The following is a 1131015-nucleotide window of genomic DNA, read 5'->3' on the forward strand; positions in this document are numbered from 1 at the left end:
CAGGCTGCCTACCTCGCAACGTTACGATCGACCACAACACGTGCGGGATCGGATAGATACCGAGAGTTTAAGAGGGAAGTAAGACGCATTTACAGACAGAAGAAGAAAGAGGCCGAAATGCGTGAGTACGAACAGCTTGATAAGCTGGCCGACAGGGGTAATGCTCGAAAATTCTATGAAAAGATGCGGCGGCTTACACAAGGTTTCAAGACCGGAGAATACTCCTGTAGAACCCCCCAAAGGTGATCTAGCCACCGATGCCCAGAGCGTACTTAAATTATGGAGGGAACACTTTTCCAGCCTGCTGAATGGCAGTGAATGCACAACACCAGGAGAAGGCGAACCCGATACCCCAATCGATGACGATGGAGCAGACGTTCCATTGCCCGATCATGAAGAAGTTCGAATAACAATTGCCTGCCTGAAAAACAACAAAGCGGCAGGAGCCGATGGATTGTCGGCCGAGCTATTCAAACACGGCGGCGAAGAACTGATAAGGAGCATGCATCAGCTTCTTTGTAAAATATGGTCGGATGAAAGCATGCCCAGCGATGGGAATTTAAGTGTGCTATGCCCAATCCATAAAAAAGGAGACCCCACAATCTGCGCCAACTACCGTGGGATAAGCCTCCTCAACATCGCATATAAGATTCTGTCGAGCGTATTGTGTGAAAGATTAAAGCCCACCGTCAACAAACTGATTGGACCTTATCAGTGTGGCTTCAGACCTGGTAAATCAACAAATGCGCCAAATCTTGGAAAAGACCCGTGAAAGGAGAATCGACACTCACCACCTATTCGTCGATTTCAAAGCTGCTTTCGTCAGCACGAAAAGGAGCTGCCTTTATGCCGCGATGTCTGAATTTGGTATCCCCGCAAAACTACTACGGTTGTGTAAAGTGACGTTGAGCAGCACCAAAAGCTCCGTCAGGATCGGGAAGGACCTCTCCGAGCCGTTCGATACCAAACGAGGTTTCAGACAAGGCGATTCCCTATCGTGCGACTTTTTCAACCTGCTTCTGGAGAAAATAGTTCGAGCTGCAGAACTCAACAGAGAAGGTACCATCTTCTATAAGAGTGTACAACTGCTGGCGTACGCCGATGATATTGATATCATCGGCCTCAACACCCGCGCCGTTAGTTCTGCTTTCTCCAGACTGGACAACTGTCATCAAACAAACAGTCGTCGCACTCGCGACTTGGCACTCACGTCACTGTTGACAGTCATAACTTTGAAGTTGTAGATAATTTCGTCTATCTTGGAACCAGCGTAAACACCACCAACAATGTCAGCCTAGAAATCCAACGCAGGATAACTCTTGCCAACAGGTGCTACTTCGGACTAAGTAGGCAATTGAGAAGCAAAGTCCTCTCTCGACAAACAAAAACCAAACTCTATAAGTCACTCATAATTCCCGTCCTGCTATATGGTGCAGAGGCTTGGACGATGTCAACAACAGATGAGTCGACGTTGTGAGTTTTCGAGAGAAAAGTTCTGCGAAAGATTTATGGTCCTTTGCGCGTTGGCCACGGCGAATATCGCATTCGATGGAACGATGAGCTGTACGAGATATACGACGACATTGACATAGTTCAGCGAATTAAAAGACAGCGGCTACGCTGGCTAGGGCATGTTGTCCGGATGGATGAAAACACTCCAGCTCTGAAAGTATTCGACGCAGTACCCGCCGCGGGAAGCAGAGGAAGACCTCCACTCCGTTGGAAGGACCAAGTGGAGAAGGACCTGGCTTCGCTTGGAATATCCAACTGGCGCCACGTAGCGAAGAGAAGAAATGAATGGCGCGCTGTTGTTGACTCGGCTATAATCGCATAAGCGGTGTCTACGCCAATTAAGAAGAAGAATTTAATTATTATATATATGAAATTATTGTATATATATATATGTGTATTTAAAATTTGCAAACTTACTTACATATGCTGATTATCCATTTGTGTGTCCATTTTTGTATGCTTATTTTTATTAAAAAAGCTGTTTGACAGCAAAAAGCTTTTTACCTCATGTGGTGACTTTTTTAAGCTTTTTTCTTATGAGGTTTGAGCAAGAATAGCCTCACAAATTATGCCTCACAAGAAACCTCTCAAATATTTCCTCTCAACTCAGTTGAGAGGTTTTTCAGAATAGGGCTGCAAACTATAGGGGTACTCTCTTATTCTGCTTAAATTATTATAGTGGTATTCAGACTGAAGCCTGTTAATTTGGTAATTCGTTAGTTGATACTTCGTTAAAAGGCTTAACTGTGAACATACTTTTTGCTCTACCTTGGTAGTATGGTAAATTTTATTCCGAAACAGCTGATTCAATTTTATTAAAGAGTAAAAATGCCTCAACAAAGTGGAAAATCAAAAATTTCCAGTCATTTAATTGAAAATTATGTGGAGCAGATCAAATTTATTACTGGTAACTACTTTAAATTGATGTACAGAGGAGCAGGAGAACAGTTGATGTGATATTACCGAGTAACGAAACAATTATCAAGCTGCCAGGTGGATAGTTAATTTGTTACTTCTAATAAATTCAATTCTTTTAAATAAAATTCAGTATTTTTTATATTACATTAATATCAAATTTACTTAAGTTAATTGCTAAAATCAAACACGACGGCGAAGAACTGATAAGGAACATGCATCAGTTTCCTTGTAAAATATGGTCGGACGAAAACACGCCTAACGATTGAATTGTAAGTGTGCTCTCCCCAATCCACAAAAAGAGAGACCAACTACCGTGGGATAAGCTCCTCACCTTCGCGTATAAGGTTCTATCGAGCGTATTGTGTGAAAGATTAAAGCCCACCGTCAACAAACTGGTTGTTGTTTTAGCGTTTATCAGACCCCGTTGCAGTGGTGAGGGTTATCAGTGTTGTCGTCGACGTTATCTAACGGAAGGCCCAGGAAACGGGCTGTTTCGACGGAGTCGGAATTTTGACGCCATCAACTGCAATATTTAGTTCAAACCTATACTCCATCGTCCAGTTTGTAAATATGGTCGCTGTGGATTTAGTGGGGGAAAGTGAGAGATTTTGTGCAGTGAGAAAACGAGAAAGGCCGGAGAGGTAGCTGTTCACTTTCGAACACATGCCATCGATTCCATTGCCCGACGTCAATATCGTGCAATCATCTGCGTACGAGGTTATGGAAACCCCCTCTGGTGGCTGCGAGAGTTTCGATATGTGGAAGTTAAATACAGTAACGGGGAGAGGACACAACCCTGCAGGAACCCCCTGTTTAATTCTTCTCAGTTTAGAAGTTTCACCTCGAAATAGTACGGATGATTGACGACCGCTCAGGTAATTCATGGTCCACTTCTTCAGTCCTGTAGGAAGCGTTGTTGTCTCAATGTCCTGGAGTACCGTTGTGTGGTTGACTGTGTCAAAAGCTTTTGACAAGTCCAACGCTACGAGGATCGTTCTCTCACAGGGTGGTTTCTAGTTGAGTACGTGCTGTGGTGATGCTGTGCACTTTTCGGAATCCATGCTGGTCGCTGGCTAGGCTCAGGTGGTGAGTGAAAGTCCGGAGTAGTAAGGCCTCAAGTGTCTTCACTACTGGAGAGAGGAGAGTTATCGGTCGATAAGATTCCCCTTTGTTGGTGGGTTTCCAAGGTTTCAGTAGTGGGACCACTCTTCCGACTTGTCACACATCGGGTATTTGAAGAGTGGTCAGCGACAGGTTGAGGACTTTGGTGAGATATCTTACTCCCGTCGAGACTAGATGCTTTAGCATTAGCATGTTGATGCCATCAGTGCCAATTTGGAAGATTTTGCTTTATTGATGACAACCTGAACCTCCTCATCGGTGAAAGTGAGTGGCGCGCCCTCGTTCGGCATTTTGCGCAGCCGTCGGTAAATTGAACTTCAACTCGGTCGTCATGTCTCTTCGGGTTAGGCAAAGCTTTGACAGGAGGCCAAAGCTTACTGACACCGGTGAAGAGGTTGCAGGACTTCAGGTGCTCAATCCATTTCGTCCACTTATGATGGTTTACCATACGCCGAACCTCCAAATTGAGATCCCTTATTCGGGAATCCCCAGGTGTCGCGCTCATTAGCTAAAACGGCTGTTTCGGCTGGGAAATTGGGGCGGATTTCCGCTATTCTTCCAGCCGGAGTGCTCTCAGTAAATTCTGCGACTCAGTTAGCTTTCTTAAAGTTAACGAAGGTACGGTTAACTACAGAAACGAAATCGGCAAGTTTCTGGATCGAGATAATTATCGACACACACCATTTCTTCGTGGATTTCAAATCTGTTTTCGATAGCATGAAAAGGGGCTGCCTTTATGCCGCGATGTCTGAATATGGTATCCTCGTAAAACTAATGCGGCTATGTAAACTGACTTTGAGCAACACCAAAAGCACCGTCAGGATCGGGAAGGACCTCTCCGAGCCGTTCGATACTAAACGTGGTTTCAGACAAGGCGACTCCCTATCATGCGACTTCTTCAATCTGCTGATGCAGAACTTAATCGAGCAGGTACAATCTTTTATAAGAGTGTACAGCTACTGGCGTTTACCGAAATCCAACGCAGGATAACTCTTGCCAACATGTGCTCCTTCGGACTGAGTAGGCAATTGAAAAGTAAAGTCCTCTCTCCACGAACAAAAGCCAACCTCTATAAGTCGCTCATAATTCCCGTCCTGCTATATGGTGCAGAGGCTTGGACGATGACAACAACGAGTTTTTGAGAGAAAGGTTCTGCGAAAGATTTATGGTCCTTTGCGCATTGGCCACGGCGAATACGCATTCGATGGAACGATGAGCTGTACGAGATAACGACGACATTGACATAGTTTAGCGAATTAAAAGACAGCGGCCGGATGGTCCAGCTCTGAAAGTATTCGACGCAGTACCCGCCGGAGGAAGCAGAGGAAGAGGAAGACCTCCACTCCGTTGGAAGGACCAAGTGGAGAAAGACCTGGTTTCGCTTGGATTATCCAATTGGCGCCACGTAGCGAAAAGAAGAAACGACAGGTGCGCTGTTGTTAAGTCGGTTTTAAGTACGTAAGCGGTGTCTACGTCAATTAAGAAGAAGAATTTAATTATTATATATATGAAATTATTGTATATATATATATGTGTATTTAAAATTTGCAAACTTACTTACATATGCTGATTATCCATTTGTGTGTCCATTTTTGTATGCTTATTTTTATTAAAAAAGCTGTTTGACAGCAAAAAGCTTTTTACCTCATGTGGTGACTTTTTTAAGCTTTTTTCTTATGAGGTTTGAGCAAGAATAGCCTCACAAATTATGCCTCACAAGAAACCTCTCAAATATTTCCTCTCAACTCAGTTGAGAGGTTTTTCAGAATAGGGCTGCAAACTATAGGGGTACTCTCTTATTCTGCTTAAATTATTATAGTGGTATTCAGACTGAAGCCTGTTAATTTGGTAATTCGTTAGTTGATACTTCGTTAAAAGGCTTAACTGTGAACATACTTTTTGCTCTACCTTGGTAGTATGGTAAATTTTATTCCGAAACAGCTGATTCAATTTTATTAAAGAGTAAAAATGCCTCAACAAAGTGGAAAATCAAAAATTTCCAGTCATTTAATTGAAAATTATGTGGAGCAGATCAAATTTATTACTGGTAACTACTTTAAATTGATGTACAGAGGAGCAGGAGAACAGTTGATGTGATATTACCGAGTAACGAAACAATTATCAAGCTGCCAGGTGGATAGTTAATTTGTTACTTCTAATAAATTCAATTCTTTTAAATAAAATTCAGTATTTTTTATATTACATTAATATCAAATTTACTTAAGTTAATTGCTAAAATCAAACACGACGGCGAAGAACTGATATGGAACATGCATCAGTTTCTTTGTAAAATATGGTCGGACGAAAACATGCCTAACGATTGAATTGTAAGTGTGCTCTCCCCAATCCACAAAAAGAGAGACCAACTACCGTGGGATAAGCTCCTCACCTTCGCGTATAAGGTTCTATCGAGCGTATTGTGTGAAAGATTAAAGCCCACCGTCAACAAACTGGTTGTTGTTTTAGCGTTTATCAGTCCCCGTTGCAGTGGTGAGGGTTATCAGTGTTGTCGTCGACGTTATCTAACGGAAGGCCCAGGAAACGGGCTGTTTCGACGGAATCGGAATTTTGACGCCATCAACTGCAATATTTAGTTCAAACCTATACTCCATCGTCCAGTTTGTAAATATGGTCGCTGTGGATTTGGTGGGGGAAAGTGGGAGGTTTTGTGCAGTGAGGAAACGAGAAAGGCCGGAGAGGTAGCTGTTCACTTTCGAACACATGCCTTCGATTCCATTGCCCGACGTCAATATCGTGCAATCATCTGCGTACGAGGTTATGGAAACCCCCTCTGGTGGCTGCGAGAGTTTCGATATGTGGAAGTTAAATACAGTAACGGGGAGAGGACACAACCCTGCAGGAACCCCCTGTTTAATTCTTCTCAGTTTAGAAGTTTCACCTCGAAATAGTACGGATGATTGACGACCGCTCAGGTAATTCATGGTCCACTTCTTCAGTCCTGTAGGAAGCGTTGTTGTCTCAATGTCCTGGAGTACCGTTGTGTGGTTGACTGTGTCAAAAGCTTTTGACAAGTCCAACGCTACGAGGATCGTTCTCTCACAGGGTGGTTTCTAGTTGAGTACGTGCTGTGGTGATGCTGTGCACTTTTCGGAATCCATGCTGGTCGCTGGCTAGGCTCAGGTGGTGAGTGAAAGTCCGGAGTAGTAAGGCCTCAAGTGTCTTCACTACTGGAGAGAGGAGAGTTATCGGTCGATAAGATTCCCCTTTGTTGGTGGGTTTCCAAGGTTTCAGTAGTGGGACCACTCTTCCGACTTGTCACACATCGGGTATTTGAAGAGTGGTCAGCGACAGGTTGAGGACTTTGGTGAGATATCTTACTCCCGTCGAGACTAGATGCTTTAGCATTAGCATGTTGATTCCATCAGTGCCAATTTGGAAGATTTTGCTTTATTGATGACAACCTGAACCTCCTCATCGGTGAAAGTGAGTGGCGCGCCCTCGTTCGGCATTTTGCGCAGCCGTCGGTAAATTGAACTTCAACTCGGTCGTCATGTCTCTTCGGGTTAGGCAAAGCTTTGACAGGAGCCCAAAGCTTACTGACACCGGTGGAGAGGTTTCAGGACTTCAGGTGCTCAATCCATTTCGTCCGCTTATGATGGTTTACCATACGCCGAATCTCCAAATTGAGATCCCTTATTCGGGGATCCCCAGGTGTCGCGCTCATTAGCTAAAACGGCGGATCGCCGCTATTCTTCTAGCCGGAGTGCTCTCAGTAAATTCTGCGACTCAGTTAGCTTTCTTAAAGTTAGCGAAGGTACGGTTAACTACAGAAACAAAATCGGCAAGTTTCTGGATCGAGATAATTATCGACACACACCATTTCTTCGTCGATTTCAAATCTGTTTTCGATAGCATGAAAAGGGGCTGCCTTTATGCCGCGATGTCTGAATTTTGTATCCCCGCAAAACTAATACGGCTATGTGAACTGACTTTGAGCAACACCAAAAGCACCGTCAGGATCGGGAAGGACCTCTCCGAGCCGTTCGATACCAAACGTGGTTTCAGACAAGGCGACTCCCTATCATGCGACTTCTTCAATCTGCTGCTGCAGAACTTAATCGAGCAGGTACAATCTTTTATAAGAGTGTACAGCTACTGGCGTTTACCGAAATCCAACGCAGGATAACTCTTGCCAACATGTGCTCCTTCGGACTGAGTAGGCAATTGAAAAGTAAAGTCCTCTCTCCACGAACAAAAGCCAACCTCTATAAGTCGCTCATAATTCCCGTCCTGCTATATGGTGCAGAGGCTTGGACGATGACAACAACGAGTTTTTGAGAGAAAGGTTCTGCGAAAGATTTATGGGCCTTTGCGCATTGGGCACGGCGAATACGCATTCGATGGAACGATGAGCTGTACGAGATAACGACGACTTTGACATAGTTTAGCGAATTAAAAGACAGCGGCCGGATGGTCCAGCTCTGAAAGTATTCGACGCAGTACCCGCCGGAGGAAGCAGAGGAAGAGGAAGACCTCCACTCCGTTGGAAGGACCAAGTGGAGAAAGACCTGGTTTCGCTTGGAATATTTAATTGGCGCCACGTAGCGAAAAGAAGAAACGACTGCTGCGCTGTTGTTAAGTTGGTTTTAAGTACGTAAGCGGTGTCTACGTCAGTAAAGAAGAAGAATTGCTAAAATTAATTAATACAATATATAGTATGTATACATGATATCTGTCTTGTTATTTTAACATAAATATACATACTATTTCAAGCAGAACACAAAACTGAGGTATATGTAGGTGCAACTTTAAAACAATAGCAATATAAAATTTTTTCATAACTTTTCATAACCCCTTCGATGGGTTGTCCTTCAACATTGATTATGGTTGGAATAGCGCCTCAAAACCTTTATTACAAAGACATCGGTAAAACATATTTTCAATGACATAGGCGATATAGCAAAGTTTCTCGTTCATCATGCATGGTTTCAAAAGCAGAGGTTTAATTAAACATATAACCACGAAGCAGCTGTTGCTGTTAAAACATAGTTCCATAATTTTATTATGCTTCTTTTGTCTAACTTTATTATAATACTAATGTACATATGTACTAAGCGCCACTAACATTAAACAGATATCGGGTGTAAAGGTTTTGTCGTGTGACATCAACGAAAGTAAAATTCGTCTTGATTTCTATCTATAGGTATATTTTAAAGAATTATTCGTAATTAAAATATTTATCAAATAAGAGCTTACCTGTTGAAACGACAAAAATAATCACATAATTGCGTTGTTCTCTGCTTCAGTTATTAATTCCTTTTGTTGAAATATAGTATTGTGTATCCTTTTCTCTTTTAACATAACAATATTTCGAGTGGCATATGGATGATACTGTTTGGACTGTTTGAAGTCGTCCCGGACTGATTGATTAAGTGTTCCATCCCGTGATGTCTTAGTACAGCTTCGTACTGCATCTAGTTTTGTTGTCTTAATTTGTTAGATTGAATTTTAACGTAGAGTGAATGCAATTTGAAAATAGTGTAAATGATTAATATTATTATTATGCAAGTTACAATAATACTTAATATGCTTCGTACAGGATGTTCTTCGAATGGAATAACTAGCTTATGTAATTTTTGTATGTTATTAAATTCGTATTCATTGTCTAATTGGAGTAGTTCTAATATTTTTCATTTCCCTGAGCTTTAATGTATTTCTTTATTTGTTCCTCTTTATTCTTATATATTTTTCCATCGATTGTTGATGTGATGTGATTGAGTCTATGATTTGTATAAGATTAGTTCCTGAAATTATTTGATTGTTTATTACACTCCACTGAGTATTATGTTACCGTGATTTAATTCAATTATCGGTATGTTGTTTTCTTCTATTACATTACAGTGAGCTTCATTATTGCGTATTAAAAATATTATACATTGGTCGGGTTTATTCTTTTTACAAATATATTTACTTAGTTTATTTAACAGTTTTTTACTCTTTGTGGTTTATCATTGCAATATGATATAATATTGTCTAGTTTAAGTTTACCGTGAGAGTATGACATGGATGTTACATCTTATGTTTCACATTTTTCTTGTATTATTGGGTATTTATAAATTACTACAAATGTTTCAGCTACTTTACAAATGACCATTTGGGTGCCCACCTAAGGGAGAATCACACCACTGCATTTAAGTTTTAGGAGTCACTAGCACTCACGACTAATATTTCTAATTAAAAACATTATTTTAGCGGATCGGAAATAAGTGTTAATTTATTTGTAATATAAATTCCGGTTACACCAAATGGAAACTTATTTTAATAGGGAAACAAATGCGGGATCGATATGGAACGAAGCGATGTCGAAACAGTCGATGTGCGCAGTGTGCCGAACGAATTGTGGTAGCGAATCGTCGATGTCGACCCGGCGCAGTGTTTTAGCGAATGTATCCAAAACGAATGTGTATCGGCGATGCGTGTATGGAGAATGCTGACGTGCGATGAGTGTATGTGTTGATGATCGAATTATGAGAGTCGAATTGTGTCCGCTTTCCCTTTTTTTCTATCCCTTTTGATGAGTGGGTTGATGTACAGCTGTAGTGAGATGTGTTGGTGTTCTGTTGTGGTGTCATCAGCTGTGGTAAATTGCGAGGTCGTATTAGGGTGCGCAAGTTTTTTCGGGTAAAATAGGCGGATGCTTAACAGAATAAAACATCCTGGGCCCCCTAGGCGAATATTTTGCCTAGTGTGGTGTACGTACATATATGCGATGGAATGTATATCGGTGTACTGCTAGTAGAGTACCCGAGGGCTCAGAATAAATGCTGAAAATGGCTTTGGTTGTAAACATATGTATGTATTTGTTTTTACGTTCATACGATATGAAACTATATGAAACGCATTTACGAGTTTGCAACTGCTTTTCGCAGTTATTATATAAAGCGGTTATTTCTTTGATAGTTATTATGCTAATCATTTATTACTTGATTTTTCTGTATTATTTGCAATTGTTGCAATATTTTTATGATATTTAATTTACGATCGGCTTATGAAGTATAGTAACTCCACGTCTGGCTCAGATATGGCCAGAATGGGTACTCCTTAGCCTTGGGGTTAGGACTGTGACAATAGAGGAATCTTGCGAGGGAGTGGCCGTGAATAGAGAACGGCTTCGATTCGTGGAGTAGATAATTTTTTATATTTAATTTGAAGCTTTATATAGCTGATCCCACATAGATTCGATAAGAGCGGCCTTTGCTTTTTGTAAATGTAGGTGCATCACTTTATCGCATTGAGAGTATGGTACTCGTTGAACCTTAATTTTGTTGAAGATTTTATTTATTTGAAAATTTACGAAAAAATGTCGATTTTTCGACTGTGTTTATTATTTATTTTTATTTTATGTTTTTATGTACATATGTACTAATTTGGCGATTAGTACGCCGCCACCGCTCTAGGATCTGTACAAATTTTTTTTTTTTCATTATTGGCGAAAGCCATCCTGCCGGGCCGAAAAGTTGTATGTGCTTTTAATATAGGAGGAAGTTTCCCCATATTTCGAAATTTCCTTAATTGTGAATTAAGGTATTGATTTTGTTTTTTCTCAACTTGAGTTGGTGTGGTGGTAACTGGTTCTGCAACTAGTCCACTTTGTGTTTCGCTGTGCATCGTTTGAACTTTTTGTGCCTTTGAGCAACATAGTGTCTCTTGGCAATTTTTATTTTGGCTGTCGGTATTTGCTTTTGTAATTGAACCCGTGGTTCTTTTTGTATATGCGCTCCTTCGAGGTGAAATGGGATCTGTGCTGTAATGAAGCATTGTATGATGTCTTTTATGACAATATGAGCAGTTAAATTTGCTTTTGCAACTTTTAAGATTATGCGTGTGGGACAAGCAGTTTGTAAGGAGTCTTTTTGATCTGACAAAGTTGTCCCTTTCGTTAATGTTTAATTTTTTAAACTTCTCGCAAGTTCTAAGCTTATGCCCTCTTGTGCATAGTTCGCATGACGTATGTTTTCTTTGTTTTGATGTGAACGTTTGTGTTTTGTAAAAGCTTTTGCTTAAATTTTTGTTGCTTCTAGGTTGGGGTCTATTTAAGCCTCTATTTTGGTCGTGTTTAATGTTCTTATTTTTTCATCTAACCTTTCCGCAATTTCATATTGGGTGGTGAGAAAATCTTCCATTTGTTGCCACGTTGGGCACTTTTTTCGTGATGAGAGCGATTGCTCCCATAGAAGTAACGACTTTTCTGGTAATGCGGCGGTGCAAATGTTTACCAGAATTGGGTCCCAGCTGTCTGTGGGAATAGTTTGTGTCGACAGAATCGACAAACAATTAGAAACAGTGGATTGTAGTCTTACAAATTCTTCACTTGTTTCTTTCTTGATTTTAGGCAAGTTTAATAGTGTCGTTACTTGCTTGTCGACCAATATTCGTATTCGTAACGTGCTTTTAGAGCTTCCCAAGCCAAATTGAAATTATCGTCATTAAGAGCGAACTGTTTTACTATTATTCCTGCTTGACCTTTAGTTTTGTATCGGAGGTGATACAGTTTTTGTGCCTTTGATAGTTGTGGATGGTTGATGTAAACGGCTGTGAACATGTCCCGGAAGGACGGCCATTCTTCATAACCTCCGTAAAAGGTTTCTGTATCACATGCAGGCACCTCGAGTTGGATGCCTGAACTTGCCTCTTGATTGTCTATCTGTGGCAGCTCTACTCTACTGTGGGGAGTAGGTGTAATTGCTTTTATTAGCTTTAATTGATCGGAGATCATAGCTTTGGGTTCTTCATACTGGTCTAAGCAGTTTTCGTAAATATCGTAAGCCGATGATTTGAAATTGTGTGTATCTGAATCGTTAGAATCTAGAATGGCGTCATGAGCCGCTTGGAGGCAAGTCCAAAAGTTTTCAAGATTTTGAATTTTGATTTCTAATAACGATTCAGAGTTTTCATGAATCGGCGAAGAGGCAAATCTAGTGCAGTATCTGTAAACTGTCACTTTGTGAAATGAATTTAACAACCTGTTTTGAGCGTGTAGCTCCTGCAGGTGTATTTTGATTATTGTTGTTGTTAACCATTTTTCAAAATAATATTATTTATTTATATTTTAGTAGAAAACGTACTTTTTATGAATTAAAATATTTTATGTCCGCATATTTTGTATTTAGGTACACCCTAATACTTGGACTTATGCGTGCTTATGTTTTATGTTTTGTGCAATTGAGAGCTCGTTGAAGAGATCAATGCGCTATTTACATAGATGCACGAATTGTTTGTGTGCTTATTATGCTTTTCCTTATATTCTTAAGTAATTGAGAGCTCGTTAGAGAGATCAATTCGCTTTTTTGACTAGTATGCAATCCTGCTTGTTTTTGGTTGCCAAAGAACAAGGGGTATTGCCGGATAATGTATTGTTGCATATTCTAGGATATCTATTATTGGTATATTGATTTGTTCCTTTTTCATAATTTCTTCAATTTCATCTGTATTTATTGCGGCTGAGTAAAAGTTTCCATTTTTTGCAAAGTTAATTGTTGTGGTTAAGTCTAATAATTCTTTATGAGTTTCTTCGAGAAGACGTTTTGATTTTATAGTTTACGGATTAAATTTACCTATTAGTTTCTCAAACTTTGAATTTATCGTTCTTTGCTGGTTATTGTTTTCTATAATATTGTTGCGAATTCACTGCTTACTAGTTTACTTTACTAGGTTCGTACCTCCGGATTGACAAATAAAACCAAAAACCGTTTAATTCAATTCAACAACTCTTTATTTCGCAATTTGTCTACACTGTAACAGTTTACTCTTAGCACTGGATCATTACCATGGCGCTGCCACGGTTTATATAGCCACGCGACCCTCGCTGATGCCGACATGTCCTTCTAGAATATTGCGTCTGGCAATTATAAGAAATTAATGCTATAGACAACCAGACTACCCAATGCATTTAATGGTTATACTATAAGTAGACAACCAGACAACCGCGGCGCCAAATGCAGCTATTGTTTAAGTAGACAAACAGACAACCGCGGCGCCAAATGTCTACAATGAGGAATAGCAAGACAAACACACGTAATGCTATTCCATATACATACAGCTATTGTTCATAATAAGGGATGCATATAGCAATACAAATACAACTTAATACTACTTTTGTAACACTGCCCTCCACTAAAGCCTAATCCGATTAGGCACAAATCCTCTTGAACCAAATGGGGCGAGCCTCTCCAAATGTACTACTTTCATTTTACATCGTGCTTTTCTATTTCTTTGTATGCGGTATACCACGTCATTAAGTCGTTTCATCACCATATAGGACCCTTCCCAGGCTGTCTGCAATTTCGGGGACAAGCTTTTCTTTCGAAGTGGATTATACAACCGGGCCAGATCACCTTTTTCAAAACCTTTTGAATTTGCCGCTTGATCAAACCGGTCCTTCATCTTATTGCTCATAAGATGCGTGTGCTGCCTTACCATTAGAGAATTCATTCATTTTTTCCTTTAAGGCAGAGCAATAATCTCCATCATTTCTTACAGCTGCAGGATTCGTTCCAAACTTAAGATCAGCAGGGAGTCACAGATCAGATCCGAAAATAATCTTTGCTGGCGTGTAACCAGTTGTCTCGTGCTTTGCTGAACGATACGCCAGCAGGAACATCTGGATGAACTTGTCCCAATTCCGTTAATCTTTATTAACGGTTTACCGCAGATGTTCTTCGAGCGTTCGGTTGAATCTCTCTACCATCCCATCTGATTGTGGATGTAACGCTGTTGTCCGTGTCGTGTGGATGCCCAATAATGTACAGACTTCTTGGAAAATGGAAGATTCGAAATTCCTGCCTTGATCTGAGTGTAATTCGACGGGCACTCCGAACCTCGTTACCCAGTTTTCTACAAACGTTTCGGCTACTGTCTTCGCTTCTTGGTTTGGTAAAGCATACACTTCTGGCCATTTACTCAAATAGTCCATGACAACCAGTAGATATTTGTTTCCGGCCGTACTGGTTGGGAACGGACCTGCAACATCCATTGCGACTCGTTCAAATGGTGATCCCACGTTGTACTGTTGCAGCCTACCGCGACTTTTGACTTTAGGACCAACCAATCCAGTAGAACCGTTCTTTAATCTTCTCTATAGTTTTTGTAATTCAAGGTGTCCATCCACTAGGTCCATTGTGATACTCTTTCAATACTTTCGGGATCATGGACTTCGGTACTATGATCGGCAGACGAGACTGTTTGCCATCTTCGCTTTCCCAGGTACGATGAAGGTATCCATTAACGAGGTTTATGCTGTTCCATTGGGCTCAATATGCTTTTGCAGTTGGACTCTCGCTACGTATTTGTTCCTTTGTTGGTCGTACCCCATTTTCTTTGGCTAATATCAGCTTTGCAAGATCAGGGTCCTCCAGCTGATTGATTCTGATGCGGTGAGGAGTCCAATCATCTTCAGGTTCTATATTCAGTAATCGCACGTCTATTATACCTTCGTTACCTTCTGATTTGGAGCATTTGCGTTCAGAAGTCTAAGTGTACGGTCAACAATCGAGTGTGCTCCTCAATTTGTGTTAACTTACGTGAATTCCAGGCTGTGAAAGTTTACAGGCAGATTCGCTGGAGATCCTGTTCATCGTTGGCACCTCGCGCACAACAATTTGCTTGGTGCATTGGTGTTTGGAATCCATAAATGTTTGATTGTAAAATCTTAGAATTATAAAACAAAAAAAAAAAAAAAACACTCAATTAATTTTTGCGGAAAAATTCTCCTTCGCATATCAGAAGTGCTTATCAGCTGTTTCTGTCACACGGCAAATCATCTGTCTACGCAGAGTTGTAAGTGGTCAGGATCATTTCTACACCCACAGTCGGTAAAGCAGTTGATAAGGCAGTTCTAACTTAACGTAACCTGAGAACGTTAAACATAAAGAAACACTTACGTGTCTCTTAAAATAAAAAAAAAAATAAAAAAAAAAATAAATAAATAAAAATATTAAAAATATATATAAAAAAAATAATAATAATAATAAATAAATAAATAATAATAATAATAATAATAAAAAAAATTAAATGATTCAATGATCATGAGCCAAAGCGATATCCGTGCCCAGAGACAACGCGAACAAGATGCACGCTGGCTCTCCGTCCAGCGCAACAATGCATACTTTTCGATCAGGTCTCAGAGTGACAGTGAAAGCGCAAAGTCAAACTCATCGTCCATGCTTCAACCCCCTCCAAATTTGAAAGTCCGATCTTGTTCAATGTCAACGATTCCAACGCCAGAGCTCGTTATGGCTGATGTTCTACAAGTTGAGGTCGGTGCATGCTCTGACTCCGGCAACAAAGCGCAAGATAAGAAAACCCAAACTCCTAAAAAAGTGGCTATACAGACCGGTTTGGATCGGTACATTACCATTAAGCGTAAGCTTAGTCCGCAAAACTCAACAAACGCTAAGCAAAAAATAAGCCGAGGAAATGCATCTGAGCCACTAAGCACAAATCGATTTGCGCTTTTAAGTGACACCGTTGACGGTGAGAGTAACAAAACTCCTGAAAGTCTTACAAAAGTCACCAAACCTCCGCCAATATACGTAAGAGAGGAAAACTCTGACGCTCTCGTTAAAATATTTACTGAACTTATCGGCAATAATAACTTTCATATAGTTCCGCTGTCGAAGGGAAACATTCGAGAAATGAAAGTGCAAATATACTCCGAACATAACTTTCGTACATTGTCAAAATACCTAAATGAGAAAAAGATTAAATTCTACACTTATCAACTTAAAAGTGCGAGAGGCCTGCAAGTTGTTATTAAAGGTATTGAGCCAAGTGTAGAACCCATGGAAATTCACGAAGCACTTAAGGATCACGGTTTTAACCCCAAAAACGTTGTAAATATTTTTAATAAAAAGAAAATCCCACAGCCTATGTTCAAAGTTGAGTTAGAACCAGAAAACAAACAACTTGAAAAAAATTGTGTGCACCCCATTTACAAACTACAATATTTGCTACATCGTAGGATCACGGTGGAGGAACCGCATAAAAGAAACGGCCCTGTACAATGCACCAATTGCCAAGAGTATGGTCACACCAGGTCTTACTGCACACTTCGCGCAGTATGTGTAGCTTGTGGAGAGTTGCATGATTCTGCCACCTGCACGTCAAACAAAAAAGACCCAAATGCAAAAAAGTGTGGAAACTGTGGTGGAAACCACACAGCAAACTACAGAGGATGTCCAGTCTACAAGGAGCTAAAAAATCGGATCAACCAAAGTGTAGTCTCCGAACGCAATCATAATGTACCGAACGTTGTATCCTCCAATATGAATCCGCTGACAGCTCCATCAAAAACCTTCACGGGCGTATCGTTTGCAAACGTCCTAAAATCAGGCCTAGGAAGACCCATAACTACAGCAACAGCGAGTCTTATTGAGCCGCAAGAACAGCAGCCCCACGTTCAATCTGGTAGTCAATCGAATATCGAAGCAATGATAGCGTCACTGCAAAATAGCATGATGAACTTCATAACATTCATGCAGAACACAATGCAAGAACTCATGCGAAATCAAAACACATTGCTGCAACTGCTTGCTAACCAAAGTTCAAAATAATGAGCTCGCTTAAAATTGTTTTATGAAATGCAAATGGTATACCTCGCCATAAACTGGAGCTGACAAAATTTCTCAACGACAAGGAAATAGATATAATGCTTCTTGCAGAAACTCACCTAACCAATAAATACAACTTTAATGTATCGGGATATACCTTCTATTGTACGAATCATCCAGATGGAAAGGCGCATGGTGGAACTGGTATCTTAATCAGAAGTCGCATTAAACACCATTCTTTAACTGGAACTGCTGAAAATTATCTGCAAGCAACATCAATATGCGTGCAGACAAAGCAAGGTGACATTACTTTGTCCGCCGTTTATTGTCCCCCACGTTTCCCGATTACAGAAAAGCAATTTATAGATTTCTTCAGCTCGCTGGGAGAGTGCTTTCTTGCTGCAGGTGATTATAACGCGAAACACCCTCATTGGGGTTCCCGGTTATGTAATCCTAAAGGCAAGCAATTATATAACGCCCTTATATGTAAAAGAAACAAACTGGACTACGTATCTCCTGGAAAGCCTACATACTGGGCGACAGACCCGAATAAGCTGCCAGATTTAATTGACTTCGCAGTAACTAGGAAAATTCCTCACAGCCTTATTACTGCAGAAACAAGAGCAGACCTCTCATCAGACCACTCACCAGTTCTCTTCACTTTGCGGCATCAGTCACACTATAAAGAGCTACCTAATATGCTCACGTCAAAAGCTACAAACTGGTTAAAGTACAAAAAATACATCAGCACACACATACAACTCGAACCAAATTTAGATACACCGGTCGATATTGAAAATACCATCGCAGCATTCGAATCAACCATTATAACAGCCGCCAAAATTTCAACTCCTCAAAAAGGTTACATGCAAAACAAAAAGCATAGCTTAACTAATAGGGAAATTGAAATACTCGTATTACAAAAACGACGCCTACGAAGGGAGTGGCAGGTTCATAGATCACCAGCCTGAAAACAACTGTTGAAAGCGGCCACACATGCACTGACGAGAGCGCTCAGTAATGAGGAACAGCGTGCGCAGTACCAGTATATTCAAAAGCTGTCACCGACTAGTACAAAGCACCCATTGTGGAAAGCACATCAAACTCTAAGTGCGCCAATAGAGTGTGAAATGCCAATACGTGACAATAATGGCAAATGGGCTCGGACTGATGCAGAAAAGTCAGCAACTTTCGCTGCTCATCTAAAAAATGTCTTCCAGCCAAACCCAGAAACTAATGACTTTACATTTCCAACCGTACCCTATTTGATGGAATCTGAGCCAGTGAAATTCGTACCTGAAGAGATATCAAAAATAATTATGGAGAAATTAAATCCAAGAAAAGCTCCTGGGCACGACTTAATTACTCCAAAAATGATTATTGAGCTACCAAATTGTGCTATAATCTGTATCTGTATGTTTTTCAATGCAATCACAAAACAAGCTCACTTTCCTCAACAATGGAAAAAGTCAACTATAGTGATGATACCTAAGCCTGGAAAGGACAAAACGCAGCCATCGTCCTATAGGCCCATCAGCTTGTTATCGTGCATGTCGAAATTATTTGAAAGACTTCTTATGCTCCGCATTAAGCCACATCTTGAAACCCACAACATAATACCATCTCACCAATTTGGCTTCAGGGAAAAGCATGGAACAATCGAGCAAGTACATAGGATCACATCTGAAATTCGAACAGCTTTTGAAAAAGGGGAATATTGTTCTGCAATATTTCTTGATGTCGCGCAGGCTTTTGATCGAGTATGGTTAGATGGTCTTATGTACAAAATAAAAACGCTACTCCCGCAAAACACCCACGAACTGTTTAAGTCCTACCTTTATAATCGAAATTTTGTAGTTCGATGTAACACCACTACATCTGAAGCCCAAACGATTGAAGCTGGTGTACCACAAGGTAGTGTTCTTGGCCCAATGCTATATGTTTTATTCACTTCAGATATCCCAGTAAGCGACCGCTTGACTATGTCTACTTTTGCCGATGACACTGCAATAATCAGCCGCTCCAAGTGCCCAATTCATGCAAATTCGCTGCTAGGAAATCATATCGTAGCTGTGGCCAACTGGCTCGCAAACTGGAGGATAAAGGTTAACGAGCAAAAATGTAAGCACGTTACATTTACCCTAAACGAGAGCAGCTGTTCGCCTTTGACACTGAACAGCGTACAAATACCACAAAGCAATCATGTTACTTACCTAGGGGTCCATCTGGATAGGCGGACGTTCTTTGCACTGGCTTATTAACTCTCGCTCAGCTGGAGTATAAAATCATTATATACAACACTGTTTTAAAACCAATCTGGACCTATGGGTGTGAGCTGTGGGGCAACGCGAGTAGCAGCAACATCGAAATTCTTCGTCGTGCGCAATCAAAAATTCTTCGTACAATCACCGGAGCACCGTGGTATATCCGAAATGAGAACATCCAACGCGACTTAAGAATTCCAGACGTACGAACTGAAATAGAGCAACGAAGCGCGAAGTATGCATTGAAACTTTCGGTTCACCCAAACCAACTAGCAAGATCGCTATTGCGTGTGAACAGGAGCTCAAGACTACGTAGAAACGACTTACCAGCCCAGATGTAATATAATTTAGGCCCAGTTTAAAAAAATAATCACCCATGTAGGGTGTAAATTAAGTGCGTAGTTTAAGATTCGAGAACTTATTGTTAGGCTCTTAAGTAGGGTAGATTCAATAAATAATATTCCAAGGGATGCATATAGCAATACAAATACAACTTAATACTACTTTTGTAACAATATCTTTTAGTGCTGTTTTTATTTCTACTATTGGCATGATCTGGTACTCCTGTGATAAATTTTAATGCTAAACCTAGGAAGTCTATACTTCTGGTTCTTCGTTTTTGTAGCAACTGGCTTTTTAATATTTCTATCATATTGATTAGGATATACTCCGTAGGATCTCTTTGTGTTGCTTCGAGCATTTCTTTAATTTTGTAATAGGGTTGCAGGATTTTTGTAAGGTTTGTTACATGGAACAAATAGTCTTCGTTTTCAAACAGATATGAAGGATCTGTTTCTGTCAGTATATATTTTTTGTCTTTAATGTCCGTTATTACTAGTGCTTGGTTTGTCCCTATCAATATGAATGTTATCATTGTTTTGAACATTTTGTCTAATGTTATCTTTGTGTATAACCTACCCCTTGGTTGTTAAGATTGTGTCCTCACGATTTTCCTTGATTATATATTTAACGTAGCGTTTTGTATATTTTTCGCGACGGCTAGATTTCTCGTAAATTATTTGTCCAGGAACATATGTTTTATTTAATCGTTTTGGAACGAAGTTCCTTACGGCATGATTGGAGAAGATAGGGATTTTGCTGCGGGACCTAACTGAAAAAAAGTGATAGTAAAACCGTAAGAAAAAGACCGTAAGCTCTTCGAGCTCAAAAAGCTATTTATAAGTATCTTTGTTTGAGACCCAGGATCTTAGGCCCCTGTCACAAAGACCCAGAAAGCGTTTTGTTTCCGGTATAGAAAAAATTAATGAAATGATGACGGTTCCCTCTTTATCTCATCTTTATCGACTTCCAATAGTTCAATACACTTCATAATCTGGAATGCATTCGATAAAGAGTGCATTCGATAAAGTCTGATGTGGGTTATCAGCACACATTACTCGTATCAGCTGGTACTGTTTATACTCTTGCAACCAGTTACTACAGAGTACGATTATTATAGTTTTGTTCACCTAACGGTTTTACGTATCACCTAAAACTAAGCGAGATAAATATAGGGTTGTATATATGTATATAAACGATCTGGACGAAGAGGAAAGTTGAATTTCGGTTGACTGTCTGTCTGTCCGAACACAAATCGCCACTAACCGAAAATATATAAAGTTCCATAACAGCGCTCAATTAAGATATGAAGCTGTAAGCACAAGGAATGGCAGTAGCTAAGGGCACCTGTTGGCACAACCTTTTGAAAAAGTGGGCGTGGCCCCGCCGTCTAATAATACATAGCTCATAAACCACTTAAGCTACAACAACCAAATTTGCTGAGCATAAATATTATAAGAACTTCTACCGACCAAAAGTGAATGAAATCAGCGGATAATCCCGCTCATTTCTACTAAAAGCACGGTAAATTAATAACTAAATACGCCAAAGACCACCAGGATGGTATGAGAAAGCTTTATGGGAGCCGGTTTGGAAATTAGACGATGAGTGTGGCACCGCCAACTATTTGTTGTAATCTCATATCTCGGGACCCGACTGACCGATTTCGACAAAATTTAGTACGTGGCATTCTTCTTATATTCTTATGTAACATTGTGAAAATGGACGAAATCGGACAACAACCATGCCTACTTCCCATATAGCACAATTTTAAATTCCACTTGATTCGTTCAGTTTCCAGTACACAAATCAAGTAGCTATGAATATACCTGGATACAACTGTGTACAATTAATATCTTTAGTGTATGCCACCTTATGACCAAGAATTGTTTAAATCCAATCAAAACTGTTCAAGCCCCCAGGAAACCGTATACTTAGACCCCGGTATTTTTAGATTTTGTTATGTATTCTTGTAATGTTAAAATAATAAAAACAATATATTAAAAATATTAATTTACATTTTTTACTTGAAATTTCCGAATCTAGACTTAAATATTCCCTTAACATCGTATTGGACGGAACGGGAGAAATAAGCTGGGGTCAAAGAAGAACTTTCGAAAACCTAGACTATATAGAGACATTATATGTTTAATAACACACACCTTTGCAAAAAGAAACCCATCAATGGGGCAAGAAACTGCAGCGAAAGTAAGCCTCGGCTAAATCAAAGAAATGCGTATAAACACCACCTATACCCAAAACTTCCAAGTCGATTGTAGAGAACTCGGAAATGTGAAATTCTTTTAGTCACTTGGGCAAGTTATAGGCATGCACATTTGGTTTTACCAAACTTGACTATTATTTTGTTCTTTTAGTTATTAATTTGAATTACAATTTTTTTTTATTTTACGTAATTCATTACTAGTATTTATTAAAATACTAAATTTTCTTAATACTTATCTGTACTTAAATAAAAACTAATCAGCAAAATTTTTTTGCAAATTGTATCGATTTTACAATAGCCGAAGGAACTTCGTTCCTACTTGGTGTCCCACGACACCACATTTCTTTTATTTTATTATGATATTTTAACACTGCTTCTTGTTTTATTTCAATTTTATCCTTTATTTCAGGATATTTACTTCGTTCAAAGAAAACTTCTACCGGTTCCTTGTCCGTTACTGAATGTATCGTCCTGTTATATTCTTTTATAGCGTTAAATAATTGCTCTTCCGCAGTTGCGCCTGTGTCAGCTGCTAAAGCTCTAGACATTTCAAGTATTGTACTGTGCAAACGTTCAACTTGAGCGTTCGTTGTTGAATGGTTGTTTGCTATAAGCGTATGCTGTATTTCTAGTCTGTTTAATATGGCTTTCGTGCCTACACCCGAAAAGATTAATTCCTTGTCGGTCATAAGTTTGGTACAGTACGGAAATACTTGTGTTAGCACTTCGTTTATTATGTCATAAAATTGGTATTTAGAGTCTAATTTGCGAAAGTACGCATATTTCGAGTATCTATCTATACTAGAGAGAAATCGTGTGTTGTTTATTTGGAATATGTCCATTTGTAGTGTTGGTGTTTTTCCTATTAAAAGTTTTACTGGTCGTCGTTCATATTTATTTTCGTTACAAACTATGCAGTTTCGTACTGTGTTTTCAGTATCTTTTTCTGTTCAGGCCAAAAACATGTCTGAAGTATTTCTTTTAAATTAATTTTTGCATTTCAGTGTGCTCGTGAGTGCGTAAATTCTACTATATTTATTCTGTCTTGTTCCGCTGTAATGTACTTTAATATGAGTTGCGCGAATACTTTGGGATAATTGACAAATATGTGTTTAATTTGTGGTTGAATTTTGTGCCAAAGTTCTAAATCAGAGTGAAATGCTGTCATAACCTTTGGTTTTAATACAGCTCTGATATTTTTCATTAAAAAGTCATTATCTTTAAAGGTGATAGTATATCTTTCATAGTTAGGAAATATAGTTTTTGTTTCTAGATTATTTTCTGTTCCCGCTATGATGTGTATTTAATTTTAAATGAGTTAAAAGGTGAATTTACTTGCCTAATATTCCTATGTGCAGAGGTTTCTACTGAATGTTGGGATTCATTTGAACTGATGTTTATTTGTCGAGATAAGGCGTCGGCTACTACATTTTCGTGTCCTGGGTTATATTTCAGTGTTGCACCATATTCTTCTATTAAGTTTTTCCATCGTTTTAATTTGGTATTCGAGTTTCTTTCCGATATAGAAAAAATTAAGGACTGATGGTCTGTATAGATGGTTAAATTTGCTATGCCGTAAAGGTAGTTTCTTAATTTCTGTAGAGACCATACTATTGCTAGAATTTTTTTTTCGTTTGTTGTTGTTGAATTTTGTTCTGTTTGACTTAATGTTCGTGATATAAATGCAAAAGGATTTTTTCCTTGACTTAGTACTGCACCTATGGCATAATTACTGGCATCGGTGGTTAAGTCGAATCCTTTATTGAAATCTGGTGCATACAATTCTACCTGTTCTTTAAGACAGTTTTTTAATACTTCTATAGCCTTTAGGGGTTTTTCATCTAATGTTATTTTTACATTGGAGCTTTTATTTTTTGATATATTTCCATTTTCTCCACGTAGGTAAATGGTTAGAGGTTTGCATATTTGTTCAAAATTTTTCACGAATTTTCTATAGTACGAGGCTAACCCTAAAAAGGATCTAAGTTCTTTTAAATTTGTTGGTGTCCTATATCTGTCTATGACTTCTATTTTTTTAGGATCTACCGCAATTCTTCCATTTTTTATTATATGACCTAAGAATTCTGTTTGTTGTTGAAAAAATTGGATTTTTCTTCCGAAATTTTCATATTTGCTTTATGGAGTGTGTGTATAATATTGGTGTTATCTCTCATATGTTCCTCTGGTGAGCTGGAATATATCAGGACATCGACAATATACACATATGCACATTTCCCGATGAAAATCCTAAGTATATCGTCAACACATCTTTGAAAGGTGGAGGGTGCGTTTTCCAACCCGAATGGTAGTCTAAGGAATTCGTACTTAGCTCCATTTACTGAGAAGGCTGTTTTTTCGCGGTCCTCTTTTTTAATCATGATTTGATGGAATCCTGATTCTAAGTCAAGTGTTGCAAAATAACTTGCTTTCCCTAAATTCTGTAGTGTCATTGTGATATCTGGGATGGGGTACCTATCTGCGTTTGTTTGTTTGTTTAACTTTTGGAAGTATAGGACCATTCTTCGCTTAGGTTTACCTTCCTCATTGTTTCCCTTTTTTGTTTTTCAATTTCTTTCTTTACGAAGTCGTGGTCTGAATACGGGTATAGGTATTGTCTAACCCACACAGGATCTTTTGATTCTGTTCTAATTTGCGCTTCAATAGTTGTGGTGAAAGCTAAGTTCTTTCCAAAGTAATTGTTTTTCATTAATTCCTTAATTTCATTTTCGTACGTTTTATTCCCTATCCCCTAATATAATGTCAAAATCTTTTAATTTATCTATGTCTAGTAATTCAATTTCATGCCCTAATAAATTTATCTTTCTCTTGTGAGTAATCATGGAATATCCATGTAGTGTATTTGTTTTCATTGTTTTGTTTAATAATATCTTCTTTGCATAAGGATAATCACTTCTAATATAACTACTTGTGGCACCAGTATCTATTAATATATGCACGGACTTACCATTTGGTGCGATTCTTCGTAATGTTGGAAGACCGTGCTGCTTTATAAAAAATGAGTCTGCTCTTGTTCTTCTTCATTGCTAGCTGACTCGTTGTATAGTGAATGTACTTCTTCGATGTCTTCGTTGCCGTTCATTTGATTTACTCTCTCTTTCTTTCCATGATGTTCAGAGTATGAATCACGTGCTCGCTTCATGAATGTAAACACATGCGTTGCCTGTTGAATATGCCAGGTCGCTGTTGCTGTGTTATTCTTTGTTGATTTGCTTGTTGCTGGGCGTTGGCTGGTTGAACCGGTTGTTGATGATGACGTGTGTGTCTGCGGAATTGAGCTGATGATGGGTCGATTTCTATTTGTTCGACTCGTTGTTGTGCTGGTTGATGCGTGTTGAATGGGTTGTACTTTGGTACAGTTGTGTTCATTCGTGGCTTCGGTGATATTTCGACATCCTTGATAATAAAGAGCGTTTTTCGTAGTTAAGCTCCTGAGTCCTGTAATGAATGTGCGGACTGCTTTTGATTGTACCTCCTTGCTTAGAGCTTGGGCAACGTATTCGTTTTTATGTGTCATTTCGATTTTTGATAAGACTATATTAAGTGATTGATTTAGTCTATCATAGTACACATGTAACGATTGATTTTCTTGTCTGATCTTCATCATTTCTTCTTCTAAGACATAGAGTGGCCTTTGATCGGCGTAAGAGTCGTCCAATCTTTCTATGATGGCATCAAAGTTTTGCTTTGTATTGTTGTTGATTAAAATTTGTGCTGCTCTTCTGGTGATTTTGCTTCTAACCATTATTAAAGCTCCAGCGAAAATATCTTTCGCTCTCTTATCCAAAATTTTAAATGGGTAAGTAATAAGCGAGTCAGAGAAAATCATTCGCTCCTCATTAAATTATACATTCTGCCAAGAAGTATCCGGAATTTATAACTAAAACGAAAATTTTTTAATCATCATCCAAATTTATTTTATCGCCTTCAAAGTAACATCAATTTGAAGTGATGCACATGTGCCATCAAATCTCCCAATCTTTAAAACATTTTGTTATAGGCACTTTCCGGAATGGCCTTCAACTCTCGCATCGAATTTGTTTTGATGTCTTCAATTGAGTCGAAGCGTGTTCCCCGAAGTGGATATTTCAGTGTGATGAAAGGTAAAAGTCACATAGAGGTAAATCAGGAAGATTCGGTTCTTGTTCAATAGGGTTGGTCGATTCCGGACTTTTTTCGATTCGGGATTTCTAATAGTGCGGAAAAGTTGCCTTAGTACTTCCTGATTCCAATAAAACTTTTTGTTTTGAGATCGGATTGCATCTTCAACCCCAACTCCGACCTTGAAATTTCGGAAATTCGCCTAAAATCGTGAAATTGTCTACCTAGAGCCTGAAATACGCATCTCATGGCAAAATGTGTAAAACAAAAGTTATTTGTCACGTCATTTGCTACCGAAATGGTATACGTGAACATGGCCGTAGGAGGAACCGTTCCCGAGATACGAGCGAAAAAGGGGCGCGCCACACGCAAGGTGAAAATTGTTGCAGCTCTCAGCTAACCTGTATTGGTCACCCAGAACCCACCGCGTGGAGGTGGCTGCTCTTCGGGTTCCTCCCAAGCCCAACCCAACCAACCAACCATATGTCAGGCTTGTTTTAGTCTGAATCTATGTCAAATTTATTGATAAAATCAGATTTTGTACTAAACTTTGGCACTTGTTGCCTAGATTTCAGTGTAGAGCGCATAAAACGATCACGAGATTGGGGGCCAATAACTTTAGAAGATGCCTCTGTCACCAGTTTGACGGTTCTCTCGACTGCCACGGTGTGAGAGGGGAATTCATTAAATTTCCATACCTCTGCAGTGTCTCCCGACAGCCCTTTTATGAGTTCTTCGGTAGAAACTGAACAAAGAACTGGTGGAACAGTCAAGGTAATAGTCTTCTAGTTAATCATATCGTAATAATTATTAGCTTTGAAATTCAGCTTTGGCACTTTATTACATCTAACCCTTCCATTTACAGTGTCGACTCTGCATCTCTGGCTGCCAGAAGACGGTCAAGGGCCAACTTTCTGACTTGTATCCGTTCGTCAGTCATCATACTAAGGAGAATGTTTTCTGGAAGAGCAAAGAAAGCATTCTGTTGAATGGATGAATCGACAACCTTGCGCAGTTTAGCAGGTAAGTATCTCGACCTTTGAATTGCAGCATAGAGCCGTCTTTGATTGAACTGTTGAATCTTATTGAGAACCACAAAGGTGAGTAAACTTTAAGTATGTACTTGACCAAAATCTTTATTTCCTTTGTTGGTTTGTCAGTAGAAATGTATAATCTCAGAATTCTATTTGCACAGGTGAGCCAGCGAGATTTGCACATGTTACCTGGATGCATAGACGCTAAATCTGAGGAACATTGACCGGAAATAACAGCTTCTGATATTTTATAGAGATAAGCTTGGTCTGTGCTAAGTTGGGTCGGATTAATAACCTCAGAAGGTAATTGGCAGGATGGAAAACTTTCAAATTTGACAACAGGCAACTTCTCACAATCAGGGAGCAGTTTACCTATGTCGTCAGAGAATGTATTTGGACTTTTTGAGACACCATCTATGTGTTCGAAAAGAGCACGAAATGGAAGTTCGTTGAAATATAGAAGACAAATAACCCACTGTAATGGCCTACCTATTCTTTCTTCTAGTTTCCGAATGATTCCACCTTTCCAACCTGTGTTCGTGTTGGTGCCATCAGCACCGACAACTTCTAGATGTTCCACATCAACTGAATTGTCTTGTAAATGCTGCCATATAGCTTGCGTCTCATCCTCAGCTCACCCGAAGGAGAGGTGACGTGGCCAAAGTAATGACAACCAGGTTCCGCTATAAGAGAAATATGTTCATCTTTGACAGTGTCGCGGTAGTACTTTTCACCTTCGCTGACTTGTGTAAGTAAGTAAGTATTGTCTTTGCGGCCGTCAAAATACAGCTCATATACAGAGTCAATACTTTCGGTGTTTTGGAGCTTAACTCCAACACTTTTTTTTGCCCGACTAATCTTGCTTTTGTCAGTGACAAAGCTAGCTTGATCCTCTGTTATCAAACCTTCTTTTTTGGCATCCAGAAAAGCGGATGAAACAATCAAGGCCGCTGCTCTATCACTTAATCCAAATCTTTGGGCAGCTAAAGCAGTGTGTTCTAATACTAGTGTGTTTTGTTTGGTTTTAGAGGATGGAAGAGAAAATTCATCATCAGAATCGTTTTTGGAAGAATCCATGTGCGACGCACCTACATTGTTGTCGTCTGTATGACAGTCTGGCTGATCTGAATGGTCACGTTATCTAGCTGATACTTTTCTGGTAAGTGTTGATGTTGAATGACGTTTTGAAAGCTTTTCTTTACGTTCATTTTTCTTTGTAATCATTTTTATTTCAGGTAGATCAACACTTCCAATGCGACCAATTCTTCTAGTTCTCTGGTCCAAAAGAAATGGTTGTTCATTGATAGGAACTTTCCTTTCCTTTGGACAAGTGCAAGAAGAAAAATAAATGCATTTACAAGCAGCGATGTCAAATAATTTTCCGGCAGAAGAGACAAAGTCGTCTTTTTTAGAGCTCAAACCTATTGGGTTCCTTAAAAACATTTGTTTAAGAGTCAGAAATTTCGTATGGTATGTGGTGAGCATTTGTACAACTCTGGTGTGTGAAACTATCGGAATAGATGACTTTTTGAAAGTATTTTCAACCTTTTTTGCAACTATTTCTGTAACCTCTTAACTCCTAGGTTCATAAATGTCGCCTCGGAGTCGCCATATACGAAATCTCTTAAACTGATAACACAAAAGCACATCCTGGTAAGTAGGTAACTGGGACTCAGAGAGATTGTACGGATATATGCCAAACACAGGACATTGCTGTCTAAATTTAAATTTAGATACAGACATTTTGAGTTCTGTGTTCTGTTGAGAGAATATAAGTGATAGCACTCGGCGAAATCAACGACAAGAGTGAAGGAACTCGATGAAAAAATATTTATGTGGAGACCAGTCCGAACGTCTCGTATGGCGCAGGCAAATGAATGTAAGTGATAGAACTCGGCGAAATCACCGACAAGAGTGAAGGAACTCGATGAACAAATATTTGTGTGATAGCGCAATGAATGTGAGTGATAGCACTCGGCGAAATAAACGTCAAGAAGTGTGGCCGCAAGCCGATTTTCACCTTGCGCTGTGGCGCACCGCATTTTCGCTCGTATCTCGGGAACGATTCGTCCTACGGTCATGATCACATATACCATTTCGGTAGCAAATAATGGACAAATAACTTTTTACTTGTATACATTTTGCCATGAGATGCGTATTTCAGGCGCTAGGTAGACAATTTCACGATTTTAGGCGAATTTCCGGAATTTCAAGGCCGGGGTTGGGGTTGAAGATGCAATCCGATCTCAAAACAAAAAGTTGCATTGGAATCAGGAAGTACTAAGGCAACTTTTCCGCACTATTAGAATTCCCGAATCGAAAAAAGTCCGGAATCGACATACCCTATTGTTCAATGATTTTTTTTGAGTGTTTGGTCAAAATTTAAGACAAATACGTTAAAAAATTTTGTAAAATTCGACAAAGACTACTGAGGTCAACTGACAGAAACAGCTGCTGTAAACATACTGGTTGACAGATCGCGCTAATTTTTGTGATCATAATTAAGGACAGTTATATCAACCCAAAAAAAAAATTTCACTGTCTTCCATATAAGCGGCAGATAAAAGGAGGAAATGAAGAATTCCCGATACTTTCTTGACAGAATATATCAATGCTTCAATGCTGACAATTTTTTTTCGCATATTTAAGCTCACATTTACTATTATGACTGATCCAAATGACAATTGAAATTAAAAATGTATTTTTCTTGTTCACTTTAAATCAATTATAATGGTTTATATAAAATTATATCAATGGTTACGACACCGGGTTTTAAGTGATAGAAGGATTTCTCCACTAAGAAAGAATCATAACACTGTTGCGCATACATCAAAGGACATGTTAGCGTAGGAGTGCACCACATATGTTAGAATAAGGCTTGGTGAATCGAAAACAGCTCTGGTTACGAATTCGATTTCCAAATTTTGGCGCAGTGCTCACATCACTTTAATTTTTAGGTCTTTTTCATGTAATAAGCAGGTAAATTTCGCCTATTCTATTCACTTGTTTTGTCATTATACTGGATCTTTGATTTTCTAAAATCTTTATATTAGGTATATGAGAGTTCAGGGAATTATTGACCCGATTCAACTCATTTTGAAACACAGAGTAACTATTGTCAGGAACGGATTCTCTGTGCATTTCCATTACAGGTCTCACACATTGACCAATATTTTCGGTCAGAAGTCAACTATAGATATGGGGTCCACATATTTCGTATCTAGGGGCTTGAACAATTTCTGTACGATTTGGAAACTTTTGGTGATAAGGTGGTGGCTAAGGAATTATTCCTCTTCTTAATTTTAAATACCGCTTACGCGTTATTGTCGAGCTTACAAAAGCGCGCCAGTCGTTTCTTCTTTTCGCAATTTGGCGCCAATTCGAAATACCAAGTGCTGTCATGCCCTTCTCCACCTGATCTCGCCAACGGAATGGAGGTCTGCATTGAACACTTTCAGAGCGGGAGTGTTTTCGTCCATTCGGACGACATGACCTAGCTAGCGTAGCCGCTATCTTTAATTCGCTGAACTTTGTCAATGTCGTCGTATATCTCATACAGCTCATCGTTCCTTCGAATGCGATATTCACCATTGCCAATGCGCAAAGGGCCATAAAAATTTCTCAGAAACGCGCGTAACGTCGACTCATCAGATGTTGTCTTCGTCCATGCCTCTGCACTATATAGCAGGACGGGAATAATGGGAAACTTATAGTTTTGTTTTTGTTCGTCCAGAGACGAAATTATCTACGACTTTAAAGTTATGACTGTCAACATTGACGCGAATTACAGGAGATATTTCGTCTTGTCCTCGTTCACAGCCAGACCCATATGATTCGCTTATTTTTTCATTCTGGCAAAAGCAGAACTAACGCACGGTTGTCAAGGCCAATGGCATCAATGTCATCAGCGTACCCCAGAAGCTGTACACTCTTATACAAGATTGTACCTACTCTATTTCGCTCTGCAGCACGCATTATTTTCTCCAGTAATAGATTGATGAACTTACATGAAAATAGTCTCCTTGTCTGAAACTTCGTTTGGTATCGAACGGGTCAGAGCAATCTTTCCCATTCCTGACGGAGTTTTTGATGTTAGGCAAGTTCAGACATATCGGCATAGGGACAGTTCCTTGTTGTACTTTCGAAAGCGGCATCTAAATCGACGAAGAAATGTGTGTGGACAGGGCACACTTAATAGGCGGGAATGTTTTCGTCCGATTATATTCTGAAGTTGATGCATGATTCTAATCAGTTCTTCGCCGCTTTGTTGTTCTTCAGACGTGTAATTGATATTCGAACTTCTCCATGGAGGGGCAATGGAATGTCCGCTCCATCGTATCGATTGGGAAAACGGCTTCGTCACCTTCTAGTGTTATGCTTTCACTGTCATCCGCAGGCTGGAGAAATGTTCCCTGCATAATTTTAGTATGCTCTGAACATCCGTCCCTAGATCACTATTTTGGGTCCTACAATGTATGCTTTGGTCTTGAAACCTTCTATTAGTCGACACATCATTTCATAGAATTTTCGAGTACTACCCCTGTCGACCAGCTTATCAAACTCTTCTTACTAGCGCATTTCGGTCTCTCTCTATTTTTTGTCTACAAATGCGTCTCTCTTACTTTTTCAGCTGCGAGGTAATCAATCTGTTGTCTCTCCTCTGCGACACGCCTAAAGATATTTACACAAACCAATGCGACGTCGAACCTTCCTGTGTTTGTTGATGTGCGTTTTTTGCTACACAAACTCGGATGTGTATCATGGCTGCAACAAGATAGTGGTCAAAGTCAATGTTAGGCCCTCGGAGCGTACGCACATCTTAAACACTGGAGACGTTTCTTTCGCCAATCACGACATGATCGATTTGGTTGGGGATGTTTCGATCCCGAGAAGGTCAGGTAGCTTGATGAATTTTCCTATGCGGGAATCTAGTAATTCTGATAAATATATATCAGTCCCCGGCCAAGTCGATCAGCCTCAACCCATTTGCGTATGGTTCATCATGGATGCTGAATTACCCGACCGTTGTGCTTAAGATACTTTCTTAGCCTACCATGGCGTAAAAGTCGCCAAGCACAATTTTTACATAGTGAGGGGGCGTTCCGAGCATTTATAGAAGACATCGTCCTATTCTTCCGTCTCTCTCCCTCCACGAATCCCACACCGAATTTGCACTCTATTATATAGCCAGTCCTTATATAGCTCAGTCCTTGTCCCGTCCAACGCACAATTTGGATGGCGGTGATGTCAGCTTTTACGAGGTTTGACAATTAAGTAATGAGACTGATTTTATTGTCGCGCTTATGGTAAACCTGTGACCTTGATTCCCTTTCTCTTTTTCCGGCATCCCTCCCCTCTCCATTGATATATGTACCATCGCTCTAGCTTATTTAGCTCGCCTGCTGCGTCAAGTTGACTAGACGTGTGTTTGTAGTGCTCGTCACGAAAATGGAAAAACGAAATCTAGAGCAACGCGTCGCGATAAAATTTTGCGCCAGCTTCGGAAACGTACGCTAAAATTGTAAGAGTGTATGGTGATAGTGCTCTTAGTCACGCTCAGGCTCACAATGGTTGTCTCCGCGCGCCCCTCGCCCGAAAAAAGCTCGCATGAGCAAGTCGAAGTTGAAAACGATGATTATTGCCTTTTTTGATAGCCGTAGAATCGTCCGCAAAGAATTCGTTCCACCGGGGAAAACTGCGAATCAAGTCTACTATTGCCAAGTACTCGAAAGATTGCGAAAACGAGTCAACAGGGTGCGCCCAGACATCGCTCGTAACTGGATCCTTCATCACGACAACGCGCCGTGCCACACCGCTCTCAGCGTGTCCCAGTATTTGGCCTCTAAAGGGATCGCCGTGTTGCAACAATCGCCTTATTCGTCCAACATGTCACCCTGTGAACTTTTTTATTTCCTAAAACAGAATCGGTGGTCAAAGAAACCCACGTTGAGTCGATTATGGACATCCAGGCGGCCGTGACGAGGGTACTCGCGGACATCCCAGCCGAAGCGTTCCAGAAATGTTACGAAGCATGAAAAACGCGCTGGAATCGCTGTATAGCTGCCCAAGGGGACTACTTTGAAGGGGATGACAGAGTTGTAGAATAATTTTCAAATATACGGTTTTTATGGAATCAGTCTCATTACTTAATTGTCATACTTCGTATTTTTACAAAAACATCAACCAGCTGGGACTGGACATTCCAGGTGCATGCCCAAAAATGCCTCAGACACTCTATGTGGTGATACCGACGAAATGATCGTTCGTTGATTTTTTTAGAATAACGGACTTCTCGTTACCATATATCGTGTAAAACGAAGCCGAACATTCAATCAGAACCAAAAACCCTTATTCCGGGAAGTGATGGTTTAAGAGAATTAGGAGAAGGAAACGAAATCAATTTTTAAAATGATATCGAAATTCAAACATTCCAATATTTGCAACATTTCAGCAAGTTACAAAACTACATTTAACACATTTTACACACATTTTTATACTCTTGCAACAGTTGCTACATAGTATCATAGTTTTGTTCTTCTAACGGTTGTACGTATTATACAATACTAAACGAGATAAGGTTATATATAATATATAAATGATCAGGGTGATGACAAAAGTGAAAATCCGGTTGACTGTCTGTTTGTCCGTCCGTCCGTGCAAGCTTAAACTTCAGTAAAATTGAGATATATTGATGAAACTTGGTATGCAAGTCTCTTAGTACCAAAAAAAATTAAGAGTTTGCAAATGGGCATAATCGGACCAGTGCCACGCTCATAATGCCATAACTTTGCGCTTAATTAAGATATACAACTGTAATTGGCACAGGGGATGGCAGTAGCCAGGAGCACCTGAGGGAAGTGGACGTGGCTTGCATTCTAATAAGTTTAATGTACATACTATCTCCTAAACCACTTAAGCTACATCAGTAAAATTCGCGGACCCGGCTGAATTCGACAAAATTTGGTGTGTGGCATTCTTCTTACATTCTAATGTCACATTGTGAAAATGGACGAAATCGGACAATGTCCCCTCTACTTACCATATAGCACAATTTTAAACCTGGTCGATACTACCCCAACTTTCATATACTACGTATAATGGTTTTCGTCTTTCTAATAAACCTTATGTATATGTCAGTATGGGAGTTTATAGGATAAAGAATAACATGGAAAATGAAACTGAAGTATGAACATTTATTTTGAAAATAAAACTCGGGAATTACTTAAAACCCAAGGAACAAAAAGTTTTATTAAATATGACGAAAATGCAAAAGAATAACAAAGTTAAGCAACAAGAAGCTTTCAAAAAACTAGCCGAGAAAAGTAACGGTAATATTAAAAATGAAAGAAATATTAAAATTGTGGAACAAATAAGTTCTATACCGCCAACCGAAGATTTTGCCGGCAATATTATATTAAACAAATTTATTTTGGGACAAAAAGGTCCTAAAACGCCAGCTGAAGATTTATACCAGCAGAATGAAAATAATAATTATAAAGAATATATTGTGGACCGAAAATGTTCTGCAACGCCAGCTGATGAGTTTGCCGGCAACATGAATAATAACTATTCGATATTAGGTGAAAGAGGCTCAGTAATGAATGAATATAATGATTATTATTCAGAAAAAATTCCGAAAAGTTAAATACTGAAAATCGGGATGAAAAATTAACTCAACTTGAAACACAAATAAAAGAAAAATTGCTCAAATGCATTCGAATATCAATACAAGCTTTCCCTTCATGACAAATGTAAATCGGAAATAAGAATGAAATGATGATCCGATATGGAGCAGACAATACCATATCCCTCATCTGTAAACTCGTTTGTTAATAAAGAAATAAATAAAATGATTAACGATAATATAATAAGACCTAGTAAAAGTCCATATAACTCACCAATGGTACCAAAAAAGTGTCCAAATCACAATGGAACACCAAAACTTAGAATGGTACACATGGACTACAAAAAAATAAATTAGCATATAATTTCTGATCGTTATCCGGATACCAGATCGTTATCTGGATACAAACGTAATACTGTCTAATCTCGGCAAAGAAAAATATTTTTCAACCATTGATCTAGAATCAAGATTTCATCAAATTTGAATGACAGAAAATGATATTGAGAAAACAGCTTTTTTCGTTAATAATGGGAAATATGAATTTTTCATTTAAAAGATTTGGAAACAATTACAAAAATATTGAAAAATGCTAATATGAAAATTTCATTCGAAAAATCAAAATTTTTCGCGGAAGAAATAGAATTTTTGGGTTATTTAGTCATCAAAACAGAACCAAATAAAATTAATTCTAAACTATCCAATACCAAAAAGTTTGCGAGGTTTAAGAGGATTCTTGGATATTATCGTAAGTTTGTTAAAGACTATGCTGCGATAGCCAAACCTTTGACAAAATACCTATCAGGAAAAAACGGTAGGGAAATAACCCCAGATGAGGAAGGAATATCTGTGCATTAAATAAAAAACTATTGGCTTCATAAATGGAATTGATATAGCCTGACTACTCAAAAACATTTGTATTAACATTTAACATCTAACGTTGCAATGGGTACGGTACTATCGCAAGGGGTAAACCAATTACCTTCATTTCAAAAACTCTTAATGAAACAGAAATAAATTATGCAACTAATGAAAAGAGCTTTATGCCATTGTTTCGGCATTAAAAACCCAATTTGGAAATACATACTGATCACCAACTATTAACATTTGCTCTATCACCCCGCATTCCTACTCCAAAAATGAAAAAAATGGCACGCAATTGTAGAACAATTTTCTTCAAAATTTTTATACCAACCCGGTAAATCCAATATCGCGTCTTGAATTATATAACACGATGATTCCCAGAGCCAGGAATCCCAACATTCAGCACAGAGTAGTGAAAGCGTTCAAATACAAGAAACACAAAAACCCATTTCAATCTAAACAAGAAATAATATTGTGTAAGAACAGACTTACGGTCCATGAGTTAATTGAAACCTTTGGAAATAAAAGGCATTTAATAGGATTTGATACAGTAAAAAAATTATTAAATTTGTATTTACAAAACTTTTTCCAATGGATATTAGTAATAGATAAGATCAGTCTGGATTAAACGAACAAACCCATAATAGAGCTCATCGAAGCTATAATGAAAATATTAAACAAATAGAAAAATTGTATTACAGGCCAGAAATGAGGAAAAGAATGAAAGAATACGTTCAAAATAGTATGATATGCAATAAAAATAAATATGATCGCCATCCCAAGGAAATACCAATAGGCCCAATCACAGGAAAAGAAGGGGAGCAACTTAATTTAGACATTTTCTACGCACAAAAACTTATTCAAAATTTTTAATATTAAAACATAAAGAAGATAAATCAAATATCAAAGAAAAGGTTTTAGAATTGCTTCAAAGTTTCACAGATGTAAAACAAATTACTTTAGACAATGAACTCAGCTTTACCACACTAACATTTTAGTCCTTAATGCATAGGTTAAATATTGAAATTTATTTTTGTAATCCAAGTCACAGCATAACTAACGGACAAGTTGAAACAGTCCATTCAACAATATTTGAAATAGCCGGATGTATAAAAGAAGAATACAATATTGGCAGTAATTGTCAGAAAATAATAGGAGAGAAAAATAATAATTAATAATAGAAATATAATTATTCATAAAGATAACATACTATAAAATCATAGCACTAGTTTACAGTACATTTGTTGCCGAAGAAATTTTAGCTATTGCTGACTACATACGTATAATATGCTATTTCCAAAAATATAATTTAAATATTTTTATCAGCTCTAGTTTCAGAGTTTAAGCTATGTATTACACAGAAAAAAACATGTATTTATTAAGAAATATAATTAATCATTAAGTTCTAAAAAACTACGTTTTAAAGCTCTTCTCCGATGTGTAGACTTTGGAAAATTACGTATTAGAGACCAACAATAGTCAGACATCATATTTGTATCCCAGAAACTACGATAGCGCTCTTCCATAACGCGTAAGTCTTGATGCATACGCTCTCCCTGCTCTTCGCTCATATCTCCTAAATTTACCAGAAACCTCTCTAGGTGACTATGGAGGAAGTGGAGTTTTATATTCATATTGCATCCCATATTTTTTAATTGTAGCAGAAGGTCTTCTACAAGTTTAATATAATTTTCAGATTTTTTATTTCCGTGAAAATTCTGCATCACAGATACGAATGCTGTCCAAGCCTTTAGTTCTGATTCAGCCATAGAATTTCTAAATTGAGTATCTTTCGAAAGTTGTCTAATTTGGGGGCCATCAAAAATTACAGCCTTAATCTTTTCCATAGTGAGCTGAGGAAATTTTTGGCAAATGTAAGAAAAGCAGTTCCCATCTTTATCTAGTGATTGTACAAACTGTTTCATGATGCCCAGGTTTAATGTAATGTAATAATACTAATAAATTATTTTCAGGCTCCATTTTTTATTTTAGTATCCGAGGATAGCAAGTTTTAGTCTTGATGCTAACAATTCTGAAGCTTGTTTAGAAAGATTTAAATCTCTTACAAGACCATTCAACTCATTTTGGGAAAAGCGTTTTGGCTCATTAGACATACCTTCAAAATCAGCATTATTTTGTGAGGAGCTTGGTCCTTAAATGTCTTGTCTCTAATGGTTCAGATATATTTTTTGGCTCTGAAGAGTGATTTGAACGCTGCACTGGACGTTGAACACAACTAGTATTTGGGTACTGCCATTTAGCTCGAATTTTAGTGTTTATACGGTTTATGTTCACACTACAAAATTAACAGTCTATGAGATGATTTCGTGATTCTCGCCAAATAGTCGGTGTTCCAAATTTAAAAGCACTTCTTTTACCACTTTTTCATAATCTTAAACATTCCACACAAGATTTACAAACACAATTGGAAGCCCAAGAATTCTTATTTTTATTCAAGAGCACTCCAAAATACCCAAAATAGGTATTTTTCTTCAACTCTGATATAACTTTTCTACAATTTTTAAACACATATTCTCCGCATATGTAGCAAAAATGATCTGGTTTATTTAAACAACGTCTTCTTGAACTACTCATGACGCAAAAACTTGAGAAACTAATCTTAACATAGTAAGGTATGCCTGTTTTCGATTAATATACATATATGCTTAAATGATAAAAATCAAAAACAAAGTAACTCGAGCTGCTCAAAAATTTTTGAGGGTAGATTTGACAAAAACAAGTAATAACTGAACAATATCATTCGCAGAATTCGCGGCAACAGACAAAAAGTTCAATACTGTAAACTAGTGTAGTTATTATAGGCTTCCAATATGATCATTTTAATTTTGACTACACTAATAAGCTCAGCAGCCGCTGATGTTAAAGACTTTACCTGACAGGACTACGTACTTATCGAAAATGGAGATGTTTCCATTTATGAGGAATACGGGGACCTATTTCGTATTACTAATTTATCTTATTTTGAAAATATAATAGAAGACGAAAATAGAAATTTTTACTGTAATAACGAACACAATCATGACAGCCTAGGAATTATTACATACAGTGGCGTAGCTACAACTTCGGGCGCCCAGGGCCAAGGATGTTCTGCCGCCCCCTTTTTCTACCTACCTACAAGTTTCATGAGGTGGTTCGAACAAAAGTGAATTTTTACAAAATATCTTCGATATTAAGTATATAAAATTTAGGAACTAGAAGCCACGCAAATTCTGAAGTTCCAAAATTCTCACAATACGGTTTTTATTCCGATGGTTCAGTTTGTATGGCAGCTATATGCTATAGTAAGCCGATCTTAACAAATTCTTCTGAGATTACATTGTTGCCCTAGAAAATAATCTGTGCCAACTTTTGCGAAGATACATTGTCAAATGTGAAAGTTTTCCATACAAGAACTTGATTCCGATCGTTCAATTTGTATAGCAGCTATATGTTATAGTGGTCCGATATCGGCAGTTCCGACAAATGAGCAGCTTCTGAAAGAGAAAATAACGTTTGCAGAATTTCAAAACTATCTTAAAAACTGAGGGACTAGTTCGTATATATACAGACAGACGAACAGACGGACATGGCTAAATCGACTCAGCTCAACACATTGATCATTTATGCATATACTTTATAGGGTCTCCGAAGCTTCCTTCTGGCTGTTACAAACTTCGTGACAAACTTAATATACCCTGTTAAAAATAAAGAAACAAACAAAGTGCAGAACAGTGTAGTGTTTATATGTAAATAAACAAATAAAGATTCACGGTGGATAAAAGAGAAGGTGAAGTGACAAAAACAAAAACAAATTACATAGAAAAACAAAATATATAACACAATTTCAACAAGTAAATAAAAAAAAACGAAAAAAAAAACGGGCGTGAAACCTCCAAACTAAAAATATACATATATAAACAATAAACATACAAATGAGCGCTAAATGTAATTACAAAACATAAATTGCGCGAGTTATGGTTTAGGAAAAATAAAAAAAAAGCTTCGGCCTTTTTTTCACACGACCGTCTTTATTAAAGTGAATCTTAAGACTAACTAACTTTACATTTCTTCTTAGTTTTCTTACTACTTATCCTAATGCTAACTGCACTAACATTCCTTATTACTTCTCTTCTAATATTAGGATTAACTGTTTTATCGTTCCATATTAGCTTGTTTATATATATTTATGTATATATGTATATATTATATACATATATATATATTTATGGTTTTAGTTGAATTGGCGTTAGCATACCCGAAATACGCTCACTCTCTTATTCCACAACTAAGCCTAATGTGGAACCCAATTCTATGTTAGTACGACATTAAGCATTTGCTATATACATATACATTATTACAGCAGGTTTAGAGTATAGGAATGTAACTCCTCCACCCTTTGATTTGAGATTCTCCTGGATCTTATTACAAAAATATACATATAATAATTTTATTAAATTTTAATTAATTCAGTAGTTTTTATATAAATGTGTAAGTTGTAAACATTTTTAATTTGGAGTTGTTTTAGATATGATTTTAATAGCTTAATATTAATATTAGTACAAATTATGATAGGTAATTATTGTTTTATATTTTTACAATTTTATTTTCAACAATGGTAAGTATATATTTATTAAAATTGAGACGATCGATGGGAATATAGGTTATATACATATATTCGGAATTCAAAAAAAGGTATATTTTGTTTTTTTTTCTTTTAAAAGATATTCAAGTATATTGTGCATTACACTGAAGGGGATAGATTTGTGTTTAAAAATGGGTTAATTGTTATTAGAGTTTCTATTGTCATTGTTGTCATTTGCAAATTTAAAAGGACGTTTAATATTTGAGGTATGTACGTTTTCTAGATTTCTTTTAATAAATTTTGGTTCTTCTTTGTGTCTAACGCTTTTGTAATTTCGAATAAAACTTTCTCTCCTTTTTTCTAAGTAATTTTCCTTTCTTGTGTTATGTTTAGAAATGATCTTCAATTTTGCTTTTTCTAACCGATTTTTAATGAAGTTATGGTTAACTTTGTTGTTTTGAACATCTAAGGAGTAGTTTTTATTGTGGTATGAAATGAATTGTTATAAAGTTTTACGGCTATACACATTTGAATGGTAATTGGAACTTTTTCTTCTAAAGTTAGGGTTCTGATACGTTCGGTAAGAGTATTATTTATTCTTTCTACATCTGAATTTCCCGTATGGTTATGTGGTTTAGTGGCATGAAATTCTATATTTTCTCTATTTAAAAACTCCCTAATTGGTTTTGAATTAAATTCATTATCGAAAACAAACTTTTTTATATGGCCTTTAATTGGCAAAAATTCATTAATTTATTTTATGATCGTTTGACTATTTGTATCGGGTAAATGCAAAGAAATGACATGTTTTGAAAATTTATCGATAAATATTATAAATGACTGTTTACTGTTAACATAAGAATCTATATGAACAATTTCATTAACTGTATTTGGTGTTTCGGTAATTTAGCTTTGATCGGATTTCTATCATATTTTCCACCATTAGTCGCAATTATTTATTATTTCATGGATTTTAATTTTTAGTTCTGGATGATATACTTTATGCTTCATTTTACTTTACTTATCTCTTATCACTCACTTTATTATGTTTTTTTGTTATTAAGTTCAAAATATATAGCGATCTTACCTTTATTAAAAATGTTTATTTACAATATTAATGACGTTGTGAGAGTTAATATCCCTTACATATATCGATAAAAATGCGTTTGTTTTTGAAAACATTTTTTACTTCTTTTTCTTTTGTTTCTACTAAAATTAATTGCTGTTTAAAACGATTTATGACTATATTGAGAATGTTAAAGTGATTATAAAGATTTTCTTCATGAGAATGGCTAGTTTTGGACTTCTATTGAAAGCATTGTTTGATCTTGTTGTTCACCAGCTTTTAAATCTTTTATTTGCAACATTTTGTTAAGGCTCATTTCCAAAATTTCGGAATTCACCATGTTTATTTCATCACTGTTAATTCGACTTAGAAAATCTGCTATTTTATTTTCTTTACCGGTTATATTATCGATTTTTGCATCGTATTCTCCTAATTGTACTAGCCAACGTTGAAGTCTTGGATTTATATCCTTGCCAGAATTTTTCTTCTGTAGCCATTTAAGTGGTTGATGATCTGTTTTTGGATCGAATTCTCTTTCATATAAATAGGGTCTGTAGTATTTTACTGACCACACTATTGCTAATAGTTTCTTTTCGATGGTTGAGTAGTTTTTCTCGTGAGTATTTAACAGAGAACGTTTATCATGATATAATGTGCGTGAAGCATATGAAATTGGGTGATCATCTTGTGTGAGAACTGCACCAATAGCAAAGTTGCAAGCGTCTGTAGTTAATTTAAAACTTTTTGTAAAAATTGAATACCTTAAAATGGGGGGAATAATATTTTTTTAATTTTCGAAAGCGGTTATATAACTTGTGTTATTAACGTTAACTTTTGCATCTTTTTTCAGATATGCGACCATAGGATAAGCTATTTTAGAATAGTCTTTTATAAATTGTCTATAGAAACCGGTAACGCCTAATAAAGATTTTATTTGCTTTTGAGAAATTGGTAACTTTAGTTTTTGGATAACTTCAACTTTATTTGGATTTGGTTTTATTCTTTCAGGAGTTAGTATATGGCCTAGAAAGTCTGTTTCTTTCTTTAAAAAAACTGTATTTTTCTAAACGTATTTTCAATTTTCTTGTTTTAGTTTTGTAAAAATTTTCCGCATATTATTTATATGTTCTGACAAAGAAGTACTAAAAATCAAAATGTCGTCTAAGTATACAACGCATATCTTGTTTATAAAATCTCGAAGTACTGAGTTCATAAGACGTTGAAATGTCGATGGAGCATTTTTAAGACCGAATGGCATTCTTAAGAATTCATAATGTCCTAACGGAGTAGAAAACGCTGTTTTCGACCCATCGTTTTCATCTACCAGTATTTGATGAAATCCTTTCGCGAGATCGATAGAGGAAAAATATTGTGCTCTTCCTAGTTTATTCATGATACCATAGATATTAGATATCGAGAATTTATCGCTAATAGTAATTTCGTTTAATCTCCTGTAATCGACAACGGTACGCCATTTTTTACTGATCGCATCCGCTTTTTTGGGGACTATCCACAAATGGCTGTTGTAAGCGGAGTTGCTTTCTCTAATTATATTATGTTCTAACTTTTCTTTTATCTGTTTTTTATTTCTAATTCGTGAACTTGTGGATACCTATAAATTTTCGAATAAATGGGTCTATCGTTAGTTGTAATAATTTGATGTTTGATTTCATGCGTAAAAGAAAGTTTATCTCCTTCTTTGAAAAATAATTCGTTAAATTCTTGTAATAGATCTTTTATCGATTGGCTTTCTTCGATATTTAAATGATTCAAGTTTAAGTTTTTCATATCACTGAATTCGAGTGGGCCAATTTCCGTTTTTTTCATAAGGAATTCTTTGATCAAAATGAATTATGTTTCCTAATATATTAATAAATGTGTTTTCTGCATCAATTTTAGCTTTAAAAGGATTAAGAAAATTTTATCCTATAATAGCTTCGTATTTGTTGCTGTTAAAATCTATTACTTTCCATGATAAAGTGCCTAAGACGTTAAATTCTTTCGGAAAAGGTGTTATAATTTTATATTTTATTTCATTAATTCCGTTGATAGTTCCATAGCATAACGGTTTGGAAAGTTTTTCCTTCTGAAAATTTTCTAATAGAACGGTTGGTTTCATAATGCTAGTTGTTGAACCTGTGTCTATTAGGCATTTAATTCTGTGATTTCCTATTGTTACTGTTATTATGGGGAGTTGAGGGTTTGAGGCGATGTTAAAAAATTTACTTCTTTTTCTTCACCATTGCCAATTTCCATCAAATTTGAATTATTGGACAAACGACTTGTACTTGGATTGTAATCGACGCTCATACGAGTATGAGAGCTTTTAGTTTGTCTCGGTAAATTTGGTTGTATTCTATTTGTAGAATTGTTATACCCGTAATCGTAATTATTCCGATTGTTGTAATTGTTGTTGTTGATTAAAATTTGTATTACGTATGTAATTGTTATTGTTCCCGCTTTGTTGTCTATTGTCGTTCGTTGGTTTGGTTTGTCTATTGTCTGAAATTTTATTATGTTCATAAGATCTATAATATTTGTTGAAACCTTCGTAATTTACTTTGTTTTTATCGACATATTTTCGATGTCTATAATCTATAGCTCTTTTGTTCTGAAGCAATTTTAACTTTGAATATTTTACGATAATATCATTTAATGGTTCCGTTTCGGTTATATGTGCCCTTAGAGGCCCATCGATTTTCTCTAACATTATATCAAAAAGGTCCCTATCTACATTTTCAGGTTTGTAAATGCCCGGTTTTAAAGGGTCAAATATGTATATTTCATTTATGTCTGCCTTACATTTTTCGAAAATTATAAATAATTCATTAAGATTACTTACTTTGACCGTCCTACAAAAATTGAATACCTCTGCGTATGTTTTCCTTGGACGAGATCCTTGAAGAATTTTGGCTTCAATCGCTTCCCACGATGAGTTGTCCTCCAACTCTCTCGTTCTTTTTCCAGCGGTGCCCAGTATTTTTTCGTATGCTATAATGTTGATACAAGGTTGGATGAGTTCCTGGTCTGTGCCGCAGAAAGAAATGTTGCTTTCGACCGCTTTAATAAACGCATGTGGATTGTGATGGTCGTATAGTGGCTTCATTCTCCGGAATTGGTCCATGATGTCCCTTGGTGACATGTGAAATCTGTAGAATTGTGGTTGTTGGTTCATTTGTAGTTGTAGTCGATGTTAAGAATGTTGTTGTTGCATTTCTTGTTGTTGGGCTTGTAGCAATTCTTCTTTACTCACGAGAAAAACTACTACCCTCTCCAGCTCGGCGATGGTTTAGTTAGATTCTCCATTGTTGTAGTAGTTGTAAATAAATCGTTTTAGTTGTGGTTTGAAGATGTGGTCAGCGAAGTATTTCTTTTTGCACCAGTTGTGAGAAAGTAAAGACGTATTCTCCTTTTATTTATAAAACCTTTAAACGTTCTAGAAACTTTTTTATTTGTATTTTGTTTCTATTTCTGTGTGCACATTAACTTAGTTAATTGTATTCCGCTGTCCTTATTATTTTCCTCGTAACTGTATGTAGTCTTGCTTTAAGAAATTGTTTTTTACTTTTGTTCTTTTTTATTAATATATTAATATTATTTTTATTAATCTATATATTTAATATTTTTAAGCTATTGCATAGCTTCTATCGCGGGCTTCTGAGCGCGGGGACCAAATCCAGAAATTCCGTAACGAAAAATCTCACGCTCAAAATGTCGCACACAGGTGACAGGTGAAAAAAAAATTGCGGTGACGGAAAATGTTGCATACCACAAAGGCGCTACCGTAAAGGAAGTGTGTGCATACAGGATGACTCATTAGGAAAAATACTTTCCGTGATATGTTGCCCACAGGTAGCGCTGTGTGGCGTAATAAATTGTTGCCCCGCAAAATGTAGCATACCACAAAGGCGGTAGCGTCTGGATGCAGGATGACTCATGAGCAAAATATTTTCTGTAAAATGTCGCGAAGAAATAAATACTGCGTAAAAATTGTGGCAAAATCATCATCGCCCATAACCACGCAGTAGGAGTGTTGCCCAACTAAAAACTCGAATATCTCCGTCATTTATGAACCGATTTAGAAGAATGAGGTGTCGTTAGAAAGCTTATCGCTTGAAGATTTTTATTTTTTTATTTATTTAATAATAGAAAAATTTGTTTTCTTATCGGTAAGAGCTTCTATGTAACAAAACATATACAAAAACGGGCGCGAACAATTAAAACAACTCTACACACAAACAACACGCACGAGAAGCCAGAACAAATTCAATTATCTACTTATTTTTCGCCAATACCCCTTACATATGCTCAATAATGCAATAAGCAGAAGTAAGTCAAAACAAAAAAGCGAAGGCAAATCCAAAATATAGCAGGAAAAGAGAACAAAATAAAGTAATCATACATACATTTACATATCTACATACATACATATCTATATGCAAACATACATAAGGTATAGGTACATAGGTTTGTATGTACCTACATAAGTGCATAATCATAACTGCATAAAATAATTAAGCAAAGAAATATTTTGAGAATATAAAACAAGATATAAAAACAGATATAAAATAAAAATAACCCACAAATATATAGTATACATATGTATGTGCATATATGTATATCTATAATGTATATTAGACGGCGGGTCTAATAGAAGCTACACAAAAGTGCATTTTGAAAGCACAAAGAAAATTACTTTTTTCAACTCCAGTTTCAATCTCGTTCTCCTTTTGAAAATAATATAGTATCATCTACATACAAACATACGGCAGAATCTGCTTGCGACGCAAAACACAAAATCTCAAAAAAAAAAAACAAAAGTTCAAAGCCCACATTTGCAATTATCTAGCAATACCTCTTGTTCTTTGGAAACAAAAACAAGCAGGATTGTGGACAAAAAGCTAATTGATTTCTTGAGCTCTCAATTGCTTAAGAACAGAAACATAATTATAAATACATAAAAACAAATTGTGCATACTATGTAAATAGCGCATTGATCTCTTCAACGAGCTCTCAATTGCACAAAACATAAGCAATTTCATACGCACATACAAACATACATACAAGTCCAAGTATTAGGGTGTACCTAAATAAAAAAAATCATTCGGACATCAAATTTTTTAATAAATAAAAAACGAGGTTTTAATAGTAATTAATTCTAATATATTTTCTAACTAAAATATAAATAAAAAATATTATTTTGCAAAAATTGTTCATAATGACACAAATCAAAATACACCTGCAAGAGGTACAAGCTCAAAACAGGTTGTTAAATTCATTTCAGAAAGTGACAGTTCAACAAGATACTGCACTAGATTTGCCGCTTCACCGATTCACGAAAACTCGGAATCGTTATTAGAAATAAAAAGCCAAAATCTTAAAATTTTTTGGATCCGCCTCCAAGTGACTCATGACGCTTATACCAGTTCGAAGAAACAAAAGCTATGATCTCCGATCAACTAAAGCTCATTAAAGCAATTGCACCTACTCCCCACAGTAGAGTAGAGCTGCCACAAATAGATAGTCAAAAGGCAGGTTCAGGCCCGCATATGGCACAGAAACATTCTCTGGAGGTTATGAAGAATGGCCGTCCTTCCGGGACATGTTTACAGCCGTGTACATAAAACATCCAAAATTATCACAAGCAGGCGTAATAGTCAATCAGTTCGCTCTCAATGACGAAAATTTCAATTTAGCTTGGGAAGCTCTAAGATCAAGATATGAAAACGATAGAATACTGGTTAATAAACAAGTAACGACACTAATGAGCTCGCCAAAAATTAAGAAAGAAACAAGTGTAGAATTCATCAAACTAGAATCCACCGTTTCTAATTGTCTGTCAGTCCTATCGACGATAAATATCCCCATAGACAGCTTGGACTCGATTCTGGTAAATATGTATATGCACCGCCGCATTACCAGAAAAATAGTTACTTTTGTGGGAGCAATCGTTCTCATCACGAAAGAAGTGCCCAACGTGGCAACAAATGAAAGACTTTCTCACCACTCAATATGAAATTGCGCAAAGGTTAGAAGAAAAAATGGTCACAAATAAGAACATTAAACACGGCCAAAATAGAAGCTTCAATAGACCCCAAGCTAGAAGCAAAAGCAAATCAAATCGAATTTTTAACAAAATGCAATCGTTCACATCCGAACACAGAATACATACGTCATACGAACTATGCACAAGAGGGCATAAGCTTAAAACTTGCAAGAAGTTTAAAAAATTAAATATTAACGAAAGGAACAACTTTGTCAGATCAAAAAGACTCTGTACAAACTGCTTGTCTCATGAACACAATCTTAAATATTGCAAAAACAAATTTAATTGCTTATATTGTCACAAAAAAACACAATTCAATGCTTCGTTACAGCAGATATCCAATCTCACTACAAAGAAGTGCTTTTACAAAAAGAACCACGGGGTTAATTGCAACAGCAAATACCGAAGTCTACAATTCTAAAAATTGCCAAGAGACGCCATGTTGCTGAAAGGCACAAAAAAACAAAGTCAGAGTTACCTCTGACAATCCAAATTATTAAAAGCACATACAACTTTTCGGCCCCACAGGTTGGATAAACCCGCAAAATATAGGTCCTAGCCATACGCACCTAAAAGTAAATAAATAACGAATATTAAGTTTAAAACCAAAGCCATTTTCAGGATTTACAGCATGTATTCTGCGCCCTCTACTAGCCGTACGCCGAAATACATGCAATAGCACATACATACGCATTACTGCTGAGGTATTAGCCAGTATGGCACCGATTGACATCCAGGGAGATGAATTCGCGCGAATTTCGGACATACACTCGTGGATAGGTAGGAAACATGGAGACCTGGATTTCCACCTTACCCAAATACTCAGTGGGTATGGTTGCTTCAGAAGCTATCTATTCAAATATCGTCATGACTTTAGTCATAGTGTATAGAAAACTCTGAACACGTGTTGTTTTATTGCCCACGGTTTTCAAGTATAAGGGAAATGTTGAAAACCACCCTGGGAGGTAGCATCACGGTGGAAAATTTGACTGCACATATGTGCGAGTCCTCTGTAAAGTGGAAAGCTGTCAGCAGAGCGGCAAATCTAATTATCACAAAATTGAGACAGTTAGAACAGATTAGGCGTCAGTCAGTCCGTGCAATAGAGGAGACTTAAACGTCTTCTTCTCTCCCATGAAGTAATACTTTGTACAGTGGTCCCGTGGGAGAGACATGAGGTGGGAGTAGGTTAGGTTTAGCGGATTAAAGTCCCGCACTCCGGCTTTCAATGCTTCCTCCTACTATAAAAAAAAGAACGCATTACTACGCAAAATATTTGCCTAGGGGGCCCAGTATGTTTGAATGAGTTAAGCCTCCCCCTATCCGGGAAAAACTGGCTCACACTAGCACAACTCAACTACCCTGAGAAGAACACCGCACTTAATATCGGAAAACAACATGCACTAATACAAATTGCATTTCACCACAGCAGATGACAACTATCTAACTAACAAAGGGATTGGATCATCGCTGCTTTACATTCATTCGTTTACACACTGCGCACATAAATATTACTCTACAAGAGATTCGAATATACATTAGGGTGTGCCATTCTGAGGCAACCTTTTTTTCAACTGAAAAACAGGCTCAAAACTTTCGAAAATGTGTAAAAAAAAGTGAGTGTGCTCATGAAATTTATTTTATGTTTTCATTGGTAAATTAATATTTTTGCATAAATCTTTTATTTTTTTCATTGTTTTATTCGTTATTTTCATTATTGGGTACATCAGTAATTACTGTGGTTGATTGTAAAACCGAGACAATAGGCTTATGATACGAGAAATGCGATACATACATATATTTTAGAATTAAAATTAGACAGAAATCTAGAAAAAACTGCATCGATTGTTGTTCAATGTCATGTAGTTGGCTCATTACGGTCATTATTCATTTGTAATTCTAATTTATCTCGTAGAAAGTTTATCAAGAGTTGTCCATCTTCGGATGCGAAATTGATATTGAAATCTCCTGCTAAGATTGGTGGCAACGTGTGATAGTTTTCTCCTAGTTCTTCAGAACCTACTCGACCTTAAATCATAAGTCTTCTGTATATAAACTTTATGATATTATTAACTGTGTTATTGGGCGAAATGTAAACAACTACCATTATGATGTTTGTTCCATCGTCCAAAACACAGTGAGCAGCACATATGTATATCAACAATTGATGACTGACCAATATCAACTTCACGAATATGTCGTAATAGAATGTCTATGTTCGAAGTTACTATATTCGATTTCTGATAAATTGCCACTCTTGCTGATCTAACATTTTTACGCTTGAATTTCGCAATACAATCAAAATTCGGGATGTCAATGTTTTCATCGTCATTTGACCAGGTTTCTGATAAAACAGGATATTGCTTGAATCAATTGCGGGATCGCTCAAGTCCGATACGTGTTTTCTGAGACTTTGGCAATTAAAAGTAACCATGGACAACTTTTTTCTGTCATTCATAAAATCGAGAATCGTTCTACCTATTGTTGACAATGTGTTCAACGATAATCGGCGAAATTCATCTTGTAAAGATATGATCGATATATAATTTTTTCGCCCATGATAAAATCTATTATCATTGTCTTTTGGTACTATGTAGAGTCCGTCAATACTGGTAACTCGTGATAGAGCAACATAAAGTAATGATAAAGAATGAGTCCTTTGATATTCATAAACTACTTCATCGAATGTTCCACCTTGAGATTTATGAATTGTCATGGCACATCCTAATACTAAAGGAAAATGATTACGTTTTGAATTTATTGTTTTGTTATTATTCATGGCAATGGTAGATGTTCTGCGTTCTATGCGTTCTATTGGGACGGCATGTTTATCAATATTATGTGCCGCAACGTAAGCGGAAGCTTTTTGTCGAAGTTTTTTACCAACTTTTTGTGAATTTTCAAAAGTTAACCATACTCGTGTAACTTCATTTTGTAAATTCCCTCTTCTAGTTAGCTCTGCGGATATGCTGTTTATTGTTGATGGACCAGCTCTTTGATTCACTTGTGATGATGATGTACTGACTATAGCATCTAAATCTTGATTACTTTGCTGCTCCAACAGTACTTTCTTTGCTCTAAGTAAAGAAATGCAAATAAGAATTATACGGGCCTTCAATGACATAAGTTTTATATATAAATAAATATTTACAATTTCTTTCTCTCTCGGTATTCTCGCATGCGTTGAGCTGCAGTTTTCGCCTGTTTTTTTGATGACTCACTAACGCCTTTTTTTCTCTCCATCGCCGTGTTGCCTCTGCAGACTTTGCTCTCCTTTCTATTGTCGTTATTTCAGAGGGTTCAGGGACTTGATTGTTTTCTGATGGACCAGCACTTTGAATATCATCTCGTCACCTAACATGCAAAAGGCCGTAACTAGCATTTTTAGTATTTTACAGGAGAAGCAAAAAACGTTATAGATTAAAGACTACTTAAAGCTAAATATCCAAATTGTAGATTTAAGCTTAGAAAACAAAGACGGATTTGTTTCTGAAAACCAAATTAATGGGAAAAAAGCAGTTTTTTAGAAATGTTAGTTACGGCCTTTTGCACTCTATTTTTCTGAAACCAAAAAGCCGTAACTACTTGAAAAAAATTGTGTATAAAATGAAAGCAATTGTTAAAATAAGAAAATGTGCTTTAAGGCTGTAACGAAAAAAGTTTTTAACATGTTATGTCTTTTTGTATCTATTTATTGTAAGTATTTTAACACAAAAGAAATTATTTAATTAATACATTTAATTCGAGAAAATAAAATTAAATTAAACTGGTTAAGAAAAACAAAATAATTCATTTGAAAACAACAAAACCTGCAATACAAATAGCAAATTAGAATAGGTTTAAGATGTAAAGGGTATATTATCATAAAAGCTGTGGCAGTCAGCCGGAAGTGAAAATTTAAGTTCCCGCAGGTGTTCCCATTTCTTTTTGGATATTTGTTTTATAATAAATTATTCCAGATGGATCATATGCCAAGGCACGGATCATATTAACAGTTGGCTCTCCTGATTTTTTGCCTGTATTGAAGATGCTCAGTTTTTTATACATAATTTATACATGTATGTTAATCTTTCTTCTTCTTTACTGGCGTAGACACCGCTTACGCGATTATAGCCGAGTTAACAACAGCGCGCCAGTCGTTTCTTCTCTTCGCTACGTGGCGCCAATTGGATATTCCAAGCGAGGCCAGGTCCTTCTCCACTTGGTGCTTCCCGCGGCGGGTACTGCGTCGAATACTTTCAGAGCTGGAATGTTTTCATCCATCCGAACAACATGACCTAGCCAGCGTAGCCGCTGTCTTTTAATTCGCTGAACTATGTCAATGTCGTCGTATATCTCGTACAGCTCATCGTTCCATCGAATGCGATATTTGCATTGTCCAACGCGCAAAGGACCATAAATCTCTCGCAGAACTTTTCTCTCGAAAACTCGCAACGTCGACTCATCGGTTGTTGTCATCGTCCAAGCCTCTGCACCATATAGCAGGACGGGAATTATGAGCGACTTATAGAGTTTGGTTTTTGTTCGTCGAGAGAGGACTTTACTTTTCAATTGCCTACTCAGTCCGAAGTAGCACCTGTTGGCAAGAGTAATCCTGCGTTGGATTTCCAGGCTGACATTGTTGGTGGTGTTTACGCTGGTTCCAAGATAGACGAAATTATATACAACTTCAAAGTTATGACTGTCAACAGTGACGTGAGTGCCAAGTCGCGAGTGCGACGACTGTTTGTTTGATGACAGGAGATATTTCGTCTTGCTCTCGTTCACTGCCAGACTCATTTGCGTTGCTTCCTTGTTCAGTCTGGAGAAAAAAGAACTTACGGCGCGGGTGTTGAGACCGATGATATCAATATCATCGGCATACGCCAGCAGCTGTAGACTCTTATAAAAGATTGTACCTGCTCGATTCAGTTCTGCAGCTATAATAATTTTCTCCAGCAGCAGATTGAAAAAGTCGCACGATAGGGAGTCGCCTTGTCTGAAACCTCGTTTGGTATCGAACGGCTCGGAGAGGTCCTTCCCGATCCTGACGGAGCTTTTCGTGTTGCTCAACGTCAGTATACACAGCCGTATTAGTTTTGCGGGGATTCCAAATTCAGACATCGCGGCATAAAGGCAGCTCCTTTTCGTGCTGTCGAAAGCAGCACCCTTTCACGGGTCTTTTCCAAGATTTGGCGCATGGTGAATATCTGGTCGGTTGTTGATTTACCAGGTCTGAAGCCACACTGATAAGGTCCAATCAGTTTGTTGACGGTGGGCTTTAATCTTTCACACAATACGCTCGATAGAACCTTGTACGCGATGTTGAGGAGGCTTATCCCACGGTAGTTGGCGCAGATTGTGGGGTCTCCTTTTTTATGGATTGGGCATAGCACACTTAAATTCCAATCGTTGGGCATGCTTTCATCCGATCATATTTTGCAAAGAAGCTGATGCATGCTCCTTATCAGTTCTTCGCCGCCGTGTTTGAATAGATCGGCCGGCAATCCGTCGGCCCCTGCCGCTTTGTTGTTCTTCAGGCGGTCAATTGCTGTTCGAACTTCTTCATGGCCGGGTAATGGAACGTCTGCTACATCGTCATCGATTGGGGAATCGGGTTCGCCTTCTCCTGGTGTTATGTGTTCACTGACATTCAGCAGGCTGGAGAAGTGTTCCCTCCACAATCTATGTATGCTCTGGGCATCGGTGGCTAGATCACCTTTGGGGGTTCTACAGGAGTATGCTCCGGTCTTGAAACCTTCTATAAGCCGCCGCATTTTTTCGTAGAATTTTCGAGCATCACCCCTGTCGGCCAGTTTATCAAGCTGTTCGTACTCACGCATTTCCGCCTCTTTCTACTTTTGTCTGCAAATGCGTCTCGCTTCCCTCTTCAACTCTCGGTATCTATCCCATCCCGCACGTGTTGTGGTCGATCGTAACGTTGCGAGGTAGGCAGCCTGTTTTCTCTCCGCTGCGACACGGCACTCCTCGTCGTACCAGCTGTTCTTTTGCACTTTCCGAAAACCAATGGTTTCAGTTGCAGCAGTACGTAAGGAGTTTGAAATGCCGTCCCACAGTTCCCTTATACCGAGTTGTTGACGAGAGCTCTCAGAGAGCAGGAGTGCAAGCCGAGTAGAGAATCGTTCGGCTGTCTGTTGTGATTGCAGCTTCTCCACGTCGAACCTTCCTTGTGTTTGTTGACGTGCGTTTTTTTGCTGCACAGAGGCGGGTGCGAATCTTAGCTGCAACAAGATAGTGGTCCGAGTCGATGTTAGGACCTCGGAGCGCACGCACATCTAAAACACTGGAGACGTGTCTTCCGTCTATCACAACATGATCGATCTGGTTGGTGGTTTTTCGATCCGGAGACAGCCAGGTAGCTTGATGTATCTTCTTATGCTGGAATCTAGTACTACAGATAACCATATTTCGGGCCCCGGCGAAGTCGATCAGCCTCAACCCATTTGGGAATGTTTCCTCGTGGAGGCTGAATTTACCAAAGATACCTTCTTTGCCCACCCTGGCGTTGAAGTCGCCAAGCACGATTTTGACATCGTTTACCTGGTCGAATAGATACGTAGCGCTTAGGAATACTTTCGTAGTCAAGGAAATACTTGTAATCAACATGGTGCACTTTTAGAGGAAATGGGTTTTTTCGAGACTCTCTAATCAAGCCAGACAGCTCAGATGGTAAATTTATTTGTCTCTTGCTGATTTTTCTTTGAATGAGGGAGTGGGTCGAATCACACTCCATTCGTGTATGTCCCACTATTAAATATTTATGTTCTACCGTTATGTTTTCTTGAACACATAAAGATAATATTGCATTAGAGAGAATAACATTTCGGTTCTGGTAGAAACAACCATCGGAATATATAATTATGTGATGAATATTTGGTGACTTTTTAATGGAATTTTTTATGTATTTTATTATACATGTAGCAAAGGTAGAAGCAACAAGGGTACAATCTGTTTTTAACTTTTCGTTTCTCATGTCTTGTATATCCTTTCTATGAATGTCGTACTGGTCTTGAGTTAAGTTCTTCGATTCGTATGATGTGCAGGTGTCGCACATATCATTATCATTTGGCTTAAATATACAACAGTTTTGTTTTTTTTAATACTGCCATAAATGTTGGAAAAGATATATGAACTACTTCATTAGTCTCGCAATCTTTAGAATAAACTTCATAGACATGTTTGTAGCTTTTAAAATAGGACCGCAAGTACAGTTTCTTCGTATACTGTCTTCGGTAGTGTGATTCAAGCTAAGGAATGTCATGCAACCATTTTTCCAGAAAATTTAAACGTTTTTGAAATAAGACTACTTCATTAATAAATGCTTTACGTTCTGATGTTATTTTGTTTTGTTCTTCTGGCGAAATATTGGTGCCATGGGAGTCATTGAAATTTACCCAATTCCTCACCATTTTCTCATTTAATCCAAGCGTAGATAAAAACGTATGAAAGCACACTTCAACACGTTTAGAATGATGTTTTAAATAGTAACGTTTGTAATTGATCTTCTAGAGTTCTCAACACCAATTCGCTTTATGTTCGTGCGTTCAACAAGATTAACGACATACATTTTTTTTTTGATCCCATGACATTTTCCAGAACCCATTAAATATTTCCTTACGATTTTCTTCGGAAAATGTAGAACAATTCCGTACAGCACTTTTCTCACAGAATTTTGAACTACATCCAGCTTTAAGTTCTCTTGGAGCTTTTTCACTAATAATGCCTTTCGATAGTCCCATGTATTTTTTTCCTTTCAATCATTTTATTATAATCCAGACCTTTAATTATTTTTTTTTAAGTTTTTCATTACAACCATTTTCACAATTAGTACTCATTTTATTAATTTTGTTTTATTCCGGGAATAAAGACAGTAACACAATAACACAATTTGATAAAGAATGAAAGATAATGAAAACAACTGTAACTACGGATAACACAATGTGTCACATTGAAATTGAATCAAAGAGAATGAAAAAAGGGTAGTTACGGCTTTTTGGTTTATGAAATTGTTGAAGTTGTAGTTGCGGCCTTCTGATTCTCGCCTCTAAAGTCGTTATTTTTGGACGTGTGCATGTAAAATTTGCTGTGTACACGTGTTTCGGTTAGGTACTTCATATTCAATCAAAAAGTCAATTTTGAATTTTTTGTTAGTTACGGCCTTTTGCATTTTAGGTGACGATCTGTAGCAATTTCAACTATTGCATCTGGTTCCTGTTGTTGCTTACATTGTTGTTTAAGCAGTGCTTTTTGTGCTCTGAATTCTCGACCACGTTCTGCTGAAGTTTTTGGCGCTTTATTTAACCTATAATTCCATAATTTCAGTTGTGTAAATGTAGTAAATTATTATTAGAGTCATGAATGATCATAAAAGTAAAATCGAAATTAATGTACCTAACTTCAATCATTTGTCTCGGTTTTTGTACATGATCTATAGTGAGATTTCCATCATTAATTTCCATTTGATTATTGTCATGTTCAATCACGATGTCACCAATTATTTGTAATGGTAAATTACAATTAATAAGTATTTTATAATTTACGGATTAGTTAAATTTTAGGTTCTTCTATTTTAAAACTTTGCTGAAGTAAATTGTAGAAACGTGAGGCTAAAATACGGAAGAGTAACAAGGAAAAAGCGAGAGAAAAAAAGAAAGAGAGGCAAGAAAAGGACAGAGAATCAAACGCGTCCCAATGTCGAGAGTAGAATGCCGCATATTAGTAGAGGGAGAAAATAGTCAAGGACAAAGCAACACTCATATGACGCTACGACGCTAGTAACTGGTTTGAGATGCGTACTCACCTTCGTGATTCATTATCAATTGATTGGGTCTCACTAGGTTTAAAATCTTGTCTTGAATCTGTTGTCACACACTTTTTATGCACAATTTCCGTACGTAATTTCTTCTTAGTTGGTGGTCCTAAAGCACCGCTTTGATACTCGGAGTCTGTGTCACTTTTCTCCATAATTTGTTATTATTTACCCGAAAATTCACATAACATAAACTTTAAAATAAATTTACAATTTTATTCACTTTAAACGTAAAATATTGAATGTATTGAACAATATTAATTCATAAAATTGTTCAAACCGCAATATAATTACAGTAAATTACAATAAAATAACCAAACTATCACCGTTCGCGTAACGTTAGTAAACTCGCAAAAGAATTTCCCAGCTCTAAGAGAAAGAAAGAAAAATGTGCGCGCGCACTGCTGACGCTTGCCTATATCCCCCACCAATTACCGTTCGCCTCGTCTGATCACACTTTTCGTAACGCGTTCGTCAGCTTACTCCCCAAGCCAAGCGCGCGTAAAGAAGTTTCACTTCAAAAAGTCACTCAAAAGATGAGCTCCTAATATTAATATTAAGAGGTGCCTATTTCAAATTTTCTGTTTTCCATATAAATAACATGGAAAAAAATCATTTTTTTTTTGTGGTGGTTATTGTGCGGAGTTTTATGGAGGATGGTTAACTCGATTCCCATTCTGCTCGAGAATCGAGTTTTCTCGTAAAATAATCGATTTTTCGAATGTCAAGAATCGATTCTTAATCGACTTCGACTACTGAAGATCGATTACAAAAAATCGATTGTTTAACGAGAAAACTCGATTCTCGACTAGAATCGGAATCGAGTTTACCATCCCTACTGGCAGCCATCGCGTGCACATATAAAACTCCGCAGAATAATCACCACAAAAAAAAATGATTTTTTTTCCATGTTATTTATGTGGAAAACAGAAAATTTGAAATGGGCACCTCTTAATATTAATATTAAGAGCTCATCTTTTGAGTAACTTTTTTTTACATATTTTCGAAAGTTTTGAGCCTGTTTTTCAGTTGAAAAAAAAGGTTGCCTCAGAATGACACACCCTAATATACATATGTACATGTACACGTCATCATCTCGCTACTCTACCGCGATTATCCAGTTCGATCTCGATTGCCAGCTCCGGCAAATCATTATCTTTACAAAATCTTTATAAAACATAAAATAATTGTATAAATAATATTGTTAAAAAACCAAAGTGTATAAGTTGTTTTTTATTTGAATTAAAGCAGTAGTGTGTGCTCCACAATATATTGGATACAATTAAACATTTAAACATGCTAGTGGAAGTGATTTATCACTAAATTTAAATGCTAAATTTGGCATCTAAGTAAACACTTGGGAATATTTTTCATAACTTACATAATACTAATATTAAAAAAATCTCGCGAAATTCCCAAACCAATCGAAAATATGCAATTTCAAGAAATCACGTATTTTATGATATTTTAGATCTTATATATAAAAATGAAACCGTTTTCGTTGTCACGGCATCACGCGTGAATGGCTGAACCGATTTGGCTGATTTTTTTTTGTTGTATTTGTTATTATTAGCGGAAGGTTCTTATGTAAGAAGAAATTACGAAAGTTGCCGGAAAACCCCTAAAAACAGCCCTTTTCTTTTTCCCATACAAACGTTTTATTTTGTACATATATACATACATACATACATATGTACATATGTAAGTAAAAATGATTGTTTGTTTGTTAGTAACGCTAACGTTCGAGAACGGCGGAACCAATCTTCATGAAATCAGAAGTTGTTCGCTGTGGATCTGGAAAGGGTTAGATATAAAAAAACCATATACTTTTCATAAGGAAAAGTCGAAAAATTGGAAATTTCCAAAAAGTGACTTTTCATACAATTCTTTTTTGTTTTGTTTTTCAATATTTTGATTTGTAAATTATTTGAGTCGTTCAATTTCGGTCGCTTGCTTTTTTATTCCGGCTATATAAAAGAAAAATTATTGAAAATTATTCAGTGAACACTATATGTGTTTCAAACGAAGTGATCAATTACAGATTGAAATTTGTTACGAAGCAATGAAGACATCGCGCTAATATCGGTCGGCGTTCTTTTTGCCATCAACGTATGGCAGCCCTAGACACATGAACTACATGAGACTCCCAGGATGCGATGACATATGTGTGGTATTATGGATCGCTGTCAATCAGCAAGCGATCATCACGATAATACAGCAAGACTTTTCAAACAACAGCTACGATGTTTGATGGACTTTATCTTGAAGCAACGTATGTATATACAAGTATGGTGCAGTAAGATGCTGGATGTACTCTGTTGTCAAGAAGGAAGTGCTGGCTAGTTTCTACTTCATCTTCTTCCAAGCAGCTTCTGCATGCGGCGTCCGGTAAGATTCCCAGTCTTACAGCGTGAATGCCAATAGGGCAGTGGCCCGTCAGGAGCCCCATTATTAGTGAGAGTCTAGCCTTACTAAGGGCAAAGAGATCACCAGATCTTCTGCGATCTATCTTGGGCCAAAAGGCCTTTGCGACCGCACAAGTACCAATGCTGGACCATCGCTGACCGAACAGCCGCGAGGCCCAGCCATCCAGTAGTAGAGAACAGGAGGATGCAGGAGCACCTACCCGTTCCCATTCTACCGATAGTGATTCTAGGGTGCTTTTCCTAGCCAGCTCATCAGCCTTGCAGTTACCCACGATACCGCTGTGGCCCGGCACCCACACAAGTCTAATGATAAAAGCTCTCGCCGCCAGAGACAGTGACGCCAGACACTCTTCGACCAACCACTGTGAATGCATTCAAGGCTAGTATTGCCGCTCTGCTATCAGAGTGAATGGTCACTTCCCTGAAGGTAGACACTGTTTTGAGCAGCATATCTTCTGCTACCTTGATGGCTGCAACCTCAGCCTGGAAAATGCTACAATAGTCGGGAAGTCTGAAGCTGGATTTTATGGAGAGCTCCCGACAGTAGACCCCTCCACCAACCTTCCCCCCAAGCTTCGACCCATCCGTAAAGAAGCTTACTGCCCCTCTCCTCCAGCGACTTCTTCCCTGCCAAACCTCCCTCGTCGGTATATGTGCAGAGAAGGAGCCATCGGAGTTCGATATGGCGACTCCTTGATCCAAATGATCCGGTATGCAGTCAAAGCTTGTGAGGATGTCCGAGTGCTCAGATGCACACCCCTTTAGGAACTCGGACCCCCGGAGCCTGATAGCCACTTTTGCGGCCATACACCTTCCGGCAATATCTACCGGCGTTATGTTCAGAATAGCATTAAGTGCGATGGTTGGGATGGACCTTAATGCACCGCACATGCTGATGAGCGCAGCTCGTTGAACACTCTCAAGTTTCTTAGCAAGTGTGGTCTTCTGCAAAGCCCTCCACCACATGAAGACTCCATAGAATAATATGGGCTTAACTATGGTGTCATAGAACCAGAGTACCACCTTCGGTGAGAGACCCCACCTCTTGCCAATAGCTCCTCTACAGCAATATAAGGCAATCGATGCCTTTCTGGCTCTCTCCTCGATATTCGGCTTCCATGAAAGCTTCTTATCTAGGATGAGCCCTAAGTACTTCACTGTATCCGCCGGTTGCAAGCGGATACCTCCCAATAGCGGTAACGGCGCCTCTGGGATCTTGTACCTTCTACTAAATAAAACCATTTCTGTTTTATTAGGATTGATGGCAAGTCCACTTTCGACCGCCCATTTTGTTACAACGCTGAGATATCCCTGCGTCAATTCATACACGGTGCTTAGAAACTTTCCTTTCACCATAAGTGCTACATCGTCTGCATAGGCAATCACCTTACAGCCAAGATCCTCCAGCTTTTTGAGAAGGTCGTTAACGACTAGGATCCATAGAAGAGGAGAAAGAACCCCTCCTTGAGGGGTTCCCCTGCTAACAGTCCGCCGCGCGCTTGCGCTGCCCCATTCTGATTCGACCACTCTGTCGCACAGGAGACTGAAAATGAGGTGCTTGAGGTTCGATTCAACCCCAAGACCGTCTAGTGCAGCAACGACTGCCTCTGGCAGGACATTGTTGAAAGCTCCCTCAATATCAAGGAAAGTCCCAACCGCGAAGTCCTTACCCTTAATTGCTTCCTCAAGCCACGACACGATAGTGTGTAAGGCAGTGTCTACTGACCTTCCTTTACGATACGCATGTTGCGCTCCTGATAGATAGTCCCTCGGAATACGTCTCCTTAGATACCAGTCCATCAGCCTCGCCAAAGTTTTTAGTAAAAACGAGGAGAGACTGATGGGCCTGAAATCCTTTGCCGTGACGTGGGAGCCCCTGCCAGCCTTCGGGATGAACGTAACCCTGACTCGTCTCCAGGCCCCCGGGATGTAACCTAATCTGATGCAGTTCGCATAGATCGGTGCCAACCAGCCGCATGATACCTTAGCAGCCTGCTGCAGCTGCGCTGGTATGATGCCGTCCGGTCCCGGGGACTTGAATGGTTTGAACAAATTTATCGCCCAAGTCAAGTGACGCTCATCCAGAAGGTCGACAAAGGCCGTGCGATCAGCATTCAACGCTCCGAGAGGCACCTCCGTAGAGGACGTGTTACTAGGGAAGTGAGCATTAAGGAGCATCTGTAGTGTCTCTTCACTGCTCAGCGCCCATTTCCCATCTACATCCTTAAGGTACCCCAGGGACACAGGGTTTTTCGCGAGAATTCGCCTGAATCTAGAGGACTCGTGAAAGCCCTCCTTTTTTTCGCAGAAGCTCTTCCACGAGATCCTCTTAGCCCTTCTTAGCTCGGACTTGTATATCGAAAGTCCTGTTTTATACATCGGGTAATCATCGGGTAGGCCACTCCTACGGGCCTTGTTGAATAAGCGTCTACAGGACGCCCTAATTTCCGAGAGCTCCAAAGTCCACCATTGAGGTTTACCTCTTCCCTTCGGTGTTTTCAATGGACAGGAGCTCTCCAGTGCAGTGATGCACGCCGAGCTGAAAGCCTCGACCCACCCATCCACCACATCGGCGGTGGCCAGCGTGTCCACCCCCGGTGCGCGTGGAAGAGTTTGCCGAAGCCTTCTGCGGTAACCTTCCCAGTCCGTGTTTCGGGGGTTTCTGAACGATTTCCTAGGAGGACCTTCTCCGTCAATACTAAACCCGATATATCTATGATCCGAAAAGGAGTGGTCATCGAGAACCCTCCAGTTCGAGATCAGCGGGGCAATCCTGTGTGAGGCTAGGGTGAGATCGAGAACCTCCTCCCTGCCTGCGGTCACAAAAGTAGGAGAATTTCCCCTATTGCAGATGCAAAGATTTTCGCTAATAATAAAATCAAAAAGCGACTCACCTCTAGTGTTGGTATCCGAGCTCCCCCAGATCGAATGTCGCGAGTTGGCGTCCGAGCCGATGATGACATCAGCACCATTCCTGGACGCTTCCTCCAAGGTCCTCCTTAGTAATGCGGGAGGTGGCCCCACCTCATCGTCGTGAGGCATATACGCAGCGACAAGCCAGATATTCCCGGTGTCGCACTCTAGCTTTGCTGTAACTACGTCAGCGTTGCTGAAATTAGGTAAAAGAAATACCGTTAGTTCGTTTCTGACCAGCATTCTATTTCTACCTGCATCCTTGGCCGCCAGCAGCTTGTGACTCTTCGTCCTTAGTCCAGATATTCCGTTGCTAGTTAGCCACGGTTCCTGGATCAGGACCACATCGGCTTCGTCTTGCTCCAGACGAAGCAGTAGATTGGCGGAAGCCGCCTTTGCATGATGGAGGTTAATCTGGAGGAATCTCATCCTTCAGACTATCCTCTAGAAGCGCCAGTTCAGCGCTTAGGTCATGATCGACCCTCACCTCCTCAAACAATTGTTCGAGGCTGAAAACGGAGTCGCCGATCGACGATCCGCCTCCAGTACTCTCCACGTCCGAGAGGCTTGGGTCGCTTTCCGTGGTCGTTTGACCATCGCTAACGCCTTCTCCCTTCTCCCCCGCATCTGCAGCTTGAGCGCCATCAGCCCTGGCATCCGTTGGGAGTACCTTCAGTACCACCATTTCGAACCCATAGCTGATGGCTCCCTTGGTTCTGCTGAGAGGACCGATGGACTCCGCGTTAAGCATTATCAGCGCTTGCCGATATGGTTCATTGGTTCTCTCCAGCCTTAAAACCCTCCAGTCGTGCGCGGGGAGTGTGGGGTTGCAGTACCTGAGGATTTCCTCTATCTCCTTCGCAGTGGACGGTTCGGCCGGTAACCAGACGCGAGCCCTAGGGCGAAGAGGAAGATCCTCTTTGTCCACGGCCTCCAGTCTGGCCCCCTTCCAAACCTCCCCCACCAGAGAGACTGCCTTCTTGTATAAGATGGCCGATCTTTCATCGGCGCACCTAGTCAGCTTGTGCAGCCCATGATGCCAGCCGGCACTAACGCATTTTGGGGGTGGCCCAGGGTTTTCTTGACCACCCTAAGGAAGACCGAAGAGATAGCCGCCGCTACTCTCTTCCACTCTTCATGGGAGATAGCCCCGTCCTCCCTGCTGCGGTTGAGAACGCCAAGTATCCTAGCATCAGCACCTTTAGCAATCTCGCTGAAGGTTGGCGCCGCCCCCGTTCTCGGTTTTTTGCCAAGAGAGGTTTCTCCCTCGTGCGACCTTTGCCGCTTAACCGCTGTTTCGTGTCTATTCGCTTCGAGTCGTGACCCATCGGTCTCGCTCTCGCTTAACACCTTCTTGGCCCACTCCAGCGTGTTAGCATGCTGCTCAGATACCTGACCAGCATGCTCACCACCGTAGCGTTCCACTATTTTTGCCGCTAATCGACGGTCCGACTTCAGCTTCCTAGCTAAAGCCCCTTTGCTAAAGCCCCCTGTGGACCCCTTCATAACTCTAGCAGAGGAACTTCTGCAGAAGGCAATACGTTCAGAGCCGACCAGCGTAAAGAAGGAGTCGTCTCAACTTTCACCTACCACGCCAACTTAATGACGACGGGGGGGGGAACGTACTCTGAGGCCTGCCAAGGTTTTAACGGGACGGAGACAGTTCCGACATTAGCCCGACAGCCATTTCTGATGGGTGTCACCCCATCATACTCAGGTGCCAGAATGCCGTCACCACCAGCCCAGGGTTCTAACAGATCCAGATAAGTTTCCTATTCTAAAAACCAGTTCGATGCCAGAAAAGTCGTCAAGGGAGTTGTAAGGCCGTGAAGGCCGCAGGCCATTTGGCGTTACCCAGGATGCACCAGCGTGGAGGCGACCTGCACTACATCCCCATGGTGGTTACACCAGATCAAATTGATGAAATCATTTCTGCGGAAATTTCTCATGCAGAGAAAGATCCATTATTCTACGAAGTGAAGAAAACCAATATGGTGCATGGACCTTGCGAACACCACAATCCCACTTGCAATAAATGCACGAAACACTATCCACGTGCTTTTCTTTCGGAAACGCAAACTGGAAATGATGGATATCCATTCTATCGTCGTAGCTCATCAAACGACAATGGCAGGACATTTACCATTCAACTTAGAGTAGTGAATATCGAAGTTGACAACATATGGATCGTACCATATTCGCCACTATTGTGTAATTCACATTCAAAACTCATGCCAATGTTTGATATTGCAGTTTGGTGAAATCGACTTTTCCGACTGTTGTGCGTTTCGCAGTTCATTTGGAGAATGGCTAAAGAGTGTTTTTCAACCCAGAGAATACAGTACAGCCAGCGGAAACACTTCCAACAACAAAATTTACATTGACGAGTTTTTCTTCAACTTGCGTCAGCGATTCGTTTGTGAGAACATTGCTCTATTTGGAAATGCCTTGATATTATGCTCGGAATGCATCGCCGAAGAAATAGGTACGGAGAAAGCAAGGCCAACCAATAGATTGACATCCAGGTGTGTTCTCAACTAATTCCTTAGGACGAATTTACATAATCCACCCGAAAAACTACGATTGCTAATACCTTCGGTTGCTATTAATAAATGTACGTCGTTCAGTTTTATTTGAGTCATTGCGCACACTTTTCGCGATGGTCATTTCGACATATCAGCCTTCAAATCCGCGTCAATTATGGAACACGAACAAAAGTATATTGCCGAAGACTTTTTACATCGTATTCGTTAAGAATTGGAAATAGGCAAATTTCGGTTCCAGTGGTTTGATATCAATTCCACCTCCCTTTTGTCAATTCACTTCAACGAAATATGAGCTCATCACGAATGTTTATGCCAAATTGGCCAAATTATCGTAACATCTTCTCTGTATATTTACGCACCGGAATAGAAACCAAAAAATGTTGCTTACCAAACTGCGTAACATTGAAAAAAATTTAGAAAAATCGAAAATAAATGATTTTTAGCACAACGTAAATTCAACTTTTTTTTCATTTCAAAACACATAATTACACGAAGTACAACGCATGAGTTGTCACGGCATCACTCGTGAATGGCTGAACCGATTTGACTGATTTTTTTTTTGGAGTTTTCTAATACTCTGTACAAGGTTCCTATGGAAAAAAATATTAAGAAAATCTCTCAGAAAGATTGAAAAATATATGTATGTACATTTCATCTTATATATAAAAATGAATCGCAAAATGTGTTGGTAAACGCATAACTCAAAAACGCCTGGACAAATCTTGCCAATTCTTTTTTTAAAATGTTCGTTGAGGCTCAAGGATGGCAAGAAAACCCCGAATAATTGCCGAAAAAACTCCTAAAAACAGCCCTTTTCTTTTTCCCATACAAACGAATGATTGTTTGTTATTAGTAACGCTAAGGGAACGACTGAACCAATCTTGATGAAATTTTCAGAGAATGTTCTGTGTGGATCGGGGAAGGTTTAGAAATAAAAAAACCTGTATGCTTTTCCTGAGGAAAAGTCGGAAAATTGGATTATTCCAAAAAGTTAATTTTTTCCATACAAATTTTTTTTGTTTTGTTTTTCAATTATTTGAATCGTTCAAATTTGTCGTTTGCTTCAAAAATTTTTTGAAATTATTCAGTGAAAATGTTATGTGTGTTGCACACAAAGTGATCAATTACAGATTTAAATTTGTAATATCGGTCGGTGTTCTTTTTGGCATCCACATAAGTACATTAGCAGCGCAAGGCATTTGACCGAGTACTCCCAAGATGCGATGACATACGTGAGGTATTATGGATCGCGGTCAATCAGCAAGCGATCGTCACGATGTCGCATCAATACTTTTCAAGCAACAACTTCGATGGACTTTATCTAGAAGCAACGTATATATGTTGCGATTAGATACTAGATGTACTCTGTTGAGTGGCAGAAGAGAGGTTTGCCCCACGCACACATTCTGACTATAAATCCACCAAACACTATCCACGTGCTTTTCTTTCGGAAAAACAAACAAGAAATGATGGCTGTACTGTACTGTTCTTTATCGGCGTTGCTCACTACACGACAATGGCAGAACACTCAACTTTCAATTTAGAAGTGTGAATATCGAAGTTGACAACACACAGATCGTAATATATTCACTATTATTGTCTAATTCATATTCAAAGCGCATATCAATGTTGAGTATTGCAGTTTGGTGTAATCAATAAAATACGTTTGTAAGTACATCACCAAAGGAAGCAACATGGCGGTTATTGGTCTTGAACGATACGGTTGATACGTGAACTGCACTAAAGCACTTTGTAGCGCTTTCCGACTGTTGTGCGTCTCGCAGTTAATTTGGAGAATGGTCAAAGAGTATATTTCAACCCAGGGAATACAGTACAGCCAATGGAAACACCGCCAGCAACAAAATCAATATTTACGCTCAACTTTCGTCAGTAATCCGTTTGCGAGGACTTTCGGAAATACCTCGATATTATGCATGGAATGCATCGTTGAAGAAATAATTACGCAGAAAGCAAGGCCAACCAGTAAATGGACATCCAGGTGTGTTATCAATTAATGCATTAAGATGAATTTACACAATCCACCCGAAAAACGACGATTGTTTCTACCTTCGGTTGCTATTGATAAATGTACGCGGTTCAACTTCATATGAGTCATTGCGTACTGTGAATGATACGGTGTGTGCAACTTTTTGAGAAGCAAGGCAGCAATTAAAATTGCTGGAAAATGATAATCACTGGAATGAAAATGACGTTCGCACACTTTTCACGATAATCATTTCGACATATCAGCCTCCAAATCCGCGTCTATTATGGGATACGAACAAAAATGACATTGCCGAAGACATTTTACATCTGAAAATTGAATATGGATAAATTCCGGTTGATACTTCCGTTGGTTTGATATCAATTTCATCTGCCGTTTATCGAAAGATGAACTCATCACGAATTGTTTAGACTTAAACTGGAAGATTCAAAGTCAAATTCCGGGAGAATTGCGCTCATACAAATCGATCGATCGTCTTGACAATGAAGACGACGCCGTGAATTATCCAGTGGAGTATCTAAATTCTTTGGAGGGGCTATGTATGCCACCGCATCATTTGCGTCTCCAAGTTGAATCTGTCGTTATTATGCTTCGCAATCTACAACCGCCGAAACTGTGTAATGGAACCCAACTGTTTGTGACGCAGCTATCGAATACAAGGGGGCAGAATACTTGATTCTACGAATTTGTTTGAGTTCTCACGATTTGCCATTTCAGTTCAAACGGATTCCGTTTCCAGTAAAAATAGCATTTGAGATGACAATCATCAGGACACAAGGATAGTCGCTAGAAGTGTATGGCATATATTTTAAGCTGCTATGTTTTTCACACGGCCGAATATACGTAGCGTGCTTACGAGTTGGAAAACTATCTTCTCTGTACATTTACGCACCGCAACAGAAATCAAAAAATGTTGTTTATCAAGCTGCGTTACATTGAAAATAAAAGAAATGATAAATTTAATTTTCATTTCATTTCAAAACACATATGTAATTTCACGCAGGAAAACGGCTGCGGGGTCAGCTAGTAAGTATATAAATTAACTCAAAATAATAGTGAATCGGGGACAATCATTTTAGGAAGGGGGGAGTCCTCCGCAAATCAACCTTACCATAACTTTAAATAAAATTGAATCTTTGCATTTTGCAAATACACAGTCTCATAATTAACGTTTTTGATTGTTTTAGAATCCAATATGCTTTTTCCGTTCTGAATCTAATAATCCATTCTTATCAAAACAATATCGCTTGCCCTCACAAAAAGGCATAACAATAATAATTATAATTGTAAAGAAAACAGAACGCTTAGCGTTTTGCCGAAATATGCTGAAACAGCTAACATTGTAATCGCGCCGCAGAATACCTCATAAACATTATAACGAGTTGTTTTAAAAATGGAAGGCTGATTTATGATACGAGTACCCTTGAGTACCGCAAGGGTCAGTATTAGGCCCGGTATTATTGAACCTCATGCATGGCGCGGTGCTAAGAAGGCAGCAACCAAAAGATGTGAAACTAATAGAATATGTGGACGATCTCATGGTGGTAGCAGTGGCAAAACAACTAGTCGACCTAAGAAACAAAGTACTGAGTGCATAAATGATTACGGTACTGGTTCTCTTCTGGGAGTCTGGAACTGGTAGAACAAAAAACTAAAGTTTTACTCATAAACACCAGGAAGGTAGAAGAACAAATAGAGCTCACTATAGAGAAGTGCGAGATTACTTCACAGCCGCAGCTGAAAGCAACTAAAATTTATAATGCTCTATCAAGAATGATGACCAATGCAGGCTGTGTGCATTCCAGCCGCTGATTCTTAATAGCGAAAGCAATGAGTTCCGTAATACTGTACGCAGCAATAGTATGGATACAGGCAATGAACATAAAAGCTTATGGTAAACAAATAATTGCAGTTCACAGTGCTTTCTGCGATTTGAGTAATAAGTGCTTTCCGGATTATATCAACCGTCGCTGCTGAAGAATTATCCAGTATACCACACATTGACATCCAGGGAGATGAACTCGAGCGATTATATCAGCTATCAGCGTCTATAAGAGTATCGGTAAGGACAGAGGAGAGAAATAAGAGCGCTAAAATGTGGCAGGAGCGGTGGAATTCCTTATCCAAAGGGCGCTAGACACATCGACCGAAATACATGCGTGATTTAGAAGTTAACTTTTCAGATTCCATAATGACATTAGCTGTCCGACGTGTACAAGGTATATAGAAGACTCTGAACATGTACTATTTTATTATCCTCAAATACAATGGAAGACCTAAAAGCCACACTCGGTGGTAGTTTTACCGTCGATAATTTAACGACACTCATGGACACTTTTAAATGGAAAGCTGTCGGCGAAGCGACAGCAGCCATAATGACAAAACTAAGATTTTTTCAAGAGATTAGGCGACCGTCAGTCCGCACAATAGAGGACACTTTAATGTCCTGTCCCTCCCACGAAGTAATACTTAATTGATGGTTACGTGAGAGAGTCTTGAGTTGGGAGTAGGTTAGGTTTAGCGGATTAAAATTCCGCACTTGGGCTTTCGATGCTGCCTCCTGCTATAAAAAAACAAAATATAAAATTTGAGACAAATTCTTTTGTTTATCCATTGTTACAATCGCAACGCACTACCGAGGTGTACCAACTTAAGCAGCTGCTGTAAACAAAATGGTGCCATATTTGGCATAGTAATTAAGGACAGTCCTACCAACTTAGCAAAATATATTTTTTTTATATCATTTACGCGGGAGTTTAATTACAACTTCCCGGTGCTTTTTTGTCACAATGTGCAAAGCTAATGATTGTGTTACGGCAATAAGAATTTGAAGGACAAGGTAAGTAGTTGCAAATGAAAAAATGTAACAGAGAAAAAAATAAAAAATACTATAAATTGAAGAAATTTAAAATTCATCTTGAAGATCCACTACAACGAAAAAATATGGCCTTTATAAGCGGCGTTATTCTGGCTGAGATGACAAAGGATCGCGATGGTTTTTGGATGTGTGTGTGTAACTAGAAAATTAAGAGAAGTATTACAGATACTTACAAAGAGCTAACAGTAGTAGGAAAGTCCAAAAATTAATATTGTGACTGTTTAAAAGTTATACCTGCGTTTATATAACTTGTAAAGTTATGTACATTTATGTTAAAAATGCTAAGCTATCTTTAATAACTTTGAAACAGTCTACATATATTAACAACCCGTATTTATAAAATTAAATTAATAGCACTTTACACTTTTATTTTACCAAAGTAAATTCACTTTATACTTTTAAATCTAAAGCACAGTAAATTCTGCTTCTGTCGATGTCACTTTTCGAACTGATTCTGCGAGGACACAGAGCTTCTTTACTCTAAAAGTACCTAACAGTTCCTGCCTGTCTTCTCTTTGTTCGCAGAATACGATCAAGCTTCACTTAGTGACAGTTTCTCTATTCTTGCTACCATGCTTAGTTGCGCATTTTCAATCCAAAGTACCGAAATATATGCCACCTATACATCGCCTATTTCAAATGACGCTCTGGCATACATACATATACAGTTGACTACAAAATACATATATTAGCGCTCCGACATATCCTTAAATATGTATACATATAAGGTATTAATTAATTTTAACAATTAGTTTAAGTAAATATGTTTTTACAATTAAATAAAGCAAAATTATATAAAAAATACTGAATTTTGTTTCAAATAATTGATATTGGTTATGGTAAAACGGTAACCAATACGCTAATCTATGAATTTCAAAGAAGTGACAAAAGTGTAATAAATTGGGGTATTCAGACCAACTTTGTTAATTCGTTAGTTATTGCTCGGTCGTTTTTTACGTGCGTTTTGTTTTTGTAAAATTAACAGATTACCGTTTTTCGTCTTGATATCATCGCTGTTTGGTTTGCGTTGTTGCCTCAAAAGTTAGCTTGATTCATTTTGGAATTAAATTTACACCCACTTCTGAGGTGGAGCAAAAAATATGTTCACAGTTAAGTGTTTTAACGAAGTACCAACCAACAAATTACCAGAATAAAATAACATATCGAGGTTATATATATGCCTGTTAATACTAACAAATAGGTAACAAACTGCTAACCAAAATAATAAGACTAACAGAAATTTGGGTTACAACTATTTTTGTTACGTCTAACACATAGGTTAAGTGTAAGCTATTCACTAACAAAAGTATTTGTTACCTTTAAAGTAGCCATACACGACATACATCTTGTTCGGTCTGTATGAAATCGTTTCGTCATACACGACATACAAATCCATTTTGCTTTTGATCTTTCAACAAGGAATATGTGCGACCAGTAAACGGAAAACTGTTTGTCTGCGATCTTTCCTCTTCGAGATTTTGTCCGCGATCTTTTCTCTTCGAGATTTTGTGTGCATCTTCGTTCGTAAGAAATCAAACATTTTCGCCAACATAAGTAGATCGGTATGCGCACAAGCCCATACACGAGTAATAGCAGAAACAGCGAGAAAACTCCACCCTTCCTCAGTTGCCGTTCGTAGAATGCAAAATGTGTCAAAAGTTTGTTTGTTTTCATTTGAACAATGTTGCCATTGCTCAATATGCATGGTAGGGATGGGTAATTTTTTAGCCTGCAAAGATATCAAAGTGCGAACGAGGGCTAGGTAAAGGGAATATCGTTTTACGGAAGGAAGGGCATGAAAAGTTGCGAAAAAATAAATTATATTCCTGCAAAACTTGATTTTAATCGCAGAGTGGCTGCGGTGATACTGACTTTGTACACAAATTAAATAACGAAAATTTACTTCATTTCGGTATTTTACGGTTGTGTGAACAAAAATAGATAGAAATATACAGGGGTGTTGTGAAATCTGATAGTTGTCGGAATCAAAATTGAAACCGATCAAAAAAAGCAGTAGGTGTAATGAAAACAGACATTATTGGTTTGATATTCGAAACAGAATTTGTATCGGTTTTGGATGTCACGGAAACCAATTTTATCAGTTTTGCTGTCAGAAACAAAACAAGAAGATAGTCGCACACAGATTTGAAATGTAAGTTAAGAAATCAAGTTATTTTATTGTTACGAATTGATTTATCTTTATTTCTATAGGAGAAAACATAAGAATAGAATGAAACTATATGTCTTAATTATTGAGTTTTGGAAAAAATACGGATATTTAAGGAGGGAGCCTGCTTTAGAGGCTTAAAAAATCGATTTTTTTGATGTTTTTTTTGGAGGGAAAGAAATAATTGATTAAAGGGAAATTTCTAGTAATCCAGTCATTATAGTAAGTTCACCTCGGAATTCGATATACCCATTTATATGTCTGTAAATACTTGTATATTGACACCCTAAAGTTGTCTGAAAACCTACATATGGTAGGGTATACCTACCAATATACAAGTATTTACAGATATATAAATGGGTATATCGAATTCCGAGATTCTTACCTAATTTAAGCTTAAATGACTGGATTATAGGGTTTATAGTTATCAACAAAAGAAATGTTACTTTATGTTGTTTAAACATATGTTCAAACTTAACTTTATATTTAAGTTTAAATAGAAGATAATTTAATGCCAAAGATAATAAACTTTGCCACAATTCCATACGTTTAGTTTTTTTTCAATCCTGCTCGCCAATTAAAAAAAATTATAAAATTGAAAAACCCAGTCAAAGTTTTCGCTTTCTGCCCAAGCGCTCATATTTGTATCTGCCAGACGCTCGGTCACTGTTTCCCTTCTAGCTTCGAGAATATTTTGAATTCCCTTAACTTTAGGGACATATTCTTAGACAATTTTTAAAGAGATCCATTGTTTTTTGCTTAACAATTCAATTTTTTGAAGCTTCTAAAACAGGCGTAGTAACTTAACACCCAAATGCGTCTTTATTCATTCGATAAATATCATCTCTTAAAATCTTTCTTTAATTCGGAACTCATTAAAAACTTTAATAGAATTGCTTCCAAATGTATTCATTTGCAAGTTTTGTCACATTAGTAAACAGCTGGTTCGAATATTGGTTTTGCGTATGTTCGAAAAGACGAAAATCCATCAGATTCTGTGACACCATTGATAATCAGAATTGGTTTGCAATTCTGACAGCTAAGCGATTCTGTCTTGGATTCCACAACACCCCTGATATTGCAAGTTTTACAGCCATGGCCGTCTGTCTGTCCGTCCGTCCGTCTGCCTGTATATATACGAACTAGTCCCTCAGTTTTTAAAATATCGTTTTGAAAATTTTCAAACGTTATTTTCTCTGCTCATTTGTCGGAACTTTCGATATCGCACTATAACATTTAGCTGCCATACAAACTGAACGATCGAAATCAAGTTCTTGTATGGAAAACTTTCACATTTGACAATGTATCTTCACCAAAGTTGACACAGGTTATTTTCTAGGGCAACAATGTAATCTCCGAAGAAATTGTTTAGATCGGTTAACTATGGCATATAGCTGCCATACAAACTGAACGATCGAAAAAAAGTTCTTGTATGGAAAACGAAATGTAATACGAAGTGTGTTCAAAAAGTATCGCTAATTTTGTGTTTTTTTCAAAAATTATTTATTTATTCATGAATATCTATTTTGTCCCCTTCAAAGTAATCCCCATGAGATATTATACATATGTGCCAACGGTTTTTCCACTCTTCGAAGCACTTCAAAAAATCATTTTTTTTATCTTCTTCAGCTCCTCCTTCGATGCCGTCTTTATCTCGTCAAGAGAAGCGTAACCTTCGTCTTCATCCTCTTCAGTTTAGGGAACAAGAAAAAGTCACAGGGGGCCAGATCTGGGGAATACGGTGGCTGCGGCATCATTAGTGTGTTGTTTTTGGCCAAAAAGTCGCGCACAAGCAACATAGTGTGAGCAGGGGCGTTATCGTGGTGCAAAAGCCAATTTTTGTTCTTCCACAAATCCGGGCGTTTCTGGCGGATTGCTTCGCGCAAATTGCGCATAACTTGCAGGTAATATTCCTTATTGACCGTTCTTCCCTGTGGCAAGAACTCATGATGCACCACGCCCCTGCAATCGAAGAAAACTGTCAGTTACGATTCGCGATACTTTTTGAACACACTTCATATACGAAGAAATTGTTCAGATCGGCTTACTATATACAAACCTAACGATCGGAATCTAGTGCTGGTATGGAAAACTTTTTCCATTTGACGTAGTACCTTTATGAAATTTGGTATGAGTTGTTGTTCAAAGAAATAATGTTATATCGGAAGAAATTGTTCAGATCGGCTCACTATAGCATATAGCTAGCATACAAACCGAACGATCGGAATCAAAGGCTTGTATGGAAAGCCTTCGCATTTGATGTGGTATCTTCACGAAATTTGACATGGATTACTGCTTAAGGTAATAATATAATCTCCCAAAAAATTGTTCAGATCGGATTACTATAGCATACAGCTTTCATACAAACTGACCGATCGAAATCAAGTTCTTACATGGAAAACTTTTGCATTTGACAATGTATATTCACAAAAGTTGGCACAGATTATTTTCTAAGCTAAGAATGTAATCTCCGAAGAAATTGTTCAGATCGGCTTACTATAGCGTATAGCTGCCATACAAACTGAACGATTGGAAAACAGTTCTTGTATGGAAAACTTTTGCATTTGATAAGATATATTCACGAAATTTAGTATAGATTATTTTCTAAAGCAATAATGTAATCTCCGAAGAAATTGTTCAGATCGGTTAACTATAGCATATAGCTGCCATACAAGCTGAACGATCGGAAAAAAGTTCTTGTAAAGAAAAATTTTGCATTTGATAAGATATTTTCACAAAATTCAGTATAGAATATTTTCTAAGGCAACGAGGTAATCTCCGAAAAAATTTTTCAGATCGGATTACTATAGCATATAGCTTCCATATAAACTGAACACATAGTTACTAAAAGATATGTACCTGTGAAAGGTATATTAGCTCCGGTGCAGCCGAAGTTAATGTTTTTTCTTGTTTTTATTTACCTTTCTATGGAGGAAAATTCTAATCACTGTAAGGAAAAAATTATATAAATTACACTCGTATCTGAAAACAATTTTATATTAATAAGATGCACAATACCATATGGTTGTTCTTATTTTGTTCACACCACTGTATATGTGATGGAACAGTTAATAGTGGTGATACCAGTTATAAAAATTCACTTTTCACAATTGGGAATTCTTTTCTTAAGTTGTAAGCTTTTATACCAGTGGTTCCCAAACTTATTTTGTCTACCGCCCACTTTGAGAATAAATATTTTTTTTAGCGCCCCCATTTTTTCACCACTAAAACTTCAAATTAATTATTGTGACCTATATATGTATATTAACGGAGAATTCTAAACGAAACTTTTACTATAACCAGCAACTTGAAACCTGAGTGCGGTAGGTAACATACAACGGCGTTTAGGTCTCAAGTTAACTCTTACGGGCTCCACCTGCCAATAAGAATGATTATTGAAACACAACTTTATAGTATTAAAACAGAGAATCTTTTATTAAAAATAAAACTAAAATAATCGGTCCATATATAAAAATTAATGTGAAGGATGAATCTGATGCTGTTTAATAAGTTTGTTAATATTTTCCAATTTACTTAAGAACAGTCGCAAGTCGCCACATTCGGTAACAAGCAAACTATTTCTATTTTTAGTAAGCAGTGTTGTCACAGCACTAAATCCACGTTCACACAAATATGACGATGGGAATGCTATCAAGAATCGTTGAACGATTGACCATAATCCAGGGTACAATTGCGAGATCGGTTTTTGTAGCCAAAATTCTTGGTAACCATTTTTGAACTTGATTTTTATTTCCTCGTTTGTTGTCAATTCTATAAGCTCTTCTTCCAGCTGAAGTGGCATTGCTGTGTTGATATTTGAAAATGGATCCAACACCCAGTCTGGTATTTCCAAGTTCAAAATGTCCTGGTATCGTTCGGTGAAGTCAATGTGGAGGTTTTCCAAATGTTGGCAGTAGGCAAACAATTCGTCGTTACTGCATGATACTGATAAATCCGGAAAATTGTGAAACTCACGTCTGCCCAGATTTTTTTTTGTGTAGAAGCAGTTTGGCTGCGAAAGCAGCAACGACGATTTTTGTTTTCATTAAATTTAGTTTATCGCCTTGCAGTTGGAGATTCATGTCGTTGAACAATTTATACAGGTCTGTCATGTAAGCTATATCATTCTTTGATGTTATGAGCTTGTCTTGAAATTCTGTATCTTTAGTTTCCAAGAACTCTATAACAGAGTCAAACAGGTTGTAGAATCGAGTCAGACAATTGCCTCTTGAAAGCCAACGAACTTCAGAATGAAAGAACAAACGATTGAAATCCTCGTCATTAGTAACACAGAGCTGATGAAATAATCTATCATTCAAAGAGCTGTTGCGGATTTTATTGACTGCTTTGATGACATATTGAAGTGATTGAAATAGTTTTTCACTTAAGTTTCTGGCAACTAAATGTTGTCTATGAATAACGCAATGTACACCAAGGACATCTGGAATTTTGTTTTTTAAGTGCGCTATTAAGCCTTTATGGCACCCTATCATAGCCGGAGCGCCATCCGTAGCAATTGAAATAATATTTTTCAAAGGAATCTCTTTCTCATCGTAAAACTTTTCCAATATATTGAATATGGTTTCGCCTTTTGTATCGGTCTCTAAATTTGTAGCAAATAATAGTTCTTCACATATTTTCTCATCTTTAATAAATCTCACGTAAGACAACAACAATGCTTCATTAGTTGGTAAAGTGGACTCATCGAGCTGAATTGAGAATTGGCTTGTCCTCAGGTGATCGCACAATGATTCTTCAATGTTTTCAGCCATTTCATCAAATCGTCTTTTTCGGATAATATCTGCGGCCGGTTTATGAAGCACGGTAGTTATTACTTCATTTATTGCTGGCAATGTTAACTCTTCTCCGATGTTATGTGGTTTGCCTTTTTAAGCAATTAACAAAGAGATATGGTACGAAGCGCGAAGTCCGTCGTCATCTTGCTTAGCAGCCACCGAAAATAGTTTTGCTACACTTGGCTTATGCTTCTTCTCTAGGTCTTGAAAATATGCTACATTCTTGTCTCTCTTATCTGGATGCATTTATTCAAATGATCTTGCAGTGTTGAAGGCTTCATTGCTTCATTCGAAAATGTTTTTAGACATAGAAGACACAAAGGCGAGGCTGGGTTTGTGGGATTTTCAATGAATCCGAATTTAATGTATTCGGCACAGTATTGCCGTCTCTTCTTTTTTACTTCCGACATTGTTTTGCTTTGAGAAATACGTTTAACATCGAGAGTAGTGTAAAGGAGGCGTAAGTAATGCTCATCTATTGCGCGCAAAACCACAAATGAATGTAAAATAAATATTACATTGTTTATATAGGAATGCTTAAGCACAATTATTATATTGTAGTCCAAAAATATGAATTCTTATTTTTCGTAAAAAATGATCTTTCTACTTTTCGTATTTTCCTCAGAAATACATTTGTAAGAAAGATTGATAAAGATCCTTTTTTTATTTTCCACATAAAAGATTTAAGGAGTTCAAAACGTGCGCTACATCAGCTACCTACCCGACGTCATTTCGCAAGTGATAAAATAAATTTTTCAAGAGCTCAAAGCATGCGCTACATCAGCTCGAACCTACCTACCCTACACCTTTGCGCAAATGATTATATTGTAGTATAATAGCAAATGCCCACATACAGATTTGGCAACGGCAATAGCAATACGTTTGACAGTTAGTATTCTATAAATTCTATCCTGTCGAGATGCCCCGTTATGAAACGGGTCGCTCCGTTTTTCATTTTTTCTATATTCAATAAAATAGGACAGAATATATGAACTACGCGGAGAGAACTATAGAACCGAGTTTGAGAAATCTTTTAATTCATATAAGTTGATGTTCTCAAGTTATTATTGAGAGTCGAGAGCTCATGTAGTCGTTGTCTAAGAGGCCTCCTAGCTAAATAAAATTACAAATAACCCCCCAGGCCTATACACAACGCCCCATTTTCTTTCTGGGTCTCTTACCGCCCCCCTTGACACCTGTAGCGCCCACAAGGGGGCGTTATCGCCCACTTTGGGAAACACGGTTTTATACGTTCGTAGTTCAGTTTTATATATGTACATATGTATAAAAAAAATAAAAGATGGTTGTAAACATAATATATGTATATTTTAAAATTATGTTAGAAAATATATGAGTTGCGAGATTTTTCCGTTTGATTGTTTTACAAAAATATTCAAAGAAGTGTGAGTTTATTATCTCTTAGTGTTTTGTTAAATTTTAGAGATATAAGTTGTGATGTAAAATACTAATTCACATTTTAGAATGGGAACACATATTTTCAAAAAAATAAAATTTTGTATTCATAAAGTAAAACTATACATAAGTACACGGTATGGCATTATTAATTGAAAGTGTCTAAGCACAAAAATAGAAAACAAATGCAAATAAGTGCATGCTGAGCGCTCATTTGTGCATATGTGTTCGAAGAAACAGTGTTCATAAACTGAAGTTATTGTAATTTAAATCTGCAGAAAATGTTATCAGCTAGTGAAAACAGTGTCCAATCCAATTTAAAAAGAGAATTTAATACATGAATTTAATGCGGAATGTGGGGCAAAGTATTTATATCAGGAAAACTCTGGCAGCATACAATGTATATTATATAAACTTTTTATTAGTTGTCTTCTTCTTCTTCTTAATTGGCGTAGACACCGCTTACGCGATTATAGCCGAGTTAACAACCGCACGCCAGTCGTTTCTTCTTTTCGCAACGTGGCGCCAATTGGATATTCCAAGCGAAGCCAGGTCCTTCTCCACTTGGTCCTTCCAACGGAGTGGAGGTCTTCCTCTTCCTCTGCTTCCCGCGGCAGGTATTGCGTCGAATACTTTCAGAGCTGGAGTGTTTTCGTCCATTCGGACAACATGACCTAGCCAGCGTAGCCGCTGTCTTTTAATTCGCTGAAATGTGTTAATGTCGTCGTATATCTCGTACAGCTCATCGTTCCATCGAATGCGATATTTGCCGTGGCCAACGCGCAAAGGACCATAAATCTTTCGCAGAACCTTTCTCTCGAAAACTCGCAACGTTGACTCATCCGTTGTTGTCATCGTCCAAGCCTCTGCACCATATAGCAGAACGGGAATTATGAGTGACTTATAGAGTTTGGTTTTTGTTTGTCGAGAGAGGACTTTGCTTCTCAATTGCCTACTTGGTCCGAAGTAGCACCTGTTGGCAAGAGTTATCCTGCGTTGGATTTTTAGGCTGACATTGTTGGTGGTGTTTACGCTGGTTCCAAGATAGACGAAATTATCTACAACTTAAAAGTTATGACTGCAACAGTGACGTGAGTGCCAAGTCGCGAGTGCGACGCCTGTTTGTTTGATGACAGGAGATATTTCGTCTTGCCCTCGTTCACTGCCAGACCCATTTCTTTTGCTTCCTTGTCCAGTCTGGAGAAAGCAGAACTAACGGCGCGGGTGTTGAGGACGATGATATCAATATCATTCGGCATACGCCAGCAGTTGTACACTCTTATAGAAGATGGTACCTTCTCTGTTGAGTTCTGCAGCTCGAACTGTTTTCTCCAGGAGCAGGCTGAAAAAGTCGCACGATAGGGAATCGCCTTGTCTGAATCCTCGTTTGGTATCGAACGGCTCGGAGAGGTCCTTCCCGATTCTGACGGAGCTTTTCGTGTTGCTCAACGTCAGCTTACACAGCAATATTAGTTTTGCGGGGATACGAAATTCAGACATCGCGGCATAAAGGCAGCTCCTTTTCGTACTGTCGAAAGCAGCTTTGAAATCGACGAAAATGTGGTGTGTGTCGATTCTCCTTTCACGGGTCTTTTCCAAGATTTGGCGCATGGTGAATATCTGGTCGGTTGTTGATTTACCAGGTCTAAAGCCACACTGATAAGGTCCAATCAGTGTGTAATCTTTCACACAATACGCTCGACAGAACCTTATATGCGATGTTAAGGAGGCTAATCCCACGGTAGTTGGCGCAGATTGTTGGGTCTCCTTTTTTATGGATTGGGCATAGCACACTTAAATTCCAATCGTTGGGCATGCTTTCGTCCGACCACATTTTGCAAAGAAGCTGATGCATGCTCCTTATCAGTTCTTCGCCGCCGTTTTTGAATAGCTCGGCCGGCAATCCGTCGGCCCCTGCCGCTTTGTTGTTCTTCAGGCGGTCAATTGCTATTCGAACTTCTTCATGGCCGGGTAATGGAACGTCTGCTCCATCGTCATCGATTGGGGAATCGGGTTCGCCTTCTCCTGGTGTTATGTGTTCACTGACATTCAGCAGGCTGGAGAAGTGTTCCCTCCATAATCTATGTATGCTCTGGGCATCGGTGGCTAGATCACCTTTGGGGGTTCTACAGGAGTATGCTCCGGTATTGAAACCTTCTGTAAGCCGCCGCATTTTTTCGTAGAATTTTCGAGCATCACCCCTGTCGGCCAGTTTATCAAGCTGTTCGTACTCACGCATTTCGGCCTCTTTCTTTTTCTGTCTACAAATGCGTCTCGCTTCCCTCTTCAACTCTCGGTATCTATCCCATCCCGCACGTGTTGTGGTCGATCGTAACGTTGCGAGGTAGGCAGCCTGTTTTCTCTCCGCTGCGACACGGCACTCCTCGTCGTACCAGCTGTTCTTTTGCACTTTCCGAAAACCAATGGTTTCGGTTGCAGCAGTACGTAAGGAGTTTGAAATGCCGTCCCACAGTTCCCTTATACCGAGTTGTTGACGAGAGCTCTCAGAGAGCAGGAGTGCAAGCCAAGTAGAGAATCGTTCGGCTGTCTGTTGTGATTGCAGCTTCTCCACGTCGAACCTTCCTTGTGTTTGTTGACGTGCGTTTTTTTGCTGCACAGAGGCGGGTGCGAATCTTAGCTGCAACAAGATAGTGGTCCGAGTCGATGTTAGGACCTCGGAGCGCACGCACATCTAAAACACTGGAGACTGTCTTCCGTCTATCACAACATGATCGATCTGGTTGGTAGTTTTTCGATCCGGAGACTGCCAGGTAGCTTGATGGATCTTCTTATGCTGGAATCTAGTACTACAGATAACCATATTTCGGGCCCCGGCGAAGTCGATCAGCCTCAACCCATTTGGGGATGTCTTCTCGTGGAGGCTGGATTTACCGACCGTAGTGCCAAAGATACCATCTTTGCCCACCCTGGCGTTGAAGTAGCCAAGCACGATTTTTACATCGTGGCGGGGGCATCTCACATAAGTGCGCTTCAAGCACTCATAAAAGGCGTCTTTGGTCACATCGTCCTTCTCTTCCGTCGGGGCGTGGGCGCAAATCAGCGATGTGTTGAAGAACCTCGCTTTGATGCGGATTGTGGCTAGACGTTCATTCTCTGGAGTGAATGATAGTACGCGGCGGCGGTGTCTCTCTCCCACCACGAATCCCACACCAAACCTGCGCTTCTTTATATGGCCACTGTAGTAAATGTCACATGGACCTACTCGTCTCTGTCCTTGTCCCGTCCATCGCATTTCTTGGACGGTGGTGATGTCAGCCTTTGTTTTCACGAGGACATAAACCAGCTGGGCAGTGGCACCTTCCCAGTTAAGGGACCGGACATTCCAGGTGCATGCCCTCAATTCGTAGTCCTTATTTCGTTTGCCATGGTCGTCATCAAAAGGTGGGTCTCTCATCCGATGCTGGTTATAACTATTCACTGGGGGTGTTTTTTTACGTGGCGGGTCCCAAACCCAGCGCTCAACCCTATGCAGGGGATGTTTCGCCTTCTCACTTTAGCTCGCCTTCAAAGGGATGTTCTTACGCTACCCAGGGGATACTTGGTCAGAGACCGGAAGTCGTGAGCTGCTTGAGTCATATGTAAAAGAATCGTTTCTAGCCACTCCCAAGTGAATGGCAATCAGAGAACTTTCCTCACTTGCGTGAACTTCTACACATGACTCCATCCTTAGTTGTCTTACATTTTATTAATTTAAGGCATGTAGTTCTATGTAGTCGACTTCATCAATCTGCTGCTGGAGAAAATAGTTTGAGCCGCCGAACTTAAACGAGCAGGTACAATCTTTAATGAAAGTGTACAGCTGCTGGCGTACGCCGATGATATTAATATCATCGGCCTCAATACCCGCGCCGTTTCTTCTGCTTTCTCCAGACTGGACAAGGGAGCAAAGCAAATGGGTCTGGCAGTGAGCGAGGGCATGACGAAATATCTCCTGTCATCAAACAAACAAACGTCGCACTCGCGACTTGGCTCTCACGTCACTGTTGACAGTCATAAATCGTAAATGATTTCGTCTATCTAGGAACCAACGTAAACACCACCAACAATGTCAGTCTGGAAATCCAACGCAGGGTAGCTCTTGCCAACAGCTTCTTCGGACTGAGTAAGCAATTGAGATGTAAAGTCCTCTCTCGACGAACAAAAACCAAACTCGTATAAGTCACTCATAATTCCCGTTCTGCTTTATGAAGCAGAGGCCTGGACGATGTGGTGAAGGACCTGGCTTCGCTTGGAATATCCAATTGGCGCCACGTAGCGAAAAGAAGAAACAACTGGCGCGCTGTTGTTAACTCGGCTATAATCGCCAATTAAGAAGAGGAAGAAGTTATAAAGAAATTTAAAATTGTTAGGCAGTTTTACAATAGTTAGCTCTCAAAATGTGCACGCGAGTTACATATCGTCACCTGAAATGCAAAATAACGTAACAACATTTTCAGAAATTTACAGTGGCATGAATGAAACACGGAATAAAATGGAACATGAGTGAAACAAAATTTTAATATTGGTTAAAACTGGTTTATATATGACCGCAGAACCAGAAAATGTTGAACATATTTAATATTATGTATATAATTTGAAGTAGTGAAGCGTAATCAATAAGACACTCAATTTCGAATTTTTTGATGATACTGTTACGAATTTACTCTTTGCTAGTTCACTTTGTTAGGTTCGTATCTCTGGATTGACAAATAAAATCAACACTGTTTAATTTAATTCGACAACTCTTTATTTCACAACTCGTCTACACTATAGCAGTTTACTCTTAGCACTGATTGATTACGTTGGCGCTGCCACGGCTTATATAGCCACGCACTTCTCGCTGATGCCGACGTGTCCTTCTAGAATATCGCGTCTGGAAATTACCAGAACATACGGCTATACGGCGCCAGACGCAAGCAGACAGTCGCGGCGCCAGACTCAGCAATTGTTTAACTAGACAAGCGGACAGTGCGGCGCCAGATGTCTACAACAAGACAAATGCTATTCCATATACCTACAGCTATTGTTCATAATCAGGGATGCATATAGCAATACAAATAAAACTTAATACTACTTTTTGTAACACTGCCCTCCACTAAAGCCTAATCGTCCCGATTAGGCACAAATCCTCTTGAACCAAATGGGGCGAGCCTCTCCAAATGTACTACTTTCATTTTACATCGTGCTTTTCCATGTCTTTGTATGCGGTATACCACGTCATTAAGTCGTTTCATCACCATATAGGGTCCTTCCCAGGCTGTCTGTAGTTTCGGGGACAAGCCTTTCTTTCGAAGTGGATTGTACAACAGGACCAGATCACCTTCTTCAAAACCTTTTGAATTTGCCGCTTGATCGAACCGGTCCTTCATCTTATTGCTCATCAGATGCGTATGCTGTCTTACCATTAGATGCAATTCATTCATTTCTTCCTTTAAGGCAGAACAATAATCTCCATCATTTCTTACAGCTGTAGGATTCGTTCCAAACTTAAGATCAGCAGGGAGTCGCAGATCAGATCCGAAAATAATCTTTGCTGGCGTGTAACCAGTTGTCTCGTGCTTCGCTGAACGATACGCCAGCAGGAACATCTGGATGCACTTGTCCCAATTCCGTTGATCTTTATCAACGATTTTCCGCAGATGTTCTTCGAGCGTTCGGTTGAATCTCTCTACCATCCCATCTGATTGTGGGTGTAACGCTGTTGTCCGTGTCTTGTGGATGCCCAATAATGTACAGACTTCTTGGAAAATGGAAGATTCGAAATTCCTGCCTTGATCTGAGTGTAATTCGACGGGCACTCCGAACCTTGTTATCCAATTTTCTACAAACGCTTCGGCTACGGTCTTCGCTTCCTGGTTTGGTAAGGCATATACTTCTGGCCATTTACTGAAATAGTCCATGACAACCAGTAGATATTTGTTACCGGCCGTACTGGTTGGGAACGGACCTGCAACATCCATTGCGACTCGTTCAAATGGTGATCCCACGTTGTACTGTTGTAGCCTACCGCGACTTTTGGCTTTAGGACCTTTAGCTGCCATGCACTCTACGCAATTACTTATCCATTCTGCTATGGAATCTCGACAACCGATCCAGTAGAACCGTTGTTTAATCTTCTCTATAGTTTTTGTAATTCCAAGGTGCCCTCCACTAGGTCCATTGTGATATTCTTTCAACACTTTCGGGATCATGGACTTCGGTACTATGATCAACAGACGAGACTGTTTGCCATCTTCACTTTCCCAGGTACGATGAAGGTATCCATTAACGAGGTTTATGCTGTTCCATTGGGCCCAATATGCTTTTGCAGTTGGACTCTCGCTACTTATTTGTTCCTTTGGTGGTCGTACCCCATTTTCTTTGGCTATTATCAGCTTTGCAAGATCAGGGTCCTCTAGCTGATTGATTCTGATGCGGTGAGGAGTCCAATCATCTTCAGGTTCTATATTCAGTAATCGCACGTCGATTATACCTTCTTTTCCTTCTGATTTGGAGCAATGTTTACATTCCAGTGGACAAGGGCGACGTGATAATGCATCCGCATTTTTGTGGTGAATCCCCTTTCGATGTTCCGTTTCGAAGTCGTAATTCTGTAATCTTTCGATCCATCGTGCAATTTGGCCTTCCGGATTCTTAAACTGTAATAACCATTTTAATGCTGCATGATCAGTCCTCAGCAAGAATCGTTGTCCATACAAATACTTGTGGAAATGTTTTACACATTCCACCACAGCTAGTAGTTCTTTTCGCGTCACACAGTAGTTTTTCTCTGGTTTCCCGAGCACTCTGCTGTAATACCCAATTACTCTTTCTTGTCCGTCGATGAGCTGAGACAGGACACCTCCAATTCCATAAGCGCTCGCATCTGTATCCAGGATGAATTTCTTCCCAGGTATTGGATAAGCCAACATCGGCGCCGTACAAAGTAGTTCCTTAAGCTGCTCAAACGCTTTTTCTTGTTCCAACTGCCATACGAACGGGCGATTCTTCTTTGTTAAATCATGTAAACTTCTAGCCACGTTCGCAAATCCAGGTACAAAACGGCGGTAATACGTGCATAAGCCAAGGAAGCTGCGGAGTTCATGTATGTTGGTGGGTCGAGGCCAATCTTTGACTGCTTTTATTTTTCCTTCCTCGGTGTGAATCCCCTCAGTTGACACTTTATGTCCGAGATATGTGACCTGCTTCTTCCATAATGAACACTTCTTGGGATTCAAGCGTAATCCGGCTGATGCTATTCGCTGAAAGACTTCCTCTAGATTTTTCAGATGATCATCAAAACTTTTTCCCATGATGATAATGTCATCAAGATACACCAAACATGTCTTCCAGTTGAGTCCTTTTAACACATGTTCCATCAGTCGCTCGAACGTTGCAGGCGCATTACATAACCCAAATGGCATCACAGAGAATTCCCACAACCCGTCGCCCATACTGAAAGCGGTCTTTTCACGGTCACATTCATCGATCTCGACTTGCCAATATCCACTTTGTAGATCTAATGTAGAAAACCATTTCGCTCCAGACAAGGTGTCTAATAACTGTCTTTCTTTGTGACATCATTCAACTTCCTATAATCTACGCAGAAACGGGTGCTACCATCTTTCTTTTTAACTAAGACGATAGGTGAGCTCCATGGACTTATTGAAGGTTCGATTACACCGTTTTTGTGCATGTCTTCAATAATTTTGTTAGCATCCTCACGTTTTGCTAGTGGAACCCTACGCGGAGCTTGTCGGATTGGTTTAGCGTCTCCAGTATTTATGCGATGTTTGACAATGCCGGTTCTTCCTGTGTTTCCTTCGTTTGCAAATATGGATGCGTATTTTTCTAATAGTTTTTCTGCTTTTAATTTTTCCCTTCCATGCAGTTCGTTCAGCAAATTATTTAGGAGTGTAGGACTTATCTGCTGTGGCTCAATAGTAGGTTTCTGTTCTGACCGTTCGCATCGTGCTATTGCACTTATATTCTGGCACTGTCCAATTACTGCTCCTTTCTTCAGCCTTATAGACGTGTTGAATTCATTCACTACTCTGACCGGAATGGCGGCGTCTTCTCTAATTTTCACAAGCGTTCTTCCTACCAATATGGGTGTATCTATTTTTGTTGGTTCCACAATCCACAACTCTTCAGTCCCACCACCTCCATTCACTTTGGCCCATACAATCGCCTCAGATTTTGGTGGAATACTCTGATTATCATCAACAATCACCCTCTTACTTTCAACGTTGGTCACATATCCGGTGTTTATAGGCATCTCCATGTTCTGGCAAAACAGCATTTGCTTGTTTAAATCCAAAGTAACCCCATGATCAATCATGAAATCTACTCCCATTATAATTTCATCCGTGATTTCTGCTACGATGAAGGTGTGATTAACTTCCAGGGTACCAATCATCACTTTGCAAAACACTTTTCCCGCGACAGCTGCTTCCTCCCCGGTGGCCGTTCGAAGCTTGCAACCGACTAATGGTTTAACCGTTCCTCTTACCACATCCGGTCGGATAATTGAATGTGTGGCACCAGTATCCAAAGTAAGCGTTGACAGTCGTCCATTTACGACGCCGTTGATAGTAAGATTGTTGTCATGGCGACCTATTTGTGATATCGAGATGGCGGGGCAAATAGTTGTGGGAACCAGCTCACGCCCCTTTGAACTGTTCCGTTTTAGTTTAACGACTTGTGAGATGTGGATGCTCCGTCCTCGTTATCTGTTGGTTGTTTCCGTTTTGATGGGTTTACTTTTATATTGCAATTTCGGGCAAAGTGACCCGCTTTTCCACAGTTGAAACATCTTCCTGTTGTATTTACTCGCGGTGCAGCAATTGTCTTCAGAGTCTTCAATATTTCTTCCATCAGCGCCGGTTGTTCCATTTCAACTCTTTGTACTTTGTGTGCTGGTTTACTTAGTAGGGAAGCTGTTTCCTGTGTGAGGGCGTGCGAAACCGTTTCAGCAAACGTTCTTTTTGGCAATGCATATGTGGCGCGTTTGGTGTCCACATCACGAATTCCATTTATGAAACATTGAATTTTTACCCTCTCAATGTAATCCACAGGTGCATCTGCATTTGCCAAATGAGCCAGTCGTTCTATTTCAGTTGCGAACTCTTGCAATGACTCGTTCATTTTCTGACCCCTATTTTGCAGTTCGATCTGGTATATTTGTTTCCGGTGCTCACTACCATATCGTCTTTCTATCGCACTCATCAATGCCTCATAGTTGTCCCGTTCACAGTCTGGAATAGTCTGAAGGATTTCTGCCGCAGGCCCTTTCAATGATACAAACAAGGACGCCACTTTGTCCGCTGCATTCCAGTTATTGGCCATTGCTGTCTTTTCAAACTGAAGTTTGAAAATTTGAAATGGAATACTTCCATCGAATGTGGGTGCCTTCAATCTTTGATTATTTATTGATGGTGCAGGGCCATGTAGTTGCAGTTCTCGCACACGATTACTTAACTGAAGAACTTCTGATTTTAAATTTTCTTCGTCGTTTTTTAAAGTGCTTAATTCGTCTTCAAATTTTGAAAATTTCTCTTGCACTTGTGTATTATTTTCTGTAATCTGTTGTGCCAAACGCTTTTCTAACTGCGTATTATTTTCAGTCATTTGTTGTGTAAGGCGAGACTCTAACTGTGATGTATTTTCAGCTATTTGCGTTATTTGCTGTGCCAGACGATTTTCTGTTTGCACTACATTCTCGGCTATTTGCTGTGCCAGACGATTTTCTGTTTGCACTGCATTTTCTGTTATTTGTGATATATTTTCAGCTATTATTTGCTTAAAAGCCACTAACAGCATGTTCATGTCTGCACTTGATGATGTTCGTTGTTCTTCTACTTTTTCTTCTACCTTTGTAGAAGTTTCTGGCCCATTAAATTCGAACTCGTCCACATTAATTCCATCCGCTTCCATTGCTTCACGTAATCGTGCCTGCAGATCCGCCTTTTGCCCGCTTATCGGCAAATTACGCTCCTCCAGTTCTTTTTTTAATTGCTGAATTCTCAATTCTCCGAATTTAACCATCTTGAATTTGGATTATTTGACAATCCCACTTCTGACACCAATTGTTACGAATTTACTCTTTGCTAGTTCACTTTGTTAGGTTCGTATCTCTGGATTGACAAATAAAATCAACACTGTTTAATTTAATTCGACAACTCTTTATTTCACAACTCGTCTACACTATAGCAGTTTACTCTTAGCACTGATTGATTACGTTGGCGCTGCCACGGCTTATATAGCCACGCACTTCTCGCTGATGCCGACGTGTCCTTCTAGAATATCGCGTCTGGAAATTACCAGAACATACGGCTATACGGCGCCAGACGCAAGCAGACAGTCGCGGCGCCAGACTCAGCAATTGTTTAACTAGACAAGCAGACAGTGCGGCGCCAGATGTCTACAACAAGACAAATGCTATTCCATATACCTACAGCTATTGTTCATAATCAGGGATGCATATAGCAATACAAATAAAACTTAATACTACTTTTTGTAACAATACGTTATTTTGCATTTCAGGTATGCATGGTAACAACCAACAATTGATAAACCTGGCGATGACCATAATGCAGATGCAGATATATAAAAGTAAGTAGTAAGTAAGTAGATTATGTTCAAAAGGCTAAATTTGAGATAAATCAAATATATTTGTTTGATGAGGATAAGCCTTATATTTATAAGCCAGATAGGATAGACAGAGATTTAGTTCGCTTATTAATTGGAAAAATTTATGTACCTATGATATCACATTTAAATGAAAATTGTTCGCTTAACGATATTATAAATAAATACTCTAAAATTAAAGCTTTAGATGACACTAGAACTATACGTATTACACACAGAAAAAACTTAAGCAAACAAAATTTGACTATGAATAAAACGCAATATTTTCACACTAATCAAAACGCAAATGGGAATAGCTCAGTTGCACGCATTAAACCAAATACCAACATGTATAACCAAAATTATCAAAACACAATAATACCAGATTTTCGCGTAGAAGTACTAACAACAATATTACCACACTAACACCTGAACCAATGGAAATAGGTGTACATGAAGAAAACGAATTAAATTTTTAATAACGCCTCAAGAACAAACCTCCCCATAATAAATATAACGATAGAAAAAACTAAAATTAGTTATTATTATATATTATTAGTTATTATAGATATAGGATCAACTACAGGCATATTAAAAGAAGGGATATTATCGGAAAATTATCCCAAAATAACAATGAAATATGCTATAAAATACAAAACTTTAAACGGGATAAATCAAATAAAAAGTGTAGTAACCACACCATTTCCAAAAGAATTTGGATGCTTTGGCTCCCTTCAGTGGAAACTATTGAACTTTTCAACACACAAAATTTTCAGGTATAATAGGCCAAAATTTCTTAAAACCTTTACAAGCAAAAATTAATTGTACGGAAAACTACGTTGAAATTTTAAATAATAAAATTTATTTCGAAGAATTTAATTATTCCCAATACATAGAAAATGTTTGCATTTTGGAACATACTAAACAAAATTATCTAAAAGATAAATTCAATTTTTCCCACTTGAATAAAGAAGAACATCATGCAACCTTAAGGCTGCTCAATGACTTCGAAGACTTTTTCTTTAAAGAAGGAGATAAACTGTCATGCACCAATGAGGTACAGCATGAAATTATAACAACAAATTGTAAGTCTTTATACTCCAAAATTTATAGATATCTCAAATTCATGAAGAAGATATAAAACGCCAAATTGAAGAAATGCTACAACAGAAAATAATTAAAGAAGCAATTCACCCAATAGTAGACAATAGTCCCTTATGGATTGTAGAGAAAAAAGTAGACAATTCCGGGGAAAAAAATAGAATTGTCATCGACTACAGAATATTAAACCAATTTACCGTAGATGACAAATTTCCAATTCCAAACTTAAAATCAATCCTAGACAAACTAAGTAGATCATAGTACTTCACCACCCTGGATTTAGCCAAAGGTTTTCACCAAATCTCAGTTAGAGAGGAAGGCAGAAGAAAAACCGCCTTCTCAACACCATTTGGGCATTACGAATTTATTCGAATGCCATTTGGATTAAAAAATGCTCCATCAACTTTTCAAAGATTGATGAATAGAGTCCTTAAAGAACATATTAATAAAATATGCGTCGTATATATGGACGATATTTTAGTATTTAGCACTTCTTTAGAAGAGCATTTGACAAATTTAAAGCAAATATTCGAAGCCCTAAGGCTGGCAAAGTTAAAAATACAAGTGAACAAATGTGAATTTCTCAAGAAAGAAACTAAATTTTAGGGCCACATTTTAACATTAGAAGGAATTAAGCCAAATCCAGCCAAAGTTAAAATCATACAAAACCTAAAGATATCTAATACTACAAAAAGAATAAAATCATTTTAGGAATGACAGGATTTTATAGGGAATTTATTAAGGACTATGCAAAATTGCACATCATATGACGCAATATCTAAAAAAAGGACAAACAATAAATATACACAACCCACAATTTATTGCAGCATTTGAAAAATTAAAGGATATAGTTACAAATTCACCTATATTGCGATATCCTAATTTTAATAAACAATTTAGGATTACAACTGATGCTAGTAATTTCGTTTTGTCCCAAGATGGTCACCCCATTGCATATACATCAAGAACACTAAATAATCATAAAACAAATTATGCTACTATCGAGAAAGAACTCTGAGGATTGTATTGGCCGTGAAATATTTTACGCCTTATGGCTTTGGTAGGCAATTTGATTTGGAATGTAGCCACCAACCATTGAAATAGCTCATGACAAAATACTCCGGGAAGGACATAAGACTAATGCCCGGTTTCACAGTCCATACTTAAGTTGTGCCTAAATAAAAGTGTCTTAGCTAAGCATTGTTGCAAACTGAGCAGTCGTTTGCGTTTCACAGTCAATGCTTAATTTCTATAAAATTTTATTATGATATATGGCAACGTTGTGGGCAACATACATATGTTTTACAAATGTCATTCATAAAAATATGTTTGAAATATTTAAATTATAACAGACAATACATAAATTTGCGAGGAAAATTATATCAAAAATGGATGAAAACAACAAAAGAACCCCAAATTTCATCACTAGCGAGTCGGAGCACTCATTGGAACTGAAGGAAAAGTATAAGCTGTTATTGAGTGCAAGCGAACGGACACTTGCCCTACGCTACGAAAGATGTCGCTGAAAATTCAAAGCAAATTCAAAACATAAATCAGCTGTTATTTAAGCATTGCTTAAGACTCCAATTTTCAGTGCTTAAGAATAACCTAATAGCGGGATTCTGTAACCAGTCTCTAGTCTCTATTTGAGACATTTTGAGGCATAGTCTCAATTTGAGGCTAGTTACTATTCACTAAACAGTCTCTAGCGTTAGTCTCAAAATATTGAGACCTGGTAGTTAGTCGGTAACAAAACTAAAAAGAGCTCTTATCTGCCATTTTGAACATACTGAATAGAGATCATCATCATGAGACTGTCTCATGTTACAGAATCGCACGGTAAGTATGAACTGTAAAACACTATTTTCCTGTTTTATCTTAAGCACAACATAAGTATGGACTGTGAAACCGGGCATAAGACTTCAAAGATGGTTAGTGAGTTTGGGCGAATATAATTTTTCCATAGAATACATTAAAGGGAAAAATAATTATATAGCAGACTTTTTGAGCAGAATAAGGAATGACGAAATTATTTCCCACATAGAATTTTTCCAAGGAGATGAAGGTAGCAGAATTCAGGATATGAAATTCCAATATTAGATACAATTGTTAACAGGTTTAAAATGCAAATAATAATAATAAAGGAGAAACAAACCACCGTCGAATCTATACTACTACTAACTACAAACGAACAATTTATATTGATCAAAGAGATATTGAAGAAAATGGAATAAGAGACATTATTAGAAAGGAAATATGTAGAGGAAAAGTAGGTATATATTCGAATCTTAGCGAATATTATAAAGTACATAAAATTATTGAAGAAGAATTTGCATCTAATCTAATCGTGAAATTTGTCAAATGTTCTTATTTAGAAAAAGACGTTGACAACGAAGAAGAATTAAGAAAACAAATAGCATTATTCCATAAAAATGAAAGTGGTCATTGTGTAATTATTAGCCACATACGAAAAATTAAAGGATAAATTATATAATTCTTATATTAAAGAGCAAATACATCGGGTAATAAATAATTGCGATACATTAATTTAAATTTGCAGGCGATATTGTGGATATTAATCTCATCATCTTTAGTAGAAGTAAGAGGTAATTTAATTACTAAATAAATATAGTTTAAAAAAACTAAAAAACACGCTTTTAAAGCATATCAAACTAAAAAGTGAAAAATAATTCTTTGTATAAACTAACAATAACAATGAAGGAAAAATTCCTGCATTATTGTGAGAAAAGTGTGGCATGCTCGATATATGAAAAATATATCACAAAGCACCCCACGCTTTTATCACAATAATGCAGGAATTTTTCCTTCATTATTATTGTTAGTTTATACAAAGAATTATTTTTCACTTTTTAGTTTGATATGGTTTAAAAGCGTGTTTTTTAGTTTTTTTAAACTATATTTATTTTTAGTTTTTAAGTTTGATGTGAGAAACCCCAAAATTTGTTAAAATATGAACTATGACATGTAGTATTGGTTAAGTAAATCGATATTTAGGCAGCATTTAATATCTACTCGTAACCTTTCATTGACTATATGTTACATTATTTGCGACCAAGTTCTATTGACGACTTTACGAATTATTACTTTTTAATCGAATCATTTCTTCTAAAGCTTCACTGTTACATGGGGTTTTACCTGGCAACTTTGAACAGTCCAGTTCTTCAATTCGAATACAGTCCAAAGATCTACAACGACTAAGTGCTACATAAGCTCGTCCAGCAGCAAACAGTCGAGAGCCCAGATAAATTAATGCATGTTCTACTGTACAACCTTGCATCTTATGAACGGTCGACGCCCAAATCAGTATGCTATTTAAATGTCACTAAAAGTAGTTTCATATAGACGTTGCATACTTTTAAGCGCATCTTTTTGGTGAGCTGCTTAAACTCACTATCGCCTTCCTACAGTGTCGCTCAAATATTCTACGTTTCAGTACCACTTAAAAAAGTTACAAACATACATACATACATACAAGTGAAGCTAATAAAAGCGTATTAAAAAATAACACAAACTAACGGATACGTAGAAATTTATAATAATAATCAAAGCATACCGATAGAATCTGATTTAATTTTTCATAAAATAGATATTCAAGGAACAAAAAATCTACTCGCATCAATGAAAGATAACATAGATATTTTTAGTGAAAGTCAAAGAAATTACATAATAAATCAAGTAGATACACATATAAGTAAACTAAAAACAATAACACCTACAAGTAGACAAAAAAGGGGACTAATAAACATAGTAGGCAATGCATGTAAATATCTTTTTGGTACAATGGATAATTCTGACCAAGAAGATATCACCAACCAACTTAACACAGTCGATTCTAACTTACAAAATTCTATAACAGAATTAAATCAGCAAATAAAAATTAACAGTCACTTTAACTCAACAATACAGCTTATTAAAGAAACAATAAACTAGAATCAGAAGAATATTCTTTATCAGATAGGAGGATTGCGTAAAGCTATAAGAGATGTTTTGTTATAAAAAACCTATTTAGAAAAATTACGTAAGTTAAATTCAATTAAAAATCATATTGAACATATTCAAACATACAATATATAGCTACAGCACAAAATGGCATAAATGATGCCAATATCCTTACAAAAAATGAAATAGATTATTATAATATAAACAATTGAAAATTAAAACCTTAAGACCGGTAATATTTGAAAAAGAAAGAGAATTAACATTTGTAATCAAAGTACCAAAAATATTTTTTAATATTCAAGTAATAACTATAATACATATCCCTTATTTAAATAAAGAAATAAATGCTGAAATTTCAAATCTATTCAAATATAATGGTAAGATTTATGAGTACAAGAAGAATAAATACATAAATGAATGTACCATATCAAAACACTGTACAATAGATAAGACAGATGACTTAATTACAAATGTCAACAATAATGTCAGAAATAATTAATATTAATGACGAAATTATAATTGTAAAAAATGAAAAAAATTATTTAATTCAAAATAATTGTGGCTCGGAAACATTACAATTAAATGGAAATTATGTAATAACATACAACAACTGTTCAATAGAATTAGCAAACCAGAAGTTTCCAAATAATTACAAAATGTTTAGAAGAATTAAAATTAATGTCGATACATAATTTAATAGAAATAGAAGAAATAAAATACAACAATAAAGTTGTAACATACAGTATACCAAAAGTAGTAATATTAGTAGTAATATTCTTTGCAATAGTATTAATGTGCAATCATTGTAAAAGAAATAAAGAAAGTAAAATAGGGGTGGAGGAGTTACATATGTATATAGTTCCACAAAAAAACAATATGTAATGAAAACCCCAACGTAGACGAAATCATAAGAAAATACTTAAATCAACCCAACAACATTACTGTGTAAAACATTTATTTATTTGTTGGTTTGATTTAAATTGACACTCACATAAATATGTACATATAACGAAAGTGCAAGTGCCGTTGCTTCATAAAAATTGAACAACGATACTTGCAATGTAAACAAATTGTATTTCAACATTGTGGCTTAAATTTCATGCCACCGAACTTAAATTTATTAATACTACATGAAACGTTATTATTTTTATTTTCATAAGCAAAAGTCAAAGTAATATCCAATTACATATGTAGGAATATTTGTACGTCCACTTAAAAAAGTACTTAAGCCATATAAATGTCAATGCACCGAATTTAATACTTGGAAAATTATTAAAATATTACATGTATTATATGATTTTGTTTACATTTGCTTATTTTGATCAATATTGAAGGTTTAATTTTAAGAACGAAATTATTGTAAAATCAGTCTTGAGATTCACTTGAATAAAGGAAGAAGTAACAGCTTAAGCTTTTTTTAATTCAACCTTATTTCATTTCTCGCGTGAGTTAATACTTTAACCTTTAACCACAACCTTATGTTTCAGTAAACATTAAAGAAAAATCCTCAAAACAACTTTATCTTAGAACAATAGAAGCGCACTATCAGTACAACGGACAATAGCAACCCAAATATTTATTTATTAGTAAACAACCAGCAGCGATAAGCATAGCCTATATAAGCAACTGGAACAATAGCCTCGAGGTCACTTTATCATTATCGACTGCCGAGTAACAAGTTACCACTTAAAACACTTGTACAGTTTAAGTGTAATATTCAATATTGAAGTACATGTGAATACGGTGAAATATTATACAAATAAAGAATCAGTCAGAACCAATCTCATTGCCTAACTTAAAATTTATATTTATTTTATTCCTAACGAGTAAATAAATTAACTGGCACCCAACGTGGGGCAGCAACAAAAAAGGATCATCAATAATATTCTTAGTCATTCTGCCTGAAAGGGAAGAACCTAGTCCCTGGAAACAAAAAAGGATTCATTTAAACCATCCAAGAAGTTTACCAGTGCATCATCCCACACAACGTCAATCAAAAGGGATTCACATAAAAATCATAATACGACAACAAATTGAAAGTAAAGGATCAATATACCATGCTTGGGAAACAACACGCTTTCATAAAAAGAATACCATATCAAGCAGCGCTCCAAGAATACAACGGGAGACCGATCTTTAGTAAAATAAATCAGCAAATAAATCAGCAAGATGACAGAAGAAGCAAATTTAAGTGCATTAACCAACGCAATCGCCGATCTGCAACGACAGTTATCCGAACTACAAATAGGAAGAAGTGCAACCATTCCACAACGAACAGAACAAATATGTTCTTACACCAGACCAGAAGAAGTGGATCTGAATATGTTTAAATCAATAACATAATTTAATGGTAATTGCCAGTGTTTAAATTGCTGCAGTCGAAGTAGCAAAAGTCGTAGAATTTTTGCTTTTTACTGCTTCGACTTCTTTTAACTGTTTCAAATTTGCTTTTGCTTTTGCTTTTGCTTATGCTTTAGAAAAAGCAGCAGTCGCAAGCAAAGCAAAAGCAGAAAACAATTATTAGGAAAATGCGCAGCACTTTTGAGGTCATTGGTTTGCAGTTTTTTACATTGCTTTGCTTGTGTTTGATCAGCTGCACAAACCAAAGCAAAAGCGTTATACGAGTACATATTTGCTTCGCAAGTTGTCAGCAGTCGCAGTCGCGAAACAGTTTTTTCGATCATTTTAAAACTGTTAATCACTTCGACAGTTTTAAATTATTTTGCTATTTAAGGGCACATTGAAAAAATTGATGGTCATTAGGTTTTCTTAACTGCAATGGGGCGGAGCAAGCAATCGGAAATTTGGCAGTTTTTTGATAACAATCCAGACGACGGTTTTGCTACATGCAAAAGTTGTAAAAATAAACTAAAAAATAATAGACTGACGAACTTAAAAACACATTTAATTAAAATACACAGTATAAATGTTTCATTGAATAATACAGAAATATCGGAAACTTCTTCGATAACTTCTTTATCAAAAGTAATAGTGAAAAAAAAAGTAACAATTAAGATTAATAAAAAGCAGCTACTGAGATCATATATTGGTCTAGTCACCGAAGATTCTATTCCGTTTAATGTGCTAAATTCGGTAAATATGAAACATATTTTGAATCCTATTTGTGAAGGACTTTTTGCTGCAGACGGAAAACAAAGATGTTTGAATGCTTCAAACTCCAAGAAGACTTTACAGATCGTTGCTAACAATATTCGAAACGACATAACAGCAGAAGTGAAAAAAATACTGTTATCGTTAAAAATAGACAGTTCTACGCGGTTATACCGAAACATTTTTGGCATTAGTGGGCAATTTATAACAAATGTGCTGATAAAATCACGCGTTCTAGGAATGGAAATTATAAAAACCTTAAAAAAATACGACATTACTTTAAGACAAATAGTGTCAGTTACATCGGATAATGGCGCAAATATGCTTAAAGCAACTAAAATATAAATGAAGCAGATTGCGCGAATGATCAGTATCTTAAAAAAATCGAACTTGTTGAGGAAATGCTAGATATGCTATTGGGCGATATTCAAGTTTGCCGTTGCGCTGCTCATACTTCACAGCTTTGTGCGCTCGACGTAACAAAATCCTCAGCTGTAACAAAGTACCTATTAACATGCCGTAATTTGACAAAATATGTGAGAAAAACAACAAATGGATATCGAGCTATATTTGAATTAAAGCAATTAAAGATGCCTCAACTAGATTGCCCTACAAGATGGAGATCGACCTTCGTAATGGTGGAAAATTTGAAGGCAGCAAAAGACGTTCTAAAAGAAATCGAATCCGTTAATTATAAGACCAAAGATGAAAATTTCGAGTTAGATGACTCCCTTTGGGAATTCGTTGAAAGCTATTGTCTTGTATTTAATCCATTACAAAAAAGCATAAAAATATTTCAAGAAGAACAATTATACTACGGCAACTTCTATGCACAATGGCTCAAGTGCAAAATATGCACGGAAAATATTATTAAAGATACGAACCACCCGCTAGTTAAAACAATCGGCGATATGATTTTGCAGTCCTTCGAAAAAAGAACAAACACGTTAATGCACACACATAGTTTAATTGCTTGTTTGTATTTAGATCCTCGGTTCCATCACACCTTAACGGTAAAACAAAAAATCGAAGCAAGGCAATATTTAAAAAAAGTATGGGATAGAATTAATGAAATTAACCCTGGTAACATCACGTGTTTAAGTGTGTTCAAGTGTACATCAATCCGGCAACCAATTTTGTGAGAAATTATTAACCGAATATTTATCGCAAGGAATTGAAGCGAACTTAAATAATGCATCCGATGTCTATACAAAAATTGACAATCTGCAGCTTCCATTTTTAAGAAGTGACACAAATATTCTATCATTTTGGAAGGAAAAGCAGTTCACTGATCCCGACTTGTACTCGTTAAGCAATGTGTGCTTTCAAATACCACCCACTCAGGTTTGTACATACATATAAACGTAACATAATTTTTATTTTTATTGTAACGTAAAACTGAACAAATGAATTTTTTTATGCTCTAGTACATATTTAATTAATCATGAATTTAATTTATTTATTCAATGAACCAAATAAGTATAAGTAAATGAAATAAGTTTTACTAAATTGAATAAAATTTTGCTTTTCTCCCCAAAACAGGTGACGATTGAACAGGCATTTTCCACCCTTAAACTAGTACTAACAGACTATAGGAATCGATAAAGTTAGGAAACACTGGAAAACATATTGCTAGTAAAGCTAAATCCAAACTTTCTGGAAGCTGCTATAGACAGTTTGCCACTTTTCCAAGACGTAGATGACGAACAAATTTAATTTTTTTTATTTTTAAATGTTTATACCTACATACATATATCCTACATATGTATATTGCGTTGTATATAAAATGTAAATACACTGAATTCAAATACATAAAATACATATATGTAAAACAAATACATATAGTTTTTCAATCACCATGAACAACACATCACTTATAGCTGCCAAAAAAGTACGCGAAACTAAAAATTGTCGAAGTGCTTAACAGTTTTAAAATGATCGAAAAAACTGTTTCGCGACTGCGACTGCTGACGACTTGCGAAGCAAATATAACGCTTTTGCTTTGGTTTGTGCAGCTGATCAAACACAAGCAAAGCAATGTGAAAAACTGCAAACCAATGACTGCCAAAAGTGCTGCGCATTTTCCTAATAATTGTTTTCTGCTTTAGCTTTGCTTGCGACTGCTGCTTTTTCTAAAGCATAAGCAAAAGTAAAAGCGAAAAAAAACTTATCGTAGTTTTTTAATCACTGGTAATTACAACGAATGCAAGAATTGGAGGCAAGTAGCAACCACATTAATGGAAGACATACGACAATTCGAAGGACATAATATATATGCCCAAGAATTAATAATGATCAGAGGAATAGTCCAAGTATTGACAAAAGAAATGCAAGCTAAAGCAATGAGAACAATCGTCACTGGACTGAGAAGTTTAGCTATCAAGAATGCTATCTATGCACGAGCCTGCACAACATTAGCAGATGCCTACAGTATCGCCCGCATAATGCAACATGATTTACGCCGTCAGAACCTGAGTACATTACCGTGATACAACCATCATGAGAATCATAATTTCAGCAATCAACATCAGAATAATTATTCTTGTCAACAATAACCCCCAGTTGAACCATCCACCATATTCCGTAGACCAACGAGACACGGTTACAACAAGAATCAGCAACAACCACCACGAAATCCGCAGCCTCGACAGAATTATCAGAATCCATTTAAGAAAGTAGCAGGAGCATTGGGATACAAACGAGAACTAGATAATACAAGTCATGCTAATATGCAACCAAAGAATCAACGGATCAACCAAATTACACACGATCAACAATCAAATACAGAATATTTTTTTATTCTAAGGCATGGGTTACCAACGCTTGTAAGGACCACAGAAGAAGGTAACTCAGTGTATATTTTAATTGATAGTGGTACTGAAGAAAATTATGTAAATCCAAAATTCCCTCACGCAAAAAGGATAGAAGTAGAAAGTAAAAAACAAGCCGCTACTTTACACGGTAAATCATTAATTAAATATAAAATTAAAGTGAATATAATAGGATACAGTATGGAATTTTTAGAACTCGATACTTTACAAGATTTCGATTTCTTGATAGGAATTAAAGGTTTAAAGCAAATGAAAGCAATGTTAGATACTGAAAGAAATGTATTAATTGTGAAAAGAATAAATTTACAAGAATAAATTATATGATAGGAGAAGAAATGTATAACAAAGAAATAAATGAATTAATGAAAAAAAATGAACAGAGTAAAACATTACCCTACGTAACTACAGTAGAGGCTGAAATCAGAACAGAAACAAATAATCCTATTTGATTCAGACAGTATCCATACCCCCAAGGGGATAGAGCATTTGTAGAAACTGAAATAAAAAAAATATTAGATAATGAAATAATACAGCCAAGTAAAAGCCTGTACAATTCACCCATATGGACGGTTTCTAAAACAGCTTAAGCTTTTTTTAATTCAACCTTATTTCATTTCTCGCGTGAGTTAATACTTTAACCTTTAACCACAACCTTATGTTTCAGTAAACATTAAAGAAAAATCCTCAAAACAACTTTATCTTAGAACAATAGAAGCGCACTATCAGTACAACAGACAATAGTAACCCAAATATTTATTTATTAGTAAACAACCAGCAGCGATAAGCATAGCCTATATAAGCAACTGGAACAATAGCCTCGAGGTCACTTTATCATTATCGACTGCCGAGTAACAAGTTACCACTTAAAACACTTGTACAGTTTAAGTGTAATATTCAATATTGAAGTACATGTGAATACGGTGAAATATTATACAAATAAAGAATCAGTCAGAACCAATCTCATTGCCTAACTTAAAATTTATATTTATTTTATTCCTAACGAGTAAATAAATTAACTGGCACCCAACGTGGGGCAGCAACAAAAAAGGATCATCAATAATATTCTTAGTCATTCTGCCTGAAAGGGAAGAACCTAGTCCCTGGAAACAAAAAAGGATTCATTTAAACCATCCAAGAAGTTTACCAGTGCATCATCCCACACAACGTCAATCAAAAGGGACAAATTGAAAGTAAAGTATCAATATACCATCCTTGGGAAACAACACGCTTTCATAAAAAGAATACCATATCAAGCAGCGCTCCAAGAATACAACGGGAGACCGATCTTTAGTAAAATAAATCAACAAATAAATCAGCAAGATGACAGAAGAAGCAAATTTAAGTGCATTAACCAACGCAATCGCCGATCTGCAACGACAGTTATCCGAACTACAATTAGGAAGAAGTGCAACCATTCCACAACGAACAGAACAAATATGTTCTTACACCAGACCAGAAGAAGTGGATCTGAATATGTTTAAATCAATAACATAATTTAATGGTAATTGCCAGTGTTTAAATTGCTGCAGTCGAAGTAGCAAAAGTCGTAGAATTTTTGCTTTTTACTGCTTCGACTTCTTTTAACTGTTTCAAATTTGCTTTTGCTTATGCTTTAGAAAAAGCAGCAGTCGCAAGCAAAGCAAAGCAGAAAACAATTATAGGCTGGTTAGTGAACAAAGCAGAATCGTGGGTCGTGTCAGCTGGGACGACCTATCTTATGGGCGCGCAATGTAACTGAACAGTGAAAAACGCTACTCCCGTTGACGTTGACGTGACGTTGACGTGAGAATCTGCGACATTTGGATTTTTGCCGTCGCAAACGTCTCAGCTGATTGCTCTCTCACAACGCAAGGTTGCCAATATCGATATACTGCAGTAATTATCAACTTTTATAATTCAATCTGTTCAATATGTTTGAAATTTTCTTAAAATAACTCAAAATCAGAGTCAAATGCTATTATTTATAAATATATAAACTATTTTTAATAGTTTGATTTTAGTTTTGATATTTTATATTGTAAAAAATTGTAATTGAAAACAAAGATGCGCTCAAAACTATATATGCGTATTGGGCAATGGCAACATTGTTCAAATGTAAACAAGCGCCATTAAAACAAACGTCAAATGAAACATTTATTGGATTGATTGGATAAGTGAAATACGTGTGCAAATCAATAAAAATGGAAGACGAAAGATTAATAGCTCTAGTTGAGGCTAGAAGCGAATTGTTTAACAAGCGCAGTCCATTTTATAAGCTACAGTCAAGGAAGGATGCTTTGTGGGCTGAAATAGGAAGAGAATTAAACGCAAGTGGTAAGTTGCTATGTTATTTACAACTGTTTATGTTTTTAATAATAATTAATTATTTTTATAAAGGAGAAATGTGTCGCCGAAGATGGCTGACACTTCGCGACCGGTATGGGCGGGAAGTGCGGAAGGCTAACGCCCCCAGCGGCAGCGGGATGGAGGTCCAGAGACAGTGGCATTTGCTGGACGCGATGAAGTTTATTCAGCCACACATTGTACCACGGCCGTAAGTTTTAGTATATTAATTGAATATACATACTTATATTTGAAAAAGTATTAATAAAAACTTAAATTTACAGGATTAGATTCTCACAAAATATTTGTGAAATTGAACAGAGACAGTTGCCGATTGCAACTGAAGACAGTGGACTGCAGCCACATGTCCATGTGCAGGAGGTGGAAGTGCCATCACCGCTATGGCCCAAACCACTAATAGTATCCCTGCCGTCGCCATCTCCACCTGTCGCCGTGGTGCCATCTCCACCTGTCGCCGTGCCGCCATCTCCACCTGTCGCCGTGGTGCCATCGCCTCCTGTCGCCGTGCCGCCATCTCCACCTGTCGCCGTGGTGCCATCTCCACCTGTCGCCGTGCCGCCATCTCCACCTGTCGCCGTGGTGCCATCGCCTCCTGTCGCCGTGCCGCCATCACCGACTGCTTCCTCATCCACCTCGCTTCCCTCACCATCCTGCTCTACGCAGGTGGCTACCCAAAAGGGCAGAAAGCGAGGTCAATCTGGGCCAACTAACAGCGAGGTTGACAAGAAGATGATGGAAGCCATTGACATTTTTAAAAAGAGATGGTCAACGCAAGCCATCATGCCGGTCCAACAACAACAACAATCAACAAGTCCGGCTGTGCAATCGTTCAGCACTTTAGCCGTGTCCATTTTAAACAAAATGGATGAGGCAAAGCAAGTTAGGGCTATTGAAAAAATGTTGGAGGCTGCGTTTGCAGTGCAGAGGGGAGAATAATTTAATTAAGTTAATTTAATAGTATACATATGTATATAAATGAATTTTTTATTTTTAAATTATTATTTTACTTTTTCTACATAAATATATTTTGTTCATTAATTCTTATGGAAATAATAATTCTTATGTAAATAAAAAATGAAATGATCTCATGAACGAAAACAAAAATGGTATTTATTTTTAATAAGGTCCTCCAGGAGCATATGGTCCTCCTATAATAGAGTCTAAATTGTTCTGGAATGGTACAGATCCTTCATTTATAAAATAAAATAGTCTCTCCCGTAGGTTAAACGCAGTTGAAGGACCTCTACGCACCGAAGTTCGCATTGGTCGTAAAGAGTTGTTTTCAGTTTCCCGGCGCCACTCACCGGCATAAACAATGTTATGTCCTTCCACTCGATCTACATAGTTCTCCGGACAATACCAGCGATTGTGATCATTCAACATTATAAAATTGTGTAAGGCTATGCAAGCCAATACAATTTTTTCACAATTTTCTGGATTACATTCAATCGTTGTTTTCAAAATTCTCCACCGAGCAGTCAATATACCAAAGGAATTTTCTATGACTCTACGAGCGAATTAATAACACTTGGGTTATTTTAGTCAAAAAAATTATTTTAGTTCTGCCTTGACAGCAGAACGTTCTTTATTTCGTAATCTTCAAAATACAAAAGACGAAGCGTGTATGGTTATGCTTCTATTTATACTAACTAGAATGTTTACTTATTACTAGTTGATAGTTTCTGTAGATACAGATTCTATTATTTGTTTAGGTTTGTACACATATACATTGTCTGTTGTATTGATAGTGCATTTACAATATTTGCTTACTTGCTAATGAGATAGTTTGGTGCAGTTTACATTTTCGCACATTCATTTTGTTTGTTACATTTATGATGCTAGGCGAGACTATTGTTATTGTTTGTTTAGGTTACCAGTTGATAATTTATGTTTTCGATACAAAAATGTGATTAAGTAACACATGTTCCTTAACTCTCCCCTCCTTTAAAAAAGAGTAAAGGCTCCTGCCCTGCGCTCGCTTATGAGAGCTGCCCCCGCCACGATGTCAAAATCGTGCTTGGCGACTTCAACGCCAGGGTGGGCAAAGAAGGTATCTTTGGCACTACGGTCGGTAAATTCAGCCTCCACGAGGAAACATCCCCAAATGGGTTGAGGCTGATCGACTTCGCTGGGGCCCGAAATATGGTTATCTGTAGTACTAGATTCCAGCATAAGAAGATTCATCAAGCTACCTGGCTGTCTCCGGATCGAAAAACTACCAACCAGATCGATCATGTTGTGATAGACGGAAGACACGTCTCCAGTGTTTTAGATGTGCGTGCGCTCCGAGGTCCTAACATCGACTCGGACCACTATCTTGTTGCAGCTAAGATTCGCACCCGCCTCTGTGCAGCAAAAAACGCACGCCAACAAACACAAGGAAGGTTCGACGTCGAGAAGCTGCAATCACAAGAGACAGCCGAGCGATTTTCTACTCGGCTTGCACTCCTGCTCTCTGAGAGCACTCGTCAACAACTCGGTATAAGGGAACTGTGGGACGGCATTTCAAACTCCTTACGTACAGCTGCAACCGAAACCATTGGTTTTCGGAAGGTGCAAAAGAACAGCTGGTACGACGAGGAGTGCCGTGTCGCAGCGGAGAGAAAACAGGCTGCCTACCTCGCAACGTTACGATCGACCACAACACGTGCGGGATGGGATAGATACCGAGAGTTGAAGAGGGAAGCGAGACGCATTTGTAGACAGAAAAAGAAAGAGGCCGAAATGCGTGAGTACGAACAGCTTGATAAGCTGGCCGACAGGGGTAATGCTCGAAAATTCTACCAAAAGATGCGGCGGCTTACAGAAGGTTTCAAGACCGGAGCATACTCATGTAGAACCCCCCAAGGTGATCTAGTCACCGATGCCCAGAGCATACTTAAATTATGGAGGGAACACTTCTCCAGCCTGCTGAATGGCAGTGAACACACAACGCCAGGAGAAGATGAACCCGATTCCCCAATCGATGACGATGGAAAAGACGTTCCATTGCCCGACCAAGAAGAAGTTCGAATAGCAATTACCCGCCTGAAGAACAACAAAGCGGCGGGGGCGGATGGATTGCCAGCCGAGCTATTCAAACACGGCGGCGAAGAACTGATAAGGAGCATGCATCAGCTTCTTTGTAAAATATGGTCGGACGAAAGCATGCCCAACGATTGGAATTTAAGTGTGCTATGCCCAATCCATAAAAAAGGAGACCCCACAATCTGCGCCAACTACCGTGGGATTAGCCTCCTTAATATCGCGTATAAGGTTCTATCGAGCGTATTGTGTGAAAGATTAAAGCCCACCGTCAACAAACTGATTGGACCTTATCAGTGTGGCTTCAGACCTGGTAAATCAACAACCGACCAGATATTCACCATGCGCCAAATCTTGGAAAAGACCCGTGAAAGGGTGCTGCTTTCGACAGCACGAAAAGGAGCTGCCTTTATGCCGCGATGTCTGAATTTGGAATCCCCGCAAAACTAATACGGCTGTGTATACTGACGTTGAGCAACACGAAAAGCTCCGTCAGGATCGGGAAGGACCTCTCCGAGCCGTTCGATACCAAACGAGGTTTCAGACAAGGCGACTCCCTATTGTGCGATTTCTTCAATCTGCTGCTGGAGAAAATAGTTCGAGCTGCAGAACTTAATCGAGCAGGTACAATCTTTTATAAGAGTGTACAGCTGCTGGCGTATGCCGATGATATTGATATCATCGGTCTCAACACCCGCGCCGTTAGTTCTGCTTTCTCCAGACTGAACAAGGAAGCAACGCAAATGGGTCTGGCAGTGAACGAGGGCAAGACGAAATATCTCCTGTCATCAAACAAACAGTCGTCGCACTCGCGACTTGGCACTCACGTCACTGTTGACAGTCATAACTTTGAAGTTGTAGATAATTTCGTCTATCTTGGAACCAGCGTAAACATCACCAACAATGTCAGCTTTGAAATCCAACGCAGGATAACTCTTGCCAACAGGTGCTACTTCGGACTGAGTAGGCAATTGAGAAGCAAAGTCCTCTCTCGACAGACAAAAACCAAACTCTATAAGTCACTCATAATTCCCGTCCTGCTATATGGTGCAGAGGCCTGGACGATGTCAACAACAGATGAGTCGACGTTGCGAGTTTTCGAGAGAAAAGTTCTGCGAAAGATTTATGGTCCTTTGCGCGTTGGCCATGGCGAATATCGCATTCGATGGAACGATGAGCTGTACGAGATATACGACGACATTGACATAGTTCAGCGAATTAAAAGACAGCGGCTACGCTGGCTAGGTCATGTTGTCCGAATGGACGAAAACACTCCAGCTCTGAAAGTATTCGACGCTGTACCCGCCGGGGGAAGCAGAGGAAGAGGAAGACCTCCACTCCGTTGGAAGGACCAAGTGGAGAAGGACCTGGCTTCGCTTGGAATATCCAATTGGCGCCACGTAGCGAAGAGAAGAAACGACTGGCGCGCTGTTGTTGACTCGGCTATAATCGCGTAAGCGGTGTCTACGCCAGTAAAGAAGAAGAAAGAAAGGCTCCTGCCTTTTTATACGGTTGTAGTGGTGTTCTTCTTGGTTAGGTATTCCATTCCTTGTTTTCGTAGTATTTCCTCGTAACGTTTTTGTGTCATTCGTTGTGTTTTCAATGTTTTATATCTAAGTACTGCGTAATATAACTTTAATGATAAATATGTTAAAATTATTAAAATAGCGATAATACTTATTGTTATAAGAGTTGTTTTAATAGGGTGTTCCTCAAAAGGGATTATGAATGTATGTAATTTTTGGATGTTGCTAAATTTATAGTTAGATTCTCCATTCAAGATTTCTAATAGTTTAATTTTATCATTAGAGTGTGTTTTTATATATTCGTTAATTTCTTCTTTTTGGTTATGATATTCTTTACCATCAATTTTTATGGTATCAATAAATTGTATTAAATTAATTCCATTAATTGTTTCATTATTAATTTTGTGTTCTCCTTCGAGGAGAATGTTTCCCTGGTTTATCTGTAATAGGGGAATATTATTTTCTTCTATTGTATTACAAAAGGCTTCTTGGTATTCTAATATTGGTATAGTACAATTGTCTCGTTTGTTTTGCTTACAAATATATTTACTCATATTATTTTTACATTTAGTGATTGTTATGAGTTTATTATTACATTGTGCTATCAATGGGTCTAATATAAGTTTCCCATGATGATATTTTAGAGCAGTTATGTCGTAGGTATTACATTGCTTTGATATGATTGGGTATTTATATATATTAATGAAGGCGTTATCTACCCTGACTATATGTATTTCTGCGTATTCTAATATATCTATAGCTGGAAGGGTTATTTTTTGTCTTCGACGTTAGTTATTTCGTATGTTTGTAGTTGTTTATGTAGTAGTAGTATTGTTACCAGCAATATCCATATTTGTTGTGTTGACATTTCGCATGTTATCTTTGTGAATGATCCTCCCCTTGGTTGTTAAGACTGTGTCCTCACGGTTTTCTTTTACTATATGTTTTGTATAACGATGACCTGATTTATCTCTTCTGTCTGTTTTTTCGTAGATTTTTTGTCCTTCTTGGAATTCTCTGTGTTTTCTTTTCTTGTTGTGGTATTCAAGCATGTAATTTTGTGCGTTTGATGTTGAATGATACACTGCTGTGAGTATATGTTTAATCTGTAGTTTTTTCATTAGTGCTGTTGTGCCGACGCCGCTGAATATATTTTCGTTATCTGTCATTAGTTCGGTACAGTTGGGGAATATTTGTGTGATGACTTCTTCTATTATCTCGTGGAATTGTCGCTTCGTGTCGAGTTTACGTAAGTATGTGTATTTAGAGTAGCGACAAATGCTAGATAAGTATCTCGTGCCGCGTATTTGGAATATGTCCATTTGTATAGATGTGCCAGCTAAATTGGGTGTTGGCGTTGTTCCGATTATGTGTTTAATTGGTTTTCTTTCATATTTGTTCTTAGTACAATTTGTACAGTGTCTGACTATTTTTTCTGTGTCTTTTCTTAGTGTTGGCCAATAACAAGTTTCTGTAATTTCTTGATAATTATTTTTAGCGTTTCTGTGCGCTCTGGTATGTGTGTATTGTAATATATTTTCTCTATCTGTTGGGTCTGTTATGTCTTTTAGTTTGTGTTGAGTAAACACTTTTGCGTATGTATCGAATGTGAGCTTTATGTCTTTCCTCACGTCGTACCATGTTTTTAGGTCTGCGTGGAAAGCTGTGGTTCGTTTAGGTTTCATTAATTTTTTTAATGTTTCTATTAAGTATTCTTTTGTTTGAAATTTAATCGTAAACCGTTCGTATTCGGGAAATGGCGTATTCGCTTCTAAGTTATTTTCTTTATCGTGAATTATTTCAATTTGTGTTTTAAAGGAATTAAATGGTGTTTTCACTTGTGTTATGTGTCTTAATTCAGACGATTCTGCAGAGTGCATAGACGTATCTGATGTGGTATTAATTTGACGCGATAGTGCATCGGCTACGACATTTTCTTGTCCCGGTTTATATTTTAATTTCGCACCATATTCTTCTATTAGATTTTTCCATCTTTTCAATTTGGTGTTTGGGTTTTTTTCCGATATTGAAAAAATTAATGATTGATGGTCGGTGTAAATCGTTAAATCTGCTATACCGTACAAGTAGTTTCTTAGTTTCTGTAATGACCAAACTATTGCTAACATCTCCTTTTCATTCGTGGAGTAATTTTGTTCTGTTTTTGTTAGAGTTCGTGATATGAATGCTACCGGGTTTTTTCCTTGGCTTAAAACTGCTCCTATAGCGTAATTGCTAGCGTCTGTGGTTAGGTCGAATCCTTTTTTGAAGTTTGGTTGGTATAATTCGATTTTTTCTTTTAATAGTTTTCTCCTCTCAAATATATTGTCAGTGGTTTGCATATGTGTGCGAAGTTTTGCACGAATTTCCTATAATAGGAAGCTAGGCCTAAGAATGAGCGTAGTTCCTTTAAACTTTCAGGGGTTTTATACCTATCTATTACCTCTATTTTTTCAGGGTCTACTGTTATTCTACCGTTTTTTATTACGTGTCCTAAGAATTCGGTTTGTGTTTGGAAAAACTTTGACTTTTCTTCAGAGATTTTCATATTAGCGTTGTGTAATGTTTGTACAATTTCGGTGATGTGCTTCATATGTTCTTCGGGAGATGTTGAATATATTAGGATATCATCGATGTATACGTACGCGCATTTACCAATGTATGGTCTGAGAATGTCAACCACGCATCTTTGAAATGTAGATGGTGCATTTTTTAAGCCGAATGGGAGTCGTAAAAATTCATATTTAGCTCCGTTGATGGAGAAGGCTGTTTTTTCCCTATCCTCTTCCCTAATTAGAATTTGGTGGAACCCTGACTCTAAGTCTAGCGTCGTGAAGTATCTTGCTTCTCCTAAGTTTTGTAGAGTCATATTGATATCTGGTATCGGGTACCTATCTGCAACAGTAATTTTGTTTAACTTTTGGAAATCTATAACCATTCTCTTTTTTGGTTTTCCTTCCTCATCTAATCCTTTTTTAGAGACTGTCCATATCGGGGCATTGTATGGGCTTTTGCTCTCTTTTATTATTCCGTTTGCTAATAATTTATTTATTTCCTTTTTTACGAAATCTTGATCCGCGTATGGATATGGATATTGCCTAACCCATACAGGATCATTAGTTTCTGTTCTAATTTCAGCTTTTATTGTAGTTGTATACGGTAAGTTTTCGTTTCTATAATTATTTTTCATTAAATCTTTTATGCAATTTTCGAACTGTTTCTCGCCTACTGTATAGTTTACCTTTGCACTTTTTGAGTGATTTGACACTTTAGTAAACGTTATTGAATACTTGAAAAGATCTATCTTTGCCTTCATTTTCCTTAATGAATCTTCTCCTAACAGTATATCAAAGTCTTTTAATTCATTTATTTCTAGAAATTCTAAGTCGAATCCTACTAGATTAATTTTTCTTTTATGTGTTATTTTTGAACTACCATGAAGTGTAGTTGTATTAATTATTTTTCCTAATGGTATACTTTTTGCGTATTTATAATTTTTGCTTACGTAACTACTGGTTGCACCTGAATCGATCAGTATGTGCACGGACTTACCATCTGGTGCGGTTCTCTTGAGTGTTGGTAGACCGTGGTATCTTATAAAAAATGTCCTTCTTCAGTGTGGTTGCTGTTTGGTTCGTTGTAGAGTGACTGGATTTCGCTTCTTTCATTGTTGAGTTGGTTCACTCGCTGTGCTTTGTTGTGGGCGTTAGTGACTGTTTCGTCTCTATACCTTTTGAATTGGTTGCCAACTGTTTGGATTGCTTGTCTTGGTTGGACTGGTGGGTTGTTTGGTAGTTGTAAGTTTCTTTGATGTGTAGATCGTCGGAATCGTGTTGAGGAATCTGTTTCCATAGGTTCTACTCTGGGTTGTTGGATCCTTTGAGGAAATGTGTTCCTGTTGATTATTGTATAATTGTGTTGCGGATGTGGTCGCATCCTGGGTATGTATTCTAGGTGTTGATAGCCGACATCATGTTGCATAGTTCTGGCTATATCGTGAGCTTCTGTGAGTGATGCACAGTATCTGGAGTATAATGCGTTTTTGATCGAGGAACTTCTAATGCCGGAGATGTATGTTCTCGTGGCTTTTAATTGTGCTTCTTTATTATGTGATACTAGGACTGCTTCGTTTTTATACGTCATTTCTAACTTTGACAGGATCAGGTTTAACGCTTGATTCACTTCATCGTAGTATTCATGTAGTGATAAATTTCCTTGTTGTAACCTTCTCATTTCATCTTCCAGGACATAGAGTGGTCGTTGGTCGGCATAGGTTATGTCAAACCGATCGATGATTGCATTAAAATTAGTTCTGGTGTTATTGTTAACCAGGACCTGTGATGCACTGCCGGTTATTTTCCCTAAAATTATGAGCACTGCTTGAGCAAATAAGTTTGTTCCTCTGAATTGCATAATGTTATTCATGTGAGTGGTCACTATTTTTCTCCATGGTCGATATTCTTTAGGATCGCCGCTGAATGTTCCTATTAGTTTGAACATGTTTAAGTCTATCTCATGTGCATTATTGTATACACATACGTCGTCCTCTTCCTCCGCTTGAGGAGTTAATGTTGGATTAGCTAGTTCCATTGAAGCTATTTTTCGCTGTAGTTCGGTGACTATAGTATGGAGTGCTTGAATTTCGCCGTTCATTTTTTAGGTTTTAAACTGTTATTAAATTTTCACTTTTTATTTATTTTATATGCGTTGATTTGAAGGATAAAGGTTATCCTTTTACTTTTTATCAGGAGCCACACGCGTAAGGATTTTATTCACTGAATCCTTTTTTGATGTGTGCCCCACGTTGGGCGCCAATTAATAACACTTAGTTATTTTAGTCAAAAAAATTATTTTAGTTCTGCCTTGACAGCAGAACGTTCTTTATTTCGTAATCTTCAAAATACAAAAGACGAAGCGTGTATGGTTATGCTTCTATTTATACTAACTAGAATGTTTACTAATTACTAGTTGATAGTTTCTGTAGATACAGATTCTATTATTTGTTTAGGTTTGTACACATATACATTGTCTGTTGTATTGATAGTGCATTTACAATATTTGCTTACTTGCTAATGAGATAGTTTGGTGCAGTTTACATTTTCGCACATTCATTTTGTTTGTTACATTTATGATGCTAGGCGAGACTATTGTTATTGTTTGTTTAGGTTACCAATTGATAATTTATGTTTTCGATACAAAAATGTGATTAAGTAACACATGTTCCTTAACTAGCGCGTGACAATCGATAATTGAAAATACGTTTCGTGTGTGTTAGATTAGCTCCAGGAAATGGGCGCATTAAATTATTTCGTAATGGGAATGCGGCATCTCCAACGAAAAAGTAAGGAAAAGGTTCCGGTGACACGTCAGACAGTGGCACAGGTGGTGGCAAAGGCAGAGTGTTTTGTATTAATGCATGGCCAAATGGAGTAAGTCGAAAGATTCCTGCATAAATAATAACAAAAATGCATTATATTATAATGTTAATCAATTTAATATACGGTACCTCCGTCACTTTGACTTCCATAGCTGCCAATACTAACTGCTGTGAACGTATATTTCGCATCACATACAGCCATCAAAACGATGCTAAAGAATTTTTTATAATTGTAAAACATCGAATTGGAATTGGCCGGGCACTTAATTGCAACGTGCTTACCATCAATTGCACCGACACAATTCGGAATGTTCCACATATTATAAAAATCTTTTGCAATGTCCTTGTATTGAGACTCTGTTGGCTCGCTTACATAAATTGGGGAAAGTAGCTGCCAGATTACTTCACACGTCTCTAATATGATTTCGCGTACTGTTGACTTTCCCAACTTATAGCTCCATGCAATGCTCTGCACCGACACGCCTTGTGACAAATAGCTAACAATTGTAAGAGAAGTACATATGTATATACATGCATACGTATATTAATTCGCAAAACACAACAAATCAACTTACAGTAATACCAACGAGAGCCTTTCTTCGGGTCCAATCCGCTGCCTTGGCTTCTTCAAGGATTTCGATATCAAATTCAGAAGCAAAATATAAACGTCCGGCGGCATCCTTGTATGCAAAAAAAGTTGTTCTGGTTCCCTGTTTTTCATTACCAGAAAAGTTTTTATCTGGTAACCGCTAACGCCCCAGTTTTGATTGATTGGGCGATTTTTGTACCTTCTCGTTCGTTTTTTGTTTTTATACTGTTTATATAAACTATATAAAGAGTATAATTCGCACAATTCTAAAAACATTTGATCACTATTGTCCACTTCCATGTTGCTACTGACACAATTTTTAGAATTGTATGAAATGTCAAACAAATGAAATGTAAACAAAAGAGAACAGCTGATTTCTGCGTTTTTACCACGTTTTTGACTGTGCACACATTTTGCCGATAAGGAAGGAAAAGGAAGGAAGGAAGGAAGCGTTTTTGAGTGTTTCTACTATTATTAGGAAAATGCGCAGCACTTTTGAGGTCATTGGTTTGCAGTTTTTCACATTGCTTTGCTTGTGTTTGATCAGCTGCACAAACCAAAGCAAAAGCGTTATACGAGTACATATTTGCTTCGCAAGTTGTCAGCAGTCGCAGTCGCGAAACAGTTTTTTCGATCATTTTAAAACTGTTAATCACTTCGACAGTTTTAAATTATTTTGCTATTTAAGGGCACATTGAAAAAATTGATAGTCATTAGTTTTTCTTAACTGCAATGGGGCGGAGCAAGCAATCGGAAATTTGGCAGTTTTTTGATAACAATCCAGACGACGGTTTTGCTACATGCAAAACTTGTAAAAATAAACTAAAAAATAATAGACTGTCGAACTTAAAAACACATTTAATTAAAATACACAGTATAAATGTTTCATTGAATAATACAGAACTATCGGAAACTTCTTCGATAACTTCTTTATCAAAAGTAATAGTGAAAAAAAAAGTAACAATTAAGATTAATAAAAAGCAGCTACTGAGATCATATATTGGTCTAGTCACCGAAGATTCTATTCCGTTTAATGTGCTAAATTCGGTAAATATGAAACATATTTTGAATCTTATTTGTGAAGGACTTTTTGCTGCAGACGGAAAACAAAGATGTTTGAATGCTTCAAACTCCAAGAAGACTTTACAGATCGTTGCTAACAATATTCGAAACGACATAACAGCAGAAGTGAAAAAAAGACTGTTATCGTTAAAAATAGACAGTTCTACGCGGCTATACCGAAACATTTTTGGCATTAGTGCGCAATTTATAACAAATGTGCTGATAAAATCACGCGTTCTAGGAATGGTAGAATTGAAGGGTGCTAGATCGAGTACTAGCAAAAATCTAGCCATGGAAATTATAAAAACCTTAAAAAAATACGACATTACTTTAAGACAAATAGTGTCAGTTACATCGGATAATGGCGCAAATATGCTTAAAGCAACTAAAATATTGTCTCTTGTTTGGCAAGAAGAATTGGAAGAAAATGAAGCAGATTGCGCGAATGATGAGTATCTTAAAAAAATCGAACTTGTTGAGGAAATGCTAGATATGCTATTGGGCGATATTCAAGTTTGCCGTTGCGCTGCTCATACTTCACAGCTTTGGGCGCTCGACGTAACAAAATCCTCAGCTGTAACAAAGTACCTATTAACATGCCGTAATTTGACAAAATATGTGAGAAAAACAACAAATGGATATCGAGCTATATTTGAATTAAAGCAATTAAAGATGCCTCAACTAGATTGCCCTACAAGATGGAGATCGACCTTCGTAATGGTGGAAAATTTGAAGGCAGCAAAAGACGTTCTAAAAGAAATCGAATCCGTTAATTATAAGACCGAAGATGAAAATTTCGAGTTAGATGACTCCCTTTGGGAATTCGTTGAAAGCTATTGTCTTGTATTTAATCCATTACAAAAAAGCATAAAAATATTTCAAGAAGAACAATTATACTACGGCAACTTCTATGCACAATGGCTCAAGTGCAAAATATGCACGGAAAATATTATTAAAGATACGAACCACCCACTACTTAAAACAATCGGCGATATGATTTTGCAGTCCTTCGAAAAAAGAACAAACACGTTAATGCACACACACAGTTTAATTGCTTGTTTGTATTTAGATCCTCGGTTCCATCACACCTTAACGGTAAAACAAAAAATCGAAGCAAGGCAATATTTAAAAAAAGTATGGGATAGAATTAATGAAATTAACCCTGGTAACATCACGTGTTTAAGTGTGTTCAAGTGTACATCAATCCGGCAACCAATTTTGTGAGAAATTATTAACCGAATATTTATCGCAAGGAATTGAAGCGAACTTAAATAATGCATCCGATGTCTATACAAAAATTGACAATCTGCAGCTTCCATTTTTAAGAAGTGACACAAATATTCTATCATTTTGGAAGGAAAAGCAGTTCACTGATCCCGACTTGTACTCGTTAAGCAATGTGTGCTTTGCAATACCACCCACTCAGGTTTGTACATACATATAAACGTAACATAATTTTTATTTTTATTGTAACGTAAAACTGAACAAATGAATTTTTTTTATGCTCTAGTACATATTTAATTAATCATGAATTTAATTTATTTATTCAATGAACCAAATAAGTATAAGTAAATGAAATAAGTTTTACTAAATTGAATAAAATTTTGCTTTTCTCCCCAAAACAGGTGACGATTGAACAGGCATTTTCCACCCTTAAACTAGTACTAACAGACTATAGGAATCGATAAAGTTAGGAAACACTGGAAAACATATTGCTAGTAAAGCTAAATCCAAACTTTCTGGAAGCTGCTATAGACAGTTTGCCACTTTTCCAAGACGTAGATGACGAACAAATTTAATTTTTTTTTATTTTTAAATGTTTATACCTACATACATATATCCTACATATGTATATTGCGTTGTATATAAAATGTAAATACACTGAATTCAAATACATAAAATACATATATGTAAAACAAATACATATAGTTTTTCAATCACCATGAACAACACATCACTTATAGCTGCCAAAAAAGTACGCGAAACTAAAAATTGTCGAAGTGCTTAACAGTTTTAAAATGATCGAAAAAACTGTTTCGCGACTGCGACTGCTGACGACTTGCGAAGCAAATATAACGCTTTTGCTTTGGTTTGTGCAGCTGATCAAACACAAGCAAAGCAATGTGAAAAACTGCAAACCAATGACTGCCAAAAGTGCTGCGCATTTTCCTAATAATTGTTTTCTGCTTTTGCTTTGCTTGCGACTGCTGCTTTTTCTAAAGCATAAGCAAAAGTAAAAGCGAAAAAAAACTTATCGTAGTTTTTTAATCACTGGTAATTACAACGAATGCAAGAATTGGAGGCAAGTAGCAACCACATTAATGGAAGACATACGACAATTCGAAGGACATAATATATATGCCCAAGAATTAATAATGATCAGAGGAATAGTCCAAGTATTGACAAAAGAAATGCAAGCTAAAGCAATGAGAACATTCGTCACTGGACTGAGAAGTGTAGCTATCAAGAATGCTATCTATGCACGAGCCTGCACAACATTAGCAGATGCCTACAGTATCGCCCGTATAATGCAACATGATTTACGCCGTCAGAACCTGAGTACATTACCGTGATACAACCATCATGAGAATCATAATTTCAGCAATCAACATCAGAATAATTATTCTTGTCAACAATAACCCCCAGTTGAACCATCCACCATATTCCGTAGACCAACGAGACACGGTTACAACAAGAATCAGCAACAACCACCACGAAATCCGCAGCCTCGACAGAATTATCAGAATCCATTTAAGAAAGTAGCAGGAGCATTGGGATACAAACGAGAACTAGATAATACAAGTCATGCTAATATGCAACCAAAGAATCAACGGATCAACCAAATTACACACGATCAACAATCAAATACAGAATATTTTTTTATTCTAAGGCATGGGTTACCAACGCTTGTAAGGACCACAGAAGAAGGTAACTCAGTGTATATTTTAATTGATAGTGGTACTGAAGAAAATTATGTAAATCCAAAATTCCCTCACGCAAAAAGGATAGAAGTAGAAAGTAAAAAACAAGCCGCTACTTTACGCGGTAAATCATTAATTAAATATAAAATTAAAGTGAATATAATAGGATACAGTATGGAATTTTTAGAACTCGATACTTTACAAGATTTCCACTTCCATGTTGCTACTGACACAATTTTTAGAATTGTATGAAATGTCAAACAAATGAAATGTAAACAAAAGAGAACAGCTGATTTCTGCGTTTTTACCACGTTTTTGACTGTGCACACATTTTGCCGATAAGGAAGGAAAAGGAAGGAAGGAAGGAAGCGTTTTTGAGTGTTTCTACTATTATTAGGAAAATGCGCAGCACTTTTAAGGTCATTGGTTTGCAGTTTTTCACATTGCTTTGCTTGTGTTTGATCAGCTGCACAAACCAAAGCAAAAGCGTTATACGAGTACATATTTGCTTCGCAAGTTGTCAGCAGTCGCAGTCGCGAAACAGTTTTTTCGATCATTTTAAAACTGTTAATCACTTCGACAGTTTTAAATTATTTTGCTATTTAAGGGCACATTGAAAAAATTGATAGTCATTAGTTTTTCTTAACTGCAATGGGGCGGAGCAAGCAATCGGAAATTTGGCAGTTTTTTGATAACAATCCAGACGACGGTTTTGCTACATGCAAAACTTGTAAAAATAAACTAAAAAATAATAGACTGTCGAACTTAAAAACACATTTAATTAAAATACACAGTATAAATGTTTCATTGAATAATACAGAACTATCGGAAACTTCTTCGATAACTTCTTTATCAAAAGTAATAGTGAAAAAAAAAGTAACAATTAAGATTAATAAAAAGCAGCTACTGAGATCATATATTGGTCTAGTCACCGAAGATTCTATTCCGTTTAATGTGCTAAATTCGGTAAATATGAAACATATTTTGAATCCTATTTGTGAAGGACTTTTTGCTGCAGACGGAAAACAAAGATGTTTGAATGCTTCAAACTCCAAGAAGACTTTACAGATCGTTGCTAACAATATTCGAAACGACATAACAGCAGAAGTGAAAAAAAGACTGTTATCGTTAAAAATAGACAGTTCTACGCGGCTATACCGAAACATTTTTGGCATTAGTGCGCAATTTATAACAAATGTGCTGATAAAATCACGCGTTCTAGGAATGGTAGAATTGAAGGGTGCTAGATCGAGTACTAGCAAAAATCTAGCCATGGAAATTATAAAAACCTTAAAAAAATACGACATTACTTTAAGACAAATAGTGTCAGTTACATCGGATAATGGCGCAAATATGCTTAAAGCAACTAAAATATTGTCTTTTGTTTGGCAAGAAGAATTGGAAGAAAATGAAGCAGATTGCGCGAATGATGAGTATCTTAAAAAAATCGAACTTGTTGAGGAAATGCTAGATATGCTATTGGGCGATATTCAAGTTTGCCGTTGCGCTGCTCATACTTCACAGCTTTGGGCGCTCGACGTAACAAAATCCTCAGCTGTAACAAAGTACCTATTAACATGCCGTAATTTGACAAAATATGTGAGAAAAACAACAAATGGATATCGAGCTATATTTGAATTAAAGCAATTAAAGATGCCTCAACTAGATTGCCCTACAAGATGGAGATCGACCTTCGTAATGGTGGAAAATTTGAAGGCAGCAAAAGACGTTCTAAAAGAAATCGAATCCGTTAATTATAAGACCGAAGATGAAAATTTCGAGTTAGATGACTCCCTTTGGGAATTCGTTGAAAGCTATTGTCTTGTATTTAATCCATTACAAAAAAGCATAAAAATATTTCAAGAAGAACAATTATACTACGGCAACTTCTATGCACAATGGCTCAAGTGCAAAATATGCACGGAAAATATTATTAAAGATACGAACCACCCACTACTTAAAACAATCGGCGATATGATTTTGCAGTCCTTCGAAAAAAGAACAAACACGTTAATGCACACACACAGTTTAATTGCTTGTTTGTATTTAGATCCTCGGTTCCATCACACCTTAACGGTAAAACAAAAAATCGAAGCAAGGCAATATTTAAAAAAAGTATGGGATAGAATTAATGAAATTAACCCTGGTAACATCACGTGTTTAAGTGTGTTCAAGTGTACATCAATCCGGCAACCAATTTTGTGAGAAATTATTAACCGAATATTTATCGCAAGGAATTGAAGCGAACTTAAATAATGCATCCGATGTCTATACAAAAATTGACAATCTGCAGCTTCCATTTTTAAGAAGTGACACAAATATTCTATCATTTTGGAAGGAAAAGCAGTTCACTGATCCCGACTTGTACTCGTTAAGCAATGTGTGCTTTGCAATACCACCCACTCAGGTTTGTACATACATATAAACGTAACATAATTTTTATTTTTATTGTAACGTAAAACTGAACAAATGAATTTTTTTTATGCTCTAGTACATATTTAATTAATCATGAACTTAATTTATTTATTCAATGAACCAAATAAGTATAAGTAAATGAAATAAGTTTTACTAAATTGAATAAAATTTTGCTTTTCTCCCCAAAACAGGTGACGATTGAACAGGCATTTTCCACCCTTAAACTAGTACTAACAGACTATAGGAATCGATAAAGTTAGGAAACACTGGAAAACATATTGCTAGTAAAGCTAAATCCAAACTTTCTGGAAGCTGCTATAGACAGTTTGCCACTTTTCCAAGACGTAGATGACGAACAAATTTAATTTTTTTTTATTTTTAAATGTTTATACCTACATACATATATCCTACATATGTATATTGCGTTGTATATAAAATGTAAATACACTGAATTCAAATACATAAAATACATATATGTAAAACAAATACATATAGTTTTTCAATCACCATGAACAACACATCACTTATAGCTGCCAAAAAAGTACGCGAAACTAAAAATTGTCGAAGTGCTTAACAGTTTTAAAATGATCGAAAAAACTGTTTCGCGACTGCGACTGCTGACGACTTGCGAAGCAAATATAACGCTTTTGCTTTGGTTTGTGCAGCTGATCAAACACAAGCAAAGCAATGTGAAAAACTGCAAACCAATGACTGCCAAAAGTGCTGCGCATTTTCCTAATAATTGTTTTCTGCTTTTGCTTTGCTTGCGACTGCTGCTTTTTCTAAAGCATAAGCAAAAGTAAAAGCGAAAAAAAACTTATCGTAGTTTTTTAATCACTGGTAATTACAACGAATGCAAGAATTGGAGGCAAGTAGCAACCACATTAATGGAAGACATACGACAATTCGAAGGACATAATATATATGCCCAAGAATTAATAATGATCAGAGGAATAGTCCAAGTATTGACAAAAGAAATGCAAGCTAAAGCAATGAGAACATTCGTCACTGGACTGAGAAGTGTAGCTATCAAGAATGCTATCTATGCACGAGCCTGCACAACATTAGCAGATGCCTACAGTATCGCCCGTATAATGCAACATGATTTACGCCGTCAGAACCTGAGTACATTACCGTGATACAACCATCATGAGAATCATAATTTCAGCAATCAACATCAGAATAATTATTCTTGTCAACAATAACCCCCAGTTGAACCATCCACCATATTCCGTAGACCAACGAGACACGGTTACAACAAGAATCAGCAACAACCACCACGAAATCCGCAGCCTCGACAGAATTATCAGAATCCATTTAAGAAAGTAGCAGGAGCATTGGGATACAAACGAGAACTAGATAATACAAGTCATGCTAATATGCAACCAAAGAATCAACGGATCAACCAAATTACACACGATCAACAATCAAATACAGAATATTTTTTTATTCTAAGGCATGGGTTACCAACGCTTGTAAGGACCACAGAAGAAGGTAACTCAGTGTATATTTTAATTGATAGTGGTACTGAAGAAAATTATGTAAATCCAAAATTCCCTCACGCAAAAAGGATAGAAGTAGAAAGTAAAAAACAAGCCGCTACTTTACGCGGTAAATCATTAATTAAATATAAAATTAAAGTGAATATAATAGGATACAGTATGGAATTTTTAGAACTCGATACTTTACAAGATTTCCACTTCCATGTTGCTACTGACACAATTTTTAGAATTGTATGAAATGTCAAACAAATGAAATGTAAACAAAAGAGAACAGCTGATTTCTGCGTTTTTACCACGTTTTTGACTGTGCACACATTTTGCCGATAAGGAAGGAAAAGGAAGGAAGGAAGGAAGCGTTTTTGAGTGTTTCTACTATTATTAGGAAAATGCGCAGCACTTTTGAGGTCATTGGTTTGCAGTTTTTCACATTGCTTTGCTTGTGTTTGATCAGCTGCACAAACCAAAGCAAAAGCGTTATACGAGTACATATTTGCTTCGCAAGTTGTCAGCAGTCGCAGTCGCGAAACAGTTTTTTCGATCATTTTAAAACTGTTAATCACTTCGACAGTTTTAAATTATTTTGCTATTTAAGGGCACATTGAAAAAATTGATAGTCATTAGTTTTTCTTAACTGCAATGGGGCGGAGCAAGCAATCGGAAATTTGGCAGTTTTTTGATAACAATCCAGACGACGGTTTTGCTACATGCAAAACTTGTAAAAATAAACTAAAAAATAATAGACTGTCGAACTTAAAAACACATTTAATTAAAATACACAGTATAAATGTTTCATTGAATAATACAGAACTATCGGAAACTTCTTCGATAACTTCTTTATCAAAAGTAATAGTGAAAAAAAAAGTAACAATTAAGATTAATAAAAAGCAGCTACTGAGATCATATATTGGTCTAGTCACCGAAGATTCTATTCCGTTTAATGTGCTAAATTCGGTAAATATGAAACATATTTTGAATCCTATTTGTGAAGGACTTTTTGCTGCAGACGGAAAACAAAGATGTTTGAATGCTTCAAACTCCAAGAAGACTTTACAGATCGTTGCTAACAATATTCGAAACGACATAACAGCAGAAGTGAAAAAAAGACTGTTATCGTTAAAAATAGACAGTTCTACGCGGCTATACCGAAACATTTTTGGCATTAGTGCGCAATTTATAACAAATGTGCTGATAAAATCACGCGTTCTAGGAATGGTAGAATTGAAGGGTGCTAGATCGAGTACTAGCAAAAATCTAGCCATGGAAATTATAAAAACCTTAAAAAAATACGACATTACTTTAAGACAAATAGTGTCAGTTACATCGGATAATGGCGCAAATATGCTTAAAGCAACTAAAATATTGTCTTTTGTTTGGCAAGAAGAATTGGAAGAAAATGAAGCAGATTGCGCGAATGATGAGTATCTTAAAAAAATCGAACTTGTTGAGGAAATGCTAGATATGCTATTGGGCGATATTCAAGTTTGCCGTTGCGCTGCTCATACTTCACAGCTTTGGGCGCTCGACGTAACAAAATCCTCAGCTGTAACAAAGTACCTATTAACATGCCGTAATTTGACAAAATATGTGAGAAAAACAACAAATGGATATCGAGCTATATTTGAATTAAAGCAATTAAAGATGCCTCAACTAGATTGCCCTACAAGATGGAGATCGACCTTCGTAATGGTGGAAAATTTGAAGGCAGCAAAAGACGTTCTAAAAGAAATCGAATCCGTTAATTATAAGACCGAAGATGAAAATTTCGAGTTAGATGACTCCCTTTGGGAATTCGTTGAAAGCTATTGTCTTGTATTTAATCCATTACAAAAAAGCATAAAAATATTTCAAGAAGAACAATTATACTACGGCAACTTCTATGCACAATGGCTCAAGTGCAAAATATGCACGGAAAATATTATTAAAGATACGAACCACCCACTACTTAAAACAATCGGCGATATGATTTTGCAGTCCTTCGAAAAAAGAACAAACACGTTAATGCACACACACAGTTTAATTGCTTGTTTGTATTTAGATCCTCGGTTCCATCACACCTTAACGGTAAAACAAAAAATCGAAGCAAGGCAATATTTAAAAAAAGTATGGGATAGAATTAATGAAATTAACCCTGGTAACATCACGTGTTTAAGTGTGTTCAAGTGTACATCAATCCGGCAACCAATTTTGTGAGAAATTATTAACCGAATATTTATCGCAAGGAATTGAAGCGAACTTAAATAATGCATCCGATGTCTATACAAAAATTGACAATCTGCAGCTTCCATTTTTAAGAAGTGACACAAATATTCTATCATTTTGGAAGGAAAAGCAGTTCACTGATCCCGACTTGTACTCGTTAAGCAATGTGTGCTTTGCAATACCACCCACTCAGGTTTGTACATACATATAAACGTAACATAATTTTTATTTTTATTGTAACGTAAAACTGAACAAATGAATTTTTTTTATGCTCTAGTACATATTTAATTAATCATGAATTTAATTTATTTATTCAATGAACCAAATAAGTATAAGTAAATGAAATAAGTTTTACTAAATTGAATAAAATTTTGCTTTTCTCCCCAAAACAGGTGACGATTGAACAGGCATTTTCCACCCTTAAACTAGTACTAACAGACTATAGGAATCGATAAAGTTAGGAAACACTGGAAAACATATTGCTAGTAAAGCTAAATCCAAACTTTCTGGAAGCTGCTATAGACAGTTTGCCACTTTTCCAAGACGTAGATGACGAACAAATTTAATTTTTTTTTATTTTTAAATGTTTATACCTACATACATATATCCTACATATGTATATTGCGTTGTATATAAAATGTAAATACACTGAATTCAAATACATAAAATACATATATGTAAAACAAATACATATAGTTTTTCAATCACCATGAACAACACATCACTTATAGCTGCCAAAAAAGTACGCGAAACTAAAAATTGTCGAAGTGCTTAACAGTTTTAAAATGATCGAAAAAACTGTTTCGCGACTGCGACTGCTGACGACTTGCGAAGCAAATATAACGCTTTTGCTTTGGTTTGTGCAGCTGATCAAACACAAGCAAAGCAATGTGAAAAACTGCAAACCAATGACTGCCAAAAGTGCTGCGCATTTTCCTAATAATTGTTTTCTGCTTTTGCTTTGCTTGCGACTGCTGCTTTTTCTAAAGCATAAGCAAAAGTAAAAGCGAAAAAAAACTTATCGTAGTTTTTTAATCACTGGTAATTACAACGAATGCAAGAATTGGAGGCAAGTAGCAACCACATTAATGGAAGACATACGACAATTCGAAGGACATAATATATATGCCCAAGAATTAATAATGATCAGAGGAATAGTCCAAGTATTGACAAAAGAAATGCAAGCTAAAGCAATGAGAACATTCGTCACTGGACTGAGAAGTGTAGCTATCAAGAATGCTATCTATGCACGAGCCTGCACAACATTAGCAGATGCCTACAGTATCGCCCGTATAATGCAACATGATTTACGCCGTCAGAACCTGAGTACATTACCGTGATACAACCATCATGAGAATCATAATTTCAGCAATCAACATCAGAATAATTATTCTTGTCAACAATAACCCCCAGTTGAACCATCCACCATATTCCGTAGACCAACGAGACACGGTTACAACAAGAATCAGCAACAACCACCACGAAATCCGCAGCCTCGACAGAATTATCAGAATCCATTTAAGAAAGTAGCAGGAGCATTGGGATACAAACGAGAACTAGATAATACAAGTCATGCTAATATGCAACCAAAGAATCAACGGATCAACCAAATTACACACGATCAACAATCAAATACAGAATATTTTTTTATTCTAAGGCATGGGTTACCAACGCTTGTAAGGACCACAGAAGAAGGTAACTCAGTGTATATTTTAATTGATAGTGGTACTGAAGAAAATTATGTAAATCCAAAATTCCCTCACGCAAAAAGGATAGAAGTAGAAAGTAAAAAACAAGCCGCTACTTTACGCGGTAAATCATTAATTAAATATAAAATTAAAGTGAATATAATAGGATACAGTATGGAATTTTTAGAACTCGATACTTTACAAGATTTCGATTTCTTGATAGGAATTAAAGGTTTAAAGCAAATGAAAGCAATGTTAGATACTGAAAGAAATGTATTAATTGTGAAAAGAATAAATTTACAAGAATAAATTATATGATAGGAGAAGAAATGTATAACAAAGAAATAAATGAATTAATGAAAAAAAATGAACAGAGTAAAACATTACCCTACGTAACTACAGTAGAGGCTGAAATCAGAACAGAAACAAATAATCCTATTTGATTCAGACAGTATCCATACCCCCAAGGGGATAGAGCATTTGTAGAAACTGAAATAAAAAAAATATTAGATAATGAAATAATACAGCCAAGTAAAAGCCCGTACAATTCACCCATATGGACGGTTTCTAAAAAAGGGAATGACGAGCAAGGCAACCCAAAAAGACGCATGGTTATTGACTTCCAGATGTTAAATGCGCAAACAATCGCTGATAGATATTCCATTCCGGACATCACCATGATGCTCCAAAACTTAGGAGAAGCACAGTACTTCACGACGTTAGATTTGGAATCAGGATTTAATCAAATTAAATTAAAAAAGAAGACAGGGAAAAAACAGCATTTTCAATAAATAATGCCAAATATGAATTTCTACGACTACCATTTGGACTGAAAAACGCACCGTCGATCTTTTAAAGATGCGTTGACGACATCCTCAGACCATTCATAGGAGTATGAGCATACGTGTATATACATAGATGGTGTCCTAATATATTCAGCTAACCCTGAACAACATATTAAAGATATCACCAATAAATACACAGTTTACACGCAGCCAACATGAAAATCTCGGATGAAAAGTCAAAACTTTTTCCAAGACAGACAGAATTTTTAGGAAATATAATTAAAAACGGTAGAATCACAGTAGATCCAGGAAAAATTGAAGCTATAGATAGGTACAAACCCCCCACAAATTTACAAGACTTAAGATCTTTCTTGGGAATGACCTCATATTATAGAAAATTTATAAAAGAATTTGCATCCATAACGAAATCATTAACACTCTACCTACGAGGAGAGAATGGTAATATTTCAAAGAATAAAAGTAGCTCAGTACATGTAAAATTAGATGACGAAGCACTTAAAACAGTTGAAACACTAAAAAATAAACTAAAAGAACAAATAAAATTATTTCAACCAGATTTTGGAAAAGGATTTGATTTGACTACAGACGCAAGCAATCATGTGATTGGAGCTGTATTGTCACAAGGCAAGAAACCTATAGCATACATTTCAGGTACATTAACACGAACTGAACAAAATTACTCAAGAAAGGAAAAAGAAATGCTAGCAATCGTTTGGGCACTCAAGAAACTTAGGAATTATCTGTATGGTCTCACTAATAATAATACTATTTACACCGATCATCAATCCCTAATTTTTTCAATATCAGAGGAAAACCCAAATTCAAAATTAAAACGATGGAAAAATTTTATATAAGAATACGAAGCAAAAATTAAATATATTAAAGGAGATTTAAATGTAGTAGCAGACGAACTCAGCCGTCAAGTAAACGTAACTACGAGCGACTCAATGCACTCGCAAGAATCATCCTCGTCAATCAGAATTAAAGATGTCAACGCTCCAGTGAACCAATTTAAAACACAAATTGTGATAAAAAATGTGAACAAATGCATTAGAAAGAGGAACAATTGTTGCAAACCACGAGAAATTTTATGTTAATTACGTCACACCACAAGACTTGACAGATACACTAACGAAAATTATCAAACCTAATATCAGAACCGCATTTCACACTACACTTTGAAATTCATGATATTATAAATTCTTCATTTAATGTAGAGAAAAAGGTTTTTTGTCAAAATCTATTGAAGGACATTACGAGTGAAGAGGATAGAGAAAATATAATTAAACATACGCATGAAAGAGCATATAGAAACGCAAAAAATAATACTTTAGAGATACTAGAAACTTGCTATTGGCCAAATGTAAAAACGATGTAATCCGACTAACTAGAAATCGTAGCATTTGTAAAGAGAACAAATACGAACGCCACCCGACAAAACAAGTTTTTGCAAAAACACCCATACCCGAAGGTATAGGCACTCAAATACGAATGGACATATTCGAAATCGATGGAACAATGTATCTCTCATGCATAGATAGATACTCAAAATACGCATATATGAGAAAATTAAACGACAAAAGATAATTCTACAAAATTTTAGAGGAAGTACTCATACAAATATTCCCATTTTGCAACAAACTAATGACAGATAACGTCACTATATTTAATAGCATAGCAGCAAAAGCTCTATTCCAACGGCTATATATTGAACAGTCAATGACCGCAGCAAGCCTTTCAACATCGAACGCTCAAGTCGAACGGCTGGAAATTACTAGAATTCGCATTAAACAAAATAAATCCACCGCGACTGAAGAACTATTCAAAGCAATGAAGGAATACAATAGGACAATACATTCCGTCACAAAAAGGAAACCTATCGAATTATTTTTTGAAAGAAGCAAGACTAAAGGAATAAAAGAACTGATCCAAAGCAGAAGTATATGCTATCATACCACAATAAAAAACGAACATAAAATGAATATAAAACAGGACAAACAGTTTATGTGAAACAAAACCGACGAAATAAAACAAATCCACGGCATTTGAAGAAAACAATACAAGAGAATCGTGAGGACACAATTTTAACAACGGAGGGGAAGATCGTACACAAGGCCAACCTCAGAAACAATGATGAAGACAACGCTGACATTAATCCTAGCAACATCCTTAGCTCAGGAAATAACCGACTTACAAGATCGCAAGTACGTGTTAACCGAGACTGACCCATCATTTTGTATCAAGGACATGAGTACCTATTCCATATGATGAACTTAAGCAAAATACTTAAACCATACTACGAGATCGCCGAACAAAAAGGAGAGATGCCTAGTGAAGACGCAACAGAAACAGCAGTGTTTAACAGAATAGAAATCCTCAGAAAACAACTACTGAATAATGGACGAGCCAGACGCTCAAGACGATCTCTTGATTTCTTAGGATCGATTTTGAAATTTATCACAGGAGTCCCAGACCACGACGACCTGATCGAAATTAAAGCAATACTCAACGACATAATTGAAAATAATAAGAAACAAAGACAAATTAATTCCAACTTTAAAATAATGATGAAAACATTTAATATTGAGACGATTAAATAAAAAATTATATTGCAAGAATTATACAAGGAATTATTTGACTTAACTACGACAATTAATTTCGCGAAGTATGGAAATTTTTATTCAGCAGCAATAAATACGGACGAGATTGAAAGGATATTAGAAAAGGAACAAACTAGTATACCAGCTATTGCCATACTCGAATGTGCAGACACGCATGTAGGTAGATTAGACGACACTTTCATTGTAATTTATAAACATCCAGTCATTAAAAAGAAATGCAGAGCATACAAAGTTACTCCATTATCCTATCGTCAAGGCATTTTAAATATGAATAAAATCATAAGTAAATATAATTATAAATTATATTAACATCCAAATGTAAAAATAATTTAAGAATTAAATTAAATTAAAGTTTATAATTTTACTTGTTAAGAGTAGCTAAAATATTTTTTTTAATTGTAAAAAGTGAGTCTGTTAAATCAAATGTGCTGGAATGAAAATTGAAATCATGACATATACGGCGGAATGGTTCGTTTAACTCAAAATTTGTTCTAGAAAATTTTAAAAGTAAGGGTCTAAACTGCCTGGTAGAGCGAGCGGGGACGTTAAAATTAATATCAGATAAGAGAGATGGGCTACAGACCGACCCACTCACGAGTTTTATAAGAAATATTATACCAAGCATCTCCCTACGACTAGCGAGTGTCGGGAGATTTATAAGTTTTAAACGGTTAGTGTAAGGGGGAAGATTTAAACTGGAATCCCAATTCAAATGATTTAAGGCAAAAAGTAAGAATTGTTTTTGAACGGACTCTAACTTATCCGAATGGACTTGGTAACTAGGGTTCCATACCACAGAAGCATACTCTAATATAGGCCTCACCAGAGATGTAAAAAGAATTTTTGTGGTAAGCGGATCTCTAAATTCTTTAGACCAACGTTTAACAAAACTAAGAGCGCCTTTAGCTTTAAAAACCGTGGAAGATACGTGAAGATTAAAATTGAGTTTGGGGTCCATAGTTACTCCCAAATCAACAAAACTGTATACTTGCTCCAACCTAAAGTTTTGTATTGTGTATGAAGTTGGGTCTACAGATCTACGTGAAAAGCACATTGTTTTACATTTTTTAAGGTTCAATGGCATGTCATTTCTATCACACCAAGAAACTAGGTTGTTTAAGTCTATTTGCATCTGGCATCTTTCGTTGTTTGAAGTATACGTTTTAAAAAGTTTTACATCGTCAGCATATAATAAGACTTTTGAAAACTTAACAACAGATGATATGTCATTAATAAATAACAAGAACAAAATTGGACCAAGATTGGACCTTGTGGAACGCCTGAAGGAACATTGATTATGTCAGAAAAAGTATCGTTAAATAAGACTTGTTGAATTCTATTGCTAAGATAAGAAGCAACCCATTTTAGAAATATTGGTTGAAAACCGAGAAGATCAAGTTTATTCAAAAGAATTAAATGGTTTACTTTATCAAAAGCTTTACTGAAATCTGTGTATATAACATCAGTATTCTTATTCTCCCTAAAGCCAGCAGATACATGTGATACAAATTCAAGCAAGTTAGTTATAGTAGATTTCCCTTTACGAAAACCGTGCTGAGAACAAGAAATTAGTGGAGAGATCCGGAAGGTTATGTCGTCTGTTATAATTGCTTCAAAAAGTTTAGGTATTGCAGACAACTTTGCTATTCCCCTATAGTTTTCAATAGATGACCTAAATCCACTCTTATGTAAAGGAATTATAAATGACTTTTTCCATATGGATGGAAATAAGCCTTGCATAAGAGACGAGTTAAATAGTTTTGTTAGGGCTTGGTATATATATTTGGCACATTTCTTAAGAAAGCATGAGGGAATCATATCTGGGCCATAATTGTATGATTGTTCTAACATGTTCAACTGATATAAGACGTCTTCTTCGGAAATGGTAGGCGCATTAATGACAGAAATCGGACATAACTTGTGCTGATACGGAACATTTTTTGGAGATTTTGGAGAGTAATTGGACTTAAAGAATCCAGCGAACATATTAGAAATGGTGTGATTGTCACTAGACATACTAGACTTATATTTCATAGCGGACGGAAAGTTAGAAATCCTGCGTTTGGAGTTGACGAAACCATAGAACAATTTTGGATTACGTATAATATTATTTTTTGCTTTATTTATATAATTATTATAACATATTTTGTTAAGTTCAGCAAATTGTCGACGCAATTTAGAATATTTTGAATAGTCAGCAACTAAACCAGTTTTTCTAAAAAGTTTAAAAGCACGAGATTTTCTATTTTTTAATTTACATAATTCTTTCGAAAACCATAAATTAGAACTCCTTTTTTGAGTAACAACACACTTCGGAACATATTTTACAAATAAGTTTAAAATAGTTTCATTAAAGTGGGAAGCACTAAATTCAACATTGCCACTGTAATCTGGCCAAGTTACTTTAGAAAGTTCGTAATTAATCTTCTTAAAATTAGCTTTCGCAAAGTTGAACCGAAAACAAAGGTCTTGTGTATTGTTAAGTTGGTTATGATTTCGATGTTAATTTCCAAAGCAGGATGATGCGGGTCCTCTGGCCGAACCAAAGGATCACATCGGACAACGGAGAACATTGAAGCGTTATCAACATAAACTAGATCTAAGAACTTACCAAACTCGTTTGAAATTAAATTAATTTGGTTAAGACCCAACTCCGACATTTCATCTAAGAACTCGTTAAAACATAAGCGAGTACTAATAGGAATGGTGTAATCATCAATAGATTTCCATGATACGCACGATAAATTGAAATCTCCCAAAACAATCATGGAATCAGTATTATTAGCCATTGAGGAAACCTTATTTATTAATGAAGCATGCTGCAAATATACAGATATGTCCGAGTGAGGCGGTATATAAGATAAAGTTAAGTAGATATGGCCACTATTAGCGCAAATACGAATGCACTTAAATTCTAGGAAGTCTGCATGCGAAACATCGACTTCTTCAGATGGAATTGAAGAATGAACAGCAAACAAGACACCACCTCCTTTTCTGTCCAGCCGGTCATATCTAAAGATTTGGAATTCGCTGATGAATATTTCATTATCAAAAATGTGAGGCTTTAGCCAAGTTTCCGTGAAAGCAATGATTTTAAGGTTACAATGAATGCTGTTTAAATACAAATCAGCATGTTTTGTGTTAAGACCTCTAACATTTTGATAATAAACAATCAGCGAATTATTGTTAATTAGTTTTTTGTAATACTGGGATTTCTTGGCAATTTGGTGATAACTACAGGGGGCTTATCACGTTTGTGCTCGAATTCGCGCACAAAGACCCCCGATGGCCAGAATGAGTTATCTAGTATCGATTGAAAACTGTCTGCGGATACGTTGATTTTAAACGACGAAATATCTCTGTTGTATTTGAAATTAAATTTACGGATGTCTGTATCTTCCGTTTTTAATTTCGACGAGATGTAATTTTTTATATCGTCGACTGTGGTATCCGCAGCAAGTCTAGAGACAAATATTGCCTTTTTCCACGGTATTACCACTAAGTTTTTAGTAGCTGATTTGGACGTATTTGCAGGCGGATCTTGGGAAGTTTTCTGCTTACTGTGTTCAGTAATAGTTTTCACTGTGTCCTGAGAAGACGGAACTTTCTCACCTTGAGGACTAGGGGATGACAGATTAATAAGGTCAATAGTGGGTGGGGGCATTCGTTTTAACGAAGATACAGTGGTATCTTCATCAGACGGACGTTTACGTTTTGATGAAGGTTTTTGATTCTCTTCCCGAACATTTAGGCATTTAAATGATTGAAAAAGCATTTCATAATGCCTAAATTTTTCAGTAAGGGTTTCAAGCTCTTGACCAATCTCCTTGAAACCATTGCGCGCTTGCTTAAAGACTTTAAACAATTCAATTTCAGTTGGTCTGCATTTTAAGCAAGACCAGCGCAATCCCTTACTGTCAAGAATTGAATCCAATATCCTACCTGTCAGTCCAGCACATTTAAGATGGGCAAGCCCATCACAAAGCCAGCAAGAAACAAAGCGTCCCGACTCGCCTTTTACAGAGCAGTTCGGAAAGTTACAAGTCATAATGATTAAAAAAAGAAACAAAAAAAGAGAAAAAAAAATTAAATAGAAATATAAAAATGGCAAATAATAAATGAAACAACGAGCAATGACAAAAATATTAAGTAAATATATTTGTAAACAAGAACCTAATGACAATTGTACAATACCAATGATAGGACATGGTAATGTTGTATTACAAGGAAAACATATTTTAAACGAAAAATCAATTAAAGGATTGAATTTAATCCAATTTAATGAAACAATTAATATTGACTCAGAAGTATTCCACAACCAGGAACAAGACATTAAAGATTATATTATAGCTAATGGAAACGAAAGAATTCACATTCTTGAAATATTGGATTCAGAAGACAAATATCAATTTGACAACATTAAAAAATTATAAAAATTTTTAATACCATTTGAAGAACACCCAATCAAGAATACATATGTTCATAACTATAGGAGTACTTGTAGTCCTAGGATTAAGTCATATATTTGTAATATTCAGACTATATATAATTTATCAAAAAACTGTATATCTGAGAAACTACAACGCTACCATAGAACGTGTAGGAATGACTCATCTACTCAAGAATTTTTCACAAGAGAGGGGAGAGTTAATACTTTAACCTTTAACCACAAACTTATGTTTCAGTAAATATTAAAGGGCACACCTAGTGTAATGGCCTAAAAAAGGTGATTTTTGGGAATTTTTATTAAAAAAAATACTTTATCAATTATTTTAAAATTTTAAGAATATATTTATATATGTTTCAAGAATGTACAGTGAAACTTAAAAAAAAAAATTAAATATTTTTTAAGTTATAGTCGATCTCCAACGGCTCAAAAAACGGTCCTTCACTGCTGCAGTAATTCCGGCTTTCTCCGTGGATGAAATCTAAAAAAAAAAATCTCGTTAAACTAGATAATATTGTCTGTTGTCTGTTATTACAGATTCGCATATTTTCAATGCGTAAACGACTATTTACTTATGTATATATATAGATATTCTCAATACATTGTATATCAAGTATATACTTATATATTATATGTATGTGCAATTTGACTTATATTTTGATGAATTCTATAAAACCTATTGAAATATATAATAATGTCATGTATTATTGCCTAAATATTTAATTTATATACATAGTTATAGTTATATCTTTATATGTATAAATATTTGCTTTGGGCATTAGGAGTTTTGATAACATTTCAAAAGATAAAGCCGTCGCATAGATTCACATAAGTATGCATGCAATTATGTGTACATGTAAAAAGATTAAAAAAAAACCCTTCGCATAATGTTCATATATTCACATATGGAATTACATTCATATGCACGTAAACAAATTTTAAAGAATCATTCGCATAATGCTTGTAAATTTGTCTACACACAACTTTGTGTGTAAATACATATATACACCCATTGTTTCATACAAAAACTCCGTTGTCACGGACAACCAATAGCCGAACTTCACGTTTTGTCAAAACGTCAATGTGTCGAAGGAATGACGCGCCGACAAAGCGTCACAGTATTGTGTTGTTCGTAGAAATTTCGAGCTGTGCCGAAAAAAATCAGACGATTGTCACCGCTTCCCTTGCCGCTGTGACAGCTTCGCCCGTAAATCAGCGTAAATATGTATATTCAAGTGTGAGCTTGCATACATATCGACGTAAATTTTTTCCAGCCGCGTAAAAATATTTTTTACATTCCTTGACAAATGCAGTCAATCCCGGTTATGTGCCACAATCAAAGATACAGATTTTTGTGGTTTGTTAAAAATAAAAATATCATATGGCACATAAGCGAGTGCGGATACTTAAGCGAGTGGTACTTAAAACAATAATTGCTATGTATGTAATTTACTATAAATTTTGACGTCGGCCATATTGATTTCTGATGCTACTTGAGACGAATGTTGTTTTTGTAGAACAACATTTGTAATTTTTGAGGGCGACATATTTACATGTGAACGCATATATTATTTCTGTGAGAATGTCACACGCACATATGTACATATGCGCGAGAAATGAAATGGTCTGAATTAAAAGCTTAAACTTTGACGTCCCTCTTCATTCAGGTGAATCTTAAGACTGACTTGCTTTACATTTCTTATTACTTAGCTTACTTATCCTAATGCTTACTGTACTAACATTCTTTTTTAGTTCGCTTCTAATATAAGGATTAACTGTTTTATCATCCCATTTTAGCTTGTTTACTCATATGTATATATTTATGTATATATATATTTTACATATATATGTATATAAATATATATATTTATGTTTTAGTTAAGTTGGCGTTAGCATACCCGAAAAACGCTTACTCTCTTGTTCTACAACAAAGCTAATGTGGAACCCAATTCTAAGTTAGTACAATATTAAGCATTTACTATCTACATACATACTATTACTACATGTTTAGAGTGTAGGAATGTAACTCCTCCACCTTTTGATTTGCTTATTCGTAAGTTTACATAAATCATTCAGTATATGAATTCTTTTGTACATAATTTCATTAACAATTTTAATTTGTTTTTTTTTTTTTTTGTATAGAAAAATTCAATATTATTTTTAACTACAATAGTTATGGTTTTTTGTGAAAGAAAATTTATTCTAGTTCTTTTATATTGAAAATATAAATATAAACTTTTCTAAACATATTTCTTTCAATTTTAACTCTTTTTGTTCCAATTTGTATTCCATCTGATTTGGAATCTTCCATTGAATTGTTTTTATTATTTTACATATTATATTTGGCATCTAAAACTTTTTATTTTACAAAGTGTATCAAGTTATTACTATAAATGGTAATGTTCATTTATAACTACTTTAATCAGTAGATAGTTAGTTTATATTGCTACTATTTTAGTTTTTTGTTTATTTTATATGAGCATAAGTTAGAATATACCAAATTATTACTAAATTATAATTCCTTAAGTTAAACATTTTTCTTAAAAATATAGTGTTTAGTATTTACATGTATTTACATATATTAACTATGAGTTAACTCGGCTTACAACTTGTATTAAATTTTTTTTTTTGGTACTCCAGTTAATAAGTTTAATTCTGTAATAATTATGTTTTTAATTCAAATGACTAAGTTATCGTTGTTATAGATAAATTAATTTCTTCGAAGTAATGGCTTCCAAATTTTTCATTAATAATTATGTGGTAAATGATTTTTTTTGTTTTTGTTTTACTAACTTTTACTTTTCTACTACGCTGAGATGTATTGTTTAAAAGTTAAAGCTTCTCTGACGTAACGTTAACTGTCATTATGGCTTCTATTGTCATTAACGTCACTGTAAGCTCAGTATATACAGTAGACAACCTTTGGTTTGTTTACATACTTATACTCACCTCCATCAAATCTTAGAGTTTTGTGTAACCCTTTTTTTGCTACTTTCATGGTAATCAGGGTGTTGTGTTAGCATTTGAGCTACATATAAATTTTAAATTTTGATGATCACCACTTTAAAATATATTAAATAATGCAAGTGTTTACGTTATTTAAGTGATTATATTGAATTACTTTGAATATCTGTTCAATTTTATTGGGATATTACTTGTTGTTTAATGTTAAATCAGTTGTTATTTTGTGTGCAATTTTAAAACACGCTTCAAGTATTTCTAAATTTTTGCATGCAGTAGGATACAATCCTGGGTGGTAATTTGTCGTTTGACATATGTATACAAAGTGACAATTCATTAGGAAAATATCAATTGCAAAGTGATTTTAAACCAGTGTTTATTTTATTATATATATTTTGTATAAGTGTTTTTGCTTTTATGTTTTCTGTCGGTCAAATGTAAACAAATACCACAGTATATATATATATACTGAGCAAATACATTCAGAAGAAAACACACCACCGAGAAATCTGAAAACAGGACTGCATTTTATTATTAAGAACTCACTACAAAAAGAATATCTGAATATCAGTAAATGCTATTTTTATGGCCGAAATATTGCGCACTATGGCATTTAAATCACCTATTGGTAAATATATAACATTAATAAATAATTTTCTTTTATATTAAGCAACAATATTTATAGTTTTTTTATTTAATAAAATAAATTTTCTAAGTATTTAGTACCTCAATTTATACATCACTGCGTTGCTACAGGTTGCTACCACTGATAATCCAAGATGGCCGCTATTCACCCTCATGAAAGCTACCACGCAAAAGGTTATCTACTGTATATACTGTGACTGTAAGTATGAGTGTTCATATTAGAGTTTTCGAATTTTAAAGGACGTTTAATATTTGATGTATGAATGTTTTTCAAGTTTCTTTTGATAAATTTAGGCTCCTCTTTATGTCTTACGCTCTTATAGTTCCTAATAAAACCTTCGTTTGTTATTCTGTACATCTAAAGGTGTAGCTTTTATTGCGGTGTGATACGAATTATTATAGAACTTTACGGCTTTACACATTTGGGTTATGATTGGAGCTTTTTCTTCCAACTTTAGTGTTCTTATCCGCTCTGTAAGTGTGTTATTTACTCTTTCGACGTCGGAATTACCAGTATGGCTGTTTGGCTTTGTAGCATGAAAGTGTATGCCTTCTTTGGTCAGAAAGTCACGAACGTTTTTTGAATTAAATTCATTATCGAAAATAAAATTTTTTACATGCCCTTTAAGTGATAAAAATTCATTAATTTTGCATATGATTGTTTGGCTATTTCTATCAATTAAATGAAAACAAATGACATGTTTCGAAAACTTATCTACAAAAACTATAAATGAGTGTTTACTATTAACGTAAGTATCTATATGCACAATTTCATTTACCGTGTTAGGTGTTTCCGTAGTATAAAATTTCGCTTTGATCGAGTTTCGGTCATATTTTCCTCCGTTACAGATTTCGCAATTATTTATTATTTCATGTATTTTAGTTTTTAGCTGTGGGTGATACACCTTATGTTTTATTCCTTTGTAAGTTGGGATAATTCCTTAATGCCCTACTTCGAATTTATGGAAAAGCGATATCTGTTTTTTTAGTTCATATTCTTCTACAATATCTTTGGGAAAATGGCTACAGTTTATTAAAGAAATATTTTGATTTTTTTTCCAAGATACTTAAAAGAATTTTTTGAATCTCTTTATATTCATTTTCTTCAAGTTCAGAGTATATAGCGACCTTTCCTTTATTAAAATGTCTTTTTACAATATTGACTATGTTAAAGTTATTGATATCTCTTTTGTCAATATAAACGCGTTTATTTTTGAAAACATTTACCACTTCGTATTCCTTTGATTCAACCAAAATTAGCTGCTGTTTGAAACGATTTACAACCGTATCGAGGTTTTTAAAATGATTATAAGAACTTTCTTCCTGAGAATGGTTGGTTTGAACTTCCAAAGAAATTGTTTGATTTTGCTGCTCTCCAGCGTTTAAATCTTTAATTTTTAACATTTTTTTAACGGTCATTCCCATGTTTTTGGTATTAGTCATATTTATCTCGTTACTATCAATTCGGCTTAGAAAAACGGCTATTTTATTTTCTTTCACACTTATGCATCATACTCCCCCAATTGTACTAACCAACGCAGTAGCTTAGGATTTATATCCTTACCACAATTTTTTCTCTGCAACCACTTCAGCGGTTGATGATCTGTTTTAAGATCAAACTCCCTTCCGTATAAATAAGGTCTATAATATTTTACTGCCCACACTATCGCTAACAACTCTTTTTCTATAGTTGAGTAGTTTTCTTCGTAAGTGTTTAATGTTCTCGAAGCGTATGAAATTGGATGCTCATCTTGAGTGAGAACTGCGCCAATAGCAAAGTTACTAGCATCTGTTATTAGTTTAAATTTTTTGTTATAAACTGGATATCTTAAAATGGGAGTCTTTTAATTTTTCAAAGGCAGTTATATAACTTGGGTTATATACGTTAATTTTTGCATCTTTTTTTAGATATGCGACCATAGGGTAAGCTATTTTAGAATAGTCTTTGATGAATTTCCTATAGAAGCCTGTGATACCTAGGAAGGATTTTATTTGTTTCTGCGAAGTGGGTAACTTTAATTTTTGTATGGCTTCCACCTTATTTGGGTTTGGCTTTATCCCTTCAGGGGTTAATAAATGACCTAGAAAGTCTGTTTCTTTTTTTTAGAAAATTGCTTTTTTCTAGTCTTACTTTCAATTTCGCTTGTTGAAATTTTTGAAATATTTTCTTCATATTTTCTATGTGTTCTGACAAAGAGGTACTAAAGATGAGAATGTCGTCTAAATAGACAACGCATATTTTATTTATGAAATCTCGGAGAACTGAATTAATGAGACGTTGGAATGTCGATGGAGCATTTTTAAGGCCAAATGGCATCCTCAAATATTCGTAATGCCCTAACGGAGTAGAAAATGCAGTTTTTTTCTGTCATTTTCATCCACCACTATTTGGTAAAAACCTTTAGCAAGGTCAATTGAAGAAAAATATTGGTCTCTTCCCAATTTATCCATGATACCATCGATGTTGGGTATCGGGAATTCGTCACTAACTGTAATTTCGTTCAACTTTCGGTAATCGATCACAATGCGCCATTTCTTATTTCCAGATTTATCTGCCTTTTTTGGGAACTACCCACAAAGGACTGTTGTAAGCTGAATTGCTTTCTCTAATGATGTTATGCTCTAACATTTCCTTTATTTGCTTCTGAATTTCCAACTCATGGACTTGTGGATATCTATATATTTTCGAATAGATAGGTCTATCATCTGTCGTAATAATTGTATGTTTAATTTCGTGTGTAAAAGAAAGTTTGTCTCCTTCTTTAAAAAATATGTGATCATACTCTTGCAATAAATTTTTTATTAATTGCCTTTCTTCGGAATTCAAATGTGATAAATCTAAATTTTCCATGTCACTGAATTCGATTGCGCAAATTTCCTGCTTTTTATACGGACTAAATCTCTCAAAATGTATTATATTTCCTAATATATGTATTAATAAATCTATTCTCCACATCAATCTTAGCTCTAAGAGGAATGAGAAAATTTTGATCTATTATAGCTTCATACGTTTTGCTATCAAAATCAATTACCTTCCACGATAAGGTACCTGAATCATTAAACTCCTCAGGTATGGGAGTAATTATTCTGTGCGTCACTTGAATGATACCATTTATTGTCCTGTACCAAACTACACCTCTTTGGTACAGGGCAATAAATGGTATCAATCAAGTGACGCACAGCTTTTGTTTAGGAAAATATTTTTCGAAAATGTTTGGTTTAATTAAACTTGTATCTGAACCTGTATCAATGAGGCATGTAATTTCATGACCGCCAATTGTCACAGTTATTAAGGGCAATTTGCAGGTGGAGGCATTTTGGTAAAATTTACATCCTCCTCTACATTACCTACCTCCATCGGCTGATAACTCAACTCGGTCCGACTAGGTCTAGCACTTTGAGTATCAACACTCATGTGTGAATTAGATTTGGTTTGATAATTATTATATCTGTTATTATAGTTGGAAACTTGATTAGATTGTTCTCTAATAGTTTGGTTCGGATAGCGTCTGTTATTATAGTTGGAAACTTGATTAGATTGTTCTCTAATAGTTTGGTTCGGATAGCGTCTACTCTGCACTGAGTTCTGGTGGTTATAGTTAATATAGCTATTATTGGCTTGTGTAATTTGATTATTTCTCCCTTTAATATTATTTAATCTACCAGTTTCGAACGTCCTTTGATTATATTGTTTCCTAATATTGTAGGAAATATCTCTCTTCTCGTCTAATAACCTATATTTTGAAAAGCTGTTATACATTTCGAGTAAGGTAGCACTTTCGCTCAAATGAGTACGATAACTTCCGTCAATTTTTTCAATTAAAATATCCCTAAGATCCCTATCTACATTTATGGGCATATATGTATATTGAGGGTTTTGCCTCATCAAATTCGTATAGTTCATTAAGCCTATAACTGAAGTCCAAAAAGAAATCAAAAAGTTCTCTTAAATTACTAACCTTAATATTTCTGCATCGATTGAAGATTTGCGAGTAGGTTTCCTCCGGTTGGTACCTCTGTTTCAAACGCTGCTTTACCTCCGTCCAGTTGCTGTTGTATGCCAGTTGTTGAATGCATCTTCCTGCTTCACCGATTAATTTTTCGTTTACAACGATTTTTGTAACGAACTCCTCCAAATGGGACTTGTTGTTGCATAAGTAAAAACCTCTTTCAACGGCGTTGATGATGGCGAGTAAATTGTCACCCTTTGACCCGCTGAATGGCTTTAGGTGACGAAAGTGACTTATAACTTTGTCGTCACTAAGAACGAGCTGCTGCGACTGCTGGTTGTGTAGCTGTTGACTGTGTATCTGCTCTTATTGTTGTTGCGCTTGGTGCTACCTCCTCTTGTCTTCTAATTATTTGGGCAAGCTCCTCTGAGTCCATGATGTCCCGGTTTTTGTCGAATTGCTTTTGTCGACTGTTCATGAATTATTTTCTCGTTTATTTAATTAGTTAATTTAATTATTCTTTTCAACTTTAAATGTTATTTTCTAAAACGAACTATACGCAAATAGTTTAACCGAAATTTTTTTTAAATATTTTTATACACCACAATTTTTTTTAACCAAATTTTTATTAACTTTTACCACAACAATCGAAAGTTTTTTTTTACTGTTTACGAAATTTTCACTATTTTTATACTCTATAATTCGAGTATATAATCCGGTTTGAAAGTTACCAAAAACTTCGTAACACTCAGAAGGCAACGTCGAATTGCCGAAAAATATATACATATGTCTTTTATAGAAAATTTTTTTTTTTTGATGAAAAGTATTCCAACTTCAGTATGGAAAATGAACTAAATAACTTTTAAGTTACGCTTAAAGCTCGCTTTGTCTTAAGACAAAGTTCCGTCGACTGCGCCAGAAATGAAATGGTCTGAATTAAAAGCTTAAACTTTGACGTCCTTCTTTATTCAGGTGAATCTTAAGACTGACTTGCTTTACATTTCTTATTACTTAGCTTACTTACTACATACTTATCCTAATGCTTACTGTACTAACATTCTTTTTTAGTTCGCTTCTAATATAAGGATTAACTGTTTTATCATCCCATTTTAGCTTGTTTACTCATATGTATATATTTATGTATATATATATTTTATATATATATGTACATAAAATATATTTATGTTTTAGTTAAGTTGGCGTTAGCATACCCGAAAAACGCTTACTCTTTTGTTCTACAACAAAGCTAATGTGGAACCCAATTCTATGTTAGTACAATATTAAGCATTTACTATCTACATTAGGGTGTGTCATTCTGAGGCAACCTTTTTTTTCAACTGAAAAACAGGCTCAAAACTTTCGAAAATGTGTAAAAAAAAGTCACTCAAAAGATGAGCTCTTAATATTAATATTAAGAGGTGCCTCTTTCAAATTTTCTGTTTTCCATATAAATTACATGGAAAAAAATCATTTTTTTTGTGGTGGTTATTGTGCGGAGGTTTTAATGTGCACGCGACGGCGGCCAGTAGGGAAGGCACACTCTAATCTACATACATACTATTACTTCATGTTTAGAGTGTAGGAATGTAACTCGCGCGCATATTATATTATTAATAAATGATAATATCTTGATTCGAATGTGAATTGTACTTAGGTACATATATGCAGGATAGATGTATATGAAACTTTTAAATGATAAAATGTGTGATTTACATATATTATTATTGTAAAATATGTATTAACTTTTTATAGTATTAGGATACTACGATAATATATCATATATCTTCTTCTTTACTGGCGAAGACACCGCTTCGCGATTATAGCCGAGTTAACAACACCGCGCCAGTCGTTTCTTTTTTTCGCTACGTAGCGGCAATTGGATATTCCAAGCGAAGCCAGGTCCTTCTCCACTTCGTCCTTCCAACGAAGTAGAGGTCTTCCTCTGCTTCCCCCGGCGGGTACTGCGTCGAATACTTTCAGAGCTGGAGTGTTTTCGTCCATTCGGACAACATGACCTAGCTAGAACTCGCTGAACTATGTCAATGTCGTCATATATCTTATACAGCTCATCGTTCCATCGAATGTGATATTCGCCGTGACTAACGCGCAAAGGACCATAAATCTTTCGCAGAACTTTCCTCTCGAAAACTCGCAACGTCGACTCATCGGTTGTTGTCATCGTCCAAGCCTCTGCACCATATAGAAGGACGAGAATTATGAGTGACTTATAGAGTTTAGCTTTTGTTCGTGGAGAGAGGACTTTGCATCTCAATTGCCTACTCAGTCCGAAGTAGCTGTTAGCAAGAGTTACCCTGCGTTGGATTTCCAGACTGACAGTGTTGGCGGTGTTTACGCTGGTTCCAAGATAGACGAAATAATCTACGATTTCAAAGTTATGACTGTCAACAGTAACGTGAGAGCCAAGTCGCGAGTGCGACGACTGTTTGTTTGATGCCAGAAGATATTTCGTCTTGCCCTCATTCACTGCCAGACCCATCTGCTTTGCTAACCTTTCAGCGCAGGTGCTGAGGCCGTTGATATCAATATCATCGGCATACGCATATAAAAGATTGTACCGGCTCGATTAAGCTCTGCAGCTCGTATTATTTTCTTCAGCAGCAGATTGAAGAAGTCGCACGATAGTCCCCTTGTCTGAAACCTTGTTTGTTATCGAACGGCTCGGAGAGGTCCTTCCCGATCCTGATGGAGCTTTTGGTGCTGCTCAACGTCAGTTTACACAGCCGTATTAGTTTTGCGGGGATACCAAATTCAGACTTCGCGGCATAAGGGCAGCTCCTTTTCGTGCTGTTGAAATCAGCTTTGAAATCGACGAAGAGGTGGTGTGTGTCCTGGGAAAAGCTGGCGCACCCTAGGACAACACCACCACACTCAGCCAGCTATCACCGCACGACGACACCATACACCATCAACCTAACAAAAAGGAATTGGATAATCACTTACGGACAATTCGCACATCAACATTCGTCTACAAGAGATTCCATGCTATGCTGCGCCGCGTCGAAACCATCATTCGTTTTACATTTATATTTTCGTTTTCGACAACAATCCCGCGTGCGGTTGTTAGTATTGCGACCCCCCGATCAACCAATAGGAACATTCAATTTTGAAAGCGTTTGACGTATCATTTAGCTTTAAATAAACATTATACAATTTAAAGACTTGATAATAAATTATATTGTTATTAAAACCTGTAGGGATACCTGTACTGGTTACCGGCTTATTCATGGTCCTTCGAGCCTTAACGAAAGGCACCTTCGGCTTGTCACAGTCAAATTAAAAACAATAATAATTAACATAAATTGGCTTAATAACAATAATAAGTGGATTTGATGACAAAAAACAAACGAAGTGCGATAACGATGGTGAAATAAAACAATATCCAGTGCAGTGGCGAACACATAAAAAAATATATGTATAAAACAAACAAAGAAACACCAAAATAAAGTGCGGGAACATAATATAATGCAGTGACCCAAATAAAACAAAGTGCAGTGACAAAAAAAAAAAAAAAACAGAACCATATGTGCTTACATATAAAACGAACAAACAAAACAAAAAAAAACCAAGTTCGGTAAAAAGTGCACTGACACAAAGTGTAGAAACTAACAAAAACATAAAAGAAAACTAAGAACCTAATCAAACAAGCGGAAAACACAAATATACATAAAAATACAAACATATTTACAAAAATATAAATATATTGTTACGAATTTACTCTTGCTAGTTTACTTTGTTAGGTTCGTATCTCTGGATTGACAAATAAAATCAACACTGTTTAATTTAATTCAACAACTCTTTATTTCACAACTCGTCTACACTATAACAGTTTACTCTTAGCACTGATTGATTACGTTGGCGCTGCCACGGCTTATATAGCCACGCACTTCTCGCTGATGCCGACGTGTCCTTCTAGAATATCGCGTCTGGAAATTACCAGAACTTACGGCTATACGGCGCCAGACGCAAGCAGACAATCGCGGCGCCAGACTCAGCAATTGTTTAACTAGACGAGCAGACAGTGTGGCGCCAGATGTCTACAACAAGACAAATGCTATTCCATATACCTACAGCTATTGTTCATAATCAGGGATGCATATAGTAATACAAATACAACTTAATACTACTTTTTGTAACACTGCCCTCCACTAAAGCCTAATCGTCCCGATTAGGCACAAATCCTCTTGAACCAAATGGGGCGAGCCTCTCCAAATGTACTACTTTCATTTTACATCGTGCTTTCCCATTTCTTTGTATGCGGTATACCACGTCATTAAGTCGTTTCATCACCATATAGGGTCCTTCCCAGGCTGTCTGCAGTTTCGGGGACAAGCCTTTCTTTCGAAGTGGATTGTACAACAGGACCAGATCACCTTCTTCAAAACCTTTTGAATTTGCCGCTTGATCGAACCGGTCCTTCATCTTATTGCTCTTCAGATGCGTATGCTGCCTTACCATTAGATGCAATTCATTCATTTCTTCCTTTAAGGCAGAACAATAATCTCCATCATTTCTTACAGCTGTAGGATTCGTTCCAAACTTAAGATCAGCAGGGAGTCGCAGATCAGATCCGAAAATAATCTTTGCTGGCGTGTAACCAGTTGTCTCGTGCTTCGCTGAACGATACGCCAGCAGGAACATCTGGATGCACTTGTCCCAATTCCGTTGATCTTTATCAACGATTTTCCGCATATGTTCTTCGAGCGTTCGGTTGAATCTCTCCACCATTCCATCTGATTGTGGGTGTAACGCTGTTGTCCGTGTCTTGTGGATGCCCAATAATGTACAGACTTCTTGGAAAATGGAAGATTCGAAATTCCTGCCTTGATCTGAGTGTAATTCGACGGGCACTCCGAACCTTGTTACCCAATTTTCTACAAACGCTTCGGCTACTGTCTTCGCTTCTTGGTTTGGTAAGGCATATACTTCTGGCCATTTACTGAAATAGTCCATGACAACCAGTAGATATTTGTTTCCGGCCGTACTGGTTGGGAACGGACCTGCAACATCCATTGCGACTCGTTCAAATGGTGATCCCACGTTGTACTGTTGTAGCCTACCGCGACTTTTGGCTTTAGGACCTTTAGCTGCCATGCACTCTACGCAATTACTTATCCATTCTGCTATGGAATCTCGACAACCGATCCAGTAGAACCGTTGTTTAATCTTCTCTATAGTTTTTGTAATCCCAAGGTGCCCTCCACTAGGTCCATTGTGATATTCTTTCAATACTTTCGGGATCATGGACTTCGGTACTATGATCAGCAGACGAGACTGTTTGCCATCTTCGCTTTCCCAGGTACGATGAAGGTATCCATTAACGAGGTTTATGCTGTTCCATTGGGCCCAATATGCTTTTGCCGTTGGACTCTCGCTACTTATTTGTTCCTTTGGTGGTCGTACCCCATTTTCTTTGGCTATTATCAGCTTTGCAAGATCAGGGTCCTCCAGCTGATTGATTCTGATGCGGTGAGGAGTCCAATCATCTTCAGGTTCTATATTCAGTAATCGCACGTCGATTATACCTTCTTTTCCTTCTGATTTGGAGCAATGTTTAAATTCCAGTGGACAAGGGCGATGTGATAATGCATCCGGATTTTTGTGGTGAATCCTCTTTCGGTGTTCTGTTGGTTGTTTCCATTTTGATGGGTTTACTTTTATCTTGCAATTTCGGGCAAAGTGACCCGCTTTTCTACAGTTGAAACATCTGCCTGTTGTATTTACTCGCGGTGCAGCAATTGTCTTCAGAGTCTTCAATATTTCCTCCATCAGCGCCGGTTGTTCCATTTCAACCCTTTGTACTTTGGGTGCTGGTTTACTTAGTAGGGAAGCTGTTTCCTGTGTGAGGGCGTGCGAAACCGTTTCAGCAAACGTTCTTTTTGGCATTGCATATGTGGCGCGTTTGGTGTCCACATCACGAATTCCATTTATGAAACATTGAATTTTTACCCTCTCAATGTAATCCACAGGTGCATCTGCATTTGCCAAATGAGCCAGTCGTTCTATTTCAGTTGCGAACTCTTGCAATGACTCGTTCATCTTCTGACCCCTATTTTGCAGTTCGATCTGGTATATTTGTTTCCGGTGCTCACTACCATATCGTCTTTCTATCGCACTCATCAATGCCTCATAGTTGTCCCGTTCACAGTCTGGAATAGTCTGAAGGATTTCTGCTGCCGGTCCTTTCAATGATACAAACAAGGACGCCACTTTGTCCGCTGCATTCCAGTTATTGGCCGTTGCTGTCTTTTCAAACTGAAGTTTGAAAATTTGAAATGGAATACTTCCATCGAATGTGGGTGCCTTCAATCTTTGATTATTTGTTGATGGTGCAGGGCCATGCAGTTGCAGTTCTCGCACACGATTACTTAATTGAAGAACTTCTGCTTTTAAATTTTCTTCGTCATTTTTTAAAGTGCTTAATTTGTCTTCAAATTTTGAAAATTTCTCTTGCACTTGTTTTTGTAGTTGTGTAGTATTTTCCGTAATCTGTTGTACCAAACGATGTTGTTGTGTAAGGCGAGACTCTAACTGTGATGTATTTTCAGCTATTTGCGTTATTTGCTGTGCCAGACGATTTTCGGTTTGCACTGCATTGTCTGCTATTTGTGATGTATTTTGTGCTATTTGCTGTGCCAGACGATTTTCTGTTTGCACTGCATTCTCTGCCATTTGCTTAATAGCCACTAACAGCATGTTCATGTCCACACTTGATGATGTTCGTTGTTCTTCTACTTTTTCTTCTACCTTTGTAGAAGTTTCTGGCCCATCAAATTCGAATTCGTCGACATTAATTCCATCCGCTTCCATTGCTTCACGTAATCGTGCCTGCAGATCCGCCTTTTGCCCGCTTATCGGCAAATTACGCTCCTCCAGTTCCTTTTTTAATTGCTGAATTCTCAATTCTCCGAATTTAACCATCTTGAATTTGGATTATTTGACAATCCCACTTCTGACACCAATTGTTACGAATTTACTCTTGCTAGTTTACTTTGTTAGGTTCGTATCTCTGGATTGACAAATAAAATCAACACTGTTTAATTTAATTCAACAACTCTTTATTTCACAACTCGTCTACACTATAACAGTTTACTCTTAGCACTGATTGATTACGTTGGCGCTGCCACGGCTTATATAGCCACGCACTTCTCGCTGATGCCGACGTGTCCTTCTAGAATATCGCGTCTGGAAATTACCAGAACTTACGGCTATACGGCGCCAGACGCAAGCAGACAGTCGCGGCGCCAGACTCAGCAATTGTTTAACTAGACGAGCAGACAGTGTGGTGCCAGATGTCTACAACAAGACAAATGCTATTCCATATACCTACAGCTATTGTTCATAATCAGGGATGCATATAGTAATACAAATACAACTTAATACTACTTTTTGTAACAATATATTACAAGAAAACAAAAACACTGTGCGCGAATTTTAAACAAAGTAGAATAAACAATTTCAACAAACAAAAAACAATAAAAACCACAAAAGGCAAAGACAATCGGGCGCGAAAACTTATAGCAAAACATAAATACAAACAAGGTAAAACAAAAACGGGCGCGAACAATCAAAACAACTATTCATACAAACAACAACACGCACGAGAAGCCAGGCAGTTAGAAGAGTAGAAGAGGAATAAAGGAATTGAATACCCGCAAACACACTCGCACATATGTACATATATTATCCCCTCCAAAAAACCCTTGAGGGAAGATAAAGTAAGTCGTATCGTTTGCTTTGTATTTATTTCGTGATGCATTTATCTTATCTTATATAAGTACATATAAAAATGAATCGCAAAATGTGTTGGTAAGCGCATAACTCAAAAACGCCTGGACCAATTTTGCCAATTCTTTTTTTTTAATGTTCGTTGAGGCTCAAGGATGGTTTTTACGGCAAGAAAAATTCGAATAATTGCCGGAAAATCCCTAAACACAGCCCTTTCCTTTTTCCCATACAAACGAATGAATGTTTGTTTATTAGTAGCGCTAAGGGAACGCCTGAACCAATCTTGATGAAATTTTTAGAGAATGTTCTGTGTGGATCGGGGAAGGTTTAGAAATAAAAAAACCTGTACGCTTTTCGTGAGAAAGAGTCGGAAAATAGGGCAATTCCAAAAAGTTAATTTTTCCAAACATTTTTATTTGTTTTGTTTTTCAATTATTTGAATCGTTCAAATTTGTCATTTGCTTCAAAATGTTATGTTGCACACAAAGTGATCAATTACAGATTTAAATTTGTAATATCGGTCGGTGTTCTTTTTGGCATCAACATACATTCGCAGCCCAAGGCACTTGACCGAGTACTTCCATACTCCCGATGACATATGTACGTGCGGTATTATGGATCGCGGTCAATCAGCAAGCGATCGTCACGATGTCACAGCAAGACTTTTCAAGCAACAGCTTCGATGGACTTTATCTTGAAGCAACGTATATATAGGGCTGTTAGATGCTAGATGTACCCTGTTGAGTGGCAAGAGAGAGGTTCGATTTGGAGAATGGTCAAAGAGTGTATTTCAACCCAGGGAATACACTACAGCCAGTGGAAACACCGCCAGCGTTTGCATGTTATCGCATCTATTCGGAAATACTTTGATATTATACATGGGATGCATCGCTGAGGAAATAGCTACGCAGAAAGAAAGGCCAACCAGTAGATGGACATCCGGTGTGTTATCAACTAATGCATTAGGACGAATTTACACAATCCACCCGAAAAACGACGATTGTTTCTACCTTCGGTTGCTATTGATAAATGTACGCGGTTCAACTTCATTTGAGTCATTGCGTACTGTGAATGGTTCGATGTGTGCAAGTTTTGGAGAAGTAAGCCAGCAATTACAAATGCTGGAACATGATAATCGCTGGAATCAAACGATGGGCGACGCGATAGCTACTTCCCATGCCACTAAAGTTCCCACACTTTCGCGATGATCGGTTCAACATATAAGCTTTCAAAACTGCGTCAGTTATGGGATACGAACAAAAATTACGTTGCCGAAAACATTTTACATCGTATTCGCTAAGAATTGGAAATGGATCAATTCCGGTTGATACTTCCGTTGGTTTGATATCAATTCCATCTGCCGTTTATCGATTCATAAAAGATGAACTCATCACGAATTTTTATCCGAACATTGGCCAAATTATCTTAACTATGATTCCTTGAGTGCACGTGCAATGATAGCTGCCAAAAATACCGATGTTGATGATTTTAACTGGAAGATTCAAAGTCAAATTCCGGGAGACTTGCGCTTATACAAATCGATCGATCCTGTAGAATTTCTAAATACTTTGTAGAGGTTTGGTATGCCACCGCATCATTTGCGTCTCAAAGTTAGATCTGTTGTTATTATGTTTCGCAATCTACAAGTGCTGAAACTGTGTAATGGAACCCTACTGATTGTGATGCACCTACCGAATACAAGGGGACAGAATGCTTGCCTCTACGAATTCGTTTGAGTTCTATCTATTTGCAATTTCAGTTCAAACGGATTCCGTTTCCAGTAAAAATTGCATTTGAGACGACAATCATCAGGAAATGTATGGTATAAATTTGGAGCCGCTATGTTTTTTACACGGCCAAAAATACGTGGCGGTGTTAAGTACGAGTTGGAAAACTATCTTCTCTGTACATTTACGCACCGGAACAGAAACCAAAAGTGTTGTTTATCAAGCTGCGTTACATTGAAAAAAAAAAAGAAATGTTAAATTTAACTTTCTTTTCATTTCAAAACACATATGTAACTTTACGCATGAAAACGGCTGCGGGGTCAGCTAGTGTATAATAAAAATTGCAGTTTTTTAGAACAAAATTGTAATAATAAGTAAAAAAGAAGAAACAAAACGGTTTAAAAATTTAATATACCGAACTAAGTTACGACTTTATTTTGCGATTTTGTCAGAAATATGATTAGTAAATAAAGATTCACTACCTTCTATACTTAGCTTTGTGTATTCGAACACATATGTATGTACATATATTTACCAAACACAAAAATCAAAACAAATTTAATTATTTATTTATTTTCCGCCAATACCCCTTATGCTCAATAATGCAATAAGCAGGAGTAAGTCAAAACAAAAAAGCGAAGGCAAATCAAAAATATAGCAGGAAAAGAGAACAAAATAAAGTAATCATACATACATTAACATATCTACATACATACATATCTATATGCAAACATACATAAGGTATAGGTACATAGGTTTGTATGTACCTACATAAGTGCATAATCATAACTGCATAAAATATTTAAGCAAAGAAATATTTTGAGAATATAAAACAAGATATAAAAACAGATATAAAATAAAAATAACCCACAAATATATAGTATACATATGTATCTGCATATATGTATATCTATAATGTATATTAGACGGCGGGTCTAATAGAAGCTACACAAAAGTGCATTTTGAAAGCACAAAGAAAATTACTTTTTTCAACTCCGGTTTCAATCTCGTTCTCCTTTTGAAAATAATATAGTATCATCTACATACAAACATACGGCAGAATCTGCTTGCGACGCAAAACACAAAATCTAAAAAAAAAACCAAAAGTTCAAAGTCCACATTTGCAATTATTCAGCAATACCTCTTGTTCTTTTGCAAGCGGGATTGGGGACAAAAAGCTAATTGATCTCTCTTACGAGCTCTCAATTGCAAGCATAACAAACAATTCGTGCATACTTAGGCACAAAGCGAATTGATCTCTCTAACGAGCTCTCAATTGCTTAAGAACAGAAACATAATTATAAATACATAAAAACAAATTGTGCATACTTATGTAAATAGCGCATTGATCTCTTCAACGAGCTCTCAATTGCACAAAACATAAGCAACGTCATACGGACATACATACATACATAAAAGTTCAAGTATTAGGGTGTACCTAAATACAAATCATTCGGACTTCAAATAGTTTAATTAATAAAAAATAACAAACTCTTATTTACATAAAAGAGTATCTATTTCATTTTTTATACTTTATCGCTTCATATAGATACTATAAATCAGTTTACTCTGACAAAAATTTTAATACACAATATAATAAAAATGGTTAATAACGGAAAAAATCATAATACACCTGCAGCGGCTATACGCTCAAAACAGGCTATTAAATTAATTTCAGAAAGTGTCAGTTTAACAAGATACTACACTAGATTTGCCTCTGCACCGATTCACGAACACCCGGAATCGTTATTAGAAGTAAAAGGCCAAAAACATAAAAATTTTTGGACTCGCCTCCAAAGGGCTCATGACGCCATTGTAGATTCTGACGATTCAGATCTGCCACAACTGCTTACACCAGTTCGAAGAAACAAAAGCTATGATCTCCGATCAAATAAAGCTCATTAAAGCAATTGCTCCTACTGCCCTCAGTAGAGCAGAGCTGCCACTAATAAATAGTCAAAAGGCAAGTTCCGGCATCCACCTCGAGGTGCCGCCATGTGATACAGAAACATTCTATGGAGGTTATGAAGAATGGCCGTCCTTCCTTGACATGTTTACAGCCGTTTACATCAATCATCCAGAAATATCAAAAGCACAAAAATTGTATCACCTACGATACAAGACAAAAGGTCAACCAAGCGTCATAGTAAAACAGTTCGCTCTTAATGACGATACTTTCAATTTGGCTTGGGAAGCTCTAAAAGCTAGATATGAAAACGAAAGAATATTGGTCGATAAGCAAGTAACGACACTAATAAGCTTGCCTAAAATCAAAAAAGAAACAAGTGAAGAATTTGTAACACTACAATCCAATGTTTCTAATTGTTTGTCGATTCTGTCGAAACAAAATATTCCCACAGACAGTTGGGACCCTATACTGGTAAACATATGCACAGCCGCATTACCAGAAAAGTCGTTATTTCTATGGGAGCAATCGCTCTCATCACGAAAAAAGTGCCCAACGTGGTAACAAATGAAAGATTTTCTCGCCGCCCAATATGAAATTGCGGAAAGGTTAGAAGAAAAAATTATCAAAACTAAAAACATTAAACAAGACCAAAATAGAAGCTTCAATAGACCCCAAGCTAGAAGCAACAACAATATAAACAGAAGCATTTACAAAACGCAATCGTTCACATCCGAACAAAGAAAACATACTACGTCATGCGAACTGTGCACAAGAGGGCACAAGCTTAAAACTTGAGAGAAGTTTAAAAAATTGAATGTCTATGAAAGGAACAACTTTGTCAGGTCAAAAAGACTCTGTACAAACTGCTTGTCTCATGAACACAATCTTAAATATTGCAAAAGCAAATTTAATTGCTTATATTGTCACAAAAAACACAATTCAATGCTTCGTTACAGCAGATATCCAATCTCACTCCAAAAAAGTGCTTTTACAAAAAGAACCACGGGGTTAATTACAACAGCAAATCCCGAGGTCCACAATTCTAAAAATTGCCAAGAGACGCCATGTTGCTCAAAGGCAAGCAAAGCTCAAACGCTGCACAGCGAAACACAAAGTGAACTAGATACTGAACTAGTTGAGTATGGTACAAACAAATACCTTAATTCACAATTAAGGAAATTTCAAAAGTGAAGGAAGCTTCCTCCTAAAACAAACAAAACTCTAGAAGATCGGTATTGTAAAGACTTCTCTAAAGCAACAAACAACTACTCGATCAAACAGTAGCCGGTACGTCGTACGACTACCACTAGAGCCCCATTTTTCCAATTCTCCACAAATTGGTATAAAAAACAAAGTCAGAGTTACCTCTGACGGTCCCTATATTAAAAGCTTATACAACTTTCGGCCCCGCAGAATGGCTTTCGCCAATAATGAAAAAAAAAAACAACAATTCTGAACAAATCTTAGAGCGGTGGCGGGCTACTACTTGCAGAATTAGTGCATACGCACATAACTATTACTCATATTCGCATCTACACAGGCGCACCTCACATTGGGGATTAATGGGAATCAGCTATACAAAGCATTCATTAATTATGAAGAATTCTCTACTACGACTCGAAGCCGTTCTCCATTCACGGCCACTCTCTCGCAAGATCCCTCTATTATCACAGTCCTAACTCCAAGGCTAAGGAGGACCCATTCTGGCCATACCTGAGCCAGGCGTGGAGTCACTATCCTTCATAAGCCGAGGATAAATAAAATGCATACAATTGCCGATAACACAGAAAAGGCAAATAATAAACAGCTAGTTTACCAAGCCGATGGTAAAGAAATTTTAAAGAAAACCACAAATAATAAGCCGTCATTAAAGAAATTTTCAATAACCGCCAATAAAAATATATAGAAGTATAAACGAGTTTAAAAATAATACAAGTCGTCAAGTCATAAAAGATGAAAGGTATTTCAATATGACCCGTTCATACATATTGAAGTTACTTATTTCAAACACCGAATTTCGCCGAAATATATTGAACATCGTAAACGTACTACTAGGCAAAAAATTTGCCTAGGGGACCAGTGTGTTTAAATGACTTAAGCATCTCCCCGCATGTATCTACCACTCTGCCTGGGAAAAGCTGGCGCACCCTAGGACAACACCACCACACTCAGTCAGCTATCACCGCACGACGACACCATCAACCTAACAAAAAGGAATTGGATAATCACTTACGGACAATTCGCACATCAACATTCGTCTACAAGAGATTCCATGCTATGCTGCGCCGCGTCGACACCATCATTCGTTTTATATTTATATTTTCGTTTTCGACAACAATCCCGCGCGCGGCAGTTAGTATTGCGACCCCCCCATCAACCAATAGGAACATTCAATTTTGAAAGCGTTTGACGTATCATTTAACTTTAAATAAACATTATACAATTTAAAGACTTGCACAATAAATTACATTTGTAACGATTGTAACCGGATGCTATAACTATTAATACTTTACAATGTTATTCGTTAGTTATGTTAATTATTAAAAGCTCGACAATGTTAGAAGCTACATTATGTTAAGTTTACATTTTTGATCATTTTAAATCCACCACAGTTTTACTCAATGTTTAAATACATATAACTGTGATCCTTTTGTATTAACGTTGCTCAATTTGACTATTTAAGTACCATGTTAATTTGAATTCAGGTCATTCGAACTGCGACCAATAAAGATTACGCACCTAAATTTCTAACCTGCGTTTTATACTTTTCTTTGAAAGCTACGATTGATATAACTTGGACACAAGTAGACAGCATTGGCTCTTGTGGCTGGTTTTATTGATCAAAGCCAACTACGATTGATATAACTTGGACACAAGTAAGCAGCATTGACTCTTGTGGCTGGTTTTATTGATCAAGGTCAAGTAGAATCACCTTAGGGATTAACTACTTCCCCACAATTGGCGCCCAACGTAAAACCAAATAAAATTTGCTTAAAATCAAAATAAAATTCAGACGCTTGAAGAAAAATTTTGGCTCTTGCGGCTAATTATAAAAGCAGATACGAAAATAAATTAACATTAAACCAAAAATTCTTCAACAACAAATGTTCAGCTGTGCATTACTGTGGGCTTCGTTTTGCTGAGAAGATCACCTGATTCGTGTGTTAAATTGTTGCTGCAAAAGGCACACTGTTGTTGCATAGAAAACATTGTTGTTCTACTACGTTGTTAGTGTTGTTACTTTGCCAAACTACCGTTGCATACTTTTGGGCTTAAGTGCATTGCTGCTATATTTTCCTTTCTTTTGCGTTCTGTTACTACTGTAATACTGTTGTTAATAAATCGGACAATATCTACCTCAACAAGTGCATAAGAAAAGTTGATTTCGATTAGCACAAAGGTTTTGATTATTTTAATGAGCAGGAAAAGGCAAAGGCTTAACACGGAAATGGAGACTAGCGCAGATGTTGCTAACCCTGATGTTAATGTGGATGTTACAGCGGATGTTAACCAATCAAATAACCCTTCTAATGTTACGTTAACAGACAATCAATTTAGGCAGCTGCTAGGAAATCTACACGTACACGTAGATACTAGGGCTACTTTTAGTAAATGTAGCGTGCGTTTTAATGGTGGGAGGAATACCAGCAAAATTGAAGATTTTATAGCTACCGTCCTAGTATACAAAGATGCAGAAAATATCACGGATGAACGCGCTTTGCTGAGTTTGCCTCTATTGCTAGAAGGTTATGCGTCTTCGTGGTGGCAGGGCGTAAAACAAGAAGCGGAAACGTTCAACGCCGCCATTGCTTTGCTTCGAAAGGCATTTTCTCCCCCGAAACCAGACTGGCGTATTTTTTCTGATCTAAATCAAGAAAAGCAGATATTTGCTGAATCAACTGATTCGTTTATATGCAAGAAGCGACAGTTATTTGCTCAACTTTCCGAAAAACTTAGCGAAAAAATTATGATCGATATCATTTTTTCGCAATTGCTATTAAAAATACGAGAAAAGGTGCCTCGTGAAAGCGTAAGAACTTTTAACGAGTTGCTAGACAAAGCACGGGAGGCAGAATTATTATTGGTTGAAAACAAAGAAATAGACACCAGCAAAATTAGCGAAGCAACAGAAAAAATTCCTACTCGTTATTCTTACTGCAGGAAGAAGAATCATTCCGCAGAAAATTGTTTTAAAAAAATTGAAGCAAAGAAAAGAACCACCCAGAAAATGAAAGAAACTGTCTTTAGCTGTTATGGTTGCGGTACACCAGGTTACCACAGATCAAACTGCCCAAATTGCAACAAGAAAAACCCACTACGTAGTCCCGAACAGCTCGACTTCAACACAGTTGTAACCACCGTAATAGGTAGGAATGTGCCAACCGTCGACATCAATATAAACGGTTTAAAAGGTGAAGCGTATTTAGATACGGCTGCAAGAACCAGTGTTGCAAGTACACAACTGTATAAAAAACTGAAAGAAAAAGATGTTGAATTTCAAAAAGTTTTTGCGGAAATTAAATTAGCGGACGGAATAGCTCGTCAGGAGATGGTTTACTCGACGATCGTCGACATTTTAATTGGCAAACGTTTCAAACGTATACGATTTATTTGCTTAGCGAACGCTAAAAACAATCGAACGTTGTTAGGTATTGACTTTCTCGAACAAGCAGGCATAGTTATGGATCTTGCACAACGCACATAGCATTTTAAGGATGACCCTAATACTGTTTTCGAGTTTAAGATGCAAGAAACTCCAATACAAAATTGCGTACTTGTATAGCATCAGATTTCGAAACACCAGAACAATTCGACTTATTTCCACTTATGAAAAAACTGAAAAAGAGTAGTAAAGCTGAAGCGAGAGTAGGATCTTTATCGAAATCAACTCCGTTGAAATAAAATTGCGTCCTGATGAAGGTGTGCTTTTAAAGGAAGATGAAAAGAGAGTCTGGAGACTATGTTGTATGAGCATAAGAAGATTTTGAAGATGCCGTACTACCAATACCGCATATTGAACATCACATAAAAACATAGGCGCATGCACCTATTTCGTCGTAACCTTACCGAATCTCGCCGGCAATGAAAAATAAATTAAAGACTGAATTAGAGGATATGCTGAAAAAGGGCATAATAGAGGAAAGCGAATCACCGTGGTCATTTCCGGTGGTACTAATACCGAAAAAAGATGGCGGAGTGAGACTTTGCGTGGATTATCGGCGATTAAATGCAATTACCACGACAGATACATATCCACTACCGCGAATGGATGACTTGCTTCATGCAGCAAAAGCAATACCGTTCATGTCTACGATTGATTTGAAAGCCGGATTTTGGCAAATCAAAATGGCAATTGATGACAATCCGAAAAATGCATTTACAACCCCTTTCGGAATTTTCGTTTTTAATAGAATGCCTTTCGAACTAAAGAATGCTCCAGCCACGTTCCAGCGACTGATCGACAAATTTCGATCCGGATTACCACATATTTTGATACTTGCATATTTAGATGACATAATTATATGCTCAAATGATTTTCACTCACAAATGCAGGACTTACGACAAACACTCTCAAAACTGGAAGACTATGGCATTCAGTTGAATAGAGCAAAATGCGTTTTCTGCCGAGCGGAGATAAAGTATCTTGGGCACATTTTGACCACAAAAGGACTAAAAGTTGACAACGAGAAAACAGACGCTATTATCAAACGACCATACCCGAGAAATCTGAAACAACTTATTTCCTTTCTGCAAACATGCTCTTGGTATCGACGGTTTATTCCTAATTTTGCGGATGTGTCAAAACCTTTGTCTAAGTTGACGAAGAAAAATGTGCAATGGAAATGGACGTCAGACGAAAAGAAGGCGTTCGATAACCTTAAAAAATTTCTCTCGTCGCCACCGGTGCTGCAACAAGTTGATGAAACCAAACCCTTTGTTTTGAAAACTGATGCAAGCGATTATGCGCTCGGAGCTGTTTTACTGCAGGGGGAGAACGAAGAAGAACACCCAATTGAGTACGCCAGCCGTCTTTTGCTTCCGGCAGAGAGAAATTACTCTACAACAGAACGGGAAGCACTGGCCGTAGTTTGGGCCGTAAAGAAATTTCGTGGCTATATTGAGGGAGCAGAAATTACAGTATTGACTGATCACCAGCCGCTTAAATGGCTTTTTAGTTTGAAAACTCCTACTGGACGCCTTGCCAGATTTGAAGCTGGGGTACACAGCAGGCAAACAAAACATTGTTGCAGATATGTTATCACGTCCACCGTGTTTGACCGAAAACCATTCTAATATAAATTCTTTTGAGATAGATTTTCCTCGCAAAAGCGCTGAAGAATTCAGAAAGGAGCAGTTAGAGGATGACGAACTGAAGGACATCGTAGAATCGTTTGAAAAAAACGATGAAAACGTAACCAGACATACTAGTCGTGGATACATTATGGTAAATGGCGTGCTGCACCGATTCTGTTCAGACGAAGATTCAGAAAACGGTCAATTTGTAGTACCCAAATCTTTAAGAGAAACGGTTTAAAGAAATTTCATGCTGATCCAACTGCAGGACATTAAGGGATTGATCGTACTATCAGTCTAATCACACCACTTTATTTTTGGCCTGGAATGCGTACGGAAATTTCTCAATATGTAAAATCATGCATTGAATGCAAAAAGTACAAACCAACAAATCTGAAACCAGCAGGTCTACTTCAAACAGTTTCAAGTAACCAAAGGTTTGAGATCATCGCTCTTGACTTATTTGGTCCTTTACCTCGTACTGCGAACGGAAATCGTTGGATACTAGTCGTAGAAGACTTATGTAGTCGCTGGGTTGAGCTATTCGCACTGAAAGAAGCTTCAGCAGAAATTTGCGCAACCAAAGTCTTAAACGAAGTTGTTTTGAGATTTGGTGTACCTCGTCGTATACACGCAGACAGGGGCAGCCAATTCATTTCCGCTGTAATGCAAAAACTTGCTTTCTGTCTGGGAATCAAGCAAACGTTTACACCACTTTATCACCCGGAGGCTAACCCCGTTGAAAGAAAAAACCGTGACCTTAAAAGTCAACTTTCAATATACGTCGACAAAGATCATACTTCATGGGATGAATGCTTACCAACCATAAGATTCGCTATGAATACGGCAAAATGTGATAGCACTGGTTTTTCACCAGCCTATCTTACATTCGGCAGAGAATTAAGAAACCCTCTCGAAGCACACTACGATTTAAAAGGAGTAATCGAAGCAGAAAACTTTATACCACAAATAACTCCGCATTTAACCAAACTTGCCAATACACTTAAATTAGCAGGAGAGGTACAAGAAAAACAGCAAGACCGAAATAAAACTTACACCGATAAGAAGCGGCGACCGCATCCTTCATTCAACATTGGTGATACAGTTCTTGTTACAACGCATTTTTTAAGCAAGGGTAGTGAGAAAGTGACGTCGAAATTTGCAACACGAAGAGATGGCCCGTACCGCATCATAGCAAAAAGAGGTGCATCATGTTACGTGATTGCAACAATTGATAATCCAGATGAGCATACTGGAACACACCATGCAACAGCACTGACGCTATATGAAGGACCAAATGCTAAGCCGAAATATTTACACAGAAGACGAGGACGACTAAAAACTGCATGTTCATTTGCAAACACAACGACTAACAATAGCATGCAACAATCTATGTCACACAACAACAATACAGTTAATGCCCACAGTAATCATACCAACCCATCAATTAGAGTTCTACGTCCGCGAAAATAATATTTGCTGACTTCATTATCGGGACGATTTCTGAGTCAGAGGGGGAGGATGTAACGACTGTAACCGGATGCTATAACTATTAGTACTTTACAATGTTATTCGTTAGTTATGTTAATTATTAAAAGCTCGACAATGTTAGAAGCTACATTATGTTAAGTTTACATTTTTGATCATTTTAAATCCACCACAGTTTTACTCAATGTTTAAATACTTATAACTGTGATCCTTTTGCATTAACGTTGCTCAATTTGACTATTTAAGTACCATGTTAATTTGAATTCAGGTCATTCGAACTGCGACCAATAAAGATTACGCACCTAAATTTCTAACCTGCATTTTATACTTTTCTTTGAAAGCTACGATTGATATAACTTGGACACAAGTAGACAGCATTGGCTCTTGTGGCTGGTTTTATTGATCAAGGTCAAGTAGAATCACCTTAGGGATTAACTACTTCCCTACACATTGTTATTAAAACCTGTAGTGATACGGATATTTTTATTATATCATCTACCTGTACTGGTTACCGGCTTATTCACTTAAAAATACACGGAATTTCAATTTCATTATCCAAAATTAATATTTTAATTGCACAATCGAAACACTTATTTCATCGAAATTTTTCACTAAGTCACAAACACTTTTTGGACTATAACGTTTTTTACCACCGTTCGAGATTCGTTCCATTGTTTGGAAAGCTGAATATACTGCCTCCCTCGCTTCAGCCAGCAACACATTTGTTCCAACTGCTGGTTGTTTTCGGCATTTTGTCTATAAAATAAAAAAGTATTTAATAAATGCAAATTTATTTAATAAAAATTAAAATATGCTTACATATTTCAATCTGCGGGCTGTTTCGCATTCGGTATTCTTCGAAATAATGGCCGTTACAAATGGAGACAAAAAAATGAAAAATGTCTCCATTCGAATAATAATTTGGCGGGATTTTAATCTGGTCGTCCCTCTTTTCCAATCAAACATCAAAACCTACTGAACTGTCAAAGTTCAGTAGGTTTTGACGTTTAGCAATTGCTCTCTCACTTCCAGTAAAAATAACACAAAAAAGGCAATGTTGCTTTGCTCAATTTGCGCATATCTAGCTTTTTAGTTATAAATTTTCATAATGTAAAACATCAAAACTAAAAAGCAATTATTAAAAATACACTATCATAAATCATTGTATTCGACTCTTGAATAAGTTTCAGAATATTTCAATTATATTCAAGTTTATTTTTTAATCACTATAAAATATCCAGACTGTCAATCCTCCGTTTAAGAGGGCATTCGCGTTGTCCACGTTATGGATAATAGAAGCAGTAATGAGCTTTTATTTACTTTATAACAGCAACATTCTTCAAATGAGAATAACAACATCTACGTTGTCACTACGTCACGTTGGTCACTAATTGCAGCATCACAAATTAAGTCGATAATGTGATGTAAGTAAGTAAATCTGTGATCCAAGCATAGAATCATATTTGCAAATGCAAGCTACATTTTATTTACGATCCCCATTGGGACATCACCCTGATCTCTCAAAATATTTCTTTTAATCTTTTTGTTGCTTTCTTCCTTCCAATTTAAAGATTTTTTTGGAACACGAGGCCATATATTTCTAGCAGATGGTGATTACACTGCAAAACATACGTATTGCGACTGACGACTAATTAATCCGAAAGGATGACAACTGTATCACACTATTATAAATAGGCACAACTACCTTGACATAATATCTTCTGGTAAGCCGACATATTGGCCTTCTTCTTTACTGGCTTTGTGTGGTGTGCATAACAGAGCTGCGATAAGAGCGTAAATTGCATTTGCAATTTAAGTTTTGTATAGTGAACAGCTAAAAAAATGAGTGATTCTGAAGAAGAAAATATTTTGTTGTTGACATCTACTGCTGCATATTATCATATGCATAATACTGAGGGGACAAAAAGCTCGTTTTCGGCGCATCCTATAAATCAAGAAAGGCCAAATTTCGGAGAATTTCATCATCTTTATTGTAGCTTGAGATAGGATCCAAAAAAGTTTTTCGAATACATGAGAATGATAAGCAATACATTCGATTACATTCTGTTTCAAATTTCGGATCGACTGCAGCAAGGCTGGCGAAATTGCCACAACATACTTCCATACTTCAAGAAGAGCGATTGATGCTAACCATAAGGTACGTACAAAAGAATTTATTGGTAAATAATATACATACATATGTATGTAAATGAAATCTGTTAAGCATTTTGATTAATGTGAATCGGAAGCGATGTCGATGTTATTGTTTTCTGCATTGTTATGACCTGTAGTACTAGCCATGGTGTTTTCATTAGCACATTCGATATACACAGTTTTTGGGTTAATCCATTTATGTGTCAGCTGCAATACCTTTATTCGGTATTGTATTTTATCCGATGAAGACATATTTTTCACTGATTTTCAAAAAAACAAATATCTTCATCGTCCTCATCTTTTTTTGCTCTCTTTTCTTGCAAAAACCGAAGTTTTTCCTTTTCCATTTGAAGCAATGCATTTCCAATACCTTCTTCTGAATGCTTTGTCTTTACTGGTTTTTTAGAATAATTTACAGGTTGCTGTGAAAATGTTGGAACTTCATTTTCGCTTGTTTCTTTTAAAATACAATCTTGACTTTCATCAGGTAAAATTTCATCCATCAAAGAATTCATAGATGCATCTTCAACTGTGTCTGGTAAGTTGCTGGTGGATTTTCTGGCAGCAAACTGATCTTTAAAAAATTACAGGTTATCAAAATACTTCCACGAGCCTCTGTAATCCGCCAATCGATCGCCCGACCATATTTTGCAAAGAGCTGATGCATGCACCTTATCAGCTCTTCGCCGTCGTGTTTGAATAGCTCGGCCGGCAATCCATCGGCCCCTGCCGCTTTGTTGTTTTTCAGGCGGGCAATTGCTATTCGAACTTCTTCATGCTCGGGCAATGGAACGTATGCTCCATCGTCATCGATTGGGGAATCGGGTTCGTCTTTTCTTGGCGTTGTGCGTTCACTGCCATTCAGCAGGCTGGAGAAGTGTTCCCTTCATAATTTAAGTATGCTCTGGGCATCGGTGACTAGATCACCTTTGGGGGTTCTACAATATAATGCTCCGGTCTTGAAACCTTCTGTAAGCCGGCGCATTTTTTCGTAAAATTTTCAAGCATCACCTCTGTCGGCCAGTTTATCAAGCTCTTCATACTCACGCATTTCGGCCTCTTTCTTTTTCTGTCTGCAAATGCGTCTCGCTTCCCTCTTCAACTCTCGGTATCTATCCCATCCCGCACGTGTTGTGGTCGATCGTAACGTTGCGAGGTAGGCAGCCTGTTTTCTCTCCGCTGCGACACGGCACTCCTCGTCGTACCAAGTGTTCTTTTGCACTTTCCGAAAACCAATGGTTTAGGTTGCAGCTGTCCGTAAGGAGCTTGAAATGCCGTCCCACAGTTCCCTTATACCGAGTTGTTGACGAGTGTTCTCAGAGAGCAGGAGTGCAAGTCGAGTAGAAAAACGGTCGGCTCTTTGTTGTAATTTCAGTTTCTCGAAGTCGAGCCTTCCCTGTGTTTGTTGGCATGCGTTTTTTACTGCACAGAGACGGGTACTGATCTTGGCTGCAACAAGATAGTGGTCCGGGGCGATGTTAGGACCTCGGAGCGCACGCACATCTAATACACTGGAGACGTGTCTTCTGTCCATCACAACATGTTCCATCTGGTTGGTGACTTTTCGATCCGGAGACAACCAGGTAGCTTGATGTATTTACTTCTGCTGGAATCTAGTACCACAGATAAACATATTTCGGGCCCCGGCGAAATCGATCAGCCTCAACCCATTTAGGGATGTTTCGTCGTAGAGGCTGAATTTACCGACCGTCGTGTCATGGGTACCTTCTTTGCCCACCCTGACATTAAAGTCGCCAAGCACGATTTTTATATCGTGGCGGGGGCAGCTCTCATAGGCGCGCTCCAAGCGCTCATAGAAGGCATCTTTGGTCACATCGTCCTTCTCTTCCGTCGAGGGGTGGGCGCAAATCAGCGATATGTTGAAGAACCTCACTTTGATGCGGATGTGGCTAGACGTTCATTCAACGGATTGAATGATCTTACTCGGCGACGGAGTCTCCCTCCCATCACGAATCCCACACCGAACTTGCGCTCTTTTATATGGCCACTGTAGAAAATGTCACAAGGACCTATTCGTCTCTGACCCTGTCCCGTTCAGCGACACCTTCCCAATTAAGGAACCGGAAATTTCAAGTGCATGCCCCCAATTCGTAATCCTTATTTCGTTTGCCATGGTTGTCATCAAAAGGTGGGTTTCTCTTCAGAGGCTGTTGATAATTTTTCATTGGTAGTGTTTTTTACGTGGCGGGTCCCAAACCCAGCGCACAACCCTCTGGAGGGGATATTTCGCCTTCTCACTTTAGCTCGCCTTCAATCGGATGTTCTTAGTCTACCCAGAGGATACTTGGTCAAAGACCGCAAGTCGTGAGCTGCTTGAGCCATATGAAAAATAATCGTTTCTGGCCACTCACTCCTATCAAAAGGTGGGTTTCTCTTCAGAGGCTGTTGATAATTTTTCATTGGTAGTGTTTTTTACGTGGCGGGTCCCAAACCCAGCGCACAACCCTCTGGAGGGGATATTTCGCCTTCTCACTTTAGCTCGCCTTCAATCGGATGTTCTTAGTCTACCCAGAGGATACTTGGTCAAAGACCGCAAGTCGTGAGCTGCTTGAGCCATATGAAAAATAATCGTTTCTGGCCACTCACTCCTATCAAAAGGTGGGTTTCTCTTCAGAGGCTGTTGATAATTTTTCATTGGTAGTGTTTTTTACGTGGCGGGTCCGAAACCCAGCGCACAACCCTCTGGAGGGGATATTTCGCCTTCTCACTTTAGCTCGCCTTTAATCGGATGTTCTTAGTCTACCCAGAGGATACTTGGTCAAAGACCGCAAGTCGTGAGATGCTTGAGCCATATGAAAAATAATCGTTTCTGGCCACTCACTCCTATCAAAAGGTGGGTTTCTCTTCAGAGGCTGTTGATAATTTTTCATTGGTAGTGTTTTTTACGTGGCGGGTCCGAAACCCAGCGCACAACCCTCTGGAGGGGATATTTCACCTTCTCACTTTAGCTCGCCTTCAATCGGATGTTCTTAGTCTACCCAGAGGATACTTGGTCAAAGACCGCAAGTCGTGAGCTGCTTGAGCCATATGAAAAATAATCGTTTCTGGCCACTCACTCCTAAGTAAATGACGATCAGAGATTTTTCCTCACTTGCGTGAACTTCTACACATGACTCCATCCTCCAACATATTGGCCTAGTGATCGTAAAAAATACCAGATTTAATTGATTTGTAATCAAAAATTGAGATAAATGGCACATAATAGCTGATACAGGTACTGATAAAATGATATGAACAACCCATATTCGTTGATCCGAAAGTGGGTCTAACATATATTGACATGATTGATTGTCTAAGAGATATTGACGAAAGCAAAAGAGAACTCAATGATATAATAACTAGCGCAGCTGCCTTAGAAACACCAAACAAAAACTGCAAGCCCAGAAAAAATACCTATAAGAGAAATAGAAATCTTGTAAATGAAAACAGGCGTACAAGGCGTGAATGACAGATAAATTGCTCCCCTTCCATTCAGCTTCAATTGAAATCTGATGCTCGTAAATTTAAAAACAGCGCTTAAACGTGAGGAAGAATTCAATACCGAAATAAATATAAATAAGCTTTGTCCAAATTCTAGCAAGCCAAATTCCATTTGGAAAGCGCAAAAGTCCATGAAGCCACCAACTGACTCCAACATGCATATACGAGACATGAGTGGAAATTGGGCTCGAGGTGACGAGGAAAAGGCTAATTGCTTTGCAAATCACCTAGAAAAGGTATTTCAACGAAATTGCCAAAGAACAACTTTGAGTTGTCAAGCTTACCCAACATAGTTAACGAGTCTCTCGAGTCTTTTAAAACTTCACCCTCTGAAATTATTAGGAAAATAAAAGAACCTAACCCAAAAAAGTCACCAGGATGTGATAACATTACCCCAAAAATGCTAATTGAGTTACCAAATATAACCGTAGAAGTGCTATCTTTGCTATTCAATGCAATTCTTAATCTCGGATACCTAATTCATGGAAAAAGTCGCAGATTATCTTTATAGATAAACCTGGGAAAGACTTAACACAGCCGTTTTCATATACACCAATCAGTCTTCTACCCTGTCTTTCTAAAATATTTTAAAAAGTGTTACTATCAAAAATTTCTCTTTTCCTCCACGAAAATAATATAATACAAACGCACCAATTCGGGTTTCGTGCGAAACATGGCACAATAGAGCAAGTAAATAGAATTACTAACGAGATAAGGAAAGCATTTGAGCACAGAGAGTACTGTTCAGCAATATTTATATATGTAGCTCAGGCGTTTGATAAGGTGTGGCACGAAGGTCTTTTATATAAGATTAAAAAAATTCTACCTTTAGAATTGTATAAAATATTGAAGTCTTATTTAAAAAATTGAAAATTTATGGTAAAAGTGGGAGATTTCATATCTGATGAACGAGAGATAAGAGCTGGTGTACCCCAGGGCAGTGTTTTAGGACCATCACTATACATCATATATACAACAGATCTTCCAACAGCTAACAGTATATTAACTTCAATTTTTGCGGATGACACAGCTTTAGTGAGCCGTAATAAATGCCGCATAAGAGCATCAATAATATTAGCCGAGCACTTAAGGTCTGTCGAAGAATGGCTAGCCAACTGGCGTAAAAATGTGAATGAACAAAAGTGTAAGCATGTTACGTTTTCGCTAAGACCAAAAATGCGACCGGCAGTAAAAATAAACAATATTTTAGTACCCCAAGCGAATGAAGTAACTTATCTTGGTATTCACCTAGATGGAAGGCTTACGTGGAGAAAACATATATTTAGCAAAACAACTTGCATGAAGATAAGAGCTGCAAATTTAAATTGGCTTTTAAACAAAAACTCTGAACTTAGCCCAGACAACAAAGTGCTTTTATATAATGCGGCCATAAAGCCAATTCGGATGTATGGTATTAAACTGTGAAGTACGACCTGTGCAACTAATATTGCTATAATAAAAAAGGTTCCAATCAAAAATTTTTAGAACAATCACGTCTTCACCATGGTACATGCCTAATGAAAATATCCATAAAGACCTTGGTATTTCTATGGCAAAGAAAGAAGTAGAAGACAGCAGAATTAAATATATATTTAATCTCCGAGATCACCTAAACCCTTTGGCTAATGCTTTGGTACATTCCTGCAATCAAACACTCCTTAAAAGAAGAGATATACCTACGTAACAAAGAGCAACGTATCCCCAAAACAGCAAAATCACTTTCTTGAGTTTGTCTAGTTGTTAAATAGATATAAGATTGTGTAACTTATTGTTGGGCTTTTAAAACAAAAAGCAGATTTAATAAATAAAAAGTACTTGTTTAAAATTTGCGAATGGACGATTCTTTATTTTGCTAATTTTGTTGTAATTATAAATTTTAAAATTCCGTATTTTAGTATACCTGACATACTTATTATATAATGCAGACATTCTCTTATTCTAGCAAAACTCTTTGACCGTGCATGGTTTGCACCGATTTCAGAATTTTTCAATTTGTGCGATGACACAACAACAAAACACACGTATGTATGTATATAATATTTGCAATGGCTGCAGAAAATGTCAGACCAAAACTAATGCTAATTTTCGTAAAAGAAATTATCGCACCTCTATGTCTGCTTTCACACTAAATTGTTGAGCACATACATTCTAAAAACAATAGTTTAATACTTCCTTTGCTCTGGATTCAATCACTAGCTGATGCTTACAGTTCAGCTTTAGCTTTAACTTTAATTAAATAAGACCAAAATATATAAATACTAGTATTTTGGAAACATTTGATTTGTACCTGGCAATCCACTAGAACCATACGTGTTCTCATTTTATCCGCGCGTTCACGGATATAAAATATATATTTTTTTTTTAATTCCCTCGTCGCGGGAATTAATTTGTACACATTTACATACAAAGTTGTGGGTGGACAAATTTACAAACATTATGCGTATGGTCTTGCAAATTTGTTTACTATACATGAACACATAATTACATATTACATGTACTAGAATATGCGCTACCGCTTGGTCTTTTAATATGTTATAAAACATATAATGCTCAGCAAATAAATATATAAATATTATTACGATTTCACTGCTTGCTAGTTTACTTTGCTAGGTTCGTATCTCTGGATTGACGAATAAAACCAAAAATTGTTTAATTCAATTCAACAACTCTTTATTTTACAACTCGTCTACACTATAGCAGTTTACTCTTAGCACTGATTGATTACGTTGGCGCTGCCAAGGCTTATATAGCCACGCACTCCTCGCTGATGCCGAAGTGTCCTTCTAGAATATTGCGTCTGGCAATTATAAGAACATAATGATATACGGCGCCAAATGCAGCTATTGTTTAGACAAGCAGACAGCCGCGGCGCCAAATGCTTATAATAAGGGATTCATACAGCAATACAAATACCAAACTTAATACTACTTTTGTAACACTGCCCTCCACTTAAGCCTAATCGTCCCGATTAGGCACAAATCCTCTTGAACCAAATGGGGCGAGCCTCTGCAAATGCACTACTTTCATTTTACATCGTGATTTTCCATTTCTTTGTATGCGGTATACCACGTCATTAAGTCGTTTCATCACCATATAGGGCCCTTCCCAGGCTGTCTGCAATTTCGGGGACATACCTTTCTTTCGAAGTGGATTGTACAACAGGACCAGATCACCTTCTTCAAACCCTTTTGAATTTGCCGCTTGATCAAACCAGTCCTTCATCTTATTGCTCATCAGATGCGTGTGCTGCCTTACCATTAGATGTAATTCATTCATTTTTTCCTTTAAGGCAGGACAATAATCTCCATCATTTCTTACAGCTGCAGGAAAATAATAATCGAAAATAATATTTGCTGGCGTGTAACCAGTTGTCTCGTGCTTCGCTGAACGATACGCCAGCAGGAACATCTGGATGCACTTGTCCCAATTCCGTTGATCTTTATCAACGTTTTTCCGCAGATGTTCCTCAAGCGTTCCGTTGAATCTCTCTACCATCCCATCTGATTGTGGATGTAACGCTGTTGTCCGTGTCTTGTGGATGCCCAATAATGTACAGACTTCTTGGAAAATGGAAGATTCGAAATTCCTGCCTTGATCTGAGTGTAATTCGACGGGCACTCTGAACCTCGTTGTCCAATTTTCTACAAACGCCTCGGCTACTGTCTTCGCTTCTTGGTTTGGTAAGGCATATACTTCTGGCCATTTACTGAAATAGTCCATGACAACCAGTATATATTTGTTTCCGGCCGTACTGGTTGGGAACGGACCTGCAACATCCATTGCGACTCGTTCAAATGGTGATCCCACGTTGTACTGTTGCAGCCTACCGCGACTTTTGACTTTGGGACCTTTAGCTGCCATGCACTTTGCACAATTACTTATTTATTCTGCTGAAGAATCTCGACAACCAATCCAGTAGAACCGTTGTTTAATCTTCTCTATAGTTTTTGTAATTTCAAGGTGCCCTCCACTAGGTCCATTGTGATATTCTTTCAATACTTTCGGGGTCATGGACTTCGGTACTATGATCAGCAGACGAGACTGTTTGCCATCTTCGCTTTCCCAGATACGATGAAGGTATCCATTAACGAGGTTTATGCTGTTCCATTGGGCCCAATATGCTTTTGCAGTTGGACTCTCGCTGCTTATTTGTTCCTTTGTTGGTCGTACCCCATTTTCTTTGGCTATTATCAGCTTTGCAAGATCAGGGTCCTCCAGCTGATTGATTCTGATGCGGTGAGGAGTCCAATCATCTTCAGGTTCTATATTCAGAAATCGTACGTCGATTATACCTTCTTTTCTTTCTGATTTGGAGCAATGTTTACATTCCAGTGGACAAGGGCGACGTGATAATGCATCCGCATTTTTGTGGTGAATCCCCTTTCGGTGTTCACGTTCGAAGTCGTAATTCTATAATCTATCGTGCAATTTGGTCTTCCGGATTCTTAAACTGTAATAACCATTTTAATGCTGCATGATCAGTCCTCAGCAAGAATCGTTTCCCATACAAATACTTGTGGAAATGTTTTACACATTCCACCACGGCTAGTAGTTCTTTTCGCGTCACACAGTAGTTTTTCTCTGGTTTCCCGAGCACTCTGCTGTAATACCCAATTACTCTTTCTTGCCCGTCGATGAGCTGAGACAGGACACCTCCAATTCCATAAGCGCTCGCATCTGTATCCAGGATGAATTTCTTTCCAGGTACTGGATAAGCTAACATCGGCGCCGTACAAAGTAGTTCTTTAAGCTGCTCAAACGCTTTTTTTGTTCCAACTGCCATACAAACGGGCGATTCTTCTTTGTTAAATCATGTAAACTTCCAGCCACGTTCGCAAATCCAGGTACAAAACGGCGGTAATACGTACATAAGCCGAGAAAGCTACGGAGTTCATGTATGTTGGTGGGTCGAGGCCAATCTTGAACTGCTTTTATTTTTCCCTCCTCGGTGTGAATTCCCTCAGTTGACACTTTATGTCCGAGATATGTGACCTGCTTCTTCCATAATGAACACTTTTTGGAATTCAAGCGTAATCCGGCTGATGCTATTCGCTGAAAGACTTCCTCTAGATTTTTCAGATGATCATCGAAACTTTTTCCAATGATGATAATGTCATCAAGATACACCAAACATGTCTTCCAGTTGAGTCCTTTTAACACATGTTCCATCAGTCGCTCGAACGTTGCAGGCGCATTACATAACCCAAATGGCATCACAGAGAATTCCCATAACCCGTCGCCCATACTGAAAGCGGTCTTTTCACGGTCACATTTATCAATCTCGACTGGCCAATATCCACTTTGTAGATCTAATGTAGAAAACCATTTCGCTAAAGACTCCAGGTGTATAATGTATCGTCGATTCTCGGTAGAGAATCTTCTTTGTGGCATCATTCAACTTCCTATAATCTACGCAGAAACGGGTGCTACCATCTTTCTTTTTAACTAAGACGATGAGTGAGCTCCATGGACTTATTGAAGGTTCGATTACACCGTTTTTGTGCTTGTCTTCAATAATTTTGTTAGCATCCTTACGTTTTGCTAGTGGAACCCTATGCGGAGCTTGTCGGATTAGTTAAGCGTCTCCGGTATTTATGCGATGTTTGACAATGCCGGTTCTTCCTGTGTTGTTTCCTTCATTTGCAAATATGGATGCGTATTTTTCTAATAGTTTTTCTGCTTTTAATTTTTAATTTTTTTTTTTTTTCTGATAATGTTTAAATATTTATTTTCATAAATTGTTAATAAATTTCAAATATGGAAATGAAAAATGCAGTTCGTTCAGCAAATTATTTAGGAGTGTAGGACTTATCTGCTCACATTTATCAATCTCGACTGGCCAATATCCACTTTGTAGATCTAATGTAGAAAACCATTTCGCTAAAGACTCCAGGTGTATAATGTATCGTCGATTCTCGGTAGAGAATCTTCTTTGTGGCATCATTCAACTTCCTATAATCTACGCAGAAACGGGTGCTACCATCTTTCTTTTTAACTAAGACGATGGGTGAGCTCCATGGACTTATTGAAGGTTCGATTACACCGTTTTTGTGCTTGTCTTCAATAATTTTGTTAGCATCCTTACGTTTTGCTAGTGGAACCCTATGCGGAGCTTGTCGGATTAGTTAAGCGTCTCCGGTATTTATGCGATGTTTGACAATGCTCGTTCTTCCTGTGTTGTTTCCTTCGTTTGCAAATATGGATGCGTATTTTTCTAATAGTTTTTCTGCTTTTAATTTTTCATTTCCATGCAGTTCGTTCAGCAAATTATTTAGGAGTGTAGGACTTATCTGCTGTTGCTCAATAGTAGGTTTCTGTTCTGACCGTTCGCATCGTGCTATTGCACTTATATTCTGGCACTGTCCAATTACTGCTCCTTTCTTCAGACTTATAGGCGTGTTGAATTCATTCACTACTCTGACCGGAATGGTGGCGTCTTCTCTAGTTTTCACAAGCGTTCTTCCTACCAATATGGGTGTATCTATTTTTGTTGGTTCCACAATCCACAACTCTTCAGTCCCACCTCCTCCATTCACTTTGGCCCATACAATCGCCTCAGATTTTGGTGGAATACTCTGATTATCATCAACAATCACCCTCTTACTTTCAACGTTGGGCACATATCCGGTGTTTATAGGCATCTCCATGTTCTGGCAAAACAGCATTTGCTTGTTTAAATCTAAAGTAATCCCGTGATCAATCATGAAATCTACTCCTATTATAATTTCATCCGTGATTTCTGCTACGATGAAGGTGTGATTAACTTCCAGGGTACCAATCATCACTTCGCAAAACACTTTTCCCGCAACAGCTGCTTCCTCTCCGGTGGCCGTTCGAAGCTTGCAACCGACTAATGGTTCAACTGTTCCTCTTACCACGTCCGGTCGGATAATTGAATGTGTGGCACCAGTATCCAAAGTAAGCGTTGACAGTCTTCCATTTACGATACCGTTGATAGTAAGATTGTTGCCGTGGCGACCTATTTGTTATATCGAGATGGCGGGGCAAATAGTTGTGGGAACCAGTCCACGCCCCGTTGAACTGTTCCGTTTTAGTTTAACGACTTGCGAGATGTGGATACTCTGTCCTCGTTATCTGTTGGTTGTTTCCGTTTTGAATTTACTTTTATATTACAATTTCGGGCAAAGTGACCCGCTTTTCCACAGTTGAAACATCTGCCTGTTGTATTTACTCGCGGTGCAGCAATTGTCTTCCGAGTCTTTAATATTTCTTCCATCAGCGCCGGTTGTTCCATTTCGACTCTTTGTACTTTGTGTACTGGTTTACTTAGTAGAGAAGCTGTTTCCTGTGTGAGGGCGTGCGAAACCGTTTCAGGAAACGTTCTTTTTGGCAATACATATGTGGCCCGTTTGGTGTCCACATCACGAATTCGATTTATGAAACTTTGAATTTTTACCCTCTCAATGTAATCCACAGGTGCATCTGCATTTGCCAAATGAGCCAGTCGTTCTATTTCAGTTGCGAACTCTTGCAATGACTCGTTCATCTTCTGACCCCTATTTTGCAGTTCGATCTGGTATATTTGTTTCCGGTGCTCACTACCATATCGTCTTTCTATCGCACTCATCAATGCCTCATAGTTGTCCCGTTCACAATCTGGAATAGTCTGAAGGATTTCTGCCGCAGGTCCTTTCAATGATACAAACAAGGACGCTAATTTGTCCGCTGCATTGCAGTTATTGGCCATTGCTGTCTTTTCACACTGAAGTTTGAAAATTTGAAATGGAATACTTTCATCGAATGTGGGTGCCTTCAATCTTGGGTTATTTGTTGATGGTGCAGGGCCATGCAGTTGCAGTTCTCGCATACGATTACTCAATTGAAGAACTTCTGATTTCAAATTTTCTTCGTCATTTTTTAACGTGCTTAATTCGTCTTCAAATTTTGAAAACTTCTCTTGCACTTGTGTATTATTTTCTGTAATCTGTTGTACCAAACGCTTTTCTAACTGCGTATTATTTTCAGTCATTTGTTGTGCAAGGCAAGACTTTAACTGTGATGTATTTTCAGCTATTTGCTGTGCCAGACGATTTTCTGTTTGGACTGCATTTTCTGTATTTTCAGCTATTTGCTGTGCCAGACGATTTTCTATTTGCTTAATAGCCACTAACAGCAAGTTCATGTCTACACTTGATGATGTTCGTTGTTCTTCTACCTTTGTAGAAGTTTCTGGCCCATCAAATTCGAACTCGTCCACATTAATTCCATCCGCTTCCATTGCTTCACGTAATCGTGCAGATCCGCCTTTTGCCCGCTTATCGGCAAATTACGCTCCTCCAGTTCCTTTTTTAATTGCTGAATTCTCAATTCTCCGAATTTAACCATCTTGAATTTGACAATGTTATACGGCGCCAAATGCAGCTATTGTTTAGACAAGCAGACAGCCGCGGCGCCAAATGCTTATAATAAGGGATTCATACAGCAATACAAATACCAAACTTAATACTACTTTTGTAACAATATGTATGTATATAACTTACTAAACCTACATGAATTAAATATTTAAATAATAGTACATGTATGACTTTGTTATATATTCCAAAAGATTTTAAGGAATTCATCATGAAATAGTTCAATTTGTACGTACATGCTTGTGTGCTTTGATATACTTATGTATATTTTTTTTTTTTTTTTTTTTTTTTTTTTTTTATTTCAGTGCCATTGTAACTAGTTAACATAAAATAAACTAACGAACAATTTGTTTTGCTTATTGTATAATACAAAATAATTAATGGTGCTCTGCGTATAAATTGCAGAGAATCTGGTTACTGTATAAGGTGATACGGTTTTTTGCGCTTAAGCCTTTCTTTCCATTCACAACAACAAGACAAGAGCCCTGGCTTCAGTGTTCACATGGTCAGAAAGTCTTTCCATATGAGACTTTGCACATTTTTTAATTGATGCAGCAATTGAGTCAATTCCGAGATCGCGTTCAAGATCGTGACTGCGAACATACCAAGGCGCATTGACGGCGCATCTTAAAACTTTGTTTTGAAATCGCTGGATTTGTGCAACAATGCTAGGGCTTGAGCACCCCCAAAGTTGTATCCCATAAGTCCAAACTGGTCTGAACGCCTGCTTGTAGACTAGAATTTTGTTATATGTGGATAATGCAGAGTTTCTACCCAATAGCCAATACAAGTTTCTGAATTTTATTTCTAATTCTTCTTTTTTCTTTTTGACATGTGCACTCCATCTAAGTTTTGTGTCCAGGGTCATGCCTAGGTATTTCACGGTATTATGATATGGTATTTGCACACCGTTTAAGTACAGAGGCACATATCTAGTATTGTTGTATGCGAAATCAATGTGTACTGATTTAGTCTCGTTTAGTTTTATTCGCCATTTAGCTGTCCATTCAAATATTTTGCTTAAATGTTCCTGCAATCTTGCAATTGATGCAGTTTGTGTTTTGCCAACAGACAGAACCGCAGTGTCATCTGCAAATGTTGCTGTAATACAATTGTCGTCATGTGGTAGATCGCACGTAAAGAGTAGGTAAAGGATGGGTCCTAACACACTACCCTGAGGAACACCAGCCTTTATTTCCTTTAAGTCAGAGAATATATCTCCAAGTTTAATTCGAAAAAAACGGTCCGAAAGGTATGATTTTAAAATATTGTAATATTTTTTTGGTAAAAGCATTTTAATTTTGTTTAGGAGCCCGCCATGACAAACTTTATCAAAGGCTTTAGACACATCGAGAAAAGCAGCTGAGCAAACCTTTTTGTCTACGAAGGCATTTTCAATGACTCGAGTTATTCTATGTACTTGGTCAATAGTGGAGTGATTTTTTCGAAAGCTAAACTGATGCGCTGGTATCAGCTTCCTCTCTTCAATTATGTTGTTAATACGCACAGCAAGCAGTTTTTCCAATAGTTTTGAGAGTATTGGCAGGAGAGATATGGGCCGATACGAAGTAATTTCATGCGCTGGCTTACCAGGTTTATTGAACATAATCACCTCTGCAGTTTTCCAATAAATGGATACGTGTTGAAGATTTATAGTTGCATTCATTATGGCAGTAATTTTACATATAACGTTGTGAGGAAGCTGTTTTAGTATTTCACTAGTAATAAGATCAAACCCAGGCGATTTTTTAGACTTCAGTTTTTTTATTTCTGCGCATACTTCATCATTAGTTATTGGAGAAATTTCGGTATAATTCTCGTAAGTATGAGTTTCCATTTCTGCTGCATTGGATGTATCATATGGTTTGAAGACACCTTCAAGGTATGCCGAAAAAACATTTGCTTTCTCGATATCGCTCTTGGCCCATGACTGGTCTGCTTTTCTGATTGGACAATGCTGAGTTACGGGTCGTGAAAAATTTTTTGTACACTTCCAAAGTGAATAATCATTCCTATGGTCGTTGGATAAATTTTTCAGGTAATAGCTTAGAGTTATATTTTTATATGCCTTTATCTTATTGGTAAGTTTTTTACACAATTTGTTAAGACAACTTTTATCAGATGGAGATCTTGTTTGTTGCCACTTTCGGCGTAATCGACGTTTTTCTGCTACCATTTCTTTAATTTCTTTGGTATACTTATGACCTGCTGTGACGTTTCTTTTAGTTGGTGTACTACTCCAGGCTGCATATTGAATTGCATTTGTCAAATTCATGATTTCATTATCTAGCTCGGAATTACAACTTATTTTTACGTGACTATCAACATTGGATAGCATTTGCTTAAAGTATTCCCAGTCGCTATTTTTATTTGTTAGCGAAAGTGGAGGTTCCTTAATAACAACACTTTCGTGTAGTGTTAAATACACTGGTGAATGATCAGATGTCATATCTAAACCGGTTTCTATGTACATATAATTTGGGGACATATGCTTTGTAATGAAAAAATCAATAAGATCTGGTGTTTTAAGTGGATCTGTTGGCCAATAAGTTGGTGTTCCAGTAGACACGATACTGCAACTAGACAATTGAAGAGCTTTCAATAACTCTCTGCCCTTTGTGGTTATAAGCCTCGAGCCCCAATGAGTATGTTTCGCATTATAATCACCACCCATTATAAATCGGTTTTTATGGCTCTTGATGAGTTCTAGATAGCTATGGCATTTTATTTGATGTCTTGGGGGACTGTAAACTGCTGTAAGGGACAAGTTGTTGTCACTATCTATCGTGACCGTTATTGCTTGAAATTCATCTGTAGATATGCTGTTTTCTTCGTGGTGTTTTATGTTGCTTCTTATTATAATAGCAGCTCCTCCGCGTGCACAATTGTTCGGATGTATTGCATGATACATTTCGAAGTTTTTGAATTTAATGTAAGTTTGCTTGCTAAAATGGGTCTCAGAAATTAAGCATACGTCAATTTTTTCAGTATTGAGTATTGTTTCTAGCTCATTTTGGTGTTTAGTAAGGCCGTTTGCGTTCCATAGCATAATTTTTAAGAATTTTGTCATATTTATTTATTTTTTTGTACAGTTTTTTCGAGCTTCTGAAGCCTCTTCTCAAGTGCAATGGTAAACTCATTTTGTTTTGTAATCTTTTCTAAGATTTGTTGAAGAATGCTAGCATCATTTGAACAAGTATTCTCTTTTACAACTTGCGAATAAGTCAGCTCATTTGTTGTTGAAACTCTATTTTCAGCCATTGATTGCCGTATTGCGTTTTTTGGGAGGCTTTTGGTTTCTTTTACATCCGAGCTTTTAGGACGTGGGTCGTTTTTCTTTGAACCAGTTCTTTGGTCACGAATCTTTTGGAGTTCTTTCGCAACTACGCATCCTCTGTAGTTAGCAGGATGAGCCTCACCACAGTTACAACATTTTGGTTGATTGTGATTAGGTTTTTGGCACTCTATGGTCTTATGCTTTCCCGCACACTTCACACATCTTGCTTGCTTACCACAATAGTTTTGGGTATGTCCATATGATTGACACAATTTGCATTGTGGTATGAGCTTTGACTGCTTTACGGCCTCAATGACAACAACTGAATGCAATATGGTTTTTATTGCATATATGTTATTTATATTTTCTGTTGCATCGAAAGTAAGAAGAAACATATCTAACGGCTCTTTCGTTTTCCACTTCAGTTTGTTGACTGCGTTTACGGCTTTGAATCCCTTCTTATGAAGGTCTGATATGATTGCCTGTGGTTCGTTTGAATGATGTAAATTTTTAACCATTACCTTAATTGGACGAGATTGCTTATTTTCATAAGAAAACCACGGTAAATTCTGTGTAGACAGGGTTTTCGTTAACTTCCTATAATCATCAGAGTCTGATGTATTGATTTTGTATGTATTATTATTTAGAAGCTTAATAGTAAAAGCTTTTTTTGCCTCATCATTCGTAATTTTATATATTTTTTGGTATTCACAGTCACCCGATATCATTATTGGAGGAGGTCGTGAGATTTTCGTTTCTTTTTGGTTTCTTCCGACTTCTCTTATGGTATTTGATGTCGCTGGAACCACGAGCCGAGGAGATAGTTTAGCTTTCCTTTTTTACTGGGCCTTTTTTTCAAAATCCAATCTGTTTCGCGGGCAAGCTCTTCCTCATCTGTTGCATACAATTCAGCATTTATTTCGTTATGTGTTGGACTTAAATTCTTTGTTTTTAGGTTTTGATTTTCGGCTTTGAGAAACGCTATCTCTTTCTTTAATTCGGCGCATAATTGCTCTATTGTTTCCAACTGCCTGGATTGTTGGTTTATAATTGTTTCATAATGATTTCATTTATTTGCCGTAGTTTCTGGGTTTTCAGATGTTTTGCCACCTCCAGGTGGAGGCGTTCGGACGTTTTTCATGAGCCAATATTTAGTAAAAATAACTATGTGGCAACTATTAGATAAAACATTTACCAATTTCGATGTATACTTCTAGGCTGATCTAATACAGGTAAAAGCTTAACTATAAATAATGCAAATATAATTGGTTGTTGTATTAGATAAATAAAGCTTATACTAGGTAGTGATTTTTCAGATTCCCTTTTACTGGTCAAAGTCCAATAAGAAAGGGAAAAAAACGATAATAGGCTGCTTTACATCCACTGAAACACTTTTAGCAGGTACAACAGCCCATCCACTCGATCATCTCACCGCACTTCAACTTTCGGGCAATCTACGTAAAATGCACTTCCGTGTAGAAATAAGTTTTTTAATTTAATTGTTGTAAATCTTTAAAATTTTGAATTTATTTAATATTATTTTATCACACTTCAATTCACTTGACTTCCTTCCAGGGTTGCCAAAACGATAATCTTATGTATATTAAAAACATTTTATTTCGACAATGGCACGTGAACAGAGCTGAGCCAGAGAACGTAAAAGTATAGAGAAGGTGCAAATCGAAATCTGTATGATGGTTCGATTGCGCGGCTAACAGAGTTGATAGAATCACAAAGGGGAATTCGCCGTTCCCGCTGCTATTGCTGCTATTTATTTTATGAATGAAGCGCCCGCGCTTGTGGAATTTGCGCCTGCGTTCATGAATGAAATCGTTTTCGTTGTAGAATTTACTACATTTGGGTTTCGCCAATTCGGCTGCCATATTGACTTGTGATGCTCCTTCTATTTGAGCAATTGGTGTTTTTGTAGAATAATGCTTCAATTTTTTGTTGGTGACATATTCACATGTGTATGTATATGTATGTTTGTATGCTTGTGCATTATATGTTCGGGAGTGTATACAAATATATGTACATATAAGTATGTATATATGAATGTATGAACATGCAGATCAATGCGCGCACATGAAATACATTGATTAAGCGGCCCACTCACGACAAATTTGTTTGACAAATCTGTTTGAGTTTGAGGTGGTTTTCGTCGTGAGTGGGCATGTTGTCAAACGGATTGAAGGTTTGCGACAAATTTCAAAAACTAACAACCGATTTGTGGATTCGTTTGTCGTGAGTGGTGTGGTTTGCAAACATTTGGTCAGTTGCTTGAAATTTTTGCAGAGTAAACATCAGCGGATAAAAAAATGGCAAGCGTGAGCAAACATTTTTTGGAAGAGTTTATTGAATTATTTAAAAATTAACCGGCCTTATGGCAATGCAAAAAAAATTCAGCTCCATTGAATTTAATAGTTTTACATGTGAGTGGTTATATCTCTCACATAACCACTCTTTCATCCATTCTTTCTTCATTATTTTTTTTTTTTGCATTTGGCTTTTTTCGCTTCATGCACTGGTGTATTACTAGTAGCGCAATTACATCATCCGCGTTATAATCAGACATGTTAACTCCGCGAAGCACACAATGGAAATAAAGTTTGTCAAATCGGTTTGTCGTGAGTGCTTAACCGTCTTCAAACAGATTTGTCAAACAAATTTGTCGTGAGTGGGCCGCTTAAGTGATAAAATCATTATTTGAATTTCGGAATGCGCACATGCGTATACATAAGTATGTATGTACATTTATATGAGCAGATAATAAGATTATGATATGAGCATGTGCAGACATAAGATTAATATGATAGAAGATATGCATACATAAATGCATATGTATGTACATATATATTGTTGTGATAAATTTAATTTCTATTAGTAGGAAATATAATACAAGAATATTTATTAGTATATTATGTTATGTAAAACTCAGATAAAGTTATTAAATATGCAAGTCCAAATTGACTATAAATATTACTATGCATACATTCATACAAAATTATACTCTTATCATATTATGCTTACAAGTCAATATTCAATTGCCGACGGCAAAACGCAAAAGCATACATATTTGCATGTGTACAAGTTAATGACAGCCTCCACACAGCCACTTAACCATAACTGTAAACAATATTGAATATTTACAATTTACAGTTGTGCGGCCACATAATTAAAGAATTTGATATACTTTTTCCGTTCACATAAACAATATTTGTAGCCCTCACAAGAAGGCATAATAAATCAAAGCAGAACACTTAACGTTCTGCCTAAAAATGTTGATATTAATGTAAATTGACACTCTCTTATAACTTTAAGTAAATAATAAGGAAATGTATAAATATAAGTAACTTATAAATAAAGTTATGATTTTGTATCTGGTGATTCAGTCAACACAACGCTTTTTATTTTCTCTGCGCGTTAGCAGAAAGGAAAATAATTTTTTTTATAAATTCCCGCGATACGGGAATTAATTGGCGCCCAACGTGGGGCACGAAAAAAACATATCCTCGGAAAAGGATAAGTGTTCGTGAATCCTAATAAAAATATAAACCTCGTGCGAGAGTGAAAAACAACAACAACAACACGCTTAAGTAATATTACTCAATAATTAATGAACAATCAATTAACGATAATTTAATAAAACCATAAGTGGCGGTTAATTGCAAAAAATACCAGAAGAAGAAGAAGCAGAAGAGCAAGCAGAAACACAAACAAACATACTCACATATAAATTGCGAAGTAAAAGTAGAGAAATTTACAACAATTTGTGATACGAAGGTGTGAGCGCAGCAGCTTTATCAGCAGAATTAATTAAAGAGATTCGAAATAGTCAAAAGGCAACAATGGCAGCGGCAGCAAAGGCAACGGCAGCGGCAGCAAGGGCAACAACAGCAGCAACAGCAGCAACAACATAGAATTATTAGTAAGTAAGACAATAATTATTAATTAAATGAAAACCAATCACATTAAGTAATATATATATATATATTCATGGGGAATACCCAAATTAAACATAAGTATACTAGATTATATTACTGTAAAAATTGCGGTGGGGATCACAAAGAAAAAAAGTGCCCCAGAGAAAAAAAATAAAAAAAACATAGTTTCTAGTATGTGCAACCAATACTAAAATAAAATTAAGCTGCGATTCACCACCTTCGGGGGGACCCTCCAGCTTAGATAAAATAAAAATATAAATTAAGGCTCGACCAGCCACATAACAAAATAAAAAGACCCCCATAACTTAGCTCAATTCTGCGAATCCTACACCAAAGGACCCTCCAGAATAGAAGAGCATCTCTTCCTAGAAGAGATTATACAAGTATAAGATAAAATAAAAAAATCAGCGATAAACTGCGATAAAATAAAAATATAAATTAAGGCTCGACCAGCCACATAACAAAATAAAAAGACCCCCATAACTTAGCTCAATTCTGCGAATCCTACACAAAAGGATCCTCCAGAATAGAAGAGCATCTCTTCCTAGAAGAGATTATACAAGTATAAAATAATAATAAAGTTTTTTTTCTCTAAACAAAAAATAATAATAATAATTAATCATGATTAGTAGCAATATTACAATAAGGCAAGAAATTGACAGATTAAAAACTCAAGTTGAAACTGAAACACACAGAGTAACAGATTTTCAGACTGAAACAATAAATGACAACATTCAGTGTCATGAGTCACTAGATGTTATAAAATCCTTACCAGAATTTTCAGGAAGGATAAACGCTTATGTTAGCTGGCGCGAAGCAGCACATAACGTTATGAGTTTATATGTAAGAGGTAGCCGAAAGTACTTCGCAGCCCTTACGATTTTGCGTAACAAAATTACACTAGAAGCAAATGACACATTAACCAACCATGGTACTGTGTTAAATTTTGACGCGATAATTGCGCGTCTCGATTTTGCATATTCGGACAAACGTCCGATTCATATCATAGAACAGGAAATGAGTGTTTTACGACAAGGCTCAATGAGTATTATAATTTAGTTAATAAAAAACTAACGTTGATAATTAATAAAACCATTATGACTTATGGAGGGGCCGCACCAATAACAAAAGAACTGAACAAAAAGAATAGAGACCAGGCTCTTAGAATATTTATAACTGGACTTAACGCTCCATTAAGAGATATTATATTTTCCCTCTGTCCGGAAGATTTGCCCGACGCATTGGCCAAAGCTCAGGAAATAGAGTCCAATAATCAGAGAGCTCGATTTGCACAAAATTTTGCAAATGAAAGGACAAGAGTAAAACAGTTTTATCCAGGTAATAATTTACGATTTCCTCAGAGGAGTAACATGCCAAAACCAGAACCAATGGACATAGATCCATCTATGTCTAGATCATATCGAAGGGAAAATTAGCCAAAACCCCAATTAAACAATAGCCATAACTACCAAAATTTTGGGAAACCATTGGCCAGTACAAGCCATCAAGCCAATATGGACCAACCAAATAGGCAAATTACAAATAAAAATACCCAAGGAATAAAACGACCAAGAGAAAGCAATAATAGCTTTCGCCCACAGGAGAAAACCCAGAGGATAAATAACATAAATGAGAGTCATTTTTTAGACAAGGAGGGGATGAACTCCCCTATCTAAAGCTCTACGACTCAAAAATAAAAAAAAGTTTAAAAGCTCTAGTCGATACAGGAGCAACCTCTTGCTATATTAAGCCTGGGGTTTATAATAACAAAAAAGATCTAGCCATTTATAAACGGATAAAAACCGTGAACGGCTATTCTATAATAAAGCATTACCATATAATAACCATATTTGGAGTCGAAGAAATTTTCTACGAAATAGAAGGTTTAGAATCAGATCTCCTTTTGGGGCATAATTTCCTTGAAAAAATTGAGGCACTTATCGACGTGCCCAATGGGAAAATAAATTATATGGAAAAAAAATAATAATAAAAACGAAACAAACAGTATAAACATTTATTTTGAAAATAAAAATGGAGAAAATTTAAAAATCAAGGAACAAAAAGTTTCTGTACATTTAACTGAGGGAAATATCATTAAAAATGAAAAAGAAAACAATAAGGAACATAAAGATTCCGTAAAGCCAGCCGAAGATTTTACCGGCAATATTTTATTAAAAAAATTTATTTTGGGACAAAAGGGTCCTAAAACGCCAGCCGAAGGTAATACCGGCAAATTAAATAAAGAAAATATTGTGGAACAAAAAAGTTCTACAAAGCCAGCCGAAGATAATACCGGCAAAATAAATAAAGAAAATATTGTGGAACAAAAAAGTTCTACAACACCAGCCGAAGATAATACCGGCAAATTAAGTAAAGAAAATATTGTGGAAAGAAAAATTTCTACAACGCCAGCCGATGAATTTACCGGCAACATGAACGATAACTATTCAATATTGGGCGAAAGTGGCTCAGAAATGAATGGTGATAATGATAATTATTATTCGGTAAAGAATTCTGAAAGTTCAAACAATGAAAATCAGGGTGAAGAATTGCAGGATCTTAAAACACATATAAAAGAAAAAATTGCTAAAATGCATTCAAGTATTAATACAAACTTTCCGTTCATGACGAAAGTAAAAGCAGAAATAAGAATGAAAAATGAGGATCCGATATGGAGCAGACAATATCCATATCCTTTATCTGTAAATTCGTTTATTAATGAAGAAATAAAAAAATTGATTAATGAAAATATCATAAGACCGAGTAAAAGTCCGTATAATTCACCTATTTGGGTGGTACCAAAAAAAGGTACCAATGAGAATGGAACACCGAAACTTAGAATGGTAATCGATTACAAAAAGCTAAATGAGCATACAATTCCCGATCGTTACCCTATTCCAGATACTAACGTAATATTGTCTAATTTAGGCAAGGCAAAATATTTTTCAAGCATCGATCTAGAATCAGGATTCCATCAAATTATAATGTCAAAGAATGATATTGAGAAAACAGCTTTTTCCGTTAATAATGGGAAATATGAATTTTTAAGGATGCCTTTTGGTTTAAAAAATGCTCCTAGAATTTTTCAGAGGGCAATGGATGACATATTGCGAGAGCATATTGGAAAAATTTGTCACGTTTATATGGATGATATAATTATTTTTTCGAAAAATATAACTCAACACTTAAAGGATCTGGAAACAATTACGCAAATTTTAAAAGAAGCTAATATGAAAATTTCATTAGAAAAATCAAAATTTTTCGAGAAAGAAATAGAGTTTTTAGGTTATGTAGTAGCTCATAATGTTATCAAAACAGACCCAAATAAAATAAAATTAATATTAAATTATCCAATACCAAGAAGTTTACGCGAATTAAGAGGCTTCTTAGGGCTTGCTGGATATTATCGTAAATTTGTTAAAGACTATGCGGCGATAGCTAAACCTTTGACAAAATACCTATCAGGAGAAAATGGTAGGATTTCTAAAAATAAATCAAAAAAATTTGAAATAACTCTAAATGAGGAAGGAATATCTGCATTAAATAAATTAAAGAATCATTTGGCTTCAGAAATGGAATTAACGCAACCCGATTACTCAAAAATATTTGTATTAACTACCGATGCATCTAACTTTGCAATGGGTGCGGTACTATCACAAGGAGGTAAACCAATTACCTTCATTTCAAAAACTCTTAATAAAACTGAAAGAAATTACGCAACTAATGAGAAGGAGCTTTATGCCATTGTTTGGGCACTAAAAAATCTACGAAATTATCTCTACGGTGTAACCAATTTGGAAATACATACTGATCATCAACCATTAACATTTGCTTTATCACCCCGTAACCCGAATCCAAAAATGAAAAGATGGCACGCAATTATAGAAGAATTCTCTCCTAAATTTGTGTACCAACCCGGTAAAACCAATGTAGTAACAGACGCACTTTCCCGTCTTCAGTTAAACCATTTATCAAACGAATCGGAAGATTCAGAGCACTCGGCACAGAGTAGCGAAAACAATCAAATACAGGAAACAAAAAAACCATTAAATCAGTTTAAACAGCAAATTATACTATGTAAAAATAGGTTCACGATTCATGAGTTAATCGAAACTTTTGGGAATAAAAGGCATTTAATAGAGTATGACACAGTAGAAAATTTAATGACTAGTTTGAAGGAATATATTCCACCAAAGTTAGTAACAGCGATTCACTGCACTGTTGAAGACTTGCACGAAATTCAAGAAGCTCTGAAACAAACTTTTCAAAACAAATTTGTATTTACCAAACTCTTCCCAATGGATATTATTAATAGAGAAGATCAGTCCGGATTAATAGAACAAACCCATAATAGAGCTCATCGAAGCTATAATGAAAATCTTAAACAAATAGAGAAATTGTATTATTGGCCCGAAATGAGGAAAAGAATGAAAGAATACATTCGAAATTGTATGATATGCAATAAAAATAAATATGATCGCCATCCTAAGAAAATACCAATAGGTAAAGCCCCAATTCCAGAGAAAAAAGGAGAACAGCTCCATTTAGACATTTTTTACGCACAGAAACTAAAATTTATCACATGTGTGGACGCTTATTCAAAATTTTTAATATTAAAACATATAGAAGACAAGTCAAATATCGAAGAAAAGGTTTTAGAATTACTTCAAACCTTTACAGATGTAAAACAAATTACTTTTGATAATGAACCAAGCTTTACTACACCAACATTTAAATCCTTAATGCAAAGGTTAAATATTGAAATTTACTTTTGTGATCCACGTCATAGCACAACTAATGGGCAAGTTGAAAGAGTTCATTCAACGATAATCGAAATAGCCAGATGTATACAGGAAGAATACAATATTGTCAGTAATTTAGAAACAGTACTTAGAGCAGCGCAACAATACAATACAACAATTCATTCAGTAACGAATTTTAAACCAAATGAAGTACTTTATAATAGGGTAAACCATGAAAACTTACCAACCACTTTAAAGCAAGCGCAGGAAAAAATGCTAATGTTTCATAATAAACATAGAATAGATAAGCAATATCATCCCGGACAAATTATTTATGAAAAAATAATTGGAGAAAGAAATAAATTACAACCTCGGTATAAGAAACAACAGGTTAAAGAAAACTTGGGGAATAATATAATAATAAATAACAGAAATAGAATTATACATAAAGATAACAAAAAATCATAATTAATTATAGGTTTTCAAAATGATCCTTTCAATTTTCACATTACTAATTGGCTTAACGACAGCTGATATCATAGATTATACCCGACAGGACTACGTACTTATCGAAAATGGAGACGTTTCCATTTATGAAGAATATGGAGATATATTTCACATCACTAATTTAACAATCTTTGAAAATATAATAACAAAAGAAAAAAGAAGTTTTTATAACAATATGAAATATGGAATTAATAATAATGATAATTTAGAAATTATCACTCAAGAAACAGAATCAGAAATATTATTAATTGAAACTTTATTAGGACAGTTAAAACAAAACCATGTTAGACAAAAAAGAGGAATAAATGAATTAGGTACACTTTGGAAATGGATAGCAGGAACTCCAGATCATGATGATTTTATAAAAATAAATGATAGATTAAATGATCTAACAATAAATAACAATAAACAATTTACTACAAATTCAGAAATTTTTAAAGTAATAACAGAATCAACTGATACAATAAATAATATAAAAAGTGATAACACAGCCAGAAAAATCAAAAGAAGAAGAAATCAATACATTATACATGAATTACAAAATATAATAAATACAATAACGTTTGGGAAAATAGGAATTTTAAATCCCACAATATTACATTTCAATGAATTAAAAAACATAACTTATTACCAACATGGTACAATGACCATTACAGACTTAATGGACATTTCAAAATTTAAAATAGCACAAAAAGGAGATATAATTATACTTTATATCAAATACCCTAAAATAGAATTAACATATAAATATTATGATGTGAGAGCCATAGCTCAATTAGATGAGCTCAATTAGAGTAAGCTGATAATTGATCAGAACGTCACATATTGTAAAAATAAATTTTTTAATATACAAAATTGTAAATCTGAAATTACAAAAACATATTGCAAATTAAATAAAAAAGTACATGTTTATCAGAAATATTAAATAAAAAACAAGGAAAATGTAAAAAATTAAAAGAGAAAAATTTGAAAATAGAGGAAATAAAACCAGGAGCAATATTAATTTCAGGAGAAAATATTGTAGACAATCAAACAATAACTGGAACTTATTTGATAACTTTTGAAAATAATACAGTAATTAATAATCAAACTTATGAAAATATAGAAACAAAAATCTGGAATTATCTTAAAAATACCCATATCAATAATTTTGAAATTTTAGAATATATAGAAACAACTAATAAACTGTTAACATAAGATAACATAAACATGTTAGCAGAACGGAATAAGCATATCACAGTCCATTCATATTGTTACGAATTTACTGCTTGCTAGTTTACTTTGTTAGGTTCGTATCTCTGGATTGACAAATAAAATCAACACTGTTTAATTTAATTCAACAACTCTTTATTTCACAACTCGTCTACACTATGGCAGTTTACTCTTAGCACTGATTCATTACGTTGGCGCTGCCACGGCTTATATAGCCACGCACTTCTCGCTGATGTCGACGTGTCCTTCTAGAATATCGCGTCTGGAAACTACCAGAACATACGGCTATACGGCGCCAGACGCAAGCAGACAGTCGCGGCGCCAGACTCAACAATTGTTTAACTAGACAAGCAGACAGCCGTGGCGCCAGATGTCTACAACAAGACAAATGCTATTCCATATACCTACAGCTATTGTTCATAATCAGGGATGCATATAGTAATACAAATACAACTTAATACTACTTTTGTAACAATATTTTTATTATATAATAGTAATCTTGGGAATATTTTTCATAACTTACATAATATTAAAATTCAAAAAATCACGCGAAATTCCCAAACCAATAGAAAATGCGCAATTGCAAGAAGTCACATATAATGTTCTTTTAGATCAAATACATAAATTAACTCAAAATAATAGTGAATCGGGGACGATTCATCTTAGGGAGGGGGGAGTTAATGACAGCCTCCACACAGCCACTTAACCATAACTGTAAACAATATTGAATATTTACAATTTACAGTTGTGCGGCCACATAATTAAAGAATTTGATATACTTTTTCCGTTCACATAAACAATATTTGTAGCCCTCACAAGAAGGCATAATAAATCAAAGCAGAACACTTAACGTTCTGCCTAAAAATGTTGATATTAATGTAAATTGACACTCTCTTATAACTTTAAGTAAATAATAAGGAAATGTATAAATATAAGTAACTTATAAATAAAGTTATGATTTTGTATCTGGTGATTCAGTCAACACAACGCTTTTTATTTTCTCTGCGCGTTAGCAGAAAGGAAAATAATTTTTTTTATAAATTCCCGCGATACGGGAATTAATTTACATTGCGATTCCCAAGTTGAAAGCAAAAATTGAAGCCTGAAAATATTACAATGCCCAACAGCAGCATATCATAAGAAGCATGCATGCATATATGTATTTATGGCTCTTCATATTCTTGCGTATGTGAGACAGAGAACATAATATGTTTTGTTCACATTTTTCGGTGTCAAAAATGAAACAAAATACATATAAACAAGCAAAACGAAATTCTTCGTTGGGAGTCTCTCGGCATATATGCTTTGTCATCATATGCCGTAAAAACATATATTTCTGTCTCTTAATATTCTCGGTTAGAATATGTAAGAGAATTGTAAACAATGTTAAAATTGTGAAGCGAATTCCGACCAACAATGTTAACAAATGCGGCGAGTTCCTTTTCACGAATCTATCAAATGATCGCTGTCGAACCTGGACCTTCTCTATGTTTTACGTTCTCTAGCTGAGCATTCAATGAAAATTATACCTTGGTTGTAAATGTGTACACTTATTGCTTCATGCGAAATCTCCGTTGTCATGGACAACCAATGCGAGGGGTGCTTAAAACAATAATATATTATTGTATTTATGTATTATTGCATGTATTTCAAAAAACAAACCGTGAGATGCAACAAGATATAGGTAGTTAAAAGAGATGATTTTAAATTTAAGCGGAGTACTACTTAACCAGTGAATACATATAAATCAGAGGAATATTGAATATATTCTTTGAAACATTTCTTGACTTGAAAATCGACAAATAAACTATGTTGTCAATTTTTGCTTCACCAATCCCGCGCGCAGCATCATCGTCCGATTTTATACTGCGCCGAATCAAGACTACCTTTGGATCTGATCGCCGTCGTTCCCCCCGCGCCGACATATAGCATTGCAAAACATTAGACTGTCGTTATCAACACAATTTTATAATATACATATATATATAAATACAATCGTTTTTCGTTTCAAACAATAGCGCGAATGTGAGTGTAAGTGGAATAATTTAAATTAAGTGTTGGTGTTTCCCAATAAATTAATATATTTTACATAATTAAACATGGGTGGAGATTATATTGCGAAACATACTCACTGGTGCTCGAGGCTTATAACCACAAAGGGCAGAGAGTTATTGAAAGCTCTTCAATTGACTGGGTGCAGTATCATGTCTACTGGAACACCAACTTATTGGCCAACAGATCCACTTAAAACACCAGTTCTTATTGATTTTTTCATTACAAAACATATCTCCTCAAATTATATGTGCATAGAAAGCGGTTTGGATATGGCCTCTGACCATTCACCAGTATATTTAACACTTCACGAAAGTGTTGTTATTAAGGAACCTCCACTTTCGCTAACAAATAAAAATACTGACTGGGAATACTTTAAGCAAATGCTATCCAATGTTGATAGTCACGTAAAAATAAGTTGTAATTCCGAGCTAGATAACGAAATAATGAATTTGACAAATACAATTCAATATGCAGCCTGGAGTAGCACACCAATTAAAAGAAACGTCACAGCAGGTCATAAGTATACCAAAGAAATTAAAGAAATGGTAGCAGAAATTACTTCGTATCGGCCCATATCTCTCCTGACAATACTCTCAAAACTTTTGGAAAAACTGCTTGCTGTGCGTATTAACAACATAATTTATGAGAGGAAGCTGATATCGGCGCATCAGTTTGGCATTACAAAAAATCACTCCACTATTGATCAAGTCCATAGAATAACTCGAGTCATTGAAAATGCCTTTGAAGAAAAAAAAGTTTACTCGGCCGTTTTCCTCGACGTGTCTAAAGAATTTGATAAAGTTTGCCATGGCGGGCTCCTAAACAAAATTACAATATTTTAAAATCATACATTTCGAACCGTTTTTTTCGAATTAAACATGGAAATATGTACTCTGATTTAAAGGAAATAAAGGCTGGTGTTCCTCAGGGTAAAAGATATTACAATATTTTAAAATCATACATTTCGAACCGTTTTTTTTCGAATTAAACATGGAAATATGTACTCTGATTTAAAGGAAATAAAGGCTGGTGTTCCTCAGGGTAAAAGATATTACAATATTTTAAAATCATACATTTCGAACCGTTTTTTTCGAATTAAACATGGAAATATGTACTCTGATTTAAAGGAAATAAAGGCTGGTGTTCCTCAGGGTAGTGTATTAGGACCCATCCTTTACCTACTCTTTACGTGCGATCTACCACGTGACGAAAGTTGTTTAACAGCAACATCGGCAAAACAAAAACTGCATCAATTACAAGATTGCAGGAACATTTAAACAAAATATTTGAATGGACAGCTAAATGGCGAATAAAATTAAACGAGACTAAATCAGTACACATTGATTTCACATACAACAATACTAGATATATGCCTCTGTACTTAAATGGTGTGCAAATACCATATCATAATACTGCGAAATACCTAGCCCTGGACACAAAACTTAGATGGAGTGCACATGTCAAAAAGAAATAAAAATCAGAAACATGTATTGGCTATTGGGTAGAAACTCTTCTTTATCCACATATAACAAAATTCTAGTCTACATGCAGGAGTTCAGACCATTTTGGACTTATGGGATACAACCCCTAGCGTTGTTGCACAAATCCAGCGATTTCAAAACAAAGTTGCATTGATGCAGTGCTGCATCAATCAACAAATGTGCAAAGTCTTACATGGAAAGACTTTCTGACCATGTGAACACTGAAGCCAGGACTCTTGTCACTCGAAGTAAATAGTAACCATATTCTCTGCAATTTATATGCAGAGCACCATTAATTATTTTGTATTATACAATAAGCAAACCAAATTGTTCGTTAGTTTGTTTTATGTTAACTAGTTACAATGGCATTGAAATAAAAAAAAAAAATATTGTAATATATTTGAATGCTTACATATGTATATTTGCGGGGTTGTCACTTATCCTTCTCAAACAAATATCAGAAATTGTTTAATTTATGATTTTTATCTTTTGCCATCGTCGCGAAAAGACGCTTGTTGGCAAAGGCATGCTCGGGGAGATGTAATGGTGTTTGTTTTTATGAATGAAGCAAGTTTGCCTGTTGAAAGTGCGCTTGCGTTAATGAATAAAAATATTGTTGTTGTATGTTTTTCTACAAATTTGGGCATCGACTATTTGGCTGCCATATTGCCCTGTGGCGCTGCTGATGCTATTTGAGACGATTGTTGTTTTTGTAGAACAATATTTGTAGTTTATGCGGGCGACATATTTACATGTATACGCAGATACATATGTACATATATATTTGGGCTTCCCAGCCAACCACGGCTACCCGCTTGTGACAAATATATCAATACAACTACACATTTTTTCTCTATGCACTACCACCAACGCACATTTTCGGGTTATTTTTTGTTCTATGATCACATGTATACGTACGTGAGAGGGTTAAATATTTGCTCGGCCTAAGACACACTCTATATGTTTATCCCCACGTTTACCACCATGTTACCCACTAATTACAGTGAAACTTCTCTAACTCGAACTTCCGTAGCTCGAAATATTCTCTATATCGAATTTTCTTAAGAACAAAATACGTTTTTATAACATCACTATGTAATTTTTTCCCTATAAGTCGAATTTCTGTTACCCGAATATTTCTAAAACACGAACTAAAATGTCACAGAAACTGCAGCGGTAACCAAGCGTAACTCGAATTTTTCGGGGAAACACCTACCGCAATTTCGGGGAATTACCGAGCTGCGAGTCGGCGACAGATAACGACTTGTATTTTAAATTTCTTAGCACTTACATAAGATTGTATCAGTTGTTGTTAGAACGGTGGTGAAAATTGTCAATTTTTGTAGTGATATTGGACTAAAATGACATCAAAACGAAGTGTAAAGTGTTTAACGCTTAAGGAAAAGTTAAAGCTAATTGCCGAGGTAGAAAAGGGCGAAAACAAAAAGAAAACATTGCACAAATATTTGGGATTCCTCCTAATACGTTATCAACATTTTGAAAAACAAAGACAAACTCTTAGAACAAAAAGGTGACTATAATTTTAACTCCAAACGAAAAAGGATTACAACTTGCGTCAATAATGATGTTGATGAAGCTATGCTTAAGTGGGTTACTACCGCACGTGAGAAAAATCTTCCTCTCTCGGGAACCTTAATCAGAGGAAAAGCTAAAGAATTTGCGATTGCTTTGGGTTGCGAAAATTTTTCTGCTAGTGTAGGGTAGTTAGATAAATTTAAAAAAAGGCATAATATCGCACAAATGTCGATTTGTGGAGAAAGTGCTTCAGCCGATTTACAGTCTAGTGAAGATTGGAAAAAAAAACGTTTATCCAGATTTAATCACACAATGCCACGAAAACGATATTTTTAATGCAGATGAAACGGACATTTTTTTTAAATGTGTACCCAATAAAACATTAGCCTTTAAAGGTCAAAAATGCTTTGGTGGCAAAAACAGCAAGGAGAGAATTACCGTTATGGTTGCAAGCAATATGAGTGGTTCAGAAAAGTTGAAATTGCTAGTTATCGGAAGTCAAAAATCCCACGTTGTTTTAAGGGTATAAAATCACTTGATGTGGACTATGAGTACAACAAAAAAGCGTGGATGACAAGTGAAATTTATGATAAGTGGCTCAAAAGTCTAGATAAAGTCTTTGTTGCCCAAAATAGGAAAATACTACTGTTCGTTGACAATTGTCCGGCACATCCTAAAAATGTACAAGCAAACTTAAAAAACATTAAACTGCAATATTTTCCTCCTAATTTGACGTCTGTTCTACAACCAATGGACCAAGGGATTATTCAAAATCTCAAGCAACATTATAGAAAACGAATTGTGATGAAAGTTTTGGCCCATATGGAAGAACCAACTCCTACGACTGTGTCCTTACTTGATGCAATCAGGGATCTAAACAAAACCTGGAATTTGGGTGTAAAACCACAAACAATCAGCAATTGTTTTAGAAAGGCTGGTTTTGCTAAAGGTGAGTTAATGCAGAATGCTACTACGGATGACTGGGATGAAGAAGACAATCTTCCATTGTCTGAATTGAAACAAATTTGGACCACATATCGAACGGCAATGGGAACCGATAATGTGTCTTTTGATGATTACGTCGATACTGACCATGGTGTGCAAACAATGGGATTCCCAACAGATGAAGACATTTTAGATAGCGTCATGGAAAATCTAGTTCCTTCTGGAAAAGGTAAGTCTAAAGTAAAATTTGTAAATTGTAGCATTGTTCAACACAAATAATCTATTGTTTCAGACTAAGAGGAGGAAGTCTCTAGTGAAAGCGAGGTTGTAACAACAACTGAAACTATACCCACATTTAATCAATCGTATTCTGCTATCCAGACCCTAAGAAATTTTACTTCGTCAAAGAAAATGTTCCCATGCGTCAATAAATGTAGTGGAACATTTTATAGAGAAAGAGAAATGGTCCGTATTTAAACAAAAAAAAAATTACCAATTTTTTCCAATAAGAATTTATATACATTTATATATATACTACATATGTATTACAAACTGTCTTTTTAAATAAACATGTACATACATACATATGTAAATAAATTTGAACTCAACTTAGTGTATTTTCCTTAATTCGAATTTTCCGTAACTCGAACTCTACTTTCTGTCCCTTGGACATTCGAGTTAGGGAAGTTCCACTGTATCTGGTTTTTTACCCGCTGATGGTTTGCAGGGTTGTGCATGCATTATTTGTGTGGGAATGTCATACGCACATATGCATGTATGTATGTACCAGAGTGCTGCAACAAGTATGATAAAATCAGAACAAGCAGGCGTGCCAAAACACAATCAAATCAATTCAGTTCAGCATAGACAACATTGTTAATCAATTCAAGTAGCCGCCAACGTCAACTGATCTGATGCAACACGAACAATCTGTTCTTCGGCAATCACAATCGAGTAAACGGTATGGCTGGCTTTGGTTCCAATCGTATCATGGCAGTTCATAGCGTTGCGAGGATCAGTCCAGCAGAAAATTGTTGTTGTTTGCTGTACTTATAGATTTACCCAAAAGCGGCCTTTACACGGTCAGATATGTGTGACAACATGGCTTGATGTACAAGTTTGACGTTTTCGTTTACACGGTCATGCATGTGTGTGAAGTTCATTTTCGTTCAGCTGTTAACGAGTAAACATGGCACGCGCATTAGTGGCAGCTCTTCTGATTGAAGAAATTTTAGAAATGGAGGAAGAGGAAGAAATTGCAAAAAGTGGCAAGAAAAAACGAATTTTGGTGCAAGATTGGCGTAAGAAAAGACCAACACGCTCGCATACAAATTTGTTAAAAGAACTGGAAATATCTTGCCCAAAGCATTACAAATGAATGAAATGAAATGAATTAATTTTACATTTTAAATTGTCCAAGCTAGCGTTACCATGCGTTCATGCGCGACACCATTACTCTTCACTGTCTTTTTTCGACTGAAAAAATGCACTGCGTGCATCATGCAGCCCTTCACACGATCACACTTGTGTGACACACCAGCAGAAATATTAAACAAGTCTAAAAACTTTGAACATGCGTGACAAGCATGTTTTTTTCCTCTTTACACGGTCAAACTTGGTGTGATGTCACACATGTTGTCACGCATATCTGATCGTGTAAAGGCCGCTAAAGACTTACTCGTAGACTTAATGGAATTTCCATTATACCTATAACATATGTACATACATGTACATACAAACATATGTATTTGAAATAGAACAGAAGTGCCCGACTAAATCAGTGTTTAGGGGATGATGTACAAACTAAAGGGTTGCAAGAATTAATTCACGCTATGAATGCAACAGAGAATTTATGAATTCATCTCATAACTCGAGTTGAGCGCCGACGCTGAGTTGGAATTATGTGAATGCAGATACAGAGAAGACATTGTGAGTTGTTGTTTATCGCTAGCAGGTAGACTCAGCTCATTCATCTCATAAACAAACCCAACTCACACTCATATCATCAACCAGCAATGAATGCAAAGCGTTAGCGTTCGCTTAGTAGTGGAATAGTGTGTGATCGTCACTTATTGTTATGTGAATTCATTGTTTCTCTAATTCTTTTAACAGAACAGTGTGCACCAGAGAGCTGCAACGAGTATGATAAAATCAGAACAAACAGCCGTGCCAAAAACACAATCAAATCCATTCAGTTCAGCATAGACAACATTGTTAATCAATTCGTGTATCTGCCAGCGTCAACTGATCTGATGCAACACGAACAATCTGTTCTTCGGCAATCACGATCGTGTCAACGTATGGCTGGCTTCGGTTGCATTCGTATCATGTCAGTTCATAGCGTTGCGACAATTGTTTGAATTGAAATGAAACTTTGGGTAAACTATAAGTAAATCTTCGAGTAAATCTATGGGTAAATCTAAAAGTACAGCAAACAACAACAATTTACTGCTGGACTGATTTGAATCATGTGTGGCAAAAAATGTATCAGCTTTGAAATTGTGCGCATGTTACAAATTTTCGAAGCGTAAACAATGGAAATTGCATGGAGTACGTACATACATATGTACATATATATAAACAAGTACATACATTTGTTGTTTGTATGTACTCGATGGAATTTCCCTTATACAAATAGTGTAATTTCCGTAATATAGTGGAAATTCCTTCGAGTACATACATAAGTATAAGTACATGTGTTGTATGTACATACATATGTACTCGATGGAATTTCCATTATATACATATATACCATAGTATATACATTCATCGTATGTATATGTATATAAAAGTAGGTATGTATATTTGAAATAGAACAGAACAAACGTAACACATACAATATTTTTGAAAAGTTTAATTATTTTATTAACCAACAATACAATTTAAAATACATTTCATTTGTAAAAATTATGAACACATTTCATAAAAAAAAACAATAACAATATTTAATTCTTTAATAACATAAAACAAAAAATTCAGAAAAAGAGATCAATTCTTATTAGAAAGCTAATAAACGTATTTCATACATATCTATAGGTACATATCTATCTATTACACCACATTTCATAAAAAAAAACTATAACAATATTTAATTCTTTAATAACATAAAACAAAAAATTCAGAAAAAGAGATCAATTCTTATTAGAAAGCTAATAAACGTATTTCATACATATCTATAGGTACATATCTATCTATTACACCACATTTCATAAAAAAAAAACAATAACAATATTTAATTCTTTAATAACATAAAACAAAAAATTCAGAAAAAGAGATCAATTCTTATTAAAAAACTAATAAACGTATTTCATACATATCTATAGGTATGTACATATTTATCTATTACACCTAATTTTTATTTATTTTTGTAAATTGAATTTAAAAATATTAAGCTATCAACTGAGCCAGGTGCAAGTCTGTTTCGTTTTTCCGTAATAATATTACCAGCCAACGAGAATGACCTCTCAGCCGCGGCACTGCTAGCTGGTATGGAATGTATATGCATGGCAACTTGATATAAATATGGATATTTTTTTTATTGTCATTCCACCATTCAAGCAAATTAAAACTATTGGACATATGAACCAGTTCTCTAGAATATCTATTGACCTCCTCCCTAGGTGTTTCGACAGTTCTTATTGCTGAATTTTGCATTAATTGAGAAAAGAAAAAGGCATCATTGGAAGATGAAACTAAATGATTAGAGCCGATGCTAACTGAGATTGAACTTAATGTTGGAGCTGAGGGTGACGCAGGCTCATTTTTAAATGAGTTCGATACAATTAGTGACACACAAAATTCTGTTATAATATCCAACTCAGTTGCTTGCATATTAATAGCTGGAGGGTATAAAAAAAATGCAACTTTATGCCATATACTAAGGTTCGCCAGCCATATCGTATCTATATATTCTAAAATTGTTAGTTTTAAGTTAACTATTGAGAGTACATCTTGCGGATTTTGGCTTAAATTTTGTTTCAGGGTTAATATCGATGGTATAACATAACACAATGATGGTACCTTTGTTAATTGAAGTTTTTTAAATACAACTTCAACATTCTCGCAAACATCTACCAAAGATTTCACAATATTTAAATTTATGTTTAAAAGTCGTCGACTTTCGTCCTTTGTTGCTAAAATTCTATTCATGTCCGCCGAGTTATCATGAATTGACTTAAGCATTCTATAATGGGAATTCCATCGAGTTGGGCACTGATTTTTTAAGGACGTTTGAAGAAGGTGTTGCAAATTTGCTTTTTTAAAATATTTTGTAATTTTTTTGCAAGCTTCCAAAGTCTCTGATAGCTCTATGGTTGCCGAAAAAGATTTTTCCATTATATTGGATAGTAAGTGGCTACTACAATTAAGCCTTGTCTTATTTTCTAACGCTTTAATAATATTGGTGCCCCTATCTGTTACAAACTTAATTGAGTCTATGTTGTCCACTCCAAATTCTTTGAATACACTTTGGAGCTTCTTAATAATGTTATTACTTGTTGTCCTCTCGAAATCCAATGATTTCATTCCAAGAACAATATCATTAAATTTGTTGTCAATCATGTAGTGCAATGTGACGCCTAAAAAATTTCTCCGTACGTAATTGTCTGTCCACATATCAATAGTGGCTGATGCTCCTCCACTGCGTACAGCTTCAGCAATCTCCTCTCGAATCTCTATTTTCTTTTTCTCTGCAGCCTTTTGCACGTTCCGCGACACCGTTGTAGGATCCGGTAAAAGGTCGTCCACATCAACGTTTTCGCCGTATACTGCTCCGAGCTTTGTAAAAAATTTGATCATTTTTATGAAGCCAGTACCTTGTACAGCAGAAAACGGTCGGCAATCTTCAATGATCCAATTCGCACAAATTTTAGTTGCCTCATTTTTGTCCTCAGCAGAAATTTGTTTTAAGACATATTTGTTGCTTGTAGCCTTACAACAGTTATGCCTGTGCAAATTTGAAGTCTGATTGTTTTTATATTTTAACACAGCCGAGCACTTGCGGCAATAAATAAAGCCAGTTATAACTTCGCCAAGTTCATTATTAATTTCGGACAAAATATTCCATAGGGAACTGCGCCCTTTCCGTTGACCACTTAAAGTATATGTACCGCATAGAACTTTTTCACTAATTATTTTGTTTTCCTCCATTTTTCTATAATCACAAACAATTGTACCTTATCACAAACTTTTACATACATATACACTTCTTAGCGCGCATCACTTGCCATCAGAACACAAAGAACTTGTAAATAGAAGTGCTTGAGTAAATCAGTGTTTAGGGGATGATATAAAGGGTGATTTTTTAAGAGCTTGATAACTTTTTTTAAAAAAAAAAACGCATAAAATTTGCAAAATCTCATCGGTTCTTTATTTGAAACGTTAGATTAGTTCATGACATTTACTTTTTAAAGATAATTTCATTTAAATGTTGACCGCGGCTGCGTCTTAGGTGGTCCATTCGGAAAGTCCAATTTTGGGCAACTTTTTCGAGCATTTCGGCCGGAATAGCCCGAATTTCTTCGGAAATGTTGTCTTCCAAAGCTGGAATAGTTGCTGGCTTATTTCTGTAGACTTTAGACTTGACGTAGCCCCACAAAAAATAGTCTAAAGGCGTTAAATCGCATGATCTTGGTGGCCAACTTACGGGTCCATTTCTTGAGATGAATTGTTGTCCGAAGTTTTCCCTCAAAATGGCCATAGAATCGCGAGCTGTGTGTCATGTAGCGCCATCTTGTTGAAACCACATGTCAACCAAGTTCAGTTCTTCCATTTTTGGCAACAAAAAGTTTGTTAGCATCAAACGATAGCGATCGCCATTCACCGTAACGTTGCGTCCAACAGCATCTTTGAAAAAATACGGTCCAATGATTCCACCAGCGTACAAACCACACCAAACAGTGCATTTTTCGGGATGCATGGGCAGTTCTTGAACGGCTTCTGGTTGCTCTTCACCCCAAATGCGGCAATTTTGCTTATTTACGTAGCCATTCAACCAGAAATGAGCCTCATCGCTGAACAAAATTTGTCGGACGTAAAGCGCGAAACACATTTCGAACCGAACACTGATTTTGGTAATAAAATTCAATGATTTGCAAGCGTTGCTCGTTAGTAAGTCTATTCATGATGAAATGTCAAAGCATACTGAGCATCTTTCTCTTTGACACCATGTCTGAAATCCCACGTGATCTGTCAAATACTAATGCATGAAAATCCTAACCTCAAAAAAATCACCCGTTACAAACTGAACGCTGTCGATCATTTCAATCATTGAAGCATAAGTATGCATCACTTCGGGTATTTTCTGCTAATACGAACGTTCATAAACAAATCAGGTATAAGCCGATCGCTAGTGATACAAACTTGTTCTCTATCGCTGATTTGAAGAAAACAATTCGCTTCGTGTACATGAAGAATCAGACAGAGTACCGGATCAGTACTTAAGTATACACAAAAATTTATTACTCGTTGCAGTTCTCTGGTGTGCACCCATAGTGTTCAGCTAAGCAAGCAAATAGAGAAGATAAACGGAAGGGTTTTCCCCACAACATGTTTGCCTGCATTGTACTGGCCGTAGACGCTTAACCGAGACAGTTTATTAAATATGTATTTAAATTCGTCATTTGTTTTGTGCATACAGAGATAAAAGGGGGTAAAATAGTTTTGGCAGATTTTTATTTTAATATTTCATATTTTTCATCAAAAATAATGGATGTAAGTAATTGACCGCGAAATTCAGTGCAATTGTTTGCTAATATTTGCCATGTTGTAATACAATTTACACCTGTGTCTCTGTTTTACAAAAATAGGTAACATTAGATGAATCTGCATCATCAACCCAGTCGACGCCTGTACTAAGGCAGCAGCTTAATGAAATTAAGGATAATATAGTGAAAGGGAAATATACAGTGGTTACTGAAGCTGGGAAAAGCAAGGTTTGGGAAATTTTTGGCAAGGTTGAATAGATTTAAAAAGAGTTTTTTTCAATTGTTCCAAAGGACAGGTTTTAGTTCTAAAATATTTTTATTTTTTATAATATTTTGTTGAATCTATTAATCCCTAAATAAACTTCATGAAAAATTGCAATAAAATTGAATATTGGAAACATGTTTTTATCCACATTCATATGCAATTATCTATGCGTATTTACATACATACTTCTTTCTAGTCGTGCAACTAGAATAACTCGAATTAACAGTTGTTAATTCACACGAACATCATTCACTCATCCAACATCCTTCTTGCACAGAATTAATTCACACCAACAGAATGAAATGCTTTGGTAGACCAATTCTACAAAGAGTGGGTCGTTACTTGTGAGAGTGCTATGAGTTGAGCGAACTCGTTGTTCTTCTCACTAATGAGACTCGGTCCTTATTTCACCCAAACATGAGAATTCATTTTTACGTTGTGTGAGTGAGTGCAAGTTGAAATTTTTGAACAGTGACTCAAAGTTTGCTTTTTGCGTATTCATGCAGCCCTTTAGTACAAACCGAACGCTGTCGGTCATTTCAATCATTGAAGCATTAGTTTGCATCACTTTGGGTATTTTCTGCTGATGCGAACGTTCATAAACAAATCAGGTATAAGCTGATCGCTAGTGATTCAAAGTTGTTCTCTATCGCTGATTTGAAGACAAACGGTGCGCTTCGTGTACATGAACCAAACTGACAGAACAGACAGAGTACCGGATCAGTACTTAAGTATAAACAAAAATTTATTACTCGTTGCAGTCCTCTGGTATGTACATATAGAGTAGTGCGCGCACATTATATTACTGATAAACGATATCATGATTTGTATTTGAATTGTACTTACTGTACATACAGTGAACCAAAAAAGTTTACAAACACCTAGTTCTATTAGATTACGACTCGTTTATTTGTTATAAAATTAATAATTTTTTTTTCTATCCATTTCAAATGATCCATATTTAACATTAAATATAGCATATCAAAATATTTTTTTGTTTACACAACTAAAAAAAATTAATGCTAAAGCTTAAACTGCGTCTAATTCTTATCAAAAAAAGTTTACGTACACCAATGATTATTTATATAATTCAAAAGTAATTACTAAAGGGTAAATGTTCACCAGAGCGGCTTTTCCGAAAACGTGCACCAATTTTCACGGGAAATGTCTTAAAAAATTCGTTTTTAATTCCGATTCACGAATATGTATGGCGCGTTATCTAATTTTATGTTTTTTGCAATAAAAACAATAAAAAATATTACGATTTTGCTCAATATTTACGCTATAAATGGCATCACTGTTCGCAATTCAATTGAGAACTAGTGATACAAACAGTGATCGGGTTCGAAATATCGATACTCTCGATATTCGAGACTAAACAAGAATTGATAAAAATGAGAGAAAATGGGTTGTCAAAAAAGTCTTGCGGTATTTTCGCTAGTTGGCGCTGAAAGCGCGTAGTTCTAGTTTTATTCGTCGCAACGGGTCATGTTATGCCTTTTTGGAAAGCTCATTTCACGTGTTTGATTGACTGTCGTTTCTTTTAAGTCGTTCGTGAGTTATGGCGTCGCAAACATGGAGCAACCCGATACTGTTTCCAATTCCACCGCACAACGATGGATTCAACGTTTTCGTTCTGGTGTAAAGGTGGTCGAAGATGCGCCACGCTCCGGAAGGCCTGTCGTCGAAAATTGCCATAAAATCGCTGAAGTGGTCGAAAGAGACCGACATAGTAGTCATCAAACCGTTAGAAACGATTTTAAGAAGCTTGGAGTCACTAAGAAGCTCGATATATGGGTGCCACACGAATTGATTCAATAAAAATACCACAAGACTCTTTTGACAACCCAATATAATAGAAAAATATTATTAATTGTAGAAAAAAGGAAATTAAAATATCGATATTCTCAATATTTGAGTCTGAAAGAAAATTGGTAAAAATGAGAAATACATAATTGGAAAATAAAAATAAATTAAAATATCGATATTCTCAATATACGAGTCTGAAAAAGAATTCATAAAAATAGGAAATACATAATAGGAAAATTTATAATTCATTATTATTGCAGAAAGAAGAAGAATTTGGACACAGAAGAATTATGAACACCGGGGTTTTGGACCGACCAGGGATATTTTTTTTCGAGCGCTCATAATTCTTCTGTGTCCAAATTCTTCTTCTTTCTGCAATAATAATGAACTTTAAATTTTCCTATTATGTATTTCTCATTTTTACCAATTCTCGATCAGTCTCGAATATTGATATAATTCCAAAACGATCATGAATCAATAGTGGCCATTCGAATTTACAAGTGATGCCGTAATTTCAAACGTAACCTTGCCATTTTGTAAAGTTTTTCATATTTTTATAAAAATAACAAAAAAACCAATTTCTCTTATTGATTAACTAAAAAACATCAATAATTACTTAATTACCCACTCGATTTCTAATGTTATTTCCGGATATTTTGACCAACTAAGTCGATGATTCAGTTTTTTGACTTTAATTTGAAAATGAAAGTGGCTGCTATTAACAGCCGTTTTAAGCACACTTAAAAATTAATTTTTTTTTTAAATGTTCAGATACATTTACTCATTTTATAACAAATAAACGTGTTGTAATTTAATAGAAGCAGGTGTACGTAAACTTTATTACTTCACTGTATGTAAATTTGTATGTCCTGATATGTAGATGCGTATGAAAACCAAAATGAAATGTGTGTGCAAACACTACTACACACGATTATATACCACATATGCGGACATCACACCACAACTCTACACTACTCAACAATCAAAACCGACCGCTCGAGAGGACGACCTCCCCTTTTTTACATCGATCTCGCACCGGGCGAACGTGTCACGCATTCCGCACTTATTACGTACATACATACTTATTTAGAAGTGGCAGTGAATAGAACAAAAAACCAAACTGTGTTTTCCTTTTTTAATTAAACAAACAAACCAATTCAAACGTGTCTTTTTTTTATTACATATTTTTGCCTATGGAAAAATAGAAAACAAGTGCAAAAAAAAAAAAAACAAAAAAAAAAAACGTATTAACGAAAACAAAAAATTGTGCAGTGACACATACATACATAAGTGCATAGTGAAGTGCGAGTGAACATGCTTGGAAAAACAAAAACAAAAATCTAAGCAAAATTAAAAACAAAACAAATTGTGCTGTGAGAAGAAAGTGCAGTTAAAACAGGAATAAAAAAGTGAGGAATCAACAGTGCAGTGACCACATAAAAGTGCAGTGCAAACTTTCATATATGTACATATATAAGTTAACATAAGCTGCCCTTTATCAACAATAAAGTCCGCGCGTGGCCTGAGTCAGCGAATCCACATTTTCACGCTGGCAGCTAGCAGTCAACATAAGCAGCATTTTGTCAACAACAAAGTCCGCGCGTGGCCTGAGTCAGCGAATTCACATTCCCACGCTGACAGGTAAGGCGCAGCGGTAGCGGCAAACTACCAACGCAAGCGTCGGCGTCGTATCCGCTGCAATAACTCCACAACAACTGAGACAAGGTGCAGGTTTAAGACATTTAGAATGTAAGTTTAGTTTTAAACAGAGAACTCAACAGACAGGACGGTCTGATCAATAAAGCAATATAACAAAAAACAAGACGGTTATTTGTAATTTATACAAGAAGATAAGTGCAAATACTAGACAAAAAAATTTCCCTGCAAAAAAAAAAAAAAACCAAAAGCACCCTAATACATATGTATAATAAAAAGAGCGGGCGCGAAATAAAGAAATTTTTTTACAAGTGTAAAAATGTATAATTTTACGATTTTACTATGCTTTACGACAGGTTGTGAATTGAACAATTATATACTATATGTATACATATGTATGGTTTTTTAATAAAAAAAAGGCCAAAAATTTAAAACAGATAAATTTGCGTTTCTAACCATCCCACAGTGGTCGGTATTGTATGAAATCAGCGGCCAAAAATACTTCCACTGCCTATATTAAAGTGAAATTTTTTCCTAAGCTTTTTAAAATCTTGACAAGTAATTAACAATTATATTTACATAAATAAATCGCTCCAAAGCCTTTCAAATTGCGCCACCCGCCGAAGATAATAATAAAAAAGTTGATTAACAAAAAAAGAATTATTTGAATATTATTCTACTAAATCAAAAACTGTTTTTTAATAAAATTGATTTACTTTTGCATCGTAGTTTTCTTTGACCAGAGATGAAGGGATCTGAGCTCAAGAGTAATCGGTTTATTAAATCCTGATTTGTAGCAACACGTGAGCTCTTTCGTGTATGATGGAGTCGATACATCCTAACGTCCTTATTCCTTGACTCAGCAGCTTCTTCTGAGAGCTCTCCAATTGAAACTAATGCATATTGAATAACATCGGGAGCGTGAATTAAAATTTTATGGACTGACGCAGGAAGATAATACCAGGAATATTTTAATGTTAATTCTCTTGCAGTATCTAGCGCAAATTTTCTAAATTTTTCCATATTAATTTTGTACCCTGATGATAAAGCTTGTAGTAATACTGCACAATTTTCAATTAATTCTTTTTCTATGTCTGTTAAGTCAGCAGATGTATGGACATCGTTGAAAATTTTTCTAGCAGTATTTCCATCGTTTGAAGATCCACTACCACCTGTTTTTGGTCTTTCGACTATAAGACCCACGAAACTCGCACTGGATGTTTTTTTTTTTCCTTCTTAGAAATCGTTCTTTATCTTCTAAACCCCTTGTCTGATTTCAAGTCTATAAGAAACGTGAAGGAAATATTCAAAAAATCATATATATACATGTAATGGAGACAATCCAAATTCGTAGCGATCTGTTCGTACTTCTTTTTTCAAGCATTTGTCAATATCGTTCATTTCAGGAGGTTTGGCCGAGCATATATGTATAGCATTTTGCAGATGAGGTTTCAGTTAAGGCATTGCACACTTTGCCATCCACCATTGTAAGTTAAAGAATGTGATCGATATAAAATTTACGATTGGAAGCTGTTTTGAACTCAGTGGAACTTAATTTTTGAATTTTGTTTTTAAAATATAATTCTTCATTTAGGGTTAATTGAACTGATTCCTTTTGAAACTGCATTCGAACAGGACGGCAATAGCGAGTGGATGAAGGTCGGGGGTTTTTCCAAATTACTTTGTGCTCCTCATCATTTTGCGATTTTATTATCACTTCTAGAGGGACATATGACGTAACAAATAAATTACTGTCTTCCAAATTATTATTTTCGATTTTTGCTTATATTCGCTCTGCCCAGAACTGCCATCAAAGCCCCATTTTCCTCTTAATGTTAGGTAATTAGAGGAGTTGTTGAGTTCATTAATTACATCGCTTTGCAACTCTAAAATTCGCGACGCAGTGTGATCTAATAATTTTTGTAGCTTAACTTCAGCGTAAGCTTCTGAAACTTTTATTTGCTCAGGATAACTTTTCTGGTTTTCCTTTAAAATATTATCATAGCAAGGTAAAAAGTTAACATCAAGTTTATTGTTAACGAAGCTTCTAATAAGTTGATACTGGTGCTTGGTTAAATTTGCTTCGGTGATAAGTGATATTACTTCACATGTCTTTGCGCGAAAGATCGACTTATTCGGTTCTTTACAAGCCAAACGTAAATCATCAGCAGCGGACACATCGAGTTCTGCTAAATCTGCTATCCTTCGCCGCTTCGTTCTCTCTGAGCACTCTACCAGACTTAACCTTGGACGTCCTCGATCTTGACTCAATACGGATGATTGTAGTCTTAAAAATATATATTCATATTGTGCAAACCAATTCGAATGTTTTTGTATAACTTTTGATTTTAATCTGTGGTTTTTATTGCACATATCTGCAAATCTTTTAAATACGTAATCAAGTCTTTTCACAACAATATTTCCAATACATTCATAGCCATCCCATTCAAATCTACGGGTTAAGTCGTCACTTACTTTTTTAGCTTTATCAGCAAATGAACCTTTTTCCAAACACCACAATTCAAGGATATATAGGCGTGAAAGTTCACATTTATATGACGTTCCTGAATAAAATAGCGTATAAAACAAACATTTGATAAAAGTGAGAAAATGAAAACCAAAGCTCAAATACATAAATATGACGAAAAAACATAAAAAACAATATAATATACTCGTTCATACTTATACTTAAATACAAAAAAAAATAACACACAAAAAATCGAATACCTGGTAGAAAAACATGAATAACAAAGAAAGTTGCAAAAGTTGCAGCTGAAATCATAAGCATAGACTTAGAAAACATTAAATAATATAAACAAACTTGTCTCATTTGTGGGTAAGACTGAGATCACAACTTTTTTTATTACTTAATTCGATGTATAAAGAAAAATATATCACTCAAAAGGTCACTTGTAAAATGATAGTTTTAAAACAATAAAACAATAATTTGGTACGAAAAAATCGCGTGGTTCTATAGCACATACCTTTCTTCTTAATATTCATTTCGATTTATTGGGATTAAGCACGATTTTATATTGTAATTTAATTTATTACAAGAGTGTACAATTTGTTGCCCTTAATTTGGACACAAAAGTTTCAACCACTTTAACATAAATCATTTAATGCAATTTAATGGGTTTATAATCATTTATTGTACTAAAATTTATAAAAAATGACAAATTATCTTTAAATTTAATTATTTTATTTTATCATATTTGAACGACGAAAGTATGTAGGTAGGTGTACGGAGACCACTGGGGGATCGCAGGAGGGATTTTCGTGGTTCCGCGTATAATCGGAGGTAGTATGTATAAAACGAAAGTTAGCAGAAATTGCGACGCGCGGGATGGGTGTCGGAAAACGAATGTGTGTGCTGTAAATTTGTCCATCCTTTTTGTTGATGAAGTTGATGTATAGGTGTGGTGAGTTGTGTTATGCGCTGATGTTTGAGTATGATGTCATCGGATGTGGTGTACTGCGCAGTGTTCCCTTAGAGTGCGCCAGTTTTTCCCAGGTAGAGTGAGGTGTACATGCGGGGAGATGCTTAAGTCATTTAAACAGAGAGATAATTTTAAAGCTATTTTCACTGCACAGCCCGCGTGTTTTTATTGTCTCACTTCTCTCGCTTTTCGTGGCGCGTACGAAAGGGATAGAGCAAAAATTTATTTAACGTTAATTTCATTGCTATTTTATAAAATAGTTTTAATACATACAGTGGGGAATTTCAAACTTTTTTTTTTTTATTTTTGGCCTATGAAATCGACCAGTGTGCAACCGTTAGATAAAAAAAAACTGTTGCCAAACTGTTTTAGTATTCGGTTATTTAACGGTAAAAACCGAAATACCGCTAAGAAACAAAACAATTTGGTAATACGTATAATAAATAATTGGTCGCCGCTAAATGCTTACAGTTGTGTGAAAACACAAAATTATTTCTACAACAAAAAATGTTCAAGTATTTACTTGCACCAATTTCCAGCGGTGGATGGAGTCATGTGGAGGATGGAGTCATGTGTAGAAGTTCACGCAAGTGAGGAAAGTTCTCTGATCGCCATTCACTTGGGAGTGGCCAGAAACGATTCTTTTACATATGACTCAAGCAGCTCACGACTTCCGGTCTTTGACCAAGTATCCTCTGGGTAGCCTAAGAACATCCGTTTGAAGGCGAGCTAACGTGAGAAGGCGAAACATCCCCTGCATAGGGTTGTGCGCTGGGTTTGGGACCCGCCACGTAAAAAAACACCCCCAATGAAAAAGCAAACACAGCCTCGGATGAGAGACCCCCCTTTTGATGACGACCATGGCAAACGAAATAAGGACTATGATTTGAGGGCATGCACCTGGAATGTCCGGTCCCTTAATTGGGAAGGTGCCGCTGCCCAGCTGGTAGATGTCCTCGTAAAGATAAAGGCTGACATCACCGCCGTCCAAGAAATGCGATGGACGGGACAAGGACAGAGACGAGTAGGTCCTTGTGACATTTACTACAGTGGCCATATAAAGGAGCGCAAGTTTGGTGTTGGATTCGTGGTGGGAGAGAGACTCCGTCGCCGAGTACTATCATTCACTCCGGAGAATGAACGTCTAGACACAATCCGCATCAAAGCGAGGTTCTTCAACATATCGCTGATTTGCGCCCACGCCCCGACGGAAGAGAAGGACGATGTGACCAAAGATGCTTTTTATGAGTGCTTGGAGCGCACTTATGAGAGATGCCCCCGCCACGATGTCAAAATCGTGCTTGGCGACTTCAACGCCAGGATGGGCAAAGAAGGTATCTTTGGCACTACGGTCGGTAAATTCAGCCTCCACGAGGAAACATCCCCAAATGGGTTGAGGCTGATCGACTTCGCCGGGGCCCGAAATATGGTTATCTGTAGTACTAGATTCCAGCATAAGAAGATATATCAAGCTACCTGGCTGTCTCCGGATCGAAAAACCACCAACCAGATCGATCATGTTGTGATAGACGGAAGACACGTCTCCAGTGTTTTAGATGTGCGTGCGCTCCGAGGTCCTAACATCGACTCGGACCACTATCTTGTTGCAGCCAAGATTCGCACCCGCCTCTGTGCAGCAAAAAACGCACGCCAACAAACACAAGGAAGGTTCGACGTCGAGAAGCTGCAATCACAACAGACAGCCGAACGATTTTCTACTCGGCTTGCACTCCTGCTCTCTGAGAGCACTTGTCAACAACTCGGTATAAGGGAACTGTGGGACGGCATTTCAAACTCCTTACGTACAGCTGCAACCGAAACCATTGGTTTTCGGAAAGTGCAAAAGAACAGCTGGTACGATGAGGAGTGCCGTGTCGCAGCGGAGAGAAAACAGGCTGCCTACCTCGCAACGTTACGATCGACCACAACACGTGCGGGATGGGATAGATACCGAGAGTTGAAGAGGGAAGCGAGACGCATTTGCAGACAGAAGAAGAAAGAGGCCGAAATGCGTGAGTACGAACAGCTTGATAAGCTGGCCGACAGGGGTAATGCTCGAAAATTCTACGAAAAAATGCGGCGACTTACAGAAGGTTTCAAGACCGGAGCATACTCCTGTAGAACCCCCAAAGGTGATCTAGCCACCGATGCCCAGAGCACACTTAGATTATGGAGGGAACACTTCTCCAGCCTGCTGAATGGCAGTGAACACATAGCACCAGGAGAAGGCGAACCCGATACCCCAATCGATGACGATGGAGCAGACGTTCCATTGCCCGACCATGAAGAAGTTCGAATAGCAATTACCCGCCTGAAGAACAGCAAAGCAGCGGGGGCCGATGGATTGCCGGCCGAGCTATTCAAACACGGCGGCGAAGAACTGATAAGGAGCATGCATCAGCTTCTTTGCAAAATATGGTCGGACGAAAGCATGCCCCACGATTGTAATTTAAGTGTGCTATGCCCAATCCATAAAAAAGGAGACCCCACAATCTGCGCCAACTACCGTGGGATTAGCCTCCTCAACATCGCGTACAAGGTTCTATCGAGCGTATTGTGTGAAAGATTAAAGCCCACCGTCAACAAACTGATTGGACCTTATCAGTGTGGCTTCAGACCTGGAAAATCAACAACCGACCAGATATTCACCATGCGCCAAATCTTGGAAAAGACCCGTGAAAGGAGAATCGACACTCACCACCTATTCGTCGATTTCAAAGCTGCTTTCGATAGCACGAAAAGGAGCTGCCTTTATGCCGCAATGTCTGAATTTGGTATCCCCGCAAAACTAATACGGCTGTGTAAACTGACGTTGAGCGGGACCAAAAGCTCCGTCAGGATCGGGAAGGACCTCTCCGAGCCGTTCGATACCAAACGAGGTTTCAGACAAGGCGACTCCCTATCGTGCGACTTTTTCAATCTGCTGCTGGAGAAAATTATTAGAGCTGCAGAACTGAACCGAGCAGGTACAATCTTTTATAAGAGTGTACAGCTGCTGGCGTATGCCGATGATATTGATATCATCGGTCTCAACACCCGCGCCGTTAGTTCTGCTTTCTCCAGACTGAACAAGGAAGCAACGCAAATGGGTCTGGCAGTGAACGAGGGCAAGACGAAATATCTCCTGTCATCAAACAAACAGTCGTCGCACTCGCGACTTGGCACTCACGTCACTGTTGACAGTCATAACTTTGAAATTGTAGATAATTTCGTCTATTTAGGAACCAGCATTAACACCACCAACAATGTCAGCCTAGAAATCCAACGCAGGATTACTCTTGCCAACAGGTGCTACTTCGGACTGAGTAGGCAATTGAAAAGTAAAGTCCTCTCTCGACGAACAAAAACCAAACTCTATAAGTCGCTAATAATTCCCGTCCTGCTATATGGTGCAGAGGCTTGGACGATGACAACAACCGATGAGTCGACGTTGCGAGTTTTCGAGAGAAAAGTTCTGCGGAAGATTTATGGTCCTTTGCGCGTTGGCCACGGCGAATACCGCATCCGATGGAACGATGAGCTGTACGAGATATACGACGACATCGACATAGTTCAGCGAATTAAAAGACAGCGGCTACGCTGGCTAGGTCATGTTGTCCGGATGGATGAAAACACTCCAGCTCTGAAAGTATTCGACGCAGTACCCGCCGCGGGAAGCAGAGGAAGAGGAAGACCTCCACTCCGGTGGAAGGACCAAGTGGAGAAGGACCTGGCCTCGCTTGGAATATCCAATTGGCGCCACGTAGCGAAGAGAAGAAACGATTGGCGCGCTGTTGTTGACTCGGCTATAATCGCGTAAGCGGTGTCTACGCCAGTAAAGAAGAAGAAGAATTTCCAGCGGTGCCCCTTATACTTAATCAAGTATAAGCAGGACTGCTTAAAATAAGCCAAGGCAAATCATAAGCAGACAAAAGAGAGGAAATATTTAAAATGAAAACCATACATATTTGTAAATAAAACTTTCCATGCATCATATACATACATAAAAGTGCATATATCCGATATATATTTATATAAATTACACAGAATAAATTTACTCTTTTATACATCTTTTAAACATATACGAAGAAGCTATACATACATATTTTTTTTTTTTTATGGCGAGATGTAAAAAAATCATCAAAAGACCCTTACAACAGTGGTGTGGGACTTTAACCCACTAAAAAAAACATCTCAATAACGACACATAGCTTTGATGAATTGCCCTGCGGAAGTACCGATTAAGTATTACATCGCAGAGCAAGCTAAGCCTATTGACTATAACGCCTCAGGGACTTTCGAACTGGTTTTGGCTGTTTGCCTCGCTATATCGCAGTCGCTCTAGTCTTCGCTGATCTTGAATAACCTTAGCGGCCCAGTGCTTAACTTGGTTCCACATATGCTTTGACCGCAGCATGTGTGGCACTATGTTATCTGGCATTATTCTTTCAGAGATTTCCGTTTCTAAAAATGTCCTATCCTCCTCATATTTTGGGCAATGGAAAAAGATATGTTCGGCATTCTCTTTTCCATAAACACAAGATGAGCATATTTCCACCACATCATGACCATATTTGTGAAGGTATTCCCTAAAACAGCCATGACCACTTAATAGCTGCGTCAAGTAAAAATCAACGTCGCCATGTTTTCTGCTAACCCAGGTTTCCACATTTTCAATCAACCTGTACGTCCATCGTCCTTTGGGCGTTGAGTCCCACATACATTGCCATTCTTTCAGACTCTGCTATCTTTCTTCCTCGCGCTCTCCAGCTGTTAGAGGCTTGCCGTTACTTTTGCTTTTATTGTACACCCTCTTTAGCTCTCTAGCCATTATTTCAGGTGGCATTATGCCTGCAATCACTCCTGCGGCTTCGTGAGACACCGTACGGAAGGCGCTGGCAACTCGAAGTGCACTTTGTTTTAGGGCATTAGCCCACACTGGTGCTGCATACATGACTATTGACTGAGTCACCTTTGCCAATAATAGCCTTCTGCTCTGACTTGGCCCGCCTGTATTAGCCATTATTCGACTCAAAGCCGTGTTAATTCGCGCCGTTTTTTCGTAAGCCTTCTCTATGTTTGTTTTGTAATTCATCCTCGTGTCAATTATTACGCTTAAGTATTTTAGGACTGACTGTGACGTTATTTTATGCCCGTCAATGTCCAAGGTGACGACTTCCACTTTCTTCCTGCTAGATATGAGCACTGTTTCAGTTTTCTGTCCTGCCAGTTGAAGATTCGCTGTTGTTAGCCATCTCTTTATTTTTTGTGCAATATTGCTGCATAAGTCCTCGATTTGGTGCAGTTCCTTCGCCACGATTGTCACCGCTATATCATCTGCATATCCTATTATTTCCACTTCCTTCGGTGTTGGAGGTCGAAGGATTCCATAATAGAGGATGTTCCATAGGAGTGGTCATAGCACCGATCCTTGTGGTACCCCACCAGTAACTGCAAACCGCTTTACCCCTGCATCCGTATCATACAGCAGTACTCGGTTCGAAAGGTAGCTACTTATGATACACAGAAGGAACGTTGGCGTTTTAAGGGCCTCTAGTGCTTTCATTATGTGAACCCAACTAGCGGAGTTGAATGCATTTTTAATGTCCAGCGTAACAACTGCACAGTATTTTTTGAGCCGTACATCCACCTGGTTCCCTCGATGGCTTTGTCTGCAATTTCGCTAACCTTTTTGATTGCGTCATTTGTCAAGCGTCTTCTGCGAAAGCCGTACTGTTTGTCAGATAAGCGCTTTACTTCTTCCAGGTGTTTTTCTAGCCGAACTTATTATTCGTTCGAGAATTTTACCCATAGTATCGATCATACAGAGGGGCCTGTATGAACTTGGGTCTCCCGGCGGCTTATTTGGTTTGGGTAGCAGAACCAAACGCTGTACTTTCCATTTATTAGGGAAAACTCCATCCCTCAGGCACTTATTAAATAACTCCGTAAAATATTTGGGTTTGACTTTGACGGCAGTTTTTAAAGCCCTATTTGGAATACCATCCACACCAGGTGCTTTTGCGTTACCAAAACGTTCCGAAGCTTTCATGACTTCATTGTCATCCACTGGCAGAAAAACTAGAAGCTCTACGCTATCTAGGTCTACTGTTTGCGTTTGTTGTTTTGGAAACTGAGTCTCTACTATCTCCTTAAGTAGCATAGGACAGGTCGGCATTTGTCCTTTGTTACCCCTAATTTTAGTCATTACCGCTTTATACGCTCCATCCCATGGATTTTGTTCCTCTTTATCGCCGAGTTCTTTAAAGCACGCAGCTTTGCTTTTCTTGATTGCTGCTCTAAGTTCTTTCCGTCTTATTTTAAACGTTTCGCGCAGTCGCTCAAATTCCAGAGTTCCTCTACTTCTTTGATATCTCCGCCGGATTTTGTTGCAGTCACTTCTTAAAACAGCAATTTCATCATTCCACCAATATACTGGCTTTCGGCGGTGGTTGTATTTTTTTCTTACCATAGCAGCATCGCAAGCTCTGCTAACATGCTCGGTCAATAGTTTTGCTTGTTTATTCGCGTCATTTGAATTGCTTAATTTTTTGTCCATCATTATCTTAAATAAGTCTTCATCTATTGATTTGTCTTTCCATCCTGTACTTTGAGCTTTTTTTGGCCACCCAGTTCTCTTTTGGCATTTATTACTATTGCAAATGTCTATCATTATCGCTTGGTGGTCACTATGTGTGTACATATGTATCACATATTTGCCACTTCGTCTTTCCTGCAGGGATCCACTCACAAACGCAATATCGATTATGGAACCATATCCATTTTTTTCAAATGTATTCTTGGTTCCCGTGTTTAGCAGCACCACATCAAGTACCGAGAATGCTTTGAGCAAGGCATTCCCACGTTTATTAGTTTTTCTGCTTCCCTATTCCAAGGCCCAGGCCCTGCAATTAGGTTCGGTGTTGTTGTTTGGGATCTCTAACAAGTTCGTCAAGAATTTTTTCGTACGCTTCTAGCGATAAACTTGGTGGCAAGTAGCAACTATAGATGTGGGTACCACAAACTTTTGCTCTGGCATAGAACGATCGGCTAGTCAGTGTTCTTTCTTGCACCGCCTTATCGCCGCAGACCCATATTGCCACTTTACCTGTGCTATCTGAGACCCATGTTCCTTCCCTTAGACTTTTGTATTGCTCGCATATTATGGCAACATTAAATTTACTTGGAAAATTTTCATTTCCTATTGCTGCTTGCTGCTAGATAAACAGGGCATCTTTTGCTGCCGATTTGATGGTTTGTATTCGGCCTTCCATTGATTTTGCAGGATACACAAAATGGTTCCTTCACACATGCCTTAGCAAAGTGTTCCTTTTCTCCACATTTCATGCAGCATTTACTTCTTCTTCTGGGTTTGTGCATTTGCTTGCTATGTGGCCATATTCGAGGCATCTATAGCATTTTTTAAGGATCGCAGTTTCCCGTATTCTACACACAACCCAGCCAATCTTTATTTTTCCTACGTCTAGTAGACGCCTTGCTTCTTTCTCTGGAAGGCTTAAAACTGCTATTTGTGTTCCTGCATACGCTTTTCTAATGTTTCTAATTGAACTATTTTCTAAATTGAGTTCTTTTAGTTGCGATCGAATTGCTTGAACTACATCGTCCTTTGTAGTCACATCGTCTAGGTCTCGAATTTCTATTATTTTCTCATGCATTAAAACTCTTATTACCACCTTGTTGCCTAGAACTTTACAAATATCTTCCTTGTATCCATTGCTGCTTCCTCTTTGATCTCTCGCTAGCTCCAACAGAATCTCTGCTTTTGCTGTTTTTTTGATACGCGACACGTTTTCGCCCAAATTTTGGAGAGTTTCCTCTTTTTTAACACCTTTTAGTATCTCACTATAGGAAATGTACCCAGTTTTCGTAATCACCAGCGCATCCGGTTTCGGAGGGGGCCTGCGAATAACTTTCCTTTGCTTTTTGATGACTTTCCTCTCTTTGTTTTTGACTGTCATCCAGCCTCCATCCTTTGGTGTTTCTTTTATTTTTTCATTTATTTTGCCTTCCATTTCGTTTTTCACCATCTCCACCTGATCGGACGTATTGCTCTTTTTTTGGTGGCGTTTTCCGATTGCCATTCTTTTCTTCGCACATTCTTTTGGGTGTTGCTTCTGTCACGTTTTTAGCAAGGTTAGTTGCTCGATCTGCTTTTCTAGAGCTTGCATTTTGGTCTTGTGCACGTGTATGCAGCTTCAAAATGGCACTTAAAAGCTCTCGCATTTATGGAACGTTGTGGTGGCTCTGCCATGTAATCCCTGCCCGTTTGCACAGTTTTGACTGGAGGCGTGCTACCTATTTGTAGCGAGGACGGCGACGATCTTGCCCGTACAGGCCTTTCCATGGAAATAACCTTTTCAGGTGTTCGAGCTAACTTTGACCCTCGCTTAAAGGGGTCTACTATTGCGCTATCAACCAAGCTTGTGGCATTATCTGATACGCTGGCCAAGTGGGCCACCACCGTATCATTGCAGTCATTGGATATCGACGGCCGGGATAATATTATATATTAAGTTTTTTAGGATATTATGACAGTATGTCATATACATATACAGCATATCTACATACTTATATATATGTAAATTTATAATATATTATCAAACATATGAAAAAACAACCAGGGCCCGAATAGCGGCACACGTAAACGATTGAAATTCAAATATTGGTTGTCAAAAAAGTCTTGCGGTATTTTTATTGAATCAATTCCTGTGGCACCCATATATCGAGCTTCTTAGTGACTCTAAGCTTCTTCAAATGGTTTATAACGGTTTTATGACTACTATGCCGGTCTCTTTCGACCAATTCAGCGATTTTATCGCAATTTTCAACGACAGGCCTTTCGGAGTGTGACGCATTTTCGACCACCTCTATACCAGAACGAAAACATTGAAACCATCGTTGTGCGGTGGAAATGGAAACTGTATCGGGTCCATAAACTGCACAAATTTTATTGGCGGCTTGAGATGCATTTTTGCCCTTATCGTAGTAGTACTGTAAAATATGCCGTATTTCCTCTTTATTTTGCTCCATGTTTGTGACGCTATAACTCACGAACGACTTAAAAGAAACGACAATCAATCAAACACGTGTTAGCGCGTGAAATGACCTTTCTAAAATGGTATAGCCGATGCGACGAATAAAACTAGAACTACGCGCTTTCAGCGCCAACTAGCGAAAATACCGCAAGACTTTTTTGACAACCCAATATTTTTTTTGTTTTCGGATCGTTGTACTCGCTATAGAAAACGCTCTTTCGAAATTTGAAATTTCCTCATTCGATAACGTGTTTTCGTTTGTCCAAAAGAATCGAAATCTCACTCGTTAGCTATTTGAGAAACGTTATAGTAGAAATTAAAAAAAAAAGGTTTGAATATATCAGATAAAAATAATCGGAGGTAAAAGGTAAGTTATTTTTCTTCATTGAGTTTATTTAACATGTATTATAATTATAACTAATGATTTAAGGACAAATGTAAAAAAATGTGATGACTAATTTTATGCTACAGCCTCAGATCTTAGCAAATAATATTTTGCCTAATTGTGGACAAGGCAAATGTTGCATTAAATAAGCTATGGGATGCATTGACGCTAAAACTTAACTCTGCCGGGCCACCGATGAAAGATGCTAAATTTTGACGAAAAGTAAGATCAATACAAGTAAATAATATTAATCAAATAAATAAAATAATAGATGATTAAAATAATAATAAAATAAAAAAATAGGTATTTGCTGATCAAAAGCACAATATAAAAAAGAAAATTTCATTCAACAAAGCCTCGAAACAAAGGACTGGTGTTGGTCAGTACGAGGAAAAGCTTTTAACTGTATAGCAGAAGAGCAACTCCTCCAAGCTAGGGGGATAGATGTTGTGGTAGAAGAAAAAATCTTTAGTAACTAATTGCTTTAAAGAAGAGATCGCATAAGGCAGATATTCAAAACAAAGCTGTAGAGTTGCAGATTAAAACTTATGAGCTTGATATTTTAAAGAGAAAAGTTCAGAAATAAACACCAAAATATATGATATGTTAATTCCAAGTTCCTGTTTTTATTGAAAATATATTTACTAAAAGAAAATATGAATTGAAATGTTGTTGGAACGTTTAATTCAATTATTATCTAAATACAGCATAATATGATCTCTAATTTTATGACCAATTTAGTTAATTGAGTCTCATTTCCTGTATTATTATTTTCATTTTATTTTATTTATTATTATTTTCATTTACAAAATATTTGCAAATTTTTAAACTGTATGCAGATGTTATGCAACGCTGCACATACATTGCCAAATTTTCAGAACTATACCGACTGCTTTTATCATTACTGAGAACTTTCCACCGGCCCACCGGCTGATTAAAGCATTGGTGGTACTGCGGTTGATAAATGTCCGTTAAATTTTGTTTCCGATCCGATGAAAGTAAATGCGTTTTTGGTCAGTCTAAACCGCTTCCTGAATCTGTAAATAATTTAAAATAATAAGATCTATACTAAGTTAAACGGTATAATTAAAAATTTCCTTACGCTGCTTCAGGTAAAGCCATAGGATTACTTTTATCTCGAATCCTGAACCTTATGGGCATTTGGTGATGTTTTTCATCTGAATCAGATGAACTTGTATAAAAAAACACATTAGGGTTCATTTTATTGAATGCAAAAACTAAATTTAGTAAATTTATATACACTTTATTACACATATTGTATAAACGTATATTTTTTATTTTGTTTTGTTTCGTATTTCAATGTATTCGAAAATCTCATTTAGAGCTACACCAGGGAAGTTATTTCATAAAATTTCTGTTCGTTTCGTATCGAGTGTGACAATCCGCACACTCGACACGTTACGAAATTTCACTCGATACGATTACTTGCTTGCTCACGACTGCCGCGATTCGGGCCCAGTTTTTATAAAAGGTTTTTTTTTCTAAATTACACCAATTTGTGATATGTTTCAAAAATTTTAGGTTATTGTATAGGAAATATCTTCAAGTTATTTAAACTTTTTGATTTTCTTTATTTTAGTTAGGGCACTTTTGTTTGGCACCTCCGAAGGCAACACATAACTTCGTTATTTTTCAATATTTTTGTGACAAAAAAATATTAAAATATAACCTAATAAGGTATATTTATTACGTCCAAAGAAGTTCGGAACATTCAATCGAGTACTTTCTTTTAAAAAAATTTACGAAAATCGCATAATTTTTCACGCATTACACTATTATAGTCTCTTATTGTTAAATCAACTGCTTATTAGCACGTGACAATTTTTGATACTCTAGTTCAGTGCTTCTCAAACTTAGTTTTGCCATGACCCGGTAATTTTCACACTGTCCTTTCGTGACCCACTTAATAATATTAAACTCAAGACGGTTACATTAGATTAAATAATACACGTTTAATAATAGTAAGAGAAATGTTTTATTAATATTAATTTATAATATTTTGGTATCGTTGGTACTCATTTTTTAGTGCTGTTGCTTATTTTTAATTATAGAGTTCAAGTTTGCTGAAATTGCTGAAAGTTTTATTCTGAGATCTGGTTCCATTTCTAGTCTGTTTCGATATTTATTTTTAAGGTAAACTAGTGTTGAAAGCCCAGCTTCACATTTGTAAGTGGTCACAAAAGGCATTAAAAAAATCATTGCTTGATGAGATAGTATTGTGTATTCTTAACGACAAGATAACCAAAAAACAATCAATGGTCTTGTGTCAAATGTATCCTTGAATGCTGTATCAGTTGACAGTTCAATCAACGAATCGACATCTGAATCTGGCAAATTTGTTTCAAAATCTAACTTGAATTCTTATTGAAGCTTTGTTGCCATCGATTGGAGGAAAATATTCTTAAAGATTCCTCTCCAGCTCTAATAAATGTTCTTTAAATTGAGTTAAGATGGCTTGTGGCAATGCAGTAACGTTGTACTCGTTTTGTATTTCACATAAATTACTAAATGCTTTAAAGTTCCCTGTCTCCGCGCGATGTAACCACACTATAAGCTTTCTTCTTGCAGCTTCTACTTTGTCTTGCACTTTAAATATTGTTACATTGTTACCTTGCAATATCATGTTTAGATTATTTAAAAATTAAAAAATATAATTAAATTATTTGTTACCTAATTTTTCACGATTTTGTAAAAAAATTCAAATTTTTACAATTTTTCTGAAAAAATGGTTCAAATGATACAAGATCTGTGACTCAGAGAATGATTTTTTATATTCTCTGTGCGACTTTGTATATTTTTCTTCAAAGCATTTCTCTTTATTCATTCTCGCATGAATTCAGTCGTTTTACATACATATATTTCTGCCATTGCACGTGCTCAATTCTGCCAAATAGCAGCGAGAATGGTGAATTCCTTACTACAAATCTATCAGCTCTGTTAGCCGGCAAATCGAACATCATACAGAATTCAATTTGCACCTTCGCTATATCTTTAAGTTCTCTGGCTGAGCTTTCGCCTCGCTTTTTTGTTTCAACTTCAGGTCAGCCATCAGCGGTGAGTAGCACGTGCGGGCACGCGAGCGCCTATCTCCGCTTACGAATATTACGATGCACCGATCGAGCCATAGTAGGTATTATTTTGAAAACAAGGCGGCAATGTTGCGGCCCGGTATTTTATTTTGATGGCCCGGTACCGGGTCGCGACCCGGCATTTGGGAAACGCTGCTCTAGTCAATCCCACTGGCACAGAGTTGAAAACCGTAGTACCAAAAAAAAAATGATTGAAGTTGGACAACAATTTTTTGTCGGGTTGACTTTTAAACTGTATTACCGAATTTCAAACCTTCACCTAAAATGCATTTGGGTTGAAAATTTTTATTTGCGTATAATATATGCTATAAAGGCAAGCTTGGAATTCAGATACATATAGTTCTTAAAAGCTGTGCACGTTTTTATTTGGATGCTTATCGTAGCCAAGTTCAGAAGTGTGTAAAAAAAATTAAAAAAGTAGTTGTGTTAAAAATTAAAATTTAAATAAATATTAATTAATAAAAAAGTGAATTTTATTATAAACAAAAGGTAATAAAAGTGAAGAAAAAATTGTTAAACATAAAAATAATCGTTAGTTTTGTGTCAGAAATGTTGTAAGCACAATGTTGCTTATAAGCAGCAAGTGTCCATAGTAGTAATTTTTTAGATTTCTGTAGCAATGGATCCAAAAGTTCTCAGAGAAGCAGAAATAAAGCGTATTGAATTCGATTGGAATTATTTTGAAGTTGAGGCTGATTAAGAATAGGAAGTTTATTTTTTTGAGGCAGTCATTGGGGAATCAATAGATTTCTTAAAGAAGAGGAAGAAAACCTGGAAATAAATTTAATTGGACGTGATAGAGATGAAAATGAGGAAGTTGAAAATGAAACGAAAAATATTTTGACGGAGAATTTTGAAAAAAAATCTATTTAGAGAGCTTGAGCTGGAGGAACACGAGTCTACCCGATGGCGACACTGCTTGGAAAGAACTAGTTTGTCAAAGAGTTAATAATTTTGCAGTGAAGCAATTCTTTATTCCATGCAAACAAAAGGTATGGTGCTACATTGTTTACCATCTGAGATTAGATGATTCTTTGGCGTCCTTTTGTATTTGGGCGTAATACAAGTTCCAAATATGCGGATGGCTTGGTGGTGCTGTTGGAGATTCTTTATCTTTATGAGAAAATTAAATTTTTACAAGAGCTGGAGTGACAGGAATCATATACAACTTTGCTTTTTATATAGGATAAGGAACTTGTCCCTCTCTCGGACTGGGAATTTTATCCAATGTTCCAAAGCACAAAAATTATAAATAGACATAATTTAGTTGCCTGGCGCTGGTTTGACAACAAGAGCGTTCAACTCATTTCGAATTACATAAGCAAAAATCCGGTTTCTGAGTACAAACGCTGATGCCGAAAAGAAAAGAAGTACTCAAACATATCTAGACCGGCTATTGTTGGATGCCATAACAAGCAGAAGGGAGGCGTAAACCTGGCTGATATGTTGTCAAAGCTATAAAAACCAAACACCGCTAAAAAATGGTATATGACATATATGACACAGTAGTGGTAAATAGTTGGCTGCTGTATAGGTGACACCTCAAGAGCTAAGACCGAATACAAAGCAAATGTCATTGTTGGTTTTCCAATTGAGTAATGCAAACGAACTCCCATACTCGTCTAATACATATTACACATATGAATCCACAGAAAAGAGGTTTTCCATCAGCAAAGCTTACCACCTCTGTTTTTGCAGTGTTCTTGCAAATACCGCGATTTAACTTATCAAATGTTTCTAAAACTTAAAATATATGCATACGAATAAATAAATATTTAATTAAATGGTTTAACATGCAGTTGAACACCATTGCCGGATTTAACTGCTTGGACCTCCAAAGGGTTGTGCGCTGGGTAAAAAAACGCCCGCGAAGAAAAATTACCAACAGCTCGGAAGAGAAATTCCTTTTTGATGACGATCATGGCAAACACATTAAGGATAACTATTTAAGTGCACGCACCTGGAATGTCCGGTCCCTTAATTGGGAAGGTGCCGCTGACCAGCTCACAGTGGTTGGGCTTGTATGGAGCCGCGGCCATAAATATTTCCCGTTGAGATATCGTTATAAACTTTTCTCCAAAAATCTAAAAAAAATATTTTGAACATATAGTAAAAAAAATTGGCTGCATCGGACGACTATATCTTATAGCTCCCATAGCACCGTAGCAAGGCGTAAAAGGCGATGGTGCGCAAAAACACTTTCAGTAGAGTTGCAGTGCTAAAATTTCATTACTGGCATGTATTTAAATTTAAATGATTTTTTTTTTTTAAATGTGAAAAAGGATAACAAATATCTTATAATAAATCAAATGTAGATAACAAAAATTTAGATTTGTCCCTCTTTGGTAGTTTGCTCTGTCCTGTTATAAAAGGGTCTGAACGCAAAAGAAGTGTATTGATTAAATCCGTATTTGTCAATATGCGAGACATCTTCCGAGTATGTTGCAACCGGCACTTCTTTATTTCTTTGTTGTTGGACTCCGCAGCTTCCTCTGAGAGCCATCCAATCGACAACAAAGCGTGCTCTATCACCTTCACTCCTTGAATTAAAATTTTATGCACTGTTGCTGGAAGATAGTACCATGTATATATGTAGTTTTATCAACTGCTTAGCAGTATCCGATGCATAGCTTTCAAATTTTTTAGCATTAATAGAATATCCTGAGGCTAAAGCTTACAATATCGTTGCGCATCATTACAGTTAGAAAACTTTTGTTTGTATTCGCTGTGCCCAGTACTGCCATCAAACCCCCAGAAGCGGTGTTGTCTAGTAAACTTTGCAGCTCGACTTCTGCATATGTTTCAGCTACTGTTATGTCATTTGGATATCTTGATGTTTTAAAGTTGAGAATTTTTTCGTCGCTTGGCAATATATTGCAAGACACTTCACTATTCACAAATTCACGAATGAGCAAGTATTGGTGTTTCGTTATTCCAGTGTCCATTAAAAGCGATAAAACCTTTTCAATATTTGCTTCGGTTGACTTCAGGATCGGTGGAAAATCGGATGAGCGCAAAACAGAAGCTGCAGACTCATCTTGTTTTTCTATCAGCGCTATCCGACGACGTTTCGTTCTTTTTGAGGACTCAGCAAAATCAATTTTGGGACGTCCGCGTGCAGCACTTGAAAAACTTTGTTCAGGAACACAAGCAGGCTCAATTATAATTGTTTCGACAGTGTTCAACCAAGGGGATTGATATCGAACAATTGAAATCTTACAACGATTGTCCAATAAGCAATAATTTTTTTACAAATGTAACCAATACAAATGTTAAGTTTTCTCATCTCTACTGCGTAGCCTTTGTTTTTAATGCTTTGTTCTACCAAACCAATGACACTTCGAGTTCTTTTCGCATTCGCGCCCTCTTCTGTGCACCAAAGATCAAGAATGTGCATGCGCGAAAATACGCAGTTACAAGAAGCGCCTATAAAAAAAGATAGCATAAAAATTAGAAAAAAAAAATATGAAACATTGCACACAAACACAAAGGACGAATACAAAAGAAACATCGCAAAAACAAAGGAAGAGCAGCAGATAGCGTCGCAAATTTGAGCAACAGTAAGACGACAGCTTAAGTTTATTCACGAATATTCACATATGGGCAAATATCGGCAGCTACACCTAACATTTGTATTACCTTAAAATATTGACAAATACACTGATAACACTCATAAAGGGGGGATCGTGGGGTAACATAACTAAATGTCTATTTAAACATGAAAATTACGTTAAAAAAATACACAAAAAAAAGCATAATCAATCAAAAATACACAACAAATAATAAATCAATAAAATTAATTTCATAAGATGAATTTATTAAAGCAAATACCTGCAACAATAAAATTCATTTTAAATAATCAAATTCGGACCTCTCTAGCAAACGTTTGACCACTTTGAAATTCAATTTTGTTTTCACGAAAAACTAACTTAGCACAGTTTCGCTGCAAAATTTAACAGTTGATCACGCTTTGCATTCTATTTTTAGAATGTCCCGTTAGATTTGCAGTAAAAACCGGTTTACCATGAAGAAGCTTGGACATTTTAGAGACGATTTGGTAACTTTTTGCAAATCTTTGTTGTTATGAATTTTTTGAATTTTGTCCTATGGGCGCAACCTCTGTGCAGCTGGTTGATGTCCTCGTTAGAGTGAAGGCTGAAAAAAATGCGATGGACGAGACAAGGACTGAAGCGAGTAGGTTCTTGTGACATTTGCTATAATGGCCAAATACGAGGTATGACATTTAAGTAATGAGACTGATTCCATAAAAGTAGTTCCCTTGGGCAGCTATACAGCGATTCCAGCGCGTTTTCCATGCTTCGTAACATTTCTGGAACACTTCGGCCGCCTGGATGTCCGTAATCGACTCAAAATCGGTTCCTTTTGACCACCGATTTTGTTTTAAGAAATAAAAAAATTCACAGGGTGACATGTCGGGCGAATAAGGCGACTGTTGCAACACGGCGATCCCTTTAGAGGCCAAATACTAGGACACGCTGAGGGCGGTGTGGCACGGCGTTTTGTCGAGATGAAGGATCCAGTTACGAGCGATGTCTGGGCGCACCCTGTTGACTCGTTTTCGCAATCTTTCGAGTACTTGGCTTGAGTGACTTGATTCACAGTTTTCTCCGGTGGAATGAATTCTTTGTGAACGATTCCACGGCTATCAAAAAAGGCAATAATCATCGTTTTCGACGTGCTCCTGCGAGCGCGGAGACAACCATTGTGAGCTTTGGCGTTTGGTTTCCGGGTGTAAGAGCACTATCACCATACACTCTTACAATTTTAGCGCACGCTTCCGACGCTGTTTCGTCCAATCTGGCGCAAAATTTTATCGCGACGCGTTGCTCTTGATTTCGTTTTTCCATTTACGTGACGGGCACCACAAGCATACGTCTACTCAACTTGACGCAGCAGGCGAACTTAACAAGCTAGAGCGATGGTACATATATCAATGGAGAGGGGAGGGATGCTGGAAAAAGAGAAGGGGAATTTTAAGGTCACAGGTTTACCATAAGCGCGGCAATAAAATTAGTCTCATTACTTAATTGTCAAACCTCGTAAAGGATCGCATATTTGGTGTGGGATTCGTGGTGGGAGAGACATCGTCACCTAGTATCGTCATCCCCATCAAAGCGAAGTTCTTCAATATATTGCTGATTTGCGCCCACGCCCCGACGGAAGAAAAGGACGATGTGACCAAAAATGCCTTCTGTTTGCGCTTGAGAATGTACCTTTGGCACAACAGTCGGTAAATTCAGTCTCTACGAGGAAACCATCCCTATTTAATTGAGGTTGATCGACTTCACCGGGTCTCGTAATATGCTAATCTGTAGTTCTAGATTCCAGGATAATCACTAAGCTACCTGGCTGTCTACGGACTTACAAGCACCAACCACATCGATCATGTTGTGATAGGCGGAAGACACGTCTCTAGTGTTTCAGATGTGCGTACGCTCCGAGGTCCTAAATTTGACTCGGACCACTATCCTGTGCAACCAAGATAAGTACCCGCCTCTGCCAAATAGCCGAAAGATTTTATACTCCATTTACACTATTGCTCTCTGAAAGCATTCGCCATGTTGTGGGACGGCATTTCAAGCTCCTTACGTACATCTTCAACCGAAACTATTGGTTTTCGGAAAATGCAAATGAGAGCTGGTACGATGAAGACTGCGTGTCGCAGTGGAGAGAAAGCAGACTGCCTATCTCGCAACGCTACAATCGACCAGAACACGTGCGGCATGTGATAGATACCGAGAGTTAAAGAAGGAAGCGCGCTGTATTTGTAGATAGAAAACGAAAGAGGCGGAAAGGCAAAAAAAAGAAGGCATGAGCACGAAGTGCTTGACAAGCTCGAAAATTCTACGAAATGATGCGGCGACTAACAGAATGTTTCAAGATTGGAGCTTACGCTTGTAGAACTCCCGGAGGTGATCTAGAGACTGATGCCCATAGCATACTAAAATTATGGAGTCTGCTGAATGGCAAGGAAAGCATAACGCAGGAAAAGCCGAACTTGATCCCTCAATCGATGACGATGAAGCAGACGATCCATTTCACGACCATGAAGAAGTTTGAGTAGCAATTACCTGTCTGAAGAACAACAAGGCGGCGGGGGCCGACGAATTGCCGGCCGAACTATTCAAACATGGCGGCGAAGGACTGATAAGGAGAATGCATCAGCTTCTTTGTAAAATATGATCGCACGAAAGTATGCCCGACGATTGAAATTTAAGTATGCTCTGCCTAACCCATAAAAACGGAGGACGCATAATCTGCGCCAACTACCGTGGGAACCGTATTGTGTGAAGGAGTAAACCGTCAACAAACTGATTAGACCTTATCAGTATGGTTTTAGACCAGGCAAATCAACAACTGACAAGATATTCACCAAGGGGATCTTGGAAAAGACCTGTGAAAAGAAAATCCACACCACGAAAAGGAGCTGCCTTTATGAGGTGATGTCTGAATTTCATATACCCGCAAAACTAATACGGCTGTCTAAACTGACGTTGAGCAACACCAAAAGCACCGTCAAGATCGGGAAGGGCCTCTCCGACCCGTTCGATAGCAAAAGAGGTTTCAGATACGGCAACTTTCTTTCTTGCGACTTCTTCAATCTGCTCTTGAAGAACATAATACGAACTGCAGAAGTAAGTAGAGAATATTCTATCTACAGTCAAAACTTGGAAGTTGAAACGAGTATTACATTAGAGAATGCAGCAACAACAATGCCAGCATCGAAATCCAACGCAAAATAACTCTTGTTAACAGTTGCTACTTCCGACAAAGAAAGCAATTGAGAAGTAAAGTCCTCTCTCTGACGAGTCGACGTAGCGAGTTTTCGAGAAAAACGTTCTGCGGAATATTTATGGTCCTTTGCGCATTGACACGGGTGAATATCGCATTCGATGGAGAGCTATATTAGTTATACGGCGACATTGACGTAGTTCAGCGAATTAAAAGACAGCCACTACTCTGGCTAGGTCATGTCGTCCGGATGTATGAAAACAATCCAGTTTTGAAAGTACTATATTCCATGGAGGATTGAGTCATGTGTAGAAGTTCACGCAAGTGAGGAAAGTTCTCTGATCGCCATTCACTTGGGAGTGGCCAGAAACGATTCTTTTACATATGACTCAAGCAGCTCCCTTAATTGGGAAGGTGCCGCTGCCCAGCTGGTTGGTGTCCTCGTGAAAATAAAGGCTGACATCACCACCGTCCAAGAAATGCGATGGACGGGACAAGGATAGAGACAAGTAGGTCCTTATGGCATTTACTACAGTGGCCTTCGACTTCGCAGGGGCCCGAAGTATGGTTATCTATGGTACTAGATTCCAGCATAAGAAGATTCATCAAGCTACCTGGCTGTCTCCGGTTCGAAAAACCACCAACTAGATCGATTATGTTGTGATAGACGGAAGACGCGTCGCCAGTGTTTTAGATGTGCGTGCGCTCAGAGGTCCTAACAGTGACCCGGACCACTATATTGTTGCAGCCAAGATTCGCACCCGCCTCTGTGCAGCAAAAAACGCATGCCAACAAACACAAGGAAGGTTCGACGTCGAGAAGCTGCAATCACAAGAGACAGCCGAACGATTTTCTACTCGGCTTGCACTCCTGCTCTCTGAGAGCACTCGTCAACAACTCGGTATAAGGGAACTGTGGGACGGCATCTCCTTACGTACAGCTGCAACCGAAACCATTGGTTTTCGGAAAGTACAAAAGAACAGCTGGTACGACGAGGAGTGCCGTGCCGCAGCGGAGAGAAAACAGACTACCTACCTCGCAACGTTACGATCGACCACAACACGTGCGAGATGGGATAGATACCAAGAGTTGAAGAGGAAAGCGACACGCATTTGCAGACAGAAAAAAAGAAAGAGGCTGAAATGCCTTAGAATGAAGGGCTTGAAAAGCTGGCCAACAGGGGTAATGCTCGAAAATTCTACGAAAAAATGCGGCGGCTTATAGAAGGTTTCAAGACCGGAGCATACTTAAATTATGGAGGGAACACTTCTCCAGCCTGCTGAATGGCAGTGAGAAGGCGAACCCGATTCCCCAATCGATGACGATGGAGCAGACGTTCCATTGCCCGACCATGAAGAAGTTCGAATAGCAATTACCCGCCTGAAGAACAGCAAAGCAGCGGGGGCCGATGGATTGCCGGCCGAGCTATTCAAACACGGCGGCGAAGAACTGATAAGGAGCATGCATCAGCTTCTTTGCAAAATATGGTCGGACGAAAGCATGCCCCACGATTGGAATTTAAGTGTGCTATGCGTAATCCATAAAAAAGGAGACCCCACAATCTGCGCCAACTACCGTGGGATAAGCCTCCTCAACATCGCGTACAAGGTTCTATCGAGCGAATTGTGTGAAATATTAAAGCCCACCGTCAACAAACTGATTGGACCTTATCAGTGAGGCTTCAGACCTGGTAAATCAACAACCGACCAGATATTCACCATGCGCCAAATCTTGGAAAAGACCCGTGAAAGGAGGATCGACACTCACCACCTATTCGTCGATTTCAAAGCTGCTTTCGACAGCACGAAAAGGAGCTGCCTTTATGCCGCGATGTCTAAATTTGGTATCCCCGCAAAACTGATGTTGAGCAGCACCAAAACTTCGTCAGCATCGGCAGCATCGAAGGACCTCTCCGAGCCGTTCGATACCAAACGAGGTTTCAGACAAGGCGACTCCCTATCGTGCGACTTCTTCAATCTGCTGCTGGAGAAAATTATTCGAGCTGCAGAACTTAATCGAGCAGGAACAATTTTTTATAAGAGTGTACAGCTGCTGGCGTATGCCGATGATATTGATATCATCGGCCTCAACACCCGCGCCGTTAGTTCTGCTTTCTCCAGACTAAACAAGGAAGCAACGCAAATGGGTCTGGCGGTGAACGAGGGCAAGACGAAATATCTCCTCATCAAACAAACAGTCGTACTGGCGTAGACACCGCTTACGCGGTTATAGCCAAGTCAACAACAGCGCGCCAGTCGTTTCTTCTCTTCGCTACGTGGCGCCAATTGGATATTCCAAGCGAGGCCAGGTCCTTCTCCACTTGGTCCTTCCAACGGAGTGGAGGTCTTCCTCTTCCTCTGCTTCCCGCGGCGGGTACGGCATCGAATACTTTCAGAGCTGGAGTGTTTTCATCTATCCAGACAACATGACCTAGCCAGCGTAGCCGCTGTCTTTTAATTCGCTGAACTATGTCAATCTTGTCGTATATCTCGTACAGCTCATCGTTCCATCGAAAGCGATATTTCCCGTGGCCAATGCGCAAAGGACCATAAATCTTTCGCATAACCTTTCTCTCGAAAACTCGTAACGTCGACTCATCGGTTGTTGTCATCGTCCAAGCCTCTGCACCATATAGCAGGACGGGAATTATGAGTGACTTATTGAGTTTGGTTTTTGTTCGTCGAGAGAGGACTTTACTTTTCAATTGCCTACTCAGTCCGAAGTAGCACCTGTTGGCAAGAGTAATCCTGCGTTGGATTTCCAGGCTGACATTGTTGGTTGTGTTTACGCTGGTTCCAAGATAGACGAAATTATCTACAACTTCAAAGTTATGACTGTCAACAGTGACGTGAGTGCCAAGTCGAGAAAGCGACGACTGTTTGTTTGATGACAGGAGATATTTCGTCTTGCCCTCGTTCACTGCCAGACCCATTTGCGTTGCTTCCTTGTTTAGTCTGTAGAAAGCAGAACTAACGGCGCGGGTGTTGAGGCCGATGATATCAATATCATCGGCATACGCTTATAAAAGACTGTACCTGCTCGATTCAGTTCTGCAGCTCGAATAATTTTCTCCAGCAGCAGATTGAATAAGTCGCACGATAGGGAGTCGCCTTGTCTGAAACCTCGTTTGGTATCAAACGGCTCGGAGAGGTCCTTCCCGATCCTGACGGAGCTTTTCGTATTGCTCAACGTCAATTTACACAGCCGTATTAGTTTTGCGGGGATACCAAATTCAGATATCGCGGCATAAAGGCAGCTCCTTTTCGTGCTGTCGAAAGCAGCATTGAAATCGACGAATAGATGGTGAGTGTGGATTCTCCTTTCACGGGTCTTTTCCAAGATTTGGCGCATGGTGAATATCTGGTCGGTTGTTGATTTACCACGTCTGAAGCCACACTGATAAGGTCCAATCAGTTTGTTGACGGTGGGCTTTAATTTTTCACACAATACGCTCGACAGAACCTTATATGCGATGTAGAGGAGGCTTATGCCACGGTAGTTGGCGCAGATTGTGGGGTCTCCTTTTTTATGGATTACGCATAGCACACTTAAATTCCCATCGCTGGGCATGCTTTCATCCGACCATATTTTACAAAGAAGCTGATGCATGCTCCTTATCAGTTCTTCGCCGCCGTGTTTGAATAGCTCGGCCGGCAATCCATCGGCCCCCGCTGCTTTGTTGTTCTTCAGGCGGGTAATTGCTATTCTAACTTCTTCATGGTCGGGCAATGGAACGTCTGCTCCATCGTCATCGATTGGGGAATCGGGTTCGCCTTCTCACTGCCATTCAGCAGGCTGGAGAAGTGTTCCCTCCATAATTTAAGTATGCTCTGGGCATCGGTGGCTAGATCACCTTGGGGGGTTCTACAGGAGTATGCTCTAGTCTTGAAACCTTCTGTAAGACGCCGCATCTTTTCGTAGAATTTTCGAGCATTACCCCTGTCGGCCAGCTTACCAAGCTGTTCGTACTCACGCATTTCGGCCTCTTTCTTCTTCTGTCTGCAAACGCGTCTCGCTTCCCTCTTCAACTCTTGGTATCTATCCCATCCCGCACGTATTGTGGTCGATCGTAACGTTGCGAGGTAGGTAGTCTGTTTTCTCTCGGCTGCGGCACGGCACTCCTCGTCGTACCAGCTGTTCTTTTGTACTTTCCGAAAACCAATGGTTTCGGTTGCAGCTGTACGTAAGGAGATGCCGTCCCACAGTTCCCTTATACCGAGTTGTTGACGAGTGCTCTCGAGAGCAGGAGTGCTAGCCGAGTAGAGAATCATTCGGCTGTCTGTTGTGATTGCAGCTTCTCGACGTCGAACCTTCCTTGTGTTTGTTGGCGTGCGTTTTTTGATGCACAGAGGCGGGTGTGAATCTTAGCTGCAACAAGATAGTGGTCCGAGTCGATGCACGCACATCTAAAACACTGAAGACGTGTCTTCCGTCTATCACAACATGATCGATCTGGTTGGCAGTTTTTCGATCTGGAGACAGCCAGGTAGCTTGGTGGATCTTCTTATGCTGGAGTCTAGTACTACAGATAACCATATTTCGGGCCTCGGCGACGTCGATCAGCCTCAACCCGTTTGGGGATGTTTCCTCGTGGAGCCTGAATTTACCGACCGTAGTACCAAATATACCTTCTTTGCCCACCCTGGCGTTGAAGTCGCCAAGCACGATTTTTACATCGCGACGAGGGCATCTCACATAAGTGCGCTCCAAGCACTCATAAAAGGCATCTTTGGCCACATCGTCCTTTTCTTCCGTCGGGGCGTAGGCGCAAATAAGCGATATGTTGAAGAACCTCGCTTTGATGCGGATTGTGGCTAGACGCAGCAGTGAATGATAGTAATCGGCAACGGAGTCTCTCTCCCACACCAAACTTGCGCTCCTTTATATGGCCACTGTAGTAAATGTCACAAGGACCTACTCGTCTCTGTCCTTGTCCCGTCCATCGCATTTCTTGGACGGCGGTGATGTCAGCGTTTGTTTTCACGATGACATCAACCAGCTGGGCAGTGGCACCTTTCCAGTTAAGGGACCGGACATTCCAGGTGCATGCCCTCAATTCGTAGTCCTTATTTCGTTTGCCATGGTCGTCATCAAAAGGTGGGTCTCTCATCCGACGCTGGTTATAACTATTCACTGGGGGTGTTTTTTTACGTGGCGGGTCCCAAACCCAGCGCACAACCCTATGCAGGGGATGTTTCGCCTTCTCACTTTAGCTCGGCTTCAAACGGATGTTCTTAGGCTACCTAGAGGGTACTTGGTCAAAGACCGGAAGTCGTGAGCTGCTTGAGTCACGTGTAAAAGAATCGTTTCTGGCCACTCCCAAGTGAATGGCAATCAGAGAACTTTCTTCACTTGCGTGAACTTCTACACATGACTCCATCCGCGCCAGATTGCGGAAAGAAAAACGACTGTTGCGCTGTTGTTAACTCTGCTATAACCGCATAAGCGTCGTCGACTTCAGTAAAGAAGATGTCAATTTTTATACTCTTGCAACCAGTTGTTACAGAGTATTATAGTTTTGTTCACCTAACGGTTGTACGCATCAACTAATCGAGATAGATATAGGGTTATATATATATAAATGATCAGGGCGATGAAGGATATTGAAATCCGATTGACTGTCCGTCCGTGCAAGCTGTAAGTTGATTAAAAATTGAGATATCTTGAAGAAGCTTGGTATGCAGGTTTCTCAGTAGAAAACAAGTTCGAATTCATAGATGAGCGTAATCGAAAACCTATAAGGTGCCATAACTAAAAACTAAATTAAGATATAAAGTTGTAATTTGGTACAGAGGTTCACAGTAAAATGGGGTCTAAGTGGATTTTGAAAAAGTGGGCGTTCTTATAAGTTTAATGTATTGTTGCGAATTTACTCCTTGCTAGTTTACTTTACTAGGTTCGTATCTCTGGATTGACAAATAAAACCAAAAGCCGTTTAATTCACTTCAACAAAATCTCTTTATTTTACAACTCGTCTACACTATAGCAGTCTACTCTTAGCACTGGTTGATTACGTTGGCGCTGCCACGGCTTATATAGCCACGCACTCCTCGCTGATGCCGACGTGTCCTTCTAGAATATTGCGTCTGGCAATTATAAGAACATAATGCTTACGGCGTCAAATGCAGCTATTGTTTAGACAAGCAGAATGCGGCGACAGACGCAGCATTTGTTTAAGTAGACAAGCAGATAGCCGCGGCGCCAGATGTCTACAACAAGACAAACACACGTAATGCTATTTCATATACATACTGCTATTGTTCATAATAAGGGATGCATATAGCAATACAAATACAACTTAATACTACTTTTGTAACAGTATATATCTCCCAAACCACTAAAGTTATAACAACTAAATTTTTTCCGCATGTATATTACAAAATATTCCTACCAATAGTGTGAAAATGAACGAAATCGGATGAAATCGCCTGAAACACCCGTTCACTTCCCATATAACGGTACTTTTCAAAACTACTAAAAGCGCAATAAATAAATAACCAATGCATCAGAAACCCAAAAATTTGCCGCCGGGTGGTACAATAAGGCTTTATAGGGACCGGAGTATAATTGGACGATCAGCATGGCACCGCCTACTTTTTAGTGGAATCCCATATCTCGGGAGCCGACTGACCGATTTCGACAAAATTTTGTATGTGGTATTTTTTTCATATTTCAGTAGCTTCTTCAAGTCCTTAGGTACCGAGCATTTGGATCCCAGTTCCTATAGTTGACTTTTGAACGAAAATGTATGATATATATGTATACTTCAAATTCAGGTATAGTACTTCTCTGACAGTGGTATGTCTGTATGTTAAAAACGGCTTGAATCGGGCCAATGGCTCCCACTGTCAGTATAGGAGTAATGTATATATAAAATTGCTTGGATTTCGACCCTCAGGTTTACGTTTTACACCATAAAGTATTTCCCTGGCTTTGATTCTTTTAAGTTGCAAGAGTATAATATGCTCGGTGTCACCCGAAGTTAGGAAGAGCTAAAACTAAACTTTTCTCTAAACTTTTCAGAATAAAAGCCCGGCAAATACCTTCAGGTATAGACAAAACTTGATTTGAAAAATATTGTGAAAGAATTCAACATTGATTGTTCGATAAAATGGATTATAGACAAATTTTTATTTTATTGGAACGAAGTTCCTTACGATAGACTTGGAGAAGATAGGGATTTTGCTGCGGGACCTAACTGAAAAAAAGTGATAGTAACCGTAACCGTAAGAAATAGACCGTAAGATCGCTAGTTTTAGCCTACCTTTAGGCTTTGCAAAATAATTAGACATGAAAATCTGTAACATAATTGTGTATGCAAATTAGTTTTGGGTAAGAATTGTACGTTTATGGTAGAGATGAGCGATATTGCGATTTTTAAATCACTTTGATTTCAGTGATTGCTATATTTAAATCACTGTGATTTTATATTGCTATTGCGATCGCAACTAAGTCGACGTTCAAACGGAGACCTTTTGTTGTTGTTGTTGTAGCGGCAGATCGTCCGGGTTCGTTCCACTTACGTAGACCCGACTGTCGTGGGAACGACGGAAACATTTTGTCGTTATTGGCGGCAAATTCTCTTTTGGCTCCTGTAACTCGAGTCAAGTTTTTCCGCTTTTCCTTGCACAACATTTTCGCAAATGTTGGAGCGGTTCGGCTACCTGACCCGTAGAGTGTATTGTATAGTTCATTTGTATGTTGGTATGATGGTTTCATACATTTTTTAGAAGGGATTACCATTAGTGTGGTTGATCATTTGTTTGTTTAGAATACCCGCTTTTAATATTTTCAAAGAAAAACTAATGATGGGAATTCCATAATCCATCAGAATGTTTTGAATACCCGCTAATAATATTTTCAAGACCAAATTAATAACGGGAATTTCCTAATTTTTGGGAAAATATTAAAAACCCGTAATTTTTTTATTCCATAATTTTTTCCGAAATTAATTAATTACAATTCTTGTTTTAAATTAAATTATATTCGGTTAAACGAAATAATTATAAAAGCTTCTTAATAAAAGAATAAATAAATATACAACAGTAAAAGTAACTCCATTTTTATTAAAATTCATATAATTTATTGATAAGTGTTATTAAAAACTTAAATTAAATATTTATGAATATTGCAACCATGAAAAGAGTTTTAATTTGTACTCTAAACTAAATTTTAAAATTCATCACAAAAGCTTTCAAATTGGTTTTAACAATAAGTAAAATTAAAAATTTTATTAAAACAAATTAAAATATTCCATTTTGATTATATTTCATCTACCACTTTAAACATCACACTTCACTTCTTTTCATTGATACATTTCCTGCCATTATTAAAAATTATAAGATCGTTACACTCAAAATTTCAAACCGCTATGACGAAAAATAACATATACGATATATACAATACCCTGAAGAAAGTTGTTACTTTTCTGCTATTTGCTATTGTGATCGTAATTCACAGGTTCGAACTGCTATCGTAAATCACAGGTTCGAACTGCGATCGCAATCACTGGTTCGAACTGCGATCACAGTTTCGAACTGCGATCGCAATCGCAGTTCATAGAAGCGAACTGCTATTTATAAAAAGTGATCGCAGTTGCGATTTGCGATTTTTCAATCACAGTGAAAAAATCACCGGTAGTGAAATATCGCTCATCACTAGTTTATGGGGAGTGGAATTGTTGCATGTTTTTTGACGTAAAAGGCTAAACGGTTGGTTAGTGGTTTGAGTTTTTGTTATAATGCTCAAAATGTAGTATTTAGCTTTTATTTTAGCGAAGAATTATTAATTTTATTACAAAATATTTGTAGAGATCTGTTTGAATCCCAAACTTATTCTCAACTGAAAATGTCACTTTTTGAGCCGAATTCTCGAAATTTGCGGGAAATTTTGCTTTTCTTTTTTAATTCCAAGAAATGTGCGGCTGAGGCTCATCGAATGCTTTCGGATACGTACGGTGAGGTTATCCTAAGTGAAAGAGCATGGCGCGAATGGTGATTATGAAGCCGGCATGGTGGTGAAAGGGAGAAGATTTTCGAAGATGCTGAATTGGAAGCATTACTCGACCAAGATGCGTTTCAAACCCAAGAGGAATTGGCCGAATCGTTGCAAGTGACACAGCAAGTCGTATCAAAACGCCTCAAAGCCATGGGGATGATTCAAAAACAAGGAAACTGGGTTCCTTACGACTTGAAACTAAGAGATGTGGAACGGTGCTTCTTTGCATGTGAACAGCTGCTTCAAAGGCACAACCGAAAGGGATTTTTACATCAAATGGGTCCACTAAGATAACCTTAAGCAAAGAAAGTCAAGGGGAAAGCCTGGACATGCCTCCGCGTCGACGGCAAAACCGAACATTCACGGCGCCAAGGTCATGCTCTGCATTTGGTGGGACCAGCTGGGGGTGATATATTATGAGCTGCTAAAGACAAGCGAAACTATCACAGGAGATCGATACCGAACGCAATTGATGCGCTTGAGCCGAGCACTAAAAGAAAAACAGCCACAGTACGAGGAAAGACACGATAAAGTCATTCTCCAGCATGACAATGCCCGGCCTCACGTCGCAAAGGTGGTCAAAAAATATTTGGAGACGCTGAAATGGGAGATCTTACCCCACCCGCCGTATTCTCCAGACGTTGCTCCATCTGACTACCACTTGTTCCGATCGATGGCACACGGTCTAGCTAACGAGCACTTCAGCTCTTATGAAGAAATCAAAAAATGGATCGACTCGAAAGATGAGGAGTTCTTTCGTCACGGAATACGCATGCTGCCAGAAAGATGGTCAAAAGTAGTAGCTAGCGACTGCCAATATTTTGAATAACATTTTTGTAACCGTTTTGTACAAAAAAGCCTTAAATTTCCAAAAAAAAGTCATAGACCTATAATTTATATTTGTGTGATCCCAAGTAAAAAATTTTGAGCTGAAAATTAATTGTTCTCAATTAATAAGTACAAATTGAGACTATTCATGCTGAATAAAAAAGCTTTATTTGAAAGCACAAAAGCTCAGACACAGATTTATTCATGCATTTGACATTTTTCTACTTAATATGTGATTCTGTCAGATCTCCTACTCCTAGAAAGTACAGTATTTATCTTCTCTCCAAAAAATTATTGTTGGAAATTATATCGCGATTTTTTTTTTAACACTAACTTGGAAACAGTAGCGGCAGCGATATTACTTGAGGAGGAGAGCAATGCATCCGATAATGCCATGGCCAGAATTGAAAGGAGAAGATTGCGAGATATGTGCAAGCCTTTTGAGATGAGTGCCGAATTGTATTTTTTTTTTTAATAATAAAATAAAAATATAAATAAAATTTTTTTGATTTTGTATCTGTTGCTTAAGTAATGAAGAAGTGCTCTCCTTGTCTGCTCTCGCCTCTCTATTTTGGCTGCTAGCTCTACTGGTTGAAGGGATATCATCCGAACGAGCGGAAATGTCCATTTTAGTGGTTTCGGCAGCATCTTTTACCTCCACCCTATCGCCATAATCGCGGGCCCCACTTATTCCACTTGTGCATGTTTCCAAACCCGTCAAAGCTATCACCTTTTCTTTAAGTGGGCTTATGCGTTGTAAACGGCAAGGACCTCCACCGGTGCTCGTCCTTTCTTTTTTGTTATGGGATAATTTTCGCTTCATGTAGCATTTCCAGTCAATCCAGACCTGCACGAAAACGTTAGATTTAACTTAATTTTTTAAAATTAATTGTAGGTAATACCTTACCTTTCTCCATGTATTGGAATCTTTTGTTGGTGGGCCAAGTGCATTTAAATTCCTTGCAGCCTCCTCCCAAAACTCCTGTACTTCTTCCTTCGGTCGCTTTTGGAAGCCCTGCGCAATATCTCTTTTCGTGGCCATCATATCACACAATTTTTCGTATTGCTCTGCCGTTGTTACTTTTGACCTGCAAACATATTAAAAAATATCATTTAAGCACAAATAACCAAGGACACCACCATTATGTCTTTTACAACTATAATCATAAAGTTTTACTTACATATTTGAGGAAATTATTTTATCCAAGTGTACGAAAATGAATATATAACGGCTTTCCGCCAACAAAACTTCAACGTACAAAAACGTAATTACGATCGCAATGCAGAATACATAGAATTGGAATTTTCGAAGTTGAATCGAAACGCAGAATACCACAGTTGACAATCGGAGAAATTTTCGATTCGAGTAGAAATGCAGAATAGGTGTGATTATATATTTTTGTTAAAGCTGAAGAAATAAGCGCAAATTTTTTCTGGAAGCTAAACGATTTTAATAATTTAAGATTAGTTTTGACTGAATATAAAAGTTTTCATTAAAAGCACAAAAGCTCTCTCACTCAATCAGCCACAGCAACAAATTTTTTCTCCAACATATAATTCTGACAGATCACTATTTATAGAAAGTACAGTATAGACATTTACGCCGCCGAGCCACGCCGTTCGGCGTACCATAACGTTTGGTACAATCTTAAATTATTTCCATGATAAAAAGCGAATTATGAATATCGTTTGAAATGAAATCGCTAAATAGTCGATTAAAAATTACCATTGTCCCATCTACAGATTTGTCAGCTGATTTTGGATTTGGTGCACATGTATTTTTCATATTTTCAGTTGATCATTCGGTTGTAGTAAAATAAAACCTAAGAAAGCTTAGTTGCTTAGCAAGCGATACATATGTAAGTATGTATGTACTTATATTGCATTAATTAATGTCGCTCGTCACTGTTGCATAGTAGCATTCAAGGTAAGTTTGTTAATGAAGTGTATTAGCAAAAAATTAATAATTTCTTACAATTAACAGATGGATAAGTCAGTGAAAGATTATTCAATAAAACTTCAGCGGTTGAGTGGAAATTGTAAGAGTAAAGTATGGAACTATTGAAGTTTTGATGGTAGATAATAAAAACATTGTTGACGAGGTAAAGGTTTTTTACCATACGAAAGAAAATTACGTGATACGTCAATCGTATGCGGTAATTGGCATTATGACATACGATAGCAAACGGATCGTAATGTATTTTCAATTCACAATAGTTGTTAAATTCCACATTGTTTTGGATCGTATTTTTAGGTCACAATAGATGTTGGATTGTCAAACCGGTTGCGAAATTGTCAATAAACTAACAAAAGCTAATTAAATATGAAAATGAATTCATGTTTGTTTTTTTATTTGAGCTCTAGTGAAAGTAATGGGCATAAAAAAATAGTGCGGAGGTTGCTAGGAGATCGTGGCAATAGCGTAGGTATAAAAACAAAATTATGAATCCTCATTAATAAAATTTACAATTAGTTACGACCGTCAAAAATTGCGATTCTTATCACACACAAGAAATAGACAAGGGGGTAGCGAACCGCTTCACCGCGATCGACCAAATAAATAATTTTAATTCAAAAATGTATACATATATCCTTATCCTTGTAAATAATTTGATCACATAAATAATTTTTTTTTTTTTAATTTTTAATGAGATATTCCATTCATTGGTTTCTTGTTTATGTTCTTTCCTAAAAATTATAAAAAACTTAAAATTTAAAAAAATGTTGCTCACATTTCCAAAAATTTGTATATTACGATTGGTAGTTTGCGTTCGAACGACTATTCGAACGAACGGATACGATTATATACTCGTTCACGTGTGTCATCATGCCAGATTACGATAGAAGCGTTACTATCACGTATGTCATAATACGAAATACAGACTTTTACGTGACGAGTGATACGTTCACGGATATAACGATTCGACCCCAGTTTTTTCCATAAAAGTGGGCAGGAAAAGTCTATAGTAGATAAAAAATGGGTGTTGGGAAGAGACTTAGCGTTGTGGATGGCAAGAGATTTGCTTCCTTTCCATGTAATTTCTCATAATGGAATGAAAGACTTCCTTAAAAAATACAAAGTTGTAGTTGCTGATGATGATATTCCACACTACAAAACACTATCAACAACAGCATTGGATGATGTATATGAGACCCTTCTTAAGGTTGTTGCTAGTAAAATATCCCGACAAAAACATTTCGCATTAACATTCGATTATGTTTAAGCTACAATTGGGATTTAATTTCATAGTTACTGATCAAGGAAGTAACATTAAAAAAGCCATTGGTTTAAGGTGTGTTTAGGCCAGCGCCTAATTTCTTTTTACCACCCTTAGTGAATATATAACAAACCATTGCCAGTTAGCTGTTAATAGTTTTCACTCAACTGTTAATAGCTTTCACTCAACTGGCAATGGTTTCGTTGAAAACTCCCACTTAGCAAGCGATTCTGCTAGTGAGCCTGAAGTACTTTTTCTAGAGAGCGAATCGAGGCAAGACGTCGTCCACCGGCCACCACAACCAGCATCACCACAAGCACAAACCAGGTAATTTTTGGTAATCACGATCTAATAAAGAACCAACATTTTAATTTATTATATTAGACACACACTTTGTGGTTTCATTTATTAATACACTTCCTTTTCCTGTTTCATATTCTCAACGATCGACGCATCGTCCGCGAGTGACTCGTCGAACGTTCGAGACATATTCAGGGTGTATTAACAACCATTTCTGCCTTGGACATGGCCTACATAACTTACTGAATGTTGCTACTAGATGGAACTCTGGCCTTATAATGATGGAACATATATGCTTGATAAAAGAACCGCTCTCTGCTGTACTAACTTCCTTACCAAGTGCACCGAACTTTCTGAATGCATCAGAATGGGAAAGGTTACTTGATTCCATCACTGTATTGAAGCCGATAGAGCATATGACAACAGAACTTTCAGCACAAAACTACCCAACGATGTCACTAGTGGTGCCTATAGTCAGGGGACTGCAATATGCAATAAGATCACAGCAAATGAAAACTACGGAGGGAGAATGCTTGAAAAGTAGTTTGTTGGAAGTAATTTCGAGACGACTTGGCCAACTAGAGTCTGACAAGATGTGTGCCAAATCGACCTTCTTAGACCCACGGCTTAAAAAGATTGCCTTTGGAAATGAAAGTAACTCTAGTAATGCTCAAAAATGGTTGGGAGAAGAGGTATCAGCATTCATACAGCGGAACCAAAGGACTGCTACAGCGCCAGTAATAGAATTACCCGCTGATAAAAGTAAATTGGCGGGGTGCAATAGCGCATTGAAAGTGAAATAAGGCCTTTATTTCAAAAAAGGCTTTATTACACTTCGAAAGCGAAATAAAGCCTTTACAAAAATTTACCCAATTGTGCAATAAAGCCTTATTTTTTTTTATTAAACATAAATGACAACCAACTACCGATATGATTGGGGTTATCACGAAGATTTGATTTCCAGCTGTGCGTCCGTCCCCGCTCCCATCCGCGTCCTCCGGTTCGTGCGTCCGCGCACATCCGCGCCGCCGCCCGAGTTACATTCCGTACCCAAATAAACACATTGTAAACACACTATAATAATAGAATAATAAACATACATATTAAACATATCTCAATTTCCATATCCACACTTTCCTATCCATTCCTATACTTATTAAACGTATCCCAATTTCCATATCCACACTTTCCTATCCATTTCTATACATATTAAACGTATCCCAATTTCCATATCCACACTTACCTATCCATTCCTATACATATTAAACGTATCCCATTTTCCATATCCACACTTTCCTATCCATTCCTATACATATTAAACGTATCCCAATTTTCATATCCACACTTTCCTATCCATTCCTATACATATTAAACGTATCCCAATTTCCATATCCACACTTTCCTATCCGTTCCTACCTAACCCAAGTTGAGTACGAAAGTATTAGTCCCGCGCCCACGGCCATCCACCGGACCATTTTCAAGATTTTAAACCAAGGCATACATGAACCAATTTCTGTAGCAAACGATTTCGCCATTTTATTTCGGCTGCCGAATATTCAAAGTGAAGTTGGCCTCAAAATTGTATTAAAAGTTGTGTCGTGTGTAGCGACAAGGGCAATTTCAATCTTAGCCAGTTAAGTTATAACTTATATAATAAGGTGTCTTTGAACGCGATTCTGGAACAAGATAGTATACATAAGTATAGATAGTGTTGAGAATGATGAGGTTGATCCAATAATTGATACCTTACCATCTGTCCTGCCTTGCACCATTAAAAATACTTTGACATGTATTATTTGTTATGAAAAACAAAGAAATATATTGTTATTGCCATGTAGTCATTTTAAGATTTGCAGTGATTGTTATGAAAAATTGGACGCGGAAAAAAAGGAATTCTGTGTCAACTTTATGTCCAGTCTGTCGGACCATTGTTCAAGAAGCCAAAAACATTTTTGTCTAATTTTCTTTCGTTTATTGGGGTTCTCTTTTTGAATTATTAATATTCCATTAATTTTTCTTAATATGAAAATTTTTTGTTGAATTATTAATGTTCTATTACTTTTTGTTAATATGAAATTCTTTTTCTGAATTATTAATGTTCTATTTATTAACTTTGGTTAACGTGAAATTTGTGTGTAACTATTCAATAAAATACAAAAAGAGTTAGAATATTATTGTTTCATTAAAAAAAAAATGAAAGTGCAATAAGGCCTTTAAGGCTTTATTTCTCTTTCGAAGTGTAATAAAGCCTTTTTTGAAATAAAGGCCTTATTTCACTATTGAGGCCTTAAAGGCCTTAAAGGCCTTATTTCACAAGGCGCTATTGCACCCTGCCAAGTAAATTATCTCTTTGGACTGTACTTGACCAAAAAGTAGCGGAAGCAAAAACTATTTGTTACAACGCCCCTAGTGTTAATGCACATATGTATTTCTTTGGAACAATATCTTAGACAAGATTTCGTTGAGAGACATCAAAACCCTTTAAACTATTGGGACAGCAAAAAGGCAACGTTTCCAGAACTCTACGAGCTTTCCAAAAAATATTTATGTATACCTGCTACTTCAGTTCCTTCCGAAAGGGTTTTTTCTAAAGCTGGGCAAATAATAAATGATAGAAGAAATAAACTTAAAGGTGAAAAGCTAGATCAAATAATATTTTTAAATAGCAATTTTAATATATAATTAACATTTTTTTGCGTTCTTCTGATATTTATATTTATATTTATTTTATATGATATTGAATATCTTTTCTGTGTTTTACTATTTTTATGTTTTATTAAAATATTGAATTAAATTAAACCTTTGTATTGGTTTAATTAAAAATGAATAAAATTCCAGTACTTTTTTGTTGTTTGAAGAGTACGCCTTTGCTTAGTTATTGAATTTGATTAAATAAATGAATGAATGAATGAACGAAAAAATTCATTCCATAGTCAAAATCATTCAGTCATTAACAATCGATAGTTGAAATCACTCGATAGTTCCCAACACTACCAATAATTTAAAATGTCATTCATGACATAAGGTGATGCCATGCCGTCAGTTTTTAATTCGCCTTAAAAATTTCATTCATGACATAAGGTGATGCCAAGCCGCCAGTTTTTTAATTCGCCTTAAAAATTTTACAAGAGTGAATCTAAAACTTTTTTTTTCCAAACTATGAGGCATAACTCATGCTTATGAATTTTAAATTCAATTTTAATTGCAAACACCATATTTGAAAAATATGTTTAGCTAGCAAATAACGCAATTGCAAACCGAAAGTCTCCTTTTACAGCAGTACATGTATGCATTGCCCTTGAACTTACTGAGCAAGAGGTACTTTATTGACAAGTAAGAATTGAAAATAATTATTAAACCAAATTGTATTTAACATTTTCTTTGGTGGCAGGTCACTTTGTCGAAAACATACGACAAATAAAACAATAACGATAACATAAATTTGATGCTAAAGGCAAAATGTTTTTTATTTAATTATTATTTGCAACACTATTGTAAGGTAAGGCAGTTCACACCACATAAGGCCGCCTACACACTATGGTAATGTAAGGCAGTTCACACCACATAAGGCCGCCTCCACACTATGCAATATATATAATATAATTTATGCACTTTTTCTCGACACCCAATCAGTTTTAGATGATATTCAAAACCAAACAACACAAAATCGTCAACAGATTAATTTCAGGAAGATGACTCGCTACAGTACCTTGAAGAAAACCGCGGCGCCACACTCAAACCGGTACCCGCTTTCTTGCACGCCGTGCAAGGGAAAGCATCCATTGCGGCTCTGCTCGTCCTTCCGGGCCAAGACACCGGAGGAGCGCCTACGGGAAGCATTCATAGGCAAATATTGTGTAAATTTTCTTGCGGTCAACCACAGGTCAGCGAATTGCCCCAGCGACGCACGGTGCCGGCGCTGCAACGAAAAGCACCACACAATGCTCCACATCGGGGAAAATACCCGTCGCCGCCCCACAGTGCCTCAAAACCCTTCATGGAGCGAACAAATGAGTTCCGATGATGCTCTCTCCATCTATGCGTCAGACCCTGGAACGGAGACTAGGCCTCTCCAACCAGAACCGGAGGAGGGAGAACTATTGGAAACCGGAGCGGAAACACGGCCTTTCCGCCCATCACAGCCGGGGGAAACGGAAACCCGGACTTTCCGCCCCCTTCTGCAACACGAACGTCGCTCGCACAAACGCCGTCTGCACCGTCGCCAAGCACACAACCCGGCCAGATTGGAGACCAGGTCTCTCCAGCTTCACCGGGCTAGCTCCTTTAGAGCCGGGCTGACGGGTCGAGCCAGTATTTTGACTCCTGCTTTGCTGCCAACGACAGCCATTTTACCGACGGCGGTGGTAAAGAGCGAGGCAAGGGGACGCCTACATTTAGTCAAGGCCACCCACATCAAGCTGGCGGATCCAAATTTCTACAAGTCGTCGCCGATACGCTTGGTGCTCGGCGCGGATGTATACTCCCGCATCATGACCCAACAGGTCATGCCACAAACGTTTGGGCAGCTCCTCGCTCAGGGCTCCATATTCGGCTGGGTGCTTTCGGATACGGCCCGGTACTAAATTAAGCTATCTAAGTATTGTTTTTTTTTTTTGCATTCTTATTTAGAATAAGTATTGTTTTTGGATTGTTATTTTAAAAAATATAATTATAATAACAAATGAATGAACTTAAACTATATTTTCTATTTAGCTGTACTCATATTGTGCCATAAATTTGTACATCGTTATGGTGGTCGATGGACATGTAATTTTTTTTTTTTGTTGCTCACCGCAAGGGGGCCGGTATGTTTAGGCCAGCGCCTAATTTCTTTTTACCACCCCTAGTGAGTATATAACAAACCATTGCCAGTTAGCTGTTAACAGTTTTCACTCAACTGTTAATAGCTTTCACTCAACTGGCAATGGTTTCGTTGAAAACTCCCACTTAGCAAGCGATTCTGCTAGTGAACCTGAAGTACTTTTTCTAGAGAGCGAATCGAGGCAAAACGTCGTCCACCGGCCACCACAACCAGCATCACCACAAGCACAAACCAGGTAATTTTTGGTAATCACGATCTAATAAAGAACCAACATTTTAATTTATTATATTAGACACACACTTTGTGGTTTCATTTATTAATACACTTCCTTTTCCTGTTTCATATTCTCAACGATCGACGCATCGTCCGCGAGTGACTCGTCGAACGTTTGAGACATATTCAGGGTGTATTAACAACCATTTCTGCCTTGGACATGGCCTACATAACTTACTGAATGTAGATTGCTACAATTCCGTCCCGGAATTAAAAAATTTAATTGTAAAATGCAAAAGCATTGTAAGTGCCTTACGTTTCAAGAATCATGTTTTAAGATGTCATGCTGATGACCTACAAATGAAGTTTTATCAAAGATAGATAATTTGGAAGAACTCCTTGCATCCGAAGATGGCGCATGGGTAAATTACGATGACGAATTTGGTCCGCTAGATGATGTTCCTTTAGAATCTTACATAAATATAAATTATCTGGAGGACTTACGAGGTAGTTTGGTAGACAAACGAAACGCCACGCTTAAAAACTCGGTTCAAACTAGGTAAATTTGAAATATAAAAAAGTTTTTCATTGACCATGTTCACTACATATTTTGTTTTAAGTACATTTTTCAAAAACTTTTTGTTTTAATTTTATTATTTAATTCATAATTATTAGGTGGCATAGAGTTTTAGCCATGCTAGACAGTGTTGTTGTCAAAGGACGACAATAAATAAATTACTCTCAGCAAACAAGAAAAATGATTTAATATTACTCGAAAAGGAGGCACAGCTTTTATATTACTTAAAAGATTTTTTACAAAAATTCAAAGAAGCTGTGAGCATCCTTTCGGGCGATTTATATCCGTCAATATCTCTGGCATTGATAATTAGAACTGAGATTATGTCAATTTTAAAGCATGATGATAGTGATCTGACAGAAAAAACATGAACTTAATTCTAATTGAGCAATTGAAATTTAATATAAAAAGCAAATTCGACTATAGATTTCCTGTTACTGACATATTAGTTTGTGCCGCTTTACTGGATCCGCGATTCAGCGCATTGGATTGTGTTTTGAAATATTGTTCGCAAAAATGTTTTACAAAAGTGGAGTTTTTAATAAAAATGTGCAAAGACCTAGTTGGTGATACTGAACAAATAATCGACGACCAGAATAATAATCAATCTCCATCTGCCAGTAAAATATTAAAACTTGCCCAAAAGCACTCTACAAGTTCGAAAAATATGAGTTTAGAAGCGGAATGTCATTTGTTATTAAGTATATCATCATGTGAAGATGTTTTAACTTTTTGGAAGGAAAAGGCAACGGCAATGCCCTTATTATCTACATTAGCAGTGAAAGTTTTATGCATTCTTGCAACCAGCACACCAAGTAAGCGTGTGTTCTCTATTGCTGGTCTCACCATAACAAATAAAAGATCTCAGCTGAGTCCTCACAATGCACAGTGGTTGCGTCCATAGGACAAAATTCAAAAAATTCGTAACAACAAAAATTTGCGAAAAGTTACCAAATCGTCTCTAAAATGTCCAAGCTTCTTCATGGCAAACCGGTTTTTACTGCTAATCTAACGGGACATTCTAAAAATAGAATGCAAAGCGTGATCGACTGTTCAATTTTGCAGCGAAACTGCGCTAAGTTAGTTTTTCGTGAAAACAAAATTGAATTTCAAAGTGGTCAAACGTTTGCTAGAGAGGTCCGAATTTGATTATTTAAAATGAATTTTATTGTTGCAGGTATTTACTTTAATAAATTCATCTTATGAAATTAATTTTATTGATTTATTATTTGTTGTGTATTTTTGATTGATTATCCTTTTTTGTGTATTTTTTTAACGTAATTTTCATGTTTAAATAGACATTTAGTTATGTTACCCCACGATCCCCCCCTTTATGAGTGTTATCAGTGATTTGTCAATGTTTTAAGGTAATACGAATGTTAGGTGTAACTGCCGATATTTGCCCATATGTGAATATTCGTGAATAAACTTAAGCTGTCGTCTTACTGTTGCTCAAATTTGCGACGCTATCTGCTGCTCTTCCTTTGTTTTTGCGATGTTTCTTTTGTATTCGTCCTTTGTGTTTGTGTGCAATGTTGCATATTTTTTTTTTTTTCTAATTTTTATGCTATCTTTTTTTATAGGCGCTTCTTGTAACTGCGTATTTTCGCGCATGCACATTCTTGATCTTTGGTGCACAGAAGAGGGCGCGAATGCGAAAAGAACTCGAAGTGTCATTGGTTTGGTAGAACAAAGCATTAAAAACAAAGGCTACGCAGTAGAGATGAGGAAACTTAACATTTGTATTGGTTACATTTGCAAAAAAATTATTTCTTATTGGACAATCGTTGTAAGATTTCAATTGTTCGATATCAATCCCCTTGGTTGAACACTGTCGAAACAATTATAATTGAGCCTGTTTGTGTTCCTGAACAAAGTTTTTCAAGTGCTGCACGCGGACGTCCCAAAATTGATTTTGCTGAGTCCTCAAAAAGAACGAAACGTCGTCGGATAGCGCTGATAGAAAAACAAGATGAGTCTGCAGCTTCTGTTTTGCGCTCATCCGATTTTCCACCGATCCTGAAGTCAACCGAAGCAAATATTGAAAAGGTTTTATCGCTTTTAATGGACACTGGAATAACGAAACACCAATACTTGCTCATTCGTGAATTTGTGAATAGTGAAGTGTCTTGCAATATATTGCCAAGCGACGAAAAAATTCTCAACTTTAAAACATCAAGATATCCAAATGACATAACAGTAGCTGAAACATATGCAGAAGTCGAGCTGCAAAGTTTACCAGACAACACCGCTTCTAGTATTTTACAGCTCCAAAGAACTGTAATTGAAAATTGTCTTGAAGGAACGGAGAACACATTAACATTAATTGGAAAATGGGGGTTTGATGGCAGTGCTGGGCACAGCGAATACAAACAAAAGTTTTCTAACTGTAATGATTCGCAACGATATTGTAAGCTTTAGCCTCAGGATATTCTCTCCCACGGGACCACTAGACAAAGTATTACTTCATGGGAGAGAAGAAGACGTTTAAGTCTCCTCTAATGCACGGACTGACTGACGCCTAATCTGTTCTAAATGTCTCAACTTTGTCATAATTAGATTTGCCGCTCTACTGACAGCTTTCCACTTTACAGAGGACTCACACATATGTGCAGTCAAATTTTCCACCGTGATACTACCTCCCAGGGTGGTTTTCAACATTTCCTTTATACTTGAAAACCGTGGGCAATAAAAGAACACGTGTTCAGAGTCTTCTATACACTCTGTACACGTCGGATAGTATTGACTAAAGTCATGACGATATTTGAAGAGATAGCTTCTGAAGCAACCATGCCCACTGAGTATTTGGGTAAGGTGGAAATCCAGGTCTCCATGTTTCCTACCTATCCACGAGTGTATGTCCGAAATTAGTCGGTAGGTCCACCGTCCTTTGCATGAAGTTTGCCACCGCTGCTGCCACATTGCAATGCTTTTTATTCTCTCTTCTCTTTTTGCTGTGGTAGACGTCTCTCCTAAGTTATATATTCGCGCGAATTCGTCACCCTGGATGTCAATCGGTGCCATAGTGGCTAATACCTCAGCAGCGTCATTTGAAATGGTTCGGAAAGCACTTATCACTCGTATTGCTGAAAGCCTATGCACAGTGTTAATTGGTCTAGCATATGATTTTGTTTCTAGTGCCTGTATCCATATTGGAGCCGCATACAGGATCACTGAACTTATTGCCTTAGCTATTAAACATCGTCGACTGGAACGCACACAGCCTTTATTTGCCATCATTCTAGACAACGCATTATATATTCTATTTGCTTTACTTGTCGCATTTTTCAAGTGTTCTTTGAACTTGAGTCTTGAGTCCACTATTACCCCAAGATACTTCAACTGCGGCTGTGAAGTAATCTCACATTCTCCGATGGTCAGCGATATTTTCTCCTCAATTTTCCTTGAGCTTATGAGCAGGACTTCTGTTTTCTGCTCAGCCAGCTCTAGACTCATAGTAGTACACCATCGGCGCAGACCATTTATGCTGTCATTGCATTTGATCCGGAGGTCATCCAGATGTTTAGCTACAGCTACCACTATGAGGTCATCCGCATAAGCGACTGTTTTCACATTTTTTGATTGCGGTATTCTTAACACCCCGTCGTACATCAGGTTCCATAGCAGCGGGCCTAAAGCCGAGCCTTGCGGTACTCCACTGGAGATAGGGTAGCTCTGAGTTCCCTCGTCCGTCTCGTATAGCAATCTCCTATTTTGAAAATAACTCATTATAATATTTATTAGATACTGAGGAGCATGTATATCGTGTAGAGCTTTTCTTATATTTGCCCACTTTGCGGAGTTGAACGCATTCTTCACATCCAGGGTTATTAGCGCGAAGTATTTTTTCCTACCACCTTTCTATCTTTTTCCGCTTATTGCACATTTTGCAGTATCAACTATTTCTCTTAGTGCGTCAATAGTGGACCTCTTTTTAATAAAGCCGTATTGTCTCTCTGATAATCCGCCGGCTTTTTGGATTGCTAACTCCAAGCGGTTTCTTACAATGCTTTCGTACACTTTTCCAATTGTGTCGAGCATGCAAAGAGGTCGATAAGATGAAGGTTCTTCTGGTGGCTTTTTTGGCTTTGGGAGTAGAACCAGACGCTGTATCTTCCACGGATCAGGGAACAGCTCTTCTAATATACACGCATTGTACATGTTAACAAATAAGTTGGGTCTTAGAGTTATGGCTTCCTTGAGGGCTCTATTTGGTATACCATCTATTCCGGGCGCTTTAAATGATTCTGTGAGGCTGAGTTCGTTATCACCTCCCTGGTTAAGCTGGTGGCGGCGTCTAGCTGAGTGACAGAGCTTCCTCAGCTTGGCGATTTCGTCGTTCCACCAGTATACCGGCTTCCTATTTATATTGCACCTCGTCCTGCGCATAGTTGCATCGCATGCTGCAACTAGCTCCTTCTGCACAGCGGATACTAAGTGGGCCGCATCTTCGCCTGATGCCTTTGCCTCACTCCAAACACTCTCAAAAACGCCAATATCCAATTCTTTTTGCCGCCAGCTTCGTTTTCGACAAGTATTTCTACGACAGAGTTCCGTTTCCTGGGAGAGCGAAACTTCGGCAATTATAGCCATGTGGTCGCTATTTGTATACATGTCTGACACCTTCCACTTTATATGCCTGCTAAGCGCAACGTTAGCAAACATTAGGTCTATTATTGATCCTTTACTTCCCTTTTGAAAGGTATTTTGTGTCCCACTGTTTATAATCATAAGGTTTGTTTGACTCAAGAACTCTAAAATGAGGCGACTACGATGGTTTGTAATTCTACTACCCCAAGCAGTGGACCATGCGTTGAAATCTCCCGGTATTATTATTGGCGATTTGCTTCTGATTTCTAGAGACAACTTCAGGAGAAAATCTTCAAATTCGCTAATTGTTGCGCTAGGTCGAGCATAGCAGCTTACAAAAAATATTCCTTGTATATTCGCCCATGTAAAGCCATTATGGGTTTCTTTGGAGCGAGATGTGAAGGCTTGTCCTTTGCAGGCCCATATTGCTGTTTTGCCACTTATATCTTTACACCAAGTGCTTTCCGAACGGTGAGAATATTGTTCGCTTCATATGGCGACATCTATGTTTTCTTCTAGCACCATCTGTTTTAGAAGGTCTTGTGCTGCAGCGCAATGATTGAGATTGAGTTGCAGTATCTTCATTTTTCCGTTGACTTCAACATATCTGCGTATTTAGGACAGGCCTTACTCAGAACAGAGTGTTCCCCTTTGCAGAGCATACAACTCGGGGAATTCGTACATGTCTTTGCCATGTGACCTGCGGTTCCACAACGAGTACAAAGGGATGACCTATCAATGGGGCTCCTACATTTGTGTGCGATATGTCCTAGTTGGAAGCACCTAAAACAACGAGTAATAGGTGAAAATTCACGGAGACGACAAATAGACCAACCGATCTTTACTTTACCGCACTTAAGCAAAGTTTTGGCATCCTCAGCCCGTAGGCATATAAGCGAAATTTGAGTGCCACTTCGAGTTTTCCGCAAATTTTTTATATTTTGCTTCCCCAGGTTTTGGATCCCACACTCCTTTTGTAATGCCTCGCAGATTTCTTCAGGGGTGGTTATCTCATCCAAGCCTTTGCACATAATGGTAATATTATGAGTTTTTGGCTGTATTACGGCCATATCACCAATAACTCCGTCTAGGGCGCTTTCGAACGTATCGGCTCTCTTTTCTGTTTGACTTGTTAATTCGATTAGTAGGTCTCCTTTGAGAGTTTTTCTAATATACCTCACGTTTGAACCCAGTTCTTCGAGGCCGCTGTCACATTTTATTTTTTTCAGTATATCTGCATACGATGCTCCATCTTTTTTTGTTAAGATAATAGCGTCTGGTTTCGATCTGATTCTCTTTTCAATCGGTTTCTTCTTTCTGACAACGTCTACCCATTTTTCGCCTGCGGGCTTGACTCCCAAACTGTCTTTCTGCATGCATTCAGTGGCCTCGCTATATGCTGCTTGCACTTTATAACTCATGTTTTTCGGCTTCTTTGTTGGTGGCAAATATCCCAATATCTCGCGAGGTCTCTTTGGGGCATTTTTATCACTTTGGACAGGGGATACCTGCGACGCCTTTACGACCATAACTCTTTTCGACGGATTCTTTTGCTTTTCTGCCTTGTCATACAAACTTGTGATACAGCTTACCAGATCACGCATAGCTTGGTTAATATGTCTCTGACCAGACATCATGCTTTCGAGCTCTTTAATTTTCTTACCCAGTTCGCAGAAAATATTGGGATCTTCACTATTTTGAAGCTGCTCAGATTTGCCACCTTTGCCTGCTTGGTCGGCATTTTCACATATTTTTGCTGATCCAGCAGCGGTGGGTTCTTCAGTTTTGCCTTTTGGAGGCGTTCTCAAGATTTTTGAGTGTAATTATGTGTGCATGTAAACAAATTTGCAAGAACCAGAGAACTTAAAAGTATAGACAGAGAACATAAAATTTGTTAACATTGTATGTAAGGTCGGAATTCGCCTCGCAATTTTAACATTGTTTACAATTCTCTCACATATTCTAACCGAGAATATGAAGAGACAGAGGCATATATATGTCGAAGAAGAGAATATGAAGAGACTCCCAACGAAGAATTTCGTTTTGCTAGTTTATATTTTGTTTCATTTTGACACCGAAAACGTGTACTAAATACATTATGTTCTCTGTCTCACATACGCAAGAATATGAAGAGACATAAATATATGTATGCATGAATATGAATATGAAGACATAAACACATGCATGCATGCTCCTTATGCAAGTTCATACATATGAATACATATTTACGCACGTTGGACGGCGAAGCTGTTACAGCGGCAAGGGAAGCGGTAACAATCGGCGATCGTTTGTTAGTTTCTTTCGCGTCTCGTCGCGTCAATGCTTCGACAGATTGATGTGCTGAACACATAGAACGCGACAGACTGCAAGCGCCATCTGAATCTGATATTGAAATACACACATTCTTAAGGACACAGTTATTTAGAAGATAATTTCGTCTATCTTGGAACTAGCGTAAACACCCCCAACACTGTCAGCCTATAAATCCAACGCAGAGTAACTTTTGCCAACAGGTGCTACTTCGGACTGAGTAGGCAATTGAAAAGCAAAGTCCTCTCTCGACAAACAAAAACCAAACTCAATAAGTCGCTCATAATTCCCATACTGCTATATGGTGCAGAGGCTTGGACGATGACAACAACCGATGAGTCGACGTTGCGAGTTTTCGAGAGAAAAGTTCTGCGAAAGATTTATGGTCCTTTGCGCGTTGGCCACGGCGAATATCGCATTCGATGGAACGATGAGCTGTACGAGATATACGACGACATTGACATAGTTCAGCGAATTAAGAGACAGCGGCTACGCTGGCTAGGTCATGTTGTCCGGATGGATGAAAACACTCCAGCTCTGAAAGTATTCGACGCAGTACCCGCCGCGGGAAGCAGAGGAAGAGGAAGACCTCCACTCCGGTGGAAGGACCAAGTGGAGAAGGACCTGGCCTCGCTTGGAATATCCAATTGGCGCCACGTAGCGAAGAGAAGAAACGATTGGCGCGCTGTTGTTGACTCGGCTATAATCGCGTAAGCGGTGCCTACGCCAGTAAAGAAGAAAGAAGATATGTGCATACATGTATATATTGCACACACACATTCATATATATACATATAGATAGAGAAAAAGAAGTTTTACTTCAGTCGTGCGGTCATAAGCACACTCTCTTTTTTCAATAAAAAATTTTTCTCCAATTTGTTGTAGTATTTATTTTGTTTGTATTATATCTATTGTATTTATTTCATAAATTTGTTGCAAAGAAAGCCGGCTCGCCGCCGCCTCGCCGCTGGTTCTGTTAGTGCTTTACGCCGCCGCCGAAGCGAAAGCACTCGACGTAAACCTCTAGTACAGTATTTATCATCCCTCCATAAAAAAATTTTTAAAATAGCTTATAGCCTACCTTTAGCTTTGCTAAATAATTAGGCATGAAAATCTGTAACATAATTGTGTATGCAAATTAGTTTTGGGTGAGAATTGTGCTTGCACTAGGTACGTTTAAGGGGAGTCGATTTGACGCAATGGGCTAAAAGGTTGGTTAATGGTTTGAGTTTTTGTTATAATACTTAAAATGTAGTATTTAGCTTTTATTTTAGCGGATTGCATACTTTTAGGCGGGCTCTAACTAAATGTTCGCCCCCCTGCACATTTGTTCACAATTGAAAAAATTTACGGTACGCTTTTGTGAATAAGCTTTAAGGCTTTGAATGTGTCATTGTGTTGCCATATTAGTTAATTGATTAATTAAGACGGTCTACTCTGATGTGGGTTAACGTACTTTGTAAGAAAAAGAGCTCATTAATTGAATAAAACCACCTATGCGATGGTAGAGAGTCTTCTTTATAGACTTGTCTAGGTCCAGAACTAATTTAAGTTTTTATTATTAAAAAAAAAAACACCCAACAGTTATAAATGTGGTAGTTTCAGATTGTTGGGAGGATTAAAATTATTTGTATGGACACGTCACAATCTTTTGAGACCCCACATTATCAGCTGGTACTTTTTATACTCTTGTAACCAGTTACTACATAGTATTATAGTTTTGCTCACCTAACGGTTGTACGTATCACCTAAAACTAAGCGAGATAGATGGGTTATATATATGTATATAAGCGATCTGGACGAAGAGAAAAGTTGAATTTCGGTTGACTGTCGGTTTGTCTGTCCGAGCACAAATCGCCACTAACCGAAAATACATAAAGTTCCATAACTAAGCGCTCAATCAAGATATGAAGCTGTAAGCACAAGGAATGGCAGTAGCTAAGGGCACCTGTGGGCACAACCTTTTTGAAAAAGTGGGCGTGGCCCCGCCGTCTAATAATGTACATAGCTCTTAAACCACTTAAGCTGCAACAACCAAATTTGCTGAATATAAATCTTATAAGAACTTCTATCGACCAAAAGTGAATGAAATCGGCGGATAATCCCGCTCATTTCTACTAAAAGCACGATAAATTAATAACTAAATACGCCAGAGATCACCAGGATGGTATGAGAAAGCTTTATGGAAGCCGGTTTGAAAATTAGACGATGAGTGTGGCACTGCCAACATTTTGTTGTAGTCCCATATCTCGGGAACCGACTAACTGATTTCGACAAATATAGTACCATTGTAAAAATTTACGTTGCGCTTTTGTAAATAAGCTTTAAGACTTTGAATGTGTCATTGTGTTGCCATATTAATTAATTCGCATCTTCGACCACCTGACATTTCATCGATTGGAGGAGAAGCTATTGCGTTTTAAGTGTCAGTATGTTTGTGTTATCGGTGCGAAAATGTGCTTCAAACAAAGAACACACATTAAATATTGTTTTAAAATTGGTAAAACTTTTACCGAAACGTTTCAATTGATGAAACTAGTTTATGACGATGATTGCCTATCCCGTAGCAGAGTGCACGAGTGGTTTCAACGTTTTCAAATTGGTCGTGAGGACATAAATGACGATCAAAATGCGGGCCAGTCAAAATCTGTGATCACCGGAAATTCCTTCGAAGCTGTGCGTGAAATCATCATTGAAATTCATGGAAATGGAATTGAACATCTTTAAAATATCGATTTATCACATTTTGACCGAACATTTGGGTTTACGAAAAGTGTGTGCACACTTTGTTCCATAGATTGACCAAAAATTGCTCAGAAACCATTTCATCGATTGACGCTTGTGACCGATTATTTGACAAAAAAATCACATTTTACCCATTACCTCTCCCCGTATTCACCTGATATGGCACTGTACGACTTCTTCCTTTTCGGAAAAATGCATTTGCCCATGAAAGGAAAGTGTTATGCAGACGTAGATGCCATTCAAAAGGCTTGCACCGGCATACTGGCGGCCATACTGGCCAACGAGCTAAAACACTCATTCGACATGCTTTTGGACCGTGCAAAAAGCTGTATTGAAGCAGGCGACTATTTTGAATAAAATAATTTGATTTTGCCGAAAAAAAACATTTGTTCTGTTGTTTTTAAGTCCGGTTTACTTTGGAACGCACCTTGTATATCTACATATTAAGCGCTAAACCAGAAATTTTTTGGGAAAACTTGTACACTTTTTCCACAATTTCATTGATTTTTTCATTAGAATAAAGTGCCCTCGCTCTCGCAGCTACTGTGTTATATATCGGCAAATATGATAACTCATGTGTTTTATATTGTGTTATACCCTTGCATGAAAATGATAAGAACTGCGCATTTGAAAATTCTGCATTTTACTCTCGCAAACGTGTTATAGTATATAAAAAAAAGAAATTTATTAATTGGGAATAGCTTTAAAGTCAACCAGATTGTTCAAAAATTTTACGCAATCTCTTTTTACTAGACCCTAAAAAAAACTTTACACATTAAAAAAAAATAACGGTAAAAATTACTTTGTAGAGTTACAGTTCGTCTCATTTTGTCATTGCACCAAACGGACAACTATCGACTGTTACCATAATTGTGTTCATGTTTTTATTCCACTTTTTATTTGCTATGTCAAGTCATTAAAATTTATTAGATGTCTTGATTACAAATTAATTTATTTACCATATACAATACATATTTAAATTAAAAATTATAATTCCTAAAATTCTTGTTTATCATTTTTTATCTGACATAAAAGTGAGGCAAAATTAATCAACTTTTACAACGCTATAAATCTTGCGAATAAAAAAAAAACACGCCATAAAACCTATCGTTCCAGTAAGTAAGAAGAAAAGGAACACCATAATACAAGTATAACCAAAGTACAAGAACATTGACGCACCATCTTTAATAGACAGTTTAGTTAAAAAGTAATGACAACAGTAAAAGAAAAGATAGGCGGCAGTAAATCCAGACGTTAAAAAAGATCGCCACCACCAGTGATAATCCTCTGCACAAAGATGAAAATAACATAGTAAAACTGTAGTTTCTGAACATGTTATAACCAATATTAGGAAAACAAGAAATAAGAAACCGAACATATAATACATTTGACTGGACCAAATTGAGCTAAGGATGAAAAATAACTGTATAAATATACATCCAAAGGGTAAAACTCCTCCCATGATAATTCCCGGAATTGGTTGTGTGTAAATCGATTGATCTGGAATCTGACGTGGAATCTGATTTGTTCGAACCGGATGCTCCAAAGCCTAAAAGAATAAAAAAATATTAACTTCAATTTAAATTTAAAAAGATTTTGTATTAGTTCAGTGTTATTAATTCCATATAAAAACTATTACGCTTTACAACACTGGGTATTGGACCTAGGTTTTTTGATACACACAGACTGAGCCAAAAAAAATTTAATTTTTCCGTTTTTCAAAGTTAGCTTCTAAAGAAATATATGTCTTCAAATTTTGAAATTGAGCTCATTAAAAATATCAATAATAACGAGGTTAGTTAAAAAAATAATAGTAACTAAATAGCAAATTTTTCAAAATAAAGCCCGTATTTTTTGATATTTATATAAAAATTTTGTAGTGTAACGGATTTCTTTATAAATCGCCTAGCTTATTAATACCTCTTAAGGGGTTAGGGGTTTCAAAAAACTATTTTTTTTTTGGCATTTTCGTTAAGTGTAATATCTTAAAAATATTATCTAAAAATTTCTCGTTGATCCGAAAATTAGTTTTTGAGTTATTCGACAAAAAAGAGAGCTCGGGCACTTCAAAACGCTATTGTGAAACTTTAAACGCATTTTTCTCAAAACTATGTTTTGACAACTGTAACTCAAAAACCGCTCACCAACTGACTACCCTTAAGTTTGATCATTGGATTGTGAAATACTATATATTTATCTTTATTTCTTTTTCCAACATTTTAACACTTTATTACCTATTATCCGAGCTTAGAACATCTATTTATATCCCAATTACTCTTTACACGTCAACACCAAAACTGTGACCACTGAATATTCGCCCTTATTTAATAGATCATTAACAAAACTTTCGTCACTCGAACATTCTGCTATCTACGAATTTTGCTGTCTGGTTAATTGCAGTTTATTGTCCTTTCGATTTGTAACGGAAAATTCGCATCAAGAATTTCGTGTGAAATGTTCGAATTTCGATATGCTGTCAAATATGGTTTTGTTTTCATTTAGAGGCATTGAATCGTAAACTTTTAATTATTTTTTGTTTTATTAATATATTTTATATATACTTTTTGATTAAAATTGAATGGCCTCATATTGGGTAGAAACTTGGAAATTGATAGTTACCTTTTTTCATTTTGAAATTGATTCCGATTGCCCTTGCTTTAGGAAGAATGAATTAATCATTCCAAATACATGCACTATATCCTTGTTTTCTTTTTTAAAACCATATTTGTCTTAACCAAAAACGTCAACTGTATTTAGTTATGTAATAGGATTTTTCGAATACGGGAGATTTTTTCCTCGGGAAGTTCACGAGAAGAAAACCACAAATTTGTAAATATTGCCATGGGGAATGACGAAAATCAATTTTTTTCGCTTAAAATTTATACGACCTCCTTAAAGTCAGTGATGTTTTTTTGTTTGTCATGGTTGTCATGTGAGGCCAGTTCATCAATGAGACTTTCGAAAAAATTTAAGGCGTCAAATCAAAATTTTGCATACACGTATTATCACTCCACGAAAATGGATCATTAGTATATCCTAAATTTCTTAGGTAATGCGTGCGACACCTATTTTTGTAATTTTCACTTCGCCAAAAATAAACAAAAAAATCTTCCATTCCAACCAATTGTTCTAAAAACTACTGTCAAGAGAATTTGACATATTGACAATTGATCAAGAAAAGAGATTTTTAGTTACGTCGAAGAATCCTGTTATAATTTTGATAAATTGACAATCTTGACAAATTATCAAGGTGTTGAATTTGTAAATTGCGCTGAAAAGTGGTGTAAGTTTGCTACAAAGTGTGTAACAGCAAGAAAGAAATGCCGCACACCTTTTTAAGTATATAAGTACGTACTATATACAGCGTAACAGAGGATTTAGCAATGTCCATTTATATATATGCGAACTAGTCCCTCAGTTTTCCGCTAATATCGGACTACTATATCATAAACAAATTCCTCGATCAAAATAAAGTTCTTTTTATTTTCAAAAATTTGAACATATTTTTCAAGTGAAACTACTTTTACTAGCTATTATCCAAACTCTTATCTTCACAAAATTTTATACATATTATCGTCAAATGAAAGGCTACTATCTCCAAACATATTGTTCCTAATGTACTATAGAATAGAACCACTCTAGACTGTAGCTGCCTTGAAAACTGTCATTCACAACTGAAAAGACATTTTTATTTGGCGTATCACAGTGGGCGATTGGGCCTCGTTAGCGGCATTTAATTAATAACTTCTAAACGAAAAAAGATATCTTCAGACGGTTTTTTTTTCACAGTTTAGAAAAAAGTCATAGAATTTTTTAAGAAAAAAAAAATTTTGTTTAAATTTATTTTTTTAATTTTTAAATTTGTTTTAAATTTTTTTTATTTTTTTTTAATTTCAAAATTTTTTTTTACCTTCAATAAACAAATTTTATAAATAGAAATTATCTTCGGAATCTTCGGAATCAGAATCAGGCATACATATCTAGATGCTTCATTAAAGCAAGCTCTTTACATCATCGTCCATAATAATATTTTTTGCAGTCGAAATTGAAGACCCATTTGACAATGAAGATATCAAGGGGTCAGACGAAACTAATAAAGCATTTATGACATCTTTATGCCGATTCTTTCTCGCAAAGCAATCTAATGGGTCGACAATATCGGGTAGAAGAAGACCGATTGTTTTTTCCATAAAACTGTCGATCCTTTCTGCACTATCAATGGTACCATACAAATTGAAAATAAATATTGATCTATCATCTCTCCATCGAAGTCATTAAATATTTGCCTGTAAGTAGAATGGCCGCTGTTGCCATCACAACCCCAATTGTAGGTAGCAGTTAATTGGGAGTTATTGCTATTTTCAATATGGTTTTGAAAACTTTCTGGGTGTGCTTCAATAATCCTAGCAATCGTATGGTCTACTAAGCTTTGTAATGGTACTTCAGCGAAATGATCAGTGACCGTGATGACACTAGGATAGCATTTTTTTTCGCACAACGCAGTTTGTCGTAGCATGGATATTTATCGGTGTTTTGCCCTTTAGCGGCTCTCTTTGACATATTCCATGTGTACTTGGTATGTCCAACATCTACAAATAGCGCCAGTGCTTTTTCATCAGAAAGTTTTGCCGGTAGACGCTGAGGGGTACTCATAGTTTTCAAAATCTTACCGCTAAACTCTTCGTCGGCGTTTAGCATTGACACCACCTGTGAAGTACGTTTTCCACCTTTATACAAGCTACAGCTTGCAGCTACCAACAATGCTTCTAATGGCACATCTTCAGTAAGGCCTGACAATTTCTTAACTTGCGTTTTTTTGCAACACTCCGAAATATCTTTTTGTGGACGTCCAATAATTTCGGAAGATGATCTTTCAATCCATACTAACGGCGTATCTAGCCATTCCTGGTTTTACAGTTTTTCCACTTTTCCACAAGCTTACTAGTAAAATTTCGCAGCTTTTTACCAATCTCGTACTGCTCCTCCCGAGTATATTTAAGGTTTTTGAGAACAGTACCAAATACAAAGTTTTCCATGGTGAGAAACTTCTTGGTTGGGATCGCTTCTTCATGCCATACTAAAAAAAGTACCCGTTTTGCTACCGACATTGTTCCTAAAAAGTGCCATGATTTAAAGGTTAGCAGGTAATAGCAGTTCATATTACACATTTTGGACGCACAATGACTCATACTTCCAGCTAAAAAAAGAGTTAGACCTAATCCGTGCGAATGTTGTAACTTCTACTCCACGAACGACAGGTGCACGCTAGTGCGGGCTAGTTGTTAATACACTTAATTACCACTACGTTTAATGAACAACACATTTACAGACAGATCACAAACACTGATTTTTTGTGTAATATATACCTTGAAGTTAATAAAAAGCCACACTTTTAATAAAACAAGTAAAAATTGTAAATTTCCAAGGAGCTCGAAATCAATGCGCACAACAAAGAAAAAATATTGTAAACCACTTGCTAAAACATATTTTGTGTTTGACAGCTCACAGCTGATGATCAGCTGATCGTAGAGCTTATAAAAAACCGCCAAAAATCTAATCAAAGCATCTGTTATCGATTTGTGAAAAAAATTAACGCTTTTTCAAATTTCAAAATTTGAATTAAATTCCGCTAGCGAGGCCCAATCGCCCACTGTGCGTATGCCCGAATCTAAAAATCTCTTGACAAAATTTTCAGATCGGAACACTATAGCAACTAGCTGCTATTGAAAAGATTGATCAAAATCAAGATTTTCGTAAATCATCTTTTTTCTTATTAAGGAGGGGTACGGTTTTCATGGTAAAAAAAATTACTCTTTCTGCGAATTTATTTCTTAAATATGGGTAAAGTAATTTTATTCGGACCTTTTAACAATATAGGGAATTTTTTTTTCGTCACATTTTTTTAAAAGTTCAAAGACCGTGTTCACAGTCCTTTCAAAACTACTTAACCGACTCATTTCAAACTTTATACACATTTTTGGCGTATAAAATACGTTCCTCCATAGTTTTTCAAATGTGTTTTTTACATTAACGGTGTTTTCCACCCACAAAATGGCGAATTTTTTAGTGTTAAAATGAAAAATATTATATATATCAGAGAACGAGGGGGAAGATTTGGTTATAATTTGAATAGTTCTTCTTGGTTTTCTATTTTCGAATAATTTTCAGCCTAGTTATGGTGAACACCGCAGTGTTTTTTTTTTTCAAGACGTTCCGGGAAAAGCTCTGTTACCGGCTTATGTTTCACTATTTCTGCATGAAAATATTACCCTAAATTGTCAAAAGTATGTCCTATAATGTAAAAAAAAAGTCCGAATAAAATTACTGAATTCATATTTAAGAAATAAAGTCGCAAACAAATTTCTTTTTTATCTTAAAAACCTTACACAGTCGAGCAATGAGCAAAGGAAATGGCAGTTGGGTAACCGAAAAAGACATTCCTAAAGCATCAGTGAAGCGGCAAGTTTCACTTAAAGGAGATGGTACATGGTTTGTCCGGAAAGTAATAGGACTGAGTCGATTTAAAAAAAAAAATTATTGAACTAATCGTTACAATTCTTTAAAAAATTTCAAAATAGGTTCCTTCTGCGTCGATGCAGAGTTGCCAGCGCGATTTCCAAGCAAGTTGGCATGCCGGCCTCGGTTAGGTAGCTGTTCACAAGAAAGGTGGTGTGAACCGAGGCGTTGTCGTGGCGCAATTTCCAATCGGCTGCGATGTCTTGTCGGACCCGATTGATCCTTTGTTTGAGTCTCTTGAGGACTTCCACGTAAATTTGGCGCTGACAGTTTGTTCAGGAGGAACAAATTCATGGTGGACGATGCCTTTGATGTCAAAAAAGACAATGAGCATCGTTTTCACTTTGTATTTGCTTATTTTTCCGGTCTTGATCAGCGACCTCTTCACGGCCCTCCAAAAAGGGCCTGATGTCACCGAAACACACTATTTCTTGCTAAAGCAACATCATTGATCATATCAAACGTGTCTGTTACAGATTTACCGAGTTTCACACAGAATTTTATCGCGTACCTCTGCTCTAATGAACGCTGCAATTTTCGGTTTGCATCACTTACAGAAATACGTCGGCCGAAAATGTTTGTCTTGACTGTCCAGGTGCTCGGAGATAACTGACCAGCCACTTGTTCCTTAGTTAGGAACGCTCTCTCTACCGAATTCAGTCGGTGCGAGCACGCTCCGAAGTACAGTCGTGGCGGAAGAAAATCAGTCCTATTACTTTCCGGACAAACCCTATACAAGGCCATGTAGGAAAAGCTAGTCAACGTTTAGCGAAATTGTCGAACGTGGTGTATGTGACCGCAGTAGGGGTGATGGTTCATCTCCCACGAATAGTGCAAAAAAGTAGCTGGGGCTGCGGAACGGCACGATAAGTAGCAGGGTGTTAAACTACCGCCTGGAGAATGAAGTTTCTTCGAACGGAATCGATGCCGTCTTGTTCTAAGAGAATCAAAGAGGTGAGTCGCTTTTCGAAGTCGTTATTGAATATATTGGAGGTCCTCGACCTCACCCTAGCTTCGAACGCGATGGGACCTCAGATCTTAGACTGGAGGGTTTTAGAGGACCACTAAATCACTGACCACAGGTACATTGCATTCAGTTTAGACGTAGCACGTCCGTATTGGACAACCTATAGGGACATCAGAAAAACGAACTCGAACTTATTCTACAGAAAGCTCCGACTGGCCTTTTCAGGCGCCGGGAAAGTAATCCTTGCTCTCTACCGACTCTGTGGATTAAAACGTCGAAGTCTTCAGCATAGCATGTAAAACTTCACTAGAGAGCTCTTGTTTAATTACATTACCAAGAGGCAGAGGGAAACGTTTCTGTTGGATACTGAAATTCTCTTGCAGACGTCTTTTCAACAAAGATCTCTAAAATGGGACAACTATTGAATGGGCTTTGTACAAGGCTGGCCTGGCAATCATAATAAGTCATAACACTATTAACTTGCTCCTAGACACTCGCTTTATGAGTAATCTTTCTACTAACTCTTGGAGTGCCTGAGACTGACTGCGCTTCCTGACTCGAAAGGATCATAAGTAACAAAGAGTTTGCAGTGGAAACCTTCCTCGATATCAAGGGGCACTCAACCACGTTTAGCCGGAAACTGTCATTGAAGCATTGAATAGTAAGTTTGGGGTTAAATCGACCCTTAAGCATCTCATCCTCAAACTTCTCCGCGATCGAACGATCGCAGCAGAGTTGGGAAAGTCGGCTGGCGTGTCTATGCAGACCATATAGCTCTTATGGTTTAGGGAAATTTTCTGAATATCTTGTACGAATTAACTTAGAAGTACCTTATTATCGTAACCGACCTGGCTGCTGAAAACGAGTTCTCCGAAAATCCTAACAAAACCGAACTGGTTTTATTTACTAGTCACAGACACAGTTAAGTCTCTATGATTCATCGAGGAATGGTCAAGGAAGACATCGTTTGACGGTACGGCTGCAGGGAAGACATTGACAAAGGGAGCGGACTCTCACCAAAACCATAGTTAAGCCTCTAATGTTCTACGGTATTTTTGCTTGCTGAAAAATTCTGGAACTACACTCGCGAAAAAATTGGCGAGTGTTCAACGGGCTGTTCTCATCAGTGCACCACGAACCACACTAACAATGACACTGAATAGCCTGTTGCTTCTATTACCAGTGGACATAACTACGACGTGTATAGCTGCGAAAATTGCCCTTAGACTCAGAGAGCCTGGGTAATTAGATGATTGTGAGCCTGGACTCCTTTAACACGTTGATTTCATTCCAAAAAACGTGGAATAAACAGGTCGCCGCGCCTAGCCCTGAACTATTGGGCTTTAAACCCAATCAGCAAGCGCTGGTAGGAGATGTAGCAGCTGTGCAGTCGCAAGGTTCTTTCGGCCCCAGGTAAATCGTAAGAGGTCTAGGGAACTCTTCGCTCCCAGCAAGGTTTATCCAGGTTTTCGTGACAAAAAAATTACTTTTTTGGCGAATTTATTTCTTAAATATGGATTGAGTAATTTTATTCGAACCTTTTGTACATTATTGAGCATACTTTTGACAATGTAGGGTAATTTTATTTTTCGTCACTTTTCTAGTTTATACATTTTATTCGCGTTTTTCTCAAAACTAGTTTTTCAAAGTCCGCCTCCACTGTCATTTCAGAAATGCTTGACCTATTCCTTTCAAACTTTGTATACATTTTTGACATATAAAATACCTCCCCCCGTTTAATAATTGTTTTTTTTTTTTGCATTAAAAGTGTGTTCCATCCACAAAATGGCGGAATTTTTCAAATGGCCGCCAAAAATTTTTGAATGAAAAAAAAATATATCAGAGAAGGATGAGGGGAAGATCTGATTATAATTTGACTATTTTTTCTTGGATTTTTATTTTCGGATAATTTCAAGCCGAGTTATGGTGATCACTGCAAAGTGTTTTTTGTCAAGATGTTCTGGGAGAAGCTCTGTTAACGACTTATGCTCCATATTTCTGCATGAAAAAATTACCCTACATGGTTAAAAGTATAGTAATTAATGTACATAAGGTCCGTAACTACTCAATCCATATTTAAGAAATAAATATTATACACTGTAACATGTATGTATGTGTGTGTACATTGAAACCAAAATTCAAATTATTACGGTCGCTACAGCATTTCTTATAGAAAAAGAACAGAGTGGGGGTTTTCAAAACGGTTTCCACCCTGAAAGGAAGAGTTTTGAAGATGTCGTGTTTCAATTTAGAGATAACATTTTTAACATCATTTCTATCGCGCTATGGAAGTTTCTTTTCTATTTGAAATTTTCCTAATTTTTTCTATGAAACACGGCCAAATTCGATACTTTATGTTTAAACCGCCGCCATTTTGTCAACTAAAAAAAATAATAAGCTTTTTGAAATATTTTTTTTAGGTCAAAATTGCGGCCACAATCGTGCACATCGTACAGGACCTTTTAGTGCCAATTTATATTTCATTACTTAAATTTCTTTCTTTTATTCATTCGTTTTCCATCTTTGTTCACAGCGTTTTGCGTGTTCTTATTTTTCGTGTATCACAGTGCATCTCAAACTGCTCGCTACATTGGTTGTGACCTCTGGTAGTCAGTTATTACGTTACTGCTTTTATTTCTTATAAATATGTTTATCAAAAATAAAAAATTTAAATAATAAAAATAAAGAGAATTATTATTTAAATGTTTTTATTTTTGTTTTGGTTTTGACCTATGTATTTGAAGCCTTTAGGCAGGAGCACAATAATTTCAAAGTAATAGGCCGTGAACTAGAAACCCTATCAAATATTTTGGCATTATGAAATATTGTTTCAATCATTTAAATACCTTAGTGACCAAGAAGATAACCTAAAACCTTCCTCCAAACGTAAACGTCCGTCTGATAAAAAGTCCACCGCATCTTCTTTTAAAAGAACGCCCCCTATAAGCATTGACCACATTAATCTTTCTTTCCGGGTCTATAAGGAGACAAGCTTTCGTCATCGCATGATAAGAATACAGATAAAGCTGTAACTGAAAATGTTAAATGAAAATCTTCTAAGGATACGCCTCTGAATAACCCTAAGTCTGTTACTAAAAATTTACTTGTAATACCACGAAAAAGTATAAGGAATTTTATATCGTCACAAAAACGAACAATACTAATATCCTAAAATTTAACTTCATATACGACAGGAATATAGCGTATTTTAAGATCGAAGTATTTATTATCAAAATGTTAGTGGTCGTAAAACAAAAAAAACTGAATAGTATTTAAATGGCATGAATTGTAATTTTAAAATCATCGCTCTCACAGAAAATTGGCTAAAGCTGCAGATTTTTGATAATGAGATATTTAATAGGGAATTTGAAATCTTTAGATATGACCGGCTGAGAAGAATTTCTATTCAGCAGTGCCCCGTTTGCTGTACATTCTTGAATTGCATCAGAAGAAGTCGATATTCATCATGCAGACTTCATTGAGCTTAAGTGCATTCGATTTTGCGTTAATAGTAGTTATATTTACTTAATATATCTTATTGTATATACCTCCTCAATGACTAGTTCCTTGATTGTTTTGGGAGATTTCAATTTACCGTGTGTATCAATGAAAACTATTGATGATAACATCATTCCTATTAGTACTCACTTATGTTTTAACGAGTTTTTAGATGGGTCTTAACCAAATTAATTTAATTTCAAACAAGTTCGGTAAGTTCTTAGCGCTATAATATTATCTGTTGTCCGATGTTATACTTTGGCTCTGCCAAGGGACTGTTATCATAATAAAGCTAATTTTAATAAGATTAATTGCGAACTTTCTACAGTAACTTAGCCAGATTACAGTGGCAATATTGAATTTTCTGTCTTACATTTCAATGAAACTATTTCAAATTTAGTTGAAAGGTATGTTCCGAAATGTGGTGTTACTCAAAGAATAAGTTCTAATTTGTGGTTTTGGTGAGGATTATGTAAATTAAAAAAAAAAAAACTTGTGCTTTTAAACTAAAATAAAAACTGGTATAGTTGTTGACTATTCAAAATATTCTAAACTGTGTCCCAATTAGCTGAACTTTACAAAATATGTTATATTAAAATTATATTATATTATTATTAAATAAACAAAGCATAAATAATATTATACGTAATCCAAAATTGTTCTATGATTTCGTCAACTCCAAACGCAAGATTTCTAATTTTTCGTCCGCAATAAAATATAAGACGACTATGACCAGAGAGAATCACACAATTTCTAATACAATATGTTTGCTGAATTCTTTAACTCTAATTACTCTTTAAACTCTCCTTGAAATGTTCGTATCAGCATTAGTTATGTCCAATTTCTGTAATTATTGCACCTACCATTTCCGAGACAGACGTCATATCAGTTAAATTTTTTAAAAGAAATAAGTTATTTGCGAATACTTCTGTTTCCCCTTCAGAAAGCTCTATACTGATATACTTATAAGAACCATTATAGTAGGTAATCATCAATATTTTTTCCTATTGCTTTGAAATAAAATAGCATGATATGGAACGAGCCAAAACGTATAAATAGTATTGAAAAATGAAATTTCCTTTCGAGGTTTTCAGTGAGTTGCAGTTTTAATGCAATTTTTGCAATTGTTCAATCAGTCTTTAGTTCTATATTGTGTTTATTTAACCCTTTAAGAATGTCAACCCTCTGTTCCATCGTCGCTAAAACCACTGGAATGACGATGAATTAATTGAGATAAAATAATAAATATATTGTTGTGGACTTCATTAAGGGGGTATTCAACTCTAGAATTTTGAAAAATTATATTTTTTTCATATATTTAAAGTTTAGACCCTTAAGAACATATCCTCCAAAGGATTTTTAAAAATTAAAATTATTTTAAGAGCTACAGTTACTTTAGTGACGCAGTACCTAGCCCGGTAGGTAAGTAGACTCACTTTTTTAAACGCGTTTTTCTCGAAACTACTTTTTTCCACACGGTACCGGCATTATCTCAAGTTCTGTACAACCGATTTAGTAGAAATTTTGTGTGAACCTTCTTTATATAATCCTTTATCTTTATATAATCCTTAATCCTTTGTTTTTAATACTTAAAAAATTCAGGAATTTCAAAAAAAAAGCGTAAAAAATGATTTTTATTTTCAGGCAGTCACCATTTTTCAAAAAAAAAAATTTCGTGTTCCCTGAGGTAGGGACTATAACAGCATCCTTGCTGATTAAGAATTTCTTTTGATTTTTTTTCAGACCACCAGGAGAGTCAGGATCAATGTCACCAGGATGCGCCATTTTTTTTTACACCTGTCTCTCCACCCCCTCTAATTATTTAAATTTTTAATATTTTTTTGTAAAATTGTTTTTCTGTATTCTTAAGATATCAATAAAAAGACCATAAAAAAATGGATACTAAAAATATTTTTGGTTTTTTTTTAATCAAATTCAAAAAACCGCCCAAAATTTGATTTCTAGAGTAGAATACCCCCTTAACAAACTCTTACGGCTTTGCGATTTGAAAGTAATAACATGAGAGTATTGCTTGTCAAGCCAAATTAAAAAGCTTATATTTTCGGTTAATGGCGATTTGTGGGCGTGGCAGTGGTCCGATTACGCCTTTTTACGAACTCGTAATGTTTTTGAAGTAAGAAGCCTGATTACCAAGTTTCATCAAGATATCAAAATTGTGCGGACGGACAGTCAACCGGATTTCAACTTTTCTCGTCATCCTGATCATTTTTATATACATAAACCTAGATCTATCTAAACTATAATACTCTGTAGCAACAGGTTGCAAGAGTACAAAAATCACATTTGTTAAAGTACCTTTCAGTTTCTTTTTTTACAAAACGTCTGCCACAGTGTAAGAACTAACAAAACTGTCCGCTATTAATTTCGGACGTTGCATTCATTCTACTCTTTAATATGTCCAAGCTGTTTTGTTTACTTTCGAAACTCTTCTAATTTACGTACCTGTATTGCCTTAGTGACGTCATGGCTTCCTTTTCTGGGCTGTCAATCTGCTGCCCTTTGAGTCTTATACTATTACTATCAGTTTATATTAACAATTATTTTTCAGTGTATGGTTCGAAAAGCGTTTTCAACTATATTTATACTTTCCTTTGCAGTTTAATATGCTTTAGAATAATGATTTTTAGTTTTTTAAACCATATTTATTAAATAAACATACGTGATGCCACTGAAAAAAGTTAAAACATACATGTGAATTTTCAGGTAGTTTAGTTACTCCCTGTTAACATAGCTAACTTCCTAGTTAATTATTAAAAACTAAATTGATAATTTTATACTCCAAAATCAAAACACTTGAAATTTCGGAATTAACACTTAATTGTGTAGGACTAATGGATAATAGTTGAAGGTAAACTTGTGCGGGATACTATAACTGGATTTTGCTTTCGGGATGACTACGATTTAAAGTATTTGAAACTGTTGCTTAAATTTGTGACAAGAGATTAGAAGTGAAGCAAAATGAAATGGGAAGTTCATTGAAATCTGTAATCGTTGTATATAACAATTGGTACGTTCGTTATGAAATTATCACTTTTTAAATTGGTTAGTACTTCTCCAACCTGCTGAATGCCACCGGGGCCGATGGATTTCCGGCCGAAGTATTCAAATATGGCGGCGAAAAACTGATAAGAATCAGCTTCTCTGTAGAATATGGTGGCTGACGATTGGAATATACATAAGTATGCTCAGCCCAATCCACAAAAAGGGAGAACAAATAATCTGCTCCAACTACCATACATGACATATAAGGTTGTATCGAGAGTACTGTGTGAAAGATTAAAGCCCACCGTCAACAAACTGACCAGATATTCACCATGTGAGAGCAAGAAATATCTCCGGTCGTTAAAGAAATAGTCATCGTGGCTCCCACGTCACTGTTGACTGTCATAACTTCGAAGTCGTAGATGATTTCTTCTAATAACACTTGTCAACAGGTGCTACTTTGGACTGAGTAGGCAATTGAGAAGTAAAGTTAGAACAAAGACCAAAGTCTACAAGTCACTCATCATCCCCGTCCTCCTTTATGGTACAGGAACATGCACGTTGACAACATCTGATGAGTCGGGACCACAAGCTTTTGAGAGAAATGTTCTGCGAAGGATTTATGGTCCTTTGCCCATTCCCAAGGGCGATTACCGCAGTCAATGGAAAAATTAGCTGTACGAGATATATGACTACATGGACATAGTTCGGCGAATTAAGAGAAAAGAAAGAACGACCTGCACGCTGTTGTAAACTTAGCTATAACCGTGTAAGCGGTGTCTAAGCCAATAAAGTAGAATAGTAAAAAAGAAGAAAAATTTCGGTTTCAACGAAGCTAAAACACCCTTCACAAATACAAAATATTCCTTACAAGAACTTTGATCAATCAATTTGTTTGACAGCTATCTGCTATAGTGACTCGATAAAACGATTTTTCGTATAATTATCTTTTTAAATAAATACATTTCCTTACGAGTTCTGGGTTCTGATCGTTCAGTTTGCATGACTAGTTACATACTATAGTGATCTAGTCTGAACAATTTCTTCACAGCTCAGTTTTCAGAGCACGCATTGGTTCCGATCGTTCAGTTCGTGTGGTACCTGCATACTTTATTGGTCCGATATCGGCGGTTCCGAGAAAGGTTTCCTGAGAAGAAAAGGACGTGTGCATAAACTCTGATTGATATCTCCATACTTTGGGACAAGAGAGACGGACATGGCTAAATCGACTAAGTTCATCATACTGATGATTTATTTATAAATTTTTAGGGCCTTAGACGTTTCTGTTGATTATTGATTTTTAAAAGTATTTTAAGTATCAGTACATAATCGTAATCATTATTGATTGATAAGCATGTTACAGTTATTGTTGTGATAATCAATAATTAAACTATTAAAAAAACAATAACATAATTGTAAAAAAAATATTAACAATTTACCAAGAGAAAATATTTAAACTTTACCCTTTTACGAAATCCCATGTAAGCTCCGACAAAAGTCAAGGGCACTGATACTCCGAACCAGAGGCCGAGCAAAGCAACAAGTGTACTGAATGGAACTGCGCCTGAACTACCTTCGTGCCAAAGGACTAAATTCATTACGAAAAAAAGCCCAAATACAATCCTAATAAATACATAATATTAAACAATGATTAAGTTTAAAACAATCGACTTACCCAGGACATACAACAGAAGTAAGAATTACATTGCTTTTCCATTTAACTCCTCCAAAACTTTTGTAAATTCGCGATGATACATATCCTGCCGGCGTGCCAAGGGAAACAAATAAAACCATCGAGCAAGTCATTAATGCTCCCCGATTTGCTGGAGAAAGAAATCCTAAGCAAGCAAATGCCAACGTAATTAAAGTCATGCAAGTTACTTGCACACCGGATCCGAGAAAAATTGACAAAAGCATGCCCTTCCTTGGTGGCCTAAATACATCACCATGTACTAATTTCCAACCAAATTCTTCTTGGGCATCTTCTCCACTATCCATTTGATTATAGCGTGCAATATCTTTATGTAATGTTCGTAGCATAATCATTGCCACCATTCCTGACAAAAATAGTACTATAATAAGAGAGTTGAGGATTGAGAACCATTGAATATTTGTGTGAGGCATTGATTCTAAAATGTAATCCCAGCGTGATGACCATTTAACTGAATTATCCATATTAAATTGGACGCTATATGTATAAGAAATTAACAGGTGCTCTCCTCGGATTGGCGAATTGCTTTTTAAAGCAAGTGGATCAGTATTATCACAGTCTATTTTTGAAGAGCTTATGTGATTAATCGAACGAGGTATAACTTTAACAGAAATAATACGGCCCCCATTTCCATGAAATCCAACGCCTTCTTCAGGTTGTCCGCTGTGGTACGTAATTCGCAAATCTACATGATTAAAAATATAATAAAATCCTCGCCTATTATAATTTGGATTAACAAGACAGGCTTCATCGCTATCTGGCCGGACAAAACAACCCATTGGGAATCCTGTACTACAGTATTGTTTGTCGTTATCTAACGGATAACACCAAGTCACTGGCATATTATCAACAATCCAATGATGTTGATAATTTAGACTTATCCCTTTTTTAAGCAGCATGATGCGATGATCACTTTCTGGATTGTCACCAGTATAGTTTTTAGTACACACCTGAAAAAAATATATTAGATAATGAGATTATTTATACATACCTTTTTAAGAAATATAGCACATTATTAGTTATTGGTGCGCTTAAATGATACTATACTTAAAATGTAAGAACAGGGTAGGTTCGGGTGCAGCTACATAAATTTAGTCCAGCTGTTTTTAAGAATCCAAGGTGGAGAAATAATTTCAGATGCTGATAGAACTTAATATCTTTTTATATCAAAATATCAATTCAGGAACATGAATTTTGATACTCTCAAAAAAGCTTAATATTTCGAAAATGTTTGTTTACGCGCTCCTGATCGTTTTTCTTCAAGTGCCCGCGTGGTTCGGAACAATATACCTATAAAAACTATTCAAAAATGCATTTGTAAAAATGCCCTTAGAAAACAGAAATGGATACATCGACCAGACCAATGTCAGGATATTTTCGTGATGATTTCCACATCAAAGTCTAACCTCGGTAAATTTGCCACCTTTGGATAACGTGCTTGAAGCTGCTGTAATGGTTTGGTGAAAAGACTTCCGTAAAAGCGAATATCTCTGATATTTAAAAAAATGTATTTTGCTTAGTTTGTAGGACTGTCCTAAATTACTACATCAAATATTAGTGCGGACTATCAACCAGTTTGTTTATAGCACCTGCTTAAGTCGGTACACCTCAATAGTGCGTTGATATTTATACTTCTTCTTCTTCTTTACTGGCGTTATAGCCGCGTTAACAACAACGCGACATTCGTTTCACCTCTTCGCAAGTTGGCGTTAGGTTTCAGGTCCTACTCTACCTGGCCCTTCCAACGGAGTGGAGCTCTTCCTCTGCTTCCCCCGGCGTGTACTGCGTCTAATACTTTCAGAGCTGGAGTGTTTTCGTCCATTCGGTCGACATGACCTAGCCAGCATAGCCGGCGTCTTTTAATTCGCTGAACTATGTCAATGTCGTCCTATATTTCATACATCTTATCGTTCCATCGAATACGATATTCGCCGTGGCCAACGCGCAAAGGCCCATAAATCTTTCGCAAAACTTTTCTCTTGAAAAGTAGCAACGTCGACTAATCAGATGATGTCATTGTCGAGAAAGGACTTTACTTTTACTTAGTCCGAAGCAGCACCTGTTGTAAAGAGATATTATGCGTTCACCACCAGACCCATTTGCTTCGCGGGGCGACATCGCAGCATAAAGGCAGCTTTGAAATCGACGAAGAGGTGGTGAGTGTCGATTCTCTTTTCGAGGGGCTTGTCCAAGAATTGGCGCATGTTGAATATTTGGTCAGTTGTTGATTTGCCAGGTCTAAAGCCACACTGATAAGGTTTAATCAGTTTGTTGACGGTGGGATTTAATCTTTCACACAATACGCTCGATAGAACCTTATACGCGATGGCGCAGATTGTGCGGTCTCCCTTTTTGTGGATTGGGCAGAGTACACTTCAATTCCAATCGTTGGCCATGCTTTCGTCCGACCATATTCTACATCAGTCACTAGATCATTTTGGGAGTATGCTCCGGTCTTGAAACCTGCTGTCAGTCGCCGCATCTTTTCGTAGAATTTTCGAGCATTACCACTGTCGGCTAATTTGTCAACCTCTTCATACTCACGGTCTCTCTTTTTTTCTGTCTGCAAAAGCATCTCGTTTCCCGATTCAACTCTCGGTATCTATCTCATCCCGCATGTGTTGAGGTCGATTGTAACGTTGCGAGGTAGGAACAGTCTGTTTTCTTTCCATTGCGACACAGCAGTCCTCATCGTACCAGCTGTTCTTTTGCATTTTCCGAAAACCAATGGTTTCGGTTGCAGCTGTACGTAAGGAGCTTGACTGTTGGTAATTTTTCATTGGGGGCCGTTCCCTGTGGAGGGGATATTTCGCTCTCTCTCGAGAGTCCGTTTGAATGATTTTTGTGGATATTTTGGGTATGAAACGCGCTTTTGCTCGACTCGTCCCGATAAATATGTTTATTTTTTAAAAAGAGCACCGTAAATAGGTATGTACATTCATGAATAGCATTATAACTGCCGATGAGACATCGGTTTATGAGTTTGACAAGCAAACAAGCAAATTACCGGAATGGAACCCGTTTTCAGTTGAACGAAGAGATAAAACAAAATTCGCTGAAAAGATGAATGTCAACCCAAAAAGTTCTTATGAAAAGTGTTTCGAAGACTGGAAAAATCGTTTGCATAAGTGTATCACATCTGGTTGAGATTATTTTGAAAGCGACAAGAAAAATATTGACGAATAATTAAATGTTTTTCGTTTTACCCGTTTAAGTTAACGGGTACTTCTTTGTCACAATGTATAGCTGCAAATGCGTGGCCGTCTTTAACTCCGGATTCCAATTCATTAGAAAAATATGGAGCCTCAAAAGATGTTTTATTCGATCAGCGTCGTCAATACCAATAGAAATACATACCGACCGATATATTAGGCAACAAGTCTGCTAGAAAAAAGGAAATCATTATATGAAATATATGGAAGCTGAGGAAATTCATGTACCGATTTCACAGATATTCGAAAACGCACCATCACTTTTGTATACTGATCAATTAAGGAGTCAGTAGGTAATCTTTTTCACATTTTTTTTTGCATTTTCTGTTCCCTTATACCCTTAGAATTAATGTAGAAACACACTTTACCATTGGAAGGTTTCGAAAAAGGCCAAATAATAATACTGCCGCTCGACGTTCGAAGCGCTCGGAGTGCACACCTCAAACTTTACACACACCTCAAACACACACTTTTTTAAACTGGCGGATTTTGTGATCTCATGAGCATCAATCTATGGATTTATTGAGAGAATAGTTCGGTGAACAGATAATTTCACGTTTTGGGCCGGTTGATTGACCACCAAGACTTTTTCCTGTGGGGATATATAAAGTCTAAAGTCGTTATGAGAAGAGCATATTGCGATGTCTATATTTCTACCGTTCGCGTTGAAAATGATTTATTCGCTTTAAATTAACTTCACTATGTTTTTTTTTTTTCAATGAATCACGAATATCGTGACGATTTTCGAGAAAAACATACAGCCCCCATATTTGTAGATTATTGACATTGACAGCCCAAAGCAATGCTGGATGTGTTGAGTGGCAAAAAGGAGGTTTGCTGCGCGCACACATTCTTCCTTGGATGGTGTATGGTGGTTACACCAGATCAAATTGATGAAATCATTTCTGCGAAGATTCCTGATCCAGAATTATACGAAGTGGTGAAAACCAATATGGTTCATGGACCTTACGGACACCACAATTCCACTTCGGTGTCTGACAATAAATGTACAAAAAACAATCCACGTGCTTTTCTTTCGGAAACGCGAACTGGAAATAATGGATATCCATTGCATCAACGTCGCTTAACAGACGACAATGGCAGTACATTTAGCATTCAATTTAGAGGAGTAAATATTAAAGTTGACAATAAATGGATCGTACCATATTCGCCTTCATTGTTTAATTTACATTCAAAACTCATATCAATGGTAAGTATTGCAGTTTGGTGAAATTGATCAAACACGTTTGCAAGCACGTCACCAAAGAAAGCAACATGGCGGTTATTGGCCTTGAACGAGATGCTCTCAACTAATGCAATAAGAATCAAGTTCGCACACTTTTCGCGAAGATCACTTCGACATATCAGTTAATTATAAACATAAACAAATTGTGCACGAAACCAAAAGTAAAAAAACAAAAAAATACAACAAACAAACAATAATAAGTGCTGTGCAGCGTCACCGGCAAAGCCATAGACATTCCCTAAATGCCTACTTCAGCTTTGTCGAGCCAACAATAAAAACTCCTGGTAATAAAAAATGTAACGGCGATGATGAGTCATTGCGGCGATAAGCTGAAAAGAAAACGAAGCAAAGGACGCAGTCAGGCGAAAACCGCAATCAGGCAACAACAGGTGGGCTGACAGCAACAAGCCTGCAGGCACCAGCAAGCACCCGAACAGCGAAGGAAAGCAAACTGCAGTGTGAGAATGTACCAAACAAAAAAGAGCCACCTGTTCAGACTGGCATTGATCGCTATATAAACTTAAAGAGGAAATTAAGTCCAATTAAATCAGCGATCAATACCAAAAACATTCAACCAGGCAGACCAAATAGTAAAAAGCCAGAAATTTTAAATGCCAACAGATTTGCCTTACTGAGCAAAGAACCTAACGATGATACAAAGGGTACCCCCACAGTCTTGAATTCCAAACCCGCTCCAATCTATTTGCGTGAACTTTGCTCAAATGCACTTGTCTCCAAACTAATCAATTTAATAGGCACAAACAATTTGCGTATTGTGCCCATGAAAAAAGGCAACATAGATGAAACAAAAATTCAAACATACACTGAAAAAAGTTTCATGGATGTTGTAAAATACTTGTCTAATAATAACATGAATTACTACTCTTACCAACTGAAAACCTCAAAAGGCCTAGTTGTTGTCATAAAAGGTATAAAGTCTTCGGTAGACTCTAACGATGTTAAAGAAACACTGGAGGAAGGTGGTTTTAGTATTAAATCAGTTGTAAATATTTTTAAAAAGAACAAAGTCCCACAACCAATGTCCAGAATAGAAATGATGAGAAATTCTAACCAACTAAAGAAAAATTAAACACATCCTAAAATATCTGCTCCATCGCAGAATTATGGTTAGGTAAAACACAAAAGAAATGGTTCAGTACAATGCACAAACTGTCAAGAGTATGAACACATGAAAACATATTGCACCCTATGGAATGTCTGTGTGGTGATTTACATCCTACATCAAAATATACTCCTAATCAAAGACGATTTAAATAAAAAAGGTAGTATTTGTGGGGAAAATCAGACTACAAACTATAGAGGTTGTCCTGTATATAAAGATTTAAAAAAGAAATTGTCTCGAAATTCAAGCACGTCGCAATCAAAAGACTAATATGTCTCCCTACGAAAATATTGAAATCACAAAGCCAAGTGTTTGGCAAACTTTTTTAAGTAAAAAATGAGTGTATCAAACATTTGTATATGGAATGCTAAGGGTGTTGTGTTAACCAACATAAAGTGGATTTTAGTAGATTTCTTGATGAAAATAAAATAATGCTATTGTCAGAAACTCATCTTACGAATAAAAACAATTTATTTATACCGGAATTTCGACTATATGTTACAAACCACGCATATGGAAAGAAACATTGTGGAACAGCAGTGTTGGTTAGAAAACGATTAAAACACCAAGCATTAGAATCCCATGCTACAGCGCAGTTACAAGCTATAACAATATCTATAAAAAAATTGCTGCGAGGACGAAGTGACGAGAAAAAGGCTAAAGGCTAATTCCTAGAAAAGGATTTTCAACCTAATTGCCCAAAGAACAACTTTAAGCTGTCAATCTTACCCAACACAACTAATGAGTCGCTCAAGTTTTTTAAGACGTCACCTTTCCCCAAAAATGCTAAATGAGTAACCAAATACTGCTGTCTCTGCTCTTCACTGAAATTCTTAGTTTAGGATATTTTCCAATTTCATGGAAAAAGTCGCAGATTATCTTGATAGATAAACCGGGGAAAGACTTAAACCCGCCGTCTCCATACAGACTAATCAGTCTTTTACCCTGTCTTTCTAAAATATTTGAAAAAGGGTTACCATAAAAGATGTCCCCTTTTCGCCACGAAAATAATATTATATAATACCAACGCACCAATTCGGTTTTCGTGCTAAACATGGCAAAATAGAGCAAGTAAATATAATAGAATTACTAACAAAATTAGAAAAGTATTTGAGCACAGAGAGTACTATGCAGCTATATTTCTAGACGTGGCTCAAGCGTTTGATAAGGTGTGGCAAGAAGAACTTTTATAAAAGATTAAAAAACATTCTACCTATAGAATTTTATAAAAAATTGGGAGTCTTTTTTTAAATAAAAGAGTGTTTATGGCAGTGTTTTAGTCCCGATTCTGTGCATCACATATACAGCAGATTTTCCAACAGCTAATAATGCATTGACATCAACTTTTGCGGATGACGGATGACGGCAATAACAACATAATAGCATCAAGAGTATTAGCGTAGCACTTAAATTCTGTAGAAGAATGGCTAGCCAACTGGCATATAAATGTGAATGAACAAAAGTGTAAGCATTTTCGCTCAGACCAAAAGTGTGTCCGGCAGAAAATATTTATAATATTTTAATACCCCTAGCGAATGAAGTAACCTACCTTGGTATTCACTTAGATTGAAGACTTACGTGGAGAAAACATACATATGTATGTATATCTAATAAAATAACTCTACTAGCATGAATACATATACATATGGCTCAAGCAGCTCACGACTTCCGGTCTTTGACCAAGTATCCTCTGGGTAGCCTAAGAACATCCGTTTGAAGGCAAGCTAAAGTGAGAAGGCGAAACAGCCCCTGCATAGGGTTGTGCGCTGGGTTTGGGACCCGCCACGTAAAAAAACACCCCCAGTGAATAGTCAGAACCAGCCTCGGATGACGACCATGGCAAACGAAACCCCCAATGAAAAAGCGTAAACAGCCTTGGACTACGAATTGAGGGCATGCACCTGGAATGTCCGGTCCCTTAATTGGGAAGGTGCCGCTGCCCAGCTGGTTGATGTCCTCGTAAAAACAAAGGCTGACATCACCACCGTCCAAGAAATGCGATGGACGGGACAAGGTCAGAGATGAGTAGGTCCTTGTGACATTTACTACAGTGGCCATATAAAGGAGCGCAAGTTTGGTGTAGGATTCGTGGTGGGAGAGAGACTCCGTCGCCGAGTACTATCATTCACTCCGGAGAATGAACGTCTAGCCACAATCCGCATCAAAGCGAGGTTCTTTAACATATCGCTGATTTGCGCCCACGCCCCGACGGAAGAGAAGGACGATGTGACCAAAGATGCCTTTTATGAGTGCTTGGAGCGCACTTATGAGAGATGCCCCCGCCACGATGTCAAAATCGTGCTTGGCGACTTCAACGCCAGGGTGGGCAAAGAAGGTATCTTTGGCACTACGGTCGCTTAATTCAGCCTCCACGAGAAACTGTTCAATATAGGAAATTGTATTTATGAATAAAAATGAAAAAGTTATTTTCGGTGTAAAAATAACCCCGTGGATTACTTCCTAATTCGATTTGGTATTAGGCAGAAACAAACTAAAAATTTTATATTAATTTAGTAATTTTTCAAATTACATTTGCGATAATTAATGAGGGTAGATGATCATTATTGCGGGTCGATTTTTTTCGCATAAAGCGGCTAGCAAAAACGAAAACTACAAAAAATTCTAAGAAAGTTTTGCCAAGAAACCATGGGTCTAAAATTAATTCCCAGTTCGCACAGAGCGACTTTAGATTTTGAGGTCATACTTATAAAATTGTACTCAAAAGCCTATAGTTTTAAAAATAATAGCATGCAATAATAGCAGGTTTTTGTAACTTATTTGTTTTTTTACGTGGCTGAGCAAAAAACAACAAAAGCAAGCAATGGTACGGTACTCTTACCACACAAGTGGTCTGCGTTGAATAAAAATAGTGTGTTCTAAATAATTTTTTTTATGTTTTAAATAGTTTTCGATTAATAAATTATAATGGAAACGTCTGCAATGTCAGTTGATTTCACCAATTCAGAAATTGATACAATTTCAATGAACTCCGGGTCTTGTGTTCTTCCCAGTCTGAATATTGGCTTGCCGAGAGATTTAAGTGATCTAAATCTACCAAGTAATCGTGACGTTAATTTTAATAATTACTATTTATTTTTACGCGGCTGAGCAAAAAATAAAAAAAGCAGTCGTACGGTAATCTTAACACACAAGTGGCAAAAAAATTTGGAAAATTTGGAATTAACTAAACCTTTCGTTAATCAATGAAAAAACTGCCTAGAAAAAACTGAAAACATTGCTAAATAAATATCATAATGAAATAAAACTTAAAAGTAGACCAAGTAAGTCTTCAATGTTTCTGGAAACAATTGATCAAGTGTTTTGTATTAGAAAATGTCAGTGCGCAAAAACATTGCCTTGCCGCTGTGGTTTAATACCCATTAAACTCTAATAGTTTATGATTGATCAGCACAGTAAGAGTAAGCTAACCTTTCCCGAATTCGAGGCGATTGCTGTTGATCAATTTAAATTTTTACAATTGTTAAATTTATACAGTCCACGCGATATTTACCACCAACGCTGCGAGAAATTGTTAACACTGTAAACCAAAATAATTTATACTTCGCTCATACCGAAAATATCTTACTGGCAATGCTTTATGATAAGATAAAGATGTTCGCGAAAGAGCCATAAAAAAGATACTACATTATCGTGATAAAGTTTGTGACCCGACTAATCTAAGGGTTTATGATAAAAAGCACGCAATAAATTTTGAATACTCAGACTACTTTGATCTGGTTGACCTAGATGATGACAGTGTTTTGTCTGAGCCTCCATTCTCAGCAAATATTCCATACGAACACTTGTTGCAGTTTATTGAGTCTGATGATCCGCCGCTTCCTGACCCAGGAATTCCGTGTCATACCCAAGCAACTGAGCGTTGCGTACAGCTTCTGACAACAGTTTCACGACGCGCTATTGCAATGAATAGAGACGATAATATGGCCGTAACTATAAAAAGTCGTACTACAACATCACGCATGGAATCCAAAAAATACTTTAAAACATAAAAAAAACTAAAACTAGACAAGATTCTCAGTCCTCAGCAAAAAAAAACAATGTCTGCAACTTGCACCACAAAAACATTTAATTTTTTGAAAACTTAATTATGTACAATAATAAAATTTTATTTTCGATCCACCGTATTTTCCACAATTTTAGAATTTATTGAAAAAATATGGGAATATCTGTATGCAGCATACATAGAAGCACAATCTTTCGTTGTAATCGAAGAAACCAAGCACAATTTTCCAGATCGCTTCTTTTGAAAGTGTAAAGTTTTTGTGTACAATTTAATAAGTATGACCTCAAAATCTAAAGTCGCTCTGCCCGAACTGGGAATTAATTTTAGACCCATGGTTTCTTGGCAAAACTTTCTTAGAATTAGAAAGAACTACAGGTTTTCGTTTTTGCTAGCCGCTTTGTTGGTTTTTTTCCACTCATACAAATCGACCCGGCCTAATAATGATCATAATAAATTTTTAACAATTATATTTACAGTTTTTAATTTTAATCATTTTCATATTCAATATATGTAATTTCAACAAGATGGTTGCTACGATTATACTTCCTGTAATGTTTTTTATACCCCGAACAGGGTATATTAAGTTTGCCACGAAGTTTGTAACACCCAGAAGGAAGCGTCGGAGACCCTTTTTTATATACAAATGATCAGTATGTTGAGCTGAGTCTATTTAGACATGTCCGTCTGTCTGTATACATACCCTCAATTTTTAAGATATCGTTTTGAAATTTTGCAAATGTTATTTCCTCGTCAAGAAGCTGCACATTTGTGGGAACTGCCGATATCGGACCACTATAACATTTAGCTGCCTTACAAACTGAATGATCGGAATCAAGTTCTTGTATAGAAAACTTTCACATTTACCAATGAACATATCTTCATAAAAGTTGACACAGATTATTTTCCAAGATAATAATATAATATACGAAAACATTGTTCAGATCGGCTTACTATAGCATATAGCTGCTATATAAACTGAACGTTCGGAATCAAGGGCTTATATATAAAACTTTTGCATTTGATAATATATATTCACGAAATTTGGTATAGATTATTTTCTAAGGCAACAATGTAATCTCCGAAGAAATTTTCTGATCAGTTAACTATTGCATATAGCTGCCATACAAACTGAGTGATCGGAATCAAACGCTTGCATGGGAAACTTTTTCATTTGACGATATATCTTCACGAAATTTGGTATGAGTTATTATTCATAGAAATAATGTAATATCGGAAGAAAATGTTCAGATCAGCTCACTATAGCATATACCTGCCATATAAACGAACGATCGGAATCAAGGGCTTCAATGGAAAACTTTCGCATTTGACGTGATTGAAAATTGACATGGATTACTGCTTAAGATCGGATTACTATAGAATATAACTTCCACACAAACAGAACAAATAGTTACTAAAATAAATGCAGACGGTGCAGACGAAGTTAACGTTTTTTCTTGTTTTGATTACCCAACGTGTATGAAAGTTGAAAAATTTTAACTTTTATAAAAGATTAAAAAACATTCTACCTATAGAATTTTATAAAAAATTGGGAGTCTTTTTTTAAATAAAAGAGTGTTTATGGCAGTGTTTTAGTCCCGATTCTGTGCATCACATATACAGCAGATTTTCCAACACAATGCATTGACATCAACTTTTGCGGATGACGGATGACGGCAATAACAACATAATAGCATCAAGAGTATTAGCGTAGCACTTAAATTCTGTAGAAGAATGGCTAGCCAACTGGCATATAAATGTGAATGAACAAAAGTGTAAGCATTTTCGCTCAGACCAAAAGTGTGTCCGGCAGAAAATATTTATAATATTTTAATACCCCTAGCGAATGAAGTAACCTACCTTGGTATTCACTTAGATTGAAGACTTACGTGGAGAAAACATACATATGTATGTATATCTAATAAAATAACTCTACTAGCATGAATACATATACATATGGCTCAAGCAGCTCACGACTTCCGGTCTTTGACCAAGTATCCTCTGGGTAGCCTAAGAACATCCGTTTGAAGGCAAGCTAAAGTGAGAAGGCGAAACAGCCCCTGCATAGGGTTGTGCGCTGGGTTTGGGACCCGCCACGTAAAAAAACACCCCCAGTGAATAGTCAGAACCAGCCTCGGATGACGACCATGGCAAACGAAACCCCCAATGAAAAAGCGTAAACAGCCTTGGACTACGAATTGAGGGCATGCACCTGGAATGTCCGGTCCCTTAATTGGGAAGGTGCCGCTGCCCAGCTGGTTGATGTCCTCGTAAAAACAAAGGCTGACATCACCACCGTCCAAGAAATGCGATGGACGGGACAAGGTCAGAGATGAGTAGGTCCTTGTGACATTTACTACAGTGGCCATATAAAGGAGCGCAAGTTTGGTGTAGGATTCGTGGTGGGAGAGAGACTCCGTCGCCGAGTACTATCATTCACTCCGGAGAATGAACGTCTAGCCACAATCCGCATCAAAGCGAGGTTCTTTAACATATCGCTGATTTGCGCCCACGCCCCGACGGAAGAGAAGGACGATGTGACCAAAGATGCCTTTTATGAGTGCTTGGAGCGCACTTATGAGAGATGCCCCCGCCACGATGTCAAAATCGTGCTTGGCGACTTCAACGCCAGGGTGGGCAAAGAAGGTATCTTTGGCACTACGGTCGCTTAATTCAGCCTCCACGAGAAACTGTTCAATATAGGAAATTGTATTTATGAATAAAAATGAAAACGTTATTGTCGGTGTAAAAATAACCCCGTGGATTACTTCCTAATTCGATTTGGTATTAGGCAGAAACAAACTAAAAATTTTATATTAATTTAGTAATTTTTCAAATTACATTTGCGATAATTAATGAGGGTAGATGATCATTATTGCGGGTCGATTTTTTTCGCATAAAGCGGCTAGCAAAAACGAAAACTACAAAAAATTCTAAGAAAGTTTTGCCAAGAAACCATGGGTCTAAAATTAATTCCCAGTTCGCACAGAGCGACTTTAGATTTTGAGGTCATACTTATAAAATTGTACTCAAAAGCCTATAGTTTTAAAAATAATAGCATGCAATAATAGCAGGTTTTTGTAACTTATTTGTTTTTTTACGTGGCTGAGCAAAAAACAACAAAAGCAAGCAATGGTACGGTACTCTTACCACACAAGTGGTCTGCGTTGAATAAAAATAGTGTGTTCTAAATAATTTTTTTTATGTTTTAAATAGTTTTCGATTAATAAATTATAATGGAAACGTCTGCAATGTCAGTTGATTTCACCAATTCAGAAATTGATACAATTTCAATGAACTCCGGGTCTTGTGTTCTTCCCAGTCTGAATATTGGCTTGCCGAGAGATTTAAGTGATCTAAATCTACCAAGTAATCGTGACGTTAATTTTAATAATTACTATTTATTTTTACGCGGCTGAGCAAAAAATAAAAAAAGCAGTCGTACGGTAATCTTAACACACAAGTGGCAAAAAAATTTGGAAAATTTGGAATTAACTAAACCTTTCGTTAATCAATGAAAAAACTGCCTAGAAAAAACTGAAAACATTGCTAAATAAATATCATAATGAAATAAAACTTAAAAGTAGACCAAGTAAGTCTTCAATGTTTCTGGAAACAATTGATCAAGTGTTTTGTATTAGAAAATGTCAGTGCGCAAAAACATTGCCTTGCCGCTGTGGTTTAATACCCATTAAACTCTAATAGTTTATGATTGATCAGCACAGTAAGAGTAAGCTAACCTTTCCCGAATTCGAGGCGATTGCTGTTGATCAATTTAAATTTTTACAATTGTTAAATTTATACAGTCCACGCGATATTTACCACCAACGCTGCGAGAAATTGTTAACACTGTAAACCAAAATAATTTATACTTCGCTCATACCGAAAATATCTTACTGGCAATGCTTTATGATAAGATAAAGATGTTCGCGAAAGAGCCATAAAAAAGATACTACATTATCGTGATAAAGTTTGTGACCCGACTAATCTAAGGGTTTATGATAAAAAGCACGCAATAAATTTTGAATACTCAGACTACTTTGATCTGGTTGACCTAGATGATGACAGTGTTTTGTCTGAGCCTCCATTCTCAGCAAATATTCCATACGAACACTTGTTGCAGTTTATTGAGTCTGATGATCCGCCGCTTCCTGACCCAGGAATTCCGTGTCATACCCAAGCAACTGAGCGTTGCGTACAGCTTCTGACAACAGTTTCACGACGCGCTATTGCAATGAATAGAGACGATAATATGGCCGTAACTATAAAAAGTCGTACTACAACATCACGCATGGAATCCAAAAAATACTTTAAAACATAAAAAAAACTAAAACTAGACAAGATTCCCAGTCCTCAGCAAAAAAAAACAATGTCTGTAACTTGCACCACAAAAATATTTAATTTTTTGAAAACTTAATTATAATAATAAAATTTTATTTTCGATCCACCGTATTTTCCACAATTTTAGAATTTATTGAAAAAATATGGGAATATCTGTATGCAGCATACATAGAAGCACAATCTTTCGTTGTAATCGAAGAAACCAAGCACAATTTTCCAGATCGCTTCTTTTGAAAGTGTAAAGTTTTTGTGTACAATTTAATAAGTATGACCTCAAAATCTAAAGTCGCTCTGCCCGAACTGGGAATTAATTTTAGACCCATGGTTTCTTGGCAAAACTTTCTTAGAATTAGAAAGAACTACAGGTTTTCGTTTTTGCTAGCCGCTTTGTTGGTTTTTTTCCACTCATACAAATCGACCCGGCCTAATAATGATCATAATAAATTTTTAACAATTATATTTACAGTTTTTAATTTTAATCATTTTCATATTCAATATATGTAATTTCAACAAGATGGTTGCTACGATTATACTTCCTGTAATGTTTTTTATACCCCGAACAGGGTATATTAAGTTTGCCACGAAGTTTGTAACACCCAGAAGGAAGCGTCGGAGACCCTTTTTTATATACAAATGATCAGTATGTTGAGCTGAGTCTATTTAGACATGTCCGTCTGTCTGTATACATACCCTCAATTTTTAAGATATCGTTTTGAAATTTTGCAAATGTTATTTCCTCGTCAAGAAGCTGCACATTTGTGGGAACTGCCGATATCGGACCACTATAACATTTAGCTGCCTTACAAACTGAATGATCGGAATCAAGTTCTTGTATAGAAAACTTTCACATTTACCAATGAACATATCTTCATAAAAGTTGACACAGATTATTTTCCAAGATAATAATATAATATACGAAAACATTGTTCAGATCGGCTTACTATAGCATATAGCTGCTATATAAACTGAACGTTCGGAATCAAGGGCTTATATATAAAACTTTTGCATTTGATAATATATATTCACGAAATTTGGTATAGATTATTTTCTAAGGCAACAATGTAATCTCCGAAGAAATTTTCTGATCAGTTAACTATTGCATATAGCTGCCATACAAACTGAGTGATCGGAATCAAACGCTTGCATGGGAAACTTTTTCATTTGACGATATATCTTCACGAAATTTGGTATGAGTTATTATTCATAGAAATAATGTAATATCGGAAGAAAATGTTCAGATCAGCTCACTATAGCATATACCTGCCATATAAACGAACGATCGGAATCAAGGGCTTCAATGGAAAACTTTCGCATTTGACGTGATTGAAAATTGACATGGATTACTGCTTAAGATCGGATTACTATAGAATATAACTTCCACACAAACAGAACAAATAGTTACTAAAATAAATGCAGACGGTGCAGACGAAGTTAACGTTTTTTCTTGTTTTGATTACCCAACGTGTATGAAAGTTGAAAAATTTTAACCGAAAATTATGTGATATCATTCCGGTTATATCTAGACAACAACAGTAGCAAATCATTTAAAATACATCTAATAACTTGAGAACGATTGTTGTAACAGCCTTGCATAGCACTCGAAGTGTAACCAACTTCACACCAGCTGTTCAGCTGTTTATAAATTTGCTAAATGACAGTTCACAAGTGTACAAAAGCGTTTTGCCAAAAGTGAACGCAAAAAAAAGTGATCAGCGATGAAATTCAAACGTAATAGTATGATTGCTTTATATTTAGCTGGAAAATCACAGCCAGCAATTGTTCGTGAGCTCAAACACCTTAATGTGAATAAAGTTTTTGTTTGTCGCACCATCACTCGTTACAATGATACTGGTAGCATCGCAAAATTCCATGGAGGTGGTCATCAAAAGACTGCAACGTCACGTGAAATAGTTCGGAAAGTGAAGAAGCGACTTGAGCGAAATCCACGACGAAGTGCCAATCAAATGGTTAAAGAACTGAAAATATCCGACCGCAGCATCCGACGCATATTCAAAAATGAGCTTAAGGTCAAACTTTACAAGTTTTAAAAGGCCCATGATCTCACACCGAAGAAGCAACAAGTAAGACTTGAGAGAGCGAAGCAGTTGCTTCGCTTGGCCGAAAGCGGTCAAATTCCGAACATTGTGTTTTCTGACGAAAAAATTTTTCCAATTGAGCAATTTGTAAACTCTCAGAACGGTAGGGTTGACTTGACCGACCGTTCATACGAGAATCTAAGTCATCGGTTGGACACCAGGAGGCAGCACTCGCCTCAAATAATGGTTTGGGCCGCTGTCACCACAGAAGCGCGCTCTCCAATTGTTTTTATCAAGACTGGCGTCAAAGTAAATGCGACATATTATCGGGAAAGTGTTCTGGAGGCTGCTTTGAAGCCGTGGGCAAACAAACATTTCGGTCGCAAACCATGGATGTTTCAACAAGACTTAACACCGTCTCACAAAGCACGAGACTAAATGACTGAAAAACAACTTTCCGAACTTCATTACGACCACACAATGGCTCTCGAATTCACCAGACGCGAATCCAATGCATTACACGGGTCAAGACAAAATTTGACTATAACTTTAAAGCGGTAAATTTCCATGTTTTAGGTCGTAATTAGCCGAAAAAAATATATGCCATGAAAAAGTTTGATTTTTTATTTAGGAAACCGCTTTAATGATATTTTTTAAAATATGTGAGTTTAATTTTTAATTGAAAATGAAATCACTTAAAGAAACATTTTTATTAAGTTTTACTATCAAAATAACTTACAAAAAAGTAAAAATTAATTTAAAAGTGCACTTTTACTTTTTCTTTTATGTTCATAGGTACTATCTCTTAATAAACCCCAAATAAAGCATTATTACTATAACTTTTACAAAAGCAAACTTTATGAGAAAAAAAGGTATTTTCTTATCGTTTTAGTTTATAATTAATCAGAAAATCATAAAATAAACTTTAGGACAAAGAACGAAAATTTTTTTGTAGTCGTGTTATTCTTTCTAGGCTATTTTGGAGAGCAAGGTCCGAAGTAAAATATACACCAGTCTCGAGATACTGTCCGTGAGTGGGCCAAAGTCACATTCGGGCAGCTTGCGATTCGTTTTTTGACCGTCTCAAGGCCATAGTTAAGGCAAAAGGTCATATCGAGCAACAGTGAATTGGTCCTGAATTTATGATTATTTTCACACATTTTGTACTTTAAAATAAATAAAAATAATTTTCCAAACCGAATTTATGGTTTTTTAATACGCTTTTATTAGCTTCACTTGTATGTATGTATGTATGTATGTTTGTAACTTTTTTAAGTGGTACTGAAACGTAGAATATTTGAGCGACACTGTAGGAAGGCGATAGTAAGTTTAAGCAGCTCACCAAAAAGATGCGCTTAAAAGTATGCAACATCTATTTACAACTAGTTTTAGTGACATTTAAATAGCATACTGATTTGGGCGTCGACCGTTCATAAGATGCAAGGTTATACAGTAGAACATGCAGTAATTTATCTGGGCTCTCGACTGTTTGCTGCTGGACAAGCTTATGTAGCACTTAGTCGTTGTAGATCTTTGGACTGTATTCGAATTGAAGAACTGGTCTGTTCAAAGTTGCCAGGTAAAACCCCATGTAACAGTGAAGCTTTAGAAGAAATGATTCGATTAAAAAGTAATAATTCGTAAAGTCGTCAATAGAACTTGGTCGCAAATAATGTAACATATAGTCAATGAAAGGTTACGAGTAGATATTAAATGCTGCCTAAGTATCGATTTACTTAATCAATACTACATGTCTTAGTTCATATTTTAAAAATTTTGGGGTTTCTCACATCAAACTAAAAAAGTAAAAATAAATATAGTTTAAAAAAACTAAAAAACACGCTTTTAAACCATATCAAACTAAAAAGTGAAAAATAATTCTTTGTATAAACTAACAATAATAATGAAGGAAAAATTCCTGCATTATTGTGAGAAAAGCGTGGGGTGCTTTGTGACATATTTTTCATATATCGAGCATTTAGTTTGATATGCTTTAAAAGCGTGTTTTTTAGTTTTTTTAAACTATATTTATTTAATTGGCACTTCGAGTTGCGGACCCTGTAGCAACAATCAGAATAATCTAAATATGTATACAAAAATGGCTGTGCTTTTGCTGTAGTTATAGTATGTAGTTATTTTTATATTTTGTATGAATAAAACATTCAATTTGAAATATAATTTTTGTATTTATGAATTGTATTGATCTTTAACGTAAAGATAGAAAAAGTATACTATGTCCGTCCCTTGGTTGTAAGCTAAATCCGCAACAATTTTCAGCCAAATCGGTTAAGCCATGTTTACGATATAAATAGTGTAACACGTCTCTCTTTTATATAAATAGACATTTTTGGCGTTAAAGAAAATAATATTAAAATCATCCGTAATTAAGGAATGTGTGATATGTATAAACTCAACTAAAGAAGCAAATGTGTTGATATGCACTCTTCAAACAGATGATCGCGATTCATTATACTACTAGTAGCGTACGGTTTTGACCAATATCTAGACCATTTTCATTCTTATTTATAGGTAAACCATATCATTTTTAAGAAATCTTGTTCATATATGATATACGAGTATAGCAATGAAAAAGTGGGCTGATTGATTTAATTTTGACATTGCTGAAGTTTCTTGAGAACATATTTTCAAGTAATTTTATAAATACTGTGATGAATGCGCATGTTAGAAAAGATTCGGATCTACGATAAATTGCTAGAGCAACCCGACAGCGAAATTCGTAATTGCTAGAATGTTCAAGTGGCGACGTTTTAGTACTATACAAGGACTGCGGTGTTAAGAGCAAATAAAATATAAATAATAAGTGTTAATTCGTAATTCGGATGAGTTGAAAAGCGTTCAGTTGTTGAAATTAGAAATAAAGATGAATGTATATGCATTAAATTGGGACTTATACTGAGCGCCAAGCCATTTATATGATTTTATAACTTTTAAGAAAACGTGTCCATTTAATTTCATTCAGATATCACACCTAAACGGTTTGAAATCTGATGAAAAATGGGAACTCATTATATCATCATATTATCAATTATATGGGGGTTTCATTAAAATAACTCTCGCATTGGACGATATACATAAGTGAAGTAAAGCAAACTAGACGTTTGAAAATTTTTATATTAGGTATATGGGTGCTTAAGTATTGTCTTCGGCATTTTTACACGGTCATACTATTATCGCAGAAACATTTTCCGCAAAATCGGATAATTTAACATATCTTGATATAATTTCATTATATTTTCGACAAAAAGTGGCGTAGGATGCTTAATTTATGCGCACTCTTCGTGCAAAATTTTATCACGATACATTAATTGCTAATTGATTTGCATACTGGAAATTAAAAAATCAGATAGAATCTAAATTTCTGTTTTATGGGAACTAAACATGGTTGTAGTTCGATTCTGCTTACTCCACCGTAATATTGGAATGTCAGGATAACTTTATGTACAACGAGTTTGATGGAAATTGGTTAATTGGGTCCTGACAGTGATTTTCTACAAATGTGAGCCCCTCCTATTAGCCCCAGTTCGAAATATGGTTATCTGGTGTACTAGATTCCAGCATAAGAAAGTTCATAAAGCTACCTGGCTGTCTCCAGATCAGAGCGATCATGTTGTGATAGCCGGAAGACACGTCTCCAGTGTTTCAGATGTGCGAACGCTTCGAGGTCCTAAAATTGACTCGGACCACTATCTTGTTGCAGCCAAGATACGCACCCGCTTCTGTGCACCAAAAATCGCACATCAAAAAACCCTAGGAAGGTTCGACTTCGAAAAGTGGCAGTCACAACAGACAGCCTAACGATTTTGTACTCTACTTCCACTCCTGTTCTCTGAGAGCACTCATAAACTACTTTTACGGTATTTTTTTTTTTTGGAAAATATTCATCTTTATCAGGGCGAGTTGAGCAAGAACGCGTTTCGTACCCAAAATATCCAGCAAACTCTTTCGAATGGACTCGCGAGAGATGTCGAGTCCTCTTGCCATCTCTCTAACACTATTCTCTATTTTCGTCTGTTAAAAAGGTCGTCCAGAACGAGGCATGTCAATACCCTGTTTTATCGACCGATCACAACTTCAAGCAGCACAGGAACGTGACAAAGAGTTGGAGGAGCTTCTGAAATAACAGCAGTCTGTAAGGCTTCACTTGGTGCAATCCGAAGACAAAACTACAGTGTACTGTGATGTCTCACCCGGACATCTTCGCCTTTATATATCCAAGGAATTACGTTATCAAGCTTTTGCCTTAGTTCACAGTTCGTCCCACCCCAGTGGGCGCGCTACATTACAACAAATTCGTTCTAAATATGTTTGGCCAGCGATGAAAAACGATGTTAGTTCATGGGTCAGGAGTTGTTTACCGTGCCAACGGGCTAAAATTCTTAAACATAATCACTTGCCACCGATAAAAATTGACATACCAGATTGCCGTTTTGAACATGTACATCTTGATCTGGTTGTAATGGCTTTAGTGAAAGGATACCGCTATTGCCTCACAATGATAGATAGATTTTCTCGTTGGCCCGAAGCGATTCCTTTGAAGGACATAATCGCAAACACAGTGGCAACTAAATTTTGGACGCATTGGATTGCTCGTTTCGGCTGCCCAAGAACAATGACCACCGATCAAGGTACGCAATTCGAGTCTGCCTTGTTCCAATCATTGGCAAGATTGGTAGGAAGCAAACACATTCATACCACTCCGTACCATCCACAATCCAACGGCATGATAGAGCGTTGGCACAAATCCTTCAAGGCCGCACTCAAGTGCCACAGTGATAAATCGTGGGTGGACTTGCTTCCTACAGTCTTGTTGGCATTAAGGACTTGCTTTAAGGAGGACGTTAAAGCATCGGCTGCAGAGTTTTAGTACGGCACAACTCTTTGTCTTCCGCATGAATTTCTCACAGAAGAAGAGATGCACATTCCACATCAAACTTTCATCGATAAATTCAGAGTGCACATGCAAAAAGTCAAACCTTCAGCTGTCGCACATCATCAAAGGCCGAAACTGTTCGTGTTGAAAAATATGTTCGAGTGTTCACATGTCTTCGTACGGACGGATGCAGTAAGGGCATCTTTGGAACCACCGTAGAACCCATACCCAATAGTCAGTCGGCAGTCAGATCGAGTGTTCACAGTGAGAATCAACGGCAGCGAAATTAACATTTCAACGGATCGACTTAAGCCGGCATTCGAAACCGAAGATGACAGCACTCATCCTAAACCTGCTGTACCACAAAGGACTTATTGAAGCATCTTGCCTTTTCCTAAGGGGTTCATTGGAAGGGGAGTGGTTGTGGCAGCACTACGCCGTGTTATGCGCCATCTACCGCTAAATGTCATGAAACCTTTTATAACTAAATTGTCATTTTGTAACACTTACCTCCTTTTTTGAGATTGAATAAAGCACCATGTGTAATGTGCTAAACATCTCTAGTGCTACCAATCACATGTCATACCATATACATAGTGTTGAAAATAAAAAATTAAATTCGGGGAAGTTGAAAAAAGTTACAGCTGTTCAAAAAAAATGATGACGAAATTCGATACATTTTGAAATTTTTTTCTGGAAATTAACTGATAGAAAAATGTCTGCCATTTCATTAACATTTTATTAATCACGACAATTATTTTGTAAAGTACCGTTGTGTTTACTACATAAGCAACTGCGTTGTTGTAAAAAGTCAAGCTTTAAACATCTTTGCATGTTTATTTATGGTTAATGTTTTATTTATTTTTTTAATTGAGCAGCAAAAAATGTGAAACGAACGAATCTCAGCGGGAAAATAACATTATATTTGCTACTCTGATTATGCATCGTACGCTGAGATTGGTGAAAAGATAAACAGAAGCCAAAATATCATTCGGAGTATTGTTCAACGGTGCTGCATCTTTGCAAAGCGTAAACCGAACTGTCAAAAACATAAAAAAATGAAGCGTTGAAGGAAAGGTAACCAAATGAAGCTTTTAGATTATGTGAAAGGATATCTAAGCAAACCAAGGGACTCTTTTCAAATAAAAGTAAGTTCAATATGTTTCAATCTGAGAGTCGGTAAAGTGTGTGGAGAAAGCCTACCACTGAACTGTATATGGAAAACCTTGCCGCTATTGTAAAACATGGAGGCGGAAGAGTAATTGGATGAGGTTGTATGTCCGTTGCAGCAGTAGTCGGCTGGAATTTATAGACGTCATTACGGTTAAGAAATATTATATGGAAATCGTGAAGAGAAATGTACAAAAAAAGTGCAGAAAATTTTAAATTGCCGAACTCATAGTCCTTATGATGTACGTGTGCGTCTCACACACCACATTAAACATACATTACTGCATCCACCTCAATCGCCTGGTCTTAACCCAATAGAGCATTTGTGAGAAGAACTAAATAGGCGCATTAAGAAACGATCCAAAAATTGGTTTTATCACTCCCAAACCGCTACAAAATATTGATATCATATAGTTATTGTTTTCTTTATCTCTTTATGGAGTGTGCCAATAAGTAAAATAAAAGGGATAATTAATTAATCTGTCCTCCTTAGGCGATTAGACGGACAGACAGACAGTTATCCGGATATCTAGGTCGATTAGTTTCAGGTGTTAGAAACAACCTTTAGGTGAACAAAACTATTACTCCATAGCAACATTTTGGAAGCGTATAAAAAAGAAAGAATATAGAACCCTAAGGGTTTAGAGTCCACTAGAATAAATATATGTATGTACATCTTAATATCATATATCCTTAAACCGGTAATGTTTGCAATTTCATCATGGAGAAATTTACGCAAGAACAATGTTCACAAATTATTCTGTTTTCCAATTGCAACTTTTCGTACGCTTTTGTCATTTTATGATCGTAATAATCACCGTGCTTGCTATTCGTCGAATTATTTAAAATTTCCGGCGTACATTTTCTTTACATAATGCTCAAGTGCAAAGAAAACAAAGAACCGTTCGAAGTAATGTAAATGTTGCTGCCATTTAGGTAAGTGTTGCTGTAGACCTCAATTCGTAGATTTCAAGGCATTCTCAAGAATTGGGGTTGTTTCAACCACAACCTGGCGGATTGTGAGAAAGGATTTGGGCTTGCATCCGTATAAAATTATTCTTACTCAAGAACTCGTGAATATGCTGATTTTGCCTAGAGCAACTTGAAAGCGATAACGATTTTTTAAGAAAATCATTTTCTCCCATGTGGCTTACTTTCATCTGAGTGTTCCGATAAATAAACAAAACTGTTGATTCTGGTGTGAAGGAATTCTACAAATTATTCATAAATAACTAAAAACTAAACTAAATCTAACAATATTCGTTTTTTTTTTTTATACGGTTGTAAATGTTTCTGCATTTAAGTCTGCCCCAGCTATTTCTAGACCATGTTGAATGTTTCGATACTATTTTTCGGATCATTTTTGTATGAAATTCATGGTGTAGATTTGAATTGCGTATGTACCATGGGGCTTTTAAAATTTTATCAAATCTTTATTTAGGAACCTTTGTGGAGATCGATATACATATGTACAATATATAGATGCAGCACATTTCCAGAGTTAAATTCCATACGTCCAGGTTGATATAAAAATATACATGTACAGGGTGGCTGATGAATTTTGCTACATTAAGAAACTCAAATAATTTTTTTTTCAGTGTATGGAATTCATTTTTCTTTTATTCATGTTAAAGCTCATTCAATTTTATTAAATATAGCTTAATTACTTAAAAAAAAAAGGTATTTAAATGCCTCTCTGCTCGTTGATGCATGTGCGGCATCTTACCAAAAAGTTGTTCATTACTGCTTGGAGAGTTGAGACAGGAATAGCCGCAATTGTTTCTCGAATGGATAGCCTTAGTTCATTCAAATTTGTTGGTTTTGCTTTGTAGACTTCCTGTTTGCAATAACCCCACAAGAAAAAGTCAGGTGCAGTAAGGTCAGGCGACCTGGGTGGCCAACGGAATGTGGAGTTTCTGGATATCAGTTTATTGAGAAATTTTCGTCGCAATTCTGTAATAACAGGTTGGGCTATGTGAGGAGCTGCACCATCTTGCTGAAACCACACAGAGTTGAAAGAAATTCTCATTCGGCGTAATTCTGGATAGAAAAACTCTTTCAACATGCTCAAGTAATGGTCTCCAGTAACCGTAACGGTGTGACCGTTTTCTTCGAAGAAGTAGGGCAGTGCAGTGTGATGAAACTGCACACCACACTGTGACACGAAGTGGATGCAATTCCGTCTCATGGAGTATCTGTGGGTTGGAAGCACTCCATATTCGACAATTTTGTTTGTTTATGTTGCCGTTTAAATCGAAATGGGCCTCGTCAGACATGAAAAGTCAGTTCAACATGTTTTCATCCTCTTCCACCATTTGAAGCATCTTCTGGCAAAATTCCAAGCGAATCGGCAAGTCTGCAGCATTCAGTTTGTTGGCGATTTGAATTTTATATGGGAATAAGTCCAAATCTTTGTGCATAATTGACTGTAATGACTGTCTGCTTACACCCATTTGAGCAGATAAGCTTCTTGTCGAAACATGTGGATTATTTTGTATGGCAGCAGCTACAGCAGCGATTGTTTCCTCCGTTCGAACTGAAGGGTTTCGATGGTAAGGTCTTCTTTTGACTGTCCCATGCTCGGCAAAATTGTTTACAAGTCTCATTATGGTCCATATGCTCAGAGGATTGCCGCCAAACGTGCGCCTATACTCTCTTTGAACCGAAACTACGGACTCCAGTGCGTGATAGCGGCGGACAATCCAAATTCTTGTTTCAGTGTCCCAGTTATCCATTTTTGTTAAATGTAAAAGTCAATCTGCAAAATAAAAAAAAAATTAACCAGATTCATTAAATAGAAAAAAAGTTATTTAATCTTTTTTTGGTAGCGGCTTTCATCAGCCACCCTGTATTAAGATTTTATTTCGTGTTGTTAACGGTGATTTCATTCCGATTAGCCATAAGTATTCTTCTTCTTCTTTACTGGCGTAGACACCGCTTACGCGATTATAGCCGAGTCAACAACAGCGCGCCAATCGTTTCTTCTCTTCGCTACGTGGCGCCAATTGGATATTCCAAGCGAGGCCAGGTCCTTCTCCACTTGGTCCTTCCACCGGAGTGGAGGTCTTCCTCTTCCTCTGCTTCCCGCGGCGGGTACTGCGTCGAATACTTTCAGAGCTGGAGTGTTTTCATCCATCCGGACAACATGACCTAGCCAGCGTAGCCGCTGTCTTTTAATTCGCTGAACTATGTCGATGTCGTCGTATATCTCGTACAGCTCATCGTTCCATCGGATGCGGTATTCGCCGTGGCCAACGCGCAAAGGACCATAAATCTTCCGCAGAACTTTTCTCTCGAAAACTCGCAACGTCGACTCATCGGTTGTTGTCATCGTCCAAGCCTCTGCACCATATAGCAGGACGGGAATTATGAGCGACTTATAGAGTTTGGTTTTTGTTCGTCGAGAGAGGACTTTACTTTTCAATTGCCTACTCAGTCCGAAGTAGCACCTGTTGGCAAGAGTAATCCTGCGTTGGATTTCTAGGCTGACATTGTTGGTGGTGTTAATGCTGGTTCCTAAATAGACGAAATTATCTACAACTTCAAAGTTATGACTGTCAACAGTGACGTGAGTGCCAAGTCGCGAGTGCGACGACTGTTTGTTTGATGACAGGAGATATTTCGTCTTGCCCTCGTTCACTGCCAGACCCATTTGCGTTGCTTCCTTGTTCAGTCTGGAGAAAGCAGAACTAACGGCGCGGGTGTTGAGACCGATGATATCAATATCATCGGCATACGCCAGCAGCTGTACACTCTTATAAAAGATTGTACCTGCTCGGTTCAGTTCTGCAGCTCTAATAATTTTCTCCAGCAGCAGATTGAAAAAGTCGCACGATAGGGAGTCGCCTTGTCTGAAACCTCGTTTGGTATCGAACGGCTCGGAGAGGTCCTTCCCGATCCTGACGGAGCTTTTGGTCCCGCTCAACGTCAGTTTACACAGCCGTATTAGTTTTGCGGGGATACCAAATTCAGACATTGCGGCATAAAGGCAGCTCCTTTTCGTGCTATCGAAAGCAGCTTTGAAATCGACGAATAGGTGGTGAGTGTCGATTCTCCTTTCACGGGTCTTTTCCAAGATTTGGCGCATGGTGAATATCTGGTCGGTTGTTGATTTTCCAGGTCTGAAGCCACACTGATAAGGTCCAATCAGTTTGTTGACGGTGGGCTTTAATCTTTCACACAATACGCTCGATAGAACCTTGTACGCGATGTTGAGGAGGCTAATCCCACGGTAGTTGGCGCAGATTGTGGGGTCTCCTTTTTTATGGATTGGGCACAGCCTCGGATGAGAGACCCCCCTTTTGATGACGACCATGGCAAACGAAATAAGGACTATGATTTGAGGGCATGCACCTGGAATGTCCGGTCCCTTAATTGGGAAGGTGCCGCTGCCCAGCTGGTAGATGTCCTCGTAAAGCCATAAGTATTATTTTGTTATATTTTACGTTTAGCTGTGTAACTTTTTTATTTGGGTCTTTGGGCTTTGCATTCAGCGTCATGCCAACAAATTTTGCCGAGGTGGAGTACGGATTACTTCATTTTGAATATATATGAGGATACATCTAACACTTTTGTTAGTGTTATTTGTCTCGTTTAAGGTTATGCACCAACTCAGTGTCAATTCCACTATTTGGTAAATTGATAATGATGCAGGTAGTCTTAATTTGTATAACAATCCATGATGACACATTATACGCCTGGGATACGTCTAGAAAAACAGCTGTTCTTATTTTCTATCGCATCTTCTATTATGGTTGTTAGTTGATGTAGTTGATCGATTGTAAAATGTTGAGACGTAAATCCAAATTGATAAATTGGTATGAAACGCTTTTCAACTATGTTTTCAAGTCTTCTGATAATGACACCTCCAGCTGCGGTAAGCTACCATAAAACCCGGCTGGACTAACTATTTTAGCTAATGTCTCTAAAAACCGTTCTTCGCCGATTTTGGTCCACGATTATGTTGGAGTTTCTGAGGGGAGAATTTCTTGTAATTGATTTTTAAATATTACTTTCCAAAAGAAGTAGTCTGTAACTTTGTTTGGTATAAATTTCCTCATATATAGTGTGAAATGTTTTGATTTTTGAATTATTTTCGTTGTTGAAAAGCCTTGTAAAAGTGTTCAGTTATTGCGAGGGTATTGCGTTAAAATCACCATCAATGACGAGTTTTCATTTTACACCCACTTTTTAATTTGCTGTCGCTCTAGTTGAGTAAGACATTCGTAAATAAATATTTTTTGATATTTTACCTTAACAAACTTGTTGTGAATCAACGAAAGATTCCCTGTAGTGTCATCAACGACCGACGATTTTTTGGATTTTCACGCGTACGTTGGGAAGCGAAATCGACGATAAGCAGTCAAAGGTCTTATTGACGTCGTTGGAATATTGAAAAGATCAGTGAAAACTAGTTTTAAAGACCATTTAGGCATAAGAATAGTGAAAGCACGATTGGTTCCAAGATTACTAAATTTTTTCGAAAAATAGCACCGCTTTAACGTCTGTGAAACTATGCTTTCCGACTACCATGTATGTAACGTATTATTACTGGCAAAGGATCTATGCTTACGAACCAAAAACAGGCGATCAATCGATCGAATATCGTGGAAAAGATGAGCTAAAGCTATGCCAAAGCAAGGAGTACTAATGCCTGGTTTCACAGTCCATACTTATGTAGTGCTTAAGATAAAACAGGAAAATAGTGTTTTACAGTTCATACTTAGGTTATGCTTAAGCACTGAAAATTTGAGTCTTAAGTAATGCTTAAATAACAGCTGATTTTTGTTTTGAATTTGCTTTGAATTTTCAGCGACATCTTTCGTAGCGTAGGGCAAGTGTCCGTTCGCTTGCACTCAATAACAGCTTATACTTTTCCTTCAGTTCCAATGGGTGCTCCGACTCGCTAGTGATGAAATTTGGGGTTCTTTTGTTGTTTTCATCCATTTTTGATATAATTTTCCTCGCAAATTTATGTATTGTCTGTTATAATTTAAATTTTTCAAACATATTTTTATGAATGACATTTGTACAACATATGTTGCCCACAACGTTGCCATATATCATAATAAAATTTTATAGAAATTAAGCATTGACTGTGAAACGCAAACGACTGCTCAGTTTGCAACAATGCTTAGCTAAGATTTTATTTAGGCACAACTTAAGTATGGACTGTGAAACCGGGCATAAATGTGTTATGCGACCGATGATGTACCGTTACATACTTCATTGATTCTTCGTGGATTTTTCTCCGTGTAACTTCTGAATATTCAGCAAATTCAAACTATCGCTCCGGGAAAAACGTTTGGAATCAATTGAAAACATTAAACGTGAATCGCTACACACATTAAAGGATATTCCAGAAATTGGCTCTAACAACAGTTTTTTTTTTGGATGGGAAAAATCTTTGGCAAAAGTGTATTGGGACAAATGGAATTAGTTTGAGGGGGACAATACAACTTTTCGCAAGTTTTTTGTTAATATGTAAAAATTCAAAAAAATAGTGAAGAGTGATCCATCTTCGGTGGTTGGTGATTTCTTGAAAGGTCATTCAGAGTTTACTGTATTGCGTTGTTCTCGTGGAATGGTTGTTACATGTGGTTTTTTCAAAAATAGACAAACATTTCCACACAGTCGACCGGTGTTTCTTTTGGGGTCACACGAGTAAACCCACGATTCATCACCTGCCACCATCTCATAGACGTGTTTCGAAGCACCGCCATTGAATTTTGTTACGATTTTTTTCGACCAATCGACACGAACTTTTTAAACGTGAACAAATTTTTTTGCAGCCAAATGTATGCTAGCCTCACTAATAGCTTTCGGAAAACAACTGATTTTGAACGTCCTTCGACATCTATTGGATTCACCATACCATCGATAAACACGGGTTCTTGATGAAGTTTTATCGCCAAAAATTTAAACAAACTGTCCACAAATCATATCAATTGAAGAAAACTAGATGTTGACCGATTTACAAAAGAAAATTCAACAAGTTTCTTGAAATAATACTCTGGAGATAAAGCAGAGAAATAAAAATCGAATCTAGGAGAGATACGACGAAAATGACATCAAACACTCTCACCACTTGAGAAAATCAACCTTAAAACGGCAACAGCTGAATTGAAGCGAGTGATCACTCAAATTAAAAATGAACCAATACACAAATCTTTTTTAAGAAAAAATATGATTACTGGCTTACCAAATGTTTTAAATATTCAACAAGTCACGAAGGAGCAATAAAATTTATCAGTAATACAAGGGCTAGAAGTGATTGCGCTAAATCAAATTAGAGTAGTGAAATTGCGTTCCCCAATAATGTTCAACCAGATCATGCAGATTACCGAGATTAATCTCCATTTGTGAAATTGAAAATTAAATTACAAGGTTTAATGTTTGGAAAGTGGCAGAATTTGATCTAACCACAGCTGAAGTATTAAAGAAGTTGTCATACAAAAGTTTTCTAAAGCTCTTCTTACTTTTCAAGTTAAAGTTAAATCATCAAGTTATCATTGTTTCTAAACCGGGAAGGGATTCTCATATAGTACAATTTCACTACTTTCACATATCTCCAAACTTTTTGAAAAATTAATTACCATCACAAACACCTATTATTGATGAAAAGCAGTCTACATTCAAAAATCCTTTGAGGTAGGAAAAATATTCTCAGACGTGGCAGAAGGCCTTGTGCGAAAACCAAAATTAGAATATTGGTTAAGTATTGTGCTTTCCTAGAATCGCATATCACCTAAAGATTTTTCCTGTAAAAGAGGGAAAGAATTCTTCAAACTAAAAGAAATTGAAGCAGGCGTACAGTAGGGAAGTACTATAAGTCCACTTTTGTAGATTCTTTATGAAAGAGTCTTGCCGTTAGCACCCAACATTGTAACTGCCACCGCAATGCTATGCGCCGAAAACACAGAAAAAAAAAGCGGCGCTAAATCTGCAATGTGCAATCGACCCCTTAATCAAATTGACTAAGAAATAGGGAATAAAACTAAACGATGAATTTTACTAATAAAAGAATCACTAACAACCTATAAATCCTTATGACGTCTGCATAACATGCCAGTACGGTCAAATAACTTGGCATTACACTCGATGCTAAATTACGGTGGAAAGATCACAGTAAGATGAAAAGGATTGAACTTAACCTGCAATTGTCAAAAATGGAGTGGCTTGTCCATACATAACAAACTCATATAACTTAATCTAGTTGGTGGTTAGAATACGAACGAATTGCTAAGCACCTTGTTATTGTTTCAAAAATGTTTGTGATAAAAATTAAAAACTCTCTCTGTGAGAAATTGTATACGTTTGGGAAAAACGATCAACAGTGCGGTAAACAAACATTCACGAAATATTAAGTTTAATGAGAATATCATAAATATTAAACTAATTATCTATTATAACAAAAATTTGCTCGAATTTGTCCTTGCTGTCTGTATTGTAAACTTTGTAACAGAATTTATGAAAAGACCAAATATTTTATTAGCAAATGAAATGAAAACACTTACCAATTCGCAATTAATTTCCCTTAAGAATTCAATGTTATAAGGACCTGGTCGTATGCGTTCTCCAAAAACGACTTGTCCCAAATTTTCAACAGGTGAGTTCTTTTCATTGCCAGTACAAAAATCAAAATGGTGATACTCATATGGGATTACGGATTCTTCTGTGTTCAATCGATTAACATATAGAACTATTTCTGACTATAATTAAGAAAAAAGTAATGTGATTTATATAAGTTTACAACACAATGATTTATTTAGTATATATGTACATCATTGTTACAAACAAAGAAAGTAGCGCTCGGGTGTAACCGAACTTTTTATACTTATCAAATAACAGGGATCGAGGGCAGAAAAATACTTTTAGGTGTTGACAAAACTTTATATTAAAAAATTTAATCATATTAAAAAATACTCATTGGCTAAATGAGTAGCGACGTCGCATCACATCTACATCAATTTATTCACCTCATCACGCGAGAGAAAACCACACGTTAACACACATACACGCACATGCACCCAAACGCGATGACTTACTGCAATCTAATTAGAACAAAAGGAATAGAGAAAGCAGGTCGCGCACCTTTCGTTGATACGACGTCGAATAGCCAACATCTACGCTTTCCGCAGCATCCCGGTTTCGATCCGCTTACCCGAGTGTATATATCTAATATATATGTAACCTAATACCTACTGGTTCCAATATATAGTTGTTCAGTTTACATTTTTTACATTTGTATATATATTTAACTATCCATACTTCAATTCAATTAAACCCAATAATTGTGAAGTGAAATTCGCAGAAAATAAAACTTGTAACGATCTTTGAAATTAGTGCATTTCCTTTTAACTAAAAGTGTAAAAGCCTATAAGGTGAGTTTTTGTACATGGTCCTTCGAGCCATAAAGAAAGGCACTGTGGCTAAATAAAGTCAATAAAATTAAGATTTGAAAAAAAAAAAAAGTTACTAAAAATCTTACCGTGTGAGAAAGTGCAGCTATAAAAACCGAAAAGGTAATAAATAAAAAAAACAACAAAGAACATATGTACCAAAAACCGGTTTTGGATACAGCAAGTGCAGTGAATAAATAAACTAAAATATAGTTTATACATATACAGATATGTATATTGAACTATATTATATTTACGATTACTGTGGTACAAAAGTGCATATATATTCCAAAACATAAAAAAAAAAAAAAAAAAAAAAAAGATAAAAATATAAATAAATAAAAGTGCTGTGCAAAAAACATACGTACATATACATATATAATTACAAAATAAAAAATTCACAAACATAAATTGCTTCTAGGCCATCACATATAAAACAAAACAAATATACTTAATGTGGGAATAGTGCACACATATAAAACAAAAAAAAAAAAAAGACCTAACTAAACTAACATTTACATACAGTGCTGAGAAAAACAAAATTTTAATAATAATAAATATAAATATTAAAAATTCATAAAAACCATAAATCGGGCGCGCTCTAACTATAAAAATACTAATAATTATAAAACAAATCGGGCGCGGTCTAACAAAAAAAAAAAAAAAGCAAAATTATAACTCAGATCGGGCGCGATATAATAAAAAAAAAAAAAAAAAAAAAAAAAAACCAACATAACAACGAACGCATACCTACATGCATACATACTCAACAAAGGAGGAAACGGGAGCAAGAGGACACTAAACAAAGGAGGAAACTAGGAAAGGAACATTAAACACAGGAGGAAATAGGAGAACACTAAACACAGGCGGAAACCGAAAGCGGATAACATTCCTAAAATTAAGAAATACATACATATATGTACTATATTCTCCCCAAAACCCCCTTGAGGCGAGACAAAGTAAGTCGTTCCATTTTTTATGCCCATATGTAAATATGTATGATATCATACGGTTTTATCAAATATAAAACCTATGTATATAATCCGTTTGATCAATTTCTAAACGGAAACAAAATACAGTTGAAAAAATATATCATCCATATATTTTTATAAATACAAAGGAAATCATTTACTGCCTTCGGAGCTTACCCTTGTGTATACAAACACACCCACTACAACAAAACAAACATATTATATTCAAGCATTTACTTGCAAATCTTCCTAGCAATACCCCTTCTGTTTCTTCAAACAGTAAGCAGGATTGCATAAAATAGGTAAGCGAAAGGCATAAAAGCAAAATTTCCAATGCGAGAATAAATACAAACATACATATTTACATATGCACTTACCCAAAGCATACTTAAAATACATAAATGCAACAAACATAAGTCTGTACTTACAAACTCATACAAACAAATTAATATTAATATTAATATATATTAACATTAATATATTGAAGCATATACCTGCTAATCCGCAAGTGCAGAGGTTAATGACCTGCACATTGTTCATTTTCTTTTCGCGCTAAATTCTGATCGCGCAAATATAAGCACATATGTATATACTTATATGATATACGTACTGTATACATATAATTGGTATTCATTTTGCATACGCTACATACCCTGATTTAGAGGGTATATCCGAAACAAAAAAAAAACTATAACAAATCTTAAATTATTAGAAGCTGCGATAATAGCTAATTACAAAAAATAAGCGGTGCGGAATTTTAACAAAAAAAATAATAAATAATAAAGTCTTATTAACGACAAATAAATTAGTACATACTTATATAGTACGTACTCTAAGCCCGTATAGGCAAATATAATTTAACAATATCTCCTTGTTCTTTGTATTACAAAAACAAGCGGGATTAAATATTTATTGAAATTTAGTACAGCATATGCACGTCAATACGCACATAGCGGGCACATATATGTACAAAGATTATTGACCTCGTATACCGTCTGTACGAGTACTTATATACAAGGACATACGGATAAATCCGTAATATAAAATATATAAAAATAAATATAAAATCGCAACTATTTAAATACAATTTAAATACAATAGCGCGGTTAACAAAAACAATTTACACGTATTTTAGTAAATTTACGGGAATAACAACTCTTATTTACTTAAAAGAGTTTTCGGTTTTCGGTATTTATCAGAAATATCTCATCAAATTTTAATTCTAAATTCTTATTTATTCTAAATGAGCACCGATTCAAAAGAATCTAAATCAGGTCAGTTTCTTACCATTCCAAAAATGGCTGACGACGATAAACAAAGCACACCTGCAGAAGCTACACGCTCTAAGCACGGTGCGAAGCAAAAGAGATCAAAAGATCATATAATATCGAAATTTATCACTGAAAGTGATAGCTTTATAAGATATTGCACAAGGTTTCAAGCTTCCCCTATTACTGACATTACGGAATCAGTTTTAAATATAAAATTAGAAAGTGTTAACAGTCTATGGGCACGCCTTCTGGCAGCGTACGATACAGTACTAGATACTGACGACGCAGAACTCCCAGAAAACACAAAAGCTTCGGCGACAGCCAAGTGTGATAACTGCCGAGATCAGTACGAGTTGACAAAGGGAATGATAACTGAACAAATAAGTTTAGTAAGGCCAAGTAGAGCCACTACTCCCCCTCCCAGAGTAGTTACAACACAAAAAGAAGACCTAGATAAAGGCATGTACCTAAAGGTACCAGCTTGTGATACTGAAGTTTTCAATGGATGTTATGACCAGTGGCCGTCCTTCCGGGACATGTTCACTGCTGTTTATATAAACCATCCTAAACTTTCACAAGCACAAAAGCTATACCATCTCAGGTATAAAACAAAAGGGGAAGCAGGCAGTATCGTCAAGCAATTCGCTTTAAATGACGAAAATTTTAAACTGGCTTGGGAAGCACTTGTTGAAAGGTACGAAAATGAAAGGGTTATGATAGAAAACCCAATAAAAACTTTATTGCATTTGCCAAAAATCCAACAAGAAACTAGCCAGGAATTTCAAAACTTACACTCCACAGTGACAAATTGTCTATCAGTGTTAAAAACACAAAATGTCTCCACAGAATCGTGGGACCCTATTATAGTAACCATTTGCGCAGAAACACTGCCTGATGCTGCTCTACTACGATGGGAACAATCACTAGTGGAAAGAAAAATAATGCCCACCTGGCAACAGATGAAAACATTCCTCACTGCTCAATACGAGATAGCTGAGCGAATAGACAAAAAAACTATAAAGCCAAAAAGTCATCAAAATGACTCAAATAAAAACGTGTTCAAACCCCAAGCCAGTAATAACATACAATATAATAGACACGTCAATAAAAGTCACACATTCGTGTCAAATCAAAGTAGTCAATGGCAATCATTGTGTGAACTCTGTAAGGGAGGTCATAAATTAAGATCTTGCGAGAGATTCAAAAAACTATCCGTTTCAGATAGAAACAATCTGGTCCGTCAACACAAACTTTGCATAAACTGTCTGTCGAATTCTCATATGACAAAAGACTGTGAAAGCAAATTCAATTGTGTATACTGTCAACGAAGACATCACTCATTGCTTCATGTTACCAATTTTCAAAATGCGAAGAAAAATCCATTTCAAAAAACCACGGGGTTAGTCGCTACAACTACATCAAGTAATCACGAAACCTCAAATCCCGAAAAAAGGGAAGAACAACCATGTTGCTCTAAAGCAGCAAAAATTCAAGCGCTTCATTCAGAAAATGAAAGCAAAATTCTTTTACCCACTGCGGTCATCACCATTGAACATAAAGGTGATTTATTCAAACTAAGAGCGTTAATAGATCAAGGCTCTCAAAGATCCTTCATATCATCAAAGGTTCAAAATCGGCTAAAATTGCCAATAAAACATTCCAATTTTCAAATTTCGGGAATGGGCGGAAGAATTATTCAAAATTCTAATAAAATATGCCCAATCACCATAGTTTCTCCAAATGCGGATATACGAATAGATGCACAAGCCATCGTTCTACCGCAACTTACAAATTTGCTTCCAAGCTATGAAGTAAATAAAATACATTGGGAAAAATGCTCACATCTCAAGTTAGCAGATCCCAACTGTCATACCCCATCACAAATCGACATCTTATTAGGCAGTGACTTAATACCTCAAATAATTCTTGAAGGTATAGAGAAAATCTCCAATAAATTGTTAGCCCAAAATACAATCTTTGGGTGGATTATAAGTGGCCAAGTCACTGAAAAAATAAATTCTTTCACAACACAAGTGGAAGATATAACAAACGAATACTTAAATAATGAACTTAAAAAATTCTGGGAAGTGGAAGAAGTACCCCAGATTACCAAACTTTCAGAAGAAGACCAGGCATGCGAAGCCTATTACCAGTCCACAACAACAAGAAACGAACATGGTCGTTATGTTGTGCGACTGCCATTCAAATCCACCTTTCCAGAAACTATAGCTCTAGGCCACTCTAGAATCTCAGCAGTCCAGCAATTCCTAAGCATGGAAAAAAGCCTGACGAAGAAAAATGAGCTAAAATCAGCATATGATAATGTGATGGAGGAATATCTTGACCTCAATCATATGGAAGAAACCGTACCAAATGAAAAGATATCCAAAGGTAGATATTTATCTTTTTACCTTCCACATCATGGGGTAATAAGACCGGAAAAAATCACAACAAAAGTTCGAGTGGTGTTCAATGCATCAAAGTGTACGAGCTCAGGCAAATCACTCAATGATGTATTATACACAGGGCCAACATAACAACCTGATCTCATGTTGCTAATACTAAATTGGCGCATGTTTAAATACGTTTTTAACGGGGATGTTGAGAAAATGTATAGGCAAATTCTGGTGCATGAAGATGACCAGGATTTCCAACGCATAGTCTTCCGCAATTCAATTAATAGTCCAATTAGCGACTACAAACTTAAAACAGTTACCATTGGCATCAACTGCGCACCCTATTTAGCCATTAGGACGTTACATGAAGTTGCAAAAACTTGTGAAACAAATTTACCTTTAGCAACTTCTGTGTTGCAAACTCAAACATATGTGGATGACATTTTATCAGGTAGCCACAGTATACCAATAGCGTGCGAATCATTATCTCAAGTGATCAAAGCACTAAATTCAGCAGGTTTTCCCCTAAAGAAAATAACCTCAAATCATCCCGAAATAATCAAAGATATAAGAAAGGAAGACTTATTAGATACTGACTTCCTCAAATTCGAAAAAGCTAGTACAACAAAAACACTAGGGATTCAATGGAATGCGATAACAGATCAATTCTCATATACAATTGAGTCAATATCTGCAATGTCCGCCATTACAAAACGACAAATCCTTTCCTCGGTGGCAAAACTGTTCGACCCCGCAGGATGGCTTTCGCCAATAATGATTCAAGCTAAAATTCTCATTCAAGAATTGTGGCAAGATGGCACTGAATGGGATGAACAGGTAAAACCTTTACGTTTAACAAAATGGGTTCAATTTGCTAATAATCTACATACTATATCAGAAATTCGAATCCCTCGATGGGTAAATTTCACCCCTAACATTAACACAGAATTACACGGTTTCTGTGATGCCTCTGAAAAGGCTTATTGCGCAACAGTCTACATACGCACTCAGTATGATAGCAAAATAACTTCACATCTTTTGGTAGCCAAAGCCAAAGTTGCACCTTTGAAGACACTAAGCCTGCCACGGCTTGAACTAAATGGTGCTCTTCTGTTAGCAAAATTAATTTCAATAGTTCAAACCCATCTAAAATTAAACGATCACAAAATGTATCTCTGGTCAGACTCAGAAATAGTTCTAGCATGGTTGGAAAAACCACCCTATACTTGGAAGACATATGTATCGAATCGCATATCACAAATCTTAGACTTAGTTGGCTCAGCAAAATGGCAACATGTTGCAAGTGCAGATAACCCGGCGGATCTGGGGACAAGAGGTTGCAAACCACTTCACCTCACCAGCACTACACTCTGGTGGAACGGTCCCACATGGCTAACAGAATCACAAGAATTCTGGCCAAAGTCTCCAGCTCGGAATATCATACCTCCGGAAAGTCGGAAAATTGAAAATTTTCATATCACTCCAGAAGAGGATGATATTCTCCAAAGATTTTCCTCATTTCCTCGAGCACTAAGGGTAGTCGCTTATATGCACAAATTCATCCATAAACTTAAACAAAAGGTGAAAAGGATATTAAACGATCCTGACATACAACTAACATATTCCGACTTGCAACATGCCAAGGTCAGTCTAATCTTGTATACACAAACTCGCTATTTCAGCAAAGAGAAATCAAAGTTGCTTGAAAAGCGACCTCTCGAAAAGGGAAGCTCACTTCTCGTGTTAAACCCATTCCTGGACGCTAAGGGATTACTACGGGCAAATGGAAGACTAGCCAACTCCAGCCTTAGTTACAATGAACGACATCCCATCATTATCCCAGAGAAATCCCGTTTTGCCTACTTATTTCTAATATATCTCCACCAGCTTACAATGCATGGTGAGCATCGCTTGATGCAACAAATGGTCCGGCAAGAGTTTTATGTACCGCGACTAAAGCCACAAATAAAGAGAACCATTTTCATGTGTAAACAGTGTACTATGTACAAGCACAAGATGCGTACGCAGATCATGGCAGCCCTACCACCTGAACGCTGCAACTACGCTTTACCCTTTACCACCACTGGGGTTGATTTTGCTGGACCTTTCCAGATAAAGGCCTCAATGCTAAGGTCTTCCTCATTTAGAAAAGGGTATGTGGCTGTCTTTGTATGTTTTACAACAAAGGCAGTACACCTCGAGCTATGTTCGGATCTGACTACTGCGGCTTTTCTTGCAGCATTTGCCCGCTTTGTCGGACGGCGCGGATTTCCTTTAAAAATTATGAGCGACAATGGAAAAAACTTTGTCGGAGCTCAAAGAGCCACGGAAAAGGAGTTTTTACAATTCATGAAAGAAGTATCCCCCGAAATTGTCAGAAAATATGCACCCCAAGGAATCGATTGGCAATTCATACCCCCATGTTCTCCACACATGGGCGGACTCTGGGAATCAGCAGTAAAGAGCTTTAAGTCCCATTTAAAGAAAACGGCTGGTGACCATAAATTCAATTATGAGGAGTTTACTACATTACTCACTCGTATCGAAGCCGTACTAAACTCTAGACCTATCTCACCACTCTCGCAAGATCCCTCCGACTTCACAGCCTTAACCCCAGGGCATTTTCTCAAAGGAGCACCCATTCTGGCCATACCTGAGCCAGGCGTGGAGTCGCTATCCTTATCGAATAGATGGGAGCGAATTAAAATCCTCCATCATGATTTCAGCCGCCGATGGAAGGAAGACTACATAAAGGACCTTCACAAGAGATACCGGTGGAAAACTCAAGAAAAGGCACCAAAGCTTGGAGACTGCGTCCTTATACAAGATGATTGTCTCCCTCCTACGGAATGGCGACTCGGCCGCATAAAACAACTTCATTACGGTTCCGACGGTCATGTTCGAGTAGTTGATCTCCGCACTCAAACCGGAACACTAACCAGACCGCTCGTAAAATTATGCTTTCTACCAACCGCCGAAGATAAAGAAACGTAAAACCGAAACCGCAATAATAAATCAATAAATCGTTAAAACATATAACCGCTTACCAAATCGAAACCTCGAATAACATTAATGACACAAAGACTTAACATAAATGTCTGATAAAAAAAGACATCCTATTCATGCCACATATCGTGGCACAAACGTCCATATTATTGTAAATTTCACAATACATTTCTAATATCATAATTTCTCTCACAGAGTAATATGGACGTGGATATGGCATCATCGTCAACGCCAACCATGCGTTCGGCAATTTCCGCCCCTCGCGCTGAAGCTGCTCCAATAGCAGCACCCCGGACCAACACTGCACCGGCAGCGCCTCGAACAACAACAGGCTCCACCGCGACAACGGCTCCGCGTCAAAGCACGCCAGCATTACCAGCGAATTTGCAACTCATTCGTTGTCCTTTATGCCGCCGCCCTCATCGGCTATCGCACTGCGGTATATTCAAAGGCATGCCGCCGATGCAACGCCAGCAGGTGGCACAGGCGCACGGGTATTGCCTGAATTGTCTGGCAACTTCCCACGCAACTCAGGAGTGCCCATCACCTAATCGTTGCCAAATCTGTGTGCGGGCTCATCATACGATGCTGCATCGCATTCCCAGACGCGACCCCCGGCGCCCACCGGCTCCTCGCACCAGTGGTAACGTCAGGCGTTCCCAAAGGACTCCTGTGACGGCATACCGCCGCCGCGGACCCTCTGCAGCAGAATCCCGTCCTTGGCGCCATAACCAGGCAGCATCAACACGACGCCATCAGCTTAGGCCGCAATCCCGCCGGTCAACAGGTCTCAGCAGCGTGGTAGCAACGCTCCAGCAGCTACAGCGGCTTCTAGGCTAAATACTCGCCTAGGGGGGCCGGGATGGCTAAATGAGTAGCGACGTCGCATCACATCTACATCAATTTATTCACCTCATCACGCGAGAGAAAACCACACGTTAACACACATACACGCACATGCACCCAAACGCGATGACTTACTGCAATCTAATTAGAACAAAAGGAATAGAGAAAGCAGGTCGCGCACCTTTCGTTGATACGACGTCGAATAGCCAACATCTACGCTTTCCGCAGCATCCCGGTTTTGATCCGCTTACCCGAGTGTATATATCTAATATATATGTAACCTAATACCTACTGGATCCAATATATAGTTGTTCAGTTTACATTTTTTACATTTGTATATATATTTAACTATCCATACTTCAATTCAATTAAACCCAATAATTGTGAAGTGAAATTCGCAGAAAATAAAACTTGTAACGATCTTTGAAATTAGTGCATTTCCTTTTAACTAAAAGTGTGAGTGGCCTATAAGGTGAGTTTTTGTACACTCATTATTGTTACTCAATAACACCCTGTTAATCGAAAAATTCTCATTTAATTTTGTTGAGGCATTTTCTGTTAACGTATAGATAGTATTCGATATAAACTCAACGAAATGGACAAAATCTAACATATCGAGTATAGTCAGCGAAAATAATTATATTAGTTATATGGGGTTGCCTCATAATCATCACCGATTTCATTTATATTCAACGCTTAACTATATTATTATTTACTTTATGATGATAACGTATACGGTGACTCGGCATAAATTACTATATTTGGTATAAGGGAGCTTTCGGCATTAAAATTTTAGACTGTATTAAATATTTTACATTTACTTAGTTTTTAAAGATATCTTACATATTGATCGATAAGGTATGGCTAAATGAGCTTCTGACCCCCCTCACAATTGATCGGTAGGTCGCGGATAGCCGGACGGCCTGTAGTAGCAGGTTAGTTGCGCCTCCCTAATATAGGTGACCGATCAAAATCCAGGCGCGACGGACTCAAAGTGAGCGGCTTCCTGGTCAGTGTCTTTTCACCATGTTAGGTGCGGTTGTAAAAAAGATCGGTCTATACCGGGGCGCACTGGGAGTTGTTTGAAGCATCACCAGCTGTTTTCACTAGTGGTGTGGAGAGGGTGATGTGAGACAGCTCTGCCGAAGTGTCAGCCACGATGTGAATCAGTAACTAGCCCCTTCGGGCCCTGGTCAGGAAGTGTACATTGGGCGTAGAACTAGTAGACTGCGTTGCTCTGGGCGAGCGCCGGTTCGTCCGAGTTTTCCGGAACCGGTACGGACAGGCCTCAGGGAACTGGGGTAGGGACATAGCCCCCGAGGGTACACCCGTTCCTGTCTATTTCGGCCCGCCCCGCTGCACACGATGCGCTGGTTACACTGATAAATGGAGACAATTAATGAAAAAACGCACAACAACAATAGCAGTAACAAATGTCACCAGTCAATTTACGATTTCGGGAGTAGATCCTTTTAAAAAAAGCTTCGCGTTTGGCTAGATCGCCAGTGAAGGTGCTCTCTGCACAAAGACCAGTGAGGTCGAAATTGTCACCTCCAACGCTTCAGGAGAAGACACCGATATTGAAAGAAGCACAGTCGCAACGCGATCAAACAATATATATAAACTTGGAGATTGATACAAAAGCTAACGGATATGATGCGTCCGCCACAGCGCTCTATCAACAATTCCATTGGGGAACTGCTTAGCGAAATATCGAAGCTCTACACCCGTGCTCAAGATGAAGCTAACATAGGTAGAAGTGTAGATATGGAACAGACGACTGCTGAAGTCACACCGAAAAGACCACGTGATGACAAGCAGATAAACCGACGAACCCCTCCAAAAACAACCCATGACGAACTAATTGTGAAAGCAGAAGAAAGCAGAAATCTCGGGGGAGGAGAAAGCGACGCGGCAAGGGAAGATACCTGGATGACGATACCAAGTAAAGCCCAAAAAAAATAAAAACAAGAAGAAGGAAAACACCGTACCACGCCTTCGACCAGAAGCAATTATAATCGCAAAAACCGGAGACATGCCTTACGCATACATACTTCGGGCGGTTAAACAAAATGAAAATCTGCAAGCGCTTTGCGAAAACGGCTCAAGAATTAAAAAGACAGCTAAAGGAGATATACTGTTAGAGCTAAAGAAAGCACAGACAGAAAGTACTAAAGAATATAGAAAGGAGATAGTGAAGATACTAGGAGATCAGACACAAATAAGATCTCTAACACAAGAAACTACAGTTGAAGTGCGTGACTTGGACGATATAACGACGAAAGAGCATATAGTATAGGCAATTCGTTCAGAATTTGAAGAGCTTCGTCTATTTAGTGAAGAGTGTATTAAAAGCATATGCATATGCAGGCACTCAAAAAACAATCATAAGCCTTCATGCGCAGGAAGCAAAGCACTTACTGGCAGCACAAACTATTAAAATCGGTTGGACAATCTGCAGAATCCGGGAAAAAGCGCAACTGAAAAAATGTTTCAGATGTCTAGGGTATGAACATGTGACGAAAGCATGCAGCAATCCAGAAGACAGGAGCAAGTGCTGTATTAAATGCGGAGAGGAGGGTCATTTCGCCAAAGATTGTGTTAACAGTCCTTCCTGCAAGGCAAGTAAACACAGTGGAAGTACAAACATAGACCATCAGATAGGAAGCAGGAAATAGCCCATATATACAGCAGCACTGAAAAAACCTAGAAGGTGAAAATACTATAAATAAACCTGAACCACTGCGAAGCGGCCCAGGATCTCTTGACGCAAAACATATACGAAAATAAGATAGACGTTGCATTAATCTGTGAACAGTAAAGACTCTGACAAGTTGATTTCCGACACCACAAAAAAGGTTGCAATATGGGCTTGCGGAGATAAAATGGTGCAAGACACACCATTAATTGACAAGGCATACTATACAAGAGCCAAAATATGGGGCTTTATTTCTTACAGCTGCTATATACCGCCAAGTATACCACATGGTGAATATGAAAAAATACTTGACGACTTGGTAAAGGATGCGATGACAAATACATCTAATATAATTGCAGGTGACTTTAATGCCTGGGCGCTAGGATGGGACAGCAAAAATACAAATTTGAGAGGTAGCGCATTACTTATAGCATTTACTGTTCTAGACGTAGTACTGCTTAATACAGGAAGACAAAACACCTTTGAGAAGAATGGGCGTGGCTCCATTATCGATATATCTTTTGCCAGCAGGGTGCTATATCGATACATAGACTGGCGGATATGCGACATATATACCCAAAGTGACCATTTGGCTAAAATGTTAAGTATCAGCAAGAGTATGCAACAGCGAAATGTTTGCCACCAAAAGGTGCAGTCCAAGCGGTGGAGAATTGAAACCCTAGATGAGGTGCTTTTTAAGTTAATGCTGGACGAAAACATAAACGGAAGTGATGACATAGACCAACAGGCTGTTGGTACAACACATTAGCGAAGCCTGTGATGCCGCTATGAATAAAAAGAGGACAGCCGCATCGAGATCTCGAATCTCGAAGAAGTGATAGTCACAAAGCGAGGCGCCGCTTCCAACGAAGCATAGACAGCTTAGATTGTGACAGCCTGCGAGAAGCATTCAAAAAGAAACGCAACGTCCTAAAAAATGCAATTAAAAAGAGCAAAATTACATGTTTCAAAGAATTATGCGAAAAAGTGGGCGAAAATCCGTGGGGAGCAGCGCATAGGATTGTAATGTCAAGGATTAAAGGTAGCAAACGTCAAGCGCCTACATGCCCTTCATTACTCAAAAATGTTGTGGGAACCCTGTTCCCAGAACAAAACCAAAAAGGAAATTTTTATCGCGAAGAAGTCGGAGATGCGCCAGAAATCACCGAGCAGGAAGTTGTTTATAGAATATTGCGCCTCCCTCTATCGAAAGAAGTGCAAATAATTGGATACGCAGATGATATTGCTGTGACAATAGTAGCTAAGGAGCTCCATCAAATACAGAGTATTTGTAGTGATCTGTACTGAAGATAAAGCAGTGGCTAACGAGTGGAAAACTCGAACTTGCCGGCCACAAAACGGAAGCAGTGCTTATAACTAGCAGAAAAACACTGGAAACCATTTCGGTTAACATAGACGGGCGCGCAACATTACAACACAATCCGCTGTGAAATACCTTGGTGTGACGATTGATGCGAGGCTCAACTACAAAATGCATGTTAAAAAAGCATGTGAGAAAGCGGCGCGTGTAAACATGGCCTTATCAAGAATAATGGCAAACATAGGAGAGCCGAAACAGAGCAGGAGAGCTCTTCTGGCCAAAGGTCAGCCAGTCAATTGTAATGTATGCGGCGCCTGTATGGGGACCAGCATTAATACATAAGACATATGCTGGAGTGACAAAATCGGTGTTCCGGTTGAGCGCTATCAGAATAGTCAGTGCATTTTGCAGGGTTTCTAATGAAGCTGCCGGGGTTCTAGCAGGAATTATACCCCCAGACATAATGGCTGTCGAACTTAAGCGAATATATAATAATAGCGCAGGCCGGAAACTAACGGTGGCAGAGCGTAGAGTAGAAAGACAAGCCAACTTAAACGAATGGCAAACACGCTGGGATACATCAAGAAAGGGGAGATGGACATACCGCTTAATCGGTAATATACAAGCATGGATGGAACGAAAACACGGATAGGTAGATCATTACATAACACAGTTCCAAACAGGATTGAGTAGCTTGCTCTTTCTGTGGTAGCAATAACGAGAACGCAGAACACATATTTTTCCACTGTCGGAAATATAGAAATGAGCGACTATCTTTGGAAAAGGAAGTATCCAACCGAATAACACCAGAGAATATAGTGACCTATATGCTGCACTCGAGGAATGTGTGGAATTTAATGTAGAAGCTGGCAGCCATGGTACTCCATGACCTGAGAAGAGTAGAACAGCAAAGAAGGAGTGAATCTAGAGCAGCGAATATCGCTTTAATGACGTGAGCCCACAGGCTAAGCTTGCCCTTGCCTAACGGCGGTCTCACACGGCCTCAGTAAAGCTATAGGAGACGGAGTTAGGGTTTAGTACGTAGGTGTACCGTTTCACAAGTCCAGAACAGTAGGTAATACTGATTGGGCGTGGTCCCGAATGAGGTGTACCTATAGCGGGCAGTACTTGCATATTGCTACAGCAAAGTAGCAGTATCTATGTAAGATTCCCCCTCCGGCACAAAAAAAACAAAAAAAAACATCGTCATCATGTGCACCGCATCAGCATATACACCATACCTTCCACACCAAACACATGAGGACACCAAACACAACTAACAAAAAGGACTGACGTCCAGTTCTCTTTTGTTCTCGATCCGTGCGCATACACGTCAATAGCTTCAACTTTCATTTTTTAATTTTATTTTGAATTCGTCACAGGGTGAGTGCCGGGAGTTTTTTATTTTATAGAAAAAAATACATTGTCCTTCGAACCGTACCGGACGGCACTAGTGGTAACACAAATTAAAATAAAATATAATTAATCACGGTGACGCGGCAACGCGGTAATAAAATCAACTAATTAAAAAAAAAATATATATATATATACAAAAATCTCATATACATACATATTTGTATTTTGGAAATTTTCTATTCAACATATTAAGTATATAGAAACTTTTTCTGATTTATTCCATACATCTTTTAAATGAGCTCAGGCTCAAAGGAATCTAAAACAACTCAGTTTCTAAAAGTTCCAAATATGATTTCTGACGCAAAAAGTCCGTGTACACATGCAGAAGCTACACGCTCAAAGCAAGGTGCTACAAAACAAAAAAGGGTGAAAGATATTTCATACACCAAATTTATTTTTGAGAGTGACAGTCTAATTCGATACTGCACTCGATTTTCATCTGCACCGATTCAAGACAATTCTGAGTCGGTATTGGAAATTAAAAGAGAAAATCTTGACAATTTCTGAACACGTCTCCAAGCGGCATATGACGCAATCGTAGAATCTGACGACTCAGATCTACCAGAAAATTTTTAATCCTCGGCTTACGCAAAATGCGACAATTGCTTAGACCAATACGAAGAGACAAAAGCAATGATCTCTGATCAACTAAAACTAATCAAATCAATTGCACCTACTCCGCAACCGAGAGTAGAGCTGCCAAAAAGACAATCCCAAGAGGCAAGTTCAGGCATTCACCTTAAAGTGCCCACATTAAAGTGCCACTTTAGCGCAAACGTAAAAAGAGCAACAGGTTTAGTTGCAACATATTCAGAAAAATGCCAGGAAGCACCATGCTGCTCAAAGGCGTTAAAAACCCGAACGCTACATAGCGAAAATCACAGTAGGGTACTACTACCCACAGCGGCTGTCTCCATCGAACACCGAGGAGAACTGTTTAAACTTAGGGCCTTAATAGACGAAGGATCACGTCTAGGGTACAAAACAGGCTACAGTTGTCAACAAAACTAGCCAATTTTGAAATCACGGGAATGGGCGGAAGAGTTATTCAAAAAAAAAAGATCCCCCACTAGTCCTCTACGTGGCTTCAAATTAAAAACAGTTACCTTTGGCGTTAACTGTGCACCATATCTAACCATTCGAGCACATCGCGAATTGGCAGACAACACAAAGTCAAAATTTCCTCTTGCAACTGAAGTGTTGAAAACTCAAACGTATGTAGACGATATTCTGCCTGGAAGTCACACTCTTCCAAAAGCATACGAGGTAATAAAAGCCCTCAAATCCAGAGGTTTCCATTAAAAAATATTACGGCAACCACCCATATATACTCAAAAATATTCCAAACGAAAATTTGTTGGACACCAATTTCCTTATATTCGAAAAGGAAAGTACAACAAAAACTCTAGGCATCCAATGGAATGCGATATCGAACCAGTTCTCATACACGATTGAGTCCATATTCGCATTATCAGCCATAACAAAAAGACAGATTTTATCCTCGCTGGCAAAACTTTTAGACCCCGCAGGATGGCTTTCACCAATAATGATACTAGCGAAAATCTTAATACAAGAATTATGGCTAGTTGGAACCGACTGGGAAAATACTCCCAGTTCGCAAACAATCTGAATGACATTTCTCAGATACAAATTCCACGCTGGATAAATTACTCCCCCGAACACAAAGTCGAATTACATAGCTTCTGTGATGCCTCTGAAAAATCACCCATGCGCTACTATCTATGTGCGCACGAAAAATGACACCACGATCACAAGCCACTTATTAGTAAAAAGCAAAAGTGGCTCCTTTAAAAACGCTAAGTTTACCACGACCTGAGCATGTGGCGCACCACTACTTTCCAAATTAGTAGCCATGGTGCAAATGCATTTAAACATGACAAAATGCAAACTATATCTGTGGTCCGTATGTTTCCAATCGAACGTCTCAAATACTTGACCTAGTTGGATAAGCCACTTGGCGACATGTAGCCAGTGCTGACAATCCTGCCGATCTAGGTACAAGAGGGTGCAAGCCACTGCATCTTGCCACCACCACTCTCTGGTGGAATGGCCCCGATGATTGATAGAATCTCCCGATTCTTGACAACAATCACCCATGCGCAACATAATCGCTCCAGAAGGTCGAAAAATCGCCACCTTTCACACATTATTGGATGATACCGATATCATTGAACGATTTTCATCGTTTCCAAGAGCTCTCAGAGTAGTTGCTTACATGTTCATATTTATAGAGCAACACAAAAGCAAAGTCAAAGGATCATCTAATTTCCCATCCAACACAGTGACGCACCTAGAGTTACAAAAGGCAAAGGTCATACTAATCGCATATATGCAAGCGCGCTATTTCAGCCGCGATATATCACTACTAAGAGAACAAGCGCCTTAACTTTGAGACTGCGCCCTCATCCATGATGATTGTCTACCCCCTACCAAGTGGCGGCTTGGCCGCATAGAAAAGCTACATTATGGCTCCGACGGTTACATACGAGCCGTGGATTTCCGTACGCAAAACGAAACACTAACCAGACCGCCCGTGAAGCTGTGCTTTCTACAAACTACCGATGATCGCGAATCCGAAAACCGCAAAAAGCAAACCGATATTATCGCGACACAATAAACTAATCAAATGAAAACAATAAAAACGAGAAATACGTCAATACCAACCGTTAAAAAATAACAAACCGCCAAAAAATAACAAAGAAAACTAACAAAATGGTCAATCAATACGACGACCCATTCATGCCACAATCGTTGCACGATTGCCCATATCTATTTGCATGACAGATTTATAATAAACAATCTTCTCTATACAGATTAACATGCTTGCAGATACGACAGTCGCAATCACGCCAACCGCTCGGGCGTCTACGAATGTGCCACGCACCGGACCTATACCAGCGCCCCGCATTGTAGATACAACAGCATCGACCGCTGCACCAGCAACAACGCCGTCATTTGTATCTGCAACCGCGCCTGCAACGGTACTTGCGCCCGAACACCACCGACGCTGTCATCACGAACTACGGAGACCCATCGAGTAAGGTGCCCCATATGTCGACGAACGAATCGTCTACATCATTATGGAATATTCAGGGGTATGCCATAACTGTATATAATATAACTAGCTGACCCGGCGAACTTCGCCCCGCCCAATTTTTATTTTTTTTTGGAAGTCATAGACTCGTATAACTTTACCACAAATAATACAAACTTCAAACAACGCATTTTCATTTAATGTTTGTAGCGCCATCTACTGTAACATACCGCACTTACTCAATACCGCTGTTAGCGCCACCAACTGGTGGATAGCTCTTTGCTAATAATAAACAAATAATTTGCAATAAATAAATAATGCGACTATAAGGAGAGTTATAAACTATCCTATCTTTCAAGTTGGACCAAACTGCACACAGTGTTAAAAATTTCATTAAAATCGGTTCAGTAGTTTAGGAGTCCATCGCAAACAAACAACGTGACACGTGATTTTTATATATTAAGATATATATTTTTTACTTTCCAATTTAAAATTTGTATTTCATCATTTCCACAAAAAATGCTTATTTCATACCTGTACACGGAGGTCCAAGTTGAGGTACTAATTTTCTTAGCAATATTAACTTAGCTTTTATTGGATATTCCATAGTTTAATAGCGGAAATTATATTACAATACACATCATGCTTTTACATATTTTAACGAAAATTATGTCGGATATGTGGTCAATTATATACATATATATATATAACTGTCTTAAATTAAGAAGCTATATGGCTTTTACGGTTTACATAAAAAATTTCATGCTATTTAATTCTAAAACATATATAGAATACTGTTTCCAATTCTGAACTTGATCCGAGTAACAGTTTTGGAGATACAGCCTTAAAAAGTTGCGTACTTGAGGTCAACTATATAGTAGCTTAAAACTTTAAACGCGTTTTCTTCGACACTGTATTTTCAAAGTAAGTTTTAAAGATTTTTCGCGAAGTATAAACTGCAAGGTCTTATTAATAATACGATTACTCTCCTCCCGACCAACTGACGTGAGGGGTGCAATCCGCAAACGAGCGGAATTATCCGAGTCAAACTGGAACCCAAATGTTGAAATGAAATTGTTGTTGAACGGACTCTTACTTTTCCAGATGGACTTGATAACTAGGGTCCCATATCACAGAAACATACTCCAATATATGTATGTAGGTCTCACCGAGATGTATAAAGAAATTTCGTAATAAACGGACCTCTAAATTCTTTATGAAAAACAATATTAAATAAAAATAAAAAGATATAAATATTTATAAAAAGAAGCAGTAAGATAAAAATTGATTATCAGAGGTCACAACCATTGTAGCGAGCAGTTAGTTTGATGGACATTAGAAGCTATCTTAAACACATTAGGGAAATCAAATTGCAAATTACGTACTTTAAAGTGTTGAATTTTTTATCATTAAATGCAAGGATCGTAAAAGGTATAACGAAAGCCACTTTAATATATTATTAATGCGAGTCCTCTATCCGCCCTTACCCAATTTTAATCCGAATTCCGGGAACGGTATTCTATAGCCCAGTCAAAAAAACTTTTCTCTTTCACCATTCTATAAATTTTTCAAGTAATACGAGGTTTGACAATTAAGTAAAGAGACTGATTTTATTGCCGCGCTTGTGGTAAACATGTGACCTTGAAATTCCCTTTCTCTTTTTCCGGCATCCCTCCCCTCTCCACTGATATATGTACCATCGCTCTAGCTTGTTTAGTTCGCCTGCTGCGTCAAGTTGAGTAGACGTGTGTTTGTAGTGTTCGTCACGAAAATGGAAAAACGAAATCAAGAGCAACACGTCTCGATAAAATTTTGCGCCAGATTCACAGTGGGCGATTGGGCCTCGTTGGCAGCATTTAATTAATAACTTCTAAACGAAAAAAGATATCTTCAGACGGTTTTTTTTCACAGCTCAGAAAAAAGTCATAGAATTTTTTAATTTCAAAATTTTATTTAAATTTATTTTTTTTATTTTTTTTTTAATTTCAAAATTTTTTTTTACCTTCAATAAACAAATTTTATAAATCAAAATTATCTTCGTAATCTTCGGAAACAGAATCAGGCATATCTAGATGCTTCATTAAAAGCAAGCTCTTAACATCATCGTCCATAATAATATATTTTGCAGTCGAAATTGAAGACCCATTTGACAATGAAGATATCAAAGGGTCAGACGAAACTAATAAAGCATTTATGATATCTTCCATTATATTTTTCCTGGAATTTTTTCTTGTATTGCTCTTGCGTATGTTTCGATAGTCCTTGTTCCTGGCTTCAAGACCTTCTTCGGACATCATACCAATCGGAAGGGAAAAATGGTTTATTATATCTGCTCCATGAATTAAAATTCTGTGAGCAGACGATGGCATGTAAAACCAGGAGTATGCTTTAACAAAAATTTCGGCAGTTTCCAATGCTCGTAAGATTACGCTAAATCGATATATTAAATCATCGCTTACTCCTGTTATACGAGCAGCGAAATTTGGTTGTTGGAAAAACCTCCTTGCAGTGTTTTCGTTGTTCGTGCTGCCAGTACCAGCTATTGGTATATCCACCAACAAATGCATTTCTTCCCTTAGAGTCTGCTGAATACTTCTTTTATTTTGTTCAACGTCCTTGTCAGCACCACGAGCTTGCCACTTTTGTATTAGTATTCTATATGCAATGTGCAAAACACACTCGAAAAACCTAATCCATGCGTAGAGACTTGATAAGCCATATTCAAATAGGTTTGCATTAATAGGAAAGCTTTTCACCAAATTTAGATCGTTCATATTTTTAGAAGTCGCGCTACAGATTCCGCATGTTTGCGAAGCCGATTCCGATGTGACACTGAACGTTTTGCCATCAAGCATGGTCATATGAAATTGGTGATCAATTCTTAAGGTACTCACAAATGTTGGAAAAATATTTAATATTTGGCTCTTAATGTTTTGAATTTCTCTGCGAGACAAGTCTGCCGATTCTTTCTCGCAAAGTAATTTAATGGGTCGACAATATCGGGTAGAAGAAGGCCGATTGTTTTTCCATAAAACTGTCGACCCTTTCTGCACTATCAATGATACCATACAAATTGAAATAAATATTGATCTATCATCTCTCCATCGAAGTCATTAAATTTTTGCCTGTAAGTAGAATGGCCGCTGCTGCCATCACAACCCCATCTGTAGGTAGCAGTTAATTGGGTGTTATTGTTATTTTCAATATCGTTTTGAAAACTTTCTGGGTGTGCTTCAATAATCCTAGCAATCGTATGGTCTACTAAGCTTTGTAATGGTACTTCAGCGAAATGATCAGTGACCGTGATGACACTAGGATAGCATTTTTTTCGCACAACGCAGTTTATCGTAGCATGGATATATATCGGCGTTTTGCCCTTTAGCGGCTCACTTTGACAAATTCCATGTGTACTTGGTATGTACAACATCTACAAATAGCGCCAGTGCTTTTTCATCAGAAAGTTTTGTCGGTAGACGCTGAGGGGTACTCATAGTTTTCAAAATCTTACCGCTAAACTCTTCGTCGGCGTTTAGCATTGACACCACCTGTGAAGCACTACGTTTTCCACCTTTATACAAGCTGCAGCTTGCAGCTACCAACAATGCTTCTGATGGCACATCTTCAGTAAGGCCTGACAATTTCTTAACTTGCGTTTTTTTGCAACACTCCGAAATATCTTTTTGTGGACGTCCAATAATTTCGGAAGATGATCTTTCAATCAATACTAACGGCGTATCTAGCCATTCCTGGTTTTTGTTTTCAAAAAAAACCTTATTTCTTCTACAGTTTTTCCACTTTTCTACAAGCTTACTAGTAAAATTTCGCAGCTTTTTGCCAATCTCGTACTGCTCCTCCTGAGTATATTTAAGGTTTTTGAGAACAATACCAAATACAAAGTTTTCCATGGTGAGAAACTTCTTGGTTGGGATCGCTTCTTCATGCCATACTAAAAAAAGTACCCGTTTTGCTACCGACATTGTTCCTAAAAAGTGCCATGATTTAAAGGTTAGCAGGTAATAGCAGTTCATATTACACATTTTGGACGCACAATGACTCATACCTCCAGCTAAAAAAAGAGTTAGACCTAATCTGTGCGAATGTTGTAACTTCTACTCCACGAACGACAGGTGCACGCTAGTGCGGGCTAGTTGTTAATACACTTAATTACCACTACGTTTTATGAACAACACATTTACAGACCGGTCACAAACAGTGATTTTTTATGTAATACATACCTTGAAGTTAATAAAAAGCCACACTTTTAATAAAACAAGTAAAAATTGTAAATTTCCAAGGAGCTCGAAATCAATGCGCACAACAAAGAAAAAATATTGTAAAGCACTTGCTAAAACATATTTTGTGTTTGACAGCTCACAGCTGATGATCAGCTGATCGTAGAGCTTATAAAAAACCGCCAAAATTTGTGAAAAAAATAACGCATTTTCAAATTTGAAAATTTGATTAAATGCCGCTAGCGAGGCCCAATCGCCCATTGTGAGATTGGGCGAAACAGTTTCGGAAACGATCCCACGCTGCTTGATCGAGTTATTACAGGCGATCAGAGCTGGTTTTTCCAATACGACCCGGAAACCAAACTCCAAAGCTCACAATGGTTGTCTCCGCGCACCGAAAAAAGCTCGCATGAGCTAGTCGAAGGTGAAAACGATGATTATTGCCTTTTTTGATAGCCGTGGAATAGTCCACAAGAAATTCGTTCGTCCGGAGAAAACTGTGAATCAAGTCGACTATTACCAAGTACTCGAAAGATTGCGAAAACGAGTCAACAGGGTGCGGGTGTGTCACCCTGTGACTTTTTTTGTTTCCTAAAACAAAATCGGTGGTCAAAGAAACCCATTTTGAGTCGATTACGGACATCCAGACGGCCGTGACGAGGGTACTCGCGGACATCCCAATCGAAGCGTTCCAGAAATGTTACGAAGCATGGAAAACCCGCTGGAATCGCTGTATAGCTGCCCAAGGGGACTACTTTCAAGGGGATGGCAGAGTTGTAGAATAATTTTCAAATATACGGTTTTTATGGAATCAGTATCATTATTTAACTGTCATACCTTGTACTTACTGCTATACCTTTTGAGACGAAATATTTACAAGATTATATGATTATACAAATATGTATGTTATAATTATACCTAAACGCTACACTCATACTAATTGAAAGTAAGTATATAATTTTCCAGATATTTAAAAATGCCAATTTAAATCAACTCAATTAACTTAACACATAGAAAATAAGTATTTTTTCCACGAAATTAAGTTATATTTACCAAACTATTTTTTTCTTTCAAAGAACGCCTTCCATTTCTTTATGTTTCCTCATTTCTTAAACTTCATTCAATAGCCTTCCGCAAAGCAAAGCTCCATGCAAACCAATTCTGATTTCCATAGGTATTATAGAATCTGATTATATTTTCGTATTTTTGAATATAAACAGCAAATTCAATCCAACGGCACTACCAATTGCACGTTTTGTTAGTTCTTTCTAGCCATGTTGTTTGATGTGAAACGACGTGGAATTAAGGCTACTTAATAGGGGAAAACATTTCTCATGAAGATCTTTTACCTGATTTTGATCGGTGAACTTGTATTACACTATAGGATAAGTGTCCGGACATTATACCGGTGCATTCAACAGTAATCTATAATATATAGCAATTCCCACAACAGTCGTTTCTACGCTTAAGAATTGACCAGGATTTTATCCGGACAATGGCTGTTATTTCGGTGAAAAAAAATTTTCGTGAATTTATCTTGTCAAATAAAAAGATTTGGTTTTAATCGAACAGATTGTATAATTTTAATCGGTTATATGAGCATCTTTTTTTGGGAAGAAAAGGAGGTGCAAAAAATGTCAGATCGATATCTCAAAAACTAGGGGACTAATTCGCGTATATACAGACAGACGGGTAGAGGGATATGGGATCGACTCAGCTTATCACGCTGATTTTTTTACTCATTAAGCTCAACAAATTTTCACCATTTTCTGTAATTTTACAAAATAACTTATTAAAATAGTTTAAAATTACAAATAAAAAAGTTTTTTTAATCCATTTTTCGCAATCATATTTGACTACGACTGCTTGATGGACATTTTTACAATTTTACAGTATCAACATATCATAAATATATACAAGTATAATATATATTTATAGTATGTATGCAGCTGTTGACAGCTAATTAGAAACTACACCTATTTTGAAGTAAATGATGTTATTTTCCAATAAATCACGTATATTGATCTTATTTTCACATATTTTATTGAAACCTATGTTAAACTTAAACTCTAATGTAATAGTAAAAATTGTTTTTAAAATTTGTTTTTGTTTTGAAGATTTTAACAAAAACATATGGAATCAACGATTTTAGTGCGACAACTAAGTAGAAACGAAAATATTTTATAAACAAAAAATAATGATATTACCAAAACTTGCTTACTTTCAGTTAGTATTTTGTTGGTTATGAGTAAAAACACGTCAAGTGGACCCCTCATTTTCCACGTGATCATCGAATTTGAATGTGAGTATTTTTTCATAAAGTAGTCACCATGAACAAATAATCCCCCGCCCAGTTTTTTTAAATTTTAATTTTAACAACAATTTTTTTTTTAATTGAAAATTTTTACTACTTTTAGTTAAAAAAATTAATAATTAAAAAACTATTGGTGACTTTTTGATAAAATTATCAGTAGATATAGTTCAATACTTGTACTTTCAGAAAATATGCAGGAATTTTAATTATTTTTATTTTTTCATATTGTTTATTAACTTTTAAGTTAACAAATGAACATTTTAATGACTTCTCCCTAAAAAAACATTTTTTTCTTTCAGTATTTTGCAATAAACATTCAAGTAATGAAATCCGCGAAAAAATTTGTCTGATCGCAATTAGATTAAGCAAAGGAAAATAGTATGAGTTATAAAATTAATTTAAAAATGATTTAACTTCTTTGTTTTTTATTTATAAGGAAATATATGATGTACTATCTTTGTCATTTGTTTAAATAAAATTAACCATAAAATAACGATATTTTTAATTAAAACATTAACTATTATTCCTTACTTATAATTACGGAGTAAATCTAAAGGTAAGTCAACGATACGCGGCAGCGCGCTATACCGGCAGCGCTGTCCGCCCGTCTTAAACAAATTTTTTTTGCTTAATCTAATTGCGATCAGTTAAATTTTTCGCGGATTTCGTTACTTAAATGTTTATTGCAAAATACTGAAAAAAAAAATATTTTTTGAGGGAGAAGTCATTAAAATGTTCATTTGTTAACTTAAAAGTCAATAAACAATATGAAAAAAAAAATAATTAAAATTCATGCATATTTTCTGAAAATACAAGTATTGAACAATATCTACTGAAAATTTTATCAAAAAATCATTAAAAAATTTTGAATTATTAATTTTTTAACTAAAAGTAGTAAAAATTTTCAATTAAAAAAGAATTGTTGTTAAAATTAAAATTTAAAACCACTGGGCGGGAGATTATTTGTTCATGGCGACTACTCACATTCAAATTCGATGATCAAGTGGAAAATGAGGGGTCCACTTGACGTGTTTTTACTCGTATCTCTTTTGCTTTAATATTGCTTCACATCGATTCCAAATTTACGTTATAAGACTCTGACAGCGTACCAATGGTGTAGCTCGCCATGCCGTTCTAATTTCACCACAAAGAACATCCATATTTGGGATAGTTTTGATGCATATGGCTCTTTTAACATCACCCAGACATGACAGGGTTTAAGTCTGGGCATGACGATTCCCACTCCAAAATATTGATAGAATTTTCATTAAAAAAAGTGTCAACTTAGATATATGATTTGAATTGTTGTCTTCCTTATAAAATAAAAATTCTTCTCAGACCATGGCAACTCGAAATTTTTTAGGATGTGGACGTAGTCTCTTTGTTTAAAATTCCATTATTTTTATGACGTGGAAAAACACCATTCTAGATGAAAAATCCCCACACCATGATCGATCTTCCACCATACTCAACTACGCGTGGAACATAGCGAGAACCAAATTCTTGAATTATTGGACGGCAAACATATCTTCGACCACCAGGACTTAAGCGATTAATTTTTGTTACATCGTTTTAAACGACATACCTCCGTTGATTTCTTGCCTTAGACCAATAAGTGTTGACAAAGTCTACGCGTCATTTCTACGAATTTTAGTCAGAAGTGGGTTCCTGCGTGCTGCCCTGCCGTGAAGTCCAGATTCGACCAAACGCCAGGCAATTGTTCTCTTGTATATTTAGACATTGTATTCGTCTTGAATTTCACGTAGAATGTCAGTGGATTTTTTTTGGTTCTCCTCGGGAGACAGTAGTAAGTCTGCGGTATATTTCTGTTGCGGTTTTCCAAGTTTTTTCTTTGCGTGCAATATTGAAAATAGTTTTAAAATTCTGTATATGCTCAAGGACATTCAAAACAATTTTTTTGAGCATTTTATTTTATTCGATATTTCTTTGCACATCTTTCCAGACCGACGAAGGTTAAAAATGTAACTGCGAAAGGTAGTTGTAAAGCGGCAACTTTTCCTCATTAAAAATTTGAATAATACATTTTAATATATTTTAAACCACAACTTTGAAACACATCCTTACCAGAAATCAATAACATTTCTTATAAAAATTAGCAAAAAAAAAGGAATTCTAATACTTTAAAAAACTGTTTCTAATTAGCAGTCGCACTTAATTCACCTTCTATATTGTAACATATTGTTACGAATTTACTCCTTGCTAGTTCACTTTGTTAGGTTCGTATCTCTGGATTGACAAATAAAATCAACACTGTTTAATTTAATTCAACAACTCTTTATTTCACAACTCGTCTACACTATAGCAGTTTACTCTTAGCACTGATTGATTACGTTGGCGCTGCCACGGCTTATATAGCCACGCACTTCTCGCTGATGCCGACGGGTCCTTCTAGAATATTGCGTCTGGAAATTACCAGAACATAATGCTATACGGCGCCAGACGCAAGCAGACCGCGGCGCCAGACTCAGCAATTGTTTAAGTAGACAAGCAGACAGTGCGGCGCCAGATGTCTATTGTTTCGACAAGCAGACAGCCGCGGCGCCAGATGTCTACAACAAGACAAATGCTATTCCATATACATACCTACAGCTATTGTTCATAATAAGGGATGCACATAGCAATACAAATACAACTTAATACTACTTTTGTAACACTGCCCTCCACTAAAACCTAATCGTCCCGATTAGGCACAAATCCTCTTGAACCAAATGGGGCGAGCCTCTCCAAATGTACTACTTTCATTTTACATCGTGCTTGTCCATTTCTTTGTATGCGGTATACCACGTCATTAAGTCGTTTCATCACCATATAGGGTCCTTCCCAGGCTGTCTGCAATTTCGGGGACAAGCCTTTCTTTCGAAGTGGATTGTACAACAGGACCAGATCACCTTCTTCAAAACCTTTTGAATTTGCCGCTTGATCGAACCGGTCCTTCATTTTATTGCTCATCAGATGCGTGTGCTGTCTTACCATTAGATGCAATTCATTCATTTCTTCCTTTAAGGCAGAACAATTATCTCCATCATTTCTTACAGCTGTAGGATTCGTTCCAAACTTAAGATCAGCAGGAAGTCGCAGATTAGATCCGAAAATAATCTTTGCTGGCGTGTAACCAGTTGTCTCGTGCTTCGCTGAACGATACGCCAGCAGGAACATCTGGATGCACTTGTCCCAATTACGTTGATCTTTATCAACGATTTTCCGCAGATGTTCTTCGAGCGTTCGGTTGAATCTCTCCACCATTCCATCTGATTGTGGATGTAACGCTGTTGTCCGTGTCTTGTGGATGCCCAATAATGTACAGACTTTTTGGAAAATGGAAGATTCGAAATTCCTGCCTTGATCTGAGTGTAATTCGACGGGCACTCCGAACCTTGTTATCCAATTTTCTACAAACGCTTCGGCTACTGTCTTCGCTTCTTGGTTTGGTAAGGCATATACTTCTGGCCATTTACTGAAATAGTCCATGACAACCAGTAGATATTTGTTTCCGGCCGCACTGGTTGGGAACGGACCTGCAACATCCATTGCGACTCGTTCAAATGGCGATCCCACGTTGTACTGTTGTAGCCTACCGCGACTTTTGACTTTAGGACCTTTAGTTGCCATGCACTCTACGCAATTACTTATCCATTCTGCTATGGAATCTCGACAACCAATCCAGTAGAACCGTTGTTTAATCTTCTCTATAGTTTTTGTAATCCCAAGGTGCCCTCCACTAGGTCCATTGTGATATTCTTTCAATACTTTCGGGATCATGGACTTCGGTACTATGGTCAGCAGACGAGACTGTTTGCCATCTTCGCTTTCCCAGGTACGATGAAGGTATCCATTAACGAGGTTTATGCTGTTCCATTGGGCCCAATATGCTTTTGCAGTTGGACTCTCGCTACTTATTTGTTCCTTTGGTGGTCGTACCCCATTTTCTTTAGCTATTATCAGCTTTGCAAGATCAGGGTCCTCCAGCTGATTGATTCTGATGCGGTGAGGAGTCCAATCATCCTCAGGTTCTATATTCAGTAATCGCACGTCGATTATACCTTCTTTTCCTTCTGATTTGGAGCAATGTTTACATTCCAGTGGACAAGGGCGACGTGATAATGCATCCGCATTTTTGTGGTGAATCCCCTTTCGATGTTCCGTTTCGAAGTCGTAATTCTGTAATCTTTCGATCCATCGTGCAATTTGGCCTTCCGGATTCCTAAACTGTAATAACCATTTTAATGCTGCATGATCAGTCCTCAGCAAGAATCGTTGTCCATACAAATACTTGTGGAAATGTTTTACACATTCCACCACAGCTAGTAGTTCTTTTCGCGTCACACAGTAGTTTTTCTCTGGTTTCCCGAGCACTCTGCTGTAATACCCAATTACTCTTTCTTGTCCGTCGATGAGCTGAGACAGGACACCTCCAATTCCATAAGCGCTCGCATCTGTATCCAGGATGAATTTCTTTCCAGGTATTGGATAAGCCAACATCGGCGCCGTACAAAGTAGTTCTTTAAGCTGCTCAAACGCTTTTTCTTGTTCCAACTGCCATACAAACGGGCGATTCTTCTTTGTTAAATCATGTAAACTTCTAGCCACGTTCGCAAATCCAGGTACAAAACGGCGGTAATACGTGCATAAGCCTAGGAAGCTGCGGAGTTCATGTATGTTGGTGGGTCGAGGCCAATCTTTGACTGCTTTTATTTTTCCTTCCTCGGTGTGAATCCCCTCAGTTGACACTTTATGTCCGAGATATGTGACCTGCTTTTTCCATAAAGAACACTTTTTGGGATTCAAGCGTAATCCGGCTGATGCTATTCGCTGAAAGACTTCCTCTAGATTTTTCAGATGATCATCAAAACTTTTTCCCATGATGATAATGTCATCAAGATACACCAAACATGTCTTCCTGTTGAGTCCTTTTAACACATGTTCCATCAGTCGCTCGAACGTTGCAGGCGCATTACATAACCCAAATGGCATCACAGAGAAATCCCATAACCCGTCGCCCATACTGAAATCGGTCTTTTCACGGTCACGTTCATCAATCTCGACTTGCCAATATCCACTTTGTAGATCTAATGTAGAAAACCATTTCGCTCCAGAGGTGTCTAATGTATCGTCGATTCTTGGTAGAGGATAACTGTCTTTCTTTGTGACATCATTCAACTTCCTATAATCTACGCAGAAACGGGTGCTACCATCTTTCTTTTTAACTAAGACGATAGGTGAGCTCCATGGACTTATTGAAGGTTCGATTACACCGTTTTTGTGCATGTCTTCAATAATTTTGTTAGCATCCTCACGTTTTGCTAGTGGAACCCTACACGGAGCTTGTCGGATTGGTTTAGCGTCTCCAGTATTTATGCGATGTTTGACAATGTCGGTTCTTCCTGTGTTTCCTTCGTTTGCAAATATGGATGCGTATTTTTCTAATAGTTTTTCTGCTTTTAATTTTTCATTTCCATGCAGTTCGTTCAGCAAATTATTTAGGAGTGTAGGACTTATCTGCTGTGGCTCAATAGTAGGCTTCTGTTGTGACCGTTCGCATCGTGCTATTGCACTTATATTCTGGCACTGTCAAATTACTGCTCCTTTCCTCAGACTTATAGGCGTGTTGAATTCATTCACTACTCTGACAGGAATGGTGGCGTCTTCTCTAGTTTTCACAAGCGTTCTTCCTACCAATATGGGTGTATCTATTTTTGTTGGTTCCACTATCCACAACTCTTCAGTCCCACCTCCTCCATTCACTTTAGCCCATACAATCGCCTCAGATTTTGGTGGAATACTCTGATTATCATCAACAATCACCCTCTTACTTTCAACGTTGGTCACATATCCGGTGTTTATAGGCATCTCCATGCTCTGGCAAAACAGCATTTGCTTGTTTAAATCCAAAGTAACCCCGTGATCAATCATGAAATCTACTCCCATTATAATCTCATCCGTGATTTCTGCTACGATGAAGGAGTGATTAACTTCCAGGGTACCAATCATCACTTCGCAAAACACTTTTCCCGCGACAGCTGCTTCCTCCCCGGTGGCCGTTCGAAGCTTGCAACCGACTAATGGTTCAACCGTTCCTCTTACCACATCCGGTCGGATAATTGAATGTGTGGCACCAGTATCCAAAGTAAGCGTTGACAGTCGTCCATTTACGATGCCGTTGATAGTAAGATTGTTGTCATGGCGACCTATTTGTGATATCGAGATGGCGGGGCAAATAGTTGTGGGAACCAGCTCACGCCCCTTTGAACTGTTCCGTTTTAGTTTAACGACTTGTGAGATGTGGATGCTCCGTCCTCGTTATCTGTTGGTTGTTTCCGTTTTGATGGGTTTACTTTTATATTGCAATTTCGGGCAAAGTGACCCGCTTTTCCACAGTTGAAACATCTTCCTGTTGTATTTACTCGCGGTGCAGCAATTGTCTTCAGAGTCTTCAATATTTCTTCCATCAGCGCCGGTTGTTCCATTTCAACCCTTTGTACTTTGTGTGCTGGTTTACTTAGTAGGGAAGCTGTTTCCTGTGTGAGGGCGTGCGAAACCGATTCAGCAAAAGTTCTTTTTGGCAATGCATATGTGGCGCGTTTGGTGTCCACATCACGAATTCCATTTATGAAACATTAAATTTTTACCCTCTCAATGTAATCCACAGGTGCATCTGCATTTGCCAAATGAGCCAGTCGTTCTATTTCAGTTGCAAACTCTTGCAATGACTCGTTCATCTTCTGACCCCTATTTTGCAGTTCGATCTGGTATATTTGTTTCCGGTGCTCACTACCATATCGTCTTTCTATCGCACTCATCAATGCCTCATAGTTGTCCCGTTCACAGTCTGGAATAGTCTGAAGGATTTCTGCCGCAGGTCCTTTCAATGATACAAACAAGGACGCCACTTTGTCCGCTGCATTCCAGTTATTGGCCATTGCTGTCTTTTCACACTGAAGTTTGAAAATTTGAAATGGAATACTTCCATCGAATGTGGGTGCCTTCAATCTTTGATTATTTGTTGATGGTGCAGGGCCATGTAGTTGCAGTTGTCGCACACGATTACTTAATTGAAGTACTTCTGATTTTAAATTTTCTTCGTCCTTTTTTAAAGTGCTTAATTCGTCTTCAAATTTTGAAAATTTCTCTGGCACTTGTTATTGTAGTTGTGTAGTATTTTCCGTAATCTGTTGTGTAAGGCGAGACTCTAACTGTGATGTATTTTCAGCTATTTGCGTCATTTGCTGTGCCAAACGATTTTCTGTTTGCACTACATTTTCTGTTATTTGTGATATATTTTCAGCTATTTGCTGTGCCAGACGATTTTCTGTTTGCACTGCATTTTCTGCCATTTGCTTAATAGCCACTAACAGCATGTTCATGTCCACACTCGATGATGTTCGTTGTTCTTCTACTTTTTCTTCTACCTTTGTAGAAGTTTCTGGCCCATCAAATTCGAACTCGTCCACATTAATTCCATCCGCTTCCATTGCTTCACGTAATCGTGCCTGCAGATCCGCCTTTTGCCCGCTTATCGGCAAATTACGCTCCTCCAGTTCCTTTTTAATTGCTGAATTCTCAATTCTCCGAATTTAACCATCTTGAATTTGGATTATTTGACAATCCCACTTCTGACACCAATTGTTACGAATTTACTGCTTGCTAGTTTACTTTGTTAGGTTCGTATCTCTGGATTGACAAATAAAATCAACACTGTTTAATTTAATTCAACAACTCTTTATTTCACAACTCGTCTACACTATAGCAGTTTACTCTTAGCACTGATTGATTACGTTGGCGCTGCCACGGCTTATATAGCCACGCACTTCTCGCTGATGCCGACGGGTCCTTCTAGAATATTGCGTCTGGAAATTACCAGAACATAATGCTATACGGCGCCAGACGCAAGCAGACCGCGGCGCCAGACTCAGCAATTGTTTAAGTAGACAAGCAGACAGTGCGGCGCCAGATGTCTATTGTTTCGACAAGCAGACAGCCGCGGCGTCAGATGTCTACAACAAGACAAATGCTATTCCATATACCTACAGCTATTGTTCATAATAAGGGATGCATACAGCAATACAAATACAACTTAATACTACTTTTGTAACAATATTTACCAAATAGTAAAATAGTAAATAGTTAAAAATTAAAAGAACTTTAAATTCAAACCTGCAAAACAGAGTGAATTTAGTAGTAAATATATTAACACGAACAATTTAAAAATTTAAATAAATATAAATAACGGTATATCAAAATTTTTTATCATTATACTCATCAGCTATCTACAAAAAAGGGAGCATTCCTAATTAGCTGTCAACGGCTGTATATGTATATCGATCTATAACTTTAACCAATCAGTTGCTAACGCTGCAAAACTGATATTGGCGAGCCACTCTACACTCGCGTCCAATCAACTGCTGACGCCGCAACTACAGGCAAATTTAGACTAAAGAAATTAAGGTGTTTACCAGAGCGGCTTTTATGAAAACATGGTTAATTTTTGTTAGAAAATATCTCAAAGTTTTTGTTTTTAAACCAACTTCAGCAATAAATGGGGCGCATGCCTTTTTTATGTGTCTTTTGTAAGAAAAAACAATATTCTTCTTAATTGGCGTAGACACCGCTTACGCGATTATAGCCTCTGCTTCCCCCGGCGGGTACTGCGTCGAATACTTTCAGAGCAGGAGTGTTTTCGTCCATCCCGACAACATGACCTAGCCAACTTAGCCGCTGTCTTTTAATTCGCTGAACTATGTCAATGTCGTCGTATATCCCGTACAGCTCATCGTTCCATCGAATGCGATATTCGCCGTGGCCAACGCGCAAGGACCATAAATCTTTCGCAGAACTTTTCTCTCGAAAACTCTGAACGTCGACTCATCACTTGTTGTCATCTTCCAGGCCCTTGCACCATATATCAGGACGAGAATTATGAGTGACTTATAGAGTTTGGTTTTTGTTTGTCGAGAGAGGACTTTGCTTCTCAATTGCCCACTTAGTCCGCAGTAGCTCCAGTTTACAAGAGTTATCCTGCGTTGGATTCCACCAGGCTGTTGGTGGTGTTTACGCTAGTTCCAAGATAGGCGACATTATCTACGACTTCGAAGTTATGACTTTCAACAGTGACGTGAGTGCCAAGTCGCGAGTGCGACGACTGTTCCTTTGACGACACGAGATATTTCGTCTTGCCCTCGTTCACTGCCAGACCCATTTGCGTTGCTTCCTTGTTCAGTCTGGAGAAAGCAGAACTAACGGCGCGGGTGTTGAGACCGATGATATCAATATCATCGGCATACGCCAGCAGCTGTACACTCTTATAAAAGATTGTACCTGCTCGATTCACTTCTGCAGCTCGAATAATTTTCTCCAGCAGCAGATTGAAAAAGTTGCACGATAGGGAGTCGCCTTGTCTGAAACCTCGTTTGGTATCGAACGGCTCGGAGAGGTCCTTCCCGATGCTGACGAAGTTTTGGTGCTGCTCAACATCAGTTTTGCGGGGATACCAAATTTAGACATCGCGTCATAAAGGCAGCTCCTTTTCGTACTGTCGAAAGCAGCTTTGAAATCGACGAATAGGTGGTGAGTGTCGATTCTCCTTTCACGGGTCTTTTCCAAGATTTGGCGCATGGTGAATATCTGGTCGGTTGTTGATTTACCAGGTCTGAAGCCACACTGATAAGGTCCAATCAGTTTGTTGACGGTGGGCTTTAATCTTTCACACAATACGCTCGATAGAACCTTGTACGCGATGTTGAGGAGGCTTATCCCACGATAGTTGGCGCAGATTGTGGGGTCTCCTCTTTTATGGATTGGGTGGTATAGCACACTTAAATTCCAATCGTTGGGCATGCTTTCGTCCGACCATATTTTACAAAGAAGCTGATACATGCTCTTTATCAGTTCTTCGCCGCCGGGTTTGAATAGATCGGCCGGCAATCCATCGGCCCCTGCCGCTTTGTTGTTCTTCAGGCGGGCAATTGCTATTCGAACTTTTTCATGATTGGATAATGGAACGTCTGCTCCATCGTCATCGATTGAGGAATCGGGTTCGCCTTCTCCTGGCGTTGTACGTTCACTGCCATTCAGCAGGCTGGAGAAGTGTTTCCTCCATAATTTAAGTATGCTCTGGGCATCGGTGACTAGATCATCTTTGGGGGTTCTACAAGAGTATGCTTCGGTCTTAAAACCTTCTGTAAGCCGCCGCATTTTTTCGTAGAATTTTCGAGCATTACCCCTGTCGGCCACCTTATCAAGCTCTTCGTACTCACGCATTTCGGCCTCTTTCTTTTTCTGTCTGCAGATGCGTCTCGATTCCCTCTTCAGCTCTCGGTATCTATCCCATCCCGCACATGTTGTGGTCGATCGTGACGTTGCGAGGTAGGCAGCCTGTTTTCTCTCCGCTGCGACACGGCACTCCTCGTCGTACCAGTTGTTCTCTTGCACTTTCCGAAAACCAATGGTTTCGGTTGCAGCTGTACGTAAGGAGTTTGAAGTGCCGTCCCACAGTTCCCTTATACCGAGCTGTTGACGAGTGCTCTCAGAGAGCAGGAGTGCAAGCCGAGTAGAAAAACGTTCGGTTGTCCGTTGTGATTGCAGCTTCTCGGCGTCGAACCTTCCTTGTGTTTGTTGGCGTGCGTTTTTTGCTGCAGAGGCGGGTGCGAATCTTGGCTGCAACAAAGTAGTGGTCCGAGTCGATGTTAGGACCTCAGAGGGCACGCACATCTAAAACACTGGAGACGTGTCTTCCGTCTATCTCAACATGATCGATCTGGTCGGTAGTTTTTCGACCCGGAGACAGCCAGGTAGCTTGATGTATCTTCTTATGCTGGAATCTAGTACTACAGATAACCATATTTCGGGTCCCGGCTAAGTCGATCAGCCTCAACCCATTTTGGGGATGTTTCCTCGTGGAGGCTGAATTAAGCGACAGTAGTGCCAAAGATCCTTTCTTTGTCCACCCTGGCGGTAAAGTCGCCAAGCACGATTTTGACATCGTGGCGGGCCATCTCTCATAAGAGCGCTCCAAGCACTCATAAAAGGCATCTTTGGTCACATCGTCCTTCTCTTCCGTCGGGGCGTGGGCGCAAATCAGCGATATGTTGAAGAGCCTCGCTTTGATGCGGATTGTGGCTAGACGTTTATTCACCGTAGTGAATGATAGTACTCGGCGACGGAGTGTCTCTCCCATCACGAATTCCACACCAAACTTGCGCTCCTTTATATGGCCACTGTAGTAAATGTCACAAAGACCTACTCGTCTCTGGCCTTGTCCTGTCCATCGCATTTCTTGAACGGCGGTGATATCAGCCTTTATTTTTACGAGGGCATCTACCAGCTGGGCAGCGGCACCTTCTCAATTAAGGGACCGGACATTCCAGGCTCATGCCCTCAATTCGTAGTCCTTATTTCGTTTGCCATGGTCGTCATCAAAAGAGGGGTCTCTCATCCGAGGCTGTTGTTGTTTTTTCATTGGGGGTGTTTTTTTTACGTGGCCCCCCCAACCCTATGCAACGGTTTTTTCGCCTTCTCACTTTAGCTCGCCTTCAAACGGATGTTCTTAGGCTACCCAGAGGATACTTGGTCAAAGACCGGAAGTCGTGAGCTGCTTGAGTCATATGTAAAAGAATCGTTTCTGGCCACTCCCAAGTGCACGACGATCAGAGAACTTTCCTCACTTGCGTGAACTTCTACACATGACTCCATCAATAAAAACAACAAAATTGTTAACTTTGGCAGTACCGAAGCTAATATACCCTTCACAGGTGCATTTCTTTTAGTACCTATGTGTTCAGTTTGTATGAAAGCTGTATGCTATAGTAATCCGATCTGAACAATTTTTTCGGAGATTATATTATTACCTTAAGCAGTAATCCACGTCAAATTTTGTGATCCCGATCGTTCGGTTTGTATGGCTGCTATATACTATAGTGAGCCGATCTGAACAATTTCTTCCGATATTACATTATTTTTATGAACAATAACTCATACCAAATTTTGTGAAGATATATCGTCAAATGCAAAAGTTTTCCATACAAGCCCTTGATTCCGATCGTTTAGTTTGTATGGCAGCTATATGTTATAGTGGTCCGAAATCGGCAGTTCCGTCAAATGAGCAGAGAAAATAACGTTTACAAAATTTCAAAACGATATCTTAAAAACTGAGGGACTAGTTCGTATACATACAGACAACCAGACAGACGGACATGGCTAAATCGACTCGGCTCAACATACTGATCATTTATAGTATATATATACTTTATAGGGTCTCCGACGCTTAATTCTGGGTGTTGCAAACTTCGTGACAAACTTAATATACCCTGTTCAGGGTATAAATATCACGGGAAGATTATGCACGATATACACGCTAGACATGACACCATTGTTTGAACATCGATTAGGCACTATGATGCAAGCAGTGATTGGTTACGAAGTATCGATACTATCGATATTCGAGACTGAACGAGAATTGATAAAAATAAGAAATCGTTACAGAAACTTTTTCATTCGTTACTTGATACATTCGATATTCATACTTAATACTAATTTTCGAAAAAATTACCCTGGTCAGTCTGACATCGGGATATACCTGGCTTTTTGTGAGGTAGAACACCTTTCGCCCTTCCAAAAAAATAACCGTGGTCAGTCCGACACCGGGGTGTTCATAGTTCTTTTTTGTCCAACTTCTTTCTGCAATGGCGTCCTTCGGCCACGTTTCAAAAAGAAAATAACACTGGTCAGTCCATCACCGTTCTTTTGTGTCGAACTTCTTTCTGCACTGGCGGCCTTTGAGCGCGCTTTTAAAAAATAACCCTGGTCGGTCCAACACCGGGGTGTCCATAGTTCTTTTGCTTGAAGAACGATGTTCCACGGAGACCTAAACTATAATATATGCATTCCTTTTTCGAGATAATCCAACTCAAGTTCAAAGTGTTCCAATTTTAATGGCAAATAAATATAATCCAAAGTTTTTAGGCACAAGTAATAATGTATAAGTTTTTCTATTCTGTTTTTTATCGATGCCAGTAGTGCAATGATATCTTACATAATCTTGCTGTAATTGTTTTATTGTGAAGTTTTTGATGTTTTTTTTTTTCAAAAAAAAAAAACATAAAAATCAACCGCGTCGGTGTACCGATAAAAGAAACAACATTAGAAATGTGTAAATGAATGATTGAAAGTATAGGTTTAACATTATAAAAACGTGTAAGAGAATAATAGAAAGTATATGTATGTATATATGTATAAGTAAATATTGTTGAAGTAGATTTAAAATTTTCAGATATTTCCCAAAGAAATTGAACCATGTTTTCAGAAAAGTCGCTCCGCTGAACAATTACTGAAATTAATTGTTTTCAGTCTTGAAATAACATTTTAAATAAAGACGGCAGATGCAAGTACGCTTCTTTTCAAAAATAAAAAAAAATTAAATAAAAACTTAACTTTTGCCCGAGCAAGGACCAGCTGAAGTTTGTGTCTATGTGTGGTGTAAAATATCAGAAGTGTTGTGAAAATTCCGAAATCGCCTGCGAAAGGACAGCCGAGGATCAACAATAAGTACAAAGGCATGCGGACCAATCGAGAAAGTTCATTGACAACAACTAAGCGTAAGAATCCGATAGGAAGAAAAAACACCCTTTATACGTAGCAGCGAGGGAATAAGATTGGTCAATCAGTCGCAACCGAGTTGTCAAACCGTACGGTCGCATTTTTCTTTTTATCTCGCGGTCATTCTAGTGGTGTCTGTGTTATAACGCTACTTTACAGTTGTGCTCAAATAACTTTTTTACTGTTAATTTCTCGCTGTATTTATTTCTTATTATTAACTTGTGCTACATTCATACAGTTTTGCATACATAAGAAGTAATATTTTTCACAATGCCCACTGGGGCCAACAATCTGGGTGATAATAGGTTTGCCCTATTATCCTCAGCCCAGAAGACTAAAAGAAAAAAGCCTGAACAAACAACGTTGGACCCATTTCCGGAACTCCCCATAACAAAGAAGGATGACCCCAAATACCTCGTCATTAAGTCGCGGGATGCCAGTAAACCTATCACTTCCATCTCCTGCTTCGCGACTTATAAAGGTATTCAATCTATCAGTAAAGATATTACACTAACAGCATGTTCATGTCCACACTCGATGATGTTCGTTGTTCTTCTACTTTTTCTTCTACCTTTGTAGAAGTTTCTGGCCCATCAAATTCGAACTCGTCCACATTAATTCCATCCGCTTCCATTGCTTCACGTAATCGTGCCTGCAGATCCGCCTTTTGCCCGCTTATCGGCAAATTACGCTCCTCCAGTTCCTCGTCACTTCGCGATGGCAGCCTACTCCTCCTTGTAAAAAATCAAAAAATTGCTGATAAATTCCTTTTTACTAAGAATCTACCCGGTGCAGGTGCTGTTGAAGTTGCTCTTCACAGCACCCTTAACTCAGTCAAGGGCACAATTTATGCCCCCTTTATTTGCCAACTTAGCGACGAAGAAATAATTGAAGGTCTCAAGGAACAAGGTGTCTCTGCAGTCCACAAGTTTAACAAAATAGTTAAAGGCGTTCGTGTACCTACTGGTGCCGTATTATTAACATTCAATAAATATACAATTCCTAACAGAATTGATGTAGCCTGGAGAACCCTTGATGTCCGTCCGTACTACCTCAATCCTATGCGCTGCAAAACTTGTCAGCTATTAGGACACACCGCTAAACACTGTGTAAAAACTCCTTCCTGTGTCATTTGCAACCTTCCTCCTAACCACTCTCCTCTTTCTGATTGCACCAGAGTTTACTGCGCTAACTGTGCAGGTGAACACCCCTCGTCCTCAAATGCTTGCCCTAAATTTATTCAATCGAAAGAAATATTAAAAATTAAAACTATACACAAATGCACCATGCGTGACGCCATTACCATGTATAAAAATCAACTTCCTTCCACCCCATCCCCCTTCTCCTTCGCCAACGTAGCAAAAATGAAAACTAACAGTGATATAAATACAAATTCAAAAAATCCTATTAACAACGATAATACTTCAATATCAAAAAACTCTAACCTCCATAATAACGCAACAACAACAAAAACTAACAACGATTCATCCTCCACCAACAATCCATTGAATCACATAGAACTTTCAGAAACTTCAAAGAACTCCTCTCTTCTATACCCTCCATCCTTGGATTCTTCCCCCTCCCCATCTTTCTCTCCTCTTTCCCACATCTCATCGCCCTCCTCACACACCTTATCTCCCCTGGCATCTTTTGCCGTCTCCCCTCTTGCTCATAACACCCATCCAACTTCCTCCTCCCTTTCATCTCCGTCACCCTCGTTGATGGAACAATAAATTCCCATAACCTCACATTATTATTTTTTCTTTATTTTTCTATCCATGTTATCCATCCTTCAGTGGAATATCAACGGTTACTTAAATAATTACATCGAACTCTAACTTTTATAAACTCATCATTATTTGTGCCTATTCCCCTCCTAATGAATCTTTCACTTGTAAGTTATTTCAAAAGTTCACTAGTTTAACCTCCTTTTTTCCGATTTCTCTCCTCAATTCTCCTCGTAGCAATCTACTATATCCGCAAGATATAGCCTTAGAATTTGCTCTTCAAAATCAGTACAATTTTATCTGACTTCCCTAATATCAGTCACCAAAACTATGCTGATGATTTAGTATTATTTTCTAATTCCTCCGATTTGTCCGTTGTTACGTCTTTCTTTTCTAAAATCTTATCCCTCTTATTCCATTGGTCCGGTTCTTCGGGCACGTCAATTTCTTCAGCTAAATCTAAGTTATTACATATTTGTAAGAAACGTCATTGTAATACACCCACATTTACCGTTAATAATATAAATTTAATCTGTACAGATAATTTTAAGTTCCTAGGCTTAATATTAGACTCTAAGTATTCATTTAAACAACATTGTCAATATGTAAGAAAAAGACTATTTGTTACCAACATCTCCGATAAAAAACATATTGCCTGATTCTGGATTGCCTTTTTAAAAAAGACAATATAGAAGACAGCTTATGTAATCTGTATCAACAATGATGATCCTGCTCAGCTTTTAATGAACCCAACTATTATCCCACCAGTCAGCCGAAAGCCTATGATGCTAGTGCTGCGTACTATAGTTTATATAATAATTTTGTTTATTATGTAAGCTTTAATAAAATAAAAAAAAAAAAAAAAAAAAAGATTGGTGAAAGATCTATTAATATAAAATACATCATTTAATGTACAAAGAAAACCATAGCAAATTAAATAATTTTGAGCATTGATAAAATCTAACTTTCCATTAAGAAACTAAAAAAAGAATAAATGCCTTTTAAAAATGCCGAAAATGCACTAAAATTTTCTGATTTGATTTTAAACTTGAAAAAATTCTATTTACATTATATGAAACATTTAAGAGACCAGTAAAAGGGGAAATAATGTTACAATTACAACAGATTACAAAATAATTCTTAGAATATACGGAATCAAAAATGAATGTGAATATTTCAATGAATTAGAAATTTGTATAGAGTAAATTTAATAGTACGGACGAATGTATGTATAAGTATAATAGGAAATAGTTTAAATTCCACATGTACTATAACAAACGGTAATCACGTGCCCACAACAGCTCAAGAAGTAAATGTAACGCATTTTGAAATTTTCTACAACTCAATATTCATAATTAACAATCAAATATTTAGTAATATCGAAGCAAAATCAATTGAAGCCATTCCCGCAATTTTGCAACCAACCACACTGGAAAAAGAACACATCGAACATTAGCATAGAAAGCTCTAGAGGAGTTACGCTCCGAACACATAGAGAGCGACACGACATGGCAGCACGACAGTGAAATGTAAATGACGTCGTGAATCCCTACCACATAAACATTTGTAAGAAGACAGCGACATAAGTATGGCCGTACATGTCATGTACACAAAACAACACAGCTGTCCATTTTGTATGTACACAATTTCGTTGTTGCCGTACTCATACCTTTCACTTCAATGAAATTTTAATACTTTGTTCAAAATGAAATTTTTTATGCAAAAATAAGTAAATAGGTAAATATTTTTATTTTAAATTATCAATTGTTATTACAAATGATATAGCAGAGCTACTTTTATGCTTTTATTTGTACAATAACGTCAGGTTTGTTAGAGTTTTGAATAATATTACATTTTTCATATTAGTGCCATCACTCCTGTCTACTGTCAACTCTACTGTCGCCGGAAAATATAAAAATATTTTCAAGTTAGCGGGAACGACAACTGACGGTCGTGGAGATGTCTAAATAATGTCGCTTGCAGTCTGTCCCGCTTTATGTGTTTAGCACTGTACACCTTACTAACTTCAAGCGAATAAATTTTGTCAAGAAAGCTATATTTGGCAGAATGACATCAATAGCTGTAATTGCTAACATTATACTACTCATATTTTTACAAAGAAGAAATATTTAAAAAAATTTTATGTATAGAAAAATAAAGATTTAAGAGGGAAGGAGTTAACACAACAGTTCACATGTTCGGTGAATAACTTTAACCTCTAACCGATTAATTGCTGATGCTGCATCAGCGATATTGATTAGCGATTAACGCCAAAACTATCGCCAACGTGAAAATAATACTATGTTCGGACCGACATTGAAAACACTTTGAAAACACATTTGTATGTTGTGGAATGTAAGTCGTTCGGACCGACAATGTGTGTTTTCGATTAGTTTTCACTGACAACTATCAATACGGGGATTCTCTTGCTCTTGCAAGATGACACAAAATGCAAAAATCCTATACCGAAATATGCAAGGCCAAGAGAGCACCCATTGCAGAATCTAGTGATATATGAGGGCACGAAAATAAACATGGGTTTTGGTCTGACATTTTTTACTGCCATTGCATATACATTTTTGCGTGTGTTTGTTGTGCCGTTGCACCAAGAAGAAAATTCTGCAATTGGTGAACCGTGCAAGGGTTTTACAAGAGCAAGAGAATCCCCTTAACAGTGAGAGGCTGTATTTGTATATGGAATGTAAACAAATATCAAGTGACAATTTAGGGCCGGCAAAATATGTCTTCCAAAAAAATCGATTAAACTAGAGCAGGCACTGATTATAATGAGTGGAATGTAAGTTTTCAAGTAGTTTTCAGCGAAAACTGTGTTTTCGTTTGAGAGATTTTACGTGGACGAAAACATAAGTTTTCGTGCGAAAACCAGTTTTTCCCACGAAAACATGTTTTCAATGTCGGTCCGAATATAGTATAAATTCATTCAGTTTTAAAACAACATTTTTAAAAATAAAAACAATTAAATAAAGACGTAACTTGTACACGAATTCTAAACCCCGATTATCATCTTCTAGTTTTGAGTGCTTAACATTTCTGACGCATTTTTATTTTGTTAGATGATTTTTCAAATTTTCGACAAACATCTATATCAGAAATATAGGCGGGTAAAATTTGTATGTGCAGATAACAGTGATATGACTAAAAAACTAATTGTTAAAAAGTTCAAATGTGTTTTAATGCGAAGTACAATCGATACAATTAAGTTCAGAGTATAACATAATTCAAGTAACCTCCATGATGTCCTCTATAGGAACAAATGCGATAAACTCAATTTTCGAGTCTTTTTTACACTAAATCAAGTCATAAATAGAACGTTCAATATTGACTTCTAAAGCTTGAAAAGATTATGGTTTACTGTTAAAGACCAATAACATCAAATAACCCAACAAAACATAATTGCATGGTGTTAAATCACAACTTCTTGGGGGTCGGCTTTAGTATACGATCCCACGATTTCAGGGTTAAAAGTGGTATGGTTGGATAGAGCTGTTGCTCCAGATTAAGAAAATATATAATTGTTGCCGCCGCAAACTTATAGTTTCCGAGATATTTGCATTTAAAGTTGAAAATTTTGCAAACTTTATCTTGCAATTTCTCGATTACTAGTAATTATTTAATTCATATTATGCACTTTTTATGCACTTACACTTCACTACATTGTTTCTACATATTTTTTTTTCAGTAATTATTTAGTTATTTGCTTAAAATAAGCATTTTATATTTTACACAATTTTCATTTCATGCACAATAACAAAAGTATTCCGTGTTGACAGATAATAAGTGTTGCCATAATTACACATTTATCAAACGAATAAAAATGAATAAAAAATAGGACTATACCCCAAATACATAAATCATTGCCATTTTTCTTGATATATCAAGATTTTGATACACCCCGGTGTTGGATCGGCCAGGGTTATTTTTTTGAAGCGCGGCCGAAGGCCGCCAACGCGAAAAGGAGTTTTACTTAAAAAAAACTTGATACACCCCGGTGTTGGATCGGCCAGGGTTATTTTTTTGAAGCGCGGCCGAAGGCCGCCAACGCGAAAAGGAGTTTTACTTAAAAAAAACCTGATACACCCCGGTGTTGGATCGGCCAGGGTTATTTTTTTGAAGCGCGGCCGAAGGCCGCCAACGCGAAAAGGAGTTTTACTTAAAAAAAACCTGATACACCCCGGTGTTGGATCGGCCAGGGTTATTTTTTTGAAGCGCGGCCGAAGGCCGCCAACGCGAAAAGGAGTTTTACTTAAAAAAAACCTGATACACCCCGGTGTTGGATCAGCCAGGGTTATTTTTTTGAAGCGCGGCCGAAGGCCGCCAACGCGAAAAGGAGTTTTACTTAAAAAAAACCTGATACACCCCCGTGTTGGATCGGCCAGGGTTATTTTTTTGAAGCGCGGCCGAAGGCCGCCAACGCGAAAAGGAGTTTTACTTAAAAAAAACCTGATACACCCCCGTGTTGGATCGGCCAGGGTTATTTTTTTGAAGCGCGGCCGAAGGCCGCCAACGCGAAAAGGAGTTTTACTTCAAAAAAACCTGATACACCCCGGTGTTGGATCGGCCAGGGTTATTTTTTTTGAAGCGCGGCCGAAGGCCGCCAATGCAGAAAGAAGTGGGACGCGAATGGACTAATGTTTACCCTGGTGTTGGATTGGCCAGGGTTTTTTAAGCGTGGCCGAAGGCTGCTAATACACAAAGGTAATCTAAAAGTTATGTTAAATAGGGTATATCTCCCTCTTTATACTACATTTTCTATAACGGATATTGTTACAACTAAACAAGGTACCGTTCTTTTTGTTGTCCGTTTTGTCATTATCTTCACATTTATCAATTCCGCGTTTCCCTTTTTTAAACTACATTTTCTATAACGGGTATTGTTACAACTAAACAAGGTACCGTTCCTTTTTTCCCGTTTTGAAATAAGTTTCATATTTATTTCATTTGAATTCCGAGATTGGATGCAGCCATAAATTCAGGATAGAAATTTAAAGAGTAAAAATTTAAAATATATGTAAATACATATATAATTATTAAAAGTTAAATTAAAAAAAATGAGTGCAAATTCATCAGGTAAGTAATATAAGTTTTAAACTGAAAAAAATATAACTTAAGGTATTTAAATAGATTGTGTCGGAGCGTCAACGAGTCGAGGTGGCATAAAGCGAGTGCGTGCAAATTCATCAGGTAAGTAATATAAGTTTTAAATTTATAAAAATATAACTTAAGGTATTTAAATAGATTGTGTCGGAGCGTCAACGAGCCGAGGTGGCATAAAGCGAGTGCGTGCAAATTCATCAGGTAAGTAATATAAGTTTTAAACTGACAAAAATATAAGTTAAGGTATTTAAATAGATTGTGTCGGAGCGTCAAACAGCCGAGGTGTTATAAAGCCAACCAATTTTCTTAAAGCGGCGGAAGTGAAGTCAATGTGGAATATTGTAAAAATATTCCAAACATTTGACACAAAAGAGAAATGTATTTCTTTTGCCGAAGAACAAGGTTTGATTTTAAAAGCCAAAATTTGCCGTACGCATAAAATGCCAATGACGCTCTTGTTAAAAAAAAGTAGCAGTGTTGGGGTGTTCCGATGCCGGAAAGGGGGTTGTCGGAAACGAAGTGCGTTGGCAAGGTCGAGCGGGACCTGGTTCGAAAACGTCAAAATCCCACTTCCGCAGGTATTTTATCTAATGTATGCTTATGCATCTCATTGGTCACATGCGGAAGTGAGGAAAAACAGTTTTATCAGGGAACCAGTTTTATCTAGCGCTACAATATGTGACTGGTATAATTACTGCCGCGAAGCTGTAGTATTATATCAGGTTGACCATCAGGTAGCGGTAGGTAAAATTGGTGGACCTGGTAAAACTGTTCAAATAGACGAAAGTAAATTTGGGAAGCGAAAATACAACAAAGGTAATAATAAAAATATAATTTTTTTATGTAATTAATATATCTTTTCTTATTTTAGGGCGGAGAGTCGAGGGCCACTGGGTTCTTGGGATGGTTGAGGATGGAAGTGACGACCTTAGGCTGGAGGTATGTCCCGGCAATGTCAGGTCTGCTGAGGTGCTCATACCTTTGATAGAGAAGCACGTGGCAAAAGGCAGTATAATATGTACTGATTGCTGGAGGGCATACGACTGTCTAGCCAGTCACGGGTATGAGCGCCGACGCGTGAATCACAGCGACCCTGATAATCCGTTCGTTGCCGAGGACGGGACGCATACTCAACGCATCGAGTCCCAGTGGCGAGTAATTAAACGTTTTTTCATAAAAGACAATTACAATAACAGCGAAGATTTTGCTAATTTAATTTATGAATATACTTGGAGAAAGAATATTGCAAATAATCATCACGATCCTTTTGTAAGATTATTAGATGCAATTAAATATACATATAAGCCTTAAAACTTTTTTTATTACAATGGAAAATTAATTTCAGATGGTATTTGTCTCTTGGTTTGAGTTTTTATATTCATTTTTATTCGTTTGATAAATGTGTGATTATGGCAACACTTATTATTTGTCAACAAGGAATACTTTTGTTATTGTGCATGAAATGAAAATTGTGTAAAATATAAAATGCTTATTTTAAGCAAATAACTAAATAATTACTGAAAAAAAAAATATGTAGAAACAATGTAGTGAAGTGTCAGTGCATAAAAAGTGCATAATATGAATTAAATAATTACTAGTAATCGAGAAATTGCAAGATAAAGTTTGCAAAATTTTCAACTTTAAATGCAAATATCTCGGAAACTATAAGTTTGCGGCGGCAACAATTATATATTTTCTTAATCTGGAGCATCAGCCCTATCCAACCATACCACTTTTAACCCTGAAATCGTGGGATCGTATACTAAAGTTTCCCCCTTCTTGGAGGCCATTCAATGTCACAATTTTATGAATTACTGAAATCTCCAAACATTTACCTCAATAATTGGGTTGTTACACGTTCTATGTAGCACGTAGCTCCGTCTTATTAGAACCAGATGTTGTCAAGATCAACTTCTTCCAATATTGGTCATAAAAAGTTGGATATGATCGATCTATACTGCTCTACATTGAGAATAACGGTGTCACCAGCTTCATTTCGAAAGAAGTAAAGTCCGATCATTCCAAGATCAGTAGTTCTCGAGGAATCGTGCTAAATGCCACAGTTTCGAGAAAAACGTGTTTAAATGGCGCATTTAGCCGAGCTAGCCTCGAAGGTACAAATTCTCAAGGTTATATCTCCGTAACTATTACTCAGATCAACTTGAAAATGTAGGAAATGCGAGCCGAGCCGAATTTTGATGTCAGAAGATATTTCGTCTCATCTTCGTTCACAACCAGATCCATACGCTTCGCTTCCTTATCCAGCCTGAAGAATGCAGAACTAACGGCGCGGTTGTTGAGGCGTACATTGTTATAGACCGTACGTTTTCTTTTTAACTCTGGAGCTCGTATTATTTTCTTTACAAATAGATTGAAGTAGTCAAATGATAATGAGTCTCCTTGTCTGAATCCCCGTTGAATATTGAAGGCCTCGGATATTTCCTTCTCGATCCCGGCGGCCGTTTATCGTTCCCCCATCCGTCTAAGTAACCGAAACGCACTCACCCAAGGGCTGTCAAATCCGCACCATTCCTCGAAATTACTTCACGAATGTTTTCTGCCGCTGTTCAAATATCATTGAACATGCTTACTTATCAGCAAAGCCGAAATTCTACTAAATAGAAATATCTATTTATATATTAATATACATACATACATACATATATACATAATGCATTTACAAGCAATGCATCGAATAATAATAAAAACGCATGGGACACACACCATAAATTTACAGAAGAGATAACACACACACACACACATGTATTAAATTGTACACTTAAAATCAACCCCATGTCAAGCAGCAATAAAAAATATGCTGCAATACATAAAAAACATACACACATACAAATATATTTAGTTATTTAAGATAGTTTTAAAAATTGTATATAAGCAAGAAAAATACAAAATAAAAATCAGAATGAATATATTCTCACTTGACAAAAGACTTTTTTCAAATCCCCCCACCAGCGGTAAGGTAGACAAAAATCTTTGTTGAGTTATAAACAGCCGCTAAAACAACAATACTCTGACGGAACTTTTAGTGTTACTAAACGTCAGCTTACACAGCCGTATTAGCTTTGTGGGGATACCAAATTCAGACATAGAGACAGTTTCTTTTTGTGCTGTCAAAGGCGGCGTGTCGATCCTCCTTTCACGATTACTAACCAAGAATCAGCGCATGGTGAAAATCTGAACGATAATTTTTCAGGTCTAAAGCCACACTGATAAGGTCTTATCAGTTTTTTGACGATGGGATTTAGCCTTTCATACACTATGCTTGATAACACCTAATATACGATATATAGAATGCTTATCGCACAGTAATTGGCGCATATTGTGGAGTCCCTCTGTTTGAGGATTGGGCAGAACACACTTAGGATCCAACCTTCGGGAATGCTTTTATCCGACCATATCTTGCAAAGAAGCTGATGCATGCACCTTATCACGGACCGGTATTTCATAATTCATTCCATTGTCATCGATTGGAGCAATCGGGTTGGCCATCTCCAGATGATTCACTTTCACTGCAGTTCAACCGGCTGGAGAAGTGTTCCCTCAATAACTTTAGTATGCTCTGAACATCAGGTACTAGATAACCTTTTTGGATCCTACAAGAGTATGGTTTCACTTGCAGCTGTATGCAAGGAGTTTGAAAAAACGTTCAACAGTGAGTGTTCTCAGAGAGGAGTGTAACTCGAATAGAAAATCGTTTAGCTGTCTAATAGCTTAGGGGTATAATTGTAGGGACTGAATAGGAAACTCTATAAGTCACTCATTATTCCCGTCCTACTATATGGTGCAAAGCCATGGACAATGCCAACATCTGATGATTCGGTCTCAGGAGTGTTCATTGCAATGACGAATACCTCTTTCAATGGAATGATGATATGTATGAGATATACGACGACATTGACATAGTTTAAAGACAACGGCTACGCTGTCTAGGTCATTTCGACCGAATGAGCGAAAACACTATAGCTCGAAAATTTGTTCTACTCCGTTGGAAAGACCAGGCGGAGAAGGATCTGGCTTGGTTTGGTATCTCCACATTGCGAAAAGAAAAAACTGGGGCGCAGTTGTTAACTCGCGCTATAACCGCGAAAACGGTGTCTACTCCAGTAAAGAAGAATTGTAGGATGGTGCCTGTTCTGGCTAGTTCATCGACTAAACAGTTCCTTGGGATATTTTCTTCACAGAAAATTGAACAAGTTATAGTGTTTCTAAAAACTTACCATAAAATAAGGCAGTAAAAACATTTCAAGAAAAAATTATGTAAAAAAAATGTTGTTTCCATTTCATACATTAATTTTTTAAGCAATTTTTACAGATCGAAATCGTGAATCGATTACAGTGAAATTTTGATTTTGTTAACTTATATTATAGGCCACATATTTTACTTCCCATTCAAGAATATTATAACGGGTGATTTTTTTGAGGTTAGGATTTTCATGCATTAGTATTTGACAGATCACGTGGGATTTCAGACATGGTGTCAAAGAGAAAGATGCTCAGTATGCTTTGACATTTCATCATGAATAGACTTACTAACGAGCAACGCTTGCAAATCATTGAATTTTATTACCAAAATCAGTGTTCGGTTCGAAATGTGTTTTATCGACAAATTTTGTTCAGCGATGAGGCTCATTTCTGGTTGAATGGCTACGTAAATAAGCAAAATTGCCGCATTTGGGGTGAAGAGCAACCAGAAGCCGTTCAAGAACTGCCCATGCATCCCGAAAAATGCACTGTTTGGTGTGGTTTGTACGCTGGTGGAATCATTGGACCGTATTTTTTCAAAGATGCTGAACTTGGTTGACATGTGGTTTCAACAAGATGGCGCTACATGCCACACAGCTCGCGATTCTATGGCCATTTTGAGGGAAAACTTCGGACAACAATTCATCTCAAGAAATGGACCCGTAAGTTGGCCACCAAGATCATGCGATTTAACGCCTTTAGACTATTTTTTGTGGGGCTACGTCAAGTCTAAAGTCTACAGAAATAAGCCAGCAACTATTCCAGCTTTGGAAGACAACATTTCCGAAGAAATTCGGGCTATTCCGGCCGAAATGCTCGAAAAAGTTGCCCAAAATTGGACTTTCCGAATGGACCACCTAAGACGCAGCCGCGGTCAACATTTAAATGAAATTATCTTCAAAAAGTAAATGTCATGAACCAATCTAACGTTTCAAATAAAGAACCGATGAGATTTTGCAAATTTTATGCGTTTTTTTTTTTTAAAAAAGTTATCAAGCTCTTAAAAAATCACCCTTTATAATATCATCCTCAAATAAGACATATCTGACATAAACTCAATCGAAAAGGATAAATTTAACATATAGAGAGGAGTTTATTTACATTAGATCTATGAGGTTTAATCAAGGTTAAACCAATTAAATTCATATTAAGCGCTAAACTACCTAAATTTATCCACTTTTCCCACAATTTCACTCAAATATTAGACATTTTGACCAATGCTAGCGATTTAAAGTCAGCTGGAAAGTGGAGAAAGGTTCTGGGCTGGTTGCATTTTTGACATTAATAAGGTATAGTCGAGAATACATTTTCAAACAATTTTATAAATATACAACACATATACCGGCCAACAAATTTGTTATAAAGTTTGTCAAAATAACGAAAATCATTATATATTTTATTTGGACCAATTTCATATACTTTCTTTATTAAACTATAATATATATATAATATATAATATATATATAACATATTACATTGTTCGTTGATTTTGCTAAGATATCTTACATATTAACCAATACATACGGAACTCACACATAGACCAAGCATTCTCTCCGAATATATCTCATAAATCTCACAGCGGGCCTGAATAATTTTCATCCGATTTGGATCGTAAATACACTTATTCTTCTTCTTTGTTAGCGTAGACACCGCTTACGCAGTTATATCCAAGTTGACAACAGCATGCCAGTCGTTTCTCCTCTTCGCAATTTGGCGCCAATTCGAGATATCAAGTGCGGCCAGGTCTTTCTCCACCTTATCTCTCCAACGGAGTAGCACCTGTTCGCAATTGCGATAGCTGTTGTTGGCATTAATACTGGTTAGGAACGCCAGCAGCTATACACTCATATAGAAGGTTGTACTTGCTTCATAAATGGACTTCTTCTTAATTGGCGTAGACACTGCTTACGCGATTATAGCTGAGTTAACAACCGCGCGCCAGTCGTTTCTTCTTTTCGCTACGTGGCGCCAATTGGATATTCCAAGCGAAGCCAGGTCCTTCTCTACTTTGTCCTTCCAACGGAGTGGGGGTCTTCCACTTTCTCTGCCTCCCCCGGTGGGTACTGGTCGAATACTTTCTGAGCTGGTGTGTTTGTTCATCCGGACAATATGACCTAGCCAGCGTAGCCGCTGTCTTTTAATTCGCTGAACTATGTCAATGTCGTCGTATATCTCGAACAGCGAATGCAATATTTGCCGTGGCCAACGCGCAAAGGACCATAAATCTTTCGCAGAACTTTTCTCTCGAAAACTCGCAACGTTGACTCATCCGTTGTTGACATCGTCCAAGCCTCTGCACCATATAGCAGTATGGGAATTATGAGCGACTTATTGAGTTTGGTTTTTGTTTGTCGAGAGAGGACTTTGCTTTTCAATTGCCTACTCAGTCCGAAGTAGCACCTGTTGGCAAAAGTTACTCTGCGTTGGATTTATAGGCTGACAGTGTTGGGGGTGTTTACGCTAGTTCCAAGATAGACGAAATTATCTACAACTTCAAAGTTATGACTGTCAACAGACGTGAGTGCCAAGTCGCGAGTGCGACGATTGCTTGTTTGATGACAGGGGATATTTCGTGGACTATTCGTGCAAAATTGTGTCCAGATAAATTGAATGCTGTACACTGGAAAGTGAAAGAATCCTTAATGCAATCCGTTGTACTGCCTTGTACCGTATTTCAGGACCAACCTTCTAATGAATATATGTAACAAGTTTCATTAAGATATTTTAACTTTTACTCAAAATATTTCTTCCACAGGCGGACAGAGAGTCGGAATTCAACTCGTTATTAACTTGCAACTACTCTTTTGTTTTCTAGTTTCCTCATTTTTGCATGTGAATTCACAGGTAAGGAAAATATGCACAAATAGTGTCTCGTTATATGGTTTTTGCTATATTTTATTTTTTTTAGCTGAATTAAAATCCAGTTATCGTCGGAGTATGAATATGCATTGTTTCCTAATTTTTTATTATTTTGCTTAAGCGCTCTATTTGCTTTAATATGACTTCAGGAAAATCCCTATCGGTTAAAGCAATAACCGAGGCTTATGAAGTGTGCCTGCTTCCAATAATTGAAATATCCAAAAAATAAGTTGGCAGAAGTCGAAAAGTTATATACAATTTCTTGCATATTAAGTCGGAGTATGGTCGAAATAATAAAGGCGATCTACTCTTCAAAAGATGAAGCCCATCGTAAACAAACTTATTGGAACTTATCAGTGTGGCTTTAGACCTGGCAAATCAACAACCGACCAGATATTCACCATGCGCCAAATCTTGGAAAAGACCCGGGAAAGGAGAATCGACACACACCACCTCTTCGTCGATTTTAAAGTTGCTTTCGACAGCACGAAAAGGAGCTGCCTTTATGCCGCGATGTCTGAATTTGGTATCCCCGCAAAACTAATACGGCTGTGTAAACTGACGTTGAGTAACACGAAAAGCTCCGTCAGGATCGGGAAGGACCTCTCCGAGCCGTTCCATACCAAACGAGGTTTCAGACAAGGCGACTCCCTATCGTGCAACTTTTTCAATCTGCTGCTGGAGAAAATTATTCGAGCTGCAGAAGTGAATCGAGCAGGTACAATCTTTTATAAGAGTGTACAGCTGCTGGCGTATGCAGATGATATTGATATCATCGGTCTCAACACCCGCGCCGTTAGTTCTGCTTTCTCCAGACTGAACAAGGAAGCAACGCAAATGGGTCTGGCAGTGAACGAGGGCAAGACGAAATATCTCCTGTCGTCAAACAACCAGTCATCGCATTCTCGCCTTGGCTCGCGCGACACTGTTGACAGTGATAACTTTGAAGTCGTTGATAATTTCGTCTATCTTGGAACCAGCATTAGCACCAATATTACCAGCCTTGAAATCTAACGCAGAATCGCTCTTGCCAACAGGGTAGGTAGGTAATTGAAAAGTAAAGTCCTCTCTGACGAAACAAGACGGAGGCACGGACAATGACGTCATCTGATGAGTCGGGCTTAGGAGTGTTCGAGGGAAATGTTTTGTGGAAGATTTATGGTCCTTTGGCAATGGCCAACACTGCAGTCGGTGAAACGATGAGCTGTACGAGATATACGGGACATTGACATAGGTCAACAAATCAAGAGGCAGCACAGCGGCTCCGCTGGTTAGGTTATGTATAACCGCGCTGTTTTTAACTCGGCTATTACCGCGTAAGCGGTGTCTACGCCAGTAAAGAAGAGGACATGGGAAAACTGTACGAATCGCTTTGCGTATGGATCTTTGAGACCATCCCTAACAATACAAATGTTTAAATTAATTAATACATAAAATTCGAAATTGCCTTAAAATGTTTATAAATTCTTAAGAAAAGGATTTTTGCTAACCTGATGACCTAATTTAAGTTGTTAATTTTCCTGTTGCTTTCGAAAACAAATTATTAAAAAATATACAAAAGAGTATAAAATTGATTCCTTAATAATCGCTTATATTTTTAGAATGACAGCTTCTTGAGTTTTAATTGAAAATTACCAGAACTAAGTAAAAAAAAAAATTCCTTATAACCTTAGTATTAAAGTAGAAACCCAATTTACTATTGGAAGGTTTCGAAAAAGGCCCAAAAAGAAATATTACCGCTCCACGTTCGGAGCGCTCAGATTGTACAACTTTAACTTTAAACACGACTTTCTCAAAACACATTTTTTTTAATTGGCGGACATGATTCCGGTCGAACTCAATCGATTTGCTTAATTTTTTGTTAATGTTCACAAAACGCCTGGCTATCGTCCCTACTAGATTAATACATTTTTATAATATATTGACAATGTTAGGACAAAATTTATGTAAAAAATTAAAAAAAAAAACTATTTTTACTTTTTTATTTACAGTAGAAACTCGTTTATCCGGCCCTCAGTTATACGGATTCGCGATTATCCGGACTACCAATCGCGACCAATTTATATGTACCTACGTAGAAATTATGAACGTGTCGGAACTTGCATATTCCGCTCGCGCAGTGTTATAGTTATAGTTATAGTTTTTCCTTTTTCAAGATAGTCGATAAAAATAATTCCATGGCTGTCCCAAAAAACACTCGCCATCACTTTCCCAGCCGAATACACAGCTTTAGGTTTTTTTTTGGGGCTGGTTCCCCCTTTTCAATCCACTGTTTAGATTGGTTTTTTGTTTCGGGCGTATAATGATGAATCCAAGTTTCGTCTACAGTTATCAATCGGCGCCAAAACTCGGTCTTATTGCCTCTAAACTGAGCCAACAGAGCGCTGGAAATGTTCATGCGCGCACGTTTGTGGTCTAGCGTAAGCAAACGCGGCACCCAACGCGCGGACAGCTTTCTCATGCCCAAATCTTGGTTTAATATGTGACAAACAGTTTCTTTTGACATCTTCATAATCTCAGCTATTTCCCTAACTTTAATCCGGCGGTCGTCTAGTACCAATTGATGAACTTTAGCGATGTTATCGTTAGTGGTTACAGTTGTTGATTTTCGTTGCAGGATATGAATATCTATTTGTTTTTCTTCATATATTCGATTATCCGGATTTTCGATTATCCGAATGCCTATCGACAACAATTAGTCCGGTTAATCGAGTTTCTACTGTATCAACATTTTTTCATGATTCTAGTAGGGACGACAACCATTCACGTATAATACTTTTTTAAGAATAAATTGGGTTTTTGTGTTTCAGATGATCCAAACAAATCGTGTCCGCCAGTGAAAAAACGCATCTCATTCACCCAGCAATTTTGAGACAGATGTCATCAAAAAATTCCGACAACATTTTTTTATACACTCCATGATATGTGAAAAAAGTTCTATTGTAGAATAAAATTTTCTATGAAAAAAAATGTCAAAAAAACAGGCCTGATTTTTTATCTTTTTTGATATAATCGGTATTAGCTGCATAAATAATGTAGATTACAATTTTCGGATGTGTTTGTAGATTTGAAGAAATAATCAATGGTTACTCTTTTCATTCTGAACTCGATTCCAAGTGGCCTTTTTATTGGAAGAATCATGTAACTTCATTCAATTTTCGGCTTTACTGGTGACCAACGTCAACTGTATTTTGTTAATAGGCCTTATTTAAATTCAAAATCATTTTACTTAATCTTTAATATTTTCTGCTTAAAAATAGTTTGACGACGAGCTATGATATGTAATCTATATTTGTATACTATAAAAGAAAGTCGTGTTAGTTACACTATTTTTAAGTCAAGAACGGCTGAATTTGGCTATGGATGTATTATATTTTAAATCATTCGATACTGTTGTTGATGAAAATGAAAACGAAAATTATCTAGATATATCCGGGAATGATATCATATAATCATCGGTTTAGAATTGTCCAACTATTATTATTCAATTTAATTTTAATCCACCTCAATTAAAAGGTTATACCATTATTAAAGCCCAACCAAACTGCAGAATGCCAACGTCCTACCGCACAATAAGTTTGTTGTCATCAGTAATAAAATCTTTGAAAGAGTTGTAAAAGAAAAACTGTCGACCTTCATGGAGGACAATGAAGTGATACCGCCAGGACAATTTGTATTCCGCCATGAACATAATATCTTGCACCCATTGGGTAGAATAAATAATAATAAAAACGAATTTAACGAGCTCCAAGTCCATGGGTATGATTTTACTAGATATCAAAACTGTAATCGACTCTGTTTGGCAAAATTTGCCTCTTATTCAAAATTATTGTTTTGAAAATTCTCCTATGTAATATTAAAATTATACAGGGGTTTTTGACCAACGGATCATTTACGGTGCACCTTGGCAAATCACAGTCTCACACCGCAATACTTTGATCAGGCTCCTTTGCAGCTGATATCACTTTAAAATGACTTTAATACCGTTGTCTTCTTCTTTAACAAATGAAAAATACCGGATTGACAAAACTCATGCCATTTTCTTCAAGAGGAATAGTAAAAGTATTTCCTCCCAACAAGCCGTCAACTGAGAAAAGACTTAGATATTTAGGACTGATACTCGACCTAGACATAACCAACAAAATATATCTATTCAGGTTTGTTTTTTTCAGACTGTGGGTTTTACGGGTCGTCGCGAATTCAAATATACACAAACTTCAAGTGTAAATATTAAAGATAATTTTCAACCTGTCATAGCAATTTTGTACCTCAGAGTTCCGTGGCAGAGCTAATGTTGAATTAGTCGCAGATATATTGACCCATATTAACGAATTATTTAACTTATAACTTGTAATATATTTTTAGTTATAAATTAAAAATAAGTAGGTTAAGTCAATATTACTCAAGGTTTATTTTTTTTTGTACATTTTTTTCCTAATAATTTAGATTAATAACTAACCACGCTTTGCTGTGGCTAAGGTATACATTAATTATTAACTATTCAATACAGTAATATTTCAAATAATAGATACAAATTTTCTTCGATTTGTTATTGGACAAAAATAAACATAAAATTTATTACCACGCATTAATTTTCAAAGTTCTTAGTTTATAATACTTGTGATAATAAAAGAGATTATTCTTAATTCTTGCATAATTGAGGTGGATTAAAATTAAATTGAATAATAATAGTTGGACAATTCTAAACCGATGATTATATGATATCATTCCCGGATATATCTAGATAATTTTCGTTTTCATTTTCATCAACAACAGTATCGAATGATTTAAAATATAATACATCCATAGCCAAATTCAGCCGTTCTTGACTTAAAAATAGTGTAACTAACACGACTTTCTTTTATAGTATACAAATATAGATTACATATCATAGCTCGTCGTCAAACTATTTTTAAGCAGAAAATATTAAAGATTAAGTAAAATGATTTTGAATTTAAATAAGGCCTATTAACAAAATACAGTTGACGTTGGTCACCAGTAAAGCCGAAAATTGAATGAAGTTACATGATTTTTCCAATAAAAAGGCCACTTGGAATCGAGTTCAGAATGAAAAGAGTAACCATTGATTATTTCTTCAAATCTACAAACACATCCGAAAATTGTAATCTACATTATTTATGCAGCTAATACCGATTATATCAAAAAAGATAAAAAATCAGGCCTGTTTTTTTGACATTTTTTTTCATAGAAAATTTTATTCTACAATAGAACTTTTTTCACATATCATGGAGTGTATAAAAAAATGTTGTCGGAATTTTTTGATGACATCTGTCTCAAAATTGCTGGGTGAATGAGATGCGTTTTTTCACTGGCGGACACGATTTGTTTGGATCATCTGAAACACAAAAACCCAATTTATTCTTAAAAAAGTATTATACATGAATGGTTGTCGTCCCTACTAGAATCATGAAAAAATGTTGATACAGTAGAAACTCGATTAACCGGACTAATTGTTGTCGATAGGCATTCGGATAATCGAAAATCCGGATAATCGAATGTATGAAGAAAAACAAATAGATATTCATATCCTGCAACGAAAATCAATGTATTAAGAAATGAACACTTACTTATGTATGTACGAGGGCTGTCCTATAAATAACCGACCTCAACTCTAGCGGCACATCTGAAAAAAAAGTTTCTACTTCAAATTGTGCATATTATAATAGCTACTCGCCAAAATTTCAGAAATTTATCTTGCGCAATTATCTGTTGAGAGTCGTTTTTGTGAGTCTATTTCGGTGATTTCCCCAATATGGAAAAAATTGAATATCGACCTGTAATTAAATTTTTATTTTTGGAAGGCAATACGCCTTCACAAATCAAAGATGAGTTGGACTCTGTGTATGGTGACTCTGCACCATCGTTTACCACCGTAAAATTTTGGGCAGCTGAATTTAAACGTGGTCGCAGGAGCTTGGAAGATGATGAACGTCCTGGGCGTCCAAAAACTGTAACCACTAACGATAACATCGCTAAAGTTCATCAATTGGTACTAGACGACCGCCGGATTAAAGTTAGGGAAATAGCTGAGATTATGAAGATGTCAAAAGAAACTGTTTGTCACATATTAAACCAAGATTTGGGCATGAGAAAGTTGTCCGCGCGTTGGGTGCCGCGTTTGCTTATACTAGACCACAAACGTGCGCGCATGATTATTTCCAGCGCTCTGTTGGCTCAGTTTAGAGGCAATAAGACCGAGTTTTGGCGCCGATTGATAACTGTAGACGAAACTTGGATTCATCATTATACGCCCGAAACAAAAATCCAATCTAAACAGTGGATTGAAAAGGGGGAACCAGCCCCAAACAAACCCAAAGCTGTATATTCGGCTGGGAAAGTGATGGCGAGTGTTTTTTGGGACAGCCATGGAATTATTTTTATCGACTATCTTGAAAAAGGAAAAACTATAACAGGAGCATACTACGCATCATTATTGGACAAGCTAAAGGAAGAAATTTCGAAAAATCGGCCACATTTGCAAAAAAAAGAAAGTCTTGTTCCACCAAGACAACGCACCATCTCACACCTCAACAGTCGCCATGGCGAAAATCCACGAATTGCGGTTCGAACTGCTTGACCATCCACCTTATTCACCGGATCTAGCGCCAAGCGACTTTTTTTTGTTTCCTCAACTTAAAACTGCGCTCGGCGGCCAGAGATTTTCGTCAAATGAGGAGGCAATCTCTTTCGTGAACTCGTATTTTGCAGACAAAGACGCCAAGTACTATTTGGAAGGGTTGCAGAGATGGGAGCATCGCTGGGAGAAGTGTGTGGAGTTACAAGGAGACTATGTAGAAAAATAAAAATAAAAATTTTGAAAAAGTCGCGTGCATCATGGTTGGGTCGGTTATTTATCGGACAGCCCTCGTATTTGCTTTAAAATTTTTGATAATTAAGGAAATTTCAGAGATATTTGTTGAAATTGTCTGCTTGTGGGTTATTATTTAAGAGTCTAAACCGCACACAAAGTTGGCGACTTCTGATATGGTTGCCTGAGTGCTAAGGCTGTTAGAATAACACTGATTCATTTTAAATATATCTCTTAAATGTCCGGCTTTTGTACTGGTGTGAACAGCAAGAATTTTGTCTTAACCCTTTCGATCCGAAAAGCCGTTGAAGTAAATAAAACATACAAGGTGCGTTCCAAAGTAAACAGGACTTTATGAATCTATCGCCCCTGGTGGCGCCATCTGGCGACTGGTGCGTTAGAATCTGTTATTTTTATAGATTGTTCAGTGAGAATTTCATGACATTTCATAGATTGGAAGTGAAGTTCTTGGGTTTTAAGTGTCAGTATGTTTGTGTTATCGGTGCGAAAATGAGCTTCGAACAAAGAGCCAACATTAAATTTTGTTTTAAAATTGGTAAAACTTTTACCGAAACGTTTCAATTGATGAAACAAGTTTATGGCGATGGTATTCACCTGATATGGCACCGTGTGACTTCTTCCCTTTGAAAAAACCACTAGCCCTGTTTTATTTTAAAGTCCTGTTTACTTTGGAAAGCACCATGTATTTCGGATAATCAATACCCGTTGTTGTTGTTGATATTACGGTTATCAATCCCTGTTAGAACGGTAAGGGCTATCTGTGTTGTCGTCGACGTCATCTAACGGGAGGCCCAGGAAACATGCTGTTTTGACGGGGTCGGACCAAGGGAAAAGAGTGTTAGATGGGTGGGGTTGGTAGGGCATGCAAAGATGTGGTCAGCATCATGCGGAGACTCGTTGCATGCAGAACCTATTCTGGATATGTAGGAGTTTAAACTGCTACAATATCCAGAACGAAGTTCCGCTAGGCAACTCGAGGTCTTCGTCTGCGATGGGTGGTGGTTTTACTCCAAGACCGCTATTCACAGGAAGGGAGTCGGTGAAGGTGTTGCTGGCTCCACTGTGAATGGCGGTCAGTACCTGTCGAAAGTCAGGTCCGAAGTCGGGTCGGCGTACTCGTCTACGTAGTCAAGTAAAGACCTCTTCATGCTCCTAGGAGGCGGTTCCACTCCAAGCAAATAGCTGCAAGGGTGATTTCTGCGAAAACATCCCAGCAGGGACTGCTTGGAGATGAGTTTATTATGCTCCTTAACTGGGAGCATAAGCGTCTCGCTATGAAGGTGTTCGATGGGAGACATCAAAAGGCATCCCGTCGTGGTCCGGAGTGCAGTATTTTGGCAGGTCTGGAGTTTCCTCATCTGCGTACAACTGCATCCAGGCGACCATATTGGTGCTGCGTTGTTGAGGACCGGCCGGCCGATTGCCTTGTATGTTGCCAACAACGGTTCTTTGTCTTTTCCCCATGTGCTGCCGGCAAGCGACTTTAGGATTTTGTTGTGGCTCTGCACCTTGGTGATAATCGCGGTCGTATGGGGAGTGAAGGAGCATAGACTACCAAAGGTTACACCTAAAATCTTAGGGTCATTGACAGTCGGAATTTTGACGCCATCAAGAATCTTTCTCTCACAGGGTGGTTTTTGGTTGAGGCCACGAACTATTCCAGCGTTTATGACGCTAGGTGCAGTGGTGGTGCTGTGCACTTTTCGGAATCCATACTGGTGGCTGACTCGGCTCAGGTGATGAGTGAATGTAATCACTACTGGCGAGAGGAGAGTTATCGGACGATAAGATTCCTCTTTGTTGGCGGGTTTCCAAGGTTTCAGTAGTGGGACCACTCTTCAGACTTTCCTCACATCGGGAATTTGAAGAGTGGTCAGCGGCTGGTTGAGGGCCTTGGTGAGATATTTTACTCCCGTCGAGCCTAGATGCTTTAGCATAAGCATGTTAATTCCATCAGAGCCAATGGATTTAGAGGATTTTGATTTGCTGATGACACTCTGAACCTCATCGGTGAAATTAAGTGGCGCGCAGTCGTTTGGCATTTTGGGCAGCCGTCGGTTAACACATCGTTTGGCTTTGTCTACCGAAGGGTGCAGTGTAAACTGCCGGTTAAAATAGCTCGCGCACTTCTTCGGGTCCGAAGACGCACTCAGTCGTCATGTCTCTTCGGGTTAGACAAAGCTTTGACAGTAGCCCCAAGCTTACTCACACCGGTGGAGAGATTGCACGACTTCAGGTCTCCTTATTCAGGGATTCGCGGGATCGGCATGGCGTAAGGTGTCGCGCTCGTTAGCTAAAACGGCTCCTTCGGCTGGGAAGTTGGGGCGGATTTCCGCTATTCGTCCAGCCGGGATGAAGCGAACGGTAGCTGCTGCGAGCACCTTGAGGAATTGACGTTCGCTAACGCATACGTCCGTAGGAATGGGTAGAGCGTTGAAGGTGCTCTCAGTAAATTTTGTGAAGCCGACCCAGTTAGCTTTCTTAAAGTTAACGATGGATGGAGCCTTTTTGCGCAAGCGCAGCAAAAAAAAATCCTGCGGGCCCGGGTTGCACTCAATAATGCCAGCACGAGTCAGGAGGATACGGAGCAACGCTGCTGCAAGGTATTTCCCCAATGACGACAAATACAAATTAACACTTACCAATCTAAATGGGGTTAGATCGCCGAAATACCAGCCCTTGATGAAATCCGAATCAATTTCGGTGCGTAGAACCGGCTGTCGTGGGAATAGATCAATACCCGTCCAACCATTCGCTCTATTTTTGCAAATGAACACGTGTTTACTATTTAAAATACCACTAATGCAAACAAATACCGTTAAGAATAGTAAAAGCTACGAAATGGAACTAATTTAACCATTTTTAACCACTTATTTTCTACGCAAGGTATCTTTGAAAATACACCGGGACACATACGACCCGTTTGAATCGAAAGGGCGATGTTGGTATGCTAGAACATTTCTTCTTGATCACTTTAAATTTATTTTCTAACGTCATGGAGGATAGAGTCATGTGTAGAAATTCACACAAGTGAGGAAAGTTCTCTGATTGCCATTCACTTGGGAGTGGCCAGAAACGGCTAAAGCAGTACACGACTTCCGGTCTTTGACCAAGTATCCTCTGGTTAGCCAAATAACATCCGATTGAAAGCGAGCTACAGTGAGAAGGCGAGATGGGGATGCCCTCCACAGGGTTGTGTAATGAACATTCAAAAACAGCCTCGGATTAGAGACCTCCCTTTTGATGACGTGTGGGGTTCGTGGTGGGGAGGAGACTGTCGCGGTGGATGAACGTCTAGCTACAATCCGCATCAAAGCGAGGTTCTTCAATTCGCTGATTTGCGCCCACGACCCGGCGGAAGAGAAGGACAATGTGAGCAAAGATGCCTGCTATGAGCCTATGAGAGCTAACCCCGCCACGATGTCAAAATCGTTTTTGGCGATTTTATCGCCAAATCGTGAGCAAGGAAGGTATCTTTGGCTCAACAGTCGGTAAATTGAGCGTCCACGAGCAAACATCCCCAAATGGGTTGAGGCTGATCGACTTCGGCGGGGCGCCTGAAATAGGGTTATCTGTGGTACTAGATTCCAGCATGGAAAAATTCACCAAGCTACCTGGCTGTCTCCGGATCGAAACCAGACCTATCATGTTGTGATAGACGCTAGACACGTCTCCAGTGTTTTAGACCACTATCTTGTTGCAGCCAAACGCTCGTCATCAAACACAAGGAAGGTTCAACGTCGAGAAGCTGCAATCACAACAGACAGTCAACAACGCGGTATGAGGGAACTGTGGGACGAAATTTCAACCTCCTTACGTACAGCTGCAACTGAAACCATTGATTTCGGAAAATATAAAAGAACAGTTGGTACGATGAGGAGTTCCGTGTCGCAGCGGAGAGAAAATAGACTGCCTATCTCGCAACGCTACAATCGACCACAACATGTGCGGAATGGGATAGATACCGTGAGTTGAAGAGGGAAACGAGACGCATTTGCAGACAGAAAAAGAGAGAGGCGAAATGCGTGAGTATGAAAAGCTTGTCAAGCTGGCCGACAGGGGTAATGTTCGAAAATTCTACGTAAAGATGCGGCGACTAACAAAAGGCTTCAGGACCGGAGCTTATTCTTGTAGAAAACCCAGAGGTACGCTTAATGGACCAATTATGTTGAATTTTCGTAATAAAGTTCAACGATTTGCAAACGTTGTTCAGACGTAAGTCTATGATGAAATGGTAAACAATACTGATTAAAAATAGCATGATAGCATGACACATCTAACTCGGAATCAGCCAAAAAAAGGCTATTCAAAAAAGTACGGCAGCTTGAATCACCCGTTACTATTTAATTGTGTGTTTCTTTGATATATAATGAATTTTACACCTACATCACTAATTCGACTCTACGAATTGATTTTATATTAAACTCCCTTTTGCATCGGAAAACATAACAATGTTTGATTCATCACCTTGATTTTTCAAAAGAAAAGAAATTTTAATTATTTTGGGTTACCCATCATACGGTTAATAATTTTGTATTGGCAAAATCATCTTTCTTTTTTATTTGTTTCGTTTGCACTTATTTTTTGTTTGCATGCAATCAAAACACTCTCCCTAAATTTTATTAAGATAACTCACGTTTTAACGATATATGCGGTAAATGTCACCTGAAAAATTTAAAATCGATGGATATGCTAATGCTACTCGTGGTGCATGGGTTTAAGTCGCATGGCATACTCGGTACCAACCAGTGTGAGCCTGGCCGAGCCGAATTGGGAAATAACGGTGACCTTACCGCGTCATGGGGCTCTGCCGCGGCGAACCTTTGTGATCTTAAAAAAAGGGACGCAGAGGAAGACTGCCCCTGTGAAAACGGAGTCTCCGAAGAGGTTTTCTGACATTCGCAAGAGCGCACAAATAACGTCACAGGAGCCACCAGACATCAAAAGACAAAGAGTTAATTGTGTACAGGTAGCTGGATGCCAACTCTCCGCACCGAATACTCCTCGTATAGCTAAGAAACAGCGCATATAATACAGAAACCATATTTCCCTTCTCTTGAGAAACACCGGTGTAGGATGGACCAGGGCTATTTTTAGATCGCGGCAGAATGCAATAACGAGTTCCACGCGAAATAAGTGATATTATTTTTTCGAAGCTCGGCCTGATGCCGACAGTGCAGAAGAGAATTTGCTGCGGAAGAACAGTGAACACCCCGGTGTAGAACCAACAAGGTTAATTTTTTTGAATCGCACAAAAAACAAAGACGCCAGGGCAGTATGGTTGTACGAAGTAATTTTTAATACAAATTTTTTGTTAAAAAAAAAACCCATTATAAATCCGTATTTTAGATAATTTCCAATAAGTTAATTGAAAAATCTGTGCAGTGTGTGAGCAATCATATTTGACAAAGGAAGCAGACAATTTTTTTCTGGATATTGAAATTATACTAATCTGGGCTTCCTTTTGGAAAGAACGATTTTCTCAACACAGTGACAAAATATTATTGTTGTTGTAGCGGCACAATTCTTCTGATAAAAATCCGGTCCGTTAAGGTTACGTAGACCAGACTATCGTGGGAACGGTTCACAAATACACAAAATTAAAGATAGTGGTAGAAAAACTTAATTTTACCCTAGAAAGCTAACGCTATTTTATACTAAAGTATGTGCATCAAAAAAACTGGTCACATAGAAATTTGTAACGGTAAAATCAAAATTCAAATTTACACGCTAAGTTTACTACATTACCTACATAATTGCTTTATATTTTTTACAAAAATGTGGTTAGTGTAAAATTTGTCAGCAACGAATATACACGTTCTCGAATCGGTTTTGCGCAAAAAGCTGGAAAGTCCAGGCATATCCCACAGCGACATCGCCAAAAATTAAAACTTGCAAAATCTTCGGTATCTTTTGTTCTTGAGATACAGTGACTCCTTATCATTGAATAGAATAGAATAGAATCGCCAAAAAAGTTCAAATGTCACCTTCATATGTTCAGAAAGTACGCAAACGAAATGGATTACGTTCCTTCAAAGTGAATGCAGCACAAAACCGCAAAGATAAGCAACAGGACGTGCTAGACAATTATATGAAAAATTCATGCCTAATTTTGACTGCGTTGTAATGGACAATGAATCCTATGTAAAAGCGAACTTTAAACAAATTCGAGGACGACAATTTTACACAGCAAACAAAAGGGGGAATGTTTCCGATAAATTTAAAAATAAAATGCTTGACAAATTCGCAAAAAAATTTCTAGTATGGCAGGCGATTTGCCAGTGAACCTTTTATAGGCTATGGAACAATAAATCAAGAAATTGACGTAATATTGGTGCTTACAGAAACCGTTTGCCTTTAATTAAACTTCATAAGGTACCAGTACTCTTTTGGCCTGATCTTGCGACATTTCATTACGGAAAAACGGCTTTAAATTGGTACCAAGACAATAGAGTGGTCGTTGTTCCTAAAGAGGTGAACCTTTCGAATTGCCCAGAGCTCAGGCCGATTGAGATTTATTGGGCCATTATTAAATTACGATTATTCGCTTATAAATCCTGAATATTATATCTTGAATTCGTATAAACCTACATATCGTCACCTGAAATGCAAAATAACGTAACAACATTTTCGGAAATTTACAGTGGCATGAATGCAACACGAAATAAAATGGAACATGAGTGAAACAAAATTTGAATATTGGTTAAAACTGGTTTATATGTGACCGCAGAATCTGAAAATGTTGAACATATGTAATATTATGTATGTAATTTTAAGTAGTGAAGCGTAATCAATAAGACACTCAATTTCGAAATTTTTGATGATACGTTATTTTGCTTCTCAGGTGACGATATAAACTATTACTTGTATAAATATTTCTGAAATTATATAATAAACATAAGTTTTATAACGTTATATGTTCGACCAATTTTTTTCGTGCACATTAGGGGTAGTCTATTTTTGTAACACCTACTTTACATGCCATAACACGATGAGGAATAGTAAAAAAATGACAACTGCGTTTTTAGTTTTTCAATTTATTTCAAAAACTTCACGCAGAATTTAAATTGAAAAAATTCATATGTTATATGTGAAGAAGAAGAAGACAAATTTTGATTTAGAAGCAATAAGACTAATTTAAGTACAAGAACCAAGCATCATACCATGCGCTGCATATGAATTGGCACATTGGCAAAAGTTGTATTCTGTGTTCCGGTATTAGTATAAACGTTAAAATCGCAAATATGGCTCTAGAATTCCATCGAGCGTTGCTGAGCGCTGGTAAAACTGTAAATTTTATGTATGGGAACTTGTTGTTTACTTCATAATATTTAAAATATTGCCCTAGTTCATATAAAAATTGCATGTCATCACGCCATTTAATAGATCTTAAGATCAACTTTTCTTCGTTTTGTTTGCAGTTTTGTTTTAGGTTTTCGTAGTTCATAATCAATTCGGTAAATATGTCATAACTGATGTTTGGCGATGACGACTTTCCACCTAGTACTTCATTCATCACATGCTTCAAAATTAAATCTTATACATGATGTTGGCATCCAATATACTGCGGTGGAGACAAATGTTTTTCCTGAAAACAATTCTGCAGTAAACAAACAACTTCACTTTTAACCCCTGTATTAACGTTTGTTGTGTCACTAACAATCATTTTAATGGAATTCCAAAGGTTAAATTTATCCAATACATTCCTTATTCCTTAAAAAAGTTATAGAAAGTTAATTAATGCTCTAAAAATATATTATTAAATAGAATTGACAAACTTTTCCCGTTTTTAAGAACCATTGCCGCTACTCTTACTTCCTTAGCTTCATTTGTTAACACCACGGCCTGCATTTCTTTCTTCCCAAATTTCTTGCCGTCGAAATGAATGCACCAAATGTCATCTCTTAAGGAATTCTTATAATTTTTTTCCAAGTCCAGCGCTGCTTTAATCATCGCTTTGTGAATACCTGCTTGTGTTGGTGTTGCTATATTTATTCCTTCTTTGAACAATGCATTGCATATTTTAGCGGCATTTTTGGTGCTTACATGGGCTGTTGCTACCATTGTCACTGCTGCTTTTGTTACACACTTCGCATTTCTTTTTCTTTGAAGAGGAGCTTTATATTCACCAACAGGTGGAGAATGTGATTGCTTGAGAGATTCAGCTGATGATGTTGAAGTGTTGAGCGCCACTTTATTTAAACACAAGGTGCTTTGAACATTTTTTCTTAAAAGGGCAGCTTTGGAGGGATGCACACAAACTGCTTTAGCTGTCGTGTACCCAACTTCTCCATTTGTAGTGGTTTGGAGTTCATACAACTTTTTGTCCTCAGTTCCTAGCCAGACACCTTTTAAATCAGTTATATCACATAACTTGTTGAACGCCATTGTAACATTTCTGTCATCCGGGAATTTTAAAAATGTTGAATAATCATTTAAAACTTTTGGTATCTTCCGTTTTGCAGCTATACGTGTAATGCTCGGAAAGTTTAGTTTCGACCACAAGGCAGTCATTTCGTTTGAAATAATCTGGCATCTTTTCTTTTTCAATTTCTCCGTTTTTGCTAATTCATTATACCTTCCTATAATCACGGTCTGTTTTGGAATCTTACATCATTCACTCAAGGGGTTTTCAATGTTATTGATTTCTCTTCTCTTATTCTTAGATTTTTCAAATGTTATTAAATTGTTTTCCCATTGTTTTGAATTTTTTAAAACTTCAGCACCACTTTTTTTAAAAGACATTTTTAATTAAAAAAGACACTTTCACTCCAGCCGCCACGCACTGAATGAGAGACCGACAGCTAAATAAAAGCAACTGGCGCGACGCTTATACGAAGTTTCAATCATTCATAAAGCATATACTCAAATTTACCGTTATCTTTTTTTGTCATATGCAAAAATACGACGAATAACGGAAGAAGAGCAAAACAAAACAGACACAAAGAAAAGAACATAATCTCATATGGTGTTTTTTCTTGGCATATGTATGAAATTTTCATACGAATTTCAATTTAAATTCTGCGTGAAGTTTTTGAAATAAATCGAAAAACTAAAAACGCAGTTATCACTTTTTTACTATTCCTCATCGTGTTATGCCATGTAAATTTTTTTTTTCAAAAAATTCAAAAAGTTATACACCTAGTGCGCATACTATACTTTACTTACTTATACACTGGAAACGATACGTCGAAATGACGTGTCTTCTTTTAAGCTATTTAAATAATGGCAAAGATTTTAAAACTTATCTCTTTTACTGAGGTCATTTATTTCATTATTTTTCAATCTGTTTTGAGGACAGGTTCCGAACTATTTAATTTCCTGAAGAGTGCCCATGTAAATGGGACGAGATTTCTTTATGTCTAAAAACGAGAATAGTTATAGCACCGAAAGGTTACAAAAATGTCTGCAAAGATGAATGTTAAGTGATAAGGTGCAGGTACCAGCAAGCACCCGGACAGCGAAGGAAAGCAAACTGCAATGAGGGAATGTACTAAACAAAAAAGAGCCATCTGTTCAGACTGGTGTTGATCGCTATGTAAACTTAGAGGAAATCAAGTCCAATTAAATCAGCGATCAATACCAAAAACATTCAACCAGATAGTAAAAAGCCAGAAATTTTAAATGGCAACAGATTTGCGTTACTGAGTAAAGAGCCTAACGACGATACAAAGGGCACCACCACAGTCGTGCCAAACCCCCTCTAGACTATTTGCGTGAGCGGAAATGCAACACTGCACAAATGTCCCAAAACAAACCAAATGGAAGGATTGAAACTATGATTTTCAACCTTACTCTCAATGTATGACACAATTTATATCTACAAAACATGATTCAAAAGGTAATAAAATCGCATAACCAAATGTTTCAAACTTTTTTAAGTAAAAAAAAGAGTGTATCAAACATTTGTATATGGAATGCTAAAGGTGTTAACCGACTTATATTGGAGCTTTTAGATTTTTTGAGCAAAATTATATATACATACTAGAGGACCCGCCCAAGTTTTACTGTGGCTGTTACATAGGTAGTACTACTAATACCATCTATATGATTTCTATTAGTTAGGTTATAAATATTATTTAAGGAATAATCGCATTTTTGGTGAAGCAACTTGTGTTAGTTTACAAAAAAATGAATCATAAAGAATTTCGTGCGTTAAGAAAGAATTGGTTTTTGGGGTAAAAATACTATTGAATTTGGGCTGTGCATCAGTGAAATCAATCGAGTCTAATCGATTGTCAGCCTAGTGGACTGCATATTAAGAAACGGTTCTCAAGCGTGAAAAGACAAAAAAATCGGCTGGAAAGGTTATGGCATCAGTCTTTTGGGATGCCCGTGGTATATTATTCATCGAATGATAAATGAGAAAGTTTTAATTCATTGCATTGTGTGTTTGATTGCCGTTCTATTCTACCATTCCTAATATTTAGCAATTTTAATATTTTTCAGTAAGGATCAGTTTGAAATTGTACGCCTATATGTATTCATCGTTCCCGCTTAAATATTGCATTGCTCTGTGCAATGCTTCGAAAAGATTTCTGTATATCTCAAATTTTAATAGACCTTTTTATCAACACTTCAGTTATGAAACTATTTTTTATGCCAGACCTTTTGCAATTGTAAATTGACTGTCAAGATACCCCCTCCAATAGTTGGCAGGTATAAAAAAAATATTATAGCAACCCATAGATGTCTTGAATGACCCAATTACTTAAGAACGAACAACTCTGTCCACAATATGAAAACTTGATCTACAGATGTCGCCTTTTACTTTGGCATCGGTTTGTTTAATGCACGTTTACGCCAATTTAAGGTTTGAATATTGAATACTGCGATGGTAGCGCCATCCATCGGTCAAACATTTAAAATTAGCAATTAATTACAAATGAAAAATTAATTTAAAAAAACATTTTCCAGTGGACCAAATTGTAAATCTAAACCATTCCCCTTGAACATACACACAAAATTTCATCAAAATCGGTCCATCCGTTTAGAAGCAGTTCAAATGCAAACACACGGTCAGAAGATTTATATATATAAAGATGTAATGCTATTAATGTAAACCACCACGCATTAAAATCTCATGCTACAGTTAATATCGGTATTTTCCTTTAGACGATTGTCTCATGTCTCTAATTGTCACAATAGTAATTAAGTGACTCTATTAGTCAGGAGTCTCATATTGGTATTCTGGCAGATACAGTAAAGTAGTATACTGTATAGTAGTATACTGTATGTGCCAGAATACCAATATAAGACTCCTGACTAACAGAGTCACTAAATGAAGATTGTGACCATTAGAGACATCGTCTCAAGCAGAATACCGATATAAACCTGACGTCCACATACTGCCCACCTCGGTTTAAGATTACAGACATACATTACAATACAAAACATATGTATTGGGGCTCACGATTAATTAATCCGAAAGGGCGACATCTATAACATACTTTTATTAATAGACACACAGATTTATTTGATTTTCCCGCCATCAAGAATATAAATAAATCGCACACTCAATGGTATAATAACTAACGCAGGTGTCTTAGCAACACCAAACCAAAGCTATAAGCCGCTTGGTTTTAGAAAAATCACTAATAGGGAAATAGAAAAGCTTCCAAATGAAAAAAGGCGTGCATGACGCGAATGGCAGATAAATCGCTCACCTTCCACTCAGTTTCAATTGAAGCCTAAGGAATTCAACACTGAAATGTATATAAAAAAGCTGTGTGCATATTCAAACAAGCAAATTCTCTTTGGAAAGCCCGAAAGACCATGAAGACACCAATTGACTCTAACATGCCTATACGAGACTTGAATGGAAATTGGGCTCGATGTGAGGAGGAAAAGTTTAATTGTTTTTTAAATCACCTAGAAAAGCTGTCGAGCTTACCTAGCCAACGAGTCGTTCGAGTCTTCTTCTTCTTCTTTACTGGCGTAGACACCGCTTACGCGATTATAGCCTTTTAAGACTTCACCTTCTGAAATTATTAGAATCGTAGAAAAAGTTAAACCAAAAAAGTCGCCAAGACATGGTAATATTACCCCCAAAATGCTAATTGAGTTACCAAATATTGGTGTAGAAGTGCTCTCTTTGCTCTTCAATGCAATTCTTAATCTCGGATACTATCCTAATTCATGGAAAAAGTCGCAGATTATCTTGATAGGTAAACCTGGGAAAGACTTAACACAGCCGTCTTCATACAGACCAATCAGTCAAGTAAAGTCAAGTGTTGCTATCAAAGATGTCTCCTTTCCTCCACGAAAATAATATATGTAATACCAAGGCACCAATTCGGGTTTCGTGAAAAACAATACACGATAGAGCAAGTAAATAGAATTATTAACGAATTAAGAAAAGCATTTGAGCACATATAGTACTTTTCAGCTTTAGTGAGCCGCAACTACAAAATAATGAATAATAGTGCAAGCATGTTACATTTTCGCTAAGTAATATTGATATAATACAATCAAAAATGCTTAGAACAATATAACAAATCTATTCTCTGTGTTCGACCCTTCATCAAGTATTTTCAATTTATCATTAAATTGAATATTTTATAACTAACTAGTTGGCCCGTATTCTTTGCCCTCGTGAAAATATGTGTTTTGAAATGAAAAGAGAATTTAATTTATATTGTGTTAAAACCATTTATTTGCGATTTTTCTACATTTTTTTTTTCAAAGTAACGCAGCTTGATAAACAACATTTGTCGAAATGATCATCGCGAAATGTGTGCGAACTTAAGTCGTTTGATTCCAGTGATTCTCATGTTTCAGCAATTGCAATTGCTGGCATGCTTCTCAAAAAGTTGCATACACCGTTCCATTCACAGTACACAATGACTCAAATAAAGTTGAACCGCGTACATTAATCAATAGCAACCGAAGGTAGAAGCAATCGTCGTTTTTCGGGTGGATTCTGTAAATTCGTCCTAATGCATTAGTTGAGAACACCCCTGGATGTCCATCTACTACTTGGACTTGCTTTCTGCTTAACCATTTCTTCGACGACGCATTTCGGGTATATTATCAAGGCATTTCCCCGATACAGTGGATATCCATTATTTCCAGTTTGCGTTTCCGAAAGAAAAGCACGTGGATTGTGTTTCGTGCTTTTATTGTCAGACATACAAACCGAAGTGGGATTGTAGTGTCGGCAAGGTCCATGAGCCATTTTGGTTTTCACCACTTCATATAATTCTGGATCTATTTTTGGATCAGGGATTTTCCCAGAAATGAAGTGAAGTGAATGTAACAAACAAATCCGGCCGTTCATAATTTCGCACATGTGTCACCGAATCCTGCGAGTACTCGTTCATGTGCCTTGGGCTGCCAATGTATGTTGATGGTAAAAAACAACGCCGACCGATATTTGATCACTTTGTACACTCAAAAAAATTTTACTGAATAATTTTGAATAATTTACCTTTTGAATAACCAACATAAAGAAAGGAAACGACCGGAATTGAACAAATCAAATAATTTACAAATAAATAAATTGGAAAACAAAACAAAAAAATTAATAAAAAAAATTATATGGAAAAAAGTAACTTTTTGGAAACTTACGCTCGTAAGTCGGTTAAAAATTAACATTTTCTGAACTTGTTTTTTATAAACAATCCTCATTGGATTCCCTTCAAAGTGGTTCAGTCCATTCTTCATTTTATGCAACGGCTTAGTCAGCTAAAGCGAAGCGACAAAAACCCAACTTATTTTCATATATAAGATTGTTAGGTTTTCCTCTGCGAATGGAAGGCACCTTGCCGTGGTGCAGGAGCTTAAGTCTTACAACGAAAGATCCCGTTCTTGTGTAGTGGTTAGAAACGATTGACTTCGTCTGTATTTCAGAGTTTCTAACGCATTATATAGTGGCGGTGCAATTGAAGGACAAGGAAGGTTGTAACTCCGTCCTTGCATCAGCCTACTTTCCAGAGGAGACGACCACATCACAATGAAACTCACACCGCTGCATCTAGTGATAAATCAGATAGCGAAACATACCATGGTACTAATGGCAGCAGAGGGTTTCGACAAAGGAAGATAATGCCGTCTCAACAAATGAAGACTCTAGGAGCAAGCACACTACTAGTCTTTCTTCCAAGGGACGGCGTTACAAGGGCACTAAAAGCGATATCAACGTATGAGGTTATATTGCTTCTAGTAAGGAGTGTATAGTGCATCGCAGTGGGGTTCTCACTCTTAAGGAGCTGCTCCGCACGAAGGAAAGAGTGGAGAAAGAACAGCACTGGCAGCAGAAATGCGCCATGCTAAGCTGCTTCTAGGACCTCTCAAGGTTTAAGAAAATAATCAACCTCCCTCGTGACAAATTCCGTTTCCTTTTCGCGATCTACACGAAGCTCAGGAAGCATTTATCCAACATGGGGACAGTCTCTTGTGCAAACTACAGGTTCTGCGATATGGAACAGGAAATCCCTTTACACCTTATTCTAGATTGCCCAGCAAACTACGAAGTAGGCTAAAGGTCCTAGGTTCCATCTATGTTGACAGGGATCACATCACCTCAGTCACGCCCAGTAGGCACCTGGAATTGTTTAGGACGTTGGAGACCATATGTGATATAGGGTAAGGCACAATGGATCCCAGGTCGCAGTTCTACAATTCCAATAAATAAAGAAATATTGAAAGAAAAAAGAATTTCTTAATTTTTGCATGCAAAAAGATATTTTTGGGAGGGAAAGCTTTCTTATCGAATAACTGGTTATCATCAAATCACTTTTTATTCATAAAATACGGCACACCATGACGTTAAATTCATCTACTAAAGAAAATATACTTAAAAAAAATTCTCTATTATATTAATTAACAATATTCACAGTTTTTTGCGTAGTATTTACCTCCTTAATATTTACACCACTGCGAAGGCCGCCAGTCCAGAGGCCATTACCTATCTGAGCGTTTATGACGCTAACTGCTGTGGTTGTGCTCTGCAGGGGTCGAATCGTTACATCCGTGCACGGATCGGCAAACATACGAAAGAAAATTACGTGATACGTCAATCGTATGCGGTGATTGGCATTATGACATACGATAGCAAACGGATCGTAATGTATTCTCAATTCACAATAGTTTTTAAATTCCACATTGCTTTGGATCGTATTTTTAGGTCACAATAGATGTGGAACTGTCAAACTGTTGCGAAATTTTCAATAAACTAACAAAAAAGCTAATTAAATATCAAAATGAATTCATGTTTGTTTTTTTATTTGAGCTCTAGTGAAAGTAATGGGCATACAAAAATAGTACAGAGGTAGCTAGGAGTTCGTAGCAATAGCGTAGGTATAAAAAAAATTATGCATCCTCATTAATAAAATTTTATTTGTAGATGTATCGTTGAACAAAGCATTGAAATCTTAAAAATACGGTGGAGTATTTGAAGATTTGACAAGAGAGGAAGGTATTACCTCACAAAAGTGGAAGATTTGATAACATTTGTGAGGCATTACATACATCTGCATAAAATTTACAATTAGTTACGACCCTCAAAAATTGCGATTCTTATCACACACAAGAAATGGACAACGGGGTAGCGAACCGCTTCACCGCAATCGACCAAATAAATAATTTTAATTCAAAAATGTATATATCCTTATTTTTGCAAATAATTTTATTTTTATTGGCAACTAAAATACAAAAATTTGATCACATAAATAATTTTTTATTAATTTTTAATGAGATATTCCATTCATTGGTTTCTTGTTTATGTTCCTTATTCCTAAAAATTATAAAAAACTTGAAATTTAAAAAAATTTTGCTCACACTTCCATAAATTTGTATATTACGATTGGTAATTTGCGTGCGAACGACCATTCGAACGAACGGATACGTTTATATACTCGTTCACGTGTGTCATCATGCCAGATTACGATAGAAGCGTTACGATCACGTATATAAGCGTTACGATCACGTATGTCATAATACGAAATATAGACTTTTACGTGACGAGTGATACGTTCACGTATGTAACGATTCGACCCCAGTTTTCGTAATCCAAACTAGTGGCTGGCTAGGCTCAGGTGATGAATGAAGGTCGGGAGTAGCAAGGCCTCAAGGTGTCTTCACTACTGGGGAGAGGAGAGTTATCGGACGACAAGATTCCCCTTTGCTGGCGGTTTTCCCAGGTTTCAGTTGTGGGACTTTCTACACATCGGGTATTTGAAGAGCGGTTAGCGAAAAGTTGAGGACCTTGGTGAGATAACTTTCTCCCGTCGAGCGTACATGTTTTAGCATAAGTATGTTAATTCCATCAGGGCCAATGGATTTAGATAATTTCGATTTATTGATGGCATTCTGAACCTCATCTTCGGTGAAAGTAAGTGGCGCGCAGTTGGCATTTTGCGCAGCCGTCGGTTAACACACCGCTTGGTTTTGTCTACCGAAGGGTGCAATGTAAATTGTCGGCTAAAATAGGTCGCGCAAATTGAGATCCCTTATTCGGGGATACCCGGGATCGACATGGCGTAAGCTGTCGCGCTCATTAGCTAAACCGGCTGCTTTGGCTGGAAAATTGGGACGGGTATCCGCTATTCTTCCAGCCGGGATGAAGCGAGCGGTAGCTGCTGCGTATACTTTGCGGAAACGACGTTCGCCAACGGATACGTCCGTAGGAATGGGTAGAGCGTTGAAGGTGCTCTCGGTAAATTCTGTGAAGCCGATCCAGTTAGCTTTGTTAAAGTTAACGAAGGTACGGTTGTCCACAGAAACAAAATCGGGAGGTTTCTGATGCGAGAGTTAGCATAGGTCGCCAGGTTATGCTATATATCAGACCACCACTAGCAATGGTAATATCGGGCGAGCTATTTCAGGTGCCCATAACTCTGGTGTCATTCATTGTGCAGAATGTCGAATCGGCAATCTGTTCCGTCAGCTCCATCCCCCTACGATCATTTGACATGCTGGAATGCCAAAGGTCGTGGTGCGAGTTAAAGTCGCCTAGTACCAAACGGTTTTCACCACGAAGTAGAGCACCTATACATGTAACTGGGGGATGTATGTGGGATTAGAATTCATAACTGAAATTTATCTGAATTAATGAATAATGGGCAACCACTGATTCGAACATCGAATCGGGGATTCTAAATAGTGGATTACAAAAGAGTTGTGGGCGGTAAGGCTAGCGTCCATCATAGCGCAAATTAATGTATTCATTCCGTATTGTAAAGCCGTGAGCAACGCAACTTGAAGTTTTTAGTGACATTTCAAAGTATTTAGTATTTTATATACGTGTGTATTTAAATGGATTCCTTTTGATATCAAATAAACGCTATTAAACATTAATCGAAGGTGCCGAAGTTTTAATTATTCCTACAAATGGGGGCTCAACCGGGATACCCGAGTGCGGGTATAACCCCGGGAAAAGTGAACGTGTTTTAAAAACTAAAAGAAATATTTTTTCCACAAGTGAAACTTTCCGTACATACATTAAACAAAAACAGTGAACTATTAATTTCGTCTAATCCACGTGAGAATGCTCGGTCAAATCTATTGCTAATTAAATATCAGTGAGCAGAATACAGCTGAATAAGTGCTAGAATCCGTAAAAGTTTAACGAAAGTGGTGGTACATAAAGACCACGAAGGTACTGTACTTACAGTACAAGGAGCGTTAGGCGATTCCGTTAGAACGCCAATGACTAACGGCTCGCTCATAGAAATTGCAGTACAAATGAGTTGGTGAAACATTTGCACCAATAAGAAGACGGCATCGGCGACAGTGTGAAATCGAAACACACGAAGCAAGCGGTAGCAACAGAGTAGGCGTAGCTGAACAGCGATAACATATATAAGTATATACAGCGGAGCATATAGCAGACAACGGCAGCGACGGGTACATAAGTACGCAGCAAACACTAAAGCATAGCAGCGGTCAACGGTGGAGAAAAGGCTCGAGGTAGAACAGCGAAGGAGAACAATGAAGATAAGTTTTTCGGTTACTCTTATAATAGTCGTAGTCACATGCACACATATACGTATGTAGTATAAGAGTATTGGAATTTGTAATTGTGTAAGATGGACGCAGCTACAATAAAGGGTATGACCGTGGACATGTTGAGGGAAAAATTGAGAGAGCTGAATTTAAGTACAGTTGGGAGGAAGAAAGACCTACAATTGAGGTTGTTACAGCATATGGTTTTTGGAGATGAAGCGGATGAGGGAGGAAGTGATAACGAATCAGCAAATTCGTTATACACCACAGAGGACAGAAGTGTAGGTAGGGTGCTATTTACGTTGCGAGATGTCGAGGATAGCATATCCAGTTTTTATGGAGACGGTACTTATAACGTGTACCACTGGGTTGATGAGTTCAACGAAGTTGCGGAAACAGTAGGGTGGAACGATTTACAGAAGTTCGTATATGGAAAGCAGTTGCTGAGGGTAGCAGCTAAGCTATTTGTTCGAGGAACTGTAGGGATCGGGAATTGGAATGGTCTGAAGAGTGCGTTGGTGGAAGAGTTCGGAGAAAAGTAGAGTGCCGCAGAGGTACATCGTACGTTGAGGAACAGGCGCAAGCAACCTAAAGAAAGTTTGCAGGAATACTTGTACTCTATCACCGAAAGTGGTATGCCAATATCTTCTTCTTCTTCTTTACTGGCGTAGACACCGCTTACGCGATTATAGCCGAATCAACAAAAGCGCGCCAGTCGTTTCTTCTCTTGGCGCCAAGTGGATATTCCAAGCCAGGCCAGGTCCTTCTCCACTTTGTCCTTCCACCGGAGTGGAGGTCTTCCTCTTCCTCTGCTTCCCGCGGCGGGTACTGCGTCGAATACTTTCAGAGCTGGAGTGTTTTCATCCATCCGGACAACATGACCTAGCCAGCGTAGCCGCTGTCTTTTAATTCGCTGAACTATGTCAATGTCGTCGTATATCCCGTACAGCTCATCGTTCCATCGAATGCGATATTCGCCGTGGCCAACGCGCAAAGGACCATAAATCTTTCGCAGAACTTTTCTCTCGAAAAGTCGCAACGCCGACTCATCGGTTGTTGTCATCGTCCAAGCCTCTGCACCATATAGCAGGACGGGAATTATGAGCGACTTATAGAGTTTGGCTTTTGTTCGTCGAGAGAGGACTTTACTTTTCAATTGCCTACTCAGTCCGAAGCAGCACCTGTTGGTAAGAGTAATCCTGCGTTGGATTTCCAGGCTGACATTGTTGGTGGTGTTTACGCTGGTTCCAAGATAGACGAAATTATATACAACTTCAAAGTTATGACTGCCAATAGTGACGTGAGAGCCAAGTCGCGAGTGCTTTGAAATCGACGAATAGGTGGTGAGTGTCGATTCTCCTTTCACGGGTCTTTTCCAAGATTTTGCGCATGCTGAATATCTGGTCGGTTGTTGATTTAGCAGGTCTGAAGCCACACTGATAAGGTCCAATCAGTTTGTTGACGATGGGCTTTAATCTTTCACACAATACGCTCGATAGAACCTTGTACGCGATGTTGAGGAGGCTTATCCCACGGTAGTTGGCGCAGATTGTGGGGTCTCCCTTTTTATGGATTGGGCATAGCACACTTAAATTCCAATCGTTGGGCATGCTTTCTTTTTTTTTTTGCAAAGAAGTTGATGCATGCTCCTTATCAGTTCTTCGCCGCCGTGTTTGAATAGCTCGGCCCTCAATCCATCGGCCCCTGCCGCTTTGTTGTTCTTCAGGCGGGCACTGCTATTCGAACTTCTTCATGGCCGGGTAATGGAACGTCTGCTCCATCGTCATCGATTGGGGAATCGGGTTCGCCTTCTCCTGGTGTTATGTGTTCACTGCCATTCAGCAGGCTGGAGAAGTGTTCCCTCCATAATCTAAGTATGCTCTGGGCATCGCTGGCTAGATCATCTTTGGGGGTTCTACAGGAGTATGCTCCGGTCTTGAAACCTTCCGTAAGCCGCCGCATTTTTTCGTAGAATTTTCGAGCATTACCCCTGTCGGCCACCTTATCAAGCTGTTCGTACTCACGCATTTCGGCCTCTTTCTTCTTCTGTCTGCAAATGCGTCTCGCTTCCCTCTTCTACTCTCGGTATCTATCCCATCCCGCACGTGTTGTGGTCGATCGTAACGTTGCGAGGTAGGCAGCCTGTTTTCTCTCCGCTGGGACACGGCACTTATCGTCGTACCAGCTGTTCTTTTGCACTTTCCGAAAACCAATGGTTTCGGTTGCAGCTGTACGTAAGGAGTTTGAAATGCCGTCCCACAGTTCCCTTATACCGAGTTGTTGACGAGTGCTCTCAGAGAGCAGGAGTGCAAGCCGAGTGGAAAATCTTTCGGCTGTCTGTTGTGATTGCAGCTTCTCGACGTCGAACCTTCCTTGTGTTTGTTGGCGTGCGTTTTTTGCTGCACAGAGGCGGGTGCGAATTTTGGCTGCAACAATATAGTGGTCCGAGTCGATGTTAGGACCTCGGAGCGCACGCACATCTAAAGCACTGGAGACATGTCTTCCGTCTATCACAACATGATCGATCTGGTTGGTAGTTTTTCTAGTACTACAGATAACCATATTGCGGGCCCCGGCGAAGTCGATCAGCCTCAACCCATTTGGGGATGTTTCCTCGTGGAGGCTGAATTTACCGACCGTAGTACCAAACATACCTTCTTTGCCCACCCTGGCGTTGAAGTCGCCAAGCAAGACATCGTGACGGGGGCATCTCACATAAGTGCGCTCCAAGCACTAATAAAAGGCATCTTTGGTCACATCGTCCTTCTCTTCCGTCGGGGCGTGGGCGCAAATCAGCGATATGTTGAAGAACCTCGCTTTGATGCGGATTGTGGCTAGACGTTCATTCTCCGGAGTGAATGATAGTACTCGGCGACGGAGTCTCTCTCCCACCACGAATCCTACACCAAACCTGCGCTCCTTTATATGGTCACTGTAGTAAATGTCACAAGGACCTACTCGTCACTGACCTTGTATGGTCCATCGCATTTCTTGGACGGCGGTGATGTCAGCCTTTGTTTTTACGAGGACATCAACCAGCTGGGCAGCGGCACCAATTAAGGGACCGGACATTCCAGGTGCATGCCCTCAAATCATAAACAGGATCACGTTTAGCGCATTGGTAGATACGAGATGCTTCACGAGTATATTGAGGTACGATACGTTTAGGAGGCTAGGAGGAATAAGTCTCAGAGAAGAGAAACAACGGCTTTGTGGAATAGGAAAAGGTGAGGTTACAACGATGGGTAACTTTATAACAGAAATCTCCGTGGAAGGAGTGACAATGAAAGTCAAGTTCGAGGTAGTAAGAGTGCAAGATATGCCCTACGAGGCAATCTTGGGAAACAATATACTTAAAGAAGTGGATTTGGTGTTTAGCAAAGGCAGAGTGGTATTTAGAAAACCCAATAGGGGTGGAGAAATGTCGGTTGACACGGATGCCAATGAGTTGGCGGTTAGAAGTAAATGTGTTCAAGGGCGCGATGAAACTGAAATCTCAGCGAGTGAGAGGGTTTGGGCCGAGCAAGTGTGCGAAGATAAGGTTAGTCCGGAAGTGCCGAGTAAAGAGGTTAGAAGTAAATGTGTTCAAGTGTGCGATGAAACTGAAATCTCAGCGAGTGAGAGGGTTTCGGCCGAGCAAGTGTGCGAATATAAGGTTAGTTCGGAAGAGCGGGGAAGAAAGGTCGATGTAAAGGAAAAGGACAGGGTATATCGTGGCAAAGGATACAATAAGAAAAGTGAATCTAAGTTTTTGGGTGAAAAAGAGATTCAAACGGATGATGAATCGGATAAGGTAGACTTGTCACATTTAGAAGATTCTGACGCAGCGTTCGTCAAAACGTTGATAAATAAATATCAGCTTCAGAAACCGATGAATATGCCAGTTCAAATGAAATTTATTTTGACAGATGGGAGACCAGGGTATCAACGGCCTCGTCGGGTATCATACGAAGATCAAAGATACGTAGATGATCAAGTTGGGAAAAAGCTTAAAGATAGGATTATTCCAAGTAGCACGACGGAGTACAATGGTGTAGTCGAGCATAGATCGGGACGCGGATGAGATATGTAGACGCATTAAGTCACGTACACTGTTTAATGCTTGAAGACTCGTTAAAGTTTAAATTGAAGGAAGCTAAATTGCAAGACGATTGGGTTAGAGCAGTAAGGAAAGCGTTAGAGAATGTACCCTATGAGAAGTTTTACATAAAAAATGAGTTAGCATATTACGATCCCATCAAGGAGTTGTTGGTTGTACCCGCGGGCATGGAAGAGATTATAAAGTTAGCACACAGGCAAGAAAACGGAAGATACGAAGTAGAAAAAATAGGAGTCCATGAAGGACCTAATAAGACCATTACAGTTGCAGAAAATATGAAGAAATGGGGTTAGTTATTCGAGGGCGCTTGACTGGATAGCTATACCCTGACATTCTAGGAGGGTTGCTCCGTATCCTCCTGACTCGTACAGGCATTGAGTCCAGCCCGGGCCCGGAGGAATTTTTCTGCTGCGTCTGCGCAAAAAGGCTCCATCCAAACTCCACCTCGGTCAGGTGTAATACATGCAATAGATGGAGCCATCTTAAGACCTGCTTAGGCCTTAAGACCCACAGGGAGTGGACCACGCGTTACGTGGCCTCATGTTGCCTGCGCAATACTGCGATACAAGCCTCTATAGCTGTGCAATCTGCAAATAGTTAGCGCGCCGCGCCGCCACTCAACCAGAGTGGCCAACTGAGGACCTCTACGGTCAGGAGCTCAAACAGGTAACATAGCTCCCACTCTGACTTGTCCTAGCTTTCATATTGCACAACACCGTGCAGTATCGTCTAAACGAAGAAGACATCGACCCCAGGGATACTCCCCTAGAATGTCAGGGCATAGCTATCCGGTCAGGCGATGTCGAGCTCGAAATATTTAAAATATACATCCCCCAGTTACATGTTGCCCTACAGGATATCACCCGAATATAGGTGCGCTACTTCGTGGTGAAAACCTTATGGTACTTGGCGACTGTAACGCGCACCACGATCTTTGGCATTCCTGCCTGTCAAATGATCGTAGGGGGATGGAGCTGGCGGAACAGCTTGACGACTCGACATTCTGCACAATGAATGACACCAGAGTTATGGGCACCTGAAATAGCTTGCCTGATATTACCATTGCTAGTGGTGGTCTGATAAATAGCATAACCTGGCGACCTATGCAAACTCTCGCGTCAGACCATCTGGCCATAATTATCTCGATAGAGAAGCCTCCTGATTTCGTTTCTGTGGACCACCTTACCTTCATTAACTTTAAAAAGCTAATTGGGTCGGCTTCACAGAATTTACTGAGAGCACCTTCAACGCTCTACCCATTCCTACGGATGTATGCGTTGGCGAGCGTCAATTCCGCAAGGTGATCGCAGCAGCTACCGCTCGCTTCATCCCGGCTGGAAGAATAGCGGAAATCCGCCCAAATTTATTAGCCGAAGCAGCTGTTCTAGCTAACGAGCGCGACACCTTACGCCATGTCGATCCCGAGGATCCCCGAATAAGGGATCTCAATTTGGAGATTCGGCGTATGGTAAATCAACATAAGCGGACGAAATGGATAGAGCACCTGAAGTCCTGCAACCTCTCCACCGGTGTGAGTATGCTTTGGGCTACTGTCAAAGCTTTGTCTAATCCGAAGAGATATGACGACCGAGTTGAAGTTCAATTCAATGGTCATGCCTCTTCGGACCCGAAGAAGTGCGCGAGCTATTTTAGCCGGCAGTTTACACTGCACCCTTCGGTAGACAAAGCCAAGATATGTGTTAACCGATGGCTGCGCAAAATGCCAAACAACTGCACGCCACTTACTTTCACCGATGAGGAGGTTCAGGGTGTCATTAACAAGGCAAAATCTTCCAAATCCTTTGGCCCTGATGGAATCAACATGCTAATGTTAAAGCATCTAGGCTCGACGGGAGTAAAATATCTCACCACGGTCCTCAACCTGTCGCTCACCACTCTTCAAATACCCGATGTGTGGAAAGTCGGAAGAGTGGTCCCACTACTGAAATCTGGGAAACCCGCCAACAAAGGGGAATCTTATCGTCCGATAACTCTCCTCTCCCCAGTAGTGAAGACACTTGAGGCCTTGCTACTCCCGACCTTCACTCACCACCTGAGCCTAGACAGCCACCAGCATGGATTCCGCAAAGTGCACAGCACCACCACAGCACTTAGCGTCATAAACGCCCAGATAGTTCGTGGCCTCAACCAGAAACTACCCTGCGAAAGAACGATCCTCGTAGCGTTGGACCTGTCAAAAGCTTTTGACACGGTCAATCACACAACGCTCCTGCAGAACATCGAGAAAACCACTCTCCCTCCAGGGCTGAAGAGGTGGACCATGAACTATCTGAACGGTCGTCAGTCATCCGTACTATTTCGAGGTGAAACATCCAAACTGAGAAGAATTAAACAGGGGGTTCCGCAGGGTGGTGGCCTCTCTCCGTTACTGTTTAACTTCTATATCTCGAAACTTCCTCAACCGCCAGAGGGGGTTTCCATAACCTCGTACGCAGATGACTGCACGATATTGACGTCGGGCAATGGAATCGATGGCATGTGTTCGAAAGTAAACAGCTACCTCTCCGACCTTTCACGTTTCCTCACTGCACGAAACCTCCAACTTTCACCCACCAAATCCACAGCGACCATATTTACAAACTGGACGAAGGAATATAGACTTGAGCTTAATATTGCAGTCGACGGCGTCAAAATTCCGACTGTCAATAATCCTAAGATTTTAGGTGTAACATTCGATAGTCTATGCTCCTTCTATCCCCGACCGCGATTATCGCCAAGGGACAGAGCCGCAACAAAATCCTCAAGTCGCTAGCCGGCAGCACATGGGGAAAAGACAAAGAAACGTTACTGGCAACATACAAGGCAATCAGCCGGCCGGTCCTCAACTACGCAGCACCAATATGGTCGCCTGGATGCAGTGGTACGCAGATGAGGAAACTTCAGACCTGCCAGAATACAGAACTCCAGACCACGACGGGATGCCTCTTTTCCTGCTGGGCTGTTTCCGTAGGAATATGTACGTAACGTAACACTGATTATGAGTTAGAATGCAACCCTTTTGTTATTGTGTTAACAACAATAATTGAACGAAAATTACATATTAAATAAAAGCTAGTTTTGCAATTTTAAATATAAAATAAATGATTAGAAACGAAACAGTGAAGTGTAGGTGGATATAAAAGTTAAAAATTTAAGTGGGGTAAATTTTAGAATAGCATCCTCGGATTTCGGGTTCAGTGGTTCCCAAAATTATTTTGCCTACCGCCCACTTTGAGAATAAATATTTTTTTAGCGCCCCCATTTTTTCACTTATTTAAAAACCACTATAACTTCAAATTAATTATTGTGACCTATATATCGTCACCTGAAATGCAAAATAACGTATCATCAAAAAATTCGAAATTGAGTGTCTTATTGATTACGCTTCACTACTTCAAATTATATACATAATATTAAATATGTTCAACATTTTCTGGTTCTGCGGTCATATATAAACCAGTTTTAACCAATATTAATATTTTGTTTCACTCATGTTCCATTTTATTCCGTGTTTCATTCATACCACTGTAAATTTCTGAAAATGTTGTTACGTTAATTTGCATTTCAGGTGACGATATGTATGTATATTAACGGAGAATTCTAAACGAAACTTTTACTATAACCAGCAACTTGGAACCTGAGCGCAGTAGGTAACATACAACGGCGCTTAGGTCTCTGATTATTGAAACACAACTTTATAGTATTAAAACAGAGAATCTTTTATTAAAAATAAAACTAAAATAATCGATCCATATATAAAAACTAATGTGAAGGATGAATCTGATGCTGTTTAATAAGTTTGTTAATATTTTCCAATTTACTTAAGAACAGTCGCAAGTCGCCACATTCGGTAACAAGCAAACTATTTCTATTTTTAGTAAGCAGTGTTGTCACAGCACTAAATCCACGTTCACACAAATATGACGATGGGAATGCTATCAAGAATCGTTGAACGATTGACCACAATCCAGGGTACAATTGCGAGATCGGTTTTTGTAGCCAAAATTCTTGGTAACCATTTTTGAACTTGATTTTTATTTCCTCGTTTGTTGTCAATTCTATAAGTTCTTCTTCCAGCTGAAGTGACATTGCTGTGTTGACATTTGAAAACGGATCCAACACACAGATTCATGTCGTTGAACAATTTATACAGGTCTGTCATGTAAGCTATATCATTCTTTGATGTTATGAGCTTGTCTTGAAATTCTGTATCTTTAGTTTCCAAGAACTCTATAACAGAGTCAAACAGGTTGTAGAATCGAGTCAGACAATTGCCTCTTGATAGCCAACGAACTTCAGTATGAAACAACAAACGATTGAAATCCTCGTCATTAGTAACACAAAGCTGATGAAATAATCTATCATTCAAAAAGCTGTTGCGGATTTTATTGACTGCTTTGATGACATATTGCAGTGATTGAAATAGTTTTTCACTTAAGTTTCTAGCAACTAAATGTTGTCTATGAATAAGGCAATGTAAGTTAACATAAGCTGCACTTTATGAACAATAAAGTCCGCGCGTGGCCTGAGTCAGCGAATCCACATTCTCACGCTGGCAGCTAGCAGTCAACATAAGCAGCATTTTGTCAACAACAAAGTCCGCGCGTGGCCTGAGTCAGCGAATTCACATTCCCACGCTGACAGGTAAGGCACAGCGGTAGCGGCAAACTGCCAACGCAAGCGTCGGCGTCGTATCCGCTGCAATAACTCCACAACAACTGAGACAAGGTGCAGGTTTAAGACATTTAGAATGTAAGTTTAGTTTTAAACAGAGAACTCATCAGACAGGATGGTCTGATCAATAAAGCAATAATAACAAAAAACAAGACGGTTATTTGTAATTGGCGCCCAACTATATGGGAATAAAAGAAATTAAAGTTCGTTAAAAAATAGTAAAAACTATTCGGGAACAAAAATTAAAGTTCAATAAAAAATAGTAAAAACTATTCGGGAACAAAAATTAAAGTTCGATAAAAAATAGTAAAAACTATTCGGAAATAAAAAGCTCGATAAAAAATAGAAAAAAACTATTCGGGAATAATTGTACGGACCATCAAGGAGGAGACGTCACAAAAAAAAGGAATCACCGACCAAAGGGAAAAATTAAACAATAGAATTAAGATTCAAAAATATGTAAGTAGAGTGCAAAAAATATATTATGTTGAATTGCTCTAATAAAAAAAGTAGATAAAAAATAAAACTTGTGTTAAATATAACTGTAAATCTTTGCACGAGTTTTTGAGAAATAAATTTTGCGCAGGCCAGCTTATTGGTATCGGTTTTACTTCAAGCTCATGAGTGATCAGGACCTGGATAAAATATTTGAGAGACTTAACGGAATAGAAGTTAGTAAAAAACAGTGCAACAATAGGGATAATACTGAAAATTGGTGCACAGAATATAGAGTGGTAGACAAAAGACAAGAAATGGCGCTGGAACCAGACCAATTAAGGGCATTAGTGGAAAGTGCAGTTTGTAGTGCACTTGCCACTCAAAGACAAAATTTCGAACAAAAGCTTGCAATTATTAATCAACGACTAAATGACGTTAAAATCGACTCACCGAACATAGAAACATATAGGGAAACAGAAGTTGTACCCGGGATTAGATGTGAGGAGCCACTCGATATTGTAAAGTCCGTACCGGACTTCGACGGTAAGCAGGAGAATTATGTATCGTGGCGGCAGGCGGCACACACCGCCTACAAAGTTTTTGAGGGCTATGAGGGTAGCAGCAAACATTATCAGGCTGTTGCCATCATTAGGAATAAAGTTAAAGGCCCGGCCGACATGGTTCTGGCCTCATTTAATACCGTTCTAAATTTTAAGGCCATAATTAATCGACTCGATTTTAGTTATTCCGACAAACGACCAATTTACTTGATCGAACAGGAGATGTCAACTCTCCGCCAAGGAAGTTTGTCACTACTACAATATTACGATGAGGTAGAGAAAAAGTTAACCCTTTTAACTAACAAAACGATAATGACTTACGAAAAATCAATTGCTGCATCACTGAACGAAAAATACAGAATGGATGCATTACGCGTATTTATTTCAGGGACTAAGAAACCCCTTAGTGATGTGTTATTCTCAGCCCGGCCTAAAGATCTACCTTCGGCTCTAGCGTTAGCACAGGAGGTGGAATCTAACCATGAGCGATACCAGTTCGCAAGCACATATGCCAGGAGCCTGGAAGACAAATCCCAAAGGCTAAATATAGAGCAATCTAGGCAAAAAGGTACAAGTAGTAGATATCAGACGAATGACACGTATCTTGCGAAAAATCCCCATTTTAACAGAACGCGGGACTTCAGCAGCAGGACTACGCCGAAACTAGAGCCAGTACAGCCAATGGACGTTGATACCTCGCAACGTTTCAGAGAACCTTCAGCACAACAGAAAAATAGTGGATACTCATCTCGATATCCTAATAATCAAAATCAAAAATACGGACAGACAGTGAAGAGACCAAGTAATGATTCTGCAAATTTCACAGGACCAAAACAACAACGGGTTAACTACCCGCCAAACGTAAATTCTACTTCTAATCAAGAAGACACGACGTATCATGAGGTAGCAAACTCAGAGGCCTCATCAATCGAAGACGACCTTACTGAACCTAACCAGTTAAATTTTTTAGACAGGACTCCTTGCTACCGTTCATTGAAAGAACAGTTGCAGGGAGAAAACTAAAAATATTGATTGATACGGGGGCATCAAAGAACTACATAAAGCCTCTAAAAGTGCTTAAGCACATAGCACCTGTCGAAAATTCTTTCTTGGTAAAGTCAATCCATGGCTTTACTCACATTGAAGAAAAATTCACGATAAACCTTTTCGACACAAACAGTACCTTTTTCCGTCTTCCGTCTATTTCAACGTTCGTCGGAATAGTAGGTCTGGATTTGCTAACGCAAACAAACGCAACAATAGATCTAAAATCAAAAAGAATAATAACTAATAATGGCTCAGAAGAAATAAAGTTTTTAAAGTGTGCAAATGTGAATTTCACACGAGTAGAGGACATAGAAGTCCCCGAGGTTGTAAAGGGCAAATTTCAGAAAATGGTGAAAAATTTATTACGCGTTCTTTCTGATCCTAATGAGGCCCTACCATTTAACACAAATATTGTCGCCACTATTCGCACCGAAAGTGACGACCCGGTGTAATCTAAGCTATACCCTTATCCAATGGGTGTAGCGGAATTCGTGAATACTGAAATTCGCGATTTACTAAGAAATGGTATTATCCGACCATCTAGGTCACCATACAACAACCCAATATGGGTTGTAGATAAAAAAGGAATGGACGCACAAGGCAATGTGAAGAAACGTCTTGTAATAGACTTCAGAAAATTAAACGAAAAAACCATCGATGACAAATATCCCATCCCCAATGTAACCGTAATACTATCAAATCTAGGAAAGGCCAAGTATTTCACAACACTTGACCTGAAATCGGGCTTCCACCAAATAACTCTCGCAGAATCCGATAGGGAAAAGACCGCTTTCTCGGTAGGCAACGGAAAATACGAATTCTGCAGGCTTCCTTTTGGATTGAAGAATGCGCCCAGCATTTTTCAAAGGGCTATCGACGACGTACTGAGAGAACAAATTGGAAAGTCCTGTTACGTTTACGTCGATGACGTTATTATCTTTTCAGAAACCGAAGAAAAACATGTCGAGCATATCGAGTGGGTGTTAAAGAGGTTACATGAAGCTAATATGAGAATTTCGCGCGAGAAATCACAATTTTTTAAGGAAAGCGTTGAATACTTAGGCTTTGTTGTGTTTAGGGGAGGCATTAAAACGAGCCGCAGCAAAGTAGATGCTATACATAACTACGAGAAGCCCGCCACTCTTTTCAATGTCAGATCCTTTCTAGGTTTAGCAAGCTACTATCGTTGCTTTATTAAGGACTTTGCGGAAATGGCAAAGCCTTTAACAGATATTTTGAAAGGAGAAAACGGCAAGGTTAGCGCCACACAATCGAAAAAGATTAAAGTGGAATTAGACGAAAAACAATCACTTGCTTTTAACAAATTGAAGGAAGTCCTTACATCGGAGGATGTTATTTTACTCTACCCAGACTTCAGGAAGCCATTTGATCTAACGACAGACGCTTCATCTTTGGGTATAGGGGCAGTACTGTCACAAGACAATAGGCCAATCACCTTTATTTTAAGGAATTTGAAAGATCGTGAGAAAAACTTTGCAACTAACGAACGCGAGTTAGACGCGAGCCATAGTCTGGGCCCTAAAAAGCCTTAGAATCTATCTCTATGGCGTTAAAAATTTAAACATTTTTACAGACCATCAGCCACTTACGTTTGCGGTTTCAGACCGAAACCCAAATGCCAAAATTAAACGCTGGAAATCGTTTATCGACGAGCACAACGCTAAAATTTTTTACAAACCGGGCAAGGAAAATCATGTTGCTGACGCGCTATCACGACAGAACATCCACGCTCTAGAGGAGGATGCCCAATCAGATTTGGCTACAGTCCACAGCGAAATGTCACTATCCTATACGATAGAAGGAACTGAGAAACCATTAAATTGCTTCCGAAACCAAATCGTTTTAGAAGAAGCAGACATGACTTTAAGACGGAATTTCATATACTTTGGCAATAAAACTCGTCATATAATTCAATTTACAAATAGGAAGCACCTTATTGAGGAGATAAAAATAGCTGTAAACCCAAATGTGGTAAATGCCATACATTGCGATCTACCAACATTGGCCAGTATACAAGATCAATTAGTAAGGAGTTTTCCGTCAACAAAGTTTTGGCACTGCAAAAACATGGTGTCTGATATTGTCAACAAAAACGAGCAGAGGGAGATTGTTGTTGCTGAGCACAATCGAGCTCACAGAGCAGCCCAGGAGAATATTAAACAAATCCTCTGCGATTACTATTTCCCAAAGATGACAAATTTGGCGAATGAAGTTGTCGCGAATTGTAGGATCTGTGGTAAGGCCAAATACGACAGACACCCACGTAAGCAGGAACATGGTGTAACTCCAATCCCCTCCTATACCGGGGAAATGTTGCACATTGATATCTTTTCGACAGATAAAAAGTACTTTCTCACCTGTCTGGACAAATTCTAAAAATTTGCGGTGTTGCAGCCTATACCTTCTCGAACAATTGTGGATGTAAAGGCCCCAATCATTCAGTTAATGAATATATTTCCAAACACAAAAACAATTTATTGTGATAATGAAGCTTCTCTAAATTCTGAAACGATAACCACTTTGTTGAGGAATAGTTTTGGTGTGGACATCGTAAACGCACCACGAACGGGCAGGTTGAACGCCTCCATAGTACACTTTTGGAGATAGCCAGATGTTTGAAACTGGACAGAAAAATTAACGAGACGACAGACCTCATATTAATGGCAAGAACTAAATACAATCGAACGATTCACTCGGTGACCAATATGAAACCAATCGAAATACTTCACGCCAACCCACCCGAACTGAGGAATGAGATAACCATGAAATTAATGAAGGCTCAACAAGTACAAATGGATAGGAATAACCCCTCCAGACGGAATAGAGTATTCGACGTGGGGGAAAGAGTATTGGTAAAGACTAACAGACGACTCGGAAATAAATTAACCCCTTTATATGTTGAGGAGGAAGTTGAAGCAGACTTGGTTGACCACGGTTCTCATAAAAGGGAGGGTGGTCTACAAGGACAACCTAAAGTAAGGGAAAATTCTTAGCATATTTTAGAATTCTTTAAATAGCATAGGGTAAATTATTTAAGCTTCTTTCACACTATCTTTCAGGATACTGATTGCGATACTTCTTATTCAAACGACGACGGCAAAATTGACCGACTATTCGACTTCCGACTACATACCGATTCAGGATGGTGACGCGACGATTTGGGAGGAATTTGGCTATCTAAGGCATACAACTAATCTTACAGTATACAAGGGAATAGTTGAGGAAACCAAAGGCTTAACAACGCTATTCCCTCTATCCCATATGAGAATGTTACTCGACGCAGACATTGCACATATAAAGGTGCTTCTGACAACACTGGACATCCATCACAGGCAGGCTAGGAGCATTAACGTTTTGGGTACTGCCCTAAAGGTTATCGCAGGTACGCCTGACTTTGACGACTTCGAAAACTTAAAGTTCCGACAACAGGAACTCGTAGACTCAGAGCGACATCAGGTAGAAATAAACACAAGGATACAAGAAAAGATAAATGAACTGACGGAAACGGTTAACCACATCATTAAAAACTCAAAAGCTGGACAGATCGACACTGGTCACTTGTATGAAATGTTGCTTGCAAGAAATAGGATCATTATAAATGAAATTGAAACTTTAATTTCAACTACTACCCTTGCAAGGATAGGGTTAATAAATCCCATGTTGTTAAACTCAAATGATATAAAAAACATTATTGAAATGCACTCTACAAACACAACTATTACTGATTTAATGGAGATATCATATATTAAGGTTCTATTAGACGGTAATCTTCTACATTTTATTATCAAATATCCCAAGCCAGAACTAGTCTGTAAGAAAATTATTATTTTTCCTGTCCAACACAACGAAACAATCCTGCACCTTGGGAATGACAACAATGTTGCCGATTGTCATAATAAAATTTTGGCGATTGGAAATTGCAGCGCAACGCTCACATCAACGTTTTGCAAAAGATTACAACATCCAACGTGCGCGCAGCAGCTTCATTCTGGTAATGTTGCCCACTGCAGCACTCGCCCTAGCCACCTTGAACCAATTATGGTGGTCGATGATGGCATAATCATCATTAACGATAATACCGCTTTAGTCAAGACTACCGCAGACACCGAGAAGACCATAAAGGGAACTTATTTACTTTCCTTCGAAAATGAGATTCAAATTAATGGATCCTACTTCAAAAACGTAAACGGCATGTTTAAAAAATTACCAGGATCAGCAACGACGGCGCTCCTCAATATCACCAGTCATCAAGAGATTTTGAGTCTTCCATACCTTCACAAGATAAGTATGGAAAACCTGCGTTTTATCGGGAAAATCGAAGGGAGGACTATGATGGGACCAACGATATCAGGTCTCACTAGCATTGTCATACTAATTACCTGTTACGGTCTAATTAAACTATACCGAGAGCGAAAAAGAAGACTCAAATCCCAGAATCTTCAGCACGTCATAAACAATCTTAAGAAGTCCGTGGACGGCCTTCATTTAGAAGGGGAGGAGTTAACATAAGCTGCACTTTATGAACAATAAAGTCCGCGCGTGGCCTGAGTCAGCGAATCCACATTCTCACGCTGGCAGCTAGCAGTCAACATAAGCAGCATTTTGTCAACAACAAAGTCCGCGCGTGGCCTGAGTCAGCGAATTCACATTCCCACGCTGACAGGTAAGGCACAGCGATAGCGGCAAACTGCCAACGCAAGCGTCGGCGTCGTATCCGCTGCAATAACTCCACAACAACTGAGACAAGGTGCAGGTTTAAGACATTTAGAATGTAAGTTTAGTTTTAAACAGAGAACTCATCAGACAGGATGGTCTGATCAATAAAGCAATAATAACAAAAAACAAGACGGTTATTTGTAATTTGTACACCAAGGACATCTGGAATTTTATTTTTTAAGTGCGCTATTAAGCCTTTATGGCACCCTATCATAGCCGGAGCGCCATCCGTAGCAATTGAAATAATATTTTTCAAAGGAATCTCTTTCTCATCGCAAAACTTTTCCAATATATTGAATATGGTTTCACCTTTTGTATCGGTCTCTAAATTTCTTGCAAATAATAGTTCTTCACATATTTTCTCATCTTTAATAAACCTCACGTAAGACAACAACAATGCTTCATTAGTTGGTGATGTGGACTCATCGAGCTGAATTGAGAATTGGCTTGTCCTCAGGTGATCGCACAATGATTCTTCAATGTGTTCAGCCATTTCATCAATTCGTCTTTGCACAGAATTATTACTCAAAGGAATTTTTCGGATAATATCTGCGGACGGTTTATGAAGCACGGTAGTTATTACTTCATTTATTGCTGGCAATATTAACTCTTCTCCGATGTTATGTGGTTTGCCTTTTTGAGCAATTGACAAAGAGATATTGTACGAAGCTCGAAGTCCGTCGTCATCTTGCTTAGCAGCCGCCGAAAATAGTTTTGCTACACTTGGCTGAGTATTATGCTTCTTCTCTAGGTCTTGAAAATATGCTACATTCCTGTCTCTCTTATCTGGATGCATTTTATTCAAATGATCTTGCAGTCTTGAAGGCTTCATTCGAAAATGTTTTTAGACATAAAAAACACAAAGGCGAGGATGGGTTTGTGGGATTTTCAATGAATCCGAATTTAATATATTCTGCACAGTATTACCGTCTCTTCTTCTTTACTTCCGACATTGTTTTGCTTTGAGAAATACGCTTAACTTCGCGAGTAGTGTAAAGGAGGCGTAAGTAATGCTCATCTATCGCGCGCAAAATCACAAATGAATATAAAATAAATATTACATTGTTTATATAGGAATGCTTAAGCACAATTATTATATAGTAGTCCAAAAATATGAATTCTTATATTTTCCAGAAATACATTTGTAGGAAAGGATAAAGATCCTTTTTTTATTTTCCGCAAAAAAGATTTAAGGAGTTCAAAAGCTGTTGTTGTTGTTTTAACGGATATACTAATCCCCGTTAGGATGGTAAGGGTTATCTGTGTTGTCGTCGAGGTCATCTAACGGTAGGCCCAGGAAACGCGCTGTTTCGACGGGGTCGGACCAAAGGGAGGAAGGTGTTAGATGGGTTGGGTTTGTGGGGCATGCAAAGAGGTGGCCAGTGTCATGCGGAGACTCGGTGCACGCAGGACATATATTGGATATGTCGGGGTCAATTCTGGATAAGTAGGAGTTTAACCTGCTACAGTACCCAGAACGAAGTTGCGCTAGGGTCACTCGCGTTTCTCGCAGCAACTGGAGCTCTTCATCTGCAATAGGTGGTGCTTTGACTCCAAGAACGCCATTCACGGGAAGGGAGTCGGTGAAGGTGTTAATGGCTCCACTGTGAATGGCGGTCAGTGCCTGTCTGAAGTCTGTAGCGTCCGAAGTGCGGTCGGCGTACTGTACGATGTCGTCGACGTAGTCGAGGAATGACCTCTTGATGCTCCTAGGAGGCGGCTCCGCTCCAAGCCGATGGCTGCAAGGGTGATTCTTACGGAAACACCCCAGCAGGAACTGCCTGGAGAGGAGTTCATTATGCTCCTTTACAGGAAGCATGCGCGTCTTACTATGGAGGTGTTCGATGGGAGACATCAAGAGACATCCCGTCGTAGTCCGGAGTGCTGTGTTCTGGCAGGTCTGTAGTTTCCTCATCTGCGTACCACTGCATCCAGGCGACCATATCGGTGCTGCGTAGTTGAGGACCGGCCGGCCGATTGCCTTGTAAGTTGCCAACAACGTTTCTTTGTCTTTTCCCCATGTGCTGCCGGGTAGCGACTTGAGGATCTTGTTGCGGCTCTGTACTTTGGCGATAATCGCGGTCGTATGGGGAGAGAAGGAGCATAGACTATCAAAGGTTACGCCTAAAATTTTAGGGTTATTGACAGTCGGAATTTTGACGCCATCGACTGCAATATCAAGCTCAAGTCTATACTCCTTCGTCCAGTTTGTGAATATGGTCGCTGTGGATTTGGTGGGGGAAAGTTGGAGATTCCGTGCAGTGAGGAAACGAGAAAGGTCGGAGAGGTAGCTGTTTACTTTCGAACACATGCCATCGATTCCATTGCCCGACGTCAATATCGTGCAGTCATCAGCGTACGAGGTTATGGAAACCCCCTCTGGTGGTTGTGGGAGTTTCGAGATATAGCAATTAAACAGTAACGGGGAGAGGACACCACCCTGCGGAACCCCCTGTTTAATTCTTCTAAGTTTAGATGTTTCACCTCGAAATAGTACGGATGACTGACGACCGTTCAGATAGTTCATGGTCCACCTCTTAAGCCCTGGAGGGAGAGTGGTTTTTTCAATGTCCTGCAGTAGCGTTGTGTGGTTGACCGTGTCAAAAGCTTTTGACAGGTCCAACGCTACGAGGATCGTTCTTTCGCAGGGTGGTTTCTGGTTGAGGCCATGAACTATCTGGGCATTTATGACGCTAAGTGCTGTGGTGGTGCTGTGCACTTTGCGGAAACCATGCTGGTGGCTGTCTAGGCTCAGGTGGTGAGTGAAGGTCGGGAGTAACCTCTAGTGTCTTCACTACTGGGGAGAGGAGAGTTATCGGTTGATAAGATTCCCCTTTGTTGGCGGGTTTCCCAGGTTTCAGTAGTGGGACCACTCTTCCGACTTTCCACACATCGGGTATTTGAAGAGTGGTGAGCGACAGGTTGAGGACCGTGGTGAGATATTTTACTCCCGTCCGAAGAGGCATGACCATTGGAATGAATGGGTAGAGCGTTGAAGGTGCTCTCAGTGAATTCTGTGAAGCCGATCCAATCAGCTTTTTTGAAGTTAATGAAGGTACGGTTGTCCACAGAAACGAAATCGGGAGGCTTCTCGATCGAGATAATTATGGGCAGATGGTCTGATGCAAGAGTTAGCATAGGTCGCCAGGTTATGCTGTTTATCAGGCCACCGCTAGCAATGGTAATATCCGGCGAGCTATTACAGGTGCCCATAACTCTGGTGGGGGCTTCGTCATTCATTGTGCAGAATGTCGAATCGTCAATCTGTTCCGCCAGCTCCATCCCCCTACGATCGTTTGACAGGCAGGAATGCCAAAGATCGTGGTGCGCGTTAAAGTCGCCTAGTACCAAACGGTTTTCACCACGAAGTAGCGCGCCTATATTGGGTGATATCCTGTAGGGCAACATGTAACTGTTGTCGCACTGGGGTGTTGGTTGGCGACGCCACTGTTGTGAGTTGCGGGGGCAGACTCCTGCAGCATGGGGCAACGTAGGTGACACTCCACTCACGTGTGGTGCGCAGGCCGGAACACGTCGGGAAATGGCACCAGCCAGTGCAGGAATTGCACTTAACTGATGCGACGTTCCGACGTATGACGGTCTGACACACTGAACAGACTGTGCGAGGAACCAAGAGTTGCTGATTGGTTCTCGCACGAGGATTGGAGCGGGATGAGGGTTGGGGGGGGGGACAAGTCATAGTGGGAGCTGTGCTGCCTGTTTGAGCTCCTGACCGTGGAGGTCCTTTGTTGGCCACTCTGATTGAGTGGCGGCGCGGCGCGCGAACAGTGTGCAGGTTGCACAGCCGTAGAGGCTTGTATCGCATTATTGCGCAGACAACACGGGGCCACGTAACGCGTGGTCCACTCCCTGTGGGTCTTAAGACCTGAGCAGGTCTTAAGATGGCTCCATCCATTGCATGTATTGCACCTGACAGAGGTGGAGTTTGGATGGAGCCTTTTAGCGCAGACGCAGCAGAAAAATTCCTTTGGGCCCGGGTTGGACTCAATGCCAGCACGAGTCAGGAGGACACGGAGCAACCCTGCTGCAAGGCGTTGCTCTAAGGACGACAAACACAGATTAATACTCACCGAACCAAACGGGGTTAGATCGCCGAAAGAACAGCCCTTGGTCGGATAAAATCCGAGTCAATTTCGGTGCGTAGAACCGGCTGTCGTGGGAATTGAGAGAATTCAAAAGCTCAAAACGTGCGCTACATCAGCTACCTACGCGACGTCATTTCGCAAGCAATAAAATAAATTTTTCAAGAGCTCAAAGCATGCTCTACATCAGCTCGAACATACCTACCCTACACCTTTGCGCAAATGATTATATTAAGATAGCAAATGCCCACATACAGATTTGGCAATGGCAATAGCAATACGTTTGACAGTTAGTATTCTATAAGACATGATTTTCATTTTTTCTATACTCAATAAAATAGGACAGATATATGAACTAGGCGTAGAGAAATATAGAACCGAGTTTGAGCAATCTTTTAATTCATATTAGTTGATGTTCACAAGTTATTATTGAGAGTCGAGAGCTCATGTAGTCGTTGTCTAAGAGGCCTCCTAGCTAAATAAAATTACAAATAACCCCCCAGGCCTCTACACAACGCCCCCATTTTCTTTCTGGGTCTCTTACCGCCCCCCTTGACAACTGCAGCGCCCACAAGGGGGGCGTTATCGCCCACTTTGGGAAACACTGCTTTAGATTAAGAAACCTAAATATATAGTTGCTGCAGGTTTTTGAGATATTTGCATTTAAAGTTCAAAGATTCAACTATTTAAAATTCGTATTTTTCCCCATTTATAATGATATTTATGGTTATATTTTTAACTATTATTTTATATTAAATAGAGCAAAAATAACTTTTATTCAACATTTAACTTTTGTTCGTACAATAACAAAAGGGTTGCATTCTAACTAATAATCAGTGCTACCTTACGTTCATACAAAAGTCCCAAAAGAAATAAAGAAAACAAATAATACCCAATGACAGAAAATATATAACACATTAGTTTTCTGCATAGAATTCCTTTCAACATTGGCGGCCTTCGGCCGCGCTTCAAAAAAATAACCCTCGGTCGGATCAACACATGGGCGTGCTCAGTTCTTTTGCGTTGAACTTCTTTTTGCGTTGGCGGCTGTTGTTGTTTTAGTGGTTATCAGTTCGCGTTGGGGTGGTGAGGGTTATCAGTGTTGTCGTCGACGTCATCTAACGGGAGGACCAAGAAACGTGCTGTTTCGCCGGGGTCGGACCGAAGGTAAAAGGATGATAGATGGATGGGGTTGGTTGGGATTAGGACAAGGAGATGGCTGCAAGGGTGATATCTGTGAAAACATTCCAGCAGGAACTGCTTGGAGAGGAGTTCATTAGACTCCTTAACTGGGAGCATAAGCGTGTAGGTGTTTGATGGGAGACATCAAGAATCATCCCGTCGTGGTCCGGAGTGCGGTATTTTGGCAGGTCTGGAGTTTCCCTCTCTGCGTACTACTGCATCCAGGCGACCATATTGGTGCCTAGTTTAGGACCGGCCGGCCGATTGCCTTGTATGTTCCCAACGTTTCTTTGTCTTTTCCACATGTGCTGCCGGTTAGCGACTTGAGGATTTTGTTGCGGCTCTTTACTTTGGCGATAATCGCGGTCGCATGGGGAGTGAATGAGCATAGACTATCGAAGGCTACACCTAAAATCTTAGGGTTATTGACAGTCGGAATTTTAATGCCATCGACTGCAATATTTATTTTTGTGCAGTGAGTAAACGAGACAGATCGGAGAGGTAGCTGTTCACTTCCGAACACATGCCATCGATTTCATTGCCCGACGTCAATATCGCGCAATCATCTGCGAACAAGGTTATGGAAACCTCCTCTGGTGGTTGTGGGAGTTTTGAGAAGTAGAAAATTAAGAGTAACGGGGAGAGGACACCACCCAGCGGAACCCCCTTTTTAATTCTTCTCAGTTTATATGTTTCACCTCGAAATAGTACGGATGATTGATGACCGCTCAGGTAGTTCATGGTCTATCTCTTCAGTCCTGGAGGAAGCGTTGTTGTCTCAATGTCCTGCAGCAGCGTTGTGTGGTTGACTGTGTCAAAAGCTTTTGACAAGCCCAACACTACCAGGATTGTTCTTTTACTGGGTGGTTTGTGGTTGAGGCCATCGGTTCTTTATTTGAAACGTTAGATTGGTTCATGACATTTACTTTTTGAAGATAATTTCATTTAAATGTTGACCGCGGCTGCGTCTTAGGTGGTCCATTCGGAAAGTCCAATTTTGGGCAACTCTTTCGAGCATTTCGGCCGGAATAGCCCGAATTTCTTCGGAAATGTTGTCTTCCAAAGCTGGAATAGTTGCTGGCTTATTTCTGTAGACTTTAGACTTGACGTAGCCCCACAAAAAATAGTCTAAAGGCGTTAAATCGCATGATCTTGGTGGCCAACTTACGGGTCCATTTCTTGAGATGAATTGTTGTCCGAAGTTTTCCCTCAAAATGGCCATAGAATCGCGAGCTGTGTGGCATGTAGCGCCATCTTGTTGAAACCACATGTCAACCAAGTTCAGTTCTTCCATTTTTTGCAACAAAAAGTTTGTTAGCATCGAACGATAGCGATCGCCATTCACCGTAACGTTGCGTCCAACAGCATCTTTGAAAAAATACGGTCCAATGATTCCACCAGCGTACAAACCACACCAAACAGTGCATTTTTCGGGATGCATGGGCAGTTCTTGAACGGCTTCTGGTTGCTCTTCACCCCAAATGCGGCAATTTTGCTTATTTACGTAGCCATTCAACCAGAAATGAGCCTCATCGCTGAACAAAATTTGTCGATAAAAAAGCGGATTTTCTGCCAACTTTTCTAGGGCCCATTCACTGAAAATTCGACGTTGTGGCAGATCGTTCGGCTTCAGTTCTTGCACGAGCTGTATTTTATACGGTTTTACACCAAGATCTTTGCGTAAAATCTTCCATGTGGTCGAATAACACAAACCCAATTGCTGCGAACGGCGACGAATCGACATTTCACGGTCTTCAGCCACACTCTCAGAAACAGACGCAATATTCTCTTCTGTACGCACTGTACGCATTCGTGTGGTTGGTTTAATGTCCAATAAAGTAAACTGAGTGCGAAACTTGGTCACAATCGCATTAATTGTTTGCTCACTTGGTCGATTATGTAGACCATAAATCGGACGTAAAGCGCGAAACACATTTCGAACCGAACACTGATTTTGGTAATAAAATTCAATGATTTGCAAGCGTTGCTCGTTAGTAAGTCTATTCATGATGAAATGTCAAAGCATACTGAGCATCTTTCTCTTTGACACCATGTCTGAAATCCCACGTGATCTGTCAAATACTAATGCATGAAAATCCTAACCTCAAAAAAATCACCCGTTACATATTATACATACATACATGTATGAATATATGAATAATATGTGATTTATATTTAATAAACACAGATAAGGAAAGTCATGTGTTAATATTATAAAATTACGAGCGAATACCCGGGGTGACTGAAGTACTTTCGCATAGTACTCCTTTCTGCGTTGGCGGTCTTCGGCCGCGCTCTAAAAAAATAACCCTGGCCGAGCGAATACCCGGGGTGACTGAAGTACTTTCGCGTAGTACCCCTTTCTACGTTGAAAATAAAAAAATATATTGACTTTTTGTTATAAAGTGGTTATAATTTATGGTTATCATGTACTCAAAATTTAAGTTTTCGTTATAAAATGGTAAATTTTGGTTATTATATCTGTCAGCGATTTACATTTATTTTTGATGATACATTGGTTTGTATTTTAGGCGACGATATATATATTATTATATTTAAAATATGAGTTTTGGGTATGAAGTGGTCATATTTTTCGGTTATCATGCACTCATATTGAAAGAAAATTTGAGTTTTCGTACTGTACTGTATACTTTACACTTTATTACGTAATATTATTATATAATATTACTTATACATGTGTATATATAATATTATTATATAATATTGCTAATACATGTATATAATATTACTTATTTACTTAATAAATTTAAAAAAGAAAATATCCATATGAATGAATAGAGGAATTTTTGAGAAAAAGAGGAATTTCAGCGAATTGCCTTATCATCACATGGCAGCGCTCCATTTCGTCGTAATTTTGGTAAACAAATGAAGTTCAAACGAGTGTAAAATGTAATTTTTAAAATAAAGATTTTTTAGTTAAAAAACCTGCTAAAAGTGTAAAATGTGGATTCATTTAAAAGATTATAGTGTAATTTAATTAATTTGAAGAAAGAAATGTGAATAAAGTGTGTTTAATATGCTGAAATAGCTTCTTGAAATGGTCCAATTTGGCGTATTTTCGAACTTTAAGGCCGAATATCTCCTAAACTAAGCGTTTGCGGACCCCCCCGGATAACCCTATATGTTTTTTAATCAGGAGGACTTCCTCTTTCCAACGGTGCCTTCAAATCGCGGCGCCAAAGAAATCGGAATTGTGCCAAAAAAATAACCCTGTCAGTTGAACTCCTTTTTGCCTTGACGGTATTCGGCCGCGCTTCAAAAAAATAACCCTTAGTCGCACCAACACCTGTGCGTGCACAGTTTTTTCGCGTTTAACTCCTTTTTGCTCGATCCAACGGCGGGATCTATCAAGATTCCTGAAAGATTTTACATTACTCATCACACGATAATGAATTTAGTTGACATTATAATCCTTCTTTTTTTATTTTTATTCCATTACAAAATATGGTAACACTAATTTTTTGCTTGTTTACAATCACTTTCTTATTTTATGAATAAATGGATGGGTCGGCTTTAGTATACTATCCCATGATTTCAGGGTTAAAAGTGGTGTGGTTAGATAGAGCTTCTGCTCCAGATTACGAGAATATATAATTGTTGCCGCCGCAAACTTATAGTTTTCGAGATATTTGCATTTAAAGTTGAAAATTTTGCAAATTTTATCTTGCAGTTGCTCGATTTCTAGAAATTATTTATCTCATATTATGCAGTTTTTATGCACTTATACTTCATTACATTGTTTATACATATTTATTAAATGGATTTTAACTAAAGTTTGAAATGGAATTAAAGTTATATTTGCACTATTTTGTATAAAATAAATGATTAGGAACAAATTAGTGTTGTGTTAATGGATATAAAAGTATAAAATATAAGTGTAAACTGCATTATAAATCGGAGAAACACGCATTTTAAATAGTAGATTTTTCGAACTTTAATATCTCAAAATCCAGAAGTCAGTGTATATATTTTTGATCTGGAGGACCTCCTCTATCCGTACATAGCCATTTTATCCCCGAAGTCCGGTGATGCTACATTAAATAACAGCCTTTAAGTGTAAAATCCATTATAATAGTTGAATTTTTTCAACTTTAAAAGCAAATATCTTAAAAACCTTTAGTCAGCAACAACTACACATATACACACAGCAAAAAAAACTATTGTGATTATGAAATAAGTATATACACGATATATTGGCACGTTTGAAAAGCAATAAATAGTTTCGAAATATCGGTAGTCCCAATTTCTTATCTATCACGTAAACAAAAAAAAAACAGAATTCAGCCTCTGCAGGAACAACACCAACAATTGAAATAGGTGTACAAATCTTTTCTTTGTGACAAAACATATTCAGTTAATACTACCGGCTTTAGTTGCTTCAATCATACCTGCTTGCAAATAATTGCAATTTAATATATTTTAAAATATAAGGATATTTTGTTTTTAAAAATTTACATACTTTGCACGAGCTCGAAGATTCAGATTTAACGCAATAATTTACAGGGGCTAATCCAGGCAAATAAAAGGACCAAACAATTTTTGCTGTCAATAACAACAAAATAATTAAATATTTCCAAACAATTTCGCAAAATGCCGACATTGTAAAAAGTAATAATTGTTTTAAACACGTTATAATAAACTAGTACTTTATTTGTATTTAACCATATATTCCAATGCTGTTGTGGCTATTAAATAGAAATGCCAATAAGTTGTCGATATTTCAAACCTCGCGATAATTTGAATTTGGTGTTACCATAGGAAAATAAAGTTTTTAACAAACTTCCACTTGAAGACGGGTATCAGTTTTCAAACATGTTAGCTAGATGTCACTCGTCACTTGTGTATAAGTTAAAAAATGTATTGCCATTGTGTAGCCCATTGAACCTTGAATTATCAATGTCTAACGCGCTCCATCCAATTGCAATTATGGGAAGTGGTTTCATTCTATGCTACCAGTAAAATGTGTACTTTATAGTTATGTTTTTAGTTAGCAAATTGGAATATATTAGGGGTATTCACTTGCTCTTGCAAAACCCTTGCTCGGTGAAAGAATTGCATATATTTCCTCTTGGTACACCGGCACAACAACAAACACACGCAGAAAATTATTTGCAATGACTGTAAAATATGTCAGACCAAAACCCATGTATATTTGCGTGCAACGTCACGCAAAAATATAATTGCAACCCTGTTTTAGACGCCGTTGTTAAATTGTTGAGGAAGGTAAGTTTTAAATAGATTTTATAATTCACAAAAGCCATGCATAATAGTCATTCACAATAAATTGACCGAATTATCCGTTCATATATCACTAGATTCTGCAATGGGTGCTCTCGTGCCCTTGCATATTTCGGTATAGTATTTTTGCAATCCTCAATCTTGCACGAACAAGTGAATACCCCTATTGATAACAGTCCATTCTGCAAGACGAGTATCTGTCAGCAAAAGTTTAAGCGACTTCTTGTTGTTCACGGCACGATTCCAATTGCTTTGGCGGTCGGGGACTGAAACCGATTTTGCGGGATAAATGCGGTATTTACTGACAGGAGAGCTTCTCTAGAGGAAGAATATATAAAAAAAAGGTTGTTAACACTTATATTTTTTAAAATATTCGCTTTTAAAAATGAAAAAAAAAATTGTATAAATAACACATGATATTTCACAATATTTAACCAAAATTATATATTGAAATATACACTTACCCCTTGGTATAAGTTCTCATTTCACTTTTATTTTGTTTTCTTTAAGCTAAATTTATTAATTTAAAAGTCTCTTAGCACACTTATTGTTGAAAAGGAAGCAATGAGTAAAACGAGCTTAACTGCATTTTAAAAACCAAATATGAAGGATTTTCCAACGATCGTGCTTTCTTTGCTTATATTTATACGTAATTTTTCTTTAATTAACTATAAAAGCATGTTAATTAACTATAAAAGCATGTTAGCGTTATTACCCTACAAGACGGGTAACGGTAACTAGTCACCGATAGGTTATGAGTAACTAATACATTCGTTATCCGATAGGTTACTTTTGTTTTACCCTCGGGAAAAAAGTTTTTCTTCTCTTTCACTATTCGTCGGTGTGATTAACTTATTTAGGATTGCCTTTCAAATATTATTACTTATATATACATTACAAACTAAATATTCCTTTTTATAATTATTTTTAAAAATATTTTCATTCTTACAATTTTTGGGCAACATTTATGTATAGAATTTGATACTAACATTATCTTTTTGTTAAAAAGTTTATATATATAATTTATATTGTTATACTTTGTATAATTTACAATACTAAATACATCAATTTACTAATTCTTAATATTCACACAATTTGTAAAATTATGTTAATTAATTTGGAACTTTTAGTATTGAGTGATTTAAAAATATCATAGAAATTCGACTTTGGCTGATTGGTCAAGTTTCACTTATGATTGGTACGTTTATGATTGCCGTAATGGATCCATTCTGCCTCCAAGTCTGTTATTACACGCGTCAACTCTTGTGCTAATTCTCGGTCGATTCTCTTTTGCTGTCGCCCCTTACGTTCACACGAGCAACTCGGTTCGAGTTTTTTTCTCACTCTCTTTCATATCATTTTCTCAAATTTTTGAGCTGTACGGTTTTTAAATTTTCTGTTTATTAATATTCGAATATTTTAGATAAATATGGTGGAAAAAGTAAAGAGAGTACAAGCGCTAATTGAAAAATTAATATACATATTTGGTAGAAGCACAGGAGTGTATTTATAGCATAAAGTTACCGTTATATTTGGACCGGAATGTAAAAGTTGAAGTTTTTGACAAAATCTGTGATGAGCTAAATGTGCCAAAACAAAAAAATTGGAAAAATATAAGAACACAATATTTACAGAAATTCGTGAAGTGCGCAATTCACGAAAAAGCGGAGCTGGAATAAACGATTTGTATTCTCCAAAGTTATGGTGCTTCTCGCTGCTGCAATTTTTGGAACAGTATACCCAAATTATGTGGGGAAAATCTAACTACGAGGTAATACTTTATTTTATTTTATTAAATTTTATTTCTTCAATTCAAACAAATATTATACTTTAGGATCCAAGCGCGTCAGGAAGTCGGGAGTGTAAAAATAATATATGTCCAACAACAACCCAACAAATTGTGGCTGAAGAAATTGTTAATATAGCAAATCATTCATATATATGTGTATAAAACAAATAGTTTTAAGGTTTATACTTATCTATATTTATAAACAACTGAAATAATGAATGGCGAAAAAGAAAGGCAGAAGAAAAAGGGAAAGGTATTGTAATTTTAATTTTAAAATGTAAACAATTTATTTATTTATTTTCTAACATTTATTTTTTAGAGCACTGCATTGACTAAAGTGAGGCAGGATTTGGCGACTGTGAGAGAACAAATCGCTGAAAGACGCAATAGACCGAATAGGTGGTTTGGCAAGTTGGTCTCTGCGAAAATGGAGGAGAGAGTTCCTCACATGCGAGAAGACGATCAATAGGAGGTCCAATGCCTTATGCGCCGTTTAACACAAAAATTTAACCGATATCGTGATTCGCAGTTACAATCCCCTCAGAACGACTTACTTCAGAATGCAATGATTGGGATTTTTGAAGATGAAGATTTTGATTTTTATTATTATGTTTATTATTATATTATACAACATATTTTTCTCTCTGTACGAAATATAAATAATTCCATTTTTATTAGAATTCATACATATATGTATATATTACATATCATAATGGTAAATAAAAAACTTTTTAAAATTACAGAATTATGGCTGCCAATCATCTCATCCTTCCGTATTAAAATAGGCCATATATTCTTGCAGAATAGTTTCTGGCCAACCCCTCCTCGGATTGTTGCTATTAACAGAAACTTGAGAATATCTTTCAGCTGTCGAATTGATTAAATTTATACCATTGGTATTATTTGCTCCTGAAAAGTTGTGTAAAACACAGCAAGCCAATGCAATTTTTTGCACAGACTCTAATCTTAAATTTATAGGTGCTAAAAATATTCTGAATCCCGAAAGCATTTTCAACTACGTGTCTTGCACGAGCAAGACGGTAATAGAATATTTTCTTCTGGCAACAGGTCGTGTGGTACCGCTTCATTAGGTGTGTCTGAAGCGGGAAACCCCAATATCCACGTAATTTTTTTTCAAAATTATTTTATTTATTGTATCCGATTTTTCTAAAAGCCTAACAATAAGTAATAAAATCTTAAATCTATTTAAAAACTAGGCAGACTCAAGCAAGTGATTTGGTGATACGTCGCTCTTTAATACGCAGGCATATCTCTTCTTTTAAGTGGTGTTTGATCGCAGGAATGTACCAAAACATTAGCCAAAGGGTTTGGGTGTTCTCGGAGTTTATATATATATTTAATTGTGCTATCTTCTACTCTTTTGTTACCATGGAAATACCAAGGTCTTTATGGATATTTTCGTTACGCATGTGATTGTTCTAAGCATTTTTGATTGGAACCTTTTTATAAGATCAATATTAGTTGCACAGGTCGTACCCTACAGTTGAATGCCATACATCGGCTTTATGACGGCATTATATAAAAGCACTTTATTGTCTAGGCTAAGTTTGGAGTTTTTATTTAAAAGCCACTTTAAATTTGCAGCTCTAATCTTCATACATGTTATTCTACTAGATATGTATGTGTTTTCTCCACGTGAGCCTTCTGTCTAGGTGAATACCAAGATGTGTTACTTCGTTCGCTTGAGGTACTAAAATATTGTTTATTTTTACTGCCGGGCACATCTTTGGTCTTAGCGAAAATGTAATATGCTTACACTTCTGTTCATTCACATTTATACGCCAGTTCGTTAGCCATTCTTCGAAAGAACTTAAATGCTTCGCTAATATTCTTGATGCTAAAATGTGGTATTTGTTACGGCTCACTATAGCTGTGTTGTCCGCAAAAGTTGAAGTTAATATACTATTAGCTGTTGGAAGATCTGTTGTATATATGATGTATAGTGTTGGTCCTAAAACACTGCCCTGGGGTACACCAGCTCTTATCTCTCGTTCATCAGATATGAAATCTCTCACTTTTACCAAAAATTTTCTATTTTTTAAATACTCGTAAGACTTCAATATTTTATACAATTCTAAAGGTAGAATTTTTTTAATCTTATATAAAAGACCTTCGTGCCACACCTTATCAAACGCCTGAGCTACATATATAAATATTGCTGGATAGTACTCCCTGTGCTCAAATGCTTTCCTTATCTCGTTAGTAATTCTATTTACTTGCTCTATTGTGCCATGTTTCGCACGAAAACCGAATTGATGCACTGGTATTGTATTATTTTCGTGGAGAAAAGGTGACATCTTTAATAATAATTCTTTTTCAAATACTTTGGAAAGGCAGGGTAGAAGACTGTCTGTATGAAGACGGCTGTGTTAAGTCTTTCCCAGGTTTACCTATCAAGATAATCTGCGACTTTTTCCATGAAATTGGATAGTATCCGAAACTAAGAATTGCATTGAAGAGCAAAGAGAGCACCTCTACAGCAATAATTGGTAACTTAATTAGCATTTTTGGGGAACTATTATCATGTCCCGGCGACTTTTTTGGATTAAGTTCTTTGATGATACCTATAATTTCTGAAGGTGAAGTCTTTAGAGACTCGAGCGACTCTTTAGCTGTGTTGGGTAAGATTGACAGCTTAAAGCTGTTCTTTGGCAAATTGGGTGAAATACCTTTTCTAGGTGATTTGCAAAGCAATTAGCCTTTTCCTCATCACTTCGAGCCCAATTTTCACCCAAGTCTCGTAAAGGCATGTTTGAGTCAGTTGGTGACTTCATGAACTTTTGGACTTTCCAAAGGGAATTTTGCTTGTTAGAATTTTTTCTTTATATACATTTCGGTGTTGAATTCTTCCTCACGTTCAAGCGCTTTTTTTAATTTACGTACAGCAGATTTTAATTGAAGCTGAGTGGAAGGGGAACGATTTATCTGCCATTCACGTCTTGCACGCCTTTTTTCACTTACAAGCATTTCTATTTCTCTATTAGAGATTTTTGTTTGGTGTTGCTAAGACAGCTGCGCTGGTTATTATATCATTGACTTCTCTTATATTTTCGTCAATATCTTTTTTTTTGTATTTTTTAGCCAATTCGTTTTATAAGATGTTAGACCCACTTTTGGATTAACGCATATGGGTTGTTCACATCACTTTATTAGTACAGGAGGGTGATCAGAAGATAGATCAATACAGATTACAGCAAAATCAATTAAATCTGGTATTTTCTTACGATCACTAGGCCAATATGTCGGCTTACAAGGAGATATTATTTCAAGGTTATTGTGCCTATTTATAACAGTTTGATACAGCTGTCGTCCTTTCGGATTAATAAGACAGTATATAGCCGTAAGGTTTAAGTCACAACCCCGATATTGTTGTAGCTTGTAACTGTGGTTTAGCATGAGATTCTAGAGCATAGTAGTTGAAACGATTTCTAATCAACACTGCCGTGCCACCATACGCTTTTCCATCCGGATGATTTGTAACATATAGTCCAAATCCCGGTATATTGAAAATATTTTTATTTGTTAGATGAGTTTCTGAAATAAGCATTACCTCTATATTCTTTTCAGACAGAAATCTGATAATCTCTAATTTATGTTTGTTAACACCGCTCAGCTCATTTTTTACTTAATAAATTTTGCAGCATTTGATTTTGTGATTTTATTAAATCTTGGATCATGTTTTGCATTGTAGACATAGATTGTGTCATACACTGTGTAAGATTTATAATCATAGTTTCAATACCTCCATTTGGAGGATTTTGCGGCAGTTGCATTTGCACAGTGTTGTCTTTCACCACATTTGCATAGCTTCCTTGCATATTATTATTGTTAGAAGTAATAGGATTTGAACTTTTTTCTGAGAGTGCTATAATGTCATTACGGGGTGTTTGTAACATTTGGTTACGACGTGCTTGAATGCCCTGTACAACTTCGATTTCAAATCTTTATATACAGGGCAACCTCTGTAGTAAGCAGTGTGATTTCCTCCGCAATTGCTGCATTTTTATTTAATTCTTCTTTTTTAAGGGTGCATCTAGAAGTGGGATGTAAATCACCATATACCACACAAACACTGCGTATAGTGCAGTATGATGTAGTGTGCCCATATTCTTGGCAGTTAGTACATTGTACCGGACCGTTTCTTTTATGTGGTTCTTCCACAGTTACTCTACAATGCAGCAAATATTTCAAATTGAATATTGGATGGGTCTCTTTTTTTAAGTTTATTCGAATTCGGCAACAATTCAATTTTAAACATTGACTGTGGTACTTTGTTTCTATTAAATATCACAGCAATATATTCTATGGATCGTCGTCTGATCTATTGCTTAGTAAGGCAAATTATTGCCACGTAAATGAATTTGCAATTTGCATTGACCAAGGCCAACAAAACTATATTGTTCGTGCCTCTATAGTTGTGGTAAAATGCACCATCTTTTCGCGATGGCCTAAAGGTTATGTGTTTACCATCCAATGCGTCCAGGCAATATGGAAATTGCCATCGTATTGCAAATTCATTTGCAATTGATACCCACTCTGCCGTATTGCTTGGAAACTAAAATTATGAAATTATGTAATTATTTATTATAAGAAAACTAGCGGGCCCGGTGCCTGCTTCGCACGGTAAAACAAAATAAGAAAAGAAACACCGTTGTTTTTAATAAAGTCGGTTTTGTTCCCTATTATTCAACTTTTAACTCTGGTTTCTTACAATCTTAGACTATGTATCACTTAAACTATCTTAGAGCTCTTTCGTAGACAACATATAACTGGCCATATGAAAAGCAAGGATATTCTAAATCAATTCCACACAATTCCAACGATTGCCATTGCGCTTTATTTATTGTAATAGCAAATGCAAGACGTATTGGAAACTGTAGTCTTTTGAACTCAAAAGGTAAATCTGATAGAATCATTGGAATTCGTGGAATCAATACATCTTCACCTTTAAACTTCCCCTTTAAAATTGTTGCCTCGATCAAATTGTTCATGACCTTTCTAACCGCTAATCTTGTCCCATTGCATAATCGTGGTTGATTTATATTTCGAAGCATAATAATGGAAGCACCCACTTTCAATTTTAAACGATGGGGAGGAAATCCGGGTAAATCCAATGAATTCAAAAATTCTGTCGAATTAACGACGTCGTCGTGATTCGTAACCGTGTCAACTGATTGATATGTTACAACCTCGTCAGGAACATGGGTTAAGCTCTTTCAGCTAACCAATTATGATTGCGATAATTTTCTGCAATATTTGGAAAAACACTTGACACTAATTCTCCTTTTGTCGGCGAAATATTACAAAAGTTATCTGGTAAAGTGATTACGCCAGTTTCACGATCGACAGCAAGTTGACCATTGCCTATTGCCAACAGTTGCCTTGAAAATGTGTCGGCCGATAGATCGTTTTGAATTTGTACTCGCACATTTGTAGTCAAATTGAGTATTTGTACATGTCTCCGTAAATAAGATGACTTTAAACATACTTTTAATTCATCTGCTGGTATTGAACGGGGAATCACAGGCAATATCTGACGAAAATCACCAGACAACAGAATCAAAGCGCCACCAAATATGTGTTGATCATTACTACGCAAGTCTTGCAATGTCCTGTTTAACGCCTTCACTGATTTCTTATTTGCATTGTTGCAAGACTTTGCACATTCCCGAATTTTTGGAAACATTACAGATAGGATTTTCATTTACATTCATATTCAGTGGTAATTTAAGTGCAGAATGGGCTGTCCGACCACCATCTAATAACGTCGCTGCTATTCCAGACGATGCAAGTGCCAATGCTATATTACTCTGTGATCTTATAGTCGCTAATAGCAAGGAAATCAGAAATGTTTTGCCAGTTCCTCCTGGAGCGTCTAAAAAAACATTCCTCCAGTTTCGTTTCGTACTGATTCTATTATGGTATCATATGCGTGTCTCTGTTCTGGATTCAATTTATGCAAATTCAAGTTTATAAATGTGGCCAACTCATTCAAATCATATTGTTTTTTCACAATTTATTTCTTGATTGATTGCATCATGCATTGGTCGATTTGGAGCTTGCAAACCCAATTGTGTCAATGCTTTATTTGCAATTACTAAACAAATAACTTCAATGATAATCAATGCCTCATTAAACATTTCAAGTGTAATCATTAAATCGTTATTTCCTGCGATTCGGCGCATTCGATGCAAAATGTCTTGGGTCATAAAATCCTTAAAATTTTCCCATAATTGCAATGGATCAGATGGAAAACATGTTGCAATAATAAAAGCAAATAATGTTCGTATTTGATGAGGAGAACCTGCTGCTAATGCATCCTCAAGTGTCACATCCCAGTGATTATCCAGTCCAGTAAATGCAATTCCTGACATGCTTGACGAAAAGTGTGACACTGTAGGCCGTTAGCTCTTTTCAAACTCAAAAAAGATGTAGGCCCACGAACATGAATCTATAATAGACGCAAATAAAAACATTCAGCATGACTGGGATGCACTGTGTAGAGACGTCCAATGGCATCACTTTCAAAAATGACAGCATAACCTTGAACTGGTCTTCCTTGCTTACGTCTGTTCCATTTCTTTCCAGATGCATTCCAAGTGTAATATTTTGGTACTTGTGAATAAAGCAATGTTTTAGTAAATTGATCATTTTGACACAATTCGAAAAACGATATACGTATTTCGATCATGAATTGGGAACGATAATATTCTCCAAACTGCCTCATTGCTACTGATATACCTTCATATTTGATATTGTGTTATTTCATCATTTCGGTTCTCTGCAACACCAAACACAGGCATGTCGCTGCCTTTATTTACAAACTTGCAGATATATTTAATCGATTTAACAGAATTGCAATATTCTACATTGATATGAGCTTTGAATGCTTTTGATAGTATTGGTGAATAGGGGACAACCCACCTATTATCAACTGTAATATCTTGATTATTGACTCGTAGATTGATTGATTTGCCATTATCATCTGTTAAGCGTCGGCGATACAATGGGTAACCATCATTTCCATTAATTGTCTCGGAAATCAAATCTCTGGGATACCGCTTTATGAATTTCCCATCTTTCATACATGGCGAATAAAAATTTAGAACACCACATGGTCCATGAATCATACTTTTTGTAACAACATCAAATTAACCTGGATCGATTTCCTGATCAGGAATTTCTGCTGAGATGATGTCATCTATCTGATCGCTTGTTATTTTGTTGACTAACCATACCAAAATATGGGCATGTGGTAATCCTCTCTTTTGCCATTCCACCGAATACATCCAACATCGAAAACTTGATGTTTAACAATAAAATCCATCAATGATTTCAGCTTCCGTCTAAATACTCATGCAGTTATGTCGTGACGGTCTGTAGAAGATTGCCCTTCATATAAATATTGCTTGATTTCGTCCCATTGTGGATTACATGTAAATGTAATAAACAAATCTGGTCAACCATACAAACGAACATAGTAAATAGCATCTTGTGTATATTCATGTACATATGTGCCTTGGACTGCCTGTGTAACTTGCTGGTAAATTGTCAACATTTCCATCATTATTGATTGCATCGCGGAGATGTATATACTCTTCTGATCGCAACTTCCGTTGATTGAATCGAATAAAGTTCAAACGCTCTGTTTCTATCTGTGCATACATGTCTTCGACATATTGATGAAAGAGTCTCCGACATTTCAATTGACTTCACGTTCTGAAGAGAAAAACAAAAACAAATGGAAATTTAAATCATTTCATACTAATTCTTGTTAAACAAAATTGGAACAGTATATTAAACACAACAAACACTCACGTGGGTTTGCGGTATCTACCATTTTTAAATTAATAGAGTATCCATCTTCACCCCGACAAAACAAAATTGGGTTCTGTAGGGCATCGTAAAAGCGATGTGTTTCACAAACACGCAATACAATGTCACGTGATTGAAACCGACAATCACCACAGCAACTTCATTATTTAGAGGTGCATTAAATCTTTGTTCGTGTTCTCCGATTGGTCTTCTATCAGCACGAAGCACGATTTTATGATCATCAGATGACATCTGATCATGTGCTGTCCGAAAAGTATTAATCAAATCATTATGTTCATGAAACAGAGCTTGCAACTCACGTATTATTATTCTTCTGGCACTTGTGAATATTGAACAACGGGCATCTACTTCATTTTCATTATTGCCAAGGAAGTAGATTTGCAAGAACTGGTGGTTTGCATCTGGAAATGGCAATAATGAACCAATCCTATGATAAATTTGTCTTTGTATCTGAAATCGTGAGGAAAAATATGATTGATTAGAGCTTGTAAAATGTTCTGAAATGTCGCTGTATGCTTCATTCAAAATTCCCAGAGCTGAAATTACCTTAAATGTCGGGATGAAATTATTGCGTTTTACATTCGTCGCTCCAAAGGAAGTCATTTTAAAGCAAGAAATATACATTTGGATATTATCCAAAAAATGTTTCGATTGCGGCGTTGTTCCTGAAATTAATGTTGCCAATAGTTCCGGTGGGTACTGTAATTCGGGTAATCTTACTTTGCCACTGGCACAACACATTCCAGGTGTCCAGGTGAAATTTCAATGCATTACAATGTTGGCAGACTTTGTTCATTCCACCAATCACCACAAACTTATGCAAACTGTAATCAATTGCGTGATTATATCTAAATCCAGAGCAACATTAACGTAGATTTGTGCGGCACGCCTTTGAACATTTTGATTAATACTTGTCGGCCTACGATCTGAACGTGATCTTGCAACACGTTCCTTTGTATTTGCAATCTCTTGTTCTCGCTGTTCTTGCGATTGATTTTCCCTTTCGTTTGATCTATTTTGCGTTCTACGCGACCGACGTCCAATGTCAGCTCTTGCTCTTCGTGACATTTTTAGAAGAAACTAAACTAAAGATAATAAACAACTTCAGTAATAAATTGATGAAATCCAGCAAATTCTGGACTCGAAAAGCACCAAAAAGTCACGAAAATTGTCAAAAATGTGCTAAAAATGTGTCAAAATTCAATTAAAAATTGGCCAAAAAATCGAAATAATTTTTGTATTACCGTTCGGAAGCGAAAATGAAACGTTCGAGATCGTCTGCACTCGAAAAGCACCGAAAAGTGGCGAAAAGACACGAAAATCTGCTGAAAATGTGACAAAATTCAATTAAAAATTGGCCCAAAAATCCAAGTAATTTTTAGCTCATTGTTCGCACATTAAACGAAAAAAAATCACTAATTTTTTTACTTTTCTTCACAAAATATCAAATTTGAGATTATGTCACAAAATCATATGACGCACTTGTAACAATCAGAACACTTGTTTAGCAAAACAATCAATTTTTATCTCATTAATCATTGTTTTTTTTTTAATTTTTATCAAAATACTCACCAAAAATGCGAAAAAATTAATATTTTCAAAAATCGATTATGATAAGATCAATCACCAATGACGTCCAAAGAGAAAAGAGAAATGATAACAAATTGCTATTTGCATCACTCCATGCAATGCTCTCCAATAAACGAACGACCAAACTGTATTCAATACTAATGAATACTGTATGCGTTACAAAAGATGCCTGCGGCAAAAACACACTCACTTCACATACGCACCGCACACACATGCGTTATCGGATTTCAGCCAAACTTCATATAAACCATACATGGGTCACTGCCTACGTAGTGTATAAGTTTGGTTGAAATCGCACGACGCGTTTATGATTAGTTCGGCGAAGTACATATACTAGTGATGAGCGATATTTCACTACCGGTGATTTTTTCACTGTGATTGAAAAATCGCAACTGCGATCACTTTTTATAAATAGCAGTTCGAAACTGTGATCGCAGTTCGAACCAGTGAATTGCGATCGCAGTTCGAAACTGTGATCGCAGTTCGAACCAGTGATTGCGATCGCAGTTCGAACCTGTGATTTACGATAGCAGTTCGAACCTGTGAATTACGATCACAATAGCAAATAGCAGAAAAGTAACAACTTTCTTCAGGGTATTATATATATATCGTATATGCTATTTTTCGTCATAGCGGTTTGAAATTTTGAGTGTAACGTTCTTATAATTTTTAATAATGGCAGGAAATGTATCAAGGAAAAGAAGTGAAGTGTGATGTTTGAAGTGGTAGATGAAATATAATCAAAATAGAATATTTTAATTTGTTTTAATAAAATTTTTAATTTTACTTATTGTTAAAACCAAATTTGAAAGTTTTTTGTGTTGAAAACAAGAATTGTAACTAATTAATTTCAGAAAAAATATGGAATAAAAAAATTACGGGTTTTTAATATTTTCCCAAAGATTAGGAAACTCCCGTTATTAATTTGGTCTTGAAAATATTAATAGCGGGTATTCAAAACATTCTGATGTATTATGGAGTTTATAGTTTTTCTTTGAAAATATTAAAAGCGGATCATACCAACATACAAATGAACTATGCAATAAGCTCTAAGTTTCAGGTAGCCGAACCGCTCCAACATTTGCGAAAATGTAGTGAAAAGAAAGGCGTAAAAACTTGACTCGAATTACAGGAACCGAAAGAGAATTTACCGCCAATAACGACTAAAGGTTCAGTCGTTCCCACGACAGTCGGGTGTACGTAACTGGACGGGACCCGGACTTGTATTCGGCCAAACACTGTCAAATCGGCAGAATCTGCAGCTACAACAACAACAACAAAAGGTCTCCGTTTTAACGTCGACTTAGTTGCGATCGCAATAGCAATATAAAATGTCAGTGATTTAAAAATAGCAATCACTGAAATCACAGTGATTTAAAAATCGCAATATCGCTCATCTCTAACATATACGGACTTATTTATATATACAGTGGCAAGCAAAAGTGAGTGCATGTTTGAAAATTCTATGTTTCAATATCTGTAACTTCGTCAATATTAAATCAAATTCAACCAAATTTTCAGCATTAATTATTTATTATGTACTTAAAAAAATGACATTTGTAAAAAAGTTAAACTAAAACAAAAAAATTGACTTACGGTCAAAAACTTAAAATATGAGCAATGCACTCAGTTTTGCACGTTATGAAATCTTCGAATAAATTGAGCATATACACAAGAAATTTAATATTTTGTCCAAAGACCTTTGTTTTTTTTTACATTTGCGATGCGTTTGGGCATACTTTCAACCAGATGTTGTATGGTTTCCCGAGGAATGTTTGTCCATTCGTCCCGAACGCGTTCCATAAGTTCTGCAATATTTTTTGGATACACTGATTTGTATCCGTCCAAGGACTATTAACGACTAGCGCGCTATTTTAAACTCCACTTTAACCGTGCACGCGCTGTCTACGCCAATAAAGAAGACGGATTGTCTACTTGGCACCATTCCCCAAAAAAAACTTCAGGAATGATTTCTGTCACTACAACAACAAAAGTGTGCAAAAAATATCTCATTTTGGGAAGCCAATATTTTGTCACATCGGCCTCAACACCCGCGCCGTTAGTTATGCTTTCTCCAGACTGAACAAGGAAGCAACGCAAATGGGTCTGGCAGTGAACGAGGGCAAGACAAAATATCTCCTGTCATCAAACAAACAGTCGTCGCACTCGCGACTTGGCTCTCACGTCACTGTTGGCAGTCATAACTTTAATGTTGTAGATAATTTCGTCTATCTTGGAACCAGCGTAAACACCACCAACAATGTCAGCCTGGAAATCCAACGCAGGATTACTCTTGCCAACAGGTGCTACTTCGGACTGAGTAGGCAATTGAAAAGTAAATTCCTCTCTCGACGAACAAAAGCCAAACTCTATAAGTCGCTCATAATTCCCGTCCTGCTATATGGTGCAGAGGCTTGGACGATGACAACAACCGATGAGTCGGCGTTACGAGTTTTCGAGAGAAAAGTTCTGCGAAAGATTTATGGTCCTTTGCGCGTTGGCCACGGCGGATATCGCATTCGATGGAACGATGAGCTGTACGAGATATACGACGACATTGACATAGTTCAGCGAATTAAAAGACACCGGCTACGCTGGCTAGGTCATGTTGTCCGGATGGATGAAAACTCCAGCTCTGAAAGTATTCGACGCAGTACCCGCCGCGGGAAGCAGATGAAGAGGAAGACCTCCACTCCGTTGGAAGGACCAAGAGGAGAAGGACTTGGCCTCGCTTGGAATATCCAATTGGCGCCACGTAGCGAAGAGAAGAAACGACTGGCGCGCTGTTGTTGACTCGGCCATAATCGCGGAAACGGTGTCTACGTCAGTAAAGAAGAAGAAGAAGAATATTTTGTCACAAGTCAAATTTTTCATCTATAGTAAAAATATTTTTTTTTTTAATTTTTGGACTTGTGATATCTTTTTTTTTTTTGAGGTCCTCCAGGAGATTTGATACGATATCAACAGAATCCAAAATTTTTCAACAAAGAACGCAGTTTAAATGTACATTCTCTTTATTTATTTATTAAATGAAATGCCTTTAGGAAAAAAAGTTCGCAAAAAGTGTTTTCTTTCGATTTGCAAGTGGATAAGGCAGCTCTTAATACTTTTTTTTTAAAGCGCATGAAAGCACTGTGAAAGCTGACAAATTATTAATGTTTGTGCAGCTTTACATAACATTTGCATATTTTATAAAGTCGAAATTTCTCCTGAAGAATTTCCTAATGAGGCAAACGACAGACATGGTGGAGTTATTGAAGTTGAATCTGATAACGACTCGGAAGCAGCAGCAATTAGAAAGCGCATGAAAGCACTGTGAAAGCTGATTAGCAAGTCCAACAAGACATGCAACATGATAAATATGTGATGTTTGTTGCATATACTGAGAATACCTTGAGAGCTATTTAGTGATAATGCTAGTTTTCTCAACGAAAACAATGACATGAAGGTCGCTCCAGACAGTCGGGTCTCCAAAACGCGAATGTATCCACATTTTTATCCGACTGTTAACGCGAAAGCGTCATAAAATATTTGGGTAACGCTTTACGCTACTTAAGTAACAACAACAACAGCTACAACAGTATAGATGAACGCCCAAATATTCATGCAGTCCAAATGATATATTTCTAATATCAACCCTACTACGGAGACAATGGCCCCTATTATGAGTTGCATTCGATCTTCGACAACGATCGAAAATGCTGGTCGAACGAATTTGCATTTGGTATTACGACGCACATTCGATGAAGATTGGCGTTATTGTGAATTGCAATCATTTTGAATGTTCACGATAATATACATCTGTCAGTTGGTGTAAAAACTAAAAGCGTTTTGTTTACGAAGTGTGAAAGTAAAACTAACAAATATTTTATAAATAAAGAAAATATAAATAAAAGTTAAAATAAAATATGACTACGACTGAGTTGCGGTTTGGCGATTCTTCAGAGGAGGATGAAAGCTTACTGGAATTGGCTAGAAATAGAAAGAAGCTAAGGGACGCTTCCAACAATCTGGAATTGGATTCCGCTACGTAAGTACAATGCTATTTGTTAGAGGTTTCTACATGTTCAACATTTAGGAAATTTTATTTGTAGATTTATAAAAAACTTCTGTTTTTTCGAAAGAGGCATTTGTTGATTTGCTGTCCGCTACAGAGGAGATGCTGCAGCGATGCACACGAGCGAAATCAATTCCCAATATACTAAAATTGGCAACAGCTTTACGATTTTGTGCTCAGGGATCGTATCAACTTAGTATAGGGAATGAAAACATGCTTGGACTTGCACAGCCCACGGTGTCTGTGGTACTATCTGAGGTACTCGATGCCCTGGAGAATTTCATTTGCCAAAGATGGGTAAAATTCAATTATACCGAGGCTGAAATGCAAGCAAAATCACATTATTATAGTAATACCAGATTTCCTGGGGTAATTGGTTGTGTTGATGGAATCCGGGGGCAACGCATGATCCAATGATTTTCAACATGTCAGCATTGAAAGCACATTTAGAACAGCAAGTCGAAAATGGCCTTCGCAATACTTGGCTACTTGGTACATATATGTTTGACTAAAAAAGCAAAACGTTATATTTTTTAGAATAATTTTTTTTCTGAATAGGAGACGCTAGATACGCTCTAAAAACTTATTTGATGACACCTTTTAGAAATTCTGAAGAAGGATCTCCAGAAAGCAGATACAATACACAACATTCGAGAGCAAGAAATATAGTAGAGCGCACTATTGGAGTGTTGAAAAATAGATTCAGATGTTTGTTACAAGCAAGAGCTCTCCACTATTCTCCAAAAAAGGCGACACAAATTATTAATGTTTATGCAGCTTTACACAACATTTGCATATTTTATAAAGTCGAAATTTCTCCTGAAGAATTTCCTAATGAGGCAAACGACAGCAATGGTGGAGCCATTGAATTTGAATCTGTTACGACTCGGAAGCAGCAGCAATTAGAAATCGTATATTAAGAACGTTTTAGATATAATTAAAAAAAGTAAATTAGAAGTTTATTTATTCAAAATATTTATTATGGAATTCATTGTTCATGTCTATCCACGTAATAAAAATTACTCTTTGACAAAAAATATTGTTACAAAAAGTAGTATTAAGTTGTATTTGTATTGCTATATGCATCCCTTATTATGAACAATAGCTGTAGGTATATGGAATAGCATTTGTCTTGTTGTAGACATCTGGCGCCGCGGCTGTCTGCTTGCGTCTGGCGCCGTATAGCATTATGTTCTGGTAATTTCCAGACGCAATATTCTAGAAGGACACGTCGGCATCAGCCAGAAGTGCGCGGCTATATAAGCCGTGGCAGCGCCAACGTAATCAATCAGTGCTAAGAGTAAACTGCTATAGTGTAGACGAGTTGTGAAATAAAGAGTTGTTGAATTAAATTAAACAGTGTTGATTTTATTTGTCAATCCAGAGATACGAACCTAACAAAGTAAACTAGCAAGCAGTGTTGGGCCAGAAACTTCTACAAAGGTAGAAGAGAAAGTAGAAGAACAACGAACATCATCAAGTGTAGACATGAACACGTTGTTAGTGGCTATTAAGCAAATGGCAGAAAATGTAGTGCAAACAGAAAATCGTCTGGCACAGCAAATGGCAGAAAATGCAGTGCAAACAGAAAATCGTCTGGCACAGCAAATAGCCGAAAATGCAGAAAATGCAGTGCAGGCAGAAAATCGTCTGGCACAGCAAATAACACAAATAGCTGAAAATACATCACAGTTAGAGTCTCGCCTTACACAACAAATAACTGAAAATAATACGCAGTTAGAAAAGCGTTTGGTACAACAGATTACAGAAAATAATACACAAGTGTAAGAGAAATTTTCAAAATTTGAAGACGAATTAAGCACAATAAAAAATGACGAAGAAAATTTAAGATCAGAATTTCTTCAACTGAGTAATCGTGTACGAGAACTGCAACTACATGGCCCTGCACCATCAACAAATAATCAAAGATTGAAGGCACCCACATTCGATGGAAGTATTCCATTTCAAATTTTCAAACTTCAGTTTGAAAAGACAGCAATGGTCAATAATTGGAATGCAGCGGACAAGGTGGCGTCCTTGTTTGTATCATTGAAAGGACCTGCGGCAGAAATCCTTCAGACTATTCCAGACTGTGAACGGGACAACTATGAGGCATTGATGAGTGCGATAGAAAGACGATATGGTAGTGAGCACCGGAAACAAATATACCAGATCGAACTGCAAAATAGGGGTCAGAAGATGAACGAGTCATTGCAAGAGTTCGCAACTGAAATAGAACGACTGGCTCATTTGGCAAATGCAGATGCACCTGTGGATTACATTGAGAGGGTAAAAATTCAATGTTTCATAAATGGAATTCGTGATGTGGACACCAAACGCGCCACATATGCATTGCCAAAAAGAACGTTTGCTGAAACGGTTTCGCACGCCCTCACACAGGAAACAGCTTCCCTACTAAGTAAACCAGCACACAAAGTACAAAGAGTTGAAATGGAACAACCGGCGCTGATGGAAGAAATATTGAAGACTCTGAAGACAATTGCTGCACCGCGAGTAAATACAACAGGAAGATGTTTCAACTGTGGAAAAGCGGGTCACTTTGCCCGAAATTGCAATATAAAAGTAAACCCATCAAAACGGAAACAACCAACAGATAACGAGGACGGAGCATCCACATCTCACAAGTCGTTAAACTAAAACGGAACAGTTCAAAGGGGCGTGAGCTGGTTCCCACAACTATTTGCCCCGCCATCTCGATATCACAAATAGGTCGCCATGACAACAATCTTACTATCAACGGCATCGTAAATGGACGACTGTCAACGCTTACTTTGGATACTGGTGCCACACTTTCAATTATCCGACCGGATGTGGTGAGAGGAACGGTTGAACCATTAGTTGGTTGCAAGCTTCGAACGGCCACTGGAGAGGAAGCAGCTGTTGCGGGAAAAGTGTTCTGCGAAGTCATTATTGGTACCCTGGAAGTTAATCACACTTTCATCGTAGCAGAAATCACGGATGAAATTATAATGGGAGTAGATTTCATGATTGATCACGGGGTTACTTTGGATTTAAACAAGCAAATGCTGTTTTGCCAGAACATGGAGATGCCTATAAACACCGGATATGTGACCAACGTTGAAAGTAAGAGGGTGATTGTTGATGATAATCAGAGTATTCCACCAAAATCTGAGGCGATTGTATGGGCTAAAGTGAATGGAGGAGGTGGGACTGAAGAGTTGTGGATTGTGGAACCAACAAAAATAGATACACCCATATTGGTAGGAAGAACGCTTGTGAAAACTAGAGAAGACGCCACCATTCCGGTCAGAGTAGTGAATGAATTCAACACGCCTATAAGTCTGAAGAAAGGAGCAGTAATTGGACAGTGCCAGAATATAAGTGCAATAGCACGATGCGAACGGTCACAACAGAAGCCTACTATTGAGCCACAGCAGATAAGTCCTACACTCCTAAACAATTTGCTGAACGAACTGCATGGAAATGAAAAATTAAAAGCAGAAAAACTATTAGAAAAATACGCATCCATATTTGCAAACGAAGGAAACACAGGAAGAACCAGCATTGTCAAACATCGCATAAATACCGGAGACGCTAAACCAATCCGACAAGCTCCGCGTAGGGTTCCACTAGCAAAACGTGAGGATGCTAACAAAATTATTGAAGACATGCACAAAAACGGTGTAATCGAACCTTCAATAAGTCCATGGAGCTCACCTATCGTCTTAGTTAAAAAGAAAGATGGTAGCACCCGTTTCTACGTAGATTATAGGAAGTTGAATGATGTCACAAAGAAAGACAGTTATCCTCTACCAAGAATCGACGATACATTAGACACCTTGTCTGGAGCGAAATGGTTTTCTACATTAGATCTTCAAAGTGGATATTGGCAAGTCGAGATCGATGAATGTGACCGTGAAAAGACCGCTTTCAGTATGGGCGACGGGTTATGGGAATTCTCTGTGATGCCATTTGGGTTATGTAATGCGCCTGCAACGTTCGAGCGACTGATGGAACATGTGTTAAAAGGACTCAACTGGAAGACATGTTTGGTGTATCTTGATGACATTATCATCATGGGAAAAAGTTTTGATGATCATCTGAAAAATCTAGAGGAAGTCTTTCAGCGAATAGCATCAGCCGGATTACGCTTGAATCCCAAAAAGTGCTCATTATGGAAGAAGCAGGTCACATATCTCGGACATAAAGTGTCAACTGAGGGGATTCACACCGAGGAAGGAAAAATAAAAGCAGTTAAAGATTGGCCTCGACCCACCAACATACATGAACTCCGCAGCTTCCTCGGTTTATGCACGTATTACCGCCGTTTTGTACCTGGATTTGTACCTGGATTTGCGAACATGGCTAGAAGTTTACATGATTTAACAAAGAAGAATCGCCCGTTTGTATGGCAGTTGGAACAAGAAAAAGCGTTTGAGCAGCTTAAAGAACTACTTTGTACGGCGCCGATGTTGGCTTATCCAATACCTGGAAAGAAATTCATCCTGGATACAGATGCGAGCGCTTATGGAATTGGAGGTGTCCTGTCTCAGCTCATCGACGGACAAGAAAGAGTAATTGGGTATTACAGCAGAGTGCTCGGGAAACCAGAGAAAAACTACTGTGTGACGCGAAAAGAACTACTAGCTGTGGTGGAATGTGTAAAACATTTCCACAAGTATTTGTATGGACAACGATTCTTGCTGAGGACTGATCATGCAGCATTAAAATGGTTATTACAGTTTAGGAATCCGGAAGGCCAAATTGCACGATGGATCGAAAGATTACAGAATTACGACTTCGAAACGGAACATCGAAAGGGGATTCACCACAAAAATGCGGATACATTATCACGTCGCCCTTGTCCACTGGAATGTAAACACTGCTCCAAATCAGAAGGAAAAGAAGGTATAATCGACATGCGATTACTGAATATAGAACCTGAGGATGATTGGACTCCTCACCGCATCAGAATCAATCAGCTGGAGGACCCTGATCTTGCAAAGCTGATAATAGCTAAAGAAAATGGGGTACGACCACCAAAGGAACAAATAAGTAGCGAGAGTCCAACGGCAAAAGCATATTGGGCCCAATGGAACAGCATAAACCTCGTTAATGGATACCTTCATCGTACCTGGGAAAGTGAAGATGGCAAACAGTCTCGTCTGCTGATCATAGTACCGAAGTCCATGATCCCGAAAGTGTTGAAGGAATATCACAATGGACCTAGTGGAGGGCACCTTGGAATTACAAAAACTATAGGTCGGTTGTCGAGATTCCATAGCAGAATGGATAAGTAATTGCGTAGAGTGCATGGCAGCTAAAGGTCCTAAAGCCAAAAGTCGCGGTAGGCTACAACAGTACAACGTGGGATCACCATTTGAACGAGTCGCAATGGATGTTGCAGGTCCGTTCCCAACCAGTGCGGCCGGAAACAAATATCTACTGGTTGTCATGAACTATTTCAGTAAATGGCCAGAAGTATATGCCTTACCAAACCAAGAAGCGAAGACAGTAGCCGAAGCGTTTGTAGAAAATTGGATAACAAGGTTCGGAGTGCCCGTCGAATTACACTCAGATCAAGGCAGGAATTTCGAATCTTCCATTTTCCAAGAAGTCTGTACATTATTGGGCATCCACAAGACACGGACAACAGCGTTACACCCACAATCAGATGGGATGGTAGAGAGATTCAACCGAACGCTCGAAGAACATCTGCGGAAAATCGTTGATAAAGACCAACGTAATTGGGACAAGTGCATCCAGATGTTCCTGCTGGCGTATCGTTCAGCGAAGCACGAGACAACTGGTTACACGCCAGCAAAGATTATTTTCGGATCTGATCTGCGACTCCCTGCTGATCTTAAGTTTGGAACGAATCCTACAGCTGTAAGAAATTATGGAGATTATTGTTCTGCCTTAAAGGAAGAAATGAATGAATTGCATCTAATGGTAAGACAGCTTACGCATCTGATGAGCAATAAGATGAAGGACCGGTTCGATCAAGCGGCAAATTCAAAAGGTTTTGAAGAAGGTGATCTGGTCCTGTTGTACAATCCACTTCGAAAGAAAGGCTTGTCCCCGAAACTGCAGACAGCCTGGGAAGGACCCTGTATGGTGATGAAACGACTTAATGACGTGGTATACCGCATACAAAGAAATGGGAAAGCACGATGTAAAATGAAAGTAGTACATTTGGAGAGGCTCGCCCCATTTGGTTCAAGAGGATTTGTGCCTAATCGGGACGATTAGGCTTTAGTGGAGGGCAGTGTTACAAAAAGTAGTATTAAGTTGTATTTGTATTGCTATATGCATCCCTTATTATGAACAATAGCTGTAGGTATATGGAATAGCATTTGTCTTGTTGTAGACATCTGGCGCCGCGGCTGTCTGCTTGCGTCTGGCGCCGTATAGCATTTTGTTCTGGTAATTTCCCGACGCAATATTCTAGAAGGACACGTCGGCATCAGCGAGAAGTGCGCGGCTATATAAGCCGTGGCAGCGCCAACGTAATCAATCAGTGCTAAGAGTAAACTGCTATAGTGTAGACGAGTTGTGAAATAAAGAGTTGTTGAATTAAATTAAACAGTGTTGATTTTATTTGTCAATCCAGAGATACGAACCTAACAAAGTAAACTAGCAAGAGTAAATTCGTAACAATATCACATAATTCAGTTACCTATTCTACTTAGAAGTATATACAGTCTTAAAATACTAATAGAAACCGAAAAATATCACATAATTCATTTACTACTACTTAGAAGTATACACAGTCTTGAAATAGCAATATAAAAACAAAAAATATTAATTCAGTCTCTTTAAGGCACTTAAACTTAGATCTAAATATAAAAGTTAAGAATTATTTCAAGATTTTTTTTAGCTCTAAAATTGCAAGTTTTAACTGCAGTTTTGATCTGCGATCTTGCTGGCTTATTAAGACTTCTTCTTTGTAAACCCGCAATTTTTCCCTTTTCAGCTGTAGCATTACCTCTGTTGCGTTTTTATTCAGTTCATACTGTTTCTTTTGGTATTCCACTTTTTCTTCAGCACATTTTCGTATGACCCCTAAAGTGGAGACCATTTCTTCGTAGAACTGTTTCTGGGCATTTGTCTGGGAGTCCAGTAACCTCAGCCTCTCTGCCTTGTTGCATTTTTTAATTGGCCGCTTTTTGCGTGCTGGAGGCTCGCGAGCCTCAGAATGAAACTCCACTTCATTTTTTTTAGAGTTTTCAGCCTGAGGATGTGGGTTAAGATTTGGTGGAGCTGAAAGTTGTGGTTCAACGTCGCCACTTATATCCAGACCAAATTCGGCTCCCGGCGGGTTTATGTAGGCATCAAACTCGAGTAAGCCAATAATACTCTCTTCAGTATTTGAAAATCGGGATGTAGTGCAGGTCGCCTCCACGCTGGTGCATCCTGGGTAACACCAAATGGCCTGCGGCCCTCACGGCCTTACAACTGCCTTGACGACTTTTTCTGGCATCGAACTAGTTTTTAGAATAGGAAACTTATCTGGATCTGTTAGAACCCTGGGCTGGTGGTGGCGGCATTCTGGCACCTGAGTATGATGGGGTGACACCCATCAGAAATGGCTGTCGGGCTAATGTCGAAACTGCCTCCGTCCCGTTAAAACCTTGGCAGGCCGCAGAGTACGTTCCCCCCCGTCGTCATTAAGTTGGAGTGGTAGGTGTAAGTTGAGAGGACTCCCTCTTTACGCTGGTCGGCTCTGAACGTACTGCCTCATAAGGGCGTACATCAACCCTCGCCTTGGCCTCATCACTGAGACAACCTTGGGACCATTAAAGGCGACTACCTCTCCGGGGGTCGGATAGCGGCTCTGAGTGGGGACCCTTATAACATGAACACAATACCAACAAACACGGACGAGAAGGTGACGAAGGGAGGTGAAGGGGCGTCGAAATCGACAACCAGATCTGTCCCAGGGAGGGCTGCTGCTCCCGGGACGACGAAATCGTCGCCAAGTAGCAGCAGAACTAGGACTCTGATAGGAGTCTCCGCATCAGGCGGTAGGATGAGGGAAGCCGGCGCAAACCCGCCGGCAAAACAGGTAGTGAAGGGTGGAGCCTTCATACACGGCGGAATCGCCAGCACTAGCAGAGGAACTTCTGCTACAGTTATGAAGGGGTCCACAGGGGGCATTAGCAAAGGGGCTTTAGCTAGGAAGCTGAAGTCGGACCGTCGACTAGCGGCAAAGATAGTGGAACGCTGAGCAGCATACTAACACGCTGGAGTGGGCCAAGAAGGGCTAAGCGAGAGCGAGACCGATGGGTCACGCTCGAAGCAAACAGACAGGAACCAGCGGTTAAGCGGCAAAGGTCGCACGAGGGAGAAACCTCCCTTGGAAAAAAACCGAGAACGGGGGCGGCGCCAACCTTCAGCGAGATTGCTAAAGGTGCTGGTGCAAGGATACTTGGCGTGCTCGACCGCAGCAGGGAGGACGGGGCTATCTTCCATGAAGAATGGAAGAGAGTAGCGGCGGCTATCTCTTCGGTCTTCCTCCGGGTGGTCAAGGAAAACCCTGGGGAAATCCTCAGGTACTGCAATCCCTCACTCCCCGCGCATGACTGGAGGGTAATAAGGCTCGCCAACTCGCGACATTTAATCTGAACCATATCGGCAAGCGCTGATAATGCTTAACGCGGAGTCCATCGGTCCTCTTAGCAAAACCAAGGGAGCCATCAGCTATGGGTTTGAAATGGTGGTACTGATGGTGCTCCCAACGGGCTAGAAGGCGTTAGCGATGGTCAAGTGACCAGGGAAAACGACCCAAACCTCTCGGACGTGGAGAGTACTGGAGGCGGATCGTCGATCGGCGACTCCGTCTTTAGCCTCGAACAATTGTTTGAGGAGGTGAGGGTCGACCATGACCTAAGCGCTGAACTGGCGCAAAGGCGGCCTCCGCCAATCTACTGCTTCGTCTGGAGCAAGACGAAGCCGATGTGGTCCTGATCCAAGAACCGTGGCTAACTAGCAACGGAATATCGGGACTAAGGACGAAGAGCCACAAGCTGCTGGCGGCCAAGAATGCAGGTAGAAATAGAGCCTGTATGCTGGTCAGAAACGATCTAACGGTATTTCTTTTACCTAATTTTAGCAACGCTGACGTAGTTACAGCAAAACTAGAGTGCGACACCGGGAGTATCTGGCTAGTCGCTGCGTATATGCCTCATGGCGATAAGGTGGAGCCACCTCCCGCATTACTAAGGAGGGCCTTGGATGAAGCGTCCCGGAATGGTGCTGATGTCATAATCGGCTCGGACGCCAACTCGCGACATTTAATCTGGGGGAGCCCGGATACCAATACTAGAGGTGAGTCGCTTTTTGATTTTATTGTTAGCGAAGCAGGGAGGAGGTTCTCGACCTCACCCTAGCCTCACACAGGATTGCCCCGCTGATCTCGAACTGGAGGGTTCTCGATGACCACTCCTTTTCTGAAGGCTTCGGCAAACTCTTCCACGCGCACCGGGGGCAGGCGCGCTGGCCACCGCCGATGTGGTGGATGGGAGAGCTCCTGTCCATTGAAAACACCGAAGGGTAGAGGTAAACCTCAATGGTGGACTTTGGAGCTCTCGGAAATTAGGGCGTCCTGTAGACGCTTATTCAACAAGGCCCGTAGGAGTGGGCTACCCGATGATTGGGTCTTGTATAAAACAGGACTTTCGATATACAAGTCCGAGCTAAGAAGGGCTAAGAGGATCTCGTGGAAGAGCTTCTGCGAAAAAGTGGAGGGCTTTCACGAGTCCTCTAGATTCAGGCGAGTTCTCGCGAAAAACCCTGTGTCCCTAGGGTACCTTAAGGATGTAAATGGGAACTGGGCGCTGAGCAGTGAAGATACACTACAGATGCTCCCTGACGCTCACTTCCCTAGTAACACGTCCTCCACGGAGGTATCTCTCGGAGCGTTGAATGCTGATCGCACGGCCTTTATCGGCCTTCTGGATGAGCGTCACTTGACTTGGGCGATAAATTCGTTCAAGTCCCCGGGACCGGACGGCATCATACCAGCGCAGCTGCAGCAGGCTGTTAAGGTGTCATGCGGCTGGTTGGCACGGATCTATGCGAACTGCATCAGATTAGGTTACATCCCGGGGGCCTGGAGACGAGTCAGGGTTACGTTCATCCCGAAGGCTGGCAGGGGCTCCCACGTCACGGCCAAGGATTTCAGGCCCATCAGTCCCTCCTCGTTTTTACTAAAGACTTTGGAGAGGCTGATGGACTGGTATCTAAGGAGGCGCATTCCGAGGGACTATCTATCAGGAGCGCAACATGCGTATCGTAAAGGAAGGTCAGTGGACACTGCCTTGCACACTATCGTGTCGTGGCTTGAGGAAGCAATTGAGGGCAAGGACTTCGCGGTTGGGACCTTCCTCGATATTGAGGGAGCTTTCAACAATGTCCTGCCAGAGGCAGTCGTAGCTGCACTAGACGGTCTTGGGGTTGAATCGAACCTCAAGCACCTCATTTTCAGTCTCCTGTGCGACAGAGTGGTCGAAGCAGAATGGGGCAGCGCGAGCGCGCGCCGGAGTGTGAGCAGGGGAACCCCGCAAAGGGGGTTTCTTTTTCCTCTTTTATGGATCCTAGTCGTTAACGACCTTCTCAAAAAGCTAGAGGATCTCGGCTGTCTGGTGATTGCCTATGCAGACGATGTAGCACTTATGGTGAAAGGAAAGTTTCTAAGCACCGTGTATGAATTGACGCAGGGATATCTCAGCGTTGTAACGAAATGGCCGTCGAAAATGGACTTGCCATCAATCCAAATAAAACGGAAATGGTTTTATTTAGTAGAAGGTACAAGATCCCGGAGGCGCCGTTACCGCTATTGGGAGATATCCGCTTGCAACCGGCGGATACAGTGAAGTATTTAGGGCTCATCCTGGATAAGAAGCTTTCATGGAAGCCGAATATCGAGGAGAGAGCCAAAAAGGCATCAATTGCCTTATATTGCTGTAGAGGAGCTATTGGCAAGAGGTGGGGCCTCTCACCGAAAGTGGTATTCTGGCTCTATGACACCATAGTCAAGCCCATAATGTTCTATGGAGTCTTCATGTGGTGGAGGGCTTAGCAGAAGACCACACTTGCAAAGAAACTTGAGAGCGTTCAACGAGCTGCGCTCATCAGCATGTGCGGTGCATTAAGGTCCACCCCAACCATCGCACTTAATGCAATCCTGAACATAACGCCGGTGGATATTGCCGGAAGGTGTATGGCCGTAAAGGTGGCTATTAGGCTCAGAGAGTCTGAGTTCCTAAAGGGGCGTGTATCTGAACACTTGGATATCCTCACAAGCTTTGACTTCATACCGGATCATCTGGATCATGGAGTCGCCATATCGAACTCCGGTGGCTCCTTCTCTGCAACTATACCGACAAGGAAGGTTTGGCAGGGAAGAAGTCGCTGGAGGAGAGGGGCGGTAAGCTTCTTTACGGATGGGTCGAAGCTTGGGGGGAAGGTCGGTGGAGGGGTCTACTGTCGGGAGCTCTCCATAAAATCCATCTTCAGACTTCCCGACTATTGCAGCGTTTTCCAGGCTGAGGTTGCAGCCATCAAGGTAGCAGCAGACATGCTGCTCAAAAGAGTGTCTACCTTCAGGGAAGTGACCATTCACTCAGATAGCAGAGCGGCGATACTAGCCTTGAACGCGTTCACAATGCGTGCACGGGTAGGTGCTCCTGCATCCTCCTGTTCTCTACTACTGGATGGCTGGGCCTCGCGACTGCTCGGTCAGCGATGGTCCAGCATTGATACCTGTGCGATCGCAAAGGCCTTTGGCACAAGATAGACCGCAGAAGATCTGGTGATCTCTTTGCCCTCATTAATGATGGGGCTCCTAACGGGCCAATGCCCTATTGGCATACATGCTGTAAGACTGGGAATCTTACCGGACGCCGCATGCAGAAGCTGCTTGGAGGAGGATGCAGTAGAAACCAGCCAGCACTTTCTTCTTGACTGCCCTGCTTATGGGAGGTCAAGACTTAGACACTTGGGGGCACATAGCTTCAGAACACCCGCCGACCTGGCGGGCATAGAAATTAAGCGCCTCTGCAGATTTGTATTGGATACTAAACGGTTTGCCGATATCTAAGTCCGAACACGGGATTTCGTTTTTCAATGGCTTCACAAAGGACTAATTCTACTAGTCCATGTGCGATCTCTTGATCAGCCATCTAACCTAACCTAACCTGTTAGAAAATCCCTGCAGCCTGTTAGTACCTCCGCCTGTTGCTCTGTACTCCGCTTTGTTTTGCGACAGTTTTTTCTTTGTCTTTGACTTCATATCAGCCCATACCTACAATGTCCAAATAAAAATGTATTTCCACAAAAAACAGAGAACAACCTTCATCCACTTTGCCGCTGGTCTAGTTGGTGCACCCAAACAGTTTAGCTCCAAAGCAAATCCCTCCCATTTTGTTGCCGCCTGAACTTTCGTGCAAATCCCTCTTGCAAATTGTGGATTTTCTTCCATTAAAGCTACCAGTTTTTCCAATTGCTGTTTAGTGCTCACGACTTTCGAAATGCATAAAATTAACAAAAATTGTATAAATTAATTATTTGTTACCATAAAGAAATAAATAAACGCAAAAAACCTACATTTTCACAAATATCCATTCACTACGCTACGCTGTCGATAGGTAAATTCTGTTCGACAGCCATTTCGATGCTCAACGAAAATTTTGACAGGGTTGCATAGCTCTTAATACGAATTTGACATTCGATTTTCGATTTTCGATAGCCAGCGAAAAGCGAAGATCGAATGCAACTCATAACAGGGGCCAATATCAGCTTTGTAATTGTAGCTTCATTTTAACTACTTACATATGCACATGTATGTAAATGTGAATATGTGTATCTAACGCGTAAATTCTTCCTTGGTTACCAGTGATAAGTGGAAGGACTCATTTTCATTGTCGCCCCGCGCGCAACGTCTTGCGGGTGGCAAAACAATCTTCGCTGTTTTTTAATATTCAGAAAAATACTTCAGCAAATTTTTTTACAAAATTTATTTTGGAAATTGTTTCAAAAGTGCACAAGATATAGGGCCAAAAAGGGTTTTTTTTCTATGGCTTTTAATAAGATGTCTTGTAAATTTACTATCAATTTCATCAAAAACCATATTGTGAGAATTTTGAAACTTCAGAATTTGCGTGGCTTCTAGTTCCTAAATTTTATATACTTAATATCGAAGATATTTTGTAAAAATTCACTTTTGTTCGAAACACCCAACTGGTTGTTGTCCTCGTAAAAATAAAGGATAACATTACCGCCGTTCAACAAATCCGATGGACGGGACAAGGACAGAGACGAGTAGGTCCCTGTGGCATTTACTACAGTGGCCATATAAAGGAGCGTAAGTTTGGTGTAGGATTCGTGGTGGGAGGGAGATTCCGTCGCCGAGTACTATCATTCACTGCGGTGAATGAACGTCTAGCCACAATCCGCATCAAAGCGAGGTCCTTCAACATATCGCTGATTTGCGTCCACGCCCCGACGGAAGAGAAGGATGATGGACCAATGGTGCCTTTTATGAGTAACATCGACTCGGACCACTATCTTGTCGCAGCCAAGATTCGCACTCGTCTCTGTGCAGCAAAAAACGCACAAAAACAAACACAAGGAAGATTCGCCGTCGAGAAGCTGCAATCAAACACTTCCTCCTCCCTACTGCAATCGGAACCATTGGTTTTCGGAAAGTCCAAAAGAACAGCTGGCACGACGAGGAGAGACGTGACGCAGCGGAGAGAAAACAGGCTGCCTACCTCGCAACGTTACGATCGCCCACAACACGTGCGGGATGTGATAGATACCGAGAGTTGAAGAGGGAAGCGAGACGCATTTGCAGACAGAAGAAGAAAGAGGCCGAAATGCGTGAGTACGAACAGCTCGATGAGCTGGCCGACAGGGATATTGTTCGAAAATTCTACGAAAAGATGCGGCGGCTTACAGAAGGTTTCAAGACTGGAGCATACTCCTGTAGAACCCCCCAAGGTGATCTAGTTACCGATGCCCAGAGCATACTTAAATTATGGAGGGAACACTTCTCCAGCCTGCTGAATGGCAGTGAACGCAGCTGGTTCCGGTTGCAGCTGTACGTAAGGAGTTTGAAATGCCGTCCCACAGTTCCTTCATACCGAGTTGTTGACGAGTACTCTCAGAGAGGAGGAGTGCAAGCCGAGCAGAGAATCGTTCGGCTGTATGTTGTGATTGCAGCTTCTCGACGTCGAACCTTCCTTGCGTTTGTTGGCGTGCGTTTTTTGCTGCACAGAGGCGGGTGCGAATCTTAGCTGCAACAAGATAGTGGTCCAAGTCGATGTATTTAAATATACAAAGTGAAAAATGTGAAAAAATTTTGTGAAACATTGTGAAATACTAAGTGTTATTAATACGAATTTTTGAATTTTTAATCGAGAATATTTTAAAATATATAAATTTTAGCAATATTATTTTTGCATATTCCTTCTCTGGAGAAGCTTCACTATCCGTACATACCCCATTTATACCGAAATTCTATATTTTTAAATAATTACCCTTTTTCGTTTGTTATTTCTCTTTTCCTAATTCACCAGTTGTTGAGAGCACAGTTTTACTGGTATTTATGGCAATTGTCTTCGCCCTGTTGCTCGCCGTGTACGCAACTTTGCAGTTTAAATGTATTTACTATAATCAATTATTCCCAGTAATATAAATTACTTTCTGTCAAATACAAAAAAGTAAAACACTTTAAATATTTTACAAAAGTCAACTAGTCTGTATGGCTTGCGAATTGCTAATAATTTTCTCGCTTCCGTTTACAGCTGTATTTATAACAGAAACAGCGAAGAACGCAAAACCGCAGCCCGAATAAGCTGATACAACCTATCTTATGAGAGCGCAATGTACTCGTAAATGATTAGTCAACACTGCTTCTACCGCCCGCTTTACCGTACGATACCGTAGAATTTCCCGTAGAAACGAGTCAGCTGATTGCTCTCTCACAACGCAGGGATAGCAGTCTCGATATGCTGTGGTAATTATAAAAATTAGCATCTGTTGCAGAGAACTTATAATATGAAGAAGGTTCAATTGCGGACAGGCGCATAAACTGTCAAGAGCTAACAAAATTCTATAAGTGGATTTCACCACTTTTGCCTCGGAAGGAGAAATTTTAAGAGTGATGAGTAAACAGAGCTAACCATTCAATGAAAATTATGCTCAGAAGTATGCATTGCTCTTATAGATGTATGTTGGGTCTTTGACTAATATTTTTATACGTATACAATTGATATGAATATGTATCATTTTGCGAATTTTTGTGAATGCATGCAAAATTGATAATATTATAATTAAATTATGAAATTTTCAAAACAATATTTGTAGTTAACGTGAGAATAAAAGCTACTTTTTAAATATTTCTTATCTTTTATAATATAACTGGGGTACTCACAACGTGTCTTAAAGCACCGTAAAATCATAAAATCATAAGTTTTTATGCTAGTGTAAAAAATTTGTTGTTTGATTGCATACTAAAATAAGTTTACGCAAATACAACTCTGAACGCTATGTATTCGGTTCGTCATAACTGATCAGCTGATTTCTGTTTACATCAGTTTGCTTTTGTGTTGTGGTTACATTTGTGTTTAAATTTATATTCTTTATTTTCGGAATAATGGAGCAATATAATGTTATACAGGTAATATAAAAATGCATAATAAATACAATTTAACTAATTAAATGCGCTTTTAGACAAAAGCAAAGCGGGTGCGTTCCAACCCAACCAGAAAGTGGCCGTTTGAAGAAGAAAAGGCGTTGATTGAATTTTTAACACAAAATAGGGATTTTGAGGTAAATCTATTAATTAAAATACAATTTAGAAGTAATCTATTATAATTTTAATTATAGAAGCCAACGTCTCAAATGTGTTATAGACGATTTTCAAAGGAGAGCAACATTGCGGTGGACTAGAAGCTAACACGCTCGAAGGTTCGTTATCTGCGTACAACATATAACAAACCAAAAGCATGGGAAGGCTCGACGGGTGCAGGGAGTATGGAAGGCGGAACTATGAAGGTTAAGATTTTGTTTTGTAAATAAAACAAAATTTACGATTTCTGCGTGCGTATAGAATTGAAGCAAATAGTATTGAGGACAATTGCGAATTTGTGTAAATGGTTCAAACCATAAAATGAAGCGTAACGACTAGTAAATCGCATCAGAACTTGAGAATTTAAATGTTATTCATTATCTAGTAGTAGTTTGAATAACTAGACATTTTTATTTCAGACACTTTACTTAAAATGTGGATGTTTTTTTATGAAATGGAAGAAATTTTCGGCAATAGAGTGGTTGAGTCAGTAGTAATAAACAACAGTTTGGAGAACAACGAAAACTATTCGGAAGTAGACCTCAACGAGTCAGCGTCTTCTGCGGCTGTATGCGAAGGTGAACGCATAGATAAGACAATTCGTAAAGGCATCAGATATTCTGCAATTTCAGTCTGATATGATACAGCTGAAAAAGCAGAAAATGGAGCAAAAAATGAGTTTTAAGGAGAAAGAGTTGGAATTAAGAGAAAGGGATTTGAGGATTAAAGAAAAAGAAGTGGAGTTAAGAGAAAAGCAAGAATTATTACTAAAAGACAAAGAAATGGAGATGAAACTAAAAGAATTGGAAAGTAATGAAAAGTTAAAAATAATGGGAATACAAATGAAAGAAAGATTGGCAATGGAAGAATTGAAACACAAATACAAATGAGTGGAAGAATTGGAAGAAGTGGACCAAGAGAATTTTAAATTACCTGAAATGAATTAATGTACCTGAAGTTTATTTTTAATAATTAGTTTTTATGTTAATTTTTAAATAAAAAAAAACTCATTTTTATATATGAATACTAATACTAATGAATAGTAAATATACGTTTAAATAATGATGTATTTTAAGTTAATCTATGATTTTGTATGAAGTCAAGAAGGCTGTGTTGTGTTACTTCCTGGTGGTAACCTATATTGAGGTGGGTTAATTTCAACGCTTTCTTCGTTTTCAGTTTGGAAATTGATTAGCATGTTATGGAGAATGCAGCATAATATGATCCACTCATTGCATTCTTTTTTATTTTGCTCATTTATCATTCTAAACGACAATTCCTTCAAGCTACCGAATTTTTCTTTTAAAATGCCAAAACAATTCTCAATTCGCACACGATATTTTGAAAAGTACTTATTGAAACTTTCTTTTTCTTCCGTAGTGTAGCTCATATTGTTTTGCCTGAACGGTGTCAATAAAAATTCCTCGAGTGGATAGGCGCTATCTCCAGCAATCCACTGAGAGTCAGATAAAAATCGTCGAGGATGTTTGGCAAGAGGGCTATTCAAGAAGATTTTGGCGTCATTTTTTGGCTGGCGCTTCAGCCAACTTTAACTCGGATCCATCAATATATCCTATACAACCTGGCATCTCTTTCCGCGTTGTAGTAACAATTTCCAACCGTTCATTTTCATTTGGCCAAAACAGAAACTTCTCTTTTAATTTCAATATTGCTTTAAATACGCGCTTAGTTATAATTTGCCCCCATCACCCACGCCAAACAATGAAGCAACCTTTCGTATAGATAATCCATCTCCGGAAGATCCCAACCTAAATAGCACTATTTTTAATTGTAAATCTAAAGAAAGGTGCGCTCCACTAGAATTTATGTTAAATACACTATCATCCTTTATATAATCTAGTATGCGGCGAAATTCGTTCGGGCGAACACGAATCATTTCGTCGAAACGGCTGTCATCAAATTTCCTAAGTACATTATGTCGCCATTGGGATGACTTTGGTATTCCGAGATGAACACTTCTACGAGTGTTTAATAAACAAAGTAAACTCAATGAAAAATTTTCAAACATTTCAACCGCATCTTAGTCGTCGCCTGGAAATTAATTTTTACGTAAATAAATATCAAAGTGAGACTTGCTTTTAATGGTAAAACTCACTTGAGTCAAGTATCATCAGGTTTAATGCCTGATTCTTGCATAGCGCATCCATTATTTTAAAATTTTCACCTCTCCTTGGCATTTTGACTGCGAAATACTTATTTTTGCAAATAATGTAATTTTTGTTTTTTCAATCAGCTGATTGATAAGTGATTTACGACAACAAATTTATAACGACGTGTTCACAACCATTGTATTTTGTCTTAACTTTTGTTTATGACTTATAACTTTTTGACACGTTGTGAGTACCCCCAATATAATTTCATATATGTACACTAGCTGACCCCGCAGCCGTTGTCCTGCGCAAAATTATGTGTTTTGAAATGAAAAGGCAAAAATTCATATTTTATTGATAATCATTTATTTGCTATTTGTCTATATTTTTCTTCAATGTAACGCAGCTTGATAAACAAAATTTTTTGGTTTCTGTTCCGGTGCGTAAATGTACAGAGAAGATGGTTTTCCAACTCTTGAGCACGCCACGTACATATATCTGGCCGTGTGAAAAACATAGCATTTCCAAATGTATGCCACCCACTATGCGACTATTCTGTTGATCGTCATTTTAAATTCAATTTTCACTGGAAACGGAATACATTTGAACCGAATTGGCAAATCGTTAGAACTCAAAAGAAATCCGTAGAATCAAGCATTCTGTCCCTTATATTTGATAGGTGCATCACAATCAGATTGCGATGATGCGGTGGCATACCAGGCCTCTCCAAAGAATTTACAAATTCCACTGGTAATTCACGGTGTCGTCTTCATTGTCAGACGATCGATCGATTTGTATGATTGCAAGTCTCCTGGAATTTGACTTTGAATTTTCCAGTTTAAGTCAACAACATAGGTATTTGTGGCAGCTAAGATTGCTCGTACACTCAAGGAATCGTACTTACGACAGTTTGGCCAATGTTCGTATAAACATTCGTGATGAGTCCATCTTTCGTGAATTGATAAACGGCATATGGGATTGATATCAGACCATGGGAAGTATCAATCAGTATTGACCCATTTCCAATTCTTAGCGTATGCAATGTAAAATGTCTTCGGCAATGTAATTTTTGGTCGTATCCCATAACGCGGATTTGAAGGCTGATCATCGCGAAATGTGTGTGAACTTCAGTGGCATTCGTTTTTCGGGTGGATTGTGTAAGTTCATTCTAATGCATTAGTTGGGAACACACCTGGATGTCCATCTACTGGATGACCCTGCTTTCTGCGTAACAATTTCTTCGATGATGCATCCCATGTATAATATCAACGTATTTCGAATAGAGCAATGTTCTCGCAAACGGATCACTGACGGAAGTTGAGAAAAAACTCGCTAATGTTAATTTTGTTGCTGGTGGTGTTTCTGTTGACTGTACTGTATTCTCTGGGTTGAAATAGACTCTTTGGTCATTCCCCAAATTAACTTCGAGACGCACAACAGTCGGAAAACGTTCATGAATTTCAAAAGAAATATCCTACAAAGCACTTTATTTCAGTTCACGTATCGACCGTGTCGTTTAAAACCAATAACCGCCATGTTGCTTCCTATGGTGACGTATTTACAAACGCATTTTATCGATTACACCAAACTACAATACGCAACATTCACATGACTTTTGAATGTGAATTAGACAATAGTGGCGAATATGGTACGACCCATGTGTTGTCAACTTTGATGTGTTGTTAACTTCGATATTTACGCCGATAGAGTGGATATCCATCATTTCCAGCTTGTGTTTCAGAAAAGCACATGGATAATGTTTCGCGCATTTTTTGTCAGGCATACAAACCGAAGTGTGATTGTGATGTCCGCAAGGTCCATGAACCATGTTGGTTTTCGTCACTTCATATAATACTGGATCTTTCTCTGCATCATTAATTTCCGCAGAAATGAGTTCATCAATTTGATCTGCTGTGACAACCATCCACCATCCAAAGAAGAATATGTACGTGCGACAAACCTCTCTTTTGCTACTCAACAGAGTACATTTAGCATCTAACAGTACCACATATACCTACCCTACTCCAAGATAAACTCCATGAAACATCGTAACTGTTGTTTGAAAAGTCGTGCTGTGACATCGTGACGATCGCTTGCTTATTGACCGCGATCCATAATTCCGCACGTATGTCACCGCATCCTGTACTTCTTGCCTTGCCTTGCCTTTGGCTGCCATACTTTGATGGACCGATATTAGGGCGACCTCTTCGTGGCTTCGTAACAAATTTCAATCTGCAATTGACCTCTTTGTGTGAAACGCACGTAAAGTTTTCACTGAATAATTTTTCTTTTCAATAGCCGGAATAAAAAAGCAAGCGACCGAAATTGAACTATTCGAATAATTTACAAATCAAAATATTGAAAAACAAAACATACAAAAATGTTTATGGAAAAAAGATACTTTTTGGAATTATCCTAAAAAAAAGTATTCTCGTTGTTTGGGCGGAGACCTATCCGAATTGGTGGTAATCACCGAAATCGGTCCAGGCGTTCTCTAGTTATAAGCTTAGTAACTAACATCACTTTCTTTTATAGATATTAAGCGATGTGATAAAAACTTGATCCACAGATATCGCCTTTTTCTTTGGCATCGTTTTGTTTAATACACGTTTACACCAATTTAAGGTTTGAATATTGGATACTGCGATGGGAGCGCCATCTATCGGTCAAACATTTCAAATTTAAAAATTGATTAAAAATGAAAAAATAATTTAAAAAACATTTTCCAGTGGACCAAATTGTAAATATAAACCATTCCCGAATCTCCTTGAACGTACACACAAAATTTCATCAAAATCGGTCCATCCGTTTAGGAGCAATCCCAAGGCAAACACACGGTCAGAAGATTTATATATATAAAGATATATTTATGCTATATATATGGGCATGATTCCGATTACTTTGGCGGAGGGGTAAAAAAACCGAATTTCCGTATAAATGGGGTATGTACGGATAGGGGAGCTTATCCTGAGGAGGAATATCCAAAAATAATATAAAAATAACTAATATTTTTTAAAATATTCACGTTTAAAAATTCAAAAATTTGCACAAGAAAACATGTTATTTCTCCATGTTTCACTAACTTTTTCACGTTTTTTACTATGTATATTCAAATATACACTCTAAGCATTGAAATAAGCTCACATTTCACATTTATTTTGTAATTTTTCAACTAAATTTAGTAATTTAAAAATCACTTGTCGAATTTATGGCTGAAAAGTTCAGAGTGCTTATATTTACGAGGAAAACCAGCATTGCCACACTTTAAAAACCAAAACTGAACGATTCTTCAGCGTTTCACAGCGTTTTCTTTGTTTGTACTTTCGAGTGATTCATTTTTCTTTATTAACTATAAAAAACATTAAAGAAGATTTTTCAAGCTTAAATTGAATATGTGAACACTTTTCCATATACATATTATACATATGTACATATTGTATATGAATATTTGAATAATATGTGATTTATATTTAATAAATACAGATAAGTAAAATCGTGTGATAATATTATAATATTACGAGCGAATGCCCGGGGTGACTGAAGTACTTTCGCGTAGTACTCCTTTCTGCGTTAAAAATAAAAAATATATTGACTTTTTGTTATAAGGTGGTTATAATTTTTGGTTATCATGCACTCATATTGAAACAAATTTTTTTGTTATAAATTGGATAAATTTGGTTATTATATCTGTCAGCGATTTCCATATATTTTTGATGATACATTGGTTTGTATTTTAGGCGACGATATATATATTATTATATTTAAAATATGAGTTTTGGGTATAAAGTGGTTATATCTTTCGGTTATCATGCACTCATATTGAGACAAAATTTGAGTTTTCGTACTGCACTGTATACTTTACACTTTATTACGTAATATTATTATATAATATTATTTATACATATATAATATTATTATATAATATTACTAATACATGTTTATAATATTACTTATTTGCGTAATAAATTTAAAAAAGAAAATATCCATATACATGAATAGAGGAATATTTGCGAAAAAGAGGAATTTCAGCGAATTGCTTTATTATCACATGGCAGCGCTCCATTTCGTCGTAATTTTTGGTAAACAAATGAGGTTCAAACGAGTGTAAAATGTAATTTTTAAAATAAATATTTTTTAGGTAAAAAACCTACTAAAAGTGTAAAATGTAGATTTATTTAAAAGATTATAATGTAATTTAATTAATTTGAAGAAAAAAATGTGAATAAAGTGTGTTTATCGTGGGGAAATAGCTTCTTGAAATGTTAGAATTTTGCGATTTTTTGAACTTAAAAGTCGAATATCTCGTAAACTCGTTTGCGGACCCTATAACCCTATATGTTTTTTAATCAGGAGGACTTCCTCTTTCCATCGGTACCTTCAAATCGCGGCGCCAAAGAAATCGGATTGTGCCTATATATGATATGTTATATACTATAAAAACTTAGTACATATATTACAATAGTAATATACATACATATGTATCTTAGTAAAGACATTATATATGCACGACTTCAAAGCTATTAAATTTGGAAATAAAGGGAGCTATCAAAGTTTTGGTTTTTGTTTATATATTTATTTTTATACTAACATAATATAACAAAAATTAATTGTCTTCTTAAAATTGGTCTGCAAATTCTATCAATTTACTATCAAGTAAGTCTCATTTGTGCATTTATTTTTATTGATAACTAGCTGACCCCGCAGCCGTTTTCCTGTGTGAAATTACATATGTATGTGTTTTGAAATGAAAAGAAAATTAAATTTATCATTTCTTTCAATTTCAATGTAACGCAGCTGGATAAACAACATGTTTTGGTTTCTGTTCCGGTGCGTAAATGTACACAGAAGATAGTTTTCCAACTCGTGAGCACGCCACGTATTTTTGGCCGTGTAAAAAACATAGCAGCTCAAAATTTATGCCATTTACTTCTAGCGACTATCCTTATGTCCTGATGATTGTCACCTCAAATGCTATTTTTACTGGAAACGGAATCCGTTTGAACTGAAATGGCAAATCGTGAGAACTCAAACAAATTCGTAGAATCAAGCATTCTGCCCCCTTGTATTCGATAGCTCCGTCACAATCAGTCCGGTTCCATTACACAGTTTCGGCGTTTGTAGCATAATAACGACAGATCCAACTTTGAGACGCAAATGATGCGGTGGCATACAAAGCCCCTCCAAAGAATTTAGAAACTCCACTGGATAATTAACGGCGTCGTCTTCATTGTCAAGACGATCGATCGATATGTATGAGCGCAATTCTCCCGGAATTTGACTTTGAATCTTCCAGTTTAAGTCATCGACATGGGTATTTTGGGCAGCTATCATTGCACGTGCACTCAAGGAATCGTAGTTAAGATAATTTGGCCAATGTTCAGATAAACATTCGTGATGAGTTCATCTTTCGTGAATCGATAAACGGCAGATGGAATTGATATCAAAACACCGGAAGTATCAACCGGAATTTATCCATATTAAATTTTTAGATGTAAAATGTCTTCGGCAATGTCATTTTTGTTCGTATCCCATAATAGACCCGGATTTGGAGGCTGATATGTCGAAATGATTATCGTGAAAAGTGTGCGAACGTCATTTTCATTCCAGTGATTATCATTTTCCAGCAATTGTAATTGCTGGCTTGCTTCTCAAAAAGTTGCACACACCGTGTCAGTCACAGTACGCAATGACTCATATGAAGTTGAACCGCGTACATTTATCAATAGCAACCGAAGGTAGAAACAATCGTCGTTTTTTGGGTGGATTGTGTAAATTCATCTTAATGCATTAATTGATAACACACCTGGATGTCCATTTACTGGTTGGCCTTGCTTTCTGCGTAATTATTTCTTCAACGATGCATTCCATGCATAATTTCGAGGTATATCCGAATGTCCTCGCAAACGGATCACTGACAAAAGTTGAGCAAAAACTCGTAAATGTTAATTTTGTTGCTGTCGGTGTTTCCATTGGCTGTACTGTATTACCTAGGTTGAAATACACTCTTTGGCCATTCTCCAAATTAACTGCGAGACGTACAACAGTCGGAAAGCGCTACAAAGTGCTTTAGTGCAGTTCACGTATCAACCGTACCGAGACCAATAAGCGCCATGTTGCTTCCTTTGGTGATGTACTTACAAACGTATTTTATTGATTACACCAAACTGCAATATGCCCTTTGAATATGAATTAGACAATAATGGTGAATATAGTACGATCGTGTGTTGTCAACTTCGATATTCACTCTTCTAAATTGAATGCTGAATGTTCTGCCATTGTCGTCTGGTGAGCAACGCCGATAAAGTACAGTACAGCCATCACTTCTTGTTTGTGTTTCCGAAAAAAAAGCACGTGGATAGTGTTTGGTGGATTTATTGTCAGACATACAAATCGAAGTGGGATTGTGGTATCCGCTTGGCCCATGAACCATAATGGTTTTCATCACTTCGTATAATACTGGATCTCTGCATCAGGAATTTCAGCAGAAATGATTTCATCAATTTGATCTGGTGTAACCACCATCCAAAAAGGAATGTGGGCGTGCCTCTATTTTGCCACTCAACAGAGTACATCTAGTATCTAAACGCAACGTATATACGTTGCTTCTAGATAAAGTCCATGGAAGCTGTTGCTTGAAAAGTCTTGATGTGACATCGTGACGATCCCTTGCTGATTGACCGTGATCCATAATACCGCACGTATGTCATCGCATCTTGGGAGTACTCGGTCAAGTGCCTTGCGCTGCTAATGTACTTATGTTGATGCCAAAAAGAACACCGACCGATATTACAAATTTAAATCTGTAATTGATCACTTTGTGTGCAACACACATAACATTTTCACTGAATTATTTCCAAAAATTTTTGAAGCAAACGACAAATTTGAACGATTCAATTAAATGAAAAACAAATCGAAAGAAAATTTGTATGGAAAAAGTTAACTTTTTGGTTTCGTCCAATTTTCCGACTTTTCCTCACGAAAAGCATACTGGTTTTTTTTTATTTCTAAACCTTCTCCGATCCACACAGAACATTCTCTGAAAATTTCATCAATATTGGTTCAGTCATTCCCTTAGCGTTACTAATAAACAAACAATCATTCGTTTGTATGGGAAAAAGAAAAGGGCTGTTTTTAGGGGTTTTCCGGCAATTATTCGGGGTTCGTAAAAACCATCCTTGAGCCTCAACGAAAATTTAAAAAAAATAATTGGCAAAATTTGTCCAGGCGTTTTTGAGTTATGCGCTTACCAACACATTTTGCGATTCATTTTTATATATAAGATGAAATGTATATTTTTCAATCTTTCTGAGAATTTTCTTAATGTTTTTTTCCATAAGAACCTTGTACAGAGTATTAGAAAACTACAAAAAAAAATCAGTCAAATCGGTTCAGCCATTTACGCGTGATGCCGTGACAACGCATGCGTTGTCCTGCGTGAAATTATGTGTTTTGAAATGAAAAAAAAAGTTGAATTTACATTGTGTTAAAAATTATTTATTTTCGATTTTTCTAAATTTTTTTCAATGTAACGCAGTTTGATAAGCAACATTTTTGGTTTCTATTCCGGTGCGTAAATGTACAGAGAAGATGGTTTTTCAACTCGGGAAAACGCCACGTACATATGTATAATTGGCGCGCACCCATGCAATCGTAGTTACGATAATTTGGCCAATTTGGCCTAAACATTCGTGATGAGTTCATATTTCGTTGAAGTGAATTGACAAAAGGGAGGTGGAATTGATATCAAACCACTGGAACCGAAATTTTCCTATTTCCAATTCTTAACGAATACGATGTAAAATGTCTTCGCCAATATACTTTTGTTCGTGTTCCATAATTGACGCGGATTTGAAGGCTGATAGGTGAAAATGAACATCCTGGGAGTCTCATGTAGTTTATGTATCTTGGGCTGCCATACGTTGATGGCAAAATGAACGCCGACCGATATTAGCACGATGTCTTCGTTGCTTCGTAACAAATTTCAATCTGTAATTGATCACTTCGTTTGAAACACACATAAAGTTTTCACTGAATAATTTTCAATAATTTTTCTTTTAAATAGCCGGAATAAAAAAGCAAGCGACCGAAATTGTACGATTCAAATAATTTACTAATCAAAATATTGAAAAACAAAACAAAAAAGAATTGTATGAAAAGTCAGTTTTTGGAAATTTCCAATTTTTCGACTTTTTCTTATGAAAATTATATGGTTTTTGAAGAAAAACTGGTGAAAAGTGTGATTCACCTAAGTGTGATTCGCCTAAGTGTGATTCGCCTAAGTGTAATCAGGCGAGGTGAACGCAGAGAACGTATAATATAGACAGAGAACGTTTAATATAGAGAAGGTTTACGGCGTGGAGATCGTAAAAATATTTTTGGCTAACTCGGTCGAGATGGTCCAGTTTCACCACAGACAAATTATAAGCGTGTTTCACCACGAATATAGCAGAATTGAGCATTTTCACTGTTAAATGAGAAAAATAATGCGAATTCCAATGTAAAGTAATGTATGCGTACAGGTTCGCTTATTTACTATGCTCAAACGACTCTGCTTATAATTTATAGATCGGTATACATACATATGTATATTTGTTATGAAAACACATAAGTGTGTATTTTGAATTTGACCTATGTATTTGTATACCATAAAATCTTTGCAAGTATTACTACCTAAATATACATTTTATATGGGTTTGACAGGTCATATATGTATTTACTATATACAAAAATATGTATATGTACATACATATATTTCCTTTAATTATTAAAAGTTTCGATATCATGTTAAAAGACCAAGTGGTCGCACATGTGCTCATATATAATTATGTGTGCATGTAAACAAATATGCTAGACCATAGTGATAATGTTTGTAAATTTGTCTAGATGCAGTACATATGTATGTACACTCAATGCTTCATGCGAAATCTCCGTTGAGACGGACAACCAATGGCGAAGCTCGCGTTTTTTGCTTCCATTTCAACGAGTCAATCTGTCGACACAGCATTGTGTTGTTGGTAGAAAATCCTAGCTGTGCCGAAACAATAAGCGAACGATTGTCTATTGTTACCGCTTTCCTTGCCGCGCTAACAGCTTCGCCAACAAACTTGCGTAAATATGTATGAATATATATAAATGAGCTTGCATACATATCGACGCAGATTTTTGCAAGCCGCGTAAAATACAGTCAATCCCGGTTATGTGGCACAATCAAAGATACAGATTTTTGTGGTTTGTCAAAAATAAAAATATAATATGGTACATAAGCGACTGCGGATACTTAACCGAGTCGTACATACTTAAAACAATAGTTTGAATGTATTTCAAAAAACAAACCGTGAGATGCAGCAAGATATAGGCAGTTAAGAGGGATGACTTTCATTTAAGCGGAGTACTACTTAACCGGGATTGACTGTACACATGAATAAGAGGAATATTGAACATTTTCACATGTATTTACATATTAAAAGACCAAGCGGTCGCGCATATTCACGTACATACATATGTAATTATGTGTGCATGTAAACAAATTTGCAAGAACCAGAGAACTTAAAAGTATAGAAAGAGAACATAAAATTTGTTAACATTGTATGTAAGGTCGGAATTCGCCTCGCAATTTTAACATTGTTTACAATTCTCTCACATATTCTAACCGAGAATATGAAGAGACAGAAATATATGTATTTACGGCATATGATGACAAGGCATATAAGTTAACTCGAAACGCAAACCACGAAAATACCAAGTCAGCATTGTCTGCCTAACATCCGTTTCAGGCAATGCTGAACATTAACACTACACCAATCCATGACCAACGGCCCGAGTTATGATCCAACAACAAGCGATACTCACAAACTACCGTAGCCGTGGGATCCGCTGGCGCAGCACAAATATAGCGCAAACAAACAACGACTCACACTACACGCAAGTCGGCGTAATCGTGGGATTCGCTGACACTGCATTTGACAAAACATAGCAACGACAGCGACGACGGCAGCGGCAGTGAGGACGGCTTAGGCTTAGAATTAAGAATAAGAATGTTTTAAAAGTCAGTTCTGATCGAGCCTGAATAAAGCACACAAGTGCCTAAAAATAATTGGCGCCCAACCGGGTAAAGAAGATACGAAGGATTCTCCAGTAAAAATCACCAAGGTATTTTGCGGTGGAGTGCCTTTAATGACTTCAAAGGACCCAAGGACTCACAAAGAATCGCTACAATCTTTAAAAACGTATCCTACAAGGACTCACAGAGAATCGCTACAATCCTACAAGGACTCCAAGGATCCGAGGATTCATCAGAAAGCAGTTTATAATAAAATCATGTTTCGAATATTGTAAGTAGAGTGCTCATTAAAATAAAAACATTATAATTTCCTTTGAATTAAAACTAAGTTTTCGAAGTAGACGGAAAGGAATTTATTTTAGAAATATAAGAAGCTAATCATAAAATTTTGTGAAACAAATTTTCCAGAGTTTAATAAAAAGGAAACAGAATTTGTGAAGAAAATTGTAATAAATAACTGAAATTATCTAGCCATATCAACAAAAGAGTGTGATTGATTGAAGAAACAGTGTAATCTTTTCTCAAAAAACATTGTGTTTAAAAACAGAATTTGTGAAGAAAATTGTAATAAATAACTGAAATTATCTAGCCATATCAACAAAAGAGTGTGATTGATTGATTCGACTATAAGAACGGTTACAAGTTCTATTCAATTTTAATTTCCAAGTTTATGAGTGACTCAGAATTAGAAAACCTCTTAGAAAGAATTATAAAACTACAGGTGACCAGTAAAATGGATTCAAATCAGGTAACCGCAGTGGTTCAAGCAGCCGTCTCAAGCGCTCTTGAACAACAAAGACAGACTTTCGAGGTTAAGCTCCAACGATTAACGGAGCAATTGACTACATTGACCACTGGTCAAACGCCAAAAGTATACCAACCGGTAAAAATATTACCGAACGTAAGGTGTGACGAACCACTTGATCTGGTAAAATCATTACCAGAATTTGACGGACAAATCAGTACATATGTGTCTTGGCGACAAGCTGCCCATACATCTTATGAAGTTTTCAGAAGTTACCAGGGAAGCTCTAGACACTACCAAGCAGTTGGTATAATTAGGAATAAAATAAAAGCTTCTGCTGATGCCATTTTGGCATCCTTCAACACTGTTTTGAATTTCGACGCAATAATCGCGAGACTAGACTTTACGTACGCAGACAAGCGACCGATATATTTAATTGAACAGCAATTATCCACCTTACGTCAGGGTAACCTATCTGTGCTTCGATATTTCGACGAGGTTGAGAAAATATTAACTCTCCTCACGAATAAAACCATAATGACCCATGAGGGTCAAGTATCAGAATCAATTTGCGAAAAATATAGAGCGGACGCTTTAAGAGTTTTTATATCAGGCCTTAAAAGACCTTTATGTGACATACTATTTGCCTCTCGCCCTAAAGACCTACCTAGCGCTCTGGCATTAGCCCAGGAGGTGGAGTCAAACAGGGAAAGGTACTTATTTGCTTCAAACTTCGCAACGTCTATTGAAGACCAATATAAACTAGGAATAAACAATAATTCGGAGAAAAAGATGCAACAGCAACAAAAAAATCCGCATTTTACAAATAAACAGCACAGAACAAATGATACTAGACTAACAAGCAAGAACAAGTGACCCCCATGGACGTTGACCCATCGGTGTCAAGACTAAGACAAAATGTAAATTGGCGTAGGGAACCATCACAGAGAGCCAACCAATACCAACAACAGAATCAAAGTAACAGTAGACAGGGTTATAGTTCAAATCAACAGCAGGGAAAACGACAGGCAGATTCAGATAGGGTTACTGGACCAAAGATGCAACGCATCAATACCTTAAATCAAGAAAAGGTTAGTGAGGTAACTTATAATCAGGAAGCCGAAGATGAAACTGAAGATCTCGAGGAGGAGCAATTGAATTTTTTAGGGGGAAGTGACTATTCCCGTGGATTGAGCGAGGAGTAGGTTATCGAGGAAAAAAAATTAAATTATTAGTGGACACAGGAGCTTCGAAAAATTATATCAAGCCAATACCTGAGCTAAAAAATTATATCAATTCCAGCGTCCACACCATTTATAGTAAAGTCTTTGCACGACAATAGTCCTGTAACACAAAAGTGTAGAATTAAGATGTTTGGCGTAACTGCAGATTTCTTTATACTACCAAATATAACAACATTCGACGGCATAATTGGGCTCGATTTGCTCAATCAGGTAAACGCCCAAATAGACCTCAGTACGAGTACAATAAAGCACGACTCTGGAACTGAGAAGCTCTTGTTCCATGAATGTAAAAATGTAAACTTTATCGACATAAAAAGTGAAGAAATTCCATCTTCAGTTCGTGAGCAATTTTGTGAAATTATCAAAAGTAGAAATAAGGCGTTTGCTGACCCTAACGAGTCACTATCCTTCAACACTAATATAATTGGTACAATTAGAACAAAAACCGATGAACCGGTTTACTCGAGACTTTACCCATATCCTATGGGTGTAGCCGACTTTGTAAACAAAGAAGTGGCTGAACTTCTCGTCAATGGTATCATTCGACCCTCAAGGTCCCCTTACAATAACCCAATTTGGGTCGTTGATAAGAAGGGAGTAGATCAAACGGGAAATAAGAAGAAACGTCTTGTGATTGATTTCAGGAAACTGAATGAGGTCACAGTCGAAGATAAATACCCTATGCCAAACGCAATGGTAATCTTGTCAAACTTAAGAGGTGCACAATATTTTACCACCCTCGATCTTAAATCTGGGTTTCACCAGATCGAGTTAGCGGAAAGAGACAGGGAGAAAACCGCTTTCTCCGTTAACAACGGTAAATACGAATTCTGTCGTTTACCTTTTGGGCTAAGAAACGCCCCAAGCATCTTCCAGAGAGCAATCGACGATGTCCTCAGGGAGCAAATTGGCAAAACCTGCCACGTTTACGTTGACGACGTAATTGTCTATTCAAAAACGGCAGAAGACCATTTGAAAGATATCGAATGGGTGCTGCGGAGTCTCTATGAAGCAAATATGAGAATATCCGCCGAAAAATCGAAATTCTTCAAGACCGAGGTAGAATACCTAGGATTTGTTGTCTCAAGGGGAGGTGTGAAAACAAGCCCCGATAAAGTCAATGGAATTAAATGTTATGAGCAGCCAACCACTCTTCGAGGACTACGTTCCTTTCTTGGATTGGCTAGCTACTATCGATGTTTCATTAAAGATTTTGCCAGCCTTGCAAAACCTCTGACTGATATGCTAAAGGGAGAAAATGGCAAAGTAAGTGCCACACAGTCCAAAAAAATTAAAATTCAACTAACACCAGAAGGTATAGATGCATTTAATAAACTTAGAGAAATTCTGGCATCAGAAGATGTCACGTTAGCATATCCCGACTTCACTAAACCTTTTGACTTAACAACCGATGCATCCTCAAGGGGCTTGGGGGCCGTCCTTTCACAAGAGAAAAAACCCATTACCATGATCTCAAGAACACTTAGAGATAGAGAAGAGCATTTGGCAACAAATGAAAGAGAACTCTTGGCGATCGTATGGGCTCTTAACACTTTGAGGAACTACCTGTACGGTGTTAACCAGTTGAATATCTACACTGACCACCAGCCTTTGACGTTCGCAGTTTCTGATAAAAACCCGAACGCAAAAATCAAACGATGGAAGTCTCTAATAGAAAGCTTCAACGCAAAAATTTTCTATAAACCAGGAAAGGAAAACCATGTCGCTGACGCGTTGTCCAGACAGCACATGAATATGGTAGGAATTGAAATGGAGGCAAGCTCCGACTGCGCCACCATGCACAGTGAGGAGTCACTGACCTACACTATAGAGACGGTGGATAAACCCGTAAATTGCTATAGAAACCAGATAATTCTTCAAGAAAGCGAAAGCCAGACAAAACAGACCTTTATAATATTTGGTTCAAAAAGCAGACATGTAATTTCATTTTGCGACGTAGAGTCATTACTAAAAACGCTGCAGGAAGTCATTAATGATGGCGTAGTTAACGCAATACATTGCAGCCTACCAGTGTTGGCAAAAATTCAACACCGACTGGTAGAACTTCACCCCAACGTAACATTCCGTCATACCGAAAAGATGGTTACGGACATCTTCAGCGAAAGTGATCAACAAGAAATTATATTTGCTGAACACAACAGAGCTCATAGGGCAGCGCAAGAAAATGTTAAGCAGATCTTGGCTGACTATTTTTTCCCGAAGATGAATAAAAAGGCAAGGGAAGTGGTAGCAAATTGCCGAATATGTTCAAAGTCTAAATACATTAGACATCCAAAGAAGCATGTTATTGCGGCAACACCAATTCCATGTAATCCTGGTGAAATATTACACGTCGATATTTTCTCCACGGACCAGAAATATTTTCTAACTTGCGTCGATAAGTTTTCTAAATTTGCTATAGTGCAGAAAATCGCGTCTAGAACCATCATAGACGTAAAACCACCTATACTACAGCTAATAAACATTTTTCCAAACGTTAAAACTATATACTGTGACAACGAAAAGTCACATAACTCAAATGCTATAAAATCAACTTTGCTAAATTACAACAATGTTGAAATCGCCAACGCCCCTCCACTGCATAGCACCTCAAACGGGCAAGTGGAGCGTTTCCACAGTACCTTAACTGAAATAGCTAGGTGTCTAAAACTAGAAAGAAATCTCGATGACACTGTTGACTTGATTTTGCTTGCCACCATAGAATATAATAAGACAATTCATTCAACAACCCACGAAAAACCAATAGACATCCTTCATCCCAGCTCAGCTAACATTACGGAACTAGTTCGAAATCGTATCGAAAAAGCACAGGCCAGTGATCGCGAATACCATAATAAGGGTCGTCAGAATGTGACGTATAACGTTGGCGACAAGGTCCTAGTGAAAGTTAATCGAAGGCTAGGCAATAAACTCTCAACACTATTTACAGAAGAAGTAGTCGAACAGGACCTAGGCACCACCGTTCTTATAAAGGGGAGGAGGGTTCACAAAGACAACCTTCGTCCACCTTAATTAATCACTTTATTACTTTAAGTCTTGTATTTTAAAATACAGGATAATATCGGCATTCCTCTTGACGACCACTTTAACACAAAAGCTAACTGACTACACCAACTCCAACTACATCCCAATTTTGGACGGAAACGCAATAGTATGGGAACATTACGGTTATTTGACGCACTTTACCAACTTGACACTATATGCAACATTGAACGACGAGACGGCAGGATTTATGGACCTTTTCCCATTGACACACATGAAGAAAATAATAGAAGCAGACATAAAATACATCGAGACTTTACTTCGAACCGTTGACATTCACCATCGGCAGGCACGAAGCTTAAACTTTTTAGGTACTGCACTAAAAGTAGTCGCCGGCACCCCTGACTTTGACGATTTCCAAAGACTACAACTAAGACAGGATATGCTCATTGACTCTAATAACAGACAGTACAAAATTAATACGCATATTCAGCAAAAAATCTTGGAAATTACGCAAACAATAAACACAATTATAAACTCAACAAGAAAGGAAGCAATAGACACAGGTCATCTTTACGAAACAATACTTGCAAGAAATAGAGTAATAATCCTCGAACTGCAATCAATCACAATCTCAATAGCCCTAGCTAAGTTGAACCTAGTGAACCCAATAATATTAGATAATAGTGATATCAATAATATTATCAATGAGCACTCGACTAACATAACCATAATAGAAATAATAGGAATGTCTAGCATTAAGGCTTTACAAAATAAGAATAATTTGTACTTTGTAGTTAAGTATCCAATTCCTCAAATTGTTTGTAAAAAATATAGTTTATTCGCCGTGCCTCACGAAGGACGAGTCCTACACTTTGGGGATACTAATACCGTCGCTGAGTGCGGAAACGAAGCATATGCTGTTAAATGTGAAAAATCAACTTTTGCAACTTTTTGCAAGAAGCAAACAACCCCTACTTGTTGTCAGCAGCTATTCACAGGTGCTGTAGCAAATTGTTCAAGTACTACCGATCATGATAAGGGCATCAAAGAAATCGATGACGGCATTGTCATTATCAACAATGCCACAGCAACGATAGAGGTTGAAAAAGGAGATAGCAGAACCGTCAGCGGTACTTACCTTTTGACTTTCGATCAGTCGGTAAAGGTAAATGGGACCGAGTATCACAATCGAAATCATACTCCTACTCGTACTCCTGGCACTCCAACGGCTCAAAGAGTCAATCTTTTAGGACATATAGAGACACTGAGTTTGAACTATCTTCATGAAATGAATGCGGAAAATATTAACCATATTGGCGCTCTTCGAGGAGAAGTCAACTCAACAACATTGCTTTTTATAGTAACGATAGCATCAATCTTTATCCTAGTAATCTTGCGACTTGCTCTAAGCAAATATAAAAAACACACCGCGAAAAAGGCAATGAATGTCTTAGTAACAGAGGTCACCGAGAGAATCGTGGACGATTCCCACTTAGGAAGGGAGGAGTTAACTCGAAACGCAAACCACGAAAATACCAAGTCAGCATTGTCTGCCTAACATCCGTTTCAGGCAATGCTGAACATTAACACTACATCAATCCATGACCAACGGCCCGAGTTATGATCCAACAACAAGCGATACTCACAAACTACCGTAGCCGTGGGATCCGCTGGCGCAGCACAAATATAGCGCAAACAAACAACGACTCACACTACACGCAAGTCGGCGTAATCGTGGGATTCGCTGACACTGCATTTGACAAAACATAGCAACGACAGCGACGACGGCAGCGGCAGTGAGGACGGCTTAGGCTTAGAATTAAGAATAAGAATGTTTTAAAAGTCAGTTCTGATCGAGCCTGAATAAAGCACACAAGTGCCTAAAAATAATTTATATGCCGAAGAAGAGAATATGAAGAGACTCCCAACGAAGAGTTTTGTTTTGCTTGTTTATATTTTGTTTCATTTTGACACCGAAAATGTGTACAAAATACATTTTGTCTCTGTCTCACATACGCAAGAATATGAAGAGACATAAATATATGTATGCATGAATATGAATATGAAGACATAAACACATGCATGCATGCTCCTTATGCAAGTTCATACATATGAATACCTATTTACGCACTTTGGACGGCGAAGCTGTTACAGCGGCAAGGGAAGCGGTAACAATCGGCGATCGTTTGTTAGTTTCTTTCGCGTCTCGTCGCGTCTCGTCGCGTCAATGCTTCGACAGATTGATGTGCTGAACACATAGAACGCGACAGACTGCAAGCCCCATCTGAGTCTGATATTGAAATACACACATTCTTAAGGACACAGTTATTTAGACAGCTGCACAACTACATAACTGTGTCCATAAGAACGTGTGTATTTTAATATTTGACAGATGTCGCTTGCAGCCTGCCCCGCTCTATGTGTTCCGGGCGTGACTCTTTGAGTTTTGGCACGCACAGTGATTGGACTTAAATAGAAACTTTTGCGTATGAGCTGATTCAAGGAAAAAGTGAGTTTTGCAGTTCCTGGTATGTATCAGAGAACTGCAAAACTCACTTTTTCCTTGAATCAGAATTTATATTATTAACGCACACACACTACATTTACATACATATGCACTTATATTACTTGCAAAGTAATCAACGCAACTGAATATTTGTTTAAAATAAATTTAAATATTTGTAGGAAATAAATATATGTATATGTGCATACATGTATATATTGCACACACACATTCATATATATACATATAGATAGAGAGAAAGAAGTTTTACTTCAGTCGTGCGGTCATAAGCACTGTTCAGAGCGCTCAGAACATCACCTGATAATTAAGTGGCATCACCTACTACTTTTTGTACATTTACGCACTCTGCAATCCTGTCAAACATTAGATGTAACAATTGCTTAAATAAATGCCATTCGCTTTTATAACGTGAACAAAACAACACGATTTCGGCTTTTTGTTCTATTTCGCTTTTCATCGCTATTCGTTCGAGCTCAAAAATTCTTGCGCGACGACATACATTTGTTGGTGACCCCGACGTGATACCGCGTGCAGTTACATTGCATACTTTGTTGCTTTTTTCGCAGTACCGTGTACAGATCACCAGATCCTACAGTTAACTCATCGCGGTTAATAGTTTTGTTGTTCGTAGTTTTTCTCCTATTTTGCCGTGCAAAAATATACAGTGTACAAATCACGAACTTCAACTGTTAATTTAGTTGAACAGTTTCATTTAACCGTATTAATATATATAAACAGTTTGCCGTGCAAACAGTTACCTCGTAACATTCGTTTAAAAAAAAAATGTCGTTTTTAAAAAGAAAAAGTGAAGCCATTTTACGCAAGTTAAATTCAACACCACTTGGCATGGAAGAACTTAATTCCATGGATCATGCAGAGCTGTCAGTCAGATCAGAACAGCTCGATCGTATTCAACATCAATTCGAATTAACGCAGTCACAATTGGAGGAAGAGGACCCTGATGAGCTTGAAACTACCACTCGCGATGAATTCGCGGCAACTTTCATCAGAGTTAAGGCAGCGTTTACGAGGGAGTTAAACAAGTTGGATCCTCAAGTAATGTCATCTACGAGACATCAACCTTTACAGGAGCAACCATCGGTCATTGTGATGAAACAACCAAAGTCTCGTCTGCCGCAGTTGCAGCTACCGTCATTTGGAGGAGCGTATACAGATTGGCCGAACTTTTTTGGCATGTTTCAAACAATAGTACACGATGATACAGAATTGTCAAACTTGGAAAAATTCCAGCATCTTCGTTCTTGCCTCAAGGGAGCAGCACTGGATACTATCCAATCACTTGAAATGCGTGACGAAAACTACACAATTGCTATGAAATTACTTAGTCAAAGATTCAGTAATCGACGTTTGATTTTTCAGGCACACATTCAAGAGCTATTCGGATTACAGAGGGTGAGCACTGACAAGAAATCAGGAGAGTTGCGTTCGCTGGTGGACAAATTAGTATCGCATGTTCGAGCCTTGCATTCGTTGGGTACGTTCGAACAAATAGCTGATTGTTTGCTTCAGTATATCGCTGCACAGAAATTGGATCCCGAAACACACGCATTATGGGAAGAAAAGGTTCCAGTTGACGAGTTGCCCACGTGGACGGACATGACTACGTTCTTGCAGAGGAGATGTCAAACATTAGAAAATGTGATTCATGCTATGGTAACAAAAACACCTAGCACACAGGTGAGCAATACAAAGTATCGTAAAAATGCATTTGTTGTTTCTAAGACTTCCACCAAAAGTTGTTCGATTTGTCAAAAACATGACCATATTGTATACACGTGCCCACTATTCGCAAGTTTGAGTCCAAGTGACAGGTGGAAGGAAGCCAAAAGAGCACATCTGTGCATAAATTGTCTCAAACCAGGACATCAGGTGCAGCAATGTAAATCTTCTACATGTCGTTGTTGCTCAATGAAGCATCATACCCTGCTGCATTTTACTCAAGTCCACCAAGCCGTAACTGGTATTTTAGAAACCACACCTGGTCCATCACAGCCAGCTGTCCTCGTCACAAGGACATCAAAAAGTCGCTCACCTTCACCTCTGTCACGCTCTTGTTCAACTGAATGTGTGCTTCTTGCAACTGCTATTGTTTTCGTTCGCAACAGTGTCCGATCGCTAATACCATGTCGTGCAATCCTCGATTCTGCTTCACAACTCAATTTTATCGTCTTTAGCAGTTTCTGGTATCGGAGATTCAGAATTTATTGTTAATTCTAGCGTCAACATTTCAATTCATTCTGTACATAACAGCTTCAGTGTCAATTTAGAATCTGCGGTAACTCCAACAATCACCGATTATCAGCCAAACTATCCACTCGAAGTCAGTGATTGGGATATTCCAGCGAATATCAACTTAGCTGATCCTGAGTTTCAGAAGCCCCAACGTGTGGATCTTCTCATAGGTGCAAGCATATTTTTTGATTTGCTTTGCATTGGTCAAGTTCGTTTGAAAAATAATTATATTCTACAAAAAACTCGTTTTGGATGGATCGTATCGGGTGGCCAAAGCACATCGCCAAATCTATCATCGCTTACAACAACCGTAACAACATCGCTTGAGTGTGATGCAGGTCATCCATCTACCAATGAACTGGTGCGTTCATTTTGGGAAATAGACAACAGCTTTGAGCCAATTAGTAAGGCAACAAGAGAGGAACTCGATTGTGAAGATCACTTTAAGGCAAACTACAGTCGTTTGCTGACAGGCGAATATTCGGTTCGCTTACCTCTAAAGCCCAGTATTAGCCTTCTTGGTGATTCCTACGAGCAAGCGTTACGACGGTTTCTAACTCTTGAGAGGCGTCTCGAACGTAATAAGGAAGTAAAATTACAATACATATCTTTTATGAAGGAATATCTCGAGCTTAAACACATGTCTCCAGTATCGAAGCCAATACCATCGCTACCCACATATTTTATTCCACATCATTGCGTGTTCAAAAACGATAGCACAACAACAAAACTTAGAGTCGTATTCGACGGCTCAGCACAGACTACAACTGGTTATTCATTGAACAATGCGCTGATGGCAGGTCCAACCATTCAGCCAAAGTTAGCCGACACTCTTCTTCGTTTTCGAGCAAATCCGGTCGCCCTAACCGGAGACATTTGCAAAATGTATCGGTGCATTCGAGTCACCACACCTGATAATTACTTGCAATGCATACTTTGGAGGGACGATCCAAAAGATGACATAAAAATATTTAAACTCGATACGGTTACTTATGGGACAAAGTCTGCACCATTTTTGGCTATTCGCACCATGCATCAACTTGCTGTCGATGAAGCAGTTTTATACCCCATTGGTTCCAAAATAATTCAACGCGATTTTTATGTCGACGACTTAATCACTGGTGCTCACACCGTTGAAGAAGTAAAAGAAATAATGAAACAAACCTCTGATCTGTTAGGTAAAGGAAACTTTAAAATTCGAAAATGGTGTTCAAATAAACCAGAAGTGCTTAGCAATGTGCCGGATACAGATAAGGAGAAATTAATCAAATTCGATGATGGAAGTGTTTTAACTAAGACGCTTGGACTTCAATGGAATCCCGATGCTGATATTTTCATATTTTCGTTTACTTCTCGCCAAAACAATACAAAAATTACTAAGCGCTCAGTTTTGTCGGTTATTGCTCAACTTTATGATCCATTGGGATTAATTGGACCCGTAGTGTGCAAGGCAAAAATATTCCTTCAGCGACTGTGGGTGGAGAAGATCGATTGGGATGAAAGTCTACCAATGACTTATCAAACAGCGTGGCTTCAACTTTACGATGAATTTAGTAGTATAGGAAATATGACTTTTCCGCGATATGTTGGCTTTCCAAATTCTAGCTTGGAGTTACATGCATTTTGTGATGCCAGTCTGTTAGCTTACGGCATCTGTATCTACGTAGTATCTCGTTTAGGTGGACATGCATATTCCACATTGCTCTGTTCGAAATCAAGGGTTGCCCCATTAAAAACGGTCACAGTTCCTAAACTAGAGTTATGTGCAGCTGCGCTTCTGGCTCAAGTAATTCAGTCTATATACAATTTACGTATATTTAACTGTCGATTCTTCTGCTGGTCGGATTCTACAACGGTTTTGTCATGGATCAAGGAGGAGCCTTCACGTTTTAATATTTTTGTCGCCAATCGCATTACAAGTATACAGCATTTAACTAATGGCATGGAGTGGCGGTATGTACCAACACATCTAAACCCTGCAGACATCTTGTCGAGAGGTGCATCGCCCATAGAGTTATCAAACTCTTCACTTTGGAAATTTGGACCCCCATTTCTGCTTGATATGGAAACAAATTGGCCAGAAAGTAGTATTCGCGTTAGAAACTTACCTGAACGGCGGAAAAATGCATTACTGTCGTCAACTTCAGTAACTGATATATCACTTGATTGTAAATATATAAACTCCTTTACAGTAATGCAGCGCATATATGGTTACGTACACATGTTCATCAAAAAGGATCATTCTGGTATTCTCGATACTACACATATTCAACAAGGAACCTGGTATTTACTTCGTATGGTGCAAAGAGTGAATTTTTCTTCTGAATACAAGGATCTTAAAAGGTCTGTGCCAATAAGTACATCGAGTAAATTAGCGTCTTTGTCACCATTTTTAGACTCATTTGGACTTATTCGAGTAGGTGGTCGTTTAGAAAATGCGTTATTGGATTACCATTCACGACATCCAATCATTCTACCTAAGGGACATCCCCTAACAGAATCTATCATAACACATTTTCACCATCAGAATCTACATGCCGGACCCCAAGCATTACTTGCTGCAATTCGACAACAATATTGGCCCCTGGGAGGCAAAAAGGTGGTGAGTCACATAGTAAACAAGTGCGTGCGATGTTTCAGATTACGACCCAAGATTTGCGAACAGATTATGGGAAACTTACCAGAAGACCGCGTCCGTCAAAGTCGGCCCTTTCTAATCACCGGAGTTGACTATTGCGGACCGTTCTACTACCGATCTGAAATAAGAAGCAGACCATCAACGAAATGTTACATAAGTCTCTTCATATGTTTTACTACGAAGGCGGTTCATATGGAAGTCGTAAAGGATCTATCAACTGAATCCTTTCTAGCAGCATTGCGTCGTTTTTATTGCACTCGTGGAAAACCAAAGATCATTTGGTCTGATAACGCAACAAACTTTGTTGGAGCAAGAAATGAAATGGCAGAATTGCAGCAACAATTTCTCAAGCAGCAACATGTTGAAGCAGTTTATCGGCAGTGCCTTGTTGAAGGAATTGACTGGAAGTTTATTCCACCTCGGTCTCCTCATTTCGGAGGTCTTTGGGAGGCCTCAATTAAAATAGCGAAATTCCATTTCTGGCGAATTGTTGGTTCTGCAGTACCCACTTTTGATGAACTTAGAACACTCGTATGTCAGATCTCAGCAGTTATTAACTCTCGACCACTTTGTCCAATTACAGAAAATCCCGATGATTTAGATGTTCTCACACCAGGCCATTTCCTTACAGGAGCACCACTAACGTCTTTACCAGAACCAAACCTTTCAACAATAAACACCAGTCGACTGAACAACTGGCAGCGAATACAATTCATGCAACAGACCTTTTGGAAGAGGTGGAGTTCCGAATATTTATCACTGTTGCAACAACGTTCACGATGGCGATACCCAAGGAACAATATCCCAATTGGAACTCTTGTCCTTATCAAGGATGAAGCATTGCCGCCACTCAAATGGCTGCTTGGAAGAGTCACTAAAGTCTTCCTGGGGAACGATTCTAAAGTTCGTGTAGCTGAAGTTAAGACGGCCAATGGTATTTGCAAACGAGCCATCTCTAAATTGTGCGCTCTTCCCATCGATGATCATTTAGCTGGCGGTATGACTCGCCATCGGGGGGAGTATGTTCAGAGCGCTCAGAACATCACCTGATAATTAAGTGGCATCACCTACTACTTTTTGTACATTTACGCACTCTGCAATCCTGTCAAACATTAGATGTAACAATTGCTTAAATAAATGCCATTCGCTTTTATAACGTGAACAAAACAACACGATTTCGGCTTTTTGTTCTATTTCGCTTTTCATCGCTATTCGTTCGAGCGCAAAAATTCTTGCGCGACGACATACAAGCACACTCTCTTTTTTTTATATCTAACCCTTTCCAGATCCACAGCGAACAACTTCTGATTTCATGAAGATTGGTTCCGCCGTTCTCGAGCGTTAGCGTTACTAACAAACAAACAATAATTTTTACTTACATATGTACATATGTATGTATCTTCTTCTTAATTGGCGTAGACACCGCTTATGCGATTATAGCCGAGTCAACAACAGCGCGCCAGTCGTTTCTTCTCTTCGCTACGTGGCGCCAATTGGATATTCCAAGCGAGGCCAGGTCCTTCTCCACTTGGTCCTTCCACCGGAGTGGAGGTCTTCCTCTTCCTCTGCTTCCCGCGGCGGGTACTGCGTCGAATACTTTCAGAGCTGGAGTGTTTTCATCCATTCGGACAACATGACCTAGCCAGCGTAGCCGCTGTCTTTTAATTCGCTGAACTATGTCAATGTCGTCGTATATCTCGTACAGCTCATCGTTCCATCGAATGCGATATTCGCCGTGGCCAAAGCGCAAAGGGCCATAAATCTTTCGCAGAACTTTTCTCTCGAAAACTCGCAACGCCGACTCATCTGTTGTTGACATCGTCCAGGCCTCTGCACCATATAGCAGGACGGGAATTATGAGTGACTTATAGAGTTTGGTTTTTGTTTGTCGAGAGAGGACTTTGCTTCTCAATTGCCTACTTAGTCCGAAGTAGCACCTGTTTGCAAGAGTTATCCTGCGTTGGATTTCTAGGCTGACATTGTTGGTGGTGTTTACGCTGGTTCCAAGATAGACGAAGTTATCTAAAACTTCAAAGTTATGACTGTCAACAGTGACGTGAGTGCCAAGTCGCGAGTGCGACGACTGTTTGTTTGATGACAGGAGATACTAACGGCGCAGGTGTTGAGGCCGATGATATCAATATCATGGTGAATATCTGGTCGGTTGTTGATTTACCAGGTCTGAAGCCACACTGAACCTTATATGCGATGTTGAGGAGGCTTATCCCACGGTAGTTGGCGCAGATTGTGGGGTCTCCTTTTTTATGGATTGGGCATAGCACACTTAAATTCCAGTCGTTGGGCATGCTTTCGTCCGACCATATTTTACAAAGAAGCTGATGCATGCTCCTTATCAGTTCTTCGCCGCCGGTAACTAGATCACCTTTGGGGGTTCTACAAGAGTATGCTCCGGTCTTGAAACCTTTTGTAAGCCGCCGCATTTTTTCGTAGAATTTTCGAGCATTACCCCTGTCGGCCAGCTTATCAAGCTCTTCGTACTCACGCATTTCGGCCTCTTACTTTTTCTGTCTGCAAATGCGTCTCGCTTCCCTCTTCAACTCTCGGTATCTATCCCATCCCGCACGTGTTATGGTCGATCGTAACGTTGCGAGGTAGGCAGCCTGTTTTCTCTCCGCTGCGACACGGCACTCGTCGTCGTACCAGCTGTTTTTTGCACTTTCCGAAAACCAATGGTTTCGGTTGCAGCTGTAGGTAAGGAGTTTGAAATGCCGTCCCACAGTTCCCTTATACCGAGTTGTTGACGAGTGCTCTCAGAGAGCAGGAGTGCAAGCCGAGTAGAGAATCGTTCGGCTGTCTGTTGTGATTGCAGCTTCTCGACACCGAACCTTCCTTGTGTTTGTTGGCGTGCGTTTTTTGCTGCACAGAGGCGGGTGCGAATCTTGGCTGCAACAAGATAGTGGTCCGAGTCGATGTTAGGACCTCGGAGCGCACGCATATCTAAAACACTGGAGACGTGTCTTTCGTCTATCACAACATGATCGATCTGGTTGGTAGTTTTTCGATCCGGAGACAGCCAGGTAGCTTGATGGATCTTCTTATGCTGGAATCTCGTACTACAGATAACCATATTTCGGGCCCCGGCGAAGTCGATCAGTCTCAACCCATTTGGGGAAGTTTTCTCGTGGAGGCTGAATTTACCGACCGTAGTACCAAAGATACCTTCTTTGCCCACCCTGGCGATGAAATCGCCAAGCACGATTTTTACATCGTGACGGGGGCATCTCACATAAGTGCGCTCCAAGTACTCATAAAAGGCATCTTTGGTCACATCGTCCTTCTCTTCCGTCGGGGCGTGGGCGCAAATAAGCGATATGTTGAAGATAGTACTCGGCGACGGAGTCTCTCTCCCACCACGAATCCCACACCAAACCTGCGCTCCTTTATATGGCCACTGTAGTAAATGTCACAAGGACCTACTCGTCTCTGTCCTTGTCTCGTCCATCGCATTTCTTGGACGGCGGTGATGTCAGACTTTGTTTTCACAAGGACATCAACCAGCTGGGCAGTGGCACCTTCCCAGTTAAGGGACCGGATATTTCAGGTGCATGCCCTCAATTCGTAGTCCTTATTTCGTTTGCCATGGTCGTCATCAAAAGGAGAGTCTCTCATCCGAGGCTGGATATGACTATTCACTGAGGGTGTTTTTTTACGTGGCGGGTCCCAAACCCAGCGCACAACCCTATGCAGAGGATGTTTCGCCTTCTCACGTTAACTCGCCTTCAAACGGATGTTCTTAGGCTACCCAGAGGATACTTGGTCAAAGACCGGAAGTCGTGAGCTGCTTGAGTCACATGTAAAAGAATCGTTTCTGGCCACTCCCAAGTGAATGGCAATCAGAGAACTTTCCTCACTTGCGTGAACTTCTACACATGACTCCATCCTCCAATGGAGGATGTATGTATATACAAAATAAAACGTTTGTATGGGAAAAAGAAAAGGGCTGTTTTTAGGGGTTTTCCGGCAACTTTCGTAATTTTTTCTTACATAAGAACCTTCTCCTAATTATAACAAATACAACAAAAAAAAAATCAGCCAAATCGGTTCAGTCATTCACGCATGATGCCGTTACAACGAAAACGGTTTCATTTTTATATATAAGATGTAACATAGATATGTTATGAAGTATGCACATATCGCTCATTTGCTGCAAGACCGGCATAAATGAAAAAACGTGATTTTTGAGTTAATGCTGCAGAATTGTTCGTTATATCATACTTCATGTTAAGTGAAAAATTCATATGAATACCTCTTATATGCTCCGCTTGAGAAGAGGTGTAAGGTTGGAGTCGCCGTGTAAGGTTGTAGTCAGTTGAAAACTTTAAACGCGTTTTCTGGAGAATCGATTTTTTTGACTTATGCCGGTCTTGCAGCAAATGAGCGATATGTAATTATGAATTTTTGAAATACAAGAAATAATTAAAAAAGTAGGCCCTATTTTCACATTAACTACAAATATTGCTTTGAAAAAGTAAATTAATTAAAATGTATTTAATTGCAATTGCATTCTTAAATACTTGTGTGCACAAATCGAATTCATATGAATACACATGTTTGCATATAAACGTGTAAAAATATAAGCAAAAGAGCTAACGTACGTCTGTAACAGCAATACATAATTTTTATTCCATGCTCAGCTCAGTGGAGAAACTCCCTTATCACGACCGAGTTAGCCAAAAATATTTATGCGATCTCCGCGCCGTGAACCTTCTCTATATCAGAGAACGTTTATCATAGAAAGATATGATCAGGGTGACCCATTTTAAGCTCTAAAAAAAATCGATTTTAAGCGCTTAAAAAAGCTCCAAAAAAGTTAAAAATATGCTCTTAAAAAAGTAAAATATGACGATAAAAAAATTTATTGTATTACAATTCTTTTTGTGAATTTTATTGATAAATATTCAAATTTTACTACTTTAATCAAGAAAAATAATAAAAGTATATTTTCCTTTGTCCTATTTATTGCAATGCACAACCATGTGCATTTTTAGGCTTTCCAACTTAAAATTAGGTCTGTATTCAGATAATCTATTACACTTTCATCGCAGCGTAAGATGCCTCTTTACTGCTCCGTGACTCTTTTTAAAAAATATTGCTTCGATTCTTTTACTTTCGGCATTTCAACCACTAAACACGTTTGACAACTTACTAAGAATTTTCTAAGCATAAGCACAATGCAATAGACTGAAAAAGCAATAATGATAGCATTGTCGGTGGTGTTATGCTTAGTAAAATATAAAGGTGTAAAAGAGACAACATGAATATTTAACAGAAACAGTGTTGTGAAAAATGGTAAAAAAAGGAATAAAAGGTAAAAATAAGACCTTAAAATGAACAAATATAAAAATATGCAGCATATTAAGTAAAATCATAAAATGGGTCACCCTGGATATGATAAATGATATGCCATTATCATAGATGATATGTATGATATGCCATTATCATAGATAGATATGATAAACGTTCTCTGCCTTCTCTATGATAAACGTTCTTTGTCTATATTGTACATTCTCTGTCTGTTGTTGCACAAGCACAGAGATGTCAAAGCTTGAACCTCTGAAGAATTCGTGAATCCTACAACATGAACATTTGTAAGAAGGCAGCGACATAACTATGGTCGGCATGTACACAAAACAACACAGTTGTCCATTTTGTATATACACAATTTCGTTTTTGCCATACTCATACCTTTCACTTCAATGAAATTTTGTTCAAAGTCAAATTTTTAATGCAAAAAATAAGTAAATATTTTTCTTTTAAATTATCAATTGTTATCACAAATGATATAACAGAGCTATTTTATGCTCTTAGTTCTAAAATAACATCAGGTCTGTTAGGGCTTTGAATAATTTTACATTTTACAAGTTAGTGGCATCACTTCTCTCTACTGTCCTCTCTACTGCGACGGAAAATTTAAAAATATTTTCAAGTTAGCAAGCGAGTTAAGGAACGTTTCATTTCACAAAAAACCAAAACATCTCTTGTTTATGTCGAACCACGCATAAACAAATAGTGATAAGCAATTCCAATATATGGTGTGAAATAGAAATGGTATCACACATAACGAGTGTTATCTCCTACACGCTATTCTCTCGGGACTGTTTGTAACGACAAACAATCGACTGTAGATAGTGTGTCTATCTTCAAATAATATAGCAGACAGCAAATAGAAACTAGTACCATACAGTAGTATAAATAGCATTAAATTATCAAAATGTACTTAGTCTTAGTTTTGTATTAATAAAAGAACTTGCTCTGATGGTGCAAAGTACATAATAAAGCGAATCAATTGTGATTAACTGGGGGCTCAACCGGGATATCAAATTTTTACTTGCTATCAAAAAAGGCCAGGAGACATCCTTGAAAAGACAGGAACTCCGCGATCCTAAATAAGGATAAATTAATTATTATTAAAATACCACGGGAAGTAGGACTTCCAATACAAAGTGCTTGAAAAAGTAGCATACGATTCAAAGCAGATCCTGAAAAAGCGGACAGCGCCGAATCCAACAAAAACGAAACAACAGTAATCTAAGAAATAAGATTACATGTTTACACCTCGATCAAACAGCAAGAAAGCAGCCTTTGACGACAACAAAAATATATTCCAACTAGAAGCAAAAGCTAATAAGATGACTGAAGCAGCAGCACTCAAAGCACACATTGATGTCCTTACGACTCAACTCAATTGGTTAAAAACCGACTTCGATGCATTAAGGACACATTCACAGTTTTCAATGACCACGGTACCAACCATGCCTGCTCTAAAACCACAAATCGCACAAGCAAGCCAAATAAGTACAGACATTTTGAAATGCCTACAAGCATTTGACGGAGCAGAGGGCGAATATAACCCTTGGCGCACCCAGGTGTGGACACAGATGGAGAATATAAAAGAATTTATATACAGCCCTGAGTATTACAATTGCGTATGCATAAGTTCGTTGTCGGTCGCCGCTGTGAACGGACGTATTTTTTCTCTGCTCCGCGATCTATTGTTTAATCTTTTTTATTGCCGTGTGTTTGCGGCCATAGAGTTGATCGTGCTCAGCCCAAGATCAGCTGCAGTAAATGCAATGAATTCTTCCACTTATCGTGTGTGAATTTATCACAGGCTGATGTCGATTTTTTGGTGAAGTCTAAAAACGTTTTTTATTGTAAAGTATGCACGGTGGTTCGCAGAAATTCTATTCGTTCGCCGCCTGCGTCGCCATCTGTGCGCATTGCTCAATCAATAAGTGAAGTGAACGAACCTTTGTTAGAGACTAATGACCTTAATATGGTAAATGCGGTGCTTAATTATTTGGTTTCGGAAGTTAGTTCACTGAGAAGTGAACAATCGAAGGCGCTCACATTACTCTGTGATGAGCGAAATTCGTTAATCGTTAAACTTAACGAACTTAAATCAGAGTTCAGCATTGTACAAAAGAGTTCAGCAAGTTCTCTGCACCAGCTTCGAATGCTCTCTCTGGTGCGACTGCTGTTGATACAAATGCTTCTTCAATCGCTTCTCCGCCTAACGCTGCTGTTTCTGATGATAATAAGAGCGTGAATTATCTCGCTCCCACTACACCGAAAACACGCTCTACAGCTTCAACTATTGCTAACTCCACTCACACTTCTACGTCTACGGTGGGTACAAATGCTCCGTCATCTAACGTTATTGTTTCTGCTCCTACTGATAATGTGAGTATGGATTATCTTGCTCCCGCTACATCGCAGTCGCAGTCTGCCGCTCCGTCTGCTGATTGCTCCACTCTCTCTACGACTGCTGATAATGGTACAAATACAGCTGCTCCCAATGCTATTAATTATGCCAGTACATATGCTGACGCTGTTGCTATGAACAGCAACACTCATTCGAAAGCCAAAAAAAATCGAACAGTTGCTGCTAAACCAGTTCGTCCCTCTGTCGCTGTCAATGCTGCTCATTCAGTTGCCATCGATGGAAATGTGAAGTTAAAAGTGAGTACTAGGAGCAAAAAATCCCCAGCTGCTTCAACTGTTGTTGGTGTTAATGTCAATTGTGATCTCGATGTCGTCATACCGAAGAAATGGATTCATTTGTCGGTCTTTAAAAACTCAGTCACCGAAGAAGATATTATATCTTTTGTCGTTAAGCATGCTAATGTTGACAGAGTTCATCTTAAATATCGGCCTCGTCTTATTATGCTTGATAATGATGATTCCATTCTTGACCAACTATGTATTTGTATCAATGACGCTCTGTTCATTATGGTATTAAATAAGGTGAAAGAGAATAATATTTGTGTACTGGGTGACTTCAATTTAAGCAATATCGCCTGGTCTGGTTGTTCCTATAGTCCTGCTCTTATTCCTTCCAATTTTTCGTCTCCTCAGGAGTTATTTCTCATCGATAGCTTGCTAAGTCTCAATCTGATTCAAGTCAACTCATATTCAAATAACCTCGATCGTTTTCTTGATTTAGTCTTTCTCAGTGATAACTTAAAATTCAGGTTTCTTGATGGATTATCTTCAATTGCTCCTGCCACCATTCATCACTCTCCGCTATCGTTTGAGGTGGATACTTATCTTTTCACTCCTGTTAAACCTATTGATGGGCTTGGTTTTAAATTTGCATTTTGTGATTTTGAACGACTCAACAGTCTGCTCTCCGAGATTAATTGGGATGATTTACTTTCGGGACTAAATACAGCTAATAGTTTCTCGAGTTTTAAGAAATCAATTTAGGAATTTTGTCATAATAATATCCCGCTCAAACATACGCAACCATATAAGTTGCCTTGGTACACTAAGGACCTTTGAAATAAATACTTTTTTTTTCTTTGTTCAATATCAGCACTACACAAAAACTGTTTAATGCACTGGATAAGTCTCTCTATAAAAGGTTTATTTTTAGTACAGAGTCTGCAATTAAGTCGAACCCTAAGTTCTTTTGGAACTTTGTAAAATCTAAAAGAGCGTGTTCGGCCATTCTCTCTGCTCTACGCTGGGGTGATAAGTCAGCATGCACTCCTGGCGAAATCTCCAACTTGTTTGCTGAATTTTTCAAATCGAATTATGTTCACGATGATCCCGGTACTAATTCCACTTTTTCGGCTAATAATTTCCCTTCCATAAATTTTGGCTCACTCTGTCTTTCACAGGATGATATCGCCAAGGCTATTGGTGATATTAAGTCTTCTTCCAAATTGGATTTGGATGGCCTTCCGCCTATACTTATAAAAAACTGTACTGCCTTGGTATATCCTCTCATGCTTATCTTTAATAAGACTCTCTCCTCTGTGAATTTTATTTCTGACTGGAAATTGACATGCATTACCCCTATTCTCAAAGGTGGTAGAAAGGATATAGTCTCCAATTACAGACTTATTTCTAAACTTTCTACTATTTCGAAAATTTTTGAGTGCTCTGTTAAAAATAAATTATTTTTTGCAGTAAAATCAATAATTAATGTCACTCAGCATGGGTTTGTCTCGGTACGCTCCACTGTACCAAACTTAGCGATTTTTAGCGATTATTGTATGCCTGCATTCTCCGCTGGATTTCAGGTAGATTGTGTCTACACAGATTTCTCTAAGGCCTTTGATAAAGTTTCACACAATATTCTAATTAAAAAATTATCATCTTTAGAGTTTCACTCGGTCTTCTTGCAGTGGATTAAATCATATTTACACAATAGACGATGCATTGTCAGTGTCGATGGAGTGTCATCTGATTCACTCATTGCGTCTCCGGGAGTGCCACAAGGAAGCGTTTTGGGTCCACTTCTCTTTGTGCTATTTATCAACGACATCTCCTGTTGCTTCTCTTTCGCTAACTTCCTGTTATATGCAGATGACTTAAAAATTTTCGTAATAATCAAACACCCACAAGATGTACTCAAACTTTAGTGTGATATTGATACTTTTCATGATTGGTGCATGAAATCGAAGCTTCTTCTGAATCTAGATAAATGCTCTCAGACCTCTTATGGTAGGGGACGTAGCATCTTATCTTCAAGTTACAATATTTCTAATTACGTCCTAAAATGTGTTACTGAATCAAAGATCTTGGGGTAATCTTTGACAACAGATCTTCTTTCAGTAATCACATCAACGACATCACTTCTAAATCATTCTCTGTGCTCGGCTTTGTCCGTCGAATTGCTTTAAATTTTTCCGACTCCTACACGTTAAAATTACTGTGTACATGTTTTGTTCGGTCCATTTTGGAGTACGCAGTGTTCATTTGGAGACCATATTGCATTTCGTCAATTAATAGGATCGAGCGTGTTCAAAAGATTTTTCTTAAATTTGCTCTCCGCTCCTTAAAGTTCGTTGACCCAATACCATCGTATACATCTCGCTTATTGCTTCTACATCTTAAATTGCTGGACAACCGACGGTCCATTCTCTGCCTTTCATTTTTTTACAATGTAATTAATGGAGATATTGAATGTCCCTATTTACTAGGGAAAATTAACTTCAATACTTTCCATTTTACTATAAAAAGGAAAGTACTAATTTTGCTGAATATGCTCCTCTCAAGCGCACTATGCGGGAGTTTAATTCGATCTCCGAGAGGGCTCTTCTAGATTTTTCTCACTCTAGGGTATCCTACCCTATACCCTCAATTCTGTTTTTTAGTCTAAGTTATCTACCTATTTCTACCTATTTAACTGTAATTTAATTCTCCATTAGTCTGTAAGAATTAATGTTCATAGACTTAAATAAATAAATAAATAAATAATCAGAGCAAAAATAACAGGAGCGGCTTCTAAAGTTCTATCAGTTAATGGAACTCAACTTAATTTCTATGCTATAATCAACCGCTTGGATTATACTTATTCGGATAAACGACCACTACATGTCCTTAAAGAAATAATGATGAAGAAAAAGCAAGGAAGTAAAACTCTTACTGAATTCCACGACGAAATACATCAAGCCTTAACATTGATTCAACGAAAAATAGAAACAATGGAAGAAAATATGCGAGCTGGAAGATTATCAGACGTTAGTGATGACGCCATCCGCACATTTATTATGAGACTCCGGAGCAACTACACTAGAGGTATACTTTATTCAAAGAGCCTTGGTGAAGCATATGCGATTGCTTGCACCATCTACCATGATAATCAGGATCTACACTTTGAGAGCACTGTTCCCCGTCGACATGATTCGAGACATGAAGATCAGACCACCTTTTATCATCAAAGGAATAATCATCAACTGAGACCAGCATATCGCGTTAATCCTCAACGGCAACCAACGTGTGAAGAGAGAAGGAAACATAATTCTGGTAGCTACATCCAGCGAAATGGCCAACAACAATCAAAACCTCTACCAATGGAAGTGGACTTTTCACACCAATACGTGAAGCAAACGCATCAAAACTCACCAAGAAGTCTGACTCACCAACAAAATCCATTTAAAAGGGAGAGAAACGTATCATCCCAAAACTTTAACCACAATAAAGTACAGCGTATCAACCAAACCGAACAAGCTGACATAGAATCTGTCAACATCTCTAACTACGAGGAAAATTTTGAATCTGGCAGTACTTTATTAGGCGAATAAACGGGTTGCCATGCATCCAGACGAAATACGGACTAACAGGCACTCCCGTCCCTTTACTAGTGGACACTGGATCCACAAATACCTACATTAGTAAGAACTGTAACATAGGTAAGTCAGTATCAATAAAACAATTTAGAGCAAAAACTCTACATGGCTATTCGGTTATACATTCAAAAAAAGTGAATACAATGTACGGGCATAACTTAGTATTCTTTGAAATAAGCAAATTAAAAGAATTCGACATAATCTTAGGTGAACAAGGTCTCAGATTAATTAAGGGAGAGTAACCTCTTTGATTATAGTTACAAATAGGACGCAAACAGAAGATCCTATTTGGACAAAGCAATACCCTTGCCCAGTGGCAGACCATGACCTCGTCAATAAAGAAATAGATAGGCTTTTAGAAAATGGAATAATTCAGCTGAGTAAAAGTCCGTACAATTCCCCTATTTGGACTGTTCCAAAGAAAGGATTAGACGAAAATGATAGACCTAAACTGAGAATGGTGGTCGACTACCAAAAACTTAACGCGTATACTATAAACGACCGCTACCCTATACCTGATATTAATATGACAGTTCAAAATTTAGGTAAAGCTAAAGTTTTCTCGACCATCGATTTAGAATCAGGATGCCATCAAATTTTAATAAAGGAATCCGATCGCGAAAAAACCGCATTTGCAGTGAATGGCGCAAAGTATGAGTTTGTTAGGATGCCGTTTGGACTTAAGAACGCACCCTCGATCTTTCAACGATGCATAGACGACATTTTGCGACAATATATCGGTAAATTTGCTTACATTTATATAGACGATGTTTTAATATTTTCTTATACGCCTGAAGAACACATAGAACATATTCGAACTATAGTCAATGCACTGCATGAAGCTAATATGAAAATTTCGGACGAAAAGTCGCATTTTTTCCAGGACTCTGTTGAGTACCTTGGCCACATAATTAAACATAACAGAGTAACGGCTGATCCAAGAAAGATTCAAGCTATAAATGCCAAAAACCTTAAAAGAACTCAGATCATTTTTAAGTTTGGCTAGCTACTATAGGAAATTTGTAAAAAACTTCGCACAAATCACTAAACCACTAACTAAACAAATCAAAGTGCGCGAGTAGAAGTAAAGCTCGATGAAGCGGCAATTACTGCCATAGAAAAAATAAAAGATGCTCTGCAAGAACAGGTAGAACTTTATCAGCCTGACTTTACCAAACCATTTGAACTAACTACCGATGCCAGTAACCAAGCAATTGGAGCAGTTTTCTCCCAATTTCGCCAACCTATTGCTTTTATTTCTCGAACGTTAACCGACATTGAAAAAAATTACAGCACACATGAAAAAGAACTTCTTGCAATTTAAAAAGGTGGACGAATTTTATTGAGGAATTTAGTCCCAAATGCCGTCCACAGTTCCCTTATACCGAGTGCTCTCTGAGAGCAGGAGTGCCGAGTAGAAAATCGTTCGGTTGTCTGTTGTGATTGCAGCTTCTCGGCGTCGAACCTTCCTTGTGTGTTTTTGGCGTGCGTTTTTTGCTGCAGAGGCGGGTGCGAATCTTGGCTGCTACAAGATGGTGGTCCGAGTCGATGTTAGGACCTCGGAGCGAACGCACGTCTAGAACACTGGAGACGTGTCTTCCGTCTATCACAACATGTTCGATCTGGTTGGTGGCTTTTTGATCCGGAGACAGCCAGGTAGCTTGATGTATTTTCTTGTGCTAGAATCTAGAACAACAGATAACCATATTTCGGGCCCCGGCAAATTCGATCAGCCTCAACCCTTTTGGGGATGTTTCGTCGTGGAGGCTGAATTTACTGACGGTAGTGCCAAAGATACCTTCTTTGCCCACCCTGCCGTTAAAGTCGCCGAGCACGATTTTGACATCGTGGCGGGGGCAGCTCTCATAAGTGTGCTCCAAGTGCTGATAGAAGGCATCTTTGGTCACATCGTCCTTCTCTTCCGTCGGGGCGTGGGCGCAAATCAGCGATATGTTGAAGAACTTCGCTTTGATGCGGTTTGTAGCTAGACGTTCATTCACCGGAGTGAATGATAGTACTCGGCGACGGAGTCTCTCTCCCACCAGAAATCCCACACGAAACTTGCGCTCCTTCATATGGCCACTGTAGTATATGCCACAAGGACCTACTCGTCTCTGTCCTTGTCCCGTCCATCGCATTTCTTGGACGGCGGTGATGACAGCCTTTATTTCCACGAGGACATCAACCAGCTAGGCAGCGGCACCTTCCCAATTAAGGGACCGGACATTCCAGGTGCATCCCCTCAATTCGTAGTCCTTATTTCGTTTGCCAAGGTCGTCATCAAAAGTGGGGTCACTCCTCCGAGGCTTGTTGTTCCTTTTCATTGCTATGATTTTTTACGTGGCGGGTCCCAAACCCAGCGCACAACCTTATGTAGGAGATGTTTCGCCTTCTCACTTTAGCTCGCCTTCAAACGGATGTTGTTAGGCTACTCAGAGGATACTTGGTCAAGGCCGGAAGTCGTGAGCTGCTTGAGTCACGTGTAAAAGAATCGTTTCTGGCCACTCCCAAGTGAATGGCGATCAGAGACACACTATTTTATTCCGCATCATTGCGGTTTGAGACCCGAAATGCGAGTACGAGTTAATGTCGTTGATGCGTCGAGTCGTACTTCATCTCAAATTTTATTAAATGAACTTTTTATGTTAGGCCCAACCATCCAAGAAGCATGTACTTAACTCTTCATCGTTTACGCTTTAATGGCAGACATAACTAAAATGTACAGCCAAATAATCATGCATGAAGGAGACAAAAACTGTCAGCTCATTGTGTGGAGTGAATATCCTACAGATTATATACAAATTTTTCGACTTAATATCGTCACTTACAGTAGTGGCGGATTCAGAGGAGGGAAATGGGGGAATTCTCCCCATTGCGAACTCTGAGCGGTATTTTTTTTATAGTAGGGGGAAGCATCGAAAGCCGGAGTGCGGAACTTTAATCCTCTAAACCTAACCTACTCCCAGCTTAAGATTCTCCCACGGAACCACCGGCTGTTCATTATGGTATTAAATAAGGTGAAAGAGAATAATATTTGTGTACTGGGTGACTTCAATTTAAGCAATATCGTCTGGTCTGGTTGTTCCTATAGTCCTGCTCTTATTCCTTCCAATTTTTCGTCTCCTCAGGAGTTATTTCTCATCGATAGCTTGCTTAGTCTCAATCTGATTCAAGTCAACTCATATTCAAATAACCTCGATCGTTTTCTTGATTTAGTCTTTCTCAGTGATAACTTAAAATTCAGGTTTCTTGATGGATTATCTTCAATTGCTCCTGCCACCATTCATCACTCTCCGCTATCGTTTGAGGTGGATACTTATCTTTTCACTCCTGTTAAACCTATTGATGGGCTTGGTTTTAAATTTGCATTTTGTGATTTTGAACGACTCAACAGTCTGCTCTCCGAGATTAATTGGGATGATTTACTTTCGGGACTAAATACAGCTAATAGTTTCTCGAGTTTTAAGAAATCAATTTAGGAATTTTGTCATAATAATATCCCGCTCAAACATACGCAACCATATAAGTTGCCTTGGTACACTAAGGACCTCAGGCGGTTAAAAAACCTTTGAAATAAATACTTTTTTTTTCTTTGTTCAATATCAGCACTACACAAAAACTGTTTAATGCACTGGATAAGTCTCTCTATAAAAGGTTTATTTTTAGTACAGAGTCTGAAATTAAGTCGAACCCTAAGTTCTTTTGGAACTTTGTAAAATCTAAAAGAGCGTGTTCGGCCATTCTCTCTGCTCTACGCTGGGGTGATAAGTCAGCATGCACTCCTGGCGAAATCTCCAACTTGTTTGCTGAATTTTTCAAATCGAATTATGTTCACGATGATCCCGGTACTAATTCCACTTTTTCGGCTAATAATTTCCCTTCCATAAATTTTGGCTCACTCTGTCTTTCACAGGATGATATCGCCAAGGCTATTGGTGATATTAAGTCTTCTTCCAAATTGGATTTGGATGGCCTTCCGCCTATACTTATAAAGAACTGTACTGCCTTGGTATATCCTCTCATGCTTATCTTTAATAAGACTCTCTCCTCTGGAAATTTTATTTCTGACTGGAAATTGACATGCATTACCCCTATTCTCAAAGGTGGTAGAAAGGATATAGTCTCCAATTACAGACTTATTTCTAAACTTTCTACTATTTCGAAAATTTTTGAGTGTTCTGTTAAAAATAAATTATTTTTTGCAGTAAAATCAATAATTAATGTCACTCAGCATGGGTTTGTCTCGGTACGCTCCACTGTACCAAACTTAGCGATTTTTAGCGATTATTGTATGCCTGCATTCTCCGCTGGATTTCAGGTAGATTGTGTCTACACAGATTTCTCTAAGGCCTTTGATAAAGTTTCACACAATATTCTAATTAAAAAATTTAATCATAAATCATAAAAATTAAATCATGTTTACACAATAGACGATGCGTTGTCAGTGTCGATGGAGTGTCATCTGATTCACTCATTGCGTCTTCGGGAGTGCCACAAGGAAGCGTTTTGGGTCCACTTCTCTTTGCGCTATTTATCAACGACATCTCCTGTTGCTTCTCTTTCGCTAACTTCCTGTTATATGCAGATGACTTAAAAATTTTCTTCTTCTGAATCTAGATAAATGCTCTCAGATCTCTTATGGTAGGGGACGTAGCATCTTATCTTCAAGTTACAATATTTCTAATTACGTCCTAAAATGTGTTACTGAAATCAAAGATCTTGGGGTAATCTTTGACAACAGATTTTCTTTCAGTAATCACATCAACTACATCACTTCTAAATCATTCTCTGTGCTCGGCTTTGTCCGTCGAATTGCTTTAAATTTTTCCGACTCCTACTCGTTAAAATTACTGTATACATGTTTTGTTCGGTCCATTTTGGAGTACGCAGTGTTCATTTGGAGACCATATTGCATTTCGTCAATTAATAGGATCGAGCGTGTTCAAAAGATTTTTCTTAAATTTGCTCTCCGCTCCTTAAAGTTCGTTGACCCAATACCATCGTATACATCTCGCTTATTGCTTCTACATCTTAAATTGCTGGACAACCGACGGTCCATTCTCTGCCTTTCATTTTTTTACAATGTAATTAATGGAGATATTGACTGTCCCTATTTACTAGGGAAAATTAACTTCAATACTTTCCATTTTACTATAAAAAGGAAAGTACTAATTTTGCTGAATATGCTCCTCTCAAGCGCGCTATGCGGGAGTTTAATTCGATCTCCGAGAGGGCTCTTCTAGATTTTTCTCACTCTAGGGTATCCTTTACTTATACCCTCAATTCTGTTTTTTAGTCTAAGTTATCTACCTATTTCTACCTATGTAACTGTAATTTAATTCTCCATTAGTCTGTAAGAATTAATGTTCATAGACTTAAATAAATAAATAAATAATCAGAGCAAAAATAACAGGAGCGGCTTCTAAAGTTCTATCAGTTAATGGAACTCAACTTAATTTCTATGCTATAATCAACCGCTTGGATTATACTTATTCGGATAAACGACCACTACATGTCCTTAAAGAAATAATGATGAAGAAAAAGCAAGGAAGTAAAATTCTCACTGAATTCCACGACGAAATACATCAAGCCTTAACATTGATTCAACGAAAAATAGAAACAATAGAAGAAAATATGCGAGCTGGAAGATTATCAGACGTTAGTGATGACGCCATCCGCACATTTATTATGAGACTCCGGAGCAACTACACTAGAGGTATACTTTATTCAAAGAGCCTTGGTGAAGCATATGCGATTGCTTGCACCATCTACCATGATAATCAGGATCTACACTTTGAGAGCACTGTTCCCCGTCGACATGATTCGAGACATGAAGATCAGACCACCTTTTATCATCAAAGGAATAATCATCAACTGAGACCAGCATATCGCGTTAATCCTCAACGGCAACCAACGTGTGAAGAGAGAAGGAAACATAATTCTGGTAGCTACATCCAGCGAAATGGCCAACAACAATCAAAACCTCTACCAATGGAAGTGGACTTTTCACACCAATACGTGAAGCAAACGCATCAAAACTCACCAAGAAGTCTGACTCACCAACAAAATCCATTTAAAAGGGAGAGAAACGTATCATCCCAAAACTTTAACCACAATAAAGTACAGCGTATCAACCAAACCGAACAAGCTGACATAGAATCTGTCAACATCTCTAACTACGAGGAAAATTTTGAATCTGGCAGTACTTTATTAGGCGAATAAACGGGTTGCCATGCATCCAGACGAAATACGGACTAACAGGCACTCCCGTCCCTTTACTAGTGGACACTGGATCCACAAATACCTACATTAGTAAGAACTGTAACATAGGTAAGTCAGTATCAATAAAACAATTTAGAGCAAAAACTCTACATGGCTATTCGGTTATACATTCAAAAAAAGTGAATACAATGTACGGGCATAACTTAGTATTCTTTGAAATAAGCAAATTAAAAGAATTCGACATAATCTTAGGTGAACAAGGTCTCAGATTAATTAAGGGAGAGTAACCTCTTTGATTATAGTTACAAATAGGACGCAAACAGAAGATCCTATTTGGACAAAGCAATACCCTTGCCCAGTGGCAGACCATGACCTCGTCAATAAAGAAATAGATAGGCTTTTAGAAAATGGAATAATTCAGCTGAGTAAAAGTCCGTACAATTCCCCTATTTGGACTGTTCCAAAGAAAGGATTAGACGAAAATGATAGACCTAAACTGAGAATGGTGGTCGACTACCAAAAACTTAACGCGTATACTATAAACGACCGCTACCCTATACCTGATATTAATATGACAGTTCAAAATTTAGGTAAAGCTAAAGTTTTCTCGACCATCGATTTAGAATCAGGATGCCATCAAATTTTAATAAAGGAATCCGATCGCGAAAAAACCGCATTTGCAGTGAATGGCGCAAAGTATGAGTTTGTTAGGATGCCGTTTGGACTTAAGAACGCACCCTCGATCTTTCAACGATGCATAGACGACATTTTGCGACAATATATCGGTAAATTTGCTTACATTTATATAGACGATGTTTTAATATTTTCTTATACGCCTGAAGAACACATAGAACATATTCGAACTATAGTCAATGCACTGCATGAAGCTAATATGAAAATTTCGGACGAAAAGTCGCATTTTTTCCAGGACTCTGTTGAGTACCTTGGCCACATAATTAAACATAACAGAGTAACGGCTGATCCAAGAAAGATTCAAGCTATAAATGCCAAAAACCTTAAAAGAACTCAGATCATTTTTAAGTTTGGCTAGCTACTATAGGAAATTTGTAAAAAACTTCGCACAAATCACTAAACCACTAACTAAACAAATCAAAGTGCGCGAGTAGAAGTAAAGCTCGATGAAGCGGCAATTACTGCCATAGAAAAAATAAAAGATGCTCTGCAAGAACAGGTAGAACTTTATCAGCCTGACTTTACCAAACCATTTGAACTAACTACCGATGCCAGTAACCAAGCAATTGGAGCAGTTTTCTCCCAATTTCGCCAACCTATTGCTTTTATTTCTCGAACGTTAACCGACATTGAAAAAAATTACAGCACACATGAAAAAGAACTTCTTGCAATTTAAAAAGGTGGACGAATTTTATTGAGGAATTTAGTCCCAAATGCCGTCCACAGTTCCCTTATACCGAGTGCTCTCTGAGAGCAGGAGTGCCGAGTAGAAAATCGTTCGGTTGTCTGTTGTGATTGCAGCTTCTCGGCGTCGAACCTTCCTTGTGTGTTTTTGGCGTGCGTTTTTTGCTGCAGAGGCGGGTGCGAATTTTGGCTGCTACAAGATGGTGGTCCGAGTCGATGTTAGGACCTCGGAGCGAACGCACGTCTAGAACACTGGAGACGTGTCTTCCGTCTATCACAACGTGTTCGATCTGGTTGGTGGCTTTTTGATCCGGAGACAGCCATGTAGCTTGATGTATTTTCTTGTGCTAGAATCTAGAACAACAGATAACCATATTTCGGGCCCCGGCAAATTCGATCAGCCTCAACCCTTTTGGGGATGTTTCGTCGTGGAGGCTGAATTTACTGACGGTAGTGCCAAAGATACCTTCTTTGCCCACCCTGCCGTTAAAGTCGCCGAGCACGATTTTGACATCGTGGCGGGGGCAGCTCTCATAAGTGCGCTCCAAGTTCTGATAGAAGGCATCTTTGGTCACATCGTCCTTCTCTTCCGTCGGGGCATGGGCGCAAATCAGCGATATGTTGAAGAACTTCGCTTTGATGCGGTTTGTAGCTAGACGTTCATTCACCGGAGTGAATGATAGTACTCGGCGACGGAGTCTCTTTCCCACCAGAAATCCCACACGAAACTTGCGCTCCTTCATATGGCCACTGTAGTATATGCCACAAGGAACTACTCGTCTCTGTCCTTGTCCCGTCCATCGCATTTATTGGACGGCGGTGATGACAGCCTTTATATCCACGAGGACATCAACCAGCTAGGCAGCGGCACCTTCCCAATTAAGGGACCGGACATTCCAGGTGCATCCCCTCAATTCGTAGTCCTTATTTCGTTTGCTAAGGTCGTCATCAAAAGTGGGGTCACTCCTCCGAGGCTTGTTGTTCCTTTTCATTGTTATGATTTTTTACGTGGCGGGTCCCAAACCCAGCGCACAACCTTATGTAGGAGATGTTTCGCCTTCTCACTTTAGCTCGCCTTCAAACGGATGTTGTTAGGCTACTCAGAGGATACTTGGTCAAGGCCGGAAGTCGGGAGCTGCTTGAGTCACGTGTAAAAGAATCGTTTCTGGCCACTCCCAAGTGAATGGCGATCAGAGACACACTATTTTATTCCGCATCATTGCGGTTTGAGACCCGAAATGCGAGTACGAGTTAATGTCGTTGATGCGTCGAGTCGTACTTCATCTCAAATTTTATTAAATGAACTTTTTATGTTAGGCCCAACCATCCAAGAAGCATGTACTTAACTCTTAATCGTTTACGCTTTAATGGCAGACATAACTAAAATGTACAGCCAAATAATCATGCATGAAGGAGACAAAAACTGTCAGCTCATTGTGTGGAGTGAATATCCTACAGATTATATACAAATTTTTCGACTTAACATCGTCACTTACAGTAGTGGCGGATTCAGAGGAGGGAAATGGGGGAATTCTCCCCATTGAGAACTCTGAGCGGTATTTTTTTTATAGTGGGGGGAAGCATCGAAAGCCGGAGTGCGGAACTTTAATCCGCTAAACCTAACCTACTCCCAGCTTAAGATTCTCCCACGGAACCACCGGCTAAGTTTTACTTCGAGGGAGGGACAAGACATTTAAGTCTCCTCTATCGTGCGGACTGGCGGACGCCTAATTTGTTCAAAAATTCTCAGTTTTTTCATTATGTATGCTGACGCTTCGCTGACAGCTTTCCCTTTATCGGTCGACTGAACATGAGTGTCGTTAAATTATCGACTGTAAAACTACCACCGAGTGTGGTTTTTAGTTTTTCCCTTGAATTTGAAAATCTAAGGCAATAAAATAGTACATGTTCAGAGTCTTCTATATGCTCTGTACATGTCGGACAGTTCGGTCAGATGAAAGTCTAGGTCCCCATGTCGTCTGTCTATCCACGAATGGATGTCCGGTATAAGTCGGTGGGTCCAACGCCCTTTGGATGAGGAATTCCACCGCTCCTGCCACATTTTAATGCTCTTGTTCCTCTCCTCTGTCTTTACCGACACTGTGTTAGACGCTGATAGATGATATAAACGCTCGAGTTCATTTCCCTGGATGTCAGTGGGCGGCATTCTGGCTAATACTTCAGCAGCGTCGGTTGATATAGTCCGGAAAGCACTTATTACTCGAATTGCAGAAAGCCTATGCACTGCTATTATTTGTTTAGCATACGCTTTTATATCCATTGCCTGTATCCATACTTGTGCCGCATACAGTATTAGGGAACTCATTGCTTGCGCTATTAAGAATCGCCGGCTGGAACGCACGCAGCCTTTATTGGTCATCATTCTCGATAGGGCATTATAAATTTTGTTTGCCTTCGCGGAAGAATACTCCAAGTGTTCTTTAAATTTTAATTTAGAATCCAATATTACTCCCAGATACTTCAGTTGCGGCTGTGAAGTAATCTCGCACTCCCCTATGGTGAGCTCTATTCGTTCTTCTATTTTCCTAGTGCTTATGAATAAAACTTTTGTTTTTTCCTCCGCCAGTTTCAGACTCACAGAAGAGAACCATTGGCGTAGACCATTTACGCACTCATTCCATTTATTTCTCAGGTCGGCTAATTGTGTGGCCACTGCTACCACCACGACGTCATCCGCTTAAGCTACTAGTTTCACGTCTGCTGGTTGCCGTATTCTTAGCACCCCGTCGTACATAAGGTTCCATAATATTGGGCCTAACACTGAGCCTTGGGGTACTCCACTCGAGATAGAGAAGCTCTTGGTGCCTTCGTCCGTTTCTAAAATCAGCCTTCTGTTTTTAAAATAACTCGTTATTATGTTTATGAGGTATTCAGGGGCTCTTATTTCATCCAGGGCTTTGATTATGTCTGCCCATTTTGCTGATTTGAACGCATTCTTGACATCCAGGGTGATCAGCGCGCAGTACTTTTTTGTGCCACCTTTCCATCTCTTGCCACTTACTGCACATTTCGCAGTATCGACGACTTCTCGTAGTGCGTCAATAGTGGATCTCTGTTTTATAAAGCCGTATTGTCTCTCTGATAATCTGCCGGCTTTCTGGGTTGCTAACTCCAAGCGGTTTCTTATTATATTCTCGTACACTTTACCCATTGAGTCAAGCATACACAGAGGCCGGTACGATAAGGATTCTTCAGGGGGTTTCTTTGGTTTTGGGAGTAGAACCAAACGCTGTACTTTCCAAGAGTCGGGGAAAACCTCTTCCTTTATACAAACGTTATATATTTTAGCGAATACTCGAGGTTTTGAGCATATGGTTTCCTTCAGAGCTCTATTTGGTATGCCATCCAATCCAGGCGCTTTGGTGTTTTTGATTTTCTTTGCTATTGCCAATAGTTCGACTTCCGTGACTAACGACGGTGACTCTGAAGCTTCATTTCGTCGCTTGGCATATGAAATCCGGTAATGTTTCGACAACTTTTCCCATAACAGAGGCATCTTTAGGTTGCTGCTGCTTGTTTTTAAATTTCGACATACAGATTTTGTAAGCAGTACCCCAAGGGTCAATGTTTGCTTCCTCACAGAGCTTCTCAAAACATGATTTCTTGCTTCGGGTAATTGCCGACTTCAGGAGCTTCTTCTGGCTTTTAAATTCCTCCCTAAGGCGATTTTCGTTCGCTTCGCCCCGGTTACGCTGTAGACGCCGTCTAGGTGAGTGACAAAGTTTTCTGAGCGTGGAAATTTCCTCGTTCACCAAAATACAGGCCGCCGCTTGTTGTGATGTGACGTTTTACACATTGTTGCATCGTATGCTGCGACCAATTCTTTTTGCACTGCCGATACCAAATGGTCGGCGTCGTCACCTGATGCCTTTGATGCGCTCCAGACTAGTTCAAACAGGTCTGAGTCGAAATCATGTTGCTTCCAGCTTCGTTTTCGGGAAGTATTTATGCTAGGAGGTGCCTGTTCTCGGGAGTATATATGTCAGACACCGCCCACTTAATGTGCCTGCTCAGCGAATCATTTGCAAACATAATGTCAATTATATATCCTTTATTGCCTTTTTGGTAAGTATTTCGAGTTCCGGTGTTCACCGCCCGCGGTGGTTTGTACATCTGCTGCCCCATGCAGTTGACCAAGCATTAAAATCACCCTCTATTATAATAGGTGTTTTGCCTCTGGTTTCTAAAGACAGCCTTAAGAGGAAGTCTTCGAGTTCGGTGATTGACGCTGGGACGATCATAGCAGCTTACAAAATAGATCCCCTGAGTATTCGCCCATGTGAAAAAATTATGGGCTTCTCTGAGGCATATCTTAAAAGGTTGCCCTTTACAGGATCAAATAGCTGCCTTGGCAGATTTGTCTGCAATCCATGTGCTTTCCAGACGCTGGGAGTATTGTTCACTTAGTATGGCGACATCAATGTTCTCTTCTATGGTTATCTGATCTAGCAAATCTTGTGTTGCTGCGCAATGGTTTATATTCAACTGCAGTATCTTCATTTACTTAGAGATTTTAGAGACTCGAGGTACTTTGGGCAAGTCGTGCTCAATACTGAGTGCTCCCCTTTGCAGAGCATGCAGCTCGGAGCGTTTGTACACGACTTTGCTAAATGTCCTGCGGTTCCACAACGTGTGCATAGGGAAGATCTGTCTGTCAAACTGCAGTATTTACGAGCCATGTGACCCAGATGGAAACACTTATAACACCTGGGAATAGGCGAATATTCTCGACCACCCGATCTTTATTTTTCCCAGTTTGAGTGCAGCCTTAGCATCTTGAGCGCGCATGCATACAAGTGCTATTTGTGTGCCACTACGCGTTTTTCGCAGACTTTTGACACTTGTTATCTCCAGTTTTGGATTCCACACTCCCTTCTCAATGCTGGGCAGATTTCTTCGGGAGTTGTTATTTCGTCCAGATCTTTGCATACAATCGTAACGTTGTGAGTTTTGGGCTGTATCATAGCCATTTCTCCAACCACTCCCTCCAGGGCGCTTTGGAAGGATTCTGCTTTCGTGTCTACTCCAGTTTTCAATTCTAAAAGCAGGTCTCCTTTGAGGGTTTTTCGAACATGGGTTACGTTCGAACCCAGCTTCTCGAGCCCGCTGTTACTTTTTATTTTTCGCAGAATATCTGCATACGACGCCCCTTCCTTCTTCGTAATAATGATGGCATCCGGTTTTGATTTAATTTTCTTTTCCATCTGTTTCCTCTTTTTAACCACATCTACCCATCCTTCATTTCCGTTTTGAAGAGTCGTGGTATCATTTTTGGTTGTTTTTGCTGCTCCACTATAAGATAGATGCCCATTTTCAGTTATATTTTTGGCTTTTCGTGGATGGTAATATGCCTGATGCCTCTCTCATTCTTTTTGGGGTATTATCATCTCTACCAATAAAGGCTTGAGATGATTTTCTTATTAACACTTTTCTCGCTGGGATATCCACTTTTTAAGCTTTGGCGTGTAATGCCACAATGTTGTTCAAAAGTTCACGCATCGCCTGGTTAATATGCCTTTGGCCGGCCATCATTTTTTCAAATTCTTTAATTTTTTCCTTAGTTTGCTAAAAATGCTAGCCGTTTCTCTGTTTTGCGATTCCTCGGGCTTATCGCTTTTGCTTACATGATCGTCAGCATCACATTCCTTATTTGGTCCAGCAGCGGCTGACTCCTCATTTCTTCCATTAGGCGGCGTTCTCATTATTCTTGAAATCCTTCGGAAAGGATTATCCGGTGTTCGCCCAATACTATTTTCAGAGGCCATACCTCCGAAAAAAAGATAGTCTGGGAACACCTGTCGCTGTGTATGTTCAGTCACTAGCTTTTATGCTTAACTTAAAAACAAAACGGTTGCCAATGCCAGACCTGAAAGAAAACAGCTGATACTTGTGTTTTCGATGGTTGGCAATGCACAAACCAAAAGGAAAACGAAAACACAAGGAGGGGAACAGCTTATGGATCAAAATAACAACGGCAGAAAAAGGAAAACACAATTAACTGCACGTTTGTTATAAGGGGAAAAAAACCAAAAAACTTTGCAAATTGAAAGGTATGTGCTATTGAATTTATTTAAGTATAAATCAAAGTGTACTTATCTAATCCCGTAGGTCTGGTGTCCACTTAGGTGGTTAATCCTCCTGGAACGTCCCACACAATAACCCACTTCATACAATATAAAAAAAAAACTGAAATTTACCAAGAAATTTCGGGAACACAGTAAAAAAACGTCTACTTCACACGTATGCCTACCTATATATTTGTTTTGAAAACACATAAGTGTGTATTTTGAATTGACCTATTTTATGATGTATTGTTTTGCAAGTTTGCGGTGTTGACACTTTTCCGTTCTATCAAAATACCAGAAATTGTTCATTTAATGATTTTTACCACCATTTGCTTTTATGAATGAAGCGAGTTTGCCGGTTGAAAGTGCGCTTGCGTTCAACAATGAAAATATTGTTGTTGTGTGTTTTTCTACAAATTGGGACATCGATTATATGTCTGCCATATTGACTTGTGACGCAGCTGATGCAATTTGAGACAATTCTTGTTTTTATAGAAAAATTTTGGTAATTTTTGCGGGTGACATATCTGCATGTGTCCGCATATCTGTACGTAAGTTTGTGTACGCATTATTTGTGTGGCAATGCCATACGCACATATTTATGTACATACATATAATATGTGTGAGCAGCGCGCACATGTTATTACTGATAAGTGATAATATAATTTGAATTCCCGAAAGCGAACATAAACACTTATAATCATGATACATGTGAATATACATAAGTTGTGAATGATAAAATATACGACTTATGTACATTTATCACTATTGAAATATATTTAATTTTTTTAATATATTATTATAGTATGTAATATAGATATATTATGAAGTATGCACATAATTATGAATTTTTGAAATACAAGAAATAATTAAAAAAGTAGGCCTTATTTTCACATTAACTACAAATATTGCTTTGAAAAAGTTAAAAAAGTTAATTAAAATGTATTCAATTGCAATTTTATTCATAAATACTTGTGTGCACAAAACGAATTCTAATGAATACACATGTTTGCATATAAACGTGTAAAAATATAAGCAAAAGAGCTAACGTACGTATGTAACAGCAATATATAATTCTGAGCATAGTTTTTATTCCATGCTCAGCTCTGTTCAAGCGCAACTGTTAAAATTGCTCCTGCCGAGCAGGCAGTGGTGAAACTCTTCCATCTCGACCGAGTTAGCCAAAAATATTTTTACGTTCTCCGCGCCGTGAACTTTCTCTATGATAAACGTTCTCTGGGTACTCTTTTCTATTAGTGGATTTGACCCCAAAAATATTATTAGCGGATTTCATCAACATTTAACATGAGGAGGTCGAAAATAGCAGAATTGAGCATTTTCAGTGTTAAATGAGAAATACGATGCTAATTTCAATGTTTAGAAATGTACTCTTAAAGATACGCATGTTTGCAATGCGCAAATGACTATGGATATAATTTATAGATGTTCTCCACATATTTATGTAATATAAAAAAATGTTACTTACCGATTTGGCCCGATGGCATGGCGTAGAATCATCCTGAAAAAACATGTTGTCCATATAGGAAAAGTGCTCTTCAATTGAAGAGACCAGGTTTTCCTTTAAGATCTGTTGGTATTTAATGGCGTTAATATTTCCATCAATCAAGGCCAAATGCCCAACACCATGATAGGAAAAACACCCCCAGATCATCCGACTCCCCCCTTGCCTGACGGTACGTTTGACACACTCATTACTGAAACGTTCACCAACTCTTCTGCGAACGTACGACATCCCGTCTGAACCGAAAATGTTAATTTTGGACTCATCTGAAAATATGACTTTTCTCCAATCTTCTTTGGTCCAGGTTTTGTGCAGTTTCGCCCATTGAAGGCGTTTTTGTCGCATTTTTACCGTCAATAGTGGTTTTTTGTCAGGTCGACGGGCGGTTAGTCCGGCTTCTTGGAGGCGCCGTCGTACTGTTCGTGTACAGATTTCGGTTCCATTTAATTCCTGAATTTCGCTTCTGATGTCTTCAGCTGTTTTAAATCTGTTCTGAATACTAATCCGCTTAATATGGTGGTCATCCTTGATAGTAGTCTTTTTCGGGCGTCCGGAACCCGTTTTGCGTTTTAAAGACTTAGTCTTCGCATATTTCTGAAGGAAAGTACCGACAGCAGTTTTGCTAAAACTTATTTTGCCACTAATTTCACGTATACTCAAGTTTTGCGATCGCAAAGCCAAAATTGTGGCTTTATCAACTTCAGTCAGTTTTGGACTTTTTCCACATTTTATTTTATTTGCAGCCATGTGTATACTTAGTAATATAAATAATAGCGTTTTATTGTAGCTGAATAATGTACTTACTAAAATAAATACTTACTTGTATAATAAAGTTTGATTTGTTAAAACTACATCGATTTAAAGTCTCTAAAACTAAGTGTCCGGTTTTTTTGTCCGCTACTGTATATGATATCAAAGCACATATAACTATATGTAAGTATACAAGGTGGGTTACAAAATAAACAGGAATGTTGGATTCTGAGCAATTTTTGGTCGTCAGTCAATTTGTGCGGAACAAACCGTACAAACACCTTTCGTAAGCCCAAATGTTCGTCAAAAAGCGATAAATCGATGTTTTGGAGATGTTCAATTCCATTTTCATGAATTTCAATGATGATTTCGACTGATTTTGAATGAATTCATGCACAGTTTCAATGGAATTTCTGGTGATCACGGATTTTGATTGGCCTATATGTTGATCGTCATTTATGTCCTCACAACCACATTGAAAACGTTGAAACCACTCGTGCACTCTTCTTCGGGATAGGCAATCATCGCCATAAACTTGTTTCATCAATTTAAACGTTTCGGTAAGATTTATATCAATTTTAAAACAAAATTTAATGTTGGCTCTTTTTTCGAAGCTCATTTTCGCATTTAGCGATCTTTAACGAACGGCCGCCGATTGTCACCGCTTCCCTTGCCGCTGTAACAACTAAGCCTACAAACCAGCGTAAATATGTACATATGTATGTTTTTGTGTGAGCTTGCATACATATATATCGACGCAGATTTTTGCGAGCTGTGGAAAATATTTTAGAATTGTAAATTATTTCAAATATTTTATCACATATATTTGAATCAACAGAACCATACACACTTTTACAAACATACATCGCATGTGAGCAAGTGTAAAATCAAGCCTTATTCGTGTAGAACAAGGCATGCGGTTATATGCCACAATCAAAGAGACAGATTTTTATGGTTTGTTAAAAATAAAAATATAATATGGTACATAATCGAGTGCGGATACTTTAGCGAGTCGTACTTAAAACAATAATTTCAATGTATTTGAAAAAACAAACCGTGCGATGCAGCAATAAATAGGCAGTTAAGAGGGATGATTTTCATTTAAGCGAAGTACTACTTAAACGGGATTCACTGTACACATAAATCAGAAGAATGTTGAATATTTTCTTTGAAACATTTCTTGATTTGAAAATCAACAAATAAACTATATTGTCAATTTTATTCTAATATATTATATTTGAATACTTATATGATGTTTGAGACGATTGTTGTTTTTGTAGTTTTTACGGTCTACATATTTACATGTGTACGCAGATATGTATATACATACTATGTAGGTTTGTGTATGCCTACAAACCACCCTGCCAACTACGGCTACCCTCTTATGACAAATATTTCAATACAACTACATATTTTTTCTCTGTGCACTACACCAACGCACATTTTCGGGTTATTTTTTGTTTACCTAAATGCGATGAAAAAGAGTTTCTTTCATTTCTTGATTTATTTGAATGAGTGCGAATTGTCAATAATGCCAAAAGACAATCCCGAAAAGGGTAATAAAAAACGATTAAAAGACGCATGTCATTCGTGATCGTACCATCGTAAAGGAGGCTTGTACAACAAGAAGGTAAGTAAATGAATTTTATGTGATTTTTTTTTTAATAATTTGCAAATAATTACTTCAGTTGTTTTTATAGCATTGGAAATCAGAATGAATTGAAAATAGCAGCAGCAGCAATATCATAAGAAGCAGCAAATATCAATTGTTAAGTAATTACAGTGGACTCGCGATAATATGAACACCCTAAATTATGAACCCCCCAAAATATGAACACTTTTTGGCTACCATTGAATACTCTAAAATATGAACTTTGGACAAAAGCTCTAAAATATGAACAATATTGTTGTCAATAACGAAATTAAAGCGCTTTGTAATTTGGGGAATTCCCTAGTTATTCGCATTCAATATGCATGTACATACATATGTATTTACCCATCGCTCGTAAATGCTTACATGTGCTCATTACGGGGTTTGATTTTGTCCAAGTCAGTCGTCTGTAAGAATTTTTAAGTGTTTTTGGTTGGTGATTGCACGCAAGCATAAGTGCCTTTTTATTTTCTTAAGAAATAATCAAGTGTAAATAATTTTGAAACATGCACACAAAAAAGCATACGTTTCTGACTTTAAGAAACCAATCCGATATTTTGGAATGCTTACGAAAAGGTGCAAGTGTTATAAATTTAGCAACTAAATATGGAGTGGCAAAGTCTACAGTATGTAGAATAAAGAAAAATAAAAATGCTATCCTTAAATGAGTTAAAGAGCCTGAGGGAAAAAGCAGTTTTTAAGGTGGTTGAACAAAAGAAACAGCAAAAGAGGATAACCGACTTTTTTCCAAAATGAGCTTCAACTTTTTATAAAATTAAAATATGTATAATATGAAATTATATCTAAACTTTTTTGTTTACATGCAGCATTGTTTTACTTGTGTAACGAAAAAAATTAATAAAACAAGTTTATTTTGAAGTTTAAAATAAAAAAAAAAATAATTTAATACTACATTTTTTCGTTTTTGCACTTTTCGTAAATATGAACAATCTCGCAAAAATGAACAGTCCTGTTTTTAATTAGTTCATATTATCGCGAGTCCACTGTATGTGAAAAAAATTGTGTGTTTTTTGAAATTGCATTGCGCAGTTCAACATAATACGCAAAAATAATTACATATGTATGTATATAAGTATGTATTTTATGCGTTTAAGGCGGTCTGACCATTCCAATATAATATGTGAAAATAAATGTTTGTTTTATATTTTAAATGATCAAATAATACTTATCTTTTCTTTCAGAGTAAATTCTATTTGTATTTAATATATTTTATTTTTTCAGGAAAGATTAATATTATCCTTTTCTTTTAGATGTTACACATTCAATGTAATTATTATTTATTTTTAGGTTTTAATAACCTTTATTTTATTTTCAGGTATTTGTCTTTTACAATCTTTTTTCACTCCTTTATTTTCAGGTATTAGTCTTTTATAATATTTTTTCACTTTTTTCAGCTAGTTATAATTCTTTTCTTTAATTAATCTTTTTTCAGATGAAATTATTTTTTTTTGATTAAATATATTTTTATTTACACAACGTTAGCGTTAAGATATTTAATTACAATCAATTACAATTTTATGTAGATATGTATTAAAAATAATAAAATTAATAATTTAAAAAGTAAAAAGATTTTTTTGAAATTTTAAGAAATTTTTAAAGTAGGAATCAAAAAATGCAACACTGCATCAGCCGTCGATTGGGGATATTAGAGTAGGACAGATATAATTTTTTATATGACAGTGCTAAATGAGCGCAACAAAGATGTATGATCACATATATACGACGTGTGAGGGAAAAGTGGGTAGAATCTTCACGCGCCTTATGACAAACTACCCACATGTTTACTGATTATCTAGTTTTTTAACCGCTCATGGTTGGCAGGGCACTGCATTATTTATGTGAAAATGTCATACGCACATATGCATGTATGTATGTACATATAGAGCAGCGCACGCATGTTATATTACTGATAAATAATAATATCTTGATTTGAAATTGATTTGTACTTACATACATATCTGCAGGATAGATGCGTATGAAAGTTTAAATGATAAAAGGTGTGATTTACCTTAGTAATAAATTATAGGTATGTGCATACATTTTTTGTGTTAAAACTTTTTTTTCTGTAACTGTACACTTGTTTTTATAGTAAATTGTTGTTGTAATATACAGTTATTATTTACTGTTAATCGATTGCTTCTTCTTATTTCATTCGTGGTACGCGTTTGTTATTATGTCTTTATGTCTTGTGAATATAGTAGGAAATATTTACATACATATATGCACGGAGGCATTGGTCAGTTGTTCTTTGTTAGAGACACGTTTGGAATTGAGTTAATATAAAAGATATTTTATAATCTAAAAGTAAGTAAATAATTTCAAACTTTAAATACTTAAAATAAGATTCGAGTAAATAATCTCGGATTTGTAGCTAAATATGCCGCGGGAAAGAAGCCTTTCAGAGTTAGAGCAGGGACGAGCACTAGATTTAAGTGAAAGTGGTTGAAAATAAAGGAAATTTGCACATTACTAAATCGCCTTAGAAGTACAATTAGTAATTTCAAAGTATGACACTAATCATCGCAGTGGTAGAAATCCCAAAAAAATGTTCGATGCAAACGTCAAATTCAAAGCCTTGCACTCGTTGATCAAATGAGTTGTTCACAAATACAGCGTCAGCTGTAACAAGAATGAGAGTTTCTCAAATTATTCATTAAAATCCTGGCATAAAACACCTTTCTATAGTACCACAACCAGACCTTTTGCCTAGACATATACATCAGCGCACGTTTAGCATTTGCAGATAAATACCAATTTTGGGATGAAGAATGGCAAAGCGTTAGAAAAAAAGTTTAATCTCCATGAACCTGAAGGTTATAAAAAATATTGGCATCATACACAAAATCCTCGGTGCACTTGTCTCCGTCGAGTACACTGCGGAGGTTCTATAATGGTGTAGTCTGCTTTTTGTTATGAAGAAAAAACTCCAATATGCCAATCTTATATATAAAAATGAAACCGTTTTCGTTGTCACGGCATCACGCGTGAATGGCTGAACCGATTTGGCTGATTTTTTTTTTGTTGTATTTGTTATAATTAGGAGAAGGTTCTTATGTAAGAAAAAATTACGAAAGTTGCCGGAAAACCCCTAAAAACAGCCCTTTTCTTTTTCCCATACAAACGTTTTATTTTGTATATACATACATCCTCCATTGGAGGATGGAGTCATGTGTAGAAGTTCACGCAAGTGAGGAAAGTTCTCTGATTGCCATTCACTTGGGAGTGACCAGAAACGATTCTTTTACATGTGACTCAAGCAGCTCACGACTTCCGGTCTTTGACCAAGTATCCTCTGGGAGAAGGCGAAAACATTCCCAGCATTGGGACCCGCCACGTAAAAAAACACCCCCAGTGAATAGTCATAACCAGCTTCGGGTGAGAGACCCCCCTTTTGATGACGACCATGGCAAACGAAATAAGGACTACGAAGGCATGCACGTGGAATGTCCGGTCCCTTAACTGGGAAGGTGCCACTGCCCAGCTGGTTGATGTCCTCGTGAAAACAAAGGCTGACATCACCGCCGTCCAAGAAATGCGATGGACGGGACAAGGACAGAAACGAGTAGGTCCTTGTGACATTTACTACAGTCGCGGGAGAGAGACTCCGTCGTCGAGTACTATCATTCACTGCGGTGAATGAACGTCTAGCCACAATCCGCATCAAAGCGGGGTTCTTCAACATATCGCTTATTTGCGCCCACGCCCCGACGGAAGAGAAGGACGATGTGACCAAAGATGCCTTTTATGAGTGCTTGGAGCGCACTTATGTGAGATGCCCCCGTCACGATGTAAAAATCGTGCTTGGCGACTTCATCGCCAGGGTGGGCAAAGAAGGTATCTTTGGTACTACGGTCGGTAAATTCAGCCTCCACGAGGAAACTTCCGCAAATGGGTTGAGGCTGATCGACTTCGCCGGGGCCCGAAATATGGTTATCTATAGTACGAGATTCCAGCATAAGAAGATCCATCAAGCTACCTGGCTGTCTCCGGATCGAAAAACTACCAACCAGATCGATCATGTTGTGCTAGACGGAAGACACGTCTCCAGTGTTTTAGATGTGCGTGCGCTCCGAGGTCCTAACATTGACTCGGACCACTATCTTGTTGCAGCTAAGATTGGTACCCGCCTCTGTGCAGCAGAAAACGCACGCCAACAAACACAAGGAAGGTTCGACGTCGAGAAGCTGCAATCACAACAGACAGCCAAACGATTCTCTACTCAGCTTGCACTCCTGCTCTCTGAGAGCACTCGTCAACAACTCGGTATAAGGGAACTGTGGGACGGCATTTCAAACTCCTTACGTACAGCTGCAACCGAAACCATTGGTTTTCGGAAAGTGCAAAAAACAGCTGGTACGACGACGAGTGCCGTGTCGCAGCGGAGAGAAAACAGGCTGCCTACCTCGCAACGTTACGATCGACCATAACACGTGCGGGATGGGATAGATACCGAGAGTTGAAGAGGGAAGCGAGACGCATTTACAGACAGAAGAAGAAAGAGGCCGAAATGCGTGAGTACGAACACCTCGATAAGCTGGCGGACAGGGGTAATGCTCGAAAATTCTACGAAAAGATGCGGCGGCTTACAGAAGGTTTCGATACCGGAGCATACTCCTGTAGAACCCCCCAAGGTGATCTAGCCACCGATGCCCAGAGTATACTTAAATTATGGAGGGAACACTTCTCCAGCCTGCTGAATGGCAGTGAACGCACAACACCAGGAGAAGGCGAACCCGATACCCCAATCGATGACAATGGAGCAGACGTTCCATTGCCCGATCATGAAGAAGTTCGAATAGCAATCACCCGCCTGAAGAACAACAAAGCGGCAGGGGCCGATGGATTGCCGGCCGAGCTATTCAAACACGGTTGCAAAGAACTGATAAGGACCATGCATCAACTTCTTTGTAAAATATGGTCGGACGAAAGCATGCCCAACGATTGGAATCTAAGTGTGCTGCGCCCAATCCATAAAAAAGGAGACCCCACAATCTGCGCCAACTACCGTGGGATAAGCCTCCTTAACATCGCATATAAGGTTCTGTCGAGCGTATTGTGTGAAAGATTAAAGCCCACCGTCAACAAACTGATTGGACCTTATCAGTGTGGCTTCAGACCTGGTAAATCAACAACCGAGCAGATATTCACCATGCGCCAAATCTTGGAAAAGACCCGTGAAAGGAGAATCGACACTCACCACCTATTCGTCGATTTCAAAGCTGCTTTCGACAGCACGAAAAGGAACTGCCTTTATGCCGCGATGTCTGAATTTGGTATCCCCGCAAAACTAATACGGCTGTGTAAACTGACGTTGAGCAACACGAAAAGCTCCGTCAGGATCGGGAAGGACCTCTCCGAGCCGTTCGATACCAAACGAGGTTTCAGACAAGGTGTTTACTTATCGTGCGACTTTTTCAACCTGCTTCTGGAGAAAATAGTTCGAGCTACAGATCTCAACATAGAAGGTACCATCTTCTATAAGAGTGTAAAACTGCTGGCGTATGCCGATTATATTGATATCATCGGCCTCAACACCCGCGCCGTTAGTTCTGCTTTCTGCTTTTCAGACTGGACAAGGAAAGGCGCTTGCAGTCTGTCGCGTTCTATGTGTTCAGCACATCAATCTGTCGAAGCATTGAAACTAACAAATGATCGCCGATTGTTACCGCTTCCCTTGCCGCTGTAACAGCTTCGCCGTCCAACGTGCGTAAATAGGTATTCATATGTATGAACTTGCATAAGGAGCATGCATGCATGTGTTTATGTCTTCATATTCATATTCATGCATACATATATTTATGTATCTTCATATTCTTGCGTATGTGAGACAGAGACACAATGTATTTTGTACACATTTTCGGTGTCAAAATGAAACAAAATATAAACAAGCAAAACGAAATTCTTTGTTGGGAGTCTCTTCATATTCTCTTCTTCGGCATATATGCCTTGTCATCATATGCCGTAAATACATATATTTCTGTCTCTTCATATTCTCGGTTAGAATATGTGAGAGAATTGTAAACAATGTTAAAATTGCGAGGCGCATTCCGACCTTACATACAATGTTAACAAATTTTATGTTCTCTTTCTATACTTTTAAGTTCTCTGGTTCTTGCAAATTTGTTTACATGCACACATAATTACATATGTATGTACGTGAATATGCGCGACCGCTTGGTCTTTTAATATGTACATGTGAAAATGTTCAATATTCCTCTTATTCATGTGTACAGTCAATCCCGGTTAAGTAGTACTCCGCTTAAATGAAAGTCATCCCTCTTAACTGCCTATATCTTGCTGCATCTCACGGTTTGTTTTTTGAAATACATTCAAACTATTGTTTTAAGTATGTACGACTCTGTTAAGTATCCGCAGTCGCTTATGTACCATATTATATTTTTATTTTTGACAAACCACAAAAATCTGTATCTTTGATTGTGCCACATAACCGGGATTGACTGTATTTTACGCGGCTTGCAAAAATCTTCGTCGATATGTATGCAAGCTCATTTATATATATTCATACATATTTACGCAAGTTTGTTGGCGAAGCTGTTAGCGCGGCAAGGGAAGCGGTAACAATAGACAATCGTTCGCTTATTGTTTCGGCACAGCTATGATTTTCTACCAACAACACAATGCTGTGTCGACAGATTGACTCGTTGACATGGAAGCAAAAAACGCGAGCTTCGCCATTGGTTGTCCGTCTCAACGGAGATTTGGCATGAAGCATTGAGTGTACATACATATGTACTGCATCTAGACAAATTTACAAACATTATCACTATGGTCTAGCATATTTGTTTACATGCACACATAATTATATATGAGCACATGTGCGACCGCTTGGTCTTTTAACATGATATCGAAACTTTTAATAATTAAAGGAAATATATGTATGTACATATACATATTTTTGTATATAGTAAAAACATATATGACCTGTCAAACCCATATAAAATGTATATTTAGGTAGTAATACTTGCAAAGATTTTATGGTATACAAATACATAGGTCAAATTCAAAATACACACTTATGTGTTTTCATAACAAATATACAGATGTATGTATACCGATCTAAAGGGTGATTTTTTAAGAGCTTGATAACTTTAAAAAAAAAAAAAACGCATAAAATTTGCAAAATCTCATCGGTTCCTTATTTGAAACGTTAGATTGGTTCATGACATTTACTTTTTGAAGATAATTTCATTTAAATGTTGACCGCGGCTGCGTCTTAGGTGGTCCATTCGGAAAGTCCAATTTTGGGCAACTTTTTCGAGCATTTCGGCCGGAATAGCCCGAATTTCTTCGGAAATGTTGTCTTCCAAAGCTGGAATAGTTGCTGGCTTATTTCTGTAGACTTTAGACTTGACGTAGCCCCACAAAAAATAGTCTAAAGGCGTTAAATCGCATGATCTTGGTGGCCAACTTACGGGTCCATTTCTTGAGATGAATTGTTGTCCGAAGTTTTCCCTCAAAATGGCCATAGAATCGCGAGCTGTGTGGCATGTAGCGCCATCTTGTTGAAACCACATGTCAACCAAGTTCAGTTCTTCCATTTTTGGCAACAAAAAGTTTGTTAGCATCGAACGATAGCGATCGCCATTCACCATAACGTTGCGTCCAACAGCATCTTTGAAAAAATACGGTCCAATGATTCCACCAGCGTACAAACCACACCAAACAGTGCATTTTTCGGGATGCATGGGCAGTTCTTGAACGGCTTCTGGTTGCTCTTCACCCCAAATGCGGCAATTTTGCTTATTTACGTAGCCATTCAACCAGAAATGAGCCTCATCGCTGAACAAAATTTGTCGATAAAAAAGCGGATTTTCTGCCAACTTTTCTAGGGCCCATTCACTGAAAATTCGACGTTGTGGCAGATCGTTCGGCTTCAGTTCTTGCACGAGCTGTATTTTATACGGTTTTACACCAAGATCTTTGCGTAAAATCTTCCATGTGGTCGAATAACACAAACCCAATTGCTGCGAACGGCGACGAATCGACATTTCACGGTCTTCAGCCACACTCTCAGAAACAGACGCAATATTCTCTTCTGTACGCACTGTACGCATTCGTGTGGTTGGTTTAATGTCCAATAAAGTAAACTGAGTGCGAAACTTGGTCACAATCGCATTAATTGTTTGCTCACTTGGTCGATTATGTAGACCATAAATCGGACGTAAAGCGCGAAACACATTTCGAACCGAACACTGATTTTGGTAATAAAATTCAATGATTTGCAAGCGTTGCTCGTTAGTAAGTCTATTCATGATGAAATGTCAAAGCATACTGAGCATCTTTCTCTTTGACACCATGTCTGAAATCCCACGTGATCTGTCAAATACTAATGCATGAAAATCCTAACCTCAAAAAAATCACCCGTTATAAATTATAAGCAGAGTCGTTTGAGCATAGTAAATAAGCGAACCTGTACGCATACATTACTTTACATTGGAATTCGCATTATTTTTCTCATTTAACAGTGAAAATGCTCAATTCTGCTATATTCGTGGTGAAACACGCTTATAATTTGTCTGTGGTGAAACTGGACCATCTCGACCGAGTTAGCCAAAAATATTTTTACGATCTCCGCGCCGTAAACCTTCTCTATATTAAACGTCCTCTGTCTATATTATACGTTCTCTGCGTTCACCTCGCCTGATTACACTTAGGCGAATCACACTTAGGCGAATCACACTTTTCACCAGTTTTACTTCAAAAACCATATAATTTTCATAAGGAAAAGTCGAAAAATTGGAAATTTCCAAAAACTGACTTTTCATACAATTCTTTTTTGTTTTGTTTTTCAATATTTTGATTAGTAAATTATTTGAATCGTACAATTTCGGTCGCTTGCTTTTTTATTCCGGCTATTTAAAAGAAAAATTATTGAAAATTATTCAGTGAAAACTTTATGTGTGTTTCAAACGAAGTGATCAATTACAGATTGAAATTTGTTACGAAGCAACGAAGACATCGTGCTAATATCGGTCGGCGTTCTTTTTGCCATCAACGTATGGCAGCCCAAGATACATAAACTACATGAGACTCCCAGGATGTTCATTTTCACCTATCAGCCTTCAAATCCGCGTCAATTATGGAACACGAACAAAAGTATATTGGCGAAGACATTTTACATCGTATTCGTTAAGAATTGGAAATAGGCAAATTTCGGTTCCAGTGGTTTGATATCAATTCCACCTCCCTTTTGTCAATTCACTTCAACGAAATATGAACTCATCACGAATGTTTAGGCCAAATTGACCAAATTATCGTAACTACGATTGCATGGGTGCGCGCCAATTATACATATGTACGTGTCGTTTTCCCGAGTTGAAAAATCATCTTCTCTGTACATTTACGCACCGGAATAGAAACCAAAAAATGTTGCTTATCAAACTGCGTTACATTGAAAAAAATTTAGAAAAATCGAAAATAAATGATTTTTAACACAATGTAAATTCAACTTTTTTTTTCATTTCAAAACACATAATTTCACGCAGGACAACGCATGCGTTGTCACGGCATCACTCGTAAAGGGCTGAACCGATTTGACTGATTTTTTTTTTTTTGGAGTTTTCTAATACTCTGTACAAGGTTCCTATGGAAAAAAATATTAAGAAAATCTCTCAGAAAGATTGAAAAATATACATTTCATCTTATATATAAAAATGAATCGCAAAATGTGTTGGTAAGCGCATAACTCAAAAACGCCTGGACAAATTTTGCCAATTCTTTTTTTAAAATTTTCGTTGAGGCTCAAGGATGGTTTTTACGAACCCCGAATAATTGCCGGAAAACCCCTAAAAACAGCCCTTTTCTTTTTCCCATACAAACGAATGATTGTTTGTTTATTAGTAACGCTAAGGGAATGACTGAACCAATATTGATGAAATTTTCAGAGAACGTTCCGTGTGGATCGGGGAAGGTTTAGAAATAAAAAAACCAGCATGCTTTTCGTGAGGAAATGTCGGAAAATTGGACGATTCCAAAAAGTTAATTTTTTCCATACAAATTTTTTTTGTTTTGTTTTTCATTTATTTGAATCGTTCGAATTTGTCGTGTGCTTCAAAAATTTTTGGAAATTATTCAGTGAAAATGTTATGTGTGTTGCACACAAAGTGATCAATTACAGTTTTAAATTTGTAATATCGGTCGGTGTTCTTTTTGGCATCAACATAAGTACATTAGCAGCGCAAGGCACTTGACCGAGTACTCCCAAGATGCGATGACATACGTGCGGTATTATGGATCACGGTCAATCAGCAAGGGATCGTCACGATGTCACATCAAGACTTTTCAAGCAACAGCTTCGATGGACTTTATCTAGAAGCAACGTATATACGTTGCGTTTAGATACTAGATGTACTCTGTTGAGTGGCAAAAGAGAGGCACGCCCACATTCCTTTTTGGATGGTGGTTACACCATCATTTCTGCTGAAATTCCTGATGCAGAGGAAGATCCAGTATTATACGAAGTGATGAAAACCATTATGGTTCATGGGCCAAGCGGATACCACAATCCCACTTCGATTTGTATGTCTGACAATAAATCCACCAAACACTATCCACGTGCTTTTTTTTTCGGAAACACAAACAAGAAGTGATGGCTGTACTGTACTTTATCGGCGTTGCTCACCAGACGACAATGGCAGAACATTCAGCATTCAATTTAGAAGAGTGAATATCGAAGTTGACAACACACGATCGTACTATATTCACCATTATTGTCTAATTCATATTCAAAGGGCATATTGCAGTTTGGTGTAATCAATAAAATACGTTTGTAAGTACATCACCAAAGGAAGCAACATGGCGCTTATTGGTCTCGGTACGGTTGATACGTGAACTGCACTAAAGCACTTTGTAGCGCTTTCCGACTGTTGTACGTCTCGCAGTTAATTTGGAGAATGGCCAAAGAGTGTATTTCAACCTAGGTAATACAGTACAGCCAATGGAAACACCGACAGCAACAAAATTAACATTTACGAGTTTTTGCTCAACTTTTGTCAGTGATCCGTTTGCGAGGACATTCGGATATACCTCGAAATTATGCATGGAATGCATCGTTGAAGAAATAATTACGCAGAAAGCAAGGCCAACCAGTAAATGGACATCCAGGTGTGTTATCAATTAATGCATTAAGATGAATTTACACAATCCACCCAAAAAACGACGATTGTTTCTACCTTCGGTTGCTGTTGATAAATGTACGCGGTTCAACTTCATATGAGTCATTGCGTACTGTGACTGACACGGTGTGTGCAACTTTTTGAGAAGCAAGCCAGCAATTACAATTGCTGGAAAATGATAATCACTGGAATGAAAATGACGTTCGCACACTTTTCACGATAATCATTTCGACATATCAGCCTCCAAATCCGCGTCTATTATGGGATACGAACAAAAATGACATTGCCGAAGACATTTTACATCTAAAAATTTAATATGGATAAATTCCGGTTGATACTTCCGGTGTTTTGATATCAATTCCATCTGCCGTTTATCGATTCACGAAAGATGAACTCATCACGAATGTTTATCTGAACATTGGCCAAATTATCTTAACTACGATTCCTTGAGTGCACGTGCAATGATAGCTGCCCAAAATACCCATGTCGATGACTTAAACTGGAAGATTCAAAGTCAAATTCCGGGAGAATTGCGCTCATACATATCGATCGATCGTCTTGACAATGAAGACGACGCCGTTAATTATCCAGTGGAGTTTCTAAATTCTTTGGAGGGGCTTTATATGCCACCGCATCATTTGCGTCTCAAAGTTGGATCTGTCGTTATTATGCTACAAACGCCGAAACTGTGTAATGGAACCCGACTGATTGTGACGCAGCTATCGAATACAAGGGGGCAGAATGCTTGATTCTACGAATTTGTTTGAGTTCTCACGATTTACCATTTCAGTTCAAACGGATTCCGTTTCCAGTAAAAATAGCATTTGAGGTGACAATCATCAGGACATAAGGATAGTCGCTAGAAGTGTATGGCATAAATTTTGAGCTGCTATGTTTTTTACACGGCCAAAAATACGTGGCGTGCTCACGAGTTGGAAAACTATCTTCTCTGTACATTTACGCACCGGAACAGAAACCAAATCATGTTGTTTATCAAGCTGCGTTACATTGAAATTAAAGGAAATGATAAATTTAATTTTCTTTTCATTTCAAAACACATACATATGTACAGTACCTGTCCCATAAATTACGAACGAGAGCAAAAAAACAAAAATATATGTATATATATATGGCGACAAAATATTGAATATGATTCAATACAAAAATATAATAATTTAAGTTTAATGTATATAGCATATAAAAAATAATTTTTTTCTAAAATTAGCCAAATATTTATGTTTTTATTAATGATTAAAGTTAGAACTATTTTTTACTTCGTTCGTAATTTATTGGACAAGTACTGTAATTTCACGCAGGAAAACTGCTGCGGGGTCAGCTAGTACTATAAAAATATATTAAAAAAATTAAATATTTTTCAATAGTGATAAATGGACATAAATCGTATATTTTATCATTCAAAACGTATGTTTATTCACATGTATCATGATTATATGTGTTTATGTTCACTTTCGCGAGTTCAAATCATATTATCACTTATCAGTAATAACATGTGCGCGCTGCTCACACATATTATATGTACAGTGGCTCCAAGCCAAAGTCGGACACCGTAGAAAAAAATGTTCCTTCCTAAAAATTTTTTAACCAAAGCAGTTAGAAAAAAGGTAAACTATTTTTTCAATTACTTATTTATTTCAGTTCCAAAATATAAAATCAAAACATATAAATTAATTCAGTATTATAAAATATTCTACTAAAACATCAAATAAGAGCAAATTCAATACACAAGCCAAACTCAGACAGTAGCAAGTATTCTCTAAATAAATGCAACGCTGTCGAAGAATTGCAACCAACTTCAAGTAGAGTGTTTGGCTGACTAACGGGAATTCCCTGATAGTTTTTTTAATACATATATAATTGGAATTACGATTTGTGATTTGAAAATGTCTAGGCAAAGAGGCCAAACCAGTATTGAATTGAGAAAGTTGGTTATTAAGCATTCCAACGATGGAAAATCCGTGCGTGAAATTGCTGAAATTGTTGACAGAAGTCGTTCTACTGTCCACGATATAATTAAGCGCTTCAAAACCAACAAACAAGTGGAAAACAAGCTTAAAGCTGCACACAACAAGATTTTTACCGATGCAGATAAACGATACCTGTTGCGAAAGGTTAAAGATAATCCTTTCCTTTACGCTCCAAAGTTAGCTGTTATAGCTGAAAATGAGTTGGGGAAGAAATCTAGTGCATCTACTATTAGAAATCTAGTTCACGAAGGTGATCTAAATGGTAGAAAGGCCCGACAAAAGCCGTTGATCAGCAAACGAAATCAGACCATCCGATTAAAATTTGCAAAAGAACATGAAAATAAGGATTTTTCGTTCTGGAAAAATGTTATGTTTACTGACGAAAGTAAATTTAATGTTTTTGGCTCCGATGGAAAACCATATGTCTGGCGGAAACCAAATGAGGAGCTGCAACTGCACAATCTGAGACCAACTGTTAAACATGGTGGCGGATCGGTAATGGTTTGGGGTTCATTTTCGGCTTCTGAACCAGGGTCTTTGCATTTTATTGAAGGAATAATGAATCAGAATGACTATCTTAACATTTTAAGAGAAAATTTACCAAAAAGTCTTGAAAAATTGGATCTCAGTGATAATTGGTATTTCTACAATGATCCAAAGCACAAGGCCTACAAAGTGCGTTCTTGGTTACTTTATAATTGCCCCCATGTTCTGGAAACGCCACCGCAAAGTCCAGATATTAATCCGATCGAAAATTTATGGGACTATCTTAACACAAAAATTCGACAGCATTCCGTATCAAGCAAAAATAATTTGAAATCTATCTTATTACAAGAATGGGAAAAAGTCGAACCTACTTTTTGCGAAAAATTAGTTAAATCAATGCCTAACCGGCTCAAAATGGTTACTAAAAATAAAGGTCTTCATACAAAATATTAGTTTTTAAAATACTGTCCGAGTTTGGCTTGTGCATTGAATTTGCTCTTATTTGATGTTTTAGTAAAATATTTTATAATACTGAATTAATTTATATGTTTTGTTTTTATATTTTGAAACTGAAATAAATAAGTAATTGAAGAAATATTTTACCTTTTTTTCTAACTGCTTTGGTTCAAATATTTTTAGGAAAGAACATTTTTCTTTGGCTTGGAGCCACTGTATGTACATAAATACATGTGTGCGTATGGCATTGCCACACAAATAATGCGTACACAAACTTACGTACAGATATGCGATACAAGAATTGTCTCAAATAGCATCAGCTGCGTCACAAGTCAATATGGCAGCCAAGTAGACGATGCCCAAATTTGTAGAAAACACACAACAACAATATTTTCATTTTTGAACGAAATCGCACCTTCAACCGGCAAACTGGCTTCATTCATAAAAGCAAATGGTGTCATCTCCCCGAGGATGTCTTTGCCTAGCGCCTTTTTGCGATGATGGCAAATGCTAAAAACCATAAATTGAACAATTTCTGATATTTTGCTAGAAGGGAAAAGTATCAACCCCGCAAACTCGCAATACACAGAAAGAAGTGACAAACGTGGCAACATGGCTGTTGCCGATTTATAATATTTCATACATATTTACGCAAGTTTGTGGGCGAAGCTGTTAGAGTGGCAAGGGAAGCGGTGACAATAGACGATCGTTTGCTTATTTTTTCGGCATAGCTCGGATTTTCTACCAACAACACCATGCTGTGTCGAAAGATTGACTCGTTGACATGAAAGCAAAAAACGCGAGCATTGCCGTTGGTTGTCCGTGTCAACGGAAATTTCGCATGAAGCATTGAGTGTACATTAGGGGTAGTCTATGTTTGTAACACCTACTTCACATGCCATAACACGATGAGGAATAGTAAACAAATTATAACTGCGTTTTTAGTTTTTCGATTTATTTCAAAAACTTCACGCAGAATTTAAATTGAAAAAATTCATATGTTATATGTGAAGAAGAAGAAGACAAATTTTGATTTAGAAGCAATAAGACTAATTTAAGTACAAGACAAATATATTTTTATAGTAAATATTCGTTTTAGTTCATTATTTAATTCATTTTGATATTATTTGAGATAAACTTAAGATTTAAACTATATTCAGATTTACAAAAAGGGTAAATTTCCTGAATAACTTTGAGGGCTCTTTCAGCGCAAATATTAGATCTTTTTAAATTCAGAATGGCAGAATCTTCCTTTACCCAGTGTTTAAGAAAACACTTATGCGCAGTTTCGAATTGCTTGACGGATTTTTCCAATATTTCAAAATCATTGTTATGAAAACGGTGATCCGAGAACCAAGCATCATACCATGCGCTGCATATGAATTGGCAAATTGGCAAAAGTTGTATTCTGTGTTCCGGTATTAGTATGAACGTTAAAATCGCTAATATAGCTCTAGAATTCCATCGTTGCTGAGCGCTGGTAAAACTGTAAATTTTATGTATGGAAACTTGTTGTTTACTTCATAATACGGTAAATATGTCATAACTGATGTTTGGCGATGTCGACTTTCCACCTAGTACTTCATTCATCACATGCTTCAAAATTAAATCTAATACATGATGTTGGCATCCAATATACTGCGGTGGGGCAAATGTTTTTCCTGAAAACAATTCTGTAGTAAACGAACAACTCCACTTTTAACCCCTGTATTAACGTTTGTTGTGTCACTAACAATCATTTTAATGGAATTCAAAAGTATAAATTTATCCAATACATTCATTATTCCTTAAAAAAGTTATAGAAAGTTAATTAATGCTCTAAAAAAAAATAGGCGTGTCAAGAAGACACGCGATAGAAGTGAAACTGAATGATTGGATCGGCAAGGATTATTTAATTTTCTATGTTTGGAGGGAGAGGAATCATTTTAATCACGTGTCAAACACTTCTTGATTGTAAATATTATTTTTTCATCATAATACCATAATCTATCACATACACAACACGTAAAACCGAATGGATTATTTATAAAATCACGATGAAAGTTCTTATGTGCAGTTTTAAACTTTTTAAAGTCTGAATATTGTAATCGATCACCACTATGTACATCACAATCAGGAGGAGGATGAGTCGAAGTCGTTGCTAATAGTTCATTCTCTGGATTATTTACACTATCGTCCACATTGTCACGTAAGAGGTTAGCACGTGTTTGCCTCCGTTCCCTGCTATCTCGTTCAATTTCAGTTCTACGTTTTTTTCCGTTTTCTATTCTGATCAATTCCTTCACTCGCCCGTTTTTTCTCCCGCCACGTTTTTGTCCTTTCTGCACCCGAATTCGGTATATTTGCACAAAACTCTCGATTTAAGTAATGAAGACACGCACAAAAACAAAATACGTTGCTTATGATCACTGTGTTAGAAACCAACAGGTGTTTTCCGCGATCGCGACGCCGCCTGAACGCAGAGAATGACATGAAAGACAGAAAGTCTTCCGTCTCATTCTCGCACAATACACAAAGGCCTCTCACTCTCGCCCGATAGACGAGACGTAAGGTAGTTTAGTCTTACTTAGAGCGAGCGTCACCAAAAAAGTTGCCGATCGAGATTTCAAAATCCTCCCATAAGAAGGTTTCACTTCAAAATATATTATTAAATAGAAACCTTCAAAAATTGACAAACTTTTCCCGTTTTCAAGAACCATTGCCGCTACTCTTACTTCCTTAGCTTCATTTGTTAACACCACGGCCTGCATTTCTTTCTTCCCAAATTTCTTGCCGTCGAAATGAATGCACCAAATGTCATCTCTTAAGGAGTTCTCATAATTTTTTTCCAAGTTCAGCGCTGCTTTAATCATCGCTTTGTGAATACCTGCTTGTGTTGGTGTTGCTATATTTATTCCTTCTTTGGACAATTCATTGCATATTTTAGCGGCATTTTTGGTGCTTACATGGGCTATTGTTACCATTGTCACTGCTGCTTTTGTTGCACACTTCGCATTTCTTTTTCTTTGAAGAGGAGCTTTATATTCACCAACAGGTGGAGAATGTGATTGCTCGACAGATTCAGCTGATGATGTTGAAGTGTTGAGCGCCACTTTATTTAAACACGAGGTGCTTTGAACATTTTTTCTTAAAAGGGCAGCTTTGGAGGGATGCACACAAACTGCTTTAGCTGTCGTGTACCCAACTTCTCCATTTGTAGTGGTTTGGAGTTCATACAACTTTTTGTCCTCAGTTCCTAGCCAGACACCTTTTAAATCAGTTATATCACATAACTTGTTGAACGCCATTGTAACATTTCGGTCATCCGGGAATTTTAAAAATGTTGAATAATCATTTAAAACTTTTGGTATCTTCCGTTTTGCAGCTATACGTGTTATGCTCGGAAAGTTTAGTTTCGACCACAAGGCAGTCATTTCGTTTGAAATAATCTGGCATCTTTTCTTTTTCAATTTCTCCGTTTTTGCTAATTCTTTATACCTTCCTATAATCACGGTCTGTTTTGGAATCTTACACAATTCACTCAAGGGGTTTTCAATGTTATTGATTTCTCTTCTCTTATTCTTAGATTTTTCAAATGTTATTAAATTGTTTTCGCATTGTTTTGAATTTTTAAAACTTCAGCACCACTTTTTTTAAAAGACATTGTTAATTAAAAAAGACACTTTCATTCCAGCCGCCACGCACTGAATGAGAGACCGACAGCTAAATAAAAGCAACTGGCGCGACGCTTATACGAAGTTTCAATCATTCATAAAGCATTTACTTAAATTTACCGTTATCTTTTTTTGTCATATGCAAAAATACGACGAATAACGGAAGAAGAGCAAAACAAAACAGACACAAAGAAAAGAACATAATCTCATATGGTGTTTTTTCTTGGCATATGTATGAAATTTTCATACGAATTTCAATTTAAATTCTGCGTGAAGTTTTTGAAATAAATCGAAAAACTAAAAACGCAGTTATCACTTTTTTACTATTCCTCATCGTGTTATGCCATGTAAATTTTTTTTTTCAAAAAATTCAAAAAGTTATACACCTAGTGCGCATACTATACTTTACTTACTTATACACTGGAAACGATACGTCGAAATGACGTGTCTTCTTTTAAGCTATTTAAATAATGGCAAAGATTTTAAAACTTATCTCTTTTACTGAGGTCATTTATTTCATTATTTTTCAATCTGTTTTGAGGACAGGTTCCGAACTATTTAATTTCCTGAAGAGTGCCCATGTAAATGGGACGAGATTTCTTTATGTCTAAAAACGAGAATAGTTATAGCACCGAAAGGTTACAAAAATGTCTGCAAAGATGAATGTTAAGTGATAAGGTGCAGGTACCAGCAAGCACCCGGACAGCGAAGGAAAGCAAACTGCAATGAGGGAATGTACTAAACAAAAAAGAGCCATCTGTTCAGACTGGTGTTGATCGCTATGTAAACTTAGAGGAAATCAAGTCCAATTAAATCAGCGATCAATACCAAAAACATTCAACCAGATAGTAAAAAGCCAGAAATTTTAAATGGCAACAGATTTGCGTTACTGAGTAAAGAGCCTAACGACGATACAAAGGGCACCACCACAGTCGTGCCAAACCCCCTCTAGACTATTTGCGTGAGCGGAAATGCAACACTGCACAAATGTCCCAAAACAAACCAAATGGAAGGATTGAAACTATGATTTTCAACCTTACTCTCAATGTATGACACAATTTATATCTACAAAACATGATTCAAAAGGTAATAAAATCGCATAACCAAATGTTTCAAACTTTTTTAAGTAAAAAAAAGAGTGTATCAAACATTTGTATATGGAATGCTAAAGGTGTTAACCGACTTATATTGGAGCTTTTAGATTTTTTGAGCAAAATTATATATACATACTAGAGGACCCGCCCAAGTTTTACTGTGGCTGTTACATAGGTAGTACTACTAATACCATCTATATGATTTCTATTAGTTAGGTTATAAATATTATTTAAGGAATAATCGCATTTTTGGTGAAGCAACTTGTGTTAGTTTACAAAAAAATGAATCATAAAGAATTTCGTGCGTTAAGAAAGAATTGGTTTTTGGGGTAAAAATACTATTGAATTTGGGCTGTGCATCAGTGAAATCATTCGAGTCTAATCGATTGTCAGCCTAGTGGACTGCATATTAAGAAACGGTTCTCAAGCGTGAAAAGACAAAAAAATCGGCTGGAAAGGTTATGGCATCAGTCTTTTGGGATGCCCGTGGTATATTATTCATCGAATGATAAATGAGAAAGTTTTAATTCATTGCATTGTGTGTTTGATTGCCGTTCTATTCTACCATTCCTAATATTTAGCAATTTTAATATTTTTCAGGAAGGATCAGTTTGAAATTGTACGCCTATATGTATTCATCGTTCCCGCTTAAATATTGCATTGCTCTGTGCAATGCTTCGAAAAGATTTCTGTATATCTCAAATTTTAATAGACCTTTTTATCAACACTTCAGTTATGAAACTATTTTTTATGCCAGACCTTTTGCAATTGTAAATTGACTGTCAAGATACCCCCTCCAATAGTTGGCAGGTATGAAAAAAATATTATAGCAACCCATAGATGTCTTGAATGACCCAATTTATTACTTAAGAACGAACAACTCTGTCCACAATATGAAAACTTGATCTACAGATGTCGCCTTTTACTTTGGCATCGGTTTGTTTAATGCACGTTTACGCCAATTTAAGGTTTGAATATTGAATACTGCGATGGTAGCGCCATCCATCGGTCAAACATTTAAAATTAGCAATTAATTACAAATGAAAAATTAATTTAAAAAAACATTTTCCAGTGGACCAAATTGTAAATCTAAACCATTCCCCTTGAACATACACACAAAATTTCATCAAAATCGGTCCATCCGTTTAGAAGCAGTTCAAATGCAAACACACGGTCAGAAGATTTATATATATAAAGATGTAATGCTATTAATGTAAACCACCACGCATTAAAATCTCATGCTACAGTTAATATCGGTATTTTCCTTTAGACGATTGTCTCATGTCTCTAATTGTCACAATAGTAATTAAGTGACTCTATTAGTCAGGAGTCTCATATTGGTATTCTGGCAGATACAGTAAAGTAGTATACTGTATAGTAGTATACTGTATCTGCCAGAATACCAATATAAGACTCCTGACTAACAGAGTCACTAAATGAAGATTGTGACCATTAGAGACATCGTCTCAAGCAGAATACCGATATAAACCTGACGTCCACATACTGCCCACCTCGGTTTAAGATTACAGACATACATTACAATACAAAACATATGTATTGGGGCTCACGATTAATTAATCCGAAAGGGCGACATCTATAACATACTTTTATTAATAGACACACAGATTTATTTGATTTTCCCGCCATCAAGAATATAAATAAATCGCACACTCAATGGTATAATAACTAACGCAGGTGTCTTAGCAACACCAAACCAAAGCTATAAGCCGCTTGGTTTTAGAAAAATCACTAATAGGGAAATAGAAAAGCTTCCAAATGAAAAAAGGCGTGCATGACGCGAATGGCAGATAAATCGCTCACCTTCCACTCAGTTTCAATTGAAGCCTAAGGAATTCAACACTGAAATGTATATAAAAAAGCTGTGTGCATATTCAAACAAGCAAATTCTCTTTGGAAAGCCCGAAAGACCATGAAGACACCAATTGACTCTAACATGCCTATACGAGACTTGAATGGAAATTGGGCTCGATGTGAGGAGGAAAAGTTTAATTGTTTTTTAAATCACCTAGAAAAGCTGTCGAGCTTACCTAGCCAACGAGTCGTTCGAGTCTTCTTCTTCTTCTTTACTGGCGTAGACACCGCTTACGCGATTATAGCCTTTTAAGACTTCACCTTCTAAAATTATTAGAATCGTAGAAAAAGTTAAACCAAAAAAGTCGCCAAGACATGGTAATATTACCCCCAAAATGCTAATTGAGTTACCAAATATTGGTGTAGAAGTGCTCTCTTTGCTCTTCAATGCAATTCTTAATCTCGGATACTATCCTAATTCATGGAAAAAGTCGCAGATTATCTTGATAGGTAAACCTGGGAAAGACTTAACACAGCCGTCTTCATACAGACCAATCAGTCAAGTAAAGTCAAGTGTTGCTATCAAAGATGTCTCCTTTCCTCCACGAAAATAATATATGTAATACCAAGGCACCAATTCGGGTTTCGTGAAAAACAATACACGATAGAGCAAGTAAATAGAATTATTAACGAATTAAGAAAAGCATTTGAGCACATATAGTACTTTTCAGCTTTAGTGAGCCGCAACTACAAAATAATGAATAATAGTGCAAGCATGTTACATTTTCGCTAAGTAATATTGATATAATACAATCAAAAATGCTTAGAACAATATAACAAATCTATTCTCTGTGTTCGACCCTTCATCAAGTATTTTCAATTTATCATTAAATTGAATATTTTATAACTAACTAGTTGGCCCGTATTCTTTGCCCTCGTGAAAATATGTGTTTTGAAATGAAAAGAGAATTTAATTTATATTGTGTTAAAACCATTTATTTGCGATTTTTCTACATTTTTTTTTTCAAAGTAACGCAGCTTGATAAACAACATTTGTCGAAATGATCATCGCGAAATGTGTGCGAACTTAAGTCGTTTGATTCCAGTGATTCTCATGTTTCAGCAATTGCAATTGCTGGCATGCTTCTCAAAAAGTTGCATACACCGTTCCATTCACAGTACACAATGACTCAAATAAAGTTGAACCGCGTACATTAATCAATAGCAACCGAAGGTAGAAGCAATCGTCGTTTTTCGGGTGGATTCTGTAAATTCGTCCTAATGCATTAGTTGAGAACACCCCTGGATGTCCATCTACTACTTGGACTTGCTTTCTGCTTAACCATTTCTTCGACGACGCATTTCGGGTATATTATCAAGGCATTTCCCCGATACAGTGGATATCCATTATTTCCAGTTTGCGTTTCCGAAAGAAAAGCACGTGGATTGTGTTTCGTGCTTTTATTGTCAGACATACAAACCGAAGTGGGATTGTAGTGTCGGCAAGGTCCATGAGCCATTTTGGTTTTCACCACTTCATATAATTCTGGATCTATTTTTGGATCAGGGATTTTCCCAGAAATGAAGTGAAGTGAATGTAACAAACAAATCCGGCCGTTCATAATTTCGCACATGTGTCACCGAATCCTGCGAGTACTCGTTCATGTGCCTTGGGCTGCCAATGTATGTTGATGGTAAAAAACAACGCCGACCGATATTTGATCACTTTGTACACTCAAAAAAATTTTACTGAATAATTTTGAATAATTTACCTTTTGAATAACCAACATAAAGAAAGGAAACGACCGGAATTGAACAAATCAAATAATTTACAAATAAATAAATTGGAAAACAAAACAAAAAAATTAATAAAAAAAATTATATGGAAAAAAGTAACTTTTTGGAAACTTACGCTCGTAAGTCGGTTAAAAATTAACATTTTCTGAACTTGTTTTTTATAAACAATCCTCATTGGATTCCCTTCAAAGTGGTTCAGTCCATTCTTCATTTTATGCAACGGCTTAGTCAGCTAAAGCGAAGCGACAAAAACCCAACTTATTTTCATATATAAGATTGTTAGGTTTTCCTCTGCGAATGGAAGGCACCTTGCCGTGGTGCAGGAGCTTAAGTCTTACAACGAAAGATCCCGTTCTTGTGTAGTGGTTAGAAACGATTGACTTCGTCTGTATTTCAGAGTTTCTAACGCATTATATAGTGGCGGTGCAATTGAAGGACAAGGAAGGTTGTAACTCCGTCCTTGCATCAGCCTACTTTCCAGAGGAGACGACCACATCACAATGAAACTCACACCGCTGCATCTAATGATAAATCAGATAGCGAAACATACCATGGTACTAATGGCAGCAGAGGGTTTCGACAAAGGAAGATAATGCCGTCTCAACAAATGAAGACTCTAGGAGCAAGCACACTACTAGTCTTTCTTCCAAGGGACGGCGTTACAAGGGCACTAAAAGCGATATCAACGTATGAGGTTATATTGCTTCTAGTAAGGAGTGTATAGTGCATCGCAGTGGGGTTCTCACTCTTAAGGAGCTGCTCCGCACGAAGGAAAGAGTGGAGAAAGAACAGCACTGGCAGCAGAAATGCGCCATGCTAAGCTGCTTCTAGGACCTCTCAAGGTTTAAGAAAATAATCAACCTCCCTCGTGACAAATTCCGTTTCCTTTTCGCGATCTACACGAAGCTCAGGAAGCATTTATCCAACATGGGGACAGTCTCTTGTGCAAACTACAGGTTCTGCGATATGGAACAGGAAATCCCTTTACACCTTATTCTAGATTGCCCAGCAAACTACGAAGTAGGCTAAAGGTCCTAGGTTCCATCTATGTTGACAGGGATCACATCACCTCAGTCACGCCCAGTAGGCACCTGGAATTGTTTAGGACGTTGGAGACCATATGTGATATAGGGTAAGGCACAATGGATCCCAGGTCGCAGTTCTACAATTCCAATAAATAAAGAAATATTGAAAGAAAAAAGAATTTCTTAATTTTTGCATGCAAAAAGATATTTTTGGGAGGGAAAGCTTTCTTATCGAATAACTGGTTATCATCAAATCACTTTTTATTCATAAAATACGGCACACCATGACGTTAAATTCATCTACTAAAGAAAATATACTTAAAAAAAATTCTCTATTATATTAATTAACAATATTCACAGTTTTTTGCGTAGTATTTACCTCCTTAATATTTACACCACTGCGAAGGCCGCCAGTCCAGAGGCCATTACCTATCTGAGCGTTTATGACGCTAACTGCTGTGGTTGTGCTCTGCAGGGGTCGAATCGTTACATCCGTGCACGGATCGGCAAACATACGAAAGAAAATTACGTGATACGTCAATCGTATGCGGTGATTGGCATTATGACATACGATAGCAAACGGATCGTAATGTATTCTCAATTCACAATAGTTTTTAAATTCCACATTGCTTTGGATCGTATTTTTAGGTCACAATAGATGTGGAACTGTCAAACTGTTGCGAAATTTTCAATAAACTAACAAAAAAGCTAATTAAATATCAAAATGAATTCATGTTTGTTTTTTTATTTGAGCTCTAGTGAAAGTAATGGGCATACAAAAATAGTACAGAGGTAGCTAGGAGTTCGTAGCAATAGCGTAGGTATAAAAAAAATTATGCATCCTCATTAATAAAATTTTATTTGTAGATGTATCGTTGAACAAAGCATTGAAATCTTAAAAATACGGTGGAGTATTTGAAGATTTGACAAGAGAGGAAGGTATTACCTCACAAAAGTGGAAGATTTGATAACATTTGTGAGGCATTACATACATCTGCATAAAATTTACAATTAGTTACGACCCTCAAAAATTGCGATTCTTATCACACACAAGAAATGGACAACGGGGTAGCGAACCGCTTCACCGCAATCGACCAAATAAATAATTTTAATTCAAAAATGTATATATCCTTATTTTTGCAAATAATTTTATTTTTATTGGCAACTAAAATACAAAAATTTGATCACATAAATAATTTTTTATTAATTTTTAATGAGATATTCCATTCATTGGTTTCTTGTTTATGTTCCTTATTCCTAAAAATTATAAAAAACTTGAAATTTAAAAAAATTTTGCTCACACTTCCATAAATTTGTATATTACGATTGGTAATTTGCGTGCGAACGACCATTCGAACGAACGGATACGTTTATATACTCGTTCACGTGTGTCATCATGCCAGATTACGATAGAAGCGTTACGATCACGTATATAAGCGTTACGATCACGTATGTCATAATACGAAATATAGACTTTTACGTGACGAGTGATACGTTCACGTATGTAACGATTCGACCCCAGTTTTCGTAATCCAAACTAGTGGCTGGCTAGGCTCAGGTGATGAATGAAGGTCGGGAGTAGCAAGGCCTCAAGGTGTCTTCACTATTGGGGAGAGGAGAGTTATCGGACGACAAGATTCCCCTTTGCTGGCGGTTTTCCCAGGTTTCAGTTGTGGGACTTTCTACACATCGGGTATTTGAAGAGCGGTTAGCGAAAAGTTGAGGACCTTGGTGAGATAACTTTCTCCCGTCGAGCGTACATGTTTTAGCATAAGTATGTTAATTCCATCAGGGCCAATGGATTTAGATAATTTCGATTTATTGATGGCATTCTGAACCTCATCTTCGGTGAAAGTAAGTGGCGCGCAGTCGGCATTTTGCGCAGCCGTCGGTTAACACACCGCTTGGTTTTGTCTACCGAAGGGTGCAATGTAAATTGTCGGCTAAAATAGGTCGCGCAAATTGAGATCCCTTATTCGGGGATACCCGGGATCGACATGGCGTAAGCTGTCGCGCTCATTAGCTAAACCGGCTGCTTTGGCTGGAAAATTGGGACGGGTATCCGCTATTCTTCCAGCCGGGATGAAGCGAGCGGTAGCTGCTGCGTATACTTTGCGGAAACGACGTTCGCCAACGGATACGTCCGTAGGAATGGGTAGAGCGTTGAAGGTGCTCTCGGTAAATTCTGTGAAGCCGATCCAGTTAGCTTTGTTAAAGTTAACGAAGGTACGGTTGTCCACAGAAACAAAATCGGGAGGTTTCTGATGCGAGAGTTAGCATAGGTCGCCAGGTTATGCTATATATCAGACCACCACTAGCAATGGTAATATCGGGCGAGCTATTTCAGGTGCCCATAACTCTGGTGTCATTCATTGTGCAGAATGTCGAATCGGCAATCTGTTCCGTCAGCTCCATCCCCCTACGATCATTTGACATGCTGGAATGCCAAAGGTCGTGGTGCGAGTTAAAGTCGCCTAGTACCAAACGGTTTTCACCACGAAGTAGAGCACCTATACATGTAACTGGGGGATGTATGTGGGATTAGAATTCATAACTGAAATTTATCTGAATTAATGAATAATGGGCAACCACTGATTCGAACATCGAATCGGGGATTCTAAATAGTGGATTACAAAAGAGTTGTGGGCGGTAAGGCTAGCGTCCATCATAGCGCAAATTAATGTATTCATTCCGTATTGTAAAGCCGTGAGCAACGCAACTTGAAGTTTTTAGTGACATTTCAAAGTATTTAGTATTTTATATACGTGTGTATTTAAATGGATTCCTTTTGATATCAAATAAACGCTATTAAATATTAATCGAAGGTGCCGAAGTTTTAATTATTCCTACAAATGGGGGCTCAACCGGGATACCCGAGTGCGGGTATAACCCCGGGAAAAGTGAACGTGTTTTAAAAACTAAAAGAAATATTTTTTCCACAAGTGAAACTTTCCGTACATACATTAAACAAAAACAGTGAACTATTAATTTCGTCTAATCCACGTGAGAATGCTCGGTCAAATCTATTGCTAATTAAATATCAGTGAGCAGAATACAGCTGAATAAGTGCTAGAATCCGTAAAAGTTTAACGAAAGTGGTGGTACATAAAGACCACGAAGGTACTGTACTTACAGTACAAGGAGCGTTAGGCGATTCCGTTAGAACGCCAATGACTAACGGCTCGCTCATAGAAATTGCAGTACAAATGAGTTGGTGAAACATTTGCACCAATAAGAAGACGGCATCGGCGACAGTGTGAAATCGAAACACACGAAGCAAGCGGTAGCAACAGAGTAGGCGTAGCTGAACAGCGATAACATATATAAGTATATACAGCGGAGCATATAGCAGACAACGGCAGCGACGGGTACATAAGTACGCAGCAAACACTAAAGCATAGCAGCGGTCAACGGTGGAGAAAAGGCTCGAGGTAGAACAGCGAAGGAGAACAATGAAGATAAGTTTTTCGGTTACTCTTATAATAGTCGTAGTCACATGCACACATATACGTATGTAGTATAAGAGTATTGGAATTTGTAATTGTGTAAGATGGACGCAGCTACAATAAAGGGTATGACCGTGGACATGTTGAGGGAAAAATTGAGAGAGCTGAATTTAAGTACAGTTGTGAGGAAGAAAGACCTACAATTGAGGTTGTTACAGCATATGGTTTTTGGAGATGAAGCGGATGAGGGAGGAAGTGATAACGAATCAGCAAATTCGTTATACACCACAGAGGACAGAAGTGTAGGTAGGGTGCTATTTACGTTGCGAGATGTCGAGGATAGCATATCCAGTTTTTATGGAGACGGTACTTATAACGTGTACCACTGGGTTGATGAGTTCAACGAAGTTCCGGAAACAGTAGGGTGGAACGATTTACAGAAGTTCGTATATGGAAAGCAGTTGCTGAGGGTAGCAGCTAAGCTATTTGTTCGAGGAACTGTAGGGATCGGGAATTGGAATGGTCTGAAGAGTGCGTTGGTGGAAGAGTTCGGAGAAAAGTAGAGTGCCGCAGAGGTACATCGTACGTTGAGGAACAGGCGCAAGCAACCTAAAGAAAGTTTGCAGGAATACTTGTACTCTATCACCGAAAGTGGTATGCCAATATCTTCTTCTTCTTCTTTACTGGCGTAGACACCGCTTACGCGATTATAGCCGAATCAACAAAAGCGCGCCAGTCGTTTCTTCTCTTGGCGCCAAGTGGATATTCCAAGCCAGGCCAGGTAAATAAGGTGAAAGAGAATAATATTTGTGTACTGTTTGTAAATTTAAGCAATATCGTCTGGTCTGGTTGTTCCTATAGTCCTGCTCTTATTCCTTCCAATTTTTCGTCTCCTCAGGAGTTATTTCTCATCGATAGCTTGCTTAGTCTCAATCTGATTCAAGTCAACTCATATTCAAATAACCTCGATCGTTTTCTTGATTTAGTCTTTCTCAGTGATAACTTAAAATTCAGGTTTCTTGATGGATTATCTTCAATTGCTCCTGCCACCATTCATCACTCTCCGCTATCGTTTGAGGTGGATACTTATCTTTTCACTCCTGTTAAACCTATTGATGGGCTTGGTTTTAAATTTGCATTTTGTGATTTTGAACGACTCAACAGTCTGCTCTCCGAGATTAATTGGGATGATTTACTTTCGGGACTAAATACAGCTAATAGTTTCTCGAGTTTTAAGAAATCAATTTAGGAATTTTGTCATAATAATATCCCGCTCAAACATACGCAACCATATAAGTTGCCTTGGTACACTAAGGACCTTTGAAATAAATACTTTTTTTTTCTTTGTTCAATATCAGCACTACACAAAAACTGTTTAATGCACTGGATAAGTCTCTCTATAAAAGGTTTATTTTTAGTACAGAGTCTGCAATTAAGTCGAACCCTAAGTTCTTTTGGAACTTTGTAAAATCTAAAAGAGCGTGTTCGGCCATTCTCTCTGCTCTACGCTGGGGTGATAAGTCAGCATGCACTCCTGGCGAAATCTCCAACTTGTTTGCTGAATTTTTCAAATCGAATTATGTTCACGATGATCCCGGTACTAATTCCACTTTTTCGGCTAATAATTTCCCTTCCATAAATTTTGGCTCACTCTGTCTTTCACAGGATGATATCGCCAAGGCTATTGGTGATATTAAGTCTTCTTCCAAATTGGATTTGGATGGCCTTCCGCCTATACTTATAAAGAACTGTACTGCCTTGGTATATCCTCTCATGCTTATCTTTAATAAGACTCTCTCCTCTGGAAATTTTATTTCTGACTGGAAATTGACATGCATTACCCCTATTCTCAAAGGTGGTAGAAAGGATATAGTCTCCAATTACAGACTTATTTCTAAACTTTCTACTATTTCGAAAATTTTTGAGTGTTCTGTTAAAAATAAATTATTTTTTGCAGTAAAATCAATAATTAATGTCACTCAGCATGGGTTTGTCTCGGTACGCTCCACTGTACCAAACTTAGCGATTTTTAGCGATTATTGTATGCCTGCATTCTCCGCTGGATTTCAGGTAGATTGTGTCTACACAGATTTCTCTAAGGCCTTTGATAAAGTTTCACACAATATTCTAATTAAAAAATTATCATCTTTAGAGTTTCACTCGGTCTTCTTGCAGTGGATTAAATCATATTTACACAATAGACGATGCATTGTCAGTGTCGATGGAGTGTCATCTGATTCACTCATTGCGTCTCCGGGAGTGCCACAAGGAAGCGTTTTGGGTCCACTTCTCTTTGTGCTATTTATCAACGACATCTCCTGTTGCTTCTCTTTCGCTAACTTCCTGTTATATGCAGATGACTTAAAAATTTTCGTAATAATCAAACACCCACAAGATGTACTCAAACTTTAGTGTGATATTGATACTTTTCATGATTGGTGCATGAAATCGAAGCTTCTTCTGAATCTAGATAAATGCTCTCAGACCTCTTATGGTAGGGGACGTAGCATCTTATCTTCAAGTTACAATATTTCTAATTACGTCCTAAAATGTGTTACTGAATCAAAGATCTTGGGGTAATCTTTGACAACAGATCTTCTTTCAGTAATCACATCAACGACATCACTTCTAAATCATTCTCTGTGCTCGGCTTTGTCCGTCGAATTGCTTTAAATTTTTCCGACTCCTACACGTTAAAATTACTGTGTACATGTTTTGTTCGGTCCATTTTGGAGTACGCAGTGTTCATTTGGAGACCATATTGCATTTCGTCAATTAATAGGATCGAGCGTGTTCAAAAGATTTTTCTTAAATTTGCTCTCCGCTCCTTAAAGTTCGTTGACCCAATACCATCGTATACATCTCGCTTATTGCTTCTACATCTTAAATTGCTGGACAACCGACGGTCCATTCTCTGCCTTTCATTTTTTTACAATGTAATTAATGGAGATATTGAATGTCCCTATTTACTAGGGAAAATTAACTTCAATACTTTCCATTTTACTATAAAAAGGAAAGTACTAATTTTGCTGAATATGCTCCTCTCAAGCGCACTATGCGGGAGTTTAATTCGATCTCCGAGAGGGCTCTTCTAGATTTTTCTCACTCTAGGGTATCCTACCCTATACCCTCAATTCTGTTTTTTAGTCTAAGTTATCTACCTATTTCTACCTATTTAACTGTAATTTAATTCTCCATTAGTCTGTAAGAATTAATGTTCATAGACTTAAATAAATAAATAAATAAATAATCAGAGCAAAAATAACAGGAGCGGCTTCTAAAGTTCTATCAGTTAATGGAACTCAACTTAATTTCTATGCTATAATCAACCGCTTGGATTATACTTATTCGGATAAACGACCACTACATGTCCTGAAAGAAATAATGATGAAGAAAAAGCAAGGAAGTAAAACTCTTACTGAATTCTACGACGAAATACATCAAGCCTTAACATTGATTCAACGAAAAATAGAAACAATGGAAGAAAATATGCGAGCTGGAAGATTATCAGACGTTAGTGATGACGCCATCCGCACATTTATTATGAGACTCCGGAGCAACTACACTAGAGGTATACTTTATTCAAAGAGCCTTGGTGAAGCATATGCGATTGCTTGCACCATCTACCATGATAATCAGGATCTACACTTTGAGAGCACTGTTCCCCGTCGACATGATTCGAGACATGAAGATCAGACCACCTTTTATCATCAAAGGAATAATCATCAACTGAGACCAGCATATCGCGTTAATCCTCAACGGCAACCAACGTGTGAAGAGAGAAGGAAACATAATTCTGGTAGCTACATCCAGCGAAATGGCCAACAACAATCAAAACCTCTACCAATGGAAGTGGACTTTTCACACCAATACGTGAAGCAAACGCATCAAAACTCACCAAGAAGTCTGACTCACCAACAAAATCCATTTAAAAGGGAGAGAAACGTATCATCCCAAAACTTTAACCACAATAAAGTACAGCGTATCAACCAAACCGAACAAGCTGACATAGAATCTGTCAACATCTCTAACTACGAGGAAAATTTTGAATCTGGCAGTACTTTATTAGGCGAATAAACGGGTTGCCATGCATCCAGACGAAATACGGACTAACAGGCACTCCCGTCCCTTTACTAGTGGACACTGGATCCACAAATACCTACATTAGTAAGAACTGTAACATAGGTAAGTCAGTATCAATAAAACAATTTAGAGCAAAAACTCTACATGGCTATTCGGTTATACATTCAAAAAAAGTGAATACAATGTACGGGCATAACTTAGTATTCTTTGAAATAAGCAAATTAAAAGAATTCGACATAATCTTAGGTGAACAAGGTCTCAGATTAATTAAGGGAGAGTAACCTCTTTGATTATAGTTACAAATAGGACGCAAACAGAAGATCCTATTTGGACAAAGCAATACCCTTACCCAGTGGCAGACCATGACCTCGTCAATAAAGAAATAGATAGGCTTTTAGAAAATGGAATAATTCAGCTGAGTAAAAGTCCGTACAATTCCCCTATTTGGACTGTTCCAAAGAAAGGATTAGACGAAAATGATAGACCTAAACTGAGAATGGTGGTCGACTACCAAAAACTTAACGCGTATACTATAAACGACCGCTACCCTATACCTGATATTAATATGACAGTTCAAAATTTAGGTAAAGCTAAAGTTTTCTCGACCATCGATTTAGAATCAGGATGCCATCAAATTTTAATGAAGGAATCCGATCGCGAAAAAACCGCATTTGCAGTGAATGGCGCAAAGTATGAGTTTGTTAGGATGCCGTTTGGACTTAAGAACGCACCCTCGATCTTTCAACGATGCATAGACGACATTTTGCGACAATATATCGGTAAATTTGCTTACGTTTATATAGACGATGTTTTAATATTTTCTTATACGCCTGAAGAACACATAGAACATATTCGAACTATAGTCAATGCACTGCATGAAGCTAATATGAAAATTTCGGACGAAAAGTCGCATTTTTTCCAGGACTCTGTTGAGTACCTTGGCCACATAATTAAACATAACAGAGTAACGGTTGATCCAAGAAAGATTCAAGCTATAAATGCCAAAAACCTTAAAAGAACTCAGATCATTTTTAAGTTTGGCTAGCTACTATAGGAAATTTGTAAAAAACTTCGCACAAATCACTAAACCACTAACTAAACAAATCAAAGTGCGCGAGTAGAAGTAAAGCTCGATGAAGCGGCAATTACTGCCATAGAAAAAATAAAAGATGCTCTGCAAGAACAGGTAGAACTTTATCAGCCTGACTTTACCAAACCATTTGAACTAACTACCGATGCCAGTAACCAAGCAATTAGAGCAGTTTTCTCCCAATTTAGCCAACCTATTGCTTTTATGTCTCGAACGTTAACCGACACTGAAAAAAATTACAGCACAAATGAAAAAGAACTTCTTGCAATTTAAAAAGGTGGACGAATTTTATTGAGGAGTTTAGTCCCAAATGCCGTCCACAGTTCCCTTATACCGAGTGCTCTCTGAGAGCAGGAGTGCCGAGTAGAAAATCGTTCGGTTGTCTGTTGTGATTGCAGCTTCTCGGCGTCGAACCTTCCTTGTGTGTTTTTGGCGTGCGTTTTTTGCTGCAGAGGCGGGTGCGAATTTTGGCTGCTACAAGATGGTGGTCCGAGTCGATGTTAGGACCTCGGAGCGAACGCACGTCTAGAACACTGGAGACGTGTCTTCCGTCTATCACAACGTGTTCGATCTGGTTGGTGGCTTTTTGATCCGGAGACAGCCATGTAGCTTGATGTATTTTCTTGTGCTAGAATCTAGAACAACAGATAACCATATTTCGGGCCCCGGCAAATTCGATCAGCCTCAACCCTTTTGGGGATGTTTCGTCGTGGAGGCTGAATTTACTGACGGTAGTGCCAAAGATACCTTCTTTGCCCACCCTGCCGTTAAAGTCGCCGAGCACGATTTTGACATCGTGGCGGGGGCAGCTCTCATAAGTGCGCTCCAAGTTCTGATAGAAGGCATCTTTGGTCACATCGTCCTTCTCTTCCGTCGGGGCATGGGCGCAAATCAGCGATATGTTGAAGAACTTCGCTTTGATGCGGTTTGTAGCTAGACGTTCATTCACCGGAGTGAATGATAGTACTCGGCGACGGAGTCTCTTTCCCACCAGAAATCCCACACGAAACTTGCGCTCCTTCATATGGCCACTGTAGTATATGCCACAAGGAACTACTCGTCTCTGTCCTTGTCCCGTCCATCGCATTTATTGGACGGCGGTGATGACAGCCTTTATATCCACGAGGACATCAACCAGCTAGGCAGCGGCACCTTCCCAATTAAGGGACCGGACATTCCAGGTGCATCCCCTCAATTCGTAGTCCTTATTTCGTTTGCTAAGGTCGTCATCAAAAGTGGGGTCACTCCTCCGAGGCTTGTTGTTCCTTTTCATTGTTATGATTTTTTACGTGGCGGGTCCCAAACCCAGCGCACAACCTTATGTAGGAGATGTTTCGCCTTCTCACTTTAGCTCGCCTTCAAACGGATGTTGTTAGGCTACTCAGAGGATACTTGGTCAAGGCCGGAAGTCGGGAGCTGCTTGAGTCACGTGTAAAAGAATCGTTTCTGGCCACTCCCAAGTGAATGGCGATCAGAGACACACTATTTTATTCCGCATCATTGCGGTTTGAGACCCGAAATGCGAGTTAATGTCGTTGATGCGTCGAGTCGTACTTCATCTCAAATTTTATTAAATGAACTTTTTATGTTAGGCCCAACCATCCAAGAAGCATGTACTTAACTCTTAATCGTTTACGCTTTAATGGCAGACATAACTAAAATGTACAGCCAAATAATCATGCATGAAGGAGACAAAAACTGTCAGCTCATTGTGTGGAGTGAATATCCTACAGATTATATACAAATTTTTCGACTTAACATCGTCACTTACAGTAGTGGCGGATTCAGAGGAGGGAAATGGGGGAATTCTCCCCATTGCGAACTCTGAGCGGTATTTTTTTTATAGTAGGGGGAAGCATCGAAAGCCGGAGTGCGGAACTTTAATCCGCTAAACCTAACCTACTCCCAGCTTAAGATTCTCCCACGGAACCACCGGCTAAGTTTTACTTCGAGGGAGGGACAAGACATTTAAGTCTCCTCTATCGTGCGGACTGGCGGACGCCTAATTTGTTCAAAAATTCTCAGTTTTTTCATTATGTATGCTGACGCTTCGCTGACAGCTTTCCCTTTATCGGTCGACTGAACATGAGTGTCGTTAAATTATCGACTGTAAAACTACCACCGAGTGTGGTTTTTAGTTTTTCCCTTGAATTTGAAAATCTAAGGCAATAAAATAGTACATGTTCAGAGTCTTCTATATGCTCTGTACATGTCGGACAGTTCGGTCAGATGAAAGTCTAGGTCCCCATGTCGTCTGTCTATCCACGAATGGATGTCCGGTATAAGTCGGTGGGTCCAACGCCATTTGGATGAGGAATTCCACCGCTCCTGCCATATTTTAATGCTCTTGTTCCTCTCCTCTGTCTTTACCGACACTGTTTTAGGCGCTGATAGATGATATAAACGCTCGAGTTCATCTTCCTGGATGTCATTGGGCGGCATGCTGGCTAATACTTCAGTAGCATCGGTTGATATAGTCCGGAAAGCACTTATTACTCGAATTGCAGAAAGCCTATGCACTGCTATTATTTGTATAGCATACGCTTTTATATCCATTGCCTGTATCCATACTTGTGCCGCATACAGTTTTTGGGAACTCATTGCTTGCGCTATTAAGAATCACCGGCTGGAACGCACGCAGCCTTTATTGGTCATCATTCTCGATAGGGCATTATAAATTTTGTTTGCCTTCGCGGAAGAATACTCCAAGTGTTCTTTAAATTTTAATTTAGAATCCAATATTACTCCCAGATACTTCAGTTACAGCTGTGAAGTAATCTCGCACTCCCCTATGGTGAGCTCTATTCGTTCTTCTATCTTCCTAGTGCTTATGAGTAAAACTTCAGCCTTCTGTTTTTAAAATAACTCGTTATTATGTTTATGAGGTATTCAGGGGCTCTTATTTCATCCAGAGCTTTGATTATGTCTGCCCATTTTGCTGAGTTGAACGCATTCTTGACATCCAGGGTAATCAGCGCGCAGTACTTTTTTGTGCCACCTTTCCATCTCTTGCCACTTACTGCACATTTCGCAGTATCGACGACTTCTCGTAGTGCGTCAATAGTGGATCTCTGTTTTAAAAAGCCGTATTGTCTCTCTGATAATCCGCCGGCTTCCTGGGTTGCTAACTCCAAGCGGTTTCTTGTTATATTCTCGTACACTTTACCCATTGTGTCGAGCATACACAGAGGTCGGTACGATGAAGGTTCTTCAGGTGGTTTCTTTGGTTTTGACAGTAGAACCAAACGCTGTACTTTCCAAGAATCGGGGAATACCTCTTCCTTTATACAAGCGTTATACATTTTAGCGAATACTCGAGGTTTTGAGCATATGGCTTCCTTCAGAGCTCTATTTGGTATGCCATCCAATCCAGGCGCTTTGGTGTTTTTGATTTTCTTTGCTATTGCCAATAGTTCGACTTCCGTGACTAACGACGGTGACTCTGCAGCTTCATTTCGTCCGGTCGTGAAATCCGGTAATGTTTCGACAACTTTTCCCATAAAAGAGGCATCTTTAGGTTGCTGCTGCTTGTTTTTAAATTTCGACATACAGATTTTGTAAGCAGTACCCCAAGGGTCAATGTTTGCTTCCTCACAGAGCTTCTCAAAACATGATTTCTTGCTTCGGGTAATTGCCGACTTCAGGAGCTTCTTTTGGCTTTTAAATTCCTCCCTAAGGCGATTTTCGTTCGCTTCGCCCCGGTTACGCTGTAGACGCCGTCTAGGTGAGTGACAAAGTTTTCTGAGCGTGGAAATTTCCTCGTTCACCAAAATACAGGCCGCCGCTTGTTGTGATGTGACGTTCTACACATTGTTGCATCGCATGCTGCGACCAATTCTTTTTGCACTGCCGATACCAAATGGTCGGCGTCGTCACCTGATGCCTTTGATGCGCTCCAGACTAGCTCAAACAGGTCTGAGTCGAAATCATGTTGCTTCCAGCTTCGTTTTCGGGAAGTATTTATGCTAGGAGGTGCCTGTTCTCGGGAGTATATATGTCAGACACCGCCCACTTAATGTGCCTGCTCAGCGAATCATTTGCAAACATAATGTCAATTATATATCCTTTATTGCCTTTTTGGTAAGTATTTCGAGTTCCGGTGTTCACCGCCCGCGGTGGTTTGTACATCTGCTGCCCCATGCAGTTGACCAAGCATTAAAATCACCCTCTATTATAATAGGTGTTTTGCCTCTGGTTTCTAAAGACAGCCTTAAGAGGAAGTCTTCGAGTTCGGTGATTGACGCTGGGACGATCATAGCAGCTTACAAAATAGATCCCCTGAGTATTCGCCCATGTGAAAAAATTATGGGCTTCTCTGAGGCATATCTTAAAAGGTTGCCCTTTACAGGATCAAATAGCTGCCTTGGCAGATTTGTCTGCATTCCATGTGCTTTCCAGACGCTGGGAGTATTGTTCACTTAGTATGGCGACATCAATGTTCTCTTCTATGGTTATCTGATCTAGCAAATCTTGTGTTGCTGCGCAATGGTTTAGATTCAACTGCAGTATCTTCATTTACTTAGAGATTTTAGAGACTCGAGGTACTTTGGGCAAGTCGTGCTCAATACTGAGTGCTCCCCTTTGCAGAGCATGCAGCTCGGAGCGTTTGTACACGACTTTGCTAAATGTCCTGCGGTTCCACAACGTGTGCATAGGGAAGATCTGTCTGTCAAACTGCAGTATTTACGAGCCATGTGACCCAGATGGAAACACTTATAACACCTGGGAATAGGCGAATATTCTCGACCACCCGATCTTTATTTTTCCCAGTTTGAGTGCAGCCTTAGCATCTTGAGCGCGCATGCATACAAGTGCTATTTGTGTGCCACTACGCGTTTTTCGCAGACTTTTGACACTTGTTATCTCCAGTTTTGGATTCCACACTCCCTTCTCAATGCTGGGCAGATTTCTTCGGGAGTTGTTATTTCGTCCAGATCTTTGCATACAATCGTAACGTTGTGAGTTTTGGGCTATATCATAGCCATTTCTCCAACCACTCCCTCCAGGGCGCTTTGGAAGGATTCTGCTTTCGTGTCTACTCCAGTTTTCAATTCTAAAAGCAGGTCTCCTTTGAGGGTTTTTCGAACATGGGTTACGTTCGAACCCAGCTTCTCGAGCCCGCTGTTACTTTTTATTTTTCGCAGAATATCTGCATACGACGCCCCTTCCTTCTTCGTAATAATGATGGCATCCGGTTTTGATTTAATTTTCTTTTCCATCTGTTTCCTCTTTTTAACCACATCTACCCATCCTTCATTTCCGTTTTGAAGAGTCGTGGTATCATTTTTGGTTGTTTTTGCTGCTCCACTATAAGATAGATGCCCATTTTCAGTTATATTTTTTGGCTTTTTGTGGGTGGTAACATGCCTGATGCCTCTCTCATTCTTTTTGGGGTTATATCATCTCTACCAATAGTGGCTTGAGATGATTTTCCTATTAACACTCTTCTCGCTGGGATATCCACTTTTTAAGCTTTGGCGTGTAATGTCACAATGTTGTTCAAAAGTTCACGCATCGCCTGGTTAATAAGCCTTTAGCCGGCCATCATGTTTTCCAATTCTTTAATTTTTTCCCTAGTTTGCTAAAAATGCTAGCCGTTTCTCTGTTTTGCGATTTCTCGGGCTTATCGCTTTTGCTTACATGATCGGCAGCATCACATTCCTTATTTGGTCCAGCAGCGGCTGACTCCTCATTTCTTCCATTAGGCGGCGTTCTCATTATTTTTGAAATCCTTCGGAAAGGATTATCCGGTGTTCGCCCAATACTATTTTCAGAAGCCATACCTCCGAAAAAAAGATAGTCTGGGAACACCTGTCGATGTGTATGTTCAGCCACTAGCTTTTATGCTTAACTTAAAAACAAAAAGGGTTGGCAATGCCAGACCTGAAAGAAAATAGCTGATACTTGTGTTTTCGATGGTTGGCAATGCACAAACCAAAAGGAAAACAAAAACACAAGGAGGGGAACAGCTGATGTATCAAAATAACAATGGCAGAAAAAGGAAAATACAATTAACTGCACGTTTGTTATAAGGGGAAAAACCAAACAATTTTGCAAATTGAAAAACACAAAAGGTATGTGCTATTGAATATATTTAATTATAAATCAAAGTGTACTCATCCAATCCCGTATGTCTGGTGTCCACTTAGGTGGTTAATCCTTCTGGAACGTCCCACACAATAACCCACTTTATACAATATAAAAAAAAACTGAAATTTATCAAGAAATTTCGGGAACACAGTAAAAACACGTCTACTTCACACGTATGTATAAAATGCAAGCCCGAGGGGTCTTTTTCGACACTTCGCCGCGTATAAACGTGACTGAGGCCGAATATGCTTCAAGATTAATTGCACTGAAAAGTCATTAAGCTGCAAAAACTCAACTAAAACACTATGAATTCATTGGTTGACAAAATAGGACTTCTTTCGATTTGTTTGAAATGCGAGCTACTAAACGAAACCGGTATGTAAACCTAAAGTCTGCCAAATATATTTGGTTGTCAAAAAAGTCTTGCGGTATTTTTATTGAATCAATTCGTGTGGCACCCTAATTCGAGCTTCTTAGTGACTTTATTTTCGAACAGTGGTGCCCCAGAGGATATACAGCGACATCGCAACCAACTTCGATGGCGGGGATCGCAAGCTGCGGGAGGTGGCAGTGAAGTCGCACCGTTGAGCCAGAATCCCTCCGAGATTTACCACCGGCACAACAGTCAACGGACCCAACCTACGAGAGATGGAAATTTGTTTGCTATCTCAAGCAACAGTTTTTGGACAGTGATCCAGAACGTACATTATGAACCTTTAGAAGCGCAACAAATGGCATCACCAGAAATGCAATCTGTATCCCGGCGATCTCCGCCTTGTACAAGTTATTTATTTATTTGTTCACATTTAAAACACAATTATTATTTGGCAGCGAGCCGTGTGTTTATTGTTGAAAACCAAACTTAAAATTAATTACAAAAATCTTCTTACGCCTAATTTATGCTAGCAAGTCACGTTGCACGTACACGTGCATTGAAGTCGTTGTTGTTGTTGAAAAGCAGCACTGACGTTCTCAAGTAGCGGCGGCGCTGTATCGTCATTTACTCTGCATGCGCATGTGGTGTCGTTTAACCGTGGGATAGCGACCGCTGTCCAAGTCGCATGTTTACGTAAGCTTTTAGTGGTTGGTTATTTGTAAAAGCTATGTAAGCCAATTTCGGCGTATGTTGCGTTAACTCCTCCCCCTTTAGAACATGCAGCGTCCTCGTTGGATGTCCTTGAAATATCGTCAAGTGTAGGGGTTGATCCTTTCGTTGATGTAAGATTATTATTGACCTGAATACGAAATTTTGTTTTTCGTTTGAGGAGGATCTTCCTTGCTATCATTACAAACAGAGCAAAAAGTAATAGTATTATTGCTGTGGATCCAGTGAATAGGCTGATTTTGTATTTAGTGTTGATGGCATTGATTTGTTGGATATTTGCTACGTTAAGGTCCTTCAAATATTGCAGAGAGAGGACTTCTTCGAGATGTGCTGTAACGTCTGCTGATTTGATGATAGCTGGTAGGGGTTGTGCAAGAACTTGATTTCTATTTGTATAATTCTGGTTTTCAATAGTTAAACTTGCGTTATCGTATTTTATCAGGAAGGTTCCTTGTAGACTGATAACCTCGTTGTCTATCTTCAGAGACCCATTATAGCCGTTGATAAGCAATAAACCAGGTGTTACCTCTTCTATTGTTGGTATGTGGTGGTTATTGACTAAAGTACAGTTGGATGACATCGCTAAATTCAATAGCTTCGATTACATTTATGTAAGGCGTATTTTGTTTTTCTAATGTTTCCTTGATTACAACTAATTCTTCATTTGATAACATAAACGAGTTTACAATTCCAGCTTTCGCCCACTGGATAGAATAATCTATATTTGTTAGCTCTTCTTTAATTAAATTTAATTTTCTCTCAATACCTTTTTCTACTTCTAATTTGACAATGTCATTTGTCTTAATTTCATTTAATATTACATTAGAAATATACGTCAGATTGTTTATTCTTTCTAGAATAGACTTATTAATTATTACTTGTTGGTTTGAGCTGGGATAATAGGAATCGGATGGATTTTTCTTCTTGGGATAAGAATGAATAGCTACGGCCTTTCCTTGTTACGTAATGTTCTATTGAGGAATGTATTTCGTTGAGCACGGAGTCATATAGGTCGAGGTTAATGGTGTGTATCAATCTGAATGTTCCGGTCTGGACCTTTGCAGTTCCTATTTTTATCGTTACTAAGTGGCTGTTCGTATAGTCCAAAATTTTAACTTCTGCATTGCACAAAGCAAGCAAGATCCTGAAAAATTGAGTGTATTATTATTATTATTTTATGAAACTTTTGTGAACGGTGCGACCTGATTTTGTTACAATCGTGTTGCCTTTGTCTTCTTGAACTATTTCTTTTTTATAACGGGGCGTTAATTTATTGCTTAGTCTTTTATTTATTTGAACGTAAATAGCGTCTTCGTTATTGTATGTCTTAAAATCAGTTCTATTCTTATTATGAAGTTCTAGGTCTTTTTCTTGTTTGTTTTTGAGATTTTTAATATTTTCTTGTCTGTCTAATTCGAAAGGATTAGGTCCGACTGTTCTTCCAAAAAATACTTCTACTGGCTTTCTTTTTGTGGTGGAATGAATGGAATAATTATATTTATACAAAGACCTATTAAGAAGATTTTCAAAGTCGGTATGGATTTTCTCTGCCTTAGTACATCTCAGTACTTCGAAGAGTGTTGAATGGAATCGCTCTATCTGTCCGTTTATTGAACTTTTGTACGGTGGGGTTTTGAAGATTTCTATTCCATATTGGTTTTCCAACATGAAGGTTATAGAAGCTGAGCTTAATGATTTTTCGTTGTCAATCACGATTTTCTCAGGAATTCCAAATGATGTCAAGATTTCTCTTAAGGGTGTTTTTATATCTTCGGATGCTCTAGAAGGTACGACTTTTGCTTGACCATATTTTGAGAACTTATCTATTGCTGTGAGCACTATCTTACTATTAGTGTAATAAAGGTCTATGTGGACAAGTTGGCCTGGGTAATTGGGAATCGGAGTAGCTTTCAGGATGGATTTTACGGGGTGTCTTTCGAATTTATTTTCTAAGCAGATTTTACACTGTTTTGTAATTCGTTTTATTTTGGCGTTCATTTGTGGGAAATAGCATCTTTCTAAAAGTTGTGCTTTATTTTCTGTGGGGTTGCGATGAGTTGTGTTCGTTGATTATTTCCGTTTCTTGTGCGGATTCATCTATAATGTCTTTTGTAAATTTTCGAGTGTAACGTACCCTGTTTCTACTAAAATGAATTTGATAAATTGTTTGGATTTTGCCTAAGATGCTGTCTTCAGTTTTTATGCAATTTGTTACTGAAGGATTGAGATATCTTTTTAATATGGTAGCAAGACTTTCTTCCGTAAAATCTCTTTCAATTATGATATGCCTGTGATAGGTAGGAAAGGGTATTTTAAATTGGTATGAAGATGGTTCACCTGTTGAAATAAAGATTTGATTTTTAAAGGCATTGATTGGGGCGTCAGTATATGGAATTAAGGTTTGAGCTGAACTTTCGTCACTGTGTTGTGTTGCTGACATGGAATTTATTTGCTGTGGTGGTCTAGAAAGTGCGTCTGCCAGAATATTGTTACTGCCAGGTTTGTATTTAATCTCATAATTATACTCTTCTAATATCGATTTCCATCTTTTCAGCTTATTGTTGGTATTTTTGTTACTGAGTGAATGTGTTAACGGTTGATGATCTGTGAAAATTTTTACTGTGGTTGATCCATAAAGGCAATTCCTAAAAGTTTTTAAAGCCCATATTATGGCTAAAAGTTCTTTTTCGTTAGTCGCGTAGTTTTCTTCAGTCTTTGTCAGTGTTCTGGAAATGAACGTTATGGGTTTGCCGTCCTGCTCTAGGACTGCTCCTATTGCGTGGTTTGATGCGTCGGTTGTCAAGTGAAATTCTTTTTCGAAGTCTGGGTATTGTAACATGACGTCAGAAGATACTAGTGATTTTTTTAATTTATTAAATGCTTCTATTGCTTTATTATCGAGAGTAATTTTAATTTTGGATGAAAGATTTTTGGACATACGTCCCTCTTCCCCTCTCAAAAGTACGGTTAGAGGTTTGACAAGTTTTGCATAATCTTTAATAAAAAGGCGGTAATAACCTAGATAGTCGGAGTTCTTTTAAAGTTTGTGGGGGTGGGAAGTCTAAAATTGCTTTTACTTTTGTTGGATTTGTTTTTATTCCGTTTTGAGGAATGACAAATCCTAAAAACTCAACTTCCGTCTTTAAGAATTCGCATTTGTCAATCTGGATTTTCATGTTAGCTTTTTGTAGAGTTCGGAAAATTGTTTCAACATTTTTTAGATGGGAGTCTTCGTCTTTGCCAAAAATGATTATGTCGTCTATGTAAACGAAGCATATTTTGCCGATATATTCTCTGAGTATATCGTCTAATGCTCTTTGAAAAATTGAGGGTGCGTTTTTTAGGCCGAAGGGAAGTCTGGTAAATTCATATTTACCATTGCTGACTGAAAAAGCTGTCTTCGCAATATCCGATTCAACTAATGTAATCTGATGGAAGCCACTTTTCAGGTCAAGAACTGTAAAGAATTTGTTTTGTCCGAGTTGAGAGAGTACCTCATTTGTATCTGGGATAGGATAGCGATCGGCTATCGTAACTGTATTAAGTTTGCGGTAGTCAATTACCATTCTGTACTTCTTTGTGCCAGATGCATCAACTTTTTTCGGTACTATCCAGATTGGGGAGTTATAGGGGGATCGAGAAGGCCTTATTATACCATCCTCGAGTAATTTTGTCAATTGTTTTTCGACTTCATCCTTAAGGGACATGGGATAAGGGTAATATCTGGAATATACTGAATCTTGAGTGGTCGTCTTAATTTCGGCCCTTACAACGGTAGTGTACGTTAATTTTTCGTCTGGGTCGGAAAAAAGTTGCGGGTATCTATTACATAAATTTCGAAGTTTTTCTGTCTGTCCAAGTGTGAGATGTTCCGTTCTAATTTCGATATTATTTATTGATTTTGCTGTTTGCTGTTTGATGACGACTTTTATGTTATTTTTTAATAGCATATAATTTTTTGAAGTGAAAATTATTGCTTCTAACTGCTTAAGGCTGTCATTGCCTAGAATTCCATGAAAGGATTTAAAGGTAGGTAGAATGAAAAAAATTTTCGTCGTTAAGTCCAAAAAGGTTAAGAAAAGTGTGATGCGTGATTTCGATGTTCCCTCCTACTGAGCTGGCATAGAAATTTTCGTTGTTTGAAATGGGGATTTTGGCAAGTTAGTTCTTGTTAGAACCTGTGTCTATTAAGAATTTCAGGATTTCTCCGTTACCATATTTACATTGAAAGTAGGGTAACGTTGAATTTGTTAACCAAAAAATGAATGTCGGAGAATTCGCTAGAATCTTCTGCCGGGGTATTGTCGTGTCCCATGGTTGTCCGTCTTGCTCTTCGTTCTGCTGTTCTGGATCATTAATAGTATTGTCAACAGGTTCAATATGGTTAATTCTGTGCTGTTTGTATGGTTGGTGCACTTGTTTTGAAATCGTGTTCGGTCGCTTTCCGGCGAAGCCGTTATTGTTCGGTCTGTTCATGTAATTTACTTGTTTTGTCCTTTGCGAATCATCTATTTCCATTGGAATTGGGGGTTTGGGTTGAATTGGTCTTGGTGGTAGGTTCTGTTGGTAATTGGGTCTAGGTGGCGGATTTTGGTATTGATTGGGTCTAGCTGGTGGGTTTTGGTATTGATTGGGTCTTGGTGGTTGATTTTGCCGGTAGGTTAGGTATCGTTGGTATTGAGGATACTGTTGATATTAGGGCTGCAAAGTTTTATGTGCTGTTTGTTGCATGAGAGGCATTGGATGTGGTATGTGGGCAAGGCTTGGGTAAAAGGCTTGCGTTAAGTGCTGTTGCTTCCTTGGTAGAAGTGGTGGTGGGTGTGATTTCCGGAATGTGGGTTGGTTCCCGAAGGCGTGCTGAGTTATGAAGTTTTGGTTCTCCAATCTCGTACACAACTGGAGTGCTTGGGGTAGATCGGTCGGCTCTTTAATTCCAAGTAATTTTGGAAGTTCGACGTTTAATCCCCTAACAAATGTATCCAATGCTTTATCGCGGTAGGTTTTCGTCAGTATGTTTACGGACTCTGGTCCTATTTCGAGGCAAGCAATTTTGTTTAAAATTAAGGAAAGATGTGAGAACACATCTTGGTAAAATTCGTTTATTGTTTTATTGCCTTGATATAAAGATGACATTTGGTATTCTAAAGAGCTGATGTCGCGTTTGTCGGCGTAGTGTGTGTTGAGGCATTTCGAAATGGCCTCCCAGTCTAGAGGAGTGTTGTAGGATTCCAAGGCGACGTCGGCATTCCCCGTGATTTTATTTCGTATGACATTTAAAATGCCGAAATAACGTGGAGTACCTTTTTCGCTATTGTATATTTTCAGGATTCTCTCAACACTTTTTTTCCAAGAAGCGAACTCTTGGATCACCAGAAAAGTCTCTTAAGCACCTTACAACGTCTGGTATCCTATCGAGTCCTGTCAAGTTTCCTGCGTGTATGGGGTCTATTGTTTGATCCGTTACTATTGTGCTTGTTGGGTGGATAATACTCTGAATCAATGATGGTGCTTCTGCCGAAATCACCTGGTATACTATATTGCGAATTATATTGGCTAATTCTGGGGTTGCCTGGGGGTTAGTGGATGGTGGTGGTACATTGGTATTAAGAATGGGGGGTCTGATAATGGATTCGGGATTGCTCATTTTGAAGTTTTTTAACTCGAAAAATTTGAGAATGATCAAAAAATGTACATAAAAATTAAAATTATGTTTTATTCTTATGTTACCAATTTGTAACTACGTTTTGTTTTTATTGGATTTATCAATCTCTGGAGGGTCCCTTTGGTGGTGAATCGCAGAGTTGTTTTTAGTGTTATAAGAACTGGAACTGATCCAGGTTCTTTATTTTATTTTATTATAAGCTGTACAAGCTTTTTGTTATAGTTTAAATTGAAAAAATTCTGTTTTGTATTTTTTTCCTAGATCTACGCTAACAATGCACTTCTGTGTAATAAGTTGCTTAATTTATTATAAGTTTCTCTCAACTAAATTTCACTAAAAAATTTACTGTTTCACTTATTTTTATTGACATAAACTCTTATTTCTATTCACTTAAATTCTTAAGTGAATCGCATTGGATTTTTCCTTTTTGCCGGGGCTACTTGGGGTCCAACGTTGCGCACTCTTCGTTGGGTGCGGGCTTTCTTCCACCGAAGTTATTCCTTTTTGATTCTGCTGTCACGTCCTGTTTAGTAGTTTGAGCCGCAGCGCGAGGCACTTCTTAAGGGCCTTTACTCGATTAACTTATTCAGTCGCGACTAGCACGTTTGGCGCCAGTTATTTATTTATTTGTTCACATTTAAAACACAATTATTATTTGGCAGCGAGCCGTGTGTTTATTGTTGAGAACCAAACTTAGAATTAATTACAAAAATCTTCTTACGCCTAATTTATGCTAGCAAGTCACGTTGCACGTACAGGTGCATTGAAGTCGTTGTTGTTGTTGAAAAGCAGCACTGACGTTCTCAAGTAGCGGCGGCGCTGTATCGTCATTTACTCTGGATGCGCGTGTGGTGTCGTTTAACCGTGAGATAGTGACCGCCGTTATTTGTAAAAGCTATGTAAGCCAATTTCGGCGTATGTTGCGTTAACTTGCACGAAGACAACACGGCGCTAGTACAATGTGCAAACAAAGCAGACACAATTAAGCGAAATATTCACAAGCCCGCCCTGCTGCCTATCGATGTTGAAGGATCATGATCCTGTGAAGGTGGCCGGTGTTGTGTCAAGCGACTTTATAAAGTTAAAATCGAATATATTTTAAATAATGAATCTAATAATATTAGAAATTATAAAAAATTTGGACCCCTACATTGCCATTTCCTTTGAGTCACCACACAGAGAGTCCACAGACAGGTTCAATGCGGCAATGAGAAGCTCAGAGAGAAGAGACATCTTCTGCATGCTTGGCAATTCAAAAGAAATCCTAATGAAAAGGCACTTTTAATCGTTCCATAAAGGAGCTGAAGCATGTTCTCTAGAAATTGCGCAACAAGTCCTTAGAGTCGTTTCTGATTGCTGCTAAACCAGGGGATTTGTTTTTTTTTTTAATTTTGTTTTGTTTTTTTGTTACAATATTTCTTTATTTATTACATCTGCTTTTTGTTTTCAAAGCCTAACAATAAGTTATAAAATCTTAAATCTATTTAAAAACTAGACCAGCTCAAGCAACTGATTGAACTATTTTCGTGGTACGTTGATCTTTTGTACGCTGGTATATCTTTTCTTTTTAGCTGTGTTTGATCGCAGGAGTGTACCGAAGCATGGGTTTGGGACATCTCGGAGTTTAGATATACAATACAATCATTCTGCTATCCTCTACTTCTTTCTTTACCATAACAATACGAAGATGTTTATGTATATTTTCATTACGCATGTACCATTGTGAACAAGTGATTGTTCTAAGCATTTTTGATATAATTACATATATACATATTTGTGGCGCAGGTCGTACCCCACAGTTGAATGCCATGCATCCAACTCGGCTTTATGGTCGCATTATGTAAAAGCACTTTGTTGTCTAGCCTAAGTTTAGAGTTTTTATTGTCTAAGTAAATACTAAGATAAGTTACTTCATTCACTTGGGGTAATAAAATATTAGGGGTATTCGGACCGAAGCCTGTTAATTTGCTAATAGTCGTTAGTTGATACTTCGTTAAAAGGCTTAACTGTGAACATACTTTTTGCTCTACCTTGGTAGTATGGTAAATTTTATTCCGAAACAGCTGATTCAATTTTATTAAAGAGTAAAAATGCTAAATCAAAAATTGTCAGTCATTTAATTAAAAATTATGTGGAGCAGATCAAATTTATTACTGGTAAGCACTTTAAATTGATGTACAGAGGAGCATGGAACTAACTTTCAAATTATTTTAAGACATATTCAGTGAAGATGAAGATTTGATAGAGGATACCATTGACGAGGTGTATGATGATTTGCTCATTACACTAAACTGTCGTAGAGGTGTAGAAAATATTGTCAATTCACTGGTGCGATGATATTATAACCACAATGGATGACAATCGGTTCCGTCAAATGCTGCGTGTAGACCGAGCTCAATTTACTCACTTATTGACCATCATACAAGTGACGAAGTTTTTAAAAAATGTAGTGGCAAGCAATTCCCGATTGATATACAGCTAGCTGTCGTTCTATATAGATTAGGCTCGTCAGAAGAAAGTGCATCGATACGAAAAATTGCGACAACTTTTGGGATTGGTGACGGAGGAACGTTAACAAATATTACTCGCAGAGTATTCAAGGCATTTTTAAAACAACTCCATTTATATATATACTGGCCAGATAAAACTGAGTGCTCTCTAATAGTACGAGAAACGTTCAACGAACTACATTTTGTGTAGGTTACGTGGATGGCACTGAAATAAAACTCGCCGGATCCCCAATAAAAAATCATGAAGCGTTCTTTTCCAGAAATCATATACAGTGAAATTCCTCATAACCGGATACCCACGGCCGCAGTGTTTTTGTCCGGTTATAGGAGATGTCCGCTTACAGGGGATGAGGTCAAAAAATATATACTATACATATAAAATTCATTGTAGTTTATTTAAGAAATTTTCAAAGTAAAGAATATTTAAATACTTTAGTATTACATATACATACATACATAAATATATCAATTAAATACATTGTATAAGTCTTTACATTTCAATATCGACCAGTTTGATAAAAAAAATTGTGTGATGCTTGTTTGTTTTAACATTGATTGCTTTGATTTGAAATTTTAATTTTCAAAGTGACTCTCGATATTTTTAACCTGCTGAAAAACTACATAATCATTTTTTGCAAATTGTTTCAAGCGCGCAACAAGTTTTAAAGCCTCATCATATGATGTTATGGGGTCACTTATTTCTTCTGAAGGTTCATCTTCTGAATCACTTAAGTCCATAGTATCATCTGGTTGGTGGTCAAATTGAATTTCTATATTGTTGTCCTCAGTGAAAACATTTTGATCTATTTGGAGAAAACCTTCGAAATCATTTGCCAAATCTAGTCCTTCCTGAAGCCTAGCATAGACTACCAGTGGAATGTGTTTCTTCGGGATCAAAATCTGAAGGATGCTCTAAGGTTTCCAAAAATCCTGCTTTACGGAAGCAGTTTCGGATTGTTGTGGCTTCCACTTTATCCCAAGATGCTTTGATAAAATACACAGCTTCCAGTACATTAATCGATTTTGAGAGCTCTGAGGCAGAACTTGTATCGCCAATTTTAGTTATCAGGTGTTTTAAAACTAAGCTTCTATACAAAGTTTTAAAATTTTGGATTATACCTTGATCAAGGGGTTGGCTAACTGACGTTGTATTTGGTGGCAAGAAACAAATTTTTATGTTGGTCAAGTCTAATTCGTTTGGATGAGAAGCCGCGTTATTTAGAAACAAGATAATTTTTCGATTCTGGGCTTTCATTCTTCGATTGAACTGCTGCAGCCATTCGCTCATCACTTCTCGAGTCATCCATGCTTTTTTATTAGACTTCCAATCCACTGGAAGTTTTGCAATTGGAACATGTTTAAAGGATCGAGGACGGGCTGCTTTCCCTATAACCAAAAGCGGCTCCTTATCTCGAGCCATATTAGCACAGAACAAAATTGTGAGTCTTTCCTTTGATAGCTTACCTCCCATACATTTTTCAGATTTAAAAGCGAGGGTTTTGTCCGGTAAGGCACGAAAGAAAAGCCCACTCTCATCGGCGTTGTAAATGTCTTCAGGCTTGTACCCATTCAACAGAGTTTGCAGCTTTGTCTGAAACTGTTCGACATCATCCTGATTCACATCTGCAGCTTCACCAGATATGCATTTGAAGGAAACATTATTCCTTAATCGCCATTTATCTAGCCATCCATCCGAAGCTTTAAAATTAGGTACACCCAGTTTTCCTGCAATTTCCATTGCCTTTGCTTTCAAAATGGGACCAGAAATCGGAATTTTTTGACTTCTAGCCTTAGCGAACCAATGAAAACACATCCTGTCTATTTCCGAGCCGCCTTCTTTAAGGAAACTTCGCTTTTGGTGAATATTAGATCCAGACTCCCATTTAGAATGAATTGCTTTTTTATTTTAATTAATTTCAGCAGCCTGCGTTTTGCCAATATTGAACCTTTTAAAGCAAAGGAAATGTGTACCTACAAGTTAAATTTTGGACTCACCATACTTTACCTTTTTGCAATTCCACGTACTGATAACTTTTCTTTTTCGAAAACATTAATAATTTGCATTTTCTCTTTAATAGAAAGTAGCTTCTTTTTCGGTGCCATATTATTACGAACTTTGAACGCAACCACTCGCATGCAACTTACTTGACAAACTGAATAGAAAACTACCTTTTACTTGACACGCACGGCTTGAATGTGTGCATACATGTTAAAAGGGGAATCCCCTATTTCATTTTTATAATGAACAACAAAGCTTGCTTGCGATGTTTTTGAATTTTGTCCGTTTATGAGAAATTTTTTCATGGAAATGGCTTAAAATACAGTGTCCGCGTCCGGTTATTATAGCGTCCGTTTATTAGAATGATATTTGTATGAAAAAATGATTGAAAAACCTGTGTACACAAAATTTGTCCGGTTATTGGAGCTGTCCGGTTATAAGGACTGTCCGTCTTGGGGAATTTCACTGTATATGCAATTAAAGCTCAAATGGTTTGCGACTACAAGCTAAAAATTCGTGATGTTGCCGTTAACTCTACTCACGATGCAAAAATATTAAAAAACTGTTCACTAAACAAATATCAGCCAAGATTTTTTTCAGGACAGGGGTGGATTGCGGGAGACTCTACTTACCCTCTCAGTAACATTATCATAACGCCTTACAGAAGCAAATCTCAACAATTTGAACTATCTAAAAGAAAAAAATTCAACAAACAGCATAGCAAATACCGTGTAAGAATTAAACACTGTTGTGTGATTCGAATTCGAAATAAAAGTAGTCAAAAATACTGTAGCGAATGGATAGTAGTATGCTGCATTCTTCACAATATACTACTTGATAACAGTGAAAATAAGAATTTCAACGAGAGTACAAATGAAGACATTTATGGAGAAGAAGTGGAAGAAACGATCTCAAGTAGCTTTGAATTAAAAAGACAATCGTTATATCATCTTATGTTTCCAAATACTGTTTCATTAAATTAAAAATTATAATTTGGCTAAATGAGTTACCGACCCCCCTCACAATATTACACTCCCACACCACACACATTACATACACCACATCGTCATTCACCACCATATCTTAATTACACACCACATCATCATTACATTCCACATCACACGCTCACAAATACTACAACATCAACATACCAAAAAAAAAAGGGAACAAAAGGGACGGACGGACAAGGCACCAGCCTCTTTCGCATGATCGCTACGAACGCGCAAGCATCTCCCCGTTTTTCCGCTGAGTTGATCGCCTTTTTCGTTCCGCCTTTTTTACTTGAATTTATTCCCGTGCAAGATGGAGAGTCAACGGACGTATGTACGTACAAGAAAAGTCAAATAATTTTTGTTTCACGTTGAAGAAGAACGTCTCCCATCCTTAAGTGCTGTTGGCTTTAATTGGAACAGCATGGCATTTGGAACGTAGCTTAGTGCTTAGACACACTACAGCACAATTGCCGAAATCTCTAATACGGATGGTGTCGCCTACGATCAGCAGCGGCTTACTGTAGTTATGCTGGCCTGGAAAATATAGTACTTAATCATCTCCAAACAACATGGTCCACACTTAACATAATTTGGCTGGCATATTGCATGGCAATGCAAACACTTGTAGGGGCAGCCTGCCGATCTTGGTGACGTGATCAACATAAAAAAAAATAATAATAATAAATAAATATATATATACATATACTTACAAAAAAAATATATATATATATACGCATATAGGAAACATTTTCTGCTACGGTAATTACAACCAAATTAAACATAATTGAAGTAAACGGGAATTTACGTATTTCATTTGAAAAACTCTTATTAATCTACAAGAGTTTCGGTGTTCGGCTTCACGTACAATTGAACGCGTTATCGTTAAAATTAAACTCGTTAAAAACTCTTATTTACGCAAAAGAGTTCACGTCAAAACACATAAGTACATATACAATTATATACGAAAATATTTTGAAAGTTTGGCTATCAAAAAGCCAGTGGTTTTAGTGATTCTCTTTGGAACTCTCGTATACAAAAGAGTTTTCTATTCTCTATATTATTATTCAAAGCTGTTTCTGTATATCTACCAGTCTAGTTTACACTTAGACATTTTAAATTTTTTTTTTTTTTTTTTTTTTTTTTTATTGAAACGTAATAAATGAGGGGTCTACATTTCATTGAAATTGCAACTAGTGATAAATTTAAACTAACAAGCAATATTTTTCGCAATGTATGAAGCAAAACAATAAAAGCTGTAATAACAAGCTTTTCTTTTTTAAACTAAATTTTATAACTAAATATAATGATATTTGTTATTTTCTTAGATTCGTAATAGATCAAGAAACGTTGTTCTTTTCAGTCTGCGCCTGCTATTTCTAGCCTCTCCTAGTTGTCGGGCTTCACTGTTTATATGATTTTGCAACCTTTCTGCATGTTTCGATGCTGTTTCGCGAATGACTTCCCGAACCATTTTTAAATGAAGATCGCGGTGCAGATCCGAATTTCGTATGTACCACGGCGCATTTACCATTTTTCGCAGAACTTTGTTTTGGAATCTTTGAATTAAATTATTTTAAAACATTTTCTAAATGAGCTCAGATTCAAAAGAATCTAAAGCAATACAGTCACTAAAAGTTCCTAAAATGATTTCAGAAGAAAAGAGCCCTTGTACACCTGCTGATGCTACACGCTCAAAGCAAGGTGCTACAAAGCAAAAAAGGCTGAAAGATATTTCATATACTAAGTTTATTGCTGAGAGTGACAGTCTAATTCGATACTGCACTCGATTTTCAACTTCACCGATTCAAGACAATTCTGAATCGGTATTAGAAATCAAAAAAGAAAATCTAAGCAATTTCTGGACACGTCTCCAAGCTGCGTATGACGCAATTGTAGAATCTGACGAATTAGATCTACCTGAAAATTTCAAATCCTCAGCATACTCCAAATATGAACACTGCTCAGACCAGTACGAGGAAACGAGAGCTATGATCTCCGATCAATTGAGATTAATTAAAGCAATTGCACCTACTCCACAATCGAGAGTAGAGCTGCCACAAATTCAAAGCCAAGAGGCGAGTTCAGGCATGCACCTTAAAGTGCCAGCATGTGACACTGAAATTTTTCATGGTGGTTATGAACAATGGCCGTCCTTCCGGGACATGTTCACAGCCGTTTACATAAACCACCCAAAATTATCTAATGCACAAAAATTGTATCACCTCCGATACAAAACAAAAGGTCAAGCAGAGGTATTAGTCAAACAGTTCGCTCTTAATGACGAAAATTTCAAGTATGCTTGGGAAGCTCTTAAAGCTCTTTACGAATTTAATGAATCGGTTCTAGCGACACAGAATATTCCCACAGACAATTGGGACCCCATTCTGGTAAATATATATATGCACATCCGCATTACCAGAAAAATCGTTACTTTTGTGGGAGAAATCGCTCTCATCACGAAGAAAGTGCCCAACGTGGCAACAAATGAACGATTTCTTAACTACCCAATACGAAATTGCGGAAAGGGTTGATAAAAAAATGGTCAGAACTAAAAACGTTCAACACGACCTAAATCGAAGCTTCATTAGATCCCAAGTGAGTAACAACAACAACTTCAATCGTAGTTTTTTCAAAACACAAGCGTTCACCTCCGAACAAAATAAACATACGTCATGCGAACTGTGTAAAGGAGGGCACAGGCTGAAATCTTGCGAGAAATTTAAAAAACTAAACATTAACGAAAGAAACAATTTCGTAAGAACAAAAAAACTTTGTACCAATTGTTTGTCTCGTGCGCATGCGCTCAAAGAGTGCGAAAGCAAATTTAATTGCGTTTATTGTCATAAACGACACCATTCGATGCTTCATATAAATAACTTTTCCAGCTTACCCCCAAACAGCGCAAATATCAAAAGAGCAACAGGATTAGTTGCAGCAACAAATTCTGAAAACTGCCACGAAGCACCATGCTGCTCAAAGGCGTTAAAAACTCAATCGCTACATAGCGAAAATCAAAGTAGGGTACTACTACCCACAGCAGTCGTCTCCATCGAACATCGAGGAGAACTGTTTAAGCTCAGAGCCCTAATAGACCAAGGATCACAACGATCTTTCATAGCGTCTAGGGCACAAAATAGGCTAAATCTGCCAATAAGACAAGCCAACTTTGAAATTACGGGAATGGGCGGAAGAGTAGTTCAAAACTCTAATAAAATCTGCCCCATTACCCTATTTTCCCCCCAAGCGTATATAAGAATACAAGCAGAAGCTATAGTCTTACCGCAATTAACCAATATGTTACCAACCTATCACATAAATAGCAAGCATTGGGAAAAGGTTTCACACCTTAAGTTAGCAGATCCCAATTGCAACACCCCCGCTCAAATAGACCTTCTATTAGGCAGCGATCTCATACCACAAATAATACTCGAAGGTATTGAGAAAATTTCAAACACACTTTTGGCACAAAAGACTATTTTCGGTTGGATTCTAAGTGGACTAGTTACGGAACCAGTCACAACAATGACAACTCAAGTTGAGGAAATCTCAAACAAGTACCTCAATTCACAATTGAGAAAATTTTGGGAGATAGAAGAACTCCCCCCCATTTCAATCACAACCCCCGAAGATCAGTATTGTGAAGACTTTTACAAAGCCACAACTACTAGATCAGATAATGGTCGATATGTCGTACGACACTAACACAACAATTTCCCAACACAATCGCCTTAGGTTACTCTCGCACCTCTGCAATACAGCAGTTTCAAAGTATGGAAAGAAACCTACTTAAAAAAGGTGAACTCAAACCAGAATATGATGGTGTGTTGGAAGAATACCTCCATTTAGATCACATGGAGGAAGTAAGCCCATGCGAAAAAATTATCAATGGCAAATACTACTCATTTTACTTGCCACATCATGCAGTAGTGAAGCCAGATAAAAAAACAACTAAAGTAAGAGTTGTTTTCAACGCCTCAAGATCCACTAGCTCGGGGAATTCCCTAAACGATATCCTGTTTACAGGACCCACGCTCCAACCTGATTTAATGCTGCTTATTCTAAACTGGCGTACATTCAAATACGTATTTAAAGGGGACGTCGAAAAAATGTATAGACAAATAGTCGTACATAAAAACGATCAAGATTTTCAGCGAATTATTTTCCGAAAATCCCCCAATAGTCCACTACGCGACTTCAAGCTAAAAACAGTGACCTTTGGCGTTAACTGTGCCCCATACTTAGCCATTCGAACACTCCATGAATTGGCTGAAAACACCAAGTCAGAATTTCCTCTGGCGACCCAGGTGTTAAAAACACAAACGTATGTAGACGATATTCTGTCTGGAAGTCACAGTCTTCCACAAGCATACGAATCATTATCACAAGTAATCCAAGCCCTCAAATCCGCAGGGTTTCCATTAAAAAAGATTACCGCAAATCACCCAACTATATTAAAAAATATACCAAAAGAAAATTTGTTGGACACTAATTTCCTTATTTTCGAAAAGGAAAGTACAACAAAAACTCTGGGCATCCAATGGAATGCGATATCGGACAAGTTTTCATACACAACTGAGTCCATATCCGCATTATCCGCCATTACGAAACGCCAAATTCTCTCCTCTGTGGCAAAACTTTTTGACCCCGCAGGATGGCTTTCGCCCATTATGATACAAGCGACAATCCTGATCCAAGAATTATGGCAAGACGGAACTGACTGGGACGAATAAGTGAAACCTCTTCGCATAGAAAGATGGTCGCAGTTCGCTAATAATCTGACCGACATTTCGCAGATACAAATTCCACGGTGGGTAAACTATTCCCCCGAATACAAAGTGGAACTACACGGCTTCTGCGACGCCTCTGAAAAGGCCTATTGTGCCACTATATATGTGCGCACACAAAGCGATATTGCAACTACAAGCCACCTACTAGTGGCAAAAGCAAAAGTTGCGCCTCTAAAAACCATAAGTCTACCACGACTTGAACTCTGTGGCGCTCTGCTACTAGCAAAGCTAGTTTCCATGGTGCAGACCCACTTAAACATGGCAAAATACAAATTATATCTATGGTCTGATTCCGAAATAGTTCTAGCCTGGTTAGAAAAGCCACCACACGCGTGGAAAACCTATATTTCTAATCGAACGGCGCAAGTTCTTGATTTAGTGGGATCAGCCACTTGGCGACACGTAACCAGTGCTTACAATCCTGCAGATCTAGGTACAAGAGGGTGCAAACCTCTGCACCTTGCCACCACCACCCTTTGGTGGAATGGCCCCCGATGGTTAACAGAATCTCCCGATTCTTGGCCACAATCGCCCATGCGCAATATTATTGCCCCAGAAAGTCGAAAGATCAACTCCTTTTCTTACCCCCTTAGCCTTAAAGAAATACGCACAGTATATCCCCAAGACGATACAGTGACGCACCTAGACTTACAAAAAGCAAAGGTCGCTCTTATCGCATCTACTCAAGCGCGCTACTTCAGCCAAGAGATATCAGTACTGAGAGAATCGAAGCCGATTGATAAAAAGAGCTCACTCCTAGTACTAAATCCATTCATAGATACGAAGGGTCTACTTCGTGCAAATGGTCGGCTTGCCAATTCAAGCCTAACTTACAACGAACGTCATCCCATTGTTATACCAGAGAGATCGCAACTTGCCTCATTACATATCAATTATGTCCACGTACTATTATTACACGCTGAACACCGCCTCATGCAACAAATAGTCCGCAAAAGTTTTATATCCCAAGACTCAAGCCAAAAATAAAGAAATGCATTTTTCGTGCAAGATATGCACTGTGCATAAGCAAAAGATGCGGACACAGATTATGGCAGCACTTCCACCGGAACGCTGCAAATTCCACTATCACAGGTGTCGATTTTGCTGGGCCTTTTCAAATAAAGGCATCCATGCTAAGGTCTCCCACACTGATGAAAGGCTACGTGGCTGTCTTTGTCTGTTTTACGACAAAAGCAGTACACCTCGAGCTATGTAGTAATCTGACAAAAGAGGCTTTCCTCGCGCCATTTGCTCGCTTCGTCGGACGACGTGGTTTTCCGTCAAAGCTCATGAGCGACAACGGCAAGACATTTATAGGTGCTCAAAGAGCCACCGAAAAACAGTTTGTGGACTTTATCAAACAAGTTTCCCCTGAGATTGTACAAAACTACGCTCCCCAAGGCATTAACTGGCAGTTCATCCCTCCAAGCGCTCCTCATATGGGTGGTTTATGGGAATCAGCGGTAAAAGGCTTTAAATCCCACTTTAAAAAACTAGCTGGAAACTACAAATTCAACTTTGAAGAATTTACAACATTATTAATTCGTATTGAAGCCGTTCTCAATTCACGGCCATTGACGACACTCTCGCAAGATCCCTCAGATCTAACAGCTCTTACACCAGGGCACTTTCTCAAAGGAGCACCCATTCTGGCCATACCTGAGCCAGGCGTGGAGTCGCTATCCTTACTAAACAGATGGGAAAGAATTAAAATTCTCCATCATAATTTCAGCCGCCGATGGAAGGAGGAGTATATAAAGGACCTTCACAAAAGGTACCGCTGGAAAACTCCCGAAAAGGCGCCAAAGCTTGGAGATTTGGTCCTAATACATGACGACTGTCTCCCCCCTACAGAATGGCGACTTGGTCGCATAGAGAAGCTACATCACGGCTCCGACGGTCACATTCGAGTAGTTGACCTCCGTACTCAAAACGGAATTCAAACGAGACCGCTCGTTAAACTATGCTTCTTACCAACTGCAGATAACACCGAAAATATACATAATAAACAATCCGTTTAATGACTAAAACCGAAATAAACCGCAAAAAACAAACCGATGTTCCCGCTATGCAATTAACTAATTAAATAAAACGTTAAAAAACGAGAAACACGCTAATACCAACCGTTAAAAATAATATTCCGTAAGCAATTAACAAAGAAAACTAATCCCAATGGTCGATCACTACGACGACCCATTCATGCCACGTACCGTGGCACAATTGCTCATATCTAATTATGACAGATTTATAACTAACAATCTCCTTTATACATAGTAGATTACCATGGACCTAGATACGCCAGTATTAGCCACGCCAACCGTTCGGTCGGCTACCAGCGTGCAACGCACCGGGCCTACCCCAACGCCCCGAGCTGCAGTTGCAACACCACCGGCAGCAGCACCGGCATCAGCACCGGCAACCGCACCAGCAACAGGTAATCGTTCATCACGGGTCTCGGACGGGCATCGTATAAGATGCCCCCTATGCCGTCGTGGCAACGCTGCAACAGCTGCAGTGAATCCTAGGCTAGTCAGTTGCCTAGGGGGGCCGGGATGGCTAAATGAGTCACTGACCGCCCTCACAATATTACACTCCCACACCACACACATTACATACACCACATCGTCATTCACCACCATATCTTAATTACACACCACATCATCATTACATTCCACATCACACGCTCACAAATACTACAACATCAACATACCAAAAAAAAAGGGAACAAAAGGGATGGACGGACAAGGCACCAGCCTCTTTCGCATGATCGCTACGAACGCGCAAGCATCTCCCTGTTTTTCCGCTGAGTTGATCGCCTTTTTCGTTCCGCCTTTTTTACTTGAATTTATTCCCGTGCAAGGTAAGTGCCGCTTAAAATACATAATAACTAACTAAATAAAACATAATTAAATCAAAAATTCATTTTTTATTTTTATATATGTACATATAAAAAGTTGTATCACTTCAAGTTATCACACTTAGATATATTTGTGCATTCTTAAAAATTATTATACAAAACATACATATAAAATTGTTACATATTATATTTGCACTTTAGTTCAATCATTGCCAGTCTTTCTTTTTGCTCTAACTCCAATTTTTTTTATTCCAAAATCTTTATTTAACTTTTCTCCAATTCTAGCTTTAACTTTTCCAAATTTAACTTTTCTTTTTTAATTTCTATTCGTTGCTCAAAAAACTCTTATCTTTTCTTTTGTATATCTTTAAGTTCACTAAGAATATTCTTTGGAGCACGTTTTTTCACTTTTTCCAGGAACGACGGAGTGGTAGGACGAACTGTTGCTACCTCTCCTCCTACTGTTGTCTGTTCTGCTTTGTCTTTAAGTGAACCCGATGGTTCCGCAGATGATTGTGATGATTCGCCTGGAATTTCCACTACCTCTACAAGGTCAGTATTGTTACACTTCAGGGTTGTACGTCTCTACAGCACAATTGGCTTCGGATTTACTCCCAAATAGAACCGAAAAACGTTCATAATTCGGACACATTTGTGAAAATTTTGCTGAAAGAACGGAGAATTATTAAAAAACCAAAAAAGTTTCACTTAACATTAAAGCCGCATTTACCTTTTATCGAGGAAACATCATCGCCAACGTCTCCTCAGCTTTATTCCAGGTTTATCTATCAAGATAATCTGCGACTTTTTCCATGAAATTGATAATAATTGCATTGAAGAGCAAAGAGAGCACCACCTCTACTGCATTATTTGGTAACTAATCAGCACTTTTGGGGTAATATTATCATATTCTGGCGACTTTTTTGGGTTAAGTTCTTTTATGATTCTAATAATTTCAGAAGGTGAAGTCTTAAATGACTTGAGTGACTCGTTAGCTGTATTAGGTAAGCTGGACAGCTTAAACAGTTTGCTTGCATGAATTTGGACACAGCTTCTTTATATGTATACATTTCAGTGTTGAATTCTTCCCCGCACTTAAGCATTTTTTCTAATTTACCCACAACAGATTTCAATTGAAGCTGAAAGGGGAGCGATTTATCTGCCAATCTTGTCATGCACGCCTTTTAATTTTAGAAGCTTTTCTATTTCTCTATTTGTGATTTTTTTGAAACCCTGACGCTTGTAGCATTTGTTTGGTGTTGCTAAGACAGCTGCTTTTGTTATTATATCATTTAGTTGTCTTATGCTTTTGTCAATATCTCTTCCTGTATTCCTGTGATAATAATACAATAACATGTACTGAGTTTCAACTGTTACGAGCAATTTATCTATATTTTTGATGGCAGCTAAATCAATTAAATCTGGTATTTTGTTACGATACTAAGCCAATATGTCGGCTTACCGGTAATATTATATCACGGTTATTGTGCCTTCTCATAATAGTGTGATATAGTGGTCGTGAGCCTCAATAAATGTGTTTTATATTGTAATCTCCACCTTCTAGAAATCTATGACCTTGCGTTCCCAAAAAGGCTTTAAATTAGATGTCTGTAATTTTTTGTAATGTGTTTTATATTGTAATCTCCACCTTCTAGAAATTTATGACCTTGCGTTCCCAAAAAGGCTTTAAATTAGATGTCTGTAATTTTTTGTAATGTGCTTTATATTGTAATCTCCACCTTCTAGAAATTTATGACCTTGCGTTCCCAAAAAGGCTTTCAATTAGATGTCTGTAATTTTAAATCGTGGTGCCTACCTATATGGCCGTCAGGTTTAAGTCCCTGCACCGATTATTTATACATAGATATTGTTGTAGCATGTAACTACGCTGTAGCATAAGATTCTAATGCGTGACGGTTTAATCGGTCGAGAAAAATTAAAAAACCGAAGAGATAAACTTAGTGACGGACGCGTTTCTAGCCAACCGTACTTAGAAATTTACTTTAAAAGTGGTCTTGTCTTAAAATTGTTAAGAGACAAAGACACTAAAACAATTTTTGTTTTCGAAAACTCATCGAAAACCGGTAGCAAATTAAGGCACTTAGTTAGGGTGTCGGTGTACCAAGTGCACGAGTATGAAGAGAACGTCAAGATACTAATTTATTGGTAGGGAATATTTGTTGTGAACGAATCTTAATTTTTTTCAGTTCGTGAACAAACAACTTCATATTATGAAATTCTGTTAAAAGTGTACAATTTTTACCGAAAAGTGATGATTGGCGGAAAGCATCATCTTTTTGTTCCCATTTGATATATAGGGTTATACATAAGTTAACACAACACTTATTACTCAAGCATCGACTTACGACTTCCGGCGCGTGTGACCGAAAAGCACCAGAAAGTGCATGGTCAGCGTTCGCACTACCTGTTGTGCAGCATAAGATTCGTGGAAACGAATAACGCCACTTATAATTATTCAAGTTAGAATTAAGCATAAATATTGAAATTTTGGTTAAGCAAGTTTCAGTTGTAATTACTCAATAAAGCTACGCGGTTCTTTTTCTTCTTTACTGGTGTAGACACCGCTTACGCGATTATAGCCGAGTCAACAACAGCGCGCCAGTCGTTTCTTCTCTTGGCGCCAAGTGGATATTTCAAGCGAAGCCAGGTCCTTCTCCACTTGGTCCTTCCAACGGAGAAGAGGTCTTCCTCTTCCTCTGCTTCCACCGGCGGGTACTGCGTCGAATACTTTCAGAGCTGGAGTGTTTTCATCCATCCGGACAACTTGACCTAGCCAGCGTAGCCGATGTCTTTTAATTCGCTGAACTATGTCAATGTCGTCGTATATCTCGTACAGCTCATCGTTCCATCGAATGCGATATTCGGCGTGGCCAACGGACCATAAATCTCTCGCAGAACTTTTCTCTCGAAAACTCGCAACGTCGACTCATCGGTTGTTGTCATCGTCCAAGAGTAATCCTGCGTTGGATTTCCAGGCAGACATTGTTGGAGGTGTTAATGCTGGTTCCTAAATAGACGAAATTATCTACAACTTCAAAGTTATGGCTGTCAACAGTGACGTGGGAGCCAAGTCGCGAGTGCGACGATTGTTTGTTTGATGACAGGAGATATTTCGTCTTGCCCTCGTTCACTGCCAGACCCATTTGCGTTGCTTCCTTGTTCAGTCTGGAAAAGCAGAACTAAAGGCGCGGGTGTTGAGACCGATGATATCAATATCATCGGCATACGCCAGCAGCTGTACACTCTTATAAAAGATTGTACCTGCTCGATTCAGTTCTGCAGCTCGAATAATTTTCTCCAGCAGCAGATTGAAAAAGTCGCACGATAGGGAAATACCTTGTCTGAAACCTTGTTTGGTATCGAACGGCTCGGAGAGGTCCTTCCCGATCCTGACGGAGCTTTTCGTGTTGCTCAACGTCAGTTTACACAGCCGTATTAGTTTTGCGGGGATACCAAATTCAGACTTCACGGCATAAAGGCAGCACCTTTTCGTGCTGTCGAAAGCAGCTTTGAAATCGACGAATAGGTGGTGAGTGTCGATTCTCCTCTCACGGGTCTTTTCCAAAATTTGGCGCATGGTGAATATCTGGTCGGTTGTTGATTTACCAGGTCTGAAGCCACACTGATAAGGTCCAATCAGTTTTTGACGGTGGGCTTTAATCTTTCACACAATACGCTCAATAGAGCCTTGTACGCGATGTTGAGGAGGCTTATCCCACGATAGTTGGCGCAGATTGTGGGGTCTCCTCTTTTATGGATTGGGTGGTATAGCACACTTAAATTCCAATCGTTGGGCATGCTTTCATCCGACCATATTTTGCAAAGAAGTTGATGCATGCTCCTTATCAGTTCTTCGCCGCCGTGTTTGAATAGCTCGGCCGGCAATCCATCGGCCCCTGCCGCTTTGTTGTTCTTCAGGCGGGCAACTGCTATTCGAACTTCTTCATGGCCGGGTAATGGAACGTCTGCTCCATCGTCATCGATCGGGGTATCGGGTTCGAATTCTTCTGGTGTTGTGCGTTCACTGCCATTCAGCAGGCTGGAGAAGTGTTCCCTCTATAATTTAAGTATGCTCTGGACATCGGTGGCTAGATCACCTTGGGGGGTTCTACAAGAGTATTCTCCGGTGTTGAAACCTTCTGTAAGCCGCTGCATCTTTTCGTAGAATTTTCGAGCTACGCGGTTACGCTGCCCCAATGCAGCGCCGCGAAAAAATATATTTTTTTAGTTATTCAATAACTAAAAACCTTAACTGGCGCCCGAGCTAAAAAGCTATAAATAATAGAGGATGAAAGGCCCCCTAGTAGCGAAAATCAAGCGGGAAGCACTAGTTGCTAGCCAACTTTATTCACGAGTGTCTAAATCACTGAAAAACCACTATTCTATGGTGAAAAATAGAAAAGTTAAATTAAAAAATAAAATAAAATAAAAACAAATACAACTTAACATAAGCTAGTTTATTGTGCCATAGCGTTAAAAGTGAAGAGCAAAAAACATCTCTTAATTAAGAAATCTATGACAGTGTGTATAAAAAACGTGGATATATTATGAATAAAATTTGAAGCAAAACTAAAAACGACAAGTGTAGCAAATACCAAACAACTGAAGAAAAGCGTGCTCAAGTGAAAAGAATGAACAACGATGTGTGAAACTAAAAAAGATCGAAAGATTTTATAAGAAACTAAATCTGCAAGCAGAATTAAGAAAAAAAACGCTACAGAAAGCAAATAATCATGTGGAAAAAGCATTAAAACAGTAGAAAAATTATTTTTTAACTAATGCAGTGTAGTTAAAAGATAAGCAAGAATTTTGCGGAAAACAAGAGAAAGGCAAAAAACGCCACAGAAAGCAAGTTAATAAATTGAAAAAATAAAATAAAAAAGCAAAGTCTACAACAACAAAAGGAGTAGCAGCAACAACAAGCATTAATACAACAACAACGCCTCCAGCAACAAACACATACAGCTCAGCAAGTGGATGACGATTCTATATCCAGCTAATAGAAATACTATCAGAAGTAGCAGCAATGACAACAGAATACCCAGCAATCCTGTAAGTGGAAGCAGACTACAATAACTATACTTAGACATTATATCCATTTAAGAATTATATTATATTAAGAATATTAATATATTATTAATAATATTTTACTGAGAATATTAAGAAATATACAAATGGCGAACCCCAATAATTTAATCCGTCCTCCAATCCTTCCTCCTAATTCGGCACCTAATACCCCTCAGATATCTCAAAATACACAATTAAGCCCAAATGCAATTGCAACCGACATTACGGACCAAACAATAGACACAGAAAATAGAAACAACTTAGGCGAATTAGATAGGTTACCTGACATCGTAAAATGTCTAAAGGAATTCTCTGGCAATCCAGGAGAATTCAACTCATGGAAAAAAAGTGTAGATCGAGTTTTAGCTATATACGCACCTCAAAAGGGGACACCGAAGTATTACGGAATTTTAAGCGTAATACGGAACAAGATAATAGGCAATGCCGATGCGGCATTAGAAGCATACAATACGCCACTTGATTGGCCATCAATTTGCAAATGTTTAATTATGCGCTACGGTGACAAGCGCGACTTGTCAACATTAGAATATCAAATGACCACATTGGTCCAAGGAAACAAAACAGTTTCGGATTTCTATCAACAAGTGTATAGCCATCTTTCATTGATACTAAATAAATTAGGTTGCTTCGATATGGGCAACGAATCTCTTCGCATGCTGACTCAAGCATATAGAGACAAAGCATTAGATACTTTTATAAGAGGGCTTAAAGGGGTTTACCTAGGCTATTAGGAATTCGAGACCCGGCAGACCTGCCGTAGGCTCCTCATCTCTGTTTAAAACTGCAGAACTCGTATGAACCACGCGTACAATACAAAACCAGTACAGCCCCCACCCTTACCTCCAAGAAGGAATTCTCCACAGCCACAAAGGCACCAATTTTACCCCCAGCTAGCGCATTTATCCCAACCACAGAGGACAACTTGGCAACCAAGGCAACAACAATATAACAATTTTCAACACGTAATAATCCCACAAGGCCTCCGAAACCGCAGCCACGTCCAGAGCCCATGGACGTCGACCCGAGCATACACTCTCGTCGCGTTAACTATATGAACAGACCCCAAGGAAGTGAGCACTTTGGCAAGAGACCACAACAATTTCCGAATCAACAGCGAAGAAAGGAGCAACGAACATTTCACATTAACACAGCTCCACAGGAATGCAAACAATTTGGTGAACCAAGCGATATCCATTTTTTAGGATAATTAGCTCTTCGCTCCCCTTCTTCGAAGTAAAAGCGGAGAGCGGCAGAATTTTTAAATTTTTTGTGGATACAGGTTCCGGTAAAAATTATGTTAAGGCAGAGCTGGCAAAAAAAAAGAATCAAAAATGACAATCCCTTTTTTGCAAAATCTATTGCGGGAAATTTAGATATCAGCGAACACACTTATGTTCAACTTTTTAATTTTAAGGATAAAATAAAATTCTATCTAATGCCACTTCTCAAAATATTTGACGGTATTCTAGGGAATGATACCCTTCGGGAACTTAAAGCTATTATATATGGAAAACATCGTAAATAAATACCCAAATCTTTTTTCTGAACCCGACGAAAAGCTAACTTATACAACGACAGTTGTCGGACAAATTCGGACAACATCCCATTCCCCTGTTTACACAAAATTTTAATCCATATCCTGCAGCATTGAAACAGGAGGTGGAACCCCAGGTAGAAAAGCTTTTAAGTGATGGTATAATTAGACCATATAGATCACCGTACAACTCCCCAGTGTGGATTGAACCAAAGAAGCCAGACGAGGCAGGAAATAAACAATACCGTATGGTCATTGATTATAGGAAATTAAACAAAGTAACGATCGCGGACAGATATCCCATTCCGGAAATTACAGAAGTAATTTCTCAACTAGGTAATAGCAATTTCTTCTCAGTTCTCAACCTTAAAAATGGTTTTTACCAGATTCCACTAAAAAAATCTGATATAGAGAAAACTGCTTTCTCTACCAACAATGGGAAGTACGAGTTTACTCGACTACCATTTGGTCTAAAAAATACGCCATCTATTTTCCAGCGCGCATTAGATGATATATTAAGAGAACACATAGGAAAATGTTGCTACGCGTATATTGATGATATAATTGTTTTTAGCAAAACAGAAGAGGAACACTTCGAACATATATATAAGGTGTTAAAACAACTTCGCAGCTTCCTCGGTATGTCAGAGTACTACCGGCGTTTTATAAGAGACTACGCTAAACTTGCAAAACCCCTAACAACTCTTTTAAGAGGGGAAGACGGGCGTACGTCAAAAAATAAATATACCCATATAAAAATAAATTTAAATAAGCGAGTGATAGAAGCTTTCAGGAAAATAAAAAATTCCCTCACCTCAGAGGATATCATCCTCACATATCCGGATTACAGCCAAGAATTTGAGCTGACCACGGATGCGTCCAACTTCGCCATAGGCGCAGTATTGTCTCAGTCAGATAGACCAATAGCATTTTTATCTAGGACATTAAGTAGAGCGGAAGAGCACTATGCCGCAAACGAAAAAGAAATGTTAGCCATCATTTGGGCATTGAATTCATTTCGAAATTATCTGTATGGATCATCCAGAGTAAAAATATTCACCGATCACCAACCATTAACTTATGCGTTAAATTCGGATGATAGCTCATCCCACAATTTAATACACTGCGTAGAAGCATCGATTAACGCGTTTAAAAATCAAATATTTTTAAACAGGGATGTAACATCCACATATCAATTTAAAATCATATTTCCCACTTACCACCGTCACCCAGTAACCGAACCTGATTACTGCGAACAAAATTTGATTTCTATTTTAAAAAGTTATTCAAATCCGTCCGTAATAAACTGCATCAAAACGGAGGAGCACATTGTGGACAAGATTCAAGAAATTTACCCCTTACACTTTGACAAATATAAGATTAGGTTGTCGCAATTCCAAGTGGAAGACATAAACGAAAAAGAGCAAGAAAATATTATTATAAATGAACATAAGAGGGCGCATAGAAATTGCAAAGAGAATAATACAAATTTTAGAAAAATTCTATTTTCCAAGAATGGCAAATAAAATAAATAAGATAATAAAGAAATGCGTTACTTGTAAGGAGAACAAATATGATCGCCACCCATCAAAGCCACAGCTACAAGCCAGACCCATACCTAATTTCCCTGGACAAATAATCCATGTAGACATATTATTGATTGGCAAAAAGCTAGTTCTGACAGCAATGGACAAATTTTCAAAATACGCTATCGCAAAACCCATTAAATCCAAGGCAACAGAGGATATCAGGCAACCTTTAAGGGGCATTCTTTTCTTCCTTGTACCGGAAACATTAGTAATAGATAACGAAAGATCATTTAACTCAGAGTCCATTAACTTTATGATAGAAAACGGTCAGGTTGAGCGTTTCCATTCTACGCTACAAGAGATTATGCGTTGTCTGCAAATAGAGAAAACCCATTGCAGGTAGTATTGAAAAAATTATAAATTTCTTGGACGCACAAAATCGTCTGGAGCGTCAAAAATCTCTCTTCCGTGTTTTTGGTTTTTTTTTATGGTTAATTTGAGTCTAGTCGCTCAACTCTGCCTTTCCATATATTGCTCGAATAGCAATAAAGGCAAGCAGCAATAACGCAGCTGCAGTTTCGCGAGTGCAAACAAAAAAAAAAATATAAAATTACAAGTGCAGTGAGTGACACAAAAAATTAGAAAAGTGAAGCGAACAGCGAAGTGAGAGCAGCACAGACAAGCAGCACAGGCAAAGCAGAAAAGTGAAAGCGGCATAGGCAAGCAGCATAGGCAAAGCAGCACAGGCCAAGCAGCGCAGCAGCCATCCCAGAAGGACAGCAACAACCAAAGGGTGTAGTGGTGAATTCGAAATAGTTCGAATAATCCCATGAACAAAAGTGAAAGTGAATAGTGGATATATAGTAAATCAAATAAGTGCTTGTGAATTTGTATCTGTATTTGTATTTGGATTTAAATAATTTTGTTTGTGTACATAGTCAATGACTAGGCTTGCAAGTGCATTGAGCCGATTACCCAGCAAGCACATTCAAATTAAATTTGGGAAAATTACTTTGCGAAAATACTTCACTAAATTTGCAAGTGCAAGTAGCATTGGGCCGATTACCCAACAAGCACATTTTAATTAAATTCAAAAAAATACTTTGAGAAAATAGTTTACTAAATTTATTATTTTTTTTGTACCTTCGAAAATTCACGCTTCACTGAGAAACAAAGCACTACTAATTTTTAGTTTGTCTGTGATTAGTTCTATAACTTTTGAAATTTTGCAACATATTTGCAAATATTTTTAAATTTTAATTTCAAGTTTTAGATCCGAGTTTGTGCAACATTTTTGCAGTTCCGGTTCAATTTTCGAAAACAATGGAAGCCATCAGAACCTTTACCACAGCTGCAGACGCTCTACTGGAGTTTGAGGAGTCTTTTACTCCGACAACAAACAAACAAAGTGCCTACTCTCTTGAAGTACAACAAGCTGAACTGAAATCTCTGTGGGCAGAGGTAAAGTCAGAATACAAGTTGTGTTTGCCAAAAGTGGATCCTTCTGACACAAGCTCAATTGACGACCTTAAACTTAAATATACAAGCTGTTACCACGCTTTTGTGTGTTGCGCGGCCTTGATGGGCGAACGCATGCACAACCTCACGGCGTTCAACCAAAGCCCTACTTCAAATTCTTCTGTGATTCAACATGAACGGTCACAACAAACTGTAGAACCCGTAAGGTATTCTATCAATTTACCGCCATGTGATACCGAAACATTTCATGGCGATGTTTTACAATGGCCCTCTTTTAAGGATTTATTTGCCGCTATATATGGGAATAACCCAAGGCTATCTCCGATAGAAAAGTTATTCCATCTGAACCAAAAAACGCGAGGTGAAGCAAAAGCTATTGTTTCGAAAGCGCCACTGACGAATGACGGATTCGCATTGACTTGGTATAATTTGTTGTGTAGATATGAAAACAAGCGAATGCTTGTCAATACACAGTTAAATTTATTATTCAAGCTCCCGCACATCTCAACAGAATCTGAGACCGAACTTAGAAATTTACAGCGGGGGATTAATAGCTGCATTTCAGCTTTACAAATACATGTCACCAATGTAGATAGCTGGTGTTTAAATGAGTTAAGCATCCACCCCCTCTACACGGTAAAACTGCGACAAACAAACACAAAAAAAGAGAATTACATTGAAAATCACACAGTAAAACAATTCCAACAAACAAAAAACAAAAACAGGAAAAAGTGCAGTGAACCGCCAAAAATCTAAAAAATGCAGTGATAATACATACCTAAGAAACAATTTGAAAGGTTTAAACAAACAAAAACCCACACATCGGGCGCGAAAGCAAGAAAAAATAAATAAAATACTTAAATTATAAATCGGGCGCGAAAAGCAAAAACACCTAAACAATAAAACAAACAGAGAACGAACAAACGGGCGCGAACATTAAAATAACAAAATACAAACAACCAACTGGAAGCGGAGGAGAAGGAATTAGCAACAACGGCCCGAATACCCGCAGACACATATATACATACTGTTAATACCTCAATATAGCTTCTAACAATCCTTACCGCTGGTGGGGGGAATTGAAAGTCTTACATTGAGGGAGAATCTATTCATTCTGATTTTTATTTTGTATTTTTCTGGCTTATATACAATTTCTAAAACTATCTTAAATAACTAAATATATTTGTATGTGTGTATGTTTTTATTTATTGCAGCATATTTTTTATTGCTGCTTGACATGGGGTTGATTTCAAGTGTATAATTTATTGTAAGTGTGCGTGTGTGTGTTTAATGTTATCTCTGCTGTATATTTATGATTTTTGTCCCATGCATTTTTATTATTATTACTCGTAGATGTGCATTGCATGTAAATGCATTATGTCTATACATATGTATGTATGTATATTAATATATAAATAGATATTTCTATTTAGTACAATTTCGGCTTTGCTGATAAGTAAGCATGTTCAATGATATTTGAACATATTGCCGAGGGAAAGAAATGATTATTTAAATCTAGTGGACTGTATTTTTTATGTTATCAATATTCTATCGGTTGGGAATATTGACAATGATTCTATCAGCATTATTCGCTTTACATTTATAACGGAAATATAGTATTAAAAGGCATAATATTACAATTACTACTAACACTAAAGATAAATGTCCGCTATGGTTTCTTAAATTTAACTCACTTAATTTTAATTCGTTGTTGCTGATCTTGTCAATGCCTTCTCGTAGCTTTCTCTGCTCTTCGTTGTCGTCTATTCTGCTTATTTGAAGAGTAGTTATATGGTCCTCCGCTATTTCCTTTATAGTTGTTACGATCGGGTCCAACGTCGGATTGATGTCGCTCTGCATTTTAAATATTTGCATGCCGATTAAGGTGATACTTTCATATCTTGCAGTACAGCCAGCTTTGATTGAAAGAATTCCTTGTGCCGGAATATCCAATATCTGCGTTTTGCCCTTTTGACAGTCTAGATGGATCGTAAAATTTTTGAACACTTTAAAGATCCAAGTGTTTTCTTCAAAGAGTTCTGACCAAAATATTGATTTAGTCACTTCCTCATATTTACAGTTGGTGTGGCCGCTTTTTAACAACGCTGAAAGTTCGCATGTTTTATCTAAAGCCGGTTGCCATGGAGATTTTCTTTTGCATATTAAATGGTTGTTGAGGCTTTTTGTACACTTATTTAATTCTGCTTGTGACATCAAAAAATATGAGTTAAGTCCAAAGTTGTAAACTAAAAATTCGTTTCTTAGTTTTGCTTTGAGTATTCTTCCATTATATTCATGTGGAATTATTATAAGTTTGTATACTTCCGATGATTCGCTTTGAATTAAAGGTAGTTCTGCCTTTATGACTAATTTATTTTCCACAATTAATCCTCCTGTTTTCATCAAGTTGTATACATCTCTTAGTTGTGTGTTTGTTTGTTGTCCAGGTATTAACAACTTTGCTGGTAGTTTGTCTTTTATTAACATCAGTTCTGTTTGTAATTGTGTTGGGGTCAAAAGTGTTGGATTTATTCTTCCTTGGTTTAAATCTATCAGCAATTCTATTACTGCATTTTGTATCTTTTCACATTCACCCAATAATATGGTAATTTGAGTAACTAACATTTGAAATTGAATCGCCATTTTATCACGATTTATGTCTTTTATAATTTCGGATTGATATTTGTTTATTTGTGTTTGGATTTTAAAGAACTGCGAATTGACTTCATTCAAATTTTTATTTATAATGTTGGCTGTAGAGTTTATTAAAGAGATTTGAGATTTTAGTTTGTTCTTGATCTGATGTTGATTAGAAAGTAACGTTTTAAAATTACTTTCTATTACTTCTTGATCGTCTGTATCCATTAACCCAAACAGCATGTTGTAAATTGAACCGACCCATTCTAATGGAGCTCTTTTTTGCCTCTTATTGTATACAATCAAATTATGATTGTGACTTAAATCTTCGTAACGTTTGCCTAGTGATAATGATATGACATTACATGCCTCTTCAAACTGGGATAATAGCTGGCAATGATTTTTTATTCTTTGAATGCAATTTGGCAACATATTATACTGTTCGAAATATGCATTAAGATCGTAATATATAAGCAAATCCCAGGTAGATGTGATTACATCCATTTTTCCTAGTGAGTCCAGGTAAATTGTAGTATTTTCAGGAAGTTTGCTCACTGTTGCACTTCTTTCTTGAGAAATGTGTATGTTCATACCAAGAGTACTTGTTGCCATGTAAAGGAAAACTAAGATCATGAGCGTAAACATACTTATAGGTTGCTTCTTCATAGGTATGGTTGTGATTGCAGAAGTTCTTACGTCATTCCTTTCTTCATTATTGTCTGTTTGTTTTATAAGTGGACATAATTTGTGGATTGGTCTTTTCAATGTGTTGTTGCAAAGCTTTAACGTTACAACTCGAACACGTCCATCATTTCCTGGATGCGTTTCTATAACTTTTCCAAGAGGCCACTTAGTAGGCTGTGTATTTTCATCTTTTACAATGACAATATCTCTTTTTTTATATTATTGGCTGGAATTTTCCATTTGTTCCTTTGTTGCAGTGTATGCAAATACTCATCTTTCCACCGATTCCAAAAATCTCGGTGAATTTTTTGCATTAATTTCCATTTGTCTAATGAGGAAATTTTTAGATCCGTACCCGAAGAGGGGATTGACAATATAGGTTTTCCTATTAAGAAGTGTCCTGGTGTTAACGCATCTATACCATTATCATCATTTATGGCATATAATGGACGTGAATTCAACGAAGCTTCTATTTGTGTTAAAACCGTTGACATTTCTTCAAATGTTAGCTTTGTGTCTCCAACTGCTCTTTGTAAATGATACTTCATTCCTTTTACTCCTGCTTCCCACATTCCTCCAAAATGTGGGCCTGCCGGGGGAGAAAAATGCCAAGATATTTGTTCATTCGCTAAAATCGATGATACTTCATTGTCGTTTTTTACTGCGTGTTTGAACTCCTTATCAATACATCTGCTCGCTCCAACAAAATTTGTTCCATTATCGGAGTACATGTGAAGACTCTTTCTTCTTCTGGCAAAAAATCGTCTTAACGCTGCTAGAAAAGCTTCAGTTGATAAATTGCTTACAGCTTCTAGATGTATTGCTTTTGTTGAAAGGCATACAAAAACTGCTACATATCCTTTGAATGATTTTTGCCCACGGCCTTTAGAACATCTCATCTGAAACGGTCCAGCATAGTCAACTCCGGTGTAGGTAAAAGGACTTGATGGTGATACTCTGAATTCCGGTAAATCGCCCATCATTTGTTTTGCTGTGACCTGGTTGTATCTTATGCATTTGCAACATTTTCGTATACAACTTTTCATTGCATTTTTTAACCCTATGATCCAGTATTGTCTTCTTATTATTGCTTCTGTTAATCTGTTTCCACCATGTAGAGTGGAATGGTGAGCATCTTTAATTATCAACGAACTCAAATAGGATTTGGAAAGAATTATAGGATGTTTTTTGCAATACGGTAATTCTGCGTTTGTTAGTCGTCCTCCAACTCTCATAATACCCTCTCTCTCTCTCTCACTCATTAACTTATTTATTTCATCTTTAAATAACTTTTTCTGAGTTTGTCGAATGATTACGTTTCTAGCTGATTGGAGTTCCTCTGCAGATAAGTTTACAGTTAGATGATTTCTTTGTTTTTTTCCAAACCGTAATATATATGCCATAACCCTTTGTAGTTTCAACCAACTAGAGTATCTGCTAATTAAATTATCCATAAATTCGTTCTGATCCTTTGATGTTAACAATATTCTTGCTGAGTCGTTTGTTTTGACTTCTGGCCATTGACTTTCAGATAATTTCAGCCATTTTGGTCCATACCACCAAATGTCTAGATTTGATATTTTTTCCACAGAAATACCTCTTGATGCAACGTCTGCTGGGTTGTCTTTAGAGCTTACATGTTTCCACTTCACTTTAGAAGTAAGCATTTTGATGTCATCAATTCGATTTCTTATAAATTTGTCTTTATTTTTTGAATTTTCAATCCAGCTTAGAGTTATAGTTGAATCACTCCATGCATAGATTGCTTGGCATATGCTAATTGTTTTCATCACTTTACTGATCAATTTAGCTAACAAGTGTGCTGCACAAAGTTCTAATTTCGGAATTGTTTTTCGATTTTTTAGTGGGTTTACTTTTGTTTTTGCTGTTAAAAGTTTAACATTGTTACCCTTTTTTATGTATATAACTGCGGCATAAGCTCTTTCTGAAGCATCGCAAAATCCATGCATTTGAATTTGAGAGTCCATACAAGTTCCTATCCATCGCGGAATCCGAATGTTTTCTATTAAATACAATTTCTTTATGAATTGCATCCATTCCTTCTGTAGATCTTCTGATAGTTGATTATCCCAGCTAGATTGCAATGTCCAAAGTTTTTGAATGTATAACTTTGCAATTATGATTATGGGAGAAAGCCACCCCAGTGGGTCAAATATTTGTGCAAGCTGAGAAAGAACACTCCGTTTTGTAATAATTTTAGAATTTTTCAAAATAATTTTAAATTGAAATTGATCTTCCTGTGGATCCCAATGCAGTCCAAGTGTTTTTACAGCTTCATTTTCCTCTATTTGTATGACTTCATTATGTTATTAGTAATGCTGTTTTGATTTGACAACCACTTCCTGAGATGAAATCCAAATTCCTGAAGATGCTTGCTGATGTTTCGTTGTATATATTCACATTCTTCTACTGAATTTGCACCGGTCATAAAATCATCCATGTAGAAGTCCTCTTTAATTATTTTTTGTAATTTTTCAATTGGACACTTATTAGCGATTTCAATTAATGTACGCACTGCTAGATATGGTGCTGACGCGATCCGGTATGTTACAGTTGTCAGCTCATATTCATCTATTTTTTGCATATTATTTTCACGCCATACAATCCTGTGATATTCCTGATCCTTTTTGGCTATCTTAATTTGCCTGAACATTTTTTCAACATCAGCTGTTGATGACAACTTCAAAAAAGCCTCCATTTAAGTATGATATCGAATATGTCTCTTTGTAATTTGGGTCCAGTACACATAATATCATTAAGACTTCTACCATTGGATGTTTTTGCTGATACATCAAATACTACTCGAAGTTTTGTTGTTATATTATTTTCTCGAATAACAGCTTGATGAGGTAAATAATATTTACCTCTTTGATTGTCATCAACTTTCCTCATATGACCAAGGTCTATATATTCTTTGATGAATTTGCTGTATTCTTCTTTGAGTTTACTGTTGCTTTTGAATTTGTTTTCCATTGATATTAGACGCGCTACTGCTTTCTTACGCGATTCTCCTAATTCTTTATCTTTTTTGAATGGAATTTCCACAATAAATCTGCCATCTGCATCTCTTTTGGTAGTTTCTTCGTACTGCTTTAAGGTGGTGTCATCTTCTTGTATATCATCATCTGTTGATATGTCTTCGATTTCCCAAAATCGTTCCAAATTAGTTACTGCTGTCGTTATTTTGCCAGTAACTTTTTCTTTAATTATGCCAGATAATATCCAGCCGAATTTCGTTGCTTGGCCAAGAACACCGTGATCTTTTTTAATTCCGCTTTCAATTATACTGCTGAATATATCTCCTCCAATTGCCATATCAATTCTGTCTGATTCGTTGAATAACGGATCAGCAAGAGTATAATTTTCCCATATTTTAAAGTTGTAATTAAATGAGATATCTGGTTGTGCGCTGATTAGAACTGGTAAAACTACGGCATTTACTTTTTCTTTGTAGTTACTTAAAAATCTTGGTTTAATTTCAAGCTGAATTGTAGCTTTTGATTCACCAACTACAGCGTCACTTAAACCATATAGTTTTGTTTTTGTTTTCATTCTCGGCAGTTTTAATATCTGTGCTGCTTCTTCGGATATTGTGGTTATTTGTGATCCTTGATCTATAAGTGCGCGTAGCAATGTATATTCTCCACTTGCTGTCTTTGCTCTTATTTGAGCTGTAGCGAGTATAACTGCTTTTGAGCTATTTGTTATGGACATAACTTTTTTGCTCTCTTCGGATTCTACATGTAAGGTGTCATGATGATTTCGAAAACATTTCGTACACTTGATGTTGCTGTTGCAAATTTCTCTCCAATTATGATTTAGGCACCTGTAGCAGATTTTGTTATCCCTTACATATTTACGCCTATCATCAATTGATATGCTTTTGAATCTTCTGCATTGCAGCAAGGTGTGACCTATAATTTTACAATAGGAACACATCTGCTTGATTGTCTGTCTTGTATTATTTGAGGTATTATTGACCTTGAATATATGTTGTTTACGATTTTTACTAAGATGTTCTTTATCAGCCACTGCTTTCAATGTTTGAAAGTGTTGATCCAAAAAATTTCTGATGTTCGATAATTGTTGAATTTCTCTCGTCTTTTTTACTGTTTGCTCATATAATTTCAGTCCTTCTTTGTCTAACTTCCGGACAATTACACGCGCTATAAATGGATCAGCTTGTTCAATGCTTATTCCCAGTGACTGTATAGCGTTAAGACACTCATTTGTTGTATTTAATAGTTGTCTCACGCTTTCAGCATTGTCACTATTTATATTTAGTTGATCCATTATTCTATCCCACTGTGTTGTGAACAGAATTCTTTGGTTGTCATACCTTTGTTTTAGCAGACTCCATGCAGCTTCATAATTTTTTGTTGAAATCTGTAGGTGCTGTATTAAACGCGCAGCTTCGCCTTTTAAGCAGAGACGAAGACGCAGCATTTTTTTCTGCGCTCGGCAACAGCTCGTTATTGTGTACCATTTGTTGGAACACGTTATAAAAATTTGCCCATTCCTTAATATCGCCATAGAATATTGGAATTTTTAATTTTTCCAAATCCAAGTTAGGACGATAAGCTCTTCTTTTTTTAATTTCTTTTTTAAATTCTGAAGTTCTTCGTAATATTCGTCACATATTTTTTCGAATGTGTCTTCGATTTCAAAATTAAAATCTAATTTACTCTTTAGATTTTGGATGTCTGTAAATAAACAGTCTAAGCCTTTTACTTGATCGTTGTCGATCATTAATTCCATGCTTAGATTTTCTATTTTTCTTCTGAGGTTTTCAACTTTCCTCATGAATAAGGAAGTCTTTTGATCTGGATTATTGCATCGTATTTGAACTGCTTCAATTTGCTGATCAAATTCCACAAGAGGTTTATCTTTTACAATGCTTATCTTTAATGCATTGATTGCTTCTTCGATTTTAATCATCGTGTTATTGTATACGTTCTTCTTGAAGTAATCTTCTTCTCCTATACCATCTGCCATTAGCTTTTCGTGGTTGGTATCGAGTTCTTTTTGGTATTTTTCAAGAATTTTAATGTTTTCTTCAATTTTTGTTTTCTTTAATGCCTTTCCTGTAATAGTGTTGGTTGTGTACAACACTTTTTCGGCTAAATCTGACTGGGCATCCAGAATTTTTTTTCTGTTTATACCCATTTCGAGAATTTTTTCGCAGTACTTCTCCTGTTTATTGATGAACTGCTTGTTTTTCTCCAAAGAAATCGTTGGAGGTATTTGATTTGGTCGCCTAGTTGACCTTGCTGTGCCTCGACTCACAGCCGCTGAATATCTCTTGGATAGCAGTTAGATCACTGCGTTTAGTCTCTGCTAAAACGGCTTATGCGATCGGTTTTAATGCGGGAATATACACCCGTCCTACAATTATTTTTATTTAAGCAATATGCGGGAATATACACCCGTCTTACAATTTAATTTTGCCTGTATTTTTTATAATATCAGGGCTTTTTTAAATTTGGCTGAGCTCTTTTTTAGGCTCGATAGGACCAAATGTATATAACTCAACAAAGATTTTTGTCTACCTTACCGCTGGTGGGGGGATTTGAAAAAAGTCTTTTGTCAAGTGAGAATATATTCATTCTGATTTTTATTTTGTATTTTTCTGGCTTATATACAATTTCTAAAACTATCTTAAATAACTAAATATATTTGTATGTGTGTATGTTTTTATGTATTGCAGCATATTTTTTATTGCTGCTTGACATAGGGTTGATTTCAAGTATATAATTTTTTGTAAGTGTGCGTGTGTGTGTTTAATGTTATCTCTGCTGTATATTTATGATTTTTGTCCCATGCATTTTTATTATTATTACTCGTAGATGTGCATTGCATGTAAATGCATTATGTCTATACATATGTATGTATGTATATTAATATATAAATAGATATTTCTATTTAGTACAATTTCGGCTTTGCTGATAAGTAAGCATGTTCAATGATATTTGAACACATACATATGTATATACAGCCGCATTATCGCCAAAAACCCTTTTTGGAAAACAAAGTGAGCGTATTATGTCCACTATTTATTTAATTTATGCACATATGCACGTCTATGCCTAAAATTACAGTCGGAGTTAATTTCATACCTGTGATTAAAATCCGTTTCAAAGGCTATTAAAATTTATCAAAAAGAAAAATACTATTTTTGTGTTCTCAAAACACACCAAATTATCAAAAAAAATTACTTTTGTCAACTTCAGTTTCAATCTCACTCTCCTTTTCAAAATAATATAGTTAGGGTATTCCATGAAACTCATAAAATTCATAAACTCGTAAAATTCTGTGCCTTATAAATGAGCTGTCAAAATTTGTATGAAAAAGTGTTTACGCGTTTCGTATAAAACTATGAGGCAAAATCGACGCGTATTTGCTTCATAAACTGATATTTTACCTATTACGCGGCTTTTATACGTATGAAAAAAAAGGAGCGTTCCAAAAAACTAAAGCGTAAATTTTTAAACTTATAAGTTTCTACATTTACGAGTTTGGTGGAATATCCTAAGTATCATTTATGTACAAACATACGGCAAAATCTGCCTGTGACACAAGCATACAAAATCTCGAAAAAAAACGTTCAACAAAACTCACAGAACTTGTGAGAACTATAGAATGTAAATATTAGTACTTACTATTTGTACAAACACATATTTTAAATTCCACATTGGCATTTATTCGACAATACCTCTTGTTCTTTGGCAAACAAAAACAAGCAGGATTGTCTCTAACGAGCTCTCAATTGCTTACGAACAAAGCATAATCATAAACGTACTTATGTAAATAGCGCATTGATCTCTTCAACGAGCTCTCAATTGCACAAAACATACAAGTACCTACGAAAACAAGTACATACAAGCCAAGTATTAGGGTGTGCCTATATATCGACAAAGGACAATCGAAAATACTTAAAATTAAAATTCCAGTTTGAATATACAGTGAAATTCCCCAAGACGGACAGTCCTTATAACCGGACAGCTCCAATAACCGGACAAATTTTGTGTACACAGGTTTTTCAATCATTTTTTCATACAAATATCATTCTAATAAACGGACGCTATAATAACCGGACGCGGACACTGTATTTCAAGCCATTTCCATGAAAAAATTTCTCATAAACGGACAAAATTCAAAAACATCGCAAGCAAGCTTTGTTGTTCATTATAAAAATGAAATAGGGGATTCCCCTTTTAACATGTATGCACACATTCAAGCCGTGCGTGTCAAGTAAAAGGTAGTTTTCTATTCAGTTTGTCAAGTAAGTTGCATGCGAGTGGTTGCGTTCAAAGTTCGTAATAATATGGCACCGAAAAAGAAGCTACTTTCTATTAAAGAGAAAATGCAAATTATTAATGTTTTCGAAAAAGAAAAGTTATCAGTACGTGGAATTGCAAAAAGGTAAAGTATGGTGAGTCCAAAATTTAACTTGTAGGTACACATTTCCTTTGCTTTAAAAGGTTCAATATTGGCAAAACGCAGGCTGCTGAAATTAATTAAAATAAAAAAGCAATTCATTCTAAATGGGAGTCTGGATCTAATATTCACCAAAAGCGAAGTTTCCTTAAAGAAGGCGGCTCGGAAATAGACAGGATGTGTTTTCATTGGTTCGCTAAGGCTAGAAGTCAAAAAATTCCGATTTCTGGTCCCATTTTGAAAGCAAAGGCAATGGAAATTGCAGGAAAACTGGGTGTACCTAATTTTAAAGCTTCGGATGGATGGCTAGATAAATGGCGATTAAGGAATAATGTTTCCTTCAAATGCATATCTGGTGAAGCTGCAGATGTGAATCAGGATGATGTCGAACAGTTTCAGACAAAGCTGCAAACTCTGTTGAATGGGTACAAGCCTGAAGACATTTACAACGCCGATGAGAGTGGGCTTTTCTTTCGTGCCTTACCGGACAAAACCCTCGCTTTTAAATCTGAAAAATGTATGGGAGGTAAGCTATCAAAGGAAAGACTCACAATTTTGTTCTGTGCTAATATGGCTGGAGATAAGGAGCCGCTTTTGGTTATAGGGAAAGCAGCCCGTCCTCGATCCTTTAAACATGTTCCAATTGCAAAACTTCCAGTGGATTGGAAGTCTAATAAAAAAGCATGGATGACTCGAGAAGTGATGAGCGAATGGCTGCAGCAGTTCAATCGAAGAATGAAAGCCCAGAATCGAAAAATTATCTTGTTTCTAGATAACGCGGCTTCTCATCCAAACGAATTAGACTTGACCAACATAAAAATTTGTTTCTTGCCACCAAATACAACGTCAAAATTTTAAAACTTTGTATAGAAGCTTAGTTTTAAAACACCTGATAACTAAAATTGGCGATACAAGTTCTGCCTCAGAGCTCTCAAAATCGATTAATGTACTGGAAGCTGTGTATTTTATCAAAGCATCTTGGGATAAAGTGGAAGCCACAACAATCCGAAACTGCTTCCGTAAAGCAGGATTTTTGGAAACCTTAGAGCATCCTTCAGATTTTGATCCCGAAGAAACACATTCCACTGGTAGTCTATGCTAGGCTTCAGGAAGGACTAGATTTGGCAAATGATTTCGAAGGTTTTCTCCAAATAGATCAAAATGTTTTCACTGAGGACAACAATATAGAAATTCAATTTGACCACCAACCAGATGATACTATGGACTTAAGTGATTCAGAAGATGAACCTTCAGATGAAATAAGTGACCCCATAACATCATATGATGAGGCTTTAAAACTTGTTGCGCGCTTGAAAAAATTTGCAAAAAATGATTATGTAGTTTTTCAGCAGGTTAAAAATATCGAGAGTCACTTTGAAAATTAAAATTTCAAATCAAAGCAATCAATGTTAAAACAAACAAGCATCACACAATTTTTTTTATCAAACTGGTCGATATTGAAATGTAAAGACTTCTACAATGTATTTAATTGATATATTTATGTATGTATGTATATGTAATACTAAAGTATTTAAATATTCTTTACTTTGAAAATTTCTTAAATAAACTACTACTACTCCCCACAGTAGAGTAGAGCTGCCACAAGTAGACAATCAAGAGGCAAGTTCAGGCATCCAACTCGAGGTGCCTGTATGTGATACAGAAACCTTTTACGGAGGTTATGAAGAATGGCCGTCCTTCCGGGACATGTTCACAGCCGTTTACATCAACCATCCACAACTATCAAAGGCACAAAAACTGTATCACCTCCGATACAAAACAAAAGGTCAAGCAGGCGAAATAGTTAAACAGTTCGCATTAAATGACGACAATTTCAATTTGGCTTGGGAAGCTCTAAAAGCTAGATTTGAAAATGACAGAATACTGGTCGATAAGCAAGTAACGACACTATTAAACTTGCCTAAAATCAAGAAAGAAACAAGTGAAGAATTTGTAAGACTACAATCGACTGTTTCAAATTGTTTGTCGGTTCTATCGACACTAAATATTCCCACAGACAGCTGTGACCCAATTCTGGTAAACATTTGCACCGCCGCATTACCAGAAAAGTCGTTACTTCTATGGGAGCAATCGCTCTCATCACGAAAAAAGTGCCCAACGTGGCAACAAATGAAAGATTTTCTCACCACCCAATATGAAATTGCGGAAAGGTTAGAAGAAAAAATATTCAAGACTAAGATTATTAAACACGACCAAAATGGAAGCTTACATAGACCCCAAGCTAGAAGCAAAAATAAATCAAACATAATTTTTAACAAAATACAAACGTTCACATCCGAACAAAGAATACGTACGTCATGCGAACTATGCACAAGAAGGCATAAACTTAAATCTTGCGAGAAATTTAAAAAATTAAATATCATTGAACGAAATAATTTTGTCAGGTCAAAAAGACTTTGCACAAATTGTCTGTCATATGCGCATACATATAAAAATTGCAAAAGCAAATTTAATTGCTTACATTGTCACAAAAGAAACCATTCAATGCTTCATTACAGCAGATATTCTAACTCACTCCAAAAAAGCGCTTACACAAAAAGAACCACGCGTTTAACAAAAGCAAATCCCGAAATCCACAATTCTAAAAATTGCCAAGGCACACCATGTTGCCCAAAGGCACAAAAAGTTCAAACGCTCCACAGTGAAACACAAAGTGGACTAGTTGCCGAACTAGTCACCACCATACCAACTCAAGTTGAGTATAATGAAAACAAATACCTTAATTCACAATTAAGTGAACTGCAAACGTTAAGAAAACTTCCAATAACAAACAAAACTATAAACGATCAGTATTGTGAGCACTTCTCTAAAGCCACAACTACTCGATCAAATAATGGCCGCTACGTCGTACGACTACCACTAGAGCCACAATATTCCAATACCTCACATATTGGTAGAAAAAACAAAGTAAGATTTCGATCTAACAATATTAAAAACTCAAGGACATACTACTTTTCGGCCCCGCAGGATGGCTTTCACCAATAATGGAAAAACAAAAAAAAAAATCTGAACAAATCCTAGAGCGGTGGCGCACTACTACTTGTAAAATTAGTGCATACGCACTTAAATATTATCTACAATAAAATTTTCCAAAAAGTTGAAGAATCTGCTGTACATCTTGAACATCCCACTTCAAAAATTATAATTATAATGAAGCCGTTCGCAATTACCGGCCACTCTCCCGCAAGATCCCTCTTTTGTCACAGTCCTAACATCAGGGCTAAGGAGTATCCATTCTGGCCATATCTGGCCAGGCCTGGAGTTACTATCATAAATTAAATATCATACAAAAATTGCAACAATTGCCAATAACATAAAAAAACCAAACAATAAATAATCCGCATAATAAATCGATAAGTCGTCAATAAAGTCAAATAAACCCGCAAAATAAAGTTGCTTCTCTTAAGCATCTATTTGCATTTTAAAATTCATATTCAAATATGTATGTACATGTGATATATTTTAAACTAAAAGCTGTTTTCTGCACACCCGAATAAGTGTGAGTATATTACAACTGCATCATCAAATACTTCTGTTGTCAGAATGTATTCCGCGCCTCGGCTACTCCACCAGCAGTATGCCAAAATACAGACAACCACATATTCGTGGAAAACTAGGCAAAATATTCGCCTAGGGGGCCCACGATGTTTAAATGAGTTAAGCATCCACCCCCTCTACACGGTAAAACTGGCGCATCCTAATGCGACAGCTTAATTCACCACAGCTGATGACACCAACACAACTCAGCATACCTATACACTCACTCAACGAAAAGACTGGACAAGGAGAAAGCAGACACAATCGTTCACACTATCGGCACAGCAACTTTCGTTTTTTGATCAATTCGTTCGACACACTGCGCACATAGATTCGCTCGTCAACAGCTCGACCCTCAACACATTCGCTTAGAAACTACGCTGTGTCGACACCTTTGAACTCAATGTTTACACAATTCAATATTAACTTCGTTTTTCCTACCAGTTCCTGCGAGCATCAATCCAACAACCAACTGTGTTTAATCACCACTTTTCCGAATCTATTTAAGTACTATTAAGCCTTTTATTGTATTTTAAATAAACATATCAAAGATTAAAATAATTGTGTACGAAATTAACCGCGTATTTTCATTTTGAATTCTTAATCGCGGGTGTTAGTGAGCTGGAATACCCTAACAAATTGAGGGGTTTAAACAGCTGGGATGCCATTTTTACGTATTTGTGTTCTATCCGACTGCCGGACTATACACTGTCGCTTTGGGAACAATCTCTGGATTTAGATTCAGAGATCCCGAAATGGGTTGAGTTAGACAAGTTTCTAACCAAACGGGTTAAAACGCTTGAGAGAGTATCAAATCTCAAAGGCGAGTTAGGTACTCAACCCAAAATTAAGTCGGCTGATGGTGAAGATCGGATACCAACCTTGCAGTCAAGGATTGGATCTAAACCCCTCAATGCCCATTACGCATATATTAAATGTACGACATACGACAAACAATATTAAATGTAAACTGTGCTCATCTCACACATTTTGAAAACTTGTCAAAGATTCATTGAGATGCAGCTTAACGCACGGTTAAATGCTGTCAGAAAATTCCACATCTGCCTAAACTGTTTATCAGACTCACATGAAGTCAAAAATTGTAAAAATATGTTTAATTGTAATAAATGTAAACAGAGACATCACTCTATGATTCACCGGGATCACAGTGAGGGAATAGCTCAGATATCTGACAGCACAGACACTACTGAGATTTCTACTAAATCTCATGTGGCCTCTATTAAGGCCAATATTTCAAATGTGCTTACCAGTCGAAGCATGCTCTTAGGTACAGCCATGGTGACCATATGTCACAACGAGAGCACCTTCACTGTCAGAGCCCTGATTGATTCGGGATCTGAAGCAACTTTCGTAAGCAACAGTCTTCAGAAACGCTTAAGTCTGACATGCAAAAAGGTCAGCGCGCGAGTTTCAGGATTGAATAATACCGTATCAGGACGAGTTCAATCGGTATGCTCGATCACAATTGGCTCCCCCCGTAACAAAAGCTTAAAACTAGAGGCGGAAGCGTTGGTACTGCCAAAATTGACTGGACTGCTTCCATCCAGGTCAATTAACTCTTCGATTGTAAAAAGGTTACCCAACATCCCCATAGCGGATAATAATTTCTATGCGAGTCAAAAAGTCCCTCCGAAGAAACGAAGGTAAATGGCAAAGGCGACAAACAAAATTCAACAATAATTCAACAACAAACACAAAACAATTTTTGTAGTAAAATAGATACTAATTATATATTTATACAACAGAAACAACATCAGCAGCATCAACAGCAGCACCAGCTACAACAGGATCAAACTAACGATGATGGCGAAACAAATGATGCGCCCGGCTCATCGAATCACACTGATACGCATTGTGGCGTCGGTGGGCCGATACTGCCTGCAGTAGCGCTATCTCTGTCAGCAACATCCGTAGGCAGCACACCGCCGAGCAGCGCTGAAGCGACAAATACCAACAATTTCGATTATTACACGGGCGCCGCTGAAACGGTGGCAGCAACGGCTGCCACAGCTGCAACGCAGCGACATGCTGTCGCAGCAACGTCACCACTACAACCCCCATCGCAAACGTTGCCGCCATCATCAGCTGTGGCAGCCTCATCAGCAACAGCGCACTATCCACCACCACACCAGCAAAACTATGCCACGAGCAACGCAGTGGCGCCATTGTCGGATGCCTTTCACCACCAGCAGACGCAACTACAGCTACAACAACAATACGAGCAGCGTTATCAACTGCAAACAGCCTATTATCACCAGCAACAGCAGGCGCCGCCGTCGCAATCGCAGCAAGAAGACCAATCAGCAACGTATGTGACGTCACAACAGCCGTCTACACAATACCAACATGCGGCGGCCACAACAACAATAGTAAATCAACATGCAGCGCGCAGCAACAGACAAGCAACCCCGACGTATGGAAAATAAAGCGATTGGTTCTGCTCCCAAAACCAAAGAAACCACCTGAAGAACCCTCATCGTACCGACCACTGTGTATGCTCGACACAATGGGTAAAGTGTACGAAAATATAATAAGAAACCGCCTGGAGTTAGCAATCCAGAAAGCCGGCGGATTATCAGAGAGACAATACGGCTTTATAAAAAAGAGATCCACTATTGACGCACTACGAGAAGTCGTCGATACTGCGAAATGTGCAGTAAGTGGCAAAAGAAGAAAAGGTGGCACAAAGATGTACTGCGCGCTGATTACCCTGGATGTCAAGAACGCGTTCAACTCGGCAAAATGGGCACACATAATCGAAGCCCTGGATGAAATACACGCCCCTGAATACCTCATAAACATTATATTGAGCTATTTTAAAAACAGAAGGCTACTTTTTGATACAGACGAAGGTACCAAGAGCTACTCTATCTCGAGTGGAGTACCCCAAGGGTCAGTGTTAGGCCCACTATTATGGAACCTCATGTACGACGGGGTGCTAAAAAGACAGCAACCAACAGACGTGAAACTAATAGCGTATGCGGACGATCTCATGGTGGTAGCAGTGGCCAAACAATTAGCCGACCTAAGAAACAAATGCAATGAGTGCTTAAATGGTCTACGCCATTGGTTCTCATCTGTGAGTCTGGAACTGGCGGAGCAAAAAACTGAAGTTTTGCTCATAAGCACTAGGAAGGTAGAAGAACAAATAGAGCTCTCCATAGGGGAGTGCGAGATTACTTCGCAGCCGCAACTGAAGTATCTAGGAGTAATATTAAGTAGATTCTAAATTAAAATTTAAAGAACATCTGGAGTATTCATCCAGTAAAGCAAACAAAATTTACAATGCACTATCGAGAATGATGACCAATACAGGCTGTGTGCGTTCCAGCCGCCGATTCCTGATAGCGAAAGCAATGAGCTCCGTAATACTGTATGCAGCACCAGTATGGATACAGGCAATGGATATAAAAGCATATGCTAAACAAATAATTGCAGTGCATACGCTTTCTGCAATTCGAGTAATAAGTGCTTTCCGGACTGCATCTACCGACGCTGCTGAAGTATTAGCCAGCATGCCGCCCATTGACATCCAGGGAGATGAACTCGAGCGTTTATATCATCTACCGGCGCCTAAAAAAGTATCGCCAAAGACAGAGGAGAGGAATAAAAGCATTAAAATGTGGCAGGAGCGGTGGAATTCCTCATCCAAAGGGCGTTGGACCCACCGGCTTATACTGGCCTTCCACTCGTGGATAGACAGACGACATGGGGACCTAGACTTTTATCTGACCCAAATACTTAGTGAGTGCTTTAGAAGTTACCTTTTCAGATTCCACAATGACATTAGTCTGAACTGTCCGACATGTACAGAGCATATAGAAGACTCTGAGCATGTATTATTTAATTGCCCTCGATTTTCAAATACAAGGGAAAAACTAAAAACCACACTCGGTGGTAGTTTTACGATCGATAATTTAACGACACTCATGTGCCAGTCGACTGATAATTGAGTTGGGAGTAGGTTAGGTTTAGCGGATTAAAGTTCCGCACTCCGGCTTTCGAAGCTTCCCCCTACTATAAAAAAAACAGACAAGCAACGCAGTCGACAGCCACACACCACACAACGAACACATTACAAGCAGCAACACCATCACAGCAGCAGCAACCTGCAGCAACGGCGCACGCGTTGACACACGCCACACAGCAACAACTACAACCGTTTCAACGGACGTCATCAGTCACGCAAAGCTCTGACCAACGAGGCATCTCCCGCATACCACACGCCCAAGATCGAGCCAGACTTGAGTCGTCTCGCCGACTTCGGCATGCTGGTAACTTCTTTTCGGATTGGCGGCATGGCAACGATCGACTGAGACTCGATTCGTCTCAGCGACATTGCCCGGACCGAACCAGTCTCGATTCGTCTCGACGGCCACCCCATCCGAAGCGAAGGCGTGGACGAGACGCTCAACGTCAAGCAGATGCACGCCGTATCATCAAGGAAAGGCACGCAACACTACCTTGGCAGCAAAGACTTGCGGCGTCGTATAATATCGCCACAATAAAGTGCACTGGCTGCCAACGCCTCTCACATTTACCACCTACCCAGGATCGAGTTAGACTCGAGTCGTCTCGCCGACCTCGGAAGGTGGTGACATCTATGCAAATTGGCGGCATGGCAATGACCGACTAAGACTCGATTCATCTCAGCGGCGTTTTCCGGACCGAACCAGACTCGATTCGTCTCGTCGGCCACCCCATCTGCAAAGAAGACGTGGAAGAGGAAGTGCAGGAGCCAGTTAGTTAAGTTAGTTTTAAGTATTTTATTGTAAACTGCATTTGCAGTAATACTGCAAGGCGGGGGAGAATGTTGACGCCGCCCCCGCCCAATTTCTTTTGCCACGTCTGTATCGACAGAGCAATCTTTTCTATTTTTCTTTTTCGAAGTTTTATTTGTACAGACGCTGAGAGTTTAAGAGAAGAGAAGAGAAGAGAAGAGAAGAGAAGAGAAGAGAAGAGAAGAGAAGAGAAGAGAAGAGAAGAGAAGAGAAGAGAAGAGAAGAGAAGAGAAGAGAAGAGAAGAGAAGAGAAAGAGAAGAGAAGAGAAGAGAAGAGAAGAGAAGAGAAGAGAAGAGAAGAGAAGAGAAGAGAAGAGAAGAGAAGAGAAGAGAAGAGAAGAGAAGAGAGAATCGCGAAGTAGCTACATATTTTTAGAGAGAATCGCGAAGCAGCTACCGCGAAGCAGCTACACATTTTTAGGGAGAATCGCGAAGCGGCTAATTTTCTGGATTGATTCGTGCGTAAACTTTGATACTGAGTGAACGTTGATATTGGTAATTCGTGAACCTTGATACTGACTGAACATTGATACTGGTAACTGACGCAGTCGAACTCGTACCTATTATTCCATCTTGGGCCGGACACTACATTATAAATTGTACGTAAGTATTTCAAGTGTGAATTAAAGTAAAAACACATAGAATAGTGGTGTGAAGTTCAATCAAACTGTACAAAAAAGGGAGATAAAACATATATGTATATATACGCATACAAGTGTGTCAGTGAAGCAATGTACATAAATAATTCGATTGTGTGGATTCCGTGGTTTTGTGTTTTCTAATAATATGTTAGAACGGTGCGCGAAATACATATACTATATGTAAATCAGTGAAGCAAAGTAAAATTTTTTGCTTATGTAAATTCTGTTTTTTTTTTCTTGAAGCAATGCGCGAAGCACACAGAGATAACGGGATCGTTCGGTACAGTGCAAACAGGCGTCAAAAATTTTTGCCTATGTATATTTGTATGTATACAGCAAAAGGCGATTGAGGCATATACATACTTACATGTGTCAGTGAAGCAAAGTAAATAGTTTGCTTGTGTGGATTCCGTTGTTCTGTGTTTTCCTAATAATATGTTAGGACGGTGCGTGTAACACATATCTATATATATAAAAATAAGTCCGTATATGTACGTCGCCGAACTAATCATAAACGCGTCTTGCGATTTCAACCAAACTTATACACTACGTAGGCAGTGACCCATATATAATTTTTATGAAGTTTGGTTGAAATCCGATAACGCATGTGTGTGCGGTGCGTATGTGAAGTGAGTGGGGTTTTGCCGCAGGCATCTTTTGTAACGCATACAGTATTCATTAGTATTGAATACAGTTTGGTCGTTTGTTTATTGGAGAGCATTGCACGGAGTGATGCAAATAGCAATTTGTTATCATTTCTCTTTTCTCTTTGGACGTCATTGGTGATTGATCTTATCATAATCGATTTTTGAAAATATTAATTTTTTCGCATTTTTTGGTTTATGATGATTAATGAGATAAAAATTGATTGTTTTGCTAAACAAGTGTTCTGATTGTTACAAGTGCATCATATGATTTTGTGACATAATCTCAAATTTGATATTTTGTGAAAAAAATTCAAAAATTTAGTGATTTTTTTTTCGTTTAATGTGCGATCAATGAGCTAAAAATTGTTTGGATTTTTTGGCTAATTTTTAATTGAATTTTGTCACATTTTCAGGAGATTTTCGTGTCTTTTCGCCACTTTTCGGTGCTTTTCGAGTGCAGACGATCTCGAACGTTTCATTTTCGCTTCCGAACGGTAATACAAAAATTATTTAGATTTTTTGGCCAATTTTTAATTGAATTTTGACACATTTTTACACAGTTTTAGCACATTTTTGACAATTTTCGTGACTTTTTGGTGCTTTTCGAGTCCAGAATTTGCTGGATTTCATCAATTTATTACTGAAGTTCTTTATTATCTTTAGTTTAGTTTCTTCTAAAAATGTCACGAAGAGCAAGAGCTGACATTGGACATCGGTCGCGTAGAACGCAAAATAGATCAAACGAAAGGGAAAATCAATCGCAAGAACAGCGAGAACAAGAGATTGCAAATACAAAGGAACGTGTTGCAAGATCGCGTTCAGATCGTAGGCCGACAAGTATTAATCAAAATGTTCAAAGGCGTGCCGCACAAATCTACGTTAATGTTGCTTTAAATGGTGCTGGATTTAGATATAATCACGCAATTGATTACAGTTTGCATAAGTTTGTGGTGATTGGTGGAATGAACAAAGTATGCCAACATTGTAATGCACTGAAATTTCATAATGAAACACCTGGAATGTGTTGTGCCAGTGGCAAAGTAAGATTACCCGAATTACAATACCCACCAGAACCATTGGCAACATTAATTTCAGGAACAACGCCGCAATCGAAACATTTTTTGGATAATATCCAAATGTATATTTCTTGCTTTAAAATGACTCCCTTTGAAGCGACGAATGTAATACGCAATAATTTCATCCCGACATTTAAGGTTATTTCGGCTCTGGGAATTTTGAATGAAGCATACAGCGACATTTCAGAACATTTTACAAGCTCTAATCAATCATATTTTGCCTCACAATTTCAGATACAAAGACAAATTTATCATAGGATTGGTTCATTATTGCCATTTCCAGATGCAAACCACCAGTTCTTGCTAATCTACTTCCTTGGCAATAATGAAAATGAAGTAGATGCCCGTTGTTCAATATTCACAAGTGCCAAAAGAATAATAATACGTGAATTGCAAGCATTGTTTCATGAACATAATGATTTGATTAATCCTTTTCGGACAGCACTTGATCAGATGTCATCTGATGATCATAAAATCGTGCTTCGTGCTGATAGAAGACCAATCGGAGAACACGAACAAAGATTTAATGCACCTATAAATAATGAAGTTGCTGTGGTGATTGTCGGTTTCAATCACGTGACATTGTATTGCGTGTTTGTGAAACACATCGCTCTTACGATGCCCTACAGAACCCAATTTTGTTTTGTCGGGGTGAAGATGGATACTCTATTAATTTAAAAATGGCAGATCCCGCAAACTCACGTGAGTGTTTGTTGTGTTTAATGTACTCTTCCAATTTTGTTTAACAAGAATTAGTATGAAATGATTTAAATTTCCATTTGTTTTTTTTTCTCTTCAGAACGTGAAGTCAATTGAAATGTCGGAGACTCTTTCATCAATATGTCGAAGACATGTATGCACAGATAGAAACAGAACGTTTGAACTTTATTCGATTCAATCAACGGAAGTTGCGATCAGAATAGTATATATGTACATCTCCGCGATGCAATCAATAATGATGGAAATGTTGACAATTTACCAGCAAGTTACACAGGCAGTCCAAGGCACATATGTACATGAATATACACAAGATGCTATTTACTATGTTCGTTTGTATGGTTGACCAGATTTGTTTATTACATTTACATGTAATCCACAATGGGACGAAATCAAGCAATATTTATATGAAGGGCAATCTTCTACAGACCGTCACGACATAACTGCATGAGTATTTAGACGGAAGCTGAAATCATTGATGGATTTTATTGTTAAACATCAAGTTTTCGATGTTGGATGTATTCGGTGGAATGGCAAAAGAGAGGATTACCACATGCCCATATTTTGGTATGGTTAGTCAACAAAATAACAAGCGATCAGATAGATGACATCATCTCAGCAGAAATTCCTGATCAGGAAATCGATCCAGGTTAATTTGATGTTGTTACAAAAAGTATGATTCATGGACCATGTGGTGTTTTAAATTTTTATTCGCCATGTATGAAAGATGGGAAATTCATAAAGCGGTATCCCAGAGATTTGATTTCCGAGACAATTAATGGAAATGATGGTTACCCATTGTATCGCCGACGCTTAACAGATGATAATGGCAAATCAATCAATCTACGAGTCAATAATCAAGATATTACAGTTGATAATAGGTGGGTTGTCCCCTATTCACCAATACTATCGAAAGCATTCAAAGCTCATATCAATGTAGAATATTGCAATTCTGTTAAATCGATTAAATATATCTGCAAGTTTGTAAATAAAGGCAGCGACATGGCTGTGTTTGGTGTTGCAGAGAACCGAAATGATGAAATAACACAATATATATATAGCAATGAGGCAGTTTGGAGAATATTATCGTTCCCAATTCATGATCGAAATACGTATATCGTTTTTCGAATTGTGTCAAAATGATCAATTTACTAAAACATTGCTTTATTCACAAGTACCAAAATATTACACTTGGAATGCATCTGGAAAGAAATGGAACAGACGTAAGCAAGGAAGACCAGTTCAAGGATATGCTGTCATTTTTGAAAGTGATGCCATTGGACGTCTCTACACAGTGCATCCGAGTCATGCTGAGTGTTTTTATTTGCGTCTATTATTGATTCATGTTCGTGGGCCTACATCTTTTTTGAGTTTGAAAAGAGTTAACGGCCTACAGTGTCACACTTTTCGTCAAGCATGTCAGGAATTGCATTTACTGGATAATCATTGGGATGTGACACTTGGGGATGCATAAGCAGCAGGTTCTCCTCATCAAATACGAACATTATTTGCTATTATTATTGCAACATGTTTTCCATCTGATCCATTGCAATTATGGGAAAATTTTAAGGATTTTATGACCCAAGACATTTTGCATCGAATGCGCCGAATCGCAGGAAATAACGATTTAATGATTACACTTGAAATGTTTAATGAGGCATTGATTATCATTGAAGTTATTTGTTTAGTAATTGCAAATAAAGCATTGACACAATTGGGTTTGCAAGCTCCAAATCGACCAATGCATGATGCAATCAATCAAGAAATAAATTGTGAAAAAACAATATGATTTGAATGAGTTGGCCACATTTATAAACTTGAATTTGCATAAATTGAATCCAGAACAGAGACACGCATATGATACCATAATGGAATCAGTACGAAACGAAACTGGAGGAATGTTTTTTTAGACGCTCCAGGAGGAACTGGCAAAACATTTCTGATTTCCTTGCTATTAGCGACTATAAGATCACAGAGTAATATAGCATTGGCACTTGCATCGTCTGGAATAGCAGCGAAGTTATTAGATGGTGGTCGGACAGCCCATTCTGCACTTAAATTACCACTGAATATGAATGTAAATGAAAATCCTATCTGTAATGTTTCCAAAAATTCGGGAATGTGCAAAGTCTTGCAACAATGCAAATAAGAAATCAGTGGAAGCGTTAAACAGGACATTGCAAGACTTGCGTAGTAATGATCAACAGATATTTGGTGGCGCTTTGATTTTGTTGTCTGGCGATTTTCGTCAGATATTGCCTGTGATTCCCCGTTCAATACCAACAGATGAATTAAAAGTATGTTTAAAGTCATCTTATTTACGGAGACATGTACAAATACTCAATTTGACTACAAATGTGCGAGTACAAATTCAAAACGATCCATCGGCCGACACATTTTCAAGACAACTGTTGGCAATAGGCAATGGTCCAATTGATGTCGATCGTGAAACTGGCGTAATCACTTTATCAGATAACGTTTGTAATATTTCGCCGACAAAAGGAGAATTAGTGTCAAGTGTTTTTCCAAATATTGCAGAAAATTATCGCAATCATAATTGGTTAGCTGAAAGAGCTTAACCCATGTTTCTGGCGAGGTTGTAACATATCAATCAGTTGACACGGTTACGAATCACGACGACGTCGTTAATTATTCGACAGAATTTTTGAATTCATTGGATTTACCCGGATTTCCACGCCATCGTTTAAAATTGAAAGTGGGTGCTTCCATTATTATGCTTCGAAATATAAATCAACCACGATTATGCAATGGGACAAGATTAGCGGTTAAATAGGTCATGAACAATTTGATCGAGGCAACAATTTTAAAGGGGAAGTTTAAAGGTGAAGATGTATTGATTCTACGAATTCCAATGATTCCATCAGATTTACCTTTTGAGTTCAAAAGACTACAGTTTCCAATACGTCTTGCATTTGCTATTACAATAAACAAAGCGCAAGGGCAATCGTTGGAATTGTGTGGAATTGATTTAGAATATCCTTGCTTTTCATACGGCCAGTTATATGTTGTCTACGAAAGAGCTCTAAGATAGTTTAAGTGATACATAGTCTAAGATTGTAAGAAATCAGAATTAAAAGTTGAATAGTATGGAACAAAACCGACTTTATTAAAAACAACAGTGTGTCTTTTCTTATTTTGTTTTGCCGTGCGAAGCAGGCACCGGTCCCGCTAGTACTATATATATATCAGTGAAGCAAAGTAAAATTTTTGCTTATGTAAATTGCGTTTTTTTTTTCATTGAAGCAATGCGTGAAGCACACAGAAATAAGGGGATCGTGCGGTACAGTGGGAACGTGTCGTAGAATACGTTTGGGGCGGACTCACGGACTAAGGGCAAAAATATGCGCTCAGGCCGATCGAACGTGTCGTAGAATGTGTTTGAGACGGTTGCAATTAGTTCTGTGTTCCAGTGCGACTCACGGTCTAAGGGCAACAATATGCGCTCAGGCCGCTCGAGCGTGTCGTAAAATATGTTTGAGATGGTTGCAGTCAGTTCTGTGTTTCAGTGCGACTCATAGACTGGGGGCAACTACAGTTACGGACAATAAAATAGAATCAACCATGATACTAATTTTCCGTTCTAAAAAAAAAAACAACAACAAAAAATATATAAAAATTTATCATTTCTTTTAATTTCAATGTAACGCAGCTTGATAAACAACATGTTTTGGTTTCTGTTCCGGTGCGTAAATGTACAGAGAAGATAGTTTTCCAACTCGTGAGCACGCCACGTATTTTTGGCCGTGTAAAAAACATAGCAGCTCAAAATTTATGCCATACACTTCTAGCGACTATCCTTATGTCCTGATGATTGTCACCTCAAATGCTATTTTTACTGGAAACGGAATCCGTTTGAACTGAAATGGCAAATCGTGAGAACTCAAACAAATTCGTAGAATCAAGCATTCTGCCCCCTTGTATTCGATAGCTGCGTCACAATCAGTCGGGTTCCATTACACAGTTTCGGCGCTTGTAGCATAATAACGACAGATCCAACTTTGAGACGCAAATGATGCGGTGGCATACAAAGCCCCTCCAAAGAATTTAGAAACTCCACTGGATAATTAACGTCGTCGTCTTCATTGTCAGGACGATCCATCGATATGTATGAGCGCAATTCTCCCGGAATTTGACTTTGAATCTTCCAGTTTAAGTCATCGACATGGGTATTTTGGGCAGCTATCATTGCACGTGCACTCAAGGAATCGTAGTTAAGATAATTTGGCCAATGTTCAGATAAACATTCGTGATGAGTTCATCTTTCGTGAATCGATAAACGGCAGATGGAATTGATATCAAAACACCGGAAGTATCAACCGGAATTTATCCATATTAAATTTTTAGATGTAAAATGTCTTCGGCAATGTCATTTTTGTTCGTATCCCATAATAGACGCGGATTTGGAGGCTGATATGTCGAAATGATTATCGTGAAAAGTGTGCGAACGTCATTTTCATTCCAGTGATTATCATTTTCCAGCAATTGTAATTGCTGGCTTGCTTCTCAAAAAGTTGCACACACCGTGTCAGTCACAGTACGCAATGACTCATATGAAGTTGAACCGCGTACATTTATCAACAGCAACCGAAGGTAGAAACAATCGTCGTTTTTTGGGTGGATTGTGTAAATTCATCTTAATGCATTAATTGATAACACACCTGGATGTCCATTTACTGGTTGGCCTTGCTTTCTGCGTAATTATTTCTTCAACGATGCATTCCATGCATAATTTCGAGGTATATCCGAATGTCCTCGCAAACGGATCACTGACAAAAGTTGAGCAAAAACTCGTAAATGTTAATTTTGTTGCTGTCGGTGTTTCCATTGGCTGTACTGTATTACCTAGGTTGAAATACACTCTTTGGCCATTCTCCAAATTAACTGCGAGACGTACAACAGTCGGAAAGCGCTACAAAGTGCTTTAGTGCAGTTCACGTATCAACCGTACCGAGACCAATAAGCGCCATGTTGCTTCCTTTGGTGATGTACTTACAAACGTATTTTATTGATTACACCAAACTGCAATATGCCCTTTGAATATGAATTAGACAATAATGGAGAATATAGTACGATCGTGTGTTGTCAACCTCGATATTCACTCTTCTAAATTGAATGCTGAATGTTCTGCCATTGTCGTCTGGTGAGCAACGCCGATAAAGTACAGTACAGCCATCACTTCTTGTTTGTGTTTCCGAAAAAAAAAGCACGTGGATAGTGTTTGGTGGATTTATTGTCAGACATACAAATCGAAGTGGGATTGTGGTATCCGCTTGGCCCATGAACCATAATGGTTTTCATCACTTCGTATAATACTGGATCTTCCTCTGCATCAGGAATTTCAGCAGAAATGATGGTGTAACCACCATCCAAAAAGGAATGTGGGCGTGGCTCTCTTTTGCCACTCAACAGAGTACATCTAGTATCTAAACGCAACGTATATACGTTGCTTCTAGATAAAGTCCATCGAAGCTGTTGCTTGAAAAGTCTTGATGTGACACCGTGACGATCCCTTGCTGATTGACCGTGATCCATAATACCGCACGTATGTCATCGCATCTTGGGAGTACTCGGTCAAGTGCCTTGCGCTGATAATGTACTTATGTTGATGCCAAAAAGAACACCGACCGATATTACAAATTTAAATCTGTAATTGATCACTTTGTGTGCAACACACATAACATTTTCACTGAATAATTTCCAAAAATTTTTGAAGCAAACGACAAATTTGAACGATTCAAATAAATGAAAAACAAATAAAAAAAAAATTGTATGAAAAAAATTAACTTTTTGGAATCGTCCAATTTTCCGACTTTTCCTCACGAAAAGCATACCGGTTTTTTTTATTTCTAAACCTTCCCCGATCCACACAGAACATTCTCTGGAAATTTCATCAAGATTGGTTCAGTCATTCCCTTAGCGTTACTAATAAACAAACAATCATTCGTTTGTATGGGAAAAAGAAAAGGGCTGTTTTTAGGGGTTTTCCGGCAATTATTCGAGGTTCGTAAAAACCATCCTTGAGGCTCAACGAACATTTTAAAAAAAGAATTGGCAAAATTTGTCCAGGCGTTTTTGAGTTATGCGCTTACCAACACATGTTGCGTTTAATTTTTATATATAAGATGAAATGTATATTTTTCAATCTTTCTGAGAGATTTTCTTAATATTTTTTTCCATAAGAACCTTGTACAGAGTATTAGAAAACTACAAAAAAAAATCAGTCAAATCGGTTCAGCCATTTACGCGTGATGCCGTGACAACGCATGAGTTGTCCTGCGTGAAATTATGTGTTTTGAAATGAAAAAAAAGTTGAATTTACATTGTGTTAAAAATCATTTATTTTCGATTTTTCTAAATTTTTTCAATGTAACGCAGTTTGATAAGCAACATATTTTGGTTTCTATTCCGGTGCGTAAATGTACAGAGAAGATGGTTTTTCAACTCGGGAAAACGCCACGTACATATGTATAATTGGCGCGCACCCATGCAATCGTAGTTACGATAATTTGGCCAATTTGGCCTAAACATTCATGATGAGTTCATATTTCGTTGAAGTGAATTGACAAAAGGGAGGTGGAATTGATATCAAACCACTGGAACCGAAATTTTCCTATTTCCAATCCTTAACGAATACGATGTAAAATGTCTTCGCCAATATACTTTTGTTCGTGTTCCATAATTGACGCGGATTTGAAGGCTGATAGGTGAAAATGAACATCCTGGGAGTCTCATGTAGTTTATGTATCTTGGGCTGCCATACGTTGATGGCAAAAAGAACGCCTACCGATATTAGCGCGATGTCTTCGTTGCTTCGTAACAAATTTCAATCTGTAATTGATCACTTCGTTTGAAACACACATAAAGTTTTCACTGAATAATTTTCAATAATTTTTCTTTTAAATAGCCGGAATAAAAAAGCAAGCGACCGAATTGAACGATTCAAATAATTTACTGGATAATAAATAATTTACTAATCAAAATATTGAAAAACAAAACAAAAAAGAATTATATGAAAAGTCAGTTTTTGGAAATTTCCTTTTCCTTATGAAAATTATATGGTCTTTTTATATCTAACCCTTTCCAGATCCACAGCGAACAACTTCTGATTTCATGAAGATTGGTTCCGCCGTTCTTGAGCGTTAGCGTTACTAACAAACAAACAATAATTTTTACTTATATATGTACATACATATGTATGTATCTTCTTCTTAATTGGCGTAGACACCGCTTATGCGAGTCAACAACAGCGCACCAGTCGTTTCTTCTCTTCGCTACGTGGCGCCAATTGGATATTCCAAGCGAGGCCAGGTCCTTCTCCACTTGGTCCTTCCACCGGAGTGGAGGACTTCCTCTTCCTCTGCTTCCCGCGGCGGCTACTGTGTCGAATACTTTCAGAGCTGGAATGTTTTCATCCATCCGGACAAGATGACCTAGCCAGCGTAGCCGCTGTCTTTTAATTCGCTGAACTATGTCAATGTCGTCGTATATCTCGTACAGATCATCGTTCAATCGAATGCGATATTCGCCGTGGCCAACGCGCAAAGGGCCATAAATCTTTTGCAGAACTTTTCTCTCGAAAACTCGTAACGTCGACTCATCTGTTGTTGACATCGTCCAGGCCTCTGCACCATATAGCAGGACGGGAATTATGAGTGACTTATAGAGTTTGGTTTTTGTTTGTCGAGAGAGGACTTTGCTTCTCAATTGCCTACTTAGTCCGAAGTAGCACCTGTTGGCAAAAGTTATCCTGCGTTGGATTTCTAGGCTGACATTGTTGGTGGTGTTTACGCTGGTTCCTAAATAGACGAAATTATCTACAACTTCAAAGTTATGACTGTCAACAGTGACGTGAGTGCCAAGTCGCGAGTGCGACGACTGTTTGTTTGATGACAGGAGATATTTCGTCTTGCCCTCGTTCACTGCCAGACCCATTCGTTTTGCTTCCTTGTCCAGTCTGGAGAAAGCAGAACTAACGGCGCGGGTGTTGAGACCGATGATATCAATATCATCGGCATACGCCAGCAGCTGTACACTCTTATAGAAGATTGTACCTGCTCGATTAAGTTCTGCAGCTCGAACTATTTTCTCCAGCAGCAGATTGAAAAAGTCGCACGATAAGTAAACACCTTGTCTGAAACCTCGTTTGGTATCGAACGGCTCGGAGAGGTCCTTCCCGATCCTGACGGAGCTTTTCGTGTTGCTCAACGTCAGTTTACACAGCCGTATTAGTTTTGCGGGGATACCAAATTCAGACATCGCGGCATAAAGGCAGTTCCTTTTCGTGCTGTCGAAAGCAGCTTTGAAATCGACGAATTGGTGGTGAGTGTCGATTCTCCTTTCACGGGTCTTTTCCAAGATTTGGCGCATGGTGAATATCTGCTCGGTTGTTGATTTACCAGGTCTGAAGCCACACTGATAAGGTCCAATCAGTTTGTTGACGGTGGGCTTTAATCTTTCACACAATACGCTCGACAGAACCTTATATGCGATGTTAAGGAGGCTTATCCCACGGTAGTTGGCGCAGATTGTGGGGTCTCCTTTTTTATGGATTGGGCACAGCACACTTAGATTCCAATCGTTGGGCATGCTTTCGTCCGACCATATTTTACAAAGAAGTTGATGCATGGTCCTTATCAGTTCTTTGCAACCGTGTTTGAATAGCTCGGCCGGCAATCCATCGGCCCCTACCGCTTTGTTGTTTTTCAGGCCGGCAATTGCTATTCGAACTTCTTCATGATCGGGCAATGGAACGTCTGCTCCATCGTCATCGATTGGGGTATCGGGTTCGCCTTCTCCTGGTGTTGTGCGTTCACTGCCATTCAGCAGGCTGGAGAAGTGTTCCCTCCATAATTTAAGTATACTCTGGGCATCGGTGGCTAGATCACCTTGGGGGGTTCTACAGGAGTATGCTCCGGTCTTGAAACCTTCTGAAAGCCGCCGCATCTTTTCATAGAATTTTCGAGCATTACCCCTGTCGGCCAGCTTATCGAGCTGTTCGTACTCACGCATTTCGGCCTCTTTCTTCTTCTGTCTGCAAATGCGTCTCGCTTCCCTCTTCAACTCTCGGTATCTATCCCATCCCGTACGTGTTGTTGTCGATCGTAACGTTGCGAGGTAGGCAGCCTGTTTTCTCTTCGCTGCGACACGGCACTCGTCGTCGCACCAGCTGTTCTTTTGCACTTTCCGAAAACCAATGGTTTCGGTTGCAGCTGTACGTAAGGAGTTTGAAATGCCGTCCCACAGTTCCCTTATACCGAGTTGTTGACGAGTGCTCTCAGAGAGCAGGAGTGCAAGCCGAGTAGAGAATCGTTCGGCTGTCTGTTGTAATTGCAGCTTCTCGACGTCGAACCTTCCTTGTGTTTGTTGGCGTTCGTTTTTTGCTGCACAGAGGCGGGTGCGAATCTTGGCTGCAACAAGATAGTGGTCCGAGTCGATGTTAGGACCTCGGAGCGCACGCACATCTAAAACACTGGAGACGTGTCTTCCGTCTATCACAACATGATCGATCTGGTTGGTAGTTTTTCGATCCGGAGACAGCCAGGTAGCTTGATGGATCTTCTTATGCTGGAATCTCGTACTACAGATAACCATATTTCGGGCCCCGGCGAAATCGATCAGCCTCAACCCATTTGGGGAAGTTTCCTCGTGGAGGCTGAATTTACCGACCGTAGTACCAAAGATACCTTCTTTGCCCACCCTGGCGATGAAGTCGCCAAGCACGATTTTTACATCCTGACGGGGGCATCTCACATAAGTGCGCTCCAAGCACTCATAAAAGGCATCTTTGGTCACATCGTCCTTCTCTTCCGTCGGGGCGTGGGCGCAAATAAGCGATATGTTGAAGAACCTCGCTTTGATGCGGATTGTGGCTAGACGTTCATTCACCGCAGTGAATGATAGTACTCGGACGGAGTCTCTCTCCCACCACGAATCCCACACCAAACCTGCGCTCCTTTATATGGCCACTGTAGTAAATGTCACAAGGACCTACTCGTCTCTGTACTTGTCCCGTCCATCGCATTTCTTGGACGGCGGTGATGTCAGCCTTTGTTTTCACGAGGACATCAACCAGCTGGGCAGTGGCACCTTCCCAGTTAAGGGACCGGACATTCCAGGTGCATGCCCTCAATTCGTAGTCCTTATTTCATTTGCCATGGTCGTCATCAAAAGGGGAGTCTCTCATCCGAGGCTGGTTATGACTATTCACTGGGGGTGTTTTTTTACGTGGCGGGTCCCAAACCCAGCGCACAACCCTATGCAGGGGATGTTTCGCCTTCTCACGTTAACTCGCCTTCAAACGGATGTTCTTAGGCTACCCAGAGGATACTTGGTCAAAGACCGGAAGTCGTGAGCTGCTTGAGTCACATGTAAAAGAATCGTTTCTGGCCACTCCCAAGTGAATGGCAATCAGAGAACTTTCCTCACTTGCGTGAACTTCTACACATGACTCCATCTTCCAATGGAGGATGTTTGTATATACAAAATAAAATGTTTGTATGGGAAAAAGAAAAGGGCTGTTTTTAGGGGTTTTCCGGCAACTTTCGTAATTTTTTCTTACATAAGAACCTTCTCCTAATTATAACAAATACAACAAAAAAAATCAGCCAAATCGGTTCAGCCATTCACGCGTGATGCCGTGACAACGAAAACGGTTTCATTTTTATATATAAGATATATATATATATATATATATATATATATATATATATATATATTTTTTTTTTTTTAAGGGAACTAATAGAAAAATTGGTAATACATTATAATGTATTCTTAATCGTCTAATACTAATGCACATATTCTAGGCATAGACCTAATTATACTACCGAAAGTGTTCTGTGGAACAGAATACCAAACCTTCGTACCTTCTCTCAGAATTCTGCCTTATTTTTCGGTTTAAGGGGTGCAATATTTTCCGTAACTGTATACTTATGTACTCAGAATTTTTTTAACGTGTAGTTGAAACAAGTTCGAACCCATATTAGTATATACATATTTATGTACAAATTAAGTACCAAATGCAACAGTATATTTATATAAATATATTAGCTTTGCTACACGTAAATTTTAAATATAAAATACATATTCATTGCTAATAGTAAGTAATAATTAACAGATAAAAGCTACCATGAGAGGGGCAAAAAAACCAGGAGTCGAACCGGAAACAACACCGACATATCCAAGAATACAGAGGTCATCGCAACAAGACAAGACGATCAGTCATCTACGACTTCTTCATCAGAATACGTCCCTTCGAATCACGGAGAGCGAAATCTTAATCCACTTGATGTCCTATCAACACTGAAGATACCTGACGCAATTCGTTTTTTACCCACATATGATGGTAATCCTAAAACCTTAAATGAATTTGTAACCAATGTGGAGGAAATTCTAGCACTAGGGACACTAGTAGAACGCCATATGGTCAGCTACTCTTATGATCGATTCGAAATAAAATAGCGAGGGCATCATAGAATCTGGAGCCAGCCTTAATTGGGAAGAAATTAAGGCCGCTCTCATCTTACATTGCGCGGACAAGAGAGATGAACCCACTCTTATGTTCGAGCTCCGCAATTCCGTGCAGGAGGGTTGTTCAATATTATATTAGAAGTATAGATTATAAGCAAGTTGGAGGAAATAATGAAAGACGTAGTCATAAACGTAGTGGTAACGATAGAGACGATAATAGAGGAAATGACGAAAGACGTAGCTATAAGCGTTATCGTAACGATTATGACAATATTGATTATAATTACAAAAGAAATAACATGTTAGCAATTATGCCAAAAAATAATAACTATAACAATAACAATCAACAGAAACAATTCAATAGACAAACCACCAACTATCAGTCTAGAAATCCAATAAGTAATGTTGATCAACAAGCACAAGTGCACAATTTTAATGAGGCGGCAAATTTTCCACAAAAAGCCTCAGACAACAGACAGGATACTTAAGAAATAAAGACAACAAGTCCAAACTACCATATATTATGGTAAATAAGGTTTTCGATAAAACTCTCAAGTTCCTTATAGATACCGGTGCTACTTTTTCCTTTATTAACCCTAATTATATTCAAAACGAAAATCAAATTAAATTACATACACCAATTGCCATCAAGACAGTACTAAATCAGTTCCAATTACATAACAGTAGTGCGTTTCTGGAACCCATTTCGATCGATGTTCTCGACTCAAATTCTCGATTTGACGTCACTCTCACTCAATGTGTTTCTGTAAAATAATTACTCGATTCAATCGATAGTCAGCTGATATGTTCCATTCCATTTCAGTAGGAATACTCGATTGAATGTGTTTCTGTAACCAAATTGAATGAAATACTGTCGATTGGTTTTCTCACTTCCATTTGAGGTGATGACAAAACAAATGTACGTTACATTTAAAATGGAATTTGTTGAATTTAAAGCAAATGTAAGTATATTTTTGTTAATATATTATATATGAATAGTTAAAAAAGATTTGATGCATTTTCTTTACAGAGAAGTACGTCGGGGCGGGCTACGAATGGCCAAAAGAGGCGGTTACTGCACTTAATGCAGCAGCACCGCAGCGTTGGAAGGGGCCAATTTATGAAACCAAACACGAGGAAGGAGCACGAAGAGGTTTGGGCTGCCGCTGCTGCTGAATTGAATGCATTTGGAGGGTCCCACAAGTCCCCTAATCAGTGGAAAAAGGTAAAACTAAAATATTCTTGTGTATAGCATTACAATTTACATATCTGTGTTGGTTTTTTTTTGGTGTTTGATAGACTGGAAATCGGCAGTCAAGAAGCTGCACAATGCCCACAGAGCGTTCGCCAGACGAACTGGAAACCTGCCGTTGCAGGACGGTCCAAAACCGTTGGATGCCATGGACCGGGAAATTCTGGAGTTTTTTTCCAGCGACATGGTGGACGGTGATGGGCTCACTCCCGAAATTGGTTTGCTGGTGAGTAACGTCTGTCAAAATTTAAAGTTGTGATTATAAATGTGATAATAAAATTGGTGTATATTGCAGACAACTGCTGAAATGGTCGATGTTACCATTGAGGATGAGGGTGATGCTACTGCCAACATTGGGTAACGTTGGGACGTAAGTAACATATTACAAAACTAAAAACTAAGCTATTTAGTGATCCGTTCGGAATTCTAGGCAAACGCGGACAGTTTGGACATCTTCGAAGTGGAGGCACTTGAAGAGGTTGCAATGGGTCAGGTGCTTGAGGTTGTGCCAAACAAACAGCAACCCAAACAGCACACAAACCAAAGCTGTGTGGAAGAGGCGAGCAGTCTAATTGAAAATCACCATGCGCAGCTGAAAGAGATTTTGGAGAGACAACACAAGGAGCACATGGGTGTTTTAAATGGAATTCACGATACACTGAGAGCTCTGTTGGAAAACACGACGGGAGGTAACAATTTGCGATAAAATTTGTACGTTCTTTAAATCTCATAAATATTCCTTTTCTTCTAGCGACTGTTGCATAAGGAGTAGGCACAGCAAAATATTCATATTTTCTAAATATTATATTCATTGGTTGGGGCCAAGGCTTTGCGTATGTACACCAATAGCAGTAGCTGCTTCAAACGGGGTTACATAGTCGCGCTCCAATTGTTGTTGCATTGTAATCTATTCCCGGAAGGACAGTAATGTTCACTACAATCGACTGTCATTATAATCTTACATAAAAAATGAAACCGTTTTCGTTGTCACGGCATCACGCGTGAATGGCTGAACCGATTTGGCTGATTTTTTTTTTGTTGTATTTGTTATTATTAGGAGAAGGTTCTTATGTAAGAAAAAATTACGAAAGTTGCCGGAAAACCCCTAAAAACAGCCCTTTTCTTTTCCCATACAAACGTTTTATTTTGTATATACATACATACATACATATGTACATATGTAAGTAAAAATTATTGTTTGTTTGTTAGTAACGCTAACGCTCGAGAACGGCGGAACCAACCTTCATGAAATCAGAAGTTGTTCGCTGTGGATCTGGAAAGGGTTAGATATAAAAAAAAACATATAATTTTCATAAGGAAAAGTCGAAAAATTGGAAATTTCCAAAAACTGACTTTTCATACAATTCTTTTTTGTTTTGTTTTTCAATATTTGGATTAGTAAATTATTTGAATCGTACAATTTCGGTCGCTTGCTTTTTTATTCCGGCTATTTAAAAGAAAAATTATTGAAAATTATTCAGTGAAAACTTTATGTGTGTTTCAAACGAAGTGATCAATTACAGATTGAAATTTGTTACGAAGCAACGAAGACATCGCACTAATATCGGTCGGCGTTTTTTTTGCCATCAACGTATGGCAGCCCAAGATACATAAACTACATGAGACTTCCAGGATGTTCATTTCGACATATCAGCCTTCAAAACCGCGTCAATTATGGAACACGAACAAAAGTATATTGGCGAAGACATTTTACATCGTATTCGTTAAGAATTGGAAATAGGCAAATTTCGGTTCCAGTGGTTTGATATCAATTCCACCTTCCTTTTGTCAATTCACTTCAACGAAATATGAACTCATCACGAATGTTTAGGCCAAATTGGCCAAATTATCGTAACTACGATTGCATGGGTGCGCGCCAATTATACATATGTACGTGGCGTTTTCCCGAGTTGAAAAACCATCTTCTCTGTACATTTACGCATCGGAATAGAAACCAAAAAATGTTGCTTATCAAACCGCGTTACATTGAAAAAAAAAATTTAGAAAAATCGAAAATAAATGATTTTTAACACAACGTAAATTCAACTTTTTTTCATTTCAAAACACATAATTTCACGCAGGACGACGCATGCGTTGTCGCGGCATCACGCGTAAATGGCTGAACCGATTTGACTGATTTGTTTTTTTGTAGTTTTCCAGTACTCTTTACAAGGTTCTTATGGAAAAAAATATTAAGAAAATCTCTCAGAAAGATTGAAAAATAAACATTTCATCTGATATATAAAAATGAATCGCAAAATGTGTTGGTAAGCGCATAACTCAAAAACGCCTGGACAAATTTTGCCAATTCTTTTTTTAAAATGTTCGTTGAGCCTCAAGGATGGTTTTTACGAACCCCGAATAATTGCCGGAAAACCCCTAAAAACAGCCCTTTTCTTTTTCCCATACAAACGAATGATTGTTTGTTTATTAGTAACGCTAAGGGAAAGACTGAACCAATCTTGATGAAATTTCCAGAGAATGTTCTGTGTGGATCGGGGAAGGTTTAGAAATAAAAAAAACCGGTATGCTTTTCGTGAGGAAATGTCGGAAAATTGGACGATTCCAAAAAGTTAATTTTTTCCATACAAATGCGTTCTTTTTGGCATCAACATAAGTACATTAGCAGTGCAAGGCACTTGACCGAGTACTCCCAAGATGCGATGACATACGTGCGGTATTATGGATCACGGTCAAACAGCAAGGGATCGTCACGATGTCACATCAAGACTTTTCAAGCAACAGCTTCGATGAAGTTTATCTAGAAGCGACGTATATACGTTGCGATTAGATACTAGATGTACTCTGTTGAGTGGCAAAAGAGAGGCACGCCCACATTCCTTTTTGGATGGTGGTTACACCAGATCAATTTGATGAAATCATTTCTGCTGAAATTCCTGATGCAAAGAAAGATCCAGTATTATACGAAGTGATGAAAACCATTATGGTTCATGGGCCAAGCGGATACCACAATCCCACTTCGATTTATATGTCTGACAATAAATCCACCAAACACTATCCACGTGCTTTTTTTCGGAAACACAAACAAGAAATGATAGCTGTACTGTACTTTATCGGCGTTGCTCACCAGACGACAATGGCAGAACATTCAGCATTCAATTTAGAAGAGTGAATATCGAAGTGGACAACACACGATCGTACTATATTCACCATTATTGTCTAATTCATATTCAAAGAGCATATTGCAGTTTGGTGTAATCAATAAAATACGTTTGTAAGTACATCACCAAAGGAAGCAACATGGCGCTTATTGGTCTTGAACGGTACGGTTGATACGTGAACTGCACTAAAGTACTTTGTAGCGCTTTCCGACTGTTGTACGTCTCGCAGTTAATTTGGAGAATGGCCAAAGAGTGTATTTCAACCTAGGGAATACAGTAAAGCCAATGGAAACACCGACAGCAACAAAATTAACATTTACGAGTTTTTGCTCAACTTTCGTCAGTGATCCTTTTGCGAGGACATTCGGATATACCTCGATATTATGCATGGAATGCATCGTTGAAGAAATAATTACGCAGAAAGCAAGGCCAACCAGTAAATGGACATCCAGGTGTGTTATCAATTAATGCATTAAGATGAATTTACACAATCCACCCAAAAAACGACGATTGTTTCAACCTTCGGTTGCTATTGATAAATGTACGCGGTTCAACTTCATATGAGTCATTGTATACCAGAGATAAAGAGATGTTTAACTCCTCTCACACTGGAAGTGAGAGAGCAATTGCTAAACGTCAAAACCACCTAAACTCGATCAACTGTCAAAGTTTGGGTGGTTTTGACGTTTAGCAATTGGAAGCGAGCGATGGCCAGATTGAAATCTTACCAAAAAAATATGTAAACGGAGAGATTTTTGCATTGTTTAAGACCACTTATAAAAATGAAAAACAATGAAAATTAAATAAATTTGTGAAATTTAAAGGTATTTGATGAAAGGTTTTGTAATTTGAAGCATCATAGTATTGTTTTCAATGGGTAATGATTAAAAACATTTAATGATTGAGAGCTAACAAGATTAAATCCTTTATTGGGTATTGAAAGGTCAAAATTCAGTTTTTCTAATATACTTTAAAAAGATTTTAATAGTTTCTCCATATATTAAATAACCACTACATAGTAATTTTTATTCGTAGTAAATGTTGGGTGTTTTAATTTAAAATGCCCAAAAATTCTTGTTTTGCTCGATCTGGCCATAATGGAAAATGTTATAAAAAACGCTTATTTTGAGGCGCTCTCACACTGGAATAAGTTAAACATCTCTTTATTCCTGTTGTATACTGTGAATGACACGGTGTGTGCAACTTTTTGAGAAGCAAGCCAACAATTACAATTGCTGGAAAATGATTATCACTGGAATGAAAATGACGTTCGCACACGTTTCACGATAATCATTTCGACATATCAGCCTCCAAGTCCGCATCTATTTTGGGATACGAACAAAAATGACATTGCCGAAGACATTTTACATCTAAAAATTTAATATGGATAAATTCCGGTTGATACTTCCGGCGTTTTGATATCAATTCCATCTGCCGTTTATCGATTCACGAAAGATGAACTCATCACGAATGTTTATCTGAACATTGGCCAAATTATCTTAACTACGATTCCTTGAGTGCACGTGCAATGATAGCTGCCCAAAATACCCATGTCGATGACTTAAACTGGAAGATTCAAAGTCAAATTCCGGGAGAATTGCGCTCATACATATCGATCGATCGTCCTGACAATGAAGACGACGACGTTAATTATCCAGTGGAGTTTCTAAATTCTTTGGAGGGGCTTTGTATGCCACCGCATCATTTGCGTCTCAAAGTTGGATCTGTCGTTATTATGCTACAAGCGCCGAAACTGTGTAATGGAACCCGACTGATTGTGACGCAGCTATCGAATACAAGGGGGCAGAATGCTTGATTCTACGAATTTGTTTGAGTTCTCACGATTTGCCATTTCAGTTCAAACGGATTCCGTTTCCAGTAAAAATAGCATTTGAGGTGACAATCATCAGGACATAAGGATAGTCGCTAGAAGTGTATTTCATAAATTTTGAGCTGCTATGTTTTTTCCACGGCCAAAAATACGTGGCGTGCTCACGAGTTGGAAAACTATCTTCTCTGTATATTTACGCACCGGAACAGAAACCAAAACATGTTGTTTATCAAGCTGCGTTAAATCTATATATATAAAAATAAGTCCGTATATGTACGTCACCGAACTAATCATAAACGCGTCGTGCGATTTCAACCAAACTTATACACCACGTAGGCAGTGACCCATATATGGTTTTTCTGAAGTTTGGTTGAAATCCGATAACGCATGTGTGTGCGGTGCGTATGTGAAGTGAGTGTGTTTTTGCCGCAGGTATCTTTTGTAACGCATACAGTATTCATTAGTATTGGATACAGTTTGGTCGTTTGTTTATTCGACAGCATTGCACGGAGTGATGCAAATAGCAATTTGTTATCATTTCTCTTTTCTCTTAGGACGTCATTGGTTATTGATCTTATCATAATCGGTTTTTGAAAATATTAATTTTTTCGCATTTTTTTGGTGAGTATTTTGATAAAAATTAAAAAAAAAAACAATGATTAATGAGATAAAAATTGATTGTTTTGCTAAACAAGTGTTCTGATTGTTACAAGTGCATCATATGATTTTGTGACATAATCTCAAATTTGATATTTTGTGAAAAAAATTCAAAAATTTAGTGATTTTTTTTTCGTTTAATGTGCGATCAATGAGCTAAAAATTGTTTGGATTTTTTGGCTAATTTTTAATTGAATTTTGTCACATTTTCAGGAGATTTTCGTGTCTTTTCGCCACTTTTCGGTGCTTTTCGAGTGCAGACGATCTCGAACGTTTCATTTTCGCTTCCGAACGGTAATACAAAAATTATTTAGATTTTTTGGCCAATTTTTAATTGAATTTTGACACATTTTTACACAGTTTTAGCACATTTTTGACAATTTTCGTGACTTTTTGGTGCTTTTCGAGTCCAGAATTTGCTGGATTTCATCAATTTATTACTGAAGTTCTTTATTATCTTTAGTTTAGTTTCTTCTAAAAATGTCACGAAGAGCAAGAGCTGACATTGGACATCGGTCGCGTAGAACGCAAAATAGATCAAACGAAAGGGAAAATCAATCGCAAGAACAGCGAGAACAAGAGATTGCAAATACAAAGGAACGTGTTGCAAGATCGCGTTCAGATCGTAGGCCGACAAGTATTAATCAAAATGTTCAAAGGCGTGCCGCACAAATCTACGTTAATTTTGCTTTAAATGGTGCTGGATTTAGATATAATCACGCAATTGATTACAGTTTGCATAAGTTTGTGGTGATTGGTGGAATGAACAAAGTATGCCAACATTGTAATGCACTGAAATTTCATAATGAAACACCTGGAATGTGTTGTGCCAGTGGCAAAGTAAGATTACCCGAATTACAATACCCACCAGAACCATTGGCAACATTAATTTCAGGAACAACGCCGCAATCGAAACATTTTTTGGATAATATCCAAATGTATATTTCTTGCTTTAAAATGACTCCCTTTGAAGCGACGAATGTAATACGCAATAATTTCATCCCGACATTTAAGGTTATTTCGGCTCTGGGAATTTTGAATGAAGCATACAGCGACATTTCAGAACATTTTACAAGCTCTAATCAATCATATTTTGCCTCACAATTTCAGATACAAAGACAAATTTATCATAGGATTGGTTCATTATTGCCATTTCCAGATGTAAACCACCAGTTCTTGCAAATCTACTTCCTTGGCAATAATGAAAATGAAGTAGATGCCCCTCGTTCAATATTCACAAGTGCCAAAAGAATAATAATACGTGAATTGCAAGCATTGTTTCATGAACATAATGACTTGATTAATCCTTTTCGGACAGCACTTGATCAAATGTCATCTGATGATCATAAAATCGTGCTTCGTGCTGATAGAAGACCAATCGGAGAACACGAACAAAGATTTAATGCACCTATAAATAATGAAGTTGCTGTGGTGATTGTCGGTTTCAATCACGTGACATTGTATTGCGTGTTTGTGAAACACATCGCTCTTACGATGCCCTACAGAACCCAATTTTGTTTTGTCGGGGTGAAGATGGATACTCTATTAATTTAAAAATGGCAGATCCCGCAAACTCACGTGAGTGTTTGTTGTGTTTAATGTACTCTTCCAATTTTGTTTAACAAGAATTAGTATGAAATGATTTAAATTTCCATTTGTTTTTTTTTCTCTTCAGAACGTGAAGTCAATTGAAATGTCGGAGACTCTTTCATCAATATGTCGAAGACATGTATGCACAGATAGAAACAGAGCGTTTGAACTTTATTCGATTCAATCAACGGAAGTTGCGATCAGAAGAGTATATATGTACATCTCCGCGATGCAATCAATAATGATGGAAATGTTGACAATTTACCAGCAAGTTACACAGGCAGTCCAAGGCACATATGTACATGAATATACACAAGATGCTATTTACTATGTTCGTTTGTATGGTCGACCAGATTTGTTTATTACATTTACATGTAATCCACAATGGGACGAAATCAAGCAATATTTATATGAAGGGCAATCTTCTACAGACCGTCACGACATAACTGCATGAGTATTTAGACAGAAGCTGAAATCATTGATGGATTTTATTGTTAAACATCAAGTTTTCGATGTTGGATGTATTCGGTGGAATGGCAAAAGAGAGGATTACCACATGCCCATATTTTGGTATGGTTAGTCAACAAAATAACAAGCGATCAGATAGATGACATCATCTCAGCAGAAATTCCTGATCAGGAAATCGATCCAGGTTAATTTGATGTTGTTACAAAAAGTATGATTCATGGACCATGTGGTGTTCTAAATTTTAATTCGCCATGTATGAAAGATGGGAAATTCATAAAGCGGTATCCCAGAGATTTGATTTCCGAGACAATTAATGGAAATGATGGTTACCCATTGTATCGCCGACGCTTAACAGATGATAATGGCAAATCAATCAATCTACGAGTCAATAATCAAGATATTACAGTTGATAATAGGTGGGTTGTCCCCTATTCACCAATACTATCAAAAGCATTCAAAGCTCATATCAATGTAGAATATTGCAATTCTGTTAAATCGATTAAATATATCTGCAAGTTTGTAAATAAAGGCAGCGACATGCCTGTGTTTGGTGTTGCAGAGAACCGAAATGATGAAATAACACAATATCAAATATGAAGGTATATCAGTAGCAATGAGGCAGTTTGGAGAATATTATCGTTCCCAATTCATGATCGAAATACGTATATCGTTTTTCGAATTGTGTCAAAATGATCAATTTACTAAAACATTGCTTTATTCACAAGTACCAAAATATTACACTTGGAATGCATCTGGAAAGAAATGGAACAGACGTAAGCAAGGAAGACCAGTTCAAGGTTATGCTGTCATTTTTGAAAGTGATGCCATTGGACGTCTCTACACAGTGCATCCCAGTCATGCTGAATGTTTTTATTTGCGTCTATTATAGATTCATGTTCGTGGGCCTACATCTTTTTTGAGTTTGAAAAGAGCTAACGGCCTACAGTGTCACACTTTTCGTCAAGCATGTCAGGAATTGCATTTACTGGACTGGATAAACACTGGGATGTGACACTTGAGGATGCATTAGCAGCAGGTTCTCCTCATCAAATACGAACATTATTTGCTTTTATTATTGCAACATGTTTTCCATCTGATCCATTGCAATTATGGGAAAATTTTAAGGATTTTATGACCCAAGACATTTTGCATCGAATGCTCCGAATCGCAGGAAATAACGATTTAATGATTACACTTGAAATGTTTAATGAGGCATTGATTATCATTGAAGTTATTTGTTTAGTAATTGCAAATAAAGCATTGACACAATTGGGTTTGCAAGCTCCAAATCGACCAATGCATGATGCAATCAATCAAGAAATAAATTGTGAAAAAACAATATGATTTGAATGAGTTGGCCACATTTATAAACTTGAATTTGCATAAATTGAATCCAGAACAGAGACACGCATATGATACCATAATAGAATCAGTACGAAACGAAACTGGAGGAATGTTTTTTTAGACGCTCCAGGAGGAACTGGCAAAACATTTCTGATTTCCTTGCTATTAGCGACTATAAGATCACAGAGTAATATAGCATTGGCACTTGCATCGTCTGGAATAGCAGCGACGTTATTAGATGGTGGTCGGACAGCCCATTCTGCACTTAAATTACCACTGAATATGAATGTAAATGAAAATCCTTTCTGTAATGTTTCCAAAAATTCGGGAATGTGCAAAGTCTTGCAACAATGCAAATAAGAAATCAGTGGAAGCGTTAAACAGGACATTGCAAGACTTGCGTAGTAATGATCAACACATATTTGGTGGCGCTTTGATTCTGTTGTCTGGTGATTTTCGTCAGATATTGCCTGTGATTCCCCGTTCAATACCAGCAGATGAATTAAAAGTATGTTTAAAGTCATCTTATTTACGGAGACATGTACAAATACTCAATTTGACTACAAATGTGCGAGTACAAATTCAAAACGATCTATCGGCCGACTCATTTTCAAGGCAACTGTTGGCAATAGGCAATGGTCAACTTGCTGTCGATCGTGAAACTGGCGTAATCACTTTATCAGATAACTTTTGTAATATTTCGCCGACAAAAGGAGAATTAGTGTCAAGTGTTTTTCCAAATATTGCAGAAAATTATCGCAATCATAATTGGTTAGCTGAAAGAGCTTAACCCATGTTCCTGACGAGGTTGTAACATATCAATCAGTTGACACGGTTACGAAGCACGACGACGTCGTTAATTCGACAGAATTTTTGAATTCATTGGATTTACCCGGATTTCCTCCCCATCGTTTAAAATTGAAAGTGGGTGCTTCCATTATTATGCTTCGAAATATAAATCAACCACGATTATGCAATGGGACAAGATTAGCGGTTAAAAAGGTCATGAACAATTTGATCGAGGCAACAATTTTAAAGGGGAAGTTTAAAGGTGAAGATGTATTGATTCCACGAATTCCAATGATTCCATCAGATTTACCTTTTGAGTTCAAAAGACTACAGTTTCCAATACGTCTTGCATTTGCTATTACAATAAACAAAGCGCAAGGGCAATCGTTGGAATTGTGTGGAATTGATTTAGAATATCCTTGCTTTTCATACGGCCAGTTATATGTTGTCTACGAAAGAGCTCTAAGATAGTTTAAGTGATACATAGTCTAAGATTGTAAGAAACTAGAATTAAAAGTTGAATAACAGGGAACAAAACCGACTTTATTAATAACAACTGTGTTTCTTTCCTTATTTTGTTTTGCCGTGCGAAGCAGGCACCGGGCCCGCTAGTATATATTGTTACGAATTTACTCCTTGCTAGTTTTACTTTACTAGGTTCGTACCTCTGGATTGACAAATAAAAGCCGTTTAATTCACTTCAACAAAATCTCTTTATTTTACAACTCGTCTACACTATATCAGTTTACTCTTAGCACTGGTTGATTACGTTGGCGCTGCCACGGCTTACATAGCCACGCACTTCTCGCTGATGCCGACGTGTCCTTCTAGAATATTGCGTCTGGAAATTACAAGAAAATAATGCTATACGGCGCCAAATGCAGACAGCAGTGGCGCCAGACTCAGCAATTGTTTAAGTAGACAAGCAGACAGCTGCGGCGCCAGATGTCTATTGTTTCGACAAGCAGACAGCTGCGGCGCCAGATGTCTACAACAAGGCAAATGCTATCGCACCTACAGCTATTGTTCATAATAAGGGATGCATGTAGCAATACAAATACAACTTAATACTACTTTTGAAACACTGCCCTCCACTAAAGCCTAATCGTCCCGATTAGGCACAAATCCTCTTGAACCAAATGGGGCGAGCCTCTCCAAATGTACTACTTTCATTTTACATCGTGCTTTTCCATTCCTTTGTATGCGGTATACCACGTCATTAAGTCGTTTCATCACCATATAGGGTCCTTCCCAGGCTGTCTGCAGTTTCGGGGACAAGCCTTTCTTTCGAAGTGGATTGTACAACAGGACCAGATCACCTTCTTCAAAACCTTTTGAATTTACCGCTTGATCGAACCGATCCTTCATCTTATTGCTCATCAGATGCGTATGCTGTCTTACCATTAGATGCAATTCATTCATTTCTTCCTTTAAGGCAGAACAATAATCTCCATCATTTCTTACAGCTGTAGGATTCGCTCCAAACTTAAGATCAGCAGGGAGTCGCAGATCAGATCCGAAAATAATCTTTGCTGGCGTGTAACCAGTTGTCTCGTGCTTCGCTGAACGATACGCCAGCAGGAACATCTGGATGCACTTGTCCCAATTCCGTTGATCTTTGTCAACGATTTTCCACAGATGTTCTTCGAGCGAAAAAGGAAGATTCGAAATTCCTGCCTTGATCTGAGTGTAATTCGACGGGCACTCCGAACCTTGTTATCCAATTTTCTACAAACGCTTCGGCTACTGTCCTCGCTTCTTGGTTTGGTAAGGCATATACTTCTGGCCATTTACTGAAATAGTCCATGACAACCAGTAGATATTTGTTTCCGGCCGTACTGGTTGGGAACGGACCTGCAACATCCATTGCGACTCGTTCAAATGGTGATCCCACGTTGTACTGTTGTAGTCTACTGCGACTTTTGGCTTTAGGACCTTTAGCTGCCATGCATTCTACGCAATTACTTATCCATTCTGTTATGGAATCTCGAAAACCGATCCAGTAGAACCGTTGTTTAATCTTCTCTATAGTTTTTGTAATCTCAAGGTGCCCTCCACTATGTCCATTGTGATATTCTTTCAATACTTTCGGGATCATGGACTTCGGTACTATGATCAGCAGACGAGACTGTTTGCCATCTTCGCTTTCCCAGGTACGATGAAGGTATCCATTAACGAGGTTTATGCTGTTCCATTGGGCCCAATATGCTTTTGCAGTTGGACTCTCGCTACTTATTTGTTCTTTCCCCCATTTGTTCCTCGTACCCCATTTTCTTTGGCCATTACCAGCTTTGCAAGATCAGGGTCCTCCAGCTGATTGATTCTGATGCGGTGAAGAGTCCAATCATCTACAGGTTCTATACTCAGTAATCGCACGTCGATTATACCTTCTTTTCCTTCTGATTTGCAGCAATGTTTACATTCCAGTGGACAAGGGCGACGTGATAATGCATCCGCATTTTTGTGGTGAAGCCCCTTTCGATGTTCCGTTTCGAAGTCGTAATTCTGTAATCTTTCGATCCATCGTGCAATTTGGCCTTCCGGATTCTTAAACTGTAATAACCATTTTAATGCTGCATGATCAGTCCTCAGCAAGAATCGTTGTCCATACAAATACTTGTGGAAATGTTTTACACATTCCACCACAGCTAGTAGTTCTTTTCGCGTCACACAGTAGTTTTTCTCTGGTTTCCCGAGCACTCTGCTGTAATACCCAATTACTCTTTCTTGTCCGTCGATGAGCTGAGACAGGACGCCTCCAATTCAAGCGCTCGCATCTGTATCCAGGATGAATTTCTTTCCAGGTATTGGATAAGCTAACATCGGCGCCGTACAAAGTAGTTCTTTAAGCTGCTCAAACGCTTTTTCTTGTTCCAACTGCCATACAAACGGGCGATTCTTCTTTGTTAAATCATGTAAACTTCTAGCCACGTTCGCAAATCCAGGTACAAAACGGCGGTAATACGTGCATAAGCCTAGGAAGCTGCGGAGTTCATGTATGTTGGTGGGTCGAGGCCAATCTTTGACTGCTTTTATTTTTCCTTCCTCGGTGTGAATCCCCTCAGTTGACACTTTATGTCCGAGATATGTGACCTGCTTCTTCCATAATGAACACTTTTTGGGATTCAAGCGTAATCCGGCTGATGCTATTCGCTGAAAGACTTCCTCTACATTTTTCAGATGATCATCAAAACTTTTTCCCATGATGATAATGTCATCAAGATACACCAAACATGTCTTCCAGTTGAGTCCTTTTAACACATGTTCCATCAGTTGCTCGAATGTTGCAGGCGCATTACATAACCCAAATGGCATCACAGAGAATTCCTATAACCCGTCGCCCATACTGAAAGCGGTCTTTTCACGGTCACGTTCATCAATCTCGACTTGCCAATATCCACTTTGTAGATCTAATGTAGAAAACCATTTCGCTCCAGACAAGATGCCTAATGTATCGTCGATTCTCGGTAGAGGATAACTGTCTTTCTTTGTGACATCATTCAACTTCCTATAATCTACGTAGAAACGGGTGCTACCATCTTTCTTTTTAACTAAGACGATAGGTGAGCTCCATGGACTTATTGAAGGTTCCATTACACCGTTTTTGTGCATGTCTTCAATAATTTTGTTAGCATCCTCACGTTTTGCTAGTGGAACCCTACGCGGAGCTTGTCGGATTGGTTTAGCGTCTCCAGTATTTATGCGATGTTTGACAATGTCGGTCCTTCCTGTGTTGTTTCCTTCGATTGCAAATATGGATGCGTCTTTTTGCAATAGTTTTTCTGCTTTTAAGTTTTCATTTCCATGCACCTCATTCAGCAAATTGTTTAGGAGTGTTGGACTTATCTGCTGTGGCTCAATAGTAGGCTTCTGTTGTGACCGTTCGCATCGTGCTATTGCACTTATATTCTGGCACTGTCCAATTACTGCTCCTTTCTTCAGACTTAGAGGCGTGTTGAATTCATTCACTACTCTGACCGGAATGGTGGCGTCTTCTCTAGTTTTCATAAGCGTTCTTCCTACCAATATGGGTGTATCTATTTTTGTTGGTTCCACAATCCACAATTCTTCGGTCCCACCTCCTCCATTCACTTTAGCCCATACAATCGCCTCAGATTTTGGTGGAATACTCTGATTATCATCAACAATCACCCTCTTACTTTCAACGTTGGTCACATATCCGGTATTTATAGGCATCTCCATGCTCTGGCAAAACAGCATTTGCTTGTTTAAATCCAAAGTAACCCCGTGATCAATCATGAAATCTACTCCCATTATAATTTCATCCGTGATTTCTGCTACGATGAAGGTGTGATTAACTTCCAGGGTACCAATCATCACTTCGCAAAACACTTTTCCCGCGACAGCTGCTTCCTCCCCGGTGGCCGTTCGAAGCTTGCAACCGACTAATGGTTCAACCGTTCCTCTTACCACATCCGCTCGGATAATTGAATGTGTGGCACCAGTATCTAAAGTAAGCGTTGACAGTCGTCCATTTACGATGCCGTTGATAGTAAGATTGTTGTCATGGCGACCTATTTGTGATATCGAGATGGCGGGGCAAATAGTTGTGGGAACCAGCTCATTCCCCTTTGAACTGTTCCGTTTTAGTTTAACGACTCGTGAGATGTGGATGCTCCGTCCTCGTTATCTGTTGGTTTTTTTTGTTTTGATGGGTTTACTTTTATATTGCAATTTTGGGCAAAGTGTCCCGCTTTTCCACAGTTGAAACATCTTCCTGTTGTATTTACTCGCGGTGCAGCAATTGTCTTCAGAGTCTTCAATATTTCTTCCATCAGCGCCCGTTGTTCCATTTAAACCCTTTGTACTTTGTATGCTGGTTTACTTAGTAGGGAAGCTGTTTCCTGTGTGAGGGCGTGCAAAACCGTTTCAGCAAACGTTCTTTTTGGCAATGCATACGTGGCGCGTTTGGTGTCCACATCACGAATTCCATTTATGAAACATTGAACTTTTACCCTCTCAATGTAATCCACAGGTGCATCTGCATTTGCCAAATGAGCCAGTCGTTCTATTTCAGTTGCAAACTCTTGCAATGACTCGTTCATCTTCTGACCCCTATTTTGCAGTTCAATCTGGTATATTTGTTTCCGGTGCTCACTACCATATCGTCTTTCTATCGCACTCATCAATGCCTCATAGTTGTCCCGTTCACAGTCTGAAATAGTCTGAAGGATTTCTGCCGCAGGTCCTTTCAATAATACAAACAAGGACGCCACTTTGTCCGCTGCATTCCAGTTACTGGCCATTGCTGTCTTTTCAAACTGAAGTTTGAAAATTTGAAATGGAATACTTCCATCGAATGTGGGTGCCTTCACTCTTTGATTATTTGTTGATGGTGCAGGGCCGTGTAGTTGCAGTTCTCGTACACGATTACTTAATTGAAGAACTTCTGATTTTAAATTTTCTTCGTCATTTTTTAAAGTGCTTAATTCGTCTTCAAATTTTGAAAATTTCTCTTGCACTTGTTTTTGTAGTTGTGCAGTATTTTCCGTAATCTGTTGAACCAAACGCTTTTCTAACTGCGTATTATTTTCAGTTATTTGTTGTGTAAGACAGGACTTTAACTGTGATGTATTTTCAGCTATTTGCTGTGCCAGACGATTTTCTGTTTGCACTGCATTTTCTGCTATTTGTGATGTATTTTCAGCTATTATTTGCTTAATAGCCACTAACAGCATGTTCGTGTCTGCACTTGATGATGTTCGTTGTTCTTCTACTTTTTCTTCTACCTTTGTAGAAGTTTCTGGCCCATCAAATTCGAACTCGTCCACCTTAATTCCATCCACTTCCATTGCTTCACGTAATCGTGCCTGCAGATCCGCCTTTTGCCCGCTTATCGGCAAATTACGCTCCTCCAGTTCCTTTTATAATTGCTGAATTCTCAATTCTCCGAATTTAGCCATCTTGAATTTGGATTATTTGAAAATCCCACTTCTGACACCAATTGTTACGAATTTACTCCTTGCTATTTTTACTTTACTAGGTTCGTATCTCTGGATTGACAAATAAAAGCCGTTTAATTCACTTCAACAAAATCTCTTTATTTTACAACTCGTCAACACTATATCAGTTTACTCTTAGCACTGGTTGATTACGTTGGCGCTGCCACGGCTTACATAGCCACGCACTTCTCGCTGATGCCGACGTGTCCTTCTAGAATATTGCGTCTGGAAATTACAAGAAAATAATGCTATACGTCGCCAAATGCAGACAGCCGTGGCACCAGACTCAGCAATTGTTTAAGTAGACAAGCAGACAGCTGCGGCGCCAGATGTCTATTGTTTCGACAAGCAGACAGCCGCGGCGCGAGATGTCTACAACAAGGCAAATGCTATCGCATATACCTACAGCTATTGTTCATAATAAGGGATGTATGTAGCAATACAAATACAACTTAATACTACTTTTGTAACAATATTATAAAAAATAAAGAGTTAAACATAATTTTCAAACATTATCATTTGGAGTGTTCCTCATATTTTTCTGAACACCACTGTATGTGAATTAACTACAAAAGTGGTTTCTTAAAATAGTATTTCGTATAGCTCTTCCTTCATTTAAAATGTTAAGTAATGAACCATTGTCTCCATGCGGAGAATTTTCAAGTGGATCAACTTCAGGAAGTGGAAAGTTATATCTCTTTCGAATATTATGTAGCGTACAGCATGCATTAATTATTGATCCTGCAAATGAGGGGCTCACCATTAGGCCACGGTCTTGGGAAAGGCACCCAAATAATTTTTTTAAAACTCCATTCAGGCATTCCACACAATTTCGAGGTCGTGTGTGAGAATCGTTGTAGCTTTGCTGACTAATACTCTCTACATTTCTGAATGGAGTCATTAGCCACGGCTGCAACGGATATCCAGAGTCTCCAAGCAACTATCCTGTGGACCCATTGCCAGTGTACTCATTCAGCATATGGGACTTTAGTGTACTGCTTTCCCATATGTAGGCGTCGTGTGTACTTCCCCCATATCTTGCAAAGCACGCCAGGATATTTAAATCAAAGTCGCACACTAATTGCACATTTTTGGAAAAATATCCTTTTCGATTAATGTAGCAGTGTTCTACTGCAAGTGGTGTCTTCTTAATTTTGACGTGAGTGCAGTCAATCGCTCCTAAGATGGCAGGAAATCCAGTAGCAGTGAAGAACCTGGAAGTGAACATAAACATAAGCCAGCTATAAATAACCATTAATCTTCAAGATTATAACACTTCACTTGCCGTTGCTTCACAATATTCTGCTGCTCTAAGGTAGTTGGAAAAATTATGCAACGTTACGCCATATGATATATTTTACAAAATCTCTGTAATTTGATGCACTATGCATAGCATAGTAATGCAGCGCTACACACAACCTAGTGGAGTTTGAAATAAATGTACTTCTACTGCTGTGTCCATAAAAGGCTCGATTTCCACAAGGAGTGCCCGTACTGCAGTTCTGCTGAAGCGGAATAACTCAAGAAATCGCTGCTCAGGAATGCTGAATGGATCTGTCGAGTCCCTTAAAGTGCGCCTTTGTATTCGCAACATATTCCTTCTGTCATGCCGTATGGCGAGCGTTATTACCAATACACCCATAGCTGAAACACAATCAATTTTTATTTATTAATAAGAATTAAATATTTGTGCACATATTTCTATAATGCTTACTTTTCTCAATAATAGTTTCTCAAACATGAAGTTTTCAATCCGATTCGATAGATTTCTTGTCGATTGGCGTTCCATTTCTCTCACTGTTTCATATTTTGTTGACTTATGCTTACAGAAACACTCGTTCTCGATCAATCGACTAATTTGGATCGAATCGAAATGACATCACTATAATCGAGTATATTTTCGATTCCTTACAGAAACGCACTACAGGGCTATGATTCCATTGTTCAGTGAATTCTAGAGCTAGAAGAGAAATCAAATTCTGCCATATATGCAATTGAAGAGGAATCAAAAAAGATTATTCAGCTACCAGTAAACGTCACAAACGGAATCTTCTTGTTTGAAACCACAACTATTTCCGAAGACATTGTAATATCAGGTGGACTTTATACTGCCGAAAATAATCTTAGTTATATGGAAGTTCATAATTTGTCAAGCCAAGACAAACAGTTCTGCTTAGATACATATTTAGAAGTACAAAACTGCAGAGAACAAGATTATTTTGAAGTCAACTTAGTGCAAAAAGAAAATAACGAAACGACATTCGATAGTTAGGATTTTAAAACTTATACTCGTATACGAACTCAGCACCTTAATAATGAGGAAATTACTCAACTCAAAAAACTTTGCTTAGAATTTCCGATACTTTTTTTCAAAGATGGAAATACCTTACCTTTCACTAACTTAATCAAGCACAGGATTAGAACCACAGACGAAATTCTCATTCACACTAAACCATTTCGTTATAGCCAAAAGGAAAGACAAGAAATTAGTAAACAAATCGATAACCTGCTGGAAGAAAATATAATTAGACATAGTTATTCTCCATGGAGTGCTCCAACTTTCCTAGTATCAAAAAGAATGGACGCTTCAAACACAAAAAATGGCGGTTAGTGGTAGATTATCGCAAACTAAATGAGAAAACTATTAAAGACAAATATCCTATGCCTAACATCAACGATGTGTTAGATAGAATTGGCAGGGCTAAATATATCACAGCATTAGATTTAGCTAGCGGTTATCACCAAATCGAGATGCATCCGAAAGATATAAACAAGACGGCATTTTCCACAGAAGGAGAACACTTTGAGTTTGTAAAAATGCCATTTGGACTTACAAATGCCCCAGCGACTTTCCAAAGGGTTATGGATAATGTTTTGGCCGACCTGAATGGCAAATGTTGTCTTATATATCTAGACGATATAATAATATTCTCGGCATCTCTACAGAAACATATTAAAGATTTAAAAGCAGTCTTTAAAAAATAAAATATTGCTAACCTTAAACTGCAACCTGCAAAATCTGAATTTTTGAGAAAGGAAATCGAGTATTTAGGTCACATAGTTACGGACAGAGGAATCAAACCAAATCCAAAAAAGATTAGTGCTATAAAATCATTTCCCCTTCCAAAGACCAGAAAACAAATAAAATCATTTTTAGGTTTGCTTGGATACTATAGAAAATTCATTAAAGATTTCGCTACGATTACCAAACCCCTAACTCAACAATTCAAAGGTAAAGATGCAGTCAAAATTGGCAAAGAATTCTTATCCGCATTTGAAGATTGTAAAAACTTATTATGATCCATTGTTAGAATATCCGGATTTTTCAAAACCCTTCACTCTTACGACAGACGCAAGTAATGTGGCACTAGGAGCAGTCCTTTCCTAAGGTACACCTAACAATGAAAAACCAGTATCATTTGCTAGTCGCACACTTACAGATACTGAGTCAAAGTATTCAACCATTGAAAAAGAAATGTTAGCCATTATATGGGCTACTAAATATTTCCGTCCTTATCTACATGGCCAAAAATTTAAAATTAATACCGATCACAAACCACTAACGTGGTTAATGAATTTTAAAGAACCTAATTCTAAATTGATTCGGTGGAAACTGCAACTTTTAGAATATTATTATGAAATCTCATATAAGAAGGGTTCTGAAAATGTAGTAGCAGATTCACTTAGTCGCATTTCAGCGGAAGTACACACCAACATGTCTATAACAAATAATTGTAATGAAAAGACAAACACAATTTTAACCGTAAATAAGCCAATTAATGAATACAATGCAAATTATATTTAGAATTCATACAGATTCTCAAATAATAACATCAACTCATTTCAAAAATAAAAGCAGGAGAGTGGTCACGGATAGTTTTTTTGATAATAAAAAAATAACAGAAATAAAAACAATATTAAAACCAAATAAAGTATACGCTATTTTTGCTGCAGATGAAATTTTCAATATCATTCAAGATGTATTAAAAGCATTTTTCTTACCAACAAATCTTTAAAAAATTGTAAGAGCTATTACAATACTGAAAGACATTGAAAATATTGAAGAATTAATTATAGAAATACAAAATTATTATATAAACAGAAACCATAGAGGCATAAACGAAACGGTAGCTCATTTAAAGAGGGAGATATATTCTCCACAACTTAAAACTCAAACCTCCCGATTAATTAATAGTTGTGATATTTGTCAAACCTTAAAATACGATAGACAGGCACAAAAACTACCTTATCAAGAAACAGAAATCCCAGATTTTCCTATGCAAATATTACACATCGACTTATACAGCATCAATAGCAAAATAATTTTAACAATTATAGACAAATTTTCAAAATTTGCTGCTGGATATACCTTCCAGCAAGGGATGGTTCGGTACTCCTAAAAAACTTATCTGCGATCAAGGCGCTGAATTTGCAGGAAAAATATTTAAAGACTTCTGCGAACAATATAATATTCAAATACATTTCACGTCTTTCCAACAATCATCTAGCAATTCACCAGTTGACAGGTTACATTCCTCCTTAACAGAAATTTATCGCATTATAACAAATAAAAAAAAGGAGAAAAAACTGGATTGTGATCATAATGATATTCATACAGAAACGTTTACTACATATAATAATACTATCCATTCTAAAACTAAATATTTCGGTAGACCACAATTATTTAACAAACAGACGAGCTTCAGCAACAAACATGACTATATACAAAAACTTAATGATTTTCAGAGAGTAATATATCCCGAGATTAAAGACAAAGTTGAAAGAAAAATGAAAATTAGAACCAATAAATTGAATAACGACAGGCAAGATCCGAAAAGGCTAGAAAATAATGACATAATATTTAGAAAAGAAAATAGAAGAAATAAGCTTACACCAAGATTCACAAAGCATCAAGTTTACAAGATAAAGGTCCAACCTTTATCACAACAAAAAATCAGAAGATTCACAAATCAAAAATTAAAGGAAGAATAAAGAAACAAGAAGCTCAGTCCATTTAAATGTTAACAAAAAAAAAAAGTATTTATGCTACAATATACAATGTACATATAAGCTCAAAATTCAGAATGATAAGAAATATAATAAACACTCTATTTATCGAATGTATTTATGTTACAATATACAATGTGTAAGCTCAAAATTCAGAATAATAAGTAATATAATAGTTATAAACATAACCACATACTATACTTATTCATGTTATATTAATCGAATAAACTACCAACCATACTTAATCTAGACTAGAGAAGGGTCACGTTCTAAGGAAGACACCTTCGTTCGTACCGTCAGATGTGCCACCATTCCAGACCTCACTCAGTACTTAGGGGGGAGGAGTTACCTTCTCTACCCTATTTGTACAGACGCTGAGAGTTTAAGAGAAGAGAAGAGAAGAGAGAATCGCGAAGCAGCTACATATTTTTAGAGAGAATCGCGAAGCAGCTACACATTTTTAAGGAGAATCGCAAAGCGTCTATTTTTCTGGATTGATTCGTGCGTAAACCTTGATACTGAGTGAACGTTGATACTGGTAATTCGTGAACTTTGATACTGAGTGAACATTGATACTGGTAACTCACGCTCTTCTTTTGCGACAGCGCTGCAATAAAGACGTGGTAAGTGTATTTCCAATTTTTTATAATTAAATATAAGTATTATAAGAAACCTTTGTTTTTTATTTAATATTTCTGTGGAATAATAGCGCCAACCGTTTCCCCACGGCCAACCACATCTTTGGAACAAGCGAGCACCGTGCTCCACCACCCGAATTATCATTCACTATACTTTTAAGTTTATACCAATTAGTGTGTTTATTATAATTTATAAAGTTGGCTTGACGGCAGAAACAATACACTTTTCATATAGAGTTAATAGCACTGGTGAATGGGCAGGGCTTAGGTCTGAGCTATCTTTAATAAATAAATTGAGTTTCGGTAATTTATTGATTATAAAGAAGTGAAGAAGGTCTGGCAATTTCTGTCTATCTGTAGGCCAATAAGTGGGTCTTCCAGTAGAAACAAAATTGCATCCAACTGCTTGTATAGCTTTGAGAAGGTATCGACCTTTGGTTGTAATTAAACGAAATCCCCAATGAGTGTGTTTTGAGTTAAAGTCGCCACCAATGATGTACCTTCCGTCATATTTTTCAAATATTCGTATACGTTTCTTTTTTTATATTATGTCTAGGTGGACTATACAGAGCAATAAGATACAATGGGTGATTGTGCATTTTAACCCTCTCATGCCCGAGTTAAAATGGGCGGGGCTAAAAAATATTTGAGTACAGATAAGTTTTAATCGCGAGTATGAACTGACCAAAATTTCATAGTCCTAGGTGTCCTGGTTTGGGAGTTACAGGATGTTGCCTATAGGCAACATTGGGCAACAGTGTATGCTAATTTTTTTTTTTTTTAATTGACTTCTTTTATTGAAAATTGTGTATGATAGAACACAAACACATTAAAAATTATGTATGGTATGATACGAAGCAATTTTTTTGTGGATTGCAGCACAAATAAACGTTGCATTTGCTACATTTAGATCTGGAAAATCCAGTGTGGCATAGTCTGCATCTGCCTTTTGATCCCCATTGCACCCAGTGATTAGACGTATCGAAACGCGTTGCTCTTGAAGGTTCTGCAACATACGCTCTTTTAGATGGGGTTTCTTCAGAGGCCATTGAAGGAGCCGGCGGGGACTGAGACGATGACATAGGTGATGAAGTAGTTGAGCTCATTGTTGCAAGAAGTGAAGGGCGTCCTCTTTTCCTTGGTACAACTGCTGTTTGACTTGCATTCAACAAACTTTTTCACTTCTTCCACAGTACATTTGAATTCAGTGCCTTTTTTTGCAACGCATATAAATACGTTTCGTCTCGGATTTTTTCCAACAGCGCATCCGCAAAGGTTGTTTCACCTGATTGCAGCATAATGCACTTTTCCAAGTGACATCGCATTCTAATAGCTCTGTGCTGCTCCACTTCAAAGTCGCTAAATCAAATTTCTCTACCACCTCTTGTACAGTTTCAGTATTTTCGTTTTGTTCTGCGATTTCTTCTGTACCAAGTAATTCTTCGATCAAACCAACGTCGACCCCTTGATTTTTTTCAGTGTTTTGTAACGCTATTTCGATCAATTCTTCCACATTTTCACCTTCTTCCTCCTCTTCTCTTTCCATTTCCTCATCCTCAGACTCATCCCAGTCAAAATTAGCGAACTCTTCAATATTCGCTTGTGTCAAATCTTTTGGGCGCATCTTAGTATGTAAACAAGTATATGCAAAATTTTATTACACACAATTGACCGATGTTGCCTATAGGCAACTTAACTTTTACAAAATTATTGCACAGAAACGAAATAACTTTTTCCACTTTCTTTTTTTGTAAATTACTCACTTACCTTTCTTTATTTATATTATCAATGTTACTTTGTGACGAAATAGTGTTTTTTAAGTTTTTGGGAACTTTTCCCATATGCACTTTTTTCCAAATTTATTTTTTTTTATTTTCGTCTACGGAGATCGATTACTGCATGAACACGCGCGAAAATTATAACGAACATGAGAACTAAAATGATGTAAAATACATACACCGACATTTTTGCAAAAGATCTCACATTAAAAAAATTCAAATTGCGGTACTTATGCGCTCATAAAGACAATGTTGCCTATAGGCAACGTCGGGCATGAGAGGGTTAACTGAAATTGTTGTAGCTTGAATTCTTTCCGTCTTAATCGGATCTTCCTCGCAGTGTTCAATATTGCTTTTGGTAATTATAGCGCTCCCTCCTCGTGCTGAGTTTGCCGGGTGTGGTGTGTGATATCTTATATATAAAAATGAAACCCTTTTCGTTGTCACGGCATCACGCGTGAATGGCTGAACCGATTTGGCTGATTTTTTTTTTTTGTTGTATTTGTTATTATTAGGAGAGTACTACCGGACGTACCAACCAAGAATCAGCTGAGGAAAAACCGGTACCAGAGGGCGGTCTTCATACTAGGGAAGATAGCCAAAGACCAGGCAGCCGGTACCCCAGTTGATGAGGCTGAAACAAAACGCCTCAAATCTATCGTAGAGGAAAAGCTACCAGAAAAGGAAGCAATCACAACCTCAAGAACAGAGCAAAAAAGAGAGCACTTCTCAGAAGAGAAATCGCTCCACGACAGAAGTATCCGGAGCTCAGCCCAAAAAACCGAGGAGGAGCAAAGGAGAACACCGGCAAGGCATTTCTGCGATGTAGCCAGAGATAGCCTGCAGGTGGCCATTATAGATGGGAAATCCTCCTCTCCGAGCACTATACAGAAGAGATGGATGGAGATCGACGTCAGATTGTCGAGTATGGTACTAAGCTATGTACTCGACAATCCGGCAGGTCCTCACCCGGAGTTTGACTCCTCTGAGACCCTCAGGGGCTACAGGGTCATCAAGTGCGCGGACCAGGCCTCGCCACTAGAGGAGCCAGGCGAAAAACTCCTGAGGTGCATTAAGCTGCAGAACAAATCTATACCTGGTATAGATGAGTGGCAGCTTATCAAGGAGGAAAAACCAAATAAAGCAAGCAAGCCAATACTAGTGGCCATCTGCGATGAGTCCATTGAGGCTCTGAAGAAGACTGACAACAAAATCAGCTTCGGAATACGCAAGGCCAGATAAAAAATCTTCCAAGGCGACAAAGCGGCTGACGAAGACGACACGGAAGAGGTCGACGACGCCAGCCAGTTGCTAAGGAATGTGGGCATTGAAGAACCCCGGGATGGCCAATAACAACAGCATAAGATGCGTACAGATTAACCTGCAGCACTCGAAGAGTGCTACAGCGAATCTGACAACCCTCGTGAACGAGGGGGGCATCGACATCAGCCTAATACAGGAGCCCTGGGTCAATGAGAATTCCATAAAAGGGCTAAACAGCAGCAATTATATACTGTTTTACACGCGGAACAGAGGTAAACCTAGGGCATGCAATCTTATCAATAAAAGTATAAATGCATTTCTTTGTCCTAATTACAGCACAGCAGATATCACAGTGGTGAAGGTGGAACAGAAGGAAAAGCCCTTCTTCTTGGTCTCGGCCTACTTGGCCCATGACGAAGACATACCACCGGCGCCGCTCACCAGGCTAGTAGAGAAGAACAAGAAAGATGATGTCCTAATAGGGTGTGATGCAAATGCAAGGCACACCGTTTGGGGTAGCTCCAGTATAAACACCAGAGGTGAGTCACTCTTGCAGTATATTTTGAATAGTAATCTAAGTATTTGCAACAAGGGGATAAGCCAACTTTTATTTTCCCAAGCTCGGATAGGTTCCCGGGGTGGGAGGAAGTTCTTGACCTCACGCTATCAACAGACACAGACAGTCTCGTTGTGGATAACTGGAGGGTATCCGATGAGCCTTCCTTGTCGGATCACTCCTGGATACTCTTCAGCATCCGCGAGAGGTACAGTGCGCCTCTCACATACCGGAACCCTAGAAGAACGGCATGGGGAAAATTTACCAGTATAGCAACAAAATGCCTCGAAAAGGGAGGCAATAAAAGTATCAGAAATCCAGAGGAACTAGATTTAGAAGTAGAGAAGTTGGAAAAAATCCTAATCACAACTTTTAATAAATCTACTCCGCTAACAGTTTTGAAAAAGAGAAAGTCTCTTCCTTGGTGGAACAGTGAACTCAAGAATTTGAGAACACAACTAAGGAAAGCTTTCAATGAAAGTTTTAGAACCAAAACCTGGCAGCCATATAAAGACCTTATGAAGGAATACAAAAAGCAGTCAGGAAAGCTAAAAATTACTCATGGCGATCTTTCTGCACATCGATTGAAAGTTGCAGAGCAGCCGCTAGGCTGAGTACAATGCTATCCAAAGACCATATTAATACTGCCTGCATTATGGCGGAGGGAAGTGATTGGACCTCCTCGGCAAAAGAGTCTCTAGAGGTACTAATCACAACACACTTCCCCGGGAGTCAGCAAACACCTTCAACGAGGGTTCAACCGGAACCACCGGTGAAGGCAGCTGACTATCGAAGCCAAATAGTAGACAAAAGGAAAATCAAATATGCCATAAATAGTTTTGCACCATTTAAAGCGGCAGGTCCTGACGAGATTATGCCCATAATGCTGCAGAAACTGGTAGAACCAATGGTTCTAAGGCTTGAAAATATATACAAAGCAAGCATTCAACTATCTTACATCCCAAGAAGTTGGAAAAGGAGTAAAAAGTTGTGCTCCTTCCGAAACCAGGCAGAAGAACACACGAGAATGCCAAGGATTTTAGACCTATAGCCTTACCTCATTTATGCTAAAGGTACTAGAAAGGCTAATAAATATACACGTAAGAACAATAATGGCGGAGAAGTTATCGAAGTCCCAACATGCGTACATTAAGGGCCGATCAACCGAAACCGCCCTTCACGAGGTGATAAGTGTGATTGAAAAATCACTACACCACAAACAATACACCATGGCTGCTTTTCTAGACATAGAGGGCGCCTTCAATGACATAGAAGTAAATACGATAATTAATTCTCTGTCGCATGGGGGCATAGATGACACTGTGTGCAGATGGATACTATCGATGCTTGAGAATAGGAAGATTATAGCTTCAAACGGCGCTGCAAAACAAACAAGTTATGTGAGTAGAGGGACGCCTCAAGGGGGGGTCCTCTCTCCGCTTCTATGGGTTGTAGTCAGCGAGATTATGGAAAAGCACTTCGTAGGTTAAACCTATGGGCTAAAAGCAATGGTCTAGGAGTTAACCCGAACAAAACAGAACTGATGCTATTCACTAGCAGAACCAAAATACCTCAGTTTTAACTTCCGGTACTAAACGGCACAACACTCACTCTATCCCCAACAGCTAAGTATTTGGGGGTGGAGATTGACGCCAAACTGTCCTGGAAAATAAATATAGAAAAAAGAATAAACAAAGCATACATGGCCTACTATACTTGTAAGAAAGTCGTCAACAAGAATTGGGGCCTCAAACCAAGTATAATCATGTGGATGTATACGGCGGTCATAAGACCCATACTCACATATGGAGCTCTGGTATGGTGGCGAGCGCTAAACAAACAGTACAACATTAGAAAATTAAATGGAATATAAAGAGCAGCATGTGCGGGGGTTACGGGCGCAATCAGGTCATGTCCGACTGATGCGCTCAATGTGATCCTGCATCAACTACCAATGGACATTTTTATTCAAAAAACAGCAGCTATTGCGGCGATAAGAATAAAAGAATTGGGAGGTTGGAATCAGCAGAACTACGGACATAGTGTAGTCCTAAACAAGCTCACTATTAATAAATCAGACTACATTCTCCCAAAGCTGGATTTCAATAGACACTTCCAGGTGAGGATACCATCTAGACGAGAATGGAGAAGAGGTTCAATTGCAGAGGAGGGTACCACCTCATCTATACCGACGGGTCCAAAATGGACTGCGGAGTGGGCACGTGGGTATTCTCCGCTGATCTGGGCATATCTCTCTCTATACGTCTACCGAACTCGGCTAGCATCTTCCAAGCAGAAGTACTAGGCATAGAAAAAGACTGCGAAGTTCTATTAGAAAATCACGGGAATATACATAAAGCAACTATATTTACGGATAGCCAGGCGGCCCTCCTGGCATTGTCTTCACCCATGACAAATTCCAGTATAGTTCACAACTGCAAGAGAGCACTAAGCTCAATAAAAGACAAGCTCCAGCTAAACTTGATCTGGGTTCCCGGCCACAGGAACATTTTCGGTAACGAAAAAGCAGATGAGTTGGCAAAGGCAGAAGCTTTTCTCAATGAATCCGAGGCGGAGCTCATACCGAGCCCGCTAGGATCGATCAAAGGAGAGATCAATAAACAATTTCAACAAATTGCTAACAACAGGTGGAAAAACAATACAAAATGCGTCATAACTAAACAATTATGGCTAACATACGACAGGAAAAGAACCAACGACCTATTAAATAGGTCAAGAAAAAGTATTTACAGAATAACAGCTACCACAACAGGGCACTGGTCATTTGGGGAACATGCGTCCAAAATGGGTATGCCCTACAACGACATCTGCCGTAGCTGCGGAGTAGCAGGGAAAAAGGAAACAATCTTTCACTTTCTCTGCGAATGCCCAGCTCCGGCACAGATCCGACACAAAACACTCGGAATCCACCAAGCACCAAACCTTGAATGGATTTCCACCAAAAGCATATCGGACATAAGTAGTTTCATCGAAACCTCAAAATGGTTTGAGAGAGAAGGTGGAACGTAACAGCAGATACAGGAGGTTATACGAATAGTGTATCAAAATGGCACATCAGTGCTAATTGAGCCCGATAGGGCTGCACTCCTACCTACTTATTATTAGGAGAAGGTTCTTATGTAAGAAAAAATTACGAAAGTTGCCGGAAAACCTCTAAAAACAGCCCTTTTCTTTTTCCCATACAAACGAATGATTGTTTGTTTATTAGTAACGCTAAGGGAATGACTGAACCAATATTGATGAAATTTTCAGAGAATGTTCTGTGTGGATCGGGGAAGGTTTAGAAATAAAAAAACCAGTATGCTTTTCGTGAGGAAAAGTCGGAAAATTGGACGATTCCAAAAAGTTAATTTTTTTCATACAAATGTTTTTGTTTTGTTTTTCATTTATTTGAATCGTTCAAATTTGTCGTTTGCTTCAAACATTTTTGGAAATTATTCAGTGAAAATGTTATGTGTGTTGCACACAAAGTGATCAATTACAGATTTAAATTTGTAATATCGGTCGGTGTTCTTTTTGGCATCAACATAAATACATTAGCAGCGCAAGGCACTTGACCGAGTACTCCCAAGATGCGATGACATACGTGCGGTATTATGGATCACGGTCAATTAGCAAGGGATCGTCACGATGTCACATCAAGACTTTTCAAGCAACAGCTTCGATGGACTTTATCTAGAAGCAACGTATATACGTTGCGATTAGATACTAGATGTACTCTGTTGAGTGGCAAAAGAGAGGCACGCACACATTCGTTTTTGGATGGTGGTTACACCAGATCAAATTGATGAAATCATTTCTGCTGAAATTCCTGATACAGAGAAAGATCCAGTATTATACGAAGTGATGAAAACCATTATGGTTCATGGGCCAAGCGGATACCACAATCCCACTTCGATTTGTATGTCTGACAATAAATCCACCAAACACTATTCACGTGCTTTTTTTTCGGAAACACAAACAAGAAATTATGGCTGTACTGTACTTTATCGGCGTTGCTCACCAGACGACAATGGCATTCAGCATTCAATTTAGCCCTTCGTTGCATGATTTAATTTCCGTTAGAATAAATTTTTTTTTAAATCATATTTTTAATGTGGGCTATTATAAGATGACAAATTTAAAATTTTATGATTGTCGTGTTTCTAGCAACAGAGTTACGTAACATTGCATATATGCAATATCATGCAGCAAATCTAATAAATTTACAAGGAAGTTCCTAAATGGATATTTTATTGAATAAAAGTGGACAGAAGTAAATTCATTACTTTTACAATAAATTTCAGTTTATTCTATATGAAATTTTTTGAAACAATTTCTTGATTTGCCGAAAATTAAATTAATTTCACGTTTTTGCATCTGGCATATGTACGTATATCCGTCACAACTTGATAATTTGCAAGTGACTCGAGTGTCCACCCATGTTGGCCAGTGGATCCATGTGGTTCAACCGCATTTCATTTTCAGTGAAGGGACGACTTCTCTGGTGCCTTCTTTAGAAATAAAGTATAAGGATTATACTTATATGTCCCAAATACCTTTTTAGGCCGTATTTTGATTTTGTATCGGCCTAAAAAGAATCTAGTAAATCAATACCTCCCATGAATTTGCTATACTTTCAATCAATACCCCCCATGAATTTGTTATTCTTTGATAGAACGATTAGACAAGCGACCGTTATTTTCCGTCCAAATTTCGCATCAAACCGTTCAACTGCTAGGTCTAGAGTTTTGCCACAGTAGATTGGAGTCAAATTAACGATATGAAAGTTATCCACGTTTGCATATTCAAGTGATTTTTCGTATGCTTTTTTCATCATAATATCTCGTCTAGAAGCTTTAAATTGAGAATTTGGATCCGACGAACTACTCCTAGTGAGTAAATTCCACGTTTACATAGGTGACAAGAGATGTATAGTAATTATTACATCAAACAAAAAATTTCTTTTATGGGGGAATTTCCTTTAGTAGTCCTATAACTGTGTAGGGACTTGATCCCAAATCAATTTCCTCAAAAAGTCTATTGATGCTGCTGTTCTCTAGGTCAGTATATATTTCGAAGTTGTAATTGTATCCAGATATACCAGCCAAAACATACAACTTTTTTTTTTGTTATTTATTCACTGACATACATATAGTGTCCTGTATTCAGTTCTTGCCTACTTTTGGCGTCCAATATCTTCGAATATTAGGGATTTGAACAATAGACATCACAATATATCCGTAAAAACTTTTTCAGATCTTGTTTGTCAATATCATTCATTTCTCTGCCTTTTTTTGGCGAGTGCATAAATTTCCATGAGATCTAATCATCCTGCGTCTATTATAACATTAACTTCTTTAAAATTACGTATTGATTAGCTTTCTTCTTGCTGTTTATATTCGTATTAATGTATGTATATCTAATTCAAAATTTTCTTCATCAAGATCATCTACGAATAAATATTCATCTTTGCTTTCATCCCGGTTTTCTATTATTCGTGCGCTATCATTATAAGTAAGCTCCCTACAAGTAAAATTTTAGGATTAAATGCATGGTCATGGGCGGCGTTTACTGTGGGTATGGTGGGTAGTTGTACCCACACGGAATTTTTCGAGTGGCTAATTACCCACTCGAAAAATAACCTACGAAAAAGAAATTAAATAAACTTAACTGGAAAAAAAATATTTTGGCAACACTTCTTCTAATTGTCAAATAGCATTCGATTAATATTGCAAATTCTCTTAAAAATCGATAGCAGTCATTGTTATATGGCTCATCCCTTAAAATAAGCAATACAATTTGACCTAAAACCGGTTTCTAAGCGTTTTTTTATTTATAACAATGGACAAGTTTGTCATAAGAAAAAAAAAAGAATAAATGCAGAGAGCGTGGATGATGCTGTAGCTAAACAACTTAGTTCTAACGCAGAAAGCGTGGATGATGCTGTTAGACAGCATATTGAAGGTGGACAATTAAGTTCTAATGCAGATAGCGTGGATAAGTGTTCTGAAAATGGTAAGTAATTTTATTGTTTAATATAGGTCAAAACTGAAAGGTGAATATTTTTCTAGCGAATTGTTTAAATGAGTTAAGCATCCGCCCACTCTACTCGGGAAAACTGACTCACCCTAATAAGATAGCTTGATTCACCACAGCTGATGACACCAACACAACTCACCATACTTATACACCCACTCATAAAAAAGGATGGACAAGGAGAAAGCAGATTCAATTCGATCTATACCAGCCGCGCAGCAACAATCGCTAAATACTTTCGCTTACACACTGCGCTGCGTCAACCTAGAAATCCGTCAGTTGCAACACCCATCCCGCGCGCAGCATCAACATTTGCTTATACGCTGCGGCGCGATAACACCTCACGCTACTCTCCTTTAAAAGTTCTGGTCACCCGCGATCCGCGTCAGCTTGATCGCCAGCACCGCCCCGTTTCCGGAACGTTGAGTGTCACCGCCTTACTCTTCGATTGATTTCTAATTAATTTGTGACATGTAAGTTTGGTTGCTTAAATAAAATTGTTTAAAAACAACCAAGTGTACTAAACGGATATCTTTATTTAATTTTATTTTTAATTTATGCAGTGGTGGATGCTCCACAATATACTGAGTACAAAAGTGTTCATGGTCCTTCGAGCCTCAAAGATAGGCACTATATATTAACAGCCACAAGACAAACCACAAACTAAAGCAAAACAGAAACCGGTTAAGTGACAAAAATAATAACTTATAAATAAACAAAAAAGTATATATACAACAAAAGACAAAAACAAAATAATAAAAAAGTAGAGTGGAGCAAAACAAAAAAATTTGGTGACTCGGCAAAAAACGAATATACAAGGTGCAGTGACACAACCAAAACAAACAAAAATAAAAACAAAAAAACCCAAACAGAACAAACAAAAAATACATAATAAGTGAGGTGACAAAATGTGAACAAAAACAAAGTACATTTGAAAAATTAAGACACCAAACATTTTAAGCAAACAAAAAAGCAACAAATCGGCCGCGAAATAGAAAATTAAAATATTATCTTGCGGGCGCGAGTCGCATCCAAAACGAAAATACGTATACAAACAAATAGACAAAAAAAGTGCAGTGGAGCAAACAAACGAAAAACAAAAAAAACCGGATAAAGTCCAGTGAACCGCCAAAAACTTCAATGCCAATATATACCTAAGAAACAATTTCAAAGGTTTAAACAAACAAAAACCCACACATCGGAAAAACAACAAAATACTTAAAATATAAATCGGGCGCGAAAAGCAAAAAAACTTAAACAATAAAGCAAACACAAAACAAACATACACAGGCAATCGAACGCGCGAAATCTAAAAGCGCCAAAAGAAATATACACAACAACAAAACAATCGGGCGCGAACAAAAAATACCTGCAAAATATTAAAAAAAAAAAAAACAAAAATAGAAGGTGTACCTGGAAGCGGCCACAAACCTCAAGGAGAAAAGAAACGGAGGAACAAAATTGGCGGGAGAGACATAAATACATATGTATACACATAAGGTCAAAATAATAAGCGCACTTTATATACACCCTGCAAAGCATAAGGAATACCAAGTGAGCGTATTATGTCCTGTATTTATTTAATATATGCACATAAGTATGTATGTATAGTATATGCCTAAAATTACAGTCGTAATTGTTATACCTGTAATTAAAATCCGCTTCAAAGGCCAAAAACAAAACAAAAAAAATTTACCAAAAACGGTAAAATATATCTAAATATTTACATATAAAATTATTGAAGCTCAAAAAACAAAAAAAAATTCCGGCAAACCCAATATATATATTTATATATTCACATACATATATCTATAAAGTATATCAGACAGTCGTTCTAATAGAAACATATGTACATATATACAAGAGAAAATATCTTCTTTCTATTCCGTTTTCGCGTTCTCTCTCTATCGCGAAATAATATAGCCATACGGCAATACAAATCTGCCTATTCTATACCCTACATACATTGGGTCAATTAATTATTACAAAATTATTAAAAAAGTAAGTTTTGATTGTGAAATTAAATAAACGACATACATACATAATATATTAAAATCTACCAAAAAAAAAAAAAAAAAAACGCAGCTTTGCATAAATAAATAATTGAACATATACATATTCGTATACACATATTTTCATATATAGTACAAAGTCCACATTGGCATCTATTCTGCAATACCACTTGTTCTTTGGCAAACAAAAACAAGCAGGATTGCACACAAAAAGCAAATTGATCTCTCTAACGAGCTCTCAATTGCTTAAGAATATAAGAAAAAGCATAATCATAAGCACACAAACAATTTGTGCATACTTATGTAAATAGCGCTTTGATCTCCACAGCGAGCTCTCAATTGTACAAAACATAAGTACCTTCATAAGCACATACATACACACATACAAGTCCAAGTATTAGGGTGTACCCGAATACTAACATAAGGACGTAAAAAGTGTTTATAAATTAAAAGTGCGGATATTTGCAAATTTAGAACTAAAATAAAATACATAGATATTATTATTTTGCAATAAACAGAAACGGTAATAAAAACACGAAATAACATACCTTTACCTAAAAAAGTTTCAATTCAATTTCCATATTCAAATCAGTATACCCTGGAAAAAGTTTAATTCATTTGAGAAATATTTTAATACCCAATATATCAAAAATGGTTAACAGCAACAATAATCAAAATATACCTGCAGGAGCTACACGCCCAAAACAGGTTGCTAAATTTATTGCACAAAGTGACAGTTTATTACGATACTGCACTAGATTTGCCTCTTTGCCGATTCATGAAAACTCTGAATCGTTATTAGAAATCAAAATTCAAAATCTTGAAAACTTTTGGACTCGACTCCAAGTGGCTCATGACGCCATTCTAGATTCTAACGATTCAGATACACACAATTTCAAATCCTCGGCTTACGCAATATACGAAAACTGCTTAGACCAGTACGAAGAAACAAAAGCCATGATCTTCGATCAATTAAAACTCATTAAAGCAATTGCACCTACTCCCCACAGTGGAGTAGAGCTGCCACAAATAGAAAGTCAAAAGGCAAGTTCCGGCATCCACCTCGAGTTGCCGCCATGTGACACAGAAACATTCTATGGAGGTTATGAAGAATGGCCGTCCTTCCGGGACATGTTTACAGCCGTTTACATCAACCATCCAGAACTATCAAAAGCACAAAAATTGTATCACCTCCGATACAAGACAAAAGGTCAAGCAGGCCTCCTAGTAAAACAGTTCGCTCTTAATGACGATAATTTCAATTTAGCTTGGGAAGCTCTAAAAGCTAGATATGAAAACGAAAGAATGTTGGTCGATAAGTAAGTAACGACACTATTAAACATGCCTAAAATCAAGAAAGAAACAAGTGAAGAATTTGTAACACTACAATCCACTGTTTCTAATTGTTTGTCGATTCTGTCGACACAAAATATTCCCACAGATAGCTGGGACCCAATTCTGGTAAACATATGCACCGCCGCATTACCAGAAAAGTCGTTACTTCTATGGGAGCAATCGCTCTCATCACGAAGAAAGTGCCCAACGTGGCAACAAATGAAAGATTTTCTCACCACCCAATATGAAATTGCGGAAAGGTTAGAAGAAAAAATACTCAGAACTAAGAACAAACACGACCAAAACGGAAGCTTAAATAGACCCCAAGCTAGAAGCAACAAAAATTTAATCAAAAGCTATTACAAAACGCAAACGTTCATATCAGAACAAAGAAAACAAACGTCATGCGAACTATGTAAAAGAGGGCATAGGCTTATATCTTGCGAAAAGTTTAAAGACTTAAAAGTTAACGAACGAAATAATTTTGTCAGGTCAAAAAGACTTTGCACAAATTGCCTCTCACATGCGCACACATATAAAAATTGCAAAAGCATATTCAATTGCATCTATTGCCACAAAAGGCATCATTCTATGTTGCACTTTAATAACTATCCCATCTCACCCTATAAAAGCGCTAATAAATCAAGAACCACGGGATTAATTGCAAACACAAATCCAGAAAACCAAAATTTTAAAAATAGCCAAGAGACACCATGTTGCTCAAAGGCACAAAAAGTTCAAACGCTGCACAGCGAAACACAAAGTGGACCAGTTTCAAAACTAGTTACCACCATACCAAAACAAGGTCATTATAATAACAAATGCCTTAATTCACAATTAAGGAAATTTCAAAAGTCAAGGAAAATTCTCCCTATAATAAACAAAACTCTCGAAGGTCAGTATTGTGAAGACTTCTCCAAAGCCACAACTACTCGACCAAATAATGGCCGGTACGTCGTACGACTACCACTAGAACCACAATTTTCCAATACCTCACATATTGGTAGGAAAAACAAAGTAAAATTTCGGTCTAACAATATTAAAAACTCAAATATATGTTACTTTTCGACCCCGCAGGATGGCTTTCGCCAATAATGGAAAAAACACAATACTGAATAAATCCTAGAGCGGTGGCGGGCTACTAAACGCCAAATTAGTGCATAAGCACTTAAACATAAAATAAAACAAAAGTGTCTCGAAAAGTAAAAACACAAAAAAATCGACACTTTTCATACAATATTGCCCCACAGAGGCCTAAATTGTAAAATAGAAAAAAAAACTAAAAAAAAAAAGCAGATAAGAGCGATATCCCCTACATAAGCGCTCCTCATAAGGGTAGTTGGTGAGAATCTGTTGTAAAGCATGAACATCCCACTTAAAAAATTTTAATTCTAATGAAGCCGTTCGCAATTACCGGCCACTCTCTCGCAAGATCCCTCTATTGTCACAGTTCGAACTCCAGGGCTAAGGAGTACCCATTCTGGCTATATCTGAGCCAGGCGTGGAGTTACTATCCTTCATAAGCCCAGAATAAATTAAATGCAAACAATTGCCGATCGTACAGAAAAGGCAAATAACAAATAATCCACTTAATAAAACGATAAAACAAAAAACCGCAAACACAAAAGGTTGTCAGTCAAATCAAATAAACCCGCAAATATAGTTGCTTCTCTTAAGCACCTACCCGCATATTAAAATGCACATTCAAATATATGTGGCATGTTTAAAACCAAAATCCGTTCTCTACACACACGGATAAATACGAATGTATTACAACTCCATCTGCTGTCAGAACGTGTTCCGCGCTTTGGCTACTCTACCAGCAGTACGCCGAAATACATAAATGCAACATACTTGTATATACGCAATACTAGGCAAAATATTCGCCTAGGGGGCCCAGGATGTTTAAATGAGTTAAGCATCCGCCCACTCTACTCGGGAAAACTGACTCACCCTAATAAGATAGCTTGATTCACCACAGCTGATGACACCAACACAACTCACCATACTTATACACCCACTCATAAAAAAGGATGGACAAGGAGAAAGCAGATTCAATTCGATCTATACCAGCCGCGCAGCAACAATCGCTAAATACTTTCGCTTACACACTGCGCTGCGTCAACCTAGAAATCCGTCAGTTGCAACACCCATCCCGCGCGCAGCATCAACATTTGCTTATACGCTGCGGCGCGATAACACCTCACGCTACTCTCCTTTAATCGTTCTGGTCACCCGCGATCCGCGTCAGCTTGATCGCCAGCACCGCCCCGTTTCCGGAACGTTGAGTGTCACCGCCTTACTCTTCGATTGATTTCTAATTAATTTGTGACATGTAAGTTTGGTTGCTTAAATAAAATTGTTTAAAAACAACCAAGTGTACTAAACGGATATCTTTATTTAATTTTATTTTTAATTTATGCAGTGGTGGATGCTCCACAATATACTGAGTACAAAAGTGTTCACGAATAGTAAAAAAATTGCTTCTCAACTTTAAATTTTGAGCGCTGGTAGCAAAAATTTCAATGGCTTCAGCTCAATAATAAAAACAAAGCAATTTGTAGCATATGCAGTGAGTCGTGCGAAAAAAAACTTACGATTAAATTTGATTCTCGTTCCAATCAATCCAAACATGCTTGGGTTGACGAAGGTTTCAACAATTGGAAGCACGCTGCTGAGAGAATAAAATCTCATTCACTAAGTGCATTACATATTGAGAGCGTTGAAAATTTAAGGAGTGTTTCAACCACAAATGTTGTACAGAAATTATCAACTGCACACCTGAAACAGATGATGGAGAATAGAACTGCGCTCCAGAAAATATTTAGTACCTTGTTAGTTCTGGCACAACAAGGTCTTCCTATAAGAGGACATAATGATGATAAAAAGTAAAATTTCTTGGCCATTCTAAATGCTCGAGCAGAAGACGTGCCAGAGCTAAAATCTTGGTTGAAAAGAGATGGCTTCAAATGGTTTCACCACGATATTCAAAACGAAATCTTAGACCTAATGGCCACTGCTACTTTGACCCCGATTATGGAAGAAATACGAAACGCAGAATTTTTCTCAATTTTATTAGATGAAACTGCAGATGTCGCAAGTGTTGAGCAAGTGTCCATTTGCCTAAGATATGTCACTGAAGATTTGAATGCCAGTGAATATTTTGTCGGTTTTTTTTCAACACCAGACACAAAGTCCCAAACTTTATTTAACCTAGTTAATGCAGTATTGGCGCAATATAAATTACCTCTTTCCAAACTCAGAGGTCAATGCTATGATGGTGCTTCAAATGTTAGTGGTAAGATTTCTGGGCTACAGAAACGCATTCGTGAGGAAGAGCCTCGGGCTTTGTTTGTTCACTGTAACGCACACAACCTCAACCTTGTTGTTCAAGATTCGCTACAAAAAATTAATATTGCTCGAAAATTTATTGGAATAATTAAAAATCTAATAAACTTTGTACGAGATTCTCCTAAACGCTTGGACCAATTTAAACAATTTCAGAATGAAACAGACCAAAAGAAAGACATTCTTTTGCCTTCTCTTGCAGCCTATTGTCCGACTAGGTACGTCAAAATAAATTTGTGTATGATTTTATTTTAATATATTTATTTTTTACTATTTTCTACATTACAGATGGGTGTTACGTGTAAAATCCCTGAAGGCTGTTAGAGCGAATTACGCTGTATTGCTAACATTTTTTCTTTGTCAATCTACAAATAAAGAAATAGACACTTCTGTGTCAGCCAAAGCGTTAGGGTTTTTTGAGTTCATGGCATCGTTCGAATGCTTTTTTATGTTAACAATGATAATCGAAATTTTTAATCGCATCGAAATATTGAACACCGAACTCCAAAAATCAAACCTTTCTGTTATTGACTCCTACAAAAAGTGAATGCTGTACGTGCAGTTTTGGAAGCTTCTGGTGAAACCAAGTTTGAAGAAGCTTGGAAAAAGAGTACGCAAGGCGCTGTCGAACTTGAACTTGATGACCCTATGCTTCCCCGTCAACGCAAAATAAGTAAACGGCTCGAGCAAGGCACATGCGAAGCCCATATATTTAAATCGCCTGAAGAATATTATAGGAAACAGTTCTTTGAAGTGTACGACCAGCTGATTGAGTCCCTCAGTTTACATTGTGCGCAACAGAAAATGTGGATGAAGTCCTTAAATTTTATGAAAAAGATTTTGACAAGGAACGACTTTTAAGCGACAGAGACATGTTTTGGCAATTGGTGAAACGGCAAAAAAGAAGTGTCAAAACGTTCCAAGAAATTTTAAATTTTTGCAAGGAGTTCGAATGGTGTCAGGGGCTTATACCTGATTTTATACGCTTTGTGCGAATGTTAATAACGATTCCGGGATCATCATGTTCGAACGAAAGGAGTTTCTCTGTCCTTCGAAGATTAAAATCTTATTTACGCTCAACCATGATCCAGGACAGGTTAAATAATGTGGCTATTTTGCACGTTTACGCAAATGAAGCATCAAAATTAGATTTAAATTGTTAATGGATAAGTTTATAGCAAAATCGCCGAGAAGAAAAACTGTTTTTGCAATAAATACATAATTTTTTTTGAATTTATTTTTTTTATTTATTCTACCCATCCGAAATTTACATGAACCGCCGCGCCTGTGCATGGTATTGCACATGTGCAATGATATATTATAACTCTTGCAAAAATAGTTCGTGTGAAGATCGCATTTGTTATTTGTGTAAGAAACTCTCCAAACTAATAGGAAATACTTATATTTTACTATACATTCTCAATAATTCACAAAAATAATGAAAAATTAGCACTGCATTATTAATATATCAGAAAGAAGTTTACTCTTTACTACGTATGAGTAGTAATTTTTGCGAAACTCTACCAAAGGAGAATAGTAATAAGATATAAATTTCATTTGGCGAAAAAATAACTGTAAAGGTGGGTTTCCAGCTCTCAAGAAAAGCAAAAACTTCATATAAAAAAACGCTTATGAAATGATCAAGAAGTTTTCTAATGTTAAATTTTCTTGTGGCAACATCCAGCTCTCAAGAAATTCAGTAAGTATATTTACTACTTTTATTTTATAAATTGTGGATAGGCAACACTGGTTTTGCGAAGAAGTTTCTATATATTTCTGACGCAAATTGAGTGGGAAGAAGAAGTAAGTTGGTGGTTTATTTGAATTTTGTATGTTATTTCGTTTATTCCTTAGAAATGGATGACTTAACACCTGTTGCAAAGCGGCAAAAGAGGATAAAAAATTTCACAGCGGGTGAAAAACAAGAACTAATTAAAGCAGTGGAAGAATGGCCCCGAATATGGGCCATAACAAACGTTATGCATTCAAATAAAAATGCTGTGGAACATAAGCAATTCCGTTGGCAAAACTGGTAAGTTTATATAAATTAAAGTTTCATTTTATGAATCTCTTAATTTCATTTTATTTGTTATGTTTATATAGTTAGTGAGTGCAAAGCTGGATGGATTAGCTTACGGGAGAGCTATCGCTATCACGCCAAAGTGGCCCGCAAGCATAAAAGTGGTAGCGCAGGTGGAGAAACCCTGGAGGAACCTTTTTTTTCAGACGCGATTGATTGGGAATTTGCTGAAGAAATGGCATTTTTACCAAATACATCACACAAAAGAACGTAAGTCTATTAAATATTATATATATTATTTTAAAATTTCATAAATTTTTGTTGTGCTTTCGCAGAACTTTCACAAGTCCAACGTTTGAAGATTTTGATTCATCTTCTCCGATCAATAGAGCGAATGAGGAGGTGTTAAGTGTTCCGCAATATGATTATGTTAGTGTATATAATATGCATGTAAATGGATGTATATAATGTGCATGTTTTATTTTTTGTTTGTGTATTTTGCAGAATCCAACACCCACCACAAGTAGTCGTACGTTTCGCGGAAGCCAAAATGACGAGGCATGGAATCGGTTCAACAACATTTTAAAGAAGCAAGAAGATTTGGTAGCAGCAAAGAACAACTCATCATATGCACAAGTTCTTGCTAGTTTTGAGTGGTTGTTGAATAAACTTCCACGGTCAGTTGGTGATGATATGTGTATGGAATTTTACAGTATGCTGTTACAGAAAGTTAATGAACTTAAATCAAACAAGTAAGGAAGGGCTAAGTTCGGGTGTCACCGAACATTTTATACTCTCGCATGATAAAGTGATAATCGAGATTTCATTATCCGTCATTTACATATTTTTTTATTTTGCTGTAAAATTAATTAGAATTAAATTCTGAGAGATTTACCGATATTTTCGGTGAAAAATTAGGTTAGGTTAGGTTAGGCACTGAGTTCTTCGTGTTCGATATCAGGGACCTTGAAAAGTTATAGTCCGATCACGACAATTTTTCCACAAGGGAAACCTCAGCTCAAATACCGTATTTGTGTAAAGTTTTATTCCTCTATCGTCATTGGTTCCTAATGTATATATTATACAGAGAAGGCATCAGATGGAATTTAAAATAGCGTTATATTGGAAGAGGGCGTGGTTGTGAACCGATTTCGCCCATATTTCATACATGTCATCAGGGTGTTAAGGAAATATTACATACTGAATTTCATTGAAATCGGTCGAGTAGTTCCTGAGATATGGTTTTTGGTCCATAAGTGGGCGACGCCACGCCTATTTTCAATTTTTTAAAATAGGCTCGGTGCAGCTTCTTTCTGCCATTTCTCCCGTAAAATTTTGTGTTTCTGACGTTTTTTGTTAGTCGGTTAACGCACTTTTAGTGATTTTCAACATAACCTTTGTATGGGAGGTGGGCGTGGTTATTATCCGATTTCTTCCATTTCTGAACTGTATATGGAAATACCTGAAGGAAACGACTCCATAGAGTTTGGTTGACATAGCTATAGTAGTTTTGGAGATATATACAAAAAACTTAGTAGGGGGCGGGGCCACGCCCACTTTTCCAAAAAAATTACGACCAAACATGCCCCTCCCTAATGTGATCCCTTGTGCCAAATTTCACTTTAATATCTTTATTTATGGCTTAGTTATGACACTTTATATGTTTTCGGTTTCCGCCATTTTGTGGGTGTGGCAGTGGGCCGATTTTGCCCATCTTCGAACTTAACCTTCTTATGGAGCCAAGAAATACATGTACCAAGTTTCATCATGATAGCTCAATTTTTACTCAAGTTACAGCTTGCACGGACGGACGGACGGACAGACGGACGGACAGACGGACGGACAGACAGACATCCGGATTTCAACTCTACTCATCACCCTGATCACTTTGGTATATAACCCTATATCTAACTCTTTTAGTTTTAGGACTTACAAACAACCGTTATGTGAACAAAACTATAATACTCTCTTTAGCAACTTTGTTGCGAGAGTATAAAAATTAAAATAAATATCTTTTTATACTCACTTACATATCTTCTGATTAGTTATGAAATAAATAAACTCGAAATTTGGAAACATCAAACTTCTTTTTATAAAAAACATATATACATGGTTTACATAAAATAAATACCAATTATTGTTTTTATAAATAAACATAAATATTTAAAAATTCAAAGAAATGTTGCATTATTTTGCCATGGAACAGATCCAGATGTAGAATTTACATAATCTTTTAAGACATTTCGTACATATTTTCCATAATCTGATGCTCTTCCCCGGTAGGTACCTAAATCATTTAAAGGGCCTTCTTGTTGTTGTATAGCCTCCCATTCTCCTGATTCCCAGAATCCATCGATGCCCTCGAATCCAGAGAAGATAGGGGGATTATAAGTTTGTCCACATTTATTGATGAGGAAGTAATGAAGCAGGCAGCATGCTGAAACAATCGATCGTGCCCGATCCGATTTTTTATACACATACACAATTACTCCTGCTCAAATTTCTATTCCGTTTTATTAGTTTTTCACTTGACCACCTGTAAAATAAATAATAATCATTAATCATGATATTTTTAAATAAATTAAATATACAAAATAGAAACTTACCAATTGCTTTGCTCTAATATCTTTTACGTTTGAATAACTCTTTGCTTTTTTATACACATACACAATTACTCCTGCTCAAATTTCTATTCCGTTTTATTAGTTTTTCACTTGACCACCTGTAAAATAAATAATAATCATTAATCATGATATTTTTAAATAAATTAAATATACAAAATAGAAACTTACCAATTGCTTTCCTCAAATATCTTTTACGTTTGATTAATTTTCACACTCTTCTTCTTTTACTTTTCAACATTCACGGTGCGATATGAAATGTCAAAATTTCTTGCTAACTACTATTTCACACAAAAGAAATAATATCAATAATTTCTTCAGCATTTACTTGAGAGCTGGAACCTAACCTTAAATAAAGAAACGATGTAGCTGCCAGATCAACGAGAAGTTAACATTGCATATATGCAATGCTATGCAACGAAGGGTTAGAAGAGTGAATATCGAAGTTGACAACACACGATCGTACTATATTCACCATTATTGTCTAATTCATATTCAAAGGGCATATTGCAGTTTGGTGTAATCAATAAAATACGTTTGCAAGTACATCACCAAAGGAAGCAACATGGCGCTTATTGGTCTTGAACGGTACGGTTGATACGTGAACTGCACTAAAATACTTTGTAGCGCTTTCCGACTGTTGTACGTCTCGCAGTTAATTTGGAGAATGGCCAAAGAGTGTATTTCAACCTAGGGAATACAGTACAGCCAATGGAAACACCGACAGCAACAAAATTAACATTTACGAGTTTTTGCTCAACTTTCGTCAGTGATTCGTTTGCGAGGACATTCGGATATACCTCGAGATTATGCATGGAATGCATCGTTGAAGAAATAATTACGGAGAAAGCAAGGCCAACCAGTAAATGGACATCCAGGTGTGTTATCAATTAATGCATTAAGATGAATTTACACAATCCACCCAAAAAACGACGATTGTTTCTACCTTCGGTTGCTGTTGATAAATGTACGCGGTTCAACTTCATATGAGTCATTGCGTACTGTGAATGACACGATGTGTGCAACTTTTTGAGAAGTAAGCCAGCAATTACAATTGCTGGAAAATTATAATCACTGGAATGAAAATGACGTTCGCACACTTTTCACGATAATCATTTCGACATATCAGCCTCCAAATCCGCGTCTATTATGGGATACGAACAAAAATTACATTGCCGAAGACATTTTACATCAAAAATTTTTATATGGATAAATTCCGGTTGATACTTCCGATGTTTTGACATCAATTCCATCTGCCGTTTATCGATTCACGAAAGATGAACTCATCACGAATGTTCATCTGAACATTGGCCAAATTATCTTAACTACGATTCCTTGAGTGCACGTGCAATGATAGCTGCCCAAAATACCCATGTCGATGACTTAAACTGGAAGATTCAAAGTCAAATTCCGGGAGAATTGCGCTCATACATATCGATCGATCGTCCTGACAATGAAGACGACGCCGTTAATTATCCAGTGAAGTTTTTAAATTCTTTGGAGGGGCTTTGTATGCCACCGCATCATTTGCGTCTCAAAGTTGGATCTGTCGTTATTATGCTACAAACGCCGAAACTGTGTAATGGAACCCGACTGATTGTGACGCAGCTATCGAATACAAGGGGGCAGAATGCTTGATTCTACGAATTTGTTTGAGTTCTCACGATTTGCCATTTCAGTTCAAACGGATTCCGTTTCCAGTAAAAATAGCATTTGAGGTGACAATCATCAGGACATAAGGATAGTCGCTAGAAGTGTATGGCATAAATTTTGAGCTGATATGTTTTTTACACGGCCAAAAATACGTGGCGTGCTCACGAGTTGGAAAACTATCTTCTCTGTACATTTACGCACCGGAACAGAAACCAAAACATGTTGTTTATCAAGAAACCAAAACATGTTGCGTTACATCTATGTATGTATAAAAATAAGTCCGTATATGTACGTCGCCGAACTAATCATAAACGTGTAGGGCGATTTCAACAAAACTTATACACCACGTAGGCAGTGACCCATATATGGTTTTTGTGAAGTTTGGTTGAAATCCGATAACGCATGTGTGTGCGGTGCGTATGTGAAGTGAGTGAGTTTTTGCCGCAGGTATCTTTTGTAACGTATACAGTATTCATTAGTATTGGATACAGTTTGGTCGTTTGTTTATTCGACAGCATTGCACGGAGTGATGCAAATATAAGTTATATATATTAAATAAATAAAAGTTGAAACAAAAATGTGATTTTTTTTTAAACTACTGTTTATTATGAACACTATTGCCACGCCCCTGGTGGTGATAGAGAAGAGGTTGAGGGCTTTTCTGAAAGCTCATTAATTCTATCTAACTGGTGCAATGTACTGGGTTCACCTACGTTAGCCAGTTTAGGCGCAAGAGCGTTTACAAGGTTGAAACAAAAATGTGATTTTTTTTTAATTTACTGTTTATTATGAACACTATTGCCACGCCCCTGGTGGTGATAGAGAAGAGGTTGAGGGCTTTTCTGAAAGCTCATTAAACTATCTAACTGGTGCATCGTATTGGGTTCACCTACGTCGACCAATTTAGGCGCTAGAGCGTTTAAAAAGTTGAAACAAAAATGTGATTCTTGTGTAAACTACTGTTTATTATGATCACTATTGCCACGCCCCTGGTGGTGATAGAGAAGAGGTTGAGGGCTTTTCTGGAAGCTCATTAAACTATCTAACTGGTGCATTGTATTGGGTCCACCTATGTCAGCTAATTTAGGCGCTAGAGCGTTTAAAAAGTTGAAACAAAAATGTGATTTTTGTGTAAACTACTTTTTATTATGAACACTATTGCCACGCCCCTGGTAGTGATAGAGAAGAGGTTGAGGGCTTTTCTGGAAGCTCATTAAACTATCTAACTGGTGCAATGTATTGGGTTCACCTACGTTAGCCAGTTTAGGCGCTAGAGCGTTTACAAGGTTGAAACAAAAATGTGATTTTTTTTTAACTACTTTTTATTATGAACACTATTGCCACGCCCCTGGTGGTGATAGAGAAAAGGTTGAGGGCTTTTCTGAAAGCTCATTAAACTATCTAACTGGTGCAATGTATTGGGTTCACCTACGTCGACCAATTTAGGCGCTAGAGCGTTTAAAAAGATGAAACAAAACTGTGATTTTTTTTTAAACTACTGTTTATTATGAACACTATTGCCACGCCCCTGGTGGTGATAGAGAAGAGGTTGAGGGCTTTTTTGAAAGCTCATTAAACTATCTAACTGGTGCAATGTATTGGGTTCACCTACGTTAGCCAGTTTAGGCGCTAGAGCGTTTACAAGGTTGAAACAAAAATGTGACTTTTTTGTAAACTACTGTTTATTATGAACACTATTGCCACGCCCCTGGTGGTGATAGAGAAGAGGTTGAGGGCTTTTCTGAAAGCTCATTAAACTATCTAACTGGTGCATTGTATTGGGTTCACCTACGTTAGCCAGTTTAGGCGCTAGAGCGTTTACAAGGTTGAAACAAAAATGTGATTTTTTTTTAATTTACTGTTTATTATGAACACTATTGCCACGCCCCTGGTGGTGATAGAGAAGAGGTTGAGGGCTTTTTTGAAAGCTCATTAAACTATCTAACTGGTGCAATGTATTGGGTCCACCTACGTCGACCAATTTAGGCGCTAGAGCGTTTAAAAAGATGAAACAAAACTGTGATTTTTTTTTAAACTACTGTTTATTATGAACACTATTGCCACGCCCCTGGTGGTGATAGAGAAAAGGTTGAGGGCTTTTCTGAAAGCTCATTAAACTATCTAACTGGTGCATTGTATTGGGTTCACCTACGTTAGCCAGTTTAGGCGCTAGAGCGTTTACAAGGTTGAAACAAAAATGTGATTTTTTTTTAATTTACTGTTTATTATGAACACTATTGCCACGCCCCTGGTGGTGATAGAGAAGAGGTTGAGGGCTTTTCTGGAAGCTCATTAAACTATCTAACTGATGCAATGTATTGAGTTCACCTACGTCAGCTAATTTAGGCGCTAGAGCGTTTAAAAAGTTGAAACAAAAATGTGATTTTTTTGTAAACTACTGTTTATTATGAACACTATTGCCACGCCCCTGGTGGTGATAGAGAAGAGGTTGAGGGCTTTTCTGGAAGCTCATTAAACTATCTAACTGGTGCAATGTATTGGGTTCACCTACGTTAGCCAGTTTAGGCGCTAGAGCGTTTACAAGGTTGAAACAAAAATGTGATTTTGGTGAGTATTTTGATAAAAATTAAAAAAAAAAACAATGATTAATGAGATAAAAATTGATTGTTTTGCTAAACAAGTGTTCTGATTGTTACAAGTGCATCATATGATTTTGTGACATAATCTCAAATTTGATATTTTGTGAAAAAAATTCAATAATTTAGTGATTTTTTTTCGTTTAATGTGCGATCAATGAGCTAAAAATTACTTGGATTTTTTGGCTAATTTTTAATTGAATTTTGTCACATTTTCAGCAGATTTTCGTGTCTTTTCGCCACTTTTCGGTGCTTTTCGAGTGCAGACGATCTCGAACGTTTCATTTTCGCTTCCGAACGGTAATAAAAAATTATTTCGATCTTTTAGCCAATTTTTAATTGAATTTTGACACATTTTTAGCACATTTTTGACAATTTTCGTGACTTTTTGGTGCTTTTCGAGTCCAGAATTTGCTGGATTTCATCAATTTATTACTGAAGTTCTTTATTATCTTTAGTTTAGTTTCTTCTAAAAATGCCACGAAGAGCAAGAGCTGACATTGGACGTCGGTCGCGTAGAACGCAAAATAGATCAAACGAAAGGGAAAATCAATCGCAAGAACAGCGAGAACAAGAGATTGCAAATACAAAGGAACGTGTTGCAAGATCACGTTCAGATCGTAGGCCGACAAGTATTAATCAAAATGTTCAAAGGCGTGCCGCACAAATCTACGTTAATGTTGCTTTAAATGGTGCTGGATTTAGATATAATCACGCAATTGATTACAGTTTGCATAAGTTTGTGGTGATTGGTGGAATGAACAAAGTCTGCCAACATTGTAATGCATTGAAATTTCACCTGGACACCTGGAATGTGTTGTGCCAGTGGGAAAGTAAGATTACCCGAATTACAATACCCACCAGAACCATTGGCAACATTAATTTCAGGAACAACGCCGCAATCGAAACATTTTTTGGATAATATCCAAATGTATATTTCTTGCTTTAAAATGACTCCCTTTGAAGCGACGAATGTAATACGCAATAATTTCATCCCGACATTTAAGGTTATTTCGGCTCTGGGAATTTTGAATGAAGCATACAGCGACATTTCAGAACATTTTACAAGCTCTAATCAATCATATTTTGCCTCACAATTTCAGATACAAAGACAAATTTATCATAGGATTGGTTCATTATTGCCATTTCCAGATGCAAACCACCAGTTCTTGCAAATCTACTTCCTTGGCAATAATGAAAATGAAGTAGATGCCCGTTGTTCAATATTCACAAGTGCCAAAAGAATAATAATACGTGAATTGCAAGCATTGTTTCATGAACATAATGATTTGATTAATCCTTTTCGGACAGCACTTGATCAGATGTCATCTGATGATCATAAAATCGTGCTTCGTGCTGATAGAAGACCAATCGGAGAACACGAACAAAGATTTAATGCACCTATAAATAATGAAGTTGCTGTGGTGATTGTCGGTTTCAATCACGTGACATTGTATTGCGTGTTTGTGAAACACATCGCTCTTACGATGCCCTACAGAACCCAATTTTGTTTTGTCGGGGTGAAGATGGATACTCTATTAATTTAAAAATGGCAGATCCCGCAAACTCACGTGAGTGTTTGTTGTGTTTAATGTACTCTTCCAATTTTGTTTAACAAGAATTAGTATGAAATGATTTAAATTTCCATTTGTTTTTTTTTTCTCTTCAGAACGTGAAGTCAATTGAAATGTCGGAGACTCTTTCATCAATATGTCGAAGACATGTATGCACAGATAGAAACAGAGCGTTTGAACTTTATTCGATTCAATCAACGGAAGTTGCGATCAGAAGAGTATATCTGTACATCTCCGCGATGCAATCAATAATGATGGAAATGTTGACAATTTACCAGCAAGTTACACAGGCAGTCCAAGGCACATATGTACATGAATATACACAAGATGCTATTTACTATGTTCGTTTGTATGGTCGACCAGATTTGTTTATTACATTTACATGTAATCCACAATGGGACGAAATCAAGCAATATTTATATGAAGGGCAATCTTCTACAGACCGTCACGACATAACTGCATGAGTATTTAGACAGAAGCTGAAATCATTGATGGATTTTATTGTTAAACATCAAGTTTTCGATGTTGGATGTATTCGGTGGAATGGAAAAAGAGAGGATTACCACATGCCCATATTTTGGTATGGTTAGTCAACAAAATAACAAGCGATCAGATAGATGACATCATCTCAGCAGAAATTCCTGATCAGGAAATCGATCCAGGTTAATTTGATGTTGTTACAAAAAGTATGATTCATGGACCATGTGGTGTTCTAAATTTTAATTCGCCATGTATGAAAGATGGGAAATTCATAAAGCGGTATCCCAGAGATTTGATTTCCGAGACAATTAATGGAAATGATGGTTACCCATTGTATCGCCGACGCTTAACAGATGATAATGGCAAATCAATCAATCTACGAGTCAATAATCAAGATATTACAGTTGATAATAGGTGGGTTGTCCCCTATTCACCAATACTATCAAAAGCATTCAAAGCTCATATCAATGTAGAATATTGCAATTCTGTTAAATCGATTAAATATATCTGCAAGTTTGTAAATAAAGGCAGCGACATGGCTGTGTTTGGTGTTGCAGAGAACCGAAATGATGAAATAACACAATATCAAATATGAAGGTATATCAGTAGCAATGAGGCAGTTTGGAGAATATTATCGTTCCCTATTCATGATCGAAATACGTATATCGTTTTTCGAATTGTGTCAAAATGATCAATTTACTAAAACATTGCTTTATTCACAAGTACCAAAATATTACACTTGGAATGCATCTGGAAAGAAATGGAACAGACGTAAGCAAGGAAGACCAGTTCAAGGTTATGCTGGCATTTTTGAAAGTGATGCCGTTGGACGTCTCTACACAGTGCATCCCAGTCATGCTGAATGTTTTTATTTGCGTCTATTATTGATTCATGTTTTTGGGCCCGTGTAAAAAACATAGCAGCTCAAAATTTATGCCATACACTTCTAGCGACTATCCTTTTGTCCTGATGATTGTCACCTCAAATGCTATTTTTACTGGAAACGGAATCCGTTTGAACTGAAATGGTAAATCGTGAGAACTCAAACAAATTCGTAGGATCAAGCATTCTGCCCCCCTGTATTCGATAGCTGCGTCACAATCAGTCCGGTTCCATTACACAGTTTCGGCGTTTGTAGCATAATAACGACATATCCAACTTTGATACGCAAATGATGCGGTGGCATACAAAGCCCCCCCAAAGAATTTAAAAACTTCACTGGATAATTAACGGCGTCGTCTTCATTGTCAGGACGATCGATCGATATGTATGAGCGCAATTCTACTGGAATTTGACTTTGAATCTTCCAGTTTAAGTCATCGACATGGGTATTTTGGGCAGCTATCATTGCACGTGCACTCAAGGAATCGTAGTTAAGATAATTTGGCCAATGTTCAGATAAACATTCGTGATGAGTTCATCTTTCGTGAATCGATAAACGGCAGATGGAATTGATATCAAAACACCGGAAGTATCAACCGGAATTTATCCATATTAAATTTTTAGATGTAAAATGTCTTCGGCAATGTCATTTTTGTTCGTATCCCAAAATAGATGCGGACTTGGAGGCTGATATGTCGAAATGATTATCGTGAAACGTGTGCGAACGTCATTTTCATTACAGTGATTATCATTTTCCAGCAATTGTAATTGTTGGCTTGCTTCTCAAAAAGTTGCACACACCGTGTCATTCACAGTATACAATGACTCATATGAAGTTGAACCGCGTACATTTATCAATAGCAACCGAAGGTAGAAACAATCGTCGTTTTTTGGGTGGATTGTGTAAATTCATCTTAATGCATTAATTGATAACACACCTGGATGTCCATTTACTGGTTGGCCTTGCTTTCTGCGTAATTATTTCTTCAACGATGCATTCCATGCATAATATCGAGGTATATCCGAATGTCCTCGCAAACGGATCACTGACGAAACTTGAGCAAAAACTCGTAAATGTTAATTTTGTTGCTGTCGGTGTTTCCATTGGCTTTACTGTATTCCCTATGTTGAAATACACTCTTTGGCCATTCTCCAAATTAACTGCGAGACGTACAACAGTCGGAAAGCGCTACAAAGTATTTTAGTGCAGTTCACGTATCAACCGTACCGTTCAAGACCAATAAGCGCCATGTTGCTTCCTTTGGTGATGTACTTACAAACGTATTTTATTGATTACACCAAACTGCAATATGCCCTTTGAATATGAATTAGACAATAATGGTGAATATAGTACGATCGTGTGTTGTCCACTTCGATATTCACTCTTCTAAATTGAATGCTGAATGTTCTGCCATTGTCGTCTGGTGAGCAACGCCGATAAAGTACAGTACAGCCATCATTTCTTGTTTGTGTTTCCGAAAAAAAGCACGTGAATAGTGTTTGGTGGATTTATTGTCAGACATACAAATCGAAGTGGGATTGTGGTATCCGCTTGGCCCATGAACCATAATGGTTTTCATCACTTCGTATAATACTGGATCTTTCTTTGCATCAGGAATTTCAGCAGAAATGGTTTCATCAATTTGATCTGGTGTAACCACCATCCAAAAAGGAACATGTGCGTGCCTATCTTTTGCCACTCAACAGAGTACATCTAGTATCTAATCGCAACGTATATACGTTGCTTCTAGATAAAGTCCAGCGAAGCTGTTGCTTGAAAAGTCTTGATGTGACATCGTGACGATCCCTTGCTGATTGACCGTGATCCATAATACCGCACGTATGTCATCGCATCTTGGGAGTGCTGGTTTTTTTTTATTTCTAAACCTTCCCCGATCCACACAGAACGTTCTCTGAAAATTTCATCAAGATTGGTTCAGTCATTCCCTTAGCGTTACTAATAAACAAACAATCATTCGTTTGTATGGGAAAAAGAAAAGGGCTGTTTTTAGGGGTTTTCCGGCATTTATTCGAGGTTCGTAAAAACCATCCTTGAGCCTCAACGAAAATTTTAAAAAAAGAATTGGCAAAATTTGTCCAGGCGTTTTTGAGTTATGCGCTTACCAACACATTTTGCGATTCATTTTTATATATAAGATGAAATGTATATTTTTCAATCTTTCTGAGAGATTTTCTTAATATTTTTTTCCATAGGAACCTTGTACAGAGTATTAGAAAACTCCAAAAAAAAAAATCAGTCAAATCGGTTCAGCCCTTTACGCGTGATGCCGTGACAACGCATGCGTTGTCCTGCGTGAAATTGTGTGTTTTGAAATGAAAAAAAAGTTGAATTTTCGTTGTGTTAAAAATCATTTATTTTCGATTTTTCTAAATTTTTTTCAATGTAACGCAGTTTGATAAGCAACATTTTTTGGTTTCTATTCCGGTGCGTAAATGTACAGAGAAGATGGTTTTTCAACTCGGGAAAACGCCACGTACATATGTATAATTGGCGCGCACCCATGCAATCGTAGTTACGATAATTTGGCCAATTTGGCCTAAACATTCGTGATGAGTTCATATTTCGTTGAAGTGAATTAACAAAAGGGAGGTGGAATTGATATCAAACCACTGGAACCGAAATTTGCCTATTTCCAATCCTTAACGAATACGATGTAAAATGTCTTCGCCAATATACTTTTGTTCGTGTTCCATAATTGACGCGGATTTGAAGGCTGATATGTCGAAATGAACATCCTGGGAGTCTCATGTAGTTTATGTATCTTGGGCTGCCATACGTTGATGGCAAAAAGAACGCCGACCGATATTAGCGCGATGTCTTCGTTGCTTCGTAACAAATTTCAATCTGTAATTGATCACTTCATTTGAAACACACATAAAGTTTTCACTGAATAATTTTCAATAATTTTTCTTTTAAAAAGCCAGAATAAAAAAGCAAGCGACCGAAATTGAACGATTCAAATAATTTACTAATCAAAATATTGAAAAACAAAACAAAAAAGAATTGTATGAAAAGTCAGTTTTTGGAAATTTCCAATTTTTCGACTTTTCCTTATGAAAATTATATGGTTTTTTTTATATCTAACCCTTTCCAGATCCACAGCGAACAACTTCTGATTTCATGAAGATTGGTTCCGCCGTTCTCGAGCGTTAGCGTTACTAACAAACAAACAATAATTTTTACTTACATTTGTACATATGTATGTAAATATGTATATACAAAAAAAAAGGTGCGTGGAGTCCATACGCGCGGATGAAGTTATACTTCTTAGTGATATTCAGAAATGCATATCATTTTGTATGAAAGAAAACTAAAAAACTTAAATTCACATTTTATAAATTTATTATGCACATAAAATGAAGAATAAAGCAAATTCTAAATGAAGGAATTTTGACTCAGAAAGTAGTTCCGCCTCTTCGTTGCGGAAGAGAATATGCAGCGTAATCATCTCTCTTTTGTTCTTCGCCAATTTGGCTGCCGGATTGACTTGTGAAGATCAATTTTCTGTTGGTGACATATTCATATGTGTACGCATATGTATGTTTGTATGCTTGTGATTTATTTGTTCGGCAATGTATGCAAATATATGTACATATAAGTATATATGAATGTATGAACATGCAAGTCAATGCGCGCACATGCGTATACATACACTCATATGAGCCCGATGAAGGGAGTGTCCAAAGTTTGCTGGTGTTTGTACCAGTAATGGGGACGGCGTCTTTCTTGGGCCGACCGGTCGTAGTATCGAGTTTTTAAGCCCACGGATCGATTCGGTGCAGGGCCACATCGGTTGACTCAGGACCGTTACGGGGACATCGCTCTGTCTGGCGGCCAATAGAGTAACCTGTTTCAGTCAATTGTCTGGGGGTGTGGGCTGTACCACTGCGATATCGCTTTAATCGACCGCTTGGGTGGGCGGTGCTACTGATCCGGTCGGCACTGGAGGCGCATCCTCCGGCGCGTACATACACCGAACTTCGGGCGCTCTAGCTATGCTCTAAGCTACCGGGGGGGTCGGCAGGTCGCGGATAGCCGAACGGCCTGTAGTAGCAGGTTAGTTGCGAAATAAGTCAAAACGAATAAGCAATCCCCGACGATGAGCGGCAGGAGTGAAGGATGCGGCTTAAAAGCTAGCAGATCCGCTGAAGCTCCTGTGACTGTGGCGAATGGACACCGCCACATAGAAATATGTGTCCCGTCATCATGTTTGGACATGATGAAAGGAAAGCAAAATCCAGGCGCGACGGACCCATAATGGGCGGCTTCCTGGTCAGCGTCTGTTCACCATGTTAGGTGCGGCTGATATTACAACTTGACCGGTACACAGCGCGGCGCACTGGGAGTCCTTGGTCATCTTAACAGCGATGTTTTCCGCTGGTAGGATGAAAAAGGTGATGTGAGCTTGCTCTGCCGAGGTGTTAGCCGCGTGGTGTATCAGTAAACAGCCACTTCGGTCCCTGGTCAGAGAATGTGCATTGGGCGCAGGGGTAGTAGCCTGCGTTGCCCCGGGCGAGCGCCGATCCGTCCGTGTTTTCCGGGACTGGTAAAGCGAAGGACAGGTCTCAGGGAACTGGGGTAGGAGCATGGCTTCCGAGGGTACACCCGTTCCTGTCTATTTTCGGCCCGCCCCCCTACACACGATGCGCTGTAAAAAAACAAACGAATGGAGAATTTTTTAAACAAAGATAACAAAAACAAAAGCAGCAGTGTACAAGACTGCTTCACGAGCAGCGGCACTCAAAGCCCTGCCAGTAAGATAACAGAACCGGAACAATCCAGGAGAACGCCGAATAGTTTTTGCGTCGAAGCTGATCCCTTTAGACGCGCACCAAGACTGATGCGATCACCGAAACAGGGGCTCACCGTAGAAAGGCCTGAAAGAGCGAGATCGTCGCCACCGGCGCTGCAAGACAGCACGCTTCGAGAGGAACTAACACAACCAGGAGGGGACATTATGGCTGAATTGGGAGATATGATTAAGAGGCTAACGGAAGCAATGAAAGCGCCTCAACGATCGATCAATAATCAGATCCGGGATCTGCTAACATCGGTCACAAAGCTCCACGAACGCGCCCAAATGGAGTATAACAAAGTTAAGGCAACCAGGCGGAATGCTCCTCTGAGACACACAGGAGTAGATTCAACTCCAAAAAGGCCCCACGAGGATGAGCAGCAGACACGAAAGACCCCGCCAAAAAAGAAAGCTAGCCAAGAGTAAGTCCAAAAGAGGACCACTGCGTGGAAGAGGAATGAAGGAAGCATTCCTACAAAAGAACGGAAGGCAGAGGAACAGGGAAATGAATGGACGCAGGTGAAACCAAAAACACTAAACAAGAACAAGAAGACGGTTTCTGCTCCTCGTCCGAGGCCCGATGCAATTATCATTGCGCACACTGGAAACATGTCGTACAGCGATATGCTTAGAGCCGTCAAGAAGGAAGTTGCTCTGAAAGAGCTTGGAGAAAACGTTTCGCGGATCCGTAAGACGGTAAAAGGCGAAATACTTCTAGAAATGAAGAAGGCCCAGATGAACACGGGAGCATATGAAAAGGAGATATGCAAGGTTCTGGGCGACCAGGCGAAAACAAGAGCCCTAACCCACGAAGTATCAGTGGAAATTCGAGACTTGGACGAAATAACCACCAAAGAAGACATAGCAGTGGCTATACGTTCACAAATCAAAGAGCTAAATTCCTTCGACGAAAGTGCGGTCAAATCCATGAGACAAGCGTACGCGGGCACGCAGACTGCAATCATCAGCCTTCCCGCCGCGGACTCAAAACGGCTGCTTGACGCCCATAAGATCAAGATTGGATGGGTGGTCTGCAGAATAAGGGAAAAGCCGAATCTCAGAAAGTGTTTCAGGTGCCTGGAATACGGTCATCTGGCGAGGGCATGTACGAGTGAGGATGATCGAAGCAAATGTTGCGCTAAGTGTGGTGAAAAGGGGCATTTCGCAAAGGAGTGTGATAAAAGCCCGTCGTGTGCAGCATGCAAAAGCAGTGGGATAAAGGAGACAGGTCACCGCATAGGAAGTTGGAAGTGTCCTCTGTATCAAGCGGCGTGCAGAAAGATAAAATGAAAGTTGTCCAAATCAACTTAAATCATTGTGAAGCTGCTCAAGAGCTGCTGAAGCAAACAATCTTCGAGCAAAAGGTAGAGGTGTCGATAGTGTGTGAGCAATATAAAAACATAAACGCTGGCACGTGGATCTCCGACAAAGAAAACAAAGCTGCCATATGGGCCTGTGGGGGCAACGCCTTCCAAGATAAGCCGCTCCTTGGAAGATCTTAGTACACACGACCGAAAATAGGTGGCATTTATTTCTACAGCTTCTATATTCCCCCGAGTGTGTTGCAAGGAGACTACGAAAGAATACTCGATGAACTAATCCGAGACGCCCTCACTACCACGCCAAACGTGATAGCAGGCGATTTCAACGCATGGGCTATTGAATGGGGTAGTAGCTACACAAACAGACGAGGTAATGCTCTACTCAAAGCGTTTTCTGTGTTAGACGCCGTGCTGCTCAATACCGGAGGTAGAAATACTTTTGAAAAGAATGGTCGGGGATCGATAATAGATATCACATTCGCCAGCAGCACGCTAGTTCGATCTGCAAATTGGAAAGTGTGCGACTTTTACACACATAGCGATCACATGGCCATCTTGCTGGAAATCCGCAAACAAACACAAACGCGATCCAGCGTAAAAAAATTGCAGAAAAAAGGATGGAAGGTTGAAACATTCGATGAAGAATTTTTCAAACTTATGTTGGATGGGAACCTAGACGATCAACGTTGACCGACAGGCTGAAAAACTGGTGAAGCACATAAGTAAAGCTTGTGATGCTGCTATGTGCAGGAAAAGGCACAACATAACCCAAAGACCGGCATACTGGTGGAACGAGGAGATCAGCACATTGAGAAGCGAATGCCATAAGGCTAGACGCCTCTGCCAAAGAAGCCAAGGTACGCCACATCATACAAGATTGCGAGAAAGTTTCAAAGGAAAACGTAAAGAACTCAAGAAGGCGATCAAAAGAAGTAAGGCCTCGAGTTTTAAAGAACTATGTGAGAAGGTGGACGAGAATCCGTGGGGTGACGCGTATAAAATAGTGATGGCGAAAATCAGAGTGGGTAAAAGTCAAGCACCAACCTGTCCGACCCTCCTAGAAAAGGTGGTGAAAACGCTTTTTCCAACGCAAGAACCAGAGACGAATAGAACGATACCAACCATGATGGAATCGCAAATTGTAGACGAGAAGGAGGTAATGGAAGTGGCGGAAAGATTTGGCAATGCAAAGGTTTCAGGACTTGATGGCATCCCGAACAAGGCTCTGAAAATTGCCATCAGGCATAGCACGAGGGCATTCGCCGAACTCTACACACGATGTCTGAATGAAGGAGTTTTCCCGAAAGTATGGAAGAAACAGCGGTTGGTTCTTCTTCAAAAGCCAAACAAACCGGCGGGAGAGCCGAGTGCGTATCGTCCACTTTGCATGATCGACACTATGGCCAAAATACTGGAAAGACTAATCTGCACACGTCTAGAACGCCACCTAGAAGAAGAATCTCCTGGGTTATCTGAAAACCAATTTGGATTCAGAAGGCAGCGGTCCACTTTAGACGCAGTTGGAAAAGTGACGGACATTGCAGCCAAAGCCATAGAGGGCACCAGATGGATGTATGGAGATAAAAAATATTGCGCAGTTGTTACGCTGGATGTGAAAAACGCTTTCAACTCGGCGTACTGGCCACATATACTGAGAACATTAGAGGCAAGAAACACCCCGGGGTATCTTCTGAGGACAATTAGCAGTACAACAAGGCTCCGTACTAGGTCCACTACTTTGGAATGTGCTGTACGACGGGGTGCTACGATTACCGCTGCCAAAAGAAGCACAGATAATTGGCTATGCGGACGACATTGCCATAACGGTTGTAGCTAAAGAGCTCTTGCAGATACAGAACATTTGCAATGAGACCGTGGCAAAAATTAAAGACTGGCTTACGAGTACCAAGCTGCATCTTGCAGGTGAAAAAACAGAGGCAGTGCTCATCACGAGCAGGAAAAAGCTTGAAACGGTCACTCTGAATATAGATGGATATAACGTTGTAACGCAAAACTCACTGAGGTACCTGGGAGTTATGATCGATACGAGGCTCAATTTCAAGGCGCACATTGGAAAGGCCTGTGGTAAGGCGGCTAAAGTGACTGCAGTCCTGTCGAGAATTATGGCAAATATTGATGGCCCAAGTCAAAGTAGGAGAGCTCTGCTGGCTAAAGTTAGCCAATCAATGCTTATGTACGCAGCTCCGATATGGGGGACAGCCCTTCGTCAAAAGACCTGTGTCAATATGGCCAAATCTGTGTCCAGGTTATGCGCCCTTAGAGTTGCCTGTGCGTTTAGAACGGTGTCGCACGAGGCGAGTGCTATCATATCTGGTCTTATGCCACCGGATATAATGGCCTCAGAGTTAAGTAGAGTCTACCGTAAAACTAAAGCCATGCATAGGCGCCTAACGGCCGACGAGCGCAAAAATGAGAGGAAGACAAGTCTCGAGGAGTGGCAAAAGCAATGGGATGCTGCAGACAAAGGAAGATGGACATATAGACTTATTAAGAATGTACCGGCCTGGATTGACAGACAACACGGGGAGACAGATTTCTACTTAACGCAGTTCTTATCGGGCCATGGCTGTTTCAGGGAATACCTACACAGATTTGGCCATGATGACGAAACACACTGTTCTTTCTGTGGAAATGCCGCAGAAAACGCAGAGCAGATATTTTTCTCCTGCACGAGGTATGCAGTGGAGAGAGAGGCCGTAGAAAAATTAACAAATGAAAGGATGACGCCCGACAACATAGTTAGTCACATGCTGCGATCACAGCTGGTGTGGGTTAAAATGAAAGAGTGGACTGCAATAGCGCTCCGAGAACTCAGAACGAAAGAAAGGCAGCGCAGAAGCATAAGACCGCATGAATAACCCTGGAGGTATGTCGTGAAGAGGCAGTTATCGCCCAGCTTGGTCCTGCGAAGTAGTACCTAACGGCGGTCCCGCAGGTCCGAACACAAGCTACAGCAGCCGGAGTTAAGGGTTTAGTACGTAGGCATACTGTTTCGCAAGTCCAGCATAGTGATTTAACACTGTCTGGGCGTGGTCCCGAAAGAGGTGTACTCTAGCGAGCAATATGAATCGTGCATACTACCAGCCTCACCCTGGCAGTATCTTTAGAAGATTCCCCCTCCGACAACAAAAAAAAAAAAAAAACAAAAACACTCATATGAGCATGTGCAGATACACAAGATAGGATAGAAGATGTATGCCTTTTAACATCGTATACTATACAAATAAATTTTTTCTTACTAATAGAAATTAAAATAAAGAAAAATATTTATTTTTATAGTATACGATGTTAAAAGCAAAAAATTAAAAATTTATTCTGTCGGGATTCGAACCTGTGGCACTCGTAGCATCTTGACTTTCCAAGCGCTTACCACCAACACCACCATTGACACTTAGGTCGCGCTGACTTAAGTATGATTTGGTTATGCATGTAAGAAACATACGATGGTTCTAATAATTTTGTTTAAGTATAGAAATATGCTTTTGTAAAACATTTGCTTTCGCAAACATACAGACAAATGTGCAAACGACATAATATATGTATGTATAATTGTTTCGCATTTTGCTTCTGAATATCACCAAGAAGTATAACTTCTTCCGCGCGTAGGGACTCCACACGCACCTTTTTTTCATTAAAATCACCACTCAGAAGTCGTTTTATCCCTTGTAAGCGAGCGATTTTCGAAGAAACATTTCTAATATGCCAAAAGACAAAATTAGAAATGAATTTCTTAAATTTCACGCTCCCAGATAAAACGATAACCTCGTTCTCGTGGGTCGATTTCAAAAACCACAGAAATGATTCTGTGTGATTCTGAAAGACCAACGCAGAGTATTTCAAACAAAAGTCACACAAAATAGTTGAGAATTCGCAGAAATGAAAGACAAACGAAAGAAAAAGCAGTATAACTTCAATAATGCACAAGCATACAAACATATATATGCGCACACATGTCAATAGTCACCTCGTCATCGCGTAGAATATGAAGAGACAGAAACATATGTATTTACGGCAGCGTTGTCCACTGCCTATGCGCACAAAAGCGCACGGACAGTACCAGACACCTCACACCAACATGTCGCGACAAGTGTCTGTGAAAACACGATTGTGCTACTGTATTCAAACTAAAAATAAATTCTGTTGAGATTCGATCGTATGTTTCTTGCATGCATAACCAAATCATACTTAAGTCAGCGCAACCTAAGTGTCAATGGTGGTGTTGGTGGTAAGCGCTTGGAAAGTCAAGATGCTAACACAGGTCACAGGTTCGAATCTCAACAGAATTTATTTTTAATTTTTTGCTTTTTAACATCGTATACTATACTAATAAATATTTTTCTTACTAATAGAAAATAAATGTATCACAGCAATATACATATACATAATATGTATATTAGGGTGGGTCAATTTGTATGGAGCAAAAAAAATGCACCAAGCGGTTATCAAAATCGTAAACTACGATGAATTCTAAGAAAATTTGCCCAAGAAACCATGGCTCTAAAATCAAAACGGAGCCTCCGGTTTTTAACGAGAAACTTTTCATTTTTTTTTTTTTTTTCAATAAATGAAATGGAAAATAGTAACAACTACTGGAGCCGAAAACATCAAGCTGTGACCGTACAGGTGCTGCTACACCTTCTCAGCAGCGTTCTTTTTGTGATGCATATCAAGTTGATCTTAAGATCTCTATATACTTGCAATTTTGAGAAAGTGCTCTACACAAATTTAAAACATTCAAAAATGTTATTGAATCTTTTAAGAAAACTAACAGTAGTGGTTATGTCTGGATTTGTTCGAAATGAAATTCCAACAGCTTTAGAAGCTGTATAGATAACGGTCTAATTTTGATGTTTAGATTAATGTTAAAAAAGTTTTTTATGAAATTGGCCATTAAATCATCAATACACAAGAAATGTAAAAGCTCATGGGTTTTGTAATTTTAAGAAATAAAACGTTGTGACCCTTAAATATAAATTAGATATTTATAAAATAATAGTATTTAGATCGGGTTTTAAAAAGCTTCGGTGATCGGACGAGAACCGATGTATTCAGCGTGGTATGGTCGTTGGCCGCTGTGGTCGGTGTGTGTATATGTTACCTATCCACCCATAAAAATTAAAATAATAATAAATAAAATTCAAACTTTAATAGCTTTCATCTTCCGCGAAATCGTATTGCAGTTAACAATATCATTTTATATCTATATATAAAGCAAAAACTTAACTGTTAAGGGCCAAACAAAATATAATATACTTCTAAAGTTCAGAATTAATTAGTTTTAAGGTCTTGTTTGCTGTCCATCCTAGATGTTGCGTTTCGACTTGCAACCGTGACTGCCATAACACCATCACGATTTTTTTCTATAGTTCGACGTGAAACGCTAGTCAGCAGTTGCACAAAGCGCTCGGTTCCTTGAATATGTGGAGGAATTTGTGGATCCGGAAGTGGAGGATTGTCAAATTTTATGTATTCAAGCAAATGGTCATAGGGTATGTTTGCAGTGAAGGGCGGCTCCGACAAAATGCTATTGTTATCTAAGTTTATCATCTCAACATAATCAGTGCAGTCAAAATTTATAGTTAGTTTTTTGTAAGCTCTTAATTTTGTTGGGTCGTAAAGTTTTTCACGATAGTACAAAATTTTTTTTAAAGCCCTCTGGCGCACTTCCTTTCTGGCATCAAAAAGCATTGTTAGTAGAACATTTTCTGAATGTGCAAAATATGAGTTATTTTGAACAACATTATTTACAATTTCGCGCAGATTTTGTGGTAAATATTGCGTTGAACAAATATATTTACATAAGAGTGAACTGCCATATATTACCGAGTTGTAATACTTAACATTAAAGTACATAGGTACGTAAACTTTCATGACAAACGTTGCTAAAATTCTTGAATTTTCGGATGGTGAATTTGTTGTGACATACAATCGCAGAAGTCTACTAGCTTTGGTTAACCAACGAGAGTGAACGATGGGTCCAGGTTTCACGTTGCCTAAATCTTCTGGACAGGAACCGTTATGAATCGCGTTGGCTATCCGATACAAGTACTTAACGTCCATTGAAAGAGTTTTTTCCTGTTCTGACGACAACGAAGGAGGCATATTCCCCAGCAAAATACGCTGAAAGTCGGGTACAACCTACAAAAAGAACAAGTTACTTATTTAGAACCAAAATGTGTACCAAATTTAGTCGAAATCGATAAAGAAGTTCCAGAGATTTACATATGCACTCAAAAGTGGGCGGTGACATGCCAAAATTTTGATATTGTCGAATTTCTGGCTGCAATACAACACCGAATACCAAACTCAAGATGTTTCCCTTCAACAGTTATTAAAATTTCCGATCTTTAGTGTTTTCAAAAATTACCGTTATATAGTAGGTGGGCGTGGTTATTATCCGATTTCGATCATTTTCCAGATATCTCTTAAGTAGGCATTGTGTAATATGTATACCAAATTTGAACGAAATCGGTGGGGTGGTTCCAGAGATATGCATATGAACTCATAAGTGGGCAGTGCCACGCCCCCTATAAAAAATTTCTGTACTGTCGAATTTTCTGCTTAAATACAACATCACATACCAAATTTGAGCAAATTAGCTTCGATAGCTACAAAACAAGCAAACAATCGACAGTGGAATAGGAATTGGATTTTTTTTTTTACAAAATACAATATACGAAATTTTCTCGCTAAAAACCGGAGGCTCGATTTTCATTTTAGACCCATGGTTTCTTGGGCAAATTTTCTTAGAATTCATCGTAGTTTACGATTTTGATAACCGCTTTGTCAAGAAAAAAATTGACCCACTCTAATGTATATACAGTACTTGTCCAATAAATTACGAACGAAGTAAAAAATAGTTCTAACTTTAATCATTAATAAAAACATAAATATTTGGCTAATTTAAAAAAAAAATTATTTTTTATATGCTATATACATTAAACTTAAATTATTATATTTTTGTATTGAATCATATTCAATATTTTGTCGCCATATATATATACATATATATATTTTTGTTTTTTTGCTCTCGTTCGTAATTTATTGGACAAGTACTGTACATATACATAATATTGCTGTGATAAATTTAATTTCTATTAGTAAGAAAAATATTAATTTGTATAGTATACGATGTTAAAAGCAAAAAATTAAAAATTTATTCTGTCCAGATTCGAACCTGGGACCTGTGTTAGCATCTTGACCTTCCAAGCGCTTACCACCAACACCACCATTGACAATTAGGTTGCGCTGACTTAAGTATGATTTGGTTATGAATGCAAGAAACATACGATGGTTCTAATAATTTTGTTTAAGTATACAAATATACATACTTTGTAGAACATTTGCTTTCGCAATAAATTTATCACAGCAATATACATATACATAATATGTATATACATATGCATAATATGTATATACATATACATAACATTGCTGTGATGCCCTGAGAAGTATAGTCTTAATAAATTTATTTTTAATTTTTTGCTTACTAATAGAAATTAAATTTATCACAGCAATATTATGTATATGTTTATGTATATTGCTGTGATAAATTTATTTTCTATTAGTAAGAAAAAAATATTTATTAGTATAGATTTCCAAAAGCACAGAAATGATTCTGTGAATTTATTCATTAAAATCGCCATTCAGAAGTCGTTTTATCCCTTGTAAGTGAGCGATTTTCTTAAATCTCACGCTCCCAGATAAAACGATATTCCTCGTCCTCGTGGGTCAATTTCAAAAACCACAGAAATGATTCTGTGTGATTCTGAAAGGCCAACGCAGAGTATTTCAATTAAAAGTCACACAAAATAGTTGAGAATTCGCAGAAAGGCAAACGAAAGAAAAAGAACTATAACTTCAATAATGCACAAGCATACAAACATACACATGCGCACACATGTGAATATGTCACCAACCAAAAATTGAAACATTGTTCTACAAAAACAACAACAGCATAAGCATGGCAACATTGTGTTGTGTTGTTCTGTCGGCCGAGCTGTGCCGAAAGAAAGGAACAAACGATCGCCGATTGTCACCGCTTCGCTTGCTGCTCGCACATCTTCGCAGACAAGGTTGCGTTACATTCATATGGATGGAGCGAGGTTGCGCAACTTTGCGTTACTTTTATATGGAAGGTTGCGCAACCAGAATCTATCGCAACCTTTTCCGGCGTCGTATAAGAAGTATAACTTCAATAAAACGTTTGTATGGGAAAAAGAAAAGGGCTGTTTTTAGGGGTTTTCCGGCAACTTTCGTAATTTTTTCTTACATAAGAACCTTCTCCTAATAATAACAAATACAACAAAAAAAATCAGCCAAATCGGTTCAGCCATTCAGGCGTGATGCCGTGACAACGAAAAGGGTTTCATTTTTATATATAAGATATCAGTTATATATTTTTTTTTCTGAATTTGTTGTGAATTTCTTATTGTTATTCATAACTAGTTCGTCCAATTGTTCCAGCTGTCCATTTCAAAATTGTTCCTAATTCATTTATACCCATTTTTTGTCTAAGTTGGTTTTGTTTCAATTGTTCTAAAAAAGTTTCTATTACCAAAATTTCAGATTCTGTTTCCAGTGTAATAAATCCTAGGATGTCATGTTTATGTTAGTTATTACTGTAAAAATTTCTATTTTCATCTGTTATTATAAATATATAATAAAAATTATTAATGTGAAATAAGTTCTCTCATTCCTCGTAAATAGAAACATCAACATAGAAACGTCGGGTATAGTCTATGACATCAACGGCTGATGAGGTGATCAGTGTCTTTAAAATTAAAATAATCATATTGGAAACTTATAAGTAATTATGATTTTATATTCTTTGTATTTATGAATAATTATATTTCTATTATTCATTACTATTTTATTCCCTCAGTTTTCCTTAATTTACTGTGTTTTATTTCTGGGTTTTAATTTGTTTCTTTCCCCTATTGCTTTTCCATAAATAATTTTGATTCTATGTTTATTGTGGAATGTTAGCGTCCCACATGTTGGACGAAAATTAGATTCTCTACCAAGGGAAAGATGTAAAAGAGCCACATCCGCCGACACGCGGACCCCAATGAAAGCGCACGTTATTTCTGTGATCAAGTTCTGACTCAATCTCTTCTTTCTTTCTTTAAGAACTTATATTTATACATTTTTAATTCTTAATCTTAAAGCGAGGCATAAAAGCTATTCTATTGTTTAACCGAACAAAAGTTTTATTATCTAAACAAAGTTATTGATTTCTTATTAATTTATTATGTAAACATTGGTTTAGGGTGAATTTCAATTTCGTTGCTGCATAAATGCAAAATATACATACTTATGTATGTATGTACGCGATGGGGATTTAAAACATTTAATTTTGGATACAGTTACATTTGAGTTTCAGTGAGGAGGGTGCCGTTAACTTGCGTATATCCCACATATATTTATCATATATCCCACAAATGTTTATATATAACATACAAAGATTATAACCAGAGAACGTATATTTATAGAGAAGGTCCAACAACGGACAAGCGTGTGAACTGCCAAAAGCTAACAAAATGCGATGAGCGTGTTTCACCACAGCTAGCTCAGAAGGAGAAATGTTAACAGTGGCACGTGAACAGAGCTGAGCATTTAATGAAAATTATGCTCAGAAATATACATTCTTATTAAAGACGTATGTTAGTCTTTTGGATATATGTAATTATGTATATACGTTTACATGCAATCATATAATTGATATGATTATCATTTTGCATATTTTTCTGAATGCATGCAAAGTGATAACATTCTAATAAAATTATGCTATTTTCAAAACTTCAAAACTATATTTGTAGTTAATGTGCGAATAAGAGTTATTTATTAAATATTTATAATGTTTGATAATATTATATAATTTCATATAAATATGTATGAATATGATTGTATATACATATGTATATACATATGTATATGAGATACTCTAAAACACTTAATATTATATATTACAACAATATTATATGTAAATCACATTTCATCAATTAAATTTTCATATGCATCTAGATATTAGCACATAGTTACATACATACTTATGTAGGTAGAATTCAAATTCAAATCGTAATATTATCATTTATCAGTAAAAAGTGTGCGCGCACTGCTCTATATGTACATACATATGCATATGTGTGCGACATTGCCGAGCAAATAATGTATATACACACCAACATACAAATATGCGTACACAAGTAAATATGTGCGTATGACATTCCCACACAAATAATGCATACACAACATATGTACATACTTATATGAATTCACATGTAGATATGTATACATATATGTCACCCGCATAAACTACAAATATTGTTCTACAACAACAACAATCGTCTCTATTAGCATCAGCATCGTCAGAAGTCAATATGGCAGCCAAATAGTCGATGCCCAAATTTGTAGAAAAATACGCAGCAACAATATTTTCATTCATGAACGCAAGCGCACTTTCAATATGCAAACTCGCTTCATTCATGAAAGTAGACACCATTACATCTCCCCGAGCAGGCCTTTGCCAACAAGCGTCTTTTCGCGACGATGGCAAAATCTAAAAATCATAAATTGAACATCTTTCTGATGCTTCTTCACAGAAAGAAGTGACAAAAGTGGCAACATAGGAGTTGTCGATTTATAATATTTGTCTAAAATATTTTTCCGTGACTCGCAAAAATCTGCGTCGATATGTATGCAAGCTCATACATATGCATGCATATTTACGTACGTTGGAAGGCAAAGCTGTTACAGCGGCAAGGGAAGCGGTAACAATCGGCGATCGTTTGTTAGTTTCTTTCGCGTCTCGTCGCGTCAGTGCTTCGACAGATTGATGTGCTGAACACATAGAACGCGACAGACTGCTAGCGCCATCATTGAAATACACACATTTTTAAGGACACAGTTATTTAGACAGCTGCACAACTACATAACTGTGTCCATATGAACGTGTATATTTTAATATTTGACAGATGTCGCCTGCAGTCTGCCCCGCTCAATGTGTTCAGCATTTGACTCTTTGACAAAACGCCTGTTTCGGCCATTGGTTGACCGTGAAAACAGAGATGCGAAAGATGCGTGCGACACTTGTTATTATGAATATATGTACATACATACATATATATGTGGCTCGCATTTGCTTTCGTAAACATACAAATGTGCCAAAGAAGTAATATACATATGTACATATGGAAATGATAACGAAATAATGCGAATGTGCATATTTCATGAAGGTCATCAATTTTCTTTGAAGAAATGAAGATCATTTTGCACATCTTCACTTTGAAATAGTCGATAGTTTATTTAAAAATTAAAAAATAAAAATAAAGAGAAATATAATTAAAATAATTTTCCTAATTTTTCCAATGGTTCAATGGTTCATATAATACAATAAAGCATGCATACTTATGTCACTCAGAGAATGCTTTTTTACCTTCTCTGTGTGACTTTGTATATTTTGTAAATTTTTCTACAAAGGTCTTGGTCTTTTAACATGTTATCAAAACTTTTAAAGACCTGACCTGTAAATAAATATGTATGTATGTATATATCTCATTAAACCTACATTAATTAAAGATTTACATGCATACATAGGTAACAATGCATGTATGAATTTATTATATATTTCCAAAGATTTTAAGGAATTCATCATGAAATATGTAGTTCAATTTGTACGTACATACATGCGTGTGTGCTTTGATATAAAATATATAGAAAATATACATACATACATATGTATGTATGTATATAAATTATATGCAGTCGTTTGCGCATTGTAAATATACGAATCTTTAAGCGTACATTTCTAAACATTGAAATTAACATATTTTTTCCCATTGGCTCTAACAACTACTCAGTTCTGTTATTGTCGTGCCCCTGATGTTAAGTGGTGAAACACGCTCATCCAAAACAGTAAATATCCCAAAAATGAAATATCCCTAAATTTGGCAACGCGGTGGACCTTCTCTGTAAATATACGTTCTCTGGTATAACTTGCTCTTTTTTATATAACATTAACTCATTACATATGTCTACCAATATATACAAATAAAATATGTATATTTACATACATATACAAGTTAACACATAATGCCCAATTTCCAGTTGGGTACGAATGTGGTGAGGCCAATACAACATCTTGCCTCATCAGCAGATTGTGTGGGCAATGACCGCCACTAAAGCAACGTTCTGGAGATTACGTAAACAATAACAACCACCAAGTCGGCGAGGCGGACGGACAGCAAGCCACACGCAAGTGAGCGTTTTTACATAAACAGTGTCAATAGCCGATTGCGTAAACAGTTGACCAGCGATCGTTGGTTGCACTATCACCAATTGGATAAACAATTGTATGAAGCAGAGTCAGCACGACGCAGACGTCAAAGCCGGCAGCGTCGACTGCTGAATATGCGTTCTTATGGCTTAATGGTTAAGTTAGGTTTTGGGCTAGGTTAGATTTAAGTTGAGCTTAAGCCGGAGCACACGGGGCCTGGCCAATAAAGTGTACTTGCAAACATACAACTAGTATAATTATTGCCGCGTCCGACGACCGGCTCATACAGTGATTACAGCATACATCCTTTAGTGGCGCCCAACGTGGGGCACGAAGAGGAAAATTAGCGATCAACAATCAACAACCCAGCCACAGAGCAACGGAATTATATGTATTTATTGAAAAATCATGTAAGTAAATGGCACAGCCAATCGTCATCATTTGTGAAATTAATAAAGAGCATTATATAAAGAGTGAAGTGATATTTTTTTATTTTTTATTTTTTTGGTGGCCGTTAACGATTGTGCCGCGTTTGAGTGAAAAAATACTTGTGTGTGTTAGTTTGTTCAGGGTCTAATGAGCCATCCCCCTCACGATAAAGAGCTTTACGATAACTCAGTGCAGGAATTGATAAACCATACTAGCAGGTTACGTGTGGCAGACGTAGTGGAAACAGAAACGGGTATGGACACAAGACAGGTACAAGTGGTGTTAGAAGCCGTATTGGCGGCACAGGCCGCTCAATGGAAAAAGGTTATTGATGAAAAAATTAGTGAAGTTAGGAACGAGATGAGTGCATTGAAGGTCACGACCCCTGAAGTAGAAAGCTACCCGAAAATTGCGATAGTGCAGGGAAAATCATGTAGTCAGACGTTAGACCTCGTCAAGTCATTGCCAGAGTTTGATGGTAAACAAGAGGAATATATTTCGTGGAGGCAGGCAACGATGGACGCCTACGAATTATTCGAACCTTATGAAGGCAGCGTAAAGCATTATGAGGCAGTAGGTATTATTCGGAATAAGATTAGGGGTTCAGCGAATAATATACTAGCCTCATTTAACACAGTTTTAAATTTTAAGGCCATTGTGGCACGATTAGATTTCACCTACGCTGACAAAACTCCAGTGCGCATTCTCCAACAAGAGTTAGATACCTTGCGTCATGGCGATTTGAGCTTGTCACAGTACTACGATGAGATAGAAAGGAAACTGACCCTCATAATAAATAAAACGCTTATGGCATATGATGCAGCTGCTGTAGCTGTCCTAAATGAAAAAATTTAGATGTGATGCCCTAAACACGTTAGTATCGGGTTTAAAAAAGACCCCTACACCAGGCTGTATTCCCAGCTAGACCAAAGGATCTACCAAGTGCCTTGGCACTAGCCCGCGAGGCCGAGTCGAGTCACGATAGGTACATGTTCGCGACAACTTACGCTAAAAATTTTCATGGTAGAGGCCCCCAACCTATGGACGTCGATCCTAGTTCGTTTAAATTTAGGCAACCAACGGAATACCAACAGGCACAAGCTGCCGGTATTCACAATGCTCCCGTTCAGGGAAATAAGAGACAGAATAATTCAGAGCGTATGACAGATTTTAGGCGTCAAACGATCAACAATTTGAATCATTCGGATGTTGATCAGGATTTCCAAGCATATGAGGTTGCTGCCGCAGCTGCAGTAGCAGAGGTAGACAATGAAAATGGGGTTGACTACGAAAGTGACTCTATTAATTTTTTAGAGGCCACTCCCGGCTACCGTTCCTTGAGCGGACGTTGGCTGGGAAAACACTAAGGTTTTTAATTGACACGGGGGCGGCAAAAAATTATGTCAAGCCCGTAAAGGAGCTTAAAGGCGTAAAGCCGGTAGACTCCCCGTTTAATGTGAACTCTATCCATGGGTCCAATAAAATCAAACAGAAATGCCTGATAAATATTTTCGGGGTAACATCCCCATTCTTTGTGTTGGATAGTCTAACACTGTTCGACGGAATCATAGGCCTTGACCTGCTAATGCAGGTGGGCGCGACTATTGATCTAGACGCAGGCAAAATAAATTATGGTACCATGTCAGAAGATCTGCAATATCATAAGTGCAGCAACGTTAACTTTACAAATGTCAACGACATACAGGTACCGAGTTCAGTGAAGGCAGAATTTAAAAAAAAAGATCCTGAAAAGGATTAAGGCATTCGCAGATTTTAACGAGCTGTTGCCATTTAACACTTCGGTTGTGGCCACGATCCGAACCTATTTATTCGAAGTTGTACCCTCACCCAATGGGAGTAGCAAATTTTGTCGAAAAGGAAATAAAAGAATTGCTACGCAATAAAATCATTAGACCGTCAAGGTCCCCTTACAATAACCCAACCTGGGACGAGTTAGGCAACAAAAACAAACGTCTGGTTATTGATTTTAGGAAGCTCAACGAGCGCACTAATGCCGATAAGTACCCAATGCCGAATATTTCAATGATTCTGGCAAATTTTGGGAAAGCCAAGTACTTTACGACTTTAGATTTAAAGTCAGGCTACCATCAGATTGTCCTCGCCGAGCAGGATCGCGAGAAAACGTCTTTTTCCGTTAACGGTGGGAAATATGAGTTTTGTCGATTGCCATTCGGTTTGAAGAATGCTGGAAGCATCTTCCAGAAGACGATCGACGACGTCTTACGCGAACAAATTGGCAAATCATGCTATGTTTACGTCGATGACGTCATAGTTTTTTCCGAAAATGAATCGGAACATGTCAAACATATAAATTGGGTCTTAGAAAAACTGTGTGAGGCCAACATGAAAGTGTCACGAGAAAAAACACATTTTTTTTAAAACAAGTGTGGAATATCTCGGTTTCATAGTAACAAGAGGTGGGGCAAAAACTGACCCCGCAAAGGTCAAAGCCGTTCAGGAATATCCTGAACCTAAGGATTTGTTCAGCCTTAGATCCTTTCTAGGGATAGCAAGTTATTACAGGTGTTTCATAAAAGATTTCCCCTCCATAGCAAGACCTCTAACTGAGATCCTAAAAGGTGAAAATGGCTTAGTAAGTAAACACAAGTCTAGAAGGGTACCCATTGATTTTAGTGAAGCGCAACGCAATGCATTCGAAAGATTAAGAAACATCCTAGCATTTGAAGATGTCATCTTAATGTATCCAGATTTTAAAAACCATTTGACCTAACGGCAGACGCCTCCGCTCACGGCATTGACGCAGTCCTCTCGCAGAATGGTAAACCAATTACAATGATTTCAAGAACGGTGAAAGATAGGGAAATGCATTATGCAACAAATGAAGGAGAATTACTGGCCATATTATGGGCTTTAGGGAAACTACAAAATTAACTCTACGGAACTAGGGACATCAACATCTATACAGACCACCAGCCTCTAACGTTTGCGGTTTCTGATAAGAACCCGAATGCAAAGATAAAAAGGTGGAAGGCATTCACAGACGAGCATAATGCTAAAATTCATTATAAACCTGGTAAGGAAAACTCTGTCGCAGATGCTCTCTCATGGCAGAACATAAATGCGTTGGAGAGCGAACTCAAATCTGACGCAGCGACAGTTCACAGTGAATTGTCACTGACCCACACGGTCGAAGCAACAGAAAAACCCATAAACTGCTTCAGGAATCAAATAGTTTTGGAGGAGTCGCGTTTCCCTCTGAAACGAAATTTTATACTCTTTGGCGGAAAAACCCGCCACGTTATTCACTTTATAGATAGGAACAGCCTCATTGACGAAGTAAAGGAGGTTATTAACCCCCTCGTGGTGAACGCGATTCACTGCGAGCTACCGGCGCTAGCCAGCATACAACACGAATTAGTAAGATGCTTCCTATCTACCAAATTCTGGTACTGCAAAAACATGGTGTCGGATATTACGAACAAGGATGAACAAAGGGAAATAGTCACTACTGAACACAATCGTGCTCATAGAGCTGCGCAAGAAAATGTGAAACAGATCCTCTGTGACTATTATTTTCCGAAAATGTCCAAATTGGCAAACGAAATTGTCACAAACTGCTAAATATGCACGAAAGCCAAATACGATCGACACCCTAGAAGGCAGGAACTCGGCGTTACGCCGATTCCATCGTACGCAGGTGAAATGCTGCACATAGATATTTTCTCCACAGACAAGAAGCATTTTTTAACTTGTGTTGATAAATTCTCTAAATTTGCAGTAGTTCAACCGATACCGTCGCGGACAATAACGGATGTAAAAATACCTATCCTCCATTGATTAATTTCTTCCCAGGAACAAAAACTATTTATTGTGATAATGAGGCGTCCTTCAACTCGGACACCATTGTGACTCTGTTGAAGAACCAATATGGGATTGATATAGTAAACGCTCCCCCTCTCCACAGTACTTCCAACGGACAGGTAGAGAAGTTTCACAGTACCTTGGTAGAAATTGCTAGGTGCCTTAAACTTGAAAGAAGAATAAGCGATACAATGGACCTGATCACTCAAGCTCCCATTGAATACAACCGAACAATACACTCGGTCACAAATAAGGAGCCTATTGAGGTAATATACGCCTCAACCGAAGAATTCCGAAAGGAAGTGAAAGGTAAAATTGAACAAGCACAACAGGCTCAGCTCGATAGAAATAACCCGTCAAGGCAGAACAGGGTCTTTGAAGTGGGGGAAAAGGTAATGGTAAAACTAATAGAAGGTTAGGGAACAAGTTAACCCCCCTGTGTGAGGAGAGGAGAGTAGAGGCAGATCTGGGGACAACAGTCCTAATAAATGGAAGGATAGTCCATAAGGACAACCTTAGATAAAGTACTTAGCCTTAGAAAATGACGACATTAATTTCTAATCACCTTATATTGCTTCTTTAGGTTTTCAATCACAATTTTTCTCACTTTCGGGATTGCGGCAGCCAAGTTAACGGATTACTCACACTCACATTACATACCGGTAGTGGACGGCGACGCACTAGTATGGAACGAATACAATTACCTGAGGCACTCAACTAATTTGACCGAGTTTATGCGCATGACAGACGAAACTGCCAACATGACGGACCTGTTCCCGCAGTCGCACATGCGAAAGTTGCTAGAGACTGTCAATGGACATGTTAGAACATTACTAGCCGCTATAAGCGTACATCATAGAATGGCAAGAAGCCTAGACTTTCTGAGTTCAGCCCTTAAATTTATCACAGGTACCCCAGACGCTGACGATTTCCACCAAATTAGAATGACAGAAGCCCAACTAATAGAATCCAACAATAGACAGGTAGTGATTAACACAAAGACACAGGAACAGATTAACGCACTAAGTAGTACGGTAAATGAACTCCTCAAAGAAGCGAAGAAAGAAAAAATCGATACGGCGCACCTTTTTGAAATTTTACTCACTCGAAATAGGATTATGATCACGGAAATTCAGAATATAATGCTCGCAATAACCCTTGCGAAAATAAAGGTAGTAAATCCAGCAATCATTGATGACGAGGGTTTGAAATCCATATTGGTTGGGCCAATCACAGATGTAGCAATCACTGAACTAATGGAAGTGTCAACCGTTAAAGTTATTCAGCACTATGATGTAATTCATTTTATAATCAAATATCCTAGAATTAAGTTTTTGTGTAGGAAAATTTTGATTTTTCCAGTGGTACACAACGGCGTCGTGCTGCAAATCAACGAAAACACAGTGGTCGAGTGCAAGAGCGGAATTTTGGCGGTCAACAACTGTGAAGCAACAACAACTTCAACGTTCTGCAGATTAACTACAAATACAACATGCGCTCTGCAACTTCACACCGGTGGCACAGCACATTGTAACACGCAACCGAGTCACCTTAACGCTAGCACCATAGTTGACGATGGAGTCATAATCATTGACAGCCCAACCAGAATCGCCATTGATGAAACACCTGAGAAAAATGTAAGTGGCACGTATCTCGTCACTTTCGAGGACCATGTGTTCCTGAACGGCACTAAGTACGTTAACAGAATGAGCAGGCTGGAAAAGGCTCCAGGTATTGCTGCTTCACCCCTGCTGAACATCACTGGCCATGAGACAACAATCAACAATCAAAATCAACAAACCATTGACGAAATTAAAGAACTAACGACCGTCACGAGCCGGACACTTGCTTTCATCCTGGGTCTGGGAGTAGCTGCGTTGATCAGTTGCTTCGCTTTCCTCTGGCAGTACAAGAAGAAAACACGAGCATTACACGAGATCAAATTGGTAGTGAAAGATATGGCAACGAACGAGGACGATTGTGTTTCGAAGAGGGGAGTAGTTAACACATAGTGCCCAATTTCCAGTTGGGTACGAATGTGGTGAGGCCAATACAACATCTTGCCTCATCAGCAGATTGTGTGGGCGAAGACCGCCACTAAAGCAACGACATATCAGATTACATAAACAATAACAACCACCAAGGCGGCGAGGCGGACGGACAGCAAGCCACAGTGTCAATAGCCGATTGCGTAAACAGTTGACCAGCGATCGTTGCTTGCACTATCACCAATTGGATAAACAATTGTATGGAGCAGAGTCAGCACGACGCAGACGTCAAAGCCGGCAGTGTCGACTACTGGATATGCGTTCTTAGGGCTAGTTTAGATTTAAGTTGAGCTTAAGCCGGAGTACACGTTCCTGGCCAATAAAGAGTACTTGCAAACGTATAAATTGTATAATTATTGCCGCGTCCATCGACCGGCTCATACAGTGATTACAGCGTACATCTTTCACTTGTATTATAATATTATCACACGATTTTAATTATGTTTTTATTAAATATAAATCACATATTATTCATATATGTATAATACGTATATGGAAAGTGTTCTCATATTCAATTTTAGCTTGAAAAATCTTGTTTATAGTTTTTTTATAGTTAATAAAGAAAAAAGAATCACTCGAAAGTACAAACAAAGAAAATGTTGTGGAACGCTAAAAAAAATCCTTCACTTTTGGTTTTGGTGTGGCAAAGCTGGTTTTACTAGTAAATGTAAAAACTAAACTTTTCAGCGATAAATTTGATAAGTGATTTTTAAATTACTAAATTTAGCTGAAAAATTACAAAATAAATGTGAGCTTATTTCAACGCTTAGAGTGTATATTTGAATATATAGAGTAAAAACCGTGAAAAAACTGAGTGAAACGCAGGAAAATTTTAAACGTAAATATTTTAAAAAATGTTAGTTATTTTTATATTATTTTTGGATATTCCGCCCCTAGAGAAGCTCCCCTATCCGTACGTACCCCATTTATACGGAAATTCGGGTTTTTTACCCCTACATCAAAGTAATCGGAATCGTGCCCCACTTTTAACCCTGAAATCGTGGGATGGTATGTTAAAGTTTCCCCGAAATCGGTCCAGCAGTTTCTGAAATTAATATAAAACTTCATATAAAACTACATATAAAACTTCTTTCTACTTTACATACATAATTTTTGACCAGAAGATCGGAATTAGTGATATTAGTGATAGGAGACGAATGTCTACACTATCTCCGTTCTCCATATTTATTATGGCTCATACACTATTATTACATAAAAGACAATAAGTTTTTTTTTTAATTTTAAATTTTTAATACGACATAAATTCACCATATCATATTCAACCATATCATATTAATAATATAACCTGGGCAATCCGTATTCCAACACGTCATCCACATTCTTCTATCTGCAATCGGCTTTTATATAGCAGGTGGATGGGAATCCGTGTTTGAACTTGGTCTGTCATTCGACCTACCTTCTCCTTGAGACGACATTTGGCTAGCGATTGATTGAAAAAGTTGTAACATACTATTGGGAAGTAAAGGGGAGACCATCGGACCATTACTATTTGCTGGTATCCCCGAACATAGTTGTTGTACTGCATTTCTTACAACTGGATCTTGGCTCAAAGCCTGCAATTGTCCCAAGTCTATTTCAGCATCATTAACTAAGTTCCGAATTGCTTGCGAAGATAGCATAGAATTAATACTATCTGATATCTGAGGAATTGAATCACGTAATTGAGCGGCGTCGCGAGCTACTTCCAAATTGTTACGATAATCCTGATTTTCCGGTTCCAATTCAATTGCCATTTCATAAGCTTGTTGTGACTCCGAAAATTTTTTCAGATTAGAGTAAGCTATACCAAGCCTTCCATAAGCTTTGCCATATGTAGGTTTATATAATAATGCTGTCTTACAATCTGTGACAGCATTTTCATTATAATTTAAACGTATATATGCAGCTGCACGATTACAGTAATAAATGGCATTCCTTGGATCAAAGCTTATGGCACGATTATACTGCAAAAGAGCTTCATTATATTTTCCTTCTTTCATGAGTCGATTACCTTCATTTTTGAATGACTCGGCCATTTGTGTTGCTTTTGGATTCCGATCAATAAATAGAGTTTGAAATATCTCAAACAAATCAATACTACTTTTTCGTTCATGTTCACTTTGGTTTTCCGAAGCTAGCGAGGATTGCAATGCCACCTCGTCGGATATATCAAACGCGGTTTGAAGACATTGAACTGCAACATCAACACTTTCTCTACAATCTGAAGACAAATTTTGAGAAGTGTTCGGGTGTTTCAAAAAATTAATAAACGTCTGCACAAATTCCTTTTGAACTGCATCAACCATTTTGAAGATTTGTAATTCGCCAATATTTATAGATATGGAAGGATAAAAGTAATCGATATTAATCGGTTAAACTACGTTATTAGATATTTCTGTTTCTATTGCTTTAAAGAGTTTCATAAGGGTCGATTGAGACTTCTAAACATTGTATAACCCTACAAGTGACAAAAAAAATCGTCTGTTTTCCAAGAATTTTTCACAGCTGAGATCACCTGATCGAAATCTGCCTTCTTTAAGCACAGAGATGTAATTAAACGAATGTAGTAGATCAACTTTTTTTTGAAAAAGTATTTGTAACGGAAAACATTAATGAAAACTTTCAAGAATATTTTTGAAACAAAAGTTTATTGGATATTTACTGCTCTTCCTTACCACCTCTGAGGTTGCAATGTAGGCGCGCTACCGGTCTTTTTTGGGTGTTCGGTTCCTAGGAGGCCTATTTTCACACTTTTTATATATTATATACAGTTTTAAATCAATCTACTTATTATAAAAAAAAATGACTAGACAGAAATAAATATATAAAGTCAGGTACAATTCATGAATATTAATTACATTAAAAATATAACATTGACAATATATGTCAAAACAATCAACTGGAAACTATTTAAACAAAAACCAAAATAAATTTAAAAAAATCAGGTACAATTCCATTGTAAACATTAACAATACAAGTCATAACAATCGGCTTGTGTTAATTTTAACAAAAACAAAAATTAGTATAAAAATCAGGTACAATTCAGGAACAACAACAATAATATTAAAAACAATCTACTAAGTAATAAATAATATTTAAAAAATATTCTAAATCACCCACAGCGAAATACTTATTAAAAACCCTATCAAAGGAATAGTGGTGGAAAGAAGGATCCTATACCTGGTACACGAAACCACTTAAAAAACAAAAAAATATTGATAATAAGCGTACTAACCTAATCGCTAAATTTCTCATTTCAAAATCACGGATCAAGGTAACTATGGAAATGCGGCCTTCGACAGATAAACTTTTTGACAAATATAAAATAATTCAGACTGACAGACATATATACATATAAAATTTATTTTTTTTATAAAATTGTAAACATTTAATAATACATTGATACAATAATTAATATTTTGGACAAAACTGATAAAATTTAATATTTAGGAATTTAAATAATCGAAAAATATTTGAATATTTTATAAAAATATTGTTAAAGTTATAAATTTTAAAACCTAACACGGCAACACACTATAGCAGATTTGAGGCATTTGAACGTTTTAGTAGTAGAATATTTGGGAGCAACCCGAAGCAAGTGCCTAATTTGTAGTAGAATATTTAGGGGCAACCTGTATCAAGTGCCTAATTTGTAGTAGATTTTTGCGTATGTGTTAGTGAAGAATGAAGGATTGGTTTCTTGTAGGTTTATACAATGCTTCTAAAGCTAAACTCTTTTGTACGTGCGATGGTTCATCCGATCCTTCCTCCTTGAAGTGTAGTTTCCAGCTCTCAAGAAATGTAAAATCTTCATATAAAAACGGTCAAAAAATGGTCAAGAAAATTTCCCGCGTTTTTCCTTTATTTCAAAATACTATATGGCTCAATTCTGATTTCTTTGACGCCACGATTTGATGGTACCGTTGGAAAAAGGAAGTCCTCCTGACTAAAAAATCTAGGATTATAGGTACCGCAAACGCTTAGTTTACGTGATATTCGGCCTTAAAGTTCAAAAATTCGCAAAATTCGAACATTTCAAGAAGCTATTTGACCACATTAAACACACTTTATTCACATTTTTCACTTCAAATTAATTAAATTACACTATAAACTTTTAAATAAATCCACATTTTACACTTTTCGCAGGTTGTTTACCTAAAAAATCGTTATTTTAAAAATTACATCTTACACTCGTATGAACCTCATTTGTTTACCAAAAATTACAACGAAATGGAGCGCCACCATGTGGTGATAAGGCAATTCGCTGAAATTCTTCTATCCATGCATATGGATATTTTCTCTTTTAAATTTATTAAGCTAATAAGTAATATTACATACATGTATTAGTAATATTATATATATATGTATAAGTCCTATTATAACTATAATAATATTACGTAATAAAGTGTAAAGTATACAGTACAGTACGAAAACTCAAATTTTAGATATAAAAATATATTGTATATGTATTGTCACCTAGAATACAGTTATATACGTAATATATAAGTTTAATAATATAAGTAATAATACGTAATAAAGTGTAAAGTATACTATACAGTGCTCAAACTTTGTTTCAAAACGAGTGCATGATAACCAAAAAATATAACTACTTTATATCCAAAACTCAAATTTTAAATATAAAAATACAAAACAATGTATCATTAAAAATAAATGGAAATCGCTGACAGATATAATAACCAAAAATTATCCATTTTATAACGAAAACTCAAATTTTGTTTCAATATGAGTGTATGATAATCAAAAAATATTACCGCTTTAACCACTTTTTAACAAAAACTCAATATATTTTTTTTATTTTTAACGCAGAAAGGTGTACTACGCGAAGGTACTTCAGTCACCCCGGGTATGCGCTCGTAATATTATAATATTGTATTATCACACGATTTTACTTATCTGTGTTTATGAAATATAAATCACATATCATTCATATATTCACATATGTATGTATAATACGAGTATGTCACCCCGGGTATGCGCTCGTAATATTATAATTTTGTATTATCATACGATTTTACTTATCTGTGTTTATTAAATATAAATCACATATCATTCATATATTCACATATGTATGTATAATACGAGTATGTATATGGAAAAGTGTTCACATATTCAATTTTAGCTTGAAAATCTTCTTTATAGTTTTTTTTTTTTATAGTTAAAGGTTGGTACGCAGCTCTCAAGTAATTGCTCAAGAAAGAAAATACATTATTTCTCAAGTAATTTTGACAGCTGGTTACGCATTGTGAATGATCCACATTAGAAGAGCAAGAGAGAATAAACAGAGTAAACAAACTTCGTGCGTATGTATGTATGTGTATGGTAACACAAATATTTTCATTGAGATTTAAGGAATGTTGTTGATGAATGGTTGGTTTTATACAACATTTCAAAATGGAATATACTTTATAATAATGATTTCAACTAATTTAGGATGAATTTGACGATTACTTCGAATTTCCTTCAAGAAACAATTGTTGATTTGATGTTTCTTCGCAAAACCAGGTTTGCCATATTCACATTTTATTGAAAAAAAGTATTAAAAATTAGTACTAGATTTCTTGAGAGCTGCGTACTAGCACAAGTAACTTTATCGCAGGAACGTTTCTGGACCGTTTCTGAAGCGTTTTTTTATATGAAGTTTTTTGAGAGCTGCGTACTAAGCTTAATAAAGAAAAAAGAATCACTCGAAAGTACAAACAAAGAAATGTGAACTTATTTCAATGCTTAGAGCGTATATTTAAATATATTTCCTGCGCTAAATTTTCTTGTGCCAGTATGCAGCTGTAAAGAAATCTAGTACGAAATTTTAATATATTTGGTCAATATAATGCGAATATGTCAACGTTGGTTTTGCGAAGAAACAAGAAATCAACAAATGTTTCTTGAAGGAAATACAAAGTAATTGTTAAATTCATTCCAAATTCTTTAAAAGCATTATAAAGAAGTATAGTTCATTTCGAAATGTTGTATAAAACTTACCAATCATCAACCACATTCCTTAAATCGCAATGAAAATATTTATATGCTGATACACATAAGTATATTTTCTTTATTTATTTTCTCTTGCTCTTCTAATGTGCATCATTCACAATGCGGAACCTGGTGTCAAATTTACTTGACTGCAGCTCAAGAAATAAGGAATTTTGTTTCTTGAGCATTTAGTTGAGAACTGGAACCTAACCTTTTGAGTTGAAATATGTGGATATGTAAGATTCCCCGCTGTCTCTTTCAATTCATTTGAGTTTCCGTAGAATATAAGTTCACAATAGTGGTTTGTCTAAAGATTTTTTTAACCAGAATTTAAATGACAGATGGCATTGAGAAAACAGCCTTTGATTAATTTTTTTCGAACTTAAAATTATACATTTAATCATTCATTTACACGTTCTAATTGATCTTTTCGACAAAATTACTTGGGCGGTCGGGGACTGCCAAAGATTTTGGGATAAATGTGGTATTCGATGATCGATTTGTGACTAGTTACTACAAAATATTGCCTCAAATTTAAGACCTGATAGTCAGCAGGTCACGAAACTAAAAAGAACTCTTGTCTGCCATTTTGAATATACTGAACAGAGATCATCACAGATTAATCGATGTCGTTTTTTTTATATTTTGTAAGCAACTCAAACACGAAAAGGTTAAAAAAAAAATCAATCTTACATAATCTTCGAAAATATTATGAAATAAAGTCAACATATATTTTTATTTTTATTCATAATTATGTTTTTTGACTTATAACGGGATTCTGTAACCAGTCTCTAGTCTCAATTTGAGAAATTTTGAGGTAAAGTTTCAATTTGTGACTAGTTACTATTCACTAAACAGTCTCTAGCGTTAGTCTCAAAATATTGACTCAAATTTGAGACCTGATAGTTAGCAGGTCACAAACTAAAAAGAACTCTTGCTGCCATTTTGAATATACTGAATAGACATCATCATAGATATTAATCAATTGTCGTTTTTTATATTTTGTAAGCAACTCAAACAAGAAGAAGTTAAAAATAAATACATTTTACGTAAATTTTCGTAAATATTGTTACGAATTTACTCTTGCTAGTTTACTTTGTTAGGTTCGTATCTCTGGATTGACAAATAAAATCAACACTGTTTAATTTAATTCAACAACTCTTTATTTCACAACTCGTCTACACTATAGCAGTTTACTCTTAGCACTGATTGATTACGTTGGCGCTGCCACGGCTTATATAGCCACGCACTTCTCGCTGATGCCGACGTGTCCTTCTAGAATATCGCGTCTGGAAATTACCAGAACATACGGCTATACGGCGCCAGACGTAAGCAGACAGTCGCGGCGCCAGACTCAGCAATTGTTTACCTAGACAAGCAGACAGTGCGGCGCCAGACAGCCGTGGCGCCAGATGTCTACAACAAGACAAATGCTATTCCATATACATACCTACAGCTATTGTTCATAATCAGGGATGCATATAGTAATACAAATACAACTTAATACTACGTTTGTAACACTGCCCTCCACTAAAGCCTAATCGTCCCGATTAGGCACAAATCCTCTTGAACCAAATGGGGCGAGCCTCTCCAAATGTACTACTTTCATTTTACATCGTGCTTTTCCATTTCTTTGTATGCGGTATACCACGTCATTAAGTCGTTTCATCACCATATAGGGTCCTTCCCAGGCTGTCTGCAGTTTCGGGGACAAGCCTTTCTTTCGAAGTGGATTGTACAACAGGACCAGATCACCTTCTTCGAAACCTTTTGAATTTGCCGCTTGATCGAACCGGTCCTTCATCTTATTGCTCATCAGATGCGTATGCTGTCTTACCATTAGATGCAATTCATTCATTTCTTCCTTTAAGGCAGAACAATATTCTCCATCATTTCTTACAGCTGTAGGATTCGTTCCAAACTTAAGATCAGCAGGGAGTCGCAGATCAGATCCGAAAATAATCTTTGCTGGCGTGTAACCAGTTGTCTCGTGCTTCGCTGAACGATACGCCAGCAGGAACATCTGGATGCACTTGTCCCAATTCCGTTGGTCTTTATCAACGATTTTCCGCAGATGTTCTTCGAGCGTTCGGTTGAATCTCTCTACCATTCCATCTGATTGTGGATGTAACGCTGTTGTCCGTGTCTTGTGGATGCCCAATAATGTACAGACTTCTTGGAAAATGGAAGATTCGAAATTCCTGCCTTGATCTGAGTGTAATTCGACGGGCACTCCGAACCTTGTTATCCAATTTTCTACAAACGCTTCGGCTACTGTCTTCGCTTCTTGGTTTGGTAAGGCATATACTTCTGGCCATTTACTGAAATAGTCCATGACAACCAGTAGATATTTGTTTCCGGCCGTACTGGTTGGAAACGGACCTGCAACATCCATTGCGACTCGTTCAAATGGTGATCCCACGTTGTACTGTTGTAGCCTACCGCGACTTTTGGCTTTAGGACCTTTAGCTGCCATGCACTCTACGCAATTACTTATCCATTCTGCTATGGAATCTCGACAACCGATCCAGTAGAACCGTTGTTTAATCTTCTCTATAGTTTTTGTAATTCCAAGGTGCCCTCCACTAGGTCCATTGTGATATTCTTTCAATACTTTCGGGATCATGGACTTCGGTACTATGATCAGCAGACGAGACTGTTTGCCATCTTCGCTTTCCCAGGTACGATGAAGGTATCCATTAACGAGGTTTATGCTGTTCCATTGGGCCCAATATGCTTTTGCCGTTGGACTCTCGCTACTTATTTGTTCCTTTGGTGGTCGTACCCCATTTTCTTTGCCTATTTTTTAAAGTGCTTAATTCGTCTTCAAATTTTGAAAATTTCTCTTGCACTTGTGTATTATTCTCTGTAATCTGTTGTGTAAGGCGAGACTCTAACTGTGATGTATTTTCAGCTATTTGCGTCATTTGCTGTGCCAGACGATTTTCTGTTTGCACTACATTTTCTGTTATTCGTGATATATTTTCAGCTATTTGCTGTGCCAGACGATTTTCTGTTTGCACTGCATTTTCTGCTATTTGCTGTACCAGACGATTTTCTGTTTGCACTGCATTTTCTGCTATTTGTGATGTATTTTCAGCTATTATTTGCTTAATAGCCACTAACAGCATGTTCGTGTCTGCACTTGATGATGTTCGTTGTTCTTCTACTTTCTCTTCTACCTTTGTAGAAGTTTCTGGCCCAACAAATTCGAACTCGTCCACATTAATTCCATCCGCTTCCATTGCTTCACGTAATCGTGCCTGCAGATCCGCCTTTTGCCCGCTTATCGGCAAATTACGCTCCTCCAGTTCCTTTTTTAATTGTTGAATTCTCAATTCTCCGAATTTAACCATCTTGAATTTGGATTATTTGACAATCCCACTTCTGACACCAATTGTTACGAATTTACTCTTGCTAGTTTACTTTGTTAGGTTCGTATCTCTGGATTGACAAATAAAATCAACACTGTTTAATTTAATTCAACAACTCTTTATTTCACAACTCGTCTACACTATAGCAGTTTACTCTTAGCACTGATTGATTACGTTGGCGCTGCCACGGCTTATATAGCCACGCACTTCTCGCTGATGCCGACGTGTCCTTCTAGAATATCGCGTCTGGAAATTACCAGAACATACGGCTATACGGCGCCAGACGTAAGCAGACAGTCGCGGCGCCAGACTCAGCAATTGTTTACCTAGACAAGCAGACAGTGCGGCGCCAGACAGCCGTGGCGCCAGATGTCTACAACAAGACAAATGCTATTCCATATACATACCTACAGCTATTGTTCATAATCAGGGATGCATATAGTAATACAAATACAACTTAATACTACGTTTGTAACAATATTATGAAACAAAGTCAACATTTTTTTTTTATTTTTATTGATTATTATGTTTTTTGACTATGTTAAAGAAAATTTAATATTTGTTATCGACTTGTTTATTTTCATTGAAGTGTAAAAACATCTCTGAATAATGAAAAGTAATAGATTTTGTGACTGTCACTTACAGAATAGCAAAATCGTCTCAAGTCTCAAAAATTGTCTCTAACTTAAAATCTCAAATTTAGAGACTTGACACTGTATCACGGTACAGAATCGGACGGTTAATTTATTGGAAATGTAGCCATGGTGAGAAGAAATTTATTTAACAGTTATACTAAAATTTTAAATTTCATTAAGTCATAACTCCATAGAACATCTTAAGAAAACATCATTTTATTAGAACATATTATAACAGAGTTTTTTTTCCACACTGCCATGAAAGAGCCTTAAAGTTTTAAGATTTTTTATTAGGAGAGGATTTGTTTTAATAAAGAAATCTCCATTTAATTGTTACTATCTCTACTTCTAGTTTCTTACATTTTTCTTTAACGTACCGTTAAATGCAGTTATATGAACGGGTTTCGTGGCGGGAAGGAGGAAACAACCGTTAGGTTTAATATTATTATAATAATGAGTTTAGCATTTGATTAAAATAACTCCAAATAGATAAGTGCGTTCAACCTATTAGAGGGATGGCTGTGATTTAGAATATTGTTACAAAAGTAGTATTAAGATGTATTTGTATTGCTATATGCATCCCTTATTATGAACAATAGCTGTAGGTATATGGAATAGCATTTGTCTTGTTGTAGACATCTGGCGCCACGGCTGTCTGCTTGTCGAAACATTAGACATCTGGCGCCGCACTGTCTGCTTGTCTAGTTAAACAATTGCTGAGTCTGGCGCCGCGACTGTCTGCTTGCGTCTGGCGCCGTATAGCATTATGTTCTGGTAATTTCCAGACGCAATATTCTAGAAGGACACGTCGGCATCAGCGAGAAGTGCGTGGCTATATAAGCCGTGGCAGCGCCAACGTAATCAGTCAGTGCTAAGAGTAAACGGCTATAGTGTAGACGAGTTGTGAAATACAGAGTTGTTGAATTAAATTAAAGAGTGTTGATTTTATTTGTCAATCCAGAGATACGAACCTAACAAAGTAAACTAACAAGCAGTAAATTCGTAACAATTGGTGTCAGAAGTGGGATTGTCAAATAATCCAAATTCAAGATGGTTAAATTCGGAGAATTGAGAATTCAGCAATTAAAAAAGGAACTGGAGGAGCGTAATTTGCCGATAAGTGGGCAAAAGGCGGATCTGCAGGCACGATTACGTAAAGCAATGGAAGCGGATGGAATTAATGTGGACGAGTTCGAATTTGATGGGCCAGAAACTTCTACAAAGGTAGAAGAAAAAGTAGAAGAACAACGAACATCATCAAGTGCAGACATGAACATGCTGTTAGTGGCTATACAGAAAATAGCTGAAAATACAGAAAATGCAGTGCAAACAGGAAATCGTCTGGCACAGCAAATAGCTGAAAATGCAGAAAAAGCAGTGCAAACAGAAAATCGTCTGGCACAGCAAATAGCCGAAAATATATCACAAATAACAGAAAATGCAGTGCAAACAGAAAATCGTCTGGCACAGCAAATAGCCGAGAATGTAGTGCAAACAGAAAATCGTCTGGCACAGCAAATAACGCAAATAGCTGAAAATACATCACAGTTAGAGTCTCGCCTTACACAACAAATGACTGAAAATAATACGCAGTTAGAAAAGCGTTTGGTACAACAGATTACAGAAAATAATACACAAGTGCAAGAGAAATTTTCAAAATTTGAAGACGAATTAAGCACAATAAAAAATGACGAAGAAAATTTAAGATCAGAATTTCTTCAACTGTGTAATCGTATGCGAGAACTGCAACTGCATGGCCCTGCACCATCAACAAATAATCCAAGACTGAAGGCACCCACATTCGGTGGAAGTATTCCATTTCAAATTTTCAAACTTCAGTTTGAAAAGACAGCAATGGCCAATAACTGGAATGCAGCGGACAAAGTGGCGTCCTTGTTTGTATCATTGAAAGGACCTGCGGCAGAAATCCTTCAGACTATTCCAGACTGTGAACGGGACAACTATGAGGCATTGATGAGTGCGATAGAAAGACGATATGGTAGTGAGCACCGGAAACAAATATACCAGATCGAACTGCAAAATAGGGGTCAGAAGATGAACGAGTCATTGCAAGAGTTCGCAACTGAAATAGAACGACTGGCTCATTTTGCAAATGCAGATGCACCTGTGGATTACATTGAGAGGGTGAAAATTCAAAGTTTCATAAATGGAATTCGTGATGTGGACACCAAACGCGCCACATATGCATTGCCAAAAAGAACGTTTGCTGAAACAGTTTCGCACGCCCTCACACAGGAAACAGCTTCGCTTCTAAGTAAACCAGCACACAAAGTACAAAGAGTTGAAATGGAACAACCGGCGCTGATGGAAGAAATATTGAAGACTCTGAAGACAATTGCTGCACAGCGAGTAAATACAACAGGCAGATGTTTGAACTGTGGAAAAGCGGGTCACTTTGCCCGAAATTGCAATATAAAGGTAAACCCATCAAAACGGAACCAACCAACAGAACACCGAAAGAGGATTCACCACAAAAATGCGGATGCATTATCGCGTCGCCCTTGTCCATCCGAACGTAAACATTGCTCCAAATCAGAGAGAAAAGAAGGTATAATCGACGTGCGATTACTGAATATAGAACCTGAAGACGATTGGACTCCTCACCACATCAGAATCAATCAGCTGGAGGACCCTGATCTTGCAAAGCTGATAATAGCCAAAGAAAATGGGGTAATACCACCAAAGGAACAAATAAGTAACGAGAGTCCAACGGCAAAAGCATATTGGGCCCAATGGAACAGCATAAACCTCGTTAATGGATACCTTCATCGTACCTGGGAAAGCGAAGATGGCAAACAGTCTCGTCTGCTGATCATAGTACCGAAGTCCATGATCCCGAAAGTATTGAAAGAATATCACAATGGACATAGTGGAGGGCACCTTGAGATTACAAAAACTATAGAGAAGATTAAACAACGGTTCTACTGGATCGGTTTTCGAGATTCCATAACAGAATGGATAAGTAATTGCGTAGAATGCATGGCAGCTAAAGGTCCTAAAGCCAAAAGTCGCAGTAGACTACAACAGTACAACGTGGGATCACCATTTGAACGAGTCGCAATGGATGTTGCAGGTCCGTTCCCAACCAGTACGGCCGGAAACAAATATCTACTGGTTGTCATGGACTATTTCAGTAAATGGCCAGAAGTATATGCCTTACCAAACCAAGAAGCGAGGACAGTAGCCGAAGCGTTTGTAGAAAATTGGATAACAAGGTTCGGAGTGCCCGTCGAATTACACTCAGATCAAGGCAGAAATTTCGAATCTTCCATTTTCCAAGAAGTCTGTACATTATTGGGCATCCACAAGACACGGACAACAGCGTTACACCCACAATCAGATGGGATGGTAGAGAGATTCAACCGAACGCTCGAAGAACATCTGCGGAAAATCGTTGATAAAGACCAACGGAATTGGGACAAGTGCATCCAGATGTTCCTGCTGGCGTATCGTTCAGCGAAGCACGAGACAACTGGTTACACGCCGGCAAAGATTATTTTCGGATCTGATCTGCGACTCCCTGCTGATCTTAAGTTTGGAACGAATCCTTCAGCTGTAAGAAATGATGGAGATTATTGTTCTGCCTTAAAGGAAGAAATGAATGAATTGCATCTAATGGTAAGACAGCATACGCATCTGATCAGCAATAAGATGAAGGACCGGTTCGATCAAGCGGCAAATTCAAAAGGTTTTGAAGAAGGTGATCTGGTCCTGTTGTACAATCCACTTCGAAAGAAAGGCTTGTCCCCGAAACTGCAGACAGCCTGGGAAGGACCCTATATGGTGATGAAACGACTAAATGACGTGGTATACCGCATACAAAGAAATGGAAAAGCACGATGTAAAATGAAAGTAGTACATTTGGAGAGGCTCGCCCCATTTGGTTCAAGAGGATTTGTGCCTAATCGGGACGATTAGGCTTTAGTGGAGGGCAGTGTTACAAAAGTAGTATTAAGATGTATTTGTATTGCTATATGCATCCCTTATTATGAACAATAGCTGTAGGTATATGGAATAGCATTTGTCTTGTTGTAGACATCTGGCGCCAAGGCTGTCTGCTTGTCGAAACAATAGACATCTGGCGCCGCACTGTCTGCTTGTCTAGTTAAACAATTGCTGAGTCTGGCGCCGCGACTGTCTGCTTGCGTCTGGCGCCGTATAGCATTATGTTCTGGTAATTTCCAGACGCAATATTCTAGAAGGACACGTCGGCATCAGCGAGAAGTGCGTGGCTATATAAGCCGTGGCAGCGCCAACGTAATCAGTCAGTGCTAAGAGTAAACTGCTATAGTGTAGACGAGTTGTGAAATACAGAGTTGTTGAATTAAATTAAACAGTGTTGATTTTATTTGTCAATCCAGAGATACGAACCTAACAAAGTAAACTAACAAGCAGTAAATTCGTAACAATATCATCCGCCGATTTGGGGAATAAAGTGGCTATGTACGGATAGACGGGGTCGTCCAGATCAAGGAAATAGTTGCCGCTGATTTTTGATATTTGAGATATTTTCATTTAAAATTCAAAAATTGGACTATTTAAATTGCGTGTTTCTTCGATTTATAATAAATTTCGCACTTTTATTTTTAAGTTTTATATCCACTAACTAACACTAACACTTCACTAATTCGGTTCTACTCATTTGTTGTGTATTAAATAGTCCAAAGATAAATCTGATTCCATTTTTAACTTCGTTGAAATCCACTTATTCATGCAATAAGAAAATGATTGCAGCAAGCAAAAATTTAAGGCTACCATATTTTGTAATCGAATAAAAGTAAGTAAAAATTGCAGATTATGCCGTCAATACAAAATTCATTATCGTGTAATGAGCAATGTAAATACTTTCAGAATTTTCATTATCTTGATAAATCCCGGTTTTGGATCGGCTAGGGTTATTTTTTTGAAACGAAAACAGGAATTCTACGCGGAAAACTAATAATGTATTATTTATGTCCTGCGTTGAGGTATTATTTGTTTTCTTTATTTTTTGATTTTTTTTGTAAAATATGTACATAAGGTAACACTGATTATTGGTTACAAAGCAACCCTTTCGCTATTGTGTAAACAAAAAGAATTGAACAAAAGTTAAACATTAAAATAAAGTTATTTTTGCACTATTTAATATAAAATAAATGGGTAGAAACGAATTAGTGAAGTGCTAGTGGATATAAAAGTTAAAAATATAAGATTAAAAAAAAATCCATTGAGACAGTGAGAACGGGCTGATTAGCCTTGCCACTTTAGAAACCCCATATGAAGGATTTCTCAACGAATACGTTTTCCTTATTTGTACTTTCGCGCAATACTTGATAGGGTGACTGAAGTACTTTCGCGTAATACTCATTTCTGCGTTGGTGGCCCTCGGCCGCGCTTTAAAAAAATAACACTGGTCGATCCAATACCCGATGTGACTTAAGCACTCTCGCGGCAGCAAAAAAAAAACGGAACTTTGTAATAAAACCTGCGCAATTAATTTTCATTTTCATCGCTTTTTTTTAAATCGATCACTAATATTATCATTGCGGGACATTATCCCAATGCGGGATTTCAATAGACACTACCAGGTGAGGATACCCTCTAGACGAGAAAGGAGAAGAGGCTCAATAGCGAAGGAAGATACCATCTCAGTCTATACCGACGGGTCCAAATTGGACTGCAGAGTAGGCACGGGGGTATTTTCCGTTGGTCTAGACATCTCCCTCTCTATCCGTCTACCGAACTTGGGTAGCATCTTCCAAGCGGAAGTACTGGGCATAGTAAAGACCTGCGAAGATCTATTGGAAACCCCGAGAATATATGTAAAGCAGCAATATTTTAAGGCAGCCAGGCGGCGCTCTTGGCCCTGTCTCCGCACATGACAAATTCCAGCATAGTACACAATTGCAAGAAAGCACTGAGCTCAATATAAGACAAGCTCCATCTAGACTTAATCTGGGTTTCCGGTCACAGGAACATTTTCGGCAACGAAAAAACAGACGAGTTGGCAAAGACAAGAGCTTTCCTAAAGGAATCCGAGGCAAAGCTAGTACCAATCGATTAAAAGAGAGATCAAGGGACAATTTCAACAATTTGCAAATAACAGATGGAAAAACATAACAAATGTAATAAAACTAAACTGTTATGCCCAACATATGACAAGAAAAGATCTAACGACTTATAAAATAGGTATAGGAAAAGTATTTACAGAGTAACATATTCGTGATCTGTTGTCACTGTGAACAGACATATTTTGTCTCTGCTCCGCGTTCTATTATTTTATCTATTTTAATGCCATGTGTTTGCGGCCATAGAGTTGATCGTGTTCAGCCCAAGATCAGCTGCAATAAATGCAATCAATTCTTCCATTTGTCGTGTGTGAATTTGTCACAGGCTGATGTGGATTTTTTGCTGAAGTGTGCGCGGTAGTTCTGAGAAATTCCATTCGTACGCCGCCTGCGCTGAACAATCAAACAACGAAGTAACTGAACCTTTGTTGGAGCCTAATAATACTAACACGGTAAATGTGGTGCTTAATTCTCTGCTATTGGAAGTGAGTTCACTGAGAAGTGAACAATCGAAGGCTCTCACGTTAATACAACAACTATGTGATGATCGAAATTCGTGAATCGTTAAGCTTAACGAACTTAAATCAAAGATCGGCATTGTACAAAAAAATTGTCCGATAACGGCAAGGTCTCTGCACCAGCTTCGAATGTTCTCTCTGCTGCCAACCCTACTCTCACTGCTGCGACTGCTGTTGGTACAAATGCTTCTACAATCGCTGCTCCATCTAATGCTGCTGTTTCTGCTGATAATGTGAGTGTGAATTATCTCGCTCCCGCTATACCGAAAGCATTCTCTGCTGCTTCAACTATTGCTAACTCTATTCTCTTTTCTACGACTATTGTGGGTACAAATGCTCCGTCACCTAACGTTGTTGTTTCTGCTCCCACTGATAAAGTGAGTATGAATTATCTTGCTCCCGCTACACCGAAAGTAATCTCTGCCGCTTCGTCTGCTGCTTGCTCCACTCTCTCTATTGCTGCTGATGGTGGTACAAAAAAAACTATGTCCAACGTTGCTGTTTCGGCTTCTTCTGGTATTATCAGCGTGGATTACCGTGCTTCTGCGGCTCGACCTGCTGCTGCTCTCAATGCTGTCAATTATGCCAATAAGTACATCAGCGTTGCCATAGTGGCTACATTTGCAGCCATTTGGCTACATTTTAAATATAAGGCTACAAAGTTACACTGCTTCCTAAATGGCTACTATTTCTTAAAATTTTCAAATTGACTTAATTTTTTTTCTTCTTTGTTAAATTATCGCATCAAACTACTCAATACCACAAGAAAATATCACAATTACATTATGATCATACCTTAATTGCATTGTTTATATATGGATGGTAGGTGTAAATGTCACAAATGTAAAAGTAGGGTTGGCAAACCATCGATGGTGATACATGCAAATGGTGGCTTCATGGAGTTTTCTTTGAGTGTTTGTTGGCTGCTGATACATTGATGATGGATAGGTAAGCTAATTTTAATGTTAATAATTATAAGAAAGAAAAATAAAAAATGTTATATTTCAGATTTATTTACTGAAGAAGACATTACTGAAGAAGAAGACCAGGAAATAACATGAGCCGTATGTGTTTAGAATTTTGCCAATCCCAGAATTTTAATAAAAATGTTTTGTTTATTTAGTAAAAAGAGCAAAAGAACGAGAAAGTTCAGAACTGAGTGGCTGAAAAAGTTCCCGTGGCTGGAAAACAAAAATTGTCTAGCTTTTTGCAAAGTGAGCAATAAGAACTCTTTAAATATATTGTCACATCTTAATAGACACGCCAGTTGTTCTTCTCATGTACAAAATATGGAAACCAAAAAGAGTCAATTATCGATGGAAACATTTTTGGATACCGAAAAAGAGCAGATGAGCAAAAAGGTTCAATATGCAGAATTTACACTCGTCATGTTTCTTATAACGCACAACTTGCCGTTTTTATTAATGGATGTTTTATCTGCTCTGTTAGCTGAATGTTGCCCGGACTCTGAAGTGGCCAAACGTTTATAAATTGCCAGAACTAAAGCAACAAACATAACCAAGGAAATTGCTAGCAAAACAACATCCGAGCTTGTTTCAACGTTAAAGAACTGTAAGTTTTCAATAATCTTTGACGAAACCACGGATATCTCAATTAAAAAATGTCTGGTAATGGTCGTGAGATACGTTGTGAACTTTATTGCAAAGGATCGATTTTTAGCACTTATTGAGCTACCAAAGTGTGATTCAGCTTCATTATTTGGAGCTGTAAAAAAGTTTTTATTAGACAACAATATTCCGCTAAAAAATATTATAGGTATGGCAACAGATGGTGCAAGTGTCATGGCTGGCCATTTATCTGGCGTAAAAGCGTTACTGGGGTCAGAAAAAAATATTTTTTATTTGAAATGTACTTGCCATTCTTTGCATTTGTGTGAGTTATGCCACTAAAACAATACCCGAAGATGTCAATTGGTTATGTCGAAATATATATAGCTTCTTTTCGCATAGCCCTAAACGAGTTCATGACTTTAAGGAATTTCAGGAGTATTGCTCCGTGAAACCACAAAAAATATTAAGTGTTTGTCAAACACGATGGCTGTCTTTAGAGGGAGTTGTTTCCCGAATGAATGAGCAATAAAATTTTTTTTTATTTTGCAAAATTAGAAGTCAATGCAAATCGATCAAACCAATTGGCTGAAAAATGTAAGATAATAAAACAAAATCCTATTTCCTATTTCTTTCGTATGCGTTGCCTTTGATTAACAATTTGAACAAAGAATTTCAGTCAGAAAAAAGTCGTCTTCCATATCTCTATTCGAGTATGAAATCATATTTCTTGTTCATTTTGAATAATTTTATTGCAAAGAACAAAGTACTTCACGTCAATATTAACTATAAAAGCACTTGTAATCATATTGAACTACCAAAAATATTTATTGGTACAAAAGCAGAAGTTCTATTAAAAAAAAGGCAACAGCTGATGAAATAAATGAAGTGAAAGGTAACATCCCGGCATTTTACAGAGAGCTTTTAGATCAAATAAAATTAAGATTTGATTTCTCCAGGAAGGATTTAGAACTTTTAAAATTAATAACACCTGAGGAGGTGATGTCAGCAAATGACAATAATATTTTAGATTTAGTTTTGGAATATTCAGACTTATTTGAATGTGACTGTGATAAATTAAATTAAGTAATCACAATTTGAATTGTAATTTGGATATAGACTTATTTTGGGAGAAAGTCTCTTCCATGAAAGATGGACCAGATCTAAGTGGCTTTGTATTTAATTTATTGTCATTGCCTCACAGTTCTGCAGTGGCAGAGAGAAAATTCTCTTCTCTTAAATTAATTAAAACCAGCATTAGAAATAAGTTGGAAGTAAGTATTTTACATGCGATAATGATCTGTAAAGAACTAACGAATAGAAATATTGTTTGGTCAGCAAAAAAAAAAGAGTTTCCATGAAAGATGGAGTGGGCGACGTAAAATTTCCAGATCTCAGTGGCTTTGTATTTAATTTATTGTGATTCTCTTCTCTTAAATTAATTAAAACCAGCATTAGAAATAAGTTGGAAGTAAGTACTTTACATGCGATAATGACCTGTAAATAACTAACGAATAGAAATATTTTTTGGTCAGCAAAAAAAGATTTTCATTATTTTTACAACTTTGTCAATTAAACACAAGAATTGTTTTTTTTTATTATTTTTATAATAACAATGATATTTAATTATATAATATTTGACACCAAATGTGTTCCTTTAAGTTTAATACAATAATTTTTAAATACATAAAAAACAATGTTAACATAAAGTGGTTATTTGTTTTGAGTTAAATAAAATTATATGAATAAAGAAATTCTATAAAATAACTGTCTTTTACAATTTTTAGGTGTAAAAAATGTATGGCTACATTAAGTTTCGGTTTGCTACACTTTTGGATACAGAAAATATTGTGTTAGTGGCAACACTGGGAACATATGCTGACGCTGTTGCTAGGAATATTAACTCAAAATCCAAAAACAATCCAACATTTACTGCTAAACCAGATCGCCCCTCTATCGCTATCAATGCTGCTCAATCAGCTGCCGTTAATGATTCTATTAATCGGAACTCAACTACTTCAAGTACTGCTAATCGAAATTTTAAGTTAAAAGTGAGCACTAGGATCAAAAAATTCCCAGCTGCTGCAACTGTTGTTGGTGTTAATGCCAATTGTGATCTTGATGTCGTCATACCCAAGAAATGGATTCACTTGTCTGCTTTTAAGAACTCAGTCAACGAAGAAGATATTATATCTTTTGTTGTTAAACATGCTAATTTTGATTGAGAGCATCTTTTATGTTGTAAATTAATTAAGAAAGATAATGATATTAATAATCTTAAGAGGATAAACTTTAAGTTAGGTGTGTCCCCATCTTTTTTAATGCTGTTTTCTCCTCTTCAGTGTGGCCCTCGGGCATAAAGTTCCGTCTCTTTAAGTTTTTTCCAAGGGAGGGGAAAACGGCGCTGCAGATTAGTTGATGCGCCTGTTAATCACGATTTTATTCATGCGTTTTCTGCACCTTCCTCAACTGGCTTCTGTCTTAAAGTGTACTATAAAAATTTATCGGGTATTAGGTGTAAATCAAATATTATTCGCAACTTTTCTTCACATTTGGATTTCGATATTATCGTTATTGTTCAGACTTGGTTGAATTCTAATTACTTTGATAGTGAATACTTTGATTCAAATGTCTATTATATATTCCGTAAGGACAGAGATCACGTAAAAACTGGCTGTCTAAGAGGGGGTGGTGTTCTCTTAGCAGTTCATCAAAAATATCGTCCTCGTTCAATTATGCTTGATAATGATGATACTATTCTGGACCAGCTATGTATTGTCCTCTAGAGTTGTACAAGTTGCACGCAAATATTCGCTGGTATTAGATAAGGTGAAAGAGAATAATATTTGTGTTCTGGGTGACTTTAATTTAAGCAATATCGTCTGGTCTGGTTGTTCCTATAGTCCTGCTCTTATTCCTTAAAATTTTTCGTCTACTCACGAGTTATTTCTTATTGATCGCTGCTTAGTCTGAATCTGATTCAAATCAACTCATATTCAAATAGTCTCGATCGATTTCTTGACTTAGTCTTTCTCAGTGATAATGTAAAATTTAGGTTTCTTGATGGATTCTCTTCAATTACTCCTGCCACCATTCATCATTCTCCGTTAGCGTTTGAGGTGGATACTTATCTTTTCGCTGCTCTTAAACCGATTGATGGGCTTGGTTTTAATTTTGCATTTTGTGATTTTGAACGACTGAACAATCTGCTCTTTGAGATTAATTGGGATGATTTACTTTCGGGACTAGATACAGCTAATAGTTTCTCCATTTTTAAGAAATCAATTCATGAATTTTGTCATTATAATATCCCGCTCAAACATATACAACCATATAAGTTGCCTTGGTACATTAAAGACCTCACACGTTTAAAAAATCTTAGAAATAAATACTACAGAAAATTCTCTTCAACTAAATCTCATGTTTCCTTTGTTCAATATCACCACTACACAAAATTGTTTAATGAATTGGATAAGTTTCTCTATAAAAGGTTTATTAATAGTACGGAGTCTGCAATTAAGTCAAACCCTAAATTCTTTTGGAAATTAGTAATAACGGGTGATTTTTTTGAGGTTAGGATTTTCATGCATTAGTATTTGACAGATCACGTGGGATTTCAGACATGGTGTCAAAGAGAAAGATGCTCAGTATGCTTTGACATTTCATCATGAATAGACTTACTAACGAGCAACGCTTGCAAATCATTGAATTTTATTACCAAAATCAGTGTTCGGTTCGAAATGTGTTTATCGACAAATTTTGTTCAGCGATGAGGCTCATTTCTGGTTGAATGGCTACGTAAATAAGCAAAATTGCCGCATTTGGGGTGAAGAGCAACCAGAAGCCGTTCAAGAACTGCCCATGCATCCCGAAAAATGCACTGTTTGGTGTGGTTTGTACGCTGGTGGAATCATTGGACCGTATTTTTTCAAAGATGCTGTTGGACGCAACGTTACGGTGAATGGCGATCGCTATCGTTCGATGCTAACAAACTTTTTGTTGCCAAAAATGGAAGAACTGAACTTGGTTGACATGTGGTTTCAACAAGATGGCGCTACATGCCACACAGCTCGCGATTCTATGGCCATTTTGAGGGAAAACTTCGGACAACAATTCATCTCAAGAAATGGACCCGTAAGTTGGCCACCAAGATCATGCGATTTAACGCCTTTAGACTATTTTTTGTGGGGCTACGTCAAGTCTAAAGTCTACAGAAATAAGCCAGCAACTATTCCAGCTTTGGAAGACAACATTTCCGAAGAAATTCGGGCTATTCCGGCCGAAATGCTCGAAAAAGTTGCCCAAAATTGGACTTTCCGAATGGACCACCTAAGACGCAGCCGCGGTCAACATTTAAATGAAATTATCTTCAAAAAGTAAATGTCATGAACCAATCTAACGTTTCAAATAAAGAACCGATGAGATTTTGCAAATTTTATGCGTTTTTTTTTAAAAAAAAGTTATCAAGCTCTTAAAAAATCACCCTATATTATGTTCACGATGATCCTGGTACTAGTTCCACTTTTTCAGCTAATAATTTCTCATGCATAAATTTTGGCTCACTGTGTCTTTCACAGGATGATATTGCAAATTCTATTTGTGATATTAAGTCTTCTTCCAAATTGGATTTGGTGGGATTCCGCCTGTGCTTTTAAAAAATTGTAGTGCCTTGATATACCCTCTCATGCTTATCTTCAATAAGTTTCTCTCCTCTGGGAATTTTATCTTCTTCTTAATTGGCGTAGACACCGCTTACGCGATTGTAGCCGTGTTAACAACCGCACGCCAGTCCTTTCTTCTTTTCGCAACGTGGCGCCAATTGGCAATTCCAAGCGAATCCAGGTACTTCTCCACTTGGTCTTTCCAACGGAGTGGAGGTCTTCCTCTTCCTCTGCTTCCCGCGGCGAGTACTGCGTCGAATATTTTCAGAGCTGGAGTGTTTTCGTCTATCCGGACAACATGACCTAGCCAGCGTAGCCGCTATTTTTAATTCGCTGGACTAGGTCAATATCATCGTATATCTCGTACAGCTCATCGTTCCATCGAATGCGATATTCGCAGTGGCCAACGCGCAAAGGACCATAAATCTTTTGCAGAACTTTTCTCTCGAAAACTCGCAACGTCGACTCATCGGATGTTGACATCGTCCAAGCCTCTGCACCATATAGCAGGACGGGAATTATGAGCGACTTATAGAGTTTGGCTTTTGTTCGTCGAGAGAGGACTTTACTTTTCAATTGCCTACTCAGTCCGAAGTAGCACCTGTTCGCAAGAGTAATCCTGCGTTGGATTTCCAGGCTGGCATTGTTGGTGGTGTTAATGCTGGTTCCTAAATAGACGAAATTATCTACAACTTCAAAGTTATGACTGTCAAAAGTGACGTGAGAGCCAAGTCGCGAGTGCGACGACTGTTTGTTTGATGACAGGAGATATTTCGTCTTGCCCTCGTTCACTGCCAGACCCATTTCTTTTGCTTCCTTGTCCAGTCTGGAGAAAGCAGAACTAACGGCGCGGGTGCTGAGGCCGATGATATCAATATCATCGGCATACGCCAGCAGTTGTACACTCTTATAGAAGATGGTACCTTCTCTGTTGAGTTCTGCAGCTCGAACTATTTTCTCCAGAAGCAGGTTGAAAAAGTCGCACGATAGGGAATCGCCTTGTCTGAAACCTCGTTTGGTATCGAACGGCTCGGAGAAGTCCTTCCCGATCCTGACGGAGCTTTTTGTGTTGCTCAACGTCAGCTTGCACAGCCGTATTAGTTTTGCGGGCTCCTTTTCGTACTGTCGAAAGCAGCTTTGAAATCGACGAAGAGGTGGTGTGTGTCGATTCTCCTTTCACGGGTGTTTTCCAAGATTTGGCGCATGGTGAATATCTGGTCGGTTGTTGATTTGCCAAGTCTAAAGCCACACTGATAAGGTCCAATCAGTTTGTTGACGGTGGGCTTTAATCTTTCACACAATACGCTCGATAGAACCTTGTACGCGATGTTGAGGAGGCTTATCCCACGGTAGTTGGCGCAGATTGTGGGGTCACCTTTTTTATGGATTGGGCAGAGCGCACTTAGATTCCAATCGTTGGGCATGCTTTCGTCCGACCATATTTTACAAAGAAGCTGATGCATGCTGCTTATCAGTTCTTCGCCGCCGTGTTTGAATATCTCGGCCGGCAATCCGTCGGCCCCTGCCGCTTTATTGTTCTTCAGGCGGGCAATTGCTATCCGAACTTCTTCATGGTCGGGTAATGGAACGTCTGCTCCGTCGTCATCGATTGGGGTATCGGGTTCGCCTTCTCCTGGTGTTATGCGTTCACTGCCGTTCAGCAGGTTGGAGAAGTGTTCCCTCCATAATCTAAGTATTACCCCTGTCGGCCAGCTTATCAAGCTGTTTGTACTCACGCATTTCGGCCTCTTTCGTCTTCTGTCTGCAAATGCGTCTCGCTTCCCTCTTCAACTCTCGGTATCTATCCCATCCCGCACGTGTTGTGGTCGATCGTAACGTTGCGAGGTAGGCAGCCTGTTTTCTCTCCGCTGTGACACGGCACTCCTCGTCGTACCAGCTGTTCTGAGTGCAAGCCGTTCGGCTGTCTGTTGTGATTGCAGCTTCTCGACGTCGAACCTTCCATGTGTTTGTTGACGTGCGTTTTTTGCTGCACAGAGGCGGCTGCGAACCTTAGCTGCAACAAGATAGTGGTCCGAGTCGATGTTAGGACCTCGGAGTGCACGCACATCTAAAACACTGGAGACGTGTCTTCCGTCTATCACAACATGATCGATCTGGTTGGTAGTTTTTCGATCCGGAGACAGCCAGGTAGCTTGATGGATCTTCTTATGCTGGAATCTAGTACTACAGATAACCATATTTCGGGCCCCGGCGAAGTCGATCAGCCTCAACCCATTTGGGGATGTTTCCTGGTGGAGGCTGAATTTACCGACCGTAGTGCCAAAGATACCTTCTTTGCCCACCCTGGCGTTGAAGTCGCCAATCACGATTTTGACATCGTGGCGGGGGCATCTCATATAAGTGCGCTCCAAGCACTAATAAAAGGCATCTTCGGCGACGGAGTCTCTCTCCTACCACGAATCCCACACCAAACCTGCGCTCCTTTATATGGCCACTGTAGTAAATGTCACAAGGACCTACTCGTCTCTGTCCTTGTCTCGTCCATCGCATTTCTTGGACGGCGGTGATGTCAGCCTTTGTTTTCACAAGGACATCAACCAGCTGGGCAGTGGCACCTTCCCAGTTAAGGCACCGGACATTCCAGATGCATGCCCTCAATTCGTAGTCCTTATTTCATTTGCCATGGTCGTCATCAAAAGGTGGGTCTCTCATCCGAGGCTGGTTATAACTATTCACTGGGGGTGTTTTTTTACGTGGCGGGTCCCAAACCCAGCGCAACCTACAATCCACACAACCCTATGCAGGGGATGTTTCGCCTTCTCTCTTTAGCTCGCCTTCAAACGGATGTTCTTAGGCTACCCAGAGGATACTTGGTCAAAGACCAGAAGTCGTGAGCTGCTTGTGTCACATGTAAAAGAATCGTTTCTGGCCCCTCCTAAGTGAATGGCAATCAGAGAACTTTCCTCACTTGCGTGAACTTCTACACATGACTCCATCCTCCTCTGGGAATTTTATTTCTGACTGGAAATTGACATGCATTACCCCTATTCTTAACCCTTTAACAGGTAAGACCGCCCCGAGGCGGCCTTCAATAAATAGTCCCAAACTCATAGGAAATTTTATTTTTGTCTACAGCTGTTATTAGAACCGTTGAATAATACATCAACTCATATTTCCTTAATATCAACAAATCTTTTGTGACGTTTCGTTTTTTTGTTATCGACAGTTGAATGCAGAAATTCAGTGTTAAAGTGCAATTAATTCGAACGCCGATTTTAAAATTTTCAAATTTAAAATAAAAAGTGTTTTATCGAAATATTCATACTGAAGAATTTTTTTTGATTAAGAAAGTTAATTTATTTTATGCTAATATAATTTTTAACAAAAAATAAAAAGTATTTCGAGTTTTAAGAACACAAACACGAAGACCGTCACAGGGCGGTCTTACCTGTTTAGGCGAAATTTTTCTTAGGTATTTCTTTGTTTGAAAGTATTTTTTTATTTTTATTTTTTGTTTTTAATGCAGCATCGAAATGACATTAAATTTAATCTAAGTAAACTTAATAATGAAGAGCTGCTCCAATTAATACAGTTGAAATAGGCGAGGATGATTGTGATTTTAACAGTGACGATTAATTGGACGACCGTGATTATATGATATTTCAGCGTCTATTCGGAAAATGAATGAAGCAATTGATTCATTTACACAAACCACCGATATGCCCTTGTATATAAGTTTAATTGGTGATATACGTGTAGGATTATCAACGCTTACTAAAATACTTGAAGCATTTTTCTCTACCGCAGCAAGGTCATTGACAGCAATATATTTAAAGAAAAAGACCACGATATCCATTACCAACCCTGGAAACTACTGGTCCCTTAGTCATTCTCTCTTCTCGTTGTTTTACAGGTTCAGATTTTTGGTGTTTATTCAAAATTTTCCGCAGCAACTCACGCTTACCTCCACATATCACAAAGCTTGACACACCTATGGAAATTGATTGAGAGGATTCAAAAAGATAAAACGGGATATGATCCGAAATGGTATACGAAAATTGTCAGATGAATTCAACAAACGGTTCGATTCTGTTTCAATGCCTGCTCGCCTTTGCGTCGATGAGCAAATCTGTAGCACAAAATTAAAACATCATCTTCGGCAGTATATCTCCACAAGTGGGGAATAAAATTGTTCGTCTCGTGTGAGGATTTGCGTATCGCTTCGAAGTCTATAACGGCTCTGGCGTTAACATCTTTTTACCAGGTCAGCCGGATCTTGGAAGTACTGCAAATGTCATTATACCACTATCACAAACAATACCTGATTTTGCTAATCACATCTTATATATCTTTACCTTTGTTGGCATATTTACGTGCAAGGGGCATCTATAGCTTGTGCACGATACGAACGATACGAGCGAACCGAATACCAAAATGGAAGTTTCCGTTGGATAAGGATGTAAAGAACGAAAAAAAGCTATTCAATTGAGAAACTTACTATAGGCAAAAGAGCAGAACATCCAGTCGCGCATGTCTGCTTTGATCAATATGGTCACTTTCCCATTTGTTTTCCTAAAGATGATGGAAAAAGAAAATGTAAATTGTGCTTAAGTTCAGACACGCAGAGTTTTTGTTCCAAATATAAACCAAATTAATGACACTCAACTACGTAAAACTGTTTTTTTTGACAATCATTACAAAAATTATTAAACTTAGGCATTTGAATTCCCCTAGTTATTGAAATTCTTCTTTTGTTTTTATTATTTTTTTTTCCTTTTGAAATAAAATTAATTTTTAATTGTAACCACACCTATTTCTTTATTTTGACCTAAACCGGCAAGGCTGCCCTGAGGCGGGCTTCAGATTATTCTCACCTGTGAGCACAAAAAAATTATATCATCGTATTTTTGAGGTTTATGGAGCCCAAATACCCTACAAAAAAATTCCCAATCTTTTCTGTCCACGATTTTAGTTTTGCTTGTTAGAGGGTTAAAGGTGGTAGAAAAAATGTTGTCTCCAATTACAGGTCTATTTCAAAACTTTCTACTATTTCGAAAATTTTTCAGTGTTCTGGTAGAAATAAATTATTTTTTGCAGTAAAATCAATAATTAATGTCAATCAGCATGGGTTTGTCTCTGGGCGCTCCACTGTGTCAAACTTAGCGGTTTTTAGTGATTATTGTATGTCTGCATTCTCCGCTGGATTTCAGGTAGATTGTGTCTACACAGATTTCTCTAAAGCCTTTGATAAAGTATCTCACAATATCCTAATTAAAAAATTATCACCTTAAGGTTTTCATTCCGTCTTCTTGCAGTGGATTAAATCATATCTGCACAATAGACGATGCGTTGTCAGTGTCAATGGAGTGTCATCTGATTCATTCATTGCGTCTTCGGGAGTGCCACAAGGAAGCATCTTCCTTTATGCTGGTTGTCATTGACATTTCCTGTTGCTTCTCTTTCGCTAACTTTCTGTTATATGTAGATAGCGTAAAAATTTTTGCAATAATCAAAAACTCACAAGATTTATTCAAACTTCAATGTGATATTGATACTTTTTATGATTGGTGCTTGAAATCGAAGCTTTTTCTGAATCTAGATAAATGCTCTCAGATCTCTCATGGTAGGGGACGTAACATCTTATCTTCAAGTTATAATATTTCTAATTGCGTTCTAAAATGCGTTACTGAAATCAAAGATCTTGGGGTAATCTTTGACAACAGATTTTCTTTCAGTAATCATATCAACTATATCTCTTCAAAATCATTTTCTGTGCTCTGCTTTGTCCGTCGAAATGCTTAAAAATTTTCCGAACCCTACAATACCCTCAATTCTGTTTTTTAGTTAAAGTTATCTACTTAAATATGTAATTGTAATTTAATAACTTTAGAATTCTAATTTGCATCCTAATTCTAAATTAGTCTGTAAGAATTAATGCTCATAGACTTAACTAAATAAATAAATAAACAACAGCTACCATATCAGGGAACTGGAGACCTATCACAGATCCGACACATAACACTTGGAATCTATCAAGTACCCAACCTTGAATGGATGTCTACAAAAAGCATATCGGACATAAGCAGCTTCATCGAAACCTCACCTCGGGTGAAACGGGTTTCGTAAAACGAAAATGAAATAACTATTTATAGTATTACTAGAGGACCCGTCCACGTTTCACTGTTGCTCATACATAGATAATACTACTACTACCCTCTACATGATTTCTATTAGTTGGATTATGATTATTAGTTAATGAGATATAGCATTTCTGTGAAGCAACTTGTATTAGTTTACAAAGAAATAGATCATAGAGCATTTCGTGTGTTAATAAATCACTGCTTTTTGGTAGAAAATACTGTTGAATTTGGGATCAGGGAAATCCACCGATGAAACGATATTTGCTAAGCTTAAATAGGCTCTGTGCAATGTGGGTACCTCGCAAGTTCATAATCCAACAAAAACAATGATTCTGATTCTGAGAAGTGTTTGAGTGTTCTTTAGTCGCAATAAAACCGACGTTCGGTGTGTGACAATAGAAACATAGCTTCATCATTTCTCATTGAAGTCCAATCGAGAGTCATTCTAGTGGACTGCACATGATAAACCGGTCTTCAGGCGTGGAAAGACGAAAAAGTCGGCTGCAAAAGTTATGACATCAGTCTTTTGGGATGCACGTGGTATAATATATACTCAATGACTGATTACCGAGCCAGTTACAATCTATTTCACTGCATATTTGGTTGCACTTCTTTTATACTATTCCAAATAGTTTGCAATTGTATTATTTTTGAGGAAGAATCTGTTTAAAATTGTACGTATCTATTCAAATGATTTCTACAAACAAAAATTTTGAACTTATTATTTTTTTTTGCCAAATCGGTTCAGATGTGTTCTTGAGTTATAAATGGTGTAACTAACAATAACTTTCTTTCATATATGTATATTAGGGTGGGTCGATTCCGGACTTTTTCGATTCGGGAATTCTAATAGTGCGGAAAAGTTCCCTTAGTACTTCCTGATTCCAATGAAACTTTTTGTTTTGAGATCGGATTGCATCTTCAACCCCAACTCCGGCCTTGAAATTTCGGAAATTCGCCTAAAATCGTGAAATTGTCTACCTAGCGCCTGAAATACGCATCTCATGGCAAAATGTATAAAACAAAAGTTATTTGTCATTATTCGCTACCGAAATGGTATATGTGATCATGACCGTAGGACGAACCGTTCCCGAGATACGAGCGAAAATGTGGCGCGCCACAGCGCACCGTGAAAATCGGCTAGTGGCCACACTTCTTGAGGTTGATTTCGCCGAGTGCCATCACTCACATTCATTGCGCTATCACACAAATATTTCTTCATCGAGTTCCTTCACTGTTGTCCGTGATTTCGCCGAGTTCTATCACTTACATTCATTTGCCTGCGCCATACGACACGTTCCGACTGGTTTCCACATAAATATTTTTTCATCGAGTTCATTCACTCTTGTCGTTGATTTCGCCGAGTGCAATCACTTATATTCTCTCAACAGAACACAGAACTCAAAATGTCTGTATCTAAATTTAAATTTAGACAGCAATGTCCTGTGTTTGGCATATATCCGTACAATCTCTCTGAGTCCCAGTTACCTACTTACCAGGATGTTCTTTTGTGTTATCAGTTTGAAAGATTTCGTATAGGGCGACTCCGAGGCGACAACTATGAATCTAGGAGTAAAGAGGTTACAGAAATAGTTGCAAAAAAGGTTGAAAATACTTTCAAAAAGTCATCTATTCCGATAGTTTCACACACCAGAGTTGTACAAATGCTCACCACATACCATACGAAATTTCTGACTCTTAAACAAATGTTTTTAAGGAACCCAATAGGTTTGAGCTCTAAAAGAGACGACTTTGTATCTTCTGCCGGACATCGCTGCTTGTAAATGCATTTATTTTTCTTCTTGCACTTGTCCAAAGGAAAGGAAAGTTCCTATCATTGAACAACCATTTCCCTTGGACCAGAGAACCAGAAGAATTGGTCGCATTGGAAGTGTTGATCTACCTGAAACAAAAAAGATTACAAAGAAAAATTAACGTAAAGAAAAGCTTTCAAAACGTCATTCAACATCAACACTTACCAGAAAAGTAATTTTAATTCCATTGAAAGGAACTGAATTATCATTTTATAAAATAAAATGTAATATTATAAGTGATAACATAATAATGTAAGTATGTACATATACATATGTGTTTTTTTTAATAATAGAGAAAATTAACACAAAATATGAAAATCAAGTTTTTTATTTCATTATATCTAGTCATTATTAGAACCAGTTACAAAATCCTTGTTGTTATACAATAATATAATAGTAACTCTTACTAATTTCGTAATGGATTTCTTAGCCTTTGGTTCATAGCGTTACGGCTCAAGTGGCTTGCGCACAATTGAGCTTCTTCGTATATTCACAAGTGTTTTGTATTCATGAATGTCAGAGAATCCTAAGCAAAGATTCATAAGTATTGTGAGCTCATAAGCAAACACTTGTGAATATATGCTTCATACAAGCTAAGCAGCTCACAAGCCAAAACTCTCTCTCTCATAATTGTAAGTGAGCAGTATTCACACTTATACTCATTCCGTGAATAATTTGCTTGCTTCATACTCAATTTTTCGCAAGTGGCTCAAAGTTGTGTTTAACTCATTCACTGCAGATCACTGGTACATACTTACAGTTTCCTCACCTTTGTGGTTCTCAATAAGATTCAACAGTTCAATCAAAGATGGCTCGCGCCATCTCTATTCTGCAATTCAAAGGTCGAGATACTTATCTGCTAAACTGCGCAAGGTTGTCGATTCATCCATTCAACAGAATGCTTTCTTTGCTCTTCCAGAAAACATTCTCCTTAGTATTGTGACTGACGAACGGATAGAAGTCAGAAAGTTGGCCCTTGACCGTCTTCTGGCAGCCAGAGAAGCAGAGTCTGACACTGTAAATGGAAGGGTTAGATGTAATAAAGTGCCAAAGCTGAATTTCAAAGCTAATAATTATTACAATATGATTAACTGGAACTCTGGATACTCTTGTAGAACCCCCAAAGGTGATCTAGTTACCGATGCGCAGAGCATACTTAAATTATGGAGGGAACACTTCTCCAGCCTGCTGAATGGCAGTGAAAGCACAACACCGGGAGAAGGCGAACCCGATTCCCCAATCGATGACGATGGTGCAGACGTTCCATTACCCGACCATGAAGAAGTTCGAATAGCAATCACCCGCCTGAAGAACAACAAAGCGGCAGGGGCCGATGGATTGCCGGCCGAGCTATTCAAACACGGCGGCGAAGAACTGATAAGGAGCATGCATCAGCTTCTTTGTAAAATATGGTCGGACGAAAGCATGCCCAACGACTGGAATTTAAGTGTGCTATGCCCAATCCATAAAAAAGGAGACCCCACAATCTGCGCCAACTACCGTGGGATTAGCCTCCTCAACATCGCATATAAGGTTCTATCGAGCGTATTGTGTGAAAGATTAAAGCCCACCGTCACCGAACTGATTGGACCTTATCAGTGTGGCTTTAGACTTGGCAAATCAACAACCGACCAGATATTCACCATGCGCCAAATCTTGGAAAACACCCGTGAAAGGAGAATCGACACACACCACCTCTTCGTCGATTTCAAAGCTGCTTTCGACAGCACGAAAAGGAGCTGCCTTTATGCCGCGATGTCTGAATTTGGTATCCCCGCAAAACTGATACGGCTGTGTAAACTGACGTTGAGCGGCACCAAAAGCTCCGTCAGGATCGGGAAGAACCTCTCCGAGCCGTTCGATACCAAACGAGGTTTCAGACAAGGCGACTCTCTATCGTGCGACTTTTTCAATCTGCTGCTGGAGAAAATAGTTCGAGCTGCAGAACTTAATCGAGCAGGTACAATCTTCTATAAGAGTGTACAACTGCTGGCGTATGCCGATGATATTGATATCATCGGTCTCAACACCCGCGCCGTTAGTTCTGCTTTCTCCAGACTGGACAAGGAAGCAAAACGAATGGGTCTGGCAGTGAACGAGGGCAAGACGAAATATCTCCTGTCATCAAACAAACAGTCGTCGCACTCGCGACTTGGCACTCACGTCATAACTTTGAAGTTGTAGATAATTTCGTCTATCTTGGAACCAGCGTAAACACCACCAACAATGTCAGCCTAGAAATCCAACGCAGGATAACTCTTGCGAACAGGTGCTACTTCGGACTGAGTAGGCAATTGAGGAGCAAAGTCCTCTCTCGACAGACAAAAACCAAACTCTATAAGTCTCTCATAATTCCCGTCCTGCTATATGGTGCAGAGGCTTGGACGATGTCAACAGCGGATGAGTCGACGTTGCGAGTTTTCGAGAGAAAAATTCTGCGAAAGATTTATGTCCTTTGCGCGTTGGCCACGGCGAATATCGCATTCGATGGAACGATGAGCTGTACGAGATATACGACGACATTGACATAGTTTAGCGAATTAAAAGACAGCGGCTACGCTGGCTAGGTCATGTTGTCCGGATGGATGAAAACACTCCAGCTCTGAAAGTATTCGACGCAGGACCCGCCGGGGGAAGCAGAGGAAGAGGAAGACCTCCACTCCGTTGGAAGAACCAAGTGGAGAAGGACCTGGCTTCGCTTGGAACATCCAATTGGCGCCACGTAGCGAAAAGAAGAAAGGACTGGCGCGCGGTTGTTAACTCGGCTATAATCGCGTAAGCGGTGTCTACGCCAATTAAGAAGAAGAAGATTAACTGGAAGACTATTACCTTGACTGTTCCACCAGTTCTTTGTTCAGTTTCTAACGAAGAACTCATAAAAGGGCTGTCGGGAGACACTGCAGAGGTATGGAAGTTTAGTGAATTCCCCTCTCACACCGTGGCAGTCGAGAGAATTGTCAAACTGGTGACAGAGGCATCTTCTAAAGTTGTTGGCCCCCAATCTCGTGATCGTTTTATACGCTCTACACTGAAATCTAGGCAACAAGTGCCAAAGCTTAGGACAAAATCTGATTTTATCAATAAATTTGACACAGATTCAGACTAAAACAAGCCTGACATATGGTTGGTTGGTTGGGTTGGGCTTGGGAGGAACCCAAAGAGCAGCCACCTCCACGCGGTGGGTTCTGGGTGACCAATACAGGTTAGCTGAGAGCTGCAACAATTTTCACCTTGCGCTGTGGCGCGCCCCCTTTTCGCTCGTATCTCGGGAACGGTTCATCCTACGGCCATGATCACGTATACCATTTCGGTAGCAAATGACGTGACAAATAACTTTTGTTTTATACATTTTGCCATGAGATGCGTATTTCAGGCGTTAGGTAGACAATTTCACGATTTTAGGCGAAATTTCAAGGCCGGAGTTGGGGTTGAATATGCAATCCGATCTCAAAACAAAAAGTTGCATTGGAATCAGGAAGTACTAAGGAAACTTTTCCGCACTATTAGAAATCCCGAATCGAAAAAAGTCCGAAATCGACCCACCCTAATGTATATAGATGTGAGGTTGTTTTTATTATTATTATTATTTTTTGAAGAAATGAAATATTCAAATGATTCCTACAAACATGAATTTTGAACAAATAGGTAAAATATTTGTAATTTTGAGTAGTATTAAAATTTGACATAATGAGATAAAAAGTATACTATGTCCTTACCCTGGTTCTAAGCTACCTTCCCACCAATTTTCAGCCAAATCGGTTCAGCCGTTCTTGAGTTATAAATGGTGTAACTAACAACAACTTTCTTTCATATATATAGATGTGAGGCTGTTTTTATTATTATTTTTTTTTTTGAAGAAATGAAATATTCAAATGATTCCTATAAACATGAATTTCGAACAAAATAAATTTTTGGATTTATGAGTTGTATTAAATTTTGACATAAAGAGATAAAAAAAAAGTATCCTATGTCCTTACCCTGGTTCAGAGCTACCTCCCCACCAATTTCTAGCCAAATCGGTTCAGCCGTTCTTGAGTTATAAATGGTGTAACTAAAAACAACTTTCTTTCATATATATAGATGTGAGGCTGTTTTTATTATTATTATTTTTTTTTTGAAGAAATTAAATATTCAAATGATTCCTATAAAAATGAATTTTGAACAAATGCTTATGATTTGAGATATAATATTTGTAATTTTGAGTAGTATTAAATTTTGACATAAAGAGATAAAAAGTATACTATGTCCTTACCCTGGTTCTAAGCTACCTCCCCACCAATTTTCAGCCAAATCGGTTCAGCCGTTCTTGAGTTATAAATGGTGTAACTAACAATAACTTTCTTTTATATATCGCTCATTTGCTGCAAGACCGGCATATGTCAAAAAGATCGATTTTCCAGAAAACGCGTTTAAAGTTTTCAACTGACCACAACCTTACACGGTGACTCCAACCTTACACCTCTTCTCAAGCGGAGCATATAAGAGGTATTCATATGAATTTTTCACTCAACATGAAGTATGATATAACGATGATATGATAAAAACACGTCAAGTGGACCCCCCATTTTCCACAGCAGCGCTGACCGCCCGTCTTTTTTTTGCTTAATCTAATTGCGATCAGTCAACTTTTTTCGCGGATTTCGTTACTTGAATATTTATTGCAAAATACTGAACAAAAAAAATTTTATTTTTTGAGGGAGAAGTCATTAAAATGTTCATTTGTTAACTTAAAAGTTAATAAACAATAGAAAAAATAAAAATATTTAAAATTCATGCATATTTTCTGAAAGTAAAAGTATTGAACTATAACTCCCGAAAATTTTATCAAAAAATCACCAATAGTTTTTTAATTATTAATTTAAAAAAAAAAGTAGTAAAAATTTTCAATTAAAAAAAAAAGGTTGTTAAAATTAAAATTAAAAAAAACTGGGAGGGGGATTATTTGTTCATGGTGACTACTTTATGAAAAAATACTCACATTCAAATTCGATGACCAAGTGGAAAATGGGGGGTCCACTTGACGTGTTTTACTCAGCATTAACTCAAAAATCACGTTTTTTGATTTATGCCGGTCTTGCAGCAAATGAGCGATATATACATATGTAGGTATATATACATTTCTAAATACCATTTTCAATTTTGGTTATAGAATGAAGTTTAATTCTGCTATAAAAAAAGTTGTATGTATGTATATCTTCTTGATATAGATTAATATGCTGTATATTTTTAAGCATTTTTGTTAACTTATTCATGGACAAATTGGAAATTATATTTGATAATGAGTGGACCAGAGGAAATAATTGTTGTGGCAAAATTTGGTATTATATATCGTAATAATTCTATTGAACAGTAATACATAATTTTTCAATTGAAGATAAATCAAGAGATATTTAAAAAACACACACATATTCCTATACTTTAAGTATAAATTAATCACAAACGACATACACTTTTTATATGTTAGTGATGAAAATTTATACATATTTTATGAACAATTATTTACATAAAAAATTACCATTATTATTAATAATAGTTATAAGCTAAGTTTTCAAATAATTAGCCTTCTGAAAGAAATTATCGTTTGAATTTGCAATATCTTTATAGTATATAATATATTAATATATTGTTACAAAAGTAGTATTAAGTTGTATTTGTATTGTTATATGCATCCCTTATTATGAACAATAGCTGTAGGTATATGGAATAGCATTTGCCTTTTTGTAGACATCTGGCGCCAAGGCTGTCTGCTTGTCGAAACAATAGACATCTGGCGTCGCAGCCGTCTGCTTGTCTACTTAAACAATTGCTGAGTCTGGCGCCACGGCTCTCTGCTTGTCTAAACAATAGCTGCATTTGGCGCCGTATAGCATTATGTTCTTGTAATTTCCAGACGCAATATTCTAGAAGAACACGTCGGCATCAGCGAGGAGTGCGTGGCTATATAAGCCGTAGCAGTGCCAACGTAATCAACCAGTGCTAAGAGTAAACTGCTATAGTGTAGACGAGTTGTAAAATAAAGAGATTTTGTTGAAGTGAATTAAACGGTTTTATTTGTTAATCTAGAGATACGAACCTAGTAAAGTAAACTAGTAAGGAGTAAATTCGCAACAATTGGTGTCAGAAGTGGGATTGTCAAATAATCCAAATTCAAGGTGGTTAAATTCGGAGAACTGAGAATTCAGCAATTAAAAAAGGAACTGGAGCAGCGTAATTTGCCGATAAGCGGACAAAAGGCGGATCTGCAGGCATGATTACGTGAAGCAATGGAAGCGGATGGAATTAATGTGGACGAGTTCGAATTTGATGGGCCAGAAACTTCTACAAAGGTAGAAGAAAAAGTAGAAGAACAACGAACATCATCAAGTGTAGACACGAACATGCTGTTAGTGGCTATTATGCAAATAATAGCTGAAAATACATCACAAATAGCAGAAAATGCAGTGCAAATAGAAAAACTCCTGGCACAGCAAATAGCTGAAAATACACCACAGTTAGAGTCTCGCCTTACACAACAAATGACTGAAAATAATACGCAGTTAGAAAATCGTTTGGTACAACAGATTACGGAAAATACTACACAACTACAAAAACAAGTGCAAGAGAAATTTTCAAAATTTGAAGACGAATTAAGCACTTTAAAAAATGACGAAGAAAATTTAAAATCAGAAGTTCTTCAATTAAGTAATCGTGTGCGAGAACTGGAACTACATGGCCCTGCACCATCAACAAATAATCAAAGATTGAAGGCACCCACATTCGATGGAAGTATTCCATTTCAAATTTTCAAACTTCAGTTTGAAAAGACAGCAATGGCCAATAACTGGAATGCAGCGGACAAAGTGGCGTCCTTGTTTGTATCATTGAAAGAACCTGCGGCAGAAATCCTTTAGACTATTCCAGACTGTGAACGGGACAACTATGAGGCATTGATGAGTGCGATAGAAAGACGATATGGTAGTGAGCACCGGAAACAAATATACCAGATCGAACTGCAAAATAGGGGTCAGAAGCTGAACGAGTCATTGCAAGAGTTCGCATCTGAAATAGAACGACTGGCTTATTTGGCAAATGCAGATGCACCTGTGGATCACATTGAGAGGGTAAAAATTCAATGTTTCATAAATGGAATTCGTGATGTGGACACCAAACGCGCCACATATGCATTGCCAAAAAGAACGTTTGCTGAAACGGTTTCGCACGCCCTCACACAGGAAACAGCTTCCCTACTAAGTAAGCCAGCACACAAAGTACAAAGAGTTGAAATGGAACAACCGGCGCTGATGGAAGAAATATTGAAGACTCTGAAGACAATTGCTGCACAGCGAGTAAATACAACAGGCAGATGTTTCATCTGTAGAAAAGCGGGTCACTTTGCCCGAAATTGCAAGATAAAAGTAAACCCATCAAAATGGAAACAACCAACAGAACACCGAAAGAGGATTCACCACAAAAATGCGGATGCATTATCACGTCGCCCTTGTCCACTGGAATTTAAACATTGCTCCAAATCAGAAGGAAAAGAAGGTATAATCGACGTGCGAATTCTGAATATAGAACCTGAAGATGATTGGACTCCTCACCGCATCAGAATCAATCAGCTGGAGGACCCTGATCTTGCAAAGCTGATAATAGCCAAAGAAAATGGGTTACGACCACCAAAGGAACAAATAAGTAACGAGAGTCCAACTGCAAAAGCATATTGGGCCCAATGGAACAGCATAAACCTCGTTAATGGATACCTTCATCGTACCTGGGAAAGCGAAGATGGCAAGCAGTCTCGTCTGCTGATCATAGTACCGAAGTCCATGATCCCGAAAGTATTGAAAGAATATCACAATGGACCTAGTGGAGGGCACCTTGGAATTACAAAAACAATAGAGAAGATTAAACAACGGTTCTACTGGATCGGTTGTCGAGATTCCATAGCAGAATGGATAAGTAATTGCGTAGAGTGCATGGCAGCTAAAGGTCCTAAAGCCAAAAGTCGCGGTAGGCTGCAACAGTACAACGTGGGATCACCATTTGAACGAGTCGCAATGGATGTTGCAGGTGCGTTCCCAACCAGTACGGCCGGAAACAAATATCTCCTGGTTGTCATGGACTATTTCAGTAAATGGCCAGAAGTGTATGCCCTACCAAACCAAGAAGCGAAGACAATAGCCGAAGCGTTTGTAGAAAATTGGGTAACAAGGTTCGGAGTGCCTGTCGAATTACACTCAGATCAAGACAGGAATTTCGAACCTTCCATTTTCTAAGAAGTCTGTACATTATTGGGCATCCACAAGACACGGACAACAGCGTTACACCCACAATCAGATGGAATGGTGGAGAGATTCAACCGAACGCTTGAGGAACATCTGCGGAAAATCGTTGATAAAGATCAACGGAATTGGGACAAGTGCATCCAGATGTTCCTGCTGGCGTATCGTTCAGTGAAGCACGAGACAACTGGTTACATGCCAGCAAAGATTATTTTTGGATCTGATCTGCGACTCCCTGCTGATCTTAAGTTTGGAACGAATCCTGTAGCTGTAAGAAATGATGGAGAGTATTGCTCTGCCTTAAAGGAAACAATGAATGAATTACATCTAATGGTAAGACAGCACACGCATCTGATGAGCAATAAGATGAAGGATCGGTTCGATCAAGCGGCAAATTCAAAAGGTTTTGAAGAAGGTGATCTGGTCCTGTTGTCGAATCCACTTCGAAAGAAGGGCTTGTCCCCGAAACTGCAGACAGCCTGGGAAAGACCCTATATGGTGATGAAACGACTTAATGACGTGGTATACCGCATGCAAAGAAATGGAAAAGCACGATGTACAATGAAAGTAGTACATTTGGAGAGTCTCGCCCCATTTGGATCAAGAGGATTAGGCTTTAGTGGAAGGCAGTGTTACAAAAGTAGTATTAAGTTGTATTTGTATTGCTATATGCATCCCTTATTATGAACAATAGCTGTAGGTATATGGAATAGCATTTGTCTTGTTGTAGACATCTGGCGCCAAGGCTGTCTGCTTGTCGAAACAATAGACTTCTGGCTCCGCAGCCGTCTGCTTGTCTACTTAAACAATTGCTGAGTCTGGCGCCACGGCTGTCTGCTTGTCTAAACAATAGCTGCATTTGGCGCCGTATAGCATTATGTTCTTGTAATTTCCAGACGCAATATTCTAGAAGGACACGTCGGCATCAGCGAGGAGTGCGTGGCTATATAAGCCGTGGCAGCGCCAACGTAATCAACCAATGCTAAGAGTAAACTGCTATAGTGTAGACGAGTTGTAAAATAAAGAGATTTTGTTGAAGTGAATTAAACGGTTTTATTTGTCAATCCAGAGATACCAACCTATTAAAGTAAACTAGTAAGGAGTAAATTCGCAACAATATTATAAATAGTAAATATATTTCTCTCATAAAAAGTAGTTTATATTAGCTTACGCACCACTATTTCGCCATGCCTAATAGCAATACCTGCAAGATATTTGAATATTGATGGGCCTTCATTTTGCGCTTCGGTATTTTAAGTGTGTCTCCAGATTGCAGATTAAAATAACTAACTGAATACAAGCAAATTGTACATATAAATTTGCCTGTGAATAAACATCTTCTGGACCCCACTATTTGGCATGGTTACTTATTTGCACCTAACATTTTTCTGTGGTGAACAATTATTAACTAACCACAGTTAAAAAGAAGCATAAATAAAAAACTTAATTACTCATGCATTTTCTCATAATGACCTCTTCTTTAAGGATATATGCATATTTAAATAAAAGAATTTCCTTTTATAAATATATTAAAGTTTTATATATCTATATAAATAAAAATGAATCGCCAAAATGTATGTACGCTCATAACTTTAATACGACTGAACCAAATTTGATAATTCTTTTTTTAAAATGGTCGTTGAGGATCAGGGATGGTTTATGCGGAGAAAAAAATTCGAATAATTGCCGGAAAACCCCTCAAAACAGCCCTTTTCTTTTTCCCATACAAACGAATGAATGTTTGTTTATTAGTAACGCTAAGAGAATGACTGAGCCAATTTTGGTGAAATTTTCAGAAAATGTTCCATATGGATCGGGGAAGGTTTAGAAATAAAAAAACCTGTATGCTTTTCGTGAGGAAAAGTCGGAAAATTGGATTATTCCAAAAAGTTAATTTTTTCCATACAAATTTTTTTTTTTTAATTTTTTTTGTTTTGTTTTCCAATTATTTAAATCTTTCAAACTTGGCGTTTGCCTGAAAAATTTTTGAAAATTATTCAGTGAAAATGTTATGTGTTTTTCACACAAAGTGATCAATTACAGATTGAAATTTGTCACGATGCCATGAAGAGGTCGCGCTAATATCGGTCGGCGTTCTTTTTTGCATAAACATACATTAGCAGCCTAAGGCACATGACCGAGTAGTCCCAGGATGCGATGACATACGTGCGGTATTATGGATCGCGGTCAATCAGCAAGCTATCGTCACGATCTCACTGTAAGACTTTTCAAGCAACAGCTTCTTGGATTTTATCTTGAAGTAACGTACTTATATGTATATGGTGCTCTTAGATGCTAGATGTACTCTCTTGAGTGGCAAAAGAGGGGTTTGTTGCACACATACATTCTTCTTTGGATTGTGGATGGTGGATGATGGTTACACCAGATCAAATTGATGAAATCATTTAATCAAATTCCTGATGCAAAGAAAGATCCAGTATTATACAAAGTGATAAAAACCAATAAGGTTAATGGATCTTGCGGACACCACAATCCCACTTCGGTTTGTGTGTCTAACAATAAATGCACGAAAAAGTATCCACGTGCTTTTCTTCCGAAAACACAAACTAGAAATTATGGATATCCACTCTATCGGCGTTGCTCACCAGACGACAATTGCAGAATATTCAGCATTCAATTTGAAAGAGTGAATATCGAAGTTGACAACACATGGATAGTACTATATTCACCATTATTGTCTAATTCAGATTCAAAACTCATATCAATGTTGAGTATTTTAGTTTGCTGTAATCGATAAAATACGTTTGTAAATAAGTCACCAAAGGAAGTAACATGGCGATTATTGGTCTTGAACGATACGGTCGATACGTGAACTGCAATAAAGCGCTTTGTAGGATATTTAATTTTGCAATTCATGATCCATTTGCGAGAACATTGCTCTAATCGGAAATGCCTTGATTTTAGACTTGGAATGCATCGTCGAAGAAATGGTTACGCAGAAAGCAAGGCCAACCACTAGATCCAGCGTATCCAGGCGTTTTCTCAACTAATGCATTAGCACGAATTTACACAATACATCCGAAAAACGACGATTGTTTCTACCTTGATAAATGTACACGGTCAACTTAATTTGAGTCATTGCGCACTGTGAATGATAAGGTGTGTGCAACTTTTTGAGAAGCAAGCCAGCAATTACAAATTCTGGAAAATGATAATCACTGGAATGCAAGTGAAGTTCGCACACTTTTCGCGATTATCATTTCGACATATCAGCCTTCAAATCCGCGTCTTTTATGGCATACGAACAAAAATGGCATTGTCGAAGACATTTTACATCGTCTTCGCTAAAAATTGGAAAGAGATCAATTCCGGTTGATACTTTCGGTGGTTTGATATCAATTCCATCTGCCGGTTATCGATTCACGAAAGATGAACCCATCACGAATGTTTATCCGAACATTGGCCAAATTATCGTAATTACGATTCCTTGAGTGCACGTGCAATGATAGCTTCCAAAAATACCGATGTTGATGACTTAAACTGGAAGATTCAATTCAAACTCCGGGAGACTTGCGCTCATACAAATCGATCGATCGTCTGGGCAATGAAGACAACGCCGTGAATTATCCAATGGAATTTTTAAATTCTTAAATCTGCAGAATGCTTGATTCTACGAATTCCTTTGAGTTCTATCGATTTGCCATTTAAGTTGAAACGGATTCCGTTTGCATTTGAGATGACAATCATCAGGCCACAAGAATAGTCGCTAAAGATGAGTGGCATAAATTTGGAACTGCTATGTTTTTCACACGGCCAAAAATACGTGGTGTACTCACGAGTTGGAAAACTATCTTCTCTGTACATTTACGCACCGGAACTTCTTTATCAAGCTGTGTTACATTAAAAAAAAAAAAAGAAATGATAAATTTAACTTTCTTTTCATTTTAAACACACATAATTTCACGCAGGACAACGGCTGCGGGGTCAGCTAGTAACCAATATTTTTGTGACAACTTTTCCATAAATTTTAAGAAAATAACACAATATAACCATTTTCCGTATAAAAGTCGGTCATCCTTTCAGCTTGGACTTTGTTTACATTGCATTAGCTGACAGTTTCTCTACTCCGCTTTACGATGCTTTGAACGGTAGCGGATCTTATAAAAGATACCATTATTTGTTGTTGTTGTATCGGCAGAGAAAATTCCTGAAGTAATCTGGCAAAATGCCGGCCCAACTATCGCGAGAATGGGCAGAGATATCTGTTAAAGTTTCAATCAGCTGACTTCTTGCATTTCTATAATTTATACATTAACGTTTTTCTTCTTATTTTTTCGACTTTAGAATAGTGTCCCAGGATTTTTAGAATAGGATTGGTCGGATTGGGAAGATTCTCCAGATCAAAAATATAAGAATAGTTATAGCTGAAAGAAACTTATGGTTATATGCATTTAATGTTGAAAATTACCAATATTTGAAGTACGTATATTTTCGATTTAAAATTAATTTTACACTTATATTTTACACTTTCATATCCACTAACACTTCACTAATTCGTACACATTTATTATACAGGGCAAAACTAGTTCTAATTCAAAATTTAATTTAGTGTTAAAGTAAAGTAAAGTAAAGTAAAAAGTAAAGTTTTTTTAAAAACAATAAATAAAATAAATAGCAAAATACTGCTAGAATTTACTATATTGTTTTTTATTTAAAAAAAAATATATGATTTATTATCTCTGTCATTTGTTTGAATAAAATTAAACATAAAATAACGATATTTTTAATTAAAACATTAACTATTATTCCTTACTTATAATTACGGAGTAAATCTAAAGGTAAGTCAATGATACGGGGCAGAGCGCTATACGGGCAGCGCTGACCGCCCGTCTTAAAAAATTTTTTTTTGCTTAATCTAATTGCGATCAGTCAAATTTTTTCGCGGATTTCGTTACTTGAATATTTATTGCAAAATACTGAAAAAAAATTTTTTTATATTTTGAGGGAGAAGTCATTAAAATGTTCATTTGTTAATTTAAAAGTTAATAAACAATATGAAAAAATAAAAATAATTAAAATTCATATATATTTTCTGAAAGTACAAGTATTGAACTATAACTCCTGAAAATTTTATCAAAAAAGCACCAATAGTTTTTTAATTATTAATTTAAAAAAAAAAAGTAGTAAAAATTTTCAATTAAAAAAAAAAGGTAGTTAAAATTAAAATTTAAAAAAACTGGGAGGGGGATTATTTGTTCATGGTGACTACTTTATGAAAAAATACTCACATTCAAATCCGATGACCAAGTGGAAAATGGGGGGTCCACTTGACGTGTTTTTACTCAGGTTAAATTGGAAAATAATCTTTTCAATGTCAATGGTTTGGGGAGAACCTAAAGACCATGTTACAGACTGCTATTTTCGCCTCACGAATATTAAAGGTATTGGACCGAAGTCTAAACTTACGGTTAAGTATTGTAATTTACCATCACCTTTAAGACCTGTACACACCTTGTGCAGTGAACAACTTCCTATGAAGAACTATAATCGACTAGCTCTTCAAGTGATGTTACAGAAACCGCAAAGGAAATGACCACCAATTTTTTATTTGATTTACCAGGATGTTTAACATCTAATTTTACAGGGTGAACTCAATGACTTAGTTCAAGATCTAAGTCTTTCAATGTCACAGTTCGAACTTAACATCCAGACTAAAAGGTTGGTGTTTTAAATTTGAATTATCTATATGTCGGCATTGGAAACGTCAAATACCATTCGGAAAGTAACAGATATTCAGTAAAAAGTCTAAAATTTACGAAATGGGTTGCTGTTCATTATTCTACAGTTCACAGATTGGGCAGAAGATCGTTTGACCAGAGAATGCAAAGTATAGAGAAGGTGCAAATCGAAATCTGTATGATGGTTCGATTGCGCGGCTAACAGAGGCGATAGAGTTTGTGCAAGGAATTCGCCGTGCTCTAGCTATTTAGCAGAATTGAGCACGTGCAGTGGCAGAAATATATGTAAAATGACTGAGAATAAATAAAGAGAATTGCTTTGTAGAAAAATATACAAAATATACAAAGTCACACAGAGAATGTAAAAAGCATTCTCTGAGTGACATATGCATGCTTACATTGTATTATATGAACTATTGTCACATATGTATGCATGCTTATATTGAATTATATGAACCATTGTCACATATGCGTGATTACTTTGTGTTATAAGAACTATTGTTTTCCGAAAAATGGTAAAAATTTTATGTGATAAAATTAAATAAAAAAAAAATTTAAATAAATTATTATTTCCAAATTATATTAATTTCGACTATTATAAAATGAACTTAAATGTGCTCATAAGTATAAACACTTCCATTCATTCCTTTCATTTCTTCAAAAAAATTAATGACCTTTAGAAATATTCATATTTGCATTATTTCGTTGTCATTTGCATATTCGTAGCAATAGAATTTCTATGGCATATACATATATTATTCCTTTGGCACATTTGTCTGTATGTTTACGACAACAAATACGAGCCACATATGTACAAACATCCAATAATGGCCGCACGGTTCTTTTGGCATCTATGTTGTCATGGGCAACCAGGGCAAAAAATAAAAAATAAAGTAATGGCCGCCGATTGTCACCGCTTTCCTTGCCGCTGTGATAGCTTCGCCAACAAACGTGCGTAAATATGTATGTACGTATGATCGTGAATACATATCGACGCAGATTTTTGCGAGAAGCACCAGAAAGTTGTGCAATTTATGATTTTTAGCTTTTGCCATCATCGCGAAAAGACGACTTGTTGACAAACGCATGCTCGGGGAGATGTTACGGCCTCTGTTTTTATGAATGAAGCGAGATCGCTTGTGGAATTTGCGCCTGCGTTTATGAATGAAATCGTTTTTGGTGTAAAATTTACTACCCTTGTTGTTCTTCGCCAATTTGGCTGCCATATTGACTTGTGAAGATCAATTTTTTGTGGTGACATATTCATATGTGTACGCATATGTATGTTTGTATGCTTGTAGAGCATTTGCTTTCGCAAACATACAGACAAATGTGCAAACGACATAATATATGTATGATTGTTTCGCATTTTGCTTCTACGCCGGTTAAATTTCTATACAAAAACCGACTGAAATGCATGAGAAAATAAAATGGACAACTAGGGCAAATAATTTTTAAAATTTTTATTGAAAATTAAATAAAAATGAAAATACATGTACATTTATTTTAATTCATTAAAACACTTATTTTAATTTATTTAAACTTATTTAAATTTATTAAAAAACTTATTTTAATTTATTAAAAACTGAAATGAAAAATAAAAAGAAAATTCATTTTATTAGAAATAAACATAAAAATGAATATAATTTTAATTAAACACGATTTTCAGAATTTGTCTACCCACAACCACAAATTCTCACACAACCTAATCAATAAAGATTAGGTCTTTTTCACCAGCTTTTTTCAAAGCTTGGCTCACGTGTTCCGACTACTTACTAAATTAATAACTAAATACTAAAACTAACTAACAATAACTAATACTAAAACTACTACTACTACTACAAACTATTTACAACTTAATTCTACCCTGAAAAAAATAAAAAGAACATTATTAGTTTTTGAAGAATCTGAAATGAGAAGATAGAAATGCATTTTAGTTATTTGAATAATGTAAAGTATTTATATTGTATTTGTATTTCATATGTATATGTATTTCCTTTACCTTTTATCAAACGGAAGCTACTAGAAAAATTAAATATGGCCTACAACCTCTAAGTTACCAGTTTCTTTAATTTTTGCTGTTTATTAAAATACCTCGACCTCACTTCATTTTTGTAAGACTCTTCCTGCTGCTGTGCCAGCCATTTCGCGTTTTTAAACAGTAAAACTGTTATTAAAAAATCTAAAAATTGGTGCCTATGCTCGAGGCAATCTCCAGCCTCGCTGTACCACTCTGAGTATTTTTGTTCGGTAATTGCAGTAATCTGGGCTAAAATCATCGATTTTATACCCACTCTGCAAGAATTTACCATAAACAGTTCTTTATAGAGGTTCATTTGAAGGCGGCTTATATCGAAGACTCTATCATTGGGATTAACCAGCCTTAGGTCATCCGCGCTTTTATAATTTTTAGACCTTATAAGGGCTTCCGATGAGGCTTGTAGAGAGGTATCACTCTTCCTCATTAAATATACACATTTTTCGCATTTTAATCTGCAGAAAACCTTCTGGTATATTGCATATCCAGTATAATAGCGACGAACCTGTTTTTCTGCTGGTTTTTCGGTCAGAGCAAAGTGCTCATCTGGAACATATATTTGTTCCACGGCAAGTTGCTCAGACGGTTTTAAATTTTCTTTAAGGTCGTCTTCCTGGCCAATATCCCAATCAAGGTTTACATCGTCGTCTTCTTCGCAATTGCTGCCTGTTTGCGAGAAGTTGCGTCGCAATATATGCATGGATACTAACCTTGCAACAATATATTGCATCTCGTGTGCTGATGGATGATTTTTACATCCTAAATTTGCCCGTATCTTATAAAAAAAGTTTTCCAGTGCATCCTGGTTCATTCTCCCTAAGAGTATAAAGGATACATTCGAATATTCTTCGAATATATCGCCGCTCAATGCAATCATTGCATTTATTGTTAATATAAATGAATCGAGGCACATTATTTGGCTGTTGGGCTTTTTAATATTCTTTATGTACTGAATGTGATCTTTTAATCTATTAATTTTTTCAATACAACCTCTTTGTATTGGTCGTCTTCGCGGATTTGGATTGCAAAGCGTCTTGCAATCCAATTCGTCGAAAAGATCATTCATTCTTTTCACCAGCAGTTGGGTTGCTTTAGCGCATTTTTTTAGGTGCTCATCGGAGCCCAACAAATTTTCCTTTATAGCCATATCAATTGCCGCGGCGACCGAATTGCTAAATACTTGTGTCGCTCTTGACACTGACATTTTTTCTAAATTTCCGGGGTACACGTGCGAATAGGTTAATTTAGGGCACATTTTAAAATTAACGTTCGCCTGGTCTATGGCATATATTTTTCGGACAACTTTAAAAGTTGTCAGCCCATCTTGCGTTTCAACGTCATACTTTAAGTACATATTGCGCATGCATTTTATTAAATGGCAATAGTCAAACATCATATATATTTCTCTTTCATTATGAAAGAAATATGGTTTTTCGTTCGTAGCGCCTAATAGGTGCCTCAATTTGGTATTTGGTGTACCTTGGTCGCACACTATTGATTTAATTTTAAGCCCGATTTCTTCCGAGGCATTTATATTGCTCTTGAGCAAATCCAACAATTTCTCACTTTTGACGCTACCTTTTGCCACATAATAGGAAATTACATATTTCCATTTCGCGACTATGCCTTTCAACATAAAGAAGCAACACTTATCGCCGATCACGCTTTCCCGGTGACCTTCTCCATTATCGACGAAGCCATCAATCACATCTCGTACTTTGTTGTACGTCAGATCTTTTCTGATTGAGACTTCGTCGAAAATTAGTTGGCATATGCGTTCTTCTGGTTTAAAGTCTTGAGCAATTTTCTTTAAATTGTTCAAGACTTTTTCGTCGATACCGGGGCAGACATACTGGATCGGACGCCAACGCAAAAGTGTTTTTTTGTGGGGCAATGCAAACCCCAAGTCGTCGCGCATAAAATTATAGGTCTTAGTCGACATATAATTAATATTTAAAGCCATTGCTTTCTCCTTTTCATCGTAGGAGTTTTTTTTCTTTAGAATCATCTTTGCGGATGTTATCGCATGTTCATTTGCATCGCATGTAATTATGACGTTTTTTTTCAAGAGCTTGACATTTTTTTGTCAACAGGAAAACTTTTCTTTTTAGCTCTTTAATCTTTTTTATTTGCCTCAAAGAATTGCTTTGAAAACCCCTAGCTACTCGAGCGTAATGCTCGTGGTCGCAAACAGAGATATTCTCTTCATCGTTGCACTTCATTTCTATCTCATGAAGGCGTGAATATTTCTCGAACTCTTCGAATGATATGTCATTTGGATTTCCAAATTCCAAATTTGGATTTTCAAATGACATATCATTTGGTTCTGTATTCTCTGTTTTTACGTTGTATGTTTTTAAAATTGGCGGCACAACCCACTCCGATGACTGCTGGCTACTTTCGTCTAATCCACAGGAAGAGCTTCATTAAGTATACGGTGCGAAGATACATCTTTTGTGTGAAAATGTTTTTCACATATAAATATATTTTTCTAAATTGGTAACTGAAGATTGCAGGCCTTTACCCAATTATTCCTAGCAACTTCCGTTTTCGGAAATTTGAACAATTTTTGTCCACCGGCACAGTTGCTAACGCAGCAACTTTTTAGCGGAGGTGCCGGTTCGAATAATTGGGTTGGGGCCTCATCTATAAATTGCAAATAAATATGAATAAAAAATATGTATTATAAAATTTAAATATATAAATAATAAAATTTAAATATATAAATAATAAAATTTAAATATATACACATATACATATATGTATGTATACAGTTGCGAGCATTAAAAAGAAGTGCCTAATGGCTAAGAGAGTTTTGCTTTATCCTGTCCTGTTATGAAATGATCCACTATTGCATTTCAATGAACACACAAAAGTACACACGCTTGTATGTGCACCCGCAAATAAGAATACACACACACACTGGTATTTGCACCAAAAGACACCCACTTGTATGTGCACCCGCAAAAATCCTTACGCACTTGTAAGGGTACCCACAACAAATATTACACTTAAATAAAAAAATTGCACTTACGTAGATCCAACGTTGGGACAGCATTCTTTTGGAGATATTTTGGGCCAATTGCCTCTTTTTGAAAATGTTTCTCACAAACGAATGAGTTGGTGGCTGGAAAGTGGTCAGTGGGAGAAATTTTCAGATTCTCCTTCCACTTTTCAGCCAGCTCCCATTCATTTGGGAAACAGAATAATCGGAGTACCCCACCGCTGGTACTCTCACACCCGCGCACACGACACTTTCGCATTTTTGGCATTCTTCGGCACTTTCAAATTAATTAATATAAGTAAAATTCACGACTTAACCGCACACGTCTTATTCGCGCAAAATTTCCAACTTTATGAAAATTGGCGCAGTTATTGACACTTCAATTTTATGTAAAGTTTAAAACATATTTACATATGATTATATAATATATTTGATTTTGGCGCAATTATCGACACTTGTCAATTGGGCCAATATACATAAAAGTAGGGGAAAGAAGGATGGTTACTTTCATTGGTGTGTAAAGCTCAATACTTATTTACATACGATATACATATGCAAAGAACATGTAAGAAGAAGATTTTTACTTAATATGTAAATACTTATTTGATTTTGGCGCAATTCTTGACACTTGTCTTAATATACAAAATTGGGCCAAAACGAAACAATGAAATACATATGTATGTAATTACTTTTGCATGTCCATATGGAAATGCCGACAGCAAAACGCAAAGGCATACATATATTGCACATACATACAAGCGATTTCTTGGTTTAAAGCAAAAATTTAAGCATAGGAAATTGAAATGCCGACGGCAAAACGAAATTCTTGATATTCGCACATTGCGTATAAAAGAAAATCCTCGTTGAAGCTAACATGAATCAAGAATACTATATCATCATAATGTTTAGGTAAATCTTTTATTTACTTAAAATGACTTATTGTAAAATAAGATCAAATTAACATTAAATAATTTGAAAAATAATAAATCAAAAATAAAAAAAGTTCTACATACATATTTCCATACAAAATGGAACATTCATATTTCCTATAGAATATCAAAGAAATTATACTCATATCATAATTATTTGTACATGCCAATCGGGATGTGCCGACGGCAAAACGCAAAAGCACACATATTTGCATACATTGCGATTCCCAAGTTGAAAGCAAAAATTGAAGCATGAAAATATAGGAGCATGCATACATATGTATGCTTATGTCTTCATATTCATATTCATGCATACATATATTTATGTCTCTTCATATTCTTGGGTATGTGAAATTCTTCGTTGGGAGTCTCTTCATATTCTCTGCTTCGGCATATATGCCTTGTCATCATATGCCGTAAAATACATACATATATGTCTGTCTCTTCATATTCTCGGTTATAATATGTGAGAGAATTGTAAAAAATGTTAAAATTATGAGGCGAATTGCGACCTTCAATGTTAACAAATGCGGCGAATTCCGTGCACAAAATCTAACAAATGTTCGCAGTCGAACCTGCACCTTCTCTATACTTCACATTCTCTGGTTTGACCGAGGATGGTCAATTTTACCGAAAAACCATCTTTTCGGACGAGGCTCATTTCCACCTCGATGGTTACGTTAACAAGCAGAATTGTCGCATTGGGGGCACAGAAAACCCGCACGTAATCGTCGAGAGGCCAATGCACCCAGCACCAATCACTGTATGGTGCGGATTTTGGTCTGGTCTGGTCATCGGCCCATTTTTCTTCGAAAATGAAGAAGGAACCGTAACCATCAATGGTGAGCGATATCGCGTAATGTTAACCGAATTTTTCTTCAAGCAAATTGAAGAGGAAGACTTGGACAACATTGGTTCCAGCAGGACGGCGCTACGTGCCATACAGCAAAGGCTACACTCAATCTTTTACGCCCTATCTTCGAAATTTTAAATTTTTTATGGAGACCTAAAAGTAATAGCCCTTCTTCTTTGACTGCAACTAGGATATACGAAATATTATTGCTTCCTTTGCGGATGGGACAGCTGTGCGAGAGACTGTCATTACATCAGGCACTCACTCCGGGACAAAAAAACGTCAGCAGTGAACCTCTAGTTGATCCCTAAAAGGCATTACTACCACCTTTGCATATTAAATTGGATTTAATGGAGAATTTTGTTAAGGCTATGGACAGAAATGGAAGAGGGTTTTTGTATTTGAAACAAAAATTTCCAAGAGTCAGTGTCGGGGTTGTCGACGATATATTTGCCGGTGTGCCAAATAAAATAAAAACTATTAGAAATCGAGTAATAATTCAATTTGTGTATTTGAATAAATATAAAATATGTGTGTGTATGAGGTGATCTATACAAGTGTGTGATTATATGTGGGTGGGTATAATTTTGTGTGGTCTTATGAATATAATTACAATTAGTATAAATTTAATTATATTTAAACGTAACCTGATATGGTTTTTGACTCCCGCGTTGAGATCTTTTATTCTGTTGTTGCTGCTGATACTGCTGCTGCTGGTTTTACTGCTGTGGTTGTTATTGCTGCTGATATTGCTGCTGCTTTTGGCGCTGTTGGCTGTTCGCTGTTATGTTGGCGCTGTTGGGTGTTTTTTGCATTGTCCTCTAATTCGTATTTAGACGAGTTAGGAGGACAATGCAGGGATGTGTTCATTTGGTATGAACATCCCGGCCGCCTTGCAGTGTCTGCGAATAAAAAGATTTTTAGATCTATTTTAAATTGGGTAAATGAGTATTGTTATAAACGGGTTGGAGGTATACTTTGGGTTTAAATCGCACAAGCACCGGTTAAAGTCCAACCGAGTGCGGTGTTTTGTGCGATCACGGTGCTGTTATCGGGGTTGAATAATTCCAACATGATTTTATCGTCTTTCCAGAATGTAGGGTCGGCTAGGACTAAGTGGTCGAACTTCTTAATGATTTCGCCACTTAAGTCACGATTATAGGGTCGGGTCGGTATATCGTACGTCAATAGGCAGTTAACTTCGACATGCCAGTCGGAATCAGTTAACGATCCTATGACGACTTTACATATACGATGTGAGTCGAGGTACGTTTTTGATAACCGCAATCTCTGCACCAGTTCTGATGCAATTACAGTCACTTTTCGGGTTGGGTTGACTATGGCTCGTATTTTGTTCCATTTGCCATCGTGTTTAATTTTGACCATGACTGTTGGTGTGAGGGTCGGCTTGGCCAGTAACGTGGGTAGATCCTCTTGTTTATGTAATCGTTCTTCGCCTTTTGCTGTTTTCTTTTGCTCTTTGCAGAACAGCCTGGGGTGTCCATGTAGGGTTGAATGGTGTTCCCCATTACACGTGGCACATCGTTTTTTACTTGTGCACTTTTGGGTGGAATGCGATCTGGCCAAGCAATTGACGCAGTACTTGTATTTATTAACTGCGTCAAGCTTTTCGTGAATGTTCATTTTGGTGAATTTTGAACACGTTACCAGTCTATGGTCTTTTTTACACAATCCACAGGCGACGTGTTTGTGTGCTCGTTTTGATGGACGGTAACTACCATATCGTTAACGTCTACGTTGCGTTGAGGGTATTTCCACTTATATCTTTTGTGGAGTTCTTTCAAATATTCTTCTTTCCATCGTTTGCAGAAGTGTTGATGGAGTATCTTCAGTTTTTGCCATCTTTGTGCGGTGCTTAGATGTGCATCTTCTAAGTTGGGTTCTGCTGGGATTAATAAAGGGGTACCTATTAAGAAATGGCCTGGAGTTAAAGGTTCTAAATTTGTTGGGTCTTCACTTAATGGGCTTAAAGGGCGAGAATTCAAGCAACTTTCGATTCGGGTTAAAAGGGTAGCTAGTTCTTCGAAAGTGAATTTCTGGTTCTGAGACACCTTTTTCAAGTGGCTCGTTAAACTTTTCACTCCTGCTTCCCAGAGTCTACCCATGTGTGGAGCTCCTGGAGGGTTAAAGTGCCAGTTGATGTTTTGGTGCGCTTTACTAGTTGTTAATTGAGTTTTCAATGACTTCATGAATTCTCGCCGATCTTTAACTAAAAGCTTAGACGCTCCAACAAAATTAGTACCATTGTCCGAATAGAGATCGGCGGGACATCCGCGCCTGGAAAAGAAACGTGCGAATGCGGCCATGAATGCGTTGGTGGTGAGATCACTTACTGGCTCTAGATGTATTGCTTTGGTTGCAAAACAAACAAATACGCATACATAACCTTTTGTGATCAGACATGCTCTGCCGGTGTAATTTTTTATGTCATAAGGACCGGCGAAATCGATTCCTGTTGCTGCGAATGGACGGGTTAAGGTGGTACGTTCTGCGGGTAGTGCTGCCATTATCTGAGTAGTGTTACGCTTTTTGTGCAGAACACAAGTTTTGCACTGATGAATGGTAGACTTGATGAGGGTTTTCAGCTTCGGTATCCAAAATTCCGAACGCATAAGTCGTAAGACTAGCTGGTTGCCGCCATGAAGGGTTATTAAATGGGTAAATTGGGTGAGTAGTTTGGCTAATCGACTGCTATAGGGTAGTATAATCGGATAACGCTCGTTGTATGATAATGCCGCTGAATTGCTCAACCGACCATTAACTCGCATTATTCCTTTGGGATCGATTAAAGGGTTTAGTGTCAAAATTGTACTTTTTTTGGCTATGCTGATTTTTTGGGTTAAGGCTTCATACTCTTCCTGGAAATACTTCTTTTGGGATAAAACAATTAGCTTCGTGCGGGTAGTGTTGAACTCTTCTGGTGTTATTTCCAACGTTGTGTATGACTGCTGTGATTTATTGGGTGACGCATTCGAACAGAATCTGAACAAATATGCTACAACTCGAATGGTTTTGGGTAAGGAAGAGAATCTATCCAGGATATCCTCTTGTGTGGGTTTGCTAAGCCATGAAAGAACAATTGTGGAATCCGTCCAAAGGTGAGTACGGTATTGGGTTATACTTAGTTGGGGTAGGGTCGCATCCACTAGATTCGCCAAAAGAACAGCTCCACAAAGTTCTAGCCTTGGTAATGATATGATTTTTATTGGGGCCACACGAGTCTTGGATACCAAAAGGATTGTCCAGGTATTTGCGTTTGTAGAAACACTGATATATAGGGCTGCTGCGTAAGCTTTTTCAGACGCGTCAGAGAATCCATGAAAATTGATGATCGCCGATGTCGAAAAGTGGGTCCATCGAGGAATTTCAATGAGATTTCAATGAGATTTAAGTCCTTTATGAATATTTTCCATCGATGGAGGGTTAAGGGTTTCAGACATTCATCCCAATCGGATCTATCCAGCCATATCTGTTGCATTATTATTTTTGCTGTGACTACAACGGGGCTGAGCCAACCAGCTGGCTCGAACAATTTTGCTATAATCGATAGTACTTCTCTTTTAGTATACGAGGTTTTATCTTGAATAGGGTTGATGAGAAAAAGGAACGCATCTTTTTTTGCATTCCATCTGAGTCCTAGTGTTTTTGTGTTATTGGATTCTGGTAAACTGAGTGAGTTGGTATCCAATAGATGTTCCTGTGGGATTCCAGATAAAATTTTTGGGTCATTTGAGGTCCATTTGCGTAGAGCAAATCCTGCGGACTTCAAGGATGAAGTGAGTTCATCTCGTGCCAATATCGCTGTTAGTACGTCATGTGCTCCTGCAAGTACATCATCAACATACATTCCGTTTCGAAGTATCTCTGCTGCCAGTGGGTGGGTTCCTTGTACATCATCCGCTAATTTAAGGAGGGTACGGATAGCTAGAAATGGAGCACAGTTAATACCAAACGTAACAGTTTGTAATTCAAAGTCTTCTATAGGGTCGTTAGAGGATTTCCTAAATAAGATTCTTTGAAACGGAGTGTGTCTGCTTTCAACGAGTATTTGACGATACATTTTTTGGATATCTGCGTTGAATACGATTTGAAACATTCGCCATTTTACTACTAGGATTACGAGGTCTGCTTGTAGAGTGGGTCCAGTATGTAGTACATCGTTGAGGCTGTTCCTGTTCGAGGTGGGGCATGAAGCGTTGAATACCACTCGGAGTTGAGTCTTTATGCGATCCAGTTTAATGACTGCGTGATGTGGCAGATAATACTTTTTCGTATTATCCGCAGGGTCGTATTCAACTTTGGTCATATGACCGAGTTCCACATACTCGTTGATGGCCTTGTCGTACTCCGCTTTTATTTCGGGTTTTCTCGACAATGACTTTTCATTTCTAAGAAATTGACCTAGAGCTATGTGTCTTGAGTTGCCCAATTCTATGTTGTCTGGGGTTTTAAAGGGTAATGTTACCACATAGCGCCCATCTGAGTTTCTGTGGGTCGTATTTTTATAAATTTGCTCACAAACTTTATCTGAAGTTGATGGTAGAGGCTTCCTTGGAACTTCTTCAACTTCCCAAAATTGTGTGAGCAACTTGTCTGGGGTCATCTTATTGAAAAATGAGATTATCGAGGGTGATAAGGGTTTTTCTGGTGTGGGTCCGGATAAAATCCATCCGAATTCCGTTTCTTGGGCTAGAAGGGTCCCAAGGACATTTTTCCGTACACCACTGAGAATTATTTGTGGGTACAGGTCACTTCCGATCAATATGTCCACTGGTCTGGGTTTATAAAAGTGAGGGTCAGCTAAACTAAAACCGAAATCTGTATTAGTGATGATCGTACTAAGTGAGTGAGTGGGTAAATTATCGGTTAAAGATTTTAAGATAAACGCGTGTGTTGTTATCTTAAACTCCTTTCTTGTCGGTGAACTAAGGGTAAGTTCACAAATTTTGGAGGGTGTTGCCGACGCGGTGTTGTTCAATCCAGTCACTTGTGCATTTCTCCTGAACGTGGGTATGTCCAATTTTCTCTGGAATTTCTCTGAAACAAAAGTGGCTTTTGACCCGGAGTCGACTAGTGCGCGAGCTGTGAATATTTGCCCTTTGTATAAAACTTGGACTACAGCAGTACCTAACAAAATCTGCTTCCCACTAAAGTTTTGAGGGTCTTGAGTTTTAGTGGACTGTAAGAGGGTTGTGTAGGCTTGCGGATTTATATTGGTATTAAGGGTTTGGGAGGTACTACTGGTGTTTGGGTCAAGAGGCGGGTTTGAGGCTCTTGATCCTTGCGGGGGGGATTGGGAACGGGTTGGTGTATCCCTATGCAGAAGTGTGTTATGTTTCTTTCTGCATATTCTACAAAAATATTTGCTCTTGCAATCTCTGAAACTGTGAGATAATGCAAGGCAATTGAAGCAATAACCATTATTTTTTATTGTGGTTATTCGGGTCTCAACATTCATTTGTAAGAACTTTGGACATTCTCGAATTGAATGTTGTGTTCTACAAAGCTTACAACTTTCAATGTCTTGAGGCTTTTTTGAAAGGTTGTTGCCTCTAACTGGGTGTGCGCTAGCGTGTGAAAAATCCAGGGTCGAAGTTCCAGAAACATTAGCGTGAAATGTGCTGAACTTCCTGTCTTTTCCTTTCCTATGGGATCCACTGTCGGATTGGGTCACTGGAACGGGTTCAGTTAGATTTCCGACTGCTTCCAAAGATTTATATCGATAAGTGAGAAACGCGTCGAAAGTTTTCCAGGATGGTATTTCCGAGTTATCTTCTAGGGTGTCCTCGAATTGATGAAGTAGGGTTTTGGGTAATTTCAATCCGCATAAGAAGATTAAGATGGGGTCCCAGCTACTAGTGTCTATGTAAACGTTGTGTAGATTTGTGAGGCAATTGTTGACGGTCCTCTGAAGGTGTTTGATCGCGCTTCCACTTTCTTGGGTTGCTTGGGGTAAGTTGAATAAAATCTTCAATTGCGCGTTGACCTGAACTCGTTTGTTCTCGTATTGGGATACCAGGTCTCTCCATGCCACCAGGAAACCATCATTTGTTAAGGGTGTATTTTTAACAATTGCTCTTGCTTCTCCTCGGGTTTTTTGAATCAAATGGAACAGTTTTTCCACGTTGCTGATTTTGTGATTGTTTAGGTATATAGCCGTAAACATATCTCGGAATGAAGGCCAGGTTGCGAAATCTCCATAAAATATGTCCGTATCACAAGGGGGTATGTGAATTGAGGGTCCTATATCCCGCGATGTATATTCCTCGGAAACTCGTTGCTTTATTACTGGGGTTGGGGTCTTGAGATCATCAATAGCTTGATTGATGGATCCTAAGCATTTTAAATATAATTGATGACCCTTTTTAAATTTTTCTTTGATTTTTGCAAAATCAATAGTTTCACCGGGTTTTTGTGGGGTTCATCTTCGGGTTGGGTGTCGTAATGTTCCTCAATGTATTCGAACAAATCGGAAATACAAAATTTAAATTCTTCCATTATTATTAAAAAATCACTTAACCGGGTTTATGACGACGAATTAAATTTAAATAAAACAAATAATAAATTTGATAAATTAATTCTTTATTTAGTTTTGAATTTTAATTGAATAATAAGCAACGACTTTATTATTTTTTTTTTTGTTCTATGTGTTTATTTTGAACCGCAAATATAATGGGTGAAATTCCGACGAACGAAAAATTTCCTAATGGGTCTTTTGAAATTTTTCCTACCGGGTCTGTTTTCGCTTGCTCACACTACACTTGCAGTCAACGTTAGTTCGTTGTTAGTTGAGCGGGTAAAGCAATAAAACATATGTACGCGTAGGTACGGGTGGGTGCCAAAGCCACGCTACTTGGCTCTCAAAAATTATCTGCGTATGTATGTATGTATGTCAACGGGTAAGGTGCAAAGCGGAATATGGCAATAACAAAGTTAGCAAATACTTTGTGCTTAATACCGGTTAAGCAAAAGATTTACTTTAGAATAGAATATGAATTTTGTTTTTGTTTCACTTTGCCGTTTTATTCCGATTTGCACTAATTTATGTATATCACAATATTTTAAATAAATTGGAGTTTGGGTACTTACAATTTTTCCACGTATGGGTTTGATGATAAAGTGGATGATTGGGTGGGTGAATATCCTGAAGATGGTGGTTGTTGGGTAGGTGAATATTATTCCGGAGGATCCAAAATATAGTTGATTGGGTTGGTGAAAATATATGGACAAATCTTGATGTTCCGAAATCCTTTTATTCCAAATGATGTTGAATTGGGTGGGTTTATTTTATGAGGCGCTAATCCGGCTCGAAGGACCAAAATGTCGGGGTTGTCGACGCTATATTTGCCGGTGTGCCAAATAAAATAAAAACTATTAGAAATCGGGTAATAATTCAATTTGTGTATTTGAATAAATGTAAAATATGTGTGTGTATGAGGTGATCTACACAAGTGTGTGATTATATGTGGGTGGGTATAATTATGTGTGGTCTTATGAATATAATTACAATTAGTATAAATTTAATTATATTGTTACGATTTTACTGCTTGCTAGTTTACTTTGTTAGGTTCGTATCTCTGGATTGACAAATAAAATCAACACTGTTTAATTTAATTCAACAACTCTTTATTTCACAACTCGTCTACACTATAGCAGTTTACTCTTAGCACTGATTGATTACGTTGGCGCTGCCACGGCTTATATAGCCACGCACTTCTCGCTGATGCCGACGTGTCCTTCTAGAATATCGCGTCTGGAAATTACCAGAACATACGGCTATAGCCACGCACTTCTCGCTGATGCCGACGTGTCCTTCTAGAATATCCCGTCTGGAAATTACCAGAACATACGGCTATACGGCGCCAGACGCAAGCAGACAGTCGCGGCACCAGACTCAGCAATTGTTTAACTAGACAAGCAGACAGTGCGGCGCCAGATGTCTACAACAAGACAAATGCTATTCCATATACCTACAGCTATTGTTCATAATCAGGGATGCATATAGTAATACAAATACAACTTAATACTACTTTTTGTAACAATATTTAAATGTAACCTGATATGGTTTTTGACTCCCGCGTTGAGATCTTTTATTCTGTTGTTGCTGCTGATACTGCTGCTGCTGGTTTTACTGCTGTGGTTGTTATTGCTGCTGATATTGCTGCTGCTTTTGGCGCCTGAATGTCCGTCCGCTCTGGTGATTCGTTTTATTGTGTTTTTTCGATTTGTTGGGTACTTCGCTGTTATGTTGGCGCTGTTGGGTGTTTTTTGCATTGTCCTCTAATTCGTATTTAGACGAGTTAGGAGGACAATGCAGGGATGTGTTCATTTGGTATGAACAGTCAGTAAAGCAAAAATTAAGGAGGGCATATTTGTCGTTCCGCAAATAAAAAAACTAATGAAAGATAAAACATTTGAAGAAATGATCAATGAAACTGAAATACGAACCTTTAAAAGCGTTGTTAAAAATTTCTTGGAAATGTGGAAGCTGACAATTACAAAGATATTGTGACTGAACTACTTACTGCCTATAAAAATGGGTTACAACATGTCCCTTAAAATTCACTTTCTGGACCCACATCTAGATTCGTTCTCCGAAAATTTAGAGGCCTTAGGTGACGACTATGGGGAAAGTTTTCACCAAGACATTTCTGCTATGGAGAAACGGTACCAAGGCAAGTGGAGTGCCAGTTCCATCGGCAGTAACATTTTGAGGTACCCTTTGGTTTATAAAATAATATAACAATAATATATCTATCGCTGTTTTTTTAACAAAAATCCTTTAAAAAAATTTCTGCATTTGTGGCAATTTTTACACCCAATAATTTGATAAACACTTTGTTCTATTCATTCCACAAAAAAACAAGTGGATTGATGTTTATCAGTGTAATTAGAATAAAATATAAAATAACTTCCCAAGGTTTTGTTACTCTCGCGTCAAAAATGGCAAAAATAAATTCAAATTGAAAAAAAAAAAATAATAATAAATGGTGAAATAATTTATAGTCCTAATACAGCCAAGTACATAAAATTTGTTGTTATAACCATTTTATACTATAATTTAAGGAAGTAATATATTAAAATATCTGCTTGCTATCGGAATCACAATTATGGCTATTCTATTATACGGCTGTTGGAGGACTACGTCCTTAATCAATAAATTAAGCACTTGATATCTATGATTGATTAAGCGCTTTATCCCGCAGAGCTTAAAGCCGAGCCAAGCGCAGGGCACGATTTCAATTACCTTGGTGGTCGGATAAAATAACGAATTTGGATATAAATGGGGTATGTGCAGATAGCGGAACTTCTCCGATTAAAAATTCAAAAATTTGTGTTAATAACACATAGAATTTCTCAATGTTTGAGAAACTTTTTCACATATTTCATTTTGTACATTTAAACATACACTCCAAACATTGAAATAGCTTCACACTTCACTTTTATTTTGTTTTATTTTTTGTAGGTAAATTTAGTAATTTAAAAATCACTTAGCACACTAATCGTTGAAAAAGGTAGATTGTTTAAGGTCCGTATCCAGCTCTCAAGTAATTGCTCAAGAAAAAAACACATTATTTCTTCAAGTAATTTTGACAGCTGGTTACGCATTGTAAATGATCCACATTAGAAGAGCAAGAAAGAATAAACAAAGAAAATAAACTTTGTGCGTAATATGTAAGTATATATGTGTATGACAATTAAGTAATGAGACTGATTCCATAAAAAGCGTATATTTGAAAACTATTCTACAACTCTGCAAAGTAATCCCCTTGGGCAGCTATACAGCGATTCCAGCGCGTTTTCCATGCTTCGTAACATTTCTGGAACGCTTCGATTGGGATGTCCGCGAGTACCCTCGTCACGGCCGTAATCCGGGTCCGTAATCGACTCAAAATGAGTTCCTTGAACTTGACGCAGCAGGCGAACTAAACAAGCTAGAGCAATGGTAGATTTATCTATGGAAAGGGGAGGGATGCCGGAAAAAGCAAAAGGGAAAAAGGTCGCTCGATAGAACCTATACGCGATATTGAAGAGGCTTATCCCACGGCAGTTGGCGAAGATTGTGAGGTCTCCCTTTTGTGCATTGGACATAGCATACTAAAATTCCAATCGCTGGGCATGCTTTCATACGACCATATTCTACAAAGAAGCTGATGCATGCTCCTTATCAATTCTTCGCCGTCGTGTTTGAATCCAGTGGCCCCCGCCGCTTTGTTGTCTTTCAGACGGGTGATTACTATTCGAACTTCTTCATGGTCAGGCAATGGAACGACTATGTCATCGTCATCGATTGGAAAATCTGGTTCGCCTTCTACTGGCGTTATGCTTTCACTGCTATTCAGCAGGCTGGAGAAGTGTTCCCTCAATAATTTTAGTATGGTCTGGGCATCGGTTACTAGGTCACCTCCTTGGGTTCTAAAAGAGTATGCTCTGGTCTTGAAACCTTCTATTAGCCGCCGCATTTTTTCGTAGAGTTTTCGAGGTATTACCCCTGTCGACCAACTTGTCACGCTCTTCATACTCTCCCATTTCGGCCTCTTTTTCTGTCTGCAAATGCGTCTCGCTTAGCTCTTCAGCTCTCGGTATCTATCCCATCCTGCACGCGTTGTGGTCGATCGTAACATTGCGAGGTAGGCAGCCTGTTTTCTCTCCTTTGCGAAACGGCACTCCTTTTTGTACCAGCTGTCCTTTTGCATTTTCCGAAAACCAATGTTTTCGGTTGCAGCTCTACGTAAGAAGTTCGAAATGCCGATCCACAGTTTTTTTATACCGAGTTGTTGACGAATGGGGGTCTCTCATCCGAGGCAGTTGGTATCTTTTCATTGGGGGCGTTTTTTACATGGCGGGTCCCAAACCCAGCGCAAAACCTTGTGTAGGAGATATTTCGCCTTCTCACTTTAGCTCGCCCTCGAACGAATGCCTTAGGCTACCCTGAGGATACTTGGTTTAAAACTGGAAGTCGTGAGCTGCTTGAGCCATATGTAAAAGAATCGTTTCTGATCACTCCCAAGAGATTGGCGATCAGAGAACTTTCTTCACTTGCGTGAACTTCTACACATGACTCCATCCGCGACGGTGCACGTATTGCACGAATTTTCCAATTAGTGTAACGACACAACGACAATGCACACGCTGAAATATATTTGCAATGGCTGTAAAATGTCTATCATAAAAAACCCATGTTTATTTTCGCACAATGACACGTAAAAAAATAATTGCAACCCTGTGCCAGTTGCCATTTTACATGAAGACATATTTCGCTATTAAATTGTTGAGGAAGGTAAGTTTAAAATATTTTTTTTAAATCTGTTTAAATTACCTTGGCCTGCACGCATTTTGGGCCTAAGATTTTATACCTGATTTTGGATGTATTTTGTAAGTTGATACGAGAAAACACCTGCACCAGACCAAAAATTTTTTTTTGTAGGCTAATGTTATAAATTATAGGTTTTTGTTAGGAATGAATTTTTGCATTTTAAGTCATGGTGCAAACTTGAAACAGCCAGAGTGGCCCTAATTTGTTTGTTCTAAAATTGTTAAAACGCAAAAACTAGACATAACTACCTACTATATCTATACATATAAACATGCCGTAACAAAAATGAAAGAGTGGTTAACAAAATACATACATACATATGTATATATAAATACATTTATTTCCATATATACATACTATGCATTATAAAACAGAAAGTGAAGTGAAGTGAAACAATAAAAAATTGTATAAAGCATAAACGAAAAATAAATATAATAAACGTATACAAGTTAGCACCCCACACATTGAAAAACTATCATATGATGCATTAATATCATATGATACAAGGCAATATAATATGACAGCACTAAATCGCTGAGAGTGCGACACGTGTAGTGAGAACCTGTGGGAAGCGCAGCGTCAGCAAACTCCATACTCGTTGCAGCGGCAAACATAGGTCTAGAGTTAAGTATATTTAAATGTAAACTTTAGTTCTTAAGCGGAATTCAATAAAGGAGCATAGCTCCCGAAAAACTTTTTTTTTATAAAAACTAAGTAAACGTTTTTTAACTTACATACGTATTCGGTGTGTAAAAAGTGGATAAAGGGGCAAAAACAAAGTGCCATGAAACCAAAACATACAAAACTGTTTAAACAAACAAAAAACACAAATCAGACTACAACCCCAAAAGCAAAATATAAACAAAAACTAATCAGCCCTATTCTGCATTTCGACTCGAATCGAAATTTTTTCAGTTAGGCAACTTTGGTATTCTGCGTTTCGATTAGTTTCGATCAATCTTCGAAATTTCCGATTTTATGTATTCTACATTACGATCGTAGTTCCGTTTTTGTAAGTTGAACTTTTGTTGGCGTAGAGCGGTCATATTTTGGTTTTAGTGTACTTTTAAAATATAATTTTCCCAAAAATGTAAGTAAAATTTGTTGTTGATAGTTTAAAAGTCACCAACATGATTTATTGAAGTTTTTTGTGCTTTAATATATATATGCTTGATATATTTGTAGGTCAAAAACAACAACACCAGAACAGTATGAAAAATTGGCTGATATAATGGCAACCAAAAGAGATGTTGCGCAGGGCTTCCAACAGCGACCGAAGGAAGAAGTGAAGGAGTTTTGGGAGGAGATTGCAAATGACCTAAATGCACTTGGTCCACCTTCAAAAGACTCTAGTACATGGAGAAAGGTATTGTACTACTGAAAATACATTTTTTAAATACTTCAAACGTTTTGTTACAGGTGTGGATTGACTGGAAGTGCTATATAAAACGCAAGCTGTCTGCAAATAAAAAGGAAATAATGAGCACTGGTGGAGGTCAATGTCGGTTGCAACCTATAAGCCCACTTGAGGAGAAGGTTATAGCTTTGACAGGGTTGGAAACTTGTACAAGTGGAATAAGAGGTGCGCGGGCTTATGGCGATAGTGCGCAGGTACAAGACGTTGCCCAAACTTCCGAAATGGACATTTCCGCATGTTCGGAGGATCGAAATGAAATTCCTTCATGCAGCAGAGTTAGCAGCCAGCGCAGAGAAAGAAGAACTGATAAGGAGAGCGCTTCTTCCTTACTAAAAGAACAAATAGCTCTCCAAAAAGAATTCTACGAGGACACCAAAAACCATAATGAAGCTGCAGTTAATAAAATGGAAGAAGTGGTGACATATTTACGTCGCATGAATCGTTCTTTAGAATGTATGGCGGACACCGCAGTGAAGCAACTACAAGAACAGAAACGACACAATAAAATGAAGGAAGAATTGCTAAGGGAAAAAGTGGAAATAAAGTTCCGGATGCTAAAGTTAGATCCAAATTATAAATCTGATTCGGAGTAATTTAGTAAATAACCTAAATTTTGTACCTGAACTTTTTTTTTAGTTTTTTGTTATAATTATCTTAAGAATGAAGCTGTGAACAGAACTGCTGTGAATGAACTGAATTCAATTTATTATCTTTAAATAAGTAACAATTTGTGAAATGCACTCAATGCAAATTATTTTTTAATATACGAATAGTACATATGTATAAATTATTCAAATGTATTATTCAATTTGAAGTTATTTTATTTGCCGTCATCACGGCTTAGTTGTCAAGTATAAAGTGCCCTTTAAATTATTCCTAACTTAGCTCAAGCCACCAACCCGCATCGCGTTGTAGCTCCTCTGCTGACGTTTTGCTGACCTTGCGCCTCGTGCATGGTGTTTGTTTACTTAGATGTCTGGCCAATGTTCTCACGCAAAATGTGCTGACTTAGCGACATGTGCAGAGTGGTAGGCTCTTATTACGACGGGAATTAGGGTGTGTCGTTTCTTCGCGATAACTCCTCCCCTTCTAAATGGGGAACGTCCTCGGTCCTCAAAGAAGCGGTTTTAATTGCAGTTTCAACGGACCTGGCTATGATAATCTCTCTCTTGGTCCTCCTTATCCTGAGAAGGACGTAAACAGTGAATGCCATGATTAATAAGACACCAATGGCTGAGAAACCTGTAACGTGGCCATAATGGATTGATCGCTGCAGGTGATTGATCCTTTGAACATTCTCTAGATTCACATGGTGAAGGTAAGAAGCGCTTAATATTTCTGTGTGCTGCGTCAAGTTGATTGTAGAAGCCCATGGAGTTTCAGGTTTTAGAGGCAATGTAGAATTTTCGTTATAAAAAGTCGTACCATTAATCTTTACGTTGTTTTTGAAGACCACGAGGTATGTTCCGTTGACCGTAATAGGGACCTCATTATTTTCCTCGATGACAGCCAATTGGTCATTGATGACAACAAGGCCGTCACTTATCGGTGAAATTGGTGTGAGGTTGTTAAATGTTGTACTGCAATTAGCGGTGTTGCGAGTCAGTAGTTGCAGAGCGCATGATGTAGTCGGAGATGGTAAGCAAAACGTTGGTGTTGTGTCGCTGCAGTTCTTTACGGCTACGGTATGGTTATAACACTTGGCTAAGATGGATTCTTCTAGGTGCAGGATTTGGTGGCCATGAGCTACCGGTAAAATAGTAATTTTCTTACATCTAAACATAGGAATCGGATATCTTATTAAAAAGTAAATTATGTTATTATACTGTAATATCTTAATTCTAGCTACTGCCATAACATCGGCCACGGTAAGGTCAGTGAAGTGCTCGTCTCCTGTTATGAAATTTATTTCGTTACTGTCTAAGAGAATGGGACTTAAGACCCCAATTTTGGCGAAAGTGACAGCTGTTATAATGTTATTTAATTCTGTAATAATTGCTCTGTTTCTAGCCAGTAGTATGTCATAAAGGTGACCGGTGTTTATTTCTCTTTCTTTTGTTAATTTCAGGATTTTATTTACTGTAATGGTAAGGTTATTGATTTCTTTCTGTACTTGAGTGTTTATGGTAAACTGTCTGTCCTGCGAGTTAATTAGCTGTTCTTCTGTGCTCATTAATCTATTGAAGTCGTCATGGTCAGGAGTTCCAGCAATGTATTTCAGGACTGTCCCTAGGGCATTCAGGCTTCTCGCCTGTCTGTGGTGAGCGTTTATCATTTGTATCAGTCGACTTATCTGGTTTATGTCCGCGTCTAGTAACTTCCTCATATGTGACTGAGGAAAGTGGTCTGTGGCATTAATTGTCTCGTCTCTCAGTAATTCGTAAAGTGTCAAGTTGGTAACATGCTTGATGTGTCCTGAATTTTCCCAAATTACAAGGTCCTCACCGACCACCGGAATGTACCTTGCATTGGTATAGTCGATTAACCTTCCTGTCGTTACCGATATTGATATGGCCAAAATTATGAAAATCCTAAAAACATATATGAAATTTTTTGTTAATTGTTTATCATTAGAAACGCCTAGGTTCTAGATTAAGTTTAACGAAGGTTGTCCTTATGGACCCTTCTCCCTTTTATTAAAACTGTTGTACCCATGTCTTTTTCCACCTCTTCCTCAGTATAAAGAGGCGTAAGCTTATTGCCTAGTCTCCTGTTATTTTTAACAAGTACTTTTTCTCCAACAGGGAACACCCTATCCTGCCTGTTCTTATTATGAGTTGTTAGTTCTCTTTCCTGTGCGTTTCTTAAGCGGCATGGTATTTGGTTGTCATCTTTAATTGAACGAAATACGGTAAGGGGCTTCATCCCCGTTACTGTGTGAATGGACCTGTTATACTCAATCGTAGCTAAAAGGACAATTTCCTCAACATCATCAAGATTTTTGTCAAGTTTAAGGCATCGTGCTATTTCCATTAGTGTGCTATGAAATCGCTCCACCTGACCATTTGATGTACTATGTAGTGGTGGAGCATTCGCAATGTCGATATTGAAGTGATTCTTTAATGTAGCTTTGATGCTGTGTGAATTCAGCGACTTCTCATTGTCGCAATAAACTATTCGAGTACCGAAAAACATGTTGAGTAACTGAAGGAGCTGTGGTTTGACATCTACTATCGTTCTTGATTTCAACGACTGTACTATCGCAAATTTTGAAAACTTGTCGATGCACGTCAAGAAGAACTTGGACCCGGTAGAAAATATGTCAATGTGAAGAATTTCTCCACAATATGTTGGTATGGGCGTTTGAGCAATAAGCTGCTTCTTTGGGTGCCGATCATACTTCGCCCGCGAGCAAGTTCGACAATTTCCCACAAATTGTTTAACTTTTTTCTCCATTTTTGGAAAGAAGTAATCCTCTAGAATTTGTTTTGTGTTCTCCTGCGCTGCTCGATGCGCTCTGTTATGTTCTGCAGCGATAATTTCCTGCTGCTCATTCGGATTCGAAATGTCGTTAACGAATTTCTCCGTATGTCTGAATTTAACTGTTGGAAACATTTCGACCAGTTCGTGCTGAAACTGTGCAAGTGCATGCAGATCGCAGTGTATTGCGTTTACTGCTGTTGTGTTTACGGCCTCCTGTAAAAGTTCTAATAAATCCTTTTTTTCTCGGTAAGAAATGATATGCCTTGTCTTTTTTCCAAAAATTATAAAAGTTTTTCTTTGAGGTTCTGTACCTACCTCCACAATAATCTGGTTGCGGAAGCAATTTACCGGTTTTTCCGATCTTTCAATTGTATGGGTTGATGATTCCTCGCTATGAATTGTCTCGATGCTCGTGTTATCTAAAGCATTTATATGTTGCCTAGATAGAGCGTCTGCCACCACATTTTCCTTTCCTGGTTTGTAGATTAGCTTTGCGTTGCATTCGTCTATGAAGGCTTTCCATCTTTTAATTTTCGAATTAGGATTCCTATCCGAAACCGCAAAGGTCAGCGGCTGGTGGTCAGTATAAACATTAAGTTTTGTTACGCCGTACAGGTAGTTTCTAAGAGCTTTCAATGCCCATACAATAGCTAACAATTCCCTTTCATTGGTAGCGTAATGCTTCTCGCTCCCGGACAGAGTGCGAGAAATCATGGTAATCGGTTTGCCCTCCTGAGAGAGGACGGCGCCTATAGCATGAGCCGACGCGTCAGTAGTTAGGTCGAATTGTTTGTTAAAATCTGGATACGTCAGGGTTACATCCTCTGACGCTAAAATTTCTTTAATTGTTTCGAAGGTCTTTTTCTGTTCGTCCGTCAAATCAATTCTGATTTTTTTTGATTGGGACGCAGTAACTCGACCGTATTCGCCTCTCATGATGCTCGACAATGGTTTTGATATTCTAGCGAAATCCCTTATAAAACATCTATAATAACCCGCTAGACCTAGGAATGATCTGAGTCCCCTTAGAGTGGTGGGCTCAGGGAAACTTCGTATTGTGTCGACTTTGTCTGGACACGTTTTTATTCCTCCTTGTTAAACTAAGAACCCCAGGTATTCGACCTCAGTCCTAAAAAATTTGGATTTTTCAACTGACACTCTCATGTTGGCCCTAAATAATTCATTTAAAATTGATTCTATATCTTTCAGATGCTGCTGTTTGTTTTCCGAAAAAATAATAACATCGTCTACATAGACAAAACAGCTTTTCCCAATATGCTCTCTTAATACGTCGTCTATGGCGCGTTGAAAGATGCTCGGCGCGTTTTTTAATCCAAAAGGTAACCGGCAAAATTCATACTTGCCATTCTTGACAGAGAAAGCTGTTTTTTCCCTATCACGCTCCAATAGTTTAATCTGATGGAAACCAGATTTTAAGTCCAAAGTGGTGAAGTATTTACTACCACCCAAATTGGAAAGAATTCCTGTTATGTCGGGAATTGGGTATTTATCACCGATAGTTTTTTCATTGAGTTTCCGAAAATCTATAACTAATCTCTGCTTCGCCTGTCCGTTTTCGTCTACCCCCTTTTTCTTTACCACCCATATAGGGTTGTTAAAGGGTGATCTTGATGGCCGGATAACTCCATTTGCTAACAAATCCTTGATTTCTTTGTCCACGAAATCCGCTACACTCAGTGGGTACGGGTATAATCTTGAGTAAACTGGTGTTTCGTCCTCCGTGCGAATTGTTGCTATCACCTTTGTATTGTACGGTAGTGCCATCCTTTTGATCATTCTAGAAAAATCTTCCCTAACGTCTGTTGGTACTAGATTTGTTTGAAGCCTAAGATGGCTTACGTCATGACTGGAAATGAAGAAGATTTCCTCCTCACCAAAATCATGATTTATTGTATTCGATTTAAGGTCAATGTTCGCATGGACCCTGTTTAGTATGTCGAGCCCAATCACGCCATCAAATGATGTTAAGTCCGGTAAGATGAAAAATTCTGCCACTACGCCAAATATTTTCATGTAGCATTTTTCCATGATAGAAGTAACCCCGTGAATAGATTTTACAGAGAATGTGTCCCTGAAATGTTGTGTCCTTAAAGCCGGTGTTGGTTTCATATAACTCCTCGACGCACCAGTATCGATAAGGAGTTTCACTTCTTTCCCTCCTAGGAACTTTGAAATCCAGGGTAGGAGGGACCTTCCCCTAAAAAATTAAGTTGATCTAAACTTACGTCATCCGCCGCTTGTTCGGCTTCTGCACCGTACAATGATTCACTCTGTAGCTCAACTTCCTCCTCCAGATGATTAACACGTTGGATCTTTGGTCCTGTGTAACGTCCAGAATTTGCTGGACGTTTTTGTTGATAGCCCTGTTGCATTCTATTACTGTTTCCTTGATAGGCACCTCGGTCTCTGTCAAACGATTGGTGTTTAAATTTCGATAAGGATGGATCAACGTCCATTGGTTCCGCTCTGACTAGTCTGTCGTTGTCACGTCCGTTATTTACCCTTTGATTTTCCGTAAAATGAGGTGCATGTCCGGGTTTGTACTGCCTATTACTATAGTAGTGTGGGCTCTTATGAGCTGAGGGTGGATCATAAGTGTTTGTCCTATGGTTGTTCTGGCTTGAAATTATATTATTATTTTTTTTAATGTGGTTGCCCTCGACGTTCCTGGCAGCAAAATTGGCCGCGAACGCATACCGCTCATGGTTTGAGTCTACCTCCTGTGCTAAAGCAAGAGCAGACGGAAGGTCAGACGGCCGTGAGGCGAAAAGAATGTCGCATAAGGGCTTCCTTAAGCCGGAAATGAAAACTCTTAGGGCATCTGCCCTATATTTCTCGTTTATAATTTCTGCCACGCTACTCTCGTAAGACATTATAGTCTTATTAGCTAGTAACGTTAGCTTCTTTTCTACCTCATCGTAGAATTCCAGACAGGACCTAGAACCCTGTCTTAAGGTAGATAATTCCTGCTCTATAAGATATACGGGACGTTTGTCCGCGTACGTAAAGTCTAAACGTGCTATAATGGCATTAAAGTTCAGCACAGTACTAAACGATGAGAGGACCGCATCGGCAGCCCCTCTTATTTTGTTCCTCAAAATGGTAACTGCTTGGTAGTGTCGTTCACTGCCATCGTACCTTTTGAACAGTTCATAAGCGTTATGCGCCGCCTCGCGCCATGACACATATGTGCCTATGTGACCATGAAATTCTGGAAGTGATTTGATAGCATCAAGCGTTATGTCACATGTCACTAGTGGATTTACAGATACCTTTAGATATTTTTCTACCTTTGGCCTGCTGCCTGTCACCTGGTTTTGGATTGCTCCTAACTTCCTATCGAACTCCAACCTTTGTGCTGCCAAAGCACTTCTAACTTCCGCCTTAATTAACTCGGTTATTTGTTCCGTGTTCATATTTGCTTTCTGACTTCCTAACTTTAAATTTCTAAAAAGGTCTTCCAGACCTTCACTCATTAATTTTTGTTCTGTCACTTTCCTTTATTTTATTCACAATTATTGCTATATTTATTCCAGGAAACGAGCATCTCACTTACCCTTCCATTGGATTTGAATAGATTAAAATTAGGTTCAGGTTCTTCCGGTTAATTGATCGGGCCAAAGGTTGTCTCTTCTTTAAGTCCACGCTGAGTCCAAGTAGTTGATTGTTGTCGATTTTAAGTGAGCCAACTGTCGTAGTTACACGAGTCGAGTTAAGAACTTTATATTTTTCTATTAAACTTTTCACTCGCGAGCCCCACGTTGGGCGCCAATTATTCAAATGTATTATTCAATTTGAAGTTATTTTATTTGCCGTCATCACGGCTTAGTTGTCAAGTATAAAGTGCCCTTTAAATTATTCCTAACTTAGCTCAAGCCACCAACCCGCATCGCGTTGTAGCTCCTCTGCTGACGTTTTGCTGACCTTGCGCCTCGTGCATGGTGTTTGTTTACTTAGATGTCTGGCCAATGTTCTCACGCAAAATGTGCTGACTTAGCGACATGTGCAGAGTGGTAGGCTCTTATTACGACGGGAATTAGGGTGTGTCGTTTCTTCGCGATAACTTATACATACAATTTTGAATTTAATAAAGATGTTTTTATTATTGTACTCGTTTCTCAAATTTATTAAAAAGTAGCGAGTATGTTGTCTCGAATACGATTTGCTATGGAAGTATAATCGGGGTCACTGCTTTGCTCTTCTTCCTCCTCCTCCTGACGGCTTTCAAAATTAAATTCATTTGCGTTCAAATCTCCCACTTTGTAGTAAATGCAAATGTTGTGGAGAGCACAGGCAACGTTTATTATTTGACTGACTTTGTGTGGTGAGTAATGTAGTTCTCGAGCACCCAACAAGCATCGGAAACGGTTCTTCAATACCCCAATCGTCCGCTCTACTATATTCCTCACCACCATAGCATTGATGCTATAAAAACCTTTTCTATTATAATATAGAAACCCCTCTTCAGATGGCTTCACTATTTTTATGTGCGTACCATCAACACACATAATGACTCCTGGAAAACTAGCCTTCGCATAAAACTCTTGCTTCGCTTGTATTTTTTCCTCTTCACTCTGGTCAAATTTGATCCACTCAGGGCAAAGCTTTCGTTGCATGACTTCGAGAAAATGAGACAGTGACTTTGACAGAGTTGACTGACCCATTCCGACATTATAATCAGTACCAACTCCATGTTGGTAACTGCCTTCCGCAAAAAATCTTAAAGCAGCCACTACACGATTAAGCGGAGATAACGACGTCAAAGTACTTTATTGAGTTTCTTCCGCAAAAGTATCTAGGACATACTTGAATGCGTCCTTATTAAGTCTAAAGTTTTTTTTGAATCTAAATAAAATCAATGAATTAAGATTTATCACTTTCAAACTCAATTTCTTACAATTCGTCACTCATTTGAAATGGATCACACATATCCCGCAATCTTCTCCTTTCAACTTTCGCGTCAGCATTCTCGGATATGTTGCCGTCCTCCTCAAGAAATATCGCCGCGGCTATCGATTCCATTACGCAATTATATATTTAATTTATTTTATTTAAACACCAATAGTTTTTCCACAAATTTGTATCTGTTTGCTTTATTATGTTTCAATTACACACATTCCAAGGCAAACAGCTGATTTCGAAAAGGTTATCGCTCTTCCTCTTTTTCTTTCGATTCCACCGTAACTCGGAATACCTACTTTCGATTCAGACGGAGCGTAGAGCGGGAACGTAATCGAAATGCAGAATAGGGCTGAATGATCGGGCCTGGGTAAAAACATATATAAATTCAACAACATGCAAAACTAACTGGAACAAAATGTAAAGGCATACAATGCAATATACCCTACAATATTGAAGTGAGCGTATTATGTCCCATATTTTGTATTTGCCAATACAGTGCTATCTGATATATGGTAAACCTTGAAGCAAAAAAATATGCTTTATAATAAAAATATATGTATATACAATATATATTAGGTTGTCAAAAAAGTCTTGCGGTATTTTTATTGAATTTTTTTTTTATTGAAATTGAAATGAATTTTTGATGACTCATGCCAAGCTCTTGACCGATGCTACGGCTGCTACTATGCTGGTCTCTCTCGACAATTCATCGATTTTATCGCAATTTTCGACGACAGGCCTTCCGGAGCGTGGCGCATCTTCGACCACCTCTACACCAGAACGAAAATGTTGAAACCATCGTTGTGCGGTGGAAATGGAAACTGTATCGGGTCCATAAACTGCACAAATTTTATTGGCGGCTTGAGATGCATTTTTGCCTTTATCGTAGTAGTACTGTAAAATATGCCGTATTTTCTCTTTATTTTGCTCCATGTTTGCGACGCTATAACTCACGAACGACTTAAAAGAAACGGCAATCAATCAATCGTGTTAGCGTGTGAAATGAGCTTTCCAAAAAGGTATAGCATGACCCGATGCGACGAATAAAACTAGAACTACACGCTTTCAGCGCCAACTAGCGAAAATACCGCAAGACTTTTTTGACCACCTAATATTTAATGGTTGCTTTAATAAAAATTATTATTTTCAATAATGTAACGTATTCAATTGACATTTGACGTTGGCGGTTATGAAAAACAGCTTGTTTAAATGAGTTAAGCATCCATCCACTCTACCCGGTAAAACTGGACCATCCTAATAAAACAGCGCAATTGACAACAGGATGGTATTACAACACAACTCACCACATCTGTACACCAACTCACTCAACAAAAAGGATGGACAACGAGAAAGCTTCGTTTTACACATCCGTGCCTATATTTTCGCTTCGTCTGCGGGCCTAAACGCCACATCGCCATCAAGTTTACATTCTCTTTTCGATACAGCGTTCATGTGTTTCTACGTAATTTTGGATCAGCCGTGACCTTACATTCCGACACAAATCGTTCCCACACCCATCGCGCGCTGCAATCACCTTCACTTCAACAGCTGATACGACTCGGTACGACTCCGTTTACCGGACCCGTTTATCAACAATCACTTTTATTATATATTAATCTAATTTTGTTGTAAAAATTAAATAAAATATGATTGGTATTCTGAGTCCATCGAATCTTCACTTACATTTGTGGGTTTATGAAATACTTAACGCGGATGTAAGTAAGTTAACAACAATTTACATTTAATGGTGGGAGCTTCTCATCAAATTGAGCATCCAATTAAATATAGTCCTTCAAGCCTAACTGAAAGGCACTAGTGGAGAAACAAAAACCTGTGCGGTGAGCAAAAAAACAAAGTGTGCAGTGAAAAAACAACAGCGGAGTGACCCAACTAGAACAAAAAGAAACCAGCATAGCCGTATACTTAGTATATATAATACTATACATATAATAAACAAAAAAAGAATCAACAGAAGATACAGTGCAGTATATTTACTTAAAGTTTATACACATACAGTTGTGCTGTTGTGTTGTATACTTTATACATATTTACGATGACAGCAACAAATAAACGCGCGAAAACTCAACACAAAATATAAACCAACAAATTAAACGGGTGCGAATCTAAAACAAAATTTAATAAAAAATGTCAACAAACAAAAACACAAAAAAAGCAATCAAGCGAAAAGAGCACAGAACGAAAAGGTCAGTGTTCCAAACAGAAAAAAATAAAATAGCTATATATATTATATATAAATTAGATGAAAAACTGGGGAGAAAAATTTAAGTTTTTATACTTATTTACAACAAAAAACACAAAAAAAAATAAAAAAGTGCAGTGAAACGGAAAAAAACTAAAACTACGGTGACAAAAACATAAATTTACAAAACCGAAATATACAGAAGTTTACATCACAAAAACAATAAAACAAACGGGCGCGAAAGCAAACAAAAAAACAATAAACTAAAACACAAATAAGGCGCAAATTTTAAAGCACCTTGAAACTAGACAAGTACAAATATTCGGGTGCGAACAAACCTACAATAATATTAAATATAATACAACAACAATTCTCGTAGCCAGCCGAATTCAGGAGTGGAGAAAGGAAAAGGAATTGGAACAAATCGCGCAGGCCTGTAAACACTTACATACCTACAGCACATAAAACGTCCCTTGAAGAAGAATAAAGTAAGCTTATTTATTACATTTCTTTAAATCTATTTAATGTACAGATGTATGGATGTAAAAAATACGTTTTATATGCTAATATAAAATCCGTATTTCGAAGTCCGTTTTAACAGCGAAAAAACGGTTACCAAACTGTCCCAGTTTCGAGTTTATCTTGCGGGAAAAGCCGAACACGGTTTGGTATAAGGTATATATTATACATCAATATGTGTTAATAAATAATATTACTTTATTGCCTATGTACTGCTTACCTTCGTGTATTCAAACACTTATTAAGAAACAAAAAACATTCAAGTATCATCTTGCAATTTTTTCATACTTCTTATGTTTAACAAAACAATAAGCACGATTGCATTAATTAAGTAAGCAAAGACACAAACATAATTAAAAATTATAACATAAAAAACAAAGCAAGGGGTGCAAAACATATCTTCTTATACAGTAAAAGCTCCTTATTCGCGCTTCCTTTATTCGCAGATTAAAAAAATGAGACCCAATTTCTATATTCGCGACTAAAAATTTTTTTATTCGCGGATCTAATAAGTACATACATAATAATAAAATTATTCCAATAGGTATCCAACCCAATATTCTTGTCAAATGGACTAATAAAAAAGTAAAATAGATCTTATTATAAGTTAGCCTAAAGTAATGTTGTTAAATGATAACGTCGAGGACTTTGACACAAGCCGCCTTCGCTGCGATCGGTTGAATGAAAGCAACCTTATACCCCAATTAATAAAATACATATGTATGTATACTTTTAAATGTTGTTGTTCCGTTTATAGTAAAAGCCGCTTTGGGTGTTTTATTGTTTTGTCTTTCACATTAGTTACAAAAATTGTGATCGAGTAACACGTCTCTACTGCACTCTTCCTAGTTCATAATGTCAACTAAAAAACTGAGAAACGAGTTTCGATACGAAAAAAAACTGTGTTACCGCTTAAAGTAAAAATAAAAATGCTTGATCGGTTATGCTTGGAGAGTCATTTGCATCCATCGAAAAATCCGAAGATAAAATAAGGTCGTCTGTAGCTTCAACTTCACTGTCAGCTAAAATTGTTTGTGATTCAGCAACAGAAAAAATGGAAGTGGCGTTGTCATTATGGATCGAAGACCGCAACCAAAACAGGGTGCCCCTGAGTGGTCCAATGGTCCGGGAGAAGGCAAAGCGTCTTTACGCTCATTTTAAAGAACCTGATGGTAGTTTTAGTGGTGAATGTACAGATGGAGGATTTCAAGCAACAGAAGGTTGGTTCAATAAATTTAAGGTGAGACAATCATTGCATAATATCAAAATCGTTGGAGAAGCAGCATTTGCAGACACTGCTGCAGCCGGACGATATCCAGAAGAATTTGCAAACCTAGTAGCTGATGGAGGATACAAACCTGAACAATAGGCATTTAACAAATTTTGACGAAAAATTTGGCATACCACCACGTGGTGGCAAATATTGTACAAGTAATGAATATCACTTATTTAGGTGATTTCGGTTCAAAAACGTTCCGCGCAAAAATGGATTTCTAAAAAAAGTCAACATTTTTTTTTGTTATTATTACATTGAATCAGAATTTTCTGAAGAAAAATTTGTTTGGGGTGGGTGGGGTACTTCCCTTAAGTCCATTAAAAGGCGTTTGGAATAATAGGAAGATTATTAGTTAAATAAATATCTATTATTATGAAGAAAAACGTGTTCAGTGTACAAAACTTTTTTTGTTTTTTTCAGCAGTTCTGATAAAAAAGTAATTTCGTTTTGCGCGGAAACTTTTTTGCAATTTTGCAAAAAAAAAAAAATAACGGGGTTCATACTTTTTTATTCTCTATTCGACTATGGTATGCCGTTTTTCGTATTTGCAAAAATTGTAAAAAGTTATATGCCTACTGAACAAGTATTTAATGCAGACGAAACTGCACCGTTTTGGTAGAGAATGCCAAACAACACATTCATTTCTAAAGCGAAAAGTCTGCTTCTGGATTTAAGGCAGCAAAGTATAGAGTTACACTGCCGCTATGTTCTAATGCATCTGGAGATTGTGTCATTAAGCCACTGATGCTTTACAGATCGTTTAATCCTCGGGCTTTAAAGAATCAAAACAAAAACAACCTGCCAGTGTTTTGGCGTGCTAATAAGAAAGCGTGGGTTACAAGCGCTATTTTTTGTTACTGGTTCCGGAATTGTTTTGTTTCTGAAGTTGAAACTTATTTAAAAAAACAGAATTTAGACTTTTAGACGAACCTTCAAAATCATTTTGGATAATATGGAATGTAATCCTGATATGAATGTTATGGAATGCTGGAAGAAATTTGACATAGCAAAATGCATCGTAAACATAAAAGAATCAATGGAAGAACTGGCACTCATTGAAGTCATGCTGGAAAAAACTGTGGCCTGCTCTGACTGCAGAAGATGGCAAAGAATCTGTGCAAGCTCAAATTTTGACGGCAAACATAGCCGAAATCGCGAATGGAATAGGACGAGATGGGTTCGAGCAGTTAGAATCAAGTGACATTCAGGAATTGCTTGAATCGCAAGATGAAGATTTGACTGAAACCGACTTGGAGGAAATGTTAAATTCACAACCTATTGAAGAAGAGGCTTCAACAAGCACTGGAAACGTGACATTCAATTTGAAAAATCTTAGTGAAGGTTTAAGAATGGCAAATGAGCTCTGTGATTTCTTTATGAACATTGATCCGTCTATGGAACGAAGTCTAATTTTTAAGAGACAAATTGCTAATGCGACTGCTGTGTATCAGTCTGAATTGAAGGAGCTCTTGAAAACTGCTAAACAAGAAAAAATTATGAAATTCTTCAAACCATTGCCTAAGCCTTAATATAATTAATTAAAATGGTCAAAAACTTCAATTAAATCATTTTTTTTTATATACCTATTTGTTTTTTTTGTTACCCGTATTCACGGTTTCTGTATTCGCGGCATATTTATGGAACATATACCCCGCGAATAAAGAGCTTTTACTGTATATAAAAATGAATCGCAAAATGTGTTGCTAAGCGCATAACTCACAAACGCCTGGATCAATTTTGCTAATTCTTTTTTTAAAATGTTCGTTGAAGTACAAGGATGGTGAATGGTGGAAAAACACTAAAAATGAATGTTTGTTTGTTAGTAATGCTAAGAGAACGGCTGAACCAATCTTGAAATTTTTAGAGATTGTTGGTTATGGATCGGGGAAGGTTTATAAATAAAAACATCTTAAATATTTCATGAGGAAAAGTCGGAAAATTGGACAATTACAAAAAGTAACTTTTTTCCATACAATTTTTTTTCAATTTTTGTTTGTTTTTTAATATTTTGATTTATAAATTATTTGAGTCGTTCAATTTCGGTCGTTTGTTTTTTATTCCGGATATTCAAAAGAAAAAATATTGCAAATTATTCAGTGAAAACTTTATGTGTTCTCCACACAAAGTGATCAATTACAGGTTGAAATTTGTTACGAAGCCACGAAGAGATCGCGCTAATATCGGTTGGCGTTCTTTTTGTCAACAACATATGGTAACTCAAGGCAAGGCAAGGCAAAAAGTACTCCCAAAATGCGATGTCATACGTGCGGTCAAATAGCAAGCCATGGTCACAATATTACAGCACGACTTTTCAAACAACAGCTACGATGTTTGATGGACTTTATCTTGAAACAACGTATGTCATATATGGTGCTGTTAGATGCTGGATCTATTCTGTTGAGTAGCAAAAAAGACGTTTGCCGCACGCAAACATTCGTCTTTGTATGGTGGATGGTTGTTACACCTGATCAAATTGATGAACTAATTTCTGCGGAAATTCCTGAATCAGAGATAGATACAGAACTATACGAAATGGGGAAGCCAATATGGTTCATGGACCTTGCGGACATCACAATCCCACATCGGTTTGTATGTCTGACAACAAATGCACGAAACACTATCCATGTGCTTTTCTTCCGGAAACGCGAACTGGAAATGATGGATATCCACTGTATCGGCGTCGCTCACCAGGCGACAATGGCACAACATTCTGCATTCAGTTTAGAAGAGTGAATATCGAAGTTGACAACACATGGATCGTACTATATTCACCATTATTGCAATTTGGGGTAATCGATAAAATACGTTTGTAATTACGTCACAAAAGGAAGCAATATGACAGTTATAATAAAGCGCTTTGTAGGATATTTACTTTTGTAACTCATGAACGTTTTCCGACTGTTGTGCTTGTCGCAGTTAATTTGGAGAATGGGCAAAGATAATCAATCCACAATAATTCAAATCCACAACAATTATGGGATACGTACAAAATTGACATTGCCTAAGAAATTTTACATCGGCTTCGCAAAAAATTGGATATGGGTCAATTCCGGTTGATACTTGCGGTGGTTCGATATCAATTCCATCCGCCGTTTATCAATTCACGAAAGATGAACTCATCACGAATGATTGGACATTGGCCAAATTATCGTAACTACGATTCCTTAAGTGCATGCGCAATGTTAGCTCCCAAAAATGACGATGTTGTTGACTTAAACTGGAAGATTAAAAGTCAAATTCCAGAGGACTTGCGCTGATACAAATCGATCGATCGTCTTGACAGTAAAGACGACGCCGTGAATCAATCTGCGCTATCGAATCAAGCTGCGTTACATTGAAAAAAGAAATAAATGATAAATTTAATTTCTTTTCATTCAAAATTATCACAAGTGTGAAAATTGCATCACCTCAGATACAAAACCAAAGGTCAAGCAGACATAATAGTTAAACAGTCCGCTCTTAATGACGGTAATTTCAATTTGGCTTGAGGAGCTCTAAAAGCAAGATACGAAACCGAAAGAATACTGGTCGATAAACAAGTAATGACTCTAATGAACTATGCATAAGAGGGCATAAGGAACAACTTTCTCCGATCAAAAAGACTCTGTACAAAATGTTTGTCCAATGCACTCAATCTTAAAAATTGCAAAAGCAATTTTAATTGCTTATATTGTCACAAAAGACACAATTCAATGCTTCGATATAGCAGATATCTTATTTCATTCCAAAGAAGCGCTTACATAAAAATAATGACGGGTCTAATTGCAAAAGCAAATCCCGAAATCCAAAATTCTAAAAATTGCCAAGAGACACCATGTTGCTCAAAGGCACAAAAAGCTCAAACGCTGCGCAGCGAAGCACAAAGTGGACTAGTTACAGAACTAGTTACCACCATACCAACTCAAGTTGAGAAAAAATCAATCCTTAAATCAAAATTATGTAAATTTTAAGAGTTCGGAAACCTCCTCGAATATTAAATATAACTCTAGAAGATTAGTATTGTAAGGGCTACTCGAAAGCCACAACTACTTGGCCGGCATGTCGTACATTGTACGACTACCACTAGAGCCAAAATTTTCCAATACTGCACAAATTAGTATAAAAAACAAAGTCAGAGTTACCTCTGACAATCCCTATATTGAAAACAACTTTTCGGCCCGCATTAGGGCTTTCGCCGATAATAATAAAAAAAAAAAAAACAATTCTGAACAAATCCTAGAGCAGTGGCGGGCTACTAAACGCCAAATTAATGCATATGCACTAAAACATAAAATATAACAAAATTGAATAAATCGACACTTTTCATAAATTTACAAAAATAAACAAAATCTCAAAAGTAAGGGATCCTCATACTTCTAATGCGATACAGTGACGCACCTACACTAACAAAAGGCAAAGGTCACTCTTAACGCACATATCCAAGAGCTCCTCATATGGGTAGGTTTAGGAATCAGCTATACCAAGAATCAAATTAATTATGAAGAATTTTTTACTCTACGAAACGAAGCCGTTCTCCAGTCACGGCCACTCTCTCGCAAGATCCCTCTATTGTCATAGTGCTAACTCCAGGGCTAAGGAGTACGCAGTCTGGCCATATCTAAGCCGAGAATAAATAAAATCCAAACAATTTGTGATAATACAGAAAAGGCATGTAATAAACAACCGGTATGCCAAACCGATAAAATAAGAAATTGTAAATAACCGCTAATAAAATAAATAAAAGTAAACGATTTGTTTACTATAATAATAAGTCGTCAAAACACGCTTAAGGAAATTACTTCCTCAAGCACCACTGCTTACACAAAATACAAATTTATATTAAAACTAAAATCGCTTCTTATAGCTAAAATTCTGCGCCCTCGGTTACTCCACTAACAGTAAGCCAAATTACACGTATCAGCTTATATATAATACTAGGCAAAATATTCGCCTAGGTTGCCCAGGATGTTTAAATGAGTTAAGCATCCATCCACTCTACCCGGTAAAGCTGGCGCATCCTAATAAAGCAGCGCAATTCACCACAGGATGGCAATACAACACAACTCACCACATCTGTACACCAACCCACTCAACAAAAAGGATGGACAACGAGAAAGCAGACACACTTCGTTTTACACATTCGTGCCGATATTTTCGGCTTGTCTGCCGGCCTAAGCGCCACATCGCCATCAAGTTTACACTCTCTTTTCGATACAGCGTTCAAACGTTTCTACGTAGTTTAGAATCAGCCGTGATCCTTACATTTCGACAATCACCTTCACTTCAACAGCTGATACGACTCCTTACGACACCTCGTTCACCGGACCCGTTTATCAACAATCATTTTTATATTAATCTAACTTTGTTGTAAAAATAAAATAAAATATGCTTGGTGTTGAATTTACGCAGAGTAATCTTTCAACCAACATAGAACAAATAACAAACAGAATGTTAAAACGACACAAAGTAATTTTTATAGACAACACTTTCATATAAAGAACAAACACAATTATATAAATATATACATACATATAAATATGAGCAACTATTTCTCCGTTTATTTTAGATGCGTGCAGACAACTCGACATTCACATGTGTAATGAAATTCCAAAAAGAGAAGCATACATATTTCATTGTAGTAACGGGTGATTTTTTTGAGGTTAGGATTTTCATGCATTAGTATTTGACAGATCACGTGGGATTTCAGACATGGTGTCAAAGAGAAAGATGCTCAGTATGCTTTGACATTTCATCATGAATAGACTTACTAACGAGCAAGGCTTGCAAATCATTGAATTTTATTACCAAAATCAGTGTTCGGTTCGAAATGTGTTTCGTTTCGTTTTTATCGACAAATTTTGTTCAGCGATGAGGCTCATTTCTGGGTGAATGGCTACGTAAATAAGCAAAATTGCCGCATTTGGGGTGAAGAGCAACCAGAAGCCGTTCAAGAACTGCCCATGCATCCCGAAAAATGCACTGTTTGGTGTGGTTTGTACGCTGGTGGAATCATTGGACCGTATTTTTTCAAAGATGCTGTTGGACGCAACGTTACGGTGAATGGCGATCGCTATCGTTCGATGCTAACAAACTTTTTGTTGCCAAAAATGGAAGAACTGAACTTGGTTGACATGTGGTTTCAACAAGATGGCGCTACATGCCACACAGCTCGCGATTCTATGGCCATTTTGAGGGAAAACTTCGGACAACAATTCATCTCAAGAAATGGACCCGTAAGTTGGCCACCAAGATCATGCGATTTAACGCCTTTAGACTATTTTTTGTGGGGCTACGTCAAGTCTAAAGTCTACAGAAATAAGCCAGCAACTATTCCAGCTTTGGAAGACAACATTTCCGAAGAAATTCGGGCTATTCCGGCCGAAATGCTCGAAAAAGTTGCCCAAAATTGGACTTTCCGAATGGACCACCTAAGACGCAGCCGCGGTCAACATTTAAATGAAATTATCTTCAAAAAGTAAATGTCATGAACCAATCATGAGCATATTTTATGCGTTTTTTTTTTTTAAAAAGTTATCAAGCTCTTAAAAAATCACCCGTTAGAAGAAAAGTAATAGCAGTGTAAATTTTGATCTGTATGCTGTGAAAATTCACAATGTTAAATAGCAGTGTTGCAATTAATAGGAAATGCAAATCTAATAAATAGGAACTGCAAATCCAAAACGCCTCCTCAAAATTTTCACTGTAAAGAAAATTCTAAAATAAAATTATTTCATACTTTTATATGACGAGCTGTGCACTCTGGGGAATTACAATTACATACGAGGTGTGTTCAAAAAGTATCGCGAATTTTGTGTTTTTTCAAAAATTATTTATTTATTCATGAATATCTATTTTGTGCCCTTCAAAGTAAACTCCGTGAGATATTATACACTTGTGCCAACGGTTTTTCCAATCTTCGAAGCACTTCAAAAATGATTTTTTTTATCTTCTTCAGCTCCTCCTTCGATGCCGTCTTTATCTCATCAAGAGAAGCGTAACGTCGTCCTTTCATGGGCCTCTTCAGTTTAGGGAACAAGAAAAAGTCACAGGGGCCCAGATCTGGGGAATACGGTGGCTGCGGCATCATTAGTGTGTTGTTTTTGGCCAAAAAGTCGCGCACAAGCAACGATGTGTGGGCAGGGGCGTTATCGAAGTGCATAAGCCAATTTTGGTTCTTCCACAAATCCGGGCGTTTCTGGCGGATTGCTTCCCGGAAATTGCGCATAACTTGCAGGTAATATTCCCTATTGACCGTTCTTCCCAGTGGTAAGAACTCATGATGCACCACGCCGCAATCGAAGAAAACTGTCAGTTACGATTCGTAATACTTTTTGAACACACCTCGTAGTCCAACATTTGTTGCAAGGATTGGGAAAAACCCAAAAAACCCAATCAGACTACAATTACTTAAGTTATACATTTAAATAATTAGTTTTATGTTGCATTCAATTTTTGTCTTTTACCAGTCCCATTTGACACCTCAATTTTAGGAGTCGGTCTGCAGGTAACGGTTTCGTCAAAATATCAGCTAACTGTTTATCTGTAGGGGTATACTCAAGAATAATTTGCTTATCTTCAATTTGTTCTCCAGAAAAATGATACTTTGTATCAATATGTTTTATTCTTTTGTGGCATGAAGGGTTATTAGCAATACATATACAACCTTGATTATCTTCACAAATTTTTATTGGATTCAACAACTCAACCTTTATGCTTTTTAACAACGATTTCAACCATAAAGCTTCTCTTACAGCTTCAAATATATTCTACTTCAGTCGATGAAGCAGCTACAGAATTTTGTTTCTTTGTATTCCAACAAATTAAACATGATTCAAATATTTTTAATAAATAAAATATCCTGTAGAACTTTTTCAGTTTCACTCCCACCCCAATCAGAGTCAACAAAACCTATTAATTTTTTTTTATAATCAGGTTTCTTAACATAAACTAACTTTAAATCAATAGTACCTTTAAGGTATCTGAGAACTCTTTTTAAACATTTCCGCAATTCTACATTATTTTTATTAGTATATATCTACTTAAAATATTATATTAATTGATGTACATAAGTCTGGTCGCGAACATATCATAACATTTATCAAACAGCCAATTAAATTACGACATGGCGCATCACAGCGATCATCTGAATTTAATGCCTCATAATCGGTCTTACTTGGAAGTGGAGTACTAACAGGTTTACAGTCGTTCATTTTAAATTTATTCAATATATTTTTAATGTAAGGGGTTTGACTTAAGTATAACGGATTCTCTTTTTGTTCAATTTATATTCCAATGAAATATCGGATCTTAAATAAGTCTGTCGTTCTTAATTTTTTCATCAATTATAATAATTTTTACATTCGTTTATTGTTTTAATATTTGCAGTTGCAATAACTAGATCGTCTACATATGTGACCTGGTCTACGGAAAGGGGGCTTAGGTGTCAAAAAATCAATTTTCACTTTTTAGTTGATTCGGATGGAAGATGAGATGCTTTTTCACGTGATAGAATCCAAAAAGTCATAACTTGTTTGAAAGTTCCCTAAAAATGTAGAGAAAGAAGAGTAAAAATACGAAAAAATATATTTTTTTTTGTAATGAACAAAATGCATTGAATTATAAGCTATAAAGACATGATTATACACTAGAAAAATAATAATGCTGAGTAGTTTATGTATTTTTCTTTGTTGTCGTTTTCGTTGAGAGCTTTTTACGTGTTGATCCTGAGGAAGATGGACCTGGTTCCTCGTTTGGTACTGAACTCCTCATCAACACTCATGTTTCATTTCATGCGAAATGCGAAGACTCGTCGGCACTGAACTCCTCATCAACACTCATGTTCCATTTCATGCGAAATGCGAAGACGATAATCAACAGAAACACTTACACAAATGTGATAACAGAACATCCGGAAAGAGAGACGAATGAAAACAAGACAACAGCAGCTGCGCGGTATTAGAGTAAACGTCACTTCTTCAGTGTTACTTTTTTAAGTGTTCCACACTAGCAACTTACACGATGAACTATAATAATATTCCGACCAAAAACAACACTTACTGGACGTCCTTGAAGCCTCTGGAAAGGAGAACAATTGATGAGATAACGAGAAACTGACGAAACTAGTTGTTTATTTTTAACAGCTGTTTCCCAGAAAACTAGTTTTCGCACGTTAGCTCCCTTTTCGTAGACCAGGTCACATATGGTAATACATACACATTTTTCAATATGTCCCCTTTGTCAAGAATGTAAATGCAATGATCCGCTGTGGAATTCACAAGACCCATTTCCTTTAATATTTTATCAAAAATATCAAACCAACATCTAGCAGCTAGCTTAAGACCGTATATGGCTTTATTTAATTAACACACTCTGTCTGTATCACAGGATAATCCTGGGGGAACTGTCATGTAAATTTCTACTTTTAACGTCCCGTTTAAAAATGCTTTTTTAACGTCCATGTGATGAACTTTTAAACCAAATTGGTTGGAGACAGCCAGAAAACGGAAACTCGAAATTCTAGCTACTGGAGCAAACCTTTCATCATAATTGTTTAAATACTCTTGTGTAAAATCTCGTGCAACAAGTCTTGCCTTGTGTTTGACTGGATTGCCTAATTCATCGTGTTTAATTGTAAAAACCCATATACAGTCAACTATATTTTTATATTTAAGTCTTTGTACAAGTGACCAGATTTTGTTATAAGAATGCGAATCTAGTTCTTCCTTTATTGCTTTTTCCCAATAAGACCTATAACTTCTACTTTCTATTTCTTCAAATGTATTTGGATAGGAATAGGAATTGCAAATCTAATAAATAGGAACTGCAAATCCAACAATTGGCATTCTAAATCCACCAAATCTTCACTTATATTTGTGGGTTTATAAAATACTTAACGCAGGTGTACGAGTAAGTAAGTTAAAAACAATTTAAATTTAGTAGTGGGTGCTTCTCATCAAATTGGGCATCCAATTAAATACAGCTGATTTTATATACTTGCGCAAATACGATACGCTCCCTAATGGGTTTCTTATCACAAAAATATCAAAATGTGGTAAATGGTTGCCGGTCGGTATTGTCCTTGCAAGACGGGTATCTGTTAGCAAACGTGTAAGCGACTTGTTATTCTTCACTTTTGCAAACGTTAAACTATTACTTTTGTTCAGAGTGTGGGAAAAAAGTAACACATCGCCATTTGATTTATAATGGCGTTCTCGCTATAACCAATGGCAAATATTGCATGCTGCCTTGTTCTAACAGTATACATACATTTGTTACCAAATCCCTTTACAGTCTGTTAAAATTTTCTGTTAGAGTTTTTATTTTGGTAAGCAGTTTGTTACCTTTAACATATAAACATGTTAGCATAACAACCATATCTGTTACCTCGATACGTTATTAAATTTGTTACCCATTTGTTACTTCTAACAAATTCAATTCTTTTAAATTATTTTCAGTATTTTTTATATTGTTATGTGAAAAAGAAATTCAAGGGAACCGATCCACGCGTAGTGTTTTTCTGAAAAAGAAATTCAAGTGAAGCGAACCACGCGTAGTGTTTTTCTGAAAAAGAAATTCAAGGTAACCGATCCACGCGTAGTGTTTTTCTGAAAAAGAAATTCAAGTGAAGCGAACCACGAGTAGTGTTTTTCTGAAAAAGAAATTCAAGGGAACCGATCCACGCGTAGTGTTTTTCTGAAAAAGAAATTCAAGTGAAGCGAACCACGAGTAGTGTTTTTCTGAAAAAGAAATTCAAGTAAAACTTAACCACGCGTAGCGTTTTTCTGGAAAAAAGCGGATGTAACACAACTGATCAAAAAACGTAACGATAGCAGCAAAGCAGAGTGTTTCAAGTAGCAAAGATTAGTACAGACAAAAAAATAAGTGAAGATTTTTCTCAAAGTTAAATTAAAAAGTAATAAATTTATGAAAATTCAAAAAAGTCAGTGTTCGTCAAAGTGAAAAATACCTATAGTGAAAAGTAAAAAGGTAAAAGGAATCAGCAGAGTGAAACTATTTATTGAACAAAGCAGTTAGCCCAGTGAGGGAAAAAAAAAGTGGAAAAACGTACAACAAGTTTAAAGCGAAAAAAATAAGAAAAATTACATGCAAAACCAATAATAACGGAAATTTAAAGAAAAAACTTAACAGTTAGACCAGTGAAGAAAAGAAAAGAATAAAAACGTAAATTGTGAGTACAGTCTAAAGCGAAAAGAACAAGAAAAATTACATGCAAAACCAATAATAACGGAAATTTAAAGAAAAACTTAACAGTTAGACCAGTGAAGAAAAGAAAAGAATAAAAACGTAAATTGTGAGTACAGTCTAAAGTGAAAAGAACAAGAAAAATTACATGCAAAACCAATAATAACGGATATTTAAAGAAAAAAAACTTAACAGTTAGACCAGTGAAGAAAAGAAAAGAACAAAAACGTAAATTGTGAGTACAGTCTAAAGCGAAAAGAACAAGAAAAATTACATGCAAGACCAATAATAACTGAAATAAAAAGTAAGAAAAAAAAACTCAACAGTTACACCAGTGAAAAAAAGTAGAAAAACATACAATTGTGGGTACAAGTAAATAAAAAAAAAATCATATACACGAGCAACAACAGCAGCAACAGTGACAGCAATAAAAACAGCGACAACTCCAGTGGCTACAGGCAGCAGACATTTGTAAACGTCGAATTGGAAGCTTAGCGGAACCAATTGCAGCATCAACAACAAGAACACAATTTCCTTCATTTTAATTATTAATCTATTCTACAGAATGAAATGTATGTATGTATAATAGAAGTTAATATTACGAACCGTATCGATAGCTTAAGAATTCATTTTTTTTTTTCTTCCTTCTTAAGAAATATAATACTGATAAATACAAGTTGTAACGCAGAAGCGAATTAGAAGTATTGTTGGTTAAGTTCAAAATTATTGTAAATTTTCGATTTATAAATTAAATTGCGTAAAACATGGATCAGTTGGACATAAGTAGCAGATTTAAGCTTATTTCAAATAATCTAAATGCGATTCCGCATTATGATGGTAATAGAGACGCACTACTTAATTTTGTCGAAAGAATTGACTTAATGGTGCCTATTTTGGAGCCTCTCCCATCCGAATATAAAATATTGTTAATGGGCAACATTAAAGACAAAATTACGGGTAGTGCAAGAAGGTCCCTACTAATGAATGGAAACTTAGATACTTGGCCATCAATTAAACAGGTTTTGATCGATTATCATGGCGAGAAAAATTCAGTTGAAGAATTAATCGACAAGATTAGAGCATGTCGATGTGACTCTTCAATTGAGAACTTCTATAATAAATTAGCAACACTTTTATGTCGGTTGAACAATGCGCTTTATTTCAGTGAAAACAGATTCCCTGAAGTAAACAGCGAAAGCAATGCCAGAATTGCCCTAAATTCTTTTAAATACGGGTTACCGGAACCTGTCAAAAGCATAATCGTAAGTCGAGACCCAACAAGTCTAAAGAACGCTTTCGAGATTATAAAATCAAACGGCTATTTAAATTATAAAGTCTCGAATTCCAATAATTTCAGTAGTAGACCACAACAAAATTACGATAGAAATAGAGGAAATTTCGAACAGACATTAAATTACAGAAGTACGGGAAGATACAACAATAATAACGAAAGATTTCAAAATCAACATAGACAACAACACAGTTATAACACTCGACAACCAAATTTTTCTACACAAACGAGACGAACGCACAACATTAGCCACCAGTCACACAGAACACAAAATCACAACCAACAAACAAACCATAGTACACAATACAATCATTTAACTGGACGTAACCAACATCTTCATAACAACCAATATCACAATCCTTCTCATAAAGAATCTGCACTTGAGCCAATGGATATAGGCATGAATGAAAGCAATCAGAATTTTCAATTTGGCGCTCAAGGAAATTACCCTATATAGTCATAAATACGAAGGTGAAAAAACTAAAATTTATTATTGATACTGGCGCCGAATTTAGCATAATAAACCCAAAGCTTTGCAATCCGAAATGGAGAACAATGTCGCCCACCTTCAATATTAAACTCCTAAACGGAAATGTCTCAACAAACATACGGTATAGCGTACCACTTTTTAAAGAATTTCGGAAAGAAAATCAGTTTGTCGATTTTATTGAACTACCATTTCACGATTACTTCGACGGTATATTGGGAAACAATATATTGCTTAGCCTAAACTGCATAGTCAATTATAAAACTCGGGAGCTTGTTACAGAAAATGCGACACTACCGATTTATTTTTGTGAAGATGAGGAGTACGAAGTAGAAAAATATTTAAAAAATGAAAATTTGCAAGTATTTAGTTGTCAAAACAAAGTACGCGACAGTGCACTTAATAGCACATTTGCAAAACATTTAAATTCAAGGGACGAATCGACATTAAAAAAGTTACTGAACAATTACCGAGACATATTTTACGAGGAAGGAAGCAATCTACCGTTTACTAGTGTTATACAACATAGGATTAGAACTAAGACAGATTCGCCAATTTATACCAAACTTTATAGGTACCCGGTTGTGCATCGTGCCGAAGTAGACAGACAAATAAACGAGATGTTAGAGCAGAAAATAATTGCTCCGAGCAACAGTCCTTATAATTCGCCTCTATGGGTCGTACCAAAAAAAATCGACAACGGTGGCGAACAAAAGTGGCGAATTGTAATAGACTACAGGAAGCTAAACGAACAGACGATGGACGACAAGTTTCCAATTCCGAATATGCAAGACATATTCGACAAATTGGGAAAGTGTAGCTATTTTAGCACAATCGACCTTGCTAAAGGCTTCCACCAGATCGAAGTACATCCAGACGATAGATCCAAGACGGCATTTTCGACAGCGAGTGGCCACTACGAGTTTAATCGTATGCCCTTTGGGCTAAAGACAGCTCCCGCGACTTTCCAAAGACTAATAAATCACGTTTTACGAGATTATATCAATAAAATTTGCGTCGTTTACCTGGACGATATTCTAATTTTTTCTACTAGCTTTACAGAACATATTGACTCTATAACGAAAATTTTTAGGAAACTAAGAGAATCAAATTTGAGAATTCAAGGCGAAAAGTGTCACTTTGCAGCATTTACAACGAAATTTTTAGGCCATGTTGTTTCAGTTGACGGCATCAGACCGGATACATCAAAAATTATAGCAATCGCAGCGATGCCACCACCATCCAACGCGAAAGAGATTAAACAATTTTTGGGTATCACAGGGTATTATCGGAAATTTATACGTGATTATGCAAAGGTTGCCTATCCAATGGTTCGATATTTAAAAAAGGATTGCGTTGTTGACAATAAAGACAGTGAACTTTTAAACTCTTTCGAAACATTGAAGAAGTTAGTTACAAGTGAACCAGTTTTACAACCACCGGATTTTAATAAAAAATTTACATTAACAACCGATGCATCTCAGTTTGCCATCGGGTCTGTGCTTAGCCAAAGCGGCCATCCAATTTCCTTTGCATCACGTACTTTATCAGACCATGAGATACGCTATTCGACTATAGAAAAAGAAATGCTTGCTGTTGTGTGGTCTGTAAAACATTTTCGAACATATCTATACGGTCGCAAGTTTACAATTCAAACCGATCACAAACCTTTGACGTGGTTAAACAATCTCAAAGAGCCTAACATGAAGTTACAAAGATGGAAAATTCTTCTTAACGAGTACGATTTTGACATAACCTATATAAAAGGTAAGGACAACACGGTAGCGGATAGCTTAAGTAGATACGTAAAGAATGAGGATTGCAAAACAGCAATAGTATTTAATAATGAAACTATTCAAAACAATAATAGTGAAGAACAATTAGAGACATGGTCCACGGACGGAACGGTTCACAGTGCGCAGGAAGATAATTTAAAATACATTTTTTTTACAGAGAAATCCATTAATTATTTCAAAAATCAAATCTATCTTAGATATGGCGAAAACGAAAAGTTTTTTATAAAAATTGTACACAAAAAGTGTCAATCACACATTGTTGTAACAGAAAAGTCAAATTTAAAAGAAATAATGCGAAAAGTATTGTTAGAGAATGGGTTAATGTGCATTTTTTGTGAGAACGACGAACTTTTTCTTAAATTTCAAGACATTTATACTCAGAATTTTCAAATTCAAAATCTAACATTGTATAGATCAAAGACAAAACTAATGGAAATTACGGACAAAAATGAAATACTAACTATAATAGAAAACGAACACCTTCGTAACAATCACAGAGGCATACAAGAAATATTTCTTGAATTGAAGAATAAAGTTTTTTACCCTAAATTATTTAAAATAATAACCAAAGTCATTAATAATTGTTCAATTTGTAAAATAGCAAAACACGACAGAAATCCAGTTAAACATCCTTATCAAATAACAGAAACTCCAAAGTATTTCAACGACATAGTCCACATAGATATTTGGTTTCCATACAGAAATGTAATGTATCTCACAACAATAGATAAATTTTCAAAATACGCAACGTTCCATAAACTTAACGACAGGAATTGGATTGCGATCTTGGCAGCTTTGAAGCAACGTATACAATTTTTAGGCAAAATGCGGAAACTAGTTTTTGATAACGAACGCTGTATATTGCACAGTGCAGTAAGATTGTTTTTGGAAGAGGAAAACATTGCGACACATGTAACCACCCCATGGCACAAAACAGGTAACTCTGACATCGAACGTTTACACGGTACTCTAAACGAACATTTGAGAATAATAGAAGCAGATAAAAGCAATAAGACAGTAGAATTAAGTGACAAATTTTTCAAAATATTTAACTCGTACAATAACACAATACATTCAACAACAAAAATGAGGCCAATTGATTTTATAATTAAAAATTTTGACAAAGAATCGATTCAGCACTTATCTAGAAAATACGAAGAGGAAAAAATTGAAAGGAGCAATCGGCTTAACAAAAAGAGGCACCATGAGTCAATTCAGTTGGATAACGTAGTAGTTAACAGACAAATTGCAAAGAATACACCTAAATACAAAAAATTGGATAAATATGAGCGTCATGGTAATTATGTGATAGACACATCAAATAAACGAAGAACGAAATATTATAAAACACAATTGAAACGCAAATATAAATTCCAAAATGAATGAAGACAAAATTTAAATTTGGAAAAAAAATGTTTAAAACTAAATGTATGAGTTATAAATCAATTTAAGAAATTTATGTAATATGAAAAAAAATCTTTAAAACTGAATGTATGAGTTATAAATCAATTTAAGAAATTTATGTAATATGAAAAAAAAATGTTTAAAACTGAATGTATGAGTTATAAATCTATTAAAGAAATTTATGTAATATGAATAATTTGCAGAGACGCAAATTTCCTAAGGGTGGAGGTGTTATGTATCCAGATATTCCCCACACCCTACACATCATATTCCGTACGCTTCCCAACACTTAATCTCTATTTCTCCTTGTCTCCCATTTCCTATTGCAATAATTATCATGTCGCCCACTCCACCCGTTATTCGCTTTAAGCACGCTTTGGGCATTCTAGAGTAATCAGAAGAAGAGTCGTACGTTTGAAATCGTTGAATAAAGAACTCGCTAAATAAATTTAACCAAAAGAACTCATTTTATACTTATAACGGAAAGAACTCGTTTGATACTTAACTTTAAATAAATATAACCAAAAGAACTCATTTTATACTTATAACGGAAAGAACTCGTTTGATACTTAACTTTAAATAAATATAACCAAAAGAACTCATTTTTATACTTATAACGCAAAGAACTCGTTTGATACTTAACTATATAATTTGCCTTATTTAACGGTGAAATCATATTTATTTAAGCTAATTGTTGAAATGAATTAATACACATATGCTGGGGTTGTTAATTGAAACTTTCAAAGTTTATCACACAACCATCGGGTAACTGTAGTAAAGAAAAAAATATCATATTAGTAAAATTCGTTAGTTGAAAGCTATTGGGGACAAGCACAGTTGTTTCCAACGCTATTCATTGTTCCATCTCGGTGTCATAGGTGATATTGCAAAGTTTCTCTTTCCTCATTCAGCCAGCGGTTTGATTGAACGTATAACCATAGAATGTAAAGACATAGAGAAGGTACAGATTTTATTTTGTATGATGTTCGACTGGACGGCGAACAGAGCTGAATAACTTGAACTAAGAAATTCACCATTTTTCTTTCTCTGGTAGAAATATATGTAAAACGTCTGATTTCACGCGAGAATGTATAAAGAGAAAATTTAAATGCTTTGAAGAAAAAATACAAATGTCACATATGCGTGACTATTATTTATTATCAACCAGGAAATATTGTTGACCAACCGAGAAATGGATTCTATTTATGGGCACAATTCCGATTTTTTTGGCGCCGCGATCTGAAGTTATCGTTGAAAAGAGGAAGCCTTCCTGATTAAAAAATATATAGGGTTATAGATACCGCAAACGCTTAGTTTATTAGTTTACGTATTTCACTACATTGCAGCAAAAAACGCACGCCAACAAACACAAGGAAGGTTCGACGTCGATAAGCTGCAATCACAACAGACAGCCGAAAGATTTTCTACTCGGCTTGCACTCCTGCTCTCTGAGAGCACTCGTCAACAACTCGGTATAAGGGAACTGTGGGACGGCATTTCAAACTCCTTACGTACAGCTGCAATCGAAACCATTGGTTTTCGGAAAGTGCAAAAGAACAGCTGGTAAGACGAGGAGTGCCGTGTCGCAGCGGAGAGAAAACAGGCTGCCTACCTCGCAACGTTACGATCGACCACAACACGTGCGGGATGGGATAGATACCGAGAGTTGAAGAGGGAAGCGAGACGCATTTGCAGACAGAAGAAGAAAGAGGCCGAAATGCGTGAGTACAAACAGCTTGATAAGCTGGCCGACAGGGGTAATGCTCGAAAATTCTATGAAAAAATGCGGCGGCTTACAGAAGGTTTCAAGACCGGAGCATACTCTTGTAGAACCCCCAAAGGTGATCTAGTTACCGATGCCCAGAGCATACTTAGATTATGGAGGGAACACTTCTCCAGCCTGCTGAATGGCAGTGAACGCATAACACCAGGAGAAGGCGAACCCGATACCCTAATCGATGACGATGGAGCAGACGTTCCATTACCCGGCCATGAAGAAGTTCGAATAGTAATTGCCCGCCTGAAGAACAACAAGGCGGCAGGGGCCGACGGATTGCCGGCCGAGCTATTCAAACACGGCGGCGAAGAGCTGATAAGGAGCATGCATCAGCTTCTTTGTAAAATATGGTCGGACGAAAGCATGCCCAACGATTGGAATTTAAGTGTGCTCTGCCCAATCCATAAAAAAGGAAACCCCACAATCTGCGCCAACTACCGTGGGATTAGCCTCCTCAACATTGCATATAAGGTTCTATCGAGCGTATTGTGTGAAAGATTAAAGCCCACCGTCAACAAACTGATTGGACCTTATCAGTGTGGCTTCAGACCTGGTAAATCAACAACCGACCAGATATTCACCATGCGCCAAATCTTGGAAAAGACCCGTGAAAGGAGAATCGACACTCACCACCTATTCGTCGATTTCAAAGCTGCTTTCGACAGCACGAAAAGGAGCTGCCTTTATGCCGCGATGTCTGAATTTGGTATCCCCGCAAAACTAATACGGCTATGTAAGCTGACGTTGAGCAACACCAAAAGCTCCGTCAGAATCGGGAAGGACCTCTCCGAGCCGTTCGATACCAAACGAGGTTTCAGACAAGGCGACTCCCTATCGTGCGACTTCTTCAATCTGCTGCTGGAGAAAATTATTCGAGCTGCAGAACTGAATCGAGCAGGTACAATCTTTTATAAGAGTGTACAGCTGCTGGCGTATGCCGATGATATTGATATTATCGGTCTTAACACCCGCGCCGTTAGTTCTGCTTTCTCCATACTGAACAAGGAAGCAACGCAAATGGGTCTGGCAGTGAACGAGGGCAAGACGAAATATCTCCTGTCATCAAACAAACAGTCGTCGCACTCGCGACTTGGCCCCCACGTCACTGTTGACAGTCATAACTTTGAAGTTGTAGATAATTTCGTCTATTTAGGAACCAGAGTTAACACCACCAACAATGTCAGCCTTGAAATCCAACGCAGGATTACTCTTGCCAACAGGTGCTACTTCGGACTGAGTAGGCAATTGAAAAGTAAAGTCCTCTCTCGACGAACAAAAACCAAACTCTATAAGACGCTCATAATTCCCGTCCTGCTATATGGTGCAGAGGCTTGGACGATGACAACAACCGATGAGTCGACGTTGCGAGTTTTCGAGAGAAAAGTTCTGCGAAAGATTTATGGTCCTTTGCGCGTTGGCCACGGCGAATATCGCATTCGATGGAACGATGAGCTGTACGAGATATACGACGACATTGACATAGTTCAGCGAATTAAAAGACAGCGGCTACGCTGGCTAGGTCATGTTGTCCGGATGGATGAAAACACTCCAGCTCTGAAAGTATTCGACGCAGTACCCGCCGCGGGAAGCAGAGGAAGAGGAAGACCTCCACTCCGTTGGAAGGACCAAGTGGAGAAGGACCTGGCCTCGCTTGGAATATCCAATTGGCGCCACGTAGCGAAGAGAAGAAACGACTGGCGCGCTGTTGTTGACTCGGCTATAATCGCGTAAGCGGTGTCTACGCCAGTAATGAAGAAGAAGATTTCACTACATTTAACACACTTTATGCACATTTTTCACTTCAAATTAATTTAATTAAACTGTAAACATTTAAACAAATTCACAATTTACACTTTTTGCAGGTTTTATAAGTAAGAAGTTTGTATATTAAAAATTGCCTTTTACACTCGTAGTGAGTATCATTTATGTATGTGCTAACAATTATGAGGAAGTGGAGCTCTGCCAAATGATAATAAGCAAATATGAGCAATTCTCTGAAATTTCTCTTTTTCGCCATAATTCCTGTTTCTTTATTTAGCAATCTTAGTACTAATAAAAACAAGCGTCTATAAAATTTATTTCAAATTAAAATGAGTAAAGAACGTCAACGCGGAAAATAGTACTACGTAAAAGTACTTCAGTCACCACAGGTATTGGCTCGATATTCCACTATTTAAAAATACATAAATAAGTATATGTATCTCATATGTATTCATTTTATTTTTAATATATGTGCATAGACCGACAATTAAAATAAGCAAGTGCTTACACAGGACATAAAACTGTACATATTTTGTTTCTTTGGCGCATTTGTCTGTATGTTTACGAAACACATACATATGTACAAATATTCATAAGGGAATAACAAGTCCCGAACGCATCTCCGTTGACCGAAGCTCACGTTTTGTCAAAGAGTCAATGTGTCGAAGCATTGACGCGACGACGAAGTGTCACAACATTGTGTTGTTGGTCGAAAATACGAGCTGTGCCGAAAAACACAAACGTACGAACGCCGATTGCACCGTTACCCTTGCCGCTTCCCCTCAAACTAGCGTATGTATGTATGTTTATGTATAAGCTTGCATACATATCGACGCTGATTTTTGCGATCCATGACAAAATATTTTTGATTTGGCAAATATTTTAAATCGACGAGAACTATGTTGTCAGTTTTGTCACTCTTGTGAGTTTACGATGTTGTCAGTTTTCCTTACAGAGAAACATCAAAAAGTTGTTCAATTTAGATGATTTTGCGTCTGTTTTTATGAAGGGGCGAGGCACGCTTGTGGAATGTGCGTCTACGTTTATGAATGAAACTGTTTTTGTTGTAAGATTATCCACATTTGGGCTTCGCAAATTTGGCTGCCATAGTGACTTGTGATGCTTATGCTATTTGAGACATTGTTGTTTTTGTAGAACAATGTTTCAATATTTTGTTGGTGATATATTCACATGTGTACACATATGTATCTTTGTATGCTTGTGCATTTTTTGTTCGACAATGTATACAAAAATATATGTAGATATAAGTATATATTAATGTATGAACATGCAGATCAATGCGCGCACATGTAATATAGTGATAAAATCATGATTTGAATTTTTGAATGCGCACATACGTTTACATACATTCGAATGAGCATGTGCAGATAAGTTAACACATAAGAATTGCTCTTTTTGTTTGTGATGCACTTTTTTACATTGCAATATTCTGCTGACGCATAAGTTCGTTGCCCAGCCACTGTGACCTGCCTATGTCGCAAGCGACTGTAATGGCGTATGCTTATTCGGCTTGCCGGATATAGTAACGCACACTTATGATTTTAGGTTCAATATTAAGTTCAGTTTGTATTTTGTATTTGATCTATAATAAACGTACTTACTCCGGCCACGCCGTTACAACATTGCCTTTTTATTTGACAACGAAAGGACAATACCATAATCGTCAGAGGAGCAACATAATTGGCGTCCAACGAACGAGAATCTACACTCTTAGATTAGGAATGTCTCGTAATATGTAAGTTCATTACAATTGTAACTAAACCGCTGCCTGATATATTTAAATCAAGTGATTCTAAATAAAAGTATATAAAGAATATAACATAAAATATTTAAATACATGCTTTATACTTAAACGGTTCATATATATTTCGCGACAATATCGAATTTCGGTGTAATATAATAGCGGATATGAGCTGGTTAGAAGCAATTGAAAATTTTAAAAGTAGAATTAAACAGTGAAACAGAGTGGGACACAGAGGAAAGCAACAATCAGGTGAACGTATAAGTTAGCGATAGCCACACACAAGGCGACATGAATATTAATAATAAACCTACCAGTACCGGTCAAATTAACCGTTTTCAAACTTTTGTAAAACTTACACATTCTTAAACGTTATAACACCGTTTTCAAACTGTATGACAATTCTTCTTCTTCTTCTTAATTGGCGTAGACACCGCTTACGCAATTTTCGCTACGTGGCGCCAATTGTATATTCCAAGCGAAGCCAGGTCTTCTCCTTCTGCTCCCCCGGCGGGTACTGCGTCGAATACTTTCAGAGCTGGAGTGTTTTCGTCCATCCGGACAACATGACCTAGCCAACGTAGCCGTTGTCTTTTAATTCGCTGAACTATGTCAATGTCGTCGTATATCTCGTACAGCTCATCGTTCCATCGATTGCGATTTTCGGCGTGGCCAACGCGCAAAGGACCATAAATCTTTGGCAGAACTTTTCTCTCGAAAACTCGCAACGTCTACTCATCCGTTGTTGACATCGTCCAAGCCTCTGTACCATATAGCAGGACGGGAATTATGAGTGACTTATAGAGTTTGGTTTTTGTTTGTCGAGAGAGGACTTTGCTTCTAAATCCGAAGTAGCCTTTGTTGGCACGAGTGATCCTGCGTTGGATTTCTAGGCTGAAATTGTTGGTGGTGTTTACGCTAGTTCCAAAATAGACGAAATTATCTACAACCTCAAAGTTATGACTGTCAACAGTGACGTGAGTGCCAAGTCGCGAGTGCGACGACTGATTGTTTGATGACAGGAGATATTTCGTCTTGCCCTCGTTCACTGCCAGACCTATTTGTTTTGCTTCCTTGTCCAGTCTGGAGAAAGCAGAACTAACGGCGCAGATGTTGGCATACGCCAGCAGTTGTACACTCTTATAGAAGATGGTACATTCTCTATTTAGTTCTGCAGCTCGAACTATTTTCTCCAGAAGCAGGTTTAAAAAGTCGCACGATAGGGAGTCGCCTTGTCTGAAACCTCGTTTGGTATCGAACGGCTCGGAGAGGTCCTTCCCGATTCTGACAGAGCTTTTGGTATTTTTCAACGTCAGCTTACAGAGCCGTTGTATTTTTGCGGGGATACCAAATTCAAACATCGCGGCATAAAGGCAGCTCCTTTTCGCGCTGTTGAAAGCAGCTTTGAAATCGACGAAGAGGTGGTCCAATCAGTTTGTTGGCGGTGGGCTTTAATCTTTCACACAATACGCTCGATAGAACCTTATTGTGGGGTCTCCTTTTTATGGATCGGGCATAGCACAATTAAGTTCCAATCGTTGGGCATACTTTCGTCCGACCATAGTTTACAAAGAAGCTGATGCATTCTCCTTATTAGCTCTTCGCCGTTGTGTTTGAATAGCTCGGCCGGCAATCTGTCGGCCCGTGCCGCTTTGTTGTTTTTCAGACGGGCAATTGCTATTCGTACTTCTTCATGGTCGGGTAATGGAACGTCTGCTCCATCGTTATCGATTGGGAAAACGGGTTCGTCTTCTCCTGGTGTTGTGCGTTCACTGCCATTCAGCAGGCTGGAGAAGTGTTCCCTCCATAATTTAAGTATGCTCTGGGCATCGGTGACTAGATCACATTTGGGGGCTCTGCAAGAGCATGCTCCAGTATTGAAAACTTCTGTAAGCCGCCGCATTTTTTCGTAGAAATTTCGGGTATTACCTCTGTCGGCCAGCTTGTCAAGCTCTTCGTACTCACCCATTTCGGCCTCTTTCTTTTTCTGTCTACAAATGCGTCTCGCTTCCCTCTTCAACTCTCGGTATCTATCCCATCCCGTACGTGTTGTGGTCGATCGTAACGTTGCGAGGTAGGCAGCCTGTTTTCTCTCCGCTGCGACACGGCACTCCTCGTCGTACCAGCCGTTCTTTTGCACTTTCCGAAAACCAATGGTTTCGGTTGCAGCTGTACGTAAGGAGTTTTAAATGCCGTCCCACAGTTCCCTTATACCGAGTTGTTGACGAGTGCTCTCGAGTGGCGGGCATCTCTCATAAGTGCGCTCCAAGCACTCATAAAAGGCATCTTTGGTCTAGGGATGATCGATATTCAAAAAACATCGATGTTGACATCGATGTCATAATCGAAAGCTCAACATCGATGTTCGATATTTATCAAAAACCGAACATCGATGTTGGATCCATCGATAATTTTTACATTAATAATTGACAAAGAAATAAAACACAATCTATAAATTCGAAATTTATTAAGCCACAGCCAGTGTGCATAGCACATTTACGACTTATTTTAAACGTTTTTCTCGATGTTACACTTGTATTTTTAAATAATCGTAACGCATATTTCATTTTCAATGAATTTATTTATTCATATCTTTGAAAACATGAAGTACAAATTATAAATAAATGTTATTACAACTTTAAAAATAAAATATTAAATTTCACAGTTTAATGGGGAAGTAAGTATATGATTGTCAAATATCTTATAAAAATATAAAAAGCTGAAATTCAATTTAAAAATTTTAGATTAATTTGGCTTCGATATTTTCAAGTATTTCAAAAAATTCCCAGAAGCGACTTTTTGGCGGCATGTTTAATTCTATTCATTTATAATTTATATGCATTTATAACCTTAAAAAGAATAATTTCCTTTAGCATGCGCAAAAAGCAAACAGATGAATTCAATATTTAGATAGAATTCAATCATTAAAAACTTACATATTATTGTACTCCATGTAATATATATATATGCACAACACCAGTAGAATACGAACAAATCAGTAAATTTAAATAGGTACGCACAACACAATTTTTTATTAACAAACAAATAGAAGTGGGAGTGAGCGTAAATGTGCAAGATGAATCACGAAGAACGAACGAATGAAGGGAACGACCGGAATGACGCGTTCACATTGTGAACGCAGCCACAAATCAGTTTGTGAAGTTCACAACTAAAAAATTTGATTTGTGGCTGCGTTCATAGAAGACATAATTTGTTTCCTAAGTTGCATTGGTTTGGTGGACGTCCGTGTCGTGCGTGAGGCCGTAAGTTGACATCGATGATTGATTCCGTTAACATCGATGTTGCGATATTTTTCGTATGGCAACATCGATATTAAAACATCGATGTTTTTGCTTTCAACATCGATGATCATCGAACATCGATGTTCATCGAGCATCCCTACTTTGGTCACATCGTCCTTCTCTTCCATCGGGGAGTGGGCGCAAATCAGCGATATGTTGAAGAACCTCGCTTTGATGCGGATTGTGGCTAAACGTTATTCTCCGGAGTGAATGTAGTACTCGGCGACGGAGTCTCTCTCCCACCACGAATCCAACACCAAACTTGCGCTCCTTTATATGGCCCTTGTAGTAAATGTCACAAGGACCTACTCGTTTCTGTCCTTGTCCCGTCCATCGCATTTCTTGGACGGCGGTGATGTCAGCCTTTATCTTTACGAGGACATCTACCAGCTGGGCAGCGGCACCTTCCCAATTAAGGGACCGGACATTCCAAGTGCATGCCCTCAAATCATAGTCCTTATTTCGTTTGCCATGGTCGTCATAAAAAGGGGGTCTCTCATCCGAGGCTGTTTTTTGTTTTTCATTGGGGGTGTTTTTTTACGTGTCGGGTCCCAAACCCAGCGCACAACCCTATGCAGGGGATGTTTCGCCTTCTCACTTTAGCTCCACTTCAAACGGATGTTCTTAGGCTACCCAGAGGATACTTGGTCAAAGACCAGAAGTCGTGAGCTGCTCGAGTCATATGTAAAAGAATCGTTTCTGGCCACTCCCAAGTGAATGGCGATCAGAGAACTTTCCTCACTTGCATGAACTTCTACACGCGGCTCCAACCTCCAATGACAATTCTTAGAATATGCATATAATATTTTCTTCATACTTTAGTTTTAGATATTTGCTTTATTTTCCGAGAAAAATTTGTCATGTGGCCTACCTACCGCGGCCTGTCAATATGACCGGTGGGCAAAAATATAATACAGTTATCTCAGAGTAAAATGTTTTATTATTATCTCAGCGCGGGTTTCAATGGAAAAAATTTGACAATAAGTAGTATTGATTACTGTGTCAAGTAGTGGTGCACTTCTAAAGAGTTTCTTTTGAAATTTTTTTTACAACTGTTTATTTAAAGGAGATAAGGTAAAGCATCAATACTTGGATGTCATTTTTTTATTCCTTACGTAGTGTAATAATTTGTTGCAGTTAATAACCCTAAACATGTCTTTGATCGGGTATAATGCAGTGTTATAAAATGTACAGAAGAAGAAGCATTAAGGGTGTTAGGGAATAAATGGGAGCTAAATGCAACGAAAATAGATGCATTCATTGCTTTGCTGTTTGTTTGTGGCGCATAAGAGGCAAAAAAATTGGATATCTCATATTTGTTGAATAAAAATTGGGGACCCGCTTTTTTCAAAAACAATGAGCCGAAACGACTTTAATGAAATTATGAAGTATATATGATTACAATATGGGATCGATTTATTGAAAATTCACAAGACTGTCTCCGTCGGAGACTAGATGCAGATTTGCCCAATGTATGCAAACAAACCAGACAAATTTGGAATAAAGTTCTGGTTGGCATGTGACGTCAAAACTAAATACATAATAAATGGGTTTCCCTATTTGGGAAACGATGAAAGGAGATACTGTTCAGTTGAGTTTGGAGAGTTCGTTGTCCTAAGGCTAATGGATCCATTTACAGGATGCGGATAAAACGGAACAACGGATAATTTTTATACTCTCGCAACAAAGTTGCTAAGGAGAGTATTATAGTTTTGTTCACATAACGGTTGTTTGTAAGTCCTAAAACGAAAAGAGTCAGATATAGGGTTATATATACCAAAGTGATCAGGATGACGAGTAGAGTTGAAATCCGGATGTCTGTCTGTCCGTCCGTCCGTCCGTGCAAGTGTACTTGAGTAAAAATTGAGATATCATGATGAAACTTGGTACACGTATTTCTTGGCTCCATAAGCAGGTTAAGTTCGAAGATGGGCAACATCGGCCCACTGCCACGCCCACAAAATGGCGGAAACCGAAAACCAATAAAGTGTCATAACTAAACCATAAATAAAGATATTAAAGTGAAATTTGGCACAAAGGATCACATTAGGGAGGGGGCATATTTGGACCTAATTTTTTTGTAAAAGTGGGCGTGGCCCCGCCCCTACTAAGTTTTTTGTACATATCTCGGAAACTACTATAGCTATGTCAACCAAACTCTATAGAATCGTTTCCTTCAGGCATTTCATATACAGTTCAAAAATGGAAGAAATCGGATAATAACCACGCCCACCTCCCATACAAAGGTTATGTTGAAAATCACTAAAAGTGCGTTAACCGACTAACAAAAAACGTCAGAAACACTAAATTTTCCGGAAGAAATGGCAGAAGGAAGCTGCACCCAGACTTTTTTTTAATTGAAAATGGGCCTGGCGTCGCCCACTTATGGACAAAAACCATATCTCAGGAACTACTCTACCGATTTCAATGAAATTCGGTATATAATATTTTCCTAACACCCTGATGACATGTACGAAATATGGATGAAATCGGTTTACAACCACGCCTTCTTCCAATATAACGCTATAATATATACATTAGGAACCAATGATGACAGCGGAATAAAACTTTACACAAATACGGTATTTGAGCTGAGGTATTCCTTGTGGAAAAATTGTCGTTATCGGACTATAACTTTTCAAGGTCCCTGATATCGAACACGAAGAACTCAGTGCCTAACCTAACCTAACCTAATTTTTCACCGAAAATATCGGTAAATCTCTCAGAATTTAATTCTAATTAATTTTACAGCAAAATAAAAAAATATGTAAATGACGCATAATGAAATCTCGGTTATCACTTTATCATGCGAGAGTATAAAATGTTCGGTGACACCCGAACTTAGCCCTTCCTTACTTGTTTCACGAGTGTTTCATTACCCAAGAAATTACTTAAAAAACTACAATTGTTGGAACAATTCGTGGAAACAAAAGAGAATTGCCAAAGTTAACCGAAGAAAGAAAACATCAAGCCATTTTGATTTTCAAGCAAATTGTATAAATCAAAGTACATTACTTTGACAGTGTATAAAAGTAAGCCGAAAAAAGTGCTGGTCCTAAGTTCTAAACACAATTCAATAGAAATAGAAAAAAGCAACAAACGTATACCGGAAACTATTAGATTTTATAATCGTTCGTTTTTTCGTTTGATTTATTTATTTTTTCAAAGGTTTTTAGTATTTCTGTACATAGAAGACGTTCTATGGTTCTTTTTAATGTTTTATTGGATTTATTGAAGTTGTCATTTATATACATATATTTGTGATTTACCGCTCCTATTATCTTATGATTGTTTTTCTCTATTGTTTCAAAATGTTGTAGTATGTTTTCCCTGTCTTCATTGTCCATTGTTCCGAAGAGCCATTTGTATGTAGTCCCTACAATATTAAATAGTCATCTGCGTTAATGTGTTTATTTTTGCTTTAATAGACTCGTATAATATTTCCCTGGTGTTCCTGATATATTAGTTGAAATTATTTTCTAAGTTATTTTCAATTTTATTTATAATCTGCTTAAATTCCTTGCGGTGTTTTATGTGGATTACCTTTGATATCCAAGTTTTGTCCTTTAATGATTTGGCTGTTGCGTATTTTGTTAATTTATCGATGCTTGGGAGGTACATTATGCCTTTTTGTGGGTACCAAATATCAAAATGAACAATTTCATAATGTTTTTTAGGAGTTTCCGTAATATTTAAACTATGTTTGATAGGTCTTCTGTCGTACTTCGCCTTATTGCATATTTCACAATTATTTATGTATTTCTGTACTTCTTTTTTAATTTGGGGTAGTAGTGTGTTTTTTTATTTCCTCAAATATTTCATTTATTCCCCTGTTATTGTTTTCCAGGTGTTTCTCTTCCATCAATGTTAAAATTTGTCAATATATTTCTTAATTCTAATCTCTTAACTAGGTACATATGTATATGTGTGTATACATAGTGTACATACACATGTGTAAATACATACAGTGTAATCCGGTTATAATGGACTCCACGGGACCATGTCAAATTGTCCATTATAACCGAGTGTCCATCTAATCAGAATATAAAATTTTTAACTCAAAAAGTAAATTCAATGTGTTTTTTTATTCAAGCAATAAAGTTTATGAATAAAAATACAAAATTAAGAAAATAATAAGTGTTATTAAGTCTTTTGAAAAAAGTCAGTGATTTTCTTTGGGGTGAATGCCTTATTGGCAAAATCTTTTTGTAGTTTGATTTCGAGTTTATTGAGCAAATTGATTGCATTTGAACAATGAAAAGCCAACGAACGTCACTTTCAGCCCACCGCAGAAGTTGTTTGACTTCTTTGACTTATTTCCAAGAAAAAAAATGAACATTTTCTGCTGCAGAGACTGATTGTGTCTCTTGATCGAATTTGGGGAAGTACAAAATTTTGCTTATTGCCAACTGATTGCCAACTTTATTTTGAAATTTGATTTTGAAAGCTTCGGTTATAATGGACAAAATCCGATTTTATTGTCTATTATAACCGGAGTCCATTATAACCGAGTCTATTTGAACCGAGTTTTTTACATATGTTTGAACTGGGACTTGACAAAGAGGTACATAATAACAGAGTTTTCATCTTAAGCGAGTCCATTATAAATGGATTACACTGTATGTATTTTATTTTTATTGCATTCTTCAGATACCAACGCATTGATATTTTACAGCTATTCAGATTAGTGCACAGCGTACATACGCTTGATCCCTGCCAACCATGAGCGGGTAAAAACCCAGATAATCAGTGGGTAACATGGTGGTTAACATGTGGGTAAACATATAGTTTTTCCCCTCACACGTATAGTTTTTCCCCTCATATATCTCTGTTGCGCTCATTCAGGAGTGTCATATAAGAAAGTATATATCCCCAATCGACGACTGATGTAGGGTTGCATTTTAAACAGCTGATGTAGGGTTGTATTTTAAACAGATGATGCAGGGTTGCATTTTTTGATTCCTACTTTAAAAAATTATAAAAATTTCAAAAAAAAACCTTTTTAATTTTTAAATTATTAATTTTATTATTTTTAATAGATATTTACATTTATGCAATATATTTAATTTACATACAATAATAATTTCATCTGAAAAAAGATTAATTAGAGAAAGGATTATTAATACCTGAAAATAAAATAAAGGTTATTAAAACCTGAAAATAAAAGAGTCGAAAAAGATTGTAAAAGACAAATGCCTGAAAATAAAGAAAAGGTAATAAAACCTGAAAATAAATAATAATTACATTGAATTTGTAATATCTAAAAGAAAAAGAAAGATTAATTGTATAAAATGATAATAATATCTGAAAAAATAAAATATATTAAATACAAATAGAATTTACTCTGCAAGCAAAGATTAATTCAATAAAATAGCGATAAAATCTGAAAAGAAGGAATAATTAAATAAAAATAATAATAGCATATGAAAGAAAAGATAAATATTATCTGATCATTTAAAATATAAAACAAACATTTGTTTTCACTTATTATATTGGACTGCGCAGGCCGCCTTATACGCATAAAATACATACATAAATACATATGTATGTATGTATTTATTTTTGCGTATTATTCTGATGATATAGCTGCTGGTGCTACTTCCAATTCTGTTCTGATTTCCAATGCTATAAAAATAAATGAAGTAATTACTTCATTTACTTTTACCTTCCTGTTGTACGAGCCTCCTTTACGATGGTACGATCACGAACCACATGCGTCTTTCAATCGTTTTTTTTTTATTACCCTTTTTGGGATTTTCTAGTGTCACTATTGACAATTATGTTTTCTCCTTCACACTCATTCAAATAAATCAAGAAACGAAACAAACTTTTTTTCATCGCATTTAGGTAAACAAAAAACAACTCGAAAATGTGCGTTGGTGTTAGTGTATAGAGAAAAAATGTGTAGTTGTATTGGAATATTTGTCACAAGCGGGTAGCCGTGGTTGGCAGGGATACTTTCTTATCTGTTGCTTGTGTGCATTAATATTTGGAGTATGTATGTTTTGTGTAGTAATATTAGTATTATGTATACTCTAATTTATGAGTTTTCTTTTACATGCAATGATTTTCACATTTTTATGAGTAAGCTTCATATTACAATTTTGTTGCTTACCATTGCACTTGACATTTAGTGGACTGTACATACTTTTTATTTAATTTATTGCTTGCATGTGTATTTTTATGTATTATGTATATTCTTAAGTATAATAAAACTAAATATATTGATGCGTACTAAATGTCCTTTGGTCTCAACGTACATGTTCATTTTTGAACATTCTCCCGGGCGACAAAAGTGACTTCGTTCGTTTGCTTTAACGCAAGCTGCCATAGCATTAGTAACTCCCGAATGGTTGTTACTACATCCGCTTTTCCAACTGGATCTATTTCGGCTATTTCAATAGTTTCATTTCTTCTTCTTCTTTACTGGCGTAGACACCGCGCGCCAGTCGTTTCTTCTTTTCGCTACGTGGCGCCAATTGAATATTCCAAGCGAAGCCAGGTCCTTCTCCACTTGGTCCTTCCAACGGAGTGGAGGTCTTCCTCTTCCTCTGCTTCCCGCGGCGGGTACTGCGTCGAATACTTTCAGAGATGGAGTGTTTTCATCCATCCGGACAACATGACCTAGCCAGCGTAGCCACTGTCGTTTAATTCGCTGAACTATGTCAATGTCGTCGTACATCTCGTACAGCTCACCGTTCCATCGAATGCGATATTCGCCGTGGCCAACGCGCAAAGGACCATAAATCCTTCGCAGAACTTTTCTCTCGAAAACTCGCAATGTCGACTCATTGGTTGTTGTCATCGTCCAAGCCTCTGCACCATATAGCAGGACGGGAATTATGAGCGACTTATAGAGTTTGGCTTTTGTTTGTCGAGAGAGGACTTTTCTTTTCAATTCTCTACTCAGTCCGAAGTAGCACCTGTTGGCAAGAGTAATCCTGCGTTGGATTTCCAGGCTGACATTGTTGGTGGTGTTAATGCTGCTTCCTAAATAGACGAAATTATCTACAACTTCAAAGTTATGACTGTCAACAGTGACGTGGGAGCCAAGTCGCGAGTGCGACGACTGTTTGTTTGATGACAGGAGATATTTCGTCTTGCCCTCGTTCACTGCCAGACCCATTTGCGTTACTTCCTTGTTCAGTCTGGAGAAAGCAGAACTAACGGCGCGGGTGTTATGGCCGATGATATCAAAATCATCGGCATACGCCAGCAGCTGTACACTCTTATAAAAGATTGTACCTGCTCGATTAAGTTCTGCAGCTCGAATTATTTTCTCTAGAAGCAGGTTGAAAAAGTCGCACGATAGGGAATCGCCTTGTCTGAAACCTCGTTTGGTATCGAACGGCTTGGAGAGGTCCTTCCCGATCCTGACGGAGCTTTTGGTGCTGCTCAACGTCAGTTTACACAGCCGTATTAGTTTTGAGGGGATACCAAATTCAGACATCGCGGCATAAAGGCAGCTCCTTTTCGTGCTGTCGAAAGCAGCTTTGAAATCGACGAAGAGGTGGTGTGTGTCGATTCTCCACACTGATAAGATCCAATCAGTTTGTTGACGGTGGGCTTTAATCTTTCACACAATACGCTCGATAGAACCTTATTGTGGGGTCTCCTTTTTATGGATTGGGCATAGCACACTTAAATTCCAATCGTTGGGCATACTTTCGTCCGACCATATTTTGCAAAGAAGCTGATGCATGCACCTTATCAGCTCTTCGTCGCCGTGTTTGAATAGCTCGGCCGGCAATCCGTCGGCCCCTGCCGCTTTGTTGTTTTCAGGCGAGCAATTGCTATTCGAACTTCTTCATGGTCGGGCAATGGAACGTCTGCTCCATCGTCATCGATTGGGGTATCGGGTTCGCCTTCTCCTGGTGTTGTGCGTTTACTCCCATTCAGCAGGCTGGAGAAGTGTTCCCTCCATAAGGAAGGAGTAGAAAATCGTTTTTTGCTGCACAGAGGCAGGTGCGAATTTTGGCTGCAACAATATAGTAGTCCGAGTCGATGTTAGGACCTCGAAGCACACGCACATCTAAAACACTGGAGACGTGTCTTCCGTCTATCACAACATGATCGATCTGGTTGGTGGTTTTTCGATCAGGAGACAGCCAGGTAGCTTGATGTATCTTCTTATGCTGGAATCTAGTACTACAGATAACCATATTTCGGGCCCCAGCGAAGTCGATCAGCCCATTTGGGGATGTTTCCTCGGTGAGGCTGCATTTACCGACCGTAGCGCAAAAGATACCTTCTTTGCCCACCCTGGCGTTGAAGTCGCCAAGCATGATTTCGACATCGTGGCGGGGCATCTCTCATAAGTGCGCTCCAAGCACTCATAAAAGGAATCTTTGGTCACATCGTCCTTCTCTTCCGTCGGGACGTGGGCGCAAATCAGCGATATGTTGAAGAACCTCGTTTTGATGCGGATTGTGGCTAGACGTTCATTCTCCAGAGTGAATGATATTACTCGGCGACGGAGTCTCTCTCCCACCACGAATCCAACACCAAACTTGCGCTCCTTTATATGGCCACTGTAGTAAATGTCACAAGGACCAACTCGTTTCTGTCCTTGTCCCGTCCATCGCATTTCTTGGACGGCGGTGATGTCAGCCTTTATCTTTACGAGGACATCTACCAGCTGGGCAGCGGCACCTTCCCAATTAAGGGACCGGACATTCCAAGTGCATGCCCTCAAATCATAGTCCTTATTTCGTTTGCCATGGTCGTCATCAAAAGGGGGTCTCTCATCCGAGGCTGTTTGTTGTTTTTCATTGGGGGTGTTTTTTACGTGTCGGGTCACAAACCCAGCGCACAACCCTATGCAGGGGATGTTTCGCCTTCTTACTTTAGCTCGCCTTCAAACGGATGTTCTTAAGCTACTCAGGAGATACTTGGTCAAAGACCGGAAATCGTGAGCTCCTTGAATCATATGTAAAAAAATCGTTTCTGGCCACTCCCAAGTGAATGGCGATCAGAGAACTTTCCTCACTTGCGTGAACCTCTACACATGACTCCGTCCTTTCATTTACGTCTTCTTTTACTTTCTCCTGCGGATTTCCTCTCCATGGAATGTATTGGTATTCTCGATCTTCCTTCCTGTATTTTATTTTTCTATACATATTTTCGACGTCAGCGCTCATCACATCAGGCCACTTTACGATGATATATTGGCCCATCTCTTCTACTTCCTTGATGTCTCCCATCTCTTGATATTCGTCTTCTAGGTCGAAATCTTTTGTTGTCGTCTTAATGTAATTCTCGCATCTCATGTTTTAGTTTCGGCTTTTCTTCATTGTTTTCCATGTCCCTGATTTCATGAGTCATAGCACACGATTCTTTTGTAATTGTATCAGTAGTATCTGTTATACTGTCAGTTTCTGTTTCTTTTATGTGGTTTAGTGAAGTAGTAAAATCATCCTTCTGTGTTGTTTCTTTTGCTACTTTCGGCAATGTTTGTTGTTGAAATGTCAGTTGTTCGTTATGGGCATGTCTCCCAAGCGACATGTTTCCATCATTAATATTGGACTCAAATGTGATAGCGATGCTAAAAGTACTTCCTCCACTTTTGTCAGCGAAACTCTGTCCGAGAACGAATCCAGTTTTGGGCGCAGACGTTTTATCAAACAAACTTGCATATGTTTCTCCAAAGGTAGGCTTAACATCAAATTTCTGTTTATGCTTTTCATATCTTATGGAAATTATTGCTCTTTTTAACATATACACTATATCAAACACTTGATTTTCTAACTCTTCCACTTCCGTTTTACAATCTGTTACGTACGATATTCCGCATAGTTCTTCATAATCCTTTTGTAAGAACTACCACATATTCGTAATGTGGTTTTCACAAGTCTCTAGCACATTTTCATTGGTGCTAAATGAATTCATTTTCGCGTTATCGATGTAATATCGAAGACTTTGTGCTCAATTTTGCATTCTCTGCAGTAGGGAATCAGTCTTTTGAACTTTTACTTTAGATGTTGTTTCTAACTTTGGCTGCTTCCATTTTTCTTCTCTTTCTTTTAAGTTGATTTCTCTTTGTTCTTTCAATATTTGTATAATGTATTTGTGTATACTATATATATGTCATTTCATCTATATTTTTCTCCACGAGATTCCATAAATTTTGTATCCGATTTTCATACCTTTCAAGTACAGCTTCGTCGGCAATATATATAATGTATTTGATTTTGCCTCTTCAATAATAAATTTAATTTTTGCTGATCTTTTTTCAATTGTTTGCAATAAAAGATCTATTACGTTTTTGGTTAGGCTATACGCTCTTGCCATTGCATCCATCACTTTGGACTTTCGTTCGATTTTGAACATTTTGTATTTTTTGCGTATTATCTCTAATTAAAGTTTTCTCTTCCTGCCTATATTTTTCTTCATATAGGTATTTTTTAGTTGGCTGAGCACTTTTCTTAGGCTCGTTAATCTTGCCTGTATTTTCCTTCTTACAGGACTTTTTCTTGCCTGTATTTTCCTTATACAGGTCTTTTCTTTGGCTGAGACCACTATCCGGCTCGAAGGACCAAAATGTACAGAAAAATACTTCTTTTTGATGCGTACTGTGAGAGTTCATGTTTGCCTCTGAAATTCTTTATTTAAATTTGTTTCGTCAATACATTTCTGTGGACATTTGACAAAACTACTTCTCTCGAAATAAGACAATTTTCCAGGATTTTTATCATATGTATGAATTTTCAAGGCGCGTTTTTCTGTCTTATCGCCATTGTCCTAGGACCGTTAGTTCAAAAATTATGGAGTCATCAAAACAACTTCTTTCGTAATTTTTCAAATTTTCGGGGTGACAAAAGAGCTTGTCTCGAATAAGTTGGAATTTCAAACGTAAAATCATAACGTACATTTATCAAAAAAGCTTGTCTCTATATATCGTCTGAGTAAAATCAGAAATTGGCGTTTGACAAAATAACTTCTTTCGATTGAAGTTCTTTTGTCAAATGCATATCTAAAAAGAAATGCTTTTCAAGTCAAGATAAGATAAAAAAAGGATTTTTTTTTGCACAAATCAAATTTGACAAAACAGCTTGTATGAGGTAAGTTGATTTTCAGTAAGAAAAAGCATTTGACAATAAGTCGTATTTATTTGATTTATATTTATCTAGAAAAGTAAAATATTTAATTTAAATCAATTGATTGGAAAACGTGTCTTTATTGATCTGCATCCAGTTTAAAGTTCGTCCTTTAATAGTAAGAGGTATTTCTACTGCAAAGCTTTAAACATGTTTTTTCGCTCTCCTGTAAAATTTGCTTTTTTGAAAGAGGTTGTTTTGTCAAATGTCCACAGATATGTATTTGTGTGTATGCTTAGTGTAAATACACACTAATATATGAAAGTGATATATAAAATTGAAAAGAAACGATACAACTCACTTGGTTTCCGCCAGGGGCTTTTGGGGATAATAGGAGTGTATGTGTATGTGCCTGCCTGTGCTCTTGCGCTTGTGCTTGCGCTTGTGCCTGTGCTTGTGCCTGTGCGTCTACCTCCAATCCTTGTGTTGGTGGTGTTGTTGGGTTTTCCTTATTCCTCTTTTGTTTCGATTTGGTTTTTGTTTTCACCGCACTGTGAAATTTTTTGTTGTGTCAACTTTTTTAGTTTGCGCACCACAATTTGTCACCTCACTTTATTATTATTATTCTTTTTTTTTTTCTTCACCATACACACAACTGTATATGTATGTATGTATAACGTTTAGCACCGCTCAATTTTTTCACACTTAGTTTGTCCACAGGTATTCACTTTTTTAACATATGTATACCATATACGTACATATGTATTAGATTTTGTATTGAATTTTTATCTTTTTTTTCCAATTTTGTCACCACCGTTTCCTTTTTTTTTCCTCTTTGTTATCGCGATATTATTTACGTTGGTTGCAAATTTTTCCACACAGGTTGTTTTTTCCCTTTCCAATTTTTTGCCGCCACCGCTTTCCTCCTTTTTTTTCTTTTTCTTTCACGTTGTTTCACAGTTTTTTTCTCTTAACTGTTCAGTTTCCCACTTTTGGGGTTTTTTTTTTTTTTAGGTTTACACTACCGGTTTTGTTCTACCGGGACTCTTTTTTTCACCAACGGTCAGTTTTTACTACCGTTTTCCACACTTTTTACCATGTGTATAGTTTTTTTTTGTTTTTTTTTTGTTTTACACTACCGGTTTTGTTTTACCGGGACTTTTTTTTGTCATTAACCGTTTTCCACACTTTTTTTCACTTTTTTTGATTTTACTTATTATTTTTGATAATTTTACCGCGTCTCCGCGCTACCGGTTATTATTATTATTACAATAATTTTTTTTTTATCGCGTCACCGCGTCACTGATAAATTTTTTTTTTTGTGTGTTCTTGTCTCCACTTGTGCCGTCCGGAACGGCTCGAAGGACCAATAAATAATTATTTAAGAAAACAAACCTTCCGACACTCACCTTGGGACGAAATCGAAAAGAAAAGTTGTTGAAGTGGTTGACTGCATGCGTATGTATATGCGCACGGACTGAAAACAAAAGAGGCTCGACGCCGTCCGCCAGTCCCTTTTGTTAGTTGTGTGCTGGTGTCCTCGTGTGTGGTGTGAAGATGTGGTGTGTATGTTGAGGATGTGGTGGGCATCATGCCGAGGTGTTGAGAATGCGATGTGTAGCGTGGGATGAAAAAAATTATCCGCATGATGCCAATGTGTTGAGTATGGTATGTGTAGTGTGGGGTGAAGATGTGTTGAGTATGGTGTGTATGTGTGAGGTGTAGTGAGATTATATTAAGAGGGGGGCGCAGAAGCTCATTTAACCATAAAGTGTTATTGTTTTATAAAGCTTCGGGTAAAAGTATTTATTCTTCAACTCTAAAAATACTTCTTGTATGCCTCGGTGGTTATTGCGAAGATGCTCATTTTCAAAGATAGTCAATATATCGTTTTTGTCAGTAATTTCAATTAGCTTTATATTTGATCGATACAATGTCAAAGATCTGTTACCGAAATTACGAACAAAAATACTTTGAAACGCGATAAAAAGATCATCATTTTCGCAATAGATACACATGATGCTTTTGTCTATTAATATAACTTGCATAATATTGCAAAGATCAGATTCCGGAGTAATTTCTACGTGATTTTGAAACTTTTTGTTTACAATTTTTACTACACATTTTTCTTTCTCTCCATAACTTAAGTATATTTGATTTTTGTAATAATTGATTGCTTTTTCTGTTATAAATATATAATCCAAGTTATCTTCAAATGCGCTATGTATTGTTGCAGCTGTTGACATAATGTCAACTCGTTCATCACTTTCTCTATTAACTTTGTTTTCTTAACTTTGCTTTTTCTGTTATAAATATATAATCCAAGTTATCTTCAAATGCGCTATGTATTGTTGCAGCTGTTGACATAATGTCAACTCGTTCATCACTTTCTCTATTAACTTTGTTTTCTTCACGTAATTGGCTGTTAAAAATATTCACATTTCCTAAATGTTTAACTTCATTTTTTACACAGTATCTACTTAGAACATCAGCGACTGTATTATCTTTGCCTTTAATATGCGATATATCAAAGTCGTACTCATTAAGTAGGATTTTCCACCTTTGTAGTTTCATATTTGGTTCTCTAAAATTATGTAGCCAAACTAATGGTCGGTGGTCAGTCCGAATTAGAAATTTGCGACCGTACAGATATGTGCGAAAATGTTTCACTGACCAGACAACAGCAAGTGCTTCTTTTTCTATGGTTGAGTAGCGAATTTCATGGTCAGACAACTTTCGAGATGCGTAGCAAATTGGGTGGCCTTGTTGGCTTTAAACTGACCCAATTGCGAATTATGAAGCATCAGTTGTAAGGATGAACTTTTTATTAAAATCTGGGGCTTGTAACACTGGCTCACTAGTAATAAGTTTTTTTAACGTTTCAAATGAACTTAGGAATTCTTGGCTTCCATAATCCAATACAGCATTTTGCTTTAAAAGACGAACCATGGGGAATGAAACTTTCGTATAGTCTCGCATAAATTTGCGGTAATAACCGGTGATTCCTAAAAATCTTTTGATTTCCTTTATGTTTGAAGGTGGTTGCATTCTGTTTATTGCTTCAATTTTTGAGGGATCAGGTTTAATACCTTCACCTGTTACAAGGTGTCCTAAAAATTTTGTGGTCAATGCAGCAAAATGACATTTAATTTTAAGGCCAAATGGCATACGATTAAATTCGTAATGGCCACTTGCAGTTGAAAAAGCTGTCTTAGCCCTATCGTCGGGGTGCACCTCAATCTGGTGGAATCCCTTAGCAAGATCAATTGTGCTGAAATAACAGCATTTTCCTAACTTATCAAATAAATCTTCTATATTTGGAAGTGGGAACTTGTCGTCTATTGTTTTCTGTAGTCAATTACAATTCGCCATTTTTGCTTACCACTGTTATCTGGTTTTTTGGGCACAACCCATAATGGGGAGTTGTAAGGACTACAACTCGGAGATATAACATTTTGGGCTGGCATTTCCTGTATTTGTCTGTCCACTTCTGCCCGATGTATGACAGGGTACCTATACAGTTTACTATATATAGGAGTGTCAGTTTTTGTATTTATTCGATGACGAATTTCACTACTGAAAGGTAAGTTTTCACCATCTTCATAAAAAATATCTTTAAACTTATTTACAACAGTCTTTAAAACCTCTTGATCTTTAGAATTTAAATAATTAGGAAACATACTATGTGACGAATGTTCTACTATTTCTTTTTCTTCATTAATAAATATTTCCAAATGTTTATTTTTTTGATAATCATCTACTAATAATTCTTCTTCTTCCATTAAAGTAGTTATGAAATTTAAATTCTAGGAGATTTACATTAAAATTTAGTTTATGAAATTCTTTAAACAATGGAAAGCTATACTGTACGTCTGTAGTAACAGTTCGATTTATAACTTTTAAAGTAATAGAACGTGATTTTATTCTCCATTTGGGATTACAAATATTTGGGTTTATGATACTAAATTCTGCACTGTATCTATTATAAACTTAAGTTTTCTCACGTTTGTTTCAACTGTTATATAGGGTAACTTCCTTGGCCCTCTAATTGAAAATTTTGTTCGTTTTCATTGACTCCTATTTCCATAGGCTCTACAACTGTTTCACTGCGAAAACGATTATTACTTCTGTTATTTGACAGTCGTTCATTATTGTTATTATTATTCTGATTAAATAAACTACTCGAGCTGCGATTAGTTCTGTATGTTTGGTTGCTGTAGTTGCTATTAAAACTGGGTTGAGTAGAAGAGTTTAGTGTTGCACTGTTTGAGTTATTTTGTCGCTGATTGTTATTAATGTTATTGTAGTTGTTCTCTTGTCTATGCTGTTGACTAAATGCATCGTTTGCTCTATTGCTGTAATTAAATAGCTGACTATTCTGTTGATTAACATAATTGCTCATATTAGCTTCTCTGTTATAATTATTATGTTGCCTATGAGATGAAAAATTCATGTTATTAACATTATGTTCACAGTTATTCTTTCCATGAGCTGTTTGGTGATGTTTATAGTTTAAGTAACCATTTGATTTTATAATTTCATATGCATCTTTTAAAGTTTTTGGACTCCTGCTTACAATAATGCTTTTGACAGGCTCGGGTAAACCATATTTTAATGTGTTTAAAGCAATCGTAGCATTGCTTTCACTATTTATACTAGAAGAGCTATTGCCACAAAAAGTTGATGCGTTATTTAAACGACATAATAAAGTATTAAGGGAATTATAAAAAGTTTCAATTGTAGAAGTACATCTACAAATTCTAATTTTGTCAATGAGTTCATCAACTGAATTCTTTTCGCCATGATTATCTATAAGGACTTTTCTTATTTCTGGTCATGTAAGTGAATTTCCATTAATTAAAATGGATCTTCTAGCACTTCCAATAATTTTATCTTTAATCTGGCCAACTAACAGAATTTTATATTCTTCATCAGTAAAACTGTCTAACATTGGACACATGCAATCTATACGCTGTACAAAATTTAATAGTGCATCTCTGTTTCCGTCATATGGAGGAATGCTATTTATGTTGGTGGAAATGAGCTTAAATTCTACGTTAATGTTTAAACTATCCATATTTGCTAAACTAAATTAAATAGAATGCCAAATAAATGGATAAATTTTACTTTTTTAAAACTACGAGCTTTAACGGGTATGTACACAAAGGTGTGTTTGTATTGCTCATAATGCAAATTATATACATACGTATCCATATACACCTATATGTATGTACATAATGTGACCAACTTCTGCGCCAGAAACGATGTTGAACGTTTACTTCTTTCAAGTGTCTTTATTCAACTGACTCTATACAAAAATTCTTATTAGCTAAAAGCTTAACTATTTTACAGTAACATTAATGAGTGTAGGAGAGAGTAGAAGTAATAATGTATGTTCGGGAATATGTTGTATGTATGTTTAGTGTGGAGGCGAACGTGTGGGTGTAGAGTGGGAGAAAGTATGTAAAGTGTGAGTGGGAGTAGTTTAAATAAGAGTAAGCATAGGTAATTAAATATAGGAGTAAGACTAAGTTAGAATCAAGAGTACGATTAGAATAAGTATAGGTAAAGTATATAGGGCTATTATATTTCTATAGCTAATTTATGACACCATTATGGAGTCGAAGAAGGAAAGAGTTGCGTCAGCATCTTCATAAACATGCGGTATCACACTTTCGATCTTGTAAATACGAGTATATCCTTTTTCCTTTCTAAATAAAAATTCTTTTTACTATTAAGTACAAAATTGATTGATTTGTAAAATTATAGTTAAATTAGCATACATATATATATACAATGTACGAATATTAAGAACTAGGAGCGACCCGCCCCGGCTTCGCACGGATGCAATGGTGATGCTAAAGACATTACAGAAAAACTGTGAACATTGCAGTGGATGTTGTCACATACACATAGCGGCTTCGCACCGGCACTCAACATGACATTTACACAAATATTCACAATTTTTTGCGTCGAATTTAAAAAAAATATGAAATTTAATTCTTATATATTATTTAAGATTTTTTTATACTTTTTTCATTGTTTTATATTTTTTTGTTTTTGTTTTTGTATTTTTTATTAGTGTTTTTTTATATTTTTTTACGTTTTAATTTTTTTGTTTAATACATTTCTTTTGTTTGTTTTTTCTCAATATCAGGTTTTTTTGTTTATATTTTTAATTATTGCAAAGAGGTCATAATCCCAAAAGAAAAACCTTTTATTGTGTTAGAGCTTCCCTATGAACTATATTTGATGTTGTTTTATTCTGTGGCAACAAAATAAATTGATTTTCAGGGGCTCCGACCCGCGATAGTCCAACATATATTTAACCGTGAGTAAAACATTTCTTTCGCAGGTCGATCCCTACTAATTCGAAGGTTTGACCTTGGGACTTGTTAATCGTTAATGCGAAAGATGTTTTTACCGGAAATTGAAGCCGTTTAAATGGGATTGGCAGATCAGTCGGGATCATCGGTATCCTCGGTATATGAGCCAGTTGACCAGCTGCTGGGCCAGTAATAATAGTTGCTACAATTAAATTGTCCTTTAACTCTTTAATAAGCAGCCTCGTCCCATTACACATGTTCGGGGGGCTTAAATTTCTTAAAAGCATTATTGGGATTCCGATTTTTAGCGACAACTCATGTGGTGGCAGTCCAGAAGGGTTCAACGAATTTAAAAATTCCTGTGGATAATGGACTGCGTCTTCGATATTAGTCACATTGTCGATTGATTTGTATGTTTTAATTTGGCCGGGGACTTTTTGAACTATTAGATTGTTTATTTCATTAACAGTATCATTCTTAGGAGACACTATAGCCCTAGAACATAGCCAATGAAAGTATATAGCATCTATTAAGTTTTCCAAATTATGGAGTATTTGACCTAGGGACTCATCCAGAGAATGTCACAATGATCGCTTAAATTTGGAGTGGGAAAAATTCCTTCTCCAAGTTTTAGCAGTTGTTGTGGGAAATCGCTATCAGTGATTCCATGAACATGAGCTCTCATATTCGTTCGTAATTTCAATGTTTCAATTGAAGCCCATAAGGGTGACGATTTCAATCATGCCTCGATGATATCTGCTCGCGTACCTCTGTTAATAACGGGGAGAGTTTGTCGAAAATCTCCCGCAAAAACAAAAGTAATCCCGCCCATGACTGCAGAGGAGTTCCTTAGATCCTCTAAGGTTCTGTTCACGGCCTCTATATGTGCTCTATGGCTCATCGTGCATTCGTCCCACATAATCAATGAGGCGTCTTGTACTAATTTACCAACAGACCCATTTTTGCGGATAGAACATGTAGATTGTTGCTCAAGATTTACGGATAGCGGAAGTTTAAAAGTAGAATGAGCAGTTTTTCCATCCGTCAAGAGAGTTGCAGCAATTGCTGAGGAAGCAACTGCTATTACTATCTTCCCCGATTCTCTTATCTTAGCAAGTATCAAATTAGCAAGAAACGTCTTTCCTGTTCCACCGGGTGCATCCAAAAAGAAAACTTTTCTTTTGTCATTAATGACGCTATCGACTATAGTTTCAAAAGCATCTCTTTGATCTGGGACTAATTTTGGTAGGTTTTCATTAACAAAAGCGGTCAAATTATGTGTATCATAGCGATTAGTCATTGTCCGGCTCCATTATTTTCTGTACGAACTGAACATGGTAATCCAAAGTCCCTTAGGCTTTTGTCATATAATTGCATCAGTTTATTTTCTATTTGTATCAGACCTTGGTTGTAAATTTCCGCATTGTATGGTAAGGTGAAGTTTAGATATTGCTGTCTAATTCTGTGTCTAATATCTTCACATAAATTGTCTTTGAAAATGTCCCATAATTTTAATGGTTCCGATGGCTGACAAAATAAAAGTATGACTACAAACAATTCTCTCAGTTGTTGTGAACATTGAGAAAGCAAAGCTTCTCTCAGAGTATTTTCTCAATGGTCATCGTTTTCTAGCAAACCTCTAGCACGGCAAGCAGCTTGATATGTTTCTTTGAGAACTCCGTCAACGGTTTTCAAGTACTGGAATGAGGTTGGACCCCGTACGTGATGTAGCAACATCCTAAGAGAGAAACACTCGGATTGAGAAGGATGGACACAGTAGACTCTGCCTAAAGCTGCATCTTTTTTTATTCCTGGATGGCCAACTACGTTCTCACTATTCTTCCTTCTTGTGAACTTATTATTGGCCCATGTATAGTATTGCGAGACTTCGTGGTATAGAAGTGTTTTTGCGAATTCATCTTCATTACATAGCTCAAAAAAAGCCAGCAAAGTTGTTTTACGTGGATTTTGGGTCACTTGTTCTGCCGTTTCTGCGGTAAAATACACCCTTTGGCCATTTTCTAAGTGAACAGCTAAATGCAAGACTGTACGATGTCGCTCGTGGATCGGAAATTCCAATATTCGCCAGGCAGCTTCGGAAGTACTTATGTAGCGGCCATTCACGTAGTTTTCCACTTCATCATTTGGGTTTCTGACGCCAAATGTGGCTTGATCCGATCCTTTATTTATGTATTTACAAATGTATTTGATGGCTTGAACTGAGTGACAGTACTCAACATTTATGTGAGCATTGAACGTCCTGAACAAAAGTGGAGAATAAGGGACAATCCAGCTATTATCTATAGTGAAATTACTGCCTCTGATATTGAGCGAAGCGCTCTGACCTCCATTTGCGGCATCACGACGACGATATACTGGATATCCGTCATCTCCGGTTTGAGTTTCGTTGACCAAACGTCGCGGGTATTTTTTTGTGCAAATTCCGTTTTTCATACATGGTGCTGTTAAGTTATGTTCTCCGCATGGTCCGTGCACCATATTTTTAGTTACGATATCGTACAATATTGCATCGTTTTGTTGGTTGGGAAGTTCCGCAACTATGACCCTATCAATTTCGCCTGGTTGGATTTTTGTCTCTACCAAAACAGCATATGACAGTGTGGTAAACCTCGCTTCTGCCACTCCACACTCAACATGTAACATTTCACTTTGCCGAATATTTCATCTTTGTTGAATAATTTTATGAATTTCTTCATTTTTAAGTGAAACACCCTTGAAATGATGTTATGACGATCGAAAGATCGCTGACCAGGTAGTAGTTCCGCTTTAATTTCAGGCCATTCAGGATTGCACGTAAACGTGACAAATAAGTCTGGTCTCCCGTAGTTTCGGACATACGTCATCGCGTCTTGTGTTTTTTCATGCAGGTAACGTGGAGAACCTGTAAATGAAGATGGTAAGATTACGCGCTGACCGATATTTGATGGGTCAACATTTCCGTCTTGATTTAAAGCGTCTCTGAGATGAATGTATTCTTCAGCCCTTAGTCTCTGTTGTTTACGACATATGTAATTAAATCGTTCCGACATCATTTTTGCCATTATATCGACAATATATTGGTTAAATAAGTCCCTGTAATAATGTAATGGATTAAAACTGTTTGCTCTAACCATCAACCTGAATGCATAAAATTGCATGCACGTCACAGTTTTGTTACGCGCTGTACCTTCCTGTGGAATGGTTAAATAATAACCGTCTTCTCCTTTAACGAACATTAAGGGATACTGTAGTGGATCATATGATCGATGTAACTCGGATACCCTTTTAAGTTGGCCGTCTCTTCCGTGCAGCACTATGTCTCTGGGGCCTTTTTCTTCGTCAACCAAGAGAACAGCTACCTCGTTTACAGCTGGAGAATTGTATCTACCCGGGTGAGCAGTCTGCGGTGGGCGGTCGGAAAGAATAATTAGCTTTAAATTATCCGAAGAGTTGCGTTCAATATTTTGTTTAAAGCTTCGTATATATACGTTGTGGCTTTTCAGTGCTGTCTGTAGTCCATTAATTAAATCTATTTTTAGCGTTGGAGCTATGTTTGCCCTCAACGAAAGATGATCTGCGTCTGAAATAAAATATATTCTAAGCATTGTGGATTTTGGCCTGATGGTGGTAAAAGGCTACCAATAAGATGATATACCTGGCCCTCTATTTTGAAAGTTGGCATAAAATTACCTTCTCTTATTTCTTTGGCGCCAAACGAAGTCATTTGAAAAAGGCTATTGTACTTACGGATGTTGGTTAGGAAATGTCTAGATAGCGAATGATTATTTGTCAAAAGATTTTTTATTGGCTGTGGTGGTTCTTGAATATTGGGGATAATAACTTTTCCAGAAGCACAACACATACCATTAGTTTCATCGACCCATTTTTTGGCAGAACACTTAGGGCAAATCTTATTCATGTCGCCGATTTGGACGGAAGACTGTTGAGCATAATCAATCTGTGGATCGTATTTAAAAGCCGATCTGTTACTGTGAGCTACAACTCGATTGCGAACTCTAGCTATTGAAGTCTGTTGTCGTTCTCTCTGGTCTTGAAGGCGTTGGGAACGCTCAGAGCTTGATTCCCTAGTGCGGGATTGTATACTTCTGAAATTTTGCTCTTAAAGCCGCTGCAAACGCTCAGTACTTGACTCTCGCGCGTGCACATGAGAAGTTCTTAAATTTTGTTCAGCTAGGCGCTGCGAACGCTCAAGACTGGACTCCCGCGCGTGTCTTTGAGAGGTTCTCATGTTTTGTTCAGCGAGCCGTTGCGAACGCTCGGTACTCGACTCTCTGGCACGCGATTGCGCCACATATTCTCTCTGACTTAAAAGACGATTTTCAGTTTCAGATGAAGATTCTTTATTTCGACATATTTTTGTGGCCCTGGCATAGGAATTATTTCTAGAAAGTTGAGATCTTGATCTTTTGAGCATTTTTTTTAAAATGATAAAAGAAAAAAAGCCTTTAAACTAATCTTTGAGGTTCTTACAACTACCTACTATAACAACATACAAAACTACAACCTATTTATTAAAATTAAATCATAAAACTTATTCAATTCATTTCTTAGGATAACTAAATGTACAATGTCTGTGCTATATATATGGGTCTAGATCTGAAAAGAACTTTTTGAATGGGTTTAGTTACCTACTAAACGAAGTATTATCAAGCGACAAAATATTATCAAGCGACAATTTTTTTTAATTCCGCACACGACCATTCAGTAGGGAGCCGACCGCGCGAGTGATCTTAACCAAAGAATGTATAATAACACTGCATATACATATAATACATATGTACATTATTGCAACATTGAGATCAACATTTTCATTGAAATCAATATTCTCATTTCTCTCTCCTATTCTTATTTTGGCGCAATTTCACACCAATTTATTGCTTTTTAACCATTTCCAATTATTACAACAGTTTTAGCCGTTAAAAATTAACCAATCCAAAGCATACTCTCTTTCATTGGATTTTGGCATATGCATAAAGTCAACATTCTCATTGAAATCAGTATTCTCATTTCTCCTATTCTTATTTTGGCGCAACTTCACCCAACCCACGGCATTGAATTTTTGCATACATATTGACATTGACATTTTTCATGCTCTTTATTAATGTGGTGTGGTTTGTCGTGTTCCTTCATAAAGTGGTGGAAAATTTGGGTAGAGGAGTATATATCGCTTTTATTGTACGTATACCACAATAAATTCTCTACTTCCAAAGTTGGCTTTGGTGCTGTGTGCTTAGCTGATCAACATTTTGCAACTCCAAATATTTTGTTCGGGTTCAAAGCCTACATGAACTTCTAAAATATGTATATATTTTTTGACTTTTTTGTTTTTTTATTTCATTTTGTTTTATTTCCATTTTAATTACTATTTATTTGATTCTCATTTTCTGTTCTCATGTTCCTTTATATCGTGGTGCACGCAATTGGCAAGTTCCCTTATAGAGTGGTAAACATTGGCTTGCTTCCCCTTTTGAATGGTGTGTTCCTTCATACTGTTCGAAATTTTTTCGATTACTCTTCGAAATTTTTTCGATGTTCCCTAATGTCAAATAACATTTTAGCACAGCTAACATTTGCTCCTTCTGATTATTATAACGGGTGATTTTTTTGAGGTTAGGATTTTCATGCATTAGTATTTGACAGATCACGTGGGATTTCAGACATGGTGTCAAAGAGAAAGATGCTCAGTATGCTTTGACATTTCATCATGAATAGACTTACTAACGAGCAACGCTTGCAAATCATTGAATTTTATTACCAAAATCAGTGTTCGGTTCGAAATGTGTTTTATCGACAAATTTTGTTCAGCGATGAGGCTCATTTCTGGTTGAATGGCTACGTAAATAAGCAAAATTGCCGCATTTGGGGTGAAGAGCAACCAGAAGCCGTTCAAGAACTGCCCATGCATCCCGAAAAATGCACTGTTTGGTGTGGTTTGTACGCTGGTGGAATCATTGGACCGTATTTTTTCAAAGATGCTGTTGGACGCAACGTTACGGTGAATGGCGATCGCTATCGTTCGATGCTAACAAACTTTTTGTTGCCAAAAATGGAAGAACTGAACTTGGTTGACATGTGGTTTCAACAAGATGGCGCTACATGCCACACAGCTCGCGATTCTATGGCCATTTTGAGGGAAAACTTCGGACAACAATTCATCTCAAGAAATGGACCCGTAAGTTGGCCACCAAGATCATGCGATTTAACGCTTTAGACTATTTTTTGTGGGGCTACGTCAAGTCTAAAGTCTACAGAAATAAGCCAGCAACTATTCCAGCTTTGGAAGACAACATTTCCGAAGAAATTCGGGCTATTCCGGCCGAAATGCTCGAAAAAGTTGCCGAAAATTGGACTTTCCGAATGGACCACCTAAGACGCAGCCGCGGTCAACATTTAAATGAAATTATCTTCAAAAAGTAAATGTCATGAACCAATCTAACGTTTCAAATAAAGAACCGATGAGATTTTGCAAATTTTATGCGTTTTTTTTAAAAAAAAGTTATCAAGCTCTTAAAAAATCACCCTTTACATTCTTTGTCTTAACCCTGACGCCTACAACTCTACAACGCATAGTTCGCCGCCGAGCGACTTTTAAAAATTTTTAACTCGTGATATCTTTTGAATGGAATGTCAGAATCTAATAATTCAAAAAGTTATATAAAGGTTTTGAAGCGATCTTAAATAATAAATCATTTATTTCGATAAGGATCAATACTAAGGTGTAAATAAAGAGCCTTTTCAAGTAGTGGTATTTTAATTAATTTTTTTATATAAAATCGCTTATTGTGACAAAACTATAATAGTTAGAGGTATGATGTCGCGACGTTTTTTGTAGATAATGATAAGTTCTACAAAATTGTAGTATATCACTTTGTTATATCTTCAATCGTATTCGCAGCATTCGCGATTAAAGAAAGTTTTTTGGTATTTTTTTTACATTATCGGAGTTTTGGTAAGGAACCCTATTTTTTTTTTTAACTAAATATAGCCTATGTCACTCAGGGATAGTATAGCTTTCCAACGGTGAAAGAATTTTTCAAATCGGTTCAGTAGTTTCGGAGCCTATTCGAAACAAACAAACAAAAAAACAAACATTTCCTCTTTATAATATTAGTATAGAGTATAGATTAGTAAATAAATGTAACTCTATTGTTTACTATAAAAAACATTAAAAGAATAACAACTACACATAATAAATATTAAACAAAAAATAAATATAAGTAGAAAACTTAGTTCGTAATTTATATATGTAAAAAAAATGAGGGAGTCTAGTCGCGAGTGTGACAGGAGATACACTCGCGACCAGACTCCCACGTCACTGTTGACAGTTTTAACTTCAAAGTGTAGATAATTCCGTCCATCTTGGAATCAGTAATAACAGCAATAACAATGACAGCCTCGAAATCCAACGCAGGATAACTCTTGCCAACAGGTGCTACTTCAGACTGAGTAGGCAACTGAGAAGTACAGTTTCGACGACAAAGACTACTCACTCATAACTCCCGTATATGATGCAGAGACATAAACGATGACAAGATCTGATGAGTCGACGTTACGAGTTTTCGAGAAAAACGTTCTGCGGAAGATTTATGGTCATTTGCGAGTAGGTTACGGCGAATATCGCATTCAATGAACGGTGAGCTATATGAGATATGCCACGACATTGACATAGTTCAGCGAATTAAAACAAAGCGGCTACGCTAGTTAGGCCATGTCGTTTGAATGGACGAAAACGCTCCAGCTCTGAAAGTATTCTTCGCAGTACCCGCATGGGGAAGAAAAGGTATTCCTCTATTTTGTTGGAAATGCCAGGTATTGAATGACCTAGTTTCGCTTAGTATCTCCAAAAGGGGCCACATAGCAAAAAGAAGAAACAACTGTTGTTAACTCGGCTATATTCGCGTAAGCGGTGTCTATGCTAGTTAAGAAAAAGAAGGTGACCAATAAATTAATTCTAAATAAGTAAGCTTAATTTCTAGGTCAGACACAGACTCATTTGTCGCCCAAATCGGATTTTTGTGGGCGAGGGGAAGACGAGTGTTCGGGTGGCTCGGGCGGTTTTGAAATTCTTTTCATAAAGTCAGAATATAGAGTAAAGTCGGATGTCAGAAAATCCTGATATTAGTTATATAGGCGTTACGACAAGTTTTCGCTCAAATTTATCTTTTTTTAAGCGCAAGAAAACACTTATGAGTAAAACCTGCTCTCTTATTTTCATTGGCTCATAGAAGTATTGGTCCGATTCAACATATACATAAAGACATATCGTTGTCAGAGAAGGATTATCTCTGAGTTTTAATTATACATCTACACATTAACTGATATTTTCGTTCAAAAGTCTACTATAGGTAGTGGGGTCCACAAATTAGGTATCTAGGGGCTTAACCGGTTGTTGTTGGATTTGAACCATATTTGGTCATAAGGTGGTATACACTTAAGGCATTATCGTGAAAAGTTTTATCCCATGATATGTATTAATTGCTTTTTGATTTGTGTACTGAAAACTGAACGAATCAAGTAGAATTTAAAATTGTGCTATAAGGAAAGTAAGCGTGGTTGTCATCCGATTTCGTACATTTTCACAATATGACATAATAATGTAAGAAGAATATTACGCAGTCTTGAAAATATTAATAACGGGTATTCATTACATTTTGAAGAAAAGAGAAGAGTGAAGAGAGTGGGTATTATATATAGTCTTCTACCACATTCATCGTAATTATTTTAAAAAAATATGAGGATTCTTTTCCCTTTTGTGAATGGACAGATTGACACGAAAAGATAATATGCCGATAATGAGCAAACGTAATCTAACCAACCAAATATAGCAAACGCGACACATGTTTTCGATTGTAACCCCGCATCTTGACACTCTAAAGTTATGCCTATAACTGCCAAATCTATTGACATTGCCGTTGCCAAATCTGTATGTAAGCATTTGTTAACATAACATAATCATTTGCAAAAAGGGTGATGTAGCAATGATATTTTGGTTTATGCTTGTGCCGGTTTAAAATTTAAGACTTCGCACAACCGCCAATCCATTTCGTATAACTTTCTGCAAATTAACAACATTAAACAAAATATTTGGGGTATTCACAACGTGTCACAAAGCATCGTAAAATCATAAATATTTAAACTAGTTTAAAAAATTTGTTGTTGGATTGCATACTAAAATAAGTTTATGCAAATCCAACTCTGATAGCAAAAACAGCCAAAAACACTACTCACTTCAAAATAGCAAGTACAGCCAGGTCCTACCCTACCTGATCTCTCCAACAAAGTAGAGCTCTTCCTCTTTCTCTGCTTTCTGTGGAGGGTATTGCGTCGAATACTTTCAGAGCTGGAGCATTTTGTTTCGGACGACATGACTTAACTAGCGTATCCGCTGTCTTTTAATTCGTTAACTCGTACAGCTCATCGTTCCATCGAATGCGATATTCGCCGTTGCCAATACGCAAAGCTCCATAAATCTTCCGTAGAACCTTTTTCTCGAAAACTCGTAACGTCGACTCAACAGATGTTGTCATCGTCCTTGTCCTTGCACCATATAGCAGGCTGAGAATAAGGAGTGATTTATAGAGTTTGGTCTTTGCTCGTCGAGAGAGAACTTCACTTTTCAATTTCTTACTAAATCTGAAGTAGCACCTGTTGACAAAAGTTACCCTGCGTTGGAATTCCATTTCAGATGGGCGACATTATTTACGAACTTTGAAGTTATGGCTTGGACAGTGACGAGGGAGCCAAGTCGCGAGACTGTTTGTTTGATGACAGGAGATATTGCATTGGTTTTAGGCGGTTTGAAGAAAACAGAACTAACACAGCGTATGTTGAGGCCAATAATATCAATATCATTGGCGTACGCCAGCAGCTGTATACTCTTACAAAATATTGTGCCTTCTCCATTCAACTCTGCAGATCGAATTATTCTCTCCAGCAGTAGATTGAAGAAGTTGTCCGATTAGGAGTCGCTTTGTCTGAAAGCTTGTTTGGTATCGAAGGTCTCGGAGACGTCCTTCACGATCCCGACGGTGCTTTTGGTATTGCTCAACGTCAGTTTACACAGCCGTATTAATTTTGCGGGAATACCAAATTGAAATAGAGGCATAAAGACAGCTCTTTCCGTGCTGTAAATGTTCATTATCTCCATTAAATGTTTCATTTGCGAGCACCTTGAGACGCCATGATTGATTGGAAGTCACGGCCTTAACAATTTTACGGAAATCGAGGATGGTCTGGTAGACGTTAATCTTTTCGGTTTGGTAAACTATTTTATTTTAAAAATAGCGTCATTACTTGACGGATAATAAAAAAATATAGTTTAAAAGTAAATGCAATATTTTTGTATTGCAATGCTTCATTTGCTTTAATTAGTGAAAACAGCATTTGTTATTTAATCATACCTTATTTGTTCTTATGTTGGTAAATATATGTACATATGTATGTATTAGTGTTATTGTAAAATTTAGAGCTCGTTGAAGAGATATTCTCAAATATTTTGTTTGTGCTTGTATCTGCAAGTAATACATATGCTAAATATTTGATTATGAGGACTTTGAGTTTCTGAGAAAAATAATTTTGTCGCGGCAATTTTTAAAGTTTGAAAAGCCAACTTTATGAATATGTGACGGTTATTTTGAGAAACGAAAAATTGGCTTGAGGGAGGATTTTTTGTTTGTCAAGCACTAACATTTGAGTGGGTAAGAGTTGAAAAAAAAAAATTTTTGAAGCCCCCTAATGCATATGTTAATAACTACTTTACCGTGCGATTCTGTACTGAGATGCAGTCTCAAGTGTCTAAATTTTGAGATTTTAAGTTAGAGACAATTTTTGAGATTTGAGACGATTTTGCTATTCTGTAAGTGACAGTCATAAAATCTATTACATTTTATTATTCAAAGATAATTTTACACTTGAATGAAAATAAATATGTCGATAACAATAATTAAATTTTCTATAACATAGTCAAAAGACATAATCACCAATAAAAATAAAAATATATGTATAACTAGTTACAAATTGAGACTTTACCTCAAATTATCTAATAATTAAATTAATACGAGTTCCAATGCAAAAATATATATTTGTGCTAGGTTAGTATGCATTAGTGATGAGCGATATTTCACTACCGGTGATTTTTTCACTGTGATTGAAAAATCGCAAATCGCAACTGCGATCACTTTTTATAAATAGCAGTTTGCTTCTATGAACTGCGATTGCGATCGCAGTTCGAAACTGTGATCGCAGTTCGAACCAGTGATTCATGATGAAAGCATACTGAGCATCTTTCTCTTTGACACCATGTCTGAAATCCCACGTGATCTGTCAAATACTAATGCATGAAAATCCTAACCTCAAAAAAATCACCCGTTATATATCGTATATGCTATTTTTCGTCATAGCGGTTTGAAGTTTTGAGTGTAACGTTCTTATATAAAGCATTTTGTGATGAAAACAAGAATTGTAACTAATTAATTTCAGAAAAAATGATGGAATAAAAAAATTACGGGTTTTTAATATTTTCCCAAAGATTAGGAAACTCGCGTTAATTATTTGGTCTTGAAAATATTAAAAGCGGGTATTCTAAACAAACAAATTATCAACCACACTAATGGTAATTCCTTCTAAGAAATGTGTGAAACCATCATACCAACATACAAATGAACTATGCAATACGCTCTAAGTGTCAGGTAGCCGAACCGCTCCAATATTTGCGAAAATGTAGTGAAAAGAAAGGCGGAAAACCTACGTAAGTGGTAAGTGGAACAGACCCGGACTTTTATTCGGCCAAACAGTGTCAAATTGGCAGAATCTGCCGCTACAACAACAACAACGACGTTTGAACGTCGACTTAGTTGCGATCGCAATAGCAATATAAAATCACAGTGATTTAAAAATAGCAATCACTGAAATCACAGTGATTAAAAAATCGCAATATCGCTAATCTCTAGTATGCATATATGCACATCCGTTTTGCCTTCGCTTACATGTTTTAAGTAATTATGCTTCTTAGTTCATCAAGTATAAGAAATAATGCTGGATAATGGTGCAAGGAAATACTTGAATTTTTATTTGGCTAGAGGGTTAAGTTTATTATAAATACACGAAGGTAAGCATATGTTCGTATATAGGCATTCAATTAATATTTTTTAATAATGTAATATTTGGCAACACCATAATACACTTCAGACAAACTACCCGTGCGATTCCATACTGTGATACAGTCTCAAGCCTCTAAATTTGAGATTTTAAGTTAGAGACAATTTTTGAGACTTGAGACGATTTTGCTATTCTGTAAGTGTAAGTCACAAATCTATTTCATTTCATTATTCAGAGATGTTTTTACACTTGAATGAAAATAAATATGACGATAACAAATATTAAATTTTCTATAACATAGTCAAAAAACATAATTATCAATATAAAATACAAATATATGTTGACTTTGTTTCATAATATTTACAAAATTTGTGTATATACATACATATATAATTTATAACAGAAGTGTTGACCCACTTTTTACGCGTAAAATATGACATGTTTTGGTTTAACTGTGTTTAGAAAATCACATCGTTTGTTTGTTGTTGTATTTTGCTCTTGCTCTTTTAGTATTGAATAAATCTTTGTGTTTGTATAATTAGAATTGATGTGTTTTTCAATTTGAGTTTGTAATTATACGAAAACCAAACTTTCCATAGGTGTTGACTCACGTTTGACGCTCATAGTATGTAAAACGACTGATTTCAAGCAAGAATGCATAAAGATTGGATTTATGATATGCGATTTATATACTTTTTGTATTTTTGTTATTGGATCTATAAAGTAAAAATTATTTCTATATTTCTTTTTTTTATTTAATAATTAAAAAATTAAAAAAAAATTAATTAGCTATTTAAAAAATTTATACATAAGTATATGTATCTCAGATTCATTTTATTTTCAAAAAAAAATTAAATATTTCTTGCGCATAAACCGACAAGTAAAATAAGCAAGTGCTTACAAAGGATATAAAAATGTACATACATACATATTTTGTTTCTTTGGCACATTTGTCTGTATGTTTACAAAAGCAAATACGAGCCACATATACATATGTACAAACAATCATAAGGGAATAACAAGTCCCGAACGCATCTTTCCGCATCTCCGTTGTCACGGACAACCAATGACCGAAGCTCACGTTTTGTCAAAAAGTCAAGGTGTCGAAGCATTGACACGAAAACAAAGCATCACAACATTGTGTTGTTGGTAGAAAATACGAGCTGTGCCGAAAAACACTGCACCCTTGTCGCTCGAACAGTATGTATAAGCCAGTGGTCGGCATTTCTTAGCACAATTGTGCAAACTAACTTCACACGTACGCTTACGCTCTATCGTTCAGTCGTTGTCGAGCCAGCAACGAATTAACATCGTGCAAGACTATAGCGCAAAACCAAATATGCCCTGCGAGAAATATTTTATGATATTAAATGCCTTTGGTGCCTTTTATGTTCCAAGTCTTTAAAAGATAAAAGGGAATATATCCTTAAAAGACATTTTGTTAATTTTCATTATACTATTAATTATTTATAAAATTTGCTTGATTTTAATTCCAATTTCTCACTGGGCTACTTTTTTTTCGTGCTCACCAACACAGTGACAGATCCTCTCATGCCGACCACTGGTATAAGCTTGCATACATATTAGCGAGCCATGGCAAAATATTTTAGATTTGGCAAATATTTTAAATTGACGAGAACTACGCTGTTGTCAGTTTTCCTTACAGAGAAACATCTAAAAGTTGTTCATTTTAGATGATGTTGCGTCTATTTTTATGAAGGAGGGAGGTCGCTTGTGGAATGTGCGCCATCGTTTATGAATTAAAATGTTTTTGTTGTAAGATTTACTACATTTGGGCTTCGCCAATGATGACTGTGATGCTTATGCTATTTGACACAATTATTGTTTTTGTAGAACAAGGTTTCATTATTTTGTTGGTGACATATTCACATGTGTACGCATATGTATCTTTGTATGCTTGTGCATTTTTTGTTGGCAATGTATTGGGTTGACCGAAAAGAAATCGGTGATTTTGCATACAAACGGCGTTGACAATTTTTTGAACGGCTGTTATTGCATTTTTGCTTTTGTCAAATATCAGCTGGCACTTTTACCTTGCCTTAGAAAAAAAGCGCGCGTAATTTTATTTATATTTGCTTGTTTGGTGGTAATTTTAATATGGAGCCCACAAAGGAGCATTTTCGTCATATTTTACTTTATTATTTCCGTAAAGGAAAAAATGCAGCTCAGGTTGCTAAAAAGTTACGTGATGTGTATGGTGACAAAGCCTTAAAAGAAACACAGTGTCAAAGTTGGTTTGTCAAATTCCGTTCAGGTCGGCCAACTGCAGGTGATGATTACGTCATCAAGGCTTTAATCGAATCAGATCGTCAAGTAACTGAGCGTGATTAGAGAGAAGTTAAATGTACCACAATCAACCATACATGATCATATATGACGTCTTGGGATGGTAAAAAAACTAAAACTCAAAAGAAATTTGAAAAAATCACCGGTTTCTTTTCGATCAACCTAATATACAAATATATGTACATATATGTAAGTATATATTAATGCGCACACATGTAATATAGTGATAAAATCATGATTTGAATTTTTGAATGCGCACATGCTTACGTTTACATACATACATTCGAAAGAGCATGTGCAGATACTTAAAATTAATATGACACAAGATGTAAGTACTTATGTATATATTGTTGTGATAAATTTAAATTCTATTAGTAAGAAGTATAGTGCAAAATTATTTATTAGTGAAGTATATTTGTAAACATCAAATAAAATTATTAAAGATGCAAGCCCAAACTGCCTATAATTATTACCATGCATGCATTCATACAAAATTATACTCATACCATAATTATTTTTACATGTCAATATTTATATACATTACACTTTATTATTACGCTAATGCAAGTGCCACTAACCTTAAAAAGATATGTATGGTGTGATATCACAGCCAGCAATGTCCAGTCGTTTTTGTAATTTTAATAATGCAATGAAATAATTTGTTTGGTGCTTGTTCTATATTTTTTTTAGAATCTTAAACGTAATATTCAAGAGCTTAACTTAATCTTTTTTTGTTTAATCTTTCAAAATCGAGCCTTCTCTGGCGCAGAAAAAGTTTGCGTTCACATATTAAAAGGGGATTCCTACATTACAAATTTAAACAAAAAAAAAGTATTTATTTAAGCGTAATTAATGTCCTGACGATAATTTTGATGAAAATTCGACACATTGGATAATTGGCTTGTAAGAGGAAAACAACTAGTTCTGGTGAAAGGGAAAGTGAAAGCGATGGCAAAACTTTGCGTGAAATCGGCACTGTAGATAGAACTCCATATTCTATTCGAACAGGAATTTGTAATTATAAATCAGGAGGTTCCTAAGCATGATTGATAAGCATCGTTCGGCACGTCCTTCTAAACTCAGTTACCGAGAAAAGTGGTACATTAGGCGTGCAAATTAAGCTATTAGCATATTATGTATGGAAGACTTAGCCAACATAATTATGTTGGCTTGTTATAAGCTATCATAGCTTGTATACTGAACTAGAGGCATTGCCAGTTCATCGCCTTTTTTCATTCACAATAGCACGGTTTTTCCCAAATAAAAAGTAGTTGACAAAGCGAGAAACCTCATTTTGACAGATGAAAATGTAAACAAACCAAAATTACAAATTTTTTGGATGAGTATTGAGTTAAAATTAAGACAAATATGAACACTTGTTTTCAGTTTTTTGTATTCTAGACCTCAAATAACTAAAATACATATAATTTGTATTGTATATTAATATTCCGTTTACAAATTTGAAATTTCAAACTAAATTGTATATCAGCCGATTCTTCTTGTCCGCATTACCAACTCAATTCATTTTTAGCGAATATATAGAATAAACTAAGCGCGTTTTATTTGTAAGGCTTACCAAATAGCAAAAGATTTCCAAGAAAGGTTTAATAAGTCTATTTGCAGTGATACTGTATGTAAAATTCTCAAAGAAAGCTAATATCATAGTACAACCAGAGAATGTAAAGACATAGAGAAGATGCGGGTTCGATACCGAACATTTGTAAAACTTGAACCAATGAATTCACCTCACAACGATGGAATACTCAACCAGAGAATATGTAGGAAATAAATAAGTAAAGGGTGATTTTTTAAGAGCTTGATAACTTTTTTAAAAAAAAAAACGCATAAAATTTGCAAAATCTCATCGGTTCTTTATTTGAAACGTTAGATTGGTTCATGACATTTACTTTTTGAAGATAATTTCATTTAAATGTTGACCGCGGATGCGTCTTAGGTGGTCCATTCGGAAAGTCCAATTTTGGGCAACTTTTTCGAGCATTTCGGCCGGAATAGCCCGAATTTCTTCGGAAATGTTGTCTTCCAAAGCTGGAATAGTTGCTGGCTTATTTCTGTAGACTTTAGACTTGACGTAGCCCCACAAAAAATAGTCTAAAGGCGTTAAATCGCATGATCTTGGTGGCCAACTTACGGGTCCATTTCTTGAGATGAATTGTTGTCCGAAGTTTTCCCTCAAAATGGCCATAGAATCGCGAGCTGTGTGGCATGTAGCGCCATCTTGTTGAAACCACATGTCAACCAAGTTCAGTTCTTCCATTTTTGGCAACAAAAAGTTTGTTAGCATCGAACGATAGCGATCGCCATTCACCGTAACGTTGCGTCCAACAGCATCTTTGAAAAAATACGGTCCAATGATTCCACCAGCGTACAAACCACACCAAACAGTGCATTTCTCGGGATGCATGGGCAGTTCTTGAACGGCTTCTGGTTGCTCTTCACCCCAAATGCGGCAATTTTGCTTATTTACGTAGCCATTCAACCAGAAATGAGCCTCATCGCTGAACAAAATTTGTCGATAAACACATTTCGAACCGAACACTGATTTTGGTAATAAAATTCAATTACATATAACGGGTGATTTTTTGAGGTTAGGATTTTCATGCATTAGTATTTGACAGATCACGTGTGATTTCAGACATGGTGTCAAAGAGAAAGATGCTCAGTATGCTTTGACATTTCATCATGAATAGACTTACTAACGAGCAACGCTTGCAAATCATTGAATTTTATTACCAAAATCAGTGTTCGGTTCGAAATGTGTTTATCGACAAATTTTGTTCAGCGATGAGGCTCATTTCTGGTTGAATGGCTACGTAAATAAGCAAAATTGCCGCATTTGGGGTGAAGAGCAACCAGAAGCCGTTCAAGAACTGCCCATGCATCCCGAAAAATGCACTGTTTGGTGTGGTTTGTACGCTGGTGGAATCATTGGACCGTATTTTTTCAAAGATGCTGTTGGACGCAACGTTACGGTGAATGGCGATCGCTATCGTTCGATGCTAACAAACTTTTTGTTGCCAAAAATGGAAGAACTGAACTTGGTTGACATGTGGTTTCAACAAGATGGCGCTACATGCCACACAGCTCGCGATTCTATGGCCATTTTGAGGGAAAACTTCGGACAACAATTCATCTCAAGAAATGGACCCGTAAGTTGGCCACCAAGATCATGCGATTTAACGCCTTTAGACTATTTTTTGTGGGGCTACGTCAAGTCTAAAGTCTACAGAAATAAGCCAGCAACTATTCCAGCTTTGGAAGACAACATTTCCGAAGAAATTCGGGCTATTCCGGCCGAAATGCTCGAAAAAGTTGCCCAAAATTGGACTTTCCGAATGGACCACCTAAGACGCATCCGCGGTCAACATTTAAATGAAATTATCTTCAAAAAGTAAATGTCATGAACCAATCTAACGTTTCAAATAAAGAACCGATGAGATTTTGCAAATTTTATGCGTTTTTTTTTTTTTAAAAAAGTTATCAAGCTCTTAAAAAATCACCCTTTACTTATTTATTTCCTACATATTCTCTGGTTGAGTATTCCATCGTTGTGAGGTGAATTCATTGGTTCAAGTTTTACAAATGTTCGGTATCGAACCCGCATCTTCTCTATGTCTTTACATTCTCTGGTTGTACTATGATATTAGCTTTCTTTGAGAATTTTACATACAGTATCACTGCAAATAGACTTATTAAACCTTTCTTGGAAATCTTTTGCTATTTGGTAAGCCTTACAAATAAAACGCGCTTAGTTTATTCTATATATTCGCTAAAAATGAATTGAGTTGGTAATGCATGATGCTGTTGGACGCAACGTTACGGTGAATGGCGATCGCTATCGTTCGATGCTAACAAACTTTTTGTTGCCAAAAATGGAAGAACTGAACTTGGTTGACATGTGGTTTCAACAAGATGGCGCTACATGCCACACAGCTCGCGATTCTATGGCCATTTTGAGGGAAAACTTCGGACAACAATTCATCTCAAGAAATGGACCCGTAAGTTGGCCACCAAGATCATGCGATTTAACGCCTTTAGACTATTTTTTGTGGGGCTACGTCAAGTCTAAAGTCTACAGAAATAAGCCAGCAACTATTCCAGCTTTGGAAGACAACATTTCCGAAGAAATTCGGGCTATTCCGGCCGAAATGCTCGAAAAAGTTGCCCAAAATTGGACTTTCCGAATGGACCACCTAAGACGCAGCCGCGGTCAACATTTAAATGAAATTATTTTCAAAAAGTAAATGTCATGAACCAATCTAACGTTTCAAATAAAGAACCGATGAGATTTTGCAAATTGTATGCGTTTTTTTTTTTAAAAAAGTTATCAAGCTCTTAAAAAATCACCCTATATTTACGCCATGTGACGATAGTATGTATATTGAAGAAAGATAAATTCTTTGATATTCCATTTTTAACAGCTAAAAATGTATACAAATACAGTGGTCACATACCCAACCAGAGAATTTGAAGAGAAAAAAATATATGTATGTGAATACGCCATATGATGATACTCCCAACGAATGTAAAGAATTTCGTTTTACCGACGGCATTTCCATACTCATGTTTCAATTTTTGCTTTCAACCAGGGGAACACTTGTATGTGCAATATATGTATGTAAATATGTATGCTTTTGCGCTCTAATAGCAGAAACAGTGGAGAACGTAGAATCGTGGCCCGCGTCAGCTGATACGACCTATCTTATGGGCGCGTAATGTAAGTGAACAGTGAAAAACGCTACTCCCTTTTCTCTTTGACGTAGGATGCCGTGAGAATTTACGGCATTTGGATTTTTGCCATATAAACGTGTCCGCTGATTGCTCTCTCACAACGCAGGGTTGCCTATATCGATATACAGTAGTAATTATCAACTTTTATTATTTAATCTGTTTGAAATTATCTTAAAATAACTCAAAATCAGAGTCGAATGCTTTCATTTATAAAAATATAAACTATTTTTAATAGTTTCTTTTCAGTTTTGATATTTTATATTGTAAGAAATTGTAATTGAAAACATAGATGTGCTCAAAACTATATATGCGTATTGGGCAATGGCAACCACGGGCTCAACTTTTAACACATTTTGCTCGTTAAAGCTTAGTACGCAGCTCTCAAGAAACGTAAAAACTTCATATAAAAATACGCTTAAGAAACGGTCCAGAAACGTTCCTGCGATAAAGTTACTTGTGCTAGTACGCAGCTCTCAAGAAATTTAGTACTAATTTTTAATACTTTTTTTCAATAAAATGTGAATATGGCAAACCTGGTTTTGCGAAGAAACATCAAATCAACAATTGTTTCTTGAGGGAAATTCGAAGTAATCGTCAAATTCATCTTAAATTAGTTGAAATCATTATTATAAAGTATATTCCATTTTGAAATGTTGTATAAAACCAACCAATCATCAACAACATTCCTTAAATCTCAATGAAAACATCTGTGTTACCATACACATATGTACATACATACGCACAAAGTTTGTTTACTTTGTTTATTCTCTCTTGCTCTTCTAATGTGGATCATTCACAATGCGTAACCAGCTGTCAAACTTACTTCAGAAATAATGTATTTTTTTTTCTTGAGTAATTACTTGAGAGCTGCGTACCAACCTTAAGGAAGGAAGGGGAAGAAAGGGAGTAGCGTTTTTCACTTGTCCTGCTATAACCACAGAAACTCCATATTGATAAGTAAAAATAATTATGGTATGAGTATAATTCTGTATGAATGCATGCATGGTTTGGACTTGCATATTTAATAATTTTATTTGATGTTTACAAATATACTTCGATAATAAATAATTTTGCATTATACTTCTTACTAATAGAAATTAAATGTATAACCACAATATATTGTGTACATACGTACATCTTGTGTCATATTAATTGTATGTATCAATTATGTTGTTTCCTCTCACGATTATGTTATTGTCCTTTCACGGTCAATAAGAATGCAATGTTGTAATGGAGCTATGTTGTGACCTCTGACGATTAAGTTATTGCCCTTTCAGAGTCAAATGAGAAGGCAATGTGGTAACGGCGAGGCCGGAGCAAGTACGTTTATTATAGATCAAATACAAAATACAAACTGAACTTAATATTGAACTCTAAAAATATTATTGAACCTAAAATCATAAGTGCGCGTTACTATATCTGGCAAGCCGAATCAGCATATGCCAACACAGTCGCTTGCGACATAGGCAAGTGTCGGGTTATCGCTGCTGGCCGCAGTGGCTGGGCAACGAACTTAAGCGGCAGCAGAATGTTGCAATGTAAACAAAGCGCATTTCATCATTCTTGCATTTCACAAACAAAAAGTGCAATTCTTACGTGTTAACTACTCCCCTCTCAAGCTCATGGCCGTCCTCGGCTGTTTTGTAGCTGTTGATGGCCTTCCGTACTTCCTTCGACGTTTGTCTTTCTTTTATGATTTGCCAAACGATAATAAAACCAATGCCAACGATACAGAGCAAGATGCCTGCTGCAAACCAAACCTTATGTGATCTGGCCTCCAACTCGTCCTTGAAACTTTGAATGACGCGCAAATTGTGGCTATTCATCCTATGCAGTTGGGACATGCTTAGAACTGGATCGTGGCTGATGATTGGAGTAGAGGTGACCTTGCCACGCCTGGCGATCTGTTTAAAACTTCGCGTCCATTTACACATCATGTGCCGTTGATTGTGGGAGAAGAGAGAAAATTGGCGAGATGTGTTCCGTTTATAGTAATCTCCGGACCATCGTCTGTGCTAACTTTCGTAGTGCTCTCGTTGATAATAAAATGCCGTCATCGACTTATATTATGAGCTTTAGGTTGCTTGCCTGAGTGCGGCAAAGGGCTGTGTCTCCGGCGTGCAATGCCTGTGCGCAAATGTCTTCCGCTGCCAGTTTACAGACAGCGGCATAGGTCGTCGTTACGTATGCATTTACCGCTATCGTTGCATTCGGCTATGGTATCATGTTGCAGCTGTAGTGTGACGTGTTGGTGTGCCAGCGAGAAGATGGCAATTTTCTTACAGATAAGCTTGACCCTAGGATACGCTATTAATATATGGACAATATTCTCGGACTGGAGTACCTTAACTTTAGATGCTTCGGTTAGGCTAACTAGGTAATTCGGACAGGGTGTTCATTTATAATTGATTTCAAATCACCATGGTCCAATATAGTGGGATTTATTATATCCACCTTAGCTAGCTTAATTGTGAATATCAAGTTCGACATTTGATCTTATCATGGCAATTTTCTTACAGATTCTATTTCTTGCTAATAATGTTTCATACAAATGCGGTGTGACAACCAATTAATTTTTTTAGCTTTAATTATTTCGTTCACCGCATCAGTATTTTTATTAATTTGTATCTGTGTTTGTGTATTAATAACTACCTGTCTATTCTTTGCATCAATTAAATTGGATTCGGACCACCGTACTTTTTCAAAACCAGAGGCATCAGGCGTGCCTGCTATTACCTTGAGTGACAATAAATTTCAAATGTGTTCTGTATCCACATCTAGTAGTTTTCGCATGTGCGACTGAGGGAATAATTTTTGTTTTGTTTTTTAATTTTACAGTGTCCTCTGCTATGTTAGCAAGGTCTGTTAAATTGGTTGAGTATCTTAAATAATCACGTTGCTCCCATACCAGTACCTTTCCGCCGATTACCGGGATATAGTTGGAGTGAGAGCAGTCGATAATCCGACTATGTACTACCTTAATACTAATAGGATTGCAAGTCCAATCCTGTAAAAATAAAAGGATCGAAAATCGTTGTGCGCTTAAACTATGAAAATGTTATTTCAGATAGGAAAGTTTTTACTTGAAAGCAACCGCTATTTAAGGTTGTCTTTATGTATTATGTTTAGTATTTTCCTGGGCGGCTCTGTGCGTTCTTATCTGTAATGTCGACAATTATATTTTTGCAGTGCTGGAATTTGGTTGCCGGGAAATTTAGCACCAAATCATGTTGTATACTGGAACGATTTGATTTTGGAAAGAGTTTAAAGGCTTTTCTGTCGTTTCGATCGTGTAGGTCAACGAATTTTCGCTGTGAATCGTTGCAGCGTCTAACTGCATCTCGTTTTGTAATGCGTTTAAATTTTGCCGTGATAGGGCATCCGCTGCATAGTTTTCTTTACCTGGTTTGTAGAACACTTTTGCGTTGTGTTCATCGATGAATACCTTCCGTCGTTTGATTTTTGCTTTCGTGTTTCTATCTGAGACGGTAAAATATTTATTTCTCTTGCCCCATAGGGGTAATTTTGCAATTTACCTAGAGCCCAGGCAATAGCTAACCATGGAAATGGGTCTGCCCCTTGGGACAGGGCTGCAACAATGCCATCTATGGAGGCGTCAGTAGTTAGATCAAAGGGCTGCTTGAAATTTTACATAAGTATGACATCTTCTGATGTCACGATATTTCTCAGTCTTTCGAATGCTTTACGTTGAGTTTCGACAAACTCAATGACCTTTTGGGCATATGCTTGCTCACCGAACCATTTTCTCCATGTCCATAGTGCGGATTGGAGCAATAACTGAGATATTGAACGGCAACGCCTCCTTAGAGGTCGAAAACCCTTTTATTCTTTTCAGTATCATGCTTTTGAATTCCTTTTTAATGGATGTAGGCACTATTATGTCATCCACATCTGTGAAGTTTACACTGTCACAGTAATGATACTGCAATTGCTTGGATTTGTTATTGTAATTAATAGTGTTGTTACGTAAGTTCAACGCTATTTCTGCTTGCGTTAACAAGTCGAATCATATAATTGTATCTAATGAGTTAAGTGTGTCTATCATGAAGAATGGGGAGATTTATCCAAAATTTTTATAAGGCATTTATTATTTGTTATTTTACTCGAAGCATGTATCGAGCTTACGGTGAAAGGGCTTTCGACAGGAATTACTTCTTTTAGCTCCTTTATGGGCTTAATGTTTGCCACCCCTGTGTCAATTAATATTTTTATATTTTTCCCACCCAGCTGCGTTCTCTAAAAAATGCAATGAGTCATTGTCGCATGATTCGCTATTGCTTTCGATTTCGATAGTCGTAGCGAAGTTTTATTTGCGTACGAGCAATCTAGCCGAGCTATGTTTGCATCGAAATTAAATACTAGGGGTAATCATAATTCGGTGCAAATGGTTTTGCAAATGCAAATTTAGGTGCAAGTGCAAAATATTTTTGCACCATGTTCTTAAACAAAAACAAATTACATGTGTTTTGCAAATGCAACACTGTTATGCAAATGCTACACTCAACCCCTATTGTATATGTGTAAATTAGTATTGTATTTCAAACAGCTGATTTCTTTTGCATACATATTTGTTTCGATTTTTGGCGCGTCAGGTAAAATTTTTGATAAAAAAGAAATTTGAAAGAATTAACAATTTTAAACTTAATAAAACTATTTACAGCAATATAAGCGATAAAAAAGTGAAAAGGGAGCGACCGAACAAAAAAAGGACAAAGGAAGAAATCAACAAGCTTCTGGATTTTTTGGAGGAAGCAGATGAAATTGAGGTAAACATTTTAAGAAGTTTGAAATGTATAAATGCTTATTTATTTACTTTTATTAGGCTCCAACAGCACAACTTTTTTACAAAAAATGCATTGTGGTTAAGGGAATCAAAGCTACGTGGGACTTGCTGCGATGGAAGGTACGCCACATAAAAAGTACATTTAACAAGTAAGGAAGGGCTAAGTTCGGGTGTCACCGAACATTTTAAACTCTCGCATGATAAAGTGATAATCGAGATTTCATTATCCGCCATTTACATATTTTCTTATTTTGCTGTAAAATTAATTAGAATTAAATTCTGAGAGATTTACCGATATTTTCGGTGAAAAGTTAGGTTAGATTAGGTTAGGTTAGGCACTGAGTTCTTCGTGTTCGATATCAGGGACCTTGAAGTTGTGAAGTTATAGTCCGATCCCGACAATTTTTCCACAAGGGATACCTCAGCTCAAACACCGTATTTGTGTAAAGTTTTATTCCGCTATCATCATTGGTTCCTAATGTACATAAATATTATACAGAGAAGACATCAGATGGAATTCAAAATAGCGTTAATAATATATTGAAAGAAGGCGTAGTGTTGAACCGATTTCACCCATATTTCGTACATGTCATCAGGGTGCTAAGAAAATATTATACACCGAATTTCATTGAAATCGGTGGAGTAGTTCCTGAGATATTGTTTTTGGTCCATAAGTGGGCGACGCCACGCCCATTTTTAATTAAAAAAAAAGCCTGGGTGCAGCTTCCTTCTGCCATTCTTTCCGTAAAATTTTGTGTTTCTGACGTTTTTTGTTAGTCGGTTAACGCACTTTTAGTGATTTTCAACATAACCTTTGTATGGGAGGTGGGCGTGGTTATTATCCGATTTCTTCCATTTTTGAACTGTATATGAAAATGCCTGAAGGAAACGGCTCTATAGAGTTTGGTTGACATAGCTATAGTAGTTTCCGAGATACGTTCAAAAAACTTAGTAGGGGGCGGGGCCACGCCCACTTTTCCAAAAAAATTACTTTCACATATGCTCCTCCCTAATGCGATACTTTGTGCCAAATTTCACTTTAATATCTTCATTTATGGCTTAGTTATGACACTTTATAGGTTTTCGGTTTCCGCCATTTTGTGGGCGTGGCAGTAGACCGATTTTGCCCATCTTCGAACTTGACCTTCTTATGGAGCCAAGAAATACGTGTACCAAGTTTCATCATGATATCTCAATTTTTCTCAAGTTACAGCTTGCACAGACGGACGGACAGACGGACGGACGGACAGACAGACATCCGGATTTCACCTCTACTCGTCACCCTGATCACTTTGGTATATATAACCCTATATCTGACTCTTTTAGTTTTAGGACTTACAAACAACCGTTATGTGAACAAAACTATAATACTCTCGTTAGCAACTTTGTTGCGAGAGTATAAAAAAGCGAATGATTTTCCCACCTAACTGGCGCTGAAATTGATGAAATGGATGTGGGCGTTCGCGGTTTTGAAGGTAAATAATTAGAATTGAAAGTGCTTTGGGAACTTAAGTTATTAAATCTTTTACAGAAAAAATTGAGAAAATGTGCCCCCATTACAATCGCCTAAACAAAATTTTCGGGGCTAAATCGCATGTGCAAAATAATTTCTGCGCTGTCGACACGGGCAATGACTTGCTGCCTATCGCGCCACAGCCGTCAACAATTTTCCCACCAGTACATTCACCGCCAATAGCCTCGCCATCAGCATTTCCACCGCAAATAATCTCCCCACCAGCAATATCACCGCCAACAGTTTCGCAGCAACCACTCCCACTTGGGGCTGATTTTCCACAATCAGTTAAAACCATGACTGAAAAAATGAAAATGCAGGCTCCCAAAACATCAGCGGCTTGTTTGATGGTTTACCAGCAAAACAGAATTGAGTTGGAAAAAGAGAAGCTTCAATTTGAAAAAGAAAAGTTGGAGAAGCAGCTAAAACTATCAAAAGCTGAAATTGAATTGAAAAAACAAGAGCTGAAACTTAAGAAAATTAAATTGGAGCAAGATGAAGAAAAAAAAGGCTAGAAATGGAAAAAGACGAACGAACAGCTATGTATGAAATAAAAATGAAATACATGAAGTAATCCAAAATTTAACTTTTTTAGGCTTTATTCAAACATTAATGAACGTATTGCTAGCCTTCTAGTTTCCCCTTTTCTGTTTGGTTGTACATCTTCGCTTTCCTCACCGTTGTCATCAGTGTACGTGGTGTCCTCATCGAGATTTGTATAATCGTAGTTTGTGCTGTCATCCTCTCGTAGTATGTTGTGCAATATACAACACACAACAAACCAATCACAACATAAATTGTGGCTTTTTTTATTTATAAGGCGTGCTCTGAACTCCTTAAGACTGCAAAACCGCTCTTTCAATAGGCCGAAGCAATTCTCGACTAGAACTCGAAATTTACTGTGACGCAAATTGAAATTAATTCGAGAATTTATGTCTAGCACTCGAGCATTACTTCGGAATGGAGTTATCATAGTTTCGGACAAAAGATAGGCTGAGTCACCAGCTAACCACTGCTGTGACGAAAAAAATTTGTCTTTTTGCAAGAAAAGTGAGTTGCTGCGGTATACATTCGCATTATGCCAACTGCCAACATGTCCCACCATTACGTGTCGTATTTTGAGTTTATAATCGCAAACTATTTGGGCTTTGATAGAGTAATTGTGCTTACGAGAAAAGAATGATATAGGATCGATAACTGGCGATTCTGCTAGCTTTATCTCCGTACCATCAATATAGCCATTGCAAAATGGCATTTCGGAATACGTAGCATGTACAATTTCTGATCGCTCTGTTTTATTTGGCCAAAAAAGGAAGGAATCTCTTAACCTTAGTATAGCACTGAAAACTCTTTTCGTAATTATGGATAGAGTTCCACCATCTCCTACACCAAATAATGTTGAAATTTTTTCAATGCAGAACCCTCTCCGCATGTGTCCAGACGATAAAGTACAATTGCTAACTGCAAATCCACAGGAATCTGTTTCGAGGAATGTGCTTTATTGAATTCTTGATCGTCTTAATTAGGTGAAATATATTGTTAAATTGTTCCTTGCTTACTCGAAGCATTTGGCGGAACCGGTTTTCGTAGAATTTATTCAAGATTTCATTTCATCATTCTGGTGACTTTGGGACTTCATGCTTAACTCCACACCCGCATGAAAGCACTACTTCAACATTCATATCCAATTCATCTAAAATTTTATCGACCGCCTCACCATCTTCGTCCACTTCTGTATAAAAAAAGGAACCATGAATATAAAAAGCTATTTAGTCACCAACTTTTACCTATTATATAAAGAATATCATTTGCCGTATTCTCTACCAAATAATTAAGAATTTTTTCTCTTTCGCTTTTCCTTGACATGATTGCTACTGAGAATATTTACCAAATATTTTATTTCACATTTGACCACTAGAAATCAGGGCCCTAATCGCGGCACACGTTAACGAGCGAAATTCATGTATTTTTTTTTTCGGATCGTCGTACTCGCTATCGAATACGCACTTTCGAAATTTGAAATTTCCTTATTAGATAACGTGTTCTGGTTTGTACGAAGGAATCGAAATCTCACTTGTTAGCTATTTGAGAAACGTTATAGTACAGATTAAAACAAAATAGTTTGAATATATCAGTTAAATATAATCGGAAGTAAAATGTAAGTTATTTATCTTTTATTGAGTTTATTTAACATGTATTATAATAATCACCTCTATCATGCATTTCGACTTGGATTTAAATTTTCTCCGTTTAGCAACTTCGATATCATGCGTTCCGTTCCCGTTCAGTTCAACTTCGAAATTTACAATGCACTGTAATGATGTTATTTGATATGCTTTCAGGTAATAAACAACAACACCAGAGTAATATGGAAAATTGGCAGATATGATGGAGAGTAAGCTAGATATAGCCAACGGTTTCCACCAGCGTCTTAAAGAAGATGTGCAGGCTTTTTGGAAAGAGGTAGCATCAAATTTACTTGTCGTCGTTTCTTCTGCAAACGTATCTAGGACATACTTGAATGCGTCCTTATTCAGACGAAAGTTTTTTTTGAATCTAAATAAGTAAACAAATTGTAAGAAAATTGTCTACTTTCACGTGCAATTACTTACAGCCCGTCATTCATTTGGAAGGGATCGCACATATCTCGTAATCTTCTCCTTTCAATTCTTACCCCAGCATTCTGAGATGCGCTGGTCTCCTACTCAACCAGTAATATCGCCGCGGATAAAGATTCCATACTTACGTTTAATAAAAATAATAACAATACAAAAATTTTACTTTTATATATTTTCTTTGAACAGCAGTAATTTGTGTATTTTTACTTTGTTATGTCCCAGTTTCACATATTTCAAGGCAAACAGCTGATTTCGAAACAGTTATAGCTCTTCCTCTTCTTCTTATTGACATCTTAGAAAGGTATTTCTACTTGAATATACCACATAAAATATGTACAGGCACCTTCTAGGACAGTGTTTCCCAAAGTGGGCGATAACGGTGTCAAAGGGGCGGTAAGAGACCAAGAAAGAAAATGGGGGCGTTGTGTGGAGGCCTGGGGGGTTATTTGTAGTTTTATTTAGCTAGGAGGCCTCTTACACAACGACAACATGAGCTTTCGACTCTCAACAACAACTTGTGAACATCAACTAATATGAATTAAAAGATTGCTCACACTCGGTTCTATATTTCTCTCCGCGTAGTCCATATATCTGTCCTATTTTATTGAATGTAGAAAAAATGAAAATCATGTCAATCGGTCGTTCCGTTTCATAACGGGACATCTCGACAGGATAGAATTTATAGAATACTAACTGTCAAACGTATTGCTATTGCCATTGCCAAATCTGTATGAGGGCATTTGCTGTCATAATATTGTATAATCATTTGCGCAAAGGTGTAGGGTAGGTGGGTTCGAGCTGATGTAGCGCATGCCTTGAGCTCTTGAAAAATTAATTTTATCACTTGCGAAATGACGTCGGGTAGGTAGCTGATGTAGCGCACGTTTTGAGCTTTTGAACACCTTAAATCTTTTATGTGGAAAATAAAACAAAGGATAAAGATCCTTTTTTTTACAAATGCATTTCTGGGAAAAATAAAAAAAAGGATAAAGATTCTGTTTTTTACAAATGTATTTCTGGGAAAAATAAGATAATACGAAAAGGAGAAAGATCCTTTTTTTTACAAATGTATTTCTAGGAAAAATAAGAATTCATATTTTTGGACTACTATATAATAATTGTGCTTAAGCATTCCTATTGTACAAATGAGCATCCTGCCCCAGGCAACCACACATATACCACGCGATCACACCACATCAACTCAACTTCACAACACTCACACGCACCTTCATCGTACCCACGTCACAAACCATCAAAGTTTACATTCCACACTACACACCAACCAACCACAGCACACCAGCTGATTCCACACACAAAAGAAAAAAAGAGAAACAAAAGGACAACTGCAACTCACTTCGCTTTCGATCTTAGCAGCGAGCGCGCACGTGCGAACAGTTGAACCAAGCAACATCAGCGTTGCCTTTTTTTCCGAGTCTTCGCAATCGAGCGGCATCAACGTTTTTTCCCCAAGTTTTCATCAACGAGCGGCATCAGCGCCTTTTCCGAGTTTCGCCGTTGTCGTCCAGTTTCCGACTTATACAAAATTTAACATCACCGTTTTTTCCCGAGTTTTCATCAACGAGCGGCATCAGCGCCTTTTCCGAATTTCGCCGTTGTCATTAGAGATGAGCGATATGGTGATTTTTCGATATCTGTGATTTCAGTGATTGCTATTTTTAAATCACTGTGATTTTATATTGCTATTGCGATCGCAACTAAGTCGACGTAAAAACGTCGTTGTTGTTGTTGTAGTGGCAGATTCTGCCAATTTGACACTGTTTGGCCGAATAAAAGTCTTGATCTGTTCCACTTACGTAGACCCGACTGTCGTGGGAACGACGAAAACATTTTGTCGTTATTGGCGGCAAATTGTCTTTTGGCTCCTGTAACTCGAGTCAAGTTTTTCCGCCTTTCTTTTCAATACATTTTCGCAAATGTTGGAGCGGTTCGGCTACCTGACACTTAGACCGTATAGCATAGTTCTTTTGTATGTTGGTATGATGGTTTCACACATTTCATAGAAGGAATTACCATTAGTATGGTTGATAATTTTTTGTTTAGAATACCCACTTTTAATATTTTCAAAACCTAATAATTAACGGGAATTTCCTAATCTTTGGGAAAATATTAAAACCCCGTAATTTTTTTATTCCATAATTTTTTCTGAAATTAATTAGTTACAATTCTTGTTTTCATCACAAAAAGCTTTCATATTTGGTTTTAACAATAAGTAAAATTAAAAATTTAATTAAAACAAATTAAAATATTCCATAATTCCATTTTGCTTACATTTCATCTACCACTTCAAACATCTGCTATACTTCACTTCTTTTCCTTGATACATTTCCTGCCATTATTAAAAATTATAAGAGCGTTACACTCAAAACTTCAAACCGCTATGACGAAAAATAGCATATACGATATATACAGTGGGACAGTACCAATCAGCCCCATCCGGCCTAAACGATCTTTGGGGACGTGTTGAACTAGAGTGGAATAATATTCCGAAAACAATTGTTGAAAATCTAGTTGCGAGCATGCCACAACGTATAAAAAAGGTAATAGAAAATAAGGGTCTATGGACAAAATATTAATAATGCATTTCTTTCATTTTTTCACGGATGGTGCAAAACTGCTTTTTTTTGTTTTTGAATTATAACTATGCGATTGCCTCTGTTACTATTTTGCTATTTATGCCTAACTGTTACAAATAAACTAGATATTCAAGAAAAAAAAAAGTTTTTGTCATTTACTTCATTCGTTTATTTTTTATGCGCGCTCAAACATGAAAATGTTGATCATGGAATCACTTTTGCTCCCCACTGTATGTATGTACAATACCCTGAAGAAAGTTGTTACTTTTCTGCTATTTGCTATTGTGATCGTAAATCACAGGTTCGAACTGTGATCGCAATTCACAGGTTCGAACTGCGATCACAGTTTCGAACTGCGATCGCAATTCACAGGTTCGAACTGCGATCACAGTTTCGAACTGCGATCGCAATCGCAGTTCATAGAAGCGAACTGCTATTTATAAAATGTGATCGCAGTTGCGATTTGCGATTTTTCAATCACAGTGAAAAAATCACCGGTAGTGAAATATCGCTCATCACTAGTTGTCATCCAGTTTCCGAATTATACAAAATTTAACATCACCGTTTTTTCCCGAGTTTTCATCAACGAGCGGCATCAGCGCCTTTTCCGAGTTTCGCCGTTGTCATCCAGTTTCGGACTTATACAAAATTTATCAGCGCTTTTTCCGAGTTTCGCCGTTGTCATCCAGTTTCCGAATTATAAAAAATTTAACATCACCGTTTTTTCCCGAGTTTTCATCATCGAGCGGCATCAGCGTTTTTTCCGAGTTTTCGTCATCAAGCAGCATCAGTGCTTTTTCCGAGTTTCGCCGTTTTCATCCAGTTTTGGAATAATAAAAAATTTAACTACATACTATAGTTTTTTACATTTATAAAGTGAAAATCATTGTACATAAACAAGAAAGCATAAGCTCATATACACGCGTATACACAATTCCAATTTAATTTTTTCCTTGCTAAAACAAAATCTTGTGGTGGTAAAGAAGGTAAGTTAGTGAAAATTACATGCTCCTTCGAGACAAGAAGAACGGCACTTTGGTGAAACGATAAAATATATATACATATACACTAGCTGACCCCGCAGCCGTTGCAGTTTGAAATGAAAATAAGGTTAAATTTATCATTTAATTTTCTTTTTTCAATGTAACGCAGCTTTTTTCGGTTTCTGTTCCGGTGTACAGAAAAGATGGTTTTCCAACTCGAGAGCACGCTACGGCCATGTGAAAAACATAGCAATTCCAAAATTATGCCTCACACTATGCGACTATCTCTAAGGCCTGTTGACTGTCATCTCAAATTCAATTTTCACTGGAAACGGAATACGTTTGAAATGAAATGGCAAATCGTTAGAACTCAAAGGAATTCGTAGGATCAAGCATTCTGTCCCTTTGTACTCGATAGGTGCGTCACAATCAGTCGGGTTCAATTACACAGTTTCGGCGCATGAAGATTGGGAAACATAATAACGACAGATCCTACTTTGAGACGGAAATGATGCGGTGGCATACCCCGCAGCCGTATGCAGTTTGAAATGAAAAGAATGTTAAATTTATCATTTAATTTTCTTTTTTGAATGTAACGCAGCTTTTTTCGGTTTCTGTTCCGGTGTACAGAAAAGATGGTTTTCCAACTGGAGAGCACGCTACGGTCATGTGAAAAACATAGCAATTCCAAAATTATGCCTCACACTATGCGACTATCTCTAAGACCTGTTGACTGTCATCTCAAATTCAATTTTCACTGGAAACGGAATACGTTTGAAATGACATGGCAAATCGTTAGAACTCAAAGGAATTCGTAGGATCAAGCATTCTGTCCCTTTCTACTCGATAGGTGCGTCATAATCAGTCGGGTTCCATTACACAGTTTCGGCATATGAAGATTGGGAAACATAATAACGACAGATCCTACTTTGAGACGTAAATGATGCGGTGGCATACCAAGCCTGTCCAAAGAATTTAGGAATACCGCAGGATAACTCACGGCGTCGTCTTCATAGTCAAGACGATCGATCGATTTGTATGAGCGCAAGTCTCCCGGAACTTGACTTTGAATCTTCCAGTTGAAGTCAACAACATCGGTATTTTTGGGAACTAACATTGTGCGTGCACTTAAAGAATCGTAGTTATGATAATTTGGCCAATGTCCGAACATTTGTGATGAGTTCATCCTTCGTGAATTGATAAAGGGAAGATGGAATTGATATCGAACCACCGGAAGTATCAACCGAAATTGTACCATTTCCAATTTCAAGCGAAGACGATGTAAAATGTCTTTGACAATGTCGAGGTTTATATCGAAAAGTATGCGAACTTCATTTTCATTCCAGTGATTAGCGTGCATCCAGCATTTGTAATTGCTGGCTTACTTCTCCAAAACTTGCACATATTCCCATATACCATTCACAGCAAGCAATGACTCAAATAAAGTTAAACCGCGTACATTAATCAAAATCAACCGAAGGTAGAAACAATCGTCGTTTTTCGGGTGGATAGTGTAAATTCGTCCTAATGCATTAGTTGATAAGACACCTGGATGTCAATCTACTGGTTGGCCTTGCTTTCTTCGTAACTATTCGACGATGCATTCCATGTATAATATCAAGGTATTTTCAAATAGAGCAATGTTCTCACAAACACATCACTGACGAAAGTTAAGAAAAAACTCGCCAATGTTAATTTTGCTGCTGGCGATGTTTCCACTGGCTATACTGTATTCTCTGGGATGAAATACACTCTTTGGCCATTCTCCAAATTAACTGCGAGACGCACAACAGTCGGAAAATGTTCATGAATTGCAAAACTAAATATCCTACAAAGCGCTTTATTGCAGTTCACGTATCGACCGTATCGTTCAAGACCAATAATAGCCATGTTGCTTCCTTTGGTGATGTACTTACAAACGTAATTTATCGATTTCATCAAACTCCAATACTCAGTATAGATATGAGTTTGAATGTGAATAAGACAATAGTGGTGAATATAGTACGATCCATGTGTAGTCAACTTCGATATTCACTCTTCTAAATTGAATGCTGAATGTTCTGCCATTGTCGTCTGGTGAGCGACGCCGATAAAGTGAATATCCATCGTTTCCAGTCTGTCTTTCCGAAAGAAACGTGGATAGTATTTCGTGCATTTATTTTCAGACATACAAACCGAAGTGGGATTGTGGTGTCCGTAAGGTCCATGAACCGTATTGGTTTTCATCATTTCGTATAATACTGGATCTTTCTCTGCATCAGGAATTTCCGCAGAAATGATTTGATCAATTTGATCTGGTGGAACCACCATCCACCATCCAAAGAGAAATGTGTGCGTGTTTTGCCACTCAACAGAGTACATCCAGCATCTAACAGCACCATATATGCGTTGCTTCAATAATTTTCAAAAATTTTTGAAGCAAACGCCAAATTTGAAAGATTTAAATAATTGAAAAACAAAACAAACAAATTGAATAAAAACATTTGTATGGAAAAAATTAACTTTTTGGAATTGTTCAATTTTCCGACTTTTCCTCATGAAAGACATACAGGTTCTTCATTTCTAAACCTTTCCCGATCCACGACGAACAACCCCTTAAAATTTCATCAATATTGGTTCAGCCGTTCTCTTAGCATTACTAACGAACAAACATTCATTCGTTTGTATGAGAAAAAGAAAAGGGCTTTTTTGAGGAGTTTTCCGGCAATTATTCGAATTTTTTTCTCCGCAGAAACCATCCCTGAACCTCAACGAACATTATAAAAAAAGAATCATCAAATTTGGTTCAGTCGTATGAAGGTTATGAGCGTACATACATTTTGGCGATTCATTTTTATTTATATAGATAATATATATATACATATATGTATATATATGTAAAAACAACAACAAAAAGTTTTACATATGAAAGTTCAGTGACACCAAGAAATCTACATATGACAAAACAAAGTGTGGTGAAAGAAACAAAAAAAAAAAGGTGCACAAGTGCAGTGAAATAATATATATGTATGTACATACTAAAACTAAGAGTGCACAAAATTGTGAGAACTCGTAATTAATAAATAAAAAATTTACCAGAAGTGGGTGCAAATTAAAACTAAATAAAATACGGGCACTCATAACAAACAAATATAAAAAAAAAAAACAAAAAGAACCATCAACAAAACAAGTGGAACGCCGGCGTTGGAAGGAATTCTTATTGAGACAGGCCAGGAAACGCAACCCTTTTCAACCAAAATCAATTCCCAAAGTCCCTGAGGAAAATCAGAGTGAGTGTATCCATTTCACTTTTGATTCTATTTATTATATGTATGTATATATGTATGTAGTGTTGCGCAAACGGTCAATTTAATAGAACCGATAGAAATTAAACCCGTTTAATAAAAACGGTTAGTAAAAATTCTAAATTGGCGGCAAATTTAAGTACCGATTGAAACCAATACGGTAAATAATATATATGTTTATATGTATCCACAGCATACATATATATATATATAAATATTTATATTAAAATATATTTAACTAAACAAATAATTATTCCTTGCTTTTTAAACTTACCTTCGTGTATACAATACACACAATTCCCACAGAGAAAAAATTCAATATTTTCAATATTTTTTCAAATTATTCTGGCAATACCGCTCCTCTTCATTAACTGTGAGAGGGACACTTGCCAATTATACGAACGATACCTCTTCAGCTTATTAAGCTGTGAGAGGAATTGCTTCCAAAAAAGTAAGCAAAAATCGCAAGAAGAATACAGCATAAAAGAGAATAAGTACAAACATACATATATACATATCCTCAAGCGGATTCTATACATTATATAACTAAAATTGATACATATATATTAGGCCGGGTCGATTTGTGGGGAGGCAAAAAAATCGCCCATTGCTCTATGAAAATCATATTCTAGGGATCAAAATAAGAAACTTTGCCGAAGGAACCATACCTCTGAAACGAATTCTGATGTCCCCCAATTTGGGTCGAACTTTCGGGTAGGGGCAAATTTTCAAATCGAATTGAAATTACCATTTCATTCTTATTACCTCTGAAAGCGAGGAGAACTAAAGCAATAACCACTATGGTATTTCAAAAAAAATAATAAGTGAAGTGACCATTCCAAATCAAAAAGTTTACAATGAATCCACCATCTTCTACACCGCAAGATGAAGCAACTACATTAACAACTATCGAAAACCCAATGAGTCATATACCCAAGCATGAGTTACTGTTTTTGGTGTGTCTAATGATTTGACTGATCTTAATTTACCAACCCATCTGGATATCTTGAGATATTATTTTTACTTAAGCGAACGTGCTAAAACAGAACAAAAAAAGTTTTCCCATAAATTATTCACTATTCAAGTACAAGATAAGTTGATTGGAATTTGGGAAAAACTTATGGAAACGTATGGAAATAATGCTGAAAAAAGTGTACATATGTAATAAATTGAATAAATTGCTTGACAAGTATCAAGAGCAAATCAAGAGAAGAAACAACACCCAACAATTTACAAAGTATGTAAAATCTCTGGAAACAATTTTTTACATTGGAACATGTAAATGCGATTTGAAGGCAGTTCCATGTGCATGCGGCTGGGTTCCCGAACGCCTCAAAGAGTTCATGCACGATCAACATAATCAGAGAAGACTAACTATGAATGCATTTATGATGGAAACTGAAGAGCAAGGAGCAACGTCTATGTCATCAATGCCAACATACCAAGATCCCGATGATTCAGCATACGCACCGCCACCGGTTCAAGAAGATATGGATAGAAGCACAAGACACAGAGAGATACGATTGTTTTAACTTTGCCTTGGTATGTGACAGATTTGGTGGTCCTGACAGAGTAGCATCAGCATTGGGAACCGCTCTTTTGCAAGATTTTAAAATTAAAGATAAGCATGGGAAAGCTCTCATCATGGATAAATCGAAAGTTCGCAGAGAAAAAGAGAAATGCAGACAAGAAGTGCTTCGCAAACGGTTAGATGATACCAATTTGTTAGCGTTTTCATTCGATGGCATAAAAGATGATACTTTAACGATAGATGAAATTGATGAGAAGTATCATACTAGGATGGTAAAAGAGCCTCATCTTGTTATTTTGAGAGAACCCAATTCTGAATTGATTGGTTACGTAAGACTGGAACATGAAACCGCTGAATACAAAACAACCAAATTAAATGGGTTTTTCAACGATAAAAATATATCACTGGATACATTAATTGGAATATGCCAACAAACACTGGCCCACACGGTGGAATTATACGACGATTCGAATTGCTGTTAAACAGACCATTGCATTGGTTTGTTTGCCTTCTACACTTCAACGAACTTCCGTTTCGGATTTTGTTTGAAGCTTTGGATAAATCAACCAGCACTGGACCAAGATCGGCAACCGGAAAACTGAGCCGTCAAATCGAAACTTATGACACTCTTCCGGTAAGTTATTGCTATCACTTATTTATTATAATTGTCAACCATTTTTAATTATTTTATTATTATATATTTTTAGGTGGTGGACGGCTTCCAGAAAATTGAGTTGCAAAATATGCCCCCTGCTCCAGAAAAAAAGAATTTTCCCCCGATTCGAAGTACTTATACGACATGGCCTATGCAATTTCTAGCGGCGTGGTTCCGGTGGATCTGGCTAACATCAAACCAGGGAAAATTGTACATTCTCGGTGGCTCACCAAGGCCGCTAGATTATTGCGATTATATGTGACAACGGAAAATCCTGATGCAAATTTAAGAATTCTGGTTGAATTTATAATTAAATGTTATGTGCCAATGTACTTCAATATCAAGTAATACAGCTCTGTCGTGTACGGCAGTGCATTATTTTTCAAGTTCATTAGTTGGTCACGATTTCTAGAACCTCGTTTACGCAAAATTGTCAATCAAGTAATTAAAGATAATTCATATTATGCGCATTCGGAAAATATCTTGTTATCAATGTTGTTTGATCATAGGAAAGAAAAGCGCGACTGTGCCATCAAGAAATTTCTACGCTATCGAACCCATGTTGACGAGCCAATGGAACTAAGAGTTTATAAAAAACCAGATATAAACTTTAATTGCACAAGTTATACGGAAATGATCAATTTGAATGATATAAATATCGTATTTGAATCACCATTCACGCGAAGCATTCCGTACGATACATTGAAAGAAAATTTAAATCAAGATGATTCACCGTTTAATGATCCAAAAATTCCATCACACATACAAGGAACGGAACGACATGTTCAATTGCTAGCTAGCGTTTCCAAACGAGTTATACCGGAAAATGTAGAGGCTGTTATGGCGACGACATTAGAGAGCCGTGCGAAATTGCCCAGACTTGAAAGTAAAAAAGACTTCAAACAATATTTTTTTTAGTTTCTTTTTTATAACTCACTTAAATTAATTTTTTCATTTACATATGTTCCAACTAAATAAATTTCTTAAGAGAAAAAATAGATATTACTATAAATAACTAAATAAAAATAAATAAAAAACATAGCCATTTAGGCAAAGTGGGATTTTTCAAAATTGGCCGTACCCAAAAGTTCGACCCAAATTGGGGGACATCAAAATTCGGTTTAGAGGTATGGTTTTTTCGGCAAAGTTTCTTATTTTGATCCCAAGAATACGATTTTCATAAAGCAATGAGCGATTTTTAAATCGACCCGCCCTAATATATATACTAAATATACATATACATTAATATACATTAGCGCTTTTGCGCATATTTCTGAACGTGAGTACACAACCGCGAAATATTTCGATATTGCCTTATATTCTCACATGCGTATACCTATAAAAATAGGATACAATTAATCAAAAGATATTGGGAAAAAATATTTTGGTGCGGAAAATCAAAGAACATTGGTTGAGAAATTAAATATTGCAAACTAATTGCGTACCTTTGTACATACATACACACACATATTGAAAGTCCAATTTTGGCGATTCTTAGCATTTATCTTGTTCCTTGTCACACAAGAACAAGCATAATTGCACATATATTTTATTTAACGCATACTATATGCACACAAAATCCACACGTATGTACAAAGGATATTGACCTAGTTTCAGTGCGCGCTGATACAAGGGCATACGAATAAATCCGTAATAAATATTTTTTCGAAAAAAAAACGTTCTACAAACGAGATCAATACAAGCGATAAACGCATTATTATATTCTTTTGCGGAAATAAAAACTCTTATTTTTTGAAAAGAGCTTTCGTTAACATATATATTTTAAGCATCCCCTTTTTCGGAAATAACAACTCTTATTTATTGAAAAGAGTTTTCGGTAATATCTCTATTATAATAAAATATACATATATATTTTATTAATTAAAATTTTCTGAATGAACACTGACTCAAAAGAACCTAAAGCAGAATTCTTAAGAATTCCGAAAATGATTAATGACGATAAATGCCCATGTACACCTGCTGAAGCTACACGCTCAAAGCAAGGTGCTATAAAGCAAAAAAGGGGGAAGGACATTTTTTATATTAAATTCATTTCTGAGAGTGACAGCTTGATTAAATACTGCACTCGATTTGCATCTTCACCGATTCAGGACAACTCTGAATCGGTACCAGAAATAAAAAATAAATCGATTGACAATTTTTGGACACGCCTCCAAGCTGCATACGACGCAATAGTAGAAACTGATGATTCAGATCTACCTGAAAATTTAAAATCTTCGGCTTACGCCAAATACGAAAATTGCTTAGACCGCTACGAAAACACAAAAGCAAGGATCTCATATCAATTAAAACTTATGAAGGTAATTGTTCATACTCCCCACAGTAGAGTAGAGTTACCACAATTGCAAGCCCAAGAGGCAAGTTCAGGCATTCATCTCAAAGTGCCAGCGTGTGATACGGAAATATTTCATGGAGGTTATAAACAATGGCCGTCCTTCCGGGACATGTTTACAGCCGTGTACATAAACCATCCAAAATTATCACTAGCGCAAAAATTGTATCATCTACGATACAAAACTACAGGTAAAGCAGGCGTAATAGTCAAGCAGTTCGCATTGAATGACGACAATTTTAATTTAGCTTGGGAAGCTTTAAGACAAAGATATGAAAATGAGAGAATATTAGTTGACAAGCAAGTAACGATACTGAAGAACTTGCCTAAAATTCAAAGAGAAACCAGTGAAGAATTCATCAAACTAGAATCCACTGTGTCAAATTGTTTGTCAGTTTTATCGACACAAAATATTCCCACTCACAATTGGGATCCTATTCTGGTAAACATATGTACCGCCGCATTACCAGAAAATCATTACTTTTGTGGGAGCAATCGCTCTCATCAAGAAGAAATTGCCCAAAGTGGCAACAGATGAAAGATTTCTTAACTACCCAATACGAAATTGTGGCAAGAGTAGACAAAAAAGTAGTCAGAACTAAAAACGTTCAACAAGACTTAAATCGAAGCTTCAATAAACCCCAAGCCGGAAGCAACAATCATTTAAACAGAAGCTTTTTCAAAGCACAATCGTTCACATCTGAACAAAATAAATTCACGTCATGCGAATTATGTACTGGAGGGCATAAGTTAAAAGCTTGCGAGAAATTTAAAAAAATGAATGTCAATGAAAGGAACAACTTTGTCAGGTCAAAAAGACTCTGTACAAACTGCTTGTCCCACTCACACAATCTTAATACTTGCGAAAGCAAATTTAATTGCGTATATTGCCACAAACGGCATCATTCTATGTTACATCTCAATAACTTTCCCAACACATCTCATAGCAGCGCTTTTTCAAAAAAAGCCACGGGTTTAGTTGCAACAGCAACTCGCGAAACAAAACCTCAAGAAAATTGCCAAGAGACACCATGTTGTTCAAAGGCACTAAAAACTCAAATGTTACACAGCGAAAATCATAGTCGAGTACTACTACCCACAGAAGTTGTCTCCATCGACCATCGAGGAGAACTGTTCAAACTAAGAGCCCTAATAGACCAAGGATCGCAACGATCATTCATAGCGTCTAGGGCAAAAAATAGGCTAAAAGTGCCAATAAAACATGCCAGCTATGAAATTACGGCAATGGGCGGACGAGTAGTACAAAACTCAAGTAAAATCTGCCCTATTACCCTAATCTCCACCAAAGCGGATAAGCGCATTCAAGCAAAGGCTATTGTCTTACCGCAACTAACAAACATGCTTCCAAGCTATCAAATAAATAGCAAGCATTGAGATAAAATTTCACACCTGACTCTGGCAGATCCCAACTGCAACACGCCAGCTCAGATAGACATCCTAATAGGCAGCGACCATATACCGCAAATCATATTAGAAGGTGTTGAAAAAATTTCGAAAACACTACTGGCGCAAAATACCATTTTTGGATGGGCCCTAAGAGGACTAGTTGCGGAACCAGTCACAGCCATGACAACTCAAGCTGAGGAAATCTCAAACGAGTACCTCAATTCGCAATTGAGAAGATTTTGGGAGGTAGAAGAACTCCCCCCCATTCCAATTACAACACCTGAAGATCAGTATTGTGAAGACTTTTACAAAGCCAAAACTACTCGATCAGATAATGGTCGGTATGTCGTATGACTACCAATAAAACAACAATTTCCAGACACACTCGCCTTAGGTCACTTTCGCACCTCTGCAATACAGCAGTTTCTAAGTATGGAAAAAAACCTACTTAGAAAAGGTGAGCTTAAACAAGTTTATGATGGTGTCGTGGAAGAATACCTTCATTTAGATCACATGGAGGAATATTGAACTGGCGTATATACAAATACGTATTCAATGGGGATGTCGAAAAGATGTATCGACAAATACTGGTTCATAAAGATGATCAAGATTTTCAGCGGATTATTTTCCGAAAATCTGCCAATAGTCCACTACGCGACTTTAAATTGAAAACAGTTACTTTTGGCGTAAACTGTGCCCCATATCTAGCTCTTCGTACACTATACGAACTGGCAGAAGACATAAAGCCAGAATTTCCACTGGCAACACAAGTCTTAAAAACGCAAACGTATAAAGACGATATCCTGTCTGGAAGCCACAGTCTTCTACAGGCATACGAGACCCTAACGCAGGTAATAAATGTCCTCAATACCGCAGGGTTTCCTTTAAAAAAGATTACGGCATATCACCCAAATAATTAAAAAAAAATTCCTAAAGACCATTTGTTGGATACTAATTTCCTTATATTTGAAAAGGAAAGTACAACAAAAACACTAGGCATCCAATGGAATGCGATATCAGACCAGTTCTCATACACGACTGAGTACATATCCGCATTATACGCCATTACAAAACGCCAAATTCTCTCCTCGGTGGCAAAACTTTTTGACCCCGCAGGATGGCTTTCGCCAATTATGATACAAGCGAAAATCTTGATCCAAGAGTTATTGCTAGACGGAACCGACTGGGACGAACAAGTGAAACCTCTTCGCTTAGAAAGTGGTCCCAGTTCGCTAATAATTTGAACGACATCTCGAAGATACAAATTCCACGGTGGGTAAACTATTCTCCCGAATACAAAGTGGAACTACACGGCTTCTGCGACACCTCTGAAAAGGCATATTGTGCCACTATATATGTGCGTACACAAACCGATGTCGCAACTACAAGCCACTTATTAGCGGCAAAAGCAAAAGTTGCGCCCTTAAAAACGCTAAGTCTCCCATGACTTGAACTCTGTGGCAAAGCTAGCTTCAATGGTGCAGACCCACTTAAATATGGCGAAATACAGATTATATTTATGGTCCGATTCCGAGATAGTTCTAGCCTGGTTAGAAAAACCACCACATGCGTGGAAAACTTATATTTCTAATCGAACATTTGAAATACTTGACCTAGTAGGATCAGTCACTTGGCGTCACGTAGCCAGTGCTGACAATCCTGCTGATCTAAGTACAAGAGGATGCAAACCTCTGCATCTCGCCACCTCCACCCTCTGGTGGAATGGCCCCCGATGGTTAACAGAATCTCCCGATTCTTGGCCACAATCGCCAATGCGCAACATACTTGCCCCAGAAAGTCGTAAAATCGACACTTATCATGCAACACTGGATGACACTGACATCCTTGAGCGATTTTCATCGTTCCCGCGAGCCCTCCGGGTAGTTGCCTATATGCTCAAGTTTTTAGAGCGACTTAAACTTAAAGTTAAAGGAGCAACTTATATCCATTGCGAAAAATTGACGCACCAAGACTTACAAAAAGCAAAGGTCGCTCTTATCGCATCAACCCAAACGCGCTACTTCCGCCGCGTTATAGAATTACTAAGAGAATCGAAGCCTATCGATAAAAAGAGCTCACTCTTAGTCCTAAACCTATTTCTAGATACGAAGGGTTTACTTCGTGCGAATGGTCGGCTTGCTAATTCAAGCCTAACGTACAATGAACGCCACCCTATAATCATACCAGAGAGGTGTCCGTTTGCCACTTTATTTATTAGATATATCCACATACTAATGCTCAATGCCGAACATCGCCTTATGCAACATATGGTCCCGCCAAGAGCTGTACATACCCCGACTGAAGCCCCAAATTTCACCACTACAGGTGTAGATTTTGCTGGGCCTTTTATGATAAAGGCATCCATGCTAAGGTCTCCTACCCTCATGAAAGGCTATGTGGCTGTTTTTGGCAGTTTTTGTCTGTTTCACGACAAAAGCAGTACACCTTGACCTATGTACGAATCTGACGACGGAGGCTTTTCTTGCGGCTTTTGCTCGTTTCGTCGGACGACGAGGCTTTCCATCAAAAATCATGAGCGATAATGGTAAAACATTTATTGGTGCTCAAAGAGCTACCGAAAAACAGTTTGTGGACTTCACACAACAAGTCTCACCGGACATTGTCCAAAAATACACTCCCCAAGGTATCAATTGGCAGTTTATCCCCCCAAGCGCCCCTCACATTGGCGGCTTATGGGAGTCAGCTGTAAAAAGCTTCAATTCTCATTTCAAGAAGCTAGCTGGCAACTATAAATTCAATTATGAAGAGTTCACGACACTCATAACTAGAATTGAAGCCGTTCTTAACTCACGGCCTCTCGCTGCACTCTCGCAAGATCCCTCAGACTTTACTGCCCTCACGCCAGGGCATTTTCTTAAAGGAGCGCCAATTCTGGCCACACCTGAGCCAGGCGTGGAGTCGCTTTCCTTATTGAACCGTTGGGAAAGAATTAAGATTCTCCATCACGACTTCAGTCGCCGATGGAAAGAGGATCTCCACAGAAGGTACGGATGGAAAATAACAGAAAATGCTCCTAAACTTGGAGATTGTGTCTTAATCAATGACGATTGTGTTCCTCCTACCGAATGGCGGCTTGGCCGCATAGAAAAGCTCTACTACGGCTCCGACGGTCATATTCGCGTAGTCGATCGTACACAATCGGGAACGCCGCTCGTTAAATTATGCTTTTTGCCAACCGCAGATAAAATCGAAACGTAACCGCAACCAATAAACAAAGAAATAAAAAAAAAAATAAAAAAAAATTTTATGTATATGTGTATTAGGGTGTCCGTTATTTACCAAATTGATTATTTTTGACGAGACGCCCCCTAAACTTTTAGTTTTCCATCTAAAAAAAAATATCAGACCATAAAAAGCCCTTAATTTTCATAATAAACCTTGCCCCAAACACGATACATTTCCCATTGAAATTACATGGGATTTTGCCACTTTTTACAAATATTTTTTTTTCTCTGGAACTTTCTCGTTTGTAGGAATAAAACAAATCATATTCTTATACAGAATTGAATGCTCTACAAAAAACGTCCGGACAATTTTTTGATATACTCACCCCTTTAAAAGTTATTCAAGGTTAAACTTCTGGGTAATTTCTGGAATTTTCGAACTTTTACGGCAAATTGAATTTTTTTTTGTTTTGTTCGACGATTTTTGTAGAGCATTTAATTCTGTATAATGTAATGTATATATAATAATAAACGCACCCACTATAAATAAATAGCCACCAAAAACCCAAACCAAAAAGAACTGTCGATCCGTACGACCATTCACTCCTGCCACATTACGTGCCACCACCGGCCATATGATTATATACACATATATATATCATAATTAAAACAAACCTATTTCTTACCATGTCAATATGGAAGCCGAGATGCCCACTACTCCAACGCCCACTGTACGTTCGGCCGTGACTGTTCCGCGCCCTAAACATACCCCTGTAGCAGCGCCGCGAACAACCATCGTTACCGTAGCCCACCGAGAAGTTCAAACAGCTCCGCGTAGTGACACGCAAGCACGGGCTCCGGAACCAGCACCACTTCAGTGCGCGCTATGTCGCCGCCACAATCGATTGCCACATTGTGGCATATTCAAGGGGATGACACCTCTGCAACGCCAGCAGGTCGCCCAGGCCAACGGGCATTGCTTAAATTGTCTGGCGCCTACCCATCTAACACGCGAATGCACCACCGCGTATCAGTGCCAGGTTGGGTCACCATCACCCCCTCGCGGCCGTACTGCCAGCCGACGACTCCCGCGATCGCAACCGCGAAGGCAAGCCTTCCCTTCGGAGGAGTCCCGCGCCTGGCGCCATCATCACTATGCCACCCCGCATCGGAGGCGCCATCCTAGGCCGCAAGCCCGTCGTAAGACAGGTCTCAGCAACGTTGTTGCAACACTGCAACAACTTCAGAGGCTACTAGGCTGAAGACTCGCCTAGGGGGGCCAGGATGTACAAATGAGCATCCTCCCCCGGGCAATCACACACACACCACACGATCACACCACATCAACTCAACTTCACAACACTCACACGCACCTTCATCATACCCACGTCACAAACCATCAAAGCTTACATTCCACACTATACACCAACCAACCACATCACACCAGCTGATTCCACACACAAAAGAAAAAAAGGGAACCAAAAGGACAACTGCAACTCACTTCGCTTTCGATCTTAGCAGCGAGCGCGCACGTGCGAACAGTTGAACCAAGCAACATCAACGTTGCCTTTTTTTCCGAGTCTTCGCAATCGCAATTTTTTCCCGAGTTTTCATCAACGAGTGGCATCAGCGGCTTTTCCGAGTTTCGCCGTTGTCATCCAGTTTCCGACTTATACAAAATTTAACATCACCGTTTTTTCCCGAGTTTTCATCAACGAGCGGCATCAGCGCCTTTTCCGAGTTTCGCCGTTGTCATCCAGTTTCCGAATTATACAAAATTTAACATCACCGTTTTTTCCCCAGTTTTCATCAACGAGCGGCATCAGCGCCTTTTCCGAGTTTCGCCGTTGTCATCCAGTTTCCGACTTATACAAAATTTAACATCACCGTTTTTTCCCGAGTTTTCATCATCGAGCGGCATCAGCGTTTTTTCCGAGTTTTCGTCATCAAGCAGCATCAGTAGTTTTTCCGAGTTTCGCCGTTTTCATCCAGTTTTGGAATAATAAAAAATTTAACTACATACTATAGTTTTTTACATTTATAAAGTGAAAAGCATTGTACATAAACAAGAAAGCATCAGTTCATATATACACGCGTATACACAATTCCAATTTAATTTTTTCCTTGCTAAAACAAAATCTTGTGGTAGTAAAGAAGGTGAGTTAGTGAAAATTACACCTATATAAACAATGTAATATTTATTTTATATTCATTTGTGGTTTTGCGCGCAATAGATGAGCATTACTTACGCCTCCTTTACACTACTCCCGAAGTTAAACGTATTTCTCAAAGCAAAACAATGTCGGAAGTAAAAAAGAAGAGACGGCAATACTGTGCGGAATACATTAAATTTGGATTCATTGAAAATCCCACAAACCCATTCTCGCCTTTGTGTCTTCTATGTCTAAAAACATTTTCGAATGAAGCAATGAAGCCTTCAAGACTGCAAAACCATTTGAATAAAATGCATCCAGATAAGAGAGACAAGAATCTAGAATATTTTCAAGACCTAGAGAAGAAGCATAATACTCAGCCAAGTGTAGCAAAACTATTTTCGGCGGCTGCTAAGCAAGATGACGATGGACTTCGAGCTTCGTACAATATCTCTTTGTTAATTGCTCAAAAATGCAAACCACATAACATCGGAGAAGAGTTAATATTGCCAGCAATAAATGAAGTAATAACTACCGTGCTTCATAAACCGGCCGCAGATATTATCCGAAAAATTCCTTTGAGTAATAATTCTGTGCAAAGACGAATAGATGAAATGGCTGAACACATTGAAAAATCATTGTGCGATCACCTGAGGACAAGCCAGTTCTCAATTCAGCTCGATGAGTCCACTTTACCAACTAATGAAGCATTGTTGTTGTCTTACGTGAGGTTTATTAAAGATGAGAAAATATGTGAAGAACTATTATTTGCTAGAAATTTAGAGACCGATACAATATAGGGGGAAAAGTTTTGCGATAAGAAAGAGATTCTTTTGAAAAATACTATTTCAATTGCTACGGATGGCGCTCCGGCTATGAATGGGTGCCATAAAGGCTTAATAGCGCACTTAAAACATAAAATTCCAGATGCCCTTGGTGTACATTGCGTTATTCATAGACAACATTTAGTTGCTAGAAACTTAAGTGAAAAACTATTTCAATCACTGCAATATGTCAAAGCAGTCAATAAAATCCGCAACAGCTCTTTGAATGATAGATTATTTCATCAGCTTTGTGTTACTAATGACGAGGATTTCAATCGTTTGTTGTTTCATACGGAAGTTCGTTGGCTATCAAGAGGCTATTGTCTGACTCGATTCTACAACCTGTTTGACTCTGTTATAGAGTTCTTGGAAACTAAAGATACAGAATTTCAAGACAAGCTCATAACATCAAAGAATGATATAGCTTACATGACAGACCTGTATAAATTGTTCAACGACATGAATCTCCAACTGCAAGGCGATAAGCTAAATTTAATTAAAACAAAAAACGTCGTTGCGGCTTTCGCAGCCAAACTGTTTCTACACAAAAAGAATCTGGGCAGACGTGAGTTTCACAGTTTTCCGAATTTATCAGTATCATGCAGTAACGACGAATTGTTTGCCTACTGCCAACATTTAGAAAACTTCCACATTGACTTCACCGAACGATACCAGGACATTTTGAACTTGGAAATACCAGACTGGGTGTTGGATCCGTTTTCAAATGTCAACACAGCAATGTCACCTCAGCTGGAAGAAGAACTTAAAGAATTGACAACAAACGAGGAAATAAAAATCAAGTTCAAAAATGGTTACCAAGACTTTTGGCTACAAAAACCGATCTCGCCATTGTACCCTGGATTGTGGTCAATCGTTCAACGATTCTTGATAGCATTCCCATCGTCCTATTTGTGTGAACGTGGATTTAGTGCTGTGACAACACTGCTTACTAAAAATAGAAATCGTTTGCTTGTTACCGAACGTGGCGACTTGCGACTGTTCTTGAGTAAATTGGAACCTGATACTCGTATTAACAAACTTATTAAACAACATCAGATTCATCCTTCACATTAGTTTTTATATATGGGTCGATTACTTTAGTTTTATTTTTAATAATAGATTCTCTGTTTTAATACTATAAAGTTGTGTTTCAATAATCATTCTTATTGGTAGGTGGAGCCCGTAAGAGTTAACTTGAGACCTAAACGCCGTTGTATGTTACCTACTGCGCTCAGGTTTCAAGTTGCTGGTTATAGTAAAAGTTTCGTTTAGAATTCTCCGTTAATATACATATATAGGTCACAACAATAAATTTGAAGTTATAGTGGTTGTTTAGGATTGCACTAAACACTCAAATTAAACTCATATGACGTAAATGTCTGTACTGAAATAAAAAAATAAATTTTCTGTATTTGGTACTCCCCAAGTACCATCTAATGCATTTGACAACTGAGCCCAATTCTATGCTTAACTCAAGCTTATATAGAAAAATAACATGTAAGCGAACTGGCGAAAATAAGAATGTTGTTATTGCATACGGAACAATGGTCTGACCAAAGAACAGTTAGGCTGTTCACGGTAAGGTGGTTATCGGGTTATGTGATTATTAGATTAAAAATAACATCTATGCTCCGTGAGCACCCTATGTTGTATGGTTATTTGCTTATTTTTACACAAACAGCTGTTCATTGTTTACAATTGTAGTTCAATGAAATTCCAACTTATAAAATGCCTAAACAAAGTTTAAAAAGCAAAATAATTGAACTTAATATAAGTTCTGCTATTCAGGAAATGGACTTTATTGAAGGTATGTGCTTATTAAATAATCCGAATTTTAAGGATTCAAAAAATTCTTTGTATAAAATTTGCAGACATCTTGCATAATTTGCTGATTGTAAACAAAAAACAGCTATTAATAGCAGAATTTCCAATAAGAAAATCTAAATGGAAATGCCATTTGCTTAGTTTTATTTATTTTTTGTGCTGCCATTTAGTAAAATTCCAACGACTTTCTAACACTGGAAATAAGCAAACAACCACATAATCTGTAAACAAGGGCCTAGGTTGGTCAACTTTGGTTATTTTGTCACAACGCATTTTGTTGTTGTTTACTTAATCACATAACCACATAACCCGATAACCACCTTATCGTGAACAGCCTAAGTATAATCGTATGATGTGCCAAGCTAAAACGCATCACCTGATAATCGTGCGTCTAGTTGTTGTTGTATACTGCACAATGGTCTGACCCAAACAACGGTTGAAATGCTAAAACGAAAATGAGTCACCTGATCATGGTGATGCCAGATAGGGCAGTGTGTACCTGGATAATGGTGATGCCAAATTGCACAGTATAAATCATATATTAAAATTAGTGAACTTATTATTAATCGTTAACAGTGGTTTTTAAATAGGTGAAAAAACGGGGGCGCTAAAAAATATTTATTCTCAAAGTGGGCGGTAGACAAAATAAGTTTGGGAAACACTGTTCTAGGACTTTATCAGGAATAAAGCGCGTGCGCGCGCTGCTCTAACGTAAAATTCTCGTTTCTGCGAAGGCCAGTTGGAATTCGAGTGGTGGGGAAACAGGTCGCTTTTTGAATTGCTTTGTACTTCAGGAATGTTCGAGAATGCCGCGAAACGAATTTAAGCTCTATAATTCAGTTTCCGTCCTTGACTCGAAGAAGCCAGTTTGGATAGTTCGTTAGCGTGTGTGCATTACATACATGCATTGAAAAAAGTTTATGAAGTGATAAGTAAAGATAATTGCATTTTATTTATACACCTCAGACAAATCAATGGATGGAGGAGTTATCGAAAGCACAGTTTTTGAGGTTACTAGGTATAAGAGAAGCACTGTCAACTCTTTTTGGATTTCATGAAAAAGCTAGATAGTACGTTCCAAAGTAGGGATGGCAAAATTGGTTACAGAATCGATTCTCAATTCTGACTATTTTTCTATATTTTTCGATTCTAAGAATCGATTATCCGGAGGCAAAAATCGATTCTTTCGATTCTAATCGATTTTAAATTAAAAGGACAAAAATTTATTTATTAAATCACAAGGCATAAATTGAATGAATAATTCAAATCGATTAAATAAAACACAAAAATAGTTAAAAACAATTATATTGTTTTGTTTATAAATAAGGTACAGGGAACATTACATTTCATTTATATTTTTTTTAAATAATTCACGTTGTTTAAAGAAGTTTAATAAAATAAGTTTTTAAATAAATTTAAAATAAGTAAAAGAACAATAAGCTAATTGTCAGTTTAAGAAAACCATACATTTTCCGGGACAGATCTTAAAAACAGAAGCATATTTAAATGATCTGGCGTTAACCGGCTGCGAATTTGATTCGCAGTTAGCCCAGTATGCGAAAATAAACGTTCACAAGGTGTTGAAGTCGCAACAATTGATAAGTATTTTCTTGCAATCCTCGATACGTGAGCGAACTTGATTCGCAGTTAGCCCAGTATGCGAAAATAAACGTTCACAAGGTGTTGAAGTCGCAACAATTGATAAGTATTTTCTTGCAATCCTCGATACGTGAGGATACTCATTTTCGATACTTTTCCAAACAAGTAATGGATCTGGTGTACTACCTCTATCTACTATCGGCCGATTAATAAATTGCCTTAATTCAATTGGTACTCCACCCGCTTCATCATTGTCGTTGTACTGATTACTCGATTGTACAGCTTGATCCAAAAAATCACAGAAATTTTTGTCTTTGTTTGATGACTGTTGATCTCCAATAGCTAGCCGACTATCACACTCAATAGCTAAGTTTTTTGACACTTTCACCTCCTCTTTTACCAGTGAACCCATACTTATAAAATTCCAATAACATATTAATATTTAAAGTATTATAATAAAAAATTAATTTTTCTCTATAGTTTAATAAATTTTTCATGTCAATGACGTACCCACAGTCTCTATAGCACGTGAACAAGGAAGGATACTCTGGAAACCAATTTTTTTGTATCGAGGATCAAGAAGCGTTGCGATGTGATACACTTTCACAGACTCAATGTTGGAAAATTTTTGCTTTAATTCAGCCATTAACCTTTTCTTTAATTCTTTACCAACTGTCGTGATGGGATTAAGCTGATTTGTTTTCTGCAAAAAAAATAAAATAAAAATTATACAGTTAATTACAATTAATCTTTTATGATAGTATTCTTTTCATCTATTATTTTTTCATGATAGTAATTACTTTCAGAAATCAGATCACCTCACTTTAAATAAATAATAAACGATAAATAGTAAAAACAAAAAAATTACGTACTTCTTGAAGTCCTTTTACCAGTGGAATACATTTACTCAAAGTCACGTGCTTATCTGCACTAGCTTCATGTGCAGCAAACCACAAAGGATGCAAAACATCCTTTATTTCAATAAGCGTATCAAGATCATCACCTGATAAAACATCTGGTGGCTTTGATCGTGAAGTTTTATCTCTTTGAACTTTAAGAAGAGCTTGATTCACGTAATCAGCGAGATTAATAAAACGGTCCAACATCTCATAGAATGAGTTCCAGCGAGTTCTAACTTCTTGTATTAATTTTAACGATGGGTTTCCAGATTTTTCTTGTAAAATTTTCAATTCTCGAGAAGCATTTTCACTACATCTAAAAAATTTAATTATTTTTTTTAACCTTGACGAGTAAATTTCTTAGTTGTGATTTCTGATTATGATCCGCGATATTTTCCGTATCACTATCATTTTCATCGAGGGATTTAAGCATCTCACTTTGATCAGATTCAGATGCCGGCTGTGTAATATCAACTTCAATAAGACTTTGTCCAACATTATTAAGAGTGTGACCAATACATGAAACATGTTTTGGTTCACCAAAGTGTTTTTTGATAGCTCCTTTTATGTTGGCTCCTCCGTCTGACAGCACCGCACTGATTTTATTTTTATCAATCACCCACTCTTTACAGATTTCATTTAATCTTTCTATTAAATATGGAATTGTTTTTCGTTCGGTTAAATAGTACGCACCAAGTTCATAAGTAGTCATTTCATAATCTGAAAAACGGGGTATAATTAATTAACAATCTAATAATTTTATACTAAATAACAGCAATCATATGTATAATTTAAGAATAAAATTTACCTTTCAAATAATGAGCAGTTATACCAAGGTAACTGCACATTGTGTGCTGATGAGTCCAAATGTCTGTGGTAAGACATTTAGAATCTGCCTTTTTCAATTCTTCTTTAACTTTCAATTTTAATTCTTCATATTTTGCTTTCATTCGTTTTGTGATAGTAATCTCACATGGAGGTTGATAAAGAGGCTGCAATTTTTTTATAAACATTTTAAAGCCTTTTTTTCAGGCGTGCATAAAGGAAGATTATCGACAGCAATCATGTACATGGGAGACGTTGTTGCATCCTTATTACGATGACCACCCGCTGCAAAAATATAGATAAATGTTAACATATAAAAATTTTCGTTCGATTAAACTTTACCTGAGAAGGAACTTGCATTATTTATACAGCGATCAATAGGTCCCTGGAAAGTTGGTCTCTCTGACTCTTTTTCACTCAATGTGCGATTTTGTTTAGGAAAAGCAGTTAAGGAAAGTTTATGTGATTTTCCATATGTTTGATTAAACTGGACTTACTATTATTATATTTTAGTTGCTTTCCACATTGGTGACACTGGGCATTCGACCCGTTGTTTATTTTTTTAAAGTAAATCCATACAGCGCTAGGCGCCATTTTAATAAATTTATCGTCAAGAATGAAGGGTAAATGTTCAGGAGAACGGCTTTTCTGAAAACGTGCATCAATTTTCACGGGAAAGGTCTTAAAATACTCGTTTTTAATTCCAATTTACAAATATAAATGGCGCGTGGCTTTCGCCAATAATGATTCAAGCTAAAATTCTCATTCAAGAATTGTGGCAAGATGGCACTGAATGGGATGAACAGGTAAAACCTTTACGTTTAACAAAATGGGTTCAATTTGCTAATAATCTACATACTATATCAGAAATTCGAATCCCTCGATGGGTAAATTTCACCCCTAACATTAACACAGAATTACACGGTTTCTGTGATGCCTCTGAAAAGGCTTATTGCGCAACAGTCTACATACGCACTCAGTATGATAGCAAAATAACTTCACATCTTTTGGTAGCCAAAGCCAAAGTTGCACCTTTGAAGACACTAAGCCTGCCACGGCTTGAACTAAATGGTGCTCTTCTGTTAGCAAAATTAATTTCAATAGTTCAAACCCATCTAAAATTAAACGATCACAAAATGTATCTCTGGTCAGACTCAGAAATAGTTCTAGCATGGTTGGAAAAACCACCCTATACTTGGAAGACATATGTATCGAATCGCATATCACAAATCTTAGACTTAGTTGGCTCAGCAAAATGGCAACATGTTGCAAGTGCAGATAACCCGGCGGATCTGGGGACAAGAGGTTGCAAACCACTTCACCTCACCAGCACTACACTCTGGTGGAACGGTCCCACATGGCTAACAGAATCACAAGAATTCTGGCCAAAGTCTCCTGCTCGGAATATCATACCTCCGGAAAGTCGGAAAATAGAAAATTTTCATATCACTCCAGAAGAGGATGATATTCTCCAAAGATTTTCCTCATTTCCTCGAGCACTAAGGGTAGTCGCTTATATGCACAAATTCATCCATAAACTTAAACAAAAGGTGAAAAGGATATCAAACGATCCTGACATGCAACTAACATATTCCGACTTGCAACATGCCAAGGTCAGTCTAATCTTGTATACACAAACTCGCTATTTCAGCAAAGAGAAATCAAAGTTGCTTGAAAAGCGACCTCTCGAAAAGGGAAGCTCACTTCTCGTGTTAAACCCATTCCTGGACGCTAAGGGATTACTACGGGCAAATGGAAGACTAGCCAACTCCAGCCTTAGTTACAATGAACGACATCCCATCATTATCCCAGAGAAATCCCGTTTTGCCTACTTATTTCTAATATATCTGCACCAGCTTACAATGCATGGTGAGCATCGCTTGATGCAACAAATGGTCCGGCAAGAGTTTTATGTACCGCGACTAAAGCCACAAGTTAAAAGAACCATTTTCATGTGTAAACAGTGTACTATGTACAAGCACAAGATGCGTACGCAGATCATGGCAGCCCTACCACCTGAACGCTGCAACTACGCTTTACCCTTTACCATCACTGGGGTTGATTTTGCTGGACCTTTCCAAATAAAGGCCTCAATGCTAAGGTCTTCCTCATTTAGAAAAGGGTATGTGGCTGTCTTTGTATGTTTTACAACAAAGGCAGTACACCTCGAGCTATGTTCGGATCTGACTACTGCGGCTTTTCTTGCAGCATTTGCCCGCTTTGTCGGACGGCGCGGATTTCCTTTAAAAATTATGAGCGACAATGGAAAAAACTTTGTCGGAGCTCAAAGAGCCACGGAAAAGGAGTTTTTACAATTCATGAAAGAAGTATCCCCCGAAATTGTCAGAAAATATGCACCCCAAGGGATCGAATGGCAATTCATACCCCCATGTTCTCCACACATGGGCGGACTCTGGGAATCAGCAGTAAAGAGCTTTAAGTCCCATTTAAAGAAAACGGCTGGTAACCATAAATTCAATTATGAGGAGTTTACTACATTACTCACTCGTATCGAAGCCGTACTAAACTCTAGACCTATCTCACCACTCTCGCAAGATCCCTCCGACTTCACAGCCTTAACCCCAGGGCATTTTCTCAAAGGAGCACCCATTCTGGCCATACCTGAGCCAGGCGTGGAGTCGCTATCCTTATCGAACAGATGGGAGCGAATTAAAATCCTCCATCATGATTTCAGCCGCCGATGGAAGGAAGACTACATAAAGGACCTTCACAAGAGATACCGGTGGAAAACTCAAGAAAAGGCACCAAAGCTTGGAGACTGCGTCCTTATACAAGATGATTGTCTCCCTCCTACGGAATGGCGACTCGGCCGCATAAAACAACTTCATTACGGTTCCGACGGTCATGTTCGAGTAGTTGATCTCCGCACTCAAACCGGAACACTAACCAGACCGCTCGTAAAATTATGCTTTCTACCAACCGCCGAAGATAAAGAAACGTAAAACCGAAACCGCAATAATAAATCAATAAATCGTTAAAACATATAACCGCTTACCAAATCGAAACCTCGAATAACATTAATGACACAAAGACTTAACATAAATGTCTGATAAAAAAAGACATCCTATTCATGCCACATATCGTGGCACAAAAGTCCATATTATTGTAAATTTCACAATACATTCCTAATATCATAATTTCTCTCACAGAGTAATATGGACGTGGATATGGCATCATCGTCAACGCCAACCATGCGTTCGGCAATTTCCGCCCCTCGCGCTGAAGCTGCTCCAATAGCAGCACCCCGGACCAACACTGCACCGGCAGCGCCTCGAACAACAACAGGCTCCACCGCGACAACGGCTCCGCGTCAAAGCACGCCAGCATTACCAGCGAATTTGCAACTCATTCGTTGTCCTTTATGCCGCCGCCCTCATCGGCTATCGCACTGCGGTATATTCAAAGGCATGCCGCCGATGCAACGCCAGCAGGTGGCACAGGCGCACGGGTATTGCCTGAATTGTCTGGCAACTTCCCACGCAACTCAGGAGTGCCCATCACCTAATCGTTGCCAAATCTGTGTGCGGGCTCATCATACGATGCTGCATCGCATTCACAGACGCGACTCCCGGCGCCCACCGGCTCCTCGCACCAGTGGTAACGTCAGGCGTTCCCAAAGGACTCCTGTGACGGCATACCGCCGCCGCGGACCCTCTGCAGCAGAATCCCGTCCTTGGCGCCATAACCGGGCAACATCAACACGACGCCATCAGCTTAGGCCGCAATCCCGCCGGTCAACAGGTCTCAGCAGCGTGGTAGCAACGCTCCAGCAGCTACAGCGGCTTCTAGGCTAAATACTCGCCTAGGGGGGCCGGGATGGCTAAATGAGTAGCGACGTCGCATCACATCTACATCGATTTATTCACCTCATCACGCGAGAGAAAACCACACGTTAACACACATACACGCACATGCACCCAAACGCGATGACTTACTGCAATCTAATTAGAACAAAAGGAATAGAGAAAGCAGGTCGCGCACCTTTCGTTGATACGACGTCGTCCAAGCAACATCGCTTTTCGCAGCCTCTCAGCATCCCGGTTCCCGTTCGCTACCCGCATTTATATAGTTAAAGTTTTCATTTTATATTAAACCTAATTTCCATAACATTCATCATTGTGCATATATATATACATTTAACGTTTTTAAACCGGCAATTTTCAAATTATAATTACTTTGATAATTTCTGTATATATAATATACATACATTTAACGTTTAATTTAAAAATTAAATCATCTTTGGTTATACCAAATTTGAAGTGTATAAAAATAAAAGTTTATAACGATTTGCGGAATTGGTGCATTTTAGTTTTTTCTTTAAAGGAAAGTGTGAGTGGCCTAAAAGGTGAGTTTTTGTACATGGTTATAAACCTTTTATTTGAAAATTCACTTTAGAGTTGTTACAAACTTAGTTTTAAACAGTGGTTTAAACCTTTAAATATATATGTATATTATTTATGCATATAACATATGTATATAATGATGCAAGTTATGAAAATTGGTTTAAATATAAAATGAAAATTTTAACTATATAAATGCGGGTAGCGAACGGGAACCGGGATGCTGAGAGGCTGCGAAAAGCGATGTTGCTTGGACGACGTCGTATCAACGAAAGGTGCGCGACCTGCTTTCTCTATTCCTTTTGTTCTAATTAGATTGCAGTAAGTCATCGCGTTTGGGTGCATGTGCGTGTATGTGTGTTAACGTGTGGTTTTCTCTCGCGTGATGAGGTGAATAAATTGATGTAGATGTGATGCGACGTCGCTACTCATTTAGCCAGCGCGTTATCTATGTTTCTGTTTTTTTTGCAATAAAAACGATAAAAAATATTACAAATTTGCAAGATATTGACACTATAAATGGCGTCACTGTTCGAAATTCAATTGTGCAGTAGGGATGGCAAACATGAACACCTGAACACTTACCCTTCATTCTTGACGATAAATTTATTAAATTGGCGCCTAGCGCTGTATGGATTTACTTTAAAAAAATAAACAACGGGTCGAATGTCCAGTGTCACCAATGTGGAAAGCAACTAAAATATAATAATAGTATGAAACATATGAAAAAGTCACATAAACTTTCCTTAACTGCTTCTCCTAAATAAAATCGCACATAATTAATAGTAAAGTCGAAAGTCAAGAATCGATTCTTAATCGACTCCGAATACTGAAGATCGATTTCGAAAACTCGAGTATTTTACGAGAAAACTCGATTCTCGAGTAGAATCGGAATCGAGTTTGCCATCCCTATTCCAAAGAAAAACAAAGCTGTAATAGTTCTTAGTACGATGCACTATGATTATGAAATTTCTGATGCAGCTCAAAAAAACAGATGTGATTTTGTTTTATAATCAAACAAGAGCTGGGGTTGACACCATGGATCAAATGTGTTCGAGGACGGCGGGCGAGTAGATGACCGCTGGCTTTCTTTTTCAACATCCTCGACATTGCAGGTGCAGCTGTTTATGTCATCTACTATGAGATATCAGCATGCTTCGCAAGAAAAGAAACATACGAAGACTTTTCCTTTGACAATTGTCAGAAGAATTAGCAATGCCGACGATCGAAGAGCGAGCCCCGAATCGGCAAATAATGCGAAACCACTCTACCAAAATCGCAGTCGAAAGTTTCCTTGAAAGGCCAATAGTAGAGGTGGTACCCAGAAATGACCAACGTCAAGACGCCACTGGTAGAAGAGCTGTGGTTGGATCTTGTTAGATTTGTAACGAGCAGCCTATTCGCAAACGCCGAAAGATACGGAAATCTTGCGTTGAGTGCGATAAGCCCGTATGCGATCAGCATTCGATGAACATTTTGAAATGTTTAGATTGCAATGTGTAATTTTTAATTTTTCTTAATTTTTTAATTAATTCTTAAAATTAAGTTATTGAAATTTATTTGTTCAAATTATTACTTATATTTCACTGTGCAAAAAGAAAAAAATTCATTCATTTTTTGTAACTTCATATCGCAAAATAAAATTATTATTATTATTGTTACAAAAAGTAGTATTAAGTTGTATTTGTATTACTATATGCATCCCTGATGATGAACAATAGCTGTGGGTATATGGAATAGCATTTGTCTTGTTGTAGACATCTGGCGCCACGGCTGTCTGCTTGTCGAAACAATAGACATCTGGCGCCGCACTGTCTGCTTGTCTAGTTAAACAATTGCTGAGTCTGGCGCCGCGACTGTCTGCTTGCGTCTGGCGCCGTATAGCCGTATGTTCTGGTAATTTCCAGACGCGATATTCTAGAAGGACACGTCGGCATCAGCGAGAAGTGCGTGGCTATATAAGCCGTGGCAGCGCCAACGTAATCAATCAGTGCTAAGAGTAAACTGCTATAGTGTAGACGAGTTGTGAAATAAAGAGTTGTTGAATTAAATTAAACAGTGTTGATTTTATTTGTCAATTCAGAGATACGAACCTAACAAAGTAAACTAGCAAGCAGTAAATTCGTAACATTATTATATACAGTATATTTTATTAATAAATATTTAAAAATAAACATAATTTATAGTTATAGTTTTCATATAGATACTTATTTACTCCTTTTAGTTATAAAATAAAATTATAATCATAATGTATTACACGAACTGCGCCGAACTTCTGTCGGGGTACCCGGGTGGCTGAGACGTGTTTTTATTTTCAAATGTAACATTTCTGAAGTTATAAAAAAAATTAAACTATGTATAATGCACAATTCGCTAGATAATCGGTTCAACCATGGGGAGCAAAGAGGATTTTAGCCTATCTTTTTTAGAAAAAATTTTATTCAACAAAATACACTCCGATGGGTACCCATGTACCCGGGTGGCAAAACGAGGATTAAATAAGCTATGGGATGCATTGACGCTACAACTTAACGCTGCCGGGCCACCGATGAAAGATGCTAAATTTTGACGAAAAGTAAGATCAATAAAAGTAAATAATATTAATTAAATAAATAAAATAATAGATGATTAAAACAATAAAAAAATACAAAAATAGGTCTTTGTTGATCAAAAGCACAAAATAGAAAAGAAAATTTCTTTCAACAAAGCCTCGAAACAAAGGACTGGTGGTAGTCAGTACGAGGAAAAGCGTTTAACTGTAGCAGAAGAGCAACTCCTCCAAGCTACGGGGATAGATGTTGCAGTAGAAATAAAAATCTTGAGAAACTCATTGTTTAAAAGAAGAGATCGCTGCAAATAAAAGAAGATGTACATAAAGAAGGTATGCAAAAAATAGCTGTAGAGTTGCAGATTAAAACTCATGAGCTTGATATTTTAAGGAGAAAAGTTTAGAAATTAACACCAATATATGTATACGATATGTTAATTCCAAGTTCCTGTTTTTATTGAAAATATATTTATTAAAACATAGTATGAATTCAAATGTTGTTGAAAAGTTTAACTCGATTATTATCTAAATACAGCATAATATGATCTCTAATTTTATGACCAATTTAGTTGATTGAGTCTCATTTTCCGTATCTATTTCTATATAATTGTTTTCATTTGCAATATGTTGAATTTTTCAACTGTGTGCAGATGTTATGCAACGCTGCACATACATGCCGAACTTTGCCACCTTTTCAGGACTATATCGACTTCTTTTATCATTACTGAGAATTTTCCACCGGCCCATTGAAGCATTGATGGTATGCGGTTGATAAATGCCCGTTAAATTTTTATTTCCGATAGGATGAAAATAAATGCGTCTTTGGTAGGTCTAATCCACTTTTATGTATCTTTATTTGATTTAAAATAATATGATCTACGATCTATCACGTATACTAAGTTAAACGGTATAATTAATTTTTAAATTTTCTTACGCTGCTTCAGGTAAAGCCATTGGATTACTTTTACCACGAATCCTGAATCGTTTGGCCATTTGGTGATGTTTTTCATCTGAATCAGATGAACTTGTATAAAAAAATGCATTAGGGTTCATTTTATTGAATGCAAAAACTAAATTTAGTAAATTTATGTACAATTTATTACACATATTGTATGAACGTATATTGAATATTTACATTCAATTCAAATTCAAATACTTGTTTTGTTTCGTATTTGAATGTATTCGAAAATGTTATTTACAGCTACACCAGGGAAGTTATTTCATAAGCTTTCTATTCGTTTCGTATCGAGTGCGACGATCCGCACACTCGACACGTTACGAAATTTCACTCGATACGATTACCTGCTCGCTCACGACTGCCGCGATTCGGGCCCAGCTGTCAATTTTACAGGGTTGCATTCAGATATAAAAAAAACTCAGTCGCTCACGATCTATTGGAAAATGCTACATTTACATTTTTGCATATGCAACGATGCATCGGATTCTGATTACCCTTACTGTGTTGTGATCTGCACTAGCTCTTGCACTAAACCTACCGACAATTCTTATGTACCTATTCCTACCGCTCGCGGTCAAATTGACCGGCCATTATAAAAGTTATGGATTTTATTACTCAATGCAGAAAATTGTTGATTTATTGCTGAACGTAAGTATATAAAATAAAAAGTTTTTATGAAAATTCGTAAAATAAATTTATATAATTTCTAAAATTTATTATAAAAGAAAAAATAAGACAAATTTTTAATACAGAATGTTATGCATATATGTAGTTACATATTGACATACATACACTCAATAATAAATAAATAAACATTATTCACTTCAAGAAAGACTTCAAACCTGAACTCTTTCTTGAAATAAAAAGAAAATAGCGATTTGGAATGCATGCAAATATTTATAAGAACGTACATACATAAGTACATATGAGTGGCAGCGAGCACACTACAGTAAATGTAAAAAATAAAGATCAAGTTTACTTAAAATAAAGAGCCAAGCAAAGAAGCTTGAGTTTTTATTGCACCAAAACTGGCGACGAGGATTCACAAGTCAAGATTTCGCAAATAAGTAAACAATGTTATTAACCAACAAAGTGCAAAACGCGTAACAAAATAAAATAAATGGGAGTTAAAATTAATTATAATGTAATAACAACAGCAACAGTAACAAAAACAACATCATCAATAGCGTTAAAAACGCGTAATAAAACAAAATAAAAACAGAGTGGGAATTAGTAAACCTAAATAAAGGTAACAACAGCAGTACCAGCAACATTAATAAAAATAACATCATCAACAGCGGTAACAGCAGCAGCAGCAGCAGGACAAATAAGAGTAAGAAAAATATACATAAATATATTAAAAATTTTTAGAGTAAGTAAGAAAATACAAAGCAATGTGTAAAAATTATCGCACAATAGTGTAACATAAAAATTCAATCGTACGTATACAGAGTGTTGCAAAAACGAAAACAAATAATAATGTTTCACTAAAACAGTGACTTTAAAACTGTGATGATAAAATTGCTAATTGTCTCGACTAGATTTCTTTTCAAATTGTCAAATCAAAATCTATATCGAACTTTCAACCTATACGGACGTGTTTTTCATGCGCTCCGTAGAAACTTTCGAAAAAAAAAAACAAAAATTAAACAAAATAAACAAATATTAAGAAAAGTGCATTCAGTGCAAACGTTAGGCAATAACGCCGAAAGTGCAAATCAAAACATAAAAAACCACAAACTCTTTATAAACGAAAAAACATAACAAAATAACAAATAATAAGTGTGAAATAAAACAAAAAAAAAAAAATACAAAGGCATGAGCGCAGCCAGCCCCACCAACAAGGCCGTAGGCATTCTCTTGAGTTCAGCTCCTACCAACAAACAAGGCAACGGTGAGAAGGATGAGTCATCGCAGCGACCAACTGAGCAGCAAAATAAGCAGAGCTTACAAAAAACTAAAGCAGGAGAGAACGGCAGTCAACAACGGCCAGCAGCAAACATGATCACACCAACTAAACAGGTACCAGCAAGTACGCAGGCAGCGAAGAACAACATAAAGCAAGGTGAGAATGTACCAATAAAAAAAGGCCAGTCTGTACAAACTGGCATTGACCGCAACATTAACATAAAAAGGAAATTAAGTCCTTCAAAGTCAGCGGTGAATACCAAGAAATTCTAAGGCGGTACACCAATTAAGAATAAACCGGAAGTTTTAAATGGCAATAGGTTTGCCTTACTAAGCAATGGAACAGACGACGATGCCAAGGGTACCACCACAGTCGTTAATGCCAAACCACCTCCAATATATTTGCGCGAACGTAGCAGTAATGCTCTCGTTGCTGAAATAAGTAAAATTGTAGGTACTAACAATTTCCATATAGTGCCTTTGAAAAAAGGCAATATAGATGAAACAAAAATTTAGTCCTACACTGAAAAAAGTTTTATGGACATAGTTAAATTTTTGTCAAATAAAAACAAAAATTATTATTTCTGTGGACATTTGACAAAACAACCTCTTTCAAAAAAGCAAATTTTACAGGAGAGCGAAAAAACATGTTTAAAGCTTTGCAGTAGAAATACCTCTTACTATTAAAGGACGAACTTTAAACTGGATGCAGATCAATAAAGACACGTTTTCCAATCAATTGATTTAAATTAAATATTTTACTTTTCTAGATAAATATAAATCAAATAAATAAGACTTATTGTCAAATGCTTTTTCTTACTGAAAATCAACTTACCTCATACAAGCTGTTTTGTCAAATTTGATTTGTGCAAAAAAAATCCTTTTTTTATCTTATCTTGACTTGAAAAGCATTTCTTTTTAGATATGCATTTGACAAAAGAACTTCAATCGAAAGAAGTTATTTTGTCAAACGCCAATTTCTGATTTTACTCAGACGATATATAGAGACAAGCTTTTTTGATAAATGTACGTTATGATTCTACGTTTGAAATTCCAACTTATTCGAGACAAGCTCTTTTGTCACCCCGAAAATTTGAAAAATTACGAAAGAAGTTGTTTTGATGACTCCATAATTTTTGAACTAACGGTCCTAGGACAATGGCGATAAGACAGAAAAACGCGCCTTGAAAATTCATACATATGATAAAAATCCTGGAAAATTGTCTTATTTCGAGAGAAGTTGTTTTGTCAAATGTCCACAGAAATGTATTGACGAAACAAATTTAAATAAAGAATTTCAGAGGCAAACATGAACTCTCACAGTACGCATCAAAAAGAAGTATTTTTCTGTACATTTTGGTCCTTCGAGCCGGATAGTGGTCTCAGCCAAAGAAAAGACCTGTATAAGGAAAATACAGGCAAGAAAAAGTCCTGTAAGAAGGAAAATACAGGCAAGATTAACGAGCCTAAGAAAAGTGCTCAGCCAACTAAAAAATACCTATATGAAGAAAAATATAGGCAGGAAGAGAAAACTTTAATTAGAGATAATACGCAAAAAATACAAAATGTTCAAAATCGAACGAAAGTCCAAAGTGATGGATGCAATGGCAAGAGCGTATAGCCTAACCAAAAACGTAATAGATCTTTTATTGCAAACAATTGAAAAAAGATCAGCAAAAATTAAATTTATTATTGAAGAGGCAAAATCAAATACATTATATATATTGCCGACGAAGCTGTACTTGAAAGGTATGAAAATCGGATACAAAATTTATGGAATCTCGTGGAGAAAAATATAGATGAAATAACATATATATAGTATACACAAATACATTATACGAATATTGAAAGAACAAAGAGAAATCAACTTAAAAGAAAGAGAAGAAAAATGGAAGCAGCCAAAGTTAGAAACAACATCTAAAGTAAAAGTTCAAAAGACTGATTCCCTACTGCAGAGAATGCAAAATTGAGCACAAAGTCTTCGATATTACATCGATAACGCGAAAATGAATTCATTTAGCACCAATGAAAATGTGCTAGAGACTTGTGAAAACCACATTACGAATATGTGGTAGTTCTTACAAAAGGATTATGAAGAACTATGCGGAATATCGTACGTAACATTTTGTAAAACGGAAGTGGAAGAGCTAGAAGATCAAGTGTTTGATTTAGTGTATATGTTAAAAAGAGCAATAATTTCCATAAGATATGAAAAGCATAAACAGAAATTTGATGTTAAGCCTACCTTTGGAGAAACATATGCAAGTTTGTTTGATAAAACGTCTACGGCCAAAACTGGATTCGTTCTCGGACAGAGTTTCGCTGACAAAAGTGGAGGAAGTACTTTTAGCATCGCTATCACATTTGAGTCCAATATTAATGATGGAAACATGTCGCTTGGGAGACATGCCCATAACGAACAACTGACATTTCAACAACAAACATTGCCGAAAGTAGCAAAAGAAACAACACAGAAGGATGATTTTACTACTTCACTAAACCACATAAAAGAAACAGAAACTGACAGTATAACAGATACTACTGATACAATTACAAAAGAATCGTGTGCTATGACTCATGAAATCAGGGACATGGAAAACAATGAAGAAAAGCCGAAACTAAAACATGAGATGCGAGAATTACATTAAGACGACAACACAAGATTTCGACCTAGAAGACGAATATCAAGAGATGGGAGACATCAAGGAAGTAGAAGAGATGGGCCAAAATATCATCGTAAAGTGGCCTGATGTGATGAGCGCTGACGTCGAAAATATGTATAGACAAATAAAATACAGGAAGGAAGATCGAGAATACCAATACATTCCATGGAGAGGAAATCCGCAGGAGAAAGTAAAAGAAGACGTAAATGAAAGGATGGAGTCATGTGTAGAAGTTCACGCAAGTGAGGAAAGTTCTCTGATCGCCATTCACTTGGGAGTGGCCAGAAACGATTCTTTTACATATGATTCAAGGAGCTCACGATTTCCGGTCTTTGACCAAGTATCCCCTGAGTAGCCTAAGAACATCCGTTTGAAGGCGAGCTGAAGTAAGAAGGCGAAACATCCCCTGCATAGGGTTGTGCGCTGGGTTTGTGACCCGACACGTAAAAAAACACCCCCAATGAAAAACAACAAACAGCCTCGGATGAGAGACCCCCTTTTGATGACGACCATGGCAAACGAAATAAGGACTATGATTTGATGGCATGCACTTGGAATGTCCGGTCCCTTAATTGGGAAGGTGCCGCTGCCCAGCTGGTAGATGTCCTCGTAAAGATAAAGGCTGACATCACCGCCGTCCAAGAAATGCGATGGACGGGACAAGGACAGAAACGAGTAGGTCCTTGTGACATTTACTACAGTGGCCATATAAAGGAGCGCAAGTTTGGTGTTGGATTCGTGGTGGGAGAGAGACTCCGTCGCCGAGTACTACATTCACTCCGGAGAATAACGTTTAGCCACAATCCGCATCAAAGCGAGGTTCTTCAACATATCGCTGATTTGCGCCCACTCCCCGATGGAAGAGAAGGACGATGTGACCAAAGATGCCTTTTATGAGTGCTTGGAGCGCACTTATGAGAGATGCCCGCCACTCGAGAGCACTCGTCAACAACTCGGTATAAGGGAACTGTGGGACGGCATTTAAAACTCCTTACGTACAGCTGCAACCGAAACCATTGGTTTTCGGAAAGTGCAAAAGAACAGCTGGTACGACGAGGAGTGCCGTGTCGCAGCGGAGAGAAAACAGGCTGCCTACCTCGCAACGTTACGATCGACCACAACACGTGCGGGATGGGATAGATACCGAGATTTGAAGAGGGAAGCGAGACGCATTTGTAGACAGAAAAAGAAAGAGGCCGAAATGGGTGAGTACGAAGAGCTTGACAAGCTGGCCGACAGAGGTAATACCCGAAATTTCTACGAAAAAATGCGGCGGCTTACAGAAGTTTTCAATACTGGAGCATGCTCTTGCAGAGCCCCCAAATGTGATCTAGTCACCGATGCCCAGAGCATACTTAAATTATGGAGGGAACACTTCTCCAGCCTGCTGAATGGCAGTGAACGCACAACACCAGGAGAAGACGAACCCGTTTTCCCAATCGATAACGATGGAGCAGACGTTCCATTACCCGACCATGAAGAAGTACGAATAGCAATTGCCCGTCTGAAAAACAACAAAGCGGCACGGGCCGACAGATTGCCGGCCGAGCTATTCAAACACAACGGCGAAGAGCTAATAAGGAGAATGCATCAGCTTCTTTGTAAACTATGGTCGGACGAAAGTATGCCCAACGATTGGAACTTAATTGTGCTATGCCCGATCCATAAAAAGGAGACCCCACAATAAGGTTCTATCGAGCGTATTGTGTGAAAGATTAAAGCCCACCGTCAACAAACTGATTGGACCACCTCTTCGTCGATTTCAAAGCTGCTTTCGACAGCACGAAAAGGAGCTGCCTTTATGCCGCGATGTTTGAATTTGGTATCCTTGCAAAAATACAACGGCTGTGTAAACTGACGTTGAGCAGCACCAAAAGCTCCGTCAGGATCGGGAAGGACCTCTCCGAGCCGTTCGATACCAAACGAGGTTTCAGACAAGGCGATTCCCTATCGTGCGACTTTTTCAACCTGCTTCTGGAGAAAATAGTTCGAGCTGCAGAACTTAATCGAGCAGGTACAATCTTTTATAAGAGTGTACAGCTGCTGGCGTATGCCGATGATTTTGATATCATCGGCCATAACACCCACGCCGTTAGTTCTGCTTTCTCCAGACTGAACAAGGAAGCAACGCAAATGGGTCTGGCAGTGAACGAGGGCAAGACGACATATCTCCTGTCATCAAACAAACAGTCGTCGCACTCGCGACTTGGCTCCCACGTCACTGTTGATAGTCATAACTTTGAAGTTGTAGATAATTTCGTCTATTTAGGAACCAGCATTAACACCACCAACAATATCAGCCTGGAAATCCAACGCAGGATTACTCTTGCCAACAGGTGCTACTTCGGACTGAGTAGAGAATTGAAAAGTAAAGTCCTCTCTCGACGAACAAAAGCCAAACTCTATAAGTCGCTCATAATTCCCGTCCTGCTATATGGTGCAGAGGCTTGGACGATGACAACAACCGATGAGTCGACAATGCGAGTTTTCGAGAGAAAAGTTCTGCGAAAGATTTATGGTCCTTTGCGCGTTGGCCACGGCGAATATCGCATTCGATGGAACGGTGAGCTGTACGAGATATAAGACGACATTGACATAGTTCAGCGAATTAAAAGACAGTGGCTACGCTGGCTAGGTCATGTTGTCCGGGTGGATGAAAACACTCCATCTCTGAAAGTATTCGACGCAGTACCCGCCGCGGGAAGCAGAGGAAGAGGAAGACCTCCACTCCGTTGGAAGGACCAAGTGGAGAAGGACCTGGCTTCGCTTGGAATATTCAATTGGCGCCACGTGGCGAAAAGAAGAAACGACAGGCGCGCGGTGTCTACGCCAGTAAAGAAGAAAAAGAAATGAAACTATTGAAATAGCCGAAATAGATCCAGTTGGAAAAGCGGATATAGTAACAACCATTCGGGGTCTATACCATATGTATTATATATATATGCAGTGTTATTATACATTCTTTGGTTAGGATCATTCGCGCGGTCGGCTCCCTACTGAATGGTCGTGTGCGGAATTAAAAAAAAATTGTCGCTTGATAATATTTTGTCGTTTGATAATACCTCGTTTAATAGGTAACTAAACCCATTCAAAAAGTTCTTTTCAGATCTAGACCCATATATATAGCACAGATATTGTACATTTAGTTATCCTAAGAAATGAATTGAATAAGTTTTATGATTTAATTTTAATAAATAGGTTGTAGTTTTGTATGTTGTTATAGTAGGTAGTTGTAAGAACCTCAAAGATTGGTTTAAAGGCTTTTTTTCTTTTATCATTTAAAAAAATGCTCAAAAGATCAAGATCTCAACTTTCTAGAAATAATTCCTATGCCAGGGCCACAAAAATATGTCGAAATAAAGAATCTTCATCTGAAACTGAAAATCGTCTTTTAAGTCAGAGAGAATATGTGGCGCAATCGCGTGCCAGAGAGTCGAGTACCGAGCGTTCGCAACGGCTCGCTGAACAAAACATGAGAACCTCTCAAAGACACGCGCGGGAGTCCAGTCTTGAGCGTTCGCAGCGCCTAGCTGAACAAAATTTAAGAACTTCTCATGTGCACGCGCGAGAGTCAAGTACTGAGCGTTTGCAGCGGCTTTAAGAGCAAAATTTCAGAAGTATACAATCCCGCACTAGGGAATCAAGCTCTGAGCGTTCCCAACGCCTTCAAGACCAGAGAGAACGACAACAGACTTCAATAGCTAGAGTTCGCAATCGAGTTGTAGCTCACAGTAACAGATCGGCTTTTAAATACGATCCACAGATTGATTATGCTCAACAGTCTTCCGTCCAAATCGGCGACATGAATAAGATTTGCCCTAAGTGTTCTGCCAAAAAATGGGTCGATGAAACTAATGGTATGTGTTGTGCTTCTGGAAAAGTTATTATCCCCAATATTCAAGAACCACCACAGCCAATAAAAAATCTTTTGACAAATAATCATTCGCTATCTAGACATTTCCTAACCAACATCCGTAAGTACAATAGCCTTTTTCAAATGACTTCGTTTGGCGCCAAAGAAATAAGAGAAGGTAATTTTATGCCAACTTTCAAAATAGAGGGCCAGGTATATCATCTTATTGGTAGATTTTTACCACCATCAGGCCAAAATCCACAATGCTTTGAGATATATTTTATTTCAGACGCAGATCAGCTTTCGTTGAGGGCAAACATAGCTCCAACGCTAAAAATAGATTTAATTAATGGACTACAGACAGCACTGAAAAGCCACAACGTATATATACGAAGCTTTAAACAAAATATTGAACGCAACTCTTCGGATAATTTAAAGCTAATTATTCTTTCCGACCGCCCACCGCAGACTGCTCACCCGGGTAGATACAATTCTCCAGCTGTAAACGAGGTAGCTGTTCTCTTGGTTGACGAAGAAAAAGGCCCCAGAGACATAGTGCTGCACGGAAGAGACGGCCAACTTAAAACGGTATCCGAGTTACATCGATCATATGATCCACTACAGTATCCCTTAATGTTCGTTAAAGGAGAAGACGGTTATTATTTAACCATTCCACAGGAAGGTACAGCGCGTAACAAAACTGTGACGTGCATGCAATTTTATGCATTCAGGTTGATGGTTAGAGCAAACAGTTTTAATCCATTACATTATTACAGGGACTTATTTAGCCAATATATTGTCGATATGATGGCAAAAATGATATCGGAACGATTGAATTACATATGTCGTAAACAACAGAGACTAAGGGCTGAAGAATACATTCATCTCAGAGACGCTTTAAATCAAGACGGAAATGTTGACCCATCCAATATCGGTCAGCGCGTAATCTTACCATCTTCATTTACAGGTTCTCCACGTTACCTGCATGAAAAAACACAAGACGCGATGACGTATGTCCGAAACTACGGGAGACCAGACTTATTTGTCACGTTTACGTGCAATCCTGAATGGCCTGAAATTAAAGCGGAACTACTACCTGGTCAGCGATCTTTCGATCGTCATGACATCATTTCAAGGGTGTTTCACTTAAAAATGAAGAAATTCATAAAATTATTCAACAAAGATGAAATATTCGGCAAAGTGAAATGTTGCATGTTGAGTGTGGAGTGGCAGAAGCGAGGTTTACCACACTGTCATATGCTGTTTTGGTAGAGACAAAAATCCAACCAGACGAAATTGATAGGGTCATAGTTGCGGAACTTCCCAACCAACAAAACGATGCAATATTGTACGATATCGTAACTAAAAATATGGTGCACGGACCATGCGGAGAACATAACTTAACAGCACCATGTATGAAAAACGGAATTTGCACAAAAAAATACCCGCGACGTTTGGTCAACGAAACTCAAACCGGAGATGACGGATATCCAGTATATCGTCGTCGTGATGCCGCAAATGGAGGTCAGAGCGCTTCGCTCAATATCAGAGGCAGTAATTTCACTATAGATAATAGCTGGATTGTCCCTTATTCTCCACTTTTGTTCAGGACGTTCAATGCTCACATAAATGTTGAGTACTGTCACTCAGTTCAAGCCATCAAATACATTTGTAAATACATAAATAAAGGATCGGATCAAGCCACATTTGGCGTCAGAAACCCAAATGATGAAGTGGAAAACTACGTGAATGGCCGGCCGCTACACAAGTACTTCCGAAGCTGCCTGGCGAATATTGGAATTTCCGATCCACGAGCGATATCCTACAGTCTTGCATTTAGCTGTTCACTTAGAAAATGGCCAAAGGGTGTATTTTACCGCAGAAACGGCAGAACAAGTGACCCAAAATCCACGTAGAACAACTTTGCTGGCTTTTTTTGAGCTATGTAATGAAGATGAATTCGCAAAAACACTTCTATACCACGAAGTCTCGCAATACTATACATGGGCCAATAATAAGTTCACAAGAAGGAAGAATGGTGAGAACGTAGTTGGCCATCCAGGAATAAAAAAAAATGCAGCTTTAGGCAGAGTCTACTGTGTCCATCCTTCTCAATCCGAGTGTTTTTATCTTAGGATGTTGCTACATCACGTACGGGGCCCAACCTCATTCCAGTACTTGAAAACCGTTGACGGAGTTCTCAAAGAAACATATCAAGCTGCTTGCCGTGCTAGAGGTTTGCTAGAAAACGATGACCATTGAGAAAATACTCTGAGAGAAGCTTTGCTTTCTCAATGTTCACAACAAGTCATACTTTTATTTTGTCAGCCGTCGGAACCATTAAAATTATGGGACATTTTCAAAGACAATTTATGTGAAGATATTAGACACAGAATTAGACAGAAAATCTAAACTTCACCTTACCATACAATGCGGAAATTTACAACCAAGGTCTGATACAAATAGAAAATAAACTGATGCAATTACATGACAAAAGCCTAAGGGACTTTGGATTACCATGTTCAGTTCGTACAGAAAATAATGGAGCCGGACAATGACTAATCGCTATGATACACATAATTTGACCGCTTTTGTTAATGAAAACCTACCAAAATTAGTCCCAGATCAAAGAGATGCTTTTGAAACTATAGTCGATAGCGTCATTAATGACAAAAGAAAAGTTTTCTTTTTGGATGCACCCGGTGGAACAGGAAAGACGTTTCTTGCTAATTTGATACTTGCTAAGATAAGAGAATCGGGGAAGATAGTAATAGCAGTTGCTTCCTCAGCAATTGCTGCAACTCTCTTGACGGATGGAAAAACTGCTCATTCTACTTTTAAACTTCCGCTATCCGTAAATCTTGAGCAACAATCTACATGTTCTATCCGCAAAAATGGGTCTGTTGGTAAATTAGTACAAGACGCCTCATTGATTATGTGGGACGAATGCACGATGAGCCATAGAGCACATATAGAGGCCGTGAACAGAACCTTAGAGGATCTAAGGAACTCCTCTGCAGTCATGGGCGGGATTACTTTTGTTTTTGCGGGAGATTTTCGACAAACTCTCCCCGTTATTAACAGAGGTACGCGAGCAGATATCATCGAGGCATGATTGAAATCGTCACCCTTATGGGCTTCAATTGAAACATTGAAATTACGAACGAATATGAGAGCTCATGTTCATGGAATCACTGATAGCGATTTCCCACAACAACTGCTAAAACTTGGAGAAGGAATTTTTCCCACTCCAAATTTAAGCGATCATTGTGACATTCTCTGGATGAGTCCCTAGGTCAAATACTCCATAATTTGGAAAACTTAATAGATGCTATATACTTTCATTGGCTATTTTCTAGGGCTATAGTGTCTCCTAAGAATGATACTGTTAATGAAATAAACAATCTAATAGTTCAAAAAGTCCCCGGCCAAATTAAAACATACAAATCAATCGACAATGTGACTAATATCGAAGACGCAGTCCATTATCCACAGGAATTTTTAAATTCGTTGAACCCTTCTGGCCTTCGCTAAAAATCGGAATCCCAATAATGCTTTTAAGAAATTTAAGCCCCCCGAACATGTGTAATGGGATGAGGCTGCTTATTAAAGAGTTAAAGGACAATTTAATTGTAGCAACTATTATTACTGGCCCAGCAGCTGGTCAACTGGCTCATATACCGAGGATACCGATGATCCCGACTGATCTGCCAATCCCATTTAAACGGCTTCAATTTCCGGTAAAAACATCTTTCGCATTAACGATTAACAAGTCCCAAGGTCAAACCTTCGAATTAGTAGGGATCGACCTGCGAAAGAAATGTTTTACTCACGGTTAAATATATGTTGGACTATCGCGGGTCGGAGCCCCTGAAAATCAATTTATTTTGTTGCCACAGAATAAAACAACATCAAATATAGTTCATAGGGAAGCTCTAACACAATAAAAGGTTTTTCTTTTGGGATTATGACCTCTTTGCAATAATTAAAAATATAAACAAAAAAACCTGATATTGAGAAAAAACAAACAAAAGAAATGTATTAAACAAAAAAATTAAAACGTAAAAAAATATAAAAAAACACTAATAAAAAATACAAAAACAAAAACAAAAAAATATAAAACAATGAAAAAAGTATAAAAAAATCTTAAATAATATATAAGAATTAAATTTCATATTTTTTTTAAATTCGACGCAAAAAATTGTGAATATTTGTGTAAATGTCATGTTGAGTGCCGGTGCGAAGCCGCTATGTGTATGTGACAACATCCACTGCAATGTTCACAGTTTTTCTGTAATGTCTTTAGCATCACCATTGCATCCGTGCGAAGCCGGGGCGGGTCGCTCCTAGTTCTTAATATTCGTACATTGTATATATATATGTATGCTAATTTAACTATAATTTTACAAATCAATCAATTTTGTACTTAATAGTAAAAAGAATTTTTATTTAGAAAGGAAAAAGGATATACTCGTATTTACAAGATCGAAAGTGTGATACCGCATGTTTATGAAGATGCTGACGCAACTCTTTCCTTCTTCGACTCCATAATGGTGTCATAAATTAGCTATAGAAATATAATAGCCCTATATACTTTACCTATACTTATTCTAATCGTACTCTTGATTCTAACTTAGTCTTACTCCTATATTTAATTACCTATGCTTACTCTTATTTAAACTACTCCCACTCACACTTTACATACTTTCTCCCACTCTACACCCACACGTTCGCCTCCACACTAAATATACATACAACATATTCCCGAACATACATTATTACTTCTACTCTCTCCTACACTCATTAATGTTACTGTAAAATAGTTAAGCTTTTAGCTAATAAGAATTTTTGTAAAGAGTCAGTTGAATAAAGACACTTGAAAGAAGTAAACGTTCAACATCGTTTCTGGCGCAGAAGTTGGTCACATTATGTACATACATATAGGTGTATATGGATACGTATGTATATAATTTGCATTATGAGCAATACAAACACACCTTTGTGTACATATCCGTTAAAGCTCGTAGTTTTAAAAAAGTAAAATGTATCCATTTATTTGGCATTTTATTTAATTTAGTTTAGCAAATATGGATAGTTTAAACATTAACGTAAAATTTAAGCTCATTTCCACCAACATAAATAGCATTCCTCCATATGACGGAAACAGAGATGCACTATTAAATTTTGTACAGCGTATAGATTGCATGTGTCCAATGTTAGACAGTTTTACTGATGAAGAATATAAAATTCTGTTAGTTGGCCAGATTAAAGATAAAATTATTGGAAGTGCTAGAAGATCCATTTTAATTAATGGAAATTCACTTACAAGACCAGAAATAAGAAAAGTCCTTATAGATAATCATGGCGAAAAGAATTCAGTTGATGAACTCATTGACAAAATTAGAATTTGTAGATGTACTTCTACAATTGAAACTTTTTATAATTCCCTTAATACTTTATTATGTCGTTTAAATAACGCATCAACTTTTTGTGGCAATAGCTCTTCTAGCATAAATAGTGAAAGCAATGCTACGATTGCTTTAAACACATTTAAATATGGTTTACCCGAGCCTGTCAAAAGCATTATTGTAAGCAGGAGTCCAAAAACTTTAAAAGATGCATATGAAATTATAAAATCAAATGGTTACTTAAACTATAAACATCACCAAACAGCTCATGGAAAGAATAACTGTGAACATAATGTTAATAACATGAATTTTTCATCTCATAGGCAACATAATAATTATAACAGAGAAGCTAATATGAGCAATTATGTTAATCAACAGAATAGTCAGCTATTTAATTACAGCAATAGAGCAAACGATGCATTTAGTCAACAGCATAGACAAGAGAACAACTACAATAACATTAATAACAATCAGCGACAAAATAACTCAAACAGTGCAACACTAAACTCTTCTACTCAACCCAGTTTTAATAGCAACTACAGCAACCAAACATACAGAACTAATCGCAGCTCGAGTAGTTTATTTAATCAGAATAATAATAACAATAATGAACGACTGTCAAATAACAGAAGTAATAATCGTTTTCGCAGTGAAACAGTTGTAGAGCCTATGGAAATAGGAGTCAATGAAAACGAACAAAATTTTCAATTAGAGGGCCAAGGAAGTTACCCTATATAACAGTTGAAACAAACGTGAGAAAACTTAAGTTTATAATAGATACAGTGCAGAATTTAGTATCATAAACCCAAATATTTGTAATCCCAAATGGAGAATAAAATCACGTTCTATTACTTTAAAAGTTATAAATCGAACTGTTACTACAGACGTACAGTATAGATTTCCATTGTTTAAAGAATTTCATAAACTAACTTTTAATGTAAATCTCCTAGAATTTAAATTTCATAACTACTTTAATGGAAGAAGAAGAATTATTAGTAGATGATTATCAAAAAAATAAACATTTGGAAATATTTATTAATGAAGAAAAAGAAATAGTAGAACATTCGTCACATAGTATGTTTCCTAATTATTTAAATTCTAAAGATCAAGAGGTTTTAAAGACTGTTGTAAATAAGTTTAAAGATATTTTTTATGAAGATGGTGAAAACTTACCTTTCAGTAGTGAAATTCGTCATCGAATAAATACAAAAACTGACACTCCTATATATAGTAAACTGTATAGGTACCCTGTCATACATCGGGCAGAAGTGGACAGACAAATACAGGAAATGCTAGCCCAAAATGTTATATCTCCGAGTTGTAGTCCTTACAACTCCCCATTATGGGTTGTGCCCAAAAAACCAGATAACAGTGGTAAGCAAAAATGGCGAATTGTAATTGACTACAGAAAACAATAGACGACAAGTTCCCACTTCCAAATATAGAAGATTTATTTGATAAGTTAGGAAAATGCTGTTATTTCAGCACAATTGATCTTGCTAAGGGATTCCACCAGATTGAGGTGCACCCCGACGATAGGGCTAAGACAGCTTTTTCAACTGCAAGTGGCCATTACGAATTTAATCGTATGCCATTTGGCCTTAAAATTAAATGTCATTTTGCTGCATTGACCACAAAATTTTTAGGACACCTTGTAACAGGTGATCCCTCAAAAATTGAAGCAATAAACAGAATGCAACCACCTTCAAACATAAAGGAAATCAAAAGATTTTTAGGAATCACCGGTTATTACCGCAAATTTATGCGAGACTATACGAAAGTTTCATTCCCCATGGTTCGTCTTTTAAAGCAAAATGTTGTATTGGATTATGGAAGCCAAGAATTCCTAAGTTCATTTGAAACGTTAAAAAAACTTATTACTAGTGAGCCAGTGTTACAAGCCCCAGATTTTAATAAAAAGTTCATCCTTACAACTGATGCTTCATAATTCGCAATTGGGTCAGTTTAAAGCCAACAAGGCCACCCAATTTGCTACGCATCTCGAAAGTTGTCTGACCATGAAATTCGCTACTCAACCATAGAAAAAGAAGCACTTGCTGTTGTCTGGTCAGTGAAACATTTTCGCACATATCTGTACGGTCGCAAATTTCTAATTCGGACTGACCACCGACCATTAGTTTGGCTACATAATTTTAGAGAACCAAATATGAAACTACAAAGGTGGAAAATCCTACTTAATGAGTACGACTTTGATATATCGCATATTAAAGGCAAAGATAATACAGTCGCTGATGTTCTAAGTAGATACTGTGTAAAAAATGAAGTTAAACATTTAGGAAATGTGAATATTTTTAACAGCCAATTACGTGAAGAAAACAAAGTTAATAGAGAAAGTGATGAACGAGTTGACATTATGTCAACAGCTGCAACAATACATAGCGCATTTGAAGATAACTTGGATTATATATTTATAACAGAAAAAGCAATCAATTATTACAAAAATCAAATATACTTAAGTTATGGAGAGAAAGGAAAATGTGTAGTAAAAATTGTAAACAAAAAGTTTCAAAATCACGTAGAAATTACTCCGGAATCTGATCTTTGCAATATTATGCAAGGTATATTAATAGACAAAGGCATCATGTGTATCTATTGCGAAAATGATGATCTTTTTATCGCGTTTCAAAGTATTTTTGTTCGTAATTTCGGTAACAGATCTTTGACATTGTATCGATCAAATATAAAGCTAATTGAAATTACTGACAAAAACGATATATTGACTATCTTTGAAAATGAGCATCTTCGCAATAGCCACCGAGGCATACAAGAAGTATTTTTAGAGTTGAAGAATAAATACTTTTACCCGAAGCTTTATAAAACAATAACACTTTATGGTTAAATGAGCTTCTGCGCCCCCCTCTTAATATAATCTCACTACACCTCACACATACACACCATACTCAACACATCTTCACCCCACACTACACATACCATACTCAACACATTGGCATCAAGCGGATCATTTTTTTCATCCCACGCTACACACCGCATTCTCAACACCTCGGCATGATGCCCACCACATCCTCAACATACACACCACATCTTCACACCACACACGAGGACACCAGCACACAACTAACAAAAGGGACTGGCGGACGGCGTCGAGCCTCTTTTGTTTTCAGTCCGTGCGCATATACATACGCTAGCAGTCAACCACTTCAACAACTTTTCTTTTCGATTTCGTCCCAAGGTGAGTGTCGGAAGGTTTGTTTTCTTAAATAATTATTTATTGGTCCTTCGAGCCGTTCCGGACGGAACAAGTGGAGACAAGAACACACAAAAAAAAAAATTTATCACTGTGACGCGGTGACGCGATAAAAAAAAAAATTATTGTAATAATAATAATAACCGGTAGCGCGGAGACGCGGTAAAATTATCAAAAATAATAAGTGAAATCAAAAAAAGTGAAAAAAAGTGTGGAAAACGGTTAATGAATGAATGTAGTTGACACAACAAAAAATTTCACAGTGCGGTGAAAACAAAAACCAAATCGAAACAAAAGAGGAATAAGGAAAACCCAACAACACCACCAACACAAGGATTGGAGGTAGACGCACAGGCACAAGCGCAAGAGCACAGGCAGGCACATACACATACACTCCTATTATCCCCAAAAGCCCCTGGCGGAAACCAAGTGAGTTGTATCGTTTCTTTTCAATTTTATATATCACTTTCATATACATAATATGTATATAATGTCCACAGATATGTATGGTATAATCTAAAACTTAAATTTACGGTTCAAACCAAAATTCAGGTCGAAAAATAAGTGAAAACCGTTACCAAACTGTTTTCGGAGTTCGGTTTATTTTTCGGTAAAACCGAAAACCGCTAACAAAGCAGTTTGGTACTGTATATAACAGAATAGTGATTGCCGGTAAATGCTTAACGTTGTGTTATAACACAAAACTACCCCGAGAAGATACATATAAAATCCAAGTATTTACTTGCGAAATTTCCAGCAGGACCCCCTATACTCAACCAAGTATAAGCAGGGTTCCTTAAAGTAAGCTATGATAATCAACAAGAATAAAAACAAAACAACAAACAAAAGCGTATTTGCGAATTAAATTTTATACCATACATATATACATATGTACATATATTTCACGTATATTTCTAAAAACAAATAAAGACCGTAACTGGCTCATTTACTACTAAAATCATATCCATATTTGAAAATATATACATTTACATACATATATTCTAAAGTCAGAATATCATTCTATTTTCTTTTCGCGGCCTCTTCTCTCTGCGTACATACATACATTCATGCTTATGTATATGCGCCGAAGTTAAACAATTATATACTTACTAACAAGCGCATTTGCGAAAATTACCTACAGTCGCTTAATTCTCTTTTCGTGGTTTATTCGTACCGCGAACATATGTACATACATATATACGCATATATATGTAAACGCATATACATACATACGGACGCACATAAATATATTCAATATATACTGGAAGAAATACCCAATCGACATTGGGTACAAATTATATAACAATAAATACATATAACAAAAAAGGATTTTTTGTAACATATAAAATTTGTATGAAAGTGTATTGTCACGTATGTAGATACGCTAATTACTTCAAAGTCCACATTGGCATATGTTCCGCGATACCCCTTGGATTTTGACTAACAAAACCAAGCAGGATTGCGTATAAAATATATTCAAAGTCCACATTGGCATATTCCCGCAATACCCCTTGATTTTTGAGCAACAAAAACAAGCAGGATTGTGTAAAACACCAAAAGCGTAATACATAGGTACATACATGCATATGTACAAAGTGCACTGATCTCTAATACGAGCCCTCATTAGCACATAACAAATAAAATACCCACCTATAGGTACACCCTATAGGATATTTGGACACAAAATATACATAAAACAAATATATATAGGAAAAATAAAACATATAAAATATTTCCGGTCAACAACAAATAATTAAATCAAATATAAGCGATATTCTGTATACGCGTAATATTTTACTTTAAAACTCTTATTTACTTAAAAGAGTTCACGTCTAAACATTTCGGTCAAAACTCTTATTAACTTAAAAGAGTTCGCGGTTACAAACACTATAAAATACGTAAAGCGTCTTATCATATCAAGTTCGTTCAAAACTCTTATACATATATAAACGAAAATATTTTTCGAAATCTCGGTATCCAAAAGCCATTGGTTTTATTTTTTTTTAACTCTTACATATAGAAGAGTCTTCTATTGAACAATTTATATACGAAACTTTTTTAAAAATCTGCAAGTCTAGTTTTCACTACGACGTTTTGATATTCTATACATCTTTTAAATGAGCTCAGACTCAAAGGACAGTAAAACAACTCAGTTGCTAAAAGTTCCAAAAATGATTTCAGACGAAAAAAGTCCGTGTACACCGGCAGAAGCTACACGCTCAAAGCAAGGTGCTACAAAACTAAAGAGGGGTAAAGACATTACTTATACAAAATTCATTGCTGAGAGTGACAGTTTGATACGATACTGCACTCGATTTTCATCTTCACCGATTCAAGACAATTCTGAATCGGTCTTAGAAATCAAAAAAGATAATTTAGACAATTTTTGGACGCGTCTCCAAGCGGCATATGACGCAATCGTAGAATCTGACGAATCAGATCTACCTGAAAATTTCAAATCTTCAGCATACTCCAAATATGAAAACTGCTTAGACCAGGACGAAGAGACGAAAGCTATGATCTCAGATAAGCTAAAATTAATTAAAGCTATTGCACCTGCTCCACTTCCGCGAGTAGAGATGCCACAAGTACAAAGTCAAGAGGCGAGTTTAGGCATCCACCTGAAGGTGCCCGCATGTGACACAGAAATTTTTCATGGGGGTTATGAACAATGGCCGTCCTTCCGGGACATGTTCCGTTTACATAAACCACCCAAAATTATCTAATGCACAAAAATTGTATCACCTCCGATACAAAACCAAAGGCCAGGCAGGCGTAATAGTGAAACAGTTCACTCTCAATGACGAAAATTTTAATTTTGCTTGGGAAGCTCTTAAAGCACGTTGTGAAAACGAGAGAATATTGGTCGATAAGCAAATAACAATTTTAATGAACTTGCAAAAAATTCAAAAGGAAACCAGTGAAGAATTCATCAAACTTCAATCCACTGTTTCCAATTGTTTGTCGACTTTATCGACCCAAAATATTCCCACAGATAATTGGGACCCCATTCTGGTAAATTACCCGAAAAATCGTTACTTTTGTGGGAGAAATCGCTCTCATCGCGAAGAAAGTGCCCAACGTGGAAGCAAATGAAAGAATTTCTTACTACCCAATACGAAATTGTAGAAAGGGTAGATAAAAAGCTAGTAAGAACGAAAAACGTTCAAAACGACCTCAATAGAAGCTTCAATAGACCCCAAGCAAGTAGCCACAATAATTTAAATAGAAGCTTTTTTAAAAATCAATCGTTCTCTTCCGAACAATATAAGCAAACGTCATGCGAACTTTGTAGAGGAGGTCACAAACTAAAATTATGCGAAAAATTCAAAAAAATGAATGTTAACGATCGAAACAATTTCGTAAGAACGAAAAAATTATGTACCAACTGTCTGTCACATGCGCATACGCTTAAAGATTGCGAAAGCAAATTTAATTGCGTTTACTGCCATAAAAGACATCATTAAATGTTACATATAACAAATTTTTCCAGCTCACCCCCGAACAATGCAACCGTAAAACGAGCAACAGGATTAGTTGCCACAACAAATTCTGAAAACTGCCAAGAAGCACCATGCTGCTTAAAGGCGTTGAAAACCCAAACGCTACATAGCGGAAATCACAGTAGGGTACTATTACCCACAGAAGTTGTCTCCATCGAACACCGAGGAGAACTGTTTAAACTCAGAGCCTTAATAGACCAAGAATCACAACGATCATTTATAGCGTCTAGGGCACAAAACAGGCTACAGTTACCAACAAAACTGGCCAACTTTGAAATCACGGGAATGGGCGGAAGAGTTGTTCAAAACTCAAATAAAATCTGCCCCATTACTCTCTTTTCCCCCAAAGCGGATAAGCGCATACAAGCAGAAGCAATTGTCTTACCGCCATTAACCAACATGCTGCCAAGCTATCATATAAATAGCAAGCATTGGCAAAAGGTTTCACACCTAAAGCTAGCAGACCCAAACTGCAACACCCCCGCTCAAATCGATCTTCTATTAGGCAGCGATCTCATACCACAAATTATTCTCGAAGGTATTGAGAAAATTACCAAAACACTTCTGGCGCAAAATACCATTTTTGGATGGGTCCTAAGCGGACTAGTTGCGGAACCAGTTACAACATTGACAACTCAAGTTGAGGAAGTCTCAAATGAGTACCTCAATTCACAATTGAGAAAATTTTGGGAACTAGAAGAACTCCCCCCCTATATCAGTCACAACCCCTGAAGATCAGTATTGTGAGGATTTTTACAAAGCCACAACTACTAGATCAGAAAATGGTCGGTACGTCGTACGACTACCACTTAAGCAACAATTTCCTAACACACTCGCCTTAGGTCACTCTCGCACCTCTGCAATACAGCAGTTTCTAAGTATGGAAAGAAACCTACTTAAAAAAGGCGAACTCAAATCTGAATATGATGGTGTGTTAGAAGAATACCTCCATTTAGATCATATGGAGGAAGTAAATGCAGGGGAGAAAATCGTCAACGGCAAATACTACTCCTTTTACCTGCCACATCACGCAGTAGTAAAGTCAGACAAAAAAACAACAAAAGTAAGAGTTGTTTTTAATGCTTCGAGAACTACTAGTTCAGGGAATTCCCTAAATTATATCCTATTTACGGGACCCACACTCCAACCAGACTTAATGCTTCTGATATTAAATTGGCGTATATACAAATACGTGTTCAATGGGGACGTTGAAAAAATGTATCGGCAAATAGGCGTACATAAAGACGACCAAGATTTTCAACGTATTATGTTCCGAAGATCCCCCACCAGTTCTTTACGCGACTTCAAATTAAAAACAGTTACATTTGGCGTTAACTGTGCACCATATTTAGCCATTCGAACTCTCCACGAATTGGCAGACAACACAAAGTCAGAATTTCCTCTGGCAACTGAAGTGTTGAAAACTCAAACGTATGTAGACGATATTTTGTCTGGAAGTCACACTCTTCCACAAGCATACGAATCATTATCACAAGTAATCCAAGCCCTCACATCCGCAGGGTTTCCATTAAAAAAGATTACGGCATATCACCCAAGTATATTAAAAAATATTCTAAAAGAAAATTTGTTGGACACTAATTTCCTTATTTTCGAAGAGGAAAGTACAACAAAAACATTAGGCATCCAATGGAATGCGATATCGGACCAGTTCTCATACACGACAGAGTCCATATCCGCATTATCAGCCATAACGAAAAGACAGATTTTATACTCGGTGGCAAAACTTTTTGACTCCGCAGGATGGCTTTCGCCAATTAAGATCCAAGCGAAAATCTTAATACAAGAATTATGGCTAGATGGAACCGACTGGGACGAACAAGTGAAACCGCTTCGCTTAGAAAAATGGTCCCAGTTCGCAAACAATCTGAATGATATTTCTCAGATACAAATTCCACGATGGGTAAACTACTCCCCCGAACACAAAGTCGAATTACATTGCTTTTGTGACGCCTCAGAAAAGGCATACTACGCTACTATCTATATGCGCACGCAAAGTGATACCACGACCACAAGCCACTTATTAGTAGCAAAAGCAAAGGTGGCACATTTCAAAACTATAAGTCTCCCACGACTTGAGTTATGTGGCGCACTACTACTTTCAAAATTAGTAGCCATGGTGCAAATGCATTTAAATATGACAAAATGCAAACTATATATGTGGTCCGATTCAGAAATTGTGCTAGCCTGGTTGGAAAAACCACCACATCTCAATTCTTGACCTAGTGGGATCAGCCACTTGACGTCACGTAGCCAGTGCTGACGATCCTGCCGATCTAGGTACAAGAGGGTGCAAGCCACTGCACCTTGCCACTACCACCTTCTGGTGGAATGGCCCCCGATGGTTGATAGAACCTCCTGATTCTTGGCCACAATCCCTCATGCGCAACATTATCGCCCCAGAAGGTCGAAAAATCGCCTCCTTTCACACATTATTGGATGATACCGACATCCTTGAACGATTTTCATCGTATCCAAAAGCTCTCAGAGTAGTTGCTTATATGTTCAAATTTGTCGAGCAACTCAAAAGCAAAGTAAAAGGATCACATAATTTCCCATGCAACACAGTGACGCACCTAGAGTTACAAAAGGCAAAGGTCGCACTAATAGCATACACACAAGCGCGCTACTTCTGACGCGATATATCAGTACTAAGAGAATCGAAGCCGATTGATAAAAAGAGCTCACTCTTAGTTCTAAACCCATTTCTGGACACGAAAGGTCTGCTTCGTGCCAATGGTCGGCTCGCTAATTCGAGCCTAACATACATTGAACGCCACCCCATAATAATCCCAGAGAGGTCTCCATTTGCCACCCTGTTCCTCCACTACATCCACAGCTTAATGCTACACGCCGAACATCGTCTCATGCAACAGATGGTACGCAAGGAGTATTATACCCCCCGTCTTAAGCCGCAAATCGGGAAGTGCATCTTCACGTGCAAGATTTGCACTATGCACAAGCAGAAGATGCGAACGCAGATTATGGCAGCACTTCCACCTGAACGCTGCAATTTTGCTCTGCCTTTCACCACAACAGGTGTTGATTTTGTTGGGCCTTTCCAGGTAAAGGCGTCCATGTTAAGATCTCCCACTCTCATGAAAGGCTATGTGGCTGTCTTTGTATGTTTCACGACAAAGGCAGTACACCTTGAGCTGTGTAGTAATCTGACGACGGAGGCTTTTCTCGCGGCATTTGTTCGCTTCGTCGCTCGACGTGGCTACTCATCAAAAATCATGAGCGATAATGGCAAAACCTTTATCGGAGCTCAACGAGCCACAGAAAAACAATTTGTGGATTTTTTAAAACAAGTGTCACCCGACATCGTACAAAAGTACGGCCCTCAAAGTATCAACTGGCAATTTATACCCCCAAGCGCTCCTCATATGGGCGGTTTATGGGAATCCGCTGTAAAAAGCTTCAAATCCCATTTCAAACGGGTAGCTGGAAATTATAAATTCAATTACGAAGAGTTCACGACGTTATTAAATCGAATTGAAGCCGTTCTCAATTCACGGCCACTTACAGTACTATCGCAAGACCCCTCAAATTTCACCGCCTTAACTCCAGGGCATTTTTTAAAAGGAGCACCCATTCTGGCCATTCCTGAGCCAGGCGTGGAGTCGCTATCCCTATTAAATCGATGGGAACGAATTAAAATTCTCCATCATGATTTCAGCCGACGCTGGAAGGACGAGTACATAAAGGATCTCCACAAAAGATATCGTTGGAAGACTCCTGTACAAGCGCCTAAACTTGGAGACTGTGTCCTCATCCACGATGATTGTCTACCCCCAACCGAGTGGCGGCTTGGCCGCATTGAAAAGCTACATTATGGCTCCGACGGTCACATACGAGTCGTGGATCTCCGTACGCAAAACGGAACACTAACCAGACCGCTCGTGAAGCTGTGCTTTTTACCAACCACCAACGACCGCGAATCCGAAAACCGAAAAAACCAAACCGATATTGTCGCGATATAATAAAATCATTAAATTTAACAATAAAACGATAAATACGCCAATAACAAACCGTTAAAAAATAACAACCGCTACAAAATAATAAACCGTCGAATAATAACGAAGAAGACTAACAAAACAGTCGTTCAATACGACGACCCATTCATGCCACATATCATGGCACGATGACCCATATCTCATTTTATGATAGATTAATAATCAACAATCTTCTCTATACAGATTATTATGGAGGTAGATTCGCCAGTTCGAGCTGCAGAACTTAATCGAGCGGGTACAATCTTCTATAAGAGTGTACAGCTGCTGGCGTATGCCGATGATATTGATATCATCGGCCTCAACACCCGCGCCGTTAGTTCTGCTTTCTCCAGACTGGACAAGGAAGCAAAACGAATGGGTCTGGCAGTGAACGAGGGCAAGACGAAATATCTCCTGTCATCAAACAAACAGTCGTCGCACTCGCGACTTGGCACTCACGTCACTGTTGACAGTCATAACTTTGAAGTTGTAGATAATTTCGTCTATCTTGGAACCAGCGTAAACACCACCAACAATGTCAGCCTAGAAATCCAACGCAGGATAACTCTTGCCAACAGGTGCTACTTCGGACTGAGTAGGCAATTGAGAAGCAAAGTCCTCTCTCGACAGACAAAAACCAAACTCTATAAGTCTCTCATAATCCCCGTCCTGCTATATGGTGCAGAGGCTTGGACGATGTCAACAGCGGATGAGTCGACGTTGCGAGTTTTCGAGAGAAAAATTCTGCGAAAGATTTATGGTCCTTTGCGCGTTGGCCACGGCGAATATCGCATTCGATGGAACGATGAGCTGCACGAGATATACGACGACATTGACATAGTTCAGCGAATTAAAAGACAGCGGCTACGCTGGCTAGGTCATGTTGTCCGGATGGATGAAAACACTCCAGCTCTGAAAGTATTCGACGCAGTACCCGCCGGGGGAAGCAGAGGAAGAGGAAGACCTCCACTCCGTTGGAAGGACCAAGTGGAGAAGGACCTGGCTTCGCTTGGAATATCCAATTGGCGCCACGTAGCGAAAAGAAGAAACGACTGGCGCGCGGTTGTTAACTCGGCTATAATCGCGTAAGCGGTGTCTACGCCAATTAAGAAGAAGAAGATTCGCCAGTTACAACTACGCCAACCGCTCGGGTGGCTACCAATGTGCCACGCACCGGGCCTACACCAGCGCCCCGAACTGTGGCTGCAACAACGCCAGCAACTACACCGGCAACAACGCCGGCACCTGCAACGGCAACCGCGCCGGCAGCGGTGCTTACACCCGCATCTCGTTGTGACACCCGACCACCATCGACCAAATCGAGGACCTTGGAGACCCGTCGGATTAGGTGCCCCATCTGTCGACGCCCTCATCGCCTCCACCATTGTGGAATATTTAGGGGTATGCGGCCTTTGCAACGGCAGCAAGTTGCTCAGGCTCATGGCCATTGCCTCAATTGCCTGTCGCACACTCATGCTACTTCAGAGTGTGAGTCACGGGGGTTGTGCCAAATGTGTCACCGGCCGCATCATACGCTGCTACATCGCAGCTCGTCACGCGAAACGCACCGGCCATCCAACCATCGCGGCCGCGTATCCCGACTTCCACCCGACGATGGTGTCATGCACCAGCGGAGTGGACCTCACCGATCCACGGGTCTGAGCAGCGTTTTGGCAACGCTGCAACAGCTGCAGCGCCTTTCCTCAACATACACGCCACATCTTCACACCACACACGAGGACACCAGCACACAACTAACAAAAGAGACTGGCGGACGGCGTCGAGCCTCTTTTGTTTTCGGTTCGTGCGCATATACATACGCTAGCAGTCAACCACTTCAACAACGTTTCTTTTCGATTTCGTCCCAAGGTGAGTGTCGGAAGGTTTGTTTTCTTAAATAATTATTTACTTTATATTAATAATTGTTCAATTTGCACTATAGCTAAGCACGACAGAAATCCCCTAAAACTTCCCTACCAAATTACAGAAACCCCTACACACCTTAATGACATAGTCCATATAGACATTTGCTACCCTTGTAGGAATAAAATGTATCCCAACCCCCATAGATAAATTCTCAAAGTATGCAACATTTCATAAATTAAATGATAGAAATTGGATTGCAATAATAGCAACTTTAAAAGAACGTATTTTATTTTTAGGGAAAATGAATAAACTTATCTTCGATAACGATCGTTGTATATTACTCAGACCTGTTAAATTATTTTTAATTGAACAAAATATTGAGTCTCACGTAACTACGACGTACCTAAGGACAGGTAGTTCTGACATGGAAAGATTACACGGTACACTTAATGAGCATCTAAGGGTATTAGAAGCAGTCACTAGCTATAAAACAAAAGACTTAGACGACAAACTTTTTGAAATTTTTAACGCATATAATAAAACAATTCATTCTACCACAAAAAAGCGACCAATTGATTTTATAATCAGGGGTGTTGTGGAATCTGATAGTTGTCGGAATCAGAATTGAAACCGATCAAAAAAAGCAGTAGGTGTCATGAATTCAGATATGATATTGATATTCGAAACAGAATTTGTATCGGTTTTGGGTGTCACGGAAACCTATTTTATCGGTTTTGCTGCCAGAAACAAAACAAGAAGATAGTCGCACAGAGATTTGAAATGTAAGTTAAGAAATCAAGTTATTTTATTATTACGAATTGATTTATCTTTATTTCTATAGGAGAAACATAAGAATAAAATGAAACGAAATGTCTTAGTTATTGATTTTTGGAAAAAAAATGCGGATATTTAAGGAGGGAGCCTGCTTTAGAGGCTTAAAAAATCGATTTTTTTGATGTTTTTTTTGGGAGGGAAAGAAATAATTGATTAAAACGAAATTTCTAGGGTTTATAGTTATCACCCAAAAAAAATGTTACTTTATGTTGTTTAAACATATGTTTAAACTTAACTTTTCTTAATTTTTTTAAGTTTAAATAGAAGATAATTTAATACTAAAGATAATAAACTTTGCCACAATTCCATACGCTTAGTTTTTTTCAATCCTGCCCGCCAATTAAAAAAAATCTTAAAAATGAAAAACCGAGTCAAAGTTTTCGCTTTCTGCCCAAGCGCTCATATTTGTATCTGCCAGACACTCGGTCACTATTTCCCTTCTAGCTTCGAGAATATTTTGAATTCCCATCTATAACTTTAGGGACATATTCTTAATATTTTTGCTTAACAATTCAATTTTTTGAAGCTTCTAAAGCAGGCTCCCCCCTTAAAGAAGATTTACAAAACGTAATAAACATAACTTAACACCCAAATGCGTCTTTATTCATTCGATAAATATCATCTCTTAAAATTTTTCTTTATTTCGGAACTCATTAAAACCTTTAATAGGATTGCTTCCAAATGTATGCATTTGCAAGCTTTGTCACATTAGTAAACAGCTGATTCGAATATTGGTTTTGCGTATGTTCGAAAAGACGAAAATCCAATCAGATTCTGTGACACCATTGATAATCAGAATTGGTTTGCAATTCTGAGAGCTAAGCAATTCTGTCTTGGATTCCACAACACCCCTGAATAAAAAACTTTGACAAAGAAGAGATAAATGAATTATGTAAAGAGTTTGAACAACAAAAAATTCAAAGAGTAAATAAATTGAATAAAAGTAGAAAGGCTGAACCAAATCAAATAGAAAACATTGTATTTAATAGCCAAATTGCGAAAACTAAACCTAAATATAAGAAACTTGAAAAGTATTATCGCCAAGGTAATTATGTTGTGGATTCTTCGAATATTAGAAAAATAAAATATTACAAAAGTCAATTTAAACAAAAATATAATTTGAACAATGAAAATGTTAACTAATTTTATTGTAATTTCATTAAATTTAAATTTAAAAATTTTCAATAACTGTAATAATATTAAATACCTTGTAAACTAAAGATTTACGAGGACACAAATAACTTAAGGGAGGAGGAGTTACATAATAGCGCTATATACTTTACCTATACTTATTCTAATCGTACTCTTGATTCTAACTTAGTCTTACTCCTATATTTAATTACCTATGCTTACTCTTATTTAAACTACTTCCGCTCACACCTTACAGACTTTCTCCCACTCTACATCCACACGTTCGCCCCCACACTAAACTTACATACAACATATTCCCGAGCATACATTATTACCTCTACTCTCTCCTACACTCATTAATATTGCTGTGAAATAGTAAAGCTTTTAGCTAATAAGAATTTTTGTAAAGAGTCAGTTGAATAAAGACACTTGAAAGAAGTAAACGTTCAACATCGTTTCCAGGAATAAAGGGATGTTCAACTTATTCCAGTGTGAGAGCGCCTCAAAATAAGCGTTTTTTATAACATTTTCCATTATGAACAAAATAAGAACTTTTAGGCATTTTAAATTAAAACACCCAACATTTAGTACGAATAAAAATTACTATGTAGTGGCTATTTATTATATGGAGAAACTATTTAAATCTTTTTAAAGTATATTAGAAGAACTGAATTTTGACCTTTCAATACCCAAAAAAAGGACTTAAGCTTGTTAGCTCTCATTCATTAAATTTTTGTATTCATTTTCCATTGAAAATAATACCATGATGCTTCAAATTACAAAACGTTTCATCAAATACCTTTAAATATCACAAATTTACTTAATTTTCGTTGTTTTACATTTTTTATAAGTGGTGTTGAACGATGCTACAAATCCCTCCGTTTATATATTTTTTGGTAAGATTTCAATCTGGCCATCGCTCGTTTCCAATTGCTAAACGTCAAAACCACCTACACTTTGACAGTTGATCGAGTTTAGGTGGTTTTGACGTTTAGCAATTGCTCTCTCACTTCGAGTGAGAGAGGAGTTAAACAACTCTTTATCTCTGATCGTTTCTATATCAAATTATTCCTCAACTGCTATATATTTTAACTCATAATTGAGAATAGCTTAAATAAAAATAAAAAATTACGAAAATTAAAAAAAAAAATCAAAAACTCGTATTGCACACTTTCATTTCTCTTTTGATTAGCAATATTCCCGGATTGATCATTTCTTCAATGTCTCTCAAATGTTCGCTGTTGGACCTGCTCCTGCAAATATGTAGTTATTTACGGTTGTTTTCTGCTTTTAGGTTGTATGTACTCGTATGTTCTCTGCCCATAGTTTATTCTTTCTCCTATTGTATGGTATTTAAAATATTTGATTAAAATATTTGTTTAGAATTTCACTTTATTATTTGCAATTTACGTAACAAAAAGTGGAAGTTATACGAAATGGATTGACGATTGTGCGAAGTCTTAAATTTTACGATACAAGCATAAATCATAATATCATTGCTTATATTAAATTTATTATTTTAATTGGCATAAAAAATTAATCCTACAATTATTAAAGTCCGAAACTATGAATTTTTTTCATGACATACATTGCAGAAAAAAGTATATTTCTCCTTTTTTTATTTTCCACATACATTTTTTTCATCTACATATGTAAAAATTTAAACAGTTCAAGAGATCAAAGCATGTTGCTACATCACCCTTTTTGCAAATGATTTTGTTATGTTAACAAATGCTTACATACAGATTTGGCAACGGCAATGTCAATAGATTTGACAGTTATAGGCATAACTTTAGAGTGTCAAGATGCGGGGTTACAATCGAAAACAAGTGTCGCGTTTGCTATATTTGGTTGGTTAGATTACGTTTGCTCATTATCGGCATATTATCTTTTCGTGTCACTCTGTCCATTCACAAAAGGGAAAAGAGTCCTCATATTTTTTAAATAATTACGATGAATGTGGTAGAAGACTATATATAATACCCACTCTCTTCACTCTTCCCTTTTCTTCAAAATGTAATGAATACCCGTTATTAATATTTTCAATACTGCGTGGTATTCTTCTTACATTATTATGTCATATTGTGAAAATGTACGAAATCGGATGACGACCACGCTTACTTCCCTTATAGCACAATTTTAAATTCTACTTGATTCGTTCAGCTTCCAGTACACAAATCAAAAAGCAATTAATATCATGGGATAAAACTTTGCACGATAATGCCTTAAGTGTATGCCACCTTATGGCCAAATATGGTTCAAGTCCAACAACAACCGGTTAAGCCCATAGATACCTAATTTGTGGACCCCACTACCTATAGTAGACTTTTGAACGAAAATATCGATTAATGTGTAGATTAGGCCGGGTCGATTTGTGGGGAGGCAAAAAATCGCCCATTGCTCTATGAAAATCATATTCTAGGGATCAAAATAAGAAACTTTGGCGAAGCAACTATACCTCTGAAACGAATTCTGATGTCCCCCAATTTGGGTCGAACTTTCGGGTAGGGGCAAATTTTGAAATAGAATTAAAATTACCATTTCATTCTTATTACCTCTGAAAGTGAGGAGAACTAAAGCAATAACCACTATGGTATTTCAAAAAAAATAATAAGTGAAGTGACCATTCCAAATCAAAAAGTTTACAATGAATCCACCATCTTCTACACCGCAAGATGAAGCAACTACAACAGCAACTATCGAAAACCCAATGAGTCATATACCCAAGCATAATGTTACTGTTTTTGGTGTGTCTACTGATTTCACTGATCTTAATTTACCAACCCATCTGGATATCTTGAGATATTATTTTTACTTAAGCGGACGTGCTAAAACAGAACAAAAAAAGTTTTCCTATAAATCATTCACTATTCAAGTACAAGATAAGTTGATTGGAATTTGGGAAAAACTTATGGAAACGTATGGAAATAATGCTGAAAAAAAGTGTACATATGTAATAAATTGAATAAATTGCTTGACAAGTATCAAGAGCAGATCAAGAGAAGAAACAACACCCAACAATTTACAGACTATGTAAAATCTCTGGAAACAATTTTTTACATTGGAACATGTAAATGCGATTTGAAGGCAGTTCCATGTCCATGCGGCTGGGTTCCCGAACGCCTCAAAGAGTTCATGCACGATCAACATAATCAGAGAAGACTAACAATGAATGCATTTATGATGAAAACTGAAGAGCAAGGAGCAACGTCTATGTCATCAATGCCAACATACCAATATCCCGATGATTCAACATACGCACCGCCACCGGTTCAAGAAGATATGGATAGAAGCACAAGACACAGAGAGATACGATTGTTTTAACTTTGCCTTGGTATGTGACAGATTTGGTGGTCCTGACAGAGTAGCATCAGCATTGGGAACCGCTCTTTTGCAAGATTTTAAAATTAAAGATAAGCATGGGAAAGCTCTCATCATGGATAAATCGAAAGTTCGCAGAGAAAAAGAGAAATGCAGACAAGAAGTGCTTCGCAAACGGTTAGATGATACCAATTTGTTAGCGTTTTCATTCGATGGCAGAAAAGATGATACTTTAACGATAGATAAAATTGATGAGAAGTATCATACTAGGATGGTAAAAGAACCTCATCTTGTTATTTTGAGAGAACCCAATTCTGAATTGATTGGTTACGTAAGACTGGAACATGAAACCGCTGAATACAAAACAACCAAATTAAATGGGTTTTTCAACGATAAAAATAAATCACTGGATACATTTATTGGAATATGCACTGAAGGTGAGCCAACAAACACTGGCCCACACGGTGGAATTATACGACGATTCGATACGACGATCGGCAACCGGAAAACTGAGCCGTCAGATCGAAACTTGTGAAACTCTTCCGGTAAATTATTGCTATCACTTATTTATTATAATTGTCAACCATTTTTAATTATTTTATTATTATATATGTATTTTTAGGTGGTGGACGGCTTCCAGAAAATTGAGTTGAAAAGTATGCCCCCTGCTCCAGAAAAAAAAGAATTTTCCCCCGATTCGAAGTACTTATACGACATGGCCTATGCAATTTCTAGCGGCGTGGTTCCGGTGGATCTGACTAACATCAAACCAGGGAAAATTGTACATTCTCGGTGGCTCACCAAGGCAGCTAGATTATTGCGATTATATGTGACAACGGAAAATCCAGATGCAAATTTAAGAATTCTGGTTGAATTTATAATTAAATGTTATGTGCCAATGTACTTCAATATCAAGTATTACAGCTCGGTCGTGTACGGCAGTGCATTATTTTTCAAGTTCATTAGTTGGTCACGATTTCTAGAACCTCGTTTACGCAAAATTGTCAATCAAGTAATTAAAGATAATTCATATTATGCGCATTCGGAAAATATCTTGTTATCAATGTTGTTTGATCATAGGAAAGAAAAGCGCGACTGTGCCATCAAGAAATTTCTACGCTATCGAACCCATGTTGACGAGCCAATGGAACTAAGAGTTTATAAAAAACCAGATATAAACTTTAATTGCACAAGTTATACGGAAATGATCAATTTGAATGATATAAATATCGTATTTGAATCACCATTCACGCGAAGCATTCCGTACGATACATTGAAAGAAAATTTAAATCAAGATGATTCACCGTTTAATGATCCAAAAATTCCATCACACATACAAGGAACGGAACGGCATGTTCAATTGCTAGCTAGCGTTTCCAAACGAGTTATACCGGAAAATGTAGAGGCTGTTATGGCGACGACATTAGAGAGCCGTGCGAAATTGCCCAGACTTGAAAGTAAAAAAGACTTCAAACAATATTTTTTTTAGTTTCTTTTCTATACTCACTTAAATTAATTTTTTCATATACATATGTTCCAACTAAATAAATTTCTTAAGAGAAAAAATAGATTTTATTATAAATAGTTAAATAAAAATAAAGAAAAAACATAGCCATTTAGTCAAAGTGGGATTTTTCAAAATTGGCCGTACCCAAAAGTTCGACCCAAATTGGGGGACATCAAAATTCGTTTTAGAAGTATGGTTCCTTCGGCAAAGTTTCTTATTTTGATCCCTAGAATACGATTTTCACAGAGCAATGAGCGATTTTTAAATCGACCCGCCCTAGTGTAGATATATAATTAAAACTCAGAGATAATCCTTCTCTGACAACGGTATGTCTTTATATATATGTTGAATCGGACCAAGACTTCTATGAGCCAATGAAAATAAGAGAGCAGGTTTTACTCATAAGTTTCTTGCGCTTAAAAAAAGATAAATTTGAGCGAAAACTCGTCATAACGCCTATATAACTAATATCAGGATTTTCTGACATCCGACTTTACCCTATATTCTGACTTTATGAAAAGAATTTCAAAACCGCCCGAGCCACCCGAACACTCGTTTTCCCCTCGCCCACAAAAATCCGATTTGGGCGACAAATGAGTCTGTGTCTGACCTAGAAATTAAGCTCACTTATTTAGAATTAATTTATTGGTCACCTTCTTTTTCTTAACCCTTTCGCCACAAGTTTTTACTCAGTTGCAAAAAAAATCCAATTTTTTGAGTGTTTACTGTAGTTGGCCCTAACAACAACAATCAATGCTCGATTTGAAAAAAAAATTATCACAAATGTGTTTTTTGGACTGTATCCATATGGATACATACCTCGCTTATGGTAAAGAAAAATGCTTATTACTTATATATTCAGAAGTAAAAAAGCACTAGCATCGTTTTTTGTAAGTTTTTATTTATTTCAGAAGTTATAAAAATTAAAATTCATTTATTACAATAAAAGCAAATACTGAGAAAGCTTACATACTTAAATTATTGCAATATAAAAAGAGGCTAAAAGTTACAAGAATAATTTTTAAAAATAAGTTCTAATGAAACCTTTTCTAAAACCCGGTTGCATTGAACAGGTTCTGGAAAAGATTCTATTGGAATTGATTGAAAAAAGTTTTTTAGCATGCATATAATCTAAAGGAAGTAATAATATCTTACTAATAATTCATATATTTCATAAATAATGATATTCTTTGAAGCAATTTCTCGATCCGTTGGGAATGCACAGCAAAACATTACACTTTGAGCATCTGTATCTTGTTTGACCCTTACATCCTTTCATTTTGCATCTTCCCTTGTCTGTTGTGTGTTCCGGCCAATGTTGATTTCCGTCATATCGTGAAGAAGTTGAGGCAGTAGTAATACGCTTTTTGTTCGTGGTCGTGGGAGTAATAGGAATATCTTGATTTAGGCTTGACGTTGGGCGTCCTCTTTTACGGGAACATGCCTGTTGATTGGACCGAGCTAAAAGCCCATTTGCTATATCGTTGCGAAAGCTCAATAGGTCCATATACTTATTCTTCGGGTTGTTATTTTCGTGGTCCATTCGATACTCTAACCACGAGTTACACACCGCCAAATCAATGAAATGTTCAAAAATCTTGAGAGTCCACTTACTAGATCTTATCGAAATTCCGTATAAAGAAAGGAGGAAATCCATTTTATCTACTCCTCCCATATTGATATTGTACTCTGATACAATACTTGGTTGTATTATTTCAATATTTTTCTTTTTTTCAGAAGAAAATCGGGAGACTTTACTCACGGGTTCATGGCCATGGATTGATGACACAAGTTGTACAATGCCCCCATCTAACCATCTGAGAAGTAAAATATTATCTGCTCTTTCGACACGATAGTCAAAACTTCCACGGCCTTCTTTCTTCAGTTCTTTTTCAGATTTTAAATTAATTTTTCCGAATCTATTTCCTCTTATAGTACCTGTAGCCCAAATTCCTTTTTGTCTTAAATGTAATACTAAATTCAAAGTAGTAAAATAATTATCAAAAAATAGCTTATGATTTTTTTCCTCAGGAATAGTTTTTGCTAGATGAATCACTATATCAGAACAAAATCCCAGCTTTGAGCTACTCAAAATTGTCCATTTTCCCTGATATATTTCAAAATCGTAAACTATGCCTTTTGAGCTGCAAAGACAAAATATCTTCATTCCCCATTTGATGGGCTTGTTGGGCATATACTGTCTCAGACAGGTTCTACCTTTACAGGGGACCATCATTTCATCTACACAAAGATTTTCATCTTTTGGAATAACGCACGCTTTTTTTTTTAAACATGTTTATAATAGGGCGAATTTTGTAAAGTTTGTCTCCCTCTTGTGGGTCTGTTGTAAACTTTAAATTATTTCGTACAAAATGGAATCTTTGCCTGGACATATTTTCCGGGAATGACGGTATTACGGTACCAATTGTCCAATACATTTCCAAACGTGGATAACTAATGGTACTAATCATTATTTGTAGACCTTGATATTTCAGAAGTTCTTCTTTAGTTAAATTAACGCCTTTTCCATTTTTAATAATTGAAGCCTGGTTTGTTGAAAATACCACTTGTTGAAGAAATTCTTCTGTAAAGTACTCTAAAAAATACTCCATAGGTAATTTTGTATTTTTCATTGGGTATGTTCCAGAAAAAGATGTTTCTGGACTAGTCCAGGATGCTCTTTTCCAACGATATTCTTGAACATTTTTAAATGGAACCTGTGGAGTGTTAAAAATTATTGGACTCTTCTGAACTGCCCCATCAACTGCGTTACTGTCTACTATATCAAAAATCCTATCATCTTCATCGTTATTGTCTACATCAATATCTTCTATGTTGATCTCATATGGACCTTCCCTAGAAAGTTCTTCTAGTATAAAGCTGTTATTTCTATCGAGTGCACCAAATAAATCGTTAATAACTTCAGATTCTTCGGGTTCGTCCAAATCAGAAACATCGGAATTGACAAAATTAGTTAAAACTTTTACAATTTCAGCGTCCTTTAATTTTCTTGGCATTTTTTAATTAAATAGATGATATCAGAGCTAAAACAAGAACGTCTGTATCATAGCAGCATCATACGTAAAATGATTTTATTTGTATTGTGTGGTATCATTTACAACCACAACTTGAATTTGTATCCATATGGATACATGCAATGTTTAAAAAATCCGCAGAGCTTTTTTTTTGTTTAAACCATAAATTTAATGATGCGAAAAGTTAAAATAAGTACTTTTCTTTATGTTGAGTGTATTTTTCTTTAAAAAAATGCAATTATATGAATGTTATTTGTAAAATAAAAAAACATCTTTCCCACAAAAAAAAAAAAAAATAATAAGTCAATTTTTAAAAATGCTATATTATTCTCAGTTTTATAAATATCCCAATGTTTTTTATATAGAATGATTCATAAGGTCTTAAAAAACGGTATAATGTCGAAATGTAAGTCAATTCTTTGACTTGGCGTATTTTTAAATGCTTGCAAAGTTGAGTGTATCCATATGGATACAATATAGCGAAAGGGTTAACTAGCATAGACACCGCTTACGCGGATATAGCCGAGTTAACAACAGTTGTTTCTTCTTTTTGCTATGTGGCCTCTTTTGGAGATACCAAGCGAAACTAGGTCATTCAATACCTGGCATTTCCAACAAAATAGAGGAATACCTCTTCTTCCCCATGCGGGTACTGCGAAGAATACTTTCAGAGCTGGAGCGTTTTCGTCCATTCAAACGACATGACCTAACTAGCGTAGCCGCTTTGTTTTAATTCGCTGAACTATGTCAATGTCGTGGCATATCTCATATAGCTCACCGTTCCATTGAATGCGATATTCGCCGTAACCTACTCGCAAATGACCATAAATCTTCCGCAGAACGTTTTTCTCGAAAACTCGTAACGTCGGTTCATCAGATCTTGTCATCGGGACTTTGTCGCCGAAAGAGGAAATTACTTCTCAGTTGCCTACTCAGCCTGTTGGTAAGAGTTATCCTGCGTTTGATTTCGAGGCTGTCATTTTTATTGCTGTTATTACTGATTCCAAGATGGACGGAATTATCTACTACTTTGAAGTTAAAACTGTCAACAGTGACGTGGGAGTCTGGTCGCGAGTGTATCTCCTGTCACACTCGCGACTAGACTCCCTCATTTTTTTTACATATATAAATTACGAACTAAGTTTTCTACTTAGATTTATTTTTTGTTTAATATTTACTATGTGTAGTTGTTATTCTTTTAATGTTTTTTTATAGTAAACAATAGAGTTACATTTATTTACTAATTCTTAATATTCGTACATTGTATATATAAATGTGTGCTAATTTAACAATAATTTTACAAATCAATCAATTTTGTACTTAATAGTAAAAGAAATTATTATTTAGAAAGGAAAAAGGATATATTTACAAGAATGAAAATGTGATACCGCATGTTTATGAAGATGCCGACGCAACTCTTTCCTTCTTCGACTCCATAATGGTGTCAAAAATTAGCTATAGAAATATATCAAATTATTCCTCAACTGCTATATATTTTAATTCATAATTGAGAATAGCTTAAATAAAAATAAAAAATTACGAAAATTGAAAAACTCGTATTGCACACTTTCATTTCTCTTTTGATTAGCAATATTCCCGGATTGATCATTTCTTCAATGTCTTTCAAATGTTCGCTGTTGAACCTGCTCCTGCAAATATGTAGTTATTTACGTTTGTTTTCTGCTTTTAGGTTGTATGTACTCGTATGTTCTCTGCCCATAGTTTATTCTTACTCCTATTGTATGGTATTTAAAATATTTGATTAAAATATTTGTTTAGAATTTCACTTTATTATTTGCAATTTACGTAACAAAAAGTGGACACTTCAAGCCTCATGTTCTATATATATTCGGTTTCGACAATATTTAATCTTTCATATACGATATATCAAATCACTTCTTATACCTGTGACAGACATATGGCAATGCCTGAAAATAAGCGTTTTTATCTCAATTAATACAACTAATAATTTACTCATTTTTTTAAAGAAATTTAATACTACTATGATCACATTACAAAGCGTTTTATCAAATACATTTAAATTTCGCATTTTCTTCATTTTCATTGTTTTACATTTTTTTATTAGCGATCTTGAAAGGCGACAACAAATCCCTCCGTTCACATCACATATTTGCATATTTTTGATAGAGATTTCAATCTAGCCGTTCCAGTCATTCCAATTGCGAAACGTCGAAACCTACCAGATCCAGTCAACTGACAAAGTTGGGTAGGTGAGCGGTGAGCGGATTAAAGCAATAATCTCACGTCGCATTTCACCAGAGAATGTCCTTGGAAGCAGGGAGACCGCCGAAAGTGTTTGGAAATATATTGGGTTCTAGACCACAATGACGTTCTGGGAAACGAAATAGCTGATACAATAGCAAATAGTGTCATTTGCTTGAGTACCGAACCATCTTAGGAAATACGAAATTTCCGCAATTTTCTTGGACCATCGCAATTCAAAATATATGTAGTGTCTATTGAACTTCATTCAAATAGTTGACGTTTGGCACGACGTAAACTTACAGCCCTATTCTCATGCCCTCACAAAAGTCACCAACCTCACTGCAGTGATGTTTCTCACTGTAGTAAGGGTTATCTTATTCGAAAGCTCAAATGTTCACTATTATCACAAATATCTGTGACGTGTGAAAGCAGCCATCATAATAGAAAACATCTGTGTTTGTTTCGTTTTAAATAAATATTTTGCATTTTTTAAAAAATATTTGATCATGGAGGAACTGTTCTTTGTATATGCAGAAGTCGAATATCCATTCGTGTGTCCATTTTTGTATGCTTATTTTTATTAAAAAAGCTGTTTGACACCTCACGTGGTGACTTTTTTAAGCTTTTTTAAGCTTTTTTCTTATGAGGTTTGAGCAAGAATAGCCTCACAAATTATGCCTCACAAGAAATCTCTCAAATATTTCCTCTCAACTCAGTTGAGAGGTTTTTTCAGAATAGGGCTGTTAAGCTCGTATTAAAAATTAAACTTTATCTGGCGTTATGAAGGTATAAGTATGGCGTGAAAGCCAGCCTGTCTAATCTAACCTTGCCTACACTGTATATATCGTCAAGACCGCAAAATATCCTAATAAAATTCGGAGAACATCTTTTTCTGATAACAATAGCACCCATACTGACATGGGCACGATTCTGTTTACTTTGGCGGACTGAAAACAAATTTCGGTATAAATGGGGTGCTTATAGGGCAGCTTCTCCAGAGGAGGGATATGTAAAAGAATGTTCTTTAAACTTATAGTTTAAAAAAATTCAAAAATAATTGCCTAATTTTTTCACATTTTTCACTTTGTATATTGAAATATGCACTTTAAACATTGAAATATGTTCACTTTTCACTTTAATATTGGTTGTTTTTTAGCTAAATTTATGAATTTAAAAATCACTACATAATGATAGCTGAGAAGGTTAGAGTGTTTACAGTTATGGGAAAAACGAGCGTTGTAAAGAATTTTTCAACGACAGCGTTTTTTTTTTTGTTTGTACTTTTGCATGATTTTTTTTATTAACTACTACTATAACTACTCCTGTCAGCGTTGGCGGCCTTCAGAAGAGGAGATTTAGCGAAAAATAGGAATTTCAGCAAACTGCGCACATTTGCGTATTATCCTCATAATTATTAGCACGTAAATGATGCTCACTACGAGTGTAATAAGTAATTTTTTAAATATAGATTTCTTACTTAAAAACCTGCAAAGAGTGTAAAATTTTAATTTGTTCAAATGTTTACAGTTTAGTTTAATTAATTTAAAGTGGAAATTGTGCATAAAGTAGATAAATGTAGTGAAATAGTTTGCGAAATGTTCTAATTTATGGAATTTTGAAATTTGAAGTCGAATATCTCGTAAACTAAGGGTTGCGGTTCCTATAACCCGGTGTATCTTTTAATCAGGGGGACTTCCTCTTTCCAACGTTTAGATCGCAGTGCCAAGGAAATCGGATTTGTGCCCGGAAATTTAAAATTAATTTAAATGAGATCAGTCTAAAGCTTCGTCTAGTCCCCATATCATATTATGCCTATCGCTTAGGATCCAGCTTTCAAGAAATGTAAAAACTTCAAATAAAAAAACGCTTAAGAAATGGTCAAGAAAAATTTCTTATACTGGTATGCAGCTCTAAAGAAATCTAATACTAATTTTCAACAATTTTTTCATGAAGAAAAATCAAAGTAGTCATTAAATTCATGCTACAATTAGTTAAAATCATGATTATAAAACATAGTTCATTTTGAAATTTTTTATAAAACTTCCCAATCTTCAATCATATTCCTTAAATTGTAATGAATATATTTATGTACTTACACACATAAGTTTATTTTCTGTTGTTCTTCTAATAAGGATCATTCACAATACGTAACCAGCTGTCAAAATTACTTGACTACAGCTCAAGAAATAATGAATTATTTTTCTTGAGCAATTACTTACCTTACAAGTATGTCCGAAATTTCTTTGCGCCTTTGAGATTCGTAAAATGCGAGTGTGTAAAATATGACTTTGCTCCCGAAGAGTTATATTTAAATTAAATGCATGTTCTTTAAGTTTATATATTTTCGTTTTTACGAATTCTGACTAATACTGGCACAATGCTTTCAAATACTTTAAAAAAACTCCTGTTACTCATTTATTTAAAATCAGTTTTTTTTACCTGAATTTTCCATTATACTGGCTAATAGCAGAGAATATGAAGTAATATAGAATGCGCATCATGGCAAATGACAAAATTTCAGTTTCGGGTGCGGGCGGTAAACAACAGGGGGAATTTGATTAGCAGAACTTGAACAACGGAATTATGTTAAATTTCATATTCTTTACATTAGGGGTATTCTCTTGCTCTTGCAAAACCCGGTGCACGGTGCAAGCATTGCAGATTTACAACGGCACAACAACAAACACACGCAGAGAAATATTTGCAAGGGCTGTGAAATATGTCAGACCAAAACCCATGTATATTAGCGTGCAATGTCACGCAAAAATAAAATTGCAACCCTGTTGTAGTTGCCATTTTACATAAAGACATATTACGTCGTTAAACTGTTGAGAAAGGTAAATTTTAATTAGATTTTATAATTTCTATTTAAATTATAAAGTTTTGTTACAGTTTTTTTGTTAAAAATGCAAGCAGAAGGTGCGCCAATTCACAATAGCCATGCACAATAGTCATTTACAATAAATTGATTGAATCAGTCGCTCATATATCATTAGATTCTGCAATGGTGCCCTTGTATATTTCGGTGTAGTATTTTTGCAATCTGCAATCTTGCAAGAGCAAGAGAATACCCCTATTGCGAAAATATGCATGAAGTTGAACTTTGGGAACGTCGCGCCTATTCGTAAATTCTTGTTGCCTATTCGTAATAGTATGTCGTGTTTTTTGTTGTTGGCTTTTTGAAAGAAGCAACGGTTTGTATTTGCGATCAAGTCTGTTTTTGTATTTACGAGCAAAAACAAAAATGCAGAAGCAATGACGCTTTGCAGTGTATATTTCAAAAGAATTGAATTGACTTTTGTTTTTGAATATGCTCTGGTTAGAGCAGTGTTGTCCAACGTGACTGTGTGCACGTTATGCTTGTGTTGGTTATTCTAGCGTCAACTGATCGCAAAATTTTTCTTTGCTTGCCTACGAAGTTGAATACAGTAGCACAATCGTGCTTTCACAGACGCTTGTCGCGACATGTTGGTGTGAGGTGTCTGGCACTGTCCGTGCACTATTGTGCGCATAGGCCGTGGACAACGCTGGGTTAGAGCATGTGTGCATATGTTAATATGCGATTGATCTTCTACGTGAATGGATGAATGCTCCCTTGCGCTTGAAACAAATTTTGATTTTTGTTTGTATACATATCTATATTTTGACGTGGTTGATCCCAATTTAAATTTTTTTACAAATATTTTTACGTGGCTTGTTCCAAATAAACTTATTTGTATACATACTCCAAATTTTTAATTGTTTTTGTATTTACATTGAAATTGCAACGGTATGGCCGCAATTCAAAATACTACAAGGACAAATAAAAATAGTGCAAGGTCGGGAATTAAATGTTGTGTGCGCAGTTGCCAAAAATCAAAAAGATATTGCCCCAAAGATTATGACAAAAAACTTTATATTTGTCATAATCACTTCAGCAGCACGTTCATCGGGAAAAATTTAAAAAAATGATGCAATTCCAACATTAAATTCCAACATTTATTTTCTGATGAAGACCTTGTGGAACCAGATATTCCCTCGAAGCGACCCCACTGGGATGATGTTATGTGCAATAACTGTGAAAAAAATACAAGAATATTTAATTTTTATAGAAAAAAATACAGCGATTTATTAAAGATTTTTAGAAAAATCAAAGCAAAGCTGAGAAATAAGGAACTCCCTGTTTTGAAATCTAGAAAGGCAAATTTAAGAATGTTGCAAAACTCAATTGACTCTTTAAAAAATAGAAGTTCTGAGTCCAAAACATTTTGCAAACTGCTGGTAAGCACGAGGCCAAAGGAATATTCTGATGATGTGAAATATTTGGCACAAAATATATTTTATATTTCACAGTCAACTTATTCCTTTCTAAGGAATAAATTAAATTTAAATTTGCCACACATAAGCACTTTAAATCGGTGGGCTCCAATAAAATTCCTTCAACCTGGTATCAAAAATGTCGCCTTCGATTCCATCAAGAGTATGTGTTTAGAATTAAAAGAAAAAAATGAAATTGAAAAATGAAGTGCAAAATAACGTACCATCAAAAAATTCGAAATTGATTTTTTTACTGATTACGATTCACCACATCATATTACATACATATGTATGTATATGTCACAAATTTTAAGCTTCTGCGATCAAAAATACCCAAGCTATAGTAAAAATTCAAAAAAAAAAAACGTATGTATCATCAAGTGCTTGATTTCGTTAAACAAAATAACGTATTGTTACGAATTTACTCTTGCTAGTTTACTTTGTTAGGTTCGTATCTCTGGATTGACAAATAAAATCAACACTGTTTAATTTAATTCAACAACTCTTTATTTCACAACTCGTCTACACTATAGCAGTTTACTCTTAGCACTGATTGATTACGTTGGCGTTGCCACGGCTTATATAGCCACGCACTTCTCGCTGATGCCGACGTGTCCTTCTAGAATATTGCGTCTGGAAATTACCAGAACATAATGCTATACGGCGCCAGACGCAAGCAGACAGCCGCGGCGCCAGACTCTGCAATTGTTCAAGCAGACGGCTGTGGCGCCAGATGTCTATTGTTTCGACAAGCAGACAGTGCGGCGCCAGACGTCTATTGTTTCGACAAATGCTATTCCATATACCTACAACTATTGTTCATAATAAGGGATGCATACAGCAATACAAATACAACTTAATACTACTTTTTGTAACAGTATCATCACTCATATATGTAAATATAACAGAGTGTTTTTTTTATATCGAAGTTAGCCTTCATTTATTGTTTATGTTTTTTTTTAGTGATTATCTGCAGGACCTAGAAGCTTTAATTCCAACAGACTGTTATTACTTTTATGATAATATATCTTTTGAATAATTAGTTAATTAATAAATAATAATTAAACACTATCCTCATTTTTTAGCTTGAAATATTTAAATTTTTTTGTTAATAATAAAAATAACATGAAATATTATTTTATGATTTTTTTTTTTGTTTTACGTGTAAAAATGTGAAAACTCTACATTCAGTACGATTTAAGTGATTTAAAAATATGAAGTAGCAAGAAAATCACACATATTGTCGTTTATTTTTCTATCTACAAAATCAATGCTGTGCTCGACTTCGCGGCATCGCTCTATGCTTTTTTCATTTTTATTTTATTTGACTGGCAAAATAGTTTTTTTTTTTTTTTTTTTTTTTATTTTGTTTATACATTGCAACTAGTTCAAATAAAAGAAAGGACTAACAAGCAACTTGAATATGACTTAAACATATAATTACAAAATCACAAAACTACTATGAGAGTATTGGTTAATTTAAAAGATCGCTGGGTTTGAGGCGTTTGAGTCGTCTTGGTGGACCATCTCCAGAAGTTAACTTAGCTACTTCTTCGTTACAATGCTGTAGCAATCTTGCACTATGTGCTGTTGCAATTTTTAATATTTCTGCGTTAACCGAGTTTACGCCTAGATCACGCTCTATATCAGCACATCTACAATACCAAGGCGCTTGGACAATTAGTCTTAGTACTTTGTTTTGGAATTGTTGGATGACTTTCTTATTGTTTGCGTTAGTACATCCCCAGAGTTGTGCACCATAGCTCCATATCGGTCGGAGTATTTGTTTATAGATAAGTAACTTATTTTCGATGGATAACACTGATTTGTTACCGATTAACCAATTGTAATTTTTGAGTCGCATGTCCAGCTCCTTACGTTTGTTTTTTACGTGAACTTTCCACCGTAGCTTAGTGTCAAGCGTCATTCCTAAGTATTTTGCGGAATTAAAGTACGGTATTCGAGCACCGTCTATGAAAATTGGTAAGTACTGTATCTTGTTGTATGTGAAAACAATGTGTACAGACTTAGCTTCATTTAGCTTTATCTGCCATTTCTTTGCCCATTGTACGACTTTATTTACAGCTTTTTGGAGATTTTTAGTGGACTCGTGTTCACTACTACCAACAGCAAGCAACGCGGTATCATCTGCAAATGTGGCTGTTGTATAATTGCAGTCTATTTGCAGGTCGTGCGTGAATATAATATAAAGAAGAGGACCCAACACACTACCTTGTGGAACTCCAGCTTTTATGTCCCTAAGATCAGAATATTTGTCTCCTTGTTTAACGCGAAAGTAGCGATCAGATAAATACGATTTTATGATGTCATAATACTGTTTCGGTAAAATTAGTTTCAGTTTCGAAAGCAGTCCTTTGTGACAAACTTTATCAAACGCTTTTGCAACATCCAAAAATACGGCAGAACAGAATTTTTTTTCCTCAAAGACTTTCTCAATAATGTGTGTTATCCTGTGGATTTGATCAATCGTAGAATGGTTGGCTCGAAACCCAAATTGGTGCGCTGGAATTATGCTTTTCCGTTCAATGATTTTATTGATACTTTTTATGAGAATTTTCTCAAATATCTTCGATATTATCGGTAGAAGTGATATGGGCCTGTAAGAAGATATCCTGGTTTTCCTGGCTTTGGAATCATGATAATTTCAGCAACTTTCCAATAAGTTGGCACGTATTTAAGATGAAAAGCTGCGTTAATAATGTTGGTAATTTTTACTATACTTATTTGAGGAAGCTGTTTTAGGACCTCGGCAGTAATCAGGTCGTAACCTGGGGATTTTTTGTTTTTAAGATTTTTGATTTCCTCACTTAGCTCACTACTTGTGCAACATGGGATTTTTTCGTTTTCTTGACTGGAAGCAGTAGGATAATCAACGTGTGTTTCATATGGGGAGAATATTTTGGCTAAATAATCCGAAAATACTTCTGCTTTTTTTGAATCGTCTCTGGCCCAGCTATCAGCACTTATTTTAATGGGACATACTTGAGTTTCTGGTGCTTGTAGTCTTTTACAGCTTTTCCAAAGAGAGTAGTCAGAATTTTTTCTATTGCTTAGGGAACGAAGATATTTTGTGAAACTTTCATTTTTAAACCTCTTAATTTTCCGATTAAGATCTTTACAGACTTTATTTAAAATAGATTTATCAGCTGGGCAACGAGTTCGATGCCACTTACGTCGTAGCTTTCTCTTTAATTTAATTGTTTCCCTTATATCATTAGGATATTGAGAGTTTATTGCCATTTTCTTTAATTCCGGTGTACTTTTCCAAGCTGCGTGTTGTATACTTGTTGTAAAGTGAAAAATTTCAGATTCCAACTGGTCTATATTTAATATAGAGTCATATTTACTTTCGTAACATTCCATCATTGTTCTAAAATATTCCCAATCTGTACGTTTATTATACAAGGCCGCTGCTTTGTCTTTAAAGATGACCGTTTCACTATAGTTTAAATAGATTGGGGAATGATCCGAGTTAAGATCATAACCCTGATTGATCGACAAATAGTTCCGGGATATTTTGCCAACAATGAAAAAATCTATCAGGTCTGGAATCTTTTGATTGTCGGAATCTTCCGGTTGACTGCAGTGCTTTATAGAGTTCTCTCCCCTTTGTAGTCGTAAGCCTTGAGCCCCAGTGCGTGTTCTTTGCGTTGAAATCTCCACCCATTATGAATCTATACCTGTGTCTGTTTATTAAGTGTTGGTACTCTTCAAATTGGATTTGATGCCTTGGAGGACTGTACACAGAGGTAAGTGAGAGTGGACTTTTAACTCCGTAAATAGTCACTGTTGTAGCCTGAAACTTATCAGATGAAAGTTTTTCTTCCTCAAAATGTTTGATCGTACTTTTGATTAGTATTGCGCTTCCGCCACGGGCGCAATTGCTAGGATGAATTGTGTGGTAAGTTTCGTAGTTTTTAATTTTAAAATAGGTTTGTGACGTAAAATGTGTCTCCGATACCATACATACGTCAACATTTTCTGAGTTCAGTACAATTTCGATTTCATTCTTATGTTTGATTAATCCATTTGAGTTCCATAAAAGAATTTTTATAGACTTAGACATCTTTGGTATTAAAAAGATATTTTTCAAGCTTGCTTAAGCGATTTTGTAATGAAGTGTTGAATTCCTCTTGTTTATTAAGTTTCTGTAAGATCTGTGATAGAATGCTGCTATTGGATATCTTATCATTATTATTTGTTTTTAGAACATGAGCAAAAGTAAATTTGTTTGATGTTTCAGCTGTAGTTTTTGGATCTTCTTGCTGTTGATGTTCATTGTTTTTTGTTCTAAAGTCTACAGGACCTTCTACTTTTTGGGCTAGACCATCATCTTTTTTGTGGCCAATTGTGTTAGCTCGTATTTTCTGTAATTCTTTGGCAACAGGGCACCCTCGATAGTTGGCTGGATGTGCTTCCCCACAGTTACAGCATTTAGGCTGCTGGTTTTCTGGTTTCGAACACTCAGATGTTTTATGCTTACCGGCACACTTAACGCATCTTGGTTGTTTGCCACAATAGTTTTGTGTGTGGCCAAATGACTGGCAATGTTTGCATTGTGGTATCATCTTCGGGAGTTTTACCGGTTCAATAGAAACAATTGAATTTAATATTGTTTTAGTTTCGTAAATCTTTTTTATGTTCTCCATGGGATCGAATGTTACCAAAAACATGTCGAGGGGAGTTTTAGTTTTCCATTGGAGACGATTGACAGCACTCAGTGCATTTAATCCTAGCTCTTTTAAGTCATCAATAATCGATTTTGGATCATAAGAATTGTGCAAATTTTTTACAATAACTCTAATTGGCCGCGTTTGCTTATTCTCAAAGCTATACCAAGATATATTTCTACACGAAAGTGCTTTCGATATGCATCTATAGTCCTCTACGGAGAAAGTATTTACTTTATATATTCCATTATTCAGAAGTTTAATAGTAAAATTGTTTTTTGCTTCTGATTTACCAATAGCATATAGTTGCTGATAATTATTGCCGTTGGCATCTCCAGACACCATAATTGGTGGAGGCCGCGTACTATTTTTTGGGGCAAGCGGGTTTGATATGGCGTTATTCTCTTTTTCCTGAAGATCAGGAGAATACTCTGCTTTTCGTTTTTTAGCCGGTCTTTTTTTTAGAATCCATTCCGTTTCTCTAGCTAGTTCTTCCTCATCCGTTGAGAATTCGACTTTATTTTCCAAATTCTGGATTTTCTTCACATCAGCGGACTTAAGCTTTATATTTTCGGCTTTTAAAGTATTTACTTCAATTGAGAGTTTTTTATACATTTCTTCCATTTTTTCTAGCTTCTTTGTAAGTTCTTCTATTGTGACATCTTTTTTGGCAGTTTTACTCAATTTACCCCCTCCTGGAGGTGGTGTCTTGATAATTAGCATAATTGGTTATTTGCTTATAATTATATTCATATAAACAATTAAAGATATTGTTACGAATTTACTCTTGCTAGTTTACTTTGTTAGGTTCGTATCTCTGGATTGACAAATAAAATCAACACTGTTTAATTTAATTCAACAACTCTTTATTTCACAACTCGTCTACACTATAGCAGTTTACTCTTAGCACTGATTGATTACGTTGGCGCTGCCACGGCTTATATAGCCACGCACTTCTCGCTGATGCCGACGTGTCCTTCTAGAATATCGCGTCTGGAAATTACCAGAACATACGGCTATAGCCACGCACTTCTCGCTGATGCCGACGTGTCCTTCTAGAATATCGCGTCTGGAAATTACCAGAACATACGGCTATACGGCGCCAGACGCAAGCAGACAGTCGCGGCGCCAGACTCAGCAATTGTTTAACTAGACAAGCAGACAGTGCGGCGCCAGATGTCTACAACAAGACAAATGCTATTCCATATACCTACAGCTATTGTTCATAATCAGGGATGCATATAGCAATACAAATAAAACTTAATACTACTTTTTGTAACACTGCCCTCCACTAAAGCCTAATCGTCCCGATTAGGCACAAATCCTCTTGAACCAAATGGGGCGAGCCTCTCCAAATGTACTACTTTCATTTTACATCGTGCTTTTCCATGTCTTTGTATGCGGTATACCACGTCATTAAGTCGTTTCATCACCATATAGGGTCCTTCCCAGGCTGTCTGTAGTTTCGGGGACAAGCCTTTCTTTCGAAGTGGATTGTACAACAGGACCAGATCACCTTCTTCAAAACCTTTTGAATTTGCCGCTTGATCGAACCGGTCCTTCATCTTATTGCTCATCAGATGCGTATGCTGTCTTACCATTAGATGCAATTCATTCATTTCTTCCTTTAAGGCAGAACAATAATCTCCATCATTTCTTACAGCTGTAGGATTCGTTCCAAACTTAAGATCAGCAGGGAGTCGCAGATCAGATCCGAAAATAATCTTTGCTGGCGTGTAACCAGTTGTCTCGTGCTTCGCTGAACGATACGCCAGCAGGAACATCTGGATGCACTTGTCCCAATTCCGTTGATCTTTATCAACGATTTTCCGCAGATGTTCTTCGAGCGTTCGGTTGAATCTCTCTACCATCCCATCTGATTGTGGGTGTAACGCTGTTGTCCGTGTCTTGTGGATGCCCAATAATGTACAGACTTCTTGGAAAATGGAAGATTCGAAATTCCTGCCTTGATCTGAGTGTAATTCGACGGGCACTCCGAACCTTGTTATCCAATTTTCTACAAACGCTTCGGCTACGGTCTTCGCTTCCTGGTTTGGTAAGGCATATACTTCTGGCCATTTACTGAAATAGTCCATGACAACCAGTAGATATTTGTTACCGGCCGTACTGGTTGGGAACGGACCTGCAACATCCATTGCGACTCGTTCAAATGGTGATCCCACGTTGTACTGTTGTAGCCTACCGCGACTTTTGGCTTTAGGACCTTTAGCTGCCATGCACTCTACGCAATTACTTATCCATTCTGCTATGGAATCTCGACAACCGATCCAGTAGAACCGTTGTTTAATCTTCTCTATAGTTTTTGTAATTCCAAGGTGCCCTCCACTAGGTCCATTGTGATATTCTTTCAACACTTTCGGGATCATGGACTTCGGTACTATGATCAACAGACGAGAATGTTTGCCATCTTCGCTTTCCCAGGTACGATGAAGGTATCCATTAACGAGGTTTATGCTGTTCCATTGGGCCCAATATGCTTTTGCAGTTGGACTCTCGCTACTTATTTGTTCCTTTGGTGGTCGTACCCCATTTTCTTTGGCTATTATCAGCTTTGCAAGATCAGGGTCCTCTAGCTGATTGATTCTGATGCGGTGAGGAGTCCAATCATCTTCAGGTTCTATATTCAGTAATCGCACGTCGATTATACCTTCTTTTCCTTCTGATTTGGAGCAATGTTTACATTCCAGTGGACAAGGGCGACGTGATAATGCATCCGCATTTTTGTGGTGAATCCCCTTTCGATGTTCCGTTTCGAAGTCGTAATTCTGTAATCTTTCGATCCATCGTGCAATTTGGCCTTCCGGATTCTTAAACTGTAATAACCATTTTAATGCTGCATGATCAGTCCTCAGCAAGAATCGTTGTCCATACAAATACTTGTGGAAATGTTTTACACATTCCACCACAGCTAGTAGTTCTTTTCGCGTCACACAGTAGTTTTTCTCTGGTTTCCCGAGCACTCTGCTGTAATACCCAATTACTCTTTCTTGTCCGTCGATGAGCTGAGACAGGACACCTCCAATTCCATAAGCGCTCGCATCTGTATCCAGGATGAATTTCTTTCCAGGTATTGGATAAGCCAACATCGGCGCCGTACAAAGTAGTTCCTTAAGCTGCTCAAACGCTTTTTCTTGTTCCAACTGCCATACGAACGGGCGATTCTTCTTTGTTAAATCATGTAAACTTCTAGCCACGTTCGCAAATCCAGGTACAAAACGGCGGTAATACGTGCATAAGCCAAGGAAGCTGCGGAGTTCATGTATGTTGGTGGGTCGAGGCCAATCTTTGACTGCTTTTATTTTTCCTTCCTCGGTGTGAATCCCCTCAGTTGACACTTTATGTCCGAGATATGTGACCTGCTTCTTCCATAATGAACACTTCTTGGGATTCAAGCGTAATCCGGCTGATGCTATTCGCTGAAAGACTTCCTCTAGATTTTTCAGATGATCATCAAAACTTTTTCCCATGATGATAATGTCATCAAGATACACCAAACATGTCTTCCAGTTGAGTCCTTTTAACACATGTTCCATCAGTCGCTCGAACGTTGCAGGCGCATTACATAACCCAAATGGCATCACAGAGAATTCCCACAACCCGTCGCCCATACTGAAAGCGGTCTTTTCACGGTCACATTCATCGATCTCGACTTGCCAATATCCACTTTGTAGATCTAATGTAGAAAACCATTTCGCTCCAGACAAGGTGTCTAATGTATCGTCGATTCTTGGTAGAGGATAACTGTCTTTCTTTGTGACATCATTCAACTTCCTATAATCTACGCAGAAACGGGTGCTACCATCTTTCTTTTTAACTAAGACGATAGGTGAGCTCCATGGACTTATTGAAGGTTCGATTACACCGTTTTTGTGCATGTCTTCAATAATTTTGTTAGCATCCTCACGTTTTGCTAGTGGAACCCTACGCGGAGCTTGTCGGATTGGTTTAGCGTCTCCAGTATTTATGCGATGTTTGACAATGCCGGTTCTTCCTGTGTTTCCTTCGTTTGCAAATATGGATGCGTATTTTTCTAATAGTTTTTCTGCTTTTAATTTTTCCTTTCCATGCAGTTCGTTCAGCAAATTATTTAGGAGTGTAGGACTTATCTGCTGTGGCTCAATAGTAGGTTTCTGTTCTGACCGTTCGCATCGTGCTATTGCACTTATATTCTGGCACTGTCCAATTACTGCTCCTTTCTTCAGCCTTATAGACGTGTTGAATTCATTCACTACTCTGACCGGAATGGCGGCGTCTTCTCTAATTTTCACAAGCGTTCTTCCTACCAATATGGGTGTATCTATTTTTGTTGGTTCCACAATCCACAACTCTTCAGTCCCACCACCTCCATTCACTTTGGCCCATACAATCGCCTCAGATTTTGGTGGAATACTCTGATTATCATCAACAATCACCCTCTTACTTTCAACGTTGGTCACATATCCGGTGTTTATAGGCATCTCCATGTTCTGGCAAAACAGCATTTGCTTGTTTAAATCCAAAGTAACCCCATGATCAATCATGAAATCTACTCCCATTATAATTTCATCCGTGATTTCTGCTACGATGAAGGTGTGATTAACTTCCAGGGTACCAATCATCACTTTGCAAAACACTTTTCCCGCGACAGCTGCTTCCTCCCCGGTGGCCGTTCGAAGCTTGCAACCGACTAATGGTTTAACCGTTCCTCTTACCACATCCGGTCGGATAATTGAATGTGTGGCACCAGTATCCAAAGTAAGCGTTGACAGTCGTCCATTTACGACGCCGTTGATAGTAAGATTGTTGTCATGGCGACCTATTTGTGATATCGAGATGGCGGGGCAAATAGTTGTGGGAACCAGCTCACGCCCCTTTGAACTGTTCCGTTTTAGTTTAACGACTTGTGAGATGTGGATGCTCCGTCCTCGTTATCTGTTGGTTGTTTCCGTTTTGATGGGTTTACTTTTATATTGCAATTTCGGGCAAAGTGACCCGCTTTTCCACAGTTGAAACATCTTCCTGTTGTATTTACTCGCGGTGCAGCAATTGTCTTCAGAGTCTTCAATATTTCTTCCATCAGCGCCGGTTGTTCCATTTCAACCCTTTGTACTTTGTGTGCTGGTTTACTTAGTAGGGAAGCTGTTTCCTGTGTGAGGGCGTGCGAAACCGTTTCAGCAAACGTTCTTTTTGGCAATGCATATGTGGCGCGTTTGGTGTCCACATCACGAATTCCATTTATGAAACATTGAATTTTTACCCTCTCAATGTAATCCACAGGTGCATCTGCATTTGCCAAATGAGCCAGTCGTTCTATTTCAGTTGCGAACTCTTGCAATGACTCGTTCATTTTCTGACCCCTATTTTGCAGTTCGATCTGGTATATTTGTTTCCGGTGCTCACTACCATATCGTCTTTCTATCGCACTCATCAATGCCTCATAGTTGTCCCGTTCACAGTCTGGAATAGTCTGAAGGATTTCTGCCGCAGGCCCTTTCAATGATACAAACAAGGACGCCACTTTGTCCGCTGCATTCCAGTTATTGGCCATTGCTGTCTTTTCAAACTGAAGTTTGAAAATTTGAAATGGAATACTTCCATCGAATGTGGGTGCCTTCAATCTTTGATTATTTATTGATGGTGCAGGGCCATGTAGTTGCAGTTCTCGCACACGATTACTTAACTGAAGAACTTCTGATTTTAAATTTTCTTCGTCATTTTTTAAAGTGCTTAATTCGTCTTCAAATTTTGAAAATTTCTCTTGCACTTGTGTATTATTTTCTGTAATCTGTTGTGCCAAACGCTTTTCTAACTGCGTATTATTTTCAGTCATTTGTTGTGTAAGGCGAGACTCTAACTGTGATGTATTTTCAGCTATTTGCGTTATTTGCTGTGCCAGACGATTTTCTGTTTGCACTACATTCTCGGCTATTTGCTGTGCCAGACGATTTTCTGTTTGCACTGCATTTTCTGTTATTTGTGATATATTTTCAGCTATTATTTGCTTAAAAGCCACTAACAGCATGTTCATGTCTGCACTTGATGATGTTCGTTGTTCTTCTACTTTTTCTTCTACCTTTGTAGAAGTTTCTGGCCCATTAAATTCGAACTCGTCCACATTAATTCCATCCGCTTCCATTGCTTCACGTAATCGTGCCTGCAGATCCGCCTTTTGCCCGCTTATCGGCAAATTACGCTCCTCCAGTTCTTTTTTTAATTGCTGAATTCTCAATTCTCCGAATTTAACCCTCTTGAATTTGGATTATTTGACAATCCCACTTCTGACACCAATTGTTACGAATTTACTCTTGCTAGTTTACTTTGTTAGGTTCGTATCTCTGGATTGACAAATAAAATCAACACTGTTTAATTTAATTCAACAACTCTTTATTTCACAACTCGTCTACACTATAGCAGTTTACTCTTAGCACTGATTGATTACGTTGGCGCTGCCACGGCTTATATAGCCACGCACTTCTCGCTGATGCCGACGTGTCCTTCTAGAATATCGCGTCTGGAAATTACCAGAACATACGGCTATAGCCACGCACTTCTCGCTGATGCCGACGTGTCCTTCTAGAATATCGCGTCTGGAAATTACCAGAACATACGGCTATACGGCGCCAGACGCAAGCAGACAGTCGCGGCGCCAGACTCAGCAATTGTTTAACTAGACAAGCAGACAGTGCGGCGCCAGATGTCTACAACAAGACAAATGCTATTCCATATACCTACAGCTATTGTTCATAATCAGGGATGCATATAGCAATACAAATAAAACTTAATACTACTTTTTGTAACAATATAAATATAAAATAAAAAATAAACAATACTTGGCAACCCTATAACTTCGTTGCCTTAGGTATAATTGTTGAACAAAATTTTTGGTATACTTTTAGGCTAAGGTAATATAAGAATTTTTTTGTGGCGCCAAAAAAGTCTCCCAAACAGCTGATGGTTTTCTGCTCTGTGTCCAATGAAAAGTGATATCGACGAAATGACAAACCTTCAAATCCAGATTAGTCAATGATTGTAGCATGGATAACATGATACGAAACTCTTTGAATCGAGAGAGAGCTGTCAAAACTCGCATTTTTTATAACATTTGCCAATGATGCCACTGCTGAAAAAATTAGATTGGGTATATAAAAAATTATACAAAACACTAAATTAAACACTTTAAAAATGCATACATATATAAATGCTAAAATGCAAAATCATTAATTAATTTACATAAACATTTATTTTGCCAAAATATGTTCGCACAGTTCAATGAAATTTCATTTCACATTAATTTCGTCAAGTAATTATAGCGCTTTACTTCTGGAATCCCGCCTTTTCTGAAATCAACTGTCAAAAATTCCCTGATCTCCATCGCTGTCAAATAATCAGGGAACGCGTTTGACAGAAAAAGAGAGCCAATGCTAAAGTTACGTATCATGTTATCCATGATTGTAGGTCGCTGGTTCTGCACTCCAATACACCTGAATGCCGCGTTTTGCACTCTCCGGATTGACGAGCAGATTTTGTTAATTTTCTATCTTTTTTCACCAAAAATAATTAATTTTTTTTTTGCACTCACAATTATTCACTCTCTTAACAAGCAGAGTTGCCAGAGCAAAACTGGCAAAATAGTGAGAAACGAAGCAAGAAAACGAGGAGTCATTCGGCTACAGTTATGGCTTCTGTGCATTGAATTTTCTGTAAAGTTAACAGCGAAATTAGCAAATTTTCTGTGAACTTAACAGCAAACTAGCGGGTTGTACCAGTATGACCCGCCATACAACGTACAACGATGCGCATTCTATATTACTTCATATTCTCTACTAATAGTCAGCATGATATAAGAGAGTAGCGAAAGTGACCATTTACAGTACTTTTCTAACTCCCAAGTGCATGTTCACAATAAATCCATCGCGGCCGCCTCTGGTGAGTAAGGGGGGAGAGAGGTCGAAACGGTCTGCGCAAAACAAAAAAATGCTATATTAATAATTTTTATTTTATACTCTACTATATTATTTAAATATGCTATTTTCAATTTTCGTTACAGAGAATTATACCAAAATGATACAGATAATACGATAGGCTATATTTATACCCTGAACAGGGTATATTAAGTTTGTCACGAAGTTTGTAACACCTAGAAGGAAGCGTCGGGCACCCTTTAAAGTATATAGATCAGTATGTTGAACTGAGTCGATTTAGCTATGTCCATCTGTCTGTCTGTCTGTATATATGCGTACTAGTCCTTCAGTTTCTAAGATATTGTTTTGAAATTTTGCAAACGTCATTTTCTTTTCAAAAAACTGCTCATTTGTCGGAATTGATATCGCATTACTATAACATATAGCTGCCTTACAAACTGAACAATCGGAATCTAAGATAATAATGTAAACTCTGATGAAATTGTTCAGATCGGTTCACTATATCATATAGCTGCCATACAAATTGAATGATCGGAATCAAATGCTTGCATGGGAAACTTCCTCATTTGACAATATATCTTCACGAAATTTGGTATGAGTTATTGTTCATAGAAATAATGTATTATCGGAAGAAATTGCTCAGATCGGCTCTATATAGCATATAATTGCCATATAATCTGAATGATCGGAATCAAATGCTTGCATGGGAAATTTCCTCATTTACCAATATACATATCTTCTCGAAATTTGGTATAGATTATTTTCTAAGGCAACAACGTATTCTCCGAAGAAATTGTTCAGATTGGCTCACTATAGTATATATGTATGTAGATGCCATACAAACCGAACGGATTACTATTGCATATAGCTTCCATACAAACTGAACACATATTTAGTTACTAAAAGAAGTGCACCTGTGAAGGGTATATTAGCTTCGGTGCAGCCGAAGTTAACGTTTTTTCTTGTTTTAAACGCTTTGGACAAACTGGAAATTAAATTTTACAATTAGTGGACCAGAAAAAATAACGATTGTAACCGAATTTATAAGTCATAATAATCTTTTGAACATTAAATGAGTGAGATATGAAGAGCTAATTACAGAACCGATTTTTCCTATAATTTACGTTTTATATTTTAGAATTTAGCTATGGAAATAAGTTCAATATTTCATTAACAATCTATATATAAAAAAATTATCTATTTTTTTTTATATAAATCTATATTCCGATTTTAAATATAATTATATTATATTAAAAAATTATTTGTAGAATTCGCAGTTATAATATATATAATTTGGTAGACATACCCGTCAAATCCTGACTACCGAAACAATGAAAAAAGTTTGGTTACAACTAGTACATGTACACCTATGCATACAAGTAAATATATCTATATCTATAATACGACTGTTAGAGCAGTCCGCCGGTGATCAGGATATTGAGCGTTTAAGATCCTACCTCGGTATTTCAGCATTTAACGATGGAAATATGTAGAATATTTTATTAATAACTCCTCTTTATAAAAAATACCATATTTTAATATATTCTTATATATACAGTTCTAGATTCAATTTTTACATACATATATTCTTTAAGATGTATAAATTACTTACAGAATTTGCTAGTCATAATATAGAATTGGTAGATATATTTCTTTCCCAAAAAGTAGTTTAAGATTATCTTACGTAACCCTATTAGGCTCTGCACAATAGCAATACTAACAAGATGTTTGAATATTTTTAAATTCGGTTTAGAGGATTATTGTGTGATCGAGATTTTCTATTATCAAAATTACCCGATATTATTCATTTTTTATGAAAATAAATTTCGCAAATTATAAAATTTGTACTCAGCTTCGTGGAAGTTGCATTTTTTTATTCCTGTTTCTTACATGGTTGCTTATATCCACATAACATTTTTTAGTAGTGAATATTCATTAATTTACCACAGTTAAAAAACGCATAAGCATAATATTTAATTATTCGTATACATATTTGCAAATAATACACGATAAATTAAGAATAAATATTATAATAAAATAAATTTATTTTATTTTAAAAAATATCAAATTTTTACTTATTCTTATAAATTGTCTAAAAATGAATCGCAAAATGTGTTGCTAAGCGTATAACTCAACAACGCCTGGATCAATTTTGCCAATTCTTTTTTAAAATGTTCGTTGAGGTTCAAGGATGGTTTTACGGCAAGAAAAATTCGAATAATTGCCGGAAAACCCCTAAAAACAGGCATTCAGCCCTATTCTGCATTTCGATTACGTTCCCGCTCTACGCTCCGTCTGAATCGAAAGTAGGTATTCTGAGTTACGATTGGATTGAAAGAAGAAGAGGAAAAGCTGTAGCTCTTTCGAAGTCAGCTGTTTGCCTTGAAACGTGTGAAAATGAAGCATAACAAAGCAAAAATAAACAAATTATTGTTGGTTTCTTAAAATAAAGAAATTATATCGCGTTTTCTTTTAAACACTAACATGGAATCAGTAGCGGCAGCGATATTACTTGAGGAGGAGAGCAATGCATCGATGGATCTAATCTTAGCATTTGCATTTTTATTTCTACTTTTTCCTGCACCAGCTCTTCCTTAATTCTATTGTGTCGCTTCTGTTCTTCAAGTTGCTTCACTGCAGTCTCCGCCAAAGTTTCTAGAGAACGATTCATGTGCCGTAAATATGTAGTAACTTCTTCCACTTTACCAAAGGCAGCTTCATTGAATTTTTTCGTCTCTGCATAAAATTCTTTTTGATTTTGTATCTGTTGCTTAAGTAATGAAGAAGTGCTCTCCTTGTCTGCTCTCACCTCTCTATTTTGGCTGTTAGCTCTACTGGTTGAAGGGATATCATCCGAACGAGCGGAAATGTCCATTTCAGTGGTTTCGGCAAGTTCTTCTACCTCCACACTATCGCCATAATCGCGGGCCCCACTTATTCCACTTGTGCATGTTTCCAAGCCCGTCAAAGCTATCACCTTTCTTCAAGTGGGCTTAAGCGTTGTAAATGGCAAGGACCTCCACCGGTGCTCATCCTTTCTTTTTTGTTATGCGATAATTTTCGCTTCATGTAGCATTTCCAGTCAATCCAGACCTGCACGAAAACGATAGATTTAATTTAATTTTTTAAAATTAATTGTAGGTAATACCTTACCTTTCTCCATGTATTGGAATCTTTTGTTGGTGGGCCAAGTGCATTTAAATTCCTTGCAACCTCCTCCCAAAACTCCTGTACTTCTTCCTTCGGTGGTTTTTGGAAGCCCTGCGCAATATCTCTTTTCGTGGCCATCATATCACACAATTTTTCGTATTGCTCTGCCGTTGTTACTTTTGACCTGCAAACATATCAAAAAATATCATTTAAGCACAAACAACCAAGGACACCACTATTATGTCTTTTACAACTATAATCATAAAGTTTTACTTACATATTTGAGGAAATTATTTTATCCAAGTGCACGAAAATGAATACATAACGGCTTTCCGCCAACAAAACTTCAACGTACAAAAACGTAATTACGATCGCAATGCAGAATACATAGAATTGGAATTTTCGAAGTTGAATCGAAACGCAGAATACCAAAGTTGCCAATCGGAGAAAATTTCGATTCGAGTAGAAATGCGGAATAGGGGTGATTTTCTTTTTCCCATACAAACGTTATATAAAAATGAATGTTTGTTTGTTAGTAATGCTAAGAGAACGGCTGAACCAATCTTGATGAAATTTTTAGTGGTTGTGGATCGGGGGGGATTCGAATAATTGCCGGAAAACCCCTAAAAACAGCTACTTTCTTTTTCCCACACAAACGTTATATAAAAATGAATGTTTGTTTGTTAGTAATGCTAAGAGAATAGCTGAACCAATCTTGATGAAGTTTTTAGAGGTTGTGGATCGGGGTTTATAAATAAAAATACCTTACATTTTTCATAATGAAAAGTCGAAAAATTGGACAATTCCAAAAAGTAACTTTTTTCCATACCATTTTTTTTCAATTTTGGTTCATTTTGTTTTTTAATATTTTGATTTATAAATTATTTGAGTCGTTCAATTTTGGTCGCTTGCTTTTTTATTCTGGATATTCAAAAGAAAAATGATTGAAAATTATTCAGTGAAGACTTTATGTGTGTTCCACACAAAGTGATCAATTACAGATTGAAATTTGTTACGAAGCCAGGAAGAAGTCGCGCTAACATAGGTTGGCATTTGCTTTGCCATCAACGTATGGTAACTCAAGGCAAGGAAAGGCAAAGATTACTCCCAAAATGCTATGACATACGTGCGGAGTTATGGAAAGCGGTCAATTAGCAAGCCATCGTCACGATATTACAGCACGACTTTTCAAACAGCAGCTACGATGTTTGATGGACTTTATCTTGAAGCAATATATGGTATATATGGTGCTGTTAGACGCTGGATGATCAGAGATAGATACAGAATTATACGAAATGGTGAAAACCAATATGGTTTATGGGCCTTGCGGACATCACAATCCCACTTCGGTTTCTATGTCTGACAACAAATGCACGAAATACTATCCACGTGCTTTTCTTTCGGAAACACGAACTGGAAATGGTGAATATCCACTGTATCGGCGTCGCTCACCAGGCGACAATGGCACAACATTCTGCATTTAGTTTAGAAGAGTGAATATCAAAGTTGACAACACATGGATCGTACCATATTCGCCACTGTTGTCTAAATCACATTCAAAACTCATATAAATGTTGAGTATTGCAATTTGGGGTAATTGATAAAATACGTTTGTAATTACGTCACCAAAGGAAGCAACATGACAGTATTTGGTCTTGAAAGATAGGGTCGATACGTGAACTGCAATAAAGCGCTTTGTAGGATATTTAGTTTTGCAATTCATGAACATTTTCCGACTGTTGTGCGTCTCGCAGTTAATTTGGAGAATGGCCAAAGAGTGTATTTCATCCCAGAGAATACAGTATAGCCAGTGGAAACATCGCCAGCAACAAAATTAACATTGGCGAGTTTTTTCTTAACTTTCGTCAGTGATGTGTTTGTGAGAACATTGCTCTATTTGAAAATACCTTGATATTATACATGAAATGCATCGTCGAAGAAATAGTTGCGCAGAAAGCAAGGCCAACCAGCAGATTGACATCCAGGTGTGTTCTCAACTAATGCCTTTGGACGAATTTACAATCCACCCGAAAAACGACGATTGTTTCTACCTTCGGTTGCTATTGATTAATGTACGCGATTCAACTTTATTTGATTTATTACATACTGTGAATGGTACGGTGTGTGCAAGTTTTGGAGAAGTAAGCCAGCAATTACAATTGTAAATTACTGGAATGTAAATTAAGTTTGCACACTTTTCGCGATAATCATTTCGACAAATCCGCGTCAATTATGTATGCGAACAAAAATGGCATTGCCGAAGACATTTTACATCGGCTTCGCAAAAAATGGGTATGGGTCAATTCCGGTTGATACTTGCGGTGGTTCAACTCCATCCGCCGTTTATCAATTCACGAAAGATAAACTCATCACGAATGATCGGACATTGGCCAAATTATCGTAACTACGATTCCTTAAATGAGACTTGCGCTCATACAAATCGATCGATTGTCTTGACAATAAAGACGACGCTGTGAATTATCCAGTGGAATTTCTAAGTTCTTTAGAGAGGCTTGATATGTCACCGCATAATTTCATCTCAAAGTTGGATCTGTCGTTATTATGTTTCACAATTTGCACTATCGAATACTAGGGGGCAGAATGCTTGATTCTACAAATTCCATTTCAGTTCAAACGTATTCCGTTTCCAGTGAAAATTGCATTTGAGATGACAATCAACAGTACACAAGGTGTGGCATAAATTTGGAAATGCTATGTTTTTCACACGGCCAGATATAGGTGGCGTGCCCACGAGTTGGAAAACCATCTTTTCTGTAAACCGGAACAGGCATACAAGTATGAACATAATTAAATGTTTCAACTTTTCTGGTGTGGTATGCAGACCATCGTAAAAGAATAGAAAAGAAATCAACTGATGCAATGTAAACAAAGGCACAGCTGAGTGGTGCCCATGTAGAAACGTCAAGGGGAGGCCGGGTCTGAAAAACTGACTAAATCGCTACTTACATTCCTACACAAACACTCCATTTGGGAACGGGTAAGATTCCTGATCAACGGCGTATAGCTGAATTCTGATATAATGGGTTGTCAAAAAAGTCTTGCGGTATTTTCGCTAGTTGGCGCTGAAAGCGCGTAGTTCTAGTTTTATTCGTCGCATCGGGTAATGCTATACCTTTTTGGAAAGCTCATTTCACACGCTAACAGGATTGATTGATTGTCGTTTCTTTTAAGTCGTTCGTGAGTTATAACGTCGCAAACATGGGGCAAAATAAAGAGAAAATACGGCATATTTTACAGTACTACTACGATAAAGGCAAAAATGCAACTCAAGCCGCCAACAAAATTTGTGCAGTTTATGGACCCGATACAGTTTCCATTTCCACCGCACAACGATGGTTTCAATGTTATCGTTCTGGTGTAAAGGTGGTCGAAGATGCGCCACGCTCCGGAAGGCCTGTCGTCGAAAATTGCGATAAAATCGCTGAATTGGTCGAAAGAGACCGGCATAGTAGTCATAAAACCGTTATAAACCATTTTAAGAAGCTTGGAGTTACTAAGAAGCTCGATGTATGGGTGCCACACGAATTGATTCAATAAAAATACCGCAAAACTTTTTTAACAACCCAATATAAAATGTGTACGTAGTATGGGATTAAAAAAACGTATAGTTAAAGTATAGGAAACATGCCTATTATAATTATCTCTTGATTTATCTTACAGTAAAAAATTAAGTTTTACGGTTCAGAAGAATTATTGTGACATGCAATATCGAATCTTGCTACAATAATTATTTCTTCTGGTCCTTCTTCTTCTTCTTCTTTACTCGCGTAGATACCGCTTACGCGATTATAGCCGAGTCAACAACAGCGCGCTAGTCGTTTCTTATCTTCGCCACGTGGCGCCAATTGGATATTTCAAGCGAAGCCAGGTCCTTCTCCACTTGGTCCTTCCAACGGAGTGGGGGTCTTCTTCTTTCTCTGCTTCCCGCGGCGGGTACTGCGTCGAATGCTTTCAGAGATGGATGTTTTCATTCATGTAGCCGCTGACTTTTAATTCGCTGAACTATGTCAATGTCGTCGTATATCTCGTACAGCTCATCGTTCCATCGAATGCGATATTCGCCGTTGCCAATGCGCAAAGGACCATAAATCTTTCACAGAACCTTTCTCTCGAAAACTCGTAATGTCGACTCATCGGTTGTTGTCATTGTCCAAGCCTCTGCACCATATAGCAGGACGGAAATTATGAGCGACTTAGAGAGAATGGACTTGACTTTTCATTGCCTTCTCAGTCCGAAGTAGCACCTGTTGACAAGAGTAATCCTGCGTTGGATTTCCAGGCTGACATTGTTGGTGGTGTTAATGCTGGTTCCTAAATAGACGAAATTATCTACAACTTCAAAGTTATGACTGTCAACAGTGACGTGAGAGCCAAGTCACGAGTGCGACGACTGTTTGTTTGATGACAGGAGATATTTCGTCTTGCCCTCGTTCACTGCCAGACCCATTTGCGTTGCTTCCTTGTTCAGTCTTTAGAAAGCAGAACTAACAGCGCTGATGTTGAGGCCGATGATATCAATATCATCGGCATACGCCAGCAGCTGTACACTCTTATAAAAGATTGTACCTGCTCGATTAAGTTCTGCAGCTGGAATAATTTTCTCCAGCAGCAGATTGAAGAAGTCGCACGATAGGGAGTCGCCTTGACTGAAACCTCGTTTGGTATCGAACGGCTCGGAGGGGTCTTTCCCGATCCTGACGAAGCTTTTGGTCCATGATAACTAAAACACTTAAAAATAAACAGCATATTTACCTATATCATGAATGTATAATTAATTTATTTCATAACAGCCATAAACTTCACTCTATTAAAAAATTTAAAATAGTATTTATAAATGTTTATATATAGAACTATAAAATATAAATTATTATAGAATTTTTGATTTTCGCAACCCGTTTTGACCTCTGGCCACCCTTATTCACCAGAGGTGGCCATGATGTTTTTATTGTGAACGTACCTGGGAGGGTAGGTTAAGGACTGTGAATGGTTACTTTGGCTACTCCCTTATACCATGATGCAGAGGAATCTAATTCTTGCTTCAATATCATGTGAAAGGTATTGATAACGAATTTATTATTGAGAATATATATACATTCATAAATACATATCTATGAATATTTATTATTACATTTATGTATTATTTTATCATTATTACAGGTCATAAAATTTTATTTTGCCCTGAAACTAACCCAACTACATTAAAATACCCTTTGTAATTATTGCGAACGTGTGTCGTGCTGTCACTTATATACTGCAAGTAATTTTTCTAGAACAAGAAATGATGAATATAACAACAGTCAAAAACTATTTAGATACTTTATAAGGGGGTAGGTTTATTCTGTTTGCAAGAATACGAAAGCGACTGCATAATGTTCCGAAAGTGTTTTCAACTACGCGTCTGGCTCTCGGTAATCTGTAATTGAAAATAATTTCGGCGGTGCTTAATTGGATACGACTAAATGGCTTCATTAAATTCCGTTCAGATAAATGTAGTGCAAAATGATCCAAGCACCTTCACAATATCTCATGTTTCGACTCCATAAACCTTAACTATAACACCAATTCCAAGAACAAGAAGCAATGTGCCTCGAAATAATTACTCTCAAACAGTGTTTGAAGGATCAGCGGAGTAAAATATCATAAATTCCTCAGCGCAATCTTTTCATGAACTTTTTACAGACGCTCAGTATCAGCAAATTTAAATTAAATATTGTATGTTTGGAGTTTATCAGTCATCGATAAGCTAAGAAAGCGATTGGATGTGTTGAGTACAAAAAATGCTCCCTCGTATCTCTTGTACACATCTTGGTAACATAATTCGTTTTTAACTCTTGTTACTTCTTTTTGTAAAAAAAAAAAACAAAACACACAATAGAGGATGACAATTCTCCAAAAAGATCCCGAATTGCAAACCAAAAACATTCCCAAATTATCAACTATAAAGTGTACGGAAAAAATTTTAAAAACAAAAGACCTTGTGGTATGCGTGCAATATCAGTGAAATTACACGCTAGTTTGAACTCAGCAAAAGGTGTTGTTCTTGATAAAAACTTTGCCGAAGCGGAGGAAAAGAAACTTATTAGTGAACTAAGCTTCCAAGTAGTAACAGGTGTATACAAGTTCACCAAACTAGCTAAAGAAAAACCTATTCATCCTGGCCTTATTGTTTTAACTTTCGACAGATTTCAACTACCTATTGAACTAGATGTATCATGGTACAAAATAAGAATTAAACCATACCCAATCCCATGAGATGCAAAAACTGTCAAATACTTGGTCATACAAAAAAATGGTGTAAAAAAACATATCTTGCCCCGTTTGTTACCTACCGCCCCATAGAGATACAATATGCATATCATGTGCAAATTGTTATGGCGAGCACACCTCATCTGACAAAACGTTTTCAAAATATCAACAAACTAGCTGACCCTGCAGCCGTTGTCCTGCGTGAAGTTATGTAGTTTGAAAGGAAAAGAAAGTTAAATTTATCATTTCATTTTTTTTTTGAATGTAACGCAGCTTTATAAACAACATTTTTCGGTTTCTGTTCCGGAGTACAGAAAAGATGGTTTTCCAACTCGTGAGCACGCTACGGCCATGTGAAAAACATAGCATTTCCAAAATTATGCCTCACACTATGCGACTATCTTTAGGTTCTGTTGACTGTCATCTCCAATTCAATTTTCACTGGAAACGGAATACGTTTGAACTGAAATGGCAAATCGTTAGAACTCAAAGGAATTCGTAGGATCAAGCATTCTGTCCCTTTGTACTCGATAGGTGCGTCACAATCAGTCGGGTTCCATTACACAGTTTCGGCACATGAAGATTGGGAAACATAATAACGACAGATCCTACTTTGAGACGTAAATGATGCGGTGGCATACCAAGCCTGTCCAAAGAATTTAGGAATACCACTGGATAACTCACGGCGTCGTCTTCATAGTCAAGACGATCGATCGATTTGTATGAGCGCAAGTCTCCCGGAACTTGACTTTGAATCTTCCAGTTGAAGTCAACAACATCGGTATTTTTGGCAACTAACATTGTGCGTGCACTTAAGGAATCGTAGTTATGATAATTTGGCCAATGTCCGAACATTTGTGATGAGTTCGTCCTTCGTGAATTGATAAAGGGAAGATGTAATTGATAGCGAACCACCGGAAGTATCAACCGAAATTGAACCATTTCCAATTTTTAGAGAAGACGATGTAAAATGTCTTTGACAATGTCGAGGTTTATATCGAAAAGTATGCGAACTTCATTTTCATTCCAGTGATTAGCGTATTCCAGCATTTGTAATTGCTGGCTTACTTCTCCAAAACTTGCACATATTCCCATATACCATTCACAGTAAGCAATGACTCAAATAAAGTTGAACCGCGTACATTAATCAATAGCAACCGAAGGTAGAAACAATCGTCGTTTTTCGGGTGGATAGTGTAAATTCGTCCTAATGCATTAGTTGATAAGACACCTGGATGACAATCTACTGGTTGGCCTTGCTTTCTTCGTAAGTATTCGACAATGCATTCCATGTACAATATCAAGGTATTTTCGAATAGAGCAATATTCTCACGAACGCAACAGTGACGAAAGTTAAGAAAAAACTCGTCAATGTTAATTTTGTTGCTGGCGATGTTTCCACTGGCTATACTGTATTCTTTGGGATGAAATACACTCTTTGGCCATTCTCCAAATTAACTGCGAGACGCACAACAGTCGGAAAATGTTCATGAATTGCAAAACTAAATATCCTACAAAGCGCTTTATTGCAGTTCACGTATCGACCGTATCGTTCAAGACCAATAATCGCCATGTTGCTTCCTTTGGTGACGTACTTACAAACGTATTTTATCGATTACACCAAACTGCAATACTCAACATTGACATGAATTTTGAATGCGAATTAGACAACAGTGGCGAATATGGTACGATCCATGTGTTGTCAACTTCGATACTCACGCCTCTAAATTGAATGCTAAATGTTCTGCCATTGTCGTCTGGTGAGCAACGCCGATAGAGTGGATATCCATCATTTCTAGCTTGTGTTTCCGAAAGAAAAGTATGTTGATGCCAAAAAGAACGCCGACCTCTTCATGGCATCGTGACAAATTTCAATCTGTAATTGATCACTTTGTGTGAAAAACACATAACATTTTCACTGAATAATTTTCAAAAATTTTTCAGGCAAACGCCAAATTTGAAAGATTTAAATAATTGAAAAACAAAACAAAAAATTGAAAAAAAAATTTGTACGGAAAAAATTAACTTTTTGGAATAATCCAATTTTCCGATTTTTCCTCACGAAAAGCATACAGGTTTTTTTATTTCTAAACCTTCCCCGATCCATATGGAACATTTTCTGAAAATTTTACCAAAACTGGCTCAGTCGTTCCCTTAGCGTTAGTAATAAACAAACATTCATTCGTTTGTATGGGAAAAAGAAAAGGGCTGTTTTTAGGGGTTTTCCGGCAATTAATCCAATTTTTTTCTGCGCATAAACCATCCCTGATCCTCAACGACCATTTTAAAAAAAGAATTATCAAATTTGGTTCAGTCGTGTTAAAGTTATGAGCGTACATACATTTTGGCGATTATAAAGAAATCTTAACCAAAAAGACATTAGAAAACATCAGCATGGCGAAACGTGTCAAAAATATAAAGAGAGACACAACTGGGCACGGCACAACTGTATCTTTTTCACAAATAATTAACCACTCTGGTTAAATGAGCTTCTGCGCCCCCTCTTAATATAATTTAACTTCACCTCACACATACACACCATACTCAACACATCTTCACCCCACACTACACACACCATAATCAACACATTGGCATCATGCGCATCATATTTTCGTCTCACACTACACACCGCATTCTCAACACATCGGCATGATGCCCACCACATCATCAACATACACAGCACATCTTCACACCACACACGAGGACACCAGCACACAACTAACAAAAGGGACTGGCGGACGGCGTCGAGCCTCTTTTGTTTTCGGTCCGTGCGCATACACGCTAACAGTCAACCACTTCAATTTTTAATTTCGATTTCGTCACAAGGTGAGTGTCGGAAGGTTTGTTTTTTCTTAAATAATTATTTATTGGTCCTTCGAGCCGTTCCGGACGGCACAAGTGGAAACAAGAACACAAAAAAAAAACATTAATCACGGTGGCGCGATAAAAAAAAAAAAACAATTATAATAATAATAATAACCGGTAACGCGGAGACGCGGTAAAATTATCAAAAATAATAAGTAAAATCAAAAGAAGTGAAAAAGCGAAAAAAAAGTGAAAAAAGTGTGGAAAACGGTTGATGACCAAAAAAAGTCCCGGTAGAACAAAACCGGTAGTGTAAAACAAAAAAAAAAAAACTGTTCATGGTAAAAAGTGTGGAAAACGGTAGTAAAAACTGACCGTTGGTGACCAAAAAAACAAAAAAAAAACGAGTCCCGGTAGAACAAAACCGGTAGTGTAAACCTAAAAAAAAGAAAAAAAGTTGAAAACTGTGAACAATTAGAAAAAGAAACGGTGAAACAACGTGAAAGAAAAAGGAAAAAAAAGGAGGAAAGCGGTGGTGACAAAAAATTGGAAAGAAAAAGGAACAACCTGTGTGGAAAAATTTGCAACCAACGTAAATAATATCGTGATAACAAAGTGGAAAAAAAAGGAAACGGTGGTGACAAAATTGGAAAAAAAGAAAAGTTAAAATTAAATACAAAATCTAAAATACATATGTACGTATATGGTATACGTATGTTAAAAAAGTGAATACCTGTGGACAAACTAAGTGTGAAAAAATTGAGCGGTGCTAAACGTTATACATACATATACACCTGTATGTATGGTCCCAGCCAGCATTTACTATCAATTTTTAATGAAAATGAGTAATTTTCCATTAAAAATTGATAGAAAACAGTCAATTTCTATATCAATATTCATTGTAAATTGACTGTTCCCTCGGGAGAAAATGGTCCAACAAAATTGAATGATTTTGATTGAGTCATTTTCAGGGTCAATTTCCAGTCATTTTATTATAAATTTCGATTGTTTTTTCCAGTCATTTCTCAATGAATTTCTAGTCAATTTTCAGTCAATATTTAGTCAATTTATAGTCATTTTATTATAAATTTCTATTGTTTTTTTCAGTCAGTTTTCAGTCATCTTATTAATCACTATTCATTTTTTGGTTTATTTTTAAAGTCAAATTTATTTATATTTTAAATTAATTCATAATTTTTTTTTTCCTTACAGCTCAATACAATCATTTATTTTCAGACAAAGGTAGACGGCTTTTTTTTACTCTTTCGTTTGCATAAACGAAATGTTTTTGTAGCGTTGATCTAACGGTCAACGGATCAACTAGAGTTTCAGTTGTACTAGCCTTTTCAAAGTTAAGGAAGTCTGTACCTAATAAGTCTTCTTCTTTAATGTCTTTTATTATTTCAGGGTGATTTGAAGTAATTTTCTTTAGGGGGAAACCTGCTGAATTTAATGCTTCGATTACTTGCGCATGCTAATGCGATACTGTGGCTGCCTGATAGTATGTCGTCCACGTATGTTTGTGTGCAACACAGAAGATGCTAAAGGCAAACTTTTTGCATTTGTTTTTGCCACTTCATGTAGTGTCCTGATCGCCAGATAGGGTGCGCAATTGATGCCAAAGGTGACGGTTTTAAGTTTGTAGTCGCTGATTAGACTATTACTCGATTTGCGGAAGACTATACGCTGGAAATCTTGGTCATCTTTATGTACTAGGATTCCTCTGTACATTTTCTCTACATCCCCATTAAAAACGTATTTAAAAATGCGCCAATTTAATATTAACAGCATGAGATCAGGTTGTAAGTATAGTATAGTACATCATTGAGTGATTTGCCTGAGCTCGTACACTTTGAGGCATTGAAAACCACTCGTACTTTTGTTGTAATTTTATCAGGTCGTGTTACCCCGTGATGTGGCAGATAAAAAGATAAATATCTACCTTTAGATACTTTTTCATATGGTACAGTTTCTTCCATATGATTGAGGTCTAGATACTCGTCCATCACATTATCATATGCTGATTTGAGCTCACTTTTCTTTATCAGACTTTTTTCCAAGCTTAGAAATTGCTGGACTGCTGATATTCAGAGTGACCTAGAGCTATAGAATCGGGGAAGGTGGGTTTGAAAGGGAGTCGCACAACATAACTACCACTTTCATTTCTTGTTGTTGTGGACTTGTCATAGGCTTCGCATGCCTGGTCTTCTTCTGAAAGTTGAATAGTCTGAGGTAATTCTTCTACTTCCCAGAATTTTTTGAGTTCATTATTTAAATATTCATTTGAAATGTTTTCAACTTTAGTTGTAAACGAATTAATTTTTTCTGTGACTTGGCCACTTAATATCCACCCAAAGATTGTATTTTGGGCTAACAATTTATTGGATATTTTGTCTATACCTTCAAGAATTATTTGAGGTATTAAGTTACTACCTAATAACAAATCGATTTGTGATGGGGTATGGCAGTTGGGGTCTGCTAATTTGAGATATGAGCATTTTTCCCATTGCTTTTTATTTACTTCACAACTTGGAAGCAAATTTGTGAGTTGCGGTAGAACGATGGCTTGTGCATCTATTCTTATATCCGCGTTTGGGGATATAGTGATTGGGCAAATTTTGTTTGAATTTTGTATAATTCGTCCGCCCATTCCTGAAATTTGGAAATTTGAATTTTTGACAGGCAATTTTAGCCGATTTTGAGCTTTAGATGATATAAAGGATCTTTGAGAACCTTGATCTATTAACGCTCTTAATTTGAATAATTCTCCTCTATGTTCAATAGCGATGACCGCAGTGGGTACAAGAATTTTGCTTTCATTCTCTGAATGAAGAGCTTGAAATTTTGCTGCTTTGGAGCAACATGGTTGTTCTTCCCTTTTTTCGGGATTTGAGATTTCGGGATTATCACTTTTAGTTGCAGTGACTAACCCGGTGGTTTTATGAAACTGATTTTGCTTCATATTTTGAAAATTTGTAATATGAAGCAATGAGTGATGTCTTCGTTGACAAAAATTTGCTTTCACAGCCTTTTGTCCCGAGAGAATTGGACAGACAGTTGATGCAAAGTTTATGTTGTCGGACAAGATTGTTTCTATCTAAAACAGACATTTTTTTAAATTCTCGCAAGATCTTATATTGTGACTTCCTTTACATATTTCACATAATGATTGCCAATGATTTGTTTGATTTGTTACAAATATTTGGCTTCTATTAGCGTGCCTATTATATTGTGTATTATTGCTGGCTTGGGGTTTAAACAAGTTTTTATTCGACTCATTTTGATTATTTTTTTGCTTGACTATTTTTTTATCAACCCTCTCAGCTATTTCGTACTGAGTTGTTAAGAAGTCTTTCATTTGACGCCATTTTGGCGATTTCTTTCTTGCCACTAGTGATTGCTCCCATCGTAGCAAAGCAGCATCAGGCAGTGTTGCTGCACAATAATTCACTCGGATAGGGTCCCACGATTCTGTGGAAATCTTTTGTGTTTCTAACACAGATAAACAATTAGTCACTGTCGATTATAGTTTCTGAAACTCTTGGCTGGTTTCTTGTTGAATTTTTGGTAAATTCATTAAAATTGTTATTTGGTTGTCTACCAATACTCTTTCATTTTCGTATCTTTCGACCAGTGCTTCCCAAGCCAGATTAAAGTTTTCGTCATTTAAAGCGAAACGCTTGACGATACTGCCAGCTTCCCCTTTTGTTTTGTATCTGAGATGGTACAGCTTTTGAGCTCGCGAAAATTTGGGATGGTTAATGTATACGGCAGTGAACATGTCCCGGAAGGGGGGGAAGATTTCTTCTGTTTGAGTCGTACCTACTCTCGGAGGAGGAGTAGTGGCTCTACATGGCCTTAATAAATTTATTTGGTCCAATATCATTGCCTTCGTAATTTCATATTGTTCGAGGCAGTTTTCATATTTAGCTGACGCCGAAGCTTTTATGTTTTCTGGGAGTTCAGCATCGTCAGTATCTAGTAGTACTGTATCGTATGCTGCCAGAAGGCGTGCCCATATGCTATCTATGCTTTGAATTTTTAAATTTAGAACCGATTCTGTGTTATCATTAATTGGGGAAGCAATAAATCTTGTGCAGTATCTAACAAAACTGTCACTTTCAGTTATGAACCTTGACACTAAAATATCTTTGGTTCTTTTTTGTTTGGCACCCTGCTTTGAGCGAGTAGCTTCTGCAGGTGTGCTTTGTGATTTCTCATCATCAGCCATTTTCGGAATTGAGGTGTTCATGGTTTAACCTCTTTCGATTTCTCAGATTGCATTTATAGAATTAAATTGTAAGCTTTGAGCTTAAAATTGTTTTGCTTTGAAATACAATTAAAAAATTGATAATAGAAGCAAATGTGTAATTAAAAATGAGAAGAATAATAGAATTGAAACTTTTATTATTAATTAATAGAAATTTTCGAACAAGTATTCACCGCATAAATTGTCAAATCAAAAAATATTTGTACATAATTTTTTTATTTTTTTTTTGTTACCGTGTATTGGTTAAAAGTATCTGCGATATACTTGCGATTAATTTGGAGGATGGAGTCATGTGTAGAAGTTCACGCAAGTGAGGAAAGTTCTCTGATCGCCATTCACTTGGGAGTGGCCAGAAACGATTCTTTTACATATGACTCAAGCAGCTCACGACTTCCGGTCTTTGACCAAGTATCCTCTGGGTAGCCTAAGAACATCCGTTTGAAGGCGAGCTAAAGTGAGAAGGCGAAATATCCCCTACTTAGGGTTGTGCGCTGGGTTTGGGACCCGCCACGTAAAAAAACACACCCATTGAAAAAGCAAACACAGCCTCGGATGAGAGACCCCCTTTTGTTGACCACCATGGCAAACGAAATAAGGACTATGATTTGAGGGCATGCACCTGGAATGTCCGGTCCCTTAATTGGGAAGGTGCCGCTGCCCAGTTGGTAGATGTCCTCGTAAAGATAAAGGCTGACATCACCGCCGCCCAAGAAATGCGATGGACGGGACAAGGACAGAGACGAGTGGCCATATAAAGGAGCGAAAGTTTGGTGTTGGATTCGTGGTGGGAGAGAGACTCCGTCGCGGAGTACTATCATTCACTCCGGAGAATGAACGTCTAGCCACAATCCGCATCAAAGCGAGGTACTTCAACATATCGCTGATTTGCGCCCACGCCCCGACGGAAGAGAAGGACGATGTGACCAAAGATGCTATTTATGAGTGCTTGGAGCGCACTTATGAGAGATACCCCCGCCACGATGTCAAAATCGTGCTTGGCAACTTCAACGCCAGGGTGGGCAAAGAAGGTATCTTTGGCACTACGGTCGGTAAATTCAGCCTCCACGAGGAAACATCCCCAAATGGGTTGAGGCTGATCGACTTCGCCGGGGCCCGAAATATGGTTATCTGTAGTACTAGATTCCAGCATAAGAAGATACATCAAGCTACCTGGCTGTCTCCGGATCGAAAAACCACCAACCAGATCGATGATGTTGTGATAGACGGAAGACACGTCTCCAGTGTTTTAGATGTGCGTGCGCTCCGAGGTCCTAACATCGACTCGGACCACTATCTTGTTGCAGCCAAGATTCGCACCCGCCTCTGTGCAGCAAAAAACGCACGCCAACAAACACAAGGAAGGTTCGACGTCGAGAAGCTGCAATCACAACAGACAGCCGAACGATTTTCCACTCGGCTTGCACTCCTGCTCTCTGAGAGCACTCGTCAACAACTCGGTATAAGGGAACGGTGGGACGGCATTTCAAACTCCTTACGTACAGCTGGAACCGAAACCATTGGTTTTCGGAAAGTGCAAAAGAATAGCTGGTACGACGAAGAGTGCCGTGTCGCAGCGGAGAGAAATCAGGCTGCCTACCTCGCAACGTTACGATCGACCACAACACGTGCGGGATGGGATAGATACCGAGAGTTGAAGAGGGAAGCGAGACGCATTTGCAGACAGAAAAAGAAAGAGGCCGAAATGCGTGAGTACGAAGAGCTTGATAAGCTGGCCGACAGGGGTAATGCTCGAAAATTCTACGAAAAAATGCGGCGACTTACAGAAGGTTTCAAGACCGGAGCATACTCCTGTAAAACCCTCAAAGGTGATCTAGCCACCGATGCCCAGAGCATACTTAGATTATGGAGGGAACACTTCTCCAGCCTGCTGAATGGCAGTGAACACATAACACCAGGAGAAGGCGAACCCGGTTCCCCAATCGAGGACGATGGAGCAGACGTTTCATTGCCCGGCCATGACGAAGTTCGAATAGCAGTTGCCCGCCTGAAGAACAACAAAGCGGCAGGCGCCGACAGATTGCCGGCCGAGCTATTCAAACACGGCGGCGAAGAACTGATAAGGAGCATGCATCAGCTTCTTTGCAAAATATGGTCGGATGAGAGCATGCCCAACGATTGGAATTTAAGTGTGCTATGCCCAATCCATAAAAAAGGAGACCCCACAATCTTCAAAGCTGCTTTCGACAGTACGAAAAGGAGCTGCCTTTATGCCGCGATGTCTGAGTTTGGTATCCCCGCAAAACTAATACGGCTGTGTAAACTGACGTTGAGCAACACGAAAAGTTCTGTCAGGATCGGGGAGGACCTCTCCGAGCCGTTCGATACCAAACGAGGTTTCAGACAAGGCGACTCCCTATCGTGCGACTTTTTCAATCTGCTGCTGGAGAAAATTATTAGAGCTGCAGAACTGAATCGAGCAGGTACAATCTTTTATAAGAGTGTACAGCTGCTGGCGTATGCCGATGATATTGATATCATCGGTCTCAACTCCCGCGCCGTTAGTTCTGCTTTCACCTGACTGAACAAGGAAGCAACGCAAATGGGTCTGGCAGTGAACGAGGGCAAGACGAAATATCTCCTGTCATCAAACAAACAGTCGTCGCACTCGCGACTTGGCTCTCACGTCACTGTTGACAGTCATAACTTTGAAGTTGTAGATAATTTCGTCTATCTTGGAACCAGCGTAAACACCACCAACAATGTCAGCCTGGAAATCCAACGCAGGATTACTCTTGCCAACAGGTGCTACTTCGGACTGAGTAGGCAATTGAAAAGTAAAGTCCTCTCTCGACGAACAAAAACCAAACTCTATAAGTCACTCATAATACCCGTCCTGCTATATGGTGCAGAGGCTTGTACGATGACAACAACCGATGAGTCGACGTTGCGAGTTTTCGTGAGAAAAGTTCTGCGAAAGATTTATGGTCCTTTGCGCGTTGGCCACGGCGAATATCGCATTCGATGGAACGGTGAGCTGTACGAGATATAAGACGACATTGACATAGTTCAGCGAATTAAAAGACACCGGCTACGCTGGCTAGGTCATGTTGTCCGGATGGATGAAAACACTCCAGCTCTGAAAGTATTCGACGCAGTACCCGCCGCGGGAAGCAGAGGAAGAGGAAGACCTCCACTCCGGTGGAAGGACCAAATGGAGAAGGACCTGGCCTTGCTTGGAATATCCAATTGGCGCCACGTAACGAAGAGAAGAAACGATTGGCGCGCTGTTGTTGACTCGGCTATAATCGCGTAAGCGGTGTCTACGCCAGTAAAGGAGAAGAATTTGTATTTTATTTCTTAGTACGAGGGCTGTCCGATAAATAACCGACCTCAACGTGAAGCTAGCTGCACATCTGAAAAAAAGTTTCTACTTCAAATTGTGCATATTATAATAGCTACTCGCCAAAATTTCAGAAATTTTTCTTGCGCAATTATCTGTTGACAGTCGTTTTTGTGAGTCTATTTCGGTGATTTCCCCAAAATGGAAAAAATTGAATATAGAGCTGTAATTAAATTTTTATTTTTGAAAGGCAATACGCCTTCACAAATCAAAGATGAGTTGGACTCTATGTATGGTGACTCTGCACCATCGTTTACCACCGTAAAATTTTGGGCAGCTGAATTTAAACGTGGTCGCAGGAGCTTGGAAGATGATGAACGTCCTGGGCGTCCAAAAACTGTAACCACTAACGATAACATCGCTAAAGTTCATCAATTGGTACTAGACGACCGCCGGATTAAAGTTAGGGAAATAGCTGAGATTATGAAAATGTCAAAAGAAACTGTTTGTCACATAGTAAACCAAGATTTGGGCATGAGAAAGCTGTCCGCGCGTTGGGTGCCGCGTTTGCTTACGCTAGACCACAAACGTGCGCGCGTGAACATTTCCAGCGCTCTGTTGGCTCAGTTTAGAGGCAATAAGACTGAGTTTTGGCGCCGATTGATAACTGTAGACGAAACTTGGATTCATCATTATACGCCCGAAACAAAAAACCAATCTAAACAGTGGATTGAAAAGGGGGAACCAGCCCCAAAAAAACCTAAAGCTGTGTATTCGGCTGGGAAAGTGATGGCGAGTGTTTTTTGGGACAGACATGGAATTATTTTTATCGACTATCTTGAAAAAGGAAAAACTATAACAGGACATACTACGCATCATTATTGGAAGAAATTTCGAAAAATCGGCCACATTTGCAAAAAAAGAAAGTCTTGTTCCACCAAGACAACGCACCATCTCACACCTCAACAGTCGCCATGGCGAAAATCTACGAATTGCGGTTCGAACTGCTTGACCATCCACATTATTCACCGGATCTAGCAACAAGCGACTTTTTTTTGTTTCCTCAACTTAAAACTGCGCTCGGCGGCCAGAGATTTTCGTCAAATGAGGAGGCAATCTCTTTCGTGAACTCGTATTTTGCAGACAAAGACGCCAAGTACTATTTGGAAGGGTTGCAGAGATGGGAGCATCGCTGGGAGAAGTGTGTGGAGTTACAAGGAAACTATGTAGAAAAATAAAAAAAAAATTTTTGAAAAAGTCGCGTGCGTCTTTTGAGATAAGAACGCAAAAGGAAAGAAATTGATAATAACGCAAAAATAAACGTATGTATATATTTATATGCATATAGTTATCCTTAATGTTTGTTTGTGCTTTCGTTTCCCTTATAGTTTCGTACATGTATGTATATAATACGTATGTGCAATATAGGGAAATGTGCGGAACAATAATACTAAATAAGTATAAAATTTTTATGTGTTTGTAAATATGTTAACATTTAAGTATGTATGTACGTATGTATGCAAATGTTTCGTTAATCCGCATACGTTAGTCAAAAGGAGCGCGAAAAAGAAATTTCGATAATTACCCGATGTATACACATATGTATATACTATAAGCATGTATATATGTAAAAATGCGCATAATTAAATATGTGTTTTTTTTTATTTTCCAATGTTCGAATATGGATATCCTGAAAAACAAGTTCAAAACTTTCGAAAATGTGTAAAAAAAAAGTCACTCAAAAGATGAGCTCCTAATATTAATATTAAGAGGTGCCTATTTCAAATTTTCTGTTTTCCATATGATGTGTAAAAAAAAAGTCACTCATAAGATGAGCTCCTAATATTAATATTAAGAGGTGCCTATTTCAAATTTTCTGTTTTCCATATGATTACATGGAAAAAAAATCATTTTTTTTTGTGGTGGTTATTGTTCGGAGGTTTTAATGTGCACGCGACGGCGGCCAGTAGGGATGGTAAACTCGATTCGGATTCTACTCGAGAATCGAGTTTTCTCGTTAAATAATCGATTTTTAAAAATCGATTTTCAGTAGTCGAAGTGGATTTAGAACCGGTTTTTGACTTTTTTAATTTTTATTATAAAATTATTTAAAAAATGTGATTTATAAAACTCGTAAAGAAACCAGAACGAATATTTATTTTAAAATTTTCCCAGCTAAAAACTCACAAGAAATATTCTCCTAAAAGTTTGTAGCCCATTTTATTTCGTTTTTTTTTTCTTAAAGAATAAATTTTGTTCACGCGTTATATGAAAGCAAGAAATCAACGCGAACTTTTTGAGTGGAGTACAAAACTGCGTAAACGATTTTTTTTAAGATACATTTTTTTAAATTTTGATGATAATTTCTTTCATGAGTTTTGCAAAAATTTTGATTTGTCAGATTTATGTTAGAGAAGCTGTATTTAAAGTGTTTAAAGTCAATTAAATAAAAATACATATTTTAAAACGAAGGCTTCGGATAAAATTTATCTTGATTGTTAAAGGGATTTTAGAGGTTTTATAACGACTGGTCTCATTCTGCTACCATTGCGACCTACAAAGCGACTAGTCCCTTTTTATACCCATTTGGGTATAAATGGGTACAATTAGTCTCTTCATAGGACATGCTCGAACAAAAGGGAACAGTTCAGTCCATACAAAGAGATGTAAAGTGGGATTAGTCGCATGTTCCTTTGCGACTAATCCCGGACACATCCCGGACTAGTCGCATTTTTTGCAGGGTATTAAGACAGAGAGAAAACGTAAGAGAGATAAACGAGAAATAGTTGGATCGCGATATACATATGTACCATATATGTACATACATAAATATCCACTGTTACGTTGTTGTTGTTTTTTTCCTTCTGTCTTATATGTTAAAACGATCCTGCTTGTTGCTTTGTTAGCCCAAGGGGTATCACCAGAACTTGCAAGTAAGAATACTTGACTTTGAAAAATGTTTGTTTTTTTTGTAGTGTGTTTGGAGACACGAAGTAAGCTTGTAGACAGGTAGTTTAACAACAATTTTCAAAAATTTTCCTAAATACGGTTTACTTATGTATGTACCATATGTCTATGAATATATGTATATTAATTTCGGAATATAAAATTTGGCGCGGAAAGTTTGATGGCCCATAAATTTTTTGTATGTATGTGTATGTCCATATGTATCTATCTTTTATACAGTTGAGTATCTTTACTTATGTGTGTACATATGTATGTATTTGCCCATTCTTTTTTGCTCGCCTTTGCTTATTTATTATAGGCGATCCTGCTTGTTGCTTTTTTAGCCCAAGGGGTATCACCAAAACATGCAAGTAATAATACTTGACTTTGAAATTTTTTTTTTTTGATTTTGGGAAATTACAGTGTGCTTGCAAATACAAAATAAGCAATAGGCTGGTACCGTAATTTTTTCATTTATTTCGGTACCTATATACATACATACGTATAAGTATATTACGTATGTATGTACATACCGAACTGTCTAACCGGTTTTTTTTTTAGAACAGTTGGGTTATTTTTAAGTAGCTGTATGCCGTATTACAGCTTAAACTGTACATTAAACATACATATGCGCATAAATAATTTTATTAAAAATTTAATTGGAATGGACTCACTTTTTTCTCCGCCAAGGGTTTTTGGGCAATACTTATGAGTTCTCGCTATGTCGTTTTCCTCTTTTTGGTTTTTATTTCTTCTCTGATGTCTTTTGTGTTGAGTTAGTATTCTCTTCCCACGTTGCTTGTAATCCTTGTCTGCTCTGCCAAATGTTTTAGGGTTTTGCACGTACATATGTATGTACGAAATTTTCGTTGTTTTTTCCACTGCAATGCACTCTAGTTACATATTTATGTGCTATTGAGTATTTTATATGTATATGTACATGTGCACTTTTTAGTATTTTTATTCTAGTTTTATAATCTATTGTCACTTCACTTTAGCACCGCACTTTCGTTTTTAGTTTCTTTAGTTAGCTGTTTGTATTATATCGCGCCCGTTTATGTATTTTGTATAATTGAGGTTATTGACCTTTGTTTTGTGTTGTAACGCGCCCGTCTGATGCTATTTGTTAATACATATATGTATGCCCGCATTTTTTTTTTTTTTGCACTTTTATTTTTTCGTTTTTTCTTTTAATCTTTCATTTTCTATTTTTGAAAATCTTTGAATTATGAATCCCTTTTTTGTTAGCGCTTAATTGAAAGAATTATACTTTAAAAATAAAAGAGTAAAAATTCAATCACTTGTATATTTTTCTTTTCGGGGAAAACTTCACAATATTTCGATGTTTTAATAAATATGTATGTATATAAGTATGTTTAATTTGTATATTTTATGTATATTCACTGCTACTGCTGATGGTGCACAACCACACGACCGAACGGATTTTTTTTCGGGAATTTGAACCACAACTTCGACGAAAAACAAAAGTCTATTGCTGGCGAGACGCGTGTTGAGTTTTCGGGCGTAGAAATCGACTGGGGGCCACCCCGATCTGGCCAATCCTTTTTTACTCGGTTGGGTTGTGAGAACGATGTATGTTGTGGTACGGTGGTGTTTGGTGCGTGGGGTTGCGTGGTGTGATGCTGTATGTTGTGTATGATGAATGTTGTGTTGTATGATAAATGTCGTGTTGCGGGATGAATGTTGCGTTGTGGGATGAATGTTGTGTTGTGGGGCGAGATACCAGGTAGTCGCATAAACAGTACTTATTAAAATAAACATGAGGCAACAAACTTAAGCCTCTGTATGAAGAAGCTACAACAGAAGCTAATAAAAGAGAGGTCCTTAAGGACAATTTAAGATAAGTTTTAATTCCAGTTTCTATTCTAAAAAGTTTTCCTTCTATTTAGGATATCGACTGTGCTGATTTTCGTTACTGTAACAATCGTCAAACTATCCTATTATATACACTCGGATTACATCCCACTAATCGATGGAAATACAGTTATCTGGCATCATTTTTCAGAAATAACTGGTGAAACAGGATTACTTATGAAATAGTTCACTCAGTCGCACATGAAAAAAAATTTTGAATCTGATATAGGTCATATAGAAACACTTTTAGTAACAGTTAACATTCACCATACACAGGCAAGAAGTATTAATATTCTAGCAACTGCTTTGAAAGTCGTTGCCGGAACTCCCGATTTTCATGATTATGAAAAACTAAAATTCAACCAACAAAAGCTAATTGAGTCAATAGATAGACAAGAAATAATAAATACTCGAATACAAGAACGAATTAACAAATTAACAGATACCGTAAATTCTATCATTAATTATGCAAAAAATAAAGAAATCGATACTGGTCACCTCCATGAAACATTAATCTCAGAACTTGAAACACTATAGTTGTCAATTACTCTCGCAAAGATTCAGGTATGGCAATAATAGATGTAATGGAAGTAGCTGGCTAAATGAGATAAGCCGTCCCCCCTTAATGCTACTACACCACACACACAGAACCCACATTCCACAAGACACACACATCAACACCACCCACACGCGAGAGGACGTATAAATATTTTTATTAATTGTTCTATTAAAATACGCACCAAACAAAAAATGGAAAAATTAACTCATTTACAAAAATCACAGTACAAGTTAAATATGAAAATAATTACAATTATAGATCAATTTGAATATTTAACATAAAACTTAAAATTAAAAGAAATATTTAAATTAAACAATTCAGATTTTATAATGTCTTTTATTTTATTCTGCTTGTGTTTTTTATTTGAATATGAATCGACGCAGATTATTTAGTTTTTTTTTCTTTTTAAATATTTTTAGTTATATTTTAGTCATATTAAAAGTTATTTATATAAACTATACATTTATTTCTTAAATTTGCTTATTTTACGTTTCTTTTGATAATTTAATTTCGCAATATTGGCATTAAGTTTTCGAATTTCAAAGACGTAGTTTTCTGTGATAAAAAGCATAAAGTTTAAATCTAAATACATCTAGCTACATCTTGAAAAAAATCTTCACTTAAACTTTTCCTCTAGCATTTTTATTTTGTCACCTTGGCCTGAACTTTCTTTAATAGCAGCGTCTTCAGTGCACAATTCATTCAAACTATTTTCCATTGAAAGGTCTGCACAATCCTCAGTCACGTTAAAATCTTCAGCAGGTATACACTGTACTCGCACTTCTTGAGGTTGGTCAACATTTATCAACAATAAAGTCACTATTTCTTATTTTCCCTGCGCTCAGCTCTGGTGGCTCGCTGCTCATTTTCACTAGCTGCAACGTTATAGCGACAGGAATAGCTCCTGATTTCAAAGTCCTTTTGGCGGCAAGGCCTATGAAAAGTTTAAAATTAAAATATTTTAAAACAAAGGGGATTTATCAACTTACCCATTTCGTACATCCCGTTTCCAATAATGTCTTCATCGTTGAAGTGGTCCATGCAAATTCGCCATGTTTTCGGCTTAAATGCTTGATTATTTCTACAAAATTGGATCCACGTTTTTTGCTGCCCTTTATCGTTCGGAAACATAAAAAATGTTTTCTTCACATTTTTATTTCTTCTATCATTGACACAGTTTTTCACTATACATTTCATTTTTTTATTTAAATACAAAATTACACGGGTAAAATAAATTGTTTCTATATTCACATTGGTACCACGAACTTATAGCTGTCAAATTTTTTACTGCGCCGTGTGACGTAAGCAATTGTTTGTTTACATTTTTCAAGTATAATGGACCTGCGCAATGCGTCATCTCTTTTCTATCATTCTTGACGCAAACCCATACCACACTGTCAAAAGGGTCAACTTCAAAAGTTTGATCAGTCTCGTTACGATCTGCAAACGAAGTATACGCATCGCCGCCTGATTCCCGCTTTCTCGATCGTCGCCTGCCCTAGTTTATCGTCAGTGTGCTTAACATATTTTTAAAACGAATATTGTGAATTTTCTAATCATATACATACATACATTCAATCATATACATCATATCTACAAGTAAAATATAAGAATACAATTGAATACAACCGAAGCCGGCTGTTTTATTTAAGACAAGAGATAAAAGAAAGTGGTAAGAGTCTTACGGGTAAGGTGAATTGCGCAATTACCTAAATATTGGTCCTTCGAGCCGCAAAGAAAGGCACTATTTGGAAAAAAACTAAAAAAAAGATTCAAGCGGCAAAATAATTAAAAAGTGACATATACTCTGGCGCAGCGGACTTTTGGATTCCCCTTTCTAAAACTAGACCGAGAGGCCCACAACACGGGCCAAACGGTCGTAAGAACAAGATGGATCAACAACAAAAACAACAAGCAAACAAACAAACAACGGCAACAACAACAACAACAGCAACAGCCAAAACAACAACAACGGCAACAATCGGAGCAACTGACAGAAGCAGCAGCAGCAGTAGTACCGCAAGCAAGAGTGGCCCAGGAGCTAGAAGAAAGTTTAGCTTCCTGGATGCCCTGTCGCCTGAAGAGTGAGCACGCACGCGACGACGACGATGTGCCCTCCTGCAGCGGTACACAGCGTAGTGAGTCAATAAGGACCACGGTAAATCGCGCAAATGCTGCTCCCGCAACCCCCTCGAGCAGGATCGACGGCAGAGAGGAGGGTGGTTTCACGAAAGTGGAATCAAGGGGTGAACGTAAAAGGGGACGGCAACGAGGAAACATTCCACGTACCCCGGAGCCAGGACAGCCAGGAGGTCATGGCGATCCTCGTAGAGCGGGAATGACAGCAGAGTCAGCTGAAAAGCGGGCTCTGAATAGGAGCAGTGGGAACAACCCCTCTCCTAACAATACACAACGCACAGGTGCCAACGGTGGATCGGCGGCAACTAGACGCAGAAATCGAAGACGTCGCCGAGCCCACGCTGCCTCGCTGGAGGGACGGAGCGAAGCAAGGCCGGCGCCCCAAGAGGCACCTAGAATGGAGAAAAGAAAGTGTGGCCAAATAACACCTCAGGAGCCACCTAGACCAAAGAGGGTAAGAGAAGACAAACCACAGGAGGCCAGTGGAAAGCGCTCCAACCCCAACCAGCAGCCGATGAGAACCGCAAGCCGAAAATACGCAGAGGCTGTGAGCAGCATTCGGATGGTAGTGTTGCCCCGCAACTACCCGGCAGAGGCCCTGGGGTCCGAACAATTGACGGCTCTCCAGGCTGCATTGTGGATGCCCTATCTGTCGGCGAAGGCTTCACCGGCGCCTTTAACGGCATATTTTGCAAGGGCGGCATGCTGCTGGTTGACTGCCAAAATGAGAAGTCGGCCACCTGGCTACAAGAGATCACACCAAGGCTAGGAGGTTGGAAGGGTCCGGCCCTGTGTGTAAGAAGGGGTGACGAGATTCCACAACTACACAGCATGGTGGCGTTCTTCTCTAGAAGCGCAGACAAAAGCTACGACATCGCGCTCAATCTGGTGAGAAACCAGAATGAAGGTTTAAATACCTCGGCGTGGAAGGTCGTAGCAAGCAAAGTTGAGGGTTCTGGGTGGAACCTCAACATCACGATGGACGATGAATCCTATAAGTACATCAGACAGAAGGGATTCAGGTTGAATTTCCGCTTCGGCAAGATCTTTGTGAGGCCATGGAGGCCCAAGACCACGTCATCAAGCTAGGGAGCTACGACGGGGATGACCGAAGCACCGGCTCCACCCGTAACCCGCCCAGCAGCGCATGAGGCAACTGCGGCTGTGGTTTCGGGAGAGCAAAACGAGTCCCCCAACGAACCCATCCCGGCTGGGCAGGTTGAGACCACCGCCGCGGATGTAGACAGTAGCAACGAGCCCCCCAACAAACAAGGAGGCACGCTGCCATCAACCCAGGAGCTTCTGGAAGGGCTGGAGATGCAGGTCGAGGAAGAGATCGTGGACGAAGACCTGTATCTCACCGAACCCATTCTGTAAGCTCCAGAACCGTCATGGAAGTGGCTCAGGTGAACCTGCATCACGCATCGGCTGCCTCTGTATTTCAGAGTTTCTAACGCAAGATCTGGTGGCGGTGCAGGTGAAGGACAAGGAAGGGTCGGACTTCGTCATCGCATCCGCGTACTTTCCGGGAGAGGCAGCCACAGCACCCCCCCATCGATACTCAGTCTGGTGGAATATTGCAGGGCCAACAATCTTCCCTTGACCAAAGGATGCGATGCCAATGCGCATCATACGGAATGGGATAGCACGGACTGCAACGTGAGGGGTGAGTCACTTCTTGAGTTCATACTTAGTAATAGCATTAGCATAGAGAATGTAGGGTGTGAGCCCACCTTCGTAACCAGTGTTCGCAGGGAGGTCCTAGACATCACCCTAAGTAACGACAACATGACCGGGCTGATCTCACAGTGGCGGGTGTCAACAGAGCCCTCACTGTCAGATCACAGGATCATTCGTTTCGTTCTGGGGGTGGCAGTCGGGGACCGACCTCCGACTCGTACCCCGCGAAATACGAACTGGGGTACTTTCAGAGAAATTCTAAACAATAATATAAGCATAAGCGTAGTGGGGCAGGCGGATGGTAGGTCCACCGTAGATGGACTGGAGAGCAGACTGAGTGCCATAAACCAGTCCATTGTGGACGCCTATCATTGTGCCTGTCCATTGAAAACGACCACCAGCAAACAAAGCTGCCCCTGGTGGTCCAGTAAACTCTCAGCCCTCAGACTTAAGGTGCGCAGTCTGTTCAACAAGGCCAAGCGCACAGGCAGCTGGGGGGACCACAAACGGCACCTAACAGTCTACAACAAGGAGATTAGGCTTGCCAAGTCAAACAGTTTCAGGAAATTCTGTGATAGCGTCTCCTCGACCCCTGAGGCAGCTAGACTGCACAAGGCGTTGTCGAAGACGGACAGACACGCGGAGGAGAGGACAGACACACTCTTACAAACGCACTTCCCGGGGACAGTTCAAGCGGATCTAATTCCAACCTCGGTCACACTTAGGCCGGATCGCTCAGACTGGCTGACTGCAAGGAACCTGTTCACTGCAGACTCGGTAAGGTGGGCACTGGCCTCCTTTTCGAGCTACAAGTCACCGGGAGTAGACGGCGTCTTCCCGGCCCTCTTGCAACAGGGTATGGATATCCTCCTTCCACACCTGCTAGGGCTGATGAGATACAGCCTGGCGTTGTCGTACATCCCTGAACCGTGGAGAACTGCAAAAGTAATTTTCATCCCCAAGATAGGGAAGAGAGACTACTCGCTAGCCAAATCGTTTCGGCCTATAAGTCTCACATCCTTTATGCTGAAATGGATGGAAAAAGTACTAGAGAATCATATTAGATCGGAAGCGCTAAGGATCGCACCCCTACATGCCAGACAACACGCGTACAGAGCGGGTAGATCCACGAACACTGCTCTGTACCAACTCACGTCTGAACTGCAGGATTCGCTGGATAATGGCGAGGTTGCGATCTGCGCCTTCCTTGATATTGAGGGTGCCTTTGCTAATGCGTCTCACACTAGCGTGATCAAGGCACTCGGGAGAAAGAACGTCAACCCCACGATACGCCGATGGATAGAAGCCCTTCTGCGCACGAGGGTTGCAGAAACATCAGTAGGAGATAGTAAGATTCGTCTTGGCACCACGAGGGGCTGCCCACAGGGTAGAGTACTGTCCCCTCTGCTATGGAGCCTGATAGTAGACGAACTACTCGAGCTGCTCACCAGCAATGGAATCCACTGTCAGGGATGCGCGGACGTCATTGTCATAATGGCGAGAGGCAGATTTGAGAACACTCTCTGTGACATTGTTCAAAGGGGCCTAAACCTGGCGAAAGGATAGTGCACCACGGTAGGGCTAAACATCAACCCAGCAAAAACCACCGTGATCCCATTCACTAGGCGGAGATCTCTTCCGGGCCTGAGGTCCCTAACAATTGGAGGCACAGAGGTGGAAATGTCAAAGGAGATCAAATTCCTTGGCCTCACCTTAGACTCAATGTTGAGATGGAGCAGGCATTTGGACTTAACGTTGTCCAAAGCAACTAGAGCGCTCATGATATGTAGACGCCTGGCCGGCAGATCATGGGGATGCAAGCCTAATATCATCAGATGGCTGTATACCATGATTGTAAGGCCTGTCGTCACCTATGGCCGGTTGCCTGGAACAACAAAGCAGCACAGTCCTCTGTGATTCAGAGACTATCAAAGCTGCAGAGACTTGTATGTGTCTGTGCTTCGGGGGCAATGCGCACATGCCCCACGGTGGCACTGGAAGTCATACTAGAGCTCACACCGCTGCATCAGGTGATCAAGCTAGCAGCAAAACACACCATGCTACTAATGTCAGCAGAAGGCTGTGGAAGAGGGAAGATAGTGTCCTCTAAACAGATGGACGCTCTAGCGGAAAGCACACCGCTAGCCCTCCTCCCAAGAGGCGGCACATCAAAGAAAATAAACTTCAAGAAGAACTTCATAGTAACTCTAGGCAGCAAAACGGAGTGGAATGATCTTGTCGTACGAGACCAAATCGCTTTTAGTCGAGGAATGCATAGAAAAGCTAAACCGCCTGTCCTTGCGCAACCGGGTGCACCTAATTTGGGTACCAGAGCACAAGGGAGTAGAAGGAAACGAGAAGGCCGACGAACTGGCACGCAAGGCGGCAGCGTTCAAGATGTTGGAACCAAAGCCATATATAGCAGTAGGACCCCACACTTTTAAGGAGCTGCTTCGCACTGAGGAGAGAGAGGAGAGGGAGCGGTACTGACGGCAAGCAGCAAGTATGCGTCACGCCAAGCTGCTTCTAGGAGGATATAACCTCTCCATGTTCAAAGAATTAATGAACCTCCCCCGTGAGAAATTCCGTCTCCTCGTCGCAGTCTTCACAGGACACTGTAAGCTCAGGAAGCACCTGTCCAACATGGGCATGGTCTCCTGTGCTAAATACCGGTTCTGCGACCTGGAGCTGGAAACACCAGCACACTTAATCCTGGATTGCACAGCAATCTGTGGAAAAAGGTTCAAGGCCCTGGATTCCGTTTATATCAGCAGGGATCACATCACCTCACTGGCGCCCGGCAAACTACTGGAACTGTTCAGACTGCTGGAGCTCTGGGAGGTCATGTGATATAGGGGAGGGCACAATAGACCCTAGGTCGCGGTGCAGAACCTCAAATTTTATTCTATCTATCTGATAAAAGGCTACTTATGCTTACATTTGTGTATCTAAACACATTAAAAAATCAAAAAAAAAAAAATTCAAGTATTCACTTGACACAATTTTCCGGCAACACCCCTTATACTCAAAACAGTATAAGCAGGATTGCGTAAAAAGTAAGCTAGGGCAATTGCGACATTTAAAAAGAGAGAAGAAAATTAACAAAACCAAACATACATATATGCCAATAGTCACCACTTTCATATGTACATACCGAAACAAAGTGAGAGACAAAATAAACCCACATGTATGTATAAACAGCATAACAAAAATTTTACGTATTAACCAAAAGTGCATACCTGCACTTCACCGAATTTCTATTCCCGCGTTATCCGTACGGCAAATAATATACATACATACATACGGCATACAGTTTGCCTATGCCGGTATATATGCAACGTACATAGGGTACAAAATTAAATTAAAATTTCAAAAATTTTACAAAATTTGGAAAAAATAAAACGATAAATGCCAAATTTTAATTTATTAACAATTTTAAAATTTACTAATTAAAAAAAAAATATGGTCAAAATAAAACAAAAAATTTTAAGAGTTGGTAGAACGGAAAAGCAAATACATAAGTATTGCCATTTTCAAGTGTTCACACACACATACTTATATTCAAAGACCAAATCGGCACCTGTCCAGCAATACCCCTTGTTCTTGTTAAAGCACAAGCAAGCAGGATTGCAAACAAAACAAAAAAAATAAATTTTTAGCATGAACGTATGCACATAAACACGCACATATTGTGCAAACTTATATACAAAGATCATCAACCTTTTTCCCCTTTTTCATTATCGCTCGTATACGCAAGTATTTACTAACGAGTACGAAACATTACATTTTTTTTAATACATTTTATTTGCAATCTATTTAGTAAATAACAAGCAAATTTAATAACAAAACCATAATTTGACTTATATTTTTGATCTCCCATGAGATCAAAAATAATATACAATATAACAATATGTTCTAAATACAAAAGTTTATATAAAAAATTTTAATTATACATTTAAAATCATAGTAACATATATAATTAAACATCAACTTAATTTCTAAATGGGAGATCTAGAACATGCTGTCTTTTAAGTCTAATAGTTTCATTACTATCATCTAATAACATGACTGCCAAAGGATTGTCATGATAACTTATCCTGTGCAAATATGCTGAACTAAATCTTTTAATTTCATCTTTAACAAAAGGTATATTCATGTCTGAATGAATGGCTTTATTTGTTATGAACCAAGACACATTTGTAATTAATCTTAGAGTTTTCGATTGGTATCTTTGTAGAATTTCAATATTTGAATTACAAGCAGTGCCCCAAAGTTGCACACCATATGTCCATATAGGTTTTAGTATAGATTTATATAATAGTAATTAATTTTCAAGATGTAACTGCGATGTACGTCCAAGTAGCCAATAAAGTTGTTTGGTTTTAATTTTTAATTGTTTATTTTTGGCTTGTATTGTGCTGTTTCCAAGTTAGTCGTTTGTCCAAGTGCATGTCAAGGTATTTAACGCTATCACTTTTAGGAATAGTATTGCCATTTAAAAGCAATGGAGGGCTTCTCCTTAATGTAAATAAAACATGTACGGATTTACTCATGTTTGCTTTCATTTTCCAGCAATCTAACCAAGTCTGTATCTTGATCAATTCTCTTTGAACTAAATTAGTTGCTTCAATTGGCGTCTGGCTTGACGACAATAGAGCAGTATCATCAGCATAAGTAGCAATTAATACATTTTCAGTTTCAGGAATGTCAGATGTAAAGATGGTGTATAGTACAGGGCCAAGAACGCTTCAAATATTTTGGAGAATAGTGAAAACAAACTGATTGGTCTATATGAAGTGATTTCGTTCTCTGATTTAGCTGGTTTAGGCACCATCACAATTTCAGCACACTTCCACTGAGTAGGGAAATAGTTAAGCCTTAAAATAGAATTATATATAAGTGTAAGCATAATAATTCCCTTTTAGGTAAGCATTTAGCTACTTTGGCGTCAATTTTGTCATATCCTGAGCTTTCTTGTTAGACAATTTCTCGATTTAAGTACGTATTTCAGCGGGAGTAATATGCTTCAGTGGTAAAGACATTTGACATGCAATGTCAAGGAATTCTAATATTTCAGCATCATTGTTCCCGCCACTGTTATCAAAAGGAGTGAAAGTTGCTTCAAGGTATTTACTAAATACATTTGCTTTACTTTTATCTGTTCTACACCAAACGTTGTTACTGTCTTTGATAGGTACATTTCTTTTTTTAGGCCGTTTTATGTATTTTGTAGCATTCTAAATCTTATGGTCTTCATTATTTCTATAATTTAAACTTACAATATATTCGGATAAGCAGCTTCATGAATTAAGTTAGTAAAACCTTCAACTGTATCATCGAGTTCAGCTGAAGTTTTAATAGAGGTGTTAAGTACTATATTTTGAGTTAACCAGTCTTGAAAAAAGTAAATATCACTTTTGTAGCTTGAAGCAGAATATTTTCGTGGTTTAATATTGATTAACGTGTTGTAGCTGACAATAATTGGCGAGTGATCAGAGCTTAATTCTTCTGAGCTAACCGCATCTAAAAGCTGAGTTGGGATACCTTTATATACAGCAAAATCTAAGAGGTCAGGAATTTTCAGTGGATCACTTGGCCAATAGGTTGGCTCACCGCTTGACAGCGTCTTTAAATTATTTTTTATAATGCATTTGTAAAGCTCTCTATCCTTTGAGTTTGAAATACGTGAGCCCCACCAGAGATGCTTAGCATTGTAATCTCCTCCTACAAATAATCTTGGACCGAGACCGCTAAAGAAGCTTTCGTATTCAGAAGCTGATATGTTGTGTCTTGTTGGTTTCAACTTTTAATCCAGTAGCTTGAATTGAAAGTGTTTGAATTTGTTCAAGAGCAACATAATTGATAGAAGTTTTAATTAAAACAGCACAGCCAGCATTTACTGGGATGATTAGAAGTGACTATATCATAATTTTTAATTCATAAAAATGTTTTATTTGTGAAATGTGTTTCTGACACTAGCATAATGTCAATATAATTCTCATTTAAAAATATTTCAATTTTTTGAGCGTGACGGGATAAGCCATTGGCATTGCATATTGCTAATCTTAAGTTTATTTGCATAACTTATTAATGAGTAGAGACATCATGGTAAGTAGAGTGTTTGTTAATTCTATTTGTTTTGCTAGTAGCTCTTCAATTTTTTTCATCGTAGTTTGTTCATTTTTCTCGTTTTGTTTATCTAAAACATTACATTTTAAAACATTAGCATAAGTCTGCTCAGTGTTGTTATTTGTCACATTGTTAGAGTAATTCAGTGATGGTACATAATTTTTTGGAAAATCCCCACCAAAGAAGAAAAAAATCCTCACTTTTCCCTACGCTGTTTAAAATTTTTCCCCACAAAATTCCCTACAAGTTTTACCAATCATTTCTTACAATATTAAAAGAAAACAAAAAAGTTTGACCTTAAAGTACAAAATGTTAGACATTTGGAACTAAGTCGACATTAATTTATTTGGTTAAAAAAAAAACTAAACAAACAAAAAACACGTAAACATATACTTTAAGCATGATGTAACCACAGTGCAATAAAAAAATATTAATGATAGTCGTAGAGTTCAGACGCTGTCATTTTTTTTAAATGCGATTCCTTGCACTGAAAAATGCAACAATTTAGATTTTCGTCTTGCAAAAAAGAGCGGATTATGCAAATCGAAGTTAAATTTGCATGGCTTAACTTATTTCTTTTTTTCGTACGAACATCTGTAACTATAGAAAAAATTCTTTCGGAATCTGCATTGGCATGTGGTAGTGTTAAAACAAACTTGGCTAATTTTGATATAGTAGGAAAAAGAAAATTGTCATTAAAGTTTTTCATTTTAGTGACATTGCTCATCTACATTAAATCTTCTGCAAATATTTTTAAATGTGAAATCATTTTTGTTTCCTTTTACCCCCATTGCAATTTCGGGACTTAAAAACTCCATTTCTGTAAATATACCTGTTCCAAGGGGCAATCTTCGCTGTATTTCTTCTAAAGCAATAATGAAAACTGCAGGCAATCCATTCTTATTTTGTTTGCAGCAGCCTTCGGAATAGTTGTTAAGAGATCGATGCACTCATGCCCAAAAAAAACTTCTTCGATTGGTAGATAAATATGCGGTGATCTAACAGCACAAGTAGTATTAAGTTCCGACTTTTTAATGAAATTTTGACCTAGACTCAAAAATAATTTTTCTGATTCCCGTTGAAGAACATGTATTAGTGGCACTTTGGACTGAAAAAGTACATTTAGAGTATTAAAATAGTTGAGGTCATACTTAAGAAAAAGTAAATAAGCTCTATTACACTTGTTATTGAGTTCAAACGAAATAATTTCTGTAGATTTCAACTTATCTTGCGCGGCAGCTTGCTTAAAAAATTCTAAAAGCACTTCCCAGTTTTCTAAAACACTTTCGACGCACCTATGATGTGACAACCATCTAGTTGCACACATCCTTAGGATTTTTTTCTTCCTCCCACCTAACATTTCCTGCACAGCTTCCAATTGCGCACATCTCTTGGAATTTCCAGAGATATACGAACCGATTTGCCGAAAAAGATCTTCGCGTGCTCTTGGCAGTGTTAAGCAAGCTTTACTTGCAATAATTGCGGCCGAATGGCAAATAGATTTTACAACGACCACGTTTGGAATGTCATTAAACAACCTGGAAGCGAATGAATTGCATTTCCCGTATAACATTTGCGCCGTCGCTGCACATGCCTTAAAAATACAAGGAATAAAAAACGACTTTAAAATTTATGTTTATACATACATATTCATATATGTGAAAAATATACATATGACCATTTTATTTTATTTACCAATTATGTTATTAAATGGAATTCCTAGGGATAAAATAATTCCTTAAAAGTCTTGTGCAGAGCATCTGCAGTGCAATCAGCTCCTATTGGTAGTAGATCCAACAACTTTACCACAACTCGTCCCTTTTCTTCGTCGTAAAACCTGGCCAGGATGCACATATGCTTATTGAGGCCGATATCTGTGCTCTCGTCGATTATTACGGAAAACGGGTTTACTTTTAACTTATTCACCAAGTTGTCCTTTTCTTCTTTTGCTACTACATTTTTTATTATGCTGGTGCACTTTTTCCTCCCAAGATCAACATTTTTTATAATTTCAGAATCCGGCACTATTTCTACATACTGAGTCTTATTTCAAATTTTTTTTATCTATATCCCCTTCTGCATTTACGTTTCTCTTAAAAAAAGTATTCAATTTGCTCGTTTTACTTATGGCTTTTACATTTTTCTGGTGTGCTTTTGTCTCTGCGTGTTTCAATAAATCAGACTTGCCGCAATTTAAAATTTTGTTGCAGGCAGCGCATTTGCATTTAAACGACTCACCGGCCAAAGCTTGTAACCAACTCTTGAATCTTTCGTCTCCTAGCCACTTATTTGTAAACTTTTGTTTACGATATTTGCGGCTCTTTGCAATACTCTCGTCCGATTCTGTTGAAGAACTCATTTCTGTAAAAATGGTTTTTGTCAATAAAAGCAAAAGCTTTTAAATTTACTTCAGACTTACCTCACAAAAAGTCAGCAATCAAATTAAAAGCGGCAAACGAATTATATGCGACGCCAGCATGCTGCCATACAAACACTTTTTCAGAGTGCTGCCTTTGACAACGTGAAGTTGAAACCGATTTAATGCTGCCATTTAAACATATTCTTGATAAAAAGTTGCCAAATAGAATTATTTTCATTTTGACCGAAAAAAATTACATAGAAATTTCGATTTTGCTTTGTCGAAAAATCTCTACATTTTACTTATATATAAAAATGTGTCCTTTTTTCCCCACGTCCATTTTTTTCGACTTAAATCCCTACGTGTAGGGAATTTTCCATACATGTACCAACACTGGAGTAATTTGATTTAGGTAACCCATTACCTAAGCTAGGGAAGTTTTGTTGGTATATATGTTTCTTTTCTTTTCTAATGCTTGCAGAAATCGGTTTATTTCGAACGAGTTGTTGGTATACACCGCACCCTTTGTAATTCGCTGTATGATTTTGTAAGCAATGTACACATATAGGTAATGTGTCTTTGGATTTAGCACATTGACTAGTAGGATGCATTAAATTACACTTTACGCATTTATACGGTTTTTTACAATAAGTTTTGGTATGCCCAAATTCCTGGAATCGATAACATTGAGTAATGTCATTAGTTTGACGGGGAGGCTCAACCTTAATAATAGCATTATTTAAATGCTTAAGCTCGTAAATTTCCTTATTGTTAGCGCTGGGCTCCAAATCAACAAAGAACATTGATAATGGTTGCTTAGTTATCCTGCTTTTAATTTTACTTACATTTCTTACTTTATGACCTAATGAAGTAATATTACTTTTTATTTATTTATTTATTTATTTATAATAATTCATTTAACAAAAGGAGTTTTATTATATAAATACATAAACGCAGCACTGGCTACGAGGCCTTCAGCCGCCTTGTAATTATAACTAGGTAAAAAGTTCTATTTGCTAAGGGTTAGTAAAGATGTAAGTTGCTTAAATAAGTTTTAACAAATCGTTGGTTTTTAAGAATCTATAAACAATCATAACGTTTTTTTCTGAAGGTTCACTTAGTAGTTTTATGAGATCAATGTTGCCAGAGTTGTGGGCTGTTGAGTGAAGCATCGGACAGAGTGTGAGTAAGTGTTTGATAGAAGCGGTGTCCTCGCAAAGGGGGCAAATGAATGGGCTTTTATCCGATAGTAAGTGGGCGTGTGTTATGATAGTGTGTCCAATCCTTAATCGAGTATATGTCTTCATTGCGCTAGTTGGAACTGTTGACGAGTAGATTATTCGATTTCTGGCTGGATTCGCTTGCGTTTTTTTGATGCCTTTTGTGCTTAATAAGGTTAAAAATGTCTTGCTTGGATGAGGCATAGTATGTTAAGGCAGGAGTCCTGGTCCTCGCAGCGAGGTCTGCAAAGTGGTTGCCTGAAATACCAGCATGGCCAGGGATCCACATTGCTTGGATTTTCTGAGGGGCACCAATGACCGCGTCCCTGATAACTTCTATTATGGGATTGCGATTGGAAGGAGACGTTATTGCAGACATACACGATTTGCTGTCTGTACAGATGAGGAACTTTCCTTTAGTCTTTTTTGCGTGATTAACTGCGTGAAGGATAGCAGATCCTTCAGCGGTAAATACAGAGCTCGTTGAGGGGAGAAGCTAATTGCAAATAATTTCTCCTGTGGCAGTGACAACTGCTAACGAAGTGGAATCGATGGACTTGGAGCCATCCGTAAACAATAGCTTCCAGCCATTATTTGTATAATTAGATTCCAGTTCAACAAAGGTTTGTTGAAAACTTCGTTTGATGTGTTTTGCTTAGACAAAAACATAAGCTTATTCTGTAGGATTTTATCATTGATCAGCCAGGGAGGATGGCGTGTGGTGAATTTGCATGTTGCGATACGTAAAATATTATTTTCTTCAGCGAAACTTAAGCATCTCGAAATAGCCCATTGTATTCTTGGAATTTTTCTTTTTTTCGTGGCATGGGTGATAGTTGTATTTAGTAATGGGTTGGTGTTCTCAGCTGTTTTCGCAAGAATTTGGAGCGAAGAATCTATAATTTTATTTTGAATATTGGTAAACCAGATTCAGCCATTATCGTTTTTAATGGCGAGGTTGGAAACGCCCGGAGACTTCGCCGTATTGCGCAATGGTATGGTGCATTTAAAAGGTTGATACTGCTTTTGGAGCAATTGCCATAGATGGGGAGCCCATAATCTATTTTTGAAGTTAGTAAAGCTCTGACAACATTGACTAGTGTGTTCGGATGAATGAATGAATGCTTAGACGAGAGATATTTAACAATATTTAATCGTGTCATTAACGAGTTTCTGACATATTTACAGTGAGCATTAAAGTTATACTTAGAGTCAAAAATTAATCCTAGTAATTTCAGCTGTGTTTTACATTCGATGTTAGTTTGGTAGTGGGTAAGTAAAATACCGTTGCAATTTTGCTTCCTACATACATGAAGGATATGTGTTTTGTCTAAAGAAAGTGAAGCACCAGACTCCAGTGACCAAGTCTCAATTCTGGCGAGTATATTAGTAAACAAGGATTGAGCTAAATTAGCGTCAGAGACTTTTGTGTAGATTAGGACATCGTCAGCATAGATCTGGTGCACAACTCCTTTGTAATTTTTTATCATCCTACTAATATCATCGAAAGCAATGATAAAAAGGAAGGCTGAAAGAGGTGAGCCTTGCGGCGTACCATTAGAAAGCGGGAGTGTTGAAGAAAGAAAACCATTTACGTTGACTTTGAGTTTTCTGTTTGTGAGAAAGTTGGTAATAAAACGTATCATATTCTGGCCAATTTTCTATTTTCTAAGTTATCGAATAATAATATGGGCTCCAATTTTGTCGAAAGCTCTGTGGAAGTCCAGAGATAGTACGGACACGTGGTTTTTGCTGGACAAAGCGTTAGTAATGAAGTAGTCAAGTTGGATTAAAGCGTCTAACGTGCCTTGACCTTTTTTGTAAGCGACTTGATTCGGTGATATGAACTTGTTTCGCTGAGCATACCACATCAAGCGGTTTGCCACAATATTTTCCAAAATTTTGCCCATACATGGAAGGAGGGAAATCGGCCTATAGTTAGCAAGTTCATCGGAAGATTTGTGTGGTTTAAGTATTGGTATAACACAGGACGTTTTCCAAAATTGGGGGTAGACACCAGTATTGAAAATTTTGTTATAAAGCTTTACCAATCGGAGCTTGAGACTTTTTGGCATATGTCTGATAATTGGATAAGAAATTTTATCTTGCCCCGGCGACTTACCCTTAACGGTAGATGCAACGAACTCGAATTCAGACAGTGAAATGCTGGTTTCTATTTGTCTAGCAGAAAAAGAAAGAGGGGAGACAGAGCAGGAAGTGTCGGACAGTGTGGTGGTTTTAGAGGTTTGAAACTGTGCGCTGAATGAAATATCTGAGCTTGTTTCAGAATAGTGGTTTGCAAATAACTCGGAAATTTCGGATGGTTTGGTTACCAAACCTGTTGGCCCCTTTACGCATTGAATGGTTAGATTTCTAGGCACTTCAGAAAGTTTTTTTAAAGCGTTCCATATTGACTTAGGACTAGACGAAGGATTTATTTTGCTTGTGAAATCCTGAAAACATTTACACTTGGCCTGTTTCGCGGAACGACGGAAAAGAGCATTGGCTTTCCTGAAAGATATTAAGTTGACTAGTGTTCGAGCCCGTTTGTACTCATACCAAGCTGTCTGTTTTTTTGCCCGCAATTCAGCGATTTCTTTATTCCATCAAGGAACACTCTTTGAACTTGCTGTTGGCTTTGTATGAGGAATGCTAACATTCGCTGCTGAACGAATAATTTTTGTTAAACTCGCACTTTCTTGGTTAGGGTTGTCAGATATTGGGGTATTATTGCTATTTCTCTCGCAATGTGTCTGGAACTTCTCCCAATCAGCGTAATCAGTTTTGAATACCTTATTTATTTTGTGGTTTTTAGTTGTTGGACCTAGGTGCAATTTTAGTACAATAGGGAGGTGATCGCTTCCATGCAGGTGGTCGAGTATACTCCATTCGCACTCTGTGACAAGTGTGTCGGTGCACATTGTAAGATCTACATGGGAAAAAGTGGAGTGAGTGGAAAAGTGTGTCGCGGATCCGTTATTCAAATATATTAAGTTAGAGGAAAGTAAAGCATCTTCAATGCATTTGCCCTTCTTGTTGGCTATTGGGGAGCGCCATAGTGGACTCCATGCATTAAAATCACCAGCGAAAATTAAAGGAGTAGAAGCTTGGTTGATTAATTGCAGGATGTCTGTACTGGTAAATTGTTCGTCTGGTGAAATATAGGTGCAGATAATGGTGATTTTTTTAACTAAGATAATTTCGATCGACATAGCCAGCAAGTTGGATTGAATGGCATTAATTTTGTGTGGAATATCTCTTCTAATCGCAATGCCTCTTTTACTTGTGCTAATATGTGGAAGATTGTGAAACATGCCAATGTACTGCTTAAGAGTAAAAGCCGACAAGTTGAAAGAGATGTGAGTTTCATTTAAGAGTATAATAGCTGGGGTATGATCTTGTATTAATAATTGAAGCTCATTGTAATTATTAGTGTAGCCGTTTAAATTCCATTGTAATGTTGGAATCATAAGATCTATGTAGGAAGAAAAGAAAAAGGGAAACAGAAGAGAGCTAGAATTTCAACTCGTATGAGCAGTCAGTTGAAGCTGAGTGTCACCAATTGAGTACTAGTTCAAAAGAGAGTAAAAGCTAAGCGTATTTATTCAGAGTCAATTTCTATTTGTTCAGTATGTTCAGTAGAGTATTGATTATCGTTGGAAATGCTTGTTGTTGGAGAGAGATTTTCGTGATTAGGTGGATTAGATTGCACAGTAGTGTTGGTAGTAGTATTTTTGAAGTCAGTATATTTATTAAGCGAGTTTAAGGAGTTGTTTAAGTTAGAAATGAAAGAGGCTGTTGTTGGACTGAAAAGTTTGGGATTTAAGAAAGAGTCTTGTTGGGTACAGTTGTCGCTGATATTTTTAGCTGAATGTGAGACGTTGTTGTAGTTAGAACTGATCGATGTAGGCTTGTTGATGGAAATATGCTTGTTGTTGGCGTTTGATGAGTGATTTTTGCTAGTTAAAGATTTTAATGATGATTTGGGTGCAGAGGTGACCTCTGCGTTTTGTTTTGATGTAGTAGGCAAGTCATTGTCGGCGGTTCTAAGAGTATTTTTAGATTTTGTGGAATTGTTGATGGCTGAAATTTTTGTTGGTATGGTGGTTTCAGAGGATACCTCTTTTGTAGGTTGACGCACATGTGCAAAGCTAGCAGTGAGGGAAGGGAGGGAAGTATGTTCTCTATACTTTTTGAGGGTTTCGTGCATACTGCACTTTTCTAGTGTATTTATTTTTAAAATTTCTTTGGTTTGCATATACTTTGGACACGTATAGTCAGAAGAGCGATGCTCGCCAGAACAATTCGCACACATAACTCGGATGCAGTCATTATCGTGTGGAGAAAGAAAATTGCAAATTTCGCATGTTGGGGAGCCTTTACAATGTTTTTGCGTATGACCCAATTTCTGACATGACCTGCAGCGCATTGGATTAGGCACGTACGGTCGCACAGAGGTCATCCTCCATGCGATGTTTATTTTGTTTGGAAGGGAATAACTGTTGAATGATATTAGCATAACACCAGTAGGCCTTATAACGCCTTCAACTTTGCGAGTGAACTTATAAACCGCGGAAACTTCGTAAGAACTCAGTCCTTCTATTATTTCGCTTTCAGGCACATCGTTTAAGAACGGTGCATAAATGGTGCCTTTGTTATAATTAAGATGTTGATGATAGCTAGCGCTAATAGCGCCAATGTTGAAAAGACATTTCGTTTTTATAAACTTTTCTGCTACTTGCTTATTTTTCACTAGCAGTAATAGGCTGCCGTCGCGTAATTCACTAATTTTGTTTATATCTTTGCTCACGGTAAGTAAGGCATTGTAAACACGAAACCTTCGAAAGCGGTGTAGTATTCTCATCGGATTTAATCACTATATACTTTGGGTCATCACTTTTTATTGGCTGTAAGTCAGGAAAAGCATCTTGCAGTTTTTGATACGATTTTTTACGTTTTGGTTGGGGACCTTGGGCCAGCGCAGCAAACCTGTTGTCCCCGAACTGGAAGCCCACCGGGGGCATAGTGGAAAAATTATAATACACTTATATAAGTATTGGATTATATTTCTCACTTAAAATAAGTATTAATCGCGTTACTTAAGTAAGCAGACCGGTGTGCAAAAAAAAACACCAAAAGAGAGCTATATGAATAGCAGTAAACTCAGAGAAAGACGCTAACTCAACTGCTATTACTTTTTATTTCATCCAAAGCAGTGGAAAAGTGAATACCTTTTATGACTACTCTATATGATCGATCCTGTTTAGGTTGATACGCGTGAAAACTCACTTTGACACTGTCTAAATATTTTAAAATTTTTCTGTAAGAATCTATATCATTTATCATAACTATAATTTGGCCATCAAATAACGATTTATATCTAAAATCTTTTTTGGCAATTTTACTAGCAATAGAGTTTATCATTTCACTTATATTAAAAACACCTGGTATAATCAACGGCGGTGGTTTTGGAGCGTTCAGCAGTTCGGTTTCATTCACTGTCACATCCTTTTCAGCGATCGGAAAAGTGTCTTCATCATCACTTAGGAGGTCGAATCTATTTGGATGTATGAGAATTTGTTTCTTCCTTTGATGGACATTAGGAGACTCATTGTTTGTACGTTTTCCATTTTTGATTGAAATGCTTTGCCATTTATGTTTAGCATATTCGTTGTCTTCATCTTCTCCTGATGCATTCATTTTATAATGGTAGATTTTATTTTTAAATTTTTATAAGTTATAATTACTATATACACTCTCACTAATATATATTACACTTGGAAACAAGCTAGTAGCGCGACTGATGCAAACACAGCAATATACAATTTAAATTAAATTAAATAATTTGAAATTTTATATGAGCTTGAGAAAATTTATTTGCTACCGCTGTCAATGCCTGCTCAAAAAACATTAAATAAAATAAAAAACAAAAACAAGAACAAACTAATAGCTAAAGACATAAGCACCGGGAATAAATAAAACGAAATACGCGTTCGTTATTTGATACATTGCGTATACAACAAAAAAAAACGTTCTATCTTAAAGATTTCACGGGTACTTATTATAATCAGAAGTACACTGAGAAAATTTTTTTTCTCATATTATCTAAATGAACGGAGATTCAAAGGAATCTAAATCAACACAATATTTAAAAGTACAAAAAATAATTTCAGAAGAAAACGACCCATGTCACCTGCTGATGCTACACGCTCAAAGCAAGGTGCTGCAAAGCAAAAAAGATGAAAGATATTTCATATACTAAGTTTATTGCTGAGAGTGACAGTCTAATTCGGAGGATGGAGTCATGTGTAGAAGTTCCCGCAAGTGAGGAAAGTTCTCTGATCGCCATTCACTTGGGAGTGGCCAGAAACGATTCTTTTACATATGACTCAAGCAGCTCACGACTTCCGTTCTTTGACCAAGTATCCTCTGGGTAGCCTGAGAACATCCGTTTGAAGGCGAGCAAAAGTGAGAAGGCGAAATATCCCCTACATAGGGTTGTGCGCTGGGTTTGGGACCCGCCACGTAAAAAAACAACCCCAGCGAATAGCAACAACCAGCCTCGGATGAGAGACCCCCCTTTTGATGACGACCATGGAAAACGAAATAAGGACTACGAATTGAGGGAATGCACCTGGAATGTCCGGTCCCTTAATTGGGAAGGTGCCGCTGCCCAGCTGGTTGATGTCCTCGTGAAAATAAAGGCTGACATCACCGCCGTCCAAGAAATGCGATGGACGGGACAAGGACAAAAACGAGTAGGTCCTTGTGGCATTTACTACAGTGGCCATATAAAGGAGCGCAAGTTTGGTGTGGGATTCGTGGTGGGAGAGAGACTCCGTCGCCGAGTAATATCATTCACTCTGGAGAATGAACGTCTAGCCACAATCCGCATCAAAGCGAGGTTCTTCAACATATCGCTGATTTGCGCCCACGCCCCGACGGAAGAGAAGGACGATGTGACCAAAGATGACTTTTATGAGCGCTTGGAGCTCGCTTATGAGAGCTGCCCCCGCCACGATGTCAAAGTCGTGCTTGGCGACTTCAACGCCAGGGTGGGCAAAGAAGGTAGCTTTGGCACTACGGTCGGTAAATTCACCCTCCACGAGGAAACATCTCCAAATGGGTTGAGGCTGATCGACTTCGCCGGGGCCCGAAATATGGTTATCTGTAGTACTAGATTTCAGCATAAGAAGATTCATCAAGCTACCTGGCTGTCTCCGGATCGAAAAACCACCAACCAGATCGATCATGTTGTGATAGACGGAAGACACGTCTCCAGTGTTTTAGATGTGCGTGCGCTCCGAGGTCCTAACATCGACTCGGACCACTATCTTGTTGCAGCCAAGATTCGCACCCGCCTCTGTGCAGCAAAAAACGCACGCCAACAAACACAAGGAAGGTTCGACGTCGAGAAGCTGCAATCACAACAGACAGCCGAACGATTTTCTACTCGGCTTGCACTCCTGCTCTCTGAGAGCACTCGTTAACAACTCGGTATAAGGGAATTGTGGGACGGCATTTCAAACTCCTTACGTACAGCTGCAACCGAAACCATTGGTTTTCGGAAAGTGCAAAAGAACAGCTGGTACGACGAAGAGTGCCGTGTCGCAGCGGAGAGAAATCAGGCTGCCTACCTCGCAACGTTACGATCGACCACAACACGTGCGGGATGGGATAGATACCGAGAGTTGAAGAGGGAAGCGAGACGCATTTGTAGACAGAAAACGAAAGAGGCCGAAATGCGTGAGTACGAAGAGCTTGATAAGCTGGCCGACAGGGGTAATGCTCGAAAATTCTACGAAAAGATGCGGCGGCTTACAGAAGGTTTCAAGACCGGAGCATACTCCTGTAAAACCCCCAAAGGTGATCTAGTTGCCGATGCCCAGAGCATACTTAGATTATGGAGGCAACACTTCTCCAGACTGCTGAATGGCAGTGAACACACAACACCAGGAGAAGGCGAACCCGATTCCCCAATCGATGACGATGGAGCAGACGTTCCATTACCCGGCCATGAAGAAGTTCGAATAGCAGTTGCTCGCCTGAAGAACAACAAAGCGGCAGGGGCCGACGGATTGCCGGCCGAGCTATTCAAACACGGCGGCGAAGAACTGATAAGGAGCATGCATCAGCTTCTTTGCAAAATATGGTCGGATGAAAGCATGCCCAACGATTGGAATTTAAGTGTGCTATGCCCAATCCATAAAAAAGGAGACCCCACAATCTGCGCCAACCACCGTGGGATTAGCCTCCTTAATATCGCGCATAAGGTTCTATCGAGCGTATTGTGTGAAAGATTAAAGCCCACCGTCAACAAACTGATTGGACCTTATCAGTGTGGCTTTAGACCTGGTAAATCAACAACTGACCAGATATTCACCATGCGCCAAATCTTGGAAAAGACCCGTGAAAGGAGAATCGACACACATCACCTCTTCGTCGATTTCAAAGCTGCTTTCGACAGTACGAAAAGGAGCTGCCTTTATGCCGCAATGTCTGAATGTGGTATCCCCGCAAAACTAATACGGCTGTGTAAACTGACGTTGAACAACACGAAAAGCTCCGTCAGGATCGGGAAGGACCTCTCCGAGCCGTTCGATACCAAATGAGGTTTCAGACAAGGCGACTCCCTAACGTGTGACTTTTTTAATCTGCTGCTGGAGAAAATTATTAGAGCTGCACAACTGAATCGAGCAGGTACAATCTTTTATGAGAGTGTACAGCTGCTGGCGTATGCCGATGATATTGATATCATCGGTCTCAACACCCGCGCCGTTAGTTCTGCTTTCTCCAGACTAAATAAGGAAGCAAAACAAATGGGTCTGGCAGTGAACGAGGGCAAGACGAAAATCTCCTGTCATCAAACAAACAGTCGTCGCACTCACGACTTGGCACTCACGTCACTGTTGACAGTCATAACTTTGAAGTTGTAGATAATTTCGTCTATCTTGGAACCAGCGTAAACACCACCAACAATGTCAGCTTAGAAATCCAACGCAAATCCAAAGTCCTCTCTCGACGAACAAAAACCAAACTCTATAAGTCACTCATAATACCCGTCCTGCTATATGGTGCAGAGGCTCGGACGATGACAACATCTGATGAGTCGGCGTTGCGAGTTTTCGAGAGAAAAGTTGTGCGAAAGATTTATGGTCCTTTGTGCGTTGGCCACGGCGAATATCGCATTCGATGGAACGATGAGCTGTACGAGATATACGACGACATTGACATAGTTCAGCGAATTAAAAGACAGCGGCTACGCTGGCTAGGTCATGTTGTCTGGATGGATGAAAACACTCCAGCGCGGGAAGCAGAGGAAGAGGAAGACCTCCACTCCTTCGGAAGGACCAAGTGGAGAAGGACCTGGCTTCGCTTGGAATATCGAATTGGCGCCACGTAGCGAAGAGAAGAAACGACTGGCGCGTTGTTGTTGACTCGACTATAATCGCGTAAGCGATGTCTACGCCAGTAAAGAAGAAGAAGACAGTCTAATTCGATACTGCAATCGATTTTCATCTTCACCGATTCAAGATAATTCTGAATCGGTATTAGGAATCAAAAAAGAAAATCTGGGCAATTTCTGGACACGTCTCCAAGCTGCGTATGACGCAATTGTAGAATCTGACGAATCAGATCTACCTGAAAATTTCAAATCTTCAGCATACTCCAAATATGAACACTGCTTAGACAAGTACGAGGAAACGAGAGCTATGATCTCCGATCAATTGAGATTAATTAAAGCTATTGCACCTACTCCACAACTGAGAGTAGAGCTGCCACAAATTCAAAACCAAGAAGCGAGTTCAGGCATTCACCTTAAAGTGCCAGCATGTGATACAGAAATATTTCACGGAGGTTATGAACAATGGCCGTCCTTCCGGGACATGTTTACAGCCGTGTACATAAACCATCCAAAACTATCACAAGCGCAGAAATTGTATCACCTCCGATACAAAACAAAAGGTCAAGCAGGCGTAATAGTCAAACATTTCGCTCTTAATGACGAAAATTTCAATTATGCTTGGGAAGCTCGAAAAGCTCGTTACGAGAACGAAAGAATATTAGTCGACAAACAAGTCACAATATTAATGAATTTACCAAAAATTCAGAAAGAAACAAGTGAAGAATTTATAAAACTTCAATCCACTGTTTTAAATTGCTTGTCGGTTCTAGCGACACAGAATATTCCCACAGACAATTGGGACCCCATTCTGGTAAATATATGCACATCCGCATTATCAGGAAAATCGTTTCTTTTGTGGGAGCAATCGCTCTCATCAACCAACGTGGCAACAAATGAACGATTTCTTAACTACCCAATATGAAATTGCGGAAAGGGTAGATAAAAAAATGGTCAGAACTAAAAACGTTCAACACGACCTAAATCGAAGCTTCATTAGACCCCAAGCAAGTAACAACGACAACTTAAATCGTAGTTTTTTTCAAAACACAAGCGTTCACATCCGAACAAAATAAACATACGTCATGCGAACTGTGTAAAGGAGGGCACAGGCTGAAATTTTGCGAGAAATTTAAAAAAGAAACAATTTCGTAAGAACAAAAAAACTTTGTACCAACTGTTTATCACATGCGCATGCGCTCAAAGATTGCCAAAGCAAATTTAATTGCGTTTATTGCCATAAACGACATAACTCAATGCTTCACATTACAAATTTTTCCAGCTTCGCTTAAAATAACGCCAACGTTAAAAGAGCTGCGGGATTAGTTGCAACAGCAAATCCCGACTTACAAAATTCAGAAAATTCCCAAGAAGCACCATGCTGCTCAAAGGCTTTAAAAACTCAGACGCTACACAGCGAAAACCAAAGCAGTGTATTATTATCCACAGCAGTGGTCTCCATTGAGCATCGAGGAGAACTGTTTAAACTTAGAGTTTTAATAGGCCAAGGATCTCAACGATCTTTTATAGCGTCAAGGGCACAAAGTAGGCTAGAACTGCCAACAAAACTAGCTAATTTTGAAATTATCGGAATGGGCGGAAGAGTAGTACACAACTCAAACAAAATCTGCCACATTACCCTTATTTCCCCCCAAGCGGATAAGCGCATACAAGCAGAAGCTATTGTCTTACCGCAACTAACAAACATGCTTCCAAGCTATCATATTTATAAATAGCAAGCATTGGCAAAAGGTTTCACACCTTAAGTTAGCAGACCCCAACTGCAACACTCCCGCTAAAATAGATATTCTATTAGGCAGCGACCGCATACCACAAATTATTCTCGAAGGTGTTGACAAAATTACAAAAACACTTCCGGCGCAAAATACCATTTTCGGATGGGTCCTTAGCGGACTAGTTGCGGAACCAGTCACAACAATGACAACTGAGGAAATCTCAAAAGAGTACCTCAATAGTCAGCTGAAGAAATTTTGGGAGTTAGAAGAACTTCCCTCCATATCAATCACAACCCCAGAAGATCGATATTGTGAGGATTTTTACAAATCCACCACTACTCGATTAGATAATGGCCGGTACGTCGTACGACTACTACTAAAGCCAGAATTTCCCCACACATTCGCCTTAGGTCATTCTCGTACCTCTGCTATTCAACAGTTTTTAAATATGGAAAAAACCTACTTAAAAGAAGGCGAGCTAAAACCAGAATACGATTGGGTTTCAGAAGAATACCTCCATTTAGACCACATGGAGGAAGTCAGCCCAGGCGAAAAAATTATAAAAGGTAAATACTATTCATTTTACCTGCCACATCATGCAGTAATAAAGCCAGACAAAAAAACCACAAAGGTAAGAGTTGTCTTTAATGCATGAAAATCCTCAAGTTCGGGGAATTCCCTAAATAACATTTTATTTACGGGACCCACGCTTCAGCCACATTTAATGCTCCTCATACTAAGCTGGTGTATGTACAAATATGTTTTCAATGTGGATGTTGAGAAAATGTATCGACAAATAGTCGTACATAAAGATGATCAAGATTTTCAGCGAATTATTTTCCGAAAATCTCCCAAAAGTCAACTACGCGACTTTAAATTAAAAACAGTTACCTTTGGCGTAAACTGTGCCCCATACCTCGCCATTCGTACACTCCACGAACTGGCAGAAGACACAAAGTCAGAATTTTCTCTGGCAACACAAGTGTTGAAAACACAAACGTATGTAGACGACATTCTGTCTGGAAGCCACAATCTTCCACAGGCATACGTGTCACTAGCACAAGTGACACAAGCGCTCAATACAGCAGGGTTACCGTTGAAAAAGATAACGGCGAACCACCCTAATATTTTAAAGGACATACCTAAAGAAAATCTATTAGATACTAATTTCCTTAAATTCGAAAAGGAAAGCACAACAAAAACTTTGGGGATACAATGGAATGCGATATCTGACCAGTTTTCATACACTAATGAGTCAATATCCGCACTATCAGCTATAACAAAGAGGCAAATTTTATCCTCGGTGGCAAAACTTTTCGACACCGCAGGATGGCTTTCGCCAATTATGATACAAGCAAAAATTCTAATACAAGAATTGTGGCTAGACGGAAATGACTGGAATGAACAATTGAAACCACTTCGTTTAGAAAAGTGGTCCCAGTTCGCGGGTAATCTGAATGATATCTCACAGATACAAATCCCACGATGGATAAATTATGCCCCAGAGCACAAAGTCGAACTACATGGCTCTGTGATGCCTCTGAAAAGGCATATTGTGCCACCATCGATGTGCGCACATAATCTGACACAGCGATCACCAGTCACCTACTGGTAGCCAAGGTAAAGGTGGCTCCGCTAAAAGCAATAAGTCTGTCACGACTAGAACTTGTGGTACTAGCCAAACTAGTATCCATGGTGCAAACGCATCTAAATATGACAAAATATAAATTGTATCTCTGGTCTGACTCCGAAATTGTATTAACCTGGTTAGAAAAACCTCCACATGCATGGAAGACGTATATTTCCAATCAAACGTCTCAAATCCTTGACCTAGTGGGTTCAGCCACTTGGCGACACGTGGCCAGTGCTGACAATCCTGCTGACCTAGGTACAAGGGGGTGCAAGCCTCTGCACCTTACAACCACCACTCTTTGGTGGAATGGCCCTCGATGGTTAATAGAATCCCCCGATTCTTGGCCGCGATCGCCCATACGCAATATAATTGCCCCGAAAGTCGAAAAATCGACTCTTTTCGCACGATATTGGATGATACTGACATCCTTGAGCGATTTTCATCATAGCCTTGAGCCCTCACGGTAATCGCTTACATGCTCAAATTCATAGAGCGACTCAAACTTAGAATTAAGAGAATACGCACAGTATATCCCCAAGGCGATACATTGACGCACCTAGACCTAGAAAAGGCAAAGGTCGCTCTTATCACTTATACTCAGTCGCGCCACTTCAGCTGCGAGATGTCACTACTAAGAGAATCGAAGTCGATTGACAAAAAGAGCTCACTCTTAGTACTAAATCCATTTCTGGATACGAAAGGTCTGCTTCGTGATCGGTTTGCTAACATATAACGAACGCCATCCTCTAATAATACCAGAGAAGTCTCGACTTGCAACATTGCTACTCAAGTATATACATATACTAATGTTGCACGCGGAACATCGCCTAATGCAATATATAATCCGCCAAGAGTTCTATATTCCCCGACTTAAGCCTCAAATAAAAAAGTGCATTTTCATGTGCAAGATCTGCACTATGCATAAACAGAAGATGAGAACGCAGATTATGGCAGCACTTCCACCGGAACGCTGCATCTTTGCTCTGCCTTTCACTATCACAGGTATTGATTTTGCTGGGCCTTTTCAGATAAAGGCGTCCATGCTAAGGTCTCCCACACTAATGAAAGGCTACGTGGCTGTCTTTGTCTGTTTTACGACAAAAGCAGTGCACCTCGAGCTATGTACTAATCTGACAAAAGAGGCTTTTCTCGCGGCATTTGCTCGCTTCGTCGGACGACGCGGTTTCCCGTCCAAACTTATGAGCGACAATGGAAAACCCTTTATCGGAGCTCAAAGAGCCACAGAAAAACAGTTTGTGGACTTTATTAAACAAGTCTCCCCTGAGATTGTACAAAAGTACGCTCCCCAGGGCATTAATTGGCAATTCATCCCCCGAAGAGCTCTTCATATGGGTTGTTTATGGGAATCAGCTGTAAAAAACTTCAAGTCCCACTTTAAAAAGGTAGCTGGAAACTACAAATTTAATTATGAAGAATTTACAACACTATTACCATTGAAGCCGTTATCAATTCACGGCCACTAACAACACTCTCGCAAGATCTCTCAGATCTTACAGCCTCCAGTGCATTTTCTCAAATGAGCACCCATTCTGGCCACACCTGAGCCAGGCGTGGAGTCGCTGTCCTTATTAAATCGATGGGAGAGAATTAAAATTCTCCATCATAATTTCAGTCGCAGATGAAAAGAAGACTATTTAAAGGACCTCCACAAGAGGTATCGATGGAAATAATCAGAAAATGCGCCAAAGCTTGGAGATTGTGTACTGATTAACGACGATTGTCTCCCACCTACCGAGTGGCGACTTGGCCGTATAGAAAAGCTCCATTACGGCTCAGACGGTCACATTCGGGTAGTTGATCTCCGTACTCAAAGCGGAATACTAACCATACCGCTGGTTAAATTATGCTTTCTACCAACCGCGGATAATAGCGAAATTCCGATACTAAATAATGCCGAAACACAAATGAAAATAAACCAATAAAACCGCAACCCGCAACAATCCGTTAAAAATAACAATAAAAATTACAAAAAAATGGTCGGTCAATACGACGCCCCAGTCATGCCACATAACGTGGCACAATCACATTCTATTTATATACTACCATGTATATTCAAATACAATTTTTTACAGAGATCAAGATGGACGTGGACATGCCTACAATCCCAACACCAACTGTTCGGTCGACAACCAACGGGGCACGTACTGGGCCTACTCCTCCGTCCCGCCCAACCAATGCTACTGTTTCGACTGCCGCTTCTGGTAGTGGCTCACGAGCAACCCCATCAACGCCATCCGCTCAAGTCGAGCCGCGACGCATCCGATGCCCGCCATGTCGCCGGAAACACCGACTACAGCACTGTGGGCTCTTTAAGGAGTTATCACCAACCCAACGCCAGCGGGTTGCCCAGGCAAATGAGCACTGCCTCAACTGCCTGTCGCACACACATGTAACGCAAGAGTGTGCTTCCGACGATTATGCCGCTGCTGCACAGGACCCCACAACGCGATGTAGGTCGACAAGCTGCCTCAAGCACGGGTAGCTCAAGGCAAGCAAGCCGGACGGTACGACGCCGAACTACTGCAGCCCGGTCTGATGGCGTCCGCACCACGTTGCACCAACCAGACGTCGTCCAAAAGTGCCACAGCATCGCCCCGCTACTGGACTCAGCAACGTAGTGGCAACACTTCAGCAATTGCAGAGATTGCTAGGCTGAATACTCGCTTAGGGGGGCCGGGATGGCTAAATGAGATAAGCCGTCTCCCCCTAATGCCACTACGCCAATACACCACACACACAGAACCCACATTCCACAGGACACACACATCAACACCACCCACACGCGAGAGGACATCCGCACACGCAAACCCATACCACACTGTCAAAAGGGTCAACTTCAAAAGTTTGATCAGTCTCGTTACGATCTGCAAACGAAGTATACGCATCGCCGCCTGATTCTCGCTTTCTCGATCGTCGCCTGCCCTAGATTATCGTCAGTGTGCTTAACATATTTTTAAAACGGATATTGTGAATTTTCTAATCATATACATACATACATTCAATCATATACATCATACTCGTATTTACAAGTAAAATATAAGAATACAATTGAATACAACCGAAGCCGGGTGTTTTATTTAAGACAAGAGATAAAATAAAGTGGTAAGAGTCTTACGGGTAAGGTGAAGTGCGCAATTACCTAAATAGTAGCATATGCCAATATAATACTAGATCGTAATATCTTACATTTCATAATTAAATATCCTGAACCTAGCTCAGTTTGCAAAAAGCTAACTCTTTTTCCTGTCGAAGATAATGACACAATAACATTTCGCTAAAAGCAACAACGTCACAGATTGCAACGATAAGATCCTGACAATTGCACCAACACATTTACGAAGTGCTCAAAAACTACGCTCCGGTGGCACGGCGCATTGCAATATCTATTCCAGGCATCTAAAACCGTTGAAAGTAGTAGAGGACGGTATCATCATTTTAAATTTATTATAAAAATTGACAACAGTTCCGGAAAAACCATCCATGGCGCATTTTTGGTGACATACGAAGAAGAAGTCGAAATAAATGGGTCTCTATTCTCATATATGAAGAATGTTGTTGGACGACACCCCGGCTCAACGACATCGGCGTTCTTGAATATCACTGGTCATAAAGAAATTCTGAGTCTATCGTACCTACAAAGGCTTAACATCAAAAAACTACGATATATTGGAGACATAGGTAAAATGGTGACAACAAAGCCTGCAACGTTCAGCGTGGCTATCCTTCTCATCATATTTTATATCTTGAGGGTGCTCCAAAAATTAAAAGAAATTATTTTTATTGACAGCCTGAGTAAGCCCGAAGACGGCGTACATTTAGAAGAGGAGGAAATAACTCAAGTAGATCATCCACAGATGAAGAACTTACGCCTGGCTTGAAGGAACAAATTCCTTATCTCACGCCAGCCACTGCGTTGGTCGCTTGATGCTATTATTAATGTAACAGAAGATATTGAGGAGGTTTGTTAATCTGCAAAAAAATTCGCCTTGATTTCCATATAAACATATGTAGATTAAAAGAGTTATTCTTAATTAAAATATTTGTCAAATAAGAGTTGACTTGTTGAAGCGCCAAAATTAACCAAACTAAAAATTGTGTATCGCCTTTTTTCTTTTAACATATTAATATTTCAATAAGCTTGAAAGTCCGATAGTTTTTCTCTTTCTTTTTTACGCTTTCTCCCATTCAATCAAAAAATGCACAAAATATAACAGTGTTGGTGAACAGCAGGAAATGTTTCAATGTACATATCATGCTCCTGTTCGATTTAGCCTTTCGGACAACTCCCGTCAAATATCTGTTATCTGACCCTAAAGTCTCAACTCGCTCACTTATCTATAAACAAGCATTTCTAGAGGAGACCGTTTTATTAAAAAGCAAACACTGGAAATTTTTATTTACAGATGGGTCCAGAAATAATAATAGAAAATCTTTTGCAGTAGTCCATGAAAATGATGATCTGATAGTAAACGGAATTTCACTAGATCAAACGTCACCTTACAGGCTGTACTGAAATTCAAGGTGTCCTAAGCGTGTTGCAACTCGTCTCCAAAAAAAGCCATGAACTTATTTTCTGCATAGATAAGAAAGCATAACTACATGGAGTTCATAACAACTAACTAAACTTCAAAAAAAAAGCTCATATGTATCAAAGGTTGATATAAAAGGAAACGAGCTAGAAGATAAGCAGCCATAGCGGCCTCAACATCTCAGCTATTTATTCCATTCCTGAAAAAACGAATCAGAAGTGAGATATTATAAGACGTTCTTAAAAGCCCAATACGCAATAACAAATGTTTTATTAGACACACCCGTCTTACACATCTTCACTTGATGAAGAAGGAGCCACAGCCGAAGTGCAATTTTTGCAACTCATCCCCTTTAACAATCACCTATATCCTAAAGAAATGTCAATCCTTAAATCTCCTCCGATCCACCATATTTCTTCAAGATCCCATATTCATACTAAATACCCCAAATGTAACCGATAGCCCTAGTTGCTAGAGTTTTTTTCACATTTATTGTAATTTCAATTATAATAAATAATAATAATAATTTTATAGTTTAAGTATTATCAACATAGTACCTTACACGTTTTTGTTTAATATTTAAGTACAATTTTTCTACCAGAAATAATTACAAATAATACCAAAAAATAACAGTATTGAAATTATTTTAATTTTCGTGTTTATAAAAATAATGTTTGTATTTGAAATAAGAAAATATTAAAGAAGTAATGAAATACCTGAATATACTCGTCCATTGTTTCTATAATGGCTACCCCCAAGTTTCAATTAAGGTGTAAGATGCGCGGAGATATTGCTGTTAAAAATTTGAAATCTTCAAAACTTTCGTCTGATGACATGTTTCATGTGGCGTAATTGCGTCTCTCATAGAGGAGTTTTTTTTACTATTAATCGCGTATCTCATAGAGGAGTATTTTTCTATTAAAGACTCTATCATGGACGGAGTTCTTTATAATTTTAATTACTGATGCGTAAAAGATTTTTAAATTTTTGCATAGAGTTTGCTTGCACCTTGACCCCTGCGAATGGTAGGCACCTTGTCGCGGTGCAGGGGCTTAAACTGCAACACAGTACCGCATCTTCCAACCGTCATGGGTGGTGCTAAATAGCATCTATCCTAGGGGTTGGCAGAAGCTGCATGTGTGCGGCAACCAAGAGCTACCACCTTCTAATTCATGGTGTTATGCGACTCCCGTGCCCATTGGATGATTTGCAACACCGGGCTGCCTTGAGAAGTAACGGTGGCCTTACCGCGTCAAGGGGCTCTGGCGCGGCGAACCTTTGGGATTCCCCTTCATAAGAATGTACCAGTAGGCCCACAATATGGGCGGAATGGTAGTAAGAACCAGTAGGAGCAACAAACGACAAGCCACAACAACAGTAACAACAGCAAATACCTGTAGCAGCACAAGTACCGGAGGTAAGAGCGGTCCAGTGGCTAGAGTGCCTCTTGTAGCGGCACTCAGCGCAGTGCGTCCACCGCGACCATTGTAAGTCTTGCGAGCCCCGCCCCCACAACCCCCTCGAGCAGGATCGACTGCGGAGAGGAGGGTGGTTTCAGCAAAGTAGAATTGAGAAGACAGCGAGGAAACATTCCAGGCACCCCAGAAGCAGGACGCCCAGGAGAACGTTACGACCCACGCACAGCGGGCGTGAGTGGTGCCACTCTCAAGTGGTACTTGAGGTACTTGCAGGACGGAATGACACCAGAGGAAGCTGAGAAGCAGTCTCTAAGTAGGAGCAGGGACAGCAACTCTTCTCCTAACAATGCACGACGCGCAGGTGCTAACGCATCGTCTGCAACCCGACGCAGAAATCGGAGACGTCGCCGAGCCAACGCAGCCTCGTCGGAGGGACGGAGAAACGTATGGCCGGCATCTCAAGATGCACCTAGTCGGTCCGAGAAGAGGAAAAGCGGCCAGATAGCTCCTCAGGAGCCATCAAGGTCGAAGAGGATTAGAAAACACAAACTCCAGGAGGTAAGTGGAAGACGCTCCAACCCAAACACGCCGCCGACGAGAACTGAATCGCAAGTACTTGGAGGCCTCGAGAAGCATCCGGATGGCGGTGATGCCCCGCAACTACCCGGTGGAGGTCCTGAGGTCTGAAGAGCTGACCGCTCTTCAAGACTGCCTGGTAAATGCCCTATTCATGGGTGATAGATACACCGGCTCCTTTAATGGCATTTATTTAAAGGGAGACATGTTAATGGTCGACTGTCAGGACGAGAAGTTGGCTACCTGGCTAACAACGGAGATCACGCCAAAGTTGGAGGGTTGGAAGGGTTCGGTCCTGTGTGTAAAGAGAGGTGAAGATATACCACAATTGCACAACATGTCGATATTCTTTCCCCGGAGTGCGGATAAGACATACGACTTCGCGCTTGGTTAGTAAAGAACCAAAGCGAGGGCTAAAGCACCTCGGTGTGGAAGGTGGTAGCGAGCAGCGTTGAGGGGTCAGCGTGGAACCTCAACATCGCAGTAGACAACGAATCCTACAAGTTCATAAGACAGAAGGGATTCCGACTGAACTTCCGTTTCAGCAAAATGATGATGCGGCCATGGAGGCCCAAGGCAACGCCTACGGTGAGCCAGGATCCTGCGACGGGGACAATCGTAGTACCAACTCGATCCGAAGCGAGCTCAGCTGTGCATGATTCGACTGCCGCTTTGGTTGCAGGAGAACGACACCATCTCGGCTGGACAGGTTGTAAACACCGCCGTTGATAAAGGTAGGCGCAATGAGCTTCCCAACAAGCAGGATGGCATGCTACCATCCACTCACTTCTGGAAGGTCTGGACATGCAGGTTGATGAAGATGGCGGGGACGAAGAGCTGTCTCTCATCGAGCCAATATTGTCAACTCCAGCGCCGGCATAGAAGTTGACCAAGTGAACCTGCATCACACGACAGTAGCCTCGACTCTCATCGCGAAGCGGTTCACCTCGGATAACCTGGGCATCCTCTTAATCCAGGAACCATGGGTGTATAAAGAAGAGGTAAGAGGTAATCTGGGATCTCTCTAGCGAGAGACCCCGTTCTTGCATAGTCGTTGGAACGGATATAGACTTTTTTTGTTTTTCAGAGTTTCTAACGCAGCATCTGGTGGCAGTACAAGTGAAGGACAGGGAAGGTTCGGACTTCGTCCTTGCATTCGCCTACTTTCCAGGAGAGACGGCCCATTAGTCTCACATCCTTCATGCTAAAGGGGATGGAGGAAGTAATAGATAACAACATCAGAACGGAAGCGCTGAAGATCGCACCCTTACATGCCAGACAGCACGCGTACAAAGCGGGCAGATCCACTAACACTGATCTGTACTAACTCACATCTGAGTTGCAAGATTCGCTGGATAACGGCGAGCTTGCGATTTGCGCCTTCCTAGACATTGAGGGTGCTTTTGATAACGCGTCTCTCACTAGCGTGATCAAGGCACTTGAGAGAAGAAACGTAAGGGCTCCAGTATGCAGATGAATAGAAGCCCTACTGCGCCCTAGGGTAGCGAAAACAACAGTGGGAGCTCCTTAAGTTGCTCACCAACAATGGAATCCGCTGTCAAGGATACGCGGACGACATTGTCATAATGGCGCGAAGTAGATTTGAGAACACTCTCTGTGACATTGTTCAAAGGGGCTTAAATCTAGCGGGATGGTGCAACACGGTAGCGTTAAATATTAACCCGGCAAAAACTACCGTGATCCCTTTCAATAGGCGTAGATCACTTCCGGGTTTGAGGTCCCAAAAAATTGGAGGCAGGGAGGTTGAAACAGGTAGCAATACATCTTCTTCTTCTTTACTGGCGTAGACACCGCTTACGCGATTATAGCCGAGTCAACAACAGCGCGCCAGTCGTTTCTTCTCTTCGCTACGTGGCGCCAATTGGATATTCCAAGCGAGGCCAGGTCCTTCTCCACTTGGTCCTTCCACCGGAGTGGAGGTTTTCCTCTTCCTCTGCTTCCCGCGGCGGGTACTGCGTCGAATACTTTCAGAGCTGGAGTGTTTTCATCCATCCGGACAACATGACCTAGCCAGCGTAGCCGCTGTCTTTTAATTCGCTGAACTATGTCAATGTCGTCGTACATCTCGTACAGCTCACCGTTCCATCGAATGCGATATTCGCTGTGACCAACGCGCAAAGGACCATAAATCTTTCGCAGAACTTTTCTCTCGAAAACTCGCAACGTCGACTCATCGATTGTTGTCATCGTCCAAGCCTCTGCACCATATAGCAGGACGGGAATTATGAGCGACTTATAGAGTTTGGTTTTTGTTCGTCGAGAGAGGACTTTGCTTTTCAATTGCCTACTCAGTCCAAAGTACCACCTGTTGGCAAGAGTAATCCTGCGCTGGATTTCCAGGCTGACATTGTTGGTGGTGTTTACGCTGGCTCCAAGATAGATGAAATTATCTACAACTTCAAAGTTATGACTGTCAACAGTGACGTGAGCAATACATACCATGCTGCTAATGTCAGCAGAGGGCTGCGGAAGAGGGAAGCTAATGTCCTCTCCACAGATGGAAGCACTAGCGGAAAACATACCGCCAGCCCTTCTCCCAAAGGATGGCACGACGAAGAGGATAAATTTCAAAAAGAACTTTAGAGTTACTCTAGGCAGCAAGACGGAGTGGAGTGATTCCATGCTGGAAATGCTGCTGGAAAACAGTACCATCCAGTGGTACACTGACGGCTCAAAAACACCGGAGCGTATTGGGCAGGTATTGCGAGACCGCATACTAAGCTGTCCAGGCCAATGGGATGCTTCCCAAGTATCTTTCAGGCTGAAAGTTTTGCTATTTGTCAGTGCGTAGAAGTCAACCTCCGCAACCAGCGCATCGCCATTCTCAGCGATAGTCAAGCAGCACTAAAAGCGATCTCAGCATCTCAGAGATCAAATCGCTTTTAGTAGAGGAATGCATAGAAGGCTAAGCCGCCTATCTTTGTGCAACTGCGTGCACCTAATCTGGGTACCAAGTCATAAAGGGGTAGAAGGAAATGCGAGAGCCGACGAACTAGTCCGCTCTGCGGCAGCGTCCAAGATGATGGGACCAGAACCATACATCGCGGTGGGATCCCACAAATTCCGCCTCCTCGTCGCGATCTACACAGGGTACTGAAAGCTCAGGAAGCACTTGTCCAACATGGGCATAGTGTCCTCCGCCAACTGCCGGTTCTGCGACTTGGAACAGGAAACACCAGCACACCTAATTCTGGATTGTACAATTTGCAAAAGAAGGCTTAAGGCCCTGGGTTCCATACACATAGACAGGGATCACGTCACCTCAGTAGCGCCCAGCAAACTCCTGGAACTATTCAAGCTGCTAGAACTTGGGGAAGGCATGTGATATAGGAGAGGGCACAATAGACCCTAGGTCGCGGTGCATTACCTCATTAATAATCTATCTACCTCTCTATCTTGCTTGCAATTTTTTGAGAAGTGGTACGTGAGAATACATTTTGCATTTTTTATAAAATTGTTTTCACCAAAAGCGTTCCTTCCGTTTTTCCCTTTTTTTGCTTCGCATTTTCCGCGCTCACTGAAATTACAAGTAGCGCTAAAATTTCTTTTTCTGATGTCGCACAAGTGTAGAGTCAACTGACTTGCAACCCGATATGACACAAATCTGCATGCTTATATCCCGCTATTTATCTATTTGTATAGCTTTCTAATCCTTATTAGAAGAGCAAGAGAAAATAAACTTATGTGTGTAAGTATATAAATGTCGTTATATCAATTCTTTAAGAATATGAATGAAGATTGGGAAGTTCTATACAAAATTAAAAAATTAACTATAGCACATAGTAATGATTTTAACTAATTGTAGGATGAATTTAATGATTACTTTGATTTTCCTTCAAGAAACAATTGTTCATTTCATGCTTCTTCGCAAAATCAGGATTGCCACATGCGCATTTTATTGAAACAAATGTATTAAAAATTAGTACTAGATTTCTTTAGAGCTGCATACTAGCACAAGATATTTACCGCAGGAAATTTAGGGTGAATTTAACGATTACTTTGAATTTCCTTCAAGAAACAATTGTTGACATGATAAAATATTTCACCAATACATTTATATTTCGTGTTTTCTTTAATTATCGTTGTGTTACATTTTATGTAGTGGTCTAGAGCGAGGCAACAAATCCCTCCGTTTACATATTTTTTGTTAAGATTTTAATCTGCCCATCCCACGTTTCCAATTGTTAAACGTCAAAACCTCCTGAACTTTAACAGCGCTCTCTCATATCCTATAAGATATTTGTTGGACATCTCTTTGTCTGTTGTAGATCGTTGCTAAAACGTAGCCATGGATAATATGATACGAGACTCTTTGAATCGAGAGAGAGCTGTCAAAACTCGCATTTTTTTTTTAATATTTGCCAATGATGCCACTGCTGAAAAATATTAGATTGGGTATTTAATATTATACAAAACACTAAATTAAACACTTTGAAAATGCAAACATATATAAATGCTAAAATGCAAAATCATTAATTAATTTACATAAACATTTATTTTGCCAAAATATGTTCGCACAGTTCAATGAAATTTCATTTCACACTAAATTCGTCAAGTAATTATAGCGGTTTACTTCTGGCATCCCGCCTTTTCTGAAATCAGCTGATCGAAATTCCCTGTTCTCCTTCGCTGTCAAATAATCAGGGAACGCGTTTGAGAGAAAAATGAGAGCCAATGCGAGAGTCTCGTATCATATTATCCATGACGTAGCCACTAGAAATATCTTTTCAATTTACCTCTGCTATGGTAGGCACCTTGCCGTGGTGCAGAGGCTTAGTCGCAAGGCATACTCGGCGCCCCCCAACCGGCATGGATAGTGCTAACTAGCGCTATTCAGGCGGGTTGTCGGGAGCTGCATGCGTGCGACGACCAAGGTCTACCACCTCCTAATCCAGGGTGTCATGCGACCCGTGCCCATTGGATGATTTGCAGCCAGGAGGTAAATTCGGCTGTATTTTAACGGAGCCTTCCCAACACCGGGCCGAATTGGGAAGTAACGGTGGCCTTACCGCGCCAAGGGGCTGTGGTGTGGCGGACCTTCCCGTTCCCCATATAGACTATAGACCCGACAGCTCACCTTGTTGAGCCAAGGGTCGTACGAACAAGATGAATGACCAAAAACAAAAAACAACAACAACAAAACCGGATTTGATGACGGACAAAGGGCAACGACAGAGGACAACGGTAGCGGACAAGGAGAAGGAAACTGTAGCAGCGGAAGGCAAGGGGGGTCGAGGTGCCAGGCGTAAGCCTAAATACTTTGACGATCTCACGCCAGAGGAGCGCTCGCTGTTCGAGGAGCACGCCAGGGAGGATGACGACGACGTGCCCTCTGGCAGCGGAGCTCACCTGGGGGGTACGCCTGGAGCTGAAGCAGTACCTAGGAGCATCGGCAAATCCCCTGCCGGAGGGTGCAGTGGGTCGGCCTCTGGTGAATCGAGTCGGGCAGAGCCTGACGGCGCTAAGAGGAGAAGGAGGAGAAGGCGCAGAAGAGGTGGGCAACGCCCCCTCCCAGAAGCTGGCCAACCCGGCGGGGGTGGGGATCCACGTAGGAGAGGAATGAGTGGCTCCACCATGAGGTGGTACCTACGCCACCTACATGATGGGAAAACCCCGGAGGAGGCGGAGGCTCTAGCCAGGAGCAAGAGCCAAAGGAGCAACGTCAACCCGGCGACTGGACGCGACCACAATGTGCCAGCTCGCGCGCAGGGCAGCGGCAGCGGCGGCTACGCTGTCCGTGCGGCGGGGCGACAGCAGGGCATTGCCCGCAGGCACAAGCGCCCAGGCCGAAAAACGGAAAAGCGGCCAAATCACGCCACAGGAGCCTCCACGATCCAAGAGGGTGCGGGGCACAGACGTAAAGGAAACCGGGGGCTGCAGGACATCCTCATGGACGAGGTGTGTCAAGGAGTGGACTACACGGCGTCCTTCCTGGGCATCGACTTCAGGGGAGGTAAGATGCAGGTAGACTGCCATGACGAGTCGTCCGCCAACTGGCTGAGGGAGCACGCTCCAAAGCTGGGAGGCTGGACGGGCCCTGTCCTCTGTGCGAAGAGGGTGGAGGACGTGCCAATCATGCACAGCATGACAGTATTCCTCCCTCGGTGTGGGGACAGGTCCTACGAGTACGCCCTGAGTCTGGTGAGGAACCAGAACAGGGGGCTCAGTATCTCGGCCTGGTGTGTCGCCAGTAGTAAGAAAGAAAAGCTAGGCGATATGGAGGGTTGGAGGTTGAACGTGTTTATTGACGACGAGTCATACAAGTACGTTCGGGCCGCGGGCTTCCGCCTGTTCTACAGGTATAGCACGGTCGTTATGCGGCCATACAAGACTGCTGACGCCGGGAGCAAGGAAGCCAAGACGCCCGCGCCTCCACAGGACAAAGGCGTCGTTAGCCAGGCAGTGCCGGTATCCGCCCCGGAGGAAACGAAGATGGAGGTGGACGAGTCGTCGGAGCAGCCCTGCGGGAGCAGGACTGAACTGGCAGTGCCAGGGCCGACTACAGACGTCGCCGACGATGGCCGGAGCATGGGGCTACCCTCAACACAGGAGCTCCTAGACGGACTTGGAGACTCAATCGACAGCAGCGCGGTTGACGGCAGGGTGGAGGATCTTTCCCTCCTCGAGCCCAACTTATGATGGCCGTCAACATGGAGATTGCCCAAGTGAACCTGCATCATGCGGCGGCAGCCTCAGCTGTCATAACAAGCAGGTTCACTGCGGAAAAACTGGGCACGCTGCTGATCCAAGAGCCTTGGATCCATAAAGGAGAGGTAAAGGGCCTCAAGACGGAGGCAAACAAGGTAATCTGGGACCTCTCAAGCGAGAGGCCTAGGACGTGTATAGTTGTCAGAAGCAATATTGATTTCTTTTGCATTTCAGAGTTTCTGACGCAAGACTTGGTGGCGGTGCAGGCTAGGGACAGTGAGGGCAAAGACTTCGTCCTAGCCTCAGCATACTTTCCGGGAGAGGCAGCAACGGCACCCGCGGAGGCGGTGGAAAGGTTGGTGGAGCACTGTAGGCTGCACAAGCTCCCGCTTATCATCGGCTGCGATGCGAACGCCCACCACACGGAATGGGGCAGCACCGACTGCAACGCGAGAGGTGAGTCCCTTTTAGAATATCTAGTAGGTAGAAATTTAGCGGTAGAGAATGTAGGGTGCGAACCCACATTCGTAACTATAAGCAGGAGGGAGGTGCTGGACATCACCCTCAGTAATGAGCCGGCAACAGGGATGGTCTCGCAGTGGAGAGTCTCAACGGAGCCCTCCCTGTCGGACCATAGAATTGTAAGGTTCGTGCTGAGGGCAGAGGTCAAGCTATTCCCTCCTAGACGCAACCCTCGAAGGACCAACTGGGGTACCTTCAAGGAGAGGCTGGACGATGAGTTAAGGAGGAAGGGGCAGACTGACAATAGCGCCACAGAGGCCCAGGACACCGCTCCATATGTCACGATCGGTCGCACAATCATGGTATACAACCACCTGACAATCCTAGGCTTGCAACCCCAGGATTTACCTGCCAGCCGATTGCACACCATTAAAGCCTTTGTCGCCTTGACCAAGGTTTGGTCCACATGCTGCTTCCACCGCAAAGTGGAATCCAGAGTGAGACCAAGATATTTAACATTGCTGGTCATCTCAATCACTCTCCCCCCAAGTGTGAGGTTTCTAAGCCCGGGTAGGGATCTTCGCCTTGTAAAAGGGACGATGGTAGTCTTCGAGGGGTTGATGCTGAGATCAACTCCCCTGCACCACTCCTTTGCCAGATCCTAATTCTGGATTGTACAATTTGCAAAAGAAGGCTTAAGGCCCTGGGTTCCATATACATAGACAGGGATCACGTCACCTCAGTAGCGCCCAGCAAACTCCTGGAACTTCCGTTCCGATCGTTCCTTCCGTTTTTCCCTTTTTTTGCTTCGCATTTTCCGCGCTCACTGAAATTACAAGTAGCGCTAAAATTTCTTTTTCTGATGTCGCACAAGTGTAGAGTCAACTGACTTGCAACCCGATATGACACAAATCTGCATGCTTATATCCCGCTATTTATCTATTTGTATAGCTTTCTAATCCTTATTAGAAGAGCAAGAGAAAATAAACTTATGTGTGTAAGTATATAAATGTCGTTATATCAATTCTTTAAGAATATGAATGAAGATTGGGAAGTTCTATACAAAATTTAAAAATTAACTATAGCACATAGTAATGATTTTAACTAATTGTAGGATGAATTTAATGATTACTTTGATTTTCCTTCAAGAAACAATTGTTCATTTCATGCTTCTTCGCAAAATCAGGATTGCCACATGCGCATTTTATTGAAACAAATGTATTAAAAATTAGTACTAGATTTCTTTAGAGCTGCATACTAGCACAAGACATTTACCGCAGGAAATTTAGGGTGAATTTAACGATTACTTTGAATTTCCTTCAAGAAACAATTGTTGACATGATAAAATATTTCACCAATACATTTATATTTCGTGTTTTCTTTAATTATCGTTGTGTTACATTTTATGTAGTGGTCTAGAGCGAGGCAACAAATCCCTCCGTTTACATATTTTTTGTTAAGATTTTAATCTGCCCATCCCACGTTTCCAATTGTTAAACGTCAAAACCTCCTGAACTTTAACAGCGCTCTCTCATATCCTATAAGATATTTGTTGGACATCTCTTTGTCTGTTGTAGATCGTTGCTAAAACGTAGCCATGGATAATATGATACGAGACTCTTTGAATCGAGAGAGAGCTGTCAAAACTCGCATTTTTTTTTTAATATTTGCCAATGATGCCACTGCTGAAAAATATTAGATTGGGTATTTAATATTATACAAAACACTAAATTAAACACTTTGAAAATGCAAACATATATAAATGCTAAAATGCAAAATCATTAATTAATTTACATAAACATTTATTTTGCCAAAATATGTTCGCACAGTTCAATGAAATTTCATTTCACACTAAATTCGTCAAGTAATTATAGCGGTTTACTTCTGGCATCCCGCCTTTTCTGAAATCAGCTGATCGAAATTCCCTGTTCTCCTTCGCTGTCAAATAATCAGGGAACGCGTTTGAGAGAAAAATGAGAGCCAATGCGAGAGTCTCGTATCATATTATCCATGACGTAGCCACTAGAAATATCTTTTCAATTTACCTCTGCTATGGTAGGCACCTTGCCGTGGTGCAGAGGCTTAGTCGCAAGGCATACTCGGCGCCCCCCAACCGGCATGGATAGTGCTAACTAGCGCTATTCAGGCGGGTTGTCGGGAGCTGCATGCGTGCGACGACCAAGGTCTACCACCTCCTAATCCAGGGTGTCATGCGACCCGTGCCCATTGGATGATTTGCAGCCAGGAGGTAAATTCGGCTGTATTTTAACGGAGCCTTCCCAACACCGGGCCGAATTGGGAAGTAACGGTGGCCTTACCGCGCCAAGGGGCTGTGGTGTGGCGGACCTTCCCGTTCCCCATATAGACTATAGACCCGACAGCTCACCTTGTTGAGCCAAGGGTCGTACGAACAAGATGAATGACCAAAAACAAAAAACAACAACAACAAAACCGGATTTGATGACGGACAAAGGGCAACGACAGAGGACAACGGTAGCGGACAAGGAGAAGGAAACTGTAGCAGCGGAAGGCAAGGGGGGTCGAGGTGCCAGGCGTAAGCCTAAATACTTTGACGATCTCACGCCAGAGGAGCGCTCGCTGTTCGAGGAGCACGCCAGGGAGGATGACGACGACGTGCCCTCTGGCAGCGGAGCTCACCTGGGGGGTACGCCTGGAGCTGAAGCAGTACCTAGGAGCATCGGCAAATCCCCTGCCGGAGGGTGCAGTGGGTCGGCCTCTGGTGAATCGAGTCGGGCAGAGCCTGACGGCGCTAAGAGGAGAAGGAGGAGAAGGCGCAGAAGAGGTGGGCAACGCCCCCTCCCAGAAGCTGGCCAACCCGGCGGGGGTGGGGATCCACGTAGGAGAGGAATGAGTGGCTCCACCATGAGGTGGTACCTACGCCACCTACATGATGGGAAAACCCCGGAGGAGGCGGAGGCTCTAGCCAGGAGCAAGAGCCAAAGGAGCAACGTCAACCCGGCGACTGGACGCGACCACAATGTGCCAGCTCGCGCGCAGGGCAGCGGCAGCGGCGGCTACGCTGTCCGTGCGGCGGGGCGACAGCAGGGCATTGCCCGCAGGCACAAGCGCCCAGGCCGAAAAACGGAAAAGCGGCCAAATCACGCCACAGGAGCCTCCACGATCCAAGAGGGTGCGGGGCACAGACGTAAAGGAAACCGGGGGCTGCAGGACATCCTCATGGACGAGGTGTGTCAAGGAGTGGACTACACGGCGTCCTTCCTGGGCATCGACTTCAGGGGAGGTAAGATGCAGGTAGACTGCCATGACGAGTCGTCCGCCAACTGGCTGAGGGAGCACGCTCCAAAGCTGGGAGGCTGGACGGGCCCTGTCCTCTGTGCGAAGAGGGTGGAGGACGTGCCAATCATGCACAGCATGACAGTATTCCTCCCTCGGTGTGGGGACAGGTCCTACGAGTACGCCCTGAGTCTGGTGAGGAACCAGAACAGGGGGCTCAGTATCTCGGCCTGGTGTGTCGCCAGTAGTAAGAAAGAAAAGCTAGGCGATATGGAGGGTTGGAGGTTGAACGTGTTTATTGACGACGAGTCATACAAGTACGTTCGGGCCGCGGGCTTCCGCCTGTTCTACAGGTATAGCACGGTCGTTATGCGGCCATACAAGACTGCTGACGCCGGGAGCAAGGAAGCCAAGACGCCCGCGCCTCCACAGGACAAAGGCGTCGTTAGCCAGGCAGTGCCGGTATCCGCCCCGGAGGAAACGAAGATGGAGGTGGACGAGTCGTCGGAGCAGCCCTGCGGGAGCAGGACTGAACTGGCAGTGCCAGGGCCGACTACAGACGTCGCCGACGATGGCCGGAGCATGGGGCTACCCTCAACACAGGAGCTCCTAGACGGACTTGGAGACTCAATCGACAGCAGCGCGGTTGACGGCAGGGTGGAGGATCTTTCCCTCCTCGAGCCCAACTTATGATGGCCGTCAACATGGAGATTGCCCAAGTGAACCTGCATCATGCGGCGGCAGCCTCAGCTGTCATAACAAGCAGGTTCACTGCGGAAAAACTGGGCACGCTGCTGATCCAAGAGCCTTGGATCCATAAAGGAGAGGTAAAGGGCCTCAAGACGGAGGCAAACAAGGTAATCTGGGACCTCTCAAGCGAGAGGCCTAGGACGTGTATAGTTGTCAGAAGCAATATTGATTTCTTTTGCATTTCAGAGTTTCTGACGCAAGACTTGGTGGCGGTGCAGGCTAGGGACAGTGAGGGCAAAGACTTCGTCCTAGCCTCAGCATACTTTCCGGGAGAGGCAGCAACGGCACCCGCGGAGGCGGTGGAAAGGTTGGTGGAGCACTGTAGGCTGCACAAGCTCCCGCTTATCATCGGCTGCGATGCGAACGCCCACCACACGGAATGGGGCAGCACCGACTGCAACGCGAGAGGTGAGTCCCTTTTAGAATATCTAGTAGGTAGAAATTTAGCGGTAGAGAATGTAGGGTGCGAACCCACATTCGTAACTATAAGCAGGAGGGAGGTGCTGGACATCACCCTCAGTAATGAGCCGGCAACAGGGATGGTCTCGCAGTGGAGAGTCTCAACGGAGCCCTCCCTGTCGGACCATAGAATTGTAAGGTTCGTGCTGAGGGCAGAGGTCAAGCTATTCCCTCCTAGACGCAACCCTCGAAGGACCAACTGGGGTACCTTCAAGGAGAGGCTGGACGATGAGTTAAGGAGGAAGGGGCAGACTGACAATAGCGCCACGGGCCGGGGCATTGAGGTCAGATTGACCGCACTTAGCGAGTCCATTATTAACGCGTATAACGACAGGTGCCCCTTAGTTGCACCCACAGACAGGCGCAAATGCTCTTGGTGGACACGGAAACTCGCAGACCTGAGGAAGAAAGTACGGAGGCTATTTAATAAGGCAAAACGTACAGGGGTCTGGGAGGAGTACAGGAGCAACCTGACGTTATATAATAAAGAAATCAGGTCTGCAAAACAGGCTAGCTTCAGGAGATTCTGTGAAAACGTCTCCTCCACACCAGAAGCTGCCAGGCTGCACAAAGCTCTGGCTAAAGGGAAGACGGACACAGTGCTAGCCATCAAAAAGAACGACGGGACATTCACTACCAGCGCGGAGGACAGAGCTACAGAGCTCTTGCGTGCTCACTTCCCGGAGACTGTCCCGGTTTATCGGTGTCTGCCCTCAACCGAACATAGGCCGTCCCGCACTGATTGGGCTATCGCCAAACAGCTGTTTACTGCGGACTCGATCAGGTGGGCAATGGCCTCGTTCGAAAGGTTCAAGTCTCCGGGAGTGGACGGCATCTTCCCAGCGCTTCTACAACAGGGTGAGCAGATTCTGTTGCCACACCTGATTAGGCTGCTGAGGGAGAGCCTGGCGCTGGCCTACATCCCAGAATCATGAAGGATAGCTGAGGTAATCTTCATACCGAAAGTGGGAAGGAAGGACTACTCGTTGGCCAAATCGTTCAGGCAGATTAGCCTAACCTCCTTCCTACTGAAAACTATGGAGAAGATTATAGATCATCATCTAAGGTCTAAGGCGCTGAGGACCGTACCCCTGCATGCAGCTCAGCATGCATACAGAGCTGGCAGATCAACCAGCACAGCTCCGTACCAGTTGACCTCCGAAATAGAGAGTTCACTGGAGAAAGGGGAAGTCATGCTATGCGCCTTCCTGGATATTGAAGGAGCTTTTGACAACACTTCTCATAGAAGTGTGGCAATGGCACTGGAAGGTAGGAATGTGGCGGCACCAGTGCGTAGATGGATAGAGGCGGTACTCCGCACCAGGATTGCTGAGACCACTGCAGGGGGCACAAAGATTCGCCTAGGCACAACAAGGGGCTGTCCGCAGGGTGGTGTACTATCGCCCTTGCTGTGGAGCCTTGTCGTGGATGACCTGTTAGCACTGCTAACCGACAACGGCATCCGCTGCCAGGGATATGCGGACGATATTGTGATCATAGCGAAAGGCAAGTTCGAGGACACTCTCTGTGACCTAGTGCAACGAGGTCTAAATCTGGCAAAGGAGTGGTGCAGGGGAGTTGATCTCAGCATCAACCCCTCGAAGACTACCATCGTCCCTTTTACAAGGCGAAGATCCCTACCCGGGCTTAGAAACCTCACACTTGGGGGGAGAGTGATTGAGATGACCAGCAATGTTAAATATCTTGGTCTCACTCTGGATTCCACTTTGCGGTGGAAGCAGCATGTGGACCAAACCTTGGTCAAGGCGACAAAGGCTTTAATGGTGTGCAATCGGCTGGCAGGTAAATCCTGGGGTTGCAAGCCAAGGATTGTCAGGTAGTTGTATACCATGATTGTGCGACCGATCGTGACATATGGAGCGGTGTCCTGGGCCTCTGTGGCGGCACAGGCCTCGGTGGTGATGAGACTATCGAGGCTCCAACGGCTAGCATGCGTCTGCATGACGGGCGCTATGCGAACCTGCCCAACGGCGGCGCTGGAGGTCCTGTTGGAACTCACACCGCTCCACATAGTGATCGGCCAAGTAGCCAGGCATTTACTCCTGCAAACAACGGCAGAGGGATGCGGTAAAGGAAAAATAATCTCGACCCAGAGGATGGAGGTGATAAGTGGCGGTAATCCAATTGCCCTCCTCCCGAAGGACGGGATTACAAAGACAGTTAACTTCACGAGAAAATTCAAGGTAACCCTGGGCAGCAAGAACGAGTGGAATGACTCCACTCTTGAGCTGTTGCTGAGGGACAGTACACTAAAGTGGTACACCGACGGCTCGAAGACGTCGGAAGGTATTGGTGCAGGGATCGCGGGCCCACGCACAAGGCTATCCATACCGATGGGCAGATTCCCAAGTATCTTCCAGGCCGAAGTATTAGCAATAAGTCGGTGTACAGAGATAAACCTCCACCGCGGCTATCGTAATGAGCGGATAACCATACTCAGCGATAGCCAAGCGGCACTAAAAGCGATCTCGGCCTATGAGATTAAATCGCTGCTAGTGCAGGAGTGTAGAGAACGGCTAAACAGCCTAGCGGAATTGAATCAGGTGCACCTAGTTTGGGTACCTGGTCATAGAGGCAAAGCCGGAAATGAACTGGCTGACGAGCTCGCCCGCTCTGCAGCCTCCGCAAATATGGTAGGGCCCGAACCATTTACCGGGGTGGGCCCCCATACGATAAAGGATCTGCTCCGCAAAGAGGAAAGAGAGGGCAGAGAAGGTCATTGGCAACGGGCGCATGGCATGCGGCATGCAAAGCTGCTGATAGGGGGGTACAACCTCAAAAGGTTTAAATCAATAATCAACCTCCCAAGGATCAAGCTCAGGCTCCTGGTCGCATTCTACACCGGCCACTGCAAGTTGAAAAGGCATATGTACAACTTAGGACTTGCCTCTTGCTCTAACTGCCGGTTCTGCGACAGGGAACCTGAAACCCCGGAGCACCTGCTGATCGATTGCATTGCAGTCTGCAGACGCAGGTCTAAGGCCCTTGGAACTACATTGCCGGATAGGGATCACATCGACTCACTAGCTCCCAGCAAATTGCTAAAATTTATCGATTTGTTGGGGCTTGGTGAGTTCCTGTGAGTTAGGAGAGGGCACAATAGACCCAAGGTCGCAGTGCTTACCTCAATTAATTTTATTGTCTATTGTCTATCTTTTCAATTACGAATTTTACCGTCTGTCTGATTCTTATACTATGTTCAGACCGAAAATTTCAAAGATTAGATTACATTTAAGCATTTCATAACCCAACAGTGTTCTCACTGCCGTTAGAAAGATTATAAAACAGCTGTTATTGTCATTCAAGAATTCACATCGCTTAATTGTCATATAGTATTTTGAAATAAAAGCCGTCTTTTTTTTAATATTTTCCATATAATAGAAATAATGGATGCATTTTTTCATCTTTTTGGTCGATTTTCAGGTGAAATTAGATTCATTGCTCTAAAAAAAATTTGTTTGTTTACATGTTTTCCCTTTGTAGTGTCTAAATCAGCTGTGATAATGTAACAGATTTCCAGTGCTGACTAGTATTTTTCCAGTGCTGACAAGTAGATTGCGCAAAATCAGAGTCGCACGGGCAGATTTAGCGTGGATCAGTTTCAAATCATTTCAATGAAGTGATTTGGAATTGTCATTTTTGTATGGCGAAATCTTGATAAATTTTTTAGATTAGTGGGATAATCCATTCAACAGCCGAAATCGTGTGATTAAGTGTCGGTCTGAACATAGGCTTAGATTTCATCGACAGTTTTTTCGGCAAATTATTCTATATTATTTGGTGAATAAATCGATTGGAACACCGCCTTAATAGTACGGAGAACTTCAGTTAGAGCAGTATTTTTTATCGATCAAATATCGAGTTTTTCGTGTGTTTTTGCATTAGCTCATATGGTAATATACCTAGGATGTTGATATATTTTAAAATTTTCACTTGGTTCATTCAAAGACCTTCATTGGTGTACTTGTGGGTGTAATTGCTTGCGTAAATAATCTTCAATATTTGCTTTCTTTTCTTATTAAAAATTTTTAAGTGGTTTAATTGTTAAACGATAGTTAATAAAAAACATAATGGCACAATTTTTGCGAAGTGTAAACAGTAGGGTAAGTGTTGTATTTGTATATGCCTTATATATTTTTATAATACCTTGAATTAAAAATTAAAATCAAAAATTGATTGAATTTAGTATTTCACAAAGTCTTATATCCCTTTAACTTATTCGAACATTGTAAAGTGATTTTTAGTAATCATAACCTCAATAGACATGATTATCTAACCAGAAAATAACCTACTTTTGTTTTGCAACTCTTAAAACTTTTTAAAGAAATTTCCCGCATTAAACAAGGAAGACTTCGTTAAAAGTTATATATATGTTTTAAGATATGTCTAAATTTTTAAATAAATATGGCTAATAAAAATTTTACGTGCACTTTTTTATTTATATAAGATATACTGATTTTGGATTTTAGAATAGCATCCCCCGATTTCGGGGTTGAAATGGGCATGAACAGATAGAGGAGATGCTCCAGATCAAGATAATATATATATATATATATATAGCTGCCGCTGAATTACGGTTTTTTTGATATTTGCATTTAAAACTCGAAAAATCAACTATTTAAAATGTTTGCGTACCTCATTCATAATGAAAAATAAAATTTAAATTTTTTTATACCGGAAACTTTAGTACACCGTAGTAGGATTTGGAATAAAATGGATATGGTCGAATAGAGGAGGTTCTCCAAATCAAGAATATATATATGTAGTTATATATTAGTTTTCGTGATATTTACCTTTATGTCGTTATTCTGCGTGAGACGATTGTCTCATGTCTCTAATAGTGACTATAGTAATTTGGTGATTCTGTTAGTCAGGAGTCTCATTTTGGTACAGTATAGTAGTATACTGTAAAGTAGTATACTCTATTTGCCAGAATACCAAAATGAGACTCCTTACTATCAGAATCACTAAATTACTATAGTCACTATTAGAGACATGAGACAATCGTCTCACGCAGAATACCGACATTAAAGTTAAAACTTATCACTGTTTGAAGTACAGTGAGTCACAGTCAAAAGTATCCACTTGAGTTTTTTATATTACAAATGCGATTGGTGATAGTTAATTATTAATTTCAATTTTATTGTTTTTTATATTTGAGCACTAACGTCTTAACTTACAATTAATAAAATAAAAATAACAATATTTGCGTAAATTCTATATCTTATATATAAAAATGAATCGCAAAATGTGTTGGTAAGCGCATAACTCAAAAACGCCTGGACCAATTTTGCCAATTCTTTTTTTAAAATGTTCGTTGAGGCTCAAGGATGGTTTTTACGGCAAGAAAAATTCGAATAATTGCCGGAAAACCCCTAAAAACAGCCCTTTTCTTTTTCCCATACAAACGAATGAATGTTTGGTTATTAGTAACGCTCAGGGAACGACTGAACCAATCTCGATGAAATTTTCAGAGAATGTTCTGTATGGATCGGGGAAGGTTTAGAAATAAAAAAACCTGTATACTTTTGTAAGGAAAAGTCGGAAAATTGGACAATTCCAAAAAGTTAATTTTTTCCATACATTTTTTTTCAATTTTTTTTTTTGTTTTGTTTTTCAATTAGTAGTATTATACGAAGTGGTGGAAACCAATATGGTTCATGGACTTGCATCCACTACAATCCAACTTCGGTTTGTATATCTGACAATAAATGCACGAAACTGTCCATGTGCTTTTCTCTCAGAAACACAAACAGAAAATATCCACTCTATCGACATCGCTCACCAAATAACAATGACAGAACATTCAGTATTCAATTTAGAAAAGTGAATATCGAAGCTGACAACACATATATTCCGTACTATATTCCCCATTGTTGTTTAATTCTCATTCAAAACTCATATCAATGTTGAGTATTGCAGTTTGGTGAAATCTATATACCTAATGCGATACGGTCAATAAGTGAACCGCAATAAGGCGCTTTGTAAAATATTTACTTTTGCAATTCATGAACGTTTTCCGACCGTTGTGCGTTTTGCAGTTTATTTGGAGAATGGTCAAAGAGTGTATTTCAACCCAGGGAATACAGTGCAGCCAGTAGAAACACCGCCAGCATCAAAATTAACATTTACGAGTTTTTCTCAACTTTCGTCAGTGATCCGTTTGCGAGAACATTGCTCTATTCGGAAATACCTTGATATTATACCTGGAATGCATTGTCGAAGAAATAATTACGTAGAAAGCAAGGCCAACCAGATGTGTTATCAACTAATGCATTAGGGCGAAATTATACAATCTACCCGAAAAACGACGATTGTTTCTACCTTCGGTTTCCATTGATTAGTGTACGCGGTTCAACTTCATTTGAGTCATTGCGTACTGTGAATGGTACGGTGTCTGCGAGTTTTGGAGAAGTAAGCCAGCAATTATAATTGCTGGAAAATGTCAATCACTGGAATGCAAATGAAGTTCGCACACTTTTCGCGATAATCATTTCGACATATGTATCAGCCTTCAAATCCGCACCTATTATGGGATACGTACAAAAATAACATTTCCGAAGACATTTTTCATCGTCTTCGCTAAAACTTGGAAATGGGTCAATTCCGGTTGATACTTCCGATGGTTTGATATCAATTTCATTCGTCCCTTATCAATTCATGAAAGATGAACTCATCACGAATGGTCGGCCATTGCCAAAATATCGTAACTACGATTCCTTAAGTGCACGCCCAATGTTAACTGCCAAAAATACCGATGTTGTTGACTTAAACTGGAAAATTCAAAGTCAAATTCCGGGAGACTTGCGCTCATACAAATCGATCGATCGTCTTGACTATGAAGACGACGCCGTGAATTATCCAGTGGAATTTCTAAATTTTTTGGAGGGGCTTGGTAATATGCCACCGCATCATTTGCGTCTCAAAGTAGGATCTGTCGTTATTATGTTCCACAATCTGCGCTATCGAATACAAGGGGGAAGAATGCTTGATTCTAATAATTCTTTTGAGTTCTAACGATTTGCCATTTCAGTTCAAACGTATTCCGTTTCCAGTGAAAATTGCATCACGAGTTGGAAAACCATCTTTTCTGTATACCGGAAAAAAAACCAAAAAATTTTGTTTATGATTGAAAAAAAATGCAACGTTAAATATAACTTCCTTTTCATTTCAAAACACATAATTTCACACAGGACAACGGCTGCGGGGTCAGCTAGTAAAAAAATAATAATTGTAAAACAAAATCAATTTCAACCTCACAGTGAAAAGTATCCACTGGCAATACTTATAACTTTATAACTGTTAACAGTTATTTCTCTCATGAAATAACAAGCAAAATATTGAATCAGTTATTTTCTTACACTTTACGCATAAGTTTGTCCATTTGGAGTGCACTTTTGAGGAATTATGACCATGGGACGCCACACAACGATTGTCGAAAGAAAATTAGTCATTCATCATGCTGAACTAGGAAAATCGCAACGGAAAATTACAGACATACTCAATATTACTAGATCTGCTGTCCAAAAATTGTATTGAGGCACAAAACGGAGAATCGTATCTGCAACAAGCCGAAAACCAGCGAGATAAAAATTTTCACTGAAAGAACGAAAAGCGGTTTGTTCGACAGGTGGCCGATAATCCGAAGCTTAGTGCACCTAAACTTGCTGAAATCGCGGAGAAATATCTAAGCAAAAAATGTAACCCAGAAACCATTCGGAGAATGTTGCGTAAGAATGGTCTTCATGGTACAGTTGCACTAAAAAAGCCATTCATTAATCCCAAAAACTGCCAAATTCGATTGGAGTTCGTTCAGGAACATGAAAAAAAGGATTTTGAATTCTGGAAGTCAGTTATTTTTGCCGATGAAAGCAAGTTTTACATGTTTGGGTCGGATGGACCAAGTAAGATATGGCGTAGGGCGAATAAGGCCTTGGATCCTAGACACACAATTCCAACCGGAAAACACGGAGGAGGCTCTGTAATAGGAAATCTAGTTTTTATCGAAGGAATCATGGATAAGATTTATTATTTAAACATTCTGAAAGATAATTTGCAGAGTAGTGCCGAAAAATTGGGGTTTAGAGCAACATTCCAATTTAATCAAGATAATGACCCCAAACACAAATCCCACATTGTTCGAGAATGGATGCTTTATAACTGTCCAAAAGTGATTCAAACACCTCCCCAATCCCCGGATTTGAATCCTATTGAAAATTTATGGAGTATTTTGGAGAAAAATATTAGAAATCATAACATCTCAAGCATACTAACTCTGAAAAAAGCTTTGCAAGAAGAATGGGAAAAAATTCAATCTTCTTACACTGAAAATTTGGTTAAATCTATTCCAAAAAGGCTCAAAGCAGTAAAGGACAATAAAGGATATCATACCAAGTATTAACCACCTACGAAAATCCTATTTCCAATAAAACTTTTATCATGGATACTTTTCACTGTGAGGTAGAAATTGATTTTGTTTTACAATTATTTTTTTTATTTTGAATTTACATAAATATCGTTAATTTTATTTTAATAATAATTTTAAGTTAAGAAGTTAATGTTCAAATATAAAAAACAATAAAATTTAATTTAATAATTAACTATCAACAATCGCATTTTCAATATAAAAAACCCAAGTGGATACTTTTGACTGTGACTCACTGTACGTATTTTTCGATTTAAAATTTGCAATTTAATGTCTCTAGCACTTTACTAATTCGTTTGTACACATTTTTTTCATTATATTCTTGATCTGGAGAACCTCCTCCACCGGACCATGCCCATTTTATTCCTGAAATCCTGTGACGGTATTTTAAGCCGACCCTTTAACCCTAACATCGAAATTAAAAAATGAAAATTGTATTTTTATCTCAACATCGAGATTAAAAAATAAAATGTTGATTCTTAATTAAATTTTTTTTAAATAAATGTAGAAAGTATACTATATATGTTTATATTATATGAGAAAATACTTTTTAACCCTTCTCCGTCCTTTTGCAGGTTCGTAAAATCGTTCAATATGGTTCCAGTATTCATTCCAGAAATATTCACGCATCAATTTATTTGGCTTCAAAAGTTGCGTTGTCAAAATTTGATGCTGATGTTTTTCTACCATATGAGAAGTTAACAAACACCTTAAATATTGTGTCCGATCGTCTTAATCGCCCTCTAACACTTTCCGAAAAAATATTGTACTCTCATTTGGACGACCCGAAGAATCAAGACATTGAGCGGGGAAGTTCGTACTTACGTCTTAGACCAGATCGGGTAGCTATGCAAGATGCTACTGCTCAAATGGCGCTGCTACAATTCATATCTTCCGGCCTAAAAAGGGTAGCGGTACCATCGACAGTGCATTGTGACCATTTAATTGAAGCTCAAACCGGGGGAAAAGAGGACTTAGCTAGAGCAAAGGATCTTAATAAGGAAGTATACAAATTTTTAGCGTCAGCGTGTGCCAAATACGGTCTTGGTTTTTGGAAACCGGGTAGTGGAATTATACATCAAATAATTTTGGAGAACTACGCTTTTCCTGGGCTTTTAATGATTGGAACAGACTCGCACACTCCAAATGGAGGCGGCCTTGGTGGACTTTGCATTGGCGTAGGAGGGGCAGATGCTGTTGATGTAATGGCTGACATCCCTTGGGAATTAAAGTGTCCGAAAGTAATCGGAGTAAATTTAACAGGAAAAATTAGTGGATGGACCTCCCCAAAGGATATTATTTTAAAGGTAAGCATTAGTGTAATTTATATCGTATCGTATCTGACTGAAAATACCCTCTTAAAATATCTCGCTTTTGAAGTATGTATATTATTTTTATTACTTTTCTCTAAGTAAAAAATTCACATCAAATTAACCTAACCTGGAAAGGTCCTATGTACTTCAAACATTAAATCTTTAAAACCAAAATTTATGTAAATAAAGGAAAAGTTATTACTTTCTTAAAATTTCAACATTTTTTAATTTTCAAAAAATAAATTTTCTTTTATTATTGTTAGGGAAGGATAAGGTATTGCAGCATTTAACTGGTTTTAAATAACTATCAAAGTACTTCAATTCAATTTTATCTTTTAAATTATTTATAAATATTTACATTTTAAGTAAAAATAAAAAACAATAATAATGTCATCTCGATTAAGTTTGGAAAAATTACAGTTTTTGATGAGTAATGAAATATAAATAAATATTGGTTTCTTATTTTACTCCATATTTTATATCCACATTTGTGTTACCACGTTAAAAATATTAGGTCTCCAACTTTGCTGCCGCCGTTTTCCAATAGATGTCTCTAGGGTCAAGCTCTGGTCGATTAAATCGTTTTATATCGACCTTGGACATTGTGTCAACATTAACCCAACAAAATATTTGTAGAGATCTGCTTGCATCCCAAACTTATTCTAAACCTAAAATGTCACTTTTTGAGCCGAATTTTCAACATTTGCGAGAGATTTTGATTTTCTTTTTTAATTCCAAAAAAAGTGCGGCTGAGGATCCGTCCACGCTTTACTGAGGCTGACACATACTTACGTACCAGAGACCTGCACGATTAAGGTAGGCATCGTACGATTACGTTACTAAGTAACACTTCTGACGATTACCACGATGCGAAGGTAACATTGCGCATCGGCATCGCGGCATCGTGGCATCGTACGATTACTATCTGGTATCGTCAATGGCAAATGAAACGAAGTACATACATAAAAGCAAATTCTTGTGATTTTTCTTTCGTATTTACCTTATACATATTAGGAAAAAATTAATAAAATTCTCTGCATTTAAACATAAATTAATTCAATATAACATAACAGAACACAACATAAATTAATTCAATAAATAAAAATAAATTAAATATATTTCGTTATTTTCGATCAAAATAAGCAACGAATTAAAAATAAAAAATATTTAATATGAACTTAATTTTTTTGTTGTGAATGCAAAAATAAAATGGCGTCCAGATTTTCTCCTTTCAAATTTGTTCTTCTTTCTTCTAATATACCGTTTGCCAAACTAAAATATCTTTCGCTTGCTCCACTAGACGCTGGAATACATAAAATTTTTCTTCTTCTTCGCGCACAATACTAATTGAGTAACATGTTAGTAATCGTCGATGCCGCGATGCCGATACCCACGATACCGATGCCCACGATGCCAAAATACCGTTACGTAGCGTGTACTCGCCGCATCGGCATCGCCGCTTGCTAACATGTTACTTTTTTAATTACTCGTGCAGGTCATAATACTATTACTCTGCTACTACCATCTATATGATTTCTATTAGGTATTAAAAAAATATAGAATTTTTGTAAAGCAACTTGTGTTAGTTTTCAAAAAAATGGATCATAAAGCATTTCGTGTGTTAGTTAAGGATTGCTTTTTAAGGGAATAAGGGAAAACACTTTTGAACCGTTTTTATACAATAAAGCCTTAAATTAAAAACAAAAAAAAAAGCTTTTGACACGGTCAATCTAACAACGCTACTGCAGGACATCGAAAAGACCACTCTTCCTCCAGGGCTAAAGAGGTGGACCATGAACTATTTAAACGGTCGTCAGTCATCCGTACTATTTCGAGGTGAAACATCCAAACTAAGAAGGATTAAACAGGGGGTTCCGCAGGGTGGTGTCCTCTCCCCGCTACTGTTTAATCTCTATATCTCGAAACTTCCCCAACCACCAGAGGGAGTTTCCATAACCTCGTACGCAGTTGACTGCACGATATTGACGTCGGGCAATGGAATCGATGGCATGTGTTCGAAAGTAAACGGCTACCTCTCCGACCTTTCCCGTTTCCTCACTGCACGAAACCTCCAACTTTCACACACCAAATCCACAGCGACCTTATTCACAAACTGGACGAAGGAGTATAGACTTGAACTTAATATTGCAGTCGACGGCGTCAAAATTCCGACTGTCAATAATCCTAAGATTTTAGGTGTAACATTCGATAGTCTATGCTCCTTCTATCCCCGACCGCGATTATCGCCAAGGACAGAGCCGCAACAAAATCGTCAAATCGCTAGCCGGCACATGGGGAAAAGACAAAGAAACGTTGCGGGCAACATACAAGGCAATCGGCCGGCCGGTCCTCAACTATGCAGCATCAATATGGTCGCCTGGATGCAGTGATACGCAGATGACGAAACTTCAGACCTGTCAGAATACAGCACTCCGGACCACGACGGGATGCCTCTTGATGTCTCCCATTGAACACCTCCATAGTGAGACGCGCATGCTACCCGTAAAGGAGCATAATCTACTCCTCTCCAGGCAGTTCCTGCTGGGTTGTTTTCGTAGGAATCACCCCTGCAGCCATCTGCTTGGAGCTGAACCGCCTCCCAGGAGCATCAAGAGGTCATTCCTCGACTATGTCGACGACATCGAACAGTACGCCGACCAGACTTCGGACGCAACAAACTTTCGACAGGCACTGACCGCCATTCACAGTGGAGCCATCAACACCTTGACCGACTCCCTTCCCGTGAATGGCGTTCTTGGAGTCAAACCACCACCTATTGCAGACGAAGAGCTCCAGTTGCCGCGAGAAACGTGAGTGACCCTAGCGCAACTTGGTTCTGGATACTGGTTAAACTCCTACTTATCCAGAATCGACCCCGACATACCTAATGTATGTCCTGCATGCAACGAGTCCCCGCATGACACTAGCCACCTCTTTGCATGCCCCACAAACCCTACCCATCTAACACCTTCCTCCCTTTGGTCCGACCCCGTCGAAACAGCACGTTTCTTGGGCCTACCGTTAGATGACCTCGACGACAACACAAACAACCCTTACCATCCTAACGGGGATTAGCTAACAGTTAACAACAACAACCAAATAATTAAAATTATTTTAAAAGATTACGTTGAGGAATCCGAACATAACATCTCAATATCATGCGCAACATCTATAAAATTTTTTATTCACAATAAAATAAATAGAGAGTCTATTGGCACGGCTATTAAATGTTCCAAGAGTAAGTTAGAAGCATTTGAAGAAGTGAGGCAGGTGAAAAATTAATCCATTTTACAATTTTATTTTATTTTATTTTATTTTATTTTATTTTAAGTATACATACGCCAAACGGCTTTATACAACTATATAATTTGAAATTATGTAATAATTGTTATGTAATTAAGTATAAGGGATTAAGTAGTATTTAACACTAGTATAAATAAGGCTATAAATTGAACAAAAGTTGTAAGACTAGCAAAATAGGAAGGAGAAAGTGTAAAAGGTGAGACTAGGGATATTGCAGTAGACGTGATTTGATATCCGGGATGAAGGCACTGAGTGATCCACTATAGAAGTCCACATCACTATGCAATGAGTTGACAAGCCTGGCCAGACGGTTGTGAGGACCATTGAAAACGTAGCTCTTGGTTGTTTTCGTAGTCATCAGGAGACGGTTATGTCTCAGTGAGGGACCCACTGATGCGAGTTCGAAAATGCTGATGATGTCTGGCGCATCGATAAGGCCGTTCATGACTTTGAAAAAGAATAACATGTCAGCTACTTGACGACGTTCTTGCAGGCTGTTTATGTTATAGTATTCATAGACATCAGTCACTGTGTTGTAACCACCAGGAATACCATAGCGATAGCCAATACATTTACATAATTTTGATTGTATTTTTTCAATACGACTACAGGCAGCATCGGTGTAAGGCGACCAAATTACAGTGCCATATTCTAAAATTGGCCGAACCATAGATGAATAAAGGCGTAGCAGTGAGATGGGATTCGTGAAATCTTTGCTAGTTCTAGTAATGAATCCCAGAACCTTAAATGCCTGGAGAGTGATCTTTTCAATATGCTTGTTAAACGTCAGTTTATTGTCTATGATGATACCCAGGTCTTTTACATGATCCACTTCACTTAACAATTCATCATTTAGAAAATAATTAGCTGGTATTCTGATATGTGACCGTGAGTAGGATACAGTTACGCATTTTTTTACATTCAAGTCCAATTTGTTTAATCGGCACCACAACGAAAGCTTGTCTATGTCATTCTGAAGAACCCGAAGATCTTGCTCACTGGTTATCATTCTGAAGATCTTCAGATCGTCTGCATATAGCAAAAATTCCGATTGAAAGTTGTCGCCAATATCGTTTACGAAAATATTAAAGAGAATAGGCCCCAGATGTGACCCCTGAGGTACTCCTGAGGTTACATTATGCTTAGCGGACAGGTATCCACCTACTTTGACTTGGAAATGCCTTCCTGTAAGATATGATTGAATCCAATTCAGTGCATTACCGCATATACCGTATCTTCTAAGTTTGTTTCGCAGAGTAGTATGATCCACCCTGTCAAACGCCTTGCTGAAATCGGTGTAAATGGTGTGAGCTGAGTGGCCATTGTTTAGGGCATCTAGTAAATAATTAACGTAGATAAACAGGTTAGAGGAAGTCGACCTACCGCCGACGAAACCATGCTGCTTGTTGGTGATAATGTTTGTGAAGAATGCCGTGAGTTGTGGAAGAACTATCTTTTCGAAAAGCTTGGCCAAAGCTGATTGGATACAAACTGGCCTATAGTTAACGACCTCAGACTTTGGGCCGTCCTTGTGAATCGGACAGATGTAGGATGATTTCCATATAGTAGGAAAGACTCCGCTTTGTAGAGAGTGACTGAATAGGTGTGTAATATGCTCGCTGAGGCTGTATGCACAGTATTTAAGAAAACTATTTGGTAAGCCGTCCGGACCAGCACCTTTCTTCAAGTTCAGTGTTGACAACATTATACGGACATCATTGATGTTAACCCCGAATTCATCCATAATGACAGTGGGAGCTGGTTCTGCTTCAGTTGGTGGTGAGCACTGGTGAGAATCTTGATTGTACACACTATTAAAAAAGGATGCGAACATATTGCTGATGTCGATACCTGAATCTGCCGTCAGATTATTCCAGTACATGGTGGACGGGATGTCACCATTACCTCTTTTTTTATGATTAACAAACTTCCAGAACACATTAGCGTCATCTTGTACTTGTCGTTCAACCTTGTCTATGTAATTCCTGTAGCACTGTTTATTGAGAAATTTACATTCTTTCCTGAGTTCTCTAAATTTTCTATAGTTCTCTTTGCAGTTACACTTCTTGAAGGTAGTATGGGCTTCCTTCTTGAGTATCATTTTGCGTTTTAATTCACTTGAAAACCAGTACGGAAAGTTGTTGTTATACTGTGAACGGACAGGCACATAGGTAGATATACCTCTTTGAATGATGTCATAGAAGACTACTAATTTGCTGTCAAGGGTAGTGGATGAATACAGTCTCGTCCAATCAACGTTTTGAAAAAATGCGTTAAGACTCCCATAGTCAGCACTTTGGAAATCATAAAAAGGTATAGCTACTGGTTTGAGGCTGAGCTGGAGTTCAAGCGTGATACCAAGTGCTGGGTGGTATCGATCCATTGTAGTAATTGCCTGTGTGTGATAAACATGTATGTGCTGATTACTGAAACAGAGGTCGAGTAAATTGTGACTATCGGCTTGGATGTTGTTAAATTGACGGCATTCTAAAAGAGAAAAGCCTTCATAAAGCAAATTTACGCAGTCTGTATACGGCGAGCTACTTGGAAGGTTAAAATCCCCCGTGATGAGGAAGTTGGCATTTTTGTGCTTTTCTTTCAGGTACTGGAGTGTATCAAGGAACGCTTGGTATACGACTAGCGATGCTCTCGGAGGAATGTAGACACATCCGATAATGAAGTCTGATCTATTGCACTTGATTTTTACGTATATGTGTTCAATACTATCATCAATGACTGGAATACATTCCGCGGGCACAAACTTCTTTATTGCGATGAAAACACCCCCACCTCGTTCACTATCACTTGTGAAATTGTTTCTATCCTTCCTGTAAATACTGAATGAATCATCTATAACTTCCCCATCATGGATAGCTGGGTGAAGCCATGATTCAGTGATGCAGAATGCATCAATACTACTAATCGCTGCTGCTGTGAGAAAACTGCCGAGCTTGGTTCGTAGTCCCCTCACATTCTGATAGTGGATGTGTAAGTTTGTATGAATTTCCCTTATCGTTGAACGAGCGAAAATTCTTATTGACTAATTTCGGGACGCCATTAACGTATTTTATTGTCTTCGAGGAATCCCCATTTTTCACCAGAGAATTCAGCTGTGTGCGAAGGTTCTTGAGGTGCGTCAACTGAGCGGGAGTGAGATCTGATTTAAATATGACTTTGGGTGTTCCGTCAACAGGTTCGGATGGTTTAGACTTTAATATAGCGCGAGCAACGGATGGGGAAGTTGTTTCCACTAGCAGCGGGCGGTTACGGCCAGCAGTTGGGCGACCCAATCGACGGAGTTTCAGTTCATCCAAACTGACAGGCAAATCGATTGGTAAGATGGACTGGACGGTAGCTCTATCTTCATCAAGACGGTCTTTGCCATCAGCTCTCCTTGACTCTTGAACATTCAACATAACGACGTTTGATTCCCGTTTTTTGCGTTCAGAAAACTCTGCTAAAATTTCCTCAGTTGGAGCTGATGCGCTAGTGAAAGTTTCGAGCTTGTTTTCTACTGAGCTTAGTCTGTTATCAAGAGTAGAACATGTATTGGACAAATCTTTGTGCTGCTTGGATAAACTTGAGACCTCCCTTCTGATGTCATTAACATTCTTTTCGATGGCGGTCTTAAAACTATTGAACTTACTCTCAAAAGATGTTGTGATCTTTGAATACTGGTCATCAAGCAGACGTTTAAGTTTAAGCATGGTGATGTTTCCATCGTCGTCACTTTCACAGTCAAGATCATCTTGAGTGACGATACTAACCTCCAAACGGCATGTTTCACATTTCCATTGATGCCCTTGATGTTTTATTTTATTTGCTAGCTCGGTGAATTCCGCTCTATTAAGTTTCGCACATTTAGAATGGGTCCATGAGCGGCAATTTGCACACATTACACTTGGTGAATTAGCGACCATTTTACAAACGGCACAAAGCTGCGGCTGAATGGTTTTTTTGGGAGGCATTTTTGAGCCATATAACATACCATACAGAAGAGATTTGGTTTTATTTTGATGATCACTGCACTAAACAATAATTAACTGCTAAAGAACAATTATTGTTAATTTTATTCAATATTTAACTTTTGTTCAATTATTTTTGCGCGCTTCATAACAAAGGGTTGCCAATAGATTTGAATGCTTTCTAATTTTTCGCTAAGAAAATGAAAAAAAATTCATAAATTGGAGCGCCTTATCCTGTTTTTTTTCTTTCTATTAATTTTATTGAATTTCATAGGCGTCTTTTTGTGAATCCTTCAAAAACACATTGATGGCTTTCTAAAAAATCAGCAAAAAAATTTAAAGAGATTTTGAAGCCCAACAGCATATATTTTTAGAGTTAATATATCATAATAAATATAAGTTTAATTGCCATTGATTTCATACTAATTACTAAAGTTAAATCAAGTTAAATTTATAAGATTACACTTCATATATTTATAATATGTATCACAATACTTCTTATGAATTTTTTCTATTAGATTTGAAGGGTCGGCTTTATATACCGTCCCAGGATTTCGGAAATAAAATAGGTATGGTCGGATAGAGAAGATTCTCCAGATCACGAATATATACGGTTATAGCCGCAGGAAGCTTATAGTTTTCGAGATATTCGCGTTTAAAGTTGAAAATTTGCAATATTTTAATTACATATTTTCTATATATGAAACTAATTTTGCACTTATTTTTCAATTTTATATACACTAACACATTACTTATTCATTTGTACACATTTATTTTATACTATACTAGCTGACCCCGCAGCCGTTGTCCTGCGTGAAATTACATATGTGTTTTGAAATGAAGAGAAAGTTAAATTTATTATTTACTCAAAGGAACTCGTAGAATCAAGAATTCTGCCCTTTGTATTCGATAGGTGCATCACAATCAGTCGGGTTCCATTACACAGTTTCGGCGCATGAAGATTGCGAAACATAATAACGACAGACCCAACTTTGAGACGCAAATAATGCGGTGGCATACCAATCCTCTCCAAAGAATTTAGAAATTCCACTGGATAATTCACGGCGTCGTCTTTTGAATTTTCCAGTTTAAGTCAACAACATCGGTATTTTTGGCAGCTAACATTGCGCGTACACTTAAGGAATCACAGTGACTATAATTTGGCCAATATTCGGATACACATTCGTGATGAGTTCATCTTTCGTCAATCGATAAACGGCAGATGGAATTGATATCAAACCACCGGAAGTATCAACCGAAATTGATCCTTTTCCAATTTTTAGTGAAGACGATGTAAAATGTCTTCGGCAATGTCATTTTTGTTCGTATCCCATAATAGACGCGGATTTGAAGCTGATATGTCAAAATGATTATCGCGAAAAGTGTGCGAACTTCATTTGCATTCCAGTGATTATCATTTTCCAGCAATTGTAATTGCTGGCTTGCTTTTCAAAAAGTTGCATACACCATATCATTCACAGTACGCAATGACTCAAATGAAGTGGAACCACGTACATTAATCAATAGCAACCGAAGGTAGAAACAATCGTCATTTTTCGGGTGGATTGTGTAAATTCGTCCTAATGTATTAGTTGATAACACACCTGGATGTTCATCTACTGGTTGGCCTTGCTTTCTACGTAAGTATTTCTTCGACGATGCATTCCATGTATAATATCAAGATATTTCCGAATAGAGCAATGTTCTCGCAAACGGATCACTGATGAAAGTTGAGCAAAAACTCGTCAATGTTAATTTTGTTGCTGGCGGTGTTTCCACCAGCTGTATTGTATTCTCTGGGTTGAAATACACCATTTGGCCATTCTCCAAATTAACTTCGAGACGCACAACAGTCGGAAAACGTTCATGAATTGCAAAAGTAAATATCCTACTAAGCGCCTTAGTTAACGTATCGACCGTATCGTTCAAGACCAATAATCGCCATGTTCCTTCCTTTAGTGCTGTACATACAAACGTATTTTATCGGTTACATCAAACTGCAATACTCAACATTGATATGAGTTTAGAATGTGAATTAGACAATGATGGTGAATATAGTACGATCCATGTGTTGTTAACTTCAATATTCACGCCTCTAACTCACGCCATTGTCGTCTGGTGAGCGACGCCGATACAGTGGATATCCATCATTTCCAAAAGAAAAGCACTGTTTCGTGTATTTACACACAAATCGAAGTGGGATTGTGGTGTCCGCAGTTTCCATGAACCTTATTGGTTTTCATCACTTGTATAATACTGGATCTTCTTTCTTTGCATCAGGAATTTCCGCATAAATAAATACTCGTAATTTCATCAATTTGATCTGGTGTAACCACCATCCAAAGAATAATGTGTGCGTGCGGCAAACCTCTCTTTTGCCACTCAACAGAATACATCTAGCAACTGACTGCACCATATATATGTTGCTTCAAGATAAAGTCCATTGAAGCTGTTGCTTGAAAAGTCTTGCTCTGACATCGTGACGATCGCTTGCTGATTGACCGCGATGCATAATACCGCACGTGTAACATCGCGTTCTGGGAGTACTCGTACATGTGCCTTGGGCTGCTAATGTATGTTGATGCAAAAAGAACGCCGACCGATATTAGCGCGACCTCTTCATGGCATCGTAACAAATTTCAATCTGTAATTGATCACTTTGTTTGCAACACACATAACATTTTCACTGAATAATTTTCAAAAATTTTTCAGGCAAACGCCAAATTTGAACGATTTAAATAATTGAAAAACAAAACAAAAAAATTGAATGAAAAAATTTGTATGGAAAAAATTAACTTTGGAATTTTTCAATTTTCCGACTTTTCCTCATGAAAGACGTACAGGTGCTTTATTTCTACACCTTCCCCGTTTCACACAGAACATTCTCCTGAAAATTTCATCAATATTGGTTCAGCCGTTCTCTTAGCGTTACTAAAAAACAAACATTAATTCGTTTGTATGAGAAAAATAAAAGGGCTGTTTTTTGGGGTTTTCCGGCAATTATTCGAATTTTTTTCTCCGCAGAAACCATCTCTGAACCTCAACGAACATTTTAAAAAAAGAACTATCAAATTTGGTTCAGTCGTATGAAAGTTATGAGCGTACATACATTTTGGCGATTCATTTTTATTTATATAGATAATATAGTGCAAATATAGCTTTTAATATACATTTAAATTATTGTTGAATTATGATTATTTAAAAATAACAAATGAATTACAAACAGTCAAATAATCAGTGTTACCATACTAAAATATTTTACAAACTAAAACAAAAAAAAAATATAAAGAAATATTGGGTTGTCAAAAAAGTCTTGCGGTATTTTTATTGAATCAATTCGTGTGGCACCCATACATCGAGCTTCTTAGTGACTCCAAGCTTCTTCAAATGGTTTATAACTGTTTGATGACTACATGGCGGTCTCTTTCGACCAATTCAGCGATTTTATCGCAATTTTCGACGACAGGCCTTCCGGAGCGTGGCGCATCTTCGACCACCTCTACACCAGAACGAAAACGTTGAAACCATCGTTGTGCGGTGGAAATGGAAACTGTATCGGGTCCATAAACTGCACAAATTTTATTGGCGGCTTGAGATGCATTTTTGCCTTTATCGTAGTAGTACTGTAAAATATGCCGTATTTTCTCTTTATTTTGCTCCATGTTTGCGACGCTATAACTCACGAACGACTTAAAAGAAACTACAACCAATCAAACACGTGTTAGCGCGTGAAATGAGCTTTCCAAAAAGGTATAGCATTACCCGATGCGACGAATAAAACTAGAACTACGCGCTTCCAGCGCCAACTAGCGAAAATACCGCAAGACTTTTTTGACAACCCACGCAAAAAGGAGTTCAACGCGAAAAAAATCGCATTCACCCCGGTATTTGTCAGACCAGGGTTATTTTTTTATAGGTTGTTGATTCTCGTATTTGGGGTATAATCTGTTCACTTTATTCCATTTAGTTATTTTACAAATGATGTCGATAAGGTAACACTGATTATTTGACAGTTTGTAATTCATTTGTTATTCTTAAATAATCATAATTCAACAATAATTTAAATGTATTTAATATACGCTATTTTTGCACTATATTATATAAAATAAATGTGTACAAATGAATAAGTGATGTGTTAGTGTATATAAAATTGAAAAATAAGTGCAAAATTTATTTTATATATAGAAAATATGTAATTAAAATATTGCAAATTTTCAACTTAAAACGCGAATATCTCGAAAACTATAAGCTTCCTGCGGCCATAACCATATATATCCTTGATCAGGATAATCTCCTCTATCCGACCATATTCTTTTTATCCTTGAAATTCTGGGACGGTATACTAAATTCTTCCCGTCATCAACTCAAAACAAATACCACAGCTATCACACTCTATTATCCATGGTTGCAATAAATAAATTTATATAAAAAGGTGTAAAAAAATGGCGCATCCTGGTGACATTGATGATGACTCTCCTGGTGGTCTGAAAAAAAAATCAAAATAAATTTTTAATCAGTAAGGATGCTGTTATAGTCCCTACCTCAGGGAACACGAAAAATTTTTTTTTTTTCGAAAAATGGTGACTGCCTGAAAATAAAAATCATTTTTTACGCTTTTTCTGAATTTTGAAAAGAAAAATTTTGACACGATGCTGGTAGGAACGATAAAGGATTATAGAAAGAAAGTTCATACAAAATTTCAAGTAAATCGGTTGTATACAACTTGAGATAATGCCGGTACCGTGTGGAAAAGAGTAGTTTCGAGAAAACGCGTTTAAAAAATTCGATACGGCCAAACCGGGCTCGGTACTGCGTCACTAAAGTAACTGTAGCTCTTAAAATAATTTTTAAAAATCCTTTGGAGGATATGTTCTTAAGGGTCTAAACTTTAAATATATGAAAAAAAAATCGAAATTTTCAAAATTCTAGAGTAGAATACCCTTAATAAAGAAATAATTTGTGTTAATATTAAAAAAATATAAATAAAATCATAAATCAATGTTTATTATTTCTAATATTTAAAAAAGAGTTGCAGGCATAATTTCAAACATCTGGAAATACCAAATATACCATGTTTACTATCGAACGAGATCATGTTGCCTACTTGATGATGTTGAGGAGATTACTCTGAATTGTTCATTTTGAAATTTCATGAACGTAAGGTCATTATAATTATTCGTTATTTGTAATCAACATTAATAGTTTAAAAATACCTATTGTTTCATAAGTATTTATTAATGTCCTTACTTCACAGATAATTAACATTACCATAAGCAAGCCATGCGTCGTACTTTTAATTCTGTCATTAACTTGAGCCCGATATGCTTTTATATCAATAATAAGAAGGATATTCTATTTACTAACATGCATATGGGTGTAGGTAATAATCTTCACCTGCTCGAAAAGAGAATAGAAGAAAATGAATATGAAGATAATTGGTTAATTTAATATAATTAAGAGATAAATTAAATATGTAATGTTGTAATTTCATTGTAAACTAAAGCAAAATCCAGCACGGCGAAGAGGGCTGGGTACGCTAGTACTTAAATAATGCTTAAATAACAGTATTGATGAATACTTCTAGAACAATAAAAACTTTATGGACATAAATTTACATTTTCTTTCAAAAAGCTGTCCATCGTGATAAGTAAAAGTTACGAGTATTGCAGCGCTGCGTCACTTATTCCTTACCTCGGGTGGGGGAAGTAAAAATCATAAATAATTAATTACTCCTAAAAAGTTGCCCTTTACAAAGTTGTCCGACCACATATCAATTGTTGCTGACGCGCCACCACTGCTCACAATCTTATTGATTTCAGCCCTTAATTCTTCCTTCTTTTCATTGGCGCATTTCGAGATTTTATGTGAAATGGTTGCTGGATACGGTAGCATGTTTTCCACGTCGACGTGCTCGCCATAAGTTGCACCGATCTTAATAAAAAACTTTACTAGTTTAACAAACCCAGAATCACGCACCGCTGAAAATGGCCGACAGTCTTCTGTAATCCACTTTCGCATTTTTCAATGGTCTCAGTTTTGTCCAGCGGTGTGACAGTTTTTAAACTTTGGGATTGCTTTAAGTTTTTGCAGCAACTGTGCCTATTTAAATTTGACGTTTGATTTGCGTTGTACTTTAACACATTGCGACATGTGCGGCAAAAAACAAATTCTTTTAATGTACTGTTTTCCGGTTTTACTATTTCAGTGAGTATATTCCATATAAAGTTTCTTCCCTTGTGAGTGTTGTCATCCGCTCTCCATAATTATGCTATTTAATACTTATTATTATTATTTAAGCCACCGATTATTGAGATCAAACTGCAACTGTGGGCATTTGCTATCATAATATAATCATTTGCGCGAAGGCGTAGGGTAAGTAGATTCGAGCTGATGCGGCGCATGCTTTGAGCTCTTGAAAATTTTATTTTATCATTTCCGATCATTATCATCAGGTAGGTAGCTGATGTAGCTGATGTTGAAAATAAAAAAGGATAATGATCTTTTTTTTTACAAATGTATTTCTGGAAAAAATAAGAATTCATATTTTTGGACTATTATATAATAATTGTGGCATAAATTTTATACACAAATTAAAGTAATAAATTTAAAATGAGCAATGATATATTCCCCATAGAACCACCCGGTATAACCAAACAGTATGATTGTGATGAAGCTGAATGCAAGCAGCGTTCTCGAACATTCTTTGCTGCTCACACAAGGCGTTCGATTGAGAAAAATCATCACGAAACTAGCAACAGTGATTGGAACTGAATGTTCGCTTTGAGCACGCTCGCTTACGATCATTCATTTTTGTTGAAGTAAAGTTTTCCGTCATGATTGAAAAAATTGAGATCGTTGCAGCTCTCTGGTATGTATATTAATACTAGCTGACCCCGCAGCCGTTGCCCTGCGTGAAAATATGTGTTTTGAAAGTTAAATTTATCATTTTATTTTTTTTTTTCAATGCAACACAGCTTGACAAACAACATTTTTTGATTTCTGTTCCGGTATACAGAAGAGATGGTTTTCCAACTCGTATATCTGACCGTGTGAAAAACATAGCATTTCCAAATTTATGCCACACACTATGCGAATATCCTTGTGTCCTGTCATCTCAAATGCAATTTTCACTGGAAACGGAATACCTTTGAACTGAAATGGCAAATCGATAGAACTCAAAGGAATTCGTAGAATCAAGCATTCTGCCCCTTGTATTCGATAGGTGCGTCACAATCAGTCAGGTTCCATTACACAGTTTCGGCGCTTGCAGATTGCGAAACATAATAACGACAGATACAACTTTGAGACGCAAATGGTGCGGTGGCATACCAAGCCTTTCCAAAGCAACAGCCGCCTTATTCGTCCGACATGTCACCTAGCGGATATCCCAGTCGAAGTGTTCCAGAAATGTTACGAAGCATGGAAAACGCTGCTGTATAGCTGCCCAAAGGGACTACTTTGAAGGAGATGGCAGAGTTGTAGAATAATTTTCAAATATACGGTTTTATGGAATCAGTCTCATTATTTAATTGTCATAGCTCGTATGTATGATGCTATTTGAAACGATTGTTGTTTTTGTAAATCAATGTTTGTATAGGGTGGGCCATACAAAATTTTAAATTTCGAAGATAGGGCGTAAAAGATTGAGTGTAGCGTTTGCTGTATGACACGTACCGCCGTCCTGCTGGAACCAAATGTTGTCCAAGTTTTCCTCTTCAATTTGCTTGAAGAAAAATTCGGTTAACATTGCGCGATATCGCTCACCATTGATGGTTACGGTTCCTTCTTCACTTTCGAAGAAAAATGGGCCGATGATTCCGCCAGATCAAAATCCGCACCATACAGTGATTCGTGCTGGGTGCATTGACTTATATTATTTGTTCGGCAATGTCGTACACATATGCGTATGTATGTACATATAGAGCAGTGCGTTCACACTTTTTACAGGTAAATGATAATATCACGATTTGAATTTGAATTGCACTTACATACATATGTATGTAACTATGTACTAATATGTAGATGCGTATGAAAATTTAAATGAAGAAATGTACATACATATTATTGTAATACATTAAGTCTTTTAGTATATTATGGTAGTATCTCATATATATACTTAAGTATATAGCATACCCTGCAGAAAATTCGACTAGTTCAGAACTAGCATAGAACTAGCTAGTTCTAGCTCAATACTCAAGCCATGCTTTCAACTGTCCACTTTTACACGGCGTTGTCATTGACGGTGGCAATTGTCGCCCAGTGCATTACTTTGCCACTCACCTTTAACTGGTTCCGTCGTGGACAGTCCTAAGGTAGCTCCGTCATGCTTAGTTCTACTCCAAAACAAGCCACAAAATCTAAATTAAAAACTCATTTTATCAATTCAAAACATGTATATGTATATCTATTTTTATTTTTGAAACATAAAAGTTAATTCTCCTCAAAGCACAAATTTAATGTTTTCTTTCCGATATATTTCTTGTTTTGAAATATATGGACACACATAAAATTAACAAAATACACACTTATAATATGGAATATTAACATAAAAATTCAGTTCTCTTTCAACTTTCATACTTTTATAATAAAAAAAAGTATATTAACATATAATATAAAAACTCAGTTCTTCATGTCAATTCATATCTATATAGAACAATTTTTGCTATTGTTGAATTCAATGCACATATAAAGGTACATACGGGCATGTGCTGCAAAGCGTTTTCGCATGAAACTGCCACCGAAACAATATGACAAATACGTGTTTGTGTGACACTTTCATGCGAAAACGATTTGCAGCACATGCCTGATATATACATACATATTAGGGTGGTCCTTATTTATCGACTTTTTAAAACTTAACCGGGCAACCGTAATATGATTCTCTACCCTAAAATAAGAAATAAGAATTTTTAAAATTTATTTTTTGAATAGTTTTAGAGGTCGCTACCTTAAGTCGAACTTTGAAAAAAGCAGTTTTATAGACATTATAACTATGAAGTTATATAATTAGTTTCAGATTTTTTTGTAACGCATTTTAAATTTTTCGCCATTATTTTTACATGGTTGTGCATTGCATTTCATTTGAAACTTTCAAACCCTTTAACCTTTCTTTTTCAGTACTCCCAGTTCGAATTTAGTAAATATACAGAACACACGTGCTCTTCCTTTTCCAAACCATACGTTCTGTTTCAACTTGTTATGGCGTCAACAAGTAGTGGCGGTAGTTTATTAACTAGAACTAAAACCAACGTTTGGTTAATCGGTCAGTCAATACCAAATCTAAATCAATCGAAATTACCTTCTATTGGTGAGGTGTTACGTTTATTTTTTTTACTACAAAAGTGAAGAAAAAAGAACCGATCGAGATTCTGCTACTGTGGCTGCTGGTGAAGTCATAAATTTATGGGAAAAAGCTAGTATACCAACAAGATTGAAAAAACATGTTATCAGTAAAATAGAAAAATACTTCATAGAGTGGAAGAATCTAAAAAAAAATAAGGAGAACAAGAAAAAACGTTCGAAAGCAATAGAGAAAAAAGAGCGAGATTGGCAACAAAAATTAGAAGATTTGTTTGATATTGCTCATTCTGAAGCTTTAAATATTTTGACTGTAGAAGAGGATAAGCAGTTTTTATCAGCACAACGACAGAAAGATCGCCCTGGTTTAATAGGTTCAATAAACAAAAAAAGTTTGAGAAAAAGTGAGGAACTGAAAAATAAAGAAGAACGCCTCAAAAAGTTACGTGAAAGAGAAAACAGATGTATTTCAGCTTTGACAGAAAAATGTGTACTTTCTTCCTCAACTACCAGCGAAGAAACTAGTGCATCTGATTTCGAAGTTTCATTAGGACCTTCAAAAGTGCAACCGCCAAAAAAACGAGCTCGAAAAGAAGTAATAAATAGCCACTTAGCTGCTAGCCTTGATGTCACAAAATTAAGTGACAAAAAAGCTGCTGTGGTTATAGCATCTACATTGAAAAGTGCTGGATGTCACCCGTCAGAGTTTAATGTTAATAGATCTTCAATACGTCGAAATCGTTTAAAAAATCGAAAAGCAATTGCACAATCTCAAGTTAATTGAAGACATAAGTGGTCACGAAACTGGAGATCGTCTACCAATTTTAGTGTCGGGACTTGGAGTAGATCAGCTTTTAGCGGTTCCAAAATTGAATTGTGGAACAGGGAAAGCTTGTGCATCAGCTGTTTACGAATCAATAACTTCATGGGGTTTAAGCGATAAAATAAAATGTTTATGTTTTGACACTACAGCTGTAAACACCGGTCTGATAAATGGAGCTTGTGTTCTTCTGGAACAAAAAATGAAGAAAGATATGCTTTGGCTGGCCTGTCGCCACCATGTAGGGGAAATTATGTTACAAGCTGCCTTTGATCAAGCTCTAGGTCCATCTAGTGGGCCTGATATTCTATTGTTTAAAAGGTTTAAAAAAAAATTGGGAAAAAATTGACCAAAATGATTATAAAACAGTAATTCATGATACCACGTCCTTCAAGATCATAGAAAATATTGCTGAAGACAGGATTTCTTTTGCACAAAACCAACTCCAAATATATCAACCTCGAGATGACTATAAAGAGTTGCTGAATCTTACGATCATTTACTTGGGAGGAGTTCCTGAAAAAGGAGTATCATTTAGGAGGCCTGCTGGCCTTCATCGCGCTAGGTGGATGGCTAAAGCCATGTACTGCTTGAAAATTTTCCTTTTTAGACATCAGTTTAAGCTTTCAAAGAAAGAAGAAAAAGCATTCGGATATTCAGCACCAAGGAACGACTTACAATTATTAAAAGACCTTGACTCCTTTAAAAATATAAACCCAGTAATAGCCAAAATTACTATGAAAAAAATTTTGGGCCATTTATGGTACTTATCAGAAGAGTTGGTGTCTTTTGCATTTTTCGACGACGAACTATCAGCTCAAGATAAGAAAAAGATGGTAAATGCACTAAAAAACAAAGGTGTAGCAAATTGTCCAAAAAGAAAAAGCATTGATGTCGAACACATCAGTGAAAAAAGCATAGAATATTTTTTTTTTCATATACTGGGCATCTCATCACAGTTTTTGAGTAAAGACGTTGAAACTTGGAAAGATGATTCTGATTTTAAGGCTGCAAAAGCAATCGTCCATTCTATGCGGGTAGTGAATGATATTGCTGAGCGTGGTGTTGCCTTAATGGAGGAATATAATAAATTGATAACAAACGATGAAGAGCAAAAGCAGTAATTGCTTTTGTTGATAAAAGACTACAGACAGAAATATCCTGATTCAAAAAAATCAACACTTCTATCCTGATTTTACACAATTTCAGTATTAAAACATACTCTTATTTGTATTGTTTACTTAAATTTTGCATGTAAATGTTTTATATCAATAAATAAAAGTTAGTGATTAATATAGTGATTTTATTGTTTTAATTAACAGAAATATCCTGATTAAAAAAAAATCAATACTTCTATCCTGATTTTACACAATTTCAGTATTAAAACATACTCTTATTTGTATTGTTTACTTAAATTTTGCATGTAAATGTTTTATATGATTTTAATGTTTTAAATTAAAATTAAAACATTGGTAGCGACCTCTAAATATTATTTTAAAAATTAAATAAAAATACTGAGAGTGTTTCTTAGCATAGAAAAGCAATTGAGATGGTGCCCGGACAAAAATTCCAAACAAATTTTTTTTGACACATATAAGGACCACCCTAATACATATGTATGTATAGAATATTAAGGCAAGTTATGGGTCAATTTAAGAAAGTAATAAAATTTAAAATCAAAGAAAGTAATAAAGTTTAAAATCAAAGAAAGTATGAAGTGAACAAAATGAAGAAAACAAAAAATTAAATAGGGGTGGTGGCTTTTGATGCAGATATGGTTTTAAAAATGCGCTTTTTCTGCATTCGGATGGCCTTGCGTAGATTGTCCTCTGCATTTTCGACCTTCGGGAGTTGAGAAACTGAATCTATTTTACGGAAGAAACATGTATGTATGTACATAAGTATACGGTGCTTCATTATTGAAACTTGCGACTTACACAGAAGAGCAGTATATAGTTTCTCGTAGGTTTTGAGTCTTTTCTTGCCGTGCGTCCCGTCCAAATTTGGCTGAGGACAACTGAATCGTCAAATATATTCTTCAAATTTCGGGTGGCACTTTGCCGCAGCAGTCTTTTTATGGTGGACACCTGTAAAATAAATAAATAAATTTTGTTATGAGTTAGATGTATACAATTTAATTCACTACTGCTGCTTAACTAGTATTAGAGTTTAACTTGTTTGATTATGTCAATATAACATTTTGCTCGCTTAAATAATAATTATGTTTCAAAATATACACATGTAGATATACAGCTAACTTTGCCGTTGTGCATCTAACTATATAAGTTGCAAAAAATATCATATTTAATTTTACTCCTATTATATTGTGGATAGCTGTATATATGATCGGGAAATATATACGACTTTCACACTTACGTAAATCTCCCGATTCTCCGGCAATATTTTTTCCTCTATCGCTTTTAGACTTTCTTCACTTGAAAGTGGGAAAAGCTCTGCGATTGGCGCTCCCAATGACTCCTGGCGAATTAGCTTTTGCGTGACGATTTTCTGTTCCGCCAGAGCAGTCATTACAGCTTTATTATGAGCAAGTTGAGTTTTTGAAATGAATAATGATTTGCTATATAATCTTGTGGAATATAAAGCGCTTCTTACGTTCCATTTGATCCAACTTTTTACAGACAAATGATTTTAACCGATATCCTCTAAAATGCGATACACAAGCGTATACTTAATGTTATTTCTTACATACTTCTGATATGTACAATGTACATTGTACATATATGTAGTTATAACTACCTTTAACAGCGAGAAATTGCTCATTTACAACGCTGCAGTTACAGTTAGAGCTGGAACTTCCGTCTATAATAAAAAATACAGAATGTCTCAGCACTTCGCGGCACATCCAAGTTTTCGCTACGTAAAATTAGTAACAACTCTCCAAAACTTTCCCGTCAAGGTCTATTTTTAATAAACCATTTCGCAAGTTTTTCTTTTAAACTTGGTTCTTCATTTAATTCATTTGTTTCTTCATTTAACACACTTGTTTCAATCCCAACCTCTGGCTGAATCTCTCCTGTTGCACCAATCACTTCTGATTCTGCTATTTCTACCTCGTCAAACTTTTCACCACTGAGACTGTTTAAATAAATGTGTTGCTGTTTGCTTTTTAATTAGTCTCTTTAAATTCCGCTTACTCATTATTTTGTTTATTCTCATTCACTTTTATTCACTTTAACAACAAATCGCAAATGTAGCACACGCAGCACAATTTCTTTTCATAAATAGGGATCAGGGTAAACAGCTGATTTTGCAGATGAGCGATTATCGATAATAACCTGTTGCGCCGATACATCGAACAGTCTTTTAATTGTCGTTTTCGCAACCGGTCCCAAACCTGATGCGAAATGACTAGCTCTGGAACTAAATTTTTGGGACTGGTTCTCAATTTTACTGCAGGGATATATACCAACATATTCATATATGAAATTATATTATACTAGAGGACCCGTCCACGCTTCACTGTGGCTGATACATAGATAATACTACTACCATCTACAGTGTTCCAATAAAGTCATCGTACAGCATTTAATAAAAAGTTCATTGATAGAAATCAGTAAAACATTTCAAATTTTTTTTAAATTTTTTAATGAGTATTTGTTTACGACATATTTAATTTTATAAAACTATACATAAAAATTGGAATAATTTCACTATTTTAACTCCAATAAAGTCTTCGTACATTCTATTAAAAGTAAAATAAATTATAAACATATCCTAATGTGTATGATTTTAATATTTTGTGGGATAGCACTTATTTTTAATAACGGCTTTAAGGCGGTCTGGCATCAATTCCACAAGCTTTTGTGTATATCGTACATCCATTTTCATCCATTCCTCTTGAAAGACTTCTTTTAGGCGAGCTTTTGAACTTATATGATGAGTCCTGATCCGTTTTTCGAGCAAGTTCCAAATATGCTCTATTGGATTAAGATCAGGACTCTGTGGTGGTATCTCTAGTAAATGGGGGACATTGTCATGCCAAGTACATCCTTGTATTATGAGCCATGTGCTTGGGGTCTTTGTACTGCTGTAAATAAAATGCTTCAGATGCGCCCAATTTTTCTACGCTTGGTTTCAAATTTCGCTTCAAAATGTCAATATAAGCTGGGTGGTCCATAATTTCTTCTATTATTTCGAGTTTGCCAACGCCATTAGCAGCCATATAACCCCATACCATCACTCCACTACCTCCGTGCTTTACTGTTTTAATTGTATTTTTGGGGTTGTATGCTTCTCCCCTCTTCCTCCATATTTTAATCCTGCCGTCAGATCCAAAAATGTTGTATTTGGATTCATCAGAGAATATAACGTTCCGCCAAAACAATAAAAACATTTCCCGAAAGAAGGAAAAAATCCGAAAAAAATATGAAAATGTAGTGGTAAGTTGCTTGTGGGCGTAGATGTAATCCAAGTATAATTTTCCTTCAAACGCTGGAACAAATTGTCCCTTTTGTTCATGTATGGTGCTTGTGGTTATCAAATGGAAGTTTTCAAATTCAATATGAAGTGTCACTATGGGCTTCTTCGGTAATGCAGTAAATACCATCAACACTGCGCAGTTGGCATACCAATTTTAGCTACCTTGAAATTGGGCATTTCAGAATTTTCAAACATAAAAATGTGCGAAATATTTTTTATGCATACTTTCAAGGACGAGATATATAGCATCAAAGATCGAACGGGTAAAAATTAATCGTGTAAAAATATGATTTTATTAATTGCGAATAGCTTTAATACATATCAAACTGATTATTCCATAAGTGCCGCTCTCTCTGTCTATATACATACATACTAAGGTGGGCCAAAAATTAGTTTATAATTTATTTTTCGTAGTTACCATGAAAATCTCATTCAACATGACTAAAAACAAGTCCTGGTAAAATCTGAGCTCTTTATATTAATATTAAGAGGTGCCTCATCGACATTTTCGATTTCCCATATAAATTACATGGAAAAAAAATCATTTTTTTTGTGGTGGTTATTGTGCGGAGATTTTAATGTGCACGCGATGGCGGCCAGTAGGGATGGTAAACTCGATTCCGATACTACTCGAGAATCGAGTTTTCTCGTTAAATAATCGATTTTTAAAAATCGATCTTCAGTAGTCGAAGTGGATTAAGAATCGGTTCTTGACATTCGAAAAATGCCAAATCGATTATTTTACGAGAAAACTCGATTCTCGAGTAGTATCGGAATCGAGTTTACCATCCCTACTGGCCGCCATCGCGTGCACATTAAAACCTCCGCACAATAACCACCACAAAAAAAAATGATTTTTTTTCCATGTAATTTATATGGGAAATCGAAAATGTCGATGAGGCACCTCTTAATATTAATATAAAGAGCTCAGATTTTACCAGGACTTGTTTTTAGTCATGTTGAATGAGATTTTCATGGTAACTACGAAAAATAAATTATAAACTAATTTTTGGCCCACCTTAATACATACATAATACATATATCCTATAAAATTAAAAAGAAACTTAAATATCCATCACAATGACATTTTAGCTATCATAGTTGGTTTTGGCGTAATATTTTGTATAACTGTGCGTTTTTGCGCACCACTTATGACTGTGATGCTTTTTTGAACTTTCCATTTTGGCTAGGATGTACATATGTATGATTTGTTTTTACCGACGCATTTTTTGCAGTAAGGTGATTTGTTAAAATTGTATCGAATGAAAATGTTTAGCTTAATTATATTGTTAAATAATTCAAATTTGTATTTTTTATTTGTTTTAGGTAGCAGACATTCTTACTGTGAAGGGTGGTACTGGTGCTATAATAGAATACCATGGAAATGGTGTTAATTCAATATCTTGTACCGGTATGGCAACAATTTGTAACATGGGGGCAGAGATAGGAGCTACAACATCAGTATTCCCTTTTAACGATCGTATGTCCAAATATCTGAAATCCACTGGCAGAAGCAGTATCGCAGACGAAGCAAATAGATATAAAACACAACTTTTTGCACCCGATGGCAATTGTGAATATGATGAATTAATTGAAATTAACCTAGATAAACTAGAACCCCATGTTAATGGACCATTTACACCTGACTTAGCTCACCCAATAAGTAAACTGGGCGCAAATGCTAAGCAAAATGGTTACCCATTAGATATCAAAGTAGGTCTCATTGGATCATGTACTAATTCATCGTATGAAGATATGGGGCGTTGTGCTAATATTGCAAAAGATGCAATGAGTCATGGACTAAAGTCGAAAATACCATTTAATGTTACACCAGGATCTGAGCAAATTCGTGCAACTATCGAAAGAGATGGTATCGGAAAGGTGTTTGAAAAATTTGGTGGAACTGTTCTAGCAAATGCTTGTGGCCCTTGCATTGGACAGTGGGATCGCAAAGATGTAAAGAAAGGGGAAAAGAATACAATTGTTACATCCTACAATCGAAACTTCACTGGTCGCAATGATGCTAATCCTGCAACCCACTCATTTGTCACCAGGTGAGTAATATTATGTTGTATATATGTATGCTAGCTCAAGCTCTAGGAGGACGATTTCGAAGTTTTACTTGTAGGTCTGATTCTTATTAACAAATTGGTCTGAATAACTTGCGCTAAATTGAGTATCAATACATTGTATAAAAGAAAGTCGATTTTTCTGTCCCTATGTCTTTTTGTATGCTTAAATCTTCAAAACTAAAAACGGATTTTGATGTGGGTTTCTTTTTAATAGATAGAGTGATTGAAGAGGAAGGTTTATATGTATAATAACATCCATTAAATAGTGGAATACTGTTATTTTTGAGGTTTGTAATGTGATGTAAATAATTACATTTTTTCCGCTTAACCTACGTGATTTATCAAAATAACGTACTAAGTATTGTACACCTTGAAAAGGACTACAGAAAACTACACGATGGTATATACTTATCTATCTCTTATGGATATCCCACAAGAACATTTTTTGACATTTACTTTTTACAACAAATAATGGCTAATATTCGAAACGATTTTAACCAAAACAGCATTATCCTTATACAATTAAATACCATAAAAACATTGATTTAATATAGATCTACAACCCTTTACAGCATATGATTTAAATGAATATTTTCGAAGATATTACAGATTTAGTATTTCCGACGCGCTATTTATAGGCACTCTCCCACAGCCCCGGCCGCCTTTTACTGCCGCAAACGCAACGTTTCGCAATTTATAAATCTGTAATATCTGCGAAAATATTCATTTCATATTGCAGTAAAGGGCTAAAAAGATCTGTATTAAATCAACAATGTATTTACGGTATTTAATTGAATAAGTATTAACTATGTATTGGTTAAAATCGTCTCGAAAATTAGTTATTATTTGTCGTAAAAAGTAAATGACAAAAAAATGTTATTGTGGGATATCCATAAGAGATAGACATACATAGGGCTCAGCCTGTGTTTTCAATGTAAGCGGAAAAAATGTAATTATTTACATCATTTTAAAAACCAAATATAACAGTATTTCTCTACTATTTATTGGATGTTATTATACATATAAACCTTACTCTTCAATCACTCTATCTATTAAAAAATTCGTAGCTTTAACGATTTAAGCATACAAAGAGACGTAAGGACAGAAAAAGCGATTTTGTTTTGTACTCTGTATTGATTTTTTATGCTCTTGCAACATGTTGCGACAAGTTATAATAGTGTCGTTCACGTAACGGTTGTCTGTATCACCTAAAACTAATCGAGATAGATATAGGGTTATGTAACCAAAGCTACCTAAGTACTAAAGAATGCAACCATGCTAAAGAAGCTGTAGTCAGTCCGAACTTGACGAATATACGAGAGGCGTACCCGACAACGGACAAATAGGACAGTTGCTGTTTGAATTACAATAAATACACATTTAAATATTCAATTAATTCAATTCAACGTAGCAAATTTCGTTATTATATGTAATGTGACTGGTGTATACATTTATACATAGAAAAATTTATTTACTTGTATATTGTGGTTTGACATTAAAAAATAGAGAAACATTTGTCGGTGAATATTTGAAAAAGGGTTAAATTGTGCATATTATTGTGTGAATCAAGCGAAGGATTGGTTATGAAAACCAGAGGATTCAAAGCATTTCCACGATCATGGAAATTCTTTGAATTGTACGTTATATTTAGAATTTGAAAACCCGACAAGTAGAACAAAGTTCAAAGAGTTCGCTATCGATGAACGAGAAGTGCCAGAAACTTACGATGCGAGTGAGGAGCAGTATAAGCCATTAAGCTATATTCTGCAACAGAAGGTCAAAAAGAGAGAGTGTTAAGCAGTACAGAGTTAAGCAGTACAAGCAGAGAAGCTAAATACTGGAGGTGAAAGACAGCATTGTCGTTAAAGTATAGAAGAGCTAAGGCATAAAGTAGTAATAGTAAGAGCCGAACAGCTGTAAATTATAAGAGTGAAGGAGACATCAATTCTCAGAATAGAAAAATACAATAGAGAAAAGTGAAGTAGAGACAAGGAAAAAGCACAGCGAAAGAATGACAACAATATTGTTTAAACAAGTGTGAAGAATGACAGAAATCATCAGAAGACAAAGATGCAAAGTAATTAAGGACAGTGAGTGAGTATAAGGAATAAAAAATAAACAAACAGCAAGATTAGTTTCTTTTTCACTGGTAACTCATTCTTTACAATTTTCTAATTTTGTCTAGTTTATTGGTTCTCTAACACATGTAAAGAATGAGTGACCAGTGAAAAAGAAACTAATCAAAATCAGCGAATAAGAAGAAGTGTGAGCCAATATTAAGTCATCATAACAAAAGATATTAAGTAAAAGAACCTGTTTGGTTAACGTATAAATACAAGCCTATGTAGAAGAAGTAAGGAAGAGAGGCAACAACCATTGTTTGAGAAGAGTAGTTATTGACATTAAAAATCAGTAATAATAGGGATAATAATTAAAAAAAGGAGTAGTAATATAAAAACGAAATTTCATAAGAAAAATGTATAACTAAGTGGGGGAAAAAAAAGTATAAGTAAATGAATTTGAAGAAGTAACTACATTAAACATAAAATACAGAAAGTAAATCAAACAAGCAAAAAATAATAATTAATTAAAGAATTGAAAACAGAGTTATAGATGTAAACGAAAATTAATGCATAACAAAATTGCTGTTAATTATTATTATAAGTAACGTTTTAAACCGCAATCAATTTTTCAAAGCATTTTTGTTACAGATACTTCAATTGTTAACAAAAAAATATTACATAATACTAGGATATATTGTAAAATTGAAGTAGACCTACATTTACGTCTATTATGTATGAAATATTAATTAATTTTTAAATACTTAATTTATATAGCACGTATAAATTAAATTAATATAATATATATTCATTTCATTACATCGTACCTAATTTTTAATATTGATAATATTCATAGTTGTAAAATATTATAAAATCATAGACGTACAAACGATTTTATATATGAGAGTAGAGACGTTGAAGGAACATCTAAGAAGGGTTGGGTTAAGTATACAAGGACCGAAAATTGTACTTAGAGACAGACTTCTAAAACATCATAATCTCATTCAGAGCGATAAAAAAGATAGTAATGTGGAATCCGCGCATGAGGAAGCAGTTACACAACGAGCTGTTGCAATCAATACCAACTTCACGCTCAGAGACATTCAAAACCGTTTACCTTCCTTTACCGGGAGAAACGCATTAAATTTCAATGATTGGGTTCAAGAGTTTGAAGATAATGCCAAATGAGCTACAAAAGTATATATATGCTAAACAATTGCTAAAAGATGCAGCAAAACTTGTCGTACGCAGTCAGTCAAGTTTTAAAGATTGGAATTCTTTAAAATCAGCTATTGCAAATGGATTCTGTACCAAATTATCTTCACAAAATGTTATAGAATCGACTTAAAAAGAATAATGAATCGTTTAAGCTGTATTTATATACTATGATGGAGATAGTTAAACCCATTAGGGGCCATCCATAAATTACGTCACACCAATTTAAGGACTTTTTAACCCCTCCCCCCGTCCTTATCACAAGTTGTCACATTTTAAACTAGCCCCACCCCCTTTCGTGACGTCACACATTTTCCAATTTTATGGACTTATCAAAAAATAAAGAAAACAGGTTATTCTATCTAATCTACATTTAGTTAAATATTAGAGTACGGACACAACGAATGACTAGTCAAGAAAATAATAGATACTTAATTATGCTAACTAAAAATACAAACCTTAATCATCTTGTGTCTATGGACTTTTGACCCACTCCTTTATATCATTTATTACTGGTAAATCAGGCACTTCATTTTCGTTCTGAATTTGGATGTCAGCAACATCTTTCGTTTCAACATCGTCTTCTTCCATCGTCATCATTCATTAAACAGAGAATCTCTCGGTAGGTAACAGCTCTTGTTTTTTATGTGATTGTTTGTGTTGATTGGTGGCTTTTTATGAAGAAAAATATAGGCCACATATGCTACACGATCTTTTAAATAAGTATGACTCGACACTAGGGCAATAAATATCATATGGAACTTGTTTCAGATGGGATGATGCTTGAAAAATTAATAATATCTGTAGTAATAATGGAACAAACTTAGTGTCGTGGTCTTTTGAAATGTGATGTCACAAAGCTCTTGGCCCCCCCTTGCCCCTTGTCACACAGTGTCACTTCTGATTTATACCCTACCCGGTCTCAAGAATCTCATACTTGGGGGCAGAAAGATATGAACGACCAACAGTGTGAAATACCTCGGTTTGATGCTAGATTTTACTCTGCGGTGGAAGCAAAATGTAAATCTGACCTTGGTCAAAGCAATAAAAGCTTCAATGGTGTGCAATCGGCTGGCGGGAAAGTCCTGGGGCTGTAAGCCAAGGATCGTTAGGTGGTTGTACACCATGGTAGTGCGATCAATAATCACGTACGGGGCGTGGCCTGGGCCTCAATAGCGTCGCAGACTTCGGTAAAGACCAAACTATCGAAGCCATAAAGGCTAGCCTGTGTCTGCATGACGGGCGCAATGCGCACTTGTCAAGGGCAGCACTGGAGGTTCTGCTTGAACTTACTCCGCTTCATTTGGTTATCGGTCAGGTAGCCAAGCAAGGTAATCTCGTCCCAGAGATAAAGATAAGTGGCAATATACCATTAGCCTCCCGAAGGACAGCACTACCAAAACAGTTAACTTCAGGAAAAAGTTTAAGGTCACTCTCGGCAGCAAAGACGAGTGGAACGACTCCAATCTCGAGCTGATGTTGAGGAATAGTATGTTGAGGTGGTACACGGTTGGCTCGAAAATGTCGGAGGGAATCGGTGCAGGGATCGTGGGCCCACGCACTAAGCTCTCCATACCCATGGGAGAGTTCCCGAGCATCTTCCAGGCAGAAGTTTTTGACATAAGTCGGTGTATAGAAATAAACCTCCATCTCAACTATCGCAAGGAGCGAATAGCCCTTCTCAGCGATAGTCAAGCGGCGCCAAAAGTCAACTCCTCTTACGAGATCAAATCGGTACTAGTGCAAAGAAAGGCTGAACAGCCTTGCGGAGCGTAACCAGGTACACCTAATCTGGGTGCTTGGTCACAGAGGTATAGCCGGTAACGAACAGGCAGCCTCCACCAAGATGGTAGGACCCGAACCCTTTACTCGGGTAGGTCCCCATACCATAGAGGAGCTATACTCCGCAAGGAAGAAGGAATGGGCAGGGAAAAGCATTGGCAACAAACACACGGTATGAGACTTGCCAAGTTGCTAATTGAAGGATACAACTAGAGTAGGTTCAAAGTTGTAATAAACCTCCCTGCAAGCTGAATAGGCATCTGTACAACATGGGCCTATCCTCTTGCGCTAACTACCGGTTCTGCGACAGAGAGCCTGAAACCCCGGAACACCTGCTGTTCGACTGCACAGCAGTCTGTAGACGTAGAATTAAGGCTCTTGGATCCATGTTTCCGGATAGGGATCGCATCGCTTCACTAGCACCCGGTAGTCTATTGGACTTCATCAATGCGCTGGGGCTAAGTGAGTCTACGTGATTTAGGAGAGGGCACAATAGACCAAAAGTCGCGGTGCATTCCTCATCTTTCAATCAATTAATCAAAGCTAACAGCTAAATCTTGGACAATTAAAACGCATTCCTCATCTTTCAATCAAGCAATCAAAGCTAACAGCTAAATCTTGGACCAATAAAATGCACTTAGTTTATTTCATATATTCGCTTAAAAATGAATTGTATTGGCAATGCGGACAAGAACAATCAGCCGATATACAATTTAGTTTGAAATCACAAATTTTTAAACGGAATATTAATATACTATACAATTATATTTATTTTATATCTTTGAGGTTAGGAATACAAAAATCTAAAAACAAGTGTTTGTAGGAGATTTGCTTTTGGATGTCTCCATATCACTTTACTACACACTTTTACACTTCACAGTTTTACGCTTTACACTTTATACTTCACTTTTTATTTTACGAGCACAGCGAGTTCTGTTCCAATCAAGATCACTTCTTGAACTGACTCTGCGAGGACATTGCGCTTAATTATATACGCACCCCTTTATTGCTCTGCAAGTACCTAATGGTTCCTGAGTTTCTTCACTCTGTTCGCAGAATACGATCAGACCTCACGCAGTAACAGTTTCTCTAGTCTTGTTACTATGCTTATTTGCGCATTTACATCCTATAGTACCGTATTATATGCGCCGCCTACTTCAAGTAACGTTGTTCATACAGTCACCTACAAAATATTAGCACTACAACATACGCATTTACAGTGACATACAAAATACAAGCATAAGTACTCCGACACGGCCTTCCTGACAAATCACACGTCCCCGTGTGTTTACTTTAAACCATAACACGTCAGTTATTATTATTATTTTTTTTTTCTTTTTATTTGTTTACAATCATTTTATTAACATTTCTTCACATAAAATTTGAGGCTTTAAAAAAAATCAAGCAATAGACAAAAATAAACAAATTGGTTTCTTGACAACATTTCATAAATTCTTTTTCAATACATGTAGGAAGAAATAATATATAGAACATGTGGCAGTATTGTCACTGAACGAATAATGTAGTTCAGATGGCAACACTGCAAATCAGCTGTTAATTGACGAAGCGTCCATCAGCAGCCATCATTGTAACGGTCCGTATGGATCATCCATTTTTGTATTAGAAATAAGATTCATTGTTTAAGCATCAGTTGTTAAGTTCAGTAGTTTAAGCATCAGTTGTTAAGAAGACATTGTACAATGCGGTCGCGCCACCGTCTGAATTTTGAAGTGCGAAATAAACCAAATGAAATTAAAAACTAAAACGCGGTGTGTTCTTTTTAAAATAAATCCTACATTTGGGGGCTCGTCCGGGATGGTCCGGAATGTGTTGTGCTGTTATATAAACAATTAAAAAAAAAAAATTCTGGAAAATGCGTTTACTGCCAGCGATATCGAGCTGGGTACAGTCACTTTTCACTTTGTATAACGGTGCAAAACCGTAGACGGGCGGCGCATAAGACGCGCAAAGCAGCAGCAGCAGGCAGCAAAGCATCACAGCAGCAGGCAGCAGAACAACGCAGCAGCAAAGCATCGTAGCAGTAGGCGGCGCACGAAGAAAGCTGAACAACGGCAGCAGAGAAACGGGAGCTAAGATAAGTTATAATGATTTTGTAGTTAGTTGAGTAGAAGAGTGTGTTATTTGCACTCAGTTGCGATGTAATGTAGTAGAATGTGTAGCTTCTAGCTTGTAAGCAAAATCAACATGTACATTTGTTTCTAAAAAACAGAATTAAATTTGTAAAAGCGTATCCCTAATTTGAATTTTTATAAGAATTAAGAGAGGAAAATAAATTTGTAAGATGGATGCTGAAACCATTAGGGCAATGACGGTAGAGACGTTAAAAGAAAAACTAAGGGAACTAGGTTTATGCGTTACGGGTAGGAAAAAGGAGTTGCAACTGCGTTTGCTACAACATTTAGTTTTCGGTGATGAGCAAGATGAAGGGGGATGCGACGACGAATCGGAAAATTCGTTGTACGTTGATGTAAATGCTGCTCCATCGAATTCGCAGAGGGTGTCATTTTCGTTGCGTGACATTAAAGACAGTGTTTCAGATTTTTTTGGTGATGATACTTGCGATGTTCGTCACTGGGTTGAGGAATTTGATGATGTGGCTGACACGGTCGGTTGGAATAATTTAGAACGATTTGTATACGCTAAACAACTACTTAAGGGAGCAGCAAAATTGTTTGTACGTGGATTAATAGGAGTAAGAGATTGGGCTAGTTTAAAGCGTTCTCTTATCGATGAGTTTGGGGAAAAGTTATGTGCGTCTGAAGTGCATCGAACATTAAGAAACCGGCGTAAACAGCCAAAAGAAAGTTTTCAAGAATACCTTTATGCTATTTTAGAAATAGGGAAGCAAATCTCTTTAGATGAAAGAAGCGTAGTAGAGTATTTCGTGGATGGCATACCAGACGTTAGGGCAAATAAGAGTATGTTATATCAAGCGAAAACGGTGGGCGAATTGAAAGAACAAATCCGCATATACGAGAAAGTTAGAAGTGTACAAACTACAGTAGGCAAAGGATAAGTGGAACGGTTCGCTACAGAGAGTAAAGAATCGATGAAAAAGAAGTGTTTTAAGTGTGACAAGGAAGGTCATTTAGCAAGAGCCTGCCCGGAGGCTAGGTCTAGTAATGTCGTTTGCTTTAAGTGCAAACGGAAGGGGCATTATTCTCATCAGTGTAAAGAGCAAAGGGATAAGACAATAAAAAGTGAACGGGTAAATACAATTGATCGCAACGAAGAAAAGTCCACTAGAAAAGGCGGAATGATCTTCGTTGATGCAACTATCAACGGTTTTACCTTCAGTGCACTAGTGGATACAGGATGTATCGTGTGTATCATGAGGTACGATACATTAGGCAGCTTTACGACCGATATTTCAATAGAAGGGTTGTCATTAAACGTAACATTTCACGTGGTTAGGGAAAGTGATATTCCGTATGCAGCCATAATTGGAAATGATGTACTTCGCGATGTTGAGTTAGTTTTTAGAGAAGGTAGTGTTGAGTTCAGCAAACTTGTGAGGACTGCTGAGGAGGCAGTAAAGCACGCAGGAATCGGGGAGATTCCTGGGGGTGCGTGTGGTGGAGCTGAAGGGTTTGTGTCAGCCCACCAGGGTGCATGCAGTGATGCTGAAGGGTTTGTGTCAACTCACCGTGAGTTAAGAGACTATGGGAATAGTCAAATTGAAGTTTCCGAGGAACAAAAGGACATTACCGGACCGGTATTAGAAACCTGGTCGGAAGTTATGGATGACAATGGGTTAAGCAAAGAGTTCAAGGTATTGTGTTCATTGGGAACGGCAATGTTTGAGGAGTCAGATAAAGTGGATCCATCGCATCTGCCGATAGACGAGGCTAAAGTAGTTAACAGTTGGATTAATAGTTATTATCCTAGGAAGTCGAGTAAAACGCCAGTACAGATGAAATTGTTATTAAAGGATGAGAAACCGATATTTCAGCGACCACGTAGAGTGTCGCAGGCGGATCAAAGATGTATTGATGAAGAGGTAGAGCGTAAGCTTAAAGAAGGTATCATTCAGGAGAGTGTGTCAGAATACGCCTCGCCAGTTGTGTTAGTTACAAAGAAAAACGGAGCAAAACGGTTTTGTTGTGACTATCGCAAGATAAACGAGAAAATAGTCAGGGACAATTTTCCAATGACAGTGGTGGACGAAGCATTAGACAGATTGCAGGTGCAAGGGTCTCCACCACATTGGACTTGAAGAACGGATTCTATCATGTGCCAATAGAACCAGGGTCCCGCAAATACACGTCTTTCGTAACTCAGAACGGCCAATATGAGTTTTGTTTTGTGCCATTTGGTATTAATAATTCGCCGGCGGTATTTTGTCGATACATACGAGCAATATTCCAGAACATGCTTGCGGATGGAACAGTCATAATATACATGGACGATATCGTCATTCCCGCCAAGGATGAGATCGAAGGTCGAGAGAAATTGGAAAAGGTATTAAGACATGCAAGTGAAAACGGTTTACACATAAGATGGGAGAAATGCCAAATTCTAAAGAGAAAAATTAATTTTTTGGGGTTCGTTGTGGAGAACGGGGCAATTTTGCCTTGAGAAGAGAAGACAAAGGCAGTCAGGGCATTTCCAGTACCTACTAGTTAGAAAGAATTACAACGATCGTTAGGTTTAACTTCATACTTCAGGCGTTTCATCCAAAATTATGCAGTTAATGCGAAGCCGCTAACAGATATGCTTCGTCAGGACGAAAAGTTTGGGTTAAGGGAAGAACAACTTTTAGCCATTCAAGATCTGAAGCGTGCGTTAGTAAATACGTCCGCATTGAAGCTTTTCAATCCGCATGCGGAAACAGAGGTGCATGCTGATGCGTCAAAATTTGGTTACGGTGCAGTCTTACTACAAAGGGATTCAGAAGACAATCTGTTACATCCCATCGAATATATGAGTCGTAAAACCACAAGGGCGGAAGAGAAATATAGTGCTTTTGAACTTGAAGTTCTTGCAGCTATAAAGGCATTACAGAAATGGCGTATATACTTAAGAGATATTCAGTTTAAGATAGTTAGCGATTGTAACGCTTTCGCTATGACAGTCAAGAAACAAGACGTACCAGACAGGATCATGAGGTGGGCAATGTACCTACAAGAATATAATTATGTGGTTGAACATAGGTCAAGAACTCGCATGTGACACGTAGATGCTCTTAGTCGTGCATACTGCTTATTAGTAGAAGACTCGTTAAAGTTTTGGATAAAAGAGGCGCAAATGCAGGATGATTGGATAAGAGCAGTGCGGAAAATTGTGGAAGTAGAATCATACGAAAACTTTTTTTAAGAAATAACTTACTTTTCAACGACTTTGTAAAGGAATTATTGGTGGTACCCTCCAGTATGGAAGAAGAAATTATGAAGTTAGCACATAGCAGCAAAAAGAACACAGGAGCTAGTAGAGAGAAATTATTACATACCAAACTTGAGCAAAAAAGTACAAAACGTAGTAACTTCGTGTGTAGAGTGCATAGTAATAGATGCGAAAAGGGGTAAGAAAGAGGGCTTGTTGACAGATGGTAAGAAAGAGGCTTGTCGACAAAACTTGTGAACCATTAGGTACTTACCAGAGAACGGCAAGGGTACACCCTAACAATAAGTGTACCCGAATCATTTGTGCGTTTACGACACTTAGAGTGTGATCGGTACAATAAAATAAGGCTTGTTGCCTTGTACTGATAATTTCGAACATGCTCATACGCACAAGCTCAAATCGATTCCGTGCTCTTTTTCTATATGTACATGAGTTGAGGCCGACGAAAATGCTAAAGCAAAAGGAATGAGCAAAATTGAGAGCACAACACTTGAGACAAACAATATGTAAGAGACATGTGTGTTGTGGTTATCCTTATATTAGCTTCGTACATGCTTACATATTTGTTTTTGAATATGCGGATATACATACATATATGTGAAATGAAAATAAAAAGCCGTGCTGCTTCATAGCGTGTTATATATTCATATGTACTTATGTATTTAATTTTAAGGTTTACAAGAAAGGCATTACATATTTCATATGTATTTGGTCTTCAATGACTAGTAATAAAAAAAGAATGAACGAAATTGAGCAAGTGAATTATTAAAAATGTAAATATAACTTATTCTGATTTGTTCATATGCTTGTAATAAGAGTGTAAAAATAGTAAACTGTCAACAGATGTTGGTCCCAATCTATTCCGCTTTTCAGTAATGACATTGCCTGCTAATGAAAAAACTCTTTCAGCCGGTGCACTACTTGCAGGTATTGAAAGAAACTTCAATGCCACCTTTGACAGAAGAGGGTAACGATTTTCATTTACTCCCCACCACTGCAATACATCAAAATCATGACTTAAAATAACCCTTTCTCTACAATATTGTTCTATTTCTTCTATTGGAGTTTGTCTAGAGTTGTTAGATGGTGCAGCAACTAATGTTGGAAAAAAAAATTCTGGTTTTGATACAGATCTTAAGCTTGGTGACGGCTCTGATGAAGTGAAGCTTTCTGTGTTGGATGTAAATGGACTAGAAACATATTGTGTTGTATTACTTTCTATTGAAATAGAAAATTTTGACATTTCTAAAACACACTGCTCTTTAATTTCGGCCAGATCTGTATCCTGCATATGTGCAGCCGGGGGATACAGAAAAAACGCCACCTTGTGCCTTATGGACAAATTTTTTGACCATATGCCAACAACTTTTGTTTTTATTGTTTCTTTTAATGTTGCAACTGATGAAATATCTGATATATTGGGCTCGCATAGCACACAAATTTTTGTAATTGAAGGCAGCACAAAACAATGAAGGCGAGTTGCAAGTTTGAATTTCTTTAAAAACTCTTTCGAAGGATTCCAGCAACCCAACTAATATTTTTAATGTTGACCTATTGACATCCATCAATCTTTCGGGCCCTTTCTCGCTTAATATAGTGTTAACAGACACCCAATTATCGTCGATAGATTTCAGCATTGCGTAGTTTGAGTTCCACCTTGTTGGGCATGAACTCTTTAAAGAAGTGTTTAACATATGCTGCAAATTAGCTTTCTTGAAGTACCTTACAATTTTTTTGCATGTCGTCACTGTTTCGTCTAGATCCGTTGTTTCTGTAAAAGATTGTTCTAAACAATTATTTAAAAGATGACTGCTGCAGTTAATGACTGCTGCAGTTTATAATGTTTCTGCCCCTATCTGTCACAAATATGATCTCCTCAATGTTTTCAATATTAAATTTTGAGAATACACTTTTAATTTTAGTTAAAATGTTTTCTGCGGTGCTTTTCTCTGATTCCATTGACTTAAGACCCAAAATTAAATCACAAAGAACGTTGTTTTTTTGATTATGAATTGTGATACCCAAGAAGTTTCGTTGTAGATATTGGTCAGACCACATATCGACGGTGGCAGCTAATCCTGAAGTATCTGCAGCTATTTTAATTTCCGATGATATCAACCCTATTTTTTCTTCAGCGTCTTTGTGGACCTTTCGACTTAACGTTGTTGGACTAGGCAGCAAGTCATCCACATCTATGTCATCCCCATAGGCGGCACCAATTTTGATAAAAAACTGCACCATGCTTTTAAATCCGGGCCCGGCTACTGATGAAAACGGCTGACAATCTTGAACAATCCATTGACTGCATATTTTAATAGCTTCTGCTTTGTCTGTTGCCGACACTTTCGTCACTTCTCTTGGTTGCCTTAATGTCATACAACATTTATGCCGAGACAAATTTGATGTGTGACCAGCCACAAATTTCAGCACTTTTCGGCAGGTGCTGCAAAATAGCCACCCTTCCACGGCACTTTCGTCTTCCTTAACAATGGAACGTAAAATGTTCCATATAACACTTCTTCCCTTATGTTTTTGTGTTAAAGTGTACGTTCCACAATCAATTTTACTTTTTATAGAGTCCGGCGTTTCAGTCATTTTGCTTATTCCTTTTAAGTTATCAATTAACAACTGAAATCAAGCGACTACAAAACAAATCAGCTATCAGTGCTCAATGGCCTGCTCATGCATAACAGTTGAAGACACTCGATCTTATAACTGTAAAACATGAGTGTTTCGCTCACAGCTCATTTTTGCTCATTCTTTTTTGTGATCTATCGTTGCTGTTCGCACATTTGCTTTCAGTGCATTGTGCCGTTCACTTACCTATGCAAAATTTTTGGGTGTCTGGTGAAATAGACTCGACGCTTACTGTCTGAATGAGTGACGAAATGCAAAAACACAAAACACGGTAGCGATTTGTGCGTTTGGGTGTGTTATTCTTTTCTTGCTGTTTGTGAGTACGACAAGCACTCCACATTTATAAGTGTGATTCGGGTGCCAAAAAGTGACACCCCTGACGTTCTCTGGTACTTACCATATTGACCATGTGGGTCCATTAACCGAAACTCGTAAAAAGTATAATCATATTTTAGTCATAATAGACGCATTTTCAAAATTCGTTTGGTTATACCCAACGAAATCAACCGGGGTGGATGAGGTAATCAATAAATTAGAGAAACAATCCTCAGTTTTCGGCAACCCGAAACGGATTGTAACGGACAAAGGAGCGGCTTTTACGTCAAAAGCGTTTGACGAATACTGCACGAAGGAGGGCATACAACACCTGTTGATTGCAACCGGTTCCACGGGCAACGGACAGGTAGAACGCGTTCACAGGACCATTGTTCCAATGCTGTCTAAGAAATGTCAGCGTAACCCAACCCAGTGGTACAACCACGTCGCAAAAGTACAACAGATTTTAAATAACACTGCACCACGCAGTACGAAAATGTCACCTTTTAGAATTCTTACAGGACTAAACATGCGAGTAGTAGATTACCCAGACTTACATGAAATTTTAAAAGATCTCGAAATAGAGGAATTGAATTTAGAACGTGATTCATTAAAAAAGAGTGCTTATGAAAGTATAGAAAAAATACAAAAAGAGAACTGTAAGACGTTTAATCAAAAAAGGAAAGAAAGTCGTGAATACAATATAGGAGATTTGGTAGCCATTAAGAAAACTCATTTTGGAGTGGCTATGAAATTACGACCGAAGTATTTAGGACCGTACAGGGTAGTCGCCAAACTAAACCATGACAGGTACGAGGTTGACAAAGTAGGAAATGCGGAAGGACCAAAAAACACCACTACAGTGGCAGAAAACATGAAAAGGTGGACTTAATTATTCGAGATCGAATAAGAGGTCAGGATAGCCGATTGTAGGAAGAAATAATATATAGAACATGTGGCAGTATTGTCACTGAACGAATAATGTAGTTCAGATGGCAACACTGCAAATCAGCTGTTAATTGACGAAGCGTCCATCAGCAGCCATCACTGTAACGGTCCATATGGATCATCCATTTTTGTATTAGAAATAAGATTCATTGTTTAAGCATCAGTTGTTAAGTTCAGTAGTTTAAGCATCAGTTGTTAAGAAGACGTTGTACAATGCGGTCGCGCCACCGCCTGAATTTTGAAGTGCGAAATAAACCAAATGAAATTAAAAACTAAAACGCGGTGTGTTCTTTTTAAAATAAATCCTGCATACATTTTCTCCTTAACCATATATAACAATTCATATTAAAGCAATTATGTTTATCAACTGGTGTATTTCCTTTTACACCCATTTACAGACCCCGCCACAAAAAGTCCATCTGTTATGGTGCGATCGTTATATCCCCTCTTGGGATTTCAAGACACCTATCGTGCCATCTGTATACTCATTCCCCACTTGGGAATCCAAGGCACCTTCTGTGCCATTCTTATCTTCAATCCCAACTTGGGAATCAGACGAATCTTCTCTAAAGTCGTCTAAATCTTCATCAACTTCTGTACATATTTGTTTATTTGGCATTGCTTTCAAAAATTCATGCGCATACTTATATGTTATTTTACTTACGAATGATATCTATCTCCATCTAATAATTCATTATTTCAAACGGACCTTTAAATTTTGGATCAAGTTTGTTTGGTGACGCTCTTCGTTTTTTATCAACACATGGTCTTCTATGTTATATTTTATTATTTTTGCCTTATTCTTATCAAACCTAAGTTTATCATAACGAGCATTATCTTCCATATTTTCTTTTGCTTGTTTTCTTAAAGATTCCCTATCAATTTTATTATCTTCTTCTTCTGCTATTGGCAATAGACCAAAAGGTCTAGCTTCTCTACCGTGGCATCTTGCCACGACCTCTGACTGGTTTCAACGGCGGTCAACATACTCTTAAGCGTGCTCATGATACGTTCTACCTGCCCATTTGCTCTACTCGCCCCTGTAGCAATTAAGTGTAGCTCAATTTTTTGAGAAGAATAAAATTCACCGTTTATGTTTAATGTGTGATAAAAATAAACAAATTTTGTAAATGCTTCCACCAAAACAATTACGTACTCCTTTAAGTCATTTTTTCCACTCATCTTTCCCGTTATATCTATATGCACTGTGTGCCACGGAATGTCCACCTTTGGTATCGAATGTAATTCTGCCTGCATATTTCCCACTGGTGGTTTAGCTAATTTACAAGTTATACAATTTTCGACAAACCTACGAACATACTTTCACATATTTTCAAACCAATAAAACCCATAGACTTTGTCCAACGTTTTCTTCCAACCTAAATGCATAATAGCTTCATGGACGTGATTAATCACTGCCCATCTAAATTCCCCAGGGATTACAGGCAAACATTTGGTTTTACCATTTCTTTGAATTTTTCTATATAAAATTCCTTTTCTCAATTCATGGGTTTCATCTAAATTTTCTGGCAACTCATCATTTTTTAGCTTAGCTAACAACTTGGCTAGCTCGGAATCACGTTGTTGTTCAGAAATTAGCCAATTATCAGTTACCTCAGTCAATTCGACTCGCTTTTCAACTATTCGTTGATAAAAAATCTTCGTGTGCCATACGTTCTCCTTTTGTATATTGGATATCAAAAACAAATGACTGAAGAAAAGCCCACCACCGATGCACCCTCGGTGATAAGTCGGATTTTATACGGCTAGCTCTTAGTGAATTGCAATCAGTAAATACTACAAATTTACGACCCTGTAAATAATGACAGGCGTTCATCCAAAATTATGCAGTTAATGCGAAGCCGCTAACAGATATGCTTCGTCAGGACGAAAAGTTTGGGTTAAGGGAAGAACAACTTTTAGCCATTCAAGATCTGAAGCGTGCGTTAGTAAATACGTCCGCATTGAAGCTTTTCAATCCGCATGCGGAAACAGAGGTGCATGCTGATGCGTCAAAATTTGGTTACGGTGCAGTCTTACTACAAAGGGATTCAGAAGACAATCTGTTACATCCCATCGAATATATGAGTCGTAAAACCACAAGGGCGGAAGAGAAATATAGTGCTTTTGAACTTGAAGTTCTTGCAGCTATAAAGGCATTACAGAAATGGCGTATATACTTAAGAGATATTCAGTTTAAGATAGTTAGCGATTGTAACGCTTTCGCTATGACAGTCAAGAAACAAGACGTACCAGACAGGATCATGAGGTGGGCAATGTACCTACAAGAATATAATTATGTGGTTGAACATAGGTCAAGAACTCGCATGTGACACGTAGATGCTCTTAGTCGTGCATACTGCTTATTAGTAGAAGACTCGTTAAAGTTTTGGATAAAAGAGGCGCAAATGCAGGATGATTGGATAAGAGCAGTGCGGAAAATTGTGGAAGTAGAATCATACGAAAACTTTTTTTAAGAAATAACTTACTTTTCAACGACTTTGTAAAGGAATTATTGGTGGTACCCTCCAGTATGGAAGAAGAAATTATGAAGTTAGCACATAGCAGCAAAAAGAACACAGGAGTTAGTAGAGAGAAATTATTACATACCAAACTTGAGCAAAAAAGTACAAAACGTAGTAACTTCGTGTGTAGAGTGCATAGTAATAGATGCGAAAAGGGGTAAGAAAGAGGGCTTGTTGACAGATGGTAAGAAAGAGGCTTGTCGACAAAACTTGTGAACCATTAGGTACTTACCAGAGAACGGCAAGGGTACACCCTAACAATAAGTGTACCCGAATCATTTGTGCGTTTACGACACTTAGAGTGTGATCGGTACAATAAAATAAGGCTTGTTGCCTTGTACTGATAATTTCGAACATGCTCATACGCACAAGCTCAAATCGATTCCGTGCTCTTTTTCTATATGTACATGAGTTGAGGCCGACGAAAATGCTAAAGCAAAAGGAATGAGCAAAATTGAGAGCACAACACTTGAGACAAACAATATGTAAGAGACATGTGTGTTGTGGTTATCCTTATATTAGCTTCGTACATGCTTACATATTTGTTTTTGAATATGCGGATATACATACATATATGTGAAATGAAAATAAAAAGCCGTGCTGCTTCATAGCGTGTTATATATTCATATGTACTTATGTATTTAATTTTAAGGTTTACAAGAAAGGCATTACATATTTCATATGTATTTGGTCTTCAATGACTAGTAATAAAAAAAGAATGAACGAAATTGAGCAAGTGAATTATTAAAAATGTAAATATAACTTATTCTGATTTGTTCATATGCTTGTAATAAGAGTGTAAAAATAGTAAACTGTCAACAGATGTTGGTCCCAATCTATTCCGCTTTTCAGTAATGACATTGCCTGCTAATGAAAAAACTCTTTCAGCCGGTGCACTACTTGCAGGTATTGAAAGAAACTTCAATGCCACCTTTGACAGAAGAGGGTAACGATTTTCATTTACTCCCCACCACTGCAATACATCAAAATCATGACTTAAAATAACCCTTTCTCTACAATATTGTTCTATTTCTTCTATTGGAGTTTGTCTAGAGTTGTTAGATGGTGCAGCAACTAATGTTGGAAAAAAAAATTCTGGTTTTGATACAGATCTTAAGCTTGGTGACGGCTCTGATGAAGTGAAGCTTTCTGTGTTGGATGTAAATGGACTAGAAACATATTGTGTTGTATTACTTTCTATTGAAATAGAAAATTTTGACATTTCTAAAACACACTGCTCTTTAATTTCGGCCAGATCTGTATCCTGCATATGTGCAGCCGGGGGATACAGAAAAAACGCCACCTTGTGCCTTATGGACAAATTTTTTGACCATATGCCAACAACTTTTGTTTTTATTGTTTCTTTTAATGTTGCAACTGATGAAATATCTGATATATTGGGCTCGCATAGCACACAAATTTTTGTAATTGAAGGCAGCACAAAACAATGAAGGCGAGTTGCAAGTTTGAATTTCTTTAAAAACTCTTTCGAAGGATTCCAGCAACCCAACTAATATTTTTAATGTTGACCTATTGACATCCATCAATCTTTCGGGCCCTTTCTCGCTTAATATAGTGTTAACAGACACCCAATTATCGTCGATAGATTTCAGCATTGCGTAGTTTGAGTTCCACCTTGTTGGGCATGAACTCTTTAAAGAAGTGTTTAACATATGCTGCAAATTAGCTTTCTTGAAGTACCTTACAATTTTTTTGCATGTCGTCACTGTTTCGTCTAGATCCGTTGTTTCTGTAAAAGATTGTTCTAAACAATTATTTAAAAGATGACTGCTGCAGTTAATGACTGCTGCAGTTTATAATGTTTCTGCCCCTATCTGTCACAAATATGATCTCCTCAATGTTTTCAATATTAAATTTTGAGAATACACTTTTAATTTTAGTTAAAATGTTTTCTGCGGTGCTTTTCTCTGATTCCATTGACTTAAGACCCAAAATTAAATCACAAAGAACGTTGTTTTTTTGATTATGAATTGTGATACCCAAGAAGTTTCGTTGTAGATATTGGTCAGACCACATATCGACGGTGGCAGCTAATCCTGAAGTATCTGCAGCTATTTTAATTTCCGATGATATCAACCCTATTTTTTCTTCAGCGTCTTTGTGGACCTTTCGACTTAACGTTGTTGGACTAGGCAGCAAGTCATCCACATCTATGTCATCCCCATAGGCGGCACCAATTTTGATAAAAAACTGCACCATGCTTTTAAATCCGGGCCCGGCTACTGATGAAAACGGCTGACAATCTTGAACAATCCATTGACTGCATATTTTAATAGCTTCTGCTTTGTCTGTTGCCGACACTTTCGTCACTTCTCTTGGTTGCCTTAATGTCATACAACATTTATGCCGAGACAAATTTGATGTGTGACCAGCCACAAATTTCAGCACTTTTCGGCAGGTGCTGCAAAATAGCCACCCTTCCACGGCACTTTCGTCTTCCTTAACAATGGAACGTAAAATGTTCCATATAACACTTCTTCCCTTATGTTTTTGTGTTAAAGTGTACGTTCCACAATCAATTTTACTTTTTATAGAGTCCGGCGTTTCAGTCATTTTGCTTATTCCTTTTAAGTTATCAATTAACAACTGAAATCAAGCGACTACAAAACAAACCAGCTATCAGTGCTCAATGGCCTGCTCATGCATAACAGTTGAAGACACTCGATCTTATAACTGTAAAACATGAGTGTTTCGCTCACAGCTCATTTTTGGGCATTCTTTTTTGTGATCTATCGTTGCTGTTTGCACATTTGCTTTCAGTGCATTGTGCCGTTCACTTACCTATGCAAAATTTTTGGGTGTCTGGTGAAATAGACTCGACGCTTACTGTCTGAATGAGTGACGAAATGCAAAAACACAAAACACGGTAGCGATTTGTGCGTTTGGGTGTGTTATTCTTTTCTTGCTGTTTGTGAGTACGACAAGCACTCCACATTTATAAGTGTGATTCGGGTGCCAAAAAGTGACACCCCTGACGTTCTCTGGTACTTACCATATTGACCATGTGGGTCCATTAACCGAAACTCGTAAAAAGTATAATCATATTTTAGTCATAATAGACGCATTTTCAAAATTCGTTTGGTTATACCCAACGAAATCAACCGGGGTGGATGAGGTAATCAATAAATTAGAGAAACAATCCTCAGTTTTCGGCAACCCGAAACGGATTGTAACGGACAAAGGAGCGGCTTTTACGTCAAAAGCGTTTGACGAATACTGCACGAAGGAGGGCATACAACACCTGTTGATTGCAACCGGTTCCACGGGCAACGGACAGGTAGAACGCGTTCACAGGACCATTGTTCCAATGCTGTCTAAGAAATGTCAGCGTAACCCAACCCAGTGGTACAACCACGTCGCAAAAGTACAACAGATTTTAAATAACACTGCACCACGCAGTACGAAAATGTCACCTTTTAGAATTCTTACAGGACTAAACATGCGAGTAGTAGATTACCCAGACTTACATGAAATTTTAAAAGATCTCGAAATAGAGGAATTGAATTTAGAACGTGATTCATTAAAAAAGAGTGCTTATGAAAGTATAGAAAAAATACAAAAAGAGAACTGTAAGACGTTTAATCAAAAAAGGAAAGAAAGTCGTGAATACAATATAGGAGATTTGGTAGCCATTAAGAAAACTCATTTTGGAGTGGCTATGAAATTACGACCGAAGTATTTAGGACCGTACAGGGTAGTCGCCAAACTAAACCATGACAGGTACGAGGTTGACAAAGTAGGAAATGCGGAAGGACCAAAAAACACCACTACAGTGGCAGAAAACATGAAAAGGTGGACTTAATTATTCGAGATCGAATAAGAGGTCAGGATAGCCGATTGTAGGAAGAAATAATATATAGAACATGTGGCAGTATTGTCACTGAACGAATAATGTAGTTCAGATGGCAACACTGCAAATCAGCTGTTAATTGACGAAGCGTCCATCAGCAGCCATCACTGTAACGGTCCATATGGATCATCCATTTTTGTATTAGAAATAAGATTCATTGTTTAAGCATCAGTTGTTAAGTTCAGTAGTTTAAGCATCAGTTGTTAAGAAGACATTGTACAATGCGGTCGCGCCACCGCCTGAATTTTGAAGTGCGAAATAAACCAAATGAAATTAAAAACTAAAACGCGGTGTGTTCTTTTTAAAATAAATCCTGCATACATTTTCTCCTTAACCATATATAACAATTCATATTAAAGCAATTATGTTTATCAACTGGTGTATTTCCTTTTACACCCATTTACAGACCCCGCCACAAAAAGTCCATCTGTTATGGTGCGATCGTTATATCCCCTCTTGGGATTTCAAGACACCTATCGTGCCATCTGTATACTCATTCCCCACTTGGGAATCCAAGGCACCTTCTGTGCCATTCTTATCTTCAATCCCAACTTGGGAATCAGACGAATCTTCTCTAAAGTCGTCTAAATCTTCATCAACTTCTGTACATATTTGTTTATTTGGCATTGCTTTCAAAAATTCATGCGCATACTTATATGTTATTTTACTTACGAATGATATCTATCTCCATCTAATAATTCATTATTTCAAACGGACCTTTAAATTTTGGATCAAGTTTGTTTGGTGACGCTCTTCGTTTTTTATCAACACATGGTCTTCTATGTTATATTTTATTATTTTTGCCTTATTCTTATCAAACCTAAGTTTATCATAACGAGCATTATCTTCCATATTTTCTTTTGCTTGTTTTCTTAAAGATTCCCTATCAATTTTATTATCTTCTTCTTCTGCTATTGGCAATAGACCAAAAGGTCTAGCTTCTCTACCGTGGCATCTTGCCACGACCTCTGACTGGTTTCAACGGCGGTCAACATACTCTTAAGCGTGCTCATGATACGTTCTACCTGCCCATTTGCTCTACTCGCCCCTGTAGCAATTAAGTGTAGCTCAATTTTTTGAGAAGAATAAAATTCACCGTTTATGTTTAATGTGTGATAAAAATAAACAAATTTTGTAAATGCGTCCACCAAAACAATTACGTACTCCTTTAAGTCATTTTTTCCACTCATCTTTCCCGTTATATCTATATGCACTGTGTGCCACGGAATGTCCACCTTTGGTATCGAATGTAATTCTGCCTGCATATTTCCCACTGGTGGTTTAGCTAATTTACAAGTTATACAATTTTCGACAAACCTACGAACATACTTTCACATATTTTCAAACCAATAAAACCCATAGACTTTGTCCAACGTTTTCTTCCAACCTAAATGCATAATAGCTTCATGGACGTGATTAATCACTGCCCATCTAAATTCCCCAGGGATTACAGGCAAACATTTGGTTTTACCATTTCTTTGAATTTTTCTATATAAAATTCCTTTTCTCAATTCATGGGTTTCATCTAAATTTTCTGGCAACTCATCATTTTTTAGCTTAGCTAACAACTTGGCTAGCTCGGAATCACGTTGTTGTTCAGAAATTAGCCAATTATCAGTTACCTCAGTCAATTCGACTCGCTTTTCAACTATTCGTTGATAAAAAATCTTCGTGTGCCATACGTTCTCCTTTTGTATATTGGATATCAAAAACAAATGACTGAAGAAAAGCCCACCACCGATGCACCCTCGGTGATAAGTCGGATTTTATACGGCTAGCTCTTAGTGAATTGCAATCAGTAAATACTACAAATTTACGACCCTGTAAATAATGACGAAAATGCTTAATGGCATTGACGACTGCCAAAGTCTCAAGTTCGTACGAGTGATATTTCGATTCAGCAGGTGACGTACATTTACTATTCGACAACATGGGCCTTTTTGTCTATTCTATGTAACAATATTGCCCCATAGCCAATTGAGTTGGCATCTGTATGAAGTTCTATCGAATGTTGAGGGTCGAATATGGTTAGCACCGGCTCCTGAGTTAATACAGATATTATTTTCGAGCGAATTCTTTCATGCTCCAACAGCCAAATAAAATCAGTTTTTCTTTGAGGTAAGCGAATACAATGGCTTTAAAGTCTCTGAAAATATTGGCACAAACTGCCGAAAATAAGAAGCTAACCCTATAAATTGCCTCAGTTGCGTTACAGATTTTGGAGGCGGCAAATTTGTCAACGCTTGAATTTTGCGTGGATTAGGACGAATTTGTCCATTGCTTACTTCAAATCCTAAATATTCTAAACTAGTTTTAAGGAAGGAACATTTTGTTACATTGAACGAAAACCCAGCCCTGCTCAAGGTTTCTAACACAATCTGCAAACGGTCTAAAGCTTCATCCTTAGTTTCGGCCACAATTAAAACATCATCGATATACACGATAGCGTAAGTGTATGCAAGATTACCTAATGCTTTAATTATAGCGCGCTGAAATACAGACGGAGCATTTTTTAAACCAAATGGCATAGTCAAAAATTCATTTTGACCTTCAGGCGTGACAAAAGCGGTACGCTCAATTGAATCTGGATGTACCGGTATTTGATAGAACCCGCTAGCCATATCAAGACATGAGAAATAGATTGCTAGATTACGTGGGGCTTAATCTAGCAATCTGGTCAGAAATTAGAGACAATGGGAACTTTTCTGCGACTGTGTTCTCATTCAAAGCACGGTAATCCGCACAAAGTCGATCACTACCATTTTTCTTTTTAACAAGCATCATCGGACTAGCGAAAGGTGAACAGCTGGGACGAATAACATTAAATTTCAGGAGCTCATCAATTTTATAACGTACATGCTCTTTCTCCTCTTCGCTAAGTCTATATGGTCGGCGCTGAACTGTCTTTTGTGGATCTATTAACCTTATTTCCAAATGCCCTGTTGTTACACGAGTCTGTGGTATTCCCCCAATAAACCAATCAGAATAACGTTTTAGAATGTTTTTTAAGGCCCTTTTATCAGAGTTACTCAGGTCGCCATCGGAATCTACAAGCTTTTCATAATCTGTAAAAGTTACCACATCAACTCTTTTACTTTTGTAAATACTGAATTTTTCAGCGTCTATTGTTATGCTAAAGCCCTGACTAAATATTTCACGACCAATCTAAACATCATATGCTAGATATTTATCCATTACAACGTGCAATAAAATATCAAGACAATACTGTTAAATGATTATATTGGAAAGAATTTGTAAAGAACTACATATGGAGTCGTTACCTCTTCCATTTAGTTTTACAATATTGTTAAATCGTTTTCCTTTTAATTTGTCCGCAAAACTTTCCTTCACCCTTGGTGAAGTGAAAGCAAAATGGAGCGGACTCACCTGATAAATTAATTATACCCTTTGGCGGAGCTACAGTACAAATGTCCACACGCTTTTCATAATTCTGCTCATTCCCGCTGGTCCGGATTTTAGAACATGAAGTAGCGAAATGTCCCATTCCGCTGCACTTGAAGCATCGTATACTGGATCGATCTTTCACACCATTGCTGCTTCCATTGTGAGTGTATCCTTTTGCGTTCTTTCCCCTTTGCCGGCATTCTGCAATTTTATGGGCAATCTTTCCGCATTGGTGACATCTAATTTGGAATTTGAACTTCTTCCGCTCTGGGCCAGTTGCATCGTCCTCCATATTACGCTTCTTAAAAGCGTGAGCCTGCAGTTGTTGTAACTCGTTGCGGCTTGTTACGTTGGTGGTATATACCCATCGCAACAAACTATTAGCGATTTCCTCCAAGTGCTTATTTTTCCACTTGGACATGAGTGATGTAACAATTCGACTACCATATTCTGCAAACCCTTCTCCATATTTAGGATGACCATTCATAACGTTCAATAAAATTGCTGTTGTTGTCTCGACTCCCACGAAGCGTTGAATAAATAACTCTTTAAATTGAGTCCAGGTTATGCCTGCGAAGCATATTTGTGATAACCATTGAGATGCGCTGCCGTCTAGCGCCTTACTCAACGCCATCACAAGTGCGCCGCCTTCGAGAGTATTTTCCTCAAAAATAAGGTCCACCGTTGTACACCATGCAGAGGCATCCGCTACAGCGTAATCGGGATTGAATTTTGGCAAAGTAACGTGGACAGGTCTTGCGTCTGTTACCGGTCTTGGTATCTGCATGGACTTGATTAGACAATAGAATTAATTGAGGTATGCACTGCGACCTTGGGTCTATTGTGCCTTCTCCTAACTCACAGGAACTCACCAAGCCCCAACAAATCGATAAATTTTAGCATTTTGCTGGGAGCTAGTGAGTCGATGTGATCCCTATCCGGAAATGTAATTCCAAGGGCCTTAGACCTGCGTCTGCAGACTGCGATGCAATCGATCAGCAGGTGCTCCGGGGTTTCAGGTTCCCTGTCGCAGAACTGGCAGTTAGAGCAAGAGGCAAGTTCTAAGTTGAACAGATGCCTTTTCAACTTGCAGTGGCCGGTGTAGAATGCGACCAGGAGCCTGAGCTTGATCCTTGGGAGGTTGATTATTGATTTAAACCTTTTGAGGTTGTACCCCCCTATCAGCAGCTTTGCATGCCGCATGCCATGCGCCCGTTGCCAATGACCTTCTCTGCCCTCTCTTTCCTCCTTGCGGAGCAGCTCCTTTATCGTATGGGGGCCCACCCCGGTAAACGGTTCGGGCCCTACCATACTTGTGGAGGCTGCAGAGCGGGCGAGCTCGTCAGCCAGTTCATTTCCGGCTATGCCTCTATGACCAGGTACCCAAACTAGGTGCACCTGATTCAATTCCGCTAGGCTGTTTAGCCGTTCTCTACTCTCCTGCACTTGCAGCGATTTGATCTCGTAGGCCGAGATCGCTTTTAGTGCCGCTGGGCTATCGCTGAGTATGGTTATCCGCTCATTACGATAGCCGCGGTGGAGGTTTTTCTCTGTACACCGACTTATTGCTAAGACTTCGGCCTGGAAGACACTGGGGAATCTGCCCATCGGTATGGATAACCTTGTGCGTGGGCCCGCGATCCCTGCACCAATACCTTCCGACGTCTTCGAGCCGTCGGTGTACCACTTCAGTGTACTGTCCCTCAGCAACAGCTCAAGAGTGGAGTCATTCCACTCGTTCTTGCTGCCCAGGGTTACCTTGAATTTCCTCGTGAAGTTAACTGTCTTTGTAATCCCGTCCTTCGGGAGGAGGGCAATTGGATTACCGCCACTTATCACCTCCATCCTCTGGGTCGAGATTATTTTTCCTTTACCGCATCCCTCTGCCGTTATTTGCAGGAGTGAATGCTTGGCTACTTGGCCGATCACTATGTGGAGCGGTGTGAGTTCCAGCAGGACCTCCAGCGCCGCCGTTGGGCAGGTTCGCATAGCGCCCGTCATGCAGACGCATGCTAGCCGTTGGAGCCTCGATAGTCTCATCACCACCGAGGCCTGTGCCGCCACAGAGGCCCAGGACACCGCTCCATATGTCACGATCGGTCGCACAATCATGGTATACAACCACCTGACAATCCTTGGCTTGCAACCCCAGGATTTACCTGCCAGCCGATTGCACACCATTAAAGCCTTTGTCGCCTTGACCATGGTTTGGTCCACATGCTGCTTCCACCGCAAAGTGGAATCCAGAGTGAGACCGAGATATTTAACATTGCTGGTAATCTCAATCACTCTCCCCCCAAGTGTGAGGTTTCTAAGCCCGGGTAGGGATCTTCGCCTTGTAAATGGAACGATGGTAGTCTTCGAGGGGTTGATGCTCAGATCAACTCCCCTGCACCACTCCTTTGCCAGATTTAGACCTCGTTGCACTAGGTCACAGAGAGTGTCCTCGAACTTGCCTTTCGCTATGATCACAATATCGTCCGCATATCCTTGGCAGCGGATGCCGTTGTCGGTTAGCAGTGCTAACAGGTCATCCACGATAAGGCTCCACAGCAGGGGCGATAGTACACCACCCTGCGGACAGCCCCTTGTTGTGCCTAGGCGAATCTTTGTGCCCCCTGCAGTGGTCTCAGCAATCCTGGTGCGGAGTACCGCCTCTATCCATCTACGCACTGGTGCTGCCACATTCCTACCTTCCAGTGCCATTGCCACACTTCTATTAGAAGTGTTGTCAAAAGCTCCTTCAATATCCAAGAAGGCGCATAGCATGACTTCCTCTTTCTCCAGTGAACTCTCTATTTCGGAGGTCAACTGGTACAGAGCTGTGCTGGTTGATCTGCCAGCTCTGTATGCATGCTGAGCTGCATGCAGGGGTGCGGTCCTCAGCGCCTTAGACCTTAGATGATGATCTATTATCTTCTCCATAGTTTTCAGTAGGAAGGAGGTTAGGCTAATCGGCCTAAAAGATTTGGCCAACGAGTAGTCCTTCCTTCCCACTTTCGGTATGAAGATTACCTCAGCTGTCCTCCATGATTCAGGGATGTAGGCTAGCGCCAGGCTCTCCCTCAGCAGCCCAATCAGGTGTGGCATCAGAATCTGCTCACCCTGTTGTAGAAGCGCTGGGAAGATGCCGTCCACTCCCGGAGACTTGAACCTTTCGAACGAGGCCATTGCCCACCTGATCGAGTCCGCAGTAAACAGCTGTTTGGCGATAGCCCAATCAGTGCGGGATGGCCTATGTTCGGTTGAGGGCAGACACCGATAAACCGGGACAGTCTCCGGGAAGTGAGCACGCAAGAGCTCTGTAGCTCTGTCCTCCGCGCTGGTCTTGAATGTCCCGTCATTCTTTTTGATGGCTAGCACTGTAGCCGTCTTCCCTTTAGCCAGAGCTTTGTGCAGCCTGGCAGCTTCTGGTGTGGAGGAGACGTTTTCACAGAATCTCCTAAAGCTAGCCTGTTTTGCAGACCTGATCTCTTTATTGTATAGCGTCAGGTTGCTCCTGTACTCCTCCCAGACCCCTGTACGTTTTGCCTTATTAAATAGCCTCCGTACTTTCTTCCTTAGGTCTGCGAGTTTCCTTGTCCACCAAGAGCATTTGCGCCTGTCTGTGGGTGCAACTAAGGGGCAGCTGTCGTTGTACGCGTTAATAATGGACCCGTTAAGTGCGGTCAATCTGACCTCCATGCCCCGGCCCGTGGCGCTACTGTCAGTCTGCCCCTTCCTCCTTAACTCCTCGTCCAGCCTCTCCTTGAAGGTACTCCAGTTGGTCCTTCGAGGGTTGCGTCTAGGAGGGAACAGCTTGACCTCTGCCCTCAGCGCGAACCTTACAATTCTATGGTCCGACAGGGAGGGCTCCGTTGAGACTCTCCACTGCGAGACCATCCCTGTTGCAGGCTCATTACTGAGGGTGATGTCCAGCACCTCCCTCCTGCTTATAGTTACGAATGTGGGTTCGCACCCTACATTCTCTACCGCTAAATTTCTACCTACTACATATTCTAAAAGGGACTCACCTCTCGCGTTGCAGTCACCTCTCGCGTTGCAGTCGGCCCCATTCCGTGTGGTGGGCGTTCGCATCGCAGCCGATGATAAGCGGGAGCTTGTGCAGCCTACAGTGCTCCACCAACCTTTCCACCGCCTCCGGGGGTGCCGTTGCTGCCTCTCCCGGAAAGTATGCTGAGGCTAGGACGAAGTCTTTGCCCTCACTGTCCCTAGCCTGCACCGCCACCAAGTCTTGCGTCAGAAACTCTGAAATGCAAAAGAAATCAATATTGCTTCTGACAACTATACACGTCCTAGGCCTCTCGCTTGAGAGGTCCCAGATTACCTTGTTTGCCTCCGTCTTGAGGCCCTTTACCTCTCCTTTATGGATCCAAGGCTCTTGGATCAGCAGCGTGCCCAGTTTTTCCGCAGTGAACCTGCTTGTTATGACAGCTGAGGCTGCCGCCGCATGATGCAGGTTCACTTGGGCAATCTCCATGTTGACGGCCATCATAAATTGGGCTCGATGAGGGAAAGGTCCTCTACCCTGCCGTCAACCGCGCTGCTGTCGATTGAGTCTCCAAGTCCGTCTAGGAGCTCCTGCGTTGAGGGTAGCCCCATGCTCCGGCCATCGTCGGGGACGTCTGTAGTCGGCCCTGACACTGCCTGTTCAGTCCTGCTCCCGCAGGGCTGCTCCGACGACTCGTCCACCTCCATCTTCGTTTCCTCCGGGGCGGATACCGGCACTGCCTGGACGACTCGTCATGGCAGTCTACCTGCATCATACCTCCCCTGAAATCGATGCCCAGGAAGGACGCCGTGTAGTCCACTCCTTCACACACCTCGTCCATGAGGATGTCCTGCAGCACGGTAAGCTCCTCCGGTTTTAGCGCTTCTGCCGGGTACTTCAGAGGCAGAACAGCCATGCGGATGCCCCTAACAGCGTCCGCATACCCGCGCCGCACCTCCTCCACCCGGTGAGGAGCCGATCCAGATTGTTGGCCTCCGGTTTCCTTTGCGTCTGTGCCCCGCACCCTCTTGGATCGTGGTTGCTCCTGTGGCGTGATTTGGCCGCTTTTCCGTTTTTCGGCCCGGGCGCTTGTGCCTGCGGGCAATGCCCTGCTGTCGCCCCGCGCCGCACGGACAGCGTAGTGCTGACCGGGCCACGGCCGCCGCTACCGCTGCCCTGCGCGCGAGCTGGCACATTGTGGTCGCGTCCAGTCGCCGGGTTGACGTTGCTCCATTGGCTCTTGCTCCTGGCTAGAGCCTCTGCCTCCTCCGGGGCATCATGTAGGTGGCGTAGGTACCACCTCATGGTGGAGCCACTCATTCCTCTCCTGCGTGGATCCCCACACCCACCGGGTTGGCCAGCTTCTGGGAGGGGGCGTTGCCCACCTCTTCTGCGCCTTCTCCTCCTTCTCCTTTTAACGCCGTCAGGCTCTGCCCGACACTATTCACCAGAGGCCGACCCACTGCACCCTCCGGCGGGGGGTTTGCCGATGTTCCTAGGTGTTGCTTCAGTTCCAGGCGTACCCCCCAGGTGAGCTCCGCTGCCAGAGGGCACGTCGTCGTCATCCTCCCTGGCGTGCTCCTCGAACAGCGAGCGCTCCTCTGGCGTGAGAGCGTCAAAGTATTTAGGCTTACGCCTGGCTCCTCGACCCCCCTTACCCTCCGCTGCTACAGTCTCCTTCTCTTTATCCGCTACCGTTGTCCTCTGTCGTTGCCCTTTGTCCGTCATCAAATCCGGTTTTGTTGTTGTTTTTTTTGTTTGGTCGTTCATCTTGTTCGTACGACCCTTGGCTCAACAAGGTGAGCTGTCGGGTCTATGGTCTATATGGGGAACGGGAAGGTCCGCCACACCAGAGCCCCTTGGCGCGGTAAGGCCACCGTTACTTCCCAATTCGGCCCGGTGTTGGGAAGGCTCCGTTAAAATACAGCCGAATGTACCTCCTGGCTGCAAATCATCCAATGGGCACGGGTCGCATGACACCCTGGATTAGGAGGTGGTAGTCCTTGGTCGTCGCACGCATGCGGCTCCCGACAACCCGCCTGAATAGTGCTAGTCAGCACTATCCATGCCGGTTGGGGGGCGCCGAGTATGCCTTGCGACTAAGCCTCTGCACTTGATTATGTCCATTAGATTCCGGTTCTGTACTTCCAACGATGCGAGGATTTGGCACGATTCTTGGCTTGCCGATCCCACTTCTGATGTGGGAGATTTGCTTTTGGATGTCTCCATATCACTTTACTACACACTTTTACACTTCACAATTTTACACTTTACACTTTATACTCCACTTTTTATTTTACGAGCACAGCGAGTTCTGTTCCAATCAAGATCACTTCTTGAACTGACTCTGCGAGGACATTGCGCTTAATTATATACGCACGCCTTTATTGTTCTACAAGTACCTAACGGTTCCTGAGTTTCTTCACTCTGTTCGCAGAATACGATCAGACCTCACTCAGTAACAGTTTCTCTAGTCCTGTTACTATGCTTATATGCGCCGCCTACTTCAAATAACGTTGTGTCATACAGTCACCTACAAAATATTAGCACTACAAAATACGCATTTACAGTGACATACAAAATATGTACAAGCATAAGTGCTCCGCCATGTTCATATTTATCTTAATTTTCACTCAATACTCATCTAAAAAATCTGTAATTTTGGTTTGTTTACGTTCTCATCTGTCAAAATGAGGTTTCTCGCTATTTCCAATTTCTTTTGGAAAAAATCATAGCTATTGTGAATGGAAAAAGGCGATGAACTGAAAATGCCTCTAGTTCAACATACAAGCTATGATAGCTTATGATAAGCTAATAGCTTAATATGCTGGTCAAATAAAACACGCCTATTATAAGTTAACAAGAACCAAGATTGATTGTAATCCATTCGGTTTCTTCGAATAATGCCTGTTCTTCCGCAATATTTTTATACCCATCTAGAAGGAAACGTCGGATCATTAATTTGTAAATTATGTCATTGTGAGTGAAGCAACTTCTGTTATTGTGAAAAACTGGAGGGAACACTTTTCCAGCGTGCTGAGCGGCAGTGATATCTGACTGTTATCGACCAGTTTTTCACCATGTGCCAAGTCTTGGAAAAGATACGTGAAAGGAAAATCGAGACACCAAAATCTCCGTCAGGATCGGGAAAACTAAGATACCAAACGAGGTATCAGACAATGAGATTCCTTATCGTGTGACTTCTTCAATCTATTGCTGGAGTTGTAGAGCTAAAAATAGAAAAAATAATCTATAGAAGTGTACAGTTGCTGGCGTACGTCGATGATATTGATAATATTGGCTTCAACAACCGCGCCAAATATTTCCCGTCATCAAACAAACAGTCGTCGCACTTGCGACTTGACTCCTATGTCACTGTTGACAGTCATAATAAAATCTGGGAATAACTCTCGCCAACAGGTTCTACTTCGGGCAGAGTAGGCAATCGAGAAGTAAAATCCTCTCTCGACGAACAAAAGCCAAATTCTATAAGTCACTTTTGAAGTCATGGACGATGACATCATCTGATGAGTCGTCCTTAGCAGTGTTCGAGAGAAAGGCTTTGCAGAAGATTTATGGTTCTTTGCGAATTCGCAACGACGAATACCGCAGTCGATGGAACGATGAGTTGTACAAGATATACGCCAACGTTAACATAGTTCAATCTTATACAAGATTGTACCTGCGCGATTAAGTTCTTCAGCTCGAATTATTTTCACCAATAGCAGATTGAAGAAGTCGCATGAAAGAGACTCTGAAACCTTGTTTGGTTTTGATATTGCTCAACGTCAGTTTACACAGCCGTATTAATTTTGCGGGGATACCAAATTCTGACATATAAATATCAAAATTAAATTACAATGTATTTTTCAAAATATACGCTAAGAAATAATATATCCTGAAAATACATTTATAAAAGTGGAACATTTAAAAAATAACGGATGAATAGCTTTTTTCTTACTAAACAACTGCTTATCATATCTACTTGATATATACTATTCTTGTATTTTTTAGCCCAGAATTAGTCACTGCGTTATCAATCGCGGGGAGATTAGATTTTAATCCATTAACCGATGAACTTACTGGATCGGATGGCAAAAAATTCAAATTGACTGCCCCGTTTGGTGACGAATTACCTTCGAAAGGTTTTGACCCCGGAATGGATACGTTTGATGCACCACCTAAGGTAAATCTTTTCATAATTAATAATGTATATGTAAACGGTGTAATTCATCGCCCAATAGGGTAACTATCTCGTGAAAAATTTACCACGGTATAATACATTTTTGTAGGGGGTCACTTTTAAATGAATTTGCCTGAAATACCTTGGACAGAACTGGGTAAAATGGGATGAGAAATGAGGTTACTGTGTTTTCTCACTTTAGATAATAAACTCAACCGTAAAACCTCTTCTAGCGTTGGCACTGTAATTTGTCACAGAAATATAACGCGTGGGCCATCTAACGTTTTAAATTTGAATTATCTATATTTTGGCATTGGAAACGTCAAATACCATTCGGAAAGTGACAAATATTCAGTAAAAAGTCTACAATTTGCGAAATGGTTCGCTATTCACTAGAAAAAAGCCGTCTACAGTTCGCAGATTGGGCAGAAGATCGTTTCCGAGGATGGTCAATTTTACCGAAAAATCATCTTTTCGGACGAGGTTCATTTCCACCTCGATGGTTACGTTAAAAAGCAGAATTTTCGCATTTGGGGCACAAAACCCGCACGTAATCGTCGAGAAGCTAATGCACCCAGCACGAATCACTGTGTGGTGCGGATTTTGGTCTGGTGGAATCATCGGCCCATTTTTCTTCGAAAATGAAGAAGGAACCATTACCATCAATGGTGAGCGATATCGCGCAATGTTAACCGAATTTTTCTTCAAGCAAATTGAAGAGGAAAACTTGGACAACATTTGGTTCCAGCAGGACGGCGCTACGTGTCATACAGCAAACGCTACACTCAATCTTTTACGCCCTATCTTCGAAATTTACAATTTTATATGGCCCACCCTATAATTATACTCTTGCAGTATATTGTATAGAGTGTAATAGTTTTGTTCGCCTAACGTTGGTGTATGCCTACATTTCACTTGGTTAAAATAATTAACATCAAAAACTGGCTCAACAAACATATTTTCATTTGGTGTCAAGCTTTTCATTACAATGTCAAAACTGACTCGATGTAAAAGTGCATTTAAAATCTGCTGTTAATTTTTGGAGTCAGATGATTAACAACCCCTTTTCACTATAGAAGTGAATTGTAAACAGGCAATTTTGACAGCTGTTAAATTGAAAGTACGTTTTTTTTAAAGTGCGTGAAAGTGAAAAATGAATAAACTATGTCTTGCAACGACGTTAAATGGCAAGGCAAAAGCGAAAGACTCAGAAAAATAAATAATGCAATGGCGTATTATACCATAATTAAGGAATTTTCACCTGTGGATTTTACACCACACTTCGACTCAAATTGATTTCTAAGGACCCAAAGTGATTGAATAACTCCTAATTATAACTCTGGAAGACTTAAACTTTTTAGTGGTCGCTTTACCTAATATGTTAATAAAAATGAAAGAAGATTCTCTGAAATGATCTCGGGCGATGAAAGACTGGCGGTAACAATTTACTGCAGGCGATAGTTTTTCGAGGAACCCTATAGTTTCCATATCTGTTCTTATAACAGTGATTATAATAAGGTTCCTAACACTATCTAGAAAAAACATAAAAGCATTGTTCTGACGGCTACGATTGATACCGACTATAAAAATTGACGACACTTCTCCCTTAAAAATGTATTTGATAAAACCATTCAGCTTCCGCAATCAAGAAATGTCGTATAACATATAATATAAATAGGGAAACGACAAAATATTTAAATAAAGATTCTGTGCAAGCGCCTATAACAAAGCAAACTGACTATGTTTTTTTTTTTTAATTTGTAGAAGTCTGTATTTAAATTATAACTTTTACAGGTTTTTGAAATTACCGTTTACTACCGTTTATTTTTGCTAATTCAATTTCTGTTGATGTAAGGGTTGAACCCATCTTTGAATAAGTACTTTATACTGTTATTATCTAAATCCCTTTTTCCAATAAATAGCTTTTGTAATTTTTATCTTTCTTTGAATAAGTGCGATCAGATATATATACGCTAAATGGGAAGGTAAGATTTTGTGCTAACAGAAAAATTTTTTATTGCTGGACTGTATTGTTTGAGCACGCGTCAAAGATCGACAACAGCAAGAAATAAATACGCCATATTTTACAATTTTCTACGGTAAGGGCGGAAACGCTAGCCAGCCGTGGTTAATTGTAATAGCAGTTATGACTTTGATACAGTATCAGCCCTAAAATTAAACATTAAAATCTGTTGGATTCATAAAGGTAGATATAATTAGAAGCTCGTTCTATATGTGACACACAACTTTGCGCAAAATGCGCGAATTGCTCTTTTAAAATCAATACTTTTCTAACGCATATCTTCTTCTTCTTTACTGGCGTAGACACCGCTTAGGTCTTCCTCTTCCTCTGCTTCCCGCGGCGGGTACTGTGTCGAATCAGAGCTGGAGTGTTTTCATCCATCCGGACAACATGACCTAGCCAGCGTAGCCGCTGTCTTTTAATTCGCTGAACTCTGTCAATGTCATCATATATCTCGTACAGCTCATCGTTCCATCGAATGCGATATTCGCCGTGGCCAACGCGCAAAGGACCATAAATCTTTCGCAGAACTTATCACTCGAAAACTCGCAACGTCGACTCATCGGTTGTTGTCATCGACTTATAGAGTTTGCCTTTTGTTCGTCGAGAGAAGACTTTGTTTCTCAGTTACCTACTCAGTCCAAAGTAGCACCTGTTGGCAAGAGTAATCCTGCGTTGAATTTCCAGGCTGACATTGTTGGTGGTGTTAATGCTGGTTCCTAAATGAACGAAATAATCTACAACTTCAAAGTTATGACTGTCAACAGTGACGTGAGAGCCAAGTCGCGAGTGCGACGACTGTTTGTTTGATGACAGGAGATATTTCGTCTTGCCCTCGTTCAATGCCAGACCCATTTGCGTTGCTTCCTTGTTCAGTCTGGAGAAAGCAGCCACACTTATAAGGTCCATTCAGTTTGTTGACGGTGGGCTTTAATCTTTCACACAATACGCTCAATAGAACCTTGTACGCGATGTTGAGGAGGCTTATCCCACGGTAGTTGGCGCAGATTGGGGGTCTCCTTTTTTATGAATTGGGCATAGCACACTTAAATTCCAATCGAGCATGCTTTCATTCTACCATATTCTACAAAGAAGCTGATGCATGCACCTTGCCAGTTCTTCGCCTCCTTATTTGAATAGCTCGGCGGGATCCATCGGCCCTGCCGCTTTGTTGTTTTTTAGGCGGGTAATTGCTATTCGAATTTCTCCATGGTCGGGCAATGGAACGTCTGCTCCGTCGTCATCGATTGGGGTATCGGGTTCGTCTTCTCTTGGTGTTGTGCGTTCACTGCCATTCAGCAGGCTGGAGAAGTGTTCCCTCCATAATTTAAGTATGATCTGGGCATCGGTGGTTAGATCACCTTGGGGGGTTCTACAAGAGTATGCTCCGGTCTTGAAACCTTCTGTAAGTCGCCGCGTCTTTTCGTAGAATTTTCGAGCATTACCCCTGTCGGCCAGCTTATCAAGCTCTTCGTACTCACGCGTTTCGGCCTCTTTCTTCTTCTGTCTACAAATGCGTCTCGCTTCCCTCTTCCGCTGAAAGAAAAAAAAATTGAAAAGTTTATTAAACTTGAAGATATTTCCTACACAATGAACTACGATCTTTGAAAAATATAAAAAATTAACAAAATGGCGTAATTTCAAATAAAAAAACTTCGTTTTTTTTTTTTAGGAAAAAATGGTCGTTTTTTTTAATGCCAAATTGACAATTTTCAATCAATCAAAAAGATCGTAAGTCATTGCATATTAGATATATTCAGCAATACTCAGTTTTAATTTGAAGTCGATCCGTTAGTTTCTTGAGTTATGATGTCAGCAATTTTGAAAAATGTCGTTTCGAGACTAATATACATATATTTGCACCTCCGAGCGGTCGCTCTTTAGAACGCTGCCATCGAAAAACTATTCTATATACGACCTTCCCGATTTCACAGGATATTTACAGAAATATATTCTATCGAAAAAGCAAATAAAAAATTTTTTTTTTTGAAAGTGTCACGCTGGTATAGCCCCTTAAGTCTTTCCCAGGTTTATCTAATACGAGTAAGATAATCTACGACTTTTTCCATGATATTGGATAATATCCGAAACTAAGAATTGCATTGAAGAGCAAAGAGCAATATTAGGTAACTCCATTTTTGGGGTATTATTATTATGTAGTGGCGACTTTTTCTGGATTAAGTTCGTTTATGCTTCTAATAAATCCAGAAGTCTTAAATGACTCGAGTGACTCGTTAGCTGTGTTGCGTAAGCTAGGCAGATTAAAGTTGTTTTTTGGGCAGTTAGATTGAAATACCTTTTTAGTTGATTTGCAAAACAATTAGCCCTTTCCTTGTCACTTCGAGCCCAATTTCTACCCAAGTCTCGTACAGGCATGTCAATTGGTATCTTCATGATCTTCCGGGCTTACAATGAGAAGTTTGCTTGCTTGAATTTGGACACAGCTTCTTTATATACATTTCAGTGTTAAATTCTTTCTCGCGTTTAAGCACAGATTTCAATTGAAGCTGAGTGGAAAGTGAGCGATTTATCTGCCATTCTTGTCATGCACGCCTTTTTCATTTAGAAGCTTTTCTATTTCTCTATTAGTGATTTTTTTGAAACCGAGAGGCTTATAGCTTTTGTTTGGTGTTGCTAAGACATCTGTTTTAGTTATCATTTTGTTACGATTACTAGCCCAATATGTCGGCTTACCAGGAGATATTATGTCTAGGTTATTGAGCCTAATAGTGTGATACACTGTCGTCCTTTCAGATTAATTAATCGTGAGTCCCAATACATATGTTTTGCATTGTAATCTCCACCTGGTAGAAATCTTTGACCTAGCGTTTCAAAAAAAGTCTTTAAATTGGATTTTTGGAATTTTAAACCGAGGTGGACAGTATATAGCCGTCTGGTTTAGGCCCCCGAACCGATTTTTTATAGATATTGTTTTAAGTTATAATTACGCTGTATCATGAGATTCTAATGCGTGATGGCTTAATCGTTTTCTAACCAACACTGCTGTTCAACCATGTGCCTTTCCATCTGAGTGATTTGTAACATAGAGTCTAAATCCCGGTATAAAAAATTGTTTTTATTCGTAAGATGAGTTTCTGACAATAACATAACATCTATATCATTTTAATCAAGAAATCTAATAAGCTCCAATTTATGTTGCACGGTTAGCATTCCATATACAAATGTTCAATACGTTCATAGTTAGCTTAATAAAGTTTACAACATCTGGTTTTGTGATATGATTATCTCTTGAATCATATTTTGCATTGTAGATAAACAGGGGTGTTGTGGAATCTGATAGTTGTCGGAATCAAAATTGAAACGATCAAAAAAAGCAGTAGGGTGTCATGAATTCAGACATTATTGGTTTGATATTCGAAATGGAATTTGTATAGGGTTTGGGTGTCACGGAAACCAATTTTATCGGTTTTGCTGTCAGAAACAAAACAAGAAGATAAGATCAAGATATTTTATTGTTACGAATTGATTTATGTTTATTTCTATAGGAGAAAATATAAGATTAAAATGAAACGAAATGTCTTAATTATTGAGTTTTCGAAAAAATGCGGATATTTAAGGAGGGAGCCTGCTTTAGAAGCTTAAAAAATCGATTTTTTTTATGTTTTTTTTTTGCAAGGGAAAATTGATTAAAGCGAAATTTCTAGGGTTTGTAGTTATCACCAAAAAAATGTTACCTTATGTTGTTTAAACATATGTTCAAACTTAACTTTTCTTAGTTTGCTTAAGTTTAAATAGAAGATAATTTAATGCCAAAGATAATAAACTGCACAAGCGCTTATATTTGTATCTGCCAGACGCTCGGTCACTATTTCCCTTCTAGCTTCAAGAATATTTTGAATTTCCATCTATAACTTTAGGGACATATTCTTAGATAATTTTTAAAGAGATAAATTGTTTTTTGCTTAACAATTCAATTTTTGAAGTTTCTAAAGCAGTCTTCATAGTTTCAACGATTCCATTTGGTTGGTTTTGGGGCAATTGCATTTATGCAGTACTGAATTTCACCACATTTGCATAGCTTTCTTGTGTAGCACTATTTTTAAGATTACCCGGTTTGGAATGTAGGATGTAACTCACCACACAGACATTGCGTAGGGTGCAATATGCTTTCGTATGTCCATACTCTTGGCAGCTTGTGCATTGTACTGGACCATTCCTTTTATGTGATTCCTCAACGGTAATTTTGCGATGGATCATATACTATATATTAGATTGGAAATCGAATGTGTTTTAATTTTTCTTTAGTTGAGTAGAATTCTGTTAAAAATGTTTACTACTGATTTGAAACTAAAACCACCTTCATCCAGTGCTTCTTTAACATCGTTATAGTTCTTGTTATTATTTGATAAGTGTATTACAACATCCATAAATTTTTTTTCAGTGTATGTTTGAAGTTTTGTTTCATATATACGACACTTTTTTCAAGGGAACTATGTGGAAATGGTTTGTACATATTATATTGCATAGTTTGGAAACAAGCGCATTTGAGCTCCTCTCACACAAATATTATCAAATATCTCCCTATCGCTTTTTTGCTCTTTATTCAAGGCTTTATAAAAAGTGTTACAGTGATCGGATTTAGTTCAAATATGCGCCGTTTCGTTATATGTTTCCATCTAGATGTTAACTTCATAATACCCGATCATAGAAGCCCCCCTCCTTATAAGCGAAGAACTCGGACATCCACTTTTCGCAAGCCTCTTTTGAGTTCAACTTTACACCAAAAAGGGCATTCGCCATGGACAGGAGCAGGTGGTAATTATTTGGCGATATGTCCGGACTATATGGTGGCTGCGATAAAATCTCCCATCCGATCTCCCGTAGCTTCTGACGAGTCATCAACGAAGTGTTGTCCTGGTGGAACACTACACCCTTCCTGTTGGCCAATTCTAGACGCTTCTGGTCGGTCGCCTGCTTCAAGCATTGATTTTATCGGTATTCGTCGTCGCAGGTGTTCCGTCGGCTGGCTTATTCAGGATGTCGTTTACACCCGCTCTGAATTGTCGAAACCATCCCTCCGTAGTTCGAAGTGATTGAGTTCCATCCCCCAAAATACCATTAATCTCACGGAACGTTTCTCTAGCGGATTTGCCTTTAATGAAGGACAACTTTAAAATAGCGCGAATTTCGGCGTTAGTAAACTCCATGTTTACACGTCTATAACTGTTGAACGCAATATCTAAACTAATCATGCGTGATATCGTTTTGTAGGTGTATCTTTCAAAATGGATAGTATTGTCAGATACGAGCTCGTCGTTAGGTTTTTGCTTAGTAAAGCAAATCTGCTGCTACCGTTTGGCGTGCCTGGTTGAAATTTGTTGGTATGGACCTAATTGGACTATATTTCCTTTTTACGTTTATGTAGCGATCAATACCAGTATGAACAGATGGCCCGTTTTGCTTAGTATATTCTTACCTTGCATTTTGTTTTCTTTCGCTGTCCGAGTGTTTGCTGGTATCTGCATACTGGTTGCTGCCAGCACATTTGTTGTTGCCCGATTGCTGATTTCTACTGCTTGTGCTGACTGCGCCCTTTGCTTCGTTTCAATTTTAACTGATCGCTGCGATGACTCATCATCGCCGTTACATTTTTTATTGCCAGGAGTAGTTATTGTTAGTGTCGACAAAGCTGAAGTAGGCATTTAAGGAATGCCTACGGCTTTACTGGTGAAGCTACGAAGCACTCATTATTGTTTTTTTTTTTAACAATATCTTTGTAAATTAAAATTACATTCTAATCAGATTAGCAGTAATGTAAAAAAGTTCCTTGTAAAATTTGAATAAAAAAATGTGTTCTATTTTTCTAAACTCAATCTATTTGCTAATTTAATAATTAATGGAATGATTAAAGAAAATATTAAAACTCCACTGAAAACATGGAAGAATCCATATGCTACGAGATGTCAGAAACACATGTGCTAAGTGTTTTTTATACGTTGTCAAACAAGTCTTAATGATACTCCTGAGGAAATAAGCATATTTTTTGGCAATAGAGTACATAAAACTAAATTTTAATTGGAGCTGCGTCGACATTTCTATTGGAATGAAATTTAATTGCGAAGGATGCAATGGATATAGTAACTATTATCCATTTTCGTGATTTATGGAAGTAAGAACACCCGTTTGAATACATTTTTAGTCGAGGAGACATGAGTTAGTTTGTTTGTATATGTAGTTATCTAGGCCCTGTTTATGAAATTAGTGAAAGAGGTGGTTACAGTCATGCCGGGACACATTGCACGCAGGACATATGTCGGGATCGAATCTGGACAAGAGTTTAAACTGCTAGAATATCCAGAACGAAGTTACGCAGGAGCCATTCTAGATCTTCGGTCTGAAATGGGTGGTGATTTGACGACAAGTACGCAATTCACTAAGGGGGAGAGAAGATGTTAATGTCATTCCGTGCATGTCTGAATTTAGTTGCGTCCAACTAGAGTGGTAAATTGTTCAGTGTCGTCCATGTAATAAAGGAATGATTTCTCGAGTGAATAGCCGGAGCCGAGGAGACCGTGTTTCTTCGGATTGGACAAGGACTTGATAGTGGTAGTGTTTTCTCAATAGAGGTGATTATGGGTAGATGGACTAATGCGATATTAACATAGGTTATATATGAGTTGACTTCGCCAGTCTTTGTGCAGAATAACGAACCGTCAATTTGTTCCACCAGCACTAGTCCTAATATGTTTAATATTTTTAGCTTGACATCGCCTGAACGGAAGTAGCCTTAAAAGTCCAGCGCATTATACTTACGGTCATAAAGGCTGGTCCGCCAGGATCTTTAAGTATTACGTTGAAACCCGCACAGCTAAGAATTTCTGAACGGCTTTTTAGCATAGTTTCTTTGATTAGACTGGATGTCATGCAGCTTTTTTTTAAGTTTCAAAAACATGTTTTCTCATATGGAAAATAATACTATAAAAAAGATAAGTGCAAACTTTCAGGAACATCAATCAATAACTTTCAATTATAGAGGTAACAGATTCTAAAAATATGGGTTTGAGAAAAATGCTTTTGAAAATATTGGAAGATCGAATTATTATAGTGACTTACCAATCAATCAGCGAATCCAGCGCCAGTGTATACTGTTGTTGATTTTCTTGACGAACTTCTTTAATAGCTAATAAGCGTCACTCTCTGCTCATCCATTCTAGTGGCAAACGATTTGCATTGCCGGCTAACTTTATTGATTACTTACAAAAGCAATGAATATCCTTCATTGAACAATCCAGCTGCAATGTATAACACTATTTCAATTATTTATAAAATTACATGCAATAGATGGAGCCATCTTAAGACCTGTTCTGGCCTTAAGACTCTTAGGGAGTGGTTACGTGGCCCCATGTTGCTTGCGCAATACTGCGACACAAGCCTCTACGGCTGTGCAATCTGCACATAGTTCGCGCGCCGCGCCGCCACTCAACCCGAGTGACCAACAGAGGACCTCCACGGTCCCTAGGAGCTCAATCAGGAAACATAGCTCCCCATATAATTGTCCCCCCCAACCTTCATCCCGCTCTAATCCTCGTGCGAGAACCAACCAACAGCTCTTGGCCCCTTGCACAGTCCGTGTGTCAGACCGTCAAACGTCGGAACGTTACATCAGTCAAGTGCAATTCCTGTACTGGCTGGTCACTTCCCGGCGTGTTCCGGCCTGCGCACCACATGTGAGTGGAGAGAATCGTACGTTGCCCCTGTTGCAAGAGTCTGCCTCCGCAACTCACAACAGTGGCGTCGCCCACCAACACCCCAGCGCGACAACCGCCCCTGCGGGTTCTGCAGCTGCAACAACTACCACCCACACGTCAGATCTTCAGAGTTGTGTCGGTTTCAACGTAGTACGTAAAGATCGCGAGCGAGATAATGGTGGTGGCCTAGCCTTCATATTGCACAACACCATGCAGTATCGTCTAATCGATGAAGACATCGACCGCAGGGATACTACCCTAGAATGTCAGGGTATAGCTATCCGGTCAGGCGATGTCGAGCTCGAAAAATTTAATATATACATCACCCCAGTTACATGTTGCCCTACAGGATATCACCCGAATATATGTGCGATACTTCGTGGTGAAAACCGTTTGGTAATAGGCGACTTTAACGCGCACCACGATCTTTGGCATTCCTGCCTGCCTGTCAAATGACCGTAGGGGGATGGAGCTGGCGGAACAGATTTACGATTCGACATTTTGCACAATGAATGACGAAGCCCTCACCAGAGTTATGGGCACCTGTAATAGCTCGCCTGATATTACCATTGCTTGCGGTGGTCTGATAACAGCATAACCTATGCTAACTCTCGCATCAGACCATCTGCCCATAATTATCTCGATCGAGAAGCCTCCTGATTTTGCTTCTGTGGACAACCGTACCTTTATTAACTTTAACAAAGCTAATAGGGTCGGCTTCACAGAATTTACTGAGAGCACCTTCAACGCACTTCCTATGAACGTCAATTCCGCAAGGTGCTCGCAGCAGCTACCGCTCGCTTCATACCGGCTGGAAGAATAGCGCCCCAATTTCCCAGCCGAAGCAGCCGTTTTAGCTAATGAGCGCGACACCTTACGTCATGCCGATCCCGGGGATCCCCGAATAAGGGATCTCAATTTGGAGATTAGGCGTATGGTAAACGAAATGGATAGAGCACCTGAAGTCCTGTAACCTCTCCACCGGTGTGAGTAAGCTTAGGCCTACTGTCAAAGCTTTGTCTAACCCGAGAAGACATGACGATCGAGTTGAAGTTCAATTCAATGATCATGCCTCTTCGGACCCGAAGACGTGCGCGAGCTATTTTGGCCGGCAGTTTACACTGCACTCTTCGGTAGACAAAGCTAAACGATGTGTTAACCGGCGGCTGCGCAAAATGCCAAACGAAGGCGCGCCACTTTCACCGATGAGGAGGTTCAGGGTGTCATCAACAAGGCAAAATCCTCCAAATCTATTGGCCCTGATGAAATCAACATGCTTATGCTAAAGCATCTAGGCTCGACGAGAGTGAGTTATCTCATTAAGGTCCTCAACCAGTCGCTGACCACTCTTCAAATACCCTGAATACTGAAACCTGGGAAACCCGCCAACAAAGGGGAATCTCATCGTCCGATAACTCTCCTCTCCCCAGAAGTGAAGACACTTGAGGCCTTGCTACTCCCGACCTTCACTCACCACCTGAGCCTAGCCAGCCACCAGCATGGATTCCGAAAAGTGCACAGCACCACCACAGCACTTAGCGTCATAAACGCTCAGATAGTTCGTGGCCTTAACCAGAAACCACCTTGCGAAAGAAAGATCCTCGGAGCTTTTAACACGGTCAACCACACAACGCTACATTTAAAAAAAGTATGCTCCCTCCAGGGCTAAAGAGGTGGACCATAAACTATCTGAACGGTCGTCAGTCATCCGTACAATTCGAGGCGAAACATCCAAACTGAGAAGAATTAAACAGGGTGTTCCGCAGGGTGGTTTCCTCTCCCCGCTACTGTTTAACTTCTACTTCTCGAAACTCTCGCAACCACCAGAGGAGGTTTCCATAACCTCGTACGCTGATGACTGCACGATATTGGCACGGCAATGGAATCGATGGCATGAGTTCGAAGGTTAACAACTACCTCACCGACCTTTCTCGTTTCCTTTATGTACGGAACCTCACACTTTCCCCCCACCAATTCCACAGCGACCATATTTACAAACTGGACGAAGGAATATAGACTTGCACCCCTATTCTGTGCACCTGACAAATTCAACATATTTCTAATTTGTCAAATTTTTGAATTTATCAAGCAGTTGGTATTCTGTGTCTGAAATAAAAAGCTCTTTTCTTTATAAGTTGTTAAGATGTCAAATGCTCTTGACAGCAGTGCTCGTTTCGAAGTAAATATTATTATTTTACTTTTGTTATTATTGTTAAACGAAGATGAAAATTGTGAGAATAGGAATCGCGCGCGGCATTTAAAAAGTTTACGCGACGATAGCAATCCATTTTCTTTGAGCGAGAATACCTTTGTGCAAAATTTTCGATTAACTCGTGAAATTTGCCGCCGCCTAATTGATGAATTGGCCCCACATGATAATCAGAAAACGTCACTACCTTTATATGTAAGGGTTCTAGCAGCTTTGAACTTCTTTGGACACGGATCATATCAGAAATGTGTAGGTAACAATGTCAACTTGCCCATGAGTCAGTCATCCCTTTCGAGAAGTGTGCGAGCTGTAGCAAAACTTATTGTGAGGTGAAGGGAGGAGAAATAAAGTTTCCCAGTTCAATAGAGGAAAAAATTTTTATAAAAACGGGGCAAGTATTATTGTAATACAAATAATTATATGCTAATTTATTTGAAATATATTCCAGATTTTTTAGAAAATTTGGAATAAAAAGCACCATAGGAGCAATTGACTGCACGCATATTGCTATCATTGCTCCACCATCAAATAATGTCGAACGTCCTCTTAATTTATATTTAAATAGAAAAGGATTCTACAGTATCAATGTTGAAGCAGTAAGTTTTGTTTTTGCATGCACATACATATGTATATGCCAATGCAATTTTTGAATGTATTGTTTTTTAGGTTTGCGATCACCAATTATGTTTTACATTTGTAAATGCTAAATTTCCGGGTGCAACACATGACTCTGGAATTTGGGCAACTTCTGACCTACGAGAACATCTCATTCGTCAGCATACTAATACGTCTAAGCAACAACGGAGAGAATATTGGCTTCTTGGCGATCAAGGTTATCCTCTAGAACCGTGGCTTTTAACACCAGTGGGAACACCTAATACCCATAAAGAGCAAAAATACAACAAATTACATGGTTATGCAAGAAACTGCTTAGAGAGAGCATTTGGTGTTTTAAAATCTCGCTTCAGATGTTTGTTGAAGCACCGAGTTCTACATTATTCACACGAAATTTCCGCTTTGTTTGTTAGTACTTGCGTTATATTGCATAATATAATAACGAAAGCAGGCATTACGTTCAACGAAATAGATGACGGGGTTGCAGAAGACTTTGATTCTCCAATTAATGATTATAACTCTTCACAGTACATGCGCGAAGGTGAAAGAACAACATCAAGATATATATCAACTCTTTAGTTATATATACATATACATAAGCCAATCCATATACTTATGTACATATATAAATGTTCTCACAATTCGACTTTCGAAATACACCACTTACTTCCATTATTTATTTATTTATTTATCCTTTTTGTTAAAAGAAAACAAATTGAAGTTTGCATTCCATTTTTTTTTATTCTATTATAAAACAAAAAACCAAACTTATTAAATTCAATAAATATTAAATAAATAAAAATATTACACATACGTTATTTCAATTTTAATTAAACTTTAGATATTACTTTACATTATTAGTAAACGATTTTAGTAGTTCTGTTATAGAATTAGTTAGGCCTTGAATGGCCTGCATCATTTCACGATGCTCGTCGCCTCTCTTCCTCAGCAGCATTCCTTTTTGGTATATCAGCTATCAAAGTGCTGATAAGCTTATTTCGTGCCTTTCGTGATAGCACCGAAGTTGAAGCATCCTTAAAAGAAAAAAACGTAATAAGAAATTGCAAAAAAAAGTATATATTTTGTAATTATATCATAATGAAAACTTACCTGGTTTTCCAAGCTAAGATGCTTAGATGGTGTCGATGGACTTGCTGGATGTAGTCGGGATTTGGGGTTGCATCTACCTGACTGCATGATTGTAGAGGACTACCCATGGGTGAAGAAATTGCGCATTCATCCGTTTGCTCAATTGGCGTTAAACCTAGGCTTTGTACATTTTGTACCCCATCTACAGCAGCCGAACCGAATGTAGACAAAGCCATTTCTTCAAAGTTCGTCATCGGTTTGGAACTTGGACCTCCACCTGTGAGCCTTTGGTTCATTTTCAACCGCCTTGCACGAGTGCGCAGTTGGCTTTTCCAAACGCCTAACGTCTACAAATTAACACAATATAATAAATAAACGAAACATAAACTAAAATGTTACCTCTTTCCATTTTGCAGCACTTCGTGTTGGTCCTCTGCACGAATTAAGCTCATCTGCCAGCTACTGCCACAACTCCTTCATCTGTTGAGGCGTTTTTGGGCAATTTTTTCCCGTACCCATTTCTGGGCGTGCTTGGCAAAACGAAACATATGCCTCCAGTTGCTCGTGCGTAGCTCTACCGTGTTTGGGTTTACTACCAAATAAAAGTTAAATTATAAATTTTGTTAATAATTAAAATTTGAAAACTTACGTTGCAGAACAGTCCATTTTAACGAATAATTTGAATAGAAATCAGCTGTTTTCTATTTACATTATTTTGTTCACCATGCGTGTGGGGAAAGCTTTACGAATTGAAGCTTTTACTTTTAACAAGATTGCCACAGAATACCAAAATATATCTCGCTTGATAAATATTTGAGTTAATTGTCAATATTTTATTAATTTGTCAAAAGCACAGAATAGGGGTGTTGAGCTTAATATTTCAGTCGACGGCGTCAAAATTACGACTGTCAATAATCCTAAGATTTTAGGTGTAACATTCGATAGTCTATGCTCCTTCTATCTCCGACCGCGATTATCGCTAAGGTACAGAGCCGCAACAAAATCCTCAAGTTGCTAGCCGGCAGCACATGGGGAAAAGACAAAGAAACGTTGTTGGCAACATACAAGACAATCGGCCGGCCGGTCCTTAACTACGCTGTATGGTCGCCTGGATGCAGTAGCACGCAGATGAGGAAACTTCAGACCTGTCAAGATACTGCACTCCAGACCACGACGGGATGCCTTTTGATGTCTCCCGTAGAACACCTACACAGTGAGACGCTTATGCTCCCAGTTAAGGAGCATAATGAACTCCTCTCCAAGCTGGGATGTTTTCGTAGAAATCACCCCTGCAGCCATTTGCTTGGAATGGAACCGCCTCCTAGGAGCATCAAACGGTCGACGTCGTATAGTACGCCGACCGGACTTCGGACGCAACTGACTTTCGACAGGCACTGACCGCCATTCACAGCGGAGCCATCAACACCTTCACCGACTCCCTTCCCGTGAATGGCGTACTTAGAGTCAAATCACCACCCATAGCAGACGAAGAGCTCCAGCTGCCGCGAGTGACCCTAGCGCAACTTCGTTCTGGATACTGTAGCAGTTAAACTCCTACTTATCCCGAATAGACCCTAACATACCCAATGTATGTCCTGCATGCAAAGAGTCTCGGCATGATACTGACCGCCTCTTTGCATGCCCTACGAACCCTACTCATCCAACACCCTCCTCCCTATGGTCCGACCCCGTCGAAACAGCACGTTTCTTGGGCCTCCCGTTAGACGGCGTCGACGACAACACAAGTGACCCTTACCATCCTAACGGGAATTCGATGTTCCGTTAAAACAACAACAACCAGTAGCCTGAGTTTGTTTCAGGGGAGGTTTATTACAACTTTGAACCTACTCAAGTTGTATCCTCCAATTACCAACTTGGCAATGTCTCATACCGTGTGTTTGTTGCCAATGCTCTTCCCTGCCCAATCCTTCTTCCTTGCGGAGTAGCTCCTTTATGGTATTTGGACCTACCTCAGTAAAGGGTTCGGGTCCTACCATCTTGGTAGAGGCTACGGAGCAGGCGAGCTCGTCTGCCTGTTCGTTACCGGCTATACCTCTGTGACCAGGCACCCAGATTAGGTGTACCTGGTTACGTTCCGCATGGCTGTTCAGCCTTTTCCTACACTAGTAGCGATTTGATCTCGTAAGAAGAGATCTCTTTTAGAGCTGCTTGACTATCGCTGATAATGGCTATTCGCTCCTTGCGATAGTTGCGATGGAGGTTTATTTCTATACACCGAATTATGGCAAAAACTTCTGCCTGGGAACTCTCCCATGGGTATGGAGAGGGAAGTATCGCACACTGTTGATCATTCCTATCTCTTTGCCCCCAAGTGTGAGATTCCTGAGACCGGGTAGGGACCTGCGTCTCGTAAACGGGACTACGATCGTCTTGGAGGGGTTGATATTCAATTCAACCTTCCTACACCACCCTTTCGTCAGGTTTAGACCTCTTTGTATTAGGTCACAAAGAGTGTCCTCATATTTCTTCTTCTTTACTGGCGTAGACATCGCTTACGCGATTATAGTCGAGTCAACAACAACGCGCCAGTCGTTTCTTCTCTTCGCTACGTGGCGCCAATTGGATATTCCAAGCGTAGCCAGGTCCTTCTCCACTTGGTCCTTCCGAAGGAGTGGAGGTCTTCCTCTTCCTCTGCTTCCCGCGCTGGAGTGTTTTCATCCATCCGGACAACATGACCCAGCCAGCGTAGCCGCTGTCTTTTAATTCGCTGAACTATGTCAATGTCGTCGTATATCTCGTACAGCTCATCGTTCCATCGAATGCGATATTCGCCGTGGCCAACGCGCAAAGGACCATAAATCTTTCGCAGAACTTTTCTCTCGAAAACTCGCAACGTCGACTCATCGGTTGTTGTCATCGTCCAAGCCTCTGCACCATATAGCAGGACGGGAATTATGAGCGTCTTATAGAGTTTGGCATTTGTTCGTCGAGAGAGGACTTCACTTTTCAATTGCTTACTCAGTCCGAAGTAGCACCTGTTGGCAAGAGTACTCCTGCGTTGGATTTCCAGGCTGATATTGTTGGTGGTGTTAATGCTGGTTCCTAAATAGACGAAATTATCTACAACTTCAAAGTTATGAATGTCAACAGTGACGTGAGAGCCAAGTCGCCACTGCCAGACCCATTTGCGTTGCTTCCTTGTTCAGCCTGGAGAAAGCAGAACTAACGGCGCGGGTGTTGAGAACAATGATATCAATATCATCGGGAGGATGGAGTCATGTGTAGAAATTCATCGCCATTCACTTGGGAGTGGCCAGAAACGATTCTTTTACATATGACTCAAGCAGCTCACGACTTCCGGCCTTTGACCAAGTATCCTCTTGGTAGCCTAAGAACATCCGTTTGAAGGCGAGCTAAAGTCAGAAGGCGAAATATCCCCTACTTAGGGTTGTGCGCTGTGCTTGGGACCCGCCACGTAAAAAAAAAAAACACCCCCAATGAAAAAGCGTAAACAGCCTCGGATGAGTGACCCCCCTTTTGATGACGACCATGGCAAACGAATTAAGGACTATGATTTGAGGGCATGAACCTGGAATGTCCGGTCCCTTAATTGGGAAGGTGCCGCTGCCCAGCTGGTTGATGTCCTCGTGAAAATAAGGGCTGACTTCACCGCCGTCCTCATATTTACATTTGGCTATAATTACAATCTCGTCCGCATACCCTTGGCAGCGGATCCCATTGTCCGTTAGTAGTACTAACAGGTCGTCTAAGACCAGACTCCATTGCAGGGGTGATAACACACCTCCCTGTGGGCAGCCTCTTGTTGTGCCGAGACGAATCCTTTTATCACCTCCTGTGGTCTCAGCAACTCTGGTGCGCAGTACGGCTTCTATCCGTCTACGCACCGGTGCTGCCACATTCCTTTTCTCCAGTGCGCTGGCTACACTCCTGTGAGACGTGTAATCGAAGGTACTGGTAGATCTGCCCGCTCTGTAGGCGTGCTGAGCCGCATGCAGCGGTGCTCTCTTCAGCGCTTTCGTCCTTATTTCATGGTCCACGATCTTCTCCGTTTAGTAGGAAAGACGTTAGGCTGGTTGGCCTAAAAGTTTTCGCCAATGAGTAGTCTTTCCTTCCTACCTTGGGTATGAAGATCATCTTCGCTGTCCTCCATACTTCGGGGATGTACGCCATTGCGAGACTTTCTCTCAGCAGCCGAACCAGGTGAGGCAATAAAAACTGCTCCCCCTGTTGTAACAGCACTGGAAAGATGCCATCTACTCCCGGAGACTTGAATCTCTCAAACGGGGCCATTGCCCACGATCGAGTCCGAAGTAAATAACTGTTTGGCGATTCTCCAATCTTCGCGGGATGTCCTGTGTTCGATCACGGGTAGACATTGGTCGTCCCGAACTGTCTCCGGGAAGTGCGCCCGCAGAAGCTCCGTGGCTCTGTCCTCTGCGCTTGTCGTAAATGTCCCATTACCTCTTTTAATTGCTATTAGAGCTTAATGCAGCCGAGCCGCTTCTGGTGTAGAGGTGACATTCCCAGTTTCTCCGCTGTGAACCTGCTCGTTATGACAGCTGAAGATGCCGCCGCGTGATGCAGGTTCACTTGGGCGATTTACGTATTGACGGCCATTATAGTAATAGTTCGGGGAAGGGCAGCCCGCATCGGGATAGGAACATTGTCATGCTGTGCATGATAGGCAAATCCTCCGCCCTTCTCGCGCAGAGAACAGGACCCTTCCAGCTTTGGGGCGAACTCCCGCAGCCAGTTAGCAGACGTCTCGTCCTTGCAGTTCATTTGCAGTATACCTGCTTTAAATTCCACCCCCAGGAAGGACGCCGCGTATTCATTCCCTCTGAATACGTCTTCCATGAGGAGTTCCTGGAGCACGGTAAACTCCTCCGATTTCAGCGACTCCGCCGGGTACTTTCGAGGCAGTACAGCCATGCGTATGCTGTTAAAGGCAGATGCCTTTCCGCTCTTCCGCTTCGCGGTTTGAGCATACGGGTCCGAGGGTGCTGCCCTTCCATCGTCACGCTTTGCGGTCAAGGTTGCACTGACCGGGCCACGATTGCTGGTTCCGCTGACTTGCGCGCGAGCTGACACGGTTCTGTCACGCTCCTTTGCTGGGGATACGTTGCTCCCTTTGCTCGAGCTCCTGGCCATAGTCTCCGCTACCTCGGGAGTCTTCCCATCTCGGAGGTAACGCAGGTAGAATTTCATGCTGGCACCGCTCATACCCTTCCTGTGCGGGTCATCACACCCGCCGGGTTTGCCAGCTTTTAGGAGAGGGCGTTGCCACCCTCTTCTGCGCCTCCTCCTCCTTCTGCGAGCACCGTCGGGCACTGCTCGATGTAACTCACCCGAGTCCGACCCTCTACGCCTTCTGGCGGGAGTCTTGGCGGCGCTCGTAGTTGCTTCAGCGGCAACAAGCACTTTCGCCAGGCGAGCGCCGCTGCATGAGAGCATGTCGTCGTCATCCTCCCTGGCATGCTCCTCAAACAGCGCCCGCTCCTCTGGCATTAAGGAAACTAGCTCCTTGACCCCCCTTGTCTGCCGCTGCGCTGATTTCTTTTTCATTGTCCGTGTCCGTTATCCTTAGTTATTGCATTGTTTCCGGGTTGTTTGGTTTGGTTGTTGTTGTGTTTTGTGTGTTCATCTTATCCTTACGACACTTGGATCAACAAGGTGAGCTGTCGGTTCTATTGTTTTAATGGGGAACTAGGGGGTCTGTCACTCCCCCCAGAGCCCCTTGACGCGGTAAGGCCAAGGAGTCGCATAACACCCTGGATTAGGAGGTGGTAGCTATTGGTTGGCGCACGCATGCGGCACCCGACATCCTGCCTGGGCAGTGCCCATCAGCACCACCCACACTGGTTGGGGGATGCCGAGTATGGCTTGCGCCTAAGCCCCTGCACCACGGCAATGTGCCTACCATTCGCAGAGGCAAAAATGCGTTGTTTAAACATCATTCATAAATTTGTTGGATAAAAAATCTATGATATTTTGCCTTTAGGAAGCAATTGCCCGATGCATCTCGCATGTGCAGTTGTCAGACGACGGGTAGAATGCATTTCGCCATTTATGTCGGAAACAAAAAATTCAAAAAGATTCATATATTTTAATAATTTATCCTTTAGTTAAACTAAATATATTCCAAAAAAGTGTAAAATATTACATTTTTTATAAATGGAAAAAGAGGCTTTTGACCAAAAAATTTGACTTATGTTGTTTAAAAATATGTTCAAACTTGACTTTTCTTATTTTTTTTAGGTTAAATATATGACAATTTAATGCCAAAAATAATAAACTTTTCCCCAATTCCATACGACGTTGGTTTTTTTTTCTACCCTGCCCGCCAATTAAGAAAAATCGTAAAAAGGAAAACCCGAGAAATCGAGAAATCGCGCGTCAAAGTTTTCGCTTTCTGCTCACATATCTGCTAGACGCTGGGTCACTATTTCCCTTCTAGCTTCGAAAATATTTCGAGTTCCCATCTATAACTTTGGGAACATATTCTAAGATTATATTTAAAGAGATTTAAGCAAAAAAAAGCCATTTTTTGAAGCTTCTAAAGCAGACTCCCCCCTTAAACCATATTAAACCTCTGTCATTCCGCCCGACTCTTTATCATAAGACATCTTAAAAACTACTTCAAATTAAACTATTTAGGAATTATTTATGTATATATAACTATCTTTCAGAGCGGAGATGCTGTTAAAGTGGAAGTGGATCCAAAGAGTCAACGCCTCCAACTTTTAGATCCCTTTGACAAATGGAATGGCAAAGACTTAGTGGATATGACAGTTCTTATCAAAGTAAAAGGAAAATGTACAACAGATCACATTTCTGCTGCTGGACCTTGGTTGAAATACAGGGGGCATTTAGACAACATATCGAATAATATGTTTATAGGAGCTGTCAATTCGGAAAATAACGAAATGAATAAGATAAAAAATCAGCGGACGGGGCAATGGGGAGGAGTACCCGACGTTGCACGAGATTACAAGGCAAATGGCATTAAGTGGGTTGCAATTGGTGATGAAAACTATGGAGAAGGTTCATCACGCGAACACGCCGCTCTAGAACCACGACATCTTGGCGGTAGAGCAATTATTGTTAAATCATTTGCCCGCATTCACGAAACAAACTTAAAAAAACAGGGTTTATTACCTTTAACATTTGCAAATCCCGCCGACTACGATAAGGTATTTCTGGTGAAAAATATTTTACACAAAATAAATAATTTCTTTATTTGTATGCTTTTAGATTCAACCTGAAAGTAAAATTTCCCTCCTCGGGCTAGAAAAAATAGCACCAGGAAAACAAATTGATTGTGAGATTAAAACTGGCGACAAAACCGATAAAATTAAACTAAATCATACTCTAAATGATTTACAAATTGGTTGGTTTAAGGCTGGTAGCGCTCTTAATCGCATGAAAGAGCTAGCAAAATAACCAAATCAAAATTAAAAGCCAACCATCTTCTTCTTCTGATGCTGTTTAATTCAAATATTTTGTCATATTATATATTAATGGAAATTGCTGGTGCCTGTGTATATTTTTGAAGTCAAGTTACAACTTAGTAAATAATATCTTGTTGTTTTAATTTAAGTCTGTTTCTGCTCGCATGAGTTTATTTAATTTGTATTGTAGAACTAAATATTAGTAGCTTGGCTATATAAATAAAATAATGCAGGTAACAAAAAAATAATTTTATTTAATAACTACGGTAATTAATTTTGTAGAAATATAGGTTAAAAGTTATCAGTTAAATCTCTTTGCATTTCGGAGTAACAGATAAAGCTGAACCACAATTGGTATTAAGGAAACATCTCCACTAAAATTCATTCATATTCGACATTTGCTTATTAAAAATTGCTTATTAAAAAGTCATTATATTAGAAACACGATGATATCTAAAATATATTGTCCAAATTTCCTACTGGTATATAGTGACTGATATATAGTGGCTAATTTTTTACTCGTGTGTTTGTTTTTATTGTATTTCTAATGATATATATAAACAGAGTGCGTTCGAGATACAAACACATTGAAACATTTTCAGCTGTTCACTAACACTGTTACATTTTCTGGAATTTTCAATTAAATGGGATAATACGTAAGTAAGATAGAGAAAAACTATCGGCATTCTAAACATATTGTAATGTCAGTTAGCTAGAATAGGAGAGACGAATACCCAATTTTTTAAGAAGAAGAAAACGAAAAGCGCAGTTTCATGAATGATAAAAACAAAAATTGCGCAATGATGAGTTCAAATTTTGTTCGTTGTTCGTTGTATTGGAGGCATACAAAATCATGAATATCATCAAAAGTTAACATCAATATAAGTGAATATTTTATAGTGAACATTTACCTACATATTCATTTAATTGAATTTTCATTGTATTATTTAATTTTGTCTCTTTGCTGTGTTTGTTTCAACCATATACATTTATGTAAATAAAAAGATTGAATATTTTGTAACCAAGTATCAATACACTAAGTGTGTATTTATTGTCTTATTTAATTTTCTTTTTTTATTATACATATGTATGTTCAATTAAGTTTTTATTTAAGGAACGAATCCTAAAATATATTCTAGCTCTGAAAAATAATTCTTTTATTTTCGAGCTACAATTTACAAAATTACTTAAATCTACGAGGTGTGTTCAAAAAGTATCGTGAATTTTGTGTTTTTTCAAAAATTATTTATTTATTCATGAATATTTATTTTGTCCCCTTCAAAGTAATCCCCATGAGATATTATACATTTGTGTCAACGGGTTTTCCAATCTTCGAAGCACTTCAAAAAATCATTATTTTTGTCTTCTTCAGCTCCTCCTTCGATGCCGTCTTTATCTCGTCAAGAGAAGCGTAACGTCGTCCTTTCATGGGCCTCTTCAGTTTAGGGAACAAGAAAAAGTCACAGGAGGCCAGATCTGGGGAATACGGTGGCTGCGGCATCATTAGTGTGTTGTTTTTGGCCAAAAAGTCGCACACAAGCAACGATGTGTGAGCAGGGGCGTTATCGTGGTGCAAAAGCCAATTTTTGTTCTTCCACAAATCCGGGCGTTTCTGGCGGATTGCTTCGCGCAAATTGCGCATAACTTGCAGGTAATATTCCTTATTGACCGTTCTTCCCTGTGGCAAGAACTCATGATGCACCACGCCCCTGCAATCGAAGAAAACTGTCAGTTACGATTCGCGATACTTTTTAAACACACCTCGTATGTGCTTTTGGACGTAATTTGTGCATATGTGCAAATCGGTACCATTAACGTCGTCAAATACTGCTTGCAAGGCTCTCATATGCTCCATCAACATATGTACATATCTGTTGGATAGAACCATCAAATATTGTGGTACCGTCACCATCGTCTGGTGGCCATGCAGGTATGATGTATTAATATATAAATAAATTAGTATTTGCTTAAAAAAATATATTTATGTTTTTCAGATATATTCCAAAAGCTGGATGCCATTGAGACCCGTTTCACTGCAATTTAAAAGACCCTAACAAAGTAAGTAACGCAGTATTACATTACCAAATTAAAACAGAAGCTAATTTTAATCAGCCCTATTCTGCATTTCGACTCGAATCGAAAATTTTTCAGTTTGGCAACTTTGGTATTCTGCGTTTCGATTAGTTTCGATCAATCTTCGAAATTTCCAATTTTATGTATTCTACATTGCGATCGTAGTTCCGTTTTTGTAAGTTGAAATTTTGTTGGCGGAGAGCGGTTATATTTTGGTTTTAGTGTACTTTTACAATATAATTTTCCCAAAAATGTGAGTAAAATTTGTTGTTGATAGTTTTAGAAGTCACCAACATGATTTATTTAAGTTTTTTGTGCTTTAATGATGTTTTTTGATATATTTGTAGGTCAAAAACAACAACACCAGCTGTAAATGAAATAAAAGCATTTACTTTTTTAATATAGGAGCTGTAAAATGCACTGAATGCAATTGTTTTTATTTAATAGAGTAATGTAGAGCATATTTTGAATAGAATAAAAAATGAAAGTATGATGTCTCTAATACGGTTTGCCATGGAAGCATAATTGGGGTCATTGCTTTATTCTTCTTCCTCTTTCTCACGGTTTTCAAAATCGAATTCATTTGCGCTCAAATCATCCACTTTGTAGTAGATGCAGATATTATGGAGGGCACAAGCAACGTTTACAATTTGACATGCTTTTTCCGGTGAGTAGTGTAGTTCTCGAGCACCCAACAATAATTTGTGTATTTTTGCTTTGTTATGTTTCATTTTCACACGTTTCAAGGCAAACAGCTGACTTCGAAAGAGCTACAGCTCTTCCTCTTCTTCTTTCAATCCAATCGTAACTCAGAATACCTACCTTAGATTCAGACGGAGCGTAGAGCGGGAACGTAATCGAAATGCAGAATAGGGCTGAATATATTAATTTTCTAGATGCCAGAAAAGGCCGAGATGCAGACGCAGAGTAAATTATTGCGCGCATGCCGCGTCAAGACGCAAAGACGAACCTTTCAATTAGCCGCATGACCGGTGACTTGGAGGATGAGCATTACGTGGAACTCGCGTCGAAATTGCCTATGTCATCGGAAGAGCACGTGTGCTTCGGGGAAGACAAACATTCACAAATGAAAATGGATATTAGTTTTAAGTTGTATATATTAGTTCTAAGTTGTACATATTCGTTTAAAGTAGAAGTCTCTAAATTTACTTTTACGAATATGCTTTTTTAACTAACTTATAACTTTTATACTGAAATAAACTTAATCTTATGTTTAAGCAAATATGATTTTATTATTAAATGATGCGAAATAATAAAAAAAAACTGAGTTTTATTTAAAAGAATTGAATTTGCCAGAAGTAACAAATGGGTAATAGATAATATTGTTACTGCTTGCTCCTGCTAACATGTTTATATGTTATAGGTAACAAACTGATAACCAAAATAATAACGCTAACAAATACTTTTTGTTATCCGTAACACATATGTGAGCTATGCGCTACAAAATAATTTGTTACCCGTAACATACTGTGAAGAGATTTGCTAACAAATGTATGTATTCTGTTAGAACCACGCAGCATGCGATATTTGCCATTGGTTAGAGCGAGATAACCGTTGAACATCAAATAGCTATGTGTTACTTTTTTCCCACTCTCTGAACAAAAGTGACAAATATTTTAACGAATGCAAAAGTGAACAATAACAAGTCGCTTACACGTTTGCTAACAGCTACCCGTTTTGCAGGGGTATTAACTACTTGTACATTTGAGTAAAGTTATCAAAAATGTTTACTTTTGTTCTGTGAGTGCGAAAAAATATTATCACATTGCCCATAGGATGTTCAATGACTTTGCCGCTATTTACAATTATAGTAGGTTGTTGTTGCAACAGTTATCTAATCAAAGCTTGGGTGGTAAGGTTCAGGTAAGTTGTCATCGAGGTCATCTAACATTAGGCCCAGGAAACGTAGTAACGTGTTAGATGAGTGGGGTTAACTGGGCTTACAAAGTCATGCAGATATTGTAGAATATGACAGGTTCTCTCTGATTTGTCTTCAATATGTAACCCATTAGCTTTATTTATGTTTATAGTCTTTTAAAGGTACCAAATACATTTGTTTACGAATGATTACACTTGTATTATCCATAACATAAGGATTTGTTATTCAAATATCTGTTAGTGTTATTGTTTTGCTTGACTATTTGTTACCTTTAACATGTTAGCGTATTTGTCAACAGTAGCAATCATATCTGTTACTTCGGTTTCCCTTGATATGTCGTTTTATTAGCTACATCTCTCGCAAGTCCGTTCGAACGATTTTGGTGGATTTTTTGGGTATGAAACGCGTTCTTGCTCGACTCACTCCGATAAAGCTGAATTTTCTTGAAAAGAGCACCGTAAACAGATCTCTTTGGACATGCTTGATCGTGTCAATTCCGATCCCAGGAACCAGGAAAAGCATCTCAAAAATAAAGATAATGCTCATCGTTTTTTCGATCTTTGTGGTTTACTGCATCATGAATTTGTTCCTGAGAGATAGACGTGAATCATGGATTTTACACGACCAAATTTAAAGTCAAAAACTAAATAAATACCATCGATCAACTATTGATTCACCAGATTTGTCTCCGTGTGATTTTTTCGTTTTCCCCAAAGTTTAATTTCCGTTCCGAGGAACCCGTTTTCAGTCGATCGACGAGATAAAGCAAAATTCGAAAATAGGATATGAAAATCATTGGCATAAGTGTTTTAGATCTGGTGGGGATTATTTTGATGGCGACAAATTAAATTTTGATGAATAATTAAATATTTTGCGTTTTATTTACACTACTCTTTTGCCACAGTGTACGGCTAATATGTTTAAATTTAAATCTTAACACCTAGTTATTATATATAATATTTGAGCATTGAATTTTCTTTTACAGCCCACGAAATATGTATAGTGTACAAACAAATATTTCAATCGAATTATTAATAACTTCTATGGTTACCGTTAGCCAAAATAACGGTGTTTATTCGCCTCGGCAGGGATTCAATTAAAGAGCGAAGGGTAGAAATCGGTATTTTCTTCCATTCAGCTTCAATGCACTTCCTTAGATCTCCAGCAGTATCAAATTGTCCACCACCGGAAATCTTGATGCGAAAGATTCCCGGAGATTTTTCATGGTGCTTAAGTCAGGACTTATGGCGGACCAGTTCATTAATGCTATATTTCTGTCCATAAAGAAACGTTGCAGCAGCATTGTGTATCGCGGCGTTATCTTGCTGAAAATCCATGGTTCCTTACAAAATCGTTCCGAAAATCCTATTAAGACGCTGTTTAATAGTTTAATATAACTCATAGCATTCATTTTATGCGATACAAAATAAATTGGGGTTGCACCATTATATCCGAAAGTCCCCCATACCATTAGAGATCCTCCCTGGAAGTTTCTAGAATGCCTTGTTTCTAGTAGTCGTCGAATATCTCTCCAATATATGTCATCGCCATCGGGGCCATCTAAATTAACATGTTTCATCACTAAAAACTACTTTTTCCACTCGTCGTCCCACAATATGTGCCTTTGGGCATATTGCATCCTTGCAGTTTTGTGTCGAGGTAGCAACTTAGGTTGAGGCGTTCGTTTGACATACTGGATGTTACTATTCTCTTTTAAAATCTGCAAAACTCGACTGGTGGACACTTCGAGCTTTAGTTGAAACCTAATTTTTGCTGGGGAAATGACATACATTTTACCACGTTTTAGGAATTTTTTTTTATGCGACAACAAAATTCAATCATTTTAATTTTTTAAAATATTTTTATTTGTATTTTGAAATGTACAAAAATTTTTTTTTTTTCGTTTTTTACATTTTTAATATATATTTTTTATTTAATCAAAGTAGTCCCCAACAAAAAAAAGTAGTTTACTGGTCATGGTGATAGCGGCTGTTCATGTTGTCTGAAATAAAAAAATCGAATAAATTTTTATTAAGTAGTTCTGCGGCTATCGTTCCTACCAAATATAATCATTTTCATTAAAAATATGTCGAACAACAAAAAAAAGTCACGAAAATCTTGTTTTTTTCGTTAAAAATCGTTTAAAAAAATATGAAAAAATTTTGAAAATAAACAATTCTGGTAGTAAATCAGTAGAAGAACATATGTAAATTTTAAAGCACTCGGTTGAATACTTTTATTTTTAGGACCATGACAGTCTCAGAAAATGATGAGCTGTAACTTATCAAATACTATGAATTTCGTTCTGAATTTTTTAGAGCATGTTTTCAATAGGTTTTACTGTCAAAATATAAAAAAATCGATTTTTCGAAGTGATTACGTGAGAATTGGAGCACGATCAGTCACTTTTCAGCTATACATATCCCTTATTGTAGCTCCACATTCCCACATCGTTTGAATTTTAGTGCGCTAAACAAGCGATAAATGGGTTCCACGAGGCATTTTGAAATTAAGCTTGCTTGGATGAACAGTCACAAAATCTATTAGATTTCATTATTCAGAGATGTTTTTTCACTTGAATGAAAATAAATATGTCGATTACAAATATTAAATTTTCTATAACATAGTCAAAAAACATAATTATCCATAAAAAGTATATGTTGACTTTGTTTCATAATATTTACGAAATTTATGTAAAATTGAATTATTTTTAACCTTTTCGTATTTGAGTTGCTTACAAAATATATAAAAAACGACAATAAATGAATATCTATGATTATCTATATTCAGTATATTCAAAATGGCAGACAAGAGTTCTTTTTCTCAAATTTGAGGCAATATTTTGAGACTAACACTTGAGACTGTTAAGTGAATAGTAACTAGCCTCAAATTGAGACTTTACCTCAAAATGTCTCATATAGAGACTGGTTACAGAATCCCGCTATTAGACACTAAAAAGAGAAAACAATTTATACAAACAATTTTTTTTTTACAGCAATGAATCTAATTTCACCTGAAAATCGACATACCCAAATGAAAAAATGCGTCAATTATTTCCATTATGAATAGTGAATACAGAATTCTCAATAAATTTACCGAATCAGTCGTTCATATATCACTGGATTCTGCAATGGGTGCTCTCTTGACCTTGCATATTTTAGTATAGGGTTTTTGCATTTGTGTCATCGTGCAATCTTGCAAGAGCAAGAGAATTCCTGTAATATTTACACGGTGTAAAAGTCGATAAATTTTAATAAATTTATGTGTATTTCACAGGGTAGGTTCCAGCTCTCAACAAATGTAAAAACTTCATATTAAAAATTCTTAAGAAATGGTCCTGCGGTAAATTTTTTTTGTGCTGGTATGCAGCTCTGAAGAAATGTAGTAATAATTTTTAATACATTTTTTCAATAAAATGCGAATATGACAACGCTGGTTTCGCGAAGAAACATGAAATCAACAATTGTTACTTGAAGGAAATTCAAAGTAATTGTTAATTCATCGAAAATTAGTTAAAATCATTATTATGAATATAGTTATTTCTGAAATGATTTATAAAACTTACCAAACATCAACCACATTCCTTAAATCGCAAGGAAAATGTTTACATTGTATACCAGTGGTTCCCAAACTTATTTTGCCTACCGCCCACTTTGAGAATAAATATTTTTTTAGCGCCCCCATTTTTTCACCTATTTAAAAACCACTATAACTTCAAATTTATTGTTGTGACCTATATATGTATGTATATTAACGGAGAATTCTAAACGAAACTTTTACTATAACCAGCAACTTGAAACCTGAGCGCAGTAGGTAACATACAACGGCGCTTAGGTTTCAAGTTAACTCTTACGGGCTCCACCTGCCAATAATAATGATTATTGAAACACAACTTTATAGTATTAAAACAAAGAATCTTTTATTAAAAATAAAACTAAAATAATCGATCCATATATAAAAACTAATGTGAAGGATGAATCTGATGCTGTTTAATAAGTTTGTTAATATCAGGTTCCAATTTGGGGTGCGCGCAGAGTGGGCGCTTAAAGCCGAGCCGAGCGGAAATTCGCGTGCTGCGTAAATGGGAAAATGCGCTCGGCTCGGCTTCAAGCGTTCACTCTGCAGGCACCCTTACTCAAGAACAGTCACAATTCGCCACGTTCGGTAACAAGCAAACGATTTCTATTTTTAGTAAGCAGTGTTGTCACAGCACTAAATCCACGTTCACACAAATATGACGATGGGAATGCTATCAAGAATCGTTGAACGATTGACCACAATCCAGGGTACAATTGCGAGATCGGTTTTTGTAGCCGAAGTTCTTGGTAACCATTTTTGAACTTGATTTTTATTTCTTCGTTTGTTGTCAATTCTATAAGTTCTTCTTCCAGCTGAGATAACATTGCTGTATTGACATTTGAAAACGGATCCAACACCCAGTCTGGTATTTCCAAGTTCAAAATGTCCTGGTATCGTTCGGTGAAGTCAATGTGGAAGTTTTCCAAATGTTGGCAGTAGGCAAACAATTCGTCGTTACTGCATGATACTGATAAATTCGGAAAATTGTGAAACTCATGTCTGCCCAGATTCTTTTTTGTAGAAGCAGTTTGGCTGCGAAAGCAGCAACGACGTTTTTTGTTTTAATTAACTTTAGTTTATTGCCTTGCAGTTGGAGATTCATGTCGTTGAACAATTTATACAGGTCTGTCATGTAAGCTATATCATTCTTTGATGTTATGAGCTTGTCTAGAAATTCTGTATCTTTAGTTTCCAAGAACTCTATAACAGAGTCAAACAGGTTGTAGAATCGAGTCAGACAATTGCCTCTTGATAGCCAACGAATTTCCGTATGAAACAACAAACGATTGAAATCCTTGTCATTAGTAACACAAAGCTGATGAAATAATCTATCATTCAAAGAGCTGTTGCGGATTTGATGACATATTGCAGTGATTGAAATAGTTTTTCACTTAAGTTTCTAGCAACTAAATGTTGTCTATGAATAAGGCAATGTACACCAAGGACATCTGGAATTTTATGTTTTAAGTGCGCTATTAAGCCTCTATGGCACCCTATCATAGCCGGAGCGCCATCCGTAGCAGTTGAAATAATATTTTTCAAAGGAATCTCTTTCTCATCGCAAAACTTTTTCAATATATTGAGTATGGTTTCGTCTTTTGTATCGGTCTCTAAATTTCTAGCAAATAATAGTTCTTCACATATTTTCTCATCTTTAATAAACCTCACGTAAGACAACAACAATGCTTCATTAGTTGGTAAAGTGGACTCATCGAGCTGAATTGAGAACTGGCTTGTCCTCAGGTGATCGCACAATGATTCTTCAATGTGTTCAGCCATTTCATCAATTCGTCTTTGCACAGAATTATTACTCAAAGGAATTTTTCGGATAATATCTGCGGCCGGTTTATGAAGCACGGTAGTTATTACTTCATTTATTGCTGGCAATGTTAACTCTTCTGCGATGTTATGTGGTTTGCATTTTTGAGCAATTAACAAAGAGATATTGTACGAAGCTCGAAATCCGTCGTCATCTTGCTTAGCAGCCGCCGAAAGTAGTTTTGCTACACTTGGCTGAGTATTATGCTTCATCTCTAGGTCTTGAAAATATGCTACATTCTTGTTCCTCTTATATGGATGCATTTTATTCAAATGATCTTGCAGTCTTGAAGGCTTCATTGCTTCATTCGAAAATGTTTTTAGACATAGAAGACACAAAGGCAAGAATGGGTTTGTGGGATTTTCAATGAATCCGAATTTAATGTATTCGGCACAGTATTGCCGTCTCTTCTTTTTTACTTCCGACATTGTTTTGCTTTGAGAAATACGTTTAACTTCGGGAGTAGTGTAAAGGAGGCGTAAGTAATGCTCATCTATTGCGCGCAAAACCACAAATGAATATAAAATAAATCTTACATTGTTTATATAGGAATGCAAAAATATGATTTCTTATTTTTCCTAGAAATACATTTGTAAAAAAAGAATCTTTCTCCTTTTCGTATTATCTTATTTTTTCCTGAAATACATTTGTAAGAAAGGATAAAGATCCTTTTTTTATTTTCCACATAAAAGATTTAAGGAGTTCAAAAGCTCAAAACGTGCGCTACATCAGCTACCAACCCGACGTCATTTCGCAAGTGATAAAATAAATTTTTCAAGAGCTCAAAGCATGCGCTACATCAGCTCAAACCTACCTACCCTACACCTTTGCGCAAATGATTATATTATGATCGCAAATGCCCACATACAGATTTGGCAATGGCAATAGCAATACGTTTGACAGTTAATATTCTATAAATTCTATCCTGACGAGATGCCCCGTTATGAGACGGAGCGACCGATTGACATGATTTTCATTTTTTCTATATTCAATAAAATAGGACAGATATATGAACTACGCGGAGAGAAATATAAAACCGAGTTTGAGCAATCTTTTAATTTATATTAGTTGATGTTCACAAGTTGTTGTTGAGAGTCGTGAACTCATGTAGTTGTTGTCTAAGAGGCCTCCTAGCTAAATAAAATTACAAATAACCCCCCAGGCGTCTACACAACGCCCCATTTTGTTGTATACTTACACACTGGTATAGTTTCTTTGTTTATTTTCTCTTTCTATTGCTCTTCTAATATGCATCATTCACAATGCGTAACCTGCTGTCATATCTACTTGACTACAGCTCAAGAAATCAGGAATTTTTTTTTTTGAGTATTTACTAGAGAGCTGGAACCCTATATGGTAATATATAAAATACATTAAGGATTTATATTTTAACAAAAGTACATTCTGTTAACTTAAATTAATTTGTTTATTTGGCTTACAACTGGATAATCGATAAATTCCTAACATGGTTCTGAAATAGGGTAGCGAATTTCAATATAATTGTTAGAGCTTTAATCCATTTTTTCAAGATAGATAGATATCTAAAAAACAAAGGTTTAATTTTGTCACTGCATTCCAGGTAATTACCTTACAAGGCGGTTAAAAGTTAAGTAACTGGTCACCAATAGGTTGTCAGTAATTAATGCATTCGTCATCCGATAGGTTACTTTTGTTGAAGCCTCGGAAAGGAAGTAACTATTTATCCTTCTTCAATGACTAGCTTACTCCCTATCTCATTGATTTTGCGCAAATGCTATAAATATTTTCTTGCTCTTGTTTGTTAGCCATCTGTCATTGAAAATAATTTGTTTGGTTACATATGAGTTACAAAAAACTGGCCGATAGGTCATTTTTATTAATTGGTCACAGAAAACTGGTGCATCGGTTAACTATGAGTAATTTGTTTCATTATTCTTTGATTACCACTGCCTATCGTATCGGTCACCTTTTTCCTTATAAATAAAACAATTGAAATTTGTACTTTATATTATAGCAGTTATATTTTTTCTCTCTATTTTTTGTAATTATTTAGAACTCGCTTTTAAAAATTGCCATTTAGTTATACATTACAAACTAAATTTTTATTATTACAATTATTTTAGATTAGCTTTTAAATATTAATATTTATATAATTATCGGGATAATTTATAAAAAAAATTATTTTATGAAACTTTCATATTTATATAGACATTGCTCACATTATAAACAATGATGCAATTTGGTCAATAATGTGTCCAGTCACCACCGACGCCGATAATTGCCTGGCATCTGTGAGGAATGCTTTCTACTAATTTGACGGCGTATGCTAGTGGCAAGGGTCTCCAGATCCGACGAATTTTGTAAGACAACTGGTTCAAAGTGTGTGTGCGTCTTCCACGAAGCTTCTGTTTAATATATTCCCACACATTTTCAATACGGTTTACATCGGGCGACTGCGACGGCTAATCCAGTGTAACGATGCCAGGTTGAGTTTTCCATTTTTTCTGATGAACCATCGTTTGGCAGATAGTAGTAAAGATTTTTTGCAAATTTTTATAATTTTCTCGGCATTTAAGTTGTCAGTATAGAGGTACAAAGTGCCGAACCCCTGCTTTGAGAAGCAGCCCCAAAGATACACCTTTATTCCATGTTATATGGTCCGATGAACAAGCCTTTTTGTGGAAGTTGACCAGGCTCGCGTGAGGACAGAACGTGCCCACATAGAACATTCATCAGTAAAAATTACATTTTCAAAATCTCTATCAATATTCTTATGTGCCCAAGCGAGATGCTTTGTCACAAGTTTTCCAGTTAACAGAAGCTTCTTCATTGTGTTGCGCTATTTCAGATCATGAGTATTACGAAGGGTTCGGATAGTTTCGTAGGATATATCTAAACCTTTTGTGTTCCTCAAATATATTGTAATGAAGGGACACCTTCTCATGTGAACTCGAAGTACAGCCTCCTACCTCGTCACCGAAAGTGGTGGAAATAGACTCTGTTGGACCTGAAGTATTTACATTGTCCTGTTCGTCAGGTTCGCAAAAACTACCTTTAACTAAACTACCACAGTCCGAAACTAACGCCAAATTTTTATCGGGGACTGCCCCTTTCGATAATCTTAATCTATTTTGGTGGTGGAGCGAGAAATGCCTATCGCAGGTGCATCCATTTCCTCCGCCTAAAAAGCAAAAATAAATAACAAATATATTAACATACAATAAAAAATTTTATATTGTTAGTATATTATTGTAAAGTAATAAACTAATAATTAAAGATATTTAAATAAATAGCAGCATAAAACAAATAATACACGTACAAAAAAAATTAACCCTCTATCCGGCAATGCTACCAAAAGGTATAGTTAAGCACAATAGCAATAGCGCAACAGCCCGAAAAGTTTTTACCGTTACCTTTGTAAATTTTTGTTGTAAAATGTCACAGCTGCATAAAACAAGCATTTGCATGCTCTTTGCTTATGAGTTCAGGCGCCAGTGATCAGTCAATGTCAAAAGTTGGTTTGAAGATCAGCAAAAAATTATTTTAAGGCAAAGCGCATTTTCAGAAAATGTAAAAAAATAATAATTGAGCTACAATTGTTCTTAAAAAATATCACGGTATAGATACAATATTTTGGTTTACTAGTATACAGTTTTTTTTGAAAAAATTTGTATAGACAAGCTTCTAGCAAGCTAAAAGTTCACTACTCCTAAAGGCACACTTGCCGGCACCCGCTCAAAAAAATTATTTCGTTGTAAGTATGTAAATTCTATTCGTAACTATTTTAGCATGTTTAAAAGTAAATGGTAATTTATAAAATTATGTTTTGTAGTTGAAAGCAAAACATGTAACTATTATAACATATTTTATACATTATAATTTTTTTTAATAATTTGTATTGTGTTTCGTAGTCGTAAGCATGTCAAATAATCGGAAGCGTTACAATTTGTCGCTTATGAGCGAAGAAGCTATCCAACAATTAATGAATTCTGTTGTTGATGATGATGATTCAGAAGATGATAAAAGCGTGAATGAAGAAGACTTTGACAGCGATGATAGCGCTCAAGAAGTTAACATGCAATTAGCAAATGAAGATTTTGAAGAAATCGATCATTATATTGAGCATTTATATAATGCAAGTGCAATAGATCTTTTGTCATCGGCAATTAATATAAGTGTAGATGAACCCAATGAGTCTACTCCACCTTCTTCCGAGCAACCAAGTACCAGCAGTAACGCAATGAATAAAACAACAAAACAGCCACCAAGGAGAAAAAGAGCTCGATCACCGTTACCACAAATTGAAGAAGGTGAAGTTTCTATTCCATCTAACTCTGGTGGATTTTTTGGTTCTGTGAAGCATTGTACACCACAATCTTCATAGTTCAAAAATATAGTTTGGAAAAAAAAACTTGCAGCTACATCGGAAAGAAATTATATTCAATGGTGAACAGAAATTACCACAAGCATTTAATGAATTGAATACTCCTTTTAAATGCTTTACATATTTTTTTACAAATAAATTGCTGGACGATATTGTCAGCCAAACAAATCTGTACGCTCATCAGCAAAACATAAACTCTGATTTCAATTTGACCAGACAAGATTTGAAAATTTACATTGGTATAATATTATATATGTCTGTGTTTCGCTATCCAAATATTGAAAGTTATTGGTCGAAACACTCACTTGAATGTGTTAGAGTTGCGATGCCATCAAAACGATTTTATGAAATCAAGAAATACCTGCACTGCAATGACAGTTCGTATATAAAGAAAAAGGGTGAGGAAGGGTACGATCAGGGCCCTATTGCACCAACCACTTGTCAGTAGCATTTTAGCAAATTCTCAAAACTACGCAAAGTTTTTTGTTGCACCAACTTGATAAGTGAGAGTCACTCAATTGAGTATTGCTAAGTAAAATGTATCTCAATGCTATTGATAAGCGTTGCACCAAAAGTTTAAATGCAAAGTCAAAAGTGCTTAGCAGAAAAGTAATAAGTTTTGCAAATTAGCAAATTTTGTAAGCACTTTGTTGCACCAACAACTTTTACTTATCCCTTCTCTTCTCTCAATTTGCTAAGTTTTGCATTGTTTTGCTAAAAATAATTTCACCTATCATGACAATGATAAGTTTAGTCTGAACAAATTAATCAGTGCCTTAGTACGTGCTCGAGCTTCGTGAAATATTAATAGGAGTAAAAAAAAAAACTAACAAAATGTTTCGATTCGAACTTTTTAATATTTTGGAAGACGAACATTCGCACAATTCGCGTGTTACAAACGAAAGGATCAATTACAATTTGGATATTAGTGCGGTAGAAAATTTTCGGCTAACTCGTAGCCAAATTGAAAAAATTTTGCTAAAAATAGGAGCGCATCTGCAATACACTAGTAAGCGTAATATGTGTTTAAACCCCTGCTGGAATTAGACCGTTTGTGCATTTAAATAAATTTCACTCACTTGCAAGCTCACTTGCTTTTATTTAATTGCTATTCCTAGAATCGACCGAAAATTCTTTGAAAATAACAAATTATAACAAAATTACCAAAATTCGGCTCTTCCAAAGGCCAAATAAATTATCTCTGGCATAAGTCCATTCGCGATTAGCAGCAGCTAGTCCGAGGGATTGTGCCGTCTTTAGAACTTCAGTCCAACCATCTTGCTTTTGCGTTTTGCAAGTTGCATTATTTTGAAAAGATCCAAATAAAGAATCCTTAAATGTAGATAAATATATTTATTGCATATCCATGTATACATTCTAAATATGATAATCAAAATAAACTTACTTTTTTCCCCTTTATAACTTGTAAAACGGCCAATTTATTGGCTTTATTTTGTGCACGCGACATAGCACTCTAAATAATAAAGAGAAACTGAGCAATATTATCGAAACGTACATTGCTTTGCTCCACTTCTCATTGAGAGCGCTTAGCACATTATTGGAAAAGTTTTCTCTATTTGCAAAGCAAAAGAAATTGTTGGTGCAACGCTTATCAAATCAACTTATCCAAAGTGCTCGACAGTTTCGACAAGTTGAAAAGCTTATTGATAAGTTTAAAGTGCAACACTCATCAACTTTACTTTTCAAAAAAAACTCTTTTCAAAAATTTGCAAAGTGAAAAGTGCTAAGTGAATGGTGCAATGGGGCCCTGCTTTTATTTCTTGATATGAATAATAATACTTTTGCATTGCTTAACCCTCTAACCGGCCAATTTTTGTTTGAGCTGAAAAAATTACCATACACTAATTTTTATACAAGGAACAAGAATCTGAAGTCAGATTTAAAAAAAATTCAATAGGTCACCTTCCAGGTTGGAAAAAGTGAGGTCTGCCTTAAGGCATACGTGCCTGTTGGCATGTAAAAAAATACGGATTAATTTATTGCAAATTATTTAAAAGAAAAATGTTTATTTCAATAATTTAAAGTAAAACGTATCAAATTCAAGTTTAGTAATATTATTTCATAAACAATATTAAATAAAATAAAAGATAAAGTAAACATATATATTGCATAGCAGTAAAAATTCAAATTTAGTTATAATATAATATATAATACAAAAGTGTTTATGATTTTGTGTGAAACAACTGAAAACATTTTTTTGACGATGATAAACATAAATTTAACTGACATTTTGTGCAATACATTTGGGTTAAAGATTTGCAGCCTGGCATTTTACACATATGTTTACCGTCTCGCCCTAAAACATCTGGTATATGACCAATCCCATCGTATCGAATATCAGCTGGTGGTCCATAGGTGCGTCGATAGCCAGTTCTCATTTGTGGACTTGCACTTGATGGTCTACCCACTTTATTTTTATATCTTTCGTTTGATAGATGACACAACACATCAGCAATTTCCACTCGAAAATCTGGCAACTTAATACGATGCCTGTGCGTAGGATCCACATCATGAATCCGGTGGTAGATGATATACGCGTTGACAACCGCTATATCCAGCATATGATAAAATAAATGTAACGTCCATTTTTTGGTTTTAAGACGGATATGATAGCGTCCTATTAGGCCATCGATTAAATCGACGCCACCCATATACCGATTGTACTCTTTGACTATGGTTGGGCAATCGATATCCACATACTCTTTTTTCTTTCTATCAAAGCGCGTCACTTTTGGGGGTTGACAGGTATCAGTAGTTGTGCAGAAAGGCTTAACGCCAGCATACGTGGAAACAAGTCGTACACATTTTGTGTCTTTCCACAGTACAGACGTTATGTCAACTCCAAAAACAGTACCCAAAATTCCTCGGCGTAGCCCCGTTCTTTATTTTTTACATCGATGTCCTTTGAGAGCTTACAATTTGGAAGTCTATTGGCACGAACCGTACCAAGTGCATAAATTCCTCTGTTTCGTAAATAAACAAGCAATGACAATGACGTATAGAATTTACAAAGTACTCGTATACTATGTGATTTTTAAAGTTGGGCACGGTTTGTGTTAAGCGGACGACAACGTTTCCGGTTGCTCCCAAGTCAGGTGCATCTGCTACCACATCATTATCACCAGCACCTCTGTAGACTTCAAAATTATACGAAAACCCATATGAGTCACATAACACAAAAAGCTTAACACCATATTTGTGAGGTTTATCTGGCATATATTGACGTAAGTTTGTTATCATCTTTGTGGGACACATTTGCTCGTCAATACATAGCCTTGGTGATTTGGGTACAGAATTAAAGCGTTCATTAAATGTATCTATGAGTAGACGAACTTTGTAGAGCTGGGCCCCATTGCACCATTCACTTAGCACTTTTCACTTCGCAAATTTTTGAAAAGAGTTTTTTTTGAAAAGTAAAGTTGATGAGTCTTGCACTTTAAACTTATCAATAAGCTTTTCAACTTGTCGAAACTGACGAGCACTTTGGATAAGTTGATTTGATAAGCGTTGCACCAACAATTTCTTTTGCTTTGCAAATAGAGAAAACTTTTCCAATAATGTGCTAAGCGCTCTCAATGAGAAGTGGAGCAAAGCAATGTACGTTTCGATAATATTGCTCAGTTTCTCTTTATTATTTAGAGTGCTATGTCGCGTGCACAAAATAAAGCCAATAAATTGGCCGTTTTACAAGTTATAAAGGGGAAAAAAGTAAGTTTATTTTGATTATCATATTTAGAATGTATACATGGATATGCAATAAATATATTTATCTACATTTAAGGATTCTTTATTTGGATCTTTTCAAAATAATGCAACTTGCAAAACGCAAAAGGACTGAAGTTCTAAAGACGGCACAATCCCTTGGACTAGCTGCTGCTAATCGCGAATGGACTTATGCCAGAGATAATTTATTTGGCCTTTGGAAGAGCCGAATTTTGGTAATTTTGTTATAATTTGTTATTTTCAAAGAATTTTCGGTCGATTCTAGGAATAGCAATTAAATAAAAGCAAGTGAGCTTGCAAGTGAGTGAAATTTATTTAAATGCACAAACGGTCTAATTCCAGCAGGGGTTTAAGCACATATTACGCTTACTAGTGTATTGCAGATGCGCTCCTATTTTTAACAAAATTTTTTCAATTTGGCTACGAGTTAGCCGAAAATTTTTTACCGCACTAATATCCAAATTGTAATTGATCCTTTCGTTTGTAACACGCGAAATGTGCGAATGTTCGTCTTCCAAAATATTAAAAAGTTCGAATCGAAACATTTTGTTAGTTTTTTTTTTTACTCCTATTAATATTTCACGAAGCTCGAGCACGTACTAAGGCACTGATTAATTTGTTCAGACTAAACTTATCATTGTCATGATAGGTGAAATTATTTTTAGCAAAACAATGCAAAGCTTAGCAAATTGAGAGAAGAGAAGGGATAAGTAAAAGTTGTTGGTGCAACGAAGTGCTTACAAAATTTGCTAATTTGCAAAACTTATTACTTTTCTGCTAAGCACTTTTGACTTTGCATTTAAACTTTTGGTGCAACGCTTATCAATAGCATTGAGATACATTTTACTTAGCAATACTCAATTGAGTGACTCTCACTTATCAAGTTGGTGCAACAAAAAACTTTGCGTAGTTTTGAGAATTTGCTAAAATGCTAATGACAAGTGGTTGGTGCAATAGGGCTCAGTTTCAACAAATATTTGTAAATAAAAAATACTACGGGTACTGTTTAAATTGAAATTTTTATTATCAAGGGGCACATCTGCGAGAATTTTGGATAAATCAATTTTTTGTTTTCTCATATTTTGATTACTTAAACTTTTGAAGTTAAAATATTTTTTTTTTTTAATTTTCATATACTATAATTAAATAAAAAATATATTCAAAAATTAATTATGAAATCGCAAAATAGGATTTCACTAAAATTAGTATAGGAAGTTTTATACATGAAATACATAATTAATAAATTATCGTAAACTCTCCGAAATAAGCAATAACTTCTTGTTTAATTTTAAATTAGATGGCGTAGATATTTTTTTATGGTCACTCAAGATGTGCCCCTTAAAGTCTGAGGCTTATAAGTGTTTATTTATACACTTATGTTTTTTTTTCATATTTTCAACATTTAATTATTTATTCAAACTGAATATCTATAATATTATATTATTAATATTATTATTAATTATTCATAATAAACCCGGAATACGAGGATTGCAGTACACACATTCATATCCATCTTTCATTTAATATTATAAATCAATATAATAATATTATAAATGTGATAGGAAGTATGCATGCATTCACAAAAAAAAAACCTGTTTACCTTTATTCGTTAATGGATTTTTTACTGTATTGAATTGTTTATTATATATGCACCCAATATGCAAAATAACGTATGATCAAAAAATTTGAAATTGAGTGTTTCATTGATTTCGATCCACCACTTCAAGTTACATACATATGAGTCACATATCCAACATTTTAAGGTTCTGTCATCTGATATAATCCAGTTTTAACCAATATTTAAATTTAATTTCATTAGTCTAATATATACAAATAAAAAGTTATTTTGGTACACCCAACGTAGTATGTATGGTAACGTCCAAAACGCAGCACGAAATATTGTAAGAATTTACACAATTATTTTTTTAACTCCGTGGATTGTGCAATACCATTTGGTGATTACATATATAAATAAGAAAATAAAATTAAATATTCTACAGGGTAGGCCATTTAAAGTTGACCCATCTGGCAACGCTGTAACTTTTAACAGCGCTGACAAATCGGCTAATGTCATACCGCGTTAGAAGCGTCATTCGAAGACAATTTATACCATGGAACAGTACACTCCAAAAGAACGCGCTGAAATTGTTCAGCTTTATATTCAAAATAACTTTTCAATTGTGTTAACTCAACGTGCGTTTCGCAAAAAAAATAAAGTGAAAAGTGCTCCAGTTAAGAACACAATTAAGTCTTTATACGCAAAATTTGTGAACACCGGTAATCTCAGTAATGCCAGTCATGCATCCAGACAACGCACAAGACGTTCTGATGAAAATATCGAAGCTGTACGAGCCAGTATTGAGGAGACTCCATCGACATCGAGTTATCGCCGCTCTCAGGAATTAGACATCTCTCGCACCACTCTCCGACGCATAATTCATAAAGATTTGAAGATGTTTCCATATAAAATTCAAATGGCACAAAAACTAAACCCAGCTGATTATCCGCGACGCCTTAATTTTGGCAAATGGGCCATCGAAATGGCTGAAAACGAACTTGACTTTTGGCGAAAACTCATCATGTCAGACGAGGCACATTTCTCGTTGAATGGAGGCGTAAACAAGCAAAATTGCCGATTTTATGCCACCGAAAATCCTCAATTAATTGAAGAACAGCCTCTTTACGACCAAAAAGTAACAGTTTGGTGCGGTGTTTGCGCGAATATGATCATCGGACCGTATTTTTTCGAAGACGATGATGGAGCCACGACAACAGTCAATGGTGAGCGTTATCGAGCCATGATAACGGATTTTGTGATACCCATTATTCGCGAAAATGACATGGATAACTTCTGGTTTCAACAGGACGGGGCTACATGCCATACAGCTCGACCAACAATCAATTTATTGCGACCATTTTTCCCCGGGCGATTGATATCGAAAAATGGTGATGTTAACTGGCCACCGAGATCACCAGATTTGACGCCACCAGACTTTTATTTGTGGGGTTATTTGAAATCCAAGGTATACGCTAATAAGCCAAAGACCTTAGCTCAACTGAAAGCCAACATTCGACGTGAAACAGCCACCATATCATCCGAAACATTGGCCAAAGTCATGGAAAATGTCGAAAAAAGAGTGCATTTAGCTGTCAAAGCTAAAGGTGCCCATTTACGCGATCTAATTTTTAAATATTAGCTGAAACAAATCCCCTTGGACCAAAATAAATTATTTTTGAAATGAACAAAAAACATTGTTTTCTTTTGTTCTTTTTTTTTAGAAACAAATGGGTCAACTTTAAATGACCTACCTACTTACCTGGGCATTTCTTGCTCCCCAGCAAATTTATGCAGGTGTAACGACCCTTTACACCCTAATGTGTGCGAGGCATTTTCCTTCTGTAAAAAAGTTTGAATTAGTAATTGGCTATAACTTAACTTATAGCATACTAACCTGTCGATCGATCTGAACGAGAACGGGATAGAATTGATCTGTGAAAATAATTATATTGAAAACTTAAATAACACAGTACAACAGCTAATCTGGGGGGTGAGAAATTCCAAGTCAGGGTGATGGTACTAGGTCAGTATAGTAAAACCCTCAAAGGGTTTGGCGATCGTATGTGTCAGTTTTTTTTATGACCTTTTAAATTTTTTCCTTATCTTGATGTTTTTTCGCTTAGTTGTAACATTTTAGCAAAAACGTAGTTTAACATAACTCGCGAACCACTTGTTTGATTTTGATGAAACAAATTTAGAAAAATTAAGAATTACAGTTTCTCTAACCTGTTTCTATACCGTTTTCCTATATGTGCAACACTTTCGAAGTTAAAAATGAATGTATGAAGGGAAAAAGTACTTTTTTCCTAAAAATTTAAATATTTTTTTTTGTTTTAATTCGTAAAAAATCCAGCAACACTGGTTCTGTAATGTTCACATAAAACATGCATTGTCATTATACTTCTTCTCTTTCTCACACTGGTTTTGTGATTTTTGTCATTCAACAAGTGCCGACGAACTCGAACAGTAAAAGTAATTTTTCTAAAATTTTTTAAAAGTGAACAAAATAGAACAAAATATGGAACTGTGCAAGCCAGATATAAATATCTTTTGCTACTGTTGTGGTCAATATGTCTCAACACATAAAAAAAGGGGAAATTTCAGTACTGATTTTGTTCAAACATACGAGATGTACTTCAACCAAAATGTTATAGTGAACGAAAATTGGGTACCAAATATAGTGTGTAAAAGCTGCTACAACCGTCTAATGGATTGGAAAAATAGAAGATTCGGTATCCCAATGACTTGGACTAATCCTAACGAAGGTCACAATCCATTGAATTGCTATGCATGTGCGAATAAAGGAGCCGCAAAAAGGATAAGAAAATCGTATAATTACGTTGATGATGCAAGCGCCGCAACACTATTGCCTCATTCGGACCACATTCCTGTGCCAAAAGCTTCTAGCCCAGATATTTTCTCTTTTACGACCGCTTCGACATATCATGCACGTGATGATCCCCCATATGAGCTATCAGTATCCAATGAGCCAATTTTAATAAATCAAAATAAGCTTGATTCAATTGTTGCCATAAATCGGAAGAGCTGGCTTCCATTTTGAAATCAAACAATTTGTTGGCACCCGGAGTAAAGTCACAGCTTATCGAAGTCGTCAGGCAACACTCCAAATTTATTCTTTGTGAATGATGAAAAAACTTCTGCATATTGACCGGATGTAGGAAAATTGATGAACGCAATGGAAATAAAATATGAAGCAGATGACTGGAGATTATTTTTTGACAGTTACTGCATAAGACCAATAAAAAACCTTCAGTTCCAATTAGGCGATTGTACAGTCATCAAACATCAAGATAAGAAAAAAATTTAAAAGGTCATAAAAAAAAACTGACACATACGAACGCCAAACCCTTTTAGTCTTTTACTATACTGACCTAGTACCATCACCCTGACTTGGAATTCCTCACCCCCCAGATTAGCTGTTGTACTGTGTTATCAAATATACCGTGCGATTCTGTAACTTGAGACAGTCTCAAGTCTCTAAATTTGAGATTTTAAGTTAGAGACAATTTTTGAGACTTGAGATGATATTGCTATTCTGTAAGTGACAGTCACAAAATCTATTACATTTCATTATTCAGAGATGTTTTTACACTTGAATTAAAATAAATATGTCGATAACAAATATTAAATTTCCTATAACATAGTCAAAAAACATAATTATCAATAAAAACAAAAATATATGTTGACTTTGTTTCATAATATTTACGAAATTTATGTAAAATTGATTTATTTTTCATTTTTTCGTGTTTGAGTTGCTTCTGTATATTAAACGACAATCGATTAATATCTATGATGATCTCTATTTAGTATATTCAAAATGGCAGACAAGAGCTCTTTTTAGTTTTGTGACCTGCTACCTACCAGGTATCAATATTTTGAGACTAACGCTAGAGACTGTTTAGTAGTATAGTAACTAGTCTCAAATTGAGACTTTGCTTCAAAATGTCTCAAATAGAGACTAGAGACTGGATACAGAATCCCGCTAATAATTTCCAATTTGTTCATGAATAAGTTAACTAAAATGCATAAAAATAAATAGCATACGAGTATCCAACTATATCATGAAGGTATAACTAATTTTTTTGATAACAGCTATAAACTTAATCTTATAAGCAAAATTGAAAATAGTACTTATAAATGTATAAATACAGTACTGTAAATTTATAATTTAATATTAAAGCATTTTCGCTTTCTGCAACCCGTTTTGACCTCTCGCCACCCTTATTCACCAGAGGTGGCCATGATGTTTTTATTGTGAACGTACACTTGGGGGGTAGGTACTGTGAATGGCTCATTTTCTATGGTGAATGGGACTTTCCCTACTCCCTTGTACCATGATCGAATACGTACGGGTTATACGATCGTGAGACGAGATGATTGATAGCTAGCAAAGATGGATATATCGTTGAATCAGTGGGGCGAAACCAACAAATTATGTCGAATATGTTTTAAAAATGATTGGTTCGTAAAATGCGTTTCAGATAATAGACATATATCAATATTTCTGTCGTGTAGAATAACTTCTAATTCATTTTTCTTTTGGAAAGGCCATTAGCGTTCCATAGCATTATTCTCAAAGAGTTACTGTTCATCAATAAATTGTAGATGGTACTCAAGAGCGTTGAGCCGCTGATTAAAGGACTTAAATAGTTTCTCTTGCTCATTTAGTTTATCCAAGATTTGGGATAACGGACTACTTTTTTGAATTGTATTTGTATGGCCTTGTTTAGCTATTTGCGCAAATGAAACTTTAGTACCGGAAGGAAGGGATTTTACTTCTGCTGTGTTCACAACGGGTTTGTTCGTCAGAGCGTTGGCATTCTTCTCAACTGAATTACCATTCTTTTTATCTCTAAGTTTTTGCAGTTCCTTTACGACGACACAGCCACGGTAGCTTGCAGGATGAGAATCCCCGCAGTTACAACATTTAGCAGGGTCCTTTTCAGCTTTTCGGCATTCAATAGTAGGATGTTTGCCTCCACATTTCACACACCTCGATGGCTTTCCACAGAAGTTTTTTGTATGTCCAAAAGCTTGACAGTTTTTGCACTGTGGAATTAATTTAGATGCTTTAATATGCTCAACTTTGACAACGGTGCTAAGAATGGTTTTGATCTGGTGAATTTTTTTAATGTCTTCGGTGACATCAAATACTACTAAAAACACATCTAGCGGTTCTTTAGTCTTCCATTTAAGCTTATTAATTGCATTTATGACCTTAAAACCTTGAGATTTTAGATCACTTAAAATGGATTGTGTATCGCATGAGTGGTGTAAATTTTTTATCATTACCTTTATTGGCCTATTATGTTTACTCCCGTAGCTAAACCAAGGTATATTTTCATTCGATAAGTATTTTGTTATTGTGCGATAATTGTTTGCATCGAAGACATTAAGTTTGTAGGCGCCATTACTGAAAAGCTTTATTAAAAAGTTGTTCTTTATTAGATCTGTAATATTAGAACGTAATTTATTAAAATCCTTTACGTCGTTAATTATAATAGGAGGTGGGCGGTGGGTTTTAGTATCATTGTTGGCCGCCTCCTCTTTATTTTTATTTTTCGAAGGGCTGACAATTGTTGGAAAATTATCAGCTTTGCGTTTTTTTGAAGAGCGCTTTTTTTTGAGTATCCACTCAGTTTCTTTAGCTAGCTCATCTTCATCAGTTTCGTATATTTGATCTACATTCATACTAGAAGGTTTTGCATCAACATTCACATGCTTGCTTTTACTAGATCTTAGTTCTTCGTTTTCTCTTTTTAGTTCCATGTTATCTTTATGTAACTGATTCCACATCGCTTCCAAAGTTCTAAGCCTCTCATTTATAAGTGAGTTAGTTTTTTCTAATTCTCTTATTTTATTTACTCTAAATGAGCTGAGACTGTTTCTCGGCGTCACTTCATGAAGAGGTTCAGCCATTTTTATTTTCTAACGATTTCTCTACTGGGTATTAGAAACTTGCCGTTTGGTCGATAATGCAGTTTAACAAGAAGTTTTTTGTTTGTTTTTATTTGCCCAGTATGGCAGCGCTGAGTGCAATTAGAAATTGTTAGAACAAAACAGCTGATTTCATATACGCAGAAATAGCGTGTAAAAGGAACAGCTGATGAGCACTTTTTCCAGAGAACGTATATTTACAGAGAAGGTTCACGATGTCAAAAATTTAGGGATATTTCAATTTTGGGATATTTACTGTTTTGGATGAGTGCATTTCACCACAGAAAATTATTAGTGTGTTTCATCACTTAACATCAGGGGCACGACAATAACAGAACTGAGTAGTTGTTAGAGCCAATGCGGAAAAATATGTTAACATATATAAAAGAGAGCCAATGTACGTTAAAGCTAATATAAACATATGTATATATTTATATGCAGGTATTTTCTGGTTGGTGGAAAAGTTCTTGTATTCTATGTATGTATGTATGTATAGGCAAGTAGTTGGATTCCTTCTAATCCTAATATATTTTGGTGGGGAAATTGCGCCAAAATGAAAGTTGAAAAAGAACTCGTCAACGGAATTTTAGTTCTGATAGAATTTTGTCGAGAAAAGTTTAGCTCGGTCGCCAATTCGTGTTCTAAGTGTATTAAGTAATTTTTAACTAATTTTTATTAAAAAATGTCTAGAGTTAGGAAGTGTCGCGTTCGCGAGTGTGAGACAGAATCTTCCGGAATCTCCCTAAAGGAGAGGAGGAGTTGCTGAAGTGGGTGGAAAACTTACGTATCCCACCAACGCAGGATTTACCCACCCACAATGCATTTGTTTGCATTAAGCACTTCGAAAAAAGTGCTGTGGGTGTGAAGAAGTTGAAGGCACATGCTGTGCCCACCTTAAACCTTGGTAAGTGATGTTTTTTAAAATTTAAAATGTGCATGAGTTTTATTTTGTATATACATACATATAAGTACATACATATCGCTCATTTACATGAAAAGTGTCATAAGTTGTTTTTAGAATATGGAAACCAGCATAAGTTTATTGAATAAAGTAGTGAAGTGTAGTAAAATATTTTCTTTGGCATAAACGTTGTTTGTGAAAAATATAAAGTAATTTTTATCGTAAAATATCTCGTGTTAGATATAAAAATCCTATGTTCATGTAAATGAGCGATATATGTGTATGTACATACATACACTGTTTTAAATTCATTAGGTATGATTCAACTACAATTTATAAATAAGAATAAATATTTTTCTAGATATACATATAAAGAATATGTTAATGTTTTCAATATTCAAAAAAAGGAAAAAATTAAGAAAAATATCATAAATAACTAAATTTATGTACATGTGTGCATGGGCGAATCCAGAATAGAATTTTGGGGAGGGAACACTTACATATCGTCACATGAAATGCAAAATAACGTATCATCAAAAAATTCGAAATTGAGTGTCTTGTTGATAACGCTTCACTACTATAACGTATGTTCAACATTTTCATGTTCTGCGCTTAGATATAAACCAGTTTTAACCAATATTAAAATTTTTTTTCACTCTTGTTCCATTTTATTTCGCGTTTCATTCACGGTACTGTAAATTTTCGAAAATGTTGTTACGTTAATTTGCATTTCAGGTGACAATATATAATTTTGTACTTGCAACTCAAAGTCTTTTTCTTCGCGGAGTGCCACTTTTGATGGAAATAATGTATGTATTACTTTTAACTCTACCCCGTTGATCCGCGCATGTGTGTATGTTTATGTTGCCTATTGTTTTAACATACATATGTACATATATATGTACGTTGTGTTCATGTGCATACATTTACAAACATTGTTTTGTATGACAATGCATTACATATTTAATATATGCAATGTAGGTTCAATATATTTGAACATAGATATTTAATATTAAAGGACTGTATGTTTTTATATACTTATGTATTTCTTATCTTATTATATTGCTGGACTCCGTCCTTTAGGAGCAACAAACATTTTGAACAATTCTATTAACCATTTTTTTCCAATTAAAAAAATTTTCGACAGATATGTATATTATAAAATTGTTTAAAATTTATTAAACTAGAAACAGTGGGTTGAATTTGATTTAAAATTATATTTAAATTTTAATTAATTTTATATATATACATACGTACATATTGGAATTTCCTTAAAATTTTTTTATGTACATAAATAGGATACGACGAACCCCCCAAGCATTTGTGGACGACTCAATTGCCGGTTCGAAGATGCTGCATTTCGAATTGCGTTAACAGGCAGAAAACGCTCTACAAATTTCCTAAAGAGAAAGATGTTCGAGAAAGTTGGGCAAAGGCTTGCAACTTAGTTGTGTCGCCTTCCGATAGTCTTTTTGTTTGTCAAAACCATTTCGATTCGCAGTACGTCACCAAGTTCAAACTATTGTCTGGGGCTTTTCCCTGTTTCAGATTAGGTTCAGCACTAAGTCGTAGCTCATCTAGTGCTGACTTTATGTGGGTGTGCCCGCCCGTTTCTAAAACTTATGGTACCTGAGGTAGCTGTAGGAAGTAAAGAAGAGAATCACGACATAACTTTGAGGGAATTCGAAAAATATTCATTTTAGAAGAAAAGAGATTAGAATTAGAACCCCAAAATGACGACGTAGGCTATGCATTAGATAGTCGTGAACGATTTGCTCGATCGGCACGTTACTATCAAAGTAATGCGCTTAAATTGAAGATCAAAGAGTTGGAGGGTATTATTAAAGATTTGGAACAAAGGTATCAAGACCTTAGTAAATGTGCAATAGTTGCGGATGTAAATTCAAGCAAAGATGCTGTAACATTCGCTAGGATGATCGTCACGAAGCGCACTACTTTCAGTGACGATGAAAGGGCATTGGCACAAAACATTAATTACATGTCCAATAAATCCTATAATTTTATGCGTGACGATTTTGGTTTCGCTTTACTAAGCAAAAGCTCTCTTTTGCGATGGCGCCCCATAAAGTATGTTGTCCCTGGGTTCGATGCCAATGTCTTGGGAAATTTAGAAAAAACTACAAAAAAAATGTCCGTTTTAGAACGAAATTGCGTTCTATTATTTGATGAAATATCAATTAAGACCAACCTAACATATAATAGAGTTAGGGATGTTATTGATGGGTTTGTGGATTATGGGGAAGGCCATCGTGAAATGAAGTTAGGTAGTAAGTGTTGTTTCTTCATGATAAAAGGGTTGAGTTCCAATTGGAAATATGTTTTTCTTATTATATTTCCAAAAATGGACTTTCTACATACAAATTAGAAGAAATTTTAAATAAGAACATCACAGCACTAAAGTCAATTGGTCTAAACGTAAAAGCTTTAGTCTGTGATCAAGGGCCCACTAATATTTCAGTTCTGAATTATTTAAATATTTCTGAAGAAAAACCCTTTTATTTGCACGAAGGTTCCAAGATATATTGTTTATATGACTATTACCATCATTTTAAGTCCATCCGAAACACATTTATGAAACATGATCTTTCAACTCCAGATGGAATAGCCAGCTTTAAAGTTATAAAAAAACTTTACTCCATAGATCAGGACAATACATATTTCAAGATATGTCCAAAACTCACAGAGGCCCACGTATACCCTAGCGTTTTTGAAAAAATGTCCGTAAAACGTGCAACCCAAGTTCTGAGCAATTCGGTTGCGGCTGGCATAGAAATGGCCGATAGCCAAAATTTATTCGGCTCCGACGAATATATATTAAAATGTGCAAAGCCTACGCAGTTATTTGTTAAAAAAATGAATGATCTGTTCGATGATCTAGACTGCAAAAATTTTGTTTCAAAAAATCCCCTAAAATGTCCGCTATTGAAAAACGACTCCGGGAAGGTCCAACGCCTGTTTGATTACCTCAAGTATTTGAAGTCAATAAAACTTCCGAACATGGCTCACAGTAAGTGTATAGGTGGGTTCTGTTCCACAATTGTTGGAATGATTCAGTTGAGCTAAGAATTATTCAGGGAACAAAAGGAATTACGTTATTTATTCCTTGGGAAACTAAATCAAGACGCGTTGGAAAGTTTTTTTTATAGAGTCCGGGCTAGCCAGGGTATCAATACCCATCCGTCTGCCCATGAGATACAGTATATAGTAGCTCGATTAATTTCGATGAAAAGCGAAAAATTATAAGGATGACGCGGATTTAAGGCTAGTCAATCCAAGTGATAGGGTCTTCGAAGTGTGTCGACTGCAGATGATGTGGTACGTCAACCTTTTCAACAAATATGCTCACTGTTCAAATGTTCGTAGTCTGATGTTGTCCGCAATTAAAGAAAAAAACGGAAAATGTTTTTCCTGAGTGGTTTGACCCAACCGATGAGTGTTTTACTCATAAAATTAAGTTGTTAGAATACTTGGTAACGGTACTGTTATTCAAAAACTCGAAATGGTTAGTAAGAGAAGAAATTAATAATGAACGACATCGGAAGCGCGATGCTAAACTAAAAAAACTAAAGTAAGTTGCAAGACAAGACCGTTTGATTTAAGAACATCTTACTTTTGGGGAGGATGGAGTCATATGTAGAAGTTCACGCAAGTGAGGAAAGTTCTCTGATCGCCATTCACTTGGGAGTGGCCAGAAACGATTCTTTTACATATGACTCAAGCAGCTCACGACTTCCGGTCTTTGACCAAGTATCCTCTGCGTAGCCTAAGAACATCCGTTTGAAGGCGAGCTAACGTGAGAAGGCGAAATATGCCCTACATAGGGTTGTGCGCTGGGTTTGGGACCCGCCACGTAAAAAAACAACCCCAGCGAATAGCAACAACCAGCCTCGGATGAGAGACCCCCCTTTTGATGACGACCATGGAAAACGAAATAAGGACTACGAATTGAGGGCATGCACCTGGAATGTCCGGTCCCTTAATTGGGAAGGTGCCGCTGCCCAGCTGGTTGATGTCCTCGTGAAAATAAAGGCTGACATCACCGCCGTCCAAGAAATGCGATGGACGGGACAAGGACAAAGACGAGTAGGTCCTTGTGGCATTTACTACAGTGGCCATATAAAGGAGCGCAAGTTTGGTGTTGGATTCGTGGTGGGAGAGAGACTCCGTCGCCGAGTACTATCATTCACTCCGGTGAATGAACGTCTAGCCACAATCCGCATCAAAGCGAGGTTCTTCAACATATCGCTGATTTGCGCCCACGCCCCGGCGGAAGAGAAGGACGATGTGACCAAAGATGACTTTTATGAGCGCTTAGAGCTCGCTTATGAGAGCTGCCCCCGCCACGATGTCAAAATCGTGCTTGGCGACTTCAACGCCAGGGTGGGCAAAGAAGGTATCTTTGGCACTACGGTCGGTAAATTCAGCCTCCACGAGGAAACATCCCCAAATGGGTTGAGGCTGATCGACTTCGCCGGGGCCCGAAATATGGTTATCTGTAGTACTAGATTCCAGCATAAGAAGATTCATCAAGCTACCTGGCTGTCTCCGGATCGAAAAACTACCAACCAGATCGATCATGTTGTGATAGACGGAAGACACGTCTCCAGTGTTTTAGATGTGCGTGCGCTTCGAGGTCCTAACATCGACTCGGACCACTATCTTGTTGCAGCTAAGATTCGCACCCGCCTCTGTGCAGCAAAAAACGCACGCCAACAAACACAAGGAAGGTTCGACGTCGAGAAGCTGCAATCACAACAGACAGCCGAGCGATTTTCTACTCGGCTTGCACTCCTGCTCTCTGAGAGCACTCGTCAACAACTCGGTATAAGGGAACTGTGGGACGGCATTTCAAACTCCTTACGTACAGCTGCAACCGAAACCATTGGTTTTCGGAAAGTGCAAAAGAACAGCTGGTACGACGAGGAGTGCCGTGTCGCAGCGGAGAGAAAACAGGCTGCCTACCTCGCAACGTTACGATCGACCACAACACGTGCGGGATGGGATAGATACCGAGAGTTGAAGAGGGAAGCGAGACGCATTTGTAGACAGAAAAAGAAAGAGGCCGAAATGCGTGAGTACGAAGAGCTTGATAAGCTGGCCGACAGGGGTAATGCTCGAAAATTCTACCAAAAGATGCGGCGGCTTACAGAAGGTTTCAAGACCGGAGCATACTCATGTAGAACCCCCCAAGGTGATCTAGTCACCGATGCCCAGAGCATACTTAGATTATGGAGGGAACACTTCTCCAGCCTGCTGAATGGCAGTGAACACACAACGCCAGGAGAAGACGAACCCGATTCCCCAATCGATGACGATGGAAAAGACGTTCCATTGCCCGACCAAGAAGAAGTTCGAATAGCAATTACCCGCCTGAAGAACAACAAAGCGGCGGGGGCGGATGGATTGCCAGCCGAGCTATTCAAACACGGCGGCGAAGAACTGATAAGGAGCATGCATCAGCTTCTTTGTAAAATATGGTCGGACGAAAGCATGCCCAACGATTGGAATTTAAGTGTGCTATGCCCAATCCATAAAAAAGGAGACCCCACAATCTGCGCCAACTACCGTGGGATTAGCCTCCTTAATATCGCGTATAAGGTTCTATCGAGCGTATTGTGTGAAAGATTAAAGCCCACCGTCAACAAACTGATTGGACCTTATCAGTGTGGCTTCAGACCTGGTAAATCAACAACCGACCAGATATTCACCATGCGCCAAATCTTGGAAAAGACCCGTGAAAGGAGAATCGACACACATCACCTCTTCGTCGATTTTAAAGCTGCTTTCGACAGTACGAAAAGGCCTTTATGCCGCAATGTCTGAATTTGGTATCCCTGCAAAACTAATACGGCTGTGTAAACTGACATTGAGCCGGACCAAAAGCTCCGTCAGGATCGGGAAGGACCTCTCCGAGCCGTTCGATACCAAACGAGGTTTCAGACAAGGCGACTCCCTATCGTGCGATTTCTTCAATCTGCTGCTGGAGAAAATAGTTCGAGCTGCAGAACTTAATCGAGCAGGTACAATCTTTTATAAGAGTGTACAGCTGCTGGCGTATGCCGATGATATTGATATCATCGGTCTCAACACCCGCGCCGTTAGTTCTGCTTTCTCCAGACTGAACAAGGAAGCAACGCAAATGGGTCTGGCAGTGAACGAGGGCAAGACGAAATATCTCCTGTCATCAAACAAACAGTCGTCGCACTCGCGACTTGGCACTCACGTCACTGTTGACAGTTATAACTTTGAAGTTGTAGATAATTTCGTCTATCTTGGAACCAGCGTAAACACCACCAACAATGTCAGCTTTGAAATCCAACGCAGGATAACTCTTGCCAACAGGTGCTACTTCGGACTGAGTAGGCAATTGAGAAGCAAAGTCCTCTCTCGACAGACAAAAACCAAACTCTATAAGTCACTCATAATTCCCGTCCTGCTATATGGTGCAGAGGCCTGGACGATGTCAACAACAGATGAGTCGACGTTGCGAGTTTTCGAGAGAAAAGTTCTGCGAAAGATTTATGGTCCTTTGCGCGTTGGCCACGGCGAATATCGCATTCGATGGAACGATGAGCTGTACGAGATATACGACGACATTGACATAGTTCAGCGAATTAAAAGACAGCGGCTACGCTGGCTAGGTCATGTTGTCCGAATGGACGAAAACACTCCAGCTCTGAAAGTATTCGACGCTGTACCCGCCGGGGGAAGCAGAGGAAGAGGAAGACCTCCACTCCGTTGGAAGGACCAAGTGGAGAAGGACCTGGCTTCGCTTGGAATATCCAATTGGCGCCACGTAGCGAAGAGAAGAAACGACTGGCGCGCTGTTGTTGACTCGGCTATAATCGCGTAAGCGGTGTCTACGCCAGTAAAGAAGAAGACTTTTGGGTGAGTAATGAATTCATTGAAAATACATATTTACTTTTTTTAATATTTAGCAATTTATTCTATTTACAGGTTTTTTTATTTTCAGCTTTTTCTTCTATTTTCAGGTGTATCTTGTTGTATTTTCAGGTACTTTTTTCTTCTTGTTTTTCTCCTTTTTTAGCTTTGCAACTGAGCTTAGCTTTTTTAAACACAAATGTTTTTTCCATCTTGTTTAAGTGCAACATTTGTTTTTAAAAAAGCAAGTGAAATTCAATGACTTTTTTTTATATATTAAGTCGTGTGAGAAATTTCAATTTCAAATGGATAATTTCGTAATTCTGCATTATAATTTTTTTAACATTTTAAACATGCTTATACATTTTATAAAAAAATCTTTAAACTGTTAATTTTAAATAACAATAAATCAATAAAATTTGCATATAAGTATATTCTGAAAACAATAACCTTGACTTTGATTTGTTTAAACTTATATAGATACGTGCAGACATCGCTTATGGGCAAGTGCGAAATCAACCCTTATTCATATACAACGTGGCATGCGTAAATGGAAAAAAGCCAACAGATCACATACTTATGAAAGTGCACATGCGTGTACAAAAACATATTGGAATATGCATACATATATATACAGCGAGCAGACGCTCATATACTCATTTATATATAATAATGTGTGCAAGTAAAAAATTTGTCTGTATGTTTACCAAAGCAAATACGAGCTACAAATGTAAATATGTATACAAACATTCATAAGGGAATAACAAGTGCCGCACGCATCTTTCCGCATCTCCGTTGTCACGAAAATCAATGGCCGAAGCTCACGTTTTGTCGAAGAGTCAATGTGTCGAACGACTGACGCGACGACTAGGCGTCACAACATTGTGTCGCTTCCCTTGCCACTACAACAGCTTCGCCAACAAACTTGCGTAAATATGTATGAAGATGTATGAGCGTACATACATATCGACGCAGATTTTTGCGAGCCACGGAAAAATATTTTAGATTTGGCAAATATTTTAAATCTAGGAGAACTTTTTTGCCACTTTTTGTCACTCCTTTCTGTGTTTTGCGGGGTTGTCAGTTTTCCAGCAGTACAAATATCAGAAATTGTTTAATTTATGATTTTTAGCTTTTGCCTTCGTCGCGAAAAGACACTTGCCAGCAAAGCCATGATCGGGGAGACGCAATGGTGTTTGCTTTTATGAATGAAGCAAGTGTGCCTGTTGAAAGTACGCTTGCGTTCATGAATGAAAATGTTGTTGTTGCGTGTTGTACTATAAATTTAGGCATTGGCTATTTGGCTGCTATATTGAATTGTGACGCTGCTGATGCTTTTCGAGACGATTGTTGTCTTTTGTTGGTGACATATTTACATACGTATGCCCAAGTATGTATGTAGATTTGTGTATACATTATTTGCTCGGCAATATGTACATGTACATATATGTATGTATATATTTACATATGGACTAGTGCGTACACATTTTATAACTGTTAAGTGATATAATGATTTAAATTTCAATTTTACTTACATATGTACATGCATATGTATGTAGGTATATATGGTATATGTTGTAACAAATACAATTTTTATTAGCAACAAATATATGTAATACAACAGTATTTAGCAGATTTAGTATATTGTGTAAATATTAAAGAAATAATATGAAACGTAAGGTGTTCAAGTCCAAACAAACTATAAATATTACTGTGTATCAGAGAACGGCATCGGCTGAATGAAAAACATTCGTACGCACTCAACAGCCGAATAATCACACTGTTCGGATCAGCCGATCCAACATGCATGCGCTCACATTTTCGTTGTTGATTTTAAATTCACTCGGGTGTGTGCGATTTTTTGTTTCACTCCGAGTTTGTTCGGCTCGTGTTCAATATAATGATTTCGGACGCTTGCTCATTCGGTTAAACAATCATTGTTTTGAACAAGAACAACACTCAACTCGCAAAAATCAACTCGTATGATTTTACTCATGCGCGCAGCAAGCGGCACTTTTTCTGCACAGATGAAACGTGAGAAGAACGAAAACAAAAACAAGCTACAACAACAAGCTGCAGTTCGTGGAACGCATGGGGCTTGCATAGAAATTGTTACTGTACATGCACGCTCACATCGTGTCGTCTTGTCGCTAATAGTTTACTCATAATCAATCAACTCAAATTGAACCGAATGAGGCTTTCGTCAACACATGCTCATTTTTTTGAACGCTGACTTTTGTTCAGTGAGTTGAATTGAGTGAGATCAAGATCCTCGGAATGATGTGTACGGCAAAATTAGTTGATTTTTACTCATCACTCTGGTTTTCTCAGTGAGTTAGGTTGAATGAAAAAGTTCGCGTATGAGTAAATCAAGAAAATAGTGATTTTTGCAGTTCTCTGGTACTTACATACATACATAAGTACGTGTGGGCTTGCTACATGTGCATATGAATACATAAGTTTTAAATTATAAAAAGTATGATTTATGTATATACATATACATATATTACCAGTTTTTTCATATATTATTATAGTATTTTACATAGATACGTATATGTATGTACATATTATACACGTATCAAATGTACATACATATGTACATATAAATGTCTACTATATCAAGCATAGGATATAATTAAAAAGTAATCAATTTGTGAAAAATAATTTTCAAATCAATTCATATATGTATATACTTAATTGCACATAAAGGCATAAAAATATAATATAAGCCAAAAGGCCGGCATGCCGCTGTAAAATCGAAGTAAGTCTCTGAGCATAATTTTCATTGAATGCTCAGCTCTGTTCACGCGTCACTGTTAAAGTTTCTCCTTTTTAGCCAGCTGTGGTGAAATGCACCCATCGCATTTTGTTAGCTTTTGACAGTTCACACGCTTGTCCGTTGTTGGAACTTCTCTGTAAATATACGTTCTCTGCTTTTTCTCCCGCAAAAATTAATTATTTGAGTGTTTATTTGATTTGTTATTGTTTTAAAAAACAAAACAAACTTCGATTAAAAATATTATTTGATTTGAATGATTCCCACCAATTTCCTCCACCAATCCAAGGAAATCGAAGTGAAACGTGTTGACAACATCAATGCCTCCCACGGCGCACACACCCACGAATTACCACAGATCAGTTTACCTGCAAATTGTCGAAATTGCGGAGCACACTTGGATGTTGACCGCACTCAATCACAATTTCCATAACGATGTTATAAATGTGTATATACAAGAAAATCGATATTGTACCTAAATATAAGATTATGGAATTCTTCCAAATGCACTGCCGTTATGGCTTTATGTCAACTTTAGTAAGATGAAGAAGGTTAATTAACTTAAATATGTGAAGTTAGTGATTTGAAGCAACTCAATATCGATTTATAAATGTGTATATACAAGAAAATCGACATTATACCTAAATGTAAGGTTGTGGAATTCTTCCAAATGCACTGCTGTTATGGCTTTATGTCAACTTTAGTAAGATGAAGAAGGTTAATTAACTTATATATGTGAAGTTAGTGATTTGAAGCAACTCAATATCGATTTATAAATGTGTATATACAAGAAAATCAATATTGTACATAAATATAAGATTATGGAATTCTTCCAAATGCACTGCTGTTATGGCTTTATGTCAACTTTAGTAAGATGAAGAAGGTTAATTAACTTAAATATGTGAAGTTAATGATTTGAAGCAACTCAATATCGATTTATAAATGTGTATATACAAGAAAATCGACATTATACCTAAATGTAAGGTTGTGGAATTCTTCCAAATGCATTGCCGTTATGGCTTTATATCAACTTAAGTAAGATGAAGAAGGTTAATTTACTTAAATATGTGAAGTTAATGATTTGAAGCAACTCAATATCGATTGATAAATGTGTATAAACAAGAAAATCGTCTTCATACCTAAATATAAGATTGCGGAATTCTTCCAAATGGTGTGCCGTTATGGCTTTATGTCAACTTTAGCAAGATGAAGAAGGTTAATTAAATTAAATATGCGAAGTTAATGATTTGAAGCAACTCAATATCGATTTATAAATGTGTATATACAAGAAAATCGATATTGTACCTAAATATAAGATTATGGAATTCTTCCAAATGCACTGCCGTTATGGCTTTATGTCAACTTTAGTAAGATGAAGAAGGTTAATTAACTTAAATATGTGAAGTTAGTGATTTGAAGCAACTCAATATCGATTGATAAATGTGTATAAACAAGAAAATCGTCTTTATACCTAAATATAAGATTGTGGAATTCTTCCAAATGGTGTGCCGTTATGGCTTTATGTCAACTTTAGCAAGATGAAGAAGGTTAATTAACTTAAATATGTGAAGTTAATGATTTGAAGCAACTCAATATCGATTTATAAATGTGTATATACAAGAAAATCGATATTGTACCTAAATGTAAGATTATGGAATTCGTCCAAATGCACTGCCGTTATGGCTTTATGTCAACTTTAGCAAGATGAAGAAGGTTAATTTACTTAAATATGTGAAGTTAATGATTTGAAGCAACTCAATATCGATTTATAAATGTGTATATACAAGAAAATCGATATTGTACCTAAATATAAGATTATGGAATTCGTCCAAATGCACTGCCGTTATGGTTTTATGTCAACTTTAGTAAGATGAAAAAGGTTAATTAACTTAAATATATGAAGTTGATGATTTGAAGCATTTCAATATCGATTGATAAATGTGTATAAACAAGAAAATCGATATTGTACCTTAATATAAGTTTGTGGAATTCTTCCAAATGCACTGCCGTTATGGCTTTATGTCAACTTTAGTAAGATGAAGAAGGTTAATTAACTTAAATATGTGAAGTTAGTGATTTGAAGCAACTCAATATCGATTTATAAATGTGTATATACAAGAAAATCAATATTGTACATAAATATAAGATTATGGAATTCTTCCAAATGCACTGCTGTTATGGCTTTATGTCAACTTTAGTAAGATGAAGAAGGTTAATTAACTTAAATATGTGAAGTTAATGATTTGAAGCAACTCAATATCGATTTATAAATGTGTATATACAAGAAAATCGACATTATACCTAAATGTAAGGTTGTGGAATTCTTCCAAATGCATTGCCGTTATGGCTTTATATCAACTTAAGTAAGATGAAGAAGGTTAATTTACTTAAATATGTGAAGTTAATGATTTGAAGCAACTCAATATCGATTGATAAATGTGTATAAACAAGAAAATCGTCTTCATACCTAAATATAAGATTGCGGAATTCTTCCAAATTGTGTGCCGTTATGGCTTTATGTCAACTTTAGCAAGATGAAGAAGGTTAATTTACTTAAATATGTGAAGCTAATGATTGGAAGCAACTCAATATCGATTTATAAATGTGTATATACAAGAAAATCGATATTGTACCTAAATATAAGATTATGGAATTCGTCCAAATGCACTGCCGTTATGGTTTTATGTCAACTTTAGTAAGATGAAAAAGGTTAATTAACTTAAATATATGAAGTTGATGATTTGAAGCAACTCAATATCGATTGATAAATGTGTATAAACAAGAAAATCGATATTGTACCTAAATATAAGTTTGTGGAATTCTTCCAAATGCACTGCCGTTATGGCTTTATGTGAACTTAAGTAAGATGAATAAGGTTAATTAACTTAAATATGTGAAGTTAGTGATTTGAAGCAACTCAATATCGATTTATAAATGTGTATATACAAGAAAATCGATATCGTACCTAAATATAAGATTATGGAATTCGTCCAAGTGCACTGCCGTTATGGCTTTATGTCAACTTTAGTAAGATGAAGAAGATTAATTAACTTAAATATGTGAATTTTATGATTTGAAGCATCTCATTATCGATTGATAAATGTGTTTATACAAGAAAATCGACATTATACTTAAATAAAGGGTGATTTTTTAAGAGCTTGATAACTTTTTAAAAAAAAAAAAACGCATAAAATTTGCAAAATCTCATCGGTTCTTTATTTGAAACGTTAGATTGGTTCATGACATTTACTTTTTGAAGATAATTTCATTTAAATGTTGACCGCGGCTGCGTCTTAGGTGGTCCATTCGGAAAGTCCAATTTTGGGCAACTTTTTCGAGCATTTCGGCCGGAATAGCCCGAATTTCTTCGGAAATGTTGTCTTCCAAAGCTGGAATAGTTGCTGGCTTATTTCTGTAGACTTTAGACTTGACGTAGCTTCACAAAAAATAGTCTAAAGGCGTTAAATCGCATGATCTTGGTGGCCAACTTACGGGTCCATTTCTTGAGATGAATTGTTGTCCGAAGTTTTCCCTCAAAATGGCCATAGAATCGCGAGCTGTGTGGCATGTAGCGCCATCTTGTTGAAACCACATGTCAACCAAGTTCAGTTCTTCCATTTTTGGCAACAAAAAGTTTGTTAGCATCGAACGATAGCGATCGCCATTCACCGTAACGTTGCGTCCAACAGCATCTTTGAAAAAATACGGTCCAATGATTCCACCAGCGTACAAACCACACCAAACAGTGCATTTTTCGGGATGCATGGGCAGTTCTTGAACGGCTTCTGGTTGCTCTTCACCCCAAATGCGGCAATTTTGCTTATTTACGTAGCCATTCAACCAGAAATGAGCCTCATCGCTGAACAAAACACGCGCGCGAAACACATTTCGAACCGAACACTGATTTTGGTAATAAAATTCAATGATTTGCAAGCGTTGCTCGTTAGTAAGTCTATTCATGATGAAATGTCAAAGCATACTGAGCATCTTTCTCTTTGACACCATGTCTGAAATCCCACGTGATCTGTCAAATACTAATGCATGAAAATCCTAACCTCAAAAAAATCACCCGTTATAAGTTTGTGGAATTCTTCCAAATGCACTGCCGTTATGGCTTTATGTCAACTTTAGCAAGATGAAGAAGGTTAATTTACTTAAATTTGTTAAATTAATGATCTCAATATCGATTGATAAATAAGCATATATCAGAAAATCGACTTTATACCTATATATAAGATAATAGAATTCTTCCAAATTTACTGCCGTTATGGCTTTATGTGAACTTTAGTAAGATGAAGAAGGTTAATTAACTTAAATATGTGAGGTTAATGATTTGAAGCAACTCAATATCGATTTATAAATGTGTATATACAGGAAAATCGATATCGTACCTAAATATAAGATTATGGAATTCGTCCAAATGCACTGCCGTTATGGCTTTATGTCAACTTTAGTAAGATGAAGAAGGTTAATTTACTTAAATATGTGAAGTTAATGATTTGAAGCAACTCAATATCGACTTATAAATGAGTATATAAGTTATCGCGAAGAAACGACACACCCTAATTCCCGTCGTAATAAGAGCCTACCACTCTGCACATGTCGCTAAGTCAGCACATTTTGCGTGAGAACATTGGCCAGACATCTAAGTAAACAAACACCATGCACGAGGCGCAAGGTCAGCAAAACGTCAGCAGAGGAGCTACAACGCGATGCGGGTTGGTGGCTTGAGCTAAGTTAGGAATAATTTAAGGGGCACTTTATACTTGACAACTAAGCCGTGATGACGGCAAATAAAATAACTTCAAATTGAATAATACATTTGAATAATTGGCGCCCAACGTGGGGCTCGCGAGTGAAAAGTTTAATAGAAAAATATAAAGTTCTTAACTCGACTCGTGTAACTACGACAGTTGGCTCACTTAAAATCGACAACAATCAACTACTTGGACTCAGCGTGGACTTAAAGAAGAGACAACCTTTGGCCCGATCAATTAACCGGAAGAACCTGAACCTAATTTTAATCTATTCAAATCCAATGGAAGGGTAAGTGAGATGCTCGTTTCCTGGAATAAATATAGCAATAATTGTGAATAAAATAAAGGAAAGTGACAGAACAAAAATTAATGAGTGAAGGTCTGGAAGACCTTTTTAGAAATTTAAAGTTAGGAAGTCAGAAAGCAAATATGAACACGGAACAAATAACCGAGTTAATTAAGGCGGAAGTTAGAAGTGCTTTGGCAGCACAAAGGTTGGAGTTCGATAGGAAGTTAGGAGCAATCCAAAACCAGGTGACAGGCAGCAGGCCAAAGGTAGAAAAATATCTAAAGGTATCTGTAAATCCACTAGTGACATGTGACATAACGCTTGATGCTATCAAATCACTTCCAGAATTTCATGGTCACATAGGCACATATGTGTCATGGCGCGAGGCGGCGCATAACGCTTATGAACTGTTCAAAAGGTACGATGGCAGTGAACGACACTACCAAGCAGTTACCATTTTGAGGAACAAAATAAGAGGGGCTGCCGATGCGGTCCTCTCATCGTTTAGTACTGTGCTGAACTTTAATGCCATTATAGCACGTTTAGACTTTACGTACGCGGACAAACGTCCCGTATATCTTATAGAGCAGGAATTATCTACCTTAAGACAGGGTTCTAGGTCCTGTCTGGAATTCTACGATGAGGTAGAAAAGAAGCTAACGTTACTAGCTAATAAGACTATAATGTCTTACGAGAGTAGCGTGGCAGAAATTATAAACGAGAAATATAGGGCAGATGCCCTAAGAGTTTTCATTTCCGGCTTAAGGAAGCCCTTATGCGACATTCTTTTCGCCTCACGGCCGTCTGACCTTCCGTCTGCTCTTGCTTTAGCACAGGAGGTAGACTCAAACCATGAGCGGTATGCGTTCGCGGCCAATTTTGCTGCCAGGAACGTCGAGGGCAACCACATTAAAAAAAATAATAATATAATTTCAAGCCAGAACAACCATAGGACAAACACTTATGATCCACCCTCAGCTCATAAGAGCCCACACTACTATAGTAATAGGCAGTACAAACCCGGACATGCACCTCATTTTACGGAAAATCAAAGGGTAAATAACGGACGTGACAACGACAGACTAGTCAGAGCGGAACCAATGGACGTTGATCCATCCTTATCGAAATTTAAACACCAATCGTTTGACAGAGACCGAGGTGCCTATCAAGGAAACAGTAATAGAATGCAACAGGGCTATCAACAAAAACGTCCAGCAAATTCTGGACGTTACACAGGACCAAAGATCCAACGTGTTAATCATCTGGAGGAGGAAGTTGAGCTACAGAGTGAATCATTGTACGGTGCAGAAGCCGAACAAGCGGCGGATGACGTAAGTTTAGATCAACTTAATTTTTTAGGGGAAGGTCCCTCCTACCCTGGATTTCAAAGTTCCTAGGAGGGAAAGAAGTGAAACTCCTTATCGATACTGGTGCGTCGAGGAGTTATATGAAACCAACACCGGCTTTAAGGACACAACATTTCAGGGACACATTCTCTGTAAAATCTATTCACGGGGTTACTTCTATCATGGAAAAATGCTACATGAAAATATTTGGCGTAGTGGCAGAATTTTTCATCTTACCGGACTTAACATCATTTGATGGCGTGATTGGGCTCGACATACTAAACAGGGTCCATGCGAACATTGACCTTAAATCGAATACAATAAATCATGATTTTGGTGAGGAGGAAATCTTCTTCATTTCCAGTCATGACGTAAGCCATCTTAGGCTTCAAACAAATCTAGTACCAACAGACGTTAGGGAAGATTTTTCTAGAATGATCAAAAGGATGAATAGGGTTTTTGCTGACCCCAATGAGGCACTACCGTACAATACAAAGGTGATAGCAACAATTCGCACGGAGGACGAAACACCAGTTTACTCAAGATTATACCCGTACCCACTGAGTGTAGCGGATTTCGTGGACAAAGAAATCAAGGATTTGTTAGCAAATGGAGTTATCCGGCCATCAAGATCACCCTTTAACAACCCTATATGGGTGGTAAAGAAAAAGGGGGTAGACGAAAACGGACAGGCGAAGCAGAGATTAGTTATAGATTTTCGGAAACTCAATGAAAAAACTATCGGTGATAAATACCCAATTCCCGACATAACAGGAATTCTTTCCAATTTGGGTGGTAGTAAATACTTCACCACTTTGGACTTAAAATCTGGTTTCCATCAGATTAAACTATTGGAGCGTGATAGGGAAAAAACAGCTTTCTCTGTCAAGAATGGCAAGTATGAATTTTGCCGGTTACCTTTTGGATTAAAAAACGCGCCGAGCATCTTTCAACGCGCCATAGACGACGTATTAAGAGAGCATATTGGGAAAAGCTGTTTTGTCTATGTAGACGATGTTATTATTTTTTCGGAAAACAAACAGCAGCATCTGAAAGATATAGAATCAATTTTAAATGAATTATTTAGGGCCAACATGAGAGTGTCAGTTGAAAAATCCAAATTTTTTAGGACTGAGGTCGAATACCTGGGGTTCTTAGTTTCACAAGGAGGAATAAAAACGTGTCCAGACAAAGTCGACACAATACGAAGTTTCCCTGAGCCCACCACTCTAAGGGGACTCAGATCATTCCTAGGTCTAGCGGGTTATTATAGATGTTTTATAAGGGATTTCGCTAGAATATCAAAACCATTGTCGAGCATCATGAGAGGCGAATACGGTCGAGTTACTGCGTCCCAATCAAAAAAAATCAGAATTGATTTGACGGACGAACAGAAAAAGACCTTCGAAACAATTAAAGAAATTTTAGCGTCAGAGGATGTAACCCTGACGTATCCAGATTTTAACAAACAATTCGACCTAACTACTGACGCGTCGGCTCATGCTATAGGCGCCGTCCTCTCTCAGGAGGGCAAACCGATTACCATGATTTCTCGCACTCTGTCCGGGAGCGAGGAGCATTACGCTACCAATGAAAGGGAATTGTTAGCTATTGTATGGGCATTGAAAGCTCTTAGAAACTACCTGTACGGCGTAACAAAACTTAATGTTTATACTGACCACCAGCCGCTGACCTTTGCGGTTTCGGATAGGAATCCTAATTCGAAAATTAAAAGATGGAAAGCCTTCATAGACGAATGCAACGCAAAGCTAATCTACAAACCAGGAAAGGAAAATGTGGTGGCAGACGCTCTATCTAGGCAACATATAAATGCTTTAGATAACACGAGCATCGAGACAATTCATAGCGAGGAATCATCAACCCATACAATTGAAAGATCGGAAAAACCGGTAAATTGCTTCCGCAACCAGATTATTGTGGAGGTAGGTACAGAACCTCAAAGAAAAACTTTTATAATTTTTGGAAAAAAGACAAGGCATATCATTTCTTACCGAGAAAAAAAGGATTTATTAGAACTTTTACAGGAGGCCGTAAACACAACAGCAGTAAACGCAATACACTGCGATCTGCATGCACTTGCACAGTTTCAGCACGAACTGGTCGAAATGTTTCCAACAGTTAAATTCAGACATACGGAGAAATTCGTTAACGACATTTCGAATCCGAATGAGCAGCAGGAAATTATCGCTGCAGAACATAACAGAGCGCATCGAGCAGCGCAGGAGAACACAAAACAAATTCTAGAGGATTACTTCTTTCCAAAAATGGAGAAAAAAGTTAAACAATTTGTGGGAAATTGTCGAACTTGCTCGCGGGCGAAGTATGATCGGCACCCAAAGAAGCAGCTTATTGCTCAAACGCCCATACCAACATATTGTGGAGAAATTCTTCACATTGACATATTTTCTACCGGGTCCAAGTTCTTCTTGACGTGCATCGACAAGTTTTCAAAATTTGCGATAGTACAGTCGTTGAAATCAAGAACGATAGTAGATGTCAAACCACAGCTCCTTCAGTTACTCAACATGTTTTTCGGTACTCGAATAGTTTATTGCGACAATGAGAAGTCGCTGAATTCACACAGCATCAAAGCTACATTAAAGAATCACTTCAATATCGACATTGCGAATGCTCCACCACTACATAGTACATCAAATGGTCAGGTGGAGCGATTTCATAGCACACTAATGGAAATAGCACGATGCCTTAAACTTGACAAAAATCTTGATGATGTTGAGGAAATTGTCCTTTTAGCTACGATTGAGTATAACAGGTCCATTCACACAGTAACGGGGATGAAGCCCCTTACCGTATTTCGTTCAATTAAAGATGACAACCAAATACCATGCCGCTTAAGAAACGCACAGGAAAGAGAACTAACAACTCATAATAAGAACAGGCAGGATAGGGAGTTCCCTGTTGGAGAAAAAGTACTTGTTAAAAATAACAGGAGACTAGGCAATAAGCTTACGCCTCTTTATACTGAGGAAGAGGTGGAAAAAGACATGGGTACAAAACAGTTTTAATAAAAGGGAGAAGGGTCCATAAGGACAACCTTCGTTAAACTTAATCTAGAACCTAGGCGTTTCTAATGATAAACAATTAACAAAAAATTTCATATATGTTTTTAGGATTTTCATAATTTTGGCCATATCAATATCGGTAACGACAGGAAGGTTAATCGACTATACCAATGCAAGGTACATTCCGGTGGTCGGTGAGGACCTTGTAATTTGGGAAAATTCAGGACACATCAAGCATGTTACCAACTTGACACTTTACGAATTACTGAGAGACGAGACAATTAATGCCACAGACCACTTTCCTCAGTCACATATGAGGAAGTTACTAGACGCGGACATAAACCAGATAAGTCGACTGATACAAATGATAAACGCTCACCACAGACAGGCGAGAAGCCTGAATGCCCTAGGGACAGTCCTGAAATACATTGCTGGAACTCCTGACCATGACGACTTCAATAGATTAATGAGCACAGAAGAACAGCTAATTAACTCGCAGGACAGACAGTTTACCATAAACACTCAAGTACAGAAAGAAATCAATAACCTTACCATTACAGTAAATAAAATCCTGAAATTAACAAAAGAAAGAGAAATAAACACCGGTCACCTTTATGACATACTACTGGCTAGAAACAGAGCAATTATTACAGAATTAAATAACATTATAACAGCTGTCACTTTCGCCAAAATTGGGGTTTTAAGTCCCATTCTCTTAGACAGTAACGAAATAAATTTCATAACAGGAGACGAGCACTTCACTGACCTTACCGTGGCCGATGTTATGGCAGTAGCTAGAATTAAGATATTACAGTATAATAACATAATTTACTTTTTAATAAGATATCCGATTCCTATGTTTAGATGTAAGAAAATTACTATTTTACCGGTAGCTCATGGCCACCAAATCCTGCACCTAGAAGAATCCATCTTAGCCAAGTGTTATAACCATACCGTAGCCGTAAAGAACTGCAGCGACACAACACCAACGTTTTGCTTACCATCTCCGACTACATCATGCGCTCTGCAACTACTGACTCGCAACACCGCTAATTGCAGTACAACATTTAACAACCTCACACCAATTTCACCGATAAGTGACGGCCTTGTTGTCATCAATGACCAATTGGCTGTCATCGAGGAAAATAATGAGGTCCCTATTACGGTCAACGGAACATACCTCGTGGTCTTCAAAAACAACGTAAAGATTAATGGTACGACTTTTTATAACGAAAATTCTACATTGCCTCTAAAACCTGAAACTCCATGGGCTTCTACAATCAACTTGACGCAGCACACAGAAATATTAAGCGCTTCTTACCTTCACCATGTGAATCTAGAGAATGTTCAAAGGATCAATCACCTGCAGCGATCAATCCATTATGGCCACGTTACAGGTTTCTCAGCCATTGGTGTCTTATTAATCATGGCATTCACTGTTTACGTCCTTCTCAGGATAAGGAGGACCAAGAGAGAGATTATCATAGCCAGGTCCGTTGAAACTGCAATTAAAACCGCTTCTTTGAGGACCGAGGACGTTCCCCATTTAGAAGGGGAGGAGTTATCGCGAAGAAACGACACACCCTAATTCCCGTCGTAATAAGAGCCTACCACTCTGCACATGTCGCTAAGTCAGCACATTTTGCGTGAGAACATTGGCCAGACATCTAAGTAAACAAACACCATGCACGAGGCGCAAGGTCAGCAAAACGTCAGCAGAGGAGCTACAACGCGATGCGGGTTGGTGGCTTGAGCTAAGTTAGGAATAATTTAAGGGGCACTTTATACTTGACAACTAAGCCGTGATGACGGCAAATAAAATAACTTCAAATTGAATAATACATTTGAATAATTTATACAAGAAAATCGATATTGTACCTAAATATAAGATTATGGAATTCGTCCAAATGCACTGCCGTTATGGCTTTATGTCAACTTTAGTAAGATGAAGAAGGTTAATTTACTTAAATATGTGAAGTTAATGATTGTAAGCAACTCAATATCGACTTATAAATGAGTATATACAAGAAAATCGATATTGTACCTAAATATAAGATTATGGAATTCTTCCAAATGCACTGCCGTTATGGCTTTATGTCAACTTTAGTAAGATGAAGAAGGTTAATTAACTTAAATATGTGAAGTTAATGATTTGAAGCAACTCAAAATCGATTGATAAATGTGTATAAACAAGAAAATTGACTTTATACCTATATATAAGATAATAGAATTCTTCCAAATGCACTGCCGTTATGGCTTTATGTCAACTTTAGTAAGATGAAGAAGGTTAATTAACTTAAATATTTGAAGCTAATGATTTGAAGCAACACAATATCGATTGATAAATGTGTATAAACAAGAAAATCGACATTATACCTAAATATAAGTTTGTGGAATTCTTGCAAATGCATTGCCGTTATGGCCTTATGTCAACTTTAGTAAGATGAAGAAGGTTAATTAACTTAAATATGTGAAGTTAATGATTGTAAGCAACTCAATATCGACTTATAAATGAGTATATACAAGAAAATCGATATTGTACCTAAATATAAGATTATGGAATTCTTCCAAATGCACTGCCGTTATGGCTTTATGTCAACTTTAGTAAGATGAAGAAGGTTAATTAACTTAAATATATGAAGCTGATGATTTGAAGCAACTCAATATCGATTGATAAATGTGTATAAACAAGAAAATTGACTTTATACCTATATATAAGATAATAGAATTCTTCCAAATGCACTGCCGTTATGGCTTTATGTCAACTTTAGTAAGATGAAGAAGGTTAATTAACTTAAATATTTGAAGCTAATGATTTGAAGCAACACAATATCGATTGATAAATGTGTATAAACAAGAAAATCGACATTATACCTAAATATAAGTTTGTGGAATTCTTCCAAATGCACTGCCGTTATGGCTTTATGTCAACTTTAGCAAGATGAAGAAGGTTAATTAACTTAAATATTTGAAGCTAATGATTTGAAGAAACACAATATCGATTGATAAATGTGTATATATTTATAAGAAAATCGATTTTATACCAAACTATAAGATTATGGAATTCTTCCAAATGCACTGCCGTTAAGGCTTTATGTCAACTTTAGCAAGATGAAGAAGGTTAATTAAATTAAATATGTGAAGCTAAAGATTTGAAGCAACACAATATCGATTGATAAATGTGTATAAACAAGAAAATCGACATTATACCTAAATATAAGTTTGTGGAATTCTTGCAAATGCATTGCCGTTATGGCCTTATGTCAACTTTAGTAAGATGAAGAAGGTTAATTAACTTAAATATGCGAAGTTAATGATTTGAAGCAACTCAAAATCGATTAATAAATGTGTATATACAAGAAAATCGATATTGTACCTAAATATAAGATTATGGAATTCTTCCAAATGCACTGCCGTTATGGCTTTATGTCAACTTTAGTAAGATGAAGAAGGTTAATTAACTTAAATATGTGAAGTTAATGATTTGAAGCAACACAATATCGATTGATAAATGTGTATAAACAAGAAAATCGACATTATACCTAAATATAAGATTGTGGAATTCTTCCAAATGCACTGCCGTTATGGCTTTATGTCAACTTTAGTAAGATGAAGAAGGTTAATTTACTTAAATATGTGAAGTTAATGATTGTAAGCAACTCAATATCGATTGATAAATGTGTATAAACAAGAAAATCGACTTTATACCTAAATATAAGATTATGGAATTCTTCCAAATGCACTGCCGTTATGGCTTTATGTCAACTTTAGTAAGATGAAGAAGGTTAATTAACTTAAATATGTGAAGTTAATGATTTGAAGCAACTCAATATCGATTGATAAATGTGTATATACAAGAAAATCGACTTTATACCTAAATATAAGATTGTGGAATTCTTCCAAATGCACTGCCGTTATGGCTTTATGTCAACTTTAGTAAGATGAAGAAGGTTAATTAACTTAAATATGTGAAGTTAATGATTTGAAGCAACTCAATGTCGATTTATAAATGTGTATATATAAGAAAATCGACATTATACCTAACTATAAGATTGTGGAATTCTTCCAAATGCACTGCCGTTATGGCTTTATGTCAACTTTAGCAAGATGAAGAAGGTTAATTAAATTAAATATGTGAAGCTAGTGATTTGAAGCAACACAATATCGATTGACAAATGTGTATAAACAAGAAAATCGGCATTATACCTAAATATAAGTTTGTGGAATTCTTCCAAATGCACGGCCGTTATGGCTTTATGTCAACTTTAGCAAGATGAAGAAGGTTAAGTAACTTAAATATGTGAAGTTGATAATTTGAAGCAGCTCAATATCGATTTATAAATGTGTATATACAAGAAAATCGATACTGTACCTAAATATAAGATTATGGAATTCTTCCAAATGCACTGCCGTTATGGCTTTATGTCAACTTTAGTAAGATGAAGAAGGTTAATTAACTTAAATATGTGAAGCTAATGATTTGAAGCAACTCAATATCGATTTATAAATGTGTATATACAAGAAAATCGATTTTATACCTAACTATAAGATTGTGGAATTCTTCCAAATGCACTGCCGTTATGGCTTTATGTCAACTTTAGCAAGATGAAGAAGGTTAAGTAACTTAAATATGTGAAGTTGATAATTTGAAGCAGCTCAATATCGATTTATAAATGTGTATATACAAGAAAATCGATACTGTACCTAAATATAAGATTGTGGAATTCTTCCAAATGCACTGCCGTTAAGGCTTTGTGTCAACTTTGGTAAGATGAAGAAGGTTAATTAACTTAAATATGGAAAGTTAATGATTTGAAGCAACTCAATATCGATTTATAAATGTGTATATATAAGAAAATCGATTTTATACCTAACTATAAGATTGTGGAATTCTTCCAAATGCACTGCCGTTATGGCTTTATGTCAACTTTAGTAAGATGAAAAAGGTTAATTAACTTAAATATGCGAAGCTAATGATTTGAAGCAACTCAATTTCGATTGATAAATTAGAATATACAAGAAAATCGACTTTATACCTAACTATAAGAGTCCGTAATTCTTCCAAATGCACTGCCGTTATGGCTTTATGTCAACTTTAGCAAGATGAAGAAGGTTAATTAAATTAAATATGTGAAGCTAATGATTTGAAGCAACACAATATCGATTTATAAATGTGTATATATAAGAAAATCGATTTTATACCTAACTATAAGATTGTAGAATTCTTCCAAATGCACTGCCGTTATGGCTTTATGTCAACTTTAGTAAGATGAAGAAGGTTAATTAACTTAAATATATGAAGGTAAAGATTTGAAGCAACTCAATATCGCTTGTTAAATGAGTATATACAAGAAAATCGATTTTACACCTAAATATAAGATTGTGGAATTCTTCCAAATGCACTGCCGTTATGGCTTTATGTCAACTTTAGCAAGATGAAGAAGGTTAATTAAATTAAATATGTGAAGCTAGTGATTTGAAGCAACACAATATCGATTGATAAATGTTTATAAACAAGAAAATCGATTTTATACCTAAACATAAGATTATGGAATTCTTCCAAATGCACTGCCGTTATGGCTTTATGTCAACTTTAGTAAGATGAAGAAGGTTAATTAACTTAAATATGTAAAGCTAATGATTTGAAGCAACTCAATTTCGATTGATAAATGTGTATAAACAAGAAAATCGACATTATACCTAAATATAAGTTTGTGGAATTCTTCCAAATGCACGGCCGTTATGGCTTTATGTCAACTTTAGCAAGATGAAGAAGGTTAATTAACTTAAATATGGGAAGCTAATGATTTGAAGCAACTCAATATCGATTTATAAATGTGTATATATAAGAAAATCGATTTTATACCTAACTATAAGATTGTGGAATTCTTCCAAATGCACTGCCGTTATGGCTTTATGTCAACTTTAGTAAGATGAAAAAGGTTAATTAACTTAAATATGCGAAGCTAATGATTTGAAGCAACTCAATTTCGATTGATAAATGTGTATATATAAGAAAATCGATTTTATACCTAAACATAAGATTGTGGAATTCTTCCAAATGCACTGCCGTTATGGCTTTATGTCAACTTTAGCAAGATGAAGAAGGTTAATTAACTTAAATATGTGAAGTTAGTGATTTGAAGAAACTCAATATCGATTGATAAATGTGTATAAACAAGAAAATCGACTTTATACCTATATATAAGATAATAGAATTCTTCCAAATGCACTGCCGTTATGGCTTTATGTGAACTTTAGTAAGATGAAGAAGGTTAATTAACTTAAATATGTGAGGTTAATGATTTGAAGCAACTCAATATCGATTTATAAATGTGTATATACAGGAAAATCGATATCGTACCTAAATATAAGATTATGGAATTCGTCCAAATGCACTGCCGTTATGGCTTTATGTCAACTTTAGTAAGATGAAGAAGGTTAATTTACTTAAATATGTGAAGTTAATGATTGTAAGCAACTCAATATCGACTTATAAATGAGTATATACAAGAAAATCGATATTGTACCTAAATATAAGATTATGGAATTCTTCCAAATGCACTGCCGTTATGGCTTTATGTCAACTTTAGTAAGATGAAGAAGGTTAATTAACTTAAATATGTGAAGTTAATGATTTGAAGCAACTCAAAATCGATTTATAAATGTGTATATACAAGAAAATCGATATTGTACCTAAATATAAGATTATGGAATTCTTCCAAATGCACTGCCGTTATGGCTTTATGTCAACTTTAGTAAGATGAAGAAGGTTAATTAACTTAAATATATGAAGCTGATGATTTGAAGCAACTCAATATCGATTGATAAATGTGTATAAACAAGAAAATTGACTTTATACCTATATATAAGATAATAGAATTCTTCCAAATGCACTGCCGTTATGGCTTTATGTCAACTTTAGTAAGATGAAGAAGGTTAATTAACTTAAATATTTGAAGCTAATGATTTGAAGCAACTCAATATCGATTGATAAATGTGTATAAACAAGAAAATCGACATTATACCTAAATATAAGTTTGTGGAATTCTTCCAAATGCATTGCCGTTATGGCTTTATGTCAACTTTAGTAAGATGAAGAAGGTTAATTAACTTAAATATGTGAAGTTAATGATTTGAAGCAACACAATATCGATTGATAAATGTGTATAAACAAGAAAATCGATATTATACCTAAATATAAGATTATGGAGTTCTTCCAATGGCACTGCCGTTATGGCTTTATGTCAACTTTAGTAAGATGAAGAAGGTTAATTAACTTAAATATGTGAAGTTAATGATTTGAAGCAACTCAATGTCGATTTATAAATGTGTATATATAAGAAAATCGATTTTATACCTAACTATAAGATTGTGGAATTCTTCCAAATGCACTGCCGTTATGGCTTTATGTCAACTTTAGTAAGATGAAGAAGGTTAATTAACTTAAATATGTGAAGTTAATGATTTGAAGCAACTCAATATCGATTTATAAATGTGTATATACAAGAAAATCGATATTGTACCTAAATATAAGATTATGGAATTCTTCCAAATGCACTGCCGTTATGGCTTTATGTCAACTTTAGTAAGATGAAGAAGGTTAATTAACTTAAATATGTGAAGCTAATGATTTGAAGCAACTCAATATCGATTGATAAATGTGTATAAACAAGAAAATCGACTTTATACCTATATATAAGATTATGGAATTCTTCCAAATGCACTGCCGTTATGGCTTTATGTCAACTTTAGTAAGATGAAGAAGGTTAATTAACTTAAATATGTAAAGCTAATGATTTGAAGCAACTCAATTTCGATTGATAAATGTGTATAAACAAGAAAATCGATATTGTACCTAAATATAAGATTATGGAATTCTTCCAAATGCACTGCCGTTATGGCTTTATGTCAACTTTAGTAAGATGAAGAAGGTTAATTAACTTAAATATGTGAAGTTAATGATTTGAAGCAACTCAATGTCGATTTATAAATGTGTATATATAAGAAAATCGATTTTATACCTAACTATAAGATTGTGGAATTCTTCCAAATGCACTGCCGTTATGGCTTTATGTCAACTTTAGCAAGATGAAGAAGGTTAATTAAATTAAATATGTGAAGCTAAAGATTTGAAGCAACACAATATCGATTGATAAATGTGTATAAACAAGAAAATCGACATTATACCTAAATATAAGTTTGTGGAATTCTTCCAAATGCACGGCCGTTATGGCTTTATGTCAACTTTAGCAAGATGAAGAAGGTTAATTAACTTAAATATGTGAAGTTAATGATTTGAAGCAACTCAGTATCGATTTATAAATGTGTATATACAAGAAAATCGATACTGTATCTAAATATAAGATTGTGGAATTCTTCCAAATACACTGCCGTTATGGCTTTATGTCAACTTTGGTAAGATGAAGAAGGTTAATTAACTTAAATATGGAAAGTTAATGATTTGAAGCAACTCAATATCGATTTATAAATGTGTATATACAAGAAAATCGATATTGTACCTAAATATAAGATTATGGAATTCTTCCAAATGCACTGCCGTTATGGCTTTATGTCAACTTTGGTAAGATGAAGAAGGTTAATTAACTTAAATATGTGAAGTTAGTGATTTGAAGAAACTCAATATCGATTGATAAATGTCTATGAACAAGAAAATCGACTTTATACCTATATATAAGATAACGGAATTCTTCTAAATGCACTGCCGTTATGGCTTTATGTCAACTTTAGCAAGATGAAGAAGGTTAATGTACTTAAATATGTTAAATTAATGATTGTAAGCATCTCAATATCGATTGATAAATAAGCATATACAAGAAAATCGACTTTATACCTATATATAAGATAATAGAATTCTTCCAAATGCACTGCCGTTATGGCTTTATGTCAACTTTAGTAAGATGAAGAAGGTTAATTAACTTAAATATGTAAAGCTAATGATTTGAAGCAACTCAATTTCGATTGATAAATGTGTATAAACAAGAAAATCGACATTATACTTAAATATAAGTTTGTGGAATTCTTCCAAATGCATTGCCGTTATGGCTTTATGTCAACTTAAGTAAGATGAAGAAGGTTAATTAACTTAAATATGTAAAGCTAATGATTTGAAGCAACTCAATTTCGATTTATAAATGTGTATATACAAGAAAATCGATATTGTACCTAAATATAAGTTTGTGGAATTCTTCCAAATGCATTGCCGTTATGGCTTTATGTCAACTTAAGTAAGATGAAGAAGGTTAATTAACTTAAATATGTAAAGCTAATGATTTGAAGCAACTCAATTTCGATTGATAAATGTGTATATATAAGAAAATCGATTTTATACCTAAACATAAGATTGTGGAATTCTTCCAAATGCACTGCCGTTATGGCTTTATGTCAACTTTAGCAAGATGAAGAAGGTTAATTAACTTAAATATGTGAAGCTAATGATTTGAAGCAACTCAATATCGATTGATAAATGTGTATAAACAAGAAAATCGACTTTATACCTATATATAAGACAACATAATTCTTCCAAATGCACTGCCGTTATGGCTTTATGTCAACTTTAGTAAGATGAAGAAGGTTAATTAACTTAAATATGTAAAGCTAATGATTTGAAGCAACTCAATTTCGATTTATAAATGTGTATATACAAGAAAATCGATATTGTACCTAAATATAAGTTTGTGGAATTCTTCCAAATGCATTGCCGTTATGGCTTTATGTCAACTTAAGTAAGATGAAGAAGGTTAATTAACTTAAATATGTAAAGCTAATGATTTGAAGCAACTCAATTTCGATTGATAAATGTGTATATATAAGAAAATCGATTTTATACCTAAACATAAGATTGTGGAATTCTTCCAAATGCACTGCCGTTATGGCTTTATGTCAACTTTAGCAAGATGAAGAAGGTTAATTAAATTAAATATGTGAAGCTAATGATTTGAAGCAACTCAATATCGATTGATAAATGTGTATAAACAAGAAAATCGACTTTATACCTATATATAAGACAACATAATTCTTCCAAATGCACTGCCGTTATGGCTTTATGTCAACTTTAGTAAGATGAAGAAGGTTAATTAACTTAAATATGTAAAGCTAATGATTTGAAGCAACTCAATTTCGATTGATAAATGTGTATAAACAAGAAAATCGACATTATACTTAAATATAAGTTTGTGGAATTCTTCCAAATGCATTGCCGTTATGGCTTTATGTCAACTTTAGTAAGATGAAGAAGGTTAATTAACTTAAATATGTAAAGCTAATGATTTGAAGCAACTCAATTTCGATTTATAAATGTGTATATACAAGAAAATCGATATTGTACCTAAATATAAGTTTGTGGAATTCTTCCAAATGCATTGCCGTTATGGCTTTATGTCAACTTTAGTAAGATGAAGAAGGTTAATTAACTTAAATATATGAAGCTGATGATTTGAAGCAACTCAATATCGATTGATAAATGTGTATATATAAGAAAATCGATTTTATACCTAAACATAAGATTGTGGAATTCTTCCAAATGCACTGCCGTTATGGCTTTATGTCAACTTTAGCAAGATGAAGAAGGTTAATTTACTTAAATTTGTTAAATTAATGATTGTAAGCATCTCAATATCGATTGATAAATAAGCATATACCAGAAAATCGACTTTATACCTATATATAAGATAATAGAATTCTTCCAAATGCACTGCCGTTATGGCTTTATGTGAACTTTAGTAAGATGAAGAAGGTTAATTAACTTAAATATGTGAGGTTAATGATTTGAAGCAACTCAATATCGATTTATAAATGTGTATATACAGGAAAATCGATATCGTACCTAAATATAAGATTATGGAATTCGTCCAAATGCACTGCCGTTATGGCTTTATGTCAACTTTAGTAAGATGAAGAAGGTTAATTAACTTAAATATGTGAAGTTAATGATTTGAAGCAACTCAATTTCGATTTATAAATGTGTATATACAAGAAAATCGATATTGTACCTAAATATAAGATTATGGAATTCTTCCAAATGCACTGCCGTTATGGCTTTATGTCAACTTTAGTAAGATGAAGAAGGTTAATTAACTTAAATATGTGAAGTTAATGATTTGAAGCAACTCAATATCGATTTATAAATGTGTATATACAAGAAAATCGATATTGTACCTAAATATAAGATTATGGAATTCTTCCAAATGCACTGCCGTTATGGCTTTATGTCAACTTTAGCAAGATGAAGAAGGTTAATTAAATTAAATATGTGAAGTTAGTGATTTGAAGCAACTCAATATCGATTGATAAATGTGTATATATAACAAAATCGACTTTATACCTATATATAAGATAATAGAATTCTTCCAAATGCACTGCCGTTATGGGCTTATGTCAACTTTAGTAAGATGAAGAAGATTAATTAACTTAAATATGTAAAGCTAATGATTTGAAGCAACTCAATTTCGACTGATAAATGTGTATAAACAAGAAAATCGACATTATACTTAAATATAAGTTTGTGGAATTCTTCCAAATGCACTGCCGTTATGGCTTTATGTCAACTTTAGCAAGATGAAGAAGGTTAATTTACTTAAATATGTGAAGTTAATGATTGTAAGCAACTCAATATCGACTTATAAATGAGTATATACAAGAAAATCGATATTGTACCTAAATATAAGATTATGGAATTCTTCCAAATGCACTGCCGTTATGGCTTTATGTCAACTTTAGTAAGATGAAGAAGGTTAATTAACTTAAATATGTGAAGTTAATGATTTGAAGCAACTCAATATCGATTTATAAATGTGTATATACAAGAAAATCGATATTGTACCTAAATATAAGATTATGGAATTCGTCCAAATGCACTGCCGTTATGGCTTTATGTCAACTTTAGCAAGATGAAGAAGGTTAATTAACTTAAATATATGAAGCTGATGATTTGAAGCAACTCAATATCGATTGATAAATGTGTATAAACAAGAAAATTGACTTTATACCTATATATAAGATAATATAATTCTTCCAAATGCACTGCCGTTATGGCTTTATGTCAACTTTAGTAAGATGAAGAAGGTTAATTAACTTAAATATTTGAAGCTAATGATTTGAAGCAACACAATATCGATTGATAAATGTGTATAAACAAGAAAATCGACATTATACCTAAATATAAGTTTGTGGAATTCTTGCAAATGCATTGCCGTTATGGCCTTATGTCAACTTTAGCAAGATGAAGAAGGTTAATTTACTTAAATATGTGAAGTTAATGATTGTAAGCAACTCAATATCGACTTATAAATGAGTATATACAAGAAAATCGATATTGTACCTAAATATAAGATTATGGAATTCTTCCAAATGCACTGCCGTTATGGCTTTATGTCAACTTTAGTAAGATGAAGAAGGTTAATTAACTTAAATATGTGAAGTTAATGATTTGAAGCAACTCAAAATCGATTTATAGATGTGTATATACAAGAAAATCGATATTGTACCTAAATATAAGATTATGGAATTCGTCCAAATACACTGCCGTTATGGCTTTATGTCAACTTTAGTAAGATGAAGAAGGTTAATTAACTTAAATATGTGAAGTTAATGATTTGAAGCAACTCAATATCGATTGATAAATGTGTATAAACAAGAAAATCGACATTATACCTAAATATAAGTTTGTGGAATTCTTGCAAATGCATTGCCGTTATGGCCTTATGTCAACTTTAGTAAGATGAAGAAGGTTAATTTACTTAAATATGTGAACTTAATGATTGTAAGCAACTCAATATCGACTTATAAATGAGTATATACAAGCTACCTGGCTGTCTCCGGATCGAAAAACCACCAACCAGATCGATCATGTTGTGATAGACGGAAGACACGTCTCCAGTGTTTTAGATGTGCGTGCGCTCCGAGGTCCTAACATCGACTCGGACCACTATCTTGTTGCAGCCAAGATTCGCACCCGCCTCTGTGCAGCAAAAAACGCACGCCAACAAACACAAGGAAGGTTCGACGTCGAGAAGCTGCAATCACAACAGACAGCCGAACGATTTTCTACTCGGCTTGCACTCCTGCTCTCTGAGAGCACTCGTCAACAACTCGGTATAAGGGAACTGTGGGACGGCATTTCAAACTCCTTACGTACAGCTGCAACCGAAACCATTGGTTTTCGGAAAGTGCAAAAGAACAGCTGGTGCGATGAGGAGTGCCGTGTCGCAGCGGAGAGAAAACAGGCTGCCTACCTCGCAACGTTACGATCGACCACAACACGTGCGGGATGGGATAGATACCGAGAGTTGAAGAGGGAAGCGAGACGCATTTGCAGACAGAAGAAGAAAGAGGCCGAAATGCGTGAGTACGAACAGCTTGATAAGCTGGCCGACAGGGGTAATGCTCGAAAATTCTACGAAAAAATGCGGCGACTTACAGAAGGTTTCAAGACCGGAGCATACTCCTGTAGAACCCCCAAAGGTGATCTAGCCACCGATGCCCAGAGCATACTTAGATTATGGAGGGAACACTTCTCCAGCCTGCTGAATGGCAGTGAACACATAGCACCAGGAGAAGGCGAACCCGATACCCCAATCGATGACGATGGAGCAGACGTTCCATTGCCCGACCATGACGAAGTTCGAATAGCAGTTGCCCGCCTGAAGAACAACAAAGCGGCAGGGGCAGACGGATTGCCGGCCGAGCTATTCAAACACGGCGGCGAAGAACTGATAAGGAGCATGCATCAGCTTCTTTGCAAAATATGGTCGGATGAGAGCATGCCCAACGATTGGAATTTAAGTGTGCTATGCCCAATCCATAAAAAAGGAGACCCCACAATCTGCGCCAACTACCGTGGGATTAGCCTCCTCAACATCGCGTACAAGGTTCTATCGAGCGTATTGTGTGAAAGATTAAAGCCCACCGTCAACAAACTGATTGGACCTTATCAGTGTGGCTTCAGACCTGGAAAATCAACAACCGACCAGATATTCACCATGCGCCAAATCTTGGGAAAGACCCGTGAAAGGAGAATCGACACTCACCACCTATTCGTCGATTTCAAAGCTGCTTTCGATAGCACGAAAAGGAGCTGCCTTTATGCCGCAATGTCTGAATTTGGTATCCCCGCAAAACTAATACGGCTGTGTAAACTGACGTTGAGCGGGACCAAAAGCTCCGTCAGGATCGGGAAGGACCTCTCCGAGCCGTTCGATACCAAACGAGGTTTCAGACAAGGCGACTCCCTATCGTGCGACTTTTTCAATCTGCTGCTGGAGAAAATTATTAGAGCTGCAGAACTGAACCGAGCAGGTACAATCTTTTATAAGAGTGTACAGCTGCTGGCGTATGCCGATGATATTGATATCATCGGTCTCAACACCCGCGCCGTTAGTTCTGCTTTCTCCAGACTGAACAAGGAAGCAACGCAAATGGGTCTGGCAGTGAACGAGGGCAAGACGAAATATCTCCTGTCATCAAACAAACAGTCGTCGCACTCGCGACTTGGCACTCACGTCACTGTTGACAGTCATAACTTTGAAGTTGTAGATAATTTCGTCTATTTAGGAACCAGCATTAACACCACCAACAATGTCAGCCTAGAAATCCAACGCAGGATTACTCTTGCCAACAGGTGCTACTTCGGACTGAGTAGGCAATTGAAAAGTAAAGTCCTCTCTCGACTAACAAAAACCAAACTCTATAAGTCGCTCATAATTCCCGTCCTGCTATATGGTGCAGAGGCTTGGACGATGACAACAACCGATGAGTCGACGTTGCGAGTTTTCGAGAGAAAAGTTCTGCGGAAGATTTATGGTCCTTTGCGCGTTGGCCACGGCGAATACCGCATCCGATGGAACGATGAGCTGTACGAGATATACGACGACATCGACATAGTTCAGCGAATTAAAAGACAGCGGCTACGCTGGCTAGGTCATGTTGTCCGGATGGATGAAAACACTCCAGCTCTGAAAGTATTCGACGCAGTACCCGCCGCGGGAAGCAGAGGAAGAGGAAGACCTCCACTCCGGTGGAAGGACCAAGTGGAGAAGGACCTGGCCTCGCTTGGAATATCCAATTGGCGCCACGTAGCGAAGAGAAGAAACGATTGGCGCGCTGTTGTTGACTCGGCTATAATCGCGTAAGCGGTGTCTACGCCAGTAAAGAAGAAGAAGAAGATATACAAGAAAATCGATATTGTACCTAAATATAAGATTATGGAATTCTTCCAAATGCACTGCCGTTATGGCTTTATGTCAACTTTGGTAAGATGAAGAAGGTTAATTAACTTAAATATGTGAAGTTAATGATTTGAAGCAACTCAAAATCGATTTATAGATGTGTATATACAAGAAAATCGATATCGTACCTAAATATAAGATTATGGAATTCGTCCAAATGCACTGCCGTTATGGCTTTATGTCAACTTTAGCAAGATGAAGAATGTTAATTAACTTAAATATATGAAGCTGATGATTTGAAGCAACTCAATATCGATTGATAAATGTGTATAAACAAGAAAATCGATATTGTACCTAAATATAAGTTTGTGGAATTCTTCCAAATGCATTGCCGTTATGGCTTTATGTCAACTTTAGTAAGATGAAGAAGGTTAATTAACTTAAATATATGAAGCTGATGATTTGAAGCAACAAGAAAATCGATATTGTACCTAAATATAAGATTATGGAATTCTTCCAAATGCACTGCCGTTATGGCTTTATGTCAACTTTAGTAAGATGAAGAAGGTTAATTTACTTAAATATGTGAAGTTAATGATTTGAAGCAACTCAATATCGATTTATAAATGTGTATATACAAGAAAATCGATATTGTACCTAAATATAAGATTATGGAATTCTTCCAAATGCACTGCCGTTATGGCTTTATGTCAACTTTAGTAAGATGAAGAAGGTTAATTAACTTAAATATGTGAAGCTAATGATTTGAAGCAACACAATATCGATTGATAAATGAGTATATACAGGAAAATCGATTTTATACCTAAACATAAGATTGTGGAATTCTTCCAAATGCACTGCCGTTATGGCTTTATGTCAACTTTAGTAAGATGAAGAAGGTTAATTAACTTAAATATGTAAAGCTAATGATTTGAAGCAACTCAATTTCGATTTATAAATGTGTATATACAAGAAAATCGATACTGTACCTAAATATAAGATTGTGGAATTCTTCCAAATGCACTGCCGTTATGGCTTTGTGTCACCTTTGGTAAGATGAAGAAGGTTAATTAACTTAAATATGGAAAGTTAATGATTTGAAGCAACTCAATATCGATTGATAAATGTGTATAAACAAGAAAATCGGCATTATACCTAAATATAAAATTGTGGAATTCTTCCAAATGCACGGCCGTTATGGCTTTATGTCAACTTTAGCAAGATGAAGAAGGTTAATTAAATTAAATATGTGAAGCTAATGATTTGAAGCAACACAATATCGATTTATAAATGTGTATATATAAGAAAATCGATTTTATACCTAAATATAAGTTAATGGAATTCTTCCAAATGCACTGCCGTTATGGCTTTATGTCAACTTAAGTAAGATGAAGAAGGTTAATTAACTTAAATATGTAAAGCTAATGATTTGAAGCAACTCAATATCGATTTATAAATGTGTATATACAAGAAAATCGATATTGTACCTAAATATAAGTTTGTGGAATTCTTCCAAATGCATTGCCGTTATGGCTTTATGTCAACTTTAGTAAGATGAAGAAGGTTAATTAACTTAAATATGTGAAGCTAATGATTTGAAGCAACTCAATATCGATTTATAAATGTGTATAAACAAGAAAATCGATTTTATACCTAACTATAAGATTGTGGAATTCTTCCAAATGCACTGCCGTTATGGCTTTATGTCAACTTTAGTAAGATGAAAAAGGTTAATGTACTTAAATATGCGAAGGTAATGATTTGAAGCAACTCAATATGGCTTGATATATGTATATATACAAGAAAATCGATTTCATACCTAAATATAAGATTGTGGAATTCTTCCAAATGCACTGCCGTTATGGCTTTATGTCAACTTTAGTAGAATGAAGAAGGTTAATTAACTTAAATATGTGAAGTTAATGATTTGAAGCACCTCAATATCGCTTGATAAATGAGTATATACAAGAAAATCGATTTTATACCTAAATATAAGATTGTGGAATTCTTCCAAATGCACTGCCGTTATGGCTTTATGTCAACTTTAGTAAGATGAAGAAGGTTAATTAACTTAAATATGTGAAGCTAATGATTTGAAGCAACTCAATATCGCTTGATAAATGAGTATAGACAAGAAAATCGATTTTATACCTAAATATAAGATTATAGAATTCTTCCAAATGCACTGCCGTTATGGCTTTATGTCAACTTTAGTAAGATGAAGAAGGTTAATTAACTTAAATATGTGAAGTTAATGATTTGAAGCAACTCAATATCGATTGATAAATGGGCATATACAAGAAAATCGATTTATACCTAAATATAAGATAATATAATTCCTCCAAATGCACTGCCGTTATGGCTTTAAGGTTAATTAACTTAAATGTGTGAAGTTAATGACTTCAAGCAACTCAATATCGATTGATAAATGTCTATAAACAAGAAAATCGACTTTATACTTATATATAAGATAACGGAATTCTTCCAAATGCACTGCCGTTATGGCTTTATGTCAACTTTAGCAAGATGAAGAAGGTTAATTAACTTAAATATGTGAAGTTAATGATTTGAAGCAACTCAATATCGATTGATAAATGTGCATATACAAGAAAATCGACTTCATACCTAAATATAAGATAATGGAGATCTTCCAAATACACTGCCGTTATGGCTTTATGTCAACTTTAGTAAGATGAAGAAGGTTAATTAACTTAAATATGTGAAGTTAATGATTTGAAGCAACTCAATATCGATTTATAAATGTGTATATACAAGAAAATCGATATCGTACCTAAATATAAGATTATGGAATTCGTCCAAATGCACTGCCGTTATGGCTTTATGTCAACTTTAGTAAGATGAAGAAGGTTAATTAACTTAAATATGTGAAGTTAATGATTTGAAGCAACACAATATCGATTGATAAATGTGTATATAAGAAAATCGATTTTATACCTAATTATAAGATTATGGAATTCTACCAAATGCACTGCCGTTATGGCTTTATATCAACTTCAGTAAGATGAATAAGATTAATTAACTTAAATATGTGAAGTTATTGTTTTGAAGCAACTCACTATCGACTGCTAAATGTATATGTACAAGAAAATCGACTTTATACCTAAATATAAGATTGTGGAATTCTTCCAAATGCGCTGCTGCTATGGCTTTACGTCAATGTTAGTAATATGAAGAATGTTAATTAACTCAAATATGTGTAGTTAATGATTTGAAGCAACTCAATATCGATTTATAAGTGTGTATATACAAGAAAATCGATACTGTACCTAAATATAAGATTGTGGAATTCTTCCAAATGCACTGCCGTTATGGCTTTATGTCAACTTTAGTAAGATGAAGAAGGTTAATTAACTTAAATATGTTAAATTAATGATTTGAAGCAACTCAATATCGATTGATAAATGTGTATATACAAGAAAATCGATTTTATACCTAAATATAAGATTGTGGAATTCTTCCAAATGCACTGCCGTTATGGCTTTATGTCAACTTTAGTAAGATGAAGAAGGTTAATTAACTTAAATATGTGAAGTTAATGATTTGAATCACCTCAATATTTATTGATAAATGTGTATATACAAGAAAATCGATTTTATACCTAAATATAAGATTGTGGAATTCTTCCAAATGCACTGCCGTTATGGCTTTATGTCAACTTTAGTAAGATGAAGAAGGTTAATTAACTTAAATATCTGAAGCTAATGATTTGAAGCAACTCACTATCGACTGCTAAATGTATATGTACAAGAAAATCGACTTTATACCTAAATATAAGATTGTGGAATTCTTCCAAATGCGCTGCTGCTATGGCTTTACGTCAATGTTAGTAATATGAAGAATGTTAATTAACTTAAATATGTGAAGTTATTGACTTGAAGCAACTCAATATCGATTGATAAGTGTGTATATACAAGAAAATCGATATCGTACCTAAATATAAGATTGTGGAATTCTTCCAAATGCAGTGCCGTTAAGGCTTTATATCACCCCTAGTAAGATGAAGAAGGTTAATTTACTTAAATATGTGAAGTTAATGATTTGAAGCAACTCAATATCGATTTATAAATGTGTATATATAAGAAAATCGATTTTATACCTAACTATAAGATTGTGGAATTCTTCCAAATGCACTGCCGTTATGGCTTTATGTCAACTTTAGTAAGATGAAGAAGGTTAATTAACTTAAATATGTGAAGTTAATGATTTGAAGCAACTCAATATCGATTGATAAATGTGTATAAACAAGAAAATCGACATTATAGCTAAATATAAGTTTGTGGAATTCTTCCAAATGCACGGCCGTTATGGCTTTATGTCAACTTTAGCAAGATGAAGAAGATTAATTAACTTAAATATGTAAAGCTAATGATTTGAAGCAACTCAATTTCGATTGATAAATGTGTATATATAAGAAAATCGATTTTATACCTAACTATAAGATTGTGGAATTCTTCCAAATGCATTGCCGTTATGGCTTTATGTCAACTTTAGTAAGATGAAGAAGGTTAATTAACTTAAATATGCGAAGTTAGTGGTTTGAAGCAACTCAATATCGATTCATAAATGTGTATATACAAGAAAATCGATACTTTACCTAAATATAAGATTGTGGAATTCTTCCAAATGGTGTGCCGTTATGGCTTTATGTCAACTTAAGTAAGATGAAGAAGGTTAATTAACTTAAATATGGGAAGCTAATGATTTGAAGCAACTCAATATCGATTTATAAATGTGTATATACAAGAAAATCGATATTGTACCTAAATATAAGATTATGGAATTCTTCCAAATGCACTGCCGTTATGGCTTTATGTTAACTTTAGAAAGATGAAGAAGGTTAATTAACTTAAATATGTGAAGTTAATGATTTGAAGCTACTCAATGTCGATTTATAAATGTGTATATATAAGAAAATCGATTTTATACCTATATATAAGATTGTGGAATTCTTCCAAATGCACTGCCGTTATGGCTTTATGTTAACTTTAGAAAGATGAAGAAGGTTAATTAACTTAAATATGTGAAGTTAATGATTTGAAGCTACTCAATGTCGATTTATAAATGTGTATAAACAAGAAAATCGACATTATACCTAAATATAAGTTTGTGGAATTCTTCCAAATGCACTGCCGTTATGGCTTTATGTCAACTTTAGTAAGATGAAGAAGGTTAATTAACTTAAATATGTGAAGTTAATGATTTGAAGCAACTCAATTTCGATTGATAAATGTGTATAAACAAGAAAATCGACATTATACCTAAATATAAGATTGTGGAATTCTTCCAAATGCACTGCCGTTATGGCTTTATGTCAACTTTGGTAAGATGAAGAAGGTTAATTAACTTAAATATGTGAAGGTAAAGATTTTAATCAACGCAATTTCGATTTATAAATGTGTATATATAAGAAAATCGATTTTATACCTAAACATAAGATTGTGGAATTCTTCCAAATGCACTGCCGTTATGGCTTTATGTCAACTTTAGTAAGATGAAGAAGGTTAATTAACTTAAATATGTGAAGTTAATGATTTGAAGCAACTCAATATCGATTGATAAATGTGTATAAACAAGAAAATCGACATTATACCTAAATATAAGTTTGTGGAATTCTTCCAAATGCACTGCCGTTATGGCTTTATGTCAACTTTAGCAAGATGAAGAAGGTATATTTACTAAAATATGTTAAATTAATGATTTGAAGCAACTCAATGTCGATTTATAAATGTGTATATATAAGAAAATCGACTTTATACCTAACTATAAGATTGTGGAATTCTTCAAAATGCACTGCCGTTATGGCTTTATGTCAACTTTAGTAAGACGAAGAAGGTTAAGTTACTTAAATATGTTAAATTAATGATTGTAAGCAACTCAATATCGATTGATAAATGTGTATATACAAGAAAATCGACTTTATACCTAAATATAAGATTGTGGAATTCTTCCAAATGCACTGCTGTTATGGCCTTATTTCAACGTTAGTAAGATACAGAAGGTTAATTAACTTAAATATGGGAAGCTAATGATTTGAAGCAACTCAATATCGATTTATAAATGTGTATATACAAGAAAATCGATATTGTACCTAAATATAAGATTATGGAATTCTTCCAAATGCACTGCCGTTATGGCTTTATGTCAACTTTAGTAAGATGAAGAAGGTTAATTAAGTTAAATATGTGAAGTTAATGATTTGAAGCAACTCAATGTCGATTTATAAATGTGTATATACAAGAAAATCGATACTGTACCTAAATATAAGATTGTGGAATTCTTCCAAATGCACTGCCGTTATGGCTTTATGTCAACTTTGGTAAGATGAAGAAGGGTAATTAACTTAAATATGGAAAGTTAATGATTTGAAGCAACTCAATATCGATTTATAAATGTGTATATACAAGAAAATCGATACTTTACCTAAATATAAGATTATGGAATTCTTCCAAATGCACTGCCGTTATGGCTTTATGTCAACTTTAGTAAGATGAAGAAGGTTAATTAACTTAAATATGTGAAGTTAATGATTTGAAGCAACTCCATGTCGATTTATAAATGTGTATATACAAGAAAATCGATACTGTACCTAAATATAAGATTATGGAATTCGTCCAAATGCACTGCCGTGATGGCTTTATGTCAACAATAGTAAGATGAAGAAGGTTAATTAACTTAAATATGTGAAGTTAATGATTTGAAGCAACTCCATGTCGATTTATAAATGTGTATATATAAGAAAATCGATTTTACACCTAAATATAAGATTGTGGAATTCTTCCAAATGCACTGCCGTTATGGCTTTATGTCAACTTTAGAAAGATGAAGAAGGTTAATTAAATTAAATATGTGAAGTTTATGATTTGAAGCAACTCAATATCGATTGATAAATGTGTATATACAAGAAAATCAACTTTATACCTAAATATAAGATTGTGGAATTCTTCCAAATGCACTGCCGTTATGGCTTTATGTCAACTTTAGAAAGATGAAGAAGGTTAATTAAATTAAATATGTGAAGTTTATGATTTGAAGCAACCCAATATCGATTTATAAGTGTGTATATACAAGAAAATCGATACTGTACCTAAATATAAGATTATGGAATTCTTCCAAATGCACTGCCGTTATGGCTTTATGTCAACTTTGGTAAGATGAAGAAGGTTAATTAACTTAAATATGGAAAGTTAATGATTTGAAGCAACTCAATATCGATTTATAAATGTGTATATACAAGAAAATCGATATTGTACCTAAATATAAGATTATGGAGTTCTTCCAAATGCACTGCCGTTATGGCTTTATGTCAACTTTAGTAAGATGAAGAAGGTTAATTAACTTAAATATGTAAAGCTAATGATTTGAAGCAACTCAATTTCGATTGATAAATGTGTATAAACAAGAAAATCGACATTAATACCTAAATATAAGTTTGTGGAATTCTTCCAAATGCACGGCCGTTATGGCTTTATGTCAGCTTTAGCAAGATGAAGAAGGTTAAGTAACTTAAATATGTGAAGTCGATAATTTGAAGCAACTCAATATCGATTTATAAATGTGTATATACAAGAAAATCGATACTGTACCTAAATATAAGATTGTGGAATTCTTCCAAATGCACTGCCGTTATGGCTTTGTGTCAACTTTGGTAAGATGAAGAAGGTTAATTAACTTAAATATGGGAAGCTAATGATTTGAAGCAACTCAATATCGATTTATAAATGTGTATATATAAGAAAATCGATTTTATACCTAACTATAAGATTGTGGAATTCTTCCAAATGCACTGCCGTTATGGCTTTATGTCAACTTTAGTAAGATGAAGAAGGTTAATTAACTTAAATATGTGAAGTTAATGATTTGAAGCAACTCAATGTCGATTTATAAATGTGTATATATAAGAAAATCGATTTTATACCTATATATAAGATTGTGGAATTCTTCCAAATGCACTGCCGTTATGGCTTTATGTCAACTTTGGTAAGATGAAGAAGGTTAATTAACTTAAATATGGAAAGTTAATGATTTGAAGCAACTCAATATCGATTGATAAATGTGTATAAACAAGAAAATCGGCATTATACCTAAATATAAAATTGTGGAATTCTTCCAAATGCACTGCCGTTATGGCTTTATGTCAACTTTAGAAAGATGAAGAAGGTTAATTAACTTAAATATGTGAAGTTAATGATTTGAAGCAACTCAAAATCGATTGATAAATGTGTATAAACAAGGAAATCGACATTATACCTAAATATAAGTTTGTGGAATTCTTCCAAATGCACTGCCGTTATGGCTTTATGTCAACTTTAGCAAGATGAAGAAGGTTAATTAACTTAAATATGTGAAGTTAATGATTTGAAGCAACTCAATATCGACTTATAAATGAGTATATACAAGAAAATCGATATTGTACCTAAATATAAGATTATGGAATTCTTCCAAATGCACTGCCGTTATGGCTTTATGTCAACTTTAGCAAGATGAAGAAGGTTAATTAAATTAAATATGTGAAGTTAATGATTTGAAGCAACTCAAAATCGATTAATAAATGTGTATATACAAGAAAATCGATTTTATACCTAAACATAAGATTGTGGAATTCTTCCAAATGCACTGCCGTTATGGCTTTATGTCAACTTTAGTAAGATGAAGAAGGTTAATTAACTTAAATATGTGCAGCTATTGATTTGAAGCAACTCAATATCGATTGATAAATGTGTATAAACCAGAAAATCGACTTTATACCTAAATATAAAATTGTGGAATTCTTTCAAATGCACTGCCGTTATGGCTTTATGTCAACTTTAGTAAGATGAAGAAGGTTAATTAAAATAAATATGTGAAGCTCAACTCAATATTGATTTATAAATGTGTATATACAAGAAAATCGATATTGTACCTAAATATAAGTTTGTGGAATTCTTCCAAATGCACTGCCGTTATGGCTTTATGTCAACTTAAGTAAGATGAAGAAGGTTAATTAACTTAAATATGGGAAGCTAATGATTTGAAGCAACTCAATATCGATTTATAAATGTGTATATATAAGAAAATCGATTTTATACCTAACTATAAGATTGTGGAATTCTTCCAAATGCACTGCCGTTATGGCTTTATGTCAACTTTAGTAAGATGAAGAAGGTTAATTAACTTAAATATGTGAAGTTAATGATTTGAAGCAACTCAATATCGATTTATAAATGTGTATATATAAGAAAATCGACATTATACCTAAATATAAGTTTGTGGAATTCTTGCAAATGCATTGCCGTTATGGCCTTATGTCAACTTTAGTAAGATGAAGAAGGTTAATTAACTTAAATATGTGAAGTTAATGATTTAAAGCTACTCAATGTCGATTTATAAATGTGTATAAACAAGAAAATCGACATTATACCTAAATATAAGTTTGTGGAATTCTTGCAAATGCATTGCCGTTATGGCTTTATGTCAACTTTAGTAAGATGAAGAAGGTTAATTAACTTAAATATGTGAAGTTAATGATTTGAAGCAACTCAATTTCGATTGATAAATGTGTATAAACAAGAAAATCGATATTGTCCCTAAATATAAGATAATAGAATTCTTCCAAATGCACTGCCGTTATGGCTTTATGTGAACTTTAGTAAGATGAAGAAGGTTAATTAACTTAAATATGTGAAGTTAATGATTTGAATCACCTCAATATTTATTGATAAATGTGTATATACAAGAAAATCGATTTTATACCTAAATATAAGATTGTGGAATTCTTCCAAATGCACTGCCGTTATGGCTTTATGTCAACTTTAGTAAGATGAAGAAGGTTAATTAACTTAAATATGTGAAGTTAATGATTTGAAGCAACTCAATTTCGATTGATAAATGTGTATAAACAAGAAAATCGACATTATACTTAAATATAAGATTGTGGAATTCTTCCAAATGCACTGCCGTTATGGCTTTATGTCAACTTTAGAAAGATGAAGAAGGTTAATTAAATTAAATATGTGAAGTTTATGATTTGAAGCAACCCAATATCGATTTATAAGTGTGTATATGCAAGAAAGTCGATACTGTTCCTTAATATAAGTTTGTGGAATTCTTCCAAATGCATTGCCGTTATGGCTTTATGTCAACTTTAGAAAGATGAAGAAGGTTAATTAACTTAAATATGCGAAGTTAATGATTTGAAGCAACTCAATATCGCTTGATAAATGAGTATATACAATAAAATCGACTTTCTTCCTAAATGAAAGATTGTGGAATTCTTCCAAATGCACTGCCGTTATGGCTTTATGTCAACTTCACTAAGAAGAAGAAGGTTAATTAACTTAAATATGGGAAGCTAATGATTTGAAGCAACTCAATATCGATTTATAAATGTGTATATATAAGAAAATCGATTTTATACCTAACTATAAGATTGTGGAATTCTTCCAAATGCACTGCCGTTATGGCTTTATGTCAACTTTAGTAAGATGAAAAAGGTTAATTAACTTAAATATGCGAAGTTAGTGGTTTGAAGCAACTCAATATCGATTTATAAATGTGTATATACAAGAAAATCGATACTTTACCTAAATATAAGATTGTGGAATTCTTCCAAATGGTGTGCCGTTATGGCTTTATGTCAACATTGGTAAGATGAAGAAGGTTAATTAACTTAAATATGTGAAGTTAGTGATTTGAAGAAACTCAATATCGATTGATAAATGTCTATGAACAAGAAAATCGACTTTATACCTAAATATAAGATTGCGGAATTCTTCCAAATGCACTGCCGTTATGGCTTTATGTCACCTTTAGTAAGATGAAGAAGGTTAATTAACTTAAATATGCGAAGTTAATGATTTGAAGCAACCCAGTATCGATTTATAAGTGTGTATATACAAGAAAATCGATATTGCACCTAAATATAAGATTATGGAATTCGTCCAAATGCACTGCCGTTATGGTCTAATGTCAACTTTGGTAAGATGAAGAAGGTTAATTAAAATAAATATGTGAAGCTCAACTCAATATTGATTTATAAATGTGTATATACAAGAAAATCGATATTGTACCTAAATATAAGTTTGTGGAATTCTTCCAAATGCATTGCCGTTATGGCTTTATGTCAACTTTAGTAAGATGAAGAAGGTTAATTAACTTAAATATGTGAAGTTAATGATTTGAAGCAACTCAATGTCGATTTATAAATGTGTATATATAAGAAAATCGACATTATACCTAAATATAAGTTTGTGGAATTCTTCCAAATGCACTGCCGTTATGGCTTTATGTCAACTTTAGTAAGATGAAGAAGGTTAATTAACTTAAATATGTGAAGTTAATGATTTGAAGCAACTCAAAATCGATTGATAAATGTGTATAAACAAGAAAATCGACATTATACTTAAATATAAGATTATGGAATTCGTCCAAATGCACTGCCGTTATGGCTTTATGTCAACTTTAGTAAGATGAAGAAGGTTAATTAACTTAAATATGTGAAGTTAATGATTTGAAGCAACTCAATATCGATTGATAAATGTGTATATAAAGGGTGATTTTTTAAGAGCTTGATAACTTTTTTTAAAAAAAAACGCATAAAATTTGCAAAATCTCATCGGTTCTTTATTTGAAACGTTAGATTGGTTCATGACATTTACTTTTTGAAGATAATTTCATTTAAATGTTGACCGCGGCTGCGTCTTAGGTGGTCCATTCGGAAAGTCCAATTTTGGGCAACTTTTTCGAGCATTTCGGCCGGAATAGCCCGAATTTCTTCGGAAATGCTGTCTTCCAAAGCTGGAATAGTTGCTGGCTTATTTCTGTAGACTTTAGACTTGACGTAGCCCCACAAAAAATAGTCTAAAGGCGTTAAATCGCATGATCTTGGTGGCCAACTTACGGGTCCATTTCTTGAGATGAATTGTTGTCCGAAGTTTTCCCTCAAAATGGCCATAGAATCGCGAGCTGTGTGGCATGTAGCGCCATCTTGTTGAAACCACATGTCAACCAAGTTCAGTTCTTCCATTTTTGGCAACAAAAAGTTTGTTAGCATCGAACGATAGCGATCGCCATTCACCGTAACGTTGCGTCCAACAGCATCTTTGAAAAAATACGGTCCAATGATTCCACCAGCGTACAAACCACACCAAACAGTGCATTTTTCGGGATGCATGGGCAGTTCTTGAACGGCTTCTGGTTGCTCTTCACCCCAAATGCGGCAATTTTGCTTATTTACGTAGCCATTCAACCAGAAATGAGCCTCATCGCTGAACAAAATTTGTCGATAAAACACATTTCGAACCGAACACTGATTTTGGTAATAAAATTCAATGATTTGCAAGCGTTGCTCGTTAGTAAGTCTATTCATGATGAAATGTCAAAGCATACTGAGCATCTTTCTCTTTGACACCATGTCTGAAATCCCACGTGATCTGTCAAATACTAATGCATGAAAATCCTAACCTCAAAAAAATCACCCGTTACAAGAAAATCGATTTTATACCTAAATATAAGATTATGGAATTCTTCCAAATGCACTGCCGTTATGGCTTTATGTCAACTTTAGTAAGATGAAGAAGGTTAATTAACTTAAATATGTGAAGTTAATGATTTGAAGCAACTCAAAATCGATTTATAGATGTGTATATACAAGAAAATCGATATTGTACCTAAATATAAGATTATGGAATTCGTCCAAATACACTGCCGTTATGGCTTTATGTCAACTTTAGCAAGATGAAGAAGGTTAATTAACTTAAATATATGAAGCTGATGATTTGAAGCAACTCAATATCGATTGATAAATGTGTATAAACAAGAAAATTGACTTTATAACGGGTGATTTTTTTGAGGTTAGGATTTTCATGCATTAGTATTTGACAGATCACGTGGGATTTCAGACATGGTGTCAAAGAGAAAGATGCTCAGTATGCTTTGACATTTCATCATGAATAGACTTACTAACGAGCAACGCTTGCAAATCATTGAATTTTATTACCAAATTCAGTGTTCGGTTTTTTTTTTTTCGGACAAATTTTGTTCAGCGATGAGACTCATTTCTGGTTGAATGGCTACGTAAATAAGCAAAATTGCCGCATTTGGGGTGAAGAGCAACCAGAAGCCGTTCAAGAACTGCCCATGCATCCCGAAAAATGCACTGTTTGGTGTGGTTTGTACGCTGGTGGAATCATTGGACCGTATTTTTTCAAAGATGCTGTTGGACGCAACGTTACGGTGAATGGCGATCGCTATCGTTCGATGCTAACAAACTTTTTGTTGCCAAAAATGGAAGAACTGAACTTGGTTGACATGTGGTTTCAACAAGATGGCGCTACATGCCACACAGCTCGCGATTCTATGGCCATTTTGAGGGAAAACTTCGGACAACAATTCATCTCAAGAAATGGACCCGTAAGTTGGCCACCAAGATCATGCGATTTAACGCCTTTAGACTATTTTTTGTGGGGCTACGTCAAGTCTAAAGTCTACAGAAATAAGCCAGCAACTATTCCAGCTTTGGAAGACAACATTTCCGAAGAAATTCGGGCTATTCCGGCCGAAATGCTCGAAAAAGTTGCCCAAAATTGGACTTTCCGAATGGACCACCTAAGACGCAGCCGCGGTCAACATTTAAATGAAATTATCTTCAAAAAGTAAATGTCATGAACCAATCTAACGTTTCAAATAAAGAACCGATGAGATTTTGCAAATTTTATGCGTTTTTTTTTTAAAAAAAAGTTATCAAGCTCTTAAAAAATCACCCTATATATAAGATAATATAATTCTTCCAAATGCACTGCCGTTATGGCTTTATGTCAACTTTAGTAAGATGAAGAAGGTTAATTAACTTAAATATTTGAAGCTAATGATTTGAAGCAACTCAAAATCGATTAATAAATGTGTATATACAAGAAAATCGATATTGTACCTAAATATAAGATTATGGAATTCTTCCAAATGCACTGCCGTTATGGCTGTATGTCAACTTTAGCAAGATGAAGAAGGTTAATTAACTTAAATATGCGAAGTTAGTGGTTTAAAGCAACTCAATATCGATTCATAAATGTGTATATACAAGAAAATCGATACTTTACCTAAATATAAGATTGTGGAATTCTTCCAAATGGTGTGCCGTTATGGCTTTATGTCAACTTAAGTAAGATTAAGCATTTTAATTAACTTAAATATGGGAAGCTAATGATTTGAAGCAACTCAATATCGATTTATAAATGTGTATATATAAGAAAATCGATTTTATACCTAACTATAAGATTGTGGAATTCTTCCAAATGCACTGCCGTTATGGCTTTATGTCAACTTTAGCAAGATGAAGAAGGTTAATTAACTTAAATATGTGAAGTTAATGATTTGAAGCTACTCAATGTCGATTTATAAATGTGTATATATAAGAAAATCGATTTTATACCTATATATAAGATTGTGGAATTCTTCCAAATGCACTGCCGTTATGGCTTTATGTTAACTTTAGAAAGATGAAGAAGGTTAATTAACTTAAATATGTGAAGTTAATGATATGAAGCAACTCAATGTCGATTTATAAATGTGTATATATAAGAAAATCGACATTATACCTAAATATAAGTTTGTGGAATTCTTGCAAATGCATTGCCGTTATGGCCTTATGTCAACTTTAGTAAGATGAAGAAGGTTAATTAACTTAAATATGCGAAGTTAATGATTTGAAGCAACTCAAAATCGATTGATAAATGTGTATAAACAAGAAAATCGACATTATACTTAAATATAAGTTTGTGGAATTCTTCCAAATGCATTGCCGTTATGGCTTTATGTCAACTTTAGTAAGATGAAGAAGGTTAATTAACTTAAATATGCGAAGTTAGTGGTTTGAAGCAACTCAATATCGATTCATAAATGTGTATATACAAGAAAATCGATTTTATACCTAACTATAAGATTGTGGAATTCTTCCAAATGCACTGCCGTTATGGCCTTATGTCAACTTTAGTAAGATGAAGAAAGTTAATTAACTTAAATATGCGAAGTTAATGATTTGAAGCAACTCAAAATCGATTGATAATGTGTATAAACAAGAAAATCGACTTTATACCTATATATAAGACAACATAATTCTTCCAAATGCACTGCCGTTATGGCTTTATGTCAACTTAAGTAAGATGAAGAAGGTTAATTAACTTAAATATGGGAAGCTAATGATTTGAAGCAACTCAATATCGATTTATAAATGTGTATATATAAGAAAATCGATTTTATACCTAACTATAAGATTGTGGAATTCTTCCAAATGCACTGCCGTTATGGCTTTATGTCAACTTTAGAAAGATG

General features: G+C 37.7%; 24 protein-coding genes, 2 long non-coding RNA genes and 4 pseudogenes across 33 annotated transcripts; 18 read left to right on the top strand and 12 right to left on the bottom strand.

Moving 5' to 3' along the window:
• Positions 1 to 61824: 61824 nt before the first annotated feature.
• On the bottom strand, positions 61825 to 62933 carry LOC125777701 (uncharacterized). The gene is made up of 2 exons (XM_049452954.1): positions 62718 to 62933; positions 61825 to 62517 (listed from the first exon to the last, which is right to left on the bottom strand). The coding sequence occupies exons 1-2, from the start codon at positions 62931 to 62933 to the stop codon at positions 61837 to 61839; spliced, it is 897 nt and encodes a 298-aa protein (XP_049308911.1). The 3' UTR covers positions 61825 to 61836.
• Positions 62934 to 85899: 22966 nt separating this feature from the next.
• LOC125780378 (uncharacterized) lies at positions 85900 to 146349 on the bottom strand. Of its 2 annotated transcripts, none has more exons than XM_049462678.1 (2): positions 146261 to 146349; positions 85900 to 87664 (listed from the first exon to the last, which is right to left on the bottom strand). In XM_049462678.1, exon 2 carries the CDS (start codon positions 87256 to 87258, stop codon positions 85900 to 85902), a length of 1359 nt encoding a protein of 452 aa, XP_049318635.1. In that variant the 5' UTR covers positions 87259 to 87664; positions 146261 to 146349. The 2 variants fall into 2 exon arrangements, with proteins under 2 accessions (XP_049318635.1, XP_049318634.1); XM_049462677.1 differs by lacking the exon at positions 146261 to 146349 and adding an exon at positions 143002 to 143226.
• Positions 94424 to 126517, top strand: LOC125777702 (uncharacterized). The gene is made up of 4 exons (XM_049452959.1): positions 94424 to 95664; positions 116319 to 117264; positions 120807 to 121166; positions 126285 to 126517. The coding sequence occupies exons 2-4, from the start codon at positions 116334 to 116336 to the stop codon at positions 126515 to 126517; spliced, it is 1524 nt and encodes a 507-aa protein (XP_049308916.1). The 5' UTR covers positions 94424 to 95664; positions 116319 to 116333.
• On the bottom strand, positions 110696 to 112747 carry LOC125775459 (putative nuclease HARBI1). Its single transcript, XM_049446104.1, has 3 exons — positions 111686 to 112747; positions 111240 to 111607; positions 110696 to 111178 (listed from the first exon to the last, which is right to left on the bottom strand). The coding sequence occupies exons 1-3, from the start codon at positions 111997 to 111999 to the stop codon at positions 110958 to 110960; spliced, it is 903 nt and encodes a 300-aa protein (XP_049302061.1). The 5' UTR covers positions 112000 to 112747; the 3' UTR covers positions 110696 to 110957.
• A 23791-nt stretch (positions 146350 to 170140) lies between the features above and the next one.
• On the bottom strand, positions 170141 to 897749 carry LOC125775363 (uncharacterized). The gene is made up of 3 exons (XM_049445876.1): positions 895753 to 897749; positions 604188 to 604643; positions 170141 to 170258 (listed from the first exon to the last, which is right to left on the bottom strand). The coding sequence occupies exon 1, from the start codon at positions 897070 to 897072 to the stop codon at positions 895825 to 895827; it is 1248 nt and encodes a 415-aa protein (XP_049301833.1). The 5' UTR covers positions 897073 to 897749; the 3' UTR covers positions 170141 to 170258; positions 604188 to 604643; positions 895753 to 895824.
• Positions 191351 to 192703, top strand: LOC125775482 (tigger transposable element-derived protein 4-like). Its single transcript, XM_049446138.1, has 2 exons — positions 191351 to 192035; positions 192099 to 192703. Exons 1-2 carry the CDS (start codon positions 191432 to 191434, stop codon positions 192101 to 192103), a joined length of 609 nt encoding a protein of 202 aa, XP_049302095.1. The 5' UTR covers positions 191351 to 191431; the 3' UTR covers positions 192104 to 192703.
• Positions 254497 to 402156, bottom strand: LOC105226444 (transmembrane 9 superfamily member 2). The gene is made up of 5 exons (XM_049462539.1): positions 401911 to 402156; positions 299815 to 300009; positions 269223 to 270208; positions 269011 to 269170; positions 254497 to 255112 (listed from the first exon to the last, which is right to left on the bottom strand). Exons 1-5 carry the CDS (start codon positions 402049 to 402051, stop codon positions 254609 to 254611), a joined length of 1986 nt encoding a protein of 661 aa, XP_049318496.1. The 5' UTR covers positions 402052 to 402156; the 3' UTR covers positions 254497 to 254608.
• On the top strand, positions 307089 to 308529 carry LOC125775397 (uncharacterized). The gene has a single exon (XM_049445944.1). It carries the CDS (start codon positions 307231 to 307233, stop codon positions 308329 to 308331), a length of 1101 nt encoding a protein of 366 aa, XP_049301901.1. The 5' UTR covers positions 307089 to 307230; the 3' UTR covers positions 308332 to 308529.
• LOC125775534 (uncharacterized) lies at positions 308534 to 309183 on the top strand. The gene has a single exon (XM_049446191.1). The coding sequence runs from the start codon at positions 308545 to 308547 to the stop codon at positions 309181 to 309183; it is 639 nt and encodes a 212-aa protein (XP_049302148.1). The 5' UTR covers positions 308534 to 308544.
• Positions 345005 to 345987, top strand: LOC125775619 (uncharacterized). The gene is made up of 2 exons (XM_049446268.1): positions 345005 to 345491; positions 345547 to 345987. Exons 1-2 carry the CDS (start codon positions 345005 to 345007, stop codon positions 345984 to 345986), a joined length of 927 nt encoding a protein of 308 aa, XP_049302225.1. The 3' UTR covers position 345987.
• Positions 433405 to 434225, top strand: LOC125775605 (uncharacterized; annotated as a pseudogene).
• LOC125780367 (uncharacterized) lies at positions 453791 to 455742 on the top strand. The gene has a single exon (XM_049462652.1). The coding sequence runs from the start codon at positions 454294 to 454296 to the stop codon at positions 455740 to 455742; it is 1449 nt and encodes a 482-aa protein (XP_049318609.1). The 5' UTR covers positions 453791 to 454293.
• LOC125777704 (uncharacterized) lies at positions 456404 to 459451 on the top strand. Its single transcript, XM_049452968.1, has one exon. It carries the CDS (start codon positions 456404 to 456406, stop codon positions 459449 to 459451), a length of 3048 nt encoding a protein of 1015 aa, XP_049308925.1.
• On the bottom strand, positions 535042 to 537554 carry LOC125775439 (tigger transposable element-derived protein 6-like). Its single transcript, XM_049446065.1, has 2 exons — positions 537068 to 537554; positions 535042 to 537008 (listed from the first exon to the last, which is right to left on the bottom strand). The coding sequence occupies exon 2, from the start codon at positions 536873 to 536875 to the stop codon at positions 535919 to 535921; it is 957 nt and encodes a 318-aa protein (XP_049302022.1). The 5' UTR covers positions 536876 to 537008; positions 537068 to 537554; the 3' UTR covers positions 535042 to 535918.
• On the top strand, positions 565497 to 570352 carry LOC125775353 (uncharacterized). Its single transcript, XM_049445849.1, has 2 exons — positions 565497 to 566112; positions 566172 to 570352. Exon 2 carries the CDS (start codon positions 567835 to 567837, stop codon positions 569131 to 569133), a length of 1299 nt encoding a protein of 432 aa, XP_049301806.1. The 5' UTR covers positions 565497 to 566112; positions 566172 to 567834; the 3' UTR covers positions 569134 to 570352.
• On the top strand, positions 589877 to 591562 carry LOC125775661 (uncharacterized). Its single transcript, XR_007421258.1, has 6 exons — positions 589877 to 590017; positions 590086 to 590280; positions 590355 to 590533; positions 590603 to 590677; positions 590738 to 590996; positions 591059 to 591562. It is a non-coding gene; the product is annotated as an uncharacterized LOC125775661 (long non-coding RNA).
• On the top strand, positions 629021 to 638327 carry LOC125775542 (uncharacterized). 7 transcript variants are annotated; one of them, XR_007421198.1, is made up of 6 exons: positions 629021 to 630079; positions 630151 to 630337; positions 630403 to 630496; positions 630572 to 630819; positions 632986 to 636069; positions 636250 to 638327. XR_007421198.1 is itself a non-coding variant. In XM_049446198.1 (5 exons), exons 1-5 carry the CDS (start codon positions 630043 to 630045, stop codon positions 633032 to 633034), a joined length of 615 nt encoding a protein of 204 aa, XP_049302155.1. In that variant the 5' UTR covers positions 629021 to 630042; the 3' UTR covers positions 633035 to 638327. The 7 variants fall into 7 exon arrangements, 2 of the variants coding, with proteins under 2 accessions (XP_049302155.1, XP_049302156.1); XR_007421197.1 differs by having other exon boundaries at positions 632986 to 635889; positions 636070 to 638327; XR_007421200.1 differs by having other exon boundaries at positions 632986 to 635889; positions 636430 to 638327.
• On the bottom strand, positions 649674 to 649850 carry LOC125775913 (small nucleolar RNA U3; annotated as a pseudogene).
• LOC125775956 (small nucleolar RNA U3) lies at positions 653676 to 653805 on the bottom strand (annotated as a pseudogene).
• Positions 665859 to 667079, bottom strand: LOC105223738 (small glutamine-rich tetratricopeptide repeat-containing protein beta). Its single transcript, XM_011201585.4, has one exon. The coding sequence runs from the start codon at positions 666935 to 666937 to the stop codon at positions 665993 to 665995; it is 945 nt and encodes a 314-aa protein (XP_011199887.1). The 5' UTR covers positions 666938 to 667079; the 3' UTR covers positions 665859 to 665992.
• Positions 682507 to 683403, top strand: LOC125777711 (uncharacterized; annotated as a pseudogene).
• LOC115065906 (uncharacterized) lies at positions 683399 to 684403 on the top strand (the record flags this gene model as incomplete). The annotated part of the gene is made up of 2 exons (XM_029549065.2): positions 683399 to 683665; positions 683865 to 684403. Coding segments are annotated over 2 exons (549 nt in total), but the record flags the coding sequence as incomplete, so codon positions are not given.
• Positions 724703 to 729493, top strand: LOC125777712 (uncharacterized). Its single transcript, XM_049453002.1, has 3 exons — positions 724703 to 724881; positions 728669 to 728849; positions 728903 to 729493. The coding sequence occupies exons 1-3, from the start codon at positions 724703 to 724705 to the stop codon at positions 729491 to 729493; spliced, it is 951 nt and encodes a 316-aa protein (XP_049308959.1).
• On the bottom strand, positions 781057 to 835776 carry LOC125777713 (homeobox protein 2-like). The gene is made up of 5 exons (XM_049453015.1): positions 835572 to 835776; positions 835107 to 835483; positions 834515 to 834567; positions 834083 to 834277; positions 781057 to 781471 (listed from the first exon to the last, which is right to left on the bottom strand). The coding sequence occupies exons 1-5, from the start codon at positions 835774 to 835776 to the stop codon at positions 781057 to 781059; spliced, it is 1245 nt and encodes a 414-aa protein (XP_049308972.1).
• On the top strand, positions 836323 to 839950 carry LOC125775533 (uncharacterized). The gene has a single exon (XM_049446190.1). It carries the CDS (start codon positions 838765 to 838767, stop codon positions 839401 to 839403), a length of 639 nt encoding a protein of 212 aa, XP_049302147.1. The 5' UTR covers positions 836323 to 838764; the 3' UTR covers positions 839404 to 839950.
• On the top strand, positions 875090 to 875716 carry LOC125777715 (uncharacterized). The gene has a single exon (XM_049453028.1). It carries the CDS (start codon positions 875105 to 875107, stop codon positions 875714 to 875716), a length of 612 nt encoding a protein of 203 aa, XP_049308985.1. The 5' UTR covers positions 875090 to 875104.
• Positions 897750 to 901337: 3588 nt separating the features above from the next.
• Positions 901338 to 908366, bottom strand: LOC125777719 (uncharacterized). Its single transcript, XM_049453041.1, has 4 exons — positions 908359 to 908366; positions 902012 to 902192; positions 901836 to 901951; positions 901338 to 901791 (listed from the first exon to the last, which is right to left on the bottom strand). The coding sequence occupies exons 1-4, from the start codon at positions 908364 to 908366 to the stop codon at positions 901338 to 901340; spliced, it is 759 nt and encodes a 252-aa protein (XP_049308998.1).
• A 55161-nt stretch (positions 908367 to 963527) lies between these two features.
• On the top strand, positions 963528 to 964579 carry LOC125777721 (uncharacterized). The gene is made up of 2 exons (XM_049453047.1): positions 963528 to 964502; positions 964556 to 964579. The coding sequence occupies exons 1-2, from the start codon at positions 963531 to 963533 to the stop codon at positions 964577 to 964579; spliced, it is 996 nt and encodes a 331-aa protein (XP_049309004.1). The 5' UTR covers positions 963528 to 963530.
• A 7785-nt stretch (positions 964580 to 972364) lies between these two features.
• LOC105225387 (probable aconitate hydratase, mitochondrial) lies at positions 972365 to 1055747 on the top strand. Its single transcript, XM_049462464.1, has 6 exons — positions 972365 to 972593; positions 977491 to 978222; positions 1001380 to 1002107; positions 1034253 to 1034424; positions 1054738 to 1055241; positions 1055303 to 1055747. Exons 1-6 carry the CDS (start codon positions 972561 to 972563, stop codon positions 1055489 to 1055491), a joined length of 2358 nt encoding a protein of 785 aa, XP_049318421.1. The 5' UTR covers positions 972365 to 972560; the 3' UTR covers positions 1055492 to 1055747.
• Positions 997344 to 998531, bottom strand: LOC125775694 (uncharacterized). The gene is made up of 4 exons (XR_007421299.1): positions 998371 to 998531; positions 997990 to 998276; positions 997551 to 997700; positions 997344 to 997478 (listed from the first exon to the last, which is right to left on the bottom strand). It is a non-coding gene; the product is annotated as an uncharacterized LOC125775694 (long non-coding RNA).
• Positions 1055748 to 1131015: the final 75268 nt, after the last annotated feature.

Source organism: Bactrocera dorsalis, chromosome 1 (genome assembly GCF_023373825.1).
Source record: "Bactrocera dorsalis isolate Fly_Bdor chromosome 1, ASM2337382v1, whole genome shotgun sequence".
NCBI lineage: Eukaryota > Metazoa > Arthropoda > Insecta > Diptera > Tephritidae > Bactrocera > Bactrocera dorsalis.

Excerpts from the sequence above, each read along its gene's own strand:
- LOC125777701 (XM_049452954.1), bottom strand. The coding sequence starts at position 62,933 with ATGAAGGGGTCCACAGGGGGCTTTAGCAAAGGGGCTTTAGCTAGGAAG. Across the intron at positions 62,518-62,717 it reads CGAATAGACACGAAACAGCG|GGTGGTCAAGAAAACCCTGG; the intron begins GTTAAGCGGCAA and ends GGTCTTCCTTAG.
- LOC125780378 (XM_049462678.1), bottom strand. The coding sequence starts at position 87,258 with ATGGTTAAATTCGGAGAATTGAGAATTCAGCAATTAAAAAAAGAACTG.
- LOC125775459 (XM_049446104.1), bottom strand. The coding sequence starts at position 111,999 with ATGGAAGTGGACAATAGTGATCAAATGTTTTTAGAATTGTGCGAATTA. Across the intron at positions 111,608-111,685 it reads AGGCTCTCGTTGGTATTACT|CTATTTGTCACAAGGCGTGT; the intron begins GTAAGTTGATTT and ends TACAATTGTTAG. Across the intron at positions 111,179-111,239 it reads TGGAAGTCAAAGTGACGGAG|GAATCTTTCGACTTACTCCA; the intron begins GTACCGTATATT and ends TTATTTATGCAG.
- LOC125777702 (XM_049452959.1), top strand. The coding sequence starts at position 116,334 with ATGGGGCGGAGCAAGCAATCGGAAATTTGGCAGTTTTTTGATAACAAT. Across the intron at positions 117,265-120,806 it reads AAAGTACCTATTAACATGCC|GAATGGTAGAATTGAAGGGT; the intron begins GTAATTTGACAA and ends CACGCGTTCTAG. Across the intron at positions 121,167-126,284 it reads AAAGTACCTATTAACATGCC|GACAAACAGTTTATGTGAAA; the intron begins GTAATTTGACAA and ends AATATAAAACAG.
- LOC125775482 (XM_049446138.1), top strand. The coding sequence starts at position 191,432 with ATGACAAGTGAAATTTATGATAAGTGGCTCAAAAGTCTAGATAAAGTC.
- LOC125775397 (XM_049445944.1), top strand. The coding sequence starts at position 307,231 with ATGCATGGTGAGCATCGCTTGATGCAACAAATGGTCCGGCAAGAGTTT.
- LOC125775534 (XM_049446191.1), top strand. The coding sequence starts at position 308,545 with ATGGACGTGGATATGGCATCATCGTCAACGCCAACCATGCGTTCGGCA.
- LOC125775619 (XM_049446268.1), top strand. The coding sequence starts at position 345,005 with ATGTGGAATATTGTAAAAATATTCCAAACATTTGACACAAAAGAGAAA. Across the intron at positions 345,492-345,546 it reads GAAGCGAAAATACAACAAAG|GGCGGAGAGTCGAGGGCCAC; the intron begins GTAATAATAAAA and ends TTCTTATTTTAG.
- LOC105226444 (XM_049462539.1), bottom strand. The coding sequence starts at position 402,051 with ATGTCGGCATTTTGCGAAATTGTTTGGAAATATTTAATTATTTTGTTG. Across the intron at positions 300,010-401,910 it reads AATCTTCGAGCTCGTGCAAA|TCAGAAATAGTTCTATATGT; the intron begins GTATGTAAATTT and ends TCTTAATTATAG. Across the intron at positions 255,113-269,010 it reads ACATGGGATTTCGTAAAAGG|GCTTTGGAGCATCCGGTTCG; the intron begins GTAAAGTTTAAA and ends TTATTCTTTTAG.
- LOC125780367 (XM_049462652.1), top strand. The coding sequence starts at position 454,294 with ATGTCGTTTTTAAAAAGAAAAAGTGAAGCCATTTTACGCAAGTTAAAT.
- LOC125777704 (XM_049452968.1), top strand. The coding sequence starts at position 456,404 with ATGTCTCCAGTATCGAAGCCAATACCATCGCTACCCACATATTTTATT.
- LOC125775439 (XM_049446065.1), bottom strand. The coding sequence starts at position 536,875 with ATGTGTTTTCATTGGTTCGCTAAGGCTAGAAGTCAAAAAATTCCGATT.
- LOC125775353 (XM_049445849.1), top strand. The coding sequence starts at position 567,835 with ATGTTCACAGCCGTTTACATCAACCATCCACAACTATCAAAGGCACAA.
- LOC125775542 (XM_049446198.1), top strand. The coding sequence starts at position 630,043 with ATGCTGTGGAACATAAGCAATTCCGTTGGCAAAACTG. Across the intron at positions 630,080-630,150 it reads CAATTCCGTTGGCAAAACTG|TTAGTGAGTGCAAAGCTGGA; the intron begins GTAAGTTTATAT and ends ATGTTTATATAG. Across the intron at positions 630,497-630,571 it reads GTGTTCCGCAATATGATTAT|AATCCAACACCCACCACAAG; the intron begins GTTAGTGTATAT and ends TGTATTTTGCAG.
- LOC105223738 (XM_011201585.4), bottom strand. The coding sequence starts at position 666,937 with ATGGTTGATGCAGTTCAAAAGGAATTTGTGCAGACGTTTATTAATTTT.
- LOC125777712 (XM_049453002.1), top strand. The coding sequence starts at position 724,703 with ATGGGTTACAACATGTCCCTTAAAATTCACTTTCTGGACCCACATCTA. Across the intron at positions 724,882-728,668 it reads ATCGGCAGTAACATTTTGAG|GTCAAAAACAACAACACCAG; the intron begins GTACCCTTTGGT and ends ATATATTTGTAG. Across the intron at positions 728,850-728,902 it reads ACTCTAGTACATGGAGAAAG|GTGTGGATTGACTGGAAGTG; the intron begins GTATTGTACTAC and ends GTTTTGTTACAG.
- LOC125777713 (XM_049453015.1), bottom strand. The coding sequence starts at position 835,776 with ATGTTTATAAAAAAATTGCAGCCTCTTTATCAACCTCCATGTGAGATT. Across the intron at positions 834,278-834,514 it reads GGTAAAGAATTAAAGAAAAG|TATGGGTTCACTGGTAAAAG; the intron begins GTTAATGGCTGA and ends GAATTTTATAAG. Across the intron at positions 781,472-834,082 it reads GGAGTACCAATTGAATTAAG|GCAACATAATAATTATAACA; the intron begins GCAATTTATTAA and ends TTCATCTCATAG.
- LOC125775533 (XM_049446190.1), top strand. The coding sequence starts at position 838,765 with ATGGACGTGGATATGGCATCATCGTCAACGCCAACCATGCGTTCGGCA.
- LOC125777715 (XM_049453028.1), top strand. The coding sequence starts at position 875,105 with ATGATTCAACATACGCACCGCCACCGGTTCAAGAAGATATGGATAGAA.
- LOC125775363 (XM_049445876.1), bottom strand. The coding sequence starts at position 897,072 with ATGGAAGCGGATGGAATTAATGTGGACGAGTTCGAATTTAATGGGCCA.
- LOC125777719 (XM_049453041.1), bottom strand. Across the intron at positions 901,952-902,011 it reads ATTCCAATACATGGAGAAAG|GTCTGGATTGACTGGAAATG; the intron begins GTAAGGTATTAC and ends GTTTTCGTGCAG. Across the intron at positions 901,792-901,835 it reads TTAAGCCCACTTGAAGAAAG|TGGGGCCCGCGATTATGGCG; the intron begins GTGATAGCTTTG and ends AAGTGGAATAAG.
- LOC125777721 (XM_049453047.1), top strand. The coding sequence starts at position 963,531 with ATGATGGCCGTCAACATGGAGATTGCCCAAGTGAACCTGCATCATGCG. Across the intron at positions 964,503-964,555 it reads ACCGCAAAGTGGAATCCAGA|TGTGAGGTTTCTAAGCCCGG; the intron begins GTGAGACCAAGA and ends TCTCCCCCCAAG.
- LOC105225387 (XM_049462464.1), top strand. The coding sequence starts at position 972,561 with ATGGCACAATTTTTGCGAAGTGTAAACAGTAGG. Across the intron at positions 972,594-977,490 it reads TGCGAAGTGTAAACAGTAGG|GTTCGTAAAATCGTTCAATA; the intron begins GTAAGTGTTGTA and ends GTCCTTTTGCAG. Across the intron at positions 1,034,425-1,054,737 it reads CGTTTGATGCACCACCTAAG|AGCGGAGATGCTGTTAAAGT; the intron begins GTAAATCTTTTC and ends ACTATCTTTCAG.